At 44.2% G+C, this 1153433-nt stretch overlaps 1 protein-coding gene and 1 long non-coding RNA gene across 10 annotated transcripts; one reads left to right on the forward strand and one right to left on the reverse strand.

Moving 5' to 3' along the window:
- Positions 1-3595: 3595 nt before the first annotated feature.
- On the reverse strand, positions 3596-629772 carry ZMIZ1 (zinc finger MIZ-type containing 1). 9 transcript variants are annotated; one of them, XM_077259396.1, is made up of 25 exons: positions 629456-629772; positions 544606-544681; positions 450532-450633; positions 295839-295912; positions 171893-172004; positions 162008-162121; positions 151724-151829; positions 47657-47801; positions 44806-44920; positions 44142-44359; positions 43699-43897; positions 41142-41429; positions 37454-37636; positions 36056-36133; positions 32469-32643; positions 24206-24392; positions 23591-23801; positions 20243-20348; positions 19945-20105; positions 19794-19861; positions 17496-17564; positions 16800-17047; positions 12428-12591; positions 8935-9174; positions 3596-7726 (listed from the first exon to the last, which is right to left on the reverse strand). In XM_077259396.1, the coding sequence occupies exons 5-25, from the start codon at positions 171950-171952 to the stop codon at positions 7619-7621; spliced, it is 3243 nt and encodes a 1080-aa protein (XP_077115511.1). In that variant the 5' UTR covers positions 171953-172004; positions 295839-295912; positions 450532-450633; positions 544606-544681; positions 629456-629772; the 3' UTR covers positions 3596-7618. The 9 variants fall into 9 exon arrangements, with proteins under 9 accessions (XP_077115511.1, XP_077115516.1, XP_077115514.1 ...); XM_077259401.1 differs by lacking the exon at positions 36056-36133 and having other exon boundaries at positions 629456-629690; XM_077259399.1 differs by lacking the exon at positions 544606-544681 and having other exon boundaries at positions 41142-41411; positions 629456-629669.
- LOC143768567 (uncharacterized) lies at positions 178988-228100 on the forward strand. Its single transcript, XR_013213947.1, has 3 exons — positions 178988-179319; positions 182025-182074; positions 227452-228100. It is a non-coding gene; the product is annotated as an uncharacterized LOC143768567 (long non-coding RNA).
- Positions 629773-1153433: the final 523661 nt, after the last annotated feature.

The raw sequence follows: 1153433 nt of genomic DNA on the forward strand, positions 1-1153433 counted from the left end.
ACTGGTGTGTTTATTGGCTGCAAAATGTAGGATTTGGTTCCCAGCTGTGATCCAGAGGATATTGTGTACTGTGTATTGCTGTGAGTTGAACATTATAGAGACATTGCATACGGCGGTGCAGTCGCCCATGGTAACTGATCTCGGAGGTGGACTGACATGTTTATTGCCTTCAATCCAGGGGATATGGTTCCTGGCTGCGATCCGGAGGATATCGTGTGCTGTGTTTTTGTGAGCTGAACATTAAAGAGACATTTGCTTTGGACTTTGCTGGGTCACTGCCTCATCACTGCATAGGCTGCTGCCGCTGCACTACAGTGCACTTGCACAAAGTCAGGGAGTTTCTATGTTTTTAAAGACAAGTGTATGAGTAACCATTTACACCAAACAGATAATGTTCATTATTTTCACATATAGGTTGAAAAACAGTTGTTAACAGGAACAGCTGTGTATGAGGGCTTAAAACTGGGTGAGGAATGGCCATGATCTGCTATAAAGCTGATGTGGAACACAGTTCGATGTCACTGGTCATACACCATGGCAAAACAGAGCACAGCAACAAGGCACAAGACAGTTATACTGCATCAACATGGTCTTTCCCAGGCAAAGATTTTAAGATTGGGATTTCAGGAAGCAACGCTCGAGCTCTTTTGAAAAAGCACCAGGAAATTGGCAGCTTTGAAGACAGCAGATACAGTAGTCAGCCACGGTAACTTACTGCAACAAAGTTCAGCAGGGCCATCAGCTCAGATATTCCCATGCAGGTCCGATGTAGACCAGCATTCCCCGAATCTGGCCCGGCAACTGTAAAATAACAGTAACATTACTGCTATTCACAGTCGCCGGGTACTGACGTCACCTCTCATCAGTCACTGGCTTACCCTGTGCTTTGTGAGACCCGGCAACTCCTAATAGCTGTGTGACAACAGTAACGATAACGCTCATCAGAGTCACAGAGTCACACTGCCCTCTGTGAGACTCGGTGGCTCTGATTAGCGTTATCGTTACTGCTATTCACAGTCATCGGATTGCAGGAACGCTGGACTACATCGGACCTGTCTTGGAACATTTTCTCTAATAAATTAGTGAAAGATGGGCAGTGTGTTTTGCTTTCATTTTTATTAGGTATTCATTTGTGGACGACAGCGAATTTGGTGGGCTACTTCGGACCTGCATGCATTGTTTTAAATAAATTTGTGAGCCAGGGAAATTGTGCGAAGTGTTTATTCAAATTAAGTATTTTTGGTGTGTGGGTATTTTTATTTGAAATGACTGGGTCGTCTGATAGATACTAACACCAGGGCTTCATGCCATCTGTGATTTTTGACAAATCACAGCTGACATCAACCCCAAGACCCATTTCACCGATTGCCAAAGACCTAGGACAGTCTGACGCAAAGCTCCAATATTGGTGCATCTAATGTGATGTGCCACTTCTGGGGCAGCTGAGAGCTGGTATTTTAAGGCTGGGAAGGGCCAAATAACCATGAACCTGTCCAGCCTGATAAGATCAGCTGACAGCTGCCTTCTTTACCTTTGCTGGTTATCAAAAATGGGGGGGACCCCACGTCATTTTTTTCATTTATTAGCTTAGTACATGTAAAGCAAACTACATATGCAAGGCATTAATTATATATCTCACGAATAGCTATGTAGCTATCAAACCCATATCTATCTATCTATCTATCTATCTCATATCTATGTATATATCTATAACCTACAGGTGCATCTCACAAAATTAGAATATCATCAAAAAGTTAATTTATTTCAGTTCTTCAATACAAAAATTGACATATTATAGAGTCATTACAAATAGAGTGATGCATTTCAATTGTTTATTTCTGTTTATGTTGATGATTATGGCTTACAGCCAATGAAAACCCAGAAGTTATTATCTCAGTAAATTAGAATACTATATAACACCAGCTTGAAAAAATGATTTTAACATCGGAAATGTTGGCCTACTGAAACGTATGTTCAGTAAATGCACACAATACTTGGCCGGAGCTCCTTTTGCATCAATTACTGAATCAATGCGGCGTGGAATGGAGGCGATCAGTCAGTGGCACTGCTGAGGTGTTATGGAAGCCCAGGTTGCTTTGATAGCAGCCTTCAGCTCGTCTGCATTGTTGGGTCTGATGTCTCTCATCTTCCTCTTGACAACACCCCATAGATTCTCTAAGGGGTTAAGGTCAGGAGAGTTTGCTGGCTAATCAAGCACAGTGATACTGTTGCTTTTAAACCAGGAATTGGTACTTTTGGCAGTGTGGACATGTGCCAAGTCCTGCTGGAGAATGAAATTTCCATCTCCAAAAAATTACACATGTTCCAGAGACACTGAAGCGTGAAGGGGATCTTAGGTGGACAATTTTAGAAAGAAAACATTAAAAACAAACAAAAAAACCCCACAGTGATTCAACAGAAAAATTAATAGGAAAACTTTAAGCAAAATGAAATTATAAAACGTATGCATTTTCACTTTAATTTTTCAAACAAAATCACACTTTCTAGGACAAACATACTATTGCTTCAATGAATCATTGCCTTTGCACCATTTATTTTTGTTTTTTTTTTGTTTGCACCCAATTCATCATTTTCTTCGTGCTTAAAAAAAAAAAAATGGGGACCCCTCTATTCTTGATAACTAGCCTTGCTGAAGCTGACAGCTGAGAGTTGCAGCCTGCAGCTGTGAGTTTTGCCTGGCTGGTTATCAAAAATACAGGGGAACCCACGCCGTTTTTTTTTTTTTTTTTATTATTTATTTACAGCGCAGGGGCGGATAATGAATACTCCTATCCGCCGCTCCTGCTCTCGCCGTTATTAGCAGCAGCAGGTGTCGGATGATGGGAGCAGTTGTCCCATCAGCTGACACCAGTGACCGGAGGTAACCTTTATACCTCCGATCACAGCTGAGCGCTCATGCTGTCTTTTCACAGGGAACTACGGCTCTCTGACCGGCGGGGATGATTTCACCGCCGATCAGAAGGGTTGTATGCCGTGCTGTCTTGCACATTACAGTGCAGCAAACACTGGATGTTCGGGCTCCCCATTCAAGTGAATGGGGTACGTGTTCGCGTCCAGGTACTGTTCAAGTAGTCAAATTTTTTGTAACTGTTCGGCCGAACCTTCCGTACCCGAACATCCAGGTGTCCACCCATCTCTAGTGTCTACATGTGAGCCAGAAGCCGCATTTGCAATGTACGTTTGAGGCGTGTCACTCAGAACAACGCTTCATAGGCTCACATTGTAAAAGTCACTTCCAATGCACATAGAGTCCTGCAAGCTGGGAAAGATGGCAATCAGTGAGAATATTAATGCCTCCTACACTACAAGTTTTGCCAACAAAAAGCTTACTGGGAGTGCTTATTCAATAGTGTTGTCATTATTTCATGGCTTAACTTGGTACATTCATATCATAAGAATGATACATCTATTGACTAATTGCAATTGCAAGTGGCTTTTAAAAATTCAGTTTTATTTAAAAAAATGACAAAAATGAACATAAATGGGAAAATATGCTACACAGATATATGATAAAAATAAAATTAAAAGGCAGCACTATTTAAATATAAAATGAAAACTTAACACATTGTACAGGTTTCATCTGAGTACATATTTATTTGATAAATATAAGGTGGACACAACTAACTACATACAGTTTTGCAAGACTAAAAAGCACAATTACGTTAATTTTGAACATTTTCTGCCTTCACTGCTAGAGAGGGGAAGAGACACTTCTTCCCTCTGGCACTGAAGGGGATACAAATATGAATGATTAAATTGTACATACAATGTACAGACAAGATACAGTGGCCCTTTTGCATGTTTTATTATAGATTGTACCATTTATTTTCAATTTCCCCTTCTGATCAGAATATCAAAATTTGTACAAAGAATTTGGTTACAATCTTTTTATTTTTTTTACTGAATTTCCCTATAATCCACTATTTCTTTTTCACTGTGTGTGTGTTTTACGTCATGTAGCACCTTAAAGTACATAGGACTAAAGTGTGTCAGCTAAAATATTAGAGGTACATAACAAAAAAAAAAAAGTCATTTCTTTTCACAAAGGGTCAAAGTATTTCAGAGTGGAAACAAAGTGATTTCACACAAAATGCACCCTTCCCACCCTCCCCAAATATAGGATTATTTCCACACCATATGGAAACACACACATTTTTTTAAACATTTTTCTAACCACTTTTTTTGCAAAATAAAAAACAAACAAATGCACATTCCCAGGAAAATGAATGTGTCTGTGTTTTATGTCTCTACTGTTCATATACATTATTTACATAGGGTGTGTGAAGTCCTTTAATCCTGCTCAGACCCAAAAGGGCCAAGCATAAGCTGGCAATGCCTTCATCCCTTTCCCCCTCCTTAAAGTGAAGGGGTTAACCTTTTCCAGTTGAAAAATAAAGCATTTACATCTGACATTCTGTTTTAATGTATAATTTCTACTTGTACTGCTGCATATAACACAATTCTGCAAAAGTGTTTCATGCCTTGAAAAGATAAGCATTAAATGGGTTGTCTCGCGTTTCTGTCTTCAGGAGCGCACCGCTCCCCTACCTCCCTGTTTCCAGCTTGCCAGGGAGCAATGCAATCCTGAAGATTGACAGTTTGGGCTTAGCTGCTGGCCAGAACTGTGCGCTCTCTGGTGCATGTGAGATGTGCAGGGACACTTAAGGCTGGCTTCAGAGCAAGTTACATAGCAAACAGCATGCCAGTGCACACACCATGGCAATGAGCAGTACACTTCACAATGAAAAAGTTCTCTGCTCTGGAGAACGGACTGGATCTTTAATAACAGCTAAATGGCAAAGTGGCTCAATTTTACAAGCGCTTTGCCATTTTAGCAATTTAATAAGATTAGACAACCCCTTTAATGGCAATACATAATTATAAAATAAGAGAACAAATTTTAGAAAGTTTTTGTAACTGTTGGACAAATTGCAAGTAACTGAAATGAAAAGCAATGCTCCATCCTCACAATCCCATCATATTGTGGTAGGTACTTTCTAAAGTTTGCTTCTTTTTAGGTACAAGCAAATTCTACATTTTCACAAATGCAGGCGCCTTAATCGTAGTGTAACCCCTTCACTTTCACAGCAGCTGGAGACGTCCCTAGAGGAGAGGTATTAGCCGCAGGTACAGCTGTAAAATCAAGGTGAGAAGTGTGATGAAGAGAAGGGATGTGTCACAAGGACTTGGCATTATAAAAAAAAAACAAACTACATGAGAACAAACCATGTCACTAAGCAACACATATTTCTAAAATTTTTGAACATATTTACAATATTTTAATTGCATATGAACAGCATTGTGTGCTGCCATCTTACCTTACTAAGACACCGGAATTTGGAAAATGAAAAAAATAAAATAGAAAAAAATAAACATCAAACAAACTAAAAAAACACAAATACAAAGTGGAGATGTATTTTAAAAAGCCTACATTTCTACAAAACGAGAACAGGAAAATAATAAAATGTCAAGAATTTCAAACTGCTAGAAGGGAAACCAAAAAGGGAAATAATCACTTGCCCACCCACCTTTTTTTTTTTCTCCATTTTTTTGTTAAATAAAAAAAATTTACAAAATACAACTTTGGTGATAGAAAAAAGGAAAACAAATATTCAACAAAGTAGGATTGTTTGGTGTGTCAGTCACATCTGTACAAGCACAACACACGGGCAAAAAATTAAAATCAGTATATCATAAAAAGGACATAAGATGGCAAAGCTGGTACACTGAAAAGGAACGAGGAGGAAATTGCTTATAAAGAGGCAAGAAGAAAAGTCTTCCTTTAATAGGGTTGTCTGATGAAAACAAGTAATCACCTACAGTCAGGATAGGCAATATCTTATTCATTGATGGGGTCCGACAGCTGGAACTGGCATAGATTGGCAAAAAGAGGCACTTTTACCTCAATTACAATAGAATGGCAGGTTGCATGCTCGACTGCTGCTCCACATCTTATGGGGCTTCTGAGTGCTCTGCTTGGAGATGAGAATGAATGGAGCAGTGGATGAGCTTGCAACCTTTCACTCCATTTTTTTTATCAGAAATAAAAGTGTCACCTTGTGTGAATAAAAATTCCCCGTTCTGCTGATTAGTGCATTTCCAAGTGGTCGGACCCCACCTATCAGCAAGTATTAATTACTTATATAGCATCATCATATTCCACAGCTTTACAGACACTACCATCACTGTCCCCATTGGGGCTCACAATCTAAACTCCCTTTCAGTATGTCTCTGGAGAGTGGGAGGAAAGCGGAGAACCCAGAGGAAACTCACACACCACAGGGAGAACATAACAAACTCCTAGCAGATTTTGTCCTTGGTGGAGTTTAGACTCACGACCTCATCGCTGCAAAGCAACAGTGCTAACAACGATCATCAATAATCCTAGGTGATAATTATTTTCATTGGACAACCCCTTTAAGACTTCTTATGCTAAAGTAATCTGCTGGATCCCATTTTATTTATACAGTGGGTCAGCAAAGGAGAAAGCAGTGAAAAAGTGAACAAAGACAAAGTAAGTAACATTGATTGGCACACATGCACTTCTGTACAAATATAACAACAGTTTTACAGAAGCAAGCAGCATTAACACACCAGAAGCACAGAAACTGGGTCAGACTCATGCATTTAGACCCCTACCCCCACACGCCTAGAAGGTACCTTGACCACAAGATGTTTGGGAAAGAAGATTGCACAAATAACACACATTTTATGTGGTTTTATATTAAAATGATAATCACCAGGCAGATAAAAAGGCCAGTTATTGTGTAACAGTCTTCTTGGGTTAAGCAAAATGAATAAAAACAAAAACATAACCCTTAAGCTGCTTTATGAAACCAATATCAATGCCCCTTGTTGCAGCTTAAAACAAAAAAGGTCAAACAAAATAAAGTCACGAGAGACAGCCCAGCTCCTGGATAAAGTGTCAGCTGTTGCCCTGAAGCTTCCTTGTGGTTAGTCTCTGCATTTAGGAAACATCTGTCCAGGGACCTGGGAGTTTTTGTTATAAATGCTGCAATAAGAACTGGAGGAAATGTATACTGGCAACAAACCAAAGAAGCAGGAGACCCTCTTCCCTCGAAGAGGCTGTCTCCTCCATGACAGCACTTGTGTGGTGAGAGCAAGAGGTCTACCCTTAATGCTCACTGCTTAGGAACCTTGTGCTTTGTGTATGGGTGTGTGTTTGTTCCATCTTTCTCCCAATTTTGTGGTAAAGTTCTTCTTTGCCAGCTGGTGTGAGACTGGTGGTGGTGTGGGAATGAGGGGTAGCACTAGGCATCATAAGGTGTCACGTGTCTTGCATTTAATCTCCACCACCTCTTAAACTGCCTAGTGAGGACTTTGTCTTCAAAGTTTCCCATTTTTCAACCTCAGCATGGGAAAACCAGGAAGCACCACTTGAGAGATCTACAGACAGCCTTGAGCCGAATGTTGCCCTGTAGCAGCGTCACTAGTGCACTAGTCTTAGGCAAATACAGCTACAAGACTGCCGGGAAGGCATTCATAATGGATAATGGTTGGAGTTTCCAGAACTGTGCCTGCCCTGTGTGTCCTGACTGGCTGTATTATGGGCTGGGAATGGGGAAACAGCTACACTTTAGTTGTTCTCAAATAGTGAGAGAAGGTCATCGTTGCTGTTGTTTGGTAGATCTGGAGGATCCAGGTAGGAAAGAAGCTCGTCTGGGTTCGTAAGCTCTGGAAGCAGCTGCAGAAAGGAGAGAGAAGTCAAAAACTCCTTATACTACAGGTCACTGTTGCATTAATGTTATTTATGTCCCTGACAAGATATTTCCCATGACAATTTTTCTTTCTGTATATTTAAAATGCTGTGATCACCTTTACAATTTACACAAAAAAGATGACAAGTTTGAATTTTCAAAGCATTTTTTTTTCTGGCTTAATATCTACACAGAACTGACTCTGGACACCTGAGATCTAGAATGTGCCGTTTCCACTCCAAGAACCTTGAAATACACTTTCTACAGAAATGCAATAAAACAACGACCTCTGCTTTATACTTGTATCCTATCGACAAGCATACAGTAGAATTATTTTTAGATCAATGCAAGGTATTAAACACAGTTTAGCTACAAGATATGTCATATTTTTGGGACTATAAGACACACGTTGCCATAAGATACACCCCAGGTTTAGACAGCAGAAAATAGGTATAACATTTTTCCTATTAATTAAAACTTTCCGGGTGATGTCAAGTGGAGGAGTCATTATCAGGAATTTTAATGCACTAGTGTAAAATAGGGATGTAATAGATTTATTGTTAGTATTTATCTGCAGTGTCTATTATACACACAGCTCTGCTACATATGCAGATATAAATACACATAGCTCTGTTACAGATGCATAAATACATACACACAGCTCTGCTACATATGCACATATAGTCGATGCACTTAGCTCTGCCACATTGCACATTTACATACACAAGCTATACATTAACATGTTGCAGTTCCTTCCACGCATGTGACTGATCAAATTATCTGAAAGGTCCTTTCAGCCTTAATACAGGTCCTTGCAGCTTCGTCTCCTGTTCTGCAATGATCGCATTATCCCATAAATGAGTTAGGAGGAAAGGGAGCAATTCTCTCAATGATCAGGAGGGACGCTGAGTCAGCGTTTTCCGCCATCACAGGAAGCTGCCTACAATTTAGCAAGCGTTGTTCTTGCTTAAAAGTGCGTGTTATTGAAAAATACAATACAGGTACATTATACAAATGCCATTTTCATAGATAGTACTGTGCCCATGAATCTCATGTTATTTGTGTAGCACAAATATTCTCATTTAAAACAAACGTTCATTTTAGATTTGTTACATCTGTAATTAACTACAAAATCTCTAAAATAGCATTCACATGTCAACCTATGCAGTCACATTTAAATTATCATTGAACTTACATCCAGAGATGGCTCTGGCATATCTGGAGGTCCTTGACCACCCGGTTGACCTTCTAACACAGAGGAGGGGTTAAAGCCCATGTCCCCATGCGGATGGTTGGCAGCTTGTGGAGGGTGTCGAGGTTGAGGTGCTGGTCCACCGTGGTGTAAAGGCTGCCCAGGCTGACTTCCTGGGTGAGGTGGGTGTAAGCCCTGAGGCATGGATCCATGAGGCTGCTCAGAATTCCCTACATGAGGGATCTGAAAGACAATAAATATTAGGAAAAGTCAGTGTCAGATTTACAAAGAACATAACAGCGCTTTATTATTATTTATTATTATAGCGCCATTTATTCCATGGCGATTTACATGTGAGGAGGGGTATACATAATAAAAACAAGTACAATAATCTTAATCAATACAAGCTACGACTGGTACATGGGGAGAGAAGACCCTGCCCATGAGGGCTCACAATCTACAAGGGATGGGTGAGAATACAGTAGGCGAGGGTAGAGCTGGTTGTGCAGAACTTTGGTCTATCGGTGGTTACTGCAGGTTGTAGGCTTGTTGAAAGAGGTGGGTCTTCAGGTTCTTTCTGAAGGTTTCTGTGGTAGGCGAGAGTCTGATATGTTGTGGCAGTGAGGTCTAGAGTATGGGGGGATCCGCGGGAGAAATCTTGTATGCGATTGTGGGAAGAGGAGATAAGAGGGGAGTATAGAAGGAGATCTTGTGAGGATCGGAGGTTGCATGCAGGTAGGAACTGGGAGAAGAGGTCACAGATGTATGGAGGACACAGATTGCGGATGGCTTTGTTTGTCATGGATAGGGTTTTGAACTGGAGTCTCTGGGCAATTGGGAGCCAGTGTAGGGATTGACAGAGGGGAGAGGCCGGGGAACAGGTGGATTAGTTGGGCAGCAGAGTTTAGAATAGATTGGAGGGGTGCAAGAGTGTTAGAGGGGAGGCCACAGAGCAGGATGTTGCAGTAGTCAAGGCAGGAGATGATGCAGGCATGGACTAGGGTTTTTGCAGATTCTTGGTTTAGGAATGTACGGATGGGAAATATTTTTGAGTTCAGTTGAAGATTTTAGTATCACTTAAATCCTTAATTACTTTTGGATCACCCACAGACTATAATTGTCAGGGCAGTTCACACTGGCATTCTAAAATGTCAATGCAGAGTAAAGCTGCTTGTAGGAGATTGTGCAACTATGGGAGTAGGGAGATAGCTGTTAGGGTACTGTCACACAGTGGCACTTTGATCGCTACGAAGGTACGATCTGTGACGTTCCAGCGATATCCATACGATATCGCTGTGTCTGACACGCAGCAGCGATCAGGGACCCTGCTGAGAATCGTACGTCGTAGCAGATCGTTTGGAACTTTCTTTCGTCGCTGGATCTCCTGCTGTCATCGCTGGATCGTTGTGTGTGACGGCGATCCAGCGATACGTTCGCTTGTAACCAGGGTAAACATCGGGCCGCGCTTAGTAACCCGATGTTTACCCTGGTTACCAGCGTAAAAGTAAAAAAAAACAAAACCGTACATACTCACATTCCGGTGTCCGTCAGGTCCCTTGCCGTCTGCTTCCCGCTCTGACTGACTCCCGGCCGTAAGGCAGTACAGAGCACAGCGGTGACGTCACCGCTGTGATCTGCTTTCACTTTAAGGCGGCACTCAGTCAGAGCGGGAAGCAGACTGCAAGGGACCTGAAGGACACCGGAATGTGAGTATGTACGTTTTTTGTTTTTTTTTACTTTTACGCTGGTAACCAGGGTAAACATCGGGTTACTAAGCGCAGCCCTGCGCTTAGAAACCCAATGTTTACCCTGGTTACCCGGGGCCTTCGGCATCGTTGGTCGCTGGAGAGCGGTCTGTGTGACAGCTCCCCAGCGACCACACAACGACTTTCCAACGATCACGGCCAGGTCGTATCGCTGGTCGTGATCGTTGGAAAGTTGCAGAGTGTGACAGTACCCTTAGACTTTTCAAGACTCCCTGCTCAGAGGAGTCAACACTGGTTTATTACCATGTTTGGCATCATGTTTGTAACATATCCAACACTGAACCAGCACTTGTGTAAACAGATTAGGAAGCTTTCCTTCTCCAGACCCAGGAATCATGTGATCGCTGGGTGTAGGGAAAGAGGAAGAGCTGCTGATTCTTAAGAGACTCAGCCAGTTATGCCATGCAGGCACGATGCTGAATTTCCCCTGTAACTGGGGCTAATATACCACTCCCAGTTACAGGAGAAATTTGCAATGAAAATAATGTTTATTACAAAGTGCCCTCCAAAGATATTGTAAAACCTTACCGAGGGCACAGTGTGTGAGATAATTGAGAAAATAAACTAATAAAAAGCAAGAAAATAAATACAATTATAGGAAAAGACACTGCCTGCCAGGACTTGAACTGTTATGATCCGGTGACCTTGGAGCCGCATGAGACTTTCTCAGGAGTAGGTGGAACCTGTACTGACCGCAAACCCTAAACTGTCACCGCAACTACAAGTAGCCGAGGGGTGTACCTAACACATCCTAGACACCTCGACACAGCCGGAGGACTAAATACCCCTATAGATGGAAATAGGAATTCTATGTTGCCTAAGAGCAGAACCCCAAAGGATAGGTAGCCCCCCACAAATATTGACTGTGAGTATTAGAGGAAAGACACACGCAGGCAGAAATCAGGATTTAGCAAAAGAGGCCACGCTAGCTAAATAGGAAAGGATAGGACAGAATACTAAGCGGTCAGTATTAAAACCCTAAAAATATCCACAGCAGATAATACAAAAATTCCACCATCTAACTAAAGACATGGAATGTATATCTGCATCTCCTGAGAATCCAACTTGACTGAAATATCCAAACACAGTCTAAGCTGGACAAGAAAAAACATTGAATAGTACTGAATTGTAAGCACAAAGCATGTGTGCTGCAGAAACAAAACCAGACACTTATCTTAGCTGATTTGGCAGCAGGGCAGGAGGAACCAGACAGAGATGCAAAACCTCCAAGAACAATGGACAACTGGCAAGGGCTAATGAATCCTGCACACCTAAATATCCCAGTCAGAGCTGCAATCAGCAGGGACACCTGCCCAGGATTGCAACCCAGGGACAACTGCATTACTATCAACAACCACCGGAGGGAACCCAAGAGCAGAATTCACAACATTGAACATAGAAGCTCTTGTGCACCAGAAGGCAGCTCAATGCATAAAAACAATTTCTATGGAAAGAGGGATATCATAAAAAAGGAATGTAATATGACATAAAAAATTAGGCCACATGTATTGCACAAAAAAGCACAAAAATTATTTGAATGTCCGAACAAAAGAAAAATTTAGAGTGGTTAAAAGCTCATGTATGATAAAACCTGAAAAATGTGCATGGTCAGGAATGGGGAAAATGGCTCAGTCTGGAAAAGAACAATTGGCAATAAGATAACATGTAATAAGCTTATAACAAAGTTGCTGACATGTATTAAAAGTGCTATATACATCATCACCACTTACCGAGTCCTGCATGGAGTGGCTTAGAGGTTTGTCCAGCGAAGACAAACCGGTGGGCATGTCAGGTGGATGAGACAACTGGGGCCCATGAATAAAATCATTCATAGATGTCCCACCTTGTGCTCCATGTGGAAAGTCAAAGTTACCGTGACCTTGATAATTATTTCCTACAAATAAAGAACAAATCTACTTATGATGACAAAAAAAAATAATTCATCCTTTCAATATTCCTAAACTATATATAATTCAGCTATTAGTGCCATATTTTAGTTGTCCCTGTTTATCTGGAAATTCATAGCACACCTCTCTTCAGTTAGGTCCTGTGATCACATGGGGAGCCTCAGAATTACATGGCTTTATTTTCTCTGACAGGAGAAACCATCTCAGGCAGTATACAGTGGGTGCAGAAAGAATTCATACACCTTTACATTTCTCACTATTTGTTTCATTGCAGCCATTTGGTAAATTCAAAAAAGTTCATTTTTTTTCTCATTAATGTAGTAATTTTTGCAAATTTATTAAAAAAGAAAAACTGAAATATCACATGGTCATAAGAGTTCAGACCCTTCGCTCAGTATTGAGTAGAAGCACCTTTTGAGCTAGTACAGCCATGAGTCTTCTTGGGAATGATGCAACAAGTTTTTCACACCTGGATTTGGGGATCCTCTACCATTCTTCCTTGCAGATCCTCTCCAGTTCCATCAGGTTGGATGGTGAACGTTGGTGGAGAGCCGTCTTCAGGTCTCTCCAGAGATGCTCAATTGGGTTTAGGTCAGGGCTCTGGCTGGGCCAGTCAAGAATGATCACAGAGTTGTTCTGAAGCCATTCTTTTGTTATTTTGGCTGTGTGCTTAGGATCATTGTCTTGTTGGAAGATGAATCTTCGGCCAAGTCTGACGTCCAGAGCACTCTGAAAGAGGTTTTCATCCAGGATATCTCTGTACTGGGCCGCATTCATGTTTCCTTCAATGGCAACCAGTTGTACTGTCCCTGCAGCTGAAACCCCCCCATAGCATGGTGCTGCCACCACCATGTTTCACTGTTGGGATTGTATTGAGTAGGTGATGAGCAGTGCCTGTTTTTTTCCACACATACTGCTTAGAATTATCACCAAAAAGGTCTATCATCATCTCATCAGACCAGAGAATCTTATTTTTCATAGTCTGAGAGTCCTTCATGTATTTTTTTAGCAAACTCTATGCGGGCTTTCATATGTCTTGCACTGAGGAGAGGCTTCCGATGGGCCACTCTGCAATAAAGGCCCGACTGGTGGAGGGATACAGTGGTAGTTGACTTTGTGGAACTTTCTCCCAACTCCCTACTGCATCTCTGGAGCTCAGCCACAGTGATCTTGGGGTTCTTCTTTACCTCTCTCACTAAGGCTCTTCTCCCACGATTGCTCAGTTTGGCTGGACGGCCAGGTCTAGGAAGACTTCTGGTGGTCCCAAACTTCTTCCATTTAAGGATTATGGAGGCCATTGTGCTCTTAGGAACCTTGAGTACTGCAGAAATTATGTTGTAACTTTGGACAGATCTGTGCCATGCCACAATTCTGTCTCTGAGCTCATTGGCCAGTTACTTTGACCTCATGATTCTCATTTGGTCTGACATGCAAGGTGAGCTGTGAGGTCTTATATAGTAACATAGTTATTAAGGTTGAAGGAAGACTTTAAGTCCATCTAGTTCAACCCATAGCCTAACCTAACATGCCCTAACATGTTGATCCAGAGGAAGGCAAAAAAAAACCCAGTGGCAAAGAGTAAGCTTCACACTGGGAAAAAAAAATTCCTTCCCGACTCCACATACGGCAATCAGACTAGTTCCCTGGATCAACGCCCTATCAAGGAATCTAGTGTATATACCCTGTAACATTATACTTTTCCAGAAAGGTATCCAGTCCCCTCTTAAATTATAGTAATGAATCACTCATTACAACATCATACGGCAGAGAGTTCCATATTCTCACTGCTCTTACAGTAAAGAATCAGCGTCTGTTATTATGCTTAAACCTTCTTTCCTCCAGACGTAGACAGGTGTGTGCCTTTCCAAATCAAGTCCTATCAGTTTAAACATAGCTGGACTCCAATGAAGGAGTAGAACCATCTCAAGGAAGATCACAAGGAAATGGACAGCATGTGACTTAAATATGAGTGTCTGAGCAAAGGGTCTGAATACTTATGACCATGTGATATTTCAGTTTTTCCCTTTTATTAAATTTGCCAAAATTTCTACATTTCTGTTTTTCTCAGTCAAGATGGGGTGCAGAGTGTACATTAATGTGAAAAAAATGAACTTTTGTGAATTTACCAAAGGGCTGCAATGAAACAGAGTGAAAAATTTAAAGGGGTTTGAATGCTTTCCGAACCCACTGTAAGTTACTGTATGATGCAATTGCATTTACTGTACCATTTAAGTTTTCAACTGGGGTAGTCAGAAGCTCTTATCACAGATAATGATTATAGCTTCACAGTGCCTGTCATACAATTATAATGTAGGGGAATACATTTCAGCCTTCCTAACTGTAAACTGAAAATCAACTAAACATATTAGAAGAATATAGAGGAGAGGTTAATCACAGTATCAGCCTTACAGATAGAGATTGTAGTGGCTCTAGTTGCTCATGTTATGCTGTTTGGATGTGTCATAGGATTTACGAGCAGTATAGCAGAGCATAGAAAAATAACCTGTAGGATCAAAGCTAGGAATCATGTAGGCTAAACAGAAATAATAAGAAACCTGAAGTACTTGAAGGTAAAGGTACCATCACACTAAGCGACGCTGCAGCGATACAGACAACGATGCTGATCGCTGCAGCGTCGCTGTTTGGTCGCTGGAGAGCTGTCACACAGACCGCTCTCCAGCGACCAACGATGCCGAGGTCCCCGGGTAACCAGGGTAAACATCGGGTTACTAAGCGCACGGCCGCGCTTAGTAACCCGATGTTTACCCTGGTTACCAGCGTAAAAAGTAAAAAAAAACAAACAGTACATACTTACATTCGCGTCCCCCGGCGTCCGCTTCCTGCACTGACTGAGCGCCGGCCCTAACAGCAGAGCGGTGACGTCACCGCTTTGCTGTACTTTCACTTTACGGCGCTCAGTCAGTGTGGGAAGCGGACGCCGGGGGACGCGAAGGTGAGTATGTAGTTTGGTTTTTTTACATTTTACACTGGTAACCAGGGTAAACATCGGGTTACTAAGCGCGGCCCTGCGCTTAGTAACCCGATGTTTACCCTGGTTACCAGTGTAAAACATCGCTGGTATCATTGCTTTTGGTGTCAAACACGACGATACACGCCGGTCTGACGACCAAATAAAGTTCTGAACTTTGTTCAACGACCAGCGATATCACAGCAGGATCCTGATCGCTGCTGCGTGTCAAACACAACTATATCGCTATCCAGGACGCTGCAACGTCACGGATCGCTAGCGATATCGTTTAGTGTGACGGTACCTTAAGTTTACTGTGTATAAGGAAAATGCAGAGTGTGACAGAGGGTGGGGTGAAGTGGGGAGACCTCTATAGCAGAAAAAAACCTTTAGCAATTATCATTTTAACTATCAATAAAATTTGTCAGCATGTGTATAAAATCTCCTTTAATAAGTATTTTACAAAGGACCAGTCACCAGTAGCCATTTTTTGCTCTTATTTTATTCATACTGCTTCCTTGAATATTGTGTTTCTTTTTTTTTTTTTTTTTTTTTAAATCCACTATGAGGTATGTTTTTTTTTATTTTTTGCTAATTTAAATGGTCTTTTACAAGGAGGCGTTGCTCACAATCTGAAGACATGCCCCAAGGAATCCTGTGAGCCACATGTCTCCTTGATATTGACCATACAAAAATGTGGTAGATTAAAAAAAACTACTTGGGAGCAGCAGGAATAAAATAAGAACAACAAACCTGGTGACAGGTCCTCTAATTATATTATGACGGTAGTCTTCAGTATCATTTGCCGTTTAAGATTTCATCTTGCATTTTTTTTGTATTCAAGTATAATTCTCATTCACTAGTCACTTACTTTTTATGTAAATTTTACGTATCATTTACTTCTTTGCATATTCTTTTCAATAAGGCCTTGCCGGTCTCTGCTTCTGCTTATTACAATTTGATTGGTTGTCGTTCAATTTGCATCTATTTATCATTTCATATAGTACATTGAGGCCAGGTACCATATTTCTTTTTTCTGTGTGACTCTATATGTCTTTTGATTAACTTTTCGTACGTTTTTAATATTTTGCTACAATGTACATTAATAAAATATGTAAAACATTCTGCTCTTATCCATATTTATTCTTTCTATTGAGGTTTTGAGTTTTTGCACTGACCTGTTACTAACAAGAACTTTTTGTGTGTATAAAATTAAGTGAAGGTTACCTTGTCCAACATATTCACTTGTGTTACCACCACCTGGTGGAGGCGGTAGTGATGGATAGGGCGAAGGTCCAGGCCCTAATGCAGCAATCATTTCCATTACATTGGGCATGATCATCTGACTGGGACTCATAGTTTTAAACCTCTTCGAGGGCATTCCATCTGGATCATCCTTGATGTGAATCTCTGACTTAATAGGTACCGGCCTCCAGCTGCAGGTAGGGTCTATAGTTACTTCTTCAAATTCAGAGCTAAAGAAAAACATAAAGAGGAAGTTAGAGTGACCTGAACGAAGCATTTTAGGTACATCCACCATGACTTGGGAATTGTTTCTTGAAGACAATTACTGTATTCATGTCCCATTGCTTAAAATAACAGATCTGATAATTCAATTTCCGAATTTGGAACTACAGGAGTTAAAGTAGTGACCATGAGAGCAGCAGTTTTAGGCTTTCTAGACTTCCTATCTGCAATCACTTGGTTTTACCCAGTCTAAAATGTTACAATGTTATATTACTGCATGTAAGATTGTCTTGGTCTGCACATTGTCACATCCATTTAAGTATACGCTTTATTCTATATCCTGTGATAAGCTTTTCGACATGAAGAAACATGGGAAGAGATTTCAGAAGTATAGTTTTTCAATATCAATACAAATTATAAACTGTCCAGGCAGTATTCAGCTTATGGTGTACTTACTTCTGTATTGCATTCAAGATTCCCCACATGTACTGATCTACTTCAAGGCCTTCTAAAAGAGCTGTTTTACTGTAAGACAGACAAGAAATGAAAGGTTTTAGGGAGCAGAGAATAGAAATGTTCCATCAACTAAGCAACAATATAGATACAAAGTTGTATTGGGCATGAAACAAAACCCACTTCTACGGTGGTCAGGCTCTATCAGGGCTCCGTTCTCCTCTGTGAGAACAGAAAAGCCAGCTCTAAGACACGCCGGACACCAGATCTTTCTTATTTCTGTCATAGTGTTAAGCATTTTTCGGCTAATTTGTCTAGTATTTTTGTGAACAGAGCCTATCCTACATTTGGTGTGCAAAGTTGAGATACATACTTTATATTCCTTCTTCCAAAAAAAAAAAAAAAAAAAGCTTAGCTGTATGAAACAAAATACTTCTCCAACTGTATGTCAACTCCAGCTACCTATGGCTGCCAATGACCTACCTTACCTATTATGACTGTATTTTACTAGATTGTGGCCCGATTCTAACGCATCAGGTATTCTAGAATATGTATGTAGTATCTTTATGAAGATTTAAGAATAATGCAATGAATACACAGGATTCGGCCGGCCGGGCGCGACCAATCAGCGAAGCGGGGTTCAAATCCCGCGCCAATTCACGGCCGGACTGCGCCTGTCGCTGATTGGTCGCGCCCGGCGGGGCGCGAGCAATCAGTGAAGCCAGGGCCGGCTCCAGGTTTTTGAGGGCCCCGGGCGAAAGAGTCTCTGTGGGCCCCCCCTTAACACATACCACGATTCATGATACAGATACAGCAGAGAAATATAGCACAGCCACGAAGCATATAACACAGCCCACGTAGTATATAACACAGTCCACGTAGCATATAGCACAGCCACGTAGCATATAACACAGATCACGAAGTATATAACACAGCCCATGCAGCATATAGCACAGCCACGTAGCATATAACACAGCCACGTAGTATGTAACACAGCCATGTAGCATATAACACAGCCACGTAGTATATAACACAGCCACGTAGTATATAACACAGCCACGTAGTATATAACACAGCCACGTAGTATATTACACAGCCCACGCAGCATATAACACAGCCCACGTAGTATATAGCACAGTCACGTAGCATATAACACAGCCCACGTAGTATATAACAGCCCACGTAGCATATAGCACAGCCACATAGCATATAGCACAGCCAGAGTATATAACACAGCCACGTAGTATAACACAGCCACGTAGTATATAGTACAGCCACATAGTATATAGCACAGCCACGTAGCATATAACAGCCCACGTAGTATATAACACAGCCCACGAAGTATATAGCACAGCCATGTAGTATATAGTACAGCCACGTAGCATATAACACAGCCCACGTAGTATATTGCACAGCCACGTAGTATATTGCACAGCCCACGTAGCATATAACACAGCCCACGTAGTATATAGCACAGCCACGTAGTATATAGCACAGCCACGTAGTATATAGCACAGCCACGTAGTACATAACAGCCCACGGTGCATATAACAGCCCACGTAGTATATAACACAGCCCACGTAGTATATAACACAGTCCACGTAGAATATAACACAGCCACATAGTATATAGCAGTGTGGGCACCATATCCCTGTTAAAAAAAGAATTAAAATAAAAAAGTTATATACTCACCTTCCGGTGGCCCCCGGATCCAGCCCAGGCCTTTAGCGATGCTCCCTCCAGGTCCATTCCCAGTGATGCTTTGCGGCAATAACCCGTGATGATGTAGCGGTCTCGCGAGACTGCTACATCATCTGGGGTCATTACCGCAAAGCATTACTGGGACCGGAGCATCGCAAGGAGTGGGAAAAGCTGCCGGGGACACCGAAAGGTGAGAATATCATAATTTTTTTTTTTTATTATTATTTTTAACATTATATCTTTTTACTATTGATGCTGCATAGGCAGTATCAATAGTAAAAAGTGAAGCGGTGTTTAAATCCCGCCCCAATATCGCTGGTTGGTTGCGGCCGGCCGGGCGCGACCAATCAGCGATGCGGGATTTTCGTTACACGGCCGGCCGGGCGCGACCAATCAGCGATGCGGGATTTTCGTTACAAACAGACGGAAGTGGACATTAGACAATTATATATATATATATATATATATATATATATATATATACACATAGGCCTGCTCCTCTTGTATACATTTGGATACACTAAATGATCCAAATAGTCAGTGTTATCTTAAATCTTAGTGCCCAAAATGGACTAGTATCCTTTCTATCAGCATACTTACTTGCATACGGGACACCGCCATGTCCCTCGTTCGCAGTTCAGTTGAAGATAGGATTCAAGGTCGAAGCACTGCAAGCAGAGTGAGGGCTCAGTTAATATCTGGAGCAAGCTGAAGGCTATGTGAGTAGAAACCGATCACTAAACAGACTAACCTGGACATGTTTGCAGTCATGTCCCCTGGCAGGCAGCTGGATCCGCCTAAACGTAATTGGGCATTTCAAAGAAACTTTGATTGCCGTCTGTTCTACTCCATCCTCACCGTTCAGAGCTGCATTCCCAGATGTCGCTGCTACACTGCTGAAATTTCTCTTTACTGCACAAGTGAGCACAAGCCATGTATTACTAAAAGTGTGCAATAAAAGGCCGATGCTTCCCACCATGGAAGCCCAGTTTGATACAGATAATATAGATCCTGATAATATAATGTAACACAAGGTGTTAATAACTTACTTTTTGTGATACAGTGTTCAGCTGGGAGCAACCTCTTCTTCAACAAACCTTGCAATACTGAACGCACTGAAGGCCGATGGACTAACTGCAGTACAAACAAGTGGGACTGTAGATGAAGAAAAATAAAGTCAGTATGCACAAGGTTGGCGACAAGCTCAAGAAGTAACGCTGCAATAAACAGAGGGGTAACACTGCAGCATTACTACAGAATTTTAAAATACATGTAATATCATAAGTGTTATGGTAAATATTTATACTTTGCTTTGATTTTTGTTTTGGACAATTAAATCTACCTATATATCTTTGCTAATTCGGTATTTTAGTATTAGCTTTATAAGTGTTATTCATAAAAGCAATAACGCAGGGTGTTCTCTCTGATATAGAGGTGTCTGTGATTAACATTTCTTTGTCTCCTAAAGCAGTGATTTTCAACCAGTGTTCCACGGCACACTAGTGTGCCGCGACACATGGTCGGGTGTGCCGCGGGGAAAGTTCCCCAAACTATGGTGCCCCCTTTGTTTTGTTCCCTGGCAATGCGCAGCGATGCGCAGTCACGGAATAACACATGCGCGAGCTTTGAACGCTCGCATGACGTCACCGAGGCCGGCGCATCATCCTGAGAGCGGAGAGACTCTCGCATTTGCCCGCCGCCAAGGTAATGCCCGCCAATAATGCTGTGTATAATCATTAAGTCAGCAACAGCTCATTAACCCCTTCCCGACCTTTGACGCCACGTAGGCGTCATGAAAGTCGGTGCCAATCCGACCCATGACGCCTATGTGGCGTCATGGAATGATCGCGTCCCTGCAGATCGGGTGAAAGGGTTAACTCCAATTTCACCCGATCTGCAGGGACAGGGGGAGTGGTACTTCACCCAAGGGGGGTGGCTTCACCCCCTCGTGGCTACGATCGCTCTGATTGGCTGTTGAAAGTGAAACTGCCAATCAGAGCGATTTGTAATATTTCACCTAAAAAACTGGTGAAATATTACAATCCAGCCATGGCCGATGCTGCAATATCATCGGCCATGGCTGGAAGCACTTATGTACCCCCCCCCCCACCACCACCGATCTCCTCTCCGGTCCTCCGACCGGTGCTCCGCTCCCCTCCGTCGTCCTGTCCGCTCCCCCGTCCTCCTGCCCGCTCCCCCCGTGCTCCGATGCCAGCCCCCCGTCCTCCGATCCACCCCCCATGCTCAGATCCCCCCCCCTCATACTTACCGGGCCTCCCGGTGTCCGTCCGTCTCCTCCATGGGCGCCGCCATCTTCCAAAATGGCGGGCGCATGCGCAGTGCGCCCGCCGAATCTGCCGGCTGGCAGATTCGTTCCAGGTATATTTTGATCACTGAGATGTAACCTATCACAGTGATCAAAATAAAAAAAATAGTAAATGACCCCCCCCTTATCACCCCCATAGGTAGGGACAATAATAAAAAAAAATTTTTTTTTTCTTTTTCCACTAGGGTTAGGGTTAGAACTAGGGTTAGGGGTAGGGTTAGGGCATGTGCACAAAAAAAAACTAAAAACAGGGAGAGACTGAGAACTGTTGAGGAAGAGCTTCGTGTGTGTCTTTCCACCATTCCTGCCAGGATATCCCTTTTGTGTTTATCGAAACAGGCCCAGGTTTCACACTGAGTGAGTATAAATACATTTAGAATCTATATTATTAACTATATGTAGAATATGTACTGTTTTAGTGTCATTTTGTGCCATTTTCGTTGGTGGTGTGCCCCGGGATTTTTTAAGTATAAAAAGTGTGCCGCGGCTCAAAAAAGGTTGAAAATCACTGTCCTAAAGTATAGTAAGATGGGTAGAACTGGCTAGAAAGGAATTTTGACAAAATATATAATTTATAATTTTGTTTTTCCCAACTTAAATAAATTCTGTCTTAGGTAATGTAATGTAAAAAGCCATTCCCACTTTTCTTATCTCTGTGTTTGTAATAAAGACTTGTGACTGAGCTTCTGCGATCAGACAAGCCGATACACCAAGAGACCATGCTTATGTGCTCTTGTCTCACATCGACTCCCTGATTTCATCAAACTGGCAAACGTGTGAAACCTTTTGAGTTTCTCCTAAAACTTTCCATACAGGTTTCCACTACATAAGCCAATTGCCTTTTAATCTTCCCCTTTTTCACCATGTCCACTACGTTCTTTTTGCTGAACCTGATTTCAATGTTGTATGAAAGAAAAATTGTTTCATGGTTCCACAAGCAAATGAGCAGAGGTTGCATGATATTCATCAATACAGGGCTTTTCCATAAGGGCATTCTGTAATGTGTACATCACAGTAAATAGCAGCTAACACACTTTATGGCTGCTACGTGGCAGGCAGGGCAATGGAGCTGGGATTCAGAAGCCTGCCTCAGTATAAGAGATCTGCTACAAAGGAGACCTGTGCAAATATACTCCTGTTGCAAATTAAGGGTACTGTCACACAGTGGCACTTTGGTCGCTACGACGGTACGATCCGTGACGTTCCAGCAATATCCATACGATATCGCTGTGTCTGACACGCAGCAGCGATCAGGGACCCTGCTGAGAATCGTACGTCGTAGCAGATCGTTTGGAACTTTCTTTCGTCGCTGGATCTCCCGCTGTCATCGCTGGATCGTTGTGTGTGACACCGATCCAACGATGCGTTCGCTTGTAACCAGGGTAAACATCGGGTTACTAAGCGCAGGGCCGCGCTTAGTAACCCGATGTTTACCGTGGTTACCAGCGTAAAAGTAAAAAAAAACAAACCGTACATACTCACATTCCCGTGTCCTTCAGGTCCCTTGCAGTCTGCTTCCCGCTCTGACTGACTGCCGGCCGGAGCAGAGCACAGCGGTGATGTCACCGCTGCGCTCTGCTTTCACTTTACGGCGGCACTCAGTCAGAGCGGGAAGCAGACGGCTAGGGACCTGAAGGACACCGGAATGTGAGTATGTACGTTTTTTTTTTTTTTTACTTTTACGCTGGTAACCAGGGTAAACATCGGGTTACTAAGCGCGGCCCTGCGCTTAGTAACCCGATGTTTACCCTGGTTACCCGGGACCTCGGCATCGTTGGTCGATGGAGAGCGGTCTGTGTGACAGCTCTCCAGCGACCACACAACGACTTTCCAACGATCACGGCCAGGTCGTATCGCTGGTCGTGATCGTTGGAAAGTTGCACTGTGTGACAGTACCCTTAGTCTACGTGCATACCTGCTTTTGTACTGAATTTTATTCTACAAGCAGTACAAATTGCTTGTTGCTGTTACAAATGATGGAAATTGTTCCTGAAGTTGAAATTAATCGTTTTGGCAGCATATACAGCATACTTAATAATAGCGAATGAAGGGTCTGAAGGCGGACACTTACACAACAACAGGCAGTGACGGTAATTTGGATGGTATTGCGGCCTGGCTGGCAAACGTGCTTGAGGTGCAAAGGTTTGTGGGAAGTCTTATTGTCACCCCGCTCAATAGTAAGAGGAGTAGCATTGACGCTGACTTGTACAGATGCAGGCCAGTTAGTGTTCATCTGTCTGTCTTCATGGTGATAGCACTTAAATTGCAATTCCAAGTCTGACCTGTTAAAGGCAAATAGATATATATATCTTCAAGTAAACTGGACATTCTGATTAAGGAGATCAGCCACTTTTCCTTGTTACTGCAGTGTTCCTCAAAAAGTGACCAACATTTTTTTTCAAAAACTGGCTGCTGGTGGAGGAGAATGTGACCAGACCAGTCTGTTGTCCAAACATCTCACAGAAAAGCTGCTTTTCTATTGCAGGAGGCTGATGGGCGGGTCTTCTCACATGCTCCTCCACAGTGCTGGGGAGTGTGTGAGGAGAGCTGTACTAACAAGAAAAAGTAGCCAACCCCTTTAACAACAAATATGTGATGTCATACACAAAATACACACAGAAAATGTAGAATGAAAAGGTTTCCTCATGCTAATAAGAAGTGTTAGTGATCATTCATCAAGGTTTACCTCCACATGAGGGTCTGATGGACGGTTGGCCGCAAGTGGAACACATGGTTGCTAACCGCAAGGTTGTGCTCCAGTCGGAAAGGCTCCAATACCACTCCATCCCGAACAGGAAATGTTAAGCGGAGCTCGTCTGCGTGGCTGGCTGAGATCGAAGAGGGAGAGAAAGCGTGAACTTTCCCTTTTGCATCTGCAGTGCGACAATGTGAAGATTAGTAAGCAAAGCATAGAGTACTAGAGACCCTAGACCTCCTCAAAGGTCAAGTATATAGCCAATACAAGAGTCTACAATATTTTAAATATTCACAGCAAAAATTCATTACTCTTCAAGGTCAACTTGGAAGTTTTTTACAAGTACAATATGGTGCAAAAATTTTAGGCAGGTCTGGAAAAACTGCTGCAAAGTAATGCTTTAAAAAATAGATGTGTTAATGAATTTTGTTCAATTAACAAAATGCAAAGTGAATGAAATCTAAATCGATATTTGTTGTGACCACTCTTCGCCTTCAAAATAGCACCATAGAATAAATTCTTCTAGGCACACTTACACACAAGTTGTACAGTTTTTGAAGGAAGTCGGTAGGAGGGTTGTTCCAAATTAAATGGAGAACAAACCACAGATCTTCTGTGGATGTTGGCCTCTGTATTTCTAAGCATTGAGAACAGAAAGAAAAGTTGAGAACCATAGATGCAGTGTTGTGGACAGCAAGAAATGGGCAAAGATGAGGACCATGGATGCAGTAGTCAGCCAAGGAAACTTAGTGCAACAGATAAAAAACACATCATGCTTACCGTACTTCACTTTAAAAAAGCAGATGTCCAGCAATGCCATCACCTCTGAACTGGCAGCAACCAGTGGGACACAACCACACTTATCTACTGTTCAGAGTCTGGTTAGAAGTGATCTTCATGAAAGAATTAAAGCCAAAATCCATATGTTCTATCACAAAAATACAGGAATTGGGGTGCTGGAAATATGGATTTTTGTATTACTCACCGTAAAATCCTTTTCTCCGAGACGCTCATTACGTGACACAGGACTGTGGTGTATGCTACTGCCGCCAGAAGGCTGACACTAAGTAAACATAAAAAAGGTTAGCTCCTCCTCTGCCGTATACACCCTGACACTGGCCGCAGGTGAACCCTGTTTGGTGCAAAAGCAGTAGGAGAACAAAAAGTAAATCAGCTTTAACGCAGGACCAACATGTCCAAAAACAACCCCACCGATTGATAAATGCAAAAAAAAAAGAAACAAGGAGCCATCTGGCTAACAGGGTGGGAGCTGTGTCCCCCAATGCGTCTCGGAGAAAAGGATTTTACGGTGAGTAACACAAAAATCCGTATTTCACCTTTTTCTCATTGGGGAACACAGGACTGTGGGACGTCCCAAAGCAGTCCCTGGGTGGGAAATTGAGTCAATGGTATAAGCCCTAGGCACCTACCGCCTATAGGGGCGCTACCGCTGCTTGAAGAATCTTTCTACCCAGACTTGCATCCGCTGAAGCCGGAGTATGGATACTATAGTGTTTGGAAAAAGTGTGTAGACTGGACCAGGTCGCCGCTTTGCAAACCTGTTCTGCCGATGCTTGGTGCTGAAGTACCCAGGAAGCGCCCACTGCCCGGGCGAAGTGTGCCCTGATCCCAGCTGGAACAACTGCACCTCTGATGTGGTAGGACTCCTGAATAGTCAATCGTATCCACCTGGCTATGATTGATCTTGAGGCAGCGAGTCCCTTCCTGCGACTATCGGGAAGGACGAACAGCGTGTCTGGTCTGCAGAAAAGATGCCGTCCGTGACCCATACCTCCTGAGCGCTCTCACTAGATGAGGAAACCAACTTTGGCAAAAAAGAGGGTGTTGGCCTGAGCACCACCTTATCCTGATGGAACAGTAAAAAAGGAGCTCAGCAGGATAGAGCCGCTAGCTCCGAGACCCGCCTGATGGATGTTATGGCCACCAAAAAAACCAACCTTCCAGGAAAGGCATGTCAAGGAGACGTCCTGAAGAGGCTCAAAATGAGATTCCTGCAGGACCCCTAGGACCAGGTTAAGGTTCCAAGCGTCCAGGGTGGCCTTGTAAGGTGGTATCATGTGAGCAACGCCTTGTATAAAAGTCTTCACCTGTAAATTGGTAGCGATCCTGCGCTGAAAAAGGACAGACAAGGCTGATATCTGTCTTTTGAGGGTACTTGGTGCTAGGCCCGAACCCAGGCCGGCTTGGAGGAACGCTAAAATGTTGGGGATAGAGAAACAAAGCGGGGAAAGACCGCACTCTTGGCACCATGCGAAGAAGACCTTCCAGGTGTGATGGTAGATAAGTGCGGAGGCGGGCTTCCGGGAGCTAATCATAGTAGCGGTCACCTTTTGGGAAAACCCTGCCTGGGTTAGAATCCTAGATTCAATGGCCAGGCCGTTAAACACAGGGCCCCTGAGTTCTGGGGGTAGATTGGGCCCTGGGAGAGAAGGTCCGGGCGCCGCCAGGGAGCCTCGGCGAGCAGCAGCACTAGGTCTGCATACCATGACCGACGAGGCCAATCTGGGGCAACCAGAATTGCTGGGACCCCCTCTGTCTTGACTTTCCTGATTACCTTCGGGAGCAGTGCCAACGGGGGAAATATATGGGATGTGAAACTGGTTCCAGGGTGGGACCAACGCGTCCACAGCGATTGCCTGTGGATCCCTGTATCGGGTGACAAACCTGAGTACTTTGGCGTTTATCCCGGAGGCCATCAGGTCAACGTCCGAAGTTCCCCAGCGTTTGCAAATCTGCCGGAAAACGTCGGGATGGAGCGACCAGTCCCCGGACGCAAGACCCTGATGGCTGAGAAAATCCGCCGCCCAGTTCTCTTCGCCCAGAATGTGGACTGCTGAGATCACAGAGTGGCTTTTCTCGGCCCAGCAGAGGACATGTTTTACCTCGTGCATGGCCGCCCTGCTGCGGGTACCCCCTTGATGATTTATGTATGCCACGGCCGTGGCATTGTCCAATTGAATCCGGACGGGGCGGCCTGCCAGAAGACAATGAAAATGCTGCAGAGCCAGCTGAACAGCCCGAATCTCCAGAAGGTTGATCGGAAGGGTTGACTCCCGTGAAGACCAGCGTCCCTGGGCTGTGTGGAAGCCAAACACTGCTCCCAATCCGAGAAGACTGGCGTCGGTCGTGACCACCAGCCAATAGACTGGGGGAAAAGGCTTCCCCCGAATATAGGAACTCATTGTCAACCATGTAAGCGCCTGTCTGACCTGAGTGGACAGACAACACATGTGGTTGAGAGATGGGTTCCTGTCCCAAGCAGCCAAAAGGGCATGCTGGAGGGGGCAAAGATGGAGTTGCGCAAATAGAACTGCCTCTATTGCTGCCACAATCCTTCCTAAGACTCTCATGCAAAACTGGATGGAATGAGAGACCGGCTGGCGAAGGACCCGCACTTCCTGCCGGAGAGCCAGGACCTTGTCCCAGGGGAGGACTGTCAACCCTCAGGAGGTGTCGAAGATCATCACCAGAAAGGTGATCTTCTGAGGTGGCACAAGGGATGACTTTCTTAAATTCACCAGTCACACTAGGCGAAAAAGAGTATCCAGTGAGATGCAGACACTTTCCTCGCAGGCCCAAAAAGACGGACCCTTGACCAGGAGGTTATCTAAAAAAGGCAAGATGACTATCCCCGGGAATGCAGGATGGATACAACGGCTGCCATGACCTTTGTGAACACCCTGGGGGCGGTGGCCAGCCCAAAAGGTAAGGCTGTGAACTGAAAATGTAGGTTGCTTATGGCAAAACATAGATATCTTTGATGCGGGGGGAGTATGGGGATGTGAAGATAGGCGTCTTGAATGTCTATTGAAGCTAAGTATTCTCCCTTTTCCATGGCAGCAATGACCAAGCGGAGAGAATCTATTCGGAAGTGACGAATTCTGACAAATCTGTTCAGATGTTTCAGGTCCAGAATGGGCCTTACAGCTCCATCCTTTTTGGGAACTATGAACAGGTTGGAATAGAACCTCCGGTATGGGGATAATAACTCTGCTGCCCCGAAGAGACTCGACAGCCTTGAATAAGGCCCGTACACGGGATTCCGATCTGGGAAGACGAAAGAAAAAAAATTGACTCGGGGGGCGGCTAATAAATTCTATCTTGTACCCTGAGGACACCAGCTCTCTTACCCACCTGTCGTGAACGACAGCGAGCCAGAACTGGTGAAACCAGAGTAGGCAGCCGACTACTTTGCTGGTGTCGACCGGAGCCTGCCTCCAGTCATTTGGCTGAAAATCTGTGGGACCTAGATCCCCTTGATTTTGGCTGGTGGGACCACATTTTTCCCAACAGGTTGGCTCTGTAAGAAATCTGACGATCTCTGTCCTGATAAGGCCGACCTGAGCTGACGGGGTTTGCCCCTGCAGTCCCCCCAGGGTTGCAAAAGGACTTAAACCGTGCCTGAAGATGGCGACGAAATTGCTGCTTAATCCTTTGCTGTGGGAGAAAGTTGCTTTTCCCTCCTGTGGTGCCAGAAATGAGCTGATCCAATTTTTCACCGAATAATCAGCCGCTCTGATAGGGCAGAGCAGTAAGGGACTTTTTTGAGGTTGAGTCCACCCGCCATGTCCTCAACCATAATGCCCTTCTAATGGAAATTGCGTTTGTGGCAGTCAGTGCCGCTCAGTTCGCCGCATCCAATGATTCATTAATCAGATAGTTTCCCGCTAGAGCGATCTGATTCGAGATCTCGGCCACCTCTGATGGCAGGTCCCTACCCTGTAGAGCTCTACTCAATGATTCTGACCAGGATATCATGGCCTTAGCTACCCAAGTCGCCGCAAAGGAGGGTGAGAGGGCTGAGCCTGAGGCCTCAAACACTGAGCGAGCCAGGTTCTCTATGAGTCGATCAGTTGGATCCCTAATAGAAGAACCATTAGGAAGGGATAACAATGTTTTAGAAACCAAAAGCGATACGGGTGGATCTACCAAAGGGGATTCTGCCCACTTTTCATGGACTTCAGGGGAGAAAGGATATCTTGCATTCACAGCCTTTTGCCCCGAGAAACGCCTGTCCGGCAGCTCCCAGTGACGTTGCACTGAGTCCTCAAACTCTGGTGAGTGCAAAATACTCTATGCGGCTGTTTGATCCATTTAGGAGACACCTTATGACCAAAGGCCAAGGTGGATTCATCATCTATCCCCAGGGTTTGGTTGACGGCCTCAATGATACTGTCGACTGTCTCCTGGTAATTAGGCACCTCTAAATTGAGGGGCCTTTCGGAATCATAATCCGAGCCTTGTTCGCTAACCTCCGATGGTGAGGGAGAGCGAGAGATGTCATGGATGCAGAGGAACCGGACGGACTGGGCGACGCTGTGTGGGTTCGTTTCCCCCGCGTCTGCCTGGTGAGAGTGCGGCCCCTGCAGGCCGGAGGCTCCTGTAAGACGGAGGACCCCTCCAATACAGGCGAACCACTGCCCCTGCCCCTATCGGGGGCCTGAAGGGACTCAACTGCTCTCATTAGTGACGCCATAGACTGCGACAGAGAAAAGGCCCATTCCGGGGGACCTGATACACTGGGCTCAGTCGCAGGGGAAGGGTCAGTAGCAGGGGAGGGCTCCTGGGCGCGTTCGTAATCGCAGGCTTCACAGAGACGATTACTCTGGGCATGCGGAAAAGTGGACCGACAGGCAACACATGAGACATATAATACCGTATGAGTCTTGGTCCTTCTAGACATGCTGGACCTGCTGCCGATATGATCTGAGGCAGGAGAATTTGGATAAGGAGCAGGAGTAGAGAGTGGAGCTGCCAGGCTGGGGGAGTAACACTTACCCCAGTCCTGAGTCCCCGGCCGTTCTGCGGAACACGTAAGAGGGTGCAGCAGGAGACTTCAGCAATGTCTCCTATCTTCAAAAACAAAAGAAAAAGCGCACCCTGTTGGTGGGCGGTCCTGCCGGAAATAGTTGCTTTTGTGGGTGGAACCTTGAACCCAGACAGATCTCAGCGCTGGCCTGGGGGCGGGACCAGAAGAAAAAACGTCTTCCGGAGGCGGGATTTCCGCCCGCGGCCTAGCGCCGGCCGAAGCCAGGAGCTAAATTTCTGGCGACTGCAATAGGATACAGGAGGCGGGCTCCCCGGAAGCTAACACAGTTAAAAGGGCGAGACTTTCGCCCGCGGCCTAGCACCGGCAGAAGCCGGGGACTAAATTTACGGTGCCCGCTGCGGGGCATAAAGGTGGCGGGCAAGCGCATGGTAGCGCTCCCGCCCGGAACGTGGTCAACCGGAATGCCGGACCTGGGCCGGAACCAAGTCATCCGACGCCGAATGGGGAGGCCAGAGATCGTCCAGGGAAACACTGCAGCAGGAGCCCTCCCAGCCCCCCTACTCCTGCAAAAAATCCGCAGATGGAGCGCTTCAGCTGTGCCCAGTTTCAGGTTAGAGGGGGGCTGCGTAAAGGACGGTGCAGGCACCCTAACTATCTTCTCTATAGGGGGTGAGGAGAGGGACCGTCCGCCTCCTTGCATCACCGCAGTCCTTCGCATTGGTGACGCAGTGGGGGCCGTACGGACTGTCGTATGCCTCTGTACAGCCTAGGATTTCTATACCATAGGGTGGTGAGGGCTGAGTTCGGCATCTTGTCCCACGTTGCAGGAGAGGATACGTGGAGGCGACAATCCAAGTGCTCACCCGTTGTTGGTTTGGGAGATCGGACCCCTTCAAAAGGGTCCGTCGCCCCTGTCTCATCTTCATGGCAAAAAAAAAAAAGATCTGGGAAGAAACCAGAGATGTGCCTCCTAAGGACACTAAGCATGAACTGGGTTCGTCTGCGGCCAGTGTCAGGGTGTATATGGTGGAGGAGGAGCTAACCTTTTTTTATGTTTACTTAGTGTCAGCCTCCTGGTGGCAGTAGCATACACCACAGTCCTGTGTCCCCCAATAAGACGAAGGAGAAATGGCAGCAGGTGCCCCAGACTGAGGAGTCAAAATTTGAAATACTTGGCTTTAACAGAAGGCAGTTTATTAGCAAGAAAAGCAGGAAAGTGGTACAATCATGAGTGTACGCACGAACAGTGAAGCATTGCAAAAGGTCCTTGCACGTTTGGGGCTGCATTTCAGCAAATAGTGTTCAGAACTTGGTCAATAGTAATCCTCAATGCTTAGAAATACTGACAGATACTTATCCATCATGAAATTCCATCAGGGAGGCATCTGGTTCGCTGCAAATGTATTCTGCAGCAGGACAACAACCCCAAACATACACACAATATAATATAATTAAAAACTATCTTTAGCATAAAGAACAGGAAATCCTGGAAGTGATAATATGGTCCCCACAGAGCCCTGATCTCAACATCATCCAGTCTGTCTGGAATTACATAGACAGAGGGATTAGCGCAAGCCTCATACACAGAAGATCTGTAGTTCGTTCTACAACAAACTGAGTTCCTTCAAAAACTGTGTGCAAGTGACAAGTGTACCGAGAATTGATGCTGCTTTGAAGGCAACGGGTGGGGACAACAAATATTTATTTTCTTCAGATTTCTCTTTTGTTCATTCACTTTGCATTTTGTTAAATAGATAAAAATAAACTATTAAGACTTTTACTTTTGAAAGCATTCTGACTTGGCAGCATTTTTGCTTACCTGCCTACTGTATATAGAAAATAAAACAAAAAATTATGTTTGCCTATACCAATCGAAGAAATATTCTATAGGTAAAACAATGCAATGCAATTCAATTTTCATATTTGCATGCTATGGCTCCACAGAGTGCTGCCTTTTTTGTTTGAGTGTATATGAATTGGTGACTCAAGGTTAGCACCTGCTCACACGTAGTTTATGTTTGGATGTGACGTCTGGTTTTTTGAAATTTGTATTCATTGGCCTTCTGACTGAGCACTCGGCCTTTTGGCCACAGGTGTTTTTAGTCACAGCAGGACCACTACCCCTCCGCAGAAATATAGATTTCAGTCTAAGAGAGGATTCATGTTCCCATACAGATGAAGACTTTATTCTAAGAGAAAAATGGCATTGTTAGGTCCTGGAAACGATAAACGCCTTAACGTGGCTTTCAGGTACTCATGAATTGGCCAATTTATGCACTAACCTTTCTCAAATTATTCATATTTCTAATGCAGTAATGCAATTCAATTTTCAAATTTCATATTTGCATGCTATGGCGCCACAGAGTGCTGCCTTTTTAGTTTGAGTAAAACATGATGGTGCACAAAATAAAAGGAAAAATGGTCTCCTAGTCAAAGATTCTAGTTAATAAGATTCTCACTCACTTGGTGGTGGAGGTAAGGAGCTCATGTTTGGCTTGATGTCTGGAGGGAACGGAGGCTTGACATCTTGACTAGGGGACAGGTATGGTGGAATAGTACTACCAGGAGTCATAGGTGGCGTGGGGTTTCCAGGAACAGGCGAGTGAGGGTAGTTACCAACAGGACCTGGCCTGGAGGGCTGCAAAATGGCATAAAAAGTCAGTTAGTGTTACACAATTGGGAGCCTTCAGAACTTGGAAGCAAACAATGTGCAGTATTCCAAAGTCATTTATTAATATCATACCAAAAGTAGTCAGTACACCCTCATATTAATCACTATTGTGATAAACACTAAAGGAAGACAGCCCTTACTTTTTTTAAAGATTTTAGTAGATAACATTCCGCTTCACCACTCCTGAATAGAACATTTATAGTCATACAGTGATACATCACCGGCCATTATAGTGGTGCTAGTACTAGTTACCACAAAACTGAAACATGTTTATCAACTACAGGAGAGACTAATTCAAGGACTTAAATTTACTTGTGATTTATCTTCTATAAGTTAATTAAACAAGATTACTAAAAGATAATGGATAGTACATGTTGCACCAATTTCTCCATGTAACCATTTACAGCCAGAGTAAAACACCATCATAGTTGTTAAAGAAATGGCAGATACATACAATGTCTGACTTACTAGACTTGGAATTGTCAGCAATATTGTAAACTATACTAGTTTAATTTAATTACTATAATAAGTAGAGTTGTTCCAAGCTCAAGACCACATCCATATACAATATATATAGTACAGTGAACACAAAGCGGATGATAGACAAAAGATAAATTATACCATGATATATTGGGATTAACCTAATCTGAGTACAACTATAAATGACAAAGCGGAAAGCTTACAGACAGTAACTTTTAGGCCATGTTCACACTTTGCGGGTGACCTCTGCGGGTTCTCCCGCAGCGGATTTCATAAATCTGCAGGGCAAAACCGCTGCGGTTATCCCTGCAGGTTTATCGCGGTTTCCGCCTATACTATTGATGCTGCATATGCAGCAATATGCAGCATCAATAGTAATGTTAAAATAAAAAAAAAAGTTTATATACTCACCCTCTGACGTCCCGATCTCCTCGGCGCTGCACCCGGCGGTCCGGTTCCAAAGATGATGTGCGAGAAGGACCCTTCGTGACGTCACGGTCATGTGACCGCGACGTCACGGTCATGTGACCGCGACGTCACCGCAGGTCCTGTTCGCACAGCAACTCTGACCGGCCGGCCGCGTGCAGCGCTGAGTATAACATGATTTTTTTTTTTTTTATTCTTTTTTTTACACACAAATATGGTTCCCAGGGCCTGGAGGAGAGTCTCCTCTCCTCCACCCCGGGTACCACCCGCACATTATCTGCTTACTTCCCGCAACGTGGGCACAGCCCTATGCGGGAAGTAAGCGGTTCAATGCATTCCTATGGGTGCAGAATCGCAGCGATTCTGCACAAAGAAGTGACATGCTGCGGGTTGTAAACCGCTGCGTTTCTGCGCGTTTTTTCCCGCAGCATGTGCACAGCGGTTTGCGGTTTCCATAGGGTTTACATGTAAATGTAAACGCAATGGAAACTGCTGCGGACCCGCAGCATCAAAATCGCGGCGGTTCCGCGGTAAAAACCGCAAAGTGTGAACATGGCCTTACCATCTGGCTTGGAGAGGAGGACGCCAAGTCAAAGAAATATTGGCCCCGTATGTTTTGTGGACACAATGGTGTAGCTAAAAAAGTAGAACCTCAACTAAAGGAGGCCAATTTCCATTCAGACATAATATAGGGTTAATGAAAACTATAAATGGTAGAAACAAGCATGGAAAAATGAATTTTGCACCATTAAGTCAAACTACAGAACATGGTTGCTCCAGCTGTGTGCATTATCCCTCCTCTGTTGGACTACTTTTTGAATAATTCCTGTACTGTGACATTACTATGGTGTTACTGTAGACCGGGGTGGGGAAGCTCAAGCCCACAGGCCATTTACGACCTGAAATGACCTTTTCTTCGGGCCTCAGGCAGATTCCCGATCACCACAGTGCTTGGGCAGGCAGCCGTGTTTTGATGACCACGCCTTTTAATTTCTTCTTGTTCTGTGAGCACGCACATACAATGGTCACTAATGAACAGTGGGGCACGTGCAATGAAGGATTACGTCCTGACTATTTATTTTTTCCCACAGTGATGTCATTGTGTACATAGTGAGCTTGTGTTGTCACCCCTGCACAGTGACATCACAGGGTTTATTATTTCTGCACATTATATCTCTATTGTATCTTAAATATGCACATTATACCTCTATTGTGGCCTCACTGTACACACTATCCCTGTACTATGGCAGTACAGTGCACATTATACCTCTATTGTGACCTCACTGTGCACACTATCCCTGTACTATGGCAGTACAGTGCACATTATACCTCTATTGTGACCTCACTGTGCACACTATCCCTGTACTATGGCAGTACTGTGCACATTATACCTCTATTGTGACCTCACTGTGCACACTGTCCCTGTACTATGGCAGCACTGTGCACATTATTCCTCTATTGTGGCCTCACTGTGCACACTATCCATGTACTATGGCAGCACTGTGCACATTATACCGCTATTGTGACCTCACTGTGCACACTATCCCAGTACTATGGCAGTACTGTGCACATTATACCTCTATTGTGACCTCACTGTGCACACTAGCCCTGTACTATGGCAGTAAAGTGCACATTATACTTCTATTGTGACATCACTGTGCACAGTATCCCTGTACTATGGCAGTACAGTGCACATTATACCTCTATTGTGGCCTCACTGTACACACTAGCCCTGTACTATGGCAGCACTGTGCACATTATACCTCTATTGTGGCCTCACTGTGCACACTATCCCTGTACTATGGCAGCACTGTGCACATTATACCTCTATTGTGACCTCACTGTGCACACTAGCCCTGTACTATGGCAGTAAAGTGCACATTATACTTCTATTGTGACATCACTGTGCACAGTATCCCTGTACTATGGCAGTACAGTGCACATTATACCGCTATTGTGACCTCACAGTGCACACTATCCCTAGTCACTCTATCTGAATGCAGACTTGTAAATCCTCTCATCGAGCATAGCGCACATTGTCAAGATTCCCCGGAGCTGGCAGGGAAATTGTGACCGCAATTATGTGCTGTGCCTCAACCAATACAAGTGAATTGATTGAGGCTATGCACATCTATTGGGAATATGGCCGGGAGTATGTATATCACATACATACTTGCGGTCACAATCGTGCTGCCAGCACCAGAGAATCCCGACTGCAAGCGCTGCACATGAGGTGAGGATTTATATGTCTGTGTTCACAGAGTGACAGCCCTTTGATGGTTGACATCCATAACAAACCTGAAATGCAACAAAATGTTGAGAATGAAACATATAAAACTGGCCTTTGTCAGAGTTTCTGCTGTGCAGATTTAGATTTATATATATTTACGGTGTATTAAAAAAAAATAGTACTCAGTTACCCCTTCCTCCCAAGTTGATCAATTTTGATGATTTGGTAGGAATTTACACTCACCCCGTTCATACTGCCTTGGCTATAGCTATTGTAGCCGCTCCCAGAAAAGTTGTTATTTTGTCCATTAAACTGCTCTTGCTATTAAAAAAATAATAATAATGAATTAAAAAATGTAAAAAAAATAAAAATAAAGAGTGACTGAAAATATAAAGAAAAAGCAGCTTAAGAGGTCAGTGATATGAGAAATTATCAGCTGAAAAGCAGCAACCAATACTTACGTTCGCCAGTTAAAACCTATTAATTGGGGATCCATGCCTTTTTGAGGTCAGCTACAGAAAATCTCTTATGCCTATACGGTCCATAATTTTATTATTGAGGAGGTATCTTATTATTTCATCATCTTATGTGTTAAGTTCTCTCAGCTTCTGAAATAAGAAGTCTCTAAGTATTACTATAATGACGCACTCCCCCTTTGGATGACTTCCTACCTTATTTCTTTCCCCGTATTTCAGTATTATGTTTGTGCTAGTCATATTTATAGGTTAATTTGTTCCTCAATGACTAAAATATCAAGATAGATTTATTTGGTGGCTGTGGTTATTTTTGTAGGTTATTTAGGAAATCTAACAATCCAAAAAGAGCAATAACCTAAGCAAATAACTGCATGCACCTCATTAGTTCTATGTGTGATGATCCTTAGGACCCCAAATATATTTAAGATTCCAGGGGACTGGATTCTAGCTTTTACTACTAAATACTCTCCTGATAATTTCTTCTGTTAGGAATTTTAACTAGTAGAAAAATGTATCTGATCCTAGGAAACTTAGATTAGACAGGAACTGTCCCAAAGATGAATGGCGCTAGTAGGGACGTGCCAGGTATGATTTCACCAGGCTTCGTATGAATTTTTCTAATTCATATAGATTTTCATTTGGAAGCATAGATGCAGGAATAAATGTGGAGCTCTTTGTTAATGATTAAAGTTAAGGGAATTAAAGAGGCTGTCTAATCAACACAATCCCTTTAAGAAAAGCAGTCAGATGATAGCTACACGCGTGGCTTCTCTGCTGCTTGTGTTGTGGGATGCCACATATGGCTATACTTTTTCCTGGCAGGGTAAAAGAAGCCTTACATGGTGGCTATTCAAAAACATGGGTATCAATGTAATTTCACATAACCCTAAACTGATGCACAATGGGGATGTGTCAATCGTAAGTATGGAGATTGATAGACCAGTTTTCTTAAACACATTATAAGCAAAATAAATAATACCCACCACCCTCTATGAAAAAGAAAAAAAAAAAGAAATGAAAAACCACATGAACATAATAAGAGAGGATGCACCAATGTCTGCAAAAGGAAAATAATTGGTAAGAAGAAATTCAGAAGCAGATTCAGCAGCGCTTCCCTACAGCTAGGACAACAGAAAATGCCACAGAAATGCAGAACATGAATCACCTTATAGTACTGCCCCATGCCCACATTGGGGGGAGGGTACTGTCCAGCACTCTGTTGCCCTGTCATCCTTTGGCCTGGATAATTTGGAGATGTCATGGGTCTGGCAGGATTGGGATTTGGATATTGACCAGGTTGATTCGGAAACTGACTGCTTGGTCCATACTGCTGGCTACCATAATTGGGCTGTAGAAGGGAAAACAGAAATCAACATTTACTGTAGAAAGATAACGAACTTGAAAAACTGATGGAGGATAAGAAAAAGGATCAATGCATATAGAATGTGCATTACTAAGTATAAAGATACAATTTGCAATTTTATTAATGCCAAAGCACAAAAAAACATTTAAAAACATTTAAAAATGAAGTAATGGCTCAGGCTGGAGTAAATGCGCTATCTTTAAGGATGGCAGAGCGAAAAAAGATGTTCCGACCTATGCAATATTTTGAGGCAGGAGAGAGAGCCAGCCATCTCCTGGCCCTAGTGGCTGCTGCACAGAGAGACAGTGCCTACATACCTGCCTTGAGGGGAGAAGATGGGCAGGAGGTTAGAGATACCAAGAGCATACTGGAGGTGATGGAGGGCTTTTACATTAATCTATAAAGATCACAGATGCAGCCGACGGATGCAGAGATTAATGATTTCTTGGTCCAAAATTGTCCACAGAGAATCAGCAATTGCTAGACAAACTGTTTAGCTTGGAGGATTTGGAGGTGGTGCTGGCCTCTGTGGATAATGACAAGGCTCCGGGGGTGGATGGTTTGCCCAGGGAAGTGTATAAAAAAATATAGGAAACTCCTGCTACCTGCTTTGCTGGATGTATATAAGGAAGGGTTGGATGGAGGTGACCTCCCACAGTCTATGCGGGAGCCAATTATTGCTGTGCTCCCTAAGAAAGGCAAGGACCCTACTGTGCCAGCCTCATATCGCCCAATCTCATTGCTAACGTCGGATGCAAAACTTTTGGCTAAAATGATGGCTAATCGTCTTAATAAAGTTATAACATCTATAGTGCATCAGGATCAGGTGGGATTTATGCCTAACAAATCCACAGCAACGAATTTGAGGAGACTCTTTATTAACATGCAAGTGAAGGCAGACAATGCAGCGAATAGAGCGATTCTCTCACTGGATGCGGCTAAAGCATTCGATAGTGTAGAGTGGAAATACTTGGGGGCTATGTTGCAACATATGGGCTTTGGGGAGCTGTTTATCCAGTGGGTTCGGTTGCTAGATACTGCTCCTCGAGCCAGGGTACGTGTTAATGGGCAGATGACTGGGGTTTTTTCCTTGTTTAGAGGCACACGACAGGGGTGCCCGTCATCCCCTTTATTGTTTGGTATAGCAATCGAGCCACTGGCGGCAGTGATGCGAAGGGATCACAATATTGTAGGATTTAAATATGGGATACATAAAGAAAAAGTGGCCCTCTATGCTGACGACATGTTGCTATTTCTGGGAGATACGGACAGTTCCAGGGGACGGTAATGATGGTCCTAGATTAGTATGCCGGTATATCTGGGATCTGTATTAATAGGGATAAGTCCGTATTGCTGCCGCTGGATTGTGGGACTCTTGTTGTGGGAGATCAGCCAACTCAAGTTCAAATGGTTAAGGAATTCACTTACTTGGGTGTCAAATAGTATCAAAGATTATGAAAGACTTAATTTAAACCCATTACTAGGTAAATTTAAACAGATGTTTACGGCATAGAGGAAGCTAAATTTAACAATGGCCAGGCGTGCTAATTTAATAAAGATGATACTTATGCCTCAGCTTTTGTACGTGCTACACAATGCACAGGTTTGGCTTCCTCAGAATAGATTTTATAAAATTAAAGCCATTTTCCGCGATTTGATATGGAAAGGAGGATGAGCGTGTATTAAACTAGAACTGTTGCAACGTCCAAAGGATGATGGGGGTTTGGCTGTTCCCAACCCATGGCTGTATTACATTGGGTCCCAATGCCAGCATTTGGTAGGATGGGGGATCATGATCTTAACAGCTCAGTGGGGAAGGTTATTTCTCATGTGGTGGGGAGGGGCCTGCTGCTGGCTGCTCTGGAGGCCGGTAGATTTCGTTTGAGTCCTAAGAGGTTTCCAACACTGGTGCTGCTTGAGAAACTGTGGGAAAAAAATTAAGCAGAGGAGGGGTATAGGGGAATACACGAGATATACATCCATTTGGTTTGATCTTCGGTTGACCGAACTGCTAAATCTACGGAATTTTGGACAGTGGAGAAGAATAGGTATATGGTATGTGTCGCAGCTGCTAGATGGTGAGACGTCCAAAACATTTGAAACACTCAGGAAAGAGTTCCCTCTGGAACATAATATGTTTTGCCAGTACCTGCAGCTGTGGCATGCATTCTCTTAACAGTGGGGAAGGTCACCGATAATGATACAGAGCAACAGTATGTTGAATATACTTGGTCCACAGAGGGGTACTAGGGGTCTTATATCGCTAATTTACAGGGGACTGCTGGATACTTTTTTGGACAGACACCCATTGATGGCTAGATCTAAATGGACAAGGGATTTGGGAGATATATCGGATGGCCAGTGGGAGTTGATTTTGCAATAAGTCCCTAGAATATCCATAAGTGAATCTGGGAGGGTGTCGCAGTTACTCACTATGCATAGGGTATATAGGTGTGGACCCCTGTGTGGATGAAAAAGGCTGGACTAAGGGCGGACTCTGGTTGCCCGAGATGTACAATGGATGAAGCTGACATTCTTCATATGGTCTTGTCCAAGATTACAGGCATTTTGGATGGTGGTCCTAAACTTAGTGGAAAGAGTGACGGAAACGACTATTACTCGAGATCCATTGACATGTATTTTAGGACATGTAGAGGAGGTGGCGTCAGATGAATGGGGCAGGCTGGCAATAGCCAGACCACTTTATGTTGCAAGGAAGACTATCACATTGCACTGGTTAGATGAAAATTCTCTTATTAGGAAGGAATTTGTGAATAGAGTAAATTTTTAGTTCTTATGGAACAGAGCGTATACATGAAAATGGGCAAGATGAACCACTACGAGAATATCTGGGGAGGATGGCTGGACATTCCTGGATTGGCCTCTGCAGACCTTGTCAGAGATAGGATATTAGGGTTATAGGAATGCAATACTGTAATACATGGATAAAGATTGCTGAAGCGTGATGGGTGTTCTCTTTGTTATGGGAGGGGGGAGATGTGTTTGTTGTATCTTTATGTGTTAAAAAAAAATGGGGAAAGAAATACCATTTGTATACTAGTGCATGCTTATGTATGTAATGTCATCCTGTTTTCTTCAATAAAAAATATTTGTCAAAATTTATGATGTAAAATACTTTGATAAGTGGCAAAACTTTTGCGCAACTTGAAGTTGGGCAAAAATTTTGTAACTTTTGCAGCTTTTACAGCAGTCCTGACCACATCCACCAAAGTGGCCAGAGCATGGGCGCTGTAAAAACGAAAGCGAAGGAAAATACCGGATCTGAAACACTTGCCTCTTCTCTCTCATTCTTTGCGTAAATTGAAAGGGGGAGAAAAACAAACACTGCCCGGTCATTAATAACCACATCCTTAGTGAACAGCATTATACTTAAAGGTGTATAGCTTTCTTAAGTGACATTACATTGTGATATAATATATGCATTTTGCATAACCACTAGGTTATTTCATGCACAGCTTTAGTTGCTCACCTCCCCGGGGTAAGGCCTTTTAATGCCTTGCATAGGCAGTGACTGAGGCCTGGGTCCAGGATAACTTTGCTGGGGCATCCTTTGACCGTGAGCTCCAAAAGGGTTCATTCCAGGCCGAGGCTGGTTCATCCCCATTGGTGGGCCACTCATGTTAGAAGGTGCCATGTTAGGACCCATTCCAGCTGGGTTCATATTCCCTGACATAGCAGAGGGGACTCGTGGGCCTGGTTGATTCATGAATTGACTGTTGTAGGCCTGGGCTGGACCCATCTGGAAAGAGGAACACACCTTCAACAAAAGAAAGAGAAAAAAGTAAAATGCGACATGCGTTTCTAAAAGGGATGAGGAGTGAGGCAGGAAAGGCGCACAACATGGGATAAGAGAGAAGGGGATATACAGATGTCGCATTTTGCATAGAACAATCAATTACATTTTCACATGCGTCCTGAATGTGAGAGCTACTGCTCGATTACCCAAATTGTGCAACACAACTGTAGAAATCCAATATGAATATTAATGTGTACACTAGATAGAGAAACTGGATTCTGATTGGACGTGTTCTAGTTACAGTGCTGCAAAATGCACTGCTCAACACTGAGATCACAAACATCACAACATCAAGGAGGAAGAAGCAGGTGTCGTGGAGTTCTGCATATTACCATATTTTCAAGAACTTGGCTCCAATCTGTGGCATATTTCCACTCTCATATCTAACACCAAATTGCATCTAGTCTTGTGGGATGATTATGCAATGCCCCCCCAATAGTCGACGTGCAAGTTATCACCATTTGTCACAAACTGAGAGGGACAGAATTATTGAAAAGAGAGACCTTAGTTTATCACTCCAGGAAATTATAACATGCACAGGCCAAGATGTCAGCACTGATCAACTTTGCATGTCCTAGTAGTAGGGAAAACAATAATGAACTGGAATGACAGCAAGAGGTGAAAGAGACGAACCTCAGAATAGATGAACCATCAGATTGGAAGAATGGCACATAGTGATCCATTCTGTGCTGCGTGTGAAAGTGGACGTGACATAGCAAGTCCAAGGCATCACACATTGTCTACACAAACTGTCAGAAGGCAATTATACGACATTGGGATACAAGCCAGCTACAAGCATCCATTGACCTCAAGCCAGCAATCTCAAAGGCTATCATGATGAAGCAAGACCACAATGGAGGTCTTTCCTATTCAGCAATGAGTCCCATTTTTGTTTTGTCTCATAGCCAGAAATTGGTCTGGAGACCATGTGCGCACAGTCATGAAAGGACCTTTATAAAGGAACGTCACCCCATTCAAGCTCCAGGGATTATTAAGCTGTGGGGTGACAATGTTCTTTAGGCAGAAACATCTAATCTTCATTCTAGGTAAACTAACAGTTTGGCACTACATCGATTTGGTGGTGGTGGTGATTCAGCCATTTCTCAAAAGTGTCCCAAGAGCCGTTTTTCAACACAACGCCAGACTACATGTTGGTCATGCTGTGAGCAGCCTGAGTGGACTAAATATGTTACTATAGCCTTCAGTGTCTCTGAACTTGTCTCCAATCAAACACATCTCGTAGGTCTTATATGCATGATGCATTTGCAAAAGGAGATGTCAGCAGCGGATCTTAATGACTTACTCAACTGCAATCAGTGTGGTAGAACATTCCTCTGACAATCATTAACCATCTCATTGATAGCAGCCAAGACATGTGAATGCGTGTGTTTCTGCACGTCATGCTCATACTCTAAACTGAATACATTTAAAAAAAAAAAATGCTTTCCATTGTTTCACTATTTGCATATCATTAACATGCCTATCCATCCTGTGATTTCCATAACTCCACAACTTTTCCTTCTTGGTGTTGCAATCTCAGTGGTGAGTAGTGTACACTCTACTGTATCAGAATAGGTAAAAAAAAAAAACAAAAAAACTTTTTTACTTACACAGTAAAAGTCTTTTCATTTAAATAACCAATAGAGTAGACATGAAAATAAGAAACTTTGTAATATATTTTACCAGAGAAATCTGCTTCTTTCTCCTCCGGGACTGATCTTTCTTTCTCAATTTATGGGTAAAGTCTGTCATCCGTGAACACAGATTTTTCTGCTACAGAGATAGGAGATGGCAGCTGGTACTTTTAAAATTCTATGGAGGGGATAGATGGAAGTATGAGATGCAAACACAGACATCCTGCTACATGTTTGACAACTACAGTTCTCCATAGAACTTTACCAGCAAAACCTGCCATATCCTAACTGAGTAATGGGAAAATCCATGCTCACTAAAAACATTTTACCCAATGAATTGAAAAATCAGTCCTGGAGGAGAAAGAAGCAGATTTCCCTGATAAGATATATTACAAAGCTTCAAATTTTCATGTGTACTATTAAGTTATATAAACAAAAACGACAGTTACTCCTTAAGTAACCCTTAAGACTTGTGATATATGATACACAGGAGGAAAGGAAGAGAGACAGTGATGCTGAGAACGTGCTGGAGCAGACTCAGTGCACAGGATTATTGGAAGCAATAAGCAACAGAAACAAATGCAATGTAGACTCACTGGGCCATACTGGTTCATGTCCTTATTCTGTGTCTCTTGAAGTGCTGCCACTGTAGCAGTTGCTGTGGCGGTAGCTGTGGCAGCAGCAGCAGCCACCGCAGCTGCAGCAGCCGCAGCCGCAGGCTGGGTGAAGTCTGCAGAAGGCCTTGTGTGAGGTGGGATGCCCATTCCAGAAGGGTTATTAGGACCGCCAGGATAGCTGTGAAACAAAAAGTCAATCGCATTCCTTGAAAGTCAAAAAGTACATCAGCTTGAGATACATTCCAAACATCTTTAGCACTAGACCAACCACACTGGATGGACGATACGTAGTCAGTGGACTGCAGCACAACTCCGCAGAAGTGATACATTGACAACTGTAAATGCGAGAATTTACAAGAGACTTCTTGCACAACGAATGCTGGCAATCACCAAGAGCAATTGAGAAAGGCAAGCCATCTTACCTCCCTGCAAATCCACCGCCCCCTGGATAGTTTGGCCGCCCATACATGCCTTGCTGCATGTACGGCTGGTTGGATGCTCCCTTTGAGGAATACTGCTGTTGTTGCCCAGCAAACTGCGGGGAGTTCATACCAGCGCTATTGCTGTTCATGCCTGACGCCATGGGATTGGCCGCTGGATTTAATGGATTGTTTGCATTAACCATTGGATTCCCTAGTACCTGAAAAAAACAAACAAAAATACCCGCAAAGTTAATAAGACAGAATACAAGTCAATGGCATGCCTGGAGGAAGAGCCGTAATGACAGATGAGAATCTGAATCTTCACTGTTTTATCACAGGCAGAATAAAAATGACTGGAAAAGATGACTTGTATTTTCCCGATGGTGAAAGAGTAAAGGGAACGCTTTATAAACAGGTGCTAGGATTTTAAGGCGCTGTTCACAAATAACATGCAGAGATGATGGATAGGTTTCCATTTACAGGATGTAACTGCAAAAACAGTGTTGCTAGCAAGGATATGCTTGCTGTCAAAACTTTCTCAACGCCGATATTTCTGTAAGAGTTAAGTATGTCTAATTGTATAGAGTGATATTGGGGTCCCCAATAAGTGCAGAACTATGTGGAATATGTTCTTACTACGTAAAGAACAGGAAACAATACTTGCCTGGCTTTGAGAAGTATTTGTGACGCCCCAAACTGTAGTGACCACTGACAGAGAACCTGGAGGCTGACTTGCATTCTGCTGCCATGGGACGGAGTCATAAGGGAAAGATCCATCACTGCAAAATAAACAAAGGGGCATAGATAACGCAACAGACAGTTTAAAGGCTTGAGAACAAGTAGTGCCGCTGTGACCTAGTGGGGCCTGATGTAATCTACACAATGTGGCACATTTTCATTGCTGTAATTCTACATAAATCACCAAATAAACTCAAACTCTCAATACTTGAGGATTTACAAGAGCAATTTTACCCGGTAGCATGAACCAGAACAAGGTATTCATGGTGGTTGACTCTTCTTGTGTCCAACACCTGGGCATTTACTATATGCAACAACGACAAGCCCTGATAACGTACAATGAACGCCTAACAAATGTACTTTAAACCTCCTAAAGATGCTTTTTGAGGCCATGTTTCCATGTAGTGTAAATCCTGCATTTTTTCAGTGCAGAAAATTTGCTGTGTTTAAAAGTTCAGGCAAAATGGATGTGATTTCATGAAACCTTATGCCCATTATACATGAGTAAACAGTTTTTTGGTGTGTTTTTCCAAGTAGAAAGGCGTGTTGGGGCTGCTGGTACAGCTCATCAGACAGGGGCAATATGGGTAAGCGTCCCCTATATTTGACTACATAATGTTTTATAGTACTTAAAAATACTACATGTGTGTTCTTTCTCCATTAGTGCATTTTTTGCCAGATAATCAAAAAAGGTGGCAATTGTTTATGTCACATGATTGTCTCTTCACTCATGAGATGATAGCACTAAGCACTTTATGTAGATACAGGTGCATCTCACACAATGAGAATATCAGATTTCTTCAATACAAAAAGTGAAACTTATATATTATATAGAGTCATTACAAACAGAGTGATCTACTTCAAGTGTTGATTTCTGTTAATGTTGTTGATTATGGCTTACAGCCAATGAAAACCCAAAAGTCATTATCTCAGTAAATGAGAATACTTTATAACACCAGCTTGAAAAATGATTTTAAGATCCGAAATGTTGGCCTACTGAAATGTATGTTCAGTAAATGCACACAATACTTGGTCGGGGCTCCTTTGCATCAATTACTGCTGCGTGGCATGGAGGCGATCAGCCTGTGGCACTGCTGAGGTGTTATGGAAGCCCAGGTTGCTTTGATAGCAGCCTTCAGCTCGTCTGCATTGTTGAGTCTGGTGTCTCAGATCTTCCTCTTGACAATATCCCATTGATTGGCCAGCAAACTCACCTGACCTTAACCCCATAGACAATCAAGCACAGTGATACTGTTGTTTTTAAACCAGGTATTGGTACTTTTGGTAGTGTGGACAGGTGCCAAGTCCAGCTGGACAATGACATTTCCACCTCCAAAAAACATGCTGGCAGAAGGAATCATGAAGTGCTCTAAAATTTCCTGGTAAATGGCTGCGCTGACTTTGGTCTTGATAAAACACAGTGGACCTACACCAGCAGATGACATGGCTCCTCAAACCATCACTGATTGTGGAAACGTAACACTAAACCTCAAGCAGCTTCTTCCTCCAGACTCTGGGACCTTGTTTTTCCAAGGTCTAGTGTGAAGTACCTGGACACCTGTCCACACTGCCAATAGTACCAATTCCTGGTTTAAAAACAACAGTATCACTGTGCTTGATTGGCCAGCAAACTCATCTGACCTTAACCCTATAGAGAATCTATGAGGTATTGTCAAGAGGAAGATTAGAGACACCAGACCCAACAATGCAGATGAGCTGAAGGCTGCTATCAAAGCAACCTGGGCTTCCATAACACCTCAGCAGTGCCACAGGCTGATTGCTTCCATGCCACGACACATTGATGCAGCAATTGATGCAGAAGGAGCCCTGACCAAGTATTTACTGAACATACAACTTCCTGTTATATCGATTCACGTCTTGTATTGTTGTAATAAACTTTTGTTGATTTTACTCTGTATGGATAGACTTACACTCCATATTTTCTATAGGAATTCTATACTGTGGGAATGTCCTTAGAGACTACATGTTGTGGCCACTGACTTAGGCACTGGGCCCTACCGACACCTTATCTATAATGTCACTGGTTCAGTTGATACTGATTCTTATGCTTCTATGGGGAGCATGAAAATGAAAGTAAAACTGCAATTGAGTTTTTAAAGTGCAAAATCCCAGCATATACATTAAACCTTAAAAAAAAAAAAGAAAAAAAAAAAATCACAAAAGGGGAATATGCATAATAAATGCAGCAAAAACCCTCAAATCAGATGGCTGTTGTGTATTTTGGTGCAGATATTTATTTTACTCATTTGTACAGTGCCATGATATTCCACAGCACTTTACAGACATCATCACAGTCCCTATTGGGGCTCACAGGTTAAATTCCCTATCAGAATGTCTTTTGAGTGTGGGAGGATAAAAAACCCGGGCAAACATGAGGAAAGCTTACAAACATCTTGCAGATGTTGTCATGGTGGTATGTAAACCCAGGACCCCAGAGATCCAAAGCAACAGTGATAACCATTGAGCCACAGGCAAAACACTGTGGGGAAACAACCACAACATTTCTGCACATTGGAACATGGCTTTAGGGAGAAATAAGGTGCCACAAAGCACGCAGTGCAGGTTGTGAACTATCTGCTATATCAGCCGGCAGGGCACTGCAATGTTCAGCAATCTGCATGAGGGGGTATTGCATTTACATACACAAACTGATATATAACAGTAGCCAAGATGAAGAGAAAGTATGAATCCTCAGTTCTGCTAAACCAATTAGTGTTAATATGCTGAGAAGTGGAGAATCTCTAGTGCATGCTTACCCATGGGACAGGGATGGTTTCATGGAAGTTAAAGAATTCATGGGGGGCTGCATGGGGAGTTTCCCTGGGGGGTCGTTCTGCCTGCTCTTTTGGTGGCGCAGTAGAAGCAGCCTTCCTAGGTCTTCACACCAAGAGGAAAGGAGAGCTGGAAAAATGGAAATGGAATAAGAAATTAAACAGAACTGCAAACCATAAAATGCATAGCACTGTGTAAAGACAGGAGTAATGGGTAAATGACCAATTAGGCGTGCTATATATTTTACATAGTGCTGGAGGAACGAATCATTGTATCTATAAAGTGCACAAGTTGTCTTGAACTCCTGAACTGTAGAACATGTGTGATACAGCACAGAAAAATGGGATTAATGCACGCATGTAAGTTAGATGAGGAATCATGTAGAAACATAGCTAGGAGGATGGTGGCTAGCACGGATCCCACGCCTCACTGCATATAGTAAGCAGAGTGCAGTAGTCTCTGCACATTGCACACTGAGCCCAGCTTTGCCAGAGGGCAGACGTCAGCCTGACTACTGCACTTTACAGTAGTAGTACACTTTGTGTAGTGTGCAGAGCGCAGCAAGTGGTGATGGTATGACTGATATGCACTGCATGAACTGACAAGAGCACACTCAACAGGGCTGCAGTCACACATTGTGGGCTCAACATTTTCCAAAGTTGCTACAAAAATGCTAGGAACATGGACTGCTGCACTCTGCATAGGTAGCCTAGCAATCAAAATGACAAAGATTAAAGGGGTCGTCTAGTACTAGGACAACCACTTCTCAGTCTGAATGTTTATCCCCGTTAAAATAAAAACATCTATACCCCTTCCAATGCCGGCAATGTTCCAGTGGTGTCAGCCCTTGTGTGCCTGGGGCTCACGTGAGGTTGTTATGATACGTGAGCCCTGCGCCCAATCAGCTCTCACGTGACTGAGCGACCAGCTGCAGCCCTGACTTCCTACTCATTACTTATCCGCCAGAAGGTGGGGACAGTGACGTGAGAGCCGATTGGCCGCAGGGCTCACGTATCATAACAACGTCATGTGAGCCCCGGGAACGCGAGTGCTAACACTGTTGGAACGGGGCGGACATGGGAGGGGAGTATAACTATTTTTATTTATCAGGGGAAAACATTCAGACTGATAAGTGGTTGCCCTAGTAGTAGACCACCTCATTAATTTTATTTTTAAAACTTAAGAAAGCGAAAGCTAATTAATATAGTGGAAATCCAAAACTTGCCCAATGGTCATTTTTCCCATAGTGATGCGAAACTATTAAAACATCACCCTTAGGGTGGCAGCCCATAATGTTTAAAGGGATATCCTACTCATAAATGGTTAACATTGCAAAGTGTTTGTATAATGAGCAACTTTGCAGTTTCCTTTTTCAATAGAGCTTGCAAGCGCGGCTCTGCAGCTCGGGACTCCTGGGTTGTTTTGCTTGTAACATCAGAGTGCACAGTTCAATTCATTGTAAGAATGCTGTCAATCAAGCAAGAGAGTCCCCACACCTACAAATTAGAAAGCGGGTAGGCAAGAGCGTGGAGTGTTCCTGCCAAACAAGAGTCGGGTCATGTAGCAGCACGTGCTTTTGCTCATTTGGAAAGCTTCGTTATCTAGTGAAGTGCCCTCTGCGGTGTTTAGAGCCACTATAACTAATGTACACCTCTTCAATTATACACAAGTGTTACTTGAGTTAGGGGCCCACTTGGGGGAGCTTGCCCCACCCCACCTGGGAATCAAGTCCTGACCACGACCCTGGAAATCAGTAAGATATAATGGCTAGGAACTGAATAGTCATTCATGGATCCTTATTACACTATTATTGAACTGGCTTCAGGGTGGGCATAGCGTGCCACGGCAATCCATGGTATCCTAGGCATGTGGCGTTGGGAGAGAGGCTGAGGCTCAGCAAGATATATGTGGGCTTGGCACATGCAGACAAAAACAGATGGCAAGCACGACCAGAGCAGACACTGGGGAGCGCACACACGCCTCCATAGTGTCACACTTGCTGCCTCTCCCCTGCAGGCGGAAAGACACAAACACAGACAATGATGTAGTCTAACGCAAGAGGAGTGGTGATCATTGCTACGGAGCCTACAATAAGAAATGGGTACTTAGACACATACACACAGATACATCTAATCTACACTCAAAGAAAATACGAATAAGAATTTTTATTGACATTCGGGAACCGATAGTTAACAGTCCTGGACTATTGACCAGGATAGGAACATAGGATAAAGCGTCTACTCAGCAGCTTCCTAGCCAGTGCATTTACAGCTAAAGCCCATCAATATATATGCAAACACTAAACCTGCAATGGGAGAGGAGTACAAGATATTAACAATTACCACTAGATGGCGCAGTTGCCTTCATTTCCTGACAGATCAAATGAAAGTACATACAATGGCTTCATGTAGCAGACACTTCAAATTTCCCACCTCTTTGCTACTCATTGGCAGTCTTTTGAATGATTGTCATACACATGCCCTTGTTTACATTCACCTGCTGGCAGCACTTTGACAATTACACACAAAATGAACCTTGTGGAGCTGTAAGATCAGAATTGATGATCAGAATGAATGAGAGAATGAAGCAGCTGATGTAGAGAATCTAATGTGTGCTTATCTTCAGAAAATTGGCCCAGTATAGAATTTTTTTATGTTTTGGCGCTTTTATACAATAAAAACTATTTTATATAAAATAATTTCTTTTGCATCGCTTTATTCTGAGAGCTATCATTTTTTATTTTTTCGCTGATGACGCTGTATGGCGGCTCGTTTTTTGAGGGACAAGATGATGTTTTCAGCGGTACCATGGTTATTTATATCAATCTTTTAGATCGCGTCTTACTCCACTTTTTGTTCGGTGGTATGATGATAAAGCATTGTTTTGTGCCTTGGTTTTTATTTATGTTTTTACGGTGTTCACTGAAGGGGATCTAGTAGGACAGTTTTATAGGTCGGGTTGTTACGGACGCGGAAATACTAAATATGTGTAATTTTATTAATTTTTTATTTACATAAAGAAATGTATTTATTGGAACAGTAATTATTATTTTTTCTTTATTTAGGAATTTAGAAAAAAATATTTTTACACAGTATAATATTTATCTTTTTAATTTTTTTTAACTTGCCCCAGGGTGGGACATCACTGTATAAAGTCAGATCGCTGCTCTGAGACTTTGCACAGCACTGTATCAGATCAGCGATCTGACAGGCAGTGAAGGAGGCTTGCCGATGCCTGCTCTCAGCAGGCACTGAGAAACCATCTCCCTGTAGTACCCGGAAGGACCCCGCAGCCATCTTGGATCCAGGGGTCTGAAGGGAGGGAGAACCTCAGAACAACGCGATCACATCGTGTTGTTCTGAGGGAAGCACGCATTGAGCCCCCTCCCTGCACGATGCTTCTCTATGCCACCGGAACGCTGTGATCTAGTTTGATCAGCTGTGATAATCAGCTGACACCCGGCCGTGCTCCCCCTGTGAGCACGGCTTATCACATGTGACGTACTATTCCGTCCATGGGAATTAGGGCCCAGGTCACATGGACAAAATGTCGGATGGCAGAAAGGGGTTAATAAATCTTAATTAAACCATACTTACGACATCACCCATTCCACAGACGCCATTGACTTCTGCAAAAGAATTAAAATAACAAATAAAAATATTCCTCACCTTTTTGCAGAGAAATTGATAATCCATTTGTCCCATGACGGGTCTAGCTCTGCTACATCTAGATGGCAGGTTGCATGATGTGACCATACAGCCTATCATCCAGCAGAGACACTGAGTAGTGTGTGCTCAGTGTCTCCCTATGAACTCCTATTACCAGTCTGCCACCACCGCGAGATTGAGAAAGTTCTCCTGCTCGCGGTGCCGTCAGAAACGTCCTGGGAGTTCACAGCCAATGAACTTACTTCACCGATCTGATGTCAGCGCGAGCACCGTGGGAAAATTTCAATAAACAATACAAAGGTGATATCAACCCTCAACTATCACCTCACTTGCGGCTGAGAGCTGATGTTTTTAGCCTGGTGTGGGGGGGCAGTATCCATGGCCCCTTCCTAGGCTATTAATAACAGCCCACGGCTGTCTACATAACCTTTGCTAGTTATTAATTATAGGGGGACCCTACGTCTTTTTTTTTTTTTTTTGGGGGGGGGGGGGGGGCATTTTAACAGCCAGCAAAGGCCAGGTATAAAGCTGTGAGCTGATATTAATAGCCTGGGAAGTTCCATGATTATTTCCCCCTTCCCAGGCTATAAACATCTGCCCCCAGCCGTCAGCTTTCCCTCTGCTGGTTGAGAAAATTACCCATTTCAGACAAATAATCCTTTAATATTTAAGTACATGTACAGTAAGCTATATATGCATTGTATTAATTGTATATGTCACTGACATCTGTATATCTATCTATGCTATGTGTTTTTACTGTATGTAATCTATCTATTCTATCCTGTCGGCTCCTGCTGTGATTTTACACTTAGTGGCTGCTGAATTGCCGGCTTTTCTTCTATGTAACATATATACATATACAGTATATATACTGTATGTATGTGTGTATGTCACTGACATCTATATGTCTATCTATTCTATGTATATATCTATTCTATACTAAGCTGTCAGTGTGATTTTACTGTACGCAGCAGATGAATTGCCGGCTTTTCAAATGTGTAAAACTCAGATAGCACTCGCATGGTCCGAGTGCTGTGCAATTTTATTCTCACACCTATTGACTTCTATTGCTGAATACAATCTGATTTCCTATTACAATCGCAGCATGCTGTAATTTTTTTCCAGTCTGATCGTGATCTAAGTTGGAAAAAAAAACGGAGATGAACACACAATGATAGAATAACATTTGTCTGATTTCATCGGAAGTGGGAATGAGCCCTTAGGGTACCGTCTCACAGTGGCACTTTGGTCGCTACGACGGCACGATCCGTGACGTTCCAGCGATATACATACGATCTCGCTGTGTTTACACGCTACTGCGATCAGGGACCCCGCTGAGAATCGTACGTCGTAGCAGATCGTTTGAAACTTTATTTCGTCGCTGGATCACCCGCTGTCATCGCTGGATCGGTGTGTGTGACACCGATCCAGCGATGTGTTCGCTTGTAACCAGGGTAAACATCGGGTTACTAAGCGCAGGGCCGCGCTTAGTAACCCGATGTTTACCCTGGTTACCATCGTAAATGTAAAAAAAACCACTACATACTCACCTTCTGATGTCTGTCACGTCCCTCACCGTCAGCTTCCCGCACTGACTGTGAGCGCCGGCCGTAAAGTAAAAGCAGAGCACAGCGGTGACGTCACCGCTGTGCTGTGCTTTACGGCCGGCACTGACACATAGTCAGTGCGGGAAGCTGATGGCGAGGGACGTGACAGTCACCGGAATGTGAGTATGTAGTGTTTTTGGTTTTTTTACATTTACAATGGTAACCAGGGTAAACATCGGGTTACTAAGCGCAGCCCTGCGCTTAGTAACCTGATGTTTACCCTGGTTACCCGGGGACTTCGGCATCGTTGGTCGCTGGAGAGCTGTCTGTGTGACAGCTCTCCAGCGACCACACAACGACTTACCAACGATCACGGCCAGGTCGTATCGCTGGTCGTGATCATTGGTAAATCGTTTAGTGTAACGGTACCCTTACTCTGATGGCAGGTTTACACCCCCTGGTATTATCTCAAGCAGCTTCATTAGGTGTCACCAGAAATGGCTTCCAGTGAACAGACTGTCTCGTCAAGAGTTCATTTGTGGAGTCACTGGCTTTCAGAAAGTGTTTGTGCCCATCAGAAGTGTTTAGCAGAGGCAGTGCTATACACAGCTCCATACAGTGCTGAGACCTATCCACATCTGTTCTAAGCCAGAATAAGGCAAGGACCTCTAATGTAAGTAATGGGGAATGATAGTGCATCATTCTGCCATGAATTTGGAATAAATCATAATTACCCATCATCTTGCAATGTCATGCCATTCCATCTGAATTGTACATTTCAAATTAATCGTTAACGTGTAAACAGGCTGCTGTTCATCCAGTGAAATGATCTTTTGCGCAGCTCAAAAGATCACCATTCTCGGCAATGCATAGTTATTTGTAAACTGGACTCACACTGCAGAGAGTCATGGGAGTTTATGTGCACTAAGCGTTATATTACCGATTGTTTATTTTGGTCTGCTTGTGTAAAAAGGCATTGAAACGACGGCTCATTGATAAAAATGCTGCTGGTTGGTCTGTGTAAATAGACACTGCGTAACAACATCATGTGCTGCAATTGGACAATTATTATTATTATTTATTTATATAGCACCATTAATTCCATGGTGCTGTACATGAGACGGGGTTACATCAAAATACAAATATCACTTACAGTAAATAAACTAACAATTACAGACTGATACAGAGGGGAGAGGACCCTGCCCTTGTGGGCTTACATTCTCCAGGGACCCAAAACACCTCCAGGCTATGCAAGGACCATGTCACAAAGGAGAGGCAAGGATGGAGGCTCCATAAGAGGACATGGCCTCCACTATCACCCAACCTCAACCCAATTGATATGGTTTGGGATGAGTTATATACCAAAGTGAAAGCAAAGCAGCCAACAAGTTGTCAGTACCTCTCTGGGAAATCCTACAAGAATATTACAAGCCATTTCAGGTGAGGCCTGAATAAGCTTCTTGAGAAAATTCCAAAGCTGTCATCAGACTAAAAAGGGGGGAACTTTGAGGAATCTAGGGTTCTGACTGGTTTCACACGTTTCTTCAAACCATGTTTTCATAGGTGTCCCTTTGTGGTTTTGCTGTCTTCAGTCTAAATGTACAATGTGCACTTTCCAATGAGAACAACGAAAACAAAACTATAGTATGAGGATATCCCTTTTATGGGTCCCGACTCCCTACACAACGCAATTGTAATTAAAAGCAAATCCTGATGACTTTTCGAGAGAAGCAGTTCAGATCTACTGTCATATTGTAGCTCTTTTGTGGGTTTTCAGTGGTTAGGTTATGTGCACAATTCAGCATCGGAAGTGGAAAGCACTACACTCTTCCTTTATAACAGGAAAAAAACCAATAACAAAATAGAGAGTGAACGCAGTTGAAAAAAAAAAATCACAGAAAAATACTTGTCAGACACCATATGTGATACATGACTGTCTATATGTGGTTTCTTTAAAGGGAACCGGTCACGTGAAAAAATGCTGCAGATATTGGGTTAACAGGGTTCTGAACCTGCACTTGGAGCCTGGCTGCGGAAAGGAAATTACCTTTATTCCTCCTGGGAGTATTTGGCGTTCAGTCACGGGGCTGGCACCGGCGCAGGTTCAGTCACCGCTCTGTGCTCAGCCAGGCCCTAATGCTAAGCCAGCTGTCAGTCAGCACTAGGGGTGCGGTAACAGCGACCGCTCTCTATACACAGAGTGGTGACTGAATCAGCACCGCTGCCTGATTCAGAAAGGAATAAAGTTTGTTTTTTCCCTGCAGTTGGGCCCTAACTGAAGTCACCTGGCAGGTCGAGAATGCTATTAGCCTGCTGATTAACCCTATATCTGCAGGTTAATAGCCTTTTTTCACTATATAGGTTCCCTTTAAAAGAAGCACTCCCACAAAACACTTTTATTGCTTAAATCTGTGTAAATGTCAGTATTATGCAAGTGTGTTAATATACTCACTGATTGCCATTTTTCCTGGTTTCCAGCGCAGTTCCTCTTCTTACTTATGTGACTGTAATTCAGACTTGCTTACATTATATTGTGCTCTATGGGGCCAATTCAATAAGCCTAGTATTCTGATATTGCACACGTCAGGGTTCACACTGCGTTAGTGTGATCCGTTAAACGGACTATGTTACACCGCGGCATAACGCGGTGTAACGTAGTCCGTTAACGCCGCCATTACTTCCTATGGCAGACGCATCACTAGCGCACTCCCACAATGGGCGTGTGCTAGGGATGTTCCGTCATTGAGTGACGGACCCGAGACGCGGGCTGCAGCGTTTCCGGGTCCGTCACTGCTAGCGCAGATGGAGCTAGCAGATGCTCCATCTGCGCTAGCGCTGTGCCAAAGTCGGGACTTGCGTTAGTGCAGTCCGTTAGCGTATGCGCTGAACGGACTGCACTAACGCAATGTGAACCAAGCCTAAATGAACGGCTCGTTGGAGTACGATGTGCAGAATTCATAAAGAGCATTTTCTCAGTGGCGTGGCCTCATTGCATCAGAGACTGGAGTAGCATTTCTGGGGTAAGAAACGCCGCCACTTTTGATGAGCAAGTGTAGCCACTTCTCATTCCAGCTCCTCCCTGTCAAACAGGGAAGAAAACACCAAAAGTTGCAAATTGTTTACGCAACTCCACTTTGCACAAAAATCCAGCAACTTTTCAAGTGTTTTTCGACAGTTTTCAGGGGTAAAGGCTTGATGAATCGCTCCATATGTTTGTCTTTTACACAGTGAGCCTATGGAGCCTGGTTCTGAGCCTTGTACTGACGCTCCATAGGCTCACATTGTAAAAGTCACTGGTGCGTCACATGTACAGCCAGTGTGATACAGTGAATCAGAATTTCTGTCACGTGAGTGAGACCGAAGCGGCACTCGAAGACGGGAAATATACTTACACTACATGAATGCAGGTTTTGGCAATAAATAAAGTTTGGTGGAATGCTCCTTTAATATACTAGGATATGGCATTTACTTGCATTGTGGTTACTAATAGGATACTTGGAGGAAAAGAATATTATGCCAAGACACAGAGCATTGTGTCATGATGTGACAGGTTCCTGCCTGATAATAAAGGAAACATTTGCATACTGCTCACTGTAACTGGAGGATTGCTCCATTCTGCCACAAGTCTATTAAGTGAGTACACCTGAGGCTTCTTTCACACTTCAGTTGTTTGGCGTCAGTCTGCTCCGACATAGTGACGGATCGACGGATCCGTCACAATTGTTGAGAAAACGGTTCTAACGGATCCGTTTTTTTGACGGATCCGTTACTTGGGGGTTGTCTGGGAAAAGTATCTACTTTTTGGAGCATGCTCAATTAAAAAAGCGGATTGGGGCGACGGCTCCGCCAAATGACGGTCGAGACGGATCCGCTGCCCATAGGCGGCCTTTCTATGGAATGGCGGACGCGATGGATCCGTCGTGAACCGCCATTTCGGCGCAGACAAAAAACGTTATAATATCCGTCAATGTCTAGATGACGTCCGCCAAATCTCGACGGATCCGTCGCATGGCGGATGGAACGGACGACCATCCGCCACAATCCGTCGCTAATGCATGTCTATGGGAAAATAGCAGATCCGCCAAAAAAAATGGCGGATCCGCTATTTGACGAAAATGGAGGTTTCAAACTGACGCCAAAAGACTGAAGTGTGAAAGAGGCCTAAGCGATCTATTGAATAATGGACACGGATGCACTGTGAGGCCTGGTGACATATCCACATTAAGCCTCATACATCTCCTGAAATAACTAGGCAGGATAATGCACTGGATGCAGCCTTCGTGGGTATTCCGCATGCATGGCACCACGGCAGGTGTATGTTATCTGTTGAATGGTCTCATGCCCCATTACATGTGAGCCATGAGGTAGTGTAGGGTCTGCACACTAGCCAGCAGGCCATGTGTTGTGTAGTGACAGGTCTCACTCCTGGCTGGCTGGTTAGACATGGCACTGCTTACTGTTGATCTTGGTAATTAGTATGTCAGGAATGAGTTAAAGCTGTTTAGTACAAAAGAGAAGGAGGGGGGTGGGGGCCACACTAACACTTCTCCCCTCCCCCTCCTGGCTCACAGAAGCTGCCTGCACACTCCAAAGCTGTAAGCTGGGTGGATGTAGGAGAGCTGGGTGTGCAGCAGACTCCTCTCTGCACCATATGGCTGACTAACTGGCACTGTTGCTACATGAAACCAAACCTTTCCTTTCCATAGTAACTATAAATAGAGGTGGCACGGGCGTTACTGGAGGTCACAAAGTGCCCCTTCCAGAGCAGATCAGTGACTGGGCCAGGCCATGGCTACACATCACTATCACTTTAACTATTAAAATGCCAAGTAACTATATCTGTGTGTAGTAATACCGTAAGTAATAACAGATGCCACTAGTACAAACACTCCGCCAACACGCACCCTTAATTATTCAATTATTAGGCATAAAATACAAGTAGCTCGACAGAGAGAATCACCAGCCTAGTCATCGTATCCAGCTATTGTAAGCCAAATACAGGCTATCCAAAGTGGGGACATATACAGAGGACGCGATTCCCAATGTGGGCGACTGCTTCCCACAAGCAGCTCTCAGCATCACAATCTTATATGGTATCTGGCCAATAAAACGGAATAATCCCAAGCCTCCAGGATTAGCTCAGTCTCCATCATCTCTGAAGTGAGAGGAAGACAATACTTTTTGTACTAATTGATGTGATCCTCCAATTCCTACTGCCATATCTCAGTGGTCATATTCAATAGCCTCCTGTATGCTCAGACTGGCCCACAGGGACCAGGTGAATCCCAGCGGCCATCCCCCTATATGAGCAGCATTATATACAGACAGAGGCAGAATCTCATCAGTCAGAGAAGCTACACAATTATTATTCTATAGTAGCCAAGGTACATGTGTGAATGAGGGCAATGTAGCTGCTGATCAGTGGCCCCAACGGCAGTGTTACTGGTGGGCCCTATGTACCCCAGTCCGGCACTAATGTATGCACTGAGCTTACCTGAATGGAGGCGGCACTACAGTACAAGTGTTATCAAGTTGGTTGCAAACTTAGCACCTGAAGATGTTATTTGTCATAAATAAATGCCGACATCTTGTATCCAAAGCGAAATTCAAGATCTGAGCATATGACAAAGGGGCTGTGGGTGGAGATCGTTTCCGGTCTCTGTGCACGACACTGGTACCCACAAGGTTAATACCTAGACCCAGTTGACAGCTGGACCAATTAGGTCATGAAACAAAGGAAGCTAGGCAACTGTCCCAGGTGATGTGCAGAGTGCCTCAGTCGGCTCCTCCAGGCCGGGTTGGCAGGCAATGGAATCGATTGTTAGATGGGTAATACAGCAAGGACCGAAATAGCATCCACCTACAGAGCAGAGGAGTGAGGGGCAATGCAGCAGTCACAGAAGGGGGGAGGGGAGAAGACACTCATTGCACACTTGTGTCCTTTGCAGCTCTCAGCAAAGAAATGAAGCCAACACTAATGAAATATACAGACTTCTACTATAGACTAGACGGATCAGCTGGCAGAGAATAAACTGTTATGTTTCCTGGGAATCCCTGGGAAATCGGCTTTGCTGGTGTGAGAACATGGTCAAATAAAATGTGCAAGAGAGTGAAAGAAAGTTGTTCTTTCAATACAGTCATTATTTCGGCTTCTTATCTGGATTCCCAGCTGAGGAAACCAATGAAACTGGTGACTTGTGAAGTAAGCAAGCAGAAGTGAGGCATCAGTGATGGTCCCCTTCTGAGGGACATTTCTGTACCACCTATGTAATAACAAGTGCTCGAGACCCCGAAATGTGAAAAAAAAGAGACCTGTTAAATCTTCGCACTGGCCGCCTCATCACAGAAGGGGACAGCAGAAGCCCAGCTCCTACATGTGACACTTGTGTAAAAATAGAAGCGAGAGTCCTCAGGGGGGAACAGAGTGACACAGAGAAGAGGCAACATTATATGAAAATGACTCACCCCATTCTCCGGCTGACAGAAGTACGTGTGTCTCTGAGAGAAGCCATTATCATCATTACTTATTTACATGGCGCCAACATTTTCTACAGCCCTATGCATTCAAAGCAAAGTGTCACTTCCATGGAGCAGGAGAGGGATCCTCATCCTAATCAATATCCTTCGGCTGAGGCTTCAGGGGGGTCATGGTCTGTTCCATGGTTCCACACAATGGGACAGCTGGAGGAGGAGGTAGTTGTGTCACATTAGCTGTATAGAGAAAAGTCTGCAAATATACAGCCTTAGTTGTCCCTGAGATCTTCCTCACCTTGTTCTGGATCATTAGGATGAATAATTTATTTTCTGTGAGGCTGTTAACTTCTGGTGTTTCAAAGACAGATTGCAAAAAAGGAGGATGAGTCGATGACATGACATGTGGCACTACACACCTGACCATTACATTATCAGGATGCACCTCCGTAAGCCAAAGCATTACTGGGCACTACACACCTGACCATTACGTTATCAGGATGCACCTCCGTAAGCCAAAGCATTACTGGGCACTACACACCTGACCATTACATTATCAGGATGCACCACTGTAAGCCAAAGCATTACTGGGCACTACACACCTGACCATTACGTTATCAGGATGCAACTCCGTAAGCCAAAGCATTACTGGGCACTACACACCTGACCATTACATTATCAGGATGCACCTCCGTAAGTCAAAGCATTACTGGGCACTACACACGTGACCATTACATTATCAGGATGCATCTCCGTAAGTCAAAGCATTACTGGGCACTACACACGTGACCATTACATTATCAGGATGCACCACTGTAAGCCAAAGCATTACTGGGCACTACACACCTGACCATTACGTTATCAGGATGCAACTCCGTAAGCCAAAGCATTACTGGGCACTACACACCTGACCATTACATTATCAGGATGCACCACTGTAAGCCAAAGCATTACTGGGCACTACACACCTGACCATTACGTTATCAGGATGCAACTCCGTAAGCCAAAGCATTACTGGGCACTACACACCTGACCATTACATTATCAGGATGCACCACTGTAAGCCAAAGCATTACTGGGCACTACACACCTGACCATTACATTATCAGGATGCATCTCCGTAAGCCAAAGCATTACTGGGCACTACACACCTGACCATTACATTATCAGGATGCACCTCCGTAAGCCAAAGCATTACTGGGCACTACACACCTGACCATTACATTATCAGGATGCACCACTGTAAGCCAAAGCATTACTGGGCACTACACACCTGACCATTACATTATCAGGATGCACCTCCGTAAGCCAAAGCATTACTGGGCACTACACACCTGACCATTACATTATCAGGATGCACCACTGTAAGCCGAAGCATTACTGGGCACTACACACCTGACCATTACGTTATCAGGATGCAACTCCGTAAGCCAAAGCATTACTGGGCACTACACACCTGACCATTACATTATCAGGATGCACCACTGTAAGCCAAAGCATTACTGGGCACTACACACCTGACCATTACATTATCAGGATGCACCACTGTAAGCCAAAGCATTACTGGGCACTACACACCTGACCATTACATTATCAGGATGCACCTCCGTAAGCCAAAGCATTACTGGGCACTACACACCTGACCATTACATTATCAGGATGCACCACTGTAAGCCGAAGCATTACTGGGCACTACACACCTGACCATTACGTTATCAGGATGCACCTCCGTAAGCCAAAGCATTACTGGGCACTACACACCTGACCATTACATTATCAGGATGCACCACTGTAAGCCGAAGCATTACTGGGCACTACACACCTGACCATTACATTATCAGGATGCATCTCCGTAAGCCGAAGCATTACTGGGCACTACACACCTGACCATTACATCATCAGGATGCACCTCAATAAGCCGAAGCATTACTGGGCACTACACACCTGACCATTACATTATCAGGATTCATCTCCGAAAGCCGAAGCATTACTGGGCACTATACACCTGACCATTACATTATCAGGATGCATCTCCGTAAGCTGAAGCATTACTGAGCACTACACACCTGACCGTTACATTATCAGGATGCATCTCCGTAAGCTGAAGCATTACTGAGCACTACACACCTGAGAATTACATTATCAGGATGCATCTCCGTAAGCTGAAGCATTACTGGGCACTACACACCTGACCATTACATTATCAGGATGCATCTCCGTAAGCCGAAGCATTACTGGGCACTATACACCTGACCATTACGTTTATCAGGATGCACCTCCGTAAGTCAAAGCATTACTGGGCACTACACACCTGACCATTACATTATTAGGATGCACCTCTGTAAGCTGAAGCATTACTGGGCACTACACACCTGACCATTACATTATCAGGATGCACCGCCAGATGCCGAAGCATTACTGGGCACTACACACCTGACCATTACATTATCAGGATGCACCACTGTAAGCCGAAGCATTACTGGGCACTACACACCTGACCATTACATTATCAGGATGCACTGCCATAAGCCAAAGCATTACTGGGCACTACACACCTGACCATTACGTTATCAGGATGCACCTCTGTAAGCTGAAGCATTACTGGGCACTACACACCTGACCATTACATTATCAGGATGCACCACTGTAAGCCGAAGCATTACTGGGCACTACACACCTGACCATTACATTATCAGGATGCATCTCCGTAAGCTGAAGCATTACTAGGCACTATACACCTGACCATTATGTTATCAGGATGCACCACTGTAAGCCAAAGCATTACTGGGCACTACACACCTGACCATTACATTATCAGGATGCATCTCCGTAAGCCGAAGCATTACCGGGCACTATACACCTGACCATTACGTTATCAGGATGCACCTCCGTAAGCTGAAGCATTACTAGGCACTATACACCTGACCATTATGTTATCAGGATGCACCACTGAAAGCCGAAGCATTACTGGGCACTACACACCTGACCATTACATTATCAGGATTCATCTCCGAAAGCCGAAGCATTACTAGGCACTATATACCTGACCATTACGTTATCAGGATGCACCTCCGTAAGCCAAAGCATTACTGGGCACTACACACCTGACCATTACATTATCAGGATGCATCTCCGTAAGCTGAAGCATTACTGAGCACTACACACCTGACCGTTACATTATCAGGATGCATCTCCGTAAGCTGAAGCATTACTGGGCACTACACACCTGAGAATTACATTATCAGGATGCACCTCTGTAAGCCGAAGCATTACTGGGCACTACACACCTGACCATTACATTATCAGGATGCACCGCCAGATGCCGAAGCATTACTGGGCACTACACACCTGACCATTACATTATCAGGATGCACCTCCGTAAGCTGAAGCATTACTGGGCACTACACACCTGACCGTTACATTATCAGGATGCATCTCCGTAAGCTGAAGCATTACTGGGCACTACACACCTGAGAATTACATTATCAGGATGCACCTCTGTAAGCCGAAGCATTACTGGGCACTACACACCTGACCATTACATTATCAGGATGCACCGCCAGATGCCGAAGCATTACTGGGCACTACACACCTGACCATTACATTATCAGGATGCACCTCCGTAAGCTGAAGCATTACTGGGCACTACACACCTGACCATTACATTATCAGGATGCACCTCTGTAAGCTGAAGCATTACTGGGCACTACACACCTGACCATTACGTTATCAGGATGCACCTCCGTAAGCCAAAGCATTACTGGGCACTACACACCTGACCATTACATTATCAGGATGCACCGCCATAAGCCGAAGCATTACTGGGCACTACACACCTGACCATTACATTATCAGGATGCACCTCTGTAAGCTGAAGCATTACTGGGCACTACACACCTGACCATTACATTATCAGGATGCACCTCTGTAAGCCGAAGCATTATTGGCCACTACACACCTGACCATTACATTATCAGGATGCACCACTGTAAGCCGAAGCATTACTGGGCACTACACACCTGACCATTACGTTATCAGGATGCATCTCCGTAAGCCGAAGCATTACTGGGCACTATACACCTGACCATTACGCTATCAGGATGCACCTCCGTAAGCTGAAGCATTACTAGGCACTATACACCTGACCATTATGTTATCAGGATGCACCACTGAAAGCCGAAGCATTACTGGGCACTACACACCTGACCATTACATCATCAGGATGCACCTCAATAAGCCGAAGCATTACTTGGCACTACACACCTGACCATTACATTATCAGGATTCATCTCCGAAAGCCAAAGCATTACTAGGCACTATATACCTGACCATTACGTTATCAGGATGCATCTCCGTAAGCTGAAGCATTACTGAGCACTACACACCTGACCGTTACATTATCAGGATGCACCTCCGTAAGCCAAAGCATTACTGGGCACTACACACCTGACCATTACATTATCAGGATGCATCTCCGTAAGCTGAAGCATTACTGAGCACTACACACCTGAGAATTACATTATCAGGATGCACCTCTGTAAGCCGAAGCATTACTGGGCACTACACACCTGACCATTACATTATCAGGATGCATCTCCGTAAGCCGAAGCATTACTGGGCACTATACACCTGACCATTACGTTTATCAGGATGCACCTCCGTAAGCCAAAGCATTACTGGGCACTACACACCTGACCATTACATTATCAGGATGCACCACTGTAAGCCGAAGCATTACTGGGCACTACACACCTGACCATTACATTATCAGGATGCACCGCCATAAGCCGAAGCATTACTGGGCACTACACACCTGACCATTACATTATCAGGATGCACCACCATAAGCCGAAGCATTGCTGGGCACTATACACCTGACCATTACGTTATCAGGATGCACCTCCGTAAGCCAAAGCATTACTGGGCACTACACACCTGACCATTACATTATCAGGATGCACTGCCATAAGCCAAAGCATTACTGGGCACTACACACCTGACCATTACATTATCAGGATGCACCTCTGTAAGCTGCAGCATTACTGGGCACTACACACCTGACCATTACGTTATCAGGATGCATCTCCGTAAGCTGAAGCATTACTAGGCACTATACACCTGAGAATTACATTATCAGCATGCACCACTGTAAGCCGAAGCATTACTGGGCACTACACACCTGACCATTACATTATCAGGATGCACCGCCAGATGCCGAAGCATTACTGGGCACTACACACCTGACCATTACATTATCAGGATGCACCTCTGTAAGCTGAAGCATTACTGGGCACTACACACCTGACCATTACATTATCAGGATGCACCTCTGTAAGCCGAAGCATTACTGGGCACTACACACCTGACCATTACATTATCAGGATGCACCACTGTAAGCCGAAGCATTACTGGGCACTACACACCTGACCATTACGTTATCAGGATGCATCTCCGTAAGCCGAAGCATTACTGGGCACTATACACCTGACCATTACGTTATCAGGATGCACCTCCGTAAGCTGAAGCATTACTAGGCACTATACACCTGACCATTATGTTATCAGGATGCACCACTGTAAGCCAAAGCATTACTGGGCACTACACACCTGACCATTACATTATCAGGATGCATCTCCGTAAGCCGAAGCATTACTGGGCACTATACACCTGACCATTACGTTATCAGGATGCACCTCCGTAAGCTGAAGCATTACTAGGCACTATACACCTGACCATTATGTTATCAGGATGCACCACTGTAAGCCAAAGCATTACTGGGCACTACACACGTGACCATTACATTATCAGGATGCACCACTGTAAGCCGAAGCATTACTGTGAATTACACACCTGACCATTACATTATCAGGATGCACCTCTGTATGCCGAAGCATTACTGGGCACTACACACCTGACCATTACATTATCAGGATGCACCACTGTAAGTCGAAGCATTACTGGGCACTACACACCTGACCATTACATTATCAGGATGCACCTCTGTAAGCCGAAGCATTACTGGGCACTATACACCTGACCATTACGTTATCAGGATGCATCTCCATAAGCCAAAGCATTACTGGGCACTATACACCTGACCATTACGTTATCAGGATGCATCTCCATAAGCCAAAGCATTACTGGGCACTATACACCTGACCATTACGTTATCAAGATGCACCTCCGTAAGCCGAAGTATTACTGGGCACTACACACCTGACCATTACATTATCAGGATGCATCTCCGTAAGCTGAAGCATTACTGGGCACTACACACCTGACCATTACATTATCAGGATGCACCTCTGTAAGCCGAAGCATTACTGGGCACTACACACCTGACCATTACATTATCAGGATGCACCACTGTAAGCCAAAGCATTACTGGGCACTACACACCTGACCATTACATTATCAGGATGCACCTCTGTAAGCCAAAGCATTACTGGGCACTACACACCTGACCATTACATTATCAGGATGCACCGCCATAAGCCGAAGCATTACTGGGCACTACACACCTGACCATTACATTATCAGGATGCACCACCATAAGCCGAAGCATTGCTGGGCACTATACACCTGACCATTACGTTATCAGGATGCACCTCCGTAAGCCAAAGCATTACTGGGCACTACACACCTGACCATTACATTATCAGGATGCACTGCCATAAGCCAAAGCATTACTGGGCACTACACACCTGACCATTACATTATCAGGATGCATCTCCGTAAGCTGAAGCATTACTAGGCACTATACACCTGACCATTACATTATCAGCATGCACCACTGTAAGCCGAAGCATTACTGGGCACTACACACCTGACCATTACATTATCAGGATGCACCGCCAGATGCCGAAGCATTACTGGGCACTACACACCTGACCATTACATTATCAGGATGCACCTCTGTAAGCCGAAGCATTACTGGGCACTACACACCTGACCATTACGTTATCAGGATGCATCTCCGTAAGCCGAAGCATTACTGGGCACTATACACCTGACCATTACATTATCAGGATGCACCGCCATAAGCCGAAGCATTACTGGGCACTACACACCTGACCATTACATTATCAGGATGCACCGCCAGATGCCGAAGCATTACTGGGCACTACACACCTGACCATTATGTTATCAGGATGCACCACTGTAAGCCAAAGCATTACTGGGCACTACACACCTGACCATTACATTATCAGGATGCATCTCCGTAAGCCGAAGCATTACTGGGCACTACACACCTGACCATTACATTATCAGGATGCACCTCTGTATGCCGAAGCATTACTGGGCACTACACACCTGACCATTACATTATCAAGATGCATCTCCGTACGCCGAAGCATTACTGGGCACTACACACCTGAGAATTACATCAGGATGCACCTCTGTAAGCCGAAGCATTACTGGGCACTATACACCTGACCATTACGTTATCAGGATGCATCTCCATAAGCCAAAGCATTACTGGGCACTATACACCTGACCATTACGTTATCAGGATGCACCTCCGTAAGCCGAAGCATTACTGGGCACTACACACCTGACCATTACATTATCAGGATGCATCTCCGTAAGCTGAAGCATTACTGGGCACTATACACCTGACCATTATGTTATCAGGATGCACCACTGTAAGCCGAAGCATTACTGGGCACTACACACCTGACCATTACATTATCAGGATGCACCTCTGTAAGCCGAAGCATTACTGGGCACTACACACCTGACCATTACATTATCAGGATGCACCTCTGTAAGCCAAAGCATTACTGGGCACTACACACCTGACCATTACATTATCAGGATGCACCACTGTAAGCCAAAGCATTACTGGGCACTATACACCTGACCATTACATTATCAGGATGCACCACTGTAAGCCAAAGCATTACTGGGCACTATACACCTGACCATTACATTATCAGGATGCACCTCCGTAAGTCAAAGCATTACTGGGCACTACACACCTGACCATTACATCATCAGGATGCACCTCTGTATGCCGAAGCATTACTGGGCACTACACACCTGACCATTACATTATCAAGATGCATCTCCGTACGCCGAAGCATTACTGGGCACTACACACCTGAGAATTACATCAGGATGCACCTCTGTAAGCCGAAGCATTACTGGGCACTATACACCTGACCATTACGTTATCGGGATGCACCTCCGTAAGCCGAAGCATTACTGGGCACTACACACCTGACCATTACATTATCAGGATGCATCTCCGTAAGCTGAAGCATTACTGGGCACTATACACCTGACCATTACATTATCAGGATGCACCTCTGTAAGCCAAAGCATTACTGGGCACTACACACCTGACCATTACATTATCAGGATGCACCTCTGTAAGCCAAAGCATTACTGGGCACTACACACCTGACCATTACGTTATCAGGATGCACCTCCGTAAGCCGAAGCATTACTGGGCACTACACACCTGACCATTACATTATCAGGATGCATCTCCGTAAGCTGAAGCATTACTGGGCACTATACACCTGACCATTATGTTATCAGGATGCACCACTGTAAGCCGAAGCATTACTGGGCACTACACACCTGACCATTACATTATCAGGATGCACCTCTGTAAGCCAAAGCATTACTGGGCACTACACACCTGACCATTACATTATCAGGATGCACCACTGTAAGCCAAAGCATTACTGGGCACTATACACCTGACCATTACATTATCAGGATGCACCTCCGTAAGTCAAAGCATTACTGGAGGACACTACACACCTGACTGTTACATTATTACATTAGCAAGATGCACCTCTGTAAGCCGAAGCATTACTGGGCACTACACACCTGAACGCTCATCAAACTAAATCCTTAAAAATGCTCTTTTATTTAATAAAGTATTATTAAACGTTATAAAAAACCACAAACAACCATACTACATATAATGCCCACCAGGCAAAATTAAAGATTCTGACCAGGTCAGATAATGCCCATTACATTATTAGGGTGCCCCTCCGTAACCCACAGTGGTGTGGGCCTTACTGCTGCTGATATCACACTAGCCTGACGAATTCTAGCTGTGTATGGCATTGGAAGACCAGGTAGTTACACCAAATGGTGGTTGACCACACTGAAACCCAGTCTGCGACGAGTCCTCCTCCTCACAGAACAAACACTAGAACTGCTGGGTGTATGTTGGCATTACACTTGTAATTTAATAGATATTTCCTCAGACAATCTCTAATAATCATACGTTGAGGTTTTAGACAATCCTAAGGGACTCTATACTTGTCACACAGGGCGGACCCAGACAGAAGAGAGACCTGTGCAATAACAGTATGTGTGCCCTTTACAGTCCAATAGTTCATCATACTGCACCCCTTTATGTGCTGCTTTGGAGGTGGAAGTGGCTCTCTTACTGCTAGGCCCCAGTGTGGCCGCACATGCTGCACCATAAGTACGCCTGTCCCTAAGACGCACTCCCATCAAAGGTGCCTCTATCACCTCAATTACTACACAAATCATTTACCTTTTTTACCTGCTAGAAGTAGACATGTTTAGTCAAACAGGGCGGTCACATTATTTAGTTTTCAAACATTAAAAGGGGACTTTTTAACCCCACCCTTCAGAAGTTATGAGAGCTCATCATTTTAAGCTGTAGACATTTCTTTGTTTCTAATATCAGTGTACTGGTGGGAAATAAAGAGAAGGATTTCTCCAAATACATTACATCGCTGATCTTGGGTTCAAACTTTTGCCAATTCGTAAAGCAGAAGTCCAGGGTGTGAATCCAACCAAGGCACATCTACATATAGCATGCATTGCATTCCAATCCATCATGGCTTTTCAAAGTAAGCACACCAGTCTCATCAGCTACAAGAGATGTATGTAATCATATAATCAGTCTGTATTGTGAGATCTAGTAGCAGGTCTGCTTTAAAGCCGCTAGTTGGACTAATTAATTATGTTAATTCTATTAGGTACAATTTCTGCAGGGAATGCAAACATCGGTGTAGAAGAGGTAGAATATACTAAGGGTGCGTGTCCACTGTCCGGGTTTACGGCGCTTTGGACGGAGTGGAAAATCCGCTCCGCCTAAAGCGCCGCTCCCTTCTGAACGCACGGTGATTCCGGATGTGTTCATTGCACACATCCGGAATCTCCACGCCCTATGCATAGGGCCCTGTGATTTACGTTGCAGCGACGGAGCATCGCCGCAAGGTAAACAGACATGCCGAGTTCTAAAAAGATGCGCCGCATGTCTGTGAACACAGGGCCGCCGGGTGCGTGTTCGCACGCATAGTGGAGACGGGATTTCATAAAATCCCCTCCACTATGCTGTAACATCTATGCGTTCAATCCCCAGCTAATCCAGATGTAAACCGGCCCGTGGACACATACCCTTAGTAGCAAATGTCCAAATGTTGCTAATTTCCTGTAGAATGTATGATAATAGAAAAAAATGGAGTCCAGCTCAGCAGAACTGGATTTTCCTTTTCTTTTTCAAAAGAAAATATGGTACATACAAAAGAAAAATGCATGGTCGACATGACCCAGTCGACGCGTTTCGACTGCACTAGGCACTCTTACTCATGACTCACGACAATGTATGATAGTCAGTGAGTCCCCGAGGCACACTGCTCTACCTTCCATCTTTATGGGAACAAACAACCATCTCTGTTACTGCAAAGTGATGCGATTTTGTTCTGAATCGTAGCTTAATGCTTTCCTCTGTCTATATTTAACCTTGTAATATCCTTGCAATACATTGTGGCAGAAGTCTGCCATTTCCCAGCAAGGTCAAGATTATGCAGCAAATCTCCTTTTCCCTAGTACATCTGGACGGCCTTGTACGTACCTGCTCATTTACAGCAAAGCAGCATATGGCGGCACAAGATACAGAGCAGAGTCATGCTAATGGAAGGCCGCAGTCAGGTGCAGTAGCCCATATGTCTCCACAGACCTCATGTAACCTGAGCACTGCTCTCAACCACAGCAGCCAAAGCAAGCACAGTGACCACATCTAAAACTACTTTCTATGTAGGTTCTTATTTACCCACATTACTAAAAGGTCAAGTAAGTGCAAACACTTATGTAGGAGAGCCAGACAGGAGAATTAAAGGGAACCTGTCAGGTGATTCACGCTGCTTGAACCATCAGCAAATATGCATGTGTCACTCCTCTCCAGCGTTTCTGAGAAAACATATGTCAAATGGGGGACTGGGAACAAATCGGCGGCGATTACCAACACATAAAGAGAGACCTGTCAATCATGCAGAGAAGGGCAAGATGCCAGTGGGGGCCCACCTTGGTTTGTGCCCCCTATTTAAAGCAAATTTCTCTGAAATGCCAGAGCAATTCAGAGTAAAACGAGGGTATTTTGTAAGTTTCATGCTGCCCATGGTTCTGGCAGCGCAAATCACATGACAGATTCCCTTTAAATGTAAACATTTCTATTGAGAAAAAACAAACAATGTGCAATATGTATAAAAAATAAAGCACATTTGCCACAGGTCACAGAAAAAAGGTGATGTGTGTCCTGAAATCAGAAACACAATTTCCCACATTTATTAAAAGGGAACCTGTCACCCCCCCCCCCAGGCGTTTGTAACTAAAAGAGCCACCCTGTGCTGCACTAATGCTGCATTCTGACAAGGTGGCTCTTTTAGTTCGGGTCCCTGGCACTGCTGCAATAATCGCTTTTGAAATTTGTCCCTCATACCTTGAAATCGCCAGGGGGCAGGTCTTTCCCCCTTAATCCAGATGCCTCACAGCCGTCACTCATGGCCTCTGCGCGTCATTAGCGTTCCAGGCGCCTGCTCTGTTATTTTTTTTTTCGGGGATGCGCAGTTGCGTTCCCTTTCGAACTTACAGCGCAGGCGCCGGGAACGCTAATGAAGGAAGAGGAGGCGGCGCCCGGTGCACATACTCAAAACGCACCACACATAAAACTCGCCACACGCAAAACTCGCCATGCGCAAAACTTGCTACACACAACTTGCTACACTAACCTGTCACATGCAACTCGACACATAAAAAGTTGCTACACGCATGTCGTCACACAAAACTCATCTCACCAAAGTCGCTACATGCATGTCGCCACACGCAACTCAACACACACAACTTGACACATGAAACCCTAAACACACACCACACACAAGTCTGGTATTATCCTTCAAAAATAAAAATCTGATTACCGTAATAAGCAAACTACAAGAGCAACAAATGTACCATATACGGCAGCTGTAAGTCACATGACCTGTCTATTATGTGTATGTGTGAGCTAATATATACTGCCAGAGGGGAGGGCTTCCTGTTGGCTGGAGATTTATTAGGCTGCCAATTTAGCTTACAAATACTGAGGTAAAAATACCGAGCAAATAACGTGTGAACGAGGTCTAATACAGGAGGAGATGACACACAGATATATACTATATACAGGAGGAGATGACACACAGGTATATCCTATATACAGGAGTAGATGACATACAGGTATATACTATATACAGGAGGAGATGACACATATATACTATATGCAGGGGAGATGACACACAGGTATATACTATATACAGGAGATGACATACAGGTACATACTATATACAGGGAAGATGACACACGTATATACTATATACAGGGGAGATGACACACGTATATACTATATACAGGGGAGATTACACACAGGTATATACTATATACAGGAGATGATGACACACAGGTATATACTATATACAGGAGATGACATACAGGTACATACTATATACAGGAGATGACATACAGGTACATACTATATACAGGGGAGATGACACAGGTATATACTATATACAGGAGGAGATGACACAGGCATATACTATATACAGGAGGAGATGACACACGTATATACTATATACAGGAGATGACACACAGATATATTCTATATACAGGAGCAGATGACATACAGGTATCTACTATATACAGGAGATGACATACAGGTACATACTATATACAGGAGGAGATGACATACAGGTATATACTATATACAGGAGATGACACACGTATATACTATATACAAGAGGAGATGACATACAGGTATATACTATATTAAAGAGATGACACATAGGTATATAGAGGACATGACATACAGCAGGTATATACTATATACAGGGGAGATGACATACAGGTATATACTATATACAGGAGATGACATACAGGTATATACTATATACAGGAGATGACATACAGGTGTATACTATATATAAGGGAGATGACAAACATGTATACAGTATACTGAGGGGAAAATGAGAGGTGTGAGGTGAAAATGAAAAGGTGTGAGTGCAAAATGAGAGGAGTGAGGGAAAATAGTGGAGTGATGGGAAAATAGTGGAGTGATCGGAAAATGACAGATGTGAGGTCGAAATGACAAGTGTTAGTGGGAATGAGAGGATTGAGGGGGAAAATAAGAGGAGGGGAAATGAGAGGTGTAAGGGAGAAAATGAGAGATGTGAGGGGGAAAATGAGAGGCGTGATGGGAAAATAAGAGAAGTGAGGTGCTATAACTAACCACAGATATTTACTATGCCCAGGCAACGCCGGGCTCTTCAGCTAGTTTTTAAATAAAAATGGAAAAGTGTGTTTTGTTTTACTTCAAATAAAAGACGTTATTCTGGCTATGTCTTTATTTACAATAAAACTATAGGATTAGTAATGGATAGGTGTCTTATAGACGCTTCTCCATTACTAAGTCGTGGGAAATATGAACCCCACTTGCCACCGCTACAGGGCAAGTGGGTAGAGCCAGGCAAAGCAAATCTAATAGATGTGCCTACTCTTGGTGCCTGCAGACTGCTATTTTTAGTCTGAGGGGGTCCCTTATCAGCCTGAGAATATCAGGCCCCCATGGTCTGCCTTAGCAAGGCTAGTTATCAAAAATGGATGGACACCATGCTGTTTTTAAAAAAAAAATATTTATTTAAATAATTTAAATGGAAACGGTCACCAGTTTTGGCCGATATGAGATACGGCCACCGCCTTTCAGGGCTGATATGCAGATACTATAATGCTGTATATCTGACCCAACCCGACCTGGAAAACTGAAAAATAACTTTTATTATACTCACCTGTGGGGAGGTCTGGTCCGTGGGGTGTCACTCTTCTTGGTCCACATTTACAAACACAAAAACTGCTGCCCAGAGCCAGCGCAAGGTAACACCTTATATAACAAATTGCCAAAAGTCAAATAATCCCTAACTAAAGACAATAAAATATAACTTTTAATTCAACTACTAAAGGAAATTATTACCGTAATTGTTAAAACTCGCAATAGTCAGTTTAATATCAGTAGGACACTGGTATACTACCTATAGAGTGCTCGTTATCCTAATATTGCTCATTGTCCCAACAATGTATTAAATTTCAGTCGTATGGATCAAGGTGCGGCCGCTACCTATATACCACAACTATTGCCATAATATAACTTCATTGACTCATGCTTTCTAAAATTGCTCTAAGCCTCTCCAACATGTTTCGCCAGCATGACTGGGGACTGAGGCTGTAATGAGGCTCTTATCTGCCCAGTTGAGGGCAGAACAAAGTTCTGCAGTGCGCAGATGCTGGGAGAGGTCAGAGAGGCCCAGCGCATAATCACTGCAGGACTTTGCAGTGCCAGGGAGCCTGTGTGGATGATGCAGGGAGGCATAATCCACACAAACCAAGAAGGAGGACAGGGATCATAAGAAGATGGGAGGCGCCAGAACAAAACCAGCGACACCCCTCTGGGCGGACAGCCCCGCAGGTGAGTATAACAAAAGCTATTTTTCTTCTCTCAGGGTATGTGCACACATAGAATTGACCTCTGCGGATTTTTCCGCAGCGGATTTTAGAAATCCGCAGGTAAAAGGCACTGCATTTTACCTACGGATTTTGTGCGGATTCCACCTGCGGTTTTACATCTGCGGATTCCTATTGTGGAGCAGGTGTAATCCGCAGCGGAATCAGCACAAAGAATTGACATGATGCGGAATGTTCCCGCGCTTTTTTTTCTGCAGCATGGGCACTGCGGATTGCGGTTTCCATAGGTTTACATTGTACTGTAAACGCATTAAAAGTTCCTGCGGACCCGCAGCTGCAGATCCACAACGTGTGCACATTGCCTTACAGGTCTGGTTGGGGCAGATATACAGTATTATAGAATGCTATAAATAAACAAAAGCACCACAAACCGACCAAGCAGTCCAATATAAAATAGTCTTATTATTAATATGCAATTCCAATAAAATAAGAAGGTACAAAACGGGAAACTAATTATAAGTAAAAATTATAGGCCACAATGCCGAGGAATTATAGGCCACAATTGTACGAGGAAAACAAGGACACACACCCAGGAGAAAATGTGATATAAATCAAGCTGGGTGAAACACAACAGTATATGAGGTGATAAAAGAGCTATAGGGATCATAAATACATGGATAAACAGGTTATGCTGACAAAAAGATCAAGGAGAGTATCACAAACATTGACCTGGTATGACCAGTGAGTGTAAGGGTACCGTCACACAGTGCAATTTTGATCGCTACGACGGCACGATCCGTGACGTCGCAGCGATCGTATGATTATCGCTCCAGCGTCGTAGAATGCGGTCACACGTTGCAATCACGGCGCTGGAGCGATGCCGAAGTCCCCGGGTAACCAGGGTAAACATCGGGTAACTAAGCGCAGGGCCGCGCTTAGTAACCCGATGTTTACCGTGGTTACCAGCGTAAAAGTAAAAAAAAACAAACCGTACATGCTCACCATCTGATGTCCGTCCGGTCCCTTGCCGTCCGCTTCCTGCTCTGACAGAACCGGCCGTACAGTGAGAGCAGAGCGCAGCGGCGACGTCACCGCTGTGATCTGCTCTCACTTTCCGGCCGGCAGACAGTCAGAGCGGGAAGCGGACGGCAAGGGACCGGACGGACATCAGATGGTGAGCATGTACGGTTTTTTTTTTTTTTACTTTTACGCTGGTAACCACGGTAAACATCGGGTTACTAAGCGCGGCCCTGCGCTTAGTTACCCGATGTTTACCCTGGTTACCAGCGAACGCATCGCTGGATCGCTGTCACACACAACGATCCAGCGATGTCAGCGGGTGATCAAGCGACGAAAGAAAGTTCCAAACGATCTGCTACGACGTACGATTCTCAGCAGGATCCCTGATCGCTGCTGCGTGTCAGACACCGCGATATCGTAACGATATCGCTAGAACGTCACGAATCGTACCGTCGTAGCGATCAAAATTGCACTGTGTGACGGTACCCTAAGGTATCAAAACCATGAAACGGAATTAGCATAAACATACAATTATATAAAACAGCCATTGTGCTGAAGTGAATTAATCATGGTAAAATCCTAAGTAAAAAAGTGGTCAAGGCGAATAATACCAATGTAGGGTGAGTGTAAAAGTAAAGAAGAGGCAGGAGATCACAGTGAAAAATGTAAGAATGGTATCAGTAAGGAAAGTCACTCACAGTGAGGCTGTAAATCCTTGGCTCCTGGATGGCGTCCTCCCCTATTATAGTTAAAGTATACTATTAGGCCGGGATCACACACAGCGAGATACAGCCGAGTCTCGCAGGTTAAAACTAAGCTCTGGCACCGGTACTCCGGAGCGGAGCGTGCGGCTCCATGTATTGCTATGCGGCCGCATGCTCCGCTCCGGAGTACCGATGCCAGAGCTTGGTTGACTCGGCCGTATCTCGCTGTGTGATCCCGGCCTTATAGAATGCTGTATATCAGCCCTGAAAGGTGGTGGCTGTAACTCGTATTGGCCAAACCTGGTGACAGGTTCCCTTTAAGAAAAATAGCGTAGGAACCCCTCTATTCTTGATAAACAGCCTTGCTGACAGCTAAGGGTTGCTGTCCCCAGCTGTGAGTTTTGCTTGGCTGGTTATCAAAAATACAAGGGAACCCACGCCAGATTTTTTATTTATTTATAGCGCAGGCAGCAGCTGATGAATACTCCCACCAGCCGCTCCTACACTCACTGTTATTAGTGGCAGCAGGTGTAGGCTGATGGGAGGAATAGTTCATCAGTCGCCGTCTGCTGTTGCTGTTATCAGTTGAATATAACTTTCATCATTCTCCCCTGTTCACGCTGATCGCCGACAGAGTAGGGGAGAATTATGAGATCGGTCTTCAGCACCCACCACCGGGGAACAGCACTTATTGCACTGCTGATTCTCAGGTGCCGATGCGTGTGGTACTGATGCGGCACACGGTTGCCACACTTGTGCCGCAAGTATAACATGCACGGCAGCACACATCCAGTACCGAAAAAAACAAGACTTGTGAAACCGGCCTAACACGAAAACCTGATTTGATCAAGAGGTCCTTATCTAATAACGCTTTCCTTTTAAAATAGCCATACAGTGATCTTAAAATAGCTGAATAATTGCCTTATTCTTGTTCAATACGTGTCAACTATTAAAATATACGTATGCCAATTTTTCACTAAAACAACAAAAATTATTATTTTCTAAATATTCATTTTATCTTCGAACTCTAAGTTCTAGTCAGTTTATTGTAGGTATTGTAAGGGGGTGTGCAGGCGGCTGGTTTGAGCCCTGCATTCCTGTGCATGCCTACCTAATGAAACTGGGTACTTTTTGTGTTTGCTGTGTAGCTTATAATAGTTGACACTGTTTAATATGATAATGGCTGACACTGTTCTGATATCTCTGTGTTAGGGACAGGAATAGGGACAGTCAGTGGCAGTGGTAGGTCAGCATTGGTAAGTAAGGGTTATGGCAGTGTAGTTGCGGGTTAGGCTACTTTCACACTTGCGTCGTTTGCTGTCCGTCGCAATGCGTCCTTTTGGGAAAAAAACGCATCCTGCAAATGTGCCCGCAGGATGCGTTTTGTTCCCATAGACTTGTATTGCCAATGGATTGCGACGTATAGCCATATGTAGCGTCCGTCGTGCACTGGATGCGTCTTGTTTTGGCGGACCGTCGGCACGAAAAAACGTTCAAGGGAATGTTTTTTCGTATGTCGTGTCCGCCATTTCCTACCGCGCATGCGCGGCCGGAACTCTGCCCCCTCCTCCCCGGGACTTTACAATGGGCAGCGGATGCGTTGAAAAACTGCATCTGCTGCCCACGGTGTGCCAAATTTTCACAATGTGCGTCGGTACGTCGCGCCGACGCTTAGCGACGGACCCGTACCGATGCAAGTGTGAAAGAAGCCTAAGGCCTCTTTCACACTTCCGTCGGAATGTGAACGTTGCAATGCATCGTTCTGTGAAAAAAACGCATCCTGCAAAGTTGCCCGCAGGATGCGTTTTTTGCACATAGACTTGTATTACCGACGCATCGCGACGTATGGACACACGTTCCATACGTCGTGCACTGGATGCGTCGGTAATTGGCGGACCATCGTCACAAAAAAAGTTCAATGTAACTTTTTTTGTGCGATGCGTCCGCCATTTTCGACCGCGCATGCGTGGCCGAAACTCCGCCCCCTCCTCCCCGAAACTCATAATGGGCAGCGGATGCGTCTGAAAACTGCATCCGCTGCCCACGTTGTGCACTATTTTGCACAAAGTCCGTCAGTAAGTCGGGACGACTGTTTGCGATGGCCCCGTACCGACGGAAATGTGAAAGAGGCCTTAGGCCTCTTTCACACTTCCGTCTTTCAGCTCCTGTCACAATCCGTCGTTTTTTGAGAATGCAGGATTCTGCAAAAAAAATCTGCAGGATCCTGCATTTTCTCATAGACTTGTATTAGCGACGGATTGTGACGTGCATAAAAAAAAACGGTCCGTCGGGCAGAGAAAACGTTTTTTCTGCACGTCGGAAAATCGGTCAGCGACGCATCCTGTGCTGCCCGTCACTGGCAGGATGCGTCGCTGCCTGTGAAAAGCAGGAATCCAGCGACGGGTCCCACCTTTTCAAAGAGAGCATGCGTGGGAAATTCTCTCTCGCTCGCTTTTTCTTTTTACTATCGATGCTGCCTATGCAGCATCAATAGCAACAAGATAGAATGTGAAAAATAATTAAAAAAATAAAAAATCGCAGTATTCTCACCTACTGGCGTTCCAGTGCAGCGTTGTTATGGAAATATTAGGGTTGGATAAATATATCCCTGTGTGTGCTGTGGCCGCTCCCAATTAGACTGAGTATTTTGAGCGCTCAAAGGAATGAGACTGCAACACCATTGTGTCAGAACAACATTCCATCAATACTGAATCTTTATTGTACATACATAGTTTTATATTTTCACATAGAAAGGAGTGGTTAGGGGTTGTCAGGGGTGGTTAGTTAATTACCATATTGTCTAGCTCGTCTGTCATTGGTTATCTAAACATATATGGAATATGGTGATTAATGCTCATATGACTGCTGATTAAGCTGAGACATTCGATCAGCAGTCATCAAACATCTGACATTCTTCTGCTTTTAAGGATGGAAAACCCCATACGATCTGTCTGGTTTATATTAGTTCATGTCAGCCATTTTATGATCTGTCTAGGTTATATTAGTTTGTGTCAGCCATTTTAAACCATCGGTCCCCTCCGTCCTGTGCTCCGCTGCCCCGTGCTCCTGCCCGCTCCCCCGTCCTGCTGTCCGCTCCCCCCGTCCTCCGATCACCCCCCCTGTGCTCAGATCCACCCCCCCACCACCCCTTCATACTTACCGATCCTCCCGGTGTCCGGCCGTCTCCTCGCTGGGCGCCGCCATCTTCCAAAATGGCGGGCGCATGCTCAGTACGCCCGCCGGCCGGCAGATTCCTTACAGGTACATTTTGATCGCTGTGGTAGGTTCTACCACAGCGATCAAAATAAAAAAAATAATAAATAAACCCCCCCCTTTATCACCCCCATAGATAGGGACAATAATAAAATAAAGAAAATTTTTTTTTTTTTTTTTTTCCCCCACTGTGGTTAGGGTTAGAACTAGGGTTAGGGTTAGAACTAGGGTTAGGGTTACGGGTAGGGTTAGGGTTATGGCATGTGCGGATTTGGCAGCGGATCCGCAGCGGATCGGCCGCGGATCCGCAGCGGATCGGCCGCGGATCGGCCGCGGATCCGCAGCGGATCGGCCGCGGATCCGCAGCGGATCGGCCGCGGATCCGCAGCGGATCGGCCGCGGATCCGCAGCGGATCGGCCGCGGATCCGCAGCGGATTGGCCGCTGCGAATTCGTAGCAGTTTTCCATCAGGTTTACAGTACCATGTACACCTAAGGAAAACCAAATCCGCTGTGCCCATGGTGCGGAAAATTCCGTGCAGAAACGCTGCGTTGTATTTTCCACAGCATGTCAATTCTTTGTGCGGATTCCGCAGCGTTTTACACCTGTTCCTCAATAGGAATCCGCAGGTGAAATCCGCACAAAAAAACACTGGAAATCTGCTGTAAATCCGCAGGTAAAACGCAGTGCCTTTTACTTGCAGATTTTTCAAAAGTCGTGCGGAAAAATCTCACACGAATCCGCTACGTGGGCACATACCCTTAGGGTTAGGGTTGGAATTAGGATTAGGGTTGGAATTAGGGTTACGGGTGTGTTGGGGTTAGGGTTGTGGTTAGGGGTGTGTTGGGGTTAGGGTTGGGATTAGGGTTATGGCTACAGTTGGGATTAGGATTAGGGGTGTGTTGGGGTTAGTGTTGAAGTTAGAAATGAGGGGTTTCCACTGTTAGGGCACATCAGGGGTCTCCAAACGCAACATGGCGCCACCATTGATTCCAGCCAATCTTGCATTCAAAAAGTCAAATGGTGCTCCCTCCCTTCCAAGCCCCGACGTGTGCCCAAACAGTGGTTTACCCCCACATTTGGGGTACCAGCGTACTCAGGACAAACTGGGCAACAACTGTTGGGGTCCAATTTCTCCTGTTACCCTTGCAAAAATAAAAAATTACTTGCTAAGACATAATTTTTGAGGAAAGAAGAATTATTTTTTATTTTCACGGCTCTGCGTTGTAAACTTCTGTGAAGCACTTGGAGGTTGAACGTGCTCATCACACATCTAGATAAGTTCCTTGGGGGGTCTAGTTTCCAAAATGGGGTCACTTGTGGGGTGTTTCTACTGTTTAGGCACATCAGGGGCTCTGCAAATGCAACGTGACGCCCGCAGACCATTCCATCAAAGTCTGCATTTCAAATGTCACTACTTCCCTTCCGAGCCCTGACGTGTGCCCAAACAGTGCTTTACCCCCACATATGGGGTATCACTGTACTCACAACAAACTGGGCAACAAACATTGGGGCCCAATTTCTCCTGTTACCCTTGTGAAAATAAAAAATTGCTTGCTAAAACATCTTTTTTGAGGAAAGAAAAATGATTTTTTATTTTCACGGCTCTGCGTTGTAAACTTCTGTGAAGCACTTGGGGGTTGAATGTGCTCATCACACATCTAGATAAGTTCCTTGGGGGGTCTAGTTTCCAAAATGGGGTCACTTGTGGGGTGTTTCTACTGTTTAGGCACATCAGGGGCTCTGCAAATGCAACATGACGCCCGCAGACCATTCCATCAAAGTCTGCATTTCAAATGTCACTACTTCCCTTCCGAGCCCTGACGTGTGCCCAAACAGTGGTTTACCCCCACATATGGGGTATCACTGTACTCACAACAAACTGGGCAACAAACATTGGGGCCCAATTTCTCCTGTTACCCTTGTGAAAATAAAAAATTGCTTGCTAAAACATCTTTTTTGAGGAAAGAAAAATGATTTTTTATTTTCACGGCTCTGCGTTGTAAACTTATGTAAAGCACTTGGGGGTTGAATGTGCTCATCACACATCTAGATAAGTTCCTTGGGGGGTCTAGTTTCCAAAATGGGGTCACTTGTGAGGTGTTTCTACTGTTTAGGCACATCAGGGGCTCTGCAAATGCAACATGACGCCCGCAGACCATTCCATCAAAGTCTGCATTTCAAATGTCACTACTTCCCTTCCGAGCCCTGACGTGTGCCCAAACAGTGCTTTACCCCCACATATGGGGTATCACTGTACTCACAACAAACTGGGCAACAAACATTGGGGCCCAATTTCTCCTGTTACCCTTGTGAAAATAAAAAATTGCTTGCTAAAACATCTTTTTTGAGGAAAGAAAAATGATTTTTTATTTTCACGGCTCTGCGTTGTAAACTTCTGTGAAGCACTTGGGGGTTGAATGTGCTCATCACACATCTAGATAAGTTCCTTGGGGGGTCTAGTTTCCAAAATGGGGTCACTTGTGGGGTGTTTCTACTGTTTAGGCACATCAGGGGCTCTGCAAATGCAACATGACGCCCGCAGACCATTCCATCAAAGTCTGCATTTCAAATGTCACTACTTCCCTTCCGAGCCCTGACGTGTGCCCAAACAGTGGTTTACCCCCACATATGGGGTATCACTGTACTCACAACAAACTGGGCAACAAACATTGGGGCCCAATTTCTCCTGTTACCCTTGTGAAAATAAAAAATTGCTTGCTAAAACATCTTTTTTGAGGAAAGAAAAATGATTTTTTATTTTCACGGCTCTGCGTTGTAAACTTCTGTGAAGCACTTGGGGGTTGAATGTGCTCATCACACATCTAGATAAGTTCCTTGGGGGGTCTAGTTTCCAAAATGGGGTCACTTGTGGGGTGTTTCTACTGTTTAGGCACATCAGGGGCTCTGCAAATGCAACGTGACGCCCGCAGAGCATTCCATCAAAGTCTGCATTCCAAAACGTCACTACTTCCCTTCCGAGCCCCGGCATGTGCCCAAACAGTGGTTTACCCCCACATATGGGGTATCACCGTACTCAGGAGAAACTGGACAACAACTTTTGGGGTCCAATTTCTCCTGTTACCCTTGCAAAAATAAAAAATTCTGGGCTAAAAAAATATTTTTGAGGAAAGGAAACACATTTATTATTTTCACGGCTCTGCGTTATAAACTTCTGCGAAGCACTTGGGGGTTCAAAGTGCTCACCACACATCTAGATTAGTTCCTTGGGAGGTCTAGTTTCCAAAATGGGGTCACTTGTTAGGGAGCTCCAATGTTTAGGCACACAGGGGCTCTCCAAACGTGACATGGTGTCCGCTAATGATTGGAGCTAATTTTCCATTCAAAAAGCCAAATGGCGTGCCTTCCCTTCCGAGCCCTGCCGTGTGCCCAAACAGTGGTTTACCCCCACATATGGGGTATCATCGTACTCAGGACAAACTGGACAACAACATTTGGGGTCCAATTTCTCCCATTACCCTTGGAAAATTAAAAAATCCTGGGCTAAAACTCATTTTTGAGGAAAGAAAAATTATTTTTTTATTTTCACGGCTCTGCGTTATAAACTTCTGTGAAGCACCTGGGGGTTATAAGTGCTCACTATGCATCTAGATAAGTTCCTTGGGGGGTCTAGTTTCCAAAATGGGGTCACGTGTAGGGGAGCTCCAATGTTTAGGCACACAGGGGCTCTCCAAACGCGACATGGTGTTCGCTAACGATTGGAGCTAATTTTCCATTCAAAAAGTCAAATGGCACGCCTCCCCTTCCGAGCCTTGCCGTGCACCCAAACAGTGGTTTACCCCCACATATGAGGTATCAACATACTCAGCAGAAATTGCCCAACAAATTTTAGGATCCATTTTATCCTGTTGCCCATGTGAAAATGAAAAAATTGAGGCTAAAAGAAATTTTGTGTGAAAAAAAAGTACTTTTTAATTTTTACGGATCAATTTGTGAAGCACCTGAGAGTTTAAAGTGCTCACTATGCTTCTAGATAAGTTCCTTGGGGGGTCTACTTTCCAAAATGGGGTCACTTGTGGGAGCGCTCCAATGTTTAGGCACACGGGGGCTCTCCAAACGTGACATGGTCTCTGCTAGCGATGGAGATCATTTTTCATTCAAAAAGTCAAATGGCGCTCCTTCCCTTCCAAGCCTTACCATGTGCCCATACAGTGGTTTACCCCCACATGTGAGGTATCAGTGTACTCAGGAGAAATTGTCCAACAAATTTTAGGATCCATTTTATCCTGTTGCCCATGTGAAAATGAAAAAATTGAGGCTAAAATAATTTTTTTGTGAAAAAAAAGTACTGTTTAATTTTTACGGATCAATTTGTGAAGCACCTGGGGGTTTAAAGTGCTCACTATGCTTCTAGATAAGTTCCTTGGGGGGTCTAGTTTCCAAAATGGGGTCACTTGTGGGGGAGCTCCAATGTTTAGGCACACGGGGGCTCTCCAAACGCGACATGGTGTCCGCTAAAGATTGGAGCCAATTTTTCATTCAAAAAGTCAAATGGCGCTCCTTTCCTTCCAAGCCCTGCCGTATGCCCAAACAGTGGTTTACCCCCACATATGAGGTATCAGCGTACTCAGGACAAATTGGACAACATCGTTCGTGGTCCAGTTTTTCCTTTTACCCTTGGGAAAATAAAAAAATTGTTGCTAAAAGATCATTTTTGTGACTAAAAAGTTAAATGTTCATTTTTTCCTTCCATGTTGCTTCTGCTGCTGTGAAACACCTGAAGGGTTAATAAACTTCTTGAATGTGGTTTTGAGCACCTTGAGGGGTGCAGTTTTTAGAATGGTGTCACTTTGGGGTATTTTCAGCCATATAGAACCCTCAAACTGACTTCAAATGTGAGGTGGTCCCTAAAAAAAAATGGTTTTGTAAATTTTGTTGTAAAAATGAGAAATCACTGGTCAAATTTTAACCCTTATAACTTCCTAGCAAAAAAAAAATTTGTTTCCAAAATTGTGCTGATGTAAAGTAGACATGTGGGAAATGTTATTTATTAACTATTTTGTGTCACATAACTCTCTGGTTTAACAGAATAAAAATTCAAAATGTGAAAATTGCGAAATTTTCAAAATTTTCGCCAAATTTCCGTTTTTTTCACAAATAAACTCAGAAATTATCGACCTAAATTTACCACTAACATGAAGCCCAATATGTCACGAAAAAACAATCTCAGAATCGCTAGGATCCGTTGAAGCGTTCCTGAGTTATTACCTCATAAAGGGACACTGGTCAGAATTGCAAAAAACGGCAAGGTCATTAAGGCCAAAATAGGCTGGGTCATGAAGGGGTTAACATAAGCGACAATATATCAAGTCTAGCGTTTTTTAGGCCGGCGTCGATGAGGAAATGTGATACACTTCTGATTCAAATCCTTGCCTCGCCAAATCATACTCTATGCCACCTCCATGCACCTTCTCCTTCCAGTTAGTCAGACCTGGGTGAAAATAGCATAAGAACACCAAAAGTAGCAAAATGTTAGCATAGCTTCATGATTTTCATGAGCGCTCCTGAAGAATGACAATTTGGGCTTAGGAGAGCAGCTGGCCTCTACTGTGCTCTCTCCCGAACTGTGCTTGATGCTTCATACAGAGGCAGCTTTGCTTTTGCAGAATAGAAAAACACAGGGGCTTTTGCAGCTTCAGAGCAGCGCTTGCGAGCTGCGGAGCAAACAGCTTGCAAGCGCGTGCTCCTTTCATGAAAAAACAGTCACTGCAGAGGTGACCAGTAACTTAGCCAAAGAGCTGTGAACTACAAGATTAAAAATCCCTCAGTAAAAATAGAGAGGATCTTTGATAAGTAGTAAATTACTAAGTTTTTGTTTTTACATGACATTGCAATCAATTTTTACCACTTATGAGCATGAAACCACCCTTTAACTGCTGGAGTGAGTGAAGCAGCCACATTAATCTATTATATAGATTTTGTATTATTGTACGCCATTGTCTGTTGATTATACTGCAGAACATCTAATATAGGCAAAAAGCATAGATTTTTGCATAGATTGTAAGCTTGTGAGCAGGGCCCTCATTCCTACTGGTATCTGTTTTGAACTGTGATTTCTGTTATGCTGTAATGTCTATTGTCTGTATAAGTCCCCTCTATAAGTTGTAAAGCGCTGCGGAATATGTTGGCGCTATATAAATAAAATTATTATTATTATTATTATTAAAGCAAGTAAATAAATTCACAACTGCAATCCTCACATCAGACAAAAGAAAATAGAAAATGTTCAATGTGTTTTCCACTAATTGCTCACATAGAATGTCAGCCATCAGATTAGGATCTCACTTTAGAGATCTACTTCCAATCTCACAGCTGTGTAGATGGAATAATCCCTGAATTGACCTGACTTCATCCCACAGTTGAAGTCCTTACAAAATGCTGACATGTTTGATTTGTATTCAGCAGCAGACTAGGCAGCTTCCTGGGTAATAAACTCTGCAGCAAGTACAGGACATGATAGAGCACCGTGGAAGCCCTCCTGATACAGCAGGAAGAATAGCACATTTGTTCAAATCTCCAATATTACATTATTGTATTGAAGGATTAGGAGCCACAAAAGAAGGGAAATAACTTGGATTCATTGAATCATACATTTGATTAAGGGGGATTATTTTACTTAAAGGAGTTAACAAAAACTGCACGTTTCTAACAAAAGTGAAATTTTTCCTAAAGTAAAGTGGCAACAGCGTTTATGTATTATACTAGATGGTGGCCCGATTCTAACGCATCGGGTATTCTAGAATATACATATCCACGTAGTATATTGCCCAGCCACGTAGTATATTGCCCAGCCACGGAGTATATTGCCCAGTTGCGTAGTATACTGCCCAGTGACGTAGTATACTGCCCAGTGACGTAGTATACTGCCCAGTGATGTAGAATATTGCCCAGTTACGTAGTATATTGCCCAGTTACGTAGCATATTGCCCAGTGACATAGTATATTGCCCAGTGACGTAGAATATTGCCCAGTTACGTAGTATACTGCCCAGTGACGTAGTATACAGCACAGAGCCACGTAGTATATTACCCAGCCACGTAGTATATTGGCCAGTCACGTAGTATATTACCCAGCTACGTAGTATATTGCCCAGCCACGTATGTCACAGGTAAAAAAAAAATAAACATATACTCACCTTCCGACGGCCCCTTGTAGTCCAGCTTCCGGTCCCAGGGTTGGTATGAGCGCAGGACCTGCGATGACGTCGAGGTCACGTGACCGTGACGTCATGGCAGGTCCTTCTCGCGCAGGCCCTGTGATGACGTCGCGGTCACATGACCGTGACATCATGGCAGGTCATTGTCGCATACCATCCTTGCCACCAGAACCTGCCGCTTGCATGGAGCGGTCACCGGAGCGTCGCGAGGAGCGGGAAAGGCGAGTATATAATGATTTTTTATTTTTTTTTAACATTAGATGTTTTTACTATTGACGTTGCATAGGCAGCATCAATAGTAAAAACTTGGTGACACAGGGTTAATAGCGGCGGTAACGGAGTGAGTTACCCGAGGCATAACGCGGTCCGTTAGCGCTGGCATTAACCCTGTGTGAGCGGTGACTGCGGGGAGTATGGAGCGGGCGCCGGGCACTGACTGCGAGTAGGGAGGGACTAATCGGACTGTGGCCGTCGCTGATTGGTCGCGGCAGCCATGACAGGCAGCTGGCGAGACCAATCAGCGACTTGGATTCCATGACAGACAGAGGCCACGACCAATGAATATCCGTGACAGACAGACAGAAAGACAGACAGACAGAAAGACGGAAGTGACCCTTGGACAATTATATAGTAGATGCGTGTGTGTGTGTGTCACTGACATCTATATATCTATGTATTCTATGTGTGTATATCTATTCTATATATTCTATTCTAACCTGTCACTTTGTTATTTTACTGTATGCGGCTCATGAATTGCCGATTGGTGTGTAAAAATCGGACAGCACTCGCATGGCTCGAGTGCTGTGATGATTTTTTTTCTTGCACCCATTGACTTCTATTGCGGGATGCAATCCGATTGCCGATGACAATTGTAGCATGCTATGACTTTTTTCCAGCCCGATCATGATCTAATCCGATCTGGAAAAAACGCAGTTGAACACACAATGATAGCAATGGTCCAAATGCGATTTGATTTTTTATCAGATTGCATTCATCCGATTCCATCGCAAGTGGGAATGAGCCCTAAACAGTGAAAATCCCCCACAAGTGACACCATTTTGGAAACTAGACCCCTCAGGGAGCTGATCTAGATGTGTGGTGAGCACATTGAACTCTCAGGTGCTTCACAGAAGTTTATAACGTTGAGCCGTGAAAATAGAAAAAAAATCATATTTTACCAACAAATATGTTTTTAGCCCCAAATGTTGCATTTTCATACAGGTAACAGGATAAATTGCACCATACAATTTCTCCCAAGTACGCCAATACCCAATACGAGGGAGAAAATTACTGTTTGGGCGCATGGCAGGGAAGGAGTGTTATCTGACTTTTTGAATGTAAAATTTCTGAAATCAATAGCGGACGCCATGTCCATTTTGGACAGCCCCTGATGTGCCTAAACAGTGGAAACCCCCCCACAAGTGACCCCATTTTGGAAACTAGACCCCTCAAGGAATGTATTTAAATTTGTGGTGAGCACCTTGAACCCTCAGGTGCTTCACATAAGTTTATGACGAGCCGTGAATAAAAAAAAAATTTCCTCCACAAAAATGTTATTTTGGCCCCAAATTTTGCATTGTCATAAGGTTAACTGGAGAAATTGCACCATATTTTGAGGCACAGTGCAAAGCTCAGAAGGGAAGAGGCGCCATATCGGAGTTCAGACTTTGTTGGAATGGTTTAAGGTTGCCATGTCACATTGGCAGAGCCACTGAGGTGCCAGAAACACAGAAACCCCCTATAGGTGAACTAATTTTACAAACTACACTCCCTAATGCATTCATCTAGGGGTGCAGTGATCATATTACCACCACATGTGCCTCAAATGTTCTTTTTGCCCAAAGCTTTTTTTCTAAGGCCTAATAAGAATTTTTTTTACAACACACTGAGGTCTATTTTTCCTGAGTGCGCCAATACCCTACATGTGATCGGGAAATATTTTTCAGGCACAGTACAAAGCTCAGAAGGCAAGGAGAGCCAGATTTTACTGTTATGGCTTGCAGGTGCCATGACTCACTGAAAGAGCACGAGATGCCAGAGCAGCAGAACCCCCCCATAAGTGACCCCATTTTACAAACTAAACCTCTCAATGAATTCATCTAGGGGTGCAGTGATCATATTGACACCATGGGTGTGTTACAGAATTTTATACCATTGGGCAGTAAAAACAAAATAACTACATTTTTACCACCAAAATTTTGTTTTAGCCTCAGATTTGACATTTTCACACAAGAAGTGGGTGAAAATGGCATCAAAATTTGTCCCACAATTTCTATTGAACGTGGCAATACCCTATATGTGGCTGTACAGTACTACTTAGCCATACAGAGAGACTTGGGAGGAACCTCCTGGAGAGCAGATATTCCTAGAACCGTTTTATAGATTCCATATACAGAGCCCCTAATTGCTAGAAGAGCATAATCCACCCTCAGTGACCCAATTTTGGAAGTTATAGCCCTTGGGAGATTTATCTGCAGGTGTAGTGACGATTTTGACTCTGGTTATTTTCCAGAAACAAGCAGCAATGAATGATGCTGAGTGAAAAATGCAAACTGCTGTTGTAGTGACAAGTACGTTGCAGTCACCAGTACGTTATTGCCCAGCCCGTGCTTCTGGAGGCATGCACCGAAAGTTAGGCGGGCTCTCATCTCTTCAGAAATGCCAAATGTGCACGCTATATGCGGTTTAGGTACACTCTGGGGCTTAGAAAGGAGTGGGGCATGTGGATTTGGGAGCAGAGAATTTGCGGAATTTCTTTTGGCAGATGAGGAGCCATTTTGCTTTTCCAGAGCCTTTGTGCTACCAGTTGTTAGGGCTAGCGGAACACACCAAATAATTAGAGAAAAGGAATAAGGTGCGTTCGCAGCCCGGGGTCCACCGTGCAGAGATGGAACCTGCTGCTAAGCAATGACGGACTATATGGCGGTACAATGAGGATACACACAGGTTAGCTTCACCCTGTGTGAAAGAAGCGAACCCTGTTGAGTCACAGGGCCGCAGTACCGCACGTAACAAAACTAATAATTAAATAGCACGAGAGTGCATGCGATGCCGCACTGGCGGACGCCACTAACCACCCAGACTTGGGTTTGGAAAGCGTGGTGATAGCGCACGGCGCCGTACTGGCGGTCACAGCAATAGACGCTGTTTGTGTACCAGTGTTGGTTACAAGTCGGGCACTAGATTACAATCATCCTCCTTACGCGAGCATTCAAACACAAGGGAGGGGATGATTAAGAGCGACTTTCACTCACAACACACACACGTAAACAAGTGTATACTAGCGCATGGCCGTGCGGCCATGTGAACCTTTTATAGCTGCAGCATGTACAGGAACTTCCCAGAAGGACCAATGTGAGGCTGCCACAGAAGTTGAGCACCTTCGGGACCTTCCTGGAGGACCAATGGGATCTGCTGCAGTATCTGAGCATGTGACCCTCGATCTCCAACGGGAGATCTTGCCCTGGGCATGCTCAGAAGGGGAAAAGCAGGACTCAGTCCCAAAAGCGTCTGCTCGCCGCTGCCCAGCACTGGCTTCAATGGCAGAAGCTGGAAAAGCAGCAGTAACCCTTTGCACAGAGTGAGACTGAGCAAGACGCTGGGACCGATGTCTCCGCTGAGCAGGCTCCACTGTGGCTGATGCAGAATGAGAGACCGCAGCAGACATGGTTCGAGATTCCCCCTGTGCAGCGGCGGGAACTCGCCTCCTAACATTACCCCCCCTCCCAGGGCCCCCCCCTTGGGCCTCGCTACGCTCAAAGGCTGCAATGAGCAGCAGAGCCCGAATGTGCTCTACAGGTTCCCAGGTTCTGTCCTCAGGGCTGTGGCCCTTCCAGTCCACCAGATAGTATTTTTTGCCACGTACTACATTGCACCCCACGATAGCATTCACCTCGTACTCATCCGTGGACGAACCCGATGTCCCGGCTGATGACTCAGAAAACCGGGACATATAGACGGGCTTTAAGAGGGAAACGTGGAAGGTGTCGGTGATACCAAGGCACGGAGGAATAGCTAAACGGTAGACCACAGGGTTAACCTGTTCCAGAATCTTGAAAGGACCAATGTAGCGAGGCGCAAACTTAGTGGACTCAACTCGGAGCCTGATGTTACGGGCAGAGAGCCACACTAAGTCACCAGGAGCGAAGGTCGGAGCGGGGCGCCGGTGAGCATCGGCAGAAACCCTCATTCTCTCCTTGGAAGCCTGAATGGCATCCTGTGTGCGGTCCCAAATGTCACGTGCCTCCACTGCCCAGTCTGCCACCCTGAAATCAGTGGATGACACGGGCATGGGCACAGGGACACGCGGATGCTGGCCGTAATTAAGGAGAAAAGGAGTCTGCCCAGTGGAATCGGCTACGGCGTTGTTCAGAGCAAATTCTGCACAAGGTAGCAAAGATGCCCAGTCATTCTGCCTAGCAGAGACAAAATGTCGCAAATATGTCACCAGAGTCTGATTGGCCCTCTCTACCAACCCATTCGTCTAGGGATGATATGCAGAGGAGAGATTTAGTTCTATGCTGAGTAAACGACAGAGCTCTCTCCAAAACCGAGACGTGAACTGGGGACCCTGGTCACTGACAATTTTATCAGGCATGCCATATAAACGGAAAATATGTTTAATGAACATCGCCGCTAAGGCCCGTGCAGAAGGTAACCGGGTTATTCCATATCAAGTGAACCAATGATTTTTACCACTATATTTTTACTTCTTTTGAGATTTTGTTATTTGGTAATAGTGTGTCAGAGAATTCAAAATGTGAAGAAGAAAAAATTCTAGATATTTTTTTTTTATTTTTTATTGATTTTCAAAGTTCGGAAAAAGTGCGAATTTCGGTGTTGCCTGCCTTTACATTTCTCCCCATAACTCAGGCTAGAAAAGAGATAGAGAAACAAAATAAACACCACTCTACTCAGAACTGTACAGGCTTTCACCAGATATGTCACACGAGTATCTTTGATAATATTTTACCTATGCGAACGCAAGCGCAAAACTTTAAAATGCATTTCCGAAAAAAACGTTTAATTTAAAAATTTCAAAAACTGCACATGTGCCTGCTATGCTCCTAGCCACATCTGTACCAAAATACAAGCTGGGATCATGATGGGATCATATTTTAAAAGATAAAACTATTACAGTGTCAGTTCAAAAATCTTGATTTCAGATATGTTCAGCCAGTGGTCCAACAGTGTGGGGTCTATATTTACCAAATAATCCATGATTGTTAGATATTACTGTATTATTTTATTATGTTACCACTTAAAAGCAGGAGAGGACAGAGGAGAAGCTTTGTTAGGGCTGAGGATGACCAGGGGTAGACAGTGACTGCAGAGCAGATGACAGGCAGCAGCTCGAGCCTCCAGAGGCCATATTCACACCAAATCTTATCACCCAGGCAACTCCTCAAATGGAGGGAGAAAAATATTCTTACCATCCAGTCCATGTATTGTACAAACCAGGACTACGAAGAGGAGGAGAGTTTGTTATAACATCGGTTACAGGAAGCAGAACCCATCACAGGGACTCGGCAATACCGGACTGTCATCCCATGTGGTGAAAATAAAGACAGTGACGTCCATGAGGTGGTAGAAGGCGGCACAAGATCGGCAATGGATGACAAAACTGGATATGTGACCTGTGAATATGATCAGCGCTGGCGGCTACTGGACTCTCCAAAGATTGTGAAAATGAAGACGTAGAAGTGATTTTTCTGCACCGTCTGGTCCAGCGCCATCCTTTGTGTATCCAAGAAAATCAGACATTGTAAAAGTGAACAAAAAACAGATATAACTCAGGTGGAGCCGAGCACCATGACAGCCGCACATACTGACACAGAAGGAAACGGCCATTGCTAGTTAGCGCTTATGGGCAAGATGATATTTCACCCACTAGAAGGGACACATTGATGATAACAGGCCAGTGTAAAAACCTATTAATTGTTTGATTAGTTCATATTTTATAGAACGAGGATTTAACTACTGGACTATTCTTCTTAAACACTTCATAAATGACATGTTTAGTGATATAGTAGAAAAAAAATTGTTCCATGTATAAATAGGTGGTAGAAATATTGGTTCTTTTAATCTTGTTTTTAACATATAATTAGGATCAGACTGTATTTAGAAAACCACACTTGAGGATGTGATCACCTTTTGTCTTTTGGCTTGTTCAATGAATTCAGGTTGAAAATGCTGAGCAAGTTGTTATGATGATTAAGATGTATTTATTCTGGCACTTTGGTATTTGTTTTTTGTGTTTCTTTATTGTTACATATAAATGTTGAATGCAATAAGTTGTAATTTGAAAAGAAAAAAGGAAGAAACTCACACAAACATAAAATCAGATGATTCAAGGCTTAAAAAAAAATACAAATTTGATCGATCCCAAGTCGATCCCAAGCTGAAATATAAACAAGGACACGAGTAACACAAATGCATGTTTTCACAATTTTAAAACATACGTTTTTTTCAGAATTGCGCATCAAAATTTTTAATATGATTTCTCCAAAACAAAATATAAAGAAACATAGTCTTGTGACATATCAAATGAAAGCCGGTACCGTTCTGAGAAAAATGATGCCTCTCCCACCTCTATATCTTAATTCTAGCCCGAGATATGCTAAAAAATGTAAAGCCATACCAGGCCAAAATCCGTGCTTTTTCAAAACTTTAAAAATCTGTAAAAAATTAACTGATGAAGAAAAAAATTCTAAACTTTTAATTTGTAATTAACTAAAGTTTTACTTCATAAAAACAAAAAATAAAAAAAAGACGTAAGGTAAAAAAAAATATTCATATTTGGATCACTTGATATGGAATGACCCAACCGTGGAAGCGGCACCAAGTGCACCATCTTAGAGAAATGATCTGTGACAACCCAGATAACCGTGCATTTACGAGACTTGGGTAAGCCCACCACGAAGTCCATCCCGGCCATCTCCCAGGGCCTGTCTGCCACCGGCAGGGGGTAAAGTTGCCCAGCAGGCCATTGCCGAGGAGGCCGATTCTTGGCACAGGAGACACACGCCCGAATATAGTCCCCGACGTCATGGGCCATATGCAGCCACCAGTACGTCCTCGACAAAAGCTCAGATGTCCTCTTGGTCCCAAAATGTCCACCCACCCTGGACGAGTGAGCCCAAGAGAGAACCTCCGGTCGCAAATTAGATGGAACGAAAGTCTTGCCTGGGGGCACAGACTCTAGCGAAACCGGAGCCACAGTTCTCATGCTCTCAGAAGGGACAATAAGCCGAGGCTCCTCCTCCTCAGATGACACTACGGAGCGAGAGAGAGCGTCGGCACGAATGTTCTTCTCCCCGGAGAGAAAATGGAGAGTAAAATGGAACCGGGAGAAGAACAGGGACCATCTAGCCTGGTGAGAATTCAGCCGCTGGGCCCTCTGTAAGTACACCAAGTTCTTGGGGTCTGTGAACATTTGGAAGGGAAAGCGAGCTCCCTCCAAGAGGTGTCTCCACTCTGAGAAAGCCAACTTCATGGCTAGCAACTCCCTGTCCCCGATGGAATAATTCCTCTCCGCTGGTGAAAAGGTCTTGGAGAAGAAGAGGCAAGGATACTTCCGACCTTGAGCACGCTTCTGGAAGAGGACTGCTCCAGCACCAACGGATGAGGCATCCACCTCCATAATAAATGGCTTATCTACATCAGGGCGATGTAGGATGGAAGCGCTAGCGAAGTGTGACTTAATCAAGAGAAAGGCCTTGGAGACCTCCTCCGACCACAACTTGGGATTTGCTCCCTTCATGGTGAGGGCAACCAAGGGAGCTACCAAAGTTGAGAAGTGTGGGATGAACTGGCGATAGAAATTAATGAACCCCATAAAGCGCTGCACCGCTTTAAGAGAATGGGGTTCTTGCCAGTCCATCACAGCCTGTAGCTTGGCAGGATCCATAGCCAATCCCTGGGCAGAGATGATATAGCCAAGGAAAGGCAAGGACTCCTGCTCAAACACACACTTCTCCAACTTGGCGTAGAGGGAGTTTGCCCGTAAGAGGTCAAAAACTTTGCGAACATTTCTCCGATGGGAGTCAATATCTGGAGAGTAGATAAGAATATCATCCAGACAGACTATGACCGAGGTCTTGGAAAATGGCTGGGGCATTACAGAGCCCGAAGGGCATCACCAGATATTCATAGTGCCCATTCCTGGTGTTAAAAGCCGTCTTCCATTCGTCCCCCTCACGGATGCGAATCAGGTTGTAAGCACCCCGCAGATCTAACTTAGTAGATACCTTTGCTCCCCGTAGCCTATCAAAAAGCTCAGATATCAGGGGTAGTGAGTATTTATTCTTAACGGTGATGGCGTTAAGACCCCAGTAGTCTACGGTCTATGCATGGACGTAGTTCTCCATTCTTCTTATGCACGAAGAAGAACCCAGCCCCTGCAGGTGACACTGACTTCCTAATGAATCCTCTTGCCAGATTCTCTTGAATGTACTGGGACATTGCCTCCATCTCCGGGAGAGATAACGGATAGACTCGACCCCGGGGAGCCTCTGCACCAGGCAAGAGGTCAATAGGACAGTCATAGGGGCGGTGAAGAGGAAGGGTCTCCGCAGCCCTTTTGGAGAACACGTCCGCATAGGACCAATAGTGCTTGGGGAGAGAGGAAGATCTGCGGGTACCTCTGTAGAAGTAACCTGAACGCACTCCCTCTGACATCTACCCTCACATGATTTACTCCATCCCAAAATTTTCCCTGAGGACCACTCTATATGAGGAGAATGATAGCGAAGCCATGGTATCCCCAACAGGACCTCATCAATTCCCTCAGGAATGACTAATAGGGAGATAATCTCCTGATGTGATGGAGACATGGAAAGAGTGAATGGAATGGTCTGATGTGTAATCTGTGAGGGTAGTGTCGACCCATTTACCACTCGAACGGTCACAGGTTTGGCGAGCATCACCAGGGGTATTGCGTGACGCTGGGCGAAAGCAGATGATATGAAATTGCCTTCCGCCCCAGAGTCAAGGCAAAGCTCTACCATAAGAGTGGATGGGCCTACGGTTATTGTCCCCTTGAAGGACAATTTAGAGGAAAACGTCTCCGTGTCTAGTGTACCTCCTCCAACTACCACTAGACGCCGACGTTCCCCCGACCGCTGAGAACACTTGGAGGCAAGATGACCTGACTGCCGGCAAACATGACAGACCATAGGTGCACGAGCGGACCAGGACTTAGATCCCGCACACAACGCCTCTATGGCCTCATGTGACTCGGACGCCTGGACTGGAGATTCCTGAGGTTTGGCAAAGGTGGGAGCCAGCCGAAACCTCTGCCTACACTGGGCTCGCTCCAACCTTCGCTTGTGAAAACGAAGGTCGATGAGGGATGATATAGCTATGAGCTCCTCCAGTGTGGCGGGAATCTCCCTAGTGGCCAAAGCGTCCTTCACATGGTCAGCCAGCCCTCTCCAAAATACCGGGATAAGGGCCTTATCCGACCATTCCAGTTCAGATGCAAATGTCCGGAAGTGGACGGCAAAATGGCTGACCATGGACGAACCCTGAGTCAATGCCAGCAGTTGGAGGGCCGTATCATGGGTGACTTGGGGTCCTAAAAAGACCTGTTTCAGAGTGCTCAAAAACCGAGGAGCACTCTGCACCACATGATCGTCGCGCTCCCACAGCGGTGTAGACCACTCCAATGCCCTGTCCGACAGCAGAAAAATTATGAATCCCACCTTTGCCCGCTCTGTGGGAAAACGTGCAGCCAGGAGCTCGAGGTGTATACCGCACTGGCTCACAAAACCCCTACAGGATTTACTGTCACCAGAGTATTTCTCTGGCAGCGGGAGGTGAGATAAGATCGGAACAGAGATGGCAGTGGGTAAAGCTGCCGCAGCCACGCTAGCAGCCTGAACAGCTATTGCGGTAACATCCACCGCTGAGGTTGCACGCTCGAGAGCCGACAACCTGCCCTCCAGCAGCTGGATGCACCCCTGCAATCGCTGTTCGTCCGTCATTACTTAGCCAGACCCTGGCGCTAGTATAATGTTAGGGCTAGCGGAACGCACCAAATAATTAGTGAAAAGGAATAAGGTGCGTTCGCAGCCCGGGGTCCACCGTGCAGAGATGAAACCTGCTGCTAAGCAATGACGGACTATTTGGCGGTACAATGAGGATACACACGGGTTAGCTTCACCCTGTGTGAAGGAAGCAAACCCTGTTGAGTCACAGGGCCGCAGTACCGCACGTAACAAAACTAATAATTAAATAGCACGAGAGTGCATGCGATGCCGCACGGCGGATGCCACTTACCACCCAGACTTGGGTTTGGAAAGCGCGGTGATAGTGCACGGCGCCGCACTGGCATTCACAGCAATAGACGCTGTTTGTGTACCAGTGTTGGTTACAAGTCGGGCGCTAGATTACAATCATCCTCCTTACGCGAGCATTCAAACACAAGGGAGGGGATGATTTAAGAGCGACTTTCACTCACAACACACACACACATATAAAAATGTACACTAGCGCATGGCCGTGCGGCCATGTGAACCTTTTATAGCTGCAGCATGTACAGGACCTTCCCAGAAGGGCCAATGTGAGGCTGCCACAGAAGTTGAGCACCTTCAGGACCTTCCTGGAGGACCAATTGGATCTGCTGCAGTATCTGAGCATGTGACCCTCTATCTCCAACGGGCATGCTCAGAAGGGGAAAAGCAGGACTTAGTCCCAAAAGCGTCTGCTCGCCGCTGCCCAGCACTGGCTTCAATGGCAGAGCCTGGAAAGGCAGCAGTAACCCTTTGCACAGAGTGAGACTGAGCAAGATGCTGGGACCGACGTCTCCGCTGAGCAGGCTCCACTGCGGCTGATGCAGAATGAGAGACTGCAGCAGACATGGTTTGAGATTCCCCCTGTGCAGCGGCGGGAACTCGACTCCTAACACCAGTAAATTGGAAGCCCCCTATATTTCTATTGACAAGTGACAGACCTGAGTGGGGACTTGCTTTTTGGGGATTGACTTGAAGCTTTTATTGGGAACATTTTACAGAATGTTTGGGATCACAATTATCCGGCGTTCAACGCTGACCACTTATTTTGGGGTTTCCATCTAAATCTCTGAGTGAAGTGATTCATGTGAAACCCCCGATTGATCCATTCACTATAATGATGCAGCAGAGTTACTCTGGCCTCCGTTCAGCGGTGATCTTTTTTTCAGGCGTGCACAAAACTGTGGCCGATGGCACTTTTATGCAATCCTAAAAAGACGGACACCGCCAGATCACAGGTTAGGCTACGTTCACATTTGCGTTGTGCGCCGCAGCGTCGGCGCCGCAGCGCACAACGCAAACAAAAACGCGGCAAAACGCATGCACAACGCTGCGTTTTGCGCCGCATGCGTCCTTTTTTTCATTGATTTCGGACGCAGCAAAAATGCAACTTGCTGCGTCCTCTGCGCCCCGACGCGGGCGCCGCAGGGACGCATGCGGCGCCAAACGCAAGTGCACCGCATGTACATGCGCCCCCATGTTAAATATAGGGGCGCATGATGCATGCGGCGCCGCTGCGGCGCCCGACGCTGCGGCGAGGACCGCAAATGTGAACGTAGCTTTAGATGGCGTCTTTAGTGCCTCCATCTTCTGTCTGAATCACATTTTTCAGAGACTTACACGGAAACCACGATGCAAGCACTCAGCACAGAGTGTAGGAAAGTGTTGAGCCGTACTGCGAGCTTTGGGAGGCAGAATGAAAAATTCAACAGCATGTGAAGAATTGGTTTCATATTTTTTCACACCATTCCTCATTCGGTATAATTGATTAGGCGACTTTATTCTTTGGGTTGGTGCGATTGCAGCGATACCACATTTATATTGGGTTTTATGTTTGGCTGCTGACACACACTAAAAGATGCTTTTTATTGCAAAAGAATAGGTTTTTGCATCACCACATTTTGAGAGCTAAAATTTTTCCAGATTTTGGCCCACAGAGCCACGTGAGGGCTTGTTTTTTGCAGAATAAGTTGACGTTTTTATTGGTACCATTTACAGACACATGACATGTTTTGATCGCTTTCTATTTCGATTTTTGGGAGGCATAATAAACAAAACCCAGCAATTCAGGAATGTCATTCCACATGTGGTAAAATTGGTAAGGCAGTCTTACTCTCCGGGTCAGTACGATTACGATACCTCATTTATATCTTTTTTATGTTTTGGCGCTTTTACACTATAAAAACTATTTTATAGAAAAAATAACTATTTTTGCATCACTTTATTCTGAGAACTATAACTTTGTTATTTTTCTGCTGATGGAGCTGTATGGAGGCTTTTTTTGCGAGACAAGATGACATTTTCAGCGGTACCATGTTTATTTATATCCGGCTTTTTGATCGTGTTTTATTCCACTTTTTGATCGGTGGTATGATGATAAAGCATTGTTTTTTGCCTTGTTTTTATGGTGTTTACAAAAGGGGTTAACTAGTGGGACAGTTTTATAGGACGGGCCATTGCGGACGCGGCGATACCAAATATGTGTAATTTTGTTTATTTTTTTTTATACAAGTATTTATTTATAGATACAAAATCTTTTGCTTTTTCATTTTTGATTATTTTTACAATTATTTTAAAAAAATGTTTTTACTTTTTTTTAATTTTTTTACTTTGTCCCACTGTGGAACTATCATTTTTTGCAGACTGACCGCTTGTATAGTATGGAGACTGTCAGTTCTGCACTGACAGGGAAAGTTGTTGATCATGCACTGCACATGATCAAGCAACTTTCCTAGCTCCGGTGACCTAGATGTCGTCATGACGACATAGGGTCACCATGGCCATGGCAATGATCGGGACCCTGCGTCACGCTGCGGGGTTTCCCTCTGCCAGCTCCTGGAATGCTGCGATCGTGTTTGACTTCAGCATTTAGGGGGTTACAGTGCTGGGAGTGGTGCCAGTTCTCAGAATCAGCTGACACCTGGCGACGATCGCACGCGCACAGCCCGTGTGCGCGGGTGATCGCGATGACATAATAATCCATGTCTAGTCAATAAGGCCCAGAGACCAGTGACGTATTATTACTCCAGATGTCAGAAAGGGGTTAAGTTGAGGGTGCCAACAATTTTTTGTGGACCATTTTTGGGGTTTTGTGTGAAATAATGTCCAATTTGCTTTTTTTTCTGTTTGTGTCACTGCTCCAAAATACACAAAGGAAATAAATGTGTACAACATAATGTGTAATTGCAATAATTTTCTGAGAGAAATACTTTTAAATATAAATAAAATAAAAAATAAATTTTCTGGAACAATTTCAAGGATGCTAACCCTTTCGGCCATAACTGTAGGTGTTAACCTGGCATAGGTTAGAAGTACTTTACTTCATAGCACCTGAAAACAGTTGTGGTATTGAAATACCCAATACTAAACCCTACCTGGGATAAAGTTGTTCAATGTAAATAAGCCTTTGTCCATTAATTGAATGTTGTTGCTATATAGGCTTCAAAATCATTGTTTGGTTACTTTTCTTTCTTTCTTTTCTTTTTTAAACATTTTGCAATTGAGCTAGTAACAGTTAGGCCCCTTTCAAACATCATTTTTTTGCTATCAGTCACAATCTGTCGAATTTTGAAAAAAAGGGATCCGGCGACTGATACCGCCCAATCCGTTTTTTCTCATAGACTTGTATTAGCGACGGATGGCCTCACATTTCATCCGTCGTTCTTTCGGATCTATTGAAAATTGTCTGGCGGCTGGAGACAATGGACAAAGTAACGTTTTTTGTGTACTTTGAAAAAACGGACAGCGACGAATCCGGTGCCGTCCGTCGTTTGCTCGAATGGAAGCCTATGGGTGCCGGATCCGTCAAATGACGGAATCCAGCGACGGATTCCATTCTTTTTTAACTGAGCATGCTCCGATTTTTTTTTTTAGAATCCAATTAGCCAGATCCCCTAGTCGGATGCGTAAAAAAAAAAAAGGATCAGTGGCATCAGTTTTTCACAATCTGCGACGAATCCGTTGATCCGTCGAGCCAACGGATTGTGACTGACGGCAAAAAAATGATGTCTGAAATGGGCCTTATAGTGCTGGGCAATACATTACCACTAGGGATTACATCCCTTCAAACCCACTACACAGTAAGGGTATGTGCACACGTCAGGATTTCTTGCAGAAATTTCCTGAAGAAAACCGGAAATTTTCTGCAAGTAATCCGCATTTTTTTTTAGCATTTTGCAAGCGTAATTAGCTTGCAGAATGCTAAAGTTTTCCAAGCGATCTGTAGCATCGCTTGGAAAACTGACTGACAGGTTGGTCACACTTGTCAAACATAGTGTTTGACAAGTGTGACCAACTTTTTACTATAGATGATGCTTATGCAGCATCTATAGTAAAAGATAGAATGTTTAAAAATAATAAAAAAAAGAAAAAAATGGTTATACTCACCCTCTGCAGACAGCCGATATCCTCAGCGGCGTCCGTTCCTATAGATGGTGTGGTTCAGGACCTTCGATGACGTCGCGGTCACGTGAGCGGTCACATAACCGGTCTCACGACCAATCACAAGACAGCGAAGTCATCGCAGGTCCTTCACCACACCATCTATAGGAACCGAAGCGGCAGCATGCAGTGGTGAGAGGCGGGAACACTCCGGGGGCCATCGAAGGTAAGTATATGACTATTTTTTATTTTAATTCTTTTTTTTTGACCAATTATATGGTGCCCAGTCCGTGGAGGAGAGTCTCCTCTCCTCCACCCTGGGTACCAACCGCACATAATCTGCTTACTTCACGCATGGTGGGCACAGCCCCGTGCGGAAAGTAAGCAGATCAATGCACTCCTAGGTGTGCGGAATCCCCGCAATTCCGCAAATTTAATGAACATGTTGCTTTTTTTTCCGCAATGCGATTTTTTCGCGGAAAAAAATGCAGCATGTGCACAAAATATGCGGAATACACTGAAAATAATGGGAGGCATATGTAAGCGTTTTTTTTGCGTTTTTTTTGCGTTTTTATAGCGAAAAAACTCAAAAAAAACCGCGAAAAATACTGAAAGTGTGCACATGGCCTTAACAAGGAATATAATCAACACTCTATAACACCCTTTTTGTGGATAGAAAAATAAGAGAAAGCTTGAGGCAAGGATGAAGACTTAGGGAGGTAGGGGTTAAGCCACCTGGTCCTATTGATATGCCAATTTGTAACCCTGTAAAAAGAACTGCAGACAGGCTCTATTCAGCAATGGTCACTTTAAAGAGCCCAATTTCTATGAGACAATAATCTCATCACAGTGGGATAACACAGAGCAGCAGGAACTATCTGACAAGAGTAAGCACAGATAACTGGTGGGGGGCAGGGTAGAGAAAATCCCAACTATTTTTCACTCTGACTTTTTTTCAATGTATATCTAAGACAGAGAAAAGAAAAACCATCTATAAATGCTTTATACATTGCCATAAGTACATGCACAAACTGTTCTGCTATAGTGCACACAAGCAATTAAAGTGTTAATTATTTAATAATGCCAAGGAGGTGACAGATAAAAACATTGCAGCCAGCAACAAAACACTGGAATTCTTTTCAGTGAGTTCCAAAACGTCTGGATTCTAACTCAAAGCTGAAGTGGAGTTGGAGCCAAAGTGTCTATGTATCATCAGTGTGAAAAAAAAAAGAACCTCTGCTCTATGTGCAGCTGCCAAAATGAGGCCAAGTCTGGCAGAGAGGAGGACTTGTGGTTTCACCAGTAGTTTACCATCAATGTATACTGGCCACTAACCAGCAACAGGTCGTGGGATACTACACATCTAGAAATCTGTCCGCTGCGAGGACTGGCTAGGATCCTCACTAAATGTCAGAGCAATAATGACACTTACCTAAAACCGCAGACCCACAAAAGGCGGTTTCATTCTAAGTGCTAGTTTGCGGATTCATTCAGGTTCGGAATCAGACCTATCTCAATTTTAGGCGAATGGCATCAATAAAAAAATATCTGTGTATTCAGTTACCAGTAAAGGGGAAATATACCACAATGTGTGTTTAATACTTAACAATATATGAATTAACACATGTGGAATTATATACTTAAGGTACCTTCACACGAAGCGACGCTGCAGCGATAGCGACAACGATGTCGATCGCTGCAGCGTCGCTGTTTGGTCGCTGGAGAGCTGTCACACAGACCGCTCTCCAGCGATCAACTATGCCGAGGTCCCCTGGTAACCAGGGTAAACATCGGGTAACTAAGCGCAGGGCCGCGCTTAGTAACCCGATGTTTACCCTGGTTACCAGCGTAAAATCTAAAAAAAACAAACAGCACATACTTACATTCACGTCCCCCTGCGTCCACTTCCTGACTGACTGAGCGCCGTACAGTGAGAGCAGAGCGGTGACGTCACCGCTGTGCTGCTTTCACTTTCACTTTGCGGCGCTGAGTCAGAGGAGGAAGCAGACTGCAGGGGACGCAATGTGAGTATGTGCTGTTTGTTTTTTTTACATTTTACGCTAGTAACCAGGGTAAACATCGGGTAACTAAGCGCGGCCCTGCGCTTAGTAACCCGATGTTTACCCTGGTTACCAGTGTAAAATATCGCTGGTATCGTTGCTTTTGCTTTCAAACACAACGATACACAGCGATCGGACGACCAAATAAAGTTCTGGACTTTATTCAGCGACCAGCGACATCACAGCAGGATCCTGATCGCTGCTGCGTGTCAAACGAAACGATATCGCTAGCGAGGACGCTGCAACGTCACGGATTGCTAGCGATATCGTTATAATGTCGTTTCGTGTGAAGGTACCTTTAACAAAAAAGTGTGAAACAACTGAAATTATGTCTTATATTCTGGGTTCTTCAAAGTAGCCACCTTTTGCTTTGATGACGGCTTTCCACACTCTTGGCATTCTCTTGATGAGCTTCAAGAGGTAGTCACCGGAAATGGTCTTCCAACAATCTTGAAGGAGTTCTCAGAGATGCTTAGCACTTGTTGGCCCTTTTGCCTTCACTCTGCGGTCCAGCTCACCCCAAACCATCTCGATTGGGTTCAGGTCTGGTGACTGTGGAGGCCAGGTCATCTGGCGTAGCACCCCATCACTCTCCTTCTTGGTCAAATAGCCCTTACACAGCCTGGAGGTGTGTTTGGGGTCATTGTCCTGTTGAAAAATAAATGATGGTCCAACTAAACGCAAACCGGATGGAATAGCATGCCGCTGCAAGATGCTGTGGTAGCCATGCTGGTTCAGTATGCCTTCAATTTTGAATAAATCCCCAACAGTGTCACCAGCAAAGCACCCCCATACCATCACACTTCCTCCTCCATGCTTCACGGTGGGAACCAGGCATGTAGAGTCTATCCGTTCACCTTTTCTGCGTCGCACAAAGACACGGTGGTTGGAACCAAAGATCTCAAATTTGGACTCATCAGACCAAAGCACAGATTTCCACTGGTCTAATGTCCATTCCTTGTGTTCTTTAGCCCAAACAAGTCTCTTCTGCTTGTTGCCTGTCCTTAGCAGTGGTTTCCTAGCAGCTATTTTACCATGAAGGCCTGCTGCACAAAGTCTCCTCTTAACAGTTGTTGTAGAGATGTGTCTGCTGTTAGAACTCCGTGTGGCATTGACCTGGTCTCTAATCTGAGCTTCTGTTAACTTGCAATTTCTGAGGCTGGTGACTCGGATAAACTTATCCTCAGAAGCAGAGGTGACTCTTGGTCTTCCTTTCCTGGGGCAGTCCTCATGTGAGCCAGTTTCTTTGTAGCGCTTGATGGTTTTTGCCACTGCACTTGGGGACACTTTCAAAGTTTGCCCAATTTTTTGGACTGACTGACCTTCATTTTTTAAAATAATGATGGCCACTCATTTTTCTTTACTTAGCTGCTTTTTTCTTGCCATAATACAAATTCTAACAGTCTATTCAGTAGGACTATCAGCTGTGTATCCACCAGACTTCTGCACAACACAACTGATGGTCCCAACCCCATTTATAAGGCAAGAAATCCCACTTATTAAACCTGACAGGGCACACCTGTGAATTGAAAACCATTCCCGGTGACTACCTCTTGAAGCTCATCAAGAGAATGCCAAGAGTGTGCAAAGCAGTCATCAAAGCAAAAGGTGGCTACTTTGAAGAACCTAGAATATAAGACACTAGATGGTGGCCTGATTCTAACGTATCGGGTATTCTAGAATATGTAGGTAGTATATAGCACAGGCTACGGACTATATTGCACAGTGACGTAGTATATAACACAACCGACTTAGTATATAACATAGCTACGTAGTATATAACAGAGCTACGTAGTATGTAACAGAGCCACGTAGTAAATAACATAGCCATGTAGTGTATTGCACAGGTATGTAGTATATTGGTCAGCCACGTAGTATATAGCAGAGCCACGTAGTATATAACATAGCCACGTAGTATATTGCACAGGCACGTAGTATATTGCACAGCCATGTAGTATATAACACAGTCATGTAGTATATAACACAGTCATGTAGTGTACTGCACAGCTATGTAGTGTATTGGTCAGTGACGTAGTATATAGCAGAGCCACGTAGTATATAACATAGCCACGTAGTATATTGTAGAGGCACGTAGTATATTGCATAGCTACGAAGTATATTGCACAGCCAGGTAGTATATAACAGAGCCACTTAGTATATTGCACAGTCGACGTAGTATATAACAGAACCGACACAGCCACATAGTATATTGCACAGCTACGTAGTATATAACACAGAGCACGTAGTATATTGCACAGCCACGTAGTATATTGGACAGTCACGTTGTATATTGCACATTCACGTTGTATATTGCCCAGCTACATAGTAAATAGCACAGAGATGTAGTATATAACAGAGCCCACGCAGTATGTAACACAGCCCACGTAGTATATAGCAATGTGGGCACTATATGCGTGGTTAAAAAAGACTTAAAATAAAAAATAAACATATACTCACCTTCCGAAGGCCCCTTGAAGTCCTGGCGCCTGTGTGCGGTGCACGCGGCAGCTTCCGGTCCCAGGGTTGGTAGGAGCGCAGGACCTGTGATGACGTTGCGGTCACATGACCGTGACGTCATGGCAGGTCCTTCTCGCATAGCATTCTTGGCACCGGAACCTGCCGCTTGCACTGCCGAGGACAGTGCGCGACGTCGGAAGGTGAGAATAACTTTTTTTTTATTATTATTATTTGTAACATTAGATCTTTTTACCATTGATGCTGCATACGCAGCATCAATAGTAAAAAGTTGGTCACATCGTTAATAGCTGTGGTAACGGAGTGCGTTACACCGCAGTCCGTTAACGCTGGCATTAACCCTGTGTGAGCACTCAGCGCTGACTGCAGGGCAGTAAAGCAGCGGCCATTTCGCTGCCAGGCTATGGCTGTCGCTGATTGGTTGTGGCAATGGTCGTGGGTGTTTTGCCATGACCAATCAGCGACTTGGATTTCCATGACAGACAGAGGCCGCGACCAATGAATATCCGTGACAAACAGACAGAAGGACAGACAGAAAGACGGAAGTGACCCTTAGACAATTATATAGTAGATAATTTCAGTTGTTTCACACTTTTTTGTTAAGTATATAATTCCACATGTGTTAATTCATAGTTTTGATGCCTTCAGTGTGAATGTAACATAGTAACATAGTTATTAAGGTTGAAGGAAGACTTTAAGTCCATCTAGTTCAACCCATAGCCTAACCTAACATGCCCTAACATGTTGATCCAGGGGAAGGCAAAAAAAACCATGTGGTAAATAGTAAGCTCCACATTGGGGAAAAAAATTCCTTCCCGACTCCACATACGGCAATCAGACTAGTTCCCAGGATCAATGCCCTATCAAGGAATCTAGTATATATACCCTGTAACATTATACTTTTCCAGAAAGGTATCCAGTCCCCTCTTAAATTTAAGTAATTAATCACTCATTACAATATCATACGGCAGAGAGTTCCATAGTCTCACCGCTCTTACAGTAAAGAATCCGCCTCTGTTATTAAGCTTAAACCTTCTTTCCTCCAGACGTAGAGGATGCCCCCTTGTCCCTGTCTCAGGTCTATGATTAAAAAGATCATCAGAAAGGTCTTTGTACTGTCCCCTCATATATTTATACATTAAAATAAGATCACCCCTTAGTCTTCGTTTTTCCAAACTAAATAGCCCCAAGTGTAATAACCTATCTTGGTACTGCAGACCCCCCAGTCCTCTAATAACCTTGGTCGCTCTTCTCTGCACCCGCTCTAGTTCAGCTATGTCTTTCTTATACACCGGAGACCAGAACTGTGCACAGTATTCTAAGTGTGGTACAATTTTCATCGTCATGAAAATACAGAAAAATCTTTAAATGAGAAGGTGTGTCCAAACTTTTGGTCTGTACTGTACCTGTCATACATTTCAAGGGAATCTGTCATCATAATTTCTCACCTCAAACTATTTATGTGTATGTAGTTCTTTTAAATACCTTTACATGGCCAGTCCACTCCTCCATCAGCGTTTGAATTTATATGCAAATGAGGCTGTAGATCTATGGTAGATCTGAAGCCTTTTTCACTCCATCTCTATTCCCAAACTAGCGTTGTCTCCTTTTGCCTAAAGTTACACAGCAGAGAGGCTGTCAGCTAAGCAGGAGGATGAATAGAGCTGGAGTGACAGAGGCTTCAGATCTACCATAGCTCTCAAGCCTCATTGTCACATGAATTCAAACCCTAATTTCTTAGTGAAGAGGAACAAACTGGCCATGTAAAGGTATTGCTGGACTTGTCTTTGAAAGAGCTACATGTGCATAAAAATAGTTTGGGGGCAGGAATTCTGCTGACAGATTGCCGTCAACCATGTGTTTCCATGTGGCCTTAGTCCAGGGAAAAATAAAAGAGTGAGGGACTTAGAATGTTTTAAGGCCATGTGCACACGCTGCGGATTCCATTGCGGAATTTTCCGCAGCGGATTTGATAAATCCGCAATCCAAAACCGCTGCGGTTTTTACTGCGGATTTATTGCGGTTTTTATTGCGGTTTCCGCTGCGGGTTTTCACCTGCAGTTTCCTATTGGAGCAGGTGAAAAACTGCTGCGGATTCCGCACAAAGAATTGACATGCTGCGGAAAATAAACTGCTGCGTTTCCGCGCGTTTTTTTCCGCAGCATGTGCACTGCGGATTTCATTTCCCATAGCTTTACATGGTACTGTAAATGCATGGGAAACTGCTGCGGATCCACAACTGCAGAAACGCTGCGGATCCACAGCAAAATCCGCAGCGTGTGCACATACCCTAAGGCCATGTTCACACGCTGCGGTTTTTACCGCGGAACCGCCGCGATTTTGATGCTGCGGGTCCGCAGCAGTTTCCATAGCGTTTACATTAACATGTAAACCCTATGGAAACCGCAAACCGCAGTGCACATGCTGCGGGAAAAACCGCGCAGAAACGCAGCGGTTTACAACCCGCAGCATGTCACTTCTTTGTGCAGAATCGCTGCGATTCTGCACCCATAGAAATGCATTGAACCGCTTACTTCCCGCATGGGGCTGTGCCCACGTTGCGGGAAGTAAGCGGATAATGTGCGGGTGGTACCCGGGGTGGAGGAGAGGAGACTCTCCTCCAGGCCCTGGGAACCATAAAATAGTGTAAAAAAAAGAATTAAAATAAAAAATGAAGCTATACTCACCTCTCAGCGCTGCCCGCGGCCGTCCGGTCTCAGTTGCTGTGCCGAACAGGACCTGTGGTGACGTCGCGGTCACATGACCGTGATGACGCCGCGGTCACATGACCGTGACGTCACGAAGGTCCTTGTCGGCACAGCCGCTTGCAGCGCCGGGGAGATCGCGACGTCAGAGGGTGAGTATAGCCAATTTTTATTATTTTTTACATTACTATTGATGCTGCATATTGCTGCATATGCAGCATCAATAGTACAGCAGTAATCCCGCAGCGGAAACCGCGGAACAAACCGCGATAAATCTGCAGGGATAACCACAGCGGTTTTGCCCTGCAGATTTTCAATTCCGCTGCGGGATTAACCCGCAGAGGAACCCGCAGCGTGTGAACATGGCCTAAAGGGTTCAAAAGAGGTTACAAAAAAGTCTACTTTTCTTGTTTACATAAACTGTACCGCTGTTGTCAGTGTTAGCCAGCATAAGTACATGTGGAGGTTGCCTGGTTGCTAGGGAATCCCCACATGTACTTATGCTGGCTAACAGATGCAAATCATTCAGATGCGGCAAAGAAAACTAAATCTCCGAGCACTAAAAAATACATCACTAGTGGTCACACGTTGTTATACCAAAGAAACTTGGCGAAGCTGAGGTCAGACAGAGCACAAAGTGACAGCTTTCGCCTTAATTAAAGTCAATTACTGTGTTGGTGGATACACTGAATCCTGTTTTCAGAGCTTCAGAATGAGGCTGCCGTCACACTAGCAGTATTTGGTCAGTATTTTACATCAGTATTTGTAAGCCAAAACCAGGAGTGGAACAATTAGAGGAAAAGTATAATAGAAACATATGCACCACTTCTGCATTTATCACCCACTCCTGGTTTTGGCTTACAAATACTGATGTAAAATACTGACCAAATACTGCTAGTGTGACGGCAGCCTGAAGCCCTGAGGTGTGGTAAAATGTGATGTGAACCCAGCATGAGACTGGTAAAAATCTAAACTGTCAGATCCTTGCGTTCCTTGAAAGGACATACCCTAGGGATTGCTCGTCAGTCCTTATAGTATTTAGGCCTCATTCAGACATCCATGAAACATGGTCCAAATAGGGGATTAGCTGCAGGTCTACTGCCAAAAAACTTGACAGCCTCATAGACATTTATGAGGCTGTCAAGTTCAGATCAAGAGACCCATGGCCAGTCTGTCTGAATGAGGCTTTAAAGGGAACCTGTCACCACGTTTTTGGAAGATGGGATAAAAATAGCGTTAAATAGGGGCAGAGGTGGGCATTACATTAGTGTGTTTGTTATGCGTTTATTACCCACCTAAGTTGCCGAAATACCTTTGCAAAGTCTCCGTTTTCGCCTGTCAATCAGGCTGGTCTGGTCAAAAGGGCGTTGTCTTCCCCCAGATTTTGCGTAGTTTTCCGTTGGTGGCGTAGTGGTGTGCGCATGCCCAAGGTCCCGAATCCTCTGCCAGGGGATTTAAAAGAGCGCGCTGTTCGTTTTCATTGGTGATCGGTGGGCGCGGCCATCTTCCTTTGGCCGCGCGTGCGCAGAAGCGGCGCTCTGCTGGCCGCGGCTTCAGGAAAATGGCCGCCGCGATATCCATCTGCGCACGCGCGGCAACCCGCGGCCATTTTCCTGAAGCCGCGGCCAGCAGAGCGCCGCTTCTGCGCACGCGCGGCCAAAGGAAGATGGCCGCGCCCACCGATCACCAATGAAAACGAACAGCGCGCTCTTTTAAATCCCCTGGCAGAGGATTCAGGACTTTGGGCATGCGCACACCACTACGCCACCAACGGAAAACTACGCAAAATCTGGGGGAAGACAAGACGCCCTTTTGACCAGACCAGCCTGATTGACAGGCGAAAACGGAGTCTTTGCAAAGGTATTTCGGCAACTTAGGTGGGTAATAAACGCATAACAAACACACTAATGTAATGCCCACCTCTGCCCCTATTTAACGCTATTTTTATCCCATCTTCCAAAAACGTGGTGACAGGTTCCCTTTAAGTTTTTGTCTGATACAGCTGAAATTGGTGAGATACTGCAAGAAAACCCACTGTATCTATGGCTAGTTTGACTTTTTGTAGTTGTGCAGGAGTAGTAGTGTAGTGTATGCCTCATCCATAAGGCTGCTATCACACTGTACACATTCACTCAGTTCACCTAAACATTAAATACACAATCTGTGCAATGCAATTTTGTTACCTTTGAGAACACAATGCACTGAACAATGACAGCATGCTAGTTTTAAGCGTATGTTATGTTCACACTTGGTGCTTTTGCCAGTGTAATGGGTGTGTAGAATAGGCATTGTTTTACAGTACCAGCAAAATCAATGACATTCCTGAAATCTCATGCACACGCTGGATTTTTTTTGATGCTTGTATTTTGAGCCCTGTTGGATTTTTGCCAAGACGCAGCATGCCTATTATTTCAGTGTTCAAATAACGGGTGAAAAATGCCAGCAAAAACTCAGCAAAAAAATTAACATAAAAATGCATTAGAAAAAATGTGTGTTGTACGTAGTGTTTTTACTGCCATAATTCTGTTTTTTGGTTTAGAAAAAACCCGCAACATGTGGCCATACCTGAATAGTAAATTCACAGACTGTGAATTTGCTGGGGACACCTTTCATAGCAAATCCATGTGTCCACAAGTAAGTCAGGAGTGGCAGATCCACATAACATTGTGTTGATCTTGCAGATTTCCATGCAGACTAACAAAGTAATTAAGAGTTTAAAAAACTGAAAGACGACAACACTCATCTTTGCAGTCCCATTCCTCCATCCCATGTGGTTGCTACAGCCTGATTGCTGTAGGTGTCACACGGGAAAGGTGGCCGGCATAGAAAGCCAAAGAGGCAGAGGGGAGTGTAAAAAAAAAAGGTTTAAAATAGGAAAAGAGTATCATGTCTTTATTTGCAGATTGTGCTGCAGACTACAATGAACTCCACTGTGCTGTGTATTCGTAATTCAATAAATGGGAGAATCTGCAATAAGCCGCATTATGAATGCATAGTTGGCGTAGGCCATTTATTAACAAGTGATGATCATTACTGGTCACAGTAGAAAGTTTCTGTATGTTAGTGGCACCAGACTTCCCAGCCTTGTAGAAGGGCAATGTCTAACAGCACCTACAGCTTAGAAGTTATTATTATTATAGCCCATTTATTCCATGGCACTTTACATGTGAGCAGGGGTATACACAACAAAAGACAAGTACACTAATCTTGAACAAAACCAGTCACCTACTGGTACAGGAGGAGAGAGGACCCTGCCCCTGAGGACCCACAGTCTACAAATCTGCAGTGTGAAGACCTCAGCGAGTCAACAGGTAGATTTCAAAATTGGACATCAGCACCACTGACAATTCACACATCATATGCTACTTCCACAGGAAATAATGAAGACCTGCAACATCAAAGTTCTGAGAAGTCAAAGAGAAATGTCTTCCATAATAATTAATGAGGATTCATATTTTGGGACTTTTCAACATCTTAAAGAAGCCCACGAATGTCAAGTATACTGCTAAAAACCGACAGACTGACGTGGTCCGAGCTCTCAGTGATACACGACTTGTCACTGTGTACTACTGCAGCATCCGGATACCATGCCCCAGTGAGTAGATACTAGGCGACGTATGGCAATCCATTTCTCTTCTTATTTCCCACCCCTAACGCACTGTAAGGAAGCTTTATGAGGGACTGTCAGCGCCACAGTGGCCATCACCCAAAATATCACAATATGTGTATGGCCGAGGAAAGATGCTGGAAATCACTACAGATTGTGAAGACGTCCAGACAAGAGGACAACAATCAGATGACTTTCCCTTAAATTCATGGTTCTGTGACAGAAGCCTGATATTTTCAGAACCAATGTGCAGTGATGTGCGGAATACAATATTATCGGCCACCACGTCTATGGCACGGAGCGCCCTACAAAGCTCTAGGACAGGACTCAGATGTCTGTCAGCAGGGGTCCCTGTACTGGTGGGTAGAGGAGCTGGGCCCGCCTTCCCTAACCCTACACATAGCATCATGTCACCATGCACTGCAACTCTCCACCCACAATGCACTATGCCAAAGGCATGCAGTCTATACACTGCAGAATGAGACTGCTCAGCACCTCACTCCCCTCCTCCCCAAAAAGAGAGCTACTTACCCACAAGTTTATGCACACCAGTCCTGCGGCTCACTTCCCCCCACCCCTCCTGGGCCCCACTCTCTGTGTCTTCTGTTGCAGAGGGGGGACCACATATGTCTCAGAGCACTTCCAGGCAAGACAGCCTCCCGCTGCAGAACAAAAGCCAGGCAGACTCAAGTGTTTCATTTGTGAGGCAGGCAGTGAGGAGCTCCCATCATGCTGTCTCTCCCTGCCCTCCCCTCTAAGGACACCCTGCTCAGTTCTCTCCTGCCTGTCCAGCTACTGCACAACACTCATCAATTATTAATTGCTTGTCTCCAGATTTCCAGGCAAAACCAATAACAGATGGGCTCCCTGCTAATGGCTCACAATGTACCAGCCAACAGCCTCCAGAGACAATGCAGGGAATCAGGCTAAGCCTCCTAACTTCACACATGCCCAGGCAGACACAATGTAGTCCCCCAGTGCAGTGCTGCAGTCTGAGCTCTGCTCACAAACCCATTAGCCAAGCAGGGGAAGAAGATGAATTTGTCTCACCTCAGCACCAAGCCTTCCCTTTCCACGCTCCCTGTCTGTTTGCTGTTCCACACACACAACCATACATGCACACACACACACATTCACACTAAGGCAGCCTCAGTCATTTGCCAGAAGGCAGAGAGAGACAGAGGAGGAGGAGGAGGAGGGGTAGTGGGAGAGAAAGGGAGGAAAGAAAAACCAAGCAGCTCACATTACAAAACTTACACTGAGGGGAGGTGCCAGGCGAGAGCCCTTAACCCTTCACTCACAGAGGCCACACACCGCCAACCGGCTGAGAAAAACACAGTCTACTTTTCTGGGGGTGCAGGTCAATTGCCATGTAATGCACAAGACATTCAGTGAGAACAGATAAATGGCTCCCTGTGAGCTGTACCCCAGGACACCGCAGCCTGCGGCTCCATTGGACAGTACCGCTTCGCGCATGGCGGCTGGGGCTATTGGCTTTCCATCTTCCCATAGAAGCACGACTGTCCATAAAAAGCCATGCAGATAGAGTGAGCAGGCAATTGTGCCAACACTCCGCACCATGACCCCAGAAAGAGTGCATCTATACCCACTCTTGGTACAAGACTGTACAGACCCCAAAAAAGCATCACGTCCATCTACTGCGATGGCTCTCCGTAAGAGAAAACAAATAATAATCTTGTAGATTTGACTACCGGCTAACAAAAATAAAAGAACTGCTCTTACAACGTGAGCTTTCATGGCTACTTTGGTCCAGCAAGGCACTAAAACCGTTTCATCCAGACAATCGGTAAAGTGGGTAATGATCAATAACAAATTGCCCCAAATAAAAGGATTTGGCATCATATTTCCTCTAAATAAGGCATGGACTTGGACTGGACAATAACAAATTGCCCCAAATAAAAGGATTTGGCATCATATTTCCAGTAAATGAGGCAGGGACTCGGACTGGCCTACGGGGATCCGGTAAATCCCCCGGTGGGCCCCTGTAACTGAGCCGCCTCCCACTCCTCTATATGAGCAGCAGTTGGCACAAGACACTGGAGTGACTATTTACAGAGGCAGCATCTCATCATTCATGTAACAAATGATCCAGTTTATTATTATTATTATTATAGATGAATTTGGGAATCAGCACAATGTAATAATTGTATGTAACAGGGGGCCTCTATGTTACTGGTGGGTCCATGGCTTCCCAGTCCAATGCTTTCTAAATAGACTATACCAAGCTTACACTGGTCTAAAAGAAACAACTGCTGGAAAAAAACACCCAATTAAAAAAGTTTTTCCTTTTACTTTATTAGATGCTTCTTTATAATTAACTGCTAATTAGTTTTAACATTTTGAGTAATTTATACTAACAGATTGCATGAGATAAATGTATCACTGCAGTGTCTAAAAACCTATTCTTACAATTAGATCTACACATATCTATTATAATAATACATGAAAGTACAATGCAGGAAATCAGGACGCCTGCTAATGTGGTTATGCTAAAACTTCGAGCAAACATTACAGATTTACCATCATTCTCACTGCTGGAAAACCTGGATCTTCAAATGGCTTGCTGCCACGGAACTACAGACCTTTTTAATGAGCTGTTTATTGCATGTGGATTTTTCGACCATCAATAAAGTATACAAATGCTTAAATACCCTACAAATAAAGCAGCTTGTAAATGCAATCTTCCTTCCTGCTGTACTAAGTGGAGAGACAACACATATATAGACAACTATGAAGCTTCAGCGAAAGAATTTACAATTTAATTTAGAATTTTAGAAATAAATCAACGCACTCTCTCAAGGTAAGTTTATGTATGATTGCAAGTGCAACACAGCACAAACAATACAGCACAAACAATACAGCACCAACAAATGAAGAACTTCATCCCAACTGTCAAACTACACTCACCAGCCCTAGTAAACAAGATGATGGAAAAAGCTGCAGAGCGGGGACCGCAGATGTTTTAGAGCAGCACCCTCTAGTGACGCCAGTTAAGGCTGCAGTTCATGGTTTATATACAAATGGTTAAGTTACAGTACTGTTATACTAACCTTCATCATAAATTCTTGGCAAGTAAGAGGGATGTGTACAAAGAGAAAAATATACAACCTGTGCCTAAAATATACTTTATAAAAGCAATTCGGAACTACTTTTCTGTGGCATGATAAACATTTACATTTCTTCAAAGTCTTTGGCATCACACAGATATTAAAACTAAAAATCACACCCCAGCAAATCCCCTCTAGGGCTCATACTCATTTGCGAGAAAAACGGACAAGTGCAATCTGATAAAAAAAATTGGATTGCACTCTGGCCAATGTTATTCAATGGGTTACATCTCATCTATGATTTTTTTTCTCAGCTGAAATCAGACTGAGAAATTGCAGCATGCTGCGATTTGCTGTGTATCTCGGACGATACTTGAAACTGCAAACCTATGGGTGGGAGAAAAAAAAAAAAATCGCACAGCACTCAGACCATGCAAGTGCTGTCCGTATTTGCCTTTGCTGGTTAAATATAGGGGGACCCCACGTCATTTTTTTTGGGGGGTCCCCCATTTTATTAGCCAGTAAATACTAAATATACAGCTGTGAGCTGATATTACTAGCCTGGGACGCTCCATGAATATTACCCCCTTCCCAGGCTATAAACATCGACCCCTAGCTGTCGGCTTTCCCTCTGATGGTTATGAAAATTGTGTGGGAGCCCACACCATTTTTTATTGAGTTTCTGTGCAGTCAGCGGGTGAGTCAAAACAACGCATCTGCATACATCCCATGTCCTGCGTACCCAATGTTAAAGATAGGTAGGCAGGACACACGCAGAAGTAGGCCGAAGTAGGGGGGGCTTAGCAGAGGGCATACGCAGTCCTCCGCAAAGCCCCGAAACGCAAATGTGAACTTAGTCTTAGAGCTGCAAACACTAAAAGCAATATCCCACTGACACAAGAAGGTGAGACCCTCCTCTTGGAGATAGCCAATAGGTAAATTGTGCAAAAACAGTAACAAGCAACATAATAGTGATAAAAATGGGCAAATTGGCGTGAGAAACAGAAAAAAAACTGCACTGAGTGACATTAAACATAGTTAAATATCAAAATATCAAGCTAAGAAGTTTTCTAATTCATTTAGAAGGGTTTTACCAGCTGGTCCATTCATGGCATATTAGCTGGATAGGCCACTAACGGAGAACGGGCCCTGAAGCACATCGCTGTCAGTGGTCAGAACGCACACACAAATGAATAAGGATGCTCCACTGGAAGCGGCATGTGTCGGGGTCCAGACCAGGGGACAGCTGCAGGTCTCAATGGTGGAACCCATATCTACGAAACATTGAAAATGGACGAGATGAGAATATCCCTATAAAGGTCACTTATTAAACATTACATCACTGCAGGCAAGAGGACAGGAACAGAAAGCTTCTCAAGGGGAAATTCTGATGATTTGTTGCATAAAATGCTTTTGCACAACACTGAATGTGTGTGACAGGAGGTAATAGTGACCCAGTGAGAGATGCCAGCTCTCCCAGCTCGACATAACCATGGCAACCATTCTCAGCACAAGACTATAGGCTAACTGGAAAGAAATAGAGGAAAATACACAGGAATCCATTACCTAACCCGCATGAGATGATACGCGAGCTCTACTTTACACTAATACCTCTGTACCATGATGCCACTGACGAAGTAGTAATGCAGATGACAACCTGTCCGTATTAAAGGCACTAGGCCTCCAGGTAAATCTTTACCTTGACTCAACAAATCTCATCAACCAAAGTGGTAGTAGTGGTCAAAATCCAAAAAACAACAAACCCCGCTAAAAACACTAGTCTTTAAAATACTATAACATTCACAATGAGTCCCAGCATACAAAATCAAAGCGAAAAATACTCAAAAATGACAAACTGAAGCACTAGGAAGGTCATAGCATATAAAGGATTCACAAGTGGGCAAGATATTTAGGCATCAATCTGGATGTCTATGCAATGGATAGAGATTCAGTATGGTCCAAAAATAAGGAGAAGGTAAATAAATTAAAAAAAAAAGAGATAAATTCTCTACCCAATGACCCCGGAGAAAATACCCCTTGTGACAACGAAGGTTGGCCATACCGACACTGCACCCCGATCATCCCTATTTATCTCTGTATCACCCTCATAATCCCCTAATTATCCACTGAAAATCCCACCTAGAAATGAGGTGTATTAAAGGGAACCTGTCACCCCCAAAACTGATGGTGAGGTAAGCCCACCGTCATCAGGGGCTTATCTACAGCATTCTGTAATGCTATAGATAAGCCCCCGATGTTACCTGAAAGAGGAGAAAAAGACATTAGATTATACTTACCCAGGGGCGGTCCCGCTCCGATGGGTGCCGCAGGTCCGTTCCAGCCCCTCCTATCTTCATTCCATGACGTCCTCTCCTGGTCTTCATGCCGCGGCTCCGGCGCAGGCGTACTTTGTCTGCCCTGTTGAGGGCAGAGCAGTGCGCAGGTGCCGGAAAGGTCAGAGGCCCGGCGCCTGCGCACTGCAGTACTTTGAGCCCTGAGGTACCCCGACAGTGAGAGGAAGAGCAGATGAAGTGGAGCCGGAGAACAGAACACTGAAGGAGCGTTCAGAAAGATAGGAAGAGAACCAGGAGAGAGCAGCATCCTTAAAGCCTAGTGACTGGAGCCTAGAGAGTAGGAGAGGGTGGTCAACAGTGTCGAAAGCTGCAGAAAGGTCGAGGAGAATGAGCAAAGAGTGGTCACCATTACATTTTGCTGTCAGGAGGTCATTGGTCACTTTGATGAGTGCAGTTTCTGTTGAATGTAGGGGGCGGAACCCGGACAGTAAAGGGTCTAGGAGGGAATGAGTGCAGAGGTAACGGGTAAGGTGGGAGTAGACTAGGCGCTCCAGGAGTTTTGAGATGAAGGGGAGATTGGAGACCGGTCTGTAGTTGTTTGTGCATGATGGGTCAAGGGTGGGTTTTTTTTAGTAATGGAGTAATGATAGAGTGTTTGAAGGAGGAGGGGAAAATGCCAGAGGAGAGGGAGAGATTAAAAATTGTAATTAGGTGAGTTGTGACGACTGGAGAGAGAGACTGGAGGAGATGTGAGGGAATGGGGTCGGTGGTGCATGTAGTCGGACGAGAAGAGGAGAGGAGCTTGGAGACTATTTCTTCTGTGATGGGATCGAATGTGGAGAGTGAGCCAGGGGAGATGCAGGGAGGAATGGGAGTCATTGCATTTGGTGTCTGGTGTCTGGGAGTGGATTTTCTATTTTCTCTATAAAGTGGGAGGCCAGGTCATCAGCACAAATGTCTGTGATAGGGTCTTGTGCTTTTGGCCTGAGGAGGGAGTGAAAGGTGTTAAAAAGTTTCTTGGGGTTGTTGGATAGTGAGGAGATCAGGGTGGTATAGTAGGACTGTTTGGCGAGGTGAAGGGCAGAGTTACAGGTTCTTAACAAAAATTTGAGCCAGGGCTGTTTCACTCTGTGTTTGGAGGTTCTGAGGGTGAGGGGAGCTACTTGGTCTAGGGTGCTTCTAAAAGTGGCGTTGTAGTGATGTACAGCCAGATCAGGACAGGAAAAAGAAGAGATTGGGGACAATGATGAGTGTAAGGAGTCTGAAAGTGTATGAGGGTTAATGGCATGTAGATTTCTGAATGTGTGGTAGGTAGGAGAGTGCTGGGGTGGGCGAGGAATTGTGAGTGTGAAGGAGAGAATGTTGTGGTCAGAGAGGGGAAGTGGTGAGTTATCTAGGTAAGAGATTGAACAGAGCCGGACAAAGACCAGGTCCAGGGTGTTACCGTCTTTGGGTGTTTCAGAGGTTGAGAGCTGTGAGAGGCCTAGGGAAGTGGTTAGTGATAGAAGCTGGGATGCAGATGTGGAAGTGGGTCTGTTAATGGGAATGTTGAAGTCTCCCAGGATAAGGGTTGGTAGTTCTGAGGACATGAAGTGCGGCAGCCAGGCTGAGAAGTGGTCCAGGAAGTGGGTGGGTGAGCCTGGGGGCCGGTATATGACCGCTACTCTGAGGGAGAGGGGACGGAAGAGCCTGATAGTGTGGACCTCAAAAGAAGGGAATGAAAGTGAAGGAACTGGGGGTATAACCTGGAACTTGCATTGGGGGGACAAGAGTATGCCGACTCCACCACCAGGTCTGTTTGTGGGTCTTGGGGAATGGGAGAATTGTAAGCCACCATGGGAAATGGCAGCAGGGGAGACAGTGTCAGAGTCCTGGATCCAGGTTTCAGTGAGGGCCAGCAGATTCAGAGAGTTGTTCACAAAGTAGTTGTGCAGGAAAGGAAGCTTGTTACATACAGACCGTGGATTCCAAAGGGCACAATTGAAAGGGAGAGATGAGGGAGTGCAAGTAATATTAATAAGGTTAGTATGGTTTTGATATGAGGTAGAGTAGAGGAGGTAGGGTATATCCCTGGGCTTCCTGCCAACAACAAGTCGCCGCTACGACGAGATCCGGAGTCCCCCGCCACCGGGAGACACTCGGCCTGTGTCACACAGCGGTAAGTGTTCCGAACTCAGCGAGCACCACGCCATACACATCGCAGGAGAAGGAGAATTAGCATCCACTATCAGGGCGCTAGTCCACCAGCTGGCTCGCCCTGCCGGACCAACTGACGTGAGGACAAAGCAATCAGCTAGCCTTCACAAAGACGCATTTTTCTGTGGAATTAGCCCCCTAAGTACACATGTGGATTTAGAGATAAAACAGAAAATATGGGATAACGAATATGTGGATATATGGTCGCTATTATCAGCAGATCAACAGTCTGTAGATAAGGAGCGGAAGACAGGATACGAAAGAAACAGACCTAAGATAGCCCAAACCATGAACAACTGGCTTCAGGCCTTCGCACTCCTAGGCTGCATTACGGGTCAAAAACACCCGGAACGCTGTTCCAAGCTTTTTATCTACCAGGACCTAGTATATAATTCATATAAGTCTCGCGGCGGGTCAGCGTGGAGGCGGTATGATGAGGAATTCCACAGGTGGCTGGCCATGCAACCCGACCTAGGCTGGGGCGTTAAAGTGACGGATGTCTGGCTGCGACTTATGCTATCCCAAAAACAGCCCCCCTTTTCGTCATCGGCCACTAATTACCCAGCCACCGCAGGCCAAAATTCAGTGGTTGTACGGCGACCAGGGGCCTGCTTGCTGTATAACGAGGGGTACTGCCGCTTCCACGGAGCCTGTAAATATAAGCACAACTGCTCTGCCTGCGGAGGCAGACACCCTGCAGCAAGATGTACACTGGGCCCCTGGCTAAGCCTCTACCCTAATAAAGAGGCGGCACAGCACCTTGATCACGGTTTCAAATTTGGTTTCTTTATGCCCTTTAATTTTAGTCGCGCTCCAACATCGGCGAATAATCTGAAAATCCGCTTGTGAATTCCCCGAGATCTTAAGGCAGAAAATCGAAAAAGAGGTAGAACTAGGCAGGATGGAGGGACCATTTACATCGCTGCCTTTCAGTAATTTCAGAATCTCACCCTTAGGCATCTTCCCAAAAAAAGAACCGGAAAAATATCGGTTAATACATCACCTCTCATACCCTAAAGGCGATTCGGTTAATGACGCAATACTCCAAGAAGAAGCGTCAGTAACCTACACTTCATTAGACAGGGTGGTCGAACTTGTACGCGCAGCTGGGCCCAGTGCCCTGCTGGCAAAATCGGACATAGTCAGCATTCCGCCTATTACCCGTTCACCCTAAGTGCTTCCACCTGTTAGGTTGTAAGGTGGCTGCTCCATCTCCTGTCACTATTTTGAACTTTTCAGTACTTTCCTGGACTGGGTAGTACGTTATGAAACCGGCAGCAATTCGAAGGTTCATTACCTCGACGATTTCTTGTTCGTCGGACCGAGAGACTCTAAGCTTTGCTCCTTCCTCCTCCAAAAATTTAAATTTCTAACCAGTCACTTCGGGGTACCACTCTCAACAGAAAAAACGGTCGGCCCGTGTAACGTGCTGCCTTTCCTTGGCATCAAAATAGATACTAACGCAATGGTCTTTAGACTGCCAGCGGATGAATCGCAAAAAACTCTGCAAATGGTAGACGACTTCTACGGAGTTAGAAAGTCACCCTCCAACAGATGCAGCCCCTGCTAGGCTTGCTCAACTTCGCTTGCTGCGTAATGCAGGTGGGTAGAGCCTTTTCACGCCGATTATCTCTGGCAACGAAGGGCATCTCCCAGCCAGGCCATAGAATCAGACTTACTCGCACACTGAAGGAAGACTTGCTAGTCTGGAAAGCATTCTTAAATTCCTACAACGGTCATACCTGCGTCATGTCTCGAGAAACGCTAAGCAAAGATTTAGGGCTAGCAGCGGGAGGAAATCTCAGAGACGGTTTTGTGGCAATCTACCAAGACCAATGGTGCAAAGGCAGCTGGCCAGTGTTATGGACCACAGCCGGCTGGGGCCGGGACCCAACCCTGCTAGAAGTCTTTGCGATTGTAGCTGCAGTCGAGCTCTGGGGCGCACAACTAGAGAACTGAAACATCAGATTCTTAACTACGGTAAATGAACGGCAAAGAGCTTAAACAGCATGTCTTCTGCATCCCCACCCTTACTCACTCTCCTGCGCCGCCTAGCATTACTATGATTAAAACACAACATCTGGTGTCGAGCCACAGTAACGTTGGTCAATGATAACCTTGCTAACTCTGTTATTTTCCGATTGGCAGGCCTTCAAAGCTCTCCTTCCGAACGCGCAACCTCTGGGGGTCCAGTGTCCAACACTTCTTTTGGATACGGTTGCCAATCATTGATGCCACTGATTCGCACATCGGTTACACCGGCTACCTGGCAGGTCTACGGTAAGGCGTGGGATGAGTGGTGCTCATTAATTCACGGAAGACCGGTCGATAGGTGCGATCGAGCAAGATGTGAGGTGCTGGTTGATCTCCTGAATGTGCTTAGGCAAAGAGGCGCGTCAGGAACAGCGGCGCAGCGTCGTCTTTCGGGAATAGCCTTTTTCTTCCAGATAATGGGGTGGGCGGACGTGACAGTATTTTTTCATCCGACAAGCCGTAAAAGGCTGGAAAAGGCTCCAACCTAGTCAGGAGTGTCGTTATCCCATCTCTTTGAGGCTATTGTGCGATATCACAATTTCCCCATCGGTATGCAAGTCCCAGTACGAATCAACCCTAGTATCAGCTGTGTTCGCCATTGCCTTTTTCGGAGCAGTGCGCATTAGCGAGCTAGTACCACGTTCAAAAACCTCGTCGGAAGGCGGCCTAATCAACGAAGACCTCGTCATATGCAGCGACGCTTTGCGCATTGGAGTGAGCAAGTCTAAATGCGACCCCATTGGTAGAGGGATGTGGGTTCTCGTTAAGTCGTCGCACGGTCCCGTATGCCCACTTAACGTAGTCAGGCGATACATGGAAATAAAACAAATGAGTAGATTTTTTCTGTCTCATAGAGACGGCTCCCCCCTAACTAAATACCAGTTCCAAACAATTTTTAATAGATGTCTCGAAGCTGTCGGCTTCGATCCGACTGAATACGGGACACATTCTTTCCGTATAGGGGCTGCTACCAAAGCAGCTAAGGCCGGGATTCCAGAGGCCGAAGTGCAGCGTTTGGGTCAATGGAAGTCCGCATGCTTTGCCAGATACATAAGACCCGACTTGCTTAAGTAACATATCTTGTCTATTTCAGGAGTCCGTAAGCCCGCAGTTTGGGTGGTCGGACACTCGTACGTCCACTGGGATAAGAAAAGGGTCGAACATCGGCCGGGCGGTGCGAATTTAGGCTTCAGGAACGTAGAGGTCAACTGGAGAGGTATAAGAGGCCTACAATGGCAAAACATCTTCCCAGAAATAGTTGACATCGCTAAGGTGGCCAAAGGGCCTGTGATACTAGTCTTGCATGCCGGCCGCAACGACTTAGGTAAACGGAGAGGCATCGAGCTCAGTTCGACGATGAAAGCCGATATCAAGCGTTTTTTCTATCTGTTACCGGATATGGCATTGGTGTGGTCGGAGATGGTGCCACAAGCTGTCTGGCACGGAGCTAAGGACCCAAGAGCCATAGAACAATCAAGAAAAAAGCTCAACCGGAGAGGGCAAGATTCGTAAAGAAAAAATTTGGCATCGTAGTTCGCCACTACCAGCTGGAAGGTGACAAATCGGGGTTGCTGAGGTCCGACGGCGTTCATCTCACGGACATTGGGCTCGATATATTTTTGTCAGGGCTGCAGGACGGAATTGAACAGGCCCTAACGCTGATGGGAGGGGGTCGGAGTCCTGTGTAGGTAGTACACATGATCCTCCGTGGCGGAAGTGGAAGGAGGGGCGAAGGTTCGTAGCCGCTCTTTGGCTGCCCGCCCGGTGGTGGGCCCACGGCTGTGAGCCCGTTACGAAATGTAATTGCCCCTCCCTGCTTATCAAATTAATAAACTGTGACTGACTCGTTCAACCCATCTAGGCCTGTTGGTGTTGTCTTTTCGGGATCAGGGGGAGAGGGGAAGTATTTAGACCCCTTTAAATTTTTCACTCTGTTTCATTGCAGCCATTAGGTAAATTAAAAAAAGTTCATTTTTTTCTCATTAATGTACACTCTGTACCCTATCCTGATGAAAAAAAAACAGAAATGTAGAAATTTTTGCAAATTTATTAAAAAAGAAAAAAGGAAATATCACATGGTCATAAGTATTCAGACCCTTTGCTCAGTATTGAGTAGAAGCGCCCTTTTGAGTTAGTACAGCCATGAGTCTTCTTGGGAATGATGCAACAAGTTTTTCACCCCTGGATTTGGGGATCCTCTGCCATTGTTCCTTGCAGATCCTCTCCAGTTCCGTCAGGTTGGATGGTGAACGTTGGTGGACAGCCATTTTCACGTTTCTCCAGAGATGCTCAATTGGGTTTAGATCAGGGCTCTGGCTGGGCCAGTCAAGAATGGTCACAGAGTTGTTCTGAAGCCACTTATTTGTTATTTTAGCAGTGTGCTTACTGTCATTGTTTTGTTGGAAGGTGAACCTTCGACCAAGTCTGAGGTCCAGAGCACTCTGAAAGAGGTTTTCATCCAGGATATCTCTGTACTTGGCCGCATTCATGTTTCCTTCAATGGCAACCAGTCGTCCTGTCCCTGCAGCTGAAAAACACCCCCATAGCATCACGCTGCCACCACCATGTTTCACTGTTGGGATTTTATTGGGCAGGTGATGAGCAGTGCCTGGTTTTCTCCACATATACCGCTTAGAATTATCACCAAAAAGGTCTATCTTTGTCTCATCAGACCAGAGAATCTTATTTCTCATAGTCTGGGAGTCCTTCATGTGTTTTTTTTAGCAAATTCAATGCGGGCTTTCATATGTCTTGCACTGAGGAGAGGCTTCCGCTGGGCCACTCTGCAATAAAGGCCAGATTGGTGGAGAGCTGCAGTGATAGTTGACTTTGTGAAACTTTCTCCCATCTCCCTATTGCATCTCTGGAGCTCAGCCACAGTGATCTTGTGGTTCTTCTTTACCTCTCTCACCAAGGCTCTTCTCCCATGATTGCTCAGTTTGTCTGGACGGCCAGGTCTAGGAAGAGTTCTTCCATTTAAGGATTATGGAGGCCACTGTGCTCTTAGAAACCTTGAGTACTGCAGAAATTCTGTTGTAACCTTGGCTAGATCTCTGCCTTTGCCACAATTCTGTCTCTGAGATCCTTCGCCAGTTCCTTTAATTTCATGATTTTCATTTGGTCTGACATGCACTGTGAGGTCTAAGGGTACCGTCACACAGTGAAATTTCCATCGCTACGACGGTACGATTCGTGACGTTCTAGCGATATCGTTACGATATCGCTGTGTCTGACACGCTACTGCGATCAGACATCACGCTGAGAATCGTACGTCGTAGCAGATCGTTTGGAACTTTCTTTCGTCGCTTGATCACCCGCTGACATCGCTGGATCGTTGTGTGTGACAGCGATCCAGCGATGTGTTCGCTTGTAACCAGGGTAAACATCGGGTAACTAAGCGCAGGGCCGCGCTTAGTAACCCGATGTTTACCCTGGTTACAAGCGTAAACGTAAAAAAAACAAACAGTACATGCTTACATTCCGGTGTCTGTCCTCCGGCGTCTCAGCTTCTCTGCACTGTGTGAGCGCCTGCCGGCCGGAAAGCGAGCACAGCGGTGACGCGGTGACATCACCGCTCTGCTTTCCGGCTATGGCGCTTACACAGTGGAGAGAAGCAGAACGCCGGGGACAGACACCGGAATGTAAGTATGTAGTGTTTGTTTTTTTTACGTTAACGCTGGTAACCAGGGTAAACATCGGGTTACTAAGCGCGGCCCTGCGCTTAGTGGAAATTTCACTGTGTGACGGTACCCTTATATAGACAGGTGTGTGCCTTTCCAATTTAAGTCCTATCAGTGTAATTAAACACAGCGGGACTCCAATGAAGGCTTAGAACCACCTCAAGGAAGATCACAAGAGAATGGACAGCTTGTGACTTAAATATGAGTGTCTGAGCAAAGGGTCTGAATACTTATGACCATGTGATATCAGTTTTTCTTTTTCAATAAATATGCAAAAAATTACTACATTTCTGTTTTTTTCAGTCAAGATGGGGTGCAGAGTGTACATTAATGAGAAAAAAAATGAACTTTATTGAATTTACCAAATTGCTGCAATAAAACAAAGAGTGAAAAATTTAAAGGGGTTTGAATACTTTCCGTACCCACTGTACAGTAGTTTAAACAGACATTCTGTGCTGACAGACTTCCTTTAAATTTGCATAGGCTGCCATTGTTCTCATTAGCGCATTTACTGTTTCAATAGCACTATGTGCTCCAAAGATGATCTTTTGGGCAGTTCAAAAGATCATTTCAGCCAACTAACCAGCGTTTTTGCTTCTTTTGTCAGTTTTTGTGGCAGCCTGTAGGGACTGTACGATTATTGTGAAATGAACTTTCTTCTTAGGAACGCTCATTCATGATAATTAGGCAGTGAAAATGGCCCTTAACTTGCTAGTAGGCTGATGATTTCAAGTTACAAGACAAACACCCATGTGACTATTAGATATGCTCCATAGAAGATACTTCCTAATGATAGTGATAAGTCAAGTTTTTGCAGTACTTTAGACCCACCTAAGGTGGATAACACAAGGATTAACTTTTTTTCGGGTTATCATCAAATTGAAAAAGATTCTACATCATCCAAGAATCTGGCTGCACATCAGCGGTTTGCTACATCTCCACTGCTCTCAAGTGTGACCTAGTTAGCACAAAATTCCTGTGAGTGTTGTGAAATTCTCCAGGTAGTTCTGCCTTGTTTTTCACTTTAGTTTACAAACACTTTTTTTTTGTTCTCCAATGAGAACCATGAATATTGTTTAGCCAAAGGAAAAGCTTCAGGAGACATGCTACTTGACAGTCTAAACCAGGGTCCGTAATTGTACCCAGTGTATACACTAGACACTTACATGGTATACATGCCATTTGATTCAATCCACGTCTTACTTGAAGACTAAACACTAATTCACAGGTACAATTAGCTCAAATTCTCCGATAGGCTTCTTTAGTGTACACTTAATTGGCAAAAAGATAAATACCTTTGTTATGTAGTATATTACACTGAGGCTGGCTATACAAGTTATTACTGACAATCTCCTAAACTCATTCCCCACCAATCTTGACCCCCACCCCCAACCTACTGTCTCCTTCCCCATTATCCTGTAGGCTGTATGGCCACAAGGGCAGGGCCCTCTCCCCTCCGGACCAGTCTGTCATTCTTAGTTTGCCCACTGTGATTTATAATTTGCATTCTATATGTAACCTCTCCTCATGTACAGGACCATGCTATCAATGGTGCTCTAAAAATAAATACTAATAATATTGAAAGATGACTCTTCAATGTTGTTATTGATACCAACTCCCCTCTCCAAAAAACACAGGTTTTATATTTTATTTCCAGATTTGTGCTGCATGCCTTGAGAGCACTAGCAGTCATGGTGTTAGAATAAAGGTAACATTTTATTCTCTCTGTAAAATTAGTATTGCACATTGAGGCCGGCGTCACACTGGCGAGTTTTACGGACGTAAGAGCGCAGAAACTACGTCCGTAAAACTCGCATTACATACGGCACAATTATTCTCAATGGGGCTGCTCCTATTAGCCGTATATTACGGTTCAGTATTATACGGCTTTCTACGGCCGTACAAAATCGCAGCATGCTGCGTTTGTCAGCGTATTGCGCAAATAATACGCCAATGAAAGTCTATGGGGGCGAGAAAAATAGGGATTCCACACGGACCTGCAGTGTGACTTGCGAGAAATACGCAGCGGTGTTAGTGAAAAGTCGGTAATTCAATTGCCGGCTTTTTCCTTCTCCTTCACAAACCCGACGTTATATGAGACATGGTTTACATACAGTAAACCATCTCATATCCCCATTTTTTTTGCATATTCCACACTACTAATGTTAGTAGTGTGTGTATGCAAAATTTGGGCGCTGTAGCTGCTAAAATAAAGGGTTAAATGGCGGAAAAAATTGGCGTGGGCTCCCGCGCAATTCTCTCCGCCAGAGTGGTAAAGCCAGTGACTGAGGGCAGATATTAATAGCCAGGAGAGGGTCCATGGTTATTGGCCCCCCGTGGCTACAAACATCTGCCCCCAGCCACCCCAGAAAAGGCACATCTGGAAGATGCGCCTATTCTGGCACTTGGCCACTCTCTTCCCACTCCCTGTAGCGGTGGGATATGGGGTAATGAAGGGTTAATGCCACCTTGCTATTGTAAGGTGACATTAAGCCAGATTAATAATGGAGAGGCGTCAATTATGTCACCTATCCATTATTAATCCAATTGTAGGAAAGGGTTAAAAAACACACACACACATGATTAAAAAGGATTTTAATGAAATAAACACAGCGGTTGTTGTAATAATTTATTGTTCTCGCAATCCATTTGCAGACCCTCGCTTGGAAAAATAATAAACGCACAAGATACATACCTTCTGGTGAACCGTCTCGTCCCACGAGGTAATCCATCTGAAGGGGTTAACTAATATTACAAGCAGGAGCCCTGCAAATGCAGCGGTGCTCCGTGCCTGTAATCCCCGGCGAATGAATGAAATGTAGGTCATTGACCTACATTTCCTTCAGTCGCGGTGATGCGCCCCCTGGTGGATGTCCTCATATGACCTGGAGCGTGGGAAAAAGTTCCCAGGCTGCAGTTCATGAGAACATCCAGCAGGGGGCGCATCACCGCGACTCAATGTAAGTATAGATCACTGCTTTCCTTTCAGCACCCGGGGATTACAGGCACGAGCGAGTGGTTTATCGCAGCTCTGCCTGTAATATTAGTTAACCCCTTCAGATGGATTACTTCGTGGGAAGTGATCTGACATCAGAAGGTATGTATATTGTGCGTTAATTATTTTGCCAAGTGAGGGCCTGCAAATGGATTGCGAGAACAATAAATTATTACAACAACCGCTGTGTTTATTTCATTAAAATCCTTTTTAATCATGTGTGTGTGTGTTTTTTAACCCTTTCCTACAATTGGATTAATAATGGATAGGTGTCATAATTGACGCCTCTCCATTATTAATCTGGCTTAATGTCACCTTCCAATAGCAAGGTGGCATTAACCCTTCATTACCCCATATCCCACCGCTACAGGGAGTGGGAAGAGAGTGGCCAAGTGCCAGAATTGGCGCATCTTCCAGATGTGCCTTTTCTGGGGTGGCTGGGGGCAGATGTTTTTAGCCAGGGGGGGCCAATAACCATGGACCCTCTCCTGGCTATTAATATCTGCCCTCAGTCACTGGCTTTACCATTCTGGCGGAGAAAATTGCGCGGGAGCCCACGCCAATTTTTTCCGCGATTTAACCCTTTATTTTAGCAGCTACAGCGCTGAAATTTTGCACATACACACTACTAACAGTAGTAGTGTGGAATATGCAAAAAAAAAAGGGGATATGAGATGGTTTACTGTATGTAAACCATGTCTCATATCCTGTCGGGTTTGTGAAGGAGAAATGAAAAGCCGGCAATTGAATTACCGGCTGTTCACAGATATCGCGCTGAATGAAATATAAATACAGAATATATATATATATGTGTCTCAATGACATATATATATATATATATACTGTATATATGTTTTAATGAACATTTGAGCACATAAATCCATTAGATGTCGGTTTTGCAAGCCTGCGCGAAAATCTCGCAGTACGGATGCCATACGGATTACATACGGAGGATGCCATGCGCAAAATACGCTGACACACCCTGACTACGGATCACTATTTTGGGAACATTTCACCGTATTTCGGCCGTATTACGGCCGTAAAATACGGACCGTATTGTCTTACGCCGAGTGTGAGGCCGGCCTGACTCGGTTCACAATCCCTTTTGGAAGAGTGGTCCTCCTTCGACATATTTCTTTTGAGTTTTAACAGTCAGGATAGTGCAGTATGCAATACTATCCATTCCACTAAGAAAAAATCATTGGAAACCACTGTAAAACTGAGCATAATCAATCATGGCGCCTGGTGCAACAGAAACCACAATGCCAGCGCCTGAACAGAGCTAAAAGTATATGAACCAGTGACTTCATATAGACACGGTGATAATTCCCAGTGACTTCATATAGACATGGTGATAATTCCCAGTGACTTCATATAGACACGGTGATAATTCCTTGCCATCTGCATAAGACACTGTGTTTATGCCCTGTTCACATGTACGAGGGATCATTGCTAGTGATGAGCGAATATACTCGTTACTCGAGGTTTCCCGAGCATGCTCGGGTGTCCTCTAAGTATTTTTTAGTGATCGGAGATTTAGTTTTCATCACCACAGCTGAATGATTTACATCTGTTAGCCAGGTTGATTACATGTGGGGATTCCCTAGCAACCAGGCAACCCCCACATGTACTTATGCTGGCTAACAGATGTAAATCATTCAGCTGCGGCGATGAAAACTAAATCTCCGAGCACTAAAAAATACTCGGAGGACCCCCGAGCGTGCTCAGGAAATCTCGAGTAACGAGTATATTCGCTCATCGCTAATCATTGCAAATTCCATCATTTTTACTGTAATACATAGAGCAGTATGCAGAGCTATTTGTTCCAGTAAAGGATCGGACATGATGTCAGAAACCCGATGGACCCAAATATAGTAAATAGAACCCATCGGTCTGCAAGGTGTGTTTTATCAATTCAAATGAAAACTTAGAAGTTTTCTTTCTCATGCATGCCTCAATACTTGTTCATATGATGGTGGATGGCACATGCAGACTAGAATCAGACAGTGGCATTTAAGGTTACAGACTAGCCCTAATATGAGTGAATAGGTAAGACAAGGTAATAACATTGTGAGTGCATTCTCTGTATAAAACATGTTGCCTTTATTTGAAAGTTATATAGGTGGCCCTGTGCACCAACAAGCAACATCCTTCTTATTTTAACAGAATTCTCCCAATTTATGTGATGTGGCTGAGATTATCAAATTATTTAGCAAGACTCAATTCCAAGCAATGTGCCTAACTTTAAAAACTCCACAACACTGTATACTGCAGTCTGAATTAAATGCTGTGACTGCTGTTAGAAGTGTCGGACATTGGTGCAAAGAGCCCACCAGAAACATTAACTCTGGGGGCCATTGTTCCGCTGCATGCAAACATTACCCTGATTCACAAATTTACCTCTGCTTTTATATAAATAACTAGATGGTGGCCCGATTCTAACGCATCGGGTATTCTAGAATATGTATGTAGTATATAGCACAGGCCACGTAGTATATAACACTGCCCACGCAGTATATAACACAGGCCACACAGTATATAACACAGCCCACGTAGTATATTGCACAGCCACGCAGTATATAACACAGGCCACATAGTATATAGCACAGCGACGTAGTATATAACACAGGCCACGCAGTATATAACACAGGCCACGCAGTATATAACACAGGCCACGCAGTATATAACACAGGCCACGCAGTATATAGAACAGCCACGTAGTATATAGCACAGCCCACGTAGTATATAACACAGGCCACGCAGTATAAAACACACCCCACATAGTATATAACACACCCCGCGTAGTATATTGCACAGCCACGTAGTATATAAAACACACCCCAAGTAGTATATAGCACAGCGACGTAGTATGTAACACAGGCCACGCAGTATATAACACAGGCCACGCAGTATATTGCACAGCCATGCAATATATAATACAGGCCACGTAGTATATAGCACAGCGACGTAGTATATAACACAGGCCACGTAGTATATAACACAGCCCACGCAGTATATAGCACAGCCACGTTAGTATATAGCACAGCCCACGTAGTATATAACACAGGCCATGTAGTATATAGCACAGCGACGTAGTATGCAACACCGCCCACGCAGTAAATAACAGCCCACACAGTATATAACACAGCCCACGTAGTATATAGCAGTGTGGGCACCATATCCCTGTAAAAAAAAAACAATTAAAATAAAAAATTGTTATATACTCACCTTCCGGCGGCCCCCAGATCCAGCCCAGGCCTTTAGCGATGCTCCTCGCGCCACTCTGTTCCCAGTAATGCCTTTCGGCAATAACCCGTGATCATGTAGCGGTCTCGTGAGACCGCTACGTGATCTCGAGTCATTGCCGCAATGCATTACTGGGAACGGAGCGGCGCGAGGAGCGGGAAAGGGTGCCGCGGACGACGGAAGGTGAGAATATAATGGGTTTTTTTAAAATTATTTTTAACATTATCTGTTTTTACTATTGATGCTGCATAGGCAGCATCAATAGTAAAAAGTGAAGCGGTGTTTAACTCCTGCGCCAATATCTCTGATTGGTCGCGGCCGGCTGGCAATTATATATATAGATAATAACTTGGTGGTTGCCAAATGAATGTCTGTACATAGTGAGCCAAGAGTATTGTGCCAATGAGTGCTCACATAGATAAAGTGCTGCAGAATATGTTGGCGCTATATAAATAAAAATTACTATTATTATGGGGGTCCAACTCCTGCAAAGGGGCCTGCCGGGGATTCACCTGTTCTCCCGTGGGCCAGTCTAAGCCTTGCTGTCATGCTGCCTAAGAGCTGATGATTTTTCAAGGATTTTGCCAAGTATCTTGTCCCTACCAACCAGTTTTTCAGGATGTAAACTAGGTCTTCCTTGATCTTATACTGCAATATGAACCACATTTTTGTAAAAGTACATTAAAGGGGAGCACAGTGCCGATGAGACTTTTGCCTATGGCCTGGGAGGCACCAAAGGGAATTTGAAATCAACACATAAAAATAAATCAGTGTGCAGATGAAATTTTCCAGTTCGTCAGTTTCTGCTAACTACACATAGCCGCTATATAAATATACTGGCATGCTGGGCTAGTGCCCTCCTCCAAAGCTCTAATCTGGGTGATATTTTTAACCTGGTTAGATATATTTCAACCTACATTTATCTGAAAGTTGTAGCATGAGTTTGATAGAAATACGAATTCCTGTACAATAGTTGATACAGGAAAGAAATATATCTTGGTACCGTATATCTAGGTATCAACCACTGAGGACTCTCAATTCTAAATATTTTTCTGTACAATAGTTATCAGCCTGTCTTATTGTATTTGATGCAATTTCTGTATCAAGTAAGTTCTAAAGATAGGATATTTATATTTCTGAGGCCTGATAACACTTATGCACGTTTTTGTTTATCAGGATATAGACTTTCAGAGAGTAAATATAAACGGTGCATTCCTTTTCCTTCCCCCATGTCTAATCACTGGCTGCTGACACAGGCGTACCCTCCTGTGGAGGCTGAACTAGAGGCACTCTGAGAGGTTTAGGGCCTTGAGGCAATGCTCTAGGCATTTTGCCAAATATTTGGCTCACTGACCTAAAAAGAAAAATCTGCTATCTTAAGGTACCGTCACACTAAGCGACGCTGCAGCGATAGCGACAGCGATGCCGATCGCTGCAGCGTCGCTGTTTGATCGCTGGAGAGCTGTCACACAGACCGCTCTCCAGCGACCAACGATGCCGAGGTCCCCGGGTAACCAGGGTAAGCATCGGGTTGCTAAGCGCAGGGCCGCGCTTAGTAACCCGATGTTTACCCTGGTTACCAGCGTAAAAGTTAAAAAAACAAACAGCACATACTCACCTGGGCGTCCCCCAGCGTCTGCTTCCTGACACTGACTGAGCTCCGGCCCTAACAGCACAGCGGTGACGTCACCGCTGTGCTTTCACTTTCAGTTTAGGGCCGGCGCTCAGTCAGTGTCAGGAAGCAGAGGCTGGGGGACGCGCTGGTGAGTATGTGCTGTTTGTTTTTTTAACTTTTACGCTGGTAACCAGGGTAAACATCGGGTTACTAAGCGCGGCCCTGCGCTTAGTAACCCGATGTTTACCCTGGTTACCAGTGTAAAATATCGCTGGTATGGTTGCTTTAGCTGTCAAACACGGCGATACACGGCGACCTAGCGACCAAATAAAGTGCAGACCTTCTAGCAGCGACCAGCAATTTCTCAGCAGGATCCAGATCGCTGCTGCGTGTCAAATACAGCGATATCGCTATCCAGGTCGCTGCAACGTCACGGATCGCTGGCGATATCGCCTAGTGTGACGGTACCTTTAAAGTTTTGAAGGGAAAAAAATAGGGCAAGATGGTGAGATCAATATGAAGCCCACACCACAAGCGCCTCTTATAATCGGCACAGCTGGTAACCCTGGACATTTATTGTGAACAAAGTGACATTTACACAGGCAGGGCTGAAGATGGGGAAATGCTGATAGCTCAGATAATGAACAGATCTGTAGGATCAGATCAATTATACTGCAGTGATAAGGTCAGTTGAAGCCACTAATGTTCGGCAGGATCGGCCAAGTCTTAATGTGTATGCAGATCTCCCAAATCTACGGACAGATGAAACTGGGGAGAGAAGGATCCAGCATGCTGAACTACAGCTGTTGATCCTTTTATTCTCCGTTGAGAAAAGTTGCTGCCAGACTCCTTTGGCAGAAGCTCTTTCAAAGCGAGCACAGGCATGACCGTTCAGCTGAGCCGAGCATTTCTTTGCAGCTATCAAATGTATTTGGGGGACAGTTCAGTGTTTAGTAAAATGAGATGCTCTTAAGGGGGCAAGTTTCATCTGCATAGAGATTCATTATACGTACCCCAGGAGTCTGGTTGCCACAATGGCATTGCCTTCCTCACGGGGGGTGATGTCATGCCTGGAGGTAAGGAGGGATCCCCTTGGTAGGTAACACAAACATACAACACCTTCCTGGCACCAGACCAGAAGGGGAGCTCTAAACCCAGTTTCAGGGGAGCTTCCCTATAAGTTCTGGTCTGGAGGCGGGGTTAGTCAGACAGTCAGAGACACTGAAGGGAGAGGAAGCACATGAGGAGGGAGACTGGGAATGGAGCTGTAACTGAGCTCTTCCCAGGATAAAGCGCAAAAGAAACCGGACACCGAAGTCCGTGGTTGCATGGGTACAAAGGGTCCAGCAGCTTGAACCGGAGGGCAGGAGATTGCTGGTCTCCTGGCCCATCTAATACCTGGAGGCACCACAGCAGGTCAGGAGCCTGGGGCTGCCAGTGAGAAGACAGTGCCCATGAATGGCTCATGCTGTCAACCATTCGGGTTAGGAGTAACAGCCACTGAGAGGAACTTGCGTAAAGCTTCAGGCAGCAAGGGACAGAGAATTCAGCGCAGAAGGAAGGCCTCCGAACCCACCTGGATCCCAAGTTACTCTCAGGCTGCCCAGACCCCATCTACACCTGTAACCTTTGCCCTGGACTGCACCTGAAATTCACCAGTAAAAAGTAAAGGAGACTGAAAATCTTGTGTCCTCCAATTATTTCCTGCACCCTCAGTCCTGCACCCCACCATCTATCATCCCTTACCAACTGCACTGGTAGCCCTGGGGACTAAGCTCTACCTGTGGGGAGCTGTACCAACTCTAAGCAGCGTCGGCCATCCCTGGCCAAGTACCACAGGTGGCATCAACAATATTTCTCCACAGACTTTATTTTCCACTACACTTCATCCCCTTTAATTGGACGCCCAGGGCCACGGACCGGGTCACCACTTCCATGACCACCCCTTTAAGTACCGCCAGACCCAGCCCGAGTACCGAGTACCCCACGGTCCTATGGGGCGCTCCATATACATTTACAGCTCATGACAATAGCAGCTCTGAACAGGCAGTAGCTTTGAAGGGGCCACTCATATGAAGACACCCAACATCCCTTGATGTACATATACAGGTTAATATAAATTTAAGGGTGGAATAGGAACATTTTCTCAAAGCAATGCATCTTAATGTTTTTTTGTTTTTTTTTAGTTTGCTGCAGCAGAAATCCCCCTACACTGCTCAGACACTAGTGGACTAGAAACACAAATAAATTTGGCTGTCTTCTGATCCTGGAGCCAAGCATGGAATATACTCAAGCTACTTACCGGTTGCGGTGTTTTTCAGGAGTCCATGACAGCACTAACGAGAGAGGGGATCCGCCCTTCAGGGACAGGAAACCTACAGAGATAAAAGGGCGGCACCTCTCTCCAGCATCAGTTGGATTACAGAGCATGAGAGGACCCCCTTGGTTAGTAGCACATAAATAATTTATACATTTCACCCTGTGCTTAAACTTAAAAAATTATATAAACAAGTGGTGAAAAGCCATACCAGCATAAAAGGGAGGGAATATAGGAGTACTGTCATGGACTCCTGAAAAACACCGCTACCGGTAAGTAGCTTGAGTATTTATTCAGTCGCCATGACAGCACTAACGAGAGATTTACAGAGAAAAGAGTCTTAGGGAGGGACTACTGCTTCCAGCACCCTTCTACCAAACGTGAGATCAGAGGAGCCACCCAGATCTAATCTATAATGTTTAAAGAAAGTAGATGGAGATGACCATGTGGCCGCCTTACATATATCCTCAATATACACCTCAGACCTTTCCGCCCAGGACGTCGCCATGGCTCGAGTGGAATGAGCTCTTATGCCACCTGCTGAATAAGCCAACGATATCCCTTCCCTAATCCATCTACCTAAGGTGTTTTTGGACACCCTAAACCCTTTCCTGACTCCCTGAAAGGATATGAACAAAGAACTATCTTTTTTCCATGGGTCTGTTAAAGATATATATCTGAGCAGACATCTCTTAACATCTAATGAATGAAGTTTGAGTTCTTTATGATTTTTAGGATTAGGACAAAAAGTGGGGAGATTTATCTCTTGAAGCCTGTGGATTTTTGACGCTACCTTAGGAAGGTAAAGAGGATCAGTTCTTAAGACTACTCTATCGTCTCTAAACTTAATGTATGGAGGCTGTCTAGAGAGGGCTTGTAAGTCACTAACTCTTCTTGCTGATGTGAGAGCGACCAAAAGAGCAGTTTTAAAGGACAGGACTTTTATAGGAGCAGATTCAATAGGCTCAAAGGGGGTTACAGTTAAAGCTGTAAGGACCAAGTTTAAGTCCCACGGGGCCAGTTTTTTCTTAACAATGGGTCTCGACCTAGTCGCTGCTTTGATAAATTTAGCAATCCAGTAATTGTTAGCTAAATTACAATTGTATAATGCCCCTAAAGCTGACACATGGACTCTAAGAGTGCTTGTAGCTAGACCCATCTCTAGACCTCTCTGCAGGAACTCCAGAATCTTAGTAATACTGACTTTTTGATCAATCTCTAATCCTGAAACAGTTAAGAATTTTTTCCAGACTCTAACAAATATTTGTCGTGGAAACCTTCCTGCTTTTTAATAAAGTATTAATTAGTCCTTGTGAAAACCCCCTCTTTTTCAGTAATGTCCCTTCAAATTCCACGCCGCCAGATGTAAATTGGACATTCGTGGATGGAGAATTGGACCTTGGGAGAGGAGGTCTGGGAGTTCTGGGAGAATCCAAGGCTGAGAGATGGACATTTTCCTCAGCCACGGAAACCACGGCCTCCTGGGCCAGAACGGCGCTATTAGGATTACCCGAGCTCTGTCCTCCTGTATCTTCCTCAGAACAATCGGGATCAAGTTCAATGGGGGAAAGGCATAGGCTATATTGAAATGCCATGGAATTAAGAGGGCTTCCACCGCATACGGATTGTCTCTGGGGTTTAGGGAGCAAAACTGGTGACTCTTTTTGTTCTCTTTGCTGGCGAAGAGGTCTATATCCGGGCACCCCCATAGGAGCGTGATTTGGTTGAAGACGGTCGGATTGAGAACCCAATCCCCTTGCCTGAGTTTTTTGCGACTTAAATAATCTGCCATGATGTTGTGTTTTCCCTTTATGTGAAGAGATGTGAGCGACCGTAGATGAGTTTCGGCTATCTGAAAGATATGACCCGCCACCTCCATTAGAGATCTGGAACGGGTCCCCCCTGATGATTAATATAAGCTACCGTTACCTGATTGTCTGAGAAAAGCCTGACGTGTCGGCCCTGTAAGGACATAAGGAAATAACTCAGAGCTCGTTCTACCGCCAATAACTCTTTAAGGTTGGAGGACAAGCCTTGCTCAGAATGTGACGAAACTCCCTGGACCCACATATCACCCATATGTGCACCCCATCCACTAGGGCTAGCATCTGTGGTCACCACATGAGATATAGTTTATCCAGGGAACATCTGTTCGCAGGTTTGGCGTGTGTAACCACCAATGTAAGGATTGTATAGAAGCCTCAGATAAGGAAAAGGTACTATCAAGGTGGCCTTCTAACTGACGATTATTGCACAGTACATCCCACTGTAAGGGTACCGTCACACAGTCACACTTTGATCGCTACGACGGTACGATTCGTGACGTTCTAGCGATATCGTTACGATATCGCTGTGTCTGACACGCAGCAGCGATCAGGGATCCTGCTGAGAATCGTACGTCGTAGCAGATCGTATGGAACTTTCTTTTGTCGCTGGATCTCCCGCTGACATCGCTGGATCGTTGTGTGTGACACCGATCCAGCGATGTGTTCGCTTGTAACCAGGGTAAACATCGGGTAACTAAGCGCAGGGCCGCGCTTAGTAACCCGATATTTACCGTGGTTACCAGCGTAAAAGTAAAAAAAAAAAAACAGTACATACTCACATTCCGGTGTCTGTCCTCCGGCGTCTCAGCTTCTCTGCACTGTGAGCGGTGGCCAGCCAGAAAGCGAGCGCAGCGGTGACGTCTGACGTCAGACGTCACCGCTGTGCTTTCCGGCCGCTGTGCTTACACAGTGGAGAGAAGCTGAGACGCCGGGGGACAGACACCGGAATGTAAGTATGTACTGTTTTTTTTTTTTTTACTTTTACGCTGGTAACCAGGGTAAACATCGGGTTACTAAGCGCGGCCCTGCGCTTAGTTACCCGATGTTTACCCTGGTTACCCGGGGACTTTGGCATCGCTCCAGCGCCGTGATTGCAACGTGTGACTGCAGTCTACGACGCTGGAGCGATACTCATACGATCGCTGCGACGTCACGGATCGTGCCGTCGTAGCGATCAAAGTGTGACTGTGTGACGGTACCCTAAGACTCTGGTGTGGTACTGGGCCCAAAGAACCGCCGGGATACAAGACGTGAGTGAGCCTAACATTGACTATGCCCCTCTTAACGTGACCGATGGATTGTTAACAACCTTGAGTATTTGTTGTTGAATCTTGTCTACCTTCGTGTCTGGTAGGCGGCATTCCTGCAACCTAGACTATAAGATGAGACCCAGGAATTCTTGTACTCTTAGGGGCTGTAACCATGATTTTTTAAATTAATAATCCACCCCAACCTTTGTAAGGCTGCAATTACTTTTGCTAGTTGGGCTGAACAGTGTGATTCTGAGTTTCCTATTATTAATAGATCATCCAGATATTGAACTACTAGAATATCCTGTTCATGAAGATGTGCCATGACCTCCACCATTATCTTCGTGAAAACACGGGGGGCAACTGCAACTCCAAAGGGGAGTGCCCTGTATTGGAAGTGTTTAACTGTCCCGCTTAGTGAGACTGCTACCCTTAAAAACTGCTGATGGTCTGCGTGTATAGGAACATGATAATAGGCGTCTTTAAGATCTAAGATGACCATGAAACACCTGTCAAACAATAGCTTTATTGCTGTTTTTACAGACTCCATTTTAAATTAGATTGGACCAATAAGAACTTATTCAATCCTTTAAGATTGATGATTGTACGGAAAGAATTGTCTGGCTTTTTAATCAAGAAGAGGGGGGAATAAAACCCATTACCTCTTTGTGCTTCAGGAACTTCCAACAACACACCCTTTTGTTGAAGTTCCTGGACCTCAAACTCTAATGCCAGCTGTTCTGCAGGTGAAGAACGAACAGGTGTTACCAGAAATGTATCATTAGGAATGTTCTCAAAATCAAACTTTAGTCCTGATTTAAAAATGTTCAGGACCCATGGGCTACTGGAAATATTTAGCCAAGCCAGATAGAAGGCCAAGAGCCTGCCTCCTACCTGGTCCGGCAGTCATTGTGGCTTTCTGTTGTCCAGTGCCGCTGATCTGGCTGCCAGCTTCACGGAATCCGCAGAAGCATCTGAGAGGTATGCTGCCTCTCCTTGAACCATAGAAAGAGAGGATAAAATCTCATTCCTCGGAGTCTTGTTTTTAAGCTGATCTTCTAAACTGTCCAACCACACCATCATAGAACGTGCTGTACAGGTGGCTGCAATTGACGGCCTGAGAGCTCCTGCTGACGTCTCCCAAGCCCCTTTAAGGAACACATCAGCTCTCCTGTCCAACGGGTCCTTTAAAGTTCCCAAATCCTCAAATGGTAGAGAGGATTTCTTGGAAGCTTTGGCTATGGCAGCATCGAGTTTTGGGGCTTTATCCCATGCTGAAGATGCCGTCTCCTCAAAAGGATATTTCCTTTTAAATGACTGCGGAAGAGAACGTTTCCTCTAAGGTTTCTTCCACTCTCGTAGAATAAGCGAGTTCACCTTTTCAACCACCGGAAAACATCTACGAGATTTCCGATCTAGACCCTTAAACATGACATCCTGCATAGATTTCTCTGACGGGGTCTCTTCAATTCCCATAGTATTATTTACCGCCTTGACCAGGCGGTCTATGCGGTCAAAGGAAAAACAAGAATGACCAGACTCAGTATCTGAAGAAGATGATGAAGAAAGAGGAGAATCTGATCTTCGCTCCCCTGAATCACTGTCCCCAATTGAAATGGGGGATCTGGGCTCTCTTCCTCTCATTTCCCTATCCTGGGAAAGGGATTTGTCCGAGCCTCTGACCTCCTGCCTGACCATCCGTCTCAGGCTGGTAACAAAGTCTGGCGTCTCCTCCGCTATCAAATGCTGAATACAAGGTCCACATAGCTTCTTTATGTGGTTGTCCGGTAAAGGAACTCCACATTCAGCACACTCTCTATGTTTAGTCTTAGTGGACCATTTCTTTCCCTGAAAAATAAGGAGAGGGAACACAAGGGGAGACACATATCACCAAGTGAACTTTCTTGGAGATCACTTACCCCTAGAAAGTAATTAAATGGTACTGTAGACTGCGGGGGGTCTTTCACAGCCGGAGCATCATCCTTACGGCTTGAAGATCTTCCAGGCTTAAGTTTCTGACCGGTCCTTTCCCTTTGCGGGTGACTACTGCCACTGGACCTTCGCTGAATATTCGACCCTTGGGGCTCCTCCAAGGAAAGAGACTGCTGCTCTGGAGACTGCTGCAGCGCCTGGGACTCCATTTTCCAATATGGATAAGAAGCACGCAGTAGCCCATAGGGATGTCTTAAATAGCCTGGTCCCGCTCAGGTACCTCTCCCGGATGGGGGTCAGCAGGCCAATCCTGGTGAACTGCCTGGTACGCAGTATATGGGAGGCCCCTCCCTCACGAGATCACACCGCCATCGGCACCAACTCCCGCCTGCTGAGCCAAGCGTCGCTCCCTTATCCCCACTATCCGGCCTCCCTGTGATAGAAAACCGCCAAACGCCCATCTCCGTTATTCTAAAGGGCGCCACCATATTTACCGGCGCGGCCTCACTGCGCATGCGCCGCGCGTCATCCATCGTCGCCTGCTGATGCGCCAGGGCCCGCCCCTTCTCGCACATCACTTCTGATGCGCCCCACTGCTCCCAGGACGCCAACCACACCGCCTGCCACAGACATTCAGCACCCGGTCAGAGGGGAACGCCAGCGCCGACGCGTAGTCCCGGAAGATAGGGCCTCCCATACAATACTCACCTGTACCTGCGGCGATGGGACACCGAAAGACAGCACTCCCCCTGAAGGCTGCTTTTGCTCTGCTGTTGCCTACCCCCACAGTCCTCTGTGGTGCGGCACTTCCAGAACTTCTATCAGCACCGGAGAAGGGGAGCTCCCGCCTCCTGGTTCGGTGTGTCGGGTCTGGGTCCAATCTTCTATCTTCACCTTCTTTAAAAGGTATGTCTGCAGGGTCCCCCGTCAGGGACAGGAAACCAACTGATGCGGGAGAGAGGTGCCGCCCTTTTATCTCTGTAGGTTTCCTGTCCCTGAAGGGCGGATCCCCTCTCTCGTTAGTGTTGTCATGGCGACTGAATAAAAATGAGTAAAGACAATAATTCATTTAATGTTTACTCATATTTAAGAATCTAATTAACCCACTTGCAGTGCTTGGTGTTTACACATGCTCTGAATCATGTTAAAAACACTTTCATATGAAAGTTCAGAGTACAATGTGAATTGGGGCTGACAGAATCTGAAGAGAACATGAAAACATCTTACAGTTCTTAAAACATTCCTATCTAAGAGCAGTTGGAACAACACAAGTTTTCTGGTCAAACAACTGATCAGTGCTGAAAGAGTGAGAAATGGTAACTGCATGGATCCAGTAACGCAATCATTGGGTGCTGAGGGCTCCTTCTACATCAGCCTTATGCACACAGACAAGGACATGGCTACATTTCACAATCTGAGTAATTTAAGGCCACAGCCCCACAACACCTCAGTGTTTGCAGGAAAAATGTCTTGAGGGTAGCAACACAGTCCAAACCTTACCTAAATCAAACAGAAAACAAACACCTTGTCATGTAGGACAGGCATTCACTCTGTAGAACACAGCACAGCTCCTCTGATCACCTGCAGAACACATTTCTGTAAGACTTGCTGACTCAACACCAAAGAAAACAAATATCCATAACGTTCCATACTTAATACAGCATTGAAATGATTACTTATCACTTTCAATAAAAAGACTAAAAGTAACACAATATACAGCTCTGGAAAAAATTAAGACACCACCACATCAAAACCCTGTCATGGGCAGCCCAATCTCCAGACCTGAACCCTATTGACAACCTCTGGAATGTAATCAAGAGGATGATGGATAGTCACAAGCCAAAGAGGAACTGCTTAAAGTTTTGCTCCAGAAGCAATGTGAAAGACTGGTGGATAGCATGCCAAGACGCATGAAAGCTGTGATGAAAAATCATGGTTATTCCACAAAATATTGATTTCTGAACTCTTCCTGAGTTAAAACATTAGTATTGTTGTTTCTAAATGATTATTAACTTGTTTTCTTTGCATTATTTGAGGTCTGAAAGTACTGGTTTTTTTTTTAAATTTTGACCATTTCTCATTTTCAGAAAAAAAATACAAAATTTATTGACTGGAAATTCGGAGACATGTTGTCAGAAATTTATAGAATAAAACAACAATTTACATTTTACTCAAAAATATACCTATAAAGAGAAAAATCAGACAAACTGAACATTTTGCAGTGGTCTCTTAATATTTGCCAGAGCTGTATATTGTAAGTATTGATGATGATATAAGGTATAGTAGGATCAGAGCAAACTATCAGAATCTGTGCAGTTGTATTACGGGAAGTACCAGACAAGTACAATAAAAGTGCACTGTGAGGATTTGCGTGCATTTTGAATGGAATCCTAGAGGCTTCACTAGAAGTTTGAAGGGGTTAAAGATATTGTCTTTTACTTGGACTACTCCTTCTTAAATGTTGTACTTCCCAATGTTAAATTAGTAAAAAAAAACAAGCAGATAGCTTCTTTATTGGCACTATACCAGTGATGTTGGTGCTGGGTCTTCCAGCGCTTGTCTGACGTTGTGTCACGTGCGCTGGGCTGCAGCACTCACAATTTCCGCAGATAACCTGAAAGACCCGTCATGTCACAAGTGTTAGGCCAGCTTCAGGCGACAGTATTTCATAGTCAGTATAATGACCGCAGTGCACAGACAGACCACAGGTCTCCCAACTTAAACTTACAGCTGTATATGTCTCTGTGAGATTAGAAGTTTGGGTCGGGAAATCTGAGGTCAGTCCGTGCCTTGCAGTCCTAATACGGACCCTAAAATGTGGCATCATGGACCCACTTAAGGACTCCTTCACATGTCAGTTTTTTTCATACGAGTGATATCCGTGAAAATTATGGACAGCACTCTTACTAAAGTGAACCTGTCAGCAGGATTTTGATATGTAAACTACCGACACTTTCAGGTTGCCGCTGTTAAACGGTTTAAAATAATACCTGGGGTGAATAAATCTGTCTTGTGTAATCCGTGTTAGAAGTTTTCAGTTAATGATATGCCCGTGCTTCGGGGGGGACTGTAGACAGTCTCATCTTCCTGCTATAAGCCAAAGAAACCAAGGAAAGGCCTGCCCACAGGCCACCCCAGGTTTAAAAAGTAGCACAGATATTCACCCTCAGCACCGGCGATGTGAAAGAGATGTTGGAACAAAATAGTTAATAAATATCATTTCCCACATGTCTACTTTACATCAGCACGATTTTTGAGACTTTTTTTTTTGTTAGGAAATTAGAAGGTTTCAAAGTTGATCAGTGATTTCTCCTTTTTCCAACAAAATTTAACACCACCAGTTTTTTTAGGGACCACCTCACATTTGAAGTGACTCTGACGGGCCTATATAACAGAAAATATCCAAAATTGACACCATTCTAAAAACTGATTAAGCATGAAGAACCAGGGGATGGCGGAGGTCCTGGGGTTGACTTGGGGACATCATTTCTCTCTCCCCTGACATGTATATCATGTCATAAGAGAGAAATGACTAATAGCGGCACATTCATTTTTTAAAGGTTTTTCACCATTATTCATTGAATAACGGCGATCACGTGATCGGGGACCGGATCATGTTCTCCGCCACCCTTGGCATAGCTGGAGATTACTGGACTCTGGTACGCCACACGACAGCCAGTACCAACATCACGGGGACAGCGACAGTGCGGTAGGGAAACATCTGTTTTTCTTTATTATTTTACATGGGGGAGTAGAACATTTAGATAGGGTTATTTAAACATGATACAATCCTTTTGATGGTCAACTTTGCAGGAGTATAGCACAGAGTTGTAGTCCCTGGCAGAGGAATTTAAACAGATAAGCCACGGTACATGTAATAATAAGAAAGACAAGGATTCTGGGTGGTCAAAGCCACAAGGAACATAAGCCATGTGGCTTGATGTCTGAAAAATCTCTTTACATGGGTACAACGTTTAAAAGTATTATTCCCACAGTATGTGGAAAGATAATACATTTTTTATAGGAAGTCAACAATGGGATAAACTTGAGAACACAAAATGTTAATAACCTGTAGCCTGTGAAAATATTGCGTATGTTGTACCAATATAGCATAGCGCTGGCACTGCATACAATTCATTTATACTCTCAAGGGAATGGTCAGAATTTCCAACTTATAACACATAATGGGTTAAAATTCTTTCTGCAAAACTGTTCAAAACATAACTCAGCTTTGTAACCATGAAACTCAGGGAAGGAAAATCATGCATTTTCCATTAGCAAATCACCTTCTCAAGCATAACCACAGCCACTTTTAAGCTATGAAATTCCTGGGGCCTTCTGAGCAAGTGAAAAGAAGTGCAATTCGTAAAGAACGTGATGCAAAAGATATTGGGCGGAATGGTATATTCAAAGTTGGGTCCCCATGTTCATTGAAGGAAATTATTATTTGATCCCTTGCTGATTTAATAAGTTTGCCCACTGACAAAGACATGAACAGTCTATAATTTTAAGGGTAGGTTAATTTTAACATTGAGAGATAGAATATCAAAAATAAAATCCAGAAAATCACATTATATAAATTAGAGATCAGATTTATGAGATTAATCTGTAGGCTTTTGGCTCAGTGGGTATGTGTCTTGAACTCTTGGGCCTCAATTCTTCAAGTTGTTTTCACCAATTTTCAGTGGATACTGTTTGGCCGTACCCAGTTCTGGGAAGCACTTCAACCAAACAGTGACAGATTATGCTACGTGATATCCTGAAGCAATAGCTGTGTCATCCATTAGGGCTGAGAAGGTGGCTGACGGAAGTTCATTTTCCCATGTAAGATTTCCCAGTGAGATGCTTACCCAGTTTATGCTCAATTTGATGATGTTCAACACTTTGTAGATAGTCCTTACTATGAACCGATTAATGGTCTGTATGAGCGATTTAAAGGGAACCTGTCACCCCCAAAATCGATGATGAGGTAAGCTCACCGTCATCAGGGGCTTATCTACAGCATTCTGTAATGCTGTAGATAAGCGCCCGATGTTACCTGAAAGAGGAGAAAAAGAGGTTATAATATACTCACTCAGGGGCGGTCCCGCTGCGGTCCAGTCAAATGGGTGTCTCAGGTCCGCTCCGGTGCCTCCTATCTTCATTCCATGACGTCCTCTTCTGGTCTCCGCGCCGCGGCTTCGGCGCAGGCGTACTTTGTCTGCCCTGTTGAGGGCAGAGCAAAGTACTGTAGTGCGCAGGCGCCCGGCCTCTCTGACCTTACCGGCGCCTGCGCACTGCAGTAACTTTGCTCTGCCCTCAACAGGGCAGACAAAGTACGCCTGCGCCGAAGCCGCGGTGTGGAGACCAGAAGAGGACGTCATGGAATGAAGATGGGAGGCGCTGTACCGGACCTGAGACGCCCAACGGAGAGGGACCGCCCCTGGGTGAGTATAATCTAACGTCTTTTTCTCCTCTTTCAGGTAACATCGGCAGCTTATCTACAGCATTACAGAATGCTGTAGATAAGCCCCTGATGACGGTGAGCTTACCTCACCATCGATTTTGGGGGTGACAGGTTCGCTTTAATGGGACCTGGAGGGTATGTGCATGCGTTGCGGACTTAGCTGCGGAATCGCAGCGGATTGGCCGCTGTTTTCCATGCGGTGTACAGTACCATGTAAACCTATGGAAAACCAAATAAGCAGTGCCCATGGTGCGGAAAATACCGCGCAGAAAAGCTGCGTTGTATTTTCCGCAGCATGTCCATTCTTTGTGCGGATTCCGCAGCGGTGTACACCTGCTCCTCAATAGGAATCCGCAGGTGAAATCTGCACAAAAAACGCAGGAAATCCGCGGTAAATCCGCCGGTAAAACTGTTTTACCTGTGGATTTTGCAAAAGCAGTGCCGAAAAATCAGCACACGAATCCGCAACGTGGGCATATAGCTGAAAACAAATTCTCAAGATGTTGGTCGAGTTTCAGGGATGCAACTGAAACTTTGAGTGTTATCTTAACACTTGTTATAAGTTTATAGAGAGGCAATGCAGTCCTCAACAGGGTTCTACCTTGAGCTCCTGCATGTCCAATATACAAGGGGACCTTTAGATCTAAAGAATCCTGGGAAGGAGTAAAATCCACTGGGGGGAAGAATCGGTCAAAAAATATGTCATGAGATTCATAGAAAAGATTCAAACTCTGTCTGGGTTGGTGCAAGAGAACATGGTTTAAGCAAGGCAGAAACGGTGGTACAACTGCAATATTGCATATGATAAGCATAATAAATCTACTATATAATTGTCTAAGGGGTACTTCTGTCTGTCTGTCTGTCCCGGATATTCATTGGTCGCGGCCTCTGTCTGTCACGGAATCCAAGTCGCTGATTGGTCTCGCCAGCTGCCTGTCATGGCTGCCGCGACCAATCAGTGACGGCCACAGTCTGATTAGTCCCTCCCTACTCCCCTGCAGTCAGTGCCCGGCACCCGCTCCATACTCCCCGCAGTCAGTGCCCGGCGCCCGCTCCATACTCCCCTCCAGTCACCGCTCACACAGGGTTAATGCCAGTGGTAACGGACCGCGTTATGCCGTGGGTAACTCACTCCGTTACCGCCGCTATTAACCCTGTGTGACCAAGTTTTTACTATTGATGCTGCCTATGCAGCATCAATAGTAAAAAGATCTAATGTTAAAAATAATTAAAAAAAACAAACAAATCCCTGCTATTCTCACCTTCCGTAGTCAGACGATGCGCTCGCGCCTGCCGCCGGCTTCCGGTCCCAAAGATGCATTGAGAAATTACCCAGAACACTTAGCAGTCTCGCGAGACCGCTAAGTGATCTGGGTAATTTTGCAATGCATCCTGGGAACGAAAGATGGCGGCAGCCATGCGCACATCGCCAGAGGTTCGCTGGATCTACGCTGGATCCCGGCGGGTGAGTATATAACTATTTTTTATTTTAATTATTTTTTTTAACAGGCATATGTGCCCACACTGCTAAATACTACGTGGGCTGTGTTAGATACCGCATGGCTGCTATATACTACCTGGCCAGTGTTAGATACTATGTGGGCTGTGTTCTATACTGCGTGGGCTGCGTTATATACTACATGGCTGCTATATACTACCTGGCCAGTGTTATATACTACGTGGCTGTGTTCTATACTGCGTGCTATATACTACGTGGCCACTGTTAGATACTATGTGGGCTCTGCTATATATTACGTGGGCTGTGTTATATATTACGTGGCCAGTGTTACATACTACGTGGGCTGTGTTATATACTGCGTGGCTGCTATATACTGTGTGGGCTGTGTTATATACTGCGTGCCCTATATTAACGCACCGGGTATTCTACAATATGTATGTATGTATATAGCAGCCACATGGTATATACCACAGGCCACGTAGTACTCCTATATACTACGTGGCCTGTGCTATATACTATGTGGCTGCTATATACATACATATTCTAGAATACCCGATGCGTTAGAATCGGGCCACCATCTAGTAATAAATAAAATGCCTGAAAACAAATTTATTACGTGGTTCAAGAAAGTGTGGGTGCTAGTCCACATGACCCAAAATATAACTGCAGGCTACTTGAGAGGGAAACAACAAGAATTGTAGATCTGTCCAAATTTCAGTGGTGTTTCCTGCACAAGAATATTTCACTAATCCAAAAAGAGATTTCTGTATTTATACCTTTTTTTTGTACCGTTTTGCATTTTTGTTATTTGTTCTTTTTGTAATTTTTGGAAGCACTGTACTTTTTTTTTTTTTTTTTAAATGAAATCTAAAATTTAATAAGCTTGTTCCTCTTGCTGCTCTAAGCAGACTCACAGCCAGCATGCGGGCAGTGTTCAGGACAAGCATGATATTATCCCTATTCATTGATGAGATGATGGGACATTTCCATTAAATACACAAACATCATCACTCCACCACAAACAGAAGAGGGCCCCTGTGCAAGAACAATATATGTGCCCTTTGCGGTCCAATAGTTCATCATAATGCACAAATCCACATGCTTTGGAGCCGAAATGGGCCCCTGTACAGCTGAACAAGTTGCACCAATGATATGTCCGCTCCGACTCCTGCAATAAAAGTCCACAAGTGGGTACAGCATTGCCTTGTTGAAGGACTACCCAGGCTAATTACCGCATTCAATAGACATGTATAAGGTAACCAGATTTGAATTTCAACATGTTCTGTCCCTTTTTTATTTTTTGTTTTCTTCTCTGTTCAGATAAGACACATCAAAATCATTGCTGTGTGAATCCGGCCCAATTTAAACCAGATACAAATGTCCTGTACAAGTATTGGATATCTTATAGGGAAAACACCTAGCGTAAGTCAGTCTATACAATTATCTACCATTCCATGATCAGGAGGATTTCGTTTAAATTAAAATGATAGGCTCATCTTCCATTATTGTAAAAATGCCCATACATAGGGCACTAACTTTTCTCCAAATTGATTATTTCAGCACAAGAGAAAGTTTGTTGGTTGTAATAATCATAATAAGTCAAGAGATAACATTCTTTGTCTGAAGTCAACATTTTCATCTCATAGTTGCTAGTCAATGCGCCTTCTGTGAAAAGAATGTTTTCAATCCACAAGCGTGAAAACTACAAGGAAATTTATTTAATTTTTTTAACTAGTGATATGAAAAAAAATAATTACCAAAAATCTTTCAAAAATACACGTAAACACTAAAACCTAATGTAAACAATAGGTAATTTTTTAATGCCGGCGGCTTCCCTCTAAGGATAATGCTAAAAAAGAAAGAAAAAAAAAGTTTTTCAAAAGTGCTGTATCCAAAACTATTTTTTTAAAGAGAAAAACAAAAAAACACATTTTTCAAAGACTTTTTATCAATAACTATTTAGCCAGGAAAGAATCCACCAAAAAAGACTACATTGTATTATACCTACTGTATGTAGCCTATTTTACGTTGCACATGATATATGATGTACATGTAGGTACTTGGTATTTAATCCTGGCTGTAGGTTGGACAGTCACTTGTATAGGTCTAAGAGTCTGTGTTATAGTTATATCTGGTGCATCCAATGCCCATCTTGGTTTTTACAAGAATTTATTCATTAATTAGGATGATATATTTTTAGTATCGTAAAGTCTGACAAATATACAAATATTTACCATAACAGAAAGAACTTGATTTACACAAATTGTTGAATGATTCATTTTTCACAATAGAGAAAGTTTCATGGAGACACAAAAGATGAAGGCTGTAAAAAAATGTCATAACAAAGAACTTGGCACACAATCGAATATGTATGGGGGTGCCAGCCAACTGATGGTTGGGGAAGATGTCTATCGGGCATGTCCGATTTCAGACTGGCAAATGTATTGTTCTCCTGCAGATAACCCGCTGATCGTGTCAGCCAGCGAGATTCTCATAGACAACACAGGGGGGAGCAGACAAAGCAGCACTTCTGTGTATAGGATGAGAATAACCAGAAATATCACCCTCTCCCTAATGAATCCATAAGAGCCACATGGTACATTTGGCATATATGCCTTTGTTCACCAGTTATACATATCGGTACATTAACAATTGATGGGTGCACTCCCCCGCTTGAGACCCCTCTATGAGCCAAATGGTGGGCGTCGGTATGTAACTGCTCCGATTCTGGCAAACTTTAACCATCCTTGCATTACATAGACATCCATTCACCTTAGTGGTCATTAAGCAATACGGAATGTACCCTAAGGCCACATTCACACGTTCAGTATTTGGTCAGTACTTTAACCAGGAGTGGGTGATAAATGCAGAAGTGGTGATGTGTTTCTATCATACTTTTCCTCTGATTGTTCTATTCTTGGTACACAGCTATGATGGAGGCTGACTATGGCCTTTAAAAGCAAAAATCAATCATCCGCTAGGGGGTGCTGGGAACACCCCCAATTTAAAAAGGGCTGTCTATGACTACACTAGGGGTCTCAAACGTGGCTGAGTAAATGGGCCTCACATAGACCTCATTCTTTGTGGGATAAGATGACATTTTCAGCATTAGCATTTTTTTCTATATGACATTTATCATTTTTTTTCTTACACTTTTGGTGTGTTTTTTACGTTATGTTTTTAATACTCTCTTTCATATGGGTTATGTTATAGTTTTATAGCTTGGGTGATTTGGGATGTCACCATACGTGACCATATGTGTACTTTTTATTGTTTACTTTAGTCTTTTCATAAATTAGCATTTTTAATGGCAAAATATTTTTACGTTATTTTTTTTTATACTTTTTTTGTCCATCATCAATTGACCCCATACAGTAGTATTGTTTTATAAATGGCCCTGTATAGTAATTGTGGCCACCATCCAGTAATAATGCCGTCTGTGATGGTGGCTAGTATAGGTTTTGCTATGGTGGGATCCGGTGATTCTCTTTGCCGCGATACATCTCAATTCAATGTGCTTCCAGTTCAAATGAAAAAATAAAGTGCTGGCATTGGTGGGTCCTGTGCCTCCCCGGACCGGGTCACGATTGTCTCAGGAGCTATGTTATCTCCGTACTGCAGCCTCAGGGGCTACATGTGGATGTGGGCCATGTGTTTGAGACCCCTGGACTACACCCTCAGTTGAATTTACAGTAATCCTCTAACCTAGCATAATATTATTGAAACTTGCACTATTTGTGAGTAGTAATATTGAATTGGGGTAGTACCAGGCAATCTTCAATGGAAGCCTATATTCTGTGATGGACTCCTAATAATATAAAAGCTGGTGAGCAGCCAGGTGTTGAACCTTTACATTCCATAAACCCTGGATGAGAGACTGGAGGCATGACTAGCCTTTCCACTATCCATTTATGCGATCATTGTGACAATACTAAGTTCTGGCCATAAATGAAGAGAACATTATTCATCACATTATCTATAATACACATACGTGCTGGTGCATTATTTCCCACATTACCACCAGTAGTCCTCCCCTACTATCACATAACACGACGAGGCTAAGCCGCACACATTACCTTCCTTCTAAGCAGCTGGATTGGCCGAGGGCTATACGCTAGTAAACTGTAACATCTATTCCCCCTGCTCAGCTCTAACAAGGTACCTGCACTGTCTGCATAACTTGGGCCGGGTCCAAATGAGCACGGCTCCAGCGCACTGTGCATACAAATGCTCCTGCCGGCAGGGCGCTCCTAATGACTCATTCACAGTATGTATGAACTCTAGTCTCGGATATTTCACAAGAACAGACGCAAAGATGGCAGGTCAATGGCAAAATTACACAAAAAAGCTTTTTTCCCTCCTCATTTTCCAGACATAATTTAAGGCCATAAATCACCACAGAGACAGGTGACCTCAAAGGCTCCTTGGCAGTCAATGTGGAAACCTTGAGAGCAAGACACTAGCCTGCCTGAGCCCATGCACGGAGGCGAAACAGAGATGTGCTGCTTTGTCACATTAACCCTAAATTCTAGGCAGAAATCTATCTTATTCACAGCCTTGGAAATATTCAAAGTAAAGCTCATTATTGTACATTTGCCATAAACCTAGAAGATTTGCCATTCTATAGACAACACACCCTTTCCATTACATATAAGCAGCATCTGCATTTAAGACACAATCTACAAATGTAATATTGTAGCAGTTTGTATTAGAAGGGTCATTATAACAAAGGGTTAAGACACAAAGCAGCTTCAGCAGGTAACCGCCATAGTAAAGTGTTGCCAGGCAACAATGTGCAAATATTATCCGCTGCAGGTCTTGACTTGTGTAGAACAGAGCCCTCAGCAGAAGATCGCCTGTCAGAAACGTAAATATTAATTGCTTGCTTCCTACCAGCTGATTTAGGTGTGAACTTGTCTCTGTTGGCCGCACATACGGCAAGGAGTCTATATCCAAGGTCCAGGTCAAAGCCTTGCTGTGATGCTACTCTACTAACCACCTGTAGGAAGAAGGAAAACATGAAAGGGTTAACCAACATCCAATGCAGAAGAACGCAACTACTGAAGATACGCACTCTATTAGGACACAAGTGGTATGTGGCATTGTGTCATAGACACCCAACAAACTGGTCACAGCAAAGGGCAGGATTCTGGGATGTGTGATAGAAGGGTCAATAGCAAAAAGAAGAATAAACAAAACAGACAGCAAAATCACATTAATATCCAATATCACTGTCCTTTGTCTTCAAAACAGCGTCAGTTCTTCCAAGTACACTTGCACACAGTTTTTGAAGGAACTCGGCAGGAGGTTGTTCCAAACATCTTGGAGCATTAACCACAGATCTTCTGTGCATGAGGTGTGTGCAGGTCTCTTCATATAATCACACACAGACTGGATGAGATTAGGGCTCTGTGGGGCTGTATCAACACTCAGGGTATGTGTCCACGCTCAGGAAACGCTGCATTTTGGCCGGTTTCACACGTCAGTGGCTCCGGTACGTGTGGTGACAGTTTCCTCACGTACCGGAGACACTGACTCACGTAGACACATTAAAATGAATGTGTTTCTGCACATGTCAGCGTGTTTTCACGGACCGTGTGTCTGTGTGCAAAACACGGAGACATGTCCACGTTTCTCCGGCAGCACGGTCCGCAAAGCATCCTGCACACGTGCACACAGAGAACAGTGTGCACTCTCCTCCGTGTGCAGGTACCGCCGCAGGAGAAACAGGGCTACAGTTAAGCGCTGTCCCCTGCTTTTGGTGCTGAAGCCGGCATTCATTCCTTCTCCCCAGCAGCGTTCGCTTGAGAGAAGGATTGAAAAATCAAGGTATTTTTAATTTTTTTTTGGTAAAAATAAAGTTTGGGGTCACCTCCCGCCTCCCACCCCCCACGCGCCCGCCTGCTTGCAGAGAAATACTCACCCAGCTCCCGCGATGCTTCCTCTCAGCTCCGGCAGCCTGTCCTGTGTGAGCGGTCATGTGGTACCGCTCATTACAGTGATGAATATGCGGCTCCACCCCTATTTGGGGAGAAGTAATGAATGCCGGCTTCAGCATCAAAAGCAGGGGACAGCGCTTAACTGTAGCGCTGTCTCCTGCACGTTCCGTGTGGTCCTCAGTCGGCACACGGCTGCCGCACGTGTGCGACGTGAGCACACGGACAACTCCGGTACCGATTTCTCCAGTACCGGAATTATCTGGACGTGTGAGACTGGCCTTAAACACACAGCGTCCAGATGTTACAGCATAGTGGAGGGGATTTCATGAAATCCCGTCTCCACTATGCGGTAAATCACGCAGGCAGTAGACCCGTGTAAACGGACATGCGGCGCGTCTTTTCAGAGTGCAGCATGTCTGTTTACAGTGCGGCGACGCTCCGATGCCGCGCCATAAATTTTCCATAGATAATCATTAGATGCGGTAAAACTTCATCTAATGATTAGTGAAATGCGTAGAAACTGCGTCAATGCAGCTTACTACTCATGTCACATGCCGGCTTACCTGTCCCGCCGCCGGAAGCCCCGCGTCCACTACAGTTCTCGCGGTAAGATAAGTTCTCGCGATAACTTGGCTTACAGCAAGAACTGCCGTGCACGTGACCGGGGGTTATCTCCGGTCACACTAGGCTGGTTCTCACGGTCAGCTAACCGTGAGTGCTAGAATGGAGGTGATCACTGGAGAGTTATCTCCAGCGATCATCTACAAGCTCTGCTATGTCTGGATGTCAGGCATCCAGATGTAGCAGAGCTGGACTCGTCGTGGGACACTCGTTATGGGATATCTGTGGACAGGGAGTATGAATTTGGTTTTTTTTTTTTGCTTTTTTGCACAACGAGGGTCTTCAAGAGGATTCAGCGTACAATAAAGATATGGCCAAAAAGTGTGTGTAATCATTTCATTAAAATGCTTTTTTCTAGTGTCTGTGTTTTATTTACACTTTACTAGGATTAATAATGGATAGTGTTGTGAATTTGGATTCTGGGCTCCCCCGGTGGCCGCTTGTGGAATTGGACTTGTCATCCTCTTTCCTGTTTCACCTGATTCCATCAGTAGTGGGTGTCGCTATTTAAGCTCATTTCTCTGGTGGTTTCTTGCCGGTCAACAATGTTATCTGATGCCTCTCAGTGCTTGTTCCTGCTTCTAGACAACTACTAGATAAGTTGGACTTTTGTCCATGTTTTGTTTTGCCTATTTGTTCCAGTTCACAGCTGAAGTTTTGTTACTGTGTCTGGAAAGCTCTCGTTGATCAGGGATTGCTACTCTGGCGTTATGAGTTAATGCCAGAGTTTAAGGTAATCTCTGGATGGTGTTTTGTTAGTGTTTTCCTGCTGACCATGAAAGTATACTATCTGTCTTCTGCTATCTAGTAAGCGGACCTCAAATTTGCTAAGACTATTTTCCTGCTGCGTTTGTTGTTTCATCTGAACTCACCGTCATTATATGTGGGGGGCTACTGTCTTCTTTGGAATATTTCTCTAGAGGTGAGCCAGGTCTTATATTTCCCTCTGCTAGCTATTTAGGTCTTAGGCCAGAGCTGGGCATCTAGCGATAAATAGGAAATGCTACCTGGCTATTTCTAGTTGTGCGGCAGGCTTAGTTCATGGTCAGTATAGTTCCATCTTCCGAGAGCTTGTCCCTCTATAGGCTTGCTATGATCTCTGCCTGCAGAGATCATGACAGTTTGACCGGCCAATAAAGTGTTAAAGACCCAGGTTGAGAAAGGAGAGTTATAAGAAGTCTGCTGGAATTTTTTTTTTTTTTTCCCTCCAGTCTGTCTTGCTGCAGTCTTTTTTCTCTCTCTCCTCCTAATCTCTGTATGCTCTGTGTGCACCTGACAATAATGGATCTCCAGAGTGTAACTGCGGGTTTGAATAATCTCATCACGAAAGTACAAAATTTACAAGATTTTGTGGTACATGCTCCGGTATCTGAGCCGAGAATTCCTTTGCCGGAGTTCTTCACAGGGAATAGAGCTAGCTTCCAGAATTTCCGAAATAATTGTAAGCTTTATTTGTCCCTGAAGTCTCGTTCAGCTGGAGACCCTGCTCAGCAGGTTAGGATTGTGATTTCCTTGCTCAGGGGTGACCCTCAAGATTGGGCCTTCTCATTGCCAGCAGGGGATCCTGCGTTACGCGATGTGGATGCGTTTTTTCTGGCCTTGGGCTTGCTTTATGAGGAACCTCATTTGGAACTTCAGGCAGAAAAAACTTTGATGGCACTATCTCAGGGGCAAGACGAAGCTGAAGTTTTCTGCCAAAAATTCCGTAAATGGTCTGTGCTTACTCAGTGGAATGAGTGCGCCTTGGCGGCAACTTTCAGAGAAGGTCTCTCTGATGCCGTTAAGGATGTTATGGTGGGGTTCCCTTTGCCTGCAGGTCTGAATGAGTCCATGACAATGGCTATTCAGATTGATAGGCGTCTGCGGGAGCGCAAACCGGTGCACCATCTGGCGGTGTCTATGGAAAAGACGCCAGAAAGTATGCAGTGTGATAGAATTCTGTCCAGGAGCGAGCGACAGAATTTTAGACGGAAGAATGGATTGTGTTTCTATTGTGGGGATTCTACTCATGTTATATCGGCATGCTCTAGGCGTACAAAGAAGCTTGATAAGTCTGTTTCCATTGGCACCATTCAGTCTAAGTTTATTTTGTCTGTAACCCTGATTTGCTCTTTGTCATCCATTGCCACGGACGCCTATGTTGACTCTGGCGCCGCTCTGAGTCTTATGGATTGGTCCTTTGCCAATCGTTGTGGTTTTGATTTAGAGCCTTTGGAGACTCTTATTCCTCTGAAGGGGATTGACTCCACCCCATTGGCTAATAATAAACCACAATACTGGACACAAGTAACCATGCGTATCAATCCGGATCACCAGGAGATTATTCGTTTCCTGGTGCTGTATAATTTACATGACGATTTGGTACTGGGATTGCCATGGTTGCAGTCTCACAACCCAGTCTTGGACTGGAGAGCAATGTCTGTGTTGAGCTGGGGATGTAAGGGTATTCATGGGGACGTACCTTTGGTTTCTATTTCGTCGTCCATTCCCTCTGAAGTCCCTGAGTTCCTCTCTGATTATCAAGACGTCTTTGACGAACCCAAGCTTGGGTCGTTACCTCCGCACCGTGAGTGCGATTGTGCCATAGATTTGATACCGGGTTGTAAATATCCAAAGGGTCGTTTGTTTAATTTGTCTGTGCCGGAACATGCTGCTATGCGGGAATATATAAAGGAGTCTTTGGAAAAGGGACATATTCGTCCATCTTCTTCTCCCTTGGGAGCTGGGTTTTTCTTTGTCTCAAAAAAAGACGGCTCTTTGAGACCATGTATTGATTATCGGCTTCTGAATAAGATCACTGTTAAGTATCAATACCCATTGCCATTGCTTACTGATTTGTTTGCTCGTATAGAGGGTGCTAAGTGGTTCTCTAAAATTGATCTTCGTGGGGCGTATAATTTGGTGCGGATCAGGCAGGGGGATGAGTGGAAGACCGCATTTAATACGCCCGAGGGCCACTTTGAGTATTTGGTCATGCCTTTTGGTCTTTCTAATGCCCCTTCAGTTTTCCAGTCTTTTATGCATGATATTTTCCGCGATTTTCTGGATAAGTTTATGATAATATATCTGGATGATATTCTGATTTTTTCTGATGACTGGGACTCTCATGTCCAGCAGGTCAGGAGAGTTTTTCAGGTTCTGCGGTCTAATTCTTTATGTGTGAAGGGGTCTAAGTGCGTTTTTGGGGTCCAGAAAATTTCCTTTTTGGGGTATATTTTTTCTCCCTCTTCCATTGAGATGGATCCCGTCAAGGTGCAAGCTATTTGTGACTGGACTCAGCCCTCCTCTCTTAAGGGTCTTCAGAGATTTTTGGGCTTTGCCAACTTTTACCGCCGATTTATTGCTGGTTTTTCGGATGTCGTTAAACCACTGACTGATTTGACCAGACAAGGCGCTGATGTTGCTAATTGGTCCCCTCATGCTGTAGAGGCCTTTCAGGAGCTTAAGCGCCGTTTTGCCTCTGCCCCTGTGTTGCGTCAGCCTGATGTGAATCTGCCTTTTCAGGTTGAGGTTGACGCTTCGGAGATCGGAGCTGGGGCAGTGTTGTCGCAGAAAGGTTCCGACTGCTCCGTCATTAGGCCTTGTGCCTTCTTTTCTCGCAAATTTTCGCCCGCAGAGCGGAATTATGATGTTGGGAATCGGGAGCTTTTGGCCATGAAGTGGGCGTTTGAGGAGTGGCGCCATTGGCTCGAGGGGGCTAGGCATCAGGTGGTGGTATTGACTGACCACAAAAATTTGATTTATCTTGAGACTGCCAGACGCCTGAATCCTAGACAGGCGCGCTGGTCTTTATTTTTTTCTCGCTTTAATTTTGTGGTGTCATACCTACCGGGTTCTAAGAATGTTAAGGCAGATGCCCTTTCTAGGAGTTTTGACCCGGACTCTCCTGGTAATTCTGAACCCACAGGTATCCTTAGGGAGGGAGTAATTTTGTCGGCCGTTTCTCCTGATCTGCGGCGGTCCTTGCAAGAGTTTCAGGCGGATAGACCGGATCGTTGTCCGCCTGATAGACTGTTTGTTCCGGATGATTGGACCAGCAGAGTCATCTCTGAGGTACATTCTTCTGCATTGGCAGGTCATCCCGGAATTTTTGGTACCAGGGATTTGGTGGCAAGATCCTTCTGGTGGCCTTCTCTGTCACGAGATGTGCGAGTCTTTGTGCAGTCATGTGACGTTTGTGCTCGGGCCAAGTCTTGTAGTTCTCGGGCTAGCGGACTGCTGTTGCCCTTGCCTATTCCTAAGAGGCCTTGGACACACATCTCGATGGATTTTATTTCAGATCTGCCTGTTTCCCAGAAGATGTCTGTCATCTGGGTGGTCTGTGACCGTTTCTCTAAAATGGTCCATTTGGTTCCTCTGCCCAAGTTGCCTTCTTCTTCTGAGTTGGTTCCTCTGTTTTTTCAGAATGTTGTCCGATTGCACGGTATTCCTGAGAATATTGTTTCTGACAGAGGTACCCAATTTGTGTCTAGATTTTGGCGGGCATTCTGTGCTAGGATGGGCATAGATTTGTCTTTTTCATCTGCTTTTCACCCTCAGACTAATGGCCAGACCGAGCGGACTAATCAGACCCTTGAGACATATCTGAGGTGTTTTGTCTCTGCTGACCAGGATGATTGGGTTGCTTTTTTGCCATTGGCAGAGTTCGCCCTCAATAATCGGGCCAGTTCTTCCACCTTGGTGTCCCCGTTTTTCTGTAATTCGGGGTTTCACCCTCGATTTTCCTCCGGTCAGGTGGAATCCTCGGATTGTCCTGGAGTGGATGCGGTGGTGGAGAGATTGCATCACATCTGGGGGCAGGTTATGGACAATTTGAAGTTGTCCCAGGAGAAGACTCAGCGTTTTGCCAACCGTCATCGTCGTGTTGGTTCTCGGCTTTGTGTTGGAGATTTAGTGTGGTTGTCTTCTCGTTTTGTCCCTATGAGGGTCTCTTCTTCTAAGTTTAAACCTCGGTTCATCGGCCCTTATAGAATATTGGAGATTCTTAATCCTGTTTCTTTCCGTTTGGACCTCCCTGCGTCCTTTTCCATTCATAACGTTTTTCATCGGTCGTTATTGCGCAGGTATGAGGTACCTGTTGTACCTTCAGTTGAGCCTCCTGCTCCGGTGTTGGTTGAGGGTGAGTTGGAGTACGTTGTGGAGAAAATTTTGGACTCTCGTGTTTCCAGACGGAAACTCCAGTATCTGGTCAACTGGAAGGGTTACGGCCAGGAGGATAATTCTTGGGTCAATGCATCTGATGTTCATGCTTCTGATCTTGTTCGTGCCTTCCATAGGGCTCATCCTGGTCGCCCTGGTGGATCTGGTGAGGGTTCGGTGCCCCCTCCTTGAGGGGGGGGTACTGTTGTGAATTTGGATTCTGGGCTCCCCCGGTGGCCGCTTGTGGAATTGGACTTGTCATCCTCTTTCCTGTTTCACCTGATTCCATCAGTAGTGGGTGTCGCTATTTAAGCTCATTTCTCTGGTGGTTTCTTGCCGGTCAACAATGTTATCTGATGCCTCTCAGTGCTTGTTCCTGCTTCTAGACAACTACTAGATAAGTTGGACTTTTGTCCATGTTTTGTTTTGCCTATTTGTTCCAGTTCACAGCTGAAGTTTTGTTACTGTGTCTGGAAAGCTCTCGTTGATCAGGGATTGCTACTCTGGCGTTATGAGTTAATGCCAGAGTTTAAGGTAATCTCTGGATGGTGTTTTGTTAGTGTTTTCCTGCTGACCATGAAAGTATACTATCTGTCTTCTGCTATCTAGTAAGCGGACCTCAAATTTGCTAAGACTATTTTCCTGCTGCGTTTGTTGTTTCATCTGAACTCACCGTCATTATATGTGGGGGGCTACTGTCTTCTTTGGAATATTTCTCTAGAGGTGAGCCAGGTCTTATATTTCCCTCTGCTAGCTATTTAGGTCTTAGGCCAGAGCTGGGCATCTAGCGATAAATAGGAAATGCTACCTGGCTATTTCTAGTTGTGCGGCAGGCTTAGTTCATGGTCAGTATAGTTCCATCTTCCGAGAGCTTGTCCCTCTATAGGCTTGCTATGATCTCTGCCTGCAGAGATCATGACAGGATAGGCGTCTTATTGACGCCTCGCCATTATTAACCGGGCTTAATGTCACCTAAGGTGTCATTAACCCCTTATTACCCCATATCCCACCACTACTCGGGAGTGGGAAGAGAGAGGCTAAGCGCCGGAATTGGCGCATCTTACAGATGCGCCATTTCTGGGGCGGCTGGGGGCTGGTATTTGTAGTCGGGGGGGGGGGGCGGGCAATATCCATGGTCCCTCTCTAGGCTATGAATATCAGCCTGCAGCTGTCTGCGTAGCTTTTCTGGCTATAAATTATAGGGGGACCCCACATCATTTTTTTTGGGGGGTCCCCCTATTTTTATAGCCAGTAAAGGCTACGCAGACAGCTGCGGGCTGATATTCATAGCCTGGGAAGCTCCATGGGTGTTAACCCCTTCCCAGGCTACGAATATCAGTCCCCCAGTCGCTGGCTTTCCCTCTCTGGCGCAGAAAATTGCGCAGGAGCCCACGCCATTTTTTTATTTTTTTTTAAATTAAACATATTGCATTTAAGGCCGGGGTAAATACCAGACACTTCCGCGGGCACTCAGGACCGGAGCGTTCAGCTGCATAGAAATACATGCAGCCGCACACTCTGGTCCCGAGTGCCCGCGGCAGTGCCGGGTATTGAAGCGAGAGACTTGTGTGAGTTTCTTGCGTGTGTGACCCCGGCCTAACGCAGATTTCATGGGTGTGTGTGTCTTTATTTAAGGCTGGGATCACACATGCGAGAAACTCGGACGAGTCTCGCATCTTAATACCCGGCACTGCCGCCAGCACTCGGGCCCGAGCGTACGGCTGCATAGAAATACATTAAACAGCACGCTCTGCTCCCGAGTGCCTGCGGCAGTGCCGGGTATTAAGATGCGAGACTCTTCCGAGTTTCTCGCATCTGTGATCCATCTATCGTATCCATCTATCTATCTATCTATCTATCTATCTATCGTATCCATCTATCTATCATATCGTATCTATCATATCGGACCTATCTATCTATCTATCGTATCCCTCTATCTTATCTATCGTATCCATCTATCTATCATATCGTATCTATCATATCATACCTATCTATCGTATCTACCTATCGTATCTATCTATCTATTGTGTCCATCTATCTATCATATCGTATCTATCTATCATATCGTATCTATCATATCGTATCTATCATACCGTATCTATCATATCTATCTATCGTATCTATCTATCATATCCATCTATCTATCGTATCCATCTATTATATCGTATCTATCGTATCTATCTATTGTATCCATCTATTATATTGTATCCATCTATCGCATCCATCTATCGTATCCATCTATCGTATCCATCTATCGTATCTATTAGATATATCGATAAATAGATAATAAATTATCTATCAATATATCTATATATAGATAGATATATTTATAGATAGATATATCAGTAGATAATAGATAGATATATCGATAGATAGATACCATAGATAAATACGATAGATAGATGGATATGATAGATAGATAGATATCTATCGTATCTATCTAGCTTTGTGTGTAAACATTATTCTTCAATGGAGTATGTACTGTAAATGAAGAGGTTGGACAAGAAATGACATCACAATTCTTTTTTTTTGGTATATCTTTATTTAGCTTACAAAAACACACACAAATCCGCATGAAAAAAACACAAGAAAAAAGCATGTAAAAACGCATGTAAAAACGCATCAAAAAGGCAGGTGACCTGCCTGTGACCTCAGGTGCAGATTTGGTGCAGATTTTACCTGCGTCAAATCCTGAGCAAATCCTGATACAATCCTGAACGTGGAAACATACCCTCACAGGACTCCTCGATTTTCTTTATGCTGAAGATGGTTCTTAAAGGGAACCTGTCACCCCGTTTTTTCCGTATGAGATAAAAATACCGTTAAATAGGGCCTGAGCTGTGCATTACAATAGTGTATTTTGTGGACCCCGATTTCCCACCTATGCTGCCGAAATACGTTACCAAAGTAGCCGTTTTCGCCTGTCAATCAGGCTGGTCTGGTCAGATGGGCGTGGTGTCTTCCCCCAGATCTTGCTTAGTTTTCCGTTGGTGGCGTAGTGGTTTGCGCATGCCCAAGTCCAGAATCCACTGCACAGGGGAGGGAAAAGAGCGCGATCTGCGCTATTCCCCTGGTGATCGGTGGGGGCGGCCATCTTCCTGTGGCCGCGCGTGCGCAGATTGAGCGCTCTGCTGCCCGGGGCTTCAGGAAAATGGCCGCGGGATGCCGCGCGTGCGCAGATGGAGATCACGGCGGCCATTTTCCTGAAGCAGAGTTCGCATCTGTGAAACTAGTTCCTGTAAAACAGACTATTTACACTGTTTACTAATTAGATTTACATTTTTGATGGATGCCTAATAACTATTCATTATTGTCTAATAACTAAACCTGTAACATAGCACAATATTCACAAGTTGTGTAATCTTCCCCATAGAGCAGTATTCACCAAATGCGGAAATCATGAGCAGGGGAGTAGCAATTTCCACTTGTAAGTCACAGACTGAGAACTTAAAAAGAGGTGAAAAGCTAAAGAGCATACCGTTAAACAACCCATGAGACTCTGTTCAAACGGTCTTTGAAAAGCTCGAGGATCTCCACACCAGTCCAAAAGCTCTGTAGCTGCATTGTGAAAATTTGCTGGGTTCTGTAAGTGCTGAAAGAGACGGAAACGTAGTTGTCAGACAACCACACCATGTGAAAGTCAACTAGAGACAGTATGCAATGAATAAAGCTGCCTAATATAAGAAATCATGATGATTTTCCATTCTATATAAAAAGAAAAAAGTGAACATCAATTTTAGTAAATCTGTATTTAAAAAAGAAAAATTGGCATTATTACAATGGATGGATGTACGGTATCTACTGGTGCTATTTACTAGATAATATGGCAGAGAAAAATCTAATATCCCCTTACTTAAAGGGAATCTGCCAGTATGATCAACCCCCCTAAGCCGTCTATATGGGCATGTAGGTCATAGGAAGCTTGATAAAATTATACATTGCTATCTGCATCCCAATGTCTTATTTCAGAGAAATCACATTTTTATTATATGTAAATGAGCTGTTAAGATCTATGGACCGGACATAGATTTCCCTGAAAATTCACCTCCAGAGCTTATTTTAACATTGAGGAGAAATGCAGATGTGTTTGCAATGTGACGAAGCTCAGCTCTGCTGTATTGTGTTGGTTGTAATCACACACACCTCTGCAGTGAGATCGGGAGAGCAGCCATCACATATCACACCACCTTTAATTTAAATCAATCTCTGGAGGCGGAGTCTCATGCAGATCAGTGTCCGATGCATAGTCCTGAACAGCTCATTTACATATAAGAACAACATGGATTTCTCTGGAATAAGACATCAGATCGCAGATATCAAGGTATAATTGTATTCAGCTTCCTATGACCTACAGTATATGCCCACATAGACGGCTTAGAAGGGTTGATCTTACTGGTAGATTCCCTTTAACTCCCTTAACGTCCAATGACGGATATATCCAACATTGGATGCCTCCCCCCTGTTTGGTGCGGGCTCCGGCAATGAGTCTGCACCTTTTCCGGTACATGACAGCTGATCTGGTCAACTGTCATGTGCCCCTAACTGCCGCGAGTGGAATCGCAATCTACCTGTGGCTGTTAACATGTTAAATGCCACTGTCAAACTCCGAAAGCTTAGCGTTAGCGGCGCCTGTACTGTGCTCTAATTTTTCGGGCATGCGCCGTGCACGCTGCCCCGGAACTCACATCAGCTGATGTACTGATATCGCGCCTGCGTGTAGCAGAGGCCCCAGATCCCGTCCCGCAGTGTGTTATGATGTATTCACACTGCGGGGCTTGGAATCTGGCACTGTGCGCACTTGATGTAAGTTCCAGGGCAGCGCGCACGGCGCGTGCCTGACAAATAATTGCAGAGCGCCGGTGACGGCACAAGACAGAGAGGAGGTGGCGCCCAGTGAGATGGACGGCTGCGAGGCACTTGAGTCAGGGGAAGAAAAACGTAACCCCCCGGACTCAACACAGGTATGGCGCGCAATTTATAAAAGTGAATATTTCAGCGTTATTAGGGATCAAAAACATAAGAGCCACCTTCACAGAATGCAGCCTTAGTGCTGCTGAAGGAGGCTCTTTTACCTTAATAGGCCCTGGGGGGGGTGACCGGTTCCCTTTAAGGGTTTAAGGTTTGATTCCTTTGTTTGGTTATTTTACTTGGCCATTTGAAGGTAGCCAATCCTAACATCCTGTAGCTACGAGTAAGGGAAAATGTACTGAATACAGTTTCAATCTTGACTTCTACTGGGGTCAAGCTCTTATTATAGCAATGCTTGATCCAAGGAAGCTTCCCTGCAATACGCTGGAGACTACCATCCAGAGAGATGACATAAATTATGATATCATAGAGCGTTGCAAAAGGACTATTCAGAATCATGGAAACTGATGAAAGGTATCAATCTATCTATTTAATCATCTAAGGGTCACTTCCGTCTGTTTGTCTGTCACGGAAATCCCGCGTCACTGATTGGTCGCGGCCGGCCGCGACCAATCAGCGACGGGCACAGTCCAGCCGCGAATTCGCCCTTCCCTACTCCCATCCAGTCAGTGCCCCCTCCCTACTCCCCTCCAGTCAGTGCCCCCATTGCGGTTTAGCAGTCCGTTAAACGGACTGCGTTACACCGCAGCATAATGCGGTGTAACGCAGTCCGTTAACGCTGCTATTAACCCTGTGTGACCAACTTTTTACTATTGATGCTGCCTATGCAGCATCAATAGTAAAAAGATCTAATGTTAAAAATAATAAAAAATCATTATATTCTCACCTTCCCGCGCCTTTCATGCGACGCTCCGGTCCCAAGAATGCATTGCAGCAATGACCGGAGATGAAGTAACGGTCTTGCGAGACCGCTACATCATCACGTGTTATTGCCGCAATGCATTCTTGGGACCGGAGCGTCGCGAGGAGCATTGCTAAACGCCTGGGCTGGATACGGGGGCCGCCGGAAGGTGAGTAGATAACTATTTTTTATTTTAATTGTTTTTTTTAACAGGGATATGGTGCCCACATTGCTATATACTACTTCGCCTGTGTTAGATACTACGTGGGCTGTGTTATATACTGCATGGGCTGTGTTATATACTGAGTGGCCTGTGTTGTATACTATGTGGGCTGTGCTATATACGTGGCTGTGCAATATACTACGTGGCTGGGCAATATACTACGTGGGCTGTGTTATATACTACGTGGGCTGTGTTATATACTGCGTGGGCTGTGCTATATACTACTATACATATTCTAGAATACCCGATGCGTTAGAATCGGGCCACCATCTAGTGAACACATAATTGGATAACAGATGTCAGTAATCTGTGTCCGCTGGGAGCTGACAGGTAAGAAAGTAAAATTGATCAGTAAACGACACAGAAGCTCAGGAGTGTTATGTAAAGCAACATGAAAATCTTGACAATGGTAAACATGTAAGGCTATAGATGTAAGAATGTCGAGACTAACATCTTGTGTCATAGTAAAGCCTTCCAATTTATATTATGTATCTCCTGGCCCTTCTTTGATTAGCTAAACAATACAGAGGAACCCGGTTTCTCAGGTTTCTGAAGAACAAATAAACTATAATTAACACTAAGCTCTACTGCCAGATACACTCTGTATCAGATTTGTGCCATCTTTCTGCCCTCCCTTAAGGCCCCGTCACACATAGCGACGCTGCAGCGATATAGACAACGATGCCGATCGCTGCAGCGTCGCTGTTTAGTCGCTGTGTGGTCGCTGGAGAGCTGTCACACAGACCGCTCTCCAGCGACCAACGATGCCGAGGTCCCCGGGTAACCAGGGTAAACATCGGGTTACTAAGCGCAGGGCCGCGCTTAGTAACCCGATGTTTACCCTGGTTACCAGTGTAAAATGTAAAATAACAAACAGTACATACTCACCTTCGCGTCCCCCGGCGTCCGCTTCCTGCACTGACTGTGCGCCGGCCCTAACAGCAGAGCGGTGACGTCACCGCTGTGCTGTACTTTCACTTTCCGGCCGGCAGTCAGTCAGTGCGGGAAGCGGACGGCAAGGGACCTGACGGGCACCGGAATGTGAGTATGTACTGTTTGTTTTTTTTTACATTTACGATGGTAACCAGGGTAAACATCGGGTTACTAAGCGCGGCCCTGCACTTAGTAACCCGATGTTTAACCTGGTTACCAGTGAAGACATCGCTGAATCCGTGTCACACACACCGATTCAGCGATGTCAGCGGGACCTCAATGACCAAAAAAAGGTCCAGGCCATTCCGACACGACCAGCAATCTCACAGCAGGGGCCTGGTCGCTGCTACGTGTCAAACATAGCGAGATCGCTACTGAGGTCGCTGTTGCGTCACAAAACTTGTGACTCAGCAGCGATCTCGCTAGCGATCTCGCTTAGTGAGACGGGGCCTTTAGGACAGATTCAGATAAGATTTTTTAACCAGAAAAATAACACAGATCATTTTTCATCCATGTTGTCATCTGTATGCCATTGATATTTCATCTGTATGCCAGTTTTTTCCATTCATATGGCATCTGTTTTATATATCACCATTTAAAAATATAATAGGCCAAATATAGTTGCCCATTTTTGGAGAGGGATCAGGAGAATTACTTTTTTTTTTTTTTTTTTTTACAGATCACCCAGTTACTTTCTCATCTGCCATCTCGTTTCTATATCACGGTGACATTCCCTTTAAGTCACACAGAACTTCTCTCTTCCAGAATTACCTTGTTAAAGGGATGCTAACATAAGAACAGGACCTATAGTTAGGCTATTGTGTTGAATTTTTATTTTTTTTTTAAAAGTGGAACTTTTTTTTTCTCTATCACAATTTGTATTAAAAACTTTGCAGTTTCACAATGGCAACTGGTACTTTTTTTTTTTTAGACTAAAATCCTGATGAGTGAACAATACCTCTTATGACCCCTTATGGCTTGATCAATTCCTTGGATATCTTTTTGTATCCCTTTTCTGTTTTATACAGTTCAACTACCTTTTCCCGTAGTTCCGTTGACAATTCTTTGGCTTTCCCCATGACTCACAATCCACAAAAGTGAGTGGCTGGATGAAAGATACAAGAGTCTGTCTGGACCCCAGAAACTCACTCAGCTTTTATGCACAAACACTGATTACAAGCAAACAGGTCACATGTGAGGATGTTACCTTTAGTACACATTCAAAGCCATTTGTGTCAACTTCTGTGCATGTTATCAGGCCAAAATCACCAGGGTGTGTGAACTTTTGATCAGGGTCATTTAGATGTTTTGGGGTGTCAGTTTTGGGTTGTCATTATGATTTAAAAAGAGAAACCACAGCATTTTGACAATAAATGGCTTCGCCCAACCACTAAACATGAGTGGAGAAAAAGTTTTGGCGTTATCATTCATATTCTCTGAAAAAAGGCCAAGAAAGCAAAAATTCTGCTGGGGCATGTAAACTTTTGAGCAAAACTGTATATCTATTCTAGCTATTCTATTCTGTCGGGTCACTGTGTGATTTTACTGTACGCGGCAGTTTAATTGCCAGCTTTTCCAAGGACATTGGTGTGTAAAAATTGGACGTCACTACCATGGTCCGAGTGTCGTGCAATTTTTTTCCTCACACCCATTGACTTGCATTGGCGATCACAGCATGCTGCAATTTTTTTTCTTAGTCCGATTTCAGCTGAGAAAAAAAAAAATCACAGATGAGTTGTGACTCCTAGATTAACATTGGTCAGAATGCAATTCGATTTTTTAAATTACACTCGTCTGTTTTCCTCGCAGATTAGTATGAGCCCTTATATGAAAACTTTTCCTGACAGGACAGGAAGTAGAAGTCTAAAAAGCCCCAACGGCCAGTGTGAACATTTGTTAATCAATGTAACATTTTTACAGAAAAAAATAAGGATTTAAATGATAGGTCATTTTCTGACAATAGCTTCCATTGAATGCTGCAGGAGCCTGCAACCCAGCTATATGGAGAGGGTTAGGATTTCCATCAAGGGAATTCTGTTTTCGAAAAGTAGATTTAATTTTTCAAAATAACTTTCTGGGTTCTGCAGAATACAAAGTTATAGTGGCCCATACAGATCCTCATAGAAATTTCTGGTCTGTCTTCCATGCGGCTTGAGAGGGGGCCCCCGCACACTGACATAGGAAAAAAATAGCAGTGAAAAGTCAGAACCTATTTCAAAACCCCCACCCCCAATTTCTCACTCCGCATTCTTTTCATTGCTTTCTACTTGCTTTTTTTCTTTCAAGTATTCCTTCTGTTTTCTAAAACTCTACTTGTATATATACACTATTTCTGTATTGGTCCTACATCTCCAATTACTGTAATTTAACTTATTCCTTTGTGTTCTGGAGGACTAGAGAGCACTCACAAGACAGATGTATGCTGATGGAAGCAAGAAAAATCATCATGCATTAAGGTATTTCCTAGGAACGCGCTTTTCCCAAGAATCGTGTAGTGTAAACAGGCTGTCGCTTACCCGGAGATCGAACACAATGCTCATTCATTAGGTGAAGTAATCCTTTAGCTTAGTTTAAGGCCGGCCTCACACTAGCGAGTTTTACGGACGTATTAGCGCATAAACTACGTCCGTAAAATACGCATTGCACACGGCCCAATGAATCTCTATGGCCCAGCTCCTATCTGCCGTATATTACACATCTGTAATATACGGTCTTGTACGGCCGTAGAAAATCGCAGCATGCTGCGTTTGTCACCGTATTGCGCAAAAAAATCGCCAATGAAAGTCTATGGGGGCGAGAAAAATACGGATTCCACACGGACCAGCAGTGTGACTTGCGAGAAATACGCAGAGGTGTTAGTGAAAAGCCGGTAATTCAATTGCCGGCTTTTCATTTCTCCTTCACAAACCCTACAGGATATGAGACATGGTTTACATACAGTAAACCATATCTCATATCCCTTTTTTTCTGCATATTCCACACTACTAATGTTAGTAGTGTGTATGTGCAAAATTTGGGTGATATAGCTTGTAAAATAAAGGGTTAAATCGCAGAAAAAATTGGCGTGGGCTCTCCGCCAGAGTGGTAAAGCCAGTGACTGAGGGCAGATATTAATAGCCTAGAGAGGGTCCATGGTTATTGGCCCCCCCTGGCTAAAAACATCTGCCCCCAGCCAACCCAGAAAAGGCACAAATGGAAGATGCCCCTATTCTGGCACTTGGCCACTCTCTTCCCACTCCCGTGTAGCGGTGGGATATGGGGTAATGAAGGGTTAATGTCACCTTGCTATTGTAAGGTGACATTAAGCCAGATTAATAATGGAGAGGCGTCAATTATGACACCTATCCATTATTAATCCAATAGTACGAAATGGTTAATAAAACACACACACATTATTACAAAGTCCTTTAATGAAATAAAGACACATGTTGTTGTAATATTTTATTAGCCTCTTAATCCACCAGAAGACCATTGTCCTGAAACAAAGTTAATGATGAACTTTTCCAAGGCTCCAGTTCATGAGGACATCCAGCAGAGGGCGCCTCACCGCAACTCAAGGTAACTACAGATCACCCAGCTTTCCTTTCAGTACCCGGGGTTTACAGGCACGAGCGAGTGCATTAGCACAGCTCCTGGCTGTAAAATGATTTAACCCCTTCAGATGGATTTACATCGTGGGACATAACGACGGAAGGTATGGAATATTGTTGTTTGTTTTTTTAACTTTGTTTCAGGACGAGGGTCTTCTGGTGGATTAAGAGGCTAATAAAATATTACAACAACATGTGTCTTTATTTCATTAAAGGACTTTGTAATAATGTGTGTGTGTTTTATTAACCATTTCGTACTATTGGATTAATAATGGATAGGTGTCATAATTGACGCCTCTCCATTATTAATCTGGCTTAATGTCACCTTACAATAGCAAGGTGACATTAACCCTTCATTACCCCATATCCCACCGCTACACGGGAGTGGGAAGAGAGTGGCCAAGTGCCAGAATAGGCGGATCTTCCAGATGTGCCTTTTCTGGGGTGGCTGGGGGCAGATGTTTGTAGCCAGGGGGGGCCAATAACCATGGACCCTCTCTAGGCTATTAATATCTGCCCTCAGTCACTGGCTTTACCACTCTGGTGGAGAAAATTGCGTGGGAGCCCACGCCAATTTTTTCCGCCATTTAACCCTTTATTTTAGCAGCTACAGACCCCAAATTTTGCACATACACACTACTAACATTAGTAGTGTGGAATATGCAAAAAAAAAAGGGATATGAGATGGTTTACTGTATGTAAACCATGTCTCATATCCTGTCGGGTTTGGGAAGGAGAAATGAAAAGCCGGCAATTGAATTACCGGCTTTTCACATATCTCGCGCTGAATTAAATATAAATACAGTATATATATGTGTCTCAATGACATATATATATATATATATATATATATATATATATATATATATATATATATATATATACGCTTTAACGAACATTTGAGCCCAAAAATCCATTAGATGTCGGTTTTGCAAGCCTGCGAGAAAATATCGCAGTACGGATGCCATACGGATTACATACGGAGGATGCCATGCGCAAAATACGCTGACACACCCTGCCTACGGATGACATACGGATCACTATTTTGGGGACTTTTCTGCGTATTACGGCCGTAATAAACGGACCGTATTTTTATACGCTGAGTGTGAGGCCAGCCTAAAAGACCATTAATCTCAGCAGCACAGCGTCCTCTGTATAGAGGACATTAGAGTTGCCCAATTTCATAAATATTTCATTCCCACCTAACAGTTGTATATTTCTGCCTTTTTCCTCAAACAAAGCCCAAATTCTCCACATGTGAATTTCTTTGAATCATTACGAGATTGTATGAATTGATTTAAACTTGGGCATGAACTAAGTTTTCCAGTGGCAGGAGCTTAGAAGGCCAAGACACATCAATGTTCAGGGATGTCTAGAGCCTGCATATGGACATCAGAAACTGTGACCCTGCTCACACAGACTAACATTCCAGAGAACAAAAGCCTTTCCAACATTTGTCTGCCCCTTACAGCCAGCCCTTTTCCTAGATAACCAGGAATCCCATGACCTGTAAGATCATTGACCTTGCTTTTTAACAACTAGAAGAGTCCTAATGTACTTAACAGACATGTGAAAACTCAAATACTTAGTAATTCAGACACATAAATGCCTTTCCAAATTTTAGAATCTGTATAAATTTGTTTTATTTCAATATGAACTAATTTTAATTTAAAATATTTCATTATTAATAATAATAATTATTATTATTATTATTAGTTTTATTATTACTAACTATTAATAATATTTTAATTAATAATAATAATTAATATAGGGCTAACATATTCCGCAGCGCTTTACAGTTTGCACACATTATCATCACTGTCCCCGATGGGGATCTCAATCTAAATTACCTCTCAGTATGTCTTTGGAATGTGGGAGGAAACCAGAGGAAACCCACGCAAACACGGGGAGAACATACAAACTCCTTGTTGTTCTTGGTGAGATTTGAACCCCAGGACCCCAACGCTGCAAGGCTGCAGTGCTAACCACTGAGCCACCGTGCTGCCATTCAAGCAGATGTGTAAAGTTCAGAACTGTGTTCAATATATCATGCCCCCCATCATAGAAGAACAGAAACAGTGGTTGGGGGGCATATTAGTTTCACAATTGTATATTTTTATTCTGAGAAGTCACCTGAAATGGCAGTGACACTAAGTAAAATGAGAAAAGAAGGTATTTCTGGTCATTATAAAACTAGTGTATGGCTCCATCTCCAAATGTCAATGATCCTTGAGCTAGCGGAATGAGACTGGCTGTTATGAAATGACAAATCTACAGCAGAGACATGAGCAGATTCTGCTCTCTCTGCAGCAGCATGGAGGACATTATACAACAGTACTGGGAAATGTGGCTGGAAATCAGCGAGACAAAACACTAACTAGAAAGCATCAGCGTCTGTGTAGGTCTCTGACTGTGCACTGCCAGTCCATCTCATCTTTTAAGATGGATTCTAGGAGTATTTGAGAGCATAGTAATAGTTTAGAAGGTACAAGTGAGGGGTTGTTAAGAAGTGGCTCATGATTAGAGGAGTCATTTTAATTCAAAAATGTATAAAAAGTTTCATATATTCACATGTATTGTTTTTGTATGTAAAGTGTTTTGAGAGTTCCTATTTAAAACCTAAAAGGGCATGGACCAAACAAAGTAACTGGCTAAGCCACAAACCAATTCTAAATAAATAAGCCCATTTATTACTTCTTAGTTTCTATATCAACAATTCTATCAATAATACACCATTATTAATAACCATTACCAATCGTCCAGCTCCCATAATGCTCTTTTCCACTCTGTGGTATTACAGACAATCAGTGGTTGACCCATTTAAAAGGTTTCATAGAGTTCACCTACCTGTTTTATGCACTGCAGACGGTCATTAGTCTGCTGTATGTGCCTATCCATAGAGTTCATTATGACTACGTCCGCTCAGCTTCTACCTGAAAGCCATGAAAGATGCTCAAACCTACAAGAAAAAGACAAGTGGTCAATCATTTTTACTCATCGCAAACTGGTGCCACTTTATGTAAACATCATGCAAATAGCAGATATCCATTTAAAGGAGTCTGTTAGCACAAAATGACTGTGCAAACCAAGCATAGGCACTTGGTGCATGTTTGGCCTCGCTGAGCAATTTAATGCACCATCCCACTTACTTGTTAGCAGCCTTTTCCCACATACAAAAGTTCATTTTAATCCATAGAGCTTGGAATAATAACAATTTCCACAATTGGACGTGTTTAAATAAAATGTTCCTGTGCTGGTATAATCTTACAAATGTGCCCCTGCTGAGTACTGTGTAATGGCTGTGTCTGACCGTGCAGGAACATGGTCTGATCATACCACAGCTCCCAGTCAGGGGGGGGGGGGGGGAACCAAAAAACTATACTGACATTACAGCAGGGGATCGCAAAAGGTTCTTTCTTTGAAGTAAAATATTGTTTTAAAAAGTGCAGGGAAATGTTTTACCTGACAGAAAGAATCAGCTGTGATCCCCTGCTGTGAAGTCTGTATACTCTTTTTTTCTCTTCTCCCTGCCCTGGAGATGTGGTATGATCAGACCATGTTCCTGCATGGTCAGACACAGCCATTACACAGCACACAGCAGGAGCAGATTTATAAGATTATCTCAGCACAGGAACATTTTATTTATACACGTCCAATTGTGGAGATTATTATTATTATTCCAAGATGTATTGACTAAAATGAACTTGTGCTCATGGGAGAAAACCCTTAAGAGAGCTTAAAGAGAACCTGTGAGCATGATTGTGTGATGTAAATGAAAGGCATGTCACTAATAGCACTGGAATAGTGATTACAATGATACTTTTGGTGAAGAAATCCATTTTGTTGTTCTCCTTTAATCACCATTTGAGGTTTTCAGTGCACAGTGCACTCTGTCTTCTCCTTCCTGTGTGCGATTCCCCGACCCCTCCGCCTGTCTACGGTCTGTCAATCACCTGCCCCCTCTGTTAATAGCTCAGCAGTGACTTGTCATTTACAGTCCGGAGGCAGGCGGAGAAGAAAACTACTAATAAAAGAACCACAAAGCAGATTTCTTCACCATCAATGTAATCAGTATCATTGTGCCATTACAGTCATATCTTGACTGAACATTCCAAAATTGTGCTGCCAGGTTCTCTTAAAAATGGCCGTTTCTCACCAGTATAATGCCCTGTGTAAACAAGACATGCTTTGCTGATAAGATGGTGTTTTATGCGCACAGAATGATCAATCCATTGCTTGTCCTGTGCACGTAGCCTTGTGGTCACCTTGGCTTTATTGTGGCCAATCAGCAGTCACTTACTGATTGTGGTCGCCTCCATGTAAATGGGCTCTTGGCCTTGTAAAGTATAAGAAACGATTGACAGGCAATTTGACCAGTTATTACCCGTTTTATCATTATGGCAAAAATCCTTGTCCAATGTCTCCTTTCCTGTTCTGGATCTTAAGTTGATTATTTTAATGGTAGTCACTTAATCAAAAAATTATTTTTATATAATTATATATTTATCAAAATAATTAGTTAAAAAGGAAAAATAAAAATCATCTAATTTTTCTTTCTTTTTTGTTTAAAGTTTTCAGTACGTTTCCAGCTTTGGAAGGCTTGTATATATTATACATTTGGTTATAAGTAGGGAGAACCCTAAAATATTCTTTCTATTACATTGCTATCACAGTGCTCCATGCAAACTGGAGCAAGTTCAGAGAAGAGCGACCAGAATGGTGACCGGTCTGCAAACCATGTCCTATGAGCAACGGTTACAGGATTTGGGAATGTTTAGTTTGCAAAAAAAAGACAGAGGAGACTTAATAGCGGTCTACAAATATCTCAAGGGCTGTCACATTGTAGAAGGATAATCTTTATTCTCATTTGCACAAGGAAAGACGAGAAGCAATGGGATGAAACTGAATGGGAAGAGACACAGATTACCGTATTTTTCGGACTATAGGACGCCCCGGACTATAAGGCGCACCCAGGTTTTAGAGGTGGAAAATAGGGAAAAAAATATTTGAAGCAAAAAAAATGTGGTAAAGTATTTAATAACATAAATAACATACTATTATATGTGGTGTTATTATATATAATAGTACGTTATTATGTTGGAAGCTGCGGGACCAGTGTGGTGTCTGTAAAGTACTATATGAAGGCGCTGGAGGGTAAGTATAAGAATGGGGGCACAGGGCTTATAGTGAAAGCACCACTCCAGCACTGCAAAATAACACTGGAGTGCTGCTTTAAAATCCCATGGGAGAACTATAACTCCCAGCATGTCCTGCAGATCCTATGACATGCTGGGAGTTATAGTTCACCAAAGGAGTGGCAGAGTGCTTTATTGTGTTTTGTAAAGACTAACCTCTTAATTGTGGGAGCCAGCCTGTGGTGAGGTAAAAGCATCCCATGGCTGCACACAGAGACCTCTCTCTTGTTGCCTTTCCACAGCGCACGCGCAGGACATAAGAGGAAGCTGCAGATTCTAGGTGGGAGTCTGAAGGACCTATGATGATGTCAGAAGAGGGAGGGCTCTGAGCTGCCATGTGATGCTCCAGCTCGCCCACTTCTGACATCACACAGGTCCTCCTTGTGCACCACAGACAGCTCAGCGTCCAGCACAGGCAGGTATGCAGCGATCTCCTGGCCCCTGCTGCTGCTGCCTCCTCCCCCGGACACACAGATTCTCCCCAGAATCAGTGCTGGGGAAACTGTGTGTCGCTGATTAAGTGCAGTATTCATTTGCTGCTCCCCGCTCACTGCTCAGCTGATCGGTGGGCGGGGAGCTGCTAATGAATATTCACTGCACTTAATCAGCGGGGCCATGTGGTTTCCCCAGCAGCTGATTCCGGCAGCGGGGACATCCTGAAGTGGGATAACAGTGCGATCCCACTCGCTGCTGCCCCCCTCCCCACATGCTATATCCGTACTATAAGACGCACCCACACTTTCCTCCCAAATTTGGAGGAAAAAAAGTGCGTCTTATAGTCGGAAAAATACGGTAGATATTAGTAAAAACTTTTTGACAGTTCGTGTGGAGTGGAATGAGTGGCACAGGCTGCCACGAGAGGTGGTGAGTTCTCCTTCCATGAAAGTCTTCAAACAGAGGCTGGACAGACACCTGTCTGAGATGGTTTAGTGAATCCTGCTTTGAGCTGGGGGTCGGACCAGATGATCCAGGAGGTCCCTTCCAACTCTATCATTGTATGATTCTATGATAAGACTATATTCAAAATCTATTTCCCTCTCTGGAGTGAATCCTATTCCAAAGTGGGGAATGCAATAATATATCTTCCAACAAGTTACCATTTGATTATTCTTGACATTTAGGAATGGTGTAAATAATATGTCATCACTGTCTACCATGAATAAGGCTTCAGGCCTCACACTGGCAGGATATGAGGTGCGTCTACAAACTGAAATCAGCACAGCTCTACAATAAACCCGAGAAAGCATTTGTGAAGGGTTCTATCTACTTCTAGTATAAAGTAGCAGATTACTATAACCTCCTGAGGTGAGGCTATGTCAGTATGGTGTCATCAACAAACATTAGCATGTGCTGCAGATATTAAAGGGAAAATCTTCTAGGTGAACACAAATCTGTAAGAAACTGTGATCTTATTAGCAGAATTCCTTACATGATGAAATTGGGCAGGTAGCAAAGTAATCATTAATATATGTCAGGCCAACATATTCTGCGGCACTTTACAATTCACAGTGCACAAAGAACAGACATTACAGACTAACACATAATTAAATAGCTCAACACGTGGAGTGAGGGCCCTGCTCACAGGGTGACACAGGAGTAAGGAGTGCTTGTGTAGTATGATCCAGCCATCTTTTAGCATAAGGATATTCATGTAAAGCTGTATGAGGTGGTACCATCCAGTATCTGGTATAAAAAGATATGGAGTGCTATAGAATGCATGGAGTGCGTAGATGAAAGAATAACAGATTAAATAACGTAGGAAGGCAGAAACTAAGAGAATTTACATTTGTAATGTGATGTAATTGGCCAACGTAAAAAGATATGTTTTCAGGGCACGTTTACAACTTTAGACATTGGGAATTAACCATACTATTTGGGGTAGGACTGGTAGGTTTGGATTTTGGGTAATGTTAGTTTTAGATCATGTCAGAACCGACAGCACAGGTAGGATGTGAGACAGAGATGAAGGAGGAGGCGTAGGGAGGTGCAGCTCTCCAGAGAGTGTTGTAGGGGAGTGTGATAAATTTATATTGTATGCTACAACACAGGGGTGGGCAATTCATTTTCCCGAAAGGCCACATGCAAGACTGATTGTTGCGGAGGCCGATCCAATAGGCTGAAATAAATTCTGCTCAATAATATGAACATATTAATTATATTTATTTTATATTAATTTTAATTCTATCACTTAATATTTATCAGAATGAAAAGTATGCTGACATCCAACTGTATATAGTATGAGACCCCACACCTCCCCTAAATACATAGCCACTCTATACACAGAATGAGCCCCACATAGCCTCTCTATTTACAATATAAGTCCCTTACACATAGTGTGAGCACTCACATAGCCTCTCTATATAGTTTGTGACCCCACATATCCCCTATATACAGTATGAGCCCCCATATACAGTTATGATCTCCCACATAACCTCTACCGTATATACAGTGTGAGCTCTCACATGCCTCCCCACAAACAGTAGGAGCCCCCACATAACCCCTGTATTCAATGTGAAGTTGTACATAGCCTGCTATATGCAATATGAACCACCACTAGACACTTATATACTGTATGAGCCACCACATAGCCCCTATCTACAGTTTCGTCACCAAATAGCCTCCTCTATACAGTATGAATCCCCACATAGCCTCTCCATATACAATGAATAATACAAAAACAACACATACTCACCTCGCTTCCATTTCCACGGTGCTCTGACTCAAGATGTAATGACGTCATTGTTCCTGTTGTCTCAGTCGCACATGCTGATTGGTGGAAGAAGGAGCAGAAGGCCTCTTCCTCCAACAGTGTACTCGCTACTGTCTGCATCCTGAGGAAGAGGATAGTGATGACATCGGGAAGCGGATGATGGCATGACACGGCCCATGGGCCGCTGTTTCCAGCCCTACAGCTGTCTCAGTGTGGACTGGAACAGCTACAGGGCTGGATATGGACCATGGGCCGCACTTTGCTCAGCTTTCCTGTAACCGATGAGCAGCCAGTGCTATGGCTGGCACTGGGAGAAGGCCTGTGTAGCAGCTGGACAAAAATAAGAGGCTGACTGTTCTATTCGGTACAGATTACATAGGGAAGAGATTAGTGATGGATTGACCTATTAATAGTTGCAGTAGTCAAAAGAAGAATGACTCACTGGGGAAGTTAGCTTTTTTTTGGCTTAAATGGTAAGGAAAAGGTAAATTTTGGAGATGTCTGAGTAGCAGGTGACAAGAGACTGTGAGTGATTGGGCATGCTTCCCGGAAGTTATGGTAGGGCCACATACAAACATTGAAATATCAAGTTTAGATAGGTTAGTAGAGGGAGAAAACACAAGAAGCTTTATAATGCATCAGTCTTCAGTAAATACAGTTGCTGCCCTTTAAAGTCTATGGAAAGTGGAGGAGTATGTAGGGAGAAGATAGGAGCAGACACGTATGCGGCAGCAAGTTCACCTCCCATAACAGGTAACACTTTCTGGCCAATAGATTGCAGCAAGCTGAGTAGGGGTTGGTAAGTAAGAGTGCAAAAAGCTGCACACAGATCCAGTAGAATTACAGAGATTAGTTGCCGTTTGATACAGGCTGCTCTATTTATGCTTAGATTTTTACAAGCAGAAGCATTCCCATAAGCAGCTGATATGGAAGCCCTATAAATACATAACAAGAATAAAGGGCATCATTTGGATTTGCGGAACACAGCAAATACAGGATGTAATAAAACTAGCACAGAGAAAAATGAACAATCAAAACGAGTGTTATTAATGCTGATCTTTCTATGTTCTTCCAACATAATATATTGTTGCATATAGAACCTCCTTACATACATACTGCACCCCATGTAATGTATCGGGAGGCTAGTGGGATTAGCCTCAGATGATGCAGTGCAGTTGGCCACTTTCCGTACTGAACTGAGGACATTATTACACACTGCCCCTGTGTTACAGCACCAGGATCATATTACTTCCCAGGGGCCCGGGAAAGACAGACACTACATTTGCATTGAAAAGCTGCAGCAATTACACTTCGGTTTTGTGCAAGTATACATGTACACCCAGAAAGAACGGCATGAAAGTTGCTCATTATTCTAGCATTCTATTAATGCATTCTGACTAGAATTATACTAGTAATTACAGACATGTGTTGCACTAAGGCTGGGCTATCTAAGTAAGGAGCCTTGGTTTATAGGCTCTAATTTTAATAGTCAATCGTTCTAAGTAAATTGATCAGTAAAATTCAAGGTAAAACATTTTAGAATTGTATTTCGCTAAAGCACAACTCTCTTAACTCCAAGAGAATGAGTCCAAGGATGGTAAAAGTCTGCGCTTACCGTTATCATATCTTACTGGTAAAAAAGTTGGCACATTCAATGTGACTCTGCGGTAAAGTTATTTGAACTGTCTATGTGAAAAACCACAAGCACTGATGAAGCTATTAACAAGCTGTAAGGTACAATGTCCTCTGCTCACCAGTAGATGTCCCCATTACCTACCAAAGCGGAATCCTTCCTGCCCAGACAGCAGCTCTGTGTTCCTTTAAGCCTTTACAAGTCCCTACAAATCCTCTGCTGCTGCTTCCTAACAGGGAGCACTAAAGCTGACACTGTCTGTCTGACCTTGTGGTTATTGATTAACTATCTCCCATTCCCTGCCATCTTTCACACCTCCAGGGCTTGCAAACAGAGAGCTTAGGAACAGCAGTCAAACACACTGACAGGCACTCAGGAAAAAAACTGTTCTTAAACCATGAAGAAATAAGGAGACATAAAAGGAAGGGGAGGGAAGGTGCAGTTTAGGAGGAAGCAGTGGGGGGAGGAATAACAGAACAGATTAGAAAATTAAGGACGAGGAGGCAGAGGGAATTTGTTATATTAGCAATAAGGAATGAGTGATGCGTTATCAAAAAAAGAATAAATCGAGTAGACAGAAAGAGCAAATGTCACAGAAGTGGTATACTGGATGCCCAATTAGAATAAAAAGAGCTTAGGTGAAAACCACCGGAAAACAAATATTACAGAAGACAAGGGAAACAATGCACAAACCAAAAAGGACCAATGAAGACATGATGAGCTAGATTAGACGAGGGTAAGTACAATCTCTACCTATAATGTCCGCCCCCTTCTCTAGCGCTCCCGTCTCTTCTTCAGATTTCCATTATATTTTATACTAGAAGATAAAGAGATGTCTATTTCTGCAAATATGAGGAGTGTTAGAGGGGCTTGTGTCCTAGGGAAGAGCATGATCTACCAGAGCTCCTGTTTGGCATACAAAGAGTTCATTTTGGGTTGCACCTTTCAGAAATCACACACAGGAGGGCCGACAGCTTGTGCGAGTCTCCTGCGCTCTTCCTTTGGGAGGAATATCAGTGAAGCACAGAAATTGGTTCATCACCATGCACATCTGTAGCGGTGGTTAAAGGGAAGTAGAAAGGCTGTGTGGCCAATACACAATCAGTGGGCTTGGGGAATATACGACAATATGATGTACTGTATCAGTATATAACCTGGAGGAAAAATACGCACATATATACATAGCATTAAAACAAACAAGACCTCATCATTTCAGAGACATATGGAACAATGCGGAGAATATAAACAATCAGCCCAGAATAGCTACTAACATTCATTCATTTCAGTAAAAGGATAATCCAGAAGGTTTGGGTCACAGACAGCGCTTCGTAAATATTGCATCGGCTTTCCGCTGCATCATTAGAAACCGATTGCTAACGGCTTGACTATGGTTGATGGATACAGAATTTTGCAGAAAATACATAGCCCTTCTAATCAAAGTGAGAAAAGAACACAAAAATAATAAATCAGATCATAAGTCAGATCTTCTTGAACATGATGTGTAAACCCATACTAACAAAATCAGGTCTACTTTCATGCTTATTGAGCACCTTTATTAGTTGCTAGTTGCTACGGACTAAGGGACCACTGTACCTCTGGTCTCTGCGTAAGGCCCATGGTAAGAGGGGCAGTAAACCTCATGTGTCGTTAACGCCAATCTGTTCCCTTCTAGGAGTGTAAACTAGCAGCAGCGCTCTGTATAATCTGCACATGTACAAGTTTGTCCTTTGCAGGTATCGTATCACAGCCTAGCTTAACTAATATTAATATTATTACTGTCATATTGTGCGTGGCTGAATTCTCCTCCAGCGCTGCCTGAAGTTCCCCTCCTGCTCTTCTCAGATCTAGCCCTCCCACCCAATATGCCCCCACTTTTCTCTCCTCCCCAGATGCAGGCAGATGAACAAACATATACACTGAGTCCCTCAGCAAAGTTATCTGATCTATCAGTTTATTAAAAATAGCCTGCAGGCAAATGCTAATCCTCCAACGGCAACTAAATGATCCATACCAAAAAGCTCGCAGAGGACGCACAAGCAGCCATTCTAACTCTGGCCTTGACCACACAAATGTAAGGCTGCTCCTGGAAAGAGGTGAACCACAATTCTTCCACCATCTTCACAAGTCCCTTCAATAACACAGGCTAGTTAACGCTTTCCTGTCAAAGTAGGATTTTGTTTTCCAGTTCTGTGGGATCTTCCTTAACCATAGACAACAATTCAATGTGCCCAGATTCCATCAGTGAAAGCATCCTGTAGGTCTGCAGTTACCTGCTCCCTTGTGTGTGACACATTAGGCTGTATTGGCAGTAGGGAACCCGTTGAGATGTAATAAAGAGAACCGCCAAGATGCAAGTCACGCATGTCCCCCTCCCGTTTCAATTTATGCCTGAAAGTTCCTCCTTGCAAATCTATCTGGAACAATTCAATTGTATATATTTGTTTGGTTAGATTGGAGCTCAGACCTCAATATCCAGCAAAATAGAAGACGAAGAAGGAATGACCCATGATTCAGACCACAGCTAAGACCTCTAATATAGTATGAAGAATTGCAAATCACTTCTGAGCAGCAGACTTGGAGGGGGCAACAGTAAGAGAACATAGGAGGGGGATTAAATCTGGTATGAGTAACAAAGAGTGGAATAATGGACAGATGGAAGCAATAGTATCCAGTGAGAGAGGACACAAACAGGGCAAAGGAAGAGAAGAATATTCGGGAAAAAATAATTACAAGGTGGAGTACAAATAAGTAAAGCTATTCAAGAAAATAATTTTTATACACACCAAGGCATGTTCTAACTGCACCCATCTGATCTGACAATATTGCTCTATGGCTGTGTTCACACAATGCATTCATCATGCAGGGTTCTTTTTTTTTTATTTATTTATTTATTTAATTTTTTTTTTTTTTTGGGGGGGGGGTGTTACCATTCTCTGAAAACGTGATAAAAACATGGTAATTTTACTGCATTTTTGACAGTTGATACAAAAAATGAATCAGGTATGCATCATGTAAACATGGCCTCTTTCAGGAAAACATTTGTCCGCCAATTTTAAAAAGAAGGCATCATGTAAACATGACTCCGTTGAGGAAAACATCTTTTCCACCATTTTTCAACCAATATAAAAAAGTAAACCAAATAATGTTCATCAAAGTTTTGGATCAGATTTTCATCTGTTTGGCTAGTGTGTGAAACGGTCCACAAAAATACAGACGAACAGACGTCTGAATGAGGCCTAAGAACGGCCCGAGGTTTACTATAGCAGTGTATTTGTATACAAGCAGCTTTAGGAGAATAGGCAGTTGCATATTAATTACAGAGTTAATTAATTAGGTACTATCGTGTAATCATGTTGTAATTCATTGGTTTACTCTCAAGTGTGTGAAGCAGTACTCCAAGATGAAAGCAAAGTAACGAGTCATATTTCTACCAATTAACAGGTGTAGTTTTTGAAGAAAAGAAACACCAGGGGTCTCCTTACACCCAGCAAGTAAGCAACTTTATTTTCTACAGAGCAGATGAGTCTGTTCCAGTACTTATGCCACTTCACAAAGTAGTGGATTTTGTTTAAAAAAAGGCACAAGACGCTATAAAGAAATGCAGAAGAAAACTATAGCAAACAGGTCACAGGATGGAGAGCTAACAGAAGAAACTTAGAAGAGGCTGCAACACTAAAAACAGTTCATTCAAAACAGTGGCGGATTCATTGACTGCTTGGCCATATAAAGGGCATGATCACACATTATGTACTTGTTGTGTAGTACCATGGGTAAATTGAAATTTGGTGTGGATTTGAAAATCTGCAGCAAGCACAATCCAATTTCCACAATTTATCATAGATTTCACACTTTCAGATCTGAAAGGTTATATCTGCAGTAAATCCCAAACTAAAAACACACCAAAATAAGAGTTTGATACATTGCGTCGGAGAACTCGGGAACAGAGCATGCAGCTGCATAGAAATACATGCAGCAGTACGCTCCAGTCCCGAGTGCTGGCGGCAGTGCCGGGATTTGATGTGAGAGACTCTCGCGAGTTTCTGGCATTTAACTCGCAAGTGTGACCCTGGCCTTAGGGCTCATTCCCACTTGCGATTAAATTGGAGAAATGCAATCAGATAGGATTGCATTCGGACCAATGTTATTCTATCATTGTGTGATCATCTGGGGGATTTTTCCAGCTCAGATCTGACCACGATCGGACTGTAAAAAACTCACAGCATGCTGCAATTGTAATTTGAAATTGGATCGCATTCCGCAATAGAAGTCAATGGGTGCGAGAAAAAAATGACACAGCAATAGGACTATGCGAGTGCTGTCCTATTTTTACACACTGATCTCCTTGGAAAAGCCGGCATTTCATATGCAGCGTACAGTAAAATAACAGAGTGACAGGTTAGAAGATGCCAGTGACACACACACATACAGTACAGACCAAAAGTTTGGACACACCTTCTCATTAAAAGATTTTTCTGTATTTTCATGACTATGAAAATTGTACATTCACACTGAAGGCATCAAAACTATGAATTAACACATGTGGAATTATATACTTAACAAAAAAGTGTGAAACAACTGAAAATAAGTCTTATATTCTAGGTTCTTCAAAGTAGCCACCTTTTGCTTTGATGACTGCTTTGCACACTCTTGGCATTCTCTTGATGAGCTTCAAGAGGTAGTCACCGGAAATGGTCTTCCAACAATCTTGAAGGAGTTCCCAGAGATGCTTAGCACTTGTTGGCCCTTTTGCCTTCACTCTGCGGTCCAGCTCACCCCAAACCATCTCGATTGGGTTCAGGTCTGGTGACTGTGGAGGCCAGGTCATCTAGCATAGCACCCCATCACTCTCCTTCTTGGTCAAATAGTCCTTACACAGCCTGGAGGTGTGTTTGGGGTCATTGTCCTGTTGAAAAATAAATGATGGTCCAACTAAGCGCAAACCGGATGGAATAACATGCCGCTGCAAGATGCTGTGGCAGCCATGCTGGTTTAGTATGCCTTCAATTTTGAATACATCCCCAACAGTGTCACCAGCAAAGCACCCCCACACCATCACACCTCCTCCTCCATGCTTCACGGTGGGAACCAGGCATGTACAGTCCATCCGTTCACCTTTTCTGCGTCGCACAAAGACACGGTGGTTGGAACCAAAGATCTCAAATTTGGACTCATCAAAGCAAAGCACAGATTTCCACTGGTCTAATGTCCATTTCTTGTGTTCTTTAGCCCAAACAAGTCTCTTCTGCTTGTTGCCTGTCCTTAGCAGTGGTTTCCTAGCAGCTATTTTACCATGAAGGTCTGCTGCACAAAGCCTCCTCTTAACAGATGTTGTAGAGATGTGTCTGCTGCTAGGACTCTGTGTGGCATTGACCTGGTCTCTAATCTGAGCTGCTGTTAACTTGCAATTTCTGAGGCTGGTGACTCGGATAAACTTATCCTCAGAAGCAGAGGTGACTCTTGGTCTTCCTTTCCTGGGGCGGTCCTCATGTGAGCCAGTTTCTTTGTAGCGCTTGATGGTTTGTGCCACTGCACTTGGGGACACTTTCAAAATTTTCCCAATTTTTCGGACTGACTGACCTTCATTTCTTAAAGTAATGATGGCCACTCGTTTTTCTTTACTTAGTTGCTTTTTTCTTGCCATAATACAAATTCTAACAGTTTATTCAGTAGGACCATCAGCTGTGTATCCACCAGACTTCTGCACAACACAACTGATGGTCCCAACCCCATTTATAAGGCAAGAAATCCCACTTATTAAACCTGACAGGGTACACCTGTGAAGTGTAAACCATTTCGGGTGACTACCTCTTGAAGCTCATCAAGAGAATGCCAAGAGTGTGCAAAGCAGTCACCAAAGCAAAAGGTGGCTACTTTGAAGAACCTAGAATATAAGACATAATTTCAGTTGTTTCACACTTTTTTGTTAAGTATATAATTCCACATGTGTTAATTAATAGTTTTGGTGCCTTCAGTGTGAATTTACAATTTTCATAGTCATGAAAATACAGAAAAATCTTTAAATGAGAAGGTGTGTCCAAACTTTTGGTCTGTATTGTGAATATATATATATTATATATATATACATACACACACAGTCATGGCCAAAAGTATTCACACCCCTGAAATTCTGTCAGATAATACTCAGTTTCTTCCTGAAAATGATTGCAAACACAAATTCTTTGGTATTATTATCTTTATTTAATTTGTCTTAAATGAAAAAACACAAAAGAGAATGAAGCAAAAAGCAAAACATTGATCATTTAACACAAAACTTCAAAAATGGGCCAGACAAAAGTATTGGCACCCTCAGCCTAATACTTGGTTGCACAACCTTTAGCCAAAATAACTGCTACCAACCGCTTCCGGTAACCATCAATGAGTTTCTTACAATGCTCTGCTGGAATTTTAGACCATTCTTCTTTGGCAAACTGCTCCAGGTTTTTGATATTTGAAGGGAGCCTTCTCCAAACTGCCATTTTTAGATCTCTCCACAGGTGTTCTATGGGATTCAGGTCTGGACTCATTGCTAGCCACCTTAGCAGTCTCCTGTGGTGTCTCTCAAACCATTTTCTAGTGCTTTTTGAAGTGTGTTTTGGGTCATTGTCCTGCTGGAAGACCCATGACCTCTGAGGGAGACCAAGCTTTCTCACACTGGGCCCTACATTATGCTGAAAAATTTGTTGGTAGTCTTCAGACTTCATAATGCCATGCACACGGTCAAGCAGTCCAGTGCCAGGGGCAGCAAAGCAACCTCAAAACATCAGGGAACCTCCGCCATGTTTGACTGTAGGGACAGTGTTCTTTTCTTTGAATGCCTCTTTTTTTCTCCTGTAAACTCTATGTTGATGCCTTTGCCCAAAAAGCTCTACTTTTGTCTCAACTGACCAGAGAACATTCTTCCAAAATGTTTTAGGCTTTTTCAGGTAAGTTTTGGCAAACTCCAGCCTGGCTTTTTTATTTTCTTGGTGTAAGAAGTGGGGTCTTCCTGGATCTCCTACCACACAGTCCTTGTCATTCAGATGCCGATGGATAGTACGGGCTGACACTATTGCACCCTCGGACTGCAGGGCAGCCTGAACTTGTTTGGATGTTAGTCGAGGTTCTTTATCCAACATCCGCACAATCTTGCGTTGAAATCTCTTGTCAATTTTTCTTTTCCGTCCACATCTAGGGAGGTTAGCCACAGTGCCATGGGCTTTAAACTTCTTGATGACACTGCGCACGATAGACACAGGAACATTCAGGTCTTTGGAGATGGACTTGTAGCCTTGAGATTGCTCATGCTTCCTCACAATTTGGTTTCTCAGGTCCTCAGACAGTTCTTTGGCCTTCTTTCTTTTCTCCATGCTCAATGTGGTACACACTAGGACACAGGACAGAGGTTGAGTCAACTTTAATCCATGTCAACTGTCTGCAAGTGTGATTTAGTTATTGCCAACACCTGTTAGGTGCCACAGGTAAGTTACAGGTGCTGTTAATTACACAAATTAGAGAAGCATCACATGATTTTTCAAACAGTGACAATACTTTTGTCCACCCCCTTTTTTATGTTTGGTGTGGAATTATATCCAATTTGGCTTTAGGACAATTCTTTTTGTGTTTTTTCATTTAAGACAAATTAAAATGAAGATAATAATACCACAGAATTTGTGTTTGCAATCATTTTCAGGAAGAAACTGAGTATTATCTGACAGAATTGCAGGGGTGTGAATACTTTTGGCCATGACTGTATATATACGTACACACACACACATACACACCTATACTATGTGTATATATCTATTCTATTCTAACCTATTCTATTCTATATTGTACGCGGCAGATCATTTGCCGGCTTTTAATCTATATCTATATATATATATATATATATATATATATATATATATATATATATATATATATATATATATATATATATCTATCTATATATATATATTTTGAAGATTATTGGGTATTAAAACGATGTTTACAGTTGTGTTTTACAATGCGATTTTAACATGAGCTTTTACATAGAAAGAACTGCTGTATGTGAAATCTCATGTTAAAATTGCATTGCATACGGATGCCATACGGATGTCACATGGTTACTAGATGTGAAGAAATCGCATCCTCGCATTGCAAATGGATTACATACGGATCACTGTTCGGGAACATTTGTGCGATTCTTCTCCGTCAAAATCGGACCGATTTTTTATACGGCAAGTGTGACTCCAGCCTTATCAAAACTATAGCAAGCAGCCCAGTAAGTGACACATTGCTCTCTGTCTGGTCATTATGCTGCTCTCAGATTAGGTGCCAAAAACTTGGTGACAAATTCCCTTTAATGGTGAACAGCTTGTGACTGATGCAGAGAAGCAAGGAGGAAACCATGGAGAGAATTAGAGGGGCAGGGGACCTATTAGATATAAGTGGCCTACTACCTTTTTCTTTACTTTGGCTGGTCATTGAAAACCCCTTAAGATTTTATTTTTAAATACACATGTGACATTTCCCTGACTGGTTCAAGCTCACATCTGGCTGCAGCATTTGTTCCTTCACAATAAGCATTCAAAATATAGAAGTTTTTAAAAACAAAATCTAAGTGCAGAACTCTTCTCTGGAGTCTCAATGTAAGGCCCATTTCCACTGGTAGATAGCCTGTCGTTTCATAACAGTAACGACCCATAGCTCACAATAATTTTGTCATGGAATCAGGGACTGAACGATGTGTCCATAAACGCTCGTTCATCGTGCATGACCGTTTATGAGACTGAAAAAAATCTTGTTCATGTTTTAAAGGGAGTCTGTTACCCCTTTTTTTCGACATGAGCTAAAAAATCATTCAATTTAGCGTGAGCTCTGCATTTCCACAGTACCTTTCATTTCCCCTGATTCCTCACCTTTGCTGAGAAAATACCGGCGTCCTATGTAAATTACCCCAGTCCGGTCCGATGGGCGGGGCCTATTTGCCGTCTCTCCCCACCTCCTGCTTGCTCTACGCATTTATTTTTCTTCTTTACTGCATTGGCCTTGTTTTCCTGCACCTGTGCGTTGAAATGTCCTCTTGCGCGTGCGCAGTATGTTTTGCCCAACAGTGGGCAAAGCATAAAACTCATTATTGCACATGGGCCGGCATTTTCCATGACGTTCTGTGCCCCGGAAGTCTTTCCATGCAAAGTCCAGGAACACAGAGCATAGGGTAAAAAGCCGGCACATGCGCAATAATGATTTTATGCTTTGCCCACAGTTGGTCAAAGCATACTGCGCAGGCGCTAGAGGCAAATTCAATGCGCACGAGCAGAAACTGTGCTATTCACAGATCTCGTTACGTCCAGCACACCGAGGAGGGGGGGGGGGGAGAGACGGCGAATAGGCCCGGGGTAATTTACATAGGACGCCAGAGAGATTGCAGAGGTATTTTCTCAGCAAAGGTGGGGAGTCAGAGGATATGAGAGGTACTGCGGTAATGCAGAGCTCACGCTAAATTGAACAATATTTTTATCTCATATCGAAAAATAGGGGTGACAGACTCCCTTTAATGGCTGTGAAATGTATATGAAGATTGCTTGCTCGTACAACGATTAGGCCGGCAAAAAGGAGGATGGGAACGATTGATATTCAACCATTTCATTCATGATTCTCATCCTGTAGAAACATTTCTCTGCCATTGTTTGCTCATCTTGAGTTACGATCGCATCAGTCTTCATCTAAACAATTATCTGCTTGTGTAAAATAAAACGGGTTCAATTATAAGAGTCATTCTTACCAATGTGATCAAAACTACATCTAAAATGTGTTTAAAGGGAATCTGTTTGCAGGAGTCTGCACAGTAACATACAGACAGTATCAGGTTGGCGCCATTATACTGATTACAATGATACCTAGTGATGAAATCCGTCTTGGGGTTGTTGTTTAATTTTTATTTTCAGTTTTGAGTTAATGATATGCTCATGCTTCAGGCAGCCTGTGGGGGGTCTTCAAGTGGTGCTCTGATTAGGTATTCATGTGTTTGGCTTCTGACAGGTCAATGATCACTCACTGACTTGCTCCCTAGTTTACACAATGAATATTTTATATATACATATTGAAAAAAAAACCTTCTACAGCCAGGAGCCTGTGGTGGCAACTGCGCTGCAGCATAATCACATATGCACTGTCATGATCCAGGCTGGGTTTTGGTTTTGTCTTTCCTTTCCTGGTCCGATCATGTCAGGGGTTAACTTTCCCTGCCTCGTTTCCGTGTCCGGTCTCCTATATCTTGGTGCTGCAACCTGTGTGCAGTGCCAGTTATATTGCTTGCCTTCGGCGTGCTAGCTGGCTCTGGCGAGTTCCTGATCTGTCCTGCTGCGTTTATCTGACTCGACCTGTGTCTGTTCACCTTCCACCTTCCTGTCTCTGCTCGTTTATCCCCTGTGTTTGGATTCCCCGGTATTGCCTTTAGCTTGGCTCTGACCTGATTCTGTCTCTCCCTTCTGGTATATCTGTGCCAGACCGGTACTAACCTTTTGTTTCCGTCTGATTCTTCTCCGTGGTTCCCCTTTGATACTGCGTTATCTTCTGGTATTGACTCGGATCTCTGACTACTCCGCTGCCACCTAGTGGTAGCCCCGCTGTATTACTGTGAGTCTGCTTCATAGCAGGATATTCAGCTCACTCTCCACTCTGTTGCCATCTAGTGGAGTTTGTATTACTCTGCATTAACCCTCAGTACTACAGCATGACATCCACTGTCTATATACTGACTATGTATGAGGTTATTCTGATATGCCAAAAAAAAAATCCATTTGAAAATGGCACCTGCGCAGTAGCCAAGATGGCGCCGCCAGCTCCTGCCCTGCACAGTAGCAGCTATCGGATCACCTCTAGATACACTGATAGCTGGTACTGCGCAGGCGTGGAAGGTGCCTACTGAAGGTTTTTTTTCCCAACATGTATATAGAATATTCATTTTGTAAACTAAGGGGCAGGTCATTGAGGGATCAGTGACCTGTCAGAAGCCATACTGGTGAATACCTAATCAGAGCACCAACCACATGAAGTACCCCCTCCCCACAGGTCGCCCTGGAGCACAAGCATATCATTGACTCAAAACTGAAAATAAAGATGAAACAACAACCCCAAGACAGATTTCATCACCAGGTATCATTGTAATCAGTACAACAGCACCAACCGGACAGTGTCTGTAGGTTACTGTGCACAGTCCCTTTAACACACCATTGCAGTCATTGGCTGCTTGGTTTTTACAAGTGAACCATTTTCCATGTACTAATTGTAGAGACAATTCATGGTAAAGCCGTGTGTGGTTCTAGATGTGTGGTCAATAAAACATATCACATAAATGAACTCTTAATTGGATTGGAAGTGAAAGGTTATAGGTTAGACGGGTACAGGAGTGGTATACACATGAGGTAACTGTCAGCCTAGCAACCTCTTCCAACTCCTACATATACATGCGAGATTTGTGTGTAGTATAAGGCTAAATACATTTAGCACCAACACAATTTTTCATAAAAGGCTTGCTCAGAAATGTTCCTTCTACCTGCCCGTCAGACCTATACACTTTAATGGAGGAGAATGGCACTAACCAGACAACTGCTGTACTGGAGCGGTGCCATTTCGAGAACAAAAGCAGCCATGTTTACTTAATCCTGTACAACACATAAAAATAAAAAGCCTCAGGTCTGAAAAGATGGCACACAAATACACTGTAGAAATCAGTGGAGGCATTTGGTAACCTACACTGGGTAGATAGGTGGATGAAGATGAGCTACCCGTTTCAGCATATTGAAATAATTAAAATTTCCAAAATAAAAAAACAAAACCCAGGAAGCTGCGGTGGGTTTCTATGACTGTGTGGCTCCAGATGTGAAGCTTCTAGTGTTTGTAGCATGTGTCTGCTAATTATGTATTCTCCCTGGTAGCACCCTGTATTCGCACGCAGCCAACGTGAGACCAGGGAGCAGAATTAATTACAATCTGACATATTCCATCTCCAGCTAGTGCGTCCCAAGATAACGTTTTTTTCTGTCCTGAGTTCCTATAATTAGCTGTTGGCTTGATCATCTCCCCTTCTACTGCAGCAAGGGCACCTTGATGGCAACTCCCCAAATATCACATTGCTATATGTTATATGGCACATAGTGCTCACGCCGCTCGCACACCGCTCGCCCACCTCCCCTGTCCATGTGATATGGAGCAGGGTACAGAATTTTGCTACAGATTTAGTGTCTCACATGAACAAGCCCTAAGTGACCGTATGAACTAAACACAAACCCTTACACACATAGCACTTTGGTGTTGTAATCACGGCCTCTGTTCTGCAGAAACGGAAGAGTAATTAAATATGCTAATTAGGGTGCTGGGTGCACTGTTCTGCCCACTCATTATGCTGTCCTTGCCTCCCCTGTTGGTGGCTGACAACACTGGCTTAACCTGTCTTTCCTCAGCAATCACTACAGGCAAGCCAAAGTGAGGGAGGCATGCAAAACTAGTGGGCAGAAATGAGCACTGAGCTTTTTGTCCACATCAAGGATGCACCCAGAGCTATAACTGGCATATATGTTAAAAGAGGTTACAAAATACAAACTGCGCTTTACGCTAATCCCCCAGTCCACTGTTAAGTCTCCACCACTGCACCCGTTGTCAGATATTGGCTGTAGCGATGACGTCATGTTGACCTAGTGGTAGACAATCACAACGCTTAGCGACTACTTGTGTAGACGGAACCGCAGAGCTGCTGAACTTACAGATTGGCTGCCGCAAAGTAGACAGATGTGAGCACTGCAGCCAATAACAGACATCAGCAGTAGTGGCGAAGACCCAGCGCTGAACCCAAGGACAGTGAACAAAACAATTAGAACACCAGAGGTGCAATTTTTATAAGGCTATATCTTCTACAAGATATGTGCATAGTTTAGACCAGTGGTCCCCAAACTTTCTGAGCTTGAGAGCCACATTCAGCTCTGCATGAGGGTCATGAGCCACATTCAGCTCCTGTCCCCCCCTCACAGTAGTGGCAACCAAAGCCCCCATTACGGGTATAATGATAACCAAAACTTTTCCACACACATCACCCTGAAGCAGTATACCAAGACCCAGGGGTTCCCACCAAACTCCCATTCAGCATTCTCCCATCACGCACTCCCAACACAGTCGCATCCAGTTTCAAGCACCTCCTCTGACCGGTAGTATCATCCTGTCTCCACCATACTTAAATTATCTCTAAACCTCCAAGACCTGTAGATGTGTACCCAGATTTCCTCTTCTCTGCAGGGCTACTCACATAGTTCACCATATTGAGATGTGCTCTTCATACCAGTTTACTAAATCTAGAGCTAATGCACCAAGCTGGCAGAGCCACAATTTATGGGACCGCAAGCCACATGTGGCTCCTGAGCTACAGGTTGGGGACCCCTGGTTTAGACTGTCAGTTTGGGCTGACAAATTTCCTTTAACCCCTTAATCCCATATGACGTACTATCCCGTCAAGGTGACCTGGGACTTAATTCCCAGTGACAGGATAGTACATCATATGCGATCGGCCGTGCTCACAGGGGAAGAGCGGCCGATCGCGGCCGGATGTCAGCTGACTATCGCAGCTGACATCCGGCACTATGTGCCAGGAGCGGTCACGGACTGCTCCCGGCACATTAACCCCCAGCACACTGCGATCAAACATGATCGCGGTGTTCCGGCGGTACAGGGAAGCATCGCGCAGGGAGGGGGCTCCCTGCGTGCTTCCCTGAGACGATCGGTACAAGTCGATGTGCTCACCTTGTACCGAGCGTCTCCTCCCTGCAAGCCCCGGATCCAAAATGGCAGCGGGGCTACTTCTGGGTCCTGCAGGGAGGTGGCTTACCAAGTGCCTGCTCAGAGCAGGCGCTGGTAAGCCAGGAGCAGGGCACGTCAGATCGCTGATCTGACACAGTGCTCTGCAAAGTGTCAGATCAGCGATCTGTCACTATACAGTGATGTCCCCCCTGGGACAAAGTAAAAAAAAAATTTAAATGTGTAAAAAAAAAAAAAATTAAAAAATTATTCCTAAATAAATAAAAAAAAATATACATTGTTCCCATAAATACATTTCTTTATCTAAATAATAAAAAAACTGTAAAAGTACACATATTTAGTATCGCCGCATCCGTAACGACCCGACCTATAAAACTGTCCCACTAGTTAACCCCTTCAGTGAACACTTAAAAAAAATAATAAAAAACGAGGCAAAAAACAACGCTTTATTATCATACCGCCGAACAAAAAGTGGAATAACACGCGATCAAAAAGACGGATATAAATACCATGGTACCGCTGAAGACATCATCTTGTCCTGCAAAAAATGAGCCACCACACAGCATCATCAGCAAAAAAAAAAAGTTATAGTCCTCAGAATAAAGAGATGCAAAAATAATTATTTTTTCTATAAAATAGTTTTTATCGTATAAAAGCGCCAAAACATAAAAAATTATGTAAATGAGGTATCGCTGTAATCGTACTGACCCGAAGAATAAAACTGCTTTATCCATTTTACCAAACGTGGAACGGTATAAACGCCCGCCCCACCAAAAAAAGAAATTCATTAATAGCTGGTTTTTGGTCATTCTGCCTCACAAAAATCGGAATAAAAAGCGATTAAAAATTGTCACGTGCCCAAAAATGGTACCAATAAAAACGTCAACTCGTCCCACAAATAACAAGACCTAACATGACTGTGTGGACCAAAATATGAAAAAATTATAGCTCTCAAAATGTGGTAACGCAAAAAATATTTTTTGCAATTAAAAGCGTCTTTTAGTGTGTGACAGCTGTCAATCATAAAAATCAGCTAAAAAAACCCGCTATAAAAGTAAATCAAACCCCCCTTCATCACCCCCTTAGTTAGGGAAAAATAAAAAAAATTATTTCCATTTTCCCATTAGAGTTAGGGCTAGGGTTAGGGTTGGGCTAGGGTTGAGGTTAGGGGTGGGGCTAAAGTTAGGGTTAGGGCTACAGTTAGGGTTGGGGCTAAAGTTTGAGTTAGGGTTGGGGCTAAAGTTAGGGTTAGGGTTGGGGCTAAAGTTAGGGTTAGGGCTAAAGTTTGAGTTAGGGTTGGAGCTTAAGTTAGGGTTAGGTTTGGGGCTAAAGTTAGGGTTAGGATTACATTTACGGTTGGGATTAGGGTTAGGTGTTGTGAATTTGGATTCTGGGCTCCCCCGGTGGCTACTGGTGGAATTGAACTGGTGTCTTCATCTTCTCTGTTCACCTGTTCCCATCAAGATGTGGGAGTCGCTATATAACCTTGCTGCTCTGTTAGTTGCTTGCCGGTCAACAATGTTATCAGAAGCCTCTCTGTGCTTGTTCCTGCTCCTAGACAACTACTAGATAAGTTGGACTCTTGTCCATGTTTGTTTTTGCATTTTGTTCCAGTTCACAGCTGTAGTTTCGTTACTGTGTCTGGAAAGCTCTTGTGAACGGGAATTGCCACTCTGGTGTTATGAGTTAATGCCAGAGTTTTAAAGTAATTTCTGGATGGTATTTTTGATAGGGTTTTCAGCTGACCATGAAAGTGTCCTTTCTGTCTTCTGCTATGTAGTAAGTGGACCTCAAATTTGCTAAACCTATTTTCATACTACGTTTGTTATTTCATCTCAACTCACCGCCAATACATGTGGGGGGCCTCTGTCTCCTTTCGGGGTATTTCTCTAGAGGTGAGCTAGGACTAATATTTTCTTCTGCTAGCTTTATTTAGTCCTCCGGCTGGGCTGGGCATCTAGAATCAACGTAGGCATGCTACCCGGCCACTGCTAGTTGTGCGTTAGGTTTAGTTCATGGTCAGCTCAGTTCCCATCTTCCAAGAGCTAGTTCCTATATATGCTTATGCTATGTTCTCTTGCCATTGAGATCATGACAGTTTGACCGGACCGGCCAACAAAGTGTTAATTGTTTGGGCTGAAGCAGGAGAAAAAGAAGTGTTGAAGGGAAATTTTTTTTTTTTTTTTCCCCTCAGAGTTTTGCTGCCTAGCCCTTAATTGCTGTCTAGCTGCTTCTTACCTCCTCTTAACCCTTGAATGGCTCTGTGTCCATCTGTTTGTAATGGATCTTCAGAGTGTAATTGCAGGTTTGAATAATCTCGCCACGAAGGTACAAAATTTGCAAGATTTTGTTTGTCATGCACCTGTATCTGAGCCGAGAATTCCTTTGCCGGAATTTTTCTCGGGGAATAGATCCGGGTTTCAGAATTTTCGAAATAATTGCAAATTATTTTTGTCTTTGAAATCTCGCTCTGCCGGAGACCCTGCACAGCAGGTCAGGATTGTGATTTCCTTGCTCCGGGGCGACCCTCAAGACTGGGCTTTTTCATTGACACCAGGGGATCCTGCGTTGCTCAATGTGGATGCGTTTTTTCTGGCCTTGGGGTTGCTTTATGACGAACCTCATTTGGAGCTTCAGGCAGAAAAAACTTTGATGTCCCTATCTCAGGGGCAAGATGAAGCGGAAATTTACTGCCAAAGATTCCGTAAAAGGTCTGTGCTTACTCAGTGGAATGAGTGCGCCCTGGCGGCGACTTTCAGAGAGGGTCTCTCTGATGCCATTAAGGATGTTATGGTGGGGTTCCCTGTGCCTGCGGGTCTGAATGAGTCCATGACAATGGCTATTCAGATCGATAGGCGTTTGCGGGAGCGCAAACCAGTGCACCATCTGGCGGTGTCCACTGAGAAGTCGCCAGAGAGTATGCAGTGTGATAGAATTCTGTCCCGAAGCGAGCGGCAGAATTTTAGACGGAAAAATGGGTTGTGTTTCTATTGTGGTGATTCTACTCATGTTATATCAGCATGCTCTAAGCGCACTAAAAAGCTTGGTAAATCTGTTTCCATTTGCACCTTACCGTCTAAATTTATTCTATCTGTGACCCTGATTTGCTCTTTGTCATCTATTACCACGGACGCCTATGTCGACTCTGGCGCCGCTTTGAGTCTTATGGATTGGTCCTTTGCCAAACGCTGTGGGTATGATTTAGAGCCTTTGGAGACTCCTATTCCTCTGAAGGGGATTGACTCCACCCCATTGGCTAATAATAAACCACAATACTGGACACAAGTAACTATGCGTATTAATCCGGATCACCAGGAGATTATTCGCTTTCTGGTGCTGTATAATCTACATGATGATTTGGTGCTAGGATTGCCTTGGCTGCAATCTCACAACCCAGTCCTCGACTGGAGAGCTATGTCTGTGTTGAGCTGGGAATGTAAGGGGGCTCATGGGGATGTACCTGTGGTTTCCATTTCATCATCCATTCCCTCTGAAATTCCTGAGTTCCTGTCTGACTATCGTGACGTCTTTGAAGAATCCAAGCTTGGTTCGTTACCTCCGCACCGAGAGTGCGATTGTGCCATAGATTTAATCCCGGGTAGTAAATACCCAAAGGGTCGTTTATTTAATCTGTCTGTGCCTGAACATGCTGCTATGCGAGAATATATAAAGGAGTCCTTGGAAAAGGGACATATTCGTCCATCGTCATCTCCCTTAGGAGCCGGTTTTTTCTTTGTGTCAAAAAAAGACGGCTCTTTGAGACCATGTATTGATTATCGGCTTTTGAATAAAATCACTGTTAAATATCAATACCCATTGCCGTTGCTGACTGATTTGTTTGCTCGCATAAAGGGGGCCAAGTGGTTCTCTAAGATTGACCTTCGTGGGGCGTATAATTTGGTGCGAATCAGGCAGGGGGATGAGTGGAAAACCGCATTTAATACGCCCGAGGGCCACTTTGAGTATTTAGTGATGCCTTTTGGTCTTTCTAATGCTCCGTCAGTTTTCCAGTCCTTTATGCATGATATTTTTCGCGATTATTTGGATAAATTTATGATTGTGTATCTGGATGATATTCTGATTTTTTCGGATGACTGGGACTCTCATGTCCAGCAAGTCAGGAGGGTTTTTCAGGTTTTGCGGTCTAATTCTTTGTGTGTGAAGGGTTCTAAGTGTGTTTTTGGGGTACAGAGGATTTCCTTTTTGGGATATATTTTTTCCCCCTCTTCCATTGAAATGGATCCTGTCAAGGTTCAAGCTATTTGTGATTGGACGCAGCCCTCTTCTCTTAAGAGTCTTCAGAAATTTTTGGGCTTTGCTAACTTTTATCGTCGATTTATTGCTGGTTTTTCGGATATTGCTAAGCCATTGACCGATTTGACTAAGAAGGGTGCTGATGTTGCTGATTGGTCCCCTGATGCTGTGGAGGCCTTTCTGGAGCTTAAGCGCCGTTTTTCCTCTGCCCCTGTGTTGCGTCAGCCTGATGTTGCTCTACCTTTTCAGGTTGAGGTCGACGCTTCTGAGATCGGAGCTGGGGCAGTGTTGTCGCAGAAAAGTTCTGACTGCTCCGTGATGAGGCCTTGTGCCTTCTTTTCCCGTAAATTTTCGCCCGCTGAGCGGAATTATGATGTTGGGAATCGGGAGCTTTTGGCCATGAAGTGGGCTTTTGAGGAGTGGCGCCATTGGCTTGAGGGGGCCAGACATCAGGTGGTGGTATTGACTGACCACAAAAATTTGATTTATCTTGAGACCGCCAGGCGCCTGAATCCTAGACAGGCGCGCTGGTCATTATTTTTCTCTCGGTTTAATTTTGTGGTGTCGTACCTACCGGGTTCTAAGAATGTTAAGGCGGATGCCCTTTCTAGGAGTTTTGAGCCTGACTCGCCTGGTAACTCTGAGCCCACAGGTATCCTTAAGGATGGAGTGGTATTGTCAGCCGTTTCTCCAGACCTGCGGCGGGCCTTGCAGGAGTTTCAGGCGGAGAGACCTGATCGTTGCCCACCTGATAAACTGTTTGTTCCTGATGATTGGACCAGTAGAGTCATCTCTGAGGTTCATTCTTCTGCGTTGGCAGGTCATCCTGGCATTTTTGGTACCAGGGATTTGGTGGCAAGGTCCTTCTGGTGGCCTTCCCTGTCACGAGATGTGCGAGGCTTTGTGCAGTCTTGTGACGTTTGTGCTCGGGCCAAGCCTTGTTGTTCTCGGGCTAGTGGATTATTGTTGCCCTTGCCTATTCCTAAGAGGCCTTGGACGCACATCTCGATGGATTTTATTTCAGATCTGCCTGTTTCTCAGAAGATGTCTGTCATCTGGGTGGTGTGTGACCGTTTTTCTAAGATGGTCCATTTGGTTCCTCTGCCCAAGTTACCTTCTTCTTCCGAGTTGGTTCCTCTGTTTTTTCAAAATGTTGTTCGTTTGCATGGTATTCCTGAGAATATCGTTTCTGACAGAGGGACCCAATTCGTGTCTAGATTTTGGCGGGCATTCTGTGCTAGGATGGGCATAGATTTATCTTTTTCGTCCGCTTTCCATCCTCAGACGAATGGCCAGACCGAGCGGATTAATCAGACCCTGGAGACATATCTGAGGTGTTTTGTGTCTGCTGACCAGGATGATTGGGTTGCTTTTTTGCCATTGGCGGAGTTCGCTCTCAATAATCGGGCCAGCTCTGCCACTTTGGTGTCCCCGTTTTTCTGTAATTCGGGGTTTCATCCTCGATTTTCCTCTGGTCAGGTGGAATCTTCGGATTGTCCTGGAGTGGATGCTGTGGTGGAGAGATTGCATCAGATCTGGGGGCAGGTGGTGGACAATTTGAGGTTGTCCCAGGAGAAGACTCAGCTTTTTGCCAACCGCCACCGTCGTGTTGGTCCTCGGCTTTCTGTTGGGGATTTGGTGTGGTTGTCTTCTCGTTTTGTCCCTATGAGGGTCTCTTCTCCTAAGTTTAAGCCTCGGTTTATCGGCCCGTATAAGATATTGGAGATTCTTAACCCTGTTTCCTTCCGTTTGGACCTCCCTGCATCCTTTTCTATTCATAACGTTTTTCATCGGTCATTATTGCGCAGGTATGAGGTACCGGTTGTGCCTTCCGTTGAGCCTCCTGCTCCGGTGTTGGTTGAGGGTGAGTTGGAGTACGTTGTGGAGAAAATCTTGGACTCTCGTGTTTCCAGACGGAGACTCCAGTATCTGGTCAAGTGGAAGGGATACGGCCAGGAGGATAATTCTTGGGTGAATGCATCTGATGTTCATGCCTCCGATCTGGTTCGTGCCTTTCATAGGGCCCATCCTGATCGCCCTGGTGGTTCTGGTGAGGGTTCGGTGCCCCCTCCTTGAGGGGGGGGTACTGTTGTGAATTTGGATTCTGGGCTCCCCCGGTGGCTACTGGTGGAATTGAACTGGTGTCTTCATCTTCTCTGTTCACCTGTTCCCATCAAGATGTGGGAGTCGCTATATAACCTTGCTGCTCTGTTAGTTGCTTGCCGGTCAACAATGTTATCAGAAGCCTCTCTGTGCTTGTTCCTGCTCCTAGACAACTACTAGATAAGTTGGACTCTTGTCCATGTTTGTTTTTGCATTTTGTTCCAGTTCACAGCTGTAGTTTCGTTACTGTGTCTGGAAAGCTCTTGTGAACGGGAATTGCCACTCTGGTGTTATGAGTTAATGCCAGAGTTTTAAAGTAATTTCTGGATGGTATTTTTGATAGGGTTTTCAGCTGACCATGAAAGTGTCCTTTCTGTCTTCTGCTATGTAGTAAGTGGACCTCAAATTTGCTAAACCTATTTTCATACTACGTTTGTTATTTCATCTCAACTCACCGCCAATACATGTGGGGGGCCTCTGTCTCCTTTCGGGGTATTTCTCTAGAGGTGAGCTAGGACTAATATTTTCTTCTGCTAGCTTTATTTAGTCCTCCGGCTGGGCTGGGCATCTAGAATCAACGTAGGCATGCTACCCGGCCACTGCTAGTTGTGCGTTAGGTTTAGTTCATGGTCAGCTCAGTTCCCATCTTCCAAGAGCTAGTTCCTATATATGCTTATGCTATGTTCTCTTGCCATTGAGATCATGACAGTTAGGGGTGTGTCAGGGTTAGGGGTGTGGTTAGGGTTATGGTTGGGATTTTGGTTAGGGGTGTATTTGGGATAGGTTTTCAGTTAGAATTGGGGTTTCCACTGTTTAGGCACATCAGGGCTCTCCAAACGCAACATGGCGTCCGATCTCAATTCCAGCCAATTCTGCGTTGAAAGAGTAAAACAGTGCTCTTTCCCTTCCGAGCTCTCCCGTGCGCCGAAATAGGGGTTTACCCCAACATATGGGGTATCAGCATACTCAGGACAAATTGGACAACAACTATTGGGGTCCAATTTCTCTTGTTACCCTTGGGAAAATAAAAATTTAGGGGGCCAAAAAAAAACATTTTTGTGGGAAAAAAAATAATTTTTATTTTCACGACTCTGCGTTATAAACTGTAGTGAAACACTTGGGGGTTCAAAGCTGTCAAAACACATCTAGATAAGTTCCTTAGGGGGTCTACTTTCCAAAATGGTGCCAGTTGTCGGGGGTTTCAATGTTTAGGCACATCAGGGGCTCTCCAAACGCAACATGGCGTCCCATCTCAATTCCAGTCAATTTTGCGTTATAAACTGTAGTGAAACACTTGGGGGTTCAAAGTTCTCACAACACATCTAGATAAGTTCCTTGGGGGGTCTAGTTTCCGATATGGGGTCACTTGTGGGGGATTTCTACTGTTTAGGTGCATCAGGGGCTCTGCAAATGCACCGTGATGCCTGCAGACCAATCTATCTAAGTCTGCATTCCAAATGGCGTTGCTTCCCTTCCGAGCTCTGCCATGCGCCCAAACGGTGGTTCCCCCCACATATGGGGTTATCAGCGTACTCAGGACAAATTGGACAACAACTTTTGGGGTCCAATTTCTCCTGTTACCCTTGGAAAAATACAAAACAGGGGGCTAAAAAATAATTTTTGTGGAAAAAAATGATTTTTTATTTTCACGGCTCTGCGTTATAAACTGTAGTGAAACACTTGGGGGTTCAAAGCTGTCAAAACACATCTAGATAAGTTCCTTAGGGAGTCTACTTTCCAAAATGGTGTCATTTGTGGGGAGTTTCAATGTTTAGGCACTCCAGGAGGGGCTCTCCAAACGCAACATGGCGTCCCATCTCAATTCCAGTCAATTTTGCATTGAAAAGTCAAACTGCGCTCCTTCCCTTCCGAGCTCTGCCATGCGCCCAAAAAGTGGTTTACCCCCACATATTGGGTATCGGCGTACTCAGAAAAAATTGCACAACTTTTGGGGTCCAATTTCTTCTCTTACCCTTGGGAAAATAAAAAATTGGGGGCAAAAAGATCATATTTGTGAAAAAATATGATTTTTTATTTTGACGGCTCTGCATTATAAACTTCTGTGTAGCACTTGGTGGGTTAAAGTGCTCACCACACATCTAGATAAGTTACTTAGGGGGTCTACTTTCAAAAATGGTGTCACTTGTGGGGGGTTTCAATGTTTAGGCACATCAGGGGCTCTCCAAACGCAGCATGGCATCCCATCTCAATTCCAGTCAATTTTGCATTGAAAACGGCGCTCCTTCCCTTCCGAGCTCTGCCATGCGCCCAAACGGTGGTTCCCCCCACATATGGGGTTATCAGCGTACTCAGGACAAATTGGACAACAACTTTTGGGGTCCAATTTCTCCTGTTACCCTTGGAAAAATACAAAACAGGGGGCTAAAAAATAATTTTTGTGGAAAAAAATGATTTTTTATTTTCACGGCTCTGCGTTATAAACTGTAGTGAAACACTTGGGGGTTCAAAGCTGTCAAAACACATCTAGATAAGTTCCTTAGGGAGTCTACTTTCCAAAATGGTGTCATTTGTGGGGAGTTTCAATGTTTAGGCACTCCAGGAGGGGCTCTCCAAACGCAACATGGCGTCCCATCTCAATTCCAGTCAATTTTGCATTGAAAAGTCAAACTGCGCTCCTTCCCTTCCGAGCTCTGCCATGCGCCCAAAAAGTGGTTTACCCCCACATTTTGGGTATCGGCGTACTCAGAAAAAATTGCACAACTTTTGGGGTCCAATTTCTTCTCTTACCCTTGGGAAAATAAAAAATTGGGGGCAAAAAGATCATATTTGTGAAAAAATATGATTTTTTATTTTGACGGCTCTGCATTATAAACTTCTGTGTAGCACTTGGTGGGTTAAAGTGCTCACCACACATCTAGATAAGTTACTTAGGGGGTCTACTTTCAAAAATGGTGTCACTTGTGGGGGGTTTCAATGTTTAGGCACATCAGGGGCTCTCCAAATGCAGCATGGCATCCCATCTCAATTCCAGTCAATTTTGCATTGAAAACGGCGCTCCTTCCCTTCCGAGCTCTGCCATGCACCCAAACAGTGGTTTACCCCCACTGTTGTGAATTTGGATTCTGGGCTCCCCCGGTGGCCGCTTGTGGAATTGGACTTGTCATCCTCTTTCCTGTTTCACCTGATTCCATCAGTAGTGGGTGTCGCTATTTAAGCTCATTTCTCTGGTGGTTTCTTGCCGGTCAACAATGTTATCTGATGCCTCTCAGTGCTTGTTCCTGCTTCTAGACTACTACTAGATAAGTTGGACTTTTGTCCATGTTTTGTTTTGCCTATTTGTTCCAGTTCACAGCTGAAGTTTTGTTACTGTGTCTGGAAAGCTCTCGTTGATCAGGGATTGCTACTCTGGCGTTATGAGTTAATGCCAGAGTTTAAGGTAATCTCTGGATGGTGTTTTGTTAGTGTTTTTCTGCTGACCATGAAAGTATACTATCTGTCTTCTGCTATCTAGTAAGCGGACCTCAAATTTGCTAAGACTATTTTCCTGCTGCGTTTGTTGTTTCATCTGAACTCACCGTCATTATATGTGGGGGGCTACTGTCTTCTTTGGAATATTTCTCTAGAGGTGAGCCAGGTCTTATATTTCCCTCTGCTAGCTATTTAGGTCTTAGGCCAGAGCTGGGCATCTAGCGTTAAATAGGAAATGCTACCTGGCTATTTCTAGTTGCGCGGCAGGCTTAGTTCATGGTCAGTATAGTTCCATCTTCCGAGAGCTTGTCCCTCTATAGGCTTGCTATGATCTCTGCCTGCAGAGATCATGACAGTTTGACCGGCCAGTAAAGTGTTAAAGACCCAGGTTGAGAAAGGAGAGTTATAAGAAGTCTGCTGAAATTTTTTTTTTTTTTTTTTTTTTTCCTCCAGTCTGCCTTGCTGCAGTCTTTTCTCTCTCTCTCCTCCTAATCTCTGTATGCTCTGTGTGCACCTGACAATTATGGATCTCCAGAGTGTAACTGCGGGTTTGAATAATCTCATCACGAAAGTACAAAATTTACAAGATTTTGTGGTACATGCTCCGGTATCTGAACCGAGAATTCCTTTGCCGGAGTTCTTCACAGGGAATAGAGCTAGCTTCCAGAATTTCCGAAATAATTGTAAGCTTTATTTGTCCCTGAAGTCTCGTTCAGCTGGAGACCCTGCTCAGCAGGTTAGGATTGTGATTTCCTTGCTCAGGGGTGACCCTCAAGATTGGGCCTTCTCATTGCCAGCAGGGGATCCTGCGTTACGCGATGTGGATGCGTTTTTTCTGGCCTTGGGCTTGCTTTATGAGGAACCTCATTTGGAACTTCAGGCAGAAAAAACTTTGATGGCACTATCTCAGGGGCAAGACGAAGCTGAAGTTTTCTGCCAAAAATTCCGTAAATGGTCTGTGCTTACTCAGTGGAATGAGTGCGCCTTGGCGGCAACTTTCAGAGAAGGTCTCTCTGATGCCGTTAAGGATGTTATGGTGGGGTTCCCTTTGCCTGCAGGTCTGAATGAGTCCATGACAATGGCTATTCAGATTGATAGGCGTCTGCGGGAGCGCAAACCGGTGCACCATCTGGCGGTGTCTATGGAAAAGACGCCAGAAAGTATGCAGTGTGATAGAATTCTGTCCAGGAGCGAGCGACAGAATTTTAGACGGAAGAATGGATTGTGTTTCTATTGTGGGGATTCTACTCATGTTATATCAGCATGCTCTAGGCGTACAAAGAAGCTTGATAAGTCTGTTTCCATTAGCACCATTCAGTCTAAGTTTATTTTGTCTGTAACCCTGATTTGCTCTTTGTCATCCATTGCCACGGACGCCTATGTTGACTCTGGCGCCGCTCTGAGTCTTATGGATTGGTCCTTTGCCAATCGTTGTGGTTTTGATTTAGAGCCTTTGGAGACTCTTATTCCTCTGAAGGGGATTGACTCCACCCCATTGGCTAATAATAAACCACAATACTGGACACAAGTAACCATGCGTATCAATCCGGATCACCAGGAGATTATTCGTTTCCTGGTGCTGTATAATTTACATGACGATTTGGTACTGGGATTGCCATGGTTGCAGTCTCACAACCCAGTCTTGGACTGGAGAGCAATGTCTGTGTTGAGCTGGGGATGTAAGGGTATTCATGGGGACGTACCTTTGGTTTCTATTTCGTCGTCCATTCCCTCTGAAGTCCCTGAGTTCCTCTCTGATTATCAAGACGTCTTTGACGAACCCAAGCTTGGGTCGTTACCTCCGCACCGTGAGTGCGATTGTGCCATAGATTTGATACCGGGTTGTAAATATCCAAAGGGTCGTTTGTTTAATTTGTCTGTGCCGGAACATGCTGCTATGCGGGAATATATAAAGGAGTCTTTGGAAAAGGGACATATTCGTCCATCTTCTTCTCCCTTGGGAGCTGGGTTTTTCTTTGTCTCAAAAAAAGACGGCTCTTTGAGACCATGTATTGATTATCGGCTTCTGAATAAGATCACTGTTAAGTATCAATACCCATTGCCATTGCTTACTGATTTGTTTGCTCGTATAGAGGGTGCTAAGTGGTTCTCTAAAATTGATCTTCGTGGGGCGTATAATTTGGTGCGGATCAGGCAGGGGGATGAGTGGAAGACCGCATTTAATACGCCCGAGGGCCACTTTGAGTATTTGGTCATGCCTTTTGGTCTTTCTAATGCCCCTTCAGTTTTCCAGTCTTTTATGCATGATATTTTCCGCGATTTTCTGGATAAATTTATGATAATATATCTGGATGATATTCTGATTTTTTCTGATGACTGGGACTCTCATGTCCAGCAGGTCAGGAGAGTTTTTCAGGTTCTGCGGTCTAATTCTTTATGTGTGAAGGGGTCTAAGTGCGTTTTTGGGGTCCAGAAAATTTCCTTTTTGGGGTATATTTTTTCTCCCTCTTCCATTGAGATGGATCCCGTCAAGGTGCAAGCTATTTGTGACTGGACTCAGCCCTCCTCTCTTAAGGGTCTTCAGAGATTTTTGGGCTTTGCCAACTTTTACCGCCGATTTATTGCTGGTTTTTCGGATGTCGTTAAACCACTGACTGATTTGACCAGACAAGGCGCTGATGTTGCTAATTGGTCCCCTCATGCTGTAGAGGCCTTTCAGGAGCTTAAGCGCCGTTTTGCCTCTGCCCCTGTGTTGCGTCAGCCTGATGTGAATCTGCCTTTTCAGGTTGAGGTTGACGCTTCGGAGATCGGAGCTGGGGCAGTGTTGTCGCAGAAAGGTTCCGACTGCTCCGTCATTAGGCCTTGTGCCTTCTTTTCTCGCAAATTTTCGCCCGCAGAGCGGAATTATGATGTTGGGAATCGGGAGCTTTTGGCCATGAAGTGGGCGTTTGAGGAGTGGCGCCATTGGCTCGAGGGGGCTAGACATCAGGTGGTGGTATTGACTGACCACAAAAATTTGATTTATCTTGAGACTGCCAGACGCCTGAATCCTAGACAGGCGCGCTGGTCTTTATTTTTTTCTCGCTTTAATTTTGTGGTGTCATACCTACCGGGTTCTAAGAATGTTAAGGCAGATGCCCTTTCTAGGAGTTTTGACCCGGACTCTCCTGGTAATTCTGAACCCACAGGTATCCTTAGGGAGGGAGTAATTTTGTCGGCCGTTTCTCCTGATCTGCGGCGGTCCTTGCAAGGGTTTCAGGCGGATAGACCGGATCGTTGTCCGCCTGATAGACTGTTTGTTCCGGATGATTGGACCAGCAGAGTCATCTCTGAGGTACATTCTTCTGCATTGGCAGGTCATCCCGGAATTTTTGGTACCAGGGATTTGGTGGCAAGATCCTTCTGGTGGCCTTCTCTGTCACGAGATGTGCGAGTCTTTGTGCAGTCATGTGACGTTTGTGCTCGGGCCAAGTCTTGTAGTTCTCGGGCTAGCGGACTGCTGTTGCCCTTGCCTATTCCTAAGAGGCCTTGGACACACATCTCGATGGATTTTATTTCAGATCTGCCTGTTTCCCAGAAGATGTCTGTCATCTGGGTGGTCTGTGACCGTTTCTCTAAAATGGTCCATTTGGTTCCTCTGCCCAAGTTGCCTTCTTCTTCTGAGTTGGTTCCTCTGTTTTTTCAGAATGTTGTCCGATTGCACGGTATTCCTGAGAATATTGTTTCTGACAGAGGTACCCAATTTGTGTCTAGATTTTGGCGGGCATTCTGTGCTAGGATGGGCATAGATTTGTCTTTTTCGTCTGCTTTTCACCCTCAGACTAATGGCCAGACCGAGCGGACTAATCAGACCCTTGAGACATATCTGAGGTGTTTTGTCTCTGCTGACCAGGATGATTGGGTTGCTTTTTTGCCATTGGCAGAGTTCGCCCTCAATAATCGGGCCAGTTCTTCCACCTTGGTGTCCCCGTTTTTCTGTAATTCGGGGTTTCACCCTCGATTTTCCTCCGGTCAGGTGGAATCCTCGGATTGTCCTGGAGTGGATGCGGTGGTAGAGAGATTGCATCACATTTGGGGGCAGGTTATGGACAATTTGAAGTTGTCCCAGGAGAAGACTCAGCGTTTTGCCAACCGTCATCGTCGTGTTGGTTCTCGGCTTTGTGTTGGAGATTTAGTGTGGTTGTCTTCTCGTTTTGTCCCTATGAGGGTCTCTTCTCCTAAGTTTAAACCTCGGTTCATCGGCCCTTATAGAATATTGGAGATTCTTAATCCTGTTTCTTTCCGTTTGGACCTCCCTGCGTCCTTTTCCATTCATAACGTTTTTCATCGGTCGTTATTGCGCAGGTATGAGGTACCTGTTGTACCTTCAGTTGAGCCTCCTGCTCCGGTGTTGGTTGAGGGTGAGTTGGAGTACGTTGTGGAGAAAATTTTGGACTCTCGTGTTTCCAGACGGAAACTCCAGTATCTGGTCAACTGGAAGGGTTACGGCCAGGAGGATAATTCTTGGGTCAATGCATCTGATGTTCATGCTTCTGATCTTGTTCGTGCCTTCCATAGGGCTCATCCTGGTCGCCCTGGTGGATCTGGTGAGGGTTCGGTGCCCCCTCCTTGAGGGGGGGGTACTGTTGTGAATTTGGATTCTGGGCTCCCCCGGTGGCCGCTTGTGGAATTGGACTTGTCATCCTCTTTCCTGTTTCACCTGATTCCATCAGTAGTGGGTGTCGCTATTTAAGCTCATTTCTCTGGTGGTTTCTTGCCGGTCAACAATGTTATCTGATGCCTCTCAGTGCTTGTTCCTGCTTCTAGACTACTACTAGATAAGTTGGACTTTTGTCCATGTTTTGTTTTGCCTATTTGTTCCAGTTCACAGCTGAAGTTTTGTTACTGTGTCTGGAAAGCTCTCGTTGATCAGGGATTGCTACTCTGGCGTTATGAGTTAATGCCAGAGTTTAAGGTAATCTCTGGATGGTGTTTTGTTAGTGTTTTTCTGCTGACCATGAAAGTATACTATCTGTCTTCTGCTATCTAGTAAGCGGACCTCAAATTTGCTAAGACTATTTTCCTGCTGCGTTTGTTGTTTCATCTGAACTCACCGTCATTATATGTGGGGGGCTACTGTCTTCTTTGGAATATTTCTCTAGAGGTGAGCCAGGTCTTATATTTCCCTCTGCTAGCTATTTAGGTCTTAGGCCAGAGCTGGGCATCTAGCGTTAAATAGGAAATGCTACCTGGCTATTTCTAGTTGCGCGGCAGGCTTAGTTCATGGTCAGTATAGTTCCATCTTCCGAGAGCTTGTCCCTCTATAGGCTTGCTATGATCTCTGCCTGCAGAGATCATGACACCCCACACATGGAGTATCAGCGTACTCAGGACAAATTGTACAACTTTTGGGGTCCATTTTCTCCTATTACCCTTGGTAAAATAAAACAAATTGGAGCTGAAGGAAATTTTATGTGAAAAAAAGTTAAATGTTCATTTTTTTTTTAAACATTCCAAAAATTCCTGTAAAACACCTGAAGGGTTAATAAACTTCTTGAATGTGGTTTTGAGCACCTTGAGGGGTGCAGTTTTTAGAATGGTGTCACACTTGGTTATTTTCTATCATATAGACCCCTCAAAATGACTTCAAATGTGATGTGGTCCCTAAAAAATATCGGTGTTGTAAAAATGAGAAATTGCTGGTCAACTTTTAACCCTTCTAACTCCCTAAGAAAAAAAATTTGGGTTCCAAAATTGTGCTGATGTAAAGTAGACATGTGGGAAATGTTACGTATTAATTATTTTGTGTGACATATGTCTGTGATTTAAGGACATAAAAATTCAAAGTTGGAAAATTGCAAAATTTTCGCCAAATTTCCGTTTTTTTTCACAAATAAACGCAAGTTATATCGAAGAAATGTTACCGCTATCATGAAGTACAATATGTCACGAGAAAACATTGTCAGAATCGCCAACATCCGTTGAAGCGTTCCAGAGTTATAACCTCATAAAGGGACAGTGGTCAGAATTGTAAAAATTTGCCCGGTCATGAACGTGCAAACCACCCTTGGGGCTTAAGGGGTTAAACTTGCTTCATGAATAAGGTGTAAAACTTGCGCTGAAACAAGATAACATGCGTATGATGTCTAAGTGCCTAAAATTATACTTTTGAGCCAGAATAGAGTGATTCTCTTTGTGAATTCATTACATTAGTGATACACAGTTACAGCCTATATTATTTCCAGAGCAGAAATCACAATTACGCAGGCTGATCAGCTTAGAGTCCCAACATTCTTTTCTGCTATTTCATTCTACAGTGTGATGGAATTCAGGTGAGTGTAGAAAAACTTAGATGATTGCATGCAGAGATCACATGACTGTAGGACGTTGTTAACCCCTTCATGACCCAGCCTATTTTGGCCTTAATGACCTTGCCGTTTTTTGCAATTCTGACCAGTGTCCCTTTATGAGGTAATAACTCAGGAACGCTTCAACGGATCCTAGCGATTCTGAGACTGTTTTTTCGTGACATATTGGGCTTCATGTTAGTGGTAAATTTAGGTTGATAATTTCTGAGTTTATTTGTGAAAAAAACAGAAATTTGGCGAAAATTTTGAAAATTTCGCAATTTTCACATTTTTAATTTTTATTCTGTTAAACCAGAGAGTTATGTGACACAAAATAGTTAATAAATAACGTTTCCCACATGTCTACTTTACATCAGCACAATTTTGGAAACAATTTTTTTTTTTGCTAGGAAGTTATAAGGGTTAAAATTTGACCAGTGATTTCTCATTTTTACAACAAAATTTACAAAACCATTTTTTTTAGGGACCACCTCACATTTGAAGTCATTTTGAGGGTTCTATATGGCTGAAAATACCCAAAAGTGACACCATTCTAAAAACTGCACCCCTCAAGGTGCTCAAAACCACATTCAAGAAGTTTATTAACCCTTCAGGTGTTTCACAGCAGCAGAAGCAACATGGAAGTAAAAAATGAACATTTAACTTTTTAGTCACAAAAATGATCTTTTAGCAACAATTTTTTTTTTTCCCAAGGGTAAAAGGAGAAACTGGACGACGGACGTTGTTGTCCAATTTTAAAATAACAGCGTGTGCACTACTGGAATAGGTGCCGCGGTAGGTTCCCACACCTTGTGAAACTTAAAGAAGAAACCTGGCACTCAACTTAATGCTCGTGTCAATTTAATGTAGTACACAAAACGTTTCGGTCCTATGTCCGGACCTTCATCAGTTATGTACTGCTAGGATGAAGAGGAGACCAGCGGTGGATACCGCGTCTGTACTCCGATACACGCTACCACGGCCATTTACTATAAGCCATCCACCCATGCCCACTCAGCGCATATGACAGGCGCAGGCTTCCGTGTATCTATGACACATGAGACCAGCGGTGGATACCGCGTCTGTACTCCGATACACGCTACCACGGGCATTTACTATAAGCCATCCACCCATGCCCACTCAGCGCATATGACAGGCGCAGGCTTCCGTGTATCTATGACACATGCTGCCATCGGTCACCTCTTCATCCTAGCAGTACGTAACTGATGAAGGTCCGGACATAGGACCGAAACGTTTTGTGTACTACATTAAATTGACTCGAGCATTAAGTTGAGTGCCAGGTTTCTTCTTTAAGTTGTTGTCCAATTTGTCCTGAGTACGCGGATACCTCATATGTGGGGGTAAACCACTGTTTGGGAGCACGGCAGGGCTCGGAAGGGAAGGAGCGCCATTTGACTTTTTGAATGAAAAATTGGCTCCAATCTTTAGCGGACACCATGTCGCGTTTGGAGAGCCCCCGTGTGCCTAAACATTGGAGCTCCCCCACAAGTGACCCCATTTTGGAAGCTAGACCCCCCAAGGAACTTATCTAGAAGCATAGTGAGCACTTTAAACCCCCAGGTACTTCACAAATTGATCCGTAAAAATGAAAAAGTACTTTTTTTTCACAAAAAAATTATTTTAGCCTCAATTTTTTCATTTTCACATGGGCAACAGGATAAAATGGATCGTAAAATTTGTTGGGCAATTTCTCCTGAGTACGCTGATGCCTCATATGTGGGGGTAAACCACTGTTTGGGTGCACGGCAAGGCTCGGAAGGGAAGGAGCGCCATTTGACATTTTGAATGGAAAATTAGCTCCAATCGTTAGCGGACACCATGTCGCGTTTGGAGAGCCCCTGTGTGCCTAAACATTGGAGCTCCCCCACAAGTGACCCCATTTTGGAAACTAGACCTCCCAAGGAACTAATCTAGATGTGTGGTGAGCACTTTGAACCCCCAAGTGCTTCACAGAAGTATATACCGCAGAGCCGTGAAAATAAAAAATAATTTTTCTTTCCTCAAAAATGATTTTTAGCCCAGAATTTTTTATTTTCCCAAGGGTAACAGGAGAAATTGGACCCCAAATGTTGTTGTCCAGTTTGTCCTGAGTACGACGATACCCCATATGTGGGGGTAAACCACTGTTTGGGCGCACGGCAGGGCTCGGAAGGGAAGGCACGCCATTTGGCTTTTTGAATGGAAGATTAGCTCCAATCATTAGCGGACACCATGTCGCGTTTGGAGAGCCCCTGTGTGCCTAAACATTGGAGCTCCCCCACAAGTGACCCCATTTTGGAAACTAGACCTCCCAAGGAACTAATCTAGATGTGTGGTGAGCACTTTAAACCCGCAAGTGCTTCACAGAAGTTTATAACGCAGAGCCATGAAAATAAAAAATAATTTTTCTTTTCTCAAAAATGATTTTTTAGCCCACAATTTTTTATTTTCCCAAGGGTAACAGGAGAAATTGGACCCCAAAAGTTGTTGTCCAGTTTCTCCTGAGTACGCTGATACCCCATATGTGGGGGTAAACCACTGTTTGGGCACAAGTCAGGGCTCGGAAGGGAGGTAGTGACGTTTTGAAATGCAGGCTTTGATGGAGTGTTCTGTGTGCGTCACATTCCATTTGCAGAGCCCCTGATGTGCCTAAACAGTAGAAACCCCCCACAAGTGACCCCATTTTGGAAACCAGACCCCCCAAGAAACTTATCTAGATATGTGGTGAGCACTTTGAACCCCCAAGTGCTTCACAGAAGTTTACAACGCAGAGCCGTGAAAATAAAAAATCATTTTTCTTTCCTTAAAAATGATGTTTTAGCAAGCAATTTTTAATTTTCACAAGGGTAACAGGAGAAATTGGACCCCAATAGTTGTTGCCCAGTTTGTCCTGAGTACACTGATACCCCACATGTGGGGGTAAACCACTGTTTGGGCACAAGTCGGGGCTCGGAAGGGAGGTAGTGACGTTTTGAAATGCAGGCTTTGATGGAGTGGTCTGCGTGCGTCACATTCCATTTCCAGAGCCCCTGATGTGCCTAAACAGTAGAAACCCCCACAAGTGACCCCATTTTGGAAACTAGACCCCCCAAGGAACTTATCTAGATGTATAGTGAGCACTTTGAACCCCCAAGTGCTTCACAGAAGTTTATAACGCAGAGACGTGAAAATAAAATATCATTTTTCATTCCTCTAAAATTATGTTTTAGCAAGCAATGTTTTATTTTCGCAAGGGTAACAGGAGAAATTGGACCCCAATAATTGTTGACCAGTTTGTCCTGAGTATGCTGGTACCCCATATGTGGGGGTAAACCACTGTTTGGGCACACGTCGGGGCTCGGAAGGGAGGGAGCACCATTTGACTTTTTGAACGCAAGATTGGCTGGAATCAATGGTGGCGCCACGTTGCGTTTGGAGACCCATGATGTGCCTAAACAGTGGAAACCCCTCAATTCTAACTCCAACACTAACCCCAACTGTCATGATCTCTGCAGGCAGAGATCATAGCAAGCCTAGGGAGGGACAAGCTCTCGGAAGATGGAACTATACTGACCATGAACTGAGCCTGCCGCGCAACTAGAAATAGCCAGGTAGCATTTCCTATTTATCGCTAGATGCCCAGCTCTGGCCTAAGACCTAAATAGCTAGCAGAGGGAAATATAAGACCTGGCTCACCTCTAGAGAAATATTCCAAAGAAGACAGTAGCCCCCCACATATAATGACGGTGAGTTCAGATGAAACAACAAACGCAGCAGGAAAATAGTCTTAGCAAATTTGAGGTCCGCTTACTAGATAGCAGAAGACAGATAGTATACTTTCATGGTCAGCAGAAAAATACTAACAAAACACCATCCAGAGATTACCTTAAACTCTGGCATTAACTCATAACGCCAGAGTAGCAATCCCTGATCGACGAGAGCTTTCCAGACACAGTAACAAAACTTCAGCTGCGAACTGGAACAAATAGGCAAAACAAAACATGGACAAAAGTCCAACTTATCAGTAGTTGTCTAGAAGCAGGAACAAGCACTGAGAGGCATCAGATAACATTGTTGACCGGCAAGAAACCACCAGAGAAATGAGCTTAAATAGCGACACCCACTACTGATGGAATCAGGTGAAACAGGAAAGAGGATGACAAGTCCAATTCCACAAGCGGCCACCGGGGGAGCCCAGAATCCAAATTCACAACAGTACCCCCCCCTCAAGGAGGGGGCACCGAACCCTCACCAGATCCACCAGGGCGACCAGGATGAGCCCTATGGAAGGCACGAACAAGATCAGAAGCATGAACATCAGATGCATTGACCCAAGAATTATCCTCCTGGCCGTAACCCTTCCAGTTGACCAGATACTGGAGTTTCCGTCTGGAAACACGAGAGTCCAAAATTTTCTCCACAACGTACTCCAACTCACCCTCAACCAACACCGGAGCAGGAGGCTCAACAGAAGGTACAACAGGTACCTCATACCTGCGCAATAACGACCGATGAAAAACGTTATGAATGGAAAAGGACGCAGGGAGGTCCAAACGGAAAGAAACAGGATTAAGAATCTCCAATATTCTATAAGGGCCGATGAACCGAGGTTTAAACTTAGGAGAAGAGACCCTCATAGGGACAAAACGAGAAGACAACCACACTAAATCTCCAACACAAAGCCGAGAACCAACACGACGATGACGGTTGGCAAAACGCTGAGTCTTCTCCTGTGACAACTTCAAATTGTCCATAACCTGCCCCCAGATGTGATGCAATCTCTCCACCACCGCATCCACTCCAGGACAATCCGAGGATTCCACCTGACCGGAGGAAAATCGAGGGTGAAACCCCGAATTACAGAAAAACGGGGACACCAAGGTGGAAGAACTGGCCCGATTATTGAGGGCGAACTCTGCCAATGGCAAAAAAGCAACCCAATCATCCTGGTCAGCAGAGACAAAACACCTCAGATATGTCTCAAGGGTCTGATTAGTCCGCTCGGTCTGGCCATTAGTCTGAGGGTGAAAAGCAGATGAAAAAGACAAATCTATGCCCATCCTAGCACAGAATGCCCGCCAAAATCTAGACACAAATTGGGTACCTCTGTCAGAAACAATATTCTCAGGAATACCGTGCAATCGGACAACATTCTGAAAAAACAGAGGAACCAACTCAGAAGAAGAAGGCAACTTGGGCAGAGGAACCAAATGGACCATTTTAGAGAAACGGTCACAGACCACCCAGATGACAGACATCTTCTGGGAAACAGGCAGATCTGAAATAAAATCCATCGAGATGTGTGTCCAAGGCCTCTTAGGAATAGGCAAGGGCAACAGCAGTCCGCTAGCCCGAGAACTACAAGACTTGGCCCGAGCACAAACGTCACATGACTGCACAAAGACTCGCACATCTCGTGACAGAGAAGGCCACCAGAAGGATCTTGCCACCAAATCCCTGGTACCAAAAATTCCGGGATGACCTGCCAATGCAGAAGAATGTACCTCAGAGATGACTCTGCTGGTCCAATCATCCGGAACAAACAGTCTATCAGGCGGACAACGATCCGGTCTATCCGCCTGAAACTCTTGCAAGGACCGCCGCAGATCAGGAGAAACGGCCGACAAAATTACTCCCTCCCTAAGGATACCTGTGGGTTCAGAATTACCAGGAGAGTCCGGGTCAAAACTCCTAGAAAGGGCATCTGCCTTAACATTCTTAGAACCCGGTAGGTATGACACCACAAAATTAAAGCGAGAAAAAAATAAAGACCAGCGCGCCTGTCTAGGATTCAGGCGTCTGGCAGTCTCAAGATAAATCAAATTTTTGTGGTCAGTCAATACCACCACCTGATGCCTAGCCCCCTCGAGCCAATGGCGCCACTCCTCAAACGCCCACTTCATGGCCAAAAGCTCCCGATTCCCAACATCATAATTCCGCTCTGCGGGCGAAAATTTGCGAGAAAAGAAGGCACAAGGCCTAATGACGGAGCAGTCGGAACCTTTCTGCGACAACACTGCCCCAGCTCCGATCTCCGAAGCGTCAACCTCAACCTGAAAAGGCAGATTCACATCAGGCTGACGCAACACAGGGGCAGAGGCAAAACGGCGCTTAAGCTCCTGAAAGGCCTCTACAGCATGAGGGGACCAATTAGCAACATCAGCGCCTTGTCTGGTCAAATCAGTCAGTGGTTTAACGACATCCGAAAAACCAGCAATAAATCGGCGGTAAAAGTTGGCAAAGCCCAAAAATCTCTGAAGACCCTTAAGATATTTACAACCCGGTATCAAATCTATGGCACAATCGCACTCACGGTGCGGAGGTAACGACCCAAGCTTGGGTTCGTCAAAGACGTCTTGATAATCAGAGAGGAACTCAGGGACTTCAGAGGGAATGGACGACGAAATAGAAACCAAAGGTACGTCCCCATGAATACCCTTACATCCCCAGCTCAACACAGACATAGCTCTCCAGTCCAAGACTGGGTTGTGAGACTGCAACCATGGCAATCCCAGTACCAAATCGTCATGTAAATTATACAGCACCAGGAAACGAATAATCTCCTGGTGATCCGGATTGATACGCATGGTTACTTGTGTCCAGTATTGTGGTTTATTATTAGCCAATGGGGTGGAGTCAATCCCCTTCAGAGGAATAAGAGTCTCCAAAGGCTCTAAATCAAAACCACAACGATTGGCAAAGGACCAATCCATAAGACTCAGAGCGGCGCCAGAGTCAACATAGGCGTCCGTGGCAATGGATGACAAAGAGCAAATCAGGGTTACAGACAAAATAAACTTAGACTGAATGGTGCCAATGGAAACAGACTTATCAAGCTTCTTTGTACGCCTAGAGCATGCCGATATAACATGAGTAGAATCCCCACAATAGAAACACAATCCATTCTTCCGTCTAAAATTCTGTCGCTCGCTCCTGGACAGAATTCTATCACACTGCATACTTTCTGGCGTCTTTTCCATAGACACCGCCAGATGGTGCATCGGTTTGCGCTCCCGCAGACGCCTATCAATCTGAATAGCCATTGTCATGGACTCATTCAGACCTGCAGGCAAAGGGAACCCCACCATAACATCCTTAACGGCATCAGAGAGACCTTCTCTGAAAGTTGCCGCCAAGGCGCACTCATTCCACTGAGTAAGCACAGACCATTTACGGAATTTTTGGCAGAAAACTTCAGCTTCGTCTTGCCCCTGAGATAGTGCCATCAAAGTTTTTTCTGCCTGAAGTTCCAAATGAGGTTCCTCATAAAGCAAGCCCAAGGCCAGAAAAAACGCATCCACATCGCGTAACGCAGGATCCCCTGCTGGCAATGAGAAGGCCCAATCTTGAGGGTCACCCCTGAGCAAGGAAATCACAATCCTAACCTGCTGAGCAGGGTCTCCAGCTGAACGAGACTTCAGGGACAAATAAAGCTCACAATTATTTCGGAAATTCTGGAAACTAGCTCTATTCCCTGTGAAGAACTCCGGCAAAGGAATTCTCGGCTCAGATACCGGAGCATGTACTACAAAATCTTGTAAATTTTGTACTTTCGTGATGAGATTATTCAAACCCGCAGTTACACTCTGGAGATCCATTATTGTCAGGTGCACACAGAGCATACAGAGATTAGGAGGAGAGAGAGAAAAAAGACTGCAGCAAGGCAGACTGGAGGAAAAAAAAAAAAAAAAAAAAAATTCCAGCAGACTTCTTATAACTCTCCTTTCTCAACCTGGGTCTTTATCACTTTAGGGGCCGGTCAAACTGTCATGATCTCTGCAGGCAGAGATCATAGCAAGCCTAGGGAGGGACAAGCTCTCGGAAGATGGAACTATACTGACCATGAACTGAGCCTGCCGCGCAACTAGAAATAGCCAGGTAGCATTTCCTATTTATCGCTAGATGCCCAGCTCTGGCCTAAGACCTAAATAGCTAGCAGAGGGAAATATAAGACCTGGCTCACCTCTAGAGAAATATTCCAAAGAAGACAGTAGCCCCCCACATATAATGACGGTGAGTTCAGATGAAACAACAAACGCAGCAGGAAAATAGTCTTAGCAAATTTGAGGTCCGCTTACTAGATAGCAGAAGACAGATAGTATACTTTCATGGTCAGCAGAAAAATACTAACAAAACACCATCCAGAGATTACCTTAAACTCTGGCATTAACTCATAACGCCAGAGTAGCAATCCCTGATCGACGAGAGCTTTCCAGACACAGTAACAAAACTTCAGCTGCGAACTGGAACAAATAGGCAAAACAAAACATGGACAAAAGTCCAACTTATCAGTAGTTGTCTAGAAGCAGGAACAAGCACTGAGAGGCATCAGATAACATTGTTGACCGGCAAGAAACCACCAGAGAAATGAGCTTAAATAGCGACACCCACTACTGATGGAATCAGGTGAAACAGGAAAGAGGATGACAAGTCCAATTCCACAAGCGGCCACCGGGGGAGCCCAGAATCCAAATTCACAACACCCAACACACCCCTAACCCTAATCTCAACCCTAACCCCAACACACCCCTAACCCTAATCCCAACTCTAGCCATAACCCTAATCACAACCCAACCCCAACACACCCCTAACCACAACCCTAACCCTAATCCCAACCCTAACCCTAATCCCAACCCTAACCACAACTTTAACCCCAACACACCCCTAACCCTAACCACAAGCCTATTCTTAATCCTATTTCCAACCCTAGCCCTAATTCCAACCCTAACTCTAATTCCAACCCTAACCCTAAGGCTATGTGCCCACGTTGCGGATTTGTGTGAGATTTTTCCGCACCATTTTTGAAAAATCCGCAGGTAAAAGGCACTGCGTTTTACCTGCGGATTTACCGCGGATTTCCAGTGTTTTTTATGCGGATTTCACCTGCGGATTCCTATTAAGCTATATCAGCCAACAAGACTGGAACGTCAGGCTCCAAACCAATCTGACTATCAAAAATTCAGGCACAACAGCATAGCTAGCCACTAAATAAATATAAAACTTAGCCTTTAATATGTATACCTAAAAACAGTTTAAATAAAACATTTGCTGAAAGTGCTCATGGTTAGCAGTGCACTAGAAAAAATGGCACAATCTCACCCAATTGTCGCCTCACGATCTACTGGAGATTTCTGTAACCTCAGGATCCGGATGCAGGAGGGGGGAGGTACACTAGGTTCTGCTTTCCCTGTCGTGCCCAGTGTAAAAAAAACCTCCCGCCCTGACAAGGGCAGTACCCAAGTGTGAGCCTGTTTTCCTATAATGCCCTTGATAGATGTAGCCACCCTGGAAAAAATGTCTCCCTTCTTCTTCCCAACGCGTTTCCTCCCCTGTTCAGGGGGTTCATCAGGGGAAGTTGTCCAGGTTAGTAAGGGTATTCTGCAGTGGCAGACATAACCTCTCTAGAATATAGGTGCCTTGGTGTAAAGGTAGAGCAGTCTCTAGCAGTCCTATTAAGGAACAGCTGTAAAACGCTGCGAAATCCGCACAAAGAATTGACATGCTGCGGAAATTACAGCGCAGCATTTCCGCGCGGTATTTTCCGCACCATGGGCACAGCGGATTTGGTTTTCCATAGGTTTACATGGTACTGTAAACCTGATGGAACACTGCTATGAATTCGCAGCGGCCAATCCGCTGCGGATCCGCCGCCAAATCTGCACCGTGTGCACATAGCCTAATTCTAACGCTAACCCAAGTTCTAACCCTACCCCTACCCCTAACCCTACCCTTAGTTCTAACTCTAACCCTAGTTCTAGCCCTAGTGGAAAAAAAAAATATTTTCTTTATTTTATTATTGTCCCTACCTATGGGGGTGATAAAGGGGGGGGAGGTAATTTACTATTTTTTTATTTTGATCACTGTGATAAGTTTACCACAGTGATCAAAATGTACATGGAACGCATCTGCCGGCCGGCAGATTCGGCGGGCGCACTGCGCATGCGCCCGCCATTTTGGAAGATGGCGGTGCCCAGGGAGAAGACGGACCGACTTCGGGAGGCCCGGTAAGTATGAGGGGGTGGTGGGGGGGGTGGATCGGAGCACAGGGGGGGGGATCGGAGGACGGGGGAGCGGACAGGAGCACGGGGGAGCAGACAGGGGGACGGAGGGGGATACCGGACAGAACGGAGGACTGGGGAGGAGATCGGGGGCGGTGGGGGGGGGGGGCAGAACCTGATTTCCAGCCATGACAGATGCTATTGCAGCATCGGCCATGGCTGGATTGCAATATTTCACCATATTCATAGGTGAAATATTGCAAATTGCTCTGATTGGCTGCTGCACATTCAACAGCCAATCAGAGCGATAGTAGCCACGTGGGGGCAAAGCCACCCCCCCTGGGCTGAAGTACAACTCCCCCTCTCCCTACAGATCGGGTGAAATAGGAGTTAACCCTTTCACCCGATCTGCAGGGACGCGATCATTCCATGACGCCACATAGGCGTCACAGGTCAGATTGGCACCGACTTTCATGACGCCTACGTGGCGTCAAAGGGCGGGAAGGGGTTAAGCACGTGGTTGTGGAACCACTGTGCCATAGTCCGGAGAGAGCCTGGAAGGGCATAACTAAGCAAACACCTGGTTCTTCACTGGAGCTCCTGATGGTGTGGTAAGACTTTAGCCAGGAAACCTGTGTGCTGTGCGCAGGCCCTGGGAGGAGACAGAAACGGCGGGGCCCAAAGCAGCATGGAGAGGTGAGTGAACACGTCAGCGTCTCTACTGAGAGGAGTAAGGGGACTCATGCAGGGGTGGCGGCGCTGTACTAACAGACATCTTCATTGCAAGCTGATGGAACCTCTAAACAGCGACATTGTAATGTTGGGGGACTCAAAGGTAACTGATGGCCATTTATGATATTACATTCCTTAAGCTTTTAAAAATCCTAGGAAAGCCATTTAATGCATAATAAATATTGAAATGTATTTACAAAGTTAATGCATTTGACATACACTAAAGTATTAGAAAAAATGGCTGCTTTCTCTGAAACAACAACAAGTCCATGGGTTGTGTTTGGTATTTCAGCTCCGCTTCTTGAAAGGGAATGGGGCTGAGCTAATACTGGATAGGTGTGGTATTGTTTTGGCAATAAATCAGCCATGTTTTTCTAATCCTGTACAACCCATTTAATAATCTAAGAAAATAAACATTTGCAAAAAATGTGTGTAGGACTGTGGGATGGTCAGAATGTTACAGGCCTTAGCACGACTGTGGAGTCGGAGTCAGTGTCCATTTTAATGGAGTTAGAGTCGGTATAAAATGAACAGACTCCTAAAATCTATATATATGAGGCATCGTGATTACTTGCTAATCCCGCCCCCTGCACAATAGCTCCGCCCCCACCCCATGACCACACTTAATCCCGCCCCCCACCCCATTAACACACACAATCCCGCCCCCACCACATTACCACACACAATCCCGCCCCCCACCACATTACCACACACTGCCGCCCCCCACCACATTACCACACACAATCCGCACCACATCACCACACAATCCCGCCCCCACATCACCACACATAATCCCACCCACCCACCACACCACACATAATCCCACCCACCCACCACACCACACATAATCCCACCCACCCACCACACCACACATAATCCCGCCCCCCACCACATTACCACACATAATCACATTACCACACGAGGCTCCGTCCACACACATTACCACACGAGGCTCCGTCCCCACACATTACCACACGAGGCTCCGTCCCCACACATTACCACATGAGGCTCCATCCCCACACGAGGCTCCATCCCCACACGAGGCTCCGTCCCCACATTACCACATGAGGCTCCATCCCCACACGAGGCTCCGTCCCGCCACATTACCACACGAGGCTCCGTCCCCACACATTACCACACGAGGCTCCATCCACACACATTACCACAAGAGGCTCCGTCCACACACATTACCACACGAGGCTCCGTCCCCACACATTACCACACAAGGCTCCGTCCCCACACATTACCACATGAGGCTCCGTCCCCACACATTACCACATGAGGCTCCGTCCTCCCACATTACCACATGAGGCTCTGTGCCCACACATTAACACACGAGGCTCCGTCCTCACACATTAACACACGAGGCTCCGTCCCTCCACATTACCACACGAGGCTTCATCCCCACACATTGCCACACGAGGCTCCGTCCTCACACATTACCACACAAGGCTGTGTCCCCACACATTACCAAATGAGGCTCTGTCCCCACACGAGGCTCTGTTCCCCCACATTACCACACGAGGCTCTGTCCCCCCACATTACCACACGAGGCTCCGTCCCCACACATTACCACATGCAGCACTTCCTTTCTATGTAATTCAACCACTTCAGCCAAGGTAAACGTTCATTTAATTGCATCTGCATTCTCCCAAACAAAATGAGCCAAGAAGAGTCGCCAGGTCCATCTCACAGGCTGCAGAAAAATCCGGACAACGATGCAGTAGCTGATCGACAACAACAATATCGACTAAATCGAAGGATTGGTTATCAACAACGAACACCTGAGCAGATTGATAAGGACAGAGAGAGATATCACAAGGTTTATATCAACCGAGTGACAGAAAGAAGGGAAGCTGATATATATAACCAGCGTCAACGAAGAAGGAATTTGACACCTGCGGAAGTTGAAAACAACAATGCCCGTCGACGTAAACTGCCACCACCTTCGAGGTATGCAGCAAGAAATCCAGAGAATATACCCAGTGAACACCACGTGGGAAAGCGAGACTTTACGTGTAGTGATTGCGGGGCAGTTTAATCATCAGCAGCATTAATTAGATAGCAATGAGCGTGCCGAGCGTTAGCTGGCTGGAAACAGCTAGTATATAATAAATTGGGTTCAGTAGTTCAGTGCAGGATGTGCTGTATATGTTTTCATAAGAATTTAGCAAAGTTATGAAATGTCCTATAAATGTCTGCTCTGTTCCTGATCTAAGGATCTCGTCTTTTAGATGAGATAAATCTGTGCTGCACTATATGTACATGCTCAGAAGTGTTTTTGGTAAATGTAGATTCAATAAAGGAGTCTGTGTTATTATTTCAAATAAGGGACTTTATTCTGGGTGCTTTTTTTTATAATTTGACTATGGAGTTAGTAATAGCGGCGTCTCAGACGCCTCTCCATTACTAATGCCTGGGTCTGACATCACCCCCCCCCCCCGACTATCACCCCACTTGCCAATGCACCAGGGAAAGTGTGAAGAGCGAGGCTCAGCGCCATAACTGGCGCATCTTATGGATGTGCCATTTCTGGGGCAGCTGAGAGCTGATTTTTTTAGTCTGGGAGGGGGTCAATATCCATGGCCTCTTCTTAGCCTATTAATATCAGCCTGCAGCTCTCTGCCTAGCCTTTGCTGGATATTAATTATAGGGGGACCCTAAGTCATTTTTTTAGGGGGTCCTATTTTAATCACCAGTAGAGGCTATACAGCTGTGAGCTGGGATTAATAGCCTTTTATTTATTTATTTTTTTACTCACTTATATAGCACCATTAACTTAACAGCGCTTTACAGACATTATCGGCACTGTCTCCATTGGGGCTCATAATCTAATTGCTCTATCAGTATGTTTTTGGTCATGTACAGTATACTACACACAAAGTACTGATTGTATATCTCACTCATATTTATATCTGTCTGTATATATATCTAATATATATATATATATATATATATATACATACATACATACACATCTTGAAGAATAATTCCTTTGAAAACAATGTGTAAATGACAGAGAATTGCTGTATGTAAAAGCTCATGTTAAAATCCCATTGCAATTGGATTGTATTCACATATGAATTGGATGTAATTCAGATGCTAAGTGATAACAATTGGATTGTACTGGCATGAAAATCGCATGACACTTGTATGACACTCGTCCCACTTTTCAGGACCAATATCGGACAGTTATCTTTTTTTGTTGTTTTTTTAAGGATGATGGGTATGAACCCTAGCAGTTATTTGGTCAGTATTTTCCATCACTATTTGTAAGCCAAAACCAGGAGTGGAACAGTCAGTCAGAGGAAAGTATAATAGGTATATGAGGGCTTGTTTTTTGCGGGGACGAGATGTACTTTTGAATAACACCATTCATTGTACCACATAGTGTACTCGAAAAAGGGAAAAAAATTCCAAGTCAGGTGAAATTGTTATAAACACCCCACAATTCTACCATTGTTTTTTGTGAATTGTTTTTACAATTATGGTGATACCAAACATGCCACTTTTTTATTATTTTAGTGGTGAAAAACAAATGTGAAGTTTGCAAGACCCGTAACATTTTTATTTGTCATATGATGGAGCTGTATGATAGCTTATGTTTTGCGGGGCGTGACTACATAGTAATTAGTACCATTATGGGATAGATGTGACTTTTTGTTAGCTTGTTACAGCATTTTTTTGTGGAACTGTGGCGGCAAATAAAAAGGAATTTTGACGTTCTTGAATTTTTTCCGTTTTCGGTGTTTACCGATTGCGTTGTTTTTATATTTAGATCACATTTTTCTGAACGTGACAATACCTCATATGTGTATTAAATTTTTTTAAGATCTTTATTTTCAATGGGGGGGGGAGTGGGGTTATTCGAACTTTTATTTATTTATAGACACACATGGTCAAAATTGTTGGTACCCCTCGTTTAATGACAGAAAAACCCACAATGGTCACAGAAATAACTTGAATCTGACAAAAGTAATAATAAATAAAAAATCTATGAAAATTAACAAATGAAAGTCAGACATTGCTTTTCAACCATGCTTCCACAGAATTTTTTTTTAAAAAAAATGAAACTCCTGAAATGGGCCTCTACAGAAATAATGGTACCCTCAGCTTAATATTTTGTTGCACAACCTTTTGAGGCAATCACTGCAATCAAACGATTCCTGTAATTGTCAATGAGACTTCTGCACCTCTCGACAGGTATTTTGGCCCACTCCTCAAGAGCAAACTGCTCCAGCTGTCTCGTGTTTGAAGGTTGCCTTTTCCATATGGCATGTTTCAGCTCTTTCCAAAGATGCTCAATAGGATTTAGGACATGACTCATAGAAGGCCACTTCAGAATATTCCAATGTTTCCTCTTAGCCATTCTTGGGTGTTTTTAGCTGTGTGTTTTCGGTCATTATCCTCTTGCAAGACCCACGACCTGCGACTGAGACCAAGCTTTCTGCCACTGGGCAGCACATCTCTGTCTAGAATCCCTTGATAGTCTTGAGATTTCATTGTACCCTGCACAGATTCTAGACACCCTGTGTCAGATGCAGCAAAGCAGTCCCAGAACATAACAGAGCCTCCCCATGTTTCACAGTAGGGACAGTGTTCTCTTCTTGATATGCTTCATTTTCCATCTGTGAACATAGAGCTGATGTGCCTTGCCAAAAAGTTAAATTTTTGTCTCATCTGTCCATAGGACATTCTCCCAGAAGCTTTGTGGCTTGTCAACATGTAGTTTGGCAAATTCCAGTCTGGCTTTTTTATGATTTTTTTCAACAATGGTGTCCTCCTTGGTCGTCTCCCATGAAGTCCACTTTGGCTCATACAACAACGGATGGTGTGATCTGACACTGATGTTCCTTGAGCTTGAAGTTCACCTTTACCCTTTTGCGCCGCAGCCCTTTTTCGTTATTGTGTTTTTGTTTTTCACTCCCCTTCTTCCAAGAGCTATAACTTTTTTATTTTTCAGTCAATAGGGCTTGTTTTTTGAGGGACGAGTTGTATTTTTGAAAGACATCATTGGTTTTACCATACTGTGTACTAGAAAAGGCAAAAAAATTCCAAGTGAGGTGAAATTGCAAAAAAAGTGCAATCCCACACTTGTTTTTTTGTTTGGCTTTTTTGCTAGGTTCACCAAATGCTAAAACTGACATGCCATTACGAGTTCATAGACACCAAACATGTCTAGGTTCTTCTTTATCTAAGTGGTGAAAAAAATTCCAAACTTTGCTTAAAAAAAAAAAACAATTGCGCAATTTTCCGTTACTCGTAGCGCCTCAATTTTCGTGATCTGGGGTCGGGTGAGGACTTATTATTTGGGTGTCGAGCTGATGTTTTTAATGATACCATTTTGGTGCAGATAAGTTGATCACCCGTTATTGCATTTTAATGCAATGTCGAAACGACCAAAAAAACGTAATTCTGGCTATTTTGACTTTTTTTCCTCGCTAAGCCATTTAGCGATCAGGTTCATCCTTTTTTTTATTGATAGATCGGCCGATTCTGAAAGCGGCAATGCCAAATATGTGTAGCTTTGATTTTTTTATTGTTTTATTTTGAATGGGGTGAAAGGGGGGTTTAAACTTTTATTTTTTTTTCACATTTTTAAAAACATTTTTTTAATTTAATTTTGGCATGCGTCAATAGCCTCCATGGGAGGCTAGAAGCTGCCATAACTCGATCGCCTCTGCTACATAGATGCGATGCTCAGATCACCTCAAATTAGTAGAATTACAGTATTGCTATGAGCACCGACCACATAGGTGGTGCTCATAGCAATCTGGCATCAACAACCATAGAGGTCTTCAGGAGACCTCTGGTTTTCATGCCAACGCACCGCTGACCCCCGATCACGTGACGGGGTCAGCAGTGCGTGCATTTCCAGCCAGATGGCCGGCACCATTTAACTAGTTAATAGGCGCGGGCTGATCGCGATTCTGCCCATGCCTATTGCGGGCACATGTCAGCTGTTGAAAACGACGGCATGCATTAAATGCGGCTGTCAGAGACTGACAGCAACATTTAAAAGGTTAAAAATCGCAGGCAGAGCTTCAATCACGATTGTTAGACGCAGGTCCTGACTGTAATACACAGCTACACGTCACAGCCCAGTATCCAGTGAGCGCTTTCCCTCTGTCCTCTGCTTTCATTAGCAGCAAGTGCGCAGTGGAAGCAGGGCTGTGCGGTGCAGTGAAACAACACCCAGCCCAATCAGGGGGGTGCGTACGAGTGGGTTCCATCTGGTTGAATCAAGGAAGTCCAGAAGTTGACGTGACATCAGCGAATGTCAGTAGCGGCTGCAGCTGGGCTCATGTGATCGTGAGTGAGCAGTGATAGCGCCGCTCACAAACATATATGGCAACATAAGATATTTACAAAAATACTTAAAAGGTTTAAATCGAAGGGCGAATTATACATTGAAGGAACCACCTCTTTAACCCCTTTGTCGCCCAAGGTGGTTTGCATGTAAATGATCAGGCCAATTTTACAATTTTGACTAATGTCACTTTCTGAGGTCTGGAACGCTTCACCAGAACCCACTGATTCGGAGATAGATCCTTTCGTGACATTGTACTTCATGAGAGTGGTAAAATTTCTTTGCGATGACTTGCATTTATTTGTAAAAAAAAAAAGGAAATTTGGCGAAAATGTGGAAAATTTAGAAATTGCATTCTTATGTCCTTAAATCAGAGAAATATGTCACGCAAAATAGTTAATAAATAACATTTCCTATATGTCTACTTTACATCAGCACAATTTTTAAAACATTATTTTTTTTAAGGAAGTTATAAGGGTTATAAGTTGACCAGCGATTTCTCATTTGTCCAACAAAATTTACAAAACCATTTTTTTTTTAGAGACTACATCACATTTGAAATGAATGTGCTCAAAACCATATTCAAGAAGTTTATTAACCATTCAGGTGCTTCACATGAATTTTTGGTATGTGGAAAAAAAAGAACATTTTACAAGCAATTTACATTAGACAATTTTTTTTTTCACAAGGGTAACAGGAAAAAATGGACTCCAAAATTTGTTGTACAATTTCTCCTGAACATGCAGATACCCCAAATGTGGGGGAAAACCACTCTTTGGGCGCACAGCAGAGGGAAGGAACAATTAGCGAACACCATGTCGAGTTTGCTTGTAGAGCCCCTGATGTGCTTAAACAGTGAAAATCCACAAGTGACATAATTCTGAAAACTAGACCCCTCAGGGAACTTAGCTAAATGAATGGTGAACACACTGAACCCCCAGGTGCTTCACAGAAGTTTATAACGTTGAGCCTTAAATTTTGCATTTTCATAAAGTTAACAGGAGAAATTGCACCATACAATTTGTTATGCAATTTCTCCTGAGTATGTGCCTCATATGAAGGGGAATACTATTGTTTGGATGCACAGCAAGGCTTGGAAGGGAAGGAGCATCATTTGACTTTTTGAACGTAAAATTTGCTGAGGATGTAGCTACAAACGTAGCTTTCTCAAGGGGATTGCTTGAGAAAGCTGTGTTTGTGCCAGCGAAACGTGCGTCGGGGCTGACATCCGTCCTTGGGGGTGATCACCTCTCTACAGTATCTCACAGACCTGGGTAAGCTTGTCCTCTTGCACTTTTTAGGTATTATCCTGTGTGATATGTGTTTATGTAATTGATATGGGCATCCTTTTTCCGTGGTCTTGTTTTTGCATTATAACTATAGTATAAGTGCCTGATACCTTGCACTGCTGAGGTGGTTACCTCTCTTCCTGTCTGTACCTCCATGGAGTATGGGTTACTTTATTTAATGTGTTTTTAGATATATATATATATATTTAATAAAGATTTATACTGTTTTTTAGTAAAATTATCGCCTGGTACTCCTTAGTCTCTTATAATGCAGGTCAGTAAAAAGACATATTTGTGGCCACTAAGGGGTTAAAGCATCTATTTAAACAATTTTTCATGTTTACCAACGAATGGCGTTTTTGTGGTTACTTTACACACTGAGCTGGAACTTCTTTTTTATGGCTATGGTGGCGTACAACAACGAATTTCTGAATCCCATCTTTAGACCTGACAAAAAGTTATGCTGCAATAGATTTTTAGAGAAAAAAAATAGAAGAGCACTTAAAAAAGTGATCCTTTCCCGCATCGATTAAATGAAGTGCAGTGGAATCGAAAAACCTGAATAATCACCGGTCACTGTAATAACATGTGCTGATCACACATACATTTTGGATGCATTTGAAAGAAAAAAATGTAAGTGGTTCCTTCATTCTTCAGTTGATTTGTCTTCCATTATGAAAGTTTCTAAAATTCCCTTTATTTCCAATTATTTCAAAACAGGTGAGATATAAAGTTGGTTGCATTCTGGCAGAAGACTGAATACATCCTTTAAGTGAGATAATGGACCCCAATCCTTGGTTCATTCATTGCTTTGACCCCTTCAGAGTGAGCACCATCCAGGCAGGAACAGATCTGCAACCCATTGCTGAACACTAACGGGATTAAAATCACAGATGCTGAGCGAGCTGGAATACTGCCAATCTCATTTTATGGAGAAGTGGACATTTTAGAAAATATTCTCCTATTGAGGTAACCCCACTGCCACCAAAATATTGATAGGTGGTATTAGTGTGCACCAATGTGCAATACCAGAAAATAAAAAGAAAAAAACTAAATAAATAAATGGAGGCGTGTTATAGTCTAAGATGATTTTCTGCAGCTGACATACTCATCTACATTTTTCTCGCTAACAAGATTTTCCGATCTTAAACCTGGCTTGAATGAATAGCGATTGTTCCCTTCTGGTTAGGAAGGTGCTGCATTTGCTCATACCCCATTCACTGGCCTAGAATCAGCCAGGCCTCAGATGGCTGTTTCCATGGCAACTTGGTTCATTCAATACAGGCACATAATGAAGACAATGTGTTTTCCATTTAGATGAGTTTTAGAAGGGAGAAAACAACAAAAAAAAATATTGAGTCTTAAGCATGTGAGATTGTTAGTGAGACTATACATGATATACACACACACACACATATATATATATATACACACACACACACACACACACATTATATATACACACGATATATATATACATATAAACTATATATATATATATATATATATATATATATATATATATATATATATATATATATACACACACAGATTTCAATTTATATGGGAGTTATATGTCCCTTTTTAAAACAAGGATTTGGCATAATAATAAATAATTTTATTTCTATACAGCCAACATATTCTGCAGCGCTTTACAATTAAATGGGGACTGACAATAAAACCATTGCAAAGTACAGGAGGAGTGAGGACCCTGCCCGCTAGCTTACAATCTATAAGGAATTCTCTTGGCATCTCCTTTCTTGCCGACCTTTCATTTTCTTTGCTGACCCTTGAAAATATTATTCTATCCGGTGTTTCTTTCTTCAGTGACCAGTGGGTTTCCGACTGACTAGCACACTCAATCATAGTGAAATCACAGTAATGTATCAGCGTTCATGGTACATGTACAGGTTTATTAAATAAAATATTTTATTTCCCATGGGCATACATTTTATATACAATCTAATGAAAAAAATAAGTCGTTTGCTGCTATACCCTAAAAAAAAAAATATATATTTTTTTTTCAGAATAATTACTATTTCCTGATTTTGGACAAACAAGAGTCATCACAACAAGTAGTAGTACACTAATAAGTTAAAAGGGCTCCAGTGCTGCTTTTGTGATGCCTGGTGCCCAATCAGCGCTAGCCCCACAGTCTCCGCCTTTGGACAAACCAAACATGAAGGGGAAGTCTGGGCTGCAGCTGATCCCCGACTACCTCTTCCTGCTCAATTTGACAGGAGAAGGGTACAGTGACGCCAGAGCTGACTGGGCACGGACGTCATGTGTCACAACAACAGTACAGGAGCCCTGAAAGACGGAGTATCGACACCACGGGAATGGCGTCAGCACGGGAGGCGAGTATAAGCTTTATTAAGGCTAGGTTCACGTTGCGTTAAAGCAGCCCGTTCAATGCATGCATTAAACGGACTGCGTTAACGCAAGTGCTGAAATGCAATCGCGCTAGCGCAGATAGAGCTAGCAGATGCTCTATCTGCGCTAGCGGTGACGGACCCGGAAACACTGCAGCCCGCGTCCGAGGGTCCGTCACTCAATGACGGCACATCGCTAGCACACGCCCATTATGGCATGCGTTGGCGATGCGCCCGAAATAGGGGTTAATGGCAGCGTTAACGGACTGCGTTACACCGCGTTATGCTGCGGTGTAACACAGTCAGTCTAACGGACTGCCAGAACGCAGTATGAACCCAGCCTTAGCGTGGGGTAGAAGAAGAAATTGTCCAAGTAGTGGACAAATTCTTTAACATTGCCATAAAATGTAACATACATTTAGAGTGATAGCCAAACAAAAATTACATTTTTTTCTGTTAGAAAGAGACCCCTGAAACAAAGAAAAGTTGGGAACTTTTCTATGAAGGAAAAATACAACAGAACAACTGTGTAAATGCAGAGTATCCTATAATTATAAATGAGGCATCAGTATATGGAGAAAGAAGGATTGAGTATGTCCCAACATCTGAAAGGTTAGATAGTAGCTTTAGTAAATGATGAAGCCACAAGCAATATTTGGTCAGCAATCCCAACATCAAATAATTCAGCTTTCATGTGGCCCGATGTGACTCAATGCTATGCTGTGCATTGAGCATTAGATAGGAGAAACCTTGGAGACTTGCAGATACATTTATCAGACAAGCCATAATATCAATTTTTGAAGTATCATTGGTTTAATTGTTAAAACTGAGCTCTTGGGAGCATAGGAAGCAGACTGCTTACACCTTTCTGCTGTGTGGGGAGACAAACACCTCCTTTAATTCCCTGACAGTTAATGAGATAAAAAATAAACAAGCAGTCGCTCATCAGAAAACGCAGAGTACCTCAATATCTAACAGGGAACGGACCACATGGACAGAAGAATTGTACAGTAAGGCTCTGTTCACATGTCATGTACAGCAGGTCCTCCTATATATCCCATTGTATATAGGCAGGGTGCGTAGGCTGGGGTTGCCTTTATGACACAGACCCTTTAAATTGATTATATATTGAGTAATTATGGTATATTGGAAACAGGAACTGAAAACACAGGATAAAGAGATAAAATGTTAGCCCACTGTAAGAAATTCAGTCAAAGGATGAAATACACTGGATTAAAGAAAAGCTAAGTAATATATGTTTCTGTAATTTTTCTATTCCTTTCCAATTGAACTTCATTCATTCTGCAAATGACAATACTCTCCTTTTAAAGCTCCTGCATATACCACAGGATAATAAAATTCTGTTAACTACAGCACATAGGTCAGACCTTTATATAATGGTAGACTTTACCAAATTCCACATATTTAAGAAAAAAACCAAGCTCAGCACATATGCAGTGGGCCTGACAACCTTGTCTAGGTAAGAACCACTCCCAGAATGGCGTCACTAACGTCTTTTAGCAAGTGATATCACAGCAAGGTTAGAGAAGCAGCCTGCCTCTTCTTAGGCACGTCAAGTCGAATCAGTTTCTTAATTGCATAGTTCTTGTCTAGGTCTCTAAACTTGATAGATCTTTCCCTCCAACAGCTCTATCATGCTATTCATCATCTGTTCCGATCCAATAGCTGTACTGCGAGCAGTCAATGGAAAAATGCTTACTACAGCACCCATAACGCTCCCAAAGTCTTCGGATTTGAGCTGCAAGGTGAAGAGATTACATTTCCACACATACATGCCCTTCTGCATGATGCCAGAGCACTGATGGACGATTATTTCACAATTTACCGAATGAGATAAAGGCAATGTTCTACTGGTAACAGCTTAAAGACAAGAACGAGAACGCCTTGTATTTTCCAAGCAAAAAACAAAAAAGTACAGTAAATCACACACACAAAAAAAAACAAGTTCCACTATAGGTATTATAGGACAGCTCATCACTCGACTGCAAATGTTTTGTGTTATCAGTTCCGGAGTTTGTGTCGCAGCAGAAGTCACAATGAATTCTTTGCCCCAGAACACAGAGCCATACAGAGCCATACAGAGCCATACAGAGCCATACAGAGCTTATACAGAGCCTATACAGAGCCGCCTCTGGACCATTTTGCAGGTTTATTTTAAAGCACAGTGAGGACCAAACATTTCCTGAGCACAGAGAGGGAGGGGAGAACAGAGGATTCACTCCAACCATCTTTACAGCCTGCAGCAAACAGGAAACATGTTGTTTTTCATATTCACGTTCCTACCTTTAACCCCTTCCCAGCAGGTCGTCGCATGCATGCAACATCCCATTTGCTCCATTCACGCTAAAGTAATTAGTAGCAAGCAAACAGAGAATAAACATGTGATTTCTTGAAGCTTCACTTATTCTGAACATCTGTATTCACAATTAAACGTACCCAGGAAAGAAAATAGTGTATGCTACACTCCATGAAGATTAGCAAGAATGTCACATTAGGTTTCACAATATTTATAAAAAAATAATTCCCTGGAAAGGTTGTATATTGGTGCTAGCACACAAATTGCAGAACATGTCTAGCAATTGCTCTATAGAAATGATGGTGTCACATTTTCAAAAATGAAAACTGGAAAAGATGACAATTATAACTACCCCTGTGCACAGTCCAAAGAAAATGCTACTGCCTGCCGATAGTTAAAGCATACCTCTACTATCACAAGAAAATTATACACTGTGTGTGCAATGTAGTATATTTAATTATTAATTTTATTATTGAACAACTACAGGGCTGTTGGTTGGCCCTGAAAGATTAATAAACCTGAACTCTGAATATTTAAAGTAAAAGTGATGATTTGTCTTTCTTAAAGCACAACTACAGTGTTTTTTATATTGCACCACTGGAGTGGTGCTTTAAATTGCGAGTCCCCCGCCACATGTCATACTCTCCTTCGGGCTTTTTCATCTGTTTTCCCTGCCCTCAGTCTCCAGCAATTTATGACCTAACTGCAGCTCCACTGTTTCATGGAGCACAATGGAGGTCACTTTTCAATTCAAGTCTCCTCCTGGATCTCATAGACTTGCATTGGGAGCTTGTGAAATCGCTTCGCACTTTCGGACAGTCAGAAGCTGAGCACACAAGACGATTCCTCAGCGCTGCTTTTTAACGGCACTGAATACCAGCAATCATATAAAAAAAAAGTCCGGTTTTCCATTTATTTCTCTCTCCTCTGATGTGATCTTGCATATCAGAGGAGAGAGTAATGGGGTCCCCTGAACACCTCGATACCACCGCCATCCCTGGATCCTCATGCTCCGTCCCCTGCCCCTCCGCGTCACCTTCCTGGAAGAAAATAGTGTGCACATGCGCAGTGTGCCCGCAGAGATCTGCTGGCCGGTACCCGGCAACAATAGAAAATTTTTCCTATTGGTTCATTTTGACCACTGTGATAAACCCTGTCACAGTGATCAAAATTAAAAAAATATTAAATCAAACCCACTCTATGTCAGTCTGTTAGTTACATACAAATAATAAAATAAAACATTATAATTTTTTCCATTATTTGCAGTTAGTGTTGGGGTTTGAGCTGGGGTTAGGGTTGTGTGGGGGTTTTAGCAGGGGTTAGGGTTGTGTTAGGGTTGTGTTAAGGGTTAGGGGTGTGCTGGGCTTAAGGCTGCGTTTAGTACTGTATTAGGGTTGGAGTTAGAATTGGGGGTTTCCACTGTTTCGTGCCCACCATCGTTTCCAGCCAATTTTGCATTCAAAAGGTCAAACGGTGCTCCCTTCCTTCTGAGCCCTTGCCATGCGTCCAAACAGTGGATTTCGCCCACATATGGGGTATCTGTGTACTCAGGAGAAATTGAACAACAAATTTTGTGAAAATAAAAAAATTGCGTCTAAAGTAAATTTTTTGTGAAAAGAGTTACGGTAAATGTTAATTTTTTCCTTCGACATTGCTTTAATTCTCGTAGAGCACCTGAAGGATTAATAAACTTATTAAATGTAGTTTTGAGCAATTTGAGAGGTGCCGTTTTTATAATGTTGTCACTTTTGAGTCTTATTTGTCATATTAACATATTGAAGTTTGCACCTTCATGACCAGGACAAATTTTACAATTCTGACCAGTTTCATTTTATGAGGTAACAACTCTGGAATGCTTCAATGAATCACACGGATTCTGAGATTGTTTTCTCGTGACAGATTGTACTTCATGAGAGTGGTAAAATGTCTTCAATATGAATTGAGTTTATTTATGAAAAAAATTGAAATTTGGAGAAATGTTGAAAATTTAGCAATTTTCAAACTTAATTTTTATGCCCTTTATGTCACAAAAAAAAGTTCATAAAGAGGTCTATATGACAGAAAATACCCAAATGTGACACCATTCTAAAAACTGCACCCCTCAAGGTGCTCAAAACCCCATTCCTGAAGTTTATTAACCCTTTCAAGTGCTTCCTAGGACTTTTTAGAAAGTGGAAGGAAAAATGAATATTTAACTTATCATCACAAAAAATTACTTCGGATGCAATTTTTTTATTTTCTCAAAGTTAACAGGAAAAAATGGAACACTTGAAATAAAATAGAAAATTTGTTGTGTGATTTCTCCTGAGCATGCCAATAACCTATATGTGGGGCAAAACTACTGTCTGGACACATGGCAGGTCTGTAAACAAAGAGAAACTTGTAAATAACTAATGAAAGAATAAAGTTATGTTAAAACCAAGCACACCTTTATTTTTCTTGTGAAATTCTCAATAAGTTTGATGTGTCACATGACCCTCTTCCCATTGGAAAAAATAAAGTTGGATCCAAAATGGATGACTTCAAAATGGCCGCCATGGTCACCACCCATCTTGAAAAGTTTTCCCCCTTCCATAAACTAATGTGCCACAAACAGGAAGTTGATATCACAAACCATTCCCATTTTTATTAGGTGTATCCGTATAAATGGCCCACCCTGTAGATGTGTCGTGAGCACCTTGAATCTACAGGTGCAAAAAGTGGAACAGTTGAAAAAATGACACAAAACTGTTGACTGCAGTCTGAATCAGTCCTTAATATAGAGCATACCACATAGTAGTGAGCTAGATAGTGCATGAAAAATGTGTTGAAGACCCAGTATATTCAATATTGAAAAAAGAAACAGCACTCACCATTGCTTCTTAACCCCTTTCTGCCATATGATGTACTATCCCGTCGAGGTGACCTGGGACTTAATTCCCAGCGATGGGATAGTACTTCATGGGCGATCAGCCACGCTCACAGGGGGAGCGCGGCCTATCGTCGCCGGGTGTCAGCTGGCATCCGGCACTATGTGCCAGGAGTGGTCACGGACTGCTCCCGAAACATTAACCCCCGGAACACTGCGATCAAATAAGATCGCAGCATTCCGGCGGCATAGGGAAGCATCGCGCAGGGAGGGGGCTCCCTGCGTGCTTCCCTGAGAGGCCCCGGATATATATATATATATTTACTTGTGTAAAAAAAAAAATTCCTAAGTAAAAATATATATATATTGATCCAATAAATACATTTCTTTATCTAAATAAAAAAAAAAACAATAAAAGTACACAAATTTAGTAACGACCCGACCTATAAAACTGTCCCACTCGTTAACCCCTTCAGTGAACACCATAAAAAAACAAAAAGCAAAAAACAACGCTTTATTCTCATACTGCCGAACAAAAAGTGGAATAACACGCGATCAAAAAGACATGGTACCACTGAAAACGTCATCTTGTAACACAAAAAAAGAGCCGCCAAACAGCATCATCAGCAAAAAAAAAAAAAAGTTACAGTTCTCAGAATAAAGCGATGCAAAAATAATTATTTTTTATATAAATTAGTTTTTATCGTATAAAAGCACCAAAACATAAAAAAAATATAAGTGAGGTATCGCTGTAATCGTACTGACCCAAAGAATAAAACTGCTTTATCAATTTTACCAAACGTTGAACGGTATAATCGCCCCCCTTAAGAGAAATTCATAAATAGATGGTTTTTGGTCATTCTGCCTCACAAAAATCGGAATAGAAAGCGATCAAAAAAGGTCACATGCCCGAAAATGGTACCAATAAAAACGTCAACTCGATCCGCAAAAAATAAGCCCTCACATGACCATATTGACGGAAAGATAAAAAAGTTATGGCTCTGGGAAGGAGGGAAGTGAAAAACGAAAACTCAAAAATGAAAAAGGGCCGTGGCGTGAATGGGTTAAGGCTATGTGTACACTTTGCGGATTTCCTGCGGATCCGCAGCGTTTTTTACCATGCAGAAACGCTGCAGATCCGCAAGTGATTTACAGCACAATGTAAATCAATGAAAAAAAAAATTACTGTGCTAATGGTGCGGAAAAGCTGCGGATTAAAAGAAGTAGCATGTCACTTCTTTTGTGCGGATCTGCAGCATTTTTGTACTCATTCCATTATAGAAATCCGCAGGGTTAAAAACGCAAGAAATCCGCACAAAATCCGCAGTAAATCTGCATCAAATCCGCACAAAATCCGCATTAAAAACACATCAAATCCGCACCTGCGTTTTCTGCCAAGAGATGCAGAATCCGCACAAAAAAATTCCAGAGGCAAATCTGGAACGCGTGCACATAGCCTTAGTGTGTGACAGCGGCCAATTATAAAAATCCGCTAAAAAAACCTGCTATAAATAGTAAAGCAAACCCCCCTTCATCACCCCCTTAGTTAGGGAAAAATAATAAAATAAAAAAAAATGTATTTATTTCCATTTTCCCCTTAGGGTTAGGGTTGGGGCTAGTTAGGGATGGGGCTAAAGTTAGGTTTAGGGCTAAAGTTAGGGTTAGGGTTGGGGCTAAAGTTAGGGTTAGGATTACATTTACGGTTCGGATTAGGGTTAGGGGTGTGGTTAGGGTTATGGTTGGGATTAGGGGTGTGTCGAAGTTAGGGGTGTGGTTAGGGTTGGGATTAGGGTTAGGGGTGTGTTGGGATTAGGGGTGTGGTTGGAATTAGGGTTAGGGGTGTGGTTAGGGTTATGGTTGGGATTAGGGTTAGGGGTGTGTTTGGGTTAGGATTTCAGTTAGAATTGGGGGGTTTCTACTGTTTAGGCACATCAGGGGCTCTCCAAACGCGACAAGGCATCCAATCTCAATTCCAGCCAATTCTGTGTTGAAAAAGTAAAACAGTGCTCCTTCCCTTTCGAGCTCTCCCATGCGCCCAAACAGGGGTTTACTCCAACATATGGGGTATCAGCGCACTCAGGAAAAATTGGACAACAACTTTCGGGGTCCAATTTCTCTTGTTACCCTTGGGAAAATAAAACTTTGGGAGCTAAAAAATCATTTTTGTGGGAAAAAATGATTTTTTATTTTCATGGCTCTGCGTTCTAAACTGTAGTGAAACACTTGGGGGTTCAAAGTTCTCACAACACATCTAGATAAGTTCCTTGGGGGGTCTAGTTTCCCATATGGGGTCGCTTGTGGGGGGTTTCTACTGTTTGGGTACATCAGGGGCTCGGCAAATGCAACATGACGCCTGCAGACCAATCCATCCAAGTCTGCATTCCAAACGGCGCTCCTTCCCTTCCGAGCTCTGCCATGCGCCCAAACGGGTTTACCCCCACATATAGGGTATCAGTGCACTCAGGACAAATTGCACAACAACTTTTGGGGTCAAATTTCTTCTGTTACCATTGGGAAAATAAAAATTTTGGGGCGAAATATCATTTTTGTGAAAAAATATGATTTTTTATTTTTACGGCTCTACATTATAAAGCTGTGAAGCACTTACTTGTGCGGAGTTTCCACTGTTTAGGCACATCAGGGGCTCTCCAAACGCAACATGGCGTCCTCTCTCAATTCCAGTCAATTTTGCATTGAAAAGTCAAACGGCGCTCCTTCCCTTTCCCGGCTCTGCCATGTGCCCAAACAGTGGTTTACCCCCACATATCAGCATACTCAGGACAAATTGTATAAGAACTTTCGGGGTCCAATTTCTCCTGTTACCCTTGGTAAAATAAAACAAATTTGTGCTGAAGTAAATTTTTTGTGAAAAAAGTTAAATGTTCTTTTTTTTCTAAACATTCCAAAAATTCCTGTGATACACCTGAAGGGTTAATAAACTTCTTGAATGTGGTTTTGAGCACCTTGAGGGGTGCAGTTTTTAGAGTGGTGTCACACTTGGGTATTTTCTATCATATAGACCCCTCAAAGTGACTTCAAAGGTGATGTGGTCCCCCAAAAAATGGTGTTGCAAAAATGAGAAATTGCTGGTCAACTTTTCACCCTTATAACTCCCTAACAAAAAAAAATGTGATTCCAAAATTGTGCTGATGATAAGTAACATTTCCCACATGTCTCCTTTACAAGTATTTTGTGTGACATATCTCTGTGATTTAAGGGCATAAAAATTCAAAACTGGAAAATTGTGAAATTTTCTAAATTTTCGCCAAATTTCTTTTTTTTTCACAAATAAACACAGGTAATAGCAAAGAAATTTTACCAACAACATGAAGTACAATATGTCACGGGAAAACATGTCAGAATCATCAGGATCCGATGAAGCGTTCCAGAGTTATAACCTCACAAAGGGACAGTGGTCAGAATTGTAAAAATTGGCCCGGTCATTAACGTGCAAACCACCCTTGGGGGTTAAGGGGTTAAAAAAGGTTAATGTCTTTTATTCCATGTGGCGGGACAATCCCTTAAAGGCAGCCTGTCAAAAGTTTTGGCCTATATAAGATACAGCCATCACCTTTCAGGGCTTATATAAAGCATTCTATAATGCTGTATATAAGCCCCCAATCCGACCTGGAAAAACTGAAAAATAAGTTTTAGGGTATGTACACGTTGCGGATTTGCCTGTGGAATTTTCTGTGCGGATTCTTTATCTCTTGGCAGAAAACACAGGTCAAAATCTGCGCGTTTTTTATGCGGATTTTGTGCGTTTTTGTTGCGGATTTCATGCGTTTTTACCCCTGCAGATTTCTATTATGGAATGGGTGCAGAAACGCAGATCCGCACAAAGAATTGACATGCTCCTTCTTTTAATCCACAGCGTTTTCCGTGCGGAATTTTCCGCACCATTAGCACAGCATTTTTTTTGCCATTGATTTACATTGTACTGTAAATCACTTGCGGATCTGCAGCGTTTCTGCGTGGAAAAAACCCTCTGCGGATCCGCAGGAAATCTGCAACGTGCGCACATAGCCTTAGGGTATGTGCACACGTTGCGGATTCCATTGCAGATTTTTCCACGCGGATTGTGCAGAATCCACAGGTAAAATGACCTGCGGATTCCTATAATGAAATAGGTGTAAAACGCTGTGGATTCTGCACAAAGAATTGACATGCTGCGGAAAAAAAAGACGCTACTTTTCTGCCAGGAATTTTCCGCAGCATGGGGCACAGCAGATTTGGTTTTCCATAGGTTTACATGTTACTGTACACCACATTGAAAACTGCTGCGGATCCGCAGGGCTAAATCCGCTGCAGATCCGCAGCCAAATCCGCAACGTGTGCACATACCCTTATTATACTCACCTGGGGGGGCGGTCCGATCCGATGGGTGTTGGTGGTCTTGGCCCAGTGCAGGTACCGGGCTCTTTGACCTTTTCCTGCACCTGTGCACTGCAGTACTTTGCTCTGCCCTCAACAAAGCAGGGAAGTACGCCTACGCAAGAGTGCGATGCCAGGGAGCCTGTGTGGATGATGCAGGGTCGAGTCATCCCCAAGAAGCAAGCAGGAGGATGGCGTTTGGACCCGCAGAAGCACTGAGATAGGCGTGAAACGGCTGTTGTCCTCCTTCACTTTTCCAGTCCCCCTGCATGTTAAAGGATTGTCTCGCCACATGGACTAAAGGACATTAACCTTTTTTTAAGAAGCAATGCTGTTTCTTTTTTCAATACTGAACCTACAGGTGCTTCACAGAATTTTCCAACATTGATCTGTGGAAATGAAGAAAAAATATTTTTCACCCAAACATGTTGTTTTAGACCCAATTTTTTTTCAGTTTCACAAGTATAACAATTTCTTGTGCAATTTCTCCTCAGTACGCCAATACCCCATATGTGATAGAAAAATACTTTTGAGGCACAGTGCACAGCTCAGAAGTGAAGACGCACCATACTGAACTTCAGATTTTGCTGGGCTGGTTTAAGGGTGCCATGTCACATTGGCAAAGCCCCTAAGGTGCGAGGAACAGCAGAATCCTCCATAAGAGATCCTTTTTACAAACTACACCTCTCAATTAATTCATCTAGAGATGCAGTAATCATATTGACACCACAGGTGGGTCACAGAATTTTATACCATTGGGCTGTGAAGAAAAAAATAATTACATTTGGGAAATGTGCAAAAATGGCACCAAAATTTGTCCCAAAATTTCTGCTGAATGTGGAAATACCCCATATGTGGCTGTACAGTACTGCTTAGCCACAAAGCAAGACTCTGGAGGGCTATTTGCCTCCTGGAGAGCAGATTTTCCTAGAATAGTTTGCGGACTCCATATACAGAGCCCCTAAGTGCTAGAAGAGCAGAACCCCCCCTTCTAGTGACCCCATTTTGGAAATTTTACCTCCTTGGGAATTTATCTACAGGTGTAGTAATGACTTTGCTACCATGGATGCTTACCAGAAAAAAAGCAGTAGTGGATTTTGCTGAGTGAAAATTGCGAATTGCCGTTGTAGTGACCAATGCGATGTAGTGATCAGTACATTGTGCACAGTTCATGCTTCTGGAGACACACCCGCAAATAAGGTGGACTGTCATCGCTACAGAAATGCCAAACATGTGGACGCTAAATGTGGTTTAGGTACATTGTGGGGCTCAGAAGGGAGAGGGGCATTTAGATTTGGGAGCGCAGAATTCACTGAATTTCTTTCGGTGTATGAGGAGCCATTTTAATTCTCCAAAGCCTTTGCACTACCGGTAACGTGGAAGCCCCCTATAATTCCATTAAGAGGTGATGGACCAGAGTGGGGACTTACTTTTTTGTGGATTGAGTTGAAGCTTTTATTGGGAACATTTTACATAACGTTTGATATCACATTTATCCGGCGCTTTACGCTAAACACTTAATTTGGGGTTTCCATCTAAATCTACGCGTGACATGATTCAGATGAAACAGGTAGGTAGCCATTCACTATAACGAGACAGCAGTTACTCTGGACTCCGTTTGGCCTCTGTTCAGCGTTGCTCTTCTTTTCAGAAGTGCACAAAACTGTGGCTGACGGCACTTTTATGCAATCCTAAAAAGACAGACACCGCCGGATCACAGGTCTTATGGTGACCAGTGTCTCCATCTGCCTCATTATAGGGAATCTCCTACTGGCAGATCCGTCTGAATCACGTACATCAGAGATTTACACAAAAACACTGGTGTAAGCGCTCGGTGTAGAGCGCAGGATAAATGCAAGCCGAGACTTACTGCGATCTTTGTATTGACAATAACCGAAAGACTGTATGTATAAAATCTACATGACAATAGATTTGTCACAAAAGGATCTTTGGGAGGCAGAATGAAAAAAAACTGCAGGTGAACAATTGGTATTACTTATTTTTTATGCCGTTCCTTGTGCGGTATAAGTGATTAGACGTTTTTCGTCAGGTCGGTAAGATTACAGTAATACCAGATTTATATCGGGTCTTTATGTTTGGATGCTGTCATACACTAAAAAGTTTTTTTTTGCAAAAACAAGTTTTTACATCGTCATATTTTGAAAGCTATAATTTTCCCATATTTCTGCCAACAGTCATGTCACAGCTTGTTTTTTGCGGGACAAGTTGATATTTTATTGGTACCATTTTTGGACACATTACATTTTTTGATCGCTATCTATTTCAATTTTTGGGAGGCAGAATGAACAAACATCAGGAATTTTTTTTTTTTTTTTTTTTTTTTTTTTTTTATGCTGTTCCTTGCATGGTAAGATTGATAAGGCAGCTTTATTCTTTGAGTCAGTATGATTACAGAGAGAAGAAAAACCGTATAAAAATAATTAAATTTGCATCGCGATATTCTGAGAGCTATAACTTTTTAATTTTTCTGCTGATGGAGCTGTATAGTGGCTTTTTTTTTGTGGGATAAGATGACTTTTCAGTGATATGATTTTTATTTACATTCGACTTTTTTAACACATTTTATTATATATTATATTTTTTATTTGGCAGTATGACGATACAGCATCATTTTTTACCCTTTTTATGGTGTTCACTGAAGGGGTAAATTGGTGGGACAGTTTAATAGGTCGGATCGTTCTTTACAAGGCGATACCAAATATGTGTACTTTTTTGTTTTGTTTTTTTTTTCATAAAAATATTTATTTATGGGTACAATATACACTGCTCAAAAAAATAAAGGGAACACTAAAATCCCACATCCTAGATATCACTGAATGAAATATTCCGGTTATAAATCTTTATTCATTACATAGTGGAATGTGTTGAGAACAATAAAACCTAAAAATGATCAACGTAAATCACAACTAATATCCCACGGAGGTCTGGAGATGGAATGATGCTCAAAATCCAAGTGGAAAATGAAGTTACAGGCTGATCCAACTTCAGTAGAAATGCCTCAAGACAAGGAAATGATGCTCAGTATTGTGTGTGGCCTCCACGTACCTGTATGACCTCCCTACCACGCCTGGGCATGCTCCTGATGAGGAGGCGGATGGTCTCCTGAGGGATCTTCTCCCAGACCTGGACTAAAGCATCCGCCATCTCCTGGACAGTCTGTGGTCCCAGATGTGTTCAATCAGATTCAGGTCTGGCAAATAGGCTGGCCAGTCCATAGCTTCAATGCCTTCATCTTGCAGGAACTGCTGACACACTCCAGCCACATGAGGTCTGGCATTGTCCTGCATTAGGAGGAACCCAGGGCCAACCGCACCAGCATATGGTCTCACAAGGGGTCATGCTAACTGGCAAGCACATGGAGGGCTGTGTCCCCCTCCAAAGAAATGCCACCCCACATCATTACTGACCCACTGCCAAACCGGTCATGCTGAAGGATGTTGCAGGCAGCAGAGCACTCTCCACAGTGTCTCCAGACTCTGTCACGTCTGTCACATGTGCTCAGTGTGAACCTGCTTTCATCTGTGAAGAGCACACGGCGCAAGTGGCGATTTTGCCAATCCTGGTATTCTGTGGCAAAAGCCAAGCGTCCTGCACAGTGTTGGGCTGTGAGCACAACCCCATCTGTGGACGTCGGGCACTCAGACCATCCTCATGGAGTCGATTTCCAACCGTTTGTGCAGACACATGCACATTTGTGGCCTGCTGGAGGTCATTTTGTAGGGTTCTGGCAGTGCTCCTCCTGTTAATCCTTGCACAAAGGCTGAGGTAGCGGTCCTGCTGCTGGGTTGTTGCCCTACTACGGCCCTCTCCATGTCTCCTGGTGTACTGGCTTGTCTCCTGGTAGCGGCTCCAGCCTCTGGACACTACGCTGACATAGTAAATATTCTAGGTTCTTCAAAGTAGCCACCTTTTGCTTTGATGGCTGCTTTGCACACTCTTGGCATTCTCTTGATGAGCTTCAAGAGGTAGTCACCGAGAATGGTGACACTTCACAGGTGTGCCCTGTCAGGTTTAATAAGTGGGATTTCTTGCCTTATAAATGGGGTTGGGACCATCAGTTGTGTTGTGCAGAAGTCTGGTGGATACACAGCTGATAGTCCTACTGAATAGACTGTTAGAATTTGTATTATGGCAAGAAAAAAAGCAGCTAAGTAAAGAAAAAGGAATGGCCATCATTACTTTAACCCATTATCTACCAAAGTCCTTTTTTTGGGACGCCTAATCTTTAGCTTCTAGCAACTAAGATTTTATAATTTTTATAATTAGGTCCAATTTTTTGTGTTGTGTTTGTAAAATGAATGTTTTCAAAATAGGAAATCAGGTCATTGTCATTTTTTATTGAATATTGGGATGCCCTTTTCTGAAAAATCCGTACTTGTAAAAAATTTTAATTTGGCAAGTAATGGGTTAAGAAATTAAGGTCAGTCAGTCCGAAAAGTTGGGAAAACTTTGAAAGTGTCCCCAAGTGCAGTGGCAAAAACCATCAAGCGCTACAAAGAAACTGGCTCACATGAGGACCGCCCCAGGAAAGAAGACCAAAGGTCACTTCTGCTTCTGAGGATAAGTTTATCCGAGTCACCAGCCTCAGAAATCGCAGGTTAACAGCAGCTCAGATTAGAGACCAGGTCAATGCCACACAGAGTTCTAGCAGCAGACTCATCTCTACAACAACTGTAAGGCTATGTGCACACGTTCAAGATATTTCGTGGTTTTTAGGACGTTTTCCGCTGAAAAAACGCATACATAAGCAACCCATCATTTTTAATGCATTCTGCAATTTTTGTGCACATGATGCATTTTTTTCCGCGAAAAAAACGCATTGCGGTAAAAAAACACAGCATGTTCATTAATTTTGTGGATTCTTCGCGTTTTTGCTGCTATTTAATGCATTGGGAAGCTCCGGGAAAAAACGCACAAAAAACGCAAGAAAAAAGCATGTGGATTTATTGCAGAAAATGTCTGGTTTTGTTCAGGAAATTTTTGCAAGAAATCCTGATGTGTGCACAAAGCCTTAAGAGGAGACTTTGTGCAGCAGGCCTTCATGGTAAAATAGCTGCTAGGAAACCACTGCTAAGGACAGGCAACAAGCAACAAGCAGAAGAGACTTGTTTGGGCTAAAGAACACAAGGAATGGACATTAGACCAGTGGAAATCTGTGCTTTGGTCTGATGAGTCCAAATTTGAGATCTTTGGTTCAACCACCGTGTCTTTGTGCGACGCAGAAAAGGTGGAAGGATGGACTCTACATGCCTGGTTCCCATCGTGAAGCATGGAGGAGGAGGTGTGATGGTGTGGGGGTGCTTTGCTGGTGACACTGTTGGGGATTTATTCAAAATTGAAGGCATACTGAACCAGCATGGCTACCACAGCATCTGCAGCGGCATGCTATTCCATCCGCTTTGCGTTTAGTTGGACCATCATTTATTTTTCAACAGGACAATGACCCCAAACACACCTCCAGGCTGTGTAAGGGCTATTTGACCAAGAAGGAGAGTGATGGGGTGCTACGCCAGATGACCTGGCCTCCATAGTCACCAGACCTGAACCCAATCGAGATGGTTTGGGGTGAGCTGGACCGCAGAGTGAAGGCAAAAGGGCCAACAAGTGCTAAGCATCTCTGGGAACTCCTTTAAGATTGTTGGAAGACCATTCCCAGTGACTAACTCTTGACACTCATCAAAAGAATGCCAAGAGTGTGCAAAGCAGTCATCAAAGCAAAAGGTGGCTACTTTGAAGAACCTAGAATATAAGACATATTTTCAGTTGTTTCACACTTTTTTGTTAAGTATATAATTCCACATGTGTTAATTCATCGTTTCGATGCCTTCAGTGTGAATGTATAATTTTCATAGTCATGAAAATACAGAAAAATCTTTAAATGAAAAGGTGTGTCCAAACTTTTGGTCTGTACTGTATATTATTTTGTGATTTAAAAAAAATATTTTTACAATTTTTTTTACTTAGTCCCACTATGGGACTTTGACTTTCAACATTCTGATAGCAGTTATAAGGTATAACAATGCAGGAGCACTCTAGACGTGTTTTTTTTGTTCATAACAAAATAATCATAAAAATAAGATATCGCGCTATAGCACTATATGGGTGAACCAACCTATTAAATATGACAGAGACCTGCACTAATATACCATAAATTAATACTAAAATATTAATACCCTTTTTGTCCTGTGCTACACGCCGTAGGCTCTTGTGACGTCACACGCTGCTGGCTAGCAGCGGCGGCCATTCTTCCACACGCGCATCCAGGATCGCTACCGGCCGGAGCGCTCCTGGCTCTGCACGTTCGTAGAGCACAGGCTATCTTGTTACTACTCCTGCCGCCAAGTGTCTAGCAATCCCAGCTACTGACACTCACCACCAGCATCGCTTCACCAGCACAGCACAGGCCTTTTTGGTACTTCTGCCGCAAAGCGTCTAGCAGCTTCAACTATTGATACCTATCATCAAGCATCGCTGCACCAGCTGCAATCTGCCTTAATCTGCCCTAAGCTACCCTTTGGGTAAGGAGCATAGCTCACCTTCCTTACATCAATTATTTATTTATATTGTTCCTGTGACTTTAAATGGTGGTAGCTCATTATACTTTATAGTATCATTGTTTTATTATTTTAGTATTAATTTATGGTATATTAGTGCAGGTCTCTGTCATATTTAATAGGTTGGTTCACCCATATAGTGCTATAGCGCGATATCTTATTTTTATGATTATTTTGTTTCACTAGTAGGCGTGACGGGCGAGTCACGGCACCCGTCTGATTTCAGCAGCTTGCACATATATATTATTTCATTAGCGCCAGTGTGTCATTGTTTGTCTTTCAGTGTTTTTTTTGTTCATAACCCGCAGTACATACCACCTAATAGCTAGAGAGCTTCCTTCTTCTGCTTAGGCCCCCATCTTCAGTGAGAGAGCGCGTCATAGGATTTTACAGCACTTGCTCCCACACTTAAGATGGTAGGATGCTGCTTAGTTTAGTGCAGCCCGCAGCACACACTTCGGGCAGTGTTTGCTACATTTATCAACAAAAACATGTAATATAGTGACTTATAAAATATTATACTGCAGGGTCCTACGCTATATTCATTTTCCTGTGAAAGTAAAGGTGTATCTTAACATGGATACAAACTGTCACTGGTGCAAAGTATAAAGTAGAGAAGTTGCAAAAACTCTCATTAAGATTATGTGCAAATATTTTGATTACTAAATCTATATTCATTATATGAATAACACATCTGTGATGGCTTCTGCAGGGAGAACTGTGCAATCAGTATGGACAGAAAGAAATTAAATTACTTTATTTCAAGAGGCTGTTTGGTTAAATACCCTAATATGGCATTCCGAGCTTATATAGGGGCAATCCCTTTATACAACTACTGGTGTCTTTGCAATATGGACTACAGACTTCTAAACATATGCTGTGATTTTTGGCTTGATCACCATGTGATGCAAGCTTTAAAAACACTTTTACACTTATCAAATGTGTTTAATTTAATACACGCTTCTGTTTGTTTATCTAAGTAAAAGTCAACCTAGTTTCTTAAATTCTTGTCTTCATAGCTCAATAAGCTTCACTGGATCTAGAGGGAAGACCACACTCTGGAGAATCACATTAATCTCTCCATCAACTCCAGCAGCACAACTTGGAATGGCTTGTTAGCTGATGAGGTCTTAAAGCTGCTCACAGGTTCTGTAAGGAGACACCATGGAGCCTGCTACTGATCATGCCTTTGTTCTGACGTCCACTAACACAAGAGTTTTCTCATTGTAGTTCCTCAAAGGATCAGTCTGTTCAGCACTCACCTCAGCTGAAGCACAAGGAATGGCCAGATCTCCTGCTTCAGCACAATGATGATTAGCTCATGTACTAATACTGAGCTCATATAAGGCCGGCGTCACACTAGCGAGTTTTACGGACGTATGAGCGCAGAAAATACATCCGTAAAATACGCATAACACACGGCCCAATGATTCTCTATGTCCCAGCTCCTATCAGCCGTATTTTACGGATCCGTATTATACGGTCTTCTACGGCCATAGAAAATCGCAGCATGCTGCGTTTGTCACCGTATTGAGCAAAAAAAATCGCCAATGAAAGTCTATGGGGGCGAGAAAAATACGGATTACACACGGACCAGCAGTGTGACTTGCGAGAAATACACAGCGGTGTTCTATAGAAAAGCCGGTAATTCAATTGCCGGCTTTTCATTTCTCCTTCACAAACCCGACAGGATATGAGACATGGTTTACATACAGTAAACCATCTCATATCCCTTTTTTTTTTGCATATTCCACACTACTAATGCTAGTAGTGTGTATGTGCAAAATTTGGGCGCTGTAGCTTGTAAAATAAAGGGTTAAATGGCGGAAAAAATTGGCGTGGGCTCCCGCGCAATTTTCTCCGCCAGAGTGGTAAAGCCAGTGACTGAGGGCAGATATTAATAGCCTAGAGAGGGTCCATGGTTATTGCCCCCCCCCCCCCTGGCTACAAACATCTGTCCCCAGCCACCCCAGAAAAGGCACATCTGGAAGATGCGCCTATTCTGGCACTTGGCCTCTCTCTTCCCACTCCCGAGTAGTGGTGGGATATGGGGTAATGAAGGGTTAATGTCACCTTGTTATTGTAAGGTGACATTAAGCCAGATTAATAATGGAGAGGCGTCAATTATGACGCCTATCCATTATTAATCCAATAGTACGAAATGGTTAATAAAACACACACACACATTATTTAAAAGTATTTTAATGAAATAAAGACACAGGGTGTTGTAATATTTTATTATACTGGTAATCCACCTGAAGACCCTCGTTCTGTAACAAAGGAAAAATAAAAAAACAATATCTCATACCTTCCGTCGCTCAGATCAAGTCCCACGAAGTAAATCCATCTGAAGGGGTTAAATCATTTTACAGCCAGGAGCAGTGCTAAAGCAGTGCTCGTGGCTGTAAAACCCCCAGGTTTCCCACAGGCAATAGAGATAAGTGAGTAATGAATATAGCACCTAGATACCTGTGGGACCACGCTGCCATCCACCCCAACGCGCGTTTCGGCAATGTGCCTTCTTCCGGGGCCCGGAAGAAGGCACATTGCTGAAACGCGCGTTGGGGTGGATGGCAGCGTGGTCCCACAGGTAACTAGGTGCTATATTCATTACTCACTTATCTCTCTGGGCTGTGTGCAATTTATATTTGTAACCACATGAGGCTCCTTTTGGTACTCTTGGTACTTTATAGATGCACTTTGCGATTAATATAGACAGACTTCCTCTTTCTGCGGAGCTCATTGTTTTTGCACCAGTGGATTATTCATTACTCTATGCTTGCCTGTGGGAAACCCCTTTGCCATCCTTTTTGGTGAGATCTCTTGTCATTTTGCTGTATCACTCTATTTTACTAATTAAATGTTTTTGTTTTTTGTGATGTTAATAAAATTTATAAATTTTTACCTTTGGTTCTTGGTGCTATTTTCCGGTTAGATATATATAGATAGATATATATATATATATATATATATATATATATATATATATATATATATATATATATATATATATATATATATATATATATATATACAGTTAGGTCCATATATATTTGGACAGAGACAACATTTTTCTAATTTTGGTTATAGACATTACCACAATGAATTTTAAACAAAACAATTCAGATGCAGTTGAAGTTCAGACTTTCAGCTTTCATTTGAGGGTATCCACATTAAAATTGGATGAAAGGTTTAGGAGTTTCAGATCCTTAACATGTGCCACCCTGTTTTTGAAGGGACCAAAAGTAATTGGACAATTGACTCCAAGGCTATTTCATGGACAGGTGTGGGCAATCCCTTCGTTATGTCATTCTCAATTAAGCAGATAAAAGGCCTGGAGCTGATTTGAGGTGTGGTGCTTGCATTTGGAAGATTTTGCTGTGAAGTAAACATGCGGTCAAAGGAGCTCTCCATGCAGGTGAAACAAGCCATCCTTAAGCTGCAAAAACAGAAAAAACCCATCCGAGAAATTGCTACAATATTAGTAGAGGCAAAATCTACAGTTTGGTGCATCCTGAGAAAGAAAGAAAGCACTGGTGAACTCATCAATGCAAAAAGTCCTGGGCGCTCAAGGAAGACAACAGTGTTGGATGATCACAGAATAATCTCCTTGGTGAAGAGAAACCTCTTCACAACAGTCAACCAAGTGAACAACACTCTCCCGGAGGTAGGAGTATCAATATCCAAATCTACCATAAAGAGAAGACTACATCAAAATAAATGCAGAGGGTTCACTGCACGGTGCAAGCCACTCATAAGCATCAAGAATAAAAAGGATAGACTGGACTTTGCTAAAAAAACATCTAAAAAAGCCAGCACACTTCTGGAAGAACATTCTTTGGACAGATGAAACCAAGATCAACCTCTACCAGAATGATGGAAAGAGAAAAGTATGGCGAAGGCGTGGTACAGCTCATTATCCAAAGCATACCACATCATCTGTAAAACATGGCGGAGGCAGTGTGATGGCTTGGGCATGCATGCCTGCCAGTGGTACTGGGTCACTAGTGTTTATTGATGATGTGACACAGGACTGAAGCAGCCGAATGAATTCTGAGGTATTCCGAGACATACTGTGTGCTCAGATCCAGACAAATGCAGCCAAACTGATTGGTCGTCATTTCATACTACAGATGGACAATGACCCAAAACATGAAGCCAAAGCAACCCAGGAGTTTATTAAAGCAAAGAAGTGGAATATTATTGAATGGCCAAGTCAGTCACCTGATCTCAACCCAATTGAGCATGCATTTCACTTGTTAAAGACTAAACTTCAGACAAAGGCCCACAAACAAACAACAACTGAAAACCACCGCAGTGAAGGCCTGGCAGAGCATCAAAAAGGAGGAAACAGCGTTTGGTGATGTCCATGAGTTCAAGACTTCAGGCCGCCATTGCCAACAAAGGGTTTTCAACCAAGTACTAGAAATTAACATTTTATTTAAAATTATTTAATCTGTCCAGTTACTTTTGGTCTCTTTTAAAAACAGGGTGGCACATGTTAAGGATCTGAAACTCCTAAACCTTTCATCCAATTTTAATGTGGACACCCTCAAATGAAAGCTGAAAGTTTGAACTTCAACTGCATCTGAATTGTTTTGTTTAAAATTAATTGTGGTAATGTCTATAACCAAAATTAGAAAAATGTTGTCTCTGTCCAAATATATATGGACCTAACTGTATATATATATATATATATATATATATATATATATATATATATATATATATATGTATATATATATATATATATATATATATACATACTGTATATATGTTTTAACGAACATTTGAGCACATAAATCCATTAGATGTCGGTTTTGCAATCCTGCGAGAAAATATCGCAGTACGGATGCCATACGGATTACATACGGAGGATGCCATGTGCAAAATACGCTGACACACCCTGCCTACGGATGACATACGGATCACTATTTTGGGAACATTTCTGCGTATTACGGCCGTAATAAACGGACCGTATTTACATACGCTGAGTGTGACGCCGGCCTTAGAGCTTCCACCCCACTGAAACTAACCTGAAAAACAGAGAACCAAAATGTTCCTTTATTTTATATGGTACATGCAGCGGCACTGGGAAAAGTTGACCTGAGGCGAGTCGGACTAGTCTCGTCTTTGGTCGTAGCTTAAACTATATTTTCTCTGAAACGTCCAAGCATCTTAGAGAAAAATGATGCGGCCAGACTCTGATTCTGTCTGTGGATTTGGCAGCATAAGTCAGGAGACAGGTTCTCTTTAAGGACAAAGCTTTTTTTTTTTGTGGAGATCATTTTTGTGTGGAATGAGATGTATTTTTCAATAGCATAATTTTGGGATACATATAACTTATTGTTTAAGTTATATTAACTCTTTCTGTCATTCTTTCCATTTTACCGTCATATTCTGGCCTAAAGAGCATGTTAATGTCATTCCGTACGCTGTGTGCGGAATCATATTTTGGGGGCGATGAGTTGAAGCTTTCATTGCTACCATATCACAAAATAAGGTATAGCTTATTATATTTATTAATTTTTAAAGCTTTTTTTTTTTTTTTTTAAATACCACTAGTAATTTGCTCACTTTAGTAGGACAACTAAGTACGACCATAGCCAACCCATCATGCGAGAAGAGCGGAAGTTAAACTGTTGCATGGCCAGGACCAGAGGTTTCATCAGGGGCCAAGCAGGTAGTCTCATGAACCTTCTACAGTGGACATGGGACATCTGAGCCAGGCTCCTGTTGTAGTGCGGTAAAAAAAGACATACGATTTGGAAAAAATTCCCTTATTGAATAAGCAGAAAAACATAAGCGTTACGCTGAATTTACACATCCATGTCATGGTCCGAGTACTGACTGTGGTGCATGGATTTTCTACAGGTCTCCTGACCCGAAATTGACATATATGAGGCTGACAAGTTCAGGTCAGGAGACCCGCAGGAAGTCTGTGCATCACAATCCATGCACAGACAGTGACATATAGATTTCTGAATAGGGTATAAAAACAAAGCAATTATTAGTAATGCCCTTCCAAACCTTCCTTCAAAAAAGTATAAAGCTACCCCAAATACAACCAATGTGTCATAATGAACCCCGTCAAATGATAAACGAGGGAAAACAAGACGCATGTTGTGCAGCCAGCTCAGCTGCACCAGGTGCCAAAGAGGAAATAGGCCCTTCCTTCCCAACTGTACAGTCAGTGCAGCTGAGCATAAGAATAAAGGATGTGTGTTGTGCTCTGATTGGGAGTGGGTTAGTGACACAAAGGGGCAATGCTTTGCCAGGAACTATATATGTATCGTGTCAACTGTAATTGGTATGTATGAGGCAAATGTCTGGGGAGTGGCATGTACAGTGGCTTGCAAAAGTATCCCCCCCCTCCCCCGGCTTTCTACCCATTTTCTACATTACAACTAGTGATGAGCGAATATACTCGTTACTTGAGATTTCCTGAGCACGCTCGGGGGTCCTCTGAGTATTTTTTAGTGCTCGGAGATTTAGTTTTTCTTGCTGCAGCTGAATGATTTGAAACCCACTGTTTGGGCGCATGGCTGGACTTGGAAGTGAAGGAGCACCATTTGACTTTTGAATACAAATTTTTCTGGAACTACTAGAGAACAACATGTCATGTTTGGAGAGAAGTGACCACTTAGAGATCTCATCTTATCTAGATGTGTCATGAGCACCTTGAACCCCCAGTTGCTTCACAGAAGTTTATAACATGAAACTAAGAAAAAAAAAAAATCAAATGTACTTTTAGCCACAAATTTTTTTATTTTCACAAGGGTAACAACAAAAAATGGACAAAAAAATGTGGTGGGCAATTTCTCCTGAGTATGCCGATAATCCGTATGTAGAGGAAAACCACAGTTTGGGCACACAGTAGGGCTTGGAAAGGAAGGAATGAAATTTTGCAACTACTTTGATAGAATGGTCTGTGGGCGTCATGTTGCGTTTGGACAGCCCCTGATGTGCTTAAACAGTGAAAAGAAAACACAAATGACCCCATTTTTGAAACTACACCCCTCAAGGATTCTATCCAGAGGTATAGTGTTATTTTGAACCCACAGGTACTGCACAGAACTTGATAAAATTAGGTAGTCGCATTGACAATTTTATTTTTTTTTCATGGAAATGTTGCTTTAGTCCCAAATGTGTAATTTTCACAATGGATAACAGGAAAAAACAGACCCCATAATTTGTTACGCAATTTGCCCTGAACACAGCCCATACATGGTGAAAAATCTTCTGGTTGGGCACATGGCAGGGCTAGGAAAGTAAAGAGTAATATTTGCCAGGGACAGATTGTGAATGCTATGTCGCATTTCAAGAGTGAAAACAACCTAAACCCTCCACAAGTGACCCCATTTTGAAAACTAGACCCCTCAAGGAATTCATCTAGGGGTGCAGTGAGTATTATGAACCCATTGGTGCCTCACAGAATTCTAGGACATTGAGACGTGGAAATTTGTGAGATTTGGTAAAAACGTAATTTTTGTATTTGCTGCAAATTTGTCAGGTAAACAAGGGTTAATAGGTGAAATTAGACACCACAATTTCTTGCACAGTTCCTCTCGCACTGGCATTGCCTCATGTGTTGTCAGAAATTACTGTTGGGCCACACGTCATGGCTAAGATTTTGGAGCACAGATTCTGCTGGTGACATCTGCAGAGGCCCGAAGTTGCCAGAACAGCAGAAACCCCCCAAAAGTGACCTCATTGTAGAAACGTAAATCCCACAAAAATGCAATTCAGATGAAACCCCCAAGGAAACCATCCACCATGAGGCAGATGGAGACACTTTGTACTCTATTTGGCGTCTGCTCTGGTGGTTTCCATCTTTTTAGGCGTACACAGATCTGTGGTCGCCCACACTTGTGTGCTAAAAAGACGCCTAAAATGATGGTACACCGCTGGAACACAGACCAGTCGTCTAAAGTTACTCCAGCTTTTTCATAAGTGATTGGTTCCAATGGGGTGCTGTCTGAATCGCGGTTTGGGGGAATTTACACGGAAACCCCAATGTAAGCGTTCAGTGGAGAGTGCAGGATAAATGTGAGCTGAACCTTATTCCAATTTTTGGAAGGTAGACTGAACAAATAGCAGTACAAGAATAGTTATTTTATTTTTGCGATGTTCGCCGTGCGGTATAAGTCATGTGGCAGATTTATTCTTCGGGTTGGTGCTATTATAGATGTACATAATTTTTTTTTAGGTTTTGCTGCTATGACAAAATAAAAATGCTTTTTTATAAAAAGTGGGTTTTTTTTATTGCCATATTCTGAGTGTTGTAACTATTTTAATTTTTGGCGAACAGAGCTGTACGAGGGCTTATTTTTTGTGAGACAGTTGCAGATATTTTTGGTACCAGTTTGGAGTACATAATTTTTTTTTGATCGCTTTTTATTCAAATTTTTCAGGCACAGAATGAGCAAAAACCAGCAATTCAGTTATTGTTTTTATTTTATTTTTATTTGTGCCGTTCACCATGTGGTAAAAGTGATAAGACCAATTTGTTCTTGGGTCGGTACGATTACAGCAATACCAGATTTATATATTTTTTATGATTTGCTACATTTACACACTAGAAAAAATATTTTAGCAAAATGAATCTGTTTCTGCATCGTGCTATTCTGAGAGCTGTAACTTTTTTTTTTTTTTTTTTTTGCCGAATGAGCCATATTAGTGCTTGTTTTGTGCAGGTTTGGCGTTTTCATCTATTTACATATGACTTTTTGATCGCTTTCTATTCACTTTTTTGTGAGTCACTATGATGAAAAAGTGACATTTTGGCGTGTTTTCTATTACTTTTTTATGGCGGTACAATTATGTGTACTTTTTTATTATTGTTTTATCAGAAATGATGCGTTTCGCGTGGTGAAATGGATTTTAGTGATTTGTGTGCGCTTTTTTGTGTTTTTTACTCTAACATATTTTATTTTACTTTTTTTTCACTTTTTTACACTTTAACCCCTTAATCCCATATGACGTACTATCCCGTCAAGGTGACCTGGGACTTAATTCCCAGTGACGGGATAGTACGTCATATGCTGACTATCGCAGCTGACATCCAGCACTATGTGCCAGGAGCGGTCACGGACCGCTCCCGGCACATTAACCCTCGGCACACTGCGATCAAACATGATCGCAGTGTTCCGGCGGTACAGGGAAGCATCACGCAGGGAGGGGGCTCCCTGCGTGCTTCCCTGAGACGATCGGTACAAGGCGATGTGCTCATCTTGTACCGAGCGTCTCCTCCCTGCAAGCCCCAGATCCAAAATGGCCGCGGGGCTACTTCCGGGTCCTGCAGGGAGGTGGCTTACCAAGTGCCTGGTCAGAGCAGGCGCTGGTAAGCCAGGAGTGAGGGCACAGTGCTCTGCAAAGTGTCAGATCAGCGATCTGTCACTAAGCAGTGATGTTCCCCCTGGGGCAAAGTAAAAAAAAAAAAAATTTAAATGTGTAAAAATAAAATAAAAAAAATATTCCTAAATAAAGAAAATAAAAATATTGTTCCCATAAATACATTTATTTATCTAAATAATAAAAAAAACAGTAAAAGTACACATATTTAGTATCGCCGTGTCCGTAACGACCCGACCTATAAAACTGTCCCACTAGTTAACCCCTTCAGTGAACACAGAAAAAAAAAAAAAACGAGGCAAAAAAACAACGCTTTTGTCACGGGGGAACTGGGTAGACTAAGGTTGGTTACCCGGGCCCCTGAGATATCCCTCAGGCTAGGGAAACCCTGTCTGTCCCTTTCCCAGAAGTTACACTAAAGGTGTGCATGTCTGGGCCGCCAGGCCTGACCCCGACTCCTGTTTCAGCCCTAAGCTGAAACCACCTCCCGCCACCCAGTGAAGAGACCACACACCAATCCACACAAAAAGCACATACAGGGAAAACTGAAAAACGCACCACGCCGCAGACACACAGGAATACACTATAATGTGCACAGGGCAAAACAAATACAAATAGGAAGGAGGAATATGACAGAGGATTATACACCACCAGATACGATATTCCTACAACAAGACCACCACTCCAGACCGGAATCACATAAAGCACAAGCTATAATCGGCGACGCCCAAAGTCCAGTGCGACTATTTAAAGGCCGTGGGTGTGACCCTGCCTCCATCCTGATTACCAGCTAGATTAACCCCGAGCAAGCTGGATAAAATCTAGCCGACGCGACTGAGCGTGTAGTGGACGTAAGTGGAATTACTGCTGTCTGTCGGACGCCCTAGTGTGAACAGCGTCCGACATGACAGCTTTATTATCATTCTGCCGAACAAAAAGTGGAATAAAACGCGATCAAAAAGACGGATATAAATAACCATGGTACTGCTGAAGACGTCATCTTGTCCTGCAAAAAACGAGCTGCCATAAAGCATCATCAGCAAAAAATAAAAAAGTTATAGTCCTCAGAATAAAGCGATGCAAAAATAATTATATTTTCTATAAAATAGTTTTTATCGTATAAAAGCGTCAAAACATAAAAAAATTATGTAAATGAGGTATCGCTGTAATCGTACTGACCCGAAGAATAAAACTGCTTTATCCATTTTACCAAACGTGGAACGGTATAAACGCCCCCCCAAAAGAAATTCATTAATAGCTGGTTTTTGGCCATTCTGCCTCACAAAAATTGGAATAAAAAGCGATCAAAAAATGTCACGTGCACAAAAATGGTACCAATAAAAACGTCAACTCGTCTTGCAAAAAACAAGACCTCACATGACTGTGTGGACCAAAATATGGAAAAATTATAGCTCTCAAAATGTGGTAACGCAAAAAATATTTTTGCAATAAAAAGCGTCTTTTAGTGTGTGACAGCTGTCAATCATGAAAATCCGCTAAAAACCACTATAAAAGTAAATCAAACCCCCCTTCATCACCCCCTTAGTTAGGGAAAAATATAAAAATTCAAAAAATGTATTTATTTCCATTTTCCCATTAGGGCTAGGGTTAGGGTTGGGGTTAGGGGTAGGGTTAGGGTTGGGGTTAGGGTTACAGTTAGGGCTGGGACTAAAGTTAGGGTTGGGGCTAAAGTTAGGGTTAGGGGTTAAGTTTGAGTTAGGGTTGGGGCTAAAGTTAGCGATGGGGCTAAAGTTTGGGTTGGGGCTAAAGTTAGGGTTTGGATTACATTTACGGTTGGGATTAGGGTTGTGTCAGGGTTAGGGGTGTGGTTTGGGTTATGGTTGGGATTAGGAATAGAGGTGTGTTTGGGATAGGGTTTCAGTTAGAATTGGGGGTTTCCACTGTTTAGGCACATCAGGGCTCTCCAAACGCGACATGGCATCCAATCTCAATTCCAGCCAATTCTGCGTTGAAAAAGTAAAACAGTGCTCCTTCCCTTCCAAGCTCTCCCGTGCGCCGAAACAGGGGATTACCCCAACATATGGGGTATCAGCATACTCAGGACAAATTGGACAACAACTATTGGGGTCCAATTTCTCTTGTTACCCTTAGGAAAATAAAAATTTGGCGGGGCTAAAAAAACATTTTTGTGGGAAAAAAATTATTTTTTTATTTTCACGACTCTGCGTTATAAACTGTAGTGAAACACTTGGGGTTCAAAGTTCTCACAACACATCTAGATAAGTTACTTGGGGGTCTAGTTTCCAATATGGGGTCACTTGTGGGGGATTTCTACTGTTTAGGTGCATCAGGGGCTCTGCAAATGCAACCTGACGCCTGCAGACCAATCCATCTCAGTCTGCATTCCAAATGGCGCTCCTTCCCTTCCGAGCTCTGCCATGCGCCCAAACGGTGGTTCCACCCCACATATGGGGTATCAACGCACTCAGGACAAATTGGACAACAACTTTTGGGGTCCAATTTCTCCTGTTACCCTTGGAAAAATACAAAACAGGGGGCTAAAAAATAATTTCTGTGGAAAAAAAATGATTTTTTATTTTCACGGCTCTGCGTTATAAACTGTAGTGAAACACTTGGGGGTTCAAAGTTTTCACAACACATCTAGATAAGTTCCTTGGGGGGTCTAGTTTCCAATATGGGGTCACTTGTGGGGGATTTCTACTGTTTAGGTGCATCAGGGGCTCTGCAAATGCAACGTGACGCCTGCAGACCAATCCATCTAAGTCTGCATTCCAAATGGCGCTTTTTCCCTTCCGAGCTCTGCCATGCGCCCAAACGGTGGTTCCCCCCCACATATGGGGTATCAGCGTACTCAGGACAAATTGGACAACAACTTTTGGGGTCCAATTTCTCCTGTTACCCTTGGAAAAATACAAAACAGGGGGCTAAAATATAATTTTTGTGAAAAAAAAAAAGAATTTTTATTTTCAAGGCTCTGCGTTATAAACTGTAGTGAAACACTTGGGGGTTCAAAACTGTCAAACAACATCTAGATAATTTCCTGAGGGGGTCTACTTTCCAAAATGGTGTCACTTGTGGGGTGTTTCAAGGCACATCAGGGGCTCTCCAAACGTGACATGGTGTCCCATCTCAATTTCAGTCAATTTTGCCTTCAAAAGTCAAATGGCGCTTCTTCCCTTCCGAGCTCTGCCATGCGCCCAAACAGTGGTTTACCCCCACATATGGAGTATCGGCGTACTCAGAACAAATGACACAACAACTTTTGGGGTCCAATTTCTTCTCTTACCATTGGGAAAATAAAAAATTGGGGGCGAAAAGATCATATTTGTGAAAAAAATATGATTTTTTATTTTGACGGCTCTGCATTATAAACTTCTGTGAAGCACTTGGTGGGTTAAAGTGCTCACCACACATCTAGATAAGTTCCTTAGGGGGTCTACTTTCCAAAATGGTGTCACTTGTGGGGGGTTTCAATGTTTACGCACATCAGGGGCTCTCCAAACGCAACATGGCATCCCATCTCAATTCCAGTCAATTTTGCATTGAAAAGTCAAACGGCGCTCCTTCCCTTCCGAGCTCTGCCATGCACCCAAACAGTGGTTTACACCCACATATGTGGTATCAGCGTACTCAGGACAAATTGTACAACAACTTTTGGGGTCCATTTTCTCCTGTTACCCTTGGTAAAATAAAACAAATTGGAGCTGAAGGAAATTTTTTGTGAAAAAAAGTTAATTGTTAATTTTTTTAAAACATTCCAAAAATTCCTGTAAAACACCTGAAGGGTTAATAAACTTCTTGAATGTGGTTTTGAGCACCTTGAGGGGTGCAGTTTTTGGAATGGTGTCACACTTGGTTATTTTCTATCATATAGACCCCTCAAAATGACTTCAAATGTGATGTGGTCCCTAAAAAATATTGGTGTTGTAAAAATGAGAAATTGCTGGTCAACTTTTAACCCTTATAACTCCCTAACGAAAAAAAATTTTGTTTCCAAAATTGTGCTGATGTAAAGTAGACATGTTGGAAATGTTACTTATTAATTATTTTGGGGGACATATCTCTGTGATTTAAGGGCATAAAAATTCAAAGTTGGAAAATTGCAAAATTTTTGCCAAATTTCCGTTTTTTTCACAAATAAACGCAAGTTATATCGAAGAAATTTTACCACTAACATAAAGTACAATATGTCACGAGAAAACAATGTCAGAATCGCCAAGATCCGTTGAAGCGTTCCAGAGTTATAACCTCATAAAGGGACAGTGGTCAGAATTGTAAAAATTGGCCCGGTCATTAACGTGCAAACCACCCTTGGGGCTTAAGGGATTAACTGTAAGACATATATAATTTTTAATTTGATCACTAGTGTACAGCAGTGCATGAGAGCAGTCAGTGTCTCATTGACACTCACTTAGCTTAAAGAGACTTGGCACTGAAACAGATGAGAAGCAAATCATTTTAATGTGGTCCAAAAGTGGTGGAATTCCTCAAATTTAGTACAGATGATACAAGACATTTTGGTCGAACAATAACAACCTTCATCAGTGTACATACTGTATCTCATTGGACCAGTGGTGGACACTATGGACCAGTGGTTAATATTCCTGAAAATTTATTTTAAATACTTCTAGTGGGCTCTATACTGCTATAAATGAGAGGAAGTAATGTACTTTAGTTTTGAATCCTACACTATCCCCAGCTTTCCAGCACACCCTGTTGTCTTTGGCAGCACAATAACACACGACTGTTCAAGCAAACACCATCTATACTGATATCACCATAGACAGTGGATCTATAAAATCTAGACTGCAGTTTGCCAAAATGTACATAAGTAAGCCAAAATCCTTCTGGAAAAGTGTCTTGTGGACATAAGAGACCAAGATAGAGCTTTGTGGTAAAGCACATAATTCTACCGTATACCTAAAATGGAATGAGCCACACAAAGAAAATAATATACTCTCAAATATGGTGGAGGTTCAAAGATGTTTTGGGGTTGTTTTGCTGCTTCTGGCACTGGGTGCCTTGACTGTGTGCAAGCAATCATGAAATCTTAAGATTACCAAAGGATTTTAGGTTAGATTTTACTGCCCAGTGTCAGAAAGCTAGGTTTCTGTCCTAGGTCATGGGTCTTCCAGCAGGACAATGACCCCAAACATACTTCAAGAAGCACCCAGAAATGGATGGAAACAAAGTGCTGGAGAGTTCTGAAGTGGCCAGCAAGGAGTATGGATCTAAATCCCATTGAACACCTATTGGGAGAAGGCACCCTTCAATTATGAGAGACCCAGAGCAGTTTGCAAAAGAAGAGTGATAAAAAATTCCAAAACATGTACCATAATTGGAATAATTTTCTAGGAGAAATACTACATTTCCTGGAACAATTTTAAGGGTGCCAACAGTTTCAGCCATGGCTGTAAACTAATTTCCAATATGCTTGTATGAAAAATTCCCTATTGTTCAGTCTCTAATTGCTACTGTACTTTTTTCCCCACTTCATGTGTGATGACACTTCAGATACTCAAACGAAACGTCATCAGGGGGCAGAGGCTGCAGTCACTGCGGCAGCTCTTGCTTCCTCCCTGAAAGGAAGCGTTATCATTGACACTCATTTCAGGGGTAAGGCTAATCCATGTTGTGTCCCAGGGCACTGTGTGATGTGCACAATGACAGCGCGCACTCTGTGTTGCTGGCTCATTAATGCTGATTTGAGCCAGCAACACAGAGTGCGCTCTGCCATTGTGCACATCGCACAATGCACAGCATTATTATTATTATTATTTATATAGCATCATTAATTCCATGGTGCTGTACATGAGGAAAGGGTTACATGCAGAGCTATAGATATTGGTTACAGTAAACATAGTAAATTTACAATGACAGACTGGTACAGAGGGGAGAGGGGAGCATGCTGAAACACGGTAGAGACTAGCAACGTATCTGAAACGAGCATCAATAATGATGCTTCATTTTAGGCAGGGGCTGTGACAGGGACTGCAGCCTCTGCCCCCTCATGATGCTTTGTTTGAGTATCCCAGCATGCACTGGGAATCTCAAAAGATCACACACGAAGTAGGGAAAAAAATTCAATAGCCATAAGATAGTATAGAGAGGGAAAAATAGGGAATTTTAATGCAAGCACATTATAAATTAGTTTATGGCACTAAATAGATAGGGATTTAGATGAAAATTTATTTTGCCTTTGGTCCACCCCTTTAACCCCTTAATCCCATATGACGTACTATCCCGTCAAGGTGACCTGGGACTTAATTCCCAGTGACGGGATAGTACGTCATAGACGATCGCAGCTGACATCCGGCACTATGTGCCAGGAGCGGTCACGGACCGCCCCCGGCACATTAACCCCCGGCACACCGCGATCAAACATGATCGCGGTGTACCGGAGGTACAGGGAAGCATCGCTCAGGGAGGGGGCTCCCTGCGGGCTTCCCTGAGACGATCGGTACAAGGGAATGTACTCACCTTGTACCGAGCGTCTCCTCCCTGCAGGCCCCGGATCCAAAATGGCCGCGGGGCTGCATCCGGGTCCTGCAGGGAGTACTTCCGGGTCCGGAGCAGGCTGCAGATGAAAGCTGCAGCCTGCAGCGATGTGAGTGAGAGCGCCGATCTGATAGAGTGCTGTGCACACTATCAGATCGGCGATCTGTGATGTCCCCCCCTGGGACAAAGTAAAAAAAAAAAATTTCCACATGTGTAAAAAAAAAATAAAAAATTCCTAAATAAAGAAGAAAAAAAAAATTATTATTCCCATAAATACATTTCTTTATCTAAAAAAAACCCAAAAAACAATAAAAGTACACATATTTAGTATCGCCGCGTCCGTAACGACACAACCTATAAAACTGTCCCACTAGTTAACCCCTTCAGTGAACACCGTAAGAAAAAAAAAAAAAAACGAGCCAAAAAACAACGCTTTATTATCATACCGCCGAACAAAAAGTGAAATAACACGCGATCAAAAAGATGGATATAAATAACCATGGTACCGCTGAAAACGACATCTTGTCCCGCAAAAAACGAGCCGCCATATAGCATCATAACCAAAAAAGTAAAAAAGTTATAGTCCTCAGAATAAAGCGATGCCAAAATAATTATTTTTTCTATAAAATAGTTTTTATCGTATAAAAGCGCCAAAACATAAAAAAATGATATAAATGAGATATCGCTGTAATCTTACTGACCCGACGAATAAAACTGCTTTATCAATTTTACCAAACGTGGAACGGTATAAACGCCTCCCCCAAAAGAAATTCATGAATAGCTGGTTTTTGGTCATTCTGCCTCACAAAAATCGGAATAAAAAGTGATCAAAAACTGTCACATGTCCGAAAATGTTACCAATAAAAACGTCAACTCGTCCCGCAAAAAACAAGACTTCGCATGACTCTGTGGACCAAAATACGGAAAAATTATAGGTCTCAAAATATGGAGACGCAAAAACTTTTTTGCTATAAAAAGCGTATTTTAGTGTGTGACAGCTGCCAATCATAAAAATCCAATATAAAAAACGCTATAAAAGTAAATCAAACCTCCCTTCATCACCCCCTTAGATAGGGAAAAATAATAAAATTAAAACAATGTATTTATTTCCATTTTTCCATTAGGGCTAGGGTTAGGGTTAGAGCTAGGGTTAGGGTTAGGGCTAGGGTTAGGGTTGGGGCTAGGGTTGGAGCTAAAGTTAGGGTGGGGCTAAAGTTAGGGATAGGGTTGGGGCTAAAGTTAGGGTTGGGAATAAAGTTAGGGTTGGGGCTAAAGTTAGGGTTTGGATTACATTTACGGTTGGGATTAGGGTTGAGATTAGAATTAGGGGTGTGTCAGGGTTAGGGTTACAGTTGGGATTAGGGCTAGGGCTGTGTTTGGATTAGTTTCAGGTAGAATTGGGGAGTTTCCACTGTTTAGGCACATCAGGGGCTCTCCAAACGCGACATGGCGTCCGATCTCAATTCCAGACAATTCTGCGTTGAAAAAGTAAAACAGTGCTCCTTCCCCTCCGAGCTCTCCCGTGCGCCCAAACAGGGGTTTACCCCAACATATGGGGCATCAGGGTACTCGGGACAAATTGGACAACAACTTTTGGGGTCCAAGTTCGCTTGTTATCTATGGGAAAATAAAAATTTGGGGGGCTAAAAATCATTTTTGTGGGAAAAAAAGGATTTTTTATTTTCACAGCACTGCGTTGTAAACTGTAGTGAAACACTTGGGGGTTCAAAGTTCTCAGAACACATCTAGATAAGTTCCTTGGGAGGTCTAGTTTCCAATATGGGGTCACTTATGGGGGGTTTATACTGTTTGGGTACATCAGGGGCTCAGCAAATGCAACATGACGCCTGCAGACCAATCCATCTAAGTCTGCATTCCAAATGGCGCTCCTTCCCTTCCGAGCTCTGCCATGCACCCAAACAGTGGTTCCCCCCCACATATGGGGTATCAGCGTACTCAGGACAAATTGGACAACAACTTTTGGGGTCAAATTTATCCTGTTACACTTGTGAAAATATAAAACTGGGGGCTAAAAAATCATTTTTCTGAAAAAAAAAAGCATTTTTAGTTTCACGGCTCTGCGTTATAAACTGTAGTGAAACACTTGGGGGTTCAAAGCTCTCAAAACACATCTAGATAAGTTCCTCAGGAGGTCTAGTTTCCAAAATGGGGTCACTTGTGGGGGGGTTGTACTGTTTGGGTACATCAGGGGCGCTGCAAATGCAACGTGACGCCTGCAGACCAATCCATCTAAGTCTGCATTCCAAATGGCGCTCCTTCCCTTCCGAGCTCTGCCATGCGCCCAAACAGTGGTTCCCCCCCACATATGGGGTATCAGCGTACTCAGGACAAATTGTACAACAACTTTTGGAGTCCAATTTATCCTGTTACCCTTGTGAAAATACAAAACTGGGGGCTAAAAAAATCATTTTTCTGAAAAAAAAATTTTTTTATTTTCACGGCTCTGCGTTATAAACTGTAGTGAAACACTTGGGGGTTCAAAGCTCTCAAAACACATCAAGATAAGTTCCTTAGGGGGTCTACTTTCCAAAATGGTGTCACTTGTGGGGGTTTTAATGTTTAGGCACATCAGGGGCTCTCCAAACACGACATGGTGTCCCATCTCAATTCCAGTCAATTTTGCATTGAAAAGTCAAATGGCGCTCCTTCCCTTCCGAGCTCTGCTATGCGCCCAAACAGTGGTTTACCCCTACATATGGGGTATCGTTGTACTCAGGACAAATTGAACAACAACTTTTGTGGTCTAATTTCTTCTCTTACCCTTGGGAAAATAAAAAATTGGGGGCGAAAAGATCATTTTTGTGAAAAAATATGATTTTTTATTTTTACGGCTCTGCATTATAAACTTCTGTGAAGCACTTGTTGGGTCAAAGTGCTCACCACACATCTAGATAAGTTCCTTAAGGGGTCTACTTTCCAAAATGGTGTCATTTGTGGGGGGTTTTAGTATTTAGGCATATCAGGGGCTCTCCAAACGCAACATGGCGTCCCATCTCAATTCCAGTCAATTTTGCATTGAAAAGTCAAATGGCGCTCCTTCCCTTCCGAGCTTTGCCATGCACCCAAACAATAGTTTACACCCACATATGGGGTATCAGCGTACTCAGGACTAATTGCACAACAATTTTTGGGGTCCAATTTCTTCTCTTACCCTTGGGAAAATAAAAAATTGGGGGCGAAAAGATCATTTTTGTGAAAAAATATGATTTTTTATTTTTACGGCTCTGCATTATAAACTTCTGTGAAGCACTTGGTGGGTCAAAGTGCTCACCACACATCTAGATAAGTTCCTTAAAGGGGCTACTTTCCAAAATGGTGTCACTTGTGGGGGGTTTCAATGTTTAGGCATATCAGGGGCTCTCCAAACGCAACATGGCGTCCCATCTCAATTCCAGTCAATTTTGCATTGAAAAGTCAAATGGCGCTCCTTCGCTTCCGAGCTCTGTCATGTGCCCAAAAAGTGGTTTACCCCCACGTATGAGGTATATGAGGCGTACTCAGGACAAATTGTACAACATCTTTTGGGGTCAATTTTCTCCTGTTACGCTTGGTAAAATAAAACAAATTGGAGCTGAAGTAAATGTTGTGTGAAAAAAAGTTAAATGTTAATTTTTATTTAAACATTCCAAAAATTCCTGTGAAACACCTGAAGGGTTAATAAACTTCTTGAATGTGGTTTTGAGCACCTTGAGGGGTGCAGTTTTTAGAATGGTGTCACACTTGGTTATTTTCTATCATATAGACCCCTCAAAATGACTTCAAATGAGATGTGGTCCCTAAAAACAAATGGTGTTGTAAAAATGAGAAATTGCTGGTCAACTTTTAACCCTTATAACTCCCTAACAAAAAAAAATGTTGGTTCCAAAATTGTGCTGATGTAAAGTAGACATGTGGGAAATGTTACTTATTAAGTAAGTTTGTGTGACATATCTCTGTGATTTAAGGGCATAAAAATTCAAAGTTGGAAAATTGTGAAATTTTCAAAATTTTTGCCAAATTTCCATTTTTTTCACAAATAAACACAAGTTATATCGAATACATTTTACCACTAACATGAAGTACAATATGTCACGAGAAAACAATGTCAGAATCGCCAAGATCCGTTGAAGCGTTCCAGAGTTATAACCTCATAAAGGGACAGTGGTCAGAATTGTAAAAATTGGCCCGGTCATTAACGTGCAAACCACCCTCGGGGCTTAAGGGGTTAACATACCAGTCAGTTCTCTCCAGTCCATTGAATGTATGAGCAGTTAAGTGCTCACAAACCTCTCACACTCCTTCTCACCATCTAGTCTTATCAGTAGAATCACAATACACTCTCCCCTGAACTCACCGAAACTGTCACTCAAGGAGGAGAGCCCACCCTGCCAGAAACCAGGAAGGGAGCAGACAGTAAGGAAACTGCAGAATGTGAGCTGCTCAAGAGACAACTTGAGAATTGCCCTTTAAGGACTGTTAACATTTTTTACTGTTGTAATTTTTCTGGGCTGATTGAACTTATTTTTGAAAAAGAGCTAAAAACAAAACAAAACAATACCTTGACGAATTTGATTGGAGCACAAAGAAACCCAGAAAGATCATTTTTTCCTTTTTGTATATGGGAGAAGGGAAAAAAGAGAGAGTTTTTCTACTTTAATTCTGATGTGTGTTACTTAGGAGATTTGGTGCTTTAATAGAGAAGTCCAAATGCTCGCAAACACGGAGGGCTAAATCTAAATCCTAATGTAAACCTGCGGATGAAGGATGTTACATTGTTTTCATTAGCTTTAGCTGACAGTCTCGGCATCTTAAACCACTCGGCCATGTCATTCCATGGGGCAATATGCAACATACTCACAATATTACAGTGCTAATTATTTACTGTTTTCAAACAAAAACACAAATACAGGCACGTTATTTAAATAAAATGAAAAATCGCCAAACGAAGTAGTTTAATCTAGGCACATGAAAGCACACAGAGAAGCAAAATACAGTTAGGTCCATATATATTTGGACAGAGACAACATTTTTCTAATTTTGGCTAAAGACATTACCACAATGAATTTTAAACAAAACAATTCAGATGCAGTTGAAGTTCAGACTTTCAGCTTTCACTTGAGGGTATCCACATTAAAATTGGATGAAGGGTTTAGGAGTTTCAGCTCCTTAACATGTGCCACCCTGTTTTTAAAGGGACCAAAAGTAATTGGACAATTGACTCCAAGGCTATTTCATGGACAGTTGTGGGCAATCCCTTCGTTATGTCATTCTCAATTAAGCAGATAAAAGACCTGGAGTTGATTTGAGGTGTGGTGCTTGCATTTGGAAGGTTTTGCTGTGAAGTAAACATGTGGTCAAAGGAGCTCTCCATGCAGGTGAAACAAGCCATCCTTAAGCTGCGAAAACAGAAAAAACCCATCCGAGAAATTGCTACAATATTAGGAGTGGCAAAATCTACAGTTTGGTACATCCTGAGAAAGAAAGAAAGCACTGGAACTCATCAATGCAAAAAGAACTGGGCGCACACTGAAGACAACAGTGGTGGATGATCGCAGAATAATCTCCATGGTGAAGAGAAACCCCTTCACAACAGCCAACCAAGTGACCAACACTCTCCAGGAGGTCGGCGTATCAATATCCAAATCTACCATAAAGAGAAGACTGCATGAAAGTAAATACAGAGGGTTCACTGCACGGTGCAAGTCACTCATAAGCATCAAGAATAAAAAGGCTAGACTGGACTTTGCTAAAAAACATCTAAAAAAGCCAGCACAGTTCTGGAAGAACATTCTTTGGACAGATGAAACCAAGATCAACCTCTACCAGAATGATGGAAAGAGAAAAGTATGGCGAAGGCGTGGTACAGCTCATGATCCAAAGCATACCACATCATCTGTAAAACACGGCGGAGGCAGTGTGATGGCTTGGGCATGCATGGCTGCCAGTGGCACTGGGTCATTAGCGTTTATTGATGATGTGACACAGGACAGAAGCAGCCGAATGAATTCTGAGGTATTCAGAGACATACTGTGTACTCAGATCCAGCCAAATGCAGCAAAACTGATTGGTCGTCGTTTCATACTACAGATGGACAGTGACCCAAAACATAAAGCCAAAGCAACCCAGGAGTTTATTAAAGCAAAGAAGTGGAATATTCTTGAATGGCCAAGTCAGTCACCTGATCTCAACCCAATGAGCATGCATTTCACTTGTTAAAGACTAAACTTCAGACAGAAAGGCCCACAAACAAACAGCAACTAAAAACCACTGCAGTGAAGGCCTGGCAGAGCATCAAAAAGGAGGAAACACCGCGTCTGGTGATGTCCATGAGTTCAAGACTTCAGGCAGTCATTGCCAACAAAGGGTTTTCAACCAAGTACTAAAAATGACCATTTTATTTAAAATTATTTAATCTGTCCAATTACTTTTGGTCACTTTAAAAACAGGGTGGCACATGTTAAGGAGCTGAAACTCCTAAACCCTTCATCCAAATTTAATGTGGATACCCTCAAATGAAAGCAGAAAGTCTGAACTTCAACTGCATCTGAATTGTTTTGTTTAAAATTCATTGAGGTAATGTATATAACCAAAATTAGAAAAATGTTGTCTCTGTCCAAATATATATGGACCTAACTGTATATGAAAAAAAAAACAAAACATGGCATTAGGGTCCTGCTCTTCCACCACATTTTTCATTAAAGTCCTGTATTTTCTGGCTACTCTGAGTCTTCATACTGGGGGCTTTATATTAGGTGATTGGTGACAACGTAATGAGAAGCATCCTCAGTGTCAGAGGTCTGCAAGCAGATATACACATGTGTAAGAATCTAAACGCCTTTGGTTAATGGAAATGCATTAAAGCAAGGCAGGGAATGTACAAAAGTCAGTGAAAGACTTTTACACCTTTCTTGAGAAATTGACAGTACACAAGTAAATGTCTGTACATAAGGAAATACAGCATTCTAAGTTGGTTGTAATGGAACATTAATGGAACAACCTCTTGCATTTTTACTAAATGTTTCCTAATATATTGTGTAAGCATTTTACAAACGTTTTTGCATTTTCAAAGATATTCATACACAGATTAAATGAGGAATAATAAGCTTTTAATTTAATTAATAGATTATTCAGTTTAGTGTGCAGGGGTGTTTTCTATGTCGGTCTGGTTCACATAATAAAGCAGGGTCTCAAAAGGTCCAGGAGCAAATAAAGCCATCAAAAATGGATGTGAAGATGTTCTGATCAGATGCAAGGAGGACCTCGAGAAACATACCCTCTGATGGGCCCAGGAAATCCCAGGCTAACTATGCATGTTTAAGTGACGGAGCCAAATTTTTGAAATCTGACCAGTGTCACTTTATGTGGTAATAACTCTGCAACGTTTCAACAAATCCCAGTGATTTTAAGATTGTTTTTTCATGACACATTATACTTTTTGATAATGGTAAATTTAGGTCGATATTAGTGTTGAGCATTCCGATACCGCAAGTATCGGGTATCGGCCGATACTTACGGTATCGGAATTCCGATACCGAGTTCCGATACTTTTGTGGAACCATATTCATGTGTAAAATAAAGAATTAAAATAAAAAATATGGATATACTCACCTCTCCGGTGGCCCCTGGATCTTACCGCTGTAACCGGGAGCCTCCGTTCCTAAGAATGAGCGCGTGAAGGGCCTTCGATGACGTCGCGGCTTCTGATTGGTCGCGTGACCGCTCATGTGACCGCTCACGCGACCAATCAGAAGCCGCGACGTCATCGAAGGCCCTTCACGCGCTCATTCTTAGGAACGGAGGCTCCCGGTTACAGCGGTAAGATCCAGGGGCCACCGGAGAGGTGAGTATATCCATATTTTTTATTTTAATTCTTTATTTTACACATGAATATGGATCCCAGGGCCTGAAGGAGAGTTTCCTCTCCTTCAGACCCTGGGAACCATTCCGATACTTTGCGTCCCATTGAAATGCATTGGTATCGGGTATCAGTATCGGCGATATCCGATATTTTTCGGGTATCGGCCGATACTATCCGATACTGATACTTTCAAGTATCGGACGGTATCGCTCAACACTAGTCGATATGTTTTGTGTGTATTTATAAAAAAAATATCAGTAATTTGAGAAAAATGTAAATAAAATTAGCAATTGTCAAACTTTGAATGATTATCCCTTTAATCCAGATAGTCATATCACAGAAAAACCTTAATAAATAACATTTCCCACATGTCGGCTTTATGTCAGCACCATTTGTAAAATGGTATTTTATTTTCTTAGCATTTTAGGAGGTTTAAAAATGTAGCAGTAATTTTTCATTTTTTCAATGAAATTTACAACATTTATTTATTTAAGGACCTATCCATGTTTAAAGTGCCTTTAGTGGTCTCATATATTGGAAACCACCCAAAAGTTATACCATTTTAAAAACAGCACCCCCCCGACATATTGAAAACTGATGTCAGGTAATTTATTAACCCTTCAGGTGCTTTTCAGGAATTAATGCAAAATGGCATGATAGGAATGAAAATGTGTATTTTTACCACCTAAATGTCGATAACTTCTGAACAGGTTACAACAGCCGACAGACTAAGGCTACTTTCAGACATAGCGCATTTTTGAGCGCTATTTTGCGGGCGCTTTTCAAAAATGCGTAATGTCATTTTCGTCTGCCGGCAAAGTGAATGAGAAATTCACTTTGCCGTTCAGACACACCGCAAAAAAACGCGGCGCTTTTGTTTGCAAACACGCCGGCGTAAAAAGAATTGACATGTCAATTCTTTACGCAGCGGCGTGTCTGCGTATCCCCATAGGGCCCCATATTACCGTCCACACACAGCGCCTTTGTCCTGGGTGTCGGCGTCTTTGTACGGAGGGGTTGACACCCAGGACCGGACGTGACGTCGGACAGAAAGAGGGAAGCCCCCGCCCCCCAGTGAAGCAGCATGGAGTGTGTGTGTGTGTGTGTGTGTGTGTGTGTCCCCATGCGACGCTAGTGCCACCATTGTGCTAAGTCGCCGTATGGGACTACTACTCCCATCCGGTATTAGGATGGGAGAGTTGTCCCTGTGTCCGGCGACTTAGCACAATTGTAAAGTTACACAAAACACCTACACACAATACACATACATGACACACAGTACAGTACATACAACATATAACACAGAGTATATACTCACCAACAGCACACTTGTAGGCGAAGCCCTCGATCCTCCAGGAAAAAATCCAAAAATAATAAACCAAATTCATACTCCCTGTCCGCAGAATCCATAAAACGAGTGTCCCACGCCGATCGGCTGCTCTCCGGCGATACACTGCCAGGAGCGAAGCTCCTAGCAGTGTATCGCGTACTGTTCCGGAGTTCAATGACTCCGGCGTCTCGGTTAACAGCAGTACAGCTGCGTTGAACTTTCCCACGCAGCACTGCCGTTAAGCGAGAGTGCCGGGGTCAATGACCGCCGGTAAACTCGCTCGCGCATGCGCAGTGACACACCGACAGGAACTATGGCTCCTGTCAGTGTGTTGCTGCAGCCGTGGAGAGCAGACATATCTCTGGATGTGTCTGTTCTCCATGGAAAATCTTGATATGTGGCACTTAAATATGTGGCAATTAAATACGTGACACGTGGCACTTATACGTGATACGTGTCACTTAAATACGTGGCACTTTGATACGTGGCACTGAAATATGTGGCAATTTGATACGTGGCACATGGCACTTTGATACGTGGCACTGAAATACGTGATACGTGGCACTTAAATACGTGGCACGTGGCACTTAAATACGTGGCACGTGGCACTGAAATACGTGGCACGTGGCACTGAAATACGTGGCACGTGGCACTGAAATACGTGGCACTGAAATACATGGCACTGAAATACGTGGCACTGAAATACGTGATACGTGGCAAAGAAATACGTGGCACTTAAATACGTGGCACTTAGGCTATGTTCACATTTGCGTTGTGCGCCGCATGCGTCCTTTTTTTGATTGATTTTGGACTCAGCAAAAATGCAACTTGCTGCGTCCTCTGCGGCCGGATGCGTGCGCTGCAGTGACGCATGCGGTGCAAAACGCAAGTGCAACGCATGTCCATGCGCCCCCATGTTAAATATAGGGGCGCATGACGCATGCGGCGCCCGACGCTGCGGCGCAGACCGCAAATGTGAACGTAGACTTAAATAGCTGGATAGAGCTGGATCCGCGGGCTGTGATCTGGCCTACGCTCAGCACTCTGCGGAGCGCTGTCATTCAAAACACGTCCACTCATTTTGGTGTTTAGTCCCAAAATGGAGGATGGAAGAAGAAAAGGGTTGGACAAGGAAATGACATCATTTCTTTTTTTTTTTCCCCCACTGCAGTTAAAGCTTTATTTGTGTCAAACACAGACAATCTGCAGAGAAAACTGCATAAAAAACCGCACTAAAAACCGCATCAAAAACCGCATCAAAAACGCACCAAAAACGCACCTGCGTTTTCTGCCAAGAGCTGCGGTTTTTGTCCTGTAAAAAAAAAGGATTGAAATCAGGATCGTGTGAACATACCCTTACCGTACAGGGTTACGAGGGGGGGCGTCTGAATAACCTGGGGTTAGTGACAGTAGGGTTAGTAAACCCCAGCTGATGTCTGTTCCGCTTGCTGAGGCGTCTTTGGCTCAAGGCCATTGCAGCTGGCAGAATCGACATGATGTTAACTCCAGTGTGTATTGTATTCTGAGTCATAAAGACAGGAAATGACCTCAATGACTTTTTTTTTTCCCCTTTTTTTTTTTTCAAACAAACTTTATTTTCAGTACACAATGCTGAAAAAAACGCAGCTGCAAAAAACGCAGCAAAAAACGCTGTGTGTGAAAGCAGCTGCGTTTTTTGCCTGCGTAAAAAAACGCAGGTAAAGCAGCAGCAAAATACGCACGCGTAAAAATACGCAGCAAATATGCTGTGTGTGAAAGTAGGCTACTTTCACACACAGCATATTTGCTGCGTATTTTTACGCGTGCGTATTTTGCTGCTGCTTTACCTGCGTTTTTTTACGCAGGCAAAAAACGCAGCTGCTTTCACACACAGCGTTTTTTGCTGCGTTTTTTGCAGCTGCGTTTTTTTCAGCATTGTGTACTGAAAATAAAGTTTGTTTGAAAAAAAAAAAAGGGGAAAAAAAAAAGTCATTGAGGTCATTTCCTGTCTTTATGACTCAGAATACAATACACACTGGAGTTAACATCATGTCGATTCTGCCAGCTGCAATGGCCTTGAGCCAAAGACGCCTCAGCAAGCGGAACAGATATCAGCTGGGGTTTACTAACCCCACTGTCACTAACCCCAGGTTATTAGGGCAGGCGTCAGTCAGACGCCCCCCCCTCGTAACCCTGTACGGTAAGGGTATGTTCACACGATCCTGATTTCAATCCTTTTTTTTCAGGACAAAAACCGCAGCTCTTGGCAGAAAACGCAGGTGCGTTTTTGGTGCGTTTTTGATGCGGTTTTTGATGCGGTTTTTAGTGCGGTTTTTTATGCAGTTTTCTCTGCAGATTGTCTGTGTTTGACACAAATAAAGCTTTAACTGCAGTGGGGGAAAAAAAAAAAGAAATTATGTCATTTCCTTGTCCAACCCTTTTCTTCTTCCATCCTCCATTTTGGGACTAAACACCAAAATGAGTTGGACGTGTTTTGAATGACAGCGCTCCGCAGAGTGCTGAGCGTAGGCCAGATCACAGCCCGCGGATCCAGCTCTATCCAGCTATTTAAGTCTACGTTCACATTTGCGGTCTGCGCCGCAGCGTCGGGCGCCGCATGCGTCATGCGCCCCTATATTTAACATGGGGGCGCATGGACATGCATCGCACTTGCGTTTTGCGCCGCATGCGTCACTGCAGCGCACGCATCCGGCCGCAGAGGACGCAGCAAGTTGCATTTTTGCTGCGTCCAAAATCAATCAAAAAAAGGACGCATGCGGCGCACAACGCAAATGTGAACATAGCCTAAGTGCCACGTATTTAAGTGCCACGTATTTAAGTGCCATGTATTTGCCACATATTTCTTTGCCACGTATTTCAGTGCCACATATTTCAGTGCCACATATTTCAGTGCCACGTATTTCAGTGCCACGTGCCACGTATTTCAGTGCCACGTGCCACGTATTTCAGTGCCACGTATTTCAGTGCCACGTGCCACGTATTTAAGTGCCACGTGCCGTGTATTTAAGTGCCATGTATCACGTATTTCAGTGCCACGTATTTAAGTGCCACGTGCCACGTATTTAAGTGCCACGTATCACATATTTCAGTGCCACGTATTTCAGTGCCACGTATCACGTATTTCAGTGCCACGTATCAAAGTGCCACGTGCCACGTATCAAAGTGCCACGTGCCACATATTTCAGTGCCACGTATCAAAGTGCCACGTGCCACATATTTCAGTGCCACGTGCCACGTATTTAAGTGACACGTGCCACGTATCAAAGTGCCACGTGCCACGTATCAAAGTGCCACGTGCCACATATTTCAGTGCCACGTGCCACGTATCAAAGTGCCACGTATCAAAGTGCCACGTGCCACATATTTCAGTGCCACGTATTTAAGAGACACGTGCCACGTATCAAAGTGCCACGTGCCACATATTTCAGTGCCACGTATTTAAGTGACACGTGCCACGTATCAAAGTGCCACGTATCACGTATTTCAGTGCCACGTATTTAAGTGACACGTATCACGTATAAGTGCCACGTGTCACGTATTTAATTGCCACATATTTAAGTGCCACGTATCAAGATTTTCCATGGAGAACAGACACATCCAGAGATGTCTGCTCTCCACGGCTGCAGCAACACACTGACAGGAGCCATAGTTCCTGTCGGTGTGTCACTGCGCATGCGCGAGCGAGTTTACCGGCGGTCATTGACCCCGGCACTCTCGCTTAACGGCAGTGCTGCGTGGGAAAGTTCAACGCAGCTGTACTGCTGTTAACCGAGACGCCGGAGTCATTGAACTCCGGAACAGTACGCGATACACTGCTAGGAGCTTCGCTCCTGGCAGTGTATCGCCGGAGAGCAGCCGATCGGCGTGGGACACTCGTTTTATGGATTCTGCGGACAGGGAGTATGAATTTGGTTTATTATTTTTGGATTTTTTTCCTGGAGGATCGAGGGCTTCGCCTACAAGTGTGCTGTTGGTGAGTATATACTCTGTGTTATATGTTGTATGTACTGTGTGTCATGTATGTGTATTGTGTGTAGGTGTTTTGTGTAACTTTACAATTGTGCTAAGTCGCCGGACACAGGGACAACTCTCCCATCCTAATACCGGATGGGAGTAGTAGTCCCATACGGCGACTTAGCACAATGGTGGCACTAGCGTCGCATGGGGACACACACACACACACACGCACACACGCACACACACACACACACACACAGAAGGACTCCATGCTGCTTCACTGGGGGGCGGGGGCTTCCCTCTTCCTGTCCGACGTCACGTCCGGTCCTGGGTGTCAACCCCTCCGTACAAAGACGCCGACACCCAGGACAAAGGCGCTGTGTGTGGAAGGTAATATGGGGCCCTAGGGGGATACGCAGACACGCCGCTGCGTAAAGAATTGACATGTCAATTCTTTTTACGCCGGCGTGTTTGCAGACAAAAGCGCCGCGTTTTTTTGCGGTGTGTCTGAACGGCAAAGTGAATTTCTCATTCACTTTGCCGGCAGACGAAAATGACATTGCGCATTTTTGAAAAGCGCCCGCAAAATAGCGCTCAAAAATGCGCTATGTCTGAAAGTAGCCTTAGGCCGCTATTTGGTCTTGAATTGCCATGGCAAACATCAGGACCTCACAATCATGATCTGAGGGCACCAACTGGGATAAAGAGGAAGCCCCCACGCTCTGTTAACCATTTAGAATGATGTAGTCACTATTGACAGCAGCATCTAAAGGGTTAAACAGATATGGACAGTGCAAACACTGATCGTGGCTAATGCAGCAAGTTGTCAGCTATAGTGTACAGCCGACAGCTGCTGGATTGTCACCTGCATGGGGAGGCTATTCTCTTATATCTCAGGTCAGTTAAAAGACGTATTGGCGGTCATTAAGGGATTAACAAGCAGACAAAAGAATACATATTAGGAATTTTTGTATTGCAGTAAAGCTTATTTCATATTTTTACAAATTTTATTAGAACAAATAAAATGGTCTTTTTCCTGTGTATTCTATGAGAAAATCTTTTACCGCGATACGGAGACCAGACACCTGTGCTTTGTACAAAGGATGCAGCCAGCACAAAAGGGCTTCAGACAGGACAACCAGCCTCTGAAGGCGACGCTTGTTTCATTAACTCACACTGCATCCGGATGTACCCGCTTGGCTGAAGTATTTAGCCGTGTGCAAATCTGAGGCTTACAGGATCCATTTTTAAAAAAAAAAAAACAGAAGAGGGAGGGAAAGCAAAGCGCACACTGCAGCAGTTAGATAGGGGGAAGTTGAAGCTAGGACACTGAAATTTAGACACTGCCCGGCTTGAAAGATGGAAAATAACTGGCTCATTTATGCTCTCCACCCAGCTCAGGCCATCCAGTAACTAGGGAGGTAGAAAGAAAAGCACTGCACTATCCTTGAACTGACAGAAGCAAGGAAAGTCAATGCTGAAAACTAACCCCTTAATATCAAATTACTGCAATCTATTTCTTGTCTTGTGGAGAAGATAAGTAGTCCAAAATCTTTTTTTTCTGGCTGTGCTTCCACAAAAAACTAATCAATATATACCAACTATTATTGACTTGTACAAGTAATGCATTAAAGCAGTGGATCCAACACATTGTGGAAGTGTCAAATAAGCCTTTGATTCCAAATTTTAAATTCACACTGGGCTAAAGTGGTAAGCTTCCATTTATCTTGCTTAAATGGCTATTCTCCTCAGGTTATTAAATTGCTTTGATTAGAAAGGATGAATATAAGCAAGTTTGCAATTGACTTGATTTTTCTATCTTCTTTCAGTCTTTATCTTACATAGTGTACAGCTGGTTTCCATGGAGCTCAACCACTAGTGCTTGCCCAGACCCTCTCCGAGAGCATGCGGTAGCATTCCAAGAAAGGAGTTAACTCTAGCATACTGGTCACGTCTCTCTAGCCCACTGATGTCTATACAGCAGTATATATGTGTGCACCTCCCTCCCTGTCAACTCCTGACAAGCTGCTGTTATAAATCTTGCAAAATCACCAACCCGCAGCATCATCTTCTCCCAGAACAATTCTTCTAATCCCAGCTCCCACTGTCTTTGAGCTATGTGCTTGTTCAAATGTCCAGTTATCTCTGTGTGTGAATACAGTGAGTGATTACAGTGTAGACTCAACAGATCACTGATAGCTGATTACAGAAAGGACTTGTGTTGGGACTTATAGTTCTCTACCCTACCAATATTACAAAACTAGGGGAGGAAAGATGGCCCTTCAGAAACCAGGAAATAAGAAGACTGCATAGCTCTGAGTTATTTAAGAAATAATTTGAGTATACCTTTTTAACGAAGATGTATAATATAACTGCACAAAAAGGAAAAAAAAAAAAAGGCATGAACCGCACCTCCAAAAATATTATATATTATATATATGTATAATATAATTGCCTTACCACGAGGCCCAAAATCAGGCAATATTATTATTATTATTTATTTATATAGCACCATTAACTCCATGGTGCTGTACATGAGAAGAGGTTACATCAAAATACAAATATCACTTACCGTAAACAAAACTAACAATAACAGACTGATACAGAGGGAAGAGGACCCAGCCCTTGCGGGCTTACATTCTACAGGATTATGGGAAAGGAGACAGTAGGTTGGGGGTTGCAGTAGCTCCGATGGTGTTGAGGTGGTCGTGTGCTCATTACAGGTTGTAAGCTTCTTTGAAGAGGTGGGTTTTCAGGTTTCTTTTGAAAGATCCAAATATGGTGGATAACCGGACGTGTTGGGGCACAGAATTCCAGAGGATGGGGGATATTCGGGAGAAGTCTTGGAGGCGATTGAGTGAGGAGCGAATAAGCGTGGAGGAGAGAAGGAGGTCTTGGGAGGGCCAGAGATTACGTGAGGGAAGATATTGAGAGATTAGTTTGGAAATATACGGAGGAGAAAGGTTATGGATGGCTTTGTAGGTCAGTGTTAGTAATCTAAACTGGATACGCTGGGAAATTGGGAGCCAGTGAAGGGATTTGCAAAGAGGAGAAGCAGGAGTGTAGCGAGGAGAGAGATTAATTAGTTGGGCAGCAGAGTTAAGGAGGGACTGAAGGGGTGCGAGAGTGTTATAAGGTAGGAGACAGAGGAGGATGTTGCAGTAGTCAAGGCAGGAGATGATTAGGGCATGCACAAGCATTTTGGTAGAGTGAGGGTTGAGGAAAGGACGGATTCTGGAAATATTTTTGAGCTGGAGGAGACAGGAGGTGGCGAGAGCTTGGATGTGAAGTTTGAAGGACAGGGCAGAATCCAGGGTTACTCTGAGGCAGCGGATTTTGGGGACAGGGTTAAGTGTGATTTCATTTATTTTGATAGATAGATCAGGTAGGGAAGATATGTGAGGTGGAGGAATGATAATTAGTTCAGATTTGTCCACATTGAGCTTGAGGAAGCGAGAGGAGAAGAAGGAGCATATGGCTGATAGACAATCTGGGATTCTGGAGAGCAGAGAGGTGACATCTGGGCCAGAGAGGTAGATCTGAGTGTCATCAGCATATAGATGGCACTGGAAGCCATAGGACCTTATGAGTTGTCCCAGGCCGAGTGTATAGATTGAGAAGAGTAAGGGCCCAAGGACAGAGCCTTGAGGGACACCAACAGAGAGGGGGCGAGATGAAGAGGTAGCATGGGAGTAGGAAACGCTAAATGTGTGGTTGGTAAGGTATGAAGAGATCCAAGATAGGGCGAAGTCTTTGACCCCAAAGAAAGAGAGGATCTGTAGTAGGAGGCAATGGTCAACTGTGTTGAAGGCAGAGGACAGGTCTAGAAGGAGAAGTATAGAGAATTGTCTGTTAGCTTTGGCTGTAAGTAAGTCGTTAGTAATTTTGGTCAGGGCAGTCTCAGTGGAACTATGGGGATGGAAGCCAGATTGTAGGTTGTCGAAGAGAGAGTTAGATGCAAAGTGAGAGGAAAGTTCAGCATGGACGTGCTGCTCAAGGAGTTTAGATGCAAATGGGAGCAAAGATATGGGGCGATAGCTGGACATAGCGCTTGGGTCAAGTGATGGCTTTTAGAGGATAGGTGTGATTGTGGCATGTTTGAAAGCAGTGGGGAAGGTACCAGAAGTTAGTGATGGGTTGAAGAGATGGGTTAGGGATGGGATTAGTTAGGTGGTGAGGTTGGGGAGGAGGTGGGATGGGATGGGGTCAAGTGCACAATATGAACCAGCTGGACATCACTATTTAAAAAAGTAAATAACAGCCCTCACCAAACAGAAAAAACATATAGCACATATGTTCATCAAAACAGTAGACACACCGACAGGACCTGATATAGCGGTTGTCAGGCTTCACCAATGTCAGTCTTTCACCATATTAAGAAATGTCAGCAGCTAGACAGAAAAAGCTAATGTGTATGAATAAGTTACCATATCAATATCTAAATGAGCAAAAGAAACACTGAGAAAGAGCAAGCCTCAAGTATAGAGAGTCAAGGCTGGAGCTTTATTATACTGCTCTGCCTTCTCTGAAAAGCAAATCGGTAGCACTTTTTTCAATGGATCGTCTATTACAGCTCATTCCTATTCAAGTGAATCAGACTGATATGCAATACAAAACACAGCTCAAGGACAAAAGGGATTTTTTAAATCTGGCCAATTTTAGTGATTTTTAAGAACCCTTATAATGTTAAGTGTAATCATAGTGAACACCTAACATTTTAGCAATAAGTGTTCAACATTTGATGTCAGTATCACATAATTTTTTTCTCATTTGTTATCAGTGTGCAATCCGTATTGTAACAAAACACTCCGGGATCGCCTTTGCTGGGGTCAAAGGTCACGTGGTTTGTGCATTAAACTCTGAGGCGACAGCAGGTTTCCAGGTAAACTGACCTCAGGTCAGGTTTATTAAAGTGAAAGCAAATACAGAAAACAAATCATAAAAATAAACCCTTGCCTGTCCGGCACTTACTAAACAAACACGTTCCTATCTAACAACTGGGGGGGCTACTCCCACCCAGCAAACATAACACAGGTCATGAGCACAGCTCTTACTCACATTGTCTCACACAGACAGGCATTCTGTGTGCCCCAGGCTGACACCTGAAACCTCCAGCTGGTCAGCCTTTATTCCTGCAGTTATTAACCCCTCGGTATCCTGAAGATACTGAGCGGCCTAATTCACATAGGACAAATACCTGGGCGAGATATACCTGCCCCCGACTACCAGGCCGACATGACTCTTACATATCCTCCCCCCCTGCTCAGACCACTCCGGTCGAGCAAAGACACTCCTGAAACAGTGCACTCGGGACAGGGCATCAGCATTCCCCATCTGTACCCCGGGGCGGTGCTCCACCGTGAACGAGTAAGCCTGCAGGGCAAGGAACCACCGGGTTACCCGACTATTATGGTCCTTGTGGAGGTGCATCCATTTGAGAGGGGCATGGTCCGTGACCAGCCTAAACTTCCTACCTGCCAGGTAATATTTGAGGGAGTCGAGAGCCCATTTGATGGCTATGCACTCTTTTTCAACCACGGCATACCTCTGCTCATGCACATTCAGTTTCCGACTGAGGTAGAGGACCGGGTGTTCGACTCCGTCCCTGACCTGGGAAAGTACAGCTCCAATACCAGTATCAGAAGCATCCGTTTGCACCACAAACTCGCTGCTGAAATCAGGAGTCACTAGTACGGGCTGAGAGCACAAAGCCCGTTTCAGGCTGTGGAAGGCCTCTTCAGCCGCTGAGGTCCATTTTACCATGACGGAATCCCTCCCTTTGGTAAGATCCGTCAAGGGGGTAGCCATGGCCGCAAAGTTGGGTATGAACCGGCGATAATAGCCGGCAATGCCCAGGAAAGCTTGAACTTGTTTCTTGTTCACTGGTTGCGGCCAGCCCTGAATTGCCTGTATTTTGTCGATCTGGGGTTTAACCACTCCTCTGCCAATCACATAGCCCAAGTATCGGGCTTCTTCAAGGCCGATGTGACATTTCTTGGGATTCGCCGTTAAGCCTGCATCTCTCAGGTCATCAATCACCGCCTGTACCTTCCGGAGGTGAGTTTCCCAGTCCACGCTGTAAATTATGATGTCGTCTAGGTAGGCAGAGGCGTACTGCCTGTGGGGCCTCAAGACTCGATCCATCAATCTCTGGAACGTTGCTGGGGCTCCATGAAGTCCAAACTGCATGTAGATATACTGGAACAGCCCTTCCGGTGTAGCAAATGCCGTCTTCTCTCTGGCCGCCTCGGCCAGAGGGATCTGCCAGTACCCCTTTGTTAGATCCAGGGTCGTAATATATCGGGCTTTACCCAGCCGATCGATCAACTCATCGACCCGGGGCATAGGGTAGGCATCAAATTTAGAAACCGCATTCAGTTTCCGAAAGTCATTGCAAAACCGTATAGAGCCATCCGGCTTAGGTATCAACACGATTGGACTGGACCAGGCGCTGTGCGACTCTTCAATGACTCCTAAGTCCAACATGGCCTTCACCTCCCGGGAGACGGCTTCTCGGCGTGCTTCCGGAATCCGGTATGGCTTCACATGAACTGTGACACCAGGCTCTGTGACAATCTCATGTTCCACTAGCCTAGTCTGGCCAGCTTTTTCCGAGAAAAACTGTTGGTTCTGTAACAAAAACTGCTTAACCTCAGATTTTTGTCGTTCAGACAGAGTCTCGGCAATCTGCACCTCCGGTATGGTAGGTGAGCAAACCGGACGGGGCAGATCCGCTGTTAGGGCAGCGCGGTCTTTCCAGGGTTTTATCAGATTCACATGATAAATCTGCTCTGGTTTTCTCTTACCAGGCTGGTGCACTTTATAGTTCACTTCTCCAACTCGTTCCATGACCTCAAAGGGGCCCTGCTATTTTGCCAGAAATTTACTATCCACCGTAGGGATTAGGACCAACACCCTATCCCCGGGTGCAAACGTACGGACCTTGGCGCCTCTATCATAACTTTGCCTCTGGGCTCCCTGGGCCTGTAACATATGTTCCCTAACAAGGGGCATGACAGCAGCAATCCGGTCCTGCATTTGCGTTACATGGTCTATTACCGTTTTAAAGGGAGTGACTTGACCTTCCCAGGTTTCTTTTGCGACGTCCAACAGTCCACGGGGACGACGGGCATATAATAGCTCGAAAGGCGAGAATCCTGTGGAAGACTGGGGAACTTCCCTAATGGCAAACAGCAAATAGGGTAACAAGTAATCCCAGTTCTTCCCATCTTTGTCTATCGCCTTCCGGAGCATCTGTTTTAAGGTTTTATTGAACCGCTCAACCAGGCCATCTGTTTGAGGGTGATAGACAGACGTACGCAACTGGTCTATTTGTAAGAGCCTGCAGAGCTCCTTCATCACCCTTGACATAAAGGGAGTCCCCTGGTCGGTGAGTATCTGTTTTGGAATTCCCACCCGACTAAACACGTGTACCAACTCTTTGGCGATCGTTTTGGTAGCAGTGTTACGCAAAGGGATGGCTTCGGGATAACGAGTGGCATAGTCCATGATGATGAGGATATGTTGATGCCCACGTGCGGACCGGGGAAGGGGCCCAACCAAATCCATCCCAATTCTCTCAAACGGGACCCCAATAACAGGGAGGGGTACCAAAGGGCTACGGAACCGAGGTTTAGGTGCCGAGATTTGGCACTCTGGACAGGACTCACAATAGTTACGCACATCATTGTGTATTCCGGGCCACACAAAACAATGCAATATCCTTTCTATGGTTTTTTGTACCCCCAGGTGTCCCCCCATTATATGTCTGTGGGCCAGGTCCAGTACCTTCCGCCGATAAGGTTTGGGTACCACTAACTGTTGCACAGTGTCTTCCCCTTTTTTCTCTACCTGGTAGAGTAAATCATTCTCAAGAACCATGTACGGGTACGCTAGCCTAGTGTCAGGTTCCACGGGTACGCTATCTATCACTTTTACATTTTTCCTAGCCTGAGTCAGGGTAGGATCTTTCATTTGTTCGCTGTGGAAGTCATCCAACTGAACTCCCAAATCGGGTAGGCAGGGTGCTGGATGACTGTCTGCCTCCGCCTCTCGCTGAGTGTCCTCAGTTTCCTCAGTTTCCCCCGCCATAACTGAGAAGGGGAACTGAAGGTTAGATTCAATAACCTCCCCAGCAACATCTTCCTGTGGGGTCTCGTCTAGGAACTCGGGACCTCCAGATGGCATGGGGGAAGATTCACGGTTACAGCTACCGTGAAGGAGCTACTGATTCTCCCACAACTGCCAGAAATGAGGAAAATCCCTGCCCAGGATTATATCATGTAACAGTGCGGGAACGAATCCCACTTTGTGTTGCACAGACCCATAGGGAGTGGAAATCAGTATGACCGCCGTTAGGTACGAGCAGGTGTCACCATGCACACACGTTACAGAGAATTTGTCAGACGAACCAGACGGAAGTGCCACCAGACTGGCTTTCACCAGAGTCACCACACTTCCAGAGTCTAGTAACGCCACAACACTTTTCCCATCAACAGATAATTCACACAGGTGTTTTGCTATATCATTTTGGCCCGCATTCACATTCACCAGCTGTGTAACCAAAGACATGCGTTTCTTAGAGTCTATAACATCGCACTGCATGGGTTCAGTGGTAACAGGACAGTTCGCAGAAACATGGACCTTCTCAAGGCAACGAAAACACCTAACAGGCCCCCTACTGAGACCACCGTCCCATACTCTCGGTCTCGGAGCGCGAGCAGTCCCGGGTTCCTCCCCCACAGTTTTTGGCGATTTTCCTTCACCCGTAATCGCTGGAACAGTCTTACCGGTTCCACGAGGAGGAGGCACAGACCGGGTGCTGGCGGTGTCGTCGGGAAGTCCTTCTGCCACGGAATAACGCTCGACCAACTCCACAAGTTGATCCGCTGTCGTGGGATTTCCTTGGCTTACCCACTTTTTCAGCGCTGGTGGTAGTACCCTCAGGTACTTGTCCAAGACAATCCGCTGGATTATTTCGGGCGTTGTCAGTTCCTCGGGTTGCAGCCATTTCTTTGTCAAGTAGATCAGGTCGAACATCTGAGACCGCGCCGGTTTATCTTGCTGGTATGTCCACTGGTGTACCCTCTGTGCACGGACAGCCGTCGTCACACCGAGCCGGGCCAGGATCTCAGCTCTCAGCTTCTCAAAGTCCTGCGCGACTTCCGGGTCCAAGTCATGGTAAGCTTTTTGGGCCTCGCCAGAAAGAAACGGAGCAATTAGATCGGCCCATCGTTTCTTCGGCCACTTCTCTCTCAACGCTGTCCGCTCAAACGTTGTCAGGTACGCCTCGACGTCATCTTCTGCGGTCAGCTTTTGCCAGTATCGACTCACATGGATCCTCCTGGACTCTGCTTCCGGGTTAGCCTCAGGCATGCTCAGCAAGCGTTGCGCCACCTGTTGGAGAAGCTGGCGGTCTGCAGCCGTCATGTCCAGTAACTCCTTCAGCTGTGCGGCCATCAAGCGATTAGCTTCCTGCTGTGCGGCAGTGGCCTGCACTAGTGCTTTCACCACGTCTTCCATACTGTCGCCTGTGCCACGGAGTGCCCGCATTCTCCACCACAATGTAACAAAACACTCCGGGATCGCCTTTGCTGGGGTCAAAGGTCACGTGGTTTGTGCATTAAACTCTGAGGCGACAGCAGGTTTCCAGGTAAACTGACCTCAGGTCAGGTTTATTAAAGTGAAAGCAAATACAGAAAACAAATCATAAAAATAAACCCTTGCCTGTCCGGCACTTACTAAACAAACACGTTCCTATCTAACAACTGGGGGGGCTACTCCCACCCAGCAAACATAACACAGGTCATGAGCACAGCTCTTACTCACATTGTCTCACACAGACAGGCATTCTGTGTGCCCCAGGCTGACACCTGAAACCTCCAGCTGGTCAGCCTTTATTCCTGCAGTTATTAACCCCTCGGTATCCTGAAGATACTGAGCGGCCTAATTCACATAGGACAAATACCTGGGCGAGATATACCTGCCCCCGACTACCAGGCCGACATGACTCTTACAGTATGCAATCCATTTTTTTTACTCAGCAGCTATTAATCTTTTAGGCCTCTTTCACACATCAGTTTTTAGCAGTCAGGCACAATCCGGCTAATTTTGAAAAAAATGGATCCGTTGCAAATTGTGAAAAACTGATGCGACTGATCCGGGTTTTTTTCAAAATTCGCCGGATTGTGCCTGTCGGCAAAAACCTGATGTGGACCTTACAGGACCATTTATAGTTTACTATTACAAAATTGCACTGTATTTGTAAACATTGTATGTTATACTTTGGCTCCTGTTTTTTTCTCACACCTACAGATTTGACTGGGTGAGTCTCATCTGATTTTCGGAAGAAAATTGTGCATGCTGCAAATTGTTTTACATGCAGATTCAATGAAAGAAAAAAAATCATTCTCTGCACTGCCCCATTGAATAACATTGGTCCGAGCGCGATTCATTCATTTACCAGATATCACTCGGACCGAAAATATGGTTGTGTGCACAAGCCCTAAGTGATTGCAAATAGTATTTGTGCCCCACGATATTTTATCAATTTTTATTATTGTGAGATAGTTATAGAGATTGATATAAATATTTCACAGCATGACTTTAGATTTCACAACATCCTTAGATTCAATGGAAATATATTGTTCAAACAACCATTTTTCACATAAAGATATTGCAATAAAGGAGCCAGTCTTTGCATACAAGCGAAAAACAGTACTAGAAAAGAGAACGCCACCTCGGCCTCAGGTAGGAAACGTCGGAGACATGTGGAGGCTTAATGTAAGAGCCCACAATTCTGAAAGCCTCTCTAGTGAAAAACAATTACCGCAGAATGTCTCCTGGGTTCATGGAAGAATCTACTATGCCTACACAAACTTGCCAGTGGGCCACACAATAATTGGAATTACTGTATGAGTTTTTATTTGTTTGTTTTTAAAGCCACATTATAGCAGGAACATGCAACAGCACAAACAAGGAGGATCGAGCTGGAGAAAGAAGTACCATAATTTTGACAAAAATGTTAAACTGCATACTCAAAATGGTACCATCAAGTGTTCTCAATCAACCAACAGATCATACAATAAAATAACAGGTCAAAATAGTTTTCATAAAGGTACTTTTCTACTCAACTAGCATGAAAAATAATATCTGTGACAGTTTTTGCTTTTAAAGTAGTTTGCCATACTGGCACTGTAATGGGAGTTTCCCTCTCAGCACCCCCTCCGAGTCACGACGTGGATCAGCTGCTATGTAATAATACATGCCCCCTGCAGGACCCACACTAACCAGCTGATCATAGAGCAAGAAAAAGAAGTTAAGTCATGGCTAAATTGCCAAGATTATTGATGTTTTGTGGTAAATGCTACAGTTGATAGTGGAAAATGTCAGACTTCAGATTTTCTCCCAAAAAATCTCCGATTTTCAGTCACCAAGACAAAGTTGGGCTCCTAAACAAGGGAATGGCAAGCTAGCCCACATTCCTCTTGGATCCGGTGAAATCTTCTCTAAGAAGCTGCCAATGCAAAGGCATTAATACAGTTAACAAGAACTTCTTTAGCCTCTAATATTCAGCTAGTGAGTTATCAAGGGTGAAGGAAGCTCTACAACATCAAGGCTCCTTGCTGGTTATGACATTTACGTCTGAAAAAAAAAACTAACCTCCACAATTCCGGCAATTCTGTATATGGCAGTACAAAGCTCCGCTGGAGAGTCAATGCTCCTTACACTTGGTGTTGGTGCTGCGGTTTTGTGCTGGTGGGGCGGCGCGGTCTGGAGTCATGGGGACCCAGTCTTGCAGCATGGGTGCAGTGAGACACCAGGCCGTCTGCCCTGCTGCTGCATTGCCGCTGTGGCGGTGGTCGGCGTGCGGCTCGACTCCTTGGGGGTGATGGGGACTCCTTTCATTTGGTGTTGTGTGGCAGCCATTGTTGCTGTGGTTTTGTGCTGGTGGAGCAGCGCGGTCTGGAGACTCTGGGCCGTCTGCTCTGCCGATGCATGGCTGCTGTGGCGGTGGTCGGCTCATGGCTCCGCTCTGTTAGGGAGGTAGGACCCACTACGACGTTTGCCGTGATGTGGCAGTGGGCTTCATACAGTCTGATCAGAATGTTAAACTAAGAACCTCATGTTCAGTTATATACATTTTTGCCGAGAGGCATTAGATCATTATATGATTTTTGGTGGTGCTGTCCTCTCTCTTTTTTTCAGCATATTTACATATGTAGACACAGCTCCTGGTGGTTCTGGCGGCACAGGGGACCTGAGAGTTACACTTTAATATTTCAGTATAATGCGACAAATATATTTTACAATCACCACTAGTTAGTTCATCACTCCCACTGGCAAGGAGGGCTACAGCAGGTAGGGGCTGAAACTGATCACAGTCAGACAGCTGATCCCACCAGCAGGTCTATTGACTTCAGAGTGTCTTATTTATGACAGCGTCTCTGATGGGAAGTTGATCAAATGTATCACTGTCGTTTACAGAGCAGAAATCGGTTAAAGGGAACCTGTCAGCAGGACTGTGCACAGTAACCTACAGACAGTGTCAGGTTGGCGCTATTATACTGATTACAGTGATACCTGGTGATGAAATCCGTCTTGTGGTTGTTGTGTAATCTTTATTTTCAGTTAATGATATGCTCATGCTCTGGGGCGGCCTGTAGGAGGGTCTACATGTGGTGTTCTGATTAGGTATTTGGTATGGCTTCTGACAGGTCACTGATCCCTCACTGACCTGCCCTCTAGTTTACATAATGAATAATATATATGCATACTCAAAACAAAAACCCTTCTGTGCTGCAGCATAATTGCCTGTTACTGTGTTTATAATTGTGGTTGTGGTTATAATTATGGCTGAGGTTATCCATGAAAAAATTCATTTTAAAATGACGCCCACCGCACCTGCGCAACAGCAGCTACTGGTGTACATAGAGGCAATCCAATAGCTGCTATTGCACATGCGCCGGCGGTACCATCTTGCTAGAGAAAAAAAAATTTCCTCCTCCAAGATGTCGCCTGCGCAATAGCAGATATCGGATTTTGTTTTAATATCAGGATAAACTCGACCATATTAAACATGTGATTATGCTGCAGCGCAGGTGTCACGGCTGGCACCTGCCTGCAGAAGCGCTTTTTTTTTTCCAGTATGTACTTATAATATTATAAATATAAATAGACTGGATACATTTTAATTCAATCTATGAATGACTAAGGATAAGGTCAGACAGCACTGTGGTGAAGTGGTTATTACATAGTTAATGTCAGGGCCGGCATCAGCACCCGGGCAAGTGACAGAGCCCTGAGTTGTTAATGTTTGGATCAATATATGGGGCCTATCATACACTGGAGCACTATATATGGGACCATTATATATGGAGCATTATATGGGGTCCATCATACAATTGAGCATCATATATGGGCCCATTATATATGGAGCATTACATGGGGCTCATCATACAATTGAGCATCATATGGGCCCATTATATATGGAGCATTACATGGGGCTCATCATACCCTGGGACATTATATATGGAGTCCATCATACACTGGATAATCATATATGGGGCCCATCTTACACTGGAACATCATATATGGGCCCATTATATATGGAGCATCATATGGGGCCTATACTGTATGGAGCACTATATGAGGCCCATTATATATGGAGCAATATATGAGGCCCATTATATACTTAAGCATTGCATGGAGCATTATATGGCACCCATCATATACTGTATGGAACATTATATGAGGCCCATTACGTATGGAGCAATATATGTAGCTTATTATAATGTATGGGGCATTATATGGGGCTCATTAAACTGTTTGGAGCACTATATGGGGATCATTATTCTGTATCTAGACAAAAAATTCAGAGGTCTTATTTGTATAAAACTTCCACTTTATTGAGAAAGTGTTAAAAATGTAAAAAAAAAAAAAAGCACAGTTACATGCAGTCATCACACCAGTGAACAACATGTTTCAGCCTATAACAAGGCCTTAGTCATGGTCTCACTAAACAGACACACATAGACATTAAATAGCTGCCGAGCCGCGACCCTGGCTGACGAACGGACCCCTGGAGTGAGACGAGGACGGTGAGCTGACTAAAATATTTCTTTTTTCTCATTATACTGTATGGGGCAATATATGTGGCTCATTATTCTTTATGGAACATTATATGAGGCCCATTATACAGTATGGAGCAATATATGGGGGATCATAATGTATGGACCAATATAAAGAGGCCTATTATATACTGTATGAAGCAATATATGGGACTCATTCTGTATGGAGCACTATACGAGGCTCATTATACTGTATGGAGCATTATATGGGGTCCATTATTCTGTATGGAGCAATAAATGGGGCTCTTTATTCTGTATGGAGCACTATGTGGTGCCCATAATACTGTATGGAGCAATAAATGGGGCTCATTATTCTGTATGGAGCACTATGTGGTGCCCATAATACTGTAAGGAGCAATATATGGGGTTCATTATTCTGTATGGAGGACTATACTGTCTGGTTTCTGAGCTATTGAAGAATATAGATATTTAGATATCCTCAGGATGTAGACAGTGGTGAATACATTGGTGGAGGAGGGGCCGCCGACTCACATCATGTCTGCTGTGCGGACAGTCATGTTACCGGAGACCGGAGAAGAGCGCAACAAAGGCAAGGTGAGTATGTGTTGGTTTTTTTTTGTTCGTTTTTCATATATGTATTGGAAGTTGGCATATATATAGGAGGCTATGTGGGGGCTCATAATATATATAGGGGCCATGTAGGGGCTCATACTGTATATAGAGGGGCTATGAGGGGGCTCAAACTATGTGGGGACTCACACTGTATATAGAGAGGCAAAGGGGGGCTCATACTGTATTTAGGGGCTATGTGGGGTTTATACTGTATATAGAGGGGCTATGAGGGGGCTCATGCTGTTTTTGGGGGGCTATGTGGGGTTTATACTGTATATAGAGGGGCTATAAGGGGTCTCAAACTGTATATAAGGGCTATATGGGGGCTCATGCTGTATATCAGGGCTATGTGGGGTCTCATACTGTATATAGAGGGTTGTGGGGCCTCATACAGTATATAGTGGAATGTCAGCATACTTAAATCTGCTCAATATTAAGTGATACAATATTTATATAAAAAATAATTATACTTATGCTATTATTGTGCAGAATTAATTTCAGCCTATTGGTTTGGCCCTCACAACAGTCTTGGTCTCTCATGTGGCCTGTCGGGAAAATTAATTGTCCACCCCTGGTTTAGAAGACTCACTTTATAGAGGCTTTCTGATTAAGGAAATGTAATCACTTATGCATAAGAAAGGTGATAAGTGTCATTGTGTGATAACAGCATTTTAATTGACTGCAGTTTCTTGCTCAGGATCCTCATCTCTTGACCAAAGATGGTTTCACCTTCTGTCCTGCACTGCATCCCACAGACAACCCAAAATTTTGAATGGCCACTGTTTAAAGCACATATGTCAAACTTCGTTATACTGTATGGGGCACTATGAAGGCCCATATTGTATGGAGTACTATGTGAGGCACATTATACTGTATAGAGCACTCTGTGGGGCCCTTTATACTCTATGGAGCAATATGTTAGGCCATTATACTGTACAGAGCACTATGTGTGTCCATTAAACTGTATGGAGCACTTTTTGTTGCTATTATGCTATATGGAAGGTAATCGAGGACCCCTTCATACTGTATGGATGACTATGTGGGGCCAATTATACTGTATGGAGCACTCTTTGTGATCATTATACTGTATGGAGGGCTGTGTGAGGACTACAGTTGGGAGAATCATACTGTGATGAGGTCAACATTCTTTGCCGGGGGGTACAGAAGGGTCATTACACCGTGCATGTGGAGGGTACTGTGTAGAAATTCACGGTGGGGGTATCATACTGTGTTTGGGGGGCACTTTTGTTGACATCATACTTTATTATCTGTATTATTCAAGGGTTTTTTATGCTTTGTTATTGCAAATTTAAATTAGGCTATTGGCCATATTCTTTTTACTGGTCTAACATAAGTTATATTATTCCAATATTTTATTCTAAGATCTATTAATTAAAATGTATTTTGTTCGTGGAACAACCCCTTTTAAGTTAGTTTACAAATGAAAAAGTTAATCGCTATATTGATAAGGAAAAACTTCCCCAATTGAAAACAAATTTTAAGAAATATTAAGGTTGGCTCACAACTTTGTCCAAGCTTTTAATTTTTGCTTTCTGTGTATTTGAGTTTGACATCCTGGTTTAAAGGTTTCTTTCTTTCTGTGATGGTGATGCAGAAAAAAAGAAAAGGAGTTGTCCACTATGTTATATGTTATGTTATTGATGACCTCCCTTAGTGTCTGTGGTGTTTCGCTCCAACACTTTTTACATTTGGTTGGCCATGCACATTAATAATAAGGCACATTAGATTATAGTCAGACTCTGCTGACAATTATTTAGGCTATCAATGCATATTATGACAAATACTAAAAATGGGGCGCCCACCAAATAGTTTTTCCAGTGGCCTCTATTGCCCTTGCATGTCTTAACTACTGATTTAAAGCAGAATAAGTGTATGCTAAAGCACTGTAAAACTGTGTGAAATATAGTTTGCACAATCCTCGTGCCTCTATTAACAATACTCTATTTACGAAGGTTTTATAAGCAATTCACGTCTTCGTAAAGCATCTCCTCTAGGTTATATAAAGAAAACGCCTGTAGCACTTGTTGAATCACAATGACCTTTCAGCAGGCATCATTATCTGATTGTACATTTTATAGACCATAAAGCAATGGCGCAGTGCCGTCACCTCCTCTCCAGCCCCCCCCAGAGTAACCTCTCTCAGCCTCAGCCTCCCTCCCCAACCCCCTCATGTTCCTCCTCTGTTTATGAAGTCTCAGGAAATACCACAGAACACATTCTCCTCTCCACCAGTGAACGCAGACCATGTGACCTGCGAGGACCTGCATTTCTCACAGAGAGAAATATTTGATTCCAGGAGTCAGGCACTGGGAGCCTGCACCTCCTCCTCCTTCCTCCACTTCAGGGATCAGCAGTTTTTTTTCCCTGGCCAACATACTGGATTCATTTCTTCCCTTGAATTAGAGGCTGAAGCTCATCTCATGTTGACTGGCTTCCAGCCCCGACAGCCCTTTCATGATCTGACCGACTCACGTCACTAGCATTCATCCGAGAAAAGCATTTTAGGTCAATGTGCTATCTGTGACTCCGTTCTCATCCACAAGAACGTAGAGGTGTGCTGACATTTACAAGGTTAAGGTGACAAAAACTCCACTGATGTACTTCATATTGCAGATAACCAAGAGCCCTCACTACAGGTTCCCTCAGAGAGAAGGCCAAGAGCCTAGATGCGATATTCCACTCTTCACCCAAAGACAGAATCATATGAATTTGCTATACAGAAAAAAACAAACACCATTCGGACAAGAACAACATGAGTTGGAGAAGAAGGAATTAACCAAATAACCAGGGCAGAATTTGCAGCACATTATTGGGCAGCTATATACAGGACAGCACGGCGGCTCAGCAATTAGCACTGTGCTATATGTAGGACAACACAGTGGTTACAACTGTACTATAGAAAGGGTAGCATGGTGGCTCAGTGGTTAGAAATATGCTATATGCAGGACAACAGTGGCTCAGTGGTTAGCACTGTACTATATACAGGGTAGCATGGTAGCTCAGTGGTTCGAACTGTACTATACGTAGGGTAGCACGATGGCTCAGTGGTTAGCACTGCAACTTTGCAGCGCTGGAGTCCTGGGTTCATATCCCACCAAGAACAACATCTGCAAGGAGTTTGTATGTTCTCCCTGTGTTTGTGAGACCCAAAGGGGACAGCGAAGCTAATGTCTGCAAAGCTCTGGAATGGCGCTATACAAGCGAGTAAATTAAATAAATGAATAAAAATAAAAGGGAAATGGCTTAATTAGAACTTGGACAATGGTTATCTTTTGCCAACATACTGTATATCAGACACAACACCACTAACATACATCATCAACTAGAAGTGGTCCACACAAAAGATAAAAGTCACCTGAACATCTTTTAAAAGTTACAAAAGAACATTCGTTCATGATGGCCATCAGCTAATTACTCTCTGATTTTGTCTGCTGCTGTTGTCTGACAAGTGGATGGCAATGGCCAATATGTGCAATTTGTGTATAAACTGCTTAAGGGTATGTGCACACGTTGCAGATTTGCCTGCACTGATTCTGCAGGTCTTGGCAGAAAACGCAGGTGCGTTTTTGCGCGGTTTTGACGCGTTTTTGATGCTTTTTTTATGCAGTTTTGTATGCGTTTTTGAAAGCTAAATTAAGATGTATTATTGAACAAAAAAAAAAAAAGATTTGTGATGTCATGTCTTGTCCAACCTCCTCTTTATTTGTCCAACCCACACTCCATTACACACACAGATAGACAGATAGATAGACAGATAGATACATAGATAGACAGACAGATAGATACATAGATAGACAGAAGGAATTAGATAGATGTAGATAGATATATGGATAATTAGGCTACTTTCGCACATCAGGTTTTAGCCGTCAGGCACAATCCTTCGAGTTTTGAAAAAAATGGATGTTTTTTTTTTTGCCGGATCCGTTTTTTTCTCTGAGCTGTATTAGCGACCGGATTGCGCCAGATGGCCACATGTTTCATCCGTTTTTTTGTGTGAAAGCAGCCAGATATATGGATAGATATATCTATCTACAGATATATCTATCCATCTATAAATATATCTATAGATCGACATAGCCATAGATATATAATAGCAAGGCCGATGTTTCTTAAAGGGAATCTGTCACCTGAATTTGGGGGGTCCTTTTTTGGGTCATATGGGCGGTGTTTTCGGGTCTTTTATTAACCCCTTTTTTCCCCGCTGACCGCACGCTGGTCGCGACATTGACTTGCCGTTGATTCGCTTTCCTCCCCAGTTAACGCGTGCGCAAAGCAATCTTGCCTTGCGCACGTGCAGTATGCTTTGCCCAACTGCGGGCAAAGCCGAAAACCTTTAGTGTGCATGCGCCGGCGCACTATGTCCCGTAAGTATCTTGCTGTGTTCCGGGACATAGTGCGCCGGCGCATGCGCACTAATGCTTTTCGGCTTTGCCCGCAGTTGGGCAAAGCATACTGCGCGTACGCAAGGCAAGATTGCTTTGCACACGCGTTAACTAGGGAGTAAAGCGAATCAACGGCAAGTCAATTTCGCGACCAGCGTGCGGCCAGCGGGAAAAAAAGGGGATAATAAAAGACCCGAAAACACCGCCCATATGACCCAAAAAAGGACCCGCCAAATTCAGGTGACAGGTTCCCTTTAATGAGCGTTTAATTAAAAAAAATGCAAAAAAATGTCGTGGGCTCCAGCGCAATTTTCTGCGCCAGAGGGGGAAAGCCGATGGCCGGGGGCCAATATTTGTAGCCTGGTAAGGGGTTAATACCCATGGCCCTTCCCAGGCTATGAATATCAGCCCGCAGCTGTCAGCGTAGCCTTTACTGGCTATTAAAATAGGGGGACCCCAAAAAAAGGTGACGTGGGTTCCCCCTATATTTTATAGCCAGAAAGGCTACGCAGACAGCTGCAGGCTGATATTCATAGCCTAGAGAGGGGCCATGGATATTGCCCCCCACCCCGGCTACAAATACCAGCCCGCATCCGCCTGTTGTGAACTTTATTTTTAGGCTCCCTCTAGTGGTCACAAGCGGTACTGTGTAGTGTTGTCTTTCTGCAGGTTGGCTGCATCAGCTGGTTCGTTATCCTTGGTTGGCTTCCTATTTAGCTCACCTGGATACTCAGTTCCTTGCCTGCTATCAATGTATTCAGTGCTCTTCAGATTCCTTGTGATTACCTTGCTCCCAGCCTCTCCAAGACAAGATAAGTTTTTGTCCGTTCATTTTTTGATTATAAGCATTCATCATGTTTCTTGTTCTGCTTGCTAAGATGTGATCTCCTCGCTTGCTGGTTGCTCTAGGGGACTGAGTTTCTCCCCCCACACCGTTGGTTGGTGCGGGGGTTCTTGAAATCTCATTGTGGATATTTTGTAAGGGTTTTTTACTGACCGCACAGACCCCTTTACTATTTTCTGCTATCTAGTATTAGTGGGCCTCATTTGCTGAATCTGTTTTCACCCCTGTGTATGTGCCTTCCTCTTACCTCACCGTTATTATTTGTTGGGGGCTTCTACATCTTTGGGGATTATTTATTATTATTATTTCTCTGGAGGCAAGAGAGGTCTTTCTTTCTCTCTAGGGGTAGTTAGTTCCTCAGGCTGGCTCGAGACGTCTAGGATTTTTAGGCACGTTCACCGGCTACTTCTAGTGTGTTTGGATAGGTTCAGATTTGCGGTCAGTCCAGTTTGCCACCTCCCTAGAGCTTGTCCTATGTTTGTTACTTAGCTGGAGTAATTCGTGATCTTCAACCACTAAGGATCATAACAGCCGCCCCAGAAATGGACCATCTCTAAGGCGTGCCAATTCCGGCACTTAGCCCCTCTCTTCCCACTCCCGAGTAGCGGTGGGATATGGGGTAACAAGGGGTTAATGTCACCTTGCTATTGTAAGGTGACATTAGGCCAGGTTAATAATGGAGAGGCGTCAATAAGACGCCTATCCATTATTAATCTTAGAGTAGTGAAAGAGTTAAAAAAAAATTAAAACACATCCAGAAAAAAGTATTTTATTATTCTTAATTTAACCATACTTACCATACTCTGTCGCCTGCAAAAAACGTAAAATAATAAACCGTATACTCCCTGTCCGACGCAGTCCAATTAATAACGAGTGTCCCACGGCGATCTCCCCTATAGAACAGTGACATCGGGTGATGTCACCGCTCTATAGGACCTCCAGTGACACACTGACAGGAGACAATGGCTCCTGCAGTGCATCACTGAGGTTACCTCAGTTCAGGGTCTCACTTTATGCCATTGCTGTGTGGGAACGTTCTCACACAGCAGTGCCAAAAGTGAGAGTAGGGACTATATTTTACAGTGGAGGAGGAATACAGTGCGGAAGGATATCTTCCTCCCGTCATTGTATTACTGGAGCCCCTAGAGAGCGGTCGCATGAGCTGATGCTCTCCACGGGAGATCGTGGGACACTCGTTTTTATTGGATTTCTGCGGATCAGGGAGTATATTGGTTGTTTATTACTTTAATATTTTTTACAGGTGACACTGGCTTCGGGGATCAAAGTGACAAGTGATGGTGAGTATTTACTCTAATGTTATATGTACTGTATGTCTATATGTATGTATTGTATGTAATGTATGAATGTACTGTATGTAGTATGAATGTAGTATGTATGTATGTAGTATGTTGTATGTATGTATGTAGTATGTATGTATGTAGTACAAAATCTGCAGCAAACAATACTCACCTGTAACACACACAGGTGGATTATAATGCAATACAGAGACCTAAATGTGAATAGGACTTTATGGGTCTTGGAAAATAAGAATTATCATTCAATAAGTCATCTATTTGTTTCATTTTTTTCCCACAAGTAGCAAATATAGGTAAAGAAAACTTAGCATTCTGATATCTTCCTACATTCCTTCCAACAATCACCTAGCGTAAGGGTATGTAGAAGCGACACTCACCTGCATTTCTCAATGCACTTTTTCCCTTCAGGCTATTAGTGCTTCCTTTTCATCTTTTACTTGTGTAAATCCTCCTGAAATAAATTGTAAGAAAAATATATTTGATTAATTATCCATATTTGTGTTGTAATGTTACATTGCTTTAAATAAATCTAACTTGATGTACACTGCCCATACCACGGGCATTATATGCTGGCTGCACGATTACAGCCAAGTATGTTTTGCTCTGAGATCCTCCAATAGATGTACAAATTGTATTTTCTCATTTTCTGCATAGCTATGTTCCATTTTACCGAGATGGTTCAATTTATAAATTGCTATGGCCAAAGAAGTTCTGTGAAAATATATAAACTTTCCTAAAAAGAAAGTTGAGTTTGGAGACAACCATTAAAGAACTGCAGTATTAGTCACCCTGCATAAACTTCTAATCCAATTCCCTGCAGGCACTGCCAGAAGAATAACTTTTTCCATCAGAAGTTTTAGCACACGACATAGATATGATAGATGATAGCAGACGATCCCTGCTATTTATGGCCTCTCTAGGTACTACAGCATTAAAGTTTAAAACATCTTAAGGTACCTTCACACTGAACAACTTAACAACGAAAACGATAGCGATCCGTGACGTTGCAGCGTCCTGGATAGCGATATCGTTGTGTTTGACACGCAGCAGCGATCTGGATCCTGCTGTGATATCGCTGGTCGGAGCTAGAAGGCCAGCACCTTATTTCGTCGCTGGCTCACCCGCTGACATCGATGAGTCGGCGTGTGTGACGCTGATTCAGCGATGTCTTCACTGGTAACCAGGGTAAACATCGGGTTACTAAGCGCAGGGCCGCGCTTAGTAACCCGATATTTACCCTCGTTACCATTGTAAATGTAAAAAAACCCAAACACTACATACTTACATTCCGGTGTCTGTCGCGTCCCCCGGCATCCGCTTCCCTGCACTGTGTCAGCGCCGGCCGGCCGTAAAGCAGAGCACAGCGGTGACGTCACCGCTCTGCTTTACGGCCGGCGCTTACACAGTGCAGGGAAGCGGACGCCGGGGGACGCGACAGACACCGGAATGTAAGTATGTAGTGTTTGGTTTTTTTTACATTTACACTGGTAACCAGGGTAAACATCGGGTTACTAAGCGCGGCCCTGCGCTTAGTAACCCGATGTTTACCCTGGTTACCCGGGGACTTCGGCATCGTTGGTCGCTGGAGAGCTGTCTGTGTGACAGCTCTCCAGCGACCTCACAACGACGAAACAGCGACGCTGCAGCGATCGGCATCGTTGTCTATATCGCTGCAGCATCACTTAATGTGACGGTACCTTTAGGCTACAGACATGATAAGGATACATATGCACATGACTAATCAGAGAATTTGTAGCTCTGAACCGAACATATCCACTTTTTTTAATGCATGGTAAAAAACTGCATTGATTTGGTATTACAACCAACTATATAACTTAGCACAAGTTATTTCAAGCTAAATCTTGACATACCTGTAATTAATTGATACAATTCTGCCACCACTACGGGGAGCATGGGCTGCTAAACTATTAGTGAACATAAATTAAACTGAAAAAAATGAATACAGGTAGTCCTCGACTTACGACGTTGATCCGTTCTTACACGGCGTCGTAAACCGAATTTCGATGTAAGTCGGACCATACATTCATACAGTACTGTACCATAATAACAGTACAGTACTGCAAACACTTAGCCTATCCAAACACCTATCCTAACACAGTACCCTACATAATTAGGGTGTTATGGCGTGCAGGAGACTCATTTTCCTCGTGTAACCGGGTACAGTGTACAGTACTGGACTCTATTCTTCTGCCACTGCACGTAGTTGCATGTAGTTCGACTTACGACGCAAACCGTGTAAGTCGGAACGAGGCCTCGTATAAAGCGTTGTAACCACGAAACGATGTAACTCGAGACCGTTGTAACCCGAGGACTAACTGTACAATAAAATAGTTTTGAACCCAAAGATTATATTAGATAACTGAGCTATGAAGTATAGGATGGGTGCAAATGTTAGTTTACATTTGCAATCTGCATGAACTAGAGGCGGTCAGCGGCTGCAATAGCTCAACAGTAAATATATTGGATTCCCATTGTAAATGGGGACCATACAAAGATAACACAGAGCCAGAAAGCCTTGTAGTACTACCGTAATCATCCTCTGCCCAATAAGTACATTAAGAGCTCCACATTAACAGCTTTCAAAGTAAAATATTTGCAGATATCACATCAATAGCTTGCATTGTTCTTTTGCTGGTATAAAAAAGGTTATTCTCTTCTCAAAGGAGAAAATGTCTGTAAGGCAAAACACAAGGTCATGGAGCATGAGCGCTCCCTCCACCCTGTGTGCTCTAGAAAAATCCTGGAAAATCATTTCCTAATAAAACATTCCTCCCTAGCATTTCTAGCACACCAAGGCAGCTTTATATTCTCTTTAGAGAAAGTTGTGGAGGATGCCTGTGAACAGTAGAACATTTTCTGAGAGCAGATCCTCTCAAACAATGGCACAATTGTTATATTGGAGGGGTGGAGGGAACACAAGTCATGAATCTACACCTCAGCAATGTGCTATCAGTGGGAAGCTGGAGGAAAGCAGTATATCTGCCATTAGGAGCTGCCAACAGGCCATACAAATGTTTGGTTTCACGGCTCCTCAACTTAACCCCTTTTGTAAGCTTGGAGTTGTCAAGCTTCTGGTGTACACAACTACAGGGTTTGGTAAAGAAAAAAGCATTCATCAGCATCATCCTGGTAATTACAGTGACCACTAACCAGATCAGTAGTAATTGTCATAGGAGATGTTGAATAAGTCCTGCAGTCATCAGATCAGCTAATCAGTGGTCTATGAACAGACTGCTAATGGGCTTTTAGATCGCTCACGGAAGATGGATAGGGCAAAGGGAAACTGTCCTTCAAGTAATAGCTTTTATATGTATAGAAATTATTTAAATTCATAGATGAAAAAGAAGGAGAAAATGTAAAAAAGTTCAGAAGATAGTCCACATGTTTCCATCTCATTCTGCCCCAATAAATAATGGAAAGCAGGGTTACCATTGATGTATTACAGTAAAAACAGTCCTGCTGGGTTAGCCCTGTGGATTGTACTAGGTACATTTGAGAAGAATAAAGCAAAGGGGAAGGATAAATAAGGAAAGAAGAAATTAAGATGTAGAGAAGCATAGATCCAAATAAATGTGAAAAACAATACAACTAAAAGCTAGGCATCATGAAAGCTCCTAGAGGTATTTAATGTCTGTCTAATGTCTGAGTGGGAGCCATAAGGGGCAACAAATAAGCCTACTAGGGTCCTTCCAATCTTAGTATGTGGAGAAGTCACTTACAGCTGAAAGCTCACTCACGTCATATAGGTGTAATAACGATGGACTGTTCTGTTGCTTTCCTACCCCTGAAGATAACAATTGCGCTATGTGTATTGTGTCATGCGGTTTAACATGTAATGTGAATGGTGATGTGTGTCTTTTATAATGTGTCATAGTAATGTACAGCGTATAAGTAATGTAAAGTGTTAATGTGTAATGTGAGTAGTGCATAGTGCAAAGGTAAGTACAGGATTAGATTAGAGAGAAGATAAGTACTGTTTATATATAGTAAGTGGTTTAGCAACTGTATAGGACACATGATAAGAACAATAGGTTTATTCCATAGAATAAAACATACATAATGATAGAACTAGCCCATGTGTCTACCATTCCACGCAGTGGGACACTTCTAGTCTTCTTCCTCTCTGAAGAGACAATTTGCATATTTCCCAGAGGAGCATTGCGGCTTTAAGTCTCCTCACCTCGACATGCTTATTATGTCACTCTCCACAAGGAGAAACGATACTTCTTGAATCCCGGAAAGGGTTGATGTAATTTGAATGGGGCTGCATAGGAAAGATGATTAGGGGCTGTGGGGAGAACAGGGGGATGATGAGGGGCTGTGTGGAGAAGGGGATGATGAGGGGCTGTGTGTAGAAGGTGGGAGTGAGAAAAAGCCTCTCGGTGTAGCGGTGAGTTCACCTCAGTTCACCTGGAGAAATTTCTCAAACTAAACTGTGGTGAACTCTCTGAGCTCAGCGCTGCACTGTGAGAGTTTCTCACTATGCTAGCTGTCATCTCACAGAGGTCACCGCAGTTCAGCCTCGATGAGAATGCAGTCTCAGTGACCAGCGGATACCTCGATGATGTCACCATTACTCACTGATGCTACGTTTGCAGCAGCTCATTCATCAGTGGTTCTCAGCCTTGACGGTCGCATCTTGGCACTGTCCAGGTTGAAAACTGTTTTATCCCCAGACATGGATTACGGCGTGGGACAGAACGATGGATAGGCGAGGGATTGTTGTTTTTTTACTTTTGTTTTATTACAGGAGACGATGACTTCAATGGAATGGGCGATGACGTGAGTATGGATTAATTTAGATTCATTCTGTGTCATTCTTTCAATTAAAGGACTTTATTTTTGCTGTGTGTTTATTTAACATACAACTATAGGATTAGTAATGGATGGGTGTCTTACAGACGCCCCTCCATTACTAAACCGTGGGCTTGACATCACTGGACAAGACAAAGGTGACATCAACCCTACAAATATGAACCCCACTTGCCACCACTACAGGGCAAGTGGGAAGAGCCAGGCAAAGTGCCAGAATTGGCGTATCTAATAGATGCACCTTTTATGTGTGGCTGTGGCCTGCTGTTTTAAGGCTGGGGGGCAATATCAATGGCCCCTTACCAGCCTGAGAATAGCAGCCCCCAGCTGTTTGCTTTGGCAAGGCTGGTTGTCAAAAATGGGGGGATCTCATTTTTTTTATAATTATTTATTTAACCCCTTAGTGACAGAGCCAATTTGCTACTTAATGACAAGGCCAATTTTTACAATTTTGACCACTGTCACTTTATGAGGTTAGAATACTTTAATGGGTCCCGCTGACTCGGAGACTGTTTTTCCTGACATATTGTATATTTCACCAATATGAGTTGTGTTTTTTATGAAAAAAAAACAAACATGGCAAAAAAGTTAAAAATTTAACAATTTTCTAACTTTTAATGTTTATGCCCTTAAATCACAGAGATATGTCACACAAAATAGTTAATTAATAACATTACCCACATGTCTACTTTACAGCAGCACAATTTTGGAACCGGATTTTTTTTTTTGATAGGAAGTTATAAGGGTTAAAAGTTGACCAGTGAGATCTCATTTTTACAACAAAATTTACAAAACCATTTTTTTAGGGACACATTTGAAGTCACTTTCGGGAATGTAAATGACAGAAAATACCCAAAAGTGACACCATTATAAAAACTGCACACCTCATGGTACTCAAAAACACATTCAAGAAGTTAATTAACCCTTTAGGTGCTTCACAGGATCTGAAGCAATGTGGAAGGAAAAAATTAACATTTAACTTTTTTTCATAAACATTTTACTTCAGAACCAGTATTTTTTATTTTCCCAAATGTAAAAAGAGAAAATGAACCACAAAATTTGTTGTGCAATTTCTCCTGAATACACAGATACCCCATATGTGGGGGTAAACCACTGTTTGGGAGCACGGCAGAGCTCAGAAGGGAAGGAGCGCCGATTGACTTTTTCAACGCAGAATTGCCTGGAATGGAGATCAGAAGCCATATGTTGGAGAGCCCCTGATGCACTTAAAACAGTGAAACCCCCCCACAAGAGACCCCATTTTGGAAACTAGACCAACCAAGGAACTTATCTAGATGTGTGGTGAGCACTTTGAACCCCCAAGTGTTTCACTAAAGTTTATAATGTAGAGCAGTGAAAATAAAAAATCATAGTTTTTTCCACAAAAAATGATATTTTAGCCTCCAATCTTTTAATTTCCCAAGGGTATCCAGAGAAACTGGATCCCCAACAGTTGTTGTGCAATTTGTCCTGAGTAAGCTGAAACCCCATAAGTGGGGGGAACCACTGTTTGGGCTCATGGCAGAGCTTGGAAGGGAAGGAGAGACGCTTTGGAATGCAGAATTTGATGGATGGTCTGCTGGCATCATGTTGCAATTGCAGAGCCACTTATGCGCCTCAACAGTAGAAATCCCACACAAGTGTCCCCATTTTGGAAACTAGACTTCCCAAGGAACTTATCTAGATATGTTGTGAGAACTTTGAACACCCAAGTCTTTCACTAAAGTTTATAACACTGAGCCATGAAAAAAATATATTTTTTTCCACAAAGACGATTTTTCAGCCCCCAATTTCAGCCCTCAATTTTTAATTTTCACAAGGATAACAGGAGAAATTGGACCCCTAAAGTTGTTATCCAATTTCTCCTGAGTACGCTGGTACCCCATATGTGGGAGAAAATTACCGTTCGGGCACATGTTGGGGCTCGGAAGGGAAGTATTGACATTTCGGAATGCAAACTTTGATGGAAGAGTCTGCGGGCGTCATGTTGCGTTTGCAGAGCCCCTGATGTCCCTAAACAGTTGAAACCCCCCCCCAAGTGACCACATTTTGGAAACTAGACTCCCCCAAGGAACTTATCTAGATGTGTTTTGAGAACTTTGAACCAGCATGTGCTTCACTAAAGCTTATATCGCAGAGCCATAAAAAATCATTTTTTTTTTTTCACAAAAATTATTTTTTCAGCCCCCAATTTTTTTAATTTTCATAAGGGTAACAGGAGAAATTGGACCCCATATTGTCCCGAGTACGCAGATACCCCATATGTGGGGGTAAATCACTGTTTGGGTGCACGGCAGAGCTCGGAAGGGAAGGAGCACCGTTTGACTTTTTCAACGTAGAATTGGCTGGAATTGAGATCGGACGCCATGTTGCGTTTGGAGAACCCCTGATGTGCCTAAACAGTGGAAAACCCCCCAATTCTTACTCCAACCCTAACCCGAACACACCCCTAAACCTAATCCCAACACTAACCATAACCCTAACCCAAGCACACCCCTAACCCTAATCCCAACCATAACCCTTACCACAAACCTAACCCTAACACACTCCTACCCCTAATCTCAACCCTAACACTAACCCCAACCCTAACCCCAGCCCCAACTCTAACCCTATTTTTAGCCCTAACCCTAACTTTAGCCCCAACCCTAATTTTAGCCCCAACTCACTTTAGCCCCAACTCACTTTAGCCCCAACTCACTCGAGCACCAACTCACTCGAGCACCAACTCACTCGAGCACCAACTCACTCGAGCACCAACTCACTCGAGCACCAACTCACTCGAGCACCAACTCACTCGAGCACCAACTCACTCGAGCACCAACTCACTCGAGCACCAACTCTATACCTAATGGGAAAATGGAAATAAATACATTTTTTATTTTATTATTTTTCCCTAACTAAGGGGGTGATAAAGGGGGGTTTGATTTACATTTTTTTTTATTTTGATCACTGTGATAGACCCTATCACAGTGATCAAAATGAACCAATAGGAAAACTCTCCTATTGTTGCCGGTCGGCAGATCATTTTTTTCTTACGAGAAGATGCTGGCGGCCGTGGGGGGAAGGCAGGCGGCCCCAGGGACACCAGGAGGTACTGGGGGAGAATCGGGAACCTATTTGCGATCACATCAGAGGAGAGAGAAATTAAATGGGAAATCAGACTTTTTTTTTTGCAGTCGTCGTTATACCATTAATAACGGTGATTGCAACCCTGGGGTCGGTAAAAACCGACCCGAATCATGTTCTCTGGCGTCTCGGCTGCCCGCAGCAGCCAAGACCCCGGAGAAATTCTGACTCTGGGGGGGCTATACACTTTTTCCTTAGCGCCGTTAATTAACGGTGCTGTGGTTTAAGTACCCTTAACTGCCGCCGTTAAAAGGCGTATCGGCGGTTGTTAAGGGGTAAAATAATTTAAAAACACAGCGTGGGGACCCCTCTATTCTTGATAATCAGCCTTGCTAACCCTGACAGCTGAGGATTGCAGCCCCCAGATGTCAGTTTTGCCTGGCTGCTTATCAAAAATACAGAGGAACCCACGCCATTTTATTTCTAATTGTTCATTTAGAGCGCCGGCTGATGAATACTCCCATCAGCCGCTCCTACACTCGCCATTAGCAGCAGCAGGCATAGGCTGATGGAAGCAGAAGTCCCATTAGCTGACGCCAGTGACAGGAGGTAAACTTTATACTTACAATCACTCCTGTGGGCTCATGCTGTCATTTCAGATTAGATTGGATGTTCGGGCCCTCCAGTCAAGTGAATGGAGTCCGGGTACTGTTCTGATACCTGAACCCAAACTTTTTTTTAACTGCTTGGTAGGACTCGAATATACAGAGGTCCACCCATCTCTAATCCTGTATCAGCGTGTAAAGCTGGAGTCACACCCAACGTATAAAAATACGGTCCGGTTTTTTACAGACCAAATATGCAGAAATGTTCCCTGCACAGTGATCCGTATGTCATCAGTAGGCAAGGTGTGGCTGCGTATTTTGAGCATGTAAACCTCTGTATGGCAACCGTATGGCATCCATACGGTGAGATTTTCTCGCCGGCTTGCAAAATGGACATAGAATGGATCGATAGGCTCAAATATTCGTGAAAACATATATACAGTCTATATATATATCTGTAAGATGCACCTATTCTGGCACTTAGCCACTCTCTTCCCACTCCCGAGTAGCGGTGGGATATGGGGTAATAAAGGGTTAATGTCACCTTGCTAATGTAAAGTGACATTAAGCCAGGTTAATAATGAAGAGATGTCAATAAGACACCTATCCATTATTAATCCAATAGTAATAAAAGGTTAAAAAAAACACACACACATTATGAATAAAGGATTTTAATGAAATCAATACACATGGGGTTTTAACATCTTTATTGTACTCTCAATCCAACCGACGACCCTCGTACTTCTGAAAAAAAGGGGGGAAAAAAGCAACAATATCCCATACCTGTCCGCCGTACAGTCATGTCCCACGATGGAAATCCATCTGAAGGGGTTATATTGCACACCCCCACTTTTCCGCTTTTGAATTTCGACAAAAATTTTAAATAACCAATAAATTTCGTTCAGCTTCACAATTGTGTTCCCCTTGTTGTTGATTCTTAACCAAAAATTTCAAATTTGGTATCTCTATGTTTGAAGCATGTGGGAAAAGGTTGAAAAGTTCCAGGGGGGGCAAATACTTTCGCAAGGCACTGTATATGCAATTATACATACAATAGCCATACCAACCCCCTTATGATGCCTCTGTTGTGACAAGCAAGGTGACTGGTTTAGCTATGTAAAGAAACCCAAAAGCCAGCCCCCTTCACAAGCAGAACTAATCACATGCTGACAAAGGACACATTCTCCTATATCATACACAAGCCAGAAATGAAGCTGCTGGGCATAAAGCCAATGCCTGGACATCAGGGCACCTTTGTTAATTAAAATGTATCAGTAAGTTGTAAATCTTGATATTTCATACATAATTAAAAGAGAAGTTTAACCCCTTTCCGACATTGAGCGTACATTTACGCCGATGTCGGACTCCCTGTCTTTGATGTGGGCTCTGGCGGTGAGTCCACATCTCTCCTGGTACATGCCACCTGTTTTGAACAGCTGACATGTGTGCAGAACAGGTGGAATCGCGATCCACCAGCGGCTATTAATCCGTGAAATGCCGCTGTCAAATTCTGACAGTGGCACTTAACATGCATTTCCAGCAATTGGGCCAGAAATCCACCACCGGTAACCCCCGTCACATGATCGCAGGTCACCGATGTGTTAGCATGACAACCAGAGGTCTCCTGTAGATCTCTATGGTTGTCACTGCCAGCTTGCTATGAGCGCCACCCGGTGGTCGGCGCTCAAAGCAAGTGAGTATTCTGCTACATACAGGTGATCTGATCATTGCCTGTATGTAGCAGAGCCGATCGAGTTATGGCTGCTTCTAGTCTCCCATGAAGACTATTAAAGCATGCCAAAAAAAAAAAAGTTTTTATAAATATAAAAAAAATAAAAATAAAAAAAGATATAAAAGTTCAAATCACCCACCTTTTGCCCCATTCAAAATAAAGTAATAATAATAAAAAAAAATCAAACATGCACATATTTTGTATCGCCGCATTCAGAATCGCCCGATCTATCAATAAAAAAAGCATTAACCTGATCGTTAAACGGCGTAGTGAGAAAAAATTCAAAACGCCAGAATTACGGTTTTTTGGTTGCCGTGACATTTCATTAAAATGCAATAACGGATGATCAAAAGATCGTATCTGCACCCAAATGGTATCATTAAAAACGTCAGCTCAGCATACAAAAAATAAGCCCTCGTCCAACCCGAGATCACAAAAAATAGAGACGCTACGGGTATTGGAAAATAGCACAATTTTGTTTTCTAACAAAGTATGGAATTTTTTTCACCACTTAGATAAAAAAGATCCTACACATGCCTTGTGTCTATGAACTCGTAATGACCTGGAGAATCATAGTGGCAGGTCAGTTTTAGCATTTAGTGAACCTGGTAAAAAAGCCAAACAAAAAACAAGTGTGGGATTGCACTTTTTTGTAATTTCACTATACTTGGAATTTTTTTCCCATTTTAGAGTACACCACATGGTAAAACCAATGGTGTTGTTCAAAAGTACAACTCATCCTGCAAAAAACAAACCCTCAAATGGCCATTTTCGCCAAAAAATAAAAAAAAGTTGTGGCTCTGGGAAGAAGGGGAGCAAAAAATGAAAATGCAAAAATACCTCTGGTCATAAAGGGGTTAAATAACTCGACGTCACCTTTAATTACAAAAATGTCTGCAACTTATCAATAAAAGAAAATTTTCAGTAAACTAAATGCCTTACTAGCTGCAGTGTACTCCATAGCCAGCAAAACCCAGTATGAGAAATACATACAAAGTGTCCAAACTTGACTTGAGATCTGAAATGAAGGAAGTGTACATCAATTTGATCACACATACACAAGAGCCACAACATAATGTATTCTCTGCCAGATATGGGCAGCACGGTGGCGCAGTGGTCAGAACTTTAACTTTGCATCACTGGGGTTCTGGGCGGGGGCGTAACTATAGCGGTTGCAGCTGCGACGGGGCCCAGACTGCTTAGGGGCCCGTCCGTCCACCCATCTAGCAATAGTGAAGGAGAAGGACCCAACCATTGTGACCAGCAGCAGAGAGGCGTCACCGCATGTCCTCCAGTTACATAGGGGAAGATGGATTGAATGCGGCAACATGATCCAACCTTGTGACCGGAGAGAGGCGTGTCCACAAGTCCTTCAGCAGCAATGAAGGTGTGAGTGTGAGTGGCTGAGTGCTGCAGCTTGCGGTTTTTAAGCCTAAAAAGCTGCAAGCCCTTGCTGCATCCTCCTCCTCCTGCTGCCGAAGGGTCCCTCAGGCCTCAAATCTGCACCTGTCCTCCTGTTATTAGCAGCCGATCGGTGCCGGGAGATGTGCGCAGACATTGTAGGCGAGTAGTGGCGGGAAGCTTCCTCATCGCTTTCAGTCATTCCCTGCTCCTGACTAAGTGGTCTGCGGGACTGGCTGCTCGGAGGTAATAGACTCTTGTCGGCTAGTGAATGAATGTGGCGCAGTGTATACAAGTGGCGGCAGGGCGAACACAGTTAATGTACATATCCACAACTGCAACTCCCAGCAGGAATGTAGACAAGAACCACCCATTTCTACATAGGGCAGCGTGGGTAAAAATACTACAGGGCTCTTTATGGGACTACGCAGCCAATCATAGTACTACTTTTAAAGTCATTTTTTCTTTAGTTCTATGAGAGCTGTGAGAGGATTGGTTGCTGCCACTGTAACGTGAGGTATTAGGCTATGCGCACATGTTGCGGATTTTGATGCATTTCAGAGGTGTTTTTTTAGATTTGCAGAATTGCATCAAATCCGCAGTGTAGTGCACAGCCAATGTTAGTCTATGTGAAATTGATATTTGTTGTGCACATGCTGTGGGAAAAAACAAGCAAAATTGCTGCTTTTTTTTTTTCCAGCAGCATGTCAATTCTTTTTGCGGATCTGCAGCGTTTCTGCACCCATTGACTTCCATTGAGTCACGCACATCCGCAGATGTAAAAAAGGGGTGCATTATACTGTACTGGCTGCCTAATTGGGTGTATTATACTATACAGGCTGCCTAATGGGGGTGCATTATACAGTACTGGCTGCCATATTTGGGGTGCATTATACTATACATGCTGCCTAGTGGGGGTGCATTATACAGTACCGGCTGCCTAATGGGGAGCATTATACTGTACTGGCCTATGGGGAGTGCATTATACTTCTTATATGGATCCCCATGTAAGCCCCTGTTGAGTATAATGGTTTATTTTCTTTTATACATTACAGAACAATGGCAGTACGGGAGACAAATATATACCAGGATGGGGCACTGGATAGTTACGCCACTGAGGTCAGACTATACAACATTGCAACTAGGGCTGAGCGACTTAACTTTTTTAGGATTGAGTCGGGTTTCGCGAAACCCGACTTTGTCAAAAGTCGAGTCGAGTCAAATCGTCCGATTATCGCGCAAAGTCGGGGATCGACCGAAACACGAAACCCAATGTAAGTCAATGGGGGAGCAAACAGTCTCTCAGTCTCTCTTTCTCTCGTCCCTGCAAAGCAAAGGTTGTGTTGGACTGTGGAAATCGCTACATCCCAAACGGTAAGATGGCGGTTTTACCCCCTGTGACGCCACAGAAAACAAGCCGGAACCTATGTCATCACGCTGCCCACACTCCTTCATTGGCTGAAAAATGGCGGGGAAAGCGTCATATGAAACGCGACTTTGGCGCGAAGATCGCAGACCGCATGGCCGATCCCACAGTGGGATCGGGTCGGGTTTCATGAAACCCGACTTTGCTGAAAGTCGGCGATTTTTGAAAATGTCCGATCCGTTTCGCTCAACCCTAATTGCAACAAAGCTATAGTGGGCAAAATGAATAGGGAAAATGTGAATTTGGGTGGAAAATATTTTGGCATGGGGGTCCCATTTGAAACTTCGCATCGGGCCCATAACTTTGTAGTTACACCACTGGTTCTGGGTCAAAATTTTAACAAGGACAACATCTGCAAGGAGTTTGCATGTTCTCCTCATGTTTGCTTGGGTTTCCTCTGGATTCTCCGGTTTCCTCCCACACTCCAAAGACATACTGATTGATCATAATCATAAATATAGTAAAAATGAAATTTAGGGAAATAGAAATGGAACATTCTGATGGGGAATTTAGATTGTCAGTCCCAATGGGGATGGTGGCGATGAGGTCTATAAAGCGCTGTGAAATTAATGGTAAGTGAAATAAATAAATAAGTGACAGGATCCATCAATTGATTTTGGGTATTTTTTAAACACTTCAACCCTGCACTGCACACAGACCTCTTATGTGCAATACAAATGTTATAATGCATATTATACTATAACTAAACATTGCACTACTCATAACGTGCTGATCCCAAAATCTCCTCTTTGGGATGATTTGTTTTTAACATAAGTTGCAAAAGTAATTAATTATTGTGCAGTATAATGTACAAATAATGTAGAAGCAGTGCTATGGCTAAAAGAACAAGTTTTCTAAAATATGATATACCGGTAAGTTATAAAAGTATAGAAATTATAATGCCCCCAATATCTAAGCTGCAGACTGAATTTATTTTCTCATGCCCTTCATTCATACACAATAAGTGACATACCCATATGATCATATACGGCAATATGGATAAGCGGGTGAAAACAAAACACAGCCTGGCTCCTTAAACAATCTTTTGGTATAATATACTTTACCCTAAAGTCAGTTCCTGACTGCATTAAGGCCACAGAGAAAAAATCAGCAAAACAAGTGGAACAGTGCCCATAACAACCAATTACACTGCAATTCTAATACCTTGGTGTCCCACTGCAAATGAAAGCAGTGATCTGACTGATGAGCCAAGATTCCTATGCGCATTTTTTGGATTGTTTATTTATCATAAAAGTTGAAAGACCAAAAGAAAAAGGTTTTGGTACATTGTTAGCCAGCTGAAAGAAGACTGATTGCACTCAGTAAGGCTTCATTCACACGTCTGTGTCAGAGCTACCACCCAAGGGAAAAACCTTGTTTGTCTCAGTTGTCATGCTAGCTGCATCCGTTTTTTTTTCTGATTTGTTATTTTCCTGAAGCAAGCAGACTGTTTGAACTGTATTACATTGACCGAACAATGGGTCAGTTAAAAACGGATTAAACTCGGATTGAACTCTGAAGGCACAGTATTTCCATGTTTAATCCATTTAATATGGATCTCCATAGACTTTACATGGGTTGTCCACAACTAGAACAACTCTTTCTCAAGCTGAACGTTTGCCTCCGTTACAATAAAAACACAGGCTGTGTGCATACAATGCATTTTTGATACTTTTTTTACTTGCGGAATTGGCCCAAAAATGATAGGGAATCCTTATGCCTGCAAAGTCAACGAGAATCCTGAAGTGCTGTGCACATGATCAATATTTTTCCTTTCAGGATTTGCTGTGCGTTCAAATCCGCAGCATGTCAATTCTTTGTGTGTTTTGGACCAATTGAATGCACAGGAAAAAAAACGCAAAAAAAGCAGCGGAGTATTCTGCAGGGTTTTTGCTGTGAGGAGATGCAGAAATTTCTGCAAGCAAATACTCAACATGCACACATAGCCTTATACTCACCTCTCTTGCAGGCGTTGTGCCAGCGGTTTTGGCACTCACATTCCCATAGCTCACATGAGGTTGTTACATCAAACAAGCACTGCACCCAATCAGCGCCAGCTTCACCCGCCTTTGGTCAAATCAAACATTGAGAGGAAGTCAACGAGTAACCGCAGCTCCGAATTCCTGTTAAAGTTCGATTGATGGGGACTGTGATGCCGATGCTGATTGGGCCCAGAGCTCGTGTGCTGTAACAACCTCACGTGTGTCCGGGGAACGCGAGTGCCGACATCGCTGGAACAGCACTGGCACTGAAGGAGAACATGAGTGATTTTTACTCAACCTCTCAGAATGAGAAGAGGTTGTCCTAGTACTGGACAACCCCTTCAAAGCGACAGTGTCATCAGAAAATTACCTATTGTTTATATTAGATTTGTTGTGTTAAAAGCATTCTTTAACCCCTTAACGACCGCCGATACGCCTTTTAACGGCGGCCGCTAAGGGTACTTAAACCAAAAAGTGAATAGCGCCCCCCAGAGTCGGATTTTCTGTGGGGTCTCGGTTACCGGGGGTAGCCGAGACCCCAGAGAACATGATTCGGGGGTTTTTTACCGACCCCCGAGTTGCGATCGCCGGTAATTAACCGTTTGCACATCGGAGGACAGAGAAATGGGGTCCCCGGTCGCCCCCGATGCCCCCCCGATACTCACCTGTCTCCCCCGGTGCTCCTCGTGGCTCCCCATGGGCGCCGCCATCTTAAAAATGGCGGGCGCTCGCGCAATGCGCCCGCCGGCCGGCACCTGGGAGATCTTTGGGGTCTCGGCTGCTGGGGATAGCCGAGACCCCAAAGAACATGATCGGGGTCGGTTTTTACCGACCCCTGTTTTGCGATAGCCGGTAATTAACTGTTTACCGGCGACCGGAAAAAAAAAAAAAAAAAGTGATGTGTAATTCTCTGTCCTCTGATGTGATCGCACATCAGAGCACAGAGAAATAGGGGGATTCAGGGACCCTATCATACTTACCGGTGTCCCTGGGTCCTCCTGTGTCTTCTCCTGCCGGCCGGCTTCTTCCTATAGAAAGAAAATGGCGGGCGCATGCGCAGTGCGCCCGCTCTCTGCTGCCATCTGCCGGCCGGCAGGAGAGAAGAGTTGGGGCTAAAATTAGGGTTAGGGTTAGGGTTAGGGTTGGGGCTAAATTTAGGGTTAGGGTTGGAGCTAAATTTAGGGTTAGGGTTGGGGCTAAATTTAGGGTTAGGGCTGGGGCTAAATTTAGGGTTAGGGTTGGGGCTAAAGTTAGGGCTATAGTTAGAGTTGGGGCTAAAGTTAGGACTAGGGTTGCGGCTAAAGTTAGGGTTAGGGTTGGGATTAGGGTTTGGATTAGGGTTGGCATTAGGGTTACATTTGGGATTACGGTTAGGTTTGGGATTAGGGTTAAGGGTAGGGTTGGGATTAGGGGTGTATTTGGATTAGGGTTAGGTTTGAGGTTAGGGTTGAGATTAGGATTAGGGGTGTGTTGGATTTAGGGTTCTGATTAGGGTTATGGTTGTTTTGAGGTTAGGGTTGCGATTATCCTTAGGGTTGTGATTAGGATTATGGATCGGGTTGGCATTAGGGTTAGGCCTCTTTCACACTTCAGTCTTTTGGCGTCAGTCTGAAACCGCCATTTTCATCAAATAGCGGATCCGCCATTTTTTTGGGCGGTTCCGCTATTTTCCCATAGACATGCATTAGCGACGGATTGTGGCGGATGGTCGTCTGTTCCATCCGCCATGTGACGGATCCGTCGAGATTTGGCGGACGTCATCTAGACATTGACGGCCATTGTAACGTTTTTTGTCTGCGCCGAAATGGCTTCAACCAGCTTCAACGGATCCCACTGATTCTAAGATTGTTTTTTTTCGTGAAATATTGTACTTCATGATAGTGGTAAAATTTGTTCAATATAACTTCCGTTTATTTATGAAAAAAATGGAAATTTGCCAAACAAAATTGAAAATTTAGCAATTTTCAAACTTTTAATTTTTGTGCCCTGAAATCAGAGAGTTATGTCACACAAAATAGTTAAAAAATATATAACATTTCCCACATGTCTACTTTACATCAGTACAATTTTGGAAACACTTTTTTTTTGGTTAGGACGTTATAAGAGTTAAAAGTTGATAAGAGATTTCTAATTTTTCTGACAAAATTTACAAAACCACTTTTTTTGGGTACCACATCACATTTTAAGTGAGTTTGAGGAGTCCATATGACAAGTTACCCAAAAGTGACACCATTATAAAATATGCACCCCTCAAGGTGCTCAAAACCACATTCAAAAGTTCATTAACCCTTTTGTTGCCTCATGAGAAACAATTTTTTTTCACAAATAATTTACTTTAGACACAAACTTTATTTTCACAAGGGTAACAAGAGAAAATGGACCACAAAATTTGTTGTGTAATTTCTCCTGAGTACGCTGATACCCCATATGTGGGGGAAATCTACTGTTCTGGTGCACGGCAGGGCTTGGAAGAGAGGGAGCACTGTTTAACTTTTTGAATGTCATGTCATGTTTGGAGACACCCTGATGTGCCTAAACAGTGGAAACCACCCACAAGTGACACCATTTTGGAAATCACACCCCTCAAGGATTTTATCCAAGGGTAAAGTTAGCATTTTTAACCTCCACACAGAATTTGAAAACATTAGGTTGTCATATTGAATATGTCGTCATTAGACTTGAGCGCAAGTGCTCGCTACTTCTGTTTGCATCAGGTGCTCAATTATGGACCAAATACTGAGGGTGCTCTAGTGACATGCTCGAGGTCCTGCCCGCATGTTTCGTGGCTGTTAGACACCCACAAAAAAAAAAAAAAATGGGATCCGTGATACTCAGCACATACCTGACTACTCGATGCAAACTCAAGTAGCGAGCACTTGCGCTCAAAACTAGCCATCATATCGTCATTTTTTTTTTTTTTTTTTACAAAAACAGCTCAGGAGGGCTCGGCATGGTGGAGGAACCGGGGTGGCACGTGGGACCCCATTTCTCTCTTCTCTGATAATCCTAGATCATATCAGAGGAGATAGAAATTAATTTTAACTCAGACTTTTTTGTGAGCACAGTTATTTGGTGAATCAGGTGACAGGGGACCGTAACAAACGACCCTAATCATGTTCTCCAGGGTCTCAGTTACACCAGGTAGCCAAGACCCTGGAAATTTTCCAACGCTGCCGTAAAAAAGCGGTGCTGAGAAATAAGTACCCTTAACTACTGTTGTTAACCGCTTTCTGACATTAGACGTACTATCCCGTCGAGGTGGTATGGGCCCGTATGACCACCGATGGGAAAGTAAACCTAATGCGATCAGCCGCGCTCCCCCCGAGAGGACAATGCATTGCAAAGGGTCAGATCAGCGATCTGTCACTATACCGTGATGTTCCCCCTTGGGCAAAGTAAAAAGGTAAAAAAAATAATATTTACATGTGTAAAAAAAGACCAAAAAAAAAAAACAATTCCTAAATAAAGAAAAAAAAAATTGTTCCAATAAATACATTTCTTTAAATAAAAAAACAAAGTACACATATTTACAAAAGAGGCAAAAAACGACACTTTATTATCATACCACCAAACAAAAAGTGGAATAACACGCGATCAAAAAGACAGATAAAAATAACCATGGTACCGCTGAAAACGTCATCTTGTCCCGCAAAAAACATACAGTTTCATCAGCCAAAAAATAAAAAAGTTATAGTCCTCAGAATAAAGCGATGCAAAAATAATTATTTTTTATATAAAAGTTTTTATCATACAAAAGCGCCAAAACATAAAAAAAAATGATATAAATGAGGTATCGCTGTAATTGTACTGACCCGAAAAACAAAAATGTTTTATCAATTTTACCACACACGGAACGGTATAAACGCCCCCCCCAAAAAAAAAAAAAAGAAATTCATTAATATCTTGTCTTTGGGCATTCTGCCTCACAAAAGTCGGAATAAAAAGCGGTCAAAAAATGTCACGTGCCCGAAAATGTTACCAATAAAAACGTCAACTCGTCCCGGAAAAAAAAAAAAAAAGACCTCACATGACTCTGTGGACCACAATATGGAAAAATTATAGCTCTCAAAATGTGGAGACGCAAAAACTATTTTTTGCAATAAAAAGCGTTTTTTAGTGTGTGACAGCTGCCAATCATAAAAATTCGCTAAAAACCCGCTATAAAAGTAAATCAAACCCCCCTTTATCACCACCTTAGTTAGGGAAAAATAATAAAATAAAAAAAATGTATTTATTTCCAATTTTCCCATTAGGGTTAGGGTTGGGGCTAAAGTTAGAGCTACAGTTAGGGTTAGTGCTAGGGTTAGGGTTGGGGTTGGGGCTAAAGTTAGGGTTGGGGCTAAAGTTAAGGTTAGGATTGGGGCTAAAGTTAAGGTTGGGGTTAAAGTTAGGGATGGGGCTAAAGTTAGGGTTGGGGCAAAAGTTAGGGTTAGGGTTGGGGCTAAAGTTAGGGCTTCGATTACATTTATGCTAGGGATTAGGGTTGGGATTAGGGGTGTGGTTAAGGTTATGGTTGGGATTAGGGTTAGGGGTGTGTTTGGGTTATGGTTGGGAGTAGGGTTAGGTGTGTTTGGGTTAGGGTTGGGAGTAGGGTTAGGTGTGTTTGGGTTAGGGTTGGAGTTAGAATTGGGGGGTTTCCACTGTTTAGGCACATCAGGGGTTTTCCAATCGCGACATGGCGTCCGATCTCAATTCCAGCCAATTCTGCAGTGATAAAGTAAAACAGTGCTCCTTCCCTTCCAAGCTCTCCCAGGTGCCCAAACAGTGGTTTACCCCAACATATGGGGTGTCAGCGTACTCAGGACAAATTGGACAAAAAGTTTGGGGTCCAATTTCTCTTGTTACCCTTGAGAAAATACAAAACTGGGGGCTAAAAAATAATTTTTGTGGAAAAAAAAAGATATTTTATTTTCATGGCTCTGTGTTATAAACTGTAGTGAAACACTTGGGGGTTCAAAGTTCTCACAGCACATCTAGATAAGTTCCTTGGGGGGTCTTGTTTCCAATATGGAGTCACTTGTAGGGGGTTTCTACTGTTTAGGCACATCAGGGGCTCTGCAAATGCAACGTGACACCTGCAGACCATTCCATCTAAGTCTGCATTCCAAACGGCGCTCCTTCACTTCCGAGCTCTGTTATGAGCCCAAACGGTGGTCCCCTCCCCCCACATATGGGGTATCAGCGTACGCAGGACAAATTGATAAACAACTTTTGGTGTCCAATTTCTCCTGTTACCCTTGAGAAAATACAAAACTGGGGCTAAAAAAAATAATGTTTGTGGAAAAAAAAAAGAATTTTTATTTTCACAGCTCTGCGTTATAAACTGTAATGAAAAGCTTGGAGGTTCAAAGTTCTCACAACACATCTAGATAAGTTCTTTCCAAAATGGTGTCACTTGTGAGGGGTTTCAATGTTTAGGCACATCAGGGGCTCTCCAAACGCGACATGGTGTCCCATCTCAATTCCAGTCAATTTTGCATTGAAAAGTCAAACGGCGCTCCTTCCCTTCCAAGCTCTGTCATGCGCCCAAACAGTGGTTTACCCCCACATATCAGGTATCAGCGTACTCAGGACAAATTGCACAACAACTTTTGGGGTCCAATTTCTTCTGTTACTCTTGGAAAAAAAAATTGGGGGCGAAATATTTTTGTGAAAAAATATGATTTTTAATTTTTACGGCTCTGCATTATAAACTTCTGTTAAGCACTCAGTGGGTCAAAGTGCTCACCACACATCTAGATAAGTTCCTTAGGGGTCTAGGTTCCAAAATGGTGTCAATTGTGGGGGGTTTCAATGTTTAGGCTCATCAGGGGCTCTCCAAACGTGACATGGCATCCCATCTCAATTCCAGTCAATTTTGCATTGAAAAGTCAAACGGCGTTCCTTCCCTTCCGAGCTCTGCCATGTGCCCAAACAGTGGTTTACCCCCACATATGGAGTATCAGCGTACTCAGGACAAATTTTACAACAACTTTTGGGGTCCAATTTCTCCTGTTACCCTTGGTAAAATAAAACAAATTGGAGCTGAAGTAAATTTGTTGTGAAAAAAAGGTGTTGTAAAAATGAGAAATTGCTCGTCAACTTTTAACCCTTAACTCCCTAACAAAAAAAAAATTTGGTTCCAAAATTGTGCTGATGTAGACATGTGGGAAATGTTACTCATTAAGTATTTTGTATGACATATCTCTGTGATTTAAGGGCATAAAAATTCAAAGTTGGAAAATTACAAAATTTTCAAAATTTTCGCCAAATTTCCTTTTTTTTTTTTTCCACAAATAAATGCAGGTAATATCAAAGAAATTTTACCACTATCATGAATTAAAATATGTCAAGAGAAAACAATGTCAGAATCATCAGGATCCGTGGAAGTGTTTCAGAGTTATAACCTCATAAAGGGACAGTGGTCAGAATTGTAAAAATTGGCCTGGTCATTAAAGTGCAAACCACCCTTGGGTTTAAAGGGGTTAAAAGGCGTATGGGCGGTCGATAAGGGGTTAAGCCTGTATTTACTCTTCTTGGAAATGAGGTTTGTACTGATGAATAAGTCTGTGAACTTTGAAACGCGTAGACAATTAAAAAAAAAATTCACAATTCTCTGTATTTCGCCTTCTGGATTCTTCTATCACACTGTGGAAATCACTATTAATGTATTCAGCAGCGCAAGCAAGGTTTTTCGTTTGTTTTATCCTCCTCCTAGAATTAACTCCTTACCAAAAAATCGCCTACTGGTACATCATATACCGGCTCCTTGACTTTGATCAGGAGTCATAAGAAGATCCTGCATCTTTCCTGGAAGATGACGGCTGAATTATTCAGCCATCATCTGTCTCTAAAGGTACCGTCACATTAAGCGACGCTGCAGCGATAACGACAACGATGCCGATCGCTGCAGCGTCGCTGTTTGATCGCTGGAGAGCTGTCACACAGACCGCTCTCCAGCGATCAACGATGCCGAGGTCCCCTGGTAACCAGGGTAAACATCGGGTAACTAAGCGCAGGGCCGCGCTTAGTAACCCGATGTTTACCCTGGTTACCAGCGTAAAATGTAAAAAAAACAAACAGCACATACTTACATTCACGTCCCCCTGCGTCCACTTCCTGACTGACTGAGCGCCGTACAGTGAGAGCAGAGCGGTGACGTCACCGCTGTGCTGCTTTCACTTTCACTTTGCGGCGCTGAGTCAGAGGAGGAAGCAGACTGCAGGGGACGCAATGTGAGTATGTGCTGTTTGTTTTTTTTACATTTTACGCTGGTAACCAGGGTAAACATCGGGTTACTAAGCGCGGCCCCGCGCTTAGTTACCCGATGTTTACCCTGGTTACCAGTGTAAAATATCGCTGGTATCGTTGCATTTGGTGTCAAACACAACGATACACGCCGGTCTGACGACCAAATAAAGTTCTGGACTTTATTCAGCGACCAGCGACATCACAGCAGGATCCTGATCGCTGCTGCGTGTCAAACTAAACGATATCGCTAGCGAGGACGCTGCAACGTCACGGATCGCTAGCGATATCGTTATAAAGTCGTTTAGTGTGACGGTACCTTAACAGTCATTTGTTGAGGGGAACTCCTCAGGCGGCTGTTAGCCCATTAAATGCCACTGTCAATCTCTGATAGCGGCATTTCATGCACTTCAGCAGCGGGAGCGTCATTTCACATGCCCATCGGCACAGCCATGATGTGATCATGACACGCCGATAGGTTGCTATGACAGATGAGGGTCTGCTGAACACCCCCATGCCTGTCATTACGATTCCCATCATTTAGCTGGTGTTCATAGTAGAGTATGATTTTCACTATGCTAGTGATAGTGCAATGCTATGTAATGTATAGCACAAGATATTGGATGATCGCAGTTTCAAGACCAGTAAGGAGACTAAAAGTCAAAAGTGTAAAACACTAAACACAAAAGTTGAAATCCCCCTCCTTTAGCCCCAATAAAAATAAAACAATAAAAATTATAAAAAATTTTGGATCACTGTGATCCTAAAAGTCAGATCTATCATCAAATATAAAACAAACTAATCCGATCGGTAACTGGCGTAACAAGAAAATATAATCCAAACACCAGAATTACATGTTTTGGGCTACCATAACATTGCAGTAAGAGGGGATCAAAACATCGTATCTAAAATGGTATAAGTAAAAATGACAACTCGGTGTAAAAAAATAAGCCCTCACACTGCCCAGTATCCAGAAAATGTAAAATGTTACATTTCTCGGAAGACGGCAACAAAAGCATTTTTTTGTTTTTCTTTATGCACTTAAAAAAAAATTTGTGTTACTGATCTGGAGAATCATATTACCACGCGAGTTTTACTGTATAGTGAACATGAGTTATTTAAAAAAAAATAAATTGGAAATGCTTTTTTTGCAATTTCAACGCGCTTGGAATTTTTTTTACAGCTTTTCAGTGGACAAATTCATGAAATAAATGATGTCATTCAAAATTATAATAAAAGGGTATGTGCTCTATCTGTGAAAAACATGGATAGAACACAAACGTGAAAATTGAATGAGGCCAAAGCCAGACATCTTAAAAGAGGTTGACCACTACTTTTATATTGATGACCTATCCTTAGGATAGGTCATCAAAGTCTGATGGGACGGGGACCCAACACCCGGCACACCTGCCGATCAGCTGATATTGGTGGCGGCGATGTACTTACTTGTGGAGCTTGGCCATCCACTTGTAGTGCCCGGAGCTTGTTACTGTGCATCCACATTCATTTCATTAGGAGGTTGATGTGCAATAACAAGACCCGGACACTACAAGTAGATGGCCAGCTCCGCAAGTAAGTACTTCTGGCAAACAGCCACCGCCACCAATATCAGCTGATTGGCGGGGGTAGCGGGTATCGGACCCTGACCGATCACACATTGATGACCTATCCTAAGAATAGATCATCAATGTAAGTAGTGGAAAAAATCTTTAACATACTAAAAAATTAATTGGCATCATGGCAGGTCTGTCTTCAGAAAGAGACTTTTGATAAATTCTGTACAGGCTGAGGAATATGTTGGTGCCTAATAAGCAACAAAAAATAAAATGTCTGCAGCTAAAGATGTAAATCAGTCTTCAGCACAAATTATCAAGGTGAGAATAAATCCTGGCACTCATTTCTCTAATGTGTTTTACTTATCATTGAATACCAGTCATATACTCGATTCGGTCTGTAGAAATTTAGAGATAAAGTGGCTTGCGTAATCGCCAGTCGTAACTTAGATATTTTTGGGCCAATTATACTGAAACCTTTATTAGCCAATTAGAAAGTAATAAAAAATGGACAGGATAATACATTTAATAGAATGTGATGCAAAAGAGAATTCATGTTTTCAGAGAGATAGCTTATATGTAATTGCCACTATTTTTTTTATCTTGCTCAAAAAAATACTGTTTGAAAAAAAAAATCTTTAAATCAGATTTCAAAATAATAGTACATGGTAAAAATATTTTGTAACTGTCACCGTGCAAAAAAACAAACCCATGTGAGCAGCATACTTCACTAATATACAGGCAGCAAGTTCTAGAGATCCTAGAACTAAGAATAGTAAAGTTTGTAAGCCACATGGCACTGCTGATCTGTTTAACGGGTTCATGAGTAGGGTTCCACACCAATTCACAGATGAATAACTTGTCATGCCAATAAAGTAGATACAGACTTATAGTTTTATGCAATCCAAAATTGGACATGTGAGATGCTTCTGTTTAAAATCACAGTTTAATAGAAGAGGAACAGCAGTAGTACTTATGGGTCCATTTACACTGCAAAGCGTTAACCTGTGACCCGCAAAATGTGTGCTAGTTGGTGGTTGTTTAATAGCCTGTCTACACAGATCGATGCCTATAATAGATTGTTCAGTGTGCATTGGCTGCTACTGTTTTCAGCAGCACAAAACCATGCACAGCCGAGAATGATGATCTTTTGTGGAAACCAAAAGATGATTTCACGTGACAGGTGTTTTGATTGGTCTGCACTATTATTGTCACATAAGTGTTTCTAGGTGCAGGAGTAGCAGCAATGCCTCTCGCTTTGAGATTGAGGAGAACTACTTAATGATAATTAAACTTGTTATCCCAGTGTCAAGGTCCCTTCAATTTGGAAAATTTGGAAGTCCACTACCATGATATGTTATGACATGTGAGGGATCTGTAAGAAGGACTAACCCTAATGCAGAATCAACTCTACTAACCATATTCTAACCCTAACCATAATCGTACAACCTTTAAAACTAACTATAAACTAAATACCTAAGTCTAAAAATAACTAACCTTAACCATCACTAACTACACAAACTCTAACCTAACAATCCCAAATACTACGATAATCATGCTAACCCTAGCCAGACTAACTGTAAGCTTAAAACCACTAGCAAACTTTATTTTTGCCTAGGTCTAAACCTACTAATGGAAATGCCAGAAAACAAGCTCACAAGACGTATTCTTTAATGATAAAACTAACAATACAGTGCAAACATAAAATATTTAAAATTTATGGCATGTTGGTATAACCATGAAAAAGGGAGTTTAAGATAGAGGACATTCTCCCATCTATGTATTTCAGGTATGTTAACCCTTAATTCAACTTTGGCCATGCTTTTGAGATAGTGCCCCAACTGGCAGAAGATATCCCAATGTCCGTGATGCAGACAAGGATCTCCGGATGCAGATGGTGATGTCATCTTGAAAAGCTACGAAGCCCTTCTAGGTCCAGCACACTGCGTTATATGTTATATTACGCTTTTACAGAGAATTTGGTCTCCTTCATCAGGGATGTTTTTTGCACACACATGAATTTCTAATCGCGCTCGTGCTGACGTCAATCAGGTCATAAGAGTTCACCGTGAGACACTCAGCTGAGCAAGAACGCTCAGCACAGTGTCTCTGCAGGATGGCAGGCTGCATAGTCGCATCATGCAACAATGCAGCTTGCCATCTAGATGTAGCAGAGCTAGACCCGTTGCGGGACAAATGGATTTTTATCTTCTCAGCGGACAGGTAAGGAATATTGTTATTATTTTAATTCTCTTACAGCAGACAATGGCTTCACTGGAATGGGTGATGACATGAGTATGGTTTAATTAAGATTGATTAAAGGAGTCTTTGCCATTATTTTGAATTAAAGGACTTTATTTTGGGGGGTGTTTTTTATACAATATGACTATGGGGTTAGTAATGGGGGCGTTTTATAGATGACTCTCTATTACTAACCTCTGGGCTTGATGTGACCTGACAATACAAAGGTGACATCAACCCCCTAACTATCACCCCACTTGCCACCGCACCAGGGCAAGAGCGAGGCTAAGTGCCAGAATTTGCGCATCTTATAAATGTCTTTTCTGGGGTGGATGAGAGCGGATGTCCCTTCCATGGCTATTAATATCAGTCTGCCTAGCCTTTGCTGGTTATTAATTAAATAGGACAGTATGTCTTTTTTTTTTTTGGGGGGGGGTTCCATTTTAATAACCAGTAAAAGCTAAGCATACAGATGTCAGCTGATATTAATAGCCTGGGAAGCTCCATGGGTTTTACCCCCTTCCCAGGCTATAAACATCTGCCCCCAGCCATCAGCTTTCCCTCTGCTGGTTTGGAAAATTATGCAGGAGCCCACACAATTTTTTTCCAGAAAAATAATCGTTTATTAAATAGGTGTACAGTAAGCTGCACACGCACTGTATTAATTATATATGTGACTGACATCTTTATATCCATCTATTCTATGTGTATATACTGTATGTAATCTAGATAGATTACATACAGTATATACACAGATATTCTATTCTGTCGGGTGACACTGCGATTTTACTGTATGTGGCTGCTGAATTGCTGGCTTTTCAAAGGACATGGGTGTGTAAAAATCGGATGGCACTCGCATGGTCTGAGTACTGTGTGATTATTTTTAAGCACACCCACTGACTTGCATTGACATCTCTAGTCCAATATACGTGGCAGCATGCTGCCATTTTTTTCCTCAGTCCCATTTCAGCTGAGAAGAAAAAAAAAATCACACAAGAAATGTAACTCAGAGATTTACATTGGTCAGACTGCAATTCGATTTTTTAATGGATTGCACCCATCCATTTTTCTGACAGATGAGTATGAGCCCTTAATGTTAAAAAACACCACAATCACAGATTTAGCCTTACCAACACTAAATCAACCCCAATACTAATCTTACTATTTCCAACACTAAAACTAATCCTATATGAAGGTATGTGTTGTATCTATGAAAAACACGGATCGAATATGCATGTTCAAAATGGACATTTGAACGAGACCCAGCTCTATCATAGTACCAACAACCATCCTCTAATAACACATTTTGCAAGCAAAAAACCTGTATTTTCTTGATTTTACAATGCTCTTGTCACTTCTTAATTGTCAACTAAGTCTGAACAGATTTACTGCAGGAAACCGCTAGAATTTTTAACAGAAATCTACCGTATGCCAGTTTTTAGCAGACATAGGCTTCTGTTTGTGATGTGTGGACAAGCAAAGATGTACTAAGTTTGTTTAGACTCATGTGATATAGGCTTCTCTATAGGGTATGTGTGTGGTTAAAAATGCTGACTAAATAGTGTGCATGAAGCAGGGTATTAAGTTGCTCTTTCGGGGAAAAAAATGGTTGAATTTTTTGTGAAAATTGTAAAAGAAAGAGGAGGAAAAAAAAAACAAGTCGAAGGATTTTAAAGTCTGTGAAATACTATTGTTCTAAGGAGCAAAGAAGCCACCTTCCCAACAGACTTTAATCTCCTTTCCTCAATACAAAGCCACATCAGACTTCAATTCACATGGAAAGGAGCTCATTAAATAACCCAGAGATTAATTAAACCCATATGCTGAAGAGAACTTTTTCAACCTACAGGATCCTTACATGGAGTTCGTTATTCGTGCTGACAGACTTTAACAAGTTGTGTAACAAGCAGACATCTCAGTTTGAGCTTTTACTAAATGTTCATAAACTGGTAAAAGAAAAAAAATAAATGAGATCTACAAGGTTACATAAAACATTGCAAACTATAAAACTCATAATGAATTTTAACCTGACATTAGAACAGTAGATACAAATTCATAGTATAACTCAGTCATAATTTACTTTAAAAAAAAAAACTTTGCAAATGTAACTAACTGTACTGAGTGCAATAGGGAGAAAAGTTTGGAGTTTCCAGACCATTTTCTTTATATATACTGTCACGGTTCACAGGGAAGAAACCTTTATCATCCCCACCACTCACACCAATTTGTCATGAACCAGGGTTGTTTGGTTGCCTCGGTTCCTTTCGGAAGGGGATTTATCTATATCCCACTTCCCAGTTCCGGTTTGGAACTTGCAGCTCTCTGGCGCCCCCCTTACCCTCAGGTCAGACAGGGTACTGCACCTAGGATAATTAGTAGCCAGAAAGGCTGCCTTACTTTGTACTGGCAAATATGCACTCTGCCATGAGGGCGATATAACTACTCCCACTCAGGCGGGAACAATAATTATCAACGCCGCCAGTGGCTACAAAGCCTCCCAAATGCACAGGACAAATTCGCTGCCACCAGCTCCGATTTCTTAATTCACAGGTCCAGAGCCAAACCAAATTAGTAGCGTAATTCACTTCAGAAGACGTGACAGTTCGTTATAGAGCAAGGAGAGCCAAAGCTAGTAATTTTATATATTTACTCCAAAAAAGGTAGGCAGTGTTTACAGAAGTGTAAAAAGATATTATAAAGAAGACAAGTATCATATGTACAGTACAATTACAAATAAAATGGGATTAAAGTTGAAAAAACACTTACATTTCGTTCAGATCATTTCATCTCATGGCCGACCATGTGCTCAGGGGACACATCAAGATGCATTACACCCGTCTCGCAGCTAGACCCAGGACAAAGACACGTGAAGACTCATGTCTCACTCACTTATCTCCCAGCCTAAAACCAAGGCACTTCCCCTGTGGTGACCTCACTCAGAGGCTGAATCCTCCCTTTTCCTAGAGTTATGACAAAACATTTCTATACATAACTCACTGTATGAACCTCGTATGAGAACGAAACTATGATCAGGATGTTCACCATATCAGGGGGGTTCTTTTAATTATACACACGGCATAGATACATGTCCCGCTTACGGAGAAATCAGCTCCTTGCAACTCTTTGGGTTTAGCTCCTAGTGATTTCAGTGAGCTATAGATCTCTCCATGGACATCCGGAATATATAATTCTTATATCTCTAGCCCGAATCGGTGCCAGTATACATAACTTTGCGAGAACAATAGAGTCCCATGCAGTTTCTGTACCAGTTTTGGCTGGTATTAGGTGGGAGGGGGAATGAGGAGTAAGGGACAGACTGGCTTTCGCAGCTCCGAGCGATAAAAATTCTTCAGCAATTCCAGTGAGTGTAGCTGGCACATTGGGCTCACATTACACTATACAGCAGGAGGGAGGGAGTTGCCTGCAGGCAAAAAGAGGAGAAGAACATTCTAGGCAGACTGAAGAGGGGGGATCGGAAAAGCCCACAGCGTGTCTGAAAAGCCATGGACCTTTTAGGTATATATTCAAAACATGGCATATTCATATTATCGTGAAATATATATATATACTAGCTGTACTACCCGGCTTCGCCCAGGTTAATGACTGCTGTTAGCAAAATAGAATGTGTTAACAAAAATGTATTCTGCACGCAAATACCACAAAACAAATAGATAAAAATGTAATTATTAAAAGGCAAAAACTAAGCTAATAGAAGCATTTCACAACATATATTAGCTTTGTTATACTGAGAATGTCTTTGTTGCCTATATTAACCAATCAGAGCTCAGATTAATTAACTGTAGCAAAATAGAAGCTGAGCTGTGATTGGTTGCTATTGGCAGCCTGATAAATCCCCAGCCAACAGGAAGCCCACCCCCTGGCAGTATATATTAGCTCACACATACACATAATAGACAGGTCATGTGACTGACAGCTGCCGTATTTCCTATATGGTACAGTTGTTGCTCTTGTAGTTTGTCAGCTTATTAAATCAGATTTTTATTTTTGAAGGATAATACCAGACTTGTGTGTGTTTTAGGGCGAGTTTCATGTGTCAAGTTGTGTGTGTTGAGTTGCGTGTGGCGACATGCATGTAGCGACTTTTGTGAGATGAGTTTTGTGTGGTGACATGCGTGTAGCAACATTTTGTGTGTCGAGTTGCATGTGACAGGTTAGTGTAGCAAGTTGTGTGCAGCAAGATTTGTGCATGGCGAGTTTTGCGCGTGGCGAGTTTTATGTGTGGTGCGTTTTGAGTATGTGCAAGTTTTGTGTGAGGCAACTTTAGCATGTGTTGCAACTTTTGGACATGTGGCAATTTTTCAGTGTGTGCAAGTTTTGCATGAGGTGAGTTTTGCACGTGTGGCGAGTTTTGCGTGAGCCTAGTTTTGCATATGGCGAGTTTTGCATGTAGCGAGTTTTGCGCGTGGCGAGTTTTGAGTGGTGACTTTTGTGTTTCGACTTTTATGTGGCGAGGTTGGTGTGTGTGTGGTGAAATGTGTGCTGAGGGTCGTATATGTGTTCAAGCACGTGGTAGTGTGTGGCGCATTTTGTGTTTGTGTTCATATCCCCGTGTGTGGTGAGTATCCCAAGTCGGGGCCCCACCTTAGCAACTGTACGGTATATACTCTTTGGCGCCATCGCTCTCATTCTTTAAGTCCCCATTGTTCACATCTGGCAGCTGTCAATTTTCCTCCAACACTTTTCCCTTCACTTTTTCCCCATTATGTAGATAGGGGCAAAATTGTTTGGTGAATTGGAACGCGCGGGGTTAAAATTTCACCTCACAACATAGCCTATGACGCTCTCGGGGTCCAGACGTGTGACTGTGCAAAATTTTGTGGCTGCAGCTGCGACGGTGCAGATGCCAATCCCGGACATACACACATACATACATACACACATTCAGCTTTATATATTAGATATACCTGTATGTAATCTCCTGTATATAGTATATACCTGTGTGTCATCTCACCTATATATAGTATATATCTGTGTGTCATCTCCTCCTGTATATAGTATATACCTGTATGTCATCTCCTCCTATACATAGCATATACCTGTATGTCATCTCCTCCTGTATATACTATATACCTGTAGGTAATCTGCTCCTGTATATAGTATATACCTGTGTGTCATCTCCTCCTGTATATAGTATATACCTGTATGTCATCTCCTCCTGTATGTAGTATGTACCTGTATGTCATCTCCTCCTCTATATAGTATATACCTGTGTGTCATCTCTCCTGTATATAGTATATATCTGTGTGTCATCTCCTCCTGTATATAGTATATACCTGTGTGTCATCTCCCCTGTAAATAGTATATACCTGTGTGTCATCTCCTCCTGTATATAGTATATATCTGTATGTCATCTCCTCCTGTATTAGCCCTTGTTCACGTTATTTGGTCAGTATTTTTACCACAGTATTTGTAAGCTAAATTGGCAGCCTGATAAATCCCCAGCCAACAGTAAGCCCACCCCCTGGCAGTATATATTAGCTCACACATACACATAATAGACTGGTCATATGACTGACAGCTGCCGGATTCATATATGGTACATTTGTTGCTCTTGTAGTTTGTCTGCTTATTAATCAGATTTTTATTTTTGAAGGATAATACCAGACTTGTGTGTGTTTTAGGGCGAGTTTCGTGTGTCAAGTTGTGTGTGTTGAGTTGCGTGTGGCGACATGCATGTAGCGACTTTTGTGAGATGAGTTTTGTGTGGCGACATGCGTGTAGCAACTTTTTGTGTGTCGAGTTGCATGTGACAGGTTAGTGTAGCAAGTTGTGTGCAGCAAGTTTTGCGCATGGCGAGTTTTATGTGTGGTGCCTTTTGAGTATGTGCAAGTTTTGTGTGAGGCAACTTTTGCATGTGTTGCAACTTTTGTGCATGTGGCAATTTTTCTGCGTGTGCAAGTTTTGCGTGTGGCGAGTTTTCCATGAGGTGAGTTTTGCACGTGTGGCGAGTTTTGCATGTGGAGAGTTTTGCGCGTGGCGAGTTTTGAGCGGCGACTTTTGTGTTTCGACTTTTATGTGGCGAGGTTGGTGTATGTGTGGTGAAATGTGTGCTGAGGGTGATATATGTGTTCGAGCACGTGGTAGTGTGTGGCGCATTTTGTGTGTGTGTTCATATCCCCGTGGTGGTGTGGTGATTATCCCATGTCGGGGCCCCACCTTAGCAACTGTACAGTATATACTCTTTGGCGCCATCGCTCTCATTCTTTAAGTCCCCCTTGTTCACATCTGGCAGCTGTTAATTTGCCTCCAACACTTTTCCTTTCATTTTTTCCCCATTATGTAGATAGGGGCAAAATTGTTTGGTGAATTGGAACGCGCGGGGTTAAAATTTCACCTCACAACATAGCCTATGACGCTCTCGGGGTCCAGACGTGTGACTGTGCAAAATTTTGTGGCTGTAGCTGCGACGGTTCAGATGCCAATCCCGGACATACACACACACACATACATACATACATACATACATACATACACACATACACACATTCAGCTTTATATAATAGATATATATAGATATATATATATATATATATATATATATATATATATATATATATATATATCTACTACATAATTGTCTAAGGGTCACTTCCATCTGTCTGTCCATCTGTCTGTCTGTCACTGATATTCATTGGTCGCGGCCTCTGTCTGTCATGGAATCCAAGTCGCAGATTGGTCTCGCCAGCTGCCTGTCATGGATGCCGCGACCAATCAGCGACGGCCACAGTCCGATTAGTCCCTCCCTACTCCCCTGCAGTCAGTGCCCGGCACCCGCTCCATACTCCCCGCAGTCGCTGCTCACACAGGGTTAATGCCAGCGGTAACAGACCGCGTTATGCCGCGGGTAACTCACTCCGTTACCGCCGCTATTACCCTGTGTCACCAAGTTTTTACTATTGATGCTGCCTATGCAGCGTCAATAGTAAAAAAATCTAATGTTAAAAATAATAAAAAATCATTATATACTCACCTTCCGCCGGCAGGTTCCGGTGGCAAGGATGGTATGCGCGAAGGACCTGCCATGACGTCACGGTCATGTGACCGCGACGTCATCACAGGCCCTGCGCGGGAAGGACCTGTCATGACGTCACGGTCATGTGACCGTGACGTCATGGCAGGTCCTTCTCGAGCAGGCGCGTGAAAGACCTGCCATAACGTCACGGTCATGTGACCGCGACGTCATCACAGGTCCTGCGCTCATACCAACCCTGGGACCGGAAGGACTACAAGGGGCCCTTGGAAGGTGAGTATATGTTTATTTTTTATTTTTTAACCTGTGACATACGTGGCTGGGCAATATACTACGTGACTGGCCAATATACTACGTGGCTGGGCAATATACTACGTGGCTCTGTGCTGTATACTACGTCGCTGTGCAATATACTACGTGGCTCTGTGCTGTATACTACGACACTGGGCATATACTACAAAACTGGGCAATATACTACGTGGCTGGGCAATATACTACGTGGCTGGGCAATATACTACGTGGCTGGGCAATATACTACGTCACTGGGCAATACACTACGTCACTGGGCAATATACTGTGTGGCTGGGCAATATACTACGTGGTTGGACAATATACTACGTGGGCTGTGCAATATACAACGTGGACATGCATATGCTAGAATACCCGATGCGTTAGAATCGGGCCACCATCTAGTATATATATATATATATATATATATATATATATATATATATATATATATATATATGTGTGTGTGTGTGTGTATGTGTATATATACATATATATATATATATATATATATATATATATATATATATATATATACACATACACATATATATATATATATATATATATATATATATATATATATATATATATATATACACACACACACACACACACACACACACACACACACGTACAAGAAAGAAGGTGAGGAAACCTGGAATATTAATGACATACAATGCACTGCTGTGTCTTTGTCAGATGGTGAAAGCTATATGATAAAAAATGCTGTCAACAGTACAACCAAATAGTTATATAACTCACATAATAGGCTTGCTGCATAAAGATTTTTATTAAACGAATAATAATATTAAATCAACTATAAGCATGTATTAGTAGCAGGCCCATATAATGACAAACTTAATCCATATAAAAAGAATCCAAATAAACTCTGACATCCATAATATTGAAATCAAAGTGCAACACATGACAAAACAATGACATTAGTAGACAGACATAATAAACAACAAAATAAAAAATAATGTTACCAGCAATGCAGATGACCAGGGACCCACCCCTATATATTGTACACTGCTCAAAAAAAAATAAAGGGAACGCTTAAACAACAGAATATAACTTCAATTAAATCAAACTTCTGTGAAATCAAACTGTCCACTTAGGAAGCAACACTGTCTGACAATCAATTTCACATGATGTTGTGCAAATGGAATAGACAACAGATGGAAATTATTGCCATTTATCAAGACACACTCAATAAAGGAGTGGTTCTGCAGGTGGGGACCACAGACCACATCTCAGTACCAATGCTTTCTGGCTGATGTTTTGGTCACTTTTGAATGTTGGTAGCATGAGATGGACTCTACAACCCACACAAGTGGCTCAGGTAGTGCAGCTTATCCAGGATGGCACATCAATGCGAGCTGTGGCAAGAAGGTTTGCTGTGTCTGTCAGCGTAGTGTCCAGAGGCTGGAGGCGCTACCAGGAGACAGGCCAGTACACCAAGAGACGTGGAAGGGGCCATAGGAGGGCAGCAACCCAGCAGCAGGACCGCTACATCAGCCTTTGTGCAAGGAGGAGCAGGAGGAAACTGCCAGAGCCCTGCAAAATGACCTCCAGCAGGCCACAAATGTGCATGTGTCTGCACAAAAAGTTAGAAACCAACTCCATGAGGATGGTCTTAGTGCCTGACATCCACAGATGGGGGTTGTGCTCAGAGCCCAACCTCCGTGCAGAATGCTTGACATTTGCCACAGAACACCAGGATTGGCAAATTTGCCACTGGCTCCCTGTGACCTTCACAGATGAAAGCAGGTTCACACTGAGCACACCTGACAGAGTCTGGAGACGCCGTGGAGAGCAATCTGCTGCCTGCAACATCCTTCAGCATGACCGGTTTGGCAGTGGGTCAGTAATGGTGTGGGGTTGCATTTCTTTGGAGGGCCGCACAGCCCCCTCCATGTGCTCGCCAGAGGTAGCCTGACTGCCATTAGGTACCGAGATGAGATCCTCAGACCCCTTGTGAGACCATATGCTGGAGCGATTGGCCCTAGGTGTATCCTAATGCAGGACAATGCCAGATCTCATGAGGCTGTAGTGTGTCAGCAGTTCCTGTACGATGAAGGCATTGAAGCTATGGACTGGCCCACCTGTTCCCCAGACCAGAATCAGCTTGAACACATCTGGGACATCATGTCTTGCACCATCCACCAATGTCATGTTGTACCACAGACTGCCCAGGAGTTGGTGGATGCTTTAGTCAAGGTCTAGGACTAGATTCCTCAGGAGACCATCCGCTGCCTCATCAGAAGCATGCCCAGGCGTTGTAGGGATGTCATACAGGCACGTGGAGGCCACAAACAGTACTGAGCATCATTTCCTTCTCTTGAAGCATTTCCAACGAAGTTGGATCAGCCTGTAACTTCATTTCCACTTTCCAACTCCAGACCTCCATGGGATATTAACTGTGATTTACGTTGATAATTTTTCAGTTCTATTGTTCTCAACACATTTCACTATGTAATGAATAAAGATTTACAACTGGAATATTTCATTCAGTGATACTAGGATGTGGGATTTTAGTGTTCCCTTTATTTTTTTGAGCAGTGTATATATTTACCGTATTTTTCAGACTATAAGAACAATTGTGGGGAAAATGGAGGGTGCGCCTTATAGTGTGAAAACAGGCCTTATCGGGGGATTTCGGCAGTGGTATTGTGGTGGCAGAGGAATGGCGATGCTGAGGCTCGGTGTCGGCGTTGGGCGGTGCAGAGTGCACCCGGGCAGGCTGTCCCTTCTTCAGGATGCCGGCAGCAGAAATGTGGCGATGCAGCGGCCCAGTGTCCACAGCAGTAAGAGGCAAGTGCATCATCCGGTTTCCCTGCGGCCACCTTTCTGAAGCCGTGGGCTGCCGGAGGCACATAGAGATTTCGGCGGCCCAGGGCTTCAGGAAAATGGCCGCTGAAGGCCGCTCGTGTGCAGATTGAGATCTCAGAGGCCATTTTCCTGAAGCCAAAATCTCCCGAGAACTCAGTCTGCGCATGCGCAGCCTCAAGAAAATGGCCGCCATGAAACCAATGATGTTGTCGGCTCTGTTCGCCATGGACACCGGGCCGCGGCGTCGCCACATTTCTGCTGCCGCCATCCTGAGGAAGGGACCCTGCTCAGGTGCACTGCACACCGCCCACCGCTGTCACCAAGCCTCAGCATCGCGACACCTGTGCTTCACCGCCCGCACAGGACCCGCAGCATCGCACACCGGTACTGCAGCATTGCCCCACTTCTGCTGCGGCCAACATCCTGAGGAAGGGACCATGCCTCCTGTGATCCCGCTGTACCACTGCTGGCCCTCAGGTAAGAGACCTTAAATTCGGACAATAAGGCCGGGATCACACATACGCGAGATACGGCTGAGTCTCGCAGGCGGAAACCCAGCTCTGGCGCTTGCACTCCGAAGTGGAGTGTGCAACTCCATGTATTGCTGTGTGGTTGCACGCTCTGCTCCGGAGTGCCGGCGCCAGAGCTGGGTTTTCACCTGCGAGACTCTGCCGTATCTCGCGTATGTGTGATCCCGGCCTAAGACAGACCCCCATCTTATAAAAATCTTCTTTCTGCTATTTTCCACCCCAAAATTTGGGGTGCGTCTTATAGTCCGAAAAACACGGTACTTGTGGTGTATTTTTAATATACTGAAATATTGTTGTGCCTTATCCTTTTCCAAAAAGAGCTTTATTCTTAGTGTTGGTTATGTATATGCTTCCTTTTGGCTGACTCATCCACAAATGTTGATATTGGTGTAATATACTGTATATATATATATATACACACACATACACATACAGTTAAGTCCATATATACCGTATTTTCTGGTGTATAAGACGACTGGGCGTATAAGACGACCCCCAACTTTTCCATATAAAATAAGGAAAATGGGATATGCCTGCTATATAAGACGGGGGTCATTTTATACGCCCAGTCATCTTATACGGCGTGTGGTTCCCAGGGTCTGAAGGATAGGAGACTCTCCTTCAGGCCATGGGATCCATATTCATGTAAAAAATAAAGAATAAAAAATATGGATATACTCACCCCTCCGAGAAGCCTGGCTGTCAACGCTGCAAGCGTCTGCCTCCGTTCCTAAGAATTGCAGAGCGTGAAGGACCTGCGATGACATCGCGGTCTTGTGATTGGTCCGTGACCGGTCACCTGACCGTGACGTCATCCAAGGTCTTTCACGCTCTGCAATTCTTAGGAACGGAGGCAGACGCTTGCAGCGGTGACAGCCAGGCTTCTTGGAGGGGTGAGTATATCCATATTTTTTATTTTTATTCTTTATTTTTTACATGAATATGGATCCCAGCGCCTGAAGGAGAGTTTCCTCTCCTTCAGACCCTGGGAACATCCAGGATCGCTCCCTGCACACGCCGTCCCCGGCATATAAGACGACCCCCGACTTTTGGGACAATTTTTAGGGGTTAAAAAGTCATCTTATACGCCGGAAAATACGGTATTTGGACAGAGGCAACATTTTTCACATTTTGGTTATAGACATTACCACAATGAATTTTAAACAAAACAATTCAGATGCAGTTGAAGTTCAGACTTTCAGCTTTCACTTGAGGGTATCCGCATTAAAGTTGGATGAAGGGTTAGGGACCAAAAGTAATTGGACAGATTAAATAATTTTAAATAAAATGTTCATTTCTAGTACTTGGTTGAAAACCCTTTGTTGGCAATGACTGCCTTAAGTCTTGAACTCATGGACATCACCAGACGCTGTGTTTCCTCCTTTTTGGTGCTCTGCCAGGCCTTCACTGCAGTGGTTTTCAGTTGCTATTTGTTTGTGGGCCTTTCTGTCTGAAGTTTAGTCTTTAACAAGTGAAATGCATGCTCAATTGGGTTGAGATCAGGTGACTGACTTGGCCATTCAAGAATATTCCACTTCTTTGCTTTAATAAACTCCTGGGATGCTTTGGCTTTATGTTTGGGTCATTGTCCATCTGTAGTATGAAACGACGACCAATCAGTTTGGCTGCATTTGGCTGGATCTGAGCACACAGTATGGCTCTGAATACCTCAGAATTAATTCGGCTGCTTTTGTCCTGTGTCACATCATCAATAAATACTAGTGACCCAGTGCCACTGGCAGCCATGCATGCCCAAGCCATCACACTGCCTCCGCCGTGTTTTACAGATGATGTGGTATGCTTTGGATCATGAGCTGTACCACGCCTTTGCCATACTTTTCGCTTTCCATCATTCTGGTAGATGTTGATCTTGGTTTCATCTGTCCAAAGAATGTTCTTCCAGAACTGTGCTGGCTTTTTTAGATGTTTTTTTAGCAAAGTCCAGTCTAGCCTTTTTATTCTTGATGCTTATGAGTGGCTTGCACCGTGCAGTGAACCCTCTGTATTTACTTTCATGCAGTCTTCTCTTTATGGTAGATTTGGGTATTGATACGCCTACCTCCTGGAGAGTGTTGTTCACTTGGTTGGCTGTTGTGAAGGGGTTTCTCTTCACCATGGAGATTATTCCCCGATCATCCACCACTGTTGTCTTCCGTGGGTGCCCAGGTCTTTTCGCATTGATGAGTTCACCAGTGCTTTCTTTCTTTCTCAGGACGTACCAAACTGTAGATTTTGCCACTCCTAATATTGTAGCAATTTCTCGGATGGGTTTTTTCTGTTTTCGCAGCTTAAGGATGGCTTGTTTCACCTGCATGGAGAGCTCCTTTGACTGCATGTTTACTTCACAGCAAAACCTTCCAAATGCAAGCACCACACCTCAAATCAACTCCAGGCCTTTTATCTGCTTAATTGAGAAAGACATAACGAAGGGATTGCCCACATCTGTCCATGAAATAGCCTTGGAGTCAATTGTCCAATTACTTTTGGTCCCTTTAAAAACAGGGTGGCACATGTTAAGGAGCTGAAACTCTTAAACCCTTCATCCAATTTTAATGTGGATACCCTCAAATGAAAGCTGAAAGTCTGAACTTCAACTGCATCTGAATTGTTTTGTTTAAAATTCATTGTGGTAATGTCTATAACCAAAATTAGAAAAATATTGTATCTGTCCAAATATATATGGACTTAAACTGTGTATATACAGTACAGACCAAAAGTTTGGACACACCTTCTCATTTAAAGATTTTTCTGTATTTTCATGACTATGACAATTGTACATTCACACTGAAGGCATCAAAACTATGAATTAACACATGTGGAATTACATACTTAACAAAAAAGTGTGAAACAACTGAAAATATGTCTGATATTCTAGGTTCTTCAAAGTAGCCACCTTTTGCTTTGATGACTGCTTTGCACACTCTTGGCATTCTCTTGATGAGCTTCAAGAGGTAGTCACCGGGAATGGTTTTCACTTCACAGTTGTGCCCTGTCAGGTTTAATAAGTGGGATTTCTTGCCTTATAAATGAGGTTTGGACCATCAGTTGTGTTGTGCAGAAGTCTGGTGGATACACAGCTGATAATCCTACTGAATAGACTGTTAGAATTTGTATTATGGCAGGAAAAAGCAGCTAAATAAGAAAAACGAGTGGCCATCATTACTTTAAGAGATGAAGGTCAGTCAGTCCGAAAAATTCTGAAAACTTTGAAAGTGTCCCCAAGTGCAGTGGCAAAAACCATCAAGCGCTACAAAGAAACTGGGTTTTGAGGTGGTGGTCTCTTAATTTTTGCCAGAGCTGTATATATATTATTTGATATATAATGTTACAATTGACCATCACTTCACTGAAAAAGACATCAATTCAAAACTTATCACAGAAAAAGAGTTACATTTATCAAAACCTGGTCATAATACTATTATACTGAAGGGTGCATAGCGGCCCCAGTGCTCTATGATGGGGGGAGAGGAGGTGCAAAATATTAATAATCGCTCACACACCGACCAACCGTAGGGAGGAGGTTCCTTAGTTTAAGGCTAGGGCTACACATTTTTTTGCGAGAGAACAATTGTTAGAAAATATGTGTGCGACTTGTGGCATGCGACCATTTTAAAGATCTGATTTTGCTGTTTATTGTAAAACAACCAAGTTGTGACAATTCGCATGTCGACTGTGGCTTGTACTGAAGTCTATAGTAAATGAGTCACTTACAACAAAAAAAACACATTTGGAAAAATTTGTGATTTTGTGCTGCAGAATGTCACAGTGCAACACCATAGGAAATCATTATATGCGATGCTGCAATGCAAATTATGTCAACTTGCAGCATTATAAATGCACACAAATAGGACTTGCATAAGATGCCAGTCACACAGGTACACATAGTTCACCAAGCTGACTTACAGTTCATTGCTTATGTCCGTACTATTAGGTGGGCTGCCCAGCACTATGTAAGTGTGCACCCATCATTCTGTATATTAGCCTTGTGACCAGTTACTGCAAAGTATGTGCCATGGTCTGTATGGAAGTTCTTGTCTAGTGCTTCAGGGGTTAATGCTGTTAGCCTCTCTCTGGAGGTGGGAGGGCTTTAAATAGCATCTTTTGGGCTCTGTCCATTGTCAGTGATACTTTTGACCTCAGCTGAGTTCCTGATCCCGGTGTATCTGTGGATATTGTCGGCTTGTGTGTGATTTCTTGTGTATGACCGGGTCCGTTCCTCTTTTTCTCGGTTTTGACCTCTGCTTGTTCCGGAGTTTCAGCTTTGTGTTTCCTGTCTGATACCACACTGCTATCTCCAGCTTTCTGACCCTGGATTGCTATTGACCACGTCTTTGTCTGTTTCCATCTGTACTGTGTCGTCTCTTGGTTTACCCATGCCTGTCAGGTCTCTCCCTGAGCTTCGGTAGCCCGAGCTCCGGTCTCCGTAATCCGGAGCTTGTCTCCATCCCTGACACTCCCCTTGCGGTCACATGCTTCAGGTCCTCTTACCTGAAGCACGCTTCTCCACTGTGGCTGTCCCGTTTCTCTGGACTCTCTGGGCACCTTTCTCTCAAATCAGGACACGCGCACTGACTCCGTAAGCAAGGGCAGTGGAGGTGTCCTTCACAGTATGGCCTTATTTTTTGTCTGTGATTTGAGGTTGTAAATAAATTGCTTTTAATTTTAACTTTGGGCAGCATGGTGGCTCAGTGATTAGCGCTGTCCTAAATACAGGGCATCATGGTGGCTCAGTGGTTAACATTGTAGCATTATAGTGCTGGGGTCCTGGGTTCCACTCCCACCAAGAACAACATCTGCAAGGAATTTGTACATCCTCCCCATGTTTGTGAGAGTTCTAAGCAAAAAAGCTCCAGGATAAACAAGAAAACGAGCCCTCTTATATTAAATTGTGGAAAGGAATAAAGAGTCCAGAAGGAACATTTTTCTCTCTTTTATTATTGTTTAAAAAACCCGTTTTGGGTACAGTGGCTCCATAAGATGAGAGGGACCTGGAAATATCTATCTGTGCCAGTACAAATAATACATCACTGTAAGGGTGCATTCAGACGTCCGTTCAAATCGGTCCACAAAAAAATATATGAAGCTGTAGTGCTCAGGCAGTCCGATCTTGGAGCAATGTGTACAGACGTCTGAATGAGCCCATAGTATACATGCTCATGAGTTGACAGGTGGGAAAGTCCAATTTGATAGACATTTTGTATGGTCAAGTTAAAAACTCCAAGAGACAACCCTCAAAACCTAAAATTGTCAAGTCGATATTTCTATTTAAATATATCATATTATCACTGTTGTAGTACACAAACTGAAAAAAATCCTGAATCCAAGCAATAGCAATCCATTTTGTTTTTCAGTTTCCAGTCACACTGAGGCTTTCAGTATGCGGTCGCTAATGGTGTAACTTTGGGAAGACGGTGGGAAGCACAGCGATACTTCTGTCTGTTACTTGCCATGACGGAAAACAAGGCGGCTTTCAACATTTCTGCTGCTCATTTTACCTTGGACCTGAATCAAGAAAGAGCTAGACGAGCACGCACAGCCAGCTCTCTCTTTGGTGCTTTTCTCTCCTCAATACCACGCTAATGGCTTACTAATAAATTATCTACTCCTGCTGCTCAATAAACAAATAGGACTACCTGCAGCAGAAGACTGATCTGAAGCTGGCGCACAAGCCTAGCTGTAGGGTTCAGTGCTACAGTATGGCGAAGATCTATTAAAGCTGCCAAAGGGAGACATTGAAGGGAAGTGAGCAGTATATCTCTCCTGGCCTTTGTTAGCTGATCACAGATAGACGCCTTATGCAGAATAGTTTATCAGCTGAACACTTGAAATACACCATAAAAAAGAAAGAAAAGGAAGAGAAATCCAGAAACATGGTATTCATTAACCCTGTCTGCAGAAGTCAGGCTTAGAAATCTGCAAAGATTCCATCTGGTGATTTAGGAGTGCACACAGGAAATAATCTCATTTTTCTGTACGCTCATACACAGTCTATGCAATACATGGCCTATTCACTGTGATGTATTCCCCGACCAAAGGCAGCCTCAGCAATCAGGACTGTAAACCATAACCAGTATTTTTAGGTTTTATTATTTAGATTATTTCTCCTTTACCATGGCAGGATCATGTGCCCATAGTTGTACCTCCGTGTGTCACTGTATCATGACGACTACTGTTCTGCTTTTCAGGAGTATCCAATTCATTTTTCAGATTTCTACGCAATTCAAGAGGAGGCATGACAGTCATTAAAGTGATTGTCCATGAACATCAATTATGGATTTCTTTAAAATCAAAAAGAATCAAAGTTACGAATATACTTTAATTCAAAAGTTGTCAACAATGTTCCTGCATAGAAATCTATGAAGCTGTCATGCTTGGGTCAGAGGAGCCACCAGCCAGTCCAGGCACTGCGTTCCAATCTCGCTCCGACACACACAGCCGCCTGACTGCGCCCTTACAAGCACCTACAATATACAAGTCGGATTGGTGCTCATTTACTGGTATGTTTACATGGGCCATTTTCATTGGGAAACAAAATCCAAAGGGAACAAAATCACTAACACAATTGTTCGGTCCCCATACAGCAACATTTTGTCGACAGCACATTCTCAATGTACATTAGGTGTGCTGCAGAATATAATGATTGTTATGCCGTTATAAGCCATCTGATCAACTGGTGTTTTGTTTGTCCGTTGGGTGATCATTGATAGGTTTACAAGGACCGATAATTGAGAAGGAGCGTTCGTTGGACGATTATAGTCTCATCTCAATGAACCATAAACAAGGAGTAATAAAAATGATATGAGCTTTCAAAATAAAACCTCTAATTCTTCAGACATCACTGGCTGCATCACATTGATCATATTAAGTCATCTTACAGAAGAAACTCCTGGCTTACTACAGTTTAGTGTAGAGGCTCATAAACTTCAAGGGCCTGAAGCATTGTGTAAGCCTGAAGTGGCACGTTCTGCATGCAGCATAGTCAGGGAATGGCCACATGTGTACTGAGTGCTTGTAAGCCATTCATAGTAAACTGACAGATTTACCTCCTTCATTTAATCCCTTAGGCTATGTGCACATGTCCGGAAAGTATGCAGAAATTTCCTGAGAAAACCCTAAGGTTTTCCGCAGGAATTCTGCATGCGTTTTTATCGCGTATTTTGCGCATTGTTTGTGCGGATTTTTTCACGTTTTTTTCCGGAGGGTCCCAATGCAATAATATAGTGGGAAATCCGCAAAATTAATGAACATGCTGCGTATTTTTCCGCATGTGCAGAAAAAATTGCGGAAACCATTAAAAATGATGGGATGCTTAATGTATGCGGTTTTTAAGCGGTTTTGCTGCAGAAAGCCGCCGAAAAAAACACGCAAAAAACGCGAAAAATCCGCGAATAATCCGCAACGTGTGGACAATCCCCTAATGACCTGGGAAATTTTTGTTTTTTCCTCCCCTTGTTCCACACTAGCCATAACTTTAGTTTTTCATCAAAATGGCCACATTAGGGTTTGTTTTTTTGCAGGACAAGCTGTAGTTTTGAATTACAGTGTTAAACCCTTTCTGACCTCGGACAGGATAGTACGTCCGAGGTCAGAACCCCCGCTTTGATGCGGGCTCCGGCGGTGAGCCCGCATCAAAGTCGGGACATGTCAGCTGTTTTGAACAGCTGACATGTGCCCGCAATAGCGGCGGGTGAAATCACGATTCACCCGCCGCTATTAACTAGTTAAATGCTGCTGGCAAACGCTGTCAGCGGCATTTAACCGGCACTTCCGGCCGGGCGGCCGGAAATGAGAGCATTGCTGACCCCCCGTCACATGATCGGGGGTCAGCGATGCTTCTGTATAGTAACCATAGAGGTCCTTGAGACCTCTATGGTTACTGATCCCCGGTAGCTGTGAGCGCCACCCTGTGGACGGCGCTCATAGCACACCTGCATTTCTGCTGCATAGCAGCGATCTGATGATCGCTGCTATGTAGCAGAGGCGATCGAGTTGTGCCAGCTTCTAGCTTCCCATGGAGGCTAATGAAGAATGTCAAAAGTAAAAAAAAATGTGAAAAAAATATAAAAAATATAAAAGTTTAAATAACCCCCCTTTCGCCCCATTCAAAATAAATCAATAAAAAAAAAAAAAAATCAAACCTACACATAATTGGTATCGCCGTATTCAGAATCGCCCGATCTATCAATAAAAAAAAGCATTAACCTGATCACTAAACAGCGTAGCGAGAAAAAAATTTGAAACGCCAGAATTACGTTTTTTTTGGTCGCCGCGACATTGCATTAAAATGCAATAACGGGCGATCAAAAGAACGTATCTGCACTGAAATGGTATCATTAAAAATGCCAGCTCGGCACGCAAAAAATAAGCCCTCAACCGACCCCAGATCATGAAAAATGGAGATGCTACGGGTATCGGAATAAGGCGCAATTTATTTTTTTTTAGCAAAGTTTGGAATTTTTTTTCACCACTTAGATAAAATGTAACCTAGTCATATTTGGTGTCTATGAACTCGTAATGACCTGGAGAATCATAATAGCAGGTCAGTTTTAGCATTTAGTGAACCTAGCAAAAAAGCCAAACAAAAAACAAGTGTGGGACTGCACTTTTTTTGCAATTTCACCTCACTTGGAATTTTTTTTCCCGTTTTCTAGTGCACGACATGCTAAAACCAATGGTGTCATTCAAAAGTACAACTTGTTTCGCAAAAAATAAGCCCTCACATGGCCATATTGACGGAAAAATAAAAAAGTTATGGCTCTGGGAAGGAGGGGAGCGAAAAATGAACACGTAAAAACGGAAAATCCCAAGGTCATGAAGGGGTTAAAGAACCATAACTGATTTTTCATTTTCTGTCTGTAGAGCTGAGTGATGACTTTTTTTTGCATTTTGATTGATTCTATTTTGGGGTACATATGATGTTTTTATCACTTTCTATATTTTAAGGGAAGTGATGTGACCAAAAAAGGCAATTCTGGGGTCTTATTTTTTTTCTTTTTTGCCCTTACTTTTATATTTTGATAGATTGTTTATTTTTTAAAATTTCTTTATTTTTAAATGGGGGAAAGAGGGTGATTCTAATTTTTTTAAATATATTTTTAAAAACTTTTATTCCAAATTTTTGTTATTTTGATTGCTTATGCTATCTACTGCAAAACCACGGTGACGGTTCTCCTATGAAGCTTAGCCAGCTAAAGGCCCCCGGCTGCTATGCTAAGCGAATACTGGCAATTTTGTTATTTAAATGTTGTCAGAAATTTACAGTGCCATTTAAATAGTTAAAATGAGGTGACTGGAACCAGCTCTCACGGTTACAAGGAGATGCTGGGTATGTCACATAGCAGTTACCTGGCTGGTATGAGGCAGGCTCAGCTCTTAACACACAAATGTCAAACTCTGGCCCTTAGGCCGGGGACACACTTAACGTATAAAAAAACGGTCCGTTTTTCACGGTGGATGTCCTCATATGACCTGGAAAAAGTTCCCAGGCTGCAGTTCATGAGAACATCCAGCAGGGGCGCATCACCGCGACTGAAGGAAATGTAGGTCAATGACATTCGCCGGGGAATTACAAGCACGAGCACAGCTGCATTTGCAGGGCTCCTGCTTGTAAATAATTTTAACCCCTTCAGATGGATTACCTCGTGGGACGTGACGGGTCAGCAGAAGGTATGTATCTTGTGTGTTTATTATTTTGCCAAGCGAGGGTCTGCAGCTGGATTGAGAGAGCAATAAAATACTAAAACAACCTGTGTGTTTATTTCATTAAAATACTTTTTAATAATGTGTGTGTGTTTTTTAACCCTTTCAGACAATTGGATTAATAATGGATAGGTGTCATCATTGACGCCTCTCCATTATTAATCTGGCTTAATGTCACCTTACAATAGCAAGGTGGCATTAACCCTTCATTACCCCATATCCCACCGCTACAGGGAGTGGGAAGAGTGGCCAAGTGCCAGAATAGGCGCATCTTCCAGATGTGCCTTTTCTGGGGTGGCTGGGGGCAGATGTTTTTAGCCACGGGGGGGGGGCCAATAACCATGGACCCTCTCCTGGCTATTAATATCTGCCCTCAGTCACTGGCTTTACCATTCTGGCGGAGAAAATTGCGCGGGAACCCACGCCAATTTTTTCCGCCATTTAACCCTTTATTTTAGCAGCTACAGCGCTGAAATTTTGCACATACACACTACTAACATTAGTAGTGTGGAATTTGCAAAAAAAAGGGGGATATGAGATGGTTTACTGTATGTAAACCATGTCTCATATCCTGTCGGGTTTGTGAAGGAGAAATGCAAAGCCGGCAATTGAATTACCGGCTTTTCTATAGAACACCGCTGCGTATTTCTCGCAATGCACACGCATGGTCCGTGTGTAATCCGATTTTTTCTCGCACCCATAGACTTGCATTGGCGAGTCTCGGCCGAGATACGCTGACAATCGCAGCCTGCTGCGAGTTCTCTCGGATCCGAAATACGGTGGAGAAAATATCGGATGATGGGAGCTGGACCATAGATTAACATTGGGCCGAGTGCTATGCGATTTTTTATCGCATAGCACTCGTCCGTATTACGGTCTAGTGTGACCCCGGCCTTAGGGTGATTATATTTGGCCCACCACGGTCATATTTTACCTGAAAGGGGAAATTTATTTTACATTGCTACATTGGGTTTGTTTGTGATCTATAAATATACGGTAAACAGGTCTGAATAGGAACTGAAGAAACAAGACAATAGATTAGACAACAAGAACAGCTAAAAAATATATTTATTCCAATTAGGCAAAGTACCGTATATACTCGAGTATAAGCCGACCCAAGTATAAGCCGACCCCCCCCCCTAATTTTGCAACAAAAAACTGGGAAAACTTATTGACTCGAGTATAAGCCTAGGGTGGGAAATGCAGCAGCTACCGGTAAATGTCAAAAATAAAAATAGATACCAATAAAAGTAAAATTAATTGAGACATCAGTAGGTTAAGTGTTTTTGAATATCCATATTGAATCGGGAGCCCCATATAATGCTCCATACTGTTCATTATGGCCCCATAAGATGCTCCATACAAAATACGCCCCATATAATGCTGCACAAATGCTGATTATGGCCCCATAAGATGCTCCATATAACAATGTGCCACATATAATGCTGCTGCTGCAATAAAAAAAATATAATGACATACTCACCTCTCGTCGCTGCCCGCTGCTCCTCAGCGTCCAGTCTCTCCGCAGTGACTGTTCAGGCAGAGGGCGGCACGCACACTAATACGTCATCGCGCCCTCTGACCTGAACAGTCACTGCAGAGGATGCGGAAGACGGAGCGTCGGTGGAACGAGGAAAGGTGAATATGACATACTCACCTGCTCACGGCGCGGTCCCTGGCAGCTTCTACCGGACAGATGGTTGCCGGCAGTTTCTTCCTCTGTTCAGCGGTCACTGGTCCCGTTCATTAAAAGTAATGAATATGCAGCTCCACCCCTAAGGGAGTGGAGTCCATATTCATTACTTTAATGAGCGGTACCACGTGACCGCTGAACAGGGGAAGAAGCTGCAGGCGCCGGAGACCATGGGACATGCAGGGACCGCGTCAGGAGCAGGTGAGTATGTGACCGTCGTCGCTCCCCCTCACCCGCCGACCATGACTCAAGTATAAGCCGAGAGGGGCACTTTCAGCCCATTTTTTGGGGCTGAAAATCTCGGCTTATACTCAAGTATATACGGTAATACTATGAGCTGTGCACACACTGTGTTAGACAGCAATTTTTTATCACTGTAGAAAGAAAACACCATAATCACAACAGAAAAAAGTATAATTTTGCAATGAAAGATTTAATTAATGAGGCCTTAAGTGAAGTTTTAGCAAAGAGTATCACATGCAACTTAAGACTAATTCATAGGAAAAAAACAAGTTTTTTTCTGACAAAACTGCCATACCCATGTCACATGCGATTTTGTCACAACACATCTGAAAGTAATCTGTACAGTGGTACTATCAAGTCAGTGTCCTGATGGCCACAAAGAAACTGTGTCATATTTCATTTAATTAACAAGGCAGTTAAATGGTCTGCAACGTCTTGATCACCTCCTTCTACAAGCTTGTTTTACTAAAGCAAACCTTCTTTCTCAAAGCTTGTATAGAAATCGGATGTGACAAGGCTATGCCATTGCTGGGCTCTGGACTTCCTCCAAAAAGTGAGACATAGTCCATTAGCCCGGAACGGGCACCAACAGGATAAAGAATTGCTGAGGCTGCCACTTTCTGCATAGCTGGGAACCTGCCCCCGTGTCCGCTGTGCCAAATACTGACTGACACAAGAGATATCACAGCAGGAGGGGCACACAAAATTCATTACAGAAAAGGAAGGAAGGTTTTCAGCTTTCTATTATGCGGTTTATATAGCGGAGATCACGACAATCTGCAGCTTCTTCTGGTAACACGGAGAGGTTACATAGGAATCACCTTTATCATCATGGCTATGTACTGTATCAATTCACATACTTCACTTTACTAGCGCTTTCAACAATGGGATATGCAATTCTAATTACAATATTACATCATGCAAATAAGAGATCATTGCAGTTTTAGAAAAGGCTTCATTGCTAGTTTGTTATATCCAGACAGGACTGCAAAATGTGACACAAATCGGCCCATGCGTTTTGATGATACAAGTTGGTGCTTGCTTAAGGCTCTTTTACAAGTGGCTGAGGTGGACGGTGTGGGGCAGAACGATGATACAATTACTCAGTCCCCTTACAGTCAGCATATTATTGGTAGACCATTCTCTTTCCATGCGGAAATGTGCTGCTGACTGCAATGATTTTTAGGTTCGCATAAACGATAGTCACCAACAAATGAGCGTATTGCAGGTTTGCAGGCTGATCACTGCCATGTTTACAAAAGCCAATGATCCTTCCTCACTATTATGTGAGATCTGTTTGTTATACTCCCCTACTTCCCAATGCTCATATCCCTTCCCCCCTCCCCTCCTCCCCTCCTCCCCTCCTCCCCTCCCCTTCCCTGTCTACCCCTCCCGGTTAAAATATAAAAACCCCAATAAAGCTTTTGGGAAAACAAAAGCCAATGATCCAGAAGAAGCATTCTTACCAATAACCTTTCCAAAATTTTCCTAGCAAATTATTGATATATCTATCGATAGATAGATCTATAGATAGATAATAGATAGATATCGATAGATAGATCTATAGATACGATAGATAGATCTATAGATAGATCTATCTATTATCTATCATCTATCTATCTATAGCTATATTATCCATTATCTATCATCTATCTATCTTCTTTCTGTTATCTATCTATCTATAGCTATATCTATCTATTATCTATCTATATATCTGTGTGTGTAAACATTATTCTTAAATGGAGTATGTAAAAAAAGAGGTTGGGCAAGGAAATTCCATCACAATTCTTCTTTTTTTGTATATCTATATTTAGCTTACAAAAACACACACAAATCCGCATGAAAAACGCATAAAAAACGCAGGTGACCCAACAGTGACCTCAGATGCAGATTTTACTTGCGTCAAATCCTGAACAAATACGGAGCCATTCCTGACCGTGGAAACATACCCTTATGGTTTAATCTGTTCTCAAACCTTCTTTTCAACTCCTATTATTATTATATACAATAGAGTTATAAATTATATCATTTTTATGAATAAATAATAATATCCCTTAAAAAGGGTTGTCCAGGTTTTTCAGGAATCTGCATAACACTGCAAATTTGTGAATCACCGACATGGCGTACAGCGCGAGCGGTGGGGATTTTCCGGTGGCGGCGCTAATACCGAGCTGTCATGACTGCAACTATGCGCTACAGTGGGGAAAATAAGTATTTGATTCACTGCCGATTTTGCAAGTTTTCCCACCTACAAAGAATGTAATATTTATACTAGGTACACTTCAACTGTGAGAGACAGAATCTAAAAAAATCCCAAAAATCACATTGTATGATTTTTAAAAAAAAGTAATTGCATTTTATTGCATAAAATAAGTATTTGATCCCCTACCAGCCAACAAGAATACTGACTCTCACAGGTTTTTCATTAAGAAGCCCTCCTACTCTGCACTCATTACTTATATTAATTGCACCTGTTTCCTGTATACCAGACACCTGTCTACACACTCAATAAATCAAACTCCAACCTCTCCACCATGGCCAAGACCAAAGAGATGTTCAAGGGAACCAGGGACAAAATTGTAGACCTGCACAAGGCTGGGGTGGACTACAGGACAATAGGAAAGCAGTTTGGTGAGAAGAAAATAAACTTTTGGCACAATTAATAGAAAATGGAAGAAACATAATTTGACTGTCAATTTTCCTTGGTCTGGGGTTCTATGCAAAACCTCACCTTGTGGGGTAAGGATGATTCTGAGAAAGGTCAGTAATCAGCCCAGAACTACATGGGAGGACCTGGTCAGGGACCTGAAGAGAGATGGTACCACAGGCTCAAACATTACCATTTGTAACACACAGAACAAATGCACACCATTAAAGGGAAGGGTGGATGGAGTCATGTATTGCGAGATTTTGACCAATAACCTCCTTCCCTCAGTAACAGCATTGAAGATGAGTCATAATTGGGTCTTTGAGCATAACAATAACCTGAAACACACAGCCAGGACAGCTAAGGAGTGTCTCTGTAGGAAGCATTTCAAGGTCCTGGAGAGGCCTATCCAGTCTCCAGACCTGAACCCAATAGAAAATCTTTGGAGGGTGCTGAAATTCAATTTGCCCAGAGGCTGACCCGAAACCTAAAGATCTGGAGAAGATCTGTATGGAGGAGTGGGCAAAAATCCCTGCTGCAGTGTGCAAACTTGATCAAGAACTACAGGAAACATCTGACCTCTGTAATTGCAAACAAAGGCTTCTGTACCAAATATTATCTTTTTCTATTGTGTAATTGTATGAAACAATTAATTTGCATTTTATTGCATGAAATATGTAAAAAGCATACAATGTGATTTTCTGGATTATCTTTTTTAGATTCTGTCTCTCACAGTTGAAGTGTACCTATGATAAAAATGACAGAACTCTCCATTCTTTGTAGGTGGGAAAACTTGCAAAATCAGCAATGTGTCAAATACTTATTGTCCTCACTGTATATTTACTCCCGGCCACATTCCGGCTACACGTGCATGGTCTCGCCCAATCCAGGTGAATTGAGAGAGGCCACTCGCGTCTAGTTGGAATGTGGCTGGGAGTTTGTATACCGCATACATGCTGCATGCAATAGGATGATTTATAAGCCTGCAGTCCTAAAATGACTGCAGACTTTAATGATAAACCTGGACAACCCATTTAATTGACACAATCCACTATAGTTGAATTACTAGCCTAAATTATTTGTACACTCCTGATTACTTTATCTCGTCTAGGAAAGACTAAAGGTACCGTCACATTTAGCGACGCTGCAGCGATATGGACAACGATGCCGATCGCTGCAGCGTCGCTGTGTGGTCGCTGGAGAGCTGTCACACAGACCGCTCTCCAGCAACCAACGATGCCGAAGTCCCCTGGTAACCAGGGTAAACATCGGGTTACTAAGTGCAGGGCCGCGCTTAGTAACCCGATGTTTACCAAAACAAACACTACATACTTACATTCCGGTGCCTGTCGCGTCCGCTTCCCTGCACTGTGTGAGCGCCGGCCCTAAAGCACAGTGGTGACGTCACCGCTGTGCTTTGCCTTACGGCCGGCACTGACACATTCAGTGCAGGAAGCTCTGAGCAGCAGCGCGGACGCCAGGGGACGTGACAGATATCAGAGGGTGAGTATGTAGTGTTTTTTTTTACTTTTACAATGGTTACCAGGGTAAATATCGGGTTACTAAGCGCGGCCCTGCGCTTAGTAACTCAATATTTACCCTTGTTACCATTGCAAAACATTGCTGGCATCGTTGCTTTTGCTGTCAAACACGACGATACACGCCGATCTGACGACCAAATAAAGTTCTGGACTTCTAGCTCCGACCAGCGATATCACAGCAGGATCCTGATCGCTGCTGCGTGTCAAACACAACGATATCGCTATCCAGGACGCTGCAACGTCACGGATCGCTATCGTTATCGTTGCAAAGTCGCTTAGTGTGAAGGTACCTTTATTTCTGCTGCAGTATACTGGAACTGTTCTTTTATTAGATTTATTGATAGTCTAGTTGTTATAAGTAAAGCCAGGGCCAAACTAAATTTGGGGTGAATGTTCATATTTATCATCACAGATTTCAGTTGCCAAACGTACAACAATAGAATCTGTACTTGTCCAGCATACTGTCACCCCAATTCTATTAAAAGGGGTAATCCATTATACTGTGTTTTTCTATTATGCTTTCTATATTACATGCAATTGTATACAAATGTATGGGCATAACGTTGCATACATCTGGTTGACTGGTAATTGTGATGTGAACCTAGACTGATACACTATATTTTTTTTATTGCTTGATTTTATATTTCACGTTTTGACAGCATGAACAGCGATCATTATGTCATAATTAAGAACTGTGTTTTTACATAATAGTAGGTATTTATTTACTTATTGAACATTTCTGATTCATAATAAAATCAAATACCATACTTGAATTCCTTTCCTAACAACACAGCTGCTAAATAAGCAGTTTCCAAGATTCCATTTTGATCTATTTCCTATACAGCCATGTAAAATACTACTAGAGGCCTTTGTATTGCAGGAACTCATGTTCTATAAAACATTTGTTAAAGAATTGAAAAATTAAACATGCTCCTTTGGCGTTCTCAATAATTGTTATATATGCACAGTAAATAGGCAATGGAATTTCCAGGAGTGTAAAATTATTTCAGGTAACTGTATTAGAAATCCAGGGGAAGAAAAAAGAAAAAAACTCTCCTGCAAACGTTAAATACTTAGCAGGAGATGACAAATCAAATGGGAATTACTGCGGTAAAAACATAATTAAAAACTTGATTGAAGTTAAACAGAATTTGCATAACACTGCAAATTAACTTTTAACGCAAAGCATTCAGCTAGAATGAAATAAAAAGCCATTTCATTAGGAAGCTATATTTAAACAATATCGAACAAAATAGAGACATTTTAATGGGAGACACTGAGGTTTTAATATCAACAATTGCCGGAGACAGGCAGAGGTCTGCACAAGATCTGTCGCTGAGCTGAATTAAGATGCTCACCCCCACTCGAAATTTTTAACAATAAAATAAACAAAGAAAAACAATATCTTATTTATTTAAATACATTACATTAAAATAAGCTCAACTTCAGTGAAGAACTTTAAAAAAAAATAAAAGATTCCCATATTAAAGCTAAATTAAAAGCAGGTGATATTTAGTCATTCCTGTTCTAGCTGTTTAATTGTGAAATAATGAAGTTTATATACTGTACATGTTAATGTGTGCACTCTATGTGGTTTGAAATGGAAAAGGTTACATTTAATTTTCCTGCGTCCAAACTCACAATGTACAACCGAAGAGTTTGTAGCAATGTCAAAGCAACATGCCTAAAGGCTTAGGCTACGTTCACATTTGCGGTCAGCGCCGCAGCGTCGGGCGCCGCAGCGGCGCCGCATGCGTCATGCGCCCCTATATTTAACATGGGGGCGCATGGACATGCGTTGTGCTGCGTTTTGCGCCGCATGGCCGCAAGCGCTGGACGCAAGAAACGCTTCAAGTTGCATTTTTTTTGCGTCCAACTTTCGGCCAAAAAGGACGCATGCGGCGCAAAACGCAGCGTTTTAGCGTGCGTTTTGCCGCGTTTTTGCTTGCGTTGTGCGCTGCGGCGCCGACGCTGCGGCGCACAACGCAAATGTGAACGTAGCCTTACAGAGTAACATATGTACACCACTTGATACAATTTCTAACTTTTAAACATGTATTCCACAACTCATATTATACATGCGCTACATAGTCTCAAGAACACAGCTGTATTATGGCTCCATAGAAAGTCAGTACAACGTAGTAAATGGTCGCCTGCAGAAGGGTGTGGGGCTACTGTGCAGCTCTACAACTTATTTTTTATATGAATTAAATGTTGCGTAAAAAGAACATGTCATCAGGATTTTATACCTCAGACTAGTGGCATGTAATGCACTGATGAAATTGTATGCTAATAAGCCACGAGTGCAGTGGGCGGGCCCTGCACTTCCAGCCCTCCTGCCTCGCCATAAACAGGCTCTCCAACCACGCATGTGTCGTGACTGTCACACAGCGCGACATGTGCAGCTGCGGCTCGTAACCGCTGATCAGCCGGTGCTCTCCAGGAAGCCGGGTTCCCTCTGCAGCTTATTCGGTAAGCGCTAAAGCTTGTTAAATAAGCCCTGACACAATCGAGTTCGCTCATCTCTACTTAGCATCAATGCGCCTTTATCTTCGTGCTATTAGTTTGAGATATACAATCCTGATAACAGGTTCCCTTTAACCCCTTTCTGCCATATGACGTACTATTCCGTTGAGGTGACCTGGGACTTAATTCCCAGTGACGGGATAGTACGTCATAGGCGATCGGCCGCGCTCATGGGGGAGCAGCTGACTATCGCAGCAGACACGTGCCAGGAGCGGTCACGGACCGCCCCTAGCACATAAACCCCCGAAACACTGCGATCAAACATGATCGCAGCGTTCCAGGGGCATAAGGAAGCATCGAGCAGGAAGGGGGCTCCCTGCAGGCTTCCCTGAGACCCTCGGTACAAGGCGATGTGCTCACCTTGTACCGAGCGTCTACTCCCTGCAGGCCCCAGAACCAAAATGGCCGTGGGGCTACTTCCGGGCCCTGCAGGGAGGTGGCTTACAAGCGCCTGCTCAGAGCAAGCGCTGGTAAGCCTGCAGCCCTGCATGTCAGATCGCTGATCTGACACAGTGCTCTGCAAAGTGTCAAATCAGCAATCTGTCACTATATAGTGATGTCCCCCCCTGGGGCAATGTTATAATGTAAAAAAATATATACTTAGATGTGTAAAAAACAAAAATTCCTAAATAAAGAAAAAATATATATTGTTCCCATAAATACATTTCTTTATCTAAATAATAACAAAAACAAGTCCTCACATGACTCTGTGGACCAAAATATGGAAAAAATTATAGCTCTTAAAATGTGGAGACGCAAAAACTATTTTTTGCAATAAAAAGCGTCTTTTAGTGTGTGACAGCTGCCAGTCATAAAAATCCGCTAAAAAAAACGCTATAAAAGTAAATCAAACCCCCCTTCATCACCCCCTTAGTTGGGTCATTCCATATCAAGTGAACCAATGATTTTTACCACTATATTTTTTATTCTTTTGAGATTTTGTTATTTGGTAGTAGTGTTTCAGAGAATGCAAAATGTGAAGAAAAAAAATTCTAGATAATTTTTTTTATTTTTTATTGATTTTCAAAGTTCGGAAAAAGTGCGAATTTCGGTGTTGCTTGCCTTTACAGTTCTCCCCATAACTCAGGCTACAAAAGAGATAGAGAAACAAAATAAACACCATTCTACTCAGAACTGTACAGGCTTTCACCAGATATGTCACAAGAGTATCTTTAATAATATTTACCTATGCTAACGCAAGCGCAAAAATTTTAAACGCATTTCCGAAAAAAACGTTTAATTTAAAAATTTCAAAAACTGCACATGTGCCTGTTATGCACCTAGCCACTTCTGTACCAAAAGACAATCTGGGATCATGATGGGATCATATTTTAAAAAATAAAACTATTACAGTGTCAGTTCAAAAATCTTGATTTCAGGTCTGTTCAGCCTGTGGTGTAGAAGTGTGGGGTCTATATTTACCAAATAATCCATGATGGTTAGATATTCCTGTATTATTTTATTATGTTACCACTTAGAAGCAGGAGAGGACAGAGGAGAAGCTTTGTTAGGGCTGAGAATGACCAGGGGTAGACGGTGAATGCAGAGCAGATGACCGGCCAGCAGCTCGAGCCTCCAGAGGCCATATTCACACCAAATCTTAACACCGAGGCAACTCCTCAAATTGGGGGAGAAAAATACTCTTAACATCCAGTTCAAGTATTTTACAAACCAGGACTACGAACAGGAGGAGAGATTGTTATAACATCGGTTACAGGAAGCAGAACCCATCACAGGGACTCAGCAATACCACACTGTCATCCCATGTAATGGAAATAAAGACCGTGACGTCCACGAAGTGGTAGAAGGCGGCACAAGATAGGCAATAGATGACACAACTGGCTATGTGACCTGTGAATATGATTGGCGCTGGCGGCTACTGGACTCTCCAAAGATTGTGAAAATGAAGAAGTGACTCTTCTGCACCTTCTGGTCCAGCGCCGTCCTTTGTGTATCCAAGAAAATCAGACATTGTAAAAGTGAACTAAAACAGATATAAGGCTACTTTCACACTAGCGTCGGGAACAACCCGTCGCTGTGCGTCGGGCCGACGTTCCCGACGCTAGCGTGGTCTCCGCCGCACAACGGGGGCAGCGGATGCATTTTTCCCACGCATCCGCTGCCCCATTGTGAGGTGCGGGGAAGTGCGGGGAGGTGGGGGCGGAGTTCCGGCCGCGCATGCGCGGTCGGAAAAAGCGGACCGTCGGGAGCAAAAAACGTTACATGTAACGTTTTTTTCTCCCGACGGTCCGCTACCACACGCCCAAGCGTCGCAAAACGGACGAGACGTTTGGCAATGCATCGCAAATGCGTCGCTAATGTTAGTCTATGACGAAAAAACGTATCCAGCAAGAACTTTTGCTGGATGCGTATTTTCGGCAAAACGACGCATTTGCGACGTATTGCAGTTAACGCTAGTGTGAAAGTAGCCTAACTCAGGTGGAGCCGAACACCATGACAGGCCGCACATACTCTGACACAGAAGGAAACGGCCATTGCTAGTTAGCACTTATGGGCAAGATGACATTTCATCCTCTAGAAGGGACACATTGGTGATAGAAGGCCAGTGTAAAAACCTACTATTAATTGTTTGATTAGTTCATATTTTATAGTACGAGGATTTAACTACTGGACTATTCTTCTTAAACACTTCAGAAATGACATGTTTAGTGATATAGTAGAATAAAAACTGTCCCATGTATAAATAGGTGGTAAAAATATTGGTTCTTTTAATCTTGTTTTTAACATATAATTAGGATCAGACTGTATTTAGAAAATCACACTTGAGGATATGATCACGTTTTTTTTTTTGGCTTGTTCAATGAATTCAGGTTGAAAATGCTGCGCAAGTTGTGTTATGATGATTAAGATGTATTTATTCTGGCACTTTGGTATTTGTTTTTTGTGTTTCTTTATTGTTACATATAAATGTTGAATGCAATAAGTTGTAATTTGAAAAGAAAAAGGGAAGAAACTCACACAAACATAAAATCAGATGATTCAAGGCTTAAAAAAAAAATACAAATTTGATAGGTCCCAAGTTGAATCCCTGTACAAATATAAATAAGGACACAAGTAACACACATGCATGTTTTCACAATTTTAAAACATACGTTATTTTCAGAATTGCGCATCAAAATGTTTAATTTGATTTCTCCAAAACAAAATATAAAGAAATATAAAGAAACAGTCTTGTGACATATCAAACAAACAAATCGGTACCGTTCTGAGAAAAATGATGAGAAAAATGATGCCTCTCCCACCTCTATATCTTAATTGTAGCCCGAGATATGATAAAAAATGTAAAGCCATACCAGGCCAAAATCCGCGCTTTTTCTAAAATGTAAAAATCTGTAAAAAATTAACTGATGAAGAAAAAAATTCTAAACTTTTAATTTGTAATTAACTAAAGTTGTACTTCATAAAAACAAAAAATAAAAAAAATCTAAAGACATCAGGTAAAAAAAATATTCATATTTGGATCACTTGATATGGAATGACCCAGTTAAGGAAACATAATAAAATAAAAAAAATGTATTTATTTCCATTTTCCCATTAGGGTGAGGGCTAGGGTTAGTGCTAGGGTTAGGGCTGGGGTTAGGGATGGGGCTAAAGTTAGGGTTAGGGCTACAGTTAGGGTTGGGGCTAAAGTTAGGGTTAGGGCTAAAGTTAAGGTTGAAGCTAAAGTTAGGGTTGAGGCTAAAGTTAGGGCTACAGTTAGGGTTGGGGCTAAAGTTAGGGTTAGGGCTAAAGTTAAGGTTGAAGCTAAAGTTAGGGCTACAGTTAGGGTTGGGGCTAATGGAACTAAAGTTAGGGTTTGGATTACAGTTCCAGTTGGGATTAGGGTTAGGGGTGTGTCAGGGTTGGGGGTGTGGTTAGGGTTATGGTTGGGATTAGGGTTAGGGTTGTGTTGGAGTTAAGGGTGTGGCTAGGGTTGGGATTAGGGATAGGGGTGTGGTTGGGATTAGGGTTAGGGGTGTGTTTGGGTTAGGGTTTCAGTTACAATTGGGAGGTTTCCACTGTTTAGGCACATCAGGGCTCTCCAAACACGACATGGCGTCCGATCTCAATTCTAGCCAATTCTGCGCTGAAAAGGTAAAACAGTGCTCCTTCCCTTCCCAACTATCCCGTGCGCCCAAACAGAGGTTTACCCCTACATATGGAGTATCAGCGTACTCACGACAAATTGGACAACAACTTTTGGAGTCCAATTTTTCTTGTTAACCTTGGGAAAATAAAAATTTGGGGGGCTAAAAAAACATTTTTGTGGGAAAAAATGATTTTTTTTTTCACGGCTCTGCGTTATAAACTGTAGTGAAACATTTGGGGGTTCAAAGGTCTCACAACACATCTAGATAAAATCCTTGGGGGGTCTAGTTTCCAATATGGGGTCACTTGTGGGGGGTTTCTACTGTTTAGGTACATCAGGGGCTCTGCAAATGCAACGTGACGCCTGCAGACCAATCCATCTAAGTCTGCATTCCAAACGGCGCTCTTTCCCTTCCGAGCTCTGCCATGCGCCCAAATGGTGGTTCCCCCCCACATATAGGGTATCGGCGTACTCAGGACAAATTGGACAACAACTTTTGGGGTCCAATTTCTCCTCTTACCCTTGGGAAAATACAAAACTGGGGGCTAAAATATAATTTTTGTGAAAAAAAAGAATTTTTATTTTCACGGCTCTGCATTATAAACTGTAGTGAAACACTTGGGGGTTCAAAGCTCTCACAACACATCTAGATAAGTTCCTTAGGGGGTCTACTTTCCAAAATGGCGTCACTTGTGGGGGTTTTAATGTTTAGGCACATCAGGGGCTCTCCAAATGCAACATGGTGTCCCATCTCAATTCCAGTCAATTTTGCATTGAAAAGTCAAACAGCGCTCCTTCCCTTCCGAGCTCTGCCATGCACCCAAACAGTGGTTTACCCCCACATATGGGGTATCAGCATACTCAGGACAAATTGCACAACAACTTTTGGGGTACAATTTCTTCTGGTACCCTTGGGAAAATAAAAAATTGGGGGCAAAAAGTTCATTTTTGTGAAAAAATATTTTTTATTTTTATGGCTCTACATTATAAACTTCTGTGAAGCACTTGGTGGGTCAAAGTGCTCACCACCATCTAGATAAGTTCCTTAGGGGGTCTACTTTCCAAAATGATGTCACTTGTGGGGGGTTTCAATGTTTAGGCACATCAGTGGCTCTCCAAATGCAACATGGCATCCCATCTCAATTCCAGTCAATTTTGCATTGAAAAGTCAAATGGCGCTCCTTCCCTTCCGAGCTCTGCCATGCGCCCAAACCGTGGTTAACCCCCAAATATGGGGTATCGGCGTACTCAGGACAAATTGTACAACAAGTTTTGGGGTCCATTTTCTCCTGTTACCCTTGGTAAAATAAAACAAATTGGAGCTGAAGTAAATGTTTTGTGAAAAAAGTTAAATGTTATTTTTTTTTTTAACATTCCAAAAGTTCCTGTGAAACACTGAAGGGTTAATAAACTTATTGAATGTGGTTTTGAGCACCTTGAGGGGTGCAGTTTTTAGAATGTTGTCACACTTCAAATGAGATGTGGTCCCTAAAAAAAATGGTGTTGTAAAAATGAGAAATTGCTGGTCAACTTTTAACCCTTATAACTCCATAACAAAAAAAGTAAAGTAGACATGTGGGAAATGTTACTTATTAAGTATTTTGCGTGACATATCTGTGATTTAAGGGCATAAAAATTCAAAGTTGGAAAAATGCGAAATTTTCAAAATTTTCACCAAATTTCCGTTCCTATCATGAAGTACAATATGTCACGAGAAAACAATGTCAGAAATATCAGGATCCGTTGAAGCGTTCCAGAGTTATAACCTCATAAAGGGACAGTGGTCAGAATTGTAAAAATTGGCCCGGTCATTAACGTGCAAGCGGTTCTTAGGTTTTTGCTACCCCATCTGCAAGGGGCTTTATGTAGGGCAGAGGTGTACAACTTGCGGACCACAATGCTATTCTGTGGAGACCCCAACTATCTGGTCATAGACAAGCTTGTCTGTATCTATTGGCTGCTCACATGTATATTCCTTGCTGGAGGTGTGGTGTAGTGCAGAGCAAGGATAGATAAGTACCTATGATTCACTATGTGCCCTTCTCTGAAGTACCCAAATATTAGCAGAATGGGGGGTCTCCTGACCCCTGTGTAGCATTCCAGAAAAGTGTAACGACATCAAGAGGTGGCAGTGCATGAATTTTTCACTCTATACACAGAAAGCTGCCAATCAGTGGTGGGTAAAGGGGTCCTACAGAGCTCATGAATATGGAGGAGTAAATGGCAATAGGTCTACCAGTCCTCTAGTCATAATCCCCAACTGAGAAAATAAGGACTTCATCAAGTAAGTGACACCTCGCTGGAATCAGGGTCTCTGCCCCTTATGCTGCTCTCAAATCAAGGGACAAAAACCTGGTGACAGATTCTCTTTAGCAAAGCCATTCTTGCTTGAATCATGGTGAAGAAGAATACTATCATATAGTGGTGTAGGTCAGAGCAGTTAATGTACTGCTCCAAAATACAGAGCCTCCGAGACCCCGTGATCTGTTCCTTATGCCAGTATTTATCAACGCCCAACTCCTCGACAGTCGTGGGCTTGTGCCTGGTACTGTAGCTTGTTCAACTAAACTGAAACATCACAAACCCCCAGCTCTGTCAGTGGATGGAGTCTTTGGGGCTGGACCCTCACAGATCACACGCCGAAGAATGTTACATCCCGGATACACCCTGTGTAAGAGCATAAATATGTAACTAAACATACATGCCAAGATTGTTCTCTGCTCACATATCACAAGCACACTTACTAAATCTCTTACACTGAAGATTCAGGCAGGATAGTTCACACTACAAAAAATAGAATACATTTGAAAAGACACATTCTTGTTCTGGTGATGGGTAACCAACAGTTGGGGTAAAAATGAAATACAGATCGGAAATTTCAACTAAATAATGGCTCATATTATACATGTGGGTTATTTTGATGTAATAGGTACAATCACAGACACTGGATTAATAAGACTGATGCATCCATATATTTTTTTTCTCTTATCAACAGCTCATAATGATTTTACACACATGCTCATTTTTTTATGGATTCTGTGAGAATTAAAGACCACGGTAAGCTACATTCGAGATATTCCCCCCTAAAAGTGTTATTTCTACTGGTGCGTATTGTGCTACTCCACATGTCACCACAGTATGAAAATGTATGTATACTACTGAAATACTGCGCACAAAGAAACTGAAAGTAATAAAAAAAACGCTCAGAAAGTGCTACAGTTTTCTCAATCATTAGGCTTCTTGAGACCCTCATTAAAGCTGAAGGGATAATCAGCTTTTGGCAATCAATATGTTAAGTTCACTTTACAAGCACTCCTATGTTTGTGTGGAAATCACCTATTAGCCCACCAAGTGGTGCTTCACTGGCTTCTCAAGAGGCACTGTGCCATCATTTACAGCAGAAAAACTAGTGACCCACAGCAGGACTGGAAATTAGAAACTAGCAGCATTTTTAAAACTTTTTTAATGCAAAAGATAAACTTTTTACACTATCAGAAAAGTCCAAGACAGTTCAGAAATCTCATGCAAACACTTGTTTTTCTTTCTGACTGCATTTGAGAACTGCAGCATTTTTTTAAATCTGCATGTCAAATCTTTCAGCATTTTTGCACTGTTTTTTTCACCCATAGAAAGCAATGAGTAAATGCAAAAATGCCCGAACCAGAACTTTTTTAAACTGTTCAGCCAAACCGCTGGACCCAAACATCCAGGGGTCCATCCATCTCTAGTCCTAATCAAAATCTTCAATAATTTTTATTGGTTAGTGCCCATTTATCTATTAGAAATATTACGTGTCTTGTAGCCTCACCAGCCTTAAAAAAAAAAAAAGAAAAGGAACCTATCATAAGATTCATACTGCGGCCAGCCAAGTATATCATTCATAGTTTGAAAAGCTGACCAGGGACAATACACAACATGAATAGATCAGTTTTGGCCCTGGCCGTTTTCTCCTTGCCCTGCTCCAGGTAATTGACAGGTCCTCATAATTTCACACAAAACACAAAAATGAACCGGAGAAAAGTATTACCACCTTTCCAAAATTGTGGGTAAACAACTTTATTTCAAGCATGAGATGCTTATTCAAACTCACCTGTGGCAAGTAGCATGTGTGGGCAATATGAAAATCATGCCTGAAACCAGATAAAAAGAGAAGCTTACTTGATCTTTGCATTGCGTGTGCCACACTACGCATGGAGAACAGAAAAAGAAGAACTGTCTGAGGACTTGAGAACCAAAACGGTTGAAAAATATCAACAATCTCAAGGTTACAAGTTCATCTCTAGAGATCTTGATGTTCCTTTGTCCATGGTGCGCAACATAAATCAAGAAGTTTACAACCTACAGCACTGTAGCTAATCTCTCTGGACGTGGATGGTTGAGAAAAATTGATTAAAGATTGCAATGCAGGATAGTCAGGATGATGGATAAGCAGGGCCAATCAAGTTCCAAAGAAATTCAAGCTGCTCTGGGAAAGCATCTTTAGGATCGATGAGACCAAGATAGAGCTTTTTGGTAAAGCACATCATTCTACTCTTTACTGAAAACAGAATGAGGTCTACAAAGAAAATATATTTGGGGGTTATTTTTCTTTGCCTCTGACACTTTGTACATGACTGTGTGCAAGACATCATAAAATCAGAAGATTACCAGCGGATTTTGGGTTGCAATGTAGTGCCCAGTGTCAGAAAGCTCGGTTTGCTTCCTAGGTCATGGGTCTTCCAGCAGGACAATGACCCCAAACATAATTCAAGAAGCTCCAGAAATGCATGGAAACAAAGTGCTGGAGTGTTTTGAAGCGGGCAGCAATGAGTCTAGATCTAAATCCCATTAACACCTGTGGAGAGATCTTAAAATTGCGGTTGGGAGAAGGCACCCTTCAAATATGAGAGACCTGGATCAGTTTGCAAAAGAAGAGTGGTCCAAAATTCCAGTTGAAAGGTTTAAGAAACTTATTGATGGTTATAGGAAGCGATTGATTGCAGTTATTTATTCCAAAGGGTGTGCAACCAAATATTAAGATGAGGGTGCCAACAATTTTTTTTTCTATTTTTTTTGTGTTCCAATACACACAACGGAAATAAACACGTGTATAACAAAACATGTGTAATTGCAATAATTTTCTGGGGAAAAACACTTAATTTTCTGGAACAATTTCAAGGGTGTATCTATTCCATGAGTTTGACTCGGAGGTGTATACACCATACGCCCACACTGTGAGTTCCCCAATAACTGGCATAGTAGTGGAAGCAGCCGCAGCCTCGTCCATCACTCGTCAGCCAATTGCATAACAATCCTGACAATAGGAGGCAGCAGAGTTGCGTCCCATGACAGTTTGGTATCCATAGTAATGAGACTGTAGAAGTTCCATTCCATAACCAACTAAGCTGTGGGTTCCATGCTTGGTGCTTACATTAAAGGGAACCTGTCACCAGTTTTGTCCTGTGTCAACTAAAACTACGACCTTATTCAGTGCCTGTACTGCATTCCAACAATGCTTATATAACCCCCGGACTCCCCCTGTAAACCCCTGAAAAAAACCTTTTGAAGTTTTCCCATGCTGTATGTTAATCCTGTCGGTCCGGTCCGATAGGCGTTGTTTCTGCGATTTCCATCCCTCCTCACAGTTTTTTTGATAGCTGTCCTCCTGCTGCAATTGACGTGGCTGATGCATTCTGCGTCATCCACATAGCCTGGTGAAATCTCGCATCTGTGCAGAGAAATCGCTGGCTCGCACCTGCATACTATACTCTGCCCTATTGCGGGCACAGCTAAAAACATAAGTGCGCATGCTGTTATGATTTAGCTGAAAGGGGGATAGAGAAGCCGAGAGGAGGGATGGAGACCACAGAAACAACGCCTATCTGAGCAGGGATAGAGAAGTCGAGAGGAGAGATGGAGACCTCATAAACAACGCCTATCTGGCCAGGGATAGAGAAGTCGAGAGGAGAGATGGAGACCTCAGAAACAACACCTATTTGACCAGGGATAGAGAAGTCGAGAGGAGAGATGGAGACCGCAGAAACAACGCCTATCTGACCAGGGATAGAGAAGCCGAGAGGAGGGATGGAGACCACAGAAACAACGCCTATCTGAGCAGGGATAGAGAAGTCGAGAGGAGAGATGGAGACCTCAGAAACAACACCTATTTGACCAGGGATAGAGAAGTCGAGAGGAGAGATGGAGACCGCAGAAACAACGCCTATCTGACCAGGGATAGAGAAGCTGAGAGGAGGGATGGAGACCACAGAAACAACGCCTATCTGAGCAGGGATAGAGAAGTCGAGAGGAGAGATGGAGACCTCATAAACAACGCCTATCTGGCCAGGGATAGAGAAGTCGAGAGGAGAGATGGAGACCTCAGAAACAACACCTATTTGACCAGCGATAGAGAAGTCGAGAGGAGAGATGGAGACCGCAGAAACCACGCCTATCTGACCAGGGATAGAGAAGCCGAGAGGAGGGATGGAGACCACAGAAACCACACCTATCTGACCAGGGATAGAGAAGACGAGAGGAGAAATGGAGACAGCAGAAACAACGCCAATCGGACCAGACCGACAGGATGCATACATACAGTGCATGAGAACTTCAAAAGGTTTTATTGGTGTATACAGGGGGAGTCAGGGGGTTATATAAGCATTTATGTAATGCAGCACAGGTGCTAAACAAGGTCATAGTTTTAGTTGACACAGGCCAAACCAGTGACAGGCTCCCTTTAACATTACCAGCTATAGTCCCCTGAACGAAGCTATTTGTGAAACACGTGTTGGGTGTGGTTTTTCATGTACTGGTGAGACTCTCTTTTTGTGTGCCACTGTATCTTACTATATACAGTTAGGTCCATATATATTTGGACAGAGACAAGATTTTTATAATTTTGGTTATAGACATTACCACAATGAATTTTAAACAAAACAATTCAGATGCAGTTGAAGATAAGACTTTCAGCTTTCATTTGAGAGTATCCACATTAAAATTGGATGAAGGGTTTAGGAGTTTCAGCTCCTTAACATGTGCCACCCTGTTTTTAAAAGGACCAAAAGTAATTGGACAGATTCAATAATTTTAAATAAAATGTTCATTTTTAGTACTTGGTTAAGAACTCTTTGTTGGCAATGACTGCCTGAAGTCTTGAGCTCATGGCCATCACCAGACGCTGTGTTTCCTCCTTTTTGATGCTCTGCCAGACCTTCAATGCGGTGGTTTTCAGTTGCTGTTTGTTTGTGGGCCTTTCTGTCTGAAGTTTAGTCTTTAACAAGTGAAATGCATGCTCAATTGGGTTGAGATCAGGTGACTGACTTGGCCATTCAAGAATATTCCACTTCTTTGCTTTAATAAACTCCTGGGTTGCTTTGGCTTTATGCTTTGGGTCATTGTCCATCTGTAGTATGAAAGACGACCAATCAGTTTGGCTGCATTTGGCTGGATCTGAGCACACAGTATGTCTCTGAATACCTCAGAATTCATTTGGCTGCTTCTGTCCTGTGTCACATCATCAATAAACACTAGTGACCCAGTGTCACTGGCAGGCATGCATGCCCAAGCCATCACACTGCCTCCGCCGTGTTTTACAGATGATGTGGTATGCTTTGGATCATGACCTGTACCACGCCTTCGCCATACTTTTCTCTTTCCATCATTCTGGTAGAGGTTGATCTTGGTTTCATCTGTCCAAAGAATGTTATTCCAGAAATGTGCTGGCTTTTTTAGATGTTTTTTAGCAAAGTCCAGTCTAGCCTTTTTATTCTTGATGCTTATGAGTGGCTTGCACCGTGCAGTGAACCCTCTGTATCTACTTTCATGCAGTCTTCTCTTTATGGTAGATTTGGATATTGATACGCCGACCTCCTGGAGAGTGCTGTTCACTTGGTTGGCTGTTGTGAAGGGGTTTCTCTTCACCATGGAGATTATTCTGCGATCATCCACCACTGTTGTCTTCCGTGGGCGCCCAGGTCTTTTTGCATTGATGAGTTCACCAGTGCTTTCTTTCTTTCTCAGGATGTACCAAACTGTAGATTTTGCCACTCCTAATATTGTAGCAATTTCTTGGATGGATTTTTTCTGTTTTCGCTGCTTAAGGATGGCTTGTTTCACCTGCATGTAGAGCTCCTTTGACCACATGTTTACTTCACAGCAAAACCTTCCAACACCACACCTCAAATCAACTCCAGGCCTTTTATCTGCTTAATTGAGAATGATATAACGAAGGTATTGCCCACATCTGTCCATGAAATAGCCTTGGAGTCAATTGTCCAATTACTTTTGGTCCCTTTATAAACAGGGTGGCACATGTTAAGGAGATCTAAACCCTTCATCCAATTTTAATGTGGATACCCTCAAATGAAAGCTGAAAATCTGAACTTCACCTGCATCTGAATTGTTTTGTTTAAAATTCATTGTGGTAATGTCTATAACCAAAATTAGAAAAATGTTGTCTCTGTCCAAATATATATGGACCTAACTGTAGCCCATATTTTTGGGTTTGCACTCTCTATTACAACATGAGTTTTGAATTGGTTTACAACCCTTAATTAAGAACATGTCATGATATGGTGCCCTTTTTACATTGGTATCATCTGTAGATTGAATATGGTATTATAATTATGCGGTGTTCATGTACTCTAATTTACAGTATGACTGTTCATTATCTTCTCATCAGCCATGAGGATCTTGTGTCTTATACAATTTTAGACACTTTTTTTAATCAGGTAGAAATAAAAATTATTTTTATTATATAAGATAGTGCTGTGTACATACAATGCATGCGTGTGCAAGGTTTTGGCTACTCACCCTATGCTCTTGGTATACATGTAGGTTCAGCTATAGGCCCAGTTGAATTAAATGCATTAGTTTGAGTGTAAAGCTTGCAGATACTAAGTGTTAAAGTGACTTCACAAACCTTGTAGTTCTCTGAATATAAGAAGATAAATGGTACAATACTTGCAGTAGTTCACTGTTCAGAAATCGTTCAATGCTGAACTGAGCCAACCCTGTTTTATCTGCTCTGCCAGCTCTCCTTGGAAAAAAAATCTTGTAGAGAGAAAGCAATCTGTGTGTCTGAGCATTGGATAACCCCGTGAGTCACAGCTCTGGTATTTTTAGCTGAGCACACAAAACTCTCCTTGTGCGCGACGTGAATTATTACATATATATCCGTGCACACACTTATTGGCGGTGCAGCATCAATCGGACTCAAAAATTCCACCTACTTAAAAAGCACTGTGCATTATTAATCAGTTGTAGGCAAATACAGGTGCTTCTCACAAAATTAGAGTATCATCAAAAAGACAATTTATTTCAGATCTTCAATACAAAAAGTAAAATTCATATTATAAAGAGTAATTACAAACAGAGTGATCTATTTCAAGTGTTTATTTCTGTTAATGTTGATGATTATAGCTTACAAACAATGAAAACCCAAAAATCATTATCTCAGTAAATTAGAATACTTTATAACACCAGCTTGAAAAATGATTTTAAAATCCAAAATGTGCCTACTGAAATGTATGTTTAGTAAATGCACACAATACTTGGTCGGGGCTCCTTTTGCATCAATTACTGCATCAATGCAGCGCGGCATGGAGGCGATCAGCCTGTGGCCCTGCTGAGGTGTTATGGAAGCCCAGGTTGGTTTGATAGCAGCCTTCAGCTTATCTGCATTGTTGGGTCTGGTGTCTCATCATTCTCTGTCCTCCGGAGTACACGCCAGTGCAAGGCAATATTGCCTTGCGCAGGCGTGTACTCCGGAGGACAGAGAATGAACTTCAATCCAATATTGCGGCCAGCATGCAGCCAGCGGGTAAGGAAAGGGGAATCAAACACCCGAAAACCCCACCCATATGACCCAAAACTGGTCCCGCCAAATTCAGGTGACAGGTTCCCTTTAAAGAATTGAAATAAATTAAACTTTTTCATGATATTCTAATTTTGTGAGAAGCACCTGTAGATAAATAAAATGACTACAAAAATCGACAATACAATGGAAGTAGTAAAGAGTTTATTTATCATGCTTGCTTATACAGCACCAACATACTCATACTGCTGTACTGACATTGTGAAAAAAATAAATAAAATAATTCTAATAAACTCTACTTCTAAAGTCCTTATTAAATCAGGGAAGTCTAGACATACAGACAGACAGACAGATAGGATAAGGGGGAAACATTTGGGGTTGGGGTTGAACAGTGAGTGGGAAGGGGAGAGACACACACACAAGAGTGCACTAAAGAGACATCAAAGACTCCGCAAAGCCTCTGGGACAGGAAGAGACAGGGAGGTGTTTTAAATGGAAACATTTTTTCATCCTAAAGGCACTATCCAAAACACAGAGGATTCAAGCTTAACCCTTTGTTACAAGCATACAAATCGCCCATAAATATAGCAGAGCACAACTTGCAGGCCCTGTGGACCTGTATTACTGACTATTCCTGTACAAACACTGATCTGGAAGCTGGCACCCTGCAGGAATGACAACCTGCCTATATAAAAGCCATGAAGCGCAAAACCTGCAGATCTGTGGGTCTTCAGCTGCTTGCAGTAACGTTACCCGTGGGCCATGGTTTATGGCTAGATCCAGGCCCAGCTGGAATCGTTATACCACTGGTGGTCTGGCTTTATTTCCTGTAGTCTTAATAAATAACAGAGTAAAACAGGACTTTGATGGTTTCCAGAGTCCTAGTGTCTCGTTAACAGCCTGTGCTCCTGGCAGAGGGTCCCTTCTATAAGGTAACAGGGCATTTTGCAGCTTTTGAAAGGTCAAATGCACCTCTTTGCAGTTTTCTTTAACATTGCGGTCTGCTGTTACATCAATGTTTCACTATTAACTTAAACCTCATTTTATATATAAGCAGACTGAACTGTACACAGTACGCAAGCAATCATATACATGTATGTGGACCAACTTAAATGGGTTGTCTCCTGAAGATTGACATTATGGGTAGATGGCACGGATAAGCCCTCAGCCCAAACTACTCACTGTCCAATGCTGCAAGGATTGCAGGGCACTGAACCTTCTTCCCACCCAGCCAGCTATAGAGCGGTGCTTACAAGATGTACAGCAAACAGCCTGCACCGTGTGCTCCTTGCCTAGGAAAGCAGCTACATTTGAGGTGGCCTGTTAAGTTGGCTGGAGATAAAAAAAAAAAGGCTCAGTTCTTGAGAATGTACAGGAATTTCCAATAAAAGGAAAATGGCAAGGTTACTTGTTTTCACTAACAAACTGGAATTTTACCCATATAATAAAATGAGACAACCCCTTTAAAGCTAAGCAGAGGGATTCTTCCTGCCTAGTTATTCTCGATCATGTGACACAGAGTTTTGAGTTAATGATATGTTCGTGCTCCGGGGCGGCCTGTGGGGGGTCTTCATGCAGGGCTCTGATTAGGTATTCATAATGCAGACTGCTGACAGGTCACTGATCCCTCACTGACCTGCCCTCTAGTTTACATAATGAATATATGTACATACTGAGGAAAAAAAAACCTTTTGTAGGCAGGTGACAGCCGTGGTTGCCTGTGCTGCAGAATGATCGCATGTTTACTGTCCTGATATAATAACTGTGCTTGATGTTATTCAGATAGTACAAAAAAAAATAAAAATCAATTTTAAAATGGCTATCAGTATATAATAAAGGTGATCCGACAAATGCTATTGTGCAGGTGCTGGCAGCGCAATCTTGATGGAAAAGAAAAAAACCGTCCTCCTCCAAGATGGCGCCGCCTGCACAGTAGCAGCTCTTGGAGATAGCTGTGGGACTGCAGTCTTATGAATCCCCCCGGCATATGCACTGTGTGCTGTGTGGATTTGCTGGTTTCTGACCCAGGACCAGAGGATATGTGAGTTATACATACTCCCAGCCAGTGGGCGTCAGCTAGCTTCCATGCACTTATTTGGAGCGAGGCCGCGATCGCTACTCGGACATGGCTACTGTATGGCCACGTCACTAAACATATGTAGAAAGCATTTGTACCCGCCGATCCCGGGTCAGAAACAGACAAATTCCTGCAGCGCACAGTGCATACGCTGGGGGATCTTCATATGTCTGCAGTTAGGCCAGGGTCACACTTGCGTGTGCAATTCTAGGAACTCGCACCAGGCTCTCACTTCAATACCAGATACTGCCACCGACATTCGTGACCGGAGCGTGCGCTGCATAGAAATACATGCAGCAGCATGCTCCGGTCCCGAGTGTCGGGTATTGATGCGAGAGGCTTGTGCGAGTTCCTAGAATTGCACTCGCAAGTATGACCCCTGGCCTAAATCATAGAGTGGTGTCACACAAAATACTTAATAAATAACATTTCCCACATGTCTACTTTACATCAGCACAATTTTGGAAACAAATTTTTTGTTTGTTAGGAAGTTATAAGGGTTAAAAGTTGACCAGCAATTTCGCATTTTTACAACAAAATTTACAAAACCATTTTTTTTTTAGAGACCACCTCACATTTGAAGTGAGTTTGGGGGGTCAATATGACAGAAAATAGCCAAAAGTGACACCATTCTAAAAACTGCATCCCTCAAGGTGCACAAAACCACATTCAAGAAGTCCATTAACCCTTCAGGTGCTTCACGAGAACTAAAGCAATGTGGAACGAAAAAATGAACATTTTACTTTTTTCACAAAAAATTTACTTTGGAACCATTTTTTTTTCTTTTTACTAGGGTATCAGGAGAAAATGGACCATAAAATTTGTTGTGCAATTTCTCCTGAGTACGCCGATACCCCATATGGGGGGAAAAAGCCACTGTTTTGGTGCATGGCAGGGCTCAGAAGGGAGGAAGCACCGTTTGACTTTTTGAAAGCAAAATTGGCTGGAATCAATGGTGTCGCCATGTCGCATTTGGAGACCCCCTGATGTACCTAAACAGTGGAAACCCACTAATTCTAACTCCAACCCTAACCCCAAAACAACCCTAATCCCAACCCTAACCGTAACCCTTACCACAAATCTAACCCCACCACACCCCTAACCCTAATCCCAACCCTAACCATAACCCTAACACACCCCTAACCCTAACTTTAGCCCAACTCCCTTTAGCCCAACTCCCTTTAGCCCAACTCCCTTTAGCCCAACTCACTTTAGCCCAACTCACTTTAGCCCAACTCACTTTAGCCCAACTCTAACCCTAATTGAAAAATGAAAATAAATGTATTTTTTTATTTCATTATTTTTTCCTAACTAAGGGGGGATAAAAGGGGGTTTTATTTAATTTTTTTTTATTTTGATCACTGTGATAGGGTCTATCACAGTGATCAAAATGAACCAATAGGAAAAATTTCCTATTGTTGCCGGGTGCTGGCCTGCAGATCTCGGCGGACGCACTGCGCATGCACACGCCATTTTCTCCCGGAAGACGACGGTGGTGGCCCAGGGACTTCACGGTAGCAAGCAGGGACATTACAGGTACCAGGGGAGTGATCGGGGGACCCTATTTCTCTCTTCTCTGATGTGTGATCACATCAGAAGAAAGAGAAAAGAAATGGTAAATCTGACTTTTTAAAAAAAAATGACCCGAATCATGTTCTCAGGGGTCTCAGCTACCCACGACAGCTGAGACCCAGGAGAAATTCCGACTCTGGGGGGCGCTATACACTATTTCCACAGCACAATTATAAAGCGGTGCCGTGGTTTAAGTACCCTTAACTGCCACCGTTAAAAGGCGTATCGGCGGTCGTTAAGGGGTTAAAGAAGAAAAGATGCTATTTGTTGCATAGAGGTCAATAACCTAAGGTCACAAAGAGTAGCACAAATTGTGGCAATCTGATTAGGGCTACGTTCCCACACTTAGATGTTGGTGTTTTGTTTTTTTTTTTCATGCGGTGTACTTTTTGCTCCACACTAAATGCAGCATCATACAGTTACAGCAAAGTGGACGGGATTTATAGAAATCTCATGCCCACTATGTTTTTTTTTTTTTTTTTTTTAACACGGCATAAAATGACCTGTGGTTTGTGTTTTAAATCCACAACATCAATTGGGCATTGGCTTCATTGTTCTTCTGCGCCGGCGGCGGCCCAGGCGGTGACAGATTTCCTTTAGATTTGTCAAGTGATATGAAAAATCAGAAATCTGCAAGTTATTACTACAACAATCTTTTACTCAGCTTTTCGCACAAACTCAAGTTAATAGTCAGTTTTCTGCAACGTGTACTGTGTCATTTCTAGCATCTGGATTGATAGTTGTAAGGTTTTGCTATCTAGTAATAGCAACAAGAGAAGGGCCAACAGCAGGTATAAAGATTCATTGACACCTGACAATGAAAAGGTTAACAATAACAGAGTTCTGCCTTCTTTGGCAATGTCTGCCAATTCCCAGAGGACAAGAAAGCTGCACTTAGCAGAAGGAGGAGGTGGAGTCCAAAAAGCCAAGTGCATAACCTTTGTATGGAGAGTAAGCTGAGAACCTTGAGCTCAGACAAAAAGAGGTTACTCCTTCTGTGCCACTCTTTCCTGGGGCCCTGGGTACAAGGTTAAAGTGTTTCCCAGGCTTTCGTTTGCAAACAACTATCGAAAATACAAAAGACAATGTACGCAACTTGTTGGAAGATTGTGACACTTAGGGTACCGTTACACTAAACGATTTACCAACGATCACGACCAGCGATACGACCTGGCCGTGATCGTTGGTAAGTCGTTGTGTGGTCGCTGGGGAGCTGTCACACAGACAGCTCTCCAGCGACCAACGATGCCGAAGTCCCCGGGTAACCAGGGTAAACATCGGGTTACTAAGCGCAGGGCCGCGCTTAGTAACCCGATGTCTACCCTGGTTACCATCGTAAATGTAAAAAAAAAAAACAGTACATACTCACATTCCGGTGTCACGTCCCCCGGCGTCTGCTTCCCGCACTGAGTGCCGGCCGTAAGGCACAGCACAGCGGTGACGTTACTGCTGTGCTCTGCTTTCACTTTACGGCCGGCGCTCACAGTCAGTGCGGGAAGCAGACGGCGAGGGACGTGACACCGGAATGTGAGTATGTACTGTTTGGTTTTTTTTACATTTACGATGGTAACCAGGGTAAACATCGGGTTACTAAGCGCGGCCCTGCGCTTAGTAACCCGATGTGTACCCTGGTTACAAGCGAACGCATCGCTGGATCGGTGTCACACACACCGATCCAGCGAAGACAGCGGGAGATCCAGCGACAAAAAGTTCCAAACGATCTGCTACGACGTACGATTCTCAGCAGGGTCCCTGATCGCTGCTGCGTGTCAGACACAGCGATATCGTATGGATATCGCTGGAACGTCACGGATCGTACCGTCGTAGCGATCAAAGTGCCACTGTGAGACGGTACCCTTAAAAGCTGACTTTACTCTACCATTCCAGTGTGTTTGCAGATGTGTTGGCACGCCACGCCTGTGAACCCCACAAGTATGTAGAACCCCGTGTATCTGCAATGCTTTATACTTATAGACAAGATTTTAACTGCGAACTACGCCGGTTTTCTGCTCTACTCTTTCAGATGAGGCCTGCTTTGGTACATGGAGAGGTAGGACATTATCGGGACCATATATATTTAATTTCAGCTGGACATGGTTTGATGACTTTTGCGCTCTTTGAACAAAAAACGCTACTGTAAGTATATTCATAACAACTGCAACAATATCGGAGTTCATGTATTAATCAATTTAAAGTTGCTGCATCATAGTGTATGTATATAGTTAACTCAGGCATGCTGAGGCTTTTTTTTAAATTTATTATGCTTGCTTATATAGGGCCATCATAATCTCAAGCACTTTCATCACTGTCCCAATTGGGGCTCAGGATCTAAATTCAGGTATATTCCCTATCAGTAGCCTTATATTTTAATCAAAATTCTCTATCAGTATGTGTTTGGATTGTGGTGGGAAACCCACGCAAACACAGGGAGAACATACAAACTTCTTGCAGATGTGGTCCTTAGTGGGATTTAAACCCAGGACCCCTTCGCTGTTAAACAACAGTGCTAACCACTGAGCATGAGTGGGGCATGCAATATTATTCGGCCCCTTTACTTTCAGTGCAGCAAACTCACTCCAGAGGTTCATTGTGGTTCTCTGAATGATCCAATGTTGTCCTAAATGCCTAATGATGATAAATATAATCCACCTGTGTGTAATCAAGTCTCTGTATAAAGGCACCTGCTCTGTGATAGTCTCAGGGTTCTGTTTGAAGCACAGAGAGCATCATGAAGACCAAGGAACACAACCAGGCAGGTCCAAGATACTGTTGTGGAGAAGTTTAAGCTGGATTTGGATACAAAATGATTTCCAAAACCTTAAACATCCCAAGGAGCACTGTGCAAGCGATCATATTGAAATGGAAGGAGTATTATACCACTGCAAATCTACCAAAGCCCGGCCCTCCCTCTAAAATTTCCCAGGGAAAAAGGTTGGCATGTGGTGCATTCATGGTAATGCTAAGGAATATCCTATGGTCAGCGTGGACACTGAAATGGCCCACAGTACGGAGTTCCATGAGGTCGGCATCATTCCCGACTTGTTGTACCCTATCATTATAGGCCAGGACTTTTGTTTATTTTGGGATCTGTGGGTTAAAGGTTCTGAGTTCGCTGGTGCGAATAGGGACCCAGTGAACCCTAATAAGGTATCTCCACACCAAGACAGGTTTCCCTTTTGTGTTCTTGACATCAAGCCCCGGCGTCAATAAGAAGCCCTCGTGACTAACCACAGTCACATCGTGTAAACGCCACACACACCCAGGAAAAAAGTCCTTTAATTTAATGAATTACACAGACTTCTTTAAAAAATCTTAATTAAACCATTCGTACGACCTCGCCCATTCCATCAACGCCAAGAGTTAAATAAAACAAACAAACAATAATATTCCTCACTTTTCTGCAGAGATGATGATAATCCATTTGTTCCACGATGGGTCTAGCTCTGCTACATCTAGATAGCAGGCTGCATGGTTGCATGATGTGACCATACAGCCTGTCATCCAGCAAAGCATGTGCTCAGTGCCTCTCTGTGAATTACAATTCCATGTCTGAGGGCACTGCGAACGTGAGAAAGTTCTCCTGCTTGCAGTGACATCAAGCAGGGAATAGGAGTTCACAGGGAGACACTGAGCACACGATGCTCAGTGTCTATGCTGGATGACAGGCTGTATGGTCGCATCATAACTATAGGGGGACCCTACATAATTTTAATAGCCAGTAAAGGTTAAGTATACAGCTGTGAGTTGATATTAATAGCCTGGGAAGCTCCATGGGTATTATCCCCTTCCCAGGCTATGATCATCTGCTCCCAGCCATTGGCTTTCCCTCTGCTGGTTAAAGGTAAGGTACCGCATTTGTAGATCATTAATAAATCACTGTAATGTAGTATAACATGCTGCTATAACCAAGTTTTAAATGCATGTGAAACAGATTTCGTGTGTTATAGGTGTTTAAAGAAGGAACTGGGGGCTGACATCTTGGTTTTGCAGCAGTAGCAGGGCACTAACAGTGTCATTTTACAGCACCCCATGGACATAGGAGATAATAGACCGGCGCTGACCCTATCTTTAACATTGGAGAGGCGTTAGCAGTGAGCTGGGCACGCCTCTGTGGGCTGCACAACTCACTGCTGTAGGTGTGACTAGCAGCCATTTTATTATAGCCCAGTGCTCTCTGCCCAGCTCCACTTACTCTCTATCACAGGAGCTCCATTCACTCCATTAAGCTGCATTCATAGCCTGCAGAGAGAGGTGACACCTCTCTCTGCCATACAATGTATCTCTCCCCTCCATCCACAATGCCTGGCCATTCACTGCAGACCTGGAGCTCCTTCTAATCTTACTGAGGGATGAGTCACAGACAGCTCTGCACAGACAATGCTGCTCCATACACACCACATAAACTAACTGTGCTTCTGATGCAGTAACTGCTGGTGATAGCAGATCACAGGTCAGTCACACACAAAATGGCTCTGCCCTGTGATGCTGCTCTTCATTCTGCCCCAGGGATATTAGACCACCCAAAAGGGGAGGGAAATGCTGATGTCAGCAGTTACTGCCCAGATTTTCCAGCTAACAGTAAAGCTGGTAAGTCTCACTATAGCTGCTTGAGGTCTAAAACGGAAAATGCTCCCCCTAGTGGTCAATATATATATTTGTAAGAAAATATATATTTTTCATATAGAAATGTTTGCAAACAGTGCAAACATTGCATTAATACATTTTATTTACTATTTTAAGCTTAATTTCACAAAAAAACAAACTACAAGAAAACTGGTGGCACCTTCCCTTTAAGAAAATTATGTGGGAGCCCACGCCATTTTTCTCAGATAATTATTATATTAAATACATGTACAGTAAGCTGCACACATACTGTACTAATTGTACATGTCACTGACTGACTAGCTGGCTATCATATGTGTATTTACTGTATGCAATCCATCTCTTCTATCCTGTTGGCTCCTGCTGTGATTCTACACTATGCGGCTGCTGAATTGCCAGCTTTTCTTCTATGTGTGTGTCACTGACATCTATATATCTATGTATTCTATGTGTATATATCTATTCTATCTATTCTAATTTAACCTGTCATGCTGTGATTTTACTGTATGCTTACCGGCTTTTCAAAGGACATAGGTGAGTAAAAATCGGACAACACTTGCATGCTCCGAGTGCTGTGCGATTTTTTTTTCTCGCAACCATAGGCCTGCATTGGCGATTCTCGGCCGAGTCTCAATGACAATCGCAGCATGCTGCAATTTTAACAGCACATCGAATACGGCTGAGAAAATAAACACTGATGTGAGCTGCCCCATAAATGAACACTGGGTCAATTGCTATGTGATGTTTTCTCGCATAGCACTCAGTCGTATTCTACGGTACTGTGACTCAGGCCTAATACACAAGCTTTTTGGAGGTCTCTTATTCATAAGGAATTCATTAAAATAAAAATTGTGGCTATTCACTCTGTAGACACTAATCATACAAGAGATACGTCCTTAATCACTGAACCAGCAACAAAATACCAAGTGCTTCTCACTAAATTAGAATATCATCAAAAAGACAATTTATTTCAGTTCTTCAATACAAAAAAAGTGAAAGTCATATTATATAGAGTCCTTACAAACAGAGTGATCTACTTCAAGTATTTATTTGTGTTAATGTTGATGATTATGGCTTACAGCCAATGAAAACCCAAAAGTCATTATCTCATTATAGTCATTGAAAAATGATTTTAAAATCCCAATTGTTGGGCTACTGAAATGTATGTTCAGTAAAAGTGCTCAAAGAGTCTCTCTCTCTCTCTCTCTCTGTCCCAGAACAGAAAATTTCGTTTTGCACATTCCAAATCGCTACTGCGCACAAGCGATAAAATGGTGATAGGCGTGCACGCCCCTAACCCCTATGTCATCACTCTGCCCACGCTCCTTCATTGGCTGAAAAAATGGCTCTCAACGCGTCATACGAAACGCCACTTTGGCGCCAAGATCGCGTACCGCATGGCCGACCCCACACAGGGATCGGGTCGGGTTTCATGAGACGCCGACTTTACCAAAAGTCGGCGACTTATGAAAATGAACGGTCCGTTTCGCTCAACCCTAGTGCTCAATACTTATTTGGGCTCCTTTTGCACCAATTACTGCATCAATGTGGTGTGGCATGGATGCGATAGCACTGCTGAGGTGTTATAGAAGCCCAGATTGTTTTGATAGCAGCCTTCAGCTCATCTGCATTGCCGGGTCTTGTGTCTCATTTTCCTTTTGACAATACCCCATAGATTTTCTATGGGGTTAAGGTCAGGTGAGTTTGCTGGCCAATCAAGCACAGTGATACTTTTGTTTAGAAACCAGGTATTGGTACTTTTGGCAGTATGGACAGGTGCCAAGTCCTGCTGGAGAATTAAATTTCCATCTCCAAAATGCTTTTTGGCAGAGGGAAGCATGAAGTGTTCTAAAATTTCCTGGTAGACGGCTGCACTGACTTTTGTCTTGATAAAACACAGTGGACCTACACTAGTAGATGACATGGCTCCCCAAACCATCACTGATTGTGGAAACTTCACACTAGACCTCAAGCAACTTGGATTGTATGCCTCTCCACTCTTCCTCCAGACTCTGAGACCTTGATTTCCAAATTAAGTGCAAAATTTACTTTCATCTGAAAACAACACCTAGGACCACTGAGCAACAGTCCAGTTCTTTTTCTCCTTGGCCCAGGTAAGGCGCTTTTGGCACTGTCTATTTGGTCATGAGTGGCTTGACACAATGAATGTGACACTTGTAGCCCATGACTCCAGCAGCAGTTCACTCCTTGTGAATCTCCCAAAAATTTTTTAATGGCTTTTTCATAACCATCCTTTCAAGGCTGTGGTTATCCCGGTTGCTTGTGCACCTTTTTCTACCACACTTTTTCCTTCCACTCAACTTTCAATTAATATGCTTGGATACAGGACTATGAACAGCCAGCTTCTTTAGCAATGAACTTTTGTGGCTTACACTCTTTGTGGTGTGTGTCAATGACTGCCTTCTGGACATCTGTCAAATCAGCAGTCTTCCCCATGATTGTGGAGCGTACTGAAACAGACTAAGGGAATTTCTAAATGCTTAGGAAGCCTTTGCAGGTGTTTTTGCTAATTATTCTAATTTACTAAGACAATGACTTTTGGGTTTTCATTGGATATAAGTAGTGATGAGCGAGTATACTTGGTACTCGAGATTTCCCGAGCACGCTCGGGTGTCCTCCGAGTATTTGTAAGTACTCGGAGATTTAGTTTTCAGCGCCGCAGCTGAATGATTTACATCTGTTAGCCAGCTTGATTACATGTGGGGATTCCCTAGCAACCAGGCAACCCCACACATTTACTTATGCTGGCTGACAGATGTAAATCATTCAGCTGCGGCGCTGAAAACTAAATCTCCGAGTACTTACAAATACTCGGAGGACACCCGAGCGTGCTCGAGAAATCTCGAGTACCAAGTATACTCGCTCTTCACTAGCTATAAGCCATAATCATCAGCATTAACAGAAAAAAAACACTCTTGAAATAGATCACACTGTTTGTAATGACCCTAAATCATATATGAGTTTCACTTTTTGGATTGAAAAACAGAAATAAATTAACTTTTTGATGATATTCTAATTTAATGAGAAGCACTTGTAGGTTTTATAGAAAATGGGTCCATGGGGCACGATCAGTAGGGCCATCCTACACCATACTCACCATTTGACAGATTCGTCAGGAGGCATGGAAGACTGTGTAGATGTGACAAAAGGGGGCTGGTTTATCTCCTGAAGCAATACAATCAGCAAGCCGTCCTCAAACACAGCACTTGACATTCTGATGCAGGAAACGCTTTTCTGTCTGGAATATATGCAGGAGTGATGCTGCCAGGAATCAGGACTGCACAGACAGCTGAAGATTGGGGCATTAAAATGCTACTAAGTCTTGTTTCTGTTTTTATAAAAAAAATTTTGGAAGACATTTAGACATAATTTATTTAATTTCCATTATCATTGGGGCATGTTAAAGGGGCAATCTACCATGGGATAACCAGGAAAATATCTATAGAAAACAGAACAACTCTGTTCACTTGATTATTTTATTATGGATATTCAGTGCGGTGAGTAAGTAGGGGAAAAAATCAATGGTCTTTGTCTGCAAAACTGTTCATTATGACAAGAAAACTGCAGCCACATTGATCTGTTTAAACTGAAGCATGTTGTGGCAGCAAAGAACTCGTGGCAGTAGAAGGAGAAAATGTGAGGGAAGAACGGAAATACATTTCTCTCAATTACATCCAACAGAATTATTCTGTACAAATATGAGGACACTGAGCAGATTCAGATCTGCAAAACACACTATTCTGCTGCAATCACGGAATGCTGCAACCAGAGCAAATACATGTTGCACGTACAAGAAGTGTTCCATGCAGTTTGGCACGTGACATTTAACCCATGCCCCTCCACATAAAGCCACACCCTCTCCATAAAACCTGACCCTCTATAAAGCCATGCCCCTCCCCATAAAGCTTGTCCCCCTCTATAAAGCCATGCCACTCAGGATAAATCCTTGCCCACTCTATAATGCCATGTGCCTCACCATAAAGCCTCGTCCTCTCCACATAAAGCCTCACCCTCTCTATAAAGCCATGACCATCACCATAAAGCCATGCCCATGCAATTTAATGAGCCACAAAGTTTTAGATTTATGACAGGTCTAAAAAAAAAACAAACCTGTAGATACGAATTTGTGCGAAAATAATCAAAATTTTAAGCACTTTCCACCAAAGTCAAGACGCATTTCCATGAACCTTTAACAACAAATAATGCAGTATATTATTTATTTCAAAGTTATGGACATCTTTGACAAGAGCATTCCTCAGCCTCATCCCACTGCTCCGAATCATGGATCTAGTGGTCTCTTGATTAAAAGCTGGAGCCTACTCTCAGAGTAGAAGAGAGGCGCAGTGTAGCGGTGAGTGCAGACAGCCCTGGAGATGCCAAATGCCTGAGCACTGGGAACTCCAGCATGTTGCACCATTTTGTACACATCTGTAACAGAGCCTCCAACGCTGATGTGAACAGATACTTAAACAACAACTTTATGTGCCTTTTAGGATAACTGCTTACACTGTGCCTGTTCATTTAGCCTAAAGTATAAAATGGGAGCTGAAATTTAACTATTGGCAATCCGATAAATGCTACAGCACAGGCGCCTGCATGACGAATTAATTTTTTTTCCAAACAATAAAATATACAGTATGTAAACCAGAGGGCAAGTCAGTGAGGGATCAGTGACCTGTCAGAAGCCATACCAAATACCTAATCAGAGAACCACATAAAGACTCCCCCACAGGCTGCCCCGAAGCACGAGCATATCATTAACTAAAAACTACAAATCCTTCTATTTGATTTCAAAACACACGTGATGGTGTCTCCGCAGTGTTGGCTGTTTTGGTCTCCCCGAGGTCATTCATCTGTTCCTTCATAGCCTTTCACCAGGCACTGCTCCTAATAGCCAGTTTCCTACTCCACACTGATGAGGGGCAAAAACCCCGAAACAGCTGTTTGTGGATGGATACCATGCTTGGCATAGGTGGTCTTCCTTTATTGGATATTCTCCTTTATTGGATGCTGCCCTTCCCGTGGTTGTTCCTTCCCGGAGAAAGGCCTGGCTATTCATTGCTTGCGTTGAGAAACACGTGATGGTGTCTCCGCAGCTTACTTTACATGCATTTGCATATTTTCCATAAGGGATGGGGGCAGTGTTCTGGATCACTGCGTTGAGAAACACGTGATGGTGTCTCCGCAGTGTTGGATGTTTTGGTCTCCCCGAGGTCATTCATCTGTTCCTTCATAGCCTTTCACCAGGCACTGCTCCTAATAGCCAGTTTCCTACTCCACACTGATGAGGGGCAAAAACCCCGAAACAGCTGTTTGTGGATGGATACCATGCTTGGCATAGGTGGTCTTCCTTTATTGGATATTCTCCTTTATTGGATGCTGCCCTTCCCATGGTTGTTCCTTCCCGGAGAAAGGCCTGGCTATTCATTGCTTGCGTTGAGAAACACGTGATGGTGTCTCCGCAGCTTACTTTACAGGTCACTGAGTTACAAGACACGGAAAAGAGACAGGACCAGGGGCCAGTGGGGAAAGAGGAGAAGTAAGTATTGCAAACAACAGGCCTTGGCGCTTGCTCAGGGCCCTGTCACTTGTCCGGGTGCGATGGGTGGTGATGCCGGACCTGGCTGCAGAGCACGTGTCAGAACAGTCGGGGTTGGGTCCTGCTCTGCCCCCATCTACATTAGGCCGGGGTCACACCCAACGTATAAAAATACAGTCCGCTTTTTACAGCCGAGATACGCAGAAAAGTTCCAGAACAGTAATCTGTATTCAATGCGAGGATGCGATTTTTATATATATATATATATATATATATATATATATATATATATATATATATATATATATATATATATATATATATATATATATCAGTAAGACACATACCTGTGTTCATCATCTCATTAAATATTTACATTTGACCAGCCTGATCTTCCTGAAATTGCCTGCGCCCCCAACAACCAATGTGTCAAAATCTTGCACGGGCCAACTAGTAAAGACCAGAAGACAGATTTCATCACCAGGTATCACTGTAATCAGTATAATGGCACTGACACTGTGTGTAGGTTATTGTGCACAATCCTGCTGACAGGTTCCCTTTAAGCCTCCACAACCTGCCACCATGTCCCGTGCAGATTGCCCTTCATGTAAAGTTCTGGGCGCTCTGCTCCTGCCCCTTCCCTCTGCTGATCAGTTTAGTGTCCATTCCTCCTAGACACTTGCCATTTTATGATTGCAGGACGGTCAGGATTTAAGCTTGATTTCCTTGGTCATGCAAGTAGTAAAAAATCTAGAGAGTTTTTCTTTTTTTAATAATTTTCCCCTCGCCTCTCTATGGGATGTTGCTTAAGAAAAAAAAACAGCAAATAAACTTCCAAATAGTGAAAAGAAGCCCTAGTCTTTCTGCCCTGTCCTTGTAAATGGTGTGAATACACTTTGGCACAAGGATATTATGGCTCCGAGAGCTGTTAGTAGGCCATGTGCGAATGCAGTGCCTACAGCTCAGAAGTTATAGACATTCTGAGTTACCATGTAAGTTCCGACCATTAGGTCCATGCACCAACATTGAGTTATTATGATGCACTAACAATGTAGTCCAAAGAGCCATTGCTATATCATAAAGTAGGCTCCGCCATATCTCAGGGGCTAAAACAGTACGCATGTATAGTGAAAATAATGTTCCCCGACACCCCACAATCATGTAGTCTTTGTAGTCTTACAGAAAGGGTGACTTTTAGTGACTGCAGTCTATGATGCATTTTTTACCCACATGAGGTAAACTGTGAAAATCTGCAACCCAATATGGCAGGAAGAGGACAGAAAGCCTGTCATACAGGCACAAAGGCACGTACATGCATTCAGAGCCATACGGATATTTAGTCTCATCAGCACTTCTCCAATATCTATGGATATCTAATTTAGAAGAATGGTGGACATTTTCTTAACCCGATGGTATCCAACGTACAGCAAGCTATAGACATAATGTAGCTGCTCATATGTGTGCTAATCTTGTGGGAATCGTTAGCTGGACAGACTGTACTTTTTCTAAGGCACATAGTATGTAGCCACCGGGCTGGTATGCTTTATCTCTACACTTTTTGTACATGAACGTTGTGGTTTTCTTTGTGTATCATTGTAGTATAGAGCCTTAGGGTCCATTTTGACTACACAATCTCTGTTGCTAAACTATAGAAGATTGGCTAAATGCAAGTCAATGGGCGGTCATTCTATGGCCTGTAATATGATCATTCTGTGTGCATAGACGATCATATGTGCGGTAACACGTTCTGTTAACATGGGAGGAAGCGAGAATGATGATTTTTTAAAGGGAACCTGTCAGCAGGATTGGGCACTGTAACCTACAGACAGTGTCAGGTTGGCGCCGTTATACTGATTACAGTGATAGCTGGTGATGAAGTCCGTTTTGTGGTTGTTGTGTTATCTTTATTTTCAGTTCTGAGTTAGTGACATACCCGTGCTCGGGGCGGTCTGTGGGGGGGCTTCATGTGGTGCTCTGCTTACATATTCATGTGTATGGCTTACGAGTGGCTGTAACTGACACATTCACTGACATCGGTCTCTGCTGTCTATCAGTGCAGGGATGACTGCTGTCACTCGATGTGCTAGGGCATGGTGACTGTATACTGAGAGGTGACTGGAGCCATCAGAGACAAGCATTCTGCTCGTTCATTGGGTAATTACTGCAGGCCCTTACAATTACGCAGTCCAAAGAAGTGTGCCTTCTAGACCATCACACCCACCACAAACCATCATCACATGCAAGAATGAGAGTAACTTATGGGTTGACCATTTTAACCAATTATGAAGAAAAAAAAAAGTGTCTCAAAATAACAGTTAACTTTTTGCCTGTAACAGACATTAACCGCTTGTAGCAGACGGTGTCAAGGCCAGACAGGAACCAAACTGATGTTCTTGTTATGGTCACATTATTCCAAAAAGAAAAAAAGTTCTAGAAAACCTTGTGAAGGACCCCAAAGGCTTTGTTTTTATATGGGGATTAGCGCAGCTGCAATGGGGCCATCTGTGGGGATGTGGCAGGCCGAGGTGGGGACAGGAGAGAACGGGGAGGGAGCTGGAGCAGTCTCAGCTTTCACTGTCTGCAACTAACTATTTCACAACAAAAATAAGAGTTGTAGTTACACAAGGCGGCTGAGAAGGAAAGGCTGCACTGGGATACTGCACTGCGAGCCCCCTGTGCACTAACAGATGGGAGATTTCTAGTAAGCATGGACGTGCCACAATGCTCCTCAACCACCCCATTGTGTGGCACCTGCACTTTACAGTGCTGTCCCCCTCAAAACACCCACCCTTCTCACTAGACATCTTTTAGAGAAAAAGCCAGCTGCAGCCCTTTCACCCTCTTTTTAAATGGAGCCTGTCACCCTGTTAACAGCCCACATTTAATCCGGAGAGCGCCGGCTTCAATATACATAGCTGACCGAGTCTCAGAATGCCACATTATCAATGATATATGCAGCAGGAGAGGAGTCTGTAGGACAGTAAACTAAACTTCGGGACCACTATATGTGCACGAGAAAAAAAGCTCTGCAGTCCATAGCAATCACATTGTAGGGTAGAAGTCACAGCGAACTGGTTGTTGTTCACATTAACAAGATATTGTATATACATTAAGTCCACATTACGAAAAATGTTACATTCCCAATCCCAAGACCTACACTAGAATGTCATTCATAGAATTCGTGTCAACATGAATACTGAGAAAATGGTTAAATGATTTTATTCACATTCTGTTTCATTAAAATAAATCCTAAAGCATAACCATCTACGCAGGCAGTAATTTACACAGAATGACAATGGTTGCTTTTACTGTTCTCATGTGATATCACTCATCATTTCTGACACCACATGTAAGAATGCAGGCTCTGTCCTGCTGCCATGTACCAGGTATGTCCTCATAGGCACAGTCCTGCTTATTATTATTGGCACCCATGAAGTGTAAGTACATAATGTGGAAAACCTCATGAAAATAATGAATCAAGTATAGAGAACTCACCATAAATAAAAAAAGAGCAAATGATAAACAATTTAAAACAAAAAAAGGAGGGAAAATTCGAAAAACCTAGCGCTTGCTGTGACACTGGTATTGACAACTGCTTGGACGTGGAGGAAAGTGGAAAATTGACAAGAGACGTCTTCAAAGGTTGGTGCCAATGGTAGAAAAAGCACCACATCAAACATCCAAAAACCTAAATGCCAGCTTGGAACAGTCTGGAGATACGGTTTCCATAAGAACCATACACCGCACACTAAACCAAACTGAGCTTTATGGCCGAAGTCCAAGGAAGAAACCATTGCTGAAGAAAAGTAATGAAAAAGAAACGATTGATCCTTGCCAAAGAGTACCTTGACAAACCACAATCCTCCTGTGAAAATGGTCTGTGGACAGATGAAGTAATAATAGAGGTTTTTGGCAATGCAAAGCAACAGTTTGTTTACAGGCGGAGGTATGTACTTATCAGGAAAGAACACCCTACCAACAGTTAAGCATGGTGAAGGATCCATAATGCTGTGGAGTTGCTTTCCTGTGTCTGGTACTGGAGGCCTTGATCATATCACAGGAATCATGAAATCAGAGAATTATCAAGAGATTTTAGAGACAAGTGTCCTACCCAGTGTAATAAATCTTGGTTTGAGTTGAAGATCATGGGTCCTCTAGCAAGACAATGACCCAAAGCACACATCCAAAACTACACAGGAATGGTTGTAAAAGAAAAAATGGACTGTTATAAAATGACCAGCAATGAGTCCTGTCCTCAATCCCATTGAAAATCTTTTGGGTGAGGCGAAATCTGCCATTAGGAAAAAGAACCCTGCAAACATTCAAGAGCTTGAACAAACTGCAAAGGAAGAGTGGGAGAAAATACCAGCTGAGAAGTGCAGGAAGCTTATAGATGGCTACAAGAAACAATTGGAGGCTGTCATAAATGCCAAAGGGTGTGCAATAAAGTATTGACTAGGGGTGCCTTTAGGGCCGCACATGAAATTGCAACATGTAAGTTGGAAAAAATGTTTTATTGTTGTATTATTTTAGACCACTAATTAAAAACTCCGGAGGATATAACTTTGGTACATTTCCATTTATTTCTGAAGATATAGTACATTCTATGTAAAAAAAATGAAGGGATGACAAAAACAATGAGCAGGACTGTATACATACGTGTAACACATATACACATGTTGCAGAAAATAAAGTGTGCATTTGACGAAAGCAAAGATGCACATAAAACAGAACAATCTCAGCTTCTGGACATCATTACTCAGTCCTAAATTGCAATTTGAGCAATACAATTTCTCACACTTAAAAATATGGAGAAAAGACGCCAATAGCAGAGACAAAAGAAAATTGACGGTGAAATTGTCAGCCAAGATCTTCGAGAAAAAAACGAAAGATTAAGAGGCTTTGTCATGGAAAATCTCGTTGGATCCACCAGGGTCTTAAAGACCTCGTGTCCATACCCTAAAGGGTTAAAGGCATAGGCCTCGGTTCATCAACACCTCTGCTTTTCTTGCCAATGTTATTGAGGATGTGTGCTAGAGTCAGAAGCTCCTTATTCATTAAGAGGTGCACGTCCCTTGATGAATCAGGAGCGTCTGAAAAGTGTCATGCGCCTCACCACGCATCTTACTCCTGTCAGCTACTGGAGTAAGATGTATGCCACGTGACGTCACTGCTGAAATCCATGAGCATGGGATGCCTGGCTCCCATCCTCTTTGTCAGAGCTAGGTAAAAACGGCATCAGAATGTCAAAATTCTGCCTCATGCTGAACAAAAACATTGCAACTTTTCAAAGATTTTTATGTCCAAATTGTGGTGTAAAAGCTTTTATCATTCAGGCCCATTGTTTGCATTAAAAACAAATCTCTTAAATGAGTTTGTGCACACAGGTTTTTGGAGCATAAATTCTCCAACTCCTACTAAAAAACTTGGAGTTTCCACTCAATTTCTGCTCGCAAAACTCAGCAAAAAAGACTTACTTATATTCGTTTTGTCTTATGGGATTTACTGACAGTTTCGCACCAAATTCTTCAAATTGGTTTACGCATTTCATGAATTTTAAAGAAAATTAAAAATGCTATTTATTTTGTGACTCTTCAGCACCAATGCGTTTTGCTATTCCTTTAAAAATGTTACAAATTGTCATCTCCTGAAGAAACATACGGGTATGTGTCCACGGGCCGGCTTACATCCATATTAGCTGCGGATTGAACGCTGCGTACAACTGCAGCATCCAGATGTTACAGCATAGTGGAGGGGATTTTATGAAATCCCGTCTCCACTATGCTTGTGAACACGCACCCGGCGGCCCTGCGTTTACGGACATGTTTACACTCCTTGAGACCTCTATGGTTGTTGATCCCGGATTGCTGTGAGCGCCACCCTGTGGATGGCGCTTATAGCAATGCAATAAATCTACTACATAGGGGCAATCTGACAATCGCTCCTATGTAGCAGAGCCGATCGAGTTGTGTCAACTTCTAGCCTCCCATGGAGGCTATTGAAGCATGGCAAAAGTAAAAAAAAAAATGTTTTTAAAAATATGAAAAAAATAAAAAAAAAATATAAAAGTTTAAATCACCTCCCTTTTGCCCCATTCAAAATAAAACAATAAAAAAAAAAATCAAACCTACACATATTTCGTATCGCCGGGTTCAGAATCGCCCGATCTATCAATAAAAAAAAGGATTAACCTGAAAGCTAAACGGCGTAGCGAGAAAAAAATCGAAACACCAGAATTACGTTTTTTTGGTCGCCACATTTCATTAAAATGTCATAACGGGCGATCAAAAGATATGCACTAAAATGGTATCATTAAAAACATTAGCTTGGCACACAAAAAATAAGCCCTTACCTGACGCTAGATCACGCAAAATGGAGACGCTATGGGTATCAGAAAATTGCGCAATTTTTTTAAAAATTTTTTTAGCACTTAGATAAAACATAACCTAGACATATTTGGTGTCTATGAACTCGTAATGACCTGGAGAATCAAAATGACAGGTTGGTTTTAGCATTTAGTGAACCTAGCAAAAAAGCCAAACAAAAAACAAGTGTGGGATTGCACTTTTTTTGCAATTTCATCGCACTTGGAATTATTTTTCCCTGTTTCTGGTACATGACATGCTAAAACCAATGATGTCGTTCAAAAGTACAACTTGTCCTGCAAAAAACAAGCCCTCACATGGCCATATTGACGGAAAAATAAAAAAGTTATGTCTCTGGGAAGGAGGGGAGCTAAAAAAACGAAAACGCAAAACCAAAAAGGGCAAGGTCTTGATAAAATCCCTTATCTATGGGATAGACAATAACTTGCTGACAACCCCGATACCAGGGCTCTGAAGAGCCCTGTGCGAAGAGCCCTTTGTGAATGGAGCTGTGGTCGATCATGCTCACTGTGGTCGATCATGCTCACTGTGGTCGATCATGCTCACTGTGGTCGATCATGCTCACTGTGGTCGATCATGCTCACTGTGGTCGATCATGCGCACTGTGGTCGATCATGCGCACTGTGGTCGATCATGCGCACTGTGGTCGATCATGCGCACTGTGGTCGATCATGCTCACTGTGGTCGATCATGCTCACTGTGGTCGATCATGCTCACTGTGGCTCGATGTATTCTCTATGAGACTACCCGAAGAGTGCTGTACTCGGCTGATTTTGGCACTCCCATAAAAATAAGTGGATCAACCACAGCTCCATTCACACAGGGCTGTTTTTTTAAGAATTCCCATTTATTCAAAATGGCACAGGCAATTTATACATTTTGCACAAAATAAAAAATGTTATTTATTTTTGTCTTGAACGGTTTTGTTTTGCTACTTTTCTGTGCCAAAAGTCATAAATCCTTTTAAAAGTCAAAAAATTCTACTAAACAGATAACTCCTTCAGAAACCTTACTGCTGTTAGGCAATTTTGTATTGACTTGCAGATTTCAACCTATGATGTTAAATATAAAAATCTACTAACAACACAGCTTATGAGTGACATTTCATTGAGATGTTTAACACTACACCTACCCATATTTAGCTGCACAGAATGCACATTTCACAATTCTTCCCAGGGCGCACAGTTCTAGACACTGCACCTGAACAGCATTGCGTGCTCCTATTGCCCCGGCTGGCTTACTTGGCCCCTAACAAAGGCCACATTCCATCAACCAGGAATGTACCTGAGTAACAGATTCATGCACCTGGTAGTAACCTGAAACCTCCTCCGTCTGACACTGTCCTCCGCCTTCATAACCAAACTTCCATGTCACTTGAATTCAGCTTTCTAAAGATACTATAAACTAATTGAAAAATTAATCTAATGAAGGATGACAATGTGGCTGGAGGGTTTTCAGTAAAATCATCAAACTAGCAGAAATCTTGGCTCAATCTAGTTCTGGATCTCACCATATTTGCATAGAATAAAAGACTGGGACCTGGTTAATAAAAGAAAATGATGGGTTGTAGAAGATAACCTGAAGAAAAGTAACAATCCTTCACAATGAAAGTGGGAGAGGATGAAAACAGAATGTGTCATGGGACATCAATATATTTATAAGATACCGTAATTCTTTGTTGCTCTCAGTGTGTAACATATGACATAAGTTCTTCATGCACAAAGTCCACCTACACTGTAATCTTCATCACCATCATCATCATCAGTATTGTGTTGCTGTGTCTAGGAATTTACTAAGAGAGAGCAGGTCTGCAAGGACCATGATAACATTCCTACAGAGAGGGTATGTGATCTTGAGCGATTCTCGTAGCATTATCACACTACTAGAGATCATTAATGTAGCAGGCGCCTTCAGCTTTTTCAAACCTCAGAAAAGTGCCTTAGATCACACGCTTTCTTACTGTTCTCACACCATAGCGCTACAATTCTTGGATTTAATGTGACATCAGTGATGTCCTCAAACTCGTACACAATGATCTCTTGTATCAAACATACGTTTACATGTTGACATTTGCATATGTGTGTGTGACTCAGGCTTCTGTCTGTGGCGAAAAAGCACAAGAAGCTGGGCTACATTCACAAAACCTTAACTCATTACTCCCATATCATATTACCTTGACAAGAAATGGAAGTTATTAGAACAGAGATAAACATCAGAAACATTGTTGCATTTCCAAGCCTATTTTGCAGCAAAGTATACATTATGGTGCACTGATACGAGTAGATAATTGACGAATCGGAGTCTGCAGAATGACACGTATCTAGCCTTGTAAACCTTACGCTCACCCGATGGATGAGCAAATGTGGCGTAAAATTAGGCAGATGTGAGAAGCCAACAATGAGACTGCTTTCAGTTGCTGCAAACTGCTCAGCATGTCTGCGTGGTTCATGGCTCAGTGCAGCCACAAGGTGTGAATGCAGCCCAAGAATAATTCACACGCGGCAGAATTTGTAGAAGTCATTTTTTTCAGTTCCATTCATATAAATGGAGTTATTTTAGCTGGAAGAACATTGAATTCTTCAAACCCTAACCAAGTGAAGGGAAACATATCCAGTGAAAGAAAGCTATGCAATAAAATCTGCAAGGTGTGAATCCAGATGAACTTATTACTGTGACAGGTCTTCAATGTTCATGTATAGCACGACAAATTGTCTTAAATTAATCTCCCTTTTTCCCCCAACACCTAAAAAATTAAGAAACCAATTGCTAATAAGCCAGGTCTAATTGTGATTACTTATTTCTTTTTCATAAAGCTAAAAAATCAGTTCTAGATATAGTGTCCTTCTGTTTTATTCCCCAATTGAAAGATGTAATGTGAAATATAGAATTACAAGATTATTATGCAAGACAGTAGAGCATAGGTGATAGTAGGATAAAATAACTTTGAAAGCTTTGCACACAGGCTAGCGTGAAAAAGAGGTACCGTTTTGGTCCTAGGACATATTGCATTACAATAAGGGTTAATTCACATGTTTTATATATCTCCATAGAGGAACAGGAGTCTTTTCAAGTACTGTTGTGTGTGTCCTCCAATTTCATAGATTTGTATGATGTATTATATTAGAATAAGAGAGAAAATAATTGTAGCTAGCTTCATTACACTCAGTTATTTCCAAAAACTGCCCTATCAAATGAAAACTGCAAATCGTTACGTTATTCATGATCTCTTTATAAATATTACAATTTGTCGTCAGTTCATGTCCTTCAAAAGGGTATGTGTTGCCGACAATGTACAGGGTTTGTGCAAAACTCCTCTTAGGCTGGGGCTACAAGGTGACTTCGGCTGTGACACCAAGGGCACGGCTAACGTTCGCTACATGTTGTCGTTGCTACATCGCAGTCAGTGAATAAGGTCACATTGTGACCTCGAGTGTACTGTGCGGCAAGCAAGTCACAAAAAATTAGGCACAGGTGGAGTTTTTGTGTTTTGCTTGTCGGGGTTGCAGTACCCTTGGGGTCACAATGCGACCAGATTCACTTTTATTGAGCTGTAGCAAAGACAACATGTAGCCCCAGCTTTATAAATGCAACATGTAAAATGTTATAAGACTGCCAATTACAGAGATAGACCCAAAAATGCATCAAAAACTGTGTGTAGGGCAGCTCCGGCTACATAGGCAACGTGAAATGTAGTTTTTCATGACAAGAATCCATAAGAACATTCAGGGCTGAAGTGTCACAATTTTTTTTTTTATTATTTTGTTTTTTTGTGAAAAGTAATGGTTAATTTATTAAAAGCAAGGTTTTAGAAGCCATCAATTCTCACTAGCAAAGAAACTGAATAGTACAGCTTTCTTAATTTGTAACCATGCCTTAAAAGAGCTTTTGAGATAATTGTGCCATTACTTTTGGTACCTTTAAAAAGAGACAGCTAGATATTAGAGCTATAATTTCTAATCCCTCACTCCGATTTAGAGAAGAATAGTCTCATATTAAGGGCTCATATGCACTTGCGTGAAATACGGCCGAGTCTCACATGGTAACACTCGGCTCTGCCGCTGGCACTTGGGAGCGGAGCGTGCAGCTCCATCTATTGCTGTGCGGCCGTATGCTCCGCTCTAGAGTGCTGGCGGCAGAGCCGGGTTTTAACCTGCGAGACTCGGACGTATTTCACACAAGTGAGTATGAGCCCTAAAGCGGAGTCTCTGCACTTTCAGCCCATATTGACAAATGAACTGTGTCTTGAATGTTTTGCAAACAGTCAAAATGGCAAAACTTGTCACTGTCCAATTATCTCTGTACCGAACTGTATAAATATATATATATCAGTACAGACCAAAAGTTTGGACACACCTTCTCATTTAAAGATTTTTCTGCATTTTCATGACTATTAAAATTGTACATTCACACTGAAGGCATCAAAACTATGAATTAACACGTGTGGAATTATATACTTAACAAAAAAGTGTGAAAGAACTGAAATTATGTCTTATATTCTTCAAAGTAAACACCTTTTGCTTTGATGACGGCTTTGCACACTCTTGGTATTCTCTTGATGAGCTTCAAGAGGTAGTCACTGGGAATGGTCTTCCAACAATCTTCAAAGGAGATCCCAGAGATGCTTAGCACTTGTTGGTCCTTTTGCCTTCACTCTGCGGTCCAACTCACCCCAAACCATCTCGATTGGGTTCAGGTCTGGTGACTATGGAGGCCAGGTCATCTGGCGTAGCACCCCATCACTCTCCTTCTTGGTCAAATAGCCCTTACACAGCCTGGAGGTGTGTTTGGGGTCATTGTCCTGTTGAAAAATAAATGATGGTCCAACTAAACGCAAACCGGATGGAATAGCATGCCGCTGCAAGATGCTGTGGTAGCCATGCTGGTTCAGTATGCCTTCAATTTTGAATGAATCCTCAACAGTGTCACCAGCAAAGCACCCCCACACCATCACACCTCCTCCTCCATGCTTCACGGTGGGAACCAGGCATGTAGAGTCCATCCGTTCACCTTTTCTGCGTCACACAAAGACATGGTGGTTGGAACCAAAGATCTCAAATTTGGACTCATCAGACCAAAGCACAGATTTCCACTGGTCTAATATCCATTCCTTGTGTTCTTTAGCCCAAACAAGTCTCTTTTGCTTGTTGCCTGTTATTAGCAGTGGTTTCCTAGCAGCTATTTTACCATGAAGGCCTGCTGCACAAAGTATCCTTTTAACAGTTGTTGTAGAGATGTGTCTCCTGCTAGAACTCTGTGTGGCATTGACGTGGTCTCTAATCTGAGCTGCTGTTAACCTGGATTTCTGAGGCTGGTGACTCGGATAAACTTATCCTCAGAAGCAGAGGTGACTCTTGGTCTTCCTTTCCTGGGTCGGTCCCCATGTGAGCCAGTTTCTTTGTAGCTCTTGACTGGTTTTGCCACTGCACTTGGGGACACTCAAAGTTTTCCCAATTTTTCGGACTGACTGACCTTCATTTCTTAAAGTAATGATGGCTACTCGTTTTTCTTTACTTAGCTGCTTTTTTCTTGCCATAATACAAATTCTAACAGTATATTCAGTAGGACTATCAGTTGTGTATCCACCAGACTTCTGCACAACACAACTGATGGTCCCAACCCCATTTATAAGGCAAGAAATCCCACTTATTAAACCTGACAGGGCACACCTGTGAAGTGAAAACCATTTCCGGTGACTACCTCTTGAAGCTCATCAAGAGAATGCCAAGAGTGTGCAAAGCAGTCATCAAAGCAAAAGGTGGCTACTTTGAAGAACCTAGAATATAAGACACAATTTCAGTTGTTTCACACTTTTTTTAAGTATATAATTCCACAGGTGTTAAGTCATAGTTTTGATGCCTTCAGTGTGAATGTACAATTTTCATTGTCATGAAAATACAGAAAAATACAGAAAAATCTTTAAATGAGAAGATGTGTCCAAACTTTTGGTCTGTACTGTATATATTACCACATACAATGTATATATGTGCATGTATACAAGTTTGACTGTGTGATGTGTAGTAGACATTAAATGTAAGTTGTTAGTGGTGGGTTTTGCCAGAAATTTGTGGGACATATCCTGTTCTGTCTGTGTAACTTCCCTTGTGCTTCTGCCCTGCCTTCCCCCTCTCTCCTCTGTGTCTCTCTCCCCCTTCTCACCCCTTGTAGAAATATGTCAAACCTGGAAAGAGTTCATTTCAAAGGATTTTCTTTTCAGCATAGTATGGGGAAGTTGGCTGCATTTGTAATGTATATCACCCTCATAAGTCAGCTAATAAATTACAGGGAGAGAAAGAGGGGTGAAGGGAGACTCATGGCTTATTCAGTGTGTCAGTATTCCTGGCTCTTACTGTTTTGCCAGCAAAAAGTCAGAGCTTGTTAAAGTGGTTGCAACTCTTAAGGACCCAAAGAATCTGTTTTGTGGCACTTAAGTTATGGATGTTTCCTGTCCTTCCCCCACTCCTCCAAATCCCCCTCCCTATGGCCATGACTGCATTTTGAATTGGTGCATTCCCTAACACTTCCCGAGTGTATATTCGATTTCTATGCAGGCCTTTTAGTACAGCTGAATTTAGATCTTTTTGCAAAGTTAGATTTTGATACTGTGCTTAGATTAAAAGCCACTGTACACATCTGACTATTGTAGGCTGAATTGGGTGAGAACAGACAACCATCCAATGTGTATGGGATAGTCACTCACAACTCTTCTCCGACAGATGATGTTGGGAAAAAGAAGAGTCTAGTTGTTTAATTTCAACTCCTTTTCTTCCCTTGTGAGAAAAACTGAAGTTAGAGTGGTTTTACAGCAAATCAGACTCACCATACACACTAGATATCTGTCCATGGTATACTTGTTCAGGTAACTGCTAATATTTTCAAGTGCCTCCTTCCCCGTCATGCACAAGCTCACGTGACTCAGACAAGGAAGAGACACATAAGCCACATAAGCCTAGGGGAGTATGTTGACCCCACACATACGCCTGAGGGAGCAAAGAGACTCCCCACATATGCATCCGATAGTCATCAGGTACATAGAGTCATGGCCAAACGTGTTGGCACCCTTGAAATTGTTCCAGAAAATGAAGCATTTCTCCCAGAAAATTATCGCAATCACGTTTTTACTTATACACGTTTTCCTTTCTGTGTAATGGAACAAACACAAAAAAAGAGGAAAAAAGAAGAAGAACGGTCCAACGACTTGAAAATCAAAATTGCTGAAAAATATCAACAATCTCAAGGTTACAAGTCCATCTCTAAAGATCTTGATTTTCCTTTGTCCACGGTGTGCAACACAATCAAGAAATTTACAATCCAAGGTTCTGTAGCTAATCTCCCTGTACATGGACGGCAGAGAAATATTGATGAAAGGCCAGCCATGACTGTATTGAATGTGTATAGCTAGCTTTACTCCCCTTTTCTCATTAAAAACAGATGCAGGCTCAGTAGTGCAGTGGTTTGAGCACCTTGTATTCTATCTGTAAATTACTATACCATTATATGTATTGTCTTTGGGAGCTGGTTGATGTGTGTGTAAAGTAGGCCCCACATTTTTATATTTTATGTGCGCTTCTGTTATTTTTGCCATTTCACATTATGGGTGACTAGTGGAAGGGTAGAGGAATTTGTGGTCTATTCCAAAAGTAATTTAATGGGCTGCATGGGCTATTTCCTCGTTAATCCATCATCAAGCAGTTAAAAGGTTGGGAGCTGATTCCAGGTGTGGCATTTGCATGTGAACCCACAACATGCAGACAAAGGAGCTCTCAACAGAAAAATTAACAGACCATCATAAGGCTGAAGAAATATTAGGAGTGGGAAAATCATCAGTTTGGTACATTCTGCAAAAAACAGAGCACACTGGTGAGCTTGGGAACTCAAAAAAGATCTGGACATCCACAGAAGACAACAGTGGTGGATGATCTGCTGCAGAAAAATCCGTAGTGGCCAAGAATACGTGTGCACATACCCTAATTCTGCATTGCAATCACAGCTACGCCTGTGACTGCAATGCACTACCAGGGCCTCCATATGCTCCTGAGCGCATCCTGGGGGCACATAGCGACCCTCGCAAATAACACCTGTTGCTTCCTCACAGAGGCTTAAAACTGGGTGACGAATGGACAAACTGCTGCAAAGGGTTAAGGTGTGAAGTCCTTTTCATGTCACAGGAAAGACAGGACACAGCAACACACACAAGGTAGTTGTACTGCATCAGTAAGATCACTCCCTGGCAAAGATTTCAAATTAGACTGGGGTTTCAAAATGTGCTGTTCAAGATCTTTTGAAAAATCACCAAGAAATAAATGGGCAAAGCTGATAAATGACACATCATTATTATTTCAAGAGTTGGTGCGAATTGTTTCGCAGGACATGGTCCATCAGTCACATAAGTTATTTGTGGCCACTGAGAACCACCTCCTACCTCCTGGAATAAGCGATTCTTCATTTGATTAGTCAACTTAGTATTCAATTAGAGGGATTCTAGAGGTCCTACAGTGATGTGAGTGAATGAGTCACGTCTGTTGCATCGCTTCGACGATGAAAATCTATATCTCTTTAAATATCAGATCGATACAAACCCCAATATTAATATTTATATAATATGTAAGGAACAGTCACATCTGAATCCATATTTTTGCTTCTCTGCCTCTTGAATCTACCAATCACAGTCTGGGTGGCTGTTTCCCACAATAGATATCTTATTTTAATCACCTGTTCACAGCAGGAGGTCTGTGCCTCAAAAGAAGTTATAGCGCTGTCTCTATGACTAGTTCCCTTGTTTAATTACTTCCTCTCTCTCTAGGTGTAATTAATCCCAGATGTTCCATGTGTAATTCTACTTCAAAAGGAGTTTGAATGTCAGCTCTTCTATTTCTGGAGCTGTCTTATGGATTTTAATTTTCCTGTATGACATTATCACTCTCCAGGTCTTCAGCAAACTGCTTCTGTTGCAGTCTATTACTTCAAATTTTGACTCATCAGTCCAAAGCACCTACAACCATCTATTTGCACCCCAAAGTCCATAGTTAACTCTATTGGCTTTGTTCCCATGTCAAACGGTATGGTTTTGAGCTGCAATTGTTCATGAAGACTTTTTTGACAAGAAGATGAGTGCAGCTGAAACTCACTGGTTGCTGCCAGTTCTGAGCTGATGGCACTGCTAGACATCTTCTGATTTTGAAGGGAAGTAATCAAGATGCGTCTTTCACTTATGCTTATGTCTTTTTGCTTTGCTCAGTTAGGTGTATGACCTGTGATATGAAATGGTCTCCAGCAACCTCATTTTTGTAGTGACCGTGAGACTGTTCCACACCCAGTTTTAGGTATCCTACACAACTGTTCTTGTTTAAGATATTAACGGTTTCAGTCTATATTTTGCTGCATCTTCTTACTCTATTTCCCAGGCAAGGTCCCCGAAATATTTGTCCTAGGTCAACTTTTGTTTTCTGTAAATACCACCCTTATACGATAAACCCTTAGCAGAATAGCTTTTAGTACATCTTTATGCCAACACCCAATTATACACATCTTTTCGTCAAATCAACCTCATACTAAGACAAAACTCCAGTGATTGTCTGTATGCGGTCTCTAAGATCATGTCCTCCATGTATCTAAAACTGAATCTTTCCAAAACAGAACTTCTTGCGTTCCTTCCTCTGCTAATCTTCCTAAGACCGGAGTCACATTAGCATATAGCATCCGATGCGAGAGCTAATGACCCTTGGCTCTGAGGGACTTGAGGAAAATGGCATCAGAGGCGGCGCAAGTGCAGATTGAGATCTCAGCTCCCGAGATCTTGGCTCTTGAGATCTCAATCTGCGCAAGCACCTCCTCCAGCGGCCATTTTTCTGAAGTATACGGCAATGAAAAGGATGGGAAGTGCAGAGACTAACAACATTTTCTGAAAGCTCGGAGCACGCTGCAGTCTCGCACTGCTGAACACCCCCTCCTTCCAGCCTAGGGCTTACTGCATTGCCCCAATCCGGGTGATGCCATCTTCTTGCAGCAGCAACCCTGCCTGCCTCCTGGGACCCTGCAACACCGTAGCCGTCCCCCCTACCCACTGGTAAGCTACTGTAAAAACGGGCTGCAAGACGCACCACCATTTTATTAAAAGTTTTTTCTTTTTTTTCTCCCCAAAATTTGGGCTGCGTCTTATGGTCCAGTGCATTTTATAATCTGCAGAATTCTGTATATATGTATCATACACACACAAATAATGTGTTTATATGCAGACAGATGTTGAAGAATGGGCTGTTGGGGAATGTAGCGGGTTGGGGAATACTCGCTTGGCAACAGGATAAATGTAGACAGGCACGGTTTCTCACATAAACAGTCTATTTTGGTTTATTCATTAATGTCTGTGGAACACAACAGGCACCAACACACGACATTAGGTTGCCGTCTCTAAACATGCTGGATCTTACTCCATCCAGTTACAATGGGTGACCGCACAGTTCATTAACTGACCCTTGTCAGTGCACACAGTCCCCCAACTCTGGGTTACCTTCCTGGAGCTCCTGCTCCACACGCTGACCTCCTGTCAGTGCTCTCTACTGGGGAAGCTGCCGAACTGGGATCATCGTCTCTATGACCAGTGCACTCTCGACAGTCCAGATCCTCAGACGGACGATAGCTCCCCCAAACGCAGTGCCATCACTGAATCTGCAAACATGGCCTCTCTGTGTGCTGTTCAGGACGTCCGTCCCCACCTGGGACCGTCCAACACACAGGCCTTCCAGGACCTTACACACGGACCAATCAGGTCCATACATTCTCTCTAACATGTGACCACACCATGGTCACAATATATACTAGTAACCACTCCCATAGGTGGAAGGTGTGTGTGGTTAGACCCGCCCAGCTCTCTGACTAACCCTGTAAGCCTCCCGTTAAAGCTACAGAACAATACTTGTGGGCTACAGGTCCCAGAACAACATTATCGGCTTACAGCACAGAGGGTTCTCCTCTGCGACACATACCGGCCATTTACAATAACACCGGACGTTGTCTCATCATTAGTTATGCCTGTGACTGCCATGCATTCCCATGGCCTCAATACGCCTCCGTGCGCATTCTGAGGAGAGCATGCAGTGCCCCGTAGCAATAACAGGGGTTACTGCATCACATCATCAATAAGCAGACGGAACACTAATGTCAGAAGGCTCCTTTTGGTAGGACTATATGACAGAAACCAGCATGCAAATGCATCACAATCATTCACAAAAAGCTCACAGCTCTGCCTGGAATGAATCCTCTGCAGACAAACCCTTTACTAGATAACCAGAATCTTGTAACATATGTTATCCATTTGAACTGAATTTTTGGGGGGCTAGAGGATGTTATTCTTTCAGTTTTCCATAATCTGCTGTAAAAAAAAATGGAATATCTGGTGTCATTTTGCAGGCACTATCAGATGCAGCTTTCTTCCCTGAAAATGCATCGAAAAAAAATGGACACAAAAACATTGTTTGCATCAGTGCTCCAATCTATCATCCATTCCTTGTGATAAAAAGAATGGAACTGAAGAAACAAAAATGCTAAATGCTGTGCTTTTGGTTTGGCCTACGTACATACACTATGTAGAAGCAGTGCCGGTTTTAGATGAAGTGGGGCCATGGGAAAAACTTTAAAGTGGGGTCCTAAATAATCAAGTATTTCCTGATCACACTCAGGCTGTGTGCACATGTTCCGGATTTTTCGCTATAAAAATGCGATAAAACAGCAAAAAAAAGCATCCATTAAGCATCCTATTAACCCCTTCATGACCCAGCCTATTTTGGCCTTAATGACCTTGCCGTTTTTTGAAATTCTGACCAGTGTCCCTTTATGAGGTAATAACTCAGGAACGCTTCAACGGATCCTAGCGATTCTGAGATTGTTTTTTCGTGACATATTGGGCTTCATGTTAGTGGTAAATTTAGGTCGATAATTTCTGAGTTTATTTGTGAAAAAAACGGAAATTTGGCAAAAAATTTGAAAATTTCGCAATTTTCACATTTTGAATTTTTATTCTGTTAAACCAGAGAGTTATGTGACACAAAATAGTTAATAAATAACGTTTCCCACATGTCTACTTTACATCAGCACAATTTTGGAAACATTTTTTTTTTTTGCTAGGAAGTTATAAGGGTTAAAATTTGACCAGTGATTTCTTATTTTTACAACAAAATTTACAAAACCATTTTTTTTAGGGACCACCTCACATTTGAAGTCATTTTGAGGGTTCTATATGGCTGAAAATACCCAAAAGTGACACCATTCTAAAAACTGCACCCCTCAAGGTGCTCAAAACCACATTCAAGAAGTTTATTAACCCTTCAGGTGTTTCACAGCAGCAGAAGCAACATGGAAGTAAAAAATGAACATTTAACTTTTTAGTCACAAAAATGATCTTTTAGCAACAATTTTTTTATTTTCCCAGCGGTAAAAGGAGAAACTGGACCACGGACGTTGTTGTCCAATTTGTCCTGAGTACGCTGATACCTCATATGTGGGGGTAAACCACTGTTTGGGCGCACGGCAGGGCTCGGAAGGGAAGGAGCGCCATTTGACTTTTTGAATGAAAAATTGGCTCCAATCTTTAGCCCACACCATGTCACGTTTGGAGAGCCCCTGTGTGCCTAAACATTGGAGCTCCCCCACAAGTGACCCCATTTTGGAAACTAGACCCCCCAAGGAACTTATCTAGAAGCATAGTGAGCACTTTAAACCCCCAGGTGCTTCACAAATTGATCCGTAAAAATGAAAAAGTACTTTTTTTTCACAAAAAAATTATTTTAGCCTCAATTTTTTCATTTTCACATGGGCAACAGGATAAAATGGATCCTAAATTTTGTTGGGCAATTTCTCCTGAGTACACCAATACCTCACATGTGGGGGTAAACCACTGTTTGGGCACATGGTAAGGCCCGGAAGGGAAGGAGCGCCATTTGACTTTTTGAATGAAAAATTATCTCCATCGTTAGCGGACACCATGTCGCGTTTGGAAAGCCCCTGTGTGCCTAAACATTGGAGCTCCTCCACAAGTGACCCCATTTTGGAAACTAGACCCCCCAAGGAACTCATCTAGAGGCATAGTGAGCACTTTAAACCCCCAGGTGCTTCACAAATTGATCCGCAAAAATGAAAAAGTACTTTTTTTTCACACAAAATTTCTTTTAGCCTCAATTCTTTCATTTTCACATGGGCAACAGGATAAAATGGATCCTAAAATTTGTTGGGCAATTTCTCCTGAGTATGCCGATACCTCATATGTGGGGGTAAACCACTGTTTGGGTGCACGGCAAGGCTCGGAAAGGGAGGCGTGCCATTTGACTTTTTGAATGGAAAATTAGCTCCAATCGTTAGCGGACACCATGTCGCGTTTGGAGAGCCCCTGTGTGCCTAAACATTGGAGCTCCCCTACAAGTGACCCCATTTTGGAAACTAGACCCCCCAAGGAACTTATCTAGATGCATAGTGAGCACTTATAACCTCCAGGTGCTTCACAGAAGTTTATAACGCAGAGCCGTGAAAATAAAAAAATAATTTTTCTTTCCTCAAAAATGATTTTTAGCCCAGAATTTTTTATTTTCCCAAGGGTAATAGGAGAAATTGGATCCCAAATGTTGTTGTCCAGTTTGTCCTGAGTGCGATGATACCCCATATGTGGGGGTAAACCACTGTTTGGGCGCACGGCAGGGCTCGGAAGGGAAGGCACGCCATTTGGCTTTTTGAATGGAAAATTAGCTCCAATCATTAGCGGACACCATGTCGCGTTTGGAGAGCCCCTGTGTGCCTAAACATTGGAGCTCCCGCACAAGTGACCCCATTTTGGAAACTAGACCTCCCAAGGAACTAATCTAGATGTGTGGTGAGCACTTTGAACCCCCAAGTGCTTCACAGAAGTTTATAACGCAGAGCCGTGAAAATAAAAAATGTGTTTCCTTTCCTCAAAAATATTTTTTTAGCCCAGAATTTTTTTATTTTTGCAAGAGTAACAGGAGAAATTGGACCCCAAAAGTTGTTGTCCAGTTTCTCCTGAGTACGCTGATACCCCATATGTGGGGGTAAACCACTGTTTTGGCACACGTCGGGGTTCGGAAGGGAAGTAGTGACGTTTTGAAATGCAGACTTTGATGGAATGCTCTGCGGGCATCATGTTGCGTTTGCAGAGCCCCTGATGTGCCTAAACAGTAGGAACTCCCCACAAGTGACTCCATTTTGGAAACTAGACCCCCAAGGGAACTTATCTAGATGTGTGGTGAGCACTTTGAACCCCCAAGTGCTTCACAGAAGTTTATAATGCAGAGCCGTGAAAATAATAAATGTGTTTCCTTTCCTCAAAAATATTTTTTTAGCCCAGAATTTTTTTATTTTTGCAAGAGTAACAGGAGAAATTGGACCCCAAAAGTTGTTGTCCAGTTTCTCCTGAGTACGCTGATACCCCATATGTGGGGGTAAACCACTGTTTTGGCACACGTCGGGGTTCGGAAGGGAAGTAGTGACGTTTTGAAATGCAGACTTTGATGGAATGCTCTGCGGGCATCATGTTGCGTTTGCAGAGCCCCTGATGTGCCTAAACAGTAGGAACTCCCCACAAGTGACTCCATTTTGGAAACTAGACCCCCAAGGGAACTTATCTAGATGTGTGGTGAGCACTTTGAACCCCCAAGTGCTTCACAGAAGTTTATAATGCAGAGCCATGAAAATAATAAATGTGTTTCCTTTCCTCAAAAATATTTTTTAGCCCAGAATTTTTTATTTTTGCAAGAGTAACAGGAGAAATTGGACCCCAAAAGTTGTTGTCCAGTTTCTCCTGAGTACGCTGATACCCCATATGTGGGGGTAAACCACTGTTTGGGCACATGCCGGGGCTCGGAAGGGAAGTAGTGACGTTTTGGAATGCAGACTTTGATGGAATGGTCTGCGGGCATCATGTTACGTTTGCAGAGCCCCTGATATGCCTAAACAGTAGAAACCCCCCACAAGTGACCCCATTTTGGAAACTAGACCCCCCAAGGAACTTATCTAGATGTGTGGTGAGCACGTTCAACCCCCAAGTGCTTCACAGAAGTTTACAACGCAGAGCCGTGAAAATAAAAAATCATTTTTCTTTCCTCAAAAAAGATGTTTTAGCAAGCAATTTTTTATTTTCACAAGGGTAACAGGAGAATTTGGACCCCAATATTTGTTGCCCAGTTTGTTGTGAGTACGCTGATACCCCATATGTGGGGGTAAACCACTGTTTGGGCGCACGTCAGGGCTCGGAAGGGAAGTAGTGACATTTGAAATGCAGACTTTGATGGAATGGTCTGCGGGCGTCACATTGCATTTGCAGAGCCCCTGATGTGCCTAAACAGTAGAAACACCCCACAAGTGACCCCATTTTGGAAACTAGACCCCCGAAGGAACTTATCTAGATGTGTGGTGAGCACTTTCAACCCCCAAGTGCTTCACAGAAGTTTATAACGCAGAGCCGTGAAAATAAAAAATAATTGTTCTTTCCTCAAAAATTATGTTTTAGCAAGTAATTTTTTATTTTTGCAAGGGTAACAGGAGAAATTGGACCCCAACAGTTGTTGCCCAGTTTGTCCTGAGTACGCTGGTACCCCAAATGTGGGGGTAAACCACTGTTTGGGCGCACGTCGGGGCTTGGAAGGGCGGGAGCACCATTTGACTTTTTGAACGCAAGATTGGCTGGAATCAATGGTGGCGCCATGTTGCGTTTGGCGACCCCTGATGTGCCTAAACAGTGGAAACCCCTCAATTCTAACTTCAACACTAACCCCAACACACCCCTAATCCTAATCCCAACTGTAGCCATAACCCTAATCACAACCCTAACCCCAACACACCCCTAACCACAACCCTAACCGCAACACACCCGTAACCCTAATTCCAACCCTAATCCTAACCCTAATCCCAACCGTAACCCTAATCCCAACCCTAACCACAACTGTAACCCCAACACACCCCTAACCCTATCCGTAACCCTAACCACAAGCCTAATCTTAACCCTATTTCAAACCCTAGCCCTAATTCCAACCCTAACTCTAATTCCAACCCTAACCCTAAGGCTATGTGCCCACGTTGCGGATTCGTGTGAGATTTTTCCGCACGATTTTTGAAAAATCTGCAGGTAAAAGGCACTGCGTTTTACCTGCGGATTTACAGCAGATTTCCAGTGTTTTTTTGTGCGGATTTCACCTGCGGATTCCTATTGAGTAACAGGTGTAAAACGCTGCGGAATCCGCACAAAGAATTGACATGCTGCGGAAAATACAACGCAGCGTTTCTGCACGGAATTTTCCGCACCATGGGCACAGCGGATTTGGTTTTCCTTAGGTGTACATGGTACTGTAAACCTGATGGAAAACTGCTTCGAATTCGCAGCGGCCAATCCGTTGCGGATCCGCTGCCGATCCGCTGCGGATCCGCTGCCGATCCGTTGCGGATCCGCTGCGGATCCGCGGCCAATCCGCTGCGGGTCCGCTGCCAATCCGCTGCGGATCCGCGGCCAATCCGCTGCGGATCCGCGGCCAATCCGCTGCCGATCCGCGGCCAATCCGCTCTGTGTGCACATGCCATAACCCTACCCCTAACCCTACCCGTAACCCTAACCCTACCCCTAACCCTACCCCTAGTTCTAACCCTAGTTCTAACCCTAACCCTAGTGGAAAAAAAAAAAAAAAAAAATTCTTTATTTTATTATTGTCCCTATGGGGGTGACAAAGGGGGGGGGGGGTTATTTATTATTTTTTTTATTTTGATCGCTGTGATAGAACCTACCACAGCGATCAAAATGTACCTGTAAGGAATCTGCCGACTGGCAGATTCGGCGGGCGCACTGAGCATGCGCCCGCCATTTTCCAAGATGGCGGCGCCCAGGGAGGAGACGGCCGGACACCGGGAGGATCGGTAAGTATGAAGGGGTGGTGGGGGGGTGGATCGGAGCACAGGGGGGGTGATCGGAGCACAGGGGGGGGGGATCTGAGCAAGGAGGGAGCGGACAGCAGGACGGGGGAGCCGGCAGGCGGACGGAGGGGACCGGAGGACTAACGGAGCACTGGGGGGGCGATCGGTGGGTGTGGGGGGGGCACTTTAGTATTTCCAGCCATGGCCGATGTTATTGCAGCATCGGCCATGGCTGGATTGTAATATTTCACCAGTTTTTTAGGTGAAATATTACAAATCGCTCTGATTGGCAGTTTCACTTTCAACAGCCAATCAGAGCGATCGTAGCCACGGGGGGGTGAAGCCACCCCCCCTGGGCTGAAGCACCACTCCCCCTCTCCCTGCAGATCGGGTAAAATAGGAGTTAACCCCTTCACCCGATCTGCAGGGACGCGATCATTCCATGACGCATACGCTGCGTCATAGGTCGTTTTGGCACCGACTTTCATGACGCAGCGTATGCGTCAAAGGTCGTTAAGGGGTGCAATCCACAATTTTTGTGCACATGTTGCGTTTTTTTCCGCAAAAAAACGCATCACGGTAAAAAATGCAGCATGTTCATTAATTTTGCTGATTTTTTGCGGATTTCCCGCTATTTAATGTATTGGGAAGCTCTGGAAAAAAACACGAAAAATCAGCGCAAAAAACGCAAGAAAAATGCGCAAAAAAAAAAAGGTAAAAAAACGCATGCAGATTTCCTGCAGAAAAAGTCCAGTTTTGTTCAGGAAATTTCTGCAAAGAATCCGGATGTGTGCACATAGCCTCATTTAGGTTGCATTTACATGCAATAAGTTCAGTGCTTGTTTATTGGCCTCTTTACACAGGTTGACAAAGAATGATGGGCACAGAACGATCACTAGTAAATCAATCTGTCCCTATACAGTATCATGTTATCAGCAGTACTTCTGCAGTTTACACCAGCCAAAGTGCTGCTGAGAACAGTGATTTTTATTCTGCCATAAACAATCCAATCACCTGATGCATGAGCAACATTTTGGTCGTTCGCTAGGCGATAGTCAGCATGTTTACACCTATGAGCTCTCATCTATGCAGCCAGAATTTATAAATGGATACTATATACACACACAATGTGTGACACAAACACAGTATTTTACACATACACACACACACACACACACACACACACACACACACACACACACACACACACACACTTCTATACACCAAGCACACATACAAATACAACTCTGGCAAAAATTAAGAGACCACTGCCAAATTTTCAGTTAGTCTGATTTTTCTCTTTATAGGTATATTTTTTTTAGCAAAATGTAAATTTTTCATTTATTCTATAAACTTCTGACAACATGTCTACGAATTTCCAAGCAATAATTTTTGTATTTTTTTTTTCTGACAAAGAAAAATGGTTAAAATTTTTTAAAAAATACATTGCTTGCAGACCTCAAAGAATGCAAAAAAAAGGAAAACAAGTTCATAATCATTTAGTAACAACAAAGTAACAACAATACTAATACTCAGGAGTCCAGAAATCAATATTTTGTGGAATAACCATGATTTATAATTACAGCTTTCATGCGTCATGGCATGCTTTCCATCAGTCTTTTACACTGCTTTTGGGTGACTATATGCCACTCCTGGTACAAAAATTTAAGCAGTTCTTCTTTGTTTGATGGCTTGTGAATATCCATCTTCCTCTTGTTTACATTCCAGAGGTTTTCAATGGGGTTCAGGTCTGGAGATTGGACTGGCCATGACAGGGATTTGATGTGGTGGTCCTTCATCCACACCTTCATTGACCTAGCTGTGTGGCATGGCGCATTGTCCTGCTGGAAAAAAAACAGTCCTCAGAGTTGGGGAACATTGCCTGTGCAGAAAGCATCAACTGTTTTTCCAGGAGAACCTTGTATGCGGCTTGATTCATGCGTCCTTCGCAAAGAATAACCTGCCTAATTCCAGCCTTACTGAAGCATGAAAGCGGTGATTAAAAATCATGGTTATTCCACAAAATATTGATTTCTGAACTCTTCCTGAGTTAAAACATTAGTATTGTTGTTTCTAAACAGTTGCGGGTTTGACGCTGTAAGGATTCACTCGCTCAGGTGCGTTGGAGGAAACAGGAGGCACGTTCCTTTTAAAAGTTCACAGGTTTATTTGCACCATAAACCATACAGCAAAACAGAAAAGAAATAGCCTTTAGCTCAGGAAAGGAAAATGCAAATGTCCAGTCCTTCAGGCTCAGTCCTGTGGAGGCTTTCTCCTCCACACACACACAGACTCCTGTCTGTAGTGTCCCGCCTGGACACAGGGATCTTTGTCCACCATGACAGACTCCCACACTCTTTTAGGAGGCTAGCATTAGACTTTCTTTAATAGGTCTAACCACACCCAGAACCCATCACATGATCAGACATGTGGTTGTGACCTCACCACAGGTCCTGCAACAAACATAGACAGGCATGGTTATGCCCCTTACCCAGGGGTGAGGTATATGGGTAGCCAGACCCTCCCACCTCTCATAGCTACCCGTAACCCGGACCCAAATATACTAAGCAACTCCTTATTGCTTTATGTGCAAACAGAAAACACTCCGGGTTACAAACGACAAGCCTTCTCTGTGATACATACCTCCCGTCGATTAGACACCCTTTAGCCATGCTACAATGCGTAAAACCCTCAGAGTCCAGATGTTACAGCATAGTGGAGGGGATTTCATCACAGACATGTGCGGTTGGAAATGCTGGACACAACGCACCAAAAAACGTTACATGCAACGTTTTTTGGTGGCGACGGTCAGACGCAACACGACGCAACTGTCGCACGACGGTTGCGACGTGTGGGAATGCGTCGCTAATGCTAGTCTATGGAGAAAAAACTCATCCTGCAAGCACTTTTGCAGGATGCGTTTTTTCTACAAAACGACGCATAGCGACGTGCAGTGCACGATGCTAGTGTGAAAGGGGTGTGGTTAGGGTTGGGATTAGGGGTGTGCTGGGGTGTGGTTAGGGGCATGTTTTTTTATTTTCACGGCTCTGCGTTATAAACTGTAGTGAAACACTTGGGGTTCAAAGTTCTCGCAACACATCTAGATAAGTTCATTGGGGGTCTAGTTTCCAATATGGGTCACCTGTGGGGGGTTTCTACTGTTTAGGTACATCAGGGGCTCTGCAAACACAAAGTGACACCCGCAGACCATTCCATATAAGTCTGCATTCGAAACGGCACTCCTTCCCTTCCAAGCTCTGCCATGTGCCCAAATGGTGGTTCCCTACCACATATTGGTTACCAACGTACTCAGGAAAAATTGGACAACAACTTTTGGGGTCCAATTTCTCCTGTTACCCTTGAGACAATACAAAACTGGGGGCTAAAAAATAATTTTGTGTGTAAAAAAAAAAAAGATGTTTTTTTCACGGCTCTGCGTTATAAACTGTAGTGAAACACTTGAGGGTTCAAAGTTCTCACAACACATCTACATAAGTTCCTTAGGGAGTCTACTTTGCAAAATAGTGTCAATTGTGGGGGGGTTCACTGTTTAGGCACATCAGGGGCTCTCCAGATGCGACATGGCATCCTATCTCAATTCCAGTCAATTTTGCATTGAAAAGTCAAAGGGCGCTCCTTCCCTTCCGAGCTCTGTCATGCGCCCAAACAGTGGTTTACACCCACATATGAGGTATCCACAAACTTAGGACAAATTGCACAACAACTTTCGGTGTCCAATTTCTCCTGTTACCCTTCGGAAAATAAAAAATTGGGGGCGAAAAGATCATTTTTGTGAAAAAATATGATTTTTTATTTTTACGGCTCTACATTATAAACTTCTGTGAAGCACTTGGTGGGTCAAAGTCCTCAACACACATCTAGATAAGTTCTTTAGAGAGTCTACTTTCCAAAATGGTGTCACTTTTGGGGTGTTTCACTGTTTAGGCACATCAGGGGCTCTCCAAACGCGACATGGCATCCTATCTCAATTCCAGTCAATTTTGCATTGATAAGTCAAACGGCGCTCCTTTTCTTCCGAGTTCTGCCATGCGCCCAAACAGTGGTTTACTCCCACATATGGGGTATCAGCGTACTCAAGACAAATTGCACAACAACTTTTGGGATCCATTTTCTCCTGTTACCCTTGGGAAAATAAAACAAATTGGATCTGAATTAATTTTTTTGTGAAAAAAAGTTAAATGTTCTTTTTTTTTTTTTTTTTTAACATTCCAAAAATTCCTGTGAAACACCTGAAGGGTTAATAAACTTCTTGAATGTGGTTTTGAGCACCTTGAGGGGTGCAGTTTTTAGAATGGTCTCACACTTGGGTATTTTCTATCATATAGACCCCTCAAAGTGATTTCAAATGTGATGTGGTCCCTGAAAAAAATGGTGTTGAAAAAAATGAGAAATTGCTGGTCAACTTTTAACCCTTATAACTCCCTAACAAAAAAAAATTTGGTTCCAATATTGTGCTGATGTAAAGTAGACATGTGGGAAATGTTACTTATTATGTATTTTGTGTGACATATCTCTATGATTTAAGGGCATGAAAATTGGAAGTTGGAAAATTGCGAAATTTTCAAAATTTCCACCATATTTCCATTTTTTTCACAAATAAACACAACTAATGTTGAGGATCACGAGAAAACAATGTCAGAATCCCCGGGTCCATGCAAGCGTTCCAGAGTTATAACCTCATAAAGGGACAGTGGTCAGAATTGTAAAAATTGGCCCGGTCGTTAACATGCAAACCACCCTTGGGGGTTAAGGGGTTAATATTACAGGAAAGCTTTGATTCTGCACTTAAGAATGCAAGGCCTTTTTTTTCATGATGAAACCTATAGAGAGAAAATGAACCAAAACCGCAAAGTTCAGCAGCATTTTCTGGCGGAGAATTCATGAAATCACATCCACTTTAGACAGTGTCCACATGTAGCATAAATGCTGCATATTTTTGCTGCTTTTTGTGCACAAAAATTCTGCTGTGTTTAACTGTCCAAGCAAAAGGAATGCAATTTCATGAAAACTGCGCCCTCTGTGCACCCGAGGACGCTGCTGAACTGTGCGGTTTTGGTGGGGTTTTTTCTCTCTCTCTCATCTTTATGTGGAAACTAAAAAAAAAAGCATGTAAAAACTGTAGTTACTTTATTAAGTGGAGAATGTACTATAAAAACTATATTAAAAAAGCAGCCTCACATCTGCACCAAAATCACATGAAATAAGGGTGGGGAGGAGATTGTTATTGTGTAGTTTGTTGTGGACATCGGCAGAAAACAAAAAACACAGTATTTCTCCAATATGTGAACACGACCTTACAGACACAAAAAAGCCAGATGTCATATAGTGACGCTACATAAAGATGAGAAAGTTCTGGTGGCTCTGACTGTGAATGAATAAATAGAAATTAAATCCACAGGTCCTAATTAGAGATGAGCAGGATGCACAGATGACATTGCACCGGCCTTGGTTAATCAAAAGCCGCACTGGAGACGCCGGCAGGTTAGAGATTCGCAGCCTCCCATCAAGCTGCCAGGCACCACTGACCTGCACGCTGGCCCAGGGACCTGTGAATCCATCCGCTCATCTCTAGTCTCATTTGTCCCGGATACAGTGGACAGTCCTGGATTTGGGTCTACGCCCTGCATCCTCAGGAGTCTGCTAAATTTCCCTCACTACCAGCGCCCCTCTGACAACTCCTCCTGCAAGGGATGAGAGAACTGGTAAATGGGCATGGATTGGGGTGTGGACAAAATTTGCCGAGACGCCCTAAGCGCACAGCATGATCTGTCCCTTCTTCTGTTCTTCAAAAGTTGGGAAGTATGGCAGTCCGACGAAAAAATGGCCAGCGACTGATCCAGCGAAAAACGTATGAAACTGAGATGTGAAATGATGAATCTGGCCTCCGAATCCAGTTTTCATGCATTTTTCGATTCAAGTCATGCACATTTTCCCTTCTCTCTCAAAAAAAAATGGATCAGTTGCATCAGTTTTTCACTATTTGCAACGGATCCGTTTTTTCAAAAATTCGCCAGATGCTGCCTGATGGAAAAAAAGTGATGTGTGAAAGTAGCGTAACTATCCATATATCTATCTACAGCTATCCAAGATATATCTATAGATAGATACATAGATCTATCTATTCATATATCTATAGTTCTATCTATCTCTGTGTAATGGAGTGTGGGTTGGACAAATGTAAAAGAGGAGGTTGGACAAGAAATGACACTTTTTTTTTTTTTGCTTAATACATCTTTATTTAGCTTTCAAAAACGCATACAAAAACGCATAAAAAAAACGCATCAAAACCGCGCCAATATCGCATAAAAACGCACAAAAAACGCATAAAAAACGCACCTGCATTTTCTGCCAAGAGCTGCGTATTTAGTACAGAAAAATCCGCAGGCAAATCTGCAACGTTGTGCACATACCCTTACAGTTTAACAGTTTCAAACACAACAGTCAAAAGTAACAACGTTAACAATGCAATAATTAAAGCACAATAAGACGACCCTGCTCGTGAGAGCTTACAATCTACAATGAGGTGGGGGAGATACAAAGTACAGGTGTGTATTTACAATGATGGTCCAGCCATCTTCAGGGGGTGGGGGATAGACGGAGATAGTGAATGGGCTACACACACACACACACACATAAAATGACTTTGATTAGTGAACAGAATGAGATCAAGCTCCCTGAGGTAGAGGAATTCTCCTTCATGGCTGAGGTGACCATTTCAAGTGCGAGGCAACTGCGCATGCTCGGCCATTAGTAAGAGGATTAGATGGCCGGACATAGAAGCCAGTTGTGCTAACACTAGGGGGCGCTAAATGAAACTTCAAAGGTACCTATCATTTGAATGGGGCATAATTTTTAATAGGTATAAATTACATAAGTGTTTCTTTCCTTGATGACTGCAGAATTACCTATATGTTATATAGTGGAATAACCCCATTAAGTAGATATGGTAGGCACGGTTAGTGAGTAAAATTTGAAGAACTGGGACAATATAGTAGAACACTGGTATTTAAGGTCATTGCTTAATGTGCAGTTGTGTAAGATCCCAAAGATCGCTAGTCCCATCATGATCACAAGAAAACATACATTAACTAGAGAATAATAGTAATCCCAGTCCTGGAAATATATTGTCTGAAACAGAAAGCTGTTTAATAGAACACATTTTCTAGCATGATCTCCTTTTCAAAACAGCATTAAGAAATTAAAAAATATTGCCAGCCAGAATATAAACTGCACACGTGTAAACTAAGGCATGAAAAGAAGTAACATGCTGTACACTTTTCTCCAAGAGTAGGAAATATGCTTAAGAACATAGACCTCTGAACATAAATCTTACTCTCCTTCAAGGAAATAGTTAAAAGGTCTTGTTGGTATCTTAAGTGTTAAGGCTCCCAACCCCCCACCCCTCCTTCTATGTTGCAGTGGTTTCTCATTGATTTCATTCCTGTGAATTGATCCTGGCGCATTTGCATGCTGAACAAGCGCTACATACACAGACAAAGCTGCATGTGAACCAAATACCAATAAAAATAAAACCGTAAGGATAACACAATAATAACTGTCTGAAGGAGAAGCCATTACAAGAGAACGTGCAACACTTCATGAATACTAATTGCTTAGGGGCTCAGGAAGGTAGTGGAGCAATTATTTAATGCCTTTAACCTGTACAAACCAGTGGTGTGCTCAGCACACAACCAAGCACATCTTAGGCCGGGGTCACACTACAGCGTAATACGGACGGACAAAAATCGCATAGCACTCGGGCCAATGCTAATCTATGGGGCAGCTCCCATCATCCGTTGTTTTCTCGTCCGTATTACACTTGTGTGAAATGGCAGCATGCTGCGATTGTCCGCGTATCTCAGCTGAGAAACGCCAATGCAAGTCTATGGGGGCGAGAAAAATACGGATCACACACAGACCATGCGTGTGACTTGCAAAAAATTTAAGGCATTGGGCAGTTGACAGGAAAGGCTCAGCCATTATTTGCTCATTTTGCAAGTGTGTGAGAAAATCTCACCATACGGTTGACACACGGATACTTTTTTTGAGAAAAAAAAAACATCCAGGCATTGCACACGGATAACATACGGAGAACATTTGTGCGATTCTCAGCAGACAAAATCAGTCAGATTTTTTTATACATTGTGTGTGACCCCGGTCTTATTCTGATTTATTTCCCATTTAAAAAAACAAATAATTTTCTGTTTATTCATTTGATTTAACAATTTTTTAGTCTAAGTTCTTAATTTGTCAAAAGGTAGATGCCACAAAGCCTCTAATAAACATACAGCATTATTTTTGTCTGGTAACATAGAAATTTTAAGTCATTGGGAACAGTTGACTCCATAATAGTAACTAATATTAGTTTTGTGCCATAAATGAATGGAGAGCTGTAGAATGTTCCAGCAATGAGCAGAACAAGTGAGATGGTTCAACAGGTGAGAAGCCACAACTTATCTTCTATGCTGTAGTATCTTCAGAATATTAGCATATGACGCTCTACCTAAACATTGCAGACCATCAATACTCTCAATGGGTGGACAGTGTCATAATTCCTGAATGTTCATGTTCATCAATTATGACACTTTTTTTTTTTTTTTACATAAAAATCAGCATTTACACGTCCACCATACAACCACTGCATTGTCCATACTACAGCCACAACACCTGGAGTTTTATGATAACCTACCGTATTTTTCGGACTATAAGACGCACCGAACCATAAGATGCACCCCAAATTTCGGGGGTGGAAAATAGCAGAAAAAAAGATTTTTATAAGATGGGGGTCCGTCTTATTGTTCGAATTTAAGGTATCTTACCTGAGGGCCGGCAGTAGTCGAGTGGGGTCACAAGAGGAATTGTCCCTTCCTCAGGAGGCCGGCGGCGGCAGAAGTGGGGCAATGCTGCAATACTGGGGGTTTCCCAGTGGTACGATGCTGTGAATCCGGTGTCGGCGGTGAGGCAAAGCATGGAGCAGGGTCCATTCTTCCGGATGCCGGCGGCAGAAATGTGGCAACGCCGCAGCCCAGTGTCCACGGTGAGCAGAGCCGAGCCCATCACTGGTTTCTCGGCGGCCATCTTCCTGAGGCCACGCGTGCGCAGACTGAGATCTCGGCAGCCCTCGCCTTCAGGAAAATGGCCGCCGAAATCTCAATGAGCGCACGCGTGGCCTGAAGCCGAGGGCTGCCGAGATCTCAAACCCACAGCCTCAGGAAAATGGAGTGCGGGAGGTCTGCTGAGATCGCAATCCTCGCACGCACCGCCTCCGGTGGGCCCACGGCTTCAGGAAGATGGCTGCAGGGAAACCAACAATGCACTCTGCACCACCCACCGCGAGCCTCAGCATCGCCACACCTTTGCCGCCGCCGTTTCCCTGAGGAAGGGATGCTGCTACACCACTGTCGCACCCCCCGTAAGCCTGCGTTCAGTCTATAAGACGCACCCCCCCATTTTCCTTCCAGATCTTTTGGGGGAAAAGTGCGTCTTTTAGTCCGAAAAATATTTAATAGAACCATGGAAAGTCTTGTCACTTGAGACAGAACAAGAGCCCAGTACCAAACTAAAGCCACATGAAATCAGCTTTAAAAACTCAAGTAAACAATGGACTATACAACTCTTCCATATAATGTGCAATTATTAGTATATAATAAAAGAGTATGGTTTGAATAGAGGAAGCCACAACGTAACTCCCGCAACACATTAAAATAATGTTGGCCAAACCAGTTGATATGGGGGCCCTAGACAAGATGTTGATTGGGCATCTCAAATTTTGGACTCAAGATTGCTTTGCTCTCCCAAAGATAAACCGCCACCAGACATGTCTGATGACAACTTTCTCTTAAGAAACATAGGCTGCTAGTTTGGACAACAGCCATCAAATGTGTATGGCTTTCTTAGTACACTAAAAGATCTTATAGTATTAGTAATTGGAATATATTCAATATATAATTAAAATTGACAATTATAAATGCCCATATGTACTCAGAGATGATTGAACATTTTTAAATAAAACTTCCCCAGGCTCACCAACTTAAAAAAAAAAAAAAAAAATCTGCGGCTATCTACCATGAATCATAAGTACTGCTAAGCCTTTAACCCCTTCACCCCGAAGCCTGTTTTCACCTAAGTGACAGGGCCAATTTTTACAATTCTGACCACTGTCACTTTATGAGGTCATAACTCTGAAACGCTTCAACGGATCCTGGTGATTCTGACACTGTTTTCTCGTGACATATTGTACTTCATGATAGTGGTAAAACTTCTTCGATACGACTTGCATTTATTTGTGAAAAAAACAAAAATTTGTCGAAAATTATGAAAATTTAGCAATTTTCAAACTTTTAGTTTTTATGCCCTTAAATTAGAGAGTTACATTACATAATATAGTTAATAAACAACATTTCCCACATGTCTGCTTTACATCAATTTTGGAAACATAATTTTTTTTTGTTAGGGAGTTATAAGGGTTAAAAGTTGACCAGCGATTTCTCATTTTTGCAACAAAATTTGCAATTTTTTTACGGACCACCTCACACTTGAAGTGACTTTGAGGAGCCTATATGACAGAAAATGCCCAAAAGTGACACCATTCTAAAAACTGCACCCCTCACGGTACTCAAAACCACATTCAACAAGTTTATTAACCCCTCAGGTGCTTCACAGGAATTTTTGGAATGTTCAATTTTTTTTAAACATTTAACTTTTTTTTCACAAAATTTTTACTTCAGATCCAATTTGTTTTATTTTACCAAGGGTAACAGGAGAAATTGGACCACAAAAGTTGTTGTCAATTTGTCCTGAGTACGCTGATACCCCACATGTTGGGGTAAACCATTGATTAGGCACATGGCAGAGCTCGGAAGGGAAGGAGCGTCAATTGACTTTTCAATGCAAGATTTGCTGGAATTGAGATCGGAACCCATGGCTCGATTGGAGAGCCCCTAACGTGCCTAAACAGTGGAAACCCCCACCAGTGACACCATTTTGGAAAGTAGACCCTCTAAGGAACTAGATCTAATCTAGATGTGTGTTGAGCACTTTGAACCTCCAAGTGCTTCACAGAAGCTTATAATGTAGAGCCGTAAAAAAAATTTCTAATTAATTTTCACAAAAAATGATCTTTTTGCCCCAAATTTTTTATTTTCCCAAGGGTAACAGGATAAATTGGACCTCAAAAGTTGTTGTGCAATTTGTCCTGAGTACGCTGATACTTCATATATGGGGATAAACCACTGTTTGAGCACATGGCAGAGCTCAGAAGGGAAGGAGCGCCGTTTGACTTTTCAATGCAAAATTGGCTGGAATTGAGATCGGAACCCATGTCGCCTTTGGAGAGCCCCTGACATGCCTAAACAGTGGAAACCCCCCACAATGGACCCCATTTTGGAAAGAAGACCCCCTAAGGAACTTATCTAGATGTGTGGTGAGCACTTTTAACCCCCAATTGTTTCACTAAAGCTTAGAATGTAGCGCTGTGAAAATTAAAAAAATCATTTTTTCTTTCCACAAAATGATGTTTCAGCCCGCAATTTTTTTTTCCCCAAGGGTAACAGGAGAAATTGGACCACAAAAGTTATTGTCCAATTTGTCCTGAGTATGCTGATATCCCATACATGGGGGGGAACCACTGTTTGGGCGCACGGCAGAGCTCGGAAGGGAAGGAGCGCCGTTTGAAATGCAGACTTAGATGGATTGGTCTGCAGGTGTCATGTTGCATTTGCAGAGCCCCTGATGTACCTAAACAGTAGAAACCCCCCACAAGTGACCCATATTGGAAACTAGACCCCCCAAGGAACTTATCTAGATGTGTTGTGAGAACTTTGAACCAACAAGTGTTTCACTACAGTTTATAACGCAGTCGTGAAAATAAAAAATATTTTTTTTTCCACGAAAATGATATTTTAGCCCCCACGTTTTTATTTTCCTAAAGGTAACGAGAAATTGGACCACAAAAGTTGTTATCCGATTTGTCCTGAGTACGCTGATACCCCATATATGGGGGGGAACCACTGTTTGGGCGCACGGCAGAGCTCGGAAGGGAAGGAGCGCCGTTTGAAATGCAGACTTAGATGGATTGGTCTGCAGGTGTCATGTTGCATTTGCAGAGCCCCTGATGTACCTAAACAGAAGAAACCCCTCAAAAGTGACACCATATTGGAAACTAGACCCCCCAAGGAACTTATCTAGATGTGTTGTGAGAACTTTGAACCAACAAGTGTTTCACTACAGTTTATAACGCAGAGCCGTGAAAATAAAAAATCTTTTTTTTTCCAAGAAAATGATATTTTAGCCCCCACGTTTTTATTTTCCCAAGGGTAACAGGACAAATTGGACCCCAAAAGTTGTTGTCCAACTTGTCCTGAGAACGCCGATACCCCATATGTTGGGGGGGACCACTGTTTGGGCGCACAGGAGAACTCGGAAGGGAAGGAGCACTGTTTTACTTTTTCAAAGCAGAATTGGCTGGAATTGAGATCGGACGCCATGTCGCGTTTGGAGAGCCCCTGATGTGCCTAAACAGTGGAAACCCCCAATTCTAACTGAAATCCTAACCCCAACCTTAACCCCAGCCCTAACCCTAGCCCTAACCCCAACCCTAACCCTAACCCTAGCCCTAACCCTAGTCCTAACCCTAGCCCTAACCCTAATGGGAAAATGGAAATAAATACATTTTTTAAAATTTTATTATTTTTCCCTAACTAAGGGGGTGATGAAGGGGGGTTTGATTTACTTTTATAGCGTTTTTTGTGGCGGATTTTTATGGTTGGCAGCCATCACACACTAAAAGACGCTTTTTATTACAAAAAATAGTTTTTGCATCACCACATTTTGAGAGCTATAATTTATCCATATTTTGGCCCACAGAGTCATGTGAGATCTTGTTTTTTGCGGGACGAGTTTACGTTTTTATTGGTACCATTTTCGGGCACATGACATTTTTTGATCGCTTTTTATTCCGATTTTTGGGAGGCGGAATGAACAAAAACCAGCAATTCCTGAAATTCTTTTAGGGGGGGGCGTTTATACCGTTCCACGTGTGGTAAAATTGATAAAGCAGCTTTATTCTTCAGGTCAGTACGATTACAGAGATACCTCATTTATGTAATTTTTTTATGTTTTGGCGCTTTTACACAATAAAAACTATTTTATATAAAAAAATAATTGTTTTTGCATCGCTTTATTCTGAGAGCTATAACTTTTTTATTTTTCTGTTGATGATGCTGTATGGCGGCTTTTTTTTTCCGGGACAAGATGACGTTTTCAACGGTACCATGGTTATTTATATGCGTCTTTTTGATCGCGTGTTATTCCACTTTTTGTTCGCCTGTATGATAATAAAGCGTTGTTTTTTGCCTTGTTTTTTATTTTTGTTTTTTGCGGTGTTCACTGAAGGGGTTAACTAGTGGGATAGTTTTATAGAGCGGGTCGTTACGGACGCGGCGATACCAAATATGTGTACTTTTATTGGGTTTTTTGTTATTTACAAAAATAAATGGAATTACTGGGAAATGTTTTTTTTTTTCTTTATTTGGGGATTTTTTTATTTTATTTTTTATACATTGTATTTTTTATTTTTTTTATTTTTTATCATTGTCCCAGGGTGGGACATCACTGTTTTAGATCAGATCGTTGATCTGACAGTGTGCATAGCACTCTGTCAGATCAACGATGTGACAGGCACGTTCCAGAGGCTTGCCGGCGCCTGCTATTAGGAACTCTCAGCAGGCGCCGGCAAGCCAGGTCAGTAAATGACCCGGAAGGAGTCCCGCGGCCATCTTGGATCCGGGGACTCCTTCCAGGTCACCGGAGCAGCGCGATCTCATCGCGTTGCTCCGGTGGCAGAGCGCAGGGAGCCCCCGTCCCTGCGCGATCCACCTCTATGCCGCTGTCACTATTGACAGCGACATCAGAGGGGTTAAATGCCAGCGGTCGGCGATAGCGCCGATCGTGGGCATTGCTGCTGGGTGTCAGCTGTCATATACAGCTGACACCCGCACCCGATCACTGCGGCGTTCAGCGCGAGACCGCGGTGATCGGTCCGCCGTACTAGTACTGCGGCTGGCATAAATGCAGTGCCGGCAGCGCTGTACTAGTACGGCGGATGGCGCAAAGGGGTTAAAAGGGAATCTACCACCATTTGATCTATGTAAACTATTAACCCCTTCATGACCCAGCCTATTTTGACCTTAATGACCTGGCCGTTTTTTCCAATTCTGACCAGTGTCCCTTTATGAGGTAATAACTCAGGAAAGCTTCAACGGATCCTAGCGGTTCTGAGATTGTTTTTTCGTGACATATTGGGCTTCACGTTAGTAGTAAATTTAGGTTGATAATTTTTGCGTTTATTTGTGAAAAAAAATGGAAATTTGGCTAAAATTTTGAAAATTTCGCAATTTTCAAATTTTGAATTTTCATTCTGTTAAACGAGAGAGTTATGTGACACAAAATAGTTAATAAATAACATTTCCCACATGTCTACTTTACATCAGCACAATTTTGGAAAAAACATTTTTTTTTTGCTAGGAAGTTATAAGGCTTAAAATTTGACCAGCGATTTCTAATTTTTACAGCAAAATTTACAAAACCATTTTCTTTAGGGACCACCTCACATTTGAAGTCATTTGAGGGGTCTATATAGCTGAAAATACCCAAAAGTGACACCATTCTAAAAACTGCAACCCTCAAGGTGCTAAAAAACCACATTCAAGAAGTTTATTAACTCTTCAGGTGCTTCACAGCAGCAGAAGCAGCATGGAAGGAAAAAATGAACATTTTACTTTATAGTCACAAAAAATATCTTTTAGCAACAATTTTTTTATTTTACCAAAGGTAAAAAGAGAAACTGGACCCCAAAAGTTATTGTACAATTTGTCCAGAGTACGCCGATACCCTATATGTGGGGGGGAACCACTGTTTGTGCGCACGACAGGGCTCGGAAGGGAAAGAGCGCCATTTGACTTTTTGAATGAAAAATTGGCTCCAATCTTTAGCGGACACCATGTCGCGTTTGGAGAGCCCCTGTGTGCCTAAACATTGGAGCTCCCCCACAAGTGACCCCATTTTGGAAACTAGACCCCCCAAGGAACTTATCTAGATGCATAGTGAGCACTTTGAACCCCCAGGTGCTTCACAAATTGATCCGTAAAAATGAAAAAGTACTTTTTTTTCACAAAAAATTTCTTTTAGCCTCAATTTGTTCATTTCCACATGGGTAACAGGATAAAATGGATCCTAAAATTTATTGGGCAATTTCTCCTGAGTACAGTGACACCTCACATGTGGGGGTAAACCACTGTTTGGGCACACGGCAGGGCTCGGAAGGGAAGGAGCGCCATTTGACTTTTTGAATGAAAAATTAGCTCCAATCGTTAGCGGACACCATGTCGCATTTGGAGAGCCCCTGTGTGCCTAAACATTGGAGCTCCCCCATATGTGACCCCATTTTGGAAACTAGACCTCCTATGGAACTAATCTAGATGTGCAGTGACCACTTTAAACCCCCAAGTGCTTCACAGAAGTTTATAACGCAGAGCCTTGAAAATAAAAAATCATTTTTCTTTCCTCAAAAATTATTTTTTAGCCCGCAATTTTTTATTTTCACAAGAGTAACAGGAGAAATTGGACCGCAAAAGTTGTTATCCAGTTTGTCCTGAGTACGCTGATACCCCATATGTGGGGGGGACCACTGTTTGTTGCACACATCGGGGCCCGGAAGGGAAGTAGTGACGTTTTGGAATGCAGACTTTGATGGAATCGTCTGCGGGCATCATGTTACGTTTGCAGAGCCCCTGATGTGCCTTAACAGTAGAAACCCCCCACAAGTGACCCCATTTTGGAAACTAGACCCCCAAGGAACTTATCTAGATATGTGGTGAGCACTTTGAACCACCAAGTGCTTCACAGAAGTTTACAACGCAGAGCCGTGAAAATAAAAAATCATTTTTCTTTCCTCAAAAATCATTTTTTATTTTCACAAGGGTAACAGGAGAAATTGAACCCCAATAGTTGTTGCCCAGTTTGTCCCATGTATGCTGGTACTCCATATGTGGGGGTAAACCACTGTTTGGGCACACGTCGGGGCTCAGAAGGGAAGCAGTGACGTTTTGAAATGCAGACTTTGATGGAATGGTCTGCGGGCATCTCGTTGCATTTTCAGAGCCCCTGATGTGCTTAAACAGTAGAAACCCCCCACAAGTGACCCTATTTTGGAAACTAGACCCCCAAAGGAACTTATCTAGATATGTGGTGAGCAATTTGAACCCCCAAGTGCTTCACAGAAGTTTACAACACAGAGCCGTGAAAATAAAAAATAATTTTTCTTTCCTCAAAAATGATGTTTTAGCAAGCAATTTTTTATTTTCACAAGGGTAACAGGAGAAATTGGACCCCAATCGTTGTTGCCCAGTTTGTCCCGAGTATGCTGGTACCCCATATGTAGGGGTAAACCACTGTTTGGGCGCACATCAGGGTTCGGAAGGGAGGGAGCACCATTTGACTTTTTGAACGCAAGATTGGCTGGAATCAATGGTGGCGCCATGTTGCGTTTGGAGACCCCTGATGTGCCTAAACAGTGGAAACCCCTCAATTCTAACTTCAACACTAACCCCAACACACCCCTAATCCTAATCCCAACTGTAGCCATAACCCTAATCACAACCCTTACCCCAACACACCCCTAACCACAACCCTAACCCCAACACACCCCTAACCCTAATCCCAACCCTAACCCTAATCCTAACCCTAATCCCAACCCTAACCCCAACACAGCCCTAACCATAACCCTAACTACAAGCCTAATCTTAACCCTATTTCCAACCCTAGCCCTAATTCCAACCCTAACTCTAATTTCAACCCTAACCCTAAGGCTATGTGCCCACGTTGCGGATTCGTGTGAGATTTTTCCGCACCATTTTTGAAAAATCCGCAGGTAAAAGGCATTGCGTCTTACCTGCGGATTTACCGCGGATTTCCAGTGTTTTTTGTGCGGATTTCACCTGCAGATTCCTATTGAGGAACACGTGTAAAACGCTGCGGAATCCGCACAAAGAATTGACATGCTGCGGAAAATACAACGCAGCGTTTCCGCACGGTATTTTCCGCACCATGGGCACAGCGGATTTGGTTTTCCATAGGTTTACATGGAACTGTAAACCTGATGGAAAACTGATACGAATCCGCAGCCAAATCTTCATCCTTTGCACATAGCCTAATTCTAAAGCTATGTGCATACGCTGCGGAAAACGCTGCAAATCCGCAGCGTTTCCACAGCTGTGGGTCCGCAGCAGTTTCCCATGAGTTTATAGTTCAATGTAAACCTATGGGAAAACAAGAAACGCTGTGCACATACTGCGGAAAAAACTGCGCGGAAAAACAGCGGTTTACATTACGCAGCATGTCACTTCTTTCTGCGGATTCCGCAGCGGTTTTACAACTGCTCCAATAGAAAACCGCAGTTGTAAAACCACAGTGATATCCGCAGAAAAACCACGGTGAATCCGCGATAAATCCGCAGCGTTTTTGCACTGCGGATTTATCAAATCTGCTATGGAAAAATCCGCAGAGGACCAGAATACGTGTGCATAGCCTTACCCTAGCCCTAGTTCTAACCCTAACCTTAGTGGAAAAAAAAAAAGAAAACAAATATTTTCTTTATTTTATTGTTGTCCCTACCTATGGGGGTGATAAAGGGGGAGGTTCATTTACTATTTTTTTTTAATTTGATCACTGTGATAGGTTTTATCACAGTGATCAAAATGTACATGGAACGAATCTGCCATTTTGGAAGATGGCGGCGCCCATGGAGAAGACGGACGGACACCGGGAGGCTCAGTAAGTATGAGGGGGTGAGGGGGAGCACGGGGGGGGGGGGGGGGGGTGGATCGGAGCACAGGGGGGGTGGATCGGAGCACGGGGGGAGCGGACAGGAGGATGGGGGGAGCGGACAGGAGGACGGAGGGGAGCGGACCACAGAACGGAGGCTTGGGGGAAGGAGATCGGTGGCGGTGGGGGCAGATCAGGGTTTCCAGCCATGGCCGATAATATTGCAGCATCGGCCATGGCTGGATTGTAATATTTCACCAATTTTCATAGGTGAAATATTACAAATTGCTATGATTGGCTGCTGCACTTTCAACAGCCAAACAGAGCGATTGTAGCCACGTGGGGGCAAAGCCACCCCCCCCCCCCCCCCGGGCTAAAGTACCACTCCCCCTGTCCCTGCAGATCGGGTGAAATTGGAGTTAACCCTTTCACCCGATCTGCAGGGACGCGATCATTCTGTGACACAGCATATGCGTCACAGGTCGGATTGACTTTCATGACGCATACACTGTCACAGGTCGGGAAGGGGTTATTAATATGGACATACAGGTTATAGAATGCTGAGAACAGTACTCCTCGTGTGTTTGATATCAGATGCCTTGTTGTTGAGAAATCATCTTTTATCACTTTATGTAAGTGACCTCTTCCAGGCTATGGGGAGGACACTGTCTGGAAGATAACTCTGCCTCCAGAGATTATTGTACATGAAGAGGGCGTTATCAGTGTGAGACAACTAACTAACACAGAAGAGGAGAATTGAAGTTTTCTTCTTACAAATTACAATTTTTTTTTGCTTCTTTCTGAGCTCTGCTGTATTGTAACAATATTGCAACCCTGTCTGCCTGTGAGATGAAAGCGGAAGCTACGAGCAACCGGCAGATGTGTCAGGTATAACCACACACAACTCTGCAGTGAGATCAGGAGACGGGAGAGAGGTCATCACACTGGTAACTCCCCCTTCATGTAAAACAAGCTCCGGGGGCAGAGTTATCTTCCAGGCAGTGTCTTCCCCATAGCCTAGAAGAGGTAATTTATATAAAGTGATAAAAGATTTCTCAACAACAAGGCATCTGAAATGAGGCATAGAGGCGTCACTCTCCTCAGCAGTTTATAACTTGTATGTCAATATTAGTAGTTTAGGTAGGTCAAATGTGGTGACAGATTCCCTTTAATTGATCAGAAAGTCTCCCAGGATTGTAGTGAACTCAGTTTCAGGCCTTTAACACAAATACAGCATTAAAAATGTTAAAATGACCTCAACATATATGAATATGGTTAAATGGATGGTATCAAACAGCCTGATTAAGAACACAGTGCACTAACAGACGACATAGGCTTTTTAAACCCTTAATGACCCCAACTTTATTCGGTTTCGCATTTTTTTTTTTTCGCTCCCCTTCTTCCCAGAGCCATAACTTTTTTATTTTTCCGTCAATATGGCCATGTGAGGGCTTATTTTTTGCATAACAAATTGTACTTTTGAACACCATCATTGGTTTTAGCATGTTGTGTACTAGAAAACAGGAAAAAAAAATTCCAAGTACGGAGAAATTGCAAAAACAGTGCAATCCCACACTTGTTTTTTGTTTGGCGTTTTTGCTAGGTTCACTAATTACTAAAAAAGACTAATGATTCTCCAGCTCATTACGAGTTCATACATGTCTAGGTTATTTTTTTATCTAAGTGGTACAAAAAAATTCCAAACTTTGCTTAAAAAATTTTTGTACGTCGGATCCGCCATTTCCTACCGCGCATGCGCGGCCGGAACTCCGCCCCCCTCCTCCCCGGACTTTAGAATGGGCAGCGGATGCGTTGAAAAACTGCATTCCGCTGCCCACGTCGTGCTAAATTTTCACAACGTGCGTCGGTACGTTGCGCCGACGCTTAGCGACGGACCCGCACCGACGCATGTGTGAAAGAAGCCATGTAAAAAATATCCCTATTTTGGTATCAACAAAAGAACTGAAGAAACTATGGCTTTTTACCATGCTGTCCACAAATTAACCATTTTATTTTTAGTAGAAATTGCTTTGCTGTTTTGAAAGTGAAAGAGCAATGGCTTCTTAAAAAAACTTTTCAAAAACTTAACTCTTTTGTGGTAACAGTTGCAGGTTTGTTTACCTTGATGAAGTAAAGGTTTCAAGCAGAAGAACAGTTTATAGTACACAATGAACAAGCAGGAGATGTGTGTGTGGCCTTCTATATTCTTCTACCAGCAGTGGAAGTGGATATGACAGCGGCAGCCACAAGTCTAGACTATCATGGGGCAGGCAAATAGCTCTCTGGCAGTGTATGGCCAGTACTGCCAGCAGTACGGTATAGCTATAAAACACGATGGGCAGGCGGGTTTTGTGTGGCTAGTGAGGCTATCTATCGGCAGTGACAGAATCCATACAGTATGGACTAAGATGGGATATGGAAAGAATTGTCTGCCTGTGTGGGACTAAGGTAGCAGCAGCACAGTATGGGTATAACATGATGGACAGAAGGGAGCTGCCCAGCTGGTTGGGAGGCATCAGCAGCAAAACAGTGTAGACAATACACAGGCAGGCAGGTGCTATGACCATTATAATCATTTAAATCAGCCTTTGATGAATGAAAATCAGGACTGATCAATGTCTGATTCATTTTGACAAATAGAAGGCTTTCTAAATTTGCAGAGGACAATCTTGTTTGCTTAGGCGTGACAAAGTCACCTGCTGAATATTTTCCCTGACAGTGTACAGAAGCCTAGACTGGAGAGGAGCATGTCAAACTGGGCCAGTTCCTGCCACTGGTACAATCTGCTGACCCAGAAGTCCATGGGAGAAGAGATCATGATATCTTCAGGAGAAAGAACACAGTCCAGCCACTGAACAAGGCTATCCAGATAGTACTCCTCTATTTGCTGAAATGCCTCAGGTTAGAGCAGTGGCAAATAAAAAATCATGTCATACATACTGCAATCACTGCTGTTCAGATCAGTGATCAGCAAGCGTTTGATCAGCAAAAACTTTGCCGAGAAGGGAACACAGTTAATCAGGGTAATAAGTTAATTTTGACTCATTTTCAGAAGCTAGGAAAAAAATCCCCTATTTTGCTTTGATACCAAGGGTATAAAAAGCATGGCTATCCCAATAATTATTGAATAATTATTATAGTCAATGCTTTCCTTGATGCTAACAATATGACGGTCATCAGACAAACAATTGAGTATACAGCTTTCCATGCTCAGCAGAATGACTGAGGGCTGGATCACTTTTCACATCCCGTTGTAATGGTTGGTCATCATTGCCAGCGCTGTCTTCATTAACAATTTCATTCTGTCAGTCTTGTCCAATAGCTGTGATAACTCAATGTCCCCCTCCACATCCATCTGCTGCTGCTTTTGCTCCCCCTCCACATCCTGTACATATAACATAGACCTTAAACGTCCCCAAGAGATCTAGGGTGTTGCTGATCACATACAAGTTGCTGATCTTCCTCCATCTCCAGTAAGTTTTGAAGTCTCTTCAAATGGCAACGTGTCCCTCATCAGATGACAATGGCAGATTTCAAAGTACAGTAACTAAAGATTCAGTTTTCCTGCTGCATGATATAATCAGTTGCCACTTTACACTGATCATACAGATGCTTTAACATATGCAGCATGCCTTTTTGGCTTTTGGTATATGGCTTTATTTGCTTGCCATACTTACAAGCTGTTAAACTATTTGGCAGTTCCCTACATTAATGAAAAAATTTGGATGAGGGGTGGATTAAACACTGTGACCTGTTTAAGTTTTGGATGTGGTTGTGTCTTTTGAGGAAAATGCAAATGTGGTATAGGAGGAGGTAGATAACCACCCCTAAGGCTGCTTTCGCACATCAGTCTTTTGCGGTCAGTCTCAATCAGGCAAATTTTTTAAAAAACGGATCTGGCGAATGTTGCCGCCGGATCCGTTTTTTTCTCATAGACTTGTATTAGCGACGGATGGCCTCACATTTCACACATCCGTCGTTCTTCGGATCTGTCAAAAATTGTTTATCCGGAGGCCGGAGAAAACAGACATAGTAACTTTTTTGTGTCCGCTAAAAAAAACAGACAGCGACGGATCCGTCGCTATCCGTCGTTTGCTAGAATGGAAGCCTATGGCACCGGACCCGTCAAATGACGGAATCCGGCGACGGATTCCGTTTTTTTTTTTACTGAGCATGTTCCTATTTTTTTAGGATCCAATTAGCTGGATCAGCTAGTTGGATCTGTCGAAAAAACAGATCCGTGGCATCAGTTTTTCACAATCTGCGACGGATCCGTTTTTTCAACATTCGACGGATTGTGGCTGATGGCAAAATAATGTGTGAAAGCAGCCTTAGTGGTAAAACCACATAAAATGCCTAACCGTGAAGGCTTTACTACCTGACCTGGTTGTGCATTGCTAACACTTGAAACATTCACCCAGTGGGCTAAGAAAGATATGCACAGTTTCTATACATAGTTGCTTCTCCATTCATGTGTCTGTGGTGCAGAGCTTTCAAGTTGAGAGAGCATCCCACATTTTCATGTATGCGAGAGCACAGAGCAGGCATCTCTTTCTGTACAAAATAACGGACGCTTGGTATCTTCCAGTGAGGCAGCAGATACGCCATTATTTCCTGAAAGGCAGTGGAGTCCACTAATTAGTACAGCAGCGATTGCAACACCAGCAACTTCACCAGGTGGGAGTTAAGTACGGCATGGTGGCTCAGTGGTTAGCACTGCAGCGCTGGAATCCTGGGTTCAAATCCCACCAAGGACAACATCTGCAAGGAGTTTGTATGTTCTCCCCGTGTTTGCGTGGGTTTCCTCTGGATTCTCCGGTTTCCTCCCACACTCCAAAGACATACTGATAGGGAATTTAGATTGTGAGCCCCATCGGAGACAGCGATGATGATGTGTGCAAACTGTAAAAAGTGCTGAGGAATATATTAGCGCTATATAAAAATAAACATTATTATTTATTATTATTACTTGAGGATGAGAAGAGTGTAAAGAGAAGAAGTAGAAAGAGGTGATGTTGGTTCATGTGCTCATGGAAAGTCATAGTTCCTAGTATATTTGAGCCTGGACGTCAACAGCTTATTTTTCTCTCTCAGTCTGCAAAAAATTTCACTAATTTGGAAAAGATGCCCCACCGTTGAGGTGACAGCATGCAGTAGAACATGTCAATAACATGACCAAAGCTTTAAGGTGCTATTGAGCCTCCTCCATCAACACAAGACTGTGGTTGTGTCCTGAGGAAGAAGTTGGATAACTTTGAAACGTGTAGATATCAGAACCACATCAATAAAGAGTGCAAATCATTCATCTCCATCTCCCGAATCCATTAGTGGGATCAGCAGCGTAAGAAAAAAAACCGCTTGATTTCCATACAGCTATTCTTCTGGCCCGATGACCCGTGGTTTGGAGCAGCAGTTATATGTCTAGAAATTGTTGCAATTGCAACACCAGCAGGTGAGCAAGTGCCCCTTTTAAATGAATAATATCATAAGGTAAAATCCTATTTGCACTTCTTTGCTCCCCAGTTTCTCCCATAATCAACCACACTGAGGCTGCTATAGACACCTCTTCTATATCAATGTAGTCTATGTATCATTCAGACTACTACTCCGATGTTCTATCTTCAGCGCTGCAGTTGCACCACTGTGTCTGGAGTAGTTGTCCAAGGTTTTAGCCCTTTCTATTATCTCAGATAGGCCTTCCTGATTGGTTGCTCTATACCATGTGATGTGATAGCTGCACGACATTATGAGAAGGCTGCGCTTAATGCCATATAAGCCCTTTCTGGTAATCTTCTCCAATGTGGTAAATGGCTCCAGGGTATTTGTTTGGTGATAATAATAATACAAGTAAAGATATTGAAATGACATAATGGATTTATGTTGATCCAGGTAAGATGTGTCTGTACCTGCGCTGCTGATGAAGATTCCAGGATATCGAGAAGTTCCTTGAAAAAGGACAGGTTTTAAAGTCAACGTGTTTCAAAGTCACATAGGACTTCTTCCTCAGGACAAAACCTAAATTTAACCACTTAGAGCAGTGGTGGGGAACCTCAGGTGATAACCTTTCATCGGGCCCCTGGGTAGATTCCCGGGGAACGCAGTGCTTGGGTCGGCAGCTGTATTTTGATGGCTGCAGGCCCATTAATTTCTTCTTGCTCTGAGCAAACGCACAGTGTTCACTACTGAATGATGAGGTGCGTGCAATGAAGGATTACATCCTGACACCAGTGCCAGCATTTTTACTGCGGATTAATCGCGTTTTTTTACTGCGGATTCTTATGTGGTTTTTCATCTGCATTTTCCTATTGAGCAGGTGAAAATCCGCAGAAAAGAAGTGACATGCTGCGGAATGTAATCCGCAGCGTTTCCGCGCGGCTTTTTCCGCAGCATGTGCACAGCGTTTTTGGTTTCCCATAGGTTTACATTGTACTGTAAACTCATGGGAAACTGCTGCGGATCCGCATCGGTCAAATCCGCTGCGGATCCGCAGTGGCATCCGCAAAGTGTGCACATAGCCTAAGTTCTTTGATACATTTTTTTCTTGAAACCTATGGGGACTGCCTGAAATAAAACACTTAGAAAAATAGGATTGTGTTTTTTTAAGTGCAGAATTACTGCAGTTCTGTATTTAAAAATAAACACATTTGCAAAGTACTGCATCAAAAATGCATTGAAAAAGGGAAAAAAACAGCAGAAATGCAAGAATTAGAGCAGATTGCTATTGTGTGTTTTGGTTCAAACACAAGCAGAAAAGCAGCAACTTTTTCACAGGGGAAAACACATCTCAACTCAAACATGGTGCGCTGAATAAGGCAGCTGTGGAAGGAGAGGAATTGCAGAATCAAATTGCTTTCCATCTCAGCCCATGGAAGCTTCAATGACATCAGTAAAGCTTTCCAGGGGGAGGAAAAAGAAAACATTGGGAGAGTTAACGCAAATGTCCATAAATATCTCAAACCCAGAAATTTCTAGATAGTACATGGAAAAATATTACAATTTCAGAATCCTCAGTGGTTGTTACGTTTTAATGGCTAATTGAAAAGATGGTAACAGATTGCAAGTTTTCAAGACTACTCAGGTCTCTTCATTAGGTGCGCATCACCCCTACTCTGGAACTCTCTACCACAACACATCAGACTCTCGCCTACCACAGAAACCTTCAAAAATAACCTGAAGACCCACCTCTTCCGACAAGCCTACAGCCTGCAGTAACCACCGATAGACCAAGCCACTGCACGACCAGCTCTACCCTCACCTACTGTATTCTCACCCATCCCTTGTAGATTGTGAGCCCTCGCGGGCAGGGTCCTCTCTCCTCCTGTACCAGTTGTGACTTGTATTGTTCAAGATTATTGTACCTGTTTTTATTATGTATACCCCTCCTCACATGTAAAGTGCCATGGAATAAATGGTGCTATAATAATAAATAATAATAATTTGCCTAATCTAGAAAGCTTGAAATGTGTTACCATCTCAATGACTGAGGACTCTCAAATTGTAATAGTTTTCTATCTACTGGTTAACATGATACAAAAATATATATTTTCTGGACAGTACGTAAAAAGAGGGCACTATTTTGCTGTCTGGAAAAAAAAAATGAGGTGTCTGTGATATTTTTTTTAAGCTGAAAAACAGATTTTTTTTTTTTAACTGCAATTATTTTACAGTAAATGCAGCTGATGTCTTCATATCAGGCTGTGGGTGATTTATAATCCTAATGATTTATTGTGGTTTTACATGTGTCAGTAAATTATATTGTCTGTGATTTTTGGATAAGCTGTCCAGAAAAATACAAGTTGGCAACCTTGCTGCAGAGTCTCACCTGCTTCAAATATGGAAATTTGTCAATTTCCAGTAATATGTCCACATAGGGACTATGATGTAAACTGGAACTTACCAAAGAGGAGATAAAAAGCAACGAGAATGAGGGAAAGCTTCAAAGACATCAGTGTTCATTACGATGAGTTTTTTGTAACTCGAAAACACCGTTGCAGATTTTTTCCTAAAAATTTGATTAGCTGAAAGTTACAAGTACTCTAATTGTCCTGCAAGACATGCATAACATACTGAGGTAGCCTAGGATTGTATACAACCTCTTTCATGCTTTTCAACACAAACAGAACCATAATGTTAAACAGAACCATAATGTTAATGTCACTTCAACGTATATGGCCATGGGTAAAAGGCTAGCAACCAGTAATAACCAACAACCTATTAATTACAAAGTACTGTTGCACTTTCTAAAATGTAAAAATGGTCCAAAAATTATTGCTTTCTGGGGACAGATGCCTGCTGTGCCAGTATTTATACACATGAAGTAACTATAGCTTTCTGATAAGCGGTAATCAAAAAGTTATCAATTTGTGCATTGTAACACAAGTTTGTGGTTTGGACAATGAAGTAAAGGCATTTAATAAAAAAATTTAAAAAAAAGCCATCCAAAAATTATCCTATATTTGGGAGTAGCAACAGGTCTGCTGTTTGGAGGTGAAAAAGCAATTGCTTTTTAAAAAGCCGACCAACAATTATCCTTTTTTGGGAGCAGCGTTAGGATTAATTACTCGGCACAATCAAGGTCTTCAGTGGTTGACTTGCATCCCCATTGCAAATGATGGTCATCATAGAGAGCACTGTCGTCATCATTTTCAATTAACTATCAGCCTCGTTCCATGCCTGTGTCTTGGATAACTCAATGTCCCCTTCATCATCCACCTGCTGCTTCCCCTCCTCCACATCCTGCTGCATATGACATTTTCTCTGAAGGTCCCCAATAGATTCAGGTGCACATGTAAAAGTGGCTAGTCTTCCTTCACCCCTTCTTGCACCCTTGTAATTTTTTCCAATAAAAATAATATGAGAGTGATGATATAGTTGATGCCACAGTTGTTCCAGTTGACAAACTTATCAGCCTCTCTGAAAGGCCTCTGTAGACAGCACATGGCCTTCATCAGCTGCCAATGGAGGATTTCAAAGTAACCTAAGCTCCAGTTTGCCTGCTACATAATAGAATCAGTCACCGCTTTATGCTGCTCATACACACACTTCATCAAATGTAGCACTTAATTCTTGTGAATGCAACGTTGCAAATCATAACCTAAAATAAAAACAAAATGAGCAAATACCCTGCAGTGAGGAAATAAAAGAATAGTAATAGTAAATGTATATAATTGGGGTACTTGGTTGACACGGTTTTGAGAAAAAAAAAAAAAGTCATCTCACCGTGACAAAATATACCCAACTGGGACAGTCCCATCTCTAATATTAAACCTCACCATGTATCAGCAGACCTCAATGTTCACTTTTCAGATTCCTGCCTATGGAAAGCTAAAGCTATATATATGGACAAAATGCCTATCCCAAAATGGGGGAAGCCAGCCTCACCTAACAGACAAAACCTAATATAAAAACAAAATGAGAAAATACTGTGCAGTAAGCAAATAAGTGAATATTAATAGTAAATATAAATAACAGAGTACTTAATTGACACGGTTTTGAAAAAAAAACAAAAAACACATCCCACTGTGACAAGGTGTACTCAATCGGGACTGTCCCATCTTTAATATGAAACCTCACCATATGGCTGCCGTCACACTAGCAGTATTTGGTCAGTATTTTACATCAGTATTTGTAAGCCAAAACCAGGAGTGGAACAATTAGAGGAAAAGTATAATAGAAACATATGCACCACTTCTGCATTTATCACCCACTCCTGGTTTTGGCTGAGAAATACTGATGTAAAATACTGACCAAATACTGCTAGTGTGATGGCAGCCTATGTCTGAAGACCTTAAGGCCGGGGTCACACTAGAGAGAAATACGGACGAGTGAGAGGCGCAAAAACAACGCATTGCACTCGGACCAATGTTTCTCTATGGGGCAGCTTCCATCAGCCATATATTTCTCGGCCGTATTTTACGGGCTGAGAAAAACGCAGCATGCTGCAGTTATCAGCTTATACCTACAAAAATGCCCCAATGCAAGTCTATGGGGGCGAGAAAAATATGGATTACACATGGATCACACGTCTGCCTTGCGAGAAATACGCACCGGTGTCCTATAGAAAAGCCGGTAATTCATCTCAGTGCGGTGTACAGTAAAATCACACTGGCAGGTTAGAATAGATAAAATAAATCTCTACACATAGACCAGGCTTGAAAAAGCCTCAGTGTGAGCCGAAACGTCGCACAGAGATGTGGGCTGAATAAACTTCACATTTTTCACCCTGAAGAGGACTTGGAGTGCTGCCTTCTTTTTTTTTTTTCTATTTTTGTATACAAGTTGGGTAGATGAGTGGACCATTCTACCCAGGAGGCTGGGCACCCACTGGTGAGCATTGTGCTGTTCCAATTTTCTTTCTCTCTCTCTTTCTCTCTCTCTATTTAATACAGGGCTAGATAGCATAAAAGCAGGTAATTCAATTGCCGGCTTTTGCTACGTCCCACCAAACCCGACAGGATACAAGACATGGTTTACATACAGTAAACCATTTCATATCCCTTATATTTTTACATATTCCTCACTAATAATGTTAGAAGTGTTTATGTGTGCAAGATTAGGGAGCTGTAGGTGTTAAAATAAAGGGTTAAATCACGGAAAAAACTGGCGTGGGCTCCCGCGCAATTTTCTCCGCCAGAGTGTAAAAGCCAGTGACTGAGGGCAGATATTAATAGCCTAGAGAGGGACCATGGTTATTGCCCGCCCCTCCCCCCTGGCTAAAAACATCTGCCCCCAGCCACCCCAGGAAAGGCACATCTGTCAGATGCGCCTATTCTGGCACTTAGCCACTCTTTTCCCACTCCCCTGTAGCGGTGGGATATGGGGTAATAAGGGGTTAATGTCACCTTGCTATTGTAAGGTGACATTAAGCATGGTTGATAATGGAGATGTGTCAATAATACATCTATCTATTATTAAGCCACTAGTCTGAAAGGGTTAAAAAAACACACACATTAAGAATAAAGTATTTTAATGAAATAAAGACACAGGGTTTTATTAATCTTTATTGTACGCTCAATCCAACTGAAGACCCTCGTTCTCCTGAAAAACATTCCAAAATAAAAAAGCAACAATATCCCATACCTGTCCGCCGTACAGTCATGCCCCACGCTGTAAATCCATCTGAAGGTGTTAAATACAGTTACAACCAGGCAATTGAATTACCGGCCTTTCTGCTACCTTGCGCTGTATGAAATAAATATATATATATATATATATATATATATATATATATATATATATATATATATATATATAATCTCTATATCTATATGTGTGTCTCACTGATTATATACATATATAAAACACATATATATACAGTGGGGCAAAAAAGTATTTAGTCAGTCAGCAATAGTGCAAGTTCCACCACTTAAAAAGATGAGAGGCGTCTGTAATTTACATCATAGTTAGACCTCAACTATGGGAGACAAACTGGGAAAACAAAATCCAGAAAATCACATTGTCTGTTTTTTTTATCATTTTATTTGCATATTATGGTGGAAAATAAGTATTTGGTCAGAAACAAACAATCAAGATTTCTGGCTCTCACAGACCTGTAACTTCTTCTTTAAGAGTCTCCTCTTTCCTCCACTCATTACCTGTAGTAATGGCACCTGTTTAAACTTGTTATCAGTATAAAAAGACACCTGTGCACACCCTCAAACAGTCTGACTCCAAACTCCACTATGGTGAAGAACAAAGAGCTGTCAAAGGATACCAGAAACAAAATTGTAGCCCTGCACCAGGCTGGGAAGACTGAATCTGCAATAGCCAACCAGCTTGGAGTGAAGAAATCAACAGTGGGAGCAATAATTAGAAAATGGAAGACATTCAAGACCATTGATAATCTCCCTCGATCTGGGGCTCCACGCAAAATCCCACCCCGTGGGGTCAGAATGATCACAAGAACGGTAAGCAAAAATCCCAGAACCACGCGGGGGGACCTAGTGAATGAACTGCAGAGAGCTGGGACCAATGTAACAAGGCCTACCATAAGTAACACACTACGCCACCATGGACTCAGATCCTGCAGTGCCAGACGTGTCCCACTGCTTAAGCCAGTGCATGTCCGGGCCCGTCTGAAGTTTGCTGTAGAGCATTTGGATGATCCAGAGGAGTTTTGGGAGAATGTCCTATGGTCTGATGAAACCAAACTGGAACTGTTTGGTAGAAACACAACTTGTCGTGTTTGGAGGAAAAAGAATACCGAGTTGCATCCATCAAACACCATACCTACTGTAAAGCATGGTGGTGGAAACATTATGCTTTGGGGCTGTTTCTCTGAAAAGGGGCCAGGACGACTGATCCGGGTACATGAAAGAATGAATGGGGCCATGTATCGTGAGATTTTGAGTGCAAACCTCCTTCCATCAGCAAGGGCATTGAAGATGAAACGTGGCTGGGTCTTTCAACATGACAATGATCCAAAGCACACCGCCAGGGCAACGAAGGAGTGGCTTCGTAAGAAGCATTTCAAGGTCCTGGAGTGGCCTAGCCAGTCTCCAGATCTCAACCCTATAGAAAACCTTTGGAGGGAGTTGAAAGTCCGTGTTGCCAAGCGAAAAGCCAAAAGCATCACTGCTCTAGAGGAGATCTGCATGGAGGAATGGGCCAACATACCAACAACAGTGTGTGGCAACCTTGTGAAGACTTACAGAAAACGTTTGACCTCTGTCATTGCCAACAAAGGATATATTACAAAGTATTGAGATGACATTTTGTTTCTGACCAAATACTTATTTTCCACCATAATATGCAAATAAAATGATAAAAAAACAGACTGTGATTTTCTGGATTTTTTTTTCTCAGTTTGTCTCCCATAGTTGAGGTCTACCTATGATGTAAATTACAGACGCCTCTCATCTTTTTAAGTGGTGGAACTTGCACTATTGCTGAATGACTAAATACTTTTTTGCCCCACTGTATACATACACACACACACACATGTGTGTGTGTGTGTGTATGTATATGTATGTGCATATATATATCAGTGAGTCACACATATAGATATACATAAAATCAGCCTGGGGCCATCAGTATATATTAGTCATCCTGGACTATGCCACACGCTATCCTGAGGCAATTCCTCTGAGAAATTTTTCCTCGAAGAGTATAGCCCGCGAGTTGGTCCATGTGTTTTCCCGGACAGGTCTGCCGAAGGAGATTCTGACTGACCAGGGGACACCTTTCATGAGCAAGGTGATGAGGGAGTTATGCAAAGTCCTGAAAATCTCCCAGTTGAGGACCTCGGTGTACCACCCCCAGTCAGATGGTCTTGTTCAGAGATTTAACAAAACACTGAAGAGCATGCTGAGAAAAGCTGTAGAGAAAGACGGTAGAGACTGGGACTGTCTCTTACCATATCTGATGTTTTCCATTCGTGAAGTTCCACAGGCCTCCACAGGGTTCTCACCGTTTGAGCTTCTATATGGCCGACGTCCGAGAGGACTCCTGGATATAGCCAAGGAAACTTGGGAAGCCGAAGTTACGCCCCACAGAAGCGTCATTGAGCATGTGGCCCTGATGCAGCAGAGGATTGCAAAGGTGATGCCTATCGTGAAAGAACACCTCCTCCAGGCACAAGAAGCTCAGGCCAGGGTCTACAACCGGTCTGCAAGAGTTAGGCAGTTCAAACCGGGAGACCGACTTCTTGTATTAGTCCCGACGGTGGAGAGCAAGTTCTTGGCCAAATGGCAAGGGCCATATGAGGTCGTAGAGAAGGTTGGTGAGGTAAACTATAAAATTCACCAACCAGGTAGACGGAAACCATTCCAAGTCTACCATGTCAACCTCATCAAGCCATGGCAAGATAGAGAGCCGGCAGTAACTCCATCTTTGCTAAGCAACCCAGAAGGTGAGGTTGGAGGGGTTACAATAGCGGAGACGCTATCGAAGGCCCAGAAACAGCAGTGCCGGGAGTTACTCCAGAAGAACAGGGACCTGTTTTCTGACCTACCTGGGTACATGAAGGTCATAGAGCACGAGGTCCTGACAGAGCCACATGTGCGGGTGAATGTGAAGCCCTATCGAATTCCTGAGGCACGTCGAGAAGTAATCTCCAAGGAAGTGGAGCGTATGTTGAAGCTTGGAGTTATTGAGGAATCCAAGAGCGGTTGGTCGAGCCCAATTGTCCTGGTCCCAAAACCTGATGGGGAGTGGAGATTTTGCAACGACTATAGGAAGTTGAATGAGGTCTCCAAGTTCAACGCATATCCCATGCCCCGCGTTGATGAGCTCATCGAAAGGCTTGGGTCCGCCAGGTACATAACCACCTTGGATTTGACGAAGGGGTATTGGCAGATCCCCATGGCACAGGAAGCCAAGGAGAAGATGGCGTTTTCTACACCAGATGGATGTTTCCAGTATGTCCGGATGCCGTTTGGCCTACAGGGAGCTCCGGCGAACTTCCAGAGGGATATGGATAGAATCCTTGCACCCAATGATATTGTCATCTTTAGCCCGGACTGGGAGAGTCATCTGGAAAAGGTCCAAGCGGTGTTTGATGCTATAAGAGAGGCCGGGTTTACAATAAACCCGAAGAAGTGTGCCTTGGGTAAAGAAGCAGCCAAGTACCTTGGATATATAGTGGGTCATGGAGAAATAAAACCCCAAATCAGTAAAGTGGAGGCGATTCAAACATGGCCAAAACCAGTTTCCAAGAAGCAAGTTAAAGCCTTCCTGGGAATCGTGGGATATTACAGGAGGTTTATCCCAAACTTCGCCACGATGGCTGCGCCTCTGACTGACCTGCTAAAAGGGACAAAATCAGTAATGGTTAAGTGGTCCGAAGAAACAGAGTCAGCCTTCCAAGAAATGAAAGAGGCTTTGTGTAAGCAACCCGTTCTGATGGCCCCAAACTTCAAAAAAGAGTTTATTGTTCAGACAGATGCCTCAGATGTTGGGGTAGGAGCAGTCCTTTCCCAAGAACTACATGGGGAGGAGCATCCTGTTCTCTATCTGAGTAGGAAGCTGTCCTCGTCTGAAAAGAACTACTCAGTCGTAGAGAAGGAGTGCTTGGCCATAAAGTGGGCCGTGGACACATTACGGTACTATCTGCTGAGGTGTAAATTTAGGCTGATATCCGACCATGCCCCACTTAGATGGATGAGGGAAATGAAGGGTAGAAATGCTAGGGTCACCCGTTGGTTCTTAGCCCTGCAGGACTTCTGTTTCCATGTGGAACATAGGGCCGGGAAGCTGCATGGTAATGCGGATGCCCTGTCAAGAATCCCTTGTCTAGTGGGGGAAAGTGCCAAGCCCCACGGCTTTAGGCAGAGGGGGGAGGTATGTAGCGTGGCTAAAGGGCGGCTAATCGACGGGAGATATGTGTCACATAGATGGCTTGCCGCTGTGATGTAACCATAGCTACCTATATGTGTTTCAGGACCTGTGGTGATGTCACAACCACATGTCTGATCATGTGATGGGTTCTGGGTGTGGTTAGACCTATAAAAGAAAGCCTAATACGTAACACAGTGGGATATGTGTGGAGGTGCTAGCCTCCAGAGGGTGTTAAGGCTCCAGGTCTGAGCCTGAAGGAATGGACAGTTGTTTTTTTCCTTTTGCCTGAGTTAAAGGCTATTTGTTTTCTGTTTATGCTAACTGGTTTGTGAAGCAATAAACCTTTGAACTTTTGTTGGAACCTGCCTCCTAAGTGTCAGCCGTCGCACCTGAGTGAGTGAAACCCCTACAATATATATTTTATAGACTGTATATATGTTTTCACGAATATTTGAGCCCATGAGCTCTACGTCCAATTTGCAAGCCGGCAAGAAAATCTCGCCGTACGAATGCTATACGGATTACATACGGAGGTTTACATGCACAAAATACGCAGCCACACCATGCCTACGGATGACAAACGGATCACTGTTTTGGGATCATTTCTGCGTATTACGACTGTAAAATACAGACCGTATTTCCCTACGCTGAGTGTGATGCCGGCCTAATAATGAGAAATTACAAGGGAAAGATATTGTATCAGCAGGATCACCATGCAAGACTCCATTGCTGAACAAACAGCATGTTCAAGAATGTTTACAGTTTTCCCAACATTTAGACAAGCTTGTGAAATACTCGGAGAATGTTGTCTGGTCAGAAGACACAAAAATTGAACTCTTTGGATGCCATAATACACACCATGTTTGATGGCAAAAGGCACTGTATATCACCCCAAAAACAACCATACACACAGTGAAGTTTGGATATGAGAACATCATAGTGTGGGGCTGTTTTTCAGCATACGACACTGGCAAACTCCATATGATTGAAGGAAGGATGAATGGACATATGTATTGAAACAGTCTTGATTAAAATTTGCTGCCATCAATCAGGATGATGAAGATGAAACGTGGGTGGACATTTCAGCAAGACAATGATCCCAAACACACAGCCAAGAAATCTCTCAATTGATTTCAGGGAAAGAAAATCAACCTGTTGGAATGGCCCAGCCGATCACTAAACCTGAATTCAATAGAAAATTCAAGTAAGGGACTAAAGCTCAGCGTTCATAGAATGAGTCCATGGAACCATTACGATTTGAAGAGAGCTGTGTGTGAAAGGATAGGCCAAAGTCACACCTGGGCAATGCATGCAACTAATTTCTCCAAACAGGAGGCATATTGAAGCGGTCATCACCAACAAAGGCTTTTGTACAAAGTATTAAATTAATTTCAGTAAGCGTGTTCAATACTTTTTCTCTGTGTCATTTCTTATTATTAGAAATAACTTAATTTATTGACATTTATGGCTTGATTTCTTTGCCTTGCCTTCTTTGCCGTGGATTGGACGGGTTGACATCTGGTGAGAATTTCATGTCAATATCACTTTAGGCTGGTTTTACACTTGCCGTGTTTTTTCGGCCCGTTTTTGCGGCCCCAATGCATTTCTATGGGGCCGCAAAAACGAGCCGCAAAAATTCGTAGCAGCGCCGTAAGGCTGTGAGGGCCATATTTACAGCCGTGAAAAAATATTGAGCTTGCTCGATATATTTCACGGCTTACGGAAAATCAATGGGGCAGCAAAAACAACAGAAGCTCGTTATTGTGGTGCACCTTGAATTCCGTTTTTGCATATCAGAATTCTGTTTTTTTTTTCGTGCCTACTTTTTCCCTACTATTCTAATCCAGAAAAACGGCGATCCACAAGATTTTTTAGGACCATTTTTACGGTGATACGGCCCGCAAAAAAGGGCTGGTAAAATCATGGTAAGTGTAAAAGAAGCCTTAGGAACATATTTACATAGAAACCAATATAAAGAGATAAAAAGTTAAAAAAAAAAAAAAAAAGTACAGTAATTTGTGGCACGTGCATTTTACGTGGCAGAAAGATTTTTTTTTCTTCAGCAATATTGTTGGTTTGCTTCTGCATGAAGAATGAAAAATGTGTAACTGAAATGAAGCAACAGCTGCACTGTAATCACTGATCAATCACTGCTGATCGTTCTCCATCTCTCTCCCTAGCCATCAATTGAATTGCTACATTAACTCTTTTGTTCACAGGCTATACAATAACTAATCTTTTTTTCGCTTCTGATGTTCTTCAGCACACACCACATATAAAAGGTCTTCACTGTTTTATGGCTTTTTCTCTCTTTCTCTATTGCAAAATTGTGTCATCTTCTCACTATCCAGATTCACCCCAAAATGGTAGCTGAATTGCATGCAGCTCCAAAACTATGGATTCAGCATTTCAAAATAAGCCTTGTTGCTAAAAACTGGACTAAAAATGTTAAAGAGCCCTTCTTGCCCAACCTCATGCCTGGTATTTTTCTGTTTCTGGCTTCAGGACACATTTTTACTTAATAGTCCACATGCTGTTCAATGAGGTGTCATTAATACCGTGATAAAATCCTATTTCAGGGACACATTCCCCGCAATTTGCAGGCTTGGATACATTTTTCTTCTTTCCCCATTTTTGTACTTATCGTGCATCAGTTAATGGACTACATTTCTCTAGAAAGGGATTTCTGTCCATTAGTATAGTAGCATATTTAACTTATGGCCCAACTGCTTCCTGTAGAGTTATCGGTTTCTCATTCTACATGGTGCGGTCATGATAAAAAGAAAATCAATGCACAGGCTAAGGAAATGGCAATCTACTCTAGGAGCAATTTACACCACCCAGAGTCCAGTCAAGTTCCACTATGTACTTAGTACCCTCGGCAAAAGCTTTCTGGTTCCTAAGGATTTATAAAACAATGGTTTGCACTTACCTATATACAGGCTTCAATCTTACAGAAACTGGTGGTCAGCAAGCCATTCACTATCATATCTGACTAACACAGTAGCATGATGAAAGCCATGCATAATGTTCCCAAGGCACACATAGGTGTCTTGGAGACAGTACAATAAAGAAATCTTATTTGATCACAACCACAATCTCTCATTGAGCAAACTATCTGTCCACGATTTTGAGGGACGCCACATCCAGGCGTCCTATTCTGTAACCCAGTAGGACCTGCCAGACATTTCTACTATCGCTGGAAACTCACATCAATCATCATCTCCCTCAACCTCCAAAAGAACACAATGAGGTTGAAAAATTGACAAAGCATAGCTAGCTTTACAGTGTCAAATATTTCAATGATATTAATCCAACTAACACTGCCAAAACAAGCTGTTACATCACATACATCCTAAGTAATTCATTGTGGACTCCAACACGTTAGATCACTAATGTGATCACTGGATATAAACCTGTTATATAAGATAGATCCTAGAATGTTTGTGCGCAACCGCACACAATTATTACATTTATAATTGCTATCAGTAATCTCTGTACGTCTCGCTTTCTTACAAAGCATATGCCATGAGTTCTGAACACAAACACGCACACACAGAGAGCAGCAGAAAAACAGAATGTTCCCGTTAGGGGAATGTTCTTATGACAGAATTATTTTCCTGAGGAAAGAACACGCTGTCACAACCCTTGCCAGTCGCAGACAGCCAGTGACTGAAGCTGCACCCCTGGGCTCCTGCACCATGATTTTTTTAGGGTGGATAAACAAATAGGGCAAGAACAAGACAGGCATATTAACATGTTTGCTGCCAAAACAAGAGGATGAGTAAATCCAGTATTCTGGTAATTACAAAGGATTTTCAAACCATCACTTGATTCAATTCAGATTCCTAACCTGATCTATGAAAAGCATATGAAATTGAGTCTGTATACACTGCATCATGGAGGTGAATAGCAAACCAACCAATAATTAAATACAAAGCCAGGCGGGGTGGAAAAAGGAGTTGGAAGGTTGACTGTACAAACACTCTTGGTGTTAATCTCCTTACTAGGATAATAAAGATGTCAAAGAGCTGAAGTTCTCAGATGATTTGGCCCATAAGGGCAGGGAGATATGTCTTGTCCGATATATCGAACTGCAAGTGTTGCTAATGTGAATGATAAACTGACATCTCATGGGTCAACCCCAGAGTTAGGATCACCACCAACTTCAGAACCGAACATTACTAACACGATAGGGAAGGCTACCTTTACCTATTCTGTCCTAGGCCTAGATGCAACATCTGTAACAGGGTGTTCCAGCTGCACATGGCATTACAGCGCAGCCGCCCTCTCGTGTATGGTGGATAGATGCAAGAACCTCCACAGCCTTTGCCTAAAAACAAAACAACACAAAAACCCACAAGAGTCCATACAAAGAAGAGTTTCAAAGAGTATCAGTATTATCCTTTTGTTTTTTTCCCTTTATTTAACCCCCTTAGTGGCCTTGTAGGAAATGGCCTTAAAGGAGTCGTCTGGTGTTATGATATATGTCTATAGTCACTATGTGACTGCAGACTTCTGAATCCTTACAAACATGCACACAGCATGTTGTCCTGATTGTCTGGTGCAGTCATGCATCCGCAAGTATGTGATTTTTATACTTCCGGTCATATTCTAACTAGATGTGTACTGCTTCACTCAATACACGTTTCAAACCTAGATCTTTTATTTCCTTAAAGGAAACCTGTCACCAGGTTTGGCCAATAAGAGATACGGCCATCAGCTTTCAGGGCTGATATACAGCTTTCTATAATGCTGTATATCAGCCCCAAACCCGACCTGTAAGAGAAGAAAAATAACTTTTATTATACTCACCTTCGGGATGGTCCGGTCCGATGAGCGCTGGGCCGGGGGGCAGAGGGGCATATGCCCCTGGGCCGCTCCTCCAGCAGCTGTGTTGGGCCACAAGACCAACTGCTTCTTCCGCGGGGCCAGCACTGCGCCTTTAAATCTTGTTTGTGTGCCAACCCAGCCGCATCACAGCTAGCAGACATGGCCCTGTCTGCTAAAATGATATAATGCAGCGCGCCCTGCACTGCCATCTTCCCGCTGGAGAGGACATTCAAAGGAGCATGTGGGCCAGAGACAAGTCGGGGGAAGGTAAAAAAACCTCCCCTAATTAGTGTGTACATATATCTTGTTTCTGTATATTTATATGTCTGTACATATGAATTTTATAAGATTTTTTTTGTATATAAGTCTTCAAATATGTATGTGTATGTATATATATATATACAGTGGGGCAAAAAAGTATTTAGTCAGTCAGCAATAGTGCAAGTTCCACCACTTAAAAAGATGAGAGGCGTCTGTAATTTACATCATAGGTAGACCTCAACTATGGGAGACAAACTGTGAAAAAAAAATCCAGAAAATCACATTGTCTGTTTTTTTATCATTTTATTTGCATATTATGGTGGAAAATAAGTATTTGGTCAGAAACAAACAATCAAGATTTCTGGCTCTCACAGAACTGTAACTTCTTCTTTAAGAGACTCCTCTTTCCTCCACTCATTACCTGTAGTAATGGCACCTATTTAAACTTGTTTTCAGTATAAAAAGACACCTGTGCACACCCTCAAACAGTCTGACTCCAAACTCCACTATGGTGAAGACCAAAGAGCTGTTAAAGGACACCAGAAACAAAATTGTAGCCCTGCACCAGGCTGGGAAGACTGAATCTGCAATAGCCAACCAGCTTGGAGTGAAGAAATCAACAGTGGGAGCAATAATTAGAAAATGGAAGACATTCAAGACCACTGATAATCTCCCTCGATCTGGGGCTCCACGCAAAATCCCACCCCGTGGGGTCAGAATGATCACAAGAAAGTGAGCAAAAATCCCAGAACCACGCGGGGGGACCTAGTGAATGAACTGCAGAGGGCTGGGACCAATGTAACAAGGCCTACCATAAGTAACACACTATGCCACCATGGACTCAGATCCTGCAGTGCCAGACGTGTCCCACTGCTTAAGCCAGTACATGTCCGGGCCCGTCTGAAGTTTGCTAGAGAGCATTTGGATGATCCAGAGGAGTTTTGGGAGAATGTCCTATGGTCTGATGAAACCAAACTGGAACTGTTTGGTAGAAACACAACTTGTTGTGTTTGGAGGAAAAAGAATACTGAGTTGCATCCATCAAACACCATACCTACTGTAAAGCATGGTGGTGGAAACATCATGCTTTGGGGCTGTTTCTCTGCAAAGGGGCCAGGACGACTGATCCGGGTACATGAAAGAATGAATGGGGCCATGTATCGTGAGATTTTGAGTGCAAACCTCCTTCCATCAGCAAGGACATTGAAGATGAAACGTGGCTGGGTCTTTCAACATGACAATGATCCAAAGCACACCGCCAGGGCAACGAAGGAGTGGCTTCGTAAGAAGCATTTCAAGGTCCTGGAGTGGCCTAGCCAGTCTCCAGATCTCAACCCTATAGAAAACCTTTGGAGGGAGTTGAAAGTCCGTGTTGCCAAGCGAAAAGCCAAAAACATCATTGCTCTAGAGGAGATCTGCATGGAGGAATGGGCCAACATACCAACAACAGTGTGTGGCAACCTTGTGAAGACTTACAGAAAACGTTTGACCTCTGTCATTGCCAACAAAGGATATATTACAAAGTATTGAGATGAAATTTTGTTTCTGACCAAATACTTATTTTCCACCATAATATGCAAATAAAATGATAAAAAAACAGAAAATGTGATTTTCTGGATTTTTTTTTCACAGTTTGTCTCCCATAGTTGAGGTCTACCTATGATGTAAATTACAGACGCCTCTCATCTTTTTAAGTGGTGGAACTTGCACTATTGCTGACTGACTAAATACTTTTTTGCCCCACTGTATATATATATATATACACAGTATATATATATATATATATATATATATATATATATATATATATATATATATATATATATATATATATATATATATATATCTCTCTATCTGTGTATGTGTCTGTGTATATATGTGTGTGTGTCTAAGTGTCTGTATGAGTATCTGTGTGCTTGTCTATGTGGGTGTATGCATATGACCGTGTCTGCGAGCATGTCTAAGTGTGTCTGCGAAAATGTATTTGTGCATATCTGCACGTGAGCGTGTCTGTGGGTGTGTCTATAAGCGTGTCTGCATGCATGCGTGTTTTAAGCATGTCTATAAGCGTGTCTGTGGGCATGTCTATAAGTGTGTCTGTGGGCATGTCTATAAGCGTGTCTGTGGGCATGTCTATAAGCGTGTCTGTGGGCATGTCTATAAGCGTGTCTGTGGGCGTGTCTATAAGCGTGGCTGTGGGCGTGTCTATAAGCGTGTCTGTGGGCGTGTCTATAAGCGTGTCTGTGGGCGTGTCTATAAGCGTGTCTGTGGGCGTGTCTATAAGCGTGTCTGTGGGCGTGTCTATAAGCGTGTCTGTGGGCGTGTCTATAAGCGTGTCTGTGGGCGTGTCTATAAGCGTGTCTGTGGGCGTGTCTATAAGCGTGTCTGTGGGCGTGTCTATAAGCGTGTCTGTGGGCGTGTCTATAAGCGTGTCTGTGGGCGTGTCTATAAGCGTGTCTGTGGGCGTGTCTATAAGCGTGTCTGTGGGCGTGTCTATAAGCGTGTCTGTGGGCGTGTCTATAAGCGTGTCTGTGGGCGTCTATAAGCGTGTCTGTGGGTGTGTCTATAAGCGTGTCTGTGGGTGTGTCTATAAGCGTGTCTGTGGGTGTGTCTATAAGCGTGTCTGTGGGCGTGTCTATAAGCGTGTCTGTGGGCGTGTCTATAAGCGTGTCTGTGGGCGTGTCTATAAGCGTGTCTGTGGGTGTGTCTATAAGCGTGTCTGTGGGTGTGTCTATAAGCGTGTCTGTGGGTGTGTCTATAAGCGTGTCTGTGGGTGTGTCTATAAGCGTGTCTGTGGGTGTGTCTATAAGCGTGTCTGTGGGTGTGTCTATAAGCGTGTCTGCATGCATGCGTGTTTTAAGCATGTCTATAAGCGTGTCTGTGGGCATGTCTATAAGCGTGTCTGTGGGCATGTCTATAAGCGTGTCTGTGGGCATGTCTATAAGCGTGTCTGTGGGCATGTCTATAAGCGTGTCTGTGGGCATGTCTATAAGCGTGTCTGTGGGCATGTCTATAAGCGTGTCTGTGGGCATGTCTATAAGCGTGTCTGTGGGCATGTCTATAAGCGTGTCTGTGGGCATGTCTATAAGCGTGTCTGTGGGCATGTCTATAAGCGTGTCTGTGGGCGTGTCTATAAGCGTGTCTGTGGGCGTGTCTATAAGCGTGTCTGTGGGCGTGTCTATAAGCGTGTCTGTGGGCGTGTCTATAAGCGTGTCTGTGGGAGTGTCTATAAGCGTGTCTGTGGGCGTGTCTATAAGCGTGTCTGTGGGCGTGTCTATAAGCGTGTCTGTGGGTGTGTCTATAAGCGTGTCTGTGGGCGTGTCTATAAGCGTGTCTGTGGGCGTGTCTATAAGCGTGTCTGTGGGCGTGTCTATAAGCGTGTCTGTGGGCGTGTCTATAAGCGTGTCTGTGGGTGTGTCTATAAGCGTGTCTGTGGGTGTGTCTATAAGCGTGTCTGTGGGTGTGTCTATAAGCGTGTCTGTGGGCGTGTCTATAAGCGTGTCTGTGGGTGTGTCTATAAGCGTGTCTGTGGGTGTGTCTATAAGCGTGTCTGTGGGTGTGTCTATAAGCGTGTCTGTGGGTGTGTCTATAAGCGTGTCTGTGGGTGTGTCTATAAGCGTGTCTGCATGCATGCGTGTTTTAAGCATGTCTATAAGCGTGTCTGTGGGCATGCCTGTGCATGTTTGCGTGCTTGTCTTTGTGCATGTCTACAAGTAGTATCTCCGTGCGTGTGTCTAAGAGTGCCTATAAGCATGTCTGTTTGTGTGAAAATCTATATGCGTGTCTATGTACTTATCCAAGTGAGTGTGTGTGAGTGTCTCTGTGTGCATGTCTGCATGCATGTCTATGGCTAGGTTCACATTTGCTTTTGAGTCCGCAGCGTTTTGTCTGCAACCGCAAACATATGCAAACGCATCTTTTTTATTCGCATCAGCTTACGCATGACAGGAAAAAATGCAAAGTTTGCATGCGTTAGCGTTTGTTATGTGCATGAGTTTGATAGGAAAAAAATTTTCAAGGAGAATTTCCTTGAAACAAGCCACGCTAAATGGGCGTGTCTCATGGGATTTCTGCATATAAACCCTTGCACAGATGAAATCCTCAGATTTTGCTCCTGTATCCTGCGTCAAGATGGATCTTCGCATGGAGAGTTTCTATCGGAATCTGGATTTGGAGGTCAACTTGTTTCTTTCCTTTGCATTTACTTGTGAGCAAGAACGGAAAAGAGAAAAACAGAGAAGACGGCATCGGCGCTTTTGGCATCACCCGATTCTTGAACTCCAACAGAGCCGTGGAGCCTACCACTCCTTATTCAGTGAGCTGCGTGAAAACCCGGAGAAATATTTGGAGTACAAGAGGATGTCTCAAGACAGCTTCCTGGAACTGCTGGTCCATGTACAAGGAGCCATTAGCAGGCAGGACACCCAGCTCCGTAGAGCGATAGCTGCTGTGGAAAGTCTGCTGGTGACACTAAGGTACGTAATATTTAACTATTAACGCCTGTCATAATTCCTATTGTTCTGCAATATACTTAATATTTCCCTTTTTTTGTTTTGCAAAAAAACTGTCCTAAATATTATTGTTATAAAAGCAATGTCCTTTTCATTTTTTTCTTTTTTTCTCTTTCTCTGTTTTGCAAAACCCCAGTCATAAATATTATTGTTCTGATTTTTTTTTTTTCATTCTCTGTTCGGCAGATTCCTGGCTACCGGAGAGAGCCTATCATTGCTCCATTTCCAGGAATTTCCACACTATCTGGGATTGTCGCAGACACTTGCCGGGCTTTGTGGGATGTTCTCCGTGAGGAATTTATCCCCCTACCCACCATAGAATTCTGGCAGGAAAATGCCGATAAATACTGGCAAATTTGTAATTTTCCCAACTGTTTGGGAGCAGTGGATGGAAAACATATTAGAATTACCAAACCGGCTGGAACTGGATCCAAGTACTTTATTTCCAAAAAATATTTTTTCCATAGTGCTCATGGCAATTGCAGCTGCGGACTGTAGTTTTGTCGCCGTGGACATTGGATCATTTGGCCGTGGTAATGACTCCCAGAAATTTAAAAACTCTAACATAGGCCAACGGTTGTATGGCAATCATTTCAATTTCCCCCTGCCACAACCTCTTCTCAACACTCAAGGCCCACCAATACCATTTGTTGTGGTTGGAGATGATGCCTTTCAGATATGTGGAAACCTCCTTAAACCATACCCCAGTCGGGACTTGACACACACAAAAGGATTTTTAATTACCGACAGACCAGGGCATGACGAACAGTTGAGTGTGCCTTTGGTATTCTTGTCTCAAAATGGTGCATTTTAGGGACAGCCATTAATCTCAGAATTGAGATAGTCGATGAGGTTGTCAAGGCGTGTGTGGTTCTGCACAACTACATAATGGCTAAAGAACGACCCAACTTTGAACTTGATAAACCTGTAAGTAACACATTGCCAGATTACCATTACCCTCTGAGGACAACAGTTGAAGTTGCCCAAATGAGGGATACATTTGCGTCCCACTTTGTTTCGGAGAGTGGACGTGTTTCCTGGCAAGATGAAATGGTTTAGCGTTCTTGTAATGTTATGTAATGTTATGTACCTGTAATTATTAAAATGTACCTTTAATGTTTGCTGATAATAAAACACCTCTAGTTAAACACCTGTTCCAAGTGTCCTCTATATTACAATAATTTTGTTTAACGTTTAATAAGGTGATCACCGGTTCACAACTAAAGTTTTTATTAAATCCACTCGTATCATGAAAATTGCATGAGACAGGGATTGGATTATAACCAAATTGGGTTATGCAACCCATGCTTTACACTACACCTCTTCTCTCTGAGGTCAGTGCTATGGTAGGTGACGTTGGATTAGCTCCATCGTCTCTTCAGTCTGCATTTCTATAGTTCTATATATTAATGCAGACAGAAGAGATGATGGAGCTAATTCACCTCATATCTTTACTCACTTGCCCGTGTGTCAGAACTAGTGCACTCAGGATGCAGAAAACTCAACATCCTGACTACAATAGTGCTGACACCTGGGCAGGTGACCATAGCTGACGCCTGCCTTTTTGTGTTGTATTAATATATATTTTTGGAGGTTTTTCAGTCCTCCGTGTTTTTGCCACCTCATAGCTCCATGACAGACACAAGAAGCAAAGCTGCAGTGTAAAGCAAATAAAGAAGAGGGGCAGCAGATTGTGTGTCATGGAGCTATGAGGTGGCTAAAACACAGTGTGGGTAGACGGCGACGTGTTTTTGTGGCGTAAAATTTCCATCAAATATTCGCAGGCATGCGGATGAGTGCGTTAAAAAATGCATTACTGTCTATGGGAACGCATGTGTACACATGTCTTTGTGTACGCATGCGTTCGATGTGCTTCCATACTTTGGACTGCACATGTCCAGGAACTGATTTAGACACGCCCATTGAGACACGCCCTCATGGAAATACCAAACGCTGCGGTTTTTTGCCGTCATGCGTAAGCTGATGCGGATAAAAAACGCTGGGTTATCATGTTTTTGCATGTGTTTGCGGACGATACGTTGCGGACTCAACCGCAAATGTGAACCTAGCCTAAGTGAGTAAAATAAAATTAACTCTATATTTGCAAGTAAATAGCTATTTCTAAGATAGCTGGTTTCCTTTAAATTAAGTCACCAGTCCCTTCAAGACCTGTAAAAACCTAAATTAAAGGGAACCTGTCACCCCCAAAATCGAAGGTGAGCTAAGCCCACCAGCATGAGGGGCTTATCTACAGCATTCTGGAATGCTGTAGATAAGCCCCCGATATATCCTGAAAGATGAGAAAAAGAGGTTAGATTATACTCAACCAGGGGCAGTCCCAGTACGATGGGCGTCGCGGTCTGGGGCCTCCCATCTTCTTATGACGACGTCCTCTTCTTGTAGTCATGCTGCGGCTCCGGCGCAGGCGTACCTTGTCTGCTCTGTTGAGGGGAGAGCAAAGTACTGCAGTGTGCAGGCGCTTGGCCTCTCTGACCTTTTCCAGCACCTGTGCACTGCAGTACTTTGCTCTGCCCTTAACAGGGCAGACAAGGTACGCCTGCGCCGGAGCCGCAGCATGACTACAAGAAGAGGACGTCATCATAAGAAGATGGGAGGTGCTGGACCGGACCGCGACGCTTATCGGACCGGACCGCAGCGGGACCGCCCCTGGGTGGGTATAATCTAACCTCTTTTTCTCATCTTTCAGGATAGATCGGGGGCTTATCTACAGTATTCCAGAATGCTGTACATAAGCCCCTGATGTCGGTGGGCTTAGCACACCTTCGATTTTGGGGGTGACAGGTTCCCTTTAAATGATTGGGTTAAAATACAAAAAAGGATATTCCAAAGGTACTTAAAAAGTACACATACATCAGGCTCTAGGACATATTACTACAAGGCCAACCAACTACCACAAAACCATGGTATAATAAATTCTCATTTCAACCTGTTCCAAACATCTAGTGCAGTCACACTGTCCCTAAGTGACATGACTTCATTTACATTCTTATGAGAGGAATGTTACGCCACATCTAAAGTTAGGTTCTGCATGATGATATTCTCTTCCAATGTCATCCATCTCAATAATATTATTTATAAATCAGCATTACACAGCACTAACGTAGCTTAACCCCTGTATAGCCACCACCAATGCCTTGAGGTAAACATTTACATTACAAGACTACAACAGGCAAATGTATAAATGCTAAAAGAGAAGGTTAAAAAAAAGGATTAGTGGTCTTAAATCTCTGCCCTTGTTTGGAGGTACATTAGAGATTGATCATATCTTAGCCTCAGTTCACATGTCCATTCAGCTTATCAGAAATAGGATATAAATTCACTTGAACAAATGATTTGCTTTCATGTGTGTTTAGACAATTCATTTGTGTGTTCCGTTTTAAAGGGAATCAGTCAATAGGATCAACCCCCCTATGCCATCCATACGAGCATGTAGGTCATAAAAAGCTGAATAAAATTATACCTTGATATCTGTAATCTGATGTCTTATTTCAGAGAAATCCTCATTTTTTTAATATGTAAAAGAACTCTTAAGATCTATGGGTGGAGGACAGATCTGCATGAGAATTTGCCTCTAGAGCTGTAATGCCCCTTTTATTTAACATAATCTCTGGAGGCGGAGTCTCGTGCAGATCTATGTCCGGCCCATAGTCCTGAACAGCTCATTTACTGTACATATAAAAAAAAAATGTAGATTTCTCTGGAATAAGACATTGGATTGCAGATATCAAGGTATCACTTTATTCAGCTTTCTGTGACCTACATGCCCATATAGACGGCTTAGGAGGATTGTTCTTAATGACAGACTCCCTATAAGAACAAATAAATGGAATAAATGATCCATTGCATCAGTTATGCAAATAGAAGCAGACTGGCCTTAACCCCTTGATGACATATGACACGTCATATGTCGTGTCCCTGAATTTAATCCGGCCTCACACACTGAACCCACATCTTCCTGGCAAATCATAGTTGATTTAATCAGCCATTAGGTGCCTCTAACTGCTGTTAAATGCTGCTGTCAATCTCTGACAGTGGCAAATAACACGGGCCGACAGGTGGGAGGGCATCATTCCACGCATCCATTGACACATCCGTGACGTGATCGTGGGGCGCTGATGGATTACCATGACAGCTGGAGGTTTGCTGCAGACCTTCGCCTTTGTCTTGACAATTCTATAAAAGCCAGCATTTACCTGGAATTGATAGGACATCGAGATTTTCACTATCATAGCAGTGCATTAGAACTGTTATGTATGGTACAAGAGACCAGATGATCGCAGCTTCAAGTCCCCTAACGGAACTATTAAATGCCTTAACAAGTAAAAAAATGTTTTTAAAAATATAAAGGAAAAAAACCCAACAAGTTTAAAATACCCACCATTTGCCCCATTAAAAATAGAAGCATTAAAAAAAAAATGAAAAAATAGACATATTTGGTATCGCTATATACAGGGCAGCACGGTGGCTCAGAGGTTAGCACTGTACTAAATACAGGGCAGCACGGTGGCTCAGAGGTTAGCATTATACTATATACAGGGCAGCACGGTGGCTCAGTGGTTATCACTATACTATATACAGGGCAGCACAGTGGCTCAGTGTTTAGCACTATACTATATACATGGCAGCACGGTGGCTCAGAGTTTAGCACTATACTATATATTGGCCAGCACGGTAGCTCAGTGGTTAGCACTGTGCTATATACAGGGCAGCATGGTGGCTCAGTGTTTAGCACTATACTATATACATGGCAGCACGGTGGCTCAGAGTTTAGCACTATACTATATACATGGCAGCATGGTGGCTCAGAGTTTAGCACTATACTGTATATTCGGTAGCACGGTAGCTCAGTGGTTAGCACTATACTATATACAGGGCAGCACGGTGGTTAGCACTCTTGCCTTGCAGCGCTGGGGTCCTGTGTTCAAATCCCACTAAGGACAACATCTACAAGGAGTTTGTATGGTATGTTCTTCCTGTGTTTGTGTGGGTTTCTTCCTCCAGGTTCTCTGGTTTCACCCACACTCCAAAGACTGATAGCGAAATTAGATTGAGTGCTAGTGGAGACAGTGATGAAAAGGTTTGTAAAGTGCTGCGGATTATGATGACGCTATAGTAGAAATACATAATAAATAAATAATCTTCTGAAGGGGTTCATATTCAGGGAATTTTTTTTTTTTTTTCATGTGTTTGTTTTATTACCCCAAAAAGAGTGCCTCTGTTGGTGACAGTCTAGTGTTGCACCTCAGTTACATTTAAACTCAGACAAACTATTCATCTCCCGAAATGAATAGAATATGATTGCAATTGGCAAAAATAACTTTACTACAGAGCTGGAAAAGCAGTTCAAAGTGAAAGTACTACAGACCTGGTCATTAACAATTTATGTAAAAAGCACAAAAGGAAACAAAAAACAAACCCTACACTACAATCCTAAGTCAGGTATCCTCAGTAAGGATAGGCAATATAACAAAACACATCCTCCTCAAAAGCTCCTGGCATCAGGGAATTCACATTCTTTCGAGGAAAAGAAGCTGTCTGGAAGATTACACCCTTTCAGAGCTAATAATAGGGCACAAGTGCAGGTATGGTAAGGTGACACAGAAAGAAATGCATACAAAGCACGGCAAAATTATATAGTTGCCAATGTGTTCTCAAACAGAAGGGCCAGAAAACCTTCCTGTGTAGTCTTTCAAGAGAATATAATTGTATAGGTCTGACAGTTCAGGGGATGTGTAGTACATGGATACGAACAGGTAAATAGTGCAGTTTGTGCCACTAGGTTCTAACAGGTTCTAACAAACTTGACCAGCAACTCAAGCTTAGTTTAGGAACCTTGCCGAGTAAACCAACATTTATAAGCTTCCTCCAACAAAATATGTTGTAAAGGGGTTTTCCGGTCTAGAATGACAAGTTTGTAGTCACTCTGTGCTGCGAGGATTTGCCAGTGTCTGCGCCAGGAACGGTGGTCAAGTGCATGTGCTGGGAGAATTCCCAAGTCTTCAAACACACAGAGTTTCTGCAGACTTGTCATTCTAGACAGGACAAGCCCTTTAAACCCTCCAAAACATATATCGTATTCTCAATAGGCATCATATAAAACATTCACTTTTTCATGTAAGCAGCAAAATGTGTCCTCTGTCATAACAGTCTATACTGTTCTCTGGAAGTGATCCATATCATCCAGACAATGCAGCTGGAGTCACATCTAAGAAAACAGCAGTCTATGACTTTAATTGTGTAAGACAAAACACAGCATTGAGAAATGCACAAACTCCACCATCATCCTGCTTACCAGGTTTGGGCATCAAGGAATTCATTGAAAACTGTATTTGTCCAGTTCTACATTGGCAGCTTCGGGAACCTTGCAACACAACACAGAAACACACTTTATGTCCTAAAACAAAATGGAAAAAGTTTTAATAAGTCATAAAACAAAAAATCAGGCCATGTTAGACTATGTTCACATGTATGTCAGAAAAAAATTTGTAACAAATCCATTTGGGTAACAAAAAAACAAACAATTTCTTTACAAACGGAAACAAGGGTATCCATATAGTATCTATAAGCACCGATTTTTATTCTGTTGTGAAAGGATACATTTTTACTAAAAGTGTATTTGAATACCACTTGTGTTCTTGGCATGTGCAGTGCTTAGGGGAAAAAAAAGTTAGGCTACTGTCACACTAGCGTCGTACGACGCACGTCACAATGCGTCGTTTAGGAGAAAAAACGCATCCTGCAAAGTTGTCTGCAGGATGCGTTTTTTCCCCATAGACTAACATTAGCGACGCATTGCGACGTATGGCCACACGTCGCAACCGTCGTGCGACGGTTGCGTCGTGTTTTGGCGCACCGTCGGCACAAAAAAAGTTACATGTAACGTTTTTTTGTGCGTCGTGTCCGCCATTTCCGACCGCGCAAGTGCGGCCGGAACTCCGCCCCCTCCTCCCCGGACATCACAATGGGGCCGCGGATGCGTTGAAAAACTGCATCCGCTGCCCCCGTTGTGCTTCTATTTCACAGTATGTGTTGGTACGTCAGCCCGACGCACTGCAACAGGCCGACACCGACGCTAGTGTGAAAGCAGCCTTAAACGGATGACTATCCTTTACGATCTGCTGCCCATAGTGTGTGCAGACTACGTTCCCTTGCCCTTTCAAAAAAAATGACAGACAAGATGAATGTAAACTGAAGATCTACTATGTAATTGTCTAAGGGTCACTTCCGTGTTTCTGTCTGTGTCTGTCTGTCTGTCCTTCTGTCACGGATATTCATTGGTCGCGGCCTCTGTCTGTCATGGAAATCCAAGTCGCTGATTGGTCGCGGCAAAACAGCCACGACCAATCAGCGACGGGCACAGTCCGGAAGAAAATGGACGCTCCTTACTCGCCGCAGTCAGTACCCGGCGGCCACATACTCCCCTCCAGTCACCGCTCACACAGGGTTAATGCCGGCTGTAACGGACTGCGTTATGCCACGGGTAACTCACTCCATAACGCTATTAACCCTGTGTGTCCCCAAGTTTTTACTATTGATGCTGCCTATGCGGCATCAATAGTAAAAAAAATGTAATGTTAAAAATAACATAAGTCATCTAGGTAATTTCGCAATGCATCCTGGGAACGGAAGAAGGCAGCAGCCGCGCGCGTATCGCTGGAGCTTCGGTGGATCCTAGGGGGTGAGTATATAACTATTTTTTATTTTAATTATTTTTTTTAACAGGGATATGGTGCCCACACTGCTGTATACTACGTGGGCTGTGTTAGATACTGCGTGGCTGCTATATACTACATAGGCAGTGTTATATACTATGTGGGCTGTGTTCTGTACTCCGTGGGCTGTGCTATATACTGTGTGGGCTGTGCTATATATTACGTGGCCACTGTTATATACTGCGTGGGCAGTGTTATATACTACGTGGCTGCTATATATACTGCGTGGGCTGTGCTATATATTACGTGGCCAGTGTTATATACTACGTCGCCTGTGTTATATACTGCGTGGCTGCTATATACTGCGTGGGCTGTGTTATATAGTACATGGCTGTGTTATATACTGCATGGCCACTGTTATATATTATGTGGCCTGTATTAACGCATCGGGTATTCTACAATATGTATGTATATAGCAGCCACATAATATATAGCACAGGCCACGTAGTATTTGTCTGCTATATACTACATGGCTCCTATACACTACGTGGAATGTGTTATATACTATGTGGCTGCTATATACATACATAAATACATATTCTAGAATACCCGATGCGTTAGAATCGGGCCACCATCTAGTATTAAATAAAGGCCTCTGTAACTGAAGGAATTGTTTCTATTTATGCACCCCAAACAAATAAAAAAATGAAAATAAAAAATGTCATCTGAACGCAGCTTTAGGTGGTTTAATCATGAGTCAAAAACAGAGAAAATAGCAACAATCACATTGGTACATATAGTGTGAAAAAGTGTTTGCCCCCTTCCTGCGTTCCTATTCTTTTGCATGTTTGTTACACTTAAATGTTTCAGATCACCACACAAATTTAAATATCAGACAAAGACAACACAAGTAATCACAAAATGCAGTTTTCAAATGAAGGTCTTTATTATTAAGAGATAAACAAATCCAAACCTATATGGTCCTGTGTGAAAAAGTGATTGTACTCCCATCTTAAAGGGAACCTGTCTCCCCCAAAATCGAAGGTGAGTTAAGTCCACCGGCATCAGGGGCTTATCTACAGCATTCTGTAATGCTGTAGATAAGCACCCGATGTATCCTGAAGATGAGAAAAAGAGGCTAGATTATACTCACCCAGGGGCGGTCCCGCTGCGGTCCGGTCCAATGGGCGTTGTGGTCCAGTCCGGGGCCTCCTATCTTCATAGGATGTCGTCCCATCTTGCCTCCATGCCTCATCTTTCAGGTTACATCAGGGGCTTATCTACAGCATTCCAGAATGCTGTAGATAAGCCCAGATGCCGGTGGGCTTAGCTCATCTTCCATTTTGGGGGTGACAGGTTCCCTTTAAAACATAAATTAACTGTGGTTTATCACATCAAATTCCACTGCCACACCCAGGCCTGATTACTGCCACACCTGTTCTCAATCAAGAAATCACATAAATAGGACCTGCCTGACAAAGTGCAGTAGACCAAAAGATCCTCAAAAGCTATACATCATGCCATGATCCAAAGAGATTCTGGAACAAATAAGAAACAAAGTAATTTAGGTCTATCAGTTTGGAAAAGGTTATAAAGCCATTTCTAAAGCTTTAGGACTCCAGTGAACTACAGTGAGAGCCATTATCCACAAATGGCAAAAACATAGAAGAGTGGTGAACCTTCCCAGGAGCAGCAGGCCAACCAAAGTTACCCCAAGAGCGCAGCGACAACTCAGCCAAGAGGTAAAAAAAAACCACAACAACATCCAAAGAGATGCAGGCCTCACTTGCTTCAGTTAAGGTCAGTGTTCATTACTCCATATAAGAAAGACAATGGAAAAAATTGGCCTGCATGGCAGAGTTACAAGACGAAAACCACTGCTGAGCAATAAGAACATAAAGGCTCATCTCAGTTTTGCCAGAAAACATATTGATGATCCACAAGACTTTTGGTAGAAAACTTTGTGGACTAATGAGACAAAGGTTGACCGTTTTGAAAGGTGTATGTCCCATTACATCAGGCGTAGAATTAACGCTGCATTTCAGAAAAGAAACATCATATCAACAGTAAAATACTGTGGTGGTAGTGAGATGATCTGGGGCTATTTTTCTGCTTCAGGACCTGGAAGACCGGCTGTGATAAATGAAACCATGAATTCTGCTGTCTACCAAGAGAATGTCCAGCCATCTGATCGTGACATCAAGCTGAAGCGCACTTTTTTTATGCAGCAGGACAATGATCCAAAACTCACCAGCAAGTCCACCTCTGAATGGCTTAAGGAAAACAAAATTAAGACTTCAGACTGGCCTAGTCAATGTCCTGACCTTAATCCAATTGAGATGTTGAGGAATGTCCTTAAAAAGGTGGTTCAAACTCCTAAACCCTAAAGTGTGGCTGGATTACCACAATCTTGGAAAGATGAGTGGGCAAAAATTCCTTCACAGCGTTGTAAAAGACTCATTGCCAGTTATCGTAAATGCTTGATTGCAGTTGTTGCTGCTAAGGGTGGCCAAACCAGTTATTAGGTTTAAGGGGCAATCACTTTTTACACAGGGTAGTTTTGGATTTCTTTTTCCCTTAATAATAAAGGCCTTCATTTAAAAACTGCATTTTGTGTTTACTGGTGTTATCTCTGTCTAATATTTACACTTGTTTGGTGATCTGAAATATTTAAGTGACAAACATGTAAAAGAATAGGGAATCAAGAACGGGGTAAGTACAACTGTATATGCACCCAGCTTCTCCTGTGATGTATATGCCCCCATCATCTCCCATGGTGTATATGCCCCCAGCGTCACCAGCGTTTAATATGCCACCAGCGTCTCCAGTGATTAATATGACCCACAGGGCCTCCTGTGATGTATGTGCCACAGCATCTTCTGAGAAGTATATGACCCAACTCCAGTGTATCCTATGTGATGTATAAGCTCCAGAATCCAGTATATGCTCAAGCCCTAGTGCGCCCTAGTGTGATGTATATTCTCCTGCCCCAGCGTCTCCTATATGTTGTATATGCTGCAGCCCCAGTGTCTCATCACATCATAGCCTCAACAACAACAAAAAAGCAGTTAGAGACATCACATTAGGGGTGGGTTAATTAAATGTTTGACAAAATATAGCAGGATAAATTTCAAGTTGATCATTTTGTACGGCCCTGAATGATGGTATCAGTATCCAAATGGCCCCTGGCAGAAAAAATGTTCCCCACCCTAATGTAAGATAAAAGTTCTCACAGTAGGAGAATGAAAGCAGATAGAAAAAGCAAATCAATTGCAAACTTGCTTATTTTTATGCTAGTCAAAGAAATTTAATAACTTTAGAACACCGCTTTAATGATAAATGTAATCAATAGACTGGAGTTCCCCTTCAATTGCTTCATGACAGGGCTAGTTTTTATGCTTTCATTTTTTCCTCTACTTTTGCCAAAAGCTGTAACTATTTTATTTTTTGTCTCCGTAGGCATATGAGAGCTTGCTTTTCGCAGGAGAGTTGAAGTTTTGAATAACACTATTTACTTTACTATATAAAATACTGAAAAAAAAATCTGAAATCTGTAGCTTTATTATTCAGTTGATGGCTTGTAAGAGAGTTTGTTTTTCTTTTGCATGTCATGTTTTTTTTTTACATTTTATTTTTATAGAAATAAAGGGATTGCCAACTACTTGGACAAGTCCAGTTCTGAATCACTATTTTACCAACTTAGTAAAATAACACCTATACTCGCCTGCACTGCCAGCACCAATCCAGCGGGATTGAGAGATATTGCTATGTCATGCGATCCCTGTGGCCAATCAGTGCTGGCTTCACTCTCCTCTCCTACAGATGTAATTGATATACGGAGGAAGTCAGAGCTGCGGCTGCTCTCTCACTTCCTCCAGATGTCTTGATTTGTCTGAAGAAGGGTAGAGTGAAGCCAGTATTGATTGGCTGCAGTGATCATGTGACACGCGATCCCCGTGAGAGCCAGTGCTGACACCGCTGGAACGGCACCTGCAGGTGAATATAGCGGTTATTATTTTACTGGTGGTAAACATGGTGATTCAAAAGTCATTAGACGTTTATAGCCCCACATTCTATTTCTAGAGCCATGTCCTCAGTCTTGGCACCATTTTCCTGTTCATAGGAAGAAGTATCTTGTCATATCAAACATTTAGTCAAAACCAGCTCTATTTCCATACCACGCTACACCCACAAATATGACATGCTGTGGAAGAACAGAATTGGACAGAGAATGGCATGAACTGACCTGTGCAGACTGAAGGTTACACAGTTTATACTGTTTCTATGATACTGCTAGAATATCAAAATACTATTTTAAACATGAGTCCCATTAGGTACATGAGAACAATACAAAGAATGAACACAAAATAGGTTACATTGTCCTGACATCATTGCTTGATGCAAATTTCTATTCTCGCCCTATGGATTGAAGTGAAAGCCTAAAAGGAATGTGCTTAAATTGCGGTAAAGTAAATATCATAACGCAGAGTAGTTGACACGTTTGTCAAGTCAGCACACTCTGTCTCTACCTAGGCAAGGCCTTGACTATAACAGGAAGGTCATGTTAAAACCAGTGCTAAGCAGCTCTTGGCTACATAAGGTGCCAACAAACACAGGGCCGTCCCCTTTTGGTCTCCTGGTGCAATAGTCAGCTAGTCTCAGCAGCTGTCAGGACTCAGAGATACCAAGACATTTTCCATATCTCAATCTCATCCACTTACTGTGGAAGTATAGTTAGTATTTTCTATCTATCTATCTATTTTTTCCAGAAGCCATAAACACTAAATAAACAGGAAAAATGACCTGATATTTGACAGTACACACTGTGCAAAGACACGGTACTTTTTCAGGAATACAGCAGACTGTAAATGACTGGTCTTAGGAGTATCTACCAAAGTCATGTCCATGTTATTTATTATATGTTGAAGGTTGGTCTTAAAGTAAGAATAAACTAAAATGTATCTATGCTTTAAATAATTTCAACTGCTCAAATCAAAAGTATGATTACTCTTGATAACGGTAGAACATAGAGCAACCTTCTACTATATAATTGTCTAAGGGGTACTTCCCTCTGTCTGTCTGTCTCGGATATTCATTGGTCGCGGCCTCTGTCTGTCACGGAAATCCAACTCGCTGATTGGTTGTCGCAAAACAGCCACGACCAATCAGGGACGGGCACAGTCCGGCGCCAAAATGGCCGCTCCTTCCTCCCCGCAGTCAGTGCCCGGCGCCCGCTCCATACTCCATTCCAGTCAGCGCTCACACAGGGTTAATGGCAGCGCTAACGGACCGCGTTATGCCGCGGTGTAACGCACTCCATTAACGCTGCTATTAACCCCGCTATGCAGCATCAATAGTAAAAAGATCTAATATTAAAAATAATTAAAAAATAAAAAATCATTATATACTCACCTTTCGCCGCCTTTCCCGCTCCTCGCGACGCTCCGGTGACCGCTCCATGCAAGCGGCAGGTTCCGATGCCAAGGATGGAATGCGAGAAGGACCTGCCATGACGTCACGGTCATGTGACCGCGAAGTCATCACAGGTCCTGCGAGAAGGACCTGCCATGACGTCACGGTCATGTGACCGCGACATCATCACAGGTCCTGCGCTCATACCAACCCTGGGACCGGAAGCTGCCGTGTGCACCGCACACAGGGCCAGGACTTGAAAAGGCCTTCGGAAGGTGAGCATATGTTTATTTTTTATTTTAAGTCTGCATAATACGTGGCTCTGTGCTGTATACTACATCGCTGTGCAATATACTACGTGGCAGGGCAATATACTACGTTGCTGGGCAATATACTACGTTTCTAGGCAATATACTACGTGACTGGGCAATATACTATGTGGCTGGCCAATAGACTAGGTGGCTGGCCAATAGACTAGGTGGCTGGCCAATAGACTAGGTGGCTGGCCAATAGACTACGTGGCTGGCCAATAGACTACGTGGCCATGCATATTCTAGAATACCCGATGCGTTCGAATCGGGCCACCATCTAGTATAACATAAAAGCTGACCGATACATAAATATCAGGAGAGAGCACTCCACTTGTGATATTTAAATAGAAGTGTTAATCCTCATGATAAATAGTAACAAAAAAACAAGACAGGAAGATTGCTTAGATTGTGTTTCTTAACGAGAAAAAGGACGCTGGAGGCTGATAGGAGACTGTGATTGATAATCACATTAATAACACTATTTTTCACCTGAGGAATCATATATATGCTAATACATGTAATTAAGTCCATGCTCATATGACGTATTTTACGTACATGTGCTGTTCGTGTTAAAATCTGGTATCACATGCACAGCACTCTTTTTTTTATTATTACACAGACCAAGTGTCCATGTCAAAAACAAAATAAATACATAAATAATAATAATAATTGAGGTGTGCACTAGTCACTTTTGTGTTTTTTTGGATAAGACACCACAATCAAGCACCACGATGCTCAATCGAGTAACGAGCATACCCGAGCACCACGATGCTCGATCGAGTAACGACCATACCCGAGCACCACGATGCTCAATCGAGTAACGAGCATACCCGAGCACCACGATGCTCAATCGAGTAACGAGCATACCCGAGCACCACGATGCTCGATTGAGTAACGACCATACCCGAGCACCACGATGCTCAATCGAGTAACGAGCATACCCGAGCACCAAGATGCTTGATCGAGTAACGAGCATACCCGAGCACCACGATGCTCGATCGAGTAGCGAGCATACCCGAGCACCGCGATGCTCAATCGAGTAACGAGCATACCCGAGCACCACGATGCTCGATTGAGTAACGACCATACCCGAGCACCACGATGCTCAATCGAGTAACGAGCATACCCGAGCACCAAGATGCTTGATCGAGTAACGAGCATACCCGAGCACCACGATGCTCGATCGAGTAGCGAGCATACCCGAGCACCGCGATGCTCAATCGAGTAACGAGCATACCCGAGCACCACGATGCTCGATCGAGTAACGAGCATACCCGAGCACTACAATGCTCGACCAAGTGATGAGCATACCTGAGCATCACGATGCTCGATCAAGTATTGTATTGAGCAGTGGTGAAAATGCTCGCTCATTACTAGAAACCATATAATGCAGAAGCATAAAAACTTGTGTAGCGCTTCTTTCTATTATTGATAAAAAAAAAAGGTAAGCTGTGCCCATTAATTCAATAATGTATTCACTGTGGCAATATATGAGCACCACTCCGTGCAAACACATGGTGTATCCAGTACAATATGTAAATGTCTTCTCAGTCAGTGCTGAGGATTGTGAACTAAAACTTATTTTGCTAAAACTCGGGTGAGAACTTGTTCCCTTTGAATTGACAATGCTTGAAAAAGAATTAAACAGCTGTGGCCTTCACTTTTATTTCAGTCTAACTGGTGTCATGCATCACTGGCAGCACAAGAGTTAAAGGAAGAGGAGGATGACAGAAGAGTGATCATGACACTGAAAAGAATTAGGCTCAAAACTGTGATCTGAGAGCAGTGAAATTAAAAGGAACGACCCGTAATCTATCACTCCTGACATCTGTTAACTCCAGTGGGGTGGGCGCCAATCAATACTGGCTGACAACCAATATGGTGGAGCAGAAAACGGGTACGAAGAAAAAATAGAATTCATATCCAATTCAAGAACAGTTTACTATCAACCAAAAGGAACAAAAACCCTACAATGCTGTGGAGACAACAATAAAATGACCACCCATATGCTCACTGTAGGCTTGGCTGCTAGATCAACATTGATCAGTTGAGCGCATTTTACACTGGGGCAACATGGAGACTTTTTCTGTCATCCAGCTTGGGAGGCTAAAGATCGCTCTGTGCAGCTACTACACCTCCGCACAATGCGGGTGAGTGGGCTAGCATTGTGAGAAAGTTACAATAAGTCAGAACTAGTGATGAGCGAATATACTTTACTCGAGATTTCTCGAGCACGCGAGGGTGTCCTCCGAGTATTTTTTAGTACTCGGAGATTTCATTTTTCTTGCCGCAGCTGAATGATTTACATCTGTTAGCCAGCATAAGTACATATGGGGATTCCCTAGCAACCAGGTAACCCCCACATGTACTGTACTTATGCTGGCTAACAGATGTAAATCATTCAGCTGCAGCAAGAAAAACGAAATCTCCGAGTACTAAAAAATACTCGGAGGACCCCCGAGCGTGCTCAGGAAATCTCGAGTAAAGAGTTTATTCACTCATCACTAGTCAGAACCAGTTGGATTTTTTGTAACTTATGTTTCACAGTTGAAGTACAATGCAACCCCATTTACTTGTATTACACTGCGATCCAGCAGTGATATACAGCGATCTTTGGCCGCGTGATCTGTGTCAGGACCAATGTTGTCTAGTCTCTTTATTAGTGCAACCCCAAGTTAAAAGCCTCATACAAATTAGATTAAGGAGCCAAACCATAAACTTTTTTTCAGGTGCCAAATCATTATCTGATGTATATGTTGGGCAGATGATAAGGATCAAGCAGTCTGAATTCATATGGAGATCCTATAGTTATCCAGAGATATAACCTGTCACTAGTGATGAGTGAATATACTCGTTACTCGAGATTTCCCGAGCATGCTCGGGTGTCCTCCGAGTATTTTTTAGTGCTCGGAGATTTAGTTTTCCTTGAAGCAGCTGAATGATTTACATCTGTTAGCCTGCTTGATTACATGTGGGGATTCCCCAGCAACCAGGCAACCCCCACATGTACTCTGCCTGGCTCGTAGCTGTAAATCATTCAGCTGCGGCGATGAAAACTAAATCTCCGAGCACTTACAAATACTCAGAGGACACCCGAGCGTGCTCGGGAAATCTCGAGTAACGAGTATATTCGCTCATCACTACTTGTCACCAAAGAGGAGTCTGGCAGCAGCTTATTCCCCTCTCCCCATTGCAAGCATTTGTTTTATAGGGAAGAGAAAGCCGTTTCCTGAATGAGTGTTCAGCCTGCAGCTATCCAACATGGACATCTTTAGATGCTATAGGACAATAACAAAACTGTTGTGAAAGTGGAAGAATGCACCCAACACAGGAAAAAAAACATCCAAAAATAAATCTATACATTCACTGCAACAAATGACTATAAAAAGGAAAAGGCAGCTTCATGATCAGCACGGGAAGCATAAAAAAGCCACTGTTTGACAAAAAATACTGCTGAAATACTATAACACCATTCAAAACAATCTACAAAAAGCAGAGCGGGAGTCGCAAAGAAGTCAGAAGTTTACTTCTAGTGAATTTTAAGCCATTGCTATAATCAGGATTTTTCTCCATGTCGTGATACCAGTATGTGTCTCCAAGTAACATTACAAATGACGTTGTCTTTGCTCTGAAACGTTTGCCTCTAAAGACAAGAGGAAGGAAAGGGACATCATTTCTTAAAAACATACAGAGTGCATTAAATTATTCATCGGCATTAAACAGGATTTTTTTTTAACAGCTCTCAGCTTTTATCAATCATTAATGCCTGCTCTACTTCCACCATGCAGCTCAGCTATTATGTTGCATGCCAGGGAAAGTATTAAAAATAAATAAACAACAATGGGCCACTGCAGGCATGAATCAAATTTCTATGCAACGGGTGGGAGGGAAAAGAAGGATACACTTTCCTGGCAAATTCTGCAATAGCAAATATCCCATTCTGCCTCAACTGTAAGAGGTTTAATTTCTGTTCTACTGCTGAAAATAAAGAATAAGGCATTTACCAATGCAAAATCAAAGGATTAATCCTACCATAAGTTTTTTTCTGCATGGCCAAACATTCAATTCTCCATCTTGCCATTCATTTCCCTTTCAGGCGTTAAAGCCACTTCTGGACTCAGGCTACTTTCACACATCAGTTTTTTGCCTTCAGGCATAATCCGTCTATTTTTGAAAAAAAACGGATCCGATGCAAATTGTGAAAAACTGATGTGCCGGATCTGTTTTTTTTTGCTGGATCCGTTTTGGTGTATCGGGCATAGAGATTGGACTTTCTGTTCAGGGGAAAAGAGAAAGCGAGAGAGACTCCAGAATAGAAAATGCACGTAATCAGTAGCCAGATCCAGTCAATACACCACACGTTTCATCCGTTTATCGCTGGAACAGTCGCTGGGCGTTTTTTCGCCGGACAGAAAAAAATGTTCATATAGACGTTTTCTCTGTCCGCTAGAAAAGAAATTTTGGAAGGATCCGGCAAAAAAACGCATGAAACGTGTGGCCATCAGGCACAATCCGGCACTAATACAACTTCTATGAGAAAAAAAACTTTTTCAAAACTCGCCGGATTGTGCCTGATGGCAAAAACCTGATGTGTGAAAATAGCCTTAGATGAGCGGCCACACAAAGATATTCCTTTAATGGTAAATATGCAACTGCACCTTTAAGAACTTGTTCACACGTTGCAAATAAATGGGGGGAAAACTGGAAGTAAAAATGTAAAAATATGTTAAAAACACGTATTTTACATGGTGTTTCTCCTGCCAACAGTCTGGCAGTATGCACAGGTTGAGTACTTGCAGCAGAAATCTCTGCACAAGAGCACATTTCTTGGCAGGGAAAATCAGGTGTAAAATATGGGGATTTTTGTTTATATGCGGTGAACTCAGTGACTTTTTCTCACGGTGCTGAGGTCATTGCAGTTCAACCCAGCTTGGACTGTAACCTTGATGAAGTCACCGCTGCTCACTGATGCTGCGCTCCCAGCAGCTCATTCACCAGTGGTTCTCAGCCTGGATGGTCGCATCTTAGTACTGTCCAGGTTGAAAACTATTAATCCCCAGACATGGATTATGGAGTGGAACAGAACATCGGAAAGGCGAAGTATATTGTTTTTTTATTTATGTTTCATTACAGGAGACAAGGAATTCAATGGAATGGGTATTAGGCGAGAATAAGGCCAGGTGCACACGATCCGGAAGTGGCAGGGCTTTAGGCCGGTTTCACACGTCAGTGGCTCCGGTACGTGTGGTGACAGTTTCCTCACGTACCGGAGACACTGACTCACGTAGACACATTAAAATAAATGTGTCTCTGCAGATGTCAGTCTGTTGTCACGAACCGTGTGTAAAACACGGAGACATGTCAGTGTTTGTGGGAGCGCAGGGACCCATTAAAGTCAATGGGTGCGTGTAAACATGTACCGCACACGGATGCCATCCATGTGCCGTCCGTGAGCTTTTTTTTTTAAAGTCATAGGGTTAAAATTGAAACAAATTATTTCAATACACAGACACGGACAGAACATGGACAGAACACGGACGATAAACACAGACACACGGATGACACACGGATGGCCTACGTGCACACACGGACACAGATAGCTCCGGGACTGTTTCTTCCAGTACCAGAAATATCTGGACATGTGAGACTGTCCTTAGACACAGCACGTTTCCTGCGTCCAAAGTGCTGCCATCTATTAAATGCAGATGAATCCACATGTGTTCACTGAACCATGCCGATTCAAAAACATTCTATTGGTGACATTTCTATGGCGAAGACTAGCATCACACCCCCACAAATATGAACCCCACTTGCCACCACTACATGGCAAGTAGGAAGAGCCAGACAAAACGCCAGAATTAGCCCATATAATAGATGTGCCTTCTCTGGGCGGCTGCTTGCTGCTATTTATAGGCTAGGGGGAATCAATATCCATGGCCCCTTACCAGCCTGAGAATACCACCAACCAGCTGTCAGCGTTAGCAAGGTTGGTTGTCAAAAATTAGGAAGACCCCACGCTGTATTTTTAAAATTATTTATTTAAAGAATTTAAAAAAAAAAAAAAAAAAAAGTGTAGGGGCCCCTCTATTCTTGATAACCAGCTTTGATAACGCTGACAGTTGCAGCCCCCAACTGTGAGTTTTGCCTGGCTGATTCTCAAAAATACAGTGGAACCCACATCGGTTTTTAAATGTATTTCATTATTTATAGCGCAGGCAGCGGCTGATGAATCCCATCAGACGCCGCCTGCTCTCACTGTTATTAGCGGCAGCAAGTGAAGGATGTTGGGAGTAATAAGCCCATCAGCCGCCACCTGCTTTCACTGTGATCAGTTGACTATAAGGGTGAGTTTCCACGGTCAGTAAACGCTGCGTGTTTGACGCTGCGCAGAGCTGCAGCGTCAAACATGCAGCGTCCAGATGTTCCAGCATAGTGGAGGGGATTTTTGGAAATCCCGTGTCCACTGTGCGTGGAAACCCGCATCCGTCTTCCCTGCAACTCCGGACATGCTGCGCATCTTTTCAGATCGCAGCATGTCCGTACACCTTGCGGGGACGCAGCGTCCCCCAAGGCATATCACAGGGCGCTATGGGAGAGAGCGATGATCCCGGATGTGTACAGTTAACACATCCGGCATCATCGCGTCCCAGAAAGGGGGCGGGGCTTAGCGCAGAGCGGCTTCGCCGCTGCGGCGATACCGCCGGCCATCCTGACCATGGACACATACCCTAACTCATCATTCTGCTGGTGATCAGCGGTGAGCAGGGAAGAATAATGAGAGCTAAAAAAAAACAGTGTTAACTGTACTGCTGCTTCTCAGGTGCCGGTATGTGCGGTACTGATGTGGCACACGGTTTCCACACGTGTGCTGCAAGTATCACACACACACACACACACACACACACACACACACACACACACACACACACACACACACACACACACACACACAGATACAACGTAGATTGCTGGATAAATATGATCCCAAATGCTATGTAAAATGTTCCCAATAAAAGCATTAACTCAATCCAAAAGCAAATCCCCACTCAGGTCCGTCATCTGTTAATGGAAATATAAGGAGCTTCCATGTTACTGGTAGCACATGGGCTCTGAAAAAGCGAAATGACACTCCCCCCCCAAAGAAATTCACTATAAAATGCCCCCTCCCTTCTGAGCCCCAGTGTACCTAAACCACATTTATATGCACACGTTGCGGATTCGCAGCGGATCTGCAGCAGCTTTCCATGTGTTTACAGTACAATGTAAACCTATGGAAAAAGCAATCCGCAGTGCCCATGCTGCGGAAAAAACGCCGATACGCTGCAGTTTACATTCCGCAGCATGTCAATTCTTTGTGCAGATTCCGCAGCGGTTTACACCTGCTCCATAAAAGGAATCCGCAGGTGTAAAACCGCAGGTGGATTCCGCACAAATTCCGCAGTAAATCCGCAGGTAAAACACAGTGCCTTTTACCTGCGGATTTATGAAATCCGCTGCGGAAAAATCCGCAGCCCTCAAAAATACGTGTGCACATACCCCAAGATACTTGTCAATAGAACAGTTTGCAATTTTCACTCAGTAACATTCATGGCTGCTTGTTTCTGGAAACTTCCCATGGAATCAAAATCCTCACTACTCTTGTATATAAATTCCCAAAGGAGTATAATTTCCAAAATGAGGTCAGTTAAGGGGGTTTCTGCTTTTCTAACACTTAGCGTCTCTGTACATGGAGTCTGCAAACTATTCTAGAAAACTCTGCGCTCCAGGATGCCTCCTGTAAAACAGTACTGCTTGGCCTTACGGCGAGACTCGGGTGGGATGGATTGCTATTTCTCAATTAGGTTCCGTCCCTCCAGAGTCTTGCCATATTTCTAAGCCGTACTGTACAGCCACATATGGGGTATTTCTACATTCAGCAGAAATTGTGAGACACATTTTGGTGCCATTATTACCAAATTCTCAGTGTGAAAATGTAAAAGCTGGGGCTAAAACAAAATTGTGGTAATAAAATGTAATTATTTTTTTCTTCACAGCCCAATGGTATAACATTATGTGACCCACCTGTGGTGCCAATATGATCACTGCACCCCTAGGTGAATTCATTGAGTGGTGTAGTTTGTAAAATGGGGTCTCTTATTGGGGGTTACGCTGTTCTGGCACCTCAGGGGCTCTGCCAATGTGACATGGCATGATCAAACCAGTCCAGCAAAATGTGTGCTCCAATATGGCGCTTACTCCCTTCTGAGCTTTGCACTGTGCCTCAAAAGTAGTTTTCGACCACATATTGGGTATCGGTGTATTCAGGCGAAATTGCCTAACAAATTTTGGGGGTCCATTTTCTCCTGCTATCCCTGTGAAAATAAAAAAATGGAACTAAAATAAAAATGCTGTGGGGAAAAATGTTATTTTTTTTTATTTTCATGGCTCTGATATATAAACTTTGAAGCAGCTGGGGGTTTAAGGTGCTCGCCACATACCTAGATACATTCCTTGCTTCCATAATGGTGTAACTTGCTTTTTTCCACTGTTTAGGCACATCAAGGTCTCTCCAAACAAGCCATGACAATAGCAGACCATTTAATCAAACTCTGTGTTCCAAAATGTCACTTCTTTTCTGAGCCCAATCAGTAGTTTACCCCCACTTATGGGGTGGCGGTAATACTCAGGAGAAATTGCACAACAAATTGTATTATTTGGTATTGTGGAATTTCATGGTGATCAGTACATTTTTTCACTTTTTAATTACACATGAATAAAGAAGGTTTCTCACTTTTTTCACTGAATTTGTCCTCACTGGAGAACCACCCTCTTTCTTTTGTGTGACGTAATTTCCCGCTCCCCTTCTGAAAATGCAAAATTTGAGACTAAAAAACATTTTTGTGGGGAAATATTATATTCACAGCTCAATGCTAGAAACTTCTGTGAAGCACCTGGGGGTTAGTGATGAGCGAGTGTACTCGTTGCTCAGGTGGTCTCCGAGTATTTGTAAACAGTATTGATAGACAGCTTGAATACATGTGGGGATTCCCTACCAACCAGGCAACCCCCACATGTACTCAGACTGACTAGCAGCCGTAAATCATGTATGCTGCGTCAACAAAAACTAAATCTCTGAGCAGTTACAAGTACTTGGAGACCACCCGTGCGTGCTTGGGAAAACTCGAGCAACGAGTACACACTCGCTCATCACTACTGACAGTTCAAGGTGCTCATTACACATCAAGATAAGTTCCCTGAGGGGTCTAGTTTCCAAAATTGTGTCACTCGTGGGGGTTTTCCACTATTTAGGCACATCAGGGGTTCTCCAAAAGCGACATGGCGTCTGCTAATTATTCCATTTACATTCAAAAAGTCAATTGGTGCTCCTTCCCTTCCTGTGCCCAAACAGTGGCTTTCACCCACATATGGGTGTATCGGTATGCTCAGGAGAAATTGCACAACAAATTTTGGGTCCATTTTTTTCCTGATAACCTTGCAAAAATAAAAAAAATTGGGGTCTAAAGTAAAATTTTTGTGACAAAAAGGTAAATGTTCAGTTTTTCCTTTCACATTCCAAAAAAGCATCTGAAGGATTAATAAACTTCTTGAATGTGATTTTGAGCACCTTGAGGGGTGCAGTTTTTAGAATATCACTGTTGGGTATTTTCTGTCAAATAGGCCCCTCAGATTCACTTCAAAAGTGAGGTGGTCCCGAAAAAAATGGTTTTGTAAATTTTGATGGAAAAGTTAGAAATCGCTGGTCAAGTTATAACTAGGGTTGAGCGAAACAGATCGGCCAATTTCAAAAGTCGCCGACTTTTGGGAAAGTCGGGTTTCGTGAAACCCGACCCGATCTCACTGTGGGATCGGGTCGGCCGTCGGCGATCTTCACTCCAAAGTCGGGTTTCGTTATATATGTATATATGTCATTGAGATATATATATATATATATACTTCAGCGCGATATATGTGAAAAGCCGGTAATTCAATTGCCGGCTTTTCATTTCTCCTGCCTAAACCCGACATGATATGAGACATGGTTTACATACAGTAAACCATCTCATATCCCCCTGAGGGCAGATATTAATAGCCTAGAGAGGGTCCATGGTTATTGCCCCCCCCCCCCCCGGCTACAAACATCTGCCCCCAGCCACCCCAGAAAAGGCACATCTGGAAGATGCGCCAATTCTGGAACTTGGCCACTCTCTTCCCACTCCCTATTAATATCTGCCCTCAGTCACTGGCTTTACCACTCTGGCAGAGAAAATTGCGCGGGAGCCCACGCCAATTTTTTCCGCGATTTAACCCTTAAATTTAATAGCTACAGCGCCGAAATTTTGCACATACACACTACTAACATTAGTAGTGTGGAATATGCAAAAACAAGGGGGATATGACATGGTTTACTGTGTGTAAACCATGTCTCATATCATGTCGGGTTTAGGCAGGAGAAATGAAAAGCCAGCAATTGAAATACCGGCTTTTCAACATTATCGCACTGAAGCAAATATTAAAAAAAGTATGCTTCCCCATTGAATTGCATTGGGTTTCGTGTTTTGGCCGATCCCCGACCCCGACTTTTCAATAAGATCGGCCGATTTCACTCGACCCGACTTTTGAGAAAGTCGGGTTTCGTGAAACCCGACTCGATCTCAAAAAATGAAAAGTCGCTCAACCCTAGTTATAACCCTTATAGTTCCTAACAAAAAAAATTATGTTTCAAAAATTGTGCTGACCTAAATCCGACATATGGGAAATGTTATTTAATAACTATTTTGTGTGACACCACTCTCTGATTTAAGGGCATACAAATAAAAGTTTGAAAATTGCAAAATTTTCACCAAATTTCTATTTTTTCATAAATAAATGCAAGTCATATTAAAGAAATTTTACTACTATCATGAAGTACAATATGTCATGAAAAAAAAAACAGTCTCAGAATCAGTGGGATCTGTAGACGGGTTCCAAAGTTATTACCTCATAAAGTGACAGTGTTCAGACTTGCAAAAATTGACATGCCATTACCATGCAAACAGCCTAGGAGAGTAAAGGGGTTAATGGTTAGTTGATGAGGTTTTGATACTTGCATTTTTTACATGCGTTTTTATGGCGTGTTTGACGCTGTAGTTTTTGCCTCTTGTTGGTGTGCCATGTTTTATATAAAACTGCTTTGTTTTTTACCACCTAGTATTTGGTTTGACAAAACCAAAAGAAATGAGCTGGAGCCTAAGCTGCTTACGTGTAATGTGTATGAGCACGTTCACATTGAGGCCATTTCACAAACAAAACCCAAGAAAAAACTAAATGAGCATATAGGATATATGTTCATTTTGTTTTCTTTTTTCGTGAGTTTTCTCTGTGAAATGGCCTGAGCGTGAATGTGATATTACACAATGCACATGTACCAGCTCACGCTCCAGCTCAGTTTTTTGGTTTAGCTACAGTTTGTTTGTTCAAACATGGTGTAGCCCCCTTTCCTGAGCTATGCATAATAGCTTTCCATGAACAGGTGTCAAACAGTTCGGCTCCTGTCCTGCTCTGCCCTTATTCACATTGAGGTTGGCTGACACAAGTTTTAATACTACAGACAGATTAGGACCATCCTGATTGGGTACACCTTGTCACGGTGCGATGGCTTTTATCAAAATAGTGCTTACTAAGTACTCTGTGCTATTTATATATACTATTGCATATCTACTTACTGAATGCGTGTATGCTCATTTTGTTTTGTCTTGGGTTTTGTTTGTCAAAAATGTATTGATTTATGGGGAAAATCTGCACATAAATTTTAGAGTACCCGCAAGAGAAATTGAAATGTTGTGGATTGGAACACACACTGTAGCTCAGTTTACACTGCATAAAAAAGAACAGCGGCATGCGATCTCTAAAATCCACTTTACTGTAACTGTTAGATGCTGCGGGTTTTTTTTCTATGAAAATAAAGTGTCAAAAACTGATTGTGGTAACTTATCCTCACAGGGAGGGTATGACAAATGTTACCTCTGAAGTTTTTTCTAGCTTCATTAGCCTTCTTGAAGTTATTCAATGAAGGACAAAATCCACATGCAGTTTACATGTTCTTTAAATATTTATGAGGAAATGCTCCCACCAACACTTGAAAAACATACAGACAAGTTAGTTGGAATACAGGCTCTAGTGTGTATGTCTGTAGGAGAAAATACATTGTGTAACTACTCATGTAAATCATTGTACCGTGCTATGTAAACAACGGGAAGTAAAGCTGGCCAGAAAAAATAGATTTCAATAGGCAGATCCAGCAATTTCAACTGAATGAGTTGACATATTTATAATTATGGGATGTCAAAATAAGGATCCGTCAAGTTAAATGTTTAATTCGAAGATCTTTGTGCATGTATATTAGCCATGCCATCTATCTGTTTGATATATTTATGAAAAAATCCAAGAGATGCCTTTATTGATTCATACAGTATAATGGAAAGTACAGTAGGTGTGAGTAGCAATAGAGTTTGCTGCATCGGGTTCTAACTAAAGGCTAAAACAACAAGCAGTGAACATCCATGACACGATCATTTTTTATTCTAATTCATCCTGAAAAATTGCCTGCATGACTTCATCTTGCAACTGGAAAAACTAATGCACAATTAATTGTAGTTTAAAGGGGAGCTATCACCAGGTGGCCAGTTTTACTCCCACTTTTTCCAGGCAGGGTTGTGGAGTCAGAGTCTACGTCGGTATAAAATGGACGGACTCCTGAAATACATCATAAATTGGGTACAGTAGTATAATGCAGGATGTGATGTAAATGTTTTCATAATAATTTGTGAAAGCTATCAAATGTCCTATAAATGTCTGTTCTGTTCCTGATATAAGGATCTAGACTTTTAGGCGAGATGAATCTGTGCTGCACTTTATGCACAAGCTCAGTAGTGAGACAGTGCTGTGGAGTCAGGAGTCAGGGAAATTGAGGAGTCTGAGGTTTGGCTTACTAACTTCACAGCCCTGCTCCTGGGTATTCTGTGCTTTGTATTGTTTTTTTAAATCCACCATGTGGTTGAAGAGATATTGGCCTTTTTATTTAGTGCTAATTTGTATGATCTTTACAAGGGGGTGTGGCTCACATGGTTCTCTGGGGGCGTGTCTTTAAGCTACTTAGCATTATTACCCTGTGAGTCGTGCCGCCTTGATATACAATATAAAAATTAGCCCTAAATAAAGAATGTAAACATATGGTGGATTTAAAACAAAGCAAAAAAAACAACAAAGACAACAAACCACAATATTCAAAAACTGATCACTTTTTCACCTAGTGAAAGCACCAATTTTCCTATTTAACTACCGTAATCTCTAAGATTTTCTAAACCAGCTTTTAGCCAAACAGATTTCCAGCCTGCTAAACAAGTGACTCAAACCACACAAAAGTCAGATATAGTCACATAGCTTGCAATTACATAGATATAGCTTGCAATCCATATAGCGTGCAATTAAAGGGCCCAACTCACATGTTTATAGCAAATCTACAATATGCAACATAAATATCCGATGGATGCGATTCCAACCTGACATGGGATACAGAGGTTGCCATGCATGGGTGGCTCTCTCTATCCAATTCTATGGGAGTTCTTTGGGAATTCCAAAATAGCCAAGCAAGTGCAGAAACAGTGTCTGCTCAGACATTTCAGGAGACGGCATAAATGCCAGAGATGGGACAATCCTTTTATGATTTTTTTTATGCTGAACTTGACATACGGTGTACAAGTGGCTGCAGGACAAAATAACGTTTTTTAATTCTGCCTCTCTGCTGTGGAGATATTCGCAATCAAAGTATTTGACACCTAATGAGTTAATTTTCGTTAAGTCAAAGTGGACAATATTGGCGAGTTTTCACTGCGGTCATGAACTTCCTCCTTCTGTATTGGGCAATGCAATCATAAGATGGTAGCAACACAAGGTAGAAAAAGAACATGCCCTACTAAAGCGCAGTACAATCTACTTCTGTGTGTCATGTAATGACAAACTGAATTTGCATTTTGCATAATAGATATATTGTAAGTGTGATTACTGACACATTTAAACTCTCATCTCCAGACAGACACTATTGGGCAAGGGATAGCACAGCAAAGGGGATTGTGCCATGACAGGCAGAATGCTGTTAGAAGGGTTTGTAATGTGACACAGCTAAACTCAGCTGTGCTGCCCCTCCCTCACACTGACTGCCATGACCTTATCTGAAGTGTGTTAGTCATCTGTGCTGTACTTTCAACACTATCTAGTCATGCAGGAGGTTATACCAGAATTTCAGGCAGCCTGTCATTTCATATCACAGACTGAGAAACAGTATTCTTTTCCTCCTGTGTGTTGATGCCTGCTTATGATTGCATGATACTTAATGAGTATAAGTTATTAAGTTAATTTTCATTAAGTAATACTAAAATTGCTAATATTTAGATTGCTTAATAAAGATTGATAATATACAAAGGAGGTGACATACAAATAAAAAATGTTTTAGGCTATGTGCACACGTTGCAGATTTGACGCGGATCCGCAGCGTTTTTGGACGAGCGTAATTCCATCAAATCCGCAGTGTAATGCACAACCAATGTTAGTCAATGGAAAATCCAGAATTGGTGTGCACATGCTGCGGAAAAATCAGCGCGGATTTCCAGTGTTTTCTTTTCCTCAGCATTTCACTTCTTTTTGCGGATCTGCAGCATTTCTGCACCCACTGACTTCCACCGATTCAGTCAAATCCGCATGAAAACTGCAGGTGTGAAAAGATTTGCAGTTTTGCTGTGGAGTTGTGTGTGAAAAACGCTGCAGATAGGGAGGAGAAAGAGTTTGTGGGTGAAGACTATGTGTGTGGGCAGAGACTGTCTATGCAAAGAAGCTGTGTGTGTCTGTGCGGGTGTCTGTGTGTAGGCAGGCATCGTCCGATGGGACTACTAGTCACATTTGGCTAAGTCTGCTGTCACAAAGAACAGTGACAGCATTAGCCGATGATGGGACAGTAGTAGTCACATCATCCGGCTACTGTGTTGAATAGTTAAAAAAGAAAAAAAAAAAAAAAAAAGACACACACATACATATACAGTACATACATATACACACAGTACATACTCACCAAACAGCTAATCCCCGACGCCCTCGATCGCCAGCAAGAAAAATAAAATAATAAACCAACCCAATACTCCCTGTTCCAATGTAATCCATTTAGTTACGAGTGTCCCACAACGATCTCCAGTGTAGAGCTGTCACATCGGGAGATGTGACCGTTCTACAGGGGCTCCGGTGATACAGTGTCAGGACTCTGAACATTTTTTACCTTTTGTGCATTACTGCCCTTTTCCAACATGGCGTCTTTGGTCTCAGGTGCACTTGTCTTCCTGCTATAAAACTCCAACCCAGCCTTCAGTCTGTGCTAGATTATTCTGCTTTGCATCCAGCTCCTGATTACTCCCTGGCCTTGCACCTGCACCTGTGAACCTGTGTTGGAGATCCTGCCACTCTGCTCTGAGTTCCTGCTGCATACACCAGTGTTCAGTAATCCTCCTTCATCTGCTGCTCGTGTTACTTCCATCTGCATTTGCTGGACATGTAAGCTGTTTCTGCTCTGCAAAACCTGAGACTATTAACCAGGCCTCCCTGGTTGAGCTAAGATATGATTTGAACTGCCTAATAGCATATCTATCTGTGTCTGGACTAAGTCAAGGATCTATTCGTGTCAAATTTCCTCAAGTATAACTGTGCTTCATAGACTTTGTTTGTTTGCATCTACCTCTGAAGTTTCCTATTGACTGCTAAGCTGCGTTTATTATTTGCACCAAGTGTTGTGGACTTGAGTTTCTTTCTGCACCTGCTTGAATCACCGTGTGATAATATAAACTTTACCACTTATAAAACTGTGTCCTGCTGTCTTGTTCCACGCAAAGAGTCTCCTGAATTATCCCCTATAATTATTACATACAGTGACCGGAGGTGATACTCCGGCAGTGGATCACTCCGCCACCTAGAGGTCACCGGAGTTCAAATTGTCACTTGCGGCACCGTTGTGTGAGAAAATTCTCACGCAGCGGTAGTATTGTAAAGTGAGAGCATGAACTCTGGTGACCTACACTGCAGGAGTATTATCTCCGGTCAGTGTGTCATTGGAGGCCCTGTAGAGCGGTCACATCTCCCAATGTGAAAGCTCTACACAGAAGATTGTCGTGGGACAGTCGCTATTAAATAGATTCCATCGGAACAGGGTGTATTTGAGTTGGTCTATTAATTTTTATTACGGGAGATAGAGGGCGTCGCATGGATTAGCTGTATAATAAATATGGGAAATTGTGTAGTGTTTTATTTCATTATAAGACTTCATTCTGGCTGTGCCTCTATTTAACCTATAACAACTATAGGATTAGTAATGGATAGGTGTCTTATTGACACCTCTCCCTTACTAAGCCATGCTTGATGTCACCTTACAATACAAAGACAGAGCAATTGATGCATCTTAGAGATGTGCCATTTCTGGGGTGGCTGAGAGCTGGTGTTTGTAGCCAGGGTGACCAATATCCATGGCCCCTTCCTAGGCTATTAATATCAGCCCGCAGCTGTCTGCATAGCCTTTTCTGATTATTATAGGGGGACCCCACGTAACTTTTTGGGGGCTGCCCTATTTTAATAGCCAGTAAAGGCTAAATATACACCAGTGAGCTGATATTAATATCCTGGGAAGCTTCATGGGTATTACCCCCTTCCCAGGCTATAAACATCTGCCCCCAGTCGCTGACTTTCCCTGTTTATTTCCCTTTTTTTTTTTTTTAAATTAAGCAGATATTGCATTTAACGCCGGGGTCACACTTGTGAGAAACTGGCACTGCCAACGGCACTTAGCATCGGAGTGTGCGGAAAAATTGCCACATGCACAAAAGTTGCAACACATGCAAAAGTTGCCTCAACAAAACTTGCACATACTCAAAAAGCACCACACATAAAACTTGCCACGCGCAAAACTTGCTGCACACAACTTACTACACTAACCTGTCACATGCAACTCGACACACAAAAAGTTGCTACATGCATGTCGCCACACAAAACTCAACACACACAACTTGACACATGAAACTCGCCCTAAAACATACACAAGTCTGGTATTATCCTTCAAAAATAAAAAATCTGATTAATAAGCAAAGAACAAGAGCAAGAAATGTACCATGCTGATCCCTGTATTACCTGTAAACTATACACTATATACATCCACGCCCCATTTGGAAGAAGCTTAATTGCGAAACGGCGCTAGTCGGGCGCGGGAGGCCTCCACAGCACCTAAACCTGGGCGCACCAATCTGGGATCTGCATTCACAGGTAATTACCTTTCCTAGGTTTTTTTTTTTTAAAACCTGCTTTAATTATAGACAGAGCTTAACTACATAAATTAAAACTAAATATACTATCACTTGCCTCTGTGTATGCAGGTAATCTTTCCCTGGGGACCCCTGGTTATTATATACCAATCGGAACACATAGTGCCTTTTTCACTTCCCAGGGCTCTATGGCAAATTATTGCCACCTCTCTGGGTTTGTCTGGCTGGTATTTCAGTATACACTGTACACATAACCTTTTCCCTACAACATATATACTACAACTCGGTATGTTGTTTTGTGAGTGGCACACTATTGTGCCAAATGACATGAGCTTGATGAGAAAGGTACCATCCTAGCTCTTTGATCCCTTTCTTGGTATAAGTGCAGTGGTAAGCCTCCCCTGGTACTTGGAGGTTTCCGTCCCCCTTTTATGTCTAAACTTATACGTTGTTTAATATGTCATAACTTTTTTTCGAACAAGTTTCATCAATAAATGTATTGTTTTTACTAGTAATTTCCTTCTCACTTCATTTTTTTCGTATGGTATTTACCATGTTGAAAATGTGTTTGGACTGTATACTCTCTACAGAACTCCGGTTTATAATGTCACCAGTGATCGCTGTATTATCTGTACATTGACACTCTATACAGAGGTCCTGTGTACAATGTTACTGGTGATCACTGTATTACCTGTACACTAAATACAGACCTTTTGTGTATGTCACTGCTGATCCCTGTATTACCTGTAAACTATACACTATATACAGAGCTCCTGTGTATAATGTCACTGGTGATCCTTGTAGTACCTGTACACTGACACTATATACAAAGCTCCTGTGTATAATGTCACTGGTGATCACTGTATTACCTGTACACTGACACTATATACAGAGCTCCTGTGTATAATGTCGCCGGTGATCACTGTATTACTTGCACACCAACACTGTGTACTATGTACAGAGCTTCTATGTATAATGTCACTGGTGATCACTGTATTACCTGTACAATGACAGTAATTACAGAGCTCCTGTGTATAATGTCACTTAATATTGTTTTTTTTTTTTTTTATTAATGATCAGTATGGTAGTATTCAGTCACTATGTAGTGGTAATATGTGGTCCGGCCATGGTGTGGCAGTATTTGTTCCTTGTATTTGGTATGTATCATTTGGTGACTATGTGGTGGTAATATGTGGTCTGGTTTTCTTGTGACAGTATTTGTCCCTTGTATGTTGTATTAATGGTCATTTTAAACAAAATGTATACGACTCATTCTTTTAAAGAATAATACATAAAAATATATTTATATTTAATAGAGTAGAGAAAGGTTGGCCAAAAGAGTCTACTGTGTCGTGGTGGCGGCTTAAAAATTATTTTGGCCAAAACAAAAGCTGCTGGTTATGAATGTGATCTGGTGTTTGATGGGAACTGTTAATATCTGATTGATGATGATGTGGAGGAGAAGTTGAGTTTGTCCAAGAGTGAACGATGGGACTGTGGAAGGTTCAAAGGCTGGAGGCAGAGCTGGGGTAGCACCTGGGCGGAGTCTGAAGCGGGCCCAAAAATGTTGCCAGTATGGGACCCTGAAACTCCTAGTGGCAGCAGTGCAAGGACCTATATTAGGCTAGAATAAATCACACATGCCCACTTGCTGTAACATCTATGCCTGCGTAGAATGGATTCAAGTAAAGAAAGCACTTCCGAATGAACACAACAGATTTAACAATATATTGTGTAATATTACTGGCAACCCAAAAGGGACATCAGATCATATCATTACAACCTGTGGCCATTTACTAAGATCAGAGCTCAATAATGGCACCGAGCAACCTTCCAACCTGGAACATCTCATCAACGAACAATGCCCACAGCCTTTATTCCATAGGCACATCATTCACAAATGTCAAGAAAAGTAACTTGGAAATTAAAGTAACTTCCTTTGTGCACAATAATAGGATAAAACATATTTATCCTAGTTTTAGAAGACAAAGGAGGCCTTCTTGATCAGTTTTGTCAAAGAACATCCTATCTGAAAAGTATGGACATAAACTATAAGATGATTCTGGCCAATTAATTCCTGAGTAAGTTGCTGTTTAACAATTGTTCTCAAGTTTAATAAATAATCACAATGTTTGAGAAAATGAACACACTTATTTAAAGGCTTATTAAATTGCAAATTAAACATTAAAAACTATGATGTTAGCCAATATTTCATACTGCCTTGCCAGAACAGATGGTTCTTCAGATAAGCTACATATATCTGTGGGCATGTTATACAGGTTATTTACACAGATAGACAAAAAATATATACACACTCGAAGAATGATTAAGGCCACGTTCAGTAATTTACATCAGTATTTGTAAACCAAAACCAGGAGTGGGTGATAAATACAGAAATGGTGACAAGTTCCTATTAGGCTAAGTGCACATGTAGCGGATCCGCAGCATTTGTACCAAATACACAATGAGTGCTCAGGCAATGATAAAATCAATGGGAATCCAGAATTGGTGTGCACATGCTGCGGAAAATTCTGCACTGATTCTCAGCGTTTTATTTTCCGAAGTATGTCAATTCTTTTTGGGGATCTGCAGCGCTTCTGCACCCATTGACATTCATTGAGTCAGTCAAATCTGCAGCTAAACCACAGGTGTAAAAGGGTCTGCGGATTTGGGTGCCAAAAAACACTGCAGAAAGGAAGGAGGAAGAGTGTATGGGCGGAGACAGTGTGTGAGCGGAAAAGATGTGCGGGTCTGTCTGCAGGTGTCTGTGTGTGTGCGGGTGCGGATTAGGCGATGTTGTAAGTATGGTTAATTAAGATTAATAAAGGATTTTATTCTGGCTGTGTCTTTATTTACCATATAAACTATAGGATTAGTAATGGATAGGTGTCTTATAGACGCTTCTCCATTACTAATCCGTGGGCTTGATGTTAACTAAGGGTACTGTCACACAGTGCAATTTTGATCGCTACGACGGCACGATCCGTGACGTCGCAGCGTCGTATGATTATCGCTCCAGCGTCGTAGACTGCGGTCACACGGTGCAATCACGGCGCTGGAGCGATGCCGAAGTCCCCGGGTAACCAGGGTAAACATCAGGTTACTAAGCGCAGGGCCGCGCTTAGTAACCCGATGTTTACCCTGGTTACCAGCGTAAACGTAAAAAAAACAAAAAGTACATACTTACATTCCGGTGTCTGTCCCCCGGCGTTCTGCTTCTCTCCACTGTGTAAACACCATAGCCGGAAAGCAGAGCGGTGACGTCACCGCGTCACCGCTGTGCTCGCTTTCCGGCAGGCAGGCGCTCACAGTGCAGAGAAGCTGAGACGCCGGAGGACAGACACCGGAATGTGAGTATGTACTGTTTGGTTTTTTTACGTTTACGCTGGTAACCAGGGTAAACATCGGGTTACTAAGCGTGGCCCTGCGCTTAGTTACCCGATGTTTACCCTGGTTACAAGCTAACACATCCCTGGATCGCTGTCACACACAATGATCCAGCGATGTCAGCGGGTGATCAAGCGACGAAAGAAAGTTCCAAACGATCTGCTACGACGTACGATTCTCAGCAGGGTCCCTGATCGCTGCTGCGTGTCAGACACTGCAATATCGTAACGATATCGCTAGAACGTCACGAATCGTACCGTCGTAGCGATGAAAATGGCACTGTGTGACAGTACCCTTAGTGTTAACAGGTGATAACCTAGAGTCACCAACTCACAAACACTCAAATAAAAAAGGCAGCACTCTATGGTGCCATAGCATGCAAATATGAAAATTGAATTGCATTACTGCACTAGAAATATTAAAAATTGAGAAAACTTAGAGCATTGGCCAATTCATGTGTACCTGGAAGCCAAAGTAAGGCGTTTCTCTTTTCCAGGACCTAACAATGTCAATTCCTTTCTTAGAATAAAGTCTTCATCTGAATGGGAACCTAATGCGAGTCTTCTCTTAGACTAAAATCTATCTTTCTGTGGAAAAGAGAAACGCCTTACCGTGGCTTCCCGGTACACACGAATTGGCCAATTTATGCGCTAAGCTTTCTCAATGTTTCAGTGCTGCCTTTTTTGTTTAAGTGCCAGAATTGGCGTATTTTTTCGTTAAATTTATTTACCATTTTATTAATGAAGGTATCTGGTTGACACATGTTCATTACTAAACCTCAGGCTTGGACATTTTTATATATAAAAAAAAAAAAAGTGGGTGCCCGGCCTCCTGGGCAAGACGGTCCAACACTTGCTCAAATTAGACAAAAAAGAAAAATGAAGGCAGCACTCCAAAATTATCCAAAGTGAGACTGAGCCTTTCTCAAGACAAGGCTTTTTCACTTCGGATAATTTTGGAGTGCTGCCTTAATTTCTCTAATATATATATATATATATATATATATATATATATATATATATATATATATATATATATATATATATATATATATATATATATATATATATATATATATATATATACATACATACACACACACATACACACACTTATATTTGTTTTGTGTGTGGTAACATTATACTTGAACATGGTATTTAATGATATTATGGTCTTCAATGGAGAATGTAAAAGAAGGGGTTGGGCCAGGATATGACATCACAATTCTTTTTTTTTTATTGTTAAATAATATATCTTTATTTAGCTTGCAAATCCGCAGACAAATTCACATAGAAATCCGCATGAAAAACAAATCAAAAACGTGTGGATTTTCAACTGCGTTTTCTGCCAAGAGAGGAAGAATCCGTGCAAATTTTTACAAGAGCAAATCCGCAACGTGTGCACATACCCTTATACTTTTCCTATGGTTGCTCCTCTCCTGATTTTGACTTACAAAATACTGATGTAAAATACTGACCAAATACTAAACGTGTGAACGTGGCCTTAGGTTATGTGCACATCTTTTTGGGTCAGATTCTGCAGTAGAAACCGCCTGAAAAATATCAAAGAAAGCTCAAAAGTATTAACATATGGATTTCTATGTAAAAACAACTTGTGCACATGTTTAGGCTTTTAAACGTCTTTCAATTGCTTTTGAAATGGAACGCCACCAAATGTTTAACAGAAATGACATGTCCATTCTTCTGGCATTTCCTGCACGGAATACGTTCTGTAGCTTAGAATGTAAGTCATGTGGAGATGCCCGGATCTTTTTTGGAACGTTTAGCCATCATTTTGGCCTAAGAGAACGCTAGTGGTTTCTTCAATATTCAATGGAGTCAAAATACGACCGGAAAAAGACAGTAAAATTGACTTCACAAAAATTATGGAAAAAAGCTCAGGAAAAAAACCCACAAAAGATACATCAAAAAAAAAAACCTTAAAAACAAACAAACAAAAAAACTGCAGGTTTTGCATGAATTTAAAAGACGTGTATGAAGTCTTAGGCCATGTGCACACGTTCAGGATTTTTCGCGTTTTTTCGCTATAAAAACGTGATAAAAACGCGAAAAAAACGCTAACATATGCCTCCTATTATTTACAGTGTATTCCGCATTTTTTTTGCAAATGTTGCGATTTTTTCCGCGAAAAAAATCGCATTGCGGAAAAAAAAGCAACATGTTCATTAAAAATGCGGAATTGCGAGGATTCCGCACACATAGGAGTCCATTGATCTGCTTACTTCCCGCACGGGGCTGTGCCCACCATGCGGGAAGTAAGCAGATTATGTGCGGTTGGTACCCAGGGTGGAGGAGAGGAGACTCTCCTCCACGCACTGGGCACCATATAATTGGTCAAAAATAAAAGAATTAAAATAAAAAATAGTCCTATACTCACCCTCGATGTCTTCCCGCCTCACCGCTGCATGCTGCCGCTTCGGTTCCTATAGCTGCTGTGCGGTGAAGGACCTGCCGATGACGTCACTGTCTTGTGATTGGTCGTGAGCGGTCATGTGACCGCTCACGTGACCGCTCACATGACCGCGACGTCATGGAAGGTCCTGCGCGCACAGCAGCTATAGGAAGAGGAACGGACGCCGCTGAGGAGATGTCTGGGTGAGTATAACCAATTTTTTTATTTTTTTTATTATTTTTAAACATTCTATCTTTTACTATAGATGCTGCATAAGCTGCATCTATAGTAAAAAGTTGGTCACACTTGTCAAACAGTATGTTTGACAAGTGTGACCAACCTGTCAGTCAGTTTTCCAAGCGATGCTACAGATCGCTTGGAAAACTTTAGCATTCTGCAAGCTAATTACGCTTGCAGAATGCTAAAAAAAACGCAAAAAAAAAACCGGAAAAAAAACGCAAAAAAAAATGCGGATTTCTTGCAGAAAATTTCCGGTTTTCTTCAGGAATTTTCTGCAAGAAATCCGAACGTGTGCACATACCCTTAGGGTGTCAGTGTTGGGGTACGTGCAAACATCGCATCTGCTGTGGTACAAGTCACAGTAGATTTTTGAAATTCAAAAAAATAACTAAATAGATATGTTGCATTTTTCCAATTCATAACAACACGATTTATATTATGAATTTTCTTCCTCAGCTTGTGGATGAGATTTTTTTTCTTTAAAATGAAATCCACAACACTGCTATTGTATTGTGCAGTGGATTTTGCAACCAGAAAACCAGGACGGAAATAAACCTGATGCACATACCCCAAGTGAGCCAATGGAAATCTAGTATTAGTTTTTTCATTTCTATTTAAATAGTTGCAATGAAGAAAAACAAATCTGGAAACAATCATGAAGCAGGCTAGTTGTTGCTGATTGATCTCATCCTAATAATTGTATGTGTGAGCACATAACCAGCCAGGCTCAATAACACAAACAACAAATAGTCTAATTAACATGTAAATGCCTAATTGTATTGTAAAAGAATGTGTTAATGAGCAGGGCGGCATGGGGCATTAGCAGCCCATCCATAGCAGGGCCATGTAGGAGGGATACATTACAGAGCAGTCACCTTGCAGAATGTAACAGATTCTTTATATGTCATAGCCAAAGGAACATAAAAAAAATTGTTGAAAACCAGAGATATTAAATAGCATCTATATTTCCAGAACCTCAGTGTTAATATACACCTAATATGCCCTCTTTCTTTTATTGCGACAAAGCTACACACTTATATATATATATATATATATACACATACACATACATACACACCACATATATACTCGAGTATAAGCCGACCCGAGTATAAGCCGAGACCCCTAATTTTGACACAAAAAAACTGGGAAAACTCAATGACTCAAGTATAAGCCTAGGGTGGGAAATGCAGCAGCTACTGGTAAATTTCAAAAATAAAAATAGATACCAATAAAAGTAAAATTAATTGAGACATCAGTAGGCTAAGTGTTTTTGAATATCCATATTGAATCAGGAGCCCCAGAAGATGCTCCATACAAAAATACGCCCCATATAATGCTGCACAAAGGTTGATTATGGCCCCATAAGATGCTCCATAGAAACATTTGCTCCCATACAATCTATATATATATAATTGTCTAAGGGGTACTTCCGTCTTTCTGTCTGTCCTTCTGTCTGTCGGCAACTTCCGTCACGGTTATTCATTCGCTGATTGGTCTCGCCAGCTGCCTGTCATGGCTGCCGCGACCAATCAGCGATGGCCACAGTCCGATTAGTCCCTCCCTACTCCCCTGCAGTCAGTGTCGGCGCCCGCTCCATACTCCCCGCTGTCACGGCTCACACAGGGTTAATGCCAGCGGTAACGGACCACGTTATGCCGCGGGTAACTCACTCCGTTACCGCCGCTATTAACCCTGTGTGACCAAGTTTTTACTATTGAGGCTGCCTATGCAGCTTCAATAGTAAAAACATGTAATGTGAAAAATAATTTAAAAAAAATAACATCATTATATACTCACCTTCCGCCGCCTTTCCGACGCTCCGGTGACTGGTCCATGCAAGCGGCAGATTCCGGTGCTAAGTTTGGTGTGCGACAAGGACCTGCCATGATGTCACGGTCATGTGACCGCGATGTCATCACAGGCCCTGCGCGAGCAGGACCTGCCATGACGTCACGGTCATGTGACCGCAACGTCACCACAGGCCCTGCGCGAAGAAGCTGCGGTACCATGGGACAGGCAGGGACAGCATCAGGAGGTGAGTATTTCATATTCACCTGTCTGCGTTCCATCCGCCGGGCGCTGCTCCGTCTTCCCGTCTTGCACTGACTGTGCAGGTCACAGGGCACGATGACGTATTAGTGTGCGCGCCGCCTTCTGCCTGAACAGTCAGTGCGGAGAGATGGGACGCTGAGGAGCAGCGACGGGATGTGAGTATGTGATTTTTTTTTTATATTGCAGCAGCAGCAGCATTACATCTGGTACAATGCTGTATGGAGCATCTATGGGGCCATAAACAACTGCATGGAGCATTATATGGGGCATCTATGGGGCCATAACTGCATGGAGCATTATATGGGGCATCTATGGGGCCATAACTGCATGGAGCATTATATGGGGCATCTATGGGGCCATAACGGCATGGAGCATTATATGGGGCATCTATGGGGCCATAACAGCATGGAGCATTATATGGGGCATCTATGGGGCCATAACTGCATGGAGCATTATATGGGGCATCTATGGGGCCATAACTGCATGGAGCATTATATGGGGCATCTATGGGGCCATAACTGCATGGAGCATTATATGGGGCATCTTATGGGGCCATAAACAACTGCATGGAGCATTATATGGAGCATCTATGGGGCCATAACTGCATGGAGCATTATATGGGGCATCTATGGGGCCATAACTGCATGGAGCATTATACTACGTAACTGGGCAAAATACTGCGTGACTGGGCAATATACTACGTGGACATGCATATTCTAGAACACCCGATGCTATAGAATCGGGCCACCATCTAGTGCTGTATAAATGTTGATTATGGCCCCATAAGATGCTCCATAGAAACATTTGCCCCATACAATGCTGCATAAAGGTTGACTATGGCCCCATAAGATGCTCCATAGAAACATTTGCCCCATATAATGTTTTGGGTTTTTTTTTTAATTCTTTTCTCAGCTAACTTCTATTGCATATGTTTGGAAGAACGCATGGTATAAATGTGAAAATGGGCTCAAATATGAGTTTTGTACTAGGTACTGTAATTGCAAATACAATGCACTTTTCATATATTTTATGTGCATCCCAATTATAGCCTTCCCTAGCACAACCGCAAGAAAAACAATTACAAACTTCACGCCCCACATGGACATCATAAAGGTAGAAATGTCTCCATCTTGAGACCTCCTTTGTGAATCACCACAGATAATCTTTCAGTAGCAGAACCTTCCTTCTTGCCTATGTTCTTTTGCCTATATTTATCTTATCGTTTTATTAGCCAGTCTCAGATATGGCTTTTTCTTTTCCACTCTGCCCTGAAGGCCAGCTTCCCGGAGTCACCTCTTCACTGTACACATTGACATTGGAGTTTTGAGTGTACTATTTAATGAAGCTGCCAGTTGAGGACCTCTGAGGCATTGATTTCTAAAAGTACTGACTCTAATGTACTTGTCTTGTTGCTCAGTTGTGCAGCAGGCATCTCACTTCTCTTTCTACTCTGGTTAGAGCCTCTTTGTGCTCTCCTCTGAAGGGAGTATTGCACACTGTTGTAGGAAAATTTCAGTTTCTTGGCAATTTCTTGCATGGAATAGCTTTCATTTCTAAGAACAAGAATAGACTGTCGAGTTTCACATGAAAGTTCTTTTTTTCTGGCCATTTTGAGAGTTTAATGAAACCAACAAATGTAATGCTCAAGATTCTCAACTAGCTCAAAGGAAGGTCAGGTTTATAGCTTCTCTAATCAGCCAAACTATTTTCAGCTGTGCTAACATACTTGCCCAAGGGTTTTCAAGGGTATTCTAACCATGCATTAGCCTTCTAACACAGCATACACAAAGTACCATAAGAACACTGGAGTGATGGTTGTTGGAAATGGGCCTCTATACACCTATGAAGATATTGCATTACAAACCAGACATTTGCATCTAGAATAGTCATTTACCACATTAACAATGTATAGAGGGTATTTCTGAATCATTTAATGATAGCTTCATTGGAAAAAACGTGCTTTTATTTCAAAAATAAGGAAATTTCAAAGTGACCCTAAACTTTTGAACGGTAGTGTATGCTCATAGCTCATGCAGCATGGATCTAGTGACAGGTCCCCATTACTGGATGCCATATGATACAGTGTCTGCTGCGGAGGAAACGTAGTAAGAGAAATGCCAGACTGGCCACAAGTTGTACTGGCTAATCTAGCCATTTGCCAGGAGTGCTTGTAACAGGGCCAGCTTTTTAAAAGGGTTTCTGCTGATAGGAAACCCACTTTAATAAGATCAGAACATTAAGATCAATCTAGAAAATACATATTATAGTTCTGACTGTTAGTATAGAAATGTCCTGCCATGCACATAGAGTGTAGTGCAGATATTTTGTGGGCGACAACAAGAGCTAGGCCTTAGGAGACCTAGGTAAGCACAACATGGCAGATGGAAAGTGACACATTTTTCTGTCCGCAGCCCCCCACCTTCCTCAGCACTGCCAGCTTCCAAACACTAACCAGCCTGCGTTTAATAGTAGCTTGATATACAGGGCTGCAGATCACAGAATGGCAAGAGCCTTGATGAAAGGACTCAAGGGCTTGAGGCAATGGTGCATTGAAAAACAGCTGAATAAATGAGGGGGAGAGACAGAAAGATTTGCAATTAACTCTTGAGGTGCACCTGAAAAGAGAAAGCAATATTGTATCACAGCAGCAAAGCTGATCAGCCAGGAATTTGAATATTAATGGCGGCAAATTACCATGTTATCATTTCCTTAACATTACTCCTCCAAATTAAAATAAAAATGGCATTATAGACAGGCAGAGAAAAGTGATTATACGACATGTTAAGGCTCTTACCCATCAGCGTGAACACAATCAGTCTGATATTGTTCCTGAAAAGTCGGACAAGTGTCATGTGAGTGTCATGCAAGTACAATGCAATTTTTCTCACCTAGCTTTTGCATGACATGCGTATGCAATCAGTATGCAATGCGATTTTAACATTAGCTTTTACCTAGAGGAATTCTCTGTCATTTAAAGATTGTTTTCAAACTACCATATTTTTCGGACGATAAGACGCACTTTTTTCCCAAAATTTTTTGGGGGGAAATGGGGGTGCGTTTTATGGTCGCAATATACTTACAAATCCTGCAGCTGTAGCGGTGCGGTGGGGCTCTTTGGTGTGGTGGTGGTGGGCTGTGCTGCAGGGCAGTGGCAGCGGCTCTCTGTGCTCCATGGGGGGCTTCTCCAGCATTTCGTTAAAGCCCAGAGGCCCCCGCACATCCGTTGCTGCCATGTTGCGGTGGCGTTCGGCAACATGGCCGCCAGGCCGGGGGCGGCGCATGCTCGGATTCAGATCTCGTCCCAAGATCTCGGGAGACAAAATCTCGTTGCTGAGATTTGAATCTGAGCATATGCCACCCCTGGTCCGGCAGCCATGTTCCTGGAGGACATGTTCCCGCAGGGCACCGCAACATGGCATCAATGGATGTGCGGAGGCCTACGGGCTTTGACGAAATGCCAGCGGAGCCCCCCATGGAGCACAGAGAGCCACTGCACCAGAGCACAGCCCCCCTGCCCCAGCACAGAACCCCTTCCCCAGCACAGAGCTGCCGCCACCGCACCAGCTTGGCATGGGATTTCCCAGAGGCCACCACTAGGGTTGAGCGAAACGGGTCGGCAATTTTCAGAAGTCGCCGACTTTTGGCAAAGTCGGGTTTCATGAAACCCGACCCCTGTGTGGGGTCGGCCATGAAGTCTGCGATCTTCTGAATCTGGAATCGGAATTCCGATACCGATTCCCGATATGTTTAAGATATCGGGAATTGGTATCGGAATTCAGATTTAAGTGTAAAATAAAGAATTAAAATAAAAAATATCGCTATACTTACCCTCTGACGGGCCCTGGTACTAACCGGGAACCTTCCTTCCTTAAAATCAGCCTTCCAGGACCTTGCGGTGACGTCGCGGCTTGTGATTGGTCGCGCGGCCGCCCATGTGACTGCTCGCGCGACCAATCACAAGCCGCGACGTCACCGTGACGTCACCGAAGGTCCTGGAAGGGCTGATTCTTAGGAAGGAAGGCTGCCGGAATGAAGCCGAGGGTGAGTATATTCCTATTAGGTATATACTCACCCTCGGACACGCCCTGCTTCTTTCCGGCAGCCTTCCTTAAGAAACTTAAATATGGATCCCAGGGCCTGAAGGAGAGTTTCCGCTCCTTCAGACCCTGGGAACCATTGGAAACCCAATGCACTGCATTGGGTTTCGAGTTTCGGCCGACCCCGACTTTTTTATAGGATCGGCCGATTTCACTCGACCCGACTTTTGAAAAACCGTGAAACCCGACCCGATCCTATAAAAGTAAAGGTCGCTCAACCCTAGCCACCACACCAGCCTGGACCACCGAACGACCCATGTGACCACTCCTCCACCTGTACCGATCCCTTCCCTGGTAAGCTGAATTTGGACTAAGACAGACCCCGATTTTACACATTTTTTCCCTATTTTCCTTCTGAAAATTTGGGGTGCGTCTTATGGTCCACTGCGTCTTATAGTCTGAAAAATACAGTAAATATTCTTCAATGCATAGAAAGATATTAAGATAGATAGCTACCTGTACAATGTGTGTATAGTTTACTGTACATGTAATTCATTAATAAATCAATAAATTACAGAAAAATATGTCGTGGTGTCCCTCCGAAATTTGAATGACCAGCTGAGGGAAAGCGGACAGGGGTAATATCCATGGAACTTCCCAGACTATTAATATCAGCTCACAGCTGTATACTTAGCATTTAAAGGTTATTAAAATGAACCCCCCAACAAAAAACAATTACGTGGGGCCCCCTATAATTAATAACCAGCAAAGGTTAGGCAGGCGGCTGCAGACTGATATTAATAGGCTAGGAAGGGGCCAGGGATATTGGCACCTTCCCAGACTAAAAACATTAGCTCTCAGCTGCCCCAGAAATGGCACATCTTATGCAGCAGACATCAAGCCCAGGGGTTAGTAATGGAGAGGCATCTGTAAGACACCCCCACTACTAACCCCATAGTCATAATGTAAATAAAAAAGATAATTACGTTTTTTTATTGAAGCAAAGACACGGGCACATTTATTATAAATAAAAAAACACTCACCTTTTACGCTTAATCCACTGAAGCCCATTTCCCCTGTAAAAGACCAAAAATAATAAAAAACCATATCTCTCACCTGTCCGACATGAAGATAATCCTCTGATGCCCATGTCCCCTTTAAAAGCAAAAAAAAACAACTATATTCCTCACCTCTCCGATGAGATAATCCATTTGTCCCTTGATGAGTCTAACTCTGCTACATCTAGTTGCCATGCTGAACGATGGCATGATGTGAGCGTTCATCCTGGTAGCCAGCAGAGACACTGAGTCGCGCATGATGTCACCACAAGACACTGATGCTGAGCTATAAATAAGGTGAGCAGAGTTCTCAGTAGATGAACTCCGTTCACCTTACTGACGTCACCACTAGGGAATGAGAAAGTTCTTGTGGTGACATCAGTGAAGTGAACGGAGTTCATTGGATATTAACTCCTACCCAGTTTCCAGGCTAGAAGCATCTGTCCCCAGATGACCGCTTTCCTTCTGCTGGTTAACAAAATTTCAGCGATCCACACCATATTTTTCTGTTAATTAATGATTTAATAATTAAATACATGTAAGGTAAGCTATATAAGCACTCTACTACTTATATATGTCATTGACCTATTTGTAGCTATCTATTCTATGTATATATACACTCACCGGCCACTTTATTAGGTACACCATGCTAGTAACGGGTTGGACCCCCTTTTGCCTTCAGAACTGCCTCAATTCTTCGTGGCATAGATTCAACAAGGTGCTGGAAGCATTCCTCAGAGATTTTGGTCCATATTGACATGATGGCATCACACAGTTGCCGCAGATTTGTCGGCTGCACATCCCAAAGATGCTCCATACAAGGCAGGATGGATCCATGCTTTCATGTTGTTTACGCCAAATTCTGACCCTACCATCCGAATGTCGCAGCAGAAATCGAGACTCATCAGACCAAGCAACGTTTTTCCAATCTTCTACTGTCCAATTTCGATGAGCTTGTACAAATTGTAGCCTCAGTTTCCTGTTCTTAGCTGAAAGGAGTGGTACCCGGTGTGGTCTTCTGCTGCTGTAGCCCATCTGCCTCAAAGTTCGACGCACTGTGTGTTCAGAGATGCTCTTAGGCCTACCTTGGTTGTAACGGGTGGCGATTTGAGTCACTGTTGCCTTTCTATCAGCTCGAACCAGTCTGCCCATTCTCCTCTGACCTCTGGCATCAACAAGGCATTTCCGCCCACAGAACTGCCGCTCACTGGATTTTTTTTCTTTTTCGGACCATTCTCTGTAAACCCTAGAGATGGTTGTGCGTGAAAATCCCAGTAGATCAGCAGTTTCTGAAATACTCAGACCAGCCCTTCTAGCACCAACAACCATGCCACGTTCAAAGGCACTCAAATCACCTTTCTTCCCCATACTGATGCTCGGTTTGAACTGCAGGAGATTGTCTTGACCATGTCTACATGCCTAAATGCACTGAGTTGCCGCCATGTGATTGGCTGATTAGAAATCAAGTGTTAACAAGAAGTTGGACAGGTGTACCTAATAAAGTGGCCAGTGAGTGTGTGTATATATATATATATATATATATATATATATATATATATATATATATATATATATATATATATATATATATATATATATATATATATATATATATATATATATTCTATTCTGACTTGTCACAATGTGATTTTACTGTATGCTGATGTACGCTGTCAGTTAATGAAATGTCGGGTTTTCCAGCAGATGGGTGTTTAAAAATCGGAAGACACACGCATGGTCCGGTGCTGTGCGATTTTTTTTCTCATACCCATTGACTTGCATTGGCGGGTCTCGTCTGATATACGAGGATAATTGTTTTTTCTCAGTCCTATGTAAGCTGAGAAAAAAACTCAGATGAGCCTCAGAGAATCATAGAACAACATTAGACAGAGAGCAATCCGATTGTTTTATTGGATTGCATTTGTCTGTTTTTCTGGTAAAAGCCAGTCTGATTTACAATTAGGAGAACCTAAAAAGGGCATTTAAACAAGATTGTGTTAAAAATTAGATTTACGGTATGTTTCCACTTTCTGTAAAGGCAGCGCTTTGGACGCAGCAGTTACCTGCTCCGTCCAAAGCGCTGGCGGCTTTTGTACGCGCAGTGATTCTGCATCTGTTCATTGAACACATGCGGAATCACCGCATCCTATACATAGGACGGTGCCATTTATCTTGTGGAGGAGACTGAGCGTCTCTGCAGGATAAATAGACATGCTGCGGTCAAAAAGGTTGCGCCGCATGTGCGTATACGCAGGTCTGCCACATGAGTCTTTGAACGCATAGTGGAGATAGGATTTCATAAAATCCCCTCCACTATGCTGTAACATCTGGCCGCTGCGGATTGGACGATGCGGCTGTAAAATCCGCAGCAAATACTGAACGTGGAAACACACCCTAACGGTCAATAAATTAGGGTGATACAGAAACAATGAGACGCAGCAATGTGCTATCAATACAAAACTTTTCATGATGGGAATGCACCAGCTTCTTGTCATTATACATGGCCAGTCATCAGTTCATGCACTCAACATTCATCATTCGGGTAAAATCTGTGGTTTCACCAGACATAAATTGGATGTGTAGAGACTATATAGGTCCCATTCCAACGTCCGTGAATCATATGCGTGTTCGGTGGTTTTCGCAAATTGAACATGTACCCATTGGCCGTTTCATTTCAATTTTTTTTTTTAGACCGTGTGTTTGCAAAAAAAAAACAAAACACAGGGACATGTCAGTCTTTGATCTGAGTCATGGGTCAAATTTCCCCATACAAGTCTATGGGCAATCCGTGTGCAGTCCGTAATAAAATTATATTGGATAAAGAAAGTTATTTTTCGTTTCATACATGAAAATCGCTAATGAAACCCTTATGGTAAAAACAGACACACTGACCAAACAGTGATAAAACGTGGATCCAAAGCACTGATGAACAGCGGAACACGCTATATGGACACCAATAAATAATTTAATAGAAGAAGCTGTATGTGGCTGTTTATAATTCTTTAGCTGTTATGTATAAAAACAAATGCCAAACAGATCTCCAAAATAGACATATCAATGGCATACAGATTTTTATCAGGATGTAAAACAGATTTTTCATACTGCCGTCTGCGCCTGGCCTCTTAGTGAGAGCTGGGCACAGACCTGCACAGACATCACTTCTCAGAGAATTGCCAACATCAGTGTTATTAGAGGGAATCTGTCACCTAATTTTGGCCCTATAAGATCCCCCCCCCCCCCCCAATGTAACCTGAAAGATAAGAAAAACAAGTTAGATTATACTCACCCAGGGGCGGTCCCGGTGCAGTCGGATGGGCATCGCAGGTCCGGGTCTGGGGCCTCCCATCTTCATGCGATGACGTCCTCCGGAGCAAAGTGCTGCAGTGTGCCGGTGGCGGGAAAGGTCAGAGAGGCCCGGCGCCTGTGCACTGCAGTGCTTTATGCTGCCCTCAACAGGGCAAATCAGCACGCCTGTGCAGGAGCCGCAACAGAAGCAAGGAGGAAGACATAGTATGAAGATGGGAAGTGCCGGACCCAGACCAGGACGCTGATCGGACCAGACCGCACCACCCCCCCAGGAAAGTATCATCTAACTTGTTTTTCTTATCTTTTAGGTTACATCGGGGGGGGGGCTTATCTACAGCATTACAGAATGCTGTAGATAAGCCCCTGATGGCGGTGGCCGCAGCTTATAGGGCCAAATTTAGGAGACAGATTCCCTTTAACAGGAAGGGGTTAAAGAAAACATATTATACATAAATGGATATTTCATAGGTGCAATGCCAGACAGCACAGGAATAAGAGAGGGAAAATCAATTCAGACCCATTTAATGAGTCCTAGACAACAAATAACAGGCAACATACATGAAATTGGTAAAATGTGTGCCTGTGTGTCATTTTAGGACATAACATAAAAACATGCTTGGTCCTGTGTTAAATATCAGAAATTATTCTTCTCTAGTTTGACATCTTTATGAAAAATGTATTTTTCTTCAACTGCTCCATTGACCGGTTTAGTAAGGTCACGACTAGTGAGGCCATATTGGATCATAGTCCCTGCCAACTTCTCTCACATAGCGTTCGCATAATAAATGTATCACATATTGTTAGGACATGCCAGGTCTGCACAACTTCTTCACTAATTGAAACACCGCATTAGTTCGACAAGGGAATCAAATGTCTGTACAATAGTTAAGCATAAGTGACAGCAATTGGCATGAAACTGGGGATTCCCTGTCATATAAAAGTGACAATCTACACAGCGCAGGCCGGTAACAGTCAGGTGTCTTCAGTTGCTTCATCATATGTATATCTGTGCAAAGCCATGTAACTTTCATTATGGATAGGCCAGGGTATTAAAGGTAAATTGAAAGTCCCTAAATATTGTGCAGTTATCATAGTCATGGCCCGTGGAAGACAGCTGATCATAGATATGCAGGAGCTCATGGAGCTGTTACACATTGGGGGGATTTATTAGTAGCAGTACCCCACAGTTACTATAACCTATAGCAGAAAAGGGAGTACATTTTAGAGCAGACTTTACTCCCTGCCACACAGAAGGCCAGAAATTAACCACATTTACCATAAAGCATCTTCCTCCAGCTAGCCTCTTATATTCCCTCAATGAGGTTTTGATGTCACAGATTTTCTGTACCTATTATGTAAATTACATTAGACAGCCAAATTGGTGTAGAGACTAAAACAGTTGAACTCAACCAATTTTGTGTTGCTGAAAACTAATATGATGCTTAAATTTCTTTCTTTCTTACTGGCTCTAATTTTCAAGATCCAGAGGAGGTTGTAATTACTTATGACACCTTTCATGCAGGCTTATAGGCAAATTGGGTCTATTATTTCATCATCATCACATTGTTAGTAGCTAGTGTATTACATCATCTATTTAGTCTATTGAGCCTTCCGTATTCTATCATCTTGGGCTACTTTCACACATCAGGTTTTTGCATCAGGCACAATCCAGCAAATTTAAAAAAAAAAACGGATCCGGTTTTTTTCCGCCGGATCCGTTTTTTTTTTCTCAAAGAGTTGTATTAGCGCCGGATTGCGCTTTTTGCCAGATCTGTCTAAAATTAGTTTTCCAGTGGATGGAGAAAATGTCCAGAGCAACATTTTTTTCTGTTCGGCGGAAAAACGCACAACGACTGATCTGTCCAAAAATGTATGAAATGCAGGTATAAATGGCCGAATCCAGTTTTTAACAGAAATCTCTCTCAGAGAAGGAAGTCACTGTATTACCATTTGAAAAACCAAAAAAACCGGATCCGTCACATCAGTTTTTCACTATTTGCGATAGATCCGCTTTTTTATAAAATTAGCCGGATTGTGTCTGAAACAAAAAACCTGATGTGTGAAAGTAGCCTTAGGAGGACCAATGAAAAAACAGCAACCAGCTCCAATGACATAATCCTAATTACAGCTGTATCACCAACTTTTATAAATGCTCTCTGTGAAAGCCGGTATACAGATTTAGGATTTCTTTGGCCCCTTTCACACATCAGTTTTTTGTCATCAGTCGAAATCCGTCAAATTTTGAAAAATCCGGATCCTTTTTTTTCCTCATAGACTTGTATTAGCAACGGATTGCGATTGATGGCCTCACGTTTCATCCGTCATTCGCCGGATCCATCGAAAATTGTTTGTACGGCGGCCGGAGACAACAGACATAGTAACTTTTATGTTTCAGTCGAAAAAATGGACAGCAGTTTTTCAACGCATCCGCTGCCCATTCTGAAGTTCGGGGAGGAGGGGGTGGAGTTCCGGCCACGCATGCGCGGTAGAAAATGGCGGACGTGACGTACAAAAAAAAAGTTCCCTTGAACATTTTTTCGTGACAACGGTCCGCTAAAACATGACGCAAATACAAGTCTATGGGAAAAAACGCATCCTGCGAGCACATTTGCAGGATCCGTTTTTTTCCCAAAACGACGGATTGCGACAGATGCCAAACGACGCAAGTGTGAAAGAAGCCTAAGGCCTCTTTCACACTTCCGTCTTTTATCTCCCGTCACAATCCATCTAGTTTTGAGAAAACAGGATCCTGCAAATTTTTCTGCAGGATCCTGTTTTTTCTCATAGACTTGTATTAGCGACGGCCATCCGTTTCATCCGTCATGCACTGGATCCGCCGGCAAAAAACGTACCGAGGAACGTTTTTTCTGCACGTCGGAAAATCGGCCAGCGACGCATGACGCATGCAAGACAGAAATGAAAGAAGTCATAGGCAGCCTATACCCTATGCAAACAGTAGCAGGACAGAAAAACTATATATATATATATATATATATATATATATATATATATATATATATATATATATATATATATATATATATATATATATATATATATATATATATATATACACATTTGTTATCATTCCTGAGTAACAGTGGGAAATACTACAGTAATTCTAGTGAATGGCTTTGCCATTGCTACCAGTATGAGGTGTAATCACACACGTCTATCAAATATTAAACAGGTTTCAAATGTGGCTAGTTGCACAGGAAAAAGGAAATTATCTTCAGCTAGAGGAGAGCAAACAACAGTCACAAAATAGACTGACATGTATAGAATAGAACGTTTATCGCTAGCTCCACCCATGGAAACTCTTTATGATCTATCAAGGCTATTTACGCTTTTTTTTTTTTTTTTTGTCTTTTTTAGGATTATAAAAAAGAAAAAAATAGTGATTAGCTTCATGCATTCTTTACAAACATTTTTTGGGTGGATATTGAGACATAATTTTCATGCTGTTTTCATTTCTATATAATAAATAACATGCAGTGTCTTGAAAATGACCCACGTGAAAGCTCCCTATCTCTTGTAGTGAGATGTACTCAATGCTGTTTTTTCTATTCAAAGAGTTTCATTCATGTCCTTCTGTAAATACTCCTGGTGGAACTATATTTACAAATAAAGCAAGATGGTAGCAATCATACACACTTCTCAGAAGCCAGAGGCAACTATGGCAATACATTCACAGCTATTTTTATCCTGTCACCTTTCACGCTTCCTCAAGTAAGACCGAAATGACACCCAGAGAAGGTGCTAATGAGACTGTGTAAGGCAATTCCAAAAATACATAGAGGTAGAGGCTTTCAGACAGACTTCACTCAAACATCTTCATTGATCAGACAGTCAAGGTAACAGCTACTGATTGCCAAGGCGTGGTCATAATGACTGAAGGAGCTATGAAATTATCTGTTATGAAATGAGCAAACATTTCAGAGCATAAAAGTAAAAGCAAAAAGGTAATGTATTAATGAAAAAGGTGACATTTGGAAAGGCACTTACATTATCAATTTCATCAGAAACTAAAAGATATTTCCCTAACAAATTGGGCAAACTCGTGCAGTTATTCGAAGATTTCAAAATGTGATTTACTTGTCATCTGAAAAGCTATGTGAACATTACAGGCATAATTATATAAATATTGAAATTTTCTTACCAAAGAAATTTTTGGTCAAATCCTGTAGGCCTTACAATATTGATGACTTGTCCATTAGATAGGTCATCAATATCATAAATCTGTGGTGGTCCAACACACAGCACCCTTTACCAGTCAGCTGTTTCCAGCTTTGACACCAGTTGGATGTTAAAGGGAACCTGTCACCCCGTTTTTTGAAGATGAGCTAAAAATAGCGTTAAATAGGGGCAGAGCTGGGCGTTACATTAGTGTCTTTTGTGTGCCTTTATTACCCACCTATGCTGCTGAAATACCTTTGTAAAGTCGCCATTTTCTGCTGTCACTCACGCTGGTCTGGTCCTATGGGCGTGGTGACAGCGCTGTTTCTCCCCCAGATCAGGCTCATCATTCCGTTGGTGACGTAGTGGTGTGCGCATGTCCAACAGAGAATATCCACTGCCCAGGAGATGAAAAAGAGCGCGATCTGCGCTATTCAGCCGTTTACCGGTGGGCGCGGCCATCTTTCTGTGGCCGCGCGTGCGCAGATGGAGCGCTCTGCTGCCCGGGGCTTCAGGAAAATGGCCGCCGCGATCTCCATCTCCGCATGCGCGGAACCCCGCGGCCATTTTCCTGAAGCCCCGGGCAGCAGAGCGCTCCATCTGCGCATGCGCGGCCACAGGAAAGATGGCCGCGCCCACCGGTGAGTGGCACAGTGCTTCTCTGCACTGTGTAAGCGCCAGCCGGAAAGCACAGCGGTGACGTCACCGCTGTGCTCTGCTTTCCGGCCGGCCGGCGCTTACACAGTGCAGAGAAGCACAGCGCCTGGGGGACAGACACCGGAATGTAAGTATGTAATGTTTGGGTTTTTTTACGTTTACACTGGTAACCAGGGTAAACATCGGGTTACTAAGCGCGGCCCTGCGCTTAGTAACCCGATGTTTACCCTGGTTACCAGTGAAGACATCGCTGAATCGGCATCACACACGCCGATTCAGCGATGTCAGCGGGAGATCCAGCGACAAAATAAAGTTCTGGCCTTTCTGCTCCGACCAACGATGGCACAGCAGGATCCTGATCGCTGCTGCCTGTCAAACTCAACGATATCGCTATCCAGGACGCTGCAACGTCACGGATCAAGGTACCTTATAGTGCCACTTATATCTGATGTCTTTGTTTATAGCACTTTCATCACTTTGTGTTTTTAAATTGTTTATATTGGTCTAAATAAAGCTTTCCTTACTTTTTATACATAAACTCCTATTTGTTCTCCGTTTTTTTCAATTTGCACAGAATATGAATCAGGAGCAACCGACTCCACCATGCCACCTCGTCCAAGTCCAATTCTTGCTGAATTGGGGTCACAGTATATGAAATTTATGGGTTATCACAACCTACTAACACATAATATTGTGTATATAATCTTTTACATAATATTGTGTATATAATCTTTTGCATAATAACACTGTAAATGGTTAGTCCTGGTTATTTAAGTATATTAGAGCATGGGTCACCAAAGTGCTCCAAAGTTGCAACAAACTTAACCACTGATATTAATTCTGAGTTAAAAAAAAGTCCATCTGTTCATTATATTCATACCTTGGTTTTACATTATAGAATTGTATGAGCAGAGATAGCAATAGCTCATCAAATGCACAATTCCACCTGCCTTACAGGAGCTGATAGTGACCCCCTTACTTCTTGGGCCCCTTTGTGGCTGCAGTTATCACAAATATTATGTCTGACAGTGGCTGACATGGAATTACTCTTTAACACGCAGGTTCTTTTACATTATCAGCTTATATTTGAAAAGCATTTATTTAGGGATTTAAAAAAGTGCTGTATCTTTTCACTTAAATATTTTTTAGAAAAATTAAGAGGAAATCTCAATTACGAGTAAGCATAAATGGCAACAAATGATATGATAATTTATTAAAAGAAATTAATACCTCCTAGTGCCAAGTAACAGATAAACAACAATAAAAAGTGACCGACTTCTTGGATATGCTTCATCCAGCAAGAGTTAATAAAATTACTATATCACGCATAATGTGATCTGTGCGTGAGTCCATCTGGTGCACAATAACTGCAGATGTCAAAGTCTGATGCTCTCTAAGTCGTTTCACTTCACTGTCAAAAATAATCAGTAATACAAAAAAAAATGTGTTTGAAAAAGCAAATCTATGGCTGTGAAAAGCATGAACTTACTGATATCACAATATCCAGGGTAGTCTCACAACTTAAGGTACCGTCACATTAAGCGACGCTGCAGCGATATAGACAACGATGCCGATCGCTGCGGCGTCACTGTTTCGTCGTTGTGTGGTCGCTGGAGAGCTGTCACACAGACAGCTCTCCAGCGACCAACGATGCCGAGGGTAACCAGGGTAAACATCGGGTTACTAAGCGCAGGGCCGCGCTTAGTAACCCGATGTTTACCCTGGTTACCAGTGTAAATGTAAAAAAAAACAAACACTACATACTTACATTCCGGTGTCTGTCGGGTCCCCCGGCGTCCGCTTCCCTGCACTGTGTAAGCGCCGGCCCTAAAGCAGAGCTGTGACGTCACCGCTGTGCTTTGCTTTCCGGCCGGCACTGACACATTCAGTGCAGGAAGCTCTGAGCAGCAGCGCGGACGCCGGGGGACGTGACAGACATCAGAAGGTGAGTATGTACTGTTTTTTTTTTTACTTTTACAATGGTAACCAGGGTAAATATCGGGTTACTAAGCGAGGCCCTGCGCTTAGTAACCCGATATTTACTCTGGTTACCATTGTAAAACATTGCTGGCATCGTTGCTTTTGCTGTCAAACACGATGATACACGCCAATCTGACAACCAAATAAAGTTCTGGACTTCTAGCTCCGACCAACGATATCACAGCAGGATCCAGATCGCTGCTGCGTGTCAAACACAACGATATCGCTATCCAGGACGCTGCAACGTCACAGATCGCTATCATTATTGTTGGAAAGTTGGTCAGTGTGAAGGTACCTTTACTAATGTTAGAGTGCAACCAAACAGTGCGCCCCTACTCTGGAATCCTCTACCACAACACATCAGACTCTCGCCTACCATTGAAACCTTCAAAAAGAGCCTGAAGACCCATCTCTTCCGACAAGCCTACAACCTGCAATAACCACCGATCAACCAAACCGCTGCATGACCAGCTCTATCCTCACCTACTGTATTCCCACCCATCCCTTGTAGATTGTGAGCCTTCGCGGGCAGGGTCCTCTCTCCTCCTGTACCAGTTATGACTTGTATTGTTTAAGAATATTGTACTTGTTTTTTTTATGTATACCCCTTCTCACATGTAAAGCGCCATGGAATAAATGGCGCTATAACAATAAATAATAATAAAAATAAATAAACCAAACAAATACAATGCATAAAGTGAACTTGTAGCTTGGTTTTCGGGAAAATATATTATCAACATGTTGCTCTATAACTGGGGTAGAGTGTTCCAAACATGCCATGTCTTTGGCTTCATCTCCAAAATGTGCATGCCCCACATACTGATGGAAGAGAGTCTCAAACTAAGGGGGCAAACTCTTCATCCCTAATCCCCAGTTTTGATATTGGCACATTTGGGTTACTAAACCCCAGCTGCGTAATAAGCTTGTGGTTTAATGACCCAAAATGTTGTGACTAGTTCCCCTTTAGAGTAATGATTCTCTATGTTAGATGTTCCCAGAATAATGTTTTGCATCAATATTATTATTATTTATGCTTGCATATATAGTGCCAACAAGTTCCAGAGAGCTTTACTCACATTTGCCATCACTGTCCCTCATTGTGGCTCACAATCAAATTTCCCTATCAGTATGTCTTTGGAGCGTGGAAAGAAACGGAATTATGGAAACACAGAAAGAATACACAGGGTAATTCACTTGCTACTTTACCAGGAAAAACCACAGCGACAGGAAAGTGAGTGGTCTCGCCGACTTGTAGTCTCCACTATGAGATAGACTTTGTGAGCATCGGTAGTTTGTGTGGTGCTTGCATTTAACTCCTGCTGAATTCCTTAATTTGTTAACAAAGTACAGATACAGATTGGAGGAGCGCGTTTTCATTGTGAAAACTTATTCGAAAAGTGAGTCATTAAAGCCTCACCCCAGCATATTTTTTTATTGCACTGCTAGAATGGCGCTGAAAATGTAAATCCCTTGCCCCAGTCGTATACTCACCCTCTTGCGTCTTCACTGTTTTCCGGCACCATTTCGGTCCCACGGCGTCATCTTGTGACAGTAGCATCTGACTAGCCGGAAGTCAGAAGCTATGTCACATGCTCTCAATGCAAGTCTATGAGAATCAGAACGAGGCTCTCATAGACTTGAATTGGAAACTAACTTTCGCACAGTTACATGAGCAACTGGAGCTGCAGGTAGGTCAGTTTTTGCCGGACACAGACGGGAGCAGCGGCGAAAACAAATGAAAATGCCTGAAGGCGAGTATGCAACAGGACAGTGAACATACACTTAATCCCTTCCCGACATGTGCCGTATATGTATGCCACTGCAGAGATGCGTTACCACAAACCACCATACATATACTTCCTCTTGATTGCGCAGGCTGACGCTGAGAGCTGCTGCAATCAAGCGCGGGTGTCAGCTGTATTTGAAAGCTGACACCCAGCAGCAACGCCCATGATGGGATCTAGCACCCATCGCAGAAGTTTAATCCCTCTGATGCTGCTGCCAATAGTGACAGCAACATCGAAGAGGATCGCACAAGGAGTAAGCTCACTGTCTGCTCCCATCAGCACAAGGCGATGCGATCACATTTTGCTCATGGTCTCCATGGTGACCCGAGGACGCAAGATGAGCGCCTGATACTTTGCAGTGCAGAAGCATTGCAGAACTTCAGATCAGTGTAAAGATGGATGTCCCATAAGACAATGCAAAAAAGTTATTAAAAATAGTAAAAATATAAAAAACAAAATCCAAAAAAAGAAAAAAAAAAAGAATATTACAATAAATACATTTAATTATGTAAAAAAAAAAAGAAAAAAAAGTACACATATTTGGTATCCCTTCATCCAGAACAACCAGACCAATAAACCCCTTCATTGAACACCATTAAAAAATTATGCTTTATCATTATACCACCAAACAAAAAGTGCAATAAAACGAGATCAAACAAAAGAATGTAAATAAAATTGGTACCGCTGAAAACGACATGTCCCGCAAAAAAAACAAGCTGTCATACAGCATCATCAGCGGAAAAATAAAAAAAAGTTATAGCTCTCAGAATAAAACGATGCAGAAATATTTTTTTCTATAAAATAGTTTTTATTGTGTAAAATCGACAAAACATAAAAAATGATATCAATGGAGTATCACTTTAATCGTACTGACCTGAAGAATGAAGCTGTCTTATCAATTTTACCATATACAGAACGGCTTTAAAAAAAAAAAAGGGAATTTCTGGTGTTTGTTCATTCTGCCTCTCAAAAATAGGAATAGAAAACAAGAATAAAAAAAAAAAAAGTCATGTGCCTGAAAATGCTAGCAATAAAAAAGTCAACTCGTACTGCAAAAAATAAGCTGTCACATGACCCTGTGGGTGGAAATATGGCAAAATTATAGTTGTCTAAATATGGGAATGCAAAAAAACTAGTTTTTGCAAAAAAAAGCATTTTTTTAGTGTGTGACCGTAGCCAAACATAAAAATCCGATATTAATCTGGTATCGCTGTGATTGCACCGAGCCAAAAAGTAAAGTCGTCTAATCACTTACACCACACAAGGAACAGCACAAAGAATAAATAAAACCAATTCTTCACTTGCTGTTGATTTGTTCATTCTGACACCCAAAGATCGCAGTAAGGCTCGGCTCACATTTATCCTGCACTCTAAGCTGAGGGCTTACACCAAAATTACCATGAAATAAATAATTGTAACCCTGGCAGAAGACTACCTATTATGAGGCAGATGGAGGCACTGTGGATACAGTAGGACCGATTTTATTAAGAGTGCATAAAAGCGCAGTCAACCACAACGGCTTGTTTCTGGAAAATGTCCATAGAGTCAAAATAGTTAATAAACCTGTAGATAAATTCACAAAGGGGTATAATTTCCAAAATGGGGTCACTTGAGGGGGGATTCTGCTTTTCTAGCTCTTAGGGGCTCTGTATATGGAGGAATACAGCGCTCCGTCCCTCCCGAGTCTCACAGTGTGGCTAAGTAGTACTGTACAGCCACATATGGGGTACTTCTACATTCAATAGAAATTGTGGGACAAATTTTGGTGCCATTTTTACCCATTTCTCAGCATGAAAATGTAAAATCTGGGGCCAACACAAAATCTTGGTGGTAAAAATGTTATTTTTTTTCTTCACTGCCCAATGGTATAAAATTCTGTGCCACACATGTGGTGTCAATATGATCACTGAACCCCTAGATGAATTCATTGAGAGGTGTAATTGGTAAAATGGGGTCACTTATGGAGGGTTCTGCTAGTCTGGCAATTTAGGGGCTCTACCAATGTGACACGGCACCTTCAAACTAGTCCAGCTACATCTGAGCTCCAATATGGCACTGCTTCCCTTCTGAGCTTTGCATTGTACCTCAAGAAAGGTTTTCAAATACATATGGGGTATCTATACTGTATATGCAGGAGAAATTGCACAACAAATCGTTTGGCACAATTTCTCCAGTTACCCTTATGAAAATGCAAAATTGGGGCTAAAAAAAAATTTTGGGGAAAAATTATATTTTTTTATTTTCATGTCTCAACGTTATATACTTCTGCACCTGGGTGTTGAAGGTGCTCACCACACATCTAGAAAAGTTCCCTGAGGGGTTTAGTTTCCAAAGCAGTGTCACGTGTGGGGGGTTTCCACTGTTTAGGCTCATCTGGGGCACTTCAAATATGACATGGTGTTCACTAATTATTCCAGCAAATTTTGCATTCAAAAAGTCAAATGGAGCATATTCCATTCAGAGTCCTGCCGTGCGTCCAAACAGTGATTTTCCCACACACATGGGGTATCAGCATGCTCAGGATAAATTGCACATTAAACAATTTCTCCTGTTATCCTTGTGAAAGTTAAAAAAAATTGGGTCTAAAGAAAAAATTTTGTGAAAAAAGTTAAGTTTTTTTCCTTCCACATTCCATTAATTCCTGTGAAGCAACTGAAAGGTTAATAAACTTCTTAAATGTGGCTTTGAGCACCTTAATGGGTGCTGTTTTTAGAATGATGTCACTTTTGGGCATTTTCTGTCATATAGGCCCCTCAAAGTCACTTCAAATGTCATGTGGTCCCTAAAAGGTTTTCGTAAATTTTGTTGGTCAATTTTTAACCCCCAACTTCCTAACAAAAAAATTATGTTTCAAAAATGTTGCTGATGTAAATTAGACATGTGGAAAAATTTATTTATGCACTATTTTCTGTGATATGACTGATTTAAGGGCATAAAAATTAAAAGTTTGAAAATTGCTAAATGTTCAAAATTTTGGCCAAATTTCTGATTTTTTTCACAAATAAACACAAGTCATATCAAGGAAATGTTGCCACTATCATGAAGTACAATATGTCATGAGAAAACAACCTCAGAATCAGTGGGATCCGCTGAAGTGTTCCAGAGTTCCTCCTCATCAAGTGACAGATCAGAAATGAAAAAATTGGCCTGGATAGGAAGGTAAAACAGGTTTCGGGGTGGAAGGTTTAAAGCATCACTCCAGAAGTGCAATAAAAAAACCTGATGTAGTGGTGCTTTAAAGAGGTGACAAAGTGAGTTTCTAAAGGAGTTTGGACATCTAAATCATGTATTCTCCGATGGTGAATAAACTGGAACGTACAGGAACATTACTGGAAAGGCATGAAAGATAACATCCAAAAATGTCCACCACATTTTTTCCTTCGGGGCCAATTGAAGGGTTGGATATGCAGTAACAAGCCACAGACATTACAAGCACTCCGACAGAACACACAGAGATAAATTCAGGCTATGACCCTAGAAGTCCTGCGGAATACATTCAACAATATGGAAAGGTGCGTGCAGGATGCGAACGGCGGACATTTTGAACACCTACTTTAAAATATCAGTTTATCATGAACTAAGGTTCGTACAGTCCAAATTTTGCTACGATAGATTGTCTCTTTTAGAAGATACAGCAATTTTAAAGTAAAGTAGTAAGTGAATCACTCTGTATAAACTCTATACAGATGTTGTCTTTTGGTCCGATTTGAAAAGTGGACCCCGGACTGCAAAGCAACAGGGCTATCCACTAAAACACAGACAACTGTGCTCTGTGCCACCCCCCCATGTTTGGGGGCTTATATGCAAATACAGAAATGCCATATAGTTGTATGTGTCTGCCACTTAATGTAAAAAAAGAGGAGTGTGGCATAGTATATATTCTACAATAAAATGCCTTGGCATTAGAGCTAATAAACAACTTTTTTGTATAGTTTAGAATGCGCAATGCCAAAAGGACTTAATGGCCCTGATTAGTCACACCGATTAAGCCAGAATTCTGTTATAAATCATGTTAAAAAATCACAACATTTTTGTGCAAAGTGGAGATGTACAAACATTTTATTGCATTAAATAAGTACCGGTATTTGATCACCTACCAACCAGCAAGAATTCTGCTCTCACAGCCCTGTTAGTTTTTCTTTAAGAAGCCCTCCTACTCTGTACTTATTACCTGTATTAACTGCACCTGTCTGTACTCGTTACCTGTATATAAAAGACACCTGTCCACACAAACAATCACACGCCAACCTCTCCACCATGACAAAAACCACAGAGTTGTCTAAGGACACCAAGGACAAAATTGTAGACCTGCAGAAGGCTAGGATGGGCTACGGGACATTAGGCAAGCAGCTTGGTGAGAAGGCAACAACTGTTGGAGTAAATTAATCAAAAATGGAAGAAACACAAGATGACTGTCAATCTTCCTCTGTCTGGGACTCCATGCAAGATCTCGCCTTGTGGGGTAAGGATGATTCTGAGAAAGATCAGGAATCAGGGGAGGATCTGGTAAATAACCTGAAGAGAGCTGGGACCACAGGCACATTACCGTTAGTAACAGCTACGACATTAAAGATTAAAATCCTGCAGGGCACACAAGGTCCCTCTGCTCACCAAAGCACATGTTCAGGCCCATTAGAAGTTCACCAATGACCATCTGTATGATCCAGAAGAGGCTCGTGAGACGGTCATGTGTTCAGATGAGACCAAAATAGAACTTTTTGGTATCAACTCCACTCGCCATATTTGGAGGAAGAAGGATGAGTACAACCCCAAGAACACCATCCCAACCGTAAAGCATGGTGAGGGAGACATCATACTTTGGCGGTGCCTTTATGCAAAGGGCATAGAACAACTGCCCCGTATTGAAGGGAGGATGGATGGAGTCATGTATCGCGAGATTTTGGCCAACAACCTCCTTCCCTCAGTAAGAGCATTGAAGATGGGTCATGGCTGGGTCTTCCAGCATGATAATGACTTGAAATACATAGCCAGAACAGCTAAGGAGTAGCTCTGTAGGAAGCATTTCAATGTCCTGTAGTGGCCTAGCCAGTCACCAGACCTGAACCCATTAGAAAATCTTTGGCGGTAGCTGAAATTAAATGTTGCCCAGCGTCCGCCCCGAAACCTGAAAGATCTGGAGAAGATCTGAATGAAGGAGTGGGCCAATATCCCTACGGCAATGTGTGCAAACTTGGTCAAGAACTGCAGGAAATGTGTGACCTCTGTAATTGCAAACAAAGGTTTCTGTAATAAACATTAAGTTCTGTTTTCTGTTGCATCAAATACTTATTTAATACAATAAAATGCAAATTAATTACCGTATATACTCGAGTATAAGCCGAGATTTTCAGCCCAAATTTTGGGGCTGAAAGTGCCCCTCTCGGCTTATACTCGAGTCATGATCGGTGGTGGGGTCGGCGGGTGAGCACTGTGATATACTTACCTAGTCCCGGCGATCCTGGCGCTCCCCCTGCCTGTCACACTGTCTTCGGTGCCGCAGCCTCTTCCCCTGAGCGGTCACGTGGGACCGCTCATTAGAGAAATGAATAGGCTGCTCCACCTCCCATAGGGGCGGTGCCGGTGACCGCTGATAGAGGAAGAGGCTGCGGCACCGAAGACAGGCAGGGGGAAGGAGCGGGACGCCGGGAGCAGGTAAGTATCGCATATTCACCTGTCCGCGTTCCACACGCCGGGCGTCGCGCCATCTTCCCGGCGTCTCTCCGCTCTGACTGTTCAGGCAGAGGGCGCGATGACGCATATAGTGTGCGCGCCGCCCTCTGCCTGATCAGTCAGTGCAGAGAGACGCCGGGAAGATGGCGCCGAGGAGCTGCAAGCAAGAGAGGTGAGTATGTTTTTTTTTTTTTTATTGCAGCAGCAGCAACAGCTATGGGGCAATAATGGACGGTGCAGAGCACTATATGGCACAGCTATGGGGCAATGGTGCAGAGCACTATATGGCACAGCTATGGGGCAATGGTGCAGAGCACTATATGGCACAGCTATGGGGCAATGGTGCAGAGCACTATATGGCACAGCTATGGGGCAATGGTGCAGAGCACTATATGGCACAGCTATGGGGCAATGGTGCAGAGCACTATATGGCACAGCTATGGGGCAACGGTGCAGAGCACTATATGGCACAGCTATGGGGCAACGGTGCAGAGCACTATATGGCACAGCTATGGGGCAACGGTGCAGAGCACTATATGGCACAGCTATGGGGCAATGGTGCAGAGCACTATATGGCACAGCTATGGGGCAACGGTGCAGAGCACTATATGGCACAGCTATGGGGCAACGGTGCAGAGCACTATATGGCACAGCTATGGGGCAAAGGTGCAGAGCACTATATGGCACAGCTGTGGGGCAACGGTGCAGAGCACTATATGGCACAGCTATGGGGCAACGGTGCAGAGCACTATATGGCACAGCTATGGGGCAACGGTGCAGAGCACTATATGGCACAGCTATGGGGCAATGGTGCAGAGCACTATATGGCACAGCTATGGGGCAATGGTGCAGAGCACTATATGGCACAGCTATGGGGCAACGGTGCAGAGCATTATATATATGGCACAGCTATGGGGCAACGGTGCAGAGCACTATATGGCACAGCTATGGGGCAACGGTGCAGAGCATTATATATATGGCACAGCTATGGGGCAACGGTGCAGAGCATTATATATATGGCACAGCTATGGGGCAACGGTGCAGAGCATTGTATATATGGCACAGCTTTATGTGGAGCATCTATGGGGCCATAATGAACGGTATGGAGTATCTATTTTTAATTTTGAAATTCACCGGTACCTGCTGCATTTTCCACCCTAGGCTTATACTCGAGTCAATAAGTTTTCCCAGTTTTTTGTGGCAAAATTAGGGGGGTCGGCTTATACTCGGGTCGGCTTATACTCGAGTATATACGGTATGTAAAAATCAAACAATGTGATTTTCTAATTTTTATTTGTAGATTCTGTCTTTCACAGTTGAAGTGTACCTATGATAAATTTAGAGATCTCTTGATTCTTTGTAGGTGGGAAAACTTTCAAAATAGTCAGTGTATCAATTACTTATTTTCCACACTTTATATGCTGATTAAGCCAACTGAATTTCATGTTAACAGAGCCCCTTTTTAGTTTTACGTCTTTTTTTAAATTAAGAAAATTTTACAGTGGTAAAAACATGATCATAGACTGTTCTCTAGGAACTATGCCATCTATTTTTTAAATATAGATAATGAATATCCTTTTAAGACTACATCAACATAATAAACAGCAATGTGTTAATATACCTAAGTAAACCATGGTTGTACACTGTGCACATCTGAGTCACTGTAATCTCTGTTGCTGCTTTTTGCCCCCACTGACTACAATCAATTGAATAAAAATGTTTTATGACTAATTAAGGGTAAATATGCTCTTAGTATTTACAAGTGTGCAAAGCATGAACATTTTTACTTGAACTTTCAGGAAATATGTCAGTAGCCTACTGTGCACAAGATCGGTTCAGATATACCCAGAAGAGGTTAAAAGGCTGTAATTTTCAGACAATACAGGCTGCCAGGCTCAGTGTCTTGTTCAAACACCAGTGTTGCCCCAGAAACATCACTGTTGCAAAACAAAGGGGAAGAAGCAGAGGTAGAGCCATGCCAAGGGCAGATAACATGCAGGGTGCGTGGCAGCTGCATTGTATTTGTGGGAAGCATGAAGGCGGACCTCTTGTCAAATCACTCTCTGACACCATTTAGGCTATGTGCACACATTGAGTAAATGAATGCAAACATTTCTGCACCATTTCTGCATTTCCTGGCAAGAAAAATGCAGCTGCAAAACCACGTGTTTTTGGTGCATTTTTGCCTGCGTTTTATGACTGATATGACGGAGGTCAATAGTGAAAAACGATGGCAAAAATGCACAGAGAATTGACATGCTGCAGATTATTTTCTGCACCAAATCTGCAAGTAAAAAATGCTCAATGTGTGCATGACACTTAATGCTATGTGCCCATGTTCCAGATGTAGCAGCGCTTTGGACGCAGCGTACTTTTGCTGCATCCAAAACAATGTGTTCTTTTGAACGCAGGTAAATCTGTATGTGCTCACTCACTGTGATGCGTGTTTGAAATCTGCAACATGTCAATTTCTCTTGCGTGTTTTATGTGTGGATTTTGCATTAGATGCGGAAAATTTGCTGGTAAAAAACACACGTACTTTTCCGTGGCAGAAACGCTTCAAAAAACACATGCAATCTGCACCTAAAGACATCAATAAGGGTACCGTCACACTAGGCGATATCGCCAGCAATCCGTGACGTTGCAGCGACCTGGATGGCGATATCGCTGTATTTGACACGCAGCAGCGATCTGGATCCCGCTGTGAAATTGCTGGTCGCTGCTAGAAGGTCTGCACATTATTTGGTCGCTAGGTCGCCGTGTATCGCCGTGTTTGACAGCAAAAGCGACGATACCAGCGATATTTTACACTGGTAACCAGGGTAAACATCGGGTTACTAAGCGCAGGGCCGCGCTTAGTAACCCGATGTTTACCCTGGTTACCAGCGTAAAAGTTAAAAAAACAAACAGTACATACTCACCTGCGCGTCCCCCAGCCTCTGCTTCCTGACACTAAAGCGCCGGCCCTAAACTGAAAGTGAAAGCAACAGCGGTGACGTCACCGCTCTGCTGTTAGGGCCGGAGCTCAGTCAGCGTCAGGATGCAGAGGCTGGGGGACGCGCAGGTGAGCATGATGTACTGTTTGTTTTTTTAACTTTTACGCTGGTAACCAGGGTAAACATCGGGTTACTAAGCGCGGCCCTGCGCTTAGCAACCCGATGTTTACCCTGATTACCCGGGGACCTCGGCATCGCTGGTCGCTGGAGAGCGGTCTGTGTGACAGCTCTCCAGCGACCACACAGCGACGCTGCAGCGATCGGCATTGCTGTCGCTATCGCTGCAGCGTCGCTTAGGGTACCGTCACATTAAGCGACGCTGCAGCGATAGCGACAGCAATGCCGATCGCTGCAGCGTCGCTGTGTGGTCGCTGGAGAGCTGTCACACAGACCGCTCTCCAGCGACCAGCGATGCCGAGGTCCCCGGGTAACCAGGGTAAACATCGGGTTGCTAAGCGCAGGGCCGCGCTTAGTAACCCGATGTTTACCCTGGTTACCAGCGTAAAAGTTAAAAAAACAAACAGTACATGCTCACCTGCGCGTCCCCCAGCCTCTGCATCCTGACGCTGACTGAGCTCCGGCCCTAACAGCACAGCGGTGACGTCACCGCTGTTGCTTTCACTTTCAGTTTAGGGCCGGCGCTTTAGTGTCAGGAAGCAGAGGCTGGGGGACGCGCAGGTGAGTATGTACTGTTTGTTTTTTTAACTTTTACGCTGGTAACCAGGGTAAACATCGGGTTACTAAGCGCGGCCCTGCGCTTAGTAACCCGATGTTTACCCTGGTTACCAGTGTAAAATATCGCTGGTATCGTCGCTTTTGCTGTCAAACACGGCGATACACGGCGACCTAGCGACCAAATAATGTGCAGACCTTCTAGCAGCGACCAGCAATTTCACAGCGGGATCCAGATCGCTGCTGCGTGTCAAATACAGCGATATCGCCATCCAGGTCGCTGCAACGTCACGGATTGCTGGCGATATCGCCTAGTGTGACGGTACCTTAAGTGTGACGGTACCTTTAAGTTTTGTCAAAGCCAAACACCAGGAAGTACCAAAAGCAATGCAGCTTTAGTTAAAGCATGACACAGCCAAAACAGACAAAAAAACGTAGCCTCAAAAATGCAATAAAAAAGCACACAAACACCATGAAAAATGGCAAGTAACTTAACTTAAATGGGTGCCGAAAACCTGCAACATCAAAAACTCACCAAAACCTCATAATGGGAACATAGCCTAAGAGGGACAGGAAACATGATGGTCAGCCTCTGCCCTCTAAAAAGCTTTTCAAGCAGAAGCTTCAAGTAACAAAGTAGAGAACGGTCAGGTTTCAGGCTTGCACAGGCCAGCAATGACGTGATACGGTTTTGTAAAAGACATATTTCCATAAAACATTTGAATCCAAGCTTCTACAATGGAAGCCCTGAGCTAAACAAGCATTGGCGGCAGCTGCATCTACTCCATGTGAAGTGATAATGTAGGAAAGAGAGCAGTTTCTCAAGGTGCTCCAGCTGACCGCCCCGGCTGATAGCGCAGCCGCTGCCCGCCCCGGCTGATAGCGCAGCCGCTGCCCGCCACGCCTACCATCAGTGCACCATATATGCACAGCAGTTCACAACGGCATCTCCTGCCAGCGCAGTTAAAATGTATTTTTATTCAAGTTCACTAATAAGGCTACCAGGTTTTTTCTGCTGGTGTCTGTACTAAATTACAAAATAATTTGCTCTGATATTTTTTTTATGCAGATTCGAAGCAGCATTTTTTATTATTTTTTCTTAGTGCAGACATGCTAGAATTCTGAATTTATAAAATGCAATCAAGTTTTCTACTTGCATTTTTTTCCAGCTTCCCATAGAAGCCTGTTGGGAAAAAGTGCACCAGAAAACACATTTCACAGCTTCTTAAAATGCACAGTGCGTTCTCTTATTTGTGTTTATATTAACGCACCACTCCAGCATTTTCTTTTTCTTTTTTCAGTGCTTGAGTGGCGCTTTAACTGTAAGCGCCCTGCCCCTGTTCTGCTCTTCTTCTGTTGGCTTCACCTTTTACCAATGAGGCTCCTGTGCCGTGGCGCCATATTGTTCCCGTAACGTCTGACTGGTCAGAAGTCAGATGTTACACCAGAACAAAGCCCTCATAGAATTGTATTGAAAAGTGATCTCAGAGCTGCCGCAGGTCACTTTTTGCTGGAGATTGACGGGAGTGACGCTGGAAAAGGATGACTGGGGGCAGGGGAATTACATTTAAAGCACCACTCCAGCGGTGCAATAAAAACAAGCAAATGCTGGAGTGCTGTAAACCCTGCACCCCGCCTCTTGTTTTTCAATTCTGATAAGAGTAACTTTGTGTGGTAATAACTCTAGAAGGCTTCAAATGTATCCCACTGATTCTGAGATTGTTTTTTCATGACATATTGTACTTCGTGGTAAATTTAGGTTAATTTGATTTGCATCTTTTTAAATAAAATATTAACCCCTTTACCCCCAAGGGTGGTTTGCACGTTAATGACCAGGCCAATTTTTACAATTCTGACCACTGTCCCTTTATGAGGTTATAACTCTGGAATGCTTCAACGGATCCCGGTGATTCTGACACGGTTTTCTCGTGACATATTGTACTTCATGATAGCTGTAACATTTCTTTGATATTACCTACGTTTATTTGTGAAAAAAACGGAAATTTGGCGAAAATTTAGAAAATTTCGCAATTTTCCAACTTTGAATTTTTATGCAATTAAATCACAAAGATATGTCACACAAAATACTTAATAAGTAACATTTCCCACATGTCTACTTTACATCAGCACAATTTTGGAACCAACATTTTTTTTTGTTAGGGAGTTATAAGGGTTAAAAGTTGACCAGCAATTTCTCATTTTTACAACATCATTTTTTTTTTTAGGGACCACATCTCATTTGAAGTCATTTTGAGGGGTCTATATAATAGAAAATAACCAAGTGTGACACCATTCTAAAAATTGCTCCACTCAAGGTGCTAAAAACCACATTAAAGAAGTCTATTAACCCTTCAGGTGTTTCACAGGAATTTTTGGAATGTTTAAATAAAAATGAACATTTAACTTTTTTTTCACAAAAAATTTACTTCAGCTCCAATTTCTTTTATTTTACCAAGGGTACCAGGAGAAAATGGACAACAAAAGTTGTTGTACAGTTTGTATATGTGGGGGTAAACCACAGTTTGGGCGCATGGGAGAGCTCGGAAGGGAAGGAGCACCGTTTGACTTTTCAATGCAAAATTGACAGGAATTGAGATGGGATGCCATGTTGCGTTTGGAGAGCCACTGATGTGCCTAAACATTGAAACCCCCCACAAGTGACACCATTTTGGAAAGTAGACCCCCTAAGGAACTTATCTAGATGTGTGGTGAGCACTTTGACCCACCAAGTGCTTCACAGAAGTTTATAATGCAGAGCCGTAAAAATAAAAAGATCATATTTTTTCACAAAAATGATCTTTTCGCCCCCAATTTTTTATTTTCCCAAGGGTAAGAGAAGAAACTGGACCCCGAAAGTTGTTGTACAATTTGTCCCGAGTACGCTGATACCCCATATGTGGGGGTAAACCACTGTTTGGGCGCATGGCAGAGCTCGGAAGGGAAGGAGAACCATTTGACTTTTCAATGCAAAATTGACTGGAATTGAGATGGGACGCCATATTGCGTTTAGAGAGCCACTGATGTGCCTAAACATTGAAACCCCCCACAAGTGACACCATTTTGGAAAGTAGACCCCCTAAGGAACTCATCTAGATGTGTTGTGAGAACTTTGAACCCCCAAGTGTTTCACTACAGTTTATAACGCAGAGCCGTGAAAATAAAAATAAAAAAAAATTTCCACAAAAATTATTTTTTAGCCCCCAGTTTTGTATTTTTCCAAGAGTAACAGTTGAAATTGGACCCCAAAAGTTGTTGTCCAATTTGTCCTGAGTACACTGATATCCCATATGTGTGGGGGAACCACCATTTGAGCGCATGGCAGAGCTCGGAAGGGAAGGAGCGCCATTTGGAATGCAGACTTAGATGGACTGGTCACCTTGTACCGAGCATCTCCTCCCTGCAGGCCTCGGATCCAAAATGGCCGCGGGGATGCATTCGGGTCCTGCAGGGAGGTGGCTTACCAGCGCCTACTCAGAGCTAGCGCTGGTAAGCCAGGAGCAGTGCACGTCACATCGCTCATCTGACACAGTGCACAGCAAATTGTCAGATCAGCGATCTTACACTATAACATGATGCCCCCCCGGGGCAATGTTATGGTGTAAAAAAAAAAAAAAAAAAATTCACATGTGTAAAAAATATATTATATATATATATATATATATATATATATATATATATATATATATATATATATATATATATATATATATATATATATATATATATATATCCCCCATAAATACATCTCTTTATCTAAATGAAAAAATAAAACAATAAAAGTACATATATTTAGTATCGCCGCGTACGTAACGACCCGACCTATAAAACTGTCCCACTAGTTAACCCCTTCAGTGAACACCGTAAAAAAAAAAAACTAGGCAAAAAACAACGCTTTATTATCATACTGCCAAACAAAAAGTGGAATAACACGCGATCAAAAAGACGGATATAAATAACCATGATACCGCTGAAAACGTCATCTTGTCCCGCAAAAAGCAAGCCAACATACAGCATCATCAGCAAAAAAATACAAAAGTTATAGTCCTCAGAATAAAGAGATGCCAAAATAATTATTTTTCCTATAAAATAGTTTTTATCGTATAAAAGCGCCAAAACATAAAAAAAAAGATATAAATAAGGTTTCGCTGTAATCGTACTGACCCGAAGAATAAAACTGCTTTATCCATTTTACCAATCGTGGAATGGTATAAACGCGCCCCCCCCCCCCCCCCCCCCCCCCCAAAAGAAATTCATGAATAGCTGGTTTTTGGTAATTCTGCCTCACAAAAATTGGAATAAAAGGCGATCAAAAAATGTCACGTGCCTGAAAATGTTCCCAATGAAAACGTCAGCTCGTCCCGCAAAAAACAAGACCTCACATGACTCTGTGGACCAAAATATGGAAAAATTATAGCTCTCAAAATGTGGTTATGCAAAAAATATTTTTTGCAATAAAAAGTGTCTTTTAGTGTGTGACGGCTGCCAATCATAAAAATCCACTAAAAAACTTGCTTTAAAAGTAAATCAAACCCCCCTTCATCACCCCCTTGGTTAGGGAAAAATTTAAAAAATGTATTTATTTCCATTTTCCCATTAGGGTTAGGGTTAGGGCTAAGGTTAGGGTTGGGGCTAAAGTTAGGGTTAGGGCTAAAGTTAGGGTTAGGATTACATTTACGGTTGGGAATAGGGTTGGGATTAGGGTTAGGGGTGTCAGGGTTAGGGGTGCAGTTAGGGTTACCGTTGGGATTAGGGTTAGGGGTGTGTTAGGATTAGGGTTTCAGTTATAATTGGGGGTTTCCACTGTTTAGGCACATCAGGGGCTCTCCAAACGCGACATGGTGTCCGATCTCAATTCCAGTCAATTCTGCGTTGAAAAAGTAAAACAGTGCTCCTTCCCTTCTGAGCTCTCCCGTGTGTCCAAACAGGGATTTACCCCAGCATATGGGTATCAGAGTACTCAGGACACATTGGACAACAACTTTTGGGGTCCAATTTCTCCTGTTACCCTTGGGAAAATACAAAACTGGGGGCTAAAAAATAATTTTTGTGGAAAAAAAAGATTTTTTATTTTCACGGCTCTGCGTTATAAACTGTAGTGAAACACTTGGGGGTTCAAAGTTCTCACAACACATCTAGATAAGTTCCTTGGGGGTCTAGTTTCCAATATGGGGTCACATAGTGCCGGATATCAGCTGCGATAGTCAGCTGACACCCGGCCGCGATCGGTCCCCCTTCCCCCCCCCCCCCCGTGAGCGCGGCCGATCGCATATGACGTACTATCCCGTTGGTGGTCATCCGGGCCCACCTCGGCGGGACAGAACGTCCAATATCAGAAAGGGGTTAAAAAATGTACACATTTTTTTTGAAAATTTCGCGTTTTTTTATGCAAATACCACATTAAATAGTTAATAAGTAACATTTACTACATGTCTACTTTACATTAGTATCTTTTTTTGTTTTTATTTTGTTCGGAAGCTAGAAAAAGTTTATCAGCAAATTTTTCATTTTTCAACAATATTTACAAAACCATTTTTTTAAAGTGACTGAGGGCCTATGTGACAGAAAATAACCAAAAGTAGTAGCATTTTAAAAACTGAACACAACAGTGCTAAAGATCACATTCAAAAAGTTTAATAAAGAAGCGCTCTCATCAAAACTTTTATCCTCTTAATATATTGCACTCATCATATTATACAGCACTGTGTACTTACAATTGCTCATTTTGACCTTCTATCCAGCTAATTCTTCTCCTTTCCATTAGGTCTATGACATCACGTAATTAAAAAACTGACTACCTGAAAGTCAACAAGAAGTTAATTTTCCCTCCATGACTCACTGCAAATGTCCCTGGAAGAGAAAGGCAGCTGGGTCAGTAGTTGAAGAGGGGGATGATAAATGCAGGGAAAAGAGACTTCCTGTTTCTACACAGAGCAGAGAAAAGCGGAAAATTTAGATGGGTAGAAAGGCAAAATGAGCAATTGTAAGTACACAGTGTTACATAATATGATGACTGCAATATATTAAGAGAATAAATACTTTGACAAGGGTGTTTCCATAATCCTTTAGGTTCTTCACAGGAATTCAACAACACATTTTGGGGTCCTTGTTCTCCTAGGTGCAACCCAAAATTTGTTCTGCAATTTCTGAACAGTGGAAGCCCCCCACAAGTGACCCCATTTTGGAAACTACACTTCTCAAGGAATTTATCTAAAGGTATAGTGAACAACTTTAACCCCTGGTCAGATCACCAATTTAATACAGGGAATTAGAGCTGTCAGACACAGGCAGGAGGGGTATCTGGTCCTGCTCTCGGCAGGCAGGACCTTACAGGTCACCAAATATGGGTGACCAGGAGGCCATTTTTTTTCCTTGGTGTAACCATGGATACCAACAGCATTATGCAATTGCGTTGTGCGGATCGGAGCCCCCAACCTCAGTATGCAGATCTTTGCCGCTGTCACTATTGACAGTGGCATCAGAGGGGTTAAACACCCCTCATCGGCGCTAGCACCGATTGTGTGCATTACTGCAGGGTGTCAACTATGCTGTATAGCTTACACCCGCTGATGATTTCACTGGCTCTGCTAGTGAGCATGTGGAATTGTCGCACTGTGCATGTATGGCGGTTACGGGAATGAACTGTGCATGTCCTGAAGGGGTTAATTAACAACCGCTTCGCGCCGAACCCTGTTTTCACTTTCCTGGCCAGGCCAATTTTTACAATTCTGACCACTGTCACTTATGAGGTCATAACTCTGGAACACTTCAACGGATCCTGGTGATTCTGAGAATGTTTTCTCGTGACATATTGTACTTTATGATAGTGGTAAAATTTCTTTGCTATGACTTGCACTTATTTGTGAAAAAAAAAATGGAAATTTGGCGAAAATTTAGCAATTTTCAAATTTTTACATTTTTTATGCCCTTAAATCAGAGTCATATGGCACAAAATAGTTAAAAAAAAATGGTTTCCAAAATTGTGCTGATGTAAAGTAGATGTGGGAAATTTTATTTATTCTTAGTAAGTTATAGGGGTTAAAAATTGACCAGCGATTTCTCATTTTCACAACAAAATTTGCAAAACCATTTTTTTTCTTTTTTTTTTTTTTTTTTAGGGACCACCTCACATTTGAAGTGACTTTGAGGGGCCTATATGACAGACAATACCCAAAAATGACGCCATTCTAAAAACTGCACCATTCAAAATCACATTCAAGAAGTTTATTAACCCTTCAGGTGCTTCACAGGAATTTTTGGAATGTGGAAGGAAAAAATAAACATTTACTTTTCCTTCACAAAATGTTCCTTTAGACCTTTTTTTTTTTTTTACTTTCGCAAAGGCAATAGGAGAAAATGGACATTTTGTTGTGCAATTCTGCCTGAGCATACAGATACCCCATATGTTTGGGAAATCTACTGTTTGGGCACACGGCAGGGATCGGAAGGGAAGGAGCGCCATTTCACTTTTTGAATGTAAAACTTGCTGGCATAATTAGTGGCCATGTCATGTTTGGAGCGCCCCTGATATGCCTAAACAGTGGAAACCCCAAACAAGTGATAGCATTTTGGAAACTGGACCACTTAGGAAACTTACCTAGATGTGTATTGAGTACCTTGAAAACCCCAGGTGCTTCACAGACGTTTATAACGTACTGACGTGGAAATAAAAAAAAAATCAATTTAAAAAAAAAAAAAAAATCTAATTTTTCCCAAATAAATCTATTTTAGCACCATATTTTGCATTTTCATAAGGGTAACAGGATAAATTGCTCCATAAAATTTGTTGTGCAATTTGTCTTGAGTGCGCAGATACCCAATATGTGGAGGAAAATAATTGTTTGGGCGCATGGCGGGCTTGGAAGGGAAGAAGCGCCATTTGACTTTCTCAATGCAAAATTTGAAGGAATAATTAGCGGACGCCATGTCACGTTTGAAGAGCCCCTGATGTGCCTAAACAGTGGAAACCCCCCACAAATGACACCATTTTCTAAACTAGACCCCTTTGGGACCTTATCTAGATGTGTATTGAGCACCTTGAACCCCCAGGTGCTTCACAGAAGTTTATAACGTTAAGCCGTGAAAATAAATAAAATCACATTTTTCCCACAAACATCTTTTTCTAGCTACACATTTTGTATTTTCACAAGGGCAAAAAGAGAAAATCAACCCCAAAGTTTATTGTGCAATTTCTCCTGAGTTCACAGATACCCCATATGTGGTCGAAAACTACTTTTGAGGCACAGTGTAAAGCCCAGAAGGGAAGCAACGCCATATTACAGTGAAGATTTTGCTGCACTTGTTTGAGGGTGCCATGTTACATTGGCAGAGCCCCTGAGGTGACACAACAGCAGAACCCCCCAATATGTGACCCTTTATATCAATTAAACCTCTCAATGAATCCATCTTGGAGTGCAGTGATTATATCGACCCCACAGGTGTGTAACAGGCTTTTATACCATTGGTCAGAGAAGTCAAAATAATTTACATTTTTACCACTAAGATTGTGTGTTAGCCCCAAGTTTTACATTTTCACACTGCAAAATGTGTAAAAATGGCACCAAAATCTGTCCCACAATTTCTGTTGAATGTAGAAATACCCCATCTGTGGCTGTACAGTACTACTTTGCCATACGGAGTGACTCGGGAGGGACAGAGCGCTACTTCCCTCCTGGAGCGTAGTTTCCTAGACTAGTTTGCGGACTCCATATAAAGAGCCCCTAAGTGATAGAAAAGCAGAATCCCCCCTCAAGTGACCACATTTGGAAATGATAACCCTTTGGGAATTTATCTACAGATGTAATGACGATTTTGACTCCATGGGTGTTTTCCAGAAACAAAAAGCAATGGATGTTGCTGAGTGAAAATTGCAAATTGCCATTGTAGTGACCAGTACATTATACCCAGCTCATGCTTCTGGAGACATGCACCCATAAGTTAGGCGGGCTCTCATCACTACAGAAATGCCAAACATGTGGGCTCTAAATGTTGTTTAGGAACACTGGGGCACAGAAGGAAGGGGGGCATTTGGATTTGGAAGCGGAGAATTCGCTGAATTTCTTTTTTGGGGCGAGGAGCCATTTAGCTTTTCTAGAGCCTTTGTGCTACCAGTAACGTGGAAGCCCTCTATATTTCCGTTAACCGATGAGAGACTCGAGCGGAGACTTGCTTTTTTTGTGGATTGAGTCGAAGCTTTTATTGGGAACATTTTACATAACGTTTGGGATCACATTTATCCAGTGCTCTATGTTGAGCTCTCACTTTGGGGTTTCCATCTAAATCTCTGGGTGACATGACAGGTGAAACCCGAGGGATCCATTCATTATAATGAGGCAGCAGTTACTCTGGACTGTCTGGCCTCTGTTCAGCAGTGTTTTTTTTCAGGAGTGAAAGGATGACAAAAACGAGCAGTACTGTAATGCTTGTACTTAGCCTTGAGGTTATTTACAGAGGCAAAGGAAATTACTTATGTAGCATCTGGACTACAGCTATCACCATTTACGGTACCTAAGGGCTCGCTCACACTTGCATATAAATTGGACAAGTCCAATCTGATATATAAATCGGATTGCACTCGGACCAATGTTATTCAGTGAGGCCGTGCAGATCTGGGTATTTGTTTCTCAGATGTATTCTGCATGATAATAAAATTGCAACATGTTGTGATTTCACTCTGGAATCGGTACAGTGCGAGTAAAATATCACATGCCAAACAGGGCATCAGAAGGACATCCGACTTTCATGGATACATTACAAGTCCTGGAAGTCCATGGAATACAACAGTGGCGGATGATCACAGAATCCCTTCCATGGTGAAAAACCCCCTTACAAAATCTACCCAAGCGATGAACGCTCTACAGAAAGTAGATGTTTCGGTATCTAAGTCTACCATAAAAAGAAGGTTTAATGAGAGCAACAACAGAGGGTTCATCATAAGGTGCTATATGTTAATAAGCCTTATAAATAGAAAGCAAAATTAGATTTTGCCAAAAAACATCTAAAGAAAGCAACCCAGGTCTGGAAAAGCATTCTTTGGAAAGATGAAGCTAAGATCTGCCTGTACCAGAATGATGGGAAGAAGAAAGTATGGAGAAGGCTTGGAACGGCTCATGATGCAATGCACACCACATCCTCTGTAAAACTTGATGGAGGCTGTGTGACATGCACTTCAGTTTTATTACAGTTGTTTCATATTAAATCCAAAATAGTGGAATGCAGAGCTGAAATCATGAAGATTCAGTCACTGTCCAAATATTTCTGGACTTACATTAACTGTATACTTAGAATAGGTAATAAATAACATATCGGAAGGGGTCTGATACCCAGCACCCCCACTGATTAACAGTTACCATCTCCCGAAGCCCACAGAACTACAAACTACATAAACAGCACCATACACTGTGTTGTAGTCATTCTCAAGCACTACAGGTTAGCTTCTATTGAAGTGAATGAGAGCTGAGCTGGGGTAAGCACTATATAGTCTCCATAACTACGTTGTTCTGGTTCAAAGTAGAAAGCAAGAACACAACAACTCTGTACACTGTGTAGTTCTGACATGGATTATTTAACAAATACACCAGCCCCATCAGATATTAGTGAAAGGGTGCCCACTGACTAGAGTGATATAATCAGGTGTTATTTATGCCTGCTTAACCGCTTACTGACATCGGGCGTAATAGTACGCCGATGTCAGTATCCTTGCCTTTGATGCAGGGCTCCGGCAGTGAGCCCACATCAAAGCCGGGACATGTCAGCTGTTTTGAACAGCTGAAATGTGACGGCAATAGTGGCAGGTGGAATCGCGATCAACCCGCGGCCATTAACCCCTTAAATGCCGCTGTCAAACGCTGACAGCGGCATTTAAATGGCATTTACGGCAATCGCGCAGGAAATGTGCACACCGGTGACCTGCGTCACGTGATCGCGGGTCACCGGTGTGCCGGCATGACAACCAGTTCTCCTTGAGACCTCTATGGTTGTTGGTGCCGGATTGCTGTGAGCGCCACCCTGTAGTCGGCGTTCATAGCAAGGCTCTAATTCTGCTACATAGAGGCGATCTGAGCATCGCCTCTATGTATCAAAGGCAATCCAGTTATGGCAGCTTCTAGCCTCCCATGGAGGCTATTGAAGCATGTCAAAAATAAAAGACAAAAAGGTTTTTAAAAACATGAAAAAAAAAGTTTAAATCGCCCCCCTTTCGCTCCATTCAAAATAAAAACAAAAAAATCAAACATACACATATTTGGTATTGCAGAGTTCAGAATCACCCGATCAATAAAAAAAAAAAAAAGGATTAATGTGATCGGTAAAATGCATAGCGAAAAAAAAATCAAAATGCCAGAATTACATTTTTTTTGTTGCTGCGACATTGCATTAAAATGTAATAACGAGCGATCAAAAGATCGTATCTGCACCAAAATTATATCATTAAAAATGTCGGCTCGGAAAAAATAAGCCCTCACCCAACCCAAGATCACAGAAAATGGAGACGCTACGGGTCTTGGAAAATGGCACATTTTTTTTTTTTAATCAAACTTTGGAATTTTTTTCACCACTTAGATAAAAAAGAACCTAGATATTTTTGGTGTCTATGAACTCGTAATGACCTGGAGAATCATAATGGCAGGTCAGTTTTAGCATTTAGTGAACCTAGTAAAAAAAACAAGTGTGGGATTGCACTTTTTTTTTGCAATATCACTGCACTTGGAATTTTTTTCCCGTTTTCTGGTACATGACATGGTAAAACCAATGGTGTCTTTCAAAAGTACAACTCGTCCCGCAAAAAAACAAGCCCTCACATGTCCATATTGACGGAAAAATAAAAAAGATGGCTCTGGGAAGGAGGGGAGTGAAAAACAAACACAAAACCGAAAAAAAGCTCTGGTCATGAAAATGTTAAAGGGAATCGGACAGTAGGATCAACCCTCCTAAGCCATTTATATGGGCATGTAGGTCATAGGAAGCTGAATAAAGTGATAACTTGATATCTGGGTTCCAAGGTTTTATTCCCGAGAAGTCCATGTTTTTCTTATATGCAAATGAGCTGTTAATATCTATGGGCCGGACATAGATCTCCCTGAGACTCTGCCTACAGGGATTATTTTAAATTAATGGGGTCATTACCAATGTGAGACATGTAACGACAGACAGTCTGCTCTCCTGATCTAGATTTAAGCAGATGATTTGCATATGAGAAACGTGGATTTCTGTGGAATAAGACATTGTATCACAGAAATCAAGGTATAATTTTATTCAACTTTCTATAACCTACATGCTCATATAGATTGCTTAAGAGTTTATACTACTGACAAATGCCCTTTAATTAGTGTCAACATATTCCACAGAGCTTTAGAAACTTTGCCATCATTCACTATCCCCATCACAATCTAAATTCCATATCACTATGTCTTTTGGAATATGGATAGAATGTGGAGAACATGGAGAAAAAAAAATAAAAGAACTGGACGCCAGCACTGCAAAGCAACAGAGCTAACCACTGAGCAATCGTGCGGTCCTATAGATCTATATATATAGTACAGTGCTAGCCACTGAGCCACCGTGCTGTCCTATATATAGTACATTGCTATCCACTGAGCCACCATGCTGTTCTGTATATAATAGTGCTAAGCACTGAACCACCGTGCTGTCCTATATATAGCAGTACTAACAACTGAGCTACCGTTCTGTCCTATATATAGCAAAGTTCTAACCACTGAGCCACTGTGCTGTCCTATATATAGTAGTGCTAACATCTGAGCTTCCATGCTGTTGCATATATACTACAGTGCTAAGCAATGAGCAACCGTGCTAACAACTGAGCTACTGTGCTGTCCTATATATAGCACAGTGCTAACCACTGAGCTGAGCCACCGTACTCTTCTACATACAGCATAGTGCTAACCACTAAACCACAGTGCTGTCATATGTCACGGCTTGTCAAAGGGTGGATACTGACTTTTAGGATCGTTGCTTCCAATAGCTGGAGCTACAGTTCAAGTTCTCTTTCTCTCTGAAGAAACAATTTGCCTATTTAATTTCCCAGAGGAGCAAGCACGGCATACAAGTCTCCTCACTCTGATATTCTAGGCTTGACATTTCACTCTCCACAAGGAAAAATGTTACCTCTTAGACCCAAGTGGTTAAGCACAATCAAGACATCTTAAGAGTTCTTTAAAAATGGTGTTAATGCGTTCATTATGTTTAAAGTGTGTTAATAGTTTAATATTATCAACAGCATGCAAAGTGAATGAAGAAAAGAAAATGTAAATCAAAAGAGTACTTGAGTCACCGCCCTTTACCTTCAAACCAGCATCAATTGTTGGTACACTTGTCACTTGTTACACAGTTTTTGAAAGAACTTGGCAGGGAGATTATTCCAAACATCTTGGAGGGTCCTGGATTTGATGTTTTGACCCCACATATCCTTGATCTCAACACCATCGAGTCTGTCTGGGATTGCATGAAGAGAGAAGGTGTGGCTCAATAGTTAGCACTGAGATCCTGGGCTTGAATCCAACTAAAGACAACATCCACAAGAAGTTTGTATTCTCTCCCTGAGTTTCTGTGGGTTTTCTCTGGGCTCTCCAGATTTCTCTCAAACTCCAAAAAAAATACTGATAGGGAATTGCAAGCCCCAATGGGGACAGTGATGACAATATCAGTGAAACTTTGGAATATGATGGTGCTATATAAGGGAACATTAATAATAATAAATAATTCCACAGGCCTCATACACAGAAGATCTGTGGTTAGATCTCTTAGATGTTTGGAACAACATCCCTGCCGAGTTCCCTCAGAAATACCAAGTGTATTGATGCTGAATTGGAGGCAAAAGATTAATGCCGAATTGGAAACAGAAGATTGATGCTGAACTGGAGGCAAAAGATGGTCTTAGGCCGGTTTCACACGTCAGTGGCTCCGGTACGTGAGGTGACAGTTTCCTCACGTACCGGAGACACTGACACACGTAGACACATTAAAATCAATGTGTCTCTGCACATGTCAGCATGTTTTCGCGTACCGTGTGTCCGTTTGGAATACACGGAGACATGTCAGTGTTCGTGGGAGCGCACGGATTACACGGACCCATTGAAGTCAATGGGTCCGTGTAAAACACGTACCGCACACGGATGTTTTCCGTGTGCAGTCCGTGTGCCGTGCTGGAGACAGCGCTTACAGTAAGCGCTGTCCCCCCAGCATGGTGCTGATGCCGCCATTCATCCATTCTCTCCAGCGCTCGCTGGGGAGAAGGGATGAAAAATCTTTTTTGTTGTTGTTTTTTTGTGTTTAAAATAAACTTTAGGGCATCCTCCCCGCTCCCACCTCCTGTGCGCCCAGCCGCCGGCATTAAAATACTCAGCCGCCTCCCTCGACGCTTGCTCTCCGCCCCGCAGCTTCTCCTGTATGAGCTGTCACGTGGTGCCGTCCATTACAGTGATGAATATGCGGCTCCACCCCTATGGGAGTTTTGTCTTTATTGCCCAAATAGCTTTGTTCTTTAATGGGTTATTAATTTACAAATCATACCTAGTTCTTAATTTCCTTTATTAATGATGTCATGAATACTATTAAATAATGGCAATGCTTCTTTAAAGGGAACCTTTCACCCCCAAAATCGAGGGTGAGCTAAGCCCACCAGCATCAGGGGCTTATCTACAGAGTTCTGTAATGCTGTAGATAAGCCCTCAATGTATCCTAAAAGATAAGAAAAAGAGGTTAGATTATACTCACCCAGGGGCGGTCCCGGTCCGGTCCAATGGGTGTCGCGGTCCGGTCCGGCGCCTCCCATCTTCATTAGATGACGTCCTCTTCTGGTCTTCACGCTGCGGCGCAGGCGTACTTTGTCTGCCCTGTTGAGGGCAGAGCAAAAAACTGCAGTGCGCAGGCGCCGGGCCTCTCTGACCTTTCCCGGCACCTGCGCACTACAGTACTTTGCTCTGCCCTCAACAGGGTAGACAAAGTACGCCTGCGCCGCAGCGTGAAGACCAGAAGAGGACGTCATCTAATGAAGATGGGAGGCGCCGGACCGGACCGCGACACCCACCGGATCGGACCGCCCGCCCAGGTGAGTATAATCTAACCTCTTTTTCTCATCTTTTAGGTTACATCGGGGGCTTATCTACAGCATTACAGAATGCTGTAGATAAGCCCCTGATGCCGGTGGGCTTAGCTCACCCTCGATTTTGGGGGTGACAGATTCCCTTTAAAAACACATTCTGAATAAGTGCAGGCTGCAAAATATTTTTTTATTGAAATTAAAACATCCTCTGCGATATTTTTGGTTATTTTGTGATTCGCTTAGACACTCCTCTTTTAAATAATAAACAAAAATACTTATTACATCAAGCAACATAGGCAAGTGCTTTAACCACAATCCTATAGAGAGACTAGAGTGGTATAGAAGCAAATCAGCACAGAACATAACCATGAGAGATTATTATTCCTTCATCACTACCTTCCAATACCAGTAAGCGCACGGTATAGCATGACCCAATTTTCTACTCACTTACTGTATTTACCTACTTGTAGGCATGTTCTTTACATGAACTGATGCAAACCTATATGAAAACAACAAACAAACATATTGAAATTCCTGGTTGTGAGGTAGTAAAACACGAAAAATGGGGGGGGTGGATACTTTCACATGCCACTGTAAGTTATACAGGGTTTCCACCTTTTGTCAACTATGTAATTCGTCAAGATAAACAAGATATAAGAAAGTATATCCTAGTGCTACAATTTAAATGCTGCACCTTCAGAACAGCAAGAGAAGTGGTTGTGCGGTCAAAACTGGGGTTTGTGCATGCAAAAATGTCAAGCGGTGTGCACCACTTTACCACATCTCTTCTTTACCACATCTCTTACCATGTGAATTTGATTTTACCGTCATAACAATAAAAAGTTTACAGCACAAGAAAATAAGCATTTAATGCCTCCCTTCTGTTACACAAGTCTTAATTTTATAATGTGTACAATTCATCAATTAAATAAAATTACTCTTGTCAATACATAAGAAGAGCAAATTCTCTCCTAATTGAGATAGAAATCAAAGATCTTGGGATGATTTATTGTATACTTGCACACTTTCTACTCAGGCTATCTGCACATGTTGCAGATTTGGGTGCAGAATTTGTTTTATGAGTTTTTGTTGCGGATTTGCGGAGGATTTTGTGCAGATTTCATGTGTTTTTTACCCCTTTGGATTTCTATAATGGAAGGGTGCAGAAACGCTGCACATCCGCACAAAAGAAGTGACATGCTCCTTCTTTCAATCGTTTTCCATGCGCTTTCCATGCAGATTTTTCCCGCACCATTAGCACAGCATTTTTTTTTCCTACTGATTTACATTGTACTGTTACTCACTTTGCGGATCTGCAGCGTTTCTGCGTGGAAAAAAAGGCTGCGGATCTGCAGTAAATCCACATCCGGCAATTCCGCAACTGTGCGGTGGGTAAAAAGCATGCAGAATTGGCATGCATTTTCCCGCTAAACACTAGCGTTTTACAAGCGTAATTAGCTTGCAGAATGCTAGCATTTTCCAAGCGATCTGTAGCATCACTTGGAAAACTGATTGACAGGTTGGTCACAATAGTGTTTGACAAGTGTGACCAACGTTTTACTATTGATGCTGCCTATGCAGCATCAATAGTAAAAAAATCTAATGTTAAAATTTAAAAAAAAAAAAAAAAAAAATGGTGATATTCTCACCTTCCGGCGATGCTCGCAGCCTTCCCGCTCCTCGCGATGCTCCCGTTCCCAATAATGCCTAGCGGCAACGACCTCAGATGACGTAGCGGTCTCGCGAGACCGTGTCATCACAGGTCATTGCCGCAAAGCATTACTGGGAACGGGAGCATCGCAAGGAACGCCGGAAGGTGAGAATATCACGATTTAATATTTTTATTTTTTATTTTAATTTCTTTTTTTATTTTTTTTAACAATTATATGGTTCCCAGGGCCTGGAGGAGAGTCTCCTCTCCTCCATCCTGGGTAGCAGCCGCACATGATCAATGCATTCCAATGTGTGCGGAATCCCCGTGATTCCGCACAAGGAATGAACATGCTGCATTTTTTTCCGTAATGCGATTCTGCCTCGGAAAAAAACGCAACATGTGCACAAAAATTGCGGATTGCATTCTAATAATAGGATGCTTAATGTATACGGGTTTTTTTGCAAAAAACAAGCGAAAAATCCTGAACGTGTGCACACAGCCTTAGGGTATCATCCCACGGTCAGTAAACGCTGTGGGTTAGAGACCGGATGTACGCAGCGTCCAGATGTTACAGCATAGTGGATGGGATTTTAATAAATCCCATGTTCACTATGCATGCACTGACATGCGCGTCTTTCCAATGCAAGCACTTGTGTATAGAAGAGAAGGTAGAGTTATCTGTCGCCTGAATGATTGACTGAGCCGTTGTTCAGTCGACAGCTATCTAACATGTATGGGGGCTTGAGCAATTTTGATGAATGCTATCAGGTGTATGGGCACCTTATCGCTCACAAACTCTGTTTCACATCTGAAGATCCTATTTTTGTTAATTTAGATCATTTTTTTGATGTAATTAGAAGATTCACGGGTAACATTGGAGTATCAAGCCAAGGACGCCATATCTTTTCAAATTTGCGAATGGAGTTGCGTTTAAAATAGACTCCTCTTTACAGCCTAATTATATTAGTTATCTTTTGCTCTCCAATAGTTGGAGGCTGTGTGTCTAACCAGTGAAATGCAAGAAGCTTACGTACTTGAAATAGGATACGAGAGATATCTATGAATAGGGGTGAGTCAGGTTCTGCTCCATCTTCAAATAATCCCAACATACATATATGGGGACCTGTTAATAATTTCACTCCACACACTTTCTTTCAAGGAGATTACTTCATTAAAAAATGGGCTTGTCTACACTTCCACCTAATCTGCTTCAAATGCGCCTCATCAATGCCACACTTAGGGCATTTTGCATCATGGCGATAACCTATCTTGTGTAGAAAGCTAGGAGTTTTGTACATTACATGAATTAAATATAATTGAGAGAGCCTTTGGGCCTTTATATTGAGCCATCAGGGGCTGATTACCCAGTTGGGATGACAATAGATATTTATATATGACTAGATGGAGGCAAGATGCTATCACATCGGGAGGCCGGTAATGTCACGATGGGGGCAGGTTTTGCAGTGTTGAGAATCTCTCCCTCCATGTGCTCACCCATCTATCCACTCTCTTTCCCCATGTGCTGACTTCTCCCGTCTGTGCTCTTTTCTTTGACCTGTCTACCCCATGTGAATTCACTGAGAGGCGTAGTTCACTGTGAATTCGCAGTGGGAAAAAATAATTACATTTTTACCACCAAAATTTAGTTTTAGCCCCAGATTTTACATGGTCACGCTGGGAAATGGGTAAAAATGGCACCAAAACGTGAATTTAGAAATATCCCATATATGGATGTACAGTATTGCTTAACCTTATGGCGACACTCAGGAGGGACGGAGCACTATTTTCCTCCTGGAGAGCAGATTTTGCTAGAAAAAGGTCATGACTCAGCTGTCAGGTGACCCGGGGTCAGGGGCTCCTTCCCTGTCCCTAACACTAGGGGGTGCCGTAGTTGTCCTATTTCCCGGGATACTTCTGCAGGAAGGAAAGAGGGGCGCTGCTGTGCACCGCAGTACAGCAACCCAACGAACAAGGCATACACTGCGTGCAGAATTATTAGGCAAAGTTGTTTTTTGGATCACATGATACTTTTTATACATGTTGTCCTACTCCAAGCTGTTCAGGCTTGAGAGCCAACTACCAATTAAGTAAATCATGTGATGTGCGTCTCTGTAATGAGGAGGGGTGATGTCTAATGACATCAACACCCTATATAAGGTGTGCGTAATTATTAGGCAACTTCCTTCCCTTTGGCAAAATGGGTCAGAAGAGAGATTTGACGGGCTCTGAAAAGTCCAAAATTGTGGGATGTCTTGCAGAGGGATGGAGCAGTGTTGAAATTGCCAAACATTTGAAGTGTGATTACCGAACAATCAAGCGTTTCATGGCAAATAGCCAACGGGGTCGCAAGTAGTGTGTTGGGCAAAAAAGGCACAAAGTAACTGCCCATGAATTGAGGAAAATCAAGCGTGAAGCTGCCAAGATGCCATTTGCCACCAGCTTTGCCATATTTCAGAGCTGCAACGTTACTGGAGTATCAAAAAGCACAACGTGTGCGATACTCAGGGACATGGCCAAGGTAAGGAAGGCTGAAAAATGACCACCTTTGAACAAGAAACATAAGATAAAACGTCAAGACTGGGCCAAGAAATATCTTAAGACTAACTTTTCAAAGGTTTTATGGACTGATGAAATGAGAGCGACTCTTCATGGGCCAGATGGATGGGCCAGAGGCTGGATCAGTAAAGGGCAGAGAGCTCCACTCCTACTCAGACGCCAGCAAGGTGGAGGTGGGGTATTGGTATGGGCTGGTATCATCAAAAATGAACTTGTGGGACCTTTTCGGGTTGAGGATGGAGTGAAGCTCAACTCCCAGACCTACTGCCAGTTTCTGGAAGACAACTTCTTCAAGCAGTGGTACAGGAAGAAGTCGGTATCGTTCAAGAAAAACATGATTTTCATGCAGGACAATGCTTCATCACATGCCTCAAACTAATCCACAGCGTGGCTGGCCAGTAAAGGTCTCAAAGAAGAAAACATAATGACATGGCCCCCTTGTTCACCTGACCTGAACCCCATAGAGAACCTGTGGTCCCTCATAAAATGTGAGATCTACAAGGAGGGAAAACAGTACACCTCTCAGAACAGTGTCTGGGAGGCTGTCGTGGCTGCTGCATGCAATGTTGATTGTAAACAGATCAAGCAACTGGCAGAATCTATGGATGGAAGGCTGGCGAGTGTCATCATAAAGAAAGGTGGCTATATCGGTCACTAATTTTTTGGGGTTTTGTTTTTGCATGTCAGAAATGTTTATTTCTAAATTTTGTGCAGTTATATTAGTTTACCTGGTGAAAATAAACAAGTGAGATGAGATTATATTTGGTTTTTATTAAGTTGCCTAATAATTCTGCACAGTAATAGTTACCTGCACAAATAGATATCCTCCTAAGATAGCCAAATAAAAAAAAAACACCACTCCAACTTCCAAAAATATTAAGCTTTGATATTCCTGTGTCTTTTGGGTTGATTGAGAATATAGTTGTTGATCAATAATAAAAATAATCCTCTAAAATACAACTTGCCTAATAATTCTGCACGCACTGTACAAATATTCACTCACATATAACAGAGGAATGCACTGGGGAGTGAAGGATGGGGAATAAAAAAATAAAATAAAAAAATAATAGGGAAGGGAATTATCACACTTACAAACCCACACAACAGTCACAGATAACTCCTCCAAATGCCTTCTCATATAACCTCCAAAACACCTCTCCTCCAAGCCATGCAGAATAAGCTAGCTTTGACAATGTGTTTCAATCAGGACCCAGATTATAAAGAGGATAGGAATGGCTAACCGAGCTCATCTGAGAGCTCAGACTCCCAGAGCTCCCAACATGACCAATTAACCCCTGTTCTGCCAAAAGAAATTAACACTATTTAAAAAGAAGGTGAAGTGTCTCTTTTTAGGGCAGGAATAGGAGCAATAAGACGATGCGGTCTTCTGGCTCTTCTCTGTTGCAGTAACCCCGTGACAAATAGTTTGCGGACTCTTCAGATACAGAGCCCCCAAGTGATAGAAGTGCAGAATCCCCCCTCAAGTGACCCCATTTTGGAAATTATACCCCTTTGGGAATTTATACATAGGTGTAGTGACGATTTTGACACCATGGGTGTTTTCCAGAAACTGGCAGCAATGGATGTTGCCGAGTAACAACTGAAAACTGCCATTGTAGTGTGCAGTACGTTGCAGTCACCAGCTCATGCTTCTGGAGAAATACACCTGTAAATTAGGCAGGCTGTCATCGCTACATAAATGCCAAACATGTGGACACTAAATGTGGTATAGGTACACTGTGGTGCTCAGAAGGAGGGGGGCATTTGGATTTAGGAGTGCAGAAATTGCTGAATTTCTTTTGGCGGGGTGAAGAGCTATAGCACTTTTCCAGAGCCTTTGTACTACCAGTAATGTGGTAGACAGATGACGGAGCTAAACGGGGACTTGCTTTTTTTCTGGATTGATTTTAAGCTTTTGTAGGGAACATGTTATATAACATTTGAGATAACATTTATCCGGCGCTCTACGCTGGGCACTTACAGCGGGGTTTACATCTAAGGCCCCTTTCACACATCAGTTTTTTGCCGTCAGTCACAATCCGTTGGCTCGACGGATCCATCGCAGATTGTGAAAAACTGATGTGACGGATTCATTTTTTCGACGGATCCGACTAGCGCATCTGGTAATTGGATCCTAAATAAATCGGAACATGCTCAGTTAAAAAAAAAAAAACGGAATCCATTGCCGGATTCCGTCATTTGGCGGATCCGGCGTCCATAGGCTTCCATTCGATCAAATGGCGGACGGCGATGGAGCCATCGCTGTCCGATTTTTCAACGTACACTAAAAAAGTTACTTTGTCAGTCGTCTCCAGCTGCCGGACAAACAATTTTTGACGGATCCGGCAAACTATGGATGAAACGTGAGGCAATCCGTCGCTAATACAAGTCTATGAGAAAAAAACAGATTCGATGGATTACAACTGATAGCAAAAAAACTGATGTGTGAAAGGGGCTAAATCTCCGAGAGACGCGACTCAGATGAAATCCCAGAGGGATTCTTTCACTATAATGCGGCAGTAGAGGTACTCTCAACTATTTCTGGCCTCTGTTCAGCTGTGTCATTCTTTTCAGAGGTGAACAAAACTGTGGTGGGCCACACTTTTATGCATGCCTAAAATGACGGCCACCACCGGATCACAAACCAGGCCGTGTCCACAGTGCCTCCATCTGCCTCATTATAGGCCTTCCCGGTGGAAGGTTCCATCTGAATCACGTATTTCAGAGATTTACACAAATTTCCCGCTCTACGCGCTCAGCACGAGATAAATGCGAGCCGAGCCTTATTGCGATCTTTGGGAAGCAGAATGACAAAAAAAAAAAAAAAAAAACAGCAGCAGGTGAAGAATTGGTTTTAATTTATTTGTTACGCCGTTTCTCGTGTGGTATAAGCAATTAGTTCCCCACTGCACATCAGCCTGAAAACACTATCCCCCACTGTCAAACATTTTGGTGGCAGCATCCTGCTATGGGGATGCTTTTCTACAGAAGGGACAGGGAAGCTGGTCAGAGTTGATAGGATGATGGATGAAGCTAAATACAGTGCAAAAATGTAGGAAAATCTGTTAGAGCCTGCAAAAGACTTGCGACTAAGGCAAAGGTTACCAGCCAGCAGGTCAGCAACCCTAAACATACTGCCAGAGCTACAATGGAATGGTTTAGATCCAAGCATATTCATGTGTTTAAATATCCCCACAGTCCAGACCTAAATCCCATTGAGAATCTGTGGAAATGCTTGAAAATTGCTGTTCACAGATGCTCTCCATCCAATCTCACTAAGCTAAAGCTGGTTTCAAAAGAACTCTGGGAAAAATTTCAGCCTCTAGATGAGCAAAGTTGTTAGAGACAGACCCCAAAAGACTTGCAGCAGTAACTGCAGCGAAAGGTGGTTTTACAAATTATTGATTCAGGAAAGCTGAATACAAATGCACATCACAATTTTCAGATTTATATTTTTAAATATTTAGAAAACCATGTATCATTTCCTTTACACTTCACAAATACTTGCTACTTTGTGTTACTATAACACACAAAACCAAATAACATACATTTAAGTTTGTGAATGTAACATGAAAAATGTGGAAACGTTCATGAAAACTTTTTCATGGCACTGTACACTGCAAAGTATTATTTTCTTATTAAGTAGAAAAAATTAAGTCAAGAATAATGTGGTGTGAGGAAAATAGGTTAAAAAAATGAACATGTGGACTCTATAATATGGACAAGGTGAGAAAACTTATTGTCAGTGCTGCAACACAAAGCTCGATGATACATTTTTAGTTTGCCAACTTTAATCAATTAGCTCAGATTCTGTAAAGCAGGGGCTGCAAACTAGTAATAAAGTCTAAGGTACGGTGGCTCAGTGGTTAGCACTGCAGCCTTAGGCTATGTTCACACTTTGCGGTTTTTGCTGCGGATCCGCAGCGGATTTGACGCTGTGGATCCGCAGCAGTTTTCCATGCAGGGTACAGTACAATGTTACCCTATGGAAAACAAAAACCGTTGTGCCCACATTGCGGAAAATCCCTTTAAAAACCGCGCGGAATTGCTGCAGAAAAAAAGGAGCATGTCACTTCTTTCTGCGGATTCCGCAGCGGTTTTCAACATGCACCAATAGGAAAGTGCTGTTGAAAATCCGCAGAAGAAACCGCAGGAAAATCCGCAGTGAAAACCGCAGCGGTTTTGCACTGCGGTTTTTACAAATCCGCTGCGGAAAAATCCGCAGCAAAATCTGCAAAGTGTGAACAAGCCCTTATAGCGCTGGGGTCCTGGGTTCAAATCCCACCAAGGACAACATCTGCAAGGAGTTTGTGTGGGTTTCCTTTGGGTTCTCCAGCTTCATCCCACGCGTCAAACACATACGGATACGTGTCCCATTGGGGACTGTGATTATAGTGCCTGTAAAACCCTCTGGAATATGAAGGTGCTGTATAAGTAAGCATCATAAATAAATAACCACAGATGTAACCAGTAGATGTTCCGAAGCCCCATACACCTATTGTTTATATTTATCAGTGGAAGGTGCACATACAGAAGCAATGCTATGTGGTCGCACAAATCGTTTGCTACCACCAATATTCATGTCTGAGCAGTCAACCTCTAACCTCTCACTGACATGCTCTTCCCAACAGAAAACAGGCATGTGCAAAGGTCATAAATCTCTGGTTGCCACCAAGTAAACACATAAAAGCAGCCTATAATCAGCTAATCAGTTTCTCGCAATTTATAGGAAAGAAATCCAGAAGAGAAACGTGCTCAGTCCTTACATTATAGATCCACCTTCCTCCAGGTAACAGGTCCAGCAGCACACACTAGGCAGAAAAAGCCTATGAGGGATGCTGCAGAGATTTCCTTCTACTAGAGTGAATGGTTATTAGAAGTAATTGCCGCCCAGACCATGAGACAATCCAGCCATGGGAAAACCTGGTTGAATTTGGCATCCGGAACTACATGTATGGTCAGAAATAAGGAGCTAGTTGTGTTTTAACATATCTGAGGAAATATAAAATGAATAGCTCATTGTGTGTAAAGCAAAAGACAGTGCCACCAATAAATACATTAGACAAAGGCGCACAAGGGGGGGGGGGGGGGGGGACAGGCTCCGAGTCTTCACTATTTCAACGACATGGTTCAAGAATGGAGGGGACAGTAAGAAGAGAGCTCTCACAATATTTATTCTCAGACAGCTATATAACACTTTACTAGATGTTTCATGGCTGAGTGCTTTTATCTTGTAGAAGCCCAGATACATGTTGCTTGACGAAGCTCTACCTTGCTTTACACTTCATAAATAAGCACTTATTAAAAGAAAGCAAGTGCCGAGTTAATCGGGCCAGATAAGCCTTTGTAGCATATTGTAATAGAAATAATTATGCTCCTGGGATAGGGCAGGAAGTGTGGATAAATACAAGAATGGGCCACCAGGGGCATAATAAAGCAGGCAGCGCCTCTGCACACAGACGGAGAAGGCTGGAGCACAGCACGGATAGGGAGATGCGCTCATGGACTAAGCACAGCATACGCTGCAGAGATAATTCATGTTAACAAGACTTAGGGACCTCCCACAATACCACCCCTCAAAACGCACGGTGGAATCATACAGATATATTATAGCCTATGGGCTATTCCTATTTACAAGCTGTCATTCCAATAAACTGCTAGAAAATGGACAGGTTTTTTTCTTAATGAGCCTTTTCTATACATGACGGGGTAAGAAGTCAAACCAAGCAGATATTGTAATTTATAATCCGAAAACCCTAGCTCTGCATTATCTACAGCATACACGGCTTTCCATGGCTTAGTTTTTTTCTGCTATGCTGAAACGTAATAAGCCAAACATGTTTAGCTGTAATAAGGCACAGCACAAGTCTATAAATCAAACAAAAAGAAAAAAAAAAATAAGAAGTGAAAATCCAAGTTTACACAAGCTTGGAATGAGTGTGCTTAATTCTGACCACATCTAACAAATCAATCTAAAATGCAAAAATCAGTGCAAGTAGAAAACCAGCAATGGGACAATTGTCATGGATCATCAGCACATAGGCAACATCTGCAGAAAATGGGGACTAGAGAAACCGAAGTTCCATGATACATAGAGCTCCAGGTCAGACTCTAATAAATGTAAGGCCGGGGTCACATTTGCGTATAGCATCCCATGCAAGAGCATCGGAGGCGAAATGCTAATGACCCTCCGCTCCTGCTCTGCTGCGAGCGGGAGCCGAGTGTCATGGGTCTGTGCTCCGAGCCTCTCGCACAGAGAGAATCAGAGCACAGCTGCGGAGGAGGCAGAAAAAACTACTTTCTCTATCTCCTCCATTGCCAGGGTCAGCATATATCGCACAGCACTGGGATGATATCCAAGTGATGTGCCCTGAGTCACTCGCACCCACAGACTTATATGGGTGCGAGTGAGCAGAGACCCAGCCGAGTGTCGTTCACAATCCCAGTATGCTGCAATTTCACTCGCACGTATAATACGGCCAAGAAAAAAAACGATGACGGGAGCTGCCCCACAGAAGAATACTGGTCCAAGCGCTATGCGATGTTTTATCACATAGCACTCGTCCGTATTCCTCGCTAGTGTGACTCCGGTCTTAAGGCCGGTTTCACAAGTCCTGATATTTCCGGTACCGGTAAACAAGGTACAGGAGATATCCGTGTCCGTGTGATACATCCATGTGGCACACGTGTGGCAACCGTGTGCTGCATCAGGACCACACGGTCGGCTGCCGGGAAGCAGCGCTACAGCGCTGTTCCCCTGCGTGTGGTGCTGAAGCCGGCTATCATCCATCCATCCACGTCATGCTCGCCGGCCGAGCAGGGGAGAATGAATGGAAAAAAAATAAATAAATAACTGCATGGGGTCCCCCCTATATTTTAAAACCAACCCGGCAAAATTCACAGGTGCGGGCTGCTATTCTCAGGCTGGTAAGGGGCCATGGATATGGCCCCCCCAGCCTAAAAACAGCAGCCCACAGCTGCCCAGAAAAGGCGCATCTATTAGATGCGCCAATTCTGGAGCTTTGCCCGGTTCTTCCCACTTGCCCTGTAGCGGTGGCAAGTGGGGTAATGAGGGGTTAATGTCACCTCATTATGTGACATTAAACCGGCTTAGTAATGGAGAGGTGTCAATAAGACACCTATCCATTACTAATCCTATCATTGTTAAAGGGTTAATCAAACATACCACACAGTAAAGGTACCGTTACACTAAACGACTTACCAACGATCACGACCAGCGATACAACCTGGCCGTGATCGTTGGTAAGTCGCTGTGTGGTCGCTGGGGAGCTGTCACACAGACAGCTCTCTCCAGCGACCAACGATCAGGGGAACGACTTCGGCATCGTTGAAACTGTCTTCAACGATGCCGAAGTCCCCCTGCAGCACCCGGGTAACCAGGGTAAACATCGGGTTACTAAGTGCAGAGCCGCGGGGGGACCGAGTGAGGTGGGGAGAACACACCTGATCCATAATGGGTAAGCAGCAATTATTTGTGCTTATGAAGATATGACCTTTGCACTTTGGGCTACTTGTGCCATGTGAGTTAGACGTAGTGATTGTATTTGGTCGGACATTCTCTTTACTTTCTGAGCTGACGCTGCCACCCAAAAGGTGTATATGTGAACTCCCCCCCTGACTTGGTCATTGCCACATTTCCTCCTATGTGTCTTCTGCTATATGGCGGTATTAACAATACACCCATGTTTTGTATTTTACATATTTGTATTTGTATTGATTACCTAATAAATCTTTTGTATATTGTTTTCTAAATATGTTGAAGTGGACTTTTTTCCTCCGTGTTTTTGTCTATGTATATATATATATACTAGACTGTGGCCCGATTCTAATGCATCGGGTATTCTAGAATATGCATGTCCCCGTAGTATATGGACAATGATGATTCCAGAATTCACGGCAGACTGTGCCCGTCACTGATTGGTCAAGGCAACCTTTATGACATCATCGTCGCCATGGCAACCATTATGACATCTACGTCGATACTGTGCCCGTCGCTGATTGGTCGAGGCGAATTCACGGCAGACTGTGCCCGTCACTGATTGGTCGAGGCAACCTTTATGACATCATCGTCGCCATGCTGTGCCCGTCTCTGATTGGTCGAGGCCTGGCGGCCTCGACCAATCAGAGACGCGGGATTCCCAGGACAGACAGACAGAAAGACAGACAGACAGACGGAAAAACCCTTAGACAATTATATATATAGATGCATATAATATAATGCGAATGTGTTACTATACTCACCTACCACCGCGTTCTCTGGGGTCTAGAGCCGTTACCACTCTGCAGACTCTCCAGACCACTCTGGGGTGTGTATGTGACCCAGCAGTGGCTTTTACAATGTGAGCCTATAGAGCTTTAGTAAAAGGCACAGAACCAGGCTCCATAGGCTCATCGTGTAAAAGAGCCTTCCGCCTCACAGAGCACAGAGTGAGCCGAATAGCCTGAAGAACGGTGACATCATTGATAAAATGAGCAAAACAGCACTGGATCCTGGAGAATGCAGCGGTAGATTATTATATTATTAACACACTGACACTACAAATATATACAGATTTGGGAGGGGGGGGAAGAGTTCATATTAGGGTTTCTTTAAGGATACTGTACATGTAATACAGTCCCATAGACTGTAAGTCCGCAAGGACAGGGTCCTCTCCCCTCTGTACCAGTGTGTCACTGTAAACCTGTTTACTGTAAATGATATCTATAACCCTTTATGTAGCCCCTTTCTCATGTACAGCACCATGGAATTAATGGTGCTATATAAATAAATAATAATAATAATAATAATAATAAAAAAAAATAATAATCTAATTGCGCAGGTATGAACCTGGTCCAATGCACACAGCAAAGCCATGCATTTGGAGTTTGTACTGGAGGTACAGCCACATGAGAATGGTACTGTAGAGACTCCCAGAATTAGGGAGTAGGAAATCCACAACTTAGTACAGCAAAAATAATTACCAATTCTCACCCACTTTCTTTGTAAAAAAAATAAAGGAATTGTAGGCAAAAGCTGCGGCATACAATGTGTGCAGAATTATTAGGAAAGTGTTTATTTTGATCATGTAATCATTTTATGCAGATTTTCCAACTCCCAGCTGTATAAACGTGAATGCTGATTGGATGAGGCAGATCATTTGATGTATTTGGGTAATGAGGGGGGTGCGGCCTAAGGACATAACACTCTTTATCAAGGTGTACAGAATTATTAGGCAGCTTGTTTTCTTCCTGCAAAATGGGCCAAAAGAGAAATTTACCTGATCTAAAAAGTAAAACAAGTCTTACAGAGAGAAGCAGCAATTTTGAAATAGCCAAGATTTTGGCAAATGTTTTGTTATAAGTAGTTAAAGCAAACCTGTCACCAGGTTTGGCCACTATAAGATACGGCCACTGCCTTTCAGGACTTATCTACAGCATTCTATAATGTTGTTGTCATGATCCTATGGTAGGATTTGAGCAGGAGCCTCGGGGGTTAATGTTTGCGGCCTCCCTTTGGATAGGGGAGGGCTTTTTATAGCCGCGGGAGACTTGCATCCTTGTCAGTTATACTTCTGCCCTCGGCTGACTTAAGTGACCCCTGTATGCTTGTGTTTATGCCTTGTGCCTTCCTTGTGAGTTTAATTCCCATTTTGACCCGGTCTGTCCCCCACGTCGCACTTGCCTGTCGATTAGGTTCTGTCTGTGGATTATCTGGTTTTCTGACTTACCTTTCGGTTGTTCCCACGCCTCTTATATTACACGCTCGGTTTCCTGACACCCACTTGTACCCGGTTACTCTTCTGCTGGCTCGACCAGCCGGTCACCCCCCCCCGGTTGTACACTTGGTGCTCCGCTGATTGCTCCAGGAGCTCCGGTGGCTGGCTCCGCCGTGGCCCCTCCTCCTGCGATCACAAGCTGTAGGTCCTGCACGCTGCGACCGTGCAACTCTGTTGTCTGCGGGTGTTGTCAACCCGTCTCATTCTGCGCAGTATGAGACTCATGTCTGGACCTGGACAGGTCTGTCACGGAGTCTCTGATATTATAACTGACCGTAACAGTAGCCTTCTGTGGTTAGGGTGCAGTATAGACTCGCACACCGTGTATGAGCAGGTGAAGCACCTGTCTCAGATGCTGCAGAAACTAAATCTGGAGCAGCAAGCCTTGGCCCGGTCCCAACAGCGGGTGACGAACACGGTTCAGGGGGCTTTGTCCTTGGGAATTCAGGGGGTGGGGGCTAGAGAAGTCGTTCTGTTTTCTCCCGAACCCCGGATTAAGTTACCTGATGTTTTCCGATAACAAAAAAAAGAGTTTAGAGTCCTTAAGGAGGGTTGCAAGCTCTTCTCTTTAAGACCCGCTCCTCTTGAGATGAATGTCAGAGGGTGGGTGTTGTTATGTCTCTGCTAAAGGGGGCTCCGCAAGCCTGGGCATTTTCTATCCCGTCTACGGCCCCTGAGAGAGTGTCGGTGGATGCATTTTCTGAGGCCCTAGGGCACATTTACGATGAGCCTAAAAGAGTGCGTCTGGTGGAGGATATTATGATGAGTGTTTGTCAGGAGACGCACTCGGCCGAGTGGTTTTGCTCAGAATTCAGATGTTGTGCTGCGGAGGTTTCGTGGGATGACGCCGCCCTCTGGGGTTTGTTCCACAGAGGCATGTCCGAAAGTCTGAAGGATGCCCTGGCACTTCATCCCCCACCTGATTCCCCCACCTGATTCCCTGGAAGATGCTATGACCCAAGCGTTTGTATGGATCGCAGGTTATGGGCTAGAGGTGTTATGCTACTGGAAACATCACTGTTCCCCAGTGGAGACGAAGCCGTGGCCACTTCTGAGGCTATAGAGGTGGGCGCCGTCACTTTGAAAGAGAAAGAGAAAAGATGTCGTCGTGAGAAGCAGCTTTGCTTCTATTGTGGAGAGTCGGGACACTAGAAGAGGGATTGCCCTTCCTGCCCTTCACCATTCAAGACGGTGGGAAATGACTAGGTCTGGGTGGTGGTCGAGGAAGCCATCCAGACTCTCAGGTACACTTTTCCTCATTTGCAAAAGTTTTGCTTCCAGTGGAACTGTTGGTGGACAGTTGTCCTTATTTTACTACAGTTTTTGTGGACTGCGGTTCATCCATCAAGTTGGTCAGTCCTCACTTGATTTCCCAATGCAAGATAGGGACAGTTAGACTCCAGAAAGTGGTGGCCATTGACTCCTCTCCCCTCACTAAAGAAGGAATTTGCTACGTATCTGAGGTCTTTTTCCTTCAAAGTAGGCTCTGATTATGTTGAAGAGATAAGTTGTTTTGTCTTGGAGAATCTGCTTGCTGGGTAGGTGTTGGGAATGCCCTGGTGGCAACGCCATAACCCTATCATCAATTGGGTGACAGGGGAAATTGTTCAACATCTGCACAGAAGAACAGCGCTCCACCGGGTGTAATGGTCCAAAGAATTCTTTATTTAGCCATATAGCATCAGCGACGTTTCGACCATATGCTGGTCTTTTTCAAGCAAGGGGAAATTGTTCAATGAGGCCTTAATTGTGTTAACAATGGTTGTGAATCTGAATTACTATCTGTACCTGTGAAATCTGTCTCTGTGTCGTCTGTCGGTCTGGAGGGTATTCCAGAGTACCTGAAGGACTTCGAAGACATGTTCTCCGAAAGCGAGGCTGAGGTTTTACCGCCACATAGACCCTTTGATTGTGCCATTGAGTTAGTCTCGGGGGCTAAGCTACTTAAAGCCCATCTATTCAATTTGTCTGGTCCTAAGCGTTTGGCCATGAAGGAGTATATTGCTGAAAGTCTTCGGAAGGGGCATATATGGCCTTCCGTCTCTCCTGTGGGCGCGGGGTTTTTTTCGTTTAAAAAAAAAAAAAAAAAAAAAAGATGGCGGTTTGGGTCCTTGCCTCGACTTTTCTTTAAAGAACTCAACAAAATAACGGTGAGAAACACATACCCTCCTATTCCCCTTATCCCAGACTTATGTAACCAATTATCAGGGGCCAAATGGTTCTCCAAATTAGACCTCCGGGGGGGCTTATAATCTGATAAGGGTTCGTGATGGGGACGAGTGGAAAACAACGTTCCTCACATAAGAGAGACGTTTTGAAAACCTGGCTATGCCCTTTGGACTTACTAATGCTCACGCTATTTTTCAGAATTTCAATGTGGTGTTTGCTGACCTTATAGGACGTTTTGTCATTATTTATTTGGATGATATTTTGGTGTTTTCCCCGGACAGTCAGAATCATTTGCAGCATCCATCTACGAACTGTTCTCCAAAGACTCAGGAAAAATCAGTTATTTGCTAAATTAGAGAAATGTTCGTTTTCTGTACAAGAGCTGTCTTTTTTGGGTCTGATTGTGTCCTCCGAGGGGTTTCATATAGATCCCAGGAAGGTGCAGGCAATCGCTGATTGGGTTCAACCCCGAGACCTTAAGGGGCTCCAGCGCCTCCTGGGATTCGCCAACTATTATCATAAATTTATTAGGTGGTTTTTGCAGGTGGTTAAACCCCTCACTGATCTTACTCATAAGGGGACGGATTTAAACGTTTGGTCAGGGGCCGCCAAGGAGTCTTTTTTGGCATTAAAAAAAATGTTTCATGTCCGTTCCGATTTTGGTACAACCAGATTCTTACAAACCTTTTATTGTGGAGGTGGATGCTTCTGAGGTAGGGGTGGGAGCAGTGTTGTCCAAGGGACCTGCCACTTTGACTAATCTCAAGCCATGTGCCTTCTTTTCCAAGAAGTACTCTTCTGCCGAGAGAAATTGTGATGTAGGAGATACAGAACTTCTTGCGGTCAAGTTGGCACTTGAAGAATGGAGGCACTTTTTGGAAGGGGCGGCTCACCCTATTACTGTGATCACGGATCATAAAAATTTGGCATATATTGAGTCGACGAAAAGATTGACTCCCAGACAAGCTCGTTGGTCGCTTTTTTTTCCCCGGTTTCAGTTTTCTATTACTTTTCGTCCTGGTTCTAAGAATGTTAAAGCTGATGCCTTCTTGAGAAGCTTTAAGCCTGTGTCTCCCCCCGAGCCGCCATTCTCCATTCTTCGTCCCGGGGTGGTGGTAGCGGAGATCTCGTCTGAGTTGGAGCGAGGGATTGTGGGGGCTCAGTCTTTGGCCCCTGCTTACAAGCCAAGAGATAAATTGTTTGTCCCAGACCAATTTCAAGCTAAGCTCCTTCAGGAATTTCTTGAGTCTAAATTGAGTGCCCATCCTGGGATTGTGGCCACACGGGAGGCGGTGCCAAGGGTTTTTTGGTGGGCCTCACTGGGTTCTGATGTAAAAAAATCTATATCTGCATGTGGTGTTTGTGCACATTCCAAAAGCTCTTATAGCTGGCCGGCTGGGCAACTGGTCCCTTTACCGGTTCCTGGGAGGCCATGGACCCATCAGTCCATGGGCTTCACTACCAATCTCCCTCCGTCCAGGGGTAATACTGTGATATGGGTGGTGGTGGCAGGTTTTCAAAGCAAGCCCATTTTGTTCCTTTAGCTGCATTACCCTCAGCTGAGACTTTCTCCAGGTTGTTTATTCAGCATGTGGTCCATTTGCATGGGGTACCCCTGAATATTGTGTCTGACAGAGGTGTGCAGTTTGTGGCTAAATTTTGGAGGGCATTCTGTAAGAAATTGGGTATTTTTTTGTCTTTCTCTTCCGCATATCATCCAGAGAGAAATGGGCAGACAGAACCCACCAATCAATCCTTGGAACAGATTCTTAGGTGTTTAACCTCTGTTAGGCAAGATGACTGGTACGATGCTTTACCTTTGGCTGAGTTCGCCTTCAACAACTGGGGTACGTCAGTCCAGTAGTATGCCTCCATTTCTAGTCAATTCTGGCTTTAAATCCTTATTTTGGGGAATTGGATTCTGGTTGTCCCGGGGCAGAGGGATCTGTTCAGCGGTTAAGGGATCTGTGGGCTGAGGTACGGCATATTTCCAGGGCTCAAGGGAGGTATAAGTTGTTCGCTGATAGAAAGAGAACTCCGGGTCACATGTTTCAGGTTGGGGAGAAGGTTTGGCTTTCCACACGGAATATCAACCTAAAGGTTCAGTCGGCCAAATTAGGCACTAAGTTCATCGGGCCGTACGAGATTGTGGAAATAGTCAATCTGGTAGCCTATAGATTGCGTCTTCCAGCCTCATTTAATTTGTCTAACGTGTTCCATAAATCTCTTTTAAAACCATTAGGGTCAGTGAAGGAAGATTCTGGGTCGGCACGCCCACCGTTGTTGGTGGAGGGTCACAGGGAATATGAGGTTGGGCACATTGTGGATTTTCGTCGGGTGCGCCGCTCTTTGCAGTATCTAATGCACTGGAAAGGGTATGGACCAGAGGATCACTCGTGGGTTCCTGCTCAATTGGTGCATGCTGATTGTCTGGTTCAAGCATTTCATGCCAAACTTCCAGGGTAGCCTGGGGTTCCAGTGGGCCCCCGTTGAGAGGGGGGTACTTTCATGATCCTATGGTAGGATTTGAGCAAGAGCATCGGAGGTTAATGCTTGCGGCCTCCCTTTGGATAGGGGAGGGCTTTTTATAGCCGCCGGAGGTTTGCATTCTTGTCAGTTATACTTCTGTCCTCGGCTGAGCTACCGTAAGTGACCCCTGTACGCTTATGTGTTTGTGCCTTGTGCCTGCCTTGTGAGTTTACTTCCCGTTTTGACCCGGTCTGTCCCCCACGTCGCACTTGCCTGCCGATTAGGTTCTGTCTGTGGATTATCTGGTTTTCTGACTTTCCTTTTGGTTGTTCCCTCGCCTCTTATATTACTCGCTCGGTTTCCTGACACCCGCTTGTACTCAGTTACTCTTCTGTCGCTAACCCCCGGTTGTACCCTCGGTGCTCCGCTGATCACTCTGGGAGTTCCGGCGGCTGGCTCCGCCCCAGCCCCTCTTCCTGAGATCACGTGCCATAGGTCCTGCATGCCTGCGACCGTGCCGTTCTGTGTCTGCGGGTGCTGTCAACCCGTCCCGTCCTGCGCAATATGGGACTCGTGTCCGGACCTGGGCAGGCCGGTCACGGGGTCCCTGATAGTTGTACATAAGCCCCCAACCTAAAAGATAAGAAAAATAAGTTTTACTACACTCACCCTTCTAGAGCAAAGTACTGCAGTGGGCAGGCACTGGTCCTCTCTGACCTTTCCCGGCGCCTGCGTGCTGCAGTGAGCAAAGAAGCAAGCAGAAAGGGCGGCGATCATAAGAAAATGGGAGGTGCCAGACCCTGACCTGCAACACCCATTGTACCGGACTGAGTATAATAAAACTAATTTTTCTGATCCTTAAGGTCGGATCGGGTGTTTATCTACAGCATTATAGAATACTGTAGGTAAGCCCTGAAAGGCGGTGGCCAGAACTTACAGCGGCCAAACCTGGTGACAGGTTCACTTTCAAGAAGTTATACAAGACTATTTAACTTTTTTATACTATAGGCCTAAGAAAAAACAGGCAGGTAGTTTCTAACAACGTGACTGTTGTGCCCAGAACCGATCTCTGCCAGAACAACTTGGTCACTGATGGCTCCTGCCAGCAACTCAGCAGCTTCTGAGGACATCATGTCAGCAGAGCAATGACTTCTCTTCTGCTCTGTTGACAGGGCGTGACTGCTGACATCATGCTGATTTACACCTAGCTTCATACTGCCTAACTGCAGGGAGCTGGCTGTAAATCAGTATGTCAGCAGCCACACCCTGTCAACAGATAAGCCTGGAAGAAGAGGAGCTGCTCTGTTGACTTGGAGCAGCAAAAGAGCAGGTAGGAGCAGCCAGTGACCACTCTGAGCCGGCGCTGGGTAGAACAGGCAGTTAGTTGCCTCTGATACCAACTACCTGCCTGTTAGATTTTAGGCCCATAGTAAAAAATAAAATAGTCCTGGACAACCCCTTTAATAGGGTCGCAAAAGATGTGTTGAGAAAAAAAAGCACATTAACTCAAAACGATTTGAGAAGAATGAAACATGAAGAGACCAGAAAGTCATTATCCTCCAGAACTTCAACCTACCTGGAGGGCCCAGAAGTACAAGGTGTTCAGTGCTCAGAGACGTGGCCAAGGTAAGAAAGGCTGAATCCAACCACCCCTGAATAAAACACAGAAGTGTAAACATCAAGACTGGGCCATGAAATATCTGAAGACAGATTTTTCAAAGGTTTTATGAACTGATGAGATAGATGAGAGTGACTGCTGATGGACCAGACGGATAGGTCCATGGCTGGATCAGTAAAGGGCACAGACCTCCACTTGCACTAATCGGCTAGCAAGGTGGAGGTGGTGTACTGCTATGGGCGGATTATAATGAGGGCAATCTGGGCTACTGCCCAGAGCCAGAGGCTGGGGGGGCATCGCCAGATTGCCCTCATTAGGCTTTGTGTGCAGCCATGCTATGGGGGTGTTTTTCAGCTGCAGGGACAAGACGACTCATTGCAATTGAAGGAAACATGAATGCAGCCAAGTACAGCAATATCCTGGATGAAAACCACTTCCAGAGTGCTCTGGACCTCAGACTTGGCTGAAGGTTTACCTTCAAATAAGACAATGACCCTAAGCACACAGCTAAAATAAAGGAATGGCTTCAGACCAACTCTGTGACCATTTTTGACTGGCCCAGCCAGAGGCCTGACCTAAAACCAATTGAGCATCTCTGGAGAGACCTGAAAATGGCTGTCCACCAACGTTCACCATCCAACCTGATGGAACTGGAGAGGATCTGCAAGGAAGAATGGCAGTGGATGCAGAAATAAAGGTGTGAAAAACTCGTATCATTCCCAAGAAGACTCATGGCTGTACTAGCTCAAAAGGGTGCTTCTATTCAATACTGAGCAAAGGGTCTGAATACTTATGACCATGTGAAAAATTTCTACATTTCTGTTTTTTTTTCAGTTAAGATGGGGTGCAGAGTGTACATTAATGAGAAAAAAATGAACTTTTTTGAATTTACCTAACTGCTGCAATGAAACAGAGTGAAAAATTTCAAGGGGTCTGAATACTTTCCGTACCCACTGTATATAAAATAGGCCATGACCATGGAGATGTGACTATAAGGTACATAGATGTTTGTGGTTTTAATTGCGCTGCCACTTGACCGGCCATTCATGATCTGAAGGGTTATTCTTGGTTTGACAAGGACATCAAATATTTCAATAAATATATATTATATATATAAGTTTTGACACACCTTCTCATTTAAAGATTTTTCTGTATTTTCATGACTATGAAAATTGTACATTCACACTGAAGGCATCAAAACTATGAATTAACAAGTGGAATTATATACTTAACAAAAAAGTGTGGAACAACTGAAATGATGTCTTATATTCTAGGTTCTTCGAAGTAGCCACCTTTTACTTTGATGACGGCTTTGCACAGTCTTTGGTATTCTCTTGATGAGCTTCAAGATGTAGTCACCGGAAATGGTCTTCCAACAATCTTGAAGGAGTTCCCAGAGATGCTTAGCACTTGTTGGCCCTTTTGCCTTCACTCTGCGGTCCAGCTCACGCCAAACCATTTCGATTGGGTTGAGGTCTGGTGACTGTGGAGGCCAGGTCATCTGGCGTAGCACCACATCACTCTCATTCTTGGTTAAATAGCAGTTACATAGCCTGGACGTGTGTTTGGGGTCATTGTCCTGTTGAAAAATAAATGATGGTCCAACTAAACGCAAACCGGATGAGATAGCATGCCGCTGCAAGATGCTGTGGTAGCCATGCTGGTTCAGTATGCCTTAAATTTTGAATAAATCCCCAACAGTGTCACTAGCAAAGCAACCCACACCATCACACCTCCTCCTCCATGCTTCACGGTGGGAACCAGGCATATAGAGTCCATCCATTCACCTTTTCTGCGTCGCACAAAGACACGGTGGTTGGAACCAAATATCTCAAATTTGGACTCATCAGACCAAAGCACAGATTTCCACTGGTTTAATGTCCATTCCTTGTGTTCTTTAGCCCAAACAAGTCTCTTCTGCTTGTTGCCTGTCCTTAGCAGTGGTTTCCTAGCAGCTATTTTACCATGAAGGCCTGCTGCACAAAGTCTCCTCTTAACAGTTGTTGTAGAGATGTGTCTGCTGCTAGAACTCTGTGTGGCATTGACCTGGTCTCTAATCTGAGCTGCTGTTAACCTGCGATTTCTGAGGCTGGTGACTCGGATAAACTTATCCTCAGAAGCAGAGGTAACTCTTGGTCTTCCTTTCCTGGGGCGGTCCTCATGTGAGCCAGTTTCTTTGTAGCGCTTGATGGTTTTTGCCACTGCACTTGGGGACACTTTCAAAGTTTTCCCAATTTTTTGGACTGACTGACCTTCATTTCTTAAAGTAACGATGGACACTCATTTTTCTTTACTTAGAATTTGTATTATGGCAAGAAAAAAGCAGCTAACAGTCTATTCAGTAGGACTATCAGCTGTGTATCCACCAGACTTCTGCACAACACAGCTGATGGTCCCAACCCCATTTATAAGGCAAGAAATCCCACTTATTAAACCTGACAGGGCACACCTGTGAAGTGAAAACCATTCCCAGTGACTACTATCTCTTTAAGCTCATCAAGAGAATGCCAAGAGTGTGCAAAACAGTCATCAAAGCAAAAGGTGGCTATATATAGTACAGACCAAAAGTTTGGACACACCTTCTCATTTAAAGATTTTTCTGTATTTCCATGACTATGAAAATTGTACATTCACACTGAAGGCATCAAAACTATGAATTAACACATGTGGAAATATGTACTTAGCAAAAAAATGTGAAACAGCTGAAATTATGTCTTATATTCTAAGTTCTTCAAAGTAGCCACCATTTACTTTGATGACTGCTTTGCACACTCTTGGCATTCTCTTGATGAGCTTCAAGAGGTAGTCACCGGGAATGGTTTTCACTTCACAGGTGTGCCCTGTCAGGTTTAATAAGTAGGATTTCTTGCCTTATAAATGGGGTTGGGACCATCAGTTGTGATGTGCAGAAGTCTGGTGGATACACTCTGATAGTCCTACTGAATAGACTGTTAGAATTTGTATTATGGCAAGAAAAGAGCAGCAAACTCACTCCAGAAGTTCATTGTGGATCTCTGAATGATCCAATGTTGTCCTAAATGCCTAATGATGATAAATATAATCCACCTGTGTGTAATCAAGTCTCCGTATAAATGCACCTGCTCTGTGATAGTCTCAGGGTTCTGTTTGAAGCACAGAGGGCATCATGAAGACCAAGGAACACAACAGGCAGGTCCGTGACACTGTTGTGAAGTAGTTTAAAGCCGGATTTGGATACAAAATGATTTCCAAAACTGTGCAAGCGATCATATTTAAATGCAAGGAGCATCATACCACTGCAAATCTACCAAGACCCGGCCGTTCCTCTAAACTTCCATCTCAAACAAGGAGAAGACTGATCACAGATGCAGCCAAGAGGCCTATGATCACTCTGGATGAACTGCAGAGATCTACAGCTGAGGTGGGACAGTCTGTCCATAGGACAACAATCAGTCGTACACTGTACAAAGCTGGCCTTTATGGAAGAGTGGCAAGAAGAAAGCCATTTCTCAAAGATATCCATTAAAAGTGTTTTTTAAAGTTTGCAACAAGCCACCTGGGAGAGTTTTTTAAAGTTTGCAACAAGCCACCTGGGAGACACACCAAACATGTGGAAGAAGGCGCTCTGGTCAGATGAAACCAAAAATGGATCTTTTTGGCAACAATGCCAAACAATATGTTTGGTGTAAAGGCAACACAGCTCATCACCCTGAACACACCATCCCCACTGTCAAACATGGTGGTGGCAGCATCATGGTTTGGGCCTGCTTTTCTTCAGCAGGGACAGAGAAGATGGTTAAAATTGATGGGAAGATTGATGGAGCCAAATACAGGACCATTCTTGAAGAAAACCTGTTGGAGTCTGCAAAAGACCTGAGACTGACAGAGATTTGTCTTCCATCAAGACAATGATCCCAAACATAAAGCAAAATTTACAATGGAATCTTTCACAAATAAACGTATCCAGGTGTTATAATGGCTAAGTCAAAGTCCAGACCTCAATCCAATCGAGAATCTGTGAAAAGAACTGAGAACTGCTGTTCACAAACTATCTCCATCAAACCCCTCCGAGCTCGATAGGTTTGCCAAGGAAGAATGGGCAAGAATTTCAGTCTCTCGATGTACAAAACTGATAAGAGACATACCCCAAGCAACTTGCAGCTGTAATCGCAACAAAAGGTGGCGCAACGAAGTATTAAGTTAAAGTGGCCAAATACTATTGCACGCCCCACTTTTCAGTTTTTGAATTTGCACAAAAATTTAAAATAACCAATAAATTTCGTTCAACTTCACAATTGCGTTCCACTTGTTGATTCTTCCCCAAAAAATTACATTTGGTATCTTTATGTTTGAAGGAAAAGGTTGAAAAGTTCCAGGGAGCCGAATCCTTTCGCAAGGCACTGTATATGTATGTATTGTGGAGGGCCTGAGGGGGCTGTACATGACCTGAATTCAAAGAGCACTAAGGCTATTACGCATGTTGTACACAACTCCTTAGGCCCTACACTAGGTTGGATATTGGGTTTTCAAGTTAAAATTCAGGAAAACTGGTTCAGTATTTGGCTTCTTAAATGTGGCTACATATGCACAAGCTGTATATGGTACTTGCTGCCAATTTCAGATCTTGGAGCTTCACCTTTCATTTTGATGGAAACCAGTGTCCTTCAACCTGTGGCACAACAGCTGTTGTAAATCTAGAACAAGTTTGTTGGGAGCTAAAGCTTTTCAGCAGATTGGGAGCCATACATAGGTTGAAGACTAAGCCATCAAATACAAATATTTAGAACGAAAATTTTGCTTAAAAAACAGTATGAAAAAAATTTCACTTATCTCACATTACCGTAATCACTTTTTTTATTAAACCCTTCATGGCCGTTTTTTGCAATTCTGACCAGTGTCCCTTTATGAGGTAATAACTCAGGAACGCTTCAACGGATCCTAGCGATTCTGAGATTGTTTTTTCGTGACATATTGGGCTTCATGTTAGTGGTAAATTTAGGTCGATAATTTCTGAGTTTATTTGTGAAAAAAACGGAAATTTGGCAAAAATTTTGAAAATTTCGCAATTTTCACATTTTGAATTTTTATTCTGTTAAACCAGAGAGTTATGTGACACAAAATAAAATTTATTTTTTTTTGCTAGGAAGTTATAAGGGTTAAAATTTGACCAGTGATTTCTCATTTTTACAACAAAATTTACAAAACCATTTTTTTTAGGGACCACCTCACATTTGAAGTCAGTTTGAGGGTTCTATATGGCTGAAAATACCCAAAAGTGACACCATTCTAAAAACTGCACCCCTCAAGGTGCTCAAAACCACATTCAAGAAGTTTATTAACCCTTCAGGTGTTTCACAGCAGCAGAAGCAACATGGAAGTAAAAAATGAACATTTAACTTTTTAGTCACAAAAATGATATTTTAGCGAAATTTTTTTTATTTTCCCAAGGGTAAAAGGAGAAACTGGACCACGGACGTTGTTGTCCAATTTGTCCTGAGTACGCTGATACCTCATATGTGGGGGTAAACCACTGTTTGGGCGCACGGCAGGGCTCGGAAGGGAAGGAGCGCCATTTGACTTTTTCAATGAAAAATTGGCTCCAATCTTTAGCGGACACCATGTCGCGTTTGGAGAGCCCCCGTGTGCCTAAACATTGGAGCTCCCCCACAAGTGACCCCATTTTGGAAACTAGACCCCCCAAGGAACTTATCTAGAAGCATAGTGAGCACTTTAAACCCCCAGGTGCTTCACAAATTGATCCGTAAAAATGAAAAAGTACTTTTTTTTCACAAAAAAATTATTTTAGCCTCAATTTTTTCATTTTCACATGGGCAACAGGATAAAATGGATCCTAAATTTTGTTGGGCAATTTCTCCTGAGTACACCAATACCTCACATGTGGGGGTAAACCACTGTTTGGGCACATGGTAAGGCTCGGAAGGGAAGGAGCGCCATTTGACTTTTTGAATTAAAAATTATCTCCATCGTTAGCGGACACTGTCGCGTTTGGAAAGCCCCTGTGTGCCTAAACATTGGAGCTCCTCCACAAGTGACCCCATTTTGGAAACTAGACCCCCCAAGGAACTCATCTAGAGGCATAGTGAGCACTTTAAACCCCCAGGTGCTTCACAAATTGATCCGCAAAAATGAAAAAGTACTTTTTTTTCACACAAAATTTCTTTTAGCCTCAATTCTTTCATTTTCACATGGGCAACAGGATAAAATGGATCCTAAAATTTGTTGGGCAATTTCTCCTGAGTATGCCGATACCTCATATGTGGGGGTAAACCACTGTTTGGGTGCACGGCAAGGCTCGGAAGGGGAGGCGTGCCATTTGACTTTTTGAATGGAAAATTAGCTCCAATCGTTAGCGGACACCATGTCGCGTTTGGAGAGCCCCTGTGTGCCTAAACATTGGAGCTCCCCTACAAGTGACCCCATTTTGGAAACTAGACCCCCCAAGGAACTTATCTAGATGCATAGTGAGCACTTATAACCCCCAGGTGCTTCACAGAAGTTTATAACGCAGAGCCGTGAAAATAAAAAAATAATTTTTCTTTCCTCAAAAATGATTTTTAGCCCAGAATTTTTTATTTTCCCAAGGGTAATAGGAGAAATTGGACCCCAAATGTTGTTGTCCAGTTTGTCCTGAGTACGATGATACCCCATATGTGGGGGTAAACCACTGTTTGGGCGCACGGCAGGGCTCGGAAGGGAAGGCACGCCATTTGGCTTTTTGAATGGAAAATTAGCTCCAATCATTAGCGGACACCATGTCGCGTTTGGAGAGCCCCTGTGTGCCTAAACATTGGAGCTCCCCTACAAGTGACCCCATTTTGGAAACTAGACCCATTAAGGAACTAATCTAGATGTGTGGTGAGCACTTTGAACCCCCAAGTGCTTCACAGAAGTTTATAACACAGAGCCGTGAAAATAATAAATGTGTTTCCTTTCCTCAAAAATATTTTTTTAGCCCAGAATTTTTTATTTTTGCAAGAGTAACAGGAGAAATTGGACCCCAAAAGTTGTTGTCCAGTTTCTCCTGAGTACGCTGATACCCCATATGTGGGGGTAAACCACTGTTTGGGTACATGCCGGGGCTCGGAAGGGAAGTAGTGACGTTTTGGAATGCAGACTTTGATGGAATGGTCTGCGGGCATCATGTTACGTTTGCAGAGCCCCTGATATGCCTAAACAGTAGAAACCCCCCACAAGTGACCCCATTTTGGAAACTAGACCCCCCAAGGAACTTATCTAGATGTGTGATGAGCACGTTCAACCCCCAAGTGCTTCACAGAAGTTTACAACGCAGAGCCGTGAAAATAAAAAATCATTTTTCTTTCCTCAAAAAAGATGTTTTAGCAAGCAATTTTTTATTTTCACAAGGGTAACAGGAGAATTTGGACCCCAATATTTGTTGCCCAGTTTGTTGTGAGTACGCTGATACCCCATATGTGGGGGTAAACCACTGTTTGGGCACACGTCAGGGCTCGGAAGGGAAGTAGTGACATTTGAAATGCAGACTTTGATGGAATGGTCTGCGGGCGTCACATTGCATTTGCAGAGCCCCTGATGTGCCTAAACAGTAGAAACACCCCACAAGTGACCCCATTTTGGAAACTAGACCCCTGAAGGAACTTATCTAGATGTGTGGTGAGCACTTTTAACCCCCAAGTGCTTCACAGAAGTTTATAACGCAGAGCCGTGAAAATAAAAAATAATTGTTCTTTCCTCAAAAATTATGTTTTAGCAAGTAATTTTTTATTTTTGCAAGGGTAACAGGAGAAATTGGACCCCAACAGTTGTTGCCCAGTTTGTCCTGAGTACGCTGGTACCCCAAATGTGGGGGTAAACCACTGTTTGGGCGCACGTCGGGGCTTGGAAGGGCGGGAGCACCATTTGACTTTTTGAACGCAAGATTGGCTGGAATCAATGGTGGCGCCATGTTGCGTTTGGAGACCCCTGATGTGCCTAAACAGTGGAAACCCCTCAATTCTAACTTCAACACTAACCCCAACACACCCCTAATCCTAATCCCAACTGTAGCCATAACCCTAATCACAACCCTAACCCCAACACACCCCTAACCACAACCCTAACCGCAACACAACCGTAACCCTAATTCCAACCCTAATCCTAACCCTAATCCCAACCGTAACCCTAATCCCAACCCTAACCACAACTGTAACCCCAACACACCCCTAACCCTATCCGTAACCCTAACCACAAGCCTATTCTTAACCCTATTTCCAACCCTAGCCCTAATTCCAACCCTAACCCTAAGGGTATGTGCCCACGTTGCGGATTCGTGTGAGATTTTTCCGCACGATTTTTGAAAAATCTGCAGGTAAAAGGCACTGCGTTTTGCCTGCGGATTTACAGCAGATTTCCAGTGTTTTTTTGTGCGGATTTCACCTGCGGATTCCTATTGAGGAACAGGTGTAAAACGCTGCGGAATCCGCACAAAGAATTGACATGCTGCGGAAAATACAATGCAGCGTTTCTGCACGGAATTTTCCGCACCATGGGCACAGCAGATTTGGTTTTCCTTAGGTGTACATGGTACTGTAAACCTGATGGAAAACTGCTTCGAATTCGCAGCGGCCAATCCGCTGCGGATCCGCGGCCAATCCGCTGCGGATCCGCGGCCAATCCGCTGCCAATCCGCTGCAGATCCGCGGCCAATCCGCTGCGGATCCGCGGCCAATCCGCTGCCGATCCGCGGCCAATCCGCTGCCGATCCGCTGCCGATCCGCTGCGGATCCGCGGCCGATCCGCTGCCAATCCGCTGCAGATCCGCGGCCAATCCGCTGCGGATCCGCTGCCGATCCGCGGCCAATCCGCTGCGGATCCGCGGCCGATCCGCTGCGGATCCGCGGCCAATCCGCTGCGGATCCGCGGCCAATCCGCTGCGGATCCGCGGCCAATCCGCTGCGGATCCGCGGCCGATCCGCTCTGTGTGCACATGCCATAACCCTACCCCTAACCCTACCCGTAACCCTAACCCTACCCCTAACCCTACCCCTAGTTCTAACCCTAACCCTAGTGGAAAAAGAAAAAAAAATATTTTCTTTATTTTATTATTGTCCCTACCTATGGGGGTGATAAAGGGGGGGGTTTATTTATTATTTTTTTATTTTGATCGCTGTGGTAGAACCTACCACAGCGATCAAAATGTACCTGTAACGAATCTGCCAGCCTGCAGATTCGGCGGGCGTACTGAGCATGCGCCCGCCATCTTGGAAGATGGCGGCGCCCAGGGAGAAGACGGACCGACTTCGGGAGGATCGGTAAGTATGAGGGGGTGGTGGGGGGGTGGATCGGAGCACAGGGGGGGGGATCGGAGGACGGGGGGAGTGGACAGGAGCACGGGGGAGCGGACAGGAGCACGGGGGAGCGAACAGGGGGACGGAGGGGGGTACCTGACAGAACGGAGGACTGGGGAGGAGATCGGGGGCGGTGAGGGGGGCCAGTACATGATTTCCAGCCATGGCAGATGCTATTGCAGCATCGGCCATGGCTGGATTGCAATATTTCACCATTTTCATAGGTGAAATATTGCAAATTGCTCTGATTGGCTGTTGCACTTTCAACAGCCAATCAGAGCGATCGTAGCCACGTGGGGGCAAAGCCACCCCCCCTAGGCTGAAGTACAACTCCCCCTCTCCCTGCAGATTGGGTAAAATAGGAATTAACCCTTTCACCCGATCTGCAGGGATGCAATCATTCCATGACGCCGCATAGGCGTCATGGGTCGGGAAGGGGTTAAACAAAGATGAGATTGCTATCCACATATAGCCTTTACTTCTTGCCACTTTTGAGCTAGAATATGACATACACAAATATATGAATGGAATCAGGCACGAGAGACATACTGTATATAACTATTCCGTTCACCTCTTCAGTACTATTCATTACAGCAATTCTGCATTTAACAAAGGGATCAATATAAATATGAAAGTGTTCGCTATACATATGTCATCATGTACTTTACGCCTGAAGGCCACCTTCCTCTTAGAGACCATTTCCAAAGTGATCACCATGTGTAAACTTCAGACATATTCAAACAAAAATCATTAACACACTGTCACCAGATTCTGAGCACATGAATAAAATCAATATCTCTTTGGCCTCATCTGTGTTTCTAGGTGCTTGACAAAGCATTTGTGAATGGGGAAACTCTATTTCGGTACATTTCTTTTTCCTGACACCTATCAGCAGTAAGTGTTAAACACTGCAGCATGTGATCACAGTTAACATGTTTGAAAACGATCATTATGTTTTAGAAGTACCGTATATAGATATCTTGACATGCCAATAGAAAAGTCCCCTAGAAGCTGTTGCCTGACAATCCTTTACAATGACAGATCTGTTTCTACAATCATTTTCCGCTCGGAAATTAAAGTACAAAAATATATATATGCTTTTATTTCTTTTAACACGTTGCATATCTGACATTATAAGCTCTCAAGATAAACCAACGATTTTATTTTGTACTTCTCTTTGTTAAGTAATTAAGGTGGCATCATTAATCATGCAGATTAGCATAAGTAGCTGATCTGTGTGGGTTCTTACAGACCTAGTAATGTGCCCATTTTTCAGAGGATACAAATCAGTAAAACACTCAAAGACACACAGGAAGAACATACGGTAGTTCCATCAGTGCATTAACAGACAAATCTCTCCGTGCTGGGAGTTCTCACTGCTCATTTACCAACCCACCATTATTTGCAGCTCTGGAATTGCTCATGGTCACCAATTATGAGAGCTGGATAAACAATCGAACAAACAAACGAATGAATTCATACATTCTGCTTGTTCATTTCAAGCGACAGATATTAAACCATATAGTGGCATAGTTGAGATGATAGCAATTACAACCAGTTTTCTAAGTAAATCTAGAAATAATTGTAGATCTAAATAATAAACACTGTCATTTATAGGATGCAAACATTTTTCAAGACATGCTTCAGAGGAGCTACTCGTTGTACATTTATATGCAGTTTATTTCCAATTGCTTTAACCCCTTCACGATTGATGATGTACATGTTCACCACGGCCGTGTCCCTGCTTTGATGAGGGCTCACATGCTGAGCCCACACCTTTCCCCACACTTAACTGTCAATCACTGACAGCGGCATTTAACATGTGCAGACAGGAAGCATTTGATCCCGCCCATCGGTGCCTGTGTCATGTGATCATTAGGCGTTGATGACCCCCGTGCCGGTCATCAGAATTCTTCTGTGAACGCTGGCCCATGTTCATATGGAAATCGTGATTTATGCTATTACTATATATAGTTTATTTAACTATACGGGGTGGGCCATTTATATGGATACACCTAAATAAAATGGGAATGGTTGGTGATATAAATTTCCTGTTTGTGGCACATTAGTATATGGGAGGGGGAAAACTTTTCAAGATGGGTGGTGACCATGGCGGCCATTTTAAAGTCGAACATTTTGGATCCAACTTTATTTTTTCAATGGGAAGAGGGTCATGTGAAATTCTCAATACGTTTGATGTGTCACAAGAAAAACAAATGGTGTGCTTGGTTTTAACGTAACTTTAATCTTTCATGAGTTATTTACAAGTTTATGACCACTTTTAAAATGTCTTCAAATTGCTGCCCATTGTGTTGGATTGTCAATGCAATCCTCTTCTCCCACTCATACCCATAGAGTTGTATTAGCGCCGGATTGCGATGGATGGCTTAACGTTTCATCCGTTTTTTGCCGGATCCGTCGAAAATAACTTTTCTGGCGGCTGGAGAAAATGTCCACAGGAAGATTTTTTCTGTCTGGAGAAAAAACGCACAGTGACAGTTCCGGCCATAAACGGATAAAATGTGAAGTGAAATGAGTGAATCCGGCTACCGATTCGGTTTTTTTTACATTGAGCATGCCCTGTAGCTGCATTTTCCATTCTGGAGAGTCTCGCTCACTCGCCTGGCGTTGCCCAGGCATAGTAACAAACTGTCATTAGTTATAACAAATTATAATGATTATATTGCACATAAACATTTCACATCATATATTCAACACTACAGATTTGCAAAACAAATTAGCTAAATGATTACCCAAATATTGATAGTATTTTATTTTCAACTAGTCAGAGCCACCGGATTACTACCCCTAATATCCCACATCATCCCATCAGCCAGTGCCACTGGATTACTACCCCTAATATACCACATCATCCCGTCAGCCAGAGCTACCGGACTACTACCACTAATATCCCAATCATCCCATCAGCCAGAGCTACTGGATTACTACCCCTAATATCCCACATCATCCTGTCAGCCAGAGCTACCGGGCTACTACCCTTAATATCCCAATCATCCCATCAGCCAGAGCCACCAGATTACTACCCCTAATATCCCACATCATCCAGTCATCCAGAGCCATCGGACTACTACCACTAATATCCCACATCATCCCGTCAGCCAGAGCCCCCAAAATGCTACCCCTAATATCCCACATCATCCCGTCAGAGCCATCAGATTACTACCCCTAATATCCCACATAATCCGTCAGTCAGAGCCACCAGACTACTATCCCTAATATCCCAATCATCCCATCAGCCACAGCCACCGGACTACTTCCCTTGAGGCTGCCGTCACACTAGCAGTATTTGGTCAGTATTTTACATCAGTATGGAACAATTAGAGGAAAAGTATAATAGAAACATATGCACCACTTCTGCATTTATCACCCACTCCTGGTCTTGGCTTACAAATACTGATGTAAAATGCTGACCAAATACTGCTAGTGTGACGGCAGCCTAATTTCTCACATCATCCCATCAGCCAGAACCACTGAACTACTACCACTAATATCCCACATCACCCCATCAGCCAGAGCCACGGAACTACCACTTCTGGCGCTGTTACACAGATTAAAATGATACATGGGTTGAAGAAATCCGTCTTGGGTTTCCTTTTTTCATCTGTTTGAAGTTTTAAGTTAATGAGGATGCTTCATGCCAGACAAAGAAGTTCCTGATTCTGGGCTCCCCCTGCAGTCAGTGGCAGAGGGTGATCAGTGTTGGCAGGTAATAAATTGTGTTATTTCCAGCTGTACAGAAGGACGATAACACCATAGAAATGATAACAATAATAGGTCTCAGTTACTACAACTGTCTACAAGGAAAACTGTTGCTCATAGCAACCAATCACAGCTCAGCTCCTTTTAAACAGCTCTGGTGAAATGAAAGACGCTTATTGATAGGTTGGGGCTAAGTGGAGTGGGCGTTGCGGACACACACACATACACTCAACTATATATATATACCGTATTTTCCGGCGTATAAGACAACTGGGCGTATAAGACGACCCCCCAACTTTACCAGTTAAAAAATAAAATCTTCTTAAAAGTCGGGGGTCTTCTTATACACCGTATGTTGTCTTATAGGGCCGGTGAATATGTGCCTTTTGGGGGGGGGGGGGGGGGGGGGGAGTGATCCTGATGACGACGAGGGGGCGTCTCACAGGAAAGTGAGTATCCCCCATTACCTTATCATAGCGCTGCAGCGTGGGGTCTCTGTGCTGGGAGCGGCGGCTGCTGTGCTGTGGTGCGGCGGCTCCTCTTCTGCAGTGTGGGGCCTCTGGTGCTGTGGGGCGGTGGCGGCGGCGTATCTTTATGCAGTCGGGGCTCCTCCGGCATCTCATTAAAGCCTGGAGGCCCCGCCGGCAACTCCATCGGTACAATGCGGTGGCCTCCGGGAAAATGGCCGCTGCTCAGATTCAGATCTCGTCCCGAGATCTCGGGAGACGAGATCTGAATCTGAGCAGCGGCCATTTTCCCGGAGGTAGCTCAATAGGTGCGATGCGGTGGCCTCCGGGAAAATGGCCGCTGGGGGCTGCGCATGCTCAGATTCAGATCTCATCCTGAAATCTCGGGACACGAGATCTGAATCTAAGCAGCGGCCATTTTCCCGGAGGCCACCGCATTACACCGATGGAGTTGCCGGCGGGGCTTCCAGGCTTTGAGATGCCGGAGGAGCCCCGACTGCATGAAGATACGCCGCCGCCACCGCCCCACAGCACCAGAGGCCCCACACTGCAGAAGAGGAGCCGCCGCACCACAGCACAGCAGCCGCCGCTCCCAGCACAGAGACCCCACGCTGCAGCGCTATGATAAGGTAATGGGGGATACTCACTTTCCTGTGAGACGCCCCCTCGTCGTCATCAGGATCACTCCCCCCCCCCCCCCAAAAGGCACATATTCACCGGCCCTATAAGACGACATACGGTGTATAAGAAGACCCCCGACTTTTAAGAAGATTTTGTTTTTTAACTGGTAAAGTTGGGGGGTCGTCTTATACGCCCAGTCGTCTTATACGCCGGAAAATGCCGTATATATAGTTGAGTGTATGTGTGTGTGTCCGCAACGCCCACTCCACTTAGCCCCAACCTATCAATAAGCGTCTTTCATTTCACCAGAGCTGTTTAAAAGGAGCTGAGCTGTGATTGGTTGCTATGAGCCGCCGCACCACAGCACAGCAGCCACCGCTCCCAGCACAGAGACCCCACGCTGCAGCGCTATGATAAGGTAATGGGGGATACTCACTTTCCTGTGAGACGCCCCCTCGTCGTCATCAGGACCACTCCCCCCCCCCCCCCCCCACCATATACACCCGGCGTACAAGACGACCCCCGACTTTTAAGAAGATTTTCAGGGGTTAAAAAGTCGTCTTGTACGCCGGAAAATACGGTGTGTATATATATATATATATATATATATATATATATATATATATATATATATATATATATATATATATATATACTGCTCAAAAAAATAAAGGGAACACTTAAGTAACAGAATATAGCTCCAAGGAAATCAAACTGTCCACTTAGGAAGCAGCACTGTTTGACAATCAATTTCACATGCTGTTGTGCAAATGGAAGAGACAACAGTTGGAAATTATTGGCAATTATCAAGACACACAATAAAGGAGTGGTTCTGCAGGTGGGGACCAAAGACCACATTCTCAGTACCAATGCTTTCTGGCTGATGTTTTGGTCACTTTTGAATATTGGTTGCGCTTTCACACTCGTGGTAGCATGAGACGGACTCTACAACCCATACAAGTGGCTCAGGTAGTGCAGCTCATCCAGGATGGCACATCAATGCGAGCTGTGGCAAGAAGGTTTGCTGTGTCTGTCAGCGTAGTGTTCAAAGGCTGGAGGCGCTACCAAGAGACAGGCCAGTATACCATGAGATGTGGAGGGGGCCGTAGGACGGCAACAACCCAGCAGCAGGACCGATACCTCAGCCTTTGTGCAAGGAGGAGCAGGAGAAGCACTGCCAGGGCCCTACAAAATGACCTCCAGCAGGCCACAAATGTGCATTTGTCTGCACAAACGGGCCCCCTGAGGAAGCTGTTGTGAAACGCACGTAGGGGCGCGTGGGTATCCCTATGGACAAGGATATGGGTAAGATCTACGGGTGGTCTCATGTCTTTTTCACTGTTTAGGCTATACCAGCCATATGGCTGTTTTTTGATATAATGGGACTTTACTTCTTGAGACCTATGTGACCATTTAGGCTATGGATAAAATTATATCCACTGGCACTTTACTTTAATCCCTTTCTGACATTAGACGTACTATCCCGTCGAGGTGGGGTGGGCCCGTATGACCACAGACGTGATAGTACGTCATATGCCATCGGCCACGCTCACGGGGGGACCGCGGCCGATTGCGGCCGGGTGTCAGCTGACTATCGCAGCTGACATCTGGCACTGTGCGCCAGGAGCGGTCACGGACCGCCCCGTCACATTAACCCCCGGCACACTGCGATCAAACATGATCACAGTGTTCCGGCGGTATAGGGAAGCATCGCGCAGGGAGGAGGGTCTCTTACCTCGCGCAGGGAGGTGGCTTCACAGCGCCTGCTCACAGCAGGCGCCGGGAAGCCTGGAGCTGTGCACTTCAGATCGCCGATCTGACACAGTGCACAGCAAAGTGTCAGATCAGCGATCTTACACTATAACATGATGCCCCCCCTGGGGCAATGTTATAGTGTAAAAAAAAAAAATATTCACATGTGTAAAAAATATATATATATATATTGTTCCTATAAATACATTTCTTTATATAAATTAAAGTAAAAAAAAAAAACAATAAAAGTACACATATTTAGTATCGCCGCGTCTAACGACCCGACCTATAAAACTGTCCCACTAGTTAACCCCTTCAGTGAACACAAAAAAAAAAACACGGGCAAAAAACAATGCTTTATTATCATACCGCCAAACGGATATAAATAACCATGGTACCGCTGAAAACGTCATCTTGTCCCGCAAAAAAACGAGACGCCATACAGCGTCATCAAAGAAAAAATAAAAAAAGTTATAGTCCTCAGAATAAAGTGATGCAAAAATAATTATTTTTTCTATAAAAGTTTTTATCGTATAAAAGCGCCAAAACATAAAAAAATGATATAAATGAGGTATCGCTGTAATCGCACTGACCCGAAGAATAAAACTGCTTTATCCGTTTTACCAAACGGGGAACGGTATAAACGCCTCCCCCAAAAGAAATTCATGAATAGCTGGTTTTTGGTCATTCTGCCTCACAAAAAATCAAAATAAAAAGCGATCAAAAAATGTTACGTGCCTAAAAATGTTACCAATAAAAACGTCAACTCGTCCCGCAAAAAAAAAAGACCTCACATGACTCTGTGGACCAAAATATGGAAAAATTATAGCTCTCAAAATGTGGTAACGCAAAAAATATTGTTTGCAATAAAAAGCGTCTTTCAGTGTGTGACGGCTGTCAATCATAAAAATCCGCTAAAAAACCCGATACAAAAGTAAATCAAACCCCCCTTCATCACCCCCTTAGTTAGCGAAAAATTAAAAAATAAAAAAAAATGTATTTATTTCCATTTTCCCATTAGGGTTAGGGTTAGGGCTAGGGTTAGGGCTAGGGTTAAGGCTACAGTTAGGGTTGGGGCTAAACTTAGGGTTCGGTTGGGGCTAAAGTTAGGGTTTGGATTACATTTACGGTTGGGATTAGGGTTAGGGGTGTGTCAGGGTTAAGGGTGTGGTTAGGTTTACCGTTGAGATTAGGGTAAGGGATGTGTTTGGATTAGGGTTTCAGTTATAATTGGGGGGGTTTCCACTGTTTAGGCACATCAGGGGCTCTCCAAACGCGACATGGCGTCCGATCTCAATTCCAGCCAATTCTGTGTTGAAAAAGTAAAACAGTGCTCCTTCCCTTCCGAGCTCTCCCGTGTACCCAAACAGGGGTTTACCCCAACATATAGGGTATCAGCGTACTCAGGACAAATTGGGCAACAACTTTTGGGGTCCAATTTCTCCTGTTACCCTTGGGAAAATACAAAACTGGGGGTTAAAAAATAATTTTTGTGGAAAAAAATATTTTTTATTTTTACGGCTCTGCGTTATAAGCTGTAGTGAAACACTTGGGGGTTCAAAGTTCTCACAGCGCATCTAGATAAGTTCCTTGGGGGGTCTAGTTTCCAATATGGGGTCACTTTTGGGCGGTTTCTACTGTTTAGGTACATTAGGGGCTCTGCAAACGCAATGTGACGCCTGCAGACCAATCCATCTAAGTCTGCATTCCAAATGGCGCACCTTCCCTTCCGAGCTCTGCCATGCGCTTAAACGGTGGTCCCCCCCATATGGGGTATCAGCGTACTGAGGACAAATTGGACAACAACTTTTGGGGTCTAATTTCAACTGTTACCCTTGGAAAAATACAAGACTGGGGGCTAAAAAATAATTTTGTGGAAAAAAAGATTTTTTATTTTCACGGCTCTGCGTTATAAACTGTAGTGAAACACTTGGGGGGTTCAAAGCTTTCACAACACATCTAGATGAGTTACTTAGGGGGTCTACTTTCCAAAATGGTGTGACTTGTGGGGGGTTTCAATGTTTAGGCACATCAGTGGCTCTCCAAACGCAACATGGCGTCCCATCTCAATTCCTGTCAATTTTGCATTGAAAAGTCAAATGGCGCTCCTTCGCTTCCGAGCTCTGCCATGTGCCCAAACAGTGGTTTACCCCCACATATGGGGTATCAGCGTACTCAGGACAAATTGTACAACAACTTTTGGGATCCACTTTCTCCTGTTACCCTTGGTAAAATAAAACAAATTGGAGCTGAAGTAAATTTTTTGTGAAAAAAAGTTAAATGTTCATTTTTATTTAAACATTCCAAAAATTCCTGTGAAACACCTGAAGGGTTAATAAACTTCTTTAATGTGGTTTTGAGCACCTTGAGGGGTGCAGTTTTTAGAATGGTGTCACACTTGGTTATTTTCTATCATATAGACCCCTCAAAATAACTTCAAATGAGATATGGTCTTTAAAAAAAAAAATGGTGTTGTAAAAATGAGAAATTGCTGGTCAACTTTTAACCCTTATAACTCCCTAACAAAAAAAAAATTGGTTCCAAAATTGTGCTGATGTAAAGTAGACATGTGGGAAATGTTACTTATTAGGTATTTTGTGTGACATATCTCTGTGATTTAATTGCATAAAAATTCAAAGTTGGAAAATTGCGAAATTTTCAATATTTTCGCCAAATTTCTGTTTTTTTCACAAATAAACGCAGGTAATATCAAAGAAATTTTACCACTATCATGAAGTACAATATGTCACGAGAAAATGTCAGAATCACCGGGATCCGTTGAAGCGTTCCAGAGTTATAACCTCATAAAAGGACAGTGGTCAGAATTGTAAAAATTGGTTCGGTCATTAACGTGCAAACCACCCTTGGGGGTAAAGGGGTTAATCTGATCCCTGTTTGGGCTACATGAGATGGCTAATTTTCCATACCTTTGTCCTTGGGGTGCCATTACTTGAGGTGCACCTTTAACCTAATCTTTTGCTCTGTTCTGATTACTTATTCTGTGATACTTACCTTTAAATGATGCACTTTATGTCTAAAATAAAATTTACTATTTTATGATATACATATTTTGTGTTTTTTTTGCTCCAATTTCTGGTGTTTGGATACTTTGAGGGAGCTCCATAGGATACCATCCAGTGTGGTCCTGGTACATAATAATTTTTCTGGGACTAAGTTTTGGTATCGCACTATGATATCTGTATTTGAGATATTGTGTTTCATCATCAAAGCAAAAGGTGTCTACTTTGAAGAACCTAGAATATAAGACATAATTTCAGTTGTTTCACACTTTTTTGTTAAGTATATAATTCCACATGTGTTAATTCATAGGTTTGATGCCTTCAGTGTGAATTTACAATCTTCATAGTCATGAAAATACAGAATACATATAGCCATATACACACACAGTAGAAGCCGTTTAACGCCATTGCATCTGTACCATAGAAACTGCAGCCTGCAAAGACAAGGGTTAAGAGCAAGGTCCTACAGTAATGATTAAACATGGGCGAGCCTGCGCAGTGCAAGGTCCACCTCAGTGCAGCAGTCTCCTTCTGCGCTGGCAAGGAGTCTGTGGTCCTGCACGCGATGCTTCTGGTGAGCACGCCATGAGCCTTTGTCAGAGGGGAGGGCTGCAGACCTACAAGAGCTACCAGGGGAGAGTTGATTTTTTTCACCCTTTCTTTTTGTTAAAGAGGGTTGGTAAGGAACCAGCTGCTACCCTTTGCCTGAGCTAAACTGATGTCAGTGTTCCTGAATTATCCCATTTTGTGAGGTAAACCTCTACGCTGGATGAACATTCCTAATAACCAAAAATCAAATGTACATATTGACTTTTCCACCAGGCAGCTCTGCTTCTCCATGCATCTGACACTAACAACAGGTTTATGAAGCCCAGGCAAAATACTTGCCCCTGTGCTGGAAATGAGAGGATTAAGATATAGATTAGGTGCAAACCTACATGCTTGGATATACAGGTGTAGGTTCAGTTTGTGCTTTCCATTCTTTGTACAGGCATGTAGCAGAGATGAATTTGTCATTCAAGTCTTCATAAGGCTATGTGCACACGTTGCGGATTTTCAGCGGATCCGCAGCGTTTTTGGCGGTGCAGAAACGCTGCAGATCCGCAATTGATTTACAGTACAATGTAAATCAATGAGAAAGAAAAAAAGCTGTGCACACGTTGCAGAAAATCTGCTGTGGAAACGCTGCGGTTTAAAAGAAGTGGCATGTCACTTCTTTTTTGCGGATCTGCAGCGTTTTTGTACCCATTCCATTACAGAAATCCGCAGGGGTAAAAAACGCAGCAAAAACACACAAAAAATGCGACAAATCTGTAGCTGCGTTTTCTGCCAGGAGGCAGAATCCGCACCAGAAATTCCTAAGGCTAATCCCCAACGTGTGCACATAGCCTTAGTGTAAGACCACAAAATACACATTTCAGTATAATTAGGAACTATCCCAAATGACAATGTCCCTTCTGCCTCAATATATCACTTTGATCATTAACACTCTTCTCAGTTTCCCAATAATTGTTTAGATGTGGAGTTTTTCACTTTACAGCTTCTTAGCAATATTCCTATTTGGGAAATTATATTCAGGCTGTTGGAACAACACATTACGAACACTGTATTATGACTGTCAATGTATTCTATAGAGCCAAGATGAATGCGGTGTCTCACACATGGAGGGGACGGTGAAACACTCCCTTACACTATAGATTATGTATGCATCTCAGTTCCAACGCTCCTGGCAAAATATATTCTCCCTTATAAGAAAGCAGCTGATGCGAATCATAGACCTATTCTTCCACACAGCTCTCCTCCCCCTCTACATTTCCCCACCTTCCCTTGGGGGGAAAGCCATTTCATTCCCACTTCCACCGTCTTCAGACCTCTTCCTTCCTTCCTGTTCTCATCCCTGAGCTTATGATTCACAGCCATGTAAATAACCCCGCACACTTCCAAACACTTATGAGCGCTACCTTAAATGAAATCTGGAAATAGGGAATATTATTGTGCTTCCGCCGACGTATGGCCCACTGGATTTCAATTTCTGCTGTATAAAATCCAAGCCTGTCTGATGAGATCATGTTTCTCTTTGCCAACGACAGGTTGGAAGAAAACTGGTCAACAGTAAATGGCCTGTTACAGGCCACGGAAACCCTCGCTGATGCTCTACCAAGCACTACATCTTTTCAAGGACTAAACTGTAGGCAGGAAATACACTTCTAGCCAGCAAACAGCCTATTAATGAGGCAAATATCATCATTCTTTATTTGTGACTTGTATTCCCCACAAAATAACTCAGGAGCATCATTTCTTAGAAATGCACTGTGCAGTACCTCTGTCATTAATCCTAAATAATTTGACACCCCTTTGACCATTTCTCTTGTCAAAGCGGTGCGTCTCTACATAGTTTGATACAGTCAGCCCTGACTAATCAGTGTAAAAGTTTGTCTACACACCCATGCGAAAGTATTATTCCATTGCTCTGTAATTCCTCCTAGAAATGGTAGAACACAGAAATTCAGGAAAAGATGCTCCACAATTGATGCTTCATGAAGAAAACAACAGAATATTTACTAGAAAAGAAGAAGGACCAGGACTTTGAGGATTTTTAACAACCCCTTTTTTTCAAGAATTTAAATGGCGTATTTCTGCTTTTAGGCTGGCATAAGGGGGAACAGAAAGAATAGCCTATATATTAAAGTGACCATTAACCACTGAAAAGAGTCTATACATTTCACATATACTGTCACCCTACCTAGTGCCGTCCATTTGCATCCTCTGCTCAGATTGGTTCTCCTTTCCTCCTGCTTTCAAGATGCGTTAGGGTATGTGCACATGATCAGGAATTGGTAGCGCTTTGGATGCAGCACATATCCGCTGCGTCCAATGCGCTGCCGTTTATTGAACACAGGTGATTCCGCATGTGTTCACTGAACTGTGCGGATTCACCGCACCCAATACATCGTACTGGTGATATTCATGTTGCGGAGTCTCTGCAAGATAAATAGACGTGCTGCAGTCTGGAGAGAAGCGTGACATGTCCTTCTCCACACATGATCCGCAGGTGTCTCTGGACGCATAGTGGGCATGGAATTCTTGAAATCCCATCCAATATGCTGTAACATCTGGACGCTGCTGAAGTATGCAGCGGTTACTGATTGTGTGCACATACCCCTTCCAATGCCTCCCCTGCCATGCCTATCGCACAGCACAGGGAGGCATGGTGTACACTTACAACTGCAGGCCCCATACCACTGGGCTGACATCTTGGAAGCAGGAGAACAGATCTGTGCCAAGGAGGAAAGCGGAGGGGACCAGGTAGAATATGTGTGAAATCTATAGCTACTTTTCAGTCCCAGAGTCACGTTATAAACTTTTCATTAGATAGCCACACTATTTCTGTGATTAAGCCCCATTGTAACAATAAATGTCTGGTTATTCCCTGGTAATTTGGATACAATAACCACAATAGCCATATGTTGCAGTTGTAATTCTAGGATTATAATAACAATCTGCCCCTACATTCTCATTAAGTGCACTCTGTGAATTGTTTTTTTTCTCTTTTTTTTTTTTTTTTTTAAGATAGTTTAAAAAATATACGATTTTTCTCACCTGTAGCATCTACAGGGAGCCTTTGCTGTTCCTTTTAATCCATATATTTTGAGAAAACAAATAGAAGGTCCTACACACGACAGGACGGCAGACTTGAACCAGGCCCACGCCATATAAATCTATGGTGTGGCGTTTTGTGATCTTTCTGTGCACTCCCAATTTTCTATCTACACGCAGTACATATGTTCTCCCCGTGTTTGCGTGGGTTTCCTCTGGGTTCTCCGGTTTCCTCCCACATTCCAAAGACATACTGACAGGGAATTTAGATTGTGAGCCCCATCGGGGACAGTGATGATGATGTGTGCAAACTGTAAAGCTCTGGGGATATGTCATGACTACATGACATTTTCTTTCCCTGAGGAAGCCGCCACTTTGGCGGCGATACGCGTGGGAGCCCTTCCCACACTCTGCTTCCCTTGTGTACTACATATTTTTCTTATGGCTCTGGACTATGGGTATGATGGGGGTGTCTTTTGTGTATTGGACTGAGGTTGTGGGCTCTTATTTGGTCAGTTCCTCCTCTCCTCCCCCCATACGCAGGTCCCATGTGTACCATTACTGAGACATTCATATGTTTATACATGTTTGATTATTTTTTCAATTGTTGAATTGTCTCATTTATTATGGGCACATCTTTATAAGCATAAGCCATATATTCAAGCTTTGACAATTTTGTCATTTTCTGCACAATTATTATGCACCTTATTAGGGGTATGCATGGTATTGCAATATCGATCTATGTGCCATCTTTATTTGTGTAGTTAGGCTATTGTAGTCTTCTTATTGTGGGAAGTTCATGTTTTGTGGGTTGTCATCTTCCCCACCTTGGGATATGATATGTATATATATGTTTGGGCAGTGTTTTTGCATATTTGCATTTTTTAAGTGTTTTTAATCATCATGTTGTGTTTTTTTGTGTGCACATGTGTGTGTATTTTGTAGGGTTCTTTGCCAATTGAATAAAAATTACAATTTTATACCATCAGAGGTGTTCCTACATATGTGGGCATGATCTTTTTCTTCTTTTCTTGTCCATGTTCAGCTACAAGCCCACAGTGAACCCTCTGTCCCTTGCGGTGCCCTCCATTTCTCTAATCATGCTCTGGGGATATGTTAGCGCTATATAAAAATAAAGATTATTTATAGTACATATGCCGCCACATTTAAAGGGAACCTGTCACCCCCAAAATCGACGATGAGCTAAGCCCACCGCCATCAGGGGCTTATCTACAGCATTCTGTAATGCTGTAGATAAGCCCCCGATGTATCCTGAAAGATGAGAAAAAGAGGTTAGATTATACTCACCCAGGGGCGGTCTCGATGCGGTCCGGTCAGATGGGCGTCGCGGTCCGGGGCCTCCCATCTTCATACGATGACATCCTCTTCTTGTCTTCACGCTGCGGCTCCGGCGCAGGCGTACTTTATCTGTCCTGTTGAGGGCGGAGCAAAGTACTGCAGTGCGCAGGCGCCGGAGGTCCGGCACCTGCAGTACTTTGCTCTGCCCAGATAAAGTACGCCTGCGCTAGAGCCGCAGCGTGAAGACAAGAAGAGGACGTCATCCTATGAAGATGGGAGGCCCCGGACCGGACCGCGACACCCATCGTACCGGGACCGTCCCTGTGTAAGTATAATCTAACCTCTTTTTCCCATCTTTCAGGATACATCGGGGGCTTATCTTCAGCATTCCAGAATGCTGTAGATAAGCCCCTGATGCTGGTGGGCTTAGTTCACCTTCGATATTGGTGGGTGACAGGTTCCCTTTAAAAAAAATAAATAAAAAAATGTGACATGCTGCATGGATGCTATGGATAATGAAAGAAATCTACTGTGCGAGTACACTTTTCAGCCCTGAATGACAGATACATCAGTGGAAATAAGAGCTTGAAAGAAACCCATTTTCTTTGTTCAGGATCGCTTCCATATGGGCACAGGATGAAAACACTGAATACATATGGTACCACACGCATGCACAGTCATACAGATCACTGGATAGTGCTGGCTTTTGTCTTATAGTTTTGTGAAAAAACACCATAAAATAGAAAAAAAATATTAAATTGTTATCACATATATTTCCTTTGTTTGTATTCTCCAAATGTCAGCTGCATACACCCCACAATACACATGCATGGCTCTTCTATTCCGCTCCCATGACCAGTGTCTGGAAATGGGTTTTGTTTGTTTATTTCAGAAGCAGCAATGCCTGTTCTCTCCCAGCCTCCTCCTGCTGCTAGCATCTCTTTATTCCTCTCCCCGCCAGAGCCCTAACTACGGTTTTGCACACTATGTGTTACACAGCTCACTGGAAATGCCTAATGAGAATCTGATCTGGCGTCCAAAACATTCCCTCTCCCCCATGGGCAGCTGCCTAAGTAGCATGCTCGCTGCTGCTATAATCTGCTTGGTCAATTCTCTAAGGGAACAAGCAGGAGAAGAGCAGAGAAGGGGAAAAAATGAGGAAGAGAGAGTGCACAGAATTACTGAACTGTGCTCTGCAGTCTCTGCTTTGCTCCGTAACAAGTAGGAGAATAGAGGCAACAGACAATGGGAATGAGAAGGCCAAATGTGAAACATTCACGCTCAAAGTCAAAGGCTTCCTTGAGAAGAAAATACATTGCCAGTACGCCATTCATTTTTGTATCACAGAACCAACATATACCACAGAGCAATGCTAATAAAATAGCCACATTAATCCTGGTGGGTCACTAGTCTGTGACACTCATAGGCAAGAACCCAATTTAATAAACAATAACCGTTGTTTTGATCTTTTGTTTCACCATAAATTAATAATACACATGAAAATAGGCAACTGGGTAACATATGTCATCAGGAAAATCTGCTTTGCTCTCTTCCTGGACTGATCATTCATTCTCAGTTCTGGAATTGGCGCTGTACAATCTGTATTCAGTGAGGACGGAGCTAGGGAAGGCAGTTGGTGCTTATTAGATTCTATAGAGAGCGGAGTGGGAGGAGTAGAGGACCGCAGAGGCGGGCACCGACATTCTATGCAAGTTCCTTGCTCATAAGCCCCAACTGTCATCTAGCTCACAAATGGGAAACTATGCACTGAAGACAGATCTACCCGTGAACTGAGAATGAATAATCAGCCCTGGCAAAGAAGTGCATTTACCGAATAAAATATATTACAAAAGGTTCATAGTCTCATGTGTGATATTAATTTATGAAAAGAAATGAAAACAACCGCTACGTTTTAAGCTTTCTGTAGCAGAAGATGAGATGCTGGCGAGAAACTACTGCTCACTACTGTCCTACCCAGCCTTACACAAGAAAGCGGTGCATGCAGAGGTAGCGGATCCCTGCAGCTCCAAACTGCGGATCCGAGGCCACTATTTGTACCCCTCCTGGTGAGAGATTTTATGCCATAATAATCATTGATTCTCCTTAAGAAGAATGCTTCCTCAGATGGTTTCCTCCATAATACAGCATCAATGGAGCCTGCTACAATTTTCTATATATTTTATACTGAATGCCACAAAAAAATCTGTACCAAATTCAAACCTTTAGACGAGCACAGTAGGACCCCCAGGAGTCTGTGAATGTTATGTAAAGGCTCCAAATTTTCCCGAGCTTTAATACACTTGTATGCATGAGGTCAAGAATCTTAATGGGTAAAATTGCAAAGCGTTTGTAAAAACACACAACTTTTCACTGTTCTTATTAAAACTCCTGCAGCACTTTAGCAGCTCTTTCCTATAGCCATGGATCCCTGCAGCCTCAGTGCCCGGCTCTCCTCAGATGCCTTAGAACCATAGCTGTCTCTGCTTGCAGCATCATACCCCCTTTCCCTGTCATACTCATTGTGTTATATAGTTTGTGTTTGAAAAGAGCTTGGTGAGAGTACGAAACGCGTAAAAATAAAAACTACTAAATTGCTATTCCCCTCTGGATCTGCTTCCTTCATTCAGCAGTGAGGTCTACTCTGAAACGTCACATCTCCTTTTTCTATTACCGTAATAAATATGCAAAGAGGGTTTACCTTCATGTGCCGACGTGACGGCAGCAGCTGTAATATACAAGGGCAATTATTGGAGTTGTGACAATCACAACCCTTTCAGGTGAGAACCATAACTCCCATCTCATCCGTACCTTTCATTATCACCCTATGTGCACTTGTCTCCCCCGACCCCTTCATTTTCTCATGCAGCATCAGACAGCACACAGTTTGGGCCACCAGCGCAATGATTTCACTGGTCCAAACTATCAAGAAGGAGGGCATTGCCCTGCGGCAAGCAGGAAGCCGACAGGCTTGGGAACAGGGCGCTCCTAAAAAGCAATGTTGAGACAAACCCTTTCAAGCCAATGTGCTCTAAAAATATTAACAAATTTAAAAAAAACATTCAAACAACAAATATTGAAGTTGATCTGATTAAATGCTGTATTTGGCATAATATCTCTGCAGCTTGGAAGAGAAGAATATACTGGAAATGTTTATGGAAAATACACATTGAAATCTGCTATATATTTGGCTATGAAGGTGGAAAATTCTTCACAAACAATTTTTTTTCCCACACACATTAGAGGCTGAACATACATGTACATTATAAATACACACGCACACATACATATACATAATATGTATCACACTGACACATACACTCACTGGCCACTTTATTAGGTACACCTGTCCAACTTCTTGTTAACACTTAATTTCTAATCAGCCAATCACATGGCGGCAACTCAGTGCATTTAGGCATGTAGACATGGTCAAGACAATCTCCTGCAGTTCAAACCGAGCATCAGTATGGGGAAGAAAGGTGATTTGAGTGCCTTTGAACGTGGCATGGTTGTTGGTGCCAGAAGGGCTGGTCTGAGTATTTCAGAAACTGCTGATCTACTGGGATTTTCACGCACAACCATCTCTAGGGTTTACAGAGAATGGTCCGAAAAAGAAAAAAAATCCAGTGAGCGGCAGTTCTGTGGGCGGAAATGCCTTGTTGATGCCAGAGGTCAGAGGAGAATGGGCAGACTGGTTCGAGCTGATAGAAAGGCAACAGTGACTCAAATCGCCACCCGTTACAACCAAGGTAGGCCTAAGAGCATCTCTGAACGCACAGTGCGTCGAACTTTGAGGCAGATGGGCTACAGCAGCAGAAGACCACACCGGGTACCACTCCTTTCAGCTAAGAACAGGAAACTGAGGCTACAATTTGTACAAGCTCATCGAAATTGGACAGTAGAAGATTGGAAAAACGTTGCTTGGTCTGATGAGTCTCGATTTCTGCTGCGACATTCGGATGGTAGGGTCAGAATTTGGCGTAAACAACATGAAAGCATGGATCCATCCTGCCTTGTATGGAGCATCTTTGGGATGTGCAGCCGACAAATCTGCGGCAACTGTGTGATGCCATCATGTCAATATGGACCAAAATCTCTGAGGAATGCTTCCAGCACCTTGTTGAATCTATGCCACGAAGAATTGAGGCAGTTCTGAAGGCAAAAGGGGGTCCAACCCGTTACTAGCATGGTGTACCTAATAAAGTGGCCGGTGAGTGTATATAATATGTATCACACACACACACACACACATACATATGTATCACACACACACACGTATCACACACACACACACACACACACACACACACACACACACGTCTTCACAGCGCAATGGACTATGATGGCATAGTTATATTATAGTTAGGTTATATTATACTTACCTGGGGGGGCAGTCCGATCCGATGGGCGTCGTGATCCAGTCCGGGGCCTCCCATCTTCTTACGATGACGTCCTCTTCTTGTCTTCATGCTGCGGCTCAGGCGCAGGCGTAGTTTGTCTGCCCTGTTGAGGGGAGAGCAAAGTACTGCAGTGCACAGGCGCCAGACCTCTCTGACCTTTCCCGGTGCCGGCGCATTGCAGTACTTTGCTCTGCCCTCAACAGGGCAGACAAAGTACGCCTGCCCCGGAGCCACAGCGTGAATACAAGAAGAGGACGTCATCGTAAGAAGATGGGAGGTGCTGGACCGAACCGCGACATCGGACCGGACCACAGCGGGACCACCCCTGGGTGAGTATATTCTAACCTCTTTTTCTCATCTTTCAGGATACATCGGGGGCTTATCTACAGCATTACAGAATGCTGTAGATAAGCCCCTGATGCCGTGGGCTTAGCTCACCTACGATTTTGGGGGGTGACAGGTTCTTTTTAGGCATAATAAACACATTCGTACATGCATCCATACACACAATTGCAACCACACCTAGACTTGTTGATGTCACTAGTCCTGGACTGAGAATGTTAGACCCAACAGGAATCCTATTTTTCTGCTTTGTAGAACATTGTAGAGAACATTTACAGCAAGGTGTTCAGAGGAGAAATAAAAGATGGTGTTGGGTATAGCCATACATTCTTGCAATGCTTGTTGCCTCAAAAGAAAAATGACATTTCAACCACTATAAGTTATGGAAGTGCTAGGAACCAGATTGCACGGAGGCTTCCTCTGCGGTGTCTCACACTTCCTCCAACAGTGCGCACATTTTCTCTTGTATACAAGTCAAGCAGAGAAAATCAGGAAGTGTAGCTTCACGGTAACATAATCCTATGCTTCACATCTAAGACGAGAGAGGAGCACAACAGAATGTATTCAGTGTAATGTTTACGCAAAGTGATGAGCAACTTTCCTCTAATAACATTTAAATAAATGTGGCCACTGAACACAGCGTGTTAGAGGAAGGGCGCGCTCTAAGAAATTAGTCCTTAAAGGAAAAAGTCTTCAATGAACATTTATAACATATCCATAGATGGAATAATTACAATTAGGGAATTCCTTTACAAATAGTGCTCTAATAAGGATAAACTTTCAGGCCCCAAATTAACATTAAAGGGAGTCTTATTACCTCAATCCCCTAATATACCCACTTATGCAGGTATTGTGAAGACTTAGCCCCTATAAAATAAATTATAAAGTTGTATGCCAATAAATATATTTTATGTTCTATCTAAATGGCTTGATTATTGTATCATAATAAAGATTAAAAGCCTTATGTTACCATTTTACTACAGTAAATTTATCACTTAAACATGAGCCATGTATGAGGGAGTCTGAGTCGGTGTCATGGGAATTGAGGAGTCGGAGGCTTGGATTACAGATTCAACAGCCATGGCCACAACAAGGGTGCAGGACTACTTGGGGGTGGGGGACTCAATGCCTAGCTGGACTACTCTTGACTCATTTGCATATGCCGATTTGTGGAATAAAAGTTAATTTTTAAAAGAAAGCAAATTATAACTGTGGCCCAAATACCTTATTAAAATACAGAAATGGTCATTCATAACGCTATAGTGGTGGTTTGAGGCAGTTATTGGATCTGACAGTGCTCTTTAAATATAATCTGTGACATGTTTATGCGATAGTCACACCACCATCAATTAATGTCAGAGAGTCCAGAACAATAGCAGTCGCTTACCAAGTGTCTGTGATGATACAAAAAGCATCTATGATCATTTTTTATGGAAAAGTTAGAATGCTTCATATTTTGTTGTTGGTGACTCTACAGAGAAAAGTGGTCATAGAGCACATGATTGTGGACTTTACACCGCAGGGTGACAGAGACAGATGGTTACCTTCTTTCAAATCATGGAAACAGAGAGAACCCCTTGAGTCGCTCTCCCCCATTGGAGAGTGACAGAGACAGATGGAAGCTTGGTCTGCTGCATCCATCCTCCTATGGTGGGGTGACTGTGAGCACAGCACAATCTCTCCCCAGACCAAGCCATCAGCCATAAAAAAAAAAAAAAGATATAAAAAAAACAAAGCTTTCTGCTTAGGGACACTAATTTCCACAGCCAGTCACTGTGCTAACACACCGGTAATTTTTACATGTTCTAAAACGCAAGAATTCAATTCACAGATTATCAGGTTTTATTCTTACCCAGCAGGTTACAGAAGTGTTAAAGGGAATGCTGTTTAACAGATTACATTTTTGACAGCAGAACATTTGTAATGCTTCTAAAAAGCATGCTTTCCATATACCGTAGCTGCTAATTAACCTGTGGATTGCTGGGAAAGTGATTCTCAGATTGTTCTGCAAGAGAAAAGTGAGGGAGACACTGTAAAAACGCTTTGTAGTCGATCACGTTGGTGACCACTGTGAGCTATTATTTTTCCAGTGATCTATGCTAGAGATAAATCTTCACGAATTATGCCATACATAGCTGGACATACCTACAGAAATGATAGAAACTGCTAAATATTATGTTACATAACTAAGAACCTCATGGTCAGTTATATATGTGTTTTTGCCTAGCGGCATTAGATCATTGTATGATTTTTGGAGGTGCAGTCCATCCTTTTTTTTCAGTATATTGCATGATCTGTCCTTTTTTTCTTTGGACGTGCACTCCTCCCATGTGGCACAGGTGATTTTAATCAGCAGGAGACTGCAAAGTAAGGGGTCTAGCCCATTTCTGCTCTCATCGGAGAGCTTGAGGAAGGAGAGTTTTAATGCTCCTTTTATTTGGTGTTGGTGCTGTGTGGCGGCCAGTGTTGTGGTTTTGTTCTTGTGGGGCAGCACGGTCAGGAGTCATGAGGACTCAGGCTATGTGCACACGCTGCGGATTAGCCCTGGAATTTTTTGTGCGCATTCTGCATCTCTTGGCAGAAAACGCAGGTGCGGATTTGCTGCGGATTAAGGCTATGTGCACACGTTGCGGATTTCCTGCGGATCCGCAGCGTTTTTTTACTGTGCAGAAATGCTGCAGATCCGCAAGTGATTTACAGTACAATGTAAATCAATGAGAAAAAAAAAAGGTGTGCTAATGGTGTGGAAAATTCTGTGCGGAAACGCTGCCGATTAAAAGAAGTAGCATGTCACTTCTTTTTTGCGGATCTGCAGCGTTTTTGTACCCATTCCATTAGAGAAATCCGCAGAGGTAAAAAAACGCAAGAAATCAGCACAAAAAAATGTGACAAATCCGCACCTGCGTTTTCTGCCAAGAGATACAGAATCCGCACAAAAAATTCCAGAGGCAAATCTGCAGCGCATGCACATAGCCTCAGTCTTGCAGCATGGGTGCTGTGAGGCACCGGGCCGTCTGTCCTGCCGATGCATTGTTGTGGTGGTCGGCACACGGCTCAGCTCCGTTAGGGCGAAAGGGACCCACTGAGAGGTTTGCCGTGATGTGGCAGTGGGCTTCATACAGTCTGATCAGAATATTAAACTAAGAACCTCATGTTCAGTTATATATATTTTTGCCCAGCGGCATTAGATCAATGTATGATTTTTGGAGGTGCTGTCCATTTTCTTTTTTAGCAGGTTTCCTAACTTATACTTTATCTCAGAGGTGTTTTATCATTAAGAAGTACAACAAAAAACAAAAGCTGCATCACAAAATAATTGCACACGTCAGAATTCTTTGCAGAAATTTCCTGAACAAAATCGGACTTTTTCTGCAGGAAATCTGCATGCATTTTTTTCACGTTTTTTGTGCGGATTTTTCACGTTTTTTTCCAGAGCTTCCCAATGCATTAAATAGCGGGAAATCTGCAAAAAATTCACAAAATTAATGAACATGCTGCGTTCTTTACCGCGATGCGTTTTTTTTTTTTTTCGCGGAAAAAATGCAACATGTGCACAAAAATTCTATTAATAGGATGCTTAATGGATGCGTTTTTTCGCAGTTTTATCACGTTTTTATAGCGAAAAAAAACAGCGAAAATCCGGTACGTGTGCACACAGCCTTAGACTTCGAAAACCGATAACATACCAGGTGTAGGCAGTTGGATGAAGTGTGATCAAAATCGGTAGTCAAGGCTAGAAAGATGCAATGTGTGCACAACTGCCTTTTATCAAGTGCTCATGTCATGAGCTGTTACATACCCTAAGTTTTCAAAATGGGTGATCTACTTTTTTCAATAGTAGAACATAACCCCCAAATTTCTTTATTTTACTCCCCTATATAGAGACATTAATTCCATAGCCTTACAGGCATCATCATCACTATCCCCATAGGGCTCACAATTTAAATCAGTATGTGTTTGGAGTGAGGGACGAAACCGGAGGAAAAAATATCAGTGCGTGACAAATGGCTGATCCTTTCTACAAACCATATAACATACAGATAACAGCCCAATAGCAAATTCACAAGATGCTACAGTGGTAGTTGAAAGTTTGTGATCCCTTTTGAATTTTAAAGATTTCTGCATAAAATTGATCTAAAATTACATCAGCTTTTCACACATATCCTAAAAGTAGAAAAAGAACTAAATCAAATGAGATAAAACAACCAATATCACATGTCTGAGTAGCAAAGGTATGTGAACCTTGAGGCTAGGTTCCCACGATGATTTTTTTGATGTTGCAAATGTTCTGCACCTATTAAGTAAATTAGGATACTTGTGTTTTCATTGAGTTTTTGGGTGTGTGCATTTTTTTATTTTTTTTTACATGTGTTGAGACTGTGTTTTTGACTCCGAGCTTTTTGTCTCTTGTTGGTGTGTCATGTTTTAAATAAACTTGGTATGTTTTGGATACTTCCCAGTATTTGGCTTTGACAGAATTTCCAGGTGTGGGTTACAGGTGTTTTTGATGCGTGGCAAATGCACAAAAAACGCATGTGAGTTTTACCTGTGGATTTTCTGCATCTAATGCTGCAATGCTAAGGGAAAAATCTGCACATACAGTACAGATCAAAAGTTTGGACACAACTCATTTAAAGATTTTTCTGTATTTTCATGACTATGAAAATTGTAAATTCACACTGACGGCATCGAAACTATGAATTAACACATGTGGAATTATATACTTAACAAAAAAGTGTGAAACAACTGAAATTATGTCTTATATTCTAGGTTCTTCAAAGTGGCCACCTTTTGCTTTGATGACTGCTTTGCACACTCTTGGCATTCTCTACCATCAAGCGCTACAAAGAAACTGGCTCACATGAGGACCGCTCCATGAAAGGAAGACCAAGAGTCACCTCTGCTTCTGAGGATAAGTGTATCCGAGTCACCAGCCTCAGAAATCGCAGGTTAACAGCAGCTCAGATTAGAGACCAGATCAATGCCACACAGAGTTCTAGCAGCAGACTCATCTCTACAACAACTGTTAGGGCTCAATTCCACATGCAAGACATACGTCCGTGTCTTGCAGGTTAAAACCCTCTTCTGGCGCCGGCACTCCAGGGCGGAGCATGCGGCCGCACAGCAACACATGGAGCTGCACGCTCCACTCCCAAGTGCCGGAGCCAGAAGAGGGTTTTAACCTGCGAGACACGGACGTATGTCTCGCATGTGGAAATGAGCCCTTAAGAGGAGACTTTGTGAAGCAGGCCTTCATGGTAAAATAGCTGCTAGGAAACCACTAAGGACAGGCAACAAGCAGAAGAGACTTGTTTTTGCTAAAGAACACAAGGAATGGACATTAGACCAGTGGAAATCTGTGCTTTGGTCTGATGAGTCCAAATTTGAGATCTTTGATTCCAACCACTGTGTCTTTGTGCGACGCAGAAAAGGTGAACGGATGGACCCAACATGCCTGGTTCCCACCGTGAAGCATGGAGGAGGTGTGATGGTGTGGGGGTGCTTTGCTGGTAACACTGTTGGGGATTTATCCAAAATTGAAGGCATACTGAACCAGCATGGCTACCACAGCATCTTGCAGCGGCATGCTATTTCATCCGGTTTGCGTTTAGTTGGACCATCATTTATTTTTCAACAGGACAATGACCTCAAACGCACCTCCAGGCTGTGTAAGGGCTATTTGACCAAGAGGGAGAGTGATGGGGTGCTACACCAGATGACCTGGCCTCCACAGTCACCAGACCTGAACTCAATCGAGATGGTTTAGGGTGAGCTGGACCGCAGAGTAAAGGCAAAAGGGCCAACAAGTGCTAAGCATCTCTGGGAACTCCTTCAAGATTGTTGGAAGACCATTCCCGGTGACTACCTCTTGAAGCTCATCAAGAGAATGCCAAGAGTGTGCAAAGCAGTCATCAAAGCAAAAGGTGGCTACTTTGAAGAACCTAGAATATAAGACATATTTTCAGTTGTTTCACACTTTTTTGTTAAGTATATAATTCCACATGTGTTAATTCATAGTTTTGATGCCTTCAGAGTGAATTTACAATTTTCATAGTCATGAAAATACAGAAAAATCTTTAAATAAGAAGGTGTGTCCAAACTTTTGATCTATACTGTATATCTCAGCGTACTTGCAAGAGAAATTGACAACTTGTGGATTTGAATCAAGCTGCTTTAAAGACAACAATAAAACCACAGTGTGCACAATATTTCTATAAATCCCATCCACTACGTGTGATGCAGTGACCCATGTTACAGCCAGGGGGGCCCTGTATGTGCTCCTCAGGATAAGCATGGAGGCATATCTGTAATGGTGATAATGAAACTGTGACCGGCATGATTGTAAATGGCAAGTATGTGTTGCAGAGGGAGTCTGCGCTGTAAGCCTGTAGTTTTGTTCTTCTGGGACCTGTAGTCCCACAAGTATTTGTATAGTTAAAAGGGAGGCTTGCATGGTTAGTCAGAGCGCTGGGCGGGACTGGCTAACCACCCACACACCCCTCCTACCTATGGGGGTGGTTACAGCTACATAATGTGACCAGGGTTTGGTCACATGGTTGAGAGTGTATGTAACTGAATGGTCAGAGTGTGAAGTCCTGGATAGCCTCTGTGTTTGAATGTCCTGGAATGGACTGGATTCCTGGAAGCACGTGGTGAGGCCATGGACTGATAGCCTGTGTGTTGGAATGGTCTGAAGGCCTGTGTGTTGGAAGTGCCTGGGTCTGGACTTTCTGAATAGGTCACGGAGAGGCCGTATCTGCAAAGCCTGTGATGGCTACTGTGCTGGGGAAGCTACAGTTCCGTCTGCGGGTCTAGACTATCTGAAGGGCCCTGGTCACAAGGACAGAGATCCCAGTACGGTAGCTTCCCTGGGAAGCAGGACTGACAGGAGTCAGTGTGTGGAGCAGGAGCTCCTGTAAGATAAAGGGGGTTACGGGCAGAGAAGTATCTGTCATTGGAACCGACTGTCAGTGCTTATAATGTTCCATTGATGTAAACAATGAACTGATCGTGCTATTGCCAAGCGAGTGTCCCCCAGTCCACTCAGGTATCGCTATCTCACATTTGCTAGAACTGTAAGGGTATGTGTACACGATCAGGAATAGCAGTGTCTAGGACGCAAATCACCTGCGCTGCGTTCTAGATTACAAGCACAGTGGATGGCTGCATAGACTTGCGAGCCGCAGGATGTCAATTATCTGCAGCAGAGAAATTTCCACAATAGAATGTATTTGGGTGCGGTAAATCCACAAGGTTCAATGAATACATGTGGATTTAACTGCGTGATTGAACACAGCAAAAATACTCTGCGTCCAACGTGCTGCTATTTCCTCATCGTGGGCACATAGCCTTAGAGGCTACGTTTTTGAGACAGCGAAAATATGCAGCGTCCAAACTCGACCAAAACCTAACATGGGCAGATAATGACAGTGCAATTAGTCTAGTGGTGGATGGATGAGAACAATAGAAAGCTTTTGGTGTATATGAGTAGAATTATGTTTAGGCTGGAGTCACACTGGCATATAGAATCGGATGCGATATGCTAAGGACCCTTGGCTCTTGCTCTACTGCGAGCATGATCCGAGTGTCAGTGATCCGATCCTCTCACATGACAGGATCAGAGCACAGGTGCGAAGGAGACAGAGAAAGTAATTTCTCCATCTCCTCTGCTGCCAGCGTCTGTGTATATCGCACTGCACTTGGGTGATATCTGAGTGCAGTGCGATGTCTCACTCGTACCCGTAGACTTGTATGGGTGCAAGTGAACCGAATCTCGCTGCCGCTCGCAGCATTGTTCACTCATGCCGAATGTGATGTTTTATCACATAGTACTCAGCCGTGTTATACGGTTATACGGTAGTGTGAAAGAAAAAGGAACCTCATCATCTGTGAACCATGGTAGAGGTAGTGTCATGTTTTCACCGGCTCAGGATGACTTGACAACATTGATAGAACAATAAGTCTGCAAATTTTAAAGTAAAATGTCAAGGATATCTGTACATGAGCTGAATCTGAAGGAGGGTCATGCAGCAAGACAACAACCCAAATTATACAAGTTGTTCTAGAAAAAAGACAGGTTACAGAAGAATGAAGTTACAGTTTTGGAATGGCACTCACAAACTTCTAATTGTAATCCTATAGAAAAACCACCAACATAACAGGGTGGAAGCTGAAGCTGTTTTTGTAGGGATGAATGAGCTAAAATTCCTCCAAGCCAATGTACAGGACTAATCAACAATTACCGGAAACATTAAAGCTATGTTCACATGTTGCGTTTTTGCTGCACACGCATTGTTTTTTTTTTGTTGTTTGTTTTTTTTTGCCTGGCTGAAATGGAAAACTGTATTTTAAACCTTCAGAATGTCACTTCTTTCAGCGTTTTTGCAACATTTTTTCATCCATTGAAAGCAATGACTAAGTGCAAAGATGCAGCAAAAATGCAGGTACCAGTTTGCGGTGTTTTTGGTGCTGAAAACTCGGAAAGTCGCATCCTGTTTCTTTGGGGTACTAAATTTTAATCAGCATGCACAAGAGACAAATGTACCTGAGAAAAAACGCAGCCAAACCTATTTTTTTGTCAGCTGCTTCTTTACTGCCAAGAGAGCAGGTTTTGCTGCAGAAAAAAAAAAAACAGCAAAAACGCAACATGTGAACATAGCCTTAGTTATTGCTGCACAAAGAGGTAGGTCACACAGCAGATACTGAAAGGAAAGGTTCACATACTTTTGCCTCTCAGAAACATGGAATATTAATTGTTTTCCGCACTACAAAAAAAATGACAAGTGTAATATTTTTGACTCCTTTGTATGATCTGGTTTCTTTTTTCTACTTTTAGGACTTGTGTGAAAATCTGATGTAGCTTTAGGTCAAAATGCATGCACATGTTGTTTGATCCCACCAGTTTTGATGAGAAAAGGCGACCTTATAATGTTTATTAGGGCTCATTTCCACTTGCGAGAAAAAATACGGTCCGATTTACGGACCGAAAAAACGGAGGAAAATCACGCGATTGTCATGCGAGTGTCACGCGATTTTTTTATCGCAACATCCGTATGACATCCGTATTGCTGTCAGATTTTTACGCACCAGTGTCCTTTGAAAAGCCGGTAATTCAGCACGGTGTACAGTAAAATAACACCGACAGGTTAGAATAGAGTAGATATATACACATAGAATAGGTATATATACATACATATATACACACACACACACACACACACACACATATATACATATATATATACATACATACATATATATATATATATATATATATATATATATACACACACACACACACACACATATATTTATATTTAATGCAGCGCTAGATAGCAGAAAAGCCGGTAATTCAATTGCCGGCTTTTAGTATTTCCTTCACAAATCCGACAGGATATGAGACGTGGTTTACATACAGTGAACCATTTCATATCCCTTATTTTATTACATATTCCTGACTACTAATGTAAGAAGTGTCTGTGTGTAAAATTTGGGGGCTCTAGCTGTTAAAATAAAGGGTTAAATCTCGGAAAAAATTGGCTCCCACGCAATTTTCTCCGCCAGAGTGGTAAAGCCAGTGACTGAGGGCAGATATTAATAGCCTAGAGCGGTACCATGGTTATTGGTCCCCCCTGGCTAAAAACATCTGCCCCAGCCACCCCAGAAAAGGCACATCTGTAAGATGCGCCTATTCTGGCACTTGGTCACTCTGTTCCCACTCCCGTGTAGCGGTGGGATATGGGGTAATAAAGGGTTAATGCCACCTTGCTATTGTAAGGTGACATTAGGCCAGGTTAATAATGGAGAGGCGTCAATAAGACACCCATCCATTATTAATCCAATACTAGTAAATGGTTAATAAAACACACACACATTAGGAATAAAGTATTTTAATGAAATAAAGACACAGGGTGTTGTAACAGTTTATTATACTCTCAATCCAATTGAAGACCCTTGTCACCCGAAACAAAGTTAAAATAACAAATCAACAATATCCCATACCTTCCGTCGTTCAGTCTTGTCCCACGCTGTAAATCCATCTGAAGGGGTTAAATAATTTTACAGCCAGGAGCTGTGCTAATGCAGTTGTGCTCTTGACTGTAAAAAGTGGGGAATGAATGGGAAGCAGGGGAATGTAGCTACCTAGACTTGTGGTGCTGCGCCCCCTGCCGGTATAAACTCATATGAACTCTAGCGTGGGAATTGTTCTGAATATTTTCTCACGCTAGAGTTCATATGAGTTTTCCTCGCAAGTTGTGCGTGCGTTGCGTCGCCTTGCTGCCATTTTGATCAAATCTATCATTTTATCAGCAGGAGATTATAACCAGACTAGTAAACCTGTTGCCATGTAGTCCTCCATATTCTGCTCTGTATAACCCTGCTCCCACCACTGATTAGTGCCTATGCACAGTGCACAATTAAAGCTGCCAATCAGTGGTGTGGGTGGAGGGATTGAGAACTACTTGATCTGCAGCAGATAAATTAGTGATTTTATCAAAACTGCAGCAAGCAGCTCAGTAAATGGAATCAGGTTCTTTGTGCCACGATTCTTCTGCTCAGAGTGTCTGGGACTCAGGATAGGATGACAGAGCGGTCAATCACGGTGCTGGGGCATGCTGAGCTGTCGTTGCTTGTATTGACAGCTCGGTTAACATATCTGACTCGCAGGTGCTCCCTGTTCTTGGTAATTGCCCAGCTATTTATGTAAGCTATCTGGCCCAGATCGCTGCCAGTCAAACGTGTGTGTTCTCTGGTGTGTGGGTGCATGAACCCTGTACTGTAAGTTCTGATCTGCGGCTGCTGACCTTTGGACCATGTTCAGACTACCCCCTTATTATTGCCCCTCTGCATCTGATCTTCTGCTGCAGACCTTTGGACCGTGTTCAGACTACCCCCTTGTTATTGCCCCTCTGCATCTGATCTTCTGCTGCAGACCTTTGGACTGTGTTCAGACTACCCCCTTATTATTGCCCCTCTGCATCTGATCTTCTGCTGCAGACCTTTGGACTGTGTTCAGACTACCCCCTTATTATTGCCCCTCAGCATCTGATCTTCTGCTGCAGACCTTTGGACTGTGTTCAGACTACCCCCTTGTTATTGCCCCTCTGCATCTGATCTTCTGCTGCAGACCTTTGGACTGTGTTCAGACTACCCCCTTGTTATTGCCCCTCTGCATCTGATCTTCTGCTGCAGACCTTTGGACTGTGTTCAGACTACCCCCTTGTTATTGCCCCTCTGCATCTGATCTTCTGCTGCAGACCTTTGAACTGTGTTCAGACTACCCCCTTGTTATTGCCCCTCTGCATCTGATCTTCTGCTGCAGACCTTTGGACTGAGTTCAGACTACCCCCTTATTATTACCCCTCTGCATCTGATCTTCTGCTGCAGACCTTTGGACTGTGTTCAGACTACCCCCTTGTTATTGCCCCTTTGCTTATCCACTATTTCTCTGGTATTCTGGTATTACTACGTACTCTTTTGGTATTGACCCAGGAACGTCTGACTTCACTGACTCATGGCCTGTCCGTGGGTTGTGAGTAGCGTCACACTTTGCCCCTGCATTATGCTGTGCTCTGATGGGGTACCAAAAACCTGGTGACAGATTACCTATAATGGACTCTAAAAATTCAGCAGTACCTAAGCAACTGATGCTATAACTATTTCTTAGGGCTGGCATATGGCGTAGCTAAAATAGGTATCATTTTTATTGTTATAATAGGACTTACACAGTCATTTTTAGAAATATTGTCCTGACAAGTTCCCTTTATAGGAATCTGTCAACAGGTTTTTGTCCTGTAACTTTGGCTAATATGCAAGCCCTAGTTACAGGGGATATCAGCAATTGGTCAAATGAAAGGGAATCTGTCAGCAGGATGTTGCTATGTAATCTGACAGATGAATAATGTATGGACAGAGACCTTAATTCCATCAATGTATCACTCAGTTTACTGGGTGAAGCAGTTATGATAGAATAACAGTTTTCTTTGCTGCAGATCGGAATGTTGAGTACTTTGTAACACCACCCATACCACTGATTGGCTTGCCTTCTGTGTACACTGACAGAAAGCGGACAATTAGTGGTGGGGGTGTGGTTGAATCAGGCGGCACACGACATCTTGTCCTAGTGATAATCTCATGCTGATAAAACACTGATTGTATTGAAAGAGTCTCTGCCTCTTAATCAAGGTGATCTCTGATTACATAATAAAAATTTGTTGACAGATTCTCTTTAAGTTTTATTCAAGTCCTTTCAAGTAGTACAGTCTGGCAATTCAGGTCTCAAGGTATGTTCCGTTGTAACAGGCCAGAATATACCCCGTTCCAGACTATGCCCGGAGTTAAAGTGGCCTAGGCCAGAGTATACCCCGGGTATATTCTGGCCTAGGTCTACGTATACCCCGGGTATATTCTGGCCTAGGTCTAAGTATACCCCGGGTATATTCTGGCCTAGGTCTAAGTATACCCCGGGTATATTCTGGCCTAGGTCTAAGTATACCCCGGGTATATTCTGGCCTAGGTCTAAGTATACCCCGGGTATATTCTGGCCTAGGTCTAAGTATACCCCGGGTATATTCTGGCCTAGGTCTAAGTATACCCCGGGTATATTCTGGCCTAGGTCTAAGTATACCCCGGGTATATTCTGGCCTAGGTCTAAGTATACCCCTCCAGGCCAGAATATACCCCCCTTGGACAACCACGGTGTACATATAAAACCAAAGGTGATGGGAACTGCTACTCCTGGGCCATTAGCTACATCCTGACAGGAACAGAGGACAATCACTACCTTCTCAGAGAAAGTCATAAACCACATGAAAACTGCCTTGACAAAAAACTACAGGGCTACTTTAATCACATCTGACCAACAATGAGACAGGCAGTGCAGGCGCCAATTGTCTGGAGGATTCAGCCAATCGCAACTAGCTTTAAAGTGATAAAACACCTACAAATGAGCACATCTACTGGGGACAAACAGAACAAATCAGCAGGAGCAAAGACCAGAAAGTATATGCATCGATTGGCTGGCTAAAAGCACTGTTCAGTAATAGAGTCCTGTGATCTACCTGTCCCAGGACAATCTGCTCTGCTGGGCAAATCATTATCTCAGGTATGAAAGTGTAACTTTGATATTACTTCTCTATAGACAAACCTCACCATGAAGCAGTCACAATCCCAAATCCGAGAAAACCTCTTTTAGTGAATTATAAACAATATTTTTTTTCACAACTGAAGAAAAAAAAAAAAAAACATGAACAAGAATAAGACTGTTCAGATTTCCGTTGTTTACATCACAATGGATATGAGAGGCCTGCTCTAGAAAAAGGATCAATAACAGAGGTCATTAGCTTGTGAGGTTTCCATCAGTAAAATTGCCGCACCCACATAACCAAAGGATGTGATTTCCCTGAAAAATGGACCCATTTTACATTTGATAGACGACAGCAGCATATTCAGTAAGGCGCTGTTAAAGATACATAAAAAATGCTAATTGATTATACTAAGGTGTAATAGACATCGCACTTTAATTGTTTCTAAGACAATGGCTAATGACAGTCAGTTAACAATTGCCTTTTACTTGCAGATACCAGCCCATTGGGCAGGCTGCACCGATAGCCCCGCCATGGAGGTGACCAACACTGGAACAATTCAAAACCATTGGGCGACTGTCCTGTGGAGCTCTCACTGCTGGCCATCACTAGCAGTGTGGCACGGCCTCTACACTCACAAAAGCAATTTATTTAGGTTTCAGAAATGTTTAGATTCACTTGCTATAAACATACAACATACAATCCATGGTAAAAAATAAAATAGTCATTCAAATAAAGGGTTAGACAAACTCAGTAGCACAGCAGACACCAAGTACAGGCTGCCTTTCAGCTATTGAAACTGTTACTTCTGCTTGAGCAGCCATTTATCACACACCTCTGGTTTTATTAACCAGCATAGTCTTCCTGCTCTCTAGCCACGAAAGGGTTAAGCTAGGATTTTGATTTAAGTCCAACATCACACTAAAACCCTGACAAGCTGCGTAGATTCGGTGATGTTTCCATTTCTAGGCATAATGCATAAGAGAATATTTTGCAGACCATCCCTTAATAAAAAGCAAGGATTAGGACCATTGACCTAGATACACCAGTTCAGTTTTAGCTGTGCTGCGTTTCGCCTGAACTATATAAGTGAGGCTCGCTAGAGCAAACTGAGAGGAACATCGGAGTCCCCTCCAGCCTTCTTTCCATCAGACCATGAAATTCAACTTTGTTTTTTTTTTGTTATCTCCATAGAACTCAATTCTCTCCATCTTAAGATGCCAATTGCGTCAAACAGAAAAAAAAAATATGCGCTAGAATAAATGTTAGATAAATGGGTACAAGGGGAAAAAGTAAACCAGATAATGAATGACTGCATCCAACAGCCGGTGAAAGAATGAAAAAAAATAAATAAAAAAATAAAATGACTGTTAGCCATCAACCTGACTGACATATGCATTAGGAAACCCATACAATGAAAATATTAGTTCCAGGGAATTCTTCCATCGTATTGCTTCTAAGTTGCATAAATGGTGACAAAAATTCAAAAGTTCTGGATCTGACCATATCTGGATACACTTTTATGATGTTTAACAAGTGTGAGATAGCGCTACCTGAGTTTGTTGGGGGACACTCGCTTGGCAACGGGATTAAAGCACTCAGGCACGATTTCTCACAAACACAGTCTATTCTGGTTTATTTAGACTCATAAACCGCACAAACAGTTCAATACATACATCAACGGAACACATAAACCACTGACAGTCTGTTCCAATGGCAGATACTTCTCTGCCCATAACCTCCTCTCTCTGCAGTTACCTTACAGGAGCTCCTGCTCCACACGCTGACTCCTGTCAGTCCTGGTTACCAGGGAAGCTGCCTAACTGGGATCACCGTCCTTGTGACCAGGGCACCTCAGATAGTCTAGACCCACAGATGGAACTGTAGCTTCCCCAACACAGTAACCATTACAAGCTATGCAGATACACTAGTCAGGAAGTCCATTCCCAGGCACTTCCAACACACAGGCCCTCAGTCCATGGCCTCACCATGTGCTTCCAGGAATCCAGTCCACTCCAGGACATTCCAACACAGACCATCCAGGACTTTACACACTGACCATTCCGGTCCATACACTCTGAACATGTGACCTAAACCCTGGTCACATTATGTACCTGTAACCTCCATAGATGGGAGGTGTGCGCGTGGTTAGCCAGCCCCGCCCAGCTCTCCAACTAACCCTGCAAGCCTCCCTTTTAACTATACAAATACTTGTGGGACTACAGGTCCCAGAACAACAGTACTACAGGTTTACAGCGCAGACTCCCTCTGCGACGCATACCAGCCATTTACAATTATGCCGAACACGGTTTCATTATTACCATTACAGATACGCCTCCATGCATATCCTGAGGAACACATACAGCACCTCCTGGCTTAACATGGGTCACTGCATCATACAAGGTAAAAAAATGTTTAAGAGTAACGCCACGTTTTCATCATAAATCAATAATATAAGTGAAAAAACTGTGATATCTTATTAGAGAAATGTTTCTTTCCAACAACCATTTTACCAGTCAAATTTTCCTTTCTCCTCCACAGATTTTCCGCCGCCTCAAAAATTGCTTGAAATCTAACATAAACCGTTGAAATCTAACATAAACCGGTCTGCAATGAGGGTTAAAATGACACCTGCTGTCTATAAGGCCTCACTCACACTATCGTATAAAACGGCCAAGTGCTCGCCAATGTTTTATCGGACAGCAGTCAATGTTATATCATGGGGCTGTGCAGATCTGAGAGCACTTTCTTAAGCCGATTCAGCATGAGAAAACAACTGCAGCATACTGAGTGTCTCCAATATTCGAATCTACGGGTGCATGAGGAACATCGGACTGCACTCAGATGTCATCCAAGTGCAGTCTGTAAGCTCAGAGAGGAGAAATTAAAGGGAACCTGTCACCCCCCCAGGACCTATTAAGGTAAAGAGCCTCCTTCAGCAGCACTAAGGCTGCATTCTGTGAAGGTGGCTCTTATGTTTAGTATCCCTAGGAATGCTGAAATAATCACTCTTATAAATTTTGCACCATACCTGTGTTGCATCAGGGAGGTATGATTTTTCAGGTTCCCTTTAAGTTCCCCATCTTCTCCACACCTGTGCTGTGATTCTCTCAAGCACACTCAGAGGACACTTGCATCAAACTCTGGCAGAGTTTGAGCTGAGTGTCATTCGCATAATCGGCCCGATTCCCTCACATGAGAGAACATACGCCAATGTATGAAAGCTATGTAGAGTGGAGGAGGGGGAACAAGAGGGGCAAAAAGCTTAAGAACACAAGGTAAAATGCTGAGATACTGTACCTTCCAATGCACAGAGAAAACACTAATAAAGATGCAGGAACCCACCTAACGGCCAGAAATCATGTTATTCCTAATGTTCACACACAACAGCTTATTCTGAAGTGCTTGGCTGGCTAAACTCCTGAAGTAAGCAGTCAGCCAATGCCCTGACACACTGCTGGGGTCAAAACCGGACGTTGGAAGTCTGTCCTGGGGCATCTACTGTAGGATCAGTACCCCGAGTAAGCAGTCAGCCAATCCCCTGACAAACTGCTGGGGGTCACAGCCTGACATGGGAAGTCTGTCCTGGGTCATCTACAGTAGGATCGGTACCCCGAGTAAGCAGTCAGCCAATCCCTGACACACTGATGGGGTTCACAGCCTGACATGGGAAGTCTGTCCTGGGGCATCTACTGTAGTCCTGGGGCATCTACTGTAGGATTGGTACCCCGAGTAAGCAGTTAGCCAATCCCCTGACAAACTGCTGGGGGTCACAGCCTGACATGGGAAGTCTGTCCTGGGTTCATCTACAGTAGGATCGGTACCCCGAGTAAGCAGTCAGCCAATCCCTGACACACTGATGGGGTTCACAGCCTGACATGGGAAGTCTGTCCTGGGGCATCTACTGTAGTCCTGGGGCATCTACTGTAGGATTGGTACCCCGAGTAAGCAGTTAGCCAATCCCCTGACAAACTGCTGGGGGTCACAGCCTGACATGGGAAGTCTGTCCTGGGTTCATCTACAGTAGGATCGGTACCCCGAGTAAGCAGTCAGCCAATCCCTGACACACTGATGGGGTTCACAGCCTGACATGGGAAGTCTGGAAGTCTGTCCTGGGGCATCTACTGTAGTCCTGGGGCATCTACTGTAGGATTGGTACCCCGAGTAAGCAGTCAGCCAATCCCTAACACACTGCTGGGGTCACAGCCTGACATGGGAAGTATGTCCCGGGGAATCTACTGTAGTCCTGGGGCATCTACTGTAGGATTGGTATCTCGAGTAAGCAGTCAGCCAATCCCTGACACACTGCTGGGGGTCACAGCCTGACATGGGAAGTCTGTCCTGGGTCATCTACAGTAGGATCGGTACCCCGAGTAAGCAGTCAGCTAATCCCTGACACACTGATGGGGTTCACAGCCTGACATGGGAAGTCTGTCCTGGGGCATCTACTGTAGTCCTGGGGCATCTACTGTAGGATTGGTACCCTGAGTAAGCAGTCAGCCAATCCCTAACACACTGCTGGGGTCACAGCCTGACATGGGAAGTATGTCCTGGGGCATCTACTGTAGTCCTGGGGCATCTACTGTAGGATTGGTACCTCGAGTAAGCAGTCAGCCAATCCCTGACACACTGCTGGGGTCACAGCTGGACATGGGATGCCTGTCCTGTGTGGGATATGACCAGAAGTGACCCAGGAACAGGCATCTACTGTAGGATCGGTACCACGAGGTGATAAAGCTCTAACAGGAGGTTAGACAACTCCCGGAAATAAATTTATTTTATCCTTGGAAAACCCAATTAATGATTTACCGTATTTTTCCGACCATAAGACCAAATTTGGGAGGAAAGTGTGGGTGCGTCTTATGGTAGGGAAGTAGCATGTGGGGAGGGGGGCAGCAGCGAGTGGGATCGCACTGTTATCCCACTTCAGGAGGCAGAAAAATGTCCCCGCTGCCCGGAATCAGTGCTGGGGAAACCATGTGGTCCCGATGATTAAGTGCAGTGAATATTCATTAGCTGCTTCCCCACCCACCTATCAGCTGAGCGGTGAGCAGCAAATGAATACTGCACTTAAGCAGCGACACACATGGTTTCCCCAGCGCTGGATTCCTGCAGCAGCTGGGGAGATCTGTGTCCGGGGGAGGAGGAGGCAGCAGCAGCAGGGGCCAGGGGAGAGGAGATCGCTGCATACCTGCCTGGGCTGGATGCTGAGTGCTGTGCACAAGGAGGACCTCTGTGTGATGTCAGAAGTGGGCGGGCTGGAGCATCACATGGCAGCTCAGAACCCTCCCTCTTCTTGACATCATCATAGGTCCTTCAGACTCCCCACTAGAATCTGCAGGCTTCCTTTTATAATCTGAGCTGTGGAAAGGCAACAAGAGGGAGGGCTCTGTGTGTAGTCATGGGATGCTTTTACCTCACCACAATGTGGCTGCCACAATTAAGAGGTTAGTCTTTACAAAACACAATAAAGCACTCTGCCACTCCTTTGGTGAACTATAACTCCCAGCATGTCATAGGATCTGCAGGACATGCTGGGAGTTATAGTTCTCCCATGGGATTTTAAAGCTGCACTCCAGTGTTATTTTGCAGTGCTGGAGTGGTGCTTTCAATATAAGCCCTGTGCCCCCATTCTTATACTCAACCTCCAGTGTCTTCATATAGTATTTCACAGACACCACACTGGTCCCGCAGCTTCCAACATAATAACATACTATTATATATAATAACACCACATATAATAGTATGTTGTTATTTATGTTATTAAATATTTTACCACATTTTTTTGCTTCAAATATTTTTTTCCCTATTTTCCACCTCTAATACCTGGGTGCGCCTTATAGTCCGGTGCGTCTTATAGTCCAAAAAATACGGTAATCAAAGTCCATAATTCACACATAAATGACATGCAAATCACAATTTATTTTTTTTAAGTACCCTACAGATTAGTTCTCAGGTGTTTAACATTATTTTTATGTGTGAAGTTAGCTGAATCCAAGATCGTTTGTTCTCTACTTACCTCGGGAATACAGTTTTAGGCTATATGCACACGTAAGAAAAGAGGTGCAGAATTTTCTGCACAAAATCCGCATCTCCTGGCAGAATCCACAGACGCGGATTTGCCACGGTTTTTATGCGGATTTTGTGCGGTTTTTATGCGGAATTGCTGCGGTTTTTGCCACTGCGGAATTTTAACATGGAGGGTGCAGAAACGCTGCAGATCCGCACAAAAGAAGTGACATGCACTTCTTTGAAATCCGCCGCAATTCCGCATTGATTTTTCTGCACAGCTTTTTTTTTTTCTCATTGAACAACATTATACTGCACACTCACAGTGCGGATCTGCAGCGTTTCTGCGCGGAAAAATCCGCTGCGGATCAACAGCAAATCCGCATCGTGTGCACATAGCCTCAATGGGAAAATCGTTGAAATTTGAGTACATTTGTTGCATATACTGTTACCTAAGGGAAACAAAAAACTAAATGTAATTGTGTGCATTCAAGTCAAGCCCTATCCGTATGAGCCATTATGCGTGCCCCATGAGCTATGGGACAATTATACCCATTCTAGGGATCTCATGCCCCATGATGTCAGGGAACCAGTAACTAAAATCAGTTTTTGCCTTTCCAAACTTGCTAGTCTATGAATTCCAGTCATCCACTGATTTGTATGGCCAGCATGTGACACCACATTGCCACTGCAGCGTCTTAACAAAACAGCCTTTGTAATAACTATTGATTCCAACTGTCTCTTGGAGTGTTAGGGTCCATTTTTACTGCACGATTAGCATGAACGAGTATTCCTAGAAATGCTAATTTCACGATAACTGCACAGCCTAAACAAGCTGCTGATCAATCAACAAGCCAGCAAAATGCTTGTTCGTCAGGTGAAATGATCTTCTGTGCTGTACAACAGATCATGCTTCCTGGAAATGCATTGTCCTGCTGAAAAAAGATGCGGACTCTGAGCCAGAGCCCATAGCAAGCAGGAGGAGGTAGCACAGTGGCTCAGTGTTGGGGTCCTGGGTTCAAATCCCACCAAGGACAGACTGTGAGCCCCATTGGGGACAGTGCGAATAATGTTTATAAAGTGTTGTTGAATTAATGGTTCTATATAAGCGAGTAAAATAAATAAACCTTACACGTACCTATACGTCTAAGGTTGAAAAGGGGTTAACAATGCAATGTCCATCTTTGAGACTGTTAGCAATTGTTAGAAGTTATCAACTTTTGAATCAGGTTATATTTAGGATAAGAAAGAGTAGGCGTGCTTAATTTAGCAAAGTCTTATTATCCGTATGTAACAAAGTCTGAAAAAAGCAGAATTAGATTCCTATTAAGGAACTATTGTAAAATAATGCAGAATCCGCACAAAGAATTGACATGCTGCGGAATATAAACCACAGCATTTCCGAGCGGAATTTTCTGCAGCATGTGCACTGCGGATTTTGTTTTCCATAGGTTTACATGGTACTGTACACCGCATGGAAAACTGCTGAGGATCCGCAGGGGCCAAATCTGCAACGTGTGCACAGACCCTTAAGCCCCTTGTACACAATAGATAAGATGTTAGCTGCACAATTATTCAGCCAATAACTCCTCCTTTCCCGACTCCCCCATACAGGTGAGCACTCATGTATTCTGGCTGATACTTAGCTCAAGGAAAACAAAAACATCTGCAGTCCAAAATCGGATATGCCAAGTCTTTTCCTTTCCCCCTCATCATCTACCAGGGGGAGTCAGTAGGCCCCCCTAAAAATTAGCATGTCATGCAATCCCTCAAATATTGGTGGGTTTAAAGGCCCCCCATGCACAAACACTATTACTTCTGTCCAGCAGATAACCTGTCAGCAGCAGAATGACCTTACATTGACTGAAGGTCAACACAAAAGATCAGCAGGTTGTTTACAATTTGGACATTAGTGCTAGAGAGTTGTCTGGATGAGCAGATGATGAGTCGGATGCATAACATGAATGTATTTTGGAAGCCTCACCCTGATCATGGCATAATTACAGTGGCTGCAGTGTTCATTACTCCTTCTAAGTTCATTCCTCTGCTAACAAGACACAGGTAATCAATACTCTATTTCTTGTGACAATTGCTGTTCTGTTAGGAATTACTTTATTATTCCAAAGCCAATCTTCACTGTTAGATGCCCCTACAACCATCGCAAGAACAAAACCACTGCTACTGCCCGATGGAGAATTTACATTACATGCAAACAAATACGTCATATGGAAACAGACATTTACAAACGGAAAACGTTTCCCAAGTCAAGAATAATTTGAATAAGTCCCTGTTTTTAAAAGACGCTGACCATCATAGAGAGCAAACAGCTGTATAATGTGGCTCTACTGCCGCGACATCGTCACTAGAATAGGCAAGCAGGAGATAAAGCAACAAAAAGGGTGTATGGAACAAAAATCCTAGGCAGCCAGCAGAACTCTGTTTTCTGGTACTGCAGTACGTTTGACTTTCTATTTAGCATTTATTTTGTGAGCCATAAGAGCAAAACTATGAGGAATGTTTGCAACTTTTAGGCCTCTTTCACACATCAGTTTTTATGCCATCAGTTACAATCCGTCGAATTTAAAAAAAAAAACATCCGTCGCAGATTGTGAAAAACTGATACGACAGATCCGTTTTTCGGCCGCCACAGGCTTCCATTCTAGCAAACGACGGATCCGTTGTTGTCCGTTTATTCGACGGACACAAAGAAACGTTACTATGTCCGTTGTCTCCGGCTGCAAACAATTTTCAACGGATCTGGCGAACGACAGATGAAGCGTGAGGCCATCCGTCGCAATCCGTCGCTAATACAAGTCTATGAGAAAAAACTGATCTAGCGGTATCAATCGTCGAATCCGTTTTTTTCCAAAATTCGACAGATTGTGACTGATAGCAAAAAACTGATGTGTGAAAGGGGCCTAAGCTCCAGTTCTCCCACTTCCTCTGGATGTATGCGACTCATTCGAAGGCGGGCAGAGTGAATCCAGCACTGATTGTCCACAGGTATCGTGTGACATAATCTCACACAATCCCAGGGAGAGCCAATGCCAACATCGGTGGAAGGGCACTGGCACGGGAAGTGAGAATAGGTGTTATTTTACAAGGGGGAAAAATAGGGATTGAAAAGGTAAAGTTGTCTACCACTCGGACTACTTTAAAACAATATTTATGATAGAGAGGCCTTTATATCTACAGCTGTGGCAAAAAATGAAGAGACCACCACATCAAAACCCTGTCATGGGCAGCCCAATCTCCAGACCCGAACCCCATTGAAAACCTCTGGAATGTAATCAAGAGGATGATGGATAGTCACAAGCCATCAAATAAAGAACTGCTTACATTGTTGCTCCAGAAGCAGTGTGAAAGACTGGTGGCTAGCATGCCAAGATGCATGAAAGCTGTGATTATAAATCATGGTTATTCCACAAAATATTGATTTCTGAACTCTTCCTGAGTTAAAACATTAGTATTATTGTTTCTAAATGATTATGAACTTGTTTTCTTTGCATTATTTGAGGTCTGAAAGCACTGGGTTTTTTGTTTGTTTGTTTTTTACCTTTTTTCTTTTGTAGAAAAAAAACCATTAAATTTATTGATTGGAAATTCGGAGACGTGTTGTCAGAAGTTTATAGACACACATACACACACACAGGGATAAAGAAAACAAGGATACAATGATTTGGAAATCTTTTAGCCAAATTTTACTCTCAACACAACATAGAACACAGATCACTAGTTGAATCTTGGACATTTTTCCATTTCATTTGAAAGAATTACCTAATTAAGAAATTGATGGCAGTAACACATCTAAAAAAAAAAAAGTATGAAAATTGAGGGACAAAAAAAAAAAAAAAAGTTCCCTAACAAAATATCCCACAATCTACAAGACATATCATCAAAAGAAAATAGAGAAATCCATGCCGACGTTTAATATTGGATGCTCGTGATCTACGAGCCCTCAGGTGGCACTGCATTAATAACAGGCATGATTTGGTTGTGTAAACCACTGCATGGGCTCAGGAATTCTTCCCGAAATCATTGTCTGTGTACACAGTTCACCGTGTAATCCACAAATGCAAGTTAAAACTCTGAGGCCGGCGTCACACTAGCGAGTTTTACGGACGTAAGAGCACAGAAACTACGTCCGTAAAACTCGCATAACATACGGCACAATTATTCTCAATGGGGCTGCTCCTATCAGCCGTATATTACGGTTCAGTATTATACGGCTTTCTACAGCCGTACAAAATCGCAGCATGCTGCGTTTGTCAGCGTATTGCGCAAAAAAAAAATCGCCAATGAAAGTCTATGGGGGCGAGAAAAATACGGATTCCACACGGACCAGCAGTGTGACTTGCGAGAAATACGCAGCGGTGTTAGTGAAAAGTCGGTAATTCAATTGCCGGCTTTTCATTTCTCCTGCACAAACCCGACAGGATATGAGACATGGTTTACATACAGTAAACCATCTCATATCCCCATTTTTTTTGCATATTCCACACTACTAATGTTAGTAGTGTGTATGTGCAAAATTTCAGCGCTGTAGCTGCTAAAATAAAGGGTTAAATGGCGGAAAAAATTGGCGTGGGCTCCCGCGCAATTTTCTCCGCCGGAATGGTAAAGCCAGTGACTGAGGGCAGATATTAATAGCCAGGAGAGGGTCCATGGTTATTGGCCCCCCCGTGGCTAAAAACATCTGCCCCCAGCCACCCCAGAAAAGGCACATCTGGAAGATGCGCCTATTCTGGCACTTGGCCACTCTCTTCCCACTCCCTGTAGCGGTGGGATATGGGGTAATGAAGGGTTAATGCCACCTTGCTATTGTAAGGTGACATTAAGCCAGATTAATAATGGAGAGGCGTCAATTATGACACCTATCCATTATTAATCCAATTGTATGAAAGGGTTAAAAAACACACACACACGATTTAAAAGTATTTGAATGCAATAAACACAGCGGTTGTTTTAATAATTTATTGTTCTCTCAATCCATCAGCAACACCCTCGCTTGGAAAAATAATAAACGCACAAGATACATACCTTCTGATGTCCTATCACATCCAACGAGGAAATCCATCTGAAGGGGTTAACTAATATTACAGGCACGAGCTGCGATAAACCACTCGCTCGTGCCTGTAATCCCCGGGTGCTGAAAGGAAAGCAGTGATCTATACTTACATTGAGTCGCGGTGATGCGCCCCTGCTGGATGTTCTCATGAACTGCAGCCTGGGAACTTTTTCCCACGCTCCAGGTCATATGAGGACATCCACCAGGGGGCGCATCACCGCGACTGAAGGAAATGTAGGTCAATGACCTACATTTCATTCATTCGCCGGGGATTACAGGCAAGGAGCACCGCTGCATTAGCAGGGCTCCTGCCTGTAAAATATTTTAACCCCTTCAGATGGATTACCTCGTGGGACGTGACGGTTCAGCTGAGGGTATGTATCTTGTGCGTTTATTATTTTTCCAAGCGAGGGTGTTGCTGATGGATTGAGAGAGCAATAAATTATTAAAACAACCGCTGTGTTTATTGCATTAAAATACTTTTAAATCATGTGTGTGTGTGTTTTTTAACCCTTTCATAAATCATGTGTGTGTGTGTTTTTTAACCCTTTCATACAATTGGATTAATAATGGATAGGTGTCATAATTGACGCCTCTCCATTATTAATCTGGCTTAATGTCACCTTACAATAGCAAGGTGGCATTAACCCTTCATTACCCCATATCCCACCGCTACAGGGAGTGGGAAGAGAGTGGCCAAGTGCCAGAATAGGCGCATCTTCCAGATGTGCCTTTTCTGGGGTGGCTGGGGGCAGATGTTTTTAGCCACGGGGGGGCCAATAACCATGGACCCTCTCCTGGCTATTAATATCTGCCCTCAGTCACTGGCTTTACCATTCTGGCGGAGAAAATTGCGCGGGAGCCCACGCCAATTTTTTCCGCCATTTAACCCTTTATTTTAGCAGCTACAGCGCTGAAATTTTGCACATACACACTACTAACATTAGTAGTGTGGAATATGCAAAAAAAATGGGGATATGAGATGGTTTACTGTATGTAAACCATGTCTCATATCCTGTCGGGTTTGTGCAGGAGAAATGAATTACCGGCTGTTCACAGATATCGCGCTGAATGAAATCTAAATACAGAATATATATATATATATATATATATATATATATATATATATATATATATATATATATATATATATATATATATATATATATATATATATATATATATATATATATATATATATATATATATATATGTGTCTCAATGACTATATATATATATATATATATATATATATATATATATATATATATATATATATACATACTGTATATATGTTTTAATGAACACTTGAGCACATAAATCCATTAGATGTCGGTTTTGCAAGCCTGCGCGAAAATCTCGCAGTACGGATGCCATACGGATTACATACGGAGGATGCCATGCGCAAAATACGCTGACACACCCTGACTACGGATCACTATTTTGGGAACATTTCTCCGTATTACGGCCGTAGCACGGACGTATAATACGTGGCGTATTGTCTTACGCCAAATGTGACGCCGGCCTAACATGTAAGGAAGAAGCCGTATATCGCAAACGCTGCAATTTTCTCTGGGCCATAGCTCATTCAAAATTAACTGAGGCAAAATGGAAAACTGTTCTGCATGCAGATGAATAATAATATGAAATTCTTTATGAAAACCATGGATACCATGTCTTGCAGACTTAAGAGGAGAGGGACCATCTAGCTTGTTATCAGCACACAGTTCCTGCATCTCTGATCTATGGGACTACATTAGTGCCAATAGCTTGTGCAGCTCATACATCTTGAAAGGTACCATCAAAGTGGAGCATGATATAGAGGTTTTAGAACATAGGATTCCATCCAGACATCTATTTTAGGGAAGGCCTTGTATATTTCAGAAAGACAATGCTAAACCACATACTGCAACCATCACAGCAACATGACTTCTCAGAAGAAGGGTTCAGGTGATTAACCAGCCTCCTGCAGTTCACAGCTTTTACCAACAGAAATCATTTGATGCATTATGAACCAAAAAAAAAAAAAAAGGGCAACGACCCAGAAATGTGAGCAGCTACAATCACATCAGACAAGATTAGGACAACATTCCTCTCCTAAAACTGCAGCAATTGTCTCCTCACCTAAAAAGAAGTGGGGATGCTGCACAATGGTAGACATGGGCCTGTCCCAACTTTTGAGATGTTGGTGCCATCAAACTTCTAAATGAGTTCATTTTTTTTTCCCAGATGAAACGGAAAAACGTCTAACGTTCAGCTTCTGATCGGTGTCCTATGTTCTGCTGTAAATAAAATATGTAGATAAGAAATTTCCAAAACCATTGCATTCTTGTTCTCTTTACACAGCGAAATAACTTATTTGGAATTGGGAGTTGTACATATATTACATGTTTGTTTTGTATTGTTTTTTTTATGTCCCCTATTGTGCTGTGTACTTTGTTATTTAGCTCATCCTCTCTTCAATTTAACAACAAGCAGGCTATATAAATGTATGTACTTCCAAATATAGCAGCAAAGTCTAGTTTGTTGCAAGTCTCCTCTAAGCATATGGACTCAGTATTTTATCTTCAGATGTCAAAAATCCCCCAAACTAGGCACCAAAATCCATTTGCAGAAGCGTGTAAGGCTATGTGCACACGTTGCGGATTTGCCTGCGGCTCCGCAGCGTCAAAAACTGCAGCAGTTTTCAATGCGTTTTACAGTAGCATGTTAATCTATGGAATTCAAATCCGCTGTGCACATGCTGCGGAAAATACAGCGCGGAAACGCTGCGGATCTGCAGCGTTTCTACACGCATTGACTTCCACTGTGTCAGGCACATCAGAAGCAAAACCGCAGATGTAAAAAAGATCTGCTGAAGAAATGCTGCAGATCGGGAGGAGGGAGTGTGTGGGAGGTGACTGTGTGCGTGTATAGTGTGTGGACGGGGTCTGTGGGCTGTCCGGGGGTCAGCGGGGCTGTGCGGCGCTGTCCGGGGGGGGTGTCCAGGGGGTTGTGTGTGTGTGTGTCTGCGTGTGTGTGTGTGTAGGCATCGTCTGATGGGAGTCTCATCCGGCTATGCCTGCTACAGTGACAGTGATTCACACATTAGCTAATGATGGGACAGTAGGAGTCCCATAATCCAGCTAATGTGTTGAGTGTTAAAAAAAACTAACGAAAAAAAAAAAAAACATACACACATATACAGTGCAAACAACATAGACTACATACTCACCAATCACCTTGATCCCGAAGCCATTGATCACCTGTAAAAAAAAATATTAAAATAATAAACAAACAATATACCGTACTCCCTGATCCGCTGTAATCCAATTAAAACGAGTGTCCCACGACGATCTCCTATGGAGAGCTGCCACATCAGCTGATGCAACCGCTCTTCAGGGGCTCTGGCAATACAATGACGGAAGGTATCCTTCCGCACTGTATCCCTCCGCCGCTGTGAGTACAGTATAGTTCATACTCTCTCACTTGCGGCACTGTTGTGTGGGAAAATTCCCGCGCAGCATTGCCATAAAATGAGAGCAATGAACTACAGTAACCTCTTAAGTGATGCACTGCCATTGTCTCCTGTCAGTGTGTCACTAGAGGCACTATAGAGCGGTGACATCACCCGATGTCACTGTTCTATAGGGGAGATCGTCGTGGGACACTCGTTATTAATTGGACTACGGCGGACAGAGAGTATACGGTTGGTTTATTTATTTATTTTTTTGCAGGCGATAGAGGGCGTCGCAGGAATTAGGCGTGCTTGTAAGTATGGTGAAATTAAGAATATTAAAATACTTTTTTCTGGCTGTCTTTTTTTTTTAACTCTTTCACTACTATAGGATTAGTAATGGATAGGCGTCTTATTGACGCCTCTCCATTACTAACCAGTTTTAATGCCTTCTATCTATCTATCTCATTCAATCTATCTATAGAGCCATCTATCTCATTCCATCTATCTATCTATAGATCTATCTATCATCTATCTATCTCATTCCTTCTATCTATAATCTATCTAATTCCATCTCTCATTCCTTCTATCTATAATTATCTAGCTCATTCCTTCTATCTATAGATCTATCTATCTCATGCCATCTATCTATAGATCTATCATCTATCTATCTAATTCCTTCTATCTATAATTTATCTAATTCCATCTATCTCATTCCTTCTATCTATAATCTATCTATCTCATTCCTTCTAATTCCTTCTATTTGTCTCTCATTCCTTCTATCTATCTATCTCTATCTATAGATCTATCTATCTCATTCCATCTATCTATAGATCTATCAATCATCTATCTCATTCCTTCTATCTATAATCTATCTATCTAATTCCATCTATCTCATTCCTTCTATCTATCCCCATCTATCTATAGATCTATCTATCTCATTCCATCTATCTATAGATCTATCTATCATCCATCTATCTCATTCCTTCTATCTATCTCATTCCTTCTATCTATCTCATTCCTTCTATCTATCTCATTCCTTCTATCTATCTCATTCCTTCTATCTATCTCATTCCTTCTATCTATCTCATTCCTTCTATCTATCTCATTCCTTCTATCTATCTCATTCCTTCTATCTATCTCATTCCTTCTATCTATCTATCTCTGTGTGTAATGGAGGGTGGGTTGGACAAATGTAAAAGAGGAGGTTGGACAAGAAATGACATCACAAATCTTTTTTTTTTTGTTCAATAATGGATCTTTATTTAGCTTTTCAAAAAGACATCAAACGCATCAAATCCGCATAAAAACGCACCTGCGTTTTCTGCCAAGAGATGCCGTTTCAGTGCGGAAAAACCTGCAGGCAAAACCGCAACGTGTGCACATAGCCTTTGAATGGTGTATTTATTTAACCACACCAGCCAGGTTTCAGATTTCTTCATAAAGCTTGAGAAAAGCTCCACAGAAAAAAACTAAAACATAGCTGAATAAAAAAGATCCTTACACTCATTTTCCCCAAATTGCATGTGCTGCCTCATTTTTTGGATTTATATTATATAAGATTTATACATGATTTATCCATGCCCACTGCTTGGCTGTTACATTTAAGAGTGTATGAGCTAAGTAACATAAGATACTGTACAATAGGGGACATAAAAACTAATACAAAAAGGGAAAAACCTGGAATAACCGCTCAATTCAACTACACATTATAGCTTTACAGTGCTTGGAAAGCAATAGGCTGTATTTAGAAGTAGATTTGGTTTTAATTTCTTCCAGTAAATATTATAGCAAATACAGCAATTAATAACCCAGAAAGGTCTACTACCAGAGCAATAAGTACAGTGTGGGGCAGCCTGCACAGCATGCAATATTATTATATTAATACTTGAAATAAACTTCCTCTTCAGCTTAATTAACTTAGTGCAGGACATCAACTCCAATGTTTAATCTGTACAAATAACAAATTGGAAGGAGTCCTTTTAAGAAAAATCCTTTTACGCAAATAGTGCAGAGAATTGTTATTGGAAGGCAAAACATTTTGACTGTAAGAGAGTCCCATGAATTAACCGTCTGCTCGCTAAAGTCTAGAAATTGCATGTTGCCTTAATAGAAATAAAAGGTCTTATTACAGATTTAGGCCATGTTCACACTTTGCGGCGTCCCTCTGCGGGTTCTCCCGCAGCGGATTTGATAAATCTGCAGGGCAAAACCGCTGCGGTTATCCCTGCAGATTTATCGCGGTTTGTTTTGCGGTTTCCGCTGCGGTTTTACTCCTATACTATTGACGCTACATATGCAGCAATATGCAGCATCAATAGTAATGTTAAAAATAATAAAAAATGGTTATACTCACCCTCTGACGTCCCGATCTCCTCGGCGCTGCACGCGGCTGTCCGGTTCCAAAGATGCTGTGCGAGAAGGACCTTCGTGACGTCACGGTCATGTGACCGCGGCGTCATCACGGTCATGTGGCCGCGACGTCACCGCAGGCCCTGCTCGCACACCAACCCTGAGACCGGACGGCCGCGTGCAGCGCTGACAGGTGAGTATATCATTATTTTTTTATTTTAATTATTTATTTTTTTTTACACAAATATGGTTCCCAGGGCCGGGTACCATCTGCACATTATCCGCTTACTTCCCGCATCGTGGGCACAGACCCATGCGGGAAGTAAGCGGATCAATGCTTTCCTATGTGTGCAGAATCGCCGCGATTCTGCACAAAAGAAGTGACATGCTGCGGAATGTAAACCGCTGCGTTTCTGCGCGTTTTTTCCCGCAGCATGTGCACAGCGGCTTGCGGTTTCCATAGGGTTTACATGTAACTGTAAACGCAATGGAAACTGCTGCGGACCCGCAGCTGCAGAAACGCTGCGGTTCCGCGGTAAAACCCGCTATGTGTGCACATAGCCTAAATGAGGTCTCCAGCTAACAAAAAAAATAAATAAATACAGTAACTTTAATGGTAGTTTTAGGGTTCTAAATACCAGAAGAAAACAAGGCTTATTTGTAGGGGAACAGTAAGCAGAAACTGCCAAAGCTAGGTCTACAGTAGTGACCTGGAACAAGGATAACATCTGATGTGGTCTAGTATGCTTGTGGGAAGGAGAGAATTTATCAGAGCAGCTGCAGAGCCATTGACTTCAGCCAATGCCAGCCTCCTCATAATGTGAGTAATCTGAAACTCTGCAAGTCATACAAATGAGGAGGATTTGATGGAGGTACAAGAGAATATAGTTTCAGCCACCTATACGACCATTTAGCCAGTGAAGGTCCCCAACACACACACACACACACACACACACACACACACACACTCTACAATGGTATTATTAAACAAATCAGGGCTTAATTTCCTTAAAGGGAAGGTGCCGGGATTTTTAATTTTGTATTAATACTTATTTGATTATATAATCAGTTATTTTTAATGCAAAGTTGAATGTACGACATTAAAAATTAATAAATAATTACTTAATCCACTGGGGGCTGCCATTTTCATTTGGAGGTGTGTGTCTGAGCACGTCCTCCATATAGTATAATGCACTCCCTATAGGCCTCCATATAGTATAATGAATTCTCCATAGGCCTCCATACAGTATAATGCACATCCCATAGTCCTCCATATAGTGTAACGTACTCCACATAGTCCTCCATATAATATAGTGTGTGTGTGTGTGTGTGTGTGTGTGTGTGTGTGTGTGTGTGTGTGTGTGTGTGTGTGTGTGTGTGTGTGTGTGTGTGTGTATGGAGCACCATATAATTATGTCATCATGCTTTCTATCAATGTCTGCGTCAGTTAAGTCAGATTCGGAGGGGGACTGATGGGAGCAGGAGTGCCAGCAAATACAGTTGAACTTGCATTGACGGGCATGGGGCCCAGCTCTCGGGCTCCACAGAGGCCGTGTGGCAATGCAGGCAGATCATGTCCCCTCTGCCCCCTCCTGGTGGCTACGCTACTAGGTGTCACACATTACACCACTGGTTCCATAGAAGTGGATGGAGCGGAGTCACACATTACATACATTAGATACTGCATATCGAATCCCATCCTGTGTGATACACTCCGCTGAGATCACCATCTAATCCCATCATGTGATAAACTACACTTAGCCCTGTGTCTAATTCCAGCATGTTTCTCTAAGCGTATCTAAATGCGCATGTGATGCACTCCACGTATCTACCCCCACTTTATGATACAGCAAGCAGCACCAACTAACAGAATTGATGCTGCCGGACAGTAGTCCTCGGTGACCCTGTACTTGTTGGTATTTTTTGGGGGGGATGGCACCTTCCCTTTAAAATCATCAAGAGCAGTGTGTCAGGAAAATTATTAAACACAAAAAATACACTCACCGGCCACTTTATTAGGTACACCTGTCCAACTTCTTGTTAACACTTAATTTCTAATCAGCCAATCACATGGCGGCAACTCAGTGCATTTAGGCATGTAGACATGGTCAAGACAATCTCCTGCAGTTCAAACCGAGCATCAGTATGGGGAAGAAAGGTGATTTGAGTGCCTTTGAACGTGGCATGGTTGTTGGTGCCAGAAGGGCTGGTCTGAGTATTTCAGAAACTGCTGATCTACTGGGATTTTCACGCACAACCATCTCTAGGGTTTACAGAGAATGGTCCGAAAAAGAAAAAAAATCCAGTGAGCGGCAGTTCTGTGGGCGGAAATGCCTTGTTGATGCCAGAGGTCAGAGGAGAATGGGCAGACTGGTTCAAGCTGATAGAAAGGCAACAGTGACTCAAATCGCCACCCGTTACAACCAAGGTAGGCCTAAGAGCATCTCTGAACGCACAGTGCGTCGAACTTTGAGGCAGATGGGCTACAGCAGCAGAAGACCACACCGGGTACCACTCCTTTCAGCTAAGAACAGGAAACTGAGGCTACAATTTGTACAAGCTCATCGAAATTGGACAGTAGAAGATTGGAAAAACGTTGCTTGGTCTGATGAGTCTCGATTTCTGCTGCGACATTCGGATGGTAGGGTCAGAATTTGGCGTAAACAACATGAAAGCATGGATCCATCCTGCCTTGTATGGAGCATCTTTGGGATGTGCAGCCGACAAATCTGCGGCAACTGTGTGATGCCATCATGTCAATATGGACCAAAATCTCTGAGGAATGCTTCCAGCACCTTGTTGAACCTATGCCACGAAGAATTGAGGCAGTTCTGAAGGCAAAAGGGGGTCCAACCCGTTACTAGCATGGTGTACCTAATAAAGTGGCCGTGAGTGTATAAACACTGAGCATACTATGAATATTGGCATTTACCAGTATATTAACACCATTTCGACATCGAGCATAATAATATGCTGATGTCGGACACCCTCCCATTGATGAGGACTCCGGCACTGAGCCCACATCTCTTCCGGCATATGTCAGCGATCCTCCTGCAGCTTTTAACCCGTTAAATGCCAAATGCTGACAGCGGCATTTAACATGCGCTTCTGGCAAGAACGCCTGAAATCCGCCCATCACGTGATTGCGGGTCAACGATGGGTTGGCATAACAACCAGAGGTCTCCTGCAGATCTTTATGGTTGTCACTGCCGGATTGGTATGAGTGCCGCCCAATGGTTGGCGCTCATAGCAAGTGAGCATTTCTGCTACATACAGGCAATCTGATGATCGCCTCTATGCAGCAGAGCTGATCGGGTTATGGCACCTTCTAGTCTCCCACTGAAGCATGCCAAAAGTTTAAAAAAAAAAAAAAAAAAAAAAAAATTTAAATAAAAAAATATGTTTTTAAAAATTATAAAAAAAAATATATATATATATATATATATAAACGTTCAAATCACCCACCTTTCGCCCCATTCGAAATAAAAAAATAAAAGAAATTAAGTATACGCATATTTGGAATCACCAATCAATTAAAAAAAAAACATTAACCTAATCGCTAAACGGCGTAAGGAGAAAAAAAAAAAAGTCAAAACGCCAGAATTACGTTTTTTTGGGTTGCCACGACATTGAAATGCAATAATGGGCGATCAAAAGATATCGGCACCAATATGGTATGATTAAAAATGTCAGCACGGCACGCAAAAAATAAGCCCTAATCCAACCCGAGATTACGAAAAATGGAGACGTTACAGGTATCGGAAAATGGCGCTTTTTTTTTTTTATTAAACAAAGTTTGGATTTTTTTTTCACCACTTAGATAAACAAGAACCTAGACATGTTTGATGTCTATGAACTCGTAATGACCTGGAGAATCATAATGGCAGGTCAGTTTTAGCATTTAGTGAACATAGTAAAAAAGCAAAACCAAAAACAACTGTGGGATTGCACTTTCACTGCACTTGGAATTGTTTTCCAGTACACAATATGTTAAAACCAAAGGTGTTGTTTAAAAGTACAACTTGTCCCGCAAAAAATAAGCCCTCACATGGCCATACTGACGGAAAAGTAAAAAAAAAAAAAAAAAAAAGTTATGGCTCTGGGAAGAAGGGGAGCAAAAAACGAAAACGCAAAAACAAATACCTCTGGTCATAAAGGGGTTAAGAGGGCTATCCCAGAATTTATTTTCATATCAAAAGTACTGAAAGGCTGTTAGTCGCTGTTGAAAAGTGTCTTGAATAGGGGCAAAAAATGAGTGAATGCAACATCTTTTTTTTGCTTCCATATTCCATTGCTATTGGCTGCATTGTAGGAAGAGTGACGCCTATTTACCAGCATTCTCCTCTTTAGATGGCCACATTAGATGGTGCACATTGCCACATGCTTAGCCACCAGACAATACCGAACAATGCATGAAAAGGTCACTGGATTTTTTTATTTTATTTTTACAGCATGTACAGTAAATATAAAAATGTAATTAATGTTTTATGATTTATACAATGAATTTGATATTTAATGATCGGACAACCCATATCACAGAACTTGAATAAACATTCCACCTGGCCATTTAGTGACCATCAGTGCTCAAGACTAGGCAGACCTGAAATGACCTTTTCTCTTCCAACCTACAATCCTTTGTTCCTCTGCTTCAATACAAGATCATTAAAACCTTAGCATTTTTTGACTGGTAGGAGTGTAAACAAAGCCAGGGAAATGCAAACATGCATCTATTTAGTGATACATAACCAAATATATTTGTAATGTTTGACATGGTAACATAGTAACTTGTTGAGAGAGAAGATTTGTGGTCTATGGGTTTAGTTCTTGGCGCAGAAAGCACTTAGAACCATCCAATTATGCAATCCTACAATGAGACGTATTTAACCCTCATGCCTGAATTGTTACACAGTTGTTTCTTACCCAACCAGTACCACATAAAGATAACAAATCCGCTATGTCACAAAAACAATATACTATATAACTAAAGGCCCCGTCTCACTAAGCGATTTACCAACGATCACGACCAGCGATATGACCTGGCCGTGATCGTTGGTAAGTCGCTGTGTGGTCGCTGGGGAGCTGTCACACAGACAGCTCTCTCCAGCGACCAACGATCAGGGGAACGACTTCGGCATCGTTGAAACTGTCTTCAACGATGCCGAAGTCCCCCTGCAGCACCCGGGTAACCAGGGTAAACATCGGGTTACTAAGCGCAGGGCCGTGCTTAGTAACCCGATGTTTACCCTGGTTACCAAAAAAAACAAACAGTACATACTCGCCTTTCGGTGTCCAGGTCCCTTGCCGTCTGCTTCCTGCTCTGACTGACATCCGGCCGTACAGTGAGAGCACAGCACAGCAGTGACGTCACCGCTGTGCTCTCACTTCTCACTGTACGGCGGCACTCAGTGAGAGCAGGAAGCAGACGGCAAGGGACCTGGACACCGAAAGGCGAGTATGTACTGTTTGTTTTTTTTTGTAACCAGGGTAAACATCGGGTTACTAAGCGCGGCCCTGCGCTTAGTAACCCGATGTTTACCCTGGTTACCAGTGAAGACATCGGTGTCACACACACCGATTCAGCGATGTCAGCGGGGCCTCAACGACCAAAAAAAGGTCCAGGCCATTCCGACACGACCAGCGATCTCGCAGCAGGGGCCTGATCGCTGGTACGTGTCACACATAGCGAGATCGCTATGGAGGTCGCTGTTGCGTCACAAAACTTGTGACTCAGCAGCGATCTCGTTAGCGATCTCGCTATGTGAGACGGGGCCTTATTGCTACTATAGGTGTAGTCAGGGTGGCGCTTACAATTTGATTCAGTACACTTCATCCCTGAGCCAAGTTGTTTCATGGCATATTAAATACACTGGAAATATTTTTTTGTAAGCACTTGCTAAATTTAACGAGTCCAAATAAACAGAAACCTATATACAAGATTCAAGTTACTTTTGTACTACTTGGTCATCCTGTGAATATTACAAAAAAGTACAAAATGTCAGTACTCTTGTAAGGTCGGGATCACACATACGCGAGATACGGCCGAGTCTCGCAGGTGAAATCCCTCCTCTGGTGCCGGCACTCCGGAGCGGAGCGTGCAGCCGCACAGCAATATATGGAGCTGCACGCTCCGCTCTGGCCGTATCTCGCGTATGTGTGATCCCGGCCTTAGGCTGCGAATGTCTTTAAAGGCGGGTGCTAAAATGCAAAGCATGGTATGCCTTGTGGCATTAACAAAATCAATGAATTAGTAGGTTGACTTTTCTATTAACATTTAGGGTATGTTTTAACAGTCAGGAACCGGCAGCACATGTCCTCTCCGTCCAAAGCGCTGCCGGCTATTGAACGAAGGTGATTCCGCATGTGTTCACTGAACCAATACATTGGACAGTGATATTTATCTTGTGCAGACTGAGCATCTCGGCAAGATAAATTGACAGGCTGCGGTCTCGAAAGATGTGCTGCATGTCCATCTCCGCAGGGAAGCTGGAGGCGTCCCTGCACGCGTATGCTGTAACATCTGGCCGCTGCGGGTTTGACGCTGTATAAGTACACAGCATCCAAGCCGCAGCAATTACTGATCGTGGAAACATACTCTTACTGTATGTTTAACCAAGTTGCATATGTGTGTGCTGGTGGGGGAATGTTGAAGGGTGAAATAAGAGGCTTACAAAAACTTGAAGTTTTACCAAACATGAACCAAGTCTTCCCAGGCAAAGCAGCCAGCATTTTTCTCTGTATACTCTCAGTATAGAGTATGAGCGGCTTACCCACAGAAGCCTCCCAAAATAATGAGCATGTTACTTCTTTTAGGGTATGTGCACACATTGCAGATTTCCTACAAATCTGCAATGTTTTTTCCCACACAGAAATGCTGCAGATCCGCAAGTGATTTACAGTACAATGTAAATCAATGGCAAAAAAAAAATGCTGTGCTAACTGTGTGGAAAAATCTGCACGGAAAACGCAGCAGATTCAAAAAAGGACCACGTCAATTCTTTATGCAGATCTGCAGTGTTTCTGCACCCATTCCATAATAGAAATCTGCAGGGGTAAAAAAAAAAGGAAGAAATCTGCACAAAAATCTGCAACGTGTGCACATACGAAAAAAAGGCGCAGATTCTGACCTGTTTTTTCTGCCAAGAAATGCAGAATCTGCACAGAAAATCCAGTCAAATCTGCAACGTGTGCATATAGCCTTAACTGCTTAAAGACGCTACATGTGCACAGCACTGTCGTTCTGACATTGCTGTGCATTAACTTCATCTTATGGGGCACTTTTGCAGGTGCATTTCGGGTAGGAAAACACAGATAGGAAAGAAAAAAGTAAGAAAGTTTTACATGGCATGTATTACTATAGAAGAAAACACTTCTACAGTAATACATGTAGATCATAGGGTTTACGTAATCCAGGGACAGGGACAAGCTACTGTAACCTTACTGTATGTTCACTGAGTTTTTGTAGGAGTTTTTGAGGCAGAAAGTGAGTGGATGTTATAAAAATCCTCCTCAAAAACTTCCACTCCAAAAATTCAGTAAAAAGACTCGGTGTGCACATACCCATAGTAGACTAGAAATTTATAGTGAGTTGGTGGGAATCTGGGTTTCCAGAACCACATTATGAGCAGTAACAAAGAATACACTAGGATTCTAAACCCCTTAACCCTAGGACACATCTGCAAGCATGAAAAATAGTCACTCCCCATTGAACATCCAGGAAAACAACGGGGAAGACAGCGGTGACTAAATTGTAGAACTTTGGCTTTAGTGCGACAGACAAAGTGGGCTAAACAATGGAACGTGCCACAAGATGTTCATCGCAAGTATGGCAATATTCACTTAGAAAAAAAGGACTTTTCTTTCAGGTTACAATGCACAAACATAGTGGGAAAAGGCTATCAGCCACTTCTACGCCTCCAGTATTTCTATGTCACTTCACGAATCTTTCCACAAATTACTGACTAGATGGTATTACACACCCTCTAAACTTTCACACATAAACCAGGAAAATTCCCCCCTTTCCTGGAGAAATAGTGGTCTTCCTGGCAATTTACTACATATTTTTTGTAGTTGTCCATAGATTAAAAATCTATGGAAACAAGTTTCATTGGCTATAAATAAACTCCTCAATAGAAATTTGTTTTATTTCCCCGCAGATGGCACTTCTCTTTATTGGTTTAGAAGATACTGACCAAGAAGTTGCATTTACTTTAATTCATACCTTTTTAGTGGCAAAAAATTCTTTAGCATTCTACTGGCAAAAACAGATGTGCCAACATTTTCTGGCATTATGGATAAAATTGCTCTACATAGTTCTCTTGAACTAAGGGTACTGTCTCACAGTGGCACTTTTGTCGCTACGACGGCACGATCCGTGACGTTCCAGCGATATCCATACGATATCGCTGTGTCTGACACGCAGCGGCGATCAGGGACCCTGCTGAGAATCGTACGTCGTAGCAGATCGTTTGGAACTTTCTTTCGTCGCTGGATCTCCCGCTGTCATCGGTGTGTGTGACACCGATCCAGCGATGCGTTCGCTTGTAACCAGGGTAAACATCGGGTTACTAAGCGCAGGGCCACGCTTAGTAACCCAATGTTTACCCTGGTTACCATCGTAAATGTAAAAAAAAAAAACAACGTACATACTCACATTCCGGTGTCCGTCAGGTCCCTAGCCGTCTGCTTCCCGCACTGACCGACTGCCGGCCGGAAAGTAAAAGCAGAGCACAGCGGTGACGTCACCGCTGTGCTCTGCTTTCACTTTACGGCCGGTACTTTGGTTTGTTTTACATTTACGATGGTAACCAGGGTAAACATCGGGTTACTAAGCGCGGCCCTGCGCTTAGTAACCCGATGTTTACCCTGGTTATCCGGGGACTTCGGCATCGCTGGTCGCTGGAGAGCTGTCTGTGTGACAGCTCCCCAGCGACCACACAACGACTTACCAACGATCACGGCCAGGTCGTATCGCTGGTCGTGATCGTTGGTAAATCGTTTTGTGTAACGGTACCCTAAGATTTGCCATTAATAATAATTCCCTAGCAAATATTCTAGGAAATGGGAGCTTTGGAATTTGATGTTCCCCAAATCCTAGTCTTGCTTTCTATTAAGCCTTGGTTTCTGATTCACATGTTGCGGAAAGGTCACTTATAGGGTATGTGTCCACGTTCAGGTTTGCTTCAGGCTTTGGTCAGGATTTTATGCAAGTAAAATCCTGACCAAAACTGCACCTGAGGTCACTGGCAGGTCACCTGCGGTGTGCCTGCGTGTTTTGCTCATTGTAGCAACATGCTGCGTTTTGAAAAAAAACGCACCGCGCATGCGTTTTCGCGGCAAAAACGCATGCGTTTTTTAACGCATAGTGGAGTCGGGATTTCATGAAATCCCCTCCACTATGCTGTAACATCTGGACGCTGCGGAAAAACGCAGCGTCAAAAACGCAGCGTTTCCTGAACGTGGAAACATACCCATACTTTCCCTGGGTTTATTCACCATTTTATTTAAATGCAAATTTTTAGGTTTGGTCAAGACATATTTCATTCACATTAAACATTCTTTATATTTAAGGTATCTATACATGATATATATGTTACTTTGATTGTTTCTTTTTTTGACACACTATCTTTTGTACAGTTGTAGCCAAAAGTATTGACACCACTGCAATTCTGTCAGATAATACTCAGTTTCTTCCTGAAAATGATTGCAAACACAAATTCTGTGGTATTATTATCTTCATTTAATTTGTCTTAAATGAAAAAACACAAAAAGAATTGTTCTAAAGCTAAATTGGATACAATTCCACACCAAAAAGACAAAAGTATTGGCACTGTTCGAAAAATCATGTGATGCTTCTCTAATTTGTGTAATTAGCAGCACCTGTAACTTACCTGTGGCACCTAACAGGTGTTGGCAATAACTAAATCACACTTGCAGCCAGTTGACATGGATTAAAATTGACTCAACCTCTGTCCTGTGTCCTTGTGTGTACCACATTGAGCATGGAGAAAAGAAAGAAGACCAAAGATCTGTCTGAGGACTTGAGAAACCAAATTGTGAGGAAGCATGAGCAATCTCAAGGCTACAAGTCCATCTCCAAAGACCTGAATGTTCCTGTGTCTACCGTGCACACTGTCATCAAGAAGTTTAAAGCCCATGGCACTGTGGCTAACCTCCCTAGATGTGGACGGAAAAGAAAAATTGACAAGAGATTTCAACGCAAGATTGAGCGGATGTTGGATAAAGAACATCGACTAACATCCAAACAAGTTCAAGCTGCCCTGCAGTCCGAGGGTACAACAGTGTCAACCCGTACTATCCGTCGGCGACTGAATGAAAAGGGACTGTATGGTAGGAGACCCAGGAAGACCCCACTTCTTACCCCGAGACATAAAAAAGCCAGGCTGGAGTTTGCCAAAACTTACCTGAAAAAGCCTAAAACGTTTTGGAAGAATGTTCTCTGGTCAGATGAGACAAAAGTAGAGCTTTTTGGGCAAAGGCATCAACATAAGAGTTTACAGGAGAAAAAAAGAGGCATTCAAAGAAAAGAACACGGTCCCTACAGTCAAACATGGCGGAGGTTCCCTGATGTTTTGGGGTTGCTTTGCTGCCTCTGGCACTGGACTGCTTGACCGTATGCATGGCATTATGAAGTCTGAAGACTACCATCAAATTTTGCAGCATAATGTAGGGCCCAGTGTGAGAAAGCTGGGTCTCCCTCAGAGGTCATGGGTCTTCCAGCAGGACAATGACCCAAAACACACTTCAAAAAGCACTAGAAAATGGTTTGAGAGAAAGCACTGGAGACTTCTAAGGTGGCCAGCAATGAGTCCAGACCTGAATCCCATAGAACACCTGTGGAGAGATCTAAAAATGGCAGTTTGGAGAAGGCACCCTTCAAATATCAGGGTCCTGGAGCAGTTTGCCAAAGAAGAATGGTCTAACATTCCAGCAGAGCATTGTAAGAAACTCATTGATGGTTACCGGATGCGGTTGGTCGCAGTTATTTTGGCTAAAGGTTGTGCAACCAAGTATTATGCTGAGGGTGCCAATACTTTTGTCTGGCCCATTTTTGGAGTTTTGTGTGAAATGATCAATGTTTTGCTTTTTGCTTCATTCTCTTTTGTGTTTTTTCATTTAAGACAAATTAAATGAAGATAATAATACCTAAGAATTTGTGTTTGCAATCATTTTCAGGAAGAAACTGAGTATTATCTGACAGAATTGCAGGGGTGTCAATACTTTTGGCCACAACTGTATATTAACATTTGTGCTCTCGAAAATTATATTCCTTTTTTTCCCTTCCTTTCCCTCTCCAAGTTTCCCCTTTTCCTTGTTTACTCCTCCTCCCTCTATATACCCTTTATAAAAAGTTTTAAATAAAAATACTTGAAATACAATGCACAAACATAAACGAAGGCAGCTTTAAAATAAGCCTGTCTTAGAAACCAAGCGGACCTCAATGAGCAACATAAAGGGAACCTGTCGCACTGTACATGCAGTCTGAACTGTGAACAGAATGGTTCAGAGAAGGACAAGCTGAGCAGAATCATATACGTTTGTTGGTAAAAAAAAAAAATCAGTGTAAGGGCTCGCTCACACGTCTATGGGTGAGTGTGAAACATCGCACGAGTGCAGTGCAAATCCCGCGGACACCAGCAATGGAGGAGATGGAGAAATTTATCTCGGTCTCTTCAGCAGCTGTGCTGTGATTCTCTCATGTGAGAGACTCGGAGCACTGAGCACTGACACTTGACTTCCGCTCGCAGCAGAGCTGGAGCCGAAGGTCATTAGCATATCGTATCCAATGTTCTCACATCGGATGCCATACGCTAGTGTGACTCCAGCCTAATTTGTATGTTATTCATTGATATCCCTGGTGTTTGTATGTGTATGAGTCCAGAGGGGGGGGTCTTACCTGTGATTGACAGCTATCTGTTGCACAGTCATACAGGGAAGACTGTCAATCACTGATTAGGATTCTCTGGAATTATATGCATAAACACAAATGGATTTCAATGAATAAAATACAAGACTTACTCAAACTTTTCTTACAAGAATGTACATCATTCTGATCAGTTGCTTCTTCTCTAATAACATACTTACTGTCTGTAGATCACATAACATTTTCAACATGACAGGTTCTCTTTAATGCATTTTCATGGAACCTTGTGTGGCTTAAGGATGTATCTTCTATAACTTGTATTACTGCTCACCACACCAGTATATTTCGGAATATGAATGAACAATATGATCAAGAAGCAGTCAGATTCTTGCAGAACAGCCAAAGGTACATGCGTAGGAAAATATTCCATGTCTTATTGAGTGTAGCGAGAGAGTTCCCACTGCAATTTGGTAAGTTTATGGTAAAGGTGGTTTATGTTTTCATAGTCAGCAACCAGATTAATTTTGAGCATGATATTTTGGGAATTATTCCCGCCTCATTATAAGCTCACATATTATTGTATTTCATGCGTTTTATCACGTAATATTCCAATCAGCAGGGAAGTAATCTCCTTCGCTTTTGCTCATTATTTGTCAGAAGACATACCATAATATACGACAATTTTTTGTTCCAGATAAAGGGGTCGTGTAGATGTGATACATCGTAGTAAAATATACCCCTTTTTTTTTTTTTTAAACTACTACTTTCAATTGGACTGTTTCTGATCAGCAGCACAGGAGTGTATACTGCTCCCATCCCAACCACCTTGCGACTTCCATAAGCTTCTACCATAATACATGAAACACTCATAGGGCATCTTTCCGGAATGTAAAGAGATCATACTATAGAGCTGAACATCTCCAAAAATAGAACTTCTAGTGTGGAGAAATCTTTCAATAAACTATTAAAGTGTAATGTCATTTTGGAGAAAAGTGATCTATTTGCACAACAAACAGTATTTCCTTAAGTCAGTACTTCCTTATGTCTCTGTAAGAGGATGGCAGTCTTGCAATAGAGATTTTCTCTTAAACCATAACCAATTTAAAGGGAATTTCCAGGTGCAAACAAACAAACAAGCATGCAAGCAAAAATACACTATATGATTCTTCTGCCCCTCTAATGTGTCTGGCACACCTCCTTAGGCTAGGTTCACATTGCGTTAGTGGGTGATCGCTAACGGACAGCGTTGCACGGCGAAAATGTCGCAATTAACGCCGTGCAACGGGTCCATTAGCGCACCCATTGACAGCAATGTTGTTTCAGCCTGAAGCGCATTGCTAGCGCGTGCCTTTTTTGGCTCGCGCTAGCGATGTGCCGTTCTTTTGCGGCTTGCAGCGTCCGCGGCGCGCCCGAGGTCCGTTCCCCGCTCTCGCAGATTGGGGATCTTCGAGAGCGGGGACGTTAGCGCGACCCCTAAACGCGGCCCCTACAAATACATTGCGTTAGGGCAATCCGCTAGCGCTAAACGGATTGCCCTAACGCAATGTGAACCTAGCCTTAGATCTTCTTTAGCCTCCTGAAGATATGGTATGGTCTGTTACTGTTTACAGCCTAAACTTCCTGCCAGCTGTCCCCCTCTGCCTGTAGGCTACATTCTGCAAAAGGCAGTGTAATCTGGCTTGTCTGCCATAGCTGTATCTGTCCACAGCTCACACACTTCTACTTTCAGTGTCCACCCACAAAGCACTATCCTGAGACTTTGACATGGTCTCAAGATGGATAAATTGCTGCCTGCATAGTTTTGCCTTCCTTTCTTTTACTTTTACTTTTCTTTTACTTTTAGTTCACATAGTCCAAAGACTGTTCTGTAGTCAATATTACAGGAAATGACATTGGTTTTTACACAGGCTCAGTGTACTAAAAGGGAGCAAGGAGTCATATAATGTAATAATTTATAATAATGTAACATACCTCTCTGGCACACCTCTGCGCGCTCCCTACTCTCCCTCTGTGCACACATCCCCAGCCACTAACAAAGTGCAGAGGATCACTGGCCACATCCCCCATTACATCATAGGTCAGAGATGCTGTTGAATCCTCATATCCTGAATATACTCTAAAGCTCCCTGTATATATTAAATAGCTGCCAGCCAGCAGCTATCTCGGCTGACTCTCCCACACACACACAAGCACTCACTCTTGCGTTCTGTATGAGAGAGCTGCTGCCAGATGTCTCTGGAGTCTGCTTATCCCTTTGTGAACAAAAGGGCTGGCAGTCTAAAATAGTTACATGACACTATTATATTTACGATATACTAGATGGTGGCCCGATTCTAACGCATCAGGTATTCTAGAATATGTATGTAGTTTATTTATGAAGATTCAAGAATAATGCAATGAACACACAGGATTTTCTGAGTAAAATATAGACATTATCATTAAATTTTATTGCTCATAGAACTTAATACAACTGAACGAAATTATTAAACAGATCATCAAAATATATAAACCATTACATGAATATCTAACTCTATTTAAATAAATCATCGGACGAAAGAAGTACATCGACACTGTAATATAGTTGTTAACAATATCAACCCAAAATATTTTTGTACACCACGTTGACTGACTGAACTTGTTCGGTAAACGTGACTGAACTACGTGGCACTGTGACTGACAGAACTTGTTCAGTAAATGTGACTGAACTACGTGGCACTGTGACTGACAGAACTTGTTCACTAAACGTGAGTGAACTATGTGGCGACCAATCAGCGAATCGGGATTTCCGGTACAGACAAAGACAGAATTAGACGATTATATAGTAGATCGATTGTATTGGCTATATTAGTGCAATATGTAAGTTTTGTCTTATTAGTCCCCTATACACACTAAACAGTAGACCAAACTCATTCACATAGTCAGGTTTGGCTGGCGCTAACAAAGTGTATGGGGCCACCAGCGGCTGCTATAGGCATATGATGATTGATTAAATCAGCCATCATCTGCTGGGAAAGATGCGGGCTCAGTGAGAGAGCCCCAACAAAGTCAGGGACAGGACCTTTGACGTACATGTACGTCAAATGTCATGAAGGGGTTAAAAGTTATAAACATTCAAAGAATGAAAATTGCTTTTTTTACTTTTGTCAAATTTCTGATATTCTCATAAACATATTGCCTTTCAAAACTATTTGGACTCCAAGCAATATGTTTAACATAAGCTGCTAGTTCTTTATGGAATTGGTTCTTTGTGAATCAGAGCGATTGAAGAAAGGCAGACAAAATGCACTGAAACTACTTTTTAGTTAAGAATACTCTATATAACCTCATTGTAAGGATACACTCACACTGGCTAATAGCCATCGTATAACTATGACGAGTACTATCCGATGTTTCAATGTTATAGTATAGAGCTGTGCCGACTGGCGTCTTTTGTCTCATGCAGAGTCGGCATGAGGAATAATAAAAAAAAAAATGCTACATGTTGTGATTGGCAGTGTATATCGGACAGTGCACATCCATATACAGTAAAGGTACCTTCACACGAAACGACATCGCTAGCGATCCGTGACGTTGCAGCGTCCTGGCTAGCGATATCGTTTCGTTTGACACGCAGCAGCGATCAGGATCCTGCTGTGATGTCGCTGGTCGCTGAATAAAGTCCAGAACTTTATTTGGTCGTCCGATCGCTGTGTATCGTTGTGTTTGAAAGCAAAAGCAACGATACCAGCGATGTTTTACACTGGTAACCAGGGTAGACATCGGGTTACCAAGCGCAGGGCCTGCTTCCTGACACTGACTGAGCGCCGGCCCTAAAGTGAAAGTGAAAGCACAGTGGTGACGTCACCGCTCTGCTGTTAGGGCCGGAGCTCAGTCAGTGTCAGGAAGCAGACGCTGGGGGACGCGCAGGTGAGCATGTACTGTTTGTTTTTTTTACTTTTACGCTGGTAACCAGGGTAAACATCGGGTTACTAAGCGCGGCCCTGCGCTTAGCAACCCGATGTTTACCCTGGTTACCCGGGGACCTCGGCATCGTTGGTCGCTGGAGAGCGGTCTGTGTGACAGCTCTCCAGCGATCAAACAGCGACGCTGCAGCGATCGGCATCGTTGTCGCTATCGCTGCAGCGTCGCTTCGTGTGAAGGTACCTTAAGTCTAACCTTTCCCACTGCAGTACTTTACGCTGCCCTCAACAGGGCAGATAAAGTACGCCTGTGCAGGAGCCGCGGCAGGAAGCAAATAAGAGGACGTCATCGCATGAAGATGGGAGGCGCTGGACCCGGACCTGCGATGCCCATCCAACCGGACCGCACCGGACCGCCCCTGGGTGAGTATAATCTAACTTGCTTTTCTTATCTTTCAGGTTACATCTAGGGCTTTTCTACAGCATTACAGAATGCTGTAGATAAGCCCCTGATGCCGGTGGCCAAGGTGAGGTTACAGATTTCCTTTAAGTTTTCCATCTTCTCCGCAGCCGTGAACCAATTCTTGCAAGAGAGAGAATGGGATAACAGTAATGGAGTTAAATTAGCTACTGACCCTCGGCTCCTGCTCCGCTGCGAGCATGATCTGAGTGTCAGTGCTCTGTGCTCCGAGCCTCTCGCTTTTCCTTCCTTTCTTTTTCCTCCATATATGTTAGATAGCTGTGGCCGAACAAACCTTTGGCCAACAACTCTCTTTCCTGACTTCCCCATACACAGAACACTTGTCTTAGCAGAGCGTCACTGTGTCATCTATGCGAGCTGCTGACACTCCTCCGGCAGTGGTTTATCCTCTGTAGAAGAAAAGTACTAGAAATTCAACAGGCCATATCCTTCTCATAGAATGTTGAGAGAACCTGCATACACACAACTATTGGCGAGTCTGTGTTTGGGGGTCCTTTAGATAATCAGTGGTTGAGGTTCAGACTGATGACAATTTCTCTTCACACAAACAAGCTTATTTGACTGACAGGAATATAAATGAGAAAACAAGGCAAATAGCTGCTGGCTAAACAGTCATAGTATGTTTATGGCCAGCCTATAGGGCCCCATACACAGTAAATAGCTGTTGGTTGAAAGATGGTTCAGCTCAATCTGTGGAGGAAGAGTTGGGAGCCCCGTCCACATTAGCATGTAAGCTTAGGGTACTGTCACACAGTGGCACTTTGATCGCTACGACAGCACGATCCGTGACGTTCCAGCGATATCCATACGATATCGCTGTGTCTGACACGCAGCAACGATCAGGGACCCTGCTGAGAATCGTACGTCGTAGCAGATCGTTTGGAACTTTATTTCGTCGCTGGATCTCCCGCTGTCATCGCTGGATCGTTGTGTGTGACAGCGATCCAGCGATGCGTTCGCTTGTAACCAGGGTAAACATCAGGTTACTAAGCGCAGGGCCGCACTTAGTAACCCAATGTTTACCCTGGTTACCAGCGTAAAAGTAAAAAAAAAAAATCGTACATACTCACATTCCGGTGTCCTTCAGGTCCCTTGCCGTCTGCTTCCCGCTCTGACTGACTGCCGGCCGGAAAGTAAGCAGAGCACAGCGGTGACGTCACCGCTGTGATCTGCCTTCACTTTACGGCAGCACTCAGTCAGAGCGGGAAGCAGACGGCAAGGGACCTGAAGGACACCGGAATGTGAGTATGTACGGTTTTTTTTTTTTTACTTTTACGCTGGTAACCAGGGTAAACATCGGGTTACTAAACGCGGCCCTGTGCTTAGTAACCCGATGTTTACCCTGGTTACCCGGGACCTCGGCATCGTTGGTCGCTGGAGAGCGGTCTGTGTGACAGCTCTCCAGCGACCACACAACGACTTTCCAACGATCACGGCCAGGTCGTATCGCTGGTCGTGATCGTTGGAAAGTTGCAGAGTGTGACAGTACCCTTAGACTGCTGGTGGCAGTGGGCTCAGCCTAAATTCTAATGCAATCCAAACCTGGCCAATGTTTGTTTGAGGTGTATGGGGGCCTGAAGTCTCTGCCGAGACAGAGTTGGCTGATAACGGGGTACAGTAGGCTACAGTCACTTACACGTCAAGTGTAAAGTTTTATAAACTGTAGACAAATTGTATAATTAGCTTCACTTGAAATTGTGTTTCTCCTTGAAATAATGTTAGCCAGCAGCTCTGCTTCTTTTACTGCAGCCTAACCATGAATGAGTTACCTTATCCTTAAACATTAACCAGAACCTATTGTGCAGCAGGAAGATAACACACAGGAGCAAAACACACATAAAAGGAGCAAGCAGTGCACCAAGAAGAGAAAACCTGCAGGTAGAACACAAATCCATGAGCAAGCCTACTGTGCAAACGGAATAAATTCCACAGGGCAGAAACATCCTGGCTGGCCATGAGTTAACTTTCACATTGCAACCTTGCTTTCTTAAGAGAAGAAAAAAAAAAAGAAGAAAAAAAAAAAAAGATATTATATATATATATATATATATATATATATATATATATATATATATATATATATACATACATACATATATATACACACACACGTATGGAAGCGCTCCAATGGAGATATCCATTACATATATACAGTAGCTGCCACAAGGCACACATACAAACTTTACATTCAGTATTAGGGATGAGTGACTCATTTTCACATTGGTGGAAGTCAGAGATGTCAATCAATATTTTTGGGCATAGTAAGTTGTTTAAAGAGGAACCCAGAAGTCATCACCGAAAAGCAGTCTTTTATTTACAATGTTCTGAAATGACCTTAACACTACATGCTTAATAAAAGATATATAAAACCACAATAATTACCAATGCACAGCTGGACAGTAAAGATCTGACTGCTGCAGCGCAGACACAAGTGCTTTAGCTGCTTCTTTTTGCCATGTTAGTGGAAGAGGCCACACAGTTTCTCCTCGCAGATGGATGTAAAGGTCACAAATGTGATTCTGCTTCCCGTCAGGAAACAGAACAATGCATAAGGCAGCATCTCACCCCTCCCCCAGTAGGGACATGTCCCCAGCTCAGAATAGGAAGCACATAAGTTATTCTTGATATAACCTATCAGGCAATCAAAACAGGACCAGCAGGAATAATTATATCAAATTACCTCAGAAATACTTTGGACGTGTAATTTTTCATCTGGATGGCCAGTGTAACAGTGTGAACAATATACACTAATCATACACATGAAACCAGTCCTGGTTTGCTTCCTGAAATAAATGTAGCCAATTCTCCATAATGGACCACTCCCGTCAGAAACAGACAAAATGTATGTTATGCAGGGGGTGCAGGTGACTGCCCAAAGAGCTCTGCATGAATTCCACATGTGTGTTGTAGGCCTCAGATAAGTCACACCTCGCTCCTTTTATTATTATTAATCTAGCAAGCAAAAGGCAACATTATTTGCATGACACTGCCTGTCCTGCAGAACCCTCTCCAAAGAAAAGAAGCAGAAAGAGACCCCCAGACTCAACTACACAACAGACAGCTGCTTACAGGGTCAGATTTCAGAGATTTCCCCAGGGGAGAAACACCGCAGGCTTAGGGGGAGGAGGAGTAGGGTTTACAGACCTGCCACTTCTTAGAACAAGATGACCACTGAACCTCCCAAAACAAATCCCGTCTTGGCTTGTAATACATAGTAAACCATGTTTATGAAGCGGTGGCATGTCATACAGAATTTTGCACTTTATGGGTATATTCACATGCAGCAGATTTGTTTAAATTAATGCAACTGAAAACTAGTCCTATTTAACTAGTTATTCTACCAACAAAAACATTTCTCCAAGATTCATTCAAATGAGACTGAAATTTCTGTAAGAATTCTGCCATATGAGAAATCCCCCTTAGTCCTCATTGTGATGGCAGGAACGTTTACATTTTAGCATCTGTATAATGGCTGCAAGTAGTGTTGTGATATAACCTGCAGCTTGGAGAACATTTTGCAGCAGATTTTCATAGCATGATTTTTGCCATGCAGATCCCTGCAGCTTAGTCCCTAGCATGTCAACTCTACCAGATCCAAATCTGCAACAAATCCATAATTTAATAATCAAATCTCCAGTTTACTTAATGTTGTAGATTTCTCTGGCAATTGCCTGTGGTTCTGAAGCAAAATTTACAAGTGCGGATTAAATTTCTTGTTTACATTTTCTGCAGGAAGAGCCACAGAGGTAAAATCTGCATAGTTACCTATGTTCCTGTGACGATGCTTAGAAAAAATCAACAGCAAATTAGAAGTGTGTAGATTTATGTTTAGATTTCCATTTTGTTGCTTCCTCTGAATTAGTTTTTTTCAAAACCTATTCAAATTCCAGGAGCCAGGTAGCAATCTACCTAGCAGACTGACTGGAGAAGGTTCCAGAGGTACGATCACAGGGATCAGACACATCACTGATCCAGAGAAACGGTGATTCTAGGAACTTTCCATTGACTTACAAAAAAGATCAAGAAAAAAAGGAAAGATTGACAGCACTCACTCATTGGGGCGCCCGGTCCATCTCCAGGGAACCTTACTGGATTATCCAAATAGTCCAAAAATCAATAAAGGATCAGCGCTCCATCCAGGTATAATAATCCAAAAAGCAACTTTAGGGCTTGTTCACACTTTGCGGATTTTGGTGCGGATTTTTCTGCAGCGGATTTGGAAAAACCGCAGTGCAAAACCGCTGCGGTTTTCACTGCGGATTTTCCTGCGGTTTCTTCTGCGGATTTTCAACAGCACTTTCCTATTGGTGCATGTTGAAAACCGCTGCGGAATCCGCAGAAAGAAGTGACATGCTCCTTTTTTTCCGCAGCAATTCCACGCGTTTTTTCCCGGGATTTTCCGCAATGTGGGCACAGCGGTTTTTGTTTTCCATAGGGTAACATTGTACTGTACCCTGCGTCAAAACCGCTGCGGATCCGCAGCAAAAACCGCAAAGTGTGAACATAGCCTTATTCAGCCATGTCACAGCAAGGTTTCGACCATAAGGTCTTTATCAAGCATAACACACAATGTAAGGGGTCAGCTTTAAATAGCGTGGATGCCACACAGTGCACCAATCGCCATCAAGCCACCTCCCACTGCCAAATACATCACATTAAAAATACAATAATAGACATCTAATACATAGACAGTAAAAATCCACCACCGCAGATATAATCACCATATACACAATCTTGAAAATATGCACATATTCGATTTTGAGCCGGTTGTTTACAATAGGGATATGATGATGTCGGTTAAGTATGACACGCGGCATTCTATTGGTAAGGCTGCGAATCCCTGGTTGTAATGTGACCATCGATAGGTATCAGGTACATTTAGGCGCCGTTTTGATAGTAAACCCATTGGTTCAATCGTATTTGTATATGGTCTTCCTAGGATTGGGTGACTATCCACGTGGTAAAGGGGGATGCATTATGCTGATAGGCTAGAGGGATTGTAAACAACCAGCAACACCACTGAAGAAATGATAGCACAGGCTTCCAGTATCCGTTGTTTCAGATGCTGCACATCTCGTATCTTCACAGCATAGACAATTGCCTTCAGATGACCCCAGCATCTGAAACAACAGATACTGGAAGCCTGTGCTGGCATTTCTTCTCTGGTGTTGCTATCAGTGTGTCAAGAGTGGGAGAAGAGGATTGCATTGACAATCCAATACAATGGGCAGCAATTTGAAGACAGTTTATAACTGGTCATCAACTTGTACATAACTCATGAAAGAATAAAGTTATGTTAAAACCAAGCACACCATTGTATTTTTTTGTGAAATTCTCAATACGTTTGATGTGTCACATGACCCTCTTCCCATTGGAAAAAATAAAGGTGGATCCAAAATGGCCAACTTCAAAATGGCCGCCATGGTCACCACCCATCTTGAAAAGTTTTCCCCCTCCCATATACTAATGTGCCACAAACAGGAAGTTGATATCACCAACCATTCCCATTTTACTTAGGTGTATCCATATAAATGACCCACCCTGTAGTTCCACCAGCTTAAAGGAACCAGTTGAATATGGACTCTAACAGGCAATGTTTCTTGGGAAATAATATGCAAATTAGCTGTTGCAGAAAAGAAAGAGGTAAAATATTGGTCCATTGAGAAGTGATAATCATTATCATCAGAAAATGATTACGTAGAAACACTTGTTCTCAAGTATTAGCTAGTCTATACAGGCAGAAAATCACCTGACGAAACAAGAATTTTGCTCTTCTTTGGGTGCAATGATTTTTAGGCTATGTGCACACGCTGGGGATTAGCCTTAGGAATTTCTGGTGCGGATTCTGGATCTCCTGGCAGAAAACGCAGCTGCGAATTTGTCGCGTTTTTTGTGCGGATCCGCAGCGTTTTTTGTGTGGTTTTTTTGCAGATTTCTATAATGGAATGGGTACAAAACCGCTGCAGATCCGCAAAAAAGAAGTGACATGCCACTTCTTTTAAACCGCAGCGTTTCCGCAGCGGATTTTCCGCATTGTGTGCACAGCTTTTTTTTTCTCATTTATTTACATTGTATTGTAAATTAATTGCGGATCTGCAGCTTTTCTGCACCGCAAAAAACGCTGCGGATCCGCAGAGAATCCGCAACGTGTGCACATAGCCTTAAACCTGCTTGAAAACTGACCTTATTAGTAGCATATTATGCCAAAAACTGGTGATGTGCTGGCGATAACACACTATGAGCAAGGAACGTATGCTCACAGAATGTTCATAGCCAGCATAAACCACCAACCAGCTCATTTAAAATGAAAGCCATATCTTGCAACTACCTTTCCTAGGTTTTATTTGCAAGAAAAAAAAATGTCTTCTGCGATAGAGCTAATTTGAATACACCGTTCTCATCAATGGTCCATTCACGACAGGCTTATCAGCCAATATGATAGATTGTCTGTTGCCAATATCCACTGTGGCTAATACTGAGAAGCCTAACCGAGGTACCCTTCTAAATATTTGCCATTTTCTTTGAGAGTTGATTTTTTTTTCCAACCAGACAGCCTCCTTAACAAATCAAGATTATATGAATTTATCAATGAAACACATTTCATGACAGTGGTACAAAAGAAAGCCAACATTGTTTACTCAGAATGTATGCAATGAGGAAATTGCAGACGCTTACACCTTGTACTAGCAAATGCCTTTTCTAGACAAATATTTTTGAACTTATGAAACAGTTTAGTTATAAAAATAGATGTAGCTAGGAAGGAGACAGCAATTCATAAAATGCTTCTCTATATTCCTGACTACAATGTAAACAAGTTAACAGGCTTATTTACTTGTTCACAGCATATTAAAACAGGGGAACACATTGCTAGACTCAGTAATCCCCCCCATTTAGCCTCCAAGTCACACGTGCTCTGCTGCAGACCTTGCTGCTCAATGTGCCTTTTGTCTGGAGGCTGGTGTTTCAACATCCTAGTCTTGAACACAAGAAAAAAAAGGGGGTCAGCACAAGTCTTCTGTCATTCATAAACCTGAATCAGTGCTCAGTGAACACCAGTCTCTCCTCCCCCTTCTCCACAGAAGATTGATGCCACAATATAACAAAAACACCCCAGCCTCCAAGAAGGCACAGCACCAAAACCTGTCTGCCAACCCTGAGCGGGGTAAGAAAAGACTGAGACGCCACACTCAGTCCTCAGGCTCCTAATTTAGTGTCCTAGAAGCCAAAAACTGTGTGCACAGCTAAAACAACTGATAAATGGTCGTCTCAAATGAAAATATTAAAATGACCAAAATAAATTGTTTTGGTAAAAGACTTTAGCAGTATATCTTAAAGGCTGCATTTAGCAAAACTATCAAAATGTTGTAGCACTTTTAGCATATGAAATGTTTACTTGTTCCCTTTCTGTGATCCAACATCATGCTGTATGATTGTCTCTGACCATTGATGTTTATGGTTATCTAGCACACTTGCTACATAGAAACTTTTTAATAGTCAGTTTCCTATGGGCATATTTTGGTCATTATTTTGTATTATTTTTTAACAGTGTAAAAAAAAAGTGAGTAAAACCAAACAGCAAATCTTTCCATTGCACTTTATGTGTGTTAAGGTTTCTAATTCTGGCCAAGTCTCTGTTCACATCTGTAACGTAGTTTGCATTTATGAAACAAACCTTGATGCAGTCCTAGAAGCAGCATACATTATAATAATTGTATTTTTATAGCGCAAACATATTCTGCAGCACGCTACAATTAAGCTTAGACATGTACAAACAATAAAGACATCACAAGGTAACCTATACCGTAGTTCAACAGTCACAAATTCACAATCTGTAAACCCTATTGGCTTAAAATATAATCCGGAATTTTGACAGGAAGAGTGCACTGTGCTTCTGGCTTACAAATATTGATGCAAAATACTGATAAAGACATGCCTCCATGAAAATGGTCTTCATTACTTACACTTTGGGGAAAAATGTTGTGTGAACTTTTACATATAAACAATACAGGGATCCATCTAAACTTTCTCCTTTGACAAAAGATTCCACTAAAGCAGATGATATCTCAGTCTTCCACATATGTAAAATAAACGCGTGCCCTCCCTGAAAAACCATATATTCAAGACATTTCTTTTTGTAGTCTCACGTGAATTTTGCTGTCAGTACACCTTCCAAAAATCCAAGCTGTAAATTCTGGCCTGAATGGCAAGGCATGAATTCCAAAGTCAACATCCATAGAATTAAAGTAAAAACAGCACGGGGAAACAGAAGGCACAAGCAAGCTTATAGACAAGGTATAAAGCACAACTGTATCATCATAAACACCTTTAGCTTCTGAAGGGCCCTATAGGACCAGACAATGGTCAATGGACATTTTCTATCACACCAGTTGAGTAGATACCATTTAAAATAAAAGAGAGAAAAAAAAAATACACAACACAACCCACATACTTGGTTATTTTTCTTCACCACTCTCATACCATCTCTTTGGAAACCTCTGAAAGAGCATTTGTTCAGGCTGCCAAGTTAAATCCTCCTTTCTCATGTCAAGGCTTTGAAAAAGCAGTCAGAACACCAGCTACACTGAGATCTACCGGAGTAAAAGGGGAAAAGCAATTCCTTTGGCACCATAGAACCATTAAGCCTTTTGCAGATTATGAACTGAAGCACAAGAATATCCTCTCTGCTCAACCAGACAGTAATGCAGTCTCATGGTGGTACTGTACATCATACCCACAGCTCTGCAGGCGAGCAAGATGTGAGTGTATTAGGCAAAGGTTATCCCCAAGCAGGGTGTTTCTACATACTTCACTGACCAGATTGCATGACACAAAGATATATTATTGATAAATATTGTTTTTTTAAAAAAGCATAACACTAATAATGATAAATAAAACAACATTAAACAAATGCTCTTTTGCCTTTCTTACAGTAAATTACCAGAATAAAATAATTTTGTAATCCAAAAGTCTCTAATAAGGGAAAGAAATGCAAATTGCTCTGCAGTCAGGTCTTAATCCACAGACACACTACCAGTATCCTGACCCTACACATAGTGGCCCTACACAGTGACCATATAAATGGGACATGGAAAATCTGTGTATTGGACTGGTTGGAGGGAGAATGAATGGAACATGTTGGTGACTGGTTTCCCAGGGCACACACAGGGTTAATCACATTCGGGCAATGACTGCACACATTAGAGGAGCATTTTCAGAAAATACACCAGCTTTGGTATAAGAAAAGTTAGAAAGCCCAGGCCAAGGGGAAGGGGGATTTTCTTCTACTGAACTTTTAAATCTATTCACAACATAAAAGTTTGGATGAAACTTTTTTTCCAGGCTTTTGCTCCCCTGGGAGTAGACAATATACACATTTTAGGTCTGAAGGGGGGGTCAGTACACATTCCTTAAGTGTTTTAAAAGGAGCATTTGTAGAGGCAGCTAAATCACACACTGATAGCCCTGGGAAGGGGGAGGGATTCCTAAGAAAGCAGAGTTCCTTTTCAAATCCCTTTCCACCACCTCTTGTGCTGGTTTACTGGGACATCAGAACATCCAAGCATTGCACAGGGCTGAGCCGCTTCCATTCTGCACCTGAGCAGCACAGCCATACAGACACCATTAATATTAATGACCAGCACGCACGATGGCCACCATTGCACTAATGCACACCAAGCAGCAGGAGAATCCACGGCCAGTGGTGTCAGAGCCAGCTGCACTACTGGCACCAATGTGGCCACCAGCACAGCATAGGTTAATCACTTACACCACGCACAGGAGATGCTTGCCCACCAAGCTAACAATCAATTGTGCCAGGCATCACAACAAAAGGAAAGCAAGCTCATTCCATACATGGCCAGGATGCCAAGGGCAACTTTCTCCATGGCAGCACAATGCCCACAGACCCGCTGACCTTACACAGGCTGCTGGCAGAAATGCTTGGCATGCCCACTGCCACGGCCAGCCTGCAGGGCACATACACAGCGTGTCCGTCCTTCCACAGGATCCCCAAGATCCTTCCATGATCCATTGTTTGGGAGAACCTCTCATGGAGGTGTGAGGAGAGAGGAAACTTACCAGCTTAAGGCAGGAGAGCGGGCAGCCTGGCAGCCCCGACAGCACATGCACAATATCCTCGGGGTTGTTGGGCACCTCTCAGCCTGGCACTGCACTTCCTCCCCCTATTCCTGCAGCTTTCCGTCCTTTTCTTGCCCACAGACAGTAAAAGAGCTCAGTGTTAGTGGGTGAGTAAGTGAATCAACTAGCAGGGAGCACAGTAAGTTGAAGTGTCAAATTACATAGCCTATTCTATTACCATGCCTGCCGGTGGGCGGGAAAACCCGGGCTGTGCGGCTGCTCCGACACTGGAGCTGGAGCAGGACGCACGACATGACGGGAGCTGGACTCTGCTGCCTGTGCTATAGCAGGTGGATGGCGGACACTGCAGTCACCTCATCTACAGGAGCTACACGGGGTGCAGAGAGCTCATATACAGCAATCACCTCATAGTCAGGAGGTACACGGGGTGCAGAGAGCTCATATACAGCAGTCACCTCATATACAAGATCTACACGGGGTGCAGAGAGCTCATATACAGCAATCACCTCATATACAAGATCTACACGGGGTGCAGAGAGCTCATATACAGCAATCACCTCATATACAAGATCTACACGGGGTGCAGAGAGCTCATATACAGCAATCACCTCATATACAGGATCTACACGGGGTGCAGAGAGCTCATATACAGCAATCACCTCATATTCAGGAGCTACACGGGGTGCAGAGAGCTCATATACAGCAGTCACCTCATATACAAGATCTACACGGGGTGCAGAGAGCTCATATACAGCAATCACCTCATATACAAGATCTACACGGGGTGCAGAGAGCTCATATACAGCAATCACCTCATATACAAGATCTACACGGGGTGCAGAGAGCTCATATACAGCAATCACCTCATATACAGGATCTACACGGGGTGCAGAGAGCTCATATACAGCAATCACCTCATATATAGCAGCTACACGGGGTGCAGAGAGCTCGTATACAGCAATCACCTCATATACAGGAGCTACACGGGGTGCAGAGAGCTCATACACAGTCACCTCATATACAGGAGCTACACGGGGTGCAGAGAGCTCATATACAGCAATCACCTCAAATACAGGAGCTACACGGGGTGCAGAGAGATCATATACAGCAATCACCTCATATACAGGAGCTACACGGGGTGCAGAGAGCTCATATACAGCAGTCACCTCATATACAGGAGCTACACGGGGTGCAGAGAGCTCATATACAGCAGTCACCTCATCTACAGGAGCTACACGGGGTGCAGAGAGCTCATATACAGCAGTCACCTCATATACAGGAGCTACACGGGGTGCAGAGAGATCATATACAGCAATCACCTCATATACAGGAGCTATACGGGGTGCAGAGAGCTCATATACAGCAATCACCTCATATACAGGAGCTACACGGGGTGCAGAGAGCTTGTATACAGCAGTCACCTCATCTACAGGAGCTACACGGGGTGCAGAGAGCTCATATACAGCAGTCACCTCATCTACAGGAGCTACACGGGGTGCAGAGAGCTCATATACAGCAGTCACCTCATATACAGGAGCTAAACGGGGTGCAGAGAGCTCATATACAGCAATCACCTCATATACAGGAGCTACACGGGGTGCAGAGAGATCATATACAGCAGTCACCTCATATACAGGAGCTACACGGGGTGCAGAGAGCTCATATACAGCAGTCACCTCATCTACAGGAGCTACACGGGGTGCAGAGAGCTCATATACAGCAGTCACCTCATATACAGGAGCTACACGGGGTGCAGAGAGCTCATATACAGCAATCACCTCATATACAGGAGCTAAACGGGGTGCAGAGAGCTCATATACAGCAATCACCTCATATACAGGAGCTAAACGGGGTGCAGAGAGCTCATACAGCAATCACCTCATATACAGGAGCTACACGGGGTGCAGAGAGCTCATATACAGCAGTCACCTCATCTACAGGAGCTACACGGGGTGCAGAGAGCTCATATACAGCAATCACCTCATATACAGGAGCTACACGGGGTGCAGAGAGCTCATATACAGCAATCACCTCAAATACAGGAGCTACACGGGGTGCAGAGAGATCATATACAGCAGTCACCTCATATACAGGAGCTACACGGGGTGCAGAGAGCTCATATACAGCAGTCACCTCATCTACAGGAGCTACACGGGGTGCAGAGAGCTCATATACAGCAGTCACCTCATATACAGGAGCTACACGGGGTGCAGAGAGCTCATATACAGCAATCACCTCATATACAGGAGCTAAACGGGGTGCAGAGAGCTCATATACAGCAATCACCTCATATACAGGAGCTACACGGGGTGCAGAGAGCTCATATACAGCAGTCACCTCATCTACAGGAGCTACACGGGGTGCAGAGAGCTCATATACAGCAGTCACCTCATCTACAGGAGCTACACGGGGTGCAGAGAGCTCATATACAGCAATTACCTCATATACAGGAGCTACACGGGGTGCAGAGAGCTCATACACAGTCACCTCATATTCAGGAGCTACACGGGGTGCAGAGAGCTCATATACAGCAGTCACCTCATCTACAGGAGCTACACGGGGTGCAGAGAGCTCATATACAGCAATCACCTCATAGTCAGGAGCTACACGGGGTGCAGAGAGCTCATATACAGCAGTCACCTCATCTACAGGAGCTACACGGGGTGCAGAGAGCTCATATACAGCAATCACCTCATATACAGGTGTAGAGACCGCAGGTAAAGAAGGATGCAGGGACAAATAGGAGCCAGAAAGCAAATAGCGTTTTTAACTTTCTTTTTTAACTTCCAACCAAAAAGATAACAAACGTTTTCCACGCAGGGAACTTATATACAAGAACACAATCTCGCAGTAAATCCCAATTATTATATGGCCGCCCTGAACTACACCCGTAGAACGCGGCAGCGCCTCACTAGTGACTCCCTAATAAGATAAAGTCAACAACGGTCACTTATCAGTGCTGGTTCAGCGATGTAGTCCTGACGGGGAGGCTCCGACAACGCCGTAGTCCTGATGGCGGAGGAAGGAGGTGTCTTCTGGCGACGGGCCCAGGCGTAGAGTCGAGTCCAGAATGTCTTTTGCGGTGCTGCGTTCCCTCCTGCAGGCGGACGTTGATCCGAGGTAACAGCCTCCCAGTCCAGAGAAGAGTCTTTTTTTTAGGAGGATTAGGAGAATAATCAGTATCAGTTACAGCTGAGACGAAACCATGCGAGTCTGTAGCACTCTCTGGCAAGGTGTTCTCAGGGAGCGCGGTAATACTGTCCCTGAGCTGGTCAGCACTACCCCTCTGCCTGGGGGGTCGCTGACGACGAATGCGTCTCTTTTTGGGGGCTCCAGTAATTGCCCGCAGTGTCTGTTGCACGTTTTCCCCCTGCTTCCAGCAAGTCTCACTGCGGCCTGCACACTCACAGCAACTGCGCTGCAGTTTCCTCTCCTCAGAGATTTCCCGCGCTTCTCTGCCCCTGCTTTCGCGCGTTTTGCTTTTTATCCTCTCTTCTCCCTGCGTCACTCTGCCTCCTGTCACATGAGCCTGGCTTCCCATGCACTCCTCAAATCCGTCCCCCGGAACCCCGACTCCCGGCAACAATGGTTCCACCCGTCTGCACAGCTCACCAGGTCCCTGTCCCCTACATTCCCCCACCCTGTATGCTCGCCAGTCCCTGGGCGAGGCCTTCGCACTGACAGGTCGCCCACCTGACGGATTGTTCCACACTTGGGTCTGTCTAGTGTGTAAGTCAGGACTGTAGCGAGTTGGGGGTCTACCGGCAGTAGAACGTTCAGAACGTCGTGGCTCGGGTCCTTGTGTAGGGGGTGTTGGGGGAATGTCGTCAGCGGAAGGGTGACTGGTCAGGGGTAGTGTAGTAGTCGAGATAGGGGGAGTATTTTGACGCCGTTCTTCTTCATCATCTTCTTCATCCCACCAATGGTTGTTGGGGGACTCAGTCGTAGGTGGCTCTTCCCTGATTGCGGATTCCGGGGTGTCCGAGTCAACAGAGCGACACAACCGGAGCATGTTGCGATGAAGAATGCGAGTACCTGTACTTCCGAGGGCCTCAGACTGCACTTCATATACAGGTCCATGCGGGTCTATACGGCGAAGCACCCGATAGGGTGTTTTTTCCCAACGATGGTCTAACTTGTTTTGCGGTCTTTGCTCTCGAACGAGTACTCGATCACCTGGCCGGAACTCTGGGGGTTTTGCTGTAGGGGTGCTCCGATGCTCCACTTCCCGAATTCGAGTGTGTACCAGTCGGTGTAAGGTCTGCAGCCGATGCCGATGATCACGCACCCACGAAGCCATCCCTGTTCGGGGGCCTTCTTCCTCCGAAGACAGTTCCAGATCTGTCATGCCTTTTCCTGGGCGCCCAAAGACCACTTCATACGGGGTGCGTCCTGTGACTTGATGAACTCTATTGTTGTAGACCCACACTAGGTCAGACACGTACTCCGGCCAGCGGGCCTTCTGATCTTGTTCTAGCGCACGCAGCATTTGAAGCAAAGTCCGGTTAAACCGCTCACAAGCCCCATTTCCCTGGGGATGATACGGTGTGGTGCGTGACTTATCAATGCCGTAGAGGCGATGCAGCTCTTCCATGACCTTGCCCAAGAAACAGGCGCCTTGATCCGAATGTATTCACCTCGGACAGCTGTAAACTTGAATAAAGTTCTTACAGATAGCGCTCGCCGCCGACTCAGCTGTCTGATCACGGGTAGGGATGACTACCGCGAATTTTGAAAAATGATCTACCATAACGAGGCAGTGTTCGTAGCCTTGATGCGCTGCTCCAATGGTAATGTAGTCTATCATTAATACTTCAAAAGGGGCAGACGTCGTGATGCTCTGCACAGGCGCCCTTTCCTCCGGTGACTTGGTTAGCTCACATTGTCGACATTGTCTACAGGCAGTTTGTACTTCCGCAAGCAGCCGAGGATGATAGAACCGAGTTTGCAGCCACTTAAACGTCCTCTTCACTCCGAAGTGTGCCCCGGACTCATGAGCTTCTTTAGCAACTGCGGCCACCACAGGCCCTGGTAAGACCATCTGCCAGGTCGGCTCGGAATCTGCCAGAGCCATGGTTAAGTGGCATAAGAGCCCGTCCTGAAGAGTTAGGCGCTCCCACTGCCGCAGAAGAAGGTTCAGATCTGACGGGAGAATTTGTCCAGGGGTTCTCACGGGCAATAGACCATTCGTTATCCACTGTCGCAATGGAGCTAGTTCCTGGTCTTCCTGTTGTAGCCGTATCCATTCGTCCCGACTCTGAACCAACAGTCCTGCAGCCGTTCCGTTCCCGGTCTGTTCCCGGCTCACAGCCGTCTGAGCAGCGCCCCCGATGGCGTAGGGGATTTCTTCTCCCTCCAGCTCCTCATCTCGGTTAGTTCTTGGGGGATTTTTCCGCAGACGAGATAATGCGTCAGCATGAACATTCTCCGCTCCTCGCTTGTAAAGGATACGGTATCTGTACTTGGCCATCCGGGCTACCCAGCGCTGTTCTAGGGCACCCAATTTCGCATTTTCCAGATGTGCCAATGGGTTGTTATCCGTGCGTATCAGCACCTCGGAACCGGCCAGGTACTCAGCGAACCGCTCCGTCATAGCCCACACCACGGCCAGCAGCTCCACCTTGAAAGAACTGTAATTGTCTGGGTTCAACTCAGAGTCATGAAGAGACCGACTCGCATAGGCGATCACTCTCTCCCGCCCATCCTGAACCTGAGACAACACAGCCCCCAATCCCTGAGAGCTGCCGTCGGTGTGTAGGATGAACGGTTGCGAAAAGTCCGCATAAGCCAACACCGGCGGCTCCATGAGAGCTGTCTTCAAGTCCCGGAACGCTGCTTCTTGTGGCTCCTGCCATTGTATCTTCTTTCCCCGTTCCTTGGGGGAGCTTCCTTTCAGCAGGACTTGTAGATTGTGAGAACGGCGAGCAAAATTCTTCACGAAGCGCCGGTAGTACCCAGCGAGGCCCAAGAACGCCCGTACATCCTTAGCGGTCTCCGGTGTGGGCCACTCCTGGATTGCAGCAATCTTCTCCTGCGATGGCCGGACTCCTTCGGCGGACACCACATGCCCCAGGTACTCGATCTGTTCCCGGAACAAGTGACACTTCTGGGGCTTCACCTTAAGCCCGTATTTCAGCAACCGGTCTAGTACCTGTTCCAGTCGGCACAGATGTTCCTCGAATGTTGGGGCGTAGATGATGATGTCATCCAGATAAATGAGAGTGGCCTCGAAGTTCAAATCCCCCAGACACCGCTCCATTAATCGTTGGAAGGTGCCTGGAGCGTTGGCCAGCCCAAACGGCATTCGATTGAACTCAAATAGTCCCATGGGAAGGATGAACGCTGTCTTAGGACGATCTGCTTCTGTCATCGGGACCTGCCAGTATCCGCTGGCTAGGTCTAAGGTGGAAAAATATTTGGCCCGACCCAGCACGGAGAGAGACTCCTCTATACGGGGAAGTGGATAAGAGTCTCGGACGGTGCATGCATTTAGCTTACGATAGTCCACACAGAACCGGAGCGTGCCGTCTTTTTTCCGCACCAGCACGATCGGGGCAGCCCACGGGCTCTGACTCTCGCGGATCACTCCCTTTTGTAGCATCTGGCCTAACAACGTCTTTACTTCCTGGTACATCTGCGGGGGAATCTGTCTGTACCGCTCCCTGATGGGCACTGTATCTCCGGTCGGAATTCCATGTTCGATGGCCGTGGTACAGCCAAAATCATCTTCATGTTGCGCAAACACTTCAGCATAGTGTCCAAGGAGCCGCTGCACTCGCGAGACTTGTGATGGATCCAGACCCGGTAATTCTGCTCGCATATGTTCCAGAATAGTTTGACCTTTTCGTAACGCTATCAGCTCAGGATCCTGTGTAGACCGGACACTGACCATCCAGGGATCAGGGGAATCCACCTTTAACTGTAAAGTATCTGGAGGAGGCATCACTTCTAACGGTCGTAACACTTTGGCCATCTCACTTCGGACCCGTAGCACGACATCGTGTTCGTCCACATTCACACATCGCACTGGTACGGCCCCATTTTTAACAGTAGCCAGAGATCGGGCCACCAGCAGTCCTGTGGGCAAAGGGGACGTAAAGGTGGGCTCAACCTGCACTTGCACTCCTTCCAGAGGGATGCGAGCTCGGATGGGCAGGGATATAACAGTCTGTCCTGGGGGAAACGTCACTTCTGCTGTCGGGGAGGTGATTACTTTCCCTAGTATGTCTCCCTCCTGAAAGGTCTCTTGCACACGGACTTCCCTCACTAACTGTCTGAACACGGAGCCTTGAGGTGTAGTGGTCCCCCACTGATTGAGTGTCTCTTGTGTGGTCTCCCCTAACAGCAAACTGCCAAAGTCCTTCAATACATTCATCCCCAAAGTCACGATATGTTGTGGGCTGGGATCCCCCCGTGTCAACACAACCCCCCGGCGGCCCAGGTCTTTCCCACATAAAGATATTTGCATCCAGGTGACCCCTTCCACTGGGATGGGCAGCTGATTGGCGGCCTGCAACCGGATTACGGGGCCCCATTGGGGTCTGACTGACACAGGGAAGTGTTTTCTAAAATAGGCCTCGGGCATAGTCGTGACTTGAGATCCGGTGTCCACCAGACAACGTACAGCCCGCCCTTCAAACTCTGCCCAAACCAGGGGGCAGCTGGCAACCAAATTTTCGGGACTTTCACCACCCATCCGCGGGGATTCTGACTCCGAGCGTCGTCCCCTTAGCTCGGAGTCCTCTAGTTTAACGCCCGCCGTGACGAGGCCCTCCCTCTCCGGGGGCACTCCCGTGCGAAATGTCCTGCCTCCCCGCAACCATAGCAAGCACCGGAGACCGGATAATATCCTGAACGAGCGCCACGAGCTGGACTCCCAGACCCTTGCCCCCGGGGTAGCTCCCTTGGGCTTCGCGCATTTTTTTTTACTTCGGCCAGTTCGTCTCGGATTTGTTTGAGCTCCTGCCGCATCTCCTGAACCCACGACGGCTCACCCCCTCCTGGTGCAGCGGTCTGGATAACCCGAGCCTCTCCTGTCAGGACCGTCACCCCCCTCTCTTGCTCCCGGGTGCGGGCCTCATTGCCTATGTCGGAGAAAGTCAGGCGCGGGTCGACCCGCACTCGTTCACGTAGAGCCTGTTTGGTCAACTCATCCCGCAGTCCCGTCACCAGTTGGTCGCGCAGGGTCACGTCGACATGTCCCATCCCCATACCATCTTTCCGCACGATTGCAATGTTTAGCTCTTGCAGAGCATTCATGTACTGAGTGACAGTCTCGCCCTCTTTTTGTCGCCGTCCAAACAACCGGGCCCGCAGCTCTCCCACGTCGGTGGGATCCCCGTGCGTCCCCTCTAACACATGTAACACCCCGGTAAAAGTATTCCGCTCTGTGGGGGGTCTCAACATCACTGAATCTCGGGCCTCTCCGTCTAATGCCATAATGGCTACCTCAGCTTCCAGGGCCGGGGTCATAGGATGCATTCTCAACAGCCCCCTCATCCTCTCAGTCCAGCTCCACAACAACATGTTGCTCCCATTAAACTTGGGCAAATTGTTTAACATGGCCCCCAATGAGAGAGAAGCTCTAGGCCCAGCCCCATCCTCCGTATCTTCTGGCTCCTTCTTTGGATCCTGCATCCTGCCGACTACGCCAAATGTAGAGACCGCAGGTAAAGAAGGATGCAGGGACAAATAGGAGCCAGAAAGCAAATAGCGTTTTTAACTTTCTTTTTTAACTTCCAACCAAAAAGATAACAAACGTTTTCCACGCAGGGAACTTATATACAAGAACACAATCTCGCAGTAAATCCCAATTATTATATGGCCGCCCTGAACTACACCCGTAGAACGCGGCAGCGCCTCACTAGTGACTCCCTAATAAGATAAAGTCAACAACGGTCACTTATCAGTGCTGGTTCAGCGATGTAGTCCTGACGGGGAGGCTCCGACAACGCCGTAGTCCTGATGGCGGAGGAAGGAGGTGTCTTCTGGCGACGGGCCCAGGCGTAGAGTCGAGTCCAGAATGTCTTTTGCGGTGCTGCGTTCCCTCCTGCAGGCGGACGTTGATCCGAGGTAACAGCCTCCCAGTCCAGAGAAGAGTCTTTTTTAGGAGGATTAGGAGAATAATCAGTATCAGTCACAGCTGAGACGAAACCATGCGAGTCTGTAGCACTCTCTGGCAAGGTGTTCTCAGGGAGCGCGGTAATACTGTCCCTGAGCTGGTCAGCACTACCCCTCTGCCTGGGGGGTCGCTGACGACGAATGCGTCTCTTTTTGGGGGCTCCAGTAATTGCCCGCAGTGTCTGTTGCACGTTTTCCCCCTGCTTCCAGCAAGTCTCACTGCGGCCTGCACACTCACAGCAACTGCGCTGCAGTTTCCTCTCCTCAGAGATTTCCCGCGCTTCTCTGCCCCTGCTTTCGCGCGTTTTGCTTTTTATCCTCTCTTCTCCCTGCGTCACTCTGCCTCCTGTCACATGAGCCTGGCTTCCCATGCACTCCTCAAATCCGTCCCCCGGAACCCCGACTCCCGGCAACAATGGTTCCACCCGTCTGCACAGCTCACCAGGTCCCTGTCCCCTACACAGGAGCTACACGGGGTGCAGAGAGCTCATATACAGCAGTCACCTCATCTACAGGAGCTACACGGGGTGCAGAGAGCTCATATACAGCAATCACCTCATATTCAGGAGCTACACGGGGTGCAGAGAGCTCATATACAGCAGTCACCTCATCTACAGGAGCTACACGGGGTGCAGAGAGCTCATATACAGCAATCACCTCAAATACAGGAGCTACACGGGGTGCAGAGAGATCATATACAGCAGTCACCTCATATATAGCAGCTACACGGGGTGCAGAGAGCTCATATACAGCAGTCACCTCATCTACAGGAGCTACACGGGGTGCAGAGAGCTCATATACAGCAATCACCTCATATACAGGAGCTACACGGGGTGCAGAGAGCTCATATACAGCAGTCACCTCATCTACAGGAGCTACACGGGGTGCAGAGAGCTCATATACAGCAGTCACCTCATATACAGGAGCTACACGGGGTGCAGAGAGCTCATATACAGCAATCACCTCATATACAGGAGCTAAACGGGGTGCAGAGAGCTCATATACAGCAATCACCTCATATACAGGAGCTACACGGGGTGCAGAGAGCTCATATACAGCAATCACCTCATATACAGGAGCTACACGGGGTGCAGAGAGCTCATATACAGCAGTCACCTCATCTACAGGAGCTACACGGGGTGCAGAGAGCTCATATACAGCAGTCACCTCATATACAGGAGCTACACGGGGTGCAGAGAGCTCATATACAGCAATCACCTCATATACAGGAGCTAAACCGGGTGCAGAGAGCTCATATACAGCAATCACCTCATATACAGGAGCTACACGGGGTGCAGAGAGCTCATATACATTGAGCAATCACCTCATATACAGGAGCTACACGGGGTGCAGAGAGCTCATATACAGCAGTCACCTCATCTACAGGAGCTACACGGGGTGCAGAGAGCTCATATACAGCAATTACCTCGTATACAGGAGCTACACGGGGTGCAGAGAGCTCATATACAGCAATCACCTCATATACAGGAGCTACACGGGGTGCAGAGAGCTCATACACAATCACCTCATATTCAGGAGCTACACGGGGTGCAGAGAGCTCATATACAGCAATCACCTCATAGTCAGGAGCTACACGGGGTGCAGAGAGCTCATATACAGCAGTCACCTCATCTACAGGAGCTACACGGGGTGCAGAGAGCTCATATACAGCAATCACCTCATATACAGGAGCTACACGGGGTGCAGAGAGCTCATATACAGCAGTCACCTCATCTACAGGAGCTACACGGGGTGCAGAGAGCTCATATACAGCAATCACCTCATATTCAGGAGCTACACGGGGTGCAGAGAGCTCATATACAGCAGTCACCTCATCTACAGGAGCTACACAGGGTGCAGAGAGCTCATATACAGCAATCACCTCATACAGGAGCTACACGGGGTGCAGAGAGCTCATATACAGCAATTACCTCATATACAGGAGCTACACTGGGTGCAGAGAGCTCATATACAGCAATCACCTCATATTCAGGAGCTACACGGGGTGCAGAGAGCTCATATACAGCAGTCACCTCATCTACAGGAGCTACACGGGGTGCAGAGAGCTCATATACAGCAATCACCTCATACAGGAGCTACACGGGGTGCAGAGAGCTCATATACAGCAATTACCTCATATACAGGAGCTACACGGGGTGGAGAGAGCTCATATACAGCAGTCACCTCATCTACAGGAGCTACACGGGGTGCAGAGAGCTCGTATACAGCAATCACCTCATATTCAGGAGCTACACGGGGTGCAGAGAGCTCATATAGAGCAGTCACCTCATATTCAGGAGCTAAACGGGGTGCAGAGAGCTCATATACAGCAATCACCTCATATACAGGAGCTACACGGGGTGCAGAGAGCTCATATACAGCAGTCACCTCATATACAGGAGCTACACGGGGTGCAGAGAGCTCATATACAGCAATCACCTCATCTACAGGAGCTACACGGGGTGCAGAGAGCTCATATACAGCAATCACCTCATACAGGAGAGGGGTGCAGAGAGCTCATATACAGCAATCACCTCATATACAGGAGCTACACGGGGTGCAGAGAGCTCATATACAGCAATCACCTCATATTCAGGAGCTACACGGGGTGCAGAGAGCTCATATACAGCAATCACCTCATATTCAGGAGCTAAACGGGGTGCAGAGAGCTCATATACAGCAGTCACCTCATATACAGGAGTTACACGGGGTGCAGAGAGCTCATATACAGCAGTCACCTCATATACAGGAGCTACACGGGGTGCAGAGAGCTCATATACAGCAATCACCTCAAATACAGGAGCTACACGGGGTGCAGAGAGATCATATACAGCAGTCACCTCATATATAGCAGCTACACGGGGTGCAGAGAGCTCATATACAGCAGTCACCTCATCTACAGCAGCTACACGGGGTGCAGAGAGCTCATATACAGCAGTCACCTCATATACAGGAGCTACACGGGGTGCAGAGAGCTCATATACAGCAATCACCTCATATACAGGAGCTAAACGGGGTGCAGAGAGCTCATATACAGCAATCACCTCATATACAGGAGCTACACGGGGTGCAGAGAGCTCATATACAGCAATCACCTCATATACAGGAGCTACACGGGGTGCAGAGAGCTCATATACAGCAGTCACCTCATCTACAGGAGCTACACGGGGTGCAGAGAGCTCATATACAGCAATTACCTCATATACAGGAGCTACACGGGGTGCAGAGAGCTCATATACAGCAATCACCTCATACAGGAGAGGGGTGCAGAGAGCTCATATACAGCAATCACCTCATATACAGGAGCTACACGGGGTGCAGAGAGCTCATACACAGTCACCTCATATTCAGGAGCTACACGGGGTGCAGAGAGCTCATATACAGCAATCACCTCATAGTCAGGAGCTACACGGGGTGCAGAGAGCTCATATACAGCAGTCACCTCATCTACAGGAGCTACACGGGGTGCAGAGAGCTCATATACAGCAATCACCTCATATACAGGAGCTACACGGGGTGCAGAGAGCTCATATACAGCAGTCACCTCATCTACAGGAGCTACACGGGGTGCAGAGAGCTCATATACAGCAATCACCTCATATTCAGGAGCTACACGGGGTGCAGAGAGCTCATATACAGCAGTCACCTCATCTACAGGAGCTACACGGGGTGCAGAGAGCTCATATACAGCAATCACCTCATACAGGAGCTACACGGGGTGCAGAGAGCTCATATACAGCAATTACCTCATATACAGGAGCTACACGGGGTGGAGAGAGCTCATATACAGCAGTCACCTCATCTACAGGAGCTACACGGGGTGCAGAGAGCTCGTATACAGCAATCACCTCATATTCAGGAGCTACACGGGGTGCAGAGAGCTCATAGAGCAGTCACCTCATATTCAGGAGCTAAACGGGGTGCAGAGAGCTCATATACAGCAATCACCTCATATACAGGAGCTACACGGGGTGCAGAGAGCTCATATACAGCAGTCACCTCATATACAGGAGCTACACGGGGTGCAGAGAGCTCATATACAGCAATCACCTCATCTACAGGAGCTACACGGGGTGCAGAGAGCTCATATACAGCAATCACCTCATACAGGAGAGGGGTGCAGAGAGCTCATATGCAGCAATCACCTCATATACAGGAGCTACACGGGGTGCAGAGAGCTCATATACAGCAATCACCTCATATTCAGGAGCTACACGGGGTGCAGAGAGCTCATATACAGCAATCACCTCATATTCAGGAGCTAAACGGGGTGCAGAGAGCTCATATACAGCAGTCACCTCATATACAGGAGTTACACGGGGTGCAGAGAGCTCATATACAGCAATCACCTCATATTCAGGAGCTACACGGGGTGCAGAGAGCTCATATACAGCAATCACCTCATATTCAGGAGCTAAACGGGGTGCAGAGAGCTCATATACAGCAGTCACCTCATATACAGGAGCTACACGGGGTGCAGAGAGCTCATATACAGCAATCACCTCATATTCAGGAGCTAAACGGGGTGCAGAGAGCTCGTATACAGCAATCACCTCATATTCAGGAGCTACACGGGGTGCAGACAGCTCATGTACAGCAATAACCTCATATTCAGGAGCTACACGGGGTGCAGAGAGCTCATGTACAGCAATAACCTCATATTCAGGAGCTACACGGGGTGCAGAGAGCTCATATACAGCAATCACCTCATATACAGGAGCTAAACGGGGTGCAGAGAGCTCATATACAGCAGTCACCTCATATACAGGAGCTACACGGGGTGCAGAGAGCTCATACACAGCAGTCACCTCATATACAGGAGCTACACGGGGTGCAGAGAGCTCATATACAGCAATCACCTCATATACAGGAGCTACACGGGGTGCAGAGAGCTCGTATACAGCAATCACCTCATATTCAGGAGCTACACGGGGTGCAGAGAGCTCATGTACAGCAATAACCTCATATTCAGGAGCTACACGGGGTGCAGAGAGCTCATATACAGCAATCACCTCATATACAGGAGCTAAACGGGGTGCAGAGAGCTCATATACAGCAGTCACCTCATATACAGGAGCTACACGGGGTGCAGAGAGCTCATATACAGCAATCACCTCATCTACAGGAGCTAAACGGGGTGCAGAGAGCTCATATACAGCAATCACCTCATCTAAAGGAGCTACACGGGGTGCAGAGAGCTCATATACAGCAATCACCTCATATACTGGAGCTAAACGGGGTGCAGAGAGCTCATATACAGCAATCACCTCATCTACAGGAGCTACACGGGGTGCAGAGAGCTCATATACAGCAATCACCTCAAATACAGGAGCTAAACGGGGTGCAGAGAGCTCATATACAGCAATCACCTCATATACAGGAGCTACACGGGGTGCAGAGAGCTCATGTACAGCAATCACCTCATCTACAGGAGCTACACGGGGTGTAGAGAGCTCATATACAGCAGTCACCTCATATACAGGGGCTACACGGGGTGCAGAGAGCTCATATACAGCAATCACCTCATCTACAGGAGCTACACGGGGTGCAGAGAGCTCATATACAGCAGTCACCTCATATTCAGGAGCTAAACGGGGTGCAAAGAGCTCGTATACAGCAATCACCTCATATTCAGGAGCTACACGGGGTGCAGAGAGCTCATATACAGCAATCACCTCATATACAGGAGCTACACGGGATGCAGAGAGCTCATATACAGCAATCACCTCATACAGGAGAGGGGTGCAGAGAGCTCATATACAGCAATCACCTCATATACAGGAGCTACACGGGGTGCAGAGAGCTCATATACAGCAATCACCTCATCTACAGGAGCTACACGGGGTGCAGAGAGCTCATATACAGCAGTCACCTCATATTCAGGAGCTAAACGGGGTGCAAAGAGCTCGTATACAGCAATCACCTCATATTCAGGAGCTACACGGGGTGCAGAGAGCTCATATACAGCAGTCACCTCATCTACAGGAGCTACACGGGGTGCAGAGAGCTCATATACAGCAATCACCTCATATACAGGAGCTACACGGGATGCAGAGAGCTCATATACAGCAATCACCTCATACAGGAGAGGGGTGCAGAGAGCTCATATACAGCAATCACCTCATATACAGGAGCTACACGGGGTGCAGAGAGCTCATATACAGCAGTCACCTCATCTACAGGAGCTACACGGGGTGCAGAGAGCTCATATACAGCAATCACCTCATCTACAGGAGCTACACGGGGTGTAGAGAGCTCATATACAGCAATCACCTCATATACAGGAGCTACACGGGGTGCAGAGAACTCATATACAGCAATCACCTCATACAGGAGCTACACGGGGTGCAGAGAGCTCATATACAGCAATCACCTCATATACAGGAGCTACACGGGGTGCAGAGAGCTCATATACAGCAGTCACCTCATCTACAGGAGCTACACGGGGTGCAGAGAGCTCATATACAGCAGTCACCTCATATACAGGAGCTACACGGGGTGTAGAGAGCTCATATACAGCAATCACCTCATATACAGGAGCTACGCGGGGTACAGAGAGCTCATATACAGCAATCAACTCATGTACAGGAGCTACACGCGGTGCAGAGAACTCATACAGCAATCACCTCATATACAGGAGCTAAACGGGGTGCAGAGAGCTCATATACAGCAATCACCTCATATACAGGCGCTACACGGGGTGCAGAGATCTCATATACAGCAATCACCTCATATACAGGAGCTACACTGGGTGCAGAGAGCTCATATACAGCAGTCACCTCATATACAGGAGCAACACCAAGTGCAGAGAGCTCATATACAGCAGTCACCTCATATACAGGATCTACACGGGGTGCCGTGAGCTCATATACAGGAGCTACATGGGGTGCAGAGAGCTCATACACAGCAGTCACCTCATATACAGGAGCTACACTGGGTGCAGAGAGCGCAGATATAGCAGTCACCTCATATACAGGAGTTACACTGGGTGCAGAGAGCTCATATACAGCTGTCCCCTCATATACAAGATCTACACTGGGTGCAGAGAGCTCATATACAGCTGTCCCCTCACATAGAAGAGCTACAGGAGGTGCAGTGATCTCATATACAGCAGTCACCTCATATACAGGAACTACACTGTGTGCAGAGAGCACACATACAGCAGTCACCTCATATACAGGAGCTACACGGGATGCAAGGAGCTCATATACAGTAGTCATCTTATATACAGGATCTCAATGGGGTGCAGAGAGCACATATACAGCAGTCACCTCATATACAGGAGCTAGATGGGGTGCAGGGAGCACATACTGTATACAGCAGTCACCTTTTATACAGTAGCTACACGGGGAGCATAGAGCTCATATACAGCAGTCACCTCATATACTGGAGGTACGCGGGGTACAGAGAGCTCATATACAGAAGTCACCTCTGTGAAGAATATTGGAGATATAATTTCATGCCAATCATCTATATCCTATTGGACATGGAATTGAATAAAATTCTTCAGCATATGCAGTGGTAGTATAGCACCTCGCAAGGTTCAATCAAAGGGATTCAAACACCCCAACAGCTAGCTGGTATGCAACCTTCTACAGGAAGACCGCTGTGGATCCAAGCCATGCTGCCTGAGTCCTTTGTTCAGCCAGCTAGGAATTCATAGAGTTATGGAAATACTATACGTCCTAGCTTTGTATTGTGTATATTTCTGAGATCCCCAGAACAAGGCAAGCACCTCCCTGGGCCTCGAGTCATTCTAACACGCACGTGAAGGGAGATACATGTGCTTCTCAAAAAATTAGAATATCAAAAAGTTAATTTACCATATTTCAGTTCCTCAATACAATAAGTTAAACTCATATAGAGTCATTTCAAACAGAGTGATATATTTCAAGTGCTTATTTCTGTTAATGTTGATTATTATGGCCTACAGCCAATGACAACCTATAAGTAATTATCTTAGTAAATTAGAATAATTAACAAAAAACACCTGCAAAGGCTTCCTGAGCTTTTAAAAAGGTCAAAGAACAGCCACTAGCAGCTAGGTAGCAAAATTGTGCATAGCGTATGTGAGTAGCAGAGGCCTGGTCTGATCCAATGGTGCCAGAACTGCTGCCTTAGGACCACACAGAAAGGAGTTATGATCTTTCATAGGTGTTGTGAGATTCATATCTAAACCTCCATGGGAGAGGATTTAGGTTCAGGCCAGAGAGCCCAAGGGGAGTGACCCAGAGGGTTAAATGCCTGTGTGCAGCATATCCTTTGCTTTTTCTCTGGGAAGTTGCGAGGACATATTTTGTGAGGAGAAGTCACATACAAAGGGAATGACAAGCCTCCCATGTGTAAACCCCTCCCTCGTATGCCAGGCCTCTCATCTAACTGGTAACTGACCATATGTTCTGCTTATACCTTTTGTCCTACCACTATTGTATTTGCATATTTGCCCATTATATATGTATAACCATTATGTATATTTAGTGTATTTTGTAGTGTGTCCTTAAAGGGAACCTGTCAACAGGATTGTGCACAGTAACTTATAGACAGTATCAGGTCGGCGCCATTATACTGAATAAAAGGATATCTTGGTTGATGAAAACCGTCTTGTGGTTGTTTCTTAATCTTTATTTCAGTTTGTAGTTAATGAGATTTTCGTGCCCTAAGACGGGGTTGGTGTAATGCAGACTGCTGCCCCCTAGTTTGCATAATGAATACCTAACATACTGAAGAAAGAGACAAAAAATGCTTCTGCAGGCAGGTGCCAGCCGCTGGCACCTGCTCTGCAGCATAATCATAATCGCATTGTTAGTGTGGCAATAATACATTTTCTTGATGTTATCCAGCTAGGGAAAAAAATAAATGAAAATGGGGCCCACCGCCCCTGCACAGTAGCAGCTAACTGTGTCGATAGCTGTGATCCAAGATCTGCTACTGCGCAGGCGTGGGCGTTGCCATCTTGGAGGATGATTTTTTTCTTCTCCAGTAAGATGGCGCAGCCGGCGCATGTGCAGTAGCAGCTATCGGATCACAGCTATCGACACCGATAGCTACTACTGCGCAGGTGCAGCGGGCACCATTTTCAAATTGTTTTTTTTTCCTTAGCTGGATAACATCAAGAAAATGTATTATTGCCACACTAACCATGCGATTATGCTGCAGAGCAGGTGCCACGACGGGCACCTGCCTGCAGAAACGTTCTTTGTCTCTTTCTTCAGTGTGTTAGGTATTCATTATGCAAAGTATGGGGCAGGTCACTGAGGGATCAGTGACCTGTCAGCAGTCTGCATTATGAATAATCAGAGCACCACATACACCAGCCCCGCCTTAGGGCACGAGAATCTAATTAAAGGAAATCTGTCACCTGAATTTGGCGGGCTATGTAAATGCCCTGTTTTCGGTCCGATGGGCTGTGTTTCTTCTTTTTTTCTCCACTCCATGCTTCCCCCCTGTCCGCAGTATTTTCCAGAATTGGAGTAGGTGTCCTCCATAGTTCGCATGTGCACAATGCAATCTTGTCTCACGCATGCGCAGTATGCTTTGCCAATCTGCGAGCACAGCCGAAAAGCAGTACTGCGCCTGCGCACTATGTTCCGGAAGTATTTATCTATGTTCCGGGACATAATGCGCCGGTGCATGCGCAGTAATGCTTTTCGGCTTTGCCGCAGATTGGCAAAGCATACTGCGCATGCGCGAGACAAGATTGCATTACGCACGCGTGAACTATGGAGGACACCTACTCCAAATCCGGAAAATATTGCGGACAGCGGGGAAGGATGGGGTGGAGGAAAAAAGAAGTAACAGCCCATCGTACCGAAAACAGGGCATTTACATAGCCTGCCAAATTCAGGTGACAGATTCCCTTAATTAGAAACTGAAAACAAAGATTGAGAAACAACCACAACCTGTTAATGGACCACGCATATATCGAACGAGGAACTGGTGGCAATCCTACCGGGCTGATAGGTTCTGTTTCACTGGTGCTAGTGAAAGGGGCCTCTCAGCGTGTCAGGGTTGTGGGCGATTGTGGATCCACGTCAGTGACTGCTTGGGACATTTTATCTCACTCCCCATGCCTCCATGGGCCATTGTGGACAGGGGATTTAAAACTGTCAAGCTGACCTTACGTGTCCTCAGGGCGTGCAGAACGTAATGTTGGTACAAGTGGGGAGACCTTACCACATGATCCCACTGACATACTATTGACATCAGGTGGGGTGGCGAGGTGTGGATCTTTCAAATTTCATCATACCAATGTAATAGTATGCAGGTACTGAGTGTGTCACCACGGAACAGACAGACCAACAGTTGAGGGGTTTATTAACAGGAATCAGGTACTCACAGGGAGGAAGCAGTAGAATATAACTAACAATAAAACAGTGCAAAAATATAGGAGTCAAACAGTGTAACAGAAGTAAGCAGGATTTCTTGAGAAAAGAACACTTATCAGTCTGATGAGGACTTGCTTGAAGGGTCGTCTTCTCCAACGTAGGCGCCGAGAAACAGCAGCACTTGTCGTCCCACTGTTGTCCGCGGGCTGAGTAGTCTCTAGGAATCCGCTGCCTGGGGTTTCGGGAATTAATGTGGTATGCACAGGCTCTGAGTCTTTAGCTTTTACAGCATAGCCTATCCACGATGGTCAGTCTATTATCTCTTACAATCTCCCTGTATTTGTCCTCTGACCGGGAGCTTTCTCTCCCGGAGCGCAGCTGCACCCTGCTCTGACCGCTGCTCACGCTGCTCTGACCCTTGCACGCGCGCCTTTCCCGCTCTCTGCCCGACTTCCTTCTTGTCCCAGTCTCTAAGTCTGCCCCCTGGGGAACCTGTAGCACAGCTCAATGGTTCCAGGCACGGAGCCGAGAAGGTAACCGCCAACGGACTCTTCTTGTGCTTCACCTCCTTACACCTTCACATAAAGCACTGGGGTGCAGGGAGCTCATGTTCAGTGGGGGAAATAAGTATTTGATCCCTTGCTGATTTTGTAAGTTTGCCCACTGACAAAGACATGAACAGTCTATCATTTTAAGGGTATGTTAATTTTAACATTGAGAGATAGGATATCAAAAATAAAATCCAGAAAATCACATTGTATAAATTATATAAATTTATTTGCATTTTGCAGTAAGAAATACTGTAAGTATTTGATCCCCTACCAACCATTAAGAGTTCTGGCTCCTACAGACCAGTTAGACGCTCCTAGTCAACTCCTTACCTACATTAAAGACAGCTGTCTTACATAGTCACCTTTATAAAAGACTCCTGTCCACAGACTCAATTTCAATCAGACTCTAACCTCTACAACATGAGCAAGACCAAAGAGCTTTCTAAGGATGTCAGGGACAAGATCATAGACCTGCACAAAGCTGGAATGGGCTACAAAACCAAGTAAGATGCTAGGTGAGAAGGAGACAACTTTTGGTGCAATAGTAAGAAAATGGAAGAAATACAAAATGACTGTCAAAGTGTCAATCGATATCGATATGGGTCACCATAATCATCAACATTAACAGAAATAAACACTTGAAATAGATCACTCTGTTTGTAGTGACTCTATATAATAGAGCTCTGGCAAAAATTAAGAGACCACTGCAAAATTTTCAGTTTGTCTGATTTTTCTCTTTATAGGTATATTTTTGAGTAAAACGTACATTGTTCTTTTATTCTATAAACTACTGACAACATGTCTCCGATAGCCCAAGTAATACATTTTGTATTTATTTTCTGAAAAAGAGAAATGGTCAAAATAACAAAAAAATGCATTGCTTGCAAGACCTCAAATAATGCAAAAAAAAACAAACAAATTCATAATCATTAAGAAACAACAACACTAATGTTTTAACTCAGGAAGAGTTCAGAAATCAATATTTTGTGGAATAACCATGATTCTCAATCACAGCTTTCATGCGTCTTGGCATGCTTTCCACCAGTCTTTCACACTGGTTTTGGGTGACCTTATGCCACTCCTGATACAAAAATGTAAGCAGTTTTTCTTTCTAGTGGTCTCACCCACTAGGATACCCATTTCATGACTTATATAGAGTATGTTGACCCCACACAGAATGATCATCCATCATATCCACCCCACACAGTATGATGGGCCCCCTATGGTCCCCCCACACAGTACAATGGTCCAATACAGCCCCAATACAGAATGATGATTCCCCTACAACCCACCATATATAATTGTTCCGCAAACACACATCCCCAATACAGTATGATAGTCCCCCACAACTCCTTATATAGTATTCTGGCCCCATCCACAGAACCTTATATGGTATGATAGTTTACCTCACAGACCCTTATATGGTATAATGGTCCACATCACAACTCCCTATATAGCATAATGATCCACCTCACAGCCCCTTACTTAGTATTATGATCCACCCCACAGCCCCCTATATATTGTAATATGATGATCCACATCACAGCCCCCTATGTAGTATGATGGTCTACCCCACAACCTCTATATAGAATGATTGTTTCCCAATCTGCCCACAAAATCTATATATATAATTGTCTAAGGGTTTAATTGTCTGTCTGTCCTGGAAATCCCACGTCTCTGATTGGTCGAGACCGCCCGGCCTCGACCAATCAGCGACGGGCATTGTCCTCCACTGCTGTCAAGTGCCGCCATTGTGTTGTCTAAGGGTCTCATTGTCTGTCTCGGAAATCCCGCCTTGCTGATTGGTCGAGGCCAGCCGGCCTCGACCAATCAGCGACGGGCACAGTCTGTGGAGAGACGGGACGCTGAGGAGCAGCAACGAGAGGTGAGTATGTGATATTTTGTTTTTATTGCCTCAGCAGCAGCATTACATGTGGCACAATGCTGTATGGAGCGTCTATGGGGCCATAAAGAACTGCATGGAGCATTACATGGGGCATCTATGGGGCCATAACTGCATGGAGCATTATATGGGCCATCTATGGGGCCATAACTGCATGGAGCATTATATGGGCCATCTATGGGGCCATAACTGCATGGAGCAATATATGGGGCATCTATGGGGCCATAAAGAACTGCATGGAGCATTATATGGGGCATCTATGGGGCCATAACTGCATGGAGCATTATATGGGGCCATAAAGAACTGCATGGAGCATTATATGGGGCATCTATGGGGCCATAACTGCATGGAGCATTATACTACGTGACTGGGTAAAATACTACGTGACTGGGCAATATACTACGTGGACATGCAATGTACTGCGTGGGCTGCGCAATGTACTGTGTGGGCTGCGCAATGTACTGCGTGGGCTGTGCAATGTACTACGTGGGCTGCGCAATGTACTGCGTGGCTGCGCAATGTACTGGGTGGGCTGCGCAATGTACTGCGTGGGCTGCGCAATGTACTGCGTGGGCTGTGCAATATACTACGCATACATATTCTAGAATACCCGATGCGTTAGAATATAATTGTCTAAGGGTCACTTCCGTCTTTCTGTCTGTCTTTCGCGGATATTCATTGGTCGTGGCCAGCCAGTGGGCGTAGACAAAAGGGCAGGGGAGGCCAGGAAGTATGCAGAGCGAGTCCCTGCCCACTCCGTTCAGGCCCGGCCAGAAGCGCTGCAAAGTGGGTGGAGTCGCCATGAGGAGGGCAGAGCTGGCCGGGACCATGGACAATCTTGGGCCTACCGTGGCCAAAAGCCGGGGACTAAATTAGCGGCCACGGTCAGTGATGACGGCAGCGGTCATTGATGACGGCTGCAACAGCAGGAAACAGTGCAGCATATGCGGCGGTGACAGCTGCGGATGGAAGGTGAGTATATACTATGTGGGCTGGGCAATATACTCCGTGGCCTGTGCTATATACTACGTGGACTGGGCAATATACTCCGTGGCATGTGCTATATACTACGTGGCTGGGCAATATACTACGTCACTGGGCAATATCCTACGTCACTGGGCAATATACAATGTAACTGGGCAATATACTACATAACTGGGCAATATACTACGTAACTGGGCAATATACTACGTGGCTGGGCAATATACTACGTCACTGGGCAATATACTATGTAATTGGGCAATATACTACGTGGCTGGGCAATATACTACGTGGCTGGGCAATATACTACGTCACTGGGCAATATACTACGTAACTGGGCAATATACTACGTAACTGGGCAATATACTACGTGGCTGGGCTATATACTACGTGGACATACATATTCTAGAATACCTGATGCGTTAGAATCGGGCCAGGGTCACTTCTGTCTTTCTGTCTGTCACGGATATTCATTGGTCTCGACCTCTGTCATGGAAATCCAAGTTGCTGATTGGTCGTGGCAAAACACCCACGACCAATCAGCGACGGCCATAGTCTGGCAGCGAAATGGCCGCTGCTTTACTGCCATGCAGTCAGCGCTGAGCGCTCACACAGGGTTAATGCCAGCGTTAATGGACTGCGGTGTAACTCACTCCGTTAACTGTTGTGAATTCCGCTCTTGGGCTCCCTCCGGTGGTTGTTAGTAGCACTTTTGTGAATTCTGCTCTTGGGCTCCCTCCTTTGGTTTTGAGTGGTATAGCTGCTTCTTGGATTTAGCATCAGCAGCTGCTCCCACTGATCGTCTTTCTGGCTCGGCTATTTTAGTCTGGCCTTATTCCTCAATCATTGCCAGTTGTCAATTGTTCCTGCTTGGAGCCACTGCTCTTTTGGATTTCTCTGACACTCTGTCCAGTTCAGCAAAGATAAGTCCTTTGTCCTTTTGCTGTCCACTTGTTGTGGACTTTATTGTTCAGCACATTCTATGTTTTGCTCATTTGTCCAGCTTATCAGTATGGATCTATTCAACTAAGCTGGAAGCTCTGGGCTGCAGTTTTTGCCCTCCACACCTTTAGTCAGATGTGGAGATTTTTGCATATCTCTGCGGTGGACTTTTTCTAGTTTTTATTACTGACCGCACAGTGTTTCTTTCCTTACTGTCTATCTAGCTAGAATTGGCCTCCTTTGCTAAATCTTGTTTCATACTACGTATGTCATTTCCTTCTCCTCTCACAGGCAATATTTTTGGGGGGCTGTCCTATCCTTTGGGGATTTTCTCTGAGGCAAGATAGCTTTCCTGTTTCTACCTTTAGGGGTAGCTAGTTCTCCGGCTGTGACGAGATGTCCAGGGAGTGACAGGAACATTCCACGGCTACTGCTAGTGTTGTGTTAAGATCAGGAACTGCGGTCTGTATAGTTACCACCTGCCCAGAGCTAGTCGCATGTCGCTCCTAAATTACCAGTCCATAACAGTACAACTGGCCAAAAATGAGTTGAATGCATCTCAAAAGAAGGAAAAGAAAAAGAGTTCCGAGCCATTTTTTTTTCCTTTAGTCTGTTTTGTCTTTTTCCTTCCTCTTAATCTCTGGGTGGATTTGGGCGCGGACATGGATGTTCAGGGTTTGTTTTCTCGTGTGGATCAGCTTGCTGCAAAAGTTCAGATTATCCAAGATTATGTTGTTCAGACTCCAGCCTTAGAGCCTAGAATTCCTACTCCAGATTTGTTTTACGGGGATAGATCTAAGTTTTTTGAACTTTAAAAATAACTGCAAATTGTTTTTTGCTCTGAAACCCCGTTCCTCTGGTGACCCCACTCAGCAAGTTAAAATAGTTATTTCTCTGCTGCGTGGTGACCCTCAGGACTGGGCATTCTCCCTTGAGTCAGGGGATCCGGCACTGCTTAATGTAGATGCATTTTTTCAATCGCTCGGATTATTGTATGACAAACCTAATTCTGTGGATCATGCGGAAAAAACCTTGTTGGCTCTGTGACAGGGTCAGGAAGTGGCAGAATTATACTGCCAGAAATTTAGAAAATGATCTGTGCTCACTAAATGGAATGAGGATGCTCTGGCAGCAATTTCATAAAGGGTCTTTCTGAAGCCCTTAAAGATGTTATGGTAGGGTTCCCCACGCCTGTTGGTCTGAGCGAATCTATGTCTCTAGCCATTCAGATTGATCGGCGCCTGCGCGAGCGCAAAGTGGAGCACCATATGGCAGCATCCTCTGAACAGAGTCCTGAGCCTATGCAATGTGATAGGATTCTGACTAGAAGGGATACAGATGTCAGAATGGGCTGTGTTTTTACTGTGGTGATTCAGTCCATACTATCTCCGATTACCCTAAGCGTATTAAGAGGGTCGCTAGATCTGTTACCATTAGTACTGTACAGCCTAAGTTTCTCCTGTCTGTGACCCTGATTTGCTCATTGTCATCTTTCTCTGTCATGGCATTTGTGGATTCAGGCGCTGCCCTGAACTTAATGGACTTAGAATTTGCCAGGCGCTGTGGTTTTTCTTTGCAGAGCCCTATTCCTTTGAGGGGTATTGATGCTACACCGTTGGCCAAGAATAAACCTCAGTATTGGACTCAGCTGACTATGTGCATGGCTCCAGCACATCAGGAAGATTGTCGTTTTCTGGTATTGCATAATTTACATGATGTTGTTGTACTGGGTTTTCCATGGTTACAGGTACACAATCCAGTGTTGGATTGGAAATCGATGTCTGTGACTAGTTGGGGTTGTCAAGGTCAAGGGGTACATAGTGACGTTCCTTTGATGTCAATTTCCTTTTCCCCCTCTTCTGATGTTCCTGAGTTTTTGTCAGATTTCCAGAATGTATTTGATGAGCCCAAGTCCAGTTCCCTTCCTCCACATAGGGACTGTGATTGTGCTATTGACTTGATTCCAGGCTCTAAGTTCCCTAAGGGCCGACTTTTCAACCTGTCTGTGCCAGAACATACCGCTATGCGGAGCTATGTTAAGGAGTCCTTGGAGAAGGGGCATATTCGTCCGTCTTCGTCACCATTGGGAGCGGGATTCTTTTTTGTTGCCAAGAAGGATGGCTCCTTGAGACCCTGTATTGATTACCGCCTTCTTAATAAGATCACGGTCAAATTCCAATACCCTTTACCTTTGCTGTCTGATTTGTTTGCTCATATTAAGGGGGCTAGTTGGTTTACCAGGATTGACCTTCATGGGGCATATAATCTTGTTCGTATTAAACAGGGTGACGAATAGAAAACTGCATTTAATACGAGTCAGCCAAGCGGCTGAACCCTAGACAGGCTCGATGGTCCATGTTTTTCTCCCGTTTCGATTTTGTGGTTTCATATCTTCCGGGATCTAAGAATGTTAAAGCGGATGCCCTCTCTAGGAGTTTTTTGCCTGATTCTCCTGGAGTTCTTGAGCCGGTTGGCATTCTTAGGGAAGGGGTGATTCTTTCTGCCATCTCCCCTGATTTACGGGGGGTGCTTCAGGAATTTCAGGCTGATAAACCTGACCGCTGTCCCGTGGGGAAGCTGTTTGTTCCTGATAGATGGACAAGTAAGGTAATTTCTGAGGTCCATTGTTCGGTGTTGGCCGGTCATCCTGGGATTTTTGGTACCAGAGATTTGGTGGCTAGGTCCTTTTGGTGGCCTTCCTTGTCGCGGGATGTGCGTTCGTTTGTGCAGTCCTGTGGGACTTGTGCCCGGGCTAAGCCTTGCTGTTCCCGCGCTAGTGGGTTGCTTTTGCCTTTGCTGGTCCCTGAGAGGCCCTGGACGCATATTTCCATGGATTTTATTTCGGATCTTCCTGTGTCCCAGAGGATGTCTGTTATCTGGGTGGTTTGTGACCGGTTCTCTAAAATGGTCCATTTGGTACCTTTGCCTAAATTGCCTTCCTCCTCTGATTTGGTTCCATTGTTTTTTCAGCATGTGGTTCGTTTGCATGGCATTCCGGAAAATATTGTGTCTGACAGAGGTTCCCAGTTTGTTTCCAGGTTTTGGCGGGCCTTTTGTGCTAGGATGGGCATTAATTTGTCTTTTTCTTCTGCGTTCCATCCTCAGACAAATGGCCAAACTGAGCGAACTAATGAAACCTTGGAAACCTATTTGAGATGCTTTGTGTCTGCTGATCAGGATGATTGGGTGGCTTTCTTGAAGTTGGCCGAGTTTGCCCTTAATAATCGGGCCAGTTCGGCTACTTTGGTTTTGCCTTTTTTTTGTAATTTTGGTTTCCATCCTCGTTTTTCTTCAGGGCAGGTTGAGCCTTCTGATTGTCCTGGTGTAGATTCTGTGATGGACAGGTTACAGCAGATTTGGACTCATGTGGTAGACAATTTGACGTTGTCTCAGGAAAAGGCTCAGCGTTTTGCTAACCGCCGTCGGTGTGTTGGTCCTCGGCTTCGTGTGGGGGGTTTAGTCTGGTTATCTTCTCGTCATGTTCCTATGAAGGTTTCTTCCCCTAAGTTCAAGCCTCGGTTTATTGGTCCTTATAAGATCTCTGAGATTATCAATCCAGTGTCTTTTCGTTTGGCCCTTCCAGCCTCTTTTGCCATCCACAATGTTTTCCATAGATCTTTGTTGCGGAGATATGTGGTACCCGTTGTTCCCTCTGTTGATCCTCCTGCCCCGGTGTTGGTTGAGGGGGAGTTGGAATATGTGGTTGAGAAAATTTTGGATTCTCGTTTTTTGAGGCGGAGGCTTCAGTATCTTGTTAAGTGGAAGGGTTATGGCCAGGAGGATAATTCTTGGGTGGTTGCCTCCGATGTCCATGCTGCCGATTTGGTTCGTGCTTTTCACTTGGCTCGTCCTGATCGGCCTGGGGGCTCTGGTGAGGGTTCGGTGACCCCTCCTCAAGGGGGGGTACTGTTGTGAATTCTGCTCTTGGGCTCCCTCCTGTGGTTTTGAGTGGTATAGCTGCTTCTTGGATTTAGCATCAGCAGCTGCTCCCACTGATCGTCTTTCTGGCTCGGCTATTTTAGTCTGGCCTTATTCCTCAATCATTGCCAGTTGTCAATTGTTCCTGCTTGGAGCCACTGCTCTTTTGGATTTCTCTGACACTCTGTCCAGTTCAGCAAAGATAAGTCCTTTGTCCTTTTGCTGTCCACTTGTTGTGGACTTTATTGTTCAGCACATTCTATGTTTTGCTCATTTGTCCAGCTTATCAGTATGGATCTATTCAACTAAGCTGGAAGCTCTGGGCTGCAGTTTTTGCCCTCCACACCTTTAGTCAGGTGTGGAGATTTTTGCATATCTCTGCGGTGGACTTTTTCTAGTTTTTATTACTGACCGCACAGTGTTTCTTTCCTTACTGTCTATCTAGCTAGAATTGGCCTCCTTTGCTAAATCTTGTTTCATACTACGTATGTCATTTCCTTCTCCTCTCACAGGCAATATTTGTGGGGGGGCTGTCCTATCCTTTGGGGATTTTCTCTGAGGCAATAGATAGCTTTCCTGTTTCTACCTTTAGGGGTAGCTAGTTCTCCGGCTGTGACGAGATGTCCAGGGAGTGACCGGAACATTCCACGGCTACTGCTAGTGTTGTGTTAAGATCAGGAACTGCGGTCTGTATAGTTACCACCTGCCCAGAGCTAGTCGCATGTCGCTCCTAAATTACCAGTCCATAACAGTACAACTGGCCAAAAATGAGTTGAATGCATCTCAAAAGAAGGAAAAGAAAAAGAGTTCTGAGCCATTTTTTTTCCTTTAGTCTGTTTTGTCTTTTTCCTTCCTCTTAATCTCTGGGTGGATTTGGGCGCGGACATGGATGTTCAGGGTTTGTTTTCTCGTGTGGATCAGCTTGCTGCAAAAGTTCAGATTATCCAAGATTATGTTGTTCAGACTCCAGCGTTAGAGCCTAGAATTCCTACTCCAGATTTGTTTTACGGGGATAGATCTAAGTTTTTGAACTTTAAAAAGCATCAACAGTAAAAAGATCTAATGTTACAAATACTAATAATAACAAAAAAAAGGTTTTTCTCACCCTCCGATGTCGCACGCTGTCCTCGGCAGTGCAAGCGGCAGGTTCCGGTGCCAAGGATGCTATGCGAGAAGGACCTGCCATGACGTCACGGTCATGTGACCGCGACGACATCACAGGTCCTGCGCTCATACCAACCCTGGGACCGGAAGCTGCCGCGTGCACCGCACACAGGCGCCAGGACTTCAAGGGGCCTTCGGAAGGTGAGTATATGTTTATTTTTTATTTTAAGTCTTTTTTAACCACGAATATAGTGTCCACATTGCTATATACTACGTGGGCTGTGTTACATACTGCGTGGGCTCTGTTATATACTACATCTCTGTGCTATATACTATGTAGCTGGGCATTATACAACGTGACTGTGCAACATACAGCGTGGCTGTGCAATATACTACGTGCTCTGTGTAATATACTACGTAGCTGTGCAATATACTATGTCGCTGTGTCGGTTCTGTTATATACTATGTCGACTGTGCAATATACTACGTGGCGGCTCTGCTATATACTACGTGGCTGACCAATATACTACATAGGTATGCAATATACTACGTAGCCCTGCAATACACTATGTGACTGTGTTATATACTACATGGCTCTGCTATATACTACGTGCCTGTGCAATATACTACGTGGCTCTACAATATACTACGTGGCTATGTTATATACTACGTGGCTCTGCTATATACTACGTGGCTGACCAATATACTACATACCTGTGCAATACACTATGTGGCAATGTTATATACTACGTGGCTGTGTTATATACTATGTAGCTCTGCTATATACTACGTACACTGTGTTACATACTACGTAGCTCTGTTATATACTGCGTAGCTATGTTATATACTACGCCGGTTGTGTTATATACTACGTCACTGTGCAATATAGTGCGTAGCCTGTGCTATATACTACCTACATATTCTAGAATACCCGATACGTTAGAATCGGGCCACCATCTAGTATAGTATAATGGATCAACCTATATAGTATGCTGGCTTCGTCTATAGTACCTTATATAGTATGATGATGCACCTCACAGCCTCTCATATGGTACAATGGTCCACCCTACAGCCTTCTATATAGTACTAGACTGTGGCCCGATTCTAACGCATCGGGTATTCTAGAATATGCATGTCCCCGTAGTATATGGACAATGATGATTCCAGAATTTGCGGCAGACTGTGCCCGTCGCTGATTGGTCGAGGCAACCTTTATGACATCGTCGCCATGGCAACCATTATGACATCTACGTCGATACTGTGCCCGTCGCTGATTGGTCGAGGCCTGGCGGCCTCGACCAATCAGCAAATGAATAAACGGGACAGACAGACAGACAGAAAAACCCTTAGACAATTATATATATAGATGATGGTTCACATCAGTGCCCGCTATATAGTATGATGGTCGACCTCACAACCCCTATATAGTATGATGGGCATCCTCACAGCCCTTTATATGGTATGATGATTGACTCCACAACCCCCTATGTAGTACGTTTGTCAACCCCACAGCCAATTATACACTGCTCAAAAAAATAAAGGGAACACTAAAATCCCACATCCTAGATATCACTGAATTAAATATTCCCGTTGCAAATCTTTATTCATTACATAGTGGAATGCGTTGAGATGAATAAAACATAAAAATGATCAATGTAAATAAAAATTAATATCGCATGGAGGTATGAATTTGGAATGATACTCAAAATCAAAGTGGAGAAATAAATTACAGGCTTATCCAACTTCAGTGGAAATACCTCAAGACAAGGAAATGATGCTCAGTAATGTGTGGCCACCAAGTGCCTGTATGACCTCCCTACAATGCCTGGGCATGCTGATGAGGCGGCGGATGGTTTCCTGAGGGATCTCCTCCCAGAACTGGACTAAAGCATCCTCCAACTCCTGGACAGTCTGTGGTGCAACGTGACATTGGTGGATGGTGTGAGACATGATGTCCCAAATGTGTTCAATCAGATTCAGGTCTGGGGAACGGGCGGGCAATTCCATAGCTTCAATGCCTTCATCTTAAAAAGAAAAAATTGCAGAAATACCGCAAGGGAAACCGATCATAAAGTCCAATGATTTATCGTATAAAATCACAATAGTTTATTAAATAAATCAGGTATAACAATGGACAATATATTAAAAATGTGTTACAATAGTTAAAAACAACAAGGACGCACCCAGGAAAAAATGCTGAAAAAATAGCTGCAACAATATGTGCTTAAAATATACACAAATTATAAGAAAAATAGTAAATAAAGATAAATTAATAGGAAGATTTGCAACAACAAAGGGAAATCTAAATCATAAAAAATGTGCAAATCAGTGCATAATATATGTATAAATAATTATAAAAAGTGCCCATTATATATATATGAAAAATAATCATGTGCAAAGTACGGCACAGTGTGCAAATATACATAGCTGCACAACAAAGTAGTGATACAGTAAAGAATGCACAAAAAAATGCATACAAATATAAAGTAACTTACAAATAGACTCCCAGGTACCTTGATGGTGTCCTCCCCTACGCACATTTTGGCACGCTGCCTTCGAAGCTGACATGTCCCGACTTTGATGCGGGCTCACCACCGGAGCCCGCATCAAAGTGAGGGTTCTGACCTCGGACATACTATCCCGTCCAAGGTCAGAAAGGGGTTAATGGATGACGAGATGTTCTTTTCCTGAAAGTCTGTGCCCTCTTTTCTCCACACATACCTTTAATCATTTTGGCCAAAGAGCTCTATTTTAACCTTATCGGTCCACAGGACTTGTTTCCAGAATGCATCAGGCTTGTTTAGATGTTCTTTTGCATACTTCTGATGCCAAATTTTATGGTGAGGATGCTGTAGAGGTTTTCTACTGATGACTCTTCCATGAAGGTCATATTTGTGCAGGTGTCTTTGAACAGTAGAACAATGTTCCACAACACCAGAGACTGCTAAATCTTTCTGAAGGTCTTTTGCAGTTAAGCGGGGGTTCTGATCTGCCTCTCTATAAATCTAAAGAACAGCTTTCATGGAAGTTTTGCTTGGTCTTCCAGACCTTATGTTGACCTCCAGTGCTCTTGTCAACTGCCATTTCTTGATAGCATTTCGAACTGAGGAAAGGGCAACTTGAAAACGCTTTGCTATCTTCTTATAGCCTTCTCCTGCTTTGTGGGCTTCCACCATTTTCAGAGTGCTAAGCAGCTGCTTAGAAGAACCCATGGCTGCTGTTTTTTGTCACAAGGATAGAGGAGGTTGATTTTTTTTATAAAGCTTGAAAATTTACATCACCTGGCCTTTCCTAACAATGATAGTGAAAAATCCATAACCCTAACAGGCTAATTAAGGTCTGAAACCTTAAAGTTATTTGAGCATAGAAATCTCCAAGGGTACCCCAACTTTTGCTTCAGCCGATTTTCTTTTTTGTACATTTTAAAATGTAAAAAATGACAATATACATATATTTTTTGCCTAAATACAAAGGAAATGTGTCATATTTAACTTTATCCCTTTTAGAGATAATTTCATCTTCAACTTGTTTAACTGTTCACAATAACAGTAATGTTGACGAGGGGTGCCCAAACATTTACATGCCACTATAGTATGGTCCCCCCAGTAGCCCCCCTGTATAGTATGAGGGTCCACTTCACAGCCCCATTTATAGTATGATGGTTCACCCTACAACCCTCTATATAGTATGAGGGTCTACTCCACAGCCACCTGTAGTATGATGGTGCCTCCAACAGCATTCTATATAGTATGATGGTCGACCCCACAGCCCCCTATACTGTATAGTATGATTATCCACCCCACAGCCCTCTATTAAGTATGATAATTCATCTAACAGCCGCCTATATAGTATGATGGTCCACCACACAACCCCCTGTATAGTATGATGATTCACCCCATAACCACCTATATAGTACTAGATGGTGGCCCGATTCTAACGCATCGGGTATTCTAGCATATGTATGTATGTATAGAGCAGACGCATAGTATATAGCACAGGCCACGTAGTATATAGGAGCCATGTAGTATATAGCAGACATGCTGTCTATAACACAGCCACATAGTATATAACACAGCCCACGCAGTATATAACACTGCCCACATAGTATATAACACTGCCCACGTAGTATATAACACAGGCCACGTAGTATATAGCAGCCACGCAGTATATAACACAGCCCACGCAGTATATAACACAGGCCACATAGTATATAACACAGCCCACACGGTGTATAACACTGGCCACATAGTATATAACACAACCCACACAATATATAACACTGGCCATGTAGTATATAGCAGCCACGCAGTATATAACACAGCCTACATAGTATATAGAAGCCACGCAGTATATAACACAGCCCACGCAGTATATAACACAGCCCACGTAGTATATAACACTGCCCATGTAGTATATAGCAGCCACGCAGTATATAACACAGCCCACACAGTATATAACACAGCCCACGCAGTATATAACACTGGCCACGTAGTATATACAGTAGCAGCCACGCAGTATATAACACAGCCCACATAGTATATAGCAGTGTGGCCACCATATTCCTGTTAAAAAAAATATTAAAATAAAAAATAGTTATATACTCATCCGGCTGTGTCCAGCGAAGCTGTCCCGATGCGCGCGCTGCTGCCACCAGCTTCCATTCCCAGCGATGCATTGCGAAATTACCCAGATGACTTAGCGGTCTCGCGAAACGGCTAAGTCTTCTGGGTAATTTTGCAATGCATCTCTGGGAACGGAAGCTGGCGGCAGCCGCGCGCTTCGGCGGACGACGGAAGGTAAGAATAGCAGGTTTTAGATCTTTTTACTATTGATGCTGCATAGGCAGCATCAATAGTAAAAAGTTGGTCACACAGGGTTAATAGCAGCGTTTACGGAGTGCGTAACCCGCGGCATAACGCAGTCCGTTAGCGCTGCCATTAACCCTGTGTCAGCACTGACTGGAGGGGAGTATGGAGCGGGCGCCGGGCACTGACTGGACGGAAGTAGGGAGGGACTAATTCTCTGCCGTACTGTGCCCGTCGCTGATTGGCGACGCGGGATTTCCGTTACAGACAGACAGAAAGACAGACAGACAGACGGAAGTACTCCTTAGACAATTATATAGTAGATGAAGATCTACACCATAGCCACCTATGTAGTATGATGATCACCCAAAATAAATAAAGAGAAAAGACTAGACCAATAAGGTATGCACATCCACAGTACAATGACAAAAAATAGAACAATCTTTATTTACATCTCAAACAGGACAATATTAAAAACCATTAAAAAAACATATATACATGACCAGTAAACCAACACCCCTCCAGGCTGTAAAGGCCATAAAAATGTAGCCATGCACAGATGGCATAAATCACTAGCTATAGATATAAACACATGTATAATGGGTTATAACCCCTAAAAACTGTGTGTTCCCACAATACTATGCTGGAAAACAATTACATAGCAGCCCATATACAGAAAACAGTTGTAAGGCACAATGGAATACCAATATGCTGACCAGCCCAATAAGGAAAACATATAATAATGTATAATAAATCCCACTGCTCCGGTAGGTGACCCTGCTGTGATGGGAATAATTTCCCACAATATCAAAATCCTGTACGAACAAATAGCCACAAGGGAGAAGAGAATATGTCAAAAATGGCAATTACATAGCAAACCTGGGAAAATACATACATCCTGACAAGCAATCACTAAACGTGATGCAGAATGATACAGAGAGGCTGAAATAACCTATGGGCTGTCCATAGTTTTAAGTATAATACCAGTGCTTGGAGCGATGGTTAAAGCCAGGTGGACTTTTAAGATGCCAAGATGGAGGAGGGGTGAGGTGAAGGCCCCATGCGTATCGCTGCTACCGCAGCTTCGTCAGGGGAAGTTAACACAAGAAGAACTCATGAGGTATAAATAGAAATATAAGATAATTGTAAATGTCATACCAGTGTGAGATCATGTGAAGAGGAAGCCCCCTATATAGTAAGATGGTTCACCTCGCAGCCCCTATGTAGTATAATGGTGCCTTCAACAGCACCCTACATAGTATCATGGTTGACCCGACAGCCCCTATATAGTATGATGGGTCATCTCACATCTACCTATATAATATGATGATCCACCCCACAGTCCCTATAAAGTATGATGGTCCACCTCAGAGTCCCCTTATAATATGATGGTACCCCCAACATCACCTTATATAGTATTATGGTCCCCCACAGCCCCCTAAAAATAAAAAATAAATCTTTATACCCACCTTATCCAAACACCCCATCCTCTGCAGCCTCAGTCTACTTTTCTGTCTGGTCTTGCAGTGGATGCTAGTGACGTGATGCATTGACATCATCACACAACCAACATCTTTCTGAGGACCCCAATACTGTTGACAGTGTAGCACACAATGCAGCCCACAGTCAGAACGGCCCATCTGGCATTTGCCAGAATTGACAGATGGCCAGTCCGGCCCTGATAGAAGCAATACTGGGGCATAGGGAGCTCATATATAGTAGCCACCTCATATACAACAGTTACAATGGTGCAGGGAGTTCATATACATCAGTCACCTTATATTCAGCAGCTACACAGGAATGCAAGGAGTTCAAATATAGCAGACGCCTCTTATACAGCATTTACACTGGGTGCAAGGAGCTCATATACAGCAGTCTCCTCATATACAACAGCTTCACTGGAGTGCAGGGAGCTCATATACAGCAGTCACCTCATGTACAACAGCTATGGTGGAGTGCAGGGAGCTCATATACAGCAGTACCTCATGTACAACAGCTATGGTGGAGTGCAGGGAGCTCATATACAGCAGTACCTCATGTACAACAGCTATGGTGGAGTGCAGGGAGCTCATATACAGCAGTACCTCATGTACAACAGCTATGGTGGAGTGCAGGGAGCTCACTCACTGCAGACGCCTCATATACAGCAGCTATACTGGGGTACAGGAAGCTCACACACTGCAGACGCCTCATATACAGCAGCTACACTGGAGTAATTACTATCAACCAAATGTGAGATAAAGTAAACGTATACAGAGACTCACCATATGGGAAACCAAATACCAACAAAAGAGATAAAGTGCCAACTTCTCATAAAATATATAGTTTATAGTTTATTGAAAAATATAAAAACAATAATCAGCTCCCTGATGAAGTCTTGGGTGAAATGTGCGTTGGGGCTATAGGTCCAACACTGTACAGCCACTGAATTTAGGTGCATCACTGGATGTAAATACTATGCCTATTTTTTGTACATCTGTCACTTTTTAGCATACCATCTCACTTAATGCAGTGAAGAGTGTTTTAGGCAAAAACACTTGTGTTTGTAAACCTTTTATGAGATTCATTATGATCTACATGTACTTGTGTATAGTGCTTTTCCCCTCATTTTTTGGCACACTGCTTTATTTCATATTTATATTTCTCTGATTATTGTTTTAATATTTTTCAGTAAACTATATATTTTATGAGACTTAGTTGGCACTTTATCTCTTTTGTTGGTATTTAGCTATACTGGACTGCAGGGGAGCTCACACACTGCAGACACCATACATATCAAAATGATCCCACAGAGGCTTAGAAAAGGGTAACAGCTGAGAAGTGAATGACAGGATATCATACAAATTACAAGTTTTGGGTGATTTTTTGGAGCTGCATATTTTTCCTTCTCAAATAAATGCAGCATCTTACAGTTTCCGCAAACTCAATGGGTTGCGTACACGTGGTCACATACCAACTAGATGTGCTCGGTCTCACTCGATCTAGGAGGATTAGGCGAGGTAGAGCACATCTAGACAAAATGTGGCCAATAGTAAACAAATTGTATACTTGCAGTCACATGACAATCACACTTTTCCCAGAGCCATAAGAGACTCCCCACAGTGTATGATGTAAGTGTTGTAAGAGTAAGGGTACCGTCACACAGTGCAATTTTGATCGCTACAACGGCACGATTCGTGACGTTCCAGCGATGCATTTACGATATCGCTGTGTCTGACACGCTACTGCGATCCGGATCCCCGCTGAGAATCGTACGTCGTAGCAGATCGTTTGAAACTTTCTTTCGTCGTCTAGTGTCCCGCTGTGGCGGCATGATTGCATTGTGTGACACAGGTTGTATACGATGTGCGCACAGTAACCAACGGCTTCTACATCGCAAATACGTCATGAAATTATCGCTCCAGCGCCGTGTATTGCAACGTGTGACCGCAGTATACGACGCTGGAGCGATACTTATACGACGCTGCAACGTCACGAATCGTGCCGTCGTAGCGATGAAAATGGCACTGTGTGACGGTACCCTTACGGTAATTTATTCGCCAGTCACATAGAATGACAGCAGACTTTTAGCAAAAGACTAGATAACCCTTTTAATCAGCATGAAAGCGCCTGTACACACGTTATTAGGCCTGTTTCACATGTCAGTGGCTCCGGTACGTGTGGTGACAGTTTCCTCACGTACCGGAGACACTGACTCACGTAGACACATTAAAATCAATGTGTCTCTGCACATGTCAGCGTGTTTTCACGGACCGTGTGTCCGAGTGAAAAACACGGAGACATGTCAGTGTTCGTGGGAGCGCACGGATCACACGGACCCATTAAAGTCAATGGGTCCGTGTAAACACGTACCGCACACGGATGCTGTCCGTGTGCCGTGCAGGAGACAGCGCTACAAGAAGCGCTGTCCCCCCAGCGTGTGGTGCTGAAGCCGCCATTCATTTCTTCTCCCCAGCAGCGTTCGCTGGAGAGAAGAAATGAAAAATCAATGTTTTTTTAATTATTTTTGTGTTTAAAATAAAGATCCTTGTCACCTGCCGCCTCCCACCCCCTGTGCGCCCGCCCGCTGGAAATAAAATACCCAGCTCCCTCGATGCTTCCTCTCAGCGTCGCAGCTTGTCCTGTATGAGCGGTCACGTGGTGCCGCTCATTACAGGGATGAATATGCGGCTCCACCTCCCATAGGGGTGGAGCTGCATATTCATCACTGTAATGAGCGGCACCACGTGACCGCTCATACAGGACAAGCTGCGACGCTGAGAGGAAGCATCGAGGGAGCTGGGTGAGTATTTTATTTCCAGTGGGCGGGCACACAGGGGGTGGGAGGGGGGAGGTTACCGGGAACTTTATTTTAACCACAAAAAAACAATGATTTTTCATTCCTTCTCTCCAGCAAACGCTGCTGGGAAGAAGGAATGAATGCCGGCTTCAGCACCACACGCAGGGGGGACAGCGCTTACTGTAGCGCTGTCTCCTGCACGGTCCGTGTGGTACTCAGTCGGCACACGGGCGGCACACGGACACGGATAACTCCGGTACCGATTTTTCCGGTACCGGAATTATCTGGACGTGTGAGACTGGCCTTAGTATGAGGTGTAAAATCCTCAAGACATTTTCCATTTCACTCCTTCCCGATCGGGCGATTTTCCATTCTTCTTCCAAGAGCTATAACTTTTTTATTTTTCCATCCACATACCCGTGTGATGGCTTGTTTTTTGTGGGACAAGTTGTAGTTTAGGCTATGTTCACACCTTCAGTATTTAGTCAGTATTTTAACTCAGTATTTGTAAGCCAAAACCAGGAGTGGAATTAATGAGAGGAAAAGTATAAGGCTGCCGTCACACTAGCAGTATTTGGTCAGTATTTTACATCAGTATTTCTCAGCCAAAACCAGGAGTGGAACAATTAGAGGAAAAGTATAATAGAAACCTATGCACCACTTCTGCATTTATCACCCACTCCTGGTTTTGGCTGAGAAATACTGATGTAAAATACTGACCAAATACTGCTAGTGTGACGGCAGCCTAATAGAAACACGTGCACCACTTCTGCATTTTTCACCCACTTCTGGTTTTGGTGGTGTGAAATACTGATCATGTGAACATGGCCTTAAATGCATCATTACATTTTACTATTTAATGAACTAAAAAATGAGAAAGAAATTTCAAGTGCAAGGAAATTGCACAAAAACTCATTTCCGCAATTGTTTTTTGGGTTTCGTATTTATGGTGTTCATTGTGTGATGAAAATTACATCTAATATCAATCTTCAGGTCAGTACAATTATGGTGACACCAAACTTGTATTTTTTTAAATTGAAATAGGAGAAAATTTCTGAAGGTTGTGAAAAAAAAAATTTGCTTGTGTTGCCTTAACCCATGACGTTTTAATGTTTAGGATGATATTTCTATAGATACTATTTTTAGATAGATTCATCATTTTGATCACTTTATTGCATATTTTTGCAGTATTATGACAAACAAAATACAAAATTCTGGCACGATAATTTTTTCTCATTACGCCAATTACCAATCGGTTTAACCCCTTTACCAACCAAGTTGGTTTGCATGTTAACGACCAGGCCAATTTTTACAATGCTGACCAGAGTCAATTTATGACGTGGAACGCTGTAACGGATCTCATTGATTTTGAGTATGTTTTTGCATGACATATTGTACTTCATGATAATGGTAACATTTCTTTGATATGACATGTGTTTATTTGGGAAAAGAAAACAGAAATTTGGCAAATATTTTGCAATTTTTAAATTTTGAATTCTTATGCCCTTCAGAGAGATATCTCATACAAAATAGTTAATAAATAACATCTCCCACATGTCTACTTTACATCAGCACAATATTTTAAACAACATTTTCATTTCTTAGAAAGTTGTAAGGGTTAAAAGTTTACCAGTGATTTCTCATTTTTCCAACAAAATTTACAAAACCATTTTTTTGGGACCACATTACATTTCAAGTGACTTTGAGGGGTCTATATGACAGAAGATACCCAAAAGTGACACCATTCTAAAAACTGTACCTCTCAGGGTGCCGTCACACTAGCAGTATTTGGTCAGTATTTTACATCAGTATTTGTAAGCCAAAACCAGGAGTGGGTGATAAATGCAGAAGTGGTGCATATGTTTCTATTATACTTTTCCTCTAATTGTTCCACTCCTGGTTTTGGCTTACAAATACTGATGTAAAATACTGACCAAATACTGCTAGTGTGACAGCAGTCTCAAGGTGCTGAAAAGCACATTCAATAAGTTTATTAACCCTTCAGGAGCTTCACAGAAACGTTTGGAATATGGGAGAAAAAAATTATCATTTAGCTTTTTTTCACAATTTTTTTTTCTGTAGACCCATTTTGTTTATTTTCGCAAGGGTAACAGCAAAAAATGGACTAAAAAATGTCTTATACAATTTCTCCTGAGCATGTGATACCCTACATGTGGGGGAAAACCACTGTTTGGGCACATGGAAGAGCTTGGAAGTGAAGGAGCGCCACTTGACTTTTTGAATGCAAAATTTGCTGAAACAATTAGCGAACACCATGTTATGTTTGGAGAGCACCTGATGTGCCTAAACAGTTAAAATCCCCAGCAAGTGAAACTAGACCCCTCAAGGAATGTACAGTGGGTACGGAAAGTATTCAGACCACTTTAAATTTTTCACTCTTTGTTTCATTGAAGCCATTTGGTAAATTCAAAAAAGTTCTTTTTTTTCACATTAATGTATACTCTGCACCCTATCTTGACTGAAAAAAAGCAAATGTAGAAATTTTTACAATTTAATAAAAAAGAAAAAATGAAATATCACATGGTCATAAGTAGTTAGACCCTTTGCTCAGACACTCATATTTTAGTCACATGCCGTCCATTCTCTTGTGATCCTCCTTGAGATGGTTCTACTCCTTCATTTGAGTCCAGCTGTGTTTAACTAAACTGATCGGACGTGATTTGGAATGGCACACAAATGTTTATATAAGACCTCATAGGTCACAGTGCATGTCAGACCAAATGAGAATCATGAGGTCGAATGAACTGGCCAAGGAGATCAGAGTCAGAATTGAGGCAAGGCACAGATCTGGCCAAGGTTACAACAGAATTTCTGCAGTACTCAAGATTCCTAAGAGCACAGTGGCCTCCATAATCCTTAAATGGAAGAAATTTGGGACCACCAGAAGGCTTCCTAGACCTGGCCGTCCAGCCAAACTGAGCAATCGTGGGAGAAGAGCCTTGGGGAGAGAGGTAAAGAAGAACAATAAGATCACTGTGGCTGAGATCCAGAAATGCAGTAGGGAGATGGGAGAAAGTTCCACAAAGTCAACTATCACTGCAGCCCTCCACCAGTTGGGCATTTATGGCAGAGTGGCCTGATGGAAGCCTCTCCTCAGTGAAAGACATATGAAAGCCCACATAGAGTTTGCTAAAAAACACATGAAGGACTCCCAGACTATGAGAAATAAGATTCTCTGGTCTGATGAGACGAAGATAGACCTTATTTGTGATAATTCTAAGCGGTATGTGGAGAAAACCAAGCACTGCTCATCATCTGCCCAATACAAGCCCAACAGTGAAACATGGTGGGTTCAGCATCATGCTATGGGGGTGTTTTTCAGCTGCAGGGACAGGACGACTGGTTGTCATTAAAGGAAAAATGAATGCGGCCAAGTACAGAGATATCCTGAATGAAAATCTCTTCCAGAGTGCTCTGGACCTCAGACTTGGCCAAAGGTTCACCTTCCAACAAAACAATGACCCTAAGCACACAACTAAAATAACAAATGAGTGGCTTCAGAACAACTTTGTGACCATTCTTGACTGGCCCAGCCAGAGCCCTGACCTAAACCCAAATAAGCATCTCTGGAGAGACCTGAAAATGGCTGTCCACCAACGTTCACCACCCAACCTGACGGAACTGGAGAGGATCTGCAAGGAAGAATGGCAGAGGATCCCCCAAATCCCAAGTGTGAAAAACTTGTTTCATTCCCAAGAAGAATCATGGCTGTACTAGATCAAAAGGGTGCTTCTACTCAATACTGAGCAAAGGGTCTGAATACTTATGACCATGTGATATTTCAGTTTTTCTTTTTTAATTAATTTGCAAAAATTGCTACATTTCTGGGTTTTTTTCAGTCAAGATGGGGTACAGAGTGTACATTAATGAGAAAAAAATGAACTTTTTTGAATTTACCAAATGGCTGCAATGAAAGAAAGAGAGAAAAATGTAAAGGGGTATGAATACTTTCTGTACCCAGTATATTTAGATGTGTGGTGAGCACCCTGAACCCCCATGTGATTCACAGAAGTTTATAATGTTGGGCCATGAATATAAAAAAATCACATTTCCCCAGAAAAATGTCTTTTAGCCCCAAATTTTATATTTTCATAAGTGTAACAGGATAAATTGCACCATACAATTTGTGTACAACTTCCCCTGCATACGCCGATACCCCATATGAGAAAAAACTACTGTTTGGGCACACGGTAGGGCTCGGAAGGGAAGGAGCGCCATTTGACTTTTTGAATGCAACATTTGCTGGAATTATTAGTGGATGCCATGTTCCATTTGGAGAGCCCCTTGTCACTGGTTTATCGTGACAGAGAGAAGCCATGAGACCACAGCATCTCATTTCTCCTACTCCTGCACTGATTGGAAGCACTTCACCTTCATGTTAAATGGCGTTGGTTTCTTTTATCAAGAGTTAATCTGCTCAGTTGAGAGCTCGTAAAAGTTTTCCTGCATTAAGGCTTAAGGTACCGTCACATTAAGCGACGCTGCAGCGATACAGACAACGATGCCAATCGCTGCAGCGTCGCTGTTTGGTCGCTGGAGAGCTGTCACACAGACCGCTCTCCAGTGACCAACGATGCCGAGGTCCCCGGGTAACCAGGGTAAACATCGGGTTGCTAAGCGCAGGGCCGCGCTTAGTAACCCGATGTTTACCCTGGTTACCAGTGTAAAATGTAAAATAACAAACACTACATACTCACCTTCGCGTCCCCCGGCGTCCGCTTCCTGCACTGACTGAGCGCCGGCCCTACCAGCAGAGCGGTGACGTCACCGCTGTGCTGTACTTTCACTTACGGCCGGTTCTCAGTCAGTGCAGGAAGCGGACGGCGGGGGACGCGAAGGTGAGTATGTACTGTTTGTTTTTTTTACATTTTACACTGGCAACCAGGGTAAACATCGGGTTACTAAGCGCGGCCCTGCGCTTAGCAACCCGATGTTTACCCTGGTTACCAGTGTAAAACATCGCTGGCATCGTTGCTTTTGGTGTCAAACACGACAATACATGCCGGTCTGACGACCAAATAAAGTTCTGAACTTTCTTCAACGACCAGCGATATCACAGCAGGATCCTGATCGCTGCTGCCTGTCACACTCAACGATATCGCTAGCCGGGACGCTGCAATGTCACGGATAGCTAGCGATATCGTTTAGTGTGACGGTACCTTTAGCTGTTCACTATTATCCACCCCTATCTCCTAAATACACTGTGTTCCAAATTATTATGCACAAAGAGTTTAGGAGTGATAAGGTTAGAATTTTTTTGTTTGTCATTTAAACTCATTGATGGTGATGTGTGTCAGGGCTCTTTATATCACTGAAAGCAATTGCAGATACCTGTGCAAATTAGTTTGGCAGGTGTGTCCAAATAAAGGCAAGACTACTTAAGAAGGCTGTTCCACATTATTAAGCAGCCTACATTTTTTGACAAAATGGGAAAGAAAAAGGATGAAAGGATGTGTTGGCTGCTGAGAAGCAACAAATTGTGGAGTATTTAGGTCAAGGCATGACTACAATCAACATTGCCAAGACACTTCATCGTGATCATCGCACAATCAAGAAGTATGTAGCTGATTCCCAGCACACGTGTGCGTGCTAATAAGGAAAAATTGAGGAGTCGAGGACTCTTTCCAACAGGCAATTGCATAAGGTTAAAAGAGCAGCTGCAAAAATGCCTTGTCATAGCAGCAGACAAGTTTTTGAAGCTGCTGTTGCCTCCAACGTCCCCAGAACAACAAGATGCAGGGTCCTTCAGAGGTTTGCAGCTGTGCGTAAGCCATCCTGTCGACCACCTCTATCCACTGCACACAAGCAGAAACGGCTCCAGTGGGCCAAACAATACATGAAGACTGACTTACAAACTGTTTTGTTCACCGATGAGTGCCGTGCAACGCTCGATGGTCCAGATGGATGGAGTGGAGGATGGCTGGTTGATGGACACCCCATGAAAACACGGCTAAGGCGCCAACAAGGAGGAGGTGGAGTAATGTTTTGGGCTGGAATCATGGGGAGAGAGATTGTCGGCCTCTTGGGGTAAAGATGAACTCCATAATCTATGTGGAGTTTCTAAAACAACACTTCCTGCCATGGTTCAAGAGGAAGAACCGTGCTTTCCGCAGCAAGATCATTTTCATGCATGATAATGCACCGTCTCATGCTGCGAAAAACACATCTGCATCTCTGGCTGCTATGGGCATAAAAGAGGACAAACTTATGGTGTGGCCACCATCTTCCCCTGACCTCAACCCCATTGAGAACCTCTGGAGCATCATCAAAAGGAGTGTCTATGATGGCGGGAGGCAGTTCACATCTAAGCAACAGCTCTGGGAGGGTATTCTGTCCACATGCAAAACAATTGAAGCAGAAACGATCCAAAAACTGACAAATTCAATGGACGAGAGAGTTCAGAAGCTTCTTTCGAACAAGGGGTCCTATGTGCTAATGTAACATCACCTAGAATAAAGTTTTCACTTGAAAACTGTTTGATTTCATTTTGTAATAAGCTGATAATGCTTATAACTTCACAATTGACCATTTTTTTGTTCAAAATAAAAAAAAAAGGTTGAAAACTTTGCTGTGCATAATAATTTGAAACATGCATTTGAGTGTTTATTTTTTTTTTAAAAGATACTGTTTTCATAGGCAGTTTGTTCCAAAACATTGCAATTATACTACAATAGTAGATGACTGGCAAATAACAATGACTGCAATTCAGATAGGTAATTTAGAGAAAATATGAGGAAATATTATTTGCATAATAATTTGGAACACAGTGTAATCTGGGCACTGGCAAGCACTCATTGTCAGAGGTAGCTTTTGGTGCATGGTTGGTTGTTTGGTGGTTGTTATTTGAGAAGGTGTTTGGTGGATTTATCTGTAACTGTTGCTTGGTTTTTGGGTGTGTGCTAATTCCCCTTCTCCTACTTTTGTTTTACCCCATCCTCCACTCCCCAGTTTATACCTTGTGTGAGTATATTTGTATGATTAGTATTTTCCTTTATCCCTGTTCGTATTACCTTGTTAGTCTGGTTGGTGTATTATGGTACACTACTACTACCCTCTTTCCTGGGTAGGAAAGGGTACAGACTGAGGGTGGATTCAGGAGCTAAGGCAAGGTACGTGGCCCTGGCATTTTCGTGATCAGAAGTAATCCTGGGATCAGGGCGAGCTAGGGCGCCCCTAGCGTTAGGGACAGGGAAGGAGCCTCTGGTCCTGGGACACCCAACAACAGAGTTGTGACATTAGCTTTGACCGAAACCATTTTTTGATCTATTATGGATCCTATCACTGCTCTGACAGGGTAACTGCAGCATCTCAGCCTGGAGGTGGCATATCTGCGCTCTGTCGTTTTGCAGCACCCCAACACATCAGGTTTGGGGACCGTGACTCCCAGGCAACCCTTAGTAGATGTCAAGATCGCTTTGCCTGACAGTTTCTCTGGGGGGGCGTGACAAGCTGGTTGTTTTCAGAAAGGCCTGTAAGCTATAATTCAGGTTGCGTCCTTGTTCTTCAGAAACCAAGGAGCAACGGGTGGGGATAATAATCTCTCTCCTTCAAGGTGACCCCCAAGCATGGGCATTCTCTCTCCCGTCTGACTGCCAGTTGCTCCAGATGATGGAGGAACTACGTCAGACACCCAGTCGCTCCAGATGGTAGTCCACACAACGTTAGCTTTAGCAGGGAGACTGGCCGGGGGAGGAATATTGCTCCGAGTTTCGGAGGTGGTCCACTGACACTAAGTGGAATGACCCCGTGCTCCATAGCCAGTTCCGTCAAGAGCTATCAGTAAGTGTGAAGGATGCCTTAGCCCTGTTTGAGACACCAGTTTTCCTTGAGGCGGCCATGTCTCTGGCTATCTGGGTAGATCGCCATATTCACCAGAGACATAAAGAGACAACCCAATGTGTGTGAGGTTCGGGGCCAAGGGAAACCTGGTCTGAGTCATCTGAGGAACCCATGCAGTTAGGTGGGGCAACACATCCTGGAAATCAGACTGTAGTTCGGCATAAAGGAGGAGTATGTTTTTACTGTAAGAGAAAGGGCCATTTTGTAGGTGCATGTCCTTCCCTACCTCACTATAAACAACCACCAAAAAACTAAGGAGCCCGGGTTGCGGGGAGGTTATCAACCCGGGTGTACTTATCTCCTCAGTGGGTCATCTGGGCAAAAATAAGGTGGCTATTTCTGCCTTTCTGGACAGTGGGGCGGGGTTTATTTTGATCGTTGCTTGGTTCATCCAGGTCCAGGGCCTTAAACCATATACACTGTCCAGACCTATACCCATAATAGTCATTGACTCCGAACCCTTGAGACAGGTTTATTTTACTCAAGTTGTCTGAAGGCTACATCTACAGGTAGAGGCCATGCACTCAGGACGTATTGACTGTTATGTGCTAGAGGGTCTGCCGTCTCCTGTGGTTCTTGGACTACCTTGGTTTACTCTGCACAACACTATGGTAAATTGGCAGACTCAGGAAGTGGTAAAGTGGAGTGAGTATTGTCAAGGACACTACTTTGGCACTTGGCTTGCAAGGGTGAATACCCAGGCTATGCCTAAATACCTGTCTGACTTTGGGGATGTGTTTTCGGAGCAGAGGTGCCAAGAACTTCCTCCTCATCATCCTTATGATTGTGCTGATAATCTGGTCCCTGGGGCCAAGCTGCAAAAGAGCAGACTATTTAACATCTCTGGTCCTGAGAGGCAGGCCATGAAGTAGTATATCACGGAAAGTTTGGCAAAGGGTCATATCAGACAATCCTCATCCTCCATTGCTGTGGTGTTTTTCTTTGTAAAGAAAGATGGGAGGTTACGCCCCTGTGTAGATTTCTGCAAACTCAATAAGATTACGGTCCAGCATCCATATCTGCTCCCTCTCATCGCGGACCTCTTTAGTCAGATTGTAGGAGCAAAATGGTTTTCTAAACTGGATCTCAGGGGGGCGTATAATCTCATTTGTATTAAAGAGGAGGATGAGTGGAAAACAGCTTTCAATATGCCTGAAGGACACTATGCGAACTTTGTGATGCTATTTGGGTTGACTAATACTCCCGCCATCTTATAGCTTTTTGTAAATTACATCCTTAGTCACCTGGTAGATAGATTTGTTGTAATCTATTTTAATTACATATTAATTTACTCACCTGACCTTGAATCTTATCAGGTACATGTCAGGCAGGTCTTACAGATACTCAGAGACAATAAATTTGTCAAACCAGATAAATATTTTATCATCCACTGGTTTTTGCATGGATCCGGCGAACGTCCAGGCGGTACTGGTTTGGGATCGTTCTGAGGATTTGAAGGCATTTTTTGGGTTTCGCCAACTACTACCGCAAATTCATCACAAACTTTTCGGTAGTGGCCAAACCTTTCACAGGCATGACCAGGAAAGGAACTGTCACGCCTTTCTGTCTGTATCTGGTTTTCGGCGTGACAGTGCATGTCTTTGCTTTTACCTTTTGCTCCTTTCCCCCTAATTGAGCTGGGATACTGTTGGCTGTTACCTGTATGGAGCCTTCTTAGTTCCCTGCTCTGCTGCATAGCCGTACATGGGAGGTTAGGTCTTTGCTCTGCTGCATGACCATCTGCATGTGCGGTCCCTGGTTGCCGCTGTGGAAGCTGTCCGTGGGTTGCGAGGTCATTTGCAGCTGGTGTATTACTTTCCACATGTGTCTGAGTGTGCAGCCGCTGCCAGGTGCCCTGAGCCTCAGTCCCTGCAGATTGTGCTGTAATGGTTTCTGTTTGTGCTAAGGGCGTGCGCGGCCACACCTCCCTTGCTTTTATCAGGGTTAGTGTGTGTACTTGAAATGCTGTCCCCAGCCAATTGCTGAGGGGCAGCTCCTATATATAGTTCCCCTACCCTATGGGGCCGCATCAGCGGCTGCAGCTTACCGGGACAGGGACAGACTTTTCCAAATAGTCCAGTCTAGCCAGGGAGGCATTAGATACCTTGATGGAGTGTTTTGCAAGTGTGCTGATTCTCATACAGCCTGATGTGACTCAGGCATTTACTGTAGAAGTTGACTCGTCTGAAGTGGGGGAGGGGGCTGTATTGTTGCAGAGTGTGTCTCCTGGTAAATGGCGTGCATGTGCATACTTTTCTAAAAAACTGTCATCTGAGAAGAAAAATTATGACATTATTAACAGGGAATTCTTGGAAATCAAATGGGCCTTTGAAAAGTGGCATTTTCTGGGGGTGGTGGGGGAGTTCATCTGGTTATGGTAATCACGGATCATTAGAATCTCGTATATCTAAAGTCTGCAAAACATCTAACACCTAGACAGGCAAGATGGGCATTGTTCTTTAACAGGTTTAACTTTTTTGTTACATATAGGCTCCTGGCACTGAGTGCCTGGTGTCAGCTGTCAGAATCAGCTGACACCTGGTGGCGATCGTGCGCGCACAGCTTCTGTTTGCACAAAATTGCCTGGTCGTATCCATACACCCCAGGTCGGTAAGTAACAGGTCACCTGGACGTATGGATAGGTCGGAAAGGGGCTAATTCATTTTTATGTATGTGGCAATACGATATATGTGGGTTTTTTAAATTTATTTTTAATGAGGAAAAGGTGAGGTGATTCAAACATTTATACTAGTTTTATAATTTTAAAAGCTTTCTTCTTTTTACTGTATTTTGTAGTCCCCTGAAGGGACTTGAACCTGTAATTGCTCAATTGCTTGTAATATACACAATACTGCTCTGTTAGTATATATGCATAAAAGCACATCATGACAGGTGCAGGGTTCTTCACCAGACCCTCGACTGTCATGTCACCCCATAATTCCATTAGGTGGGCTGATAGGTGCTTACAATTGCTAACCCTTTAAGCATTTCATTGCTAGGGTATGCTCTCATCTGCGTATTTTATCAGCCCTCAGCAGCCCCAGAAATGGCGCAACTCTGGCGCTTAGCCTCGGCTTTTCCCACTTGCCCTGGTGCAGTGGCAAGTGGGGTAGTAGTATTGGGGTTGATATCAGCTTTGCAATGTCAGATGACATCAAGCCCAGGGGTTAGTAATGGAGAGACGTCTATAAGACACCCCCATAACTAACCCTTAAGTTCAAGTAAAAAAACACACACAGAGTAAGTCTTTTATTTGAACAAGAAAATCCCGACCCTCTTTTACTCATTTATTAATATCCAAAGAAAGCTAGAAAAGCAAAGAAATCCTCACCTTTCTGCCAATAATCCATATGTCCCGTAACGAGCCCAACTCAGCTACATCTGGATGCATTGCTGAGCAGTGACATAAAATGCCACAGCTCAACCCAGCATCCAGGAGATACTGAGCTGACCATGAAAATGTAGCTTTAGTGCTGAGCGCTGAAGTTAGTAAAGTAACTGGAGTTCATAGCCGATGAACTCCGGTCACCTCACTGATTTCACCGCTCGCTGCATGAGAACTTGCTTATTGGCGGACAGGTGAGGATTTTGTTTGCTTCATGTTTATTGCCCCTTGTTTATTGCCTGCTTCCCAGACTATAAACAGCCCCCAGATGTCGGCTTTCCCTCAGCTGGTTAAGAATAATATGAGGGATCCCACGCCATTTTTTTAAAATTCTATCTATATATATCTTTTATTGTGCTCTGACAGTTCACGCTGTGAATTTACTGTACTCGACTGATGAAATGACAGGTTTCCTACTATATGGTGCGTAAAAATTGCACGGCACACACATGGTCCGTGTGTCATGTGATTTTTATCTCACACCCATTGACTTTCATTGATTTTACGCGGTCATATGCAGCATCCTGAAAATTTTTCCTTACCTCAATTCCAGGTGAAGAAATACTTTCAGATGAGCACTGCCTCATTGACTACAATTGTAGCGCGTGCAATGCGAAGTTTTCTCACATTGCACTCACCGTGTTTAAATGCAGATGTGAGTGCACCCTTATTTTTGCAATTACTTTTGTTGTCATTTATCAGGATAACATCTGTGGGTGGAGCTCCATGCTACCTGCTCCGCCCACTGCTGTTAGAGGCAGATGAGGACTGAATAGCAAGAAGGAAGGTTTAGTTTCTGAGCCTGTTTCATACGTTCAGTATTTGGTATATATTTTACATCAGTATTTGTAAGCCAAAACCTGGAGTGGGTGAAAAATGCAGAAGTGGTGACGTGTTTTTATTATACTTTTCCTACAGTTGTTCCACTTGATTTTAGCTTACAAATACTGATTTAAGGTGTCCACATATAGTATAAGGTAAGACCGGTGTTCAGATGAGGTCTCTAGTAGATAGTCGCATAAGTAATTGCTTGGTAGATTGGTATAACAGGTGTCATTCACGGGGCTGAGCTGCTGCACTTTGATCATCTTACCTACTCCAGACAGTGAATACTCACCTCATGGACCAGCTTGATACCTTGATGTCCTGCTATCCCTTGGTATCCAAAAACAAGATCTGTGCACCACGGCACCTTCTCCCATTGCTCCCAGGATCAGAGATGATGGACTTCACGCATCTCCCACAGAGTGACACAGCAGCAGGAGCAGTGCATCACAGCACTTTCTCTCACTGCTCCCAAGGACCAAACACAGCAAACTTCACACATCTTCTATGCAGTCACATAACAGCATGTAAAAACCTTCCTTTCCCAAAATTATCTTGTCACACATATTTACATATATTATGCGTGAATGACACCTGTTACATCAATCTACTGAGCAATTACTCATGCGACTCTGTACTGTCCAGCAGTGAATATATATTTATTCAGGAACAATGATAACTCAGCTTACAACTGGTATGTCTTCTAGGTTTTGATCTTCGCATCTGTCAGCTTGCAAAGTGAAAGTGAAATGTGCTTCAGCTACACACAGAGAACAGGAACTTCCTGGTTTTTTTTTCTTTTTAACAATGCATTATTGGCGATATAACACTATTTCTGGAGACAAAAACTAATGCACTATTAAACCGTAGTAAATAGTAGTTGTTGCAATATATACGATAATAAGCATTATTCCAACACTCCCACTCAACAACTATTCATCCTGTTAGTCCCATAGTGGTTTTGAATTACTCAAATTTGCCTCTTAAGAAGTGACTTTGTCATAACATCAGCTATCATCTGGTCAGTCTTCCAATAAACAACCTCAATTATGCCGCATTCTATCAAATAACGCAGGTGATGATGCTTGATGCTTACGTAGATGACAAAGCTACAGACACCTGTTTTCTGCTAGACCAATAAATTTAACTTTCTCCAAGCTTGAACAAATAGCTGCTTGTCGATTTACGATCACTAAAGTCACCAGTCCAATCTGCATCTGCATAGTGTCATGACACAGCTGTTGGGTGACCCGGGACCAGGGTCTCCTTCCTGTCCCTAACACTAGGGGGCACCCTAGCTTGCCCTATTCCCCAGGATACTTCTGAAGGTGAAGATGCCGGTGCCTCCACCCTTGCCTTATCTCCTGAGTCAGTTCTCCATCTGTTCTCTTCCCCTACCCAGAGAAGAGGGGAGCTACTGTACACCAACCTGACAAACAAGGCAACACAAACAAGGGTTAACAGAAAACTCCAGGCATACAAAATATTCACTCACATATAACAGAGGAATGCAACGGGCATGGAGGTGGGGGAATAAACCAAAATAGAGAAGGATAGGGAATTACCACACATACAAACCAAGGAACAGTCACGGATAACTCCTCCAACACTCCTTCTCAAATGATCCCCTCTCCCACCAGAAACCATGCAGCAAATGCTAGCTCTGACAAGGATTTTCAACATAGCCTACATTATAAAGGGGAAAGGAGTGGCTAACTGAGCTCAGCTGCGAGCACAGAGATTTCCAACATGGCCGATTAACCCCTGCTGTGCCAGAGGGAATGAACACCATTAAAATGAAGGAGAAGTGCTTCTCAGTGCTGGAGAAGGAACAATCAGATGCTTTAACTGTAGCCCACCAGGATACCTTCTTTTATATTGAAATCACACTTAGTACGTCTTTCTTTGGGAACATGTACAAATACTTTAATTTAGAATATTCTTATGTGTTGTAGTTCAGGCTTCTTGCTATTCCATTGCTCAAATGGAATTTTCTCAATAGCTTTACCTGGTAGTTTGTTTTAAAGATAGCAAGCTGCCATGATTGCTTCACCTTAATGTGTTGTGGGCAAATCTGCGTCAAATAGCATACTTCTTCCACTTTCATAAAGTGTCCAGTTCCTTCTTTCTACTACACCATTTTGTTCAGGGTTGTATGGTACAGTAATCTGAAACACAATTCCATTTTTTTCTTAAAACACTTTGTGTCTCATTACTTCTATATTCAGTTGCATTATCTGCATACAGAATTTTTGGCATTCTCTCAAATATGTTGTGTACCGTACTTCAGCAAGATATATTTCAAGTTTATCTGAAACTTCATTTTTTCTGTGAAGCAAACAGACAATGGTACATCTTGAATATTCATCAATAAATGTGAGAAAATATCTCTTCTTTCCATGAGTTTGAATACTGATTGGACCACAAACATTTCTTCGATATTACTTGCGATTATTTATGAAAAAAACGGAAATATGGCAAAAAAATTTAAAATTTTGTAATTTTTAAAATTTGTATTTTTATGCCCTTAAATCACAGATATGTCACGAAAAATAGTTAATAAATAACATTTCCCACATGTCTACTTTACATCAGCACAATTTTGGAAACAACATTTTTTTTTTGTTAGGGAGTTATAAGGGTTAAAAGTTGACCAGCAATTTCTCATTTTTACAACACCATATTTTTATAGAGACCACATCACATTTGAAGTCATTTTGAGGGGTCTATATGATAGAAAATAACCAAGTGTGACACCATTCTAAAAACTGCACCCCTCAAGGTGCTCAAAACCACATTCAATAAGTTTATTAACCCTTTACGTGCTTCACAGGAACTGAAACAATGTGGAAGGAAAAAATGAACATTTAACTTTTTTTTTGCAAACATTTTACTTCAGAACCATTTTTTTTTATTTTGACAAGTGTAAAAACAGAAGTTTAACCATAGATTTTGTTCTGCAATTTCTCCTGAATACGCCGATACCCCATATGTGGGGGTAAACCACTGTTTGGGCGCACCGCAGAGCTTGGAAGTGAAGGAGCGCTGTTTGACTTTTTCAATGCAGAATTGGCTGGAATTGAGATTGGATGCCATGTCACGTTTAGAGAGCCCCTGATGTGCCTAAACAGTGGAAACCCCCCACAAGTGACACCATTTTGGAAACTAGACCCATTAAGGAACTTATCTAGATGAGTGGTGAGCACTTTGAACTCCCAAGTGCTTCACAGAAGTTTATAACGTAGAGCCGTGAAAATTAAAAATCGCATTTGTTTACACAAAAATGATCTTTTCGCCCAAAAATTCTTATTTTCACAAGGGTAACAGGATAAATTAGACCACAAAAGTTGTTGTGCAATTTCTCCTGAGTACGTTGATACCCTACATGTGGGGGTAAACCACTGTTTGGGCGCACCGCAGAGCTTGGAAGAGAAGGAGTGCCGTTTTACTTTTTCAATGTAGAATTGGCTGGAATTGAGATCGGATGCCATGTTGCATTTGGAGAGCCCCTGATGTGCCTAAACAGTGGAAACCCCCCACAAGTGACACCATTTTGGAAACTAGACCCCTTAAGGAACTTATCTAGATGTGTGGTGAGCACTTTAAACCCCCAGGTGTTTCACAGAAGTTTATAACGTAGAGCCGTGAAAATAAAAAATCGCATTTTTTCTACAAAATTATCTTTTAGCCCCCAAATTTTTATTTTCACAAGGGTAACATGAGAAATTAGACCACAAAAGTTGTCCAATTTCTCCTGAGTACGTCGATACCCCATATGTGGGGGTAAACCACTGTTTGGGCGCACTGCAGAGCTTGGAAGAGAAGGAGTGCCGTTTTACTTTTTCAATGTAGAATTGGCTGCAATTGAGATCGAACGCCATGTCGCGTTTGGAGAGCCCAATAGGGTCCCCGATCCCCCGATACTTACCAGTGTCTTCCGGTGTCCCTGGATCCTCCTGCTTCCCCTCACGTCCGCCAGCGCCTTCCTCTGGTAAAATGGCAGTCACATGCGCAGTGTACCCGCCGTGATCTGCTGGCCGGCAACTAGAGGAAGATTTTTCCTCTTGTTTCATTTTGGTCACTGTGATAGACCCTATCACAGTGATCAAAATAAAAAAAATAGTAAATAAACCCCCCCTTTATCACCCCCTTAGTTAGGAAAAAATAATAAAATAAAAAAATGTATTCATTTCCATTTTCCAATTAGGGTTACAGTTGGGCTAACGTGAGTTGTGCTAAAGTTAGGGTTAGGGTTGTGGCTAAAGTTAGGGTTAGGGTTGGGGCTAAAGTTAGGGTTAGAGTTGGGATTAGGGTTAAGGTTAGGATTAGGGTTTGGATTAGGGTTAGGGTTGAGATTAGGGTTAGGGTTGAGATTAGGGTTGGGATTAGGGTTAGGGTTGGGATTAGGGTTAGGGGTGTGTTGGGGTTAGGTTTGGGATTAGGATTGTGGTTAGGGTTGGGATTAGGGTTAGGGGTGTACACCGCTTGCAGAATTATTAGGCAAGTTGTATTTTGATCACATGACACTTTTTGTACATGTTGTCCTACTCCAAGCTGTTCAGGCTTGACAGCCAACTACCAATTAAGTAAATCAAGTGATGTGCATCTCTGTAATGAGGAGGGGTGTTGTCTAATGACATCAAAACCCTATATAAGCTTAATTATGTGCTTAATTATTAGGCAACTTCCTTTCCTTTGGCAAAATGGGTCGGAAGAGAGATTTGACGAGCTCTGAAAAGTCCAAAATTGTGAGATGCCTTGCAGAGGGATGCAGCAGTCTTGAAATTGCCAAACTTTTGAAGTGTAACGCCGCTGGGTTTATACCTTGTTTCTTCGGCGTTACTTTTGCATGTCTCTGCTTTAACCCTTGCTCCTCTCCCCCTAATGTGCAGGGATACTGTTGTCTGTTACCTGTATGGATTCTGCTCAGTTCCCTGCCACCGCTGCGTAGCTGTACATGTGCTGTGATGACTTTGCTCTGCTGCATGGCCACTCGCATGTGCGGTCCCTGGCTGCCGCTTGGAAGCTAGCCTTGGCTTGCGAGGTCCTCTGCAGCTGGTGCATGGCTTCTCACGTGTGTCCAGGCTAGCAGCCGCTGCCAGGTGCCCTAAGCCACAGTTCCTGTGCTATCAGTGCTGTAATGGTTTCTGTTTGTTCTTAGGGTGCGCGCGGCCACACCTACCCTGCTTTTATCTGGGTTTGAGTGTGCACCTGTGTTGCTTCCTCAGCCTATTGCTGAGGAGCAGCTCCTATATAAACTTCCTCTTTGCTGCTGGGCGTTGCCAGAGCATTGTATTGTGTTTCTGTGTCTTGCCTTGTGAGGTATCCAGCTCCCTTTCTGTCTGCAGTATGTTCTGGGAGATCTTATACCTGTGTCACGCCTGTTCTGGGGGCAGAGTACCCAGATCCGCCTATCCTGGAGGCTGTATATCCAGATCCGTTTATGTCTTGTTTACCCGCCTGTTCTGGGGGCAGAGTACCCAGATCCGCCTATCCTGGAGGCTGCATATCCAGTACCTGATCCTGTCTGAACCTGTCTGTGTTATGTTTCTGAAGTCCTATTGTGTCTGACACCCCGCACCCAGTGACTGAACTTTCCGGGCTCATCTTTTAAAGATGGAGTTCGGTGTTCTTGCTGAGCGCTTACTACTCTGTGCTCAGCCTTCCATACGATGCTAACCCTGTCTGGCCCAGTTCCAGTCCAGCGGAGCTAGCACCATCACGCTTGAGTTCCTTCCTAGGTCTGATGTCCGGAGCCTGACGGCCGAAGTTATGAACCTGATGACCTCCGCTACCTGGTCCTGTGCCCTCCGTGTCCCAGCCGATTTCCTGGGCTGCCACGCCAGTGTCCCAGATGTCCTGCCTGTGTCCAGATTTCCTGCCTGTGTCCTGAGGTCCACCCTGAGATGACGTCCTTCTGGGATCGGTGTCTGATGTTCTCCTGCTGAGCCTGTGCAACGCCTGAGGCCTGAGAGATTGGCTGTCCTAGTATGCCCGAGCCAGATGACCCTGGACTGCATCAACCCGTGATGACTCCTGCCATCGTCTGACGTCTGAGTCGTGTACCCTTCCTTGACATGTGGAATCGGGATCCTGACATCGTTATGTTTTGTTATGTACTGTGCTATCATTTAAGTAAACTTTGTTTCTTCATACCTGAAGTTGTGCGGTGTAGTCTAGTTCTGCATATCTACATCTTGTTCACATGCTCAGCTGCCACAGACCCTGCTCGCTGCCGTTCCCTAGTCTGGGTAGGTCCAGGTTACTCTGTGGTCCAGTGGGTCCACATTGCGTTCCTTTTTGGGACGCTCGCCCACGTCGTCATGGTCTGGCGATGCGGAGGTGTCGGCTCGGCCACGTTTTGTGGTCGCAGCCGCAACATGAAGCATGATCAGCGAACAATCAAGCATTTCATGGCAATAGCCAACAGGGTCGCAAGAAGCGTGTTGGGCAAAAAAGGCGTAAAATAACTGCCCTTGAATTGAGGAAAATCAAGCGTGAAGCTGCCAAGATGCCATATTTCAGAGCTGCAACATTACTGGAGTAACAAAAAGCACAGGGTGTGCAATACTCAGGGACATAGCCAAGGTAAGGAAGGCTGAAAAATGACCACCTTTGAACAAGAAACATAAGATAAAACATCAAAACTGGGCCAAGAAATATCTTAAGACTGACTTTTCAAAGGTTTTATGGACTGATGAAATGAGAGTGACTCTTGATTGGCCAGATGGATGGGCCAGAGGCTGGATCAGTAAAGGGCAGAGAGCTCCACTGTGACTCAGACCCCAACAAGGTAGAGGTGGGGTACTGGTATGGGCTGGTATCATCAAAGATGAACTTGTGGGACCTTTTCGGGTTGAGGATGGAGTAAAGCTCAACTCCCAGACCCACTGCCAGTTTCTGGAAGACAACTTCTTCAAGCAGTGGTACAGGAAGAAGTCGGTGTCGTTCAAGAAAAACATGATTTTCATGCAGGACAAGGCTCCATCACATGCCTCCAACTACTCAACACCGTGGCTGGCCAGTAAAGGTCTCGAAGAAGAAAAAATAATGACATGGCCCCCTTGTTCACCTGATCTGAACCCCATAGAGAACCTGTGGTCCCTCATTAAATGTGAGATCTACAGGGAGCGAAAACAGTACACCTCTCGGAACAGTGTCTGGGAGGTTGTGGTGGCTGCTGCACGCAATGTTGATTGCAAGCAGCTCAAGTAACTGACAGAATCTATGGAAGTAAGGCTGTTGAGTCATGTCAGAAATGTTTATTTCTACATTTTGTGCAGTTATATTGGTTTACCTGGTGAAAAGTGAGTTGGGAATATATTTGGTTTTTATTAAGTTGCCTAATAATTCTGCACAGTAATAGTTACCTGCACAAACATATATCCTCCTAAGATAGCCAAATCTATAAAAAAAAACACTCCAACTTCCAAAAAAATTAAGCTTTGATAGTTATGAGTCTTTTGGGTTGATTGAGAACATAGTTGTTGATCAATAATAAAAATAATCCTCTAAAATACAACGTGCCTAATAATTCTGCACACAGTGTATTGGGATTACGGTTAGGTTTGAGGAAAGGGGTTGAGATTAGGGTTAGGGGTGTGTTGGGCATAGGGTTTTGATTAGAGTTTTGGTTAGGGTTGGGATTAGGGGTGTGTTGGGGTTAGGGTTGTGATTAGGATTATGAATCGGGTTGGGATTAGGGTTAGGGGTGTGATGGGGTTAGGGTTGGAGTTAGAATTGGGGGGTTTCCACTGTTTAGGTACATCAGGGGGTCTCCAAACGCTACATGGCTCCACCATTGATTCCAGCCAATTTTGCGTTCAAAAAGTCAAATGGTTCTCCCTCCCTTCTGAGCTCTGCCATGCACCCAAACAGTGGTTTACTCCCACATATGAGGCATCAGCGTAATCAGGACAAATTGGACTACAACTTTTGGGGTCCAGTTTCCCCTGTTACCCTTGCAAAAATAAATCATTTTTTTGTGGAAAAAATTATTTTTTATTTTCACGGCTCTGCGTCAAATTTCTGTGAAGCACTTGGGCATTCACTACTTCCCTTCCGAGCCTGATGTGTGCCCAAACATGGTTGTCTGGGAAATTAAGATACAATCTGGTTTCTTCACACCAAGTAATATTGAAAATGACTAGACGCTAGACGAGACCTAAAAGGAAGAGGTACGTTTACTAAGAGTAATGCATTGAAGACGTCAGCACTGAAAAAAACATTAAAAATAGCAATGAGTAAAATTGCACTTGGCCCAACTTAGTTATAGCACCTTCCTAAGCTGTAAAGGAGAAAATACATAAACATATATGAACATTAAACCAGCCAGTATTTGGTGAATATCTCCCTGGAAAATATGGTTTGGGGGGTCATCACTGGAAATCTGTGAATAAATTCAATGGAGCAAGACAATTGCACTTTGCCTGACTTATTTTGCTAAGCTGTGAGGAAAAAAAGGTAAAGCAGTGTAAACAGCCAGCAATGGTTGGTAGCCACCTAGACGGTTATAAGGTATCTGCAATGAGAGCCTGTAAGAAACATATGAACACTCAGTGGAAAACAATAGGGAAAGTACAACAGCGGTGTATGAAAGTCTTTACAAAAGGTCCATGTGCCAATAATAAAGTCTTATAAGAAAAGTTCTTGTTCTTTTGTTTAGTAGGACCTACAAGGTCCTTGATGAAGAAATCCTGGGAAGCCACTTAAAAAGCATGCTTGTACTTGCTCTATTAGAGACAAAAAAACACCAGTACACAGGCAGAGATGCTTACCTGTCCAAGGCCTCCAAACAATTGCACTAGCCAAGGTGCAGCGGACCCAAGTTAAGATGGCAGATACACAGGTGCAATAATACCGATAAGGCAGCCACCCTACAATCAGGAATTGGCCACTTGGTGCACCTGTGCAAACAAATATTCTGTATGTGGCGTGTGTAAGGACCCTTGACGCGGGTTGGCAGCTTAAATATTGTGGCCATAATAGCGACCAATACCTTGCATACATTGTTATGTTTTTGGTGCACTGTATATTTTTCCAGGGTGCGGCTGGGCCCTAGATGGCTCTGTATAGTGTGGCCTCTGTTCACACAGGATGCATTATGGTTAGCCCGCTTTACGGCGTCATTAATAGGCTTTGAGCCATATACTTTGCATTTCCGTGTGAACACGCCACATACGACTATTTGTTTGCACAGGTGCACCAAGTGGCCAATTCCTGATTGTAGGGTGGCTGCCTTATCGGTATTATTGCACCTGTGTATTTGCCATCTTAACTTGGGTCCACTGCACCTTGGCTAGTGCAATTGTTTGGAGGCCTTGGACAGGTTTTTGTCTAGAATAGTGGAGGTCTTTCCTCTTATGGTGTTTTTTTACTTGCTGTATTAGAGCATATAGAAGGTGCTCCGGCCGGTGGCAGCACTTCTGATAGGAAGGTGATGCGGCGCACTAGGGACAGATTAACCGGGTCGGAAATCTGCCGTGTGTGCGCCGCTGTTACCTTGTTTGTGGACCTCCTGTGGATACGGTGCCGCTTCTTCTTTCTTAGCGGATCAGGCGATGGAGGTGTCCAGCGGTGTGGAGTGGTTCCCGGCCGCCAGTATCGGTCACTGCCTCCTCGCAGTGTGCGATCGTCGGGACAGGACCTGGCGTGACGTCATATACCAAGTGGGACCGCTTGGAGTTTGCTGTTCGTGGAAAATACAGATTGCAGAAAGGACCAATCAAATCCTACGCGTTTCGGAAAGAACGCTTTCCTTCATCAGGAAAATTACGAAAAATAGAATTTTTTTAGGGCGCAGCGTGCTTGTTCTAATGATGTTGAATTCAATCAGGACTGCAAAGTAATTGCAAGGAGATTCAAACAGGGAGGTTATTCGCAGGCATGTGTGAACAGGGCCAAAAATATCGCATGCAGTAGAAACAGAGAACATTTTTAATGGATCGCAGTATACATGATTCTCAATCACAAGTAGTTTTTTCTACACCATTTTCCATTGAATATCCACAAATATTCAATATAACAAAATGGCATCTTCCAGTTTTGAGGCAGGATAAAAAAAACTAACACCATTTTAGATAATGGAGTGCGATTTGTAGCCAAAAAATCCAAGACTTTGGCCAACATGTTGTCACCCAGTTTATACGTGGGATTAAATAATTCAGAAAGAAGAGCTTATTCTTGGCTAGAAAGTACAGGTAACTACAAATGCGGCATGAGTAGATGTGGATTGTGTCAAAATATGCACAAAGCTACTAATTTCAGAGCAAAAGATGCACAGTATGATTATACTATCAAATTTTTTGCTAATTGTAATTCCAGATCTGTAATATATTTGGCTTCTTGTCAGGCATGTAACGTGCAATATATGGGATCAACCACACATAGATTAAAGCAGAGGATTAAAGAACATGTATCAGGAGCTGATGTAGGCAATAGCAATGGTAAATGCTCTTTGTCAGGAGTGTCTAGACCAGGGGTGGGGAACCTCTGGTGGCTTTTCATGCGGCCCACGGGAAGGTCCCCGGAGTCCGCAATGTCCGGTCAGCAACCGCATCCTGCTGGCTGCCGGCCCTTTAACTTGAAGTGCACGGCACCCAACATTCATCACAGAACGTTGCCTGCCCTGCACAGGAAAAATGTCATCAGGCTGGGTGGGCTTAGCGCCTGGGTGGGGTTAGCGCTGGGGTGGGCGGGGCTAGCGCTGAATGCTCTCCAGTCCTCCTGTCCCAGAAGAGGAGCTGCTGCCAGAGAGTCCAGAGCGATCTATGTGCTGGCAGCTCTGTGTCTGCAGGTGATCTGTGTCCCTCAGCTATGTGCCCACTGTGATCTCTGTCCCCTCGCTATGTTACCCAACATGATCTCTTTGCTCCCCAAACTATAAGCCCCCTGTGATCTATGTGCCTCCCAGCTATGTGCCCCTATGTCATCTCTGTGCCCCTCCTGCGATCCCTGTGCCCCTCAGCTATGTGCCCCCGGTGATCTCTGTGCCTCCCTGCTATGTGCCCCAATATGATCCTTTTGCTCCCCCCAACTATTAGCCCCTCTGATCTCTGTGCCTCCCAGCTATGTGCCTCCATGTCATCTCTGGGCTCCTCCTGTGATGATCCCTGTGCCCCCCGCTATGTGCCCCAATATGATCTTTTTGCTCCCCCAACTATAAGCCACCTGTGATCTCTGTGCCTCCCAGCTATGTGCCCCCATGTCATCTCTGTGCCCCTCCTGTGATCCCTGTGCCCCCAGCTATGTGCCCTTGTGATCTCTGTGCACCCCCGCTATGTGCCCCAATATGATCTTTTTGCTCCCCCAACTATAAGCCCCCTGTGATCTCTGTGCCTCCCAGCTATGTGCCCCCATGTCATCTCTGTGCCCCTCCTGTGATCCCTGTCACCCCAGCCATGTGCCCCCTGTGATTTCTGTGCCTCCTAGTGATCTCTGTTCCCCCTGTGATCTCTCTGGCCCCCGCAGCTATATACCCCGTGATATCTGTGCCCTCCAGCTATGTGTCCCCTGTGATCTATGTTCCCCCTGTGATCCCTCTGCCCCTCCAGCTATATGCCCCCTGTGATTTGTGCCCCCAGCTATGTGCCCCCTGTGATCTCTGTGCCCCCTGTGATCTCTGTGCCCCCTGTGATCTCTGTGCTCCCCTGCTATGCACCCCCTGCAATAGTTGTGATCTGTGCCCCTGTGATATCTGTCCCCTTCAGCTATGTGCCCCCCCAGCTATGTGCCCCTCTGTGTGAAACAACTGAAAATATGTCTTGTATTCTAGGTTCTTCAAAGTTTCTTTTGCTTTGATGACTGCTTTGCACAGTCTTGGCATTCTCTTAATGAGCTTCAAGAGGTAGTCACCGGAAATGGTCTTCCAACAATCTTGAAGGAGTTCCCAGAGATGCTTAGCACTTGTTGGCCCTTTTGCCTTCACTCTGCGGTCCAGCTCACCCCAAACCATCTCATTGGGTTTAGGTCTGGTGACTGTGGAGGCCAGGTCATCTGGCGTAGCACCCCATCATTACCCCATCATTCTCCTTCTTGGTCAAATAGCCCTTACACAGCCTGGAGGTGTGTTTGAGGTCATTGTCCTGTAGAAAAATAAATGATGGTCCAACTAAACGCAAACCGGATGGAATAGCATGCCGCTGCAAGATGCTGTGGTAGCCACACTGGTTCAGTATGCCTTCAATTTTGAATAAATCCCCAAAAGTGTCACCAGCAAAGCACCCCCTCACCATCACACCTCCTCCTCCATGCTTCACGTGGGAACCAGGCATGTAGAGTCCATCCGTTCACCTTTTCTGCGTCGCACAAAGACACGGTGGTTGGAACCAAAGATCTCATATTTGGACTCATCAGAACAAAGCACAGATTTCCACTGGTCTAATGTCCATTCCTTGTGTTCTTTAGCCCAAACAAGTCTCTTCTGCTTGTTGCCTGTCCTTAGCAGTGATTTCCTAGCAGCTATTTTACCATGAAGGCCTGCTGCACAAAGTCTCCTCTTAACAGTTGTAGAGATGTGTCTGCTGCTTGAACTCTGTGTGGCATTGACCTAGTCTCTAATCTGAGCTTCTGTTAACCTGCAATTTCTGAGGCTGGTGACTCGGATAAACTTATCGTCAGAAGCAAAGGTGACTCTTGGTCTTCCTTTCCTGGGGCGGTCCTCATGTGAGCCAGTTTCTTTGTAGCGCTTGATGGTTTTTGCAACTGCACTTGGGGACACTTTCAAAGTATTCCCAATTTTTCGGACTGACTGACCTTCATTTCTTAACGTAATGATGGCCACTCGTTTTTCTTTACTTAGCTTTTTCTTGCCATAATACAAATTCTAACAGTCTATTCAGTGGGACTATCAGCTGTGTATCCACCAGACCTCTGCACAACACAACTAATGGTCCCAACCCCATTTATAAGGCAAGAAATCCCCCTTATTAAACCTGACAGGGCATACCTGTGAAGTGAAAACCATTCCCGGTGACTACCTCTTGAAGCTCATCAAGAGAATGCCAAGAGTGTGCAAAGCAGTCATCAAAACAAAAGGTGGCTACTTTGAAGAACCTAGAATATAAGACATATTTTCAGTTGTTTCACACTTTTTTGTTAAGTATATATTTCCACATGTGTTAATTCATAGTTTTGATGCCTTCAGTGTGAATTTACACTTTTCATAGTCATGAAAATACAGAAAAATCTTTAAATGAGAAGGTGTGTCCAAACTTTTGGTCTGTACTGTATGTGCATCCCTGTGATCTGTGTGGCTCCCAGCTTTGTGCCCCCATGTGATCTATGTGCCCCCCTGTGATCCCTGTGCCCCCTGCTATGTACCCCTTGTGATATTTGTGCTCCCATGTGATCTGTGCCCCTGTGATCTCTGTCCCCTCCAGCTATGTGCCCCTCCGTGATCTCTGTGCCCCCCAGCTATGTGCCCTCCTTTGATCCTTGTGCCCCCCTGTCAAAGGTGTATCTAGCCTTTCCTGCACCCGGGGCAAAGGATCAGTTTGGCGCCTTCCCCCCCCCCAAACCTCCCCCATTTGAACCTTAACTATTGAAACTGTATGACCAAGCCAAGGTACATTCCTGAATCCCCATAATGTTAAAATAGATACCAATAAAAGTAAAATTAATTGAGACATCAGTAGGTTAAGTGTTTTTGAATATCCATATTGAATCAGGAGCCCCATATAATCCTGCATAAAGGTTAATAATGGCCCCATAAGATGCTCCATAGACACATTTACCCAATATAGTGCTGCAGAAACGTTGATTATGGCCCCATAAGATGCTCCATAAAGATATTTGCGCCATATAGTGCTGCAGAAACGTTGATTATGGCCCCATAAGATGCTCCATAGAGACATTTGCCCCATATAGTGCTGCACAAACGTTAATTGTGGCCCCATGAGATGCTCCATATAGACACTTGCCCCATATAGTGCTGCACAAATGTTATGGCCCCATAAGATGCTCTATACAGACACTTGCCCCATATAGTGCTGCACAAACGTTATGGCCCCATAAGATGCTCCATACAGACACTTGCCCCGTTATAGTGCTGCACAAACGTTATGGCCCCATAAGATGCTCTATACAGACACTTGCCCCATATAGTGCTGCACAAACGTTATGGCCCCATAAGATGCTCTATACAGACACTTGCCCCATATAGTGCTGCACAAACGTTATGGCCCCATAGGATGCTCTATACAGACACTTGCCCCATATAGTGCTGCACAAACGCTATGGCCCCATAAGATGCTTTTTTGTTAAGTATATATTTCCACATGTGTTAATTTATAGTTTTGATGCCTTCAGTGTGAATTTTGTGAATTTACAATTTTCATAGTCATGAAAATACAGAAAAATCTTTAAATGAGAAGGTGTGTCCAAACTTTTGGTCTGTACTGTATGTGCATCCCTGTGATCTGTGTGGCTCCCAGCTTTGTGCCCCCATGTGATCTATGTGCCCCCCTGTGATCCCTGTGCCCCCTGCTATGTACCCCTTGTGATATTTGTGCTCCCATGTGATCTGTGCCCCTGTGATCTCTGTCCCCTCCAGCTATGTGCCCCTCCGTGATCTCTGTGCCCCCCAGCTATGTGCCCTCCTTTGATCCTTGTGCCCCCCTGTCAAAGGTGTATCTAGCCTTTCCTGCACCCGGGGCAAAGGATCAGTTTGGCGCCTTCCCCCCCAAACCTCCCCCATTTGAACCTTAACTATTGAAACTGTATGACCAAGCCAAGGTACATTCCTGAATCCCCATAATGTTAAAATAGATACCAATAAAAGTAAAATTAATTGAGACATCAGTAGGTTAAGTGTTTTTGAATATCCATATTGAATCAGGAGCCCCATATAATACTGCATAAAGGTTAATAATGGCCCCATGAGATGCTCCAGACACATTTGCCCAATATAGTGCTGCAGAAACGTTGATTATGGCCCCATAAGATGCTCCATAAAGATATTTGTGCCATATAGTGCTGCAGAAACGTTGATTATAGCCCCATAAGATGCTCCATAGAGACATTTGCACCGTATAGTGCTGCAGAAACGTTGATTATGGCCCCATGAGATGCTCCATAAAGATATTTGCCCCATATAGTGCTGCACAAGCGTTAATTATGGCCCCATGAGATGCTCCATACAGACACTTGCCCCATATAGTGCTGCACAAATGTTATGGCCCCATAAGATGCTCCATTCAGACGTTTGTCCCATATAGTGCTGCACAAACGTTATGGCCCCATAAGATGCTCTATACGGACACTTGCCCCATATAGTGCTGCACAAACGTTATGGCCCCATAAGATGCTCTATACAGACACTTGCCCCATTATAGTGCTGCACAAATGTTATGGCCCCATAAGATGCTCCATACAGACACTTGCCCCATATAGTACTGCACAAACGTTATGGCCCCATAAGATGCTCCATACAGACACTTGCCCCATATAGTACTGCACAAACGTTATGGCCCCATAAGATGCTCTATACAGACACTTGCCCCATATAGTGCTGCACAAATGTTATGGCCCCATAAGATGCTCTATACAGACACTTGCCCCATATAGTGCTGCACAAACGTTATGGCCCCATAAGATGCTCCATACAGACACTTGCCCTGTTATAGTGCTGCACAAACGTTATGGCCCCATAAGATGCTCTATACAGACACTTGCCCCATATAGTGCTGCACAAACCTTATGGCCCCATAAGATGCTCTATACAGACACTTGCCCCATATAGTGCTGCACAAACGGTAATTGCTCAGGAACAGATTAGACAGATGCACCTGTGGGTAAGATAGTGTGAGAAATGAGATGCCATGCCGTGATGCCAGCAGAGTTGTTACATCAGCTCACAGCTGTATATTTAGCCTTTACTCGCTATTAAAATAGGGGGGCCTCCAAAAAAAATGATGTGGGGTCCCCCTATAATTAATAACCAGAAAAGGCTATGCAGACAGCTACGGGCTGATATTCATAGCCTAGGAAGAGGCCATGCATGTTCCCCTCCAGGCTACAAACACCAGTTCCCAGACACCCTAGAAATGGTGCATCTCTAAGATGTGCCAATTCCGGCACTTAGCCACTCTTTTCCCACTTGCCCTATAGCAGTGGCAAGTGGGGTAATAGTTGTGGGGTTGATGTCCTCTTTGTATTGTAAGGTGACATCAAGCCGGCGTAGTAATGGAGAGGTGTCAATAAGACACCTATCCATTACTAATCCTATAGTTGTTACAGGTTTAAATAAAGACACAGCCAGAATAAATTATTCCCCCTTTTCTGGGGCGGCGGAGTGCTGATGTTTTTAGCCAGGGGGGGCAATATCTATGGCCCTTTCCTAGGCTATTAATATCAGCCTGCACCTGTCTGCACAGTCTTTTCTGGTTATTAATTATGGGGGGACCCCACATCATTTTTTGGGGGGTCCCCCATTTTAATAGCCAGTAAAGGCTAAGGTAAGTACACAGCTGTGATCTGATATTAATAGCCTGGGAAGCTCCATGGGTATTACCCCCTTCCCAGGCTATAAATATCTGCCCCCAGTCGTTTGCTTTCATGTGCTGGTTGTAAAAATTGCGCGGGAGCCCACGCCCTTTGTATCCCTAAAATAAGTAACTAAATTAATTTAGTAATTAAATATATGTCCATTAATTTGCACACACACTGTACTAATTGTATTTGTCACTGACATCTAAATATCTACCCATTCTATTTGTCTTTACTGTATGTAATCCACCTTTTCTATCCTGTCGGCTCCTACAGTGATTTTACAGAGCCAGCAGATGAATTACCGGCTTTTCTTCTATCTTTCTGGTCAATATAATTACATATATATGTGTGAGTTACTGACTTTATATACACTCACCGGCCACTTTATTAGGTACACCATGCTAGTAACGGGTTGGACCCCCTTTTGCCTTCAGAACTGCCTCAATTCTTCGTGGCATAGATTCAACAAGGTGCTGGAAGCATTCCTCAGAGATTTTGGTCCATATTGACATGATGGCATCACACAGTTGCCGCAGATTTGTCGGCTGCACATCCCAAAGATGCTCCATACAAGGCAGGATGGATCCATGCTTTCATGTTGTTTACGCCAAATTCTGACCCTACCATCCGAATGTCGCAGCAGAAATCGAGACTCATCAGACCAAGCAACGTTTTTCCAATCTTCTACTGTCCAATTTCGATGAGCTTGTACAAATTGTAGCCTCAGTTTCCTGTTCTTAGCTGAAAGGAGTGGTACCCGGTGTGGTTTTCTGCTGCTGTAGCCCATCTGCCTCAAAGTTCGACGCACTGTGCGTTCAGAGATGCTCTTAGGCCTACCTTGGTTGTAACGGGTGGCGATTTGAGTCACTGTTGCCTTTCTATCAGCTCGAACCAGTCTGCCCATTCTCCTCTGACCTCTGGCATCAACAAGGCATTTCCGCCCACAGAACTGCCGCTCACTGGATTTTTTTTCTTTTTCGGACCATTCTCTGTAAACCCTAGAGATGGTTGTGCGTGAAAATCCCAGTAGATCAGCAGTTTCTGAAATACTCAGACCAGCCCTTCTGGCACCAACAACCATGCCACGTTCAAAGGCACTCAAATCACCTTTCTTCCCCATACTGATGCTCGGTTTGAACTGCAGGAGATTGTCTTGACCATGTCTACATGCCTAAATGCACTGAGTTGCCGCCATGTGATTGGCTGATTAGAAATTAAGTGTTAACAAGAAGTTGGACAGGTGTACCTAATAAAGTGGCCGGTGAGTGTATATATATATATATATATATATATATATATATATATATATATATATATATATATATATATATACATATATATACATACATATATGTATTTTATGTGTATATTTCTATTCTGTCTATTCTAACCTGTCAGTGTGATTTTACTGAACACTGCACATGAATTACCGGCTTTTCAAAGGACACCAGTGCGTAAAAAACTGACAACATGGTGCGAGTGCTGTGCGTTTTTTTTCTCGCATCCATTGACTTGCAATGATGAGTCTCGTCCGAGATACACAACAAATCGCATCATGTTGCGATATTTTTCTCAGTCCGATTTGAGCTGAGATAAAATTCAGAGATGAAATTTAACTTATTGAATAACATTGGTCGGATTGCAGTCCGATTTTTTATCGAATTGCACTCGTCCGTTTTTCTCGCATATGGGTATGTAAACTAACACTGGCAAGCCTGATTGTAAGAGGCAAGTATATATATAGGAGAGGGGAGTGTCCAATACTGAACAGCTGAGACCATCAAACCTGGAAGGCTTCAGCAACACTCAAGCTAAACAGATTAACTCCTGCACCTCTAACATAAACCTGCACCATTTAATATGACGGAGTACATAAAATCAGACGCTGCAGACTTCTGGCCAATCTGTGTCGCAGTAAATCCATGACAGTAGGGAGGCTGTTGTCAGGGCCCGATTTAGACTAAGTGGGGCACTAGTCAAAAGTTTAAAGTAGGGCCCCAAATGCTCACATATTGCACCATCACACAGAAACATTTCTGTTGTATTTACCTGCATTGAGTTCAGGCCGTTAAACAAGCGTGATCGACAATATTGAAGTTGTTTGACGCTTGTTCCCAAGTTTCTTTACACTGATTCAGGAAGAATGATGAGGACAGATAGTCCTCGATATAGTATAATGTAGCTCCATACAGTATAATGCATTCCCCATGGTCCTTGATAGAGTATAATGCAGTCCCCCTCACAGTATACTGCAGCCCCCTCAGAGTATACTGCAGCCCCCACATAGAGTACACTGCATTCCCCCTCATAGAGTATACTGCAACCGCCCCTAATAGAGTATACTGCAGCCCCACACACACAGTATAATGCAGCCCCCTCAGAGTATAATACAGCACCCTCATGGTACACTGCATCTCCCTCAAAGTATAATGCAATCCCCCTCAGAGTATAATGTAGCCCCCTCAGAGTATAGTGCAGCCCCTTCAGAGTATAGTGCAGCCCCCCCACACACAGTATAGTGAAGACACACACACACACAGTATAGTGCAGCCCCACCTTATACAGTATAATGCAGCCCCCTACACATACACACAGTATAAACTCAGCCCCCCACTCACCGTATAATGCAGCCTCCCCACACACAGCATAATCAGCTCTCCACTCAAAAAGTATAATGCAGCACCCACACACACATAGTATAATGCATCCCCCCACTCACATAGTATAATGCAGCCCCTACATTACACACATACATACACACACAATACACATATACAATATTCACCTCTCCTCCCCGTTCCCCTTGCTGATTCAGGCTCGGCTTCGGTCTCAGCTCCACTGCTGACACAGCGTGGCACAGAATGATATGACATCATCGTGCACCTGCTGAGTCAGAAGCAGAGGAGGAGTGGTGGGAGAGGGAATGACATCTGACGCTCTCTCCTCCATCACTTCTTTCAACTGTATCGGCATAGTTGCACGATGTGGGAGGTGACGGCGCCGAGCCCCACAGCGGCCACATGGGGTGCTGCTATTAGTAGCACACCACTGACTGGGGGCCCATGGAGGAGCAGGGGCCCTAGCCAGCTACCTGGTCTGCTTACCCCTAACGCCAGCTCTGGCTGTTGTGTTACTATACTGTATTTAAGGAGACTGTGGTGGCCACTATTCTTTACGTAGGGCAAATTTGCTTTCTGAATGTAGGGGAGCTGTGAGACGAACACACCCTGTATAAAGGATTTGTGGGGTCACCATACTGTATATAATGGAGCTGTGGAGTCATCATTCTGTATGTAGGGGAGCTGTAGGACCATAATTCTGTATGCTGGGGAGCTGTGGGGTCATCATAATAAATATAAGGGGGCTGAGGTGGCCATCAGTATGTACTGTATGTAGGGTGGCTGTGGATCACTCATATTATAAAAAGAGGATTGGTGGTAGCCATCATACTGTGTATAGTAAGGTGTGGTGAGATCATTCGTTATGTAGCGCAGCTGTGGGGGTCTTTATTCTGTATGTAGGAGTCATCATGCTACATGCAAGTGGGCTGTGGTAGCCATCATTCTGTATATAGGGGAGTTGTTGGACCATTAGACTGTATGTAAGGGGGCTGTAGTGCCATTATTCTGTATTAGGCTATGAGGCCATATTCTGTTTGATAGAGGTCTGTGGTGGCCATCCTTCTGTATATAGGGCGACTGTGGGGCCAAGTAATGGAGCTGTTGCGCCATCATATTGTATGTAGAGGAGCTGTAATTGGCTATCATTTTGTATGTAATGAGGTGGTGGGGTGGAGCCATCATTCTGTATGTAAGGGAGCTGTGTGATGTGATTATCATTCTTTATGTAGGGAAACTGTGATGCCATCATACTCTATGCAATGGGGTTGTGGGGCCATCTTTCTGTATGTAGGGAGGCTGTCAGGCCATAATTTTGTATGTAGGAAGGTTAGGGGACCATCATACTATATCTAAGGAGACTGTTGGCCATCAATCTTTATGCTGTGTCTTCTGTATGTAGGGGAGCTGTGGGACCAACAAACTGTATACAGAGAATTTGGGAGGCCACCATACTGTATATAAAGGGGCTGTGAAGTCATCATGCTCTAGGTAGGGGAACTATAGGACTATCATTCTGTATGTAGGGGTGCTGTGGGGTCATGATATTGTATGCAATGTCACTGTAGTGGCCATCATGCCAAATATTAGGGGGCTGAGGTGGCTATTATTTTGTATGTAGGTAAGTTATGGGACCATCATACTATAAAAGAAGGAGCTGCAGACGCCAATCCCTATACTGTGTATAAGGATTTGTGGGGCCAACATTCTGTGTGTAGAGAAGCTGTGGGGCCATCATACTGTATGAAAGGGAATTGTGACACTATCATTCTGTATGTAATGGGAGCTATGAGGCTATCATATTAAATGTAAGGGGGTCGGTGTTGGCCATTATTCTTTATGTAGATGAGCTGTGAGGTCATAAGACTATATGTAAAGGAGAAGTAGGGTCATCATTCTGTATGAAGGGAGGCTGTAAGCTCATAATTAGAGATGAGCACATATTTCAATGTTTGGTTAGGATTACGATTGCCGAATTTTCAATATTTGCCAATTAATTAGTCAAATATTCGCTGAACATAACCTAACGCCATTCAGCTCAATCGGAGGCAAAAACAAACGTATGCACAACACCTTATAATGGCCCCAAATGCTGCCAAAACACATCAAATTAGGGGCAGGCACCGTGAAAGTGGCCTCAATTCACCCACAGTGCTAATTGTAGCATGACCCTGTAGCAATCAGCCAGGCATGAGGCATCAGGGTCTGGGACAGCATTTACAGCTTTAAATTGAACATCACAGTAAAATGAGGTAGGTGGGGGGCGTGGCTATGTAACTGAGGAGGAAAGACGTGCCTCGTGAGAGCTCCGGCCATCCTGATCTTATCCTGCCATTAAAACCTCTTATTTGCCAGCGGTATCGGCTGGCATTGGCGCCTGGGGACCCCGGGAGCCGGATAACCTCCCCGAAAGGCTGCAGTGAGGACCCGGACTCGGAAATCCGTGAGTGGTCTGGGCGGACGGAGGGTACCTGTGCAGCAGCGGTCATCTTGGTGCGCGCGCTCCGGCGGGACAAGACGCAGCACCGGCTTCTTCTGATGCCCGGCTTCTCCTCTGCTGGACTCGGTGGGGCTGCGCTCTTCAGCGGTGAACGCTGTGTGGCATTGGTGTGCAGGGGCTGGGAGCTCCGGGACGGGCGGCAGTGACTGCGGAGGACAGCGGCCATTACCAGTGCGCACGCCCTGACAGTGAGGGAAGAGGCGCTCCTCATCACTCTGGTGGTGCTGCCCGGGAGGTGAGCAGATAACCCGGGATATACAGGGGTGGCGTGGTGTGTGTGCCCTGAAAGATTGGGCCCTGCGCCCCCCCTGCCAGACAGACACTTCTCCCGCCGGCGCCATAACTTTGGAGGGATTAACCGCCTCCCTACTTGTCCTCCTGTGGTGGCTGTGGGCCCGTCCTGATATATAACACCTCAGGCTACAGTTGATACCTTTTTTTTACAACTCTCCTTACGCCAGCTGCTTGTTCAGTAGCCCTCTTTTCTCTAAAAACAGAGCCCTATATCCTGCTGTGCCCGCTGACTTGTATAGCCCGCTGACTTGTATAGCTCCTTCTGCTGCCCACCATGCATCACTCCAAAGGGGCAGGGGTTGTTGAGAAATTAAGGAAATACTCCAGGGAGGACCCCCCTGATAATGTACGTACTCTCAGGAATAATTCCACGCCGGCCCAGCGTAAAAATCGCCCCTCCGATGGTATTGAGGAGGGAGAGCAAGAAGAACTGACCCTTAAAGAAGCATCTGAGCAACTAATGCAGGCTATATCCCTCACCAGATCGTCCCTTACTGAAAAGATAGAGGACGTGCACACTGAAGTGGGTCGTCTGCGGCATGATATGCATGAGAGGGCGCATTTCAGAGGTTGAAACACGAGTGTCCCATATAGAGGATACTATCACCCCTATGGAGACTACCCTGAAAAAAGCCGCTGGTTCCATAAATGCCTGGAAACAAAAGGCAGATGACCTGGAGAATAGACTGCGTCGCAATAACATTCGAATTATTGGCCTGCCAGAACGCTCGGAGGGTCAGCAACCTGAACAATTCCTGGAAGACTGGCTTAGAACCTCTCTGGGAAATGGATTTTCCTCAATATTCTCGGTGGAGAGGGCCCATAGGGTCCCAACGAGACCTCTCCCCCCTGGAGCTCCGCCTAGACCTCTTTTGGCATGCCTCCTCAACTGCAGGGATAGGGATGCTATTCTTCGCTTGGCGCGACAGAAGGGCCCTGTCAAATTCAACAATGCTACCATATCGATTTTCCCGGATTTCTCCATGGAGCTCCAGAAACAGCGGGCGCGGTTTATGGAAATTAAGAAACAGCTACGGGATAAAAATATTATCTACGCCATGCTTTATCCAGCTCGACTACGTATTGTCCATGGTTACTCCTTATTCTTTACGGACTTGGCGGAGGTTGCCGACTGGTTGCGGTCCTACAGGGTGTACACTGTGAAAGACTCCTAATCGGCCTTTTCTGTCTAATGGCAACATGGGGAAAAAGGAGCTCTTCGTGTGGGTGCTGAGCTTATTAATAATACCGGACGCTGGAGTCAGTGAGGGTATCCCCTTTTCTATTTGATCGCAGGAGTGCAGGATTGTACTTCTCTACTGTTCAAGTTATGTTATGTTGGGTTTTTTGTATTAGTTTTGATTGTTCAATGTGTATGGTTGCCGCCAACACTATTTTTATGCCTTGTGTGGTGCCTCTGAACCGGACCCGAGTACTTCTTCACATCTTCCTTTCTTTTAAGTATCAACATGGGATCTGAGATCATATTTATGACCTGGAATATACGAGGTATCAAACCCCCCCGGAAGAAAATTAAAGTATTCTCGCAGATTAGACGGTATCGCCCGCATATTGTGGCACTAGTGGAGACGCATTTGACTAGAGATACAGCCCGATATACACAAAAAACGTGGGTGCAGTGGTCTCTCCACGCATTCCACACCAGCTACTCGAGAGGGGTCTCTTTGTTAATACATAGAGATGTTAGATGGGAGGCCAGGGAAGCACGACGGGACCCTGAAGGTCGCTTTGTCTTTGTGCATGCATTTGTTAACTCGAGAGAATATGTGATATTATGTATCTATAACCCCCCCCCGCTAGCACTTCGATCCTTCGCATGGCATTGGGTTTCTCCTTAAATTATCCTGATGCTAGTGTTATTTGTATGGGAGATCTTAACCTAGTCATGGATGGGTCCCTGGACAGACTGAGATTAGATGACATGACAACTGGGGAGCCCCTGTCTCGGCCCCCCTCCCAATTGGCGTTGTTTATGGGTGGTAGTGGATGGCTGGATTTGTGGAGAGTGCGTCACCCTGAGACTAAAGGATATACCTGCCACTCATCCACTAGGCAATCTTTATCTCACATAGACTACATATTCGGTTCTAGTAATTTGGCACTGTGGGTGGATAGTGTTGAGCATGGCAATAGAGGGATTTCGGACCACAGTCCAGTTATCCTCAAACTTAAATATGGCCATTCATATAATAATATGCCCTGGAAGTTGAACCCTTTCTGGTTAAAATTAATTGACTCTAATGATAGAACGGTTGACCAGCTGAATTGTTTCACTTCAACTCATCCGGAACCCCAAAATCTTGGTTTGTTTTGGGATACTCTAAAACCCTATTTAAGGGGGCGTTTGTCCTCCACAATTTCCTATATTAAAAGGGTGACGGCGGGGGAAGATGATGAGAGCAGCGGCTGAAAGACTCAGAGGCTGCCTACATAACTAGTCAAACTAGTGGTAACAGGGCTGAGTGGCTCGCCTCTCAGAGATTATATGCTCAACATGCAGACACTAAGTCAAAACGCAAATTATTCTTTACCCGTCAATCCTACTTCGAGCTAGGGAACCAGGCTAGCACACTCCTTGCCTTTTTAGTACGCCAGCACAATACCTCCAATACTATACTACAAATCCGCACACTTGATGGCTCACTGGTATCTTCTACAGATAAGATACTTCAATGTTTTCATGATTACTATGAAGCCCTGTATAAATCTGGAAGTGGTCTTGATGTTTTTGAGTGTTTGGGTTATTTATCAGATATAGCGTTTCCTTTGTTGAGTCCAACCCAGCGGGCCTTTATGGACGCTGAATTCACCCTGGAGGAAGTAGAACATGCTATGGTGGATATGGCCACTGGGAAAGCCCCTGGGCCGGATGGGTTTCCTATTGAGTTTTACAAGAAATATCGTGATCAACTGGCGCCACTCTTATTGAAGGTACTTCGGGAAATATGGGAGGGTGGACCTGTGCCCGAAACATTTTATGATGCAAATATTGTTATGCTCAGGAAAGAGGGGAAGGATCCTTTGGAATGTGGGTCGTATCGCCCTATATCGTTGGTAAATGTGGATTATAAAATCTTTACTAAAATTTTGGCTACTAGACTGAACACAATCATATTAGACCTTATACACCCTGACCAGACTGGCTTTATGCCTGGAAAAAGCACCTTCATCAATATTAGACGGGTTCAATCAGTGATTCAGTATAGCTCCTGTTATGATCTGGTGGCCTAGGAGCGGCATGAGACGTACTCTGGAGAATATGGTAACTGTACTGACCGCAGACCCTGGACTTAACACCGCAACTAGAAGTAGCCGTGGGATGTACCTACCAATCCTAGACACCTCGACACAGCCGGAGGACTAATTAACCCTATAGATAGAAAAGGGAAAACTATCTTGCCTCAGAGAAAATTCCCAAAGGATAGGCAGCCCCCCACAAATATTGACTGTGAGAGGAGAGGAAAAAACATACACAGGCTGAAAACAGAATTTAGCAAAGGAGGCCAATCTAGCTAAAATAGGAAAGATAGGACAGAGAACTATGCGGTCAGTATTAAAATACTATGAAATGTCCACCACAGATAATACAAAAACTCCACATCTAACTAAAGACATGGAGGGTAAATCTGCCTCTCCAGAGATTCCAGCTTGGCTGCATAAATCCTTACACAGATAAAGCTGGACAAGAAAAAACATGCAATGCACTGAACAATGAGGCCCACAACATGTGGGCAGAAAAACAAGCAGAACTTATCTTGTAGAAATGAACTGCAAGCAGGAGCGACCAGGAAGGGATGTGAATCCTCCAGAAACAATGAACAACTGGCACTCACTAAAGGGTGAAGCCAGACTAAATAGCCCCGTCCGAAGTGGACGCACCTGATGACTGCTATGAAGGACAAACAGCAGCACTATCACTTATAACCACCGGAGGGAGCCCAAGAGCAGAACCCACAACAGAATTCACAACAGTACCCCCGCCTTGAGGAGGGGTCACCGAACCCTCACCAGAGACCCCAGGACGATCAGGACGAGCCAAATGGAAGGCACGAACCAAATCGTCAGCATGAACATCGGAGGCAACAACCCAAGAATTATCCTCCTGGCCATAACCCTTCCACTTGACAAGATACTGAAGCCTCCGTCTTGAAAAACGAGAATCCAAGATCTTCTCCACAACATACTCCAACTCCCCATCAATCAACACCGGGGCAGGAGGATCAACAGACGGAACCACGGGCACCACATATTTCCGCAACAAAGATCTATGAAAAACATTATGGATGGAAAAAGAGGCTGGAAGGGCCAAACGAAAAGACACTGGATTGATAATCTCAGAAATCCTATAAGGACCAATAAACCGAGGCTTGAACTTCGGGGAAGAAACCTTCATAGGAACATGACGAGAAGACAACCAGACCAAATCCCCAACCCGAAGCCGGGAACCCACACGCCGACGACGGTTGGCAAAACGCTGAGCCTCCTCCTGAGACAACACCAAATTGTCCACAACATGAGCCCAAATTTGCTGCAACCTGTCAACCACAGAGTCCACCCCAGGACAATCAGAAGACTCAACCTGCCCTGAAGAAAAACGAGGATGAAACCCAGAATTACAAAAGAATGGTGAAACCAAGGTAGCAGAACTAGCCCGATTATTAAGGGCAAACTCGGCCAATGGCAAGAAAGCCACCCAATCATCCTGATCGGCAGACACAAAGCATCTCAAATAAGTTTCCAAAGTCTGGTTAGTTCGCTCGGTTTGGCCGTTTGTCTGAGGATGAAATGCGGAAGAAAAAGACAAATCAATGCCCAGCTTAGCACAAAAGGACCGCCAAAACCTAGAAACAAACTGGGAACCTCTATCGGACACAATATTCTCCGGAATGCCATGCAAACGAACCACATGCTGAAAAAACAACGGAACCAACTCAGAAGAGGAAGGCAATTTAGGCAAAGGTACCAAATGAAGCATCTTAGAAAACCGGTCACAGACCACCCAGATAACCGACATCCTCTGGGAAACAGGAAGATCCGAAATAAAATCCATAGAAATATGCGTCCAAGGCCTTTCAGGGACCAGCAAAGGCAAAAGCAACCCACTGGCGCGGGAGCAGCAAGGTTTGGCCCGCGCACAAGTCCCACAGGACTGCACAAAAGAACGCACATCCCGTGACAAAGAAGGCCACCAAAAGGACCTACTAACCAAATCTCTGGTACCAAAAATCCCAGGATGGCCAGCCAACACAGAACAGAGAACCTCAGAAATCACTTTACTAGTCCATCTGTCAGGAACAAACAGTTTCCCCGCTGGACAGCGATCAGGTTTATCAGCCTGAAACTCCTGAAGAACCCGTCGCAAATCAGGGGAGATGGCAGAAAGAATCACCCCCTCCTTCAGAATACCAACCGGCTCAAGAACCCCAGGGGAATCAGGCAAAAAACTCCTAGAGAGGGCATCAGCCTTAACATTCTTAGAACCCGAAGGATACGAGACAACAAAATCAAAACGGGAGAAAAACAGGGACCATCGGGCCTGTCTAGGATTCAGCCGTTTGGCAGACTCGAGGTAAATCAGATTCTTATGATCGGTCAAGACCACAATACGGTGCTTGGCCCCCTCAAGCCAATGTTGCCACTCCTCAAATGCCCACTTCATAGCCAACAACTCACGATTGCCGACATCATAATTGCGTTCCGCAGGCGAAAACGTTCGAGAAAAGAAGGCACACGGTTTCATCAAGGAACCATCAGAATTCCTCTGAGACAAAACGGCCCCTGCCCCAATCTCAGAAGCATCAACCTCAACCTAAAAAGGAAGAGAAACATCCGGCTGACGCAACACAGGGGCAGAAGTAAATCGGCGCTTAAGCTCCTGAAAGGCAGAAACAGCCTCAGAGGACCAATTCGTTACATCAGCGCCCTTCCTCGTCAAATCGGTCAGGGGTTTAACCAAACTGGAGAAGTTGGCAATGAAACGGCGATAAAAATTAGCAAAGCCCAAAAATTTCTGAAGGCTCTTCACGGATGTGGGCTGGATCCAATCATGAATGGCCTGAACCTTAACCGGATCCATTTCTATAGATGATGGAGAAAAAATGAAGCCCAAAAAAGAAACCTTCTGTACTCCAAAGAGGCACTTAGACCCCTTCACAAACAAGGCATTATCACGAAGGACCTTAAATACCATCCTGACTTGTTTCACATGAGACTCCCAATCATCTGAAAAAATCAAAATATCATCCAAATATACAATCATGAATTTATCAAGATAATTCCGAAAAATATCATGCATGAAGGAATGAAACACAGATGGGGCATTAGAGAGTCCGAATGGCATCACAAGATATTCAAAATGGCCCTCGGGCGTATTAAACGCAGTTTTCCATTCGTCACCCTGCTTAATATGAACAAGATTATATGCCCCTCGAAGGTCAATCTTAGTAAACCAACTAGCCCCCTTAATCCTGGCAAACAAATCAGAAAGCAAAGGCAAAGGGTATTGGAATTTGACCGTGATCTTATTCAAGAGGCGATAATCAATAGAGGGTCTCAAGGAGCCATCCTTCTTGGCAACAAAAAAAAAAACCTGCCCCCAATGGAGAAGAAGATGGCCGAATATGCCCCTTCTCCAAAGACTCCTTAACATAACTCCGCATGGTGGCATGTTCAGGCACAGACAGGTTGAAAAGTCGTCCCTTAGGGAACTTACAGCCTGGAATCAAATCAATAGCACAATCACAGTCCCTATGCGGTGGAAGGGAACTGGACTTGGGCTCATCAAAAACATCCTGGAAATCTGACAGAAACTCAGGAATTTCAGAAGAGGGGGAGGAGGAAATTGACATCAGAGGAACGTCATCATGAACCCCCTGACAACCCCAACTAGTCACAGACATAGATTTCCAATCCAACACCGGATTATGTACCTGTAACCATGGAAACCCCAGCACAATAGCATCATGCAAATTATGCAACACCAGGAAACGACAATCTTCCTGATGGGCTGGCGCCATGCACATGGTTAACTGTGTCCAAAACTGAGGTTTATTTTTAGCCAATGGTGTAGCATCAATGCCCCTCAAAGGGATAGGACTCCGTAAAGGCTGTAAGGGAAAACCACAACGTCTGGCAAATTCTAAGTCCATTAAATTTAAAGCGGCGCCTGAATCCACAAATGCCATGACAGAAAATGACGATAATGAGCAGATCAGGGTCACAGGTAACAGAAATTTAGGTTGTACAGTACTGATGGTAACGGAATTAGCGATTCTCTTAGCACGCTTAGGGCAATCAGAAATAACATGAGCAGAATCGCCGCAGTAAAAGCACAACCTATTCTGACATCTGAATCCTTGGCGTTCAGCTCTAGACACAATCCTATCACACTGCATAGGCTCAGGACTCCGCTCGGAAGACAACGCCATAGTGTGCACAACTCTGCGCTCACGCAAGCGCCAATCAATTTGAATGGCCAGAGACATAGAATCACTCAGACCTACAGGCGTGGGGAACCCCACCATAACATCTTTAACAGATTCAGAAAGACCCTTTCTGAAAATTGCCGCCAAAACATCCTCATTCCACTTAGTAAGCACAGACCATTTTCTAAATTTCTGGCAATATGATTCTGCCGCTTCTTGACCCTGACACAGGGCCAACAAGGTTTTCTCAGCATGATCCACAGAATTAGGTTCATCATACAATAACCCAAGCGCCTGAAAAAAGGTGTCTACATTAAGCAAGGCCGGATTCCCAGATTCCAGGGAAAATGCCCAATCCTGAGGGTAGCCACGCAACAGAGATATGACAATTTTTAACTGCTGGATGGGATCACCAGAGGAACGGGGCTTCAGAGCAAAAAACAGTTTACAGTTATTTTTAAAACTCAAAAATTTGGACCTGTCCCCAAAAAACAGATCGGGGGTAGGAATTCTAGGCTCTAAAACAGGAGTCTGCACTATATAATCAGAAATACCCTGTACTCTAGCAGCAAGTTGATCCACACGAGAAGCAAGTCCCTGAACATCCATGTCAGCGCCTAACTCCTGAGCCACCCAGAGATAAAGAGGGAAAAAAAACACAACAGAGTACAGAAAAAAAAATGGCTCAGCACTTTCTTTCCCTTCTTTTGAGATGCGGTTAACTCATTGTTGGCCAGTTGTACTGTTATGATCTGGTGGCCTAGGAGCGGCATGAGACGTACTCTGGAGAATGTGGTAACTGTACTGACCGCAGACCCTGGACTTAACACCGCAACTAGAAGTAGCCGTGGGATGTACCTACCAATCCTAGACACCTCGACACAGCCGGAGGACTAATTAACCCTATAGATAGAAAAGGGAAAACTATCTTGCCTCAGAGAAAATTCCCAAAGGATAGGCAGCCCCCCACAAATATTGACTGTGAGAGGAGAGGAAAAAACATACACAGGCTGAAAACAGAATTTAGCAAAGGAGGCCAATCTAGCTAAAATAGGAAAGATAGGACAGAGAACTATGCGGTCAGTATTAAAATACTATGAAATGTCCACCACAGATAATACAAAAACTCCACATCTAACTAAAGACATGGAGGGTAAATCTGCCTCTCCAGAGATTCCAGCTTGGCTGCATAAATCCTTACACAGATAAAGCTGGACAAGAAAAAACATGCAATGCACTGAACAATGAGGCCCACAACATGTGGGCAGAAAAACAAGCAGAACTTATCTTGTAGAAATGAACTGCAAGCAGGAGCGACCAGGAAGGGATGTGAATCCTCCAGAAACAATGAACAACTGGCACTCACTAAAGGGTGAAGCCTGTTGTGGATTCTGTTTTTGGGCTGCCTCTGGTGGTTACAACTGGTACTGGGTGACTTTGGTGGGTTGCGGTCTCTGGTTTCCACCTGTCCATCAGAGGCTGGGTGTTTCCTATTTAACCTGGCTTTCCTGTCATTCCCTTGCCGGCTATCAATGTATCAGTGTGTCTCTGTTACCTTTGCTACCTGCTCCTAGGCCTTCAAGACAAGCTAAGTCTGGATTTCCCTGTTTCATGTTTGCTTTCATGTTTTTAGTCCAGCTTGCAGATATGTAATTCTCTGCTGCTGGTTGCTCTAGTGGGCTAAAATTACCACTCATGTACCATGAGTTGGCACATGAGTTCAAGTAATTTCAGGATGGTATTTTGAAGGGTTTTAAGCTGACCGCGCAGTTCACCTTTTGTATCCTCTGCTATCTAGCTTAAGCGGGCCTCATTTTGCTGAATCTGTTTTCATAACTACGTTTGTGCCTTCCTCTCATTTCACCGTCATTATATGTGGGGGGCTGCTATTTCTGTGGGAATATTTCTCTGGAGGCAAGATAGGTCTGTGATTCTTCTGATAGGGGTAGCTAGATCTCCGGCTGGCGCGAGACGTCTAGAGTCCCCCCAGGAACGTTCCCCGGCTGCTGTTAGTTGAGTGTTGAGGTTCAGGATCGCGGTCAGCTCAGGTTCCATCACCCTAGAGCTCGTCCTGTTTTTGCCCGTGTTATGTGTTTAATTCCCTGCCATTGGGAACATGACAGTATAGCCGGCCCACAAAGTGTTAATTGTTTGGGCTGAAGCAGGAGAAAAAGAAGTGTTGAAGGGAAATTTTTTTTTTTTTCCCTCAGAGTTTTGCTGCCTAGCCCTTAATTGCTGTCTAGCTGCTTCTTACCTCCTCTTAACCCTTGAATGGCTCTGACCTTAGCTGTTTAACATGGATGTCCAGAGTTTGGCTTCCAGCCTGAATAATCTTGCTGCAAAAGTTCAAAACATACAGGATTTTGTTGTTCACACTCCTATGTCTGAACCTAGAATTCCTATTCCAGAGTTTTTTTCTGGAGATAGATCTACCTTCCTGAATTTCAGGAACAATTGCAAATTGTTTCTTTCTTTGAAATCTCGCTCCTCTGGAGACCCTGTTCAGCAGGTCAAGATTGTAATATCTTTCCTGCGGGGCGACCCTCAGAATTGGGCATTTGCATTGGCACCAGGGGATCCTGCATTGCTCAGTGTGGATGCGTTTTTTCTGGCACTGGGATTGCTCTATGAGGAACCTAACCTGGAGATTCAGGCTGAAAAGGCTTTATTAGCCCTCTCTCAGGGGCATGATGAAGCGGAAGTATATTGTCAAAAATTTCGGAAATGGTCGGTGCTTACTCAGTGGAATGAGTGCGCCCTGGCTGCAAACTTCAGAGATGGTCTTTCTGAGGCCATTAAGGATATTATGGTGGGGTTCCCTGCGCCTACAGGTCTGAATGAGTCTATGGCTATGGCCATTCAGATTGATCGGCGTTTACGGGAGCGCAAACCTGTGCACCAGTTGGCGGTGTCTTCTGAACAGGCACCTGAGACTATGCAATGTGATAGAATTCAGTCCAGAAGTGAACGGCAAAATTATAGGCGGAAAAATGGATTGTGTTTTTATTGTGGTGATTCAGCTCATGTTATATCAGCATGCTCTAAACGCACAAAAAAGGTTGATAAATCTTTTGCCATTAGTACTCTGCAGTCTAAGTTCATTTTGTCTGTAACTCTGATTTGTTCACTGTCATCCATTTCCATCGATGCCTATGTGGATTCGGGCGCTGCCCTGAGTCTTATGGATTGGTCATTTGCCAAACGCTGCGGTTTTAGTCTGGAGCCTCTGGAAGTTCCTATGCCTTTGAAGGGAATTGACTCTACACCATTGGCTATGAATAAACCTCATTTAATACGCCTGAGGGCCATTTTGAGTATTTGGTAATGCCTTTTGGACTTTCTAATGCTCCTTCAGTCTTTCAGTCCTTTATGCACAATATTTTCCGTGAATATCTGGATAAGTTTATGATTGTGTATTTGGATGATATTTTGGTGTTTTCTGATGACTGGGAGTCTCATGTTCTACAGGTCAGGAAGGTGTTTCAAGTCCTGCGGGCCAATTCTCTGTTTGTGAAGGGCTCAAAATGTCTCTTCGGAGTCCAGAAGATTTCTTTTTTGGGGTACATTTTTTCTCCTTCTACTATTGAGATGGATCCCGTCAAGGTTCAGGCGATTTGTGACTGGACACAACCTACATCTGTTAAGAGTCTTCAGAAGTTCTTGGGTTTTGCTAATTTTTATCGTCGATTCATTACTAATTTTTCCAGTGTTGTTAAACCTTTGACTGATTTGACTAAAAAGGGTGCTGATGTTGCTAATTGGTCTCCTACGGCTGTGGAGGCCTTTCAGGAACTTAAGCGCCGGTTTTCTTCTGCTCCTGTGTTATGTCAACCAGATGTTTCACTTCCTTTTCAGGTTGAGGTTGATGCTTCCGAGATTGGAGCGGGGGCGGTTTTGTCACAGAGAAGTTCCGATGGCTCGGTGATGAAGCCATGTGCGTTCTTTTCTAGAAAATTCTCGCCCGCCGAGCGCAATTATGATGTGGGTAATCGGGAGCTTTTGGCCATGATGTGGGCATTTGAGGAGTGGCGTCATTGGCTTGAGGGTGCTAGACATCGTGTGGTGGTCTTGACTGATCACAAAAATCTGATTTACCTTGAGTCTGCCAGGCGTCTGAATCCTAGACAGGCTCGTTGGTCGTTGTTTTTTTCTCGTTTCAATTTTGTGGTTTCATACCTGCCAGGTTCAAAGAATGTGAAGGCAGATGCTCTTTCCAGGAGTTTTGTGCCTGACTCTCCTGGAGACTCTGGGCCTACTGGTATCCTTAGGGATGGGGTAATATTGTCCGCCGTCTCCCCAGACTTGCGACGTGCATTGCAGGAGTTTCAGGCGGATAAACCTGATCGTTGTCCACCAGAAAGACTGTTTGTTCCGGATGATTGGACCAGTAGAGTCATCTCCGAGGTCCATTCTTCTGTGTTGGCTGGTCATCCTGGAATATTTGGTACTAGAGACTTGGTGGCCAGGTCTTTTTGGTGGCCTTCCTTGTCAAGGGATGTGCGCACCTTTGTGCAGTCTTGTGAAGTGTGTGCTCGGGCTAAGCCTTGCTGTTCTCGGGCCAGTGGGTTGTTGTTATCCTTGCCTATGCCGAAGAGGCCTTGGACGCACATTTCCATGGATTTTATTTCAGATCTCCCTGTCTCACAGAAAATGTCCGTTATCTGGGTTGTGTGTGACCGCTTTTCTAAGATGGTTCATTTGGTACCCTTGCCTAAGTTGCCTTCCTCCTCTGAGTTGGTCCCTTTATTTTTTCAGAACGTGGTTCGTTTGCATGGGATTCCGGAGAATATCGTTTCTGACAGGGGATCCCAGTTTGTGTCTAGATTTTGGCGGACGTTTTGTGCTAAGATGGGCATTGATTTGTCTTTCTCGTCTGCATTCCATCCTCAGACGAATGGCCAGACGGAGCGAACTAATCAGACCTTGGAAACTTATTTAAGGTGTTTTGTTTCTGCTGATCAAGATGACTGGGTTGCCTTTTTGCCACTGGCCGAATTTGCCCTTAATAATCGGGCTAGTTCTGCTACTTTGGTTTCTCCTTTCTTTTGTAATTCGGGGTTTCATCCTCGTTTTTCCTCTGGTCAGGTGGAGCCTTCTGATTGTCCTGGAGTGGACGTGGTGGTGGACAGGCTACATCAGATTTGGAATCAGGTGGTGGACAATTTGAAGTTGTCTCAGGAGAAGACTCAGCAGTTTGCTAATCGCCGTCGCCGCGTGGGTCCCCGACTTCTTGTTGGGGACTTGGTGTGGTTATCTTCTCGTTTTGTCCCTATGAAGGTCTCTTCTCCTAAGTTCAAGCCTCGGTTCATCGGTCCTTATAAGATCTTGGAGATTCTTAACCCTGTATCTTTTCGTTTGGATCTCCCAGCATCGTTTGCTATTCATAATGTGTTCCATCGGTCGTTATTGCGGAGGTATGAGGTGCCTGTTGTTCCTTCGGTTGAGCCTCCTGCTCCGGTGCTGGTGGAGGGAGAATTGGAGTACGTTGTTGAGAAGATCTTGGATTCTCGTGTTTCCAGACGTAAACTCCAGTATTTGGTTAAGTGGAAGGGTTATGGTCAGGAGGATAATTCCTGGGTGGTCGCCTCTGATGTTCATGCGACTGATTTGGTCCGCGCCTTCCATAGAGCTCATCCTGATCGCCCTGGGGGTTCTCGTGAGGGTTCGGTGACCCCTCCTCAAGGGGGGGGTACTGTTGTGGATTCTGTTTTTGGGCTCCCTCTGGTGGTTACAACTGGTACTGGGTGACTTTGGTGGGTTGCGGTCTCTGGTTTCCACCTGTCCATCAGAGGCTGGGTGTTTCCTATTTAACCTGGCTTTCCTGTCATTCCCTTGCCGGCTATCAATGTATCAGTGTGTCTCTGTTACCTTTGCTACCTGCTCCTAGGCCTTCAAGACAAGCTAAGTCTGGATTTCCCTGTTTCATGTTTGCTTTCATGTTTTTAGTCCAGCTTGCAGATATGTAATTCTCTGCTGCTGGTTGCTCTAGTGGGCTGAAATTACCACTCATGTACCATGAGTTGGCACATGAGTTCAAGTAACTTCAGGATGGTATTTTGAAGGGTTTTTAAGCTGACCACGCAGTTCACCTTTTGTATCCTCTGCTATCTAGCTTAAGCGGGCCTCATTTTGCTGAATCTGTTTTCATAACTACGTTTGTGCCTTCCTCTCATTTCACCGTCATTATATGTGGGGGGCTGCTATTTCTGTGGGAATATTTCTCTGGAGGCAAGATAGGTCTGTGATTCTTCTGATAGGGGTAGCTAGATCTCCGGCTGGCGCGAGACGTCTAGAGTCCCCCCAGGAACGTTCCCCGGCTGCTGTTAGTTGAGTGTTGAGGTTCAGGATCGCGGTCAGCTCAGGTTCCATCACCCTAGAGCTCGTCCTGTTTTTGCCCGTGTTATGTGTTTAATTCCCTGCCATTGGGAACATGACAGAAGCCAGACTAAATAGCCCCGTCCGAAGTGGACGCACCTGATGACTGCTGTGAAGGACAAACAGCAGCACTACCACTTATAACCACCGGAGGGAGCCCAAGAGCAGAACCCACAACAGAATTCACAACAAGCTCCCTAGAAACAGATAATAACTGGGCACTAGCATCGTTAGATACAGCCAAGGCTTTCGACTCTCTCGAGTGGCCCTTTCTATCTGCGTGTCTGAGGAAATACGGTTTGGGGGATAAATTTCTAAGAGGGATAGATATACTATATATGAAGCCCAGGGCACGTATAGTTGTGAATAATGCCATTTCTGAGCCCTTTTCCCTATATAGGGGAACTCGCCAGGGATGTCCTCTATCCCCGGCTCTCTTCGCCTTGAAAATAGAGGCCTTGGCAATACGCATAAGAACCTCCGATGACATTAAGGGAATAAATATTGCGGATCGAGTAGATACCATTGGTCTCTATGCTGACGATATGGTGATATTTATGGACAAAGTAGAGGAAACGTTACCACAGGTGATAGCGACTATAGATAAATTCTGTATATTCTCAGGTCTATATATAAACTGGGATAAATCTGCTTTGTTCCCTCTCTCACATACCCCGGCATCCTGCCTTGAAACTCTCTAGTCGCTTCCCATTGTCTCCAGTTTCAAATATTTAGGTATTCACATGTCTAAATACAGCCAATTAGATCTGCAACTTAATATCTACCCACTATTAGATTTGGTTAAAATTAAATTTACAACCTGGAACAAACTCCCGCTCTCGGTTGCCGGACGAATTAATCTAATTAAAATGATACTGCTCCCTAAGCTTAGCTATTGCCTTCAACACAGTTCCGTGCCCATACCCAAACACTTCTTTGCGAGTTTAAACTCCCTGGTTACATCCTTTATATGGGGGAAAACTAGACCCAAACTTAAATTATCGACATTACAGAGGCCGAAGCAGGGGGGTGGGGCGGCTCTGCCGGATTTCTACTTACCGTATTTTTCGGACTATAAGACGCACCTGATTATAAGACGCACCCCCAAATTTGGTGATGAAAAAGAGAAAAAAATATTTTTTTTATGTTTAATGGGAGTCGGTCTTATAATACCAGTGTCCGTCTTACAAATCATATGTCCCTCATCCTGGTATCTATATAACCCCCATCCTTGTGCTGGCACATGCCCCCCTGTGCTGCTGGCAGACACATGCGTCCCCTGTGCAGCTGGCAGACACATGCGTCCCCTGTGCGGCTGGCAGACACATGCGTCCCCTGTGCGGCTGGCAGACACATGCCCCCGCTGTGCTGCTGGCAGACACATGCCTCTCCTGTGCTGCTGGCAGACACATGCCTCCCCTGTGCTGCTGGCAGACACATGCCTCCCCTGTGCTGCTGGCAGACACATGCCCCCCCCTGTGCTGCTGGCAGACACATGCCTCCCCTGTGCTGCTGGCAGACACATGCCTCCCCAGTGCTGCTGGCAGACACATGCCCCCCCGTGCTGCTGGCAGACACATGCCCCCCCGTGCTGCTGGCAGACACATGCCCCCCCGTGCTGCTGGCAGACACATGCCCCCCCGTGCTGCTGGCAGACACATGCCCCCCCGTGCTGCTGGCAGACACATGCCCCCCCTGTGCTGCTGGCAGACACATGCCCCCCCTGTGCTGCTGGCAGACACATGCCCCCCCTGTGCTGCTGGCAGACACATGCCCCCCCTGTGCTGCTGGCAGACACATGCCCCCCTGTGCTGCTGGCAGACACATGCCCCCCCTGTGCTGCTGGCAGACACATGCCCCCCCTGTGCTGCTGGCAGACACATGCCCCCCCTGTGCTGCTGGCAGGCACATGCCACCCCCCCTCTGCTGCTGGCAGAAGCCACCCCCCCTGTACTGCTGGCAGACACATGCCCCCCCTGTGCTGCTGGCAGACACATGCCTCCCCTGTGCTGCTGGCAGACACATGCCTCCCCAGTGCTGCTGGCAGACACATGCCCCCCCGTGCTGCTGGCAGACACATGCCCCCCGTGCTGCTGGCAGACACATGCCCCCCCGTGCTGCTGGCAGACACATGCCCCCCCGTGCTGCTGGCAGACACATGCCCCCCCGTGCTGCTGGCAGACACATGCCCCCCCTGTGCTGCTGGCAGACACATGCCCCCCCTGTGCTGCTGGCAGACACATGCCCCCCCTGTGCTGCTGGCAGACACATGCCCCCCTGTGCTGCTGGCAGACACATGCCCCCCCTGTGCTGCTGGCAGACACATGCCCCCCCTGTGCTGCTGGCAGACACATGCCCCCCCTGTGCTGCTGGCAGGTACATGCCACCCCCCCTCTGCTGCTGGCAGAAGCCACCCCCCCTGTACTGCTGGCAGACACATGCCCCCCCTGTGCTGCTGGCAGGCACATGTGCCCCCTGTGCTGCTGGCAGGCACATGCCCCCCCTGTACTGCTGGCAGACACATGCCCCCCTGTTCTGCTGGCAGGCACATGCCCCCCATGCTGCTGGCAGGCACATGCCCCTCCCTGTGCTGCTGGCAGGCACATGCTCCCCCCCGTGCTGCTGACAGGCACATGCTCCCCCCCTGCTGCTGGCAGGCACATGTGTCATGTTCTCAATGGCAAGAGAACATAGCATCAGCATATATAGGAACTAGCTCTTGGAAGATGGTAACTGAGCTGACCATGAACTAAACCTAACACACAACTAGCAGTGGCCGGGTAGCATGCCTACGTTGATTCTAGATGCCCAGCACCAGCCGGAGGACTAAATAATACTAGCAGAGGAAAATATTAGTCCTAGCTCACCTCTAGAGAAATACCCCGAAAGGAGACAGAGGCCCCCCACATGTATTGGCGGTGAATTAAGATGAAATAACAAACGTAGTATGAAAATAGGTTTAGCAAATTTGAGGTCCACTTACTATATAGCAGAAGACAGAAAGGACACTTTCATGGTCAGCTGAAAACCCTATCAAAACATCATCCAGAAATTACTTTAAAACTCTGGCATTAACTCATAACACCAGAGTGGCAATTCCTGTTCACAAGAGCTTTCCAGACACAGTAACGAAACTACAGCTGTGAACTGGAACAAAAATGCAAAAACAAACATGGACAAGAGTCCAACTTATCTAGTAGTTGTCTAGGAGCAGGAACAAGCACAGAGAGGCTTCTGATAACATTGTTGACCGGCAAGCAACTAACAGAGCAGCAAGGTTATATAGCGACTCCCACATCTTGATGGGAACAGGTGAACAGAGAAGATGAAGACACAGTTCAATTCCACCAGTAGCCACCGGGGGAGCCCAGAATCCAAATTCACAACAGTACCCCCCCTCAAGGAGGGGGCACCGAACCCTCACCAGAACCACCAGGGCGATCAGGATGGGCCCTATGAAAGGCACGAACCAAATCAGAGGCATGAACATCAGATGCATTCACCCAAGAATTATCCTCCTGGCCGTATCCCTTCCACTTGACCAGATACTGGAGTCTCCGTCTGGAAACACGAGAGTCTAAGATTTTCTCCACAACGTACTCCAACTCACCCTCAACCAACACCGGAGCAGGAGGCTCAGCAGAAGGCACAACCGGTACCTCATACCTGCGCAATAATGACCGATGAAAAACGTTATGAATAGAAAAGGATGCAGGGAGGTCCAAACGGAAGGAAACAGGGTTAAGAATCTCCAATATCTTATACGGGCCGATGAACCGAGGCTTAAACTTAGGAGAAGAGACCCTCATAGGGACAAAACGAGAAGACAACCACACCAAGTCCCCAACACAAAGCCGAGGACCAACACGACGGTGGCGGTTGGCAAAAAGCTGAGTCTTCTCCTGGGACAACCTCAAATTGTCCACCACCTGCTCCCAGATCTGATGCAATCTCTCCACCACAGCATCCACTCCAGGACAATCCGAAGATTCCACCTGACCAGAGGAAAATCGAGGATGAAACCCCGAATTACAGAAAAACGGGGACACCAAAGTGGCAGAGCTGGCCCGATTATTGAGAGCGAACTCTGCCAATGGCAAAAAAGCAACCCAATCATCCTGGTCAGCAGACACAAAACACCTCAGATATGTCTCCAGGGTCTGATTAGTCCGCTCGGTCTGGCCATTCGTCTGAGGATGGAAAGCGGACGAAAAAGATAAATCTATGCCCATCCTAGCACAGAATGCCCGCCAAAATCTAGACACGAATTGGGTCCCTCTGTCAGAAATGATATTCTCAGGAATACCATGCAAACGAACAACATTTTGAAAAAACAGAGGAACCAACTCGGAAGAAGAAGGCAACTTGGGCAGAGGAACCAAATGGACCATCTTAGAGAAACGGTCACACACCACCCAGATGACAGACATCTTCTGAGAAACAGGCAGATCTGAAATAAAATCCATCGAGATGTGCGTCCAAGGCCTCTTAGGAATAGGCAAGGGCAACAATAATCCACTAGCCCGAGAACAACAAGGCTTGGCCCGAGCACAAACGTCACAAGACTGCACAAAGCCTCGCACATCTCGTGACAGGGAAGGCCACCAGAAGGACCTTGCCACCAAATCCCTGGTACCAAAAATGCCAGGATGACCTGCCAACGCAGAAGAATGAACCTCAGAGATGACTCTACTGGTCCAATCATCAGGAACAAACAGTTTATCAGGTGGGCAACGATCCGGTCTATCCGCCTGAAACTCCTGCAAGGCCCGCCGCAGGTCTGGAGAAACGGCTGACAATACCACTCCATCCTTAAGGATACCTGTGGGCTCAGAGTTACCAGGCGAGTCAGGCTCAAAACTCCTAGAAAGGGCATCCGCCTTAACATTCTTAGAACCCGGTAGGTATGACACCACAAAATTAAACCGAGAGAAAAATAATGACCAGCGCGCCTGTCTAGGATTCAGGCGCCTGGCAGTCTCAAGATAAATCAAATTTTTGTGGTCAGTCAATACCACCACCTGATGTCTGGCCCCCTCAAGCCAATGGCGCCACTCCTCAAAAGCCCACTTCATGGCCAAAAGCTCCCGATTCCCAACATCATAATTCCGCTCAGCGGGCGAAAATTTACGGGAAAAGAAGGCACAAGGCCTCATCACGGAGCAGTCAGAACTTTTCTGCGACAACACTGCCCCAGCTCCGATCTCAGAAGCGTCGACCTCAACCTGAAAAGGTAGAGTAACATCAGGCTGACGCAACACAGGGGCAGAGGAAAAATGGCGCTTAAGCTCCCGAAAGGCCTCCACAGCGTCAGGGGACCAATCAGCAACATCAGCACCCTTCTTAGTCAAATCGGTCAATGGCTTAGCAATATCCGAAAAACCAGCAATAAATCGACGATAAAAGTTAGCAAAGCCCAAAAATTTCTGAAGACTCTTTAGAGAAGAGGGCTGCGTCCAATCACAAATAGCTTGAACCTTGACAGGATCCATTTCAATGGAAGAGGGAGAAAAAATATATCCCAAAAAGGAAATCCTCTGTACCCCAAAAACACACTTAGAACCCTTCACACACAAAGAATTAGACCGCAAAACCTGGAAAACCCTCCTGACTTGCTGGACATGAGAGTCCCAGTCATCCGAAAAAATCAGAATATCATCCAGATACACAATCATAAATTTATCCAAATAATCGCGAAAAATATCATGCATAAAGGACTGGAAAACTGACGGAGCATTTGAAAGACCAAAAGGCATCACTAAATACTCAAAGTGGCCCTCGGGCGTATTAAATGCGGTCTTCCACTCATCCCCCTGCCTGATTCGCACCAAATTATACGCCCCACGAAGGTCAATCTTAGAGAACCACTTGGCCCCCTTTATGCGAGCAAACAAATCAGTCAGCAACGGCAATGGGTATTGATATTTAACAGTGATTTTGTTCAAAAGCCGATAATCGATACATGGTCTCAAAGAGCCGTCTTTTTTTGACACAAAGAAAAAACCGGCTCCTAAGGGAGATGACGATGGACGAATATGTCCCTTTTCCAAGGACTCCTTTATATATTCTCGCATAGCAGCATGTTCAGGCACAGACAGATTAAACAAACGACCCTTTGGGTATTTACTACCCGGGATTAAATCTATGGCACAATCGCACTCTCGGTGCGGAGGTAACGAACCAAGCTTGGATTCTTCAAAGACGTCACGATAGTCAGACAGGAACTCAGGAATTTCAGAGGGAATAGATGATGAAATGGAAACCACAGGTACATCCCCATGAGCCCCCTTACATCCCCAGCTCAACACAGACATAGCTCTCCAGTCGAGGACTGGGTTGTGAGATTGCAGCCAAGGCAATCCTAGCACCAAATCATCATGTAGATTATACAGCACCAGAAAGCGAATAATCTCCTGGTGATCCGGATTAATACGCATAGTTACTTGTGTCCAGTATTGTGGTTTATTATTAGCCAATGGGGTGGAGTCAATCCCCTTCAGAGGAATAGGAGTCTCCAAAGGCTCTAAATCATACCCACAGCGTTTGGCAAAGGACCAATCCATAAGACTCAAAGCGGCGCCAGAGTCGACATAGGCGTCCGTGGTAATAGATGACAAAGAGCAAATCAGGGTCACAGATAGAATAAACTTAGACGGTAAGGTGCAAATGGAAACAGATTTATCAAGCTTTTTAGTGCGCTTAGAGCATGCTGATATAACATGAGTAGAATCACCACAATAGAAACACAACCCATTTTTCCGTCTAAAATTCTGCCGCTCGCTTCGGGACAGAATTCTATCACACTGCATACTCTCTGGCGACTTCTCAGTGGACACCGCCAGATGGTGCACTGGTTTGCGCTCCCGCAAACGCCTATCGATCTGAATAGCCATTGTCATGGACTCATTCAGACCCGCAGGCACAGGGAACCCCACCATAACATCCTTAATGGCATCAGAGAGACCCTCTCTGAAAGTCGCCGCCAGGGCGCACTCATTCCACTGAGTAAGCACAGACCATTTACGGAATCTTTGGCAGTAAATTTCCGCTTCATCTTGCCCCTGAGATAGGGACATCAAAGTTTTTTCTGCCTGAAGCTCCAAATGAGGTTCGTCATAAAGCAACCCCAAGGCCAGAAAAAACGCATCCACATTGAGCAACGCAGGATCCCCTGGTGTCAATGAGAAAGCCCAGTCTTGAGGGTCGCCCCGGAGCAAGGAAATCACAATCCTGACCTGCTGTGCAGGATCTCCGGCAGAGCGAAATTTCAGGGACAAAAATAATTTGCAATTATTTCGAAAATTCTGAAACCCAGATCTATTCCCCGAGAAAAATTCCGGCAAAGGAATTCTCGGCTCAGATACAGGTGCATGACAAACAAAGTCTTGCAAATTTTGTACCTTCGTGGCGAGATTATTCAAACCTGCAGTTACACTCTGAAGATCCATTACAAACAGGTGGACACAGAGCCATTCAAAGATTAGAAGGAGAAAAAAAAAAAAAAAAAAAAAATCTCAGCAGACTTCTTATTTCTCTCCTTTCTCAGCCAAGGATTTTAACCCTTTAGTGGGCCGGTCAAACTGTCATGTTCTCAATGGCAAGAGAACATAGCATCAGCATATATAGGAACTAGCTCTTGGAAGATGGTAACTGAGCTGACCATGAACTAAACCTAACACACAACTAGCAGTGGCCGGGTAGCATGCCTACGTTGATTCTAGATGCCCAGCACCAGCCGGAGGACTAAATAATACTAGCAGAGGAAAATATTAGTCCTAGCTCACCTCTAGAGAAATACCCCGAAAGGAGACAGAGGCCCCCCACATGTATTGGCGGTGAATTAAGATGAAATAACAAACGTAGTATGAAAATAGGTTTAGCAAATTTGAGGTCCACTTACTATATAGCAGAAGACAGAAAGGACACTTTCATGGTCAGCTGAAAACCCTATCAAAACATCATCCAGAAATTACTTTAAAACTCTGGCATTAACTCATAACACCAGAGTGGCAATTCCTGTTCACAAGAGCTTTCCAGACACAGTAACGAAACTACAGCTGTGAACTGGAACAAAAATGCAAAAACAAACATGGACAAGAGTCCAACTTATCTAGTAGTTGTCTAGGAGCAGGAACAAGCACAGAGAGGCTTCTGATAACATTGTTGACCGGCAAGCAACTAACAGAGCAGCAAGGTTATATAGCGACTCCCACATCTTGATGGGAACAGGTGAACAGAGAAGATGAAGACACAGTTCAATTCCACCAGTAGCCACCAGGGGAGCCCAGAATCCAAATTCACAACACACATGCTTCCCCCTCCCTGTGCTGCTGGCAGGCACATGATAAAATAACAAACACTTTTACTCACCTTTCTCTGATGGCTCCGTACTCACAGCTCCTCGGTTGCCTGTTTCCCAGGCATCGGATCATGTGACCTGGGCACACAGTGATGTCATCACTGTGCTGTACCGATCACATGATCGGATGTCAGCACAGACACAGGAAGCAACCGAGGAGCTGTGAGCATGGAGCCATCAGGGAAAGGTGAGTTAAGTGTTTGTTATTTTATCATGTGCCTGCTAGCAGCACAGGGGGGGCATATAAGAGTGACTGAGGGGCCATATCCTTGATGGGAGTGGAGGGGGAGATGCAGGCACATGTAATATTTGCTGCTCCCCTGTGAATCAACTCGGCACAGGTTCAGTACCGAGGTGATGGACAGCAGGTGCAGTGAATATTACATGAGGCTAATGAGCGGGAGCACAAAATCTCCTGCTGTCTCAGCAGACTGCAGGCAGCCCACCCCAGCCCCGACAACACTCCAGAGCCGTCCCCCTCCTCTACAGCACAGCACACAGATTCGGAATATAAGACGCACCCCCCACTTTCCCCAAAAATTTTGGGGAACAAAAGTGCGTCTTATAGTCCGAAAAATACGGTATATTATCTTGCCGGCCAGGCTAAGGCGATAAATAAATGGATGCCTAATAATTCCCTACCTAACTCGGAGAGCCATTTGCTCCATTCTGCCCGGGCTGATTGTCCACTGGGGTTTCTAGAACTAGAGAAAGTTAATGCTCCCCGTTTGCTGCCGTTACTCCGGCTGGCACGATTAATATGGAGGCAAATTAAAAAAGTCACTGGATTTGTAGATGTAGTAGTTGAAATGCCCCTGTGGAATAATAGTTACTTTCCGGGATTATTGAGCCATCCATCCACTGATTTTTGGATTTCGCATGGTGTTCTCTCAGTGAGAGATGTATATAACCAGGGTGTCTTTGCATCCTTTGAACAACTACAGAATACCCACAGTATTCCGAGGTCTCAGTTCTTCCGTTATTTACAGCTAAGATCAGCCTTTCAATCACACATGCGGAGTATGGGTGTAGATCGAGCTATTTCATCTTTACCTTTGATAGGTATTCTCAACTCACAGGGCCCTCAAGGACTTATCTCCTCCTTATATACTTATTTGTTGTCCGTGGGAGATGGGTCTACTATAAATTCCATCAAAGGGAAGTGGGAGGGACTTCTTCCTGATGTATCAGGAGAAGAATGGGAGGATATTTTGGAGTCCCCAACTAAAGTCTCTCCCTCAATTAATAATAAAATGACCCAGTTATATATTATATATCAGTCTTATTTGACCCCGGCGTGACTTTTTAAAATGGGCCGCCTGCATTCGTCAGATTGCTTGAGGTGCCATTCAGGTGATGCAGATTTCATCCATATGATTTGGAAATGCCCTGTTATTCTTCAGTATTGGAAGGAGGTGACGACATTATTAACATCCTTATTACTGATTCCTGTCCCACTTGAACCACTGATCTGCTTGTTTGGGGTGTGGGATGCGGAAGCTTGGGATCATTATACCGGAATATTTCTACAAGAGTCACTCTTTATGGCACGGAAGGTGTTAGCATTACGATGGATGGGTGGTTCCTGCCCATCTGTCAGAGCCTGGATCGATCTGGTGAATTCGATCATCCCGTATGAGCGTACACTATATCAAAACAGAGGATGTCCAGGTAAATTCGAAAGGATCTGGGGTAGATGGAACTCCTCTTATAATACTTTATAGTCCCCATTAATTTGACAACTATGTGGAGGTTGGGCTCGTGGTTTGGGGGGCATCACTTACAGGGTGAAATCTGTATGGAACTCTCTTTTTGGCGGCGTACTATTAAAGTTAATGTAGTTAAATGTTATATAATAGGTGATTTATAAGACGTCAGTGATTTAACATGCACAGTTTGTTACTTTTGCAATATTTTAGATATAACGATGCATGGCACCTATCTGTATTTCATATTGTTATTGATAATGACAAATGCAAACGTGTGTACTGTGTAGTTTATTCTGGAATTAATAAACGAATTAAAAAAAAAAAAAAATGAGGTAGGTGAGGGATCGGTGTAAGCTTCCTGTGCTGGGAGCCCTGATACCACATGCAACACCTCTACCTGCTTTCATGCTGAGCCATACTCAGCTGGCACAAATATCAGTTTTGTAGCATACCATTGTCAGAAGTCTCCTCCCTGCAGGCCCCGGATCCAAAATGGCCGCGGGGCTACTTTCGGGTCCTGCAGGGACTACTTCCGGGTGCAGAGCAGGCTCTGGTAAGCGAGGAGCAATCTCTGTCAGAACGCTGATCTGACACAGTGCTCTGCAAAGTGTCAGATCAGCGATCTGTCACTATACAGTGATGTCCCCCCTGGGACAAAGTAAAAAAGTAAAAAAAAAAAAATTCTAAATGAGTAAAAAAATAAATAAAAAAAATTCCTAAATAAAGAGAAAAAAAAAATATTGTTCCCATAAATACATTTGTTTATCTAAATAAAAAAACAAACAATAAAAGTACACATATTTAGTATCGCCGCGTCCGTAACACCCGACCTATAAAACTGGCTCACTAGTTAACCCCTTCAGTGAACACCGTAAAAAAAAAAAAAAAACGAGGCAAAAAACGCTTTATCATACCGCCGAACAAAAAGTGGAATAACACGCGATCAAAAAGACATATAAATAACCATGGTACCGCTGAAAACGTCATCTTGTCCCACAAAAAACGAGCCGCCACACAGCATCATCAGAAAAAATAAAAAAGTTATACTCCTCAGAATAAAGCGATGCAAAAATAATTATTTTTTCTATAAAATAGTTTTTATCGTATAAAAGCGCCAAAACATAAAAAAAATCTAAATGAGGTATTGCTGTAATCGTACTGACCCGAAGAATAAAACTGCTTTATCCATTTTACCAAACGCCCCCCAAAAGAAATTCATGAATAGCTGGTTTTTGGTCATTCTGCCTCACAAAAATCGAAATAAAAAGCGATCAAAAAAGTTCACATGCCCAAAAATGGTACCAATAAAAACGTCAACTTGTCCTGCAAAAAACAAGACCTCACATGACTATGTGGACCAAAATATGGAAAAATTATAGGTCTCCAAATGTGGTAACGCAAAAAATATTTTTTGCAATAAAAAGCATCTTTTAGTGTGTGACGGCTGCCAATCATAAAAATTCCCTGAAAAACCCGTTACAAAAGTAAATCAAACCACCCTTCATCACCCCCTTAGTTACGGAAGTATATAAATTTTTTAAAAAATGTATTTATTTCCATTTTCCCATTAGGGTTAGGGCTATGGTTAGGGCTAGGGTTAGGGTTAGGGCTAGGGTTAGGGTTAGGGCTAGGGCTAGGGCTAGGGTTAGGGTTAGGGCTAGGGCTAGGGTTAGGGCTAGGGTTAGGGCAAGTGTTAGGGTTAGGGCTAGGGTTAGAGCTAGGGTTAGGGTTAGATTTGGGGCTAGGGTGTTGTGAACTATACTTCTTGGCTCCCTCTTGTGGTCACTAGTGGTTTGGCACTTGGATTGTCTTTTCCCAGGTTGGTACTCACCTGGTTTGTTAGGCCTGGGATGTTGCTATTTAAACTTCCTGGATTCTCAGTCTAGTGCCTGGCATCGTTGTAATCAGTTCATTTCTGTTTGCTCCTGTCTTCAGGTCCTGGTTCTTTGCAAGATAAGCTACGTCCTGCTTTCTTATTTAGGTTTATTTGCATTGTTCATATTTTTGTCCAGCTTGTACAAAATGTGATTCCTGATATCGCTGGAAGCTCTAGGGGGCTGATATTCTCCCCCCTCACCGTTAGTCGGTTCGGGGGTTCTTGGATATTCAGCGTGGATATTTTGCAGGGTTTTTTGCTGACCATATAAGTCATCTTACTATCTTCTGCTATTAGTCAGTGGGCCTCTCTTTGCTAAAATCTAGTTCATTCTTACGTTTGTCTTTTCTTCTTACCTCACCGTTATTATTTGTTGGGGGCTTGTATTATAACTTTGGGGTCTTTTCTCTGGAGGCAAGAGAGGTCTTATTTTCCCTGATAGGGTTAGTTAGTTCTCCGGCTGGCGCGAGACGTCTAGAATCAACGTAGGCACGTTCCCCGGCTACTGAATTTTTTTTTGTGCTAGGATCAGGTATATGGTCAGCCTAGTTACCACTTCCCTATGAGCTGGTATTTATGTTTGCAGACTTTGCAGTAATCTCTGAGATCCTCTGCCATTGGGATCATAACAGTATGCCAGGCCAAGTGAATAGTTAATGCATTGCAGAAGCGGGATTAAAAGAAAAGAAGTTCTGAGTTTTTTTTGTTTTTTTTTTCTTTCTTCCTTCCCCTTTTTCTCTGAGTGGCTTGAAGCTTTGCTGCAGACATGAATGTTCAGACCTTGATTACTAGTGTGGATCAGCTTGCTGCACGAGTGCAGGGCATTCAGGATTTTGTTGTTAGCAGTCCTATGTCAGAGCCTAAGATACCTATTCCTGAGCTGTTCTCTGGAGATCGATTTAAATTTAGGAATTTTAGGAATAATTGTAAATTGTTTCTATCTTTGAAACCTCGTTCGTCTGGAGATTCAGCTCAGCAAGTTAAAATTGTTATCTCCTTCTTGCGTGGCGACCCTCAGGATTGGGCTTTCTCGTTGGCGCCAGGAGATCCGGCATTGGCGGATGTTGATGCGTTTTTTCTGGCGCTCGGATTGCTTTACGAGGAGCCTAATCTTGAAATTCAGGCAGAAAAAGCCCTACTGGCTATCTCTCAGGGCCAGGATGAAGCTGAAGTGTATTGCCAAAAATTTCGGAAATGGTCCGTGCTTACTCAATGGAATGAATGTGCTCTGGCTGCAAATTTCAGAAATGGCCTTTCTGAAGCCATTAAGAATGTGATGGTGGGTTTCACAATTCCTACAAGTCTGAATGATTCTATGGCGCTGGCTATTCAGATTGATCGGCGGTTACGGGAGCGCAAATCCGCTAATCCTCTGGCGGTGTTGTCTGAACGGACACCTGTCTCAATGCAATGTGATAGAATCCTGACTAGAACCGAACGACAAAATCATAGACGTCAGAATGGGCTGTGTTTTTACTGTGGTGATTCTACACATGTTATATCAGCATGCTCTAAACGCCTAACCAAGGTTGTCAGTCCTGTCACCATTGGTAATTTGCAGCCTAAATTTATTTTGTCTGTGACTTTAATTTGCTCATTGTCTTCCTACCCTGTTATGGCGTTTGTGGATTCAGGTGCTGCCCTGAGTCTTATGGACTTGTCGTTTGCCAAGCGCTGTGGTTTTGTCCTGGAGCCTTTAAAAGTTCCTATTCCTCTCAGAGGAATTGATGCTACGCCACTGGCGGAAAATAAACCGCAGTATTGGACACAAGTGACCATGTGCATGACTCCTGAACATCGGGAGGTGATTCGTTTTCTTGTTCTGCATAAAATGAATGATTTGGTCGTTTTGGGTCTGCCATGGTTACAGACCCATAATCCAGTTTTAGATTGGAAGGCTATGTCTGTGTCGAGTTGGGGTTGTCAGGGAATTCATTGCTATTCTCCGCCGGTGTCTATTGCTTCTTCTACTCCTTCAGAAGTTCCTGAGTATTTGTGTGACTATCAGGATGTATTCAGTGAGTCCAGGTCCAGTGCTCTTCCTCCTCATAGGGACTGTGACTGCGCTATAGATTTGATTCCTGGCAGTAAATTTCCTAAGGGACGATTATTTAATTTGTCTGTACCCGAGCATGCCGCGATGCGTTCTTATGTCAAGGAGTCTTTGGAGAAGGGGCATATTCGTCCATCCTCTTCCCCTCTTGGTGCGGGATTCTTTTTTGTGGCCAAGAAAGACGGGTCTTTGAGACCTTGTATAGACTATCGGCTTCTGAATAAAATCACTGTTAAGTTTCAGTACCCTTTGCCACTATTGTCAGACTTGTTTGCTCGGATTAAGGGTGCCAAGTGGTTCACCAAGATAGATCTTCGTGGTGCGTACAACCTTGTGCGCATTAGGCAGGGAGATGATTGGAAAACTGCATTTAATACGCCCGAAGGTCATTTTGAGTACTTGGTGATGCCCTTTGGGCTCTCTAATGCTCCTTCAGTGTTTCAGTCCTTTATGCATGATATCTTCCGGAAGTATCTAGATAAATTTATGATTGTTTATCTGGATGATATTCTGTTTTTTTCTGATGATTGGGATTCTCATGTAAAGCAGGTCAGGATGGTGTTTCAGGTTTTGCGTGATAATGCTTTGTTTGTGAAGGGCTCAAAGTGTCTCTTTGGAGTGCAGAAGGTTTCCTTTTTGGGTTTTATTTTCTCCCCTTCTGCTGTGGAGATGGACCCAGTCAAGGTCCGAGCTATTCATGATTGGACTCAACCTACGTCTGTTAAGAGTCTTCAGAAGTTCTTGGGGTTTGCTAATTTCTACCGTCGTTTTATCGCTAACTTTTCTAGCGTTGTTAAACCTTTGACGGATATGACCAAGAAAGGTTCTGATGTGGCTAATTGGGCTCCTGCAGCCGTGGAGGCCTTCCAGGAGCTGAAGCGCCGGTTTACTTCGGCGCCTGTTTTGTGCCAGCCTGATGTCGCACTTCCATTTCAGGTTGAAGTGGATGCTTCTGAGATCGGTGCTGGGGCTGTTTTGTCGCAGAGAGGCTCTGGTTGCTCTGTGATGAGACCATGTGCTTTTTTCTCTAGGAAGTTTTCGCCTGCTGAGCGGAACTATGATGTTGGTAATCGGGAGTTGTTGGCCATGAAGTGGGCATTTGAGGAGTGGCGTCATTGTGGCATCGTGTGGTGGTCTTGACTGATCACAAAAATCTGATGTATCTCGAGTCTGCTAAGCGCCTGAATCCTAGACAGGCTCGTTGGTCATTGTTTTTCTCTCGTTTTGACTTTGTGGTCTCGTACCTGCCTGGTTCGAAGAATGTTAAGGCTGATGCTCTTTCTAGGAGCTTTGTGCCTGACTCTCCTGGAGTCTCGGAGCCAGCTGGTATTCTTAAAGAGGGAGTAATCGTGTTGGCCATATCTCCTGATTTGCGACGTGTGTTGCAGAGATTTCAGGCTGGTAGACCTGACTCTTGTCCACCCGACAGACTGTTTGTTCCTGATAAGTGGACCAGCAGAGTTATTTCCGAGGTTCATTCCTCGGTGTTGGCAGGGCATCCGGGAATTTTTGGTACCCGAGATTTGGTGGCTAGGTCCTTTTGGTGGCCTTCCTTGTCACGGGATGTGCGGTCATTTGTGCAGTCCTGTGGGACTTGTGCTCGGGCTAAGCCTTGTTGTTCTCGTGCTAGCGGGTTGCTTTTGCCCTTGCCCGTCCCGAAGAGGCCTTGGACACACATTTCCATGGATTTCATTTCTGATCTTCCGGTGTCTCAAGGAATGTCTGTCATCTGGGTGGTGTGTGATCGTTTTTCCAAGATGGTCCATTTGGTGCCCTTGCCTAAGTTGCCTTCCTCTTCCGATCTGGTTCCTTTGTTTTTTCAGAATGTGGTTCGTTTACACGGCATTCCGGAGAATATCGTGTCCGACAGAGGATCCCAGTTTGTGTCCAGATTCTGGCGATCTTTTTGTGCTAAAATGGGCATTGATTTGTCATTTTCATCTGCCTTTCATCCTCAGACTAATGGCCAAACGGAGCGAACTAATCAGACACTGGAGGCTTATTTGAGATGTTTTGTTTCTGCGGACCAGGATGATTGGGTGACCTTCTTGCCATTGGCTGAGTTTGCCCTTAATAATCGGGCTAGTTCCGCTACTTTGGTTTCGCCATTCTTCTGCAACTCTGGTTTTCATCCTCGTTTCTCCTCGGGTCATGTTGAGTCTTCTGACTGTCCTGGGGTGGATTCCATGGTGGATAGGTTGCAGCGGATTTGGAATCATGTGGTGGACAACTTGAAGTTGTCACAGGAGAAGGCTCAGCGTTTTGCCAACCGCCGCCGCGGTGTGGGTCCCCGACTTCGTGTTGGGGAATTGGTTTGGTTGTCTTCTCGGTATGTCCCTCTGAAGGTTTCCTCTCCTAAGTTTAAGCCTCGCTTTATTGGTCCTTATAAAATTTTGGAAGTTCTTAACCCGGTTTCTTTTCGTTTGGATCTTCCGGTGTCGTTTGCCATTCACAACGTGTTCCATAGGTCTTTGTTGCGGTGGTACGTTGTGCCTGTGGTTCCTGCTGTTGAGCCTCCTGCTCCGGTGTTGGTTGAGGGCGAGTTGGAGTACGTGGTGGAGAAGATCTTGGATTCTCGTCTCTCTAGACGGAGGCTTCAGTATTTGGTCAAATGGAAGGGCTATGGTCAGGAGGATAATTCCTGGGTGGTCGCCTCTGATGTTCATGCGGCCGATTTGGTTCGTGCCTTCCACGCTGCTCATCCTGATCGCCCTGGTGGTCTTGGTGAGGGTTCGGTGACCCCTCCTTAAAGGGGGGGTACTGTTGTGAACTATACTTCTTGGCTCCCTCTTGTGGTCACTAGTGGTTTGGCACTTGGATTGTCTTTTCCCAGGTTGGTACTCACCTGGTTCGTTAGGCCTGGGGTGTTGCTATTTAAACTTCCTGGATTCTCAGTCTAGTGCCTGGCATCATTTTAATCAGTTCATTTCTGTTTGCTCCTGTCTTCAGGTCCTGGTTCTTTGCAAGATAAGCTAAGTCCTGCTTTCTTATTTAGGTTTATTTGCATTGTTCATATTTTTGTCCAGCTTGTACAAAATGTGATTCCTGATATCGCTGGAAGCTCTAGGGGGCTGATATTCTCCCCCCTCACCGTTAGTCGGTTCGGGGGTTCTTGGATATTCAGCGTGGATATTTTGCAGGGTTTTTTGCTGACCATATAAGTCATCTTACTATCTTCTGCTATTAGTCAGTGGGCCTCTCTTTGCTAAAATCTAGTTCATTCTTACGTTTGTCTTTTCTTCTTACCTCACCGTTATTATTTGTTGGGGGCTTGTATTATAACTTTGGGGTCTTTTCTCTGGAGGCAAGAGAGGTCTTATTTTCCCTGATAGGGTTAGTTAGTTCTCCGGCTGGCGCGAGACGTCTAGAATCAACGTAGGCACGTTCCCTGGCTACTGTTAGTTGTTTTGTGCTAGGATCAGGTATATGGTCAGCCTAGTTACCACTTCCCTATGAGCTGGTATTTATGTTTGCAGACTTTGCAGTAATCTCTGAGATCCTCTGCCATTGGGATCATAACACTAGGGTTAGGGCTAGGGTTAGGGTTAGGGTTAGAGTTGGGGCTAGGGTTAGGGCTAGGGTTGGGGTTAGGGCTACAGTTAGGGTTAGGGCTAAAGTTAGGGCTGGGGCTAAAGTTAGGGTTAGGGCTGGGGCTAAAGTTAGGGTTAGGGTTGGGGCTAAAGTTAAGGTTAGGGCTACAGTTAGGGTTGGGGCTAAAGTTAGGGTTAGGGTTGGGGCTAAAGTTAGAGTTAGGGTTGGGGCTAAAGTTAGAGTTAGGGTTGGGGCTAAAGTTAGGGTTAGGGTTGGGGCTAAAGTTAGAGTTAAGGTTGGGGCTAAAGTTAGGGTTGGGGCTAAAGTTAGGGTTAGGGTTTGGATTACATTTACGGTTGGGATTAGGGTTAGGGGTGTCAGGGTTAGGGGTGTGGTTAGGGTTATGGTTGGGATTAGGGTTAGGGGTGTGTTTGGGATAGGGTTTCAGTTAGAATTGGGGGTTTCCACTGTTTAGGCACATCAGGGCTCTCCAAACGCGACATGGCATCCGATCTCAATTCCAGCCAATTCTACGTTGAAAAAATAAAATAGTGCTCCTTCCCTTCCGAGCTCTCCCATGTGCCCAAACAGGGGTTTACCCCAACATATGGGGTATCAGCATACTCAGGACAAATTGGACAACAACTGTTGGGGTCCAATTTCTTCTGTTACCCTTGGGAAAATAAAAATTTGGGGGGATAAAAAACATTTTTGTGGGAAAAAAAATAATTTTTATTTTCACGACTCTGCGTTATAAACTGTAGTGAAACACTTGGGGGTTCAAAGTTCTCACAACACATCTAGATTAGTTCCTTGGGGGGTCTAGTTTCCAATATGGGGTCACTTGTGGGGGGTTTCTACTGTTTAGGTGCATCAGGGGCTCTGCAAATGCAACGTGACGCCTGCAGACCAATCCATCTAAGTCTGCATTCCAAATGGCGCTCCTTCCCTTCCGAGCTCTGCCATGCACCCAAACGGTGGTTCCCCCCACATATGAGGTGTCAGCGTACTCAGGACAAATTGGACAACAACTTTTGGGGTCCAATTTCTCCTGTTACCCTTGGAAAAATACAAAACAGGGGGCTAAAAAATAATTTTTGTGGAAAAAAAATGATTTTTTATTTTCACGGCTCTGTGTTATAAACTGTAGTGAAACACTTGGGGGTTCAAAGTTCTCACAACACATCTAGATAAGTTCCGTGGGGGGTCTAGTTTCCAATATGGGGTCACTTGTGGGGGATTTCTACTGTTTAGGTGCATCAGGGGCTCTGCAAATGCAAAGTGACGCCTGCAGTCCACTCCATCCAAGTCTGCATTCCATTTCTTCCCTTCCGAGCTCTGCCATGCACCCAAACGGTGGTTCCCCCTGTTATGGAAATATTAGGGTTGGATAAATATATCCCTGTGTATGCTGTGGCCGCTCCCAATTAGACTGAGTATTTTGAGCGCTCATCAAGAATGGACTGTACACAACTGTGACAGAACAACATTCCATCAACACTGATACTTTATTGTACATACATAGTTTTATATTTTCACATAGAAAGGAGTGGTTAGGGGTTGTCAGGGGTGGTTAGTTAATTACCATATTGTCTAGCTCCTCTGTCATTGGTTATCTAAACATATATGGAATATTGTGATTAATGCTCATATGACTGCTGATTAAGCAACCGAACTCGAGTTCTGTGTCTAGGACAAAGTGGAGAGACTTGATCAGCAGTCACCAAACATCTGACTCTGTTCTGCTTTAGGGATGGAAAACCCCATATGATCTGTCTGGGTTATATCAGTTTGTCAGCCATTTTAAACCATTGATTATAATGTATATATTCGCTGTGAGCATATAAGTATATATTTGATTATAGAGGAGTATACATGCAAGTGAGATCTACATGATATATATATTTCTATCACAAGCCCCCCTTAGATATCACTTGCCCTAATCCTAGCCTCCTGTCCCAAAGCGCTGCAACTCTTTTGTGCTGTCGGCGAACTGACACAAGCCTAACGCCTGTGCCCCACTCCATACAGACTTTTCGCAAATGGGCGGTCAGGAGATCTGTCCCTAACGGGGGTTCGTTGCAATCAGTCTCTTAGTCAATAGCATGTGTAGTGAGCGATGTGCAGTCTTTATCAGGTAGGTCATCTTTTCGGTCAGGCCGCAACATCATTCTGGCTTGGGTGTCATCTTCTGGTAGGGGAGCTTTCTTGCCAATGCGATGAGTGAATCCAAGTGGGTCTTCCCTCCAGTTTCACAGAGTTTGGTGTCATCAGCAGCACTTGAGCAGGATCATCAAATCTGGGATCGAGTGGTGTTCTCCTTACAAGCTTTTTCACCAACACCCAGTCTCCTGGCTTCTAGGAGTGCATACCGGACACTGAATCTGGATCTGGCAATGAAGAAAAAAACTCGAGAATGGATGTTAGCAAGTTTCTTGGTGATTTCAATTACATAAGCAGATAAAGTATCATATTGCATAATCAGCTGCTAAGTGAAAGGATACCCCTAACCTGGGACTAGACACAAACAAAATTTCATATGGTAACAGCTTTCCTGGGCCTCTGGGAGTGTGCCTGAACACTGAGTAGTGTGATTGGGAGTGTGTAGGCCTAAGTCTGACCCTACTGCTGACTAGATCTCTCATGTGAGGTTTGCTGTGAATGTGGGTCCCTGGTCACTCTCTATCACTTCTGGGACCCCATAGCTGCATATCTCGTCTCTGAGAGTAGCTTCTTTGCAGTAGTCTTTGCTGACTGGTTCTTCACTGGGAAAGCTTCTGGCCATCCTGAGAACACGTCCACGACCACAAGGGCATATTCGAATCCTCCACTTGGCGGCATCTGGATGTGGTCTATCTGGATCCTCTGGAAGGGGGTACAGTGGTCTGGCAAGATGATGTGTGGGAACTTTCTTCATTCTTCCAGGGTTGCATTTGCCACAGGTCAGACAGCTGTTTATGAACTTGGCTGTTAGGGTGGAGATTTCTGGAGCGAACCAGTAAGCACCAATCGGATCATTCATCTGTGTCTTTAATCTGTGTGTGGGCCCATGTGCCCACTGGATAGGGTACATGCTTCGGGGTAAACAGGGTTTGTAGTCCATTTAGTATACCCTTCCTTCTTCATGTGTTGCTCACTTCTGCATCCAGCATTCCTTCTTGTCCTTTGGGGCTTGCTCTTGCAACTTTTTTGAGCAGATCCCAGGATGTCATCTTGTCAGGTTTCCTGTCTTCAGCCGTCCTGTAGTAGCCGTCCGGCTCTACGACCTCTTCCACTTGTCCATATTGTCTTCCCTTGACTGTTTCTTTGGCTGCCATATCCGCCATGTTGTTGCCTCGTGCCCCTACTGTGTTCAGTTTTCCATGCGCTTTGACTTTTAGCATTGTCACCACTTTTGGAAGTTGAAGTGTGTTCAGCAGGTCCTTAATGGCTCCATTGATGCTTCACGGTTGTTCCGCTGGCTGTTATGAAGTCCCTTGCAGCCCAGATGGGTCCGAAGTCGTGTGCTATGCCATGCAAGTACCTTGAATCGGTATACATTTTCTCAGTCTTGTCTTCTGTCATCTGGTAGGCCTTCATCAGCGCTATCAGTTCTGCTTCCTGGGCTGACAGACTGGGCGGCAGACTTCTGGACCACAGGATCTCTTGATTGCTGGTCACTGCACATCCCGTGTGAAATATTCCTTCATCATCTGCGAATCTGGAGCCATCCACATAGAGGATCAACTCTGGGTTGGTCAGTGGCTCTTCTGCCACCTTGGGTAGTCCTGCTGTTTCCTCTTGCATGATGCTGAAGCAATCATGGTCATCCGTCCGGAGAAAATTCAGATCCCTGCAGAAGGTATCATGCAGATTTTGATCAGACTTTTTATCTGAGGATCCGTATCTGTATCCCCCCTTGGGAGTGGGAGTAGAGTGGGCGGATTGAGGACTGTGCATCTGGAGATGGTGACATTGTTGGGCAGGAGTAGAGAGCACTGGAGGCGAAGATGCCTGGCGGTGGAGAGATGTTTTAGCTGGGTTTGGTTGAGGATTGCTGAGATGTCATGCAGAGCCAGGATTTCCAATGGTTTTTCCACTGATGTCAGTAGTCCTGTCCAGGAGGGCGTGTGCTGCAACTGCTGCTCTCATGCGGGAGGAAGAGGCTTCCCTTGCAACTGGATCCAGGCAAGCTGAAAAGTAGTCCGAAAGTCTCTGCTTTCCCCCCTGAAGCTGTGTCAGGACTCCAGTAGCAAGGCCTTCTTTTCTCATTAAGTAGAGACGGAATGGCTTCTTGTAGTCAGATAGGCCTAGTGCTGGCGCTGAGACTACAGAGCCTTTTAACTTCTTGAACGAACTGAAGGCCACATCTGTCTGGAGGAACGGGGTCACACTGACGTATTCACACAGAGGCTGCATTAGGACGGAAGCATCAGGGATCCAGGCTCTGCAATACGAAACTAGACCAAGGAAGGCCTGTAGCACCTTTGGAGTTGTTGGAGGGACCATCTTCTCCACTGTGGTCTTCCGGTCATCTGTCAGGTGTTTCACCTGGTGAGCAATACAGTGTCTCTGGAACGTAACTTGCTTCAGACACCACTGGACTTTGTTCTTTGAGATCTTGCAGTGCTGCTCCGCCAGGTAGAGTAGGAGATACAAGGAATGGGCTTTACACATGTCAAAGTCAACTGCACAAAGGAGTAGATTGTCCATGTATTGTAGCAGGGTTACTTCTGCTTGTTCTGTGACTCAGTTGGTGAGAACTGTGGACATTGCTTTGATGAACTGTGAAGGGCTGTTCTGGGCCCACTGTGGCATCACTGTCCATGTGTGGTGTCCCCCCTGGTGCATTATGGCAAACGGGAACTGGTCTTCCGGATGAAGGGGAACACTGGAGAAAACATTAGCCAGGTTGTTCACTGTGAACACTTTTGCTGTGGCAGGCACATTTGAGCGCAGAGTGTGCGGGTTCGGCATAAATGCAGTTTCAAACACTGTGGCGTCATTCACAGCTCTCAGGTTATATACCATTCTGAACTTGGCTGGCTCTCCTTTTACAGTCTTTTTCTTGACGGGGAAAAGCGGGGTATTGCAAGGCGATGTGCGAGGAACAATGATTCCTATTTCCAGGTAGACCTTCAGTTGGTCAGAGGCAGCTTGACTCTAGGCCTGGCCTGGGCCTTACGAGGGTACGGGGTACATGGCTTGAGTGACACCCGTACTGGGGCAACTTGAGGTTTTTCTCACGTGCTGGGGTCCCTTAGACCATAGACTTTCTGGTACTACATCCAGTACCTCCTTGGGTAGGCCTCATCGATTGTTTAATGTTCTTGTAGCGCTGCCAGCATGACTCTTCTCGGGTCAGGGATGAAGAAAATGTCACTGTCCCATCTTCCTGGAACACTCTGGTTGCCTTCAGCTTCTGCAGTAGGTTCGCTCCCAGCAGGTTGAGTGGCAGGTCCTTTACACCACAAACTGGGACAGGATAGAGTGTCCTGGCTGAGTGCACACGCTCAGTGGCTTTGTAAGCTGAGAATGTCTGACTTGACCACCAATGCCCATGCGAGACACAGAGGATTCTGATAGGCAGGTGGGATCAGCGAGTTCCACAGGTGTCATCACACTTCTGGCTGCACCACGTTGGATCTGACAACGCCATCCACTTTAAGGGTAATTTGAGGTACTGGTCTTGCAGATGAAGTTTTACATGTCAGGAGCGTAGTGTCTTGCGGACCTGGCTTGCTTGCCTCTGTCCTATGGACGGGGTACTTCACTGCTTTCTGCACTTCCTCCTTGACCTGTTTCTCTGGACCAACTCTTGGATTGCATGGGTCCAGTCTCTTCGGGGGCGTGGGTGCCCTGCACTGGTTCTGGAAATGGCCAAACTTGCCACAGATGTAACTCTTGACACTTCTTCTGTCTTTGTAGGGTGGTTGCGCTTCCAGGTCAGTGGTCACCATGAGAGGGGCTGTCTTCTGCACCCCTGGTTGGGACTCAATCCCTTTGGCTACTGTGGACAACGGCATGATGGGTACTGTAGCGGCAGCGGGGTCCGGCCTGCTGATTGAAGCTGCGGTGGTAAGACGGGGCCTGCAGGTGCATTCGTGGCGAGGCCCGGGGGTGCCATGAGACCGGCGGCTGCATCCAACCCAAGGTCTTGGGGCATTACAGGGGCTGCGGCTGCATCTGCCGTCACTTCTTACCCCTGGTCTGACATAGCTTCTCCCCTTTGCTAACCTTATTGAGGTCGGTGTCTCCTCTCTGGAGTCTGCAGCGGTTCTTCTGGTGTGTTGGTCGGCACTTTGCAGCGTCTTCACCTCTGGCTCCCCTTCTGGTGTTCTCAGCAGCACGGCACCCATTTCCTTCTTCGCGCTCTTTGTGGTGCTATAATGGCGGCAGTTTTGGTGACAATCGGCAATAAACAGTCTCCTAGGCGCACATAAAACATTTTTTCTGGGTCAGTCCACTGCTATTGACCTGTTCCTAGGCCTAGCCACTATCAGTGGTTTCCTGATTGGTTGTCTCAGTCCATGCCCAAAGGCCTGTGTATCTGGTCATGAATGGTGAAGCCCAAGTCTTGGAATACTTGCATTACTCTGCAATGAAACTTCTTTACAGACTCTGTCTTTTCTTGGCTCATGTCATGTAAGCTGAGGGCCTGTCCGGCCAGCCTGCCTTTGGCCCACTCTCTGAGTTGTTCAATTAGCTGTGGCCCTGACTTCCAAGCATGTACGTCTGATTCTGCTGGAAGTTTGAATTGTTCCTTCATGATTGGCCAGAGTGCATCACCTGCTTCTATTTTCATTCATGGCCCAGAGATCATTCCAGGTGGCTGCATATGTTTGCTGCTTCTGCTACTCTCTTCGGTAAAATGGCATGGGATGCATCCCTGGGTCTGGAAGATTGTCACCTGACTTTGAAGTGCAGTGCACATAGTGTAATGGTGGTGCCTCTATCTGCCCCTGCATTCTTGGTGCCTGTGGGTTTCCTTTCTAGTACTGGACAGCATGTATGATGTTCCCTCTTCATCTTCATCAGAGGAATAGTTGTGATAGCTTGTACTGGGGTCATACACTGACTGATATTGGACTTTGAAGTTGCTTTTTTGTGTGAGGATGTCTCCCCCCTTGCTGAAGCTGTGATGGATTAGGCTTATAGTTTCATGTTGGTGTGAATGTGGATGCAGGCAGCTCTGACCGGTGCTGAAGCTGTACATTATCAATACATAGTGATATCAATGTTCATGTAAAACCTTAAGGGTTACAATATTGTTGACTGTGAAATGAGGTAACGGAGGATCTGTCAGTGAGCTCGTTCTGATATCATTCCTCCCCCCTCTGCACCCAGGGCTGAGCTGTCTGCTACCTGATGTGTCTGGGGCTGCCCACTGTGGGGGGGGCTTTCACCCTCTTTCCCCGATATCACAAATGGCAATGGCTAGACTGTGCCAGGGACATGGAAAGGGAACCTTGTGCTGTAAGCACCATATTGTTTGAATTGGGCGTTGGCCCAGCCGGCAACAAGGAGGAAAAAAGAGGAAGAAGAAGAGGGAGGGGTTGAGGAGTGAGACAAAGGAATAGTAGGAGGGGAGAGAGAATGTGGAGAGAGAGGGAGGAGAAGAGAGGAGAGAGAAGGAGGGGAGTGAGAGGGTGAGGAGAAGAGGGAGGAGAGAGAGAGAGGAGAAAGGTGTGGTGGGGGAGTGGAGAAGGAGGGAGGAGAAGATGGAGGGTATGGAGGAGAGAGATAGAGAGGGGATGAGAGAGAGAGAGAGAGAATGTGGAGAGAGAGGAGTGGTGAAGAGAGGAGAAGAGAGAGAAGAGAAAAAAAATGTGGAGGAAGAGGAGAGGAAAGGAGAGAGAGAATACGGAGAGAAAAGACTGACAGAGAAAAAAAAAAAAAGAGGATAGATGAGAACAACAAGAATAATAGAGAGGAGCAATTATGCCTTCTCCCTGTAGGGAGAGACGGGGTGCGCCACATACTGTGCAAAAAAATAACTACCTATACCATGGATTCTGCTAAAAGCAGACTGCGTATATACAACCACAACCCACATATGGATAAAAGCAAGGTGAGACACCAGACAGGAAATGTGTATAAAAACGCCTTTATTAAATACAGTTGGCAAACAAACGTATATTTTAAAATACATAAAAAAAGTACACAGACTGACCGAAATAGTAAAAAATATGAATATTATATAAAAGCTATATGGCTGACCTCACCCATAATGCCCATACGATAGGGGGTGTGACTCCCACCTCATATATTATTACAGAAAGCCATATATATATGTATATCTATAAAAAACCAATGCAAAGGGATAAAACCAACGTGAAAGAAAATATGTGTATATATAAACACCACTATTGGGATAGTGTTTCCAAAAATCACTGGTGTGAAGCCATATGGACAAAGAAGTGCAAAAATACAGAGGATATATAATAGAAAATAAAATCAATCCCTTGTGCAAACACTAATATCCACTTCACATTATAAGCTCATGTGCAAATATATAAAAAACCATGTGCACTGCACCCCAGAAAGTAAAAAGTAAACATAAAAAGATCTATATCCTCATGAAAAGAAGTGCAAAAGTGCAATATTGCCACCAAATGAAAACAGATTGCACGGTGTAATACTATATAAAGTTATATGGCATAACTGTATGGGGAACTATTACTGACCCAAACTAGAGCCAAAGAGCATTATTTAAGAGGTCACTGAGGATCGTATAGGGCGAAAGATTGCTGCCTCAGTCCGACCAATCACTTGTGCTAACAATGGGGGGACACACTATACCTCCAATAATGGCTTAGATCAGCGAGGTCAGCCCGGTCTTCATGTGAACGCGCCCCGACGCGCGTTTCGGATAGTAATCCTTCGTCAGGGGGGTGGCTATTGGGCGCAAAAAGCGCTCAATATATAGTGTCCCTTTGACCGGCACCACGGCCCGGGTGTAAGCGGCGCATGCGCGGTCCCTTCGTTCCGGCACATCCGCCGTCCACGTCATGCCGCCGGACGTACGGGGGCGGAGTACCCGACATCACCATAGCAGCAAAGACGCAGAACGGCCGAGTCCCATCCCGCCGACCGCGCATGCGCACCACCAAGGGCCGTGTCCAGATCAATAGAGTACCTAACACGGACCAAAGGGGGATTGAAGATGACCATCGCCAGGTAGTGTAGTAATACCTACTACATTCAATTTGTCACAACCTAGAAAAAATACAGCGTCCATCCATTTAAGGACAAATGGAATGAATAATATAGCTAGGATATATAATAACAACCTGCCTATGTACAAAAAAATCCAAAAGAAATACATACAATTAAATCAGGACACAGAGGACAAAAAGGTAACATTCTAATGGTCAAATTGTCCCTGATTACCATCAAATATACAGTATATGCCGCCAAAAATAAAAAATTATATATATATAATATATAATATATATGCAATTAGTACATTGAATATGACCAAATGGCTATAAATAAGCAGATACAACGGTATATAACATAACAATATATCAATGTCTAATTAATCTAAATTAATATTTGTCTCGGTAGCGCCATCCAGTGGTCCAACTCCGGACAATCTCCATGGATCAACGAACACCACAGCGGACACGTAGTAGCAGAAAGCAAAGGTAAGTATATAATCAGGAACATCAATCACTATAAAAAATACATAAATTGAAATATAATTAAGACACAAAACAAATTAAAAGGACACCAAGTAACGTAAAATCACAATAAAACTTGTATACTTATATACATAAAAGAATATATATACATATTACAATTAATGTATACATATATATATATGCTAAAACCAATAGCCGACAAAAATGGATAAAACCAATAAAATATACATAAAATACTGATGGTAATACTTAAAGGTACGGGACAAAACTCAAATTTTCATTCAATCCCTTTGGTGTGACCGTATCCAACAACCAAATCCACCTAGTTTCAAGTTTCGCAAGTGGTACACCAACCTCCCCACCACGTTCATTTAATGTAATAGTGTCAATTCCCATAAATTTCAGGCCAGAGGGGTCACTATTATGATGGATTTTAAAGTGCTTTGGCAGGGTCTTCAGCTCTGACATATCCTCAGCCTTCTCAGCAGCCATTATACCTCGTACATGTTCGCGGATGCGTACCTTAAATTGCCTCGTGGTCATCCCCACATAGATTAATGAACATGGACAGACCGCATAGTAGATTACCGCTTTGGTGGTACACGTAATAGTGTGTTTGATTTTAAAAGTACACGTTCCGCTAGAATTGGTGAAAGTTTCCGCCCGTATTACATTTGGACAGGCCACGCACTTACCACATGCTTTGCAGCCATTTTTACGTGTACCCCTGTCCAAAAACGTGGGGATTGTTGGTTTAGAATCATAATGGCTTTTCACCAAATGGTCCCCCAAATTCTTGGATCTACGATATGTAAGATTTGGACCATCCCCCACATATTGGGACACAATGGGGTCAGATTGTAATATGCTCCAAGACTTCGAGAGTACAGATCTCATCATTGCAGATTGACCGTTGTATTGGGTGATAAATCTCACCTTCTGGTTGAGAATTCATTAGTAAATGGGAGGAAGTGTGTAATCAGACCTCAAGGCAACTAATGGAGCTTCTGGTCAAATATAATTCCAAGAATCTGACGGAGACTGACAAATTATTGGATGAAATGTATTGCAAGGCTAAAGCATGCTTGTCTATTGAACAGATTGGTACATTGGATGACCAATTGGAAAAACTCATGGACCAATGGATCAAGGATATCCGTATGAATCAGACCAGTAAGCTACTTAGGGACCAAAAAGACTTTGCAAGTGGAAAGGTCTATAAATGGCGCAGACCAAATATAAGCGGTGTGGACCGTGAACGGAGTGCCTCGGTCTCCTCTAATTTGGCCCCCAGTGATGTCTCTGGTGCCTCGTGTTCCGCCTCTGTGTCGACTTCAGCTATATCAACACCTAAACGGAAACGTGAACCTCGCTACGCACCTGCGAAACGCAGTTTCGGATATTCCTCAGGAAACTCTAGTCTTAAGGTGATTAATCTTAGTAGTCATGTTTTAACAAATATAGAGATTGAAATCCTTCAGAAGGGCCTGATGTTCTGTCCGGTAGCCCAATTTGATAAATTTACTGCTATAAAGGACTTACATCTGTTTGCCAGAAAGCTTTTATTTAAAAAACAGTTTCATAATGAGGGTGCGTTGCGATTATTTCCCACAGAGGCGGAGCAGGAGGCACTGACCATACTGGAGGAATTGGCCGTTGAACACAATGAACCCATTGGAGGTAAGATTCCATCCTCCATCCGGCCTAAGTCGCGTAAGTTTCCCCCCCTGTCGGCATGTCCAACTATTGATGTGTTTGTGAAAACGGTGAGTAAAGAATTTGATCGTATACCACGTTTCCCTAATGATGAAAACTTGAGTAATGAGGAGGTTGTTGCCCTTCGGGGTTTACAAAATTTGAAAGATGTAGTGTTCAAACCCGCCGACAAGGGGGGGAATGTCGTGATATGGCCAAAAATACTGTACGAGAGTGAGGCTTTCCGACAGCTGGGTGATAGTGTGTGCTATAAAAAAATGACTTTTAATCCACTTACCAAGTTCCAAGATCAACTTGGATTAATCCTTAAGTCAGCCCTTGAATCCAACACTATCACTAAGGAATTATTTGGAGCCCTACGTGTGCCTGAACCAACAATACCCACTTTATATCTACTGCCAAAGGTACACAAGAATCAGTCCAAACCACCTGGTAGGCCTATAATTTCCGGCTGTGGGAACTATTTGGAGAAAATTAATAAATTTATAGACTCCAAACTACAGCCAGTGGTCACTGAACTTCCCTCTCACATAAAGGATACTAATGATTTTCTTAAAAAGATTGATGGACTACATATTGGTGTGGGGACTCTCCTGGTGTCCTGCGACGTGGAGAGTCTCTACACCAATATTCGCCATGCTGAGGGGGTTCGGGCAGTTAGGTATTATTTGGAGTCCTCGGCCCTACCTGAGTCTATGAGAGAATTTGTGGTTCAGCTACTTGAATTTTCGTTGTCCCATAATTTTTTCCTGTTTAAGGGGTCCCTCTACCTACAGCTCCAGGGCACCGCAATGGGTGCTTCATTTGCACCTTCGTATGCAAATTTATTCCTGGGGCTGTGGGAGAGGGACATTTTTATGTCAGGACTGGTACCTTCGGTGGACCGCATCCCCTTGTGGGTGCGGTTCATCGATGACATATTTTTTATATGGCAGGGTCCGGCGGATACATTACAGGAGTTTATGGGACAGCTGAACCATAACTCACGTAATCTACATCTGACATACAAGGTCCACGCTGATGAGATGGAATTTTTGGATGTACAAGTGAAAAGGGACACGGACAACTGTCTCTCTACAAATATTTTCCGTAAAAGTACAGCGGTCAATTCTTTATTACATGCTACCTCATCCCATCCTCCCCCAATGGTCAATGCCATCCCAATAGGCCAATTCCTGCGATTGCGGAGAATATGTTCCAATGATGCTGATTTTGAGGAACAATCGGTGATACTGAAGGAGAGATTCATCGAGCGGGGTTATAGTCGACGCTCCATTAAGAAGGGTTATAATAGAGCCAAGAATACGACACGTCATCAGGCCCTATATGGGAGCCGGCCCCAGAAACACAACCAGAAGGTGAGATTTATCACCCAATACAACGGTCAATCTGCAATGATGAGATCTGTACTCTCGAAGTCTTGGAGCATATTACAATCTGACCCCATTGTGTCCCAATATGTGGGGGATGGTCCAAATCTTACATATCGTAGATCCAAGAATTTGGGGGACCATTTGGTGAAAAGCCATTATGATTCTAAACCAACAATCCCCACGTTTTTGGACAGGGGTACACGTAAAAATGGCTGCAAAGCATGTGGTAAGTGCGTGGCCTGTCCAAATGTAATACGGGCGGAAACTTTCACCAATTCTAGCGGAACGTGTACTTTTAAAATCAAACACACTATTACGTGTACCACCAAAGCGGTAATCTACTATGCGGTCTGTCCATGTTCATTAATCTATGTGGGGATGACCACGAGGCAATTTAAGGTACGCATCCGCGAACATGTACGAGGTATAATGGCTGCTGAGAAGGCTGAGGATATGTCAGAGCTGAAGACCCTGCCAAAGCACTTTAAAATCCATCATAATAGTGACCCCTCTGGCCTGAAATTTATGGGAATTGACACTATTACATTAAATGAACGTGGTGGGGAGGTTGGTGTACCACTTGCGAAACTTGAAACTAGGTGGATTTGGTTGTTGGATACGGTCACACCAAAGGGATTGAATGAAAATTTGAGTTTTGTCCCGTACCTTTAAGTATTACCATCAGTATTTTATGTATATTTTATTGGTTTTATCCATTTTTGTCGGCTATTGGTTTTAGCATATATATATATGTATACATTAATTGTAATATGTATATATATTCTTTTATGTATATAAGTATACAAGTTTTATTGTGATTTTACGTTACTTGGTGTCCTTTTAATTTGTTTTGTGTCTTAATTATATTTCAATTTATGTATTTTTTATAGTGATTGATGTTCCTGATTATATACTTACCTTTGCTTTCTGCTACTACGTGTCCGCTGTGGTGTTCGTTGATCCATGGAGATTGTCCGGAGTTGGACCACTGGATGGCGCTACCGAGACAAATATTAATTTAGATTAATTAGACATTGATATATTGTTATGTTATATACCGTTGTATCTGCTTATTTATAGCCATTTGGTCATATTCAATGTACTAATTGCATATATATTATATATTATATATATATAATTTTTTATTTTTGGCGGCATATACTGTATATTTGATGGTAATCAGGGACAATTTGACCATTAGAATGTTACCTTTTTGTCCTCTGTGTCCTGATTTAATTGTATGTATTTCTTTTGGATTTTTTTGTACATAGGCAGGTTGTTATTATATATCCTAGCTATATTATTCATTCCATTTGTCCTTAAATGGATGGACGCTGTATTTTTTCTAGGTTGTGACAAATTGAATGTAGTAGGTATTACTACACTACCTGGCGATGGTCATCTTCAATCCCCCTTTGGTCCGTGTTAGGTACTCTATTGATCTGGACACGGCCCTTGGTGGTGCGCATGCGCGGTCGGCGGGATGGGACTCGGCCGTTCTGCGTCTTTGCTGCTATGGTGATGTCGGGTACTCCGCCCCCGTACGTCCGGCGGCATGACGTGGACGGCGGATGTGCCGGAACGAAGGGACCGCGCATGCGCCGCTTACACCCGGGCCGTGGTGCCGGTCAAAGGGACACTATATATTGAGCGCTTTTTGCGCCCAATAGCCACCCCCCTGACGAAGGATTACTATCCGAAACGCGCGTCGGGGCGCGTTCACATGAGGACCGGGCTGACCTCGCTGATCTAAGCCATTATTGGAGGTATAGTGTGTCCCCCCATTGTTAGCACAAGTGATTGGTCGGACTGAGGCAGCAATCTTTCGCCCTATACGATCCTCAGTGACCTCTTAAATAATGCTCTTTGGCTCTAGTTTGGGTCAGTAATAGTTCCCCATACAGTTATGCCATATAACTTTATATAGTATTACACCGTGCAATCTGTTTTCATTTGGTGGCAATATTGCACTTTTGCACTTCTTTTCATGAGGATATAGATCTTTTTATGTTTACTTTTTACTTTCTGGGGTGCAGTGCACATGGTTTTTTATATATTTGCACATGAGCTTATAATGTGAAGTGGATATTAGTGTTTGCACAAGGGATTGATTTTATTTTCTATTATATATCCTCTGTATTTTTGCACTTCTTTGTCCATATGGCTTCACACCAGTGATTTTTGGAAACACTATCCCAATAGTGGTGTTTATATATACACATATTTTCTTTCACGTTGGTTTTATCCCTTTGCATTGGTTTTTTATAGATATACATATATATATGGCTTTCTGTAATAATATATGAGGTGGGAGTCACACCCCCTATCGTATGGGCATTATGGGTGAGGTCAGCCATATAGCTTTTATATAATATTCATATTTTTTACTATTTCGGTCAGTCTGTGTACTTTTTTTATGTATTTTAAAATATACGTTTGTTTGCCAACTGTATTTAATAAAGGCGTTTTTATACACATTTCCTGTCTGGTGTCTCACCTTGCTTTTATCCATATGTGGGTTGTGGTTGTATATACTCGGTAACCAGTGGGTCTCCACTAATTTTCCACAGCGCACTGGGTGTCCCTATAGGAAATGTATATTTGATATTATTATATATATATATAAATCAATACCATTGTGCTCTGTGGATTTGTTTAAAAGCAGACTGCGCAGATTCTCCCGTCTCATACCCACAAAAATCACTTCCTGGTTTGCTCACATAACTTTCTGTACCACCTAAACGATGTAAGCTCTGCTGCCACTTCATACCATGTATTAGTATTCAGCAATCTAACATCAGCTACTGTAACTTCCCTTATTTTCCTTTCTACGTCATGCCATTCCGCAGCTTGAAGTCTGCCATTCTAATGAATTTCACGTACTTTATACCTTCCAAAATCTTCACATACTTAACACCTTCGTGTTCTGTCACTATCTACTGACTTTCCTGTTGCTCGGCCACTTTATTCCCCATAGCAAAAGCAAAAAATGAAAATGAAAAACACACAAAAATGAGAAAAGAAAACAGTACAAAAAAAACTTCTAAAAATGAGTATATAAAACTCTAAGAAAAACCCAAAACGATAAGAAAAACCGTCAAAAACATAGTTCACAACCAAAAACTCAAAACTTTGATACAAGAGTAAAGAAAAAAAAACTTTTTTCAAAAATAAATAAATAAAAAATAAAAAGGTAAAGAGATTGAAGATTGAGGAAAACTTAATTAAAAAAAACTTTAAAATGCCGCAAAAAGAAAAAGACCCTTTAAGAGAGTAAAAAAAAAAATTAAAAATTAAAACGGCTTTCCTCTTCTTTTTTTTTTTTTTTTAGAATCTCTGCGCTCAAATGCAGTCAGAGACACACTTCCTCTTTTACTCCGTATGCCATTGCAATAATATCAAATGTCACTAAAATCACGTTTTTCATATCAAAAATGATAGATACAATTTAAATTTCACTTCTTCACACAAAAAAACTACACATACCCAGCATTGCAGCTGAAAACAGTCAGAAAAAAACCCAGATGTGACAGTTTGATTTACAATGCATATCTCCGCTTCAGCTGAAAAAAGAGGAAGTTCATGAGAGAAGGAAAAAAACCCAAAACTTTCTTTTCACTATTTCATGCTTCTTAAAGCGGCAATAGTACATGACACAAACAGATAGACAATCCGAGAGATGCCCTTTTAAATTCTGTGACACATGCAGGTTGAGCTGGGAACAGACTACTGCCAATCGCACTGGACGCACCTGCGCCCGGGCCGCCTGAGTGAGAAGCACAACAAGCGGGAAATCTACCACCCCGGTCCGGACGTCCTGACTGGATCGCCGGCACTACGGGAATCTGCAGTAGCCCTCTTAAGTTATCACTACCCGTGCCTGGAACATGGGACCACCTGCCCCGGAACTCTGCGTGTTCCTCCTATGCACGGGAATCCTGCAATAACTTATCGAGCGATTTGACCTCCTGCCATCTGTTTCCCAGCAACCACAAACAAAAGTCACTTTTTCCTTCTTCTCTCGGATTTTACACAAACACATACACGGTCCACAGCAGACACCTCCCAGGGTGGATTCGTGGCTACGGATTTTTTACACTACCTGGGAATTGATGACCACATCTGACCGGCAAGAGGCATAGACAAGGACTGGGCACAGGGGACTTTCAGGTAAGATGATAACATTTTCTTACCTTACTTATGGAGCTGCGCAGTCTCCTGCCCCTGTGCCAAAGCCACTGCTATAACTTCCGTATCTCCGGTTAGAAGGATCCAGTGCGTTTCATCCATGCCGTTGGGCGCCATTTGTTATGGAAATATTAGGGTTGGATAAATATATCCCTGTGTGTGCTGTGGCCGCTCCCAATTAGACTGAGTATTTTGAGCGCTCATCAAGAATGGACTGTACACAACTGTGACAGAACAACATTCCATCAACACTGATACTTTATTGTACATACATAGTTTTATATTTTCACATAGAAAGGAGTGGTTAGGGGTTGTCAGGGGTGGTTAGTTAATTACCATATTGTCTAGCTCCTCTGTCATTGGTTATCTAAACATATATGGAATATTGTGATTAATGCTCATATGACTGCTGATTAAGCAACCGAACTCGAGTTCTGTGTCTAGGACAAAGTGGAGAGACTTGATCAGCAGTCACCAAACATCTGACTCTGTTCTGCTTTAGGGATGGAAAACCCCATATGATCTGTCTGGGTTATATCAGTTTGTCAGCCATTTTAAACCATTGATTATAATGTATATATTCGCTGTGAGCATATAAGTATATATTTGATTATAGAGGAGTATACATGCAAGTGAGATCTACATGATATATATATTTCTATCACACCCCCAACATATGGGGTATCAGCGTACTCAGGACAAATTGGACAACAACTTTTGGGGTCCAATTTCTCATGTTACCCTTGGGAAAATACAAAACTGGGAGCTAAAAAGTAATTTTTGTGGAAAAAAAATGATTTTTTATTTTCACGGCTCTGCGTTATAAACTGTAGTGAAACACTTGGGGGTTCAAAGCTGTCAAATCACATCTAGATAAGTTCCTTAGGGGGTCTACTTTCCAAAATGGTGTCACTTGTGGGGGGTTTCAATGTTTAGGCACATCAGGGGCTCTCCAAACGTGACATGGTGTCCCATCTCAATTCCAGTAAATTTTGCATTGAAAAGTCAAATGGCGCTCCTTCCCTTCCGAGCTCTGCCATGCCCCAAACAGTGGTTTAACCCCACATATTGGGTATCGGTGTACTCAAAACAAAAGGCACAACAACTATTAGGGTCCAATTTCTTCTCTCACCCTTGGGAAAATAAAAAATTGGGGGCGAAAAGATCATATTTGTGAAAAAATATGATTTTTTATTTTGACAGCTCTGCATTATAAACTTCTGTGAAGCATTTGGTGGGTCAAAGTGCTCACCACACATCTAGATAAGTTGCTTAGGGGGTCTACTTTCCAAAATGGTGTCACTTGTTGGGGGTTTCCATGTTTAGGCACATCAGGGGCTCTCCAAACGCAACATGGCGTCCCATCTCAATTCCAGTCAATTTTGCATTGAAAAGTCAAATGGCGCTCCTTCCCTTCCGAGCTCTGCCATGCGCCCAAACAGTGGTTTACCCTCACATATGGGGTATCGACGTACTCAGAACAAATGGCACAACAACTTTTGGGGTCCAATTTCTTCTTTTACCCTTGGGAAAATAAAAAATTGGGGGAGAAAATCATATTTGTGAAAAAATATGATTTTTTATTTTGACGGCTCTGCATTATAAACTTCTGTGAAGCACTTGGTGGGTCAAAGTGCTCACCACACATCTATATAAGTTCCTTAGGGGGTCTACTTTCCAAAATGGTGTCACTTGTGGGGGTTTTCAATGTTTAGGCACATCAGGGGCTCTCCAAACGCAACATGGCGTCCCATCTCAATTCCAGTTAATTTAGCTTTGAAAAGTCAAATGGCGCTCCTTCCCTTCCAAGCTCTGCCATGCACCCAAACAGTGGTTTACCCCCACATATGGGGTATCAGCGTACTCAGAACAAATTGTACAACAACTCTTGGGGTCCATTTTCTCCTGTTACCCTTGGTAAAATAAAACAAATTGGAGCTGAAGTAAATTTTTTGTGAAAAAAAATTAAATGTTCTTTTTTTTTTAAACATTCCAAAAATTCCTTTAAAACACCTGAAGGGTTAATAAACTTCTTGAATGTGGTTTTGAGCACCTTGAGGGTGAAGTTTTTAGAATGGTGTCACACTTGGTTATTTTCTATCATATAGACCTCTCAAAATGACTTCAAATGTGATGTGGTCCCTAAAAAAATATTGGTGTTGTAAAAATGAGAAATTGCTGGTCAAATTTTAACCCTTATAACTCCCTAACAAAAAAAATTTTGGTTCCAAAATTGTGCTGATGTAAAGTAGACATGTGGAAAATGTTACTTATTAATTATTTTGTGTGACATATCTCTGTGATTTAAGGGCATAAAAATGCAAAGTTGGAAAATTGCAAATTTTTTAAAATTTTTGCCAAATTTCCATTATTTTCACAAATAAACCCACGTTATATCTAAGAAATGTTACCACTATCATGAAGTACAATATGTCACGAGAAAATATTGTCAGAATCGCCAAAATCCGTTGAAGCGTTCCAGAGTTATAACCTCATAAATAGACAGTGGTCAGAATTGTAAAAATTGGCCCAGTCATTAACGTGCAAACCACCCTTGGGGCTTTAAGGGGTTAAAGTAGAATTAGTATAGTGGGGACCGACACTACAGCCAACCCAGCAGATGGAGTCTGTAATGAGCAAGTGTCAAATGAAGACCTTCGGTAACCACTACTCCAGTGTCACGGGGAGACTAGGTGAGTGAGAGCTAAAAACCCGGGCCCGTGCAGTTTCCCTCAGACTAGGGAAATCCTGACTGACCCTCTACCTGGAGTTTACATTGATGGTGTGCATGTCCAGGCCTCAATCCTCACCCTGACTCCTGTTTTAACCCTAGGCTGATACCTCCGCCCTCCACCCAGTGAAGAGGTAATATTCCAATACCCAGTTAGCACAGACAAGGATAAAGGAAAATATACACCACGCCGCAGTCACTCAGGAATACACTATAAATGTGCAGGGCAAAATAAATACATATATAGGAAGGAGTAAATAAGACAGAGGAAAATACACCACCAGCAACGAATCTCCAACAACCAGCTCTCCACTCCAGACCGAGATAACAACGCACAAGACAGAAGCTATAATCGGCGACGCCCAATGAACAGGAGAACTATTTAAAGGCCATGGGAATGGCCCAGCTTCCAATCCGAGGATTAGGTAAATTAACCCCGGAACGGCTAGATAAAATCTAGCAGACGCCAATGAGCAAATAGTGGTCAAAAGCGGAATTACCGCTGTCTGTCGGACGACCTGGTTTGAACAGCGTCCGACATGACAGTACCCCGCCTTCTACGAGGGACCCCAGGGCCCTCACGGCTTATAGGACCCGGCTTGTCTGGATGGTGACGATGAAAAAACCTGACCAGCCGATCCGCATGAATGTCCGAGGCTGGTACCCAGGACCTCTCCTCAGGCCCATAACCACGCCAGTGTACCAAGTACTGTAAAGTGTGACGCACTACATGAGAGTCAACTACCTTGGAGACTTCAAACTCCAAATAACCATCCACCAAGACTGGAGGTGGCATAGGCGCCACGTCCACAGAACACACCACCTTCTTTAGAAGAGACCTGTGGAACACGTTGTGTATCTTATACACCGTAGGGAGCTCCAATCGGTACGCTACTGGGTTAATGACGGCGGTGACCCTAAATGGACCAATAAACCGTGGACCCAATTTAAGGGACGGTATTTTGAGTCTTATGTTTTTTGTGGATAACCACACCCAGTCATCCACACTCAGGTCCGGACCTGGCACACGCCTACTGTCAGCCACACGCTTGTACCTAGCACCCACACTCAACAGGCGCTGCTTAACTCTCCTCCAGACTGATGACAATTGTGTCCCCAACTGGTCCTCCTCCGGAACGCCGGAAGAGCCCCTCTGATTCAAGGTACAAAATTGAGGATGTAGCCCGTAAACACAAAAAAACGGAGACTCCCCAGATGACTCCTGGCGGTGATTATTCATGGCAAACTCAGCCAAAGGAAGAAAGGTAGACCACTCCTCCTGGTTATCAGAGACAAAGCAGCGTAAGTGCTGTTCCAAATTTTGGTTCATACGCTCAGTCTGACCATTTGACTGAGGATGAAACGCCGAAGAATGAGACAACTTGATCCCCAGCCGTGAGCAAAATGCTCTCCAAAATTTTGCCACAAACTGAGACCCCCTATCAGACACGTTGTCAGACGGAACCCCATGAAGTCTGACCACCTCCTGCACAAATACCTGAGCCAGAGTCTTAGCGTTAGGCAACAAAGCCAAAGACACAAAGTGCGACATTTTAGAAAACCGATCAACAATCACCAAGATGACCGTGTTCCCAGCTGATGAGGGCAAATCAGTGATGAAATCCATGGAGATTTCCGTCCAAGGCTTACTAGGTACCTCAAGAGGAAGTAGTGTGCCAACAGGTCGGGATCGAGGCGTCTTAGCCCTAGCGCACGTGGTACAAGCTGACACGTATGATGACCACGTCCTGTCGGATCTTGGGCCACCAAAACCGACGTGACACCAACTCCAAGGTACCTCTAACCCCTGGGTGGCCAGCCAGGACAGCATCATTATGCTCCGCCAAAACCTTTAGGTGGAGATGAAGCGGTACAAAAGATTTGTTGATGGGAAGCTCAGATGGTACCTCCTCCTGAGCCTCGGCAATCTCAGCCTCAACCTCAGTAGTGAGAGCCGAAACCACAACACCCTTTTGGAGGATGGGTACTGGATCCTCCCGAGGTTCTCCCCCCGGAAAACACCTGGACAGAGCATCCGCCTTAGTGTTTTTAGACCCCGGTCTGTAAGTGACCACAAAATTGAACCGCGTGAAAAACAATGCCCAGCGAGCCTGCCTGGGGGACAGACGCTTGGCTGACTCCAAATACAGCAGATTCTTATGATCAGTAATAACAGTAACCTGATGTACCGACCCCTCCAAGAAGTGTCACCATTCCTCAAAGGCCAACTTAATTGCCAACAACTCCCTGTTGCCGATATCGTAGTTACGTTCGGCGGACGACAGTTTCTTGGAGAAATAGGCGCACGGACGTAAACCACTCAAAGATGAGCCTTGAGATAGTACCGCCCCCACACCAACCTCAGACGCATCGACTTCCACAACAAAGGGTTTAGATACGTCTGGCTGCACAAGAATGGGGGCTGAAACAAAACTGTTCTTAAGAAATTCAAATGCGCGCACAGCAGCCTCAGGCCAAACGGAGAAATTGGTACCCTTTTTAGTCATGTCAGTTAGCGGTTTAGCAATGATGGAAAAATCCTTGATAAATTTCCTATAGTAGTTAGAAAACCCAAGGAACCTCTGAAGGGCTTTCAGGTTATCAGGACGTTCCCAATGCAGCACCGCCTGCACCTTAGCGGCGTCCATTTTAAACCCAGAAGCAGACACAATATAACCCAAGAAAGGCAACTCTTGAACAGAAAATACACATTTCTCAAGTTTAGCATACAGCTTATTCTCTTTGAGAAGCTGTAACACCTGCCTGACATGATCTAAATGAGCATCACGGTCGCAAGAATATATGAGAATGTCATCTAGATACACGATAACGAATTTCCCCAAAACATGTGAGAACACATTATTGATGAAATGTTGGAACACTGCAGGTGCGTTAGTCAACCCAACGGCATCACCAAATTTTCAAAATGACCCTCAGGGGTATTAAAAGCCGTCTTCCACTCATCACTTTGACGGACTCTTATGAGGTTGTACGCCCCCCCGAGGTCAAGCTTGGTAAACCACTTAGCACCTGCCACCTGGTTGAACAAATCTGGTATCAGAGGCATAGGGTATGGATCACGAACCGTAATCTGGTTCAACTCCCTGAAATCCAAACACGGGCGTAATCCGCCATCTTTCTTCTTCACAAAGAAGAACCCTGCTGCCACCGGCGAGGATGACGGCCTGATGTGCCCTTTACTCAAGCTTTCAGCAATGTAATCTTTTAACGCTTGTCTCTCCGGACCGGAGATGTTATACATCCTTGGTTTAGGCAATTTGGCCCCTGGTTTAAACCTGATAGAACAGTCATAAGGATGATGTGGCGGCAACTCTGAACAACCCTTCTCAGAGAACACATCCACAAAATCCAGAAGTGACTCCGGAACGCTTGAAGTCACCGCAGCCACACATGTGGCCAGGCAATTCTCCTGGCAGAACTCGCTCCACCGAATTATGTCCTGAGTTTTCCAGTCAATTACCGGGTTGTGCATAGACAACCAAGGAAAACCCAAAACCACCTGAGCAGTAAGATTCCTTACACCTTACATGTAACCCGCTCGGAATGTAGAACTCCTATGTGGAGTTTCACCTCAGCCACAAATTCAGTTATCTCCCCCTGAGAGAGAGGAGCAGCATTGATGGTGACCACGCGGATAGGATGAGACAGTTTTTCAATCCTAAAACCTGCTGTGCGTGCAAACTCCTCATCAATGAGATTTGTGGCTGAACCACTATCCACAAAAACAGTAATTGGCAGCTCACTGCCAGCAATAAAAACCTTAGCAGGGAGCATGCATTGAGACACCACCATGAGGATATACATAAGCTCAGATTGGTCTCCTCCACACCCTCTGAGCTTAGAAGTTTTCCGCCGTTGCGTTTTTCTTAGACAGCAGAGGACAGATGTTAATAAAATGACCAGTTTTACCACAGTAAAAACAGGCTCCCTGCTTCCTGAGCTCAAGGGCTTGACGCTTGACATGTGACACCCCTGCGATTTGCATGTGTTCCATGGGCTCATCTGCAGCAACCTCACGTGAACCTAAACCTTCTCCCACAGGCGGCATCTCATGCTCCCCCTGACGCAAACGACAATCAATGCGGACTACCAGACTCATGGCGGAATCTAGAGAAGTAGGAGTCTTGTACATCAGAAGGGCTTTTTTAACCCTTCCAGAAATCCCATGTATAAACTGACTCCACAATGCTGGATCATTCCATTGTGTATCGATCGCCCAGCGACGAAATTCAGAACAGTAATCCTCTGCAACTCGCTCCCCCTGGCGAATAGTGCGTATCTTAGATTCTGCTAGAGTCATTCTGTCAGGTTCATCGTAGATTTTCCCAAGAGAAGAAAAAAAACTCTCCACAGAGTCAAATGCAACAGAATCAGATGGCAAAGAAAACGCCCAAGCTTGGGGATCCCCGCTTAACAATGACAACACCAGGCCCACACGCTGAGCCTCATTACCCGAGGAGATCGGGCGCATGCGGAAATATAGTTTGCAAGCTTCACGAAAAGAAACAAATTTACTGCGTTCCCCAGTAAATCTTTCAGGCAAAGGAAATTTAGGCTCAGCAACTCTTCCTGTCACTGCAGCCTGCACATTAGATACTGCTAGTCCCTGTTGCTGCACTGCCCCCCTCAACTCAGTGACCTGTAGGGACAGCGCCCTCAACTGGCGGGTTATGGAAGTCATGGGATCCATGACGAAACACACAAAAAAAGAAACCCCTTTTTTTTTCCTTTTTTTTGTTGTACTTGTTGGGCTGATTATAATGTCACGGGGAGACTAGGTGAGCAAGAGCTAAAAACCCGGGCCCCTGCAGTTTGCCTCAGACTAGGGAAATCCTGACTGACCCTCTACCTGGAGTTTACACTGATGGTGTGCATGTCCAGGCCTCGAACCTCACCCTGACTCCTGTTTTAACCCTAGGCTGATACCTCCGCCCTCCACCCAGTGAAGAGGTAATATTCCAATACCCACAGTTAGCACAGACAAGGATAAAGAAAAATATACACCATGCCGCAGTCACTCAGGAATACACTATAAATGTGCAGGGCAAAATAAATACAAATATAGGAAGGAGTAAATAAGACAGAGGAAAATACACCACCAGCAACAAATCTCCAACAACCAGCTCTCCACTCCAGACCGAGATAACAACGCACAAGACGGAAGCTATAATCGGCGACGCCCAATGAACAGGAGAACTATTTAAAGGCCATGGGAATGGCTCAGCTTCCAATCCGAGGATTAGGTAAATTAACCCCGGAACAGCTAGATAAAATCTAGCAGACGCCAATGAGAAAATAGTGGTCAAAAGCAGAATTACCGCTGTCTGTCGGACGACCTGGTCTGAACAGCGTCCGACATGACACCCAGCTACAGAGGATGCAGAAAGGGAAATGCAGAGGACTCTTACCAGCAGGTACAACGGGTAGTTATTGTAGGTATCAGCAGCCAGGAGCCGAGACCTGAGGAGAGTGGAGGTGCTCTGGAATACTTTGCACCAACAAGACCTGTGGTCGCGTGACCACACTTCAGAGAAGGTGGCGGAGCTACTGCAAAGCCCCACTGGGAGCCGACAGCAGCGCAGGAAAGAAAAAGTGAAGAGGAGGAAACAGTAGTCAGGTCAGCAAAGCAACAATCAAGCAAAAAAGGTAGCACACTGCAGCGCTAACACATGAAAAAATGAAACACAGAAATTGAACTGCATTACTGCACTAAAAATATGAAAAAATTAGAGCGTTTAGCACATAAAAAAGGCCAATTTTATGTGTACCTGGTAGCCACTTTACGGCATCTCTCTTATACCAGGTCCTGCGCTATCCTTCCTCGCTGAGAATAAATGTCTCCATGTGAATGGGCACCTATGAAAACCTCTCATGAGACTAACATTCTCCTTCTCTGTGGAGGGGTACTGGACCTGCTGCAATTAAGACACTTGTGACTAGGAGGCGGAGTGCTCATTCAGAAGGCTAGACAATACATTTGAAAAAACTGACCGTCACATCCAAACATAGATCAAGTGTGAACAGGTGCTGAACCTTAGAGTCACCAACTCCTATACAGTCAAGCAAAAAAGGCAGCACACTGCAGCGCTAACACATGAAAAAATGAAACACAGAAATTGAACTGCATTACTGCACTAAAAATATGAAAAATGAGAGCGTTTAGCGCATAAAAAAGGCCAATTTTATGTGTACCTGGTAGCCACTTTACGGCATCTCTCTTATACCAGGTCCTGCGCTATCCTTCCTCGCTGAGAATAAACGTCTCCATGTGAATGGGCACCTATGAAAACCTCTCATGAGACTAACATTCTCCTTCTCTGTGGAGGGGTACTGGACCTGCTGCAATTAAGACACTTGTGACTAGGAGGCGGAGTGGTCAGTCAGAAGGCTAGACAATACATTTGAAAAAACTGACCGTCACATCCAAACATAGATCAAGAGAAGGAGAATGTTAGTCTCATGAGAGGTTTTCATAGGTGCCCATTCACATGGAGACGTTTATTCTCAGCGAGGAAGTATAGCGCAGGACCTGGTATAAGAGAGATGCCGTAAAGTGGCTACCAGGTACACATAAAATTGGCCTTTTTTATGCGCTAAACGCTCTCATTTTTCATATTTTTAGTGCAGTAATGCAGTTCAATTTCTGTGTTTCATTTTTTCATGTGTTAGCGCTGCAGTGTGCTGCCTTTTTTGCTTGACTGTATAGGAGTTGGTGACTCTAAGGTTCAGCACCTGTTCACACTTGATCTATGTTTGGATGTGACGGTCAGTTTTTTCAAAAGCAAAGCAACAATGTCATACACTAAGAGGGCGGTGTGGTACAGCAGGAATAGTCGGAGGGAGGTCGGGATGTAGCCGAAGGTCATATACAAAGAGGGCGGCGAAGTACAGCATGGACAACCAAAGGAAGATCAAGACATAGCCAAAGTTCATACACAAAGAGGGCGGCGAGGAACAGAATCAGCAGACGGAAGATTTTAACAGGGACAAGACCAGATCAAAAACCAAGCAGACATACAAAAATAGGCACGAAGCACAGGCAGAACAGGGTCAGATACACTCAGCTCAGAGTATAAACGCCAGAGAATGACCCCACAATGAGGAAATGGGTTGAACTAGATGGACTTAAAGTCTTCCTTCAACCTTAATAACTATGTTACTATGTTACATTAAGTCTTAAACCACCTAACCTGCAAACCCTGCGAACCATGACAGCAAGGTGGTCGAATCACTGTTCCGTATCCCTCTGAAAGGCTGGAAGGGGCCTAACTAGGTGGCCTACCAAATACCTACTCGGACAAGTGGCAACAGGCAAAAGCTGCGACCCAAGAAGGTACAAAGAGGTGGCATCAGGTACTATTTAAACTGTAAAGCACTGAGGAATATGTTGGTGCTATATAAAGATTATAATTATTATTACTCCATGGAAAACCTACAGAATGTGGCAGCTGACCCCCTACAGCGGGTAAGTTGTTAAGGCCCAAAGGAGGGATGAAAAATGCAGGCAGGCACTGTAGGGACTCTGGAACCATGGGTGCAGATGGGACCGGCTGAGGAACAGAAAAGCACTGGTAGGTATGGTTTGGACCGGGTGTTAGACAGATGGGCATGGCAGGTGCGATCTGGCCGTCTGATGGACAGAAGAGCACAGACAGGTGTGGGCAGATGGGCACAGACAAGTAAGAACAGATGGGGACAGGGTAGACAAGCAGACAGGTGGACCTGGGGAACCTGACAACTAGCAAGCATACAAGGCAAACTAACAACCTAGCCCAGGCACCTCCATATTGGAGTAGAAGCCTTAAACAGAAGATGTCGCCCAGCTACAGGTTGGGAATACCTTAAGTTGATGCGTGCGGTCCCTTTAAGAGGGAGGGAGCGCGCGTGCACCCTCTAAGCATAGTTCCCGGTCCTAAAGCTGAACCTTGGTGGACACTGACACATAGGGGGCGAGATGAGGAGGTGGTATGTGAGTGGGAGTGTCCTGTCTGTTAGGTACGAGGAGATCCAACAAAGGGCCAAGTCTGTAATGTCAACAGATCAGAAAGTCTAACCACACAAAAGAAAAAAGAGAACACAAAGGTCCCAGAATAAAATAGTATCAAATAAAAACACATATATAACACATAAGAGAAAATAGTAGCAATCAAATTAGAGACAAAGCCAGATAGTGATTCTCACAGGTTCGAAAAACGATCGCCAAACATAAATTTGGCACGAATAAGGCACAATCGGATCTGTGATCGGAAACATGAGCAAAATTTTATAAAATCGGGAAAAATCGGTAACATTCGGTAAAAATGCGGGAAAATATTTGCGTTGCCACAAAGTATTTTCAGCACTTTAGCAATGATAATGATGGTGTTTCATGAGTGTTTGGCACTTGTTTGATGAGGGGTGGGGTTTTTCAGAGCTCAGAGACGTGGCGTTCTTGTAAGCAGTCATTTTTTTCCCTAACTTTATGTGTGCACTTCGCGGTTAGCCAATCAGGCTAATAGCGGACATCTTGTTTTAGCACCATTTTTACACTGTAACAGCGCAGAGAAGCTGCTCCTGACGCTGGCACTGTTAACAGCAAGATTTTAGCTAGTTAGTTAGGCAGTTGTATAGCTTTCAGATAGTGTAGGTAGCTACTCTCCCATGTGGCTGTTAAATTTACCTTCCAGCAATTTTTTTTCTTTTTTGGACATTACTGAGGTCCACAAAAAAAGCCAGCAGGGCACATGTTGTTCACTGCTTCTATTGTGCGCCATGCACGAGTATAGCATTCTAATTATTATTTTTTCACTAGCTAAATGTGAAAAAGCCTGCTGTATCCCGCATTTTAGCTAGTTAGCTAGGTGGTTGTATATCAGTCAGATAGTGTAGCTAGCTAGTGTCCAGTGTGGCTGTTAAATTCACCTTCTAGAATTTTTTTAGTCATTACTGAGGTCCACAGACAAAGCCAGCAGGGCACATGTCCTACAAGGGCACTGCTTCTATTGTGCTCCATGCACGAGTATAGCATTCTAATTAATATTTTTTCATTAGCTAAATGTGAAACAGACCTGCAGACCTAAGGCACATTAAGAAAATCATATTTTTTTCCGTTGCTGAATGTGATACAGCACGCCGTATCCCACATTGTCATGTTGTGGCGGTGATATGAACCTGTCTGGAGACCTAACGCGCATTTAAAATTAATTCAAATAATTTATGTTGCTGAATGTGATACAGCCCGTCATATCCCACATTGTCATGTTGTGGTGGTGATATGAACCTGGCTGCAAACCTAATGTGCATTAAAAAAATACAATATTTTCTGTTGCTGAATGTGATACAGCCTGCCCTATTCCACATTGTCATGTTGTGGTGGTGATGTGAACCTGTCTGCAGTCCTAACATGCATGAAAAAAAATTAAAATTTGTTCTGTTGCTGAATGTGATACAGCCCGTCGCATCCCACATTGTCATTTTGTGGCAGTGATATGAAGCTGTCTGCAGACCTAATGCGCATTAAAAAATGATAATATTTTCTGCTGCTGAATGTGATACAGCCTGCCGTGTCATACACTGTCATGTTGTGGCAGTGATATGAACCTGTCTGCAGATCTAACACGCATTCAAAAAATATATAATTTTTTCTGTTGCTGAATGTGATACAGCCCGTCGTATCCCACCTTGTCATGTTGTGGCGGTGATATGGACCTGTGTGCAAACCTACTGCGCATTAAAAAAAATTACAATATTTTCTGTTGCTGAATGTGATACAGCACGCTCTATTCCACATTGTCATGTTGTGGTGGTGATGTGAACCTGTCTGCAGACCTAACACGCATTAAAAAAATTCAAATTTGTTCTGTTTCTGAATGTGATACAGCCCGTCGCATCCCACATTGTCATTTTGTGGCAGTGATATGAAGCTGTCTGCAGACCTAACGCGCATTAAACATTTATTAAATTCTTGTTGTTGCTGAATGTGATACAGCCCGCCGTATCCCACATTGTCATGTTGCGGCGGTGATATAAAGCTATCTGCAGACCTAATGCGCATTAAAAAATGATATTTTCTGCTGCTGAATGTGATACAGCCTGCCATGTCATACACTGTCATGTTGTGGCAGTGATATGAACCTGTCTGCAGATCTAACACGCATTCAAAAAAAATATAATTTTTTCTGTTGCTGAATGTGATACAGCCCATCGTATCCCACCTTGTCATGTTGTGGCGGTGATATGGACCTGTGTGCAAACCTACTGCGCATTAAAAAAAAATACAATATTTTCTGTTGCTGAATGTGATACAGCACGCTCTATTCCACATTGTCATGTTGTGGTGGTGATGTGAACCTGTCTGCAGACCTAACACACATGAAAAAAATTCAAATTTGTTCTGTTTCTGAATGTGATACAGCCCGTCATATCCCACATTGTCATTTTGTGGCAGTGATATGAAGCGGTCTGCAGACCTAACGTGCATTAAATTTTTTAAAATTTTTTTGTTGCTGAATGTGATACAGCCCGCCGTATCCCACATTGTCATGTTATGGTGGTGATATGAAGCTGTCTGCAGACCTAATGCGCATTAAAAAATGATAATATTTTCTGCTGCTGAATGTGATACAGCCTTCTGTGTCCCACACTGTCATGTTGTGGCGGTGATATGAACCTGTCTGCAGATCTAACATGCATTTAAAAAAATTATAATTGCTTCTGTTGCTGAATGTGATACAGTTCGCCTTATCCCACATTGTCATGTTGTGACGGTGATATGAACCTGTGTGGAGACCTAACATGCATTTAAAAAAAATAATTGTTTCTGTTGCTGAATGCGATACAGCCCGCTGTATCACACGTTGTCATTTTGTGGCTGTGATATGAACCTGTCTGCAGTCCTAACGTGCATTAAAAAATATATATAATTTTGTTGCTGAATGTGATACAGCCCGCCATATCCAACGTTGTCATTTTGTGGCAGTGATATGAACCTGTCTGCAGATTTAACACGCATAAAAAAATTATAATTTTTTTCTGTTGATGAATGTGATACAGCCTGCCGTATCCCATGTTGTCATTTTGTGGCAGTGATATGAAGCTGTCTGCAAACCTCAAGCACATTAAAATATTTATTTTCTTCTGTTGATAAACGTGATACAGCCTGCTATAGCCAACCTTTTCATTTAGTGGCAATGGAATTGTTCTGTGTGGAGAGCTGTTGCAAATTAAATTAATTTATTTTATTTTTTTTACAAACATGATACAGCAGGCGAGATCTGAGTTTGAAATTGTTTTTAGCCTATCTTCTAGATTATGTGCATATTTGGCATCCAATTTCTCACGGGCGTCTTTAATACCTAGCTTCAGACGCGCACCTGTTACACCTTCCTTTCGACGAGCAACAAGCGCTTTCTGGTAATTGGAGTTAGGTAAATGAGTAATCATTGTAGGCTGGATCCTGGATCTCGTACTTTACAAAGCTGCTCTGTTATTGATCCTGTTGTGCATTCCCCTTCTCGCTGTTGTCATGGCCCTTTTCCTGATCAGTTGATGTAACAACATGGCCATATTTCTCCAGCAACCTGCACCTACCAGCAGCAACTGTAGGAAAGAGGGTATTCCAATGCCATGGACACAATCTTCTAGATTATACAAGCCTCATCCACACAAAAAAAAATCATTTTATGTTACTAACTGAATACAGAAGGGGAGATCTCACTTTGAAATTTTGTGCATCTAGTCAATGTTATACAGGCCTCATCGACAGGCCCCAAAATTTATTCTCTTAGTAACATCATACAGTAGAGGACATCTCAGTTGAAATTGTTTGGAGCATCCAGTCAATGTTATATAGGCCTTAATCGACAGGCCCCCAAAATTTCTTCTGTTACTAATGTCATACAGTAGGGGGCATTTCACTTTGCAATTGTTTGGAGCATCTAGTCAATTGTCATGGTCTGTATGCTAATTCTGGTTTTGTGCTGCAAGGGTTAATGCTTTTGGCCTCTCTCTGATTCTGGGAGGATTTTAAATAGCCTCAATTGGGCTCTGTCCATTGTCAGTGATACTTTTGACCTCGGCTTAGTTCCTGACCCCTGTGTATCTGTGAATACTGTCTGCCTGTGTATGCTTGATCATGTATGACCCGGTCCGTTCCTGTTTCAGATATTTCTGCCTGACTCTGTACTTGTTTTGCCTCTCTGTTTTGACCTTTGCCTGTCCTTGACCTTCCATTCCGTTGCTCCTGCCTGTACCGTGCTGCTATCTCTGGTTTCCAGACCCTGCTTTGTGGCTGACCTTTTCCCTGTCTTGCCCCTCCAGTACCATGCCATCTCCTGGTTTAGACCTGCGTCTGTCCGACTACTCTCTGGGCATCTCTAGCCCAAGCACTGGTCTCCGGAGTACCGGGGCTTGTCTCCTCCAGCAGTCACGTGCTTCAGCTCCTGTTTGCCTGAAGCACGCATCTCCACCGCTGCCGCCCCCACTCCACAGGTGTCTTTGAGCATAGTTTGTTCAACTCAGGACACACGCACTGGCTCAGTGAGCAAGTGCAGTGTGGTGTTCCTGACATCAATGTTATGCAGGCCTCATCGACAGGCCCAAAAAATTCTTCTGTTTCTAACATCATACACTAGGGGACATCTCACTTTGAAATTGTTTGGAGCATCTAGTCAATGTTATACAGGCCTCATCGACAGGCCCCCAAAATTTCTTCTGTTACTAATGTCATACAGTAGGGGACATTTCACTTTGAAATTGTTTTGAGCATCTAGTCAATCAATATTATGCAAGCCTTATTGACAGGCCCACCCAGAATTCTTCTGTTACTAACGTCATACAGTAGGGGACATCTCACTTTGAAATTGTTTGGAGCATCTAGTAAATGTTATACAGTCCTTATCGACAGGCCCCCCAAATTTTTCTGTTACTAACGTCATACAGTAGGGGACATCTTACTTTGAAATTGTTTGCAGCAGCTAGTCAATGTTATACAGACCTCATCGACAGGCCCCCAAAAATTCTTCTGTTACTAATGTCATACAGTAGGGGACATCTCAGTTTGAAATTTTTTGGAGCATCTACTCAATATTATACAGGCCTCATCCACACCAAAAAAACAATGTCACTAATGTCATACAGTAGGGGACACCTCACTTTGAAATTTTTTGAAGCAGATCTTCTTTGTCATACAGGCCTCATCGACACTGAAAAAATTCTTTCTACTGTGAGGAACCAGATTAATCACGCCATATTTCACCTTCTAATTTTATGCCGCTGAAATTCAACTGTGTGCGGAGGTTGTGCAGAGTAAAAAATCTATTTTTAGTTGCTAATAGTATGTTCGTAGCACAGTATCTGAGCAACATGACTGGAAAAAAGCGAGGTCGTGGAGGAAGGGGGATTAGGCTTGGTGTTCGAGGTGTATGTTGGGTAGGTATTAATGTTTCTGAAAGCACTCATGAACCACTAACGTGATGTCCTATCCAAAGACAACTGACAACTCCTGTTACTGGATGTTGTAGTTTTTTGTGTGCTGCATTGTTCTTGTGTAATTGCAGTCTCTGATATCTTTAGTGGGGCTTATGTGCCTGCTGTTGCAGCTGCTGCTGGTGATGTTAACAATAATTTGTGGAAATGTGAACAGTCCTGCTTGCGTGTCCATCTGCTGGGTTGGGTGTAGTGGAAGACCTGTTGGTCCCTATTATACTATTTCTACTGTGGTAAAATTGATGCCACATTGTTAGTGTCTGACACAAATTTTTGTAAATGTGTAGATTCCGCGTCTCAAAGTATTAAGTTAAAATGGCCGAATAATATTGCACGCCCCACTTTTCAGTTTTTGAATTTCCACAAAAATTTAAAAGAAGCAATAAATTTTGTTCAACTCCACAATTGTGTTCCACTTGTTGTTGATTCTTCACCAAAAATTTACATTTGGTATCTTTATGTTTGAAGCATGATATGTGGGAAAAGGTTGAAAAGTTCCAGGGAGCCAAATACTTTCGCAAGGCACTGTATGTATTTTCTCATTATAGACAGATTACCCATTGTGGTTTTATAACTGAATACGTCCATTTAGATTGTGAGCCCCATCAGGGACAGTGATGATGATGTGTGCAAACTGTAAAGCGCTGCGGAATATGTTAGCGCTATATAAAAATAAAGATTATTATTATTATTATTATTGCACATGCACTTTATTTCTGTCCTATACCAAGTGCTACTTCATCTAGGGAGTTTTATGGATCTCTTTTGCACTTCTATCATAACTAAGCTTTGGGCTTAAGGTTTGCTGACATTTTATTTCTTTTATTCTTTAAGAGACACACATGCACCTCTTTGTTTCAAATTAAAGTCTTTGGCGCTTTCATGTATATTTTGCAGGCTATGTATACATTGTTCATGATTATATTATCTTTTATATATTTATGTATGAAAGCATAACTTGCATATACGTTTCTTTATTTATAACTGCTTTTGACTCCATATACTGCATATATATATACAGTGGGTATGGAAAGTATTCAGACCCCTTTAAATTGTTCACTCTTTGTTTCATTGCAGTAATTTGGTAAATTCAAAAGAGATAATTTTTTTCTCATTAATGTACACTCTGCACCCCATCTTGACTGAAAAAAACAGAAATTAGTAATTTTTGCAAATTTATTAAGAAAGAAAAACTGAAATATCACATGGTCATAAGTATTCAGACCCTTTGCTCAGTATTGAGTAGAAGCACCCTTCTGAGCTAGTACAGCCATGAGTTTTCTTAGGAATGATGCAACAAGTTTTTCATACCTGGATTTGGGGATCCTCTGCCATTCTTCCTTGCAGATCTTCTCCAGTTCCGTCAGGTTGGATGTTGAACGTTGGTGGACAGCCATTTTCAGGTCTCTCCAGAGATGCTCATTTGGGTTTAGGTCAGGGCTCTGGCTGGGCCAGTCTCATCAGACCAGAGAATCTTATGTCTCATAGTATGGGAGTCCTTCTTATGTTTTTTAACGAACTCTATGCAGTCTTTCATATGTCTTGCACTGAAGAGAGGCTTCTGTCGGGCTACTCTGCCATAAAGGCCTGCCTTGTGGAGGCTGCAGTGATAGTTGACTTTGTGGAACTTTCTCCCATCTCCCTACTGCATCTCTGGAGCTCAGCCACAGTGATGTTGGAGTTCTTCTCTCACCGAGGCTCTTCTCCCATGATTGCTCAGTTTGGCTGGAAGGCCAGGTCAGGTCTAGGAAGACTTCTGTTGGTCCCAAACTTCTTCCATTTAAGGATTATGAAGGCCACTGTGCTCTTAGGAATCTTGAGTACTGCAGAAATTCTGTTGTAACCTTGGCCAGATCTGTGCCTTGCCACAATTCTGTCTCTGAGCTCCTTGACCAGTTCCTTTGATCTCATGATTCTCATTTAGGCTGGACTCACATTACCTTACTGGCATCCGTTAGACGGACTACGTTATACCATGGCATAACGCAGTGTAACGTAGTCCATTAAGGCTGCCATTGAGTCCAATGTCGGACGCATCGCTAGCGCACGCCCACAATGGCCGTACACTAGCGATGTGCTGTCATTGAGTGACGGACCCTGGGATGCGGGCTGCAGCGTTTCCAGGTCCGTCACTGCTAGCACAGATAGAGCATCTGCTAGCTCTATCTGCGCTAGCATGTGACACATCGGCACTTGCGTTAACAGCAGCCCGTTAACGCATGTGTTGAACAGGCTGCTATTAACGCAATGTGAACCTGACCTTAGTCTGACATGCACTGTGAGCTGTGAGGTCTTATATAGACAGGTGTGTGCCTTTCCAAATCAAGTCCTATCAGTTTAACAAAACACAGATGGACTCCAATGAAGGAGTAAAACCATCTCAAGGAGGATCACAGGGAAATGGACAACATGTGACTTAAATATGAGTGTCTGAGCAAATGGTCAGAATACTTATGACCATGTGATATTTAAGTTATTAATTTTTATTAAATTAGCAAAAATTTATACATTTCTGTTTTTTACAGTCAAGATGGGGTGCAGAATGAACATTAATGTGAAAAAGTAAACTTTTTTGAATTTACCAAATGGCTGCAATGAAACAGAGTGACAAAATTTAAAGGGGTCTGAAAACTTTCCGTACCCACTGTATACCATATATATATAACTAAACATAGGCTAAATAGTTTCAAGTTAAATTTATGTACGGTATGAGGTAGCCAAGATGATTGTCTATAAATGATGGTAGTCTCTCTCACGTTCAAAGCAGTAGTGGATGGTGAGAAATGGAGCCTGAAAGTCAAAAGTTAAAAAAATTGTTACCCTTTTGCTCATCAGTGTATATAATTATATATGTCCTGAATCCTGGTGTCATACCGTTAACGGCGATAAAGGGGCAGGACGGCGTACTGGGACCCGCACCTGTCCCTGCCACTATAAAGGGGCCCTGGCTTACCCTTATCTCAGGGGTACCTATAATGGATAGGAGGCCTGAGCCGCCAGCGTATCCCTGTCTCCTGTGCAGGCCCTATCAGTGGCCCCCTCTCCCCCCCAGGGAGGAGGACTGCACCAGTGTATTAATATGACAAGTAAACAGGGTATGCAGACAAGGTAACTAAAATCTCAAACTCACCAAATGCTCACACAGCCACAGAGGAAACACAGAGAAGGGAAGAGGGGGGAAAAACTAGGAAGGAAAACAGGTTTAACATGCAACCAAAACAGCAGACAACAATCTCTGTAGATAAACCTCCAAGCTCCTAACACCACGCTCCTTCCCACTTCAAGCCAGGCAGCAGAACTGATCACTGACAACAGTTTTAGTCAAAGCTGAGTCTATATAGGAGAGGAGATTACAAAAAACAATTCAGCTGAGAGACCAAGCTCTCAGCAACTTCAGCAACAAGGTTTAACTCTTGCCCTGCTGGCACAAGACAGCCAGGTCAGAATTCAGAAGAGCTTTGGTTCACCGTGTGTGAACGAGGCCCAGAGCGCTGCGGTTCTCTGGAACCTCTCTGTCCCGGTAGCCCCATGATACCTGGTATATTTTTCCTTTAAATTTGCTATAGATCTCACGCACAGTGTGAGAAAGGCACTGTGCAACACGAAGGGATGAGGGGTAAGGAGCCAAACACTAGGGAAGAGGTTAGTGGAGATCCCTAGGCAGATCTAAAATCTCCCTGCCTGACCCTGGCAATCAGCCCTGCTTAGAGAAGGACGGGGTATGCACTCGTCAATCCCCACTATAACTAAAGACAGATGGAATAGACAAACAAGGGGAACACTTATCTTGAGTTGACTCAGAGAGAAAACACAGATGTCCTCCAACAGCACCAAAGAGGAAGATAACTGACTGCTATAGCTCCAAGCCTCAACAGGGGGAAATGGAAATATCACCGGCGATTACCAGAAGCAGCCAGGAAGTCTATAAACAGCCAGGTCCAGGTGTGTCAATTATAGCTGGGGGGAGGTTGCCACTGGGTCCAAGAGTCAGAAGGACTAGAAAGGTGTTTGCAAAAGCAACCACAGAGACCTTCTGCAGCCAGATGCTGTGCTACTGTCTGCAGCCTCTGACACACCCTTGACAATATACAGGTGCTTCTCACAAAATTAGAATATCATCAAAATGCTAATCTATTTCAGTACAAAAAGTCAAACCCATATAGAGTCATTATGAACAGAGTGATCTATTTCAAGTGTTTATTTCTGTTAATGTTGATGATTATGGCTTACAGCCAATGAAAACCTAAAAGTCATTATCTCAGAAAATTAGATTAACTAAAACACCTGCAAGGGCTTCCTAAGCATTTAAAAGGTCCCTAAGTCAGTTTCAGTAGGCTCCACAATTATGGGGAAGACTGCTGATTTGACAAATGTCCAGAAAGCAGTCATTGACACACTCCACAAGGAGGGTAAGCCAGAAAAGGTAATTGCTAAAGAAGCTGTATCCAAGCATATTAATGGAAAGTTGAGTGGAAGGAAAATGTGTGGTAGAAAAAGCTGCACAAGCAACCAGAATAACCGCAGCCTTCAAAGGTTTGTTAAGAAAAGGCCATTGAAATGTTTGGAGGAGATTCACAAGGAGTGGACTGCTGCTGGAGTCATTGCTTCAAGAGCCACCACATGCAGGGGTATCCAGGATATGGGCTACAAGTGTCACATTCCTTGTCTCAAGCCACTCCTGACAAATAGAAGACACCAGAGGTCTTACCTGGGTCAAGGGGAAAAAGAACTGGACAAGGTGCTGTTGTCAGATTAAAGTAAATTTTGCATTTCATTTGGAAATTATGGTCCCAGAGTCTGGAGGAAGAGTGGAGAGGCACACGTTCCAAGCTGCTTGAGGTCTAGTGTTTCCACAATCAGTGATGGTTTGGAGAGCCATGTCATCTGCTGGTGTATGTCCACTGTGTTTTATCAAGAGCAAAGTCAGCACTGTCGTCTACCCAGACATTTTAGAGCACTTCATGCTTCCCTCTGCCGACAAGCTTTTGGAAATGAAACTTTAATTCTCCAGCAAGACTTGTCACCTGTCCACACTGCCGAAAGTACTAATATCGGATTTAAAAACAATAGTATCACTGTGCTTGATTGGCCAGCAAACTTGCCTGACCTTAACCCCATAGACAATCTATGGGGTATTGTCAAGAGGAAGATAAGAGACACCAGACCGAACAATGCAGACAAGCTGAAGGCTGCTATCAAAGCAACCTTGGCTTCCATAACACCTCAGCAGTGCCGCAGGCTTTTCGCCTCCATGCCACGCCGCACTGATGCAGTACTTGAGGCAAAAAGAGCCCCGACCAAGTATTGAGTGCATTTACTGAACATGCATTTTAATAGGCCAACATTTCATATTTTAAAATCATTTTTCAAACTGCTGTTATAAAGTATTCTAATTTACTGAGATAATGACTTTTGTGTTTTCATTGGCTGTAAGCAATAATAATCAACATTAACAGAGATAAACACTTGAAATAGATCGCGCTGTTTGTAATGACTCTTTATGATATACGAGTTTCATTTTTTGTATTGAAAAACTGAAATTAATTAACTTTTTGATGACATTCTAATTTTGTGAGAAGCACGTACCTGTATGTTTCCTATCCTGGGCCCCATCCTGGTATATACAGTGGGGCAAAAAAGTATTTAGTCATTCAGCAATAGTGCAAGTTCCACCACTTAAAAAGATGAGAGGCGTCTGTAATTTACATCATAGGTAGACCTCAACTATGGGAGACAAACTGAGAAAAAAAAATCCAGAAAATCACATTGTCTGTTTTTTTATCATTTTATTTGCATATTATGGTGGAAAATAAGTATTTGGTCAGAAACAAACAATCAAGATTTCTGGCTCTCACAGACCTGTAACTTCTTCTTTAAGAGTCTCCTCTTTCCTCCACTCATTACCTGTTGTAATGGCACCTGTTTAAACTTGTTATCAGTATAAAAAGACACCTGTGCACACCCTCAAACAGTCTGACTCCAAACTCCACTATGGTGAAGACCAAAGAGCTGTTAAAGGACACCAGAAACAAAATTGTAGCCCTGCACCAGGCTGGGAAGACTGAATCTGCAATAGCCAACCAGCTTGGAGTGAAGAAATCAACAGTGGGAGCAATAATTAGAAAATAGAAGACATTCAAGACCACTGATAATCTCCCTCGATCTGGGGCTCCACGCAAAATCCCACCCCGTGGGGTCAGAATGATCACAAGAACAGTGAGCAAAAATCCCAGAACTACGCGGGGGGACCTAGTGAATGAACTGCAGAGAGCTGGGACCAATGTAACAAGGCCTACCATAAGTAACACACTACGCCACCATGGACTCAGATCCTGCAGTGCCAGACGTGTCCCACTGCTTAAGCCAGTACATGTCCAGGCCCGTCTGAAGTTTGCTAGAGAGCATTTGGATGATCCAGAGGAGTTTTGGGAGAATGTCATATGGTCTGATGAAACCAAACTGGAACTGTTTGGTAGAAACACAACTTTTCGTGTTTGGAGGAAAAAGGATACTGAGTTGCATCCATCAAACACCATACCTACTGTAAAGCATGGTGGTGGAAACATCATGCTTTGGGGCTGTTTCTCTGCAAAGGGGCCAGGACGACTGATCCGGGTACATGAAAGAATGAATGGGGCCATGTATCGTGAGATTTTGAGTGCAAACCTCCTTCCATCAGCAAGGGCATTGAAGATGAAACGTGGCTGGGTCTTTCAACATGACAATGATCCAAAGCACACCGCCAGGGCAACGAAGGAGTGGCTTCGTAAGAAGCATTTCAAGGTCCTGGAGTGGCCTAGCCAGTCTCCAGATCTCAACCCTATAGAAAACCTTTGGAGGGAGTTGAAAGTCCGTGTTGCCAAGCGAAAAGCCAAAAACATCACTGCTCTAGAGGAGATCTGCATGGAGGAATGGGCCAACATACCAACAACAGTGTGTGGCAACCTTGTGAAGACTTACAGAAAACGTTTGACCTCTGTCATTGCCAACAAAGGATATATTACAAAGTATTGAGATTAAATTTTGTTTCTGACCAAATACTTATTTTCCACCATAATATGCAAATAAAATGATAAAAAAACAGACAATGTGATTTTCTGGATTTTTTTTTTTCTCAGTTTGTCTCCCATAGTTGAGGTCTACCTATGATGTAAATTACAGACGCCTCTCATCTTTTTAAGTGGTGGAACTTGTACTATTGCTGAATGACTAAATACTTTTTTGCCCCACTGTATGTGTCTTATCCTGGGCCCCCATTTAACAATGTGGATGAGACCCTTGCTTTCGACATTGTGCCTAAGTGCAAAAACTTATCTACACCAAAATACAGGATGCAACTGCTTTGATTATTTCATTTTTAAATTTTTATGCATTTTTTGAGCAATTTTGAAGCAGTGTTTTTTTTAATGCATTGTTACTGCAAAAATGCTGATTCTGCATTTAAAAACATATTGCATCTATTGCATGCATATCTACTTTGCTTGAACTGTTAAACACAGCAATTTATCAGCAGAAAAAAAAACAGTGGGAAAAAATGCAGTGTAAAAAGCCTAGTGTTTACTCTATGTGGGAACATGGCCTTAGACTGCTTTTACGCCACTGCTTTTCTGAAAAAAAATATTTATTTAAAAAAAAAGTTGTAAATATAAAAAAGGTGAAAAAAAGAAACTTGAAAATGTTTTAGAAGACGCCGGTAATTTTTCCCCTGAAACATCTGATTTGCGTTTTTTCACGTTTCCTGAAGCCTTTTAATGACATCTTTGGCTGCCAGAATTATTTTTAATATTGTATAAACAAGAAAAAGTCTCCTGAAGAACGGTCAGATCACTTCATTTAGCTGCTTTTCACCTTTACAAACCAGAAGCAGTTAAATGAAGCTCAAAACACTAAACATATACACAGCAAGTCATTTTTAAATATAAATGCATATATTCATTGTTTTTAGAATTTATTTAGCATTTTTTTAGTTGCTTGCCTGAAACAAACATCTAAGGTTTTTTTTTAATTACTCAAAAATTATGCCAAGAAGTGGAGATTGCGTAAAATAATATCACACATATGGTAACTTCCTGATAAATCTGCTCCCTTTCCAGCTCAAGTGATCTTTGCTGGGCTGTCCTGCAGTGACAGCGTCTCTGGTTAGCCATGTGACTGTTGCTGCCAATCACTGTATTCAGCAGTAGAGATAAGCGAATTTGCTTGGATTCGGCTCCGAATACGATCGGATTTGAATATTGTTTTTGCAATATTCGTCGAACACAGCCGAATGTCATTATCGTCAATGGGAGTAGAAATTACCGAATATGTTTGGAATCGATCATAAGACATACGTTCAGCACGAATATTGTTCGAATATGGCCCGAATGTCAAAATCAGATTCAGGGCCCAAATTCGCTCATCTCTATTCAGCAGTGCACCACTGAGGCCACTAATTGGATGCTGTGGTTATTTGATAGTTAGGGCACTGCAACAATAATATGCTCAACTTCCTAAAGTTACTGCTGCAGCCAATGACTGGTTATTGACTGCAGCGTTCATGAGGATAGTAAGGGACATCAGTGCTGCAGGGCAGGCCAGATCAGCAGGGTGGATCGGAGTAAAAGTGTTACAGCTTTTAACCGCTTCGTGACCACCAACGGTAGATAAATGTCGGCGCTAGCAGGGCTTTGTGCAGCGCAAACGTATCTCTATGGTTGGTGGTCTCGCAGCGCTCAGGGCCCCCAAAGTCTTGCAAGCGCTGCGATTCCTGTGCTGAGCCGTTGCTCTAACAGGTGACATCATTGGGACCTGATCAGATCAGGTCCCAATCATGTTAACCTTTTGCTATCTTCTAAATGCATTTAGAAGATAGCACTGGGAGACCCCTGCTATACTCACCTCTCCGACGCCCCCCGTGATGAGATCTGATCATATCACGAGGGATCCCGTGTTGTCATGGCAGTCGGAGGTCACGTGATGACCTCCGGGTCTGCCAGCTATGATGGTCTGTTAGACAGCCTGCAGCTCAGTCTAACAGATGATCTGCCTATGTACACTCCCTGACAGAAGTTATGTCACTTATCCATGTTATGTAAATAAAAGCTTATAACCTGACGTTAAAATCATCCATTGGTTGTATATATTATTCTTTTGAAAGCTGAAACCCTCCGAAATGTGGTCTAGGTTAAGAAAATAAATTGGCATCAATACAGAAGTATTAGTCAGTTAATGGACACAGAATTGTCAGATTTTGGCAAGACAAAAGTTTTGTTTCCCACAGAACGTAATGTGATATTCAAACAAATAATTAACTTAAAATACAAATATATGTTGCATAACATTGGTGATTGAAGTTGTGGTGCTATTAGAGTCACATTTAATATTTTGTGTGACTTCCATGAGTTTGAAGGACTGCATCCATGCAGTTCAACAATGATTCATACAATTTATTAATGATGTCATCAGGAATAGCAAAGAATGCAGTCTTACATGCCTCCCAGAGTTCATCTAGATTCTTTGGTTTTGTCTTCCAAGCTTCCTCTTTCATCCTACCCCAAACATGCTCAATGATGTTCATGTCTGGTTACTCGGCTGGCCAGTCTTTGAACACCTTGATCTTTTTTGCCTGGAGGAACTTTGTTGTAGAGATGGATGTATGAGATGGAGAACCATCCTGCTGCAGAATTTGACCCCTTTTATGATTTGGAATATAAGTGGTAGCTAATACTTTTTGATATTTTAGGCTATTGATATTGCCTCCTATTCCACCTTGCAAATGTTTTGCACACCCCCATTCTGAATGTAACCCAAGACCATGATCTTTCCACCACCAAATTTAACTGTTTTCTGGGTGTATTTTGGATCCATACGGGCTCTAGTAGGTCTCCTGCAGTATTTCCGGCGGCTGTGGTATAATTCTACTGAAGATTCATCAGAGAAATCCACCTTTTGCTACTATTCCAGCATCCATCTGTTTAGCAGGCTGTGGGACTTTGAAAATGCCACACGGTTTTTTATTTGCCTTTTGTTTAGTGCTGGCTTCTGGGCACTGTTTTGACCATGGAGGCCATTTTGAGACAGAATCCTACAAACTGTTCTAGATGACACAAGGACTTGAGGTGAACAGGCCTGTTGGAGCTCTGCTGCAGTGGAAGAGGGGCTTGCTTTGGATTTTCTAACCAACAAACGTTCCTCCTGAGCAGTCGTCTTGCGGGGTCTGCCGGACCTGGGCTTGTCATACACATCTCCAGTCTCTTCAAATCTTTTTTTAATTCTTTGTACTTGACCCTGAGACACATTAAAGGTGCCAGTCACCTCTGCAGTGGATCTGGTCTTTAGCCTCTTGATAATCCAGGCTTTGGTCGCAGGGTTGATTTTTGGCATGTTGTCAGAGCTCAAGTTGCAGTTCAATCTATAGATTATCTATCTATCTATAGACCTATTTATCTATAGATCTATCTATTTATAGATTTATCTATCATATCTATCGATATATCTATCTATAGATTATCTATCTAGCTATTATCTATCTATCTATCGTATCTATCGATATCACTATCTATTATCTATCTATAGATTATCTATCTATCTATCTATCTATCGATAGATAGCTAGATAGATATACCGATAGATAGATAATAGATAGATCTATAGATAGATAGATAATAGATAGATAGATAGATCTATAGATAGATCATAGATAGATCTATAGATAGATAAGTAGATCTATAGATAGATCTAAAGATAGATAATAGATAGACAGATAGATAGATAGATAGATAGATAGATCTATAGATAGCTAGATAGATATAGCTATAGATAATACCAATCCCGATGTTTAGTAAAACACATAATAAAATGTTACATAAAGAGTTAGTCCGGGATCACACATGTGAGAAACTCGGACGAGTCTCGCATCTTAATACCTGGGACACTTGGGAGCGGAGCTTGCGGCTGCATGTATTTCTATGCAGCTAAACGCTCCGGTCTGAGTGATGGCAGCAGTGCCGGGTACTGAGGTGTGAGACTCGTGCGAGTTTCTCGCAAGTGTGACCCTGGCCTTAAATGCAATATCTGTTAAATTTAAAAGCTAATTGAAAAAAAAATGGCATGGGATCCAGTGCAATTTTCTGCGCTAGAGAGGGAAAGCCAGCAACTGGGGGCCGATGTTTATAGCCTGAGAAGGGGTTAATGCCGATGGATCTTCCCAGGTTATAAATCTCAGCCCGCAGCTGTATACTTAGCCTTTACCAGCTATTTTAGTAGGGGAGCCCCAAAAAAATGACGTGAGGTCCCCCTATAATTAATAGCCAGAAAAGGCTATGCAGACAGCTGCGGACTAATATTCATAGCCTAGAGAGGAACCATGGCTATTGGCCCCCCAGCTACAAATATCAGCTCACAGCCACCCCAGGAATGGCGCATCTCTAAGATGCACCAATTCCGGCACTTAGCCTTTCTCTTCCCACTGCCCTGTAGCAGTGGCATAAGGGGTAATAGAGGGTTAATGTCACGTTCCTATTTTAAGGTGACATTAAGCTGGCTTAGTAAAGGAGAGGCGTCAATAACGCGCATACGCGACACATTTCTGGATATGCAGGTCTGCCGCCTGCGTCTCTGAATGTATAGTGGAGATGGGATTTCATGAAATCCCCTCCACTATGCTGTAACATCTGGACGCTGTGGGTTTGACCCTGCGGCTGTACGCAGTGTCAAACCCGCAGCGTTTCTTGACCGTGGAAACACAGCCCTATAGTTTTATTTTTGTATTGGAACACCACAAAAAAACAGAGGGAAAAAAGGCAAATGTGACATAATTTCACACAAAGCACCAAAAATGGGCCGGACAAAATTGTTGACACCTTTCCAAAACAACTTGTGGGTAAACAACTTTGTTTCAAGTATGTGATACTCGTTCAAACTCATCTGTGGCAAATAACAGGTGTGGGCAACATTAAAATCACACCTGAAAACAGATGAAAAACGGAGGTGACTCAATATTTGCATTTTGTGTAGGTGTGTGCCACAGTAGGCAGAAAGAGGAGCAGTGAACTATTTGAGGACTTTGAGAACCAAAAGTTGAAGCATATCAACAATCTCAAGGTTACAAGTCCATCTCCTGAGATTTTGATGTTCCTTTGCTCATGGTACGGTGTGTAGTAATGTGGACTGTCTTACCCTGTTCCTGCCTCTGAAGACAACTGACACGCTATGTGAATACCGTTGTGCGGTTTTATATGTAAAAGTAATGTGTGTCTAATTTAATGTATTACGGCGATGCACAGTCTAAAAGGTGTGAATGCATAATTTGAGTATAGCACAGGATAAGCTTAGGATAGCTCATAATATAGGATAAGGATACGTAGGTTTAGCATGAAAGATAGGAAATTGTTAAGAATAGGATTAGCCCAGTGGGAGGGCACTTTTGCTGATAAGAAAGGGGGTACTTACTGGTTAGAGGAAGTTCAGTGTCAGACAGTGAAGTGTGGAGGAGAGTTTAGGCTCAGGTGGGGTGGGTTGCTAGGGGCATCATGGGCCAAATGTTCAGGGCAGTGGGCGGCCAAATGGAGATCCCTGATGAACATTCCAGTGACGTCTGGAGCCTAGTGCTCAGGCCAGGTACCATGAAGTGGGCCTGGTCTTCTGACATCATGAGGTTGAAGCGTTGGAAAGGAAATAGAAGGCCTTGCTACTGGAGTCCTGACACAGCTTCAGGGGGAAAGCAGAGATCTTTAGACTACTTTTCAGCTCGCCTGGATCCAGTTGCAAGGGGAGCCTCTTCCTCCTGCATGAGAGCAGCAGTTGCAGCACACGCCCTCCTGGACAGGACTGCTGACCTCATTTGAAAAACCATTGGAAATCCTGGCTCCGCATGACATCTCAGCAATCCTCAACCAAACCCAGCCAAAACATCTCTCCACCGCCAGGCATCTTCACCTCCAGTGCTCTCTACTCCTGTCTGACAATGTCACCATCTCCAGATGCACAGTCCTCAACCTGTCCACTCTACTCCCACTCCCAAGGGGGGATACAGATATGGACCCTCAGATCAAAATTCTGATCAAAATCTGCATGATACCTTCCGTAGGTATCTGGATTTGCTCCGGACAGCTGACCATGATTGCCTCAGCATCATGCAACAGAAAACAGCAGGACGACCCAAGGTGGCAGAAGAGCCACTGACCAACCCAGAGTTAATCCTCTATGTGGATGGCTCCAGATTTGCAGATGATGAAGGAAGATTCCACACGGGATGTGCAGTGACCAGCAATCAAGAGATCCTGTGGTCCAGAAGTCTGCTGCCTAGTCTGTCAGTCCAGGAAGCAGAACTGATAGCGCTAACGAAGGCCTACCAGATGGCAGAAGACAAGACTGCAGACAAATATACCAATTCGAGGTACTCGCATGGCATAGCACACGACTTTGGACCCATTGGGCTGCAAGGGACTTCATCACAGCAAGCGGAACAACCGTGAAGCATCATGGAGCCATCAAGGACCTGCTGGACGCACTCCAACTTCAAATAATTGAGGCAGTACTAAAAGTCAAAGCACATGGAAAATTGAACACAGTAGAGGCACCGGGTAATATCATGGCGGATATGGCAGCCAAAAGAAGCAGCCAAAGGAAGACAATATGAAGAAGTGCGAGAGGTCGTAGAGCCGGACGGCTACTACATGACGACTGAAGACAAGAAACCTGACCAGATGACGTCCTGGGATCTGCTCAAAAAGCTGCAAGAGCAAGCCCCAAAGGACAAGAAGGAATGCTGGATGTGGAAGGGAGCAACACATGAAGAAGGAAGGGTATACGCAATGGACTACAAACCCTCTTTACCCCGAAACATGTACCCTATGGTGGTCCAGTGGGCACATGGGCCCACACACAGATCAAAGACACAGATGAATGATCTGATTGGTGATTACTGGTTCGTTCCAGGGATCTCCACCCTAACAGCCAAGTTCACTTGCAGCTGTTTGACCTGCGGCAAATGCCACCATGGAAGAATGGAGAAAGTTCCCACACATCATCTTGCCAGACCACTGTACCCCTTCCAGAGGATCCAGATAGACCACATCCAAATGCCGCCAAGTGGAGGATTTGAATATGCCCTTGTGGTCGTGGACATGTTCTCAGGATGGCCAGAAGTTTTCCCAGTGAGGAACCAGTCAGCAAAGACTACTGCAAAGAAGCTACTCTCAGAGATGTGATATGCAAATATGGGGTCCCAGAAGTGATAGAGAGTGACCAGAGACCCGCATTCACAGCAAATCTCACACGAGAGATCTGGTCATCAGTAGGGTCATACTTACAATCCCCAGAGTAGCAAGAAAGTAGAAAGACTGAATGGGACACTTAAGAACAGGATGTTGTAAGTTGCCCAAGAGACACGCAAACCATGGCATGAGACACTCCCAATCACACTACTTAGTGTAAGGCACACTTCCAGAGGCCCAGAAAAGCTGTCACCATATGAAATTTTGTTTGGGTCTAGTCACAGGTTAGGGGTATTCTTTCCCTCAGCAGCTGACTATGCAATATGATACTTTGTCTGCTTACACTGTGTTCCAAATTATTATGCACACAGAGTTTAGGAGTGATAAGGTTAGAATTTTTTTGTTTGTTATTTAAACTCATTGATGGTGATGTGTGTCAGGGCTCTTTATATCACTGAAAGCAATTGCAGATACCTGTGCAAATTAGTTTGGCAGGTGTGTCCAAATAAAGGCAAGACTACTTAAGAAGGCTGTTCCACATTATTAAGCAGCCTACATTTTAGGCCAAAATGGGAAAGAAAAAGGATGTGTCGGCTGCTGAGAAGCAACAAATTGTGGAGTATTTAGGTCAAGGCATGACTACAATCAACATTGCCAAGACACTTCATCGTGATCATCGCACATCAAAAAGTATGTAGCTGATTCCCAGCACACACGTGTGCGTGCTGATAAGGAAAAATTGAGGACCCTTTCCAACAGGCAATTGCGTAAGGTTAAAAGAGCAGCTGCAAAAATGCCTGGTCATAGCAGCAGACAAGTTTTTGAAGCTGCTGGTGCCTCCAACGTCCCCAGAACAACAAGATGCAGAGTGTTATGACCCCAATGGCAGAGGGTCTCAAAAGTACATACCAAGTCTGCAAACACAAAAAACCAGCTCATAGGGCAGTGGTAACTGGGCTGACCATATATCTAATCCTAGCACCACAAATAGCAGCAGCCGGGGAACGTGCCTACGTTGGTTCTAGACGTCTCGCGCCAGCCGGAGAACTAACTAACCCTAGAAGGGAAAAGATAGACCTTTCTTGCCTCCAGAGAAAAGACCCCAAAAGTTGGATACAAGCCCCCAACAAATAATAACGGTGAGGTAAGGAGAAAAGACAAACGTAAGAATGAACTAGATATTTAGCAAAGAGAGGCCCACTGACTAATAGCAGAATATAGTAAGATGACTTATATGGTCAGCAAAAACCCTATCAAAATTTCCACGCTGGATATTCAAGAACCCCCGAACCGTCTAACGGCCCGGGGGGAGAACACCGGCCCCCTAGAGCTTCCAGCAAAATCAGGAATCACACTTAGTACAAGCTGGACAAAAAATAAGAGCAAAGCAAATAACCAAAAAACAAGGAAGCAGAACTTAGCTTAATTTTGCAAGATCCAAGACCAGAGAATAGCATACACCAAGTATGGACCCAGCCAGTGGAAAGAATAGCAGAGAACTATTTTTAGTATATATATATTTTATTAAATGGTAAGAGTAGAAGTACAATAAAAACAGTATTAAAAAATTGAAATCCTATGTATGTATATATATATGTATACTTCTTTTATATATATTTTTTCATATATATTTTTTCACGGGCACATATCAAAAAAATATTAATTTTATATATATATATCTAGTGTATAGTACGATATATCATTACATAGGGCTGGTTTGTATATATATATACTGGATACCCCTATCATGAATATAAATAAATAAAGTAGGGATCACATGCAACATACAAAGTTAAGAAAATTGAATAAAAAAGTGGAATTATTAAAAAGTGGAAATATATAAAAAATTAATTAATTAATCATATGTATGCCACCATGTACATATGGCATGTAAAGAAAAAAAGTGCAAATAGTGCCAATTAGTGCAAATACAATGTGCAAAGGCAGAGATTCACAAGAAGAAGTGCTAAATGTGCATATGATCCAATGCTACTTACTTATAAAGCTAGGGAAATTATCTCCAGAACCGCCACAGAGTTTGATAATGTGCTCCCCGACACGTGTTTCGGACCCAACAAGTTCCTTCGTCCCTGGCCTTTACAAAGTTGCAGAAAGCTCAGGGAGAACTAATTGAGATGTTAAAGGCCCAAGAAGATTACAAAGAAACAGCAGATAAACATCGTGAAGCTCCTCCTACCCTTCAGGTTGGTGACAAGGTTTGGCTTTCTACAAAAAATCTGAAAACAAACGTCTTCTAAATTGGGTCAAACATTCATAGGAATTTTTCACATTTCTGTGCAAATTAACCCAGTTGCTTTTTGTTTTAAAACTTCCTAACAGCCTGAAAATGCATCGTGTATTCCATGTATCAGCCACCTCCTCCACCAGAAAAAGTCCATGGTGAAGAAGAGTACATTGTGGATAAAATTCTGGACTCTGGATTTATAGGAAAATTGCAATATTTGGTGCAATGGAGGAGTTACGGACCAGAAGATAATTCATGAGAGCCAGTGGGCAATGTTTAAGCAGCTCTTGTGCACCCAGCGGCAGCTCTTCCCTCTGAGCTATTCAGCTCAGTGGACAGTTCCTTTCTAAATCAGATACTAGTATCTAAGGGTACCGTCACACAGTGCCATTTTCATCGCTACGACGGCACGATTCGTGACGTTGCAGCGTCGTATGATTATCGCTCCAGCGTCGTAGACTGCGGTCACACGTTGCAATACACGGCGCTGGAGCGATAATTTCATGACGTATTTGCGATGTAGAAGCCGTTGGTTACTGTGCGCACATCGTATACAACCTGTGTCACACGATGCAATCATGCCACCACAGCGGGACACTAGACGACGAAAGAAAGTTTCAAACGATCTGCTACGACGTACGATTCTCAGCGGGGTTCCGGATCGCAGTAGCGTGTCAGACACTACGATATCGTAACGATATCGCTAGAACGTCATGAATCGTGCCGTCGTAGCGATGAAAATGGCACTGTGTGACGGTACCCTAAGTTGTTCCTGATGGTCTCCTCCATGAGTTCCTGAATGTCCTCACCCTGAGATCCTGATTTGCTTAAACCCTGTGTAACAATTATAGTGGTACACTCAGGAATCTCTTGGCTTGAGACAAATAAGGCAGCTGAACCAAAGTGCAGTGTAAAGTCTGCGTTGCAGGCAGAGTCAGTATTTATATGCACAAAAGTGGGTGCCGCATGTGCACAACAGTTCAAGTGAATGACAAGCACAGTAGCGTAGCTACTGGGGGGGCAGAGGGGGCCATCGCCCCGGGCCCTGTCACATGAAGGGGCCCACCGGGAGCCAGGGCCACTTCAATGATGAGGCAGAACACAGCATAGGAGCAGAGCAGTATAATGTCTGCTCTTATCTGACCGAGACTCTGCAAGCTGGCTATTAGCACAGTGGCCGGCTGCAGAGTCTCCCTCCTGCAGTGAATGGTTTCGCCCGTCTGACCTGATCATGAAGCTTTTCCCCGGCTGCAGTTTTCTTCACTCTGTGCATGCTGGGATTGGCTCAGGCACGCTGGGTCCTAGTGCCCACAACTTGCATGAATTTCACCTAGACACTTCCTGGTTCTGCCTGCAAACTTTATCAGTAAGTGGGGATGGAAGATTTTAGGTTTATTAAATTCAGGTATGTCACTGTGATGTGAATGTGAGACCATTGAGGTATTGTGGGAGCTGAAAGGGGGTGAGGGGGACAGGGTAATGAGGGGGTGGATGTGAGACCATGGGGGTATTGTGGGGGAGGGGAGACAGGGCACTGGGGGGTGAATGTAAGACCATGGGGGTGTTGTGGGGGCTGAAGGTGGGTGAGGTGGGACAGGGCACTGAGGGGGTGGATGTGAGTTCATGGGGGCATTGGGGCTGAAGTGGGGGAGGGGAGACAGGTCACTGGGGACTGAATATTATAATGTTTAGCTATGATATTATATGTACTCCATAATGTAATATTTGCTGTCTGGGGAGGCTGGAGATGGGGGGGGTAGGGAACTTTTGATGCGTACCACCTGAGTCTTTTATAAGTATTAGTATACAAAGCCCCCATACAGTAACCAAGAGCTGCATCACATTTACAGCACCACTCCAGCATTTTTTTTTTTATTTCACTGCTGGAGCGGTGCTGAAAATCCCCGTCCCCTGCCCCCTGTCTGATACCTTCTGGCTTTTTCATCTGTTTTTGTCTCCCCTCAGCTCCGTCTCCTGCAGTTTGTGGCCTGTCCGCTGCTCCAGTGTTTCATGGAGCAGCGCAGAGGTCACTAATCAATGTGAGTCTGTGGGAGCCTCGTTCTGGCCTCTTTCTCACTCTCAGGCTATGTGCACACGTTGCGGATTGGCCGCTGCGGATTCACAGCAGTTTTCCATGCGGTGTACAGCACCATGTGAACCTATGGAAAACCAAATCCACAGTGCCCATGGTGCGGAAAATACCATGTGGAAACGCTGCGTTGTATTTTCCGCAGCATGTCAATTCTTTGTGCGGATTCCGCAGCATTTTACACCTGCTCCTGTATAGGAATCCGCAGGTCTAAAAACGCAGGCGAAATCCTCACAAAAAACGCAGGAAATCCCTGGTAAATCCACAGGTAAAACGCAGCACGTTTTACCTGTGGATTTTGCAAAAACGGTGCGAAAAAATCCGCACACGAATCCGCAGCATGTGCACATAGCCTCATAGTCTTACATTGAGCGCTTGTGACATAGCTTCTAACTTCTGGCCAGTCAGAAGCTGCGCTCACAAGTTTGAGCCGCGGCACTGCAGCAGTGCCACAAAATAGTGACTACGCCGGAGGATGAGTAAGTGACCGGGGACGGGGACTTGCACTTAAAACACCACTCCAGCGGTGGAAAAAAACCCCTGCTAGAGTGGTGCTTTAATAATTTAATAATAAGCAATTTATTACTATAAAGTTGATAAAGGCTTGGAATAAATGTCTGCAGTCACTTTATGTGACTGCAAACTGCCAAATCATGACAGGGAGCTGCGGTCCCATCATACTGTGTATAAGGGAGCTGCGGGCTCATCATACTGTGTATAAGGGAGCTGCGGGCTCATCATACTGTGTATAAGGGAGCTGCGGGCCCATCATACTGTGTATAAGGGAGCTGCGGGCTCATCATACTGTGTATAAGGGAGCTGCGGGCCCATCATACTGTGTATAAGGGAGCTGCGGGCCCATCATACTGTGTATAAAGGAGCTGTGGGCTCATACTGTGTATAAGGGAGCTGCGGGCTCATCATACTGTGTATAAGGGAGCTGCGGGCTCATCATACTGTGTATAAGGGAGCTGGGAGCCCATCATACTGTGTATAAGGGAGCTGGGAGCCCATCATACTGTGTATAAGGGAGCTGCGGGCCCATCATACTATGTATAGGGGAGCTGTGGGCTCATACTGTGTATAAAGAAGCTGTGGGCCAATCATACTATGTATAAGGGAGCTGGGAGCCCATCATACTGTGTATAAGGGAGCTGCGGGCTCATCATACTGTGTATAAAGAAGCTGTGGGCCCATCATACTGTGTACATGGGAACTGTGAGGGACATCATACTGTTTGACGGAAGCTGCGGGCCCATCATACTGTTTATAAGGGAGCTGTGGACCCACCATACTGTGTATAGGGAACTGTGAAGGCATATTGTGCATATGGGAGCTGTTGGCCCATTACACTGTATATAGGGGAGCTCTGGGGGGGGCATTATCCTTTCTATAGTGGAGCTCTGTCAGCATTATACTGTGTAAAGAGGAGCAGTGAGAACATCATGCGGTGTATCGGGGAGTTATAGAATCATCATACTGTGTAGAGGAGAGCTGTGGGGGCCTTATACTGTGTATATGGAAGCTTTGAGCTCACCATACTGTGTATAATGGAGCAGTACATGAGGGAACTCAGGGGACATTATTAAATGTAAAGTGGGCACTTAAGCATTATATTGTTATAGGGGCACTCAGAGTATTGCAACCATCAAAGTTGCATATCGTCACAATATGGCGGTAAAATCAATGTTCGTGTTTGTATATAGATTTATTTTCAATAACAGAGCGGTCATATTCTGAGGTTCCACTATATTCACAATTACAGTATGCAACCGTAACTGTAATCAGGGTTAACTGGTTAGGGGCCCACTCAGATGTTTCACCCCCCCTAAGTTGAAACCCTAGCTACGCCTCTGGACAAGCAGGGTCCTTCGTAGGAGTAGTTCTTTTGCAGCTCTGCTGCGTGTAAAGTCTTATGGGCGTAGCACTCTCTGGGGAAAAGCAGATCATAAGACACAGTTTATACCAAGGCTGGCAGTCACTAGAAAAGAGTCTGGAAGCAGTGCAGAACTACGAGTTCAGAAACAGTCAAAAAAACTGGCAACAGATACCAAACAAGATTAGCTGTAGCAAGCTGAGACTACATGTCCAAGCAGGCAGGAGAAGAATGCAGAGTAACACAGGCAAAACAGCTTGTAGCACGAGCATCACTGCGAGCTGGGAAGGTTTGCTGAGAAGGCGAAGCCTGAGTATCTGAAGAGGGAAAGTCTCTTGCAGCACAAGCCAGGAATTCTAGCAGAATACGCAAGCAAGAACTGGGAGGGGAACTAGGGTTATAAAGAAAGGGAACGCAGATCACATGAGCAGAAGCGAGGCAGAAGACGCCATCTTGGGAAAGGGCAATAAGTACCACAGATGAAACAAGGAATCTGTTGTCCTGACACCCTGTGATCTCCTGATTAAACACCCTACTTAATCCTAGCACTGTACTTCCTTTCAAGATTATTGAACTCCCAGCCTTTAGTCTAACTTCTTTCCACCTGCTGCATAACCTCAAGATTCTACTGCTGCTACTGCGTACCAACCTTTGACTATCTCCTGACTACGATTCATAGCTATCCTCTGTTGTGAATTCTGCTCTTGGGCTCCCTCCGGTGGTTGTAAGTGGTAGCGCTGCTGTCTCTGAATCGCAGCATTTATCAGGTGTGTTCACTTTTTGCAATTTTGACTGGGCTATTTAGTCTTGCTTCACCCTTTAGTCAGTGCCAGTTGTCCATTGTTCCTGGAAGATTCACATCTCTGCCTGGTCTCTCCTGCTTTGCAGTTCATTTCAACAAAGATAAGTTCTGGCCTTGATTTTTTACTGTCCACATGCTGTGGCCTTATTGTTCAGTTCTTTTCCATGTTTTTGTCTTGTCCAGCTTGGTCTGTATAAGGATTTGTTTAGCCAAGCTGGTATCTCTGGAGATGCAGATATACCCTCCATATCTTTAGTTAGCTGTGGAGATTTTGTATTTTCTGTGGTGGATATTTTCTAGTGTTTTAATACTGACCGCATAGTACTCTGTCCTATCCTTTCTATTTAGCTAGAAGTGGCCTCCTTTGCTAAATTCTGATTTCAGTCTGTGTATGTTTTTTCCCTCTCCTCTCACAGTCAATATTTGTGGGGGGCTGTCTATCCTTTGGGGATTTTCTCTGAGGCAAGATAGTTTTCCCTTTTCTATCTCTAGGGGTAATTAGTCCTCCGGCTGTGTCGAGATGTCTAGGGAGCGCTAGGTACATTCCACGGCTACTTCTAGTTGCGGTGTTAAGTTCAGGGTCTGCGGTCAGTACAGGTACCACCTTCTCCAGAGAAAGTCTCATGCTGCTCTTAGGCCACCAGATCATAACAATCCTCCCATCTACACGGCTGCTCCGTTATTGGCCTCTGGCGATTCTCTGACTATGCTACCTGCTGGTGCTGCCCCCTAGTTGTTGCAATATCACTACCCCAACTCAGGCAGGATCTAACAGATATGATTCCTGCTTATCCTTCCAACTATGCTGCTGCTCCATGAACTGACCTCTGGCTATCTCCTGACTACGATTCCTGCTTATCCTCCCAACTACACTGCTGCTCAGTTACCGACCTCTGGCAATTCCCTGACTATGCTACCTACTGGTGCTGCCCCTAGTGATTGCAATTTCACTTCTCCAACTCAGGTCAGTCCCTAACATTCTGGAACAAATGAGAAACAAATTAATTGAGATCTATCAATCTGGAAAATGTTATAAAGCCATTTCTAAAGCTCTGGGACTCCAGCGAACCACAGTGTGAGCCATTATCCATAAATGATGAACACATGGAACAGTGGTGAACCTTGACAAGAGAGAAGCAACGACTCATCCAAGAGGCCACAGAAGACCCCACGACAACATAAAAAGAACTGCAGACCTCAGTTGTCTCATTTAAGGTCAGTATTAATAACTCCACCATAAGAAAGAGACTGGGCAGAAATAGCCTGCATGGCACTTAGCAGACAAAAACCACTGCTGAGCAATAAGAACAAAGGCTCATTTCAGTTTTGCCAGAAAACATCTTGATGATCCCCAAGACTTTTGAGAGAATACTCTGGTGACTGACGAGACAAAAGTTGAGCTTTTTGGAAGGTGTATGTCCCATTATATCTGTGTGGAAGCAATACAGCATTTCAGAAAAGGAACTTCATACCAACAGTAAAATATTGTGGTGGTAGTGTGATTGTCTTGGGCTGTTTTCATGCTTCAGGACTTGGAAGACTTGCTGTGGTAAATGAAACCATGAACTCTGCTGTCTACCAAAAAATCCTGAAGGAAAATGTTGGGCCATTTGTTCATGACCTCAAGCTGAAGCGCAGTTTGGTTATGCAACAGGACAATGATCCACAACATACCAGCAAGTCCACCTCTGAATGGCTTAAGTTATTGCAAACGCTTGATTGCAGTTGTTACTGCTAAGGGTAGCCCAACCAGGTTTAGGGGTCAATCACTTTTTCAAACAGGGCCCTTTAGGTTTCGATTTCTTTTTCCCATAATAATAAAGACCTTCATTTAAAAATTACATTTTGTGTTCACTTGTGTTGTCATTTGTCTAATATGTAAATTTGTTTGGTGATCTGGCTGGTGGGTGTGGAACCACTGCGCCATAGGTCGAGCTTGCTCTGTTGGGGTGGGACTAAGTGTCTACCATGAAGGCAGATTTTAATGGACTCAGAAAGAGGGTACGAAAGGTCCAATGGCTGGATGTTCTAAGATTTTGCTAAATGAAATTCTCACTGTACAATCGGTAGCAATCCGGAGAAGGAAGAATTGGAAGCATTTAAAGAGACCAGGATGGATGAACACAGAACTTAATCACTTGTTAAAAAGAGAAAAAGAAATGTATATTAAATGGAAAGAGGGGGGCATATCTAAAGAAGAATATAATGCTGTTTGCAGGGAATGCAGGGCAAGCGTTAGAAGTCAGGCTTGCAAGGGAGACCAAAAGCAACAAAAAAAGATTTTGGGGGTATGTCAAAAGCAAAATAAAAGCCAAAGATGCTATAGGATTTTAAGAAGATGAAAAGGGTGAAGTGGTCTAAAATTGTAACAGGTAGGATGGTGGAACCTCTGTGGCAGGGCCCAAGGAAAGCTAGGAGAGGAGTATCTAAGAGCCTCTCCTAATCCGATCTCGGATACACAGCTCACGATACCGTGATCCGAGGACAGACAAAGGAGGTGGACCAGGTGCTACACCAGGACTGATCTCGGTAGATGGCAGCTGACCCCCTAGGAACTGGTAACAGGGATAACCTGTAGGAAGGTACTGTAGATGCAAGAAAGTGCTGTAGGAACATGGGAACCATGGATTCTAACTCGACCGGCTGATGTACAGATGAGCTCTAAAAGGTGCAGCTGGACCGGCTGATGCACCGATGAGCTCTGGCAGGTGCGGCTGGACCGGCTGATGTATAGATGAGCACTGGCAGGTGCAGATGGACCGGCTGAGGTACAAGTGAGCTCTGATAGGTGCAGCTTGACCAGCGGATGTACAGATAAGCACTGGCAGGTTCGGCTAGACCGGCTGAGGTACAGATGAGCACTGGCAGGTGCAGCTGGACCAGAGTATATATAGATGAGCTGTGGTAGGTGCAGGCAGAACTGGCTAACAAACAGGCATGCGGGTAAGGCTGATAGACAGGTAGGCAGGCATGGATAATAGACAGGCAGGTATACAAGAATACGAGCACGGGGACCTGAGAACTAACAAGAGTGTTTAGGAACAAACTTAAAATGTTGCACAGGCACCTCCGTGTTGGAAGAGGTGCCTTAAATAGTAAGTGTCATCCAGCAATTGGCTGGGGAACCTATAGAAGGATGCGAGTGACCCATTTGAGAGAGGGAAAGCGCATGCCCTAAGCACAGTGCCTGGTGACCTGTGTGTGGTGCGCACACCCTGGGCATGTGCAGACCAGGAAGAAGGAGACAGGGGTCGCAGTGGTGAGTACGCTGGCATCTCTGCCAGAGGAGAGTGACAGAGGGCAGAGACGCCGGTGCTACAAACATGATGTGGAGAAGGCCAAATTTTTAAATTCCTATTTCGCATCTGTGTTCTCTAAGAAAGCAATTGTATCATCAACTGATCTTCACGATGTTATTGAAGGAATAAAAGAATTCACACTATCAATAAACAGACAAATGGTGAGGGAACACATAGCTAATTTAAATAAATTTAAATCTCCTGGTCCAGATGAATTACATCCGAAGGTACTGAAAGAGATAGCATATAAAATTGCCAGAATCTTTGAAAAATCCTGGAGAACAGGAGAAGTCCCAGAAGATTGGAAAAGGAAAAATGTTGTCCTTATCTTCAAAAAAGGAAAGTAGATGGAGCAAGGAAATTGCAGGCCAGAGAGCCTTACTTCTATACCGGGAAAGATCTTTGAACAAATTATTAAACAGCATGTGTGTAAGTACTTGGATAGTAAAATAGCAATTACCCAGAGCCAGCATGGGTTTGAGCAACAAAGTCATGCCAGAGTAATCTAATTTCCTTCTATGATAGAATCACTGACTGGGTGGATCAAGAAAATGCAGTAGATATAGTATATCTCGACTTCAGCAAAGCATTACATAAAGTGTCTCATAATATCCTTAATGAAAAGACAACCAAGTATGGGGTTGACAAGACTATGGATAGATGGATTTATAACTGATTCAGTGATCGTACTCAAAAAGTGGTAATAAATGGTTTCACATCCAACTGGAAAAGTGTTTCAAGTGGGGTACCACAAGGCTCTGTCCTGCCCCCAGTGTTGTTCAATATTTTTATAGATGATCTAGAAAAGGGAACTGAAGGTAAACTAATCAAATCTGCAGACAATGCAAAGCTAGAAGGGACAGCTAACACTAGAGAAGATAAAAGGATCGAGATAAGCTTGAATAAAGGGTAGTGACTAACAGAATGGTATTTAATAGAGAGAAATGCAAGACTATATCTAGGCAAGAAAAACAAAAATTTCATCTACAGAATGGGAGGAATAGAACTAAGCAACAGCACCCCTGAAAAAAAATGTGGGTATACTAATAGATCACAGACTGCACATGAGTCAAGAGTGTGATGCAGCAGCAAAAAAGGCAAACACAGTTCTGGGATGTATTAAGAGAAGCATAGAGTCTAGATCACATGAAGTAATTATCCTCCTCTACTCCTCCTTGGTCAGACCTCATCTGGAATACTGTGCCCAGTTTTGGGCACCACTGTTTGAAAAAGACATTAAAAACTGGAGTTAGTACAGAAAATAGCAACCATGATGTTGAGCGGATTGCAAAGTATGTCCTAAGAGGAACGGTTAAAGGATCTGTGAATGTTTAGCTTACAAAACAGAAGGCTAAGAGGAGACATAGCAACCTACAAATACTGTATCTGAAGGGATGTCACAGTGTAGAGGAATCATCCTTATTCTCATTTGCACATGGAAACACAAGAAGCAATTGGATGAAAGGGAGATTAGATATTAGAAAAAACATTTTGACAGTGAGGGAGATTGATGAGTGGAACAGGCTGCCACGAGAGGTGGTGAGTTCTCTTTCAATGGAACTATTTAAACAGAAGGTAGACAGACATCTGTCTGAAATGGTTAATTAAACCCTGCATTGAGAGGGGGTTGGAAACAATTACCTTGGAGGTCTCTTCCAACTCTATCCAACTCTAATATTCTATGATTCTACCAGGTATTCACTAGATTCTCTGATCGTGAAGATAGGCTGGGCTTTCTGTGAACACCAGGTACCACTCCAGGGCAGTCTTCTGGACTGCAGCACATGACCCAAAAGTCAGAGGCACAGGCACAATGTACAGAAGGGTGAAGACAAAGTCGTGGGTAGACAATCCGAAGTCAGGGCAGACAGGACATGTTTGATACACGTAGCTGAGGTCAGGAGCAGAGAGGTCAGACTGGACGAGTAAACAAGCCAGGTTGATAACAAGAGACAGAATATAAAGGAATGCATAAACAAGGTGCCGGCATGCTAGGAACCAACATTCGGGTGGGGAATTGAGGGTGGAGTATCTTGATATACAGTATCACCTGGTAGCAGGTGATATGCTGGGAAAGCAAATCTGTGCAGGACAGAGTGGATACAAAGTCGAGTTTGACCGTGCACCCTCCACACCTATGAATCAAAGTCAGCATAAGGAAACTCAGAGCCATGGTCAGGATACTGGGTGGAGCAGAGCGAGACACACAGTGGCGCTTAGAAGGCGTATGAGTGGCCAGCATAATATTTTGTCAAGGGATGTGATTACTATAGTGTACTACAATGGCCTTTGTTGTCTTGGTCTTGACTGACAGATAATTGTCAAAAAAATAGAGCGGAAATACAATAGGTATTTCACACACTGGATAATTCACACATACCTGCTTGACTTAACAGTGTAAAGACAGATGAGTACTATATACTGAAACTTGACTTTTATTTTAATAAATTGCTAAAATAAAGTACACAAAAAGTGGTGCATAAAATGTGTATGCATATACAAGTCAATTCACAAAAACAGATACAAAAGGTGCCTGTCCAGCAATAACTATTGAAGTATACCAGGTCCACATTAGCACTGAGCCTTGACTGCCGCTCTGATAGTATGTGTGTCTCAGACCTACACTAACAGTCCCCAAAGCCCTCATAGTAGGCATGAAGCAGGGTCCATGTCCTAAAAAGGGTAATACACACCAACACAGGAACCTAAACCCTATCTCTCGTTTGCCAACAACTAAATGTTAGCATCATTTAACCGCTTCACCCCGAAGCCTGTTTTCACCTAAGTGACAGGGCCAATTTTTACAATTCTGACCACTGTCACTTTATGAGGTCATAACTCTGAAACGCTTCAACGGATCCTGGTAATTCTGACATTGTTTTCTCGTGACATATTGTACTTCATGATAGTGGTAAAAGTTCTTCGATATGACTTGCATTTATTTGTGAAAAAAACAAAAATTTGTCGAAAATTATGAAAATTTGGCAATTTTCAAACTTTTAGTTTTTATGCCCTTAAATTAGAGAGTTATATCACATAATATAGTTAATAAACAACATTTCCCACATGTCTGCTTTACATCAGCACAATTTTGGAAACATAATTTTTTTTTGTTAGGGAGTTATAAGGGTTAAAAGTTGACCAGCGATTTCTCATTTTTGCAACAAAATTTGCAAAACCATTTATTTTACGGACCACCTCCCACTTGAAGTGAGTTTGAGGGGTCTATATGACATAAAATGCCCAAAAGTGACACCATTCTAAAAACTGCACCCCTCAAGGTACTCAAAACCACATTCAAAAAGTTTATTAACCCTTCAGGTGCTTCACAGGAATTTTTGGGATATTTAAAAAAAATTGAACATTTAACTTTTTTTCACAAAATTTTTACTTCACATCCAATTTGTTTTATTTTACCAAGGGTAACAGGAGAAATTGGACCCCAAAAGTTGTTGTGCAATTTGTCCTGAGTACGCTGATACTTCATATATGGGGATAAACCACTGTTTGAGCGCATGGCAGAGCTCGGAAGGGAAGGAGCGCCATTTGAAATGCAGACTTAGATGGATTGGTCTGCAGGTGTCATGTTGCATTTGATACCCCACATGTTGGGGTAAACCATTGATTGGGCACATGGCAGAGCTCGGAAGGGAAGGAGCGCCATTTGACTTTTCAATGCAAAATTGACTGGAATTGAGATCGGAACCCAGTGGAAACCCCCCACAAGTGACCCCATTTTGGAAAGAAGACCCCCTAAGGAACTTATCTAGATGTGTGGTGAGCACTTTTAACCCCCAATTGTTTCACTAAAGTTTTGAATGTAGCGCTGTGAAAATTAAAAAATCATTTTTTCTTTCCACAAAATGATGTTTTAGCCAATTTGTTATTGTCCAATTTGTCCTGAGTATGCTGATACCCCATACATGGGGGGAACCACTGTTTGGGCGCACGGCAGAGCTCGGAAGGGAAGGAGCGCTGTTTGAAATGCAGACTTAGATGGATTGGTCTACAGGTGTCATGTTGCATTTGCAGAGCCCCTGATGTACCTAAACAGTAGAAACCCCCCACAAGTGACCCCATATTGGAAACTAGACCCCCCAGGGAACTTATCTAGATGTGTTGTGAGAACTTTGAACCAACAAGTGTTTCACTACAGTTTATAACGCAGAGCTGTGAAAATAAAAAAAAATTTTTTTTCCACGAAAATGATATTTTAGCCCCCACGTTTTTATTTTCCCAAGGGTAACAGGAGAAATTGGACCACAAAAGTTGTTGTTCAATTTGTCCTGAGTATGCTGATACCCCATATATGGGGGGGAACCACTGTTTGGGTGCACGGCAGAGCTCAGAAGGGAAGGAGCGCCGTTTGAAATGCAGACTTAGATGGATTGGTCTTCAGGTGTCATGTTGCATTTGCAGAGCCCCTAATGTACCTAAACAGTAGAAACCCCCCACAAGTGACCCCATATTGGAAACTAGACCCCCCAAGGAACTTATCTAGATGTGTTGTGAGAACTTTGAACCAACAAGTGTTTCACTACAGTTTATAACGCAAAGCCGTGAAAATAAAAAATATTTTTTTTTCCACGACAATTATATTTTAGCCCCCACGTTTTTATTTTCCCAAGGGTAACAGGACAAATTGGACCCCAAAAGTTGTTGTCCAACTTGTCCTGAGAACGCTGATACCCCATATGTTGGGGGGAACCACTGTTTGGGTGCACAGGAGAACTCAGAAGGGAAGGAGCACTGTTTTAGTTTTTCAAAGCAGAATTGGCTGGAATTGAGATCGGACACCATGTCGCGTTTGGAGAGCCTCTGATGTGCCTAAACAGTGGAAACTCCCCAATTCTAACTGAAACCCTAACCCCAACCCTAACCCCAGCCCTAACCCTAGCCCTAACCCCATCCTTAACCCTAGCCCTAGCCCTAACCCTAGTCCTAACCCTAGCCCTAACCCTAACCCTAATGGGAAAATGGAAATAAATACATTTTTTAAAATTTTATTATTTTTCCCTAACTAAGGGGGTGATGAAGGGGGGTTTGATTTACTTTTATAGCGTTTTTTTGGCGGATTTTTATGGTTGGCAGCCATCACACACTAAAAGACGCTTTTTATTGCAAAAAATAGTTTTTAGATCACCACATTTTGAGAGCTATAATTTATCCATATTTTGGCCCACAGAGTCATGTGATATCTTGTTTTTTGCGGGACGAGTTGACATTTTTATTGGTACCATTTTCGGGCACATGACATTTTTTGATCACTTTTTATTCCGATTTTTGGGAGGCGGAATGAACAAAAACCAGCAATTCCTGAAATTCTTTTAGGGGGGGCGTTTATACCGTTCCACGTGTGGCAAAATTGATAAAGCAGCTTTATTCTTCAGGTCAGTTCGATTACAGTGATACCTCATTTATGTAATTTTTTTATGTTTTGGCGCTTTTACACAATAAAAACTATTTTATATAAAAAAATAATTGCTTTTCATCACTTTATTCTGAGAGCTATAACTTTTTTATTTTTCTGCTGATGATGCTGTATGGTGGCTTTTTTTTTGCGGGACAAGATGACGTTTTCAGCGGTACCATGGTTATTTATATCCGTCTTTTTGATCGCGTGTTATTCAACTTTTTGTTCGCCTGTATGATAATAAAGCGTTATTTTTTGCCTTGTTTTTTATTTTATTTTTTGCAGTGTTCACTGAAGGGATTAACTAGTGGGATAGTTTTATAGAGCGGGTCGTTACGGACGCGGCGATACCAAATATGTGTACTTTTAGTGTTTTTTTTAATTTACATAAATAAATGGATTTACTGGGAAATTATTTTTTTTTCTTTATTTGGGGATTTTTTTTTTATACATTCTATTTTTATTTTTTTTTTACTTGTCCCAGGGTGGGACATGACTGTATTAGATCAGATCGTTGATCTGACAGTGTGCATAGCACTCTGTCAGATCAGCGATCTGACAGGCAAGTTCAGGAGGCTTTCCGGAAGGAGTCCCACGGCCATCTTGGATCCGGGGACTCCTTAAGGATCACCGGAGCAACACGATCTCATTGTTCCGGTGGGAGAGCGCAGGGAGCCCCCGTCCCTGTGCGATCCCCCTCTATGCCGCTGTCACTACTGACAGCGGCATCAGAGGGGTTAAATGCCCGCGATCGGCGCTAGCGCCGATCGTGGGCATTGCTGCGGGGTGTCAGCTGTCATATACAGCTGACACCCGCACCCGATCACCGCGGCGCTCAGCACGAGACCGCGGTGATCGGTGCGCCGTACTAGTACTGCGGCTGGCACAAATGCAGTGCCAGCAGTGCAGTACTAGTACGGCGCATGTCACGAAGGGGTTAAATTGAAGTTCAAACAAAAGCTATTGTGTTATTAAATCTAACACTGTAAACCAGAGCAAAATTACTTGTGCTTTTCAGGTAAACCTGAAGGATGTTGTGTATGTTACATATATTATTGCCATCATGTCTTACACTTTGCTACATGCTCATTTCCTTGGGCAGATACACACTGGATAATAATACATTTAACCCATTCTTATTTGTTTGTTACCTGACTATGACTTGCTGTCAATTTTGTAGTTGTTACCTAACTACAATTCTTTGCTGCCTATCTAAAGCATCTGACTTTTACCTTCGACTTTCATTTTTTACCCAATAACGTTGTTGGAGCCTTAGGCTACTTTCACACTAGCGTCGGCCCGTCGCAGTATGTCGGGCCGACGTACCGACGCATACTGTGAAATAGAAGCACAACGGGGGCAGCGGATGCAGTTTTTCAACTTTATGCCAAGCGGCATGATACGCATCTCGCTGCAGGGAATATTCTCCATTAACTTGTGACAGGTATTTAGACTAGCTTTTCAGCGTTTATCTTTGACATTCATGGTCTATTGGACTATCACACTGGAACCTTCATTATTATTATTATTATTATTATTGTTATATTACTATTATTATTATTTTCAAGATATTAATGATCTTCCTATTAATTATTGTTGTAATATTATTCCTATCTTTATATTACTTCTACACTGTGGGTGTTACAGGTCATCTTGCCAAATTTTTTTTGCAGGGAGTTATCTCTGTTCTTCCCTATTTCCTTTTTTATTCTTTTTTTTTCTCTCTCACTTCAGGATTTTTTCATTTTTTTTCTCTCTACCTTGCTGGTTTGTTTCTATTCTTTCAATTATTATGAATGAGTTTTGGTCACTCACTTCATTACGTCCTAGAGACATTTTGATTTATTTATAAGGAAACATTCAGCCATCTAGTGTGTCTAATATTGGATTCTTCTAATTAGGCTGGATTTCTTTTTGTGTTTTTGAGTTATGCTTATATGATGATGTTATTCATAAACTGTTTATTTATGTTTTAATGTTCATAGACTTCCTTGATAAAGGCATTGTTGCCGAAACATTGGATTGAATAATGCCTGTGGTCCTATGATGTCCGGCTGTTCATTAAAAATTTGAAACTATTGAATAATTGAACTAGTTTGACTGATTGAGCGCCAAGGGTTACCATTTTTATATTCTACTTTATTCCTTTGAGCACCATCCATTTTATTGAGTGGACCACTTCTGACCGATTTAATTACTATAACTATTCTACTAAATTAACAATCGGAAATAACAAAATCTCTATACAGCAGTACACAATAATCATTTCTGGTACACAATGGCAGATACCTTTCGGTGTATATGGCATTATTGACCTGCATCCACCAGCACCAAAATTACAACATCTGAGTAAGGCTGGTTTCACACTTGCGTTTTGATCTGCAGTGTTTGTAAAAAAAACGCATGTGGTGAAAAAACGCATGTAAACGCGTGCAAACGCTGCGTTTTTTAGACGCATGCGTTTTTGCATGCAGAAAAAAAACGTGGCGTTTTGACGCGTTTACATGCGTTTTTTCCTGCGTTTGCGTTTTTGAAACGCATGCTGAGAAGTGTGTGACAGCTGCCAATCATCAAAATCAACTAGAAAACCCACTATTAATAGAATTAGCTAGGGCTAGGGTTAGGGTTAGGGATAGGGTTAGGGTTAGGATCCCTAGGGTTAGGTTTAGGGTTAGGGGTAGGGTTAGGGTTAGTGTTAGGGGTAGGGTTAGGGTTTGGATCCCTAGGGTTAGGGTTAGGGGTAGCTTTTTATAGAAGAATGTCCTGGTCACCAGGTCACTGATAAGCCACCCCCCACCATCAAGGTGATAAAGGGATCCAAACCCTAACCCTAACCCTAACCCTATCTCTAACCCTAGGGATCCAAACCCTAACCCTAACCCTAACCCTAGGGATCCTGGAGACCAGGACATTCTTCTAATAAAAAGCTTTGTTCAATGTGGACACCCCAAGATATACGGTATTGCTATAGAGTACTAAAAATATAAACTCGGAGAGTATTCACTGTCATATTGTTAGGGTTAGGGTTAGGGGTAGGGTTAAGGTTAGGATTTGGATCCCTAGGGTTAGGATTAGGGTTAGGATTTGGATCCCTAGGGTTAGGATTAGGGTTACGGTTAGGATCCCTTTATCACCCTGATGGTGGGGGGTGGCTTATCAGGGTGTATTCTTGTTTTTTTCTATAAAAACGCATGCGTTTAAAACGCAAGTAAACGCATGTACGCAAAAACGCATGCGTTTCCATATACATCAATGTATTTTTGCCGCAAATCAAACGCAAATGAACGCATGCGTTTTTTTGCGGCAAAAAAAGCCTCTGAAAATTACTACATGTTGCATTTCTGCAAAAGAATGCATGCAGCAAAAAAATGCATGCGTCGTTAAACGCGGCAAAACGCGTACAAAAAAACCGCATGCGTTTTTAATGTTAAACATAGGGAAAAAAACGCATGCGTTTTTTTTCGGTAAAAACGCTGCAGATCAAAACGCAAGTGTGAAACCAGCCTAACTGCTAATTTGCTTTTATGTAATATAAAGTTCATGAAACAATTGACTAATGGATACAAATTCCAACAGATAAGGTCAAAATTTTGACACACTGCTATTATCAGTCATTTGCCCTAAATGGATTGCCCAAGCATATAATATTGATTGCCTATCCCTATTATTAGGGATATTGTTAGGTTATGTCATCATAAATTTCCGATCGGTGGGCCTTCAACACCTAGCACTCCCACTGATCAGCTGTTATTAGCTCCAGCGGCGGCCCAATAAAAACAGTATAAAGAGCACAAAAGGACAGCTCCATTTTATGTTTACATTTAGCCACTAGAGAAGCTAATCATAGCAAATTAATCGGGGCGCTGGATATTGGACCTTCACTGATCTGATATTGATGAGCTATCCAACGATAAGTCATCAAAATGATCAGCTAGGAAAAAACCCTTTAAGGGAACCTGTCATGTCCGATAACTCTATTAAACTGTATATATAGGGTTAATCCACAGGCTAATAGCGTTATGAGGTGCTTGGCCACTGTACTGAAAGTGCAGCCACTGGGAGAAAATGTACTTTATTGCTCCTGGACGTTTTGTCATGGAGGTGTGTCGGCACAGCTATCGTCACCGCCCAGTGTATTGTCTGCGGTGGCTGGAAGCATGTTCGGCACTTTGACTCACTGTAAGCTTTGCATTGCATCAGAGTAGATTTGACTGTCAGGCAGTGCCAGGACATGCTTATAGCTGCAACTCTCAATGTTGTGCGTGGTGACTGTAGTTGCTCCGGGAGCTCCTGTATGACTGACAGTGGCGGAAACAAAGGTCATCTTCTCCCAGGTGCCACACTTTCAGTACAACGGCCAGGCATCTTCACAATAGGTTAATAGGAGTATCTGGCAGGCAAGCTTCTGTTTAAGGGGTACTCCAAAAGGTAAAAAGATTAAACTAGCTGTGGTTATGTTTGCATAATCCTATGGATCAAAATATATTGAAAAATGGCTCCAAAATACAGCAGTTGGTAAAAAGATATAAAAAATAAATGATAGTAGAATAAATGGTACAAGTTAATATATAGATTCTATTCTACAAAAATACAATGTCTCCACTAATGGAGGTAGATAAGTAGGAAAACAAAAGTGCTTAGTACATAAAATAGTAATTAGTAGAAAATGTATTGAATTAATAGTAAAAAATATATGTATACTACTACAGTAAATACAGATATCTAATAAAGTGCAAGCGCTTACAGAAACTAGATATGCAAAAGGTATCTGCCGAGACAACCGTGTAAATGCCAAAAGTCAATATATTTTCTCGCAACTTTAGAGTTGTGCAGAAATATTGCGACTTCTTAAGGTGTAAAAATTTTAATGAATTGTCTCCTATGCACAAGTTTAAACAGGTGCCATTACTACAGGTAATGAGTGGAGGAAAGAGGAGACTCTTAAAGAAGAAGTTACAGGTCTGTGAGAGCCAGAAATCTTGATTGTTTGTTTCTGACCAAATACTTATTTTCCACCATAATATGCAAATAAAATGATAAAAAAACAGACAATGTGATTTTCTGAATTTTTTTGTCTCAGTTTGTCTCCCATAGTTGAGGTCTACCTATGATGTAAATTACAGACGCCTCTCATCTTTTTAAGTGGTGGAACTTGCACTATTGCTGACTGACTAAATACTTTTTTGCCCCACTGTACGTCTGTTTTAGTAAATACTTGTAGAATAACAATACTTTGTAGAATCTCTCTATTTTTCCTCCTAGAAACATATTACTAAATTCACAAATGGTGGTTATCATTCTACTGCGAAAGGGGGTAAGATCTACAGAGTCTGGCACAGGCAGCACTGACTGGACATTGTCAGACTATGTAGAGAGATAGCCCTCTCAGAAGGGGAATGGTAACATCCAGTTGATTTATAAACTTGTAGGAAAAATAACAGAGGTCCATTAGAACGGAGAATTTCAAGTGAAGATGCTCAAGAATTATTATTTATGATTAAATTAGTTTACGGTACTTACCCAGACATGTCAGGAGAGCAGATAGGCCTTTTTTAAGGACAGATTCTCACAGGCTGCAAAAGCAATGGAATTTTGGATGGAAAATTAGCATATCAAAATAAAGAATACAGTCATGACTGAAAGTGTTGGCATCCTTAAAATTGTTTCAGAAATTAAGTATTTCTTCATGAAAATTTTAGCAATTACACATGTTTTGTTATACACGTGTTTACTTCCTTTGTGTGTATTGACATAACAAAAAAAAGGCAAATTGGACATAATTTCTTGCAAAACTCCAAAAGTGGGCAAGATGAAATTGTTGGCACCCTCAACATAATATTTGGTTGCACACCCTTTGGAATAAATAACTGTGATCAATCGCTTCCTATAACCTGGGTGCCTCTTGAAGTATCCATACAAGCACGTGAAAATCCAGCTCAACGAACTTGTGAACAAACTTCTTTCTTTGTTCACCAAAAGTGCTCAATAGAGGCTAAAACAGAATCAGCTATGCAAGTTACATGATATGCAACATCAAGGCGTTTCTGGTGACTCTGCATCCTTAATCATGATGCTTACAGTGTCGCATATTATGTAACTTGCATCGCTGATTCTGTTTTAGTCTCTATTGAGCACTTTTTCTGAATAAAGAAAGACATTTGTTCACACAAGTTAATTGAGCTGGATTTTCTCCTGTTTATGTGAATGCCATATGCTCTTTTCTGTGCACCAACCATGTAAGGATGCCTATTATGGTGAGCTGGACCCATTTTTGCTTGTTGAAGTATGTTTGGGGTCATTGTCCTGCTGGAAGACCCATGACCTTGGACACAAACCCAGCTTTCTAACTCTGGGCATAACATTGCGACCCAAAATCCTTTGGTAATCTTCAGACTTCATGATGCCTTGAACACAGTCAAGACACCCAGGTGCCAGAGGCCTCAAAACAACTCCAAAACATCTTTGAATCTCCACTATATTTGACTGTGGGTATTGTTTTCTTTTCTTTGTAGGCCTCATTCCGTTTTTGGTAAATAGAAGAATGAGGTGTTTTAGCAAAAAGCCATATCTTGGTCTCATCTGTCCACAAGATGCTTTACCAGAAAGATTTTGGCTTGCTCGCGTACATTTTGGCAAACTGTATTCCAGCTTGTTTATGTCTCTTTTCATTTAAATGTTGACGGCTAGTTTGTGCTCACTCTGATGCATCGGGAGCCTGCAGGACAGCTTGAATTTCTTTGCAACTTGATTGGGGCTGCTTATCCACCATCCGGATTAACCTTTCATAAATTTTTCACTTCCATTCACATCCAGGGAAATTAGCTACAGTGCCATGGGTTTAAAACTTCTTGATTATGTTGCACACCTGTAAAGTGCTGCACAGCAGTAGTCGTGACCGAGCTGCTGACCGGTTGCACACTTTGCAGACAAGGAGTGTCCCAGTGTGCTGTAGGGTGTGGGGTGCATTACACTCACTTATAAGCCACAGGTCTCTACTGCCTCCATGTTTCCATCCTCAGGAGCTGCCGCTAACAATGCATGGGACACTAGGTTCTTTGCAACAGTCAAACTTTTACTAAACAATCCAAGTTCATCAGGTGGATACAGGTGGGATAGGGCACAACAATTCACACTTCCTTCGTCCTTACACAACTCTTCTTCTTTTCTTCAAAACTTTCATTTTGGATGACCCTAAACCCGCTGACTCCATCAGTCCCAGAGATTCATTGTCCACTGCGGCAGTGCACCTGGGACCTGCCACCTGCCCTTCATGTAACTCCATGTCCACCAACCTCATGATGTCAGAAGACCAGGCCCACTTCATGGTACCTGGCCTGAGCACTAGGCTCCAGACGTCACTGGAATGTTCATCAGGGATCTCCATTTGGCCGCCCACTGCCCTGAACATTTGGCCCATGATGCCCCTAGCAACCCACCCCACCTGAGCCTAAACTCTCCTCCACACTTCACTGTCTGACACTGAACTTCCTCTAACCAGTAAGTACCCCCTTTCTTATCAGCAAAAGTGCCCTCCCACTGGGCTAATCCTATTCTTAACAATTTCCTATCTTTCATGCTAAACCTACGTATCCTTATCCTATATTATGAGCTATCCTAAGCTTATCCTGTGCTATACTCAAATTATGCATTCACACCTTTTAGACTGTGCATCGCCGTAATACATTAAATTAGACACACATTACTTTTACATATAAAACCGCACAACGGTATTCACATAGCGTGTCAGTTGTCTTCAGAGGCAGGAACAGGGTAAGACAGTCCACATTACTACACACCGTACCATGAGCAAAGGAACATCAAAATCTCAGGAGATGGACTTGTAACCTTGAGATTGTTGATATGCTTCAACTTTTGGTTCTCAAAGTCCTCAAATAGTTCACTGCTCCTCTTTCTGCCTACTGTGGCACACACCTACACAAAATGCAAATATTGAGTCACCTCCGTTTTTCATCTGTTTTCAGGTGTGATTTTAATGTTGCCCACACCTGTTATTTGCCACAGATGAGTTTGAACGAGTATCACATACTTGAAACAAAGTTGTTTACCCACAAGTTGTTTTGGAAAGGTGTCAACAATTTTGTCCGGCCCATTTTTGGTGCTTTGTGTGAAATTATGTCACATTTGCCTTTTTTCCCTCTGTTTTTTTGTGGTGTTCCAATACAAAAATAAAACTATAGGGCTGTGTTTCCACGGTCAAGAAACGCTGCGGGTTTGACACTGCGTACAGCCGCAGGGTCAAACCCACAGCGTCCAGATGTTACAGCATAGTGGAGGGGATTTCATGAAATCCCATCTCCACTATACATTCAGAGACGCAGGCGGCAGACCTGCATATCCAGAAATGTGTCGCGTATGCGCGTTATTGACGCCTCTCCTTTACTAAGCCAGCTTAATGTCACCTTAAAATAGGAACGTGACATTAACCCTCTATTACCCCTTATGCCACTGCTACAGGGCAGTGGGAAGAGAAAGGCTAAGTGCCGGAATTGGTGCATCTTAGAGATGCGCCATTCCTGGGGTGGCTGTGAGCTGATATTTGTAGCTGGGGGGCCAATAGCCATGGTTCCTCTCTAGGCTATGAATATTAGTCCGCAGCTGTCTGCATAGCCTTTTCTGGCTATTAATTATAGGGGGACCTCACGTCATTTTTTTGGGGCTCCCCTACTAAAATAGCTGGTAAAGGCTAAGTATACAGCTGCGGGCTGAGATTTATAACCTGGGAAGATCCATCGGCATTAACCCCTTCTCAGGCTATAAACATCGGCCCCCAGTTGCTGGCTTTCCCTCTCTAGCGCAGAAAATTGCACTGGATCCCATGCCATTTTTTTTTCAATTAGCTTTTAAATTTAACAGATATTGCATTTAAGGCCAGGGTCACACTTGCGAGAAACTCGCACGAGTCTCACACCTCAGTACCCGGCACTGCTGCCATCACTCAGACCGGAGCGTTTAGCTGCATAGAAATACATGCAGCCGCAAGCTCCGCTCCCAAGTGTCCCAGGTATTAAGATGCGAGACTCGTCCGAGTTTCTCACATGTGTGATCCCGGACTAACTCTTTATGTAACATTTTATTATGTGTTTTACTAAACATCGGGATTGGTATTATCTATAGCTATATCTATCTAGCTATCTATAGATCTATCTATCTATCTATCTATCTGTCTATCTATTATCAATCTTTAGATCTATCTATAGATCTACTTATCTATCTATAGATCTATCTATGATCTATCTATAGATCTATCTATCTATCTATTATCTATCTATCTATAGATCTATCTATTATCTATCTATCGGTATATCTATCTAGCTATCTATCGATAGATAGATAGATAGATAGATAGATAGATAATCTATAGATAGATAATAGATAGTGATATCGATAGATACGATAGATAGATAGATAATAGCTAGATAGATAATCTATAGATAGATATATCGATAGATATGATAGATAAATCTATAAATAGATAGATCTATAGATAAATAGGTCTATAGATAGATAGATAATCTATAGATTGAACTGCAACTTGAGCTCTGACAACATGCCAAAAATCAACCCTGCGACCAAAGCCTGGATTATCAAGAGGCTAAAGACCAGATCCACTGCAGAGGTGACTGGCACCTTTAATGTGTCTCAGGGTCAAGTACAAAGAATTAAAAAAAGATTTGAAGAGACTGGAGATGTGTTTGACAAGCCCAGGTCCGGCAGACCCCGCAAGACGACTGCTCAGGAGGAACGTTTGTTGGTTAGAAAATCCAAAGCAAGCCCCTCTTCCACTGCAGCAGAGCTCCAACAGGCCTGTTCACCTCAAGTCCTTGTGTCATCTAGAACAGTTTGTAGGATTCTGTCTCAAAATGGCCTCCATGGTCAAAACAGTGCCCAGAAGCCAGCACTAAACAAAAGGCAAATAAAAAACCGTGTGGCATTTTCAAAGTCCCACAGCCTGCTAAACAGATGGATGCTGGAATAGTAGCAAAAGGTGGATTTCTCTGATGAATCTTCAGTAGAATTATACCACAGCCGCCGGAAATACTGCAGGAGACCTACTAGAGCCCGTATGGATCCAAAATACACCCAGAAAACAGTTAAATTTGGTGGTGGAAAGATCATGGTCTTGGGTTACATTCAGAATGGGGGTGTGCAAAACATTTGCAAGGTGGAATAGGAGGCAATATCAATAGCCTAAAATATCAAAAAGTATTAGCTACCACTTATATTCCAAATCATAAAAGGGGTCAAATTCTGCAGCAGGATGGTTCTCCATCTCATACATCCATCTCTACAACAAAGTTCCTCCAGGCAAAAAAGATCAAGGTGTTCAAAGACTGGCCAGCCGAGTAACCAGACATGAACATCATTGAGCATGTTTGGGGTAGGATGAAAGAGGAAGCTTGGAAGACAAAACCAAAGAATCTAGATGAACTCTGGGAGGCATGTAAGACTGCATTCTTTGCTATTCCTGATGACATCATTAATAAATTGTATGAATCATTGTTGAACTGCATGGATGCAGTCCTTCAAACTCATGGAAGTCACACAAAATATTAAATGTGACTCTAATAGCACCACAACTTCAATCACCAATGTTATGCAACATATATTTGTATTTTAAGTTAATTATTTGTTTGAATATCACATTACGTTCTGTGGGAAACAAAACTTTTGTCTTGCCAAAATCTGACAATTCTGTGTCCATTAACTGACTAATACTTCTGTATTGATGCCAATTTATTTTCTTAACCTAGACCACATTTCGGAGGGTTTCAGCTTTCAAAAGAATAATATATACAACCAATGGATGATTTTAACGTCAGGTTATAAGCTTTTATTTACATAACATGGATAAGTGACATAACTTCTGTCAGGGAGTGTACATAGGCAGATCATCTGTTAGACTGAGCTGCAGGCTGTCTAACAGACCATCATAGCTGGCAGACCCGGAGGTCATCACGTGACCTCCGACTGCCATGACAACACGGGATCCCTCGTGATATGATCAGATCTCATCACGGGGGGCGTCGGAGAGGTGAGTATAGCAGGGGTCTCCCAGTGCTATCTTCTAAATGCATTTAGAAGATAGCAAAAGGTTAACATGATTGGGACCTGATCTGATCAGGTCCCGATGATGTCACCTGTTAGAGCAACGGCTCAGCACAGGAATCGCAGCGCTTGCAAGACTTTGGGGGCCCTGAGCGCTGCGAGACCACCAACCATAGAGATACGTTTGCGCTGCACAAAGCCCTGCTAGCGCCGACATTTATCTACCGTTGGTGGTCACGAAGCGGTTAAAAGCTGTAACACTTTTACTCCGATCCACCCTGCTGATCTGGCCTGCCCTGCAGCACTGATGTCCCTTACTATCCTCATGAACGCTGCAGTCAATAACCAGTCATTGGCTGCAGCAGTAACTTTAGGAAGTTGAGCATATTATTGTTGCAGTGCCCTAACTATCAAATAACCACAGCATCCAATTAGTGGCCTCAGTGGTGCACTGCTGAATAGAGATGAGCGAATTTGGGCCCTGAATCTGATTTTGACATTCGGGCCATATTCGAACAATATTCGTGCTGAACGTATGTCTTATGATCGATTCCAAACATATTCGGTAATTTCTACTCCCATTGACGATAATGACATTCGGCTGTGTTCGACGAATATTGCAAAAACAATATTCAAATCCGATCGTATTCGGAGCCGAATCCAAGCAAATTCGCTTATCTCTACTGCTGAATACAGTGATTGGCAGCAACAGTCACATGGCTAACCAGAGACGCTGTCACTGCAGGACAGCCCAGCAAAGATCACTTGAGCTGGAAAGGGAGCAGATTTATCAGGAAGTTACCATATGTGTGATATTATTTTACGCAATCTCCACTTCTTGGCATAATTTTTGAGTAATTAAAAAAAAACCTTAGATGTTTGTTTCAGGCAAGCAACTAAAAAAATGCTAAATAAATTCTAAAAACAATGAATATATGCATTTATATTTAAAAATGACTTGCTGTGTATATGTTTAGTGTTTTGAGCTTCATTTAACTGCTTCTGGTTTGTAAAGGTGAAAAGCAGCTAAATGAAGTGATCTGACCATTCTTCAGGAGACTTTTTCTTGTTTATACAATATTAAAAATAATTCTGGCAGCCAAAGATGTCATTAAAAGGCTTCAGGAAACGTGAAAAAACGCAAATCAGATGTTTCAGGGGAAAAATTACCGGCGTCTTCTAAAACATTTTCAAGTTTCTTTTTTTCACCTTTTTTATATTTACAACTTTTTTTTTAAATAAATATTTTTTTTCAGAAAAGCAGTGGCGTAAAAGCAGTCTAAGGCCATGTTCCCACATAGAGTAAACACTAGGCTTTTTACACTGCATTTTTTCCCACTGTTTTTTTTTCTGCTGATAAATTGCTGTGTTTAACAGTTCAAGCAAAGTAGATATGCATGCAATAGATGCAATATGTTTTTAAATGCAGAATCAGCATTTTTGCAGTAACAATGCATTAAAAAAAACACTGCTTCAAAATTGCTCAAAAAATGCATAAAAATTTAAAAATGAAATAATCAAAGCAGTTGCATCCTGTATTTTGGTGTAGATAAGTTTTTGCACTTAGGCACAATGTCGAAAGCAAGGGTCTCATCCACATTGTTAAATGGGGGCCCAGGATAAGACACATACAGTGGGGCAAAAAAGTATTTAGTCATTCAGCAATAGTACAAGTTCCACCACTTAAAAAGATGAGAGGCGTCTGTAATTTACATCATAGGTAGACCTCAACTATGGGAGACAAACTGAGAAAAAAAAAAATCCAGAAAATCACATTGTCTGTTTTTTTATCATTTTATTTGCATATTATGGTGGAAAATAAGTATTTGGTCAGAAACAAAATTTAATCTCAATACTTTGTAATATATCCTTTGTTGGCAATGACAGAGGTCAAACGTTTTCTGTAAGTCTTCACAAGGTTGCCACACACTGTTGTTGGTATGTTGGCCCATTCCTCCATGCAGATCTCCTCTAGAGCAGTGATGTTTTTGGCTTTTCGCTTGGCAACACGGACTTTCAACTCCCTCCAAAGGTTTTCTATAGGGTTGAGATCTGGAGACTGGCTAGGCCACTCCAGGACCTTGAAATGCTTCTTACGAAGCCACTCCTTCGTTGCCCTGGCGGTGTGCTTTGGATCATTGTCATGTTGAAAGACCCAGCCACGTTTCATCTTCAATGCCCTTGCTGATGGAAGGAGGTTTGCACTCAAAATCTCACGATACATGGCCCCATTCATTCTTTCATGTACCCGGATCAGTCGTCCTGGCCCCTTTGCAGAGAAACAGCCCCAAAGCATGATGTTTCCACCACCATGCTTTACAGTAGGTATGGTGTTTGATGGATGCAACTCAGTATCCTTTTTCCTCCAAACACGAAAAGTTGTGTTTCTACCAAACAGTTCCAGTTTGGTTTCATCAGACCATATGACATTCTCCCAAAACTCCTCTGGATCATCCAAATGCTCTCTAGCAAACTTCAGACGGGCCTGGACATGTACTGGCTTAAGCAGTGGGACACGTCTGGCACTGCAGGATCTGAGTCCATGGTGGCGTAGTGTGTTACTTATGGTAGGCCTTGTTACATTGGTCCCAGCTCTCTGCAGTTCATTCACTAGGTCCCCCCGCGTAGTTCTGGGATTTTTGCTCACTGTTCTTGTGATCATTCTGACCCCACGGGGTGGGATTTTGCGTGGAGCCCCAGATCGAGGGAGATTATCAGTGGTCTTGAATGTCTTCTATTTTCTAATTATTGCTCCCACTGTTGATTTCTTCACTCCAAGCTGGTTGGCTATTGCAGATTCAGTCTTCCCAGCCTGGTGCAGGGCTACAATTTTGTTTCTGGTGTCCTTTAACAGCTCTTTGGTCTTCACCATAGTGGAGTTTGGAGTCAGACTGTTTGAGGGTGTGCACAGGTGTCTTTTTATACTGATAACAAGTTTAAACAGGTGCCATTACAACAGGTAATGAGTGGAGGAAAGAGGAGACTCTTAAAGAAGAAGTTACAGGTCTGTGAGAGCCAGAAATCTTGATTGTTTGTTTCTGACCAAATACTTATTTTCCACCATAATATGCAAATAAAATGATAAAAAAACAGACAATGTGATTTTCTGGATTTTTTTTTCTCAGTTTGTCTCCCATAGTTGAGCTCTACCTATGATGTAAATTACAGACGCCTCTCATCTTTTTAAGTGGTGGAACTTGCACTATTGCTGAATGACTAAATACTTTTTTGCCCCACTGTATATACCAGGATGGGGCCCAGGATAGGAAACATACAGGTACGTGCTTCTCACAAAATTAGAATGTCATCAAAAAGTTAATTAATTTCAGTTTTTCAATACAAAAAATGAAACTCGTATATCATAAAGAGTCATTACAAACAGCGCGATCTATTTCAAGTGTTTATCTCTGTTAATGTTGATTATTATTGCTTACAGCCAATGAAAACACAAAAGTCATTATCTCAGTAAATTAGAATACTTTATAACAGCAGTTTGAAAAATGATTTTAAAATATGAAATGTTGGCCTATTAAAATGCATGTTCAGTAAATGCACTCAATACTTGGTCGGGGCTCTTTTTGCCTCAAGTACTGCATCAGTGCGGCGTGGCATGGAGGCGAAAAGCCTGCGGCACTGCTGAGGTGTTATGGAAGCCAAGGTTGCTTTGATAGCAGCCTTCAGCTTGTCTGCATTGTTCGGTCTGGTGTCTCTTATCTTCCTCTTGACAATACCCCATAGATTGTCTATGGGGTTAAGGTCAGGCAAGTTTGCTGGCCAATCAAGCACAGTGATACTATTGTTTTTAAATCCGATATTAGTACTTTCGGCAGTGTGGACAGGTGACAAGTCTTGCTGGAGAATTAAAGTTTCATTTCCAAAAGCTTGTCGGCAGAGGGAAGCATGAAGTGCTCTAAAATGTCTGGGTAGACGACAGTGCTGACTTTGCTCTTGATAAAACACAGTGGACATACACCAGCAGATGACATGGCTCTCCAAACCATCACTGATTGTGGAAACACTAGACCTCAAGCAGCTTGGAACGTGTGCCTCTCCACTCTTCCTCCAGACTCTGGGACCATAATTTCCAAATGAAATGCAAAATTTACTTTAATCTGACAACAGCACCTTGTCCAGTTCTTTTTCCCCTTGACCCAGGTAAGACCTCTGGTGTCTTCTATTTGTCAGGAGTGGCTTGAGACAAGGAATGTGACACTTGTAGCCCATATCCTGGATACCCCTGCATGTGGTGGCTCTTGAAGCAATGACTCCAGCAGCAGTCCACTCCTTGTGAATCTCCTCCAAACATTTCAATGGCCTTTTCTTAACAAACCTTTGAAGGCTGCGGTTATTCTGGTTGCTTGTGCAGCTTTTTCTACCACACATTTTCCTTCCACTCAACTTTCCATTAATATGCTTGGATACAGCTTCTTTAGCAATTACCTTTTCTGGCTTACCCTCCTTGTGGAGTGTGTCAATGACTGCTTTCTGGACATTTGTCAAATCAGCAGTCTTCCCCATAATTGTGGAGCCTACTGAAACTGACTTAGGGACCTTTTAAATGCTTAGGAAGCCCTTGCAGGTGTTTTAGTTAATCTAATTTTCTGAGATAATGACTTTTAGGTTTTCATTGGCTGTAAGCCATAATCATCAACATTAACAGAAATAAACACTTGAAATAGATCACTCTGTTCATAATGACTCTATATGGGTTTGACTTTTTGTACTGAAATAGATTAGCATTTTGATGATATTCTAATTTTGTGAGAAGCACCTGTATATTGTCAAGGGTGTGTCAGAGGCTGCAGACAGTAGCACAGCATCTGGCTGCAGAAGGTCTCTGTGGTTGCTTTTGCAAACACCTTTCTAGTCCTTCTGACTCTTGGACCCAGTGGCAACCTCCCCCCAGCTATAATTGACACACCTGGACCTGGCTGTTTATAGACTTCCTGGCTGCTTCTGGTAATCGCCGGTGATATTTCCATTTCCCCCTGTTGAGGCTTGGAGCTATAGCAGTCAGTTATCTTCCTCTTTGGTGCTGTTGGAGGACATCTGTGTTTTCTCTCTGAGTCAACTCAAGATAAGTGTTCCCCTTGTTTGTCTATTCCATCTGTCTTTAGTTATAGTGGGGATTGACGAGTGCATACCCCGTCCTTCTCTAAGCAGGGCTGATTGCCAGGGTCAGGCAGGGAGATTTTAGATCTGCCTAGGGATCTCCACTAACCTCTTCCCTAGTGTTTGGCTCCTTACCCCTCATCCCTTCGTGTTGCACAGTGCCTTTCTCACACTGTGCGTGAGATCTATAGCAAATTTAAAGGAAAAATATACCAGGTATCATGGGGCTACCGGGACAGAGAGGTTCCAGAGAACCGCAGCGCTCTGGGCCTCGTTCACACACGGTGAACCAAAGCTCTTCTGAATTCTGACCTGGCTGTCTTGTGCCAGCAGGGCAAGAGTTAAACCTTGTTGCTGAAGTTGCTGAGAGCTTGGTCTCTCAGCTGAATTGTTTTTTGTAATCTCCTCTCCTATATAGACTCAGCTTTGACTAAAACTGTTGTCAGTGATCAGTTCTGCTGCCTGGCTTGAAGTGGGAAGGAGCGTGGTGTTAGGAGCTTGGAGGTTTATCTACAGAGATTGTTGTCTGCTGTTTTGGTTGCATGTTAAACCTGTTTTCCTTCCTAGTTTTTCCCCCCTCTTCCCTTCTCTGTGTTTCCTCTGTGGCTGTGTGAGCATTTGGTGAGTTTGAGATTTTAGTTACCTTGTCTGCATACCCTGTTTACTTGTCATATTAATACACTGGTGCAGTCCTCCTCCCTGGGGGGGAGAGGGGGCCACTGATAGGGCCTGCACAGGAGACAGGGATACGCTGGCGGCTCAGGCCTCCTATCCATTATAGGTACCCCTGAGATAAGGGTAAGCCAGGGCCCCTTTATAGTGGCAGGGACAGGTGCGGGTCCCAGTACGCCGTCCTGCCCCTTTATCGCCGTTAACGGTATGACACCAGGATTCAGGACATATATAATTATATACACTGATGAGCAAAAGGGTAACAATTTTTTTAACTTTTGACTTTCAGGCTCCATTTCTCACCATCCACTACTGCTTTGAACGTGAGAGAGACTACCATCATTTATAGACAATCATCTTGGCTACCTCATACCGTACATAAATTTAACTTGAAACTATTTAGCCTATGTTTAGTTATATATATATGGTATACAGTGGGTACGGAAAGTTTTCAGACCCCTTTAAATTTTGTCACTCTGTTTCATTGCAGCCATTTGGTAAATTCAAAAAAGTTTACTTTTTCACATTAATGTTCATTCTGCACCCCATCTTGACTGTAAAAAACAGAAATGTATAAATTTTTGCTAATTTAATAAAAATTAATAACTTAAATATCACATGGTCATAAGTATTCTGACCATTTGCTCAGACACTCATATTTAAGTCACATGTTGTCCATTTCCCTGTGATCCTCCTTGAGATGGTTTTACTCCTTCATTGGAGTCCATCTGTGTTTTGTTAAACTGATAGGACTTGATTTGGAAAGGCACACACCTGTCTATATAAGACCTCACAGCTCACAGTGCATGTCAGACTAAGGTCAGGTTCACATTGCGTTAATAGCAGCCTGTTCAACACATGCGTTAACGGGCTGCTGTTAACGCAAGTGCCGATGTGTCACATGCTAGCGCAGATAGAGCTAGCAGATGCTCTATCTGTGCTAGCAGTGACGGACCTGGAAACGCTGCAGCCCGCATCCCAGGGTCCGTCACTCAATGACAGCACATCGCTAGTGTACGGCCATTGTGGGCGTGCGCTAGCGATGCGTCCGACATTGGACTCAATGGCAGCCTTAATGGACTACGTTACACTGCGTTATGCCATGGTATAACGTAGTCCGTCTAACGGATGCCAGTAAGGTAATGTGAGTCCAGCCTAAATGAGAATCATGAGATCAAAGGAACTGGTCAAGGAGCTCAGAGACAGAATTGTGGCAAGGCACAGATCTGGCCAAGGTTACAACAGAATTTCTGCAGTACTCAAGATTCCTAAGAGCACAGTGGCCTTCATAATCCTTAAATGGAAGAAGTTTGGGACCAACAGAAGTCTTCCTAGACCTGACCTGGCCTTCCAGCCAAACTGAGCAATCATGGGAGAAGAGCCTCGGTGAGAGAAGAACTCCAACATCACTGTGGCTGAGCTCCAGAGATGCAGTAGGGAGATGGGAGAAAGTTCCACAAAGTCAACTATCACTGCAGCCTCCACAAGGCAGGCCTTTATGGCAGAGTAGCCCGACAGAAGCCTCTCTTCAGTGCAAGACATATGAAAGACTGCATAGAGTTCGTTAAAAAACATAAGAAGGACTCCCATACTATGAGACATAAGATTCTCTGGTCTGATGAGACTGGCCCAGCCAGAGCCCTGACCTAAACCCAAATGAGCATCTCTGGAGAGACCTGAAAATGGCTGTCCACCAACGTTTCCATCCGTTGAAGCGTTTCAGAGTTATGACCTCATAAAGTGACAGTGGTCAGAATTGTAAAAATTGGCCCTGTCACTTAGGTGAAAACAGGCTTCGGGGTGAAGCGGTTAAATGATGCTAACATTTAGTTGTTGGCAAACGAGAGATAGGGTTTAGGTTCCTGTGTTGGTGTGTATTACCCTTTTTAGGACATGGACCCTGCTTCATGCCTACTATGAGGGCTTTGGGGACTGTTAGTGTAGGTCTGAGACACACATACTATCAGAGCGGCAGTCAAGGCTCAGTGCTAATGTGGACCTGGTATACTTCAATAGTTATTGCTGGACAGGCACCTTTTGTATCTGTTTTTGTGAATTGACTTGTATATGCATGCACATTTTATGCACCACTTTTTGTGTACTTTATTTTAGCAATTTATTAAAATAAAAGTCAAGTTTCAGTATATAGTACTCATCTGTCTTTACACTGTTAAGTCAAGCAGGTATGTGTGAATTATCCAGTGTGTGAAATACCTATTGTATTTCCGCTCTATTTTTTTGACAATTATCTGTCAGTCAAGACCAAGACAACAAAGGCCATTGTAGTACACTATAGTAATCACATCCCTTGACAAAATATTATGCTGGCCACTCATACGCCTTCTAAGCGCCACTGTGTGTCTCGCTCTGCTCCACCCAGTATCCTGACCATGGCTCTGAGTTTCCTTATGCTGACTTTGATTCATAGGTGTGGAGGGTGCACGGTCAAACTCGACTTTGTATCCACTCTGTCCTGCACAGATTTGCTTTCCCAGCATATCACCTGCTACCAGGTGATACTGTATATCAAGATACTCCACCCTCAATTCCCCACCCGAATGTTGGTTCCTAGCATGCCGGCACCTTGTTTATGCATTCCTTTATATTCTGTCTCTTGTTATCAACCTGGCTTGTTTACTCGTCCAGTCTGACCTCTCTGCTCCTGACCTCAGCTACGTGTATCAAACATGTCCTGTCTGCCCTGACTTCGGATTGTCTACCCACGACTTTGTCTTCACCCTTCTGTACATTGTGCCTGTGCCTCTGACTTTTGGGTCATGTGCTGCAGTCCAGAAGACTGCCCTGGAGTGGTACCTGGTGTTCACAGAAAGCCCAGCCTATCTTCACGATCAGAGAATCTAGTGAATACCTGGTAGAATCATAGAATATTAGAGTTGGATAGAGTTGGAAGAGACCTCCAAGGTAATTGTTTCCAACCCCCTCTCAATGCAGGGTTTAATTAACCATTTCAGACAGATGTCTGTCTACCTTCTGTTTAAATAGTTCCATTGAAAGAGAACTCACCACCTCTCGTGGCAGCCTGTTCCACTCATCAATCTCCCTCACTGTCAAAATGTTTTTTCTAATATCTAATCTCCCTTTCATCCAATTGCTTCTTGTGTTTCCATGTGCAAATGAGAATAAGGATGATTCCTCTACACTGTGACATCCCTTCAGATACAGTATTTGTAGGTTGCTATGTCTCCTCTTAGCCTTCTGTTTTGTAAGCTAAACATTCACAGATCCTTTAACCGTTCCTCTTAGGACATACTTTGCAATCCGCTCAACATCATGGTTGCTATTTTCTGTACTAACTCCAGTTTTTAATGTCTTTTTCAAACAGTGGTGCCCAAAACTGGGCACAGTATTCCAGATGAGGTCTGACCAAGGAGGAGTAGAGGAGGATAATTACTTCATGTGATCTAGACTCTATGCTTCTCTTAATACATCCCAGAACTGTGTTTGCCTTTTTTGCTGCTGCATCACACTCTTGACTCATGTGCAGTCTGTGATCTATTAGTATACCCACATTTTTTTTCAGGGGTGCTGTTGCTTAGTTCTATTCCTCCCATTCTGTAGATGAAATTTTTGTTTTTCTTGCCTAGATATAGTCTTGCATTTCTCTCTATTAAATACCATTCTGTTAGTCACTACCCTTTATTCAAGCTTATCTCGATCCTTTTATCTTCTCTAGTGTTAGCTGTCCCTTCTAGCTTTGCATTGTCTGCAGATTTGATTAGTTTACCTTCAGTTCCCTTTTCTAGATCATCTATAAAAATATTGAACAACACTGGGGGCAGGACAGAGCCTTGTGGTACCCCACTTGAAACACTTTTCCAGTTGGATGTGAAACCATTTATTACCACTTTTTGAGTACGATCACTGAATCAGTTATAAATCCATCTATCCATAGTCTTGTCAACCCCATACTTGGTTGTCTTTTCATTAAGGATATTATGAGACACTTTATGTAATGCTTTGCTGAAGTCGAGATATACTATATCTACTGCATTTTCTTGATCCACCCAGTCAGTGATTCTATCATAGAAGGAAATTAGATTACTCTGGCATGACTTTGTTGCTCAAACCCATGCTGGCTCTGGGTAATTGCTATTTTACTATCCAAGTACTTACACACATGCTGTTTAATAATTTGTTCAAAGATCTTTCCCGGTATAGAAGTAAGGCTCTCTGGCCTGCAATTTCCTTGCTCCATCTACTTTCCTTTTTTGAAGATAAGGACAACATTTTTCCTTTTCCAATCTTCTGGGACTTCTCCTGTTCTCCAGGATTTTTCAAAGATTCTGGCAATTTTATATGCTATCTCTTTCAGTACCTTCGGATGTAATTCATCTGGACCAGGAGATTTAAATTTATTTAAATTAGCTATGTGTTCCCTCACCATTTGTCTGTTTATTGATAGTGTGAATTCTTTTATTCCTTCAATAACATCGTGAAGATCAGTTGATGATACAATTGCTTTCTTAGAGAACACAGATGCGAAATAGGAATTTAAAAATTTGGCCTTCTCCACATCATGTTTGTAGCACCGGCGTCTCTGCCCTCTGTCACTCTCCTCTGGCAGAGATGCCAGCGTACTCACCACTGCGACCCCTGTCTCCTTCTTCCTGGTCTGCACATGCCCAGGGTGTGCGCACCACACACAGGTCACCAGGCACTGTGCTTAGGGCATGCGCTTTCCCTCTCTCAAATGGGTCACTCGCATCCTTCTATAGGTTCCCCAGCCAATTGCTGGATGACACTTACTATTTAAGGCACCTCTTCCAACACGGAGGTGCCTGTGCAACATTTTAAGTTTGTTCCTAAACACTCTTGTTAGTTCTCAGGTCCCCGTGCTCGTATTCTTGTATACCTGCCTGTCTATTATCCATGCCTGCCTACCTGTCTATCAGCCTTACCCGCATGCCTGTTTGTTAGCCAGTTCTGCCTGCACCTACCACAGCTCATCTATATATACTCTGGTCCAGCTGCACCTGCCAGTGCTCATCTGTACCTCAGCCGGTCTAGCCGAACCTGCCAGTGCTTATCTGTACATCCGCTGGTCAAGCTGCACCTATCAGAGCTCACTTGTACCTCAGCCGGTCCATCTGCACCTGCCAGTGCTCATCTATACATCAGCCGGTCCAGCCGCACCTGCCAGAGCTCATCGGTGCATCAGCCGGTCCAGCTGCACCTTTTAGAGCTCATCTGTACATCAGCCGGTCGAGTTAGAATCCATGGTTCCCATGTTCCTACAGCACTTTCTTGCATCTACAGTACCTTCCTACAGGTTATCCCTGTTACCAGTTCCTAGGGGGTCAGCTGCCATCTACCGAGATCAGTCCTGGTGTAGCACCTGGTCCACCTCCTTTGTCTGTCCTCGGATCACGGTATCGTGAGCTGTGTATCCGAGATCGGATTAGGAGAGGCTCTTAGATACTCCTCTCCTAGCTTTCCTTGGGCCCTGCCACAGAGGTTCCACCATCCTACCTGTTACAATTTTAGACCACTTCACCCTTTTCATCTTCTTAAAATCCTATAGCATCTTTGGCTTTTATTTTGCTTTTGACATACCCCCAAAATCTTTTTTTGTTGCTTTTGGTCTCCCTTGCAAGCCTGACTTCTAACGCTTGCCCTGCATTCCCTGCAAACAGCATTATATTCTTCTTTAGATATGCCCCCCTCTTTCCATTTAATATACATTTCTTTTTCTCTTTTTAACAAGTGATTAAGTTCTGTGTTCATCCATCCTGGTCTCTTTAAATGCTTCCAATTCTTCCTTCTCCGGATTGCTACCGATTGTACAGTGAGAATTTCATTTAGCAAAATCTTAGAACATCCAGCCATTGGACCTTTCGTACCCTCTTTCTGAGTCCATTAAAATCTGCCTTCATGGTAGACACTTAGTCCCACCCCAACAGAGCAAGCTCGACCTATGGCGCAGTGGTTCCACACCCACCAGCCAGATCACCAAACAAATTTACATATTAGACAAATGACAACACAAGTGAACACAAAATGTAATTTTTAAATGAAGGTCTTTATTATTATGGGAAAAAGAAATCGAAACCTAAAGGGCCCTGTTTGAAAAAGTGATTGACCCCTAAACCTGGTTGGGCTACCCTTAGCAGTAACAACTGCAATCAAGCGTTTGCAATAACTTAAGCCATTCAGAGGTGGACTTGCTGGTATGTTGTGGATCATTGTCCTGTTGCATAACCAAACTGCGCTTCAGCTTGAGGTCATGAACAAATGGCCCAACATTTTCCTTCAGGATTTTTTGGTAGACAGCAGAGTTCATGGTTTCATTTACCACAGCAAGTCTTCCAAGTCCTGAAGCATGAAAACAGCCCAAGACAATCACACTACCACCACAATATTTTACTGTTGGTATGAAGTTCCTTTTCTGAAATGCTGTATTGCTTCCACACAGATATAATGGGACATACACCTTCCAAAAAGCTCAACTTTTGTCTCGTCAGTCACCAGAGTATTCTCTCAAAAGTCTTGGGGATCATCAAGATGTTTTCTGGCAAAACTGAAATGAGCCTTTGTTCTTATTGCTCAGCAGTGGTTTTTGTCTGCTAAGTGCCATGCAGGCTATTTCTGCCCAGTCTCTTTCTTATGGTGGAGTTATTAATACTGACCTTAAATGAGACAACTGAGGTCTGCAGTTCTTTTTATGTTGTCGTGGGGTCTTCTGTGGCCTCTTGGATGAGTCGTTGCTTCTCTCTTGTCAAGGTTCACCACTGTTCCATGTGTTCATCATTTATGGATAATGGCTCACACTGTGGTTCGCTGGAGTCCCAGAGCTTTAGAAATGGCTTTATAACATTTTCCAGATTGATAGATCTCAATTAATTTGTTTCTCATTTGTTCCAGAATGTTAGGGACTGACCTGAGTTGGAGAAGTGAAATTGCAATCACTAGGGGCAGCACCAGTAGGTAGCATAGTCAGGGAATTGCCAGAGGTCGGTAACTGAGCAGCAGTGTAGTTGGGAGGATAAGCAGGAATCGTAGTCAGGAGATAGCCAGAGGTCAGTTCATGGAGCAGCAGCATAGTTGGAAGGATAAGCAGGAATCATATCTGTTAGATCCTGCCTGAGTTGGGGTAGTGATATTGCAACAACTAGGGGGCAGCACCAGCAGGTAGCATAGTCAGAGAATCGCCAGAGGCCAATAACGGAGCAGCCGTGTAGATGGGAGGATTGTTATGATCTGGTGGCCTAAGAGCAGCATGAGACTTTCTCTGGAGAAGGTGGTACCTGTACTGACCGCAGACCCTGAACTTAACACCGCAACTAGAAGTAGCCGTGGAATGTACCTAGCGCTCCCTAGACATCTCGACACAGCCGGAGGACTAATTACCCCTAGAGATAGAAAAGGGAAAACTATCTTGCCTCAGAGAAAATCCCCAAAGGATAGACAGCCCCCCACAAATATTGACTGTGAGAGGAGAGGGAAAAAACATACACAGACTGAAATCAGAATTTAGCAAAGGAGGCCACTTCTAGCTAAATAGAAAGGATAGGACAGAGTACTATGCGGTCAGTATTAAAACACTAGAAAATATCCACCACAGAAAATACAAAATCTCCACAGCTAACTAAAGATATGGAGGGTATATCTGCATCTCCAGAGATACCAGCTTGGCTAAACAAATCCTTATACAGACCAAGCTGGACAAGACAAAAACATGGAAAAGAACTGAACAATAAGGCCACAGCATGTGGACAGTAAAAAATCAAGGCCAGAACTTATCTTTGTTGAAATGAACTGCAAAGCAGGAGAGACCAGGCAGAGATGTGAATCTTCCAGGAACAATGGACAACTGGCACTGACTAAAGGGTGAAGCAAGACTAAATAGCCCAGTCAAAATTGCAAAAAGTGAACACACCTGATAAATGCTGCGATTCAGAGACAGCAGCGCTACCACTTACAACCACCGGAGGGAGCCCAAGAGCAGAATTCACAACAGAGGATAGCTATGAATCGTAGTCAGGAGATAGTCAAAGGTTGGTACGCAGTAGCAGCAGTAGAATCTTGAGGTTATGCAGCAGGTGGAAAGAAGTTAGACTAAAGGCTGGGAGTTCAATAATCTTGAAAGGAAGTACAGTGCTAGGATTAAGTAGGGTGTTTAATCAGGAGATCACAGGGTGTCAGGACAACAGATTCCTTGTTTCATCTGTGGTACTTATTGCCCTTTCCCAAGATGGCGTCTTCTGCCTCGCTTCTGCTCATGTGATCTGCGTTCCCTTTCTTTATAACCCTAGTTCCCCTCCCAGTTCTTGCTTGCGTATTCTGCTAGAATTCCTGGCTTGTGCTGCAAGAGACTTTCCCTCTTCAGATACTCAGGCTTCGCCTTCTCAGCAAACCTTCCCAGCTCGCAGTGATGCTCGTGCTACAAGCTGTTTTGCCTGTGTTACTCTGCATTCTTCTCCTGCCTGCTTGGACATGTAGTCTCAGCTTGCTACAGCTAATCTTGTTTGGTATCTGTTGCCAGTTTTTTTGACTGTTTCTGAACTCGTAGTTCTGCACTGCTTCCAGACTCTTTTCTAGTGACTGCCAGCCTTGGTATAAACTGTGTCTTATGATCTGCTTTTCCCCAGAGAGTGCTACGCCCATAAGACTTTACACGCAGCAGAGCTGCAAAAGAACTACTCCTACGAAGGACCCTGCTTGTCCAGAGGCGTAGCTAGGGTTTCAACTTAGGGGGGGTGAAACATCTGAGTGGGCCCCTAACCAGTTAACCCTGATTACAGTTACGGTTGCATACTGTAATTGTGAATATAGTGGAACCTCAGAATATGACCGCTCTGTTATTGAAAATAAATCTATATACAAACACGAACATTGATTTTACCGCCATATTGTGACGATATGCAACTTTGATGGTTGCAATACTCTGAGTGCCCCTATAACAATATAATGCTTAAGTGCCCACTTTACATTTAATAATGTCCCCTGAGTTCCCTCATGTACTGCTCCATTATACACAGTATGGTGAGCTCAAAGCTTCCATATACACAGTATAAGGCCCCCACAGCTCTCCTCTACACAGTATGATGATTCTATAACTCCCCGATACACCGCATGATGTTCTCACTGCTCCTCTTTACACAGTATAATGCTGACAGAGCTCCACTATAGAAAGGATAATGCCCCCCCCAGAGCTCCCCTATATACAGTGTAATGGGCCAACAGCTCCCATATGCACAATATGCCTTCACAGTTCCCTATACACAGTATGGTGGGTCCACAGCTCCCTTATAAACAGTATGATGGGCCCGCAGCTTCCGTCAAACAGTATGATGTCCCTCACAGTTCCCATGTACACAGTATGATGGGCCCACAGCTTCTTTATACACAGTATGATGAGCCCGCAGCTCCCTTATACACAGTATGATGGGCTCCCAGCTCCCTTATACATAGTATGATTGGCCCACAGCTTCTTTATACACAGTATGAGCCCACAGCTCCCCTATACATAGTATGATGGGCCCGCAGCTCCCTTATACACAGTATGATGGGCTCCCAGCTCCCTTATACACAGTATGATGGGCTCCCAGCTCCCTTATACACAGTATGATGAGCCCGCAGCTCCCTTATACACAGTATGATGAGCCCGCAGCTCCCTTATACACAGTATGAGCCCACAGCTCCTTTATACACAGTATGATGGGCCCGCAGCTCCCTTATACACAGTATGATGGGCCCGCAGCTCCCTTATACACAGTATGATGAGCCCGCAGCTCCCTTATACACAGTATGATGGGCCCGCAGCTCCCTTATACACAGTATGATGAGCCCGCAGCTCCCTTATACACAGTATGATGAGCCCGCAGCTCCCTTATACACAGTATGATGGGACCGCAGCTCCCTGTCATGATTTGGCAGTTTGCAGTCACATAAAGTGACTGCAGACATTTATTCCAAGCCTTTATCAACTTTATAGTAATAAATTGCTTATTATTAAATTATTAAAGCACCACTCTAGCAGGGTTTTTTTTCCACCGCTGGAGTGGTGTTTTAAGTGCAAGTCCCCGTCCCCGGTCACTTACTCATCCTCCGGCGTAGTCACTATTTTGTGGCACTGCTGCAGTGCCGCGGCTCAAACTTGTGAGCGCAGCTTCTGACTGGCCAGAAGTTAGAAGCTATGTCACAAGCGCTCAATGTAAGACTATGAGGCTATGTGCACATGCTGCGGATTCGTGTGCGGATTTTTTCGCACCGTTTTTGCAAAATCCACAGGTAAAACGTGCTGCGTTTTACCTGTGGATTTACCAGGGATTTCCTGCGTTTTTTGTGAGGATTTCGCCTGCGTTTTTAGACCTGCGGATTCCTATACAGGAGCAGGTGTAAAATGCTGCGGAATCCGCACAAAGAATTGACATGCTGCGGAAAATACAACGCAGCGTTTCCACATGGTATTTTCCGCACCATGGGCACTGTGGATTTGGTTTTCCATAGGTTCACATGGTGCTGTACACCGCATGGAAAACTGCTGTGAATCCGCAGCGGCCAATCCGCAACGTGTGCACATAGCCTGAGAGTGAGAAAGAGGCCAGAACGAGGCTCCCACAGACTCACATTGATTAGTGACCTCTGCGCTGCTCCATGAAACACTGGAGCAGCGGACAGGCCACAAACTGCAGGAGACGGAGCTGAGGGGAGACAAAAACAGATGAAAAAGCCAGAAGGTATCAGACAGGGGGCAGGGGACGGGGATTTTCAGCACCGCTCCAGCAGTGAAATAAAAAAAAAAATGCTGGAGTGGTGCTGTAAATGTGATGCAGCTCTTGGTTACTGTATGGGGGCTTTGTATACTAATACTTATAAAAGACTCAGGTGGTACGCATCAAAAGTTCCCTACCCCCCCCATCTCCAGCCTCCCCAGACAGCAAATATTACATTATGGAGTACATATAATATCATAGCTAAACATTATAATATTCAGTCCCCAGTGACCTGTCTCCCCTCCCCCACTTCAGCCCCAATGCCCCCATGAACTCACATCCACCCCCTCAGTGCCCTGTCCCACCTCACCCACCTTCAGCCCCCACAACACCCCCATGGTCTTACATTCACCCCCCAGTGCCCTGTCTCCCCTCCCCCACAATACCCCCATGGTCTCACATCCACCCCCTCATTACCCTGTCCCCCTCACCCCCTTTCAGCTCCCACAATACCTCAATGGTCTCACATTCACATCACAGTGACATACCTGAATTTAATAAACCTAAAATCTTCCATCCCCACTTACTGATAAAGTTTGCAGGCAGAACCAGGAAGTGTCTAGGTGAAATTCATGCAAGTTGTGGGCACTAGGACCCAGCGTGCCTGAGCCAATCCCAGCATGCACAGAGTGAAGAAAACTGCAGCCGGGGAAAAGCTTCATGATCAGGTCAGACGGGCGAAACCATTCACTGCAGGAGGGAGACTCTGCAGCCGGCCACTGTGCTAATAGCCAGCTTGCAGAGTCTCGGTCAGATAAGAGCAGACATTATACTGCTCTGCTCCTATGCTGTGTTCTGCCTCGTCATTGAAGTGGCCCTGGCTCCCGGTGGGCCCCTTCATGTGACAGGGCCCGGGGCGATGGCCCCCTCTGCCCCCCCAGTAGCTACGCTACTGTGCTTGTCATTCACTTGAACTGTTGTGCACATGCGGCACCCACTTTTGTGCATATAAATACTGACTCTGCCTGCAACGCAGACTTTACACTGCACTTTGGTTCAGCTGCCTTATTTGTCTCAAGCCAAGAGATTCCTGAGTGTACCACTATAATTGTTACACAGGGTTTAAGCAAATCAGGATCTCAGGGTGAGGACATTCAGGAACTCATGGAGGAGACCATCAGGAACAACTTAGGGTACCGTCACACAGTGCCATTTTCATCGCTACGACGGCACGATTCATGACGTTCTAGCGATATCGTTACGATATCGTAGTGTCTGACACGCTACTGCGATCCGGAACCCCGCTGAGAATCGTACGTCGTAGCAGATCGTTTGAAACTTTCTTTCGTCGTCTAGTGTCCCGCTGTGGTGGCATGATTGCATCGTGTGACACAGGTTGTATACGATGTGCGCACAGTAACCAACGGCTTCTACATCGCAAATACGTCATGAAATTATCGCTCCAGCGCCGTGTATTGCAACGTGTGACCGCAGTCTACGACGCTGGAGCGATAATCATACGACGCTGCAACGTCACGAATCGTGCCGTCGTAGCGATGAAAATGGCACTGTGTGACGGTACCCTTAGATACTAGTATCTGATTTAGAAAGGAACTGTCCACTGAGCTGAATAGCTCAGAGGGAAGAGCTGCCGCTGGGTGCACAAGAGCTGCTTAAACATTGCCCACTGGCTCTCATGAATTATCTTCTGGTCCGTAACTCCTCCATTGCACCAAATATTGCAATTTTCCTATAAATCCAGAGTCCAGAATTTTATCCACAATGTACTCTTCTTCACCATGGACTTTTTCTGGTGGAGGAGGTGGCTGATACATGGAATACACGATGCATTTTCAGGCTGTTAGGAAGTTTTAAAACAAAAAGCAACTGGGTTAATTTGCACAGAAATGTGAAAAATTCCTATGAATGTTTGACCCAATTTAGAAGACGTTTGTTTTCAGATTTTTTGTAGAAAGCCAAACCTTGTCACCAACCTGAAGGGTAGGAGGAGCTTCACGATGTTTATCTGCTGTTTCTTTGTAATCTTCTTGGGCCTTTAACATCTCAATTAGTTCTCCCTGAGCTTTCTGCAACTTTGTAAAGGCCAGGGACGAAGGAACTTGTTGGGTCCGAAACACGTGTCGGGGAGCACATTATCAAACTCTGTGGCGGTTCTGGAGATAATTTCCCTAGCTTTATAAGTAAGTAGCATTGGATCATATGCACATTTAGCACTTCTTCTTGTGAATCTCTGCCTTTGCACATTGTATTTGCACTAATTGGCACTATTTGCACTTTTTTTCTTTACATGCCATATGTACATGGTGGCATACATATGATTAATTAATTAATTTTTTATATATTTCCACTTTTTAATAATTCCACTTTTTTATTCAATTTTCTTAACTTTGTATGTTGCATGTGATCCCTACTTTATTTATTTATATTCATGATAGGGGTATCCAGTATATATATATACAAACCAGCCCTATGTAATGATATATCGTACTATACACTAGATATATATATATAAAATTAATATTTTTTTGATATGTGCCCGTGAAAAAATATATATGAAAAAATATATATAAAAGAAGTATACATATATATATACATACATAGGATTTCAATTTTTTAATACTGTTTTTATTGTACTTCTACTCTTACCATTTAATAAAATATATATATACTAAAAATAGTTCTCTGCTATTCTTTCCACTGGCTGGGTCCATACTTGGTGTATGCTATTCTCTGGTCTTGGATCTTGCAAAATTAAGCTAAGTTCTGCTTCCTTGTTTTTTGGTTATTTGCTTTGCTCTTATTTTTTGTCCAGCTTGTACTAAGTGTGATTCCTGATTTTGCTGGAAGCTCTAGGGGGCCGGTGTTCTCCCCCCGGGCCGTTAGACGGTTCGGGGGTTCTTGAATATCCAGCGTGGAAATTTTGATAGGGTTTTTGCTGACCATATAAGTCATCTTACTATATTCTGCTATTAGTCAGTGGGCCTCTCTTTGCTAAATATCTAGTTCATTCTTACGTTTGTCTTTTCTCCTTACCTCACCGTTATTATTTGTTGGGGGCTTGTATCCAACTTTTGGGGTCTTTTCTCTGGAGGCAAGAAAGGTCTATCTTTTCCCTTCTAGGGTTAGTTAGTTCTCCGGCTGGCGCGAGACGTCTAGAACCAACGTAGGCACGTTCCCCGGCTGCTGCTATTTGTGGTGCTAGGATTAGATATATGGTCAGCCCAGTTACCACTGCCCTATGAGCTGGTTTTTTGTGTTTGCAGACTTGGTATGTACTTTTGAGACCCTCTGCCATTGGGGTCATAACACTCTGCATCTTGTTGTTCTGGGGATGTTGGAGGCACCAGCAGCTTCAAAAACTTGTCTGCTGCTATGACCAGGCATTTTTGCAGCTGCTCTTTTAACCTTACGCAATTGCCTGTTGGAAAGGGTCCTCAATTTTTCCTTATCAGCACGCACACGTGTGTGCTGGGAATCAGCTACATACTTTTTGATGTGCGATGATCACGATGAAGTGTCTTGGCAATGTTGATTGTAGTCATGCCTTGACCTAAATACTCCACAATTTGTTGCTTCTCAGCAGCCGACACATCCTTTTTCTTTCCCATTTTGGCCTAAAATGTAGGCTGCTTAATAATGTGGAACAGCCTTCTTAAGTAGTCTTGCCTTTATTTGGACACACCTGCCAAACTAATTTGCACAGGTATCTGCAATTGCTTTCAGTGATATAAAGAGCCCTGACACACATCACCATCAATGAGTTTAAATAACAAACAAAAAAATTCTAACCTTATCACTCCTAAACTCTGTGTGCATAATAATTTGGAACACAGTGTAAGCAGACAAAGTATCATATTGCATAGTCAGCTGCTGAGGGAAAGAATACCCCTAACCTGTGACTAGACCCAAACAAAATTTCATATGGTGACAGCTTTTCTGGGCCTCTGGAAGTGTGCCTTACACTAAGTAGTGTGATTGGGAGTGTCTCATGCCATGGTTTGCGTGTCTCTTGGGCAACTTACAACATCCTGTTCTTAAGTGTCCCATTCAGTCTTTCTACTTTCTTGCTACTCTGGGGATTGTAAGTATGACCCTACTGATGACCAGATCTCTCGTGTGAGATTTGCTGTGAATGCGGGTCTCTGGTCACTCTCTATCACTTCTGGGACCCCATATTTGCATATCACATCTCTGAGAGTAGCTTCTTTGCAGTAGTCTTTGCTGACTGGTTCCTCACTGGGAAAACTTCTGGCCATCCTGAGAACATGTCCACGACCACAAGGGCATATTCAAATCCTCCACTTGGCGGCATTTGGATGTGGTCTATCTGGATCCTCTGGAAGGGGTACAGTGGTCTGGCAAGATGATGTGTGGGAACTTTCTCCATTCTTCCATGGTGGCATTTGCCGCAGGTCAAACAGCTGCAAGTGAACTTGGCTGTTAGGGTGGAGATCCCTGGAACGAACCAGTAATCACCAATCAGATCATTCATCTGTGTCTTTGATCTGTGTGTGGGCCCATGTGCCCACTGGACCACCATAGGGTACATGTTTCGGGGTAAAGAGGGTTTGTAGTCCATTGCGTATACCCTTCCTTCTTCATGTGTTGCTCCCTTCCACATCCAGCATTCCTTCTTGTCCTTTGGGGCTTGCTCTTGCAGCTTTTTGAGCAGATCCCAGGACGTCATCTGGTCAGGTTTCTTGTCTTCAGTCGTCATGTAGTAGCCGTCCGGCTCTACGACCTCTCGCACTTCTTCATATTGTCTTCCTTTGGCTGCTTCTTTTGGCTGCCATATCCGCCATGATATTACCCGGTGCCTCTACTGTGTTCAATTTTCCATGTGCTTTGACTTTTAGTACTGCCTCAATTATTTGAAGTTGGAGTGCGTCCAGCAGGTCCTTGATGGCTCCATGATGCTTCACGGTTGTTCGGTTGCTGTGATGAAGTCCCTTGCAGCCCAATGGGTCCAAAGTCGTGTGCTATGCCATGCGAGTACCTCGAATTGGTATATTTGTCTGCAGTCTTGTCTTCTGCCATCTGGTAGGCCTTCGTTAGCGCTATCAGTTCTGCTTCCTGGACTGACAGACTAGGCAGCAGACTTCTGGACCACAGGATCTCTTGATTGCTGGTCACTGCACATCCCGTGTGGAATCTTCCTTCATCATCTGCAAATCTGGAGCCATCCACATAGAGGATTAACTCTGGGTTGGTCAGTGGCTCTTCTGCCACCTTGGGTCGTCCTGCTGTTTTCTGTTGCATGATGCTGAGGCAATCATGGTCAGCTGTCCGGAGCAAATCCAGATACCTACGGAAGGTATCATGCAGATTTTGATCAGAATTTTGATCTGAGGGTCCATATCTGTATCCCCCCTTGGGAGTGGGAGTAGAGTGGACAGGTTGAGGACTGTGCATCTGGAGATGGTGACATTGTCAGACAGGAGTAGAGAGCACTGGAGGTGAAGATGCCTGGCGGTGGAGAGATGTTTTGGCTGGGTTTGGTTGAGGATTGCTGAGATGTCATGCGGAGCCAGGATTTCCAATGGTTTTTCAAATGAGGTCAGCAGTCCTGTCCAGGAGGGCGTGTGCTGCAACTGCTGCTCTCATGCAGGAGGAAGAGGCTCCCCTTGCAACTGGATCCAGGCGAGCTGAAAAGTAGTCTAAAGATCTCTGCTTTCCCCCTGAAGCTGTGTCAGGACTCCAGTAGCAAGGCCTTCTATTTCCATCAGGTAGAGACGGAATGGCTTCTCATAGTCAGGTAGGCCTAGTGCTGGCGCTGAGACTACAGAGCCTTTTAACATCTTGAACGAGCTGAAGGCTGCATCTATCAGGAGGAACAGGGTTACGTTGACGTAATCACACAGAGGCTGCATTAGGACTGAGGCATCAGGGATCCAGGCTCTGCAATACGAAACTAGACCAAGGAAGGCCTTTAGCGCCTTTGGAGTTGTTGGAGTAACCATCTTCTCCACTGTGGTCTTCTGGTCATCTGTCAGGTGTTTCGTCTGGTGAGCAATACGGTATCACTGGAATGTAACTCGCTTCAGGCACCACTGGACTTTGTTCTTTGAGACCTTGCAGTGCTGCTCCGCCAGGTAGAATAGGAGAAACAAGGAATGGGCTTTAAACGTGCACAAAGGAGTAGATTGTCCACGTATTGTAGCAGGGTTACTTCTGCATGTTCTGTGACCCTGTTGGTGAGGACTGTGGACATTGCTTTGGTGAACTGTGAAGGGCTGTTCTGGGCCTGCTGTGGCATCACTGTCCATGTGTGCTGTGCCCTCTGGTGCGTTAAGGCAAGCAGGAACTGGTCTTCCGGATGAAGGGGAACACTGCAGAAAGCATTAGCCAGGTCGGTCACTGTGAACACTTTTGCTGTGTAAGGCACATTTGAGAGCAGAGTGTGCGGATTCGGCACAATTGGAGTTTCAAACACTGTGGCGTCATTCACAGCTCTCAGGTCATGTACCATTGTGAACTTGGCTGGCTCTCCTTTTACAGTCTTTTTCTTGACTGGGAAAAGCGGGGTATTGCAAGGCGATGTGCAAGGAACAATGAATCCTATTTCCAGGTAGACCTTCAGTTGGTCAGAGGCAGCTTGACTCTAGGCGATGGACAGGGGATACTGGGCCTTACGAGGGTACGGGGTACCTGGCTTGAGTGACACCCGTACTGGGGCAACTTGAGGTTTTCCCATGTCCTGGGGTCCCTTAGACCATAGACTTTCTGGTACTACGTCCAATACCTCCTTGGGTAGGCCTCATCGGTTGTTTGAGGTTCCTGTAGGGCAGCCAGCATGACTGACTCTTCCTGGGTCAGAGGTGAAGAAAGGGTCATGGTCCCATCTTCCTGGAACACTATGGTTGCCTTTAGATTTTGTAGTAGGTCTGCCCCCAGTAGGTTGAATGGGCAGGTTCTTGACACCACAAACTGGGACATGTTAGAGTGTCCTGGCTGAGTGCACACGCTCAGAGGCTTTGTAAGCTGAGAATATCTGACTTGACCATCAATGCTCATGCGAGACACAGAGGATTCTGATAGGCAGGTGGGATCAGTGAGTTCCAAAGGTCTCATCACACTTCTGGCTGCACCAGTGTGCAGAAGAAAAGACCTGACACCGCCATCCACTTTCAGGGTAATTTGGGGGATTGGTCCTGCAGATGGGGTTTTGCATGTCAGGAGCGTATTGTCTTGTGGACCTGGCTTGCTTGCCCCTGTCCTATGGACGGGGTACTTCACTACTTTCTGTACTTCTTCATTGACCTGTTTCTCTGGACCAACTCTTGGATTGCATGGGTGCTCTCCACTGGTTCCGGAAATGGCCAAATTTGCCACAGTTGCAACACTTGACACTTCTTCTGTCTTTGCAGGGTGGTTGCGCTTCCAGGTCAGTGGTCACCATGAGAGGGGCCATCTTCTGCACTCCTGGTTGGGACTCAATCCCTTTGGCTACTGTGGACAATGGCATGATGGGCACTGTAGCGGCAGCGGGGTCTGGCCTGCTGATTGAAGCAGCTGTGGTAAGATGGGGCCTGCAGGTGCGTCCACGGCGAGGCCCAGGGGTGCCATGAGACCGGCAGCTGCATCCAACCCGAGGTCTTGGGGCATTACAGGGGCTGCAGCTGCATCTGCCATCACTTCTTCCCCTTTGCTAACAATATTGAGGTCAGTGTCTCCTCTCCGGAGTCTGCAGCGGTTCTTCCGGCGTGTCGCTCGTCACTTTGCAGCGTCTTCACTTCTGGCTCCCCTTCCAGCGTTCTCAGCAGCTCGGCAGCTGTTTCCTTCTTCGTACTCTTTGTGGTGCTATGATGGTGGCAGTTTTGGCAACAATCGGCAATAAACAGTCTCCTAGGCGCACATAACCCATTTTGCTGGGTCAGTCCACTGCTATTGACCTGTTCTCGGGCCTAGCCACTATTAGTGGTTTCCTACTTGGCTGTCTCAGTCCATGCACAAAGGCCTGTGCCAAGATTTGCCTGTGTATTTGGTCATGAATGGTGAAGCCCACATTTTGGAAAACTTGCATTACTCTGCCATGAAACTTCTTTACAGACTCTGTCTTGTCTTGGCTCATGTCATGTAAGCTGAGGGTTTGTCCTACCAATCTGCCTTTGGCCCACTCTCTGAGCTGTCCAATTAGCTGTGGCCCTGACTCCCAAGCATGTACATCTAATTCTGCTGGAAGTTTGAAATGTTCCTTCATGATTGGCCAGAGTGCATCACCTGCTTTTATTTCCATTTATAGCCCAGAGATCATTCCAGGTGGATGCATATGTTCGCTGGTTCTGCTACATTCTTCGGTAAAATGGCATGGGATGCATCCCTGGGTCTGGAAGATTGTCACCTGACTTGGGGTGAAGTGCACATAGTGTAATAGTGGTGCCTCTATCTGCCCCTGCATTGTTGGTGCCTGTGGGTTTCTTTTCCTAGTACTGGGCAGCATGTATGATGTTCCCTCCTCATCTTCATCAGAGAAATAGTTGTGATAGCGTGTGCTGGGGTCATACACTGGCTGATTTTGGACTTAGAATTTGCCTTTTTATATGAGGATGTCTCCCCCTTGCTGAAGCATAGGCTTACAGTTCTATGTTGGTGTGAATGTAGGCAGCTCTGACCGGTGCTGAAGTTGTACATTATCAGCAGATGTGTTATGACCCCAATGGCAGAGGGTCTCAGAAGTAATTACCAAGTCTGCAAACACAAAAAAACAGCTCATAGGACAGTGGTAACTGGGCTGACCGTATAACTAATCCTAGCACCACAAATAGCAGCAGCCGGGGAGCGTGCCTACGTTGGTTCTAGACGTCTCGCGCCAGCCGGAGAACTAACTAACCCTAGAAGGGAAAAGATAGACCTTTCTTGCCTCCAGAGAAAAGACCCCAAAATTTGGATACAAGCCCCCAACAAATAATAACGGTAAGAAGAAAAGACAAACGTAAGAATGAACTAGATATTTAGCAAAGAGAGGCCCACTGACTAATAGCAGAATATAGTAAGATGACTTATACGGTCAGCAAAAACCCTATCAAAATTTCCACGCTGGATATACAAGAACCCCCGAACCGTCTAACGGCCCGGGGGGAGGATACCAGCCCCCTAGAGCTTCCAGCAAAATCAGGAATCACATTTAGTACAAGCTGGACAAATAAATAAGAGCAATGCAAATAACCAAAAAACAAGGAAGCAGGACTTAGCTTAATTTTGCAAGAACCACGACCAGCAGACAGGAGCAAACAGAAAGGAACTGATTACAACGATGCCAGGCACCAGACTGAGAATTCAGGAAGTTTATATAGCAACACCCCTGGACTAACGACCCAGGTGGGTGCCAAACTAGGGAAAGACAATCCCAGAGTCATATCACTAGTGACCACAAGAGGGAGCCAAAAAAGTCTAATTCACAACAGTACCCCCCCTTTAAGGAGGGGTCACCGAACCTTCACCAAGACCACCAGGGCGATCAGGATGAGCAACGTGAAAGGCACGAACTAAATCGGCCGCATGCACATCAGAGGCAACCACCCAGGAATTATCCTCCTGACCATAGCCCTTCCACTTGACCAGATACTGAAGCCTCCGCCTGGAGAGACGAGAATCCAAGATCTTCTCCACCACGTACTCCAACTCGCCCTCAACCAACACCGGAGCAGGAGGCTCAACAGAAGGAACCACAGGTACAACGTACCGCCGCAACAAAGACCTATGGAACACGTTGTGAATGGCAAACGACAGGAAGATCCAAGCGAAAGGACACGGGATTAAGGATTTCCAATATCTTGTAAGGACCGATGAAGCGAGGCTTAAATTTAGGAGAGGAGACCTTCATAGGAACAAATCGAGAAGACAGCCATACCAAATCCCCAACACGAAGTCGGGGACCCACACCGCGGCGGCGGTTGGCAAAACGCTGAGCCTTCTCCTGTGACAACTTTAAGTTGTCCACCACATGATTCCAAATCTGCTGCAACCTATCCACCACAGAATCTACCCCAGGACAGTCAGAAGGCTCCACATGTCCCGAGGAAAAACGAGGATGGAAACCAGAGTTGCAGAAAAATGGCGAAACCAAAGTAGCGGAACTAGCCCGATTATTAAGGGCAAACTCAGCCAACGGCAAGAAGGTCACCCAATCATCCTGATCTGCAGAAACAAAACACCTCAAATAAGCCTCCAGAGTCTGATTAGTTCGCTCCGTTTGTCCATTAGTCTGAGGATGAAAGGCAGACGAAAACAACAAATCAATGCCCATCTTAGCACAGAAGGATCGCCAGAACCTGGAAACAAACTGGGATCCTCTGTCAGACACGATATTCTCAGGAATGCCGTGTAAACGAACCACATTCTGAAAGAACAAAGGAACTAGATCGGAAGAGGAAGGCAGCTTAGGCAAAGATACCAAATGGACCATCTTGGAAAAGCGATCACATACCACCCAGATGACAGACATGCCCTGAGACACCGGAAGATCTGAAATGAAATCCATGGAAATGTGTGTCCAAGGCCTCTTCGGGACAGGCAAGGGCAAGAGCAACCCGCTGGCACGAGAACAGCAAGGCTTAGCTCGAGCACAAGTCCCACAGGACTGCACAAATGACCGCACATCCCGTGACAAAGAAGGCCACCAAAAGGACCTAGCCACCAAATCTCTGGTGCCAAAAATTCCCGGATGCCCTGCCAACACCGAGGAATGAACCTCGGAAATGACTCTGCTGGTCCACTTATCAGGAACAAACAGTCTGTCAGGTGGACAAGAGTCAGGTCTACCAGCCTGAAATCTCTGCAACACACGTCGCAAATCCGGAGAAATGGCTGACAAGATTACTCCCTCTTTAAGAATACCAACAGGTTCTGCGACTCCAGGAGAGTCAGGCACAAAGCTCCTTGAAAGAGCATCAGCCTTCACATTCTTTGAACCTGGTAAATACGAGACCACAAAGTCAAAACGGGAGAAAAACAATGACCAACGGGCCTGTCTAGGATTCAGGCGTTTAGCAGACTCGAGATACATCAGATTTTTGTGATCAGTCAAGACCACCACACGATGCTTAGCACCCTCGAGCCAATGACGCCACTCCTCAAATGCCCACTTCATGGCCAACAACTCCCGATTGCCAACATCATAATTCCGCTCAGCGGGCGAAAACTTCCTAGAGAAAAAAGCACATGGTCTCATTACAGAGCAACCAGGGCCTCTCTGTGACAAAACGGCCCCTGCCCCAATCTCAGAAGCATCCACTTCTGAAAGGGAAGTGAGACATCAGGCTGGCACAAAACAGGCGCCGAAGTAAACCGGCGCTTCAACTCTTGGAAAGCTTCCACGGCTGCAAGAGCCCAGTTAGCAACATCAGAACCTTTCTTGGTCATATCCGTCAAAGGTTTAACAACGCTAGAAAAATTAGCGATAAAACGACGGTAGAAGTTAGCAAAACCCAAGAACTTCTGAAGACTCTTAACTGACGTGGGTTGAGTCCAATCATGAATAGCTCGGACCTTGACTGGGTCCATCTCCACCGCAGAAGGGGAAAAAATAAAACCCAAAAAGGGAACCTTCTGTACTCCAAAGAGACACTTTGAGCCCTTAACAAACAAAGCATTCTCACGCAAAACCTGAAACACCATCCTGACCTGCTCTACATGCGAGTCCCAATCATCAGAAAAAAACAGAATATCATCCAGATAAACAATCATAAATTTATCCAGATACTTCCGGAAAATATCATGCATAAAGGACTGAAACACGGAAGGAGCATTAGAGAGCCCAAAAGGCATCACCAAGTACTCAAAATGACCTTCGGGCGTATTAAATGCAGTTTTCCATTCATCTCCTTGCTTAATGCGCACAAGGTTGTACGCACCACGAAGATCTATCTTGGTGAACCACTTGGCACCTTTAATCCAGGCAAACAAGTCCGACAACAGAGGCAAAGGATACTGAAATTTAACAGTGATTTTATTCAGAAGCCGATAGTCAATACAAGGTCTCAAAGATCCGTCCTTCTTGGCCACAAAAAAGAATCCCGCACCAAGAGGGGAAGAGGATGGATGGGTATGCCCCTTCTCCAGAGATTCCTTGATATACGAACGCATTGCGGTATGCTCAGGTACAGACAGATTAAATAATCTTCCCTTAGGAAATTTACTACCTGGAATCAAATCTATAGCGCAGTCACAGTCCCTATGAGGAGGGAGAGCACTGGACCTGGACTCGCTGAATACATCCTGATAATCAGACAAATACTCAGGAACTTCCGAAGGAGTAGAGGAAGCAATAGACACTGGGGGGGAATCACCATGAATTCCCTGACAGCCCCAACTTGACACAGACATTGCCTTCCAATCCAAGACTGGATTATGGGTCTGTAACCATGGCAGACCCAAAACGACCAAATCATGCATTTTATGCAGCACAAGAAAACGAATGACCTCCCGATGTTCAGGAGTCATGCACATGGTTACCTGTGTCCAAAACTGCGGTTTATTTTCCGCCAATGGCGTAGCATCAATACCTCTAAGAGGGATAGGATTTACCAACGGCTCAAGAACAAAACCACAGCGCTTGGTGTCATGATTCCCAATGGCTGGGAATTTGTCAACATAACACGGGCAAAAACAGGACGAGCTCTAGGGTGATGGAACCTGAGCTGACCGCGATCCTGAACCTCAACACTCAACTAACAGTAGCCGGGGGACGTTCCTGGGGGGCCCCTAGACGTCTCGCGCCAGCCGGAGATCTAGCTTCCCCTATCAGAAGAATAACAGACCTCACTTGCCTCCAGAGAAATATTCCCACAGAGATAGCAGCCTCCCACATATAATGACGGTGAAATGAGAGGAAGGCACAAACGTAGTTATGAAAACAGATTCAGCAAAATGAGGCCCGCTTAAGCTAGATAGCAGAGGATACAAAAGGTGAACTGCGCGGTCAGCTGAAAAACCCTTCAAAATACCATCCTGAAATTACTTGAACTCATGTGCCAACTCATGGTACATGAGTGGTAATTTCAGCCCACTAGAGCAACCAGCAGCAGAGAATTACATATCTGCAAGCTGGACTAAAAAACATGAAAGCAATCATGAAACAGGGAAATACAGACTTAGCTTGTCTTGAAGGCCTAGGAGCAGGTAACAGAGACACACACTGATACATTGATAGCCGGCAAGGGAATGACAGGAAAGCCAGGTTAAATAGGAAACACCCAGCCACTGATGGACAGGTGGAAACCAGAGACCGCAACCCACCAAAGTCACCCAGTACCAGTCGTAACCACCAGAGGGAGCCCAAAAACAGAATCCACAACAGTACCCCCCCCTTGAGGAGGGGTCACCGAACCCTCACGAGAACCCCCAGGGCGATCAGGATGAGCTCTATGGAAGGCGCGGACCAAATCAGTCGCATGAACATCAGAGGCGACCACCCAGGAATTATCCTCCTGACCATAACCCTTCCACTTAACCAAATACTGGAGTTTACGTCTGGAAACACGAGAATCCAAGATCTTCTCAACAACATACTCCAATTCTCCCTCCACCAGCACCGGAGCAGGAGGCTCAACCGAAGGAACAACAGGCACCTCATACCTCCGCAATAACGACCGATGGAACACATTATGAATAGCAAACGATGCTGGGAGATCCAAACGAAAAGATACAGGGTTAAGAATCTCCAAGATCTTATAAGGACCGATGAACCGAGGCTTAAACTTGGGAGAAGAGACCTTCATAGGGACAAAACGAGAAGACAACCACACCAAGTCCCCAACACGAAGTCGGGGACCCACGCGGCGACGACGATTAGCAAACTGCTGAGCCTTCTCCTGAGACAACTTCAAATTGTCCACCACCTGATTCCAAATCTGATGTAGCCTATCCACCACCACGTCCACTCCAGGACAATCCGAAGGCTCCACCTGACCAGAGGAAAAACGAGGATGAAACCCCGAATTACAAAAGAAAGGAGAAACCAAAGTAGCAGAACTAGCCCGATTATTAAGGGCAAATTCGGCCAGTGGCAAAAAGGCAACCCAGTCATCTTGATCAGCAGAAACAAAACACCTTAAATAAGTTTCCAAGGTCTGATTAGTTCGCTCCGTCTGGCCATTCGTCTGAGGATGGAATGCAGACGAGAAAGACAAATTAATGCCCATCTTAGCACAAAACGTCTGCCAAAATCTAGACACAAACTGGGATCCCCTGTCCGAAACGATATTCTCCGGAATCCCATGCAAACGAACCACGTTCTGAAAAAACAAAGGGACCAACTCAGAGGAGGAAGGCAACTTAGGCAAGGGTACCAAATGAACCATCTTAGAAAAGCGGTCACACACAACCCAGATAACGGACATTTTCTGTGAGACAGGGAGATCTGAAATAAAATCCATGGAAATGTGCGTCCAAGGCCTCTTCGGAATAGGCAAGGATAACAACAACCCACTGGCCCGAGAACAGCAAGGCTTAGCCCGAGCACACACTTCACAAGACTGCACAAAGGTGCGCACATCCCTTGACAAGGAAGGCCACCAAAAAGACCTGGCCACCAAGTCTCTAGTACCAAATATTCCAGGATGACCAGCCAACACAGAAGAATGGACCTCGGAGATGACTCTACTGGTCCAATCATCCGGAACAAACAGTCTTTCTGGTGGACACCGATCAGGTTTATCCGCCTGAAACTCCTGCAATGCACGTCGCAAGTCTGGGGAGACGGCGGACAATATTACCCCATCCCTAAGGATGCCAGTAGGCCCAGGGTCTCCAGGAGAGTCAGGCACAAAACTCCTGGAAAGAGCATCTGCCTTCACATTCTTTGAACCTGGCAAGTATGAAACCACAAAATTGAAACGAGAAAAAAACAATGACCAACGAGCCTGTCTAGGATTCAAACGCCTGGCAGACTCAAGGTAAATCAGATTTTTGTGATCAGTCAAGACCACCACACGATGTCTAGCACCCTCAAGCCAATGATGCCACTCCTCAAATGCCCACTTCATGGCCAAAAGCTCCCGATTACCCACATCATAATTGCGCTCGGCGGGCGAGAATTTTCTAGAAAAGAACGCACATGGCTTCATCACCGAGCCATCGGAACTTCTCTGTGACAAAACCGCCCCCGCTCCAATCTCGGAAGCATCAACCTCAACCTCAAAAAGGAAGTGAAACATCTGGTTGACATAACACAGGAGCAGAAGAAAACCGGCGCTTAAGTTCCTGAAAGGCCTCCACAGCCGCAGGAGACCAATTAGCAACATCAGCACCCTTTTTAGTCAAATCAGTCAAAGGTTTAACAACACTGGAAAAATTAGAAATGAACCGACGATAAAAATTAGCAAAACCCAAGAACTTCTGAAGACTCTTAACAGATGTAGGTTGTGTCCAGTCACAAATCGCCTGAACCTTGACGGGATCCATCTCAATAGTAGAAGGAGAAAAAATGTACCCCAAAAAAGAAATCTTCTGGACTCCGAAGAGACATTTTGAGCCCTTCACAAACAGAGAATTGGCCCGCAGGACTTGAAACACCTTCCTGACCTGTAGAACATGAGACTCCCAGTCATCAGAAAACACCAAAATATCATCCAAATACACAATCATAAACTTATCCAGATATTCACGGAAATAATTGTGCATAAAGGACTGAAAGAGCATTAGAAAGTCCAAAAGGCATTACCAAATACTCAAAATGGCCCTCAGGCGTATTAAATGCGGTTTTCCACTCATCACCCTGCTTTATCCGCACAAGATTATACGCACCGCGAAGATCTATCTTAGTGAACCACCTAGCCCCCTTAATGCGAGCAAACAAATCAGTCAATAATGGCAATGGATACTGATATTTGACTGTAATCTTATTCAGAAGGCGATAATCTATACAAGGCCTCAGGGAACCATCTTTTTTAGCCACAAAAAAAAACCTGCTCTCAGAGGGGACGAAGATGGACGAATATGTCCCTTTTCCAAGGACTCCTTAATATAATTCCGCATAGCAGTATGCTCTGGCACTGACAGATTAAATAAACGACCCTTAGGGAACTTACTGCCAGGAATTAATTCTATAGCACAGTCACAATCCCTATGAGGAGGGAGCGAATTGAGCTTAGGCTCCTCAAAAACATCCCGATAGTCAGACAAAAATGCAGGGACCTCAGAAGGAGTAGATGAAGCAATTGAAATCAGAGGTGCATCATCATGAACCCCCTGACATCCCCAGCTTAACACAGACATTGTTTTCCAATCCAGGACTGGATTATGAGTTTGTAACCATGGCAGACCAAGCACTAGTACATCATGTAAATTATACAGTACAAGGAAGCGAATCACCTCCTGATGAACGGGAGTCATGCGCATGGTCACTTCTGTCCAGTACTGCGGTTTATTCATAGCCAATGGTGTAGAGTCAATTCCCTTCAAAGGAATAGGAACTTCCAGAGGCTCCAGACTAAAACCGCAGCGTTTGGCAAAAGACCAATCCATAAGACTCAGGGCAGCGCCCGAATCCACATAGGCATCGACGGAAATGGATGACAGTGAACAAATCAGAGTTACAGACAAAATGAACTTAGACTGCAGAGTACTAATGGCAAAAGATTTATCAACCTTTTTTGTGCGTTTAGAGCATGCTGATATAACATGAGCTGAATCACCACAATAAAAACACAATCCATTTTTCCGCCTATAATTTTGCCGTTCACTTCTGGACTGAATTCTATCACATTGCATAGTCTCAGGTGCCTGTTCAGAAGACACCGCCAACTGGTGCACAGGTTTGCGCTCCCGTAAACGCCGATCAATCTGAATGGCCATAGTCATAGACTCATTCAGACCTGTAGGCGCAGGGAACCCCACCATAATATCCTTAATGGCCTCAGAAAGACCATCTCTGAAGTTTGCAGCCAGGGCGCACTCATTCCACTGAGTAAGCACCGACCATTTCCGAAATTTTTGACAATATACTTCCGCTTCATCATGCCCCTGAGAGAGGGCCAATAAAGCCTTTTCAGCCTGAATCTCCAGGTTAGGTTCCTCATAGAGCAATCCCAGTGCCAGAAAAAACGCATCCACACTGAGCAATGCAGGATCCCCTGGTGCCAATGCAAATGAAAAAAAACACCAGAACACAGGCATGCTTACCTGTTCAAGGCCTCCAACAATTGCACTACCCAGGGTGCACCAGGCCCAAGTAAAGATAGCAAACAACACAGGTGCAAATAATACCGATGCAGCCAACCTACAATCAGGAATTGGCTGCTTGGAGCACCCATGCAAAAAAATAGTCTGTATGTGGCATGTTCACACAGGAATGCAAAGTATATGGTGAAAAGCCTATTAATGACGCCATAGATATAGCGGGCTAACCATGATGCATCCTGTGTGAACAGAGGCCACAGTGTACAGAGCCATCTAGGGCCCAGGCGCACCCTGGAAAAATGTACAGTGCACCAAAAACATAACAATGTATGCAAGGTATTGGTTGATATTATGGCCACAATATTGAAGCTGCCAACCCACGTCAAGGGTCCTTGTATCTTGGCAGTCCTAATCTAAAAAAACACCATTGGAGGAAAACCTCCACTAAACTCAAAAAAAACACCAGAACACAGGCATGCTTACCTGTTCAAGGCCTCCAACAATTGCACTACCCAGGGTGCACCATGCCTGTGTTCTGGTGTTTTTTTTGAGTTTAGTGGAGGTTTTCCTCCAATGGTGTTTTTTTGCCAATGCAAATGCCCAATTCTGAGGGTCGCCCCGCAGGAAAGATATTACAATCTTGACCTGCTGAGCAGGGTCTCCAGAGGAATTCTAGGTTCAGACATAGGAGTGTGAACAACAAAATCCTGTATATTTTGAACTTTTGCAGCAAGATTATTCAGGCTGGAAGCCAAACTCTGGACATCCATGATAAACAGCTAAGGTCAGAGCCATTCAAGGGTTAGGAGGAGGTAAGAAGCAGCTAGACAGCAATTAAGGGCTAGGCAGCAAAACTCTGAGGGGAAAAAAAAAAAAAAAATTTCCCTTCAACACTTCTTTTTCTCCTGCTTCAGCCCGAACAATTAACACTTTGTGGGCCGGCTATACTGTCATGATTCCCAATGGCAGGGAATTTGTCAACATAACACGGGCAAAAACAGGACGAGCTCTAGGGTGATGGAACCTGAGCTGACCGCGATCCTGAACCTCAACACTCAACTAACAGTAGCCGGGGGACGTTCCTTGGGGGCCCCTAGACGTCTCGCGCCAGCCGGAGATCTAGCTTCCCCTATCAGAAGAATAACAGACCTCACTTGCCTCCAGAGAAATATTCCCACAGAGATAGCAGCCTCCCACATATAATGACGGTGAAATGAGAGGAAGGCACAAACGTAGTTATGAAAACAGATTCAGCAAAATGAGGCCCGCTTAAGCTAGATAGCAGAGGATACAAAAGGTGAACTGCGCGGTCAGCTGAAAAACCCTTCAAAATACCATCCTGAAATTACTTGAACTCATGTGCCAACTCATGGTACATGAGTGGTAATTTCAGCCCACTAGAGCAACCAGCAGCAGAGAATTACATATCTGCAAGCTGGACTAAAAAACATGAAAGCAATCATGAAACAGGGAAATACAGACTTAGCTTGTCTTGAAGGCCTAGGAGCAGGTAACAGAGACACACACTGATACATTGATAGCCGGCAAGGGAATGACAGGAAAACCAGGTTAAATAGGAAACACCCAGCCACTGATGGACAGGTGGAAACCAGAGACCGCAACCCACCAAAGTCACCCAGTACCAGTCGTAACCACCAGAGGGAGCCCAAAAACAGAATCCACAACAGTACCCCCCCCTTGAGGAGGGGTCACCGAACCCTCACGAGAACCCCCAGGGCGATCAGGATGAGCTCTATGGAAGGCAAGGACCAAATCAGTCGCATGAACATCAGAGGCGACCACCCAGGAATTATCCTCCTGACCATAACCCTTCCACTTAACCAAATACTGGAGTTTACGTCTGGAAACACGAGAATCCAAGATCTTCTCAACAACATACTCCAATTCTCCCTCCACCAGCACCGGAGCAGGAGGCTCAACCGAAGGAACAACGGGCACCTCATACCTCCGCAATAACGACCGATGGAACACATTATGAATAGCAAACGATGCTGGGAGATCCAAACGAAAAGATACAGGGTTAAGAATCTCCAAGATCTTATAAGGACCGATGAACCGAGGCTTAAACTTGGGAGAAGAGACCTTCATAGGGACAAAACGAGAAGACAACCACACCAAGTCCCCAACACGAAGTCAGGGACCCACGCGGCGACGACGATTAGCAAACTGCTGAGCCTTCTCCTGAGACAACTTCAAATTGTCCACCACCTGATTCCAAATCTGATGTAGCCTATCCACCACCACGTCCACTCCAGGACAATCCGAAGGCTCCACCTGACCAGAGGAAAAACGAGGATGAAACCCCGAATTACAAAAGAAAGGAGAAACCAAAGTAGCAGAACTAGCCCGATTATTAAGGGCAAATTCGGCCAGTGGCAAAAAGGCAACCCAGTCATCTTGATCAGCAGAAACAAAACACCTTAAATAAGTTTCCAAGGTCTGATTAGTTCGCTCCGTCTGGCCATTCGTCTGAGGATGGAATGCAGACGAGAAAGACAAATTAATGCCCATCTTAGCACAAAACGTCCGCCAAAATCTAGACACAAACTGGGATCCCCTGTCCGAAACGATATTCTCCGGAATCCCATGCAAACGAACCACGTTCTGAAAAAACAAAGGGACCAACTCAGAGGAGGAAGGCAACTTAGGCAAGGGTACCAAATGAACCATCTTAGAAAAGCGGTCACACACAACCCAGATAACGGACATTTTCTGTGAGACAGGGAGATCTGAAATAAAATCCATGGAAATGTGCGTCCAAGGCCTCTTCGGAATAGGCAAGGATAACAACAACCCACTGGCCCGAGAACAGCAAGGCTTAGCCCGAGCACACACTTCACAAGACTGCACAAAGGTGTGCACATCCCTTGACAAGGAAGGCCACCAAAAAGACCTGGCCACCAAGTCTCTAGTACCAAATATTCCAGGATGACCAGCCAACACAGAAGAATGGACCTCGGAGATGACTCTACTGGTCCAATCATCCGGAACAAACAGTCTTTCTGGTGGACACCGATCAGGTTTATCCGCCTGAAACTCCTGCAATGCACGTCGCAAGTCTGGGGAGACGGCGGACAATATTACCCCATCCCTAAGGATGCCAGTAGGCCCAGAGTCTCCAGGAGAGTCAGGCACAAAACTCCTGGAAAGAGCATCTGCCTTCACATTCTTTGAACCTGGCAAGTATGAAACCACAAAATTGAAACGAGAAAAAAACAACGACCAACGAGCCTGTCTAGGATTCAAACGCCTGGCAGACTCAAGGTAAATCAGATTTTTGTGATCAGTCAAGACCACCACACGATGTCTAGCACCCTCAAGCCAATGACGCCACTCCTCAAATGCCCACTGATGGACAGGTGGAAACCAGAGACCGCAACCCACCAAAGTCACCCAGTACCAGTCGTAACCACCAGAGGGAGCCCAAAAACAGAATCCACAACAGCTTGGCAAATGACAGATCCATAAGACAGGGCAGCACCTGAATCCACAAACGCCATAACAGGGTAGGAGGACAATGAGCAAATTAAAGTCACAGACAAAATAAATTTAGGTTGCAAATTACCAATGGCGACAGGACTAACAACCCTTGTTAGGCGTTTAGAGCATGCTGATATAACATGTGTAGAATCACCACAGTAAAAACACAGCCCATTCTGACGTCTATGATTTTTCCGTTCATTTCTAGTCTGAATTCTACCACATTGCATTAAATCAGGTGTTTGTTCAGACAACACCACCAGAGGATTAGCGGCTTTGCGCTCCGGCAAACGCCGGTCAATTTGAATAGCCAGCGCCATGGAATCATTCAGACTTGTAGGAATGGAGAAACCCACCATCACATTCTTAATGGCTTCAGAAAGGCCATTTCTGAAATTTGCAGCCAGAGCACACTCATTCCACTGAGTAAGCACGGACCATTTCCGAAATTTTTGGCAATACACTTCAGCTTCATCCTGGCCCTGAGAAATAGCCAGCAAGGCTTTTTCTGCCTGAATTTCAATATTGGGTTCCTCGTAAAGCAATCCGAGCGCCAGAAAAAACGCATCAATATTTGCCAATGCCGGATCTCCTGGCGCTAGCGAGAAAGCCCAATCCTGAGGGTCGCCCCGCAAAAAAGAGATAACAATTTTAACTTGCTGAGCTGAGTCTCCAGATGAACGGGGTCTCAGAGACAGAAACAATTTACAATTATTCCTGAAATTCCTAAACTTAAATCGGTCTCCAGAGAACAGTTCAGGAATAGGTATTTTAGGTTCAGACATAGGACTACTAATAACAAAATCTTGTATGCCCTGCACACGAGCAGCAAGCTGATCTACACTTGTAATCAAGGTCTGGACATTCATGTCTGCAGCAAGCACAAGCCACTCAGAGGTAAAGGGGAGGAAGAAAGAAAAAAAAAAAAAACTCAGAATTTCCTTTCTTATTATCCCACTTCTGCAATGCATTAAACATTCAACTTAGGCCTGGCATACTGTTATGACCCCAATGGCAGAGGGTCTCAGAAGTAATTACCAAGTCTGCAAACACAAAAAACCAGCTCATAGGACAGTGGTAACTGGGCTGACCGTATAACTAATCCTAGCACCACAAATAGCAGCAGCCGGGGAACGTGCCTACGTTGGTTCTAGACGTCTCGCGCCAGCCGGAGAACTAACTAACCCTAGAAGGGAAAAGATAGACCTTTCTTGCCTCCAGAGAAAAGACCCCAAAAGTTGGATACAAGCCCCCAACAAATAATAACGGTGAGGTAAGAAGAAAAGACAAACGTAAGAATGAACTAGATATTTAGCAAAGAGAGGCCCACTGACTAATAGCAGAATATAGTAAGATGACTTATACGGTCAGCAAAAACCCTATCAAAATTTCCACGCTGGATATACAAGAACCCCCGAACCGTCTAACGGCCCAGGGGGAGGATACCAGCCCCCTAGAGCTTCCAGCAAAATCAGGAATCACATTTAGTACAAGCTGGACAAATAAATAAGAGCAATGCAAATAACCAAAAAACAAGGAAGCAGGACTTAGCTTAATTTTGCAAGAACCACGACCAGCAGACAGGAGCAAACAGAAAGGAACTGATTACAACGATGCCAGGCACCAGACTGAGAATTCAGGAAGTTTATATAGCAACACCCCTGGACTAACGACCCAGGTGGGTGCCAAACTAGGGAAAGACAATCCCAGAGTCATATCACTAGTGACCACAAGAGGGAGCCAAAAAAGTCTAATTCACAACACAGATGGTAATGTCAGTCCTCCCCCCTCTGCTCCCAGGGCTGAGCTGTCTGCTGCCTGATGTGTCTGGGGGTTGCCTACTGCATTGTGTGTAGGGGGATTTTCACCTTCTTTCCCCGATATCACAACTGGCAATGGCTGGACTGTGCCAGGGACATAGAAGGGGTGCCTTGTGCTGTAAGCACCACATTGTTTGAATTGGGCGTTGGACCAGCCAAAGAAGAAGAAGAAGAAGAAGAAGAAGAAGAAGGAGGGGTTGATGAAAGGTGTATAGAAGGAGGAGGTGAGGAGTGAGAAAAAGGAACAGAAGGAGGAGAGAGATGGGAGGTGTGGAAGAGAGAGGGAATGTGAGATGAGTGAAGAAGGAGGAAAGAGGTCTGGAAAAGGAGAATGAGGAGTGTTATGATCTGGTGACCTTGGAGCCGCAGGACTAAATACCCCTATAGATGGAAATAGGAATGCTACCTTGCCTCAGAGCAGACCCCCAAAGGATAGGCAACCCCCCACGAATAATGACTGTGAGTAGGAGAAGAATAGACACACACAGGTAGAAAACAGGATTTAGCAAAAGAGGCCACTCTAGCTAAATAGGAAAGGATAGGACAGATTACTAGGCAGTCAGTATTAAAACCCTTCCAAAAATATCCACAGCAGATAATACAAAAAGTTCCACAATCTAACTAAAGACATGGAATATATATCTGCCACTCCAGAGAATCCAACAAGACTGAGAAAATACCGACACAATCTAAGCTGGACAAGAAAACACGAAGAATAGCACAACATGTGTGCCACAGGAAAAAAAACCAGACACTTATCTTTGCTGATTTGGCAGAAAGGCAGGAGGAACCAGGCAGAGGTCCTACATCTCCCAACAACAATTGACAACTGGCAAGGACTAATGAATCCTGCACACCTAAATACCCCAGTCAGAACTGCAATCAGCAGATACACCTGACTGCAACTCAGGGGCAACTGCATTACCACCTACAACCACCGGAGGGAGCCCAAAAGCAGAATTCACAACAGAGGAGATAGAGAGAGATAGAAAGGTGTGGTGAAGAGAAAGGAGGAGAATCGGTGTGCAGAAGGAGGTGGAGAGAGAGAAGAGAAGAAGGAACAGGAGGATAGGTTGAAGGAAGTGGAGAAGAAACAGGGGGAGAAGATAGGTGTGGTGGGGGAGTGGAGAGGGAGGAGAGAGAGGGTGAGTGAAAAAGGAGAAAAGAGGTGTGGAGGAGAGAGAGAAGGAGGAGTAGAGAGGTGTGGAGGAGAGATAGAGAGAGGGAGAGAGAGAGAAGAGAAAAGTGTGGAGAAAGAGGAGAGGAAAGGAGAGAGAGAGAAGAAGGGGGAGAGAAAGAGTGACAGAGAAAAAGGAGGATAGAGAAGAGAATTCCTCCCCCCTCTGTGCAGTCTTAGAGGGCATGGTTGGAACAATGATGCCTTCTCCCTGTAGGGAGGGACGGGGCATGCCACATACTGTGCAAAAAACTCCCTATACCATGGATTCTGCTGAGAGCAGACTGCACAGATCCAACATTTTCCCATCCCCGTATGGGGAGGCGCTGATGGTTTAACACCTTTCCCCATTTATACACATAAAAATCACTTCCTGGTTTGTTCACATATCTTTCTGTACCACCTAAACAATGTAAGCTCTGCTGCTACTTTATACCATGTATTAGTATTCAGCAATTTAACATCAGCTAACTTCCCTTATTTTCCTTTCTACGTCATGCCATTCCGCAGCTTGAAGTCTGCCATTCTTATGGATTTCACATACTTTATACCTTCTAAAATTCTTCACATACTTAACAACTTCTTGTTCTGCCATTATCTGGGGGGCTGTTTTCTCTCCAGGAAGAAAAAGACCCTCCTCCTGCTTGGCCACCTTATTCCCCATGGCAAAAACAAAAATGAAAAACAAACAAAAAGGAAAATGAAAACAATAAAAAACTTCAGAAAGATTGGTATATAAAAACACAAAAAACAAGAAGAAAAGAAAACCTTCATAAAGTTGGTACAAGAAATTGAAACCAAAAGAAAAGAAAACCATCAAAAACTTGGTACACATCCAAAAACTTAAAATTTTGATACAGAAAGAAAAACTTTAAAAAGGAAAAAGTAGAGACTGAAGGAAAAACTTCAAAGAATAAAAAAGTTAAAACAGCTTCCCTTATACTTTGTCTGTGCTCACAAGCAGTAAGACACACACACTTCCCCTTTTCTTATGCTGCTGTATCTAAAGCCGCTAAAATAACGTATCTGAAAACAAGTATGTCACAGCAAAAATGATAGATACCATTTAGTTTCACTTCTTCAAAAATTGTTACACTGTAGCACTACTCAGAATGCAGAAACAGGAAACTTTGCAAAAACAGATGTGATAGTGTGATTTACAATGGATATATCTCTGCTAGCAGAGTGGAGAAGGGGAAGTTTGGAAAAGAGAAAAAAACATTCCTTTACTATTGTATGCACTTAAAGCAGCAATACGTGACATGCACAAACAGATACAGATGTCCGGAAGAATCGATATGCCCTCTTTATTATTCTGTGACACGTGCAGGTTGCTCTGGGAACAGACTACTGCCAATCGCACTGGGCACACCTGTGCCCGGGCCACCAGAGTGAGAAACACAAGCGGGAAATCTACCACCCCGGTCCGGTCATCCTAACTGGCTCGCCGGCACTACGGGAATCTGCAGTAGCCCTCTAAGTTATCACTACCCGAGCCTGGAGCCTGGGACCACCTGCCCCGGGACTACCTGTCCTTCTTATGCATGGGAATCCTGCAATAACTTATTGAGCGATTTGACCTCCTGCGGTCTGTTACCCAGCAACCACAAGCAAAACAGTCACCATTCCAACTGTCTCCCGGATCTTACACAAACACAGAACACAAAGGGTATGTGTCCACCTTCAGGAAACGCTGAGTTTTTGACGCAGCATTGAGCAGCATGCATAAAAAACGCAGCATCCAGATGTTACAGCATAGTGGAGGGGATTTCATGAAATCCTGTCTCCACTATGCAGTAAAAGACGCATGCGGCACACCCGAGAAAACTCACATGCGGCGCGTCTTTTAAGAACGCAGCATGTTCTTACATTGCAGAAAAAACTCAAGGACAACGCAGGTGACCTGCCAGTAACCTCAGGTGCAGATTTGGTCAGGATTTTACCTGCATAAAATCCTGACCAAATCCTGAAGCAATCCTGAACGTGGACACATACCCATACACGGCACACAGCAGACACCTTGACTTATATCCCAGGGTTTAGATATGGGCTTGGACTTTTTAAACTACCTGGGAAAGCGGTGGTGACCACACCTGACCGGCAAGAGGTATAGACCTGGACTGGGCACAGGGGACTTTCAGGTAAGATGATAACATTTTCTTACCTTACTTATGGAGCTTCGCTGTCTCCATCCCGTGAACCAAGGCCGTAGCCAACACCTCCATCTCTCCGGTCAGCAGGGTCCCCTGTGTGTTTCATCCATCGCCCCACATTGGGCGCCAGATGTTATGGAAATTTGGGTTGGATAAATCTATCCCTGTGTGTGCTGCGGCCGTTCCCAATAAGACTGAGTATTTTGAGCGCTCATCAAGAATGGATTGTACACCATTGTGACAGAAAAGCATTCCATCAATACTGATGATTTATCGTACATACATAGTTTTATAATTGCATATAGAAAGGAGTGGTTAGGGGTGGTTAGTTAATTACCATATTGTCTAGCTCCTCTGTTATTGGTTATCTAAATATATATGGAATATTGTGATTAATGCACATATGAATGCTGATTAAGCAACTAAAGTGTAGCTCTCTGCATCTAGGACAAAATTGAGACATCTGATCATCACTTAATACATCTGGTACTGTTCCGCTTTTTGGGTGTCTGGAAAGTACCGAGGAACCATTTGGCCTAGCTCATGTGGTCAAGTTGAGCAATTGATTATAAACTAGCTGAGTAGATATTAGCTGTGGATATATGAGTATATATGATTATAGAGGAGTACACATGCAAGTGAGATCTGCATGATATATATATTTCTATCACACTAGACTGCTAACAGGCAAGACTTCCGTGTCCTCACCAACAGGAAGACTGACCATGCTGTCCTCCTCCTCATCCTCCTCCTCCCTGTCCATAGGCCATACCCACTTAAGAGAAGCTAATACAGATGTGTTTGTAGTACCATCAATAGCGCATGAAAGTAGCTCCTGTTCTTCCTCCTCCTCCTCCTCATTGCCTACCAATCCACATTGAGAAGACATGAGGCTGGGCTGAGTGTAATCCCCCTGTATGTTTCCGAATCCTTGCTCCATGTCCTCGTGCTCTGCCTGCAATGCATCCTCTTTGATTGTGAGCAGAGAGGTTTTCAGAATGCTGAGAAGTGGGATGGTGACGCTAATTATGGCATCATCGCCGTTAACCATCTTGGTGCAGTCCTCAAAGTTTTGGAGGATGTTACATATGTTTGACATCCATGTCCACTCCTGAGGTCTTATGTGTAGAGTCTGACCTGAAATTCGATGGCCTTGTTGATGTTAGTAGTCAACAACGGCCCTCTTCTGCTCATAAATCCTTTCCAACATATGCAGCATAGAGTTCCAGCGCGTGGGGACATCACACAACAGTCGGTGAGCTGGAAGCTGCAAACGCTGCTGAAGCATGGCAAGGGCTGCTGAAGCTGTAGCTGACTTTCTAAAATGGGGAGACAGACGGTGTACTTTCACTAGCAGATCCCGCAGCTCTGGGTAGATTTTCAGAAAACGTTGAACCACGAGGTTAAGCACATGGGAAAGGTACGTGTGTGAGCTCACCTTGCCTCAGAGCCGCCACTAGGTTATGGCCATTGTCACACACGACCATGCCGGGCTGTAGGTTCAGCGGTGTCATCCAAACATCTGACTGCTCTTTCAGCGCTGTCCACAACTCTTCTGCATTGTGCAGTTTGTCACCTATGCAGATTAGCTTCAGCACAGCCTGTTGCCGCTTGGCTGAGGCAGTGCTGGAGTGCTTTCAGCTTCTGACTGATGTGTTGATTTCAGAAAAGGAGGATGAAGAAGAGGAGGAGGTGGTGCAGGAGCTGTAGACTGTGGGGGCAACCCTGATTGACGTAGGGCCAGCAATCCTCGGCGTGGGGAGGATGTGTTCCATTCTTATTAATTGTCACTCAAAGAATGTAGTATAAAAAATTTACTGTAGAGAATGTAATTTGTCATACATAGGGTGCACTACGAGAAAGCTGAAAACTAGATTCACAGAGCATTTAAGGGACCTAGGAAGCACTAATATCCAAGGTAAAAATATATCAGCTGCTGCCAAACACTTTATCATGTGTCATTCAGGTAATACATCTATGATGACAATCCAGGGCATAGAACAAACTAAACTGTCACAGCGAGGTGGAGATATCAAAAGACAGCTCCTAACCAGAGAAGCTTTTTGGATATATAATTTGCGAACCAGATATCCATTTGGCCTGAATCGTAAAAATGAAATTATGTACCATTACTGCTGAATTTATTCCATTCTTATTCTTTGAATTTATCTTTGTATTAATCTTTGCATTGTTGATTGTTTTGTATGTATATTTATGATATGTCATTCAGTATTTTAACCACACTTGTGTGCAATTTCCGCAGCTGCGGCGAAGTTCATGTGTTCAGGACCTGTGGTAATAACCATGTGACCAGCATTGATCACTGGATTGGTCCATGAACACTAGATAACAATCATTGCAAATCTCAGAAAATCATGCATTGACTAAGATCGGGTACGATCGAAACGCGTCGCATGTACTCTGTACTTGGACTTTTGCGCTAAGGCAAGGACTGTTTGTATTACACCAATTTTTAATGGAGAAATAAAGCATTTGAATTTTATGGAGCTGGAACGCCTTCCTTACTTCATCCGAAGGTTTGACTGGGTCCCGGCTTCCACTATGTTAACCCAGTGTGCCGTCATTGAGATGTACCGTCCCTGCCCACAAGCACTTGTCCATGTGTCCGTGGTTAGGTGGACTTTCCCTGTAACAGCATTGTTGAGGGCACGGGTAATGTTGTGGGACACATGCTGGTGTAATGCCAATACTTCATAGCGGCAGAAATAGTGGCGACTGGGGACCGAGTACCTTGGGACGGCCGCCGCCATCAGGTTGCGGAAAGCTTCCGTCTCAACAAGCCTAAAAGGCAGCATTTCTAGCGCAAGCAGAAGAGAAATATTAGAATTGAGGACTGTGGCCTGTGGGGCGTTGGCTGGGTACTTCCGCTTGCATTCCAAAGACTGGGTTATAGACAACTGAATGCTGTGCTCGGACAAGGACGTGGACGCGCTTGCTGATGGTGCTGCTTGACTGTGGGCCGCAACATGTGCATGGCTAGAGGCATCTTCACATGCATGGTGTACTGGAGATTGGCTTCTATGCAAAACAGTGGAAGAAGCAGTGGTGTGACCAGCAGACAGTGGTCCTGGAGCCTGGGGTTTGGCCTGCAAAGTCTGGTGCTTTGCTTGCATGTGCCTGGTCATGCTGGTGGTGGTCAGGCTGGTTGTTTTTCTACCCCTGCTGAAGCAGGCATGGCAGGTGCTGCAAATGGCCTGTTTGGTATTATCGGCAGAGTCTTTAAAAAATAAACAGACTCGGGAAGATCTAATGTTGGAATGGCAACTTCCCTCATGTTGGTGTTACTGGGAACGGTTACACGCCTTCTGTCTGTGGCCACCACACTGCTTCTTCCTGCCTGTTGGTGGGATCTGCCCCTTCCCCATTTGTGCTGCTATTCCTTGCTATGCATGTCCTACTGCCAGGTTGGGTCAGTCACTATGTCATCCACCACCTCGTCTTCCACATCCGCTCCCTGCTCCTCCTCCTGACTTTCTGGCAATTGTGTCTCATCATTGTCCACCTCTTGTGACACTTTCCCACCATCGCCTTCGGATGACCGGGGCTGGTCAAAGCTTTGGGCAGCTCTATATGCGATCTCATCTTTACCCACTTCAAGTGATTTCTGAATCTTGAAATGGAAAACTGAACAGCTCTTCAGAGTGTTCAAGTGTGGGATCAGTTGTCTCAGGGCACTCGGCATGGTGGGAGGAAGGAGGATCAGGGTGAGGAATATCCTGGCCACACTCATGTCTACTCAGACTTGACCGTGTGGAAGACAAGGTGCTGGTGGTGGCTAAGTGACTGGAAGCATTATCCGCTATCCAACCAACAACCATTTCACACTGCTCTGGCTTCAATAGTGGAGTGCTGCGGTCCCCTAGAAACTGGGACAGGAAGGTCGAGCGAGAAGATGTTGGTCTTTGTTGTTGCCCACTTTCACCTTGCCCACGGACTCGTCCTCTGGATGCACCATGGACTACTGCACTATTTCAAATGCTCAACACAAATGTCTTTATTAGTAGCAAAATAATATCTCATCAGTATGCCTGCAAATCTATGATTTTTCAAACCCAAACACCAGGAAGGTCTCAGCCTGACCTAACAGACTGTATTAAATTTTGGGGGGTTTTTTTGTGTGAAGTAAATTTATGCAAAATAGTGCTGTATAGAATTGGAGTATAAGACAGCCCAAAAATATGTACACTGGCCTACAATGCCCAAACTTGGAGCAGAGATATATGAGGGCTCTCACAGAAATACCACACTGGGAAATCTGTGGCCTTTCAATTTTTTTTAATGCTAAATAGTGCTGTATAGAATTTAAGTATAAGACAGCCAAAAAATAAGTGCACCGGCCTACAATGCCCAAAGTTGGAGCAAGCAGATATATGAGGCCTTTTTCGGTGAATTTAAAACACACAAAAACAAAACAAAAAATGGCACAAGGGTAGCACACACAACTATCCTACGTATGCCTGAAAAACTATGATTTTTCAACAAGCCTCGGTCTGACAGAACAGACTGTAGATTTTTTGCTGGGGGGTGAATTTTTGAAAAAAAATAAAATAATTGGTATATAGTAAATAAGCTGCAGCAGCAGGCAGTTATGGAGCTTTGGGAAGGATGCAGTGAGAGCAATGGATGCACATACAGTGCCTGCAGCCCTTGCACTGATGTGGATATACTGTGCCCTGCCTGCCTAGCGCTGCAATATCGGGGCCCAAAAATTTGCCCTAAAAAGGACTGTTGGTTTCTCAGGAGTTGTGGATGTAAGAGTTTCAGACCTACACTACCTCTAAAAACCACAATTCTGACCCTATCTCGGCAGCAGCTTTCCCTACTCTCACTGAATCTGGAGTTGAATGCGGCGAGCAGGGCGGTGCCAGGTCTCTTATACTCGGGATGATGCTGTGCTGCCAAGCCAAATCACTGCATGACCACAACAAAGATGGCTGCGGCATTTCATGGCCTGGCAGACAAACTCTGCATCGTGATTGGGTCTCTAAAGTCCACCAAAAACACTGGGTGGAGACACCAGTTACTGCCGAATAATCCCGGAAATGCTTGCTGCTTGCCGAGTACACCGGGCATAGTGATACTCGGGCGAGTACCGAATAGTGGCAAGCACGTTCGCTCATCACTAGTGAACACATCTTAAGCCCTCTGTCTCACCCTCTGTCTATGTGCACTACATTGTGTTGTTGTTTTGGGTTACACTTTGTATATAGTTGATGGTGCAGTTAACGACACTCAGGGTCAGCCGTTGAGTGAGGGCGCCATTTAATAATTTTAGGATGCCAACTTCCGCGGTCAGATAGGGACAAATCAGAGTCATGTTAAGCATTTGTCTAGTCTGTACATTAACCTGTGGTGCGCAGGTTTACCATCTCCCCTGGTTTGTTCATCCCTGTATGAGTGTTAGGGCTAGGTCATAACACATTGACTATAGTTATTCATCAGGCTTGGGCCACCAGAAAGGACCTTATACAAAGGCACCATGTAGCACTATGATGAATAGATTTGCTCAAAAGTACCCTTGCCCTGTGAATTCAAAGTGTATATCAAGAAGAAAAAAAAAGAATATTTGCCTTAAAAAGATTGGGTTTCATGACCATTCTGACACGACCCAAGACATTGACTCCAGATCTGTTTATTCAAGAGGCAGAGAAGTGAAAAATCTAACACCTTCAGAGTAACTCTTGTTCTTTTCAAAGAAAAACTGGACAATTGCAGTTAGACACTCTGTCTCTGGGGTCCAGATATGAATATTGGGGTTTGCATTGATCCGATATTTATGGGAGATATATTTTCAGCATCATAGCAAATGGACTAACCAAACGCATTTTCTCACATCACTGTAAGATCATTCTAACCCCTCCAATTTAAAAACGGTCAAAAGAATGGTGCTATCCAGGTCATGCATGATCTCTTTATAAAGGTAAAATCAAAATTAGAAATACGACGACAATATCTACTGCTTAGGACCTCCAGGGGTGAAGATATTCTGTAAGTTGGGTATCTCCTAAAATTCTAATGGAGTTCGCACATCCACAATCAGCCCCCATGAGGTCATCAAGGGTATGTATCTGGGCATAACCTTGAGCAAATAAAAAGCAGTATTTGGGTTTAGGTCATTGTTCATTCTGGAAGTCATAGTTTGCTGTGAGGGTGGTCCCTCTGTGTACTTCCCTCTGCTAAGTTCTGAGCAATTTCCGTTATATAAAGTTTAGTAATTTTCTGCAGTTATTTCTTTTTATTTCATGCAATTGTATAAATTGTATTGTATTATTCCCATTTTGTATTTTCTTGTATATTTTTATAAACACTGCCTACCTTTCTGGATTTCATATATAAAATTTAAAAGCACTGTTCCTCTTGTTCTGTAAACTGCACTCGTGAACCCATATGCTACCTGTAATAGGTTTCCAATTGGCCTGCGTGAGTGAATGGTGGTGGCAGCTAGAAGTGGTTCCTTTTTTATGTTATTGTGGAGTTGGCAGTGACTGTATGGGGTATATATACAGTATATATATATATATATGACACGCCCACCAGGGCCTGGGGTACTTGGAACTGGGTCGGACAGTTCTTTGGGGACGTCACGGGGCCATGACCTAACTCCGTGGCCCTGTCTGTGCCATAAAATGGGGAATTTGTATATGGGATTTAAAGTTACGCCACCTGTGGTGTTCAGTAATGGATGGTCGACGCTGCTAAAGGAGCCCGCTGAGGCTGATCAGATGCAGCTGGGACGATTCTGCTCCCCACAGGTGGAGTGGAGCCCCAGGGCTACCGGTCCCATTTATGCCAGGCTTCGTGTACCTTGTGGTGCAGGACTCAGGGCGCAAGAGATCACTGAATGACACAAGGGCTGTAGTTTTCTTTTCCTTTACTTGATGGTTGATAGTACAGACTGGGGTACTGGTAACAGATCGTAATGGAGACCTGGTCAGCCTGGAAGCAATTTTTGGATACACCTGGCCAGGTAGGTACAGAGGCCTTCCTTCTGCGCTGTCCTCCCTTTTTTTCTTCGCTGCCTAACAGCACACCCTCCTGCTGCTAACTCTCTCTCTCTGTTTTTAAAAACTAACTGTTGCTCGCATGTCAGGCAGCTCGAGCCTATCAGAGGTGTCGCTCCTTTGTGTCAGCTCCAGGCTGTGTATTAGATCGGGCTAGGAGACCTGCAGTCCCCTGCCCTCCGGATTTAGCTGCCAGGACATCAGTACCCATGCAACCAGGGACTCCAGTAACCGGTTCCTAGCGCTCAGCTCTGGGGCAAATTTAATCACAGCTCCACTCCACAGGTTCTGCTCTACTTCTCTCCTACTGTCACCTGGTAAGGGGACTCCTTATTGCTTCCAGGCATGACATTACTCCCTGTGAGGGAGGCAATGCCACTGTGGCAACCAGACTCTTGTGGTGCCACATTCCCCTAGTGAAATTCAGTACTCCCGGACTGAGGAAACAAATAGTAAACAAATTAACAAGAGAACAATCATAACTATTTACAAGATTTCAAAAATAAAAATTACAAAAACCACAGCTCAAAAATAGTCCTGATGACGATTAGTCCACGCATCATTGTCCATTGTTAGTTCCTGATGACTGGTGTAGTGCGCCCTCTATTGGCTGCACTACTGGTGACTCTACGTAGCACGGGTATACCTGATGTTCTACGACCACTGATGCTCACCATGGACATGAAAGATTTGACGCTGGCAGGGGGTGGATTCGTTTGCTCTGCTGCTGGTGTGGCATCTGCTGCTTGAGCCCGCTGGTCTTCAGGCTGGTCTTGAGTCGCATCTCTTTCTGGCACTACTAGCTGGAGAAAGGTCAAAACAGACACGACTATGGCTAATTTGGAGGTAACTCCCCGAGTACTGTGCTAATCTTTTCCTCCACCTCTTCCATTGGCTGAAGAATGTCTTGGTCTTTAATCCTTTCCTTTAATTGGTCAGAGCATGGTTTTTGATGATCCCTTGACACTGCTGCTGAGGTTTCTCCTCCATCTTTACTGATGAGGCACACCTTTGTGTTATCAAAGTCTGAAGGTAAACCGGTGTATGGCTCAGCCTCCCACTGGTCATCTAGTTTGTGAGCTCATATCTTCCTTTTGAGTACCTGTTCTCCAGGTGACAAGGGAACTACAGGGGCGTGCTGATTATAATTTCTTTCCTGCCTCCGTCTTGCCTGGGACAAACTTTTCTCTACACATTCTTGCATCTCGTGATATTGCTGCTGCCGTTCCGTATCTCAGTCTGCATCTGGTGATGTCGTCTCTGGTGTTAAAACTCCCATGTCCAAGTCAATGGGTAACTTGCCATTCATTCATTCAGTCTTGCCCTCATTAGGTAGGTGGGTGTCCAATTGGTGGAGTTCACCCGGATGTGGTTATATAAGTCTACCAAATCCAGTAACTTCTCTGGCCACAGGCTACACTCTTCCAGGGGCAGAGTCTTCAACAGGTCTATTACTACCTGGTTCATTTTCTTGCATAACCCGTTGGTCTGGGGATGATACGGCGTTTTTTATTTTCTTGCAGCCGTACAGGTTACAGATCTCCTGGAACACTCCTGCTTCAAAGGCTGGGCCTTGGTTGGTAAGCACTCGTTCAGGGTAACCGCGCGGGCGACAAAAGTGTTGTTGAAATGCTTTGGCTGCCGTCTTCGCCGTCTGATCCTTCACTGGCACTACTACCAGGAACCGGGATTAGTGGTCTATTATGGTGAGGGTGTAGACATAGCTTGACCTGCTTGGGGCCAGCTTCATGTGGTCCAAGGTTACCAGCTCAAGCGGTTGTTTGGTGACTATGGGCTGTAGGGGAGCCCTCTAGCTATCACAGTCTTTCCATCTCAAGTTGCAAGGACCATATTCTCGACACTATTTCTCAATTGCTTTCCTCATGCCAACCCAGTAGAATCGCTCACGTAGCAAGACTTCCAACTTCTTCCACCTGAAGTGTCCTGCTCCATTGTAGTACTCTTCTAAGACCATTGGTGCACCCCACTTCGGGACTACCACCTGCCAGGTCAGTTCGTGGGTTCGGAAGTTGACACTTCTCTGACACAGCTTCCCCTCATAGATAAATAGCTTGCCCTTCTCCTTCCACAACTGTTGGGTCTTTTGTGGAACATCTGGACCAGGGTGCGAATCAGCTTGTGTCAGCAATTCCTTTACTAGGCGGACTGCCGGATCGCTGTCCTGTGTTTCTGCCCATCCATGGTGGGGCAATGGGTTAATTGTTGCCTCTTGCACGGCATAGCGCTTGTCCCTCACGCAATGGAAGCACTGGGCTGCACCGGGGCGGTGGAAGGCTAGAAACTCGATTTCTTCGAGTTCCTCCAGGTCTTCTCTCCCATCCGGCAAGTTGGGCATCCTGGACAGCACATCAGCATTAGCGTTTTTATGCCCCACCCAGTATTTGATGGTAAACTCGTAGTTGGACTGCCGAGCCATCTATCGCTGCTCTAACGCACCTAGCTTCGCCGTTTCAAGATGGGTCAGTGGATTATTATCCGTATAAATGGTAAACTTCGCTGAAGCCAGGTAGTGCTTGAAGCCATCTGTTACCGCCCAGTCTATGGCGAGAAACTCCAGTTTAAAGGAACTATAGTTGTCGGGTTCCTTTCCATGGGACGATGTTTCCTGCTGGTGTAGGCAATCACTCTCTCTCTGCCTTGATGTACCAGGGCAGCACTGCTTCCAATCCCACATTGCTGGCATTGTATATAGTATAAAGGGTTGGACATAGTCAGGGTAGGCCAGTACTTCATCTGCTGTAAAAGCCATCTTCAACCTAGTGAAAGATTCTTCTTCTCTTTTACTCCACTCAAATGGAGGACTCGGGTTCTTGGCCTCCTTGGACTGGCCTATTAAGAGGTCCTGCATGGGTGCTGTTATCATGGTGGAGCCCTTTATGAATCACCTGTAGTAACCTACCAGCCCAAGGAACTGCCGCACTTCCTTGACAGTGGAGAGTCTTGGCCAGTCCTTGATCACTGTGACTTTTTCGGGGTCTGGTGCCACACCTTCGGCGCTTACCAGGTGACCTAGGTACTGCACCTTGGGCTTCAACAGGTGGCACTTGGATGGCTTTACTTTCGGGTCAAAACCGGATAAGGCCTCAAACACCTCGGCCAGGTGCTCCAGGTGGTCTTCGTAAATCTTTGAGCAGATGATGACATCGTCCAGATACAACAAAACGGTTTAGAAGTGTTTATGTCCTAGGCAGCATTCTATTAACTGCAGGAATGTTCCCGATGCATTGCAGAGCCCGAATGGCATGCAGTTGAACTCGCAGAGGCCCATTGGTGTCGTAAACGCTGTCTTCTCTCTGTCTGCTTCTGCCACGGGAACCTGCCAATACCCACTGGTGAGATCTAAAGTGGAGAAATAGTTAGCAGATCTCAGTGCAGCTAATGATTCCTCAATTTGTGGTAACTGGTAGGCATCTTTATGTGTAATGCGGTTAATCTGCCTTTAGTCAACACACATCGTCATTGTGCCATCTTTCCTTCTAACAAGAACGGAGCTGCTCAGGGACTACAACTATCTCTGATTACCCCAGTCTCCTTCATCTCCCGTAACATACCCTTGGTACATTGATAGTGAGCTGGGGGCACAGGCTAGTACCTCTCTTTAATGGGCGGATGATCTCCAGTGGGGATATGGTGTTGGACCCCTTTTACCAGCCCAAAGTCTAGAGGGTGTTTGCTAAAGACCCGCTCATATTCTCGAACCACCCGGTAAACCCCATGCTTTTTGTGCGAAGGGGTGGAGTCAGTACCTATGTGTAGCTTCTGACACCAATCCTCCAGCTGCCTGTCAGAGCCATTGTCCTCCACCTGGTCGGACGGAAGCAAAGGTTCCACGGCCTTTATTGCATTATTACTGACAGTGAACAGCTTAGCAAGGGTGGCATACCGGGGTAAATGGACCTCTTTCTCCTCACAATTCAGGATACGTATTGGTACCCTCCCCTTGCAGACATTGACTACCCCTCTGACTGTCAGGATGGTACTATTAGAGTACACGGGTTCTACCTGAGCCTGGTAATCTTGACCCCTGAGACCTATTGCTGCCCGACACCAAATCAACATTTCACTCCTAGGGGGTATTGCAATGGGGAATGGATCACTCACTCTGACACTGCTGACTTCTCCACAAGACAGCTCTAGCTGTGACTCCGCATCAGGGCTCTGATTTCCTTTTGCAGGACACGCTGCTGACTGGACGGGCGGCTACCTGTTGTAACAAAACAATAATTTCTCCAAGACAATTCTCTATTACATTGGTGCCTAGAGTAATCATAAGATGGCATTCTTGTCTGTCAATATCAACTATAATCAAACCTTACGACTGCAATTCAACTCGGCCAACCTTGATGGTCACCTCCTTATACCCCACCTGAGGCAAGGGCTGACCATTGCTGGCAAAGATGTTAAAGTGTTCATCTGGGCTGCGAGTGATGTCTGAATCAGCCAATACCATTTAAAAAGGATATATGGCTTCTGTAACAACCCTGCTGGCATCACTGCATGGCCTCCCATCCCCCACCTGCATTACACTCAAACTCACTTATTTCTCTGGGCCTTGTGACTTATCTCTGCTGCCAGCTCCATGCTGTGTGCCTCATGTCTGCTGCTTGCTCTGTGCATGCTCTGTCTGTGTGCATAGGGGGCGGCGCCGGCAACTCCTGTTTCTTATAGAGACTGTGTGCACCTTGCTACGGTGTCCCTGGCCAATCGCCATGAATCTTCCTGTATTTAAGACATCCCCACCCATTGGTGGGGGCCTATGAAACTTTCTCCCTCAGTCAGTTCTTAGCTGCTGAGGTGCCAGTTCCTGTCTCTGTTACTCTTGCATCCGCCGCCCAGTGGGGCATTGTACCCTGGTCTGTGTCCTGTGTTTGCCACCCAGTGGGGCTTAGTACCCTGGCTTGTGTCCTTGTGTAGCCACCCAGTGGGGCTTCGTACCCTGGCCTATGTCCTCCACCCAGTGGTGTGTCGTACCCTGGCTTGTGTCCGTGTTTCTGTGCCTCATCCCGTTCCTGACTCTGTCTTAGTTTAGTCCTGTTCCTGTATTCGTTTATATCCCTGTCTTGGTTTGCTTTCTCTGCTGTGCGTACTCTGTGTCTTGCTTTGCTCTGCTCTGCAGTCTGTATCTAGCTTTGCTCTGCTCTGCACTCTGTGTCTTGCTTTGCTCTGCTTTTGGCTCTACTCTCTGCAACCTTGCTTTGCTCCTTGCTCTGCATTCTGTGACCTTGCTCAGCATTCTGTGGTTTTGCACTCAGCTCTGCATTCTGACTTTGCTCTGCTCTCAGCTCTGCACTCTGTGGCTTTGCTCTTGGCTCTGCTCTCTGTAGCTTTGCTCTGCACTCTGACTTTGCTCTGCTCTCAGCTCTGCACTCTGTGGCTCCGCTCCTAGCGGTTCTTCCCTGCTCCGCTTCTTGCAGTTCTTCCCTGCTCCGCCTCCTGCGTCTCTGCACTTGGCTCTGCCTCCTGCTTTGGCTCCACCCCCTGAATGTCCACACTTGGCTCTGCCTCCTGCTCTTGGCCCCGTCTCCTGCGTGTCCACACTTGGCTCTGCCTCCGCCTGCTGCATGTCCGCACTTGGCTTCGCCTCCTGCTCTTGGCTCCGCCTCCTGTGTTTCCGCACTTGGATCCGCCTCCTGCTCTTGGCTCCTGCGTTTCTGTTCTTGGCTCTAGCTCCTGTGCTTTCGCTTTGCCTCCGCTCTTGCGGTCTTTCTCTACCTATTCATAAGTCCTCCTGTCTGAACAGGTTCTTACCTGTTTTACATACATGCCTGCCTTCCAGTGTACCAGCCTTGTCTACCTGTCCTGCCAGAGAGCCAGCTGTGCCCGCCTGCCAGATAGCCAGCCATGACCACCTGCCTGCCAGTGTCTCTGTTGTACCCATCCGTCTGCCTGTGTCCCAGCCAAGCCCGCCTTTCTGCCAGAGTGCCAGCCGTGCCCACTTGCCTATGTTCCGTGTCCTCCGGTGGGATCAGCAGCCACAGCCAGACACCACCCTGGAGTGGTACCTGGTAGCTTCCTGCCGCACAAGTCTGACCTCACCATCAGAGGCTCCAGCGAATACCGAGGAAGCTACTTAGTTACGCCCCTTCCAGGGTAGTCTGGTCTGTGGCACAGTGGGGCCACAACCCCGCGCCAACCAGTCTGGGCGCGAGCGTGACAGCATCATTGTCACCTGGAAGCCAGTGTGCAATAAAGTGTTCATAGGTCTTATTCCTGGGGGCTGGCCCTCTGCCCCAGGGGTTGCTTGTTTAAATTACAGAATCTTGCAATGTGCCCCGCCTTGTTGCAGCGGCGACAGATTGGTCGTCCATCCTGGTCGTAGCGATCGTTGTCTCTCCCTCTGGTAGGTGGGATTCTCCTTTGCTGTCGCCACGGGACGTCATCTGGACTGGAGGCCAGCTGGATCTTCTCCTTTGGGGACACTTGCATGGACTGCACGGTTTTGGTTAGTGCTGCCACGCTTTTGGTCAGCTCCTGGACCTGGAGACGTAGACCTGCAGAGAAGTCATTATCTAGGGTCTGCGCATCGGCCTTCACGGGTGCCGGGGAAAAGGACGCCGCCTCCTGGTGGTATGTGATGTCTGGGCGCTGGAGGGGTGCAGTGCCACTTGGGGTTGGTTCTCTCAGCACCCGGATGGCCCTGTCTTTAAATCGTGCTATGTCCAGGTCAGGGTTTTGCAGGGCCATAATGCGCAGCTGTGTCCAGTGAGCGGTAGACAGGAGCGCCTCAGTAAACTGATCTGTCTTCGTCTCGCACACTGTCAGGGTCTACCTGTTTAATGGCCTGCAGCGCCTTTTGCAGGTTTAGGGCATAGTCCCGTACAGTGTCCTGCGCCCTTTGTTTGCACCAGTAGAATTTCATTTTAATCTTCACTGCTGTGCGGGTGTCAAAAGTATCCTTCAGCCAGGCCAGGATTTGCCTAAGGGTATGTTTCCATGGTCATGAATCGCTGCGTGTTTGACGCTGCGTACAGCTGCAGCGTCAAACACACAGCATTCAGATGTTACAGCATAGTGGAGGGGATTTCATGAAATCCCGTCTCCACTATGCATTAAAAGACGCAGGCGACAGACCCGTGTAAACGGACATGCATCAAGTCTTTTCAGAATGCAGCATGTCTGTTTACAATGCACCGTAAATTTACCATAGACTATCATTAGATGCGGTAAAACTGCATCTAATAATTATTCACATGCGTAGTAACTGCGTAAATGCAGCTTACTACGCATGTCTATTAATTTAAATAAGGTCTTACCTGTCACAATGCCGGAAGTCCGCGTCCACTGCAGTTCTCGCGATTACTTAGATTACCGCGAGAACTGCCGTGCACGTGACCAGGGGTTATCTCCGGTCACCCTAGGCTAGTTCTCATGGTCAGCTGACCGCAAGAGCTAGAGTGTAGGTGATCGCCGGAGATCTCCGATGGTCATCTACAAGCTCTGCTATGTCTGGATATCAGGCATCCAGATGCAGCAGAGCTGGACTCGTCGTGGGACACTCATTATTAAGGACTGCATCGGACCAGGGAGTATACTGTTGGTTTATTTTTTTTTTCAGAAGATCGATGGCTATTACCAGTGTAATACAGATGGCAATACTGTGTGGTGTTTTATTTAATTAAAATACTTTATTCTGCATGTGTGTGTTTTATTAACCCTTTACCAAATAGGATTAGTAATGGATAGGTGTCTTATTGACACCTCTACATTACTAAGCCGGTTTAATGTCACCTTACAATTCAAAGTTACAATTCAAAGGTGACATTAACCCCTTATATCCCATATGCCACAGCTACATGGCAGTGGGAAGAGAGAGGCTAAGCGTCAGAATTGGCGCATCTTACAGATGCGCCATTTCTGGGGCGGCTGGGGGCTGGTATTTGTAGTCAGGGGGGCCCCTCTCTAGGCTATGAATATCAGCCTGCAGCTGTCTGCGTAGCCTTTCTGGCTATAAATTATAGGGGGACCCTACGTCATTTTTTGGGGAAGTCCTCCTATTTTAATAGCCAGTAAAGGCTACGCAGACAGCTGCGGGCTGATATTCATAGCCTGGGAAGATCCATGGGTATTAACCCATTCCCAGGCTATAAACACCGACCCCAGTTGCCGGCTTTCCCACTCTGGACTTGAAAATTGTGCAGGAGCCCGGAGTGTGTGGCTTCATGTATTTCTATGCAGCTGTATGCTCCGGTCTGAGTGCCGGCGGCAGTGCCGAGTATTGAGGTGCGAGACTCGTGCGAGTTTCTCGTAAAGTGTGACCCCGGCCTAACAGATTTTTTTCTATCTATAGATACAGTAGATCGATCTATCTATCTATCTATCTATCTATCTATCTATCTATCTATCTATCTATCTATCTATCTATCTATCTATCGACAAATATATATATCGATAGATACAGTAGATAGAAATATCTATAGATATATCTATCTATAGATAGATATATCTGTCTATAGGAATCTAAAAAACGAAGGCAGCACACCATTAGTAGTGGAAAAAGCAGGAGCTACTTTTATTAGCCCATCTCAGCAATGTTTCGGTTCTGGTAGATCTGAACCTTTTTCAAGCAATGAATAGGTGTATGTGACAAGTATATATAGGGTGCAAGTAATTACAAAGCTTAAGATCAATCACATTGAAAAGAGCATATTCGATCATATATAGTAATACAAAAAACGTGCAAAATGTGACTTGTATCAATTACATCAACATGAAATATAGTGCCATAAAGTGCATATAGTGAACTTCATATAAAAACATTTTACAAGCCAACAATCAGCGTACAGCTGTATTCTGTTAATGAAATCATCATAGCCATGGCTCACCCCACTCAGAATATGTAAACACACGCGCTGTTCGGCGTCCTGCAGTTCTAACCGCGCATGTCAGGAAATCACATCCATTAGACAAAAAGCGGTGCCATCCCACGCATGCGCAGAAGATATAATGGCACATATTCTGCTATCTTAACTATTGGCGCTGCAACCAAGCCATACTACGCATGTGCCTAGGGCATAATTGCCTCAAGAGATTCCATAGTGTTTGTGCGCAAAACATCAGTGCAATTCTGTTGCCATATCTTGCAAAAAAAAAAAACGACAAAACACATGTCAAGTGTTCAAATCCTGATATATGGGGGACCTCACAGTATTGGCATCCCAGAAATGTACCATATAAGGGATTCTGTCCAATAGCAAAAGACCTGAGTGCGTGTACATACAGTGGGGCCACCCAAACAGTAAAAACCGGGATGCACATCTCCTCGAGAAACACACACCCCGGCCTCAACCTTGTATTAGGTGAAATCCTCCACTAAAGCCACACAAATCACAGGAAGGATGCAATCTATACAGAACTTATATCCATACACTTCATGTCAGAGTTCAAGGCTGAGTAAAAAGCCAGAATACGGTGCGCACACCCCCCATTAGCTGTGGTTGATGACACACCGCACATGAAGGGAGAGGCACATACCCCGCCAAGAGAATGTACCTCAACCCCTATTCCCAGGCTTATAATAACCCTTAAGCCTATAGAACTCATACAAAGACAAAAGGATATAATCCAGAAAAAAAAAATTTTAATTGGAGAAATTCAGATTTAATGGCAATTTTAATATTAGAAAATGAATACAAAAGATCAGAAAAAAAACCCTTTTGGAATTGAAACGTAAATATTGAAATGATAATAAGCGATTGGTTACATTGCAATTGCACCTTATGACTTTGAAGGAATATTTTGTACAATAAAGAATACCAAGGGGCTTGCGCTCCAATATACGGCCAAATTTATTTTCCACTGATAATGGTTTTTGTGAACGTTTTTTTGCTTTGTCTAACAAATTTGCTATGGATATTTTATTGCTAAACATGGAGTTTTTACAGAAAGAGATCCAGGAGTTGCATGGGAGTATTCTTAGCACTGAGGGTACACTTAAGGAACAATTGGGAGATGATCTATGGAAACAGTTTAAAGAAACAACTGATTCCCGTTAAAAAAAAAACTAGAGAGGAATTAGAAGACATTAAGAGGAAGAAATGGAACAGAGATGCTGAGGATTATCGCCTTGGAAGAATCTATAATTGGCAAATGGATGCTTCTAAGACCAATAAAAATTATAACAAAAAATATCAAGTAGATCAAGGTGGTGTTCCGTCTAAATTAAATTCCAAAACCTTATGTACTAACTGTGCCATTGCTCATGAGAATGTTTTTTTACAGGATCCATTGGAGGACCACTCCGGAAATGCAGAAGTAGAAGAGGCAGGAAGCACCATCGTGGACAAATCAGAGAAAAGGCAGAAACTGGCCATACTTCCGCAACGGCAAACAACCCTGAAAAAGAAAGACTCAGGGTATGTGCACACGTCAGGATTTCTTGCAGAAATTTCCTGAAGAAAACCGGAAATTTTCTGCAAGAAATCCGCATTTTTTTTTTGCATTTTTTTCCCGTTTTTTTCCAGTTTTTTTTAGCATTTTGCAAGCGTAATTAGCTTGCAGAATGCTAAAGTTTTCCAAGCGATCTGTAGCATCGCTTGGAAAACTGATTGACAGGTTGGTCACACTTGTCAAACATAGAATGTTTAAAAAAATTAAAAAAATGGTTATACTCACCTGCAGACAGCCGATCTCCTCAGCGGCGTCCGTTCCTATAGATGGTGTGTGTGTGCAGGACCTTCGATGACGTCGCGGTCACGTGACCGCGACGTCATCGCGGTCATGTGACCGCGACGTCATCGCAGGTCCTTCACACACACCAGCTATAGGAACGGAAGCGGCAGCGTGCACCGCTGAGAGGCGGGAAGACTGCGGGGGCCATCGAAAGGTGAGTATATGACTATTTTTTATTTTAATTCTTTTTTTTTTACCAATTATATGGTGCCCAGTCCGTGGAGGAGAGTCTCCTCTCCTCCACCCTGGGTACCAACCGCACATAATCTGCTTACTTCCCGCATGGTGGGCACAGCCCTGTGCGGGAAGTAAGCAGATCAATGCATTCCTAGGTGTGCGGAATCCCCGCAATTCCGCAAATTTAATGAACATGTTGCTTTTTTTTCCACGATGCGATTTTTTCGCGGAAAAAATGCAACATTTGCACAAGAAATGCGGAATACACTGTAAATAATGGGAGGCATATGTAAGCGTTTTTTTTGCGTTTTTATCACGTTTTTATAGCGAAAAAACGCGAAAAAAATGCGAAAAATACTGAACGTGTGCACATGGCCTCAACCCTGTGGTAAATTTATCTTCCAAAGTATTATCTGCTAGCCAAATATCTTTGCTTAGTAAGGGCTTTTCATTTAGTCCAAATAGTCATGTGGACTGGTTTAAATTGGAAGTAGAGTTGTTTGAATTCTTTAGAACTATCAAATTGAAATGTTGGTTCACACAGAACCCAGGTGAATCTATACCTACGAACACTGTGTTTAGTTCACGTGATCTGATGTTGTTTAACAAGAGTGATTTTGTTCCTGTCATAAATGTTCCAGTCATCGAAGCCCTACATTACTGCTGTAAATAAGGATATTGATAGACATATGATAGACATATGATAGAAATAGATTCAGGTTTCGAAATATGACCCGTGAAGAAAATTTGGCTCTAGCAAAGTTGATCCATGACGGCGACATCACCATCAAGCCGGCCGATAATGGTGGTGGTGTCATCGTCACGGACACTTGCAAATATGAGGCTGAGATTTTACGTCAATTGGCAGACATCAATGTATATGAAAGGTTGTCGGGCGATCCAAAGTTTAAAATTGAAAAGAAAATTAAAATAATATTGGATGAGGCAAAAAAGTATAAAATAATAGATGATAACCTATACAAATTTTTGTTAGTAGACAAACCTATTACACCAGTAATATATATATTGCCAAAAATCCCAATATATTGCCCCGGTAGACCGATCGTATCGGGGTGTGATTCAATTTTCAGTCACATCGGAATCTTTTTAGATAAAATTTTGGGGCCCTTATCTAGACAGACTGTTTCTTTCTTTGAGGAAACAACAGATTTTTTATGTAAGCTTGATAAGGTTAAAGTTGAACAGGATGTCATTTTGGCATCGTTTGATGTTGTCTCATTATATACCTCTATTAATCATGATACAGGCCTAACTTCTGTTCGGAGAAAGCTTATGGGTACAACATACACACCTGATTCGATAAATTTTATAATTACTTTGTTGGAAGTTGTCTTGAAAAATAATTATTTCCTGTTCAAATATGATTTCTTTGAGCAGAAGAGAGGCACAGCAATGGGTGCCAACATGGCATCTGCTTATGCTAACTTGATTATTATGGCCATGGAGGAGGACCTCGTCTGTGTGTCCCACCACTTCAGTAATGTTTTGGAGTGGTGGAGATACATAGACGATGTCCTCCTTTGGAAAGGGACTGTTGCTGAGTTGGAGGACTTTAAGACATTTTTGAATGGTCTAGACAATGACATAAAATTTACACCAGTTCACTCTGACAAAAAGATTCAATTTCTAGATGTTCTTGTGAAACATGAAAATGGGATTTTTTCCACAGAGATGTATGTGAAACCTACCGATAGGAACAATCTGCTAAAATATGAAAGTTCTCACCCTCGCAGATTGATTGAGTCCTTACCTTTTAGCCAGTTTCTACGTGTGAAAAGAATTGTAAGTGATGATAGTAGACTTGAAGCATCATTGGAGTTGATGACGGACAAATTTATACAAAGAAGGTATCCAAAAAATATCTCGGATAGGTGTAGGGATAATAATAATAATCTTTATATAGCGCTAACATATTCCGCAGCGCTTTACAGTTTGCACACATTATCATCACTGTCCCCAATGGAGCTCACAATCTTAATTCCCTATCAGTATGTCTTTGGAATGTGGGAGGAAACCGGAGTACCCGGAGGAAACCCACGCAAACACGGGGAGAACATACAAACTCCTTGCAGATGTTGTCCAAGGTGGGATTAGAACCCAGGACCCCAGCGCTGCAAGGCTGCAGTGCTATCCACTGAGCCACCGTGCTGAGTGAAGGATGTAGATAGGACCACTTTTTGCAGAAAAAGAAAAAAAGACAGCAATGCCCTGGCCATAATTCCCCTGGTCACAACCTTCTGTGAGGAAAGCAGTGAAATAACAGGGATAATTCGAAAGCACTGGCCCATGTTGCATAAATGCCTTCCTGAGGTTGTAGAATTTCAATTGCCCCCTTTAATTTCTTACAAACGGTCTAATAATATCAAAGAAAAATTGGTTCTTTTGGACTCTGGTCCCAAGAAACTGTTAACACAGACGTCCCTTACTGGTAAACAAAGAATGGGTTGTTACCCATGTTTAGGATGCGTTAATTGCATGAATATGTTGAAGGGGGATAGTTTTCGTCATCCGATCTCACAAATGAATTGTTTCTTGACTTGTTCCAGCGAATACGTAATTTACTTGTTGGAATGCCCATGCAAATTGTGGTACGTGGGTGAAACAACCTGGGATTTTAAAACCCGGATAAATCACCATAGGTACACCATTAGAAAAAAGAAACTTGATTTACCTTTCTCAAAGCATTTTGTGGAGAAAAAGCGTGCTGAGAAAAGCCTTAAATTCCGCATCATAGATCATATCCCTCCATTGAGGGGGGTGACCGAATTAAGTTGCTCAAAACCAGGGAATTATTATGGATTCGTAAACTGAACACTCTAAAACCTCATGGGTTAAATGTTGACTATAAACTGCATACAGTTTTGTAGAATATATTTATATGGCGTGTTTCTTTTATTGTTTCTCTGGACTTTTTCTCTTTCTCTATAGGGATGGTTCTATTATATATCAAATACATTTTATTATTCTCTTTTTCTAGATTGGTTGAAAAATGGAATATCTTTATGAACTATGTCCCATGCCATGGCTCATCCCATTCTGAAGTTCCTGTGGATCTGCTATATGCCGCCGATTGTTTTTCTGATCTTTTGTATTCATTTTCTAATATTGAAATTGCCATTAAAACTGGATTTCTCCAATTAAATTTTTTTTCTGGATTATATCCTTTTGTCTTTGTATGAGTTCTATAGGCTTAAGGGTTATTATAAGCCTGGGAATAGGGGTTGAGGCACATTCTCTTGGTGGGGTATGTGCCTCTCCCTTCATGTGCGGTGTGTCATCAACCCCAGCTAATGAAGGGGTGTGCGCACCGTATTTCGTCATTTTACTCTGCCTTGAACTCGGACATGAAGTGTATGGATATAAGTTCTGTATAGATTGCATCCTTCCTGTGATTTGTGTGGCTTTAGTGGAGGATTTCACCTAATACAAGGTTGAGGCCGGGGTGTGTGTTTCTCGAGGAGATGTGCATCCCGGTTTTACTGTTTGGGTGGCCCCACTGTATGTACACGCACTCAGGTCTTTTGCTATTGGAGAGAATCCCTTATATGGTACATTTCTGGGATGCCAATACTGTGAGGTCCCCCATATATCAGGATTTGAACACTTGACGTGTTTTTTTTTTTTTTCGCAAGATATGGAGGTAGAATTGCACTGATGTTTGGCGCACAAACACTATGGAATCTCTTGAGGCAATTATGCCCTAGGCGCATGCGTAGTATGGCTTGGTCGCAGCGCCAATAGTTAAGATGGCAGAATATGTGCCTTTATATCTTCTGCGCATGCGTGGGATGGCACCGCTTTTTGTCTAATGGATGTGATTTCCTGACATGCGCAGTTAGAACTGCAGGACGCCGAACAGCACGTGTGTTTACATATTCTGAGTGGGGTGAGCCATGGCTATGATGATTTCATTAACAGAATACAGCTGTACGCTGATTGTTGGCTTGTAAAATGTTTTTATATGAAGTTCACTATATGCACTTTATGGCACTATATTTCATGTTGATGTAATTGATAGAAGTCACATTTTGCACATTTTTTGTATTACTATATATGATCGAATATGCTCTTTTCAATGTGATTGATCTTAAGCTTTGTAATTACTTGCACCCTATATATACTTGTCACATACACCTATTCATTGCTTGAAAAAGGTTTACATCTACCAGAACCGAAATGTTGCTGAGATGGGCTAATAAAAGTAGCTTCTGCTTTTTCCACTACTAATGGTGTGCTGCCTCCATTTTTTGGATTCCTACATTTGAGGTTTGGTCTATGCCTGGGGGGCTCTGCACCCGACTCTATTTTTCTATTTTCAGTTTTGTGTTTTTTATATATATGTGTCTATAGATAGATAGATAGATATATCTATAGATACATCTATAGATAGATAGATAGATCTATCTATCTAACTATTGTGATGCAGCGGTAGGACCATACACAGTGAAACGGCAGTGACCCAAGCAAGTTCAAACAAAACGTTCTTTTATTGTGTTACTTTCACACAGTCAATATAGTATACAGCTTCTTCATACTGTCCATTAATAATGCATGGCTATGTGATGCAGTCAATACACAGGCCGAACTTCCCTCTGTCCAGTTTCCCTGGGTGACCGCACGCCGGTAACAAGTCTCTGTACTCACTCAGCAAACTGCACTCTTTATCCTCTGGAGTGCAGCCGGGTACACATAAGACGCAGAGTGTCCGTCTCTCTGGTTCCTTTAGCCTCTGTGTTGCTCCACACAGAGAGAGCTCTGCAGACAACTGCCCTGTCTGCTTCCAAGAACACACTGACACCTCCCTCACTACGACAGGGCTTTTTTAATCAGTCACTGCTTCACTATTCTAATTACAGCCACACCTGTGTCTGTAGTATGCCCTCATGGCCTCACTACGCTTCCATGCACATTCTGCAGAGCACATACAGCGCCCCCTAGCTGTAACAGGGGTCACTGCCTCACATATCCTCCCCCCTGTTCATACCTGTGGGGTTGAACATTTGTTAACCCGTAAGGGCAAAAGACAGGGCATCCGTATGCCCCCCTGACATCCCCGCTTACTATATTAAGAAACCAAAGTAGGGACCGGAACCATCGATCAAAGCACGCATACCTCCCCTTTGCGTTTCTCCTCCATATTTCATTACGGGACCACCCACCCCGATCTCCATTGCAGAAGCCAAACCCTCTTTTCTGATTAACCGCAGATTTGGGCCAGTTTTGGGTGGTCTTTACTTTGTTTACTTCAGGTTCACTAACCCCAAGGGTCATCCTGTCACCTAAGTATCTGCTTTCGGGCCCCTGGTATCGCTTCCTCTGTACCCTTACCCGTGCCTCAGTGACTATATCATGCTGAAACACAACAGATCTACGCCGCACCCGAACCAGAGCCTCCCAACACTGCTGTCTAGCGAGCAATCTATCAAATTTACCCTGACCCCCGGCCCCATCCTTGACCGGTGCCAGAGGGTTCCTCGTGCGCACGTCCCCAGTCGCCTTTACGATCATACACTCTCGGCTCTTCTCATACCTGCGTCTTTTATATCTGCGTCTCCGGAAGAGACCCTGGATCTGAGCTGTCCCAACCTCACCAGGGAACACCTCCAGCTCAGGGTTCAATGGGGTCCCCACAACCTCTAGAGGGAGCCTATCGGGATTACACTCTAATCCTAAATTGGCGACCCCTGTGGCATACATCTTAGGATCTTCGGGTTCTACGCCCGAAACAACATCTTTAGCTTCTCCTGCCGCTACCTCTAGGGGGAGCCTATCGGGATTACATTCTGTCCCTAGGTTGGCGACCCCTATGGCAGGTATTTCAATATCTTTGGGTTCTGCACCCGGTATAACTTTTTCCTTGAGAGGGTTTACCCTTGTCTCCCACAGGGACCAAAACAGGGGAAAATCTCTTCCCAACACAGTCCCATAGGGAAGGGTCTTTGCCACTCCCACCACATGTCTAATGTCTCCACATGGTGTAGAAACATTGACCTCCGTGGACGGGTACTCCCGGATTTCCCCATGGATACCCATCACCTCCACATTCTGTCTGTTGGTGTTGTCCCCAGCAACAAGGGAACGATGGACCAGAGTCACTTTACTCCCCGTGTCCAGGAGAGCCTCTGATCGCCACCCATTCAGAAGTACCTGGCACAATTCTGGTTCACCGCCAGCTGTGCCCGTAGTGGTGATACAGACAGGCTGGGCACACATAGACTCCTGACCAGTGTTCCCACAGTCCATGGGCTTAGATGTTACCGAACAGTTACTAGCCCCATGCCCGGTGTTGTGAGTTTGGTTTTTGGGCTCCCCCGGTGGTCACTGGTGGTACTGGACTTGTGTGCTTCACTTTCTCTGTTCACCTGTTTCCATCAGGATATGGGTGTATCCTATTTAGCCTTGCTGCTCAGTTATTCTAGTGCCGGCCATCAATGTAACCAGAGCCTTTCTGTTGCATGTTCCTGCTTCTAGACTACTATCAGATAAGTTGGACTCTTAGTCCTAAGTTTGTTTTGCATTTTTGTTCCAGTTCACAGTTATGTTATTTTTCTGTAGCTGGAAGCTCTTGTGGGCCGAAATTGCCACTCCGGTGTCATGAGTTGACACATGAGTCTTAAAGTAATTTCGGGATGGTATTTTAATAGGGTTTTCAGCTGACCGTGAAGTTCCCTATTGTATCTTCTTGCTATCTAGTAAGCGGACCTCGCTTTGCTGAACCTACCTTCATACTGCGTATGTCTTTTCCTCTGAACTCACCGTCAATATATGTGGGGGGCTTCTGTCTCCTTTTTGGGGGAATTTCCCTAGAGGTAAGCCAGGTCTGTCTTTTCCTCTATTAGGGTTAGTTAGTCCTCCGGCTGGCGCTAGGCGTCTAGGGATAAAACGTAGGTACGCCACCCGGCCACTGTTAGTTGTGTGGTAGGTTTAGCTCACGGTCAGCTCGAGATTCCATCACCCAAGAGCTGTTCTGTTATTTATGTTCTCTGACGTTCTCTTGCCATTGGGAACCATGACAGTATGGCCGGCCCAGTGTTAAAACCGTTGGCAGAAGAAAGGAGAGAAAAAGAAGTCTGCAGATTTTATTTTTTTTTTTTCCTCTGAGCTTGCTCTATAGTTGACTTAGTTGCATTTCTGCTCTAATTGCAGCCTTTGTCTCTCTCTCTCCTTCTAATCCTTGAATGGCTCTGATCTCACCTGATTAAAATGGATCCTCAGAGTTTGGCTACAGGTTTGAATAATCTTGCTACGAAGGTTCAAAATTTACAGGATTTTGTTATTCATGCTCCTATATCTGAACCTAGAATTCCTATACCAGAATTTTTCTCCGGGGATAGATTTAGTTTCCTGAATTTCAAAAATAATTGTAAATTATTTCTTTCCCTGAGATCTCGCTCCGCTGGAGATCCCGCACAGCAGGTTAGGATAGTAATTTCCTTGCTGCGGGGTGACCCTCAAGACTGGGCATTTGCATTGGCACCCGGGGATCCTGCGTTGCTCAATGTGGATGCATTTTTTCTGGCTTTGGGGTTGCTTTATGAGGAACCTAACTTAGAGATTCAGGCTGAAAAAGCCTTGATGGTCCTATCTCAAGGGCAAGATGAAGCTGAAATATACTGCCAAAAATTTCGTAAATGGTCTGTGCTTACTCAGTGGAATGAGTGCGCCTTGGCGGCGAATTTCAGAGAGGGTCTCTCTGATGCCATTAAGGATGTTATGGTGGGGTTCCCTGCACCTACAGGTCTGAATGAGTCCATGACAATGGCTATTCAGATTGATCGGCGTTTGCGGGAGCGCAAACCTGTGCACCATTTGGCGGTGTCTTCTGAGAAGGCTCCAGAAAATATGCAATGTGATAGAATTCTGTCCAGAAGCGAACGGCAGAATTTTAGGCGAAAAAATGGGTTGTGCTTCTATTGTGGTGATTCAACTCATGTTATATCAGCATGCTCTAAACGTACAAAAAAGGTTGATAAGTCTATTTCAATTGGCACTTTACAGTCTAAGTTTATTCTGTCTGTGACCTTGATTTGTTCATTATCGTCAATTACCGCGGATGCCTATGTCGACTCTGGCGCCGCTTTGAGTCTAATGGATTGGTCCTTTGCCAGGCGCTGTGGGTTTGATCTAGAGCCTCTGGAAGTTCCTATACCTCTGAAGGGTATTGACTCTACACCATTGGCTAGTAATAAACCACAATACTGGACACAAGTGACTATGCATATGAATCCAGACCATCAGGAGATGATTCGCTTCCTTGTGTTGTACAATCTACATGACGTTTTGGTGCTCGGATTACCATGGTTACAATCTCATAACCCAGTCCTTGACTGGAAAGCAATGTCTGTGTTAAGCTGGGGATGTCAGGGGGCTCATGGGGACGTACCTTTGGTTTCCATTTCGTCATCTATTCCCTCTGAGATTCCGGAATTTTTATCTGATTATCGTGATGTTTTTGAGGAGCCTAAGCTTGGTTCACTACCTCCTCACAGAGATTGCGATTGTACCATAGATCTGATTCCGGGCAGTAAATTTCCAAAGGGTCGTTTATTTAATCTATCTGTACCTGAACATGCTGCTATGCGAGAATATATTAAGGAGTCCCTGGAAAAGGGACATATTCGTCCTTCTTCATCTCCCTTAGGAGCCGGTTTTTTCTTTGTATCTAAAAAAGATGGCTCTTTGAGGCCGTGTATTGATTATCGACTCTTGAATAAAATTACAGTCAAATATCAGTATCCTCTGCCACTGCTGACTGATTTGTTTGCTCGAATAAAAGGGGCTAAGTGGTTCTCTAAGATTGATCTCCGTGGGGCGTATAATTTGGTGCGAATTAAGCAGGGGGATGAGTGGAAAACCGCATTTAATACGCCCGAGGGCCATTTTGAGTATTTAGTAATGCCTTTTGGTCTTTCAAATGCCCCTTCAGTCTTTCAGTCCTTTATGCATGACATTTTACGTGAATATTTGGATAAATTTATGATCGTGTATCTGGATGATATTTTGATTTTTTCGGATGACTGGGATTCTCATGTCCAACAGGTCAGGAGGGTTTTTCAGGTTTTGCGGGCTAATTCCTTGTGTGTGAAGGGTTCTAAGTGTATTTTTGGGGTTCAAAAGATTTCTTTTTTGGGGTACATTTTTTCCCCCTCTTCCATTGAGATGGATCCTGTCAAGGTTCGGGCTATTTGTGATTGGACGCAACCTTCTTCTCTTAAGAGCCTTCAGAAATTTTTGGGCTTTGCTAATTTTTATCGTCGATTTATAACTGGTTTTTCTGATGTTGCTAAACCTTTGACTGATTTGACCAAAAAGGGTGCTGATGTTGCTGATTGGTCCCCTGCTGCTGTGGAGGCCTTTCGGGAGCTTAAGCGCCGCTTTTCTTCCGCCCCTGTGTTGCGTCAGCCTGATGTTACTCTTCCTTTTCAGGTTGAGGTCGATGCTTCCGAGATCGGAGCTGGGGCGGTCTTGTCGCAGAAACGTTCCGACTGCTCCGTGATGAGACCTTGTGCGTTCTTTTCTCGAAAATTTTCGCCCGCCGAGCGAAATTATGATATTGGTAATCGGGAGCTTTTGGCTATGAAGTGGGCTTTTGAGGAGTGGCGTCATTGGCTTGAGGGGGCTAGACATCAGGTGGTGGTATTGACCGATCACAAGAATTTGATTTATCTTGAGTCTGCCAGGCGCCTGAATCCTAGACAGGCGCGCTGGTCGTTGTTTTTCTCTCGGTTTAATTTTGTGGTCTCATACTTACCAGGTTCTAAAAATGTGAAGGCGGATGCCCTTTCTAGGAGTTTTGAGCCTGATTCCCCTGGTGATTCTGAACCTACAGGTATCCTTAAGGATGGGGTGATATTATCTGCTGTTTCCCCAGACCTGCGACGGGCTTTGCAGGAGTTTCAGGCGGATAGACCTGATCGTTGCCCGCCTGGTAGACTGTTTGTTCCTGATGATTGGACCAGTAGAGTCATCTCGGAGGTTCATTCTTCTGTGTTGGCAGGTCATCCCGGGATCTTTGGTACCAGGGATTTGGTGGCTAGGTCCTTCTGGTGGCCTTCCCTGTCTCGAGATGTACGAGTTTTTGTGCAGTCTTGTGATGTTTGTGCTCGGGCCAAACCTTGTTGTTCTCGGGCTAGCGGATTGTTGTTATCTTTGCCTATTCCGAAGAGGCCTTGGACTCACATCTCTATGGATTTTATTTCTGATCTCCCTGTTTCTCAGAAAATGTCTGTCATCTGGGTGGTGTGTGACCGTTTTTCAAAGATGGTTCATTTGGTGCCCTTGCCTAAGTTGCCTTCCTCATCCGAGTTGGTTCCTCTGTTTTTTCAAAATGTGGTTCGCTTGCATGGTATTCCGGAGAATATCGTTTCTGACAGGGGGACCCAGTTCGTGTCTAGATTTTGGCGGGCGTTCTGTGCTAGGATGGGCATTGATTTGTCTTTTTCGTCTGCGTTCCATCCTCAGACTAATGGCCAGACTGAGCGAACTAATCAGACCTTGAAGACTTATTTGAGGTGTTTTGTGTCTGCGGATCAGGATGACTGGGTTGCCTTTTTGCCGTTGGCGGAGTTTGCCCTCAATAATCGGGCTAGTTCTGCCACTTTGGTTTCTCCTTTCTTTTGCAATTCGGGGTTTCATCCTCGTTTTTCTTCCGGTCAGGTGGAGTCTTCGGATTGTCCTGGAGTGGATACTGTGGTGGATAGGTTGCATCGGATTTGGGGACAGGTGGTGGACAATTTGGAGTTGTCCCAGGAGAAGACTCGGCATTTTGCTAACCGCCGTCGTCGTGTTGGTCCTCGTCTTCGTGTTGGGGACTTGGTGTGGTTGTCTTCTCGTTTTGTCCCTATGAGGGTTTCTTCTCCTAAGTTTAAGCCTCGGTTCATCGGCCCGTATAAGATTTTGGAGATTCTTAACCCCGTGTCCTTTCGATTGGACCTCCCAGCATCTTTTTCTATCCATAATGTCTTCCATCGGTCATTATTGCGCAGGTATGAGGTACCGGTTGTGCCTTCCGTTGAGCCTCCCGCTCCGGTGTTGGTTGAGGGTGAATTGGAGTACGTTGTGGAGAAGATCTTGGACTCCCGTGTTTCCAGACGGAAACTTCAGTATCTGGTCAAGTGGAAGGGCTACGGTCAAGAGGATAATTCTTGGGTGACAGCCTCTGATGTTCATGCCTCTGATTTGGTCCGTGCCTTTCATAGGGCTCGTCCTGATCGCCCTGGTGGTTCTTGTGAGGGTTCGGTGCCCCCTCCTTGAGGGGGGGGGTACTGTTGTGAGTTTGGTTTTTGGGCTCCCCCGGTGGTCACTGGTGGTACTGGACTTGTGTGCTTCACTTTCTCTGTTCACCTGTTTCCATCAGGATATGGGTGTATCCTATTTAGCCTTGCTGCTCAGTTATTCTAGTGCCGGCCATCAATGTAACCAGAGCCTTTCTGTTGCATGTTCCTGCTTCTAGACTACTATCAGCTAAGTTGGACTCTTAGTCCTAAGTTTGTTTTGCATTTTTGTTCCAGTTCACAGTTATGTTATTTTTCTGTAGCTGGAAGCTCTTGTGGGCCGAAATTGCCACTCCGGTGTCATGAGTTGACACATGAGTCTTAAAGTAATTTCGGGATGGTATTTTAATAGGGTTTTCAGCTGACCGTGAAGTTCCCTATTGTATCTTCTTGCTATCTAGTAAGCGGACCTCGCTTTGCTGAACCTACCTTCATACTGCGTATGTCTTTTCCTCTGAACTCACCGTCAATATATGTGGGGGGCTTCTGTCTCCTTTTTGGGGGAATTTCCCTAGAGGTAAGCCAGGTCTGTCTTTTCCTCTATTAGGGTTAGTTAGTCCTCCGGCTGGCGCTAGGCGTCTAGGGATAAAACGTAGGTACGCCACCCGGCCACTGTTAGTTGTGTGGTAGGTTTAGCTCACGGTCAGCTCGAGATTCCATCACCCAAGAGCTGTTCTGTTATTTATGTTCTCTGACGTTCTCTTGCCATTGGGAACCATGACAGCCCGGGCTCTGGTGCAACGTCCTGAGTGGATTTATACTGCTCAGTCAATTCTATCAGCAGTTCCAGGTGGCCTAGGTCCCTCAGCGCGACCCAAAGCTGCATGGCGGCCGGCAGAGCCCTCACCATCCGATCAGCCACAATTTTCTCCATCATCTCATACGGAGAACAGAACTCAGGCTGGAGCCACTCCTCCACCAATTGCAACAAGTCACTTGCTTGAGACCTGGCAGACCGAGTCTCTACATAGGACCACTGGTACACCCAATGATCGCCCCTTACCTTTGAGGTCTCTTCAGGACTCTGCTGTTCACCCCTCACATTAGAGGTCTCCACTTTATATCATTGAAGCTCTGCTAGCTCCCTCTGCATTGTCTCCTGCTGCCACTGCTGCTGCTGCAAAATCTCTTGCTGGGAATGTTGAAACTGCAGCGTCTCTTGTTGAAGCCTTTGCTGACTGAGCACAACCTGCTCCAAAAGTTCCTCCATTTTTCCAGCAGACTCGCACAACAATCTGCAGCACTCTCTGGGGGTATGCCTTAGTTCACATGCCCGCATTCTCCACCATATGTGATGCAGCGGTAGGACCATACACAGTGAAACGGCAGTGACCCAAACAAGTTCAAACAAAACGTTCTTTTATTGTGTTACTTTCACACAGTCAATATAGTATACAGCTTCTTCATACAGTCCATTAATAATGCATGGCTATATGATGCAGTCAATACACAGGCCGAACTTCCCTCTGTCCAGTTTCCCTGGGTGACCGCACGCCGGTAACAAGTCTCTGTGCTCACTCAGCAAACTGCACTCTTTATCCTCTGGAGTGCAGCTGGGTACACATAAGACAGCCCAAGACGCAGGGTGTCAGTCTCTCTGGTTTCTTTAGCCTCTGTGTTGCTCCACACAGAGAGAGCTCTGCAGACAACTGCCCTGTCTGCTTCCAAGAACACACTGACACCTCCTCCACTACTACAGGGCTTTTTTAATCAGTCACTGCTTCACTATTCTAATTACAGCCACACCTGTGTCTGTAGTACGCCCTCATGGCCTCACTATGCTTCCATGCACATTCTGCAAAGCACATACAGCGCCCCCTAGCTGTAACAGGGGTCACTGCCTCACACTATCTATCTAACTATCTATAGATAGATATGGAATAGATAAATAGATAGATACATAGATAGATAGATAGATAGATAGAAGGAAGGAATGAGATAGATAGATAGATAGATGGAATGAGCTAGATAGATGATAGATCTACTGTATAGATAGATGATAGATCTATCTATCTATCTATCCATCCATCTATCTATCTATGTAATGGAGTGTGGGTTGGACAAATGTAAAAAAGGAGGTTGGACCAGAAATGACATCACAAATCTTTTTTTTTTTGTTAAATAATATGTTTATTTAGCTTACAAAAAAAACGCATACAAATCCGCATGAAGAAAACGCATCAAAACATATCAAAAACGCATGTAAAAATCGCATCAAAAACACAAGTGACCTGCCAGTGAACTCTGATACAGATTTGGTGCATATTTTACCTGCATCAAATTCTGAGCAAATACTGAGCCAATCCTGACCGTGGAAACATACCCTAACAGTTCTTTTGTCGGTGTCTGGCCAGGACTTCACCTCCCTCTGGGCCGCATCGGATAGCTGGCAAATGTTAATAAGGATGCTGACTGTTTGGCTCTCTGACAGGGGGTACACTTTGAATAAATTATGCAGTCTCTCCTTAAAGTCACTGAGAGTATGCTACTCCCCTGAGTACTGAGGTAGCCAGGCCGCCCCTGGGATATATGGCATGGATAATAGAATTAGACTTACCGGTAATTCGGTTTCTAGGAACCTTCCACGATGGCATACGGAGGTTGCCTCTTTGCCCTAATGGGGAACAGAAAATACGGAGAGATTAATAGGCCCTCCCACCTCCCACTTGCCAGTGACTTATAACTGAAAACCATAGCATCGGTTTACCTTGAATCCCAGATTTTTATCCAGGAGTATAGGGAGGGAATTAGCGCCGTCGTGGAAGGTTCCTAGAAACCAGATTACCAGTAAGTCTAATTCTATTTTCTCTAGTCACCTTCCAAGACGGCATACGGAGGAATAACAACTAATTTGGTGCTAGGGAGGGACAACAGCCTGGAGAACTTTCCAGCCGAAGACTAAGTCTTTATTGGGCAAGATGTCCAATCTATAATGCTTGGAGAAGGTATGTAAAGAAGCCCACGTAGCTGTCCTGCAGATCTGTTCCGCGGAGGCGCCTGCTCCTTCTGCCCAGGAGACTGAAGTGGATCTGGTCGAGTGGGCCTTAATCCCCACTGGGGGTGTTTTGTTTTGAGCAAGATATGCTTCCGCTATAGCTTTCTTGATCCAGCTAGCAATAGTGCTTTTTGCTACTTTTTTCCCTTTATTTTGTCCGGAGGGATGGACAAATAGATTTTGATCAATTCTATAAGAGCTGGTTTGCTCTAAGTAGTATAGTACAACATGTCTGACGTCAAGAGTATGACAACTTTTTTCTCTTGGATTTGCTGGATTTTGGCAGGACGGTAGAACAATTTCCTGGGAGCGGTGGAATTTTGAGACTACTTTTGGAAGAAGGGAGGGATCGAGAGTTAGTACTATGGAGTCATCTCTAATGGACAAGTAGGGCTCTCTCATTGAGAGGGCCTGGAGTTCTCCTACTCTTCTTGCCGAGGTTACAGCCACCAGGAAAATTGTTTTGTAAATGAGATTTTGTGGAGAACAGGACGATAAAGGTTCAAAGGGTGGACCTGTAAGCCCCTGCAACACTAAATTAAGGTCCCATAGGGGCACCAGCGATTGTGTTTTAGGGTTCATTCTGGAAGCTGACGTCATGAACCTCTTAATCCAGCGATGATCTGCCAGATCCTGGTCAAAAATAGAACAGAGGGCGGAGACCTGGACTTTTAAAGTGCTAGGCCTGAGGCCTATTTCTAAGCCTTTTTGTAGAAAATCTAGAATTTGCGACAAATTCGGATTGAGGGGATCTGGTAGTTCAGGGAGACAGAAAGATGAAAATTTCTTCCAAACTTTATTGTATATAGCATTGGTTACTGGTGTCCTTGATTTTTGAAGTGTAGCAACCACTGAGTCTGATAGCCCTTTAGCCCTCAGCACCTGGGCTTCAGTAACCATGCCGCCAGATTCCATTTGTGAGGATCCAGGTGATGAATTGGTCCCTGTGAGAGAAGGTCTATTTCTACTGGTAACTGGACCGGGCCGTCTACCCATATGTCGATAATCAGGTTGTACCAGCTCCTTTTTGGCCACAACGGGGCTACCAATATAGTTGGTGTTTGTTCTTCTCGGATTTTCCGTAAGACCTTTGCTAATATTGGGATCGGTGGGAATGCATAGGCCAGGTGAAAATTCCACCTCTGGGCTAGAGCATCTACCCCTCTGGAGCCGTCTCTGGGGTTTAAAGAGAAGAAGGCTTTGACCTGCGTGTTTTGGCGAGATGCAAAAAGGTCGATTTCCGGTAGACCCCTCCTGTCTACGAGCATCTTGAAGCTCCGGTTGCTCAGGCTCCATTCTCCCGGCTGTATATCCTGGCGACTCAGATAGTCTGCCTGGATGTTGGAAGAGCCTTTCAGGTGAACTGCCGTCAAAGACAGTAGGTATCTCTCTGCCCAGGAGCATATTCCGGTAAATATGTTCATTAAGTTGTTGTTTTTCGTACTTCCCTGGTGTCTGATGTGAGCAACTGCATTCATATTGTCCGAATATATTTGATTGTGATGTCCCCTGATAAGTTGACCCCCTGCTAGAAGAGCTTCCTCTACAGCTTTTAGTTCAATGTAGTTGGATGACTTCCTGCTCGTTGCCCTGTCCCAGTGTCCTTCGGAGGGGATATTGGTTATCATGGCCCCCCAGCCTCTCTTGGTGGCATCTGTTGTAATTGTAGTCAACCGGACTTGAGTCCAACTGACCCCTTTTTTAAGATTTTTAAGGTTTATCCACCATGCTAGGGAGGCTTTGACTCGACCCGGCGTATATAGTCTTTTGTTCAATGAATTGGGATGGCCGTTCCAATTCTGCAGAATATGCACCTGAAGGGTTCTGGAGTGGGCCTGAGCCCAGGCTACTGATTGGATACAGGCTGTCATGGAACCTAGAAGTGACATGCCTTCCCTGAGCGTAGGAGATCTTATGTCTCTGAATGTCTTGACCTTTGTTACCAAGGTTAAACGGTGGTCCTCTGGAAGAAAAGACATTTGCTTTGCAGAGTCTAGGAGGACTCCCAGGAATTTCCTGGATTTGGAGGGCCGTAGCTGGGATCTCTTCAGATTCGGGACCCATGCTAGAGATGTTAGAGCATTGAGAGTCTTTGATACATGAGACTCTAGTATCAGTTTGGTGGAGGCTACTATTAGCAGGTCGTCCAGATAAGGCGCTATACAGATGCCTTGATTCCGGATAAAGGATACTACCTCCGCCATTATCTTGGAAAAAACTCTTGGTGCAGAGGATATTCCAAACGGAAGGACGTTGAATTGATAATGTTCTATCAGATGTTTCCCTTGTACCGCAAACTTAAGATATTTTCCGTGTTTTGGGTGAATAGGAATATGAAAGTATGCATCCTTTAGGTCGATAGTCGACATGAAGGAGTAAGGACTTATCAAAGGAATGGCAGTTTTTACCGATTCCATTTTAAACCTTCGGTATTTCACATGCTGGTTAAGTCCTTTCAGATTTATAATGATACGAGACTCGCCTGAATGTCCCAGACCTCTTTCTGATTCCGGAACTCGAGATATCACATTTGATTTTGTTAAATCTCTGAGACCTGCTAGCAATATCTTTTGGTCTCTTAGGGAGGGAAGGGAGGTGACCTTTAGACCCCGTGGAGGGGAGGAAGTGAACTCTATTAACAGGCCCTCTTTGATGACATTGAGGACCCAGGGGCAACTGGTGATATTTTGTCACTAATGGAAAAAATCTGAGAGTCTCCCCCCCCACTGGGTCGAAGTCACTGCTTTTCCTGTTGGGATTGCTGTTGTTGGGGGATAAGGATATTTTTCCCCCCGCCCTTCGGATAGCTCCACCTCCCAGACTTGCCTTTTCCTCTTTGAGAGGTTTGGGGCTGTGAGGGACGAAAAAACCTTTCTTAGGGGTTTTTTGTTCTGGAAGAGCTTTTTTCTTATCTGTTGCCTTTTCCAAGATCTCGTCTAGAGAAGGCCCAAAAACATAGTCACCTTTAAATGCTATAGCACATAATTTGGCTTTGGAGGTGATATCCCCAGACCACATCTTGAGCCAAAGAGCTCTTCTAGCTGAATTAGTTTGTACTAGAGATCTAGCAGCAACTCTGACGGTCTCCATGGAGGCATCCGCCAAAAGCCCAGTAGCCCTAAGAAGGCTGGGTAGAGAGTCCAGCAGTTCACCCCTAGAAGTACCTTGGGATATATGTGACTCCAGCTCCCCTAACCAGCGGAAGAGGGCTCTAGCTACACAGGTCGAAGCGATATTGGCTTTTAAGGCTACCGTAGAAGTCTCCCAGGATTTTTTCAATAGACTTTCAATTTTTCTGTCCATTGGGTCCTTCAATTGAGAGGAGTCTTCAAATGGAAGAGCTGTTCTTTTTGCAACTCTTGCCACTTGTAAGTCGACCTTTGGAATGTCCCATTTGACCGAATCCCCTTCTAAGGGAAATCTGTGCTTCATCTCAGAGGGAATGCTGAGGCGTTTTTCTGGCAGTTCCCACTCTTGATTAATCATGTCAGTTATATTAGAGTGTACCGGGAATCCTACATGTTTCCCCTTGGTTATTCCACCAAACATCTGGTCCTGAATGGACTGTGGTTCTGACTCCTCCTCCAGCCCCATAGTGCTGCGTACGGCAGATACTAGATCCTCAATCCAATCCAAGGAAAACAGATATTTTCTGGTTTCAGAGGTTATGGGAGACATGGGTTCCTCCCGTCTACCTGAGGATGAGGCATAGGAGAGGTCTGATTCAGACTCAGAATCCTCAACCTGAATCTTTCTTTTCTTTGCTGGAGAAAGTGGTGGTGGGGGTGGAGGGGTAAAGGACGCCAGGGAAGACTACACCTCTTGCTTGACTAGCAAGTGGATTTCTTCCAAGAGAGAAGGCTGCTCTGCTCTGACTATTTTGTCAGTATATGATCGGCAGAGTTTTTTATCCCATAATGAGGGCAATTTAATATTGCAGATGGCACATTTTTTCTTTATAGAAGTTTTAGGGGTAGACTTGTCTCCCTGGAACGAGAGGGAGAGTGGTGTCAGATAAACCAAAAAAACCCTAGATTATCTATCTACGGACCCCCGTCCCTGCCACACTGACTGTGGCAGGGGCAGCACTGGGCTCTGCAGGCGCAGGGCAGGTAATGCCTTCCATCAGGACAGTCTTACCTGCGACGTTTTCAGGCAGGTTTTATTCCGGACAGTAGGTCCCTGCCCCCAGCGAAAGTTGGTTCCCTCCTCCCCTCCTGGTCCTGGGTAGAGGAACGGCATCCTGCACGAGGTGCTGCTGGTGGAAGTGCTGTGTTCAGTAGCAGAAGAAACTGGAAGTGACGCGCGCGATCACTTCCTGGACGCCGGCAGAGCGCGCAGAGGGAGAGGAGACCGGAGAGCTTGGAGAGGACTCCGGTTGGGATCACTGGCCTGCTTTACCCTCAAGGGGGTGCGGGAAGGCCAGGAGAAGGTCCCGAGGACACCGCAGAGTAGCGCGACAGGAGCAGCAAGAAGGGGGAGGTGAGACACGACCCATGCTGCCCGGCTTTTAGCAGAGGCAAAGCCCAGTCAGGTCCTGTAGTCGCCGGCCATCACAGCACATGGAACCTCTCTCTGTCCCATGGGGAACAGGAAAGACACTGGCAAGTGGGAGGTGGGAGGGCCTTTTAACCTCTCCGTATTTCCTGTTCCCCATTAGGGCAAAGAGGCAACCTCCATATGCCGTCGTGGAAGGTGACTAGAGAAAAAGGCATTATGGTGACTGTGGCCATGGCCCCGATCCTCTCCTAGATTGGGCATCTCCTTCCCTCCTATTGAACCTCAGCCAGGCTCTGGGTATCGTTACTGTAGTAAGCGGCTGCTCCGCAGGCAGGATGGATTGAGGTCCAAGGGGTTTCCAATCGGGACCTCCTGCTTTCTGCATGTCTTGTGGCACAGTAATCGCAGCTGTAATACAGTTCAATAAAATCTATGGCACACAGCACCCGGTAATACCAGGCTATGAAATCCTGTTCATGATGCCAAAATGACAAGGCCACCAGGGCCATGGGGTACTCGGAACCGGGTCGGACAGTTCTTTGGGGAAGTCACAAGGCCGTGACCCGACTCCTTGGCCCTGGCTGTGCCGTAAAATGGGGAATATGTATATGGGATTTAACGTGACGCCACCTGTGGTGTTCGGTAACGGATGGTCGACGCTGCTAAAGGAGGCCGCTGAGGCTGATGATGACCCAGCTGGGATGATTCTGCTCCCCACAGGTGGAGCGGAGCCCCAGAGCTACTGGTCCCGTTTCAAGCTTCATTTACCTTGTGATGCAGGACTCATGGCGCAAGAGATCACTGAATGACACAAGGGCTGTAGTTTTCTTTTCCTTTACTTGATTGTTGATAGTACAGACCGGGGTACTGGTAACAGATTGTAATGGAGAGCTGGGCAGCCTGGAAGCAATTTTTGGATACACATGACCAGGTACGTACGGAGGCCTTCCTTCTGTGCTGTCTTCCCTTTTTTTCCTTGCTGCCTAACAGCTCACCCTCCTGCTGCTTACTGTCTCTCTCTGTTTTTAAAAACTAACCATTGCCCACATGGCAGGCAGCTCGAGCCTATCACAGGTGTCGCTTCTTTGTGTTGGCTCCAGGCTCTGGTATGCTGCTGGGTATTAGATCGGGCCAGGAGACCTGCAGTCCTCTGCCCTTCGGATTTAGCTGCCGGGACTTCAGTACCCACACAACCACGGACTCCGGTATCCGGTTCCTAGCTCTCAGCTCTGGGGCAAGTTTAATTACAGCTCCACTCACCAGGTTCTGCTCCACTTCTCTCCTACTGACACCTGGTACGGGGACCCCTCCTTCCTTCCAGGCATAACATTACTACCTGTGAGGGAGGCAAAGCCACGGTGGCAACCAGACTCCTGGGGTGCCACATATATATATTCCACGAACTGTAATCAGAGGTGCATATACCATATGCTCACTAAGCTCCCCAATAACTGGCCTAGCAGTGGAAGCAGCTATAGCCACATCCATCCCTCATCAGTCATTTGTGTAATTGCCATGACGATTGGAGGCAGCAGAGTTGTGTTCCCTTGACAAATTGGTGACAGCGGTGAGATCTATGTGATCTTTCCTATGTCATCTGTGACAAACTGGTAACATTGAGATGCTTTAAACAGGAAATTCAGAACAAAAATGGGTATTATACCACCAAATTTAAAGGCCACATGGCATTTAAGGAAATCAAAAGCAACAGGTATAATCCAAGACATGAATTTAGACAATGAAAAAAAGGAGTACAGATAACCCGTTTAAAATTATTACAAAAATGTTTAATTAAATTACATCAAAACATCATATTAAATAGTTAAGAGAAAATTACACGGACAAAGGAATTTCGAGAATGAATGACACGAACAATACAAGGTCATAGGCAAACACAAATTATATGGGTCAACCTCCTATGGACAATGTGCCATAACACTGTATATAATGGTAATCCCACTGCAATATGGCCAATAATAAGAACACTTCAATTGTAAACACTTCACACTCCAAACGCGCGTTGGGGCTGTGTGGTCAGTTGGCACACAAGGGGTAAAATTCCACTATATGGCTCTGTGATATTTATTTGCTGAATTACAGCAATATTGGCAATTTTTATTCCTGTGTGGAGTGTTTACAATTGAAGTGTTCTTATTATTGGCCATATTGAGTGGGATTACCATAATATACAGTGTTATGGTATAGTGTCAAAAGGAGGTTAACTTCCCGGTCCACATAATTGGCGTTTGCCTATGACCTTGTATTGTTCGTGTCCTTCATTCTCGAAATTCCTTTGTCTATGTAATTTTCTGTTAACTATTTATTATGATGTTTTGATATAATTTAATTAATGATTTTTGTAATAATTTTAAAGTAGATACCTGTACTTCTTTTTCTCATTGTCTGCAAACTGGTAACAGTGGTGGGATCTGCGCCTCTCCCGGGCTGTTATCCTTGACACTAATATTAAATGTTAAATGCTTTACTCGAGAAAAACAGTGTACTTGAATTCTCCTTATTTTTTTACACAGCACACTAGTGCATGGTTAGCCATGATGAAAAACATGGTTCAAAAATCTGTGGTTGCAATGTGAACACACCCTAAATGGTCTCCAGTATTATTAAACAATATTCACAATACAATAGGAATCCAGCATTGTGTACACAGTGCAACGTTTTTTTTAATTTAAATTGTAGGGTGTAGGTCTTATGCTACTGATCCTTTATACAGAGTAAACTGAAAAATTCACATGTAAATCTGCTTGTATTAACAGAGAGATTTACCTGTGGATGTTGACCCAGCTTTCATAAAGGTCAACACAATAGGAAAATCGACAACAACCTCATAAAGCATGTTCTCAATCTGAGAATTCTTCACATACTCAATCACTTGTGTGAATGGTGTTTTCTATTGTAAACGTGGCTTAATGCTGTCACATGTGCGTCTTTGTAACAACCAGCAAATGGATGCAACATGGATGGCATCTGTGTGCTGTTTGTTTACATCATAGACCCATTCATCTAAATGTATGACCTTGGTCCACAATTCGGAATAAACGCAAACAAACATGACTCTGCTGCTTGAAAACATACTAGACCAAGTGAAAACAGCCACAAGCTATAATGTGCTGTGTTCCACCAGTAAAAAAAAAAATGAATAGAACTCATTTGAGAAACATGGGCATGCACTGTGTCATTTTGGCTTACTGACAGTAGGAGTAGGATGAATGCTGTGGCCCTTTACCACTGATCAGCTTTTGTATTTCTTCTCAGAGTCTTGGGCAGAAAAGTGTCTCATTTAAAGTTATTCGCATGTTCACAGATCAATCTAACTCCTGGGAGGCTAAAAAAAAAACCCAGTAATCAAAGCCAATTGGCCAAGGCAATCAAATCACTGCTTTGACACACAATGGAAGGCTGCAAAATATTTTTTTTTGCATGTAATGGTTGCATTTCTAAGTGAATACTAAAGGGGTTGACAAACATACTTTAACAAATGTGCCGGGATTATAATTTTGTTGCACTTACTAAAATTTAAGAAATACAGATTCTCCTCTTCACAGATTGCCAAGTTCTCCTTTTTAAATTGGTTTCTGATAGAGGGGCATGTGACCAGACCTGTTCATCATCCCCCTCCAATGGCATAACACTGTGCAGGAGGAAGCTGCTTTTTAATTGGAGGAGGTTGATGGACAGGTCTGGTCACATTCTCCTTGTTCAACTGCCCTTCTGAGAACAGGAGCTCTGTGTAGTCTGTAAGGGAGGCTTCACTGGTAGAACCTGTGATACTTATAAATTAGCGATTGTCAAAGAATCTTGCCCCGACACAATTATTTTACAATTTAGTATAACAAAGATAAAGAGACCAATTGCTTCTGTGTAGATTTTATGATGCAGTGCATATTAACCAGTTCTAGCCATTGAATAACATTTACATCACTCAGAGGAACAACGTTGATGCACTGCAGTGCTGTAGGCATTTTATGTGCTGCTGTATTGTGCGGTGCTGTACAATATCAAGGAGTTTTTCTATCCAAGAAGCAATTTTTCTGCAGCTTGACAATTTTTTCTTCTTTTGCTCTAATTTGTACAGAAAGCAACAAAAAATACTTACCACTATGTGGACAATTCATCAATTGTATTTGGTTCACTAGGATTAAAGGAAACTTGTCACCCACAAAAATGCTAATAACCTGCAGACATGGCATTAATCTGCAGGTTAATAGCGTCACTAATCGGCCCGGCGACAATGTGTTGTTATTGAGCGTTTTCGGTCCACAACAGGACCTTCATTAGAATAGTCTGGTTCAGTAGTATAGTGATGAAGTGGAATATAATTCGCCTCATATAAACCGCACATTTAGCGTTTCCCACTCTCACACTACCTCCTCATCTCACCTTCTCTCTGTTGGAGTCCCTCAAGGCTCTGTCCTAGGGCCCCCTACTTTTTTCCATCTATATCCTTGGCCTAGGACAACTCATAAAGTCCCATGGCTTCCAGTACCAGTACCACCTGTATGCGGACGACACTCAGATCTACTTCTCTGGCCCAGATGTCACCTCTCTGCTGTCCAGAATCCCGGAGTGTCTATCAGCTATATCCTCCTTCTTCACCTCTCACTTCCTTCAACTCAATGTAGACAAAACCGAACTCATCATCTTTCCCCCATCTGGCATATCCCCCCTACCTGATCTATCTATTATGGTAATTGGCATCACGCTCTCTCCCGCACCTGAAATCCACTGCCTCGGGGTAACTCTCGACTCTGCCCTGTTTTTCAAACCACACGTCCAAACTCTTGCCACCTCCTGTCGCCTCCAACTCAAAATCATTGCCAGAATCTGTCCCTTCCTCAGCCCACAATCTACTAAAACTCTTGTGCATGCCCTCATCATCTCCCACCTCGATTACTGCAACACCCTCCTCTGTGGCTTCCCTGCTAACTCTCTTGCACCACTCCAGTCTGTCCTCAACTCCTGCCCGGCTAATCCACCTCTCTCCTCGCTACTCCCCTGTTTCTCCCCTCTGCAAATCCCTCCACTAGCTCCCAATTCCCCAACGAATCCGGCTCAAACTACTAACACTGATCTACAAAGCCATCCACAACCTGTCCCCTTCCTATATCTCTGAACTAATCTCCCAATATCTTCCCTCAAGTAATCTTCGATCCTCCCAAGACCTCCTACTCTCCTCTACACTTATTCGTTCCTCAAACAACTGCCTCCAAGATTTTTCCCGAATATCCCCCATTCTCTGGAATTCCACGGCTCAACACATCCGATTATCCACCACCCTCGGATCCTTCAGACGGAACCTGAAAACCCATCTCTTCAGGAAAGCCTACAGCCTGCAATGACCATTCTGCCGCCTCACCAACACCCGAGCTGCCGCCTCACAACCACCCGAGCTGCCACGTCACCACCACCTCACCACCACCAGAGCTGCTGCCTCACCACCACCAGAGCTGCTGCCTCACCACCACCAGAATTGCTGCCTCACCACCACCAGAGCTGCCACACCCTTGACCTTCTGTCTCTTCCCATTATCCCGTAGAATGTAAGTCCGCAAGGAAAGGGCCCTCTCCCCTCTGTCTGTCATTGTAAATTTGTTTCCTGTAAACGATATCTATAACTCTGTACGTAACCCTTTTCTCATGTACAGCACCATGGAATTAATGGTGCTATATAAATAAATAATAATAATATTAATATAAAGATGCTTCAAAAATGGCTATTGGTTAGGTGCCTGGATGCCTAGGTATGTGGAAACAGCGCATCTGTGGCATGCGGCGACCGTCGCTGTGGGTATGCGCTGAATGCCAGAGGGGGTATATGCCAGGACAAGCGCGTCTGCGGCGTGTGACCTCCGTAGGTGTGGATGGACAGAAAATGTTTAATAACGACACATTGTCTGGACACAAAATAAACGGAACTTCCTTTTTTCACTTTTTGAGTGCCAAGTTTTCTTATATAGGCTATGGCCTTGTCACTCTGTGACGGTCTTCGGTAAAGGAGAGGGGCTTCAAATTGTCCCTGGAACTGGGACCCTAACTATCCCTGTCCCAGATGTACTCTTGAAGGTATAGCGGCCAGGGTCTCCGATCTTGCTATGCTCCTGTTCAACCTTAATCTGTCTTCTCACCCACCCCATGAGGCATGGGACAGAAATGTAAGGTGAGAACAACCAGGCTGTATGGTCTCAGGCAGCATGGAAAGAGTCCTTAACCCTCTTAGCACCGAAGGAAAGGAATTCCATTTATAATAGGACATGAATCACAGCATCTCTAAAGAAGACCTGTGATTTATTATCCCACATAACCATCTAATTCTAGGTCTTCCAGGGGGGCATGACACCCTCGTGACAGGCCTAGTGTGCTGTAGTTAGGGGTGACATACTGTATATACAGGAGACATAACCAAATAATTAGAAATTTTCAGTATTATTTTTTAAAGGCCATATAAAATGCTGTTTTTTAAATTTACATCCACATACATTAAATAAATTGAGCAGTAAATTTACGTTGCCCATCTATACAGCTGGCCCTGTCTTGCTTGGTCACAGGCAAAAGGAATTAGCTATTTCTCTTTCACACACAAAGAGTAAATTACATGTTAAAGGAAAATTCCATATTTGGTGTTACAATAGTGATTCCAAGTGGTTTATCACCCTTTTCCCGCTTGAATTCTACATATCTACTAATCAGGGGCTGGCTGGCAAATTTTAGCATGGGGGCAAACACAAACCACTGGCTCAGGAGTGGTGGACAATCCTAAGGCTAAGGTATAACATACCATTTGGCGGGTGTAGTGCGCTTCTAAGAAGCCATTTCATAAAATCTAACTTCAATCATCTTCTAAGCAGCCATACCGTAATGTGTTACACACAACAAATGCTACCTGAGACCCCAGCCTTAGCCTGCTTACGTTTAGCACACGTCTACACGTTTAGTATTTGGTCTTTTTTTACCTCAGCATTTATAAGCCAAAATTAGAAGTAAAACAATCAGAGGAAAAGTATAATAATAACATGTGCACCACTTCTGTATTTATCACCCACTCCTGGTTTTGGCTTACAAATACTGAGGTAAAATATTGACCAAATATTCAAAGTGTGAACGTGGCCTTACAATCACAGGCCCCGTTGCTGTAACACCCCAGTCAGCACAGTCACACATAGTGTAAGACTGCGATACAGAAAGGACAATTGCCAAAGAAACTTCAGTGTTCTTTGTGTACTGAATCCACCAATGCTCTTAATCCCCAATTCATCACAGCGTTTTTGCTAGAATTATGCCACAATCACTTTGCAAAGTCACAAAATGTTTGTGTATCTCGAAGTTGTTCATCAAGTCTTGGCCAGAAACACCAAAGTGGGAAGAACATGGGCGGGATGGAGATGGGCGAAGCCAAATTTTTCAAAAGTTACACAACTTTAGTCGCCTAACTTACACCAGAAATTTGTTGGAAAGTTTTTTTGTAGGTGTTAATGACATGCAATTTCACATGAAGTGTAGTAGTGCAGTTTTGAATTCAAAATATAATGTTTTCAAAGTATAATGTTTAAATATTAGAAAGATTGTATTAATTGCTTAAATGTTTAAAAAATAAACTATTACATATTAAAGGGAACCTGTCACCCCCAAAATCGAAGGTGAGCTAAGCCAACCGGCATCAGGGGCTTATCTACAGCATTCTGGAATGCTGTAGATAAGCCCCCGATGTATCCTGAAAGATGAGAAAAAGAGGTAAGATTATACTCACCCAGGGGCGTTCCCGCTATGGTCCGGTCCGATGGGTGTCGCGGTTCGGTCCAGCGCCTCCCATCTTCTTACGATGATGTCCTCTTCTTGTCTTCACGCTGTGGCTCCGGCGCAGGCGTACTTTGCCTGCCCTGTTGAGGGCAGAACAAAGTACTGCAGTGCGCAGGTGCCGGGAAAGGTCAGAGAGGCCCGGCACCTATGCACTGCAGTACTTTGCTCTCCCCTCAACAGGGCAGAAAAAGTACTCCTGCGCCGGAGCCACAGTGTGAAGACAAGAAGAGGACGTCATCGTAAGAAGATGGGAGGCCCCGGACCAGATAGTAATGCCCATTGGATCGGACCGCTCGCCCAGGTGAGTATAATCCAACCTCTTTTTCTCATCTTTCAGGATACATCGGGGGCTTATCTACAGCATTCCAGAATGCTTTAGATAAGCCCCTGATGCTGGTGGGCTTAGCTCACCTTTGATTTTAGGGGTGACAAGTTCCCTTTAAGTTGATAATTTTAAATCAACTTTTTGAAGGGGGTGAAGGTGCAGAATTATGTGCTTTTCACTAGGGCGTCAAAATATGTAAATTCGGTCCTCCAGCCATGGACTGGAGTATATATTTCTGCTATAACTTATGCACTGTTCTCTGTCTGGGTCTGCCTCCATCAAGCTGGAGCAGTCACGGTGGTTTCGACAGCCGTCAGATTGTCCTTGGCAGAATAAAATTAGAGAAGTTGTGGAAGGGCTACAGCACCACAAATAAAAAATATCCAGACCTCAGGTGCAATAGGAAAAAAAAATTGCTTTTACTGGAGCAGTTGATGATAACAATGATGATTACAGTTCTCCACAGTTATTCAGAACACTAAGCCAACAGCCCCTCTTGATGTCATGAACCCAGCTATTTTCCGCCCCCTCCCACCTGTCATCGCAAGTTCAACTGTATCGGCTAGATGCAGATACAGCTGACCGCATTGATGAGAGAGGGAGCGTTATGCTCCCTCTTCCATCATCCCCCTCTCAACGTCAGATGTCACTGACAAAGACACTGACAGGGGGTCGTGATGACGTCAATACTCGGCGCCTGCTGTCTGGAGATGTGCGGGCGCTTGGTGCAGAGGAGGAATGAGGAGGAGAGGTGAGTATTGGATTTATTTATTTTTTATGGGGGTGCATTATATTATATAGAATCTGCCTATGGGGGGTGCATTATACTATAGAGTGTGCCTATGGGAGGCTGCATTGTACTATAGAGAGAGTTTGCCTATGGAGGGCTACATTACATTATATAAAGTCTGCCTATGCGGGGTGCATTATATTATATAGAGTCTGCCTATGGGGGGGTGCATTATACTATAGAGTCTACCTATGGGAGGCTGCATTGTACTATAGTGTTTGCCTATGGAAAGTCCAATATGCTATAGATTCAGCTTATGGGGGAGCATTATACTATAGGGTCTGCCTATGAAGGGTGCATTATACTATATAGAGTCTGCTTATGGGGAGTGTATTATACTATAGTCTGCCTATGGTGAGTGCATTATACTATAGAGTCTGCTTATGAGGGTGCATTATACTAAAGAGACTGTCTATGGTGGGTACATTATACTATAGAGTCTGCCTAGGTGGAGAGAATTATACAATATAGAGTCTGCCTGGGGGTGCACTATACAATATAGATTGTGCCTATGGAGAGTGCATTATCCAATAAAGAGTCTGTCTATGGAGGTGCATTATACTATATAGAGTCTGCCTATGGGGAGTGCATTATACTATTTAGAGTCTGCCCATGGGGAGTGCATTATACTATATAGAGGCCTATGGGGAATGTCTTATACTATATTGAGGATTATCTGGTGCATTATATTATATGGAGGCTATCTAGGGGGCCATCATACAATGTGGAGATTACAGTGACGGGGCCATCATACAGTGTTGGAGCCATCAAACAGTTTGGGAGATACTAAGAGGTCAGTATATTTACAGTGAGGGGGCATTATACTGTGTATAAGAGAGCATCATACTGTGTAGAGGGGAGCTGTACAGGGGGGAGACTAGGGACATTAATTAATGTAAAGTGGGAACTTATTGTTATTGGGGAACTCAGATTATTGTGACTGTCAAAGGGGCACACATAGTGCATTATCACTTTCTAGGGGACAAAATGTGGGCACTGTTTCCTAGGGCACTTGCACACAGCATTACTATATTCTAGAGGATTGATTTAGAATATAGAGGGCACACAGTAACATACTGTAGGTGCAGTAATAGAGACACATACGGCAGCAGAGGCTCAGTATTGGGGTATCAGCAGAATAAGGAGTTTGTGCAGGTTAGGAATAGTACTATTGGGGACAGTACTGAAAAAATGAGACGTGAAATATGTCTTTGTTGTAATCTCTGCAGCCAAGTCCTGGCTGTAGAAGTTTCATGTTGGTCTGGGCCAGTTAGAAAATACGGGAAAAGTGAACAATACCATCAGAAAGAACGCCAGCAATAAGTCACCATTAGTGATGAGCGAGTGTACTCGTTGCTCGGGTTTTCCCGAGCATGCTCGGGTGACCTCCGAGTATTTGTTAGTGTTCGGAGATTTAGTTTTCATCATGGCAGCTGAATGATTTACAGCTATTAGCCAGGCTGAGTACATGTAGGGGTTGCCTGGTTGCTAGGGAATCCCCACATGTAATCAAGCTGGCTAACAGCTGTAAATCAGGCTGCTGAGGCGAAGAAAACTTAATCTCTGAGCAGTCATAAATACGCAGAGACCACACGAGTGTGCTTGGGAAAACCCGAGCAACAAGTATACTCGCTCATCACTAGTCACCATCTATAACTGTGCTGTAATGTCTTATATGTTTCGTAGGACTGGTATGTACCACTATATGTCACCACATGGCGGTAATATCAATGTTGGACTTTATATAGAGATTATTTTCAACAACATCGCAGTAATCTGCTGAGGTTCTCCTACACCCACTATTAGGCTGCCGTCACACTAGCAGTAGTTGGTCAGTATTTTACATCAGTATTTGTAAGCCAAAACCAGGAGTGAAACAAATAGAGGAAAAGTATTATAGAAACATATGCACCACTTCTGCATTTATCACCCACTCCTGGTTTTGGCTTACAAATACTGATGTAAAATACTGACCAAATACTGCTAGTGTGACAGCAGTCTTAGAGTGCGTCACCCAGTTGTAATCTATCTTACCTAGTTAGGGGCCTATTCAGAAGGTTCACCCACCCTAACCAAAACCTTAGCTACTCCTCTGAACAAAACATCCCTCTTCTGATACCTAACTGGCATTGTCTGACAGTTGGAGACCTTTTAATCCACGCAGGACATAATGTTGCATGTGGCTGGAGATATTTTGCTGGAATCCCGACAGCGCCCACAGCGAAGGCATCGACTGGCCTCCTTGATCTCCAGCACCACTCAACCCAGGGGCACAGACATTTGTGACACCTGACTTTAAAGGGCGCCACAATCCCTCCATCTTAATTTTAGCTCATCCACGAGTCTAACCTGCAACATAAACAGAGCATAAGTTATAAACATTGAGCACGTTAGAAACTTGTTAATTTACACCTATAGTAAACATGAGAAATGCATTAAGGCAGGTATGGGAACCACAACCCCCCCTTGAACGAAGATCTTGGAAGAGGGAGGGCAGCTTAGAGTCCATGGCTCCTGAGTGCAGCAGGGGCCAGGTTTTGAAGGGGCAAATCCATAGGTACAAGGATATATGGGTACAGTTCATGCTCACCCCTTAGTACCCTATATAGAGGGAGCAGGAAAGTCCCTACTAAGTTGCAAATAGTAAAATATTTACATTTTAAATAACAGTTTGGTGTCTTACTGACATGTTCAGGACTGGTAGACCCTTTTCTAGTTACTGTCTGTATCCAATAGGAAGCTGACCTCGTCTACTGCATTCTGAGCGGCAGATAAGGGCAATACCGGGTGTATTAGGCAAGTGTCTTCTAACCATGGGACTTACCAAGGATATGGCAGGCTCTGGAGCTTTCACAATTCCTGGGAATTCTTGATTAATGACTTAGATGGGTATTACTACAGAGTCACAGGAATACCGCGATAGAGTGGGGTCAGAGGATTGCAGTGTCTGGTGACATATACACTTGTGGTAGTTAGAATGGCTTCACCATCTTATTAGCAATTCTGACTTTCTTTGCTTTGGTGCTCTTCTTCTTCAATGTTCTTTTTATTGATTTTTATAAAAGAGCAGATATACAAACATACGTGAAGTAAAAGAAATAATTAACAGAATATCAAAAACGAGTCTTCGAATAAGGTCTCTTAAAATAAGTATAAAGCTTTGAAGTTACTTGAAGTGTATAAAGGTAAGACCAATATAATGTATGAACAACAAGCAGAAATCAATTGAAGGGTATAAAAATCCAGTTTTAAACTAAACGATAGGTAATATATTCTGCTATCAATCATTTTTTGAAATCAGTCTAATTTCTATTTAAAGGGATAGACTAAAGAGAAGAAGAGAGAATAGAGAAGGAGGGGTCAGGGTTGAGGGAAGTAGATGGGGAGGGGAGCACCTTATTTTGCAGTTGATTTTGTTTAATGTAAGTCTTCAAGTATCAGATGGTTGTTGGATTTATAGAGAACCCAAGGGTTCCATGTTTCTTTAAACGATAAGGTCGTGTGGTTCACGGAGGCTGCTAATTCAGCCATTCTGTAAAGTTGGTCAATTTTGGCTAGTAGTTGTGAGAGTGAGGGGATTTTTGTTGATTTCCAATGTAACGGCACCAGTAGCTTTGCAGCCGCTATGATGTTGTAGACTAAGGTGGAAGTGTGGTGAGGTAGATTAGGGCAAATGGGGAGATTCAAAAGAGCAGATTCTGGTGTCAGTTTCAGTTTTTCCCCTGTGGTGTTTAGAATGAGCTTTGGTGCTCAATGGTTAAACCGCTTAGTTGGACTCTTGGAGTTCTCTGTATTGGGTTGTATGAGCTGTTCTGAATTCGTTATTCCCAGCAGGCATAAGAACTCTCCTTGCTTCTGACCTTGCCAGTGATAGGTTCCACTACTTGGTTTGGAGTTGAAGGAGAGTTCAGTGTCTGGAGTAGGCGGTTGGAGAGTTTTTCAGGAGATTTCTGCATGGAGTTGATTTTCATATTTATCCATATCCTGTCCCATTTGGTTTCTTCATTCCTATTCCTCCCCTGTTTTCCGTTCTGTTGTTTTGTGAGTGTATTTGTATGATTGTAGTTTTCTTTTATCACTGTCTGTTTACGCCTAACTGTCTGGTTAGTGTTTGCCTATAGACTTCGGCCTCACAATTCCCTGGGTGGGGGAGGGAACACATAAGGGTAAGAGTGTAGTAGCATCATGTGCAGTGAAGAGGCAGTGACCCACAAAGTTCCAACACAAAAGTCTGTGTTTCCTCACAGCATTAAAGTCCAATTCCCACAAATGCTATAACCTCAATGTATATTATCAGTGTACAGTTCACACCAGTTCATAGCAATACATATCATATGGCTTTAAACTGCAGTCCCTAAACAGGCTAGACATCCTTTGTCCAGTTTCCCTGGGCGACCGCACGCCATATTACAGTCTCCGTACACACAGCCTCATATGTTGTAGACACTACACACGCCAGCCTTCCTCTGACTTGTTCTCGTGTGTGTCCTGCATCGCTGTATCACAGACTCTTTACTCACACAGCTGAACACAGCCCAGGATATCCTCTGGATAGCAGCCGGGCACCATATCCACCTATTTGCAATCGTTACACATGCTAGTCCTCTTTCGGGCACAGGACATCCACCTCCGGGCACAGGACTGTTCACATCTATCTCTTTCGGGCACAGGACATCCACGTCCAGGCACAGGACTGCCCACATCTGACTCCTTCGGGCACAGGACATCCACCTCTGGGCACAGGATTGTCAACATCTGTCTCTTTTGGGCACAGGACTGTCCACCTCCAAGACCAGTACCATGGACAACTTACATCACTGTATACGCTGCGGGTGCCAGGTTATTCAGCTGCCCTGGGTGCTGGCTCTGCTGGCCTGTGCCTCCATGCACTCAGCCAGCGATCTGCAGTCCTCTGCTCTGCACACCAGCACACACCAGATTGACACTGACATGCACTACATATCTGACACACCCATACCTCTTACTGCAGGGCTTTTAACACACTCAAACCTGTGGCCTTCACCCATATGGAAAACCCGGATCGGAAATCCGTGACTCCCATGCACACCTATTGACTTCATCCGTCTGCATGCACAACCTGGGGAGCACAAACAGCGCCCCCTACCTGTAACGGGTCACGGCCTCACAGTGCATAACAAGGTACAAGACCCCGGCATCTCTACCATCCGATGTAATCCGGGGGGACAGGGATAGTCTAAGGTGCCCCTAGTTCAAGGGATTGAGTTAGGTGCCCACAGTCCCTTGTCACTACATTACATACAGCTTCTACAAATCTTAACCAATTGTCAGGGAATGTATCAAGTACAGTGTGCATTTTTTGTCTTCTCTCTTCTTCATGTTTAGGAGGTCCAGTCCACCCAGATATTTCTTCTTGACATAGATGGGATCGATTCAGATTAGGATTATCACGAGAAACTACTTTGTCATAATTTTCTTGGAGACAAATGGTGTACAGCTCTGCTTCCCATTGATCATCCAATTTATCGGTCCTGACTTTGCACTTTATTACATGGTCTCCAGCTTGCAGTGGCCTCGCTGGCGCGTGTTTGTTATATTCTTGCTCTTGCTTCTGTCTTGCTTTGTTTAGATGGTCTGCAATGCACTGTTGTACTTTCTGATACTGTTCCTGTTATTTTTTCCTGTTATTTTTTAATTCCGTGGACATTGGAAGGGTTAAGATATCTTCAAATCTGATGGCTCCCTTTTGGTGATCTACTGGCAACTTGCCTGGTCTTGCTCTTATCAAGTGCACAGGTGAATGAAATTGATGAGGATTTGATTATAAAGGTCCACTAAGTCAGGCAACTTCTCTGGCCACTGGTTATGCTGTTCCAGGGTCTTCAATATTTGCAATGCAACCACATTCATTCTTTTGCATAATCCATTCCCTTGCAGGTGGTAAGCTGTCATGCTTATTTTCCGACATCCGTATAATGCGCACAATTCTTAGAAAAGGTCCCCTTTAAAACCTGGACCTTGGTCAGTCAATACCTGGTAGGGGTAACCACAATAGCTACAAAAATGCTCTTTGAAGGCCTTAGCTGCTGACTTAGCAGTTAGATCCTTAACTGGTATGAACACTAGGAATCGGGAATAATGGTTCACAATAGTCAATGGATACTGATATCCTGATTGACTAGGAATTAGCTTCACATGGTCCAGGGCTACCATCTCAAATGGCTGTCTGGTGTTAATCGGCTTTAGAGGAGACCACTGGTTTGCAGATGTTTCCCTTTTAGAAAACATTCTCTGCACCAGTTCTCAACAACAGAGCTTCACATGCTGGTCCAGTAGAAGCGGTCACGTAGCAACATCTCAAGTTTCTTCCAGCTGAAGTAGCCACTCTGTTTCTGGTAGGCTGTTAGGACCATGGTGATATCCACTTTCGGTACCATCACTTGCCATACGACTTCATGGATCCGTGAGTTGATGTGGCATTGAATCAATTTACCTTCATGTAAGAAGAATCTTTTCCACTCTTTCCTGAGATAGTAGACCTCATCATATTATTCTTTTTTGGAAGATGACCTCCCGTCCATCCCGTGTTGCTAGCATCGGTATGCAAGATGAAAGGTCGACCAACACCAACCAGACTAACAATGTAATACGAACAGCGGTAACTAGTGTTGAGCATTCCGATACCGCAAGTATCGGGTATCGGCCGATACTTGCGGTATCGGAATTCCGATACCGAGTTCCGATATTTTTGTGGTATCGGAAATCGGAATCAGAAGTTCCCAGTGTATGGTTCCCAGGGTCTGGAGGAGAGGAGACTCTCCTTCAGGCCCTGGGATCCATATTCATGTAAAAAATAAAGAATTAAAATAAAAAATATGGATATACTCACCCGTCCGGCGGCCCCTGGACCTTACCGATTGTAACCGGCAGCCTCCGTTCCTAAGAATGAGGAGTTTAGGACCCTCGATGACGTCACGGCTTGTGATTGGTCGCGTGAGCGGTCACATGAGCGGCACGCAACCAATCACAAGCCGTGACGTCATCGAGGGTCCTAAACTCTTCATTCTTAGGAACGGAGGCTGCCGGTTACAATCGGTAAGGTCCAGGGGCCGCCGGATGGGTGAGTATATCCATATTTTTTATTTTAATTCTTTATTTTTTACATGAATATGGATCCCAGGGCCTGAAGGAGAGTTTCCTCTCCTTCAGACCCTGGGAACCATCCAGGATAGCTTCCGATACTTGTGTCCCATTGACTTGTATTGGTATCGGGTATCGGTATCGGCGATATCCAATATTTTTCGGGTATCGGCCGATACTATCCGATACCGATACTTTCAAGTATCGGAAGGTATCGCTCAACACTAGCGGTAACTAAAAATACCAAACATTCAAATGTACACACATATATAACAGAGGGATGTATCTGGGAGTGGAGGATGGGGTTAAACCAAAGTAGGAGAAGAAAGGAAATTACTACATACCCAAAACCTAGCAACAGTCACTGATAAATCCACCAACCGCCTACTCTAATAACCACCACCAACAACTTCCAGCCATGCAGCAAAAGCTACTCTGACAATGAGTGCTAGCTGGGACCCAGATTATATAGGAGATAGGAGTGGCTAACAGTACAAAGCTGAAAGCCTAACTCTCCAGAATCTCTCAACTTAGCAGATTAACCAATGCACTGCCAAAGGAAATTTACACCTTTAAATACGAAGGTGAAGTGCTTCTGATCAATGCAGGAAAAGGAGAAATCAGAAACTGCGGTCTTCTGGCATCTCTCTGTCTTGATAAACTCGTGACACAGAATATGCCAAGACCTCTTCCCCATTGAGGGCCTTTTTCAAGCCTTGGAAAGACTCTTCCAGCCATGCATTCCATTCAATGAGATCTTCAGGTAGATGGCCCATCAGGCTGCGATCCTGTTCATGATGCCAGTATTCTGTCTGTCCACAACTCTTGAGCTGTGTGACTGCGATCTCCAAGGCATTTTAATTTGAACACTACCTGATTCTGGTGAGCCATTGCTGTGCAGTACGGAGGTGGGGGGATTCTATCTGCACTGTTGGAACGCGTGTGTGATTAAGGGAGGGGTTGAGGGTGCAAGTGGAGCCCCAAGAGGAGGTGGAGGCGCCAGAAGCAGTGGATGAAGTGTTAGATGCAGAGCTTTGTCCATGTAGCCATGGGGATTCCAAGACTTGTGGAGCAGCCCCTTGACCACCTGCCCCCACAGCCACCAGAGTCACCCAGTGATCAGTCAGGAACATGTAACACCCCTGCCCATGTTTGCTCATCCAGGTGTCACAGTTGAAATGCACCCTGGCAGACAAAATTTTTCAGGGAATGGCACAGTTATCTATGAGAAGTAAAGGCGACGGGGCAACTAGTACTGAGGGACGGCGATGGCCATCAACTTTCTGAAACCGTCTGTATCAACCAGATTCAAAGGCAGCATTTCTGTGGCCAACAGAACGGAGATGGTGGAGTTCAAGCTCTTAGGTTTGGCATGTGTAAACATTCTTTTACATGACCACAACTGCAGGACTGAGGGCTGGCTGCTGTGCTGAGATAGGGTGGAGTAGAGAGAACAGGACAAACTGCTGGACTGTGAGTGAGGTACAGGCGGAGATGTTATGGTGGATTGAGAAAGATGTGTTGTACTAGGTGACATAAAAACAGCAGTCATGTCCATTTCACTGGAGCACATGCTCTTTCTGAGACACCTCTACAAGGCAGACCGCTGTGCGGCTGCCAAAGAAAGGGAGTTGAGTAGCCTGTCCAGTAACAGATGTTATCAGAGTATTGGCATTAAAAAAACTCTGCATAAAATATGCATATTTTTTTAAACGTTAATTTTTTTACGTTTGAAATCTGTATGTCATCCATATGGCTTGCGATTTTCAACATACGTTTTCAGTCAAATCCACTTTTAGCGCCTGATTGGTTTGAAACCTATCAAAAGCCACTTTCCTAGACCTCATATGGGGAACATTACAAGATATTGTTGTTAAGATATCCCCTACACTATTTTTAGTATTTCTGATTTTCCATGCCATGGTCAGTTATGATGTCTTGCCATTTGACATTGAACACAACTAAACGTGTATTACATGGGTGCTGTCTCAACAGTTTGTGGAATGGTACCCATTAACAGTGGATCAGAGGAGGTGGTGCAGAATGTGGGATCATCCACTGATTTCACATGAAGCACAAGAGAACACTTCCAGTGCTTGCATGTTGAGCTAAGCTAACATCAGGACAAATTATTTGTCTATTGTCACATGACCATCCCCACACTTTACCATCTGCTGGAGGAGCTACGACCTGCGATTACGCACAGCAATACAAACGTACGAAGATGTATTTCTGTTGAAGAACGTCTTCTTGTCACCCTGAGGTATGTTTCACTGTGTGAATGAATTTTTGTTTTTTAGTTTTCCAATCTCTGTATTCTTGTTGTGTGTTTTTTGTTTGAGTCTTTATTTGCCAATGTGGCTAGCTTTGTTTTGTTCTCAATACCAGACTACTTATTCTTTTTTTAATGTGCTGTTTTCCAACCTTCATTAAAGACATACATCATGAGACAATGTGGTATATGTGTGTTTTTATGGTGCCTGAGCAAGGTATCCTTGGAAGAGCTGCTGCTTCTGTATGCTCTAGCATTCTACAGGAAAATTTGGTCCCAGTCCCAGGATGTTGCGGTATGTGAGGTACATCACACTTAGTTGTGGCTCATAGGCCTCCACTGGCTCCAGGCTTTCATCTTCCAGAACCTTCGCAGCACACAATCAAAGGGACACTGAATACTTTACAACAGTCAAACGTTTACTGAGCAGTGCCATTACAATGAAGCATGTAGGATAGGGCACAATAGTTTACAGTCTTTGCCACAGGTACCGGACATAACTTCAGCCCTAGTACTCGGTCTGGGTAGAGTATCCCTCTTGCTATCTCCTCTAGCACTAGAAATTCTGAGTCCATCTTTCCTTGCAGCAGGCTTAGTGCACTCAAAGACCATAACGTCCATCTCAAGGTCCACAGGCTGTCCATGGACCGTTAGAAGCACTAAGCAAGCGTGAAACAGCCGTAGTCCATCAGGCTCTCTTATCTGCATAGCTCCGCTGCACTCCGCACTCTAATATGGTTTGATGTCACGTTTTACCATGGAATAAAATGGCACATCAAGTTGGATCTGGGTCAGTGTTCCAACTCTTTCAGTTTCTTATGAATTACCATAACGATAAAAGATAAAGTAATTTGAGTCAGAATTGCACACCTATGTTCCTGTGTTCTTATAAAAGAGTGTCAGTGTTGAGGTGTCCGAAGCACGCCTACACACAGAGTGGGTGCCCACTTAATGTTTATTTGAAAGTTTGGTAGCTCCCACCCTATTATGTTGTTATATGATGTTAACCGAACTTCAAACGGTTTGTGAGGCAACACATGTACAGTGGCGTGTAAAAGTTTGGGTACCCCTGGTCAAAATTACTGTTATTGTGAACAGTTAAGCAAGTTGAAGATTGAATAATCTCTAAAAGGCCTAAAGTTCTAAAGTTAAAGATGGCACATTTCCTTTGTATTTTAGGCAAACAAAATGTTTTCATCTTTTACATTTTAAAAATTACAAAAAGGAAAATGAGCCGATGCTCAAGTTTGGGCACCCTTCGAGATTTGTGTGCTTAAATTACTTTGACCAAGGTTTCAGACCCTAATTAGCCTGTTAGGGTTATGGCTTGTTCACTATCATCATGTGACGCTAGTCACTACTCACAGACAGGCAGCGAGGCAGAAGAGTCAGACGTTCCAGGGGCAATACCAAAAGTGTATGTAGATAACCAAGGGAAAAGACACAGGCTTAAGTCAGGTCACAGTCCAGGGTTAATAACAAGAGATAGCGGATCAAAAGCTGAAGGACAAGACAATGGGATAGTCCGGGACCTACATCAGCATATGACATTGCTCCCGAAACCATCATTGATTGTGGATACTTCACACTAGATCTTGGAAATCAAGGTCCCAGAGTCTGGATGAAGAGTGGAGAGACAGACAATCCAAGTTGCTTGAGGTCTCGTGTGAGGTTTCGACAATGAGTGATGGTTTGGGGCTCTATGTCATCTGCTGGTATAGGTACACTGTTTTATCAAGACCATAGTCAGTGCTGCCGTCTACCAGGAAATTTTAAAGAACTTCGCCAATACAGTTACTGTGACAATCAGACTGCACTCAGATGTCATCCGAGTGCAGTCCTATTGTGAGATGTTTTAGAATACCTGGGGTGGACCCGCAGATCCAAGACAATGAACCTCCCAAGGGTGAGCTGACCAGGTAGACCACCCCCTATACAGGGAGCGTTAGGGGCAGACCCAAGGGAGACTATTGCTGCAGAAGCTGGAACCCGGACACAGGTAGTAGGAGGTACAAAATAGAGAAGCTAGGCATAGGACAGACAGAGCGGGGTAAGATGAAGTACAGTTAGGTAAGAGCTGGGTACAGGCGAGACCAAAGGAGCACTGCGAAGGGGAAGACACAAAGGAAGCAGGACAGGACAGAGACACCAGACTAACAGAGTACGGAGAGGACACTGGGAGGGCTGGACTGGACGAGGAGACAAGGAAGCCTGGGAGAAACAGAGAAACTGAACTGGCTGGACAGAGTGGAGACTCAAAACAGGCAGTGCAAAGACAAAGGTGGACTTGAGTCACAGAAGCACAAATGACAGACAGGCAAGGAGCAGAGGAAGGAATCGCCTTATATACATGGAGTGCTGGAGGACTTCCTGGTCACGGTCCTCCAGGATCACAGAGAGGAGATACAGAGCGCCTGTAAATCAGAAAGAGGAAGTGCTGGAGTGGGCGGTGCGCACACGCATCCGACGACAGCCAGGGAGCTTAGAAGAATGAAGGAGAGGACGCGCGCCTGCAGGAGGAGTGCGCCACAGTGGGTAAGTATGAGCGGAAGGAGTGGCCGTGACAGTTACATTCTCCAGCAGAGCAGGGAGAATCAATCTCCCTGCACTGCCACTATGGGCCCCTGAGCAGGTGGGGAAGGGGGGCCCGCTGCCAGTATTGGGTCCCTCGCCTGTCATCGCAGGGTCATCTGTACCACATCTAGCCTATACAGCTGACCGTACTGATGAGAGATGGAGTGTTACGCTCCTTCTCCCATCATCCCCCTGTCAGCATCTGACATCACTGACTCAGACACTGACAGGGGGCGCGATGATGTCACTACCAGGCGCCCGCTGTCAGGAGATGAGCAGAAGCTCAGAGCAGCGGAGGAAGAGAGGTGAGTATTGGATCTATTTTTTGGGGGTGCATCATGGTATAGAATCTGCCTATGGGGTGTATTATACTGTAGACGCTGCCTATGGGGATACAATATAGTATACAGGCTGCATATGGGGTGCAATATAGCATACAGGCTGCATATGGGGTGCAATATAGCATACAGGCTGCATATGGGGTGCAATATACTATACAGACTGCATATGGGTTGCAATATACTACACAGGCTGCCTAATGGGCGTGCATTAGACTATACAGGTTGCATATGGGATGCAATATACTATGCAGGCTGCCTAATGGGGGTGCATTATACTATACAGGCTGCATATGGGGGTGCATTATACTATACAGGCTGCCTAATGGGGGAGCATTATACTATACAGGCTGCATATGGGGTGCAATATACTATACAGGCTGCCTAATGGGGGCGCATTATACTATACAGGCTGTATATGGGGTGAAATATACTATACAGGCTGCCTAATGGGGGTGCATTATACTATACAGGCTGCATATGGGGTGCAATATACTACACAGGCTGCCTAATGGGGGTGCATTATACTACAGAGGCTGCATATTGGGGTGCATTATACTATACAGGCTGCCTACTGGGGGTACATTATACTATACAGGCTGGATATGGGGTGCAATATACTATACAGGCTGCCTAATGGGGGTGCATTATACTATACAGGCTGCATATGGGGTACAATATAGTATGCAGGCTGCATATCGGGTGCAACATACTATACAGACTGCCTAATGGAGGTACATTATACTATACAAGCTGCATATGGAGGTGCAATATACTATACAGGCTGCGTATGGGGGTGAATTACACTATAAAGGCTGCATATGGGGGTGCATTATACTATACAGGCTACCTACGGGGTGCATTGTATTATACAGGCTACCTATGGGGGTGCATTATACTATACAGGCTGCATATGGGGGTGCAATATACTATACAGGCTGTCTATGGGGGTGCATTATACTATACAGGCTGCATATGGGGGTGCAATATACTATACAGCTGCCTATGGGGGTGCATTATAACATACAGGCTACCCATGGGGTGCATTATGCTATGCAGGCTGCATATGGGGGTGCATTATACTATACATGATTCCTATGGGGGTTCATTATACTATGTATACAGGCTGCATATGGGGTGCAATATACAATACAGGCTGCCTAATGGGAGTGCATTATACTATACAGGCTGCATATGGGGTGCAATATACTATACAGACTGCCTAATGAGGGTGCATTATACTATACAGGCTGCATATGGGGTGCATTATACTATACAGGCTACCTATGGGGGTGTATTTTACTATACAGGCTGCATATGGGGGTGCAATATACTATACAGGCTGCCTAATGGGGTGCATTAAACTATGCAGGCTGCATATGGGGGTGCATTATACTATACAGGCTACCTATGGGGTGCATTGTACTATACAGGCTGCCTAATGGGGGTGCATTATGCTATACAGGCTGCATATGGGGTGCAATATACTATACAGGCTGCCTAATGGGGGTGCATTATACTATACAGGCTACCTATGAGGGTGAATTACACTATAAAGGCTGCATATGGGGGTGCATTATACTATACAGGCTACCTATGGGGTGCATTGTACTATACAGGCTACCTATGGGGGTGCATTATACTATACAGGCTGCATATGGGGGTGCAATATAGTATACAGGCTGTCTATGGGGGTGCAGTATACTATACAGGCTGCATATGGGGGTGCAATATACTATACAGCTGCCTATGGGGGTGCATTATAATATACAGGCTACCTATGGGGTGCATTATGCTATGCAGGCTGCATATGGGGGTGCATTATACTATACATGCTTCCTATTGGGATGCATTATACTATATATACAGGCTGCATATGGGGTGCAATATACAATACAGGCTGCCTAATGGGGGTGCATTATACTTTACAAGCTGCATATGGGGTGCAATATACTATACAGGCTGCATATGGGGTGCAATATACTATACAGGCTGCCTATGGGGGTGCAATATACCATACAGGCTGCCTATGGGGGTGTATTATACTATGTATACATGCTGCAAATGGGGTGCAATATACTATACAGGTGGCATATGGGGGTGCAATATAGTATACAGGCTGCATATGGGGTGCAATATACTATACAGGCTGCCTAGTGGAGGTGCATTATACTATGCAGGCTGCATAGGAGGGTGCAATATACTATACAGGCTGCGTATAGGGTGCAATATACTATAGGCTGCCTAATGGGGGGTGAATTATACTATGCAGTCTGCATATGGGGGTGCAATATACTATACATGCTGCCTATGGGGGTGCATACTATGTGTACAGGTTGCACATGGGGTGCAATATACTATATAGGCTGCATGTGGGGGTGCATTATTCCATACAGGCTGCCTATGGGGTGCATTATACTATGCAGGCTGCATATGGGGGTGCAATATACTATACAGGCTGCCTATGGGGGTGCATTATAATATACAGGCTACCTATGGAGTACATTATACTATATATACAGGCTGCATATGGGGTGAAATATACTATACAGGCTACCTATGGGGGTGCATTAAACTATGTATGCAAATGGCACATGGGGTGCAATATACTATACAGACTGCCTATGGGGATGCATTATACTATACAGGCTGCATATGGGGGTGCAATATACTATACAGGCTGCCTATGGGGGTGCATTATTCTATGTAGGCTGCATATGGGGGTGCATTATACTATACATGCTTCCTATGGGGGTGCATTATACTATGTATACAGGCTGCATATGGGGTGCAAAATACAATACAGGCTGCCTAATGGGGGTGCATTATACTATACAAGCTGCATATGGGGTGCAATATACTATACAGGCTGCATATGGGGTGCAATATACTATACAGGCTGCCTAACGGTGGTGCATTATACTATGTATACAGGCTGCACATGGGGTGCAATATACTATATATGCTGCATGTGGGGGTGCATTATTCTATACAGGCTGCCTATGGGGGTGCATTATACTATATAGGCTGCATATGGGGGTGCAATATGCTATACAGGCTGCCCATGGGCGTGCATTATAATATACAGGCTACCTATGGGGTACATTATACTATATATACAGGCTGCATATGGGGTGCAATATACTATACAGGCTGCATATAGGGGTGCTTTATACTATACAGGCTACCTATGGGGGTGCATTAAACTATACAGGCTGCATGTGGGGGTGCAATATACTATACAGGCTGCCTATGGGGGTGCATTATGCTATGCAGGCTGCATATGGGGGTGCATTATACTATACATGCTTCCTATAGGGGGGCATTATACTATGTATACAGGCTGCATATGGGGTGCAATATATAATACAGGCTGCCTAATGGGGGTGCATTATACTATACAGGCTGCATATGGGGTGCAATATACTATACAGGCTGCCTAATGGTGGTGCATTATACTATGTATACAGGCTGCACTGTTATGATCTGGTGGCCTAAGAGCAGCATGAGACGTACTCCGGAGAAGGTGGTACCTGTACTGACCGCAGACCCTGAACTTAACACCGCAACTAGAAGTAGCCGTGGAATGTACCTATCACTCCCTAGACATCTCGACACAGCCGGAGGACTAATTACCCCTAGAGATAGAAAAGGGAAAACTATCTTGCCTCAGAGAAAATCCCCAAAGGATAGACAGCCCCCCACAAATATTGACTGTGAGAGGAGAGGGAAAAAACATACACAGACTGAAATCAGAATTTAGCAAAGGAGGCCACTTCTAGCTAAATAGAAAGGATAGGACAGAGTACTATGCGGTCAGTATTAAAACACTAGAAAATATCCACCACAGAAAATACAAAATCTCCAAATCTAACTAAAGATATGGAGGGTATATCTGCATCTCCAGAGATACCAGCTTGGCTAAAGAAATCCTTATACAGACCAAGCTGGACAAGACAAAAACATGGAAAAGAACTGAACAATAAGGCCACAGCATGTGGACAGCAAAAATCAAGGCCAGAACTTATCTTTGTTGAAAAGAACAGCAAAGCAGGAGAGACCAGGCAGGGATGTGAATCCTCCAGGAACAATGGACAACTGGCACTGACTAAAGGGTCAAGCAAGACTAAATAGCCCAGTCAGAATTGCAAAAAGTGAAAACACCTGATAAATGCTGTGATCCAGAGACAGCAGTGCTACCACTTATAACCACCGGAGGGAGCCCAAGAGCAGAATTCACAACACTGCACATGGGGTGCAATATACCATACAGGCTGCATATGGGGTGCAATATACTATACAGGCTGCCTAATGGTGGTGCATTATACTATGTATACAGGCTGCACATGGGGTGAAATATACCATACAGGCTGCCTATGGGGGTGCATTATACTATGTATACATGCTGCACATGGGGTGCAATATACTATACAGGCTGCATATGGGGAGCAGTATACTATATAGGTTGCCTATGGGGGTGCATTATAATATACAAGCTACCTATGGGGGTGCATTATACTATGTATACAGGCTGCATATGGGGTTCAATATACTATACAGGCTGCATATGAGGGTGCATTTGTCATGTCGGACGCTGTTCAGACCAGGTCGTCTGACAGACAGCGGTAATTCCGCTTTTGACCACTATTTGCTCATTGGCGTCTGCTGGATTTTGTCTGGCTGTTCCGGGGTAATTTGCCTAGTCCTCGGATTGGAAGCTGGGCCATTCCCATGGCCTTTAAATAGTTCTCCTGTTCATTGGGCGTCGCCGATTATAGCTTCTGTCTTGTGCGTTGTTATCTCGGTCTGGAGTGGAGAGCTGGTTGTTGCAGATTCGTTGCTGGTGGTGTATTTTCCTCTGTCTTATTTACTCCTTCCTATATTTGTATTTATTTTGCCCTGCACATTTATAGTGTATTCCTGAGTGACTGCGGCGTGGTGTATATTTTCCTTTTTCCTTGTCTGTGCTAACTGTGGGTATTGGAATATTACCTCTTCACTGGGTGGAGGGCGAAGGTATCAACCTAGGGTTAAAACAGGAGTCAGGGTGAGGTTCGAGGCCTGGACATGCAAACCTTCAGTGTAAACTCCAGGTAGAGGGTCAGTCAGGATTTCCCTAGTCTGAGGGAAACTGCAGGGGCCCGGGTATTTAGCTCTCGCTCACCTAGTCTCCCCGTGACATTATAATCGGCCCAACAAAAAAAAAAAAAAAAGGGGTTTCTTTTTTTTTTATGTGTGTTTTGTGATGGATCCCATGACTTCCATAACCCGCCAGTTGGAGGCGCTGTCCCTACAGGTCACTGAGCTGAGGGGGGCAGTGCAGCAACAGGGACTAGCAGTATCTAATGTGCAGGCTGGAGCGACAGGAAGAGTTGCTGAGCCTAAATTTCCTTTGCCTGAAAGATTTACTGGGGAACGCAGTAAATTTGTTTCTTTTCGTGAAGCTTGCAAACTATATTTCCGCATGCGCCCGATCTCCTCGGGTAATGAGGCTCAGCGTGTGGGCCTGGTGTTGTCATTGTTAAGCGGGGATCCCCAAGCATGGGCGTTTTCTTTGCCATCTGATTCTGTTGCATTTGACTCTGTGGAGCGTTTTTTTTCTTCTCTTGGGAAAATCTACGATGAACCTGACAGAATGGCTCTAGCAGAATCTAAGATATGCACTATTCGCCAGGGGGAGCGAGTTGCAGAAGATAACTGTTCTGAATTTCGTCGCTGGGCGATCGATACACAATGGAATGATCCAGCATTGCGGAGTCAGTTTATACATGGGATTTCTGGAAGGGTTAAAAAAGCCCTTCTGATGTACGAGACTCCTGCTTCTCTAGATTCCACTATGAGTCTGGTTGTCCACATTGATCGTCGTTTGCGTCAGGGGGAGCATGAGACGCCGCCTGTGGGAGAAGGTTTAGGTTCACGTGAGGTTGCTGCAGGTGAGCCCATGGAACCTATGCAAATCGCAGGGGTGTCACATGTCAAGCGTCAAGCCCCTGAGCTCAGGAAGCAGGGAGCCTGTTTTTACTGTGGTAAAACTGGTCATTTTATTAAAGGGCCACTGTCACCCCCCCCCCAGCCGTTATAAACTAAAAGAGCCACCTTGTGCAGCAGTAATGCTGCAGTCTAACAAGGTGGCTCTTTTAGTTTTTGATTCATTTATTACCTCAATAAAGCGTTTTAAAAATTGGCCACACATACCAGATATTGTACCAGGAGGCGATCCGAATCGTCCTCTATCAATCTTCCAACTGCCGTCACTCTTCTCTTCAGGGCCGATGGTACCCGCCCCTCTCGCGTTGTTGCTTCTTAAATCCGGTCCCTGCGCTGTGCGTGCCTGCCTGGGGCCTGCGCAGTGTTCTTTGTCAGTCACATCTCAGATGCCGGGTGCCTGACTGCGCCCTGTTACTGAATCCCCGCCCCGCACTGTGTTATTCATTATGCACAGTGCGGGGCTGGCATTCCTGGGCATGCGCACTGCGCTGTTCAGGTGCTCCCCCATCTCGGATGCTCTCCCATCTCTGACGCTCCCCCGCCTTCCCAGGAACACCAGCTCCGCACTGTGCATAATGAATAACACAGTGCGGGGCGGGGATTCAGTAACAGGGCGCAGTCAGGCACCCGGCATCTGAGATGTGACTGACAAAGAACACTGCGCAGGCCCCAGGCAGGCACGCACAGCGCAGGCGCCGGATTTAAGAAGCAACAACGCGAAGGGGGCGGGTACCATCGGCCCTGAAGAGAAGAGTGACGGCAGTTGGGGGATTCATACAGGACGCTTCGGACCGCCTCCTGGTACAATATCTGGTATGTGTGGCCAATTTTTAAAACGCTTTATTGAGGTAATAAATGAATCAAAAACTAAAAGAGCCACCTTGTTAGACTGCAGCATTACTGCTGCACAAGGTGGCTCTTTTAGTTTATAACGGCTGGAGGGGGTGACAGTGGCCCTTTAATATCTGTCCTCTGCTGTCTAAGAAAAACGCAACGGCGGAAAACTGCTAGGCTCAGATTGTGTGGAGGAGACCAATCTGAGCTTATGTATATCCTCCATGGTGGTTTCTCAATGCATGCTCCCAGCTAAGGTTTTTATTGCTGGCAGTGAGCTGCCAATTACTGTTTTTGTGGATAGTGGTTCAGCCACAAATCTCATTGATGAGGAGTTTGCGCGCACAGCAGGTTTTAGGATTGAAAAACTGTCTCATCCTATTCACATGGTCACCATCAATGCTGCTCCTCTCTCTCAGGGGGAGATTACTGAATTTGTGGCTGAGGTGAAACTCCACATAGGAGTTCTACATTCCGAGCGGGTTACATGTAAGGTGCTCAGGAATCTTCCTGCTCAGGTGGTTTTGGGTTTTCCTTGGTTGTCTATGCACAACCCAGTAATTGACTGGAAAACTCAGGACATAATTCGGTGGAGCGAGTTCTGCCAGGAGAATTGCCTGGCCACATGTGTGGCTGCGGTGACTTCAAGCGTTCCGGAGTCACTTCTGGATTTTGTGGATGTGTTCTCTGAGAAGGGTTGTTCAGAGTTGCCGCCACATCGTCCTTATGACTGTTCTATCAGGTTTAAACCAGGGGCCAAATTGCCTAAAGCAAGGATGTTTAACATCTCCGGTCCGGAGAGACAAGCGTTAAAAGATTACATTGCTGAAAGCTTGAGCAAAGGGCACATCAGGCCGTCATCCTCGCCGGTGGCAGCAGGGTTCTTCTTCGTGAAGAAGAAAGATGGCGGATTACGCCCGTGTTTGGATTTCAGGGAGCTGAACCAGATTACGGTACGTGATCCATACCCTATGCCTCTGATACCAGATTTGTTCAACCAGGTGGCAGGTGCTAAGTGGTTTACCAAGCTTGATCTCAGGGGGGCGTACAACCTCATAAGAGTCCGTCAAGGTGATGAGTGGAAGACGGCTTTTAATACCCCTGAGGGTCATTTTGAAAATTTGGTGATGCCGTTTGGGTTGACTAACGCACCTGCAGTGTTCCAACATTTCATCAATGATGTGTTCTCGCATGTTTTGGGGAAATTCGTTATCGTGTATCTAGATGACATTCTCATATATTCTTGCGACCGTGATGCTCATTTAGATCATGTCAGGCAGGTGTTACAGCTTCTCAGAGAGAATAAGCTGTATGCTAAACTTGAGAAATGTGTATTTTCTGTTCAAGAGTTGCCTTTCTTGGGTTATATTGTGTCTGCTTCTGGGTTTAAAATGGACGCCGCTAAGGTGCAGGCGGTGCTGCATTGGGAACGTCCTGATAACCTGAAAGCACTTCAGCGGTTCCTTGGGTTTTCTAACTACTATAGGAAATTTATCAAGGATTTTTCCATCATTGCTAAACCGCTAACAGAAAAAAGGGTACCAATTTCTCCGTTTGGCCTGAGGCTGCTGTGCGCGCATTTGAATTTCTTAAGAGCAGTTTTGTTTCAGCCCCCATTCTTGTGCAGCCAGACGTATCTAAACCCTTTGTTGTGGAAGTCGATGCGTCTGAGGTTGGTGTGGGGGCGGTACTATCTCAAGGCTCATCTTTGAGTGGTTTACATCCGTGCGCCTATTTCTCCAAGAAACTGTCGTCCGCCGAACGTAACTACGATATCGGCAACAGGGAGTTGTTGGCAATTAAGTTGGCCTTTGAGGAATGGCGACACTTCTTGGAGGGGTCGGTCCATCAGGTAACTGTTATAACCGATCATAAGAATCTGCTGTATTTGGAGTCAGCCAAGCGTCTGTCCCCCAGGAAGGCTCGCTGGGCATTGTTTTTCACGCGGTTCAATTTTGTGGTCACTTACAGACCGGGCTCTAAAAACACTAAGGTGGATGCTCTGTCCAGGTGTTTTCCCGGGGGCAGAACCTCGGGAGGATCCAGTACCCATCCTCCAAAAGGGTGTTGTGGTTTCGGCTCTCACTACCGAGGTTGAGGCTGAGATTGCCGAGGCTCAGGAGGAGGTACCATCTGAGCTTCCCGTCAACAAATCTTTTGTACCGCTTCATCTCCGCCTAAAGGTTTTGGCGGAGCATCATGATGCTGTCCTGGCTGGCCACCCAGGGGTTAGAGGTACCTTGGAGTTGGTATCACGTCGGTTTTGGTGGCCCAAGATCCGACAGGACGTGGTCTCATACGTGTCAGCTTGTACCACGTGCGCTAGGGCTAAGACGCCTCGCTCCCGTCCTGTTGGCACACTACTTCCTCTTGAGGTACCTAGTAAGCCTTGGACGGAAATCTCCATGGATTTCATCACTGATTTGCCCTCATCAGCTGGGAACACGGTCATATTGGTGATTGTTGATCGGTTTTCTAAAATGTCGCACTTTGTGTCTTTGCCTTCGTTGCCTAACGCTAAGACTCTGGCTCAGGTATTTGTGCAGGAGGTGGTAAGACTTCATGGGGTTCCGTCTGACATCGTGTCTGATAGAGGGTCTCAGTTTGTGGCAAAATTTTGGAGAGCATTTTGCTCACGGCTGGGGATCAAGTTATCTCATTCTTCAGCGTTTCATCCTCAGTCAAATGGTCAGACTGAGCGTATGAACCAAAATTTGGAACAGTACTTACGCTGCTTTGTCTCTGATAACCAGGAGGAGTGGTCTACCTTTCTTCCTTTGGCTGAGTTTGCCATCAATAATCACCACCAGGAGTCGTCTGGGGAGTCTCCGTTTTTTTGTGTTTACGGGCTACATCCTCAATTTTGTACCTTGAGTCAGAGGGGCTCTTCCGGTGTTCCGGAGGAGGACCAGTTGGGAACACAATTGTCATCAGTCTGGAGGAGAGTTAAGCAGCGCCTGTTGAGTGTTGGTGCTAGGTACAAACGTGTGGCTGACAGTAGGCGTGTGCCAGGTCCAGACCTGAGTGTGGATGACTGGGTGTGGTTATCCACAAAAAACATAAGACTCAAAATACCATCCCTTAAATTGGGTCCATGCTTTATTGGTCCATTTAGGGTCACTGCCGTCATTAACCCAGTAGCGTACCGATTGGAGCTCCCTACGGTGTATAAGATACACAACGTGTTCCACAGGTCTCTTCTAAAGAAGGTGGTGGGTCCTGTGGACGCGGCGCCTATGCCACCTCCAGTCTTGGTGGATGGTAATTTGGAGTTTGAAGTCTCCAAGGTGGTTGACTCTCGTGTAGTGCGTCGCACTTTACAGTACTTGGTACACTGGCGTGGTTATGGGCCTGAGGAGAGGTCCTGGGTACCAGCCTCGGACATTCATGTGGATCGGCTGGTCAGGTTTTTTCATCGTCGCCATCCAGACAAGCCGGGTCCTATAAGCCGTGAGGGCCCTGGGGTCCCTCGTAGAAGGCGGGGTACTGTCATGTCGGACGCTGTTCAGACCAGGTCGTCCGACAGACAGCGGTAATTCTGCTTTTGACCACTATTTGCTCATTGGCGTCTGCTGGATTTTGTCTGGCTGTTCCGGGGTTAATTTGCCTAGTCCTCGGATTGGAAGCTGGGCCATTCCCATGGCCTTTAAATAGTTCTCCTGTTCATTGGGCGTCGCCGATTATAGCTTCTGTCTTGTGCGTTGTTATCTCGGTCTGGAGTGGAGAGCTGGTTGTTGGAGATTCGTTGCTGGTGGTGTATTTTCCTCTGTCTTATTTACTCCTTCCTATATTTGTATTTATTTTGCCCTGCACATTTATAGTGTATTCCTGAGTGACTGCGGCGTGGTGTATATTTTCCTTTATCCTTGTCTGTGCTAACTGTGGGTATTGTAATATTACCTCTTCACTGGGTGGAGGGCGCAGGTATCAGCCTAGGGTTAAAACAGGAGTCAGGGTGAGGTTCGAGGCCTGGACATGCACACCTTCAGTGTAAACTCCAGGTAGAGGGTCAGTCAGGATTTCCCTAGTCTGAGGGAAACTGCAGGGGCCCGGGTATTTAGCTCTCGCTCACCTAGTCTCCCCGTGACAGCATTATACTATATAGGCTACCTATGGGGGTGCATTATACTATGTATACAGGCTGCACATGGGGTGCAATATACTATACAGGCAGCCTATGGAGGTGCATTATACTATACAGGCTACCTATGGGGGTGTATTATGCTATGTATACAGGCTGCATATGGGGTGCAATATACTATACAGGCTACCTATGGGGGTGCGTTATACTATGTATACAGGCTGCATTTGGTGTATATAATATACTATACAGACTGCATATGGGGGTGCATTATACTATACAGGCTACCTATGGGGCTAATTATACTATGTATACAGGCTGCATATGGGGTGCATTATACTATACAGGCTGCCTATGGGAGTGCATTATACTATGTATACAGGCTGCACATGGGGTGCAATATACTATACAGGCTACCTATTGGGATGCATTATACTATACAGGCTGCATATGGGTGTGCAATATACTATACAGGCTGCCTATGGGGGTGCATTATACTGTACAGGCTTCCTATGAGGGTGCAATATACTATACAGGCTGCATATGGGGGTGCATTACACTATACAAGTTGCATGTGGGGGTGCATTATACTATGCAGGCTACCTATTGGGGTGCAATATACTATACATGCTACCTATTGGGGTTCAATATACTATACAGGCTGCCAATAGGGGTGCAATATATTATACAGGCTGCCTATGGGGGTGGAACATACTATACAGACTGCCTATGGGGATGCATTATACTATAGAGGCAGCCTATGGGGGTGCATTATACTATACAGGCTGCCTATAGGGGTGCAATATATTAGGGGCTACATTATACTATAGAGACTTCCTATGGGGGTGCATTATATTAGAGGCTGTATGGCAGGCACAGTACTGATTAAGGAATATGCATCTGACTGTGGAGCCCATAAGGTTAAAACTAGAAGGAAACACTGTCAGTGCCCAATTTCCCCCTCCCACTGCTCCCCCAGGTGATGCACTAACTGGGACACCAACTGACCAATGGGAATAAAGGGGAAGGGTAGTCCGGCCACACCTACATTAAATGCAGGAACCCGAAATCAGCAACTTTCTCTTTCCCCCCGGCTGACCCCTGGAAACTGTTGTCCCACCCTCCCTTTCTTATATATTTATTAATGTGTTGTGCTGATAGGATAAATGTAAATTAAAAAAAAAATAAAAAAATAAAAAATATATATATAAAAAAATAAAATAATAATCCTGTTGTTATTAAGTCACAGCGAGGTGTAGAGAGGGGCAAATGTTCGTAACCGCTCATTGGCTGCCCGCCTGTCGGACGCAGACAGGTCCTTTGGAAATGAGCCTGTTATGACATGTAATTGCCCTTCTCTGTGTATGTAATTAATAAACTGTGACCGACCTGTTCAAGCCATTCAGGCTTGTCTGTGTTTTCATTGCGGGATTGGGGGAGGGAACTGTTTACGACACACGGGTCTCCTCAGTCTTACACTATAGAGGCTGCCTATGGGGCTGCATTATATTAGGGGCTGCATTACACTGTAGAGGCTGCCTATGGGAAGTGCATTATACTATAGAGGCTGCCTATTAGGATATATTATATTAGGGGCTGCATTATACTATAGAGTCTGCCTGTTGAAAGTGCATTATACTATAGAGTCTGCCTATGGGGAGTGCATTATACTATAGAGTCTGCCTATGGGAAGTGCATTATATTATATGGAGACCTATGGGGAGTGGATTATATTTTCAGTAGCAGTGCGGTCATCTACTGTGGTTCTCCTCCTCTATTAGGGTGCGTCACCCAGTTGTAATCAAGGTTACCTGGTTAGGGGCCCACTTAGAAGCTTTGCCCTTCCTGAACCAAAACCCTAGCTACGCCTCTGACTCTATCTAATATACAGTACAGAGCAAAAGTTTGGACACACCTTCTCATTTAAAGATTTTTCTGTATTTTCATGACTATGAAAATTGTAAATTCACACTGAAGGCATCAAAATTATGAATTAACACATGTGGAATTATATACTTAACAAAAAAGTGTGAAACAACTGAAAATATGTCTTATATTCTAGGTTCTTTAAAGTAGCCACCTTTTGCTTTGATGACTGCTTTACACACTCTTGGCATTCTCTTGATGAGCTTCAAGAGGTAGCCACCGGACATGGTCTTCCAACAATCTTGAAAGAGTTCCCAGAGATGCTTAGCATTTGTTGGCCCTTTTGCCTTAACTCTGCGGTCCAGCTCACTCCAAACCATCTCGATTGGGTTCAGGTCTGGTGACTGTGGAGGCCAGGTCATCTGGCATAGCACCCCATCACTCTCCTTCTTGGTCAAATAGCCCTTACACAGCCTGGAGGTGTGTTTGGGGTCATTGTCCTGCTGAAAAATAAATGATGGTCCAACTAAACGCAAACCGGATGAAATAGAATGCCACTGCAAGATGCTGTGGTAGCCATGCTGGTTCAGTATGCCTTCAATTTTTAATAAATCCCCCACAGTGTCACGAGAAAAGCACCCCCACACCATCACACCTCCTCCTCCATGCTTCACGGTGGGAACCAGGCATGTAGAGTCCATCCGTTCTCCTTTTCTGCGTCGCACAAAGACACGGTGGTTGGAACCAAAGATCTCAATTTTGGACTCAGACCAAAGCACAGATTTCCACTGGTCTAATGTCCATTCCTTGTGTTCTTTAGCCCAAACAAGTCACTTCTGCTTGTTGCCTGTCCTTAGCAGTGGTTTCCTAACAGCTATTTTACCATGAAGGCTTGCTGCACAAAGTCTCCTCTTAACAGTTGTTGTAGAGATGTGTCTGCTGCTAGAACTCTGTGTGGCATTGACCTGGTCTCTAATCTGAGCTGCTGTTAACCTGCGATTTCTTAGGCTGGTGACTCGGATAAACTTATCCTCAAAAGCAGAGGTGACTCTTGGTCTTCCTTTCCAGGGGCGGTCCTCATGTGAACCAGTTTCTTTGTAGCGCTTGATGGTTTTTGCAACTGCACTTGGGGGACACTTTCAAAGTTTTCCCAATTTTTCGGACTGACTGACCTTCATTTCTTAAAGTAATGATGGCCACTCGTTTTTCTTTACTTAGCTGCTTTTTTCTTGCCATAATACAAATTCTAGCAGTCCATTCAGTAGGACTATCAGCTGTGTATTCACCAGACTTCTGCACAACACAACTGATGGTCCCAACCCCATTTATAAGGCAAGAATTCCCACTTGCTAAACCTGGCAGGGCATACTTGTGAAGTGAAAACCATTTCCGGTGACTACCTCTTGAAGCTCATCAAGAGAATGCCAAGAGTGTGCAAAGCAGTCATCAAAGCAAAAGGTGGCTACTTTGAAGAACCTAGAATATAAGACATATTTTCAGTTGTTTCACACTTTTTGTTAAGTATATAATTCCACTTGTGTTAATTCAGAGTTTTGATGCCTTCAGTGTGAATTTGCAATTTTCATAGTCATGAAAATACAGAAAAATCTTTAAATGGGAAGGTGTGTCCAAACCTTTGCTCTGTACTGTATGAGTTTCACTTTTTGTATTGAAGAGTTCAAATAAATTAACTTTTTGATGATATTCTAATTTTGTGAGATGCACCTGTATTTCCTGAACAGAGAAAGTACATTTTTCTAATTTGGCGAGCAAAGAATTTTCCCTGAGACTTTGTAAAACATAACGAACATGCTCATAGTGTGAATCGAGATCAGATGAAAAAAATTAGAATGTCATCAAGGTATACCACAATAAACCTTCCAATGATATCAGAAAAAATGTCATTCATAAAGTTCTGAAAGACAGCAGGTGCACTGGTTAAACCAAAAGGCATTACAACGTTCTTGAATAAGCCCTCAGTTGTTAAAAACGCTGTCTTCCACTCATCACCTTCCCGTATCCGTATCAGATTATAAACCCCTCTAAAGGTACCTTCACACTAAACGATATCGCTAGCGATCCGTGACGTTGCAGCGTCCTGGCTAGCGATATCGTTTAGTTTGACACGCAGCAGCGATCAGGATCCTGCTGTGATATCGCTGGTCGTTGAACAAAGTTCAGAACTTTATTTGGTCGTCAGACCGGCGTGTATCGTCGTGTTTGACACCAAAAGCAACGATACCAGCGATGTTTTACACTGGTAACCAGGGTAAACATCGGGTTACTAAGTGCAGGGCCGCGCTTAGTAACCCGATGTTTACCCTGGTTACCAGTGTAAAATGTAAAAAAAACAAACAGTACATACTCACCTTCGCGTCCCCCGCCGTCTGCTTCCCACACTGACTGAGCACCGTAAAGTGAAAGTGAAAGTACAGCACAGCGGTGACGTCACCGCTCTGCTGTTAGGGCCGGCGCTCAGTCAGTGCAGGAAGCGGACGCCGGGGGACGCGAAGGTGAGTATGTAGTGTTTGTTTTTTTTACATTTTACGCTGGTAACCAGGGTAAACATCGGGTTACTAAGCGCGGCCCTGCGCTTAGTAACCCGATGTTTACCCTGGTTACCCGGGGACCTCGGCATCGTTGGTCGCTGGAGAGCGGTCTGTGTGACAGCTCTCCAGCGATCAAACCACGACGCTGCAGCGATCGGCATCGTTGTCGCTATCGCTGCAGCGTCGCTTAATGTGAAGGTACCTTAAGAACAAGTTTAGAAAAACATTTGGCCCCAGTAATCTGATTATATAGGTTGGGGATGAGTAGAAGTGAGTAAGTATTTTTAACAGCAATTTTGTTTAGTTCACGGAAATTGAGGCAACGGCGGAGCCCCCCATTCTTCTTTTTTCACAAAAGAAGAATCCAGCAGCTACAGGTGAGGAGGAGGGACGGATATCACCCTTCCGTAAACTTTCATTTACATATTCTTTAACCCCTTAAGCCCCGAGGGTGGTTTGCACGTTAATGACCAGGCCAATTTTTACAATTCTGACCACTGTCCCTTTATGAGGTTATAACTCTGGAACGCTTCAACAGATCTTAGCGATTCTGACACTGTTTTCTCGTGACATATTGTACTTCATGATAGTGGTAAAATTTATTCGATATAACTTGCGTTTATTTGTGAAAAAAACAGAAATTTGGCAAAAATTTTGAAAATTTTGCAATTTTCCAACATCCAACTATGTCACACAAAATACTTAATAAGTAACATTTCCCACATGTCTACTTTACATCAGCACAATTTTGGAACCAAAATTTTTTTTTGTTAGGGAGTTATAAGGGTTAAAAGTTGACCAGAAATTTCTCATTTTTACAACACCATTTATTTTAGAGACCACATCTCATTTGAAGTCATTTTGAGGGGTCTATATGATAGAAAATACCCAAGTGTGACACCATTCTAAAAACTGCACCCCTCAAGGTGCTCAAAACCACATTCAAGAAGTTTATTAACCCTTCAGTTGTTTCACAGGAATTTTTGGAATGCTTAAATAAAAATGAACATTTAACTTTTTTTCACACAAAATTTATTTCAGCTCCAATTTGTTTTATTTTACCAAGGGTAACAGGTGAAAATGGACCCCAAAAGTTGTTGTACAATTTGTCCTGAGTACGCTGACACCCCATATGTGGGGGTAAACCACTGTTTGGGCACATGGCATAGCTCGGAAGGAAAGGAGCGCCATTTTACTTTTCAATGCAAAATTGACTGGAATTGAGATGGGACGCCATGTTGCGTTTGGAGAGCCCCTGATGTGCGTAAACATTGAAACCCCCCACAAGTGACACCATTTTAGAAAGTAGACCCCCTAAGGAACTTGAAAACATACTGACACTAGAGTTATTAAACTCCCATAGTCATGAAGCGTTAAATTTTTTACCAAATACCTTTATTAACACATAAAATACACATAGTTAAAAAATGCCTCACAATTAGTGTTGAGCGATACCTTCCGATATCGGAAAGTATCGGTATCGGAAAGTATCGGCCGATACCGTCAAAGTATCGGATCTAATCCGATACCGATACCCGATCCCAATGCAAGTCAATGGGACGAAAATATCGGAATTAAAATAAACCCTTTCTTTCCTTGTAGGTAAATTCTACATGAAGGAAAACAACTAAGAATAATGTAGGATGTATTGGGGGAGGTGGCGGAGACATTAAAGGCACAGAGGTTTAGCCCAAACAAATAGAATAGCAGGTTTTTATAGTTTTTTTTTATGACGTTCGGCGTTAGAAAGATTTTGACTATGTTATTTTTTTTTTTTTTTTTTTTCAGATATTGATGTTTCACTACTTCCACGTCCTTCACCTTCTTTTTTACTTCTCCCACTTTCTTCTTCATTATCCTCATCATCAGCTTCTTTGACATCAACTATCTTCACCTTATTCATCTTCTTCTTCTTCTACCTATATTTTTTTTTTTTTACATTGTTCATATTCTTTTTATTTAACTATTATCTTTTTCATATTCAACTTCTTCATCATATTCTTATTTGTGACAGGCATTCCCGTAGTTGTTATCTATAAAAGTTTGAAGATTACACCTTCCGTTCTGCCTGTCACAAAAGAGTTACATTTGTCCGCGTTCAGTTTGGCCTGCAGCATCAGGCTTTATCCAGGGGCACCACGAGGAGGAACGGACTCACCCCCATACACTGCTTAGTCTTCTTCTGCTTATAATTTAGATAATATCTTTTGCTCTGATATTTAGTCTTATGCTTAATGTTCTTCTGCTCTTTGTTCTGCAGCCTCTTGTTCTTCTGCTTCTCGGTCTCCCATGTCGTCGTCGTCTCCAGGGTCGTCGTCTCCGGGGTCGTCGTCATCGGGGTGGTCTTCAGGGTCATCGTCTCCAGGGTCGTCGTCATCTCAGTGGTCGTCGTCTCTGGTGTCGTCGTCATCTTAGGGGTGGTCTTCCGGGTCGTCGTCTTTAGGGTCTTGAACTTGGAAATGTAGCAGAAGGTACAAGAAGGCTGAGAAAATGCCGAGAAACAGCTGATGGAACTGGAACTCGGATGGCTACCCGAAGGTCCAAGAGCCAATGGAACTACCGAGGACCAGCTGACGTTACTGGAACCCGGTTACTAAGCAGGAGGTACCCGTGCCTGAAAGCACTACCAAGGACCACCTGACGTTGGTGGAACTCGGATACCCAGAGGGAGGCACCTAAGCCAAAGGCTCTGCCCGGAACCAGCTGACGGTACTGGAACCAGGATGGGGAGCAGAAGGTACAAGAGCAAAAGACACTGCCGAGAACCAGCTGACGGTACTGGAACCCGGATGGGTAGCCGAAGGTCCAAGAGCCAATGGAACTACCGAGGACCAGCTGACGTTACTGGAACCCGGTTACTAAGCAGGAGGTACCCGTGCCTGAAAGCACTACCAAGGACCACCTGACGTTGGTGGAACTCGGATACCCAGAAGGAGGCACCTAAGCCAAAGGCTCTGCCCGGAACCAGCTGACGGTGCTGGAACCAGGATGGGGACCTATTCAAGCTTGTCTTCCTACAGCCCCAACTAGCAGTGTTGGAGCAAAGGGTCAGCAGGAGGAGGAGAGGGAGCAGAGTGTAGGCCGAAGCCTGCACTGGCGGCAGCTTTGGGTCTGTTGTGCCTGCGTGGCTGTTGCAGGACACGATGCCGGCTACACAGCAGGGGAACAGCTGGCGGTGCTGAACCCCACTGACACATTGGCTGGTGTTTATCTCTGTGCAGCTAGCAGTACCGGGCCCCAACTGGCGGTGTTAGAGCCCAGGCTCTGCAGGGGGAGCAGAGTGTAGGCCGAAGCCTAATTGAACCAATTTTAAAGGTAACCTTTAACCCCCCCTCAGGGGTTACAAACTAGAAGAGCCACAGCTTATGCAGCAGTAGTGCTGCACAAGTCAAAGGTTGCTCTTTTAATTTTTCTCCTTGCACATGCTGAATGAAACACGTATAACATTTAGCCCTTTATACAGTCAAACTGTGTTGGAGGCGGGAGTTCCCTTCGTAATGAGACGCAGCACAGATGTCAAGAATCCCACCTTGGTGCTGGGCGCAGCCTCCTGAGCGTTGTTATTTGCTGCACAGGAGTCTGCGCTGTCGTTTTATCCCTTGGCCTTGCGCTGTTAGCGCTGCCCATCTTCTGGCATCATTTAATGTCGGCCGGTGCGGTTCGCGATGACCATGAATCCCAGCCCCGCAGTGTCTTTACATAGTTAAAACACTGCGGGGCTGGGATTCATGGCCTGGCGCAGTACATATGTTGGCCTCTCACACTCGGGTCCTTACACCCGCTTCAGACTGTGCGGCGTCAGCTGATCCCTTATCGCATCCCGCGGCCATGAAGCCGCACAGTCTGAGGAAGGCGGAAGGAGATGAGGGACAGGCGAACATATGCACTGCTCATGCCCATCAATCACACCCTCGCAGTCCAAATAAATAAGACACTGAGGGGCGTTGTGTGGGGCAGGGCGGCCGCAGAGGCGCAGGCAACCAAACAATGATGCCAGAAGACGGGCAGCGCTACCAAGGGGGTTGCAGCGTGTCATTACAAAAGAAAGTCACACCTCCGGGACGGTTAAATGGTCACAGAGGACACATTTTAGACGTGTTCAGTTCCACATGGGCAAGGAGAATAAGTTTATGAGCCACCTTGCACACATGCAGCATTACCGCTGTACAAGGTGGCTGGAAAACATACAAACGCCTGGGGGAGGGGGGACAGGTTCCCTTCAATTTCAGTTCTTGTGTCTGCGTGGCTTTTGCAGGACACGATGCCGGCTACACAGCAGGGGAACAGCTGGCGGTGCTGAACCCCACTGACACATTGGCTGGTGTTTTTCTCTGTGCAGCTAGCAGTACCGGGCCCCAACTGGCGGTGTTAGAGCCCAGGGTCAGCAGGAGGAGAGGGAGCAGAGTGTAGGCCGAAGCCTGCACTGGCGGCAGCTTTGTGTCTGCGTGGCTGTTGCAGGACACGTTGCCGGCTACACAGCAGGGGAACAGCTGGCGTTGCTGAACCCACACTGACACATTGGCTGGTGTTTTTCTCTGTGCAGCTAGCAGTACCGGGCCCCAACTGGCGGTGTTAGAGCCCAGGCTCTGCAGGGTGAGCAGAGTGTAGGCCGAAGCCTAATTGAAACAATTTTAAAGGTAACCTTTAACCCCCCCTCAGGGGTTACAAACTAGAAGAGCCACACCTTATGCAGCAGTAGTGCTGCACAAGTCAAAGGTTGCTCTTTTAATTTTTCTCCTTGCACACGCTGAATGAAACACGTATAACATTTAGCCCTTTATACAGTCAAACTGTGTTTGGAGGCGAGAGTTCCCTTCGTAATGAGACGCAGCACAGATGTCAAGAATCCCACCTTGTTGCTGGGTGCAGCCTCCTGAGCGTTGTTATTTGCTGTACAGGAGTCTGCGCTGTCGTGTTATCCCTTGGCCATGCGCTGCCCGTCTTCTGACATCATTTCATGTCGGCTGGTGCGGTTCGCGATGCCCATGAATCCCAGCCCCGCAGTGTCTTTACAGTGTTTCACACTGCGGGGCTGGGATTCATGGCCTGGCGCAGTACATATGTTCGCCTCTCGCTCGGGTCCTTACACCTGCTACAGACTGTGCGGCGTCAGCTGATCCCTTATCGCATGCCACGGCCATGAAGCCGCACAGTCTGAAGAAGACGGAAGGAGATGAGTGACAACAGGCGAAGATATGCACTGCTCATGCCCGTCAATCACACCCTCGCAGTCAAAATAAATAAGACACCGAGGGGCGTTGTGTCGGGCAGGGCTGCCGCAGAGGCGCAGCCAGCCAAACAATGATGTCAGAAGACGGGCAGTGCTACCAAGGGGGTTGCTGCGTGTCATTACAAAGGAAAGTCACACCTCAGGGACGTTTTAATGGTCACACAGAGGACACATTTTAGACGTGTTTTCAGTTCCACATGTGCGAGGAGAATAAGTTTATGAGCCACCTTGCACACATGCAGCATTACCGCTGTACAAGGTGGCTGTAAAATGTAGAAACGCCTGGGGGAGGGGGGACAGGTTTCCTTCAATTTCAGTTCTTGTGCCTGCGTGGCTGTTGCAGGACACGTTGCCGGCTGCACAGCAGGGGAACAGCTGGCGGTGCTGAACCCCACTGACACATTGGCTGGTGTTTGGCTCTGTGCAGCTAGCACATCTGGGCCCCAACTGGCGGTGTTAGAGCCCAGGGTCAGCAGGAGGAGGAGAGGGAGCAGAGTGTAGGCCGAAGCCTGCACTGGCGGCAGCTTTGGGTCTGTTGTGTCTGCGTGGCAGTTGCAGGACACGTTGCCGGCTACACAGCAGGGGAACAGCTGGCGGTGCTGAACCCCACTGACACATTGGCGAGGTGTTTGGCTCTGTGCAGCCAGCACATCTGGGCCCCAACTGGCGGTGTTAGAGCCCAGGGACAGCAGGAGGAGGAGAGGGAGCAGAGTGTAGGTCGAAGCCTGCACTGGCGGCAGCTTTGGGTCTGTTGTGTCTGCGTGGCAGTTGCAGGACACGTTGCCGGCTACACAGCAGGGGAACAGCTGGCGTGTCATGAATCCCCAATGGCTAGGGATAGCACAGGACAAGCAAAGTACAAATAGATAACGGACGAGCTCTAGGGTGATGGAACCTGGGCTGACCGCTGCCCTACGCCTGACAAACGCAACTAGAGATAGCCAGGGAGCGTGCCTACGTTGGTTCTAGACGCCACGCACCAGCCTAAGAGCTAACTAGTACTGCAGAGAAAATAAAGACCTCACTTGCCTCCAGAGGAATGAACCCCAAAAGATATAGTTGCCCCCTCACATGTATTGACGGTGAAATGAGAGGAAGGCACACACATAGAGATGATATATATAGTTTTAGCAAATTGAGGCCCGCTGTAAACTAGAAAGCAGAACGATACAAAAGGGGACTGAGCGGTCAGCAAAAAACCCTAATCAAAAAAAACCATCCTGAGATTACAAGAACCCATGTGCCAACTCATGGCACATGGGGAGAACCTCAGTCCACTAGAGCTACCAGCTAGCATAGAGACATAATAAGCAAGCTGGACAAAAAACCAAACAACTGAAAATCAGCACTTAGCTTATCCTGAAAGATCTGGGAGCAGGTAGGCAGGAACCAAACAGAGCACATCTGAATACATTGATAGCCGGCAAGGGAATGACAGAAAGGCCAGGTAAAATAGGAAACACCCAGCCTCTGATGGACAGGTGGAAACCAAAGGCCGCAACCCACCAAAGTCACCCAGTACCAGCAGTAACCACCAGAGGGAGCCCACAAACAGAATCCACAACAGTACCCCCCCCTTGAGGAGGGGTCACCGAACCCTCACGAGAACCCCCAGGGCGATCAGGGTGAGCTCTATGGAAGGCGCGGACCAAATCAGTCGCATGAACATCGGAGGCGACCACCCAGGAATTATCCTCCTGACCATAACCCTTCCACTTAACCAAATACTGGAGTTTGCGTCTGGAAACACGAGAATCCAAGATCTTCTCAACAACATACTCCAATTCTCCCTCCACCAGCACCGGAGCAGGAGGCTCAACCGAAGGAACAACGGGCACCTCATACCTCCGCAACAATGACCGATGGAACACATTATGAATAGCAAACGATGCTGGGAGATCCAAACGAAAAGATACAGGGTTAAGAATCTCCGAGATCCTATAAGGACCGATGAACCGAGGCTTGAACTTAGGAGAAGAGACCTTCATAGGGACAAAACGAGAAGACAACCACACCAAATCCCCAACAAAAAGTCGGGGACCCACGCGGCGACGGCGATTAGCAAAGTGCTGAGTCTTCTCCTGAGATAACTTCAAATTGTCCACCACCTGATTCCAAATCTGATGTAGCCTGTCCACCACCACGTCCACTCCAGGACAATCCGAAGACTCCACCTGACCAGAGGAAAAACGAGGATGAAACCCCGAATTACAAAAAAAAGGAGAGACCAACGTGGCAGAACTAGCCCGATTATTAAGAGCAAATTCGGCCAGTGGCAAAAAAGCAACCCAGTCATCTTGATCAGCAGAAACAAAACACCTCAAATAAGTTTCCAAGGTCTGATTAGTTCGCTCCGTCTGGCCATTCGTCTGAGGATGGAATGCAGACGAGAAAGACAAATCAATGCCCATCTTGGCACAAAACGTCCGCCAAAATCTAGACACAAACTGGGATCCCCTGTCAGAAACGATATTCTCCGGAATCCCATGCAAACGGACCACGTTCTGAAAAAATAAAGGGACCAACTCAGAGGAGGAGGGCAACTTAGGCAAGGGCACCAAATGAACCATCTTAGAAAAGCGGTCACACACAACCCAGATAACGGACATTTTCTGTGAAACCGGAAGATCAGAATTAAAATCCATTTAAATGTGCGTCCAAGGCCTCTTCGGGATGGGCAAGGACAACAACAACCCACTGGCCCGAGAACAGCAAGGCTTAGCTCGAGCACACACTTCACAAGACTGCACAAAGGTACGCACATCCCTAGACAAGGAAGGCCACCAAAAAGACCTGGCCACCAAGTCTCTAGTACCAAATATTCCAGGATGACCAGCCAACACAGAAGAATGGACTTCGGAGATGACTCTACTGGTCCAATCATCCGGAACAAACAGTCTTTCTGGTGGACAACGATCCGGTTTATCCACCTGAAAATCCTGCAATGCACGTCGCAAGTCTGGGGATACGGCGGACAATATTACCCCATCCCTAAGGATACCAGTAGGCCCAGAGTCTCCAGGAGAGTCAGGCACAAAACTCCTGGAAAGAGCATCTGTCTTCACATTCTTTGAACCTGGCAGGTATGAAACCACCAAATTGAAACGAGAAAAAAACAACTTCCAACGAGCCTGTCTAGGATTCAAATGCCTGGCAGACTCAAGGTAAATGAGATTCTTGTGATCAGTCAAGACCACCACACGATGTTTAGCACCCTCAAGCCAATGACGCCACTCCTCAAATGCCCACTTCATGGCCAAAAGCTCCCGATTACCCACATCATAATTGCGCTCGGCGGGCGAGAATTTTCTAGAGAAGAATGCACATGGCTTCATCACCGAGGCATTAGAACTTCTCTGTGACAAAACCGCCCCCGCTCCAATCTCGGAAGCATCAACCTCAACCTGAAAAGGAAGTGAAACATCTGGTTGACACAACACAGGAGCAGAAGAAAACCGGCGCTTAAGTTCCTGAAAGGCCTCCACGGCCGCAGGAGACCAATCAGCAACATCAGCACCCTTTTTAGTCAAATCAGTCAATGGTTTGACAATACTGGAAAAATTAGCAATGAACCGACGATAAAAATTAGCAAACCCCAAGAACTTCTGAAGGCTCTTAACAGATGTAGGTTGTGTCCAGTCACAAATAGCCTGAACCTTGACGGGATCCATCTCAATAGTAGAAGGAGAAAAAATGTACCCCAAAAAAGAAATCTTCTGGACTCCGAAGAGACACTTTGAACCCTTCACAAACAGAGAATTGGCCCGCAGAACCTGAAACACCTTCCTGACCTGTAGAACATGAGACTCCCAGTCATCAGAAAACACCAAAATGTCATCCAAATACACAATCATAAACTTATCCAGATATTCACGGAAAATATTGTGCATAAAGGACTGAAAGACTGACGGAGCATTGGAGAGTCCAAAAGGCATTACCAAATACTCAAAATGGCCCTCAGGCGTATTAAATGCGGTTTTCCACTCATCACTCTGTTTTATCCGCACCAGATTATACGCACCGCGAAGATCTATCTTAGTGAACCACCTAGCCCCCTTAATGCGAGCAAACAAATCAGTTAATAATGGCAATGGATACTGGTATTTGACCGTAATCTTATTCAGAAGGCGATAATCTATACAAGGCCTCAGGGAACCATCTTTTTTAGCCACGAAAAAGAAACCTGCTCCCAGAGGGGACGAAGATGGACGAATATGTCCCTTTTCCAAGGACTCCTTAATATAATTCCGCATAGCAGTATGCTCAGGCAGTGACAGATTAAATAAACGACCCTTAGGGAACTTACTGCCAGGAATCAATTCTATAGCACAGTCACACTCTCTATGAGGAGGGAGCGAATTGAGCTTAGGCTCCTCAAAAACATCCCTATAGTCAGACAAAAACGCAGGGATCTCAGAAGGAGTAGATGAAGCGATTGAAATCGGAGGTGCATAATCATGAACCCCCTGACATCCCCAGCTTAACACAGACATTGTTTTCCAGTCCAGGACAGGATTATGAGTTTGTAACCATGGCAGACCAAGCACTAGTACATCATGTAAATTATACAGTACAAGGAAGCGAATCACCTCCTGATGAACGGGAGTCATGCGCATGGTCACTTGTGTCCAATACTGCGGTTTATTCATAGCCAATGGTGTAGAGTCAATTCCCTTCAGAGGAATAGGAACTTCCAGAGGCTCCAGACTAAAACCGCAGCGTTTAGCAAATGACCAATCCATAAGACTCAGGGCAGCGCCCGAATCCACATAGGCATCGACGGAAATGGAAGACAGTGAAAAAATCAGAGTCACAGACAAAATGAACTTAGGCTGTAGAGTACCAATGGCAAAAGATTTATCAACCCTTCTTGTGCGTTTAGAGCATGCTGATATAACATGAGCTGAATCACCACAATAAAAACACAATCCATTTTTCCGCCTATAATTTTGCCGTTCACTTCTGGACTGAATTCTATCACATTGCATAGTCTCAGGTGCCTGTTCAGAAGACACCGCCAACTGGTGCACGGGTTTGCGCTCCCGTAAACGCCGATCAATCTGAATGGCCATAGCCATAGACTCATTCAGACCTGTAGGCGTAGGGAACCCCACCATAATATCCTTAATGGCCTCAGAAAGACCATTTCTGAAGTTTGCAGCCAGGGCGCACTCATTTCACTGAGTAAGCACCGACCATTTCCGAAATTTTTGACAATATATTTCCGCTTCATCATGCCCCTGAGAGAGGGCTAATAAAGCCTTTTCAGCCTGAATCTCTAGGTTAGGTTCCTCATAGAGCAATCCCAATGCCAGAAAAAACGCATCCACACTGAGCAATGCAGGATCCCCTGGTGCCAATGCAAATGCCCAATTCTGAGGGTCGCCCCGCAGGAAAGATATTACAATCTTGACCTGTTGAGCAGGGTCTCCAGAGGAGCGAGATTTTAAAGAAAGAAACAATTTACAATTGTTCCTGAAATTCAGGAAGGTAGATCTATCTCCAGAAAAGAACTCTGGAATAGGAATTCTAGGTTCAGACATGGGAGTGTGAACAACAAAATCCTGTATGTTTTGAACTTTTGCCGCGAGATTACTCAGGCTGGAAGCCAAACTCTGGACATCCATGTTAAACAGCTAAGATCAGAGCCATTCAAGGGTTAAGAGGAGGTAAGAAGCAGCTAGACAGCAATTAAGGGCTAGGCAGCAAAACTCTGAAGGGAAAAAATTTTTTTCCCTTAAACACTTCTTTTTCTCCTGCTTCAGCCCAAACAATTAACACTTTGTGGGCCGGCTATACTGTCATGAATCCCCAATGGCTAGGGATAGCACAGGACAAGCAAAGTACAAATAGATAACGGACGAGCTCTAGGGTGATGGAACCTGGGCTGACCGCTGCCCTACGCCTGACAAATGCAACTAGAGATAGCCAGGGAGCGTGCCTACGTTGGTTCTAGACGCCACGCACCAGCCTAAGAGCTAACTAGTACTGCAGAGAAAATAAAGACCTCACTTGCCTCCAGAGGAATGAACCCCAAAAGATATAGTTGCCCCCTCACATGTATTGACGGTGAAATGAGAGGAAGGCACACACATAGAGATGATATATATAGTTTTAGCAAATTGAGGCCCGCTGTAAACTAGAAAGCAGAATGATACAAAAGGGGACTGAGCGGTCAGCAAAAAACCCTAATCAAAAAAACCATCCTGAGATTACAAGACCCCATGTGCCAACTCATGGCACATGGGGAGAACCTCAGTCCACTAGAGCTACCAGCTAGCATAGAGACATAATAAGCAAGCTGGACAAAAAACCAAACAACTGAAAATCAGCACTTAGCTTATCCTGAAAGATCTGGGAGCAGGTAGGCAGGAACCAAACAGAGCACATCTGAATACATTGATAGCCGGCAAGGGAATGACAGAAAGGCCAGGTAAAATAGGAAACACCCAGCCTCTGATGGACAGGTGGAAACCAAAGGCCGCAACCCACCAAAGTCACCCAGTACCAGCAGTAACCACCAGAGGGAGCCCACAAACAGAATCCACAACACTGGCGGTGCTGAACCCCACTGACACATTGGCGAGGTGTTTGGCTCTGTGCAGCCAGCACATCTGGGCCCCAACTGGCGGTGTTAGAGCCCAGGGACAGCAGGAGGAGGAGAGGGAGCAAAGTGTAGGTCGAAGCCTAATTGAACAAATTTCAAAGGTAACCTTTAACCCCCCCTCAGGGGTTACAAACTAGAAGAGCCACAGCTTATGCAGCAGTAATGCTGCACAAGTCAAAGGTTGCTCTTTTAATTTTGCTCCTTGCACACGCTGAAAGGAACACGTATAACATTTAGGCCCTTACACAGTCAAACTGATTTTGAGGCGTGAGTTCCCTTCGTAAAGAGACGCAGTACAGCTGTCAAAAATGCCACCTTGGTGCTTTGCGCGGCCTCCTGAGCATCGTTATTTGTTGCACAGGAGTCTGCGCTTTTGTGTTATCCCTTGGCCTTGCGCTGTTAGCGCTGCCCATCCTCTGACATCATGTAATGTCGGCCGTTGCGGTTTGCGATGACCATGAATCCCGGCCCCGCAGTGTCTTAACATTGTTAAAACACTGCGGGGCTGGGATTCATGGCCTGGCGCAGTACATATGTTCGCCTCTCGCTTGGGTTCTTACACCTGCTTCAGACTATGCGGCGTCAGCTGATCCCTTATCGCATGCCACGGCCATGAAGACGCACAGTCCGAAGAAGGCGGAAGGAGATGAGGGACAGGCGAAGAAATGCACCGTTCATGCCCATCAATCACACCCTCGCAGTCCAAATAAATAAGACACCGAGGGGCGTTGTGTGGGGCAAGGCGGCCGCAGAGGCGCAGGCAGCCAAACAATGATGCCAGAAGATGGGCAGCGCTACCAAGGAGCTTGTTGCGTGTCAATACAAAGGAAAATCACACCTGAGGGACGTTTTAATGGTCGCAGAGGACTCATTTTAGACGTGTTCAGTTCAACCTGGGCAAGGAGAATAAGTTTCTGAGCCACCTTGCACACATGCAGCATTACTGTCGTACAAGGTGGCTGTAAAACGTAGAAACGCCTGGGGGAGGGGGGACAGGTTTCCTTCAATTTCAGTTCTTGTGCCTGCGTGGCTGTTGCAGGACACGTTGCCGGCTACACAGCAGGGGAACAGCTGGCGGTGCTGAACCCCACTGACACATTGGCTGGTGTTTGGCTCTGTGCAGCCAGCACATCTGGGCCCCAACTGGCGGTGTTAGAGCCCAGGGTCAGCAGGAGGGGGAGAGCGATTAGAGTGTAGGCCGAAGCCTGCACTGGAGCAAGTTGAAAGGGAAACTTTAACCCCCCCCCCCAAGCGTTTGTAGCTGAAAGAGCCATCGTGTACAGCACTAATGCTGGAAAAGGTAAACTTAGCTCTTTTAATTATGGTCCTTGCACATGCTGAACCTAACACTTATGAAAAGTGTCCCCTCCTACCGTGATACCGTCCGGTAGGTGGAACTTTCCTTTGTGATGTGACGCAGCACAGCCGTCATTCTTACCCCCTTGGCGCCGTGCGCCGCCTCCTCAGCGTTGTTTGAATCAGTCCCGGAGCCTGCGCTGTTAGGTTAGCCCTTGGCCATGGACACATTTTGCGCTGCCCGTCTTCTGACATAATTTGGTGTCAGACTGGCTGCGCCTGTGCGGCTGCGCTGGCCGAGAGCCCGCCTCGCAGTGTCATCTAATGTAATCCCACCGCGGGCCTGAGATCCGTGGCCATGCGCAGTGCATATCCTCACCTCCCTACGGCTTCTTCATGCATGCTATTAGGGACCAGCTGACACCGCACAGTCTGAAGAAGCCGTAGGGAGATGAGTGAGAGGTGGAGGTTCAGATATGCACTGCGCATGTCCATGGATCTCAGGCCCCCAGTGGGATTAAATCAGAAGACAGTACGAGGCGGGATCTCGTCCAGCGCGGCCGCACAGGCGCAGCCAGCCTGACACCAAATGATGTCAGAAGACGGGCAGCGCAAAATGTGTGCATGGCCAAGGGCTAACCTAACAGCGCAGGCTCCGGGACTGATTCAAACAACGCTGAGGAGGCGGCGCACGGCGCCAAGGGGGTAAGAATGACGGCTGTGCTGCGTCACATCACAAAGGAAAGTTCCACCAACCGGACGGTATCACGGTAGGAGGGGACACTTTTCATATGTGTTAGGTTCAGCATGTGCAAGGAGCACCACGAAAAGAGGCACTTTTTCCCTTTGCATCATTACTGCTGCACAAGGTGGCTCCTTCAGTAACAAACGCCTGGGGGGGGGAGACAGGTTCCCTTAAATTTAACTTGTTGTGCCTGCGTGGCGGTCGCAGTACACGTTGCCGTATACACAGCAGGGGAACAGCTGGCGGTGCTGAACCCCACTAACACATTGGCGAGGTGTTTGGCTCTGTGCGGACAGCACTTCTGGACAACAACTAGCGGTGTTGGAGCCCAGGGACAGGAGGAGGAGGAGGTGGAGGAGATAGGAAGGATTGCCACACACACAGCTGGGGAACAGCTGACGTTACTGAACCCCAATAACAGAGGAGGGACTGTTGACTGTGCGTACAGCACTACCAGGCAACAACTAGCGGTGTTGGAGCCCAGGGACAGGAGGGGAAGGAGGAGGTGGAGGAGATAGGAGGGATTGCCACACACACAGCTGGGGAACAGCTGACGTTACTGAACCCCAATAACAGAGGAGGGACTGTTGGGACTGTGCGGACAGCACTTCTGGACGGCAACTAGCGGTGTTGGAGCCCAGGGACAGGAGGAGGAGGAGGAGGTGGAGGAGATAGGAGGGATTGCCACACACACAGCTGGGGAACAGCTGACGTTACTGAACCCCAATAACAGAGGAGGGACTGTTGACTGTGCGTACAGCACTACCAGGCAACAACTAGCGGTGTTGGAGCCCAGGGACAGGAGGAGGAGGTGGAGGAGATAGGAAGGATTGCCACACACACAGCTGGGGAACAGCTGACGTTACTGAACCCCAATAACAGAGGAGCGACTGTTGGGACTGTGCGGACAGCACTTCTGGACGGCAACTAGCGGTGTTGGAGCCCAGGGACAGGAGGAGGAGGAGGAGGTGGAGGAGATAGGAGGGATTGCCACACACACAGCAGGGGAACAGCTGACGTTACTGAACCCCAATAACAGAGGAGGGACTGTTGGGACTGTGCGGACAGCACTTCTGGACGGCAACTAGCGGTGTTGGAGCCCAGGGACAGGAGGGGGAGGAGGAGGTGGAGGAGATAGGAGGGATTGCCACACACACAGCTGGGGAACAGCTGACGTTACTGAACCCCAATAACAGAGGAGGGACTGTTGGGACTGTGCGGACAGCACTTCTGGATGGCAACTAGCGGTGTGGAGCCCAGGGACAGGAGGAGGAGGAGGAGGTGGAGGAGATAGGAGGGATTGCCACACACACAGCTGGGGAACAGCTGACGTTACTGAACCCCAATAACAGAGGAGCGACTGTTGGGACTGTGCGTACAGCACTACCAGGCAACAACTAGCGGTGTTGGAGCCCAGGGACAGCAGGAGAAGCAGAGGAACACAATGTAGGCCGAAGCCTGATTGGAGAAAGTCGAAAGGGAACCTTTAACCCCCCCCCCCCAAGGCGTTTGTAGCTGAAAGAGCCAGCTTGTGCAGCACAAAAGATGCAAAAGGAAAAGGTGGCTCTTTTCATGATGCTCCTTGCAAACACAGAACTAAACACTTATAAAATGTGTTCCCTGAAACCGTGGACGCACAGGCGCAGCCAGCCTGACACCAAATGATGTCAGAAGATGGGCAGCGTTAAGTATGCCTGGCCAAGGGATAACATAACAGCGCAGGCTCCGGGACGGAATCAAACAACACTGAGGAGCCGGGGCACGGCGCCAAGGGGGTAGGAATGACGGCTGTGCTGCGTCATATTACGAAGGAAAGTCCCACCTCCGGGACGGTTTTACGGTATCAGTGGACACATTTTATAAGTGTTAAGTTCTGCGTGTGCAAGGAGCTAAACAAAAATAGCTACCTTTTCCTTGTGCAGCATTACTGCTGCACAAGGTGGCTCTTTCAGTAACAAACGCCTGGAGGGGGGGGACAGGTTCCCTTACACTTCAGTTGTTGTGTCAGCGTGGCGGTCGCAGGACACATTGCCGGCTACACAGCTGGGGATCAGCTGACGTTACTGACACTGGGTCGTATGTTTTGACTGTGCAGACGGCACTTCTGAGCCTCAACTGGCGGTGTTGGAGCCCAGGAATTAAAGTTCAGGTGGTAGAAAGATGAACACAACAGGAGACCTGGATACTGTAGACAGTCACCTAATTATTTAATCAGGAAGAGGAGTGGCAAATTCCTGCGAGATCCAGGCCTTGTTCATTTTCAGGAAAGTAAGCCGGTCAACGTTATCGGAGGATAGTCGCATGCGACGGTCAGTTAGTACACCACCTGCAGCACTAAAGACACGTTCCGATAATACACTGGCCACAGGGCAAGACAGCACCTCCAATGCATACTGGCTTAGCTCTGGCCATGTATCCAGCTTTGAGACCCAAAACTTGAAAGGTGAACAGCCGTCTGGGAGTACAGCAAGAGGGCAAGACATGTAGTCTGTCACCATCTGACGGAACCGTTGCCTCCTGCTGACTGGAGCCGTCTGTGATGGTGTAGACTTTTGTGGCGGGCACAGAAAACTGTGCCACAGTTGGGCCATACTGGTCTTGCCTTGGGCAGAGGCACTGCTTCTGCTCCCTCTTTGTGCAGAGCCTCCACCACTGCCTGGACGCACTGAGCTGCTTTGTAATGCACTAGCAGCACTTCTCTCAGTTGGAATGGAGAAGATGATGGAATTCACCAGTGTGTCTTGGTACTCCCGCATTTTTCGCTCCCGGTTCAACGGTGTGATGAGGCTTTCTACGTTGTCCCGGTAGCGAGGATCGAGGAGGGTGAACACCCAATAATCAGACATGTTGAGAATGTGGGCGATGCGGCGGTCGTTTTTCAGGCACTGCAGCATGTAATCCACCATGTGCTGCAGACTGCCAACTGCCCAAGAAACGCTGTCCCCTGCTGGAGGCGTGATCTCTGCCCGCTCGTCATCACCCCACCCTCGCTGTACACACTGAGTACTGGACAATTGTGTAACTCCCTCCTCTGGACGGATGTCTTCCTCCTCCATTGACTCCTCATCATCCTCCTCACAAACTGTCCCCTGCCTACGCGTTTGTGAGGAACCACGTGGCGCTGACTGTCCAGAAGATGATGGAAATGCTGAATCCTCATCCTCCACCTCTTCCACAACATCATCCCTTAGCGCTTGCAGTGATTTTTGAAGCAGGCAGATAAGGGGGACAGTCATGCTGACTAGTGCATCATCTGCACTCGCCATCCGCGTGGAATAATCAAAGGGACGCAAAACCTGGCAGACGTCATTCATAGTGGCCCACTCTGTGGTTGTGAAGTCTGTACGGCGCGTAGTGTGACTTCTTTGCGCCTGATGCAGCTGGTACTCCATTACAGCTTGCTGCTGCTCACACAACCGCTCCAACATATGTAACGTGGAATTCCACCTGGTAGGTAGGTCACATATGATGCAATGTTCCGGCAGGCGGTGTCGGCGCTGCAGAGCCGCAATGCGCGCTTTTGCCGTGCTGGAACGCCACAAGTGAGCACACTCTAGGCGGACGTTGTGCAGCAGTGCATCAAGATCCGGATAGTCCCTCAAAAAACTCTGCACTACCAAATTGAGCACATGTGCCAGACATGGGATGTGAGTGAGGTTGCCGAGGCCCAGAGCTGCCACCAGATTTCGGCCATTATCACACACTACCATGCCTGGCTGGAGATTCGCTGGCACAAACCACACATCGCTCTCCTGCTTGATGGCATTCCAGAGCTCCTGCGCTGTGTGGCTTCGATTCCCCAAATAAATTAATTTCAAGACGGCCTGTTGACGTTTGGCCACGGCTGTGCTCATGTCGGTCGTAACAGGTAAACGTTCATCACGGGTCCATGTGGAGGTGGACTGTGACGGCTCCTGCAGCGATGATTCTGAGGAACTGGTGTAAGAGGAGGAGTTAATGCATACAGAATGGATTCCTGCAATCCTTGGAGTGGGCAGGACACGTCCTGCGCCACTCGCACGATCTGTACCCGGCTCAATGACATTAACCCAATGGGCAGTGAGGGAAAGGTATCGCCCCTGTCCATGTTGACTGGTCCACGCATCGGTGGTGAGGTGGACCTTGCTACTGACGGCGTTCAGTAGCGCTTGTTTTATGTGTCCCTCCACATGCTTGTGCAGGGCAGGGACGGCTTGCCTGCTGAAGTAAAAGCGGCTGGGCACATTGTACTGTGGGACTGCCAATGACATCAAGTCACGTAAGCTGTCAGTCTCCACCAGCCTGAATGACAGCATTTCCAGTGACAGAAGTTTGGCAATGCCTGCAGTCAGAGCCTGTGCTCGTGGGTGGTTTGACGAGAAAGGCCGCCTTTTCTCCCATGCCTGTACTACCGATGGCTGTAGACTGGGCTGGGAGTGTGTGGATGACTGGGAAAGTGGTGCTGCGGGTGGAATTACAGCGGGTCTCTGGACAACAGGGCCAGAGGTTCTTCCACGGCGATCCTGGGAGGAAGCCGAACCAGCTGCGTGTGAGCTGGAGGAAGAGGCAACACGAGCTGAAGAGGTGGTAGCTGCTGCTGTTGGTTGGCCTAGCTCTTCAGTGCGTTTCTGTAACTCCGCCGCGTGCCTGGTGCGCACATGTTTCCACATATTTGTGGTATTGAGGTTGCTGACACTTTTCCCTCTTTTCACTTTGTGATGACACACCTTGCATTTGACATAGCAAATGTCATCTGCAACTGTGTCAAAAAAGGACCAGGCACTGCAAGTCTTGGGAGCGCCCTTTTTGGCTTTTGGAAGAGACATGCTCCTAACGGGTGCCAAAGTGGAGGCTGCAGGATCCGCAGTCTTCCCCCTCCCTCTCCCTCTTTGGACCATACGGGGAATCTCTTCCTCAGAGCTGCTCCCACCACCTTCCTGTCCCTCACGCCAAGATGGGTCAAGGACCTCATCATCTACACTACCCTCTGCCCCCAACTGCTCCTCCTGGGTAGTCTCAGCAGCAGAGCACGCACCAGTAAGTGGCACCTGAGTGTCATCATCAGCTGATGCGGCCTGCGATGTGGTGACCGGAGCCACTGGCCCACCCGCCTCTTCAGACTCAGAGAGAAAAAGCTGTTGGGCATCACTGCACCCTGCCTCTTCTTCCATTTCTCCAATGCTGCTTGGCTGGCCCCCTGTTTCCAAGCCAAGAGATTCAGAGAACAGAAGTAGAGACGGCTCCTGTCCTGGGCTCTCTGTCTGCCTGGGCAATTTGGCAGGTGGTGAAGAGACAGATGGCTGCTCTTCAGTGCTCTGTGTCTGAGAGGATGTGGCACTAATTGAAGTTGATGCATTAGCTGCCATCCATCCGACAACGGCTTCAATTTGTTCTTCACGCAGCAGCGGTGTACGGCGCTCTGCGACAAAGCTGCGCATGAATGACTGTTCCCTGGTGAAAGTGGGTGCTGATGAGTCACCGGTGCCCGCAGCAGGCACAGAATCTCCACGTCCCCTCCCTGCTCCGCGCCCACGCCCACGCCCACGTGCCTTACTCACTGCCTTCTTCATCTTGGTTGACTGATAAAGATAAGCAGAAAAGTACTAACGGCTTTGTGTGCTTATTCCTGAACAACTCCTAACAGGTATAAGAAACACTAATTTTCTAAAGTGTGGACTAGACTTTAATATGAGCTAATGTGGCCTACACAAATGTAAAGTGGTGTCACTGGTGTGTTTGGTGAACTTTATTATTTATTTATTTTTTGGGGGCTGAACTGACAACAGATAGAGCTGCAGTCACACGGAGACCGTGCAGACAGCCGTAAACGGCGCTGCAAGGCCCAAAAACCCTCCTCTACGTTATCCTATGTAGTGTTTTTCCACAAATTAGCTGGAGACGGGTGGAAAGACACTAATAGGAATTTTTTGAAAAAATGTGCAGCAGCCTGCACTACTTAAAACAAAATGAAAATTGATTTTGCAGTATGACGCAGTGAAGAACCCTGAGCTGGAGACAACCAGGCTATGGCTGCTCACAGACTACAGGGCGAGCTGCAGTCACACGGAGACCGTGCAGACAGCCGTAAACGGCGCTGCAAGGCCCAAAAACCCTCCTCTACGTTATCCTATGTAGTGTTTTTCCACAAATTAGCTGGAGACGGGTGGAAAGACACTAATAGGAATTTTTTGAAAAAATGTGCAGCAGCCTGCACTACTTAAAACAAAATTAAAATTGATTTTGCTGTATGACGCAGTGAAGAACCCTGAGCTGGAGACAACCAGGCTATGGCTGCTCACAGACTACAGGGCGAGCTGCAGTCACACGGAGACCGTGCAGACAGCCGTAAACGGCGCTGCAAGGCCCAAAAACCCTCCTCTACGTTATCCTATGTAGTGTTTTTCCACAAATTAACTGGAGACGGGTGGAAAGACACTAATAGAATTTTTTTGAAAAAATTAGCAGCAGACTACACTACTTGGAAAAAAAAAAAAAAGAACAGTATGAGGCAATGTACCACCCTCCCTGAACTGAATACAACCAGCTATGGATGGCCTATGTGGCTGCACTCAGACTAGAGAGTGGGCTGCACTCACACACACACACACACACAGACCTTGCAGATCGCTGTGAAAACAGCGCTACAAGGCAAAAGCAAGGTGATTAGTAGGTGAACACAGCGGTTGCTAAATTAGCCTTGGAAAAGCACAAAGAAGCAAATCGCTATCTCTAAACTGGCCCTCAGTCAGCAAACAGCGTCCTGTCACTAACTGAATTCACAGCAGAGTGAGCGCAAAATGGCGCCAGCGACTTTTAAACTGCATCATGACATCATTTCAGCAGCCAATCACAGCCTTGCCAGTAGTTTCATGCCCTCCATGCTGAACAGGATGTGCCCACACTTGGAATCATTCTCATTGGCTGAATTTGTGCAGTTTGAATCTGGGAACTTCCGATTCCGGTATCCGATTCGCGGCAAGTATCGGAATCCCGGTATCGGAATTCCGATACCGCAAGTATCGGCCGATACCCGATACTTGCGGTATCGGAATGCTCAACACTACTCACAATCAAAAATATTAATACCAATACAGAGACCAGCGAAAATTTTGCTTACGCAATTCCAGGTAAATCACAATCTCCTTGCATAATATGCATAATTAATGTAAATGGTCTTGCATCAAATATAATATAATACAAAAATCAATAGAATTAAAGTGACAGTGCAGACTAGATAGCTGGTAAGATCCCTAGGGATGCCAATATGTATTGTGCATTCCCATCTCCCCATAAGGAAACCTGTGACAGGTCATAGCACAATGATAAATTGTCCCACAATTATAATGGGCAATCACCTGACATTCAATATGGTGTAAATTTACCTCTAATATATTCCTGAGCCTTATAGCCTCCCAGTAACCAGATCACAAAATAGTCACCTACACCTCACATAAGTTTCAAGGGAACAAAAGACCTTGCCCCAACTACAAGAGGGATCAAGCCAGACAAAAAATTATTTTCCGCTTAGATCCTCATTGCACTTATACTTCGAAAAGCGTATCTCACTATGGAGAATCCACATGGAGACAATGTCCGATGCAATACATATTACCTGGGTACATAAGCAAAAACTGGAAACCTCGTGGTACGCTGAGACTCCGTTACCCCGACGCGCGTTTTGCATCTGCTTCGTCCTGGGGGCGTGTCTCTGGTAAGGCGTCACTGCTTCTTAAGAGCAGGAGCAACCAATCAGGTGGCCGAACTGGGGCTTACCCCTGGTGAGTCATACTTCACAAAGAATCCCAACCCAATCACAACAGTGCTTCCCTAAATGACCTCGGCCAATCAGATGCTAAGTGCATGCCGACTCCCACACTGCTGGCAAAGACAGAGAATCTATTACCGGACTTACAAGGCACCTCGCGGTCACGCTATTTCATGCGCAACCAAGGAACTTATCTAGATGTGTGGTGAGCACTTTGACGCACCAAGTGCTTCACAGAAGTTTATAATGCAGAGCCGCAAAAATAAAAAATCATATTTTTTCACAAAAATGATCTTTTCGCCCCCAATTTTTTATTTTCCCAAGGGTAAGAGAAGAAATTGGACCCAAAAAATTGTTGAGCAATTTGTCCTGAGTACTCTGATACCCTATATGTGGGTGTAAAGCACTGTTTGGGTGCATGGCAGAGCTCGGAAGGGAAGGAGCGCCATTTGACTTTTCAATGCAAAATTGACTGGAATTGAGATGGGACGCCATGTTGCGTTTGGAGAGCCCCTAATGTGCGTAAACATTGAAACCCCCCACAAGTGACACCGATTTGGAAAGTAGACCCCTTAAGGAACTTATCTAGATGTGTGGTGAGCACTTTGACCCAACAAGTGCTTCACAGAAGTTTATAATGCAGAGCCGTAAAAATAAAAAAATCATATTTTTTCACAAAAATGATCTCTTCGCCCCCAATTTTTTATTTTCCCAAGGGTAAGAGAAGAAATTAGACCACAAAAGTTGTTGTGCAATTTGTCCTGAGTACGACGATACCCCATATGTGGGGGTAAACCACTGTTTGGGCGCATGGCAGAGCTCGGAAGGGAAGGAGCGCCATTTAACTTTACAATGCAAAATTGACTGGAATTGAGATGGAAAGCCATGTTGCGTTTGGAGAGCCACTGATGTGCCTAAACATTGCAACCCCCAACAAGTGACACCATTTTGGAAAGTAGACCCCCTAAGGAACTCATCACGATGTGTTGTGAGAGCTTTGAACCCTCAAGTGTTTCACTACAGTTTATAACTCAGAGCCGTGAAAATAAAAATTATTTTTTTCCCACAAAAATTATATTTTAGCCCCCAGTTTTGTATTTTCCCAAGGGTAACAGGAGAAATTGGACCCCAAAAGTTGTTGTCCAACTTGTCCTGAGTACGCTGATACCCCATATGTGGGGGGGGGAACCACCATTTGGGCTCATGGGAGAGCTCGGAAGGGAAGGAGCACCATTTGGAATGCAGACTTAGATGGATTGGTCTGCAGGCGTCACGTTGCATTTGCAGAGCCCCTGATGTAACTAAACAGTAGAAACCCCCCACAAGTGACCCCATATTGGAAACTATCCCCTCCAAGGAACTTATCTAGATGTGTTGTGAGAACTTTGAACCCCCAAGTGTTTCACTACAGTTTATAACGCAGAGCCGTGAAAATAAAAAATCTTTTTTTTCCATAAATACTATTTCTTAGCCCCCAGTTTTGTATTTTCCCAAGGGTAACAGGAGAAATTGGACCCCAAAAGTTGTTGTCCAATGTGTCCTGAGTATGCTGATACCCCATATGTTGGGGTAAACCCCTGTTTGGACGCACGGGAGAGCTCGGAAGGGAAGGAGCACTGTTTTACTTTTTCAGCGCAGAATTGGCTGGAATTGAGATCGGACGCCATGTCACATTTGGAGAGCCCCTGATGTCCCTTAACAGTGGAAACCCCCCAATTATAACTGAAACATTAATCCAAACAGACCCCTAACCCTAATCTCACCGTTAACCTCAACCACACCCCTAACCCAGACACACCCCTAACCCTAATCCCAACCCTATTCCCAACTGTAAATGTAACCCTAACCCTAACTTTAGCCCCAACCCTAACTTAAGCCCCAACCCTAACTTTAGCCCCAACCCTAACCCTAGCCCCAACCCTAACTGTAGCCCTAACCCTAGCCCCAACCCTAACCATAACCCTAGCCCTAACCTTAGCCTTAATCCTAGCCCTAACCCTTACCCTAGCTCTAGCCAAAACCCTAGCCCTATCCCTAACCCTAACCCTAGCCCTAACCCTAATGGGAAAATGGAAATAAATACATTTTTTTAATTTTTTTATTTTTCCCTAACTAAGAGGGTGATGAAAGGGGGTTTGATTTACTATTTATAGCGGATTTTCTAGCGGATTTTTGATTGGCAGCCGTCACACACTAAAAGACGCTTTTTATTGCAAAAAATGTTTTTTGCGTTACCACATTTTGAGAGCTATAATTTTTCCATATGTTGGTTCACAGAGTCATGTGAGGTCTTGTTTTTTGCGGGACGAGTTGACGTTTTTATTGGTAACATTTTCGGGCACATGACATTTTTTGATCGCTTTTTATTCCGATTTTTGTGAGGCAGAATTACCAAAAACCAGCTATTCATGAATTTCTTTTGGGGGAAGAGCGTTTATACCGTTCCACGTTTGGTAAAATGGATAAAGCAGTTTTATTCTTTGGGTCAGTACGATTACAGCTATACCTCATTTATATCATTTTTTATGTTTTGACGCTTTTATACGATAAAAACTATTTTATAAAAAAAATAATTATTTTTGCATCGCTTTATTCTGAGGACTATAACTTTTTTATTTTTTCGCTGATGATGCTGTATGGCGGCTCATTTTTGGCGGGACAAGATGACGTTTTCAGCGGTACCATGGTTATTTATTTTCTTTTTTTTTTTTTCATCGCATGGTATTCCACTTTTTGTTCGGCGGTATGATAATAAAGCATTGTTTTTTGCCTCGTTTTTCTTTTTTTTTTTACGGTGTTCACTGAAGGGGTTAACTAATGGGACAGTTTTATAGGTTGGGTCGTTACGGACACGGCGATACTAAATATGTGTACTTTTATTATTTGTTTTTTATTTAGATAAAGGAATGTATTTATGGGAACAATATATATACAGTATATTTTTTATTATTTATTTAGGAATTTTTTTTTTTTTTTACATTTTTACTTTGCCCCGGGGGGGGGCATCACAGTAAAGTAACAGATCGCTGATCTGACACTGTGCTGTGCACTGTGTCAGATCAGCGATCTGACGTGCACTCCTGGAGGCTTCCCGGCGCCTGCTCTGAGCAGGCGCTGTGAAGCCACCTCCCTGCAGGACCCGGATGCAGCCCCGCGGCCATTTTGGATCCGGGGCCTGCAGGGAGGAGATGCTCAGTGCAAGGTGAGCACATCGCCTTGTACCGATCATTTCAGGGAAGCCCGCAGGGAGCCCCCTCCCTGCGCGATGCTTCCCTGTACCGCCGGAACACTGTTATCATATTTGATCGCAGTGTGCCGGGGGTTAATGTGCCGGGGGCGGTCCATTACCGCTCCTGGTACATAGTGCCGGATGTCAGCTGCGATAGTCAGCTAACACCCGGCCGCGATCGGCCGCGCTCCCCTCGTGAGCACGGCTGATCGCGCTGGACGTACTATTCCGTCCTTGGGTAGTAGGGCCCACCCCACATGGACGGAATAGTACGTCAAGTGGCAGAAAGGGGTTAAATATCCCAAATTGATCTTTCCCCACCGAAAATCTGTCAAGAAGTGCCACAACTGGTTCGGGGGAGGTAACCTCTACATCAGCGAGACCAGGAAACATAACTACTTTTAATAGCAGAGTGCTTTGGGAGTCACCCAGAGTACTAAACTGACCCTGCAGCTGATTATTCTAGCCTCTGGTGATCCCTGACCAGATCCTGAACTATTTGGTTCAGATTCGTCACCTGATCACAGAGTGCACGAACTGGGTCCGTTGTTCTGTAAAAAAAAAAGTATAGGGCCAGATGTAATGTGACACAAGTCACTACTCATGGACAGACCTCGAGGCAGTAGATTCAGATGTTCCGGGGTCAATCCCAAGACAGTATGTAGATAACCAGGAAAAAAGACGAAGGACAAGACAAAGGGATAGTCAGAGCACGGTCTAAAGGGTCAGGCAGAAGAAGAACTGAGAGCAATAGAATCAAGCTAAGGGCTCATTTCCACATGCGAGAGACAAAACGGTCCGATTTACGGACCGAAAAAATGGACTAAAATCATGCGATTTTTTATCGCAACATCCATATGACATCCGTATGACATCCGTATTGCTGTCCGATTTTTACGCACCGGTGTCCTTTGAAAAGCCGGCAAATCAGTGCTGTGTACAGTAAAATCACACTGACAGGTTAGAATAGAATAGATATATACACATAGAATAGGTATAGTTCCCAGGCTCGAGTTCATATGAGGACATCCAGCAGAGGGCGCAACACCGCGACTCAAGGTAACTACAGGACATTCCCCTGCACTCCATTCATTCCCCGTATTTTTACAACCACGAGCACAGCTGCTTTAGCAGAGCTCCTGTGTGTAAAATGATTTAACCCCTTCAGATGTATTTACATCGTGGGACTTGCCAGAACGCCAGAAGGTATGGGATATTGTTGATTTTTTATTTTTCCTTTTTTACAGAACGAGGGTCTTCAGGTGGATTAAGAGAATGATAAAATATTACAACACCCTGTGTCTTTATTTCATTAAAGTACTTTGTAATAATGTGTGTGTGTTTTATTAACCATTTCGTACTATTGGATTAATAATGGATAGGTGTCATAATTGACGCCTCTCCATTATTAATCTGGCTTAATGTCACCTTACAATAGCAAGGTGACATTAACCCTTCATTACCCCATATCCCACCGCTACACGGGAGTGGGAAGAGAGTGGCCAAGTGCCAGAATAGGCGCATCTTCCAGATGTGCCTTTTCTGGGGTGGCTGGGGGCAGATGTTTTTAGCCAGGGGGGGGGCCAATAACCATGGACCCTCTCTAGGCTATTAATATCTGCCCTCAGTAACTGGCTTTACCACTCTGGTGGAGAAAATTGCGCGGGAGCCCACGCCAATTTTTTCCACGATTTAACCCTTTAATTTAATAGCTAGAGCCCCCCAATTTGACACACAGACACTTCTTACATTAGTGAAGAGGAATATGTAATAAAAGAAGGGATATGAGATGGTTTACTGTATGTAAACCATGTCTCATATCCTGTCGGGTTTGTGAAGGAGAGAGCAAAAGCCGGCAATTGAATTAGCGGCTTTTATGCTATCTAGCGCTGCATTAAATATAAATATATATATATAGGTGTCTCACTGACATATATACAGGTCCTTCTCAAAAAATTAGCATATAGTGTTAAATTTCATTATTTACCATAATGTAATGATTACAATTAAACTTTCATATATTATAGATTCATTATCCACCAACTGAAATTTGTCAGGTCTTTTATTGTTTTAATACTGATGATTTTGGCATACAACTCCTGATAACCCAAAAAACCTGTCTCAATAAATTAGCATATCAAGAAAAGGTTCTCTAAACGACCTATTACCCTAATCTTCTGAATCAACTAATTAACTCTAAACACATGCAAAAGATACCTGAGGCTTTTAAAAACTCCCTGCCTGGTTCATTACTCAAAACCCCCATCATGGGTAAGACTAGCGACCTGACAGATGTCAAGAAGGCCATCATTGACACCCTCAAGCAAGAGGGTAAGGGTACCGTCACACAGTACCATTTTCATCGCTACGACGGCACGATTCGTGACGTTGCAGCGTCGTATAAGTATCGCTCCAGTGTCGTATACTGCGGTCAAACGTTGCAATACACGGCGCTGGAGCGATAATTTCATGACGTATTTGCGATGTAGAAGCCGTTGGTTACTGTGCGCACATCGTATACAACCTATCGTATACAATGCAATCATGCCGCCACAGCGGGACACTAGACGACGAAAGAAAGTTTCAAACGATCTGCTACGACGTACGATTCTCAGCGGGGATCCGGATCGCAGTAGCGTGTCAGACACAGCGATATCGTAAATGCATCGCTGGAACGTCACGAATCGTGCCGTTGTAGCGATCAAAATTGCACTGTGTGACGGTACCCTAAGACCCAGAAAGAAATTTCTCAACAAATAGGCTGTTCCCAGAGTGCTGTATCAAGGCACCTCAATGGTAAGTCTGTTGGAAGGCAAAAATGTGGCAGAAAACGCTGTACAACGAGAAGAGGTGACCGGACCCTGAGGAAGATTGTGGAGAAGGACCGATTCCAGACCTTGGGGAACCTGAGGAAGCAGTGGACTGAGTCTGGTGTGGAAACATCCAGAGCCACCGTGCACAGGCGTGTGCAGGAAATGGGCTACAGGTGCCGCATTCCCCAGGTAAAGCCACTTTTGAACCATAAACAGTGGCAGAAGCGCCTGACCTGGGCTACAGAGAAGCAGCACTGGACTGTTGCTAAGTGGTCCCAAGTCCTTTTTTCTGATGAAAGCAAATTTTGCATGTCATTCGGAAATCAAGGTGCCAGTCTGGAGGAAGACTGGGGAGAAGGAAATGCCAAAATGCCTGAAGTCCAGTGTCAAGTACCCACAGTCAGTGATGGTGTGGGGTGCCATGTCAGCTGCTGGTGTTGGTCCACTGTGTTTCATCAAGGGCAGGGTCAATGCAGCTAGCTATCAGGAGATTTTGGAGCACTTCATGCTTCCATCGGCTGAAATGCTTTATGGAGATGAAGATTTCATTTTTCAGCACGACCTGGCACCTGCTCACAGTGCCAAAACCACTGGTAAATGGTTTTCTGACCATGGTATTACTGTGCTCAATTGGCCTGCCAACTCTCCTGACCTGAACCCCATAGAGAATCTGTGGGATATTGTGAAGAGAAAGTTGAGAGACGCAAGACCCAACACTCTGGATGAGCTTAAGGCCGCTATTGAAGCATCCTGGGCCTCCATAACATCTCAGCAGTGTCACAGGCTGATTGCCTCCATGCCACGCCGCATTGAAGCAGTCATTTCTGCCAAAGGATTCCCGACCAAGTATTGAGTGCATAACTGAACATTATTATTTGATGGTTTTTTTGTTTGTTATTAAAAAACACTTTTATTTGATTGGACGGGTGAAATATGCTAATTTATTGAGACAGGTTTTTTGGGTTATCAGGAGTTGTATGCCAAAATCATCAGTATTAAAACAATAAAAGACCTGACAAATTTCAGTTGGTGGATAATGAATCTATAATATATGAAAGTTTAATTGTAATCATTACATTATGGTAAATAATGAAATTTAACACTATATGCTAATTTTTTGAGAAGGACCTGTATATGTATATATACCTATTCTATGTGTATATATCTACTCTATTCTAACCTGTCAGTGTGATTTTACTGTACACCGCGCTGAATTGTCGGCTTTTCAAAGGACACCGGTGCGTAAAAATCGGACAGAACTCGCATGGTGCGAGTGCTGTGCGATTTTTCTCTTGCACCCATTGACTTCCATTGGTGAGTCTCGTCCGAGAATCGCAGCAATACGCAGCATGCTGCGATTTTTTTCTCAGTCCGATTTCAGCTGAGAAAAAAAATCGCAAATGAAAAGACACATATTGAATAACATTGGTCCGAGTGCAATCCGATTTTTTATCGGATTGCACTCGTCCGTTTTCCTCGCAAGTGGAAATGAGCCCTAACACTCACCAAGGAACCGAAAAAAAGGGAAATGCAAAATCCCAATAAAATCATAAGTTTTTATTGATATAAATAGATTAAAATGTTATGAGACAAATATATATATCATGTGCAATTCAAAGGGGAGATAACAAAACAGAGTGACAGCCGAGCAGATAATCTTACTAATAACCAAGTTGTAACAGGTATAGTGATGTTGCACTTTCATTTAAATACATGGGCAATAATCATAATCCCTATAACACAATAGGATAAAGTGCTAGTGCATATGAACCACAAAATGGTGATGACCAAAAATACAGAGCATATCATAAATCCAAAATATAAAAAAGGGATAGTGCACAAAAGAACAAAGAAGATGATGCTGAGGTACAGTTTGTGATCCTACATATAATCCTACATGGAATGTGCCCTAGTGGTTAAAAAAGTCTAGGCAATGCAGAAAGTTTTTAGCCTGAATTAGGCAAGTAAAACATTGTGCCTGGGAAAGGTTGAAACAAATAAACACATAAGTGCTATACCTGAATGTGGACTGCTCAGTCAGAAAACACGCCCCAAAGTGCGTTTCGCAATCACTTCTTCAGTAGGTCAGTGAGACTAACTGTTGTTGGGAGACCGTGTTGTGTTTGCTAAATTAGAGAAATGTGTTTTTTTTCTGTTCAGGAGATCTCTTTTTTGGGGTTTATCCTGACAGCAGAAGGGTTTAAGATGGACTCTTGGAAGATACAGGCCATAATTGATTGGGATCAACCTTGTGATTTTAAGGCTTTACAGCGTTTTATGGGATTCACCAACTATTATAGAACATTTATCAAGAGGTTTTTGCAAATTGCTAAAACCACTTATTGACCTTACACATAAGGGGGCGAATTTCAAAGTTTGGTAGCCGGGTGCTATCAGAGCTTTCAAAAGATTAAAAGGGTGTTTTATGTCTGCATCCATTCTGATCCAACCCGATCTCCAGAACTGTTCATTGTGGAGGTGGATGCTTCGGAGATCAGAGTGTGGGCAGTCTTATTACAGGGGCCCAACATTCTGACTAACCTGAGTCCATCTGCTTTTTTTTCTAAAAAATTTTCACCGGTGGAGAGAAAATATGATATTGTGATTCTGGAGTTACTTGCTGTCAAATTGGCCTTTGAGGAATGAAGGCATTTTTTGGAGGGGGTGGTTCATTCAGTTACGGTGATCACTGATATCAAGAATTTAGCTTAAATTGAAATGGCTAAGAGGTTAACTCCCTGACAGGCCAAATGGTCCTTGTTTTTTTCTCGGTTTAATTTTTCTATTACATTCAGGTCAGGGTCTAAGAATGTGAAAGCTGTTGCATTATCTGATAGTCTAGATTCCATTTCTCCTCCAGAACCTCCATCTGCCATTATTCCTCAGGGTATTGTGGTGTCTATGGTAACCTCAGAATTGGAGGAGGAGATTCATAAAATCCAGTCGTTGGCTCCTTCCGCTTCCAAAGGGTCCAAATTACTTGTGCCTGTGTACCCAAGATTGCGGGTGCTACAGGAATTTCATGATTTTGCTTTAAGTGGTCATCCTGGGGTTACTGCTACACAGAAAGCTGTTGCTAGTTTTTTGGTGGCCGTCCATGCTGTGATGCAGTGACCCATGCTGCAGCTAGGGGGCGCTGTGTGTGCTCCTCAGTATATTAATGGAAGCGTAACTGAAATGGTGATAATGAGATAGTGACCGGCAGGATTGTAAATGGCCAGCATGTGTCGCAGAGGAAGTCTGCGCTGTAAGCCTGAAGTAATGTTGTTGTTCTGGGACCTGCAGCCCCACAAGTATTTGTATAGTTGTAAAGGGAGGCTTGCAGGGTTAGTTAGAGAGGTGGGCAGGTCTGGCTAACCACACACACCTCCCACCTATGGGAGTGGTTACAGGTACATAATGTGACCATGGTGTGGTCACATGGTCTCTGTAATGGAGAGTGTGTAGATCCTGGAAGCCTTGTGTGTTGGGAGGTCCTGTGTGTGGACCAGATCCCTGAATAGCGCACTGAGAGGCTGTGGATCTGAAGACTTGTGTGTTGGAAGATCCTAGGAGTAGGATCAGATCCCTGAATAGCGCACTGAGAGACTTGTGTGTTGGGCGGTCCCAGGTGGCGACAGATGTCTTGAACAGCACACGCAGTGGCCTGTATGTTGGACTGTCCCAGGTGGGGACGGACGTCCTGAAGAGCGCACAGAAAAGCCAAGTTTTATGCAGCGTCTGCAACAGCACTGCATTAGGGAAGCCACAGCCCGACGGAGGATCTGGACTGTCAGGTGGCCTAGTGAGCAAGGCACTGTCTGGGATGGTGATCCCAGTTTGGCAGCTTCCCTGGGAACAAGGACTGATGAGGAGTCAGTGTGTGGAGCAGGAGCTCCAGGAAGTAACCCAGAGTATGGGGAACTATGTGCATTGACAGGGGGTCAGTTAATGAACTGTGCGGTCACCCATGGTAACTGGACGGAGTAAGGTCCAGCATGTTTAGATACTGCACATGTATCTAACTGTCATCTGTTGGTGCCTATTGTGTTCTATGAAGTATACAATGAACTGTGCATAACCAGGTTTATGACTGCATAATAAACCGCATGGACTGTTTATGTGAGAAAAACGTGCCTGTGTGACTGAATCCCGTTGCTAAGCGAGTGTCCCCAACACATGCAGTAAGCGTTATCTTACAATGCGTAATGATATTAAAGATTTTGGCGTGGAGATCATGGTGGTAAGTGCTCCACGGAAGTGGAGCTGAAGACTCTGAAGATGGGGGAGATTTAATGCAATGGGGTTGGGGGGGTATTTATAGTGTATATGATGGTATTTACTGCCGGGGGGGGGGGGGTATTTATTGCATGTGGAGGATGTGGTAGATTGGCTCATTCAGTTGTACATGGAGGTAGATACGGGAACACTGTCTCTTTAAGAACTTCGTTTGACTTATTATGAGAGGCATAAACCAAGCTGAAGCAAAACAAATATGGCCATCTGGGCAAAAACAGGAAAACAAAATGATTGTTGCACAAAGCACAGTCCTTCTGATTGCGGGGTTCCTCCTACTCACAGTTAGCAGAACACACACGGTTCAGGTTAGTTTCAGCACAACAACTTCCTTGGAGTGTTCCTCTACAGATATTGAACACTGACTGCCTCTGGAGGCCAGATATCTAAGCCCCAGACCACACTCTGGAGTGGAGTTAAGGTGGACAACCTCCCACCTGTTCTATGGTTATCCACAAAAAAACCAGCCCTTATATAAATTGGCTGTTAACCCCTTGCAACACTTAATGTGCTGAAGGAAAAGCTTGTGGATTTTACATCACTGAAGCCATTAACCTCAGTGACTTTGTCATAAAGTGTGGCTGGGGATTATATTTACTATGTGGACGGGTGGCATTTACTGTGTGGTGGGTATATTTACTGTGTGTGTGTGTGTGCGTGTGTGTGTGGTTGTCACAGATGTGGTTGGTAGAACCACAGTGCCTCGGACTGCGAAGAGCCTGGAGGGGCGTGACTAAGCAAGCACCGGACTGTTCACTAGAACCTCTGATGGTGAGGTTAGACTTGCTTCCCTATGAACACCAGGTGCCACTCCAGGATAGACCAACGAACGCTCAACAGCTTGACCCAGTAGGACAGACTGGATGGTGCAGTAAGCAGAGTGCGTGTCAGAATGCTGCAGACAGGGTCTGCACCAGAGTGCAGCAGGCAGGATCTGCAGCAGAGTGCAGCAGGCAGGATCTGCACCAGAGTGCAGCAGGCAGGATCTGCACCAGAGTGCAGCAGGCAGGATCTGCACCAGAGTGCAGCAGGCAGGATCTGCACCAGAGTGCAGCAGGCAGAGTGCCCGTCAGAGTGCAACAGGCTGGATCTTCACCAGTGTGCAGCAGGCAGAATCTGCACCAGAGTGCAGCAAGGCCTGGTACGCAACCTTACACAACTTAGACTGCAGAACAGGAAGGTTGCTCAGGCACCTCCCCAGTGGGGAGGAAGCAATATATACATAATGCTCCACAGTTATTGTGTCAGGCTGCTGCAGTGCAGTACAGCGCAACCTCCACCAGGGGGAGCTTGAGAGGAAAGTGAGACTGCACACACAGGACAGCAGAACAGACGCCACAAAGTGGCGAGAGAGTGGTCAGACAAGCCAAGTCAAAAGCACGAGATAGCACGAAAGTATAATAGGATTAGACTGACAGTCAGGACGTAGCAAGAGATCACCCAGACTCGGCAGCTTGTTACTCGATGGACAAGAGGGGCAGTCCTTCTTCTAATGTCCCGGATCTCCACAATAAAAACATAATTTCCCATCACGTCGCTGTTTCCTCTCCTTCTCCTTGAAATTGATGGCACCAACTTCCATAGTCTTCTTAAATGACATCACCTCAGACTTGGCAGGCAAAACAGGAATTTCACGCTGGATAATTCTTCTCTCCCGTAATTTCCGGTCCATACAAATGGCCTGAGTCATGGCCTCCACCAGGGAACTGGGTGAAGGGCCAGCACGTCCTTGAGATGACCAGAAAGTCCTCTCTCAAACAGGCATCTCAGAGCAGAGTCACCCCAAGACACCTCAACGGATCACCACCTAAACTCAGAACAATACTGTTCAACAGTGAGTTCATTCTGGGAGAGACTCATGATCATGTCCTCTGCAACCCTGACCCGGTCTGGTTCGTCATAAATAAGTCCCAAAGCCTCAAAGAATCTATCCACAGACACATGTTCAGGGGCAAAAGCAGGTAAAGAAAACGCCCATGATTGAGGTCCCTCCCGCAGTAAGGAAATGATTATCCCCACCCGCTGACTCTCATCTCCAGAAGATTGAGGTCTAAGAGAAAAAAAAGCTTGCAACTCTCCTTAAAAGTATGAAATCTCTCCCTCTCCCCAGAGAAGGTATCTGGGAGCTTGACAGTAGGTTCTGAAGATTGCAAACATACATCAACAGTGTCAGAGTGCTTACAGTCAGTCTGCAACGATTTAACTGTGTCAGAAAGCTCTCTTTGCAGGTGGTTATGAGACGAGGACAAGGCCCTCTATTCCACAAACAGGTCTTTTATCATAACTGTCAAACTGTTCTTTTGATCCACCAAGATATGGAGCGGATCCATAGCAAACAGAGCAGAGAAAAAAAGATGCAGAACTCCCTTTAAATGTATGGGTCAGCTATAATGTCAAGCTGCTGCAGTGCAGTACAGCGCAACCTCCACCAGGGGGAGCTTGAGAGGAAAGTGAGACTGCACACACAGGACAGCAGAACAGGCACCACCAAGTGGCAAGAGAGTGATCAGACAAGCCAAGTCAAAAGCATTAGATAGCACGAAAGTATAATAGGATTAGACAGACAGATAGTCAGGATGTAGCAAGAGATCAGTAAACCAGAACGGGCGATATACGGTACAATAGGTACAAACAGTAACGAAGTCAATAGTCAAGCCAGGAGGTCAGAACCGGAGAATCAAGCAGATAAACAGACAGAGAAATGCTGGGAAAAGGGCAGACAGCGGGTGTTAAAAGACACAGGACAAGGACAAGTCAGGGTTCACAGCAGGGCAAATCAAGAGCTACCAGCAGGGTCAGGTTCACACGCCGAAGGCAGAACTATAGCTGACACTGCCAGCAAGATTTATGGGAGCTAAATTTCAAACCTGAACCCAGAATGAGGCAGAGCAAAGTTAACCCTTGATATGATCCGTCCAAAAAAGGGCAGACACTAATAAACCCTGGAACGATCATGACACATTGGCTGGGGAGGAAATAGCAAGTGCACGCATTGACCCTTTAAGAGGGCTGGAGCGCATGCACGCTTGGTGTAAGGACATGGCTGGAGGCCCGGCTAGAAGCTCTGCTGGAAGCATGCAGAGCATGAGGAAGGGAAGCACCGCAGGTGAGTGAATTGACACACCGGAGATCCTGCCTGTCAGAATAGGGATCTGGTATGGTGCTAAAAGTGGTGTATTTAGTGTGTGGGGGTGTATTTTGTGTATGGGTGGGTGTATTTACTGTGTGTGTGGGGTGTATTTACTGTGTGTGGGGGATGTATTTACTGTGTAGGGTGTATTTACTGTGTGTGGGTATTTACTATTTGTGTGGGGTATTTACTATGTGTGTGGGGGTGTATTTGAATTTGAAGACAGAATATATGGAGGAAGGAGTGATATGGGGGTCATGTATGGAAGGATGGGTGAGGACACAGTATGGTAAGTGGAGGTATGGGTGCGGACACAGTATGAGGAAAGAGGGGAAAATGTATGCAGACACAGTATGGGGAGCGAGGGTGATGAGATGGTTGCAGACACAGTATGGGGAGTCAAAGGGATATGTGAGGAGGTAGCATGGAAAGTGAGAGGGCAGATGTATGAGGAGGAAGGGTGAAACGTGTGAGGAGACTATTGAGCGGAATAGTACGAGGAGACAGTATGGGGGAAGAAAAGTGTGAGTGGGCACAGAATAGAGACTAAGTAGTGTGGGGGATAGCATGGGGGAAGAGTGTAAGGGCACAGCAAAGAGAGGACCATATACCAAAAAGGGTGTGTGTGGTGGGGGGTGCATAGGATACCAACTGGGCCCTATAGGGGGGACCCAGTGTAAAGAGGGGGCCCAGTATGGAAAAGAGAGGGCAGTGTGGAGAGCATGTACCATAAAAGGGACAGTGTGGGGGTCATATTTTGTAAAGGGAATATAGTGATGGACATTTACTTATTCAGGGGCTCAGCATAGGGCAGATATTTTTATTCAGTAGCATTGTAATGACACTGCTATCTTTAAGGGCATCGTGTCAAGATGTGCTGCAGAAGACCCGCAAAGATTGAAGTCTTCTAAGATGAGCTGTGGATGACAAAACTCATCATGGCATCTGGACAAGATGAAGAAAAGTAAGAGAATTACTTGAGAGAAAACATCATCTATCAGGTATATGGATTTAAATGTTTTTTCGTGATACTGACTAATTCTAATATTTTTATTTATAGTAGGTGCATTAAAGGGGTTGTCTAAGTTTGTGATGAGTCTGCAGTCATTCTATGTGACTGCAGACGTTTGAATTCTCACAATGCGCAGTGCATCTAACAGGATTCTCTCGTGCCGGTGATTTGCATAAATGTGGTCACTGCCGACTAGACATCCGTGGTCACACTCAATGAAAGTGAATTAAGCGAGACCGGACATGTTTAGTCGGAAGGTGACCAGAAGTATACAAATCTCATTCTTATGCAAGGGAGAATCCTAAAAGTGTGCAGTGCATGCACAGTGAGAATTCAGAAGCCTGCTACCTACTGCACATTTTCGTCTTAAACCTGGACGCACCCTTTAATCATAAAACGAAGCCCTGCAGCGTTTAATAACATCATTGTCAGAATTCAGCTCTGCTTGCAGGTTCCAGCAGTCATCATATGGCCACTTCACTCATATGCGATTTTCATACTTACAGTCACGTGACAACGAGCTTCTCTTCCTGGTTCTCTCAGTTTTTCACTTTTTCACAATATAATGTATTCCCCATAGTCCTCGATACAGTATAATGCAGCCCACATATAGTAGCCACCACCCCACAGAGTATAATGCAGCCACCACCACACAGAGTATAATGCAGCCACCTCCGAGTAAAATGCAGCCAACCCACAGAGTATAATGTAACCCCCATAGAATATAATGCAGCCCCCCTCATATAGTATAATGTAGCCCCCTCATAGAGCATGATGCAATCACCCCTCATAAAATATAAATATAATACAGCCCTGTTGTGAATTCTGTTTGTGCGCTCCCCCGGTGGTGTTTTATGGTAGTGCCACTTATTTGCCTTCTTCTATCCTTGATCACCTGTTGACACCCATTAGGGGAGTTTCCTATTTAAGGCTGCTTGGCTGCTGGTCTGATGCCGGCCAACAATGTATCAGTAGCATTCTGTTGCATTCTCCTGCCTCAAGATCCTGTTCAGCTAAGTTGAATTTTGTTTCTAGTTTATTCTATTTTTGTCCAGCTATTTGCAATGTGACTCTCTGTAGCTGGAAGCTCTCGTGGACTGGAATTGCCACTCCAGTGGCATGAGTTGTCACTGGAGTTTTAAAGTAATTTCAGGATGGTGTTTTTGAGTAGTGTTTTGAAGTTGACCGTGAAGTGACTCTTTCCTGTACTTCTGCTATCTAGTAAGCGGACCTCACTGTGCTAAATCTGCTGTTCATCCTACGTATGTCTTTTCCTCTTGACTCACCGTCAATATCTGTGGGGGGCTGCTATCTCCTTTTGGGGTTCATCTCTGGAGGTAAGGCAGGCCTGTATATTCCTCTGATAGGGGTAGTTAGATCTCCGGCTGGCGCGTGGTGTCTAGGGCATCGTAGGAAACACTCCCCGGCTACTTCCAGTGTCGTGTCAGGTTCAGGTCACGGTCACTTTAGTTCCCATCACCCGAGAGCTAGTCCGTTGTTATTTTGATTTCCCTGCCATTGGGAAAATCATAACAGTTTGGCCGGCCCACATGTGTTAAAACTATGCACTAAAGCAGGAAAGGATATGAAAAGGTTTTTTTTCCTTCTGTGTTTGGAAAGTGCACCTTAGTGCTTATTTGTACTCCTTGCTTAAACTGCAGTCTTCAGCCTTTTTTTTTTTCCCTCTCCTCTTAATCTCTGAATGGCTTTGGTTACACCTGTTTGAATCATGGATCCACAGAGTTTGGTTGCAGGTCTGAATAACCTGGCTACAAAGGTCCAGAACTTACAAGATTTTGTTATACGTGCTCCAATGTCTGAACCTAAGATCCCTATGCCTGAATTTTTTACCGGAGACAGATCCCGTTTTTTGAATTTCAGAGAGAATTGTAAATTGTTTTTGTCTCTGAAATCTCACTCTGCTGGTGATCCTGCGCAACAGGTTAAAATTGTTATTTCTCTATTGCGGGGTGACCCACAAAGTTGGGCATTTGCATTGTCACCAGGGGATCCTGCGTTATTAAATGTAGATGCGTTTTTTCTGGCTTTGGGGTTGCTTTATGAAGAACCTAATTTAGAGATTTTGGCTGAGAAAGCCTTGATAGCTCTTTCTCAAGGGCAAGATGAAGCTGAGATATACTGCCAAAAATTTCGTAAATGGTCGGTGCTTACTAAATGGAATGAGTGCGCTCTAGCAGCTAATTTCAGAGAAGGTCTCTCTGATGCCGTGAAGGATGTCATGGTGGGGTTCCCTGTGCCTACAGGTCTGAATGATGCCATGAAATTGGCTATCCAGATTGATCGGCGTTTACGGGAGCGCAAATCTGTGCACCATATGGCGGTATCTTCTGAGCAAAAATCTGTGCACCATATGGCGGTATCTTTTGAGCAAAAACCTGTGCACCATATGGCGGTATCTTCTGAGCAAAAACCTGTGCATCATTTGGCGGTGACCTCTGAAAAGGCACCAGAGCATATGCAATGCGATAGTGTATTGTCTAGAGGCGAACGACAGAATTACAGGCGCAAAAATGGGTTGTGCTTCTATTGTGGAGATCCAGCTCATGTTATATCAGCATGCTCTAAACGCATAAAGAAGGTTGATAAAAAGGTTGATAAATCTTTTTCTATGGGTACCTTGCAGTCTAAATTTCTTTTGTCCGTGACATTGATTTGTACTTTATCATCTGTTACTGTGGATGCTTATGTGGATTCTGGCGCCGCTCTGAGTCTCATGGATTGGTCCTTTGCCAAGCGTTGTGGGTTTGATTTAGAGCCTCTGGAGGTTTCTATTCCCTTAAAGGGTATTGATTCTACACCTTTGGCTAGCAATAAACCACAATATTGGACACAAGTGACTATGCATCTGTCCCCAGACCATCAGGAGATTATTCGTTTCCTTGTGTTATATAATCTACATGACGTATTAGTACTTGGATTACCATGGTTACAAATTCATAATCCAGTCTTGGACTGGAGATCAATGTCTGTGCTGAGCTGGGGATGTCAGGGGATTCATGGGGATGCTCCTTTGGTTCCCATTTCTTCATCTACTCCCTCTGAGATCCCAGCATTTGTCAGATTTTTATGATGTCTTTCAGGAGCCTAAAACTGATTCTCTCCCTCCTCACAGAGAGTGTGACTGCGCTATTGAGTTGATTCCCGGTAGTAAATTTCCTAAGGGTCGCTTGTTTAATTTGTCTGTACCTGAACATACTGCTATGCGGGAGTATATCAGAGAATCTTTGGAAAAGGGTCATATTCGCCCCTCTTTATCTCCACTGGGGGCAGGGTTTTTCTTTGTGGGTAAAAAGGATGGTTCATTGAGACCTTGTATCGACTATCGACTTCTGAATAAGATTACAGTTAAATACCAGTATCCGTTACCTTTACTGACTGATCTTTTTGCTCGCATAAAGGGGGCGAAGTGGTTCACTAAGATCGATCTACGTGGTGCGTATAATTTGGTGCGGATTAAGCAGGGGGATGAGTGGAAGACCGCATTTAATACGCCTGAAGGCCATTTTGAGTATTTGGTAATGCCTTTCGGTCTCGCGAATGCCCCTTCCGTTTTTCAGTCCTTTATGCACGATATTTTCCGTGAATATCTGGATAAATTTATGATTGTGTATTTGGATGATATTTTGATTTTTTTGGAGGACTGGGAATCTCATGTTCAACAGGTCAGGAGAGTTTTTCAGGTTTTACGAGCTAATTCTCTATTTGTGAAGGGCTCAAAGTGTATTTTTGGGGTTCAGAGAATTTCCTTTTTGGGATATATTTTTTCCCCTTCATCTATGGAGATGGACCCTGTTAAGGTTCAGGCTATTTGTGATTGGGTACAACCTACTTCTCTAAAGAGTCTTCAGAAATTCTTGGGATTTGCTAATTTCTATCGCCGATTCATAGCGGGTTTTTCTGCCATTGCTAAACCTTTGACTGATTTGACCAAGAAGGGTGCTGATGTTGCTAATTGGTCCTCTGCGGCTGTGGAGGCCTTTCGGGAGCTTAAGCGCCGCTTTTCTTCTGCTCCTGTGTTGCGCCAGCCTGATGTTTCGCTCCCGTTCCAGGTTAAAGTAGATGCTTCCGAGATCGGAGCAGGTGCAGTTTTGTCGCAGAAAGGTCCTGACTGCTCAGTGATGAGACCATGTGCGTTTTTCTCTCGAAAGTTTTCGCCCGCTGAGCGAAATTATGATGTTGGAAATCGGGAGCTCTTGGCCATGAAGTGGGCATTTGAGGAGTGGCGTCATTGGCTTGAGGGTGCTAGACACCAGGTGGTGGTCTTGACTGACCACAAAAATCTAATTTATCTTGAGTCAGCCAGGCGTCTGAATCCTAGACAGGCGCGCTGGTCGTTGTTTTTCTCTCGATTTAACTTTGTGGTTTCATATCTGCCTGGGTCTAAGAATGTGAGGGCGGATGCCCTCTCTAGGAGTTTTGAGCCTGACTCGCCTGGTGATTCCGAACCTACTGGCATCCTGAAGGATGGGGTGATATTGTCAGCTGTCTCCCCAGACCTGCGGCGCTCTTTGCAGGAGTTTCAGGTGGATAGGCCTGATCGCTGTCCGCCTGGTAGATTGTTTGTCCCTGATGACTGGACCAGTAGAGTTATTTCGGAGGTTCACTCTTCCGCGTTGGCAGGTCATCCTGGAATTTTTGGCACCAGGGATCTGGTGTCTAGGTCCTTCTGGTGGCCTTCCTTGTCTCGAGATGTACGTATTTTTGTGCAGTCTTGTGATGTTTGTGCTCGGGCTAAGCCCTGCTGTTCCCGGGCCAGCGGGTTGTTGTTGCCCTTGCCTATTCCTAAGAGGCCTTGGACGCACATCTCTATGGACTTTATTTCTGACCTTCCTGTTTCTCGTAGGATGTCCGTCATCTGGCTGGTGTGTGACCGTTTTTCCAAGATGGTTCACTTGGTACCTTTGCCCAAATTGCCCTCCTCCTCTGAGCTGGTCCCTCTATTTTTTCAGAATGTTGTGCGTTTGCATGGTATTCCTGAGAATATAGTGTCTGACAGGGGTACTCAGTTTGTGTCTAGATTTTGGCGGGCGTTCTGTGCCAGGATGGGCATCGACTTGTCTTTTTCGTCTGCATTCCATCCTCAGACTAATGGCCAGACTGAGCGTACTAATCAGACCTTGGAGACTTACTTGAGGTGTTTTGTGTCCGCTGATCAGGACGATTGGCTTGATTTTTTGCCATTGGCAGAGTTTGCCCTTAACAATCGGGCCAGTTCTGCCACTTTGGTTTCTCCATTTTTTTTGTAATTCAGGGTTTCACCCTCGCTTTTCGTCCGGTCAATTGGAGTCTTCGGATTGTCCTGGAGTAGATGCTGTGGTTGATAGAATGCATCAGATTTGGGGACAGGTTGTGGACAATCTGAAGTTGTCCCAGGAGAAGACTCAACAGTTCACTAATCGTCATCGGCGTGTCGGTCCTCGTCTTTGTGTTGGGGACCTGGTTTGGTTGTCTTCTCGATTTGTTCCTATGAAGGTCTCGTCTCCTAAGTTTAAGCCTCGGTTTATCGGTCCTTATAGGATTCTGGAGGTTCTCAATCCTGTGTCCTTTCGTTTGGACCTCCCAGCATCTTTTACTATTCATAATGTTTTTCATCGGTCATTGTTGCGGAGGTATGAGGTGCCGGTTGTTCCGTCTGCTGATCCTCCTGCTCCTGTGCTGGTTGAGGGTGAGTTGGAGTATGTGGTGGAAAAGATCTTGGACTCCCGTGTTTCCAGACGGAAACTTCAGTATCTGGTTAAGTGGAAAGGCTATGGTCAGGAGGATAATTCTTGGGTGACAGCATCTGATGTTCATGCTCCTGATTTGGTTCGTGCATTTCATAGTGCTCGTCCAGATCGCCCTGGTGGTTCTGGTGAGGGTTCGGTGCCCCCTCCTTAAGGGGGGGGTACTGTTGTGAATTCTGTTTGTGGGCTCCCCCGGTGGTGTTTTATGGTAGTGCCACTTATTTGCCTTCTTCTATCCTTGATCACCTGTTGACACCCATTAGGGGAGTTTCCTATTTAAGGCTGCTTGGCTGCTGGTCTGATGCCGGCCAACAATGTATCAGTAGCATTCTGTTGCATTCTCCTGCCTCAAGATCCTGTTCAGCTAAGTTGAATTTTGTTTCTAGTTTATTCTATTTTTGTCCAGCTATTTGCAATGTGACTCTCTGTAGCTGGAAGCTCTCGTGGACTGGAATTGCCACTCCAGTGGCATGAGTTGTCACTGGAGTTTTAAAGTAATTTCAGGATGGTGTTTTTGAGTAGTGTTTTGAAGTTGACCGTGAAGTGACTCTTTCCTGTACTTCTGCTATCTAGTAAGCGGACCTCACTGTGCTAAATCTGCTGTTCATCCTACGTATGTCTTTTCCTCTTGACTCACCGTCAATATCTGTGGGGGGCTGCTATCTCCTTTTGGGGTTCATCTCTGGAGGTAAGGCAGGCCTGTATATTCCTCTGATAGGGGTAGTTAGATCTCCGGCTGGCGCGTGGTGTCTAGGGCATCGTAGGAAACACTCCCCGGCTACTTCCAGTGTCGTGTCAGGTTCAGGTCACGGTCACTTTAGTTCCCATCACCCGAGAGCTAGTCCGTTGTTATTTTGATTTCCCTGCCATTGGGAAAATCATAACACAGCCCCCTATAGAATATAATGTAGCCTTGAACAGAATATAATACAGCCCACCTCCCCATAGAATATAATGTAGCCCCATCAAAGAGTATGATGCAATCATCCCTCATAAAATATAATACAGCCCCCCAGAGAATATAATGTAGCCCACCATAGAATATAATACAGCCCACCTCCCCATAGTATATAATTTAGCCCCCCATAAAATATAATGCAGCCCCCATAGTATATAACACAGCCTCCCCCATAGAATATAATGTACCCCCATAGTATATAACACAGCCACATAGCATATAACACAGTCTCCCCCATAGTATATAATATACCCCCAATAGTATATAACACAGCCACATAGTATATAACACAGCCACATAGTATATAACACAGCCACATAGCATATAACACAGCCTCCCTGATAGAATAGAATATACCCCCATAGTATATAATACACCCTCCCCAATAGAATATAATGTACTCCCATAGTATATAACACAGCCTCCCCCATAGAATATATTATACCCCCATAGTATATAACACAGCCACTTAGTATATAACACAGCCTCCCCCATAGAATATAATATACTGCCCATAGTATATAACACAGCCTCCCCCATAGAATATAATATACCCCCAATAGTAGATAACACAGCCTCCCCCACAGAATACAATGTACCCCCATAGTATATAACACAGCCTCCCCATAGAATATAATGTACGCCTAAATATATAATACAGCCACATAGTGTATGACACAGCTTCCCCCATAGAATATAAAATATCCCCATAGAATATAACACATCCTCCCCCATAGATTATAATATACCCCCTCAATAGTATATAACACAGCCTCCCCCATAGAATATAATATACCCTCCATAGCAGGGCCGGACTGGCCATCTGGCAATTCTGGCAAATGCCAGAAGGGCCTCTCTGGTTGTGGGCTGCCTTGTCTACTTCATTGTTAACAGAATCTGTGTTCTCAAGACACCAATACTGTTAAGAGTTGTGATGGAGGTATCATTAGAAATATTGGTCTACTATTAAATATTACTTTCCTCCATGAAGGGTAATATTAGTAATTTATCCCATTTTGTGCTTGGGGATGAGAACAGCATGGGCCTGTCTGATTTCAAATGCCAGGGCTGAATTTCACTCCCAGTCCGTACCTGCTCCATAGTATATAACACAGCCTCCCTGTTGTGAATTCCGTTCTGAAGCTCCCTCCTGTGGTTGCTAATGGTATTTTTGTGAGTTCTGCCCTTGGGCTCCCTCTGGTGGTTTCGAGTGGAACTGCTGCTCCATTAGGTAGCTGTAGCAGCTGCCATCACTGATCGCATTGCCTGGGTTTGTTATTTAAACCTGCTCTGGGCTTTAGTTCATGCCAGCTGTCAATGTCTTAGGTTGAATTTTGTTCTCTCCTTGGATTTCTCATATGGCCTGTCCTTGTCAGCAAAAGATAAGTTCTGCTAGTTCTTGTTCGTCCATTTGCTTTGGACATTATTGCTTGTAAATATGTCTCTTTTTGTCCAGCTTGTCACTATGTGATATTCAGGCTAGCTGGAAGCTCTGGGAAGCAGATTTGCCCCTCCACACCGTGAGTCGGTGTGGAGTTCATTTTTTGTAAACTCTGCGTGGATTTTTGTAGTTTTTAATACTGACCGCACAGTATCCTTTTCTCTCTGTCTATCAAGTTTAGTATTGGCCTCCTTTGCTGAAAACTGATTTCATTTCTGTGTATGTCATTTCCCTCTCCACTCACAGTCAATATTCGTGTGGGGCTATCTTTCCTTTTGGGGTTTTCTCTGAGGCAAGATAGCTTTCTATTTCCTTCTTTAGGGGTAGTTAATTCTTAGGCTGTGAAGAGGTGTCTAGGGAGAGTCAGGAACATCCCACGGCTATTACTAGTGTTGTTGTTAGGATTAGGGATTGCGGTCAGTAGAGATACCACCTTCTCAGAGCTCGTCCCATGTTGCGTTTTAGCCACCAGGTCATATCGGTGTGGCCTCTTAACCACCAGGTCATAACAGTACAGCTTTCTTTAGACCTGGTTTTAATAACCAGACAACCCCAGGCGGACCCCCTGCACAACACTTACGCTAACGCTGTTCCCTTTACGCTAGTACCGCACACACTTGCCACCCAGTACACTGCGCCGGCTCCGTTCTCTTCAAGTTATCACAGCGCATGCGCCGGTCTCCTCCATAGTGCGCAGGCGCCGGTAATACACGCTACCCCTGTATACTGCGCAGGCGCCGGCGTCTGCACTGATTTCCGGTCTCAGGACCGATCGGTGCTCTATTTAAAACGGGGCCCCGCCGACAGGGCAATGCCGCTCCTATCGCCATGACACGGTCTGTGTCGGCGCCCCTCATCGGACCAGCCTAACGGACTCCTTGACCCCAGATCGCGATTATACGGTGCCACCCATCTATGTGAGACCACGGACGCACATTAGATAAGTACTATAAGCGGTTATACTTCTCCATAATATATCCCCACCCATGGTTTTCTACAGGCACGTCCACCTCATACGGAATAATTAAATCCAGCGTGGAAATCTCTGCCTCCACTTCCCACGTCCGGGTCCCGCGGGATTATTAGATAAATATAAGGACTAAGGTATAAATACCATCGACATGCATAATATGTGGCCTATATAAATAACGCTAGTACCATGCTCATCTTCCATATGTGTATTTATATTACAGCTAGTCCAACACATTACAGATGCCGCAAAACCATAGACATACTGTCCTGTACAGTCACTATTGAAAGTGAGGGCCCTTTCTTTCACTATTGGGGTAAATACCTTTCTGTGTGTCATTAAACCATGGTGTACAGAGTTCGGCAATAATTTCACAGACCACGTGTGATTAGTCTCACCATTATTAGGTCATATATTTCTATACTATATCATATTCTCCTATTGCCTCCATACAGGAGAAATCCGGGCCACCTCTAATTTTGAGTATACTATCCTATTATCACTTGACGCTATACGAACAAACCACTAAGGGTATGTCATTCCATCTCTACCTAACGCAGTTTCGTTCTCCAGATGTCTATGTACTATCTTCTAGAAACCCATCCTCTGTTTTTATGTCCTTGTACTCAACATAGGTCTTTCTGCTTTTGAAGAAATATTTATTTTTATCTACCATTGGGGATCTTGACATGAAGTCCATTTCCGTCCATAATCTTATGGACAGTTCTCTGTATATTTTGTATATATTGTACATTTAACCACTGTATGTATAATATGTTTATACACTGTTTTTCTTTATTTTGTTACAGTATCATTTGTGATCAAGGCCACAGCGTGGCCGAAACGTTAATTTTTTTTGCCTTTTTGACTCTACTTCACCTTCAATAAAAATATTCACTTCAGCAAAATTGACTTGAACTAAGATGAGTGCAGTGATTTAACTTTCTTTGATAACTTGTGGGTCTTTGGACTCCGTTCATTTGCACCATCAAACTCTATCTGCAGTCGAGTGCTAGCTCTTTGTTCATTCTACTATATAACAGTACAGCTGGCCCACAATGTGTTAAAGGCATCTCAAAAGAGGGAAAAGAAAGTTCTGAGTCATTTTTTTTCCTTTGTAGCTTGTTTTGTCTTTTTTTTCCCCTTAATCTCTGGGTGGTTCAGGATTTTGGTGCTGATATGGAGGTTCAGGGTCTGTCCTTGCGCGTGGATCAACTCGCTGCAAGGGTACAGAGAATCCAAGATTATGTTGTCCAGACTCCGGTATTAGAGCCTAGAATTCCTATTCCTGATTTATTTTCTGGGGATAGATCTAAATTTTTGAATTTTAAAAATAATTGCAGATTGTTTTTTGCTCTGAGACCCCGTTCCTCTGGTGACCCCATTCAACAGGTGAAGATTGTTATTTCTTTGCTGCGTGGTGACCCGCAGGACTGGGCATTCTCCCTTGAGCCAGGAAATCCTGCATTGCTCAATATTGACGCATTTTTTCGGCTCGGATTGCTGTATGACGAGCCTAATTCTGTGGATCAGGCAGAAAAGACTTTGCTGGCTCTGTGTCAGGGTCAGGAAGCAGCAGAAGTATACTGCCAGAAATTTAGAAAGTGGTCTGTGCTCACAAAATGGAATGAGTATGCCCTGGCAGCGATTTTCAGAAAGGGTCTTTCTGAAGCCCTTAAAGATGTTATGGTGGGGTTTCCCACGCCTGCTGGTCTGAATGAGTCAATGTCTTTGGCCATTCAGATTGATCGGCGCCTGTGCGAGCGCAAGGTTGTGCACCATATGGCAGTGTCCTCTGAGCAGAGTCCTGAGCCTATGCAATGTGATAGGATTTTGACTAGAGCAGAAAGGCAGAAATTCAGACGTCAGAATGGCCTGTGTTTTTACTGTGGTGATTCTGCTCATGCTATTTCTGATTGCCCTAAGCGTACTAAGAGGGTCCCTAGGTCTGTTACCATTAGTACTGTACAGCCTAAATTTCTTTTGTCTGTTACCCTGATTTGCTCATTGTCGTCCTTTTCTGTTATGGCATTTGTGGATTCTGGCGCTGCCCTGAACTTAATGGACTTAGAATTTGCCAAGCGCTGTGGTTTTTCCTTGGAGCCTTTGCGGAGCCCTATTCCCCTAAGGGGGATTGATGCTACGCCATTGGCCAAGAATAAACCCCAGTACTGGACACAGTTGACCATGTACATGGCTCCAGCACACCAGGAAAATATTCGCTTTATGGTGTTGCATAATTTGCATGATGTTGTTGTGCTGGGTTTTCCATGGTTACAGGTACATAATCCAGTGCTGGATTGGAGATCTATGTCTGTAACTGGTTGGGGTTGTCAGGGGATACATAGTGATATTCCTTTGATGTCCATTTCCTCGTCCCCTTCTTCTGATGTTCCTGAGTTTTTGTCGGATTTCCAGGATATATTTGATGAGCCCAAGTCCAGTTCCCTGCCTCCTCATAGGGACTGCGATTGTGCCATTAATTTGATTCCTGGCTGTAAGTTCCCTAAGGGCCGACTTTTCAATCTGTCTGTGCCAGAGCATGCCCTATGCGGAGTTATGTAAAGGAGTCCTTGGAGAAGGGGCATATTCGCCCGTCTTCGTCACCATTGGGAGCGGGATTTTTTTTTGTTGCCAAGAAGGATAGCTCCTTGAGACCCTGTATAGATTATCGCCTTCTCAATAAGATCACGGTCAAATTCCAGTACCCTTTAGCTTTGCTTTCTGATTTGTTTGCTCGGATTAAGGGTGCCAGTTGGTTTACTAAAATCGACCTTCGAGGGGCGTATAATCTCGCGCGTATTAAACAAGGTGATGAATGGAAAACAGCATTTAATACGCCCGAAGGCCATTTTGAATATCTTGTGATGCCATTCGGGCTCTCTAATGCTCCATCGGTATTTCAGTCCTTTATGCATGATATCTTCCGGAATTATCTGGATAAATTCATGATTGTGTATTTGGATGATATTTTGGTTTTTTCCGATGATTGGGAGTCTCATGTGAAGCAGGTTAGTATGGTATTTCAGGTCCTTCGTGCTAATGCGTTGTTTGTGAAAGGGTCTAAGTGCCTCTTTGGAGTTCAGAAAGTTTCTTTTTTGGGTTTCATTTTTTCTCCCTCGGCTATTGAAATGGACCCTGTTAAAGTCCAGGCCATTCATGATTGGACTCAACCCACATCTGTAAAGAGCCTTCAAAAATTTTTGGGCTTTGCTAATTTTTATCGCCGCTTTATTGCTAATTTTTCTAGTGTGGTGAAGCCTCTGACCGATTTGACGAAGAAAGGCGCTGATGTGATGAATTGGTCCTCTGCGGCTGTTGAGGCCTTTCAGGAGCTTAAACGTCGTTTTACTTCTGCCCCTGTGTTGCGTCAGCCAGATGTTTCTCTCCCTTTTCAGGTTGAGGTTGATGCTTCTGAGATTGGGGCAGGGGCCGTTTTGTCTCAGAGAAATTCTGATGGCTCTTTGATGAAACCATGTGCTTTCTTCTCCAGAAAGTTTTCGCCTGCTGAGCGTAATTATGATGTCGGCAATCGGGAGTTGTTGGCTATGAAGTGGGCATTTGAGGAGTGGCAACATTGGCTTGAGGGAGCCAAGCATCGCGTGGTGGTCTTGACTGATCATAAAAATTTGATTTACCTCGAGTCTGCTAAGCGGTTGAATCCTAGACAAGCTCGGTGGTCTCTGTTTTTCTCCCGTTTTGATTTTGTGGTCTCGTATATTCCGGGATCTAAGAATGTGAAGGCTGATGCCCTTTCTAGGAGTTTTTTGCCTGATTCTCCGGGAGTTCTTGAGCCGGCTGGGATTCTCAAGGAGGGGGTGATTTTTTCTGCCATCTCCCCTGATTTGCGGCGGGTACTTCAGGAGTTTCAGGCTGATAAACCTGACCGCTGTCCAGTGGGGAAACTGTTTGTTCCTGATAGATGGACTAGCAGGGTAATTTCTGAGGTTCATTGTTCGGTGTTGGCTGGTCACCCTGGGATTTTCGGTACCAGAGATTTGGTGGCTAGGTCCTTTTGGTGGCCTTCCTTGTCGCGGGATGTGCGTTCGTTTGTGCAGTCCTGTGGGACCTGTGCTCGGGCTAAGCCTTGCTGTTCCCGTGCCAGTGGGTTGCTTTTGCCTTTGCCTATTCCTGAGAGGCCCTGGACGCATATTTCCATGGATTTTATTTCTGATCTTCCTGTTTCTCAGAAGATGTCTGTCATCTGGGTGGTTTGTGACCGGTTTTCTAAGATGGTCCATTTGGTACCGTTGCCTAAGTTGCCTTCCTCCTCTGATTTGGTTCCATTATTTTTTCAGCATGTGGTCCGTTTGCATGGTATTCCGGAGAATATTGTGTCTGACAGAGGTTCCCAGTTCGTTTCTAGGTTTTGGAGGTCCTTTTGTGCTAGAATGGGCATTGATTTGTCTTTTTCTTCAGCATTCCATCCTCAGACAAATGGCCAAACTGAGCGAACCAATCAGACCTTGGAAACCTATTTGAGATGCTTCGTGTCTGCTGATCAGGATGATTGGGTGACCTTTTTGCCGTTGGCCGAGTTTGCCCTTAATAATCGGGCTAGTTCTGCTACCTTGGTTTCGCCTTTTTTTTGTAACTTTGGTTTTCATCCTCGTTTTTCTTCAGGGCAGCTTGAGCCTTCTGACTGTCCTGGTGTGGATTCTGTGGTGGACAGGTTGCAGCAAATTTGGACTCATGTGGTGGACAATTTGGCGTTGTCTCAGGAAAAGGCTCAACGTTTTGCTAACCGTCATCGGTGTGTTGGTCCCCGGCTTCGTGTGGGGGATTTGGTCTGGTTGTCTTCTCGTCATGTTCCTATGAAGGTTTCTTCCCCTAAGTTCAAGCCTCGCTTTATTGGGCCTTATAAGGTTTCTGAAATTATCAATCTGGTGTCTTTTCGTTTGGCCCTTCCAGCTTCTTTTTCCATTCATAATGTGTTCCATAGATCCTTGTTGCGGAGATATGTGGTACCTATGGTTCCCTCCGTTGATCCTCCTGCTCCGGTTTGGTTGAGGGGGAATTGGAATATGTGGTGGAGAAGATTTTGGATTCTCGTTTTTCGAGACGGAAGCTTCAGTATCTGGTCAAGTGGAAGGGTTATGGCCAGGAGGATAATTCTTGGGTTGTTGCCTCCGATGTTCATGCTGCCGATTTGGTTCGTGCTTTCCATTTGGCTCGTCCTGATCGGCCTGGGAGCTCTGGTGAGGGTTCGGTGACCCCTCCTCAAGCGGGGGGTACTGTTGTGAATTCCGTTCTGAAGCTCCCTTCTGTGGTTGCTAATGGTATTTTTGTGAGTTCTGCCCTTGGGCTCCCTCTGGTGGTTTCGAGTGGAACTGCTGCTCCATTAGGTAGCTGTAGCAGCTGCCATCACTGATCGCATTGCCTGGGTTTGTTATTTAAACCTGCTCTGGGCTTTAGTTCAGCTGTCAATGTCTTAGGTTGAATTTTGTTCTCTCCTTGGATTTCTCATATGGCCTGTCCTTGTCAGCAAAAGATAAGTTCTGCTAGTTCTTGTTCGTCCATTTGCTTTGGACATTATTGCTTGTAAATATGTCTCTTTTTGTCCAGCTTGTCACTATGTGATATTCAGGCTAGCTGGAAGCTCTGGGAAGCAGATTTGCCCCTCCACACCGTGAGTCGGTGTGGAGTTTATTTTTTGTAAACTCTGCGTGGATTTTTGTAGTTTTTAATACTGACCGCACAGTATCCTTTTCTCTCTGTCTATCAAGTTTAGTATTGGCCTCCTTTGCTGAAAACTGATTTCATTTCTGTGTATGTCATTTCCCTCTCCACTCACAGTCAATATTCGTGTGGGGCTATCTTTCCTTTTGGGGTTTTCTCTGAGGCAAGATAGCTTTCTATTTCCTTCTTTAGGGGTAGTTAATTCTTAGGCTGTGAAGAGGTGTCTAGGGAGAGTCAGGAACATCCCACGGCTATTACTAGTGTTGTTGTTAGGATTAGGGATTGCGGTCAGTAGAGATTCCACCTTCTCAGAGCTCGTCCCATGTTGCGTTTTAGCCACCAGGTCATATCGGTGTGGCCTCTTAACCACCAGGTCATAACACCTCCCCCATAGAATATAATATACCCCCCATAGTATATAGCACAGCCCGCATAGTATATAGCATAGCCCGCAAAGTATATAGCACAGCCCGCATTGTATATTACAGAGCCCGCATAGTATATAGCAGAGCCCGCATAGTATATAGCACAGCCTGCATAATATATAGCACAGCCCACATAGTATAACACAGCCCGCGTAGTATATAACACAGCCTACATAGTATATAGCACAGCTATGTAGTATATAACACAGCCCACATAGTATATAGCACAGCCCACATAGTATATAGCACAGCCACGTAGTATATAACACATCCCACATAGTATATAGCACAGCCAAAGTAGTATATAACGCAGCCAACGTAGTATACAGCACAGCGATGTAGTATAACACAGCTCACGTAGTATATAGCACAGCCACGTAGTATATAACACAGCCATGTAGTATATAACACAGCCCGCGTAGTATATAGCACAGCCACATAGTATATAACACAGCCCACATAGTATATAGCACAGCCACATAGAATATAGCACAGCCATGTAGCATATAACACAGCCCACATAGTATATAACACAACCCACATAGTATATAACACAGCTCACATCTCTCCCCCCGAGAATGGCCCCACAGTCCAGTAAAAAAACAAAAACAAACCACACTCCTCACCTCTCCTCGTGCCTGCACTGCTCCCTCCTTGTATCACACTGCACTGCCGGCTGGCACACAGTCAGTGCGCACGCAACCGCAGTGTGTCAGAGGCAGAGCGGGGAATGATGGGAGAGGGAGCGTTAGCTGACGCTCTCTCCTCCATCATTGCTTTGAACTGTACCGGCAGATGCCGGTATAGTTCAATGCGGCGGGGGAATTGGCGCTGGCGGCAAGCGGGCCCCCCTGCCTCACAGTGGCCCCATAGCGGCTACATGATGTGCTGCTAGCTGGGGGCCCCAGGGTGAGCGGGGGCCCCAGGCAGCTGCCTGGTCTGCCTGCCCCTAATGCCGGCCCTGGTGCCCGTGTCACATGAACCCGGGTCAACGATGGGTCACCATGACAACAAGAGGTCTCCTGTAGACCTCCATGGTTGTCACTGCCAGACTGCTATGGGTGCAGCCTGGTGGTCTGTGCTCATAGCAAGTGAGTAATTCTGCTACATACAGGTGATCTGATCATCGCCTGTTAGTAGCAGAGCCGATCAAGTTATGGCAGCTTCTAGTCTCCCATAGAGACAATTGAAGCATACCAAAAGTAAAAAAAAGTTTAAAAAAAAAAAATATATAAACATTCAAATCACCCTCCTTTTTCCCCATTCAAAATAAAACAATAAAAAAAACACACATACACATATTTAGTATCGCCGCGTTCAGAATCGCCTGATATATCAACTAAAAAAAAGGATTAACCTGATCGTTAAATGGCGTAGCGAGAACAATGATCAAAAATGAGCAAAACACCAGAATTATGTATTTTGGATGCCACGAGATTGCATTAAAATGCAATAATGGGCGATCATAAGATTGTATGTGTACCAAAATGGTATGATTAAAAACATCAGCTCGACGCACAAAAAATAAGCCCTCATCCAACCCAGGATCACGAAAAATAGAGACGCTACGGGTATCAGAAAATGGCGCAATTTTTTTTTTTAGCAAAGTTTGGAATTTTTTTTCACCACCTAGATAAAAAATAGCCTAGACATGTCTATGAACTTGTAATGACCTGGAGAATTATAATGGCAGGTTAATTTTAGCATTTAGTGAACCTAGTTAAAAAGCCAAACAAAAAACAAGTGTGGGATTGCACTTTTTGTGCAATTTCACCACACTTGGATTTTTTTTCCGGTTTTACAGTACATGACATGGTAAAACCAATGGTGTCGTTCAAAAGTAAAACTCGTCCCGCAAAAAACAAGCCCTCATATGGCCATTTTTTTAAAGAAATAAAAAGCTATGGCCGTGGGAAGAAGGGGAGCAAAAAATTGTAATGCAAAACAGTCAATACCCCTGGTCTTTAAGGGATTAAAAACAGGCAGGGAAATGTTTTGCCTTACAAAAACAATCAGCTGCGATCTCCTGCTGTAATGTCTGTATACTCGTTTGCGTCTTTCCCTGCCCAGGAGCTGTGGTATGATCAGCCATGATCCTGCACTGTCAGACACAGCCATTACACAGTAGGGACACATTTATAAGATTATCTCAGCCCAGGACCTTTTTTTAATCACATCCAATTGTTCATCTTATTTTTATTCCAAATTCTAGTTAATAAAATTAACTTACGTTTGTGGGAAAACCCCTTCCTGAGATGCTCAATTTTCAAAACCAGCAGAGGGAAAGCCAGCGACTGGAGGCAGATGTTTATAACCTGGGAAGGGGGTAATACCCATGGAGCTTCCCAGGCTATTCATATCAGCTCACAACTGTGTACTTAGCCTTTACTGGCTATTAAAATGGTGACACCCCCAAAATGACGTAGGGTCCCCCCATAATTAATAACCAGAAAAGGCTATGCAGACAGCTGTGGGCTGATATTAATAGCTTAGGAAGGGGCCATGGATATTGTCCTCCAGCTAAAAACATCAGCACTCAGCCACCCCATAAAAGGCGCATTTATAAGATGCGTCAATTTGCACACACACAGTACTAATTGTATTTGTCACTGATATCTATATATCTACATATTTCATTTGTCTTTACTGTATGTAATCCATCTCTTCTATCCTGTCAGCTCCTGCAGTGATTTTACAGAAGCCGGCAGATGAAGTACCGGCTTTTCTTCTATCTATCTTTCTGTGCAATATAAATACATATACAGTATGTATATATATATATATATATGTGTGTGTTACTAACATATATATATATATATATATATATATATATATATATATATATATATATATGTATTCTATGTGTATACCGCTCTGGCAAAAATTAAGAGACCACTGCAAAATGTTCAGTTTGTCTGATTTTTCTCTTTATAGATATATTTTTGAGTAAAATGTAAATTGTTCTTTTATTCTATAAACTGCTGACAACATGTCTCCAAACTTCCAAGCAATACATTTTTTATTTTTTTTTCTGAAAATGAGAAATGGTTAAAATAACAAAAAATGGATTGCTAATGTTTTAACTCAGGAAGAGTTCAGAAATCAATATTTTGTGGAATAACCATGATTATTAATCACAGCTTTCATGCGTCATGGCATACTTTCCCCCAGTCTTTTACACTGCTTTTGGGTGACCTTATGCCATTCCTGGTACACAAATTTAAGCAGTTTTTCTTTGTTTGATGGCTTTTGACTATCCATCTTCCTCTTGCTTACATTCCAGAGGTTTTCAATGGGGTTCAGGTCTGGAGATGGGGCTGGCCATGACAGGGATTTGATGTGATGGTCCTTCATCCACATCTTGATTGACCTAGCTGTATGGCATGGCACATTGTCCTGCTGGAAAAACCAGTCCTGAGAGTTGGGGAACATTGCCTGAGCAGAAGGAATCAACTGTTTTTCCAGGAAAACCTTGTATGCGGCTTGATTCATACGTCATTTTCAAAGAACAATCTGCCCAATTCCAGCCTTGCTGAAGCATCGCCAGATCATCACCGATCCTCCACCAAATTTCACAGTGGGTGCAAGACACTATGGATTGTACGCCTCTCCAGGTCTCCATGTAACCATTATACGACCAGGTGTTGGGCAAAGCTGAAAATTAGACTCATCGGAGATTACCTTACTCCAGTCATCTATGGTCCAATCCTTATGGTCTTTGGCAAACTTCAGCCTGGCTCTCCTTTGCTTCTCATTAATGAAAGTTTTTTTTCTAGCATTACATGACTTGAGTCCTGCCTTTAGGAGCCTGTTACAAACTGTTCTTGACCGTGCACTTCACCCCAGCTGCCATTTGCTATTCCTTTTGTAGGTCACTTGATGTCATCCTGCAGTTGCTGAGTGACAATCGAATAAGATGACGGTCATCCCGGTCAGTGGAGAGTTATTTTCGCCCTCGCCAGTCTGTAGCATTGTTGTAACCAATGTCTGCTGCTTGACCTTGTTGTAATGGACTGCCATCTTCGAAATTTTAAGGATGGAGGCAACATGATGCTCACTGTGTCCTTCTGCTAGTAAAGCCAGAATTGATCCCTTCTTTTCCTCACTCAAGAATTTTCTATTCAACTCCTTTGGCATGGTTAAAAGTTATTTTTTCATTCCTATTACTTTTGGGATATTACTAGCACTTGTTTTGCCATCCATCTTGTTCTATTTAAAGAGGACTGTGAACACCACATCATTGTTTTCTATACTTTCTTCTTTAAATAAGATTTAGTTCAGAAGCACATTAAGTAGAATCAGGAGTACTCTGGTTGGAATTCAACTGACAATGGAATGGAATGGCTGTCAGACATGTAGAGAAGCTGGTTTTCATAAAACTGTGCAGCGGTCTCTTAATTTTTGCCAGAGCTGTATATCTATTCTATCTGTTCTATTCAAACCTGTCAGTATGATTTTACTGTATGTGCACAGGAATTGCTGGCTGTTCTTCTATCGATCTATCTATCTATCTTTCATATATATATATACATTTATATATACATACACACCGCTCAAAAAAATAAAGGGAACACTTAAACAACAGAATATACTGTATATATATATATATATATATATATATATATATATATATATATATATGTAAATCAAACTTCTGTGAAATCCAACTGTCCACTTAGGAGGCAACGCTGTTTGACAATCAATTTCACATGCTGTTGTGCAAATGGTATAGACAACAGATGGAAATTATTGGCAATTATCAAGACACACTCAATAAAAGAGTGGTTCTGCAAGTGGGGACCACAGACCACATCTCAGTACCAATGCTTTCTGGCTGATGTTTTGGTCACTTTTGAATGTTGGTTGTGCTTTCACACTCGTGGTAGCATTACCGGACTCTACAACCCACACAAGTGGCTCAGGTAGTGCAGCTCATCCAGGATGGCACATCAATGCGAGCTGAGGCAAGAAGGTTTGCTGTGTCGGTCAGCGTAGTGTCCAAGAGGCTGGAGGCACTACCAGGAGACAGGCAAGTACACCAGGAGACATGGATGGGGCTGTAGGAGGGCAACAACCCAGCAGCAGGACTGCTACCTCAGCCTTTGTGCAAGGATGAATAGGAGGAGCACTGCCAGAGCCCTGCAAAATGACCACCAGCAGGCCACAAATGTGCATGTGTCTGCACAGTTAGAAACCGACTCCCTGAGGATGGTCTGAGTGCCCAACGCCAACAAATGGGGGTTGTGCTCACAGCCCAACACCGTGCAGGATGCTTGGCATTTGCCACAGAACACCAGATGAATGCAGGTTTACACTGAGCACACGTGACAGACGTGACAGAGGCTGGAGATGCCGTGGAGAGCGATCTGCTGCCTGCAACATCCTTCAGCATGACCGGTTTGGCAGTGGGTCAGTAATGGTGTGGGGTGGCATTTCTTTGGAGGGCCGCACAGCCCTCCATGTGCTCGCCAGGGGAAGCCTGACTGCCATTAGGTACCGAGATGAGATCTTTTCAACCCCCCAGCATGAGGTGTATGAAGATCTCATCTCGGTACCTAATGGCAGTCAGGCTACCTCTGGCGAGGTATGAAGTTTCAAAGAACTCCTTCATCAGGAATAACGCATTAGAATCTTCTTATGTCGTATTTCCTGATGAAGGAGTTCTTTTAAAGGCTGGCGTCACACTGGCATATTGCATCCGATGCGAGAGCATCGGATGCGATATGCTAATGACACTCGGCTCCTGCTCGCAGCAGAGCAGGAGCCGAGTGTCATGCGTCTGTGCTCCAATTCTCTCGCACAGGGAGGATCGGAGCACAGCTGCGGAGGAGGCGGAGAAATGAATTTCTCCATCTCCTCCATTGCTGGGGTCCGCTTATAACGCACATCACTCGGATGATATCCAAGTGATGTGCACTGTCTCACTCGCACCCATAGGCTTATATGGGTGCGAGTGAGCCAAGAGTTTTCCTCGGTCCGAGACAATTGCAGCATGCGAAAATGGCCGACAAAAAGTCGGCTGGTGGGAGCTCCCCAATAGCTTAACATTGGTCCGAGTGCAATGTGATTTTTTATCGCATTGCACTTGGCCGTTTAAAACGCCAGTGTGACGCCGGACAAACTCAGAAACGCGTTGAATAAAGACCACTTTTTCACAATACCTTTGGTCTACATGATTCAGCAGAGCAGAATTTGACCACATTCTCCTACATTGTATTCTGCCTGTATGTTTAGGCACCTCTTGTTAGTTGTGCCACCACTTCACCATGCATCCATAATAACGATGTTTTAATACATAACTTCTTGCTTCACTTATCCTCTATTTATATTTATTTCCTCCTTTGACCTTTATTCATTTTTTTCTTTATTGGGTTTACTACCAAATATTATAAAATTCTGTGACACACCTGTGCTGTCAATATGATCACTGCACCCCTCGATAAATTCATTGAGAGGTGTGGTTTGTAAAATGGGGTCACTTATGGGGATTTTGCTGTTCTGGCACCTCAGGGGCTCTGTGAAGGTGACATGGCACCCTTAAACCAGTGCAGCAAAATCTGCACTGTAATTTGGCGCTCCTTCCTTTCTGAGCTTTGCACTGTGCCTTAAAAGTTGTTTTTGACCACATATGGGGTATCGGTGAACTAAGATGAAATTACACAACAAATTTTGGGGTCCATTGTTTTCTTTTACCCTTGTGAAAATACAAAATTTGGGGCTAAAAACATTTATTGGGAAAAGTGTATTTTCACTGCTCAATGTTATAAACTTCTGTGAAGCACATGGTGGTTGCACGTGCTCAACACACATCTAGATAAGTTCCCTGAGGGGTCTAGTTTCCAAAATGGTGTCACTTGTGGGGAGTTTCCACAGTTTCGGCACATAAAGGGTTCTCCAGTCACGGCATGGTGTCCGCTAATTATGCCAGCAAATTTTACATTGAAAAAGTCAAATTACGCTCCTTCCCTTTCCGAGCCCTGCCGTGCGCCCAAACGGTGGTTTTCCCCACATATAGGGTATCGGCATGCTCAGGAGAAATTGCACAACAAATTTTTTGGTCCATGTTCTCCTTTTACCCTTGCTAAAGTAAAAAAAGTGGGTCTAAAGAAAAATTTTTGTGAAAAAAGTTAAATGTTTATTTTTTCCTTCCACATTCCATTAATTACTGTGAAGCACCTATAGTCTTAATAAACTTCTTGAATGTAGATTAGAGCATGTTGAGGGGTGAAGTTTTTAGAATGGTGTCACTTTTAGGTATTTTCTATCATATAGGCCCGACAAAGTCACAAATGTGATGTGGTCCCTAAAAAAATGCTTTTGTAAATTTTGTTGTAAAAATGAGAACTTGCTGGACAACTTTTACCCCTTATAACTTCCTATCAAAAAAAGGTATGTTTCAAAAATTGTAAAGTAGACATGTGGGAAATGTTATTTATTAACTATTTTGTGTGACAGGACTCTCTGATTTAAGGGCATAAAAATTATAAGTTTGAAAATTGCAAAATTTTCTAAAATTTTGCCAAATTTCCAATTTTTTCACAAAAAAAGTAAGTCGTACCAAATAAATTTTACTGCTATCATGAAGTACTATGTCACAAAAAACAGTGTCAGAATCAGTGGGATCCACTGAAGCGTTCCAGAGTTATGACCTCATAAAATGACAGTGGTCAGAATTTTCAAAAATTGACCTGGTAAGGAAAATGAAAACAGGTTTTGGGGTGAGGGAGTTAAGGAAGTGTACTTCTCCCTGTATGATGCTGAACAATCATAAGCAGGCAGGAAAACTCAGAGGAAAGGCAAACAGGCTCCAAAATAGCTTTGAGAAGATTTCTCAGTGTGTGAGCTTTATAGTGCCAGACAGACCTGATCTACTGGTCTTACCTCCTGCATAAGTCAGTGAGAGGGAGGGGGTGGTGCAGCTGAGTTTAGCTGTGTCATATTCCAAATCCTTCTATTTACTCTTTTGATTACTGACTGAGTATATCAGTAATTACACTTATGTCTGCACTGCTCAAGTAACTTTTAATCACTCTGCAGTGGAATCAGACATGATGCTTCATACAGTCATAACCTAACTGCTCCGGATCATGCCTGTGTATGAAACAATGACAGAAGGTTTTGCTCTCGCTGTAGAGCAATTACAAGTTGAGCACAGCAGTAATAAAAGTGATTACTGACATATCTCTCGACATGCAGCTTGGGGGAGGTGTTAGTACAGAACAGTTGACTGTGCTATAAGAAGGAGAGAACTGATAGAATGGTTTCTAATATGACATAGCTAAACTCAGCTGCAGTGGCTTCTCTCCCCTCACCGACTCACACAGGTGGTTAGACCAGTAAATCACAGATGTATTATTAAATGTCATATATTAAGAAATCTGCTCTAAGCTATGGTAGGGGGCGTTCTAATTTCTCCATTGTGTTGCTGCCTGCTTATGATTGGTCATGATTATACAGGGAAAAGAAGTTCAAGCCGCTCGTCAAAATTATCTGATAACACCCACTTGGACATAATGAAAATTTACTGATTAGTGTTCAAATACTTTTGATAGCTAAATTCTCCGCAACTAAATTAAGACAACCCAAAAAATGTTTTATTCTGCTCTGCATGGTCTCTAACTCTGAAGGGTCATCTTTAATAAATTTGTTGCCATGCCCCCTCCACCCATTTTGTCAGAGCTACTCAACACTAGCATGAAAACATAAAAAGTTGCAAAATGTTGCAAGTTTTCAAAGTGTTGGAGTAAAAGCATTGATGAATCATAGTTTGTGGTTTAGAAAAATGACAATTTCAATTTATGCTACTTATGTTACCTTGAGTTTTACTCTTTGTAATCCATGTCGCTTCAGCATTCCAGCTTCATGAAGCTTGCAGAGGAAAATACCCCATGTGCACGTTACATCATGTGGAGCGCCCCCATGGGGCCGTGGGGTACTCTGAACCGGGTCCTTCGGTTAACAGGGGGATGTCATGGTGGCTGACCAGGCCCGTGGCCCTGGGACATCCGTGTAAAATGGAAAGGTCTTTAAAGGGAAGTATTCGTGACGCTACCTGTGGTATTCGGTCAGGGTGACCGACGCTGCTTTAAGGGGTCCGCTGGGGTGATGTTATGGCAGCTAGATGGTATACCTTCCCACAGGTGAAGTGTATCCTCAGGGATTCTAGGTGTGTAGATGGTGCATGGTGAGAGGCGCAGTGAAGAACGAGGACACAAGGTTGCAGTCTCTTTACCTTTACTGAGGACTTCAGCATCCACAGTCCAGGGCACCAGATCACAGGGCAGGCAGAGTCTGGCCGGTTTGGAAGCAAGTCCAGAGTCTCCTTGTCCAGGTGGAAATCAGTAACCTTCCTCTAGCGCTGCAAGGTTGTAGTTCCTTACTGCCTAAGGCTTCACATAAGGTCCTCACAGATGTAATGTCTCTCTCTCTGTCCCCCGTATAGGATAGGACAAACCCGTATGACTGGTGGCTTGAGGCGGTTTATAGGGACTCTATCATGCCCCAGCCTCTAAGGGGTGCCACCGTGCCTCCTGGGTGTAGGGCGGACAGGTAACATGAAATTAGTTGTCCTGCCGGTCTCTGGAGCAAGGCATAAAGGGTTGTTGCTCCCTCGGTGTTCCGGCTACTGGGATCCTGCACCTCAGAAGGAGGCAGCCTGTGTAGGGCTGGTCCCCTTCTGGTATCCACTCCTTTGCTACGACTTCTTTGCACGCTCGCTGCAATACAGTTCTGCCTTCAATGTCTCTTTCTGGGAGCTGCAGCTCTGAGGGCATGCACAGCTCCGTGTCCTTCTCCTTCATTCTCTGACAGGATCCCACCCCTGCCAGGGACCAACTAACTGAGCGAAGATCAGCCAGTAACTAACTAACTTTCCCTACAGGCAACCAGTTTTACCTATGTGGGGAGTGACCTAATAAATAGGAGCAAGAGCTCACCTGGTTGCCTAGAGTGTGAAATGCGTTGCATGTTTGTGATACCTGGATGCAGTTGTCCTTCTTTGCCTCCAAATGTAATATCACTCTCCCCTAGAGGAAAATGACATTACTGCAATGACCAGGACCCTGGGGCACTGCACTCCCCCCCCCCTGTTAAATCCAGTACTCCCAGACTGGGAAAAGAAAACAACAGTTTACAGGTTAGCAAAAGACATACAAATTTTTGAAATACAATAAAACAAGTTAATACGAATTAATGCTTCCCTTTATGGAAGGTGAGGACTTTTGAACGTTGCAAACAAAACATATTTACATTGTACGCGTACATCTAGCAAAATAGAAACAGTATTTTTACTAACTATGAAATACGATTACCCGAACAGGTATACTATCTATTAAGGCTTCAAAGTGCAAATCAACATCTTATTACTTTTATTCTTCTTCAAGTGCAAAGTTTTCCTCCAGCCCCCACAGGTTACTTTATTAACACAAGTCTATCTCAAGTTTCATCACTATTTACTATATCAGTTTCTTAATATATTAACTTTTCTATCTGGCTAAGTGCAACAATTCAACATTTCCTTTAAGGGTTCAAACAGCATTCAAGTCTTTCAATGAGGTAGCGCAAATAATGCTCAAGTCAATTAATAACATTATAACAGCAGGAACGATGCGAGGGACCCGTTATTAACCCCAAACGTTGTTCTTGGGTGGGCTACAAGGCTTGTATCCAGAACCGGAATCCTGCCGCGCCAACGGTATTTCTTCAGGTCTCTGTAAAACAAAGCAGTTCTGACAACAAGATTAGCAGCAGTCTCTTAGAAGCAGCCTCTGTAAAAGCTTCTTTTGTAAAACCAGTAGGAAGCACCTTTAAGAAGGTGCAAACTACACTATGTTCCAAATTATTATGCAAATTATATTTTTCTCGGATTTTCCTAAATGGTCGGTGCAAATGACAGTCAGTCTAATAAAAGTCATCACCCGTTATAGTATACATTGAATTTTATGGAAGAAACCTCCCAATGATAACAGTATAATCTCCAAAATGAATAAAAACTCAAAATGCACTATTCCAAATTATTAGGCACAGTAGAATTTCTAAACATTTGATATGTTTTAAAGAACTGAAAATGCTCATTTGTGGAATTTGCAGCATTAGGAGTTCACATTTACTGAACAAGAAAGCTATTTAACTCCAAAACATCCTAACAGGCCAAGTTACATGTTAACATAGGAACCCTTCTTTGATATCACCTTCACAATTCTTGCATCCATTGAACTTGAGACTTTTTGCAGAGTTTCTGCTTGTATTTCTTTGCATGAAGTCACAATAGCCTCCCAGAGCTGCTGTTCTGATGTGAACTGCCTCTCACCCTCATAGATCTTTTGCTTGATGATACTCCAAATGTTCTCTATACGGTTGAGGTCAGGGGAAGATGGTGGCCACACCATGAGTTTATCTCCTTTTATGTCCATAGCAGCCAATGACTCAGAGGTATTCTTTGCAGCATGAGATGGTGCATTGTCATGCATGAAGATGATTTTGCTCCTGAAGGCACATTTCTGCTTTTTATACCATGGAAGAAAGTTGTCAGACAGAAACTCTATATACTTTGCAGAGGTTATTTTCACACCTTCAGGAACCTTAAAGGGCCCTACCAGCTGTTTCCCCATGATTCCGGCACAAAACATGACTCATCCACCTCTTTGCTGACGTTGCAGCCTTGTTGGGACATGGTGGCCATCCACCAACCATCCACTACTCCATCCATCTGGACCATCCAGGGTTGCATGACACTCATCAGTAAACAAGACTGTTTGAAAATTAGTCTTCATGTATGTCTGGGCCCACTGCAACTGTTTTTGCTTGTGAACACTGTTTAGGGGTGGCTGAATAGTAGGTTTATGCACCACAGCAAGCCTTTGAAGGATCCTACACCTTGAGGTTCGAGGGACTCCAGAGGCACCAGCAGCTTCAAATAACTGTTTGACGCTTTGTAATGGTATTTTGGCAGCTGCTCTCTTAATCTAATGAATTTGTCTGGCAGAAACCTTCCTCATTATGCCTTTATCTGCATGAACTCCATATGTGCTCTGTTTCAGTCACAAATCTCTTCACAGTATGATGATCACTCTTAAGTTTTTGTGAAATATCTAGTGTTTTCATACTTTGTCCAAGGCATTGCACTCTTTAATGCTTTTCAGCAGCAGAGAGATCCTTTTTATTTCCCATATTGCTTGAAACCTGTGGCCTGCTTAATAATGTGGAACATCATTTTTAAGTAGTTTTCCTTTAGTTACAATCACCTGGAAAGCTAATTATCACATGTGTTTAAGATTGATTTCAGTGATTCATTGAGCCCTGAGACACAATCCCATCCATGAGTTTATTTGAAAAACAAAATTTTTTAATCTTTATGACACTTAAATCCAATTTGCACAATAATTTGGAACACAGTGTATATACAAGCAAAGTTTGTGAATCATTCACCGTCCATGATTCCAATGTTCTTTAAGACAACTGGTACAAACATGTGCAAACATAGGATCCTCCTGGAACTGATGACCCCTTTAAGAGGTAACCCTAGTCGGGTTTAGTGAATGATAGCAGCAATTAACTATTTACAGTTAGTTCAAGATTTTTGAATTATTTAAACAGTTCTGGAGGTAGCACTGGTGGAGGCAGTCCCCTCGGGTATGAACGGCTACCAGGCATCACGTACAGTGCATCTGCACTCTGAATGGGAGTCTGTGTACTGACAGTCCTCTATTCCACTAGTACACTTGCCCATCTGGAGCACAGAACATCGGGTGTTCTGTCATGGGCAGCTGTGTCTCTCACCTGGCCAGATGCAGCGGTGTTGGGCAATATGGAGCCTCCGGTGGCAATGGCTCTGAGCCTCTAGAGGGCGGTCTTCCTTCATTCAGTTCACGCTTGTGTACGTGGAGAGCGTACTCTCCCTTATCTCCCCAGTGTCTGGTGTAAGTGACGCGGTCACCAGGGTAGAGGTCACAGCCTGGATGCCCCTCCATGAGATGGGACTCTACGTCACGTCAATCCACAAAGACCTCCGGGTACAGATCGGGCTCCTCAATGAAACCCCACCCGGCATCAAGGCGAAACACCATAACGGTCCCGCACCTCCGCGGCCCCCAGTCCCCATGGCCTATCTTCCTGGCCCGGGCCTTGGCTTGCATGTCTCTTTCGTGCGCAGATCGGCGCTTGAGCTTCTCCTCCCTCTCACTCTGCTCACGCTGTAGGGCCTGCTGCCAGCGGTACTCCTGCTGGGTGACAACTAGGGTTGAGCGACTTTCATTTTTTAAAGATCGAGTCGGGTTTTGTGAAACCCGACTTTGTCCAGAGTCGAGTCGAATGCAGTCGGCCGATTATCTCTAAAAGTCGGGGATCGACCGAAACACGAAACCCAATGCAAGTCAATGGGGAAGCATAGTCGGCAGTGAGTGGAGGCCAGGAAAACACCTACAGTGCCCATTTTAATGCCAAAAACATCCATTCTTGTTTCTGAAGCTTGTCAATCTTAATTAACTTTATAATAATAGTTGTTCAATGGAACTTGGGGGTCATTTGGCAAAAGTTGTGGGGGGTAGGGCTGGTTCAAGGTTTTAGTGGGCCCAGGAATCGTGGACTACGTCACGGCGGTGGAGCAGGGAGAGGTAAGTATTTCAACGTTGCAAGTGCTGTGATCCTGAGCAAGCAGGGGGGCACACTTGTTCGCATTGGCTCTGGCACAGGGCCCCTCAAAGTACAGCGGTGTGTTTGCACGGCGGGGGCGCCTCCCACCAGCAGCGACACTTTTGCGTACTCTGAGGGGCCCTGTGCCAGTGACGTCGCCAACGAGTATGCCCCCCCCACCTGATGAAGGAACCTGCACTTTCATCTGCACCTTCCTCTTTGTCCCTGTGTAAGGTGGTATAACATGCGGGAAGGGGAACCTTACTTTCAGCAGGGTCAGATTCTGGCTGTGTAGAGTGCAAGGGGAATGTAGTGGTCTAGGTCAATGTACCAGCAGACTCATCTAGCAGTGGCTGGGCAATGGGCAGGATGAGGAGGAAACAGATATAGGGCCAAAGAATAAAGTAGGCTAAATGCAGTTCAAAATTGGTAACAGGACTAAACAGGCGGCATTGCCTTGTTCAGTGGAGTAGCAAACCCAGGAGCAGCAGACACTGTTTTAAGGGCCCAAACACACTAATAGGCCAAATGCAGTTTAATATCTGATACTTTAGGCCAAAAGCCTAAGACTGAAGCTCAGCTTTATTCAGTTGAGGGCAAACACCAGGGAGGGGCAGTGTTATGATCCCAATGGCAGAGGATCTCTGATATTCCGGCAAGATAGCAAAAATATAAATACTGCTCTAGGGAGGTGAAAACTGGGCTAACCGCATACCTGATCCTGACACAAACAACTAAAAGTAGCCGGTGAACGTGCCTACGTTGGTTCTAGACGTCTCGAGCCAGCCGGAGAACTGACTACCCCTAGAGGGAAAAAATAAGACCTCGCTTGCCTCCAGAGAAATTGAACCCCAAAGATATAGAAAGCCCCCAACAAATAATAACGGTGAGGCAAGAGGAAAACACAAACGTAGAGATGAACTAGATTCAGCAAAGTGAGGCCCAATAGTCTAGATAGCAGAAAATAGATAGTGGACTATGCGGTTAGCAGAAAACCCTACAAAACATCCACGCTGAACATTCAAGAACCCCCACATCGACTGACGGTGTGGAGGGAGAATATCAGCCCCCTAGAGCTTCCAGCGAGTCAAAAATCAAATGTAAAGCAAGCTGGACAAAAACACTGAATAATGCAAACGATCCAAATTGTACAAAACAGACTTAGCTTTTCTTGCATGAGGCAGACTGAAAGGAATCCGGAGGAGACCAAATAGGTCTGGATACAACGATGCCAGGCAAGAGACTGAGTCCAGAGGAGACTCAAATAGGAAACACCCGCTGCTTAACGACACAGCTGGAGCTCAGGCCTGCAACAAGACATACCTAACACAATACCATTAGTGACCACCAGAGGGAGCCCAGAAACAGTTCACAACAGTACCCCCCCCTTGAGGAGGGGTCACCGAACCCTCACCAAGACCCCCAGGGCGATCAGGATGAGCAGCGTGAAAGGCATGAACCAAATCAGCCGCATGAACATCAGAGGCGACAACCCAGGAATTATCCTCCTGACCATAGCCTTTCCACTTAACTAAATACTGGAGTTTCCGCACAGAGATACGAGAATCCAGAATCTTCTCCACGACGTACTCCAACTCGCCCTCAACCAAAACCGGGGCAGAAGGCTCAACAGCAGGAACCATAGGCACCACGTACCGCCGCAACAAGGACCTATGGAACACATTATGAATAGCAAAAGACGCTGGAAGGTCCAAGCGAAAAGACACCGGGTTAAGGATTTCCAAAATCTTATAAGGACCGATAAAGCGAGGCTTGAACTTAGGAGAGGAGACTTTCAAAGGAACATGCCGAGAAGACAACCAAACCAAATCCCCAACACGAAGTCGGGGACCCACACCACGGCGGCGGTTGGCAAACCGCTGGGCCTTGTCTTGTGACAATTTCAAATTGTCCACCACATGGTTCCAAATCCGCTGCAACCTATCCACCACAGAATCAACCCCAGGACAGTCAGAAGGTTCAACCTGACCCGAGGAGAAACGAGGATGAAAACCAGAGTTGCAGAAAAAGGGTGAAACCAAGGTGGCAGAACTAGCCCGATTATTAAGGGCAAACTCGGCCAGTTGCAAAAAGGTAACCCAGTCGTCCTGATCAGCAGAAACAAAACATCTCAAATAAGTCTCTAACGTCTGATTAGTTCGCTCGGTCTGGCCATTAGTCTGAGGATGAAAAGCCGACGAAAAAGACAAATCAATACCCATCTTAGCACAAAAGGATCGCCAGAATCTGGACACAAACTGGGATCCTTTGTCAGATACAATATTCTCAGGGATGCCATGCAAACGAACCACATTCTGAAAGAACAAAGGAACCAAATCAGAGGAGGAAGGCAACTTAGGCAAGGGCACCAAATGGACCATTTTAGAAAAACGATCGCACACCACCCAGATGACAGACATCTTCCAAGACACCGGAAGATCCAAAATGAAATCCATGGAAATGTGCGTCCAAGGCCTCTTCGGGATAGGCAAGGGCAAAAGCAACCCGCTGGCACGAGAACAGCAAGGCTTAGCCCGAGCACAAATCCCACAGGACTGCACAAAAGAACGCACATCCCGCGACAAGGAAGGCCACCAAAAGGACCTGGCCACCAAATCTCTGGTACCGAAAATCCCAGGATGTCCCGCCAACACCGAAGAATGAACCTCAGAAATAACTCTGTTGGTCCATCCATCAGGGACAAACAATCTCTCTGGTGGACAACGATCAGGCCTATCAGCCTGAAATTTTTGCAGCCCTCATCGCAAATCTGGGGAAATGGCAGACAAAATTACTCCCTCTCTGAGAATACCAGCCGGCTCAGAGACTCCCGGAGAATCAGGCACAAAACTCCTAGAAAGTGCATCAGCCTTCACGTTCTTCGAACCAGGCAGGTACGAGACCACAAAGTCAAAACGGGAGAAAAACAACGACCAACGGGCCTGTCTAGGATTCAGGCGCTTGGCAGACTCGAGGTAAATCAGATTTTTACGATCAGTCAAGACCACCACACGATGTCTAGCTCCCTCGAGCCAATGTCGCCACTCCTCAAATGCCCACTTCATGGCCAACAACTCCCAATTACCAACATCGTAGTTCCGCTCAGCAGGCGAAAATTTCCTTGAAAAGAAGGCGCATGGCTTCATCACGGAGCCATCAGAACTTTTTTGCGACAAAACAGCCCCTGCACAAATTTCAGAAGCATCAACTTCAACCTGGAAGGGAAGAGAGACATCCGGCTGGCACAAGACTGGCGCTGAAGTAAACCGACGCTTCAGCTCCCAAAAGGCCTCCACGGCCGCAGGAGACCAATTCGCAACATCAGAACCCTTCTTGGTCATATCCGTCAAAGGTTTAACCACGCTGGAGAAATTAGCGATAAAACGACGGTAAAAATTAGCAAAGCCCAAGAACTTCTGCAGGCTCTTAACAGACGTGGGCTGAGTCCAGTCATGAATGGCACGGACCTTAACTGGGTCCATCTCCACAGTAGAAGGGGAAAAAATAAAACCCAAAAAAGAAACCTTCTGTTCTCCGAAGAGACATTTTGAGCCCTTCACAAATAGAGCATTCTCCCGCAAAACCTGAAACACCATCCTGACCTGGTTCACATGGGACTCCCAATCATCAGAAAAAACCAAAATATCATCCAGATAAATAATCATAAATTTATCCAGATATTTCCGGAAGATGTCATGCATGAAGGACTGAAACACAGAAGGAGCATTAGAGAGCCCAAAAGGCATCACCAAGTACTCAAAATGACCTTCGGGCGTATTAAATGCTGTCTTCCATTCATCTCCTTGCTTAATGCGCACAAGGTTGTACGCACCACGAAGATCTATCTTGGTGAACCACTTGGCACCTTTAATCCGGGCAAACAAGTCCGACAACAGAGGCAAAGGATACTGAAATTTAATCCGAAAGGCATCACCAGGTACTCAAAATGACCCTCAGGCATATTAAATGCCGTTTTCCATTCATCTCCCTACTTTATGCGCACAAGGTTATACGCACCACGAAGATCTATCTTGGTGAACCAACTGGATCCCTTAAACAAACAAATCAGACAACAATGGCAAAGGATACTGAAATTTAACAGTGATCTTATTCAGAAGACGATAATAAATACAAGGTCTCAGAGACCCGGTCTTTCTTGCCCACAAAAAAGAATCCTGCACCAAGAGGGGACGAGGATGGGCGAATATGTCCCTTCTCCAAAGACTCCTTTATATAACTCCGCATCGCGGCATGCTCTGGCACAGATAAATTAAAGAGTCGTCCCTTAGGAAACTTACTACCAGGAATCAAATCTATAGCACAATCACAGTCCCTATGAGGAGGAAGGGCACTGGACCTGGCCTCATTAAATACATCCTGAAAGTCTGACAAAAACTCAGGGATCTCAGAAGGAGTAGAAGAAGCAATAGACACCAATGGAGAATCGCCATGAATCCCCTGACACCCCCAACTAGACACAGTCATAGCTTTCCAATCCAAAACTGGATTATGGGCCTGTAACCATGGCAGACCCAAAACGACAACATCATGCATTTTATGCAGTACCAAAAAACGAATCACCTCCTGATGTACAGGAGTCATGCACATGGTCACCTGCGTCCAATACTGAGGTTTATTCTCTGCCAATGGCGTAGAATCAATTCCTCTAAGAGGAATAGGATTTTCCAAAGGCTCCAGGACAAAACCGCAGCGCTTGGCAAACGACAAATCCATCAGACTTAAAGCAGCACCAGAATCCACAAAAGCCATAACTGAGTAAGAAGATAATGAACAAATTAAAGTCACAGACAAAATAAACTTAGGCTGAAAAGTACCAATGGCGACAGGATTAACTTTTTTCTTTAAACGTTTAGAGCATGCTGAGATAACATGTGTTGAATCACCACAGTAGAAACACAACCCATTTTGACGTCTATGATTTTGTCGCTCGGCTCTGGTCAGAATTCTGTCACATTGCATAGAATCAGGTGACCGTTCAGACAGCACCGCCAAAGGATTATCAGATTTGCGCTCCCGCAAACGTCGATCAATTTGAATGGCTAGAGCCATTGAATCATTTAGACCTGTAGGGATAGGAAACCCCACCATCACATCTTTAATGGCTTCAGAAAGACCATTTCTGAAATTTGCGGCCAGTGCACACTCATTCCATTGAGTAAGCACGGACCATTTCCGAAATTTTTGGCAATATACCTCAGCTTCGTCCTGACCCTGAGAGATAACCAGCAACATTTTTTCAGGATGATTTTCAAGATTAGGCTCATCATAAAGCAAACCAAGTGCCAGAAAAAACGCATCAACATTCACCAATGCAGGATCTCCTGGCGCCAGAGAGAAGGCCCAATCCTGAGGGTCGCCGCGCAAGAAGGAAATAACAATCTTAACTTGCTGAGCGGAATCACCAGAGGAACGAGGTTTCAGAGACAGAAACAATTTACAATTATTCCTAAAATTCAGGAATTTAGATCTATCTCCAAAAAACGGCTCAGGAATAGGTATTTTTGGTTCAGACATAGGGCTATGGATAACAAAATCCTGAATGCTTTGCACCCTAGCAGCAAGCTGATCCACACTAGAAGTCAAAGTCTGGACATTCATATCTGCAGCAGAGTTTCAGCCACTCAGAGAAAAAGGGGATGGAAGAAGCTAGGCAAACTGCAGCAAAAAAAAACAAAAAAACCCAAAAAACTCAGAACTTCTTTTTAATCCCGCTTCTGCGATGCATTAAACATTTTCTTTAGGCCTGGCATTCTGTTATGATCCCAATGGCAGAGGATCTCTGATATTCTGGCAAGATAGCAAAAATATAAATACTGCTCTAGGGAGGTGAAAACTGGGCTAACCGCATACCTGATCCTGACACAAACAACTAAAAGTAGCCGGTGAACGTGCCTACGTTGGTTCTAGACGTCTCGAGCCAGCCGGAGAACTGACTACCCCTAGAGGGAAAAAATAAGACCTCGCTTGCCTCCAGAGAAATTGAACCCCAAAGATATAGAAAGCCCCCAACAAATAATAACGGTGAGGCAAGAGGAAAACACAAACGTAGAGATGAACTAGATTCAGCAAAGTGAGGCCCAATAGTCTAGATAGCAGAAAATAGATAGTGGACTATGCGGTTAGCAGAAAACCCTACAAAACATCCACGCTGAACATTCAAGAACCCCCACATCGACTGACGGTGTGGAGGGAGAATATCAGCCCCCTAGAGCTTCCAGCGAGTCAAAAATCAAATGTAAAGCAAGCTGGACAAAAACACTGAATAATGCAAACGATCCAAATTGTACAAAACAGACTTAGCTTTTCTTGCATGAGGCAGACTGAAAGGAATCCGGAGGAGACCAAATAGGTCTGAATACAACGATGCCAGGCAAGAGACTGAGTCCAGAGGAGACTCAAATAGGAAACACCCGCTGCTTAACGACACAGCTGGAGCTCAGGCCTGCAACAAGACATACCTAACACAATACCGTTAGTGACCACCAGAGGGAGCCCAGAAACACAGTTCACAACAGGGCAGACACCGTTAGTAGGCCCTAACCACCAATTTTTAAAAACACAGCACTTAATGAGAGCCAGAAGGTTGAAGCTCAGCTTTATTCAGTTGAGGACAAACACCAGGCAGGGGCAGACACCATTAGTAGGCCGTAACCAAAGTTGCAGGACAAATGCAGTTTAATATCTGATACTATAGGCCGAAAGCCAGAAGGTGGAAGCTCAGCTTTATTCAGTTGAGGGCAAACACCAGGGAGGGGCAGACACCATTAGTAGGCCCTAACCACCACCAATTTTTAAAAACACAGCACTTAATGAGAGCCAGAAGGTTGAAGCTCAGCTTTATTCAGTTGAGGACAAACACCAGGGAGGGGCAGACACCGTTAGTAGGCCGTAACCAAAGTTGAAGGCCAAATGCAGTTTAATATCTGATACTATAGGCCGGAAGCCAGAAGGTGGAAGCTCAGCTTTATTCAGTTGAGGGCAAACACCAGGGAGGGGCAGACACCGTTAGTAGGCCCTAACCACCACCAATTTTTAAAAACACAGCACTTAATGAGAGCCAGAAGGTTGAAGCTCAGCTTTATTCAGTTGAGGACAAACACCAGGGAGGGGCAGACACCGTTAGTAGGCCCTAACCACCACCAATTTTTAAAAACACAGCACTTAATGAGAGCCAGAAGGTTGAAGCTCAGCTTTATTCAGTTGAGGACAAACACCAGGGAGGGGCAGACACTGTTAGTAAGCCGTAACCAAAGTTGAAGGCCAAATGCAGTTTAATATCTGATACTATAGGCCGAAAGCCAGAAGGTGGAAGCTCAGCTTTATTCAGTTGAGGACAAACACCAGGGAGGGGCAGACACCGTTAGTAGGCCGTAACCAAAGTTGAAGGCCAAATGCAGTTTAATATCTGATACTATAGGCCGAAAGCCAGAAGGTGGAAGCTCAGCTTTATTCAGTTGAGGGCAAACACCAGGGAGGGGCAGACACCGTTAGTAGGCCCTAACCACCAATTTTTAAAAACACAGCACTTAATGAGAGCCAGAAGGTTGAAGCTCAGCTTTATTCAGTTGAGGACAAACACCAGGCAGGGGCAGACACCGTTAGTAGGCCGTAACCAAAGTTGAAGGCCAAATGCAGTTTAATATCTGATACTATAGGCCGAAAGCCAGAAGGTGGAAGCTCCGATTTAGACAGTGGAGGACAATTTGAATTAGGGACTGCAGACAGACTTAGTAGGCTGTCCCCTGTGGACCATGCATCCACCACATTAACCCATTGCGCCTTAATGGACACGTAATCTTCCGTGGCCATGCCTACAGGTCCATGCGTCTGTTGTCAGGTGCACCTTTGTACTCACAGATTGCCAGAGTGCATGGACAATGCAGTCTTTTACATGCTGGTGGAGGGTTGGGATGGCGTTTCTCGCAAAAGAAGTGTCGACTGGTTAGCTTGTAGCGTGGTACAGCGTAGTCCATCATGGCCTTATTAATAGTAAATAAAATATATAACTAGGCTCTATGAACTTTTAAATAGGTTCCAGGGGTACACGGGCAGCATTGGTGTGGTCAGTGGAGGAGTATTGCAAGTAGGGGCCGCAGACAGGCTATCAAAGGCCTAAAATAACAAACAATAGGCAGGCATGGCAGTTTTAAATCGGTTACATGGATGCACAGGCAGGCAGCATTGTGGTCAGTGGAGGAGTATTGCAAGTAGGGGCCGCAGACAGGCTGTCAAAGGCCTAAAATAACAAACAATAGGCAGGCATGGCAGTTTTAAATCGGTTACATGGATACACAGGCAGGCACTCCAGGCAGCATTGTGGTCAGTGGAGGAGTATTGCAAGTAGGGGCCGCAGACAGGCTATCAAAGGCCTAAAATAACAAACAATAGGCAGGCATGGCAGTTTAAAATCGGTTACATGGATACACAGGCAGGCACTCCAGGCAGCATTGTGGTCAGTGGAGGAGTATTGCAAGTAGGGGCCGCAGACAGGCTATCAAAGGCCTAAAATAACAAACAATAGGCAGGCATGGCAGTTTTAAATCGGTTACATGGATACACAGGCAGGCACTCCAGGCAGCATTGTGGTCAGTGGAGGAGTATTGCAAGTAGGGGCCGCAGACAGGCTATCAAAGGCCTAAAATAACAAACACTAGGCAGGCATGGCAGTTTTAAATCGGTTACATGGATACACAGGCAGGCACTCCAGGCAGCATTGTGGTCAGTGAAGGAGTATTGCAAGTAGGGGCTGCAGACAGGCTATCAAAGGCCTAAAATAACAAACAATCGGCAGGCATGGCAGTTTTAAATCGGTTACCTGGATACACAGGCAGGCACTCCAGGCAGCATTGTGGTCAGTGGAGGAGTATTGCAAGTAGGGGCTGCAAACAGGCTATCAAAGGCCTAAAATAACAAACAATAGGCAGGCATGGCAGTTTAAAATCGGTTACATGGATACACAGGCAGGCAGCATTGTGGTCAGTGGAGGAGTATTGCAAGTAGGGGCCGCAGACAGGCTATCAAAGGCCTAAAATAACAAACAATAGGCAGGCATGGCAGTTTAAAATCGGTTACATGGATACACAGGCAGGCACTCCAGGCAGCATTGTGGTCAGTGGAGGAGTATTGCAAGTAGGGGCCGCAGACAGGCTATCAAAGGCCTAAAATAACAAACAATAGGCAGGCATGGCAGTTTTAAATCGGTTACATGGATACACAGGCAGGCACTCCAGGCAGCATTGTGGTCAGTGGAGGAGTATTGCAAGTAGGGGCCGCAGACAGGCTATCAAAGGCCTAAAATAACAAACAATAGGCAGGCATGGCAGTTTTAAATCGGTTACCTGGATAAACAGGCAGGCACTCCAGGCAGCATTGTGGTCAGTGGAGGAGTATTGCAAGTAGGGGCCGCAGACAGGCTATCAAAGGCCTAAAATAACAAACAATCGGCAGGCATGGCAGTTTTAAATCGGTTACCTGGATACACAGGCAGGCACTCCAGGCAGCATTGTGGTCAGTGGAGGAGTATTGCAAGTAGGGGCCGCAGACAGGCTATCAAAGGCCTAAAATAACAAACAATAGGCAGGCATGGCAGTTTAAAATCGGTTACATGGATACACAGGCAGGCACTCCAGGCAGCATTGTGGTCAGTGGAGGAGTATTGCAAGTAGGGGCCGCAGACAGGCTATCAAAGGCCTAAAATAACAAACAATAGGCAGGCATGGCAGTTTTAAATCGGTTACATGGATACACAGGCAGGCACTCCAGGCAGCATTGTGGTCAGTGGAGGAGTATTGCAAGTAGGGGCCGCAGACAGGCTATCAAAGGCCTAAAATAACAAACAATAGGCAGGCATGGCAGTCTTAAATCGGTTACATGGATACACAGGCAGGCACTCCAGGCAGCATTGTGGTCAGTGGAGGAGTATTGCAAGTAGGGGCCGCAGACAGGCTGTCATAGGCCTAAAATAACAAACAATAGGCAGGCATGGCAGTTTTAAATCGGTTACATGGATACACAGGCAGGCAGCATTGTGGTCAGTGGAGGAGTATTGCAAGAAGTGTCTGACACAGTTAGTACTCCCAAAAAATAAATAGATGTTAATGTCTCGCAAAACAACTATAAATAAAAAAAAGGGTGGCATGCTTAGGTACAGGGGTGGGCTCATCTGCAGAGTTTATGACAAAGTAATTTGGCAGTAAATTAGTATTTACTGGTGTCAATATAGGACACTGACCCAGACTACTTTAACTATCATCATAGATGTCAACAAATTGGTATTGATTGTCAGTGCCAGGCATTGAATTATGTCAGCGCATAGACTAAACATTGGTGGAGCTGTGCGAGATAATTTGGCACGTGGTAGAGCACAGTTTGAGCTGGGGGGGGAACTCTCTTGTGGCCGGCGGTACCGCCCCAGGGCCCCTCATGTTACAACGGTGTGTCTGACGTTGGGTGCGCACCACCACCGCCAGAGACCTACATTGTACTATGAGGGACCCAGTGGCAGTGCCGTCGACCAAAAGCGAGCACACCCACCTCTTCTGACAAACAGCACTGTAACTAACGGGTGCTTGTGCCAAGTGTCGAGAGTGAGACAACGGCCCCATGGGGGGAGTTTTCCCATTGGGGGATGTGTAAACATGTCGTATGCTGGTCAAACAGCTGCTGCAAATTAAGAGATTTTAACACTCAGTAAGACCAGTCCACAAGCAAGACCTTTTTATAGCAAAGCTAGGTGTCAGCTGGGAAAGGTGGGGCAAAATAATTTGAAATCCAGGAGTGGTTCATTTTAATGAAGGTGAGATCATCCACATTTTGGGTAGCCAGACGAGTCCTTTTTTCGGTTAATATTGAACCAGCAGCACTGAATACTCTTTCTGATAGCACACTAGCTGCTGGGCAAGCAAGCTCCTGCAACGCATATTCTGCCAATTCAGGCCAGGTGTCTAATTTGGATGCCCAGTAATCAAATGGGAATGACGGTTGAGGGAGAACATCAATAAGGGCTGAAAAATAGTTAGTAACCATACTGGACAAATGTTGTCTCCTGTCACTTTGAATAGATGCTGCAGTACCTGTCCTGTCTGCGGTCATTGCGAAATCACTCCACAACCTGGTCAGAAAACCCCTCTGTCCAACGCCACTTCTGATCTGTGCACCTCTAACACCTCTGCCCTGTAGCCCCCTGCAGCTCGTGTGAGAACCATCACCGGCGCTGTGTGCTGGGAATGCCTGAATCAAATGGTCTACAAGAGTAGCTTGTTTGGTTGCTAATATTTGTTCGAGGTTCTCATGTGGCATAATATTTTGCAATTTGCCTTTATAGCGAGGGTCAAGGATGCAGGCCAACCAGTAATCGTCATCGCTCATCATTTTAATAATGCGTGGGTCCTTTTTGAGGATACGTAAGGCATAATCCGCCATGTGGGCCAAAGTTCCAGTTGGCAAATCTGCGGTTGTGCTGGTTTGAGGGGCAGTTACAGGCAAATCTACGTCACTTGTCTCCCTTACAAAAACAGAACCCGGCCTTGCAACACCACTAATTTCTGTTGGCCCAGGAGAAGCTTCCTCATTAAAAAAGTACTCATCCCCATCATCCTCCTCTTCGCCCGCTACCGCGTCCTCTACACGGCCCTGACCAGACAATGGCTGACTGTCATCAAGGCTTTCCTCTTCCTCGGCTGCAGACGCCTGCTCCTTTATGTGCGTCAAACTTTGCATCAGCAGACGCATTAGGGGGATGCTCATGCTTATTATTGCGTTGTCTGCACTAACCAGCCATGTGCATTCCTTAAAACACTGAAGGACTTGACACAGGTCTTGTAGCTTCGACCACTGCACACCTGACAACTCCATGTCTGCCATCCAACTGCCTGCCCGTGTATCCTCCCACAAATACATAACAGCACGCCTCTGTTCGCACACTCTCTGAAGCATGTGCAGTGTGGAGTTCCACCTTGTTGCAACGTCGATGATTAGGCAATGCTGAGGAAGGTTCAAAGAACGCTGATAGTTCTGCATACGGCTGGAGTGTACAGGCGAACGGCGGATATGCGAGCAAAGTCTGCGCACTTTGAGGAGCAGGTCGGGTAACCCCGGATAACTTTTCAGGAAGCACTGCACCACCAGGTTTAAGGTGTGAGCCAGGCAAGGAATGTGTTTCAGTTGGGAAAGGGCTATGGCAGCCATGAAATTCCTTCCGTTATCACTCACTACCTTGCCTGCCTCAAGATGTACAGTGCCCAGCCATGACTGAGTTTCTTTCTGCAAGAACTTGGACAGAACTTCCGCGGTGTGTCTGTTGTCGCCCAAACACTTCATTGCCAATACAGCCTGCTGACGCTTGCCACTAGCTGTCCCATAATGGCACACCTGGTGTGCAACAGTGGCAGCTGCGGATGGAGTGGATGTGCGACTGCGGTCTGTGGACGAGCTCTCGCTTCTGCAGGAGGAGGAGGAAGAGGAGGAGGGGGGGCGAACGCCTACAGCCAACTCTTTCCTTGACCGTGGGCTAGGCAGAACTGTCCCAATATTGCTGTCCCCTGTGGAGCCTGCATCCACCACATTCACCCAGTGTGCCGTGATGGATACGTAACGTCCCTGGCCATGCCTACTGGTCCATGCATCTGTTGTCAGGTGCACCTTTGTAGTCACAGGCTGCCTGAGTGCATGGACGATGCAGTCTTTAACATGCTGTTGGAGGGCTGGGATGGCTTTTCTAGAAAAGAAGTGCCGACTGGGTAGCTCGTAGCGTGGTACAGCGTAGTCCATCAGTGCTTTGAAAGCTTCGCTTTCAACTAACCGGTAGGGCATCATCTCTAATGAGATTAGTCTAGCAATGTGGGCGTTCAAACCCTGTGTACGCGGATGCGAGGATGAGTACTTCCTTTTCCTAACAAGAGTCTCATGTAGGGTGAGCTGGACTGGAGAGCTGGAGATCGTGGAACTAGCGGTGGTGCCGGTGGACATGGGTGAGTGAGAGAGGGTTGTAGATGGTATTCTTGCCGGTGCCCTACATGCAGTGTTTCCTACTACTAACCTGGTGATTCCCTGACTGCTTTGGCCTGGCGACGAAAGCTGCACAGATACTGCAGGTGGTGTGGGAAATGGTCGGCTTACAGGGAGGGAAGGGATGTAGCGTTGCTGACTAGCTTCATTGGCCGAGGGTGCTGCAACCTTTAGGGACATTTGGTAGTTAGTCCAGGCTTGCAAATGCATGGTGGATAAATGTCTATGCATGCAACTTGTATTTAGACTTTTAAGATTCTGACCTCTGCTTAAGGTAGTTGAACATTTTTGACAGATGACTTTGCGCTGATCATTTGGATGTTGTTTAAAAAAATGCCAGACTGCACTCTTTCTACTATCGGATACCTTTTCAGGCATTGCAGACTGAGCTTCTTTAACCGGATGGCCACGCTGTCCTCCAACTGGTTTTGGTTTTGCCACGCGTTTTTGGCCAGATACGGGCCCGGTAGATGGAACCTGTTGTGATGTTGATGCCTGCTGCGGCTCCTCCTCCTCCGCTTCAGAACTACTGCCGCCTGCACCCTGTTCCCCCAATGGCTGCCAATCGGGGTCCACAACTGGGTCATCTATGACCTCCTCTTCTATGTTGTGTGCAACTTCGTCTGTGTCACCGTGTAAGCCGGTGGTATTGCGTTCGTGACGGAGCATCATAGTCTCCGCTGGTTTTGATTCTGCCTCAGTACACTGCGAGGGCAATGTTCTGGTCTGAGTCAAAGGAACATTTAATATTACAGTCATGAAGCACCAATATACTCTGTATAACTGAGTGGTAAGTACCAACTCTCTCTAGGCACTCCTCGGGTGCCCTTCTGGGACTACTCCAAACCAATACATAGACAAAAACACGGAGGAAAAAAGTCCACTTCAACATATTTAGAAAACAATATACAAAAGATTTATTAAGTAATCAATACAAATACAAATATGTAAAATACAAAACATGGGTGTATTGTTAATACCGCCATATAGCAGAAGACACATAGGAGGAAATGTGGCAATGACCAAGTCAGGGGGGGAGTTCACATATACACCTTTTGGGTGGCAGCGTCAGCTCAGAAAGTAAAGAGAATGTACGACCAAATACAATCACTACGTCTAACTCACATGGCACAAGTAGCCCAAAGTGCAAAGGTCATATCTTCATAAGCACATATAATTGCTGCTTACCCATTATGGATCAGGTGTGTTCTCCCCACCTCACTCGGTCCCCCCGGACGCGCGTTTCGCGTGGCTTTTTCAACAGGGTGTCAACACCCTGTTGAAAAAGCCACGCGAAACGCGCGTCCGGGGGGACCGAGTGAGGTGGGGAGAACACACCTGATCCATAATGGGTAAGCAGCAATTATATGTGCTTATGAAGATATGACCTTTGCACTTTGGGCTACTTGTGCCATGTGAGTTAGACGTAGTGATTGTATTTGGTCGTACATTCTCTTTACTTTCTGAGCTGACGCTGCCACCCAAAAGGTGTATATGTGAACTCCCCCCCTGACTTGGTCATTGCCACATTTCCTCCTATGTGTCTTCTGCTATATGGCGGTATTAACAATACACCCATGTTTTGTATTTTACATATTTGTATTTGTATTGATTACTTAATAAATCTTTTGTATATTGTTTTCTAAATATGTTGAAGTGGACTTTTTTCCTCCGTGTTTTTGTCTATGAGTCAAAGGAACAGCATAGTAATCTGGCTGTGGCTGTGCATCTGTGCACTCCATGTCCGATTCAACTTCTAATGGGCATAGCCTGTTAACTGTTTCACTGTGTAACCCAGGAACAGTATGTGTAAAGAGCTCCATGGAGTAACCTGTTGTGTTGACTGACGCATCCTTCACTGTTGTTTTTAGTGAAGGACAAAAGGAAGCGACTTGTTCCTGACCGGGAGCATCCACTGACGATGCACTGCTCTGACATTTGGCACTTTCCGAGGAGGAGGCGAAAGAGTTAGAGGCAGAGTCAGCAATGAAAGCCAATACTTGTTCCTCCTGCTCCGGCTTCAAAAGTGGTTTTCCTACTCCCAGAAAAGAGAGCGTTCGAGGCCTTGTGTAGCCAGACAACGAACCTGGCTCAACAACTCGAGACTTAGGTGCTGTACTGCTTTTACCACGACCACCTGATGCTCCACCACCACTACCATCATTACCAGCTGACAATGACCGCCCACGGCCACGACCTCTTCCACTAGACTTCCTCATTGTTTGCAAAACGTAACCAAAGTAACGCTATTTGTTACTGTAAAACAACTTATCAGGTGAACTCAAACTTCTGTAGGATTTATATATACCTTTATAGGTGCCTGACACTGAAAGGAAAATCAGGCCCAATGTTACACACTAGGTTTTCTGTGCCCCAATAATTTGAGACAGATGGCACACACAGGACCAGCACTCAAGCAGAAATGCCAATCTTAATCTCCCACTATTTTTTTTTTTTTTTTCTGGGAGAATTTACCCTAAAAAAAAAAAAATGGCCAAGTATTACACAGTGTTTTCGGTGCCACACAATGAGAGACAGATACCACACACAGCAATGGCACGGAGGCAGACTTGCCAATATTTATCTCCCACTAATTTTTTTTGGGGAAAAGGGAGAATGTACCCCCCCCAAAAAAAAGGGGCCAAGTATTACACAGTGTTTCCGGTGCCACACAATGAGAGACAGATGCCACACACAGCAATGGCACAGAGGCAGACTTGCCAATATTTATCTCCCACTAATTTTTTTTTTGGGAAAAGGGAGAATGTACCCCCCCCCAAAAAAAAATGGCCAAGTATTACACAGTGTTTTCGGTGCCACACAATGAGAGACAGATACCACACACAGCAATGGCACGGAGGCAGACTTGCCAATATTTATCTCCCACTAATTTTTTTTTTGGAAAAGGGAGAATGTACCCCCCCCCAAAAAAAAATGGCCAAGTATTACACAGTGTTTTCGGTGGCACACAATGAGAGACAGATACCACACACAGCAATGGCACGGAGGCAGACTTGCCAATATTTATCTCCCACTAATTTTTTTTTTTGGAAAAGGGAGAATGTACCCCCCCCCCCCAAAAAAAAAAGGCCAAGTATTACACAGTGTTTTCGGTGCCACACAATGAGAGACAGATACCACACACAGCAATGGCACGGAGGCAGACTTGCCAATATTTATCTCCCTGCAGTTATCTCAGAAAAGTATGGCAGGCAGCTATAAAAAGGACTGCTGCACACAAAAGTGTGGACAAACACACAAGATAGCTGTGCAGAAAGGAAGGAAAAACAGGATTTGTGCTTTGAAAAAAGCAGTTGGTTTGCACAGCGGCGTACACACAGGCACAGCAACGCAGCTATCAGGGTCAGGGAGCCTTCTAGTGCAGCCCAATGAGCTACAGCGCTGAGGGAAAAAAAATGTAGCTTCCACTGTCCCTGCAATCAAAAGGTGGTGTTGGACAGTGGAAATCGCTACAGCACAAGCGGTTTGTAGCTTTATGTACCCTGCCTATCACTATCCCTGCTTCCGAAGAAGCTGCAGCAACCTCTCCCTACGCTCAGATCAGCAGCAGTAAGATGGCGGTCGGCGGGAACGCCCCTTTATAGCCCCTGTGACGCCGCAGAAAGCAAGCCAATCACTGCAATGCCCTTCTCTAAGATGGTGGGGACTGAGATCTATGTCATCACGCTGCCCACACTCTGCGTCCACCTTCATTGGCTGAGAAATGGCGCTTTTAGCGTCATTGAAACGCGACTTTGGCGTGAAAGTCGCGTACCGCATGGCAGACCCCACACAGGGATCGGCTCGGTTTCATGAGACGCCGACTTTGCCAAAAGTTGGCGACTTATGAAAATGAACGATCCGTTTCGCTCAACCCTAGTAACAACTTCAACTTGCTCTCCCTCTCACTGAGCTTCCCCAGGGAATTCAATCAGGTCAGTGGTGGTATGGGTCCACCTGAAAGTCACCCACTCCCCCTGGACGTCCACATTCTGTTTAGTGGGTTGCAGTGGGGCATCGGAGGTCCTCAGGGTCTCCCAGGGCCTTTCCCATTCCAAGCGGCTACACACCCGGCCGGGTGGTGGTGGTGGAGGGGAGTCGACGGGCACTAACAGGGCAGTGTCCTCAGCTACCGGGGCTGGGTCTGCAGGCTTACCCGTGGCCACGGCATCTCTGGTGCTGGTCTCCTCCACTGCAGGCGGTGACTCAGTCGGCTGGCTGCGCTGCTGCCCCTGGACGCTGGCAGCTGCACGGTACCAGGATTCCCGAAGCTGGCAGCACAGCTCCTCGACCTCCGTGCCGAGAACCTACGGGTTCAGGCATGATGGCGGGGCCTCTTCTGTCTCTGATTGGCGGGAAGCATTGCGGGTATTCTCCCCCTCCTCCTGGTGACCTCCGTTCGCCATGTTGCCAACCAGGGTTCTGTCTGCTTCCTCCTCTAAAGTCAAAGGAATCACTGCACTCGTATATTTTAAAGTTGCTTATATCAAAAGTTTATTAAGTTAGGAATTGTGGTGAAGTGATAGGCAAAAATAACGTTTCGGCCAACCCGTGGCCTTGATCACAATATCGCTGTAATAAATAGAAAAATAAACAAAATTTCAAAATCAAACAAACAAACATATGCATATTTACATAATTACATATATGAATGCATGTCAAAAAGTAGTAGCCATGGTAGGGCATACCCCCAAAGTAAAGACATATATTACATCAGATAAATCGAGTTGGTAACTCGGAGGAACTCAGAATCAGAGGGAGTAGTAAGAAGCAGAGTATATGGTATCAAGACAGGTAAGGTGAATGAACATACCCCAATAGAATTAGTTGTTTAGAGTAGGAATACTGTGTGACTGGGGAGTCTGATAGAGGGCACAGTTGTGTAACCTGCAAGGGATAATATCGAGTAAGATACAAGAAAATCGTATATACAGACAGTACATGTAGAGATGCTCAATCAGCGGTCAGCCCCCAGGAATAGGGTATCATATAGAAATACTGTAAATTTGGCTATAACAAAAGGTCACATTATCGAGAGTGGGGGGTCAAAGTCAATGCCCCGGGTATGGGTGTGCATAGTTAGGCGGCGGTAAATTGAAAAAGGAAAACATAATACAGTAACCTAGAGGCTGTGAATGAGTAATGTGCTAAAAAAAATATATAAAGTACTGACCAAACTGCTATGGTATAAGCGCTCAATTTGCCCGTGCGATATAAACGTAGCTCCAGCTGGGAAAAAAATTATGGCTGTAAAGAAATTAGTAATATGGGTGAAAAAGGCTTGAGGGGGAAAGGTATCGCAGATTACCAATATATGGGTGCTTCTGCCTCTAGTTTCTGCTCCTCCTCTTCTGGAGGGCGGTTCTTTCTCCTTCCTCCACCATCCCAGACTAGGAGGCGGATCCCTTTGATGGGCATATTTTTCTGACATAGTAGTATCTGTGAGGGGCTGGTTCCATTTTCGAGCTGTTCTTCCAGGCTACGCCCACGATGACACGCCCCACTCCTCCTGCACGTCGCATGGTGCAATAATGGCGGCGGTTTTGGTGGGAATTTTTGGCGGCAAATCACAGTCCATTAGTCACACAGTCTTTTAGCACAAATCACGATTAGGTACAATTGTGGCACAGTCTCTAGCAGCACATGACCCGATTTGCGGGCTTGAGTAGATCCTGTACGTGATGCCAAAGTTGGAGCGCCCCGATGGGGCCGTGGGGTACTCGGAACCGGGTCCATCGGTTCACAAGGGGATGTCACGGCGGCTGACCCGGTCCTTGGCCCTGGGACGTCCGTGTAAAAGGGAAAGGTCTTTAAAGGGGAAGTGTTCATGAAGCCACCTGTGGTATTCGGTCATAGTGACCGACGCTGCTTTAAGGAGTCCGCTGGGGTGATGTTATGGCAGCTAGATGGTATACCTTCCCACAGGTGAAGTGTATCCCCAGGGCTTCCCGGTGTGTAGATGGTGGATGGTGAGAGGCGCAGTGAAGAACGAGGACACAAGGTTGCAGTCTCTTTACCTTTACTGAGGACTTCAGCATCCACAGTCCAGGGCACCAGATCACAGGGCAGGCAGAGTCCGGCTGGTTTGGAAGCAAGTCCAGAGTCCCCTTGTCCAGGTGGAAATCAGTAGCCTTCCTCTAGCGCTGCAGTGTTGTAGTTCCTTACTGCCTAAGGCTTCACATAAGGTCCTCACAGATGTAATGTCTCTCTCTGTCCCCCATATAGGATAGGACAAACCCGTATGACTGGTGGCTTGAGGCAGTTTATAGGGACTCTATCATACCCCAGCCTCTAAGGGGTGCCACCGTGCCCCCTGGGTGTAGGGTGGACAGGTAACATGACAAACAAACCCCAACATGAAGAGCAGACTCACCAAAATCTTGTCAAATGACAAATGCACTCGCAGGGTGCAGCAGGCCCCCGATAATAAATGCTAAAGCAGCACAGGTGCATGCTACTGATGAGAGCAACCACCCACTCACCCAAACATTAGAGGGGTTGGCCGCCTAGTAGCAAAAATGCACACAGGTAAGGCTTGCATAAGACACTATTCACACAGATAAATGTGATGCACAGTGTCTGGACAAGCTATTGATCACGCCCATAGTATTAGCAGGCGGGTCGTCCAGCACTATATATACATGCGACACACAAGGAACAAAATAAAGGGGCCCTGCCACACCCTGCAAAAAGATGATAAAAAGTGCAAAAAAGATGAAAAATTAAATAATGTATATAATACATTAGATGAGGTATTAGTTACAATTTTGGCCAAAATGGATAAGCTTGCAGCCCAACATCAAGGGTCCTCACCAACCTGCAAGTCCTACTCTAATATCAAAAACAGCTAACATAGAAAAACTCAAAAAAACAACAACATGAAGAGCAGACTCACCAAAATCTTGTCAAATGACAAATGCACTCGCAGGGTGCAGCAGGCCCCCGATAATAAATGCTAAAGCAGCACAGGTGCAAGCTACTGATGAGAGCAACCACCCACTCACCCAAACACTAGAGGGGTTGGCCGCCTAGTAGCAAAAATGCACACAGGTAAGGCTTGCATAAGACACTATTCACACAGATAAATGTGATGCACAGCTGTCCTGCCTTTCTCTGGAGCAAGGCATAAAGGGTCGTTGCTCCCTTGGTGTTCCGGCTACCGGGATCCTGCGCCTCAGAAGGAGGCAGCCTGTCTAGGGCTGGTCCCCTTCTGGTATCCACTCCTTTGCTACGACTTTCTTCACCCTCTCTGCAATACAGTTCTGCCTTCGATGTCTCTTTCTGGGAGCTGCAGCTCTGAGGGCATGCACAGCTCCGTGTCCTCCTCCTTCGTTCTGACAGGATCCCACCCCTGCCAGGGACCAACTAACTGAGCGAAGCTAAGCAACTAACAAGAAACTAACTAACTTTCCCTACAGGCAACCAGTTTTACCTATGTGGGGAGTGACCTAATAAATAGGAGCAAGAGCTCCCCCTGGTGGCCTGGAGTGTGAAATATGTTGCATGTTTGTGATACCTGGATGCAGTTGTCCTTCTTTGCCTCCAAACGTAATATCACTCTCCCCTAGAGGAAAATGACATTACTGCAACGACCAGGACCCTCGGGCGCTGCACGTGTCTCCTCTCTTTAGGATCCATTCTAATTTTTCTCTAATGTAATTTATGTAGCAACTGCCACACACCGACACTGTGCAAACATAATCCGCATTTTGTGCTATGGTTATGCCAAATGGCATTCTACTATGAGGTGATGTAAGTATTGTAACCTTCCTACCATCTAGCTCTAGGCTGCAGCAGCCGCTTTGTATGATTATTTTATTAAATATAGAAGGTTCACCTAGAAAAAGAAAGGGTGATCCTCTGCCAGGAAACTATATTTCAGCTTCTCATGTGGTTAATCATGATGTAATTGAACCTTTTCATGACTACTAGGAGCCTCAATATAACAAATATATTGGTTATATGGTATACAAGAGATTCCAAAAATACAATAAAGACATAATTTTTTAAATAATCTGCTCTCATATGAAAACATGTAATATTATACAGTATATCCATACTCTCCTGTCTTATGGGTACAGGGATTTGCAAACTGCTCCCTTTAGCCTCTTAATGGGAGGGGAGCAGAGGTATAAAGCATCTAGCAGAAATCAATATTTGATGAGAATTTGCCAGAGGAGTTGTGCTCAATGCCTGCTGCCTCTGAAGGGGGACTGTCAGATGAGGCAATTAGGAAAGCAATTAAAAACAAACATGAAATAAATAATGAGGAGGGCGATGCACCCAGTCAGGCTTCTGTGGAGGCATCCAATACGGGGCAATGAGCAGCAGATTCTTACAACGAGAACATGCTTTATAGAACATATTAGGCGATCAGTTGTTCTAGAAAACAAATGAAGCCATGCAATAACTAGATAGCAGCTCTAGCGCTCTTGTGCATGCAGCTGCCCTACATACAGCGGTGTAACCTGCTGCAGCTGTTTACAGCAGCCACACAACCACTCACTGTGCAGTTGTAAGCTTGATGCAGCAGAGCTGAGTTCATAGTTAAAAGTAAAGCAAATTCCAGTTCACATAAGAAACGGGTATGATTTGCAGGAAGAGCATCCTGTACTTTTGCATTCTTGCAAAATTATTTTCAATAAGACTTGCGACTCTTAGTGCCAAGGAGTGGCTGACATCTGAAGAGCATCAGATGTGTCTGAGGGGCTTCACATGTATCCAGGTTTTGTCCTGCAGGTTCCAGCCCACATTTTGCAATCTGCTTGGTGTCAGCCAAAGAGCTTGGAATAACAAAGGCGAGTTACAGAGCAGCACCAGGCAGCAGGGGAGGAGTGCAGTGACGTCAGGAACAATGTCTGCCTGGGGGCTGCATATGCGCACTGAGCACTGAGCAGCAGCCATGCACTGAGGATACCTGGGCTTGCTGTTTAGCTGTGCCTAGTGCACTGGGCTGACCATGCTCCTATCATCTGTTCCTCACATGCACAGATTTTTTGTGTATTTGTGGTTATTTTGTGTAACATTCCTGTATGTTTACAAACAGTCACATATACAGTATTTTCAAATAGACATGTAAATGTGTGTGTGTGTGTGTGTGTGTGTGTGTGTGTGTGTGTGTGTGTGTGTGTGTGTGTGTGTGTGTGTGTGTGTGTGTGTGTGTATATATATATATATAACACTGGGCCCACAAGAGGAAATCATTCTTGGGGCCCACTATGTAGCTACATAGAAGTAAATACAAGAACACCAATTGTGCGGTAAAACACGTTAATACCAGGGTATACTATATGGTATTACATTCCTTAATGTTATAGAAAGAGCTGGTGCCCACATTTTCTCAATAATATCCCCTGATGTGTATTAACTACTATACCAATTTTTAGCACCGATTTTTAGTTTATAGTGTAGAAGAGAGGACTGGGCTGCCCGGGCTGCTGAGGTGCTGGGTCTGGAACTGCTGGGGCTGAACCTCCTGTTCCTGGAGAGAAGGAGATTGCAGCCGGAGCGAGCCAGTAACCAAGGTGAGTGGGGCGTGGTCAGTCAATGTGAGGTAAGATGGGTTGCGCGACAACAGACGGTGTCTTCCCACCAGGACGCTTAGGAAGTGTGGACCACGGCTGCTGTGAGGAAGTGACAGACCGCAGCACGCAGAGACAGGGTCGGGTCGTGAGAGACTTACCAGTATCGGATGGAGCTGAAATTTCGCCCGGCAATGTGGGTCAATTAAACCTTCCACATTTTTCACTGAAACTATGGAGTGCTGCCTCTTTTTTGAGTATCTGTGAACTTGGTGCAATCGCTGGACTGGTTGCTTGAGGCCCTGCACCTGAAGATAAGTACAAGTGTTGTGCTGTTCCTTTTTCTACTATGTCTATGTCCGGAAATTTTTGCACACTGAATATTACGTTTATTTTTATTATTTGTGTACTCAATTACTTTAAGCCATTTTTTTGGTAACATGAATGAAAATTCTATGGAACCTGGGGTGTTCAATTATACACCAGAGGATGAGGAACGCATACTGAATGGCGTCATGGGAGATGCTGCTTTCCTCAAAACACCGTCTATTATTGAGATGAAAAAAAGATCTGAAAATGACTCTAGACGTTTAATTACCTTACAATTACATTTAACAACGCTGGGACAGTATTATAAGGAACACAAAATCCCTAGAGGACTAAGATCTAACATTAGACCAAACCTTTTTTTGGATAATCCTACTTTTTGCACAAGATTCACTATGATTTCCAATAAATATGCCATCGATGTGATGTTACTAAATATAGAATTTTTGCAAGGTGATATCAAAAAGTTACAACAAAATATGGCAGAGTGTGAAACAAAAATACAGGAAATTCTGAAAATAGAGGAATGGACTGTGTTTAAGGAAAAAGTGGACAAGGATATGTGCAAATTTCGGGGTGATCTGGAGGAAACCAAAAGAAAAAAATGGAATAGAGACACTGGGGACTATGAAACTGGTCATGTGTATGCTTGGCAGTTTGACAACTCTAAAATGCCTTGGAGGAAAAGAGGTCAATTGGAGAGAAAAAATGATAAGAATACCAATGACTCTATAACTAATAGTTTGTTTACTCCCCATAGACATTGTAGTTGGAATGGAAGACGCAAAAGGAGAGGAGGTAAACGTCACTACAGGAACCAAAAAGAGAGCAGAGAAAAGCAAACCACAACAACAAGCACAGAGACAACTGAATCTCAGGAAACGGGAGCAGAACTCGTAGTGAATATCTCCTGCAAAGAATTGACTGATATGCAGGTATCTGTACTTAGTAAAGGACTGTCGTTTAGTCCATGTTCACACATGGATTGGTTTGGTTTACAATTGGACCTAGCGCGTTTCTTTAGAACGATAAGATTAAAAGAATGGTTTTACAAAAAGGACATGATCACCAAAAATAGAACTAGTGAATAGGGTTGAGCGACTTTTATTTTTATAGGATCGGGTCGGGTTTCACGAAACCTGACTTTCTCAAAAGTCGGGTCGAGTGAAATCGGCCGATCCTATAAAAAAGTCGGGGTCGGCCGAAACACGAAACCCAATGCAGTGCAATGGGATACTATGGTTCCCAGGGTCTGAAGGAGAGGAAACTCTCCTTCAGGCCCTGGGATCCATATTAATGTGTAAAATAAAGAATCAAAATAAAAAATATTGAGATACTCAATGCGCCCTGGTACTAATCGGCAGGCTTCCTTCCTAAGAATGAGCGCGTGAATGACCTGCGGTGACGTCGCGGCTTGTGATTGGTCGCGAGCGGTCACATGGACAAGCCGCGACGTCATCTAAGGTCCTTCACGTGCTCATTCTTAGGAAGGAAGGCTGCTGGAAAGAAGCAGGGCACGTCCGAGGGTGAGTATATTCCTATTAGGTATATACTCACCCTCGGACGCGCCCTGCTTCTTTCCGGCAGCCTTCCTTCCTAAGAATGAGCGCGTGAAGGACCTTAGATGACGTCGCGGCTTGTCCATGTGACCGCTCGCGACCAATCACAAGCCGCGACGTCACCGCAGGTCATTCACGCGCTCATTCTTAGGAAGGAAGCCTGCCGATTAGTACCAGGGCGCGTCCGAGGGTGAGTATATCAATATTTTTTATTTTGATTCTTTATTTTACACTTAAATATGGATTCTGATACCGATTCCCGATATCGCAAACATATCGGAACTCGGTATCGGAATTCCGATACCAGATTCAGAAGATCGCCGACCTCATGGCCGACCCCACACAGGGGTCGGGTCGGGTTTCATGAAACCCGACTTTGCCAAAAGTCGGCGACTTCTGAAAATGGCCGACCCGTTTCGCTCAACCCTACTAGTGAATTTGACATGGGGGCTATGGAATTGATAAATAAAAGTAATTTTGTTCCATCTGTAAATTCGGCAGCTATAGATGCATTTGAGAAAGTGGTCACAATGGAGGTGGAAAAATTAAGAAGTAATAGTGTGGGAACATACAGACACCCGAATATTCTAAAGGATGAATTTTTGGCTTTGCAGGAGCATGTCCATGACAGCGACATCATCATTAAACCCGCTGATAAAGGGGGTGCTGTCGTCGTCATGGACAGGTGTATGTATATGACAGAAGCATGCAGGCAACTAGCGGATACGGAAGTATACTGTAGAATGGATGGAGATCCAAAGTTTAATATCAGCAAAGAGATTGAGATTTGTCTCAAAGAAGCATTGAGAATGCATATTGTCATGGTTCCCAATGGCAAGGGAACGTCAGAGAACTTAAATAACAGACTAGCTCTTGGGTGATGGAATCTCGAGCTGACCGTGAGCTAAACCTACCACACAACTAACAGTGGCCGGGTGACGTACCTACGTTTTATCCCTAGACGCCCAGCGCCAGCCGGAGAACTAACTAACCCTAATAGAGGAAAAAACAGACCTGGCTTACCTCTAGGGAAATTCCCCCAAAAAGGAGACAGAAGCCCCCCACATATATTGACGGTGAGTTCAGAGGAAAAGACATATGCAGTATGAAGGTAGGTTCAGCAAAGCGAGGTCCGCTTACTAGATAGTAAGAAGATACAATAGGGAACTTCACGGTCAGCTGAAAACCCTATTAAAATACCATCCAGAAATTACTTTAAGACTCATGTGTCAACTCATGACACCGGAGTGGTAATTTCGGCCCACAAGAGCTTCCAGCTACAGAAACATAACATAACTGTGAACTGGAACAAAAATGCAAACAAACTTAGGACTAAGAGTCCAACTTAGCTGATAGTAGTCTAGAAGCAGGAACAAGCAACAGAAAGGCTCTGGTTACATTGATGGCCGGCACTAGAATAACTGAGCAGCAAGGCTAAATAGGATACTCCCACATCCTGATGGAAACAGGTGAACAGAGAAAGTGAAGCACACAAGTCCAGTACCACCAGCGACCACCGGGGGAGCCCAAAAACCAAATTCACAACAGTATATTATAGACCAAGAATTGTATGAATATTTATGGGTTGACTGTCCAACGACACCAATGCTGTATATAATCCCTAAAATACACAAGAGGTTAGATAACCCACCAGGGCGCCCCATAGTTTCTGGGGTGGGCTCAATATTCAATAAAATGGGCATATTTTTAGATAAAATTTTCAACCCCATTGTGAAGCAGGCAAAATCCTATATAAAAGATACTACGGATTTTACAAGGAAACTAGAAGCGATAGAATTGGATGGAGAGATGATCATGGCGTCATTTGACGTAACCTCTCTGTACACTTCTATTGATCATGAGAGAGGTTTAAATGCAATAAAAAATAAATTGGAATCAGCTGGATATACGGAGGAGGGAAATGCATTTGTACTAAGGCTATTGGAAATAATTTTGAAAATAAATTATTTTCTATTTGGTGATACATTTTATACACAAAGAAGAGGTACAGCAATGGGGGCCAATATGGCCCCTTCATATGCGAATCTGGTTATGGAGGCCTTGGAGGAGGGCTTCGTCTATGTATCCCACCACTTCCAGTATGTTAAGGTGTGGTGGAGGTACATAGATGACATCTTCCTCCTATGGACGGGTACAAGTGATATGTTGAAGGAGTTTCATGAATATCTCAATAACATAGATGAGACTATAAAGTTCACATTAGTATCCTCAACTAAAGAAATGCAATTTCTCGATGTATTGGTCCTACAAGAAAATAATGAGTTGATTACAAAACTCTATGTCAAAGAAACGGATAAAAATAATTTATTAGTATACGACAGCCAACATCCACGTAAAATGATCGAGTCAATACCGCTGAGTCAATTATTGAGGGTGCGACGAATAGTCAAAAAGGAGGAGGATGTGGATGAAGCATTGGAGTCACTAATAAGAAAATTCACAGAGAGAGGGTACCCCAGAAAGCTTTTGAGGTCAGTTAAAGAGAGTGTAAAAAAGAGAGATAGAAAAGCATTGATTATGAAAGGCACGAGCGACAGAAAACGGATTAACCGTGTTCCTTTTGTTAGTACATACGTAGAAGAAAGAAGGGAGGTGAGTAATATTATCTCAAAACACTGGGGTATGCTTGGCAGGTGCCATCCAGAAATAGGTGAATTTTCAATGCCACCACTATACTCCTATAAAAGAGGTAAAAATATAGGGGACTATCTAGTAAAGTCGGACATTGGGCCATTAATAAGAAATCAACAATTGACACTAACGGGCAGAAAGAAAAGGGGTTGTTTTCCCTGTTTGTCGTGTGTTAACTGTACTCACATGTTGAAGGGCTCCACATTTGAGCACCCTGAAACAGGTAAAATTTATCAAATAAAGGAGTTCTTGACATGTGACACAGACTGTGTAATATATCTCTTAACCTGTCCATGTAATCTTTGGTATATTGGGGAGACAATATGCGCATTCAAAGTGCGGATGAATCAGCATAGATACACCATTAGAAAGAAGAGAATGGACCTCCCAGTCCCCAAACATTTTGTGGAATACAACAATCAGGAGAAAGATCTGAAATGCAGGATAATTGATGTGGTTCCAGTCCAGAGGAGGGGAGGTGATAGGGAACAGATCTTAAAAAAGAGGGAACTCAAATGGATTTATGAGTTGAAAACACTCAAACCAAAAGGATTAAATGTTCAATATTAATACGGTGTTATAGAGGGGTATGTATTAACCTTTCTTCTGTATGTATGTTTGGGGCTCAGATGTTTTAAGAAAGATATGTTGGATGCTTCATATCTGTAATTTTTATCTTATTTTTTACCCATCAGATGTCAATTCCTGAAAAAAAGCTCACCCGGAAAGAATGTGGCATCATTATTATTATTTAATATTTATTTTTGTCACCTTTAAAATATATATAAATATTCTATATGCATTCTTTGCTGTTTGGCTATTGGGAGCCCATAATTAGGGTGGATTTTTCACTGAAATAAATGATAAAAACAACTGACGTGTTAAGTGTTTTTGGGATACGAGATAAATGGACCAGGACAATGGTGCAGGTACCATATAGATGTTATGACTACAACACATTGGTCCGGAGGGACAACTGAGGGGCAGAGTTACTCTATTGGCTCACGGAGGCTGTAATGATATGCAGTCGTCCGTGGAGCCAAGGTACATTTATGCATCTTAAATAGTCCTTTAAGTCCGTGGAACAAACATAAAAAAAAAAAATAATAAAAAAAATGTATACATTACATATGATCTCTAAAGGTCTATACCAAGTATAGAATAATATAATACAAATATATACTCCCTATTTGATCCGCTCTGTTTGTGTATGGGAACTCTGTATAGCCGGACAGCAATCTGTGCAATATGGTCAATTTAAATAAATAAGGCCCTTTTCTCTGTTACCGAGTAGGCACAGATATAGCAAATAAGGAGTTACCGCACGTTTTTTGCTCTGTGCTACAGTGCGAGCAATGATAACATAAATAATATGACGCTGCACTGCGCTATTGCGCAAGCGCTGGTGACTTAAATTATAAGAGGATAAGAAGCCACTACCAATATGGCGGTCCTTAATGCTACTGCGCATGCGCCGTGTGAAAATTGACACACGTAGCGCCCCATTGGCCAATATGACATACCATTGTGATGATGCATTTGTGACATGCGCAGTGAGCGGCAGGGAACGCCGACCTACAGGCATGTCGTCCTCCATGAGCCCACATGAATGTTAGGGGTGAGTAGATTGTAATATAAGCAAGACATAATTAATATCAAGAAATTTACCACTACTATGATAGTGATAAATAAATCAGGATAATCTGATGGGTATTATGAAGTTCGGTTTTAAAGCACATAAGCACAAGGCACTTTATATATGAGCACTGGATACAAATATAAGTGAACAATGAATAATGTAAATGTTATTGTAAGCGCTAATTGAATGTAAATTATGATTGGATTTAATTTAATATATGTTGAGACACATATAAATAGACACTAGGTATGGTTACTCACTGCTTGATAAAGGCTCAGATGGAGCTGAAACGTCGCCTGGCAATGTGGGTCGATTAAACCTTCCACATTTTATATACAGTTAGGTCCATATATATTTGGACAGAGACAACATTTTTCTAATTTTGGTTATAGACATTACCACAATGAATTTTAAACAAAACAATTCAGATGCAGTTGAAGTTCAGACTTTCAGCTTTCATTTGAGGGTATCCACAATAAAATTGGATGAAGGGTTTAGGAGTTTCAGCTCCTTAACATGTGCGACCCTGTTTTTAAAGGGACCAAAAGTAATTGGACAATTGATTCCAAGGCTATTTCATGGACAGGTGTGGGTAATCCCTTCATTATGTCATTCTCAATTAAGCAGATAAAAGGCCTGGAGTTGATTTGAGGTGTGGTGTTTGCATTTGGAAGGTTTTGCTGTGAAGTAAACATGCGGTCAAAGGAGCTCTCCATGCAAGTGAAACAAGCCATCCTTAAGCTGTGAAAACAGAACAAAACAAGCCGAGAAATTGCTACAATATTAGGAGTGGCAAAATCTACAGTTTGGTACATCCTGAGAAAGAAAGAAAGCACTGGTGAACTCATCAATGCAAAAAGACCTGAGTGCCCACGGAAGACAACAGTGGTGGAGGATAGAAGAATAATCTCCATGGTGAAGAGAAACCCCTTCACAACAGCCAACCAAGTGACCAACACTCTCCCGGAGGTCGGCGTATCAATATCCAAATCTATCATAAAGAGAAGACTGCATGAAAGTAAGTACAGAGGGTTCACTGCACGGTGCAAGCCACTCATAAGTGTCAAGAATAAAAAGGCTAGACTGGACTTTGCTATAAAACATCTAAAAAAGCTAGCACAGTTATGGAAGAACATTCTTTGGACAGATGAAACCATGATCAACCTCTACCAGAATGATGGAAAGAGAAATGTATGGCGAAGGCGTGGTACAGCTCATGTTCCAAAGCATACCACATCATCTGTAAAACACGGCGGAGGCAGTGTGATGGCTTGGGCATGCATGGCTGTCAGTGGCACTGGGTCACTAGTGTTTATTGATGATGTGACACAGGACAGAAGCAGCCGAATGAATTCTGTGGTATTCAGAGCCGCACTGTGTGCTCAGATCCAGCCAAATGCAGCCAAACTGATTGGTCATCGTTTCATACTACAGATGGACAATGACCCAAAACATGAAGCCAAAGCAACTTAGGAGTTTATTAAAGCAAAGAAGTGGAATATTCATGAATGGCCAAGTCAGTCACCTGATCTCAACCCAATTGAGCATGCATTTCACTTGTTAAAGACTAAACTTCAGACAGAAAGGCCCACAAACAAACAGCAACTGAAAACCACCGCAGTGAAGGCCTGGCAGAGCATCAAAAAGGAGGAAACACAGCGTCTGGCGATGTCCATGAGTTCAAGACTTCAGGCAGTCATTCCCAACGAAGGGTTTTCAACCAAGTACTAAAAATGAACATTTTATTTAAAATTATTGAATCTGTCCAATTACTTTTGGTCCTTTTAAAAACAGGGTGGTACATGTTAAGGAGCTGAAACTCTTAAACCCTTCATCCGATTTTAATGTGGATACCCTCAAATGAAAGCTGAAAGTCTGAACTTCAACTGCATCTGAATTGTTTTGTTTAAAATTCATTGTGGTATTGTCTATAACCAAAACTAGAAAAATGTTGTCTCTGTCCAAATATATATGGACCTAACTGTATATATAACACTGGGCCCACAAGAGGAAATCATTCTTGGGGCCCACTATGTAGCTACATAATAGTAAATACAAGAACACCAATTGTGCAGTAAAACACGTTAATATCAGGGTATAATATATGGTATTACATTCCTTAATGTTATAGAAGAGCTGGTGCCCACATTTTCTCAATAATATCCCCTGATGTGTATTAACTACTATACCAATTTTTAGCACCAATTTTTAGTTTATAGTGTAGAAGGGAGGACTGGGCTGCCCGGGCTGCTGAGGTGCTGGGTCTGGAACTGCTGGGGCTGAACCTCCTGTTCCTGGAGAGAAGGAGATTGCAGCCGGAGCGAGCCAGTAACCAAGGTGAGGGGGGCGTGGTCAGTCAATGTGAGGTAAGATGTGTTGCGCGACAACAGACGGTGTCTTCCCACCAGAACGCTTAGGAAGTGTGGACAACGGCTGCTGTGAGGAAGTGACAGACCGCAGCACGCAGAGACAGGGTCGGGTCGTGAGAGACTTACCGGTATCGGCGGATGCGCAGGTGAACTTGCATCAGACAAAGTATCGCACTACGGACTACCAGGTGTTGGCTGACACACCGGGAGGCGCACGTCGAGCAGAGCATTGCTCAGGGAACATAGGCTGCCCAGAGGGACATGTTATGAGCTTAACTTTGCATAGGGCTTTATTTATTCGCTCTGCTGTTATATGGTCTAGGGGCTCAGCGGGTAAAACCGGAGACCACCCGCTGCCGCCAGAAGCAGGACCGTGAACGGCACCTGGAGACGCAACATCAACCGCTGCTGGCATCCCATTAGCCACGGGACCTTCAACAAGTGACCAGCTGAGAAGACACGATAAGTGAAACTGTTAACTAAAGACTGTCTACTTAACCACCTGTTATACTGTATAAATTGGGGGACAACATGACGCTGTGGGATTGGAATGAATGGGTCAAGAGCATGCTGCGAATGCATCCCATGGCCCATGCGTTACAGGTGGAGATAGCGTTAATGGCCCTGGACGGTGCGGCTCAGTGTTCCATGATGTTCTGCCCTCCACATGAGTGGGATATGTTGGAGAAGATGGTGCAAGTTTTGGAGGAGATGCACGGGGACCCCACTAATGTTGGAGAGTTGCGCATACGTTTATTTGGTCACATTCAGCCAGAGGGAGAGACAGTGACGCAATCAATGTGTTGCAAGAGGTGCATGCACACATCACCAAAAGGGAAGATGTGGGAGTGGGGCCTTCTGGCAAAATTTTGAGGGATCAATTTGTGTCGGGTCTTTAGGATGCACCGCTAAAACAAGCATTGCGAGAACGATTGCATGCAGCCCACATATGACTTTCTTAGAGGTGGGGGCGGAGGCGCATGTAAGAGAGCAGGAGCAGGGGATGACGGCCCTAGCAGGGATGGTCTGTAGCAATGGAGGACCGACCCCAACTACAGCGGAGTCGGAGTGGGCTCGAGAGATCCAGAAAGAGATACAAGAGATGCGGAGAGAATGGTCCAATCTGAGGAGAGACCCTGTTCCAGCTCAAGAGCCACAGAGAGAAGTCCTCTCAATCAGAGACAGGAGTGACACGGGATCCCGCCATTCTACCAGGCCATCTCAGGGAGTGAGACCCCATGATGCCGAAGGAGGACTGATGTATTTCAATTGTGGAAAGACAGGTCATTACGCTCGAGGCTGTGCGAATCAGAGACTGCCCCTACCAAGGCAGCCATAAAACTAGTGGTCTCCGTGGCTCAGGGATGCAGCCCGGAGCTGGAGAGATGGAGGAAGAAAGGACTTAAAATATAGTCTCTGTGAGCCCTACAGTCTGGGCCGAGGTGAATGGGCGGATGGTTCACTGTTTCATCGACACCGGGTCGGGAGACGGAGAAGTCTTGGGAAAAGTGATGGTACCGGCGGCTGCAAGAGTTACCTTACCCCCGGCCAGACACGGCTCACATAGCCAGTGCGAGCATGTACTCCTCTGGAGAGAGTGGAAGTGCAAATCGAGCCAACAGCAATGGATCAAATACCTCCTGGATTGCTCGTCGCATTGACCCTAGTTACAGTTCGAGGCTACCACATTGTAGTGCAATGTGTCAATCTGGGGACTGAAAGTCTCACTCTTCTACCTAAGCGTGAAGTGGCCCAAATCCTGGGTATGCCGGACAAGCTAATGCCACCCAAAGTTCTTCAACTGGCCGCTGTGCAAAGAGATCCTTGGACTCTAGCAGTTACAGCCACACCATAGTCTCCGTCTGGGAGGTCTTTGCCTGCCATGAAGATGACTTCGGTTGCACTCAGACCATCGCTCATGAAATTCCTACTGGGAATGCGGCACCAGTCCGAGAGAGATATCGTCAAATACCTTCCCAGATGTATAAAGAGGTGAAGGAAATTCTGGCTCATATGCTGCAAAGTGGAGTGATATGAGAGAATCAGAGCTCGTGGGCGGCCCCGATTGTGCTGGTTTGAAAAAAAGATGGGGCTCTGCGGTTCTGTGTTGATTATAGGTGGCTGAACGCTTGCACAGTCCGAGACTCTTATCCATTGCCCCAAATTGAGGAATCCCTCTCTGCCCTGGGACAGGCAATGTATTTTTCCACCCTGGATCTGGCTAAGGAGTACTGGCAGGTGCCAATAGTAGAACATGACCGGCCAAAAACAGCATTTGTACTGCTCATGGGACTGTTCGAGTTCAATCGCATGTCCTTTGGTCTGACTAACGCTCCAGGGGTGTTACAGCGCTTAATGGAGCGATGTTTGGGAGATTTGAATTTTGAGGCTACCTTGATCTACCTTGATTACATCATTGTCTATGTGCCCACCTTTGAGGAACACCTACAGTGGTTAGAACAAGTGTTGAGCCAGTTACAGAATCATGGCCTGAAGGTGAAGCCACAGAAATGTCATCTTTTCTATAAGGTAATTGTGTATTTGGGGCATATTGGGTCAAGTGAAGGAGTAAGAGCTGCACAAGAGAAAGTGGCGGCAGTGCAAAAATAGCCCACTCCTAAGGTGGTGAAAGATGTATGGGCTTTCCTAGGGCTTACTGGCTATTACCGCGATTTGTGAAATACTTCACCCGTACAGAAAACCCCTTGCTGGAACTGCTGATGGGAGTGTCAGCCGGCTTGAAGAACAGGACCATCCAGTTGGGAGACCCGCAAGAGGAAGCCTTTCGAGCCTTGAAAATGGCCCTCAATGAAGCTCCAATACTTGCTTATGCTGATTTTTTACAGCCATTCATCCTTCACACTGACAGGAGTCTACATGAAGACACAAAAGAGCACAGTGAGGTCAAAAATACTCTGTTGTAAAAAAATCACAGTAATCAGCAAGTGCTAGTCAAAAGATGTAAAGAAAACAGGGTATTTAGTTGATACGTTTTTTTGCAAAAAAATGTATACTAAGCTGCTCCACCAAATCGTCAAGGTATACCCTTATAGAGCAGTCCTAACTAATGTATAGAATCCCTATCTGATGTATTTAAAACCTGATCATCTGTATAATACCTGTATAAGCAGGGTTCAGAGAAGGACTATCCATGTGGACATGCAGGATGGAGCAGTTAAATGCAAATGACCCACAGAGGAGTGGTGGACTCCCCAGTCTTGTAGAAACAAGAGAACAATTATAGAACCAGAAACACATGGGCCACCTGCACACTGAACAGGTCTGTAGGAACCTGTTCACACCACCAGAATACTTGAAGACACAAAAGAGCACAGTGAGGTCAAAAATACTCTGTTGTAAAAAAATCACAGTAATCAGCAAGTGCTAGTCAAAAGATGTAAAGAAAACAGGGTATTTAGTTGATACGTTTTTTTGCAAAAAAATGTATACTAAGCTGCTCCACCAAATCGTCAAGGTATACCCTTATAGAGCAGTCCTAACTAATGTATAGAATCCCTGTCTGATGTATTTAAAACCTGATCATCTGTATAATACCTGTATAAGCAGGGTTCAGAGAAGGACTATCCATGTGGACATGCAGGATGGAGCAGTTAAATGCAAATGACCCACAGAGGAGTGGTGGACTCCCCAGTCTTGTAGAAACAAGAGAACAATTATAGAACCAAAAACACATGGGCCACCTGCACATTGAACAAGTCTGTAGGAACCTGTTCACACCACCAGAATACTTGAAGACACAAAAGAGCACAGTGAGGTCAAAAATACTCTGTTGTAAAAAAATCACAGTAATCAGCAAGTGCTAGTCAAAAGATGTAAAGAAAACAGGGTATTTAGTTGATACGTTTTTTTGCAAAAAAATGTATACTAAGCTGCTCCACCAAATCATCAAGGTATACCCTTATAGAGCAGTCCTAACTAATGTATAGAATCCCTATCTGATGTATTTAAAACCTGATCATCTGTATAATACCTGTATAAGCAGGGTTCAGAGAAAGACTATCCATGTGGACATGCAGGATGGAGCAGTTAAATGCAAATGACCCACAGAGGAGTGGTGGACTCCCCAGTCTTGCAGAAACAAGAGAACAATTATAGAACCAGAAACACATGGGCCACCTGCACATTGAACAAGTCTGTAGGAACCTGTTCACACCACTGGAATACTTGAAGACACAAAAGAGCACAGTGAGGTCAAAAATACTCTGTTGTAAAAAAATCACAGTAATCAGCAAGTGCTAGTCAAAAGATGTAAAGAAAACAGGGTATTTAGTTGATACTTTTTTTGCAAAAAAATGTATACTAAGCTGCTCCACCAAATCGTCAAGGTATACCCTTATAGAGCAGTCCTAACTAATGTATAGAATCCCTATCTGATGTATTTAAAACCTGATCATCTGTATAATACCTGTATAAGCAGGGTTCAGAGAAGGACTATCCATGTGGACATGCAGGATGTAGCAGTTAAATGCAAATGACCCACAGAGGAGTGGTGGACTCCCCAGTCTTGTAGAAACAAGAGAACAATTATAGAACCAGAAACACATGGGCCACCTGCACATTGAACAAGTCTGTAGGAACCTGTTCACACCACCAGAATACTTGAAGACACAAAAGAGCACAGTGAGGTCAAAAATACTCTGTTGTAAAAAAATCACAGTAATCAGCAAGTGCTAGTCAAAAGATGTAAAGAAAACAGGGTATTTAGTTGATACGTTTTTTTGCAAAAAAATGTATACTAAGCTGCTCCACCAAATCGTCAAGGTATACCCTTATAGAGCAGTCCTAACTAATGTATAGAATCCCTATCTGATGTATTTAAAACCTGATCATCTGTATAATACCTGTATAAGCAGGGTTCAGAGAAGGACTATCCATGTGGACATGCAGGATGGAGCAGTTAAATGCAAATGACCCACAGAGGAGTGGTGGACTCCCCAGTCTTGCAGAAACAAGAGAACAATTATAGAACCAGAAACACATGGGCCACCTGCACATTGAACAAGTCTGTAGGAACCTGTTCACACCACTGGAATACTTGAAGACACAAAAGAGCACAGTGAGGTCAAAAATACTCTGTTGTAAAAAAATCACAGTAATCAGCAAGTGCTAGTCAAAAGATGTAAAGAAAACAGGGTATTTAGTTGATACTTTTTTTGCAAAAAAATGTATACTAAGCTGCTCCACCAAATCGTCAAGGTATACCCTTATAGAGCAGTCCTAACTAATGTATAGAATCCCTATCTGATGTATTTAAAACCTGATCATCTGTATAATACCTGTATAAGCAGGGTTCAGAGAAGGACTATCCATGTGGACATGCAGGATGGAGCAGTTAAATGCAAATGACCCACAGAGGAGTGGTGGACTCCCCAATCTTGTAGAAACAAGAGAACAATTATAGAACCAGAAACACATGGGCCACCTGCACATTGAACAAGTCTGTAGGAACCTGTTCACACCACCAGAATACTTGAAGACACAAAAGAGCACAGTGAGGTCAAAAATACTCTGTTGTAAAAAAATCACAGTAATCAGCAAGTGCTAGTCAAAAGATGTAAAGAAAACAGGGTATTTAGTTGATACGTTTTTTGCAAAAAAATGTATACTAAGCTGCTCCACCAAATCGTCAAGGTATACCCTTATAGAGCAGTCCTAACTAATGTATAGAATCCCTATCTGATGTATTTAAAACCTGATCATCTGTATAATACCTGTATAAGCAGGGTTCAGAGAAGGACTATCCATGTGGACATGCAGGATGGAGCAGTTAAATGCAAATGACCCACAGAGGAGTGGTGGACTCCCCAGTCTTGTAGAAACAAGAGAACAATTATAGAACCAGAAACACATGGGCCACCTGCACATTGAACAAGTCTGTAGGAACCTGTTCACACCACCAGAATACTTGAAGACACAAAAGAGCACAGTGAGGTCAAAAATACTCTGTTGTAAAAAAATCACAGTAATCAGCAAGTGCTAGTCAAAAGATGTAAAGAAAACAGGGTATTTAGTTGATACGTTTTTTTGCAAAAAAATGTATACTAAGCTGCTCCACCAAATCGTCAAGGTATACCCTTATAGAGCAGTCCTAACTAATGTATAGAATCCCTATCTGATGTATTTAAAACCTGATTATCTGTATAATACCTGTATAAGCAGGGTTCAGAGAAGGACTATCCATGTGGACATGCAGGATGGAGCAGTTAAATTCAAATGACCCACAGAGGAGTGGTGGACTCCCCAGTCTTGTAGAAACAAGAGAACAATTATAGAACCAGAAACACATGGGCCACCTGCACATTGAACAAGTCTGTAGGAACCTGTTCACACCACCAGAATACTTGAAGACACAAAAGAGCACAGTGAGGTCAAAAATACTCTGATGTAAAAAAAATCACAGTAATCAGCAAGTGCTAGTCAAAAGATGTAAAGAAAACAGGGTATTTAGTTGATACTTTTTTTGCAAAAAAATGTATACTAAGCTGCTCCACCAAATCATCAAGGTATACCCTTATAGAGCAGTCCTAACTAATGTATAGAATCCCTATCTGATGTATTTAAAACCTGATCATCTGTATAATACCTGTATAAGCAGGGTTCAGAGAAGGACTATCCATGTGGACATGCAGGATGGAGCAGTTAAATGCAAATGACCCACAGAGGAGTGGTGGACTCCCCAGTCTTGTAGAAACAAGAGAACAATTATAGAACCAGAAACACATGGGCCACCTGCACATTGAACAAGTCTGTAGGAACCTGTTCACACCACCAGAATGGCCTGGGAGCAGTCTTGTCGCAGGTACAAGAAGAAAAAGAACGGGTGATAGCCTACACGAGCCAGTCCCTGCATGATTCAGAGTGAAATCTGGACAATTATAGGTCTTTCAAGTTGGAGCTGCTGCCCTGGTGTGGGTCATGACTGAGAAGTTTGCGGAGTACTTATCCAGATCACAGGTTCTGGTGAGGATGGATAACAATCCCTTAGCCCACCTCGAGAATGCAAAGCTAGGGGCCCTGGAGCAATGATGGGTGGCCCGTAAAATATTGGTACAAGATTGTCTACCGGGCCAAGGCCGAAAATACTCATACCGACTCCCTCTCCAGGGTGATGTACGAATGTCCTGGCTGTGACCGAGATGAGGAGCTTGAGGTGGAGGATATTCCTGGATTCCGAAACCTGTCTACCTCGTGGATGGCGACGTAGGGACAGATCGAGGAAGAGTCTGAAGATCAGGTACTGGGACAGTCCCGAGTGCAAATGACTGATGATGGAGCTTTCACGCGTGGAATGGCGAGCTAAAGGAAGGCGGGGATGTAGAAGGGAATACCAGGCAGCCCAGGCTGCTGAGGCGCTGGGTCCGGAACTGCTGGGTCCGAACCTCCTGTTCCTGGGGGAATGAGATTGCAGCTGGAGTGAGCCAGTAACCAGGGTGAAGGGGGCATGGCCAGTCAGTGTGATGTAAAATGGGTTGCGCGGCAACGGAAGGGGTCTTCCCGCCAGAACGCTGAGGAGATGCGGACCACGGCTGCTGTGAGGGAAGTGAAAGGCCACAGCGCACAGAGACAGGGCAACGTCGTGAGAGACTTACCAGTATCGGCAGGTGCGCAGGTGAACATGCGTCAGAGTACTGCACCCCGGACTATCAGGTGTCGACACCGGGAGGCGCACACCGAGCAGAGCATTTCAGTGTAGCTGCTCAGGGAACAAAGGCTGCCCAGAGGGACATGTGACAAGCTGAACTTTGCATAGGGCTTTATTTGTTCACTCTGCTGCTATATGGACTAGGGGCTCAGCGAGTAAAACCAGAGACCGCCCACTGCCGCTAGAAGCAGGATATGGATATGCCACGTCGACCGCTGCTGGCATCCCATTACACATAGGACCTTCAACAAGTGACCAGCTGAGAAGGCATGATAAGTGAAACTGTTCACTAAAGACTGTCTACTTAACCACCTTTTATACTGTTTAAATTGTTGTATTTCCTGTTTGCCTTTTTATATCCCTGCGAGGAGATCTTTATTGTTGAGTGATAAAATACAGTTAAACTCTGCTTGCAGCATTTGTGTTACTGCATCCCAGTACCTGCTTATTACATTAGCACCAACGCAGTAGGTGAGATTTTATGGCATCTTATCTATAAGTTGAGAAAATCCATGGCATGAATTGTCAGGCGCTACAGATATGACAAGAACATTTCAATTTATGCTGGTGTAAGGAGGAAGACCGGGCTGCGGGTACCTGTGTGAGGCCGGGTCCAGAACTGTCGGGACTGCGTCCAGTGTTGCAGGGGGGAAAGAATGGAGAACTAGACAGGACTGATGACCTGGTGAGAGGGGGCATGGCGAGCAGTGGGAGGAGAGAGCAGGAAGCATGGGAAGAGTCAGAAGTTTCCCGCTGGCAGAGGGAAGAGACAGGTGTGCGCCGCATTCAGCAGACACAGAGGGACTACAGAGCTGAGACCCATCTGGGGTTACGTTAGGGCCCCACGGGAACAGGGAGCATGCAGAGCGTCAGGCACACCACCAGAGAGTGTGAGGTGCTCGCAGTAAGGAATGGGTGCCACGTGCCAGATCATGAACTGTATTACCCTTTATGGACCGGCATGCGGTGGAGCACGCCCCAGGTAGAGACTTTCTCAGGGTTACCCTCTTTGATTCTACAGATTATTGGACTAGGGGCTCAATGGGTAGAACCGGAGACCACCCGTTGCCACCAGAAGCTTGTTCGTGTGTTGCCGGTGAAGCATCTAAAGACACCATGCTGGGCGCTGCTGGGACTACAACCCTCATCGGACTGCATGCAGCTGAGGAACATTGGAGTCACGATAAGTATAATAATAAGACTGTTGTGCTATACTGTAATTCCATTTGTTAATTACCTGTTATCTCACTGCGAGGAGTTTTCTCAATTGTTATAAGTAAATTGCATTATTGTTAACCCCTGCTCTGCATTCCCTATCTTCCTGCTTCCCGGTACCTGCTTACATTTGATGTAATTGGCAGGATGCAGTCTATGAATGAAGAGGCAGCAGACCAATCGGTCATGAGTGCCCCAAGGTGCAGTTTACTGCGGGGGGCATGCTCAGCAATTTCCCAAAATTCACGAGCAGCAATATAATGCTTTGGGACTGGACTGAGCGGGTTAAAGGCATGCTGAGGATGCATCCTATGACTCCTGATATGCAAGCAGAGATTGCTGTGATGGCCCTGGATGGGGATGCTAGATGTTCCGTAATGTTTCGACCCCCTCATGAATGGGACACTCTGACCAAGGTGTTACGAATTTTGGAAGAGATGCATAGGGATGTCGGGGAATTGCAGATGCGATTGTTTCGCCATGGTCAGAGGAAGGGGGAATTAGTGACTCAGTACATGAATGCATTGCAAGAGGTGCACGCATCTATTGCCAAACGAGATGATGTGGGGGCAATAGGAGTCTGGCCTCCTGATGTGATATTGAGGGACCAATTTGTGGCCCTTAAGGCCTTAGGGATGCTTGCTCAAGTGAGCTTTGCGGGAGCGCCTGCGTACCAATCCGCGCATGACCTTACTAGAGATTGGGGCAGAAGCGCACTTGAGGGAGCAAGAGCAGGGGACAGCAGCCTTGGCAGGAATGGTCCGGAGCAATGAGGTACCCGCCTCGCCCACCGCTGAGCCAGAATGGGCCCAGGAGATCCGGAAAGAAATACGAGAAATGGGAAGAGTGGTCCAGCCTCAGAAGAGCCCCTGCCGCAACCTAAGATACGCCAAGAGACAGGAGTGATTCTGAGTCCCATTTGTTCATCGAACCTCACCAGAGAGTGGGACAACCCCGTACAGAGTGGAGTTCAACTTGTTTTAGGTGTGGAAATACTGGACATTATGCCTGAGGATGTGTGAGACTTGGGGTGGTCCTTACCTTGGCAGCCCTTAAACTAGTGGGCTCCATGGCTGGGGGATGCGCCCAGAGCCTGAAACACCAAAGAAGAGAAGGTAGTCCCGAAAGTTTAATCTCCACGAGCACTACCATCTGAGCTGAAATGAACAGGCGAGCTGTCCGTTGCTTGATCGATACTGGATCAAAAGTGACCACCATGCCAGAAGCGTATTTCAGACATCAGTTTCCAGAAGTGTCGTGGCCGGAATGGGGCCCAGTGATTAACGGCAGCCAACCAGTTGCCCATCCCGGTCGCAGGGATGGTACTGATGGAAATTAAGGTGTGTGGAAAGGATGTAGGCAGCAAGGAGGTCGGGTTAGTCACCGGAGACATCGGCCGTGGGCCTGCGGTGACTCTCGGGATGAATGTACTGAAGAAAATTGGAACCCTTCTGATCAGTGAGCCTCAAGAGGCCTTCTTGAATCTTTGGAGTCTGTGTACCCCCCAGAAAAAGGTATTTCAACAGCTAATATGGGCTGGCCATGTCCAGAAAAAGTCAAGTGATGGAAAGGTTCTGGCGAAGGTGATGGTTCCTGCAGCTGCTAAACTCATCCTACCGCCTGGCCAGTACCCGTACGCACCTGTACGCCTCTTGAAGGAGTGGAAGTGCAGATAGAGCCAACATCAGTGGAGCACGTACCTTCCGGGCTCCTCGTCACTCGGACATTAGCCACCGTCCATGATAGTAACGTTGTGGTGTGGTGCATCAACCTGGGGGAAGACAATCTTACTCTTGCGCCCGAGAGTGAAGTAGCTCAAGTACTGGGAATGCCGGAAGAGTTGATGCAACCAGAGGCCGTACGGTTGGCAGTAAAGCCAGGAGACCCATGAACTGTAGCTGTTACAATGACAGTCACAAGGAAGCATGAAGGAAGGTACTGAAACGCTACCAAGGGGTCTTCACTCGCCATGAAGATGACTTCGGGTGCACCATGGTCATCACCCATGAGATCCCTACGGGGAATGCTGCCCCAGTTCAGGAGAGATATTGCCAGATACCGCCTCAGATGTATAAGGAGGTAAAGGAAATTCTTTGGGAGGCCACTATTGTTTTAGTCTAGAAAAAGGACAGAATCCTGCGCTTCTCTGTTGATTACAGACGACTAAATGCTTGTATGGTGCGGGACTCCTACCCATTGCCCAGGATTGAGGAATCCCTGTCTTTCTTTGGGAAGGCGAAGTACTTTTCGTCACTGGATCTGGCCATTGGGTACTGGCAGGTGCCCATGGCTGCCCATGGGATTGTTCAAGTTTAATAGGATGCCTTTTGGCCTGACTAACACTCCCAGGACATTTCAGCGGTTGATGGAAAGATACTTAGGGGACTTGAATTTCAAAGCAACACTCATCTACCTTGACAACATCATTATCTATGTGGACACTTTTAAGGAACATCTTCGGCGGCTGGAGCAAGTGTTGAGTCGGGTGCAGAGTCACGGTCTGAAAGTGAAGCCTCAGAAATGCCACCTTTTTCGCCCAAAAATTGAATATCTGGGACACATCGATTCCACTGAAGGAGTGAGACCGGCTTGTGAAAAGATAGCGGCTGTGCAAGAGTGGCCTACCCTGACAACAGTGAAATATTTTCAGGCCTTCCTGGGGCTTACCGGGTACTACCGAAGGTTCATGAAGCATTTCACCTGTATCGCTAACCCGCTCCTGGAACTGGTAAAGGAACAACGAAGCTTATCGAGCCAAGTCTAAGAGTACATATGCCGATGCCCTTTGGTGAGTGACTCATGAGTATCCTGAACACGACCAAGACGAAGAATTTGAGGCAGAGGAGATTCCTGGTTTACGAGACCTTGCTATGTCGTTGATGGCAAAGTAGGGACAGATCGGAGAAGCGTCTGGAGAACAAGTGGTAGGATGGCGTCGGGATGACTGGGTGCAGCTCCAACAAGCAGACACGGAGTTTGCCCAGCTGAGACAGTGGGTGGCACTGAAGCAACTTCCCAGCCAGTGAGAGAGATGTTCTGTCCCCAGGGGCTCTGCAGATTCTGAGACCGTGGGAGAGGCTTCAGTTGAAGGATGGATTGCTATTTAGAAGAGTACAGCTGGTGTGGGAATTGGGGGTCACTTGGCAACTGGTGCTCCCAGAAAAGTTGATCCGTGTGGTAGTTATGGAGGCACATGAGAGGGGGGCTCACTTTGGTCCGGAAAAGACATTCCAGTGGTTACAGAAGCTGGTGTATCATCCCCGATTGAAGGCTGCAGTAGAGGAGGCATGTCAATGATGTCGGAGCTGTGCACTAGCCAAACCTCCTGAGCAGAGAACTCAAACACAGACCATCGTGACTTCTGCCTTCTGAGAGCTGTTGATGATTGACTGCCTAGCTGTAGACCCGGCACATCTCGGGTATGAACATTGTCTGGTGATGACTAGGGTTGAGCGACTTTCACTTTTTTAGGATCGAGTCGGGTTTCGCGAAACCCGACTTTGTCAAAAGTCGAGTCAAGTGAAATCGTCCGATTATCGCCAAAAGTCGGGGATCGACCGAAACACGAAACCCAATGCAAGTCAATCGGGAAGCATAGTCGGCAGTGAGTGGAGGCCAGGAAAACACCTACAGTGCCCATTTTAATGGCAAAAAACATCCATTCTTGTTACTGAAGCTTGTCAATCTTAATTTACTTTATAATAATAGTTAGGCATTGGAAATTGGGGGTCATTTGGCTAAAGTTGTGGGGGGTAGGGCTGGTTAAAGTTTTTAGTGGGCCCAGGAAACGTGGACTACGTCACGGCGGTGGAGTAGTGAGAGGTAAGTATTTCAACTTTGCAAGTGCTGTGATCCTGAGCAAGCAGGGGGGGGCCCACTCATTCGCATTGGCTCTGGCACAGGGCCCCTCAAAGTACGGCGGTGTGTTTGCACAGCGGGGGCGCCTCCCACCGGCAGCGACACTTTTGCGTACTATGAGGGGCCCTGTGCCAGTGATGTCGCCAACGAGTATGCCCCCCCACCTGATGAAGGAACCTGCACTTTCATCTGCACCTTCCTCTTTGTCCCTGTGTAAGGTGGTATAGTATGCGGGAAGGGGAACCTGACTTTCAGCAGGGTCAGATTGTGGCTGTGTAGCATGCAAGGGGAATGTAGTGGTCTGGGTCAATGTACCACAAGAGTCATCTAGAACTGGCTGGGCAATGGGCAGGATGAGGAGGAAACGCAGATATAGGCCCAAATAATAAAGTGGGCTAAATGCAGTTCAAAATTGGTAACAGGACTAACCAGGTGGCATTGCTTAGTTCAATGGATGACAACTGTAATGAGAGGCAGACACAGTTAGTAGGCCCAAAAAAGTAAGTAGGCTAAATGCAGTTCAAAATTGGTAACAGGAGTAAACAGGCGGCACTGCTTTGTTCAGTGGAGAACACCTTGGAGCGGCAGACACCGTTAGTAGGCCCCAACCAAACTAGTAGGCCAACTGCAGTGTTATATTAACAACTACTTAATGAGAGCCTGAAGATTGAAGCTCAGGCAAGTAAACCTGGAGAACAGCTTGGAGCAGGAGACACGGTTAGTAGGCCCCAACCAAACTAGTAGGCCTAATGCCGTGTTATATTTACAACAACTTAATGAGAGCCTGAAGATTGAAGCTCAGGCAAGTAAACCTGGAGAACACCTTGGAGCGGCAGACACCGTTAGTAGGCCCCAACCAAACTAGTAGGCCTAATGTCGTGTTATATTAACAACAACTTAATGAGAGCCTGAAGATTGAAGCTGAGGCAAGTAAACCTGGAGAACACATTGGAGCGACAGACACCGTTAGTAGGCCCCAACCAAACTAGTAGGCTTAATGCCATGTTATATTTACAACAACCTAATGAGAGCCTGAAGATTGAAGCTCAGGCAAGTAAACCTGGAGAACACCTTGGAGCGACAGACACCGTTAGTAGGCCCCAACCAAACTAGTAGGCCAGCTGCAGTGTTATATTAACAACTACTTAATGAGAGCCTGAAGATTGAAGCTCAGGCAAGTAAACCTGGAGAACACCTTGGAGCGGCAGACACCGTTAGTAGGCCCCAACCAAACTAGTAGGCCAACTGCAGTGTTATATTAACAACTACTTAATGAGAGCCTGAAGATTGAAGCTCAGCTTTGTTCAGTGGAGGACAACACCAGGGAGCGGCAGACACCGTTAGTAGGCCCCAACCAAACTAGTAGGCCAACTGCAGTGTTATATTAACAACTACTTAATGAGAGCCTGAAGATTGAAGCTCAGGCAAGTAAACCTGGAGAACACCTTGGAGCGGCAGACACCGTTAGTAGGCCCCAACCAAACTAGTAGGCCAACTGCAGTGTTATATTAACAACTACCTAATGGGAGCCTGAAGATTGAAGCTCAGGCAAGTAAACCTGGAGTACACCTTGGAGCGGCAGACACCGTTAGTAGGCCCCAACCAAACTAGTAGGCCTAATGCTGTGTTATATTTACAACAACTTAATAAGAGCCTGAAGATTGAAGCTCAGGCAAGTAAACCTGGAGAACACCTTGGAGCGACAGACACCGTTAGTAGGCCCCAACCAAACTAGTAGGCCTAATGCCGTGTTATATTTACAACAACTTAATGAGAGCCTGAAGATTGAAGCTCAGGCAAGTAAACCTGGAGAACACCTTGGAGCGACAGACACCGTTAGTAGGCCCCAACCAAACTAGTAGGGCAACTGCAGTGTTATATTAAAAACTACTTAATGAGAGCCTGAAGATTTAAGCTCAGGCAAGTAAACCTGGAGAACACCTAGGAGCGGCAGACACCGTTAGTAGGCCCCAACCAAACTAGTAGGCCCAATGCAGTTTTCAAATTCCTATAGGCTGAAAACCTGACAATTGAAGCTCAGCTTTTTTCAGAGGAGGACAGCTGTATTGAGTGGCGCAGACAGACACAGGTAGTAGGCCTTAAACAAAAAAGTTGGCTCAATGCAGTTTAAAAAAGGTTACAGGCATACACAGGCAGCATTGGTGTGGTCAGTGGAGGACAATTGGAAGGAGTGGCGCAGACTTACTAGGCCTAAAATAAAAAAAGTAGGCTCTATGCAGGTTTAAATAGGTGACAGGGTTACGCAGGCAGCATTGGTGTGGTCAGCGGAGGACGATTGCAAGGAGGGAACGCAGACAGACTTACTAGGCCTAAAATAAAAAAGTAGGCTCTATGCAGGTTTAACTAGGTTACAGGGTTACACAGGCAGCATTGGTGTAGTCAGCGGAGGACGATTGCAAGGAGGGACCTCAGACAGACTTACTAGGCCTAAAATAAAAATGTAGGCTCTATGCAGGTTTAAATAGATTACAGGGGTACACAGGCAGCATTGGTGTGGTCCGCGGAGGACGATTGCACCGAGGGGCAGACACAGTTAGTAGGGCCAAAAAAGTAATAGGCAAAATGCAGTTAAAAATTGGTTACAGGAGTACGCAGGCGGCCTAGCTTTGTTCAGTGGAGGACAACTGTAAGGAGTGTCTGACACAGTTAGTAGGCCAAAATAATAAAGTGAGGTTAATGTCTGGCCCCCCAAAAAATTCACAAATAAACAGGTGGCATACCTAGGTACAGGGGTGGGCTCCTTTGCTGACTTGCAGACAGTGGTAGTTGGCGCAAAGTATTAACTGGTGTAAATGTAGGGCAGGGCCCCTGAATATTTTTACTATCAACAATCATGTCAACAAATTGGTTTTGGCAGTGCCATTGAAGGATTTAACAGCACAGACTAAACAGTGGTGGAGCAGTGAGAGGTAATTTTGCAAGTGGTAGAGCACTGTTTCAGCTGGGGGGGGAACACTCTCTCGTGGGTGGCGGTACTGGCCCAGGGCTCCTCATGTTACGATGGTGTGTCTGACGTTGGGTGTGCACCACCACCGCCAGAGACACTTCATTGTACTATGAGGGACTGCAGCGCCCCAGAGTCCTGGTCGTTGCAGTACTGTGGCTCCGCCACTAAGGGGAGCTATGGTACGTCTGATGACACTGAAGGAGTTCATCTGACCAGGTATCACAGACACCAATACATTTCACAGCCGGGCCTCCAGGGGGAGCTAAGGGTTCTATTCATTAGGCCACTCCTCACATACTGGTAAAACTGGGGGTCAGGCAGGAAGTTAGACAGAAAGCTGACTGGGTTGGAACCAGGCAACACCTTGTGGCAGAGGGTGTTGTGGGAGAAGATTCGGTAGGGTCCCTGTCAGGGGTGGGATCCTGACAGAGGCCTGGCAACTTGAGCGAACGTAACGGGACCGTGCCTGCTCAGCATAGCGGCGGTGCCCAAGGAGAGATTGGAAGCGAGATAGATTGTGCTGAGTGAGAAACGAGATCAGAGCAAGAAGGAGAATACCAGTAGGAGTCGTGCTGTGAGACCGAGGCAACATCCTACTGAGGCGCACAAACGGCGGCCGGAACGCCGAGGGAGTATTACAATATTCAGCTTCAGGCAATACTCTAAACCAACGGCAGGACAGTCAGTCTAAGGCGGGCTGTCTCACCTAAATCACCTATGCATTCTTGGGGGGCAACTTGTGGAGAGGGGTGACTCTAGGGTCCCGGAAGAGCTCCGAGCCTACCCGTCATACGGGTGCCGTCCTAACCGTAACATCAGGGAGGGACGGAGGATTAGCAGAACATCATCTAATCGAGTTGTGAGGGAACTTTAGAAACAGACACAACAGTTGTGGGGACTTTCCGTAAGCACAGCAGGGAAGGACCGCAACACCTAGCGCTAGAAGGAAGGCACAGATTTCCACCTGCTAAGAGAACTCTGGAGGTGCCATTGGACCGGCCGGACTTGCGCAGCCTGGTTATCCGGATTCCGGACTGAGGACTCAGAGATCTTCAGTAAAGAGGTAAAGAGACTGCAACCTGGTGTCCTCGTTATTTACTACAACCTACACTGCACCGCAACACCACCATTTACCACCACCTTTCACTGGACGCCCCTCAGCAGGGTCACGGACCGGGTTTAGCCACCGTGACAACCCCAGAGCAGAGACTCAGAGGCCCGGTACCGGGTACCCCTCGGCCCTGCGGCAGTGGGGGCGCTACAAAAACTTTTTTGTAGGAAAATTTTTTTTTTTTTTCAAGGCTCAACGTTATTAACTTGAAGCACTTGGGGGTTCAAGGTGCTGCTCACTACAAATCTAAATCCTTAATGGGAGGTTTCCAATGTTTAGGCACATCAAGGCCTTTCTAAACGTGACATGACACCTGCAGAACATTACATTGAAACATTAGTGATGAGCAAATACATTCGGTACTATTCATTACTTGCACGAATAGTGCGCTATTCGGGCTATTCGTTACTCGGCGAGTAATTTGCCATTCGCCTTGGTATATTTGAGTGACTGACCCAGCATGTTTGGTACTTTATTTGCAGCCAATGAACATGCTGGGCTTGCTTGCAAATCACAGTAATGCCGGCGCCATCTTTGGTGTGGCATTACTGTGATTGACTGGCCTTACAGCATGATAGGGGATATTTGATCCTTGTCAGCGCCATCTTGAGCACATTGCAGCCGGAAACATTGTAGTGAGAGCATAGTATGAGCGTAGGGAGAGTAATAGCAGCGTATAGAGAGAGTTTGTGATTCTAAAAGCTCTTTTAAGAGATTTAATACGAGGGAAAGTGAAAGGCAGGCACCTGAGTGTTATCATCATTGCAAGTACATGCTGGAGTTTTCTGCTAGTTTGCATTTTGTTGTATAGTTTAGAAGCAGACTGAGGGATTGGGGAAAGATAGGCAGGGTTTCATCGACTACCATAATATGCAAAGCAGCTCTTTTTAGAGACAAAAAATATTAGTTAGTAGCAGCATATACTAAACCACTTTTTTGGAGCTACATAATATTCCTACGTAGCAGCATATCATTTTTTTTTACAGCTAAATAATATTAGTCAGTGCCAGCATATAGTAAAATCCTTTTTAAAAGCGAATTGCTAAATAATATTCCTCACCTATTGGTAAAATAGCTAATATTTCTGTCATGTCGGACACTGTTCACACTAGGGCGTCCGACAGACAGCAGTAATTCCACTTACGTCCACTACACGCTCAGTGGCGTTGGCTAGACTTTATCCATCTTGCTCGGGGTTAATCTAGCTGGTAATTTGGTTGGAGGCTGGGTCACGCCCACGGCCTTTAACCCCTTAGTGACAGAGCCAATTTGGTACTTAATGACCGAGCCAATTTTTACAATTCTGACCACTGTCACTTTATGAGGTTATAACTCTGGAACGCTTTAACGGATCCTGCTGATTCTGAGATTGTTTTTTTCATGACATGTTGTACTTCATGCTAGTGGTAACACTTCTTCGATATTACTTGCGATTATTTATGAAAAAAATGGAAATATGGTGAAAATTTTTAAAATTTTGCAATTTTTAAATTTTGTATTTTTATGCCCTTAAATCAGAAAGATATGTCACACAAAATAGTTAATAAATAACATTTACGACATGTCTACTTTACATCAGCACAATTTTGGAAACAACATTTTTTTTTGTTAGGGAGTTATAAGGGTTAAAATTTGACCAGCAATTTCTCATTTTTACAACACCATTTTTTTTTTTCACATTTGAAGTCATTTTGAGGGGTCTATATGATAGAAAATAACCAAGTGTGACACCATTCTAAAAACTGCACCCCTCAAGGTACTTAAAACCACATTCAAGAAGTTTATTAACCCTTTACGTGCTTCACAGGAACTCAAACAATGTGGAAGGAAAAAATGAACATTTAACTTTTTTTGCAAACACTTTAATTCAGAACCATATTTTTTTATTTTCACAAGTGTAAAAACAGAAATTTAACCAAACATTTTGTTGTGCAATTTCTCCTGAATACGCTGATACCCCATATGTGGGGGTAAACCACTGTTTGGGCGCACCGCAGAGCTTGGAAGAGAAGGAGCGCCGTTTGACTTTTTCAATGCAGAATTGGCTAGAATTGAGATCAGATGCCATGTCACGTTTGGAGAGCCCCTGATGTGCCTAAACAGTGGAAACGCTCCACAAGAGACACCATTTTGGAAACTAGACCCCTTAAGGAACTTAACTAGATGTGTGGTGAGCACTTTGAGCCCCCAAGTGCTTCACAGAAGTTTATAACGTAGAGCCGTGAAAATAAAAAATCGCATTTGTTTACACAAAAATGATATTTTCGCCCACAAATTCTTATTTTCACAAGGGTAACAGGAGAAATTAGACCACAAAAGTTGTTGTGCAATTTCTCCTGAGTACGTTGATACCCCATATGTGGGGGTAAACCACTGTTTGGGCTCACTGCAGAGCTTGGAAGAGAAGGAGCGCCGTTTTACTTTTTCAATGTAGAATTAGCTGGAATTGAGATCGGATGCCATGTCGCGTTTGGAGAGCCACTGATGTGCCTAAACAGTTTAAACCCCCCCACAAATGACACCATTTTGGAAACTAGACCCCTTAAGGAACTTATCTAGATGTGTGGTGAGCACTTTAAACCCCCAGGTGCTTCCTGGAAGTTTATAACGTAGAGCCGTGAAAATAAAAAAGTCGCATTTTTTCTACAAAAATTATCTTTTTGCCCCCAAATTTTTATTTTCACAAGGGTGACAGGAGAAATTAGACAACAAATGTTGTTGTGCAACCTCTCCTGAGTACGTCGATACCCCATATGTGGGGGTAAACCACTGTTTGGGCGCACTGCAGAGCTTGGAAGAGAAGGAGTGCCGTTTTACTTTTTCAATGTAGAATTGGCTGGAATTGAGATCGGATGCCATGTCGCGTTTGGAGAGCCCCTGATGTGCCTAAACAGTGGAAACCCCCCACAAATGACACCATTTTGGAAACTAGACCCCTTAAGGAACTTATCTAGATGTGTGGTGAGCACTTTAAACCCCCAGGTGCTTCACGGAAGTTTATAACGTAGAGCCGTGAAAATAAAAAATCCTTTTTTTTCACTCAAAAATGATTTTTTAGCCTGCAATTTTTTATTTTATCAAGGGTAAAAGGAGACATTGGACCACAAAATCTGTTGACCAGTTTGTCCTGAGTACGCTGATACCCCATATGTGGGGGGAGGGCACTGTTTGGGCACCCATCAGGGCTCGGAAGGGAAGGAGCGCCGCTTGGAATGCAGACTTTGATGGGATGGTCTGCAGGTGTCATGTTGCATTTGCAGAGATCCTGATGTACCTAAACAGTAGAAACCCCCCACAAGTGACTCCATTTTGGAAACTAGACCCCCCAAAGAGATTATCTAGATGTGTGGTGAGCACTAGGAACCCCCAACTGCTTCACAGAAGTTTATAATGTAGAGCCATGAAAATAAAAAAAATCATATTTTTTCCACAAAAATGATCTTTTCACCCCCAAATTTTTACTTTCACAAGGGTAACAGGAGAAATTGGACCCCAAAATTTATTGTGCAATTTATGCTGAGTAGGCTGATACCCCATATGTGGGGGATAAACCACTGTTTGGGCGCATGGCAGAGCTTGGAAGGGAAGGAGCGCCGTTTTGGAATGCAGACTTTGATAGAATGGTCTGCAGTCATTATGTTGCGTTTGCAGAGCCCCCGATGTACCTAAACAGTAGAAACTTCCTACAAGTGACCTCATTTTGGAAACTAGACCCCCCAAGGAACTTATCTAGATGTGTTGTGAGAACTTTGAATGCCCAAGTGCTTCACAGAAGTTTATAATGCAGAGTCGTGAAAACAAAAAAAAATATTTTTTTCACAAAAAAGATTTTTTAGCCCCCCAGTTTTTATTTTCACAAAGGTAACAAGAGAAATTGGACCCCAAAAGTTGTTGTCCAATTTGTCCTGAGTACACTGATACCCCATGTGTGGGGGGGACCACTGTTTAGGTGCATGGCTGAGCTCGGAAGGGAAGGAGTGCCGTTTTGGAATGCAGACTTTGATAGAATGGTCTGCGGGCGTTATGTTGCATTTGCAGAGCCCCAGATATACCTAAACAGTAGAGACCCCCCAGAAGTGACCCCATTTTGAAAACTAGACCCCCCAAGGAACTTATCTAGATGTGTGGTGAGAACTTTGAATGCCCAAGTGCTTCACAGAAGTTTATAATGCAGAGTCGTGAAAATAAAAAATATTTTTTTTTTCCACAAAAAAAGATTTTTTAGCCCCCAAGTTTCTATTTTCACAAGGGTATCAGGAGAAATTGGACCCCAAAAGTTGTTTTCCAATTTATCCCGAGTACGCTGATGCCCCATATGTGGGGGTAAACCACTGTTTGGGTGCACGGCAGAGCTCAGAAGGTAGGGAGCACCATTTTACTTTTTGAGCACAAAATTGGCTGTGGCGTTTAGAGACCCCCTGATGTACCTAAACAGTGGAAACCCCCCAATTCTAACTCCAACCCTAACCCCAACACACCCCTAACCCTAATCCCAACCCGATCCATAATCCTAATCACAACCCTAACCCCCAAAACACCCCTAACCCTAATCCCAAAGCTAACCATAACCCTAATCAAAACCCTAAACCCAACACCCCCCTAATCCTAATCTCAACCCTAACCTCAAAACCTAACCCTAATCCCAATACACCCCTATCCTTAATCCCAACCCTAGCCTTAACCCTAATCCCAAACCTAACCCTAATCCCAAATGTAACCCTAATGCCAACCCTAATCAAAATCCTAATCCCAACTCTAACCCTAACTTTAGCCCCAACCCTAGCCCTAACCCTAACTTTAGCCCAAACCCTAACTTTAGCCCTAAACCTAGCCCCAACCCTAACCCTAACTTAAGCCCCAACCCTAGCCCTAACCCTAGCTCTAACCCTAATCCTAGCTCTAACCCTAACCCAAGCCCTAACCCTAACCCTAAGGCTATGTGCACATGTTGCGGATTTTGCTGCGGATCCGCAGCGTTTCCGCAGCTGTGGGTCCCCAGCAGTTTCCCATGAGTTTACAGTACAATGTAAACCTATGGGAAACATAAAACGCTGTGCCCATGCTGCGGAAAAAACCACACGGAAACGCAGCGGTTTACATTCCGCAGCATGTCAATTCTTTTTGCTGATTCCGCAGCGGTTTTACACCTGCTCCATAATAGAAAACCGCAGGTGTAAAACCGCAGTGGAATCCGCACAAAAACCGCGGTACATCCGCGATAAATCCGCAGGAAAAACGCAGCGTTTTGGTCCTGCGGATTTATCAAATCCGCTGCGGAAAAATCCGCAGGGAACCATTCTATGTGTGCACATATCCTAACCCCACCCCTAACCCTAACCCTAACCCTACCCCTAACCCTACCCCTAACCCTAACCCTAACCCTATTTGGAAAATAGAAATTCATACATTTTTTTTATTTTATTATTTTTTTCTTACTAAGGGGGTGATAAAGGGGGGGGGTTATTTACTATTTTTTTTATTTTGATCACTGTGATAGGATCTCACAGTGACCAAAATAAAAAAAGAGGAAGAATTTTCTTCTGCCGGCCGGCAGATCATGGCGGGCGCACGCCATTTTCTTACCGGAGCAAGAAGCTGGCGGCCAGCAGAAGAAGCAGGAGGACCCAGGGACACCGGTAAGTATAACAGGGTCCCCGAATCCCCCTATTTCTCTGTCCTCTGATGTGCGATCACATCAGAGGACAGAGAATGACATCACTTTTTTTTTTTTTTTTTGCGGTCGCCGGTAAACATTTAATTACCGGCGATCGCAAAACAGGGGTCGGTAAAAACCGACCCCGATCATGTTCTTTGGGGTCTCGGCTACCCCCGGCAGCCGAGACCCCAAAGAACATCCGGGTGCCGGGCGGCGGGCGCACTGCGCATGCGCCCTCCATTATTTCCCCGGAAAAAGATGGCGGCGCCCATCGGGAGCCACGAGGAGCACCGGGGGAGGTAGGTGAGTATTGGGGGGCTATCGGGGGCTATCGGGGACCACATTTCTCTGTCCTCCGATGTGCGATCACATCGGAGGACAGAGAAATTAAATGGCAAATCGCGTTTTTTTTTTTTTGTTGCGACCGCCGGTAAACGGTTAATTACCGGCGATCGCAACTCGGGGGTCGGTAAAAAACCCCCGAATCATGTTCTCTGGCAACCGAGACCCCAGAGAAAATCCGACTCTGGGGGGCGCTATTCATTTTTTCCACAGCGCCGTTAATTAACGGCGCTGTGGTTTAAGTACCCTTAGCGGCCGCCGTTAAAAGGCGTATCGGCGGTCGTTAAGGGGTTAAATAGTTGTGCTGGACTTTGGGCGTCGCCGATTATAGCTTGTGTCTTGTGCCTGGTGATCTCAGTCTGGAGTGGTGGTCTAGGAGAAAAAATATCATCTGGTGGGGTATTATCCTTTGTCATATTCCTCCTTCCTATATTTGTATTTGTTTTGCCCTTTGCACATTATAGTGTATTCCTGTGTGTCTGCGGCGTGGTGCGTTTTTCTGTTTTCCCTGTCTGTGCTTTCTGTGGGGATTGGTGTGTGGTCTCTTCACTGGGTGGCGGGTGGTGATTTCAGCTTAGGGTTGAAACAGGAGACAGGGTCAGGCCTGGCGGCCCAGACATGCACACCTTTAGTGTAACTTCTGGGAAAGGGACAGACAGGGTTTCCCTAGCCTGAGGGATATCGCAGGGGCCCAGGTAACCAGCCTTAGTCTACCCAGTACTCCCGTGACAATTTATCTAGCAGTTGTGCGACTGGTGCAAAACTTGCTAAGCTACGGAATCGTCACTATTTACCAGTAATTTCCCTGAGTCTGCTGTTGGCATGTGTCATAAAGGAAATACATATAAAAAAAATTCTATTGGTTAAACAAATAGCGCATCTTTATCTAGTAGTTGTGCGACTGTGGCAAATCCTGCAGACATATGCAAATGTCACAGTTTACCAGTGGCAATAATTTTCCTTAGTCTGCTGTTTCCATATGTCAGAAAGGCGATCTAAAAATACTAATTTTCTATTGGTTAAATAAATAGCATATCTTTATCTGGCAGTTGTGCGACTGTCGCAAACCTTGCAGAGACACGCAAACGTCACAATTTATCACTGGCAATAATTTTCCTTAGGCCAGTGTCACACTTGCAACTGCAAAGCGAGAAACACGTGCGAGTCTCTCGCCTCAATACCCGACACTACCGCTTGCACTCGGGATCAGAGTGTGCGGCTGCATGTATTTCTATGCAGCTGAACGCTCCGGTCCAAACTGCCAATGGCAGTGCCGGGTATTGAGGGGAGAGACTCGCGTGAGTTTCTCACATTGCTGTTGCAAGTGTGACACCGGCCTTAATCTGCTGTCGGCATGTGTCAGCAAGGCGATCTAAAAAATACAAATTTTTTATTGGTTAAATAAATAGCGTATCTTTATATAGCAGTTGTGCAACTTCTGCAAAACCTGCAGAAATATGCAAACATCACAACTTACCAGTGCCAATATTTTTCCTGAGTCTACTGTTGGCATGCGTCATAAAGGCGATATAAAAAAAATCTATTGGTTAGATTTATCTAGCAGTTGTGTGACTGGCGCAAAGCATTCAGAGATAAGCAAATATCACTATTTTCCAGTAATTTCCCTGAGTTTGCTGTTGACATGTGTCATAAAGGTAATATAAAAAAATTGAACGTTTGACTCTTTGTAGTCTGCCACACATGGCACAGTTCATGTCGAGATGCCTTTCCCAAGACCATCGCGTGAAACACATTTTGTTCACCATGAAATACTGGCTGTGCAGCTTTCTTGACCAATGGTGCAAGGAGCAATAGCATAAAAGGAGGATTCAGAGATCTTCCAAAAATTCAGAAAAAACAGCAAAAAGGCCAGAGATGTTAACTTGCCTAGGCCTCCAAACAAATGCACTATCAGGATGCAGTGGACCCATGTGGTTAAGATGGCGGCAACACAGGTGCTGAATTACAGATGAGGCAACTACTCACAACCTACCAAACTAATGGAGGGGGTGGCTGCTTGGCATATTACTGCACATAAAAGACTTGTATGTGGCGCTGTTCACACAATAGAGATGCACAGCATCCAGGTTAACAGCCTAGTAGTTACACCCTTCTATTAGATCAGGCAGGCTGCCCATTGCTATACAAATGCACCCCATGTGAACAGACACTACAGTTTACAAGACAAAATTGGCAGTGACGTGAGTTACGAGCTTGCGTATTTTGGCCAAAATATAAACTAATATCAGACATTTTTTATGTGTGTTTTTTGCACTTTTTTTCAGGGTGCAGTTGGGCCCATTTTGTCTTGTAAACTGTGGTGTCTGTTCACATGGGGTGCATTTGGATAGCGCTGGGCAGCCCGCCTGATCTAATAGAAGGGTGTCACTACTAGGCTGTTAACCTGGATGCTGTGCATCTCCATTGTGTGAACAGCACCACATACAAGTCTTTTATGTGCAGTAATATGCCAAGCAGCCACCCCCTCCATTAGTTTGGTAGGTTGTGAATGGTTGCCTCATCGGTAATTCTACACCTGTGTTGCCGCCATCTTAACCACATGGGTCCACTGCATTATATTTGGAGGCCTAGGCAGGTAAACATCTCTGCCTTTTTGCTGTTTTTTCTCAATGGTACAAGGAGAAATTCCCTTCTCTCATGTATGAGTGAGACATGCCATTTTCAGTGCAGGCATGCCAGAGGGCCATTGTGGAAGACTTGCTGAAAAGATTACTCTCAGACAACGCTGCTGGCAGAGTGACCTTTCATCTACTTGTATTACAGGGGAGGGACGCACACACCAGGTGCAACTCGGGAGAGGGGATGTCGCCCAACTAGGCCATTTTCATGAAATCATCACATCAGCAAGGGTTATCTGTGGGTGTAACTATGACGAGCAGGGAGAGGAGTACTTAAGTGACCATACCAGCATCTTTCCTGATTCTTCAATGCCCTTTAACTATTGGTTATCCAAGCTGCATACTTGGCCCCACCTCTCCTTTTACGCCTTGGAGGTGCTGCCATGCCCTCCCAGAAGTGTGTTATCTGAGCAGATTTTTAGTTTGGCCGCTGCAATCATAATGGATAGGCACACACACCTGTTAACGGAAAATGCAGATAGGCTGAATCTTCTAAAATTGAACAAGGACTGGATTTCCTCCGACTTTGTAAGCCCTACGGATGATAGCAACCTTACATAAATGCAGCCCAAATGTTCTTTTTTGGACATTGTCTTAACGTCCATGCCTTACCATCCAAACCCATTTTGTTCTGGAAATCACGTCCTACTCCTCCTGCCTCTGCAACAAGTACTTAGTGGTCATATATGTGTACTCCATGTGGGTAATGTTTTACATTTTTTGGAAACCTCTGTACATTATGCAATGGTGAAACGTGTTCCCCCTATCTCTGCCTATTCTAATAATGTATTGTGAGGTCCCCATCATGGTCTCTTTCAGTGTGTATGATACAGACGTCTTGGGTAATTTTTGTAAACCTTTGTACATTGTGCAAAGGTAAAATTTCTACTGTCTATCTCTATATATTCTTATTATTTTAATTTTTTTTATTGTGATGCTTTTCTCGCGGTCTCTGTAAGTGTGTATCTGGGAGCCTGTTGATTTTTGGTCTTCACTTGGACATTGTGGAACATTAATGCATTAATATGCTCCACACACTTCTTCAGGTTTCAGCCTTACACAGAATAATAAAATGGGTAATGAAATATGTTCTCTATATATGCTGCTAGTTTGAAAATCTTACCCACACATACCTTTATAAAGGGAAATTCAGCATAATACATCTGTTAGCATACGCCATATACTGCTCACATACGCAGCACCCCAGTAAGTGGGCAGAATGCCTAAGTACAAAATCTGTGTCTGAGGGTGAAACCACTGGCCCTTCACCTGTGTTACACCCTTCACAATCTGCTGTCTAGGAAGGAGGTGCTGATGCCTCTTGCCCACAACCTGCAGTTGCACAGACAACAGTCAGCAACCACGTCCAGTTCGTTGTCCAAGCGCAGTATTTAGTTGTCCCTTGCATGTATGTCTCTTCTCAAAACATTAGTTAAATAGGGCATACATATTCATTACCACTTTACATTGTCCGGTGCTGGACAAAGACCATTGCTGGCTTTTCCAGGCTCCTAAATGAGGCTTGTGTCTCCTTATTAAACTGTTGCTTCCCTTAAATTTCCTACATTTGGCTAAGAAAAAAATGTTGGTTGGGGTATTGCTCAGTTTCTATTCACTTTTAGCACGTCTAAGAGATCCTTTCCAACATATTCCCACAATCGGATACAAGATTTATCTCGTGTATCACCCCTACTGTGGAAACCACTACCACAACACATCATACTGTGGCCTACCATTGCAAGCTACAAAAAGAGCCTGAAGACCCACCTCTTCCAACAATCAGATAACCTGCAGTAACCACCGATCAACCAAATCACTACATGAACCGCTCTACCCTCGCCTACTGTATTCTCACCCATCCCTTGTTGTAGCTTGTGAGGCTTTGCGGGCAGGGTCCTCTCTCCTCCTGGACCATTTTTATAATATTTTTTTGTCAAATTTGTTTTTTGAATAGGTTTACCCCTCATTACATCTAAAGCGCCATGGAATACCCAGAAAAAATAATATACTAATATTTAAAAAAAAAATGTGTTGTGTGGTTTTGACTTACTGTCTAAGATCCATACTGGCATCCAAAAAGGAAAGATGGTCGTAATAAATGTATTTCCTTTTTTTGGGTGGTGCTGCTGACCCACTTCTTGCACACTGCTGCCTTTCCCGCTGGTACTGGTCCCTGATGCTGCACCATCGTCTCATAACATCATCCACTGCAATAACATGGTAAGAAATATTGTTTAAGCTCATTCTGCACATTGCTTAAAACAGTTGGCATTGATAGATCATATTTGAAAGAGGATAATAAAATGCCTTCTTAAATGATTTGCATAAAGTTACAATTCCTTAAACAGAAACAAACAAAAAAAAAGGACAGGGTCCACACACCTCTGTACGAGTTTTGTGTAAACAAAAATAGTACCCAACGCACCATCAATATTAGCTATGTACGTAAACACTTTATCATGTTAATCATATTTTTTTTAACAAAAAGATTACAAAAAAACCATACTAAGGCCAAAAATATTCTTCCTGTAATCATGTAGGTAAAGCATTTTTAAAGGTTAATTAATGTTAAAACATGAGTGCACTTACAAAGTTGGTTCTGCTCCGCCCTTGGCCGTTGGCCATAATCTGGGAATAGAATCCCACAGATGGTCCTCCAAGCTGCCTCTTTCCTGGCCCGGTTGGAATAATTTGGATCCCGCTGGTCCCAGATTTCTGGCCTTTCTTGGACCAGAATGAGGAGCATATCCACGTTTATTATGCTGGCCATGCTGCTTGGAAATCCGTGGAGGCGAGCACCAGACTTCCGGGATGTCTGTGTGGCTTTTTCAGCTAATTAGCATGTCTGAGCTTCCTGATTGAGGGCTTGGCACAATTCCTGGCACCTGGCGATGTCTGGAGATATCTGGAGATGTCTGGCGTATTTCTCGCAAGTCACACTGCTGGTCCGTGTGTAATCCGTATTTTTCTCGCCCCCATAGACTTTCATTGGCGATTTTTTTGCGCAATACGGTGACAAACGCAGCATGCTGCGATTTTCTACGGCCGTACAAGACCGTATAATATGGATCCGTAAAATACGGCTGATAGGAGCTGGGCCATAGAGAATCATTGCACCGTATGCAATCCGTATTTTCTGCACCTCTCATATGTCCGTAAAACTCGCTAGTGTGACGCCGGCCTTAGAGTGCTCCCCACACATCTAGCTAAGTCCACTGAGGGGTCTAGTTTCCAAAACGGTATCACTTGTTAGTGATTTATACCACTTAGGCACATCAGGGGCTCTCCAAAAGTGACATGGCTTCCGCTAATTATTCCAGCAATTTTACATTCAAAAAGTCAAATGGCGCTCCTTCCCTTCCAGGCTCTGCCATGTGTTTCAAAACAGAGTGTTTTCAACACATATGGAGTAGCGTCATACTGAGTTGAAAAATACTGAGTTTATGGAGATCCTCAACAAGAACCCCTTTAATATTTTTTTGACTTATCAGTTTTCTTCCGTTACAGTTAATTTTTGGGATCTGGAGGTCAGATATCGGGATGGTTTACTGTCCACATGCCTCTACCGGAAACCCACAGCTGTCACCGGATTTCTTGACTATTGGAGTTTTCACCCCAAGCATACGAGGGATGGGGTCCCGATTGGTCAATTCCTCAGAGCCAGGCGCAATTGTACCCAGGACTCTGACTTTAAGAAAGAAGCACAGGACCTCTCGACAAGATTTAAAACCAGGTACTATCCTAAAAAATGCATCTCCCGGGCCTATCAGAGGGCTAGTGGGCAGTCACAGGACTCTCTACTTGCTACCAACAGGAGGAGGCCTGATAGCTATGTGCGTTTCATCACGAGTTATCACACCCATTGGTCTAAGGTGAGCAGGATTTTGAATGACCATTGGAGGATTTTAGCTACTGACACACTAACCTCTCGGGTTATTAGTGCCCGGCCACTGATCACGGCCAGAAGGGCCCCTAATTTTAAGGACATACTCACTCAGAGCCATTATAGGAGGCCCACATGGAGGCTTAACCGTGGTATAACTTTGAGGGGTTCGTTTCCGTGCGGGGATTGTAGTATTTGTCCGTTTATGCACCCCGTCCGTAATACGTTCTGCAATCCTGTGGATCGAACACAGCATAAACTAAAGGCCTATATCAATTGCAAATCTTCTCATGTAGTCTATGCTCTGATTTGTCCGTGTCCCTGTATCTATGTAGGCCAGACTTCGCAAGAATTGCGACGGAGAATGCAATGCCATTTTTCTACCATCAACACGGCATCTGTGGATATCCGGAAGGGCAAGACACTTAGCACATTCGCCTCACACTTTTTACTCCATCATGGGGGCAGCTGTGCCAATACCAGGATTGTGGGCTTGGAGCAGGTCAAGAGTTCGGGCAGAGGTGGTTCTCTACACAAACGGCTTCTACAAGTTGAGTCTCGTTGGATCTATTCACTTAATTCTACAGCGCCCCAGGGAATCAATGAGGATTTACACTTCACGGGCTTCCTGGGCTGAACTGGCTATCTGGATACCAGGACCACGGTCCTGGTTTCGGCCTTCGTTCGGATAAGCCCCTGAGAAGGGACTTTATGGCTGTTTCATATTTTTGAATATGTCATACATTGGACTACCAGCTGGTGATCCTTTTGACCTTCTGATGAGACTGGATGGGTCAGAACTTTTGTGGACTATTACTGTTTTTTGGAAGAAACTACAGTGGCTGGTCAATCATCTTCCTCTCTTCCCCTTTTGGGGTGCATGATTTATGATGGTCCATGGCCATGTTATATTTATATTTATATACATTTTGCAGTTGTGTATCCATTACTGATGTGTATGTATCCTAATTTGTATATTGTATTTGTATACATTTTGTAGTTTTGTATCCATCATTATATTCTAATTTGTATTCCTGTCATGTTCTAATCATTTCTTGCCCTAACAGACATTTGGTGCCGTTTAGGAGTATTTGTAGTTTACCTCTCTATTGGTGGGTAGTGGGTTTATGCCTCTATGCCCCGGGTTTTCATATTTTAAATATCTGTTTTCCTCTTCTAACCTATGACATCGTTGCTGTGGTCACTACTTATTGATTTTGACCGCTTTTGTTATTCTCTCCTGGTCTCTATGCGGACCGCTGGTTAGTTTACCGGCGCGTGCGCATTGGAACTGTGTGGGCAGAGACGTCTGCCCACATGTAGTGTCCTTTACCTTCTGCGCAGGCGCCGGCGGTCCTATACTCTTTCAATGTCTTCACTCCCTGCTTTTCGGCCATGTTACTTCCAGCCCATGGCGGCGCACATGTTGGCGTCTACTGATCACCGTTCTCTACATATAAGGATGTTACTTGCTATGGTAAGCACTTCCCCTGACGAAGCGGTCCTTGTAACCGCGACACGCGTTGGGATCTCCTGCCTGTCGGTCCTGCTTCCTATTTGGCTGCTTGGTTACTATCCTCATTGTAGGTGATCGTATGGTAACCGTTCACTCACTGTGTTCTTTTGGGTTGGGGTTCCGTACAGGATTTTCCTGGCCTCTTACCCTTGCTTACGGATAGCAGGGGGTTTATTGCATTATTACATGCTACAGTGGTCACTGTGTTAGACCTTGAATTCATCTTGGTCTATCAGGGATACTTACAGGAGTGGGTTGTGTTTTCACTTCCCCTCCCCCCTTGTCTGGGGGTAGATGGGGTATGTGCTCTTTATATTAGGGTGCTCTACCCATTAGTATTCGGTTCCTGACTCATTTTTGCAGTATGTTATTTCATGGTGTTTTTTCATGCGTACCATCAAGCATGTTTTCATGTCTTTTTTGCAGCAGTTATTCTTTAATGGACTTGATGGGGGGAGTATATTTCTGTATTGTTTTTAATTGTTTTTAATTATTGTGTTACCAATAAAGTTGTTCCTTTTTGATATTTATTATGGGTGGTGTGCAAATAATTGTTCAGTGGCTTCTTTTCTCTTTGCTTCAGTGACATTGTACCAGCCACTTGCTTTTGCACCCCCACCACTTTTGGATTAATGCGTATTTAGTGAGTGCGCCAGCTACTTTGGTATTTTGCATCGTTTGTTTCTAGGCATCATGTGATGTCTCTTCTCGCTTGGCAGCACACGGTTTATTAGGACTTTATTTTTATATTGATACTTACGTTTATATTTCTTTTCGGTGTTCAGGTATACGTTTTTCCAGTGGTGTGCGATGGATTGGGATACCAGAGAGGCCGCGTGGAGGGCTTCCGCCTCCGCTGCTTTTACTGATCATGCTCCAAGTTGTCCAGACTCTGATTTCACACGGGTTACTACAAAGCTCATGGCAGTCCAAAAACAGGGGATCAAATTATTATGGAACATCCGGTGCTTGGAGGAGTACCTTAAGTTAAATTTGATTCCAAGGGGATTGAGAGTCTTCATTTTTCCCGCTTGGGAACTGTTGTGAATTTGGATTCTGGGCTCCCCCGGTGGCTACTGGTGGAATTGAACTGGTGTCTTCATCTTCTCTGTTCACCTGTTCCCATCAAGATGTGGGAGTCGCTATATAACCTTGCTGCTCTGTTAGTTGCTTGCCGGTCAACAATGTTATCAGAAGCCTCTCTGTGCTTGTTCCTGCTCCTAGACAACTACTAGATAAGTTGGACTCTTGTCCATGTTTGTTTTTGCATTTTTGTTCCAGTTCACAGCTGTAGTTTCGTTACTGTGTCTGGAAAGCTCTTGTGAACAGGAATTGCCACTCTGGTGTTATGAGTTAATGCCAGAGTTTTAAAGTAATTTCTGGATGGTGTTTTGATAGGGTTTTCAGCTGACCATGAAAGTGTCCTTTCTGTCTTCTGCTATGTAGTAAGTGGACCTCAAATTTGCTAAACCTATTTTCATACTACGTTTGTTATTTCATCTTAATTCACCGCCAATACATGTGGGGGGCCTCTGTCTCCTTTCGGGGTATTTCTCTAGAGGTGAGCTAGGACTAATATTTTCCTCTGCTAGCATTATTTAGTCCTCCGGCTGGTGCTGGGCATCTAGAATCAACGTAGGCATGCTACCCGGCCACTGCTAGTTGTGGGTTAGGTTTAGTTCATGGTCAGCTCAGTTCCCATCTTCCAAGAGCTAGTTCCTAGATATGCTGATGCTATGTTCTCTTGCCATTGAGAACATGACAGTTTGACCGGCCCACTAAAGGGTTAAAATCCTTGGCTGAGAAAGGAGAGAAATTAGAAGTCTGCTGAGATTTTTTTTTTTTTTTTTTTTTGTCCTTCTAATCTTTGAATGGCTCTGTGTCCACCTGTTTGTAATGGATCTTCAGAGTGTAACTGCAGGTTTGAATAATCTCGCCACGAAGGTACAAAATTTGCAAGACTTTGTTTGTCATGCACCTGTATCTGAGCCGAGAATTCCTTTGCCGGAATTTTTCTCGGGGAATAGATCTGGGTTTCAGAATTTTCGAAATAATTGCAAATTATTTTTGTCCCTGAAATTTCGCTCTGCCGGAGACCCTGCACAGCAGGTCAGGATTGTGATTTCCTTGCTCCGGGGCGACCCTCAAGACTGGGCTTTCTCATTGACACCAGGGGATCCTGCGTTGCTCAATGTGGATGCGTTTTTTCTGGCCTTGGGGTTGCTTTATGACGAACCTCATTTGGAGCTTCAGGCAGAAAAAACTTTGATGTCCCTATCTCAGGGGCAAGATGAAGCGGAAATTTACTGCCAAAGATTCCGTAAATGGTCTGTGCTTACTCAGTGGAATGAGTGCGCCCTGGCGGCGACTTTCAGAGAGGGTCTCTCTGATGCCATTAAGGATGTTATGGTGGGGTTCCCTGTGCCTGCGGGTCTGAATGAGTCCATGACAATGGCTATTCAGATCGATAGGCGTTTGCGGGAGCGCAAACCAGTGCACCATCTGGCGGTGTCCACTGAGAAGTCGCCAGAGAGTATGCAGTGTGATAGAATTCTGTCCCGAAGCGAGAGGCAGAATTTTAGACGGAAAAATGGGTTGTGTTTCTATTGTGGTGATTCTACTCATGTTATATCAGCATGCTCTAAGCGCACTAAAAAGCTTGATAAATCTGTTTCCATTTGCACCTTACCGTCTAAGTTTATTCTATCTGTGACCCTGATTTGCTCTTTGTCATCTTTTACCACGGACGCCTATGTCGACTCTGGCGCCGCTTTGAGTCTTATGGATTGGTCCTTTGCCAAACGCTGTGGGTATGATTTAGAGCCTTTGGAGACTCCTATTCCTCTGAAGGGGATTGACTCTACCCCATTGGCTAATAATAATAAACCACAATATTGGACACAAGTAACTATGCGGATTAATCCGGATCACCAGGAGATTATTCGCTTTCTGGTGCTGTATAATCTACATGATGATTTGGTGCTAGGATTGCCTTGGCTGCAATCTCACAACCCAGTCCTCGACTGGAGAGCTATGTCTGTGTTGAGCTGGGGATGTAAGGGGGCTCATGGGGATGTACCTGTGGTTTCCATTTCATCATCTATTCCCTCTGAAATTCCTGAGTTCCTGTCTGACTATCGTGACGTCTTTGAAGAATCCAAGCTTGGTTCGTTACCTCCGCACCGAGAGTGCGATTGTGCCATAGATTTAATCCCGGGTAGTAAATACCCAAAGGGTCGTTTGTTTAATCTGTCTGTGCCTGAACATGCTGCTATGCGAGAATATATAAAGGAGTCCTTGGAAAAGGGACATATTCGTCCATCGTCATCTCCCTTAGGAGCCGGTTTTTTCTTTGTGTCAAAAAAAGACGGCTCTTTGAGACCATGTATCGATTATCGGCTTTTGAACAAAATCACTGTTAAATATCAATACCCATTGCCGTTGCTGACTGATTTGTTTGCTCGCATAAAGGGGTCCAAGTGGTTCTCTAAGATTGACCTTCGTGGGGCGTATAATTTGGTGCGAATCAGGCAGGGGGACGAGTGGAAGACCGCATTTAATACGCCCGAGGGCCACTTTGAGTATTTAGTGATGCCTTTTGGTCTTTCAAATGCTCCGTCAGTTTTCCAGTCCTTTATGCATGATATTTTTCGCGATTATTTGGATAAATTTATGATTGTGTATCTGGATGATATTCTGATTTTTTCGGATGACTGGGACTCTCATGTCCAGCAAGTCAGGAGGGTTTTCCAGGTTTTGCGGTCTAATTCTTTGTGTGTGAAGGGTTCTAAGTGTGTTTTTGGGGTATAGAGGATTTCCTTTTTGGGATATATTTTTTCTCCCTCTTCCATTGAAATGGATCCTGTCAAGGTTCAAGCTATTTGTGATTGGACGCAGCCCTCTTCTCTTAAGAGTCTTCAGAAATTTTTGGGCTTTGCTAACTTTTATCGTCGATTTATTGCTGGTTTTTCGGATATTGCTAAGCCATTGACCGATTTGACTAAGAAGGGTGCTGATGTTGCTGATTGGTCCCCTGACGCTGTGGAGGCCTTTCGGGAGCTTAAGCGCCGTTTTTCCTCTGCCCCTGTGTTGCGTCAGCCTGATGTTGCTCTACCTTTTCAGGTTGAGGTCGACGCTTCTGAGATCGGAGCTGGGGCAGTGTTGTCGCAGAAGAGTTCTGACTGCTCCGTGATGAGGCCTTGTGCCTTCTTTTCCCGTAAGTTTTCGCCCGCTGAGCGGAATTATGATGTTGGGAATCGGGAGCTTTTGGCCATGAAGTGGGCTTTTGAGGAGTGGCGCCATTGGCTTGAGGGGGCCAGACATCAGGTGTTGGTATTGACTGACCACAAAAATTTGATTTATCTTGAGACCGCCAGGCGCCTGAATCCTAGACAGGCGCGCTGGTCATTATTTTTCTCTCGGTTTAATTTTGTGGTGTCATACCTACCGGGTTCTAAGAATGTTAAGGCGGATGCCCTTTCTAGGAGTTTTGAGCCTGACTCGCCTGGTAACTCTGAGCCCACAGGTATCCTTAAGGATGGAGTGGTATTGTCAGCCGTTTCTCCAGACCTGCGGCGGGCCTTGCAGGAGTTTCAGGCGGATAGACCGGATCGTTGCCCACCTGATAACTGTTTGTTCCTGATGATTGGACCAGTAGAGTCATCTCTGAGGTTCATTCTTCTGCGTTGGCAGGTCATCCTGGCATTTTTGGTACCAGGGATTTGGTGGCAAGGTCCTTCTGGTGGCCTTCCCTGTCACGAGATGTGCGAGGCTTTGTGCAGTCTTGTGACGTTTGTGCTCGGGCCAAGCCTTGTTGTTCTCGGGCTAGTGGATTATTGTTGCCCTTGCCTATTCCTAAGAGGCCTTGGACGCACATCTCGATGGATTTTATTTCAGATCTGCCTGTTTCTCAGAAGATGTCTGTCATCTGGGTGGTGTGTGACCGTTTCTCTAAGATGGTCCATTTGGTTCCTCTGCCCAAGTTGCCTTCTTCTTCCGAGTTGGTTCCTCTGTTTTTTCAAAATGTTGTTCGTTTGCATGGTATTCCTGAGAATATCATTTCTGACAGAGGGACCCAGTTCGTGTCTAGATTTTGGCGGGCATTCTGTGCTAGGATGGGCATAGATTTATCTTTTTCGTCCGCTTTCCATCCTCAGACGAATGGCCAGACCGAGCGGACTAATCAGACCCTGGAGACATATCTGAGGTGTTTTGTGTCTGCTGACCAGGATGATTGGGTTGCTTTTTTGCCATTGGCAGAGTTCGCTCTCAATAATCGGGCCAGCTCTGCCACTTTGGTGTCCCCGTTTTTCTGTAATTCGGGGTTTCATCCTCGATTTTCCTCTGGTCAGGTGGAATCTTCGGATTGTCCTGGAGTGGATGCTGTGGTGGAGAGATTGCATCAGATCTGGGGGCAGGTGGTGGACAATTTGAGGTTGTCCCAGGAGAAGACTCAGCTTTTTGCCAACCGCCACCGTCGTGTTGGTCCTCGGCTTTGTGTTGGGGATTTGGTGTGGTTGTCTTCTCGTTTTGTCCCTATGAGGGTCTCTTCTCCTAAGTTTAAGCCTCGGTTCATCGGCCCGTATAAGATATTGGAGATTCTTAACCCTGTTTCCTTCCGTTTGGACCTCCCTGCATCCTTTTCTATTCATAACGTTTTTCATCGGTCATTATTGCGCAGGTATGAGGTACCGGTTGTGCCTTCCGTTGAGCCTCCTGCTCCGGTGTTGGTTGAGGGTGAGTTGGAGTACGTTGTGGAGAAAATCTTAGACTCTCGTGTTTCCAGACGGAGACTCCAGTATCTGGTCAAGTGGAAGGGATACGGCCAGGAGGATAATTCTTGGGTGAATGCATCTGATGTTCATGCCTCTGATTTGGTTCGTGCATTTCATAGGGCCCATCCTGATCGCCCTGGTGGTTCTGGTGAGGGTTCGGTGCCCCCTCCTTGAGGGGGGGGTACTGTTGTGAATTTGGATTCTGGGCTCCCCCGGTGGCTACTGGTGGAATTGAACTGGTGTCTTCATCTTCTCTGTTCACCTGTTCCCATCAAGATGTGGGAGTCGCTATATAACCTTGCTGCTCTGTTAGTTGCTTGCCGGTCAACAATGTTATCAGAAGCCTCTCTGTGCTTGTTCCTGCTCCTAGACAACTACTAGATAAGTTGGACTCTTGTCCATGTTTGTTTTTGCATTTTTGTTCCAGTTCACAGCTGTAGTTTCGTTACTGTGTCTGGAAAGCTCTTGTGAACAGGAATTGCCACTCTGGTGTTATGAGTTAATGCCAGAGTTTTAAAGTAATTTCTGGATGGTGTTTTGATAGGGTTTTCAGCTGACCATGAAAGTGTCCTTTCTGTCTTCTGCTATGTAGTAAGTGGACCTCAAATTTGCTAAACCTATTTTCATACTACGTTTGTTATTTCATCTTAATTCACCGCCAATACATGTGGGGGGCCTCTGTCTCCTTTCGGGGTATTTCTCTAGAGGTGAGCTAGGACTAATATTTTCCTCTGCTAGCATTATTTAGTCCTCCGGCTGGTGCTGGGCATCTAGAATCAACGTAGGCATGCTACCCGGCCACTGCTAGTTGTGGGTTAGGTTTAGTTCATGGTCAGCTCAGTTCCCATCTTCCAAGAGCTAGTTCCTAGATATGCTGATGCTATGTTCTCTTGCCATTGAGAACATGACAGGGAACCCTCTGATAGTTTTCGTGCCACTTGGGAGGGGGGCCTCCTACGGTGTTCGCATATATTGATCAATTTATTGATCACACATGACAGAGATCTTTTGAGTCATGTTAAAACAGAGATTAAAGGTCTGGAGAATGACCTCAGTAAATTTGACGAGGTTTCACAGATCCAGCCCTTTAGGGCGAAACTAAAAGAGGTCCTTGATAAATTTGATAAGGAAATTATGGACAAGAAGAGGTCTAAATTTTTGAGGGATAAATCAGATTTTGATCGGAAAATGGTTTTCAACTGGAGACACCAAGGGAATCAGCGACGGGACAGGAATGTTAAATTAAATGCCAGTGAACCAGTACATAATTATTCGTCCCCTGATGGACACATGTCTAGCGATTTTTTTATCTTCCGCGGAAAGCGAGCCCGACACAGGTTCAGGACCAGGCGTGGGCAGAGGAGACGTAAGCCTGTTCACGCGGGTCACCAGGAACAGAAACCGCAGGCCAGTGTATTACAATCAACGGGGGAAGAACTACAAGTAACCTTACAGTCCACCAATGACGCCCGTGAGTATGACTGCTCCACAGATAATGATTCTCTTCAAATTATTAATCTATCTGATTATCCTTTAAGCACGATTGAGACATCTGTACTTAGAAGGGGTTTGACTTTTTCACCATCACAGGAGATGGACAAGTTTACACTTATCAAGGATCTCTTTCTTTTCTGCAGGAAAATTATATTACAGGTCCTGCATAACCAGTCACATCCCTTGTCAATCCCCGATCAAACTGAACAGAGAGTGCTTCAGGATCTTTTGGACCTGTTGGATGAGGGAGATTCCCCCAGAGGTAGGCCACGGTTCCCACATAAAAACAGATCCATGGTTTGCCCTCCCCTCTCCACGATTTCAGCTGTAAAAATTTTTTTCAAGATGGTCAAACAGGACATTGAGGCATTATCTGTTAGATCTGGTGTGGGCACTAACCTTACTAGCCAAGAGCGTAAAGCTCTGTTTTGTCTTAGTAACAACAAAGAGTTTTTAATCAGAGAGGCGAACAAGGGTGGCAATATTGTCTTATGGCCCCATCATATGTATTTGGAGGAGGCTCATAGGCAGTTAAACAATTCACGTTTCTATCGTAGACTGCCTTCTGACCCCACAGGGGTGTATTCCACCAAGTTGAGGGCATTACTTGACAGAACTTTTGAACTAGGGATTATCAATCTACATGAGAGGGACTTTATTTGGGTAGACCAACCAATCACACCAACTTTCTATATGCTACCCAAAGTTCACAAAAGTACTACCAAGCCCCCTGGTCGTCCCATAGTCTCAAGTATGGTCAGTCTGTGTGAGAGGGCGTGTTCTTATATTGACTTTTTTTTGCAGCCCCTTGTGACTACACTCCCTTCATACATAAGAGATTCCTCACATTTCATCAGTGTCTATAAAGGGGTTGCGCTGGCTCCGGGCGATCTTATGGTCACTTGCGATGTCGAGTCGCTGTACTCTAATATCAACCATGATGACGGCATGCAGGCTGTTCTTTTCTTCCTTGACCAACAGGTAAACTCAGATAGATTACACGACTCCTTCATTGTTGATTTGCTTGATTTTGCTTTAAGGCACAATTTCTTTTTATTTGACCGGGTTTTTTACTTACAAACTTCGGGTGTGGCTATGGGGGCGCGGTGTGCCCCCTCGTTTGCAAATCTTTTTTTGGGGTGGTGGGAGCTTACTATCGTCTTTGTTTCTGACCTTTTTAAGAACAGGGTGCGACGATGGTCGCGTTTCATCGACGATATTTTTTTCATTTGGTCAGGCTCCTTGGAGGAATTTTCCCAGTTTATGGAGATCCTCAACAAGAACCCCTTTAATATTTTTTTGACTTATCAGTTTTCTTCCGTTACAGTTAATTTTTTGGATCTGGAGGTCAGATGTCGGGATGGTTTACTGTCCACATGCCTCTACCGGAAACCCACAGCTGTCACCGGATTTCTTGACTATCGGAGTTTTCACCCCAAGCATACGAGGGATGGGGTCCCGATTGGTCAATTCCTCAGAGCCAGGCGCAATTGTACCCAGGACTCTGACTTTAAGAAAGAAGCACAGGACCTCTCGACAAGATTTAAAACCAGGTACTATCCTAAAAAATGCATCTCCCGGGCCTATCAGAGGGCTAGTGGGCAGTCACAGGACTCTCTACTTGCTACCAACAGGAGGAGGCCTGATAGCTATGTGCGTTTCATCACGGGTTATCACACCCATTGGTCTAAGGTGAGCAGGATTTTGAATGACCATTGGAGGATTTTAGCTACTGACACACTAACCTCTCGGGTTATTAGTGCCCGGCCACTGATCACGGCCAGAAGGGCCCCTAATTTTAAGGACATACTCACTCAGAGCCATTATAGGAGGCCCACATGGAGGCTTAACCGTGGTATAACTTTGAGGGGTTCGTTTCCGTGCGGGGATTGTAGTATTTGTCCGTTTATGCACCCCGTCCGTGATACGTTCTGCAATCCTGTGGATCGAACACAGCAAAAACTAAAGGCCTATATCAATTGCAAATCTTCTCATGTAGTTTATGCTCTGATTTGTCCGTGTCCCTGTATCTATGTAGGCCAGACTTCGCAAGAATTGCGACGGAGAATGCAATGCCATTTTTCTACCATCAACACGGCATCTGTGGATATCCGGAAGGGCAAGACGCTTAGCACAGTCGCCTCACACTTTTTACTCCATCATGGGGGCAGCTGTGCCAATACCAGGATTGTGGGCTTGGAGCAGGTCAAGAGTTCGGGCAGAGGTGGTTCTCTACACAAACGGCTTCTACAAGTTGAGTCTCGTTGGATCTATTCACTTCATTCTACAGCGCCCCAGGGAATCAATGAGGATTTACACTTCACGGGCTTCCTGGGCTGAACTGGCTATCTGGATACCAGGACCACGGTCCTGGTTTCGGCCTCGGTTCGGATAAGCCCCTGAGAAGGGACTTTATGGCTGTTTCATATTTTTGAATATGTCATACATTGGACTACCAGCTGGTGATCCTTTTGACCTTCTGATGAGACTGGATGGGTCAGAACTTTTGTGGACTATTACTGTTTTTTGGAAGAAACTACAGTGGCTGGTCAATCATCTTCCTCTCCTCCCCTTTTGGGGTGCATGATTTATAATGGTCCATGGCCATGTTATATTTATATTTATATACATTTTGCAGTTGTGTATCCATTACTGATGTGTATGTATCCTAATTTGTATATTGTATTTGTATACATTTTGTAGTTTTGTATCCATCATTATATTCTAATTTGTATTCCTGTCATGTTCTAATCATTTCTTGCCCTAACAGACATTTGGTGCCGTTTAGGAGTATTTGTAGTTTACCTCTCTATTGGTGGGTAGTGGGTTTATGCCTCTATGCCCCGGGTTTTCATATTTTAAATATCCGTTTTCCTCTTCTAACCTATGACATCGTTGCTGTGGTCACTACTTATTGATTTTGACCGCTTTTGTTATTCTCTCCTGGTTTCTATGCGGACCGCTGGTTAGTTTACCGGCGCGTGCGCATTGGAACTGTGTGGGCAGAGACGTCTGCCCACATGTAGCGTCCTTTACCTGCTGCGCAGGCGCCGGCGGTCCTATACTCTTTTAATGTCTTCACTCCCTGCTTTTCGGCCATGTTACTTCCGGCCCATGGCGGCTAACATGTTGGCGTCTACTGATCACCGTTTTCTACATATAAGGATGTTACTTGCTATTGTAAGCACTTCCCCTGACGAAGCGGTCCTTGTAACTGCGACACACGTTGGGATCTCCTGCCTGTCGGTCCTGCTTCCTATTTGGCTGCTTGGTTACTATCCTCATTGTAGGTGATCGTATGGTAACCGTTCACTCGCTGTGTTCTTTTGGGTTGGGGGTTCCGTACAGGATTTTCCTGGCCTCTTACCCTTGCTTACGGATAGCAGGGGGTTTATTGCATTATTATATGCTACAGTGGTCACTGTGTTAGACCTTGAATTCATCTTGGTCTATCAGGGATACTTACAGGAGTGGGTTGTGTTTTCACTTCCCCTCCCCCCTTGTCTGGGGGTAGATGGGGTATGTGCTCTTTATATTAGGGTGCTCTACCCATTAGTATTCGGTTCCTGACTCATTTTTGCAGTATGTTATTTCATGGTGTTTTTTCATGCGTACCATCAAGCATGTTTTCATGTCTTTTTTTTGCAGCAGTTATTCTTTAATGGACTTGATGGGGGGAGTATATTTCTGTATCGTTTTTAATTGTTTTTAATTATTGTGTTACCAATAAAGTTGTTCCTTTTTGATATTTATTATGGGTGGTGTGCAAATAATTGTTCAGTGGCTTCTTTTCTCTTTGCTTCAGTGTCATACTGAGTTGATATTGCACAAGATTTTTTTGGGTCCATTTTTTCCTGATACCCTTGAAAAAAAGAAAAAAACATTTGGATCTAAATTAAAATGTATGTGAAAAAAAGTGAAATGTTCATTTTGTCCTGCCACATTCCATTAATTACTGTGAAGCACCTGGAGGTTTAATTAACTTCTTTAGGCTATGTTCACACGCTGCGGGTTTTGCTGCGGACCCGCAGCTGTTTTGCAGCTGCGGGTCCGCATCCTTTTTCCATGTAGGTTACAGTACAATGTAACCTAATGGAAAACAAAACCCGCTGTGCCGACGATCCTTTTTTTCTGTGGAAAATCCGCGCGGATTTTCTGCAGAAAAAAAGAAGGACCATGTCACTTCTTGGTGCAGAATTGCAGCGATTCTGCACCCATAGAAATGCATTGAACCGCTAACTTCCCGCATGTGGCTGTGCCCACGTTGCGGGAAGTTAAGCGGATAATGTGCGGGTGGTACCCGGGGTGGAGGAGAGGAGACTCTCCTCCAGGCCCTGGGAACCATATTTGGGTGTAAAAAAAAAGAATTAAAATAAAAAATCATGCTATACTCACCTCTCTGCGCTGCCCGCGGCGTCCGGTCTCAGTTGCTATGCCGAACAGGACCTGTGGTGACGTCGCGGTCACATGACCGTGATGACGCCGCGGTCACATGACCGTGACGTCACGAAGGTCCTTGTCGGCACAGCCGCTTGCAGCGCCGGGGAGATCGCGACGTCAGAGGGTGAGTATAACCAATTTTTATTATTTTTTACATTACTATTGATGCTGCATATTGCTGCATATGCAGCATCAATAGTACAGCAGTAATCCCGCAGCGGAAACCGCGGAACAAACCGCGATAAATCTGCAGGGATAACCGCAGCGGTTTTGCCTTGCAGATTTTCAATTCCGCTGCGGGATTAACCCGCAGAGGAACCCGCAGCGTGTGAACGTGGCCTTAATGTGGTTTTGAACACTTTGGGGCATGTCATTTTAGGATGATGTCACTTTTGGGTATTTTCTGTCATATAGGCCTCTCAAAGTCTCTTCAAATATGATGTGGTCCCTAAAAAAATGGTTTTGTAAATTTTGTTGGAAAAATGAGAAATCATTGGTCATCTTTTAACACATAACTTCCTAACAAAAAAAAATGATATTTAAAAAATTGTGCTAATGTAAAGTAGCCATGTGGGAAAAGTTATTTATTAACTATTTTGTGTAACATACCTCTAATGTAAGGGCATAAAAATTAAAAGCTTGAAATTGACAACATTTTACAAATTTCTGATATTTTCACAAGTAAATGCAAGTCTTATCAAACAAATTTTACCACCATTATGATGTACAATATGTTCTGTTCTGAAACAGTGGGATCCATTGAAGCGTTCCAGAATTATAAATACCTAAAGTGACACTGGTCAGAATTGTAACATTTGGCCTGATCAGGAAGGTGAAAACAGGCTTCAGGGAGAAGGGGTTAAGCACGGAGGCCCTGTGGTCAAATAAAAATATTACTATTAGAATTTGCAGTTCATAAACAGTAAGTGTTTCACCTATGGCCCTTACCTTGTAACGAGTATATTCCATCTACGATATCATGGATGAAGTTCATTATGTTGGAGTATTCAAGTAATATGCAAACTGAAGATGACGGCTTTCTTGTATTAATACAATGCATATTCATGATTTTCTGTGACAACCCTACTTGCTCATTCTCTCAGTGCATTTTTATCAACTCTGCTTAGGAGGCTTGATTGCTATCATATGAAGTGTTAAGTAAGTCACTTCTTTCCTTTTGTGATAACATAGTTTTGAAAGTGTTGTATAAAGAGAAATTTAAATTATATACACTATTGCTTTGTTTATACAACAAATTACAAGTAATGATATCACAAGTGAAGCAAATGTGATTTATCTTGCAGTAATAGTAATCCAGTTATATCATCTGAGATCTTTTGAAACCCTATGAGTTTATGTATTCATATCAGAACCAGGGGTGAACCTAGCCACACTGCTGCCTGAGGTGAACTTCAAAATGGCGCCCCCCTCAGAAACACATATACAGCCCCCCATAGGGCTCCTATCTCATATACAGTCCCCCATACATTACATGAGTGATAACTATTGTACATTCTACAATAGGTCTTAAATCAGACAGTATAGTCCTCCATACAGTTTTCTGGGCACCACATAGTGCTCCATACAGGATAATGAGCCCCATATATTGCTCCATACAGTATAATGAACCCCATATTATTGCTCCATACAGTATGGAGAACCACATAGTTCTCCATACAGTATTGTGGGCATCGCATAGCGCTCCATACAGAATATCATGCCCCAGATATTGCTCCATACAGTATAATTAGCCCCATATATTGCTCCATACAGTATAATGAGCCCCATATATTGCTCCACACAGTATTTTGGGTACCACATAGTGCTCCATACAGTATAATGAGCCCCATATATTATTCTATATAGAAAAATGAGCCCCATATATTGCGCCATACAGAATAATAAGCCACATATATTGCTCCATACAGTATTATGGGCAACACATAGCGCTCCATACAGAATAACATGCCCCATGTATTGCTTGATACAGAAGCCCCTGTATTTACATCAGCCCAGCCAGCCTCTGTATATAAATACATCAGCCCAGCCACAGCCAGCCCCCAGTATGTGACCTGTATATACATCAGCCCAGCCAGCCCCCAGGCCCTGTATATACATCAGCCCAGCCCCAGCCAGCCCCCAGCCCCTGTATATACCTCATCCCAGCCCCAGGCCCCAGCTCAGCACCTGTAGCCATTGCCTCAGGAGCGCGCAGGTACTAGAAGCTCCTCCAGATGCCTGAGACCTGATCCTGATACATTCAGCGGTGCGCTGCAGCCAGGGGCAGGAGGCGGGGAAAGCAGAGCGCTCTCTCTCCACCCTTAAAGAAAGTGCTGACGTTCAACGTCCGACATCCGTAACCCTCTGTGCAGGGCAATTGGGCCACTGACTCACTGATGTGTGCACCTGTAAAGCCTCTGTTCCCAAAGATTTAAAGGGCCGGCGGCAGGAAAAACAGGTGGCCAGGCCTCATCATGATAGGTACGTGGAATGCTCCTGCTTTTAGGGGGGGCAGCTGCCCCCCAAGCCACCGTGGGTACGCCCATGATGTGAGTGAAACACGACTATATAACATACAGTCCCAGATGGTCCAGTATTACAGCTCAGTCCTATTTATTGCTCAAAGGCCGGGGTCACACAAGCGTATAACATGGCTAAGTGCTGTATGATAAAACATCATATTGCACTTAGCCCAGTGTTATTGGAGTGACCAACAGGACCCTGGGGTACTCGGCACCAGGTCTGGTGGTCATTAAATGGGTGGTCATGGTGGCAGAGACCCGGTCTGTTGCCCTGAGTGTTCAACTTAAAGGGAAGAACTTTAATGGCGTTGTTGAATAAAGAATAAAGTTTGTTTATGACGCCACCTGTGGTATTCGGTCAGGGATGACCGACGGTGCTTAAAGGGGTCCACTGAGGTAATGGTACTGAAGCAGGGATGGTATGGCTTCCCACAGGTGAAGCTTAGTCCCCAGGGCTCACGATGTAGTAGATAAAGATGGTAGATAGCAAAGTGCAGAAAAGAATGAGAGGACACAAGGTTGTAGTCTCTTTACTTTTTACTAGTATGATGCAGCCACAGTCCAAGGTATGGTTCACAGGTACTGGTGAGGTCCGGCTAGCTTGGAAGCGATTCAGAATCCCCCTAGCCAGGTGGGGTTTTAAGCCTTCCTTACTGCGCTGTGTTGTAGTCCCTTGCTGCCTAAGGCTTCACACAAGGTCCTCATTCTCTCTGTCCCTTTAAATAGGACACTATCAGCATGGCAGGCAACTCAAGCCTTTTTACAGGTTTCTCTGGTTGCAACTCTGGGCTCTATATGCTGCTGTGCCTTTGGGTGTTAATGGTGGACAGGCGACTTGAAATCACCTGCCCGCAGGTTTCTGCTGTGGAGCATTCAGTTACCCCCACAACTTCGGACTTCCGGCCTTCGGTATTCTTGCACTTCAGTGTGGAGGGAGCTCAGTCACAGCTCCCCTCCAGCTGTTCACTTCTCCTGTGCTCATTCCTTCTTCTTACTTTCCTACAGACTGCTCCATCTTTCTCTTTCCTTCCCAGGAGCTGCTGAACCACATGTCTGCACGACCCCAGCTTTCTACTCCTCACTCCTCTCAGACAGACTCTCTCTGTCCCTGTCTCTGACAGACAACTCTGACAGACTACTCCTAACTAGAGTTGAGCGACTTTTACTTTTTTAGGATCGAGTCAGGTTTTGCGAAACCCGACTTTCTCAAAAGTCGGGTCGGGTGAAATAGGCCGATTATTGCGAAAAGTCGGAGATCTGACTGAAACACGAAACCCAATGCAAGTCAATGGGGAAGCAAAGTCGGCAGTGAGTGGAGGACAGGAAAACACCTACAGTGCCCATTTTAATGCCAAAAACATCAATTCTTGTTACTTAAGCTTGTCAATCTTAATTTACCTTATAATAATAGTTAGGCATTGAAAACTGGGGGTCATTTGGCTAAAGTTGTGGGGGGGTAGGGCTGGCTCAAGTTTTTCATGGGCCCAGGAAACGCAGAATAAGTCACGGCGGTAGAGCAGGGAGAGGTAAGTATTTCAACTTTGCAAGTGCTGTGATCCTGAGCAAGCAGGGGGGGCACACTCGTTCGCATTGGCACTGGCACAGGGCCCCTCAAAGTACAGCATTGTGTTTGATGGCAGGGGCGCCTCCCACCGGCAGAGACACTTTTGCGTACTATGAGGGGCCCTGTGCCAGTGATGTTGCCAACGAGTATGCCCCCCCCCACCTGATGAAGGAACCTGCACTTTCATCTGCACCTTCCTCTTTGTCCTCGTGTAAGGTGGTATAGTATGCGGGAAGGGGAACCAGACTTTCAGCAGGGTCAGATTCTGGCTGTGTAGAGTGAAAGGGGAATGTAGTGGTCTGGGTCAATGTACCAGCAGACTCATCTAGCAGTGGCTGGGCAATGGGCAGGATGAGGAGGAAACACAGTTATAGGCCCAAAGAATAAAGTAGGCTACATGCAGTTCAAAATTGGTAACAGGACTAAACAGGCGGCATTGCTTTGTTCAGTGGAGGAGAACTGTAATGAGTGGCAGACACAGTTAGTAGGCCCAAGTAATAAAGTTGGCCAAATGCAGTTCAAAATTGGTAACAGGAGTAAACAGGTGGCACTGCTTTGTTCAGTGGAGTAGAACATCAAGGAGCGGCAGACACACTTAGTAGGCCCAACCAAACAAGCAGGCCAAATGCAGTGTTATATTTTATACAGGCCGAAAGCCTGAAAATTGAAGCTCAGATTTGTTCAGTGGATGAGAAAAGCAAGGAGTGTCAGACACCATTAGTACGGCCCAACTAAACAAGTAGGTCAAATGCAGTTTAATATTTGAAATATAGGCCGAAAGCCTGAAAATTGAAGCTCAGCTTTGTTCAGTGGAGGAGAAAAGCAAGGAGCGGCAGACACCGTTAGTAGGGCCCAACCAAACAAGTAGGCCAAATGCAGTTTAATATTCGAAATATAGGCCGAAAGCCTGAAAATTGAAGCTCTGCTTTGTTCAGTGGAGGAGAAAAGCAAGGAGCGGCAGACACCGTTAGTAGGGCCCAACCAAACAAGTAGGCCAAATGCAGTTTAATATTCGAAATATAGGCTGAAAGCCTGAAAATTGAAGCTCAGCTTTGTTCAGTGGAGGAGAAAAGCAAGGAGTGTCAGACACCATTAGTAGGGCCCAGCCCAACCAAACAAGTAGGCCAAATGCAGTTTAATATTCGAAATAAAGGCCAAAAGCCTGAAAATTGAAGCTCAGCTTTGTTCAGTGGAGGATAACATCAAGCAGCGGCAGACACCGTTAGTAGGACCCAACCAAACAAGTAGGCCAAATGCAGTTTAATATTCGAAATATAGGCCGAAAGCCTGAAAATTGAAGCTCTGCTTTGTTCAGTGGAGGAGAAAAGTAAGGAGCGGCAGACACCGTTCGTAGGGCCCAACCAAACAAGTAGGCCAAATGCAGTTTAATATTCGAAATATAGGCCGAAAGCCTGAAAATTGAAGCTCAGCTTTGTTCAGTGGAGGAGAAAAGCAAGGAGCAGCAGACACCATTAGTAGGGCCCAACCAAACAAGTAGGCCAAATGCAGTTTAATATTCGAAATATAGGCCGAAAGCCTGAAAATTGAAGCTCAGCTTTGTACAGTGGAGGAGAAAAGCAAGGAGCGGCAGACACCGTTAGTAGGGCCCAACCAAACAAGTAGGCCAAATGCAGTTTAATATTCGAAATACAGGCCGAAAGCATGAAAATTGAAGCTCAGCTTTGTTCAGTGGAGGATAACACCAAGCAGCGGCAGACACCGTTAGTAGGGCCCAACCAAACAAGTAGGCCAAATGCAGTTTAATATTTGAAATATAGGCCGAAAGCCTGAAAATTGAAGCTCAGCTTTGTTCAGTGGAGGATAACACCAAGCAGCGTCAGACACCGTTAGTAGGGCCCAACCAAACAAGTAGGCCAAATGCAGTTTAATATTCGAAATATAGGCCGAAAGCCTGAAAATTGAAGCTCAGCTTTGTTCAGTGGAGGATAACACCAAGCAGCTGCAGACACCGTTAGTAGGGCCCAACCAAACAAGTAGGCCAAATGCAGTTTAATATTCGAAATATAGGCCGAAAGCCTGAAAATTGAAGCTCAGCTTTGTTCAGTGGAGGAGAAAAGCAAAGAGCGGCAGACACCGTTAGTAGGGCCCAACCAAACAAGTAGGCCACATGCAGTTTAATATTCAAAATAAAGGCCGAAAGCCTGAAAATTGAAGCTCAGCTTTGTTCAGTGGAGGATAACACCAAGCAGCGGCAGACACCGTTAGTAGGACCCAACCAAACAAGTAGGCCAAATGCAGTTTAATATTCGAAATATAGGCCGAAAGCCTGAAAATTGAAGCTCAGCTTTGTTCAGTGGAGGAGAAAAGCAAGGAGCGGCAGACACCGTTAGTAGGGCCCAACCAAACAAGTAGGCCAAATGCAGTTTAATATTCGAAATATAGGCTGGAAGACTGAAAATTGAAGCTCAGCTTTGTTCAGTGGAGGAGAAAAGCAAGGAGCCGCAGACACCGTTAGTAGGGCCCAACCAAACAAGTAGGCCAAATGCAGTTTAATATTCAAAATATAGGCCGAAAGCCTGAAAATTGAAGCTCAGCTTTGTTCAGTGGAGGAGAAAAACAAGGAGCGGCAGACACCGTTAGTAGGGCCCAACCAAACAAGTAGGCCAAATGCAGTTTAATATTCAAAATATAGGCTGAAAGCCTGAAAATTGAAGCTCAGCTTTGTTCAGTGGAGGATAACACCAAGCAGCGGCAGACACCGTTAGTAGGGCCGAACCAAACAAGTAGGCCAAATGCAGTTTAATATTTGAAATATAGGCCAAAAGCCTGAAAATTGAAGCTCAGCTTTGTTCAGTGGTGGATAACACCAAGCAGCGTCAGACACCGTTAGTAAGGCCCAACCAAACAAGTAGGCCAAATGCACTTTAATATTCGAAATATAGGCTGGAAGACTGAAAATTGAAGCTCAGCTTTGTTCAGTGGAGGAGAAAAGCAAGGAGCCGCAGACACCGTTAGTAGGGCCCAACCAAACAAGTAGGCCAAATGCAGTTTAATATTCAAAATATAGGCCGAAAGCCTGAAAATTGAAGCTCAGCTTTGTTCAGTGGAGGAGAAAAACAAGGAGCGGCAGACACCGTTAGTAGGGCCCAACCAAACAAGTAGGCCAAATGCAGTTTAATATTCAAAATATAGGCCGAAAGCCTGAAAATTGAAGCTCAGCATTGTTCAGTGGAGGATAACACCAAGCAGCGGCAGACACCGTTAGTAGGGCCGAACCAAACAAGTAGGCCAAATTCAGTTTAATATTTGAAATATAGGCCAAAAGCCTGAAAATTGAAGCTCAGCTTTGTTCAGTGGTGGATAACACCAAGCAGCGTCAGACACCGTTAGTAGGGCCCAACCAAACAAGTAGGCCAAATGCAGTTTAATATTCGAAATGTAGGCCGAAAGCCTGAAAATTGAAGCTCAGCTTTGTTCAGTGGTGGATAACACCAAGCAGCATCAGACACCGTTAGTAGGGCCCAACCAAACAAGTAGGCCAAATGCAGTTTAATATTCGAAATACAGGCCGAAAGCATGAAAATTGAAGCTCAGCTTTGTTTAGTGGTGGATAACACCAAGCAGCGGCAGACACCGTTAGTAGGGCCCAACCAAACAAGTAGGCCAAATGCAGTTTAATATTTGAAATATAGGCTGAAAGCCTGAAAATTGAAGCTCAGCTTTGTTCAGTGGTGGATAACACCAAGCAGCGTCAGACACCGTTAGTAGGGCCCAACCAAACAAGTAGGCCAAATGCAGTTTAATATTCGAAATATAGGCCGAAAGCCTGAAAATTGAAGCTCAGCTTTGTTCAGTGGTGGATAACACCAAGCAGCGTCAGACACCGTTAGTAGGGCCCAACCAAACAAGTAGGCCAAATGCAGTTTAATATTCGAAATATAGGCCGAAAGCCTGAAAATTGAAGCTCAGTTTTGTTCAGTGGTGGATAACACCAAGCAGCGTCAGACACCGTTAGTAGGGCCCAACCGAACAAATAGGCCAAATGCAGTTTAATATCTGATATAGCCTGAAAATTGAAGCTCAGCTGTGTTCAGTGGAGTAGAACACCAAGCAGCGGCAGACACCGTTAGTAGGCCCAACCAAACAAATAGGCCAAAAGCAGTTTAAAATTGCTTACAGGGGTACACAGGCGGCATTGGTTATTTCAGTGGAGGTCAACTGTAAGGAGTGGCGCAGACAGACTTAGTAGGCCTGAAATAAAAAAGTAGGCTCAATGCAGTTTAAAATTGCTTACAGGGGTACACAGGCGGCAGTGGTTATTTCAGTGGAGGTCAACTGTAAGGAGTGGCGCAGACAGACTTAGTAGGCCTGAAATAAAATGTAGGCTCAATGCAGTTTAAAATTGCTTACAGGGGTACACAGGCGGCATTGGTTATTTCAGTGGAGGTCAACTGTAAGGAGTGGCGCAGACAGACTTAGTAGGCTTGAGATAAAAAAGTAGGCTCAATGCAGTTTAAAATTGCTTACAGAAGTGCACAGGCGGCATTGGTTATTTCAGTGGAGGTCAACTGTAAGGAGTGGCGCAGACAGACTTAGAAGGCCTGAAATAAAAAAGTAGGCTCAATGCAGTTTAAAATTGCTTACAGGGGTACACAGGTGGCATTGGTTATTTCAGTGGAGGTCAACTGTAAGGAGTGGCGCAGACAGACTTAGTAGGCCTGAAATAAAAAAGTAGGCTCAATGCAGTTTAAAATTGCTTACAGGGGTACACAGGCGGTATTGGTAATTTCAGTGGAGGTCAACTGTAAGGAGCGGTGCAGATAGACTTAGTAGGCCTGAAATAAAAAAGTAGGCTCAATGCAGTTTAAAATTGCTTACAGTGGTACACAGGCGGCATTGGATAGTTCATTGGAGGTCAACTGTAAGGAGTGGCGCAGATAGACACAGGTAGTAGGCCTAAAATAAAAAAGTAGGCTCAATGCAGTTTAAAATTGGTTACAGGGTAACACAGGCGGCATAGCGTTGTTCAGCGGAGGACGATTGTAAGGACTGGCACAGAGAGACTTAGTAGGCCTAAAATAAAAAAGTAGGCTCAATTAAGTTAAAAACGGGTTACAGGAGTGAATTGGCGGCATAGCGTTGTTCAGCGGAGGACAATTGTAAGGAGTGGCAGACACAGTTAGTAGGCCCAAAAAAGTAAGTAGGCTAAATGCAGCTCAAAATTGGTAACAGCAGTAAACTGGCGGCATAGCTTTGTTCAGTGGAGGACAACTGTAAGGAGTGGCTGATACAGTTACGAGGCCAAAATAATAAAGTGAGGTAAATGTCTGCTAAAAAAAATGTCAAAAATAAACAGGTGGCATAGCTACGTACAGGGGTGGGCTCCTCTGCTGATTAGCAGACAGTGGTAGTTGGCGCAAAGTATTAAATGGTCTAAATGGAGGCCAGGGCCCCTGTATATTTTAACTATCATCTACAGTATCATTTCAACAAATTTGTATTGGCAGTGCCATTGAAGGATTTATCAGCACAGACTACACTGTGGTGGAGCAGGGAGAGGTAAGTATTGCAAGTGGTAGAGCACTGTTCGACCAGGGGGGGAACACTCTCTCGTGGGTGGCGGTACTGGCACAGGGCCACTCATATTACGACTGTGTGTCTGACGTTGGTTGTGCACCACCACCGTCAGAGACACTTCATTGTACTATGAGGGACCCTGTGCCAGTGCCGTCGCCCAAGAGTGTTCACACCCTCCTGTCCAGGCAAATGGCACTCGCACGGGTGCTTGCGCCAGGTGTGACCACGGCCCTGTGGGGGGAGTCAGCCCATTTAGGGAGGTATAAAAATGGCCTATGGTGGACATTCAGCAGCTGCAAATGGAGGAATTGGAGCAGTCAGTAAGAGGAGGCCAAAAGCAAGACATTTTCCAGGCAAGCTATGTGTCAGCAGGGGAAGGTGGGGCAAAATAATTAGAAATCCATGTTTGGTTCATTTTAATGAAGGTTAGATCATCAACATTTTGGGTAGCCAGACGAGTCCTTTTTTCGGTCAGTATTGAACCAGCAGCACTGAACACTCTTTCTGATAGCACACTAGCAGCTGGGCAAGCGAGCTCCTGTAATGCATATTCTGCCAATTCAGGCCAGGTGTCTATTTTAGATGCCCAGTAATCAAAGGGGAATGACCTGTGAGGGAGAACATCGATAAGGGAGGAAAAGTAGTTCGTAACCATGCTGGACAAATGCTGTCTCTTATCACTTTGAATCGATGCAGCAGTACCTCTCGTGTCAGCGGTCATTGCGAAATCACTCCACAACCTGGTCATAAAACCCCTCTGTCCAACGCCACTTCGGATTTGTGCACCTCTAACACCTCTGCCATGTTGCCCCCTATGGCTCGTGTGAGAACCATCACCGCCGCTGTGTGCTGGGAATGCCTGAACCAAACGGTCTACAAGAGTTGCTTGTTTGGTAGCCAATATTTGCTCAAGGTTTTCCTGTGGCATGATATTTTGTAATTTTCCTTTATATCATGGATCCAGGAGGCAGGCCAACCAGTAATCGTCATCGGTCATCAATTTGATAGTGCGGGGGTCCCTTTTTAGGATACGCAAGGCATACTCAGCCATGTGGGCCAATGTTCCAGGTGTCAATTCACTGCTTGTGCTGGGTTGAGGAGCACTTTCTTGCAAATCAACATCACTTGTGTCCCGCAAAAACCCTGTACCTGACCTTGCAACGCCACCAGTTTCTATTGCCCCCTGAGAAGCATCCTCCTCCCATAAATATTCATCCCCATCATCCTCCTGTTCCTCCTCTTCATCCGCCATCTCGTCCAGGAGAGTTCCCTGAGCAGACAATAGCTGATTGTCATCAAGGCTTCCCTACTCCTCGGCTGCAGACGCCTGCTCCTTAATGTGCGTCAATCTTTGCATCAGCAGATGCATTAGTGGGATGCTCATGCTTATGATGGCGTCGTCTGCACTTACCAGCTGTGTGCATTCCTCAAAACACTGAAGGACTTGACAGAAGTCTTGTAGCTTCGACCACTGCACACCAGACAACTCCATGTCTGCCATCCAAGTGCCTGCCCATGTATGTGTATCCTCCCACAAATTAATTACAGCATGCCTCTGTTCACACAGCCTCTGAACCATGTGCAGTGTGGAGTTCCACCTTGTTGCAACGTCGATTATTAGGCGGTGCTGGGGAAGATTCAGCTGATGGTTTAGCATATGGCTGGAGTGTACGGGCGACCGGCGGATGTGCGAGCAAAGTCTTCGCACCTTCAGGAGCAGGGCTGGTAACTCCGGATAATTTTTGAGGAAGCACTGCACCACCATACTCAAGGTGTGAGCCAGGCAAGGTATGTGTTTCAGTTCTGAAAGGGCTATGGCAGCCATAAAATTCCTTCCGTTATCACTGACTACCTTGCCTGCCTCAAGATGTACACTGCCCAGCCATGACTGAGTTTCTTGCTGCAAGTACTCGGCCAGAACTTCTGCGGTGTGTCTGTTTTTGCCCAAACACTTCATTTGTAACACAGCCTGCGGACGCTTACCACTAGCTGTTCGATAATGGGACACCTCGTGTGCAACACTGGCAGCTGCGGTTGGAGTGGTCATGCGACTGCGCTCTGTGGACGAGCTTTCGCTTCTGGAGGAGGAGGAGGAGGGGTGGCGAACACCTAGAGCCAAATGTTTCCTAGACCATGGGCTAGGCAGAACTGTCCCACTATGGCTGTCCCCTGTGGACCCTGCATCCACCACATTAACCCAGTGCGCCGTGATGGACACGTAACATCCCTGGCCATGCCTACTGGTCCATGCATCTGTTGTGAGGTGCACCCTTCCACTGACTGATTGCCTCAGTGCATGGACAATGCGGTCTTTTACATGCTGGTGGAGGGCTGGGATGGCTTTTCTCGAAAAGAAGTGCCGACTGGGTAGGTCATAGCGTGGTACTGCGTAGGCCATCAGGTCTTTGAAAGCTTCGCTTTCAACCAACCGGTAGGGCATCATCTCTAACGAGATTAGTATAGCAATGTGGGCGTTCAAACCCTGTGTACGCGGATGAGAGGATGAGTACTTTCTTTTCCTAACGAGAGTCTCTTGTAGGGTGAGCTGGACTGGAGAGCTGCATATGGTGGAAATAGCCATGGTGGTGGTGGACATGGCGGATTGAGAGAGGGTTGGTGATGGTATTCTTGATGTTGTCCTACATACAGTGTTTCCTACCAATAACCTTGTGATTCCCTGACTGCTTTGGCCTTGCGACGATACCTCCACATTTGCTGCTGGTGGTGTCCTAACCGGTGGGCTTACAGTGAGGGAAGCAATGAAGCGTTGCTGACTACCTTCATTCTGAGCAGGTGCACCAACGGTATGGGATGTTTGGTAGTTAGTCCAGGCTTGCATGTGCATGCTGGCTAAATGTCTAAGCATGCATGTTGTATTTAAATTTTGAAGATTCTTCCCTCTGCTAAAGGTCTTTGAGCATTTCTTACAGATAACTTTGCACTGATCATTCTGATCTTGGTTAAAAAATTGCCACACTGCACTCTTCCTACTATCGAATACCTTTTCAGGCATTGTACGCTGTGCTACTTTCACCGGATGGCCACGATGTCCTAAAACTGTTTTTGTTTTTGACACACGTTTTTGGCCTGATACGGGCCTGCCAGATGAAAGCTGTTGCAATGTTGATGCCTGCTGCGGATCATCCTCCTCCGCTTCAGAGCTACTGCCAGCGGCACCCTGTTCCCCCAATGGCTGCCAATCTGGGTCAACAACTGGGTCATCTATCACCTTCTCTTCAATGTCCTGTGCACCTTCCTCTGTGTCACCGTGTAAGGTGCTATAGCGTTCGGGACGGGGCACCATAGTCACATCAGGGTCAGATTCTGTCTCAGTACACTGCGAGGGCAATGTAGTGATCTGAGTCAATGGAACAGCATAATAATCTAGCTGTGACTGTGCATCTGTGCACTCCATGTCCAATTCATCTTGTATTGGGCTGTTAACTATTTCCCTTTCTAACCCTGGCACGGTATGTGTAAAGAGCTCCATGGAGTAAACTGTAGTGTCGCCTGCCACATCCTTCACTTTTGCTTTGGGTGAAGGACACAAGGAAGCGACTTGTTCCTGACCGGGAGCATCCACTGACGACTCGCTGCTTTTATATTTAGAACTTTCTGAAGAGGAGGCGAAAGAGATAGAGGCTGAGTCAGCAATGAAAGCCAAAACTTGTTCCTGCTGCTCTGGCTTTAAAAGCGGTTTTCCTACTCCCAGATAAGGGAGCCTTAGAGGCCTTGTGTAGCCAGACGATGACGCTGTCTGAACAACTCGAGTCTTAGGTGCTATTTTGCTTTTCCCACCACCACCAGATGCTCCACCACCACCACCACCACTATCATTACCAGCTGGCAATGACCGCCCATGGCCTCTTCCACCAGACTTCCTCATTTTTGGGAAAATGTAACCAAACTAACAACTGTTATATGGTAATGTAAAACAAGGTAGAAGGTGTATATAAACTTGTTGAGAATTTAAATCTCCCTTTTTTGGGGGGGAGACTGCACCCAAACTCAGGCACTGTGTATTACACTACACAATGTAAGTGGCAGAAAGTGGCTGGCAGATATACGACAAACAGAACTGATGCAGATCCACTTAGTGGCAATTTAAATCTCCCTTTTTTGTGTGGGAGACTGCTGGAAAAATCAGGCCCACTGTATTACACTACACAATGTAAGTGGCAGAAAGTGGCTGGCAGATATACGACAAACAGAACTGATGCAGATCCACTTAGTGGCAATTTAAATCTCCCTTTTTTGTGTGGGAGACTGCTGCAAAAATCAGGCCCACTGTATTAAACTACACAATGTAAGTAGCAGAAAGTGGCTGGCAGATATACGACAAACAGAACTGACGCAGGTCCACTTAGTGGAAATTTAAATCCCCCTTTTTTGTGTGGGAGACTGCTGCAAAAATCAGGCCCACTGTATTACACTACACAATGTAAGTGGCAGAAAGTGACTGGCAGATATACGACAAACAGAACTGATGCAGATCCACTTAGTGGCAATTTAAATCTCCCTTTTTTGTGTGGGAGACTGCTGCAAAAATCAGGCCCACTGTATTACACTACACAATGTAAGTGGCAGAACGTGGCTGGCAGATATACGACAAACAGAACTGATGCAGATCCACTTAGTGGCAATTTAAATCTCCCATTTTTGTGTGGGAGACTGCTGCAAAAATCAGGCCCACTGTATTACACTACACAATGTAAGTGGCAGAAAGTGGCTGGCAGATATACGACAAACAGAACTGATGCAGATCCACTTAGTGGCAATTTAAATCTCCCTTTTTTGTGTGGGAGACTGCTGCAAAAATCAGGCCCACTGTATTACACTGCACAATGTAAGTGGCAGAACGTGGCTGGCAGATATACGACAAACAGAACTGATGCAGATCCACTTAGTGGCAATTTAAATCTCCCATTTTTGTGTGGGAGACTGCTGCAAAAATCAGGCCCACTGTATTACACTACACAATGTAAGTGGCAGAACGTGGCTGGAAGATATATATAAAAAAGGGACTGTACTACAATAACAATCTCCCTACAATGATCTCAGGACAAGTATGGCAGCAATAAAAAGCACTGCTGCACACAAAAGTGTGGACAAATAAACAATAGAACTGTGCAGAAAGGAGCAACAGGATTTTTGCTTTTAAAAAAGCAGTTGGTTTGCACAGCAGCGTACAAACAGCAATGCAGCTATCAGGGAGCCTTATAAGGCAGCCTACTAAGCAACAGAGCTGATGCCCACAGATATAGCCTCCACTCTCCCTGCAAAGAAAAGGTGGTGTTGGACTCAGGGCCGTATTTAGAGTTTCTGCTGCCCTAGGCACTTTTAGTGCTGCCTCCCCCATTGTTGAGTATGACACTATCGCCAGTGACTTTGGCAAGAATCGCTGTTGTGAAAATAGCCTTTTGCAGCAGATCGGGCAGTTTTTTCGCATCTGCCGCGTAACAGATCACTTACGGCAACACTGCGTTTGGCTTCATTCATTCCCTATGGGATTTGCGGCACTTGCTGTGATCTGGCAAATGCCGTACCATACCTCCCAACTCTTGAAGTGAAAGAGGTATAAAGGTTGCGGCGCACGTAGTGCGCCGTGGCAAATTTTAGGCCACGCCTCTGACCACACCCAATTCACAACTAGTCACACCCATATCCAAGTCCCAACCACACCCATTTAGCACTGCTGATCACACTTTCATATACAATAATTATAACCAAAAAAATATGGCCACACAATGCTCCATACTGTATAATGGCCACACATGATGCTCCATACTGTATAATGGCCACACAGTGCTCCATATTGTATAATGGCCACACATGATGCTCCATACTGTATAATGACCCCACATGATGTTCAATACTGTATAATGGCCCCACATGATGCTCAATACTGTATAATGACCGCACATGATGCTCCATACTGTATAATGACCACACAGTGCTCCATACTGTATAATGACCACACATGATGCTCCATACTGTATAATGGCCACACATGATGCTCCATACTGTATAATGGCCACACAGTGCTCCATGCTGTATAATGACCCCACATGATGTTCAATACTGTATAATGGCCCCACATGATGCTCAATACTGTATAATGGCCACACATGATGCTCCATACTGTATAATGGCCACACATGATGCTCCATACTGTATAATGGCCACACAGTGCTCCATACTGTATAATGACCCCACATGATGTTCAATACTGTATAATGGCCCCACATGATGCTCAATACTGTATAATGGCCACACATGATGCTCCATACTGTATAATGGCCACACAGTGCTCCATACTGTATAATGGCCACACATGATGCTCCATACTGTGTAATGGCCACACATGATGCTCCATACTGTATAATGACCCCACATGATGTTCAATACTGTATAATGACCCCATATGATGCTCAATAGTGTATAATGCCCCCCTCCCATCTTGTATGCATGGCTCATCATCCTCCCATCCCATATGCATGGCTCATATCCCCCCGTGTATGCATAGCTCATAATTCCCCCCCCGTATGCATGGCTCATATCCCCCTATGCATGGCTCATAATTCATAATTGGGGCGGTCGGGAGGTGAAAAAAAAAACAAAAAAACCTTGCTCACTTGCTCAGGTGCCATCCCCGCCCTAGGCACGTGCCCTCGAATGCCTAGTGGCAAATACTGCCCTGGTTGGACTGTGGAAATCGCTACAGCACAAGCGGTTTGGGAGTTAATCTTCCCTCCCTAAGTATATCCCTGCTTCTGACGAAGCTGCAGCAACCTCTCCCTATGCTAACATCGGCAGAAGTAAGATGGCGGTCGTCGTGCACGCCCCTTTATAGCCCCTGTGACGCCGCAGAAAGCAAGCCAATCACTGTCATGCCCTTCTCTAAGATGGTGGGGACCGAGACCTATGTCATCACGCTGCCCACACTCTGCGTCCTCCTACATTGGCTGAGAAATGGCGCTGAAAGCGCCATACGAAACGCGACTTCGGCGCGAAGATTTCCGACAGCATGGCAATCATGAAACCCGACTTTGCCGAAAGTCAGCGATTTTTCAATTTGTCCGATCCGTTTCGCTCAACCCTATTTACAATAACAGACTAGGATCAGGTAATAAGGCTGAACAATGTCCGGACTTTTACAGCTGTAATTTTGTATGGGTAAAGTGCTCAAGTGCCAGAAAAACCACCCAAATGAGGGGAACATGTCACATTAGGATCAGTATAAACCAAAGGTTACCGTAAGTGCGGTTGCAGACATCCAAAAAAGTGAAATGTAGGCCTGAAATGCAACTATTTATAGAGCACAGGAGTGTGACGGAGATATCACACTCTTCAATATGTGGCCTGGAGTTTTTAAATTTTTTTTTACTCCAAAATACTGTATAGACCTAGGGTAGCAGACAGCAAAAAAAGTGGAATGTAGGCCTGAAAAGCAACTATTTGTAGAGCACAGATAGATCTGGCGTCTGACGGAGATAGAACACTGTTAAATATGTGGCCTGGATTTTTTGCGGCCCACCAAAATTGTGTCAATAAGTAGGCTGTGACACTAAAAAAAAAATGTTGGAGTACTAAAATTGTTAAATATTTAGTGCAATGATATGCGATGCATGTGGCGTACAAAGCACAGTGATAAATATAAGAACTGTAGCTAAATATTTTTTGGCCAGATAAAGATTTTTTTGGTCAGCAAAATGGTGTCCAAAAATGTTGTAAGACACTCCAAAACATACTACAGTACCAAAAAAAAGGCCAGAATTTTCTGCGCACTCACATCTGATGCCTGGGACAAAAAAAACAGTTTTAAACTGCTAAATTTTCACGCTGTTGTATTAAAATAACCTGGCTGTAGTCTGCAGTGTGACAAAGCAAATAAATGTAGAAAAAAAGGGGGCTCTGGATTGCTTTGTAACAAAATTAGCAGGATTCAGGTGTCAAAAAAATTAATCCTAGCCACAGATACCTGCTGCTAGGTGTATATAAAATTGGCAGCAGCAGATAGCAATTGATGTATGCAGTGAGATCTATATACTCACATACAGTGCCTATGTGGATATGCGCACATAGACTGCCCTGCCTACCTAGCACTTCAATTAATATACCCCTAATTAGCCATAAAAAGGACTGTTGGTGTATCTGGGTTTGTGGATTCTGTGATGGTAGACCCACACTAACTAATAAAAGAACAAATCTGACCCTATCTCAGCAGCAGCTCTCCCTACACTAGCTGAATCCAGAGCTGAATGCGCCAAGCAGGGCGGCCGGTCTCTTATAGGCTATGTGCACACGTCAGGATTTCTAGCAGAAATTTCCTGAACAAAACCGGACATTTTCTGCAAGAAATCCGCATGCGGTTTTCTTGCGTTTTTTGTGCGGTTTTTTTTTGCGGATTTTTTGTATTTTTTCCGGAGGTACTGGGATGCAATAATATAGTGGGAAATCAGTGGGAAAAAATCAGCAAAATTAATGAACATGCTACGTTTTTTCGCGGAAAAAAATGCAACGTATGCACAAAGATTGCGGAATACATTATAAAAGATGGGATGCATATGTATGCGTTTTTTAAGCATTTTTATTGCGTTTTTATAGTGAAAAAACGTGAAAAAAGCGTGAAAAATCCTGAACGTGAGCACACAGCCATAGACCTGATGATGCTGTGTGGCCAGCCAATCACTGTAATACCACATACATACAAAGATCAGTGCGGCATTACAGTGCATGGCAGACAATCTCTGTATGTTTATTGGCGCCAAAGAGCGCCAAAATTGCAGAGCAGAGACCGAGCTCCCACCGGAAATGATCGGTGCTCGCCGAGTACACCGAGTACCGTGATACTCGGGCAAGTAACGAGTAGTGGTGAGCACGTTCGCTCATCACTAATGATTTTGACTCCATGGGTGTTTTCCAAAAACAGGCAGCTGAGTTGCGGGCCAGGGCCGTGGGGTACTCGGTACCGGGTCCGGTACTTAAAGGGATGTGTCACGGCGGCGGCAACCCGGTCCGTGGTCCTGGGTGCCCATGTTAAAGGGACGTCTTTAAAGGGGTTTTTAAATAAAGAAAGTTCGTGACGCCACCAGTTCTATTCCTGGTGAATAGATGGAAGATGGTGAGTGGTGCAGTAAAGAACGAAGGACGCAATTCTGCAGTCTTTTTACCTGGTTTACTGATGGTAGCAGGCAGCCACAGTCCAGGGCACCAGATCACAGGTACAAGCAGGGTCCGGCCGGCTTGGAAGCGAGTTCAGAGTCCATCTTTGCCAGGTGGAGTTAAAAGCCTTCCTCTTAGCGCGGTTGTATTATATTCCCTTACTGCCAATGGCTTGTTAGGAAAGGTTCTCTCAGTTATCTCTGTCCTTTAATGAAGTGGGACACAAAGCCATATGACAGGTGACTCGAACCTTTTTACAGGGTCTCTATTATAGCCCAGGCTCTGTGTCACTGTGTCTCCTGGGCATTAGGGCGGACAGGTTATGTGTAGTCTAGCTGTCCTACCGGTTTCTGCTGTGCCTCCTAGAGTATGACACAACCTTGGTCTTCCGATTACCGGTATCTGCGCTCCATCAGGTTGATAGCCCAGTCGCAGCTATTCTCCCTTGCTGTTACGCTCCTGTGCTTTGCTCTCCGGCACGTTAGCTAAAGGCTGTTCTTTCTTCTGTATTTCGCTATCTAGGAGCTACAGCACCTCGGGCTGTACGGCTCCTCACCCGTCCTTCTACCTCAGACTGCTCCAGTCTGCTGTTCGGCACCAACTGACTAATTCTTCCCAACTGCCTAGCACCTGCCCAGCAACTAACTCCTCCTCCCAACCAGAGAGACCAGCTCCCCTTAAGTCGGATGTAGAGCTCCCCCTTCTGGCCTGGAGTCAGAACGGTGTTGTATGTGCTGATTACCTGTGAGAAGGAATCCTCCATCGCTTCCAAGTGTGACATCACTCTCCCCGTGAGGAAAACAATGCCACTGTGACAACCAGGACCCTAAGGTGACACACAGCAATGGATGTTGCCGAGTGAAAATTGCAAACTGTAGTGACCAGTACGTTGCAGTCACCAGTACATTATGCCCAGCTCATGCTTCTGGAGACACGCACCTGTAAATTAGTCGGGCTCTCATCACTACAGAAATGCCAAACAAGTGGGCGTTAAATGTGGTCTAGGCACACTGGGGTTCAGAAGGGATGGGGGGACATTTGTATTTGGGAGCAGAGAATTTGCTGAAATTCTTTTGAGGAGTGAGGAGACATTTAGCTTTTACAGAGCCTTTGTGCTACCATTAATGTGTAAGCCCCCTATATTTCCGATAACAGATGACAGATCTGAGTGGGGACTTTTTTTGTGGATTGAGTTAAAGCGTTTATTGGGAACATTTTACATAACATTTGGGATCACATTTTTCTGGCACTCTACGCTCACCACTTACTTTGGGGTTTCCATCTAAATCTCTGAGTGACATGATTCAGATGAAACCCCTAAGGGATCCATTCACTATAATGAGGCAGGAGAGTTATTCTGGACTCCGTCTGGCCTCTGTTCAGCAATGTTGTTTTCTGAAGTGCACAAAACTGTGGCCGACGGCACTTTTATGCAATCCCGAAAAGACTGCCTCGCCATCCTATGGCGTCCACAGTGCCTCCAGCTGCCTCATTATAGGCAATTTTCCACCAGGAGTTCTGTCTGGATAACATATTTCAGAGATTTACACAGAAACCCCGGTGTAAGCGCTCAGCATAGAGCACGGGATAAATGTGCGCCAAGCCTTACTGCGATGTTTGGGAGGAAAAATGAAAAAATCAACAGCAGGTGAAGAATTGGTTTCATTTATTTTTTACGCCGTTCCTTGTGCGGTATAACTGATTAGGCAGCTTTATTCTTCGGGTCGGTTTGATTACAGCGATACCAGATTTATATCGAGTTTTTATGTTTGCCTGCTGTCACACACTAAAAGACGCTTTTTATTGCAAAAATTAGTTTTTGCATCACCACATTTTGAGAGCTATAATTTTCCATATTTTGGTCTACAGAGTCATGTGAGGGCTTGTTTTTTGCGGGACGAGCTGACATTTTTATTGCTACCATTTTTGGGCTCATGACATTTTTTAATTGCTTTCTATTCTGTTTTTTGGGAGACAAAATTAACAAAAACAGCAATTCAGGAATTGCTTTTTTATACTGTTCCACGTGTGGTAAAATTGGTAAAACCTCTTTATTCTTGAGGTCAGCACAATTACAGTGATACCTCATTTATATCGTTTTTTATGTTTCGGTGCTTTTGCACAATAAAAACTATTATGGAAAAAATAATTATTTTTGCATCACTTTATTCTAAGAGCTATATCTTTTTTATTTTTCTGCTGATGGAGCTGTATGGCAGCTTGTTTTTTGTGGGACAAGATGACATTTTCAGTCTTAAATATGCAAATTGCCTCTGCTGAAAAAAAGAGGACTTAACTCTATAGCGCCACCTATTGGAAGTAGCGATCCTACAAGTCACAATCAACCCTTTAACGAGTCGTGCAATATGACTTAGGATAAAAGCCAAATCAGTATCTCAATTCGCAGACACGGTGTTTCGGGCTGTTGGCCCTCGTCAGTGCGAAGCATGACTACTTCCAATAGGTGGCGCTATAGAGTTAAGTCCTCTTTTTTTCAGCAGAGGCAATTTGCATATTTAAATTCCCAGAGGAGCATTGCACGGCGAATAAGCCTCCTTACCTTGACAAGCCAGCTGGTATGTCACTCTCCATAAGGAGAAACGTTACCCCTTAGACCCCACTCCAGAGCCTCTCACCTAGCCAAATCAGTTCTCATGCTTCGCACTGACGAGGGCCAACAGCCCAAAACACCGTGTCTGCAAATTGAGATACTGATTTGGCTTTTATCCTAAGTCATATTGCACGACTCGTTAAAGGGTTGATTGTGACTTGTAGGATCGCTACTTCCAATAGGTGGCGCTATAGAGTTAAGTCCTCTTTTTTTCAGCAGAGGCAATTTGCATATTTAAATTCCCAGAGGAGCATTGCACAGCGAATAAGCCTCCTTACCTTGACAAGCCAGCTGGTATGTCACTCTCCATAAGGAGAAACGTTACCCCTTAGACCCCATTTTCAGTCTTACCATTTTTATTTACATCTGTCTTTTTGATTGTGTTTTAGTGCACTTTTTGTTAGGCGGTATTTTGATAAAGCATTGTTTTTTGCCTTGTTTTTTTTTTTTACTGTGTTCACTGAAGGGGTTATCTAGTGGGACAGTTTTATAGAGCGGGTCGTTACAGAAGCGGCGATACCAAATATGTGTACTTTTATTGTTTTTCTTTTATTTACACAAATGTATTTATTGGAAAAATATTTATTTCTTTGTTTTTTCTTTATTTAGGGATTTTAAAAAAATATATTTTTACGCTTTGTAATTTTTTAAAAACTTTTTTACATTGTCCCAGGATGGGACATTACTGTATTACAGCAGGTCACTGATCTGACACTCTGCACTGCAGAGTATTAGATCAGGAACTGACAGGCAAGGAAGAAGGCATGCCAGTACCTGCTCTCAGCAGGCGCTCACAAGCCACCTTCCCTGCAGGACGCGGAAGGACCCCACGGCCATCTTGGGACCGGAGGTCTCCATGGAGACCATCATTACAACGCGATCGCATCACGTTGTCCTGATGTAAGCTCCCTGCGTGATGCCTCTCTATGTCGCTGTCACTACATGAAAGGGGTTAAATGCCCATGATTGGTGCTAGCACCGATCGTGTGCATTGCTGTGGGGTGTTAGCTGTCACATACAGCTGACACCCATACCCGATCGCCTTGGTGCTTAGCGTGAGGCTGCTCGATCGGTTATCCATACTAGTATTTCTGTTTGCAGGAAGGAACGCAGCTCCTATAGAGCAGTACTAGTATGGTGCATGTCAGGAAGGGGTTGTCCTCATGCATAGCGGGCATCAGGGCCGGACTGGGACTAAAATTCAGCCCTGGCATTTGAAGTCACACAGGCCCACTTGTCACATGGTGACTGTATAATATCTTTGTACACTTGTAGGCTACAAGAAGTGAGGGGAGTGTAACACGACTATATAACATATAATTACAGCTGTATCCAGCATTACAGCTCAGCCCCCATAGAATGTAATACAGCCAGCCCCCATAGACTATAATACAGCACAGCCCCCATAGACTATAATACAGCACAGCCCCCATAGAATGTAATGCAGCACAGCCCTCATAGAATGTAATGCAGCACAGCCCCCATAGAATGTAATGCAGCCAGCCACCATAGAATGTAATGCAGCCAGCCACCATACAATATAATGCAGCACAGCCCCATAGAATGTAATGCAGCACAGCCCCATACAATATAATGCAGCACAGCCCCATAGAATGTAATGCAGCACAGCCCCATAGAATGTAATGCAGCACAGCCCCCATACAATATAATGCAGCACAGGCCCATAGAATGGAATGCAGCACAGCCCCATAGAATATAATGCAGTACAGGCCCATAGAATATAATGCAGCACAGGCCCATAGAATATAATGCAGCACAGGCCCATAGAATGGAATGCAGCACAGCCCCATAGAATATAATGCAGCACAGCCCCATAGAATATAATGCAGCAGAGGCCCATAGAATGGAATGCAGCCAGCCCCATAGAATATAATGCAGCAGAGGCCCATAGAATGGAATGCAGCCAGCCCCATAGAATATAATGCAGCAGAGGCCCATAGAATGGAATGCAGCCAGCCCCATAGTATGGAATGCAGCAGAGGCCCATAGAATGGAATGCAGTCAGCCCCATAGTATGGAATGCAGCAGAGGCCCATAGAATGGAATGCAGCCAGCCTCATAGTATGGAATGCAGCAGAGGCCCATAGAATGGAATGAAGCCAGCCCCATAGAATATAATGCAGCAGAGGCCCATAGAATGGAATGCAGCCAGCCCCATAGAATATAATGCAGCAGAGGCCCATAGAATGGAATGCAGCCACCCCATAGTATGGAATGCAGCAGAGGCCCATAGAATGGAATGCAGCCAGCCCCATAGTATGGAATGCAGCAGAGGCCCATAGAATGGAATGCAGCCAGCCCCATAGTATGGAATGCAGCAGAGGCCCATAGAATGGAATGCAGCCAGCCCCATAGTATGGAATGCAGCAGAGGCCCATAGAATGGAATGAAGCCAGCCCCATAGAATATAATGCAGCAGAGGCCCATAGAATGGAATGCAGCCAGCCCCATAGAATATAATGCAGCAGAGGCCCATAGAATGGAATGCAGCCAACCCCATAGTATGGAATGCAGCAGAGGCCCATAGAATGGAATGCAGCCAGCCCCATAGAATATAATGCAGCAGAGGCCCATAGAATGGAATGCAGCCAGCCCCATAGAATATAATGCAGCAGAGGCCCATAGAATGGAATGCAGCCAGCCCCATAGAATATAATGCAGCAGAGGCCCATAGAATGGAATGCAGCCAGCCCCATAGAATATAATGCAGCAGAGGCCCATAGAATGGAATGCAGCCAGCCCCATAGTATGGAATGCAGCAGAGGCCCATAGAATGGAATGCAGCCAGCCCCATAGTATGGAATGCAGCAGAGGCCCATAGAATGGAATGCAGCCAGCCCCATAGTATGGAATGCAGCAGAGGCCCGTAGAATGGAATGTAGCCAGCCCCATAGTATGGAATGCAGCAGAGGCCCATAGAATGGAATGCAGCCAGCCCCATAGTATGGAATGCAGCAGAGGCCCCCCCCCATAGCTCCACAATCCAGTCAGACTCATCACTCATTGATTAAAAAAAACAAAAAAACACTCTACTCACCTTTCCTCCTGCCCCGCGCTGCTCTGGCTCTGGTCTCAGCAGTCGCAGTCTGCCCGCCCGGTCACACAGCAGGTGCGCGATGATATGACGTCATCGCGCACCCGCAGTGTCAGCGGCAGGCAGAGCGGGGAATGATGGGAGAGGGGGCGTCAGCAGACGCTCTCTCCTCCATCATTGCATTCAACTGTACCGGCGTCTATGACGCCAGTATAGTTGAATGCGGGGCCGGGAGTGCGCCGACAGCGGGGAGAGTGTGCCGACAGCGGCACACTCGAGCGGCCCACTACTGCCACCGGCCCTTAAGGCATTTGCTAGAACTGCCCGATGGCCAGTCCGGCCCTGGCGGGCATTAAGATCCCATGTTTTCATGTTTTAATTTCCAAGGAAATTAAAGAAGATTTATTGGTGTGGCTAGAATTCTTAGAATTTTTTAATGGGTGGTCTATGACATTTACCTTTTATCTCACACAGTAGCGTAGCTACCGGGGGGGCAGAGGGTGAGGGTCCTCAGAGGGGGCCCGCAGCGTGCCAATACAGTTACCTTCCGTGGCAGAGCAGGGAGAATCGATCTCCCTGCTCTGCCGCCGGCCACTATGGGGCCCCTGAGCAGGTGGGAGGGCCCCGGTGCAATCAGTGGCCCCCCGCCTGTCATCACAAGGTCAGTTGTACCGGCATTTAGCCGATACAGCTGACCGCAATGATGAGAGAAGGAGTGCTGCGCTGCGCTCCTTCCCCCATCATCCCCCAGTCAGCATCTGATGTCGGTGATGCTGACAGGGGGCGCGATGACATCACTGCCCAGCGTCTGCTGTCAGATGAGTGGGTGCTCAGAGCAGCACAGTGAGTATTTATTTTTTTTATGGGGTGCTGCCTAATACTACAGGGTCTGCCTATGGAGGTCTGCCTTATACTACAGGATCTGCCTATGGGGGGTCTGTTAAATACTACAGTGTCTGCCTGTGGGGGGTCTGCCTAATACTACAAGGTCTGCCTATGGGGGGTCTGTCTTATACTACAGGGTCTGCCTATGGGGGTCTGCCTTATACTACAGGGTCTGCCTATGGGGGTCTGTTAAATACTACAGGGTCGGCCTGTGGGGGGATCTGCCTAATACTACAGGGTCTGTCTATGGGGGGTGCTGTCTTATACAACAGGATCTGCCTATGGGGGTACTGTCTTATACTACAGGGTCTACCTATAGGGGTACTGTCTTATACTACAGGGTCTGCCTATGGGGGTGCTGCCTTATAGTACAGGGTCTGCCTATAGGGGTGCTGCCTTATAGTACAGGGTCTGCCTATGGGGTTGCTGTCTTACACTACAGGGTCTGCCTAAAGGGGTCTGCTTTATAGTACAGGGTCTGCCTATGGGGTGCTGCCTTATAGTACAGGGTCTGCCTATAGGGGTGCTACCTTATGCTACAGGGTCTGCCTATGGGGTGCTGTCTTATACTACAGGGTCTGCCTATAGGGGTGGTGCTATATACTACAGGGTCTGCCTGCGGGGTGCTACCTTACACTACAGGGTCTGCCTATGGTGTGCTGTCTTATACTACAGGGTCTGCCTATGGGAGTGCTGCTTTATACTACAGGGTCTGCCTACGGGATGCTGCCTTATGCTACAAGGTCTGCCTAAAGAGGTCTGCTTTATAGTACAGGGTCTGCCTGTGGGGGTGCTGCCTTTTAGTGCAGGGTCTGCCTATAGGGGTGCTGCTATATATACTACAGGGTCTGCCCGCGGGGTGCTACCTCATACTACAGGGTCTGCCTATGGTGTGCTCTTATACTACAGGGTCTGCCTATGGGGGTGCTGCTTTATACTACAGGGTCTGCCTGCAGGATGCTGCCATATGATACAGGGTCTGCCTAAAGAGGTCTGCTTTATAGTACAGGGTCTGCCTGTGGGGGTGCTGCCTTTTAGTACAGGGTCTGCCTATAGGGGTGCTACCTTATGCTACAGGGTCTGCCTATGGGGTGCTGTCTTATACTACAGGGTCTGCCTATAGGGGTGCTACCTTATACTACAGGGTCTGCCTGCGGGGTGCTACCTTATACTACAGGGTCTGCCTATGGTGTGCTGTCTTATACTACAGGGTCTGCCTATGGGGGTACTGCTTTATACTACAGGGTCTGCCTGTGGGATGCTGCCTTATTCTACAGGGTCTGCCTATGGGGGTGCTGTCTTATACTACAGGGTCTACCTATGGGGGTGCTGCCTTATAGTACAGGGTCTGTCTATAGGCGTGCTGCCTTATAGTACAGGGTCTGCCTATGTGGGTGCTTTCTTATACTACAGGGTCTGCCTATGAGGGTGCTACCTTATGCTACATGGTCTGCCTATGGGGTGCTGTCTTATACTACAGGGTCTGCCTATAGAGGTGCTGCTTTATACTACAAGGTCTGCCCGCGGGGTGCTACCTTATACTACAGGGTCTGCCTATGGGGTGCTGCCTTATACTAGAGTCTGCCTATGGGTGCTGCCTTTTGCTATAGAGTCTGCCTATGTGGGTGCATTATACAATATAGAGTAGGCCTATGGGGAGTGCATTATACTATATTGAGGACTATCTGGTGCATTATACTATATTGAGGACTATCTGGTTAATTATACTATATTGAGGACGATCTGGTGCATTATACTATATGAAGGCTATCTAGAGGGGTATCTGTTGTGAATTCTGCTCTTGGGTTCCCTCCGGTGGTTGTTGGTGGTAATACAGTTGTCCCTGGGTTGCAATCCTGAGCAGGTGTCCCTGCTGATTGCAGCTCTCTCAGGGTATTTAGGTTTGCAGGATCCATTAGCCCTTGCCAGTTGTCCATTGTTCTTGGAGGTTTTACATCTCTGTCTGGTTCCTCCTGCCCTGCAGCCATATCAGCCAAGATAAGTGTCTGGGTTTTGTTTCTGCAGCACACATGCTGTGTGCTTTACTATTCAGTACTATTCATTGTTTTTTCTTGTCCAGCTTAGACTGTGTTTGGATTTTTTCAGTCAAGTTGGATTCTCAGGAGATGCAGATATACATTCCATGTCTTTAGTTAGATGGTGGAATTTTTGTATTATCTGCTGTGGATATTTTTAGGGTTTTAATACTGACCGCTTAGTATTCTATCCTATCCTTTTCTATTTAGCTAGAGTGGCCTCTTTTGCTAAATCCTGTTTTCTGCCTGCGTGTGTCTTTCCTCTAATACTCACAGTCAATATTTGTGGGGGGCTACCTATCCTTTGGGGTTCTGCTCTGAGGCAAGATAGAATTCCCATTTCCATCTATAGGGGTATTTAGTTCTCCGGCTGTGTCGAGGTGTCTAGGATGTGTTAGGTACACCCCACGGCTACTTCTAGTTGCGGTGTCAGTTTAGGGTTTGCGGTCAGTACAGGTTCCACCTACTCCAGAGAAAGTCTCATGCGGCTCCAAGGTCACCGGATCATATCAGGCATCATACAGTGTGTGGATTACAGTGAAAGGGCCTTCATACAGTGTTGGAGCCATCAAACAGTTTGGAGGCTACTAAGGGGTCAGTATACTGTGTAAAAGAGAGCATCAAGCTGTGTATAAAGGAGCTGTACAGGGGAGACTCGGGACATTATTAAATGTAAAGTGGGCACTTATTGTTATAGGGGAACTCAGGTTACTGTGACTATCAAAGGGGCACACAGGGAATTATTACTTTCTAGGGGGCAAAATATGGGCACTGTTTTCTAGGGCACTTGCACCTGGCATTACTATATTATAGAGTGGTGCATTAGAATTTAGAGGGCACACAGAATCACATAGTAGGTGCAGTAATAGGAACACATATGGCAGAAGCAGCTCAGTATTGGGGTATCAGCAGGATGAGGAGGTTGTGCAGGTTGGGAATAGATGGTGATGGGGCTGGAATATGAGAAGTGAAACGTGTTTTTTTGTATTCTCTGCAGCCAAGTCGTGGCTGGAAGAAGTTGTCATGTCGGTCTGGGCCAGATGGAAAAGACAGGAAAAATGAACGATTCCATCAGAAAGAACGTCAGCGGTAAGTCACCATCTGTAACTGTGCTGTGATCTCTTATATGTTCTGTAGGACTGGTATCTACCACTGACCATATGGCGGTAATATCAATATTGGTCTTTATATAGAGATTATTTTCAGTAACATCTGTCATCTGCTGAGGTCCTCCTCCACTATTAGGGTGCGTCACCCAGTTGTAATCAAGGTTACCTGGTTAGTAGTGTTGAGCGATACCGTCCGATACTTGAAAGTATCGGTATCGGAAAGTATCGGCCGATACCGGCAAAGTATCGGATCTAATCCGATACCGATACCCGATACCAATACAAGTCAATGGGACTCAAGTATCGGACGGTATCCCTGATGGTTCCCAGGGTCTGAAGGAGAGGAAACTCTCCTTCAGGCCCTGGGATCCATATTAATGTGTAAAAGAAAGAATTAAAATAAAAAATATTGCTATACTCACCTCTCCGACGCAGCCTGGACCTTACCGAGGGAACCGGCAGCATTCTTTGCTTAAAATGCGCGCGTTTACTGCCTTCCGTGATGTCACGGCTTGTGATTGGTCGCGTGCCGCCCATGTGGCCGCGACGCGACCAATCACAGCAAGCCGTGACGTAATTTTCAGGTCCTGAATGCCTAATTCTGCATTCAGGATTTGAAAATTACGTTACGGCTTGTGGTTGGTCGCGTCGCGGTCACATGGGTGGCACGCAACCAATCACAAGCCGTGACGTAATTTTAAAATGCGCGCGTTTCCTGCCTCCCGTGACGTCACGGCTTGTGATTGGTCGCGTCGCCCATGTGACCGCGACGTGACCAATCACAAGCCGTAACGTAATTTTCAAATCCTGAATGCCTAGAATTAGGCATTGAGGACCTGAAAATTACGTCACGGCTTGCTGTGATTGGTCGCGTCGCGGCCACATGGGCGGCACGCGACCAATCACAAGCCGTGACGTCACGGAAGGCAGTAAACGCGCGCATTTTAAGCAAAGAACGCTGCCGGTTCCCTCGGTAAGGTCCAGGCTGCGTCGGAGAGGTGAGTATAGCAATATTTTTTATTTTAATTCTTTCTTTTACACATTAATGTTGTTTCGATACCGATACCCGATACCACAAAAGTATCGGATCTCGGTATCGGAATTCCGATACCCGCAAGTATCGGCCGATACCCGATACTTGCGGTATCGGAATGCTCAACACTACTGGTTTGGGACCCACTCAGAAGCTTCGCCCCCCCCCCGAACCAAAACCCTAGCTACACCTCTGATCTCACACGAACAGTTGTTTTTCTTTAAAGATGCAGTCACCAGTGGTTTTGGTGTTTCCCTAGACGGAGCATGGTGTGCGGAGAGGTGGCACCAGGCATGGGTAGAGAGGAGTGTTACATGCAACGTTGTTTTGTTAGAATTGTTTCCCATATTAGTAGCAGTAGGGGTAGGAGACTAGCTAATAAAAATATTCTGATTATGTCCAGCAATAAGGGTCTTATATACGCTGTAAACTGTTTATTCAGTAAATGTGATTTAGTGGTTAAATTGTTGAGACATTTTGTGCTGTTTAGCCTTAAATGGAATATTTGGCTTAAAGCTGTTTTAATTGAACAAAAATACAATTTATTTGTTGATTCACTCTCCCATTTTCTGTTCACGAATTTCTTCAAGCTCGTTCCTTTCATGATTCCTCTGCTCAGAGTGTCTGGGACTGTGTGATGGACAGCTCTGTCATCCTATCCTGTGCTGGAACGTGCTGAGCTGTCGGTACTTTGATTGACAGCTCGGTTGATTTATCTGACTGGAAGGTGCAGAGATTTCCACAGGTGCTCCTTATTCTTGGTAATTGCCCTGCTAATTAGGAGAGCTCTCTGGCTCAGATCATTGCCAGTCAAAAGGTTGTTCTAAGGCTACGTTCACACGATCCGTTTTTTGCTGCGGATCCGTAGCGGAATTGCAGCTACGGATCCGCAGCCGTTTTCCATGCAGGGTACAGTACAATGTTACCCTATGGAAAACAAAACCCGCTGTGCCGACGATCCTTTTTTTCGCTGGAAAATCCGCGCGGATTTGCCAACGGAAAAAAGAAGTACCATGTCAATTCTTTCAGCGGATTCCGCTGCGGGTTTCCAACAGCACCAATAGGAAACTGCAGTTGGAAACCCGCAGTGGAATCCGCAGAAGAAAAAGGACACAAATCCGCCGAGAGAAGCACCGCCGTTTTCCACTGCGGATTTCCCCGAAAAAGGACCGGAAAAATCCGCAGTGAAAAACGGATCGTGTGAACGTAGCCTAAGCTTGTGCTCTCTGGTGTGTTCGCCTGTACCCTGTACTGTAAGTTCTGATCTTCTTCTGCTGCTGACTTTTGTACTGTGTTCAGACTACCTGTTTGTTATTGCCCCTTGGTTTATCTGCTATTTCTCTGATATTCTGAGCCTGGCATGTGACCTGACTTACGACTTTGTATTTTCCCTTGGTTTACTACATATTCTTTTGGTATTGACCCCAGAAGGTGTTACTGCACTGATTCACGGCCTAGCCGTGGGTAGTGATTAGCATTACAGTTCTTAGAGCCCAGAGAATAGGAGAGGATTGTCCGGAGTATCTATGGGGGCCAATCTGGTCATAATAATGGATCTACTACAGCGTTCGGATGCCTGTTCAACTTGGAAAGGTTATTTAGCAGCTTGGGATGTGTAGTCCAAATTTTTAAAGAAAGTCTAGATGCAGGACCAAGTTCAGAACAGGTTGACTTAAAGAAGTTGTCCACTACTATAACCTTTTTTTTTTTTTCATAAATCTTGCTATTATGTGCCACTGAAAACATCTACTGTGTTTATTTTAGCAATATTACCTTTTATCATGCTGTAGCAGCACATCTTTAGTGCTGGATTCGGCTCTCATGGGGTTAATCGACAACTTCCTTTCTCCTGAGTTATTGTGCTCTAATACTACAAGTTCCATGATGCATTGCACTGCTACTAAGCACGAATCTACCACACCCCCTCCAAAACACACCCCAACCCCTCCCTCCTCTCCCTCTAGCTTCAAACAGATTTGTGATGTCATTTCTGTCCAACCTCCTCTTTTACATTTGTCCAACCCACACTCTATTACACACAGATAGAGGGAAAGACAGATAGATAGATATGGGATAGATAGACAGACAGATAGATAGATAGATACATACAGATATATCTATGTCTATTTCCATACATATGTCCATATCCATGTTTCTAAACCCCTTCACCCCTGGAGCTTTTTTGTTTTCGTTTATCGCTCCCCTTCTTTCCAGAGCCATAATTTTTCCGTCAATACGGCCATGTGAGGGCTTATCTTTTGCGGGACAAGTTCTACTTTTGAACGACACCATTGGTTTTACCATGTCGTGTAGCAGAAAATGTGAAAAAAATTCAAAGTGCAATGAAATGGCAAAAAAAGTGCAATCCCACACTTGTTTTTTGCTTGGCTTTTTTGCTAGGTTCCCTAAATGCTAAGGCTGTGTGCACACATTGCGGATCTGATTGCAGATCTGCAGCATTTTTTGCCGCACTGAATTGCATCAAATCCGCAGTGTAGTGCACAACCAATGTAAGTCTATGGGAGCCGCAGACTTGTTGTGCACATGCTGCGGAGAAGGCCGCACCGAAACGCAGCTTTTTTTTCTCGCAGCATGTCACTTCTTTTGTGCGGAACTGCAGCGTTTCTGCACCTTTAGGCTATGTGCACACTCTGCGGCGTGCTCTGCGGGTTCTCCCGCAGCAGAATTGATAAATCTGCAGGGCAAAACCGCTGCGGTTATCCCTGCAGATTTATCGCGGTTTGTTCCGCGATTTCCGCTGCGGGATTACTCCTGTACTATTGATGCTGCATATGCAGTAATATGCAGCATCAATAGTAATGTTAAAAATAATAAAAATTGGTTATACTCACCCTCTAACGTCCCGATCTCCTCGGCGCTGCACCCGGCGGTCCAGTTCCAAAGTTGCTGTGCCGAGAAGGACCTTCGTGACGTCACCACAGGTCCTGCTCGCACACCAACCCTGATACCGGACGGACGCGTGCAGCGCTGAGAGGTGAGTATAGCATCATTTTTTATTTTAATTCTTTTTTTACACTATTTATGCTTTCCAGGGCCTGGAGGAGAGTCTCCTCTCCTCCACTCCGGGTAGCAACCGCACATGATCTGCTTACTTCCCGCATCGTGGGCACAGCCCCATGCGGGAAGTAAGCGGTTCAATGCATTCCTATGGGTGCAGAATCGCAGCGATTCTGCACAAAGAAGTGACATGCTGCGGGTTTTAAACCACTGCGTTTCTGCGCGGTTTTTCCCGCAGCATGTGCACAGCGGTTTGCGGTTTCCATAGGGTTTATATGTTAATGTAAACGCAATGGAAACTGCTGCGGACCCGCATCAAAATCGCCGCGGATCCGCGGTAAAAACCGCTATGTGTGAACATGGCCTTAGACTTTCATTGAGTCGGGCACATCCGCCGCAAAACCGCAGATGTAAAAAAGATCTGCAGTTTTGCTGCGGATGTGGGTCCGAGAAACGCTGCAGCTCGGGAGGATGGAGGTGTGTGGGCGGTGACGGTGTGCGTCTATGTGTGGGCGGGCGGGGTCTGCGGGCTGTTCGGATGTGTGCGGCGCTGTGCGGGACTGTTCAGGTGTGTGCGGGGTCTGTGGGCTGTTCGGATGTGTGCGGGGGGTCTTTTGGGGTGTGTGCAGGCATCATCCGATGGAACTACAAGTACGCAGCATACAATCTGCAGCTCATTCGGATGTAATCCGGACAGTGGACACACACCCTACGCTATCCATACATCTATCAATAGATATATCTATCCAGACACATCTACAGATAGATATATGAATAGATAGATGTATACATCTATAGATCTATCTATATGTAGATCTGTCTATCCATTTCATCTATCATCTATCTGTCTATCTGTGTGTTTAATGGAGTGTGGGTTGGACAAATGTAAAAGAGGAGGTTGGACAATAATGACATCACAAATCTTTTTTTTTGTTCAATAATACATCTTTATTTACCTTTCAAAAACGCACCAAAACGCCTAAAAAACGCGCAAAAACCGCAACAAAAGCGAATTAAAAAATGCATCAAAACCGTGCAAAAAACTGCATAAAAAACGCATCAAAACTGAAAAAAACGCATCAAAACCGCACCATAATTGCATCAACACTGCACCAAAAACTGCATCAAAACTGCGCAAAAACCGCACCAAAAACTGCATCAAAATCGCACCAAAAACTCCATCAAAACCACACCAAGAACTGCATCAAAACCGCACCAAGAACTGCATCAAAACCGCACCAAAAACTGCATCAAAACCGCACCAAAACTGCAAACTGCACCAAAACTGCAAAACTGCACCAGGTTTTGATGCAGTTTTTGGTGCAGTTTTGATGCAGTTTTTGGTGCAGTTTTGATGCTTTTTTTGGTGCGGTTTATGCGCGGTTTTAATGCCGTTTTTGGAAATAAGTAAATAAACGGAAAATGTGCATGATTTGAATGGAAACATGCATGAAAAAAAGGATTCCAAGGCTGGATTCATCATTTCACAGCTCAGTTTCATAGGTTTTTTTGCCGGATCCTTCGCTGTGCGTTTTTTCGCCGGACAGAAAAAACGTTCGTCTGTATGTGTTTTCCATCCGGCGGAAACAGCTTTTTTGACGGATCCGGTAAAAATCGGATGAAACGTGTGGCCATCAGGCGCAATCCGGCGCAAATACAACTCTATGAGGAAAAAAACGGATCCGGCGGAAAAAAATTGATCCGTTTTTTTCAAAACTTGCCGGATTGTGCCTCACGGCAAAAACCTGATGTGTGAAAGCAGCCAAATATATGGATAGATACATCTATGTTTCTATAGATATATCTATCTATAAATATATCTATAGATAGATATATCCATAGATATATAATAGAAAGGCCGATGTTTCTAAGGCTACTTTCACACTAGCGTCGTGCACTGCACATCGCAATGCGTCGTTGTGGAGAAAAACGCGTCCTGCAAAGTTGTCTGCAGGATGCGTTTTTTCTCCATAGACTTTTATTAGCGACGCAGCGCGACGGCCCCGATGCTAGTGTGAAAGCAGCCTAAGGCTACTTTCACACTTGCGTTTTTAGCAATCCGTCTTTTTGGGAAAAAAACGGATCCTGCAAATGTGCTCGCAGGATGTGTTTTTTACCCATAGACTTGTATTAGTGAGGGATCGCGATGGATTGCCACATGTCGCGTCCGTCGTGCAATGGATGCGTCGTGTTTTGCGGACCGTTGGCACGTCCCTCGCGTCTGCCATTTTCTACCGCGCATGCGCGGCCAAAACTCCGCCCCTCCTCCCCGGACTTCAGAATGGGCAGCGGATGCGTTGAAAAACTGCATCCGCTGCCCACGACGTGCACAAATTTCACAACGTGCGTCAGTATGTAGGCCCGACGCATAGTGATGGACCCGTACCAACGCAAGTGTGAAACAGGCCTTAATGAGCGTTTAATTTAATAAAGAAACAGAAAAAAACGGCGTGGGCTCCCGCACAATTTTCTGCGCCAGAGGGGGAAAGCCGACGGCCGGGGGCCAATATTTGTAGCCTGCTATGAATATCAGCCCGCAGCTGTCTGCGTAGCCTTTACTGGCTATTAAAATAGGGGGACCCCCCCAAAAAATAACAAATAACGTGGGGTCCCCCTATATTTTATAGCCAGAAAGGCTACGCAGACAGCTGCGGGCTGATATTCATAGCCTAGAGAGGGGCCATGGATATTGGTCCCCCCCCGGCTACAAATACCAGTCCGCAGCCGCCCCAGAAATGGCGCATCTGTAAGATGCGCCAATTCCGACACTTAGCCCCTCTCTTCCCACTCCCGTGTAGCGGTGGGATATGGGGTAATAAGGGGTTAATGTCACCTTGCTATTGTAAGGTGACATTAAGCCGGGTTACTAACGGAGAGGCGTCAATAAGACGCCTATCCGTTATTAATCCAATGCTAATAAAGGGTTAATAAAACACGCAAACATTAGGAAAAAGTATTTTATTATTCTTCATTTAACCATACTTACCATACTTCAGCGCCTGCAAAAAACGTAAAATAATAAACCGTATACTCCCTGTCCGCCGTAGTCCAATTAATAACGAGTGTCCCACGACGATCTCCCCTATAGAACAGTGACATCGGGTTATGTCACTGCTCTATAGGACCCTCAGTGACACACTGACAGGAGACAATGGCTCCTGCAATGCATCACTGAGGTTACTATAGTTCACTGGTCTCACTTTATGGCAAAAAGCTGCGTGGGAACTTCCTCACACAGCAATGCCATAAAGTGAGACTAGGGACTATTTTCTCACAGGGGCGTAGGAATACATTGTGGGGAATACATTGTGGAAGGATACCTTCCTCCCCTCATTGTGTTCCTGGAGCCCCTAGAGAGTGGTTGCATCACCTGATGCTCCTGCTCTCTACGGGAGATCGTCGTGGGACACTCGTTTTAATTGGATTTCTGCGGATCAGGGAGTATAGTGTTTGTTTATTATTTTAATATTTTTTACAGATGACAATGGCTTCGGGGATCAAAGTGACAAGTGATGGTGAGTATGTACTCTATGTTATATGTACTGTATGTATGTTGTATGTATGTATGTACTGTATGTGGCATGTCGCATGATGTCACATGTTGCATGTTGTCGCATGCTGCATGTCGTCACATGTCATCACATGCTGCATGTCGTCGCATGCTGCATGTCGTCGCATGCTGCATGTCGTCGCATGTCGTCGCATGGCGCATGTCGTCACATGCTGCATGTCGTCGCATGGCGCATGTCGTCGCATGGCGCATGGCGTCGCATGCTGCATGGCGTCGCATGCTGCATGGCGTCGCATGTCGTCGCATGGCGCATGTCGTCGCATGCTGCATGTTGTCGCATGCTGCATGGCGTCGCATGGTGCATGTCGTCGCATGGTGCATGTTGTTGCATGGCGCATGTCGTCGCATGCTGAATGTCGTCGCATGCTGCATGTCGTCGCATGGCGCATGTTGTCGCATGCTGCATGTCTTTGCATGGCGCATGTCGTTGCATGCTGCACGTCGTCGCATGGCGCATGTCGTCACATGCTGCATGTTGTCGCATGCTGCATGTCGGCGCATGTTGTCGCATGCTGCACGTCGTCGCATGGCGCATGTTGTCGCATGGTGCATGTTGTCGCATGCTGCACGTCGTCGCATGGCGCATGTTGTCGCATGCTGCATGTTGTCGCATGGCGCATGTCGTCGCATGGCGCATGTCGTCGCATGGCGCATGTTGTCGCATGGCGCATGTTCTGTATGTGTGTATGTACTGTATATGTGTTTTTTTTTTTACATTCAACACATTAGCCGGATGATGGGACTACTACTGTCCCATCATTGGCTAATGTGTCACTCACTGTCACTGTAGCAGGTAGAGCCCGATGGGACTTGTAGTCCCATCGGACGATGCCTGCACAGAGACACTGGGGCTCTGCATGCCCGTGCCGGTATGTGCGGGCGGCGCCGGTACGTGCGGGCCGTGGCTCTGCGTGCCAGCATGTGATGGCTGGCGCCGCCCGCACGCAGAGCCACGCACATCACATCGAGGATTCCCTGCCTAGCCCCGCCCCCAGCACATGCACAGCCCCGCCCGCCCCCAGCACAGCCCCGCAGGCAGCGGGGCCGGGGCTCTGCATGCCGGCGCCGGTATGTGCGGGCCGGGGCTCTGCGTGCCGGTATGTGCGGGCCGGCGCTGCCCGCACATACCGGCGCCGGCCCGCACATACCGGAGCCGGCACGCAGAGCCCCGCACATCACATTGTGTATTCCCTGCCTAGCCCCGCCCCCAGCAAGTCCCGCCCGCCCCTAGCACAGCCCCGCAGGCAGCCCACAGTCCCGCCCACAGCCCAGTCACTCTTGAGTGACTGCTGACTGTGTGGCTGGGACACGCCTGCTGCTGACGTCACGTCAATTTCCAGTCTGGAAATTGATGTGACATCGGCGGAAATAAGTGGCGGCTGCAGCCTGGGGGTCACGTGACCTGGACTCAGCCGCCGGAATAGCGCCGCTCACAGGCGAAAACGGCAACGGAAGGTAATCACACAATTCATCAGGGGCCCCGGGGGGATACATTGGGGGGTTAATTGAAAGTAGTGGACAACCCCTTTAATGTTTTTGTTATTTCTCATTGATAAGGGCTTTGCTTATTCCACAGTTGCTAGAAACTTAGCTTGAATCTCCTGTTTTATGAAAACTCTAGGTCTATTCTAAAAGATTTATGTTCAATCTCTAATGTGGGTTTTGATATTTTTGAATCCTAAGGCTATGAGCACATGTTGCGGATTTGCCTGTGGAATTTTCTGCGTAGCTTCTGCAGCGCCCCCACTGTCGCAGGGCTGAGGGGTACCCGGTACCGGGCCTCTGAGTCTCTGCTCTGGGGTTGTCACGGTGGCTAGACCCGGTCCGTGACCCTGCTGAGGGGCGCACAATGAAAGGTGGTGAAATGGTGCTGATGTTGTGGTGCGGTGTAGTGCCGGTCGCAGTCAATAACGAGGACACCAGGTTGCAGTCTCTTTACCTCTTTACTGAAGGCTTCTGAGTCCTCAATCCAGAATACGGTTAACAGGGCTGCGCAAGTCCGGCCGGTCCGATGGCACCTCCAGAGTTCTTTTTGCAGGTGGAAATCTGTGCCTACCTTCCTGCGCTTGTGTTGTGGTCCTCCCCTGCTGTGCTTACGGGATAGTACCCTGTCATGGTTCCCAATGGCAAGGGAACATAAGAAACATATAAGTAATGAACGAGCTCTCGGGTGATGGAAACTCGAGTTGACCGTGAGCTAAATCTACCACACAACTAACAGTAGCCAGGGAGCATACCTACGGCTTCCTATATGCCACGCGCCAGCCGGAGGACTAACTACGCCTGGTAGAGGAAGAAACAGACCTGGCTTATCTCTAGGGAAATACCCCAAAAGAAGATAGCAGCCCCCCACATGTAATAACGGTGAATTAAGAGGAAAAGACATACACAGTATGAAAGTAGATTTAGCAAAGAGAGGTCCACTTACTAGATAGCAGAAGGATACAAAAGAGGACTTCACGGTCAACTGAAAACCCTTTCAAAAACCATCCTGAAATTACTTTAAGACTCCTGTGTCAACTCATGACACAGGAGTGGCAATTTCAGCCCGCAAGAGCTTCCAGCTACAGAGAATTACAAAAACTGCAAACTGGACAAAAGGTACAAAACAAAAGGACAAAGTCCACTTAGCTGATCAGCAGACTAGTAGCAGGAACATGCAACCGAAAGACTCTGGTTACAATGATGACCGGCAAGGAAATGACTGGAGAGCAAGGCTAAATAGGAAACTCCCAAACACTGATGGAAGCAGGTGAACAGAAGCAGCAAAGTGCAAACAAGTCACCAGTACCACCAGCAACCACCAGGGGAGCCCAAAAAGCGGATACACAACAGTACCCTCCCCTTAAGGAGGGGGCACCGAACCCTCACAAGAACCGCCAGGGCGATCTGGATGAGCCCTATGAAAGGCACGAACCAAATCCGAGGCATGAACATCAGAGGCAGTTACCCAAGAATTATCTTCCTGACCATAGCCTTTCCATTTAACCAGATATTGAAGTCTCCGTCTGGAAATACGGGAGTCCAAGATCTTCTCTACGACGTACTCCAATTCACCCTCCACCAGCACAGGAGCAGGAGGTTCAGTAGAAGGAACCACCGGTACCTCATATCTCCGCAACAACGACCGATGGAACACATTATGGATAGCGAAAGATGCCGGGAGGTCCAAACGAAAGGAAACAGGGTTAAGAATCTCCAAAATCCTGTAAGGACCGATGAACCGAGGCTTAAATTTGGGAGAAGAAACCCTCATAGGGACAAAACGGGAAGACAACCACACCAAGTCCCCAACGCGAAGGTGGGGACCAACACGACGACGACGGTTAGCAAACTGCTGAGTCCTCTCCTGGGACAATTCCAAATTATCCACCACTTGTCCCCAAATCCGATGCAACTGATCCACTACCGCTTCCACTCCAGGACAATCCGAAGATTCAACCTGACCAGATGAAAAATGCGGATGAAACCCTGAATTGCAAAAGAAAGGAGAAACCAAAGTGGCAGAACTAGCCCGATTATTAAGAGCAAACTCCGCCAACGGCAGAAAGGCAACCCAATCATCCTGATCCGCAGACACAAAACACCTCAAATAAGTCTCCAAAGTTTGATTAGTTCGCTCCGTCTGGCCATTGGTCTGAGGATGGAATGCAGACGAAAAGGACAAATCAATGCCCAACCTGGCACAGACTGCCCGCCAAAATCTAGACACGAACTGGGTACCCCTGTCAGAAACGATGTTTTCCGGAATACCATGCAAGCGAACCACATTTTGAAAAAACAGAGGGACCAACTCAGATGAGGAAGGCAACTTAGGCAATGACACCAAATGAACCATTTTAGAAAAACGGTCACACACCACCCAGATGACAGACATCTTCTGAGAAACAGGGAGATCCGAGATAAAGTCCATAGAGATGTGCGTCCAAGGCCTCTTCGGAATAGGCAAGGGCAACAACAACCCACTAGCCCTAGAACAACAAGGCTTGGCCCGAGCACACACATCGCAAGACTGCACAAAAACACGCACATCTCGAGACAGGGAAGGCCACCAGAAGGATCTAGCCACCAAATCTCTGGTGCCAAAAATTCCCGGATGACCTGCCAGAGTAGAAGAATGAACTTCCAAGATGACTCTAGTGGTCCACTCGTCAGGAACAAACAGTCTACCAGACGGACAACGATCAGGTCTATCCGCCTGAAATTCTTGCAAAGCACGTCGCAAATCTGGAGAGACAGCAGACAAAACCACTCCATCCTTAAGGACACCAGCAGGTTCAGAATTCCCAGGAGAGTCAGGCTCAAAACTCCTAGAAAGAGCATCTGCTTTCACATTCCTAGAACCCGGTAAGTACGAGACCACAAAATTAAACCGGGAAAAGAACAACGACCAACGTGCCTGTCTAGGATTCAGGCGCCTGGCAGACTCCAAATAAATTAAATTCTTGTGATCAGTCAAAACTACCACCTGATGTCTGGCACCCTCAAGCCAATGACGCCACTCCTCAAATGCCCACTTCATGGCCAAAAGCTCCCGATTACCAACATCATAGTTTCGCTCGGCGGCCGAAAATTTTCGCGAAAAGAACGCACAAGGTCTCATCACTGAGCAGTCGGAACTTTTCTGCGACAAAACCGCCCCCGCTCCGATCTCGGAAACATCGACCTCAACCTGAAAGGGAAGAGAAACAGCAGGCTGGCGCAACACAGGGGCAGACAAAAAGCGGCGCTTAAGCTCCCGAAAGGCCTCCACGGCAGCAGGGGACCAATTGGCAACATCAGCACCCTTTTTAGTCAAATCCGTCAGAGGTTTAGCAACGCCAGAAAAACCAGCTATAAATCGACGATAAAAATTAGCAAAGCCCAAGAATTTCTGGAGACTCTTCAGAGAAGTAGGCTGCGTCCAGTCGTAAATAGCCCGAACCTTGACAGGGTCCATCTCAATAGAAGAAGGGGAAAAAATATACCCCAAAAATGAAATTTTTTGAACCCCAAAAACACACTTTGAACCCTTTACACACAAAGAATTCTCCCGCAAAACCTGAAAAACCCTCCTGACCTGCTGAACATGAGACTCCCAGTCATCAGAAAAAATCAAAATATCATCCAAGTACACAATCATAAATTTATCCAAATATTCACGGAAAATATCATGCATTAAGGACTGAAAGACAGAAGGTGCATTAGAAAGGCCGAAAGGCATTACCAAATACTCAAAATGGCCCTCAGGCGTATTAAATGCGGTCTTCCACTCATCCCCCTGCTTAATTCGCACCAAATTATACGCCCCACGAAGATCAATCTTAGAGAACCACTTAGCCCCCCTTATGCGAGCAAACAAATCAGTCAGCAAAGGCAACGGATACTGATATTTGACTGTAATTTTATTCAGGAGACGATAATCAATACAAGGCCTCAGAGAGCCATCCTTTTTAGAGACAAAGAAAAAACCGGCTCCTAAAGGTGATGAAGAAGGACGAATATGTCCCTTTTCCAGGGACTCCTTAATATACTCGCGCATAGCAGCATGTTCAGGTACAGATAGGTTAAACAAACGACCCTTTGGAAATTTACTGCCAGGAATCAGATCTATGGCGCAATCACAATCCCTGTGAGGAGGGAGTGAACCAATCTTAGGCTCTTCAAAAATATCACGATAATCAGACAAAAATGCCGGAATCTCAGATGGAATAGATGACGAAATGGACACCATAGGAGTGTCCCCATGAGCCCCCCGACATCCCCAGCTTAACACAGACATAGCCTTCCAGTCAAGGACTGGGTTATGAGACTGTAACCATGGTAATCCAAGCACCAAAACATCATGTAAATTGTACAACACAAGGAAGCGAATCACCTCCTGATGGTCTGGAGTCATACGCATAGTCACTTGCGTCCAGAACTGTGGTTTATTACAAGCCAAAGGTGTAGAATCAATACCCTTCAGAGGTATAGGGACTTCCAGAGGCTCTAAATCAAACCCACAGCACCTGGCAAAGGACCAGTCCATAAGACTCAGAGCGGCGCCAGAGTCCACATAGGCATCCACGGTAATAACTGATAATGAACAAATCAAGGTTACAGACAAAATAAATTTGGACTGTAAAGTGCCAATTGAAATGGACTTGTCAACCTTCCTAGTGCGCTTAGAGCATGCCGATATAACATGAGCAGAATCACCACAATAGAAGCATAACCCATTTTTACGCCTATAATTCTGCCGCTCGCTTCTGGACATAACTCTGTCACATTGCATTTTCTCTGGCGTCTCTTCGGAAGATACCGCCAAATGGTGCACGGGTTTGCGCTCCCGCAAACGCCGATCAATCTGAATTGCCATTGTCATGGACTCATTCAGACCTGTAGGCGCAGGGAACCCGACCATAACATCTTTAACGGCATCAGAAAGGCCCTCTCTGAAATTTGCCGCTAAGGCGCACTCATTCCACTGAGTAAGCACAGACCACCTACGAAATTTTTGGCAGTATATCTCCGCTTCATCTTGCCCTTGAGATAGGGCTATCAAAGCTTTTTCAGCTTGAATCTCCAAATTAGGTTCCTCATAAAGCAACCCTAAAGCCAGGAAAAACGCATCCACATTGAGCAACGCAGGATCCCCTGGTGCCAATGAAAATGCCCAATTTTGAGGGTCACCTCGCAGCAAAGAGATTACAATCTTAACCTGCTGGACAGGATCTCCTGAGGAGTGAGGTCTGAGAGAAAGGAATAATTTACAATTATATTTGAAATTCAAAAACCGAGATCTATCTCCGGAAAACACCTCTGGTGTAGGGATTTTAGGTTCAGAAATAGGAGCATGTATAACAAAATCTTGTAAATTTTGAACCTTCGTAGCAAGATTATTTAAACCTGCAGCCAAACTCTGAGGATCCATCTTTAAACAGGTGAGCTCAGAGCCATTCAAGGATTATAAGGAGAGAAAGGCAAAGGCTGTAATTAAAGCTGAAATACAACTGATCCAACTATGGAGCAAGCATAGAGGAAAAAGGGAAAAAAAATAAAAATTTACAGACTTCTTTTTTCTCTCCTTTCTTCTGCCAATAAGTTTAACAGTGGCCGGTCATACTGTCATGGTTCCCAATGGCAAGGGAACGTAAGAAACATATAAGTAACGAACGAGCTCTCGGGTGATGGAAACTCGAGTTGACCGTGAGCTAAATCTACCACACAACTAACAGTAGCCAGGGAGCATACCTACGGCTTCCTATATGCCACGCGCCAGCCGGAGGACTAACTACGCCTGATAGAGGAAGAAACAGACCTGGCTTACCTCTAGGGAAATACCCCAAAAGATGATAGCAGCCCCCCACATGTAATAACGGTGAATTAAGAGGAAAAGACATACACAGTATGAAAGTAGATTTAGCAAAGAGAGGTCCACTTACTAGATAGCAGAAGGATACAAAAGAGGACTTCACGGTCAACTGAAAACCCTTTCAAAAACCATCCTGAAATTACTTTAAGACTCCTGTGTCAACTCATGACACAGGAGTGGCAATTTCAGCCCGCAAGAGCTTCCAGCTACAGAGAATTACAAAAACTGCAAACTGGACAAAAGGTACAAAACAAAAGGACAAAGTCCACTTAGCTGATCAGCAGACTAGTAGCAGGAACATGCAACCGAAGGCTCTGGTTACAATGATGACCGGCAAGGAAATGACTGGAGAGCAAGGCTAAATAGGAAACTCCCAAACACTGATGGAAGCAGGTGAACAGAAGCAGCAAAGTGCAAACAAGTCACCAGTACCACCAGCAACCACCAGGGGAGCCCAAAAAGCGGATACACAACAGTACCCCACAACTGTTGTGTCTGTTTCTCTCATTCCCTCACAACTCGTTCCTGATGTTCTCCCTCTACGTCCCCCTGATCTTACAGTTAGGACGCACCCGTATGACGGGGAGCCTCGGAGCTCTTCCGGGACTCCAGCGTCGCCCCACTCCTGTTGTTACCCCCCTGTGTCTTCCTGGGTCTGGGTGAGATGGCCCGCCTGTAACTGACTGTCCTGCTGTAGGTTTGAAGTTTGGCTTGGAGCTCTATACTTCCTCGGCGTTCCGGCCACCAGTTATGCACCTCAATAGGATGTTGCCTCGTCTTACAGCACGACTCCTACTGGTGTTCTCCTTGTTGCGTTGATCTCGTTTCTCACTCAGCACAATAAACCTCGCTTCTTGTCCTTTCTTGGGATACCGCCGCTTTATCGTGCAGGCGTGGTCCCGTAACGTTCTCTCTGGTTGCTAGGCCTCTGTCAGGATCCCACCCCTGACAGGGACCTCTCTGAATCTTCCCCCACAACACCCTCTGCCACAAGGTGTTGCCTGGTTCCAACCCAGTCAGCTTTCTCTCCAACTTCCTGCCTAACCCCCAGTTTTACCAGATTGTGAGGAGTGGCCTAATAAATAGAACCCTTAGCTCCCCCTGGAGGCCAGACTGTGAAATGTATTGGTGTCTGTGATACCTGGTCAGATGAACTCCTTCAGTGCCATCAGACGTACCATAGCCCCCCTTAGCGGCGGAGCATCAGTACTGCAACGACCAGGACTCTGGGGCGCTGCACTTCTTCCTCTCTTGGCAGAAAATGTAGTTGAAAATCCGTGCGTATTTGATGCATTTTTTATGCTGATTTTCATGTGGATTTGAATGCGTTTTTGCAAGCTAATTAAAGATCTACTATTTAACAAAAAAAAAAGAATTGTGATGTAATTTCTTTGTCCAACCTCTTCTTTTACATACTCCATTCAATACCATAATGTCATCACATACCATGTTCAAATATAATGTTTACACACAAAACAAATGTAAGTGAATATCTATAGATAGATAATATCAAGCCCGATGTTTAGTAATGAACATAATAAAATGGTGCATAAAGAGTTAAAAAAGACAGGACACACACACTCTGCGTTAAGCTGGGGTCACATTTGCGAGAAACTCACACGAGTCTTGCACCTCAGTACCGGACACTGACGCTGGCACTCGGACCGGTGTGATCAGCTGCATAGAAATACATGCAGCCACATCCTCAAGTCCTGAGTGCTGGCGGCAGGGTCGGGTGCTGATGTGCGAGACTCGTGTGAGTTTCTAGCTTGTATGACCCCTGCCTTAAACACAATATCTGTTTAATTTTTTAAAAAAAGGAAAAAAAATGGCATGGGAGGGGGGCGAGGAGGACAATGATGGATGTGGAGGTTTGGGATGGGAGAAAGGGGACTTATAATGGACTTAAAGGGCCACTGTCACCCCCTCCAGCCATTATAAACTAAAAGAGCCACCTTGTGCAGCAGTAATGCTGCAGTCTAACAAGGTGGCTCTTTTAGTTTTTGATTCATTTATTACCTCAATAAAGCGTTTTAAAAATTGGCCACAAATACCAGATATTGTATCTGGAGGCGGTCCGAATCGTCCTCTATGAATCTCCCAACTGCCGTCACTCTTCTCTTCAGGGGCGATGGTCGCCGCCCCCTTCGCGCTGTTGCTTCTTAAATCCGGCGCCTGCGCTGTGCGTGCCTGCCTGGGGCCTGCGCAGTCTTCATTATCAGTAGCAGCTCAGATGCAGGGTGCCTGACTGCGCCTGTGCGGGCAGTGTGGCCACCCTGTTCCTGAATCCCCGCCCCGCACTGTGTTATTCATTATGCACAGTGCGGGGCTGGGGTTCCTGGGCATGCGCACTGCGCTTGTCAGACGCTCCCCCGGTCCCCTGACGAAGGAAATATCCGAAACGCGCGTCGGGTGCCCGCAGGTTCAGGACCCTATACATCCCCAGGTATTTGTAAGAGCGGTATTACTACAGCATTATATCGCTGTGTGTGCACATTTGTCCTTTCATATTGATCCAGGCACCAGGCACGGAAGCACCGCTTAAGACATGCGGTGTTAATCACTTTGATATAGTGCACTTTTTTAGAATTTTCTCTGCACTCGATTTGGTCTTGTTTATAGCTGCTATTGCGTACTTTGCACACTCTTATGAAATTATGGCATGATTTGTCACAGATATGAAGTTGTGATTATTTGTTTTTTATTTTTTCACCTCTTAATAATATATTTTTTTAATTTTTTGCACTTTATTATGCACACAGCATGATCAAATGAAAATATAAAAAGAAAAAGGATTTTTTTATATATAGATATTTTTTATATACATATTTGGGGTATAATTGTATATGGGCATTTTTATCTTGTTCCTGCGGTGGTTTCATATACATGTTTATATAATTTTTTATATTATAAAATTCATTTTTATATACATCTTTTTAATATTCTGTTGCCATTTCTAGAAATAAAGGCTTATTTAAATGACTCCCAAAGCTTCAAAACTTTCTGGTGTTTTCTGTATCTAAGGTGGTTTCAGCTCTTGGGTTTCCCTTAATCACAGTGGTTTCCACTGTTGTCTTTACAGTACACCCTGATCACCGGTTACTTGCTATTTTGTAGAAATATACACATATATATATATATATATATATATATATATTTACATATAGATAATTTGAGGGATCTTATAAGGGTATACTGTATTCAATTTACAGTATAATGCTGACAGAGCTCCACTATAGAAAGTATAATGCCCCCCAGAGCTCCCCTATATACAGTGTAATGGGCCAACAGCTCCCATATGCACAATATGCCTTCACAGTTCCCTATACACAGTATGGTGGGTCCACAGCTCCCTTATAAACAGTATGATGAGCCTGCAGCTTCCGTCAAACAGTATGATGTCCCTCACCGTTCCCTTATGATGGGGCCACAGCTCCCTTATACACAGTATGATGGGTCCGCAGCTCCCGTATACACAGTATGATGGGCCCGCAGCTCCCTTATACACAGTATGATGGGCCCGCAGCTCCCTTATACACAGTATGATGGGCCCGCAGCTCCCTTATACACAGTATGATGGGCCCGCAGCTCCCGTATACACAGTATGATGGGCCCGCAGCTCCCTTATACACAGTATGATGGGCCCGCAGCTCCCTTATACACAGTATGATGGGCCCGCAGCTCCCTTATACACAGTATGATGGGCCCGCAGCTCCCTTATACACAGTATGATGGGCCCACAGCTTCCTTATACACAGTATGATGGGCCCACAGCTCCCTCATACACAGTATGATGGGCCCACAGCTCCGTCATGATTTGGTAGTCTGCAGTCACATAAAGTGACTGCAGATATTTATTCCAAGCCTTTATCAACTTTATAGTAATAAATTGCTTATTATTAAATTATTAAAGCACCACTCTAGCAGGGTTTTTTTTTCCACCGCTGGAGTGGTGTTTTAAGCGCAAGTCCCCTGCCCCAGTCATTTACTCATCCGTCGGCGTATTCACTATTTTGTGGCACTGCTGCAGTCCCACGGCTCAAACTTGTGAGCGCAGCTTCTGACTGGCCAGAAGTGAGAAGCTATGTCACAAGCGCTCAATGTAAGACTATGAGGCTATGTGACCATGTTGCGAATTCGTGTGCGGATTTTTCCACACCGTTTTTGCAAAATCCACAGGTAAAATGTGCTGCGTTTTACATGCGGATTTACCGCGGATTTCCTGCGTTTTTTTGTGAGGATTTCACCTGCATTTTTACACCTGCGGATTCCTATACAGGAGCAGGTGTAAAACGCTGCGGAATCCGCACAAAGAATTGACATGCTGCGGAAAATACAATGCAGCGTTTCCGCGCGGTATTTTTCCACACCATGGGCACTGCGGATTTGTTTTTCTATAGGTTTACATGGTACACCGCATGGAAAACTGCTGTGAATCCGCAGCGGCCAATCCGCACCGTGTGCACATAGCCTGAGAGTGAGAAAGAGGCCAGAATGAGGCTCCCACAGACTCACACTGATTAGTGACCTCTGCGCTGCTCCATGAAACACTGGAGCCTCGGACAGGACACAAACCGCAGGAGACGGAGCCGAGCGGAGACTAAAACAGATGAAAATGCCAGAAGAGGAGTATCAGACAGGGGGCAGGGGACGCGGATTTTCAGCACCGCTCCAGCAATGAAATTAAAAATAATGCTGGAGTGGTGCTGTAAATGTGATGCAGCTCTTGGTTACTATATGGGGGCTTCGTATACTAATACTCATAAAAGACCCAGGTGGTACGTATCAAACGCCCCCTACCCCCCCCCCCAGAAAATATTACATGTGATGGAGTACATATAATATCATAACAAAACATTATAATATTCAGCCCCCAGTGCCCTGTCCCCCCTCCCCCACTTCAGCCCCAATACCCCCATCATCTCACATCCACCCCTCAGTACCCTGTCCCCCCTCACCCACTTTCAGCCCCCACAATACCCCAATGGCCTCACATTCACATCACAGTGACATACCTGAATTTAATAAACCTAATAAGTTCCATCCCCACTTACTGATAAAGTTTGCAGACAGGACCAGGAAGTGTCTAGGTGAAATGCAAGATGTGGGCACTAGGACCCAGCGTGCCTAAGCCAATCCCAGCGTGCACAGAGTGAAGAAAAACTGCAGTCGGGGAAAAGCTTCATGATCTCAGGTCAGACGGGCGAAACCATTCACTGCAGGGGGGAGACTGCAGCCGCCACTGTGCTAGCAGCGTGCAGAGTCTCCGTCAGACGGGAGCAGACATTATACTGCTCTGCTCCTATGCGGTGTTCTGCCTCGTCACAGAAGTGGCCCTGGCTCCCGGTGGGCCCCTTCATGTGACAGGGCCCGGGGCGATGGCCCCCTCTGCCCCCCCAGTAGCTACGCTACTGCCGACGCTGCTTAGGGGTCCGCTGGGGTGATGTTATGGCAGCTAGATGGTATACTTTCCCACAGGTGAAGTGTATCCCCAGGGCTTCCCAGAAGTGTAGATGGTGATGGTGTAAGGTGCGGTGAATAACGAGGACACAAGGTTGCAGTCTCTTTACCTTTTACTGAAGGCTTCAGTGTCCACAGTCCTGGGCGCCGGATCACGGGGTATGCAGAGTCCGGCTGGTCTGAAGGCAAATCCAGAGTCTCCTTATCCAGGTGGAATGCAATAGCCTTCCTATGCGCACAGTAACACAGTAGGTCCTCAATTGCTTAAGCTGAGCTCTAATGAAGTCCTCACTGTTATTGCTCTTCTCTCTGTTCCCCATGGTCAGATAGAACAAAACCTGTATGACTGATGGCCTGAGGCTTGTTTATAGGGACCCTAGAGACGCACTGACCCCCACAAGTTGCCACCGTGTCTTCTTAGGTATTTTAGGTCAGGCAGCCAACTTGGAATTGACTGTCCTGCCAGTCTCTGAAGTAATGGCGTAGAGCACTTTACTCCCTCGGTATCCTGGTTACCAGAATGCGCACCAGAAGGATGCAGCTCCTCATGTCTACTATCCTCTCTGGTATCCACTTGTTGCTATGCCTTCGTTTCTCACTCACTAGAACACGCTTCCTTTCAATGTCTCTTTCTTAGGATGCTGCCGCATGGGGTGCAGAAGCAGCTCCGTGGACCCTCGTCCTCCTCAGACCACAGTCTGGATCTGCTGGAGATCACTCCAGACAGATCGGCCTGGAGACCTTTCTCTCTCTCGGTCTCCAGCCAAGAACTCTCTGACTAACTTTCCCTCCAACTACCAGTTTTACCTAACTGTGAGGAGTGGCCTAATAGATAGAACCTTTGCTCCCCCTGGCGGTCTGGAGTGTGAAGTGTGTGGTGTGTTTGTGATACCTGGACAGGAGATCTCCTTTATTGCCTCCAGACGTAATATCACTCCCCCTGGTGGAGGAATAACATTACTGCAGCAACCAGGACTCTGGGGCGCTGCATTTGTCTTTTTCCCCCCCTGTTTTATTATGTAGAACACCGTCCCTTATTACGTACCAGTCTCTCTAGTTATATATGGTGTCGTTCCTTATTATATAGTCTCCTCGGCTGTAATGTAACCCCTGAAATTAATGTAGTGAATTTGTCCTCTTTCACCATCAACAATAAGCAATTGAATCTGCTGTCTAAAGGTCTAGGATACGCTCCGGAGTTCCACTTTAACTTTTAAATACAGTATTGGATGGAAACCGATTCGTCAGGGGTCTCACAGTTAAAAGACATTTTTTCAAGGAACCATTGGAAGCTAATGATGTGGACTCAGCTGTGAGGGTATGTTTCCACGTTCAGGAAACGCTGCGTGTTTGATGCTGCGTAGAGCTGCAGCGTCAAACACACAGCGTCCAGATGTTACAGCATAGTGGAGGGGATTTCATGAAATCCCGTCTCCACTATGCATTAAAAGATGCATGCGGCAGACCCGCGGAAAAGGACATGCGGCGCCTCTTTTCAGAGCGCAGCATGTCCTTACAATGCTGAAACAACGCAAGAACAATGCAGCTGACCTGCTAGTGACCTCAGGTGCAGATTTGGTCAGGATTTTACCTGCATAAAATCCTGACCAAATCCTGATGCAATCCTGAACGTGGACACATACCCTGACACCTAGTGAAAATAAGCTAGGTGCATAAGACTGTGATACAGTTGGACTTCGAGTTGAGGAGAGAACAATCTATTACCTCAGTTGCTGAATACTTTTGGACAAAATATCTCTGTTTCTATCCGGTTCAGTCAAGGGTGCCGGTATTGGACCGTTTTTGGAAAATGGTTCAGAACGAATTAAAATTTTTTAATTTGAGTTCCTCATATAGTAAGCAGAACATTGTAGATTGTAAGCTCTCATGAGCAGGGTCATCTTATTTTGCTTTAATTATTGTATTGTTAATGTTGTTACCTATGACTGTTGTGTTTGAAACTGTAAAGCACTGCGGAATATGTTGGTACTAGTTAAATAAAGATGATTATTATTATTATTTATTTATATAGCACCATTAATTCCATGGTGCTGTACATGAGAAGGGGTTACATCAAAATGCAAATATCACTTACAGTAAACAAACTAACAATGACAGACTGGTACAGAGGGAAGAGGACCCTGCCCTTGCTGGCTTACATGCTACAGGATTATGGGGAAGGAGACAGTAGGTCGGGGGTTGCAGTAGCTCCCATGGTTTTGAGGTGGCCGTGTGATCATTACAGGTTGTAAGCTTTCTTGAAGAGGTGGGCTTACAGGTTTCTTTTGAATGATCCAAATGTGGTGGATAACGGGACATGTTGGGGCACAGAATTCTAGAGGATGGGGGATATTCGGGGGAAGTCTTGGAGGTGATTAGGTGAGGAGCGAATAAGCGTGGAGGAGAGAAGGAGGTCTTGGGAGGACCGGAGATTACGTGAGGCAAGATATTGAGAGATTAGTTTGGAAATATACATAGGAGAAAGGTTATGGATGGCTTTGTAGGTCAGTGTTATTAGTTTAAACTGGATACGCTGGGAAATTGGGAGCCAGTGAAGGGATTTGCAAAGAGGGGAAGCAGGAGTGTAGCGAGGAGAGAGATTAATTAGTCGGGCAGCAGAGTTAAGGATGGACTGGAGGGGTGCAAGAGTGTTAGAAGGTAGGCCACAAAGGAGGATGTTGCAGTAGTCAAGGCGGGAGATGACTAGGGCATGCACAAGCATTTTGGTAGAGTGAAGGTTAAGGAAAGGACAGATTCTGGAAATATTTTTGAGCTGGAGGCGACAGGAGGTGGCGAGAGCTTGGATGTGCAGTTTGACGAACAGGGCAGAGTCAAGGGTTACTCTGAGGCAGCGGATTTTGGAGACAGGGGAAAGTGTGATTTCATTTATTTTGATAGATCAGGTAGGGAAGATATGCAAGATGGAGGAAAGATAATTAGTTCAGATTTGTCCACATTGAGTTTGAGGAAGCGAGAGGAGAAGCAGGAGGATATGGCTGAGAGACACTCTGGGATTCTGGAGAGCAGAGAGGTGACATCTGGGCCAGAGAGGTAGATCTGAGTGTCATCAGCATATAGATGGTACTGGAAGCCATAGGACCTTATGAGTTGTCCCAGACCGAGTGTATAGATTGAGAAGAGTAAGGATCCTAGGACAGAGCCTTGAGGGACACCAACAGAGAGGGGGCAAGATAAAGAGGTAGTATGGGAGTAGGAAACACTAAATGTGCGGTTGGTAAGGTATGAGGAGATCCAAGATAGGGCAAGGTGTTTGACACCAAAGGAAGAGAGGATCTGTAGTAGAAGGCAGTGGTCAACTGTGTCGAAGGCAGAGGACAGGCCTAGAAGAAGGAGTACAGAGAATTGTCTGTTAGCTTTGGCTGTAAGTAAGTCGTTAGTAATTTTGGTCAGGGCAGTCTCAGTGGAATGGTGGGACAGAAGCCAAATTGTAGGTTGTCGAACAGAGAGTTAGATGCAAAGTGAGAGGAAAGTTCAGCATGGATGTGCTGCTCAAGGAGTTTGGAAGCAAATGGGAGGAAAGATATGGGATGGGGCGATAGCTGGATATAGCGTTTGGGTCAAGGTATGGCTTTTTGAGGATAGGTGTGATTGTGGCATGTTTTAAAGCAGAGGGGAAGGTACCAGAAGTAAGTGATAGGTTGAAGAGATGGGTTAGGGATGGGATTACTGTGGTGGTGAGGTTGGGGAGGAGGTGGGATGGGATTGGGTCAAGAGCACAAGTGGTGAGGTGTGATTTGGAGAGAAGATGAGCAAGCTCCCCTTCAGTGATTTTGGAGAGGGAAGTTCTGGGGTTAGGGAATTGGTCTGGAATACAAAGGGGTTGTGGTGGTTTGACAGCAAAGACTTGCCTTGTTTGGTCTATCTTATTTTTGAAGTGCTTGGCAAAGTCCTCGGCAACGATTAGGGAACTCGGAGGGGCAGTGGTGGGCAGAGGAGGAAATTAACCCCTTCCCGACCTTTGACGCATACGCTGCGTCATGAAAGTCTGTGCCTTCCCGACCTATGACGCAGCGTATGCGTCATGGAGGGATCGCGTCCCTGCAGATCGGGTGAAGGGGTTAACTCCCATTTTACCCGATCTGCAGAGACAGGGGGAGTGGTGCTTCAGCCCAGGGGGGGTGGCTTCACCCCCCCGTGGCTACGATCACTCTGATTGGCTGTTGAAAGTGAAACTGCCAATCAGAGCGATTTGTAATATTTCACCTAAAAAACTGGTGAAATATTACAATCCAGCCATGGCCGATGCTGCAATAACATCGGCCATGGCTGGAAAACCTAATATGTCCCCCCCCACACCCACCGATCGCCCCCCCAGTGCTCCGTTATGGGGTCCGGTCCCCTCCGTCCGCCTGCCGGCTCCCCCGTCCTCCTGCCCGCTCCCTCCTTGTTTGAATAAACCCCCCCTGTGGTCCGATCACCCCCCCTGTGCTCCAATCCACCCCCCACCACCCCTTCATACTTACCGATCCTCCCGTTGTCCGTACGTCTCCTCGCTGGGCGCCGCCATCTTGGAAAATGGCGGGCGCATGCTCAGTGCGCCCGCCGAATCTGCCAGCCGGCAGATTCCTTACAAGTACATTTTGATCGCTGTGGTAGGTTCTATCACAGCGATCAAAATAAAAAAAATAATAACTACCCCCCCTTTATCACCCCCATAGGTAGGGACAATAATAAAATAAAGAAAATATATATATATATTTTTTTTTTTCGTTTTCCACTAGGGTTAGGGTTAGAACTAGGGTTAGGGTTAGAACTAGGGGTAGGGTTAGGGGTAGGGTTAGGGTTACGGGTAGGGGTAGGGTTAGGGTTATGGCATGTGCGGATTTGGCTGCGGATCCGCAGCGGATTGGCCGCGGATCCGCAGCGGATTGGCCGCGGATCCGCAGCGGATTTGGCTGCGGATCCGCAGCGGATTGGCCGCTGCGAATTCGTTGCAGTTTTCCATCAGGTTTACAGTACCATGTACACCTATGGAAAACCAAAGCCACTGTGCCCATGGTGCGGAAAATTCCGTGCAGAAACGCTGCGTTGTATTTTCTGCAGCATGTCAATTTTTTGTGCGGATTCCGCAGCGTTTTACACCTGTTCCTCAATAGGAATCCGCAGGTGAAATCCGCACAAAAAAACACTGGAAATCTGCTGTAAATCTGCAGGTAAAACGCAGTGCCTTTTAGCTGCAGATTTTTAAAAAATCGTGCGGAAAAATCTCACACGAATCCGCAACGTGGGCACATAGCCTTAGGGTTAGGGTTGGAATTAGAGTTAGGGTACCGTCTCACAGTGGCACTTTGATCACTACGACGGTACGATCCGTGACGTTCCAGCGATATCCATACGATATCGCTGTGTCTGACACGCAGCAGCGATCAGGGACCCTGCTGAGAATCGTACGTCGTAGCAGATCGTTTGGAACTTTCTTTCGTCGCTGGATCTCCTGCTGTCATCGCTGGATCGTTGTGACAGCGATCCAGCGATGCGTTCGTTTGTAACCAGGGTAAACATCGGGTTACTAAGCGCAGGGCCGCGCTTAGTAACCCGATGTTTACCGTGGTTACCAGCGTAAAAGTAAAAAAAAAAAAACCGTACATACTCACATTTCGGTGTCCTTCAGGTCCCTTGCCGTCTGCTTCCCGCTCTGACTGTCTGTTGGCCGGAAAGTGAGAGCACAGCACAGCAGTGACATCACCGCTGCGCTCTGCTCTCACTGTACGGCGGCACTCAGTCAGAGCGGGAAGCAGACGGCAAGGGACCTGAAGGACACCGAAATGTGAGTATGTACGTTTTTTTTTTTTTTTACTTTTACGCTGGTAACCACGGTAAACATCGGGTTACTAAGCGCGGCCCTGCGCTTAGTAACCCGATGTTTACCCTGGTTACCCGGGACCTTGGCATCGTTGGTCGCTGGAGAGCGGTCTGTGTGACAGCTCCCCAGCGACCACACAACGACTTTCCAACGATCACGGCCAGGTCGTATCGCTGGTCGTGATCGTTGGTAAATCGTTATGTGAGACGGTACCCTTAGGGTTGGAATTAGGGCTAGGGTTGGAAATAGGGTTAAGATTAGGCTTGTGGTTAGGGTTAAGGATAGGGTTAGGGTTGTGTTGGGGTTACAGTTGTGGGTAGGGTTGGGATTAGGGTTAGGATTAGGGTTAGGGTTGGATTTAGGGTTACGGGTGTGTTGGGGTTAGGGTTGTGGTTAGGGGTGTGTTGGGGTTAGGGTTGTGATTAGGGTTATGGCTACAGTTGGGATTAGGGTTAGGGGTGTGTTGGGGTTAGTGTTGAAGTTAGAATTGAGGGGTTTCCACTGTTTAGGCACATCAGGGGTCTCCAAACGCAACATGGCGCCACCATTGATTCCAGCCAATCTTGCGTTCAAAAAGTCAAATGGTGCGCCCTCCCTTCCAAGCCCCGACGTGCGCCCAAACAGTGGTTTACCCCCACATATGGGATACCAGCGTACTCAGGACAAACTGGGCAACAACTATTGGGGTCCAATTTCTCCTGTTACCCTTGCAAAAATAAAAAATTACTTGCTAGAACATAATTTTTGAGGAAAGAACAATTATTTTTTATTTTCATGGCTCTACGTTATAAACTTATGTGAAGCACTTGGGGGTTGAAAGTGCTCACCACACATCTAGATAAGATCCTTTTGGGGTCTAGTTTCCAAAATGGGGTCACTTATGGGGTGTTTCTACTGTTTAGGCACATCAGGGGCTCTGCAAATGCAACGTGACGCCCGCAGACCATTCCATCAAAGTCTGCATTTCAAATGTCACTACTTCCCTTCCAAGCCCTGACGTGCGCCCAAACAGTGGTTTACCCCCACATATGGGGTACCAGCATACTCACAACAAACTGGGCAACAAATATTGGGGTCCAATTTCTCCTGCTACCCTTGTGAAAAAAAAATTGCTTGCTAAAACATCTTTTTTGAGGACAGAAAAATGATTTTTAATTTTCACGGCTCTGCGTTGTAAACTTCTGTGAAGCACTTGGGGGTTGAACGTGCTCACCACACATCTAGATAAGTTCTTTGGGGGGTCTAGTTTCCAATATGGGGTCACTTAGGGGGGTTTCTACTGTTTAGGCACATCAGGGGCTCTGCAAATGCAACGTGATGCCCGCAGACCATTCCATCAAAGTCTGCATTTCAAATGTCACTACTTCCCTTCCGAGCCCTGACGTGCGCCCAAACAGTGGTTTACCCCCACATATGAGGTATCAGCGTACTCACAGCAAACTGGGCAACAAATATTGGGGTCCAATTTCTCCTGTTACCCTTGTGAAAATAAACAATTGCTTGCTAAAACATCTTTTTTGAGGAAAGAAAAATGATTTTTTATTTTCACGGCTCTGCGTTGTAAACTTCTGTGAAGCACTTGGGGGTTGAACGTGCTCACCACACATCTAGATAAGTTCCTTGGGGGGTCTAGTTTCCAAAATGGGGTCACTTGTGGGGGGTTTCTACTGTTTAGGCACATCAGGGGCTCTGCAAACGTAACATGATTCCCGCAGACCATTCCATCAAAGTCTGCATTCCAAATCGTCACTACTTCCCTTCCGAGCCCCGGCATGTGCCCAAACAGTGGTTTACCCCCACATATGGGGTATCAGCGTACTCAGGAGAAACTGCACAACAACTTTTGGGGTCCAATTTCTCCTGTTACCCTTGGGAAAATAAAAAATTGTGGGTTAAAAAATCATTTTTGAGGAAAGAAAAATAATTTTTTATTTTCATGGCTCTGCGTTATAAACTTCTGTGAAGCACTTGGGGGTTCAAAGTGCTCACCACACATCTAGATTAGTTCCTTGGGAGGTCTAGTTTCCAAAATGGGGTCACTTGTGCGGGAGCTCCAATGTTTAGGCACACAGGGGCTCTCCAAACGCGACATGGTGTCCGCTAATGATTGAAGCTAATTTTCCATTCAAAAAGCCAAATGGCGTGCCTTCCCTTCCGAGCCCTGCCGTGCGCCCAAACAGTGGTTTACCCCCACATATGGGGTATCATCGTACTCAGGACAAACTGGACAACAACATTTGGGGTCCAATTTCTCCTATTATCCTTGGGAAAATAAAAAACTCCGGGCTAAAAATCATTTTTGAGGAAAGAAAAATAATTTTTTTATTTTCATGGCTCTGCGTTATAAACTTCTGTGAAGCACCTGGGGGTTTTAAGTGCTCACTATGCGTCTAGATTAGTTTCTTGGGGGGGTCTAGTTTCCAAAATGGGGTCAATTGTAGGGGAGCTCCAATGTTTAGGCACACAGGGGCTCTCCAAACGCGACATGGTGTCCACTAACGATTGGAGCTAATTTTCCATTCAAAAAGTCAAATGGCGCGCCTTCCCTTCCGAGCCTTGCCGTGCACCCAAACAGTGGTTTACCCCCACATATGAGGTATCGGCGTATTCAGGAGAAATTGCCCAACAAATTTTAGGATCCATTTTATCCTGTTGCCCATGTGAAAATGAAAAAAATGAGGCTAAACGAAATTTTGTGTGAAAAAAAAGTACTTTTTCATTTTTACGGCTCAATTTGTGAAGCACCTGAGGGTTTAAAGTGCTCACTATGCATCTAGATAAGTTCCTTGGGGGGTCTAGTTTCCAAAATGGGGTCACTTGTGGGGGAGCTCCAATGTTTAGGCACACAGGGCCTCTCCAAACCTGACATGGTGTCCGCTAACTATGGAGATAATTTTTCATTCAAAAAGTCAAATGGCGCTCCTTCCCTTCCGAGCCTTACCATGTGCCCAAACAGTAGTTTACCCCCACATATGAGGTATTGGCGTACTCAGGAGAAATTGCCCAACCAATTTTAGGATCCATTTTATCCTGTTGCCCATGTGAAAATGAAAAAATTAAGGCTAAAAGAAATTTTGTGTAAAAAAAAAGTACTTTTTCATTTTTACGGATTAATTTGTGAAGCACCTGGGGGTTTAAAGTGCTCACTATGCTTCTAGATAAGTTCCTTGGGGGGTCTAGTTTCCAAAATGGGGTCACTTGTGGGGGAGCTCCAATGTTTAGGCACACGGGGGCTCTCCAAACGCGACATGGTGTCCGCTAAAGATTGGAGCCAATTTTTCATTCAAAAAGTCAAATGGCGCTCCTTCCCTTCCGAGCCCTGCCGTGCGCCCAAACAGTGGTTTACCCCCACATATGAGGTATCAGCGTACTCAGGACAAATTGGACAACAACATTCGTGGTCCAGTTTCTCCTTTTACCCTTGGGAAAATAAAAAAATTGTTGCGAAAAGATCATTTTTGTGACTAAAAAGTTAAATGTTAATTTTTCCCCTCCATGTTGCATCTGCTGCTGTGAAACACCTGAAGGGTTAATAAACTTCTTGAATGTGGTTTTGAGCACCTTGAGGGGTGCAGTTTTTAGAATGGTGTCACTTTTGGGTATTTTCAGCCATATAGAACCCTCAAACTGACTTCAAATGTGAGGTGGTCCCTAAAAAAAATGGTTTTGTAAATTTTGTTGTAAAAATGAGAAATCACTGGTCAAATTTTAACCCTTATAACTTCCTAGCAAAAAAAAAATTTGTTTCCAAAATTGTGCTGATGTAAAGTAGACATGTGGGAAATGTTATTTATTAACTATTTTGTGTCACATAACTCTCTGGTTTAACAGAATAAAAATTCAAAATGTGAAAATTGCAAAATTTTCAAATTTTTCGCCAAATTTCCGTTTTTTTCACAAATAAACTCAGAAATTATCGACCTAAATTTACCACTAACATGAAGCCCAATATGTCACGAAAAAACAATCTCAGAACCGCAAGGATCCGTTGAAGCGTTCCTGAGTTATTACCTCATAAAGGGACACTGGTCAGAATTGCAAAAAATGGCAAGGTTATTAAGGCCAAAATAGGCTGGGTCATGAAGGGGTTAAGTGTTGAACAACTGGGGTTGTGGGATAAAGAAGATATGAGGGATGTAAAATACGCCTATTTAGCAGAGGTGAGAGTTGATTTGGATGCAAGTGTTTCTTGCTTGAGTGCAGTGAAATTATCTTGCGAATACGTTTTCTTCCAACGCCGTTCTGCAATTCTGGATACTTGCCGAAGCTTTTTAGTAATGTTATTGTGCCAGGGTTGTCTATTGATTTGTCGCACTCTGCTATGCATGACAGGGGCCATCGAGACGATGGCTAATGCAAGAGTGGCATTGTAGAAACTAGTGGCAGTGTCTGTGTCTTGGAGTGAGGATATGGATGCTAGTGGTAGGATAGATATATACCGTAATATAGATGGTTAGCACTCGACTGAAGAATATTGATATATGGTGCTAGTGAAAAGGTACCATTGGTCCCGTAGATACAAGTTCAATGTAGAATCACTGCACACATGCAATGGATGAAGTATGCTTTAGGTGAATATTTAACGGACTTTACCACATAGACGCCCTTTAAGTGAAGTATCAAGAATCACTGGGTAAGTAGTGTCACTGTCATGCAATGTTTCATAAAGTGCAATATGTCCAGTTTACCTCTTAGTCCAGTGTGTATAATAGGTTCTCAGGAAGCCGTTGTCCTGATAGCTTGCCAAAGGATCATTGGTGGCGCATTGTATGCTGCAGACACAGCCGTGTCTAAGCAGTGTCAACACATTGACTTTGTTATCCTTAACCCCTTCATGACCAGAGCTTTTTTCGTTTTTTTAGTTTTCGTTTTTTGCTCCCCCGCCTTCCCAGAGCCATAACAATGAGGGCGTACCCATCCCTTACACTCCTCTTTCTTGTTTCCCTCCTCTCCAGCGCTGGAGCGCATGCGCTGGTCTCGGCGCTCCATTTGACTTTCGGTCGGTGCCACTGCCATGACGCGCGGTGCGTTCCATCGCGTGTCATGGGGCGCAGGACCGGAATTCACCTTTACCATCAGAGCGCCAGACCATACGCATGCGCCGCTAACAGCGCACTTTACCTCCTCCGCAACACATTGCACGCCCACCACCGCTGCACACTTTTTGATAGACCCCGCCTCCCCTCGCGTCACACCCGGTCTCAGGATATATAATGCGATACCAATACCTAGTCTCCATTACGCCCCTGTTGTTTGAAGAAGCCATATAGGCGAAACGGCGCTCGTTGGGCGCAGGATGTGACCCCCTTTTCCACTCCTTGCATCATCTCTTCTTCTCAGGTAATAACCAACATTCTATTTAGTGGCTTTTTACATCCTATGCGGCTCCCTTTATATGCACTAACATTGTACACTTTGCTGCCATCTGGTGGCCATTTAAAAAATCAATTGATTTTATGTTTCTACCTTAAGAGAACATATACTGGTTCCATTTGCCAAGCCACCTCTGATTTAGCAACGAGTATGGCATAAGCTGCTCTATAAATATACCCATATCCTGAGACGAGGGTCTTCATCAATACACTCTGCTGTTTATCATAACCCCTCACTACTTGCTATAGGACTACTAGGGAAGCTTTTTTGCCAAGAGACTGTTTTTAGGTCCACCCATATGTTAAGTCCACTTTACCCTGAAATAGGGATATATTATCAAGTGCAGATGTATTGTACATAGACTTTGGTAGAAGTTGGTTTCCTGTATAAGTCTGTGATGATGGTACCTTTGGATGTTGTTGAGATCTTTATATCTAGGAATTCTAATTCCCTCCCAAATTTGTAGGTTAGCCTTATATTTTGATTATTATTATTCAATTTGTCCATCAGGACATGTAGGTTATCCACAGTACCTTCCCAGATGAACCAGACGTCATCTATATACCGCATCCATCCCTGTATGTTTTTGATCCCAACAATGTCATCCCCTTGGAAGATGGTCCTCTCCCATGCCCCTAGAAATAGGTTGGCATACGAGGGGGCACAAGAGGCCACCATCGCAGTTGGTAGGGAAGCAAGATATGGGAAGAAAAAAATTCTGTCAAGCATGGAATCATCTAACATGGACTATCGCCGTACATCTGGCGTACCTATTCTTCTTTTTTATTTTTATTTTTTCCTTCTTTAAAAGTGGGTCTTGTAGGGCATTACGGTCTGCTTGTGGTAACTTTCCGCATGTCTTTTTGCTCTGAAATTATTTATGGGATTGCATTGTTTAATTTTTGTATTAGCTTACTAGCTGTTTCCAGCCAGCTAACGCTCGGCACGCTCATTGCTATCTAATTAACGCTGCTGGTGATTAAACTAAAGTAAATAATGACAACATTCAATAGCGCTTACGCAGGTGGTAAATTAACTTAAAATGAAGTTAATATCAATAATTGTGGTAATGTGGTGGGGGGCGGGATTATGTGTGGTAATGTGGTGGGGGCGGGATTATCTGTGGTGATGTGGTGGGGGGCGGGATTATGTGTGGTAATGTGGTGGGGGGCGGGATTATCTGTGGTAATGTGGTGGGGGCGGGATCATGAGTGGTGATGTGGTGGGGGGGCAGGATTATGTGTGGTAATGTGGTGGAGGGCAGGATTATGTGTGGTAATGTGGTGGGGGGCAGGATTATGTGTGGTAATGTGGTGGGGGGCAGGATTATGTGTGGTGATGTGGTGGGGGCGGGATCATGAGTGGTGATGTGGTGGGGGCGGGATCATGAGTGGTGATGTGGTGGGGGGTGGGATTATGAGTGGTGATGTGGTGGGGGGTGGGATTATGAGTGGTGATGTGGTGGGGGTGGGATTATGTGTGGTGATGTGTTGGGGGGTGGGATTATGTGTGGTGATGTGGTGGGGGCGGGATTATGTGTGGTAATGTGGTGGGGGGTGGGATTATGTGTGGTGATGTGGTGATGGGGCGGGATTATCTGTGGTAATGTGGTGGGGGGCGGGAGTATGTGTAGTAATTTGGTGTGGGGGCGGGATTATCTGTGGTAATGTGGTGGGGGGCAGGATTATGTGTAGTAATGTGGTGGGGGGCAGGATTATGTGTGGTAATGTGGTGGGGGGCGGGATTATGTGTGGTAATGTGGTGGGGGGGTGGGATTATGTGTGGTAATGTGGTGGGGGGTGGGATTGTGTGTGGTGATGTGGTGGGGGGCGGGATTATGTGTGGTGATGTAGTGGGGGGCGGGATTATGTGTGTTGATGTGGTGGGGGCGGGATTATGTGTGGTGATGTGTTGGGGGTGGGATTGTGTGTGGTGATGTGGTGGGGGGCGGGATTGCGTGTGGTGATGTGGTGCGGATTGTGTGTGGTAATATGGTGGGGGGCGGGATTGTGTATGGTAATGTGGTGGGGGGCGGGATTGTGTGTGGTAATGTGGGGGGCCGGATTGTGTGTGGTAATGTGGTGGGGGGCCGGGATTGTGTGTGGTAATGTGGTTGGGGGGCGAGATTGTGTGTGGTAGTTTGGTGGGGGGCGGGATTGTGTGTGGTAATGTGGTGGGGGGGCGATATTGTGTGTGGTAATGGGGTGGTGGGCGGGATTATGTGTGGTGATGTGGTGGGGGCGGAGCTACTGTGCAGGGGGCAGGATTAGCGAGTAATCACGATGCCTCATATATATATAGATTTACAAGCAGCATTATCCGCATTATACATTTTTCACATTCCCTATTATATTAGTTGGTACGTTCCGGTACCGTCAAATAACTTTTTTTAGCCCACTACTTATTTTATGGGCCCTCTTCTAATCCTGGTAATTTTATACCCTGGGAAATTTCCTCACCTATTCCCTGCACCCTTCTGTTTTTTCCTAATATGTAGCTATTTTTAGCATACAGTCCCCTTGATGCCTATAACCTCTCCAATACCCCATACTACCCTCTGACCTACTCTATTGTTAGTTCTTTCCAAAATTGGTACCCCTATATTTTTCTTAGACTTTTCAAATTCATGTCCTCTTACGCTGACTAATAATACTCAATGTGGCACCATCGGCACTTTATTACCTTGGCATCACAGCCCTGATGTAGGTGATTCCTATACCCCAGGTATTTGATAAATATAGCACTATTAGCACCTTACTATTATACTATTATATTTTTAATAATATGATATCCTATCTTTATTATCTCAATAATCACATGCCCTTTTATTTATATGTCCCCTCAGGTGTACATACGCATTTATCTATTCACTTTATGAGATGATAATATCATTCTGGCACTCTTATCCCATGCAACTGACACTCTCTTCTTTTCCCATGAGACTTCCGGTTTTTAAAGAAGTTGTCCACTACTATAATTTTTTTTTTTTTATAAATCTTGCTATTATGTGCCACTGAAAACATCCACTGTGTTTATTTTAGCAATATTACCTTTTATCATGCAGTAGCAGCACATCTTTAGTGCTGGATCCGGCTCTCATGGGGTTAATCGACAACTTCCTTTCTCCTGAGTTATTGTGCTCTAATACAAGTTCCATAATGCATTGCACTGGGCTCTAAGCCCGAACCTACCACACCCACTCCAAAACACACCCAAACCCCTCCCTCATCTCCCTCCTCTATCTTCAAAAAGATTTGTGATGTCATTTCTGTCCAACCTCCTCTTTTACATCTGTCCAACCCACAATCCATTACACACAGATAGATGGATAGACAGATAGATAGATAGATAGATAGATAGATAGATAGATAGATAGATAGATGAATACATACAGATATATCTATGTCTGTTTCCATAGATATGTCCATATCCATGTTTCTAAACCCCTTCACCCCTGGAGCTTTTTTCGTTTATCGCTCCCCTTCTTTCCAGAGCCATAATTTTTCCGTCAATATGGCCATGTGAGGGCTTATTTTTTGCGGGACAAGTTCTACTTTTGAACCACACCATTGGTTTTACCATGTCGTGTAACAGAAAATGTGAAAAAAATTCAAAGTGCAATGAAATTGCAAATAAAGTGCAATCCCACACTTATTTTTTGCTAGGCTTTTTTGCTAGGTTCACTAAATGCTAAGGCTGTGTGCACACGTTGCGGATTTAATTGCAGATCCGCAGCGTTTTTTGCCACACAGAATTGCATGAAATCCGCAGTGTAGTGTACGACCAATGTAAGTCTATGGGAGCTGCAGACTTGTTGTGCACATGCTGCGGAAAAAGCCGCACCGAAAAGCAGCTTTTTTTTTCTCGCAGCATGTCACTTCTTTTGTGCGGAACTGCAGCGTTTCTGCACCCTTAGACTTTCATTGAGTAGGGCACATCCGCAGCAAAACTGCAGATATAAAAAAGATCTGCAGTCTTGCTGCGGATGTGGGTCCGAGAAACGCTGCAGTTCGGGAGGAGGGAAGTGTGTGGGTGGAATGTGGGCAGTGACTATGTGCGTGTATGTGTGTGCTGGGTCTGCGGGCTGTTCGGATGTGCGCGGGACTGTTCGGGTGTGTGCGGGGCTGTTCGGGTGTGTGCGGGACTGTTCGGGTGTGTGCGGGGCTTTTCGGGTGGGTGCCTGGCTGTTCGGGTGTGTGCGGGGCTGTGTGGGGGGTCTTTTGGGGTGTGTGTGCAGGCGTCATGCGATGGGACTACAAGTACGCAGCATCTAATCTGCAGCTAATTCGGATGTAATCTGGACAGTGGACACACACCCTACGCTATTCATACATCTATCAATATATATCTATCCAGATATATCTATAGATAGATATAGGAATAGATAGATGTATGCATCTATAGATCTATCTATATGTAGATCTGTCTATCCATTTCATCTATCATCTATATGTCTATCTGTGTGTGTAATGGAGTGTGGGTTGGACAAATGTAAAAGAGGATGTTGGACAATAATGACATCACAAATCTTTTTTTTTTGTTCAATAATACATCTTTATTTAGCTTTCAAAACCGCACCAAAAGCGAATTAAAAAATGCATCAAAACCCCACAAAAAAATACATAAAAAACGCATCAAAACTGCACCAAAAACTGCATCAAAACCGCACCAAAATTGCATCAACACTGCACCAAAACCGCACCAAAAACTGCATCAAAACCACGCAAAAACCACACAAAAAACGCATCAAAACGGCACCAAGAACTGCATCAAAACGGCACCAAAAACTGCATCAAAACCGCACCAAAACTGCACCAGGTTTTGATGCAGTTTTTGGTGCACCTTTGATGCTGTTTTTGGAGCGTTTTTTGCGCGGTTTTGATGCAGTTTTTGGAAATAAATAAATAAACGTAAAATGTAGATGATTTGAATGGAAACTTGCATGAAAAAACGGATTTGGAGGCCGAATTCATCATTTCACATCTCAGTTTCATACGTTTTTTGCTGGACAGAAAAAACATTCCTCTGTATGTGTTTTCCGTCCGGCGGAAACAGCTTTTTTGACGGATCTGGCAAAAAACGGATGAAACGTGTGGCCATCAGGCGCAATCCGGTGCTAATACAACTCTATGAGAAAAAAACGGATCCGGCGGAACTCCGGAACTCCTGACGGCAAAAACCTGATGTGTGAAAGCAGCCAGATATATGGATAGATACATCTATGTATCTATAGATATATCTATCTATAAATATATCTATAGATTGGATTATATCCATAGATATATAACAGAAAGGCCAATGTTTCTAAGGCTACTTTTACACTTGCGTTTTTAGCAATCCGTCGCAATCCGTCTTTTTGGGAAAAAAACGGATCCTGCAAATGTGCTCGCAGGATGCGTTTTTTACCCATAGACTTGTATTAGCGACGGATTGCGATGGATGGCCACACGTCGCATCCCTCGTGCAATGGATCCGTCATGTTTTGGCGGACCGTCGCCACGAAAAAACGTTCAAGTGAACCTTTTTTTGTCCGTCACGTCTGCCATTTTCTACCACGCATGCACGGCCAAAACTCCGCCCCCTCCTCCCCAGACTTCAGAAAGGGCAGCGGATGCATTGAAAAACTGCATCCGCTGCCCATGTCGTGCACAAATTTCACAACATGCGTCAATTCGTCGGCACGACGCATAGCGACGGACCCGTACCAATGCAAGTGTGAAAAAGGCCTTAATGAGCGTTTAATTTAATTTAAAAAATTGAAAAAACGGCGTGCAACAGAGGGGGAAAGCCGACGGCCGGGGGCCAATATTTGTAGCCTGCTATGAATATCAGCCCGCAGCTGTCTGCGTAGCCTTTATTGGCTATTAAAATAGGGGGACCCCCCCAAAAAAGGGGGGTAGGAATACATTGTGAGGAATACTGTTGTGAATTAGACTTTTTTGGCTCCCTCTTGTGGTCACTAGTAATATGACTCTGGGATTGTCTTTCCTCAGTTTGGCACCCACCTGGGTCGTTAGTCCAGGGGTGTTGCTATATGAACTTCCTGAATTCTCAGTCTGGTGCCTGGCATCGTTGTAATCAGTCCTTTCTGTTTGCTCCTGTCTGCTGGTCCTGGTTCTTGCAAAATTAAGCTAAGTCCTGCTTCCTTGTTTTTTGGTTATTTGTATTGCTCTTATTTTTTGTCCAGCTTGTACTAAATGTGATTCCTGATTTTGCTGGAAGCTCTAGGGGGCTGGTATTCTCCCCCCGGGCCGTTAGACGGTTCGGGGGTTCTTGAATATCCAGCGTGGATATTTTTGATAGGGTTTTTGCTGACCGTATAAGTCATCTTACTATATTCTGCTATTAGTCAGTGGGCCTCTCTTTGCTAAATACTTAGTTCATTCTTACGTTTGTCTTTTCTTCTTACCTCACCGTTATTATTTGTTGGGGGCTTGTATCCAACTTTTGGGGTCTTTTCTCTGGAGGCAAGAAAGGTCTATCTTTTCCCTTCTAGGGTTAGTTAGTTCTCCAGCTGGCGTGAGACGTCTAGAACCAACGTAGGCACGTTCCCCGGCTGCTGCTATTTGTGGTGCTAGGATTAGATATACGGTCAGCCCAGTTACCACTGCCCTATGAGCTGGTTTTTTGTGTTTGCAGACTTGGTATTTATTTTTGAGACCCTCTGCCATTGGGGTAATAACAGAATACATTGTGGAAGGATACCTTCCATCATTGTATTCCTGGAGCCCCTGGAGAGCGGTCCCATCAGCTGATGCTCCTGCTCTCCACGGGAGATCGTCGAGGGACACTCGTTTTAATTGGATTTCTGCAGATCAGGGAGTATAGTGTTTGTTTATTATTTTAATATTTTTTACAGATTACACTGGCTTCGGGGATCAAGGTGACAAGTGATGGTGAGCATGTACTCTATGTTATATGTACTGCATGTCTGTATGTATGTTGTATGTATGTGCTGTATGTATGTACTGTATGTGGCATGTTGCATGTCACATGCTGCATGTCATCGCATGTTGCATGTCACCGCATGTCACATGTTGCATGTCATTGCATGTCATCGCATGTCGCATATCATTGCATGCTGCATGTCATCGCATGTCGCATGGCATATGTTGCATGTTGCACGTCATCACATGGTGCATGTCGCATGGTGCATGTCGTTGCATGGTGCATGTTGCATGTCGTCGCATGGTATATGTCGCATGGTGCATGTCATCGCATGTTGCATGTCACATGTCGCATGTCATCGCATGTCATATGTCATTGCATGCTGCATGTCGCATGTGATCGCATGTTGCATGTCATATGTTGCATGTGCATGTTGCATGTCGTCGCATGGTGCATGTCGCATGTTGCATGTCGTCGCATGGCGCATGTCGTTGCATGGTGCATGCTGCATGTCATCGCATGTCGTCGCATGTCACATGTTGCATGTCGTCGCATGTCATCGCATGTCGCATGTCATTGCATGCTGCATGTCATCGCATGTTGGATGTTGCATGTTGCCGCATGGTGCATGTCATCGCATGTTGCATGTCGTCGCATGGTGCATGGTGCATGGTGCATTGTGTCGCATGTTGCCACATGCCGTCGCATGGTGCATGTCGCATGTCATCGCATGGTGCATGCTGCATGTCATCGCATGTCATCGCATGTCACATGTTGCATGTCGTCGCATGTCATCGCATGTCGCATGTCATTGCATGCTGCATGTCATCGCATGTTGCATGTTGTATGTTGCATGTCGTCGCATGTCATCGCATGTCATTGCATGCTGCATGTCATCGCATGTTGGATGTTGCATGTTGCTGCATGGTGCATGTCATCGCATGTTGCATGTCGTCGCATGGTGCATGTCGCATGTTGTCGCATGTTGCATGGTGCATGTCGTCGCATGTTGCATGTTGCCGCATGTCGCATGTTGCCGCATGGTGCATGTTGTCGCATGTTGTCACATGTCATCGCATGTTGCATGTTGCATGTTGCATGTCGCATGTTGCATATCGCCACATGGTGCATGTCGTCGCATGGAGCATGTCGCATGTTGCATGTCGTCGCATGTCATCGCATGTCGCATATCATTGCATGCTGCATGTCGCATGTCATCGCATGTTGCATGGCATATGTTGCATGTTGCACGTCATCACATGGTGCATGTCGCATGGTGCATGTTGCATGTCGTCGCATGGGACATGTCGCATGGTGCATATTGCCGCATGTTGCATGTCGCATGGTGCATGTCGCATGGTGCATGTCGTATGGTGCATGCTGCATGTCATCGCATGTTGCATGTCACATGTCACATGTCGTCGCATGTCATATGTCATTGCATGCTGCATGTCGCATGTCATCGCATGTTGCATGTCATATGTTGCATGTCATCGCATGGTGCATGTTGCATATCGACGCATGGTGGATGTCGTCGCATGGTGCATGCTGCGTGTCATCGCATGTCGTCGCATGTCACATGTTGCATGTCGTCGCATGTCATCGCATGTCACATGTCATTGCATGCTGCATGTCATCGCATGTTGCATGTTGCATGTCGTCGCATGTCCAGGTCCTTCAATCGTTCCTGAACTGTACCCCTGCATTTAGGACCATGAGGACTGTAGTGGACTTTTGGACGGTATAGGGTGAAGTATCAATAGTGCTTATTGCAGGGTATTGCTCTATGTGGCATGTTTAGCTTGCTATTGATTGTGATATAGGGGAGCATTTGTTTGGATACCTGTATCCCTGTGTATTATAATTGATCACATAAAATACACATACTATATTAGGGATGTTTATGAATATTTGGTTATTAAAATGCCACTATCATTTTTACCATCATATGTAAAAAGCATTTACCTGTGTTTTGTATAGAATAATTGTAAGGTTTTGCTATTGGGATATTATGTGCCCTATCGTCTACTCCAGTCTGTGGTATATGGCTTGTATATAGAATGTGTACTGAGTAACAAGGAGCACATGGTGGTCTCTCCTTATGCAATGGTTATTTTCAGCCGGGTACTATGCTTATATTGTTCTATTTCTTGTATATTGAATTTAAGTATGTTATTGTTCGGATCTAACATGTACTTTCCAATTTGATCTGCAGCGTTTAAAAAAAAACGCAGGTGGTGAAAAAACGCATGTAAACGCGGCAAAACGTTGCGTTTTTTAGACGCATGCGTTTTTGCATGCAGGAAAAAAAAACGCAGCGTTTTGCCGCGTTTACATGCGTTTTTTCCTGCGTTTGCGTTTTTTCAACGCATGCTGAGAAGTGTGTGACAGCTGCCAATCATCAAAATCAACTAGAAAACCCACTATAAACAGAAATAGCTAGGGTTAGGGTTAGGGTTAGGATCCCTAGTAACCCTAGGGACCCTAACCCTAGGGATCCTAACCCTAACCCTAAGGGTTAGGATCCTAACCCTAACACTAAGGGTTAGGGTTAGGATCCCTAGGGTTAGGGTTATGGTTAGGATCCCTAGTAACCCTAGGGATCCTAACCCTAACCCTAACCCTAACCCTAGGGATCCTAACCCTAACCCTAACGGTTAGGATCCTAACCCTAACCCTAAGGGTTAGGGTTAGGATCCCTAGGGTTAGGGTTAGGGTTAGGATCCCTAGGGTTACTAGGGATCCTAACCTTAGGGTTAGGGTTAGGATCCCTAGTAACCCTAGGGTTAGGGTTAGGGTTTTCTTGTTTTTTCTTGTGTTTAGGGTTAGGGTTAGGGTTTTCTTGTTTTTTCTTGTTTTCTTGTGTTTTTCTATAAAAACGCATGCGTTTTTAACGCAAGCAAACGCATGTGCTTAAAAACGCATGCTTTTACATAGACAGCAATACATTTTTTTGCCGCGAATAAACGCATGCGTTTTTTTGCGGCAAAAAAACGCCGCTAGAAATTACTACAGGTTGCATTTCTGCAACTGAACGCACGCGTCAAAAAACGCATGCGTTGCCGAAAACGCATCAAAACGCATGCTAAAAAACGCATGCATTTTTTAATGTTAAGTAAAGAAAAAAAAACGCATGCGTTTTTTAGCGCTAATACGCTGCAGATCAAAACGCAAGTGTGAAACCAGCCTTAGATGTGTTAAAAAAAAATGTGTGTAATGTCTGGCTTTTTCGGTGTGTAAAATAAAATATATATTCTTTAGAAATTATCTTTGTTATTTGTGTGGTGATCCTACATCTATGTGCATGTACCTTTTTCTTTCTTTATGGTTGTTGTGATTATGTCTTACATGCATGGTAGTGATCCCAGACCATTATAATTTTATATGATGGTGCCCACTTAAAAGTATACACTTTTTGGATGTCGTCGCATGTCATCGCATGTTGCATGTTGCCGCATGGTGCATGTCATCGCATGTTGCATGTCGTCGCATGGTGCATGGTGCATGCCGTCACTTGTTGCCGCATGCCGTCGCATGGTGCATGTCGCATGTCGTCGCATGTTGCATGGTGCATGTCGTCGCATGTTGCATGTTGTCGCATATCGCCGCATGTGCATGTTGTCGCATGTTGTCACATGTCATCGCATGTCGCATGTCACATGTTGCATGTCGCTGCATGGTGCATGTCGCCGCATGGTGCATGTCACATGTTGCATGTTGTCGCATGTCGTATGTCGCATGGTGCATGTTGCATGTCGTCGCATGGTACATGTCGCATGGTGCATGTCGTCGCATGTAGCCGCATGCCGTCGCATGGTGCATGTAGTCGCATGTTGCCGCATGTCGTCGCATGGTGCATGTAGTCACATGTTGCATGTTGCCGCATGTCGTCGCATGGCTTATGTTGTCACATGTCACATGTCATCGCAAGTTGCATGTCGTATGCTACATGTCACATGGTGTGTGTTGTATGTATGTACTGTATATGTGTATGTGTTTTTTTTACATTCAACACATTAGCCGGATGATGAGACTACTACTGTCCCATCATTGGCTAATGTGTCACTTACTGTCATTGTAGCAGGCAGAGTCCCATCGGACGAAGCCTGCACACAGACACCCCCGCCGCCACCACCACCACACCGCAGCAGTCCCCCGGTGCCGGCACGCAGACCCACCGCAGACCCCAGCACCGCCCGCACATCCCAGCGCCGGCACTCAGACCCCCGCACATACCGGCGCCGGCCTGTGCGGGCCGGCGCCGGTATGTGTGGAGGTCTGCGTGCCGGCGCCGGGGGACTGAGTGCCGGCGCCAGGATGCGCGGGTGGTGCCTGCACAATCATCCCTGCCTAGCCCCGCCCACCCCCAGCACAGCCCCGCCAGCCCCCAGCACAGCCCTGCAGCCCCCAGCGCCGCCCACAGCCCAGTCACTCTTGATGAGTGACTGCTGACTGTGAGGCTGGTCACGCCTGCTCATGACGTCACGTCAATTTCCAGAGTCTGGAAATTGACAAGACATTGGTGGAAATAGGCGGTGGCTGCAGCCTGGGGGGTCACGTGACCCGGACTCAGCCACCAGCATAGCGCCGCTCACAGGCAAAAACGGCAATTGAAGGTATTTGCACAATTCATCAGGGGCCCTGGGGGATACATTGGGGGGTTAATTGAAAGTAGTGGACAACCACTTTAAGGCTTGCACCTCAGGCAGCGGTATTAACACAATCTTATTTTCTCAGTATACTTGTCTCCTCTTTTCCTCAGTATTTCCCCAGCTTTCCCACAGTGTTTTTCGATTTCTGACCAACAGTGAGGGCGTACCCATCCCTTACACTCCACTTTCTTGTTTCCCTCCTCTTCAGCGCTGGTGCGCATGCGCTGGTCTCGGCGCTCCATTTGACTTTCGGTCGGCACCACTCCCATGCATTCCACCGCGTGTCATGGGGCGCAAGACCGGAAGTCACCTTTACCATCAGAGCGCCAGACCGTACGCATGCGCCGCTAACAGCACCTCCTCCGCAACACATTGCACGCCCACCACCACTGCACACTTTTTGATAGACCCCGCCTCCCCTCGCGTCACACCCGGTCTCAGGATATATAATGCGATACCAATACCTAGTCTCCATTACGCCCCTGTTGTTTGAAGAAGCCATATAGACGAAACAGCGCTCGTTGGGCACAGGATGTGACCCCCTTTTCCACTCCTTGCATCATCTCTCCTCTCCTTCTCAGGTAATAACCAACATTCTATTTAGTGGCTTTTTACATCCTATGCGGCTCCCTTTATATGCACTAACATTGTACACTTTGTTGCCATCTGGTGGCCATTTAAAAAATCAATTGATTTTATGTTTCTACCTTAAGCGAACATATACTGGTTCCATTTGACAAGCCACCTCTGATTTAGCAACGAGTATGGCATAAGCTGCTCTATAAATATACCCATATCCTGAGACGAGGGTCTTCATCAATACACTCTGCTGTTTATCATTACCCCTCACTACTTGCTATAGGACTACTAGGGGAGCTTTTTTGCCAAGAGACTGTTTTAGGTCCACCCATATGTTAAGTCCACTTCACCCTGAAATAGGGATATATTATCAAGTGCAGATGTATTGTACATAGACTTTTGCATATTTAGTCCTATTATTGTGTCACATCCTGATTCTCTTGGAGGTCCTATTTATACCATCGTCCTGTCTTTTAACCCCTTTACCCCCAAGGGTGATTTGCACGTTAATGACCGGGCCAATTTTTACAATTCTGACCACTGTCCCTTTATGAGTTTATAACTCTGGAACGCTTCAACGGATCTTGGCGATTCTGACATTGTTTTCTCATGACATATTGTACTTCATGATAGTGGTAAAATTTCTTCGATATAACTTGCGTTTATTTGTGAAAAAAATGGAAATTTGGCAAAAATTTTGAAAATTTCGCAATTTTCCAACTTTGAATTTTTATGCCCTTAAATCACAGAGATATGTCACACAAAATACTTAATAGGTAACATTTCCCACATGTCTACTTTACATCAGCACAATTTAGGAACCACCCTTTTTTTTTAGTTAGGGAGTTATAAGGGTTAAAAGTTGACCAGCAATTTCTCATTTTTACAACACCATTTTTTTTTTAGGGACCACATCTCATTTGAAGTCATTTTGAGGGGTCTATATGATAGAAAATACCCAAGTGTGACACCATTCTAAAAACTGCACCACTCAAGGTGCTCAAAATCACATTCAAGAAATTTATTAACCCTTCAGGTGTTTCACAGGAATTTTTGGAATGTTTAAATAAAAATTAACATTTAAATTTTTTTTACACAACATTTATTTCAGCTCCAATTTGTTTTATTTTACCAAGGGTAACAGGAGAAAATGGACCCCAAAAGTTGTTGCACAATTTGTCCTGAGTACGCCGATACCCCATATGTGGGGGTAAACCACTGTTTGGGCGCACCGCAGAGCTCGGAAGGGAAGGAGCGCCATTTGACTTTTCAATGCAAAATTGACTGGAATTGAGATGGGACGTAATGTTGCGTTTGGAGAGCCCCTGATGTGCCTAAACATTGAAACCCCCCACAAGTGACACCATTTTGGAAAGTAGACCCCCTAAGGAACTTAACTAGATGTGTGGTGAGCACTTTGACCCACCAAGTGCTTCACAGAAGTTTATAATGCAGAGCCGTAAAAATAAAAAATCATATTTTTTCACAAAAATTATCTTTTCGCCCCCAATTTTTTATTTTCCCAAGGGTAAGAGAAGAAATGAGACCACAAAAATTGTTTTGCAATTTGTCCTGAGTACGCCGATACCCCATATGTGGGGGTAAACCACTGTTTGGGCGCATGGCAGAGCTCGGAAGGGAAGGAGCGCCATTTGACTTTTCAATGCAAAATTGACTGGAATTAAGATGGGACGCCATGTCGCGTTTGGAGAGACCCTGATGTGCCTAAACATTGAACACCCCCACAAGTGACACCATTTTGGAAAGTAGACCCCCTAAGAAACTTATCTAGATGTGTTTAAGAGCTTTGATCCCTCAAGTGTTTCACTACAGGTTATAACGCAGAGTGTTGTGTATCCGCTTTTTGGGCTCCCCTGGTGGTTGCTGGTGGTACTGGTGACTTGTTTGCACTTTGCTGCTTCTGTTCACCTGCTTCCATCAGTGTTTGGGAGTTTCCTATTTAGCCTTGCTCTCCAGTCATTTCCTTGCCAGTCATCATTGTAACCAGAGTCTTTCGGTTGCATGTTCCTGCTACTAGTCTGCTGATCAGCTAAGTGGACTTATTGTCCTTATCGTTTTTGTATTTTTGTCCAGTGTACAGTTTTGTCATTTTCTGTTGCTGGAAGCTCTTGTGGTCTGATATTGCCACTCCTGTGTGATGAGTTGACACAGGAGTCTTAAAGTAATTTCAGGATGGTTTTTTGAAAGGGTTTTCAGTTGACCGTGAAGTCCTCTTTTGTATCCTTCTGCTATCTAGTAAGTGGACCTCTCTTTGCTAAATCTACTTTCATACTGTGTATGTCTTTTCCCCTGAAATCACCGTTAATATATGTGGGGGCTGCTATCATCTTTGGGGAATTTCACTAGAGGTAAGCCAGGTCTGTTTCTTCCTCTACCAGGCGTAGTTAGTCCTCCGGCTGGCGCGTGGCATTTAGGAAGCCGTAGGTATGCTCCCTGGCTACTATTAGTTGTGTGGTAGATTTAGCTCACGGTCAACTCGAGTTTCCATCACCCGAGAGCTCGTTCGTTATTTATATGTTTCTTACGTTCCCTTGCCATTGGGAACCATGACAGTATGACCGGCCCGTGTTAAACTTATTGGCAGAAGAAAGGAGAGAAAAAAGAAGTCTGTAAAATTTTTTTTTTCCTTTTTCCCTATGCTTGCTCCATAGTTGGATCAGTTGTATTTCAGCTCTAATTACAGCCTTTGCCTTTCTCTCCTTATAATCCTTGAATGGCTCTGAGCTCACCTGTTTAAAGATGGATCCCCAGAGTTTGGCTGCAGGTTTAAATAATCTTGCTACGAAGGTTCAAAATTTACAAGATTTTGTTATGCATACTCCTATTTCTGAACCTAAAATCCCTACACCAGAGGTGTTTTCCGGAGATAGATCTCGGTTTCTGAATTTCAAATATAATTGTAAATTATTCCTTTCTCTCAGACCTCACTCCTCAGGAGATCCTGTTCAGCAGGTTAAGATTGTAATTTCTTTGCTGCGAGGTGACCCTCAAAATTGGGCATTTTCATTGGCACCAGGGGATCCTGCGTTGCTCAATGTGGATGCGTTTTTCCTGGCTTTAGGGTTGCTTTATGAGGAACCTAATTTAGAGATTCAAGCTGAAAAAGCTTTGATAGCCCTATCTCAAGGGCAAGATGAAGCTGAGATATACTGCCAAAAATTTCGTAAATGGTCTGTGCTTACTCAGTGGAATGAGTGCGCCTTAGCGGCAAATTTCAGAGAGGGCCTTTCTGATGCCGTTAAAGATGTTATGGTCGGGTTCCCTGCGCCTACGGGTCTGAATGAGTCCATGACAATGGCAATTCAGATTGATCGGCGTTTGCGGGAGCGCAAACCCGTGCACCATTTGGCGGTATCTTCTGAAGAGACGCCAGAGAAAATGCAATGTGACAGAATTATGTCCAGAAGCGAGCGGCAGAATTATAGGCATAAAAATGGTTTATGCTTCTATTGTGGTGATTCTGCTCATGTTATATCGGCATGCTCTAAACGTACTAGGAAGGTTGACAAGTCTATTTCAATTGGCACTTTACAGTCCAAATTTATTTTGTCTGTAACCTTGATTTGTTCATTATCAGTTATTACCGTGGATACCTATGTGGACTCTGGCGCCGCTCTGAGTCTTATGGACTGGTCCTTTGCCAGGCGCTGTGGGTTTGATTTAGAGCCTCTGGAAGTCCCTATACCTCTGAAGGGTATTGATTCTACACCTTTGGCTTGTAATAAACCACAGTTCTGGACGCAAGTGACTATGCGTATGACTCCAGACCATCAGGAGGTGATTCGCTTCCTTGTGTTGTACAATTTACATGATGTTTTGGTGCTTGGATTACCATGGTTACAGTCTCATAACCCAGTCCTTGACTGGAAAGCTATGTCTGTGTTAAGCTGGGGATGTCGGGGGGCTCATGGGGACACTCCTTTGGTGTCCATTTCGTCATCTATTCCATCTGAGATTCCGGCATTTTTGTCTGATTATCGTGATATTTTTGAAGAGCCTAAAATTGGTTCACTCCCTCCTCACAGGGATTGTGATTGCGCCATAGATCTGATTCCTGGCAGTAAATTTCCAAAGGGTCGTTTGTTTAACCTATCTGTACCTGAACATGCTGCTATGCGCGAGTATATTAAGGAGTCCCTGGAAAAGGGACATATTCGTCCTTCTTCATCACCTTTAGGAGCCGGTTTTTTCTTTGTCTCTAAAAAGGATGGCTCTCTGAGGCCTTGTATTGATTATCGACTCCTGAATAAAATTACAGTCAAATATCAGTATCCGTTGCCTTTGCTGACTGATTTGTTTGCTCGCATAAGGGGGGCTAAATGGTTCTCTAAGATTGATCTTCGTGGGGCGTATAATTTGGTGCGAATTAAGCAGGGGGATGAGTGGAAAACCGCATTTAATACGCCTGAGGGCCATTTTGAGTATTTGGTAATGCCTTTCGGCCTTTCTAATGCACCTTCGGTCTTTCAGTCCTTAATGCATGATATTTTCCGTGAATATTTGGATAAATTTATGATTGTGTACTTGGATGATATTTTGATTTTTTCTGATGACTGGGAGTCTCATGTTCAGCAGGTCAGGAGAGTTTTTCAGGTTTTGCGGGAGAATTCTTTGTGTGTAAAGGGTTCAAAGTGTGTTTTTGGGGTTCAAAAAATTTCATTTTTGGGGTACATTTTTTCCCCTTCTTCTATTGAGATGGACCCTGTCAAGGTTCGGGCTATTTACGACTGGACGCAGCCTACTTCTCTGAAGAGTCTTCAGAAATTCTTGGGCTTTGCTAATTTTTATCGTCGATTTATAGCTGGTTTTTCTGGCGTTGCTAAATCTCTGACGGATTTGACTAAAAAGGGTGCTGATGTTGCCAATTGGTCCCCTGCTGCTGTGGAGGCCTTTTGGGAGCTTAAGCGCCGCTTTTTGTCTGCCCCTGTGTTGCGCCAGCCTGATGTTTCTCTTCCCTTTCAGGTTGAGGTCGATGCTTCCGAGATCGGAGCGGGGGCGGTTTTGTCGCAGAAAAGTTCCGACTGCTCAGTGATGAGACCTTGTGCGTTCTTTTCGCGAAAATTTTTGGCCGCCGAGCGAAACTATGATGTGGGTAATCGGGAGCTTTTGGCCATGAAGTGGGCATTTGAGGAGTGGCGTCATTGGCTTGAGGGTGCCAGACATCAGGTGGTAGTTTTGACTGATCACAAGAATTTAATTTATTTGGAGTCTGCCAGGCGCCTGAATCCTAGACAGGCACGTTGGTCGTTGTTCTTTTCCCGGTTTGATTTTGTGGTCTCGTACTTACTGGGTTCTAGGAATGTGAAGGCAGATGCTCTTTCTAGGAGTTTTGAGCCTGACTCTCCTGGGAATTCTGAACCTGCTGGTGTCCTTAAGGATGGGGTGGTTTTGTCTGCTGTCTCTCCAGATCTGCGACGTGCTTTGCAAGAATTTCAGGCGGATAGACCTGATCGTTGTCCGTCTGGTAGACTGTTTGTTCCTGACGATTGGACCACTAGAGTCATCTCGGAAGTTCATTCTTCTACTCTGGCAGGTCATCCGGGAATTTTTGGCACCAGAGATTTGGTGGCTAGATCCTTCTGGTGGCCTTCCCTGTCTCGAGATATGCGTGTTTTTGTGCAGTCTTGCGATGTGTGTGCTCGGGCCAAGCCTTGTTGTTCTAGGGCTAGTGGGTTGTTGTTGCCCTTGCCTATTCCTAAGAGGCCTTGGACGCACATCTCTATGGACTTTATCTCGGATCTCCCTGTTTCTCAGAAGATGTCTGTCATCTGGGTGGTGTGTGACCGTTTTTCTAAAATGGTTCATTTGGTACCATTGCCTAAGTTGCCTTCCTCATCTGAGTTGGTCCCTCTGTTTTTTCAAAATGTGGTTCGCTTGCATGGTATTCCGGAAAACATCGTTTCTGACAGGGGTACCCAGTTCGTGTCTAGATTTTGGCGGGCAGTCTGTGCCAGGTTGGGCATTGATTTGTCCTTTTCGTCTGCATTCCATCCTCAGACCAATGGCCAGACGGAGCGAACTAATCAAACTTTGGAGACTTATTTGAGGTGTTTTGTGTCTGCGGATCAGGATGATTGGGTTGCCTTTCTGCCGTTGGCGGAGTTTGCTCTTAATAATCGGGCTAGTTCTGCCACTTTGGTTTCTCCTTTCTTTTGCAATTCAGGGTTTCATCCGCATTTTTCATCTGGTCAGGTTGAATCTTCGGATTGTCCTGGAGTGGAAGCGGTAGTGGATCGGTTGCATCGGATTTGGGGACAAGTGGTGGATAATTTGGAATTGTCCCAGGAGAGGACTCAGCAGTTTGCTAACCGTCGTCGTCGTGTTGGTCCCCACCTTCGCGTTGGGGACTTGGTGTGGTTGTCTTCCCGTTTTGTCCCTATGAGGGTTTCTTCTCCCAAATTTAAGCCTCGGTTCATCGGTCCTTATAGGATTTTGGAGATTCTTAACCCTGTTTCCTTTCGTTTGGACCTCCCGGCATCTTTCGCTATCCATAATGTGTTCCATCGGTCGTTGTTGCGGAGATATGAGGTACCGGTGGTTCCTTCTACTGAACCTCCTGCTCCTGTGCTGGTGGAGGGTGAATTGGAGTACGTCGTAGAGAAGATCTTGGACTCCCGTATTTCCAGACGGAGACTTCAATATCTGGTTAAACGGAAAGGCTATGGTCAGGAAGATAATTCTTGGGTAACTGCCTCTGATGTTCATGCCTCGGATTTGGTTCGTGCCTTTCATAGGGCTCATCCAGATCGCCCTGGCGGTTCTTGTGAGGGTTCGGTGCCCCCTCCTTAAGGGGAGGGTACTGTTGTGTATCCGCTTTTTGGGCTCCCCTGGTGGTTGCTGGTGGTACTGGTGACTTGTTTGCACTTTGCTGCTTCTGTTCACCTGCTTCCATCAGTGTTTGGGAGTTTCCTATTTAGCCTTGCTCTCCAGTCATTTCCTTGCCGGTCATCATTGTAACCAGAGTCTTTCGGTTGCATGTTCCTGCTACTAGTCTGCTGATCAGCTAAGTGGACTTATTGTCCTTATCGTTTTTGTATTTTTGTCCAGTGTACAGTTTTGTCATTTTCTGTTGCTGGAAGCACTTGTGGTCTGATATTGCCACTCCTGTGTGATGAGTTGACACAGGAGTCTTAAAGTAATTTCAGGATGGTTTTTTGAAAGGGTTTTCAGTTGACCGTGAAGTCCTCTTTTGTATCCTTCTGCTATCTAGTAAGTGGACCTCTCTTTGCTAAATCTACTTTCATACTGTGTATGTCTTTTCCCCTGAAATCACCGTTAATATATGTGGGGGCTGCTATCATCTTTGGGGAATTTCACTAGAGGTAAGCCAGGTCTGTTTCTTCCTCTACCAGGCGTAGTTAGTCCTCCGGCTGGCGCGTGGCATTTAGGAAGCCGTAGGTATGCTCCCTGGCTACTATTAGTTGTGTGGTAGATTTAGCTCACGGTCAACTCGAGTTTCCATCACCCGAGAGCTCGTTCGTTATTTATATGTTTCTTACGTTCCCTTGCCATTGGGAACCATGACAGCAGAGCCATGAAAATAAAAATTATTTTTTTTTTTCACAAAAATGATTTTTAGCCCCCAGTTTTGTATTTTCACAAGGGTAACAGGATAAATTAGACCCCAAAAGTTGTTGTCCAATTTGTCCTGAGTACGCTGATACCCCATATGTGGGGGGGAACCACTGTTTGGGCGCATGGCAGAGCTCGGGAGGGAAGGAGTGCCATTTGGAATGCAGACTTAGATGGATTGGTTTGCAGGCGTCACGTTGCATTTGCAGAGCCCCTGATGTACCCAAACAGTAGAAACCCCCAAGTGACCCCATATTGGAAACTAGACCTCCCAAGGAACTTATCTAGATGTGTTGTGAGAACTTTGACCCCCAAGTGTTTCACTACAGTTTATAACGCAGAGCCGTGAAAATAAAAAATATTTTTTCTTCCCACAAAAATTATTTTTTAGCCCCCAGTTTTGTATTTTCCCAAGGGTAACAGGAGAAATTAGACCCCAAAAGTTGTTGTCCAATTTGTCCTGAGTATGCTGATACCCCATATGTGGGGGGGAACCACTGTTTGGGTGCATGGCAGAGCTCAGAAGGGAAGGAGCGCCATTTGGAATGCAGACTTAGATGGATTGGTCTGCAGGCGTCATGTTGCATTTGCAGAGCCCCTGATGTACCCAAACAGTAGAAACCCCCAAAAGTGACCCCATATTGGAAACTAGACCTCCCAACGAACTTATCTAGATGTGTTGTGAGAACTTTGAACCCCCAGGTGTTTCACTACAGTATACAACGCAGAGCCATGAAAATAAAAAATCCTTTTTTTTCCCACAAAAATGATTTTTAGCCCCCCAAATTTATATTTTTCCAAGGGTAACAAGAGAACTTGGACCATAAATGTTGTTGTCCAATTTGTCCCGAGTACGCTGATGCCCCATATGTTGGGGTAAACCCCTGTTTGGGCGCACGGTAAAGCTCGGAAGGGAAGGAGCACTGTTTTACTTTTTCAATGCAGAATTGGCTGGAATTGAGATCGGACGCCATGTCGCGTTTGGAGAGCCCCTGATGTGCCTAAACAGTGGAAACTCCCCAATTCTAACTGAAACCCTAATCCAAACACACCCTTAACCCTAATCCCAACGGTAACCCTAACCACACCCCTAACCCTGACACACCCCTAACTCTAATCCCAACCCTAATCCCAACCGTAAATGTAATCCAAACCCTAACTTTAGCCCCAACCCTAACCCTAACTTTAGCTCCAACCCTAGCCCCAACCCTAACCCCAGCCCTAACCCCAGCCCTAACCCCAGCCCTAACCCTAGCCCTAACCCTAGCCCTAACCCTAGTCCTAGCCCTAACCCTAGCCCTAACCCTAGCCCTAACCCTAGCCCTAACCCTAACCCTAGCCCTAACCCTAGCCCTAATGGGAAAATGGAAATAAATACATTTTTTTAATTTTATTATTTTTCCCTAACTAAGGGGGTGATGAAGGGGGGTTTGATTTACTTTTATAGCAGGTTTTTTATAGCGGATTTTTATGATTGGCAGCTGTTACACACTAAAAGACGCTTTTTATAGCAAAAAAGTTTTTGCATCTCCACATTTTGAGACCTATAATTTTTCCATATTTTGGTCCAGAGTCATGTGAGGTCTTGTTTTTTGCGGGAAGAGTTGACGTTTTTATTCGTAACATTTTCGGACACGTGGCAGTTTTTGATCGCTTTTTATTCTGATTTTTGTGAGGCAGAATGACCAAAAACCAGCTATTCATGAATTTCTTTTGGGTGAGGAGTTTATACCGTTCCACGTTTGGTAAAATTGATAAAGCAGTTTTATTCTTCGGGTCAGTATGATTACAGCGATACTTCATTTATATCATTTTTTTATGTTTTGGCGCTTTTATACGATAAAAACTATTTTATAGAATAAATAATTATTTTGGCATCGCTTTATTCTGAGGACTATAACTTTTTTACTTTTTCTTTAATGATGCTGTATGGCAGCTCGTTTTTTGCGGGACAAGATGATCTTTTCAGCGGTACCATGGTTATATACATCTTTTTGATTGCGTGTTATTCCACTTTTTGTTTGGTGGTATGAGAATAAAGCGTTTTTTGCCTCGTTTTTTTTTTTTTTCCTACGGTGTTCACTGAAGGGGTTAACTAGTGATATAGTTTTATAGGTGGGGTCGTTACGGACACGACGATACTAAATATGTGTACTTTTATTGTTTTTTTTAATTTAGATAAAGAAATGTATTTATGGGAATATTTTTTTTTCTTTATTTAGGAATTTTTTTTATTTTTATTTTTTTACACATGTGGAAATTTTTTTTTTTACTTTGTCCCAGGGGGGGACATCACAGATCGGTGATCTGACAGTTTGCACAGCACTCTGTCAGATCACCGATCTGACTTACAGCACTGCAGGCTTACCAGCGCCTGCTCTGAGCAGGCACTCGGTAAGCCACCTCCCTCCCTGCAGGACCCGGATGCCGCGTCCATATTGGATCCGGGCACCTACAGCGAGGAGGAGGTAAGAGACCCTCTCAGCAACGCGATCACATCGCGTTGCTCCGGGGGTCTCAGGGAAGCACGCAGGGAGCCCCCTCCCTGCGCGATGCTTCCCTGTACCGCCGGTACACCGCGATCATGTTTGATCGCGGTGTGCCGGGGGTTAATGTGCCGGGGGCGGTCCGTGACCGCTCCTGGCACATAGTGCCGGATGTCAGCTTTGCCAGCTGATGTCGCGCTGGACGTACTATCCCGTCGGTGGTCATACGGGCCCACCCCACCTCGACGGGATAGTACGTCCAATGTCAGAAAGGGGTTAATGTTATGTGATTTTTTTTTTTTTTTAAATATTGTTTCAATAAATGTATAACATTTTTAACTACTACCACATGTGTCACTTCATACCTTTATTAGGTAACTTTTTATAAGCACCTACAATTAAAGGAAAAGAAACTACAGTCCCTGTGTCCTCCAATCATTCCTGCACCCCAACTTCCACAACCCCTCATAGACTGTTCTGGTAGTTCTGGGGCCGTGCTTCACTTGTGGGGAGCAGGATCATCCTAGCTGCATCACCATCGGCCCCAGCGGTCTCTTTAAGCAGCGTCGGCCATCTATAGCCGAATACCACAGGTGGCGTCACGAACAATCCCCTATAACCATTCCCTCATCCCTTCTAATTGCATGCCCAGGGCCACGGACTGGGTCACTGCTGCCGTGACCACCCCTTTAAGAACCGTCTGACCCAATTCTGGGTACCTCAGGGCCCTAGCGGGTGCTGCATTTCTATCGTCACGAACAGGATGGCCCGACCCAGCAAACGGGGTCCTGTGCGCCATAGACTGTATTGAACTGTTTTATAGCCGCCATTGTCGCGCCAAACGGAGTGAGAGGCACGAAAGAGATGTGTCTTCGTGGGCAGAGCCAAAGAAAGAGCGTGAAAAGGAGCCGTGCTCTGTGCTCTGCCATCAGCGGGCAGAAAAGCAGGAGTCCCCGGACTTAAAAAACAACAACAAAAAAATGGAAGGAGTACCGTCCAGACCGCCTGTGGAGCAGCCGCTCACTCCGGTAACGAAACGCAAGGCCTGGCTGAGGTTCACTGTGGGGAGCAGAAAATGTCCAATCCATGAGGAGGTTCAGCGGCGGCCGTAGCCGCAGCCTGCATGATGAAACCAGATCCAGCGGCGGACGCAGCCCCCATACACAGGCCAGATCCAGCGGCAGCCACAACTTCCATAATGCCGTTATCAATGCCGTACATACCGGGAGCAGCCTGGTTACCGCAGTACTCTGGGGAGTCACACACCCTGAGCGATTTTAAGAAAAGACTCTGCAGTTTGTTTGAAGTGTACCCCGTCTGAGAATCAAAAGGTCAGCATCCTCATTGGCCAATTAACTGGTGCAGCTCAGAGGGAGGTAAAGTGCTGGCTGTGCACCGATAAAAGAACTGTTAAATCTTAGCCAGGTTGAAGGACACCTTTGACACCCGCACTGCAGCTAAGACAAAAATGAGATTCTTTGGGTGTAAACCCCCCCTGGGGCAATGTTATAAAGTAAAAAAAAAAATATTTAGATGTGTGTAAAAAAAAAAAATCCTAAAAAAAGAAAACATATATATATATATTGTTCCCATAAATACATTCCTTTATCTAAATAAAAAATAAAAAACAATAAAAGTACACATATTTAGTATCGCCGCGTCCATAATAACTTAACCTATAAAACTGTCCCACTAGTTAACCCCTTCAGTAAAAAAAAAAGGCTAAAAAACAACGCTTTATTATCATACCGCCAAATAAAAAGTAGAATAGCACGCGATCAAAAACAGATATAAATAACCATGGTACAGCTGAAAATGTCATCTTGTCCCGCAAAAAATGAGCTGCCATACAGCAACATCAGCGAAAAAATTAAAAAGTTATAATCCTTAGAATAAAGTGATGCAAAAATAATTCTATTTTCTATTAAATAGTTTTTATTGTATAAAAGCGCCAAAACATAAAAAAATGATATAAATGAGGTATCGCTGTAATCGTACTGACCCGAAGAATAAAAGTGCTTTATCCATTTTACCAAACGCGGAACGGTATAAAAGAAATTCATGAATAGCTGGTTTTTGGTCATACTGCCTCACAAAAATCGGAATAAAAAGCGATAAAAAAAGTCACGTGCCCGAAAATGTTACCAATAAAAACGTCAACTCGTCCCACAAAAAACAAGACCTCACATGACTCTGTGCACCAAAATATGGAAAAATTATAGCTCTCAAAATGTGGTAACGCAAAAAAAATTTTTTTGCTATAAAAAGCGTCTTTTAGTGTGTGACAGCTGCCAGTCATAAAAATCCGCTAAAAAAAACACTATAAAAGTAAATCAAACCCCCCTTCATCACCCCCTTAGTTAGGGAAAAATAAAAAAAATAAAAAATGTTTTTAATTCCACTTTCCCATTAACGTTAGGGTTAGGGTTAGGGTTGGGGCTAGTGTTGGGGCTAGGGTTAGGGTTTGGATTACATTTACGGTTGGGAATAGGGTTAGGGGTGTGTCAGGGTTGGGGGTGCGGTTAGGGTCATGGTTGGGATTAGGGTTAGGGGTGTGTTGGAGTTAGGGGTGTGGTTAGGGTTGCGGTTAGGGGTGTGGTTGGGGTTAGGGTTGTGTTTGGGTTAGGGTTTGTTAGAATTGGGGGCTTCCACTGTTTAGGCACATCAGGGCTCTCCAAACACGACATGGCATCCAATCTCAATTCCAGCCAATTCTGCGTTGAAAAAGTAAAACAGTGTTCCTTCCCTTCCGAGCTCTCCCATGCGCACAAACAGGGGTTTACCCCAACATATGGGGTAACAGCGTACTCAGGACAAATTGGACAACAAGTTCTGGGGTCCAATTTCTCTTGTTACCCTTGCGAAAATAAAAATTTGGGGGGCTAAAAAACCATTTTTGTGGGAAAAAAATGATTTTTTGTTTTCACGGCTCTGCGTTATAAATTGTAGTGAAATACTTGGGGGTTCAAAGTTCTCAAAACACATCTAGATAAGTTCCTTGGGGGGTCTAGTTTCCAATATGGGATCACTTGTGGGTGGTTTCTACTGTTTAGGTACATCAGGGGCTCTGCAAATGCAACGTGATGCCTGCAGACCAATCCATCTAAGTCTGCATTCCAAATGGCGCTCCTTCCCTTCCGAGCTCTGCCATGCGCCCAAACAGTGGTTTATCCCCACATATGGGGTATCAGCATACTCAGGACAAATTGCACAACAACTTTCGGAAAATACAAAACTGGTGGCTAAAAAATAATTTTTGTGGAAAAAAAATAATTTTTATTTTCACGGCACTGCGTTATAAACTGTAGTGAAACACTTGGGGGTTCAAAGCTCTCACAACACATCTAGATAAGATCCCTAGGGGGTCTACTTTCCAAAAATGGTGTCACTTGTTAGGGGTTTCAATGTTTAGGCATATCAGGAGCTCCCCAACGCAACATGGTGTCCCATCTCAATTCCAGCCAATTTTGCATTGAAAAGTCAAGCGGCGCTCCTTCCCTTCTGAGCTCTGCCATGCACCCAAACAGTGGTTTACCCTCACATATTGGGTATCAGCATACTCAGGACAAACTGCACAACAACGTTTGGGGTACAATTTCTTCTGGTAACCTTAGGAAAATAAAAAATTGGGGGCAAAAATTTCATTTTTGTGAAAAAATATTATTTTTATTTTTACGGCTCTACATTATAAACTTCTGTGAAGCACTTGGTGGGTCAAAGTGCTCACCACACATCTAGATAAGCTCCTTAGGGGGTCTACTTTCCAAAATGGTGTCACTTGTGGGGGGTTTCAATGTTTAGGCACATTAGTGGCTCTCCAAACGCAACATGGCGTCCCACCTCCAGATAGTTTTGCATTGAAAAGTCAAATGGCGCTCCTTCCCTTCCGAGATCTGCCATGCCCCCTATATAGGGTATCGGAGTACTAAGGACAAATTGTACAACAACTTTTGGGGTCCATTTTCTCCTGTTACCCTTGGTAAAATAAATCAAATTGGAGCTGAAATTAATTTTTTGTGAAAAAAAAATTAAATGTTCATTTTTTGTTAAACATTCCAAAAATTCCTGTGAAACACCTGAAGGGTTAATAAACTTCTTGAATGTGGTTTTGAGCACCTTGAAGGGTGCAGTTATTAGAATGGTGTCACACTTGGTTATTTTCTATCACATAGACCCCTCAAAATGACTTCAAATGTGATGTGGTCCCTAAAAAAAATGGTGTTGTAAAAATGAGAAATTGCTGGTCAAATTTTAACCCTTATAACACCCTAACAAAAAAAATTGTTTCCAAAATTGTGCTGATGTAAAGTAGGCATGTGGTAAATGTTAGATATTAAGTATTTTGTGTGACATATCTCTTTGATTTAAGGGCATGAAAATTCAAAGTTGGAAAATTGCGAAATTTTCAAAATTTTCGCCAAATTTCTGTTTTTTTTCACAAATAAATGCAGATAATATCAAATAAATTTTACCACTGTCATGAAGTACAATATGTCACGAGAAAACAGTGTCAGAATCACTGGGATCCGTTGAAGTGTTCCAGAGTTATAACCTCATAAAGGGACAGTGCTCAGAATTGTAAAAATTGTCCCTATCATTAACGTGCAAACCACCCTCGGGGCTTAAGGGGTTAAAGAAAGGTACCGGCCTGTACTCCCAGCTCACTATCAATGTGCCAAGGATATGTTACGGGAGATGAAGGAGGCTGGGGTAATCAGAGATAGTTGTAGCCCCTGGGCAGCTCCATTAGTCCTCATTAAAAAGAAAGATGGTACCATGAGAATGGGTGTTGACTACAGGCGAATTAACAGCGTTACACATTACCTAGAATTGAGGAATCACTAGCTGCACTGAGATCCGCTAACTATTTCTCCACCTTAGATCTCACCAGTGGGTACTGGCACATTCCTGTGGCAGAGGCGGATAAATAGAAGACCGCCTTCACTTCACCCATGGGCTTAAGAGAATTCAACTACATGCCCCATTCAGGCTTTGCAACGCACCGGGGATGTTCCAAAAGATGATGGAGTGTTGCCTCGGGTACAAGTACTTTGAAACCGTGCTGTTGTACCTGGATAATGTCATCATCTTCTCAAAGACCTATGAAGACCACTTGAAGCACCTGGCCGAGGTATTCAAAGCCCTGTCCAACTTTGGTCTGAATGTTAAGCTGTCCAAATGCCACCTGCTGAAGCACAAGGTGCAGTACCTAGGTCACATGGTAAGCGCCAAAGGTTTGGCACCAGACCCTGACAAAGTCACCATTATCAGAGACTGGCCAAAACTTAACACCATTCTTGAAGTATGGCTGTTCCTCGGGTTGGTAGGCTACTACTAGAGATTTATCAGGGGCTTCACCAAGATAGCCACACCTCTGCAAGATTTGCTAGTGGGCCAATCCAAGAAGGCTAAGAACAAGTCATCCGTTCAAGTGGTCAACAGGTTAGAAGAATCCTTTACTCAGTTGAAGTTGGCTCTCATGGGAGATGAAGTCCTGGCCTATCTTGACTATGACCAACCATTTGTACTTTACACAGATGCCAGCCATGTGGGATTGGGAGCAGTGCTGCTGTCACGAGTGCAGAGAGGCAGAGAGAGAGTGATTGCCTACACCAGCAGGAAGTGTCGTCCCACTGAAAGGAACCCCAACAACTACAGTTCCTTTAAACTGGAGTTCCTCGCTCTAGTCTGGGCGGTAGCAGAGCACTTCAAGCACTACTTGACGTCAATGAAGTTTACTATCTACACGGACAATAATCCGCTAACCCACCTTGAAACGGCAAAGCTGAGTGCACTGAAGCAGCGATGGATGGCCCGGCTCTCCAACTACGAGTTTACCATCAAGTACCAAGCAGGACATAAGAACACTAATGCTGATGCGCTGTCCAGAAGGCCCAATTTACCAGACAAGGGAGAAGATCTGGAAGCATTCAAAGAAATTGAGTTACCAGCCTTTCACCACCCAGTTGCGGCCCAACTCTCCCAGGGGGTGAGGAACAAGTGCAGCATCATGCAGGAGGCCATGTTAAACCCATTGCCCCACCATGAGTAGGCAGAGATGCAGGAAAGCGATCCAGCAGTCTGCCTGGTAAAAGAGCTACTGACACAATATGATTGCACCCTGGTCCAGACACTCCACAAGAGACCCAATAGTTGTGGAAAGAGAAGGGCAAGCTGTTTATCTATGAGGGTAAGCTGTGTCGGAGGAAAATCAACTCACGCACTCATGAACTGATCTGGCAGGTGGGAGTCCCAAAGAGGGATGCGCCAATGGTCTTAGAGGCGTACCATGATGGAGCTGGACACTTCGGAAAATGCTGGAAGTCCTACTTCGTGAGAGATTCTACTGGATTGGCATGAGAAGAGCTTTGACATGTGGTGCCAAGAGTGTGGCACATGCAACTTGCGTAGGAAAGACCGCAACAGCCAGCGAGCCCCATTACAGCCAATAATCACCAAACAACCGCTTGAACTGGTAGCCTTGGACCATGTGAAGTTGACCCTAAGCCGTTTAGGCTATGTCTACTGTTGTGAATTCTGCTCTTGGGCTCCCTCCGGTGGTTGTAAGTGGTAGCGCTGCTGTCTCTGAATCGCAGCATTTATCAGGTGTGTTCACTTTTTGCAATTTTGACTGGGCTATTTAGTCTTGCTTCACCCTTTAGTCAGTGCCAGTTGTCCATTGTTCCTGGAGGATTCACATCCCTGCCTGGTCTCTTCTACTTTGCAGTTCATTTCAACAAAGATAAGTTCTGGCCTAGATTTTTGCTGTCCACATGCTGTGGCCTTATTGTTCAGTTCTTTTCCATGTTTTTGTCTTGTCCAGCTTGGTCTGTATAAGGATTTGTTTAGCCAAGCTGGTATCTCTGGAGATGCAGATATACCCTCCATATCTTTAGTTAGCTGTGGAGATTTTGTATTTTCTGTGGTGGATATTTTCTAGTGTTTTAATACTGACCGCATAGTACTCTGTCCTATCCTTTCTATTTAGCTAGAAGTGGCCTCCTTTGCTAAATTCTCATTTCAGTCTGTGTATGTTTTTTCCCTCTCCTCTCACAGTCAATATTTGTGGGGGGCTGTCTATCCTTTGGGGATTTTCTCTGAGGCAAGATAGTTTTCCCTTTTCTATCTCTAGGGGTAATTAGTCCTCCGGCTGTGTCGAGATGTCTAGGGAGCGCTAGGTACATTCCACGGCTACTTCTAGTTGCGGTGTTAAGTTCAGGGTCTGCGGTCAGTACAGGTACCACCTTCTCCAGAGTACGTCTCATGCTGCTCTTAGGCCACCAGATCATAACAGTCTACACCCTCACCATAGTGGACTATTACTCAAGGTTCCTGGTAGTCTTGCCTGTTAAAGATCAAACAGCGAAGACAGCAGCCGAAGCTTTCCAAGAACACTTTTGTCGACCGCACGGTTACCCTGAACAAGTGCTCACTGACCAAGGCCCAGCCTTTGAAGCAGAAGTGTTCCAGGAGTTCTGTAACCTGTATGGATGCAAGAAAATCAGAACAACACCGTATCATCCATAGACAAATGGCACGTGTGAGAAAATGAACCAGGTGGTAATTGACCTATTGAAGACTTTGCCCCTGGAAAAGAGAAACCAGAGGCCAGAGAAGTTGTCAGATCTGGTAGATCTCTATAACCATATCCCAGTAAATTCCACCAACTGCACTCCAGCCTACTTGATGAGAGTGAGACCTGGCAAGTTACTCATTGACTTGGACAAGGAAGTCTTAACACCTGAAATGACATCAAAAGATGCAGACTGGGATACAGAGCGGCAGCAGCAATACCGCAGCAATACCGCAGAATGCAAGAATGCGTGGAACGGAGTTTGTCCCAAGCCAGGCAAAGACAGGAAAAGAGCTACAACCAACAGGCTCTGGTTACTCTTTTAGAACCTGGAGAACAAGTTCTCAAAAGAAAGAGGAGGATGCACAAACTGGATGATCAGTGGGAAGCTGAACCCTACACCTTCATGCCTTCAAACTTTGATAATACCAAGGTAAAGATGGAGGAGAAACCTCAGCAGCCATATCAAAGGATCATCTGAAGGTATGCCCTGAACAATTAAGAAACAAGGAAGAAGACCAAGATGCCCCTCAACCTATAGAAGAGGAGGAAAACAAAATCCATACCGTTCTTGGAGACTTTCCCCAGTCATGGACACAGGTAAACCAAGCCATCATAGTACCTGTCTTGACCTTTCCCCAGCTAGTAGTGCCAGAAAGAGATGTGAATCAAGACCAACCTGAAGCAGCAGAGACTCTAGACCCATCAGCTCAAGCAGCAGATTCCACACCAGCAGCAGAGCAAGAGAATCTACCCCCTGCTAATGGTGAATATGTAATGCCCACAGTGAGCAGGAGTAATCGTAGAAAATCAAGTATACCTTTGCTACGTAGAATCACCTGTAGTGTAGCCTATAGCGAGTACACTACACCAGTAATAGCAAGCACAGTGAATCCGGTTACGACACTATCAATACCTGTACTGCGTAGATCTACCCATAGTGCCAGAGGTCAGATCCCAGCCCGGTATAGGGACTAAAATTTGACTGTAATACTAATATAAATAAGTTGGAATGTATAGGTTTGCAACCGTTAAAGCATGAATACCTACAGAGACTACTGTATGAACTATTAAGCATGCATAATAACCTGTTAAAGGACAATTGGGCCACGGGACTATGTGTGGTCAGGACCTTCTCTTGTACATAGTTACCCCAATTTGGCCTAGAAAATAAACCGCCAGCATGGCTGAAGACCAGGCCCACCAACAGAGTGCCCTGTAGCCACGCCCACAGACGATACATCAGGTGGGTTGGGGCAGTTCCCACTGAGGAAACTCAAAAGTTCTTGGGTAACATAAAATGTTAAAATGTTTACAGTTTTTGAGGTTTTTGTAATTTTTCATTTTTGAAATCTTGTAATGGCCATAATTGTTCATTTGCTAATATGTTTGTTTTATGTTTCCTCAGTCCGGGAGTACTGAATTTGACTAGGGGGAATGTGGCACCCCAGGAGTCCAGATGCCACAGTGGCATTGCCTCCCTCACAGGGGGTAATGCCATGCCTGGAAGCAAGAAGTGATCCCCTTAACTGGTAACACTAGCATGCAACACTTTCCTGACTCCAGACCAGATGGGGCACCTATAAACCCAGTTTTAGGGGAGTTTCCTAATAAAGTCTATACAAAAACGTTTGTGATGGCGGCGCAAAGTGTCACCGCTATTATAGATTCCTGCAGCACTACCGACAAACCTCCACAATAAGTTTGTAAAAAGTATAAAAAACAGAATATATGCTTATATATATATATATACACAAGGTATATATAGGTATGCGCTGGAAAAAACTAGCGGAACCAGAGGGACAAAGTTAAAATATCCTGATAAGAACAGAGTGACCCTTTAGAGAAAAGCCTAACAATTAAGGTCCATTGTCCAAGAGCCCGCGGATATGCTCGCGGTGTATACACTGCAAGAAAGTTTATGGAGGCACTTGGAAGATTTTTCTTACCTCCGTTACTTTTCTGAGAAGTCTGGGACGTAGGACCTTTTCCAAAGGCTTTCCGGTGAGTAGAAATGGTGTAAACTGGTGGCTGCCCCGGCCGGCGGCAAGCCACCATACAGTAGCTCTGGGTGAAGACAGGATCCTGCAGAGCCGATGCCGCGTGTGCTAGCGGCGGTGAGTACAAAACGGTGCGCAGGACCTGAGTGACGTAGTATGTCACGTGACCGTATACCCCGGAGAGTGAGTACGAAGTGCAGCTCGGATCACACAACCAACTCGTTGAGGAAGGAGACAGGCGTCTCCGAAACGCGTTGGTTGTGTGATCCGAGCTGCACTTCGTACTCACTCTCCGGGGTATACGGTCACGTGACATACTACGTCACTCAGGTCCTGCGCACCGTTTTGTACTCACCGCCGCTAGCACACGCGGCATCGGCTCTGCAGGATCCCGTCTTCACCCGGAGCTACTGTATGGTGGCTTGCCGCCGGCCGGGGCAGCCACCAGTTTACACCATTTCTACCCTTTGGAAAAGGTCCTACGTCCCAGACTTCTCAGAAAAGTAACGGAGGTAAGAAAAATCTTCCAAGTGCCTCCATAAACTTTCTTGCAGTGTATACACCGCAAGCATATCCGCGGGCTCTTGGACAATGGACCTTAATTGTTAGGCTTTTCTCTAAAGGGTCACTTTGTTCTTATCAGGATATTTTAACTTTGTCCCTCTGGTTCCGCTAGTTTTTT

Source organism: Ranitomeya variabilis, chromosome 4 (genome assembly GCF_051348905.1).
Source record: "Ranitomeya variabilis isolate aRanVar5 chromosome 4, aRanVar5.hap1, whole genome shotgun sequence".
In the NCBI taxonomy this organism is placed as follows: domain Eukaryota; kingdom Metazoa; phylum Chordata; class Amphibia; order Anura; family Dendrobatidae; genus Ranitomeya; species Ranitomeya variabilis.

Bases quoted from the DNA above. Each gene is read 5' to 3' on its own strand.
- ZMIZ1 (XM_077259396.1), bottom strand. From the start codon at position 171,952: ATGAACTCTATGGATAGGCACATACAGCAGACTAATGACCGTCTGCAG. The intron at 44,360-44,805 runs GCAAGTATTGTT...TGTTTTTTTCAG, and splicing joins CAAATACTTCTCAAAGCCAG to GTACTAGGGAATCCAATGGT. The intron at 9,175-12,427 runs GTAAGTGGTGAT...ATTGTCTTTCAG, and splicing joins GCCACTCCATGCAGGACTCG to ATCCCTCATGTAGGGAATTC.